General features: G+C 40.7%; 1 protein-coding gene across 7 annotated transcripts; it reads left to right on the top strand.

Moving 5' to 3' along the window:
* The first annotated feature begins 102,496 nt into the window (after positions 1-102,496).
* Positions 102,497-932,112, top strand: ARHGAP24 (Rho GTPase activating protein 24). 7 transcript variants are annotated; one of them, XM_063458762.1, is made up of 10 exons: positions 102,497-102,596; positions 479,638-479,837; positions 630,114-630,201; positions 858,828-858,950; positions 888,916-889,123; positions 914,531-914,663; positions 917,106-917,179; positions 919,846-919,967; positions 925,046-926,120; positions 930,504-932,112. In XM_063458762.1, the coding sequence occupies exons 1-10, from the start codon at positions 102,512-102,514 to the stop codon at positions 930,745-930,747; spliced, it is 2,352 nt and encodes a 783-aa protein (XP_063314832.1). In that variant the 5' UTR covers positions 102,497-102,511; the 3' UTR covers positions 930,748-932,112. The 7 variants fall into 7 exon arrangements, with proteins under 7 accessions (XP_063314832.1, XP_063314833.1, XP_063314831.1 ...); XM_063458763.1 differs by lacking the exon at positions 102,497-102,596 and adding an exon at positions 371,121-371,418; XM_063458761.1 differs by lacking the exon at positions 102,497-102,596 and adding an exon at positions 410,004-410,327.
* Positions 932,113-1,007,899: the final 75,787 nt, after the last annotated feature.

A 1,007,899-nucleotide genomic window follows, 5' to 3' on the forward strand; every position in this document is an offset into this window, starting at 1 on the left:
AGGCCTCTCCTTCCACTATTTACTTTGGGTGGAAGTCTCAGTTCTGTGTTGGGTTGTGACCAATTTCTGATCTAACTGACATGCAAGTGGGTTACAGGTACTTTTTGCCTAATTTCCCCACAACTCCCCCCCATAGGTTAATTATTACTGGCTTATTTAGGATCTTGTCGGCCACTATTATTAGACCTTTCTGGCTTATTTTGCCTCAGTCACAGTGGTCCCACGAGGCCAACACCCTTCCTCCACGCTTGAGGTATATTCGCCCCTCGGGCTAAATCATAGATAGCTGCCTCCCAGAGTTGCATAGAGAGGGCCTCCCATGTCACTCCCATTCTGTCTTATGCTTTAATTGTCACGAGAGGCCAACATTCCGCCACAACATTTCAGTGGGTAAAAAATTCCCTTGCATATAGTTAGAGCCTCTCAAGCCACTTGACATCTAGTAGAGCCTCACCTATCAATGTACCTAGTAAATTGCTTTGCCACTTGGCACTAGATAGCCAGCCAGTGATCCAAGTGGTTTGGTTACTGATTTATGTTTTGATATTTCTTTTAGTATGTCTCAGATACCTGAAGAAGTGGACAATTTATCTCTCCCTAGTATGGTCCATGTCACCTTCTCGGAAGGCCGACACCGGTAGCCCTACTTCTATCAGGTCATGGACCATTCCCCGGATCACAGCGGAACTTCAAAGACGCAGTATTCCTTTCCCTGCCACAGTCCGAAAAGCAGAACTATTTAAACTTATGCGGATAAGTAATGAAAACTCCGGGGCTGGAGAAGGGAGAAGTGGTCCCGATAATAATTCGGATCTTCACGCCATGATGGCCTTACTTGTGGCTTCTATGGGGACTTTGTAAATGGCTCCCCCTGCCACCCGTACTGCTATATAGTCTCCCATGAGATGTTCCTTTGCAACTAGGTGGTTCCCTTCCATCCGCTTCCATCCGCTTTCCTTCTATATGGACCACTTGTCGATGACCTTGGCGGTTGTCTGAGGCCGCTTGCACCGGGTTCACTTCGTGGAGGGCGCCTAGTGGTTCTTCCATCTGTGTGGGGGTGGAAGGCTGGGCAAATGCTCCTGTCTGATAGCAGTGTACTGCTGCTCTAGGGACAGGTGGTTGTCCTTGGTTGGGCCATGATGGGCGGGCCCTGTTTCGGGGACAATCTCTTTGTACATGTCCTAGTTGGTTGCAGGTATGGCATCGGAAATGTTCCCGGTTGTTGTATCTGGGAGGCTGCTGATGGTAGGCCCCTCCTGGCTGGGGAGGGTCGACCATGTTAGGTCTGTGGATGCTTGTCTGAGGCAATACTTTAGATGCTGGGTGCTGCTCCCGCCTGGTGTCCTGGTGCTCGTCAGCTAGTTTAGCGGCTTCTTGTAAGGTACAGGGTTTACGATCCCTTACCCAGTTCTGCAGTTCCCGGTAATAATCCCTTGTAGAACTGTTCCAATAGTAACAGTTGCATGATATCCTGCTGGGTGGTGGCTTGTGCTGCCTCAACCCACCCGGTGGCTGCTCGTTGTAGGCGATGTGTGAACTCAGCGTGTGAGTCCTTCTCCTGCTGAGTCCCTCAGGTGTAATGGCATATTGTGCTAGGAGGGCTTGTTTTACCTTCTGGTAGTCCCTGCTGTCCTCCTCAGATACGGCTCTGTACGCTTCTGCTGCGCGGCCTGATAGGTTACCAGCTAGCAGGGGTACTTGATCATGAGGGCTGATCACATGCAATTTGCATAACCTTTCAAAGTCCTGCAAATAGCCATCAATGTCGCCCTCTGTGTCCGTAAAGGCTTTAAAAGCTTGGTAGGGAATCTTTGCTTTCCCTGGCAGGATGTGAACAGGCGCTGTGGCCCCTTCCCCTGCTTGCTGGTTCATCTGCGACCTTCGAAGCATGATGTATTCCTGCACATCTGTATAAACCCTGTCAGCCATCTGGTCAGCTAGGGCTGGTGGAAATCAAGCCATCCTGCTCCTATATTCCTTAGCAAATTCTGTTTGCTCCTCCTCCCTTGGAGGTGCTGCAGCAGCTGCGGCTCTGTCTCCTTCCATGAGTTCTGCGATTAGAACAGCCTTTGCTTTGTTGCTTGCTATTCTCCCTCTCGCGTCTAATAATTCCTTTCATGTGTTCCGTTTCAAAAGGGTATAATCCGTTTCCATTCACCGGCCGTTTGTGTTTTTCTCTGTATTCCTTAATTCCGGTTTCATCCGAATGGTTTAACTCACGGATTGTTGTTTCTTCCTTTCAGTTCGTTTAAATTCCTGCCGAACGCTTCTTGCTGTGTAGTTAAGATCCCGTCGCTTGCCACCAATTGTAGCGGAGTAGAGGTATTATCCAAGGTATCTCTGCTGGTAGACAGGAAAGGCAATCCAAACGGGTACAAGACAGGTAGCGTAGTTACAATCCCTTCCCTCCAAGAACTAGACGACACATAGCTTGGAGGTCAACTGAGGTTTTAATTACACACTTCCAGTATTTATGGGATTTCCCATGCAAGGGGTTTCCCTACAGACAATTCAGGGGTTATACAATAGGGGACTACATGGGAAACTGAACAATCTGGATATTTCTCCCATAATACACTGCTGCACGAGAGGGGCTCTCCCACTAGAATATACAGTTAAGTGGATTATCCCCTCGTGCAGCAGAACCAATATTTCACATAAAAATACATAACTTGGATATTATTTGTCAGATTTAAACGAATGGACGTTCGGTAGATAGCTGGGGTCTGAGCGCACAGACCGCACAAAATACACATATTTTCTAAGTTCCCTTCAAACTACCGAATGACTCCATAGAAACACATTACCGAAGGACCGGGGCTCCCGAACGGCTTGGAAGTCCAGCGGTATTCGTGCCGCCGAGTAGCCGATTTTAGTTCCAGACGCTCGACGACCAAATACCGCTGGGCTAACAAAGGATCCAAGATGGCCGACCGCCGCGTGGTCGGTAGCCGAACGACGGCCACCCTGAATCCTCTTAATTTACCGATTGCAACAATGTTGCAATCCTTAATGAGAGCCACGCAACCTCCTGAGGGTGGTCTTCATTCGGCAGTTTATTCGTTTCACGAACAGAGATGGAATTCACTGTTCGTGGAACGATTACATGAATGCCGACGGGTTTTTATGCCGCCCGCATGCGAACGCCATAGACCTGTAACACATTTTACACATGCATACCCTTGGTTCTTAAAGTGGTACATACATATTAAAGAAAATACAGTTTTAAAGTGGCTGCTGCTGCCACATATAACATATTTATTTATTTACATTTTAGGATCCTGGGGGGCTGCCTGATTGCTCAGACAGTCCCCCTGCTGGCAGCTCCATAGACTTCTATTGCGGCCATGTGATCATGGTGATCACATGACCCTGCAGGGCCGGAGAGGACGGAGCTGCAGCAGGGAGACTCCTGGGATCTCGGGCAGTCCCCCTGGACCGGGATCGCTGGTCCAGGTGAGTACCCGGGTAATTTAAAACTGTCATTAACTGCCGTTTTTGTCGGGCGTACCCTGCACGTCTGAGGTCAGGAAGGGGTTAAAGTTCAATTTACAGAGCAGGAGATAAATACTTGTAAAGTAAGTTACATCTGATTGGAAGAGCATAGGGTAATAAAGTTAATAACAAATATGTATTAAAAAAAAACCTATATGGTCCCACTTACATGGTACGGAGCCAGTTAGAATAGCTGGCACAGACTTTAGAGGCTTTATGAATAGAAGGATGAGGTGGTTGATCCTTAGAGATCAATGAAGTGCAGTTCCCAGCTTTCCTTGGAGCAACTTTCCGCTTACAAACTCCAGAATACCAATTAGGTGTAAGGGTAACAATTTATTAAAGCACCATTAAAACATAAAATCTCATAAGTATAAAATCATATAGTCCACCTCACTTGACACGTTTCAGCAGATTAAGCCTGTCTCAAAAGTGTCGGTGTCCTTCTATGTCTTAGTATTCCGGCTTTCTAATGCAAAATTTGACGCCACTGTCTCCTTAAATCTGTTTCTCTTCTGGGTTTTACATCCGTATCGTCAGAGCGTTCGTGTGGGCGTTCCCGGAAATCTTTCTCTTCTGCATCCCTGACGTCAGTGACTGATTTTCAACATGCACACCCTCCGTACAAAGTCACTAGATGTCAGGACGCACCTCTTGTTGCATCTCAATGTGATTTGGTGGGCAGGAACAGGATTCCTAAAACCTCCCCCTATTCCTTACCCACTAGAGATCAAGTCCCTTCTTATTCTTATAGGGTATCAAACAGGCGTGTTAACGGAGTATATAATAAACCCACATTTTCTTATAGTTAAATGCAAAAAATAAGCCCATAGATACATATTTAAATATTCTGTAGGCAATACCTTCTGTATCATTATACATAAGAATTAATTTAAATGAATTAGAAAAATCAATGAATTCATCAATAAAAAGTTGGAAATAATCAAATCGCTATTTTATGTAATGAAAAAATGTTTTACATCTAAAATATATATAAATAGATAAATGTTAGTAGGTAAATACTACTAAGTAGGAGAACTTTCTACCACCACGAGAATCCCCTGGTGATTCATCTACTTTCCTTCAAACTATAAAGAACACCTATGCAACTGGTCTAGTTCCTGCTGTGCTCACTTCTGGAATTCTTCTGTTAAGTGAGGGTTAATCTCATATGACCAATCCATGTCATATTAAATGCAGAGTTGTGGCAACTGACATTTAATGTGAATAAGTGCAAAATAATGCATACTGTGTGTAAAAACCAAAGGACAGAGTATAGAATGTTTGATACAGTCTTAACCTCAACATCTGAGGAAATGGATTTAGGAGTAATTCTTTCAGATGGCTTAAAGATAGGCAGACAATTTAAAACAGCAACAGGAAATGCTAGCAGAATGTTTGGTTGTGTAGGGAGAGGTATTAGCAGTAGAAAGACGGAAGTTCTAATGCCATTGTACAGAACACTGGTGAGACCTCACTTGGAGCATTGTACGCAGTACTGGAGACCATATCTTCAGAAGAGTATTGATACTTTGGAAAGAGTTCAGAGAAGGGCTACTAAACTGGGAATCAACACAGTAAAGGAGGAAACTATACTTAAAAGAATAACTACCATCAAGAGGAAAAAGTCTTAAATTAGAGAGCAAAGGTTTAAAAATATCAGGAAGTATTACTTTACTGAGAGGGCAGTGGATGCATGGAATAGCCTTCCAGCTCAAGAGTCAGAGGTCAACACAGTGAGGGAGTTTAAGCATGCGTAGGATAGGCATGAGGCTATCCTAACTATAAGATAAGGCCAGTGACTAATGGAAGTATTTAGAAAATTGGGCAGACTAGATGGGCCGAATGGTTCTTATCTGCCGTCACATTCTATGTTTCTATCTTTCTATGTGCTATCAGTAGCGCCTGAAGTAGAATTCTTGCTTTTGGCTAGGGCTAGAACATTAGCACATTTTGATGACATCAGATGTCAATTTGTTTGTTAACAAGCTGGCAATGAAGTGTCTGAATTAAAAGGGAGTAGGTGTGCCCGATTTCTGGAACCATTGTTTTTCAGACAGGAGAAAGCTTTAAGGACAAATTAAAGATAAATTAAAATAAAATAATAGAAAGCTGAACCAATGTAGCAAGTTTAATGAATAATCACCAGTGGCTGAGGATTTGATATCACTAATTAAAATATTATGGTTAACAGTGCAAAAACTAGGAAAATAGTTATAGAATTGTCAGTCAATACAATATTTTTCCCTTAAAAAGTTTTTTCTTGATTTTCAAATTTCATTGTCATTGTGATTGACAGCAGACAATTACGAGTGACAATGAAATTTGAGTAGGTGACACAATTTCATAGCAATAAGATTAAATCTCTTCAACAATATTGACTTTCAGTAACTTGTTCAAAAGCAATAAAAAAATGAAACCACACACACACACACACATATATATATATATATATATATATATATATATATATATATACAAAATGTGCCAGCGCTCATGGGCTTTTCAAAATAAAACCAAACCTTCTAGTTCATTATACTTGCATTAATCAAGTACTTCAGTTCACATACTTTTAGGACAGTAGAACATACTTTTAGGACAGTAGAAACCGGAACAGTAAAAAATAAGACAAATTATAGAAAATAAAAGGACAATTAACTTACCCAACCCAATCATGTCATTTATTGCCAGCGTGTTGCCAGTGGGAGTGCGCATGCATATAATAAGCATGTCCCTTCCAGCGTGTTAGCGTTCCATGTAATCCAATCACCTAGGTAACTAGCTATGCTTCCTAGTCAAAGTGAGAAAAAAATGACTACCCATGTGAAACTATGTTGCTACGTACTCTAACACTGTAACCAGTATCCCATAAATAGCAATGTGCTTCAAAATTAAAGGGACACTATAGTCACCTGAACAACTTTAGCTTAATGAAGCAGTTTTGGTGTATAGAACGTGCCCCTGCAGCCTCACTGCTCAATCCTCTGCCATTTAGGAGTTAAATCCCTTTGTTTATGAACCCTAGTCACACCTCCCTGCATGTGACTTGCACAGCCTTCCATAAACACTTCCTGTAAAGAGAGCCCTATTTAGGCTTTCTTTATTGCAAGTTCTGTTTAATTAAGATTTTCTTATCCCCTGATATGTTAATAGCTTGCTAGACCCTGCAAGAGCCTCCTGTATGTGATTAAAGTTCAATTTAGAGATTGAGATACAATTATTTAAGGTAAATTACATCTGTTTGAAAGTGAAACCAGTTTTTATTTCATGCAGGCTCTGTCAATCATAGCCAGGGGAGGTGTGGCTAGGGCTGCATAAACAGAAACAAAGTGATTTAACTCCTAAATGACAGTGAATTGAGCAGTGAAATTGCAGGGGAATGATCTATACACTAAAACTGCTTTCTTTAGCTAAAGTAATTTAGGTGACTATAGTGTTCCTTTAATAGGAAAATCTGTGGATTGGTAAATGTTCAGTGCTTGGAGGTTTTATGTATTGCTACTAGAAGCATTCAAGGCCAACTATGTGCTTATATGTAGTGCCCTATTGGACTTAAAGTGCACAGTGCTAGATAGGTGGAATGTTCCATGTGAAAAATAAAATAAAAAAATACAATGTATAGAAAATTAAAGTGACAGAGTCTAGTATTAAATAATCCCGTGTGAGCCATGTTATTAATTTCACCATTAAATCTGTTAAGAAATAAACATATGCAAAATATATACATTAAAAAAATAAAAGTACATATAATTGAAAAATATGATGATCATATATCCATATTTATAAAAATGAAGTATACATAATTTTTTTGTCTAGGCCCTTAGTTTGTATTGTTTCCACTTCAGATATCAAGAATGTTTCTTTATTTCTCTATCAATCGACAAGGGCACATTATTTTATAAATAACTTGATCCATGTTGAATGTAATCTGATGCTTTATATAATATTTCCTTCCTGTGTGTGGATGACAGAAATTCTTTCCAGAGGTCATATGGCCACAGGAGACCCCCTGAGCAACTGAAGTGCTCACATTTTAAGGTCGTGTGAACTCCTGCATGTAACTGTGGACCTGATCCATCCAGACTAATAAGTCCTGCAAATTTGTATTCATCTTAAAACACATCAGTGGTAATTGTTGAAAAGTGTCAGATAATGTCAGTTTGAGCAAATTCTTCTTAAGTGAAGACCTCAGTTTATGGGTTGCAGAATTGAAAGTCATGAGGAGTCATATTCTTTGGTTTCTCTGCCTCTTGGATTGTATTTGGTAATTGCTTGCCCTATGTATAGTCTTTTGCAAATTGTAATTTTATTATATCCTCTTTGTAAACATTTTTTGTACATACGTTGCAGTTTCTCTTCCTTTTTGTTCCCATTTGAATTATTCCTAATTGCTTTAAGGATGTCAAATATCTATTTGAAAGTTGAGGATGTGGACTGGAATGATGTAAAATAGTATTCTGGTCTGTCGGCTTCATGTATAAGGTATATCCGAATGTGAGTCTTTGATACAAATTTCCAAGTCCAAATATAGATTTGTTTTTTGTTTTCATTTAAATTCACTGTTAGATTAACCAGGGTTGGTAATTTGTTGATGTAATTAACACAATATTGTGTTCTTTCTTACTCCCTCTCCATAAGATGAGGATGCCATCTATATACTTATAATACCCCGTAATATATTGATTACATTTCTACAGAATTATTTATTTTTTAGAACTGGAACATATATGTATTGGCGTACATGGGCACCATAACTGCTCCCATAAAAGTGTCTGTCTTCTGCATTTACCAGTTTTGTTCAAGCCTAAAGTAGTAGTAAAGTAGTAAGGGTCGGGGCCACCATCAGAGGGTGACAACAATGTGCAGCGGCAGAATTGTCGCCGGTGCAGCTGCACCGAGGCATGCATGCTGATAGGGCACACCGGGTGGCCCACGCATTAAGGGCCACCCTATGGACTTTATATCTTCAGGGGCCTGGTCAGCGCTGCGGTTGTGTAATAGCGCGACCGGGCCCCTTTAAAAAAATTGCAGCCGCAAGTACTGCTGGGAGGAAGTGACGGCTGGTGACGGCTGGTCACTTCCTCCCAGCTTATTCTGTGTGATAGGAGAGAGAGGCCGTGAGGACAGGAGAGCCAGCCGACTCCCATCAGCCCCAGCCACCCTCCTGCAATGAAAAGGTAAGAAAAATTAGCTATGTGTGTGTATGTCAGTATGTGCATGTATGTGTATGTATGTATGTATGTCAGTATGTATGTATGTCAGGATGTCAGTATGTATTTCTGTCAGTATATATGTCAATATGTATATATGTCAGTATGTATGTATGTCAGTATGTATGTAATTATGTCAGTATGTATGTATCTGTATGTATGTATATATCTGTATGTATGTGTATGTATGTATGTATGTGTATGTATGTGTATGTATTTCAGTATGTATGTGTTTGTATGTCAGTATGTATGTATGTATGTATTTGTGTGTGTGTGTATGTATGTCCTTATACGTGTGTGTGTCTGTATATATGTTAGTATGTGTCTGTGTGTATGTTTGTGTCATGGTGTGCATGTCTGTTTCAGTATGTGTTTCTTTTAGTATCCCTTGTAGTAAGGGCAATGGTTTGTGATTCTCTCTTGCCTTTCACTCCCTCCTCATGGGGGATAATTGTATAGATATTTTTTTTACATTTAGTGTTACAAGTGCGATACCTTCCGGTAGGATATGCAACAAAGTAACGTCATACCATAGCCCCGATAAGTTTGTTCGTGCTCCAATATCACAGTGGACAAGAAATAGTACTACTGAAGGTTGCCTCCTCCCCTTTACCTCAGCTACAGGGAGTAGACTACTAGAATTTGGCATTACCCACCTCGCTGTGGAACAACTTGAAACATCTACAAAATACTCACACATAGTCTAGACATCTTTTGATAATTTGAGATCCATGGAAGATGTATTTAACACAGAGGTTGAGTCTCTCTCTCTCTCTATATATATATATATTAGCTTTCACCAGGCCAGTTGTGAGAATGTTGCTGATTTGAAATCCATGTGCCAATTGTCTTGCTTTATAGTAATCTGACAGATACAATCTGTGCAGATTCAGATCCATTTTTTTCTTAAGTAATTAAAACAATTTTAAATATAGATCCCTTTTATGACAGGACGTGTGTGTCAACGTCATGGCGCAAATTATGTTACAGTAGTACGGATTTAATGGCCCCTCACGTTTTGGGGTAGGGATATAAGCCTAACAGCCACATTATAAATAGTTTGGTGAAGCTAGGTTCTATGCCCTTTTGTGGTTCCTTGTTGGTCCCAATAGCACATTTATATTTGTCTTTTCTGGTTTTTGACTTGACTATTACTGACTATTATACTTTCTGGTATATTTGACCTGGTCTTTGTCCCTCAAATTCCTGCTTTCTTGCTCCCTCATATCTGTATTGTCTTTTTTTTTTCTTCATTTTTTTGGACAATCTTATTTTTTTAGATTATGCAGTAGCACATGACAAGGTAGGCATTTCAAGTATAATGTCACAATATGATGCATTATGTACCGTAACTAACAGGATATTTTGTGTAGTCAGAGTTGCGATGTCTCACTGGTAACGTTTTAATGGGGCGAGTTAAAACATATTCGTGTTAGCTTCTCATATCAAGAAGATAGCAATACAAGAGGCAGTATGTAAATCGCAAGGCAATTCAATATGCTACATCTGGATTGTCTTTTGACTATTTTCTGTCTAGTTACATATAGCCCAGTAACTCTAAGGACCAATAATATGCTATATTGTACCATCTTTGGGTTTACATACTGTGTGTTTGGTTATACATTATTGTGACACTCTACTGGAGGCCTGAGATGTTGGTTATCCCTAGGATTGCACTCTTCTGGGCAGTGATCTCAGATGTTTCACCCAGAACCTGCTAAACCTACCTTTCCAACGTAAGTTTACAGCCCCAATTGCTCGTATCATAACTAGGACTGTCTAGCTCCCCTTTCAGTCCTTGGTATGTGTCCACCTTCTCATATTCCTTCTTCTTGATGTTATACTGACTGGTTATTGCAGCATCCACCACCACTGCCGTCTTCCATCAATTGTGTACTGCCGTGATGTCAGGTTGGTTGTTCCGTACTTGCTTGTCTGTCTGGATTTGGAAGTCACTCTTAGCCCTATCATTCTCCACTGCCCATTGTTGTATATCCCCTGCTTATCCATTGTACAGGACTGTGGTATATGTTGGTGCTTTTTAAATGTATAATTATTATCCTATGGATGTTATTTTTACTTCACATGAACACCAAAATCAAGCAACTTGCTAAATATTTTTGTGGCCAATTTTATAACATCTACTATATTGTCATATTATTGCTGATCACTATAACAATCTATGGTAATAATTTATTTTACCCCCATTTTTTCCTTCCTAATTTCTATGTCTTTCCTGGCTTTCTCTCGTTTATTTTTTTAGCACTTGAGGTCTCCATTTTTTACATATTTGAACGTTTCACTAAACATAAATTTCTTCTATGCTCAATCTTTCTTGACAGTGTACGTTTCACGTCCCAAGGTGTGCACCTTCAGGGCATCGCAAGTGATTAAGTATGAATATTACCACTATTTTACACATCATTACTTGGAAAATCAACTTTGAGCCAGCAGGAGTTTAAAGCAACTGCATAATGAATAGAAAACTAGGACAACTGATAACCAAAGGGACATTCAGCCAGAGCTTAAGTGTTCACTGCCGGGGGTAAATACCTGCTGAAATTAACGTAGCAATATTTACCAACCAATAAAAGTGACAAAGAAACAGAGAGAGACAGCTATTTCCAGAGTAACCCGAACAACAGGAAATTAAATATTGCTTCATTCTGTTTTCCTGAAAAATAGAACCAATACAAAGCTTGGGTCTCTAAATAAGGTGATTTAGAAACTAGATTAAAAAAAACCAAAAAAACTACTTAATCAAAGTAAAAAAAAAAGAAAAAGGTAATTGTGCTTGTTACAATTTTTTTTTCACAGTCTTTAATCTTGAAAAAACATGGTGTTATGAATTCATATTTCTTGCCATGCCTATTTTTCACAGACACTCATAAGACACTTTTATGAGTGGAACTTTATTTTTATGTATTATTTTTTGTGCCTATAGTTAATTAGTTATAACTTGGAGAAATACTAAGCTGGCTGGGTAGACGGTAGACTACACTGAACTGTGTAATTTTTAAAAAATGGCATATTACTGGTGAGAATCAACGATGGGATTCTCCTAATTTATTGGGAAAAAAATGTGGTACTGTGTATTCTCTCAAAACCATAAATTGAAGTGGGGAGTCTGAAAGTGGAAAATCTGAGAGTTTTATTCCCTAAACTGTGATTTGTCGAAAACGAAAGGATGCCTTCACATGTATTTCCCCAAATTACACTATTTTATATATCACAGTCCTTACAGATGATACACATTCCCAAAAAGGAATGTTTTTTATTTTATATTACCCACAGTGCATTGTTTTCCTCTTTAGTAAATTGCACACCCATTCCACTTTTCAAATCCTTTATAAAGCTGTGCTGGGCATAGAATTGAATTAGACCTCTAGTTTATGTAACCCTGACACAATGTTAGGGCTATTGTCTCTGAGGATGTTAAGTTGGATCTAACATCCTACATTTTCTACGATCAGGTTTAGCCAATTTCATGGCAGTAACACGTCTGTTTTAGATGCAAATATAAACTTGTCATAAACATAGGCTATTGGCCCAGCCGAGACAGTGGGGAGAGTGTGGACGTGAAAGGGTTAATGACACCAGATCCATGGTTACCTGTTGCTAATCCCAGCAACCACTAAATTACCCCTGCAATCCCTTATACACTAACACCCTAGTACACACTTTACTGCCACCACCAAGACTTTATATCCGGGTGTCTTCGGTTATCCCACACACAGTAGAATTATAGGATCACAACCTTACTTTACTGATCAGACATATATAATTAACCCTTTTGGTAACGTGTTTACCTGAGCTTTCCTCAGAAGAACAAAGACACAAGCTGATTACGTAAACATTTAATCTTACAAAAAGGATTCACAATGCTGAGTACAAAATACAGAAATAAATGATATACAGTAACACAGATAACAAATTGCAAAACAGTCCATAAAATAGGAGAAAACACAAGAAATCCTTACATATATTTACTCCTTATATATAATTCTTACACATATTTTATTTTATATATTGTTCCCATGTTTGGGGTATTTTATATTGATCATATTTGTATGCTTTCCCCCCTTTCCTTTTTCCTTGAGCTATTTTGATCATCTGCATGCTAGGATTATGCCTTGAACATTGTTGATAACCAATTCTAATGATAACAAGGAAAAACTGACTTGAAAAGAGATGGAACGCATTAATGTCGTAAGTGGAACGCACACGAACCCGGAAGTACCAGCGGTGGAACGCATAAACGCGTTGGTGATTGTAATAGCGTCAGAGCCGAAGTGACAGAGGAAACGGACTGACGTGTTTGGTTTATGGGCAAAGGGGGCGGGTTTCACGTACCCGTTTTCCGCGCCAAATTGCCTATTTAAATGTATACAGAGCTTGTATATGATATTGCACCTGAGGAAGACGTACTGTGACGTCGAAACGCGTTGTGCTCGTTGTTTGCATTACAGAATTTGGAATGTAAGGTTTTATATGTTTTTTAAATAAATGATACTCTTGTTATATTTCTAAATTGGTGTTTTGCCTGTCCTATTCCTCTCAAATTCTGAGGATCAAGCTCCAGCCTTGTGGACTTCAGTGGAAATTCCTCCCTAAGCGATTATACCTGAGCCAGTTTATCCATTAACAGGCTCCAACCCATGTGAGTGGGGCCATAAAGACTGCTATATTAGATCCACTTTCTATTGCAGTATTATGCTATGATTTCTTCTGTTTTTTTATGTATAGGATCTATTTTTATAGATACTCATTTTATTAAGGTATTTATCCTTATTCTATACATATATCTTAGGTGGATATACCACTAACATATATTTCTGTGTACCTATCACAAGCGCTGCACACTTTCCTGTATTGCTGTGTTATGTTAACTGTGGGACTTTGGTGATTAAATCCCACTAGTGTGTTTCAGCAGCTGTTTTCTAGCGCCACAAACTACACCTTCTGTTTGTTTTTTACAGTATAATAGTAGTCCATGAGTCCCAACTCAGTCCCTTAAAGGGCAATATCTCCCAGGGGCCATAGTCGCAGGGCAGGAGGCTAGCAACCAGGCTTCTCCAGTTCACAGTGGCAGGTTGGTTCCTCCACATTTCTCCCCTTTACCAACTAGACTAACACGGTATCTGACCTCCTGCCGGTCAGTGCCCTGGTTAGTCCAGCAACCCACCCACAAAGCACAAACAGCAGTACAGCCCACCCACAATAAAGAGTTACTACACCTGGGGTAGTGGGTAGCTTGTCCCTGTCCAGGAACTCCACCTCGGCTCTGGGGGTTACTGGCGCTCCGGATCAGTGGGTTGCTGAGTGGGCAGAGACCAGCGGTCTCTCGGCCCCGCTGCCAGCGCTACCATGGGAGTAGCCTGGTTGGAACCCAGTTGAGGAAATGTCATAGGCGGCTCCTCACTCTGGACCTGGTGTTGCTACTGGAGGGGAAGACAGGCTGTCTCCCCTTTGGATAAACAGCTGTGCTGCAGAGGGACAGGACCGACTGTCCCTACCCCCTGTGGTTTGGGCACAGAGACCACGGTCCCATCTGCACTGGTGTGGGGCTTATCATCTCCCCTTGGTGGGCTAGGCTGCCACTGGGAAGCAGGACCAACTGTCTGTACTCCTTGTAGCTTGGGCGCAGAGACCCTGGTTCCATCTGCGCCAGTGGAGAACTTAGTGTCTCCCCTTGGTGGGCTAAGCTGCCGCTGGGGAGAGGGGGTAACAAGCTCCTCTCCCTTACACAGTTTCAGCTGCTGGGGAGGGGAGACACTGCTCTCCACTCCCTGCATTTCACACTGCTGCTGGGGATCTGAGCCGACCGCCCAGCATCCCTGTAGCTCACCCTGCCGCTGGGGAGGGAGGACGCTGCTCTCCTCTCCCTGCTATGTACACTGCTGCTGGGGAGGGGATACGATGCTCTCCACTCCCTGCGCTTCACACTGCCGCTGGGGATCTGGGCCGACTGCCCAGCATCCCTGTAGGGCCGGTAGAGAGACCGCCGTCCCATCTCCACCTGCCATCTGTGGGTCTTCCCAGGACCAGTCTATGAGGTCCCTCATTTCTGGGGCTGGTTGGGGAGTAGATGGTACAGACCCCAGGTCCCCTGGTGACGGGCTTGGTGGTTGGGGAGGAAGGACGAAACTCAATGCTCCCAATGGTGTACAGTCCATAAGCCCCCTCAGGTTAGAATCAGGCAGGGTTACAGTATCAAATAGAAGGGTATAATCCTGTTTGAACTCCCCCTGCTCTGGTGGTACCTGCAGAGTATAAGATGACTTGCTGGAGCTGAACAGGTGCTGGTAATCCTGCTCCAGTTTCCATTCCTGGACAGCCATTTCAATCAGGTCTGGCCTTAGGTCTTCGGCCATAGGGAGATCCAGCACGGCCTCTCTGTCTTCAAATAGTTCCCAAAGCCGTGACTGCCGCACTCCCAAATTCCGGTTCTGCAAAGGTCCCCCATAATAAGCCAGGGCCATTATAATCCTTGCCCTCGGGTTTGTCAAATTTGGCCATTCCGGGAACCCGCTGAACCGCGTACCAACGTAATGCTTGGTACGCATCATCGAGACCCAGTTCCCTTCATCCCAGTGAATTAAGTTGCATCACCAATTCCTCCTGGGGCTGTTCTCTCAGCATAGGTATCCGTAGGTCCACTCTGGCTTGTAATCGCTGCTCCCTGCTGGGGAGACGCTCACCTCGCCAACGCTGGACACCCTCTAGGGTTTCTTAACACATCTCTTGTCGGGCGCCCTGTCTGCAGTCCAACCTGGTTGCCTCTGCTATTGGCTTGACCAGTGGGGCCAAGAAGTTCTGTAACCTCCAGTTAAATTCATTTTCTACCTCGCATGTTGTCCAGGGACTCGCTGGTTCTATGCCGCTCCATAATAATTCCTGTGTCTCCAGGGTGTTGTTCCTCTCACACCAGGACGCTATCCCACCGCTGCCACCAATGTAACGGATCGCCTGGCACCCTGACTGGGTACCTCTGTTAAAGGATGCTCCTAGCATTTCCTGAGGACTCCAAGCACTCTGGCAGACACCACAATCACCGAATCTGAGAAGCATATAAATCTTCTCAAACCTCTGAATGCTGTAGACAGTTGAATAGGAACCATATGAATAGGTTTGCACTACTAGCAGTCAAACTGAAACAGCATGCAATAAATCCTCCCCCAAGAATGAGACGACACTTCACTTTGAGGGTTAAAACAGGAACTCCCTGTACTGGCCCATACAGCCTCTTTTATTCCCAATCCCCAAACACATTACAGCCCACAGGGTTTTGCAGAACAACCAATAAACACATTACAACTCATACAATGCAAGTACAGCAGCCAATCAGACACAATGGGACAATAGAAACACACCCAGCATATTCCTCCCCTCTGCTTAGGAGATAATTGAGTCAATTACTGTATCTACTCAATTATCTCCAAGCTGAAAAGTTACACTTTTTATACATTTTAATAACTCCCTGATCTTACATCACATATGGATAAAACTTATATTTATGTGATCAGCATAACTTGGGGAGCAACATATGTAAAAATCACATGAATCCGTCCATGGGTTAAAAAGTTAGGTGAGGTCCCTTTATTATCCCTTGCCAGCATGGCTTTACCTGGTCTGGCAGTGTCCCTGGGACACCTCACCTTCCCAGGGATTCAAAGGGGAAGAAAAAGTGTCCAAAAAGTCTCCATGTGTCCGTACACTGTTTTTTAAAAGGGCCAGCACTGTACAATAAAGCCCAAAATGCAGTTCTTAAAGCACAGTATAATAGTAGTCCATGAGTCCCAACTCAGTCCCTTAAAGGGCGATATCTCCCAGGGGCCATAGTCGCAGGGCAGGAGGCTAGCAACCAGGCTTCTCCAGTTCACAGTGGCGAGGTTGGTTCCGCCACACACTGAAAGTAATTTATTGGTGTTTGTAGATTACACAAAACTAGGTGAGATAATACAGTGAACAGGATCCCTACGCAGGGATTCGGATGAACTGGGGAACTGGGCAGGCAAGAGGCCGAGCAACAATTCTTTTTTTTAGATCCTCAGAAAGTTCTTTGCCATGAGGTGCCATGTTGAACTTCCAGTGACCAGTATGAGAGAGAGTGAGAGCGATAACACCAGATTTAACACACCTGAGACCTTGTAACATTAACAAGTCACATGTCACAAGTCACATGTCACCGGGGAGGGAAAATGGCTAATTGGGACATTTCCACTTTGGTGTGTACTCACTTTTGTTGCCAACGGTTTAGACATTAATAGCTATAGTTCTTTTGAGGGGAGAGCAAATGCCTGTTATACAGGCTGTCCACTTACTACTTTACATTGTTGCAGAGTGAGGGGTATACTCACTTTTGTGAGATACTGTATATATATATATATATATATATATATATATACATACATATATATATATACATACATACATGTTGTATTGGTATTCAAAGAATAGAGTTGACAGCAGACAATTCCAGTGACAATGACTTTTGACTATGTAACACAACAATTCCATAGCAATAAGATTCAGTTATCTCTTAAACAATATTGACTGTGAGTAACTTGTTCAAAAGCGAGAAAAAAAAGCTTTAAAGAGTTTTCCCCTCTTTCTCATGTCCCCTTCTCCAACAAAATCACTTGTTTTAAGTTTTTAAATGTTAAAGGGACACTATAGTCATCAGAACAACTACAGCTTATTGAATTTGTTCTGGTGAGTAGAATCATTACCTTCAGGCTTTTTGCTGTAAACACTGTCTTTTCAGAGAAAAAGCAGTGTTTACATTACAGCCTAGTGATAACTTCACTGGCCACTCCTCAAATAGCTGTTAGAGATCCTTCCTGGGTAATGGCTGCCTAAAATGCATCCAAACATTCAGTTTCTCCTCCCTCTGCATGCAGACACTGAATGTTCCTCATAGAGATTCATTGATTCAATTCATCTCTATGATGAGATGCTGATTGGCCAGGGCTGTGTTTGAATCATGCTGGCTTTGCCCTTGATGTCTCAGCCAATCCTATGGGAAAGCACTGTGATTGGATCAGGCCACCACTTCTGATGATGTAAGCAGACTGCTTGTTTTTCTGAGTCGAACAGCATGCAGAGTTACAGATTCAGGCTTGAATACAGTAAGAATTTGCTATATTTATGGAGGCATGAGGGGCCCAGGGAGGCTTGATGGTGGTATTAACACTACAGGGTCAGGAATACATGTCTGTGTTCCTGACACTATAGTGATCCTTCAAACGCTGTCATATTTGTCAGTATTGCTTCAGACCTGAGTAAGAGAGTGAAACTCTCAAAAGCTTGAACAAGAGGGTGTACCTGACCTTTAGTTCTGTTCAATAACCAGCAAAAATCAAAATACAAAACAAATGGATCAACACTGCTTTGTACTTATACATTCTCTTTAATGTCTGCTTGCAGCAGCATTGACTCAGTAACACTCGAAAAGCCCATAAGAAAGGTACATTTATTTAAGAACTTGTATAGAAGGCACACTATAAGAAAGTGGTACATAGGGAGCCATTTTTGGTAGACCTAAAAAGGATATGCACCCCTGCCTCTCCTGTGTGTCTTGCCATAGTGTGATAAGAGGAGACCTGATTATGCACTCTAGACCAAGCAGGGCATACAATAGTAAGTTTTTTTTTAAATTCTTTTTATTTGCAATTTTTTCAAATTATACATATATAAAAACTTTATTACTGGATCGAAACGTTGCTGCTGTAAGTACAGATTAAAGGGAATTTATAAGTATTGAGTAGTGCTAGACCATTTGTGTTTTATCCATGGTGATGGCATTGAAGTCTGCTTGAGAGGCAACAGTGGGACTCTTTGTGGTCTTTCTAATTGGGTCATAAGATACACTGGGGAAATTAAAGGAACACTATAATCACCCAGACCACTTCAGCTCAATGAAGTGGTCTGGGTGCCAGGTCCCTCAGATTTTAACGCTTCACATATAAACATAGCAGTGTCAGAGAAACTGCTATGTTTACATAGCAGGATTAATCCAACCTCTAGTGGCTGTCTTCCTGACAGCTGCTAGAGGCGCTTCTGCGACATTGAATGCGAAATACGCATCCAACATGCAGAATGTCCATAGGAAAGCATTGAGAAATGCTTTCCTATGCACTGTTTGAATGCGCGCATGGCTCTTGCCGCGCATGCGCATTCCGCTCCACTCAGGAGCTGACGTCGGCGGGGGAGGAGAGGTCACCAGCGCCGAGGGAGCCCGGCGCTGGATTAAGGAAAGTGGCTGAAGGGGTTTTAACCCCTTCAGCCCAGCGAGAGAGGGACCCTGAGGGTGAGGGTCCCCCAAGGATGATATAGTGTCAGAAAACGAGATTGTTTTCCTGACACTATAGTGATCCTTTAAAATTACCATCTTTATTTCTATTATAATGTTTGGTTTTGCATGCTTCCATATGCATGAAAAATGTTTATGGATGAATATGTTAAGCAGAGGTAAGTGGGATAAAAAAAATGATTCTGGAGGTAAGTGTCATACCTCCTCTCGGCCCTCGCTTCACTGCTCCTCTTCCTTCAACCAACATTGCACTCTTCATACCTGTCCATCTTCATTCAGTGCTGAATGACACGTTTGTGAACTAGGGGGTGTGCACGCTGACGTTAAGAAACTATGATGTGGATAACTGGTTTTACCTTATTTTAAAGACACAATGCAGCCCAAAACGTTTGTGGGCTAAACACATTTATTATACCATTATTAATTATTCCAATTGTTACCCAACCAATCACTACTCTCTTGAGCCTATTTAGATTCTTCTCTGACATCAATTCCTTGCCCTGTTGGGGTTTTAGTAGCCCAAGAGTTAGTGGCATACGCATGACCCATGGGGCCCCGGTGCGAAAATTGATCTGTGCCCCCCCCCCCCCCCCCCGTGCTTACTCTGCGCGGGTCGGGCCGCAACACATTGCAGCGGGCACCGGGTTGCAGGGCTGCGACCCCTGCAACCACGGTATGTACGCCAGTGCATGCAGATGCACACACACTTAAAGGATCACTACAGGCACCCAGATCACATCAGCTCAATGAAGTGCTCTGGGTGTCAGGTCCCTCTAGTTTTAACCCTGCAGCTGAAAACATAGCAGTTTCAGAGAAACTGCTATGTATTACTGAGAGTTAATCCAGCCTCTTGTGGCTGTCTCACTGACAGCCGCTAGAGGCGCTTCCGCGATTCTAAGACACTGAACGGCCATAGGAAAGCATTAAGTAATGCTTTCCTATGGGCGGTTTGAATGCGTGCGCGGCTCTTACCACGCATGCGCATTCGGAGCTGAGAGGCGGAGGGATCCCCAGCGCCGGTAAGTGCTGAAGACACACACACACACAGACTCTCATGAACAGACGCATACACACTAGCTAACAGACACACACATTTACTGACAGAGACACACTCGGCGACAGACATACATACACACTCACTTACAAAACATACACTCTCACTGACAAACACACACTCACTAACAGACATCAAACATACTTACTAATACACACACACAAACACACTAAGTAACAGACACACAGTAACACACTCACTGACACTCACTAGCAGACACACACACTCTAACACTCACACTAACACACACACTCCAACACACACCAACACACACACCAACACACTCACACTAACACTCACACTAACACGAACACACACACTAACACTCACACACACACTAACACACTAACACTCACACTAACACACACACTCACACTAACACTAACACATGATTTAAAAAAAATAAATAAATTAATCCCCCCAGCCTCCTTACCTTTTGGAGTGCTGAGGGGATTCCCTGGGGTCCAGTGGTGCTGCTGGGCTCCTGGGCGGGCGGGCAGACAGGCTGGCTCTGCCCTGAGTGCTTCCTCTTCAGCTCCCACGCGCCGCATAGGGATGCCGGCGCCGGAAGATTACGTCAGTGCTCCCTCGCGTGCCAACAGGGCCAGGCCACAGTGGGTACATTCCGGGTCGCCTGGTATGTACGCCACTGCCAAGAGTGTGTTATAGTATTCAATGTGTATTTCTTACTTGGCTCTGTTATTCGACTATTGACTATCGCCCATCTCCAGTTATCCTTCTACTCTCAGGACTAGTCTATACTTATTACGATAAGACCAGTCACTCTAAGGTCCGGTAATACGTATTATATCTATTTTATTACTTGCCAGTAGTTTGCGTGTTACATAGTTACATAGTTACAAAGTTACATAGCTGAAAAGATACTTGCGTGCATCAAGTTCAGCCTTTTGTCACATATATTTTTGCTGTTGTGGTAGCACCTTCACAATAAGGAGCAGGCTCGTGGGCAGACAGCACTTACTGGCCATTGCGTGCATTCATAGGATTAGTAAAGCTAAATGCTTTAGCCAAAACATCAGTAAAACAATATATTCACTGTCCAGTGATGACGTTAACTTAAAAGCAGTGTTTAACATAGAAATAATGCTTTAGTATTCCTCCTGCTGACTTTCTCTTTTTGTGTTCCTGAAACTATAGCGTTCCTTTAATTATACTCCCACCAGCAGAAAAGGAGTTATATTTAGTGTCTCGGAATTGATGTATATAAAGAACGTCATCGAATTTCATATTCAGTCTCTTACGGGGTTATTCACTAAAGTCCAAATGCCCCATACCAAATGGGGCAACACCATCCGGGCTGTTCAGACTGCAAAATCCAGGCATTGTTGATGGATTTCATCCAGAATGGGTGTGAATTTAGTGGCGGCATTCTGTACAGCTGAAATCCGGACCAAATTCAGGACCATATGCACAATGTCTGGATTTTACAGTCCGTAAGGCCCTGTATTCAGATGAGTGGTTTTGACCCATTCGGTACAGGACCATTCAGACTTTATTGAATAACCATGTAAGTTGTCCTATGGTACCTGTACAAATGCATGTTCCATTAGTATTTTCCACAGCAGTACCGCATATGTAGTTATGGAGAGGTTAACTTATTTGCATGCTTTGCCATGTGTACCCAGGTGTTTAAAATAAAAAGGAATTTATTTTGAAAAAGAAATTACCAAAACAAAAAAACAAAACAAAAAAAAACAGTGGTTGTGCTAAAATCTTGAAAGTTTTAGTGCTCTATAATTTAGTTAGCTTTTGCTTTGTAAGCATAGCTTTTAGCTCTGGATCAGACTAGAGAAAAAGTCATTTTTAGTATACTTGACAATGTAAGTTAATCAAAACAGAGAACAGTTTCACTGATTGATTGGTAGTAAACCACTGCCATCTGCTGGTGGAAATTGAAATTTATAAATAAGAGCCATTTCATTTAAGGGTAAACAAAAGAATGATGATGTGTTAAACAATGAAAATCTTCCGTTATTGCTGAAGAAGACATACATAATAGTAAATGTTTTCTTCATCACCCTAGATGTATCAGCAGATATCCCAATAATCCTGAATTTAGTGGGACAGTCTCGAATTTAGGGTCCTGTCCTGCCATCCTGACTTTGTTCCCTGGTGTCCTGGTTTTGGATGGCATCTCAATGTGTCTTATGATGATGTGACTAGAGATGGTGCAAGGCTGGTGCCAGGATTTTGGGCTAAACAGGCGTGTCTCTTAACCCCCTTTTGCTCCTTTGTATCTCCCCTCTCTTTAGCATTGTCTCATGATATACAGTAGCACAGGCATAGGCAACCTCCGGCACTGCAGATGTTTTGGACTACACCTCCCATGATGCTTCGCCAACATTATGGGTGTAAGAGCATTATGGGGGATGTAGTCCACAACATCTGGAGTGCCGAAGGTTGCCTATCCCTGCAGTAGCGGATCATTTTTATCATCTACTCCGATTTGATGGGAAGCTACTTGCTGCTCATTCTCCACTCCCTTCAACCACAGCGAGCAGCTCCCTGTCAGCATAGGCAGAGGATAAAAAGATCCTCTTATAGGGTCCATGAGGTCACATCACACAGAGGGTCTTGTGGTGGGAGCTCTATGTAACCTCTCCCGACTGTCACTTGGACTTTGCTGGTTAGACAAGATGTGCTGCAGCTGGAGTCAGATATTTCTGCAGCTTCAGAGCAGCACATTAGAGTTGGGTGGACAAGCTGTATTTGTAGTTGAGGCACTGCATTGTTTGGTTGGACCTCCTAAAGGTCCGGAAAAGGTAGGGTAATACATCAACACAGGTATAGGCTTACTTTGGTAATCCTACGGTGCCCCCTAGCACAGACCCTCTGACATGAGAGGTCTAACAAAGTGGGCAAGTTAAATTTGTTCCCACCAGGTCACTATACAAGAGTTGTGGACCATTGTCTCACATTATTCTTCTGTGGATTAAGAGATGATTTAGGATGGCAATTGACACAAATGGAGTTGAAATTGTTTGATCCCAAACCTACCACATCAAGATGTGCTTATTAGGGGGAATCGTGAATGAACCACAACTGATCGATAAATGTAATATTAGCACTTATTTGCCCAAGGTAGCATGCATCAATATAATCTTTTGTTTTGTGATTCTACAGAACTACGTTCTGGGTAGGAGTAGTACTGGTCATAGTAGACATTTTAGTTGTTAGTAATCAAACATCCATAATTGTTGCCTGAAGATTGCAAGCGGAGGCTGAGCAGCAACTTCAGGGTCAATTCCCCTAAAACAAGTAAAGTTTAGTGGAGACCTACCAAACTCATCTAGGGCAGTGATGGCGAACCTTTTTGAGCCCGAGTGCCCAAACCGCAATACATGCCAACTTTTTTTTCCTTAAAGTGCCAACACGGCAATTAAACCTCAATACTGAGGTTTAAGTTTAGAAAAAACAACTCGTACTGTTGTCCGAACTAATTAACAACTTTTGTTTTAAAAGAACACAACAGCAGAGAGTTCAATAATACAAATTTTAAATAATGATATAAATAGATCAAATTAAGCTTATATTTATTAGTATCTCCAACAAATGCAATACATACACACAGAGACTGCTGAATACATACACACAGTCTGCTGAATATACACACACAAGACTGCTGAATACAGAGACTGCTGAATACACACACACACAGTCTGCTGAATACACATACAGACAGTCTGCTGAATACACATACAGACAGACTGCTGAGTACACACACACAGACTGCTGAGTACACACACACAGACTGCTGAGTACACACACACAGACTGCTGAATACATACACAGACTGCTGAATACATACACACAGTCCGCTGAATACACACACATACAGTCCGCTGAGTACACACACACAGACTGCTGAATACACACACACACACAGACTACTGAATACACACACACACACAGACTGCTGAATACACACACACACACAGACTGCTGAATACACACACACACACAGACTGCTGAATACACACACACACACACACACACACACACACAGACTGCTGAATACACACACACACACACACACACACACAGACTGCTGAATACACACACACACACAGAGACTGCTGAATACACACACACACACAGACTGCTGAATACACACACACAGACTGCTGAATACACACACACACACACACACAGAATGCTGAATACACACACACACACAGACTGCTGAATACACACACACACACACAGACTGCTGAATACACACAAACACTGCTGAATACACGCACACACACAGACTGCGGAATACACGCACACACACAGACTGCTGAATACACACACATACTGCATTGAGGGGTGTAGTTTAAGGGGCATTGAGGGGTGCTGTGTGTGTGCGCTGTGTGTGGGGTGCTGTGTGTGTCTGAGGGTTTCTGTGTGTGCTGTGTGTGTGTGTGAGGGGTGCTGTGTGTGTGTGTGTGTGTGTGTGAGGGGTGCTGTGTGTGTGTGTGTGTGAGGGGTGCTGTGAGGGGTGCTGTGTGTGTGTGTGAGGGGTGCTGTGTGTGTGTGTGTATGTATGAGGGGTGATGTGTGTGTGTGAGGGGTGTGTATGAGGGGTGGTGTGTGTGAGGGGTGGTGTGTGTGTGTGTGAGAGGGGTGGTGTGTGTGTGTGAGGGGTGCTGTGTGTATGAGTAGTGGTGTGTGTGTGTGAGAGGGGTGGTGTGTGTGTGTGTGTGTGTGTGTGTGAGTGAGACAGGGGTGCTGTGCTGTGTGGGGGGTATAGCTGCTGTGCAGGGGTAGGGGTGCTGTGCTGTGGGGAGTAGGGGTGCTGTGTGTGTTGTGGGGGTGCTATGTGCGGGGTAGGGCTGCTGTGTGTGGGGGGGTAGGGGTGCTGTGTATGGGAGGTAGGGGTGGGGAGCGATGCTGGGTGTAGGGGAGGGGAGGGAAGCTGTGTGTGGGGGAGGGGTGGGATGCTGGGTGTGGGGGAGGGGAGGGATGCTGGGGGATAGGGGTGCTGTGGAGGGGTGCTGTGTGGGGGGCAGGGGTGCTGTGTGGGGGGCAGGGGTGCTGTGTGGGGGGTTGGGTACTGTGTGGGGGGGAGGGGGGAGGGGTACTGTGTGTGTGGGGGGTAGGGGTACTTTGTGGGGTGGTAGGGGTGCTGTGTGGGGGTAGGGGTACTGTGTGGGGGGTAGGGGTACTGTGTGTGGTGTTGGGTAGGGGTACTGTATGGGGTGGTAGGGGTGCTGTATGGGGGGTAGGGGTGCTGTATGGGGGGTAGGGGTGCAGTGTGGGGGTAGGGGTACTGTGTGGGGGGTAGGGGTACTGTGTGGGGGGTAGGGGTACTGTGTGTGGGGTAGGGGTACTGTGTGTGTGTGGGGGGTAGGGGTACTCTGGGGGGGTAGGGGTGCTGTATGGGGGGTAGGGGTACTGTGTGTGAGGGGGTAGGGGTACTGTGTGTGTGGGGGGGTAGGGGTACTCTGTGGGGGGGTAGGGGTGCTGTATGGGGGGGTATTTAAGTAATAAAATAAAAAAAATAAAAAAGTATATTAAATTAGTCCCCCCCTTCCTCCTTCTTACCTCTAATAAAGGAATGGGGGGGGGGGACACAGCCATCCCTGGTGGTCCGGTGGTGGCAAGCAGTCTTCCGGGTCGGGAGGCAGGGAGAGGGATCTTTGCAGCAGCTCCCCTGTCCTCCCGCGCGATGCTGTGTGGAGCGTTGCCATGGTAACGCGTGGCAACGCTCCACACAGCTTGCTCGCGGGAGGACAGGGGAGCTGCTGCAAAGATCCCTCCCCTGCCTCCCTACCCGGAAGCAGAGTAGGCGCCTGCCGTTTCGGGCAGGCAGGCGCCTACTCTGCATTATTGGCGAACCTATGGCCGCGTGCCCACAGAAAGGGCCCGGCGTGCCACCTGTGGCACGCGTGCCATAGGTTCGCCATCACTGATCTAGGGTATGAGATTTAGAGGAAACCACAATCTGTGGATAAATGTAACACTCACACTTATTTTTTGAACATGACACACTTTATGAAATTCAATCTATTACTAGTCTGTGACTAACTTCTCCACAGAAGGATTTGAATCAATTGGGGGACTAGGCAGGCATGTGGCAGATGAGATTCAATAAAGATATATGTAAAATCGTGCAGTTGGAATAAGGAACCCACAAGCAACTTTTAAATTAAACGGGGTTGACATTAAATGAAAATAATTTGGGAAACCATTCTAGATAAACTAGTACTAGTATAACAGTATGCAACACTGGACTGCCATTACATACACTAGTAAGATGCATTAATGTATAAAAAGGGTTATTGATTCACCATATCAAAACGTAATTATTCCTCTTTATAAAAATAAAGTAAGACAGGTGGAATACAATAGCACTATACAAATATTTACAGGGTCAGCACAAACCAGTAGGTGCTAAACTGTTTGTTAGCAGGAATATACAACAGACAAGAGGTCACCCATTGAGACTGGAAGAAAGACGTTTTCACTTGTAGCAGAGGAAAGGGTTCTTTACAGTAAGAACAATAAAGCTGTAGAATTCGCTACCTAAAAAGGCTATCATCAAATTCTGTAGATAATTTAAAATAAGGCCTGGGTGTTATTTTGGAAAAACAGAATATTCAAGGTTATAATAAACATGTATATCGGATGTTGATCAGAGGAGGCATCTGATTGTCATTATGGAGTCAGAAAGGAAGTTTTTTCCCATAATTATCCATCACTTCAAAAAATTTATTTGGCCTTATTTTGGATCAACAGTATAAAAAGATGTGTTTTGGAGAACTTAAGCCTTTCTTGCAACCAAAATTACAATATAACAATGAATAGGTACCGGACGGTATGTATGTCCATACCTCTCCATCCATACTTGTTTATGAAGCGGGGAGGAGCGCTAAGAGGAGTCATATCCGCAGGCCTTGAGTCCTATTAAGCACTTCTAGCAGTCCAGTGGACAGGAGACGGTAGTCATAGGGCTGTAGTTCACTTGCTCTACACAAGCAAGTTTTTGTCATATAACACAGTAGGGCGCCGGCCCACTTGTAAGGTTACACACCTCCATGAGGGAATTCGATACTCCTCAGTACAGGTCACAAAATGTTGCTCTACTTACATGACACGTTCTGTACAACATATACCATGAGTAATATAGCTCGCTAGCCACCCACAGGAAACAAAATGTTTCCAGCCCATGTGGTATAGCCAAGCTGCACAATACCTCACTTGGGGACTTGTTTGTATGTAGTTTTCCCCTCCCCTGGTATTCCCTTGCTTCTTTCTCATTTACCTTGGAGCTTCACTGCCCACACCACCCCCCAGCCCCCACTCAAATCCCTCCCTACATTACATAGAGAGTTTGCAGCCGCAATGAAAATACTTGTATCACCGATATGGATAGTACGCAATACATTAGCAGTGAAACTGTAACATATTCATCCTCACCTTGCGGTTTTTGCGTTCAGCGGCCATGCGTCTGTGTACCTGACTCCTGCAGCATGTTGATGGATGCCGGCCACTGCGGATCCACACATAATTAAAGCCCCACGTTAAGGACGACGTCGGCATGCATGTGATGTCACGCGGGAGACGTTCTGGGGTTAAGGGCTAATTTCAGACAATCAAAATTGTAAAGGGCTTATTTAAACGCAATTTTACATTTCCTCATTGCCCTGTAGTGGGTTCCCTTAGTGGTTGTCCGAGAGTGTGTTCCTGAGCATTTATTTTTGGTTTTTGACTTTGGCTTCGTTTTGACTTCCCTATATTCTGGTATCCCTGACGTTTGGCTTTCCCTTATCGTTGTGTCCCACTCTGTGTCCCTGACCTTGGCAAGTATTTTGACTATTCTTTGGTAGGTTGAGTCCGGCCATTCTAAGGCCCAGTAAGATGTTACCTTATAGTCCTAGGAGTGATACAGTTCTACGTGCAGGATCAATTAGTAATCCTGACAGGAACTAGCTGTTCTATCCGACGCCAAACACAAATCTTATGACTGGAATCAGGGAGTGGAAATGCTTCTGTACAATTGGCAACAAGTAATGGGCCGCCTGACAACTTTAACACACACCCATGATGAAAATGTATTCACACAATGCTACAGGATCGAATACCCCTCTCAAGCTCAGAATACTGCTCGGGGATGCTAAATAAGCCCGGGCTGACATTCTGTGCATCCAGGAGACACACTTTGTCAACCTTTGACACCAAGGAATATCTACAATATCTTGCAACACATACATCAAAGGCTTGGTTGAGTGTCAATTCTCATCCACAAATCTCAATCATTTAAATTACTCAAACTACTTACAGACAGCCAAGGTAGATATGTCATAATAACGTGTAAAATTAACGACTCATTGTACACCATAGCAAACTTATACAGCCCTAATACAAACCAGAGGAAATTCCTCCATAAAGTCTTAATTAAATTGAGCCCCCTCCAAACTGAACAAATTATCATTTGTGGTGATCTCAATCACATTTTTCGATCATGAACTGGATACCTCAGCGACTCCTCAAACACTGAGATGGAAATTACTAAAAACTTAATGTATGTATTTGATCAAATTATTAGAAGAACTTAGCCTCTATAATGCATGGAGGACACTTCATCCGACTGAATGGGCTTACTCCCACTACTCCCAGGTACACAAAACTCAATTCAGAATTGACCACATACTAGTCTTTGCCCCAACCCTACACAAAACCTTAGAATGCTACACATTGTGTGGTGGGGCCACGTGCCCATACTCCTGACCATGACGAGGAATTCCTGACCAGAGGACGTGCTTCTTGGAAGCTTAATGAATCACTACTAGCTGATGATACATTCAAACAGAGGGTGGACATGGAATTGCAAAAATTACTCAATGAGTGGCACATGAGCAAAACTGCTTAACTCCTTAAGGACACATGACATGCGTGACATGTCATGATTCCCTTTTATTCCAGAAGTTTGGTCCTTAAGGGGTTAAGGGGTTAAATGCTGCAAAAACTCAAAACCCGAGAATATGCCCACAGCAATAAGGCAGGGAAACATTTGGCATCACGATTACGACAGCAACAAATGTCCTCGAAAATCCCTTACCTCTCGCGACAGGACGGTATGAAAAAATACAACTCACAACACATAACAGAGGAATTAGCTAAATACTATACTGAATTATATTATCATAAAAACGACGATAAAGTCCACCAACCCATGAATCCATTGCTGATGTCCCTCGGCAATGGGACAGGGTCCGCCCACGCTACTCCCTCGCCAACGCCAACCAACCTAATGTGCACGTGCGGGAATGGCCGTGAGCGCGCATTAGACCTCTCCATATGAAAGCATTATTTAATGCTTTCCTATGGGGATTCTGGCAACGCTGGAGGTCCTCATGCATAGCTCGAGGACGTGCAGCGTCGTTTAAAGAACACAGAAGTTCCTCTAGTGGCTGTGTGATAGAAAGCCACTAGAGGAGGACTTAACACTGCAAGGTAATTATTGCAGTTTACACCCTGTTCCAAATTATTATGCAAATTCTATTTAAGTGTCACAAAGATGGCATTGTGTCTCATGGCTCTTTTGATCACTGAAAACAATCTCGGACACCTGTTATAATTAGATTGCCAGGTGAGCCCAATTTAAGGAAAAACTACTAAAGGAGGGTGTTCCACATTATTAAGCAGAGCACCATTTTCATGCAATACGGGGAAGAAAAAAGATCTCTCTGCTGCCAAAAAGAGTGAAATAGTGCAATGACTTGGACAAGGTATGAAAACATTAGAAAACTTAAGCGAGATCATCGCACTATTAAGAGATTTCTGGCTGATTCAGAGCACAGATGGGTTCGTGTAGATAAAGGCACATTGAGAAAGATTTCTGCCAGATCCATGCATCGGATCAAGAGAGCAGCTGCTAACATACCATTACATAGCAGCAAACAGATATTTGAAGCTGCTGGTGCCACTGGAGAACCACAGACATCAAAGTGTAGAGTCATCCAGAGTCTTGGAACTGTGCATAAACCTTCTATTCAGCCACCACTAACCAATGCTCACAAACAGAAACGGCTGTATTGGGCAGAAAAATACATGAAGACTAATTTTCAAACAGTCCTGTTCACTGATAAGTGCCATGCAACCCTATAAGGTCCAGATGGATGGAGTAGTGAATGGTTGGTGGACGTCCACCCTGTTCCAACAAGGCTGCGATGTTAGCAAGGCGGTGGTGGAGTCATGTTTTGGTCCGGAATCATGGGAAGAGAGCTGGTCGGCCCCTTTAGGGTACCCTAAGGTGGTACAGAAGGAAGAAATATGCTTTCCGTAATAAAATCATCTTCATGCATGACAATGCACCATTAGTGATGTCCCGAACTGTTCGCTGGCGAATAGTTCCCGGCGAACATCGCTTGTTCGCGTTCGCCACGGATGGCGAACACATGCGCTGTTCGGTCCGCCCCCTATTCGTCATCATTGTGTAAACCCTGTTGACCCTGTACCTCACAGTCAGCAGACACATTCCAGCCAATCAGCAGCAGACCCTCCCACCTCCTGGACAGCATCCATTTTACATTCATTGTGAAGCTGCATTCTTAGTGAGAGTAGGGACAGTGTAGCTGCTGCTGATTTGATAGGGAAATTGATAGCTAGGCTAGTGTATTCAGTGTCCACTACAGTCCTGAAGGACTCACCTGATCTCTGCTGTAAGGACAGCACCCCAAAAAGCCCTTTTTAGGGCTAGAACATTCTGCTTAGAACAGTCTGCTTTTTTTTCTGTGTAATGTAATTGCAGTTGCCAGCCTGTGTGTCAGGCTCACAGCATATAATGTGCCCACTTGCCCAGTGCCACCACTCACTCACTGGTGTCACAATAGCTTGCATTTAAAAAAAAACAAAAAACTTTTTTGACTGTAATATAATAGCAGTCAGTTTCCTTCACGAGTGTGCGTTTCAGGGCCTGCCAGGGCACAGTGTCACACCAGTGCAACTCATATCTGGTGTAACAGTAGTGTACATTTTTTAAAAAAAATAAAATTTTGACTGTAATAGATTGAATAGCAGTTAGTTGTCTGCCAGCGTGTGTGTCAGGCTCACAGCGTATACTGTGCCCACTTGCCCAGTGCCACCACTCATATCTGGTGTCCCAATAGCTTGCATTTAAAAAAAAAAAAACTTTTTGGACTGTAATATAATAGCAGTCAGTTTCCTTCATGAGTGTGCGTTTCAGGGCCTGCCAGGGCACAGTGTCACACCAGTGCCACTCATATCTGTTGTCACAGTAGCTTGCACGCATAGTATGAAATAAAGAAAGAACATCGACCTAAGAGCCTTAGGTTTGACCCATAGGTCGGTGTTATAAAAAAAGCCCCAATAACTCTTCCCAATGGGGAATAACCCACAAATTAAATAATAGAAAAGTAGTGAAACATTATAGTTTCCACAATTGTAACATTCATAATAAAGTCAGTACATTATACACCAACAAGAACGCAATACTCTTTGGAAGGTAACATCCTCAAAATAGTATTAGACTAATATAGAGGAGGATTCGAACTGAGCATCCATGATGCCCTTGAGAATGTAGAAGACCGTAAGGGATTGCTTTCCTTGTTACTAAGGTAACATAACCATGACAGTCCCTCCTCCCCTTTCTCTCTCCACGCAGATCTCCTCTACGCAGGCGCCATCCTATTCAGTGGGAGGGCTACTAAGACTGACGGTTTCGTCACTTAGTGACGTATTCATACCACCCCCATTCCACTTGACGGATTCCCCACGTGGGCCCCACTCCACCTATTGATACGCCCTCCGGTCACATGGTCCGGAAAGGGCACCAATCAGGGTACTATGATAATTCCTGACCAATCAGCGGACAGGTAAAGTGACGTAGTGTATACACGTGGGCCACACACCTGACAACTATGATTGTTACAACGTATATAAAAAGGAACAAAGTTACACGGCAGTACATTCACTCCTGACGACGGTGTGTTAGCACGCCGAAACGCGCGTCGAGTTTTATTTTAATTATTATTTTCTTTTCAATTGCACATTTAGGTAGCACGTTATGGATTTGATTTAACTTAATTTAATTTGATTCTCTGCTACTTAGACAGGAAGGGAGCATGGTAATAGGTAGGCACTTGTGATAGTCACAGTGCCGAGGTACTCAGTTACAGGATCCTCTCTTAACGAGTGAACCCCTATGGGATTAGGCTTTGGAGGAAGGCTCTATACCCCTGACTTAGAGGGTTTTTGTCCCACTTCTCCCCTATTTACCCACTGGTCTCTCTACCTAGTTTAACTTCCTTACAGCTTTTGTATGTTATTTAAATTAAGCTTAATTTTTAGGCTTTAACATATTTTCCTGTTAAGGAATTATCAGGGTCTGTGTGTATCCAGCCACACTCACCCTTTCTACCTTGGTCTCCTCTTTCCTGTCTATTTTACGGTCTATATCATTAGGATTATTAAAGTTAGGGATTTCTGATTAACTCTTCCACTAGGGACCTATGGTTCCATACTTTTCTATTGCACGCATAGTACCACTAATCGAAAAAAAAATGACAGGCAGAGGCAGGCCACCCCGCAGGGGCCGTCGTGGTCGTGGTGCTGTGATTCCCTTTGGCCCTATAATAATGCCCAGTGTTCAGAGGCCACGTACCCTGAACTTGAAAAGTTCTGAGGACATAGTTGACTGGCTAACACAGGTCACCCAATCTTCTACAGCTTCCGCTCGGAACCTCGACGCACCATCCTCCTCCAGCTTAGCTTCGGGCACCTCTCAAGTTACTACTCGCCCGCCTGCCGCCACCACCAACACTAGCACCACAGCCGCTTCACTTGGTATGTCAGAGGAGTTATTTACACATCAGTTGGAAGAAATGAGTGATGCGCAACCATTATTGCCAGAGGATGTAGATAACAGGGATATAAGCGCTACGGAATCTGTTGGCGCTATATAAATGGCAATAATAAATAAATAAAAATGTCTCAGTCAGGCAGCATTACACACGTCCGGTGTGATGATGATGATGTTGTACCCACTGCTGCTTCCTTTGCTGAGTTGTCAGATACAAGTGAAGCGGTTGATGATGACGATGCGTCCGTGGATGTCACGTGGGTGCCCGCTAGAAGAGAAGAAGAACAGGGGGAAAGTTCAGATGGGGAGACAGAGAGGAGGAGGAGGAGAAGAGTTGGAAGCAGGGGGAGGTCGTCGCAAGGAGCTAGTGGCACAGTCAGACAGCATGCATCAGCACCCAGGGTCAGCCAGACAGCACGCCAATCAACACATGCTGTTGCCACCACCAGAATGCCGTCATTGCAGAGCTCAGCAGTGTGGCATTTTTTTGTGTGTCTGCCTCTGACAACAGCAATGCCATTTGCAACCTTGCCAAAAGAAACTGAGTCGTGGGAAGTCCAACACCCACCTAGGTACAACTGCTTTGCGAAGGCACATGATCGCACATCACAAATGCCTTTGGGATCAACACATGAGTACAAGCAGCACACAAACTCAAAGCCGCCATCCTCCTCCTGGTCCAGCATCTTCAGCCACGTTAACCACTGCTGTCCTCCTTGCAACCTCTCAACCATCCACCCCTCCGTCTCTCGCCTTGAGCAGTTCCTGCTCATCTGCCCACAGTCAGATGTCTGTCAAGGACATGTTTGAGCGTAAGAAGCCAATGTCACAAAGTCACCCCCCTTGCCCGGCGTCTGACAGCTGGCTTGACTGAACTCTTAGCCCGCCAGCTTTTACCATACAAGCTGGTGGAGTCTGAGGCGTTCAAAAAATTTGTAGCTATTGGGACACCGCAGTTGAAGCTACCCGGCTAAAATTTCTTTGCACAAAAGGCAATCCCCAACCTGTACTCGATTGTGCAAAAGGAAGTAATGGCATGTCTGGCACACAGTGTTGGGGCAAGGGTCCATCTGACCACTGATACCTGGTCTGCAAAGCATGGTCAGGGCAGGTATATCACCTACACTGCGCATTGGGTAAACCTGCTGATGGCTGCCAAGCATGGAATGCGTGGCTCTGCAGAGGAGTTGGTGACACTGCCACGACTTGCAGGCAGGCCTGCGAAGAGTGCTGGATCAGGCTGTAGATGAGCGTGAAGAGGAAGAGTTGTGGTCACCATCACCACCAGAAACAGCCTTATCAGCATCGCTTGCTGGACCTGCGGCAACGCTGGAAGAGGATTATGAGGAAGAGGAGGAATGTGGCTTTGAGGAGGAGGAGGAAGACCAACCACAACAGGCATCCCAGGGTGCTCGTTGTCACCTATCTGGTACCCGTAGTGTTGTACGTGGCTGGGGGGAAGAACATACCTTCAGAGGAACAAGACATGAGTAGCTCGGCATCCAACCTTGTGCAAATGGGATCTTTCATGCTGTCGTGCCTGTTGAGGGACCCTCGTATAAAAAGACTGAAGGAGAACGACCTGTACTGGGTGTCCACGCTACTAGACCCCCGCTATAAGCAGAAAGTGCCTGAAATGTTACCGAATTACGGCAAGTCAGAAAGGATGCAGCAGTTCCAAAATCAATTAAAATGTATGCTTTACACAGCGTATAAGGGTGATGTCACAGCACAGCGGGAATCTAACAGCAGAAGAGGTGAAAGTAATCCTCCTCCCACGACCACGCCGGCAAGGACAGGACGCTTTACAGACGTGTTGTTGATGGAGGACACGCAGAGCTTTTTAAGTCCTACGCATCGCCACAGCCCTTCGGGGTCCACCCTCAGAGAACGACTCGACCGACTCGCCTTAACTGCAGATATCGACACTCTGAGAAGCGATGAACCCCTTGACTACTGGGTGTGCAGGCTTGACCTGTGGCCTGAGCTATCCCAATTTGCGATTGAACTTCTGGCCTGCCCCGCTTCAAGTGTCCTGTCAGAAAGGACCTTCAGTGCAGCAGGAGGTATTGTCACTGAGAAGAGAAGTCGCCTAGGTCAAAAAAGTCTAGATTACCTCACCTTTATTAAGAGGAATGAGGGATGGATCCCGAAGGGACTGACAGTGGGCGATACATTCGACTAAAAAAAGGCCTGATGAGGATGATGTAACAGGGTGTCATGGCTGCCGGCCCGACGCGTGATATTTAAATCCCTAGCTCACCTCAGTACCTTGCCCTGTCGTGGTTTCCTGTTCCTGGTTTCCTGAGAGTGCTTTATCATTGTGAATCTGATTTCCTGTTATCCTGATCTTGGCTTTTCCCTGGTTATTCTGAATTCTGGTTTCCCTGATTTGGCTTGTGTAAACGGTATTGTGTATTTTCTGGCTTCCTTGACCTCGGCTTTCCCTTTGACCAATCTCTGTCTCTAGCGTATTAGTCCGGCCATTCTAAGGTCCGGTTTACGCTCTGTCCTTTTATTTTCCTTTTCTTGCCTATGTATATGTTTACATAGTTTCTGTGTGCTGGACCACACTAGTAGTCGTGGCATTGGGATTAAACTACTCCTATCTGGTGGCACATTAGATTGCACGCGCAGTGCCCCAAATTTGAAGTAGGAGGACCGACCAAGCATCTTTTTCCATCTCCCGGTTCCTAAAATCGATGCCTTATATACACGTCCCCTGATAGGGGATGTAACAGGGATTAAACTGATAGGAATAGTACTACTTAACACACCACTCCTATCTGGTGGCACATTAGATTGCACGCGCAGTGCCCCAAATTTGAAGTAGGAGGACCGACCAAGCATCTTTTTCCATCTCCTGCTTCCTAAAATCGATGCCTTATATACACGTCCCCTAATAGGGGACGTAACAGGGATTAAACTGATAGGAATAGTACTACTTAACACACCACTCCTATCTGGTGGCATATTAGATTGCATGCGCAGTGCCCCAAATTTGAAGTAGGAGGTCCGACCAAGCATCTTTTTCCATCTCCTGCTTCCTAAAATCGATGTCTTATATACACGTCCCCTTATAGGGGACGTAACAGGGATTAAACTGATAAGAATAGTACTACTTAACACACTACTCCTATCTGGTGGCACATTAGATTGCACGCGCAGTGCCCCAAATTTGAAGTAGGAGGACCGACCAAGCATCTTTTTCCATCTCCCGCTTCCTAAAATCGATGCCTTATATACACGTCCCCTGATAGGGGGCGTAACAGGGATTAAACTGATAAGAATAGTACTACTTAACACACTACTCCTATCTGGTGGCACATTAGATTGCACGCGCAGTGCCCCAAATTTCAAGTAGGAGGACAGACCAAGCATCTTTTTCCATCTCCCGCTTCCTGGGTGGAGGAAGAGAGACCTTCAATGACATCAGTGAGGACAAGGAACGGGACATGGCTAGCTTGGTATCCAACCTTGTGCAAATGGGGAGTTTGTGGTTGTGCAAATGGACTGTTTGCAGTTGTTTTCGGTGCGTTAAACGGGGAGTTTGGTCTGTCACTGTGAAGCGGGCATAACCCTTACACTACCTGATTGATACAGCATCATACCTGATGTTTTAAAGCACGTTATTCCAAACAATTTAGGAATGTTAGGTGATTTATGATAGAGAAATCCCAAAGGTCAGAGTTTCTGAAAGTGGACCAGAAGAGTCCCACTTACAAAACACGCTGCCAAAGGGGTGTGCCCATATACACAGGTATATAGTATGAATCCCTTGGTATATAAATTGTAAAAAAATAAATCTTTAATAGATGAACATATTAATACATATATAAAAAACTAAGTAACTACACCCTAAATAGAAACACAATAATAAGTAAAGAGAAAGAACCGTGAAGAAGAAAGTGCTTATTTACACTGGGTCTAAGTCTAGAATAAAGTCTAGCTAATGAGATGAAATCATCTTACTGATAGATGTCAAAAATAGGTAAATATCCAGCAAGGAAATTGTAGGATAAAGTTAGACTGGAGGACAGGGGTATCTGCATATATGATTGGCAGCTATTAGTATTGGAAGAATTGTCAAAAGTAAAAAAGGTAAACTTCCTATTTACTAAACCCGGATAGTATATATCCCCACTGATCTAAGTCACAAACACTATCCTGCATACTTGTAAAGTTATATAGGAGGGTAGGTATTCTCTATAATCTTGGTCAGAGCATAATCCTGTATGCTTGTATAATACAGGGTTCTGAAGTACTATAGCAAATGGCTAGAAAATTCCCCAATGTCTCAGTTTTCAAAAGCAGATTAGCTTAGCTGATTCAAAGGCAGATTAAAAGCCCATAGACTACCTAGTGTAAAGTACAAGGTATCATTCCCCTTGTGCACATTGATGTAAAGTATCCTCGAGTCTAATTGCCTGGGTCCTGATACAGTGTTGCCAGAGTGCTAAGAGAGATACACACAGCCGGTAGTTGCTACAGATGCCTGCATCTACAGAGTAGATCCGAGAAATCTCAAGAGAATCCTTGTCCTAAATACCCATCTCATAGAAATTAAATAGTAAACCTAGACTTGAAAACCCATAGTGATTAAAAAAGAACCCTACACCTAGCGTCCTACTCGACGCGCGTTTCGGCGCTATGTGGCGCCTTTATCAAGAGCGGTAAGATGCGCGAGAAACCGCCACGGTTTAAAAGGGTACAAGACCCGCCCCCTTTCGTGACGTGTAACCAATTGAGTAGCGCCGCGTCACGAGCCAATTGTGGGCAATTGTGTAGCGCCACGTCACGGGAGGGGGGGGGGAGGATGGAGAAGCCGAAAGTTACGTGATCGGGCTGAATTGCTAACGAGGGGAGACATATGTAAAATTATGAGTATAAAGAGAAAAACTCCCTGCGCTGCTTCCCAAACGTATATGGCTATTTAAACAGATAAATGTATCCCTGTGTTGAAAACGTAGTCAACAGAGTATTGCAGATTGTAAATGTATATAGAATCATTAGAATTTAGGAGATTACAATACAATGTTGCTACTAAGGGTGAAATAAAAATAAAAATATAAATTATATGTAGATATACCCATTAGGGTTAAAGTAGAATAAGACTTTACCAGGTGTTAACAAAGTAATATCAAAATCAGTTGGCCACATATATACACAAAACGTAAAAAGGAGGAGTATTTTGGTTTGTGATAATGTCTGTGTGTATACATATACATAACACTATGACCTATAGGAAGGGGGGAGAAAGAAAAGCCTTCATTGAGACCTTTTGGACTCAAGGTTTTAAGTTCATAAATCCAAAAGCATTCTCTTTGTCTAAGAAATTTATCATAGTCCCCTCGTCTGGGATTCCTTTTGACCAATTCCAGACCACAAAACCGTAACTCCTTGGGGTCGCTATTCTGGCATTCACGAAGGTGTCTTGATATTGGGTTTTCAGTCGCATATTTGCATGATCGGATATGTTCCTGTATCCGTTTCTTAAAGGGGTGAAACGTTTTGCCCACATATTTTTTATTACATTCACAGGTCAGTAAATATACAACCCCCGATGTGTTACAATTAAAAAAGGAGGTTACAGCAAAAACCTCCTTTTCTAAACTGTCCTTAACGGTTTTCAAATCTCTTTTAATAAACTTGCATGAGATACATCTCCCGCAACCGTAACACCCAACCAATGGGGTCTGAAGCCATGTTGTGGGGGGGTCCAGTCCTCAGATGGCTAGGAGCCAGAAGATCTCGTAGGTTTTTTCCTCTCCGAGCCGTGATGGAGACATTTGGGGCCAGTACTTCTTGAAGGTGTGGATCACCCGTTAGTAGCGGCCAAAAGCGTCTCAGGGAGCTTTTTATATTCTCCCAGCCTGCATCATAGGTGGCTATTAGACGTATGTTCCTCAAGTGATTTTTGGGTATCCCCGCTTATCAACATACTATGGTCAGAGTCGAGTGCTCTTTTGTAAGCCTGCTTAAGGCACCTGTTGGGGTACCCTTTGGCCTTGAATTGATTCTTAAGTTCCCTGGCCTTGATCTTAAATTCATCAATAGTACTGCAATTACGTTTAATTCTGAGGTATTGCCCTGTAGGGATACCTCGTTTAAGAGGTACAGGGTGAAAGCTGTCCCATCTCAGAAGACTATTAGTCGCTGATGGTTTACGATACAGAGTAGTATGTATTTTATTCTCAGCTGTAATAGAGATTGTTAGATCCAGGAAGTTGAGGCTTGAATCCCCAAATTCATTGGTGAATCTCAAATTCTCCTCATTAATGTTTAGAATTCGGACAAACTCATTGAAGTCCTCAAGACTACCCAATCAGACTATAAGGACGTCATCAATGTAACGCCGCCACAGATATATAAAGGGGAGGTATTGTGAGATCCTGTATATTGGGAAAGACTCTCCTCCCACCATCCTAGATGGAGATTAGCATACGATGCGGCACAAGCTGTCCCCATCGCTGTCCCCCTGATCTGGTGGTAGTATCTGTTTTTAAATGTAAAATAGTTGTGGGTAAGTATGTATTCGAGGAGTTCCAAACAGAAAGTAGTATGTGTCCTAGCAGAGTCCCTTCGTTGTTCCAAAAAATGGCGTATATGACTTATGCCATTTAAATGGGGAATTGTTACCCATACAGAACATGTGCAATATCCTCCCAATGCTTTCCTGTGGGAAAGCATTGGCTTAGCGGAGATCAAAAAGGTTGATGAACTCGGCAATGGAGGTGGGTCAAGCCACGGCAAAACCTGCACAGCGTGGGAAGAAAAGGGTGAGTAAAAACACCAATCGTGATCGCAGGTACAGACACACACTCGTTGACAGACATACACACACACTGACAGGGGCATACACACACACACACACTGACAGAGGCATAGGCACACACACTGACAGAGGCATAGGCACACACACACTGACAGGGGCATACACACACACACACTGACAGAGGCACACACACACACACACACTGACAGGGGCATACAGGGCGGCCGGCTGCAACGCTCACTCATCCGGCCGCCTCCATGAAGCCCAGGGCGGCCGTCCGTCCTGGGCTTCATGGAGGCAGCCGGCTACAACGCTCACTTAGTCGGCCGTCAACATGCTCCATTATTTGCCCAGCCAGGTGTTTGGATAAAAAGTTGACAAATCCCAGGCGCCAGGTCGCCATGGCGACAAATATTTTTTTGCCAGGGCGCCTGGGATTTGTCAACTTTTTATCCAAACACCTGGCTGGGCAAATTATTTGTCGAGCCCAGCTATAAAGTGTTTTGAAACTTACTGTGCCTAATAATTTGGAACAGTGCATTGTAAGTTTTTTATGTTTAAAAAAAATACTGTTATCATTAGGAGGTTTGTTCAATAAAATTAGCATTTTACTCTTAATAGTTGATAACATGAGAATTATGTTTACTGTTATTTACATCAATTATTTAGGTACAAATGCAGAAAGAAAAGTCCTGCACTCAACTCCCATCACCACTGGGCGGCTGCAATGACTACAGTACACATCAGCCCCAATACATAGTAAAAACCAAAGAAAAACATGTTACTTGCGCTCTCTCCTTTATCCCTATGTATTTTTAAAACAAATGGAGGTCTTTTAGTTACCTCCAATGGTCATGAGAGGTTGAGCCCACCTGCCACATCAAGGCAGACCCCCCTAGGTGGGTCCTAACTCTAACCATTCACCTTGCTTCCTTGAGCCTCTGGCAAAAATCTATAATGAGACAGAAAGGGGTATTTTTCATATACACCCCTATACATTATTAACCCGTAATAGGGAACACATGGGATGGGCGGCTGCATTGTAACAAGGCTGAGTAATATAAAAATTGGATACAAATGCAGAAAGAAAAGTTCTGCGCTCAACTCCCATCACTACTGGGCGGCTGCAATGACTACAGTACACATCAGCCCCAATACATAGTAAAAACCAAAGAAAAACATGTTACTTGCGCAAGTAACATCAATTATTTAGGTAAACTAGAAAAGCTACAATTTCTGGGGAAATTGTGTGAAGTGTTCTTGCCTCCACCAGTAGTCTACAACTGGAGTGGGCGCAGTAACTGTTATCATTTATATAGCACATTTAATTGCATCTTTGTTGCACAGTTACATTAAACCATACATTTATAAAAACTCTAGCAGGTGTACAAAAGGCTTTGTCTATGACATCACTTGCTGCTGCAGCCTTGCACAGGTCAGAGTATTTTGGCGGTTGCCATCTTCAAACGGTCGTATTTTAAAAACTATAAATCCTACAGTGAAGAGCTTTATATTGTGAGAATCACAAGACCCAGACCTACATTTTGATGCATAGTATGTCTCTGAGATATTAACAATGAAGGCACAGTCGCAGTTTAGAAATTGCCCTTCAAATGTGAGCTTTGCAGAGTGGAGTTTCAATGAATGTCAATGGAAGGCGTGAGTTGCAAACAAATGGTCATATTGTGAAAACTATCAGGACTATGGCTTAGCCGTGGACATTTCTAGTGGCAGCAGGGATAGCTGAACGTTTTGATATAAGATTTGTGTAGGTGGGCCTGAAAATGAGGGAGTGGTGGCAGTTTAGAAATCATGTCCTGATTTTTCAGCTTTTGACAGCTCCCACTCTAGCTTTGCCATTCATTCCTATGGGACAAATTTCGCCAGAAGAACGACGATATTCCGTGAACCATTCGGCGAAACGTTCCACAAAGTAATAGCAATCCGATCGGGAACAATCTGCACGTTTTGGTATATTTTTGTCTATGTAGTGTAAAAACTGTGGGAGGAGTTAGGGTGGCAAATTTGGCTATAATAAGAATAATAAGAATAACTAGAAAAGCTACAATTTCTGGGGAAATTGTGAAGTGTTCTTGCCTCCACCAGTAGTATACAACTGGAGTGGGCGGAGTAACTGTTATTATTTATTTATATAGCACGTTTAATTGCAACGTTGTTGCAGTTACATTAAAACATACAGTTATAAAAACATTAGCAGGTGCAAATGGCCCTGTCTATGACATCACTTGCTGCTGCAGCCTTGCACAGGTCAGAGTATTTTTGCGGTTGCCATCTTCAAACGGTCGTATTTTAAAAACTATAAATCCTACAGTGAAGAGCTTTATATTGTGAGAATCACAAGACCCAGACCTACATTTTGATGTATAGTATGTCTCTGAGATATTAACAAGGAAGGCACAGTCGCAGTTTAGAAATTGCCCTTCAAATGTGAGCTTTGCAGAGTGGCGTTTCAATGAATGTCAATGGACTGCGTGAGTTGCAAACAAATGGTCATATTGCGAAAACAATCAGGACTATGGCTTAGCCGTGGACATTTCTAGTGGCAGCAGGGATAGCTGAACGTTTTGATATAAGATTTGTGTAGGTGGGCCTGAAAATGAGGGAGTGGTGGCAGTTTAGAAATCATGTCCTGATTTTTCAGCTTTTGACAGCTCCCACTCTAGCTTTGCCATTCATTCCTATGGGACAAATTTCGCCAGAAGAACGACGATATTCCGTGAACCATTCGGCGAAACGTTCCACAAAGTAATAGCAATCCGATCGGGAACAATCTGCACGTTTTGGTATATTTTTGTCTATGTAGTGTAAAAACTGTGGGAGGAGTTAGGGTGGCAAATTTGGCTATAATAAGAATAATAAGAATAACTAGAAAAGCTACAATTTCTGGGGAAATTGTGAAGTGTTCTTGCCTCCACCAGTAGTATACAACTGGAGTGGGCGGAGTAACTGTTATTATTTATTTATATAGCACGTTTAATTGCAACGTTGTTGCAGTTACATTAAAACATACAGTTATAAAAACATTAGCAGGTGCAAATGGCCCTGTCTATGACATCACTTGCTGCTGCAGCCTTGCACAGGTCAGAGTATTTTTGCGGTTGCCATCTTCAAACGGTCGTATTTTAAAAACTATAAATCCTACAGTGAAGAGCTTTATATTGTGAGAATCACAAGACCCAGACCTACATTTTGATGTATAGTATGTCTCTGAGATATTAACAAGGAAGGCACAGTCGCAGTTTAGAAATTGCCCTTCAAATGTGAGCTTTGCAGAGTGGCGTTTCAATGAATGTCAATGGACTGCGTGAGTTGCAAACAAATGGTCATATTGCGAAAACAATCAGGACTATGGCTTAGCCGTGGACATTTTTAGTGGCAGCAGGGATAGCTGAACGTTTTGATATAAGATTTGTGTAGGTGGGCTTGAAAATGAGGGAGTAGTGGCAGTTTAGAAATCATGTCCTGATTTTTCAGCTTTTGCCAGCTCCCACTCTAGCTTTGCCATTCATTCCTATGGGACAAATTTCGCCACAAGAATGACGATATTCCGAGAACAATTCAGCGAAACGTTCCACAAAGTAATAGCAACGCGATCGGGAACAATCTGCACGTTTTGGTAAATTTTTGTCTATGTAGTGTAAAAACTGTGGGAGGAGTTAGGGTGGCAAATTTGGCTATAATAAGAATAATAATAATAACTAGAAAAGCTACAATTTCTGGGGAAATTGTGTGAAGTGTTCTTGCCTCCATCAGTAGTCTACAACTAGAGTGGGCGGAGTAACTGTTAGTATTTATTTATATAGCACATTTAATTGCAATGTTGTTGCCCAAAGTGCTTCACAGTTACATTAAAACATACAGTTATAAAAAATTAGCAGGTGTAAAAGGCTTTGTCTATGACATCACTTGCTGCTGCAGCCTTGCACAGGTCAGAGTATTTTGGCGGTTGCCATCTTCAAACAGTCGTATTTTAAAAACTATAAATCCTACAGTGAAGAGCTTTATATTGTGAGAATCACAAGACCCAGACCTACATTTTGATGTATAGTATGTCTCTGAGATATTAACAATGAAGGCACAGTCGCAGTTTAGAAATTGCCCTTCAAATGTGAGCTTTGCAGAGTGGAGTTTCAATGAATGTCAATGGAAGGCGTGAGTTGCAAACAAATGGTCATATTGTGAAAACTATCAGGACTGTGGCTTAGCCGTGGACATTTCTAGTGGCAGCAGGGATAGCTGAACGTTTTGATATAAGATTTGTGTAGGTGGGCCTGAAAATGAGGGAGTGGTGGCAGTTTAGAAATCATGTCCTGATTTTTCAGCTTTTGCCAGCTCCCACTCTAGCTTTGCCATTCATTCCTATGGGACAAATTTCGCCACAAGAACGACGATATTTCGAGAACCATTCGGTGAAACGTTCCACAAAGTAATAGCAATCCGATCGGGAACAATCTGCACGTTTTGGTATATTTTTGTCTATGTAGTGTAAAAACTGTGGGAGGAGTTAGGGTGGCAAATTTGGCTATAATAAGAATAATAATAAGAATAATAATAATATATATGTGAGATAACATTAAGTGGTCTTGCTATGCAAGAACACTTAATAATAATATATATGTGAGATAACATTAAGTGGTCTTGCTATGCAAGAACACTTAATAATAATAATATATATGTGAGATAACATTAAGTGGTCTTGCTATGCAAGAACACTTAATGAGAAAAATATCATTTGCATAATAATTTGGAACAGGGTGTATAAAAATTGCAATAATTACACTTGCATGGTTAAGGGTGGTGGGAGTTGGCACCCAGACCACTCCAATGGGTAGAAGTGGTCTGGGTGCCTGGAGTGTCCATTTAATGATTTTCTGGCCCAAATCCAACTCCCAGCCCTTTCCCAGGGCCAACAAAAGACACTGCAAGCACCCATCACTGTAGAGGAAATACATTCTACTATTGCTGCACTGCCGACCGGGAAATTGCTGGGACTGGATGGGCTCTCAAATCAGTATTCCAAGACCTATTCCAGAACATTAGGGCCCCACTTACAAAATGCCTTCCAGACGATGCTGCAAGCAGGAGCTGCACTGTCGGAAATGCCCAAAACCTGAGACCCATATCATTATTGAATACAGATATAAAAATTTTCACAAAACTTTTTTCCAACATATTAGCAGACATAATGCCGACCATTGTATACGACGACCAGGTGGGATTCGTTAGTGGTAGGCAGGGAGCGGATGGGACATGATGGATATGATGCATTGCCTGCGGGGAGTGGGAGACAGTGTGTTCCACTTCCAAAAGCAATTCATAGCGGCAGTGACAACACTCTATTACAATACCTTTGCCAAAGTTACTAACAGTGGATTTCTATCACAATCATTCACCATTTCTAATAGCTCACAACAGGCGTGTCCCCTTTAACCCCTATTGTACATAATGGCACTGGAGCCACTCATGACTCTAATCCGCAACCACTCACACATACATGGCATCCATGTACACCGATGTGAAAACAAACTAACACCTTTTGCCGATGACATCCTTCTCATACTGACTAATCCAAGGGAATCCTTACCAGCATTTGCGGCTACCCTAGAGGCCCACAGTAGATGTTCCTACTACAAATTGAATGTGGCTAAAACGTAAGCCATGGGCTTTAATCTTCCTAGTGCCTAAATATAACTTCCAATACGATTGGAGAACGGACCATCACACTTTCCTAGGGATAAAAATCACTTCCTCCATAGATAAATTATATAAGACGAACTACGTGAACCTGCAAAACCAGGTGAAAGCGCTTCTCCAGGGCTGGAATAAAAAGTACATATCTTGGTCGGGCCGAGTTGCCACGATAAACATGATAGGGGTCCCAAAATATCAGTACCTGTTTAGGACCCTCCCCATCCAGATACCAACATATTACTTCACGGAAAACCAATGAATACTTAACCACTTTTTCCACTTTATCTGGGCAGGCAAAAAAAAACAAGGGTCTCCACCACTATGATGTACAAACACCATACAGAGGATGGCATGAGCCTCCCCAATACATGCCCCTATTACCAGGCAGCCAACATCAACCCCATGATTGCTGCACAGACTCAGGATAAGCCCCACAGTAGGTGGAACGGGAGTTGGCAATGACCCAAGGGCACCATTTTGTTATTAATTATGTGGACCCCCACTCACATGAGACCTAGGAGTTTAAAGATGCTGCCAACCACTGCATTGACAAAGCACATATCGGAGTCTCACAGAGCCAGTTTATGTTTGACCAAGGCATATTCCCCAGCAATGACAATCACCACTTTATAATCGGTGATCCCCGATATTAATTTTTGACTTTCAGAATGGCACCACGTCAGGTACATTACACAACTGATTTCAGGGAGGCAAAATCAGCCCTTTACACAGCTACAAATGGATTATAACCTACCGAATATAGTTCGGTTTTCATACTTCCAATTGAGGGCATGGTTAATTAAACATTATATACATTATTATATACCAGCAAAGACACTTGTACATGAGCAACAACTGACTAACTTCGAGCGAATCCTAATAAAACAGTTGCTGGCACGGAAATCTATGCCCTTGCTACATGCAAGCCTGATCAGAAGCCAGAATATTAAACAATTACCGTTTATCCGAGCTTGGGAACGTGAGCTAAACCTCACACTACCTGAGACGGCTTTAAAAAAATAGTTCACTAATCAAAAAAAAACTAACCCTCTGCTCAACCCACATTGAGCTGTCTAAGAAACTACTATACAGATGGTACCTAGTGCCAAGTTACACCGCATGACCCCCAGTGTGCCTAACAAGTGCTGTAGGTGTCAAGAAGGAGAAGGAAATATGCTCCACATCTGGTGGGCTTGCCCGCTACTCTCAAAATACTGGCAAAATGTTGCACAACTCATACAATCCATGACAGGATTGACAATTCAGTATACCCCAGAACATGTCCTGCTACACAATTACCCCTCAGGGCTTGCGAAAGCTATGATTTATCTTACCTACCAAATTAACATAGCAGCGCTGATGCTCATCAGTAGGAAATGGAGGAGCACAGGTCGGGAGGCTCGACCGTACAAGAATGTATCCATCTATTGGACCTAAACAAAACCTCGGTATGTGCAGCAAGACTAGCAGCCAACCAAAAGAACACAATTTGGAGAATAGCCTGAATAGATGGGATGAGGTCACTAAGACCATGAACCCATAATCACCCACTCTCAGAAGCGTTGACAGCTGTGCTCATACCTGTAGATCACTGTACAAATTTCAGTTGGTAATTGAGTATCTATACCATCCTCAGGTCTACCTGGTGTGCACAATGAACAGTGAAACACTCAACAGCCTGGATGGGTACTATATCCTGATATCGGCCCAAGCCACAAAGCAAATAACTGCTTGCCAATTAGTGTACCACACATTCCAGTTGTACATGAATATGTATTTGAATTTGTAAACTTTTCAATTCCCCCTCCCACCGGTCCTCCTTCCGTTCTTTCCCCTCCCCTAATCAAAATGAAAATACTTACAGCAAGTTGTTGAAGTTCTCTCCTATATTGCAAGTTTGTAGAACATGAACACCGGATCAGTTTCGTTGTATTTGTACTAGAGGTCATTCCTTTGAACATCCGAATTGCTTTGATGTTCTGTTCTGCTATGTCTGTGAATCAAATTTTATAATAATAAAAAATAAAAAAAATAAAAAAGGAGCTAAGGGGAGTGGGGTAAAATGACAATGAAAAAAGTAGTTTCTTATAAAAGTACAATGAAGGCTCAGTTGTTTAGATGACATAGTTGCAGGAGAGAAGGTGGGTTAGTTAGTTCCTGCAGAGGGAAAGCTGATTAAACTAGAAAAGCTACAATTTCTGGGGAAATTGTGTGAAGTGTTCTTGCCTCCATCAGTAGTCTACAACTGGAGTGGGCGGAGTAACTGTTATGATTTATTTATATAGCACATTTAATTGCAATGTTGTTGCCCAAAGTGCTTCACAGTTACATTAAAACATACAGTTATAAAAAATTAGCAGGTGTAAAAGGCTTTGTCTATGACATCACTTGCTGCTGCAGCCTTGCACAGGTCAGAGTATTTTGGCGGTTGCCATCTTCAAACGGTCGTATTTTAAAAACTATAAATCCTACAGTGAAGAGCTTTATATTGTGAGAATCACAAGACCCAGACCTACATTTTGATGTATAGTATGTCTCTGAGATATTAACAAGGAAGGCACAGTCGCAGTTTAGAAATTGCCCTTCAAATGTGAGCTTTGCAGAGTGGCGTTTCAATGAATGTCAATAGACTGCGTGAGTTGCAAACAAATGGTCATATTGCGAAAACAATCAGGACTATGGCTTAGCCGTGGACATTTTTAGTGGCAGCAGGGATAGCTGAACGTTTTGATATAAGATTTGTGTAGGTGGGCTTGAAAATGAGGGAGTAGTGGCAGTTTAGAAATCATGTCCTGATTTTTCAGCTTTTGCCAGCTCCCACTCTAGCTTTGCCATTCATTCCTATGGGACAAATTTCGCCACAAGAATGACGATATTCCGAGAACCATTCAGCGAAACGTTCCACAAAGTAATAGCAACGGGATCGGGAACAATCTGCACGTTTTGGTATATTTTTGTCTATGTAGTTTAAAAACTGTGGGAGGAGTTAGGGTGGCAAATTTGGCTATAATAAGAATAATAATAACTAGAAAAGCTACAATTTCTGGGGAAATTGTGTGAAGTGTTCTTGCCTCCACCAGTAGTCTACAACTGGAGTGGGCGCAGTAACTGTTATCATTTATATAGCACATTTAATTGCATCTTTGTTGCACAGTTACATTAAACCATACATTTATAAAAACTCTAGCAGGTGTACAAAAGGCTTTGTCTATGACATCACTTGCTGCTGCAGCCTTGCACAGGTCAGAGTATTTTGGCGGTTGCCATCTTCAAACGGTCGTATTTTAAAAACTATAAATCCTACAGTGAAGAGCTTTATATTGTGAGAATCACAAGACCCAGACCTACATTTTGATGCATAGTATGTCTCTGAGATATTAACAATGAAGGCACAGTCGCAGTTTAGAAATTGCCCTTCAAATGTGAGCTTTGCAGAGTGGAGTTTCAATGAATGTCAATGGAAGGCGTGAGTTGCAAACAAATGGTCATATTGTGAAAACTATCAGGACTATGGCTTAGCCGTGGACATTTCTAGTGGCAGCAGGGATAGCTGAACGTTTTGATATAAGATTTGTGTAGGTGGGCCTGAAAATGAGGGAGTGGTGGCAGTTTAGAAATCATGTCCTGATTTTTCAGCTTTTGACAGCTCCCACTCTAGCTTTGCCATTCATTCCTATGGGACAAATTTCGCCAGAAGAACGACGATATTCCGTGAACCATTCGGCGAAACGTTCCACAAAGTAATAGCAATCCGATCGGGAACAATCTGCACGTTTTGGTATATTTTTGTCTATGTAGTGTAAAAACTGTGGGAGGAGTTAGGGTGGCAAATTTGGCTATAATAAGAATAATAAGAATAATAATAATAATATATATGTGAGATAACATTAAGTGGTCTTGCTATGCAAGAACACTTAATAATATATATGTGAGATAACATTAAGTGGTCTTGCTATGCAAGAACACTTAATAACTAGAAAAGCTACAATTTCTGGGGAAATTGTGAAGTGTTCTTGCCTCCACCAGTAGTCTACAACTGGAGTGGGCGGAGTAACTGTTATTATTTATTTATATAGCACATTTAATTGAAATGTTGTTGCCCAAAGTGCTTCACAGTTACATTAAAACATACAGTTATAAAAACAGTAGCAGGTGTAAAAGGCTTTGTCTATGACATCACTTGCTGCTGCAGCCTGGCACAGGTCAGAGTATTTTTGCGGTTGCCATCTTCAAACGGTCATATTTGTAAAACTATAAATCCTACAGCGAAGAGCTTTATATTGTGAGAATCACAAGACCCAGACCTACATTTTGATGTATAGTATGTCTCTGAGATATTAACAATGAAGGCACAGTCGCAGTTTAGAAATTGCCCTTCAAATGTGAGCTTTGCAGAGTGGAGTTTCAATGAATGTCAATGGAAGGCGTGAGTTCCAAACAAATGGTCATATTGTGAAAACTATCAGGACTATGGCTTAGCTATGGACATTTTTAGTGGCAGCAGGGATAGCTGAACGTTTTGATATAAGATTTGTGTAGGTGGGCCTGAAAATGAGGGAGTGGTGGCAGTTTAGAAATCATGTCCTGATTTTTCAGCTTTTGTCAGCTCCCACTCTAGCTTTGCCATTCATTCCTATGGGATAAATTTCGCCACAAGAACGACGATATTCCAAGAACCATTCGCCGAAACGTTCCACAAAGTAATAGCAATCCAATCGGGAACAATCTGCACGTTTTGGTATATTTTTGTCTATGTAGTGTAAAAACTGTGGGAGGAGTTAGGGTGGCAAATTTGGCTATAATAAGAATAAGAATAAGAACTAGAAAAGCTACAATTTCTGGGGAAATTGTGAAGTGTTCTTGCCTCCACCAGTAGTCTACAACTGGAGTGGGCGGAGTAACTGTTATTATTTATTTATATAGCACATTTAATTGCAACGTTGTTGCACAGTTACACTAGAAAAGCTACAATTTCTGGGGAAATTGTGAAGTGTTCTTGCCTCCACCAGTAGTCTACAACTGGAGTGGGCGGAGTAACTGTTATTATTTATTTATATAGCACATTTAATTGCAACGTTGTTGCACAGTTACATTAAAACATACAGTTATAAAAACATTAGCAGGTGCAAATGGCCCTGTCTATGACATCACTTGCTGCTGCAGACTTGCACAGGTCAGAGTATTTTTGTGGTTGCCATCTTCAAACGGTCGTATTTTAAAAACTATAAATCCTACAGTGAAGAGCTTTATATTGTGAGAATCACAAGACCCAGACCTACATTTTGATGTATAGTATGTCTCTGAGATATTAACAATGAAGGCACAGTCGCAGTTTAGAAATTGCCCTTCAAATGTGAGCTTTGCAGAGTGGCGTTTCAATGAATGTCAATGGACTGCGTGAGTTGCAAACAAATGGTCATATTGCGAAAACAATCAGGACTATGGCTTAGCCGTGGAAATTTTTAGTGGCAGCAGGGATTGCTGAACGTTTTGATATAAGATTTGTGTAGGTGGGCTTGAAAATGAGAGAGTAGTGGCAGTTTAGAAATCATGTCCTGATTTTTCAGCTTTTGCCAGCTCCCACTCTAGCTTTGCCATTCATTCCTATGGGACAAATTTCGCCACAAGAACGACGATATTCCGAGAACCATTCAGCGAAACGTTCCACAAAGTAATAGCAACGCGATCGGGAACAATCTGCACGTTTTGGTGAATTTTTGTCTATGTAGTGTAAAAACTGTGGGAGGAGTTAGGGTGGCAAATTTGGCTATAATAAGAATAATAATAACTAGAAAAGCTACAATTTCTGGGGAAATTGTGTGAAGTGTTCTTGCCTCCATCAGTAGTCTACAACTAGAGTGGGCGGAGTAACTGTTAGTATTTATTTATATAGCACATTTAATTGCAATGTTGTTGCCCAAAGTGCTTCACAGTTACATTAAAACATACAGTTATAAAAAATTAGCAGGTGTAAAACGCTTTGTCTATGACATCACTTGCTGCTGCAGCCTTGCACAGGTCAGAGTATTTTGGCGGTTGCCATCTTCAAACGGTCATATTTCTAAAACTATAAATCCTACAGTGAAGAGCTTTATATTATGAGAATCACAAGACCCAGACCTACATTTTGATGTATAGTATGTCTCTGAGATATTAACAATGAAGGCACAGTCGCAGTTTAGAAAATGCCCTTCAAATGTGAGCTTTGCAGAGTAGAGTTTCAATGAATGTCAATGGAAGGCGTGAGTTGCAAACAAATGGTCATATTGTGAAAACTATCAGGACTATGGCTTAGCCGTGGACATTTCTAGTGGCAGCAGGGATAGCTGAACGTTTTGATATAAGATGTGTGTAGGTGGGCCTGAAAATGAGGGAGTGGTGGCAGTTTAGAAATCATGTCCTGATTTTTCAGCTTTTGCCAGCTCCCACTCTAGCTTTGCCATTCATTCCTATGGGAAAAATTTTGCCACAAGAACGACGATATTCCGAGAACCATTCGGCGAAACGTTCCACAAAGTAATAGCAATCCGATCGGGAACAATCTGCACGTTTTGGTATATTTTTGTCTATGTAGTGTAAAAACTGTGGGAGGAGTTAGGGTGGCAAATTTGGCTATAATAAGAATAATAATATATATGTGAGATAACATTAAGTGGTCTTGCTATGCAAGAACACTTAATAATATATATGTGAGATAACATTAAGTGGTCTTGCTATGCAAGAACACTTAATAATATATATGTGAGATAACATTAAGTGGTCTTGCTTTGCAAGAACACTTTATAATAATAATATATATGTGAGATAACATTAAGTGGTCTTGCTATGCAAGAACACTTAATAATATGTTTCATCGAAGAAGTGATTTTTTTGTGATTTTTTAAAGGAATGGAGATTGAGTGAAAGTCCAATGGAGCAGGGAAGGGAGTTCCAAAGAAACGGTGCAAGCCTAGAGAAGTCTTGAATGGTGGAGTTAAAGACGCACTTATTAACAGAGGATTTATGCAGGTCTTCAGCAGAGAGTATGGACCTGAATGGGATATACTTGTGTATTAGTAAGGATAAGTAGATGGGGGAGAGATTTATAAGCAAGAACCAACATTTGAAATTTAGCACCTTTTCTCATGGAAAGCCTATGTAAAGACTGACATAGGGGGGAGGCATGGGAGGTGATTATAGACTGTAGCAGTGATTATAGGTTTTAGCAGTGCATGCAGGGAATGCGTAAAACCAATGAGATGCGGATTGTTCTAGTCAAGGCGGAAGCTGAACGCGGCATTTGGTGTTAGGTAAGAGTGGATGCAAGCTGTGTTTTTGACAGAGAGCAGCAACATGATTTTACTGGATTTGAGGGGTGAAAAGTTGTAATAGAGGGGAACGCCAAGGCAACAAGAATATAAGCTAGGTCTGATGGTAGGGCCAGTGACTTGGAATGATGAACACTTCACTGTTTTTTTTTTTTTCAATTCTTTATTTTTGCTGTGCATGGTTTAATATTCGTATAGCAGTAATGCCACAACAGCATTCAAAAACAAATTTAACAAGCACTTATTCATTAACTGCTGTACAGCATCAGAGAAAACGCACAATTTTTGGTTAATAATACAGGCAAATTACAAGCTGGGTAACTACGTCTGCCTTTGTGAATTAGTTATCGATTAGTGACAGTAGCTTAAGGTTGATTCTGTAAGAGTCATCGCTTTAGAGTCGTTGATATGGTTGTGCATGACTATATTGAAGCGAGGGACATACGTTTAGTTCAGTAACATCCTAACATGCGATAGGTAAGACATTAATTTACGTTAATATAGATTACACAGTGCAGACTAAAGAGTATGATATGCTATGGTTAACTTTACGCTTGGCATCAGCAAGAGAAATATGCCAGGTTGCAAGGGCGCAGAACAATGCTTTATAAGAAAGGAGATATATAAATTAGTGCTGCTTAGCAGATTGTTTGTCACTGCTGATTAGTAGAAGTACAGGATTGACTATAAAACATGAATAAAACAGTTTAACTCTTGTGCCGCTGGGTTGTGTGTAGCCTCGGTTAAGGACCCTGTTCAGAGACAGTTCACGGCTAGCATCCAGCTCCCCTAGGTGATCAGTCATCCGATTCCCTGGCTGGGGTTCCACCGTCCTTGCGTGCCATGTCCAGGATTTTCCCGCTTGGGTGAGAGTTGGTCGAACCGAAGGCAGCTCAGGTCCGTGAACAGTCTGCTGTGACCTGTGTTGAGGGCTGCTGTGTGCTGTGCTGTATTGTGCTTAATAGGGATTGCCTGGGCAGTCGACAGGGAGGTAGGTCGTGCACGCTGGCGGTTCTCATTTTGGGGCTTGGGAGCGCAGGTGATCTTGCCCAGCAACCCCGGCGCCGCTCTCTGTAGTGCCGGTCCTCTGCTTTGCTTCCCTCGGGGGGCCACGCCGGAGCCGCGAGGGGGTTTCACATCTAGGTGGCGCCGTGCTGCCGGGCGGATCCAGGCCGTCGCCTCTTTCAACGCCAGCCTGAAGGCCCGTCTCCGGGTGTGTAGCTGCTTCCAGAGGTTGGCACGAAGCCGGTCACAGAACTCCCAGATGAGCGCGGGAGGCTTGGTAAGTGTACTCTTTTTCTTGAGCTGAGTTAGGGTTGCCATCTTGGTTTTGAGCGTTGTTCGTGTCGCTTGATCAGGCTTTAATGCCAGGGCATTTATCTCCAGCTTGGACCGGGATGTCCCCCGCCGGTCCAGAGGGGGGGGAAGCAGGGCTGTGCTTTGTTCATGCTTAGAGGCACAGCCCGCGCCGGGGGATCGGCCGCCTCCCCCTGACCGCGGGCCCCGCTCTGGTTTAGGCCGCATGGTCGGCGTTAGACTTTCCGTAGCGCTTCGGCTCCAGGAAGGTATCGTTCTGTAGTTCTCGGTGTCGCGGGTCGGTTCCCGGCCACCTTGTGTCGCCAGCGTCGGCAATTCCGCCGTTTTTGTTGGGATTATGCCCGTTATGCCCGGAGCTTGCAGATTGTGCGGCCGGCCATCTTGGCTGTCAGGCCCCGCCCCCAACACTTCACTGTTTTAACCCCAATATTGTATCTCAATTGATGACAAGGTGTGAAAAGGTGTGCCTTATCTGGTGAGCATTGATTTGGTCAGCAACTGCCCACTCTCTCCTACATTGTTTCCCTCTGTATGTCTACATATGTTATCATCTGCTGGCAAAACCCTAGGGGGGATGTTGTACCACATGGGAAGACTGAGTTCTGGTTTTGGACTGTAAATGTGTAATAGCATTGGCAGAGGGGTAAAACAGATGCCTTAAAGGACCACTATAGGCACCCAGACCACTTCAGCTCAATGAAGTGGTCTGGGTGCCAGGTCCCTCTAGTTTTAACCCTGCAGCTGAAAACATAGAAGTTTCAGAGAAACTGCTATGTTTCACTGAGGGTTAATCCAGCCTCTAATGGCTGTCTCACTGACAGCCGCTAGAGTCACTTCTGCAATTCTCACTGTGAAGAAGACGCTGGACGTCCATAGGAAAGCATTGAGTAATGCTTTCATATGGTCTGTTTGAATGCGCGTGCGGCTCTTGCCGCGCATGTGCACTCGGCTGTGACGTCGGCAGGGGGTGGAGAGTTCCCCAGCACAGAGGGAGCCCGGCGCTATAGAAAGGTAAGTGGCTGAAGGGGTTTTAACCCCTTCAGCCCAGTGGATGGGGGCCCTGAGGGTGGGGGGACCTAATGACCCTATAGTGCCAGGAAATCGAGTTTATTTTCCTGGCACTATAGTGCTCCTGATTGTCAAACGTAGAAAAATTTGTCAAGATTGTCAAACGTAAGAAAAATACATCAAACAAAGTAGTAAAGATAAGATGAGCTTTCTGATTCTTGAAAATAAAGGTAAGTTTAAGGTGACAGAGTCACTTTAAATAATATTTAAACATATAGATATAGAATTTTAATTGATCCTCCTGTTTACCCTCTATTTAATATTGTTTCTCATGTGATCTGTGAACCAAATGGCGGGAAAATGCTCCAATCAGTGTACAATGATTGGCCCATATTCATGTCCTTTTGGTTTGTCCGATTCTTTACCCTATATTTTTGTTACTGATATTCTGCTGAACTAAGCGGACATATGGATCGAAATCTTACCATCCCAAAATTTTATTTAAGAAAAAATGGTTTGATCAAACCAAATTTTGTTGCTGTGCATAACTCTAGTGTGTGTGTGCTACCATTTGACTAGGGTGATTCTATTCCACACTGGAGGATGAGTTTCAGTTACAGCCTGGAAGTAGGAATGACATTGCATTGAGGTGAAACATGCAAGTTGGCCATCAACTGCCTACTCATTCTCAATTTTTTTCTGCTCTTTTCTTCTTTTTTACTTCCACACTGTTTCCCCACCTACCCCCCATCCGACTGTACCAGCAGTGTGGCAAAACCTGCTACCATCCACCTTTGCAGCTTGCAAATACTAGGCTAACACTGTTCCACACTGTTACATTGGCTTCCATTCAGGGCTGTATTTTGCGCGAGGCAAACAAGGCATTTGCCTAGGGCGACACTTTCAGGGGGCGGCAAAAAAACGCCGCCCTAAGTGCTTAGTCAAGTGCCTTGTTTGCCTCATGTCTTTGGGAGGCCAAGAGGTTGCCAGCCGGCCACCCTTGGATCCTCCCGAGGCATTTCGCTGACTCAAAGCTTAGAGGGGGGGGGGGGGGGCAAGGGAGCGCAATACTCTGAGCACTTCCTGCTCCCTCATGCTCCAGGAGCCGGAATATGACATCACTCCGGCCCTGGCGGTGCGGGAGGGAGCAGGAAGTGCTCAGCTCCCTTGAGAAAGATAGAGACACCGACCGATAGAAAGACCACCTGCACAGTCACCCACCCAGACACCTCCCCACCGGGAACATCTGCTGCTGGGACCAGGACCCCCTCCCTGCCCGCTCTTGCTAGTTCCGGGACCCCTCGAGCAGTCATGGGATGTACCCTGAGCGCGGAGGAGAGAGCTGCGCTGGAGAGAACCAAACAGACCTGCTACTGGGTGAGCTACCCCCATCTACTCCACTGTCCCCTAATCTGCCCAGCTACCCCCATCTACTCTCCTACTTCCTAATCTGCCCCAGCTACCCCCATCTACTCCACTGCCCCAAAATCTGCCCCAGCTACCCCCCCATCTACTTCACTGCCCCCTAATCTGCCCCAGCTACCCCATCTACTCTACTGCCCCATATGTGCCCCAGCTACCCCTATTTACTCTACTGCCCCATCTACCCCCATTTACTCTACTGCCCCCAAATCTGCCCCAGCTACCCCATCTACTCTACTGCCCCATATGTGCCCCAGCTACCCTATCTACTCCACTGCCCCAAAATCTGCCCCAGCTACCCCCCATCTACTCCACTGCCCCCTAATCTGCCCCAGCTACCCCATCTACTCTACTGCCCCATATGTGCCCCAGCTACCCCATCTACTCTACTGCCCCATCTACCCCCATTTACTCTACTGCCCCCAAATCTGCCCCAGCTACCCCATCTACTCTACTGCCCCATATGTGCCCCAGCTACCCCTATTTACTCTACTGCCCCCAAATCTGCCCCAGCTACCCCCATTTACTCTACTGCCCCCAAATCTGCCCCAGCTACCCCCCATCTACTCTACTGCCCCCAAATCTGCCCTAGCTACCCCCATCTACTCTACTGTCCCCAAATCTGCCCCAGCTACCTCCCATCTACTCTACTGCCCCATCTACCATTCTTCCCCCAAATCTGCACCTCTGCTTTACTGCCCTCCAACCTGCCCATATACCAAAATCTGCCCCACTGCACCCTATTCTGTTCATATACCCCATTCTTGCGGGATCTGCCCGCTGCAGCCGGGGTACATACTACCTTAATCTTTTTTTAATCAGGGACATTCATTTTCTCCTCCCCCCCACCTCCTCTCAACTGCCTTACTGGGGTTTTTGAATTATCCCAGGCATGCATCAACAGCACCCCTTATCTACCATACCAGGGTACAGTAATAATCTGCTCTTACAGATAGCTAATGACTACCCAGTACTGTCGGTGTGTTTGTGAGTGAATGTGTGTGTCTGTCAAATTAGTGAGTATGTTCGTGTCAGTGTGTGTATGTGTCTGTCATTGAAAGTGTGGGTTGTTTAACCCCTTAAGGACCAAACTTCTTGAATAAAAGGGAATCATGACATGTCACACATGTCATGTGTCCTTAAGGGGTTAAACAGTGTGCGTGCCAATGACTGTATGCGTGCGCCAATAACTATGTATCTGTCAGTGAGTGTACGTCAGTGCATGTGTCAATGAGGGCATGCGTCTGTCATTCAAAATAGTGGCCTTGACACGAAGTGGTGGGGCAAATTTAGATTAGGGGGTGCCTGAATTTAGTCGCACTTAGGGCAGCACAAATCCAAGATACACCACTGCTTCCATTACACAGGTGAGTAAGGGCATTTTTATGCAGGTGAAACAGATGAGTGTGTTGCCAATTACCCCACTCATCATTATTTTTATTTTTGTGAACGTGTCATGGCTAACTGACTGCAGCAGCAGGGAGTTCTCTCTTCCTGCCCGCTACTGCAGTTGGAATAACTTTGTTGAGCAGAGACGTTTACTGTCTCTACCCCTTTGGCATCTCAGATGCCATCGGGTATGGACTGCCTGCTCTGGATAGAAAATTATTGAGTCAACAATTTCCCATTCTCCGTCTGTTGCTTTAATATCTCCAGACTGGCTACAGTGGTGAAGTGGCAACACCTGCTACATTCTACCAGACATTGTACTGTTCATCATTGAGAATGGAGTACCAATTACTTTCTTAGAGCGTAGAATGGCATTGATAGGCACGTTGTTGCTAACTACAAAACAGACACCCTGCACATATCATACAGTCAATCACTCAAACATAGAGGAGATGAAAAACTGTGAGAAGCGCCTTGGAGGGGCCCTCAAATTTCAAGTGGCATGTAGTGGGAAAAGAGAGGAGAAATATATGGTGCAGTAAATTTCCAAATTAAAAACAGAAGGAAATACACTCACAGTGTAGGGAGCACCTGGGCAGTACAATCTCCGCCTATGGATACAAGAGCAAAAAATAGTGCAATATGGCAGGAAATAAAAAATGTATAAATAGTATAAAAATGCACACTCACATTTATTAGAGCCCTCTAATGGCTCCTTGCATGTGGCCTGGACTGGAATAATCACCACATACAAGGAGCCATTAGAAAGCTCTAATAAATGTAAGTGTGCATTTTTATACTATTTATTTATTTTCGGTTTCCTGACATATTGCACTATTTTTTGCTATTGTTTTTATGGTACACATGCATATCTGACTCGGTCGGACCAAGATTTCATCATTATATCCATAGGCGCAAGGAAGGATGTGGGGGGGGGGGGGGGGCCAGATAGTACCAGGAAAACAGCTTTGTATTCATAGCACTATAGTATCCCTTTAAGTAGCAACTCAATATTATTAGATGAAACTGTGGTAAAACGTGGGGTTGGTGAGGCAATTAAGAAAAAGTTATTAATTTAAAAAGGCTTGCCCTCCCAGAAAAGGAAAGAGGCAGCAAACACCACCGGCAAAGGTAGGTATTTGCTGTAAGAACTGTTTGGTAGGTAAAACATAGGTATACAATATGTAGGTACATAGGTAGGCACTACATAAAGCATTAACAAATAACCATGCATCAAATCAAATGTATTTGCAAGCAAGCAAAGCACGTGGTGCAACATGCACAAGGGGATTTAGTTACTAAAAACATATTGTGATGGTGTGGTCAGAGCATTTATTCAAGTTCAAAAAGCAAAATAATATTTTGCATTTTGGGCTTCAAATAAGACAAAAGCAATTCATGGTTTAGTGAATAAGCTGCCTTATGCATATTGTTTAAAATCTGATGAAGGGTCGTTCATAGAGGCGCAACACGTCCAGCTGTTTTTTTTGTTTTCTTTTTCCTTTTATGCTGCCCTCTTCCTTTTAACTTACGGTATTCCAGGAACGCAAACTTTTTTGCAATTTTGCTTGCACTTTTCTGATTGAATATCTGTAATTTATGCATATGGTCCTACACATCTTAATAAATTTAAAAAAAAATGTATGCAGTTTCCTCATGGCACTTTGGATATCACATAAGTATGGTGAAAACCTCTTACTTTATTGACTGATAAATGCATGTGTAATTGGATTATTTTAACGTCTTCTGTATTCTAAAAGTTATGACCTAGATTTCTTCTTGTCGTTCAGGGACAGAAGAAAATCAACAACAGCAACAGATTAGCAATTACAGGACCTTAAGTACAGTGCTCTGCCTCAGGCTCACACCAGTGAGATTTAGTGCGCAAATAAAAATACACTGTGAAATGTTCAAAATCAAACGTGTTTATTTACAGTCACTGTGTAGTGATGTAAAACAGAACAGAAAACTATTCACTATGATGTTAAAATATTATAATGTCAAAATAAATAAAAATAAAAAAATAAAAAAAAATTGGCTAACTGACTCTTCATAACCAGTAATCAAAATTAATATCAATTATCTCAGCTTCTGTAACTGTAACTTACCTGCATTTTGTAATATGATGCTTCCTTACTTCATAAATATTACAAATTTGTGTTAGTTCTAAAAATATGAAATTAAATACACAAATCCACACTGACATATTCAGCTCTGTGCCGGAACAGAGATCATTTATATTGACTCCCATTCAATCACTGTGATAACTTCTTCCCTTTTCTGTCACTGAACATATTAAGTGTAGAAATAGAATCTATTGGGACTATTCATTAAAGAGACACTAAAGGCACCCAGACCACTTCATCTCAATAAACTGGTCTTGGTGCAGTGCCCCTGGCATTTAGCCCTGCAATCTAAAACATTTCCGTTTAGTAGATATGGCTTCTTATGTTTACAGGGCTAAACACCCCTGTAGTGGCTGTATTCCTGACAGCCACAAGAGACACTAGTATACATTTAATTTAGGGTGCGAGTGACTAGTGAGGAGAACATTATAGCGTTAGAAATACATGTTTAAAAAAAAAAAAATATATATATATATATATATATATGTTTTTTTGTTGTGCAAAAGATTGACAGTCATGCTTGCTATGCCACAACAGCAGACATAAACATTTCAAGAGACAGGATATTATGGCATGTAATTGAACTGCACATTTTTTTTGAAAAGTTAAACAAGTTAAATCAAGATGTGTCAGTAAATGAGTATGCATAAGGGTTAAGGGAGACATGCGTTGTAGCCTGACACTGGGTAAGTAAACATAATAGGGTAACATGCTAATTTTTAATCTATTCAGTAGCTTAGTAGCCGCTGGGTACTGCCTTCGCTTAAGGGCACAGAGAAAGGACAGACTTACCTGAACTATGGTCTCATGAATAGCTGCACAGACTCATTTCAGCCTATGCCACAAAGAGGTCGCCTTAGACCGGCTCCCTTCCCTGTAAACTCAGTGTCCTCTTTCTCTCTTAGGCAGGTCGATATGCCAGGCTGGACTTCAGGCTTGCGGGTTACTGGGGAGAGACTGTGCCTCTGCTTTCTTTCCACCTGAGCTCCATTTCCCGACGCTTTCCCAGGGGTTCTCCGTCGCTGCTTGGTGGAGGCATAGGTCCGGGGTCACTCAGGATACTTGGGAGACTTCCAGGCGCTTGGGTGGCTGGGTTGCTGTCTCACCTCTTGGGCCCTCAACTCAGGGCATGGTTGATGTTCCAGCGGTTGTGTTGTGGGGGTGAGAGATCTGTTAGAGATGCGCCCCCATAACTCCTGGAAGAGTTGGTCAAATCGGCACTCGAAGCCTTCCCTCCATTTCAGGCTGCCAGCATCGTTCTGGGCCTATAGGATGCGCAGGTCGGCAGCCATTTTTGCCTCACCATGTGGTCTCCAGCCCATCAGAAGAGGTGGGATTCCCCAGCAGGGACCGGGGTTTCGGGGCACCAGGGCTGTTGCTAAGTGATGCGCACCCGGCGCCGGGAGATCATCCGCCTCCCCTGACCGCTAGGCTGTCACCCCCTCCAGGCCTCATGACCAGATGGCGCGATGGCACGGCCATGAAGCGTGTATCATGACTGCTGAAGTTGCCGGTCAATGTTGCTGTAGGTTGCTGCTCAGTCAAGGCTATTTGTAGCTTGTTAGAAGGCAAAAATTTTTTTTTTTTCAGTTCAATTGTGCAGGAGCCAAGATGAAACACGTCTGGCCATCTTGGCTGCCAGAAATACATGTTTATATTACTAACACTATTTGGTTCCTTTAAGCACTTCTACCCCATGGTAGAAGCGCTAACATCTGGGCAGAGAAAAACTGGCCTTTGCCCTCCCTGTTCCCTTTGTCCAGGGCCTGAATACCCGTAGGTTATCCCAGCAGCGGGGCTGGCCAGGGCCAGATTAACAGCCCAGTGAGCCTGGTGCTGACAATTATGATGGGCCGAATTACAGAATCTTATCGACCAAAAACACTAAAACACTCCCAAGTGTCATGGATCTGATGGAGATGGTGCTGGAGAGAAAGAAAACAGCAGCTATAAGAAAACACATACCCTATGCTAATCTCGCTCTAATTTACGTTTTCATCTTTCAAGTAAATCCATAACCCCTAACAGCAGTGTGCAGTCAAGCAGGAAGTCAATTGGCACGGTAAAAGGGTGTGCCACTGACACAAATCACGTAACCTGCCACAAGGGGCGAACATGCCCAAAAAGAGGACATGTCTGCCCAAAGAATTAGAATGCCAGCCTGGCATGAATGCGTGTCAGGCTGCCTGCCAATCATGCAGGTGGCCAACTAAGGGCATACTATGCAGACAGCACCCTGAGCTTGGCATAAATGCGTCTAATGATGCGCTCGCTCAACGCATTCTAAGGACTGTCCCCTAGCACTCGCTGGTCCACTTGTCTCCTTACCTTCTTACTAGCAGGTAGAAGCTCCTGGTATATAGTCTGGGACAGAGAAAAGTTGTATGTAGTGAGTGTAGAAGAAAGGGAACATGCCACAGTGTTAGAGAGACCAAAGTCAGCATTACCTTAAAGGATCACTATAGGGTCAGGAACACAAACATGAATTCCTGACCCTATAGTGTTAACACCACCATCTAGCCCCCCCATGGGCCACTCATGCCTCCATAAATATAGTAAAATCTTACTGTATTCAAGTCTGAAGCTGTAACTCTGCAAGCTGTTAGACTAAAAAAAAAAACAAGCACTTTGCTGACATCATTAGAAGTGGAAGCCTGATCCAATAACAGCGCTTCCCCATAGGATTGGCTGAGACTGACAAAGAGGCAGATCAGGGGCAGAGCCAGCATGATTAAAACACAGCCCTGGCCAATCAGCAGCTCCTCATAGAGATAAATTGAATCAATGAATCTCTATGAGGAAAGTTCAGTGTCTGCATGCAGAGGGAGGAGATACTGAATGTTTGGATGCATTTTAGGTAGCCATGACCCAGGAAGGATCTCTAACAGCCATCTACAGAGTGGCCAGTGAAGTTATCCCTATGCTGTAATGTAAACACTGCATTTTCTCTGAAAAGACAGTGTTTACAGAAAAAAGCCTGACGGTAATGATTCTACTCACCAGAACAAATTCAATAAGCTGTAGTTGTTCTGGTGACTATAGTGCCCCTTTAACTATATTCATTGTCAGCCAGTCCACACAAGTTTTGTTCCCATACATCCCTCTTAAGTTTCCATACTTAAGTAAGAGTATGTGAAAAGTAGTTAGGGTTGCCACCTTTCTTGGAAAAACATACCGGCCTTACTAATTTGCATAATTCAATATGTATGGGTGACATCACATGATGTAAATCACAAGGAGCGACATAAGAGAAAATGCTGTAAAATCAACAAAAAAACTACTTAGTTTAATTCTGCTGTATAGATGGATTCCTCCCAGTGCCCCCATGTCTTCCAGTGCCCTCATGACTCAGTGCCCCATGTGTCGATTACTCCAGGTCTCAGTGTTCCTATGTCTCCCAGTGTTCCCTAATGTCGTGTCCCCAGGTCTCCCAGCGACCCTATGTATCACAGTGACCCTATGTATCACAGTGTCCCTATTTATCACAGTGTCTCAATGCCCCATGTCTCCCAGTGTCCTCCAGTATTCCCATGTGTATATGTCCCCATGACGGGGAGACCTAGGGACACGGAGACACCAGTGACACTGGGAGACATGGGGACACTGGGAAAATAGGGGACACTTGAAGACATGGGGACACAGACACCAGGGACACAGACACTAGAGACACTGGCTGGGGGACATGGGGACATTGAGACATGGGGCACAGGGAGACATGGGGACACTGAGACACCAGGGCCACAGACACTAGGGACACGAGCTTGGAGACATGGGGACATTGAGACACTTGTGGCACTGGGAGACATGGAGGCACTAGGAGACATGGGGACAGTGAGACACTGGCAGACTCGGGGCACTGGGAGACTAGGGGGCACTGGCTGGGAGACATGTGGACACTGAGAGACATGGGGACACTGTGTCCCCATGTGTCTCTGTGTTCCCAAGTGTCTGTGTGATAATGTCTCCCATTGTCCCCTAGTGTCTCAGTGTCTCCATGTCTCCTTGCAGCCTTTCCCCCATCCCCCACTTCCCTGAGCTGTAGGCTGTCTCTGCAGGGTGGGAGTTGCTGTCTGGACGCTCTGTAGCTGCTCCCCTGCAGATCAGTGAGTAGAGATAGGCAGGGAGGGATATGCTGGAACTTCCTATCCCTGCCTCTCTCCACACACAGTGACCCCTACTGGCCAGTGCTGGTATTGCATAGTATTCTCTTGTTTATACTGAGAAAAATACCAGCATTTGTATTGCCAGTATCACTGCAATATCGGCACCGGCCAGGCAGCCTCAAATACTGACTGTGCCAATAAAATAAAAGCCAGGTGGAATCCCTAAGAGTAGTGTGTGGAAAAAAAAAAAAAAAAAAAATAGCTAGGCCTGGAGCTGCAGCTCCATCAGCCCCTATGTTAATCCGGCCCTGTTCAGTGCCTCTCTCCACAACACCACTACCCTCAGTGCCAGTCTCCATAACACCATTACACTCTGAAAGTGCAGAAAATGAATTATGTAGAGCAACAGACTGTGCAATATGCCTTTTATCCACAACTCTAAGTCTACCAGATCCTACAGTGATCCATCTGCCATTCCTAGTATGTCTCTGCGGCAGTGGCTTTGCAGCAGTTCCAGTCTGAGTTTGTTTACCAGATTATTTACAAATCTCAGACTTCAAAAATACAATCTCCTGCCGCAAGATAGAGTACTGTCTACAGATTAGACAAAAACAACCAAACCTCCAAAAAGTGGAACGTGAAACAAATGCATAGCAACTATTACACTGAACTAAGTCTGCCATTCCAATGAGGTGAATAATTTAAATCAAACGAATCTTAACTTTTTATTTATCCTCCTAAATACCTCCAGTTTCTCTCCAGAATATCTCCAACCACACACTTAGAAGCAACACTTTGATGAAGCAACCAAGCTATATTAGCCAAGCTAATGACAACAGCCCTTATATAACTCCAATCCCCTTTAAAAGAAAGAAAGTCTACAAGTTTTAGATATTATATTTGGTTGTGCAGAAGATATTGGACAGAGAAAATGGTAGGAGGCATTTGAAATCTTCTCAGTAAAAAATACAGAAATGGAAGAAATGGATGTGGACTTATGATAAGGACTACATGTTTTCTATTCCCAATCCTTATATATACTAGTTTTGTCTACCCTTTCCAGAAAGTTTGGTTATAAGAATTTTTGCTTTTTGAATTATTATGGGAAAATTGTTTAAATATTGTAAAGTAAAATACTGAAATATTCAGTGGGCAAAATACAAAGGCTGTTCTTAAAACAAGCAGCAGAAAACTGTTTGTCCTTGTTAAGGAATGTATTCATGTCCTTAACCATTTATATAGTATCTAAACAGATTCATGTTCTTAACCATTTATATTCTACCAAAATGGCAGGCCATAAATAAGACTGTTAATTTAATTTCACATTATTTCTAGGTGACCTTCTTTCCGGAGAAAATTCAAAGTGAACCTGTAATGAAAAAATTCACTAACCTAAAATTGCTTCCATATACATTGAATATACCATAGATCACAAAGATTTCTTCTGTTCCATTGCCACCATCCTACACTCCAACTCCACTCTGCCTGGACCCTTCTTTGATTTGCCCTGCTTGGGACACCTCCCCAAGCAGGACAAATCTCCTCAGTGACATTAACACGCTGGTTTCGTTCCCAGTGTGCCAGCGTCGGAATGGAGTGATGCCACAGCCCTAAGATTTTGTGCTCCTCTAAAAAAAAAAGAGGGGTTTGTCTGATAACATGTTCTTTAACCCCTTAAGGACCAAACTTCTGGAATAAAAGGGAATCATGACATGTCACACATGTCATGTGTCCTTAAGGGGTTAAAATATCATCCTCTCTTAAAATATCCCAATTGTTTTTATGATTTTTTTAATTTTAAAACTCTTATTATTAAAATCTAAAATGATGGGTGAGTTGTGTTTTTTTTCCTATTTGAGTTGTGATATCGCAGCAGTTGATTTCTGTCGAGTTGTTTCATTTACATAATCAGAGTATCAATGTCCTGTTAATTATAATTCCTTTCTTTAAATTCTTTAAGAATCCTCCCAATCGACCATAAAAAGATTGGCGTACTGGCTAACCTGGCTATCTGGTCTAACCCAAAATGGAAACGAAATCTTATTTTATACCCCAGATATATAGATGATTTGTTTTTTATTTGGGATGGCACACACAACGATCTTAATGAGATTTTATCTTTTTTATTTTTTTTTATTTTTTTTATTCTTTATTTTTGCATGTGCATATGAGTTACAGACAATCTTGCAGGGCCACAACAGCAACTGCAGGCGTATTCTTGGTATTACAATGAGTGGCATTCAGAAACAGCACATTTTTTTTATATAAAAGAGCAAGTTTTGTTACATTCTAGGCAGACGTATGACATTTCTAGGTACATCTAGATTTGGTACTCTAGGTAGTGGATTCTCAGTTAATTGTTATGCTAGGACAACAGTGTAGTTATCATATCATTAGGCTTTGGTATTCGTTATGGAACAATGTTAAAGTAGATTACTCAAACTGATTGAGGCTGTCGCTTTTACACATGTTATGCAGGTTAGTACACAGCATAGGCTATAGGGAATGCTCTGTGTTAACGTAAAATGACTGCTTTGTATGTTACATCTAATAGATTACCAGTAGCTTCTTACCCCACCAGCCCCCTTGCAAACAGGTTAGGAATCTAAGAGGGAAGCGGCAATGTCGGCATACACTCGTGTGAGTCCAGTTAAGATAGAGAGAAACCTTAGCGGTTGTGAGCGCCCAGTCCATAGTGTCCTGATCTCCCTATTGTCAGCCGATGCTTCTTAGGTAAGTGGAGGCCCCCTGTGCCGGTCTGTGCTGCCTTGACGTGGGTTACAGTCCCTTCAGATCGGCAGTGTGTGGCTTGGGTGTCTCAGCGTGGTTCGGCGTCCGCGTCGGGGAATGAGCTGCAGCTTTGAAGTCGGACTCTTCCGACCGTGTGTTGTCGGGCTGTAGCCGTAGAGGGTGCTTCCAGTGAGGCTCTCTTGTGAAGGTGCCCCCTCTTGCCTGTGCTGCCCGCAGGTTCATACTTTGCGTGGGAAACGGTATGGGCCGCTTCTGAGCCTCACTGCCGGTTTTGGCGCCAGCATCTGTGGTCTCCGCCATCTTGATTGCTGCGCCTTCGCGTTAGGCCCGGGCGGCCCTGTTGCTGCTCCCGGGATGGTTGGGGCATGCGGGGGTGGGGACCGGGATCACCCCCCCGGTCCATAGGGGGGGGGGACGGGGCCACAGCTCCACGGGTCTGGCTCCTGTCTGAGCACCGATGGGCAGGATAGCGGGGCAGCGGCCGTCTGCCCCACTCACCGCCGGAGTAGGCCTCGTTGGTGCCAGTGGGGATTCATCCTCCAGGGGACTGAAACCCGTCGGGCCAGCCTCACCCTGGTTCCGGTACTCTCCACCCGATGGGTTTCGCCGTTGGTTGTCAGCTTTTTCATGCAAAAATAAGTTGCTATCGTGGTTTTTCCTCCATTAGTTTCAGGAGCTGGTCTGACATGCGACCAGCTCGCTCGGCGTCCTGGCCCCCGATTTTATCTTTTTTTAATCGATTATAATAGGGGGTATTAAACTTAATACTGATATCAGCACCATCAGAGTTCAATTTTTAGATCTAGATATTTATATAGAAAACATTCGGTTACACATTAAAACCTTTTTTTTAAAACGTACACACTAATACCTTTATAGATTTTACCAACTGCCATCACCATGGCTAAAAAGAGTACCAAAAAGCCAAGGTAATAGTCTAAGACGCAATTGTACGGACAATAAGGTGTTCAAACAACAAGCATGTGACCTTAAAGAAAAACTTAAAGAAAGGAATTATAATGAACAGGACATTGATACTCTAATCATAGAAAACAAACAACTCAACAGAAACCAACTGCAGCAATATCACAACTTAAATAGGAAAAAAAAACACTATCTTAACCATCATTTTAGATTTTATTAATAAGAGTTTTAAAATCAAAGTAAAAACTAAAAACATTGGGATATTTTAAGAGAAGATGATATTTTAAAGAACATGTTATCAGACAAACCCCAAATTGTTTTTAGAGGAGCCCCAAATCTTAGAACGTGTCTTACTAAAAATTGCACTGAGAAAGCTAGCTCTAATAAATTCTCTTTTAGCCAAAAAAATAATAATTTTATACATGTAAAAGCTGCTTAGCATGTAGAAGCACTAATAACAAAAATGCTAAAACTTCTACTTTCAAATCCAAATATTCATTTCAGGAATTTGATATAAAACATTTTATCAGATGCCACTCAAAATGTTATATTTATTTATTAGAATGTCCTTGTAAATTACAATATGTAGGCATAACCACTAGATGCCTCAAAACTCTCATTGCTGAGTACTGCCAAAAGATTTTATCAACCCCTCTGTATAAAAACACTTTTGAATTCATAATAAAGACGCTAAATGCTTCAAATATTGCACTATAGAGAAAGACACCCTCCCCCCACCCCCGGCGAGGAAGAAGCCGCTCTAAATTATTTGTTAACAAAGAGATGAACTTGGAATACTTTGGCACCTCAGGGGTTAAATGTTGACTTTGACCTTTTTAATTTCCTACAAATCCTTTATAACCATATGCTCTTGTATCTTCATTGTTGATTTTATAATTTGTTTGTCTACTATGTTTTATTTATTATATCTATCATGTTTATTGTTTATATTTATATTCACGTTTATTTATGATATATTTATGTTTTGTATGGTTTTTATATATATGTTTCCTTATGATATGTTTTTATATGTACATGTTACATGTGCTTATTCTCGATTGGTCTTTTATTTACATACATATATTTATTTATTTTTCATATCATCCTTCCTACAAACCCCACAATTCCTTGTGTTAGCTATGGGAGGGCTTTTATACCCTCCTATTCAAGCTCAGTTTATATTCCCAGGGATGGTTAGGTTTATCTTAGCCACTCCCACTTTTACTGGTTTTCTTTACTGCAACCGCTCCCACATCTCTATGATGTCGCCGCCTGCGCAGATTACATGGTGGGGGCCTCAACGCCATATTGCCACACCTCTTTAGGTGTACTACTTGGCCGCAATTCTGGCTAAAATGCTTGTTTTGGGTGCGGAGTTGTTCCCCTGCATCGATCGCTATGTTTATGTCAGCGGTGGTGAAATTAATACTCTTATTTAACACTATGCAGCAGTCATCTTGATACCCCGTCTAAAGCGAACTACGCACATATTTTTTATACTATATTTCAATAAAATCACTTTATTTTACACAAATTTTTTAATAAAAAAAAAAGTAAAAAAATCAATTATTTTACACAAATTTTATGTTAATTAATTTTGGATCACATGACTGATGACATCATCTGACCGTTTTATTTAAATTTTTATGCTATTTAAACAGGATAGGTCCAGGACACTAACACTCTGAAAAAGCCTTATTTTGGGTGAAACGCGTTAGTGTTTTTATGTTGTATTTGGTTTTATTATTTGTTTTCTAATAAAAATTGTTATTTTATGGAATTTGGACTTTCCTAATTTTGCCTTCGAAGATTTTAAATTGGAGGATCTGCACAGTGAATTCCTTGGAGGGGATTATACCACCTACGCCTATTAGGATTGATCAATACCTGACATTGCTCTCCCTTTGTGAGTATACCGCTTTTTTATTATTTTTTTATTTATTTTAACACCACAGAGAGCACTATATTCTGTTTTTATTTGCTTTTTATATACCGATGATTTCTGACTGCTACATTGCAGTGCACTGAAAAAGGATACTTCTACAACTGATAAAGTCCCCTTTCAACACTAAGACCATAAACACATCCATAGACGAGGATTGTGCTGTCCAGGTGCATATATCTGGAGCCGAACACAGGTTCCAGAAAATTGTAAGTGCATTTTGTTTTATCTAACCCCATAAGTCAGTGTTTCCCAACCCAGTCCTCAAGGCACACCTACCAGTCCAGGATTTAAGGATTACCCAGTTTTGTCTTTTTTTTCTAAAAACACCTTAGACAAAACTGGGTAATCCTTAAATCCTGGACTGGTAGGTGTGCCTTGAGGACTGGGTTGGGAAACACTGCCATAAGTTACCTAAATACTACACTATATTCTGCTTTCTCCTCTTATTCCCTATATTGGTCCATTATCATCTGGATTTGAGGATATTATTGAAGGTGCTGCTTCTCTGCATTTCCTTTTTTTCTGGCCAAGATATTTGCCAGTGGAGTATTCCAAATTTTACAGCATTCCTCAGTTTATTGTATCAGATGGGGGTTTACACTTTTGGGGATTTTGGAGAGGATTTTGTGCTGAAATAGAAATCATATTATCCTTTTTGTTAGCCATTCACCCACAATCTAATAGAACTGCTGAGCATGCCAATCAATCTTTGGAACAATATTTGAACTTTTTTTAAAGGACAACTGGGCAGACGTGAGTTTGCTGGAAATAACTTGGATAATTAGGCTTTAGTTCACATCTGTAATTTCTTTGTAAATTATGGCTTTCATCCTGCAGTCCTTACTTTCTCCTTTGTTGCTAAAGGGATGCCAGGATTGGGCTTGCATTTGGCCTTATCGCAGAAGGTTTGGAGACAGGTTTATGTCATCCTGCGTAAAAATGCCATGCTTACTGTTATCCTTACCTTATCTCGTCCTGTCTCTTGCTTACTCTCTGTCTACTTGCAGACATTTCATCTATATGCCTAAGGCACTAGTCCGGCCACTTTAAGGACTGGTATGTGTTACTTTATTTTTTTTCCTTTAGGTTTGTGTGTTGGGGTATCTCCATTACTGAAAGTGACAGAGGAAGCTAAGTCTATATATATATATATATATATATATATATATAGTATAAGTCTATACTTAGGCTGGCAGGCTGGCGAAAATGGCGATCGATCTGGGGAAGGAAGACGCATGGAAAAGGGATGTGGATCAGAGTTTATGCAATTCTCCTGTGTTGCGTCACTAGTTCGCCTGCATTTAGTTAAAGTTTAGTGACAAACAGTAAAGCAAACACCGTTCCCTCAAACATTGGTGAAATGGTGTTCAAGAGTGGAGCGCTTAAGTCATACACTTACCCCTCGGGGTTAAGGAGGAGTATACAGCAGTGGAAAAATCCTAAAGGATATACAGAATACAAATATAGAGTAGCACTGTACAACAATGTACTTCATAAATATCTAATAAGGACGCACTCACATGATTCAGAGCCTATGGATGATCGGCTCTGATCTTGTATGCAGACGTGCACTTTAAGGTGACACACACCTATCTTGCGTAGATCTTAACCTCAGAAATGAAAAAAACGGAAAAAACAGGGAAGCAAAGCCGACCCTGGTGTAGAGACCTTCAATATATTCAATATATACCGTATAGTATAGATACAGGTAATTGCTCACCTTCTGATGAGCCTATAACTTGGCTCTCAGTGTATGCGCAGATATATCAATTCAGGGTGATATGTGCCCTTCTTGTTAGCAAAAAGCAGAGTTCCTCTAAACCAGCTTGACGTAATATTAAAACATTTATTCAGTAAAATATAAATACATACAAATGATGCTGGTATCGGGAAATCGACCAAAACGCGTTTCACTGATTCAGTTCAGCTTTATCAATTGGTAGTTTGTTCTCTGCTGTGTATAGTTTAAATAACTCCCACATTCACACTATTGGTAGGCCAGGCCGATAGTTTAGCCAATCACAAATTATTATTAACCCCCCTGTCAGGTGATGTCGACGGTGCGTAATCTGTCCCCCTTGTGATGACATCACACACCATACGCCGTGCGGATGACAACACATATGGGACGTTGGTCCTACGTTCTTCTGAATCCGGAACTGAACATTTTCGGCGATCGCAATCGCCGTCTCCTCATCAGCTGATCTTTAGTGCTGTAGCGGAAAGTCCGGTATCTTCTTGTGGGTGGTGGCCATCTTTGTTTCTGGCATAGTCCGTTTTCTCAATAATATAAATTTATGTGGAATAGCTCATGTGCAAGTATTAAATTGGAATAGGGATAAGGAATAAAATATAATATTAAAAAATTATAATAATGTTAATTCATTGTAAACAGTATAATAGTGTCTAAAATCTAATAACTAGTACCTATACAAACAATATATTAAATATGCGGATATGGTAGTATTGAAAGACGACCCCATGCTTAAATATATCTTAAAAATATAATATACCTACAAATAGAATATACTATATAAAGTATCTTGTAGTGGGGGTAATTATCTGTTATCCCACCTACTACTGGATGTAAACATATGTGTAGTATATGGACTATATACTACATCCATATATATCCATATACTACACATATGTTTACATCCAGTAGTAGGTGGGATAACAGATAATTACCCCCACTACAAGATACTTTATATAGTATATTCTATTTGTAGGTACGGTATATTATATTTTTAAGATATATTTAAGCATGGGTCGTCTTTCAATACTACCATATCCGCATATTTAATATATTGTTTGTATAGGTACTAGTTATTAGATTTTAGACACTATTATACTGTTTACAATGAATTAACATTATTATAATTATTTAATATAATTTTTTATTCCTTATCCCTATTCCAATTTAATACTTACACATGAGCTATTCCACATAAATTTATATTATTGAGAAAACGGACTATGCCAGAAACAAAGATGGCCACTACCCACAAGAAGATACCGGACTTTCCGCTACAGCACTAAAGATCAGCTGATGAGGAGACGGCGATTGCGATCGCCGAAAATTTTCAGTTCCGGATTCAGAAGAACGTAGGACCAACGTCCCATATGTGTTGTCATCCGCACGGCGTATGGTGTGTGATGTCATCACAAGGGGGACAGATTACGCACCGTCGACATCACCTGACAGGGGGGTTAATAATAATTTGTGATTGGCTAAACTATCGGCCTGGCCTACCAATAGTGTGAATGTGGGAGTTATTTAAACTATACACAGCAGAGAACAAACTACCAATTGATAAAGCTGAACTGAATCAGTGAAACGCGTTTTGGTCGATTTCCCGATACCAGCATCATTTGTATGTATTTATATTTTACTGAATAAATGTTTTAATTTTACGTCAAGCTGGTTTAGAGGAACTCTGCTTTTTGCTAACAAGAAGGGCACATATCACCCTGAATTGATATATCTGCGCATACACTGAGAGCCAAGTTATAGGCTCATCAGAAGGTGAGCAATTACCTGTATCTATACTATACGGTATATATTGAATATATTGAAGGTCTCTACACCAGGGTCGGCTTTGCTTCCCTGTTTTTTCCGTTTTTTTCATTTCTGAGGTTATGATCTACGCAAGATAGGTGTGTGTCACCTTAAAGTGCACGTCTGCATACAAGATCAGAGCCGATCATCCATAGGCTCTGAATCACGTGAGTGCGTCCTTATTAGATATTTATAAAGTACATTGTTGTACAGTGCTACTCTATATTTGTATTCTGTATATCCTTTAGGATTTTTCCACTGCTGTATACTCCTCCTTAACCCCGAGGGGTAAGTGTATGACTTAAGCGCTCCACTCTTGAACACCATTTCACCACTGTGTGAGGAAACGGTGTTTGCTTTACTGTTTGTCACTTTATATTAGGATGAAGGGATCCTATTTGGGTGGTAGCTGCTACTTCATTATAACTGTTTTTATGCTATACAATTGCCTACTTCACAGATATTCACATATTTTCTATTGTATAGTTAAAGTTTAGTGCATATCCAATAAGGGGTATTTACTACGTGTTTCTTGGACTTAACTGTATTGTGACATCATTTGTTGATCCTTTTTTGAAAAGAGGACATCACATAGAAGAAAAGTTTAGCAAGCTATAGGTGATTTTAAATTTGTGTTTTTGTGCTTTAGTCATTTCCAGAGGAGTGACAGTTCCACCTAATTTTCTTAAATGTTTTGTGCATCTTTTTTTTTTCATTTTCTTCACAAAAATATTAGTCATTTATTTAACAGAAGTAGAAGTGATTTGCAACGTGTCCTACATTTCTCTTACTAGCATAAAGTTGCAGTAGACAATCGGCAGCAGCACTCTTAATATATCAGAGTAGACTGGTTGAGTTTAGAGGTCTAACATTCTCTCCCTTCACCTCGACCTTTTGATTCTGATTAAGGAGTAATTACTTCCCTCAGGACCATTGAGGTGAATCTGTCCTACTTTCACAATCGTTTGGCATATTTGTGTGCCTGTACTGTGCTTTCCCCTGTGGTCACATGTGGGAGCTAATAATGGAGATTGCAGATCCAATGCCCTTAGCCTGTGACATTGCAACATTTCTAATAATGTTAGTTTGAGTTATCAGTATAATATTTGCTCTTAGATACCTGTTACTAGTGGAGGTGTTGTAGAATTATTAGGCCCCTTATAAAATATACCCTTACTGGGCCCCTTTAATACTATACTCTTATATTCATTTCTCAGGCCTCATAGTTTAAATCTTACAAGAATGCTTTGTTCATAGAAATAGCATGTCAGCAGGAAATGCTAGGATCCTGTTAAAAGTTAAACACTGTAGCAGATAGTCTTAATAGAATGTATAATTGCTAAAAGGGCCTTGAAGAATTAACCTTGAAAGACTAACGTGCCAGTTGCTCATTATGGACAGCTGCCAAAAGCCCCCTCCCATCGAGTGAGCTCCTCGTGTGGCAGCAAGATGGTGCTGAAACCTGGAGGAGACCGTCATGACGTCAGCTATGACATAAAGATGTAACACCCAACAGGGAGGGCATTTAATTAACCACTTTACACCTAAGCCAATTGACAATGTTTATTTGCTGATATCTTGATTTCTTTCAATGATGTAATTTTGCCTTTAAAAGGGTCTGCGTGCCCGCTTTTTAACAGATGCCATTAAATTTTCTGAAGTTCTTTCATTTAACCTGAACCTTGTGTGTCAGTGTGAATTTACTTCCGCGTATACGCAATTTAAACATCTCTAATTTGGTCAGGAACAGATAGTCATTCAAACTTATTGGTTTGCTTAAAAGATTCCCTTATCAGAGGCACATACTGATGATCCTTCCACTAGACCACCTTTGTTGATTTTCTCCTAGAAAGGCAGGCAACAGAGAGGAATCATGAAAATATTGTAAAAATTACTGACAAAAATAAAATGTTGTGAGAGAAAAAACAAAGTGAGAGAAATAGTGAGGGGTGGTCATACAGAACTGGAAGGCGGGAGAAGACAGCTGCATCAGACAATGCGCAAAATGGCTAGGAAAAGAGAAGGGAATTGTCTAAGATGAGGAAATGAATGCAGTCCAGGTGTTTAAAGATAGGCAAATATAGTGAGGGGAAGAGTTACAAAAGGGACAAGATGAGAGGAAGTGATGTCCATTTCGAGGTGACCCCAGCAAAGCATACATTTGAGGAGAGTGTCTGTGAGTAGTCTAAGCAGTAAATATTGACATTAGCATGTTAAAACTAGTGTAGGACCCACCTATATTGGGGTACTGTGATGAAGTGGTGGGCTTAACACGATATGGTCATATGGTGGAACTGAATTCCCATATCTGTTACATGATACAGAGAGTCAGGTCCTGTTGGCCGACTGAATATAGTTCAGGAAATATATATTTGCAGTGCAATATTTATCAATATAACTCACTGCAATCCAGAGAGACAAATTAAAGTCTAGGAAAAGCAGGGGAGCTGGGTAATTTGCGCTGACAGTATATTATATCTAGCAATGCATGTCCCCACCCCATTTCAAGGTTGGGCAGCTCTGTGTTGTGTTCTGAATGCTCTGTGTTCCGGAACATTCCTCACAAGCTGCCAAACAAGGTTGCTGTTCTGTGTGCAGAAGTAGACTAGGATTAAGCTCCCCCCTCTATGCATCACATAACCTGGCACACGCTCAGATAAGAAGTGTCCCAGCTGGCAATGACACTAATACAGCTTTGTTCAAGTCTTTAAACAATAACATTAATGAGTAGCTCTGTGGAAACAAGCACCGTGCAGTTATTTTAATTCACAGAACAAATAAAAATTCATTAACATCAGTCTAAATTTAGCGCACCTGCCTGCTTACCTGAGGTTCCTGGCTCACACATTCTGCTATTAAACACTGAGTCATTTTACATGGCAGGGTCCAAATGAATCCTTCACACAATTATCAACACCAAATAAGAAAGCAGTTAGTATACCCATTAATAACACTCCACAAGATTTATTGTTTGCATTCAGTTGACATTTTAAAACTTTTTCACTTTTACCCCTGCATACTTATTTGCAAAGCACTAGTAAGCGGATTAGAAACCAGTTTAGGCTATTTTGCCCAATTTTATTAAAATTAAATGTTTTTCTGTGTAAGACACAGTTGCACATGTAGTCATCTCACACACAGGAAAGAAAAATTGGCACATCTACAAGCTTAAAACAAAAAAATTGTCATTTAAATATTTTTGATTACATTTTATGACATAAATTGTATTTTGTGAAATGACATTTAAAAAAAAAAAAGTTCTGAAAGATGAAATATTATTGACCTTTTAAAATAGCAAAGAAGTTTTATACTTTATATTATGGTAGCGAGGCACAAGTAAGTTTTTAGCTGTATTACTCTATTCTACAAATCAAAGGAAGTATATCTCTAAGGTACATCACTATTTGTTTGTGCTTAGTGTTCAGAAAATAAACTGTAGGCTGTCAATTCTAAGACCCATCCAACTCATCAACATTTATAGATGCTGTAACTAGAAAATCAACTCTTGCATATATCTAATTCTAGATACGTTTTGCCAGTAAATTTATTTCATCTACACACAATCAAGTTTCCACGAGTCATCACTGATAGGGGTAGTCAGGCGGGGATTGTGAAGATCTGACAAAGAGTTGCAAAGAGTTGCAAATAATAGGCCAAAATAGCAAATAACAAACAAAAAACGTTACATTAGGAACTAAGGAAATGTTGTCTGTAACCATCATATACCCCGCTTTATTTCAGGTTTTGAGATTAAAAAACAGTATATCATTTTGTGATGTGTAAGTCCCAGGCCGGGGATGCGGCCTACTACCGCTGCGTGGCTTCCTAGTGCGGCTGCCGCGCGGCCTACACGTGGGTCTCCCTCCACACCATCCGCCCCGGCCGCCAGCGCTGGATTTCGAGCCAGGGGCGGTGGGCGGCGGATGCAGCTATCCGGGTGGTGGGAGGCCGCCCGGCAATGGTCCAGGTCCCCCCGTGGCCGGCGGGGAGGTAGGGCGGTATACGGGTGGTGGTACAGTGCCTCTGAATAGCCCGGCGCCCGCGGTGGCCAGTGTTGGTTCCGCCTCGGGCGATGCTTGTCTCGGACGTAGCCCGGGGTGCTGCTTACATGTGCTGGTCTGGCCCTCTGGGCTTGCACTTGAAGCAGGAGACTAAGGAGAAGATTTGGAAAGGGGAATTTGTAGAGATATTTTCTCTCCTACCGCTGGAGGAAGCTCCTCCCGTGGCGGACAAGGACAGTAAAGAGTCAGAAAAGGATAGGGAGAAGTACCGTTTTTGCAAAATTCCCAAGACCTTTGGGAACTGGATTCGGGCGTTCTCTATAGTGGCCAGCGTGGTGGGGGAGAAGTCTCCCCAGAAGTGTTCCGCACTGGTCTGTTATCAGGACACGATCTGGAACGCTTGTCGCACCTATGGGGGGCTGGGTTGGTGGAGGTACGACGAGCGTCCCTCGCTGTCGTGGAATCAGATGGATATCGGCCTCTGGCTTTCCATCATGACTCATCCAGCCCCTCAACAGGGTGCGTTTTTGGCCTTTCTTGTGGGGGGTTGGGGGGGGCACGTCCTCCTCCTCATCGGCCTCCAGTCAGAGGTCTGGCTGTTGGTGAAAATTTAACGACAGTCTCTGTAAGTGGGGGTCCTCATGCCGGTTTAAGCACGAGTGCTCCGGCTGCGGTGGGGCCCATCCTGCCTCCTGCTGTTTCAAGCGGGGCAAAACAGGGGAGAAAGGGGTTATGGGGGCTACGGGCGACGACGACGGTCCTCGTAAACGCGATGCGCCCGTGGCTCGACCTTTATAGGAATTGGACTGCGGCGCGATCCTGGTGGATGGGTTTGAACAGGGCTTTTGGATCCCTTTCTCTGAGCGCCCTCTGCTGCTCTCCGTACGGAACCTCAAGTCCGTGCGGGCATTTCCTCAGGTGGTACGGGAAAAATTGGATAAGTAGGTCTCCTTGTGTCGTATGGCCGGCCCATTCTCCACCCCACCGATGGCTAATTTACGGGTTTCTCCTTTGGGTGTGGTGCCTAAGAAGGATCCCGGGAAGTATCGTTTGATTCACCATTTGTCGTACCCTCGAGGGGGTTCGGTGAATGATGACATTTCCACTGAACTTTGCAGGGTTTCCTACGCATCCTTTGATGCGGCGTTTCGCATGGTGAGATCGGCGGGCCCGGGGGCGTTGCTGGCTAAAGCGGATGTGGAATCTGCCTTCCCGCTGCTCCCGGTGCATCCGGAGTGCCATCATCTTTTGGGGTGTGCCTTTGAGGGCCAGTTTTTTGTGGACATGTGCCTCCCATGCGTTGCTTGCTGTCCTGTTTTTATTTTGAGTGCTTTATCACTTTTCTGGAATGGGTGGTGCGGAGGGAAGCGGGGGTTGCTTCCCTCCTGCACTACCTAGATGATTTCCTGTGTGTAGGTCCGGCGGAGTCGCACGTCTGTGCCCTCCTGCTGCGGTTTCTCGGGGAGGTGTTTCAGCGCTTCCGGGTTCCGTTGGCTCATGAGAAGACAGTGGATTCGGTCACGTGCCTGAGCTTTCTGGGCATCGAAATTGATTTGATGGCAGGGGAATGTCGGCTGCCACAAGATAAGGTCTTGGACCTGCGCCTAGCGGTGTCCCGGGCCCTGGGGCGGCGTAAGATCCAGCTACGCTGCCTGCACTCTTTGCTGGGGAAGTTAAATTTTGCTTGTCGGATCTTGCCAATGGGGCATATCTTTAATAGGCGCTTGGCGGCGGCAACGTTGGGGATCGTTCACCCACGGCATTTTATCAGGCTTACCCGGCCCTTACGGGTTGACTTGGCCGTCTGGGATTCCTTTTTGGCCTCCTATAATGGCAGGTCGTACTGGCAGGCCCCGGAGGTCTCTAATGCGGACCTCCATTTGTTTACCGATGCGGCGGGTTCATCCGGCTTTGGGGCCATTCTGGGCGCTGACTCGTGGCCGGAGGCCTGGCATGTGGCGGGGCTCACTCAGAATTTGGCGTTTCTGGAGCTCTTCCCTATTTTGGTAGCTTTGGAGGTATGGGGTTCCCTGCTGGTAGATAGTCGGGTGGTATTCCATTGTGATAACTTGGGTGTAGTGCAGGCTATTAACCAGCTGTCTGCTCCTTACCCCCCCCCCCCATGGTTCGCTTGCTGCAGCGCCTAGTTCTGCGCTGTCTGGAGCTGAATGTGTATTGTAGGGCGGTGCACATCCAGGGTGTTCGTAATGTGATGGCCGATGCTCTCTGTCGTTCACAATGGGATGTGTTTCGGGCGGTGGCTCCACAGGTCGAACTGGAGGGTGTCCCGCATCCGACAGAGATGTGGTCCTTGGGTCTGACAGACTAATGGAGTTGGTCCGTGGGTCGGTCGCTGCGGCCACATGGGACCGCTATAATAAGGTTTGGAGGGAATGGGACGGGTGGGAGAGGTCCCGTGGGGGCTTCCGGGACTCGTCCACTCGCCTGCAGGGTTTGGTTCTTCTCATAAGGGACTGGAAGGCCACGGGATTGTCTCCCTCGGCCATTTTGGCGCGCTTGACGGGACTTCCTGTTTAAGTTGTGGGGTTGGGACGACGCTACCAAGGCATTCATTGTACGCCAGGCGCTGAAGGGTTTGAGGCAGGGGAGGGTGTCTACGCGAGAATCGAGGCGTCCTGTCTCGGGTACGCTCCTAACTACTTTGTGTGAGGCGTTGCACGGGGTTTGCCATTCGGATTTCGAGGTTCGGCTATTTCGTCTTGCCTTTTCCCTGGCATTCTTTGGTGCCATGAAGATTGGGGAGCTGGTGTGCCCCAGCCGGCAGCAGGTGGGCGGGATGCTATTTGGGGACGTTTCATGCACCACTGATCGGATCTCGTTCAGGATCCGCCGCTCTAAGACGGATGTCTTGGGGAGGGGTAAGTGGGTCCGGTTGGGGGCTGTGCCGGGTTCCGGCATTTGTCCTGTTTGGTCCTTTAGGGAATATTGTGCTGTGCGCCCTTCTCCTGCGCTGCCACTCCTGGTGCATGGGGATGGTAGTTTCCTTTCCCATTTCCAGTTTGTTAGAGTGTTTCGTTTGGGGCTAGAAGCCGCCTGATTGGATAGCAGGGAGTTCGGGGCCATTCCTTCCGTATTGGGGCGGCGACTGAGGCCTCTCAACTTGGCATGCCAGCGCAGGTGGTTCAGAGGATTGGTAGGTGGGACTCGAGGCGTTATGTTTCCTATGTTCGTCCGGCCGGTTTATTGACATGATTTCTTTCCACAGTTTCGGTTCCCGCCAGGATCTGGATCATCGGGCACTCTTATGTTTACTGGGCTGGGCAGCATGCGGCGGTTCGGCCTGGAGGCGAGAGGTTGGGTTTCACGCCTTCCGAAGCAGAAGTTCGATGGCTCGGTGCGAGGGGTATGAGGTAGTCCCGGCTTCTCCCCGAGTTGGTGCAGCTGTCCCATATCCTGGGGGCACCGAGTGTCCTGGTGATCCACCTGGGGGGGAATGATCTGGGTTCAGTGCCCATTTGGGATTTGATTTCGGCGGTGAGGCGGGACTTAGCCCGCATTTCGATTTTGTTCCCCAGCGTGCGCTTGGTCTGGTCTGAAGTCATTGCCTGCAACTATTGGCGTGGCGCCAGGAGTCAGAGTGCCATGGAGCGTTGCCGACGCAAGTTAAACAGGCGGGTTTCCCAGTTTGTTTTGGGGGTTCAGGGGATCCCGGTCCCCCATAGGGTTTTTGAGCGGGAGGAGGCTAATTTTTTTCAGGGGGATGGTGTACACCTAACGGAGGTCGGGCTCGACCTTTTTAATCTTGCCCTACAGGAGGTGGTGGAACAGGCCTTGGGTAGTTTTGGTGGGGTTCCCCGCTGATTTAGGGGTAAAGCAGCGAGTCTGGTGGCGGGGGTATGTCCTTGCCAATTAAGTTTGAGGGGTTATGATTAAGGATGGAGTAAGTTCATTATGTTTGCAGGTCTCAACCTCCCCTGCTTCAAAAGGTTTAACATTAGGTTGCCTGAGGTGTCGTGCCCATCGAGCGTGGATAAGGTCGGCTGATGGCGGGCATTGGAAGGATATGTTTTTATGACGAGGGGGGAGGTGAGAGGAAGTGGTGATTAGGAACCACTGTATGTTTATTGGCAAGGATGGTTGGGTCTCTGTATAACACTATGTGTTGAGTTATATATGTATATATGTTAATTTATGACTATTTCTAACAATTTGGTTACAGAAAAGAAGAGTTTAATATATAAAGTTATGGATGTGTTGTACAGTAATTTATTTATGTTATAATAAATGCTGTGGCCTGTTCATCCATACTAAGTTGTCTATCGTTATTGGAGGGTTGAATGGTGTTAGTTATGTTTATGTTGCATCGTAATTCCCCACTACGTGCATACAAGGCCCTGGGGAGATAGCGCAGCTAAGCGGACAAGGGCACATGTAGGCGTGTGGGGATAGATGCGTGGGAGTGTCTTTGGAAGTGTATGTATGTGTGTGGGTGGGGTTAGGGCTATGTGAGCTGGTAGGAGGGAGGTCTTACCTCAGTGCCACTTGGGATTCGGGCCAGCAAACAGCTTCCCGCCAGCCCACCCCCTGTAGTATTAGTTAGTCACAGCGAGCTGGGGGTATGTCCTTGCCAATTAAGTTTGAGTGGTTATGTTTAAGGATGGAGTAAGTTCATTATATTTGCAGGTCTCAACCTCCCCTGCTTTAAAAGGTTTAACATTAGGTTGCCTGAGGTGTCGTGCCCATCGAGCGTGGATAAGGTCGGCTGATGGTGGGCATTGGAAGGATATGTTTTTATGACAAGGGGGAAAGTGAGAGGAAGTGGTGATTAGGAACCACTGTATGTTTATTGGCAAGGACGATTGGGTCTCTGTATAACACTATGTGTTGAGGTATATATGTATATATGTTAATTTATGACTATTTATTTCTAACAATTTGGTTACAGAAAAGAAGAGTTTCAAAAAAAAAGTTATGGATGTGTTATACAGTAATTTATTTATGTTATAATAAATGCTGTGGTCTGTTCATCCATATTAAGTTGTCTGTCGTTATTGGGGGGTTGAATGGGGTTAGTTATGTTTATGTTGCATCGTAATTCCCCACTACGTACATACAAGACAGATCCCACCAATAAAGGCAGTCAAGAACCAAAATGCCAGCAAGTTCTCTCTGCATGAGAGATACAGCAACCTCAGGCGATCGTTTTGACCTTTTTTGGGCAATGTCAGCAAAGTGTAGCTGATACCCCTCCAGGCACAGTAACCACGGTTTCCCCGTCTGGAGCCCCACAGCAACTTTGCACAGCCATTGAAGAGGAGTGGACCTACATTCCACAGGCCACAATCAACAACCTGATCAACAAAGGAAATGTGTTGCACTGCGTGAGGCAAATGGTAGTCACACCAGGTACTGACTGACTGGTTTTCGGACGCCCCCCCGGACCCACCCAATACAGTAAAATTGCACATTTTAGAGTGGCCTTTTATTGTAGCCAGCCTAAGGCACACCTGTGCAATAATCATGCTGTCTAATCAGTATCTTGATATGCCACACCTCTGAGGTGGATGGATTATCTCGGCAAAGGAGAAGTGCTCACTAACACAGATTTAGACAGATTTGTGAATAATATTTGAGAGAAATAGGCCTTTTGTGTACATAGAAAAAGTCTTAGATCTTTGAGTTCTGCTCATGAAAAATGGGGGCAAAAACAAAAGTATTGCGTTTATAATTTTGTTCAGTGTAAAACACAAAACAAATTGAATTTACAATGCCAGAAACTGTATTGTTTGTTTCATGATTCAGAGATCTGTCTCTAACTCATAGCTCAAGTGAGAAGTGACCAACAGAGAAATATAAAGTAGGAACATTAAAAAAATAAATCTATATTTATATATTATAAATTTGTTTTAGTTTTTCAATCTGCTGAAAGTTGCTTGCTTTCTGGCTCCACATGCATGTGTCATACTTCTCTATCACATTCACTTCCCCTTCACTTCACAATTAAGCAAGGGGCTTACACAAAGTTTGACCAGTCCCAGACTACAGTGGACCGACTGCTTCCTTCGCTGAATAGGAAAAGGGTTTGTCTGTCATCAGAAATGTTTGGGGTACCCCACGTGCACCAAAAGAAATATGAGAACTCCTGAAAACTATCATGACAGGCCTAGTGCACATTAAAGGAACACCATAAGGTCAGGAACACAAATATGTGTTCCTGAGTTTGCTCTAAATACCTGAGTTTGCTCTGTGTTTTTGACCCTATAGTGTTAAAACACTATCTAACCCCCTGCCCCCTCCATAAATATAGTAAACTTTTACCTTTATTCCAGTCTGCTGGTCCCTGATCTGCCTCCTTGGCTGACATCATCAGAAGTAACGATCTCATCCAATGACATGGCTTTCCCATAGGAAAGCATTGGATTGGTTGAGATTGTCAATTCTGATGATCTCAGCCAAGGAGGCAGACCGAGGGTGGAGCCAAATGCCACCCTGGCCAATCAGATCTCATGATTGAATCAATGCATCTCTATGAGTAAAGTTCAGTGTCTCTGTGCCCCAGAAAGCACCTTTAGTAGCCTTCTGAGGAGTGGCCACTGAATATGTCACTAGGCTGTAATGTAAACACTGCATTGTCTCTGAAAAGACAGTGTTTACTGCAAAAAGTCTAAAGGGAATGATTATCTCACCAGAACAAATACAATAGGCTGTAGTTGTTCTGGTGACTATAGTGTCCCTTTAATTATGAATTGGGGTGGCACCTCTCAATATACGTATCGAATAGCAGTTGCTTTGTTCAACACTATGTTTTAATCCAGTCTCTCAAATTATTCCCCAGTACGTTAATAAGATATCTAATTCTGGAAAAATCTTTTACAGACAGTTTCTCTTTGGGAAGATAACTTTAACCAATCCATTTGCAAACCAAAGTGAAGTTTGTTTCTAAATAAAGTAAGGGTAGGGATCTATCTATTAGGATTTATCTATTGATGAAGGAGGATCTCTAAGACATTTTAATTTTGATCTTTTTTTCTTTTTTTTTTTATCTATACACGATGTTGCTGTTTTAAATAAATGTAACTTTTTCATTTTTAAAGAATGTGGTAGTGACGGGGTAAACATATTTTCTATATATGAATATATGTTTATATATATATATATATATATATACATACATACATATCTGTACATACACACACACACACACATCTTTGTTCATTTAGTCAAACTGACATTAGGGTAACGTGCTAGGGAATAGAGACAGTAGGAAATCCAATTAGAAATGCTTTAGACTTTTTTTTCAAGAGTGGGCCACTGTGGCTAATTCGCTTTTGTCAGTTCACATGTGGACAAAGGTTCTATTTAGCTTCTCAGCAGAGGCATGTACAGTGTGAATGTTAATGTACAAGCATCCACAGAGAGGTTGTGGAGAACCCTATAATAGAACTTGATTGGAGTACTGCTTCTGATACTAAAAGAAACATACAAATTCACCTCTCTTTGTAATTGCAGAGGTTTTTTTTTTCTTTTTAAAATGTGCTGATAAAATTAGAAATCGCCAGAAGACGTTGAAAATGAGTTACTATGTGACAGCTGTTCCTTGAGTCTGGAATACTTTTTAAACTATCATTATAGAAGGGGGATACTAAATAAATATTATATATATATATATATATATATATATATGTATATATATATATATATATATAATATATAATATCTTTGTGTGTGTATATATATATATATACAATGGAAAGGTCATTTTCACAATTTGTTTTAATAAATTAATTTACATTATTACATTATACTAAGGTGCACTTCAATTCCCCTAAAAAAATTGTAATGAATTCCAGAGAAACATAGGGTTTAATTACAATTACAATGCATAATATTTCCTGAATTGCATTTGATGATAAGAATTATGTTAAGACATATCTATATGCGATTATCTATCAGTTATGTATATTATATCACATATAGTGATGTCCCGAATGGTTCGCTGGTGAATAGTTCCTGGCGAACATAGCGTGTTTGCGTTTGCCACGGACGGCGAACATATTGGATGTTCGGTCCGCCCCCTATTAATTTACTAATACTAAGTAAAAATTACTTAGTATTAGTAAATTGTGCCCCTAATCGCAATACCGCGAGTAGGGGCATGTCTATGCCTGTGGCTGCTCACTGTTAAAAAAAAAAAAAAGGGGTGGGGGCCCTAAACATAACAATAAGGGCGAAACCTACTGTCCCCCCCGGCCCCCACCCCTGAGCGGTGGGTGGGGGCCCTAAAAATAACAATAAGGGGGGACCTATTGTCCCCCGGCCCCCACCCCTGAGCGGTGGGTGGGGGCCCTAAAAATAACAATAAGGGGGGACCTATTGTCCCCCTCGGCCCCCACCCCTGAGCGGTGGGTGGGGGCCCTAAAATTAACAATAAGGGGGGGACCTACTGTCCCCCCCCAGCCTCCACCCCTGAGCGGTGGGTGGGGGCCCTAAAAATAACAATAAGGGGGGGACCTACTGTCCTCCCCGGCCCCCACCCCTGAGCGGTGGGTGGGGGCCCTAAAAATAACAATAAGGGGGGGACCTATTGTCCCCCCCGGCCCCCACCCCTGAGCGGTGGGTGGGGGCTCTAAATACAAAGGGGGGGACCCTAGTCACCCCTCCACCCCAAAAAAATGTATCTCCCTACCTACCCCCCTCACCCTAAAATTAATGAGGGGGGACCTTTAACTAAAAACCCTGTAAAAAAAAATTAGATAAAAACAACTTACCATTCGATGTTTTCTTTCTTCTACAATCTTCTTTTTTCAGCCCCAAAAAAGGCCATATAAAAAACCATAAAAACCGACGCAATAAAAAAAAACAACAAAAAAAAAAAACGAGCGCACAAAAAAAAATCCATGTTCAGCCATGGAGGGCTCCGAGCAGACTGAGCTCTGCAGGGCGGGGGAAGGCTTATAAAGCCTTGCCATGACCTGCAATTAGGCTAAGAACAGTCTGATTGGCTGGTTTAAGCCAATCAGAGTGCTCTTTGTCATTTTACACAGCGTGGGAAAATTCCAAAGAACTTTCCCACGCTGTGTAAAATGACACAGAGCACTGTGATTGGATGGCTTGAAATCCATCCAATCACAGTGCTCTGTGTCATTTTACACAGCGTGGGAAAGTTCAATTTTCCCACGCTGTGTAAAATGACACAGAGCACTGTGATTGGATGGATTTCAAGCCAAGTTCTTTGGAATTTTCCCACGCTGTGTAAAATGACAAAGAGCACTCTGATTAGCTTAAACCAGCCAATCAGAGTGTTCTTAGCCTAATTGCAGGGTGTGGCAAGGCTTTATAAGCCTTCCCCCGCCCTGCAGAGCTCAGTCTGCGCGGAGCCCTCCATGGGTGAACATGGATTTTTTTTTTGTGCGCTCGTTTTTTTTTTTTTTTAATTGCGTCGGTTATTATGTATTTTATTTGCCCTTTTTGGGGCTGAAAAAACAAGATTGTAGAAGAAAGAAAACATCGAATGGTAAGTTGTTTTTATCTAATTTTTTTATTACAGGTTTTTAGTTAAAGGTCCCCCCCTCATTATTTTTAGGGTGAGGGGGGTAGGTAGGGAGATATTTTTTTGGGGGGGGGAGGGGTGACTAGGGTCCCCCCCTTTGTATTTAGGGCCCCCACCCACCGCTCAGGGATGGGGGCCGGGGGGGACAATAGGTCCCCCCCTTATTGTTATCTTTAGGGCCCCAACCCACCGCTCAGGTGTGGGGGCCGGGGGGGGAAATAGGTCCCCCCTTATTGTTATTTTTAGGGCCCCCACCCACCGCTCAGGGGTGGGGGCCGGGGGGACAATAGGTCCCCCCCTTATTGTTATTTTTAGGGCCCCTACCCACCGCTCAAGGGTGGGGGCCGGGGGGGACAATAGGTCCCCCTTATTGTTAATTTTAGGGCCCCCACTCACTGCTCAGGGGTGGGGGCCGGGGGGGGACAAAAGGTCCCCCTTATTGTTAATTTTAGGGCCCCCACCCACCGCTCAGGGGTGGGGGCCGGGGGGGACAATAGGTCTCCTCCTTATTGTTAATTTTAGGGCCCCCACCCACCGCTCAGGGGTGGGGTGAGGTGGGGACAATAGGTCTCCCCTTATTGTTAATTTTAGGGCCCCCACCCACCGCTCAGGGGTGGGGGCCAGGGGGGGGGGCAATAGGTCCCCCCTTATTGTTAATTTTAGGGCCCCCACCCACCACTCAGGGGTGGGGGCCGGGGGGGACAGTAGGTCCCCCCTTATTGTTATTTTTAGGGCCCCCACCCACCGCACAGGGGTGGGGGCCGGAGAGGGGGAGGACAGTAGGTCCCTCCCTCATTATCATTATGGCCCCCACCCGCCGCCCAGGGGTGGGGGCCAGAGAGGGGGAGGACAGTAGATCCCCCCCTCATTATCTTTTTTTTTTTTATATTATTTATTTTTGTTTCACAATGCTCATTTAACACATAGAAAATGCAAACTGAACATATGTAAAATGCAAACATATGTGGTATAAACATAGAAAATATCATGCATTGTAAAAAAAATTGTTTTGAAAAGGTAAGGTACAGACATAAAATAAACTCGAGTGGCCTCAGTGGCATCCCTGTTGTCAGCTGTCTAGTGGCGTTATGTGCGTGTGCCACTAAGAGGGCACACCCCAATGCTGTAGTTTCCTAGTGATGCATGTCGGGTCAGTTGTGGGGATGAGTGGGGGGGGATTGCAAAATTGAGCCCATTGCTCCTTTGTAGGCCTATTCTCCCAGGTTGGGCCCTACGTGTTCCGTATTTTTGTAGTGTCCGGTGAGGTAGGAAACGTGCCTAGTCGCAGCTTGGGAGTCGTGTGTATATTGCAAATGCTAGGGTGTAGGTTGGGTTCGTGTGTGGTGTGTCTTGCTTCCAGGTATGTCAGTAAATTGTGGTGGTGGGCAGTCATTCCCCAGGAGGGGGTAAATGGTGCATTGTTTTTCACCCTCAGGGTATGTCCTTCAAGGTGGTACGGCGGGCCCCTGCGCTTTCCGTGCATGTCTGGGTGCGAACTCTGGGACGTCGGCTGGATTCAATTGCGAGAGGCTCCGTCCTCCCTGGCGTGGCGGTGTCAGGATGCCCAGGGTGGTAAGTAGGGATTCGATCTCCTGGGCGCTGTGTACTCTGTGTGTGGTCCCACTGTGGGAGAAGATGACCGCTCTTGGGGTTCCCCACTTATATGGTATATTCTTATTTCTTAGGTGCTGTAGGCTCGGCTGCATCTCCTTTCTCCATGCAAGGGTGGTCCTGGTTAGATCCGGGAAAATGGACAGTGTCAATCCTTCAAAGATTAGAGGTGTTTTCCCCCGGAGCGCCGTAAGGGTCAGTGCCCTGTGTTGGAGCGATTGGAATCTAACTATAAGGTCCATGGATGCAGTATCAGGGGCTCTGGGAGGTTTTGGGAGCCGGAACATACCGTCAAGCTGTACGGCCTTCACTTGTTTGGGCAGCCGGATGGTATTTAAAAGGCGTCTGAGAAAATGTGGTGCCTCTACGGTCCCCACTGAGTCAGGGATGCCCCTGATCTTTAAGTTGTGTCCTCTGCGTCAGTCCTCCATGGCGTCCAGCCTATCCGTGGAGGCTTTTAGATTGTGCTGGAGGTCGGCAACTTGTTGTTCCACCGCTGTTAGCCTTGTATCTTGGGCACAGGTGATTTCTTCCAGCTTGGTGGCTTTAGTGCTTACCGCGTCTATGGCCGTTTTGTAGTGGGCCATGTCGGCCGCGATATGTTTCCTTAGCTCGCTCAGCATATGTTGGAGCAGGTCCGCCGTTACCGGTTCTCCCGGCTTCGAGGTGGCCTTGGCAGTCTACGGTGGTTTGTTAGCAGTGGCTCCTATGTCCAGGTCGGCATTAAAGTCATCCGAGGAGTAGGAGTATAGGTCGTCTGCCGACGCCATTTTGTCCCATGTGGCCTTGGCCGTGCCGCGGAACAGATCTGCGATATCTCGGCTCGTGGGGACTTTATCTGTCCTGTTTTTTTTGGTTTTTTTGCCCATGGTGTTTCAGTGTGCCACTGGTAAGAGGGTCGTTCAAATTTGGGAGTCTTCTCCACCTTTCAGAGTGCAAATTCTCTGGTTGAGACACAGAGCTCAGGATTATGCGACCGACCAGTTCCCTAGCTGGCTCCGCCCCCCGATGCCCCCCTCATTATCTTTATGGCCCCCACGCGAACCCAGGGGTGGGGGCCGGGGGGGGAAGGAGAGTAGGTCCCCCCCCCCTTCAACCACTATTGTGGTCAGAAAGAGTCCCTGTGGGTTTTAAAATTTGCCTGCCTATTGAAGGCTATGGCGGTTCGCCCGGTTCGCGAACATTTGCGGAAGTTCACGACCGACGTTCGCAAACCGAAAATGTTATGTTCGCGACATCACTAATCACATATATATTTATCTATATGAATAAGTAATGCCGCTGCAGAGTGACTGCTTAATTACCTGCCAGTTAGGTGCTAATGGGACACTATAGTCACCAGAACAACTATAGCAGAACCATTACACTATAGTCACCGGAACCACTAATGTAGTGGTTCTGGTGTCTATAGCATGTCCCTGCAGTGTAAGCACTGTAAGCACTGCATTTTCAAAGAAAAAGCAGTGTTTACATTGGTGCCTTGTAACACCTCTAGTGGCAGTTACTCAACTGGCATTCATTGTCTCTACGCACCCCTGAGCGGCGGATGGGGGCCATAAAAACAATGTGACCCCCAGGTGACTTGTGGTCCCCAAACCCCTAGTCACCTCTCCCCCCCCAATAAAAATTATCCCCCTACCTACCCCCTCACCCTAAAAATAATGAGGAGGGACCTTTAACTAGGTACCTGTAAAAAAAAAACTTACTATTCGATGTTCTTTCTTCTAAAATCTTCTTTTTTCAGCCCCAAAAATAGCCAAATAAAAAAACATAATAACCGATGCAATTATATATATATAAAAAAAAAAATCCTTCTTCACCCATGGAGGGCTCCGCGCAGACTGAGCTCTGCAGGGTGGGGGAAGGCTTATAAAGCCTTGCCCCGCCCTGCAATTAGGCTCAGAGCACTCTGATTGGTGGGTTTAAGACATCCAATCAGAGTGCTCTGACAGGTAAATGAAGAGACTGACAGGTAAGTCTCTACATTTACTTGACACAGCACTCTGATTGGTTGGTTTGAAACTCACCAATCAGAGTGCTCTGTGTCATTTTACACAGCGTGGGAAAGTTCTTTGGAATTTTCCCACGCTGTGTAATTCGACTCATAACTCTCTGATTGGTGGATCAAGTAACACAGCGTCAAATTACACAGCGTGGAAAAATTCCAAAGAACTTTCCCACGCTGTGTAAAATGACACAGAGCACTCTGATTGGTGGATTTCAAACCAACCAATCAGAGTGCTGTGACAGGTAAATGTAGAGACTTACCTGTCAGTCTCTTCATTTACCTGTCAGAGCAGTCTGATTGGATGGCTTAAACGCACCAATCAGAGTGATCTGAGCCTAATTGCAGGGCGGGGCAAGGCTTTATAAGTCTTCCCCCACCCTGCAGAGCTCAGTCTGCGCGGAGCCCTCCATGGGTGAAGAAGGATTATTATTTTTTTGTGCTCGTTTTTTATTTTATTTTTTAGGGTGAGGGGGGGTAGGTAGGGGGATGATTTTTATTGGGGGGGAGGGGTGACTAGGGGTTTGGGGACCTGGGGTTGGACGGACATTTTTTTAGGGCCCCCACCTGCCACTCAGGGGTGGGGGCCAGGGGGGGAGGACACTAGGTTCCCCCCCTTATTACAATTTAGGGCCCCCACCCGCTGCTCAGGGGTGAAGGCCAGGGGTGAGGGCCAGGGGGGAGAACATTAGGTTCCCCCCCCTTATTAGTATTTAGGGCGCCCACATTAGCGCCCACATTAGGGCGCTCAGGGGTGGGGGCCGGGGGGGCACTATTTTTTTCTTTTTTTAAACAGTTAGCAGTCGCATGCTGCTCACTGTTTACTAGACATGCCCCTACTCGCGGTATAGTGACTAGGGGCAAAATTTACTAATACTAAGTAATTTTTACTTAGTATTAGTAAATTTGGCTGAAAGACCAATTTAGGTCTTTCAGCCTTTTGGTAGATAACTCTCTAATACCGTGGGAATTAGAGAGTTATCTACCAAGCGGCTGCAAGAGAAGTCCTGAGGTACCGAAGTCCTGAAATTCCGAAGTTCCGAAATGCCGAAGTTTTGAAGTGCCGAAGTGCTGAAGTTGCCAAATTTCCGAAGTGCCGAAGTGCTGAAGTGCCGAATTTCTGAAGTTGCTGAATTTCCAAAGTGTCGAAGTGCCGAAGTTCCGAAGTGCTGAAGTGCCGAAGTTCCGAAGTTGCCGAAGTTCTGAAGTCTTGAAGTGCCGAATTGCCGAAGTCCCAAATTGCGAAAATACAGAATTTCGGAATGCCGAGCCGAACCGAAAATTTTCCCCATGCACATGCCTATTCTTTTCTTTCAGCGTAACCCGCCTGAAGTGGATTCCAGGTGTGGCATTCAAAAGAGCTCCTAATGCAAGTGAAACAGGCCACCCTAACGCTGAGAAAAAAATTAAATAAACACATTGGTGAGCGCTGCAACACAAAAAGATCTTGACATCTATGAAAAGCAACAGTGGATGATCTTTTCCATGGTAAAGAAAACCCCTTTCACAACATCCAGCCAAATGAATAAGGTAGGCATATCATTATCCAAGTCTACCATAAACAAAAGACTTCACAAGAGCAAATACAGAAAGTTCACCACAAGGACAGGTTCGACTTTACTAAAAAACATCTAAAAAAAAAAGCTAACCTAGTTCTGGAACAGCATTCTTTGGACAGATGAACCTAAGATCAACCGGTACCAGAATGATGGGGGAAAAAAAAGTATGGAGAAGGCTTGGAACAGCTTGTGATCTGAAGCATACCACATCATCTGTGAAACACGGTGGAGGCAGTGTGATGGCATGGGCATGCATGGCTTCCAATGGCACTGGGTCACTAGTGTTTAATTGATGATGTGACAGAAGACAGAAGCAGCTGGATAAATGCTGAAGTGTATAGGGATATATTGTCTGCTCAAATTCAGTGAAATTTGGAAAAGTTGATTGAATGGCTCTTCATTTTACAGATGGACAGATGACCAAACCATACTGTAAAAGCATCCCAGTAGAAACAGAATATACTGCAATGACCAAAGTCAATAACCTGATCTCAAACCAATCAAGCATGTCTGATTGGCTAACATGCAAATAGTGTTAACCACAACACATGGGAGGAGTTTCTCCCTTCCCTTGTGGTCTCTGAGCTCATCACTGTGTGCTGGGTCACATGACCGGGTCCGGCACACATATAAGGAGGCTGTTCTGGAGCGTACAGCATCAGAAACACTGCCAGTTCGGAGTGCGGCCGTAGGGACAGCCTCACGCCACAGACAGGGACTAGATGACGCCGCTCGAGGTGATGGGGTAAAAAAGGTCGCCGCAAGTGGCGTGGGGGCAGGGGACCTGACACCTCCTCCTTTGGCCTTACTCAATGGACCAACTCCCATACACACATAAATGACAATACCCGTGACACTGTGTTCTACAACCTTTGCTCTGTCTCTAATTTCTGAAACACACCTTTCCCTCTGTCTGACCACTGTGGCGAAACCGACCTCGCCACGTGTCCTTGGAGGGGGCTGATTGCCCGCCTCTTGCCTTTGGACTATGGACCAGACTTTATGGGAATGTGATACCTCAGATAGCCATACCATGGAGCCTATTCATATAATGAAAGACTATGGGAAAGACTTTAGCTCCATGGCAATTGTACTGTGTGAGTAGGATCTGCGCGCTATTCGGTAGTTTTGTGCGTGCAGATCCCAGCTATCTGGGGATAGGTGAAATGTCTGTGTGTTATGTGTAAATGTGACTTTATGTATTTTAAAGTGTTTTATGTCGTTTTGCAACCATGTGGTTAATGGAGTCTGCCTCTAGTCCTGGATAATTGGATTACTTCTCCAATTAACTCCAGGGCAGAAGGGAGGAAACCAGGGTGCATTGTGGGGATGTTTTTCTGCCAGCCAGAAAGGAACAAAAGATACTTTTAGTAACTTTTGAACCCCTGGTCGGATTCATGCCATTTTTTAATATGTTGTTCCCCTGAATGGATTGATTGTGGATATGTATTTTTATGTGAATGTGATGTATGGTTTTAAAGTTATGAAAGTTGTGTAAAAGTATATTTTACACTGTATGCATAATGGGATTATGTGTCACACTAAGGGGAGGGGATGTGTGGGAGGTAACATCTATGTCATTGGTTCTTTTATGCCTCCCCCTGGGTGTGGCCTGTATGTGTGAGTTGGAAATAAAAGCCAGGCTGGATGAGCCAGTCCAGAGTTCCTGTTTTACCCTCAAAGTGATGTGTCGTCTCATTATTGGGGGGAAGGATTTATTGCATGCTGTTCCAGTTGACTGCTAGGAGTACAAGCCTATTCGTATGGTTCCTATTCAATGGTCTACAGCATTCATATGCTTGGGAGAATTTAAAAGGTTTCTCGGATTCAGTGTTCGTGTGTCTCCAGTCGGGAGAATGGCGTTTGCAGTAGCTGCCTGTGCATCTGTAAAGGGGATTATCGCCTAAACTGGGTTTTATCCTCTTGTAAGTGAAACGGTCCGTTACAACCACTATCTTCTAACCTGCACTAGCTTATCTCTGGATATCAGAAACCTACGATCACTTGATCCACATTGCTTCTCTTCCTCTATCCAGTCTCCACTTTCTCTCTTCTCAACTCTTTTCTGTCCCTCTCAAGCTACCTCATACTATAATTGTCTTGTCTACTGCTCTATATATGGGAGCACCAAGCAAAGCTCATGCGAGGCGCCAGTCACACTTTCAATTAAGGCAAAGCAAGCTCACTCACTATCTCCAATGATGCTCCCTTGCTGCAGAAAGTCTTGCACCACACTTCCTGCAGTACAAATTCATGCTACGTTCCTATACCTCCACCCTTTCTCTTGCCAAGCAAGGGTATTTTACCTCAGTTATTTCCATGTACTCTTGTGATCCAAACTGACTCTTTCATACCTTTAACGCACTTCCTTGACCCACTGCAATCCCGCCATTAACTAACCTCACAGCTAGTGATTTTGCATGTCACTTTACTAAGAATATCAACCAAATTTGGAGTCTCCCCTCTTTTCTCCTCCCCTCCAATATTCCGCTTCCATTCTGTACCTTCCTCCATAGAAACATAGAAACATACAATGTGACAGCAGAACCATCTCGTCTGCCCAATTTTCTAAATACTTTCATTAGTCCCTGGCCTTATCTTATAGTTAGGATAGCCTTATGCCTATCCCACGCATGCTTATACTCCTTCACTGTGTTAACCTCTACCACTTCAGCTGGAAGGCTGTTCCATGCATCCACTACCCTCTCAGTAAAGCAATACTTCCTGATATTATTTTTAAACCTTTGCCCCTCTAATTTAAGACTACGTCCTCTTTTAACTCCTTTTCCCTGTTTCTGAGGTATAGGTCTCTAAACCTCTCCTATCATCCCGCCTCACCACATGCACTAAAGCACTTGTTCATGCATAATGAATCATGCCTCCAGGCTCATCTTCCTGACTAATCGCTACTCCCCCTGACTAATCGCTACTCCCTCACCCCTTTGTCAATCATTACATTGGCTTTCTGTACCCTTCAGGATCCAATTCAAATTGCTAACATTAACTTACACAGCCCTCACTAACTCCACTCATCACTACATTTCCTGTTTACTAGCAAATATACCCCTTTTCTTTCCCTTCCCTCTGCAAATGACCTACTTCTGATATTTGTTCCCACATTGCTGACACTCCCACCCAACCTTGGGTATCTACTCACATATTGTTGACGCAGTGTCTCCGAAAGATTTGTCATACTTATTTTGATCCTGTAGATTTGGTTGTCCCTCTACTCCAAAAAGGCCTCAATGGACCTCAATCCTATGGCCTATTTATGTCTTAATATATGTCCTCAACATATAATGTCATGTGGTGCCTAGCCCACTTGCAGTAGAATTGCCAACATTTCCTCCAAAACTATTTGAATAATTTTGAGACTGGAGAAGTCATTCTAAGTTGCATTTTCAGTTGAATTTTGGAAAACCACTTGAAGCATTTGTTGTGTTGAACTATAGAATAGTTCTTATTAAGGGCTTGGTGTCTGTTTGTTTGTTTTTGAATCACAGTTGCAAGAGAGGAAGCAAGGTGTAGTTTAATTGAGATGCTTCCTGAAGAACTAAGTTTTCATAGAGTTTTCAAGGGAGTTCCACAGGAATTGTGCAGCCCTTGAGAGGTCTTGGAGGTGAGCATTAGCGGTGGTAGTATGATCAGAGGATAGATAAAGGTCTTCGCCAGAGCCACATCAAGTATATAATATAATTATAATGTTATATAATTAAACTTCAAAAGCCCCCCCTTTCATTTGTTTAGTAGATATCCCCCTTATTTATTGTCCTTGTGCGGGATTTAACACATACACATGTATATACATATACACATAACCACAGATACAATTACACACACACACACACACACAAACACAGAACTGTACACACACAATCACAGACCTATACACTCACACAATAACAGACCAGACATACACATACACAGGCATACATACAATCACATACACAGGCATACACATAATCACAAACATACACAAACACAATGACAGACCCACACACGCACACATACAAACACAGACACCCCCACAATCACATAGTAAAAACAAAAGGGAATTGGGGGCCGACCCAGAAAGAACATGCATCTTGCAAGAATGTTTCTGCCATAGTGACCAAAATTGATACATAATCCAGATTAAGGAACAGTGCACTCGTAAAATACATTTTTAATTCCTATAAGGCTACTTAAAATCCCCTATCTCAGCAAACAAATATGGGGATTCAGTTCCACCATATGCCCATTGTAACGGATCACCTGGCACCCTACTGGGTGCTCCTAGCGCTTTCTGAGGGCTCCAAGCACTCCACCAGAGACTATAACAACCGCAGACCCCATGAACCACCGCAGCCTGGTTGGGGTCTCACCGTCTCCTACCCACCCTGGACCTATGACAAGGCTCCAGGTTCCAGTAGGTAAATCTCTCTTTCCCCAGAGAGTGAAGCAGGAACAAGCTCTTAAAAGAGCTAAGTGATTATCCAAGGGAGTATGAAGAGCATAGCAATCCCTTGTAGCTGTTTCCCCCAATAAGAGACAGGACTCTAAATTGAGGGTGAAGTAGAACTGGTTTAATGAGCACAAAGGCATTTCTTATATACAGTTTCACCCACAAAGTTACCACCCATGTGGACCTTGTGGAGCACAGGACACAAAGTCACAACAGCCAATAAACACAGTATTGTACAGTAAGACACTCCCAGCTAATGTACATAAACCCTCCCCTCTGCCTGTGATACAATTATCAAACACAATGGACTAACTCAATTACCACAAGCAGAAAAAAATCCAGTTTTACCCAGAAACAAGTCCAGAAACACCCCAAAAAACATATCCCCACAAATTATACATCACTGGATAGCCCTGATCTGGGTGAACACCATATCCAAAAATTACCTAGATCTGAGCAGGGGTACAAAAGTTTTATGGAAGTCACATTTGACCAACCGCAAGCATGGCTTTCATGCCCAAAACAGTTCCACAGATTAAGGCTGTGCGGCCGGTCTATCTTCTCCTCTCTCCTGGAGATAATTGGCTTAAGTGGCTGTGGTAACTTAATTATCTCCGGGTACAGGAAATATCTCTAAGTCCAAAAACTGTTACAAAAACCACATAAAATTACATAACTCATATAATACAATGTTTAACCTATATGTCCAACATATCCCCGGATAGCTTGGATCTAAGCGCTCAGTAGGTCCAATATTAAAAGTGCCCTATAGTACAAATAAGGGTGGGGTCAGAAAATAGCAAGGGCTGATGGGAGATTGAGGAAGGACAAAGCAGCCAGTTTAAACTGGTCTGGCAATGTCCCTGGTACAACGCCCTGCTGGAGAAAAAATAGGACAGGAAAAAGGGGGAGGGGAAGAGGCACATTTTCCCATGGATTTAAAGGGGCATAAACAGTGTATTAAAACCCCATAAGCCCAAATAGGGTTTTTAAACGGCAATACCCCCAGATGCCATAGTCACAGGGCAGGAGGCTGGCAAGCAGGCCCCTCCAAAAACTCATGGCAAACTCCCTAAAAAAGTTTGTCATAGCCATGTGGTGTCCCACACTAATTCCAACGTGGGAGACAAATCAAATAGTGCTAGTGCTAAACGAGCTAAAGTGTATTTCATTAATCTGTTTGTAAGATCAATATATATAATGCAAAATATATGTAATACATGAAATTAAATAAAACATTCTGTGTCAAAACTAAACATTTAAAGTGCAAATTATATCATCCTGGGAACCAAGGAAACAAATTGTCTTCCAATTTATTTATATTTTTGATGAAAAGCTTATCACATGACATATCACTGGAAAGCCCAGGATATCTTCCTTACAATACAGCAGGGATTGATAGTTCAGCAAAAGAATAAAAGGAGATGCATGTTAGCAAAATGTCCAGGACACAAGTTAATGGGCAGGGTCTCAGGAGGATATAGCTGCTCAATGAAAATTATATTTGAAGTGACATTACTATACAAAAACTCTTCAAATATACATTTGTGCTCAAAAGTTTGCATACCCTTGCAGAAATTGTGACATTTTGGCATTGATTTTGAAAAAAATGACTGATAATGCAAAAACATTTATTTTATTGAAGGATAGTGATCACATGAAGCCATTTATTATCACATAGTTTGGCTTCTTTTTAAATAATAATGATAAGAGAAATCACCCAAATGGCCCTGATTAAAAGTTTACATCCTTTGAATGTTTGGCCTTGTTACAGATACACAAGGTGTAAATAGCAATGAAAGGTTAATTCCCCACACCTGTGGCTTTTTAAATTGCACTCAGTGTCTGTGTATAAAGAGTCAATGAGTTTGTTAGTTGTCATGTGGATGCACTGAGCAGGCTAGATACTGAGCCATGGGGAGCAGAAAAGAACTGTCAAAAGACCTGTTTCATTCCCTTAGATTTTTCTCATTCGGTAGATAAAACTACCGGACACTGACCATCCCCTGGCTCATTCACTTCAAAGCAAACCGCAAATGAAGTGCTCTCTCTGTGTGGCCGCCATTCGTATAGCTGAACTCCACATGCAGGAGAAAATGGCGGCCATCTTGTTTGCACAAAAGGAGGCAGCGGGACATGGTCGTCGAGTGTCTGGAACTAAAATCGGACACTGGTCATCCCAAACGCCGGTCAACTTTGCGAACGCCTGCTTCCTTTCACAGACAAGCCAGGAAAGCACTATTCGCTGGGTTTGTTCCCACGAACTAGGGGAACAAATGCTACCTATGAGCCAGTGGAACCATTCGTGGATTTGTTCGGTTTTTTAGACTTTTCGAAATGGATCGACCGCACAGCCTAATTTCATGGAACTGTTTCTGGGCACCCATCTGGGTGATTTTTGAATGTGTTGGTCCCCCAGATCAGGGCTTTTGTGGGGTTTCCATGGAATTTGGGTTACTTTCTGGGTTTTGGGGAATGTGTGTTTTTTGTGTTTGGAGATATTTGAGTTTAGTATAGTGCTTGACTCAATTATCTCCCAAGTACAGGGGAAGGATTATATTAATGTATGTGGGAGTGTTCCGGGCCTGAGAGCCAATGTAACTGCAGAATGTATTTTCCTCTCAGGTCCAGTGGGAAATGCCCCTGGAATATGTCAACGTAAACCCTGTACATTTGTAACTGCATATAAACCGGGCAGTTAGACTAAATGAACCATTCCTCTTGTACTAGTTTAGGCTGATGTTTGGGCATCCGTCTGATTTGCTTGGGGAATATACTTCGATGCTGTACTTCGCCTGGAGAACGAATCAAAACCTGAACTGCGAGCGATAATCACTCAGCCTCTAGCAGTTCAGGAGGAAATAGACGAACGGGTGTCTGCAATACCAGCGTCCGTTACACACAGTGTTAAGAACTAAGGGTGTGCAGACTTTTGAACAGGGGTCATTTAATTTTTTTGAGCACAACTATATACACACACAATTTCAGACCTATACACAATCACATACATACACACACAATTTCAGACCTATACACAATCACATACATACACACACAATCACATACATACACATAATCACAGATATACCCACAGATATACACACAAAATCACTGACCCACCCACACATGCAATCACAGACCTAAACACACATACAATCACAGCCCTTTACTTACAATCACTTACATATACACATACATACACAAACACAATCACAAACCCACACACGTACACATATCTTCACTGGTACACTTATGATCAGAGACCTATACACGCAATCACAGACATACACACAATGACAGAAATATACACACACACACATAATCACAAACATACGCAAACACAATCCTACACCCACACACAATACAGACACACAATCACATACACATATAATTATTGGTATGCACTCACAAAAATCACATTCATACACACACATTTAGTACTTAAGAGGTCAACTATGCCTCCCTACCTTGCTCTGGGAGAGTTGGAGTGGATTCTCTGCTGTGATGGCATCACTGTACTCTTCTTGCACAGGTCCCTCATGTACCCAGTAGTCATGTCGATCTTGGGATAACATCATATCCCAGCCGCCGGCTCACTGCAGGTCTTGCAAGGGAGCTGTGCAGAAAGGCTCCATGCCTTCCTTGCCGACCGGCAGCCTGGACGGCAACTGGGCTGCATTGCAAGTGGTTCATGGCTGCATGCAGCTCGCTGCCCACGGATTGGACACACCTGATGTAAGCAAGAACCAGAATTTTAAAATGAGCTGTATAACCTATGGGGAGCCCGTGTAGGAACTGAGATGTGGGGGGAGACATGGGAGGTGCAGGCGTTACATTAAAGACTGTAACAGGGCATGTTGGGAATACGTAAGACTACTGAGAAGTGGATTGCAATAGTCAAGGTGAGAGAGGATTGTGGCATGGACCAACAGTTTGTTGTGTTCGGTGCTAAATAGGGGCAGATGCACGCTATTATTTTTAGATGGAAGCATCAGGATTTGGTATTTGACTGGACATAAGGGGTGAAGCAGAGGTTAAAGTCCAGGATAATACCTAGGCAGCAAGCCTGTGAGGTAGAGCTGATGGTAGTGCAGTTGACTTGGAGGGAGACAGATAGGAGCAGGAACACTTGAGAGAGGAAAGACAAGAAGTTCTGTTTTGGACAGGTTAAGTTTAAGGAAGTGATCAGCCATCCAGTTAGAAATAGCAGAATGTTAGTCAGACACGAGTCAAGAGGGGCGGCAAGAGATCAGGAGAGATAGATTTGCATGTCATCTGCATAGAAATTATATTTAAAGCCAAAGGAGCTGATGAATTTTCCAAGGAAGGCCGTGTAGATTGAGAACAGCAGGGCACCAACGGCAGTACCTTGGGGAACACTAAAAGAGAGAGCCTGCTGAGAAGGGGCACAGCCAGAACAACGAAAGAGTGCTTGAATTGGTAGGAGGAGCACCAGGAGAGAGCAGTATCTCATAGACTGAGATTATGGTGGATGAGATGAAGTTGTTGGTGATCAACAAGCCTCTTTAAATGAACGTTGCAAATTTAAGGCCCAATCCCCAAACCATCTCTGCAACAAGCCTCTTCAATTCTACTGGGCTCAATCAGGGAGGAGGGAGACATTCTTTCTTATCTTTTAAGCTATCACATTTCTCTAAGAATTGAGGTGAATTTATATGGGGAGGTCCAGGGGTAACTTTTGGTTAATAGGGATGCAGAAGCCTTTGTAATTTTAACTTTCACATAAGCGTCCATCTTTGTGCGGCAACAAGAGGCACAAGCTGTTGTTGCAGTTTTTAAAACTGATGGCTATCAATTACTTTGTATAACATACTAGAGCGATTTTTAGTGGTTATGGTGGATAGAATGTCCCAGTACAAATGTTTATTCATCCATGGGAAACTTTAGTGGGAAGTTTAGGTCTATTTTCTTTTGCTTCTTCAGAAAATCTTGTCCGTTTCTAAATAAAACCTAGTGTACCATAAGGCTATTTAAGTTTCATTGCACAGAATTGCTGTACAAAACACTCCATCTAGTTAGCATAGGCAGTCTGGCAGTACATTATTATGAATATATCATTATATTATATTTATTAAAGTCAATGAGGACATGAAATGTTAACCCAATGTATTCACAGTTCACTTGATTTGGTCCAAGTTTAAAGACCTATCTCAGCTGCAAAAAAAAAAAACCACAAAAACTTGACTAATACAATCTGTCTGTAATTACTTCTGAAGATAATGGGCGATATGTTCTAACATCTTTATTGTTTCTAAATCCACAAAACAAACCAATTTTATGCCTGGTATGTTAGCTCAGCAACATTATCTGCCAGCGTAAGACAGCAAATTGAAAACAAAAAGTAATAATGAACAAAAATGTTCCACAGGTGGACAATATTAGGCCAGTAGCCACATTGTTACATGCTATGCTGTTGAAGAAACACAAAGTAGTTGCAGACGTGCCAACAGAACAAAAGCAAAATTGTAATTGTGACTCCTATGTAGAAATGTTTTTCCAGTGCATTTGCTGATATTCCCATAGGATGCGAAGATGATAATAGACTTTGCTGATTGCTGTGCCTGTAACTTTTTATACAGGGATTTTGTCAAGAGCAAGCCGGCAGCTGTTGTGCAGTGTGCAGCTCTATGAAGTACTGTTCATATTAACTGCAAACGATAATGAGAATTAGAGCATTACAGGTTGCTTCCATTGTCTCTGTGGACATTATTGAGATGCAAATCCAAGAACAACAATGCTATTAACACAGTGCGACACAGTTAATGGTCAAGATTATGAATATTGTCTTGCCCAGGGGCAATTCAGTTCGTTTTCACATTTCACGCACTTATCCAGTGAAGTGCTTGAATAGGTTTTTTTCTTGTCTTACAGGCATACAGGGGGTTTCTGGTTGGTTGATTTTGAAATATCACGATACAGTACCTTCATCCAATCTGAGACAGAGGGGAAGAAAGCAGCAGGTTTGTTTCATTATAGAGAAGCAGTTAACAGACTGGGCTCTCTGAAGTGGGCTTTTTTTTGTCCCTGACTATTCACTAACAGCAACAGTTTCCAGGCATATTCTATTTTTTTTCCCACGATTTCTATTTCAACTTGTTTCTAGTAGATGTGAAAGATGTTGACTCTTCCGACTGCGTTGAGGGAAACTCTTCTTCCAGGGCTTGTGGCTACTGCATTCAGCCAAACACACACAGGAATTAGTGAGTACTCTAAATATCTAAATTCATTATTTCTTTCGAGAGAGAGCTATATGTGTACATTATATATACACATTTATATATTTACATTTATACAAACATACTATATATATATATATATATATATAAATATATATATATATAGTATGTTTGTATAAATGTAAATATATAAATGATTATATATATATTAGATTTATAGTTGTGTGTATATATATATAGTATGTTTGTATAAATGTAACTATATAAATTATTATATATATATATTAGATTTATATTTGTGTGTATATATATATATATAGTATGTTTGTATAAATGTAAATATATAAATGATTATATATATATTAGATTTATAGTTGTGTGTATATATATATAGTATGTTTGTATAAATGTAACTATATAAATTATTATATATATATATTAGATTTATATTTGTGTGTATATATATATATATATATATATAGTATGTTTGTATAAATGTAAATATATAAATTATTATATATATATATATATTAGATTTATATTTGTGTGTATATATATATATATATATATATATATATATATATATATAGTTAAACATGCATTCATAAATAATCCTGCTTAATATGTATACATATGCATATCTGCCTATCTTTAGAGTATAATTATATATAATTCTCTATCTGCATATATAAATCTGTGTAGAATATATCCACATTGCGTGTTTTAGTTCTTTAAAATGCTGTCATTCTTTTGTTAAAACTCAGAGCATTGTGTCTAATGATACCCTCCTAGTTGTTGTCGGACTGCAACTCCCAACAATCTCTGCAAGGGTATTGGTGACAGAGAATAGTAGATCTTGTAGTGCATCAACAGGTGTGGAAGGGGCTAGAGGTTTACACATCAGGTTACAGAGTTTTCATTTTTCATGTGAAAAGCGTATAGTATGTATGTACTCCAACATTCACTAGAGCAACCTGGATCACTGTGTATGCTTGCATGTGCACTGCATGTAGTGAAGTGGTTAATTGTCTATCATCCTCAGACCTCTGACAAGCAGTCACTTAGAGCAGTGAAGCACTGCTAAATGGTTCATTTTCATATCCAAACTGGTGTGCGTTTATAATGATCAAGTGTTTTTTTTAAATGTTGATTGGTTGATAATGTCCATAAATCTATTAAATCGGCTTGCTGTATAGTGCAAGAAAGCTGTTGTCATTATATTATGGTTAAGATCTGAATTCTTTGCAAGTGACTTAAGATAAATCTAATTTTCTAAGCTGCTTAAAACACTGTTTTTTCAAGTCATTACACACATGTACTGACATTATAGTTATTTGAACAAAAATGCTCATTTTAATGTTTTAAAATTTTAATTTGTGATTTGTCATGATTTCAATGGTTATCCAGATATAGATGTTGCCTACTTGTATTTTAGAAAGAAAAATGATGTTGTGTTGTTATGTTTCTGAGATATTAAAAGCAACAACTATAACCCACTTAAAACATACTAACGTGCATATATTGAAGTCTATGAACTACCGTAATTACCGGTACATACAAGTACACCATAGGATGTGATATTTGGTACTACTTCACAGATGTGTTTTAATGTAAACAGAGCCAAATCCATACCCTGTGCTTACCTCATTTTTTCTGGAATCAGATCCAGCAGGATGCATTTCCATGGTAACTGTTTAAAGAAGTTATGCAGAGTACGCTCTGCTCATCTGACATTAGAATAGATTGCAACTATGTCATTATTTCACAGTTATATATAATATAAAAACATCTTCAGAATGAGACACTTGTTGTCCACAGATATTGTATAATGTGCATTTAACGATGTTCATTTGAATTGCTTAGAACGTATGACCTCCAATAGGTAAAGAAAGCCAACAGGTCTTTAATCAGGCAGCGTTTTGTTTCTTTTTGAGTGCTCATTTAGGCTTACAATCAGAAACCATTATTTCATGGGTAGCCAGATTTTAAGGTAGCAAACATATGTAAATGTTAATAGAAATATTGTTTATTTCACTCATTTATGTGTTATTAATCTGACAAATATAGCGCATTCTCAAACTGAGATTAGACCTCTATACTTGAACTTTACCAACGCATTATAAGAAAATGACGTAACATTTTTGTTAGTTTTTTTCTTCCATGTTTTATTAGTTTTAAGACATATAAACAATATATCTAAAACTATTCCATTACACTATCAATGAATAGCATATTGGAAACACATAATGCAATATAAAAATGAACATCAAAAATACAATCAAAATCACAATGTAAGCAACAGGATGGGGGAAATAGCTTTTAATGGGTCCCTCTTGAGAGGCCACATACAACCATCAATAAATAAGTAGAACAATAATATGTGTAATATGGCTATGATAGAGAGATTGCAAAGTGAGTGGGTCTATGTAGCTCTCTAGCACATCACACAGAATCAGTAAAATCACTGTCCAATAGAAATGCATCCCACGTACCTCGTACCCCCTGTGCCTATTTGTCTGCATTTAGTTGGAAATATACCATGATTTTATAATGCCATTTTAAAGGAATTTGATGAATTCATTCTTGCTTAGTGGGAATTTCAGTTGATTTTGATAAACTGGCTATTAAGATGGGAAGTGCAAACAATATGTATTTTGCTAGTTTGAGAGATGTCTTAGTGAAGATTTGTGGTAGCATAAAATATTAAATATCTTCTGGGAGAGGCTCAAAGACAGTGCATAGTAAAGAGGACAGTAGGCATGCCACCGTAGTCCAACAAGGTTTTCTAGTCAGGCAAGTCCACCAAGTGTAGAACATTGTATAAGACAGTCCGGCCAGCACTAAATACCAGTAGCCAAATCCATTTTTCCATATAATGGATGAAGATTTTTTTTTTTAAGTTACCCAGTGCTTAAGTTCTGAAGAGCTGTCAAATGTGCCATTTAATCAACTGTATCTTAATTTATTTTTTTTACCTTATTTATTTTGTGCTGTACATTGCATAACACATACACACATACGGTAGTGTCAATATTTCAGAAGATGTTCATAATAAACATAAAGAAAATATCAAAATATACATGTCTGAGACATTGCACTTTTTGAAATAATAAACAGGACTTCACTAAGTTAGGTGCAGATGGCGGGTGAGTATACGTGAAGAAGCTGCGAGACAAGTGTTACATATTCATCTGCCCCTAAAAACAGATGATGTGGATCATACTAGCAGAGGAGACACAGGATATTTAAGTAGGATTATAGCATAGGTGCGAGTACAGGTACATGCTTAAACATTATAGGTATAGACAATGCATGAGGCGGGTTGACCGTATTGGGCAGTTCACCTAGTAGCTCAATCGACATGGAGACTAACGGCCAACAGTACAGTTAACGTAACAAAATAAATATGGGATGGGGGGAAGAAAAAAAGTCACCATTTATGGAGTGAAACAGGGTTGTGTTGCTCTATAATGTGGATGCGGTCTGGGGTGTCCTAGTGTAAGCACTATAGTGCGCGTTCAAAGTGAGAACCAAGAACTTCACATAGTATAACAAAAAAAGATAACTACAACTTAAAACCAATGGTGGTAATAGAATAAGATTATCATACATTGAGAACATTCAACTTAAAGTAAATGCTTAAGTTTTGAGTAAGCAAGTAACAGGTGAATATGAGGAATGTAGTATATCAGTCATCTCCAGCGGTTATTGCACTGGAACCCGAGAGTTTCCAGCTCGTGGGACAAAAGGGAAGAGCATGGGTAGTCCCGTTATAGTGTACCGCTAGAGAGCCCGCGGCCCCTCACCTGTAGGCCATGCCTGCGGTTCTCAGTTGATTGGTGATCTGACCAAAAGATTTCTGCCAAAGGAGAGTGGGTCTTGAAAGGTCTTGGAAGAAGAAGAGAGTTGAGTCCTCAAAAGTCAGAGGTGTTTTATGTTTCAGCGTTGTCATGATCTTATCTTCAAATGTCAAGCATTGAAGGTTGATGGCTCAGACCATGAAGATGGTGTTTTGGCCGGGCCGGCTACCAGTAAAATAATCAGAGGGCTTAGGAGATGGGTGTTGTGGTGTACAAGAACCAACTGAGGTCTCTGATACCCGCAGCTCCGCTGTAAAGGTAAAGCCTATGTAGCATGCCCCGCCAATGTCTCGGCCCTCTGTCGCTGCCCTCTGTAGGCTGATGCAGCTGTTATGGGGAGGGTAAAGGAGTCCCAGCTCTGACTGCAGAGGGTTCACCAGAGTTTGTTTTCAGGCCTAGCGTGTTTCCAGAGTGTGTTTCCAGGTAGCGTGGTATAGGTCCTGATCTTGTGCCTCAGTTTAGGCTGGGTTGGAGTGGGAAAAAAAGTAATCAATCCATGAAGGGCACCCAGTAGAGTCAGGGAAAAAATGCCACCCAAAGAATGGGCAAAAAAGTTCAGCAACAACTACTCTTTAACTTTCTCTCCTTCTGCTCTTTTCTCAATTTCCATTTCCCCTTTGTTCGTAGGGATGCACTTCCTGCAAGAGGAAATGGAGGACAAGTTGCACACATTAGAACATGGTTGCCCATGGAGTTTCCTATTTTTTGAATCTTTCACATTTTTAACATACCATAAGTTGAGACTTAGTCCAACATTCTCTGAATCAAACTGTCTCTCTTTCTCAATATTCTCTCACAACTCTACTAGCTTCTTATTTCTGAAGGTATATATATGTACATTCTTCATATATTCAAAAATTACTCACTAGATAGTATGATATTCATCATCAAATATTCATCTATGTTTGTCTAAAATGTTTACGTTTTTTCATTCTAACTGTTCCACTACTACTTTAAAAAAAAATCAATACTGCCCCACTTGTTGAATACTGCAAAGACCCTGACAAGCCTCAGAAGTAATGACCATATATAGAGATTGATACAACTCCAAAAGTAGCTTGTTGGGCAGTATGTAGCATTCAGGTGCTACATGAAGTAAATCAATTAATTAATGAAGGATGAAACACATACAGGGTTATTCTCTAAACTGAGAATTCAAAAGGAATTAAAATAATTTAAAGTGAATTTCAAAATTAAAGTCAAAATAGCTAAAATGATAACTTCCCTAAGTCAACTATGCTTCCATTTCGGCTACTTTGGCCTTTAATTTAAAATTAACTTTGAAGTTTCACTTCAGTAAATAACCCTTTAAGAAACTGTCTTGATCTTAATTCTTATCTGTGTGAAACTACAATAAAGTCGGTCCTTATAGGGATAGAGTCATTTACAAGTGGAGAAGTGCTGGAGTAACTACAACTTTCCATGGCCAGAATAATGGTTTATTCAGGTGGCAATTGGTTGCCAAATTAATAAACTTCGGGTATGCACCATATACACATTTTGGAATTGAAAACACAAAATTACATTACAGTGACAATCTGTATGTGTGTGGGAGCAAGGAATGAGAGTTCACTTTCATGTTTTCAATGTTTTGTTTATCTTTAGAAGTTCTGTAGTTTAATAAAGTAAACATCACCCACACTCAATATGGAAAAAAGAGCAATAACTTTCTTTTGAAGCCAGAGTGCCTATGTTGTTAAAAGCCTCTTAACCCCCAATGTATCACAAAGATGCACTGTTTAATGTCTTCTCGTAGCTTGATGCTTGCTCAAGTGAGAGCCACGTACCATGCACCCCTTTCGTGCCACGAATAGACTTTTTGGTAAGTGCCTAGTATATATCTCATATTTCTCTCAAGTAAATTGATAAATGCAATGCGGAGCAAATTACACTCTCTAACATTTATACAATTCTTTACAGTTCAGAAAAATGGTGGACTCTCATTAAATATGTAGTTAAAATGAATTTGTCTGGTATTACACACTTAGCAAATTATTTGATCAGATTTTCTTCTAGAACTGCTTTGTGTATTATTATCTTGTCGATAATGTACTTTCTGTTCAATTGTTTTCAAAAGATTTTGCTAACTTTATAGACCAGCCTAATTTACCTATATGACTCTTGTATTATTGTCCGTTTAAGATCGATGGATCTCATTTTCTGGTCTCATGATATTAGCAGCAACTTGTTGATATTGAAGTCAGATTATATCTCTCTGCTCTTGAATTGGAAAATGTTTAATTTTATCATGCACTGTTATAATATTACAGCATAAACCGATGTGTATATTTGCTGTAAACAAGGATGTCGGGTCCACAAATTATTCCTGGGTACCAAAAGCCGAAAGGTGGAACTGCATTCAATCCATAAATAAAGCTTGGGTGCAACCAAACTAGGGGCCAGCTCCAAGGCCCATGAAGTAGTTTGTAGTCACTGAAGAAAAAGGTTCAGGCACTGTAAGGCCTAGATCAGCATTTTATTGAATTACAGTGTCCAGCAGCAACATTTTGACACTGGGGACTTTTTCAGGATTAAAATCAAACAAACCAAAAAGACCCCAATATCCCCTAAATTGCACATTAACATAACACACGGTCTATCGAAGATTGGCTCAAATCTGCAGCATTTGTGTGACTTAAAGGTGGCACTCTCCCTCTTCTTGGTACTTGGATAAATATGCTCAAAAGAAGACAAAGAAATATACCAATGGTGTAGTATAAACCACAGGTGGTCACAAAAAGTAATTACATATTGCAAGACTCCTCTGATTTAGAATCTCTAAAACTAGCTCCAGGGTATAGCACAAGGTACCAAATATGGAATGGTACTCCCCCTTGAAGAAGGATTGGCCAGGCAACAGAGAGGGTATTGCTGGAAGATTGTATAGTGCAACTTACCATACCAGAAAATAAAATATACCTGAAACAAGCTAAAAACTAAGAAAAAGTAAAAACAAAAAAAGAAAAATTAAATTCTTGGTTGCTTCATCTAAGTGTTGCTTCTAAGTGCGTGTGGTTGGAGATATTCTGGAGAGTTTTACAGAAGCTTCAACTGTCTAAGATTTGTGCTAAGAGTTTTCTTTTTTACTGTTACAGGTAAGATTCATCTGTAGGAAAAGGTTACTGATTGCACAAGGTTTGATTTCCTGTTAGTAATTATAAGGCATTTGATTTGATTAGTTAGCTACTTGCTATTGATTGCTGTTTAAATTAGCTATTGTTTGCAAATAGGCAGAGGCCTACCCAGGTGTTAAACATTCCTAGTGGGAGGTGATTTTAGGAGTATATAAGGGTTGTTGTCATTAGCTTGGCTAATATAGTTTGGTTGCTTCATCTAAGTGTTGCTTCTAAGTGTGTGGTTGGAGATATTCTGGAAAGAAACTGGAGGTAATCTGAGGTATTCAGGAGGATAAATTAAAAGTTAAGATTTGTTTGATTTAAATTATTTGCCTTATTGGAATGGCAGACTTAGTTCAGTGTAATAGTTGCTATGCATTTGTTTCACGTTCCACTTTTTGGAGGTTTGGTTGTTGTCTAATCTGTAGACAGTTCTCTATCTTGCGGCAGGAGATTGTATTTTTGAAGTCTGAGATTTGTAAATTATTTGGTAAACAAACTCAGGCTGGAACTGCTACAAAGCCACTGCCGCAGAGACATACTAGGAATGGCAGATGGATTACTGTAGGATCTGGTAGACTTAGAGTTGTGGATAAAAGGCGTATTGCACAGTCTTTTGCTCTACATAATTCATTTTCTGCACTTTCAGAGTGTAATGGTGTTATGGAGACAGGCACTGAGGGTAGTGGTGTTGTGGAGAGAGGCACTGAGACTAGGGGTGTTGTGGAGAGAGGCTTAGAGACTATGGTGAGGCCCAATAGAAAGCAGTTGTTGTTGGGGGATTCCATCATAAGAGGTGTGGAGATGGACAATGGTGGCCTTGTGAGGTGTCTTCCCGGAGCTACTGCTCACAGAGACAGGAGACGTATCTGTAATATTGTTAAGCGAGCAAAGCAGGTAGGGGAATTGGATGTACTTGTCCATCTAGGGACAAATGACTTGGCTTGCAATGAGGTTTCAGAGGTTAAGGACATTTTTAGTGTTTTTGCCAATGATATACGGCAGGTTGCTTCCACACTGTCATTCTCTGAAGTTCTGCCTGTGCATAACACTCAGAACGACAGGCGGATGCGTATTAGGGACTTTAACTTGTGGCTTGGTGAATGGTGTCGGGAGCAAGGATTTGGCTTTATTTCTCATGGTAGCTCTGTTTGGAATGGAAATAAACTGTTCAAAAAAGATGGTTTGCATTTTTCTCAAAAGGGAACAAATTTTCTCAGTGAGCAGTTCAGAGGTTTTGCTAGGATATATTTAAACTAGGGGGGGGGGGCAAAAGGGTGATAAAACACCAGGAAAATGGGAGGTATTTTATTTTTGTTTGTTTTTATGTTTTTGTTTTACGAGTCAAGAGATCTGTCTAGTCACATGGGCTGTATCTCCTGTCCAATCAAGAAAAATATGATTAGTGGTCAGAGGGCCATCAGTCAAATCTGATGTTATTCACAGATTAAGTGATAACTGACAAATAGGGGGGAAATAGGAGGACAGGAAAAACAGTCCATACTTCTAAGCAGGATTTTTCCTTTGAATGCCACTACTGAGTGAGTAAGACCAGCAGTGATATCTTTTTTTCCTCTTGATGTGCCTGAGTGGGAGTGGGAGATTGCCTGGGTAATTCTAATATGAAACTAGGTTTAGCTTTCTGCTGTAACTACCTAGCTAGTGCCAGGGCTACTTGAAACAAGTTTGAGTGGGAAAAAAGAGGTTGACATGTTCTCATCGATCCTGGTGTGAGACTAAGTTACTGTAACGGATTACCAGGCACCCACTGACTGGGTACCTCCATTGATGGATGCTCCGAGTGCTTCCCGAGGACTCCAAGCACTCCGCCAGACACCATAACCACTGTAGACTCCCACGAACCACCGCAGCTTAGTTGGGGGCTCGCTGTCTTCCACCCACTCTGGACCCAAGACCAGGGTTTAGCTTCAAGTGGGTAGACATCTCTTAACTCCAGAGAGCAGGAACCAGGAACAAGAACAAGCTCTTACAAGAGCTTGCTCTGGGGAGTATTGTGATATAGCAATCCCCAGAGTGTAGGCAATTCTCCAATCCCCCAAACATGAGCCGAAACTTCATGAAGGTACAAGATGATCTGTTTTATCAGCACCAAAGGGCTTTCTTTTATGCAAGTTTTTACACACAGTTCCCACCCACATGGTCTTGTGGAACAGCCAATCAACAACGTACAATACAGTTAAACACTCCTATTCATTCAGGCAAAATCCTCCCCTCTGCCTGTGATTTAATTACTGAACACAATGGGCTAACGTAATTATCACAGGCAGGAAAATACACAGTTTTACACAATATTCATAACTTTGAAAGTATACATAACATTCACATAAATACTTACATATTCAGAATCAGCATACTCAAAATACAAACATATGTCAAAATCATACAAATTGACCCAGTGGTTCAAAAGATAAATGGACGTCCTATTTGACCGACTGCAAGCATGGCTTGGGTGTGGTAAGCCAATTATCTCCAGCATACAGAAAACATCTCTATTCACAACAACAGCAAAAATATCATACTGAACAGAACCCCCACATTCAACCTACCCCAGATAGCTTGGATCTGAGCGCCCAATATAGGTGAACAGTGCTCAGATCCCACGAACACAGTCCAATCGCCATGGGGTTAAAGTTTAGCATGGGCTGATGAGAAGTTGAGGAGGGACAAAGCAGCTAGTTTAATCTGGTCTGGCAGTGTCCCTGGGACAACACCCTGCTGGAGAACAATGGACAGGAAACGAGGGAGGGGGAGAGACACACCTTCCCATGGATTCAAAGGGCAGAAAAAGTGTCCCAAATAATGTTTGTAAAGGGCCATACAACCCAGGGCCATAGTCATGAGGCAGGAGGCTGGCAATCAGGCTCCTCCAACAGTCAGGAGGAAAAGGCAGTTTGGCACATAACAATCCAGTGACAAAAGGCAGTTTGTCACAGTTACTAATATACATTTGTAGAAAAAAAAATCCTCTTGTCTAGATAGTCCTGCATTGGCACTCACACAAACTGAGTGGTATAGATAACTTTTTTTCAATAATCCTAGTGTGACATTGTTGTTTACAGTTAGTGCAGAATGGCACTGCTATCCACTATCACTTAACACAACCTTGGAATCACCAATTCACACTTTGACAGTGTTTTTTCATTTGATTATGTGTCTGAAATAGGAAAAACACATTTTAAAATTTTCATTTTTTTTCTGTGTGTTCAGTGCAATGTGTGTCGTGTAAGTAAGAACACTGTGCAATGTTTCTTAAAATCAAACGCAATAACGTTACAACAGTAAGTCCACCAAGCACCAACCCATTTTGCAAATACTTATATTTGCTGAATATAATTCTATAGTCACCAGAACAATTACAGCTTAATCTTTGCATAGAGCCTGTCCCTGCAGGCTTTTTAACCCCTTAAGGAGGGAGCCAATTGTACAAGTTGTTATCAAAATGTAAACAAAACCTGAAATTTGCACAATATGTCTGTTCAACTGTAATTATCCTGTTTCATATTAAGTACACTGACACTTATTATATATCATTTTATTCAGGAAAAACAGGATTTTCATTTAACATCAAATATTTAGCTTTGCAACATAATTTAATATGAATAAAATATAAAAAAAAATGTGATAAATTAAAAAAGTACACATATTTGTATTCAGCGATGTCTCACGAGTAAAACAGAACCCCCCATGTACAGGTTTTATTGTGTTTTGGAAATATAGCCCATCACATTTTTCAGTTTATATACATTGAATTTTGCTAGACTAGTTATGTTGCATCTGAGACCGTGTGGTAGCCCAGGAATGAGAATTACCCCCATGATGGCATACCATTTGCAAAAGTAGACAACTCAAGGTATTACAAATGGGGCATGTACAGGCTTTTTTAGTAGCCACTTAGTCACAAACACTGGCCAAAGCCAACATTCATATTTGTTTGTGTGTGAAAAATGCAAAAACTAGTTTGAACGCTACATCTGGAGTGCCAATGGTAATCTCATTATTGGAAGTTTCTAATTGACTTGCAATATAATTTCCAGGTATCACAATACCAATATGTTTCCTGAAGATCATCTCATATGGATAATTATGAGTTGTAAATATGTGTTGCTATGTTTCTATTTCAGTCTTTGTTCCTACGCGTGTATAGGAGGAATGCAGCTAAAATTACAGCGATACATATTCAGTCTGAGGCATTGTCTCTGTTGTCTGACTACATCCTGAAAGCCCTAGAACAAATGATGGGTTTCCACATATTTTAATAACACACTTATATTCCTTAATCCCAGAAAGGAGATAGTCATATTGCATGCTAGGTGCACTAAGCGTTAATTCAAAAGAGATACATTTACAGTCTATGTAAATCATGTTGGTTCCCACTTGAATATTCTTGATTTTTTTTCTACCTCCATTTCTCCTCTATTAACACATATATGAAGCAGTTGATTGAAAGACACAATGCATCTCTTCCTCAAGATTTTCTTTAAAGGGAAACTCCAGTGCCAGAAAAACGATCCGTTTTTCTGGCACTGGAGGGCCCCTCTCCCTCCCACCCACCAATCCCCGGTTACTGAAGGGGTGAAAACCCCTTCAGTCACTTACCTGGGACAGCGGCGATGTCCCTCGCCGCTGTCTCCGCCTCCGCGACGCTCCTCCTAGTGATTACGTCGGCCGGTGGGCGAGACTAATCTCGCTCACCGGCCGAGGAGACCTAATGCGCATGCGCGGAAATGCCGCGCATGCGCATTACGTCTCCCCATAGGAAAGCATTGAAAAATAATTTCAATGCTTTCCTATGGGGAATAGAGCGACGCTGGAGGTCCTCACACAGCGTGAGGACGTCCAGCGACGCTCTAGCACAGGAAACCTGTGCTAGAAACAAGGAAGTGACCTCTAGTGGCTGTCTAATAGACAGCCACTAGAGGTGGAGTTAACCCTGCAATGTAAATATTGCAGTTTATGAAAAACTGCAATAATTACAGTTGCAGGGTTAAGGGTAGTGGGAGTTGGCACCCAGACCACTCCAATGAGCAGAAGTGGTCTGGGTGCCTGGAGTGTCCCTTTAAGATTGGTCTTTGAATAATCAGATGCTCTTCCTAGTTCTTTAAGAATTTTCATTTTTCATCTGCTCTATATAATGACTTTGACACTGTAATTCAGAAATTGAATACTATTGTGACGAATGTAAGTTGATAATCTTTGTAGTGTAATATTGCAAACTAGTATCAGGTCAGCTTCTACCAAAATTCATTGATTTAATTACACAAAATAAAGAACACACTACTTTGTTTCTTGTTTCATTTTATGTGTGATTTTTAAAACATTATACAGGGTGGGCCAAAATTCAGAGAAGGATTTGACAGGTAAATAACTTATTTGTTAGTAGTTCAATTTTTTTGTAGCATGTATATATTATAAATGAGTCTTGGGAGATTCAAGATTCATGGGTAATTTAACAAAGGAACAACAAATTAACCAGAGAAAATAATGAATGTATTCATCAACTCATCATGTCTGATGAAGCTCATTTTCTTTTAAATTGCTTTGTCAATAAGCAATACTGTAGTTTCTAGGGTACAGAAAATCCATAGAGAATTTATCAGCACCAGTTCCACCCCACCAAATGCATCGTCTAGCATAGTCTGCGGATCGTACTCCCATACAGTCCTCTTTTCTGTGTTTAGCTGCCCTCTCCAGGACTGTCAGTCTGCGGCAGTGTTGCTCCTGAGCTGCTGTCTCTTCTTGTGATTCAACCTTCAAGCTGAAAATGCAGAGAAATACCTCAGCACCATCAGCGGAGGTTAGAGTTAGTGATTCTTCACTGTTCGGGAAAACCAACAATTCTCTGAGTCCCCATCAGTTTTTAAAAGACTGGTCTCACAGCCTCTTATTGATTGGAGCCAGCCTTCTATTTTACGTGAAAATGGAGAATGGCAGATTACTGCACAGCATGATGGAATGTCCCTCAAACTTCACTGTACTCCATTCCCTACAGCAGTAGAGTATGGCCATTCTTGTCGTTATATCTATTCTGACAGCGATAATGTCTCTAGGTGTTACTGCTGGGGCTGTAGCCTACTTGCGCACATTAAACATCGATGTTATATATGGACGTCAGAACTCCCCTTGGTGCCCATAAAGGTGATGAGTTTCTGCAGAAATGGAAGCAGGTCTTCCCTGCCTACCTTTTCAGGTATTCTTCTTATGCGTATATTGCAGCGCCAGGTTTCTAATTAGACCATTGATTGTTTCAGCAGATGGACCTGGTTAATGATTCCCTCCAGCTGACTTTTGGTCTCTCTAAGTTGTTGGTCTCATGAGGCCTCCCTCCCCTCCACTGATTGTACCTTCTTGTGGAGATCACGTATCTCGGTCTGTGTTTTTAGGAGGCTCGCTTTCCAGATTTGCCAAACGTCAAGGAGCAGCCTTTGGAAGTCTTCCTTTTTTGGAGGGAGAGGCGTCATCATCTAATTCGGAGGAATGATACACTCCACATGGGCAGGAAGAAGTAGGAGACTCTTTGTCCTCATTAGAATTCTGATAGAGCCTAATATCGAGCAGTTTGGTCACTCCTGGACGTGGATGCCGATTCTGCTGGCGCCCTATAGTTTCAACTAGTCGGTGGCGTGAAAAAGTTGTCTCAAGACCAACTTTTTCAGTGCAATAGGGCTCTTATTTGCGAGGCCATATGGGAGCCTTACTAAGCCACGCGTCTGGTCAGTTTCTCAGTTGACCACACATCCATTTTTATGCTATTGATCCAAAAGAAGATAATGAAACAATTTAAAGTGAATTATACCACACACATTTGGTCACATCATCAATACTAGTAGACTTGTTCACGGCAGAAATATTTAGTTTGATCAAAGAATGTATGTCGGTGGCTTGAACCAAATGTCACCCATATAAACTAATAAGGAAAGCAATTCCGACAAAACATAAGGGTAAATTTTTTTTTAGATCTTATCTTTCTTTAGTAAAAGACCTTTAAAGACCGTGCAAGCTGTTTCCTCCAACATATGTATATATTTAAAAGTGTTTTTATATATATATATATATATATATATATTTGCCCATAATAGTACCAGCCCTCTGATTCTTAGAAAAATGTACCTTTTTTATTGTAGCATATATATAGTAAAGCAGTTAACGTTTTAGTCCTGGACAGGGAATGACAGGGAGTGCTGAAACTATTATGGACTACTATGTGAAGTGTTGCACCGGGCCCAACGCTGTATTTACCTGCATTTACGGTGAGGCTAACAAGGCCTTGGGTGGCATTTTCTAGGGGGCAGCAAAAAAAAAAGCCCTGGTAAATGCCTTTTTGTACTTGTTTTAAGGGGCCCAAGAGCTGGCTGACTGGCCACCTTTGGGTTTACCTGGCCAGTTCTGCCCAGCAAGGGAGAGCTAATGTGTGAGCTCTTCCTGCTCAGCTCCCTAGCGCGCCCTGCAGTAATTCCGGGAGCCGAAATATGACGTCACTCCGGCTCCCAGCATTGCTCTGCGGCGTGTGAGGGAGCAGAGCAAGAAGAGCTCAGCTCCCTCGCTGCCTGCTTTGCGTGCCCATCTTCCTGCACATCCGCCCACCCTCCTGCCTACCTGCCTGTCTTCCCAGCAGTCTCAATATCCCGGTCATCAGCCAGCCCAGCAGGCACACTGGACCATAGGTGAAATATCTACCCTGCTCTCCCAAAGGTAGGGAGGTTGGGTGGATATAAATTGAAATTTAAAAAAACAAACAATAATCTGTGAGTGTTGGGGGAGAGTATGTGTGTGCCTGTCAGTCATTCAATGTGTGTTTGTGTGTGGGTGTGGGTATTTGTGTGTGTCTGTCAGTGTGTATGTCTCTCAATGAGTGTGTGTGTGTATGTCTGCCAGTGTGTGTGTCTGTCAGTGAATGTGTGTATGTATAACTGTCAGTGTGTCTGTGAGTGAGTGTGTGTGTGTATGTCAGTAAATGTGTGTGTGTGTGTGTGTGTCTGTGTATAGATGTCAGTGTGTCTGTGAGTAAATGTGTGTGTGTCTGTCAGTGAATGTGTGTGTCTGTCAGTGTGTGTATGTGAGTGGGTGTGTGTCTGTCAGTGAATGTGGGTGTGTGTCTGGGAGTGTGGGTGTGAGTATGTCTGTCAATGTGTGTCTGTAAGTGAGCGTGTGTGTCAGCCAGTGAATGTGTGTATGTCTGTCAGTGTGTGTGTGAGTTAGTGTGTGTGTCTGTCAGTGAATGTGGGTGTGTGTGTGTGTGTGTGTGTCTGTGAGTGAGTCAGTGTGTCTGTGAGTGAGTAATTGTGTGTATCTATCAGATTGTATCAAATCAGTGAGCGTGTGTGTCTGTCAGTGAATATGTGTGTGTAAGTGATTGTGTGTGTCTGTCAGTGTGTGTCTGTGAGTGAGTGTATGTGGGTATATGTCAGTCAAAGTGTTTGTTGGTCTTTAACAGGAAGCGGTTTGGAATTGACAGGAAGGGGCACATTTAAATTAGGGGGAGCCTAAATTCCGTTATGCCTAGGGCAGCACAGATCCAAAATACACCACTGACCGGGCATATACTGCTACAGTAAAGTTGGTGTTAAAGACGGATATATTTGTGTTTGTATATAGATAGATAGTAGAAATGGCAGCACTCATGGTCTTCAATAAAATTCTTCTTTATGTGCAAGATTAAATCATGGGATCAGCGTTTCAGTCCTTGTATAGGACTTTCATCAGGAGCAATATAAAGCACCCGGCAAGTATATATAACAGTATAGCCTGTGTGCAAGTATTTTTCCTAGTATCTATATATATATCGCAAATCTTTATTTACTGATGGTAATTCCAGTTTAAATTTAGGTGACTGTATTCTGACCAAATTCCGACTGAATACAATAGCATTTTACCATTTAAATTGTGCTAATACTTGGTCAACATTCAGGATTTTTGAACCTTTGCTTTCCTTCGAGCATTTGGTCTCAAATTCTAAGCGTTCAATCCAGCTAATCCCTATTTTATTTCAATAAGTTTTACTTATTTATTATTTATTTAATTTGTGTTTACTTATGTATTTGCTTTAGTGGCTGTCCCCCAATCACCAATCATGGGTTTCTTCGGTTCCACAGTATCACAAAGAACCAAACCAGTTCACCAATTGTTTGGTTTGGTTGCTTCTTGATTTGGTACATAATAAGTCTACATAATAGTGTCCCAGCACTGTTCTACATACGCCTGGACTGTCTAGAGGAGAAGTTGATGTATTCAGATACATAACTGTTAGCATGACGTTCACAATATGTGGGGTACTAAACTAGATAGGTACAGGGACACTATAGCGTTAGGAATACTGATTTACATTCCTAATTCTATTGTGTTCATTAAACTAAATTGATTTTTAAAAATGTGTTATTAAACATATGGTATATTTTTTCAACAGACATCCACTTTAAAATAATTCATTTTCTAATTCAGTCAAATAAATGTCATACATAATGAAAATAAATGTATAACTTAGATGTTAAAAAAGGGAATGCATTAATAACATATAAACTTAGGATTCAATTGGAATTTGGTGTATACATTGCTGTTTAGGGATGCAAAAAAACAAAAAAAAACAATATACTATATTTATTCATTTATTGTTTACTATAATTTGCTATTGCAGACTGCAAAGAATTCCAGTAGTGTACTCTAAAGGGGTAGGTCAAAGGGGTGGGTCAATGTGTCAGACTGTTTTGTTCCTTTTTTTATATATATTTTTTAATTTTATTTTTTTAATTCTTTATTTTTGTTGTGCAGGTGCTTACAGAGCATAGTCATGCGCCACAACAGCGTACATTTACATCCGAACATAGATAGGTTAGACAGTGGCATGGAAAAATTTTTGTTTTAAAGACATAGTAGGCTAGGCAGATATGTCGAAACGCTAATAATCTATTAAGGAACGAGCAATCTTGCAGCGTCCTGTCTTCGTTGGTCCTCAGAATTGCACATAAGAAAGAAAACAGTGAAATTCATAACTGTATCAGGCTAAGCTATAAGTACTAAAACTAACATCTTCCGAATTAGGACCAATAAATCCCGGGAAGATAAAAAGTGATGACTCGTCGCTGATAAAGCCACTGGGCCCGGCACCCCTGCTAGATCACTGTACCACACTAGTTGCACATATAAAGCGGAAAGAGTAAAGAAAAACAAATTAAAACAAGATAATCTTTAAGCATTGGCATAGGCGATAGCCACTCTATACTTTGCAGAGAGATCTAGTATGTGATATCTGCTGATGACAGGTAGGTGGGACAAAAGGCCAGAGGCCAGAGTCAGCCAACTCCCTGAAGTGGCAGGGCTGATTTGCAACTAGGGTTTTTATCACAAAACTTAATATAAACCAGATGATAGACAGAGATAAACATTAAATGTGTCTAAACTAGGATTAGGCTCAGGCAATTAATCAGTGGTATCAGTGGCGTACACATGACCCATGGGGCCCCGGTGCGAAAATTGATCCGTGGGCCCCCCCCCCCCTCGCGCTTACTCTGCGCGGGCCGGGGCAGCAACACATGGCGGCGGGCACCTGATCGCAGGGGTTGCGACCGCGGTATGTACGCCACTGCATGCAGATGCACACTCTCTTAAAGGACCACTACAGACACCCAGATCACATCAGCTCAATGAAGTGGTCTGGGTGTCAAGTCCCTCTAGTTTTAACCCTGCAGCTGAAAGCATAGCAGTTTCAGAGAAACTGTTATGTTTCACTGAGGGTTAATCCAGCCTCTAGTGGCTGTCTCACTGACAGCCGCTAGAGGCGCTTCCGCCATTTTAAGACACTGAACGTCCATAGGAAAGCATTGAGTAATGCTTTCCTATGGGCGGTTTGAATGCGTGCGCGGCTCTTGCCGTGCATGCGCATTCGGAGCTGAGAGGCGGAGGGATCCCCAGCGCCATGGGAGTCCGGCACTGGAGAAAGGTAAGTGCTGAAGACACACACACACTCTCACGAACAAATGCATACACACTAGCTAACAGACACACACATTTACTGACAAAGACACACTCAGCGGCAGACATACATACACACTCACTTATAAAACATACACTCTCACTGACAAACACACACTCACTAACAGACATCAAACAGACTCACTAACACACACACAAACACACTCAGTAACAGACACACACAGTAACACACTCACTGACACTCACTAGCACACACTCTAACACAAACACTCACACTAACACACACACACACACTAACGCTCACACACACTAACACACACACACACACACTAACACTCACTCACACACACCCACTAACACTCACTCACACACACACTAACACACACACACACTAACACTCACACACACTAACACTAACACACACTCACACACTAACACTCACACCCTTACACTTACACTTACACATGTTTTTTTTTTTTATTTAATCCCCCCAGCCTCCTTACCTTTTGGAGTGCTGAGGGGATTCCCTGGGGTCCAGTGGTGCTGCTGGGCTCCTGGGGGGGGCGGTCACCCGGCAGGCTGGCTGGTCCTGCGGGCGTGCGAGGGAGCACTCTCCCCTGAGTGCTTCCTCTTCAGCTCCCTCGCGCGCCGCGTACTGATACCGGCGCCAGAAGATGACGTCATCTTCCGGCTCCGGTATCAGTGCGGTGCGCGAGGGAGCTGAAGAGGAAGCAGTCAGGGGAGAGTGCTCCCTCGTGCACCATCCGGCCGCGGGTGTAAGCAGGGCCAGCCTCGGGGGGCCCGGAGGTGGCCGGCTCCTGGGCCCCCCAGGAGAAGAGGCTGGCCCAGAGCGTACATACCGGGTCGCAGGGGCGGCCGGGCCCCCTGGTGGGCCGGGCCCGGTCGCAGCCGCGACCCCTGCGACCCTGGTATGTACGCCACTGAGTGGTATGGACATCAGTGCGCTATGTTTAACGTGGTAGTTTTGGGTATAGCTTCCTGGGTGAGGGGCCCCATACGGAATAATGCACTCAGTCAATTCCTCTTCGTGAGGCCGACTTCGTTCTTGAGCCAGGTGGTGCTGGTGGGAACTGCTTCCAGGTAGCCCAAAGAGTCTGCTTGCAGGATCTCAGTATGGGTGGCAGTGTGTGGATAAAAGCGTGCCCCAGAGCAGTCCCCTGTACCTTAAGGAGGTTGTAGCGAGGCAGGGAACGTCCCAGGCGCTTCATAGTGCTGTTCTTGGCTCGTGATGCAAGTCCCTTTTTCCCTGCACGCATGCCACTTCCAGCCCGGGTCGCCCCCGTAGCCGGTGCCCTGACTCCTTTGATCTTCTTTCTTGTGAAGCAATCGCATGTTCGTGGAGTCTTCTGGCGTCGACATGCTACTTGGACATGTGGCTGGCTGGCTGTGTGAGCGTAGCTCCACGTGGGCTCTCAGCCCAGGTGAGGAACTGTGAGCTGGAGCGGCTGCAGGAGTTGACCGTCGGTGGGATGGGAAGGCAGGTTTGAGTTGGTGCCCTGCTCGGGTGAGTGAGGGAGCTGGGCAGCTGTGCGGATGCTTGATGGGAGTAGGTGAGTGATGCTCGCTTTGTAGGTGTGGGTGGCCATGGTGAGGCAGGTTGATGTAGCTTACCCACCAGCTTCCTCCAGAATGCCTCAAAGTGGTTATCAATTCGTGCGAGGATATCTTGTGAGGTGTCGCTGGGGTTGTCGGCACATGTTGTGCCCGCCATCTTAGGAAGGTCTCCATTTGCTGTCATTGGCGGTATCCCCCTTCTCATCATGCCCGGGGTCGCCATCCTAGGGTGGACCGGGATCACCCCCGCTGGTCCAAGGGGGGGATAACAGGGCTTGCTTGTGCGGTAAGCAGCTTCAGGGTGCCTCCAGGACAGGGGAGCGGCCGCCTCCCCCGCCCTATGCATACCAGGCCGCAATGTCGGTCGTGATTTCATCTGGCCCCAATCGAGTTGCATAAGATCCCATCGTGTGCCCTCCAGTGTGGGTGGCAAGTGGGTGTCTGGAAATGCTGTGTGTGTCGCTTGAGTGAGCTGAGTTTTGCTTGTTTTGTCAAGATTTTGTGGGAGCTCGTGGAAAACACGACTCTCTGCCATGATGGTCAGGCCCCGCCCCCTGTTTTGTTCATTTTAGGATGTTGAGTGGGGATTTTTGGGTTAACTATTGGTCTACATTTCTTAAGAAATCAAAACACAAATTAGCTTGTGTAAAAATGTTGCTAGGATTATTACAATAATTGACAAGGCATAATGGCATTTTATAAGAACGTAGGGCAAAATAGATTACACTGATCATTTCGACTCCTTCTACATAACATTTTATCCCAAGACATATCAACAGACTGAAAAGCGGTTTTAAATCATAGAATGTATTTAATTATCACCTAAGGGCTGATAGAAATCCAAGGTCTATAATAATAAGACTTCCTATTGTACTATTTTCCTCTAAACGAACAATTTCAATAATTTCTGTAGCGTGTATTTTACATAACCATTATTGTTTATGAGATATTTTATTGTGTTCTACAGTAAAGTCATTAAAATATTGGTCAATGTTAAAAAAAAAAAAAGTTTCTTAAAACAACTTCAAACACACTCTGTAAAACATATAATCAGGTTCGTACTAAAAAACACAACAAGGATTCAGAGAGAGAAAAAAAAAAGCAAATTGGCATTGCAAATTTTCATCCTGTCCATGTTCTTTCTTTGAATAGAAGATTAATGGAACACTATATCTTTATTAATACATATATGTATACCTAATGCCATAGTGCTCTAGTCACTGTTTAAGTGATTGCCCCCACTTCAAGAGTTTTAACACATGTGCTTTTCTTCCTCATAGCACGAGTCTCCACCAGGAAGCAATATCTCTTTGGCTGAGATCATTGAGATAATGTATTGAGCCAATCCAATGTTTTCTTGTGCAGCAAATTCTGTGCTAATTAGTTGGTCTGTTTGGGACCATCTGATTGAAATAATGGAGTTAACTCCACTATGACAATCCAGTATGACAGCCCCATGGGCAGGTTACCCCTGCAAAGAAAACATTGTCTTTCCTGTAGAACAGCACTTGTTTCCACCTGCAAGGTTAAAATGGGGGGCACACGCACATTGCACCCATACCACTTCATTGCAACAAATTGGTCTGGGTGTCTTGTGGGGATATTTATGGGGTCGATAAATATTAAAATAATATTTTCATAAAAATTATCAAAAATTAATGTAATACTTTTTATTATATAAAAATGTTAAATTGAAAATTACCCACTGTTTAATTCTCTTAGATCCCAGAGAACGTTCATTATGAGGATTTTTATTCCACACAGTAAATCACAATTCTTAATGAAAATATAATTTATTGTGACAATAATAATAATAATAATAATAATAATAATAATAATAATAATAATAATATGCGTGACAATCAGTGAATATCTAGTATAACATAGGTATACAAAGTATGACAATGGTTTAAACACAATACAGCGGCTAAAAAGTAATCAACTGTCAAGACTTAGCAAGATTTATGAGAGGGTGCTGCACAAACACAGAGAGCAAAACTTCACAAGACACAGAATTCCACAGAACACACAGCACAGCAAGAAGGCATAAAAGCTTGGCTAACAGTAACCATTTCAAAGTTGGCTAGAATCCTCCTAGGGATATAATATCCTATTCTCATGCAATTTTCAATTAAAATAATGTTCATATCAGACGAATAATCATTCCTGGAACCATCCAATAAGAAAGATCTACCAGATTTTACACTAGCCGAATTTTAATTGTATTGGAGGTGTGCATGTAATAGAAAAGTGGTGTTGTTTAGAAAGTAATAGGTGTCCAGGAAATTGTTTCTTAAGTTGTTTCAAGAGAGTTTGAATGAGTTTGAAGAGAGTTTGAATGTCAGATTTGAGTGTCAGTCCCAGAGTGTCTCCTTAATGTGTGTCCTCAATCTGTCCTGGATCTCTGTCTTGAATGTCTGTCCTAAATCTCCTTTGTTCTTACTTTTTAAAAGGCCAAACTTTCTGCAAGTCATTAGTTGATTGGCCAGTAGGGAACTGTAGGTGTGTCCACCTTTATCTAGTATTATCTAGTTTTTGGTCAGTAGATGGCGCAATTACATCACCAAAATTTCTTGTCCTGGAAAGGGTTAACTCATTTTGATGATGATTCTTCCGTCATTTTGGCTTATCTATAATGACTGTATAACTCAAATTTGCTGTCAGATTAAAAGGATTTTCCTAGTCTTTGTGGAGGCGATTTCGACCGTAATTTAAAATTGACACCTCCTAACCTTAATTTCACCCTATTTCTTACAATGGGGTCTTGTAAGATTTAGAAAGTAAAATGAGTTACTACGTGTTGTCTATCACTGGTGTCTGGCCTTCTGTGAAGCTGTGAGACATTATTTTGCTATTCCATCAACATTTATTAAATAATATGATATTTCTTTGTGAATATTTATCCATGAATGGTCTATATTATTAACACAATACTGATTATATGTAATTAATATAATAGTAAAATAAGTGTATAGTGTATAGGGGTATATATAATAATTATGTATACATTTGTCCCTCTGGGTTGTATTCCATCCCCATCCTTGCTGTGAGACTTATTGCCTTGTTTACATAACGCATTCCTTAGCTCAGACTGAATGGCTGGAGTTACAGAAAGCAAGAAATGATGTGTCTTTCTTAGCCTGAAGATACCAAAATGGAGTCAGCTTTGTTTTAAGTGTGATTGGCCGTAGACACTTTTAATTTCTATTTTAGCACAAAATGTCTGCCGATATAAATATACTGACAGTCTATAGTTTTCCATTTAATCTTGATATTGTCTCTGGCTTAGAAAGCAGTATCTATAACTCTTCCAGAGATAACTTTTCTTTTTACTGGCCCTTTTGATCAGTTTACTGGTCCATATAGCTACATACCTCCTCAGTTGAGTTATTGGTCAAGATGAATGCCTAATTCTCCTTACTATAGCACTGGGCTTGTTTATAGTGTAGATATAAAAGAGTCCATAGCCAAGAAAAACCTGGTCAGATGTGTCTAGAAATCTAGTAATTGTATATCAACTAAACAACATCTCAATAAAGAAGAAAGGGGAAAAAATGGAATAGGTAGAGAAATGGGAGTAAAAAAAATAAATAAAAATGAGACAGCGCTAGGTAACTAAAAAGCAGCAACCTATTAAAAGGGGATCCCTCAAACCCTTTAGAGCTAGATAAGTAAAAAATAATAAAAAGGCTGCGCTTACGATAAAAGCAGACACAGTGTAAAGTCCAAAGGGAGGAAAAAGTCCAACTGGTGTGTCCTTACAGGAGGTCTTTGCTGGTGGTGTCCTCTACCAATGTAGTAGTTCCTCTCATATGAAAGACAAAAGGGAAGAGATGGACAACCAATAGTGTAGTTTGCACAATACTGATGTGGATAGAAATAATAATAATAGTTGAGAACTCACATTTACCAGAGCTACTGTCCTAGCTCTGGAATAAAGCGCATACAGCGGTATAATCCCCGCTTATGGGATTTAAATGGGTTCCTCTCTGTGTTCTTGGTGTCCAATTAAACCAAGAGCAGACCGACTGCTCTGTGTAGACAGCTTTGGTGGATTGATCCCCACCTAGGATTTCTTTAAAATGCAGGAAACTTCCAGGGTTTTTATCAAGGTGTAATAAAACCAATAAAGATTAAAAAGCCAGGGTAAAATAATTAAGTTTCTATAAAAAAGATATTTTGGCACAAACAAATGTCCAAAAAATACTTTAATATATTATAAAAACACAAATATAAATATCCATAACGCGTTTCGTCAGAGACTTTTTCAAATGGATTAACAGAAATTACCTGGCTAATAGATGTTATATAGGAGCATAACTGGTTTAAATTTGGCGCCAAAAATTGGTCTGACCAATCAGAAATAAGAACATATTAAAAAGCTTTAAAACGTGTGTTTAAAATAATCATATGTAGTTTATAATAGTATAACTTATTCCTGATATTTCTGAAGAAAAACGAGGGCAGGAAAGTATAGATTTAATCCTTTAAAGATAGTCATGTGACAAGGTACTTCCGCATTTTCGGAAGTTTTAGCCGCAATGTCTTATGGGAGTTGTAGTTAAATAAAAAAAAAAAATTTTTTTTTTTTTTTTTTTTTTTTTTTCCCCCAAAACGGAAGTTAAACCGAACTGACTCATGGGAAATGTAGTTATAATCCCAGAGTCAGTGAAAACTGGCCAATAATAATTGCTTAAGGGAGTTAAACACTGCAGTTAAAAACTGGATGAATGATAAGAGATATTAAAGGAAATAGGGACTAAAATAATTAATTGGATAAAAACAAATAGTTTTTAAAATAAGAGCAAGTTATTTTGCAGTAAAATGGAAGTTAGGAAACAGCTTAAAATTATAAGTCTATATGGAAAACATTAAGAACATATACATTTAAAGGTACAGGCATAGTTAAACATACAAAATCATAAAAAGTTGTGTAAATCAAAATCTGCATTAAGACCATGGGGTATAAGAGTCTGAAGATTATACACCCATTCCATCTCTGTTTTTCCAAGCAGCTTTTTTATATCACCTCCACGCCAGGAGGTGGAACATTTTTTTATACCAATGCATTTTAGTAGGCGTGGGTCTTTATTGTGCATAATGAAATGTTTGGATACTGTATGATTTAAGTATCCATTTTTTATATTCCTGCAATGTTCGCTCAGTCTTATCTTCAGGCACCTTGTGGTCATCCCCACATATTGGAGGCCACATGGGCACTCAAGCAGGTAAATCACATTTTTTGTGTTGCAGCAAATAAAATCATAAATACTATACACTTTTTTTGTCCGATTCGACATAAAATTTGTGACTTTGGATGGAATAAAATTATCTGTAGTTTTACACACAATGCATTGTTTACATTTATAGAAACCTTTCGTCTGGGGAAAAAAGGATAGATTTCTGGGAGGAGATTTTTTAGTAAAATTTGTAGTTAAAATAGATTTAAAATTAGGTGCTCCTCTGAAAACAATATTTGGATGATTGGGTATGATGGGATTAAGTATTTCATCGTGTTTCAGTATATGCCAGTGTTTTCTTATTATTTTTTTGACATCATTATTTTTGTTATTAAAATTAAAAATAATTGGGAGTGCTATTGGTTCGATATTTTCTTTATTTTTGTACGTCAGAAGTTCTTTTCGTTCTTTTTGTTTAACTGTATTAATTGTAGTATTTAGATCTGACTCTAAATATTTTTTTTCCATAAATTTACTTTTTAAAAAATCTGCTTGCTCATTAAAATCAGTGAGTTCAGAACAGTTTCTACGAAGGCGTAAAAACTGACTTTTAGGGGCACTCTCGAGAGTGCCCCTAAAAGTCAGTTTTTACGCCTTCGTAGAAACTGTTCTGAACTCACTGATTTTAATGAGCAAGCAGATTTTTTAAAAAGTAAATTTATGGAAAAAAAATATTTAGAGTCAGATCTAAATACTACAATTAATACAGTTAAACAAAAAGAACGAAAAGAACTTCTGACGTACAAAAATAAAGAAAATATCGAACCAATAGCACTCCCAATTATTTTTAATTTTAATAACAAAAATAATGATGTCAAAAAAATAATAAGAAAACACTGGCATATACTGAAACACGATGAAATACTTAATCCCATCATACCCAATCATCCAAATATTGTTTTCAGAGGAGCACCTAATTTTAAATCTATTTTAACTACAAATTTTACTAAAAAATCTCCTCCCAGAAATCTATCCTTTTTTCCCCAGACGAAAGGTTTCTATAAATGTAAACAATGCATTGTGTGTAAAACTACAGATAATTTTATTCCATCCAAAGTCACAAATTTTATGTCGAATCGGACAAAAAAAGTGTATAGTATTTATGATTTTATTTGCTGCAACACAAAAAATGTGATTTACCTGCTTGAGTGCCCATGTGGCCTCCAATATGTGGGGATGACCACAAGGTGCCTGAAGATAAGACTGAGCGAACATTGCAGGAATATAAAAAATGGATACTTAAATCATACAGTATCCAAACATTTCATTATGCACAATAAAGACCCACGCCTACTAAAATGCATTGGTATAAAAAAATGTTCCACCTCCTGGCGTGGAGGTGATATAAAAAAGCTGCTTGGAAAAACAGAGATGGAATGGGTGTATAATCTTCAGACTCTTATACCCCATGGTCTTAATGCAGATTTTGATTTACACAACTTTTTATGATTTTGTATGTTTAACTATGCCTGTACCTTTAAATGTATATGTTCTTAATGTTTTCCATATAGACTTATAATTTTAAGCTGTTTCCTAACTTCCATTTTACTGCAAAATAACTTGCTCTTATTTTAAAAACTATTTGTTTTTATCCAATTAATTATTTTAGTCCCTATTTCCTTTAATATCTCTTATCATTCATCCAGTTTTTAACTGCAGTGTTTAACTCCCTTAAGCAATTATTATTGGCCAGTTTTCACTGACTCTGGGATTATAACTACATTTCCCATGAGTCAGTTCGGTTTAACTTCCGTTTTGGGGGAAAAAAAAAAAAAAAAAAAAAAAAAAAAAAAAATTTTTTTTTTTTTATTTAACTACAACTCCCATAAGACATTGCGGCTAAAACTTCCGAAAATGCGGAAGTACCTTGTCACATGACTATCTTTAAAGGATTAAATCTATACTTTCCTGCCCTCGTTTTTCTTCAGAAATATCAGGAATAAGTTATACTATTATAAACTACATATGATTATTTTAAACACACGTTTTAAAGCTTTTTAATATGTTCTTATTTCTGATTGGTCAGACCAATTTTTGGCGCCAAATTTAAACCAGTTATGCTCCTATATAACATCTATTAGCCAGGTAATTTCTGTTAATCCATTTGAAAAAGTCTCTGACGAAACGCGTTATGGATATTTATATTTGTGTTTTTATAATATATTAAAGTATTTTTTGGACATTTGTTTGTGCCAAAATATCTTTTTTATAGAAACTTAATTATTTTACCCTGGCTTTTTAATCTTTATTGGTTTTATTACACCTTGATAAAAACCCTGGAAGTTTCCTGCATTTTAAAGAAATCCTAGGTGGGGATCAATCCACCAAAGCTGTCTACACAGAGCAGTCGGTCTGCTCTTGGTTTAATTGGACACCAAGAACACAGAGAGGAACCCATTTAAATCCCATAAGCGGGGATTATACCGCTGTATGCGCTTTATTCCAGAGCTAGGACAGTAGCTCTGGTAAATGTGAGTTCTCAACTATTATTATTATTTCTATCCACATCAGTATTGTGCAAACTACACTATTGGTTGTCCATCTCTTCCCTTTTGTCTTTCATATGAGAGGAACTACTACATTGGTAGAGGACACCACCAGCAAAGACCTCCTGTAAGGACACACCAGTTGGACTTTTTCCTCCCTTTGGACTTTACACTGTGTCTGCTTTTATCGTAAGCGCAGCCTTTTTATTATTTTTTACTTAGAGAAATGGGAGTAAATCAAGTGCAAGTTTACGGGATGTCCAATTGTTGGCTGCAAGGCTAAGAGATTGAGGGCAGAAGAGATCCAGTCAAGGTGCAGAAGGATTTGTCACACAGCAGACACAATTTATCCATACTTTTTGTTGGAATGTCACAAAGTTTGCATATGTCCAGTCAGATATGCATAAATGTACCAAGTGCCTCATTACACTTATTGTTTGCTTATTTAAGCTGTTTAAGAAAACCCTAGGATCTTTTCCTTTGTTTCATTCTCAATATTTTCCGTTCTTGGGATCTGTGCTTTAAATACATGTTTCTGTAATTTCTCGATATTCATATCCAATATAATTGATAACTCATTTTTTCTTAAATCCTTATTCGTTGTTTGGACATTTAATAACAATACTCATCCCTGAGAAACACCACCAATAAGTGATCTATATGAAGATAGATGATCAGCATTCACCAACACATTCTCGTTATACTAGTTCTGTAAATAAAATTCAAGGCTGGTGAGATAGCTCATCAGTAGAATCTGTTTAACCCTTTGGTCGCAGGTTCAAATCCTGGCAAGGTTGACTCAGCTCTTCATCCTTTCATGGTAGATACAATGAGTAACATTAAATTGAGTAATGGTAACAACCCCTGGATGTCGGGCTAAGGTTACATCCCCAGGACATACTTGAAAACCAGAGTAATCTGAATGTACCCAGGGCCGGACTAGGGAAAAAAATTCGTCCCGGGCATTTTTTATTCACAGCGGCCCACTGAAAGGGGGGCGGGGCCAGAGTTTTGTCATCCCCAATGACAAGCACGCCCCATCTCAAAGTGAGCATGTTGGTTCAATGCTCTTCCAGGGCATGAGAAAAGGGCCCTGTATTTGTTCTGCACAGCGCAAGCAAATTTAATAACATGCTTGCGTTGTGTTTGCTTGAAACTTGTCTCAGGGGTTTCCATAATTGGGATACTCACGGTATCCCATTTATGGAGACACTATGTGTTTGCTTAAATGGAATCTAGTGTGTGCATAGGGTATCCAGAGTGTGTATGTCAGAAATGTAGTGTGTGTGTAGGTGGTGCAGCGTCTGTGTGTAGGGGATCTAGTGTGTGTTAAGGGGTGCGTATAGGAGATCTAGTGAGTGTGTGTGAGTGGTGCAGCGTGTTTGGGGGCTGCTGGTTGTGTGAGGGGTGTAGTGTGCATTTGTGAGGAGTATAGTGTGTGTGGGAAGGTGCTGGGTGTGTGGGAGGGTGCAGTATGTGTGTGTGAGGGCGCTGTGTGTGTGGGCGCTGTGTGTGGGTGCTATGTGTTAGGGTGCTGTGCGAAGGTGATGTGTGTGTGTTAGGGTGCTGTGTGAGGGCTCTGTGTGTGTTAGGGTGCTGTGTGAGTGTTAGGGTGCTGTGTGAGCGTTAGGGTGCTGTGTGAGCGTTAGGGTGCTGTGTGAGTATGTTAGGGTGCTGTGTGAGTGTTAGAGTGCTGTGTGAGCTAGGGTGCTGTGTGAGCTAGAGTGCTGTGTGAGCGTTAGGGTGCTGTGTGAGTATGTTAGGGTGCTGTGTGAGTATGTTAGGGTGCTGTGTGAATATGGTAGGGTGCTGTGTGAGTATGTTAGGGTGCTGTGTGAGTATTTTAGGGTGCTGTGTGAGTGTTAGGGTGCTGTGTGAGTATGTTAGGGTGCTGGGTAAGTATGTTAGGGTGCTGTGTGAGTGTTAGGGTGCTGTGTGAGTATGTTAGGGTGCTGTGTGAGTGTTAGGGTGCTGTGTGAGTATGTAAGGGTGCTGGGTGAGTTTGTTAGGGTGCTGTGTGAGTGTTAGGGTGCTGGGTGAGTATGTCAGGGTGCTGGGTGAGTATGTTAGGGTGCTGGGTGAGTGTTAGGGTGCTGGGTGAGGGTGGTGTGTGTGTTTGCAAGGGTTGTGTATTGGGGAGGCAGGTAAATGCCAATATTTAGTTTTTTTTATTATTATAAAAATAAATAGATTATACCCCCCCCTTCCCTTCTTACCTGTAGCCTTGAAGGGGGGGGGGGGTGTGCTGACATCCATCCCTGGTGGTCTTCGTGGTAAGTGAACTCTAGCCTGTGGGGCTGGAGTTCACTCTCGCGAGACCCGGCCGGTTGCCATGGCAACGGCCCAGATCTTGCAAGAGAAACCCGGCGGAGCTGCAAGTTAGAGCTCCGCCGGGTCCTCTCTCCAGGCTTGCTATCTCCCTCCCGCCGGCAGCCGCATTTGACAGCATGTGGGCCGGTGAGGGAGATCTTTGATCTCCCCACCGGCCCTACATGCAACACAGCGGGGCCGGCGCTCGTATAGTGCCAGCCCTGCATAGACCGGCTGGATCTCCCCAGCCTCGGCCCGTGGCCATCGCGGCCCACTGGGCATTTGCCCGGTTTGCCCGATTGCCAGTCCGGGCCTGAATGTACCTTTCCTGGTTAAATACTTTGCTATTATTATTATCCAACCAATGTCACATGTAAACTCATTGCATGTTCTGATACAGCCCTGGCAGTTGGATATAATTGTTATTGTACAGTGAACTGCATATATTACCCAGTCACTCCTATAGGTGACTATGCACCCAATTTTATCATATTGCTAAGTGTATAGTTATATACAAACACATTGTATTTGCTTCTATGGCAATCCAAAATTAGCTCTAAACTTTGAAATTAGAAATGCTTAGCAAGCGAGCAATGTAATGCCACTGCAGGTCCTGTCTGCAATCTGATAGTTTTCTTACATTAACTTATTAGAGATTTTAAATATTGACTTTAATTAACTTTTTTCCCTGAGGATGTCCACTACTCATGTTCAAAAAACAAAAACAAAAAAAAACCCATAAAATACTAGAGAACTGTTTACTTTGGTTGTGAATAACCTATGTATGTAGTTATAAATGTTTTACTGTATTAAAAGAATAAAGGTACAATAAATACATTTGCTTGTAAAACATAAGAAGTCTACACACTTTATTTTTTTTAACAATTTTCTTCCACTTGCAAATCTACTGCTCCTGACTTGGAGATAAACAGAAAGCCATGAAGTTATGGTGGAAGGACAATAAGTGGTGTAAATGAGTGGGCACAGATCCACACCATTTTTGTATTTAAAGAAACCATTTTGAACAAGTGACCCATATCACGTTGCTCACCTAAGCATTTGAGCTTCTTAAAGGACCACTATTGGCATCCAGACCACTTCAGCTCAATGAAGTGGTCTGGATGTCAGGTCCCTCTAGTTTTAACCCTGCAGCTGAAAACATAGCAGTTTCAGAGAAACTGCTATGTTTCACTGAGGGTTAATCCAGCCTCTAGTGGCTGTCTCACTGACAGCCGCTAGAGGCGCTTCCGCGATTCTCACTGTGAAAATCACAGTGAGAAGAGGCTGGACGTCCATTGAGAAATGCTTTCATATGGGCTGTTTGAATGCGTGAGCGGCTCTTGCCAGGCATGCGCATTCGGACCTGACATCGGCAGGGGGAGGAGAGGTTACCAGCACAGAGGGAGCCCGGCGCTGGAGAAAGGTAAGTGGCTAAAGGGGTTTTAACCCTTAGTTTTAGGGGGTTTTAACCTTTAGCCCAGCAGGAGGGGGCCCTGAGGGTGGGGGACACCTAATCACCCTATAGTGCCAGGAAAACTAGTTTGTTTTCCTGGCACTATATTGCTCCTTTAAGTATGGAACAAGAAATGCGGAACTCAATTATATTGAATAAAATGACTTGACTCTAAAATCTCACGCCGGGTGGATATTATGTTCTCTATTAAACTATTAAAGAACGATCAGGTGCATGAACACATTAAGCCCTTTTAATCTTTCCTGTAACTTATTATTAGTGCAAAAACATAATATTAGAACTCTTTATAATATAGTGCTTTATTTATACAAATGTCAAGCCACTCAAGGATGAATCTTTAGTTACTGTAATATATATTTACTTAATTAAAAGGTTTGTTTGTTAATTATGATTATTATAGAATTTTCCTATGGTTTTCCATTACAACCCATGGTGCTAAATGTAACTATAGGGTTTTTAAGTCATTCAAACCACTGAGCCAAGAGTGTCCAAACCAGCTTTGTTAATTACTGGGGATTTTACTTTTTTTACACAGTGAAGGCTGCTCTAAACGCCGCAGGACGTAAATATACGCCCGACGTTTTTTTTTAACTTACCCGGTCGCCGGTGGTCCCACGCCGGCGATCGCGGTTGGGGGGACTCCCAGGGAGCCCCCCCGCGGCAGATCTTCCTCCTCCGGTCCCTCCCGGTCATGTGAGAGTGAGGTCCTTGCGAGGACCTCACAATCACATGGCCGGTATAGCTGGCTCAGGCATTGCCAGCAGCGGGACCAACTGTAATGACAGTTGGTCCCCCTGCTGGCTGAAAATCAAATTAAATAATGTTAAAAGTGTAAAAAATATATATATATATATATACTTAGATCATATATATATATTATATATATATATGATCTAAGTATATATATACACATATACACACATACACATACACCGTCTAGGTGTATTTTAATATTAATATATATATAATTATATATATATATTAATATCAAATTACACGTAGACTGATACTGATTAAATATATATATAATTATTGTTATATATATATTTATAAATAATATAAAAAATATGTAAATACGTAAAAAAATTAAATAAAAATTTTATTTATTTATTTCATATTAAATTATGTTTCATAGCTAAATATTTGATATTTATTTGATATTGATATTTAATGAAAGCCCTGTTTCCCCTGAATAAAATGATATATAATAAGGGGGGGTGCATTTAATATGAAAGAGGTGAATTACGGTTTGACAGACATATAGCGCAAATGCCAGGTTTTGTTTACAACTTGTACATTTGGCTGCGGTGTTAAGGGGTTAAAGACGGCCCTGAACACGCCTTGGGCTCTCATGACCCTGACGCGGTTTACTGGATGTCCTTCCTTGCACCACTTCTGGTAGGTGCTAACCACACTACATACCAGCAAACACCACAAACGACTTGACATTTTAGGAATGCTCTGACCCAGTCATCTATCCATTACTATTTACCATTACTCAGATCTTTTCTCTTGTCCGTTTTTCCTGCTTCCAACACATGACATTTAAGAACTAACTGTTCACTTGCTGCTTAACATATCCCACCCCTTGACAGGTGCCATTGTAACAATATAATCAATGTTATTCACTTCACATGTCAGTGGTTTTATTGATGTGTGGGATCTGTGTATTTCTACTATTGGTATGAGAGTGCGGTTCTAGGAAGAGGGTGTGTTTTTTTTAAGACTATACTATCCTACATTCTTTTTTATTCTTTTTCTTCAGATTGTTGAATGCACCCATCCTTTTTTTCAATAGTATTATGCTCTCCCAGTCCCGTGTGGTGTTCACCAAGGTTCCATTCTCGGCCCCCTACTATTTACATTATTTATAAATGAATTGCCTAATGTCTGCAAATCCGAGCTACCGCAGCATGAGGCTGTGCTCCAAGACCAGTTTACAGAGGTAGAAAAGTGGATTGCAAATAACAAACTCTTCCTAAACACTGACAAAACTGTCACAATGATCTTTGGAACTGTACCTATATTACACAAATTACACAATTCCCACCTATCCGTCAAAACTAATTCAAATAGCACATTGACCGCAGTCCACTCTTTCAAATACTTGGGTATGTTGTTAGACGCCAATCTATCTTTTGGCCTCCACAGAGAAAAACTTGCATCTACACTTTATCCAAAACTAGGTGCCCTGTACAGAAACAAATCCTACCTAAGCCCTACAGTAAAGGAAAAGATTGTACAGCAAATTCTCATGCCAATCATTGATTATGGGGATGTAGTATATGCACCTGCACCGCAATCCTGCATTAATAAACTCAATACATTGTATAACTCGTTCTGCCTATATTGTGCTACAATGTAATTACAGGACCCACCATTGTGACATGCTAAAATAACGAAACTGGCTGTCGCTGGAATCCAGCCGCACCCTTCATCTTTACAGCCTTGTGTTTAAAAACTTTTCTGGGAAGCTCCCACCCTACCTGAGCTTAATGTTCTCCTCTGCTGTTACCACCTTCTATAACCACCGATCCAGTACCAGCACTTTATTTAGTCTACCTCAATATGAAAAGAAAACAGCACAATCCTCCTTCTCCTACAGAGCGCCGCAATTGTGGAACGACCTCCCGCACACTTTAAAATCTTCCCCAAGCCTAAAGTCCTTTAAGAGATCCCTCTCTACATACCTTTAAAACAGAATGCACCTGTCATGGTTGATTCTATATTTCCTATCTGTTCTAAGTTAAATTTTGTATATATTGTGTATTAATATTGTTTTTGTATTTTATTGTACCCTAATGTGTCAATGCAATGTTTTGTGGACCCAGGACATACTTGAAAACGAGAGAAATCTCAATGTATCCATCCTGGTAAAATATTTTATAAATAAATAAATAAATAAATAAAGTTTTAAGGAATCAAATGAATTAATTGCATTTGGTGTATGTTCTTATCGCAACATTAATGTTTGGTACCATGCAAGTGCCAGCACTTATATTTTCTTATACTGAGTTAAAATGAAGCATATTTTTAGATGTTTTTTTCTAAATAGCTTTTCTTGACCGTTGGTCTGTTTACTAAACAACAACAGATGCGGCGAGTTAACAACAAAAAATATTTCACAATTTAAATTCCAGTTTACAAAATGCTTTCTTGAATCTCAGATTATTCATCTCACCTGACACAGAACCATATTTAATGCTCGGTATTACTAATGGATAATAATGAGTTAAACAAAGGCCTAATATAAAATAAGTCTTTCTTGTCAATAAAACAAACAAACAAAACAACAGCAGGAATCTTTAGCTATCATTAGATATCTGTACATATAAGGGTGAGTCCTTGCCACAAGTGATATTAACAAAAAAACGTGCATTTTCAGATCCCGTCCCATTAACTTTGCAGAGTGGTGCTCTTAAGCAGATACATTTTGAATGATTTGACTGATTTTTTCCCCTATTTTTCAACCTACAGTATGCAAATTGAAAACTTGAGCACACAATGTTCTGCAGTTTCTTGTTCAATAAAGCCGAGAAAATAAATTGGATGTTATAATGGATAGAGAAACCGACGCAGTATTTGTTCGCTTTCTAAAAAAAAATGTTTAACCATATTTCAGTATTTTCCATATTCTTGTGAATGGCATATTAATGATTATTTTGTTTCTAAACAGCAAAGCTGACCTCTGTGAAAACTAAAAATGTTGCATAAGAAAATGCTTGTATTTTGTGTGCCAGACTTGCTTTGGGGTTACACATGTGGCGCTTTTTCTTGGCCTTTGTCAAAATGTAACAGGGATTATTGCTGCCCTCTCTTCTTAGCACCCTGCTTTGGCAAAGAACAATGCTTATTGGTGAGGAAAAATAAAGCAGAAATAACATGTTGTGCATGAGCTAATACAAACACGCTGATTATTTTTGTTCCTTTTAATATAAAAAAAAATAAGTTTTAATAATAGGTATTGCATGCTTTAGTACATTTAGGGTATTTTAAAATAAAAAATAAAGATGATCACGTACATAATTTAGATGCACACATGTTGGCAAGATAGTTTGGTGGTTAATACCAGAGCTACATTATGTCATGGTTGTGAGTCAGAAAATGGATTCCTTTGAGTTGGGTGAATTCTAACATCCCTGCCCCCAACACTTACCTAAAATTTGGAAACAAAAGCACATCTTTTCTGATTAAATGCCTTGGGCTGTTTTAAGTGCTAGGTAACACAGTGTACTTCTCAGTCTGTTTACTTGTCACCAGAGTACATTGCCATCTTCCAACGCAAGCTAATATCAGCCTACTCTTCCAGGAATCTGGTGTCCTTAAAGTCCTCTTTATATTTGCCAAATACCACATCAATCCAAAATGCCCAGCATTGCTTTGTTATTTAAACACCTCAGTAATATGTACTGTATGCAGTTTAGATTTCCATGTTGTGTTCAATTACTTCAATAGACTGTGTGGGCTTTTTAAGGCCAACTGGCAGCTGCAAAACACATTTAATGACCATTTTCTATTTGCACGCCTCAACTGATGAATAAGGTTTAAACTGTTGCCACAGGTAGCTGATTGATTACAGACGTGGTCAATGGGGAGCGAGGGTAGGTGCACTATGGGTACCTCACATTGGAAACCATATATGCACAAGCAGCAGCCCCTCTAATAGAGAATACGCTGGGGATACAGCTATGTTTACAGCAGAAAGGGTTAATCCTAGATGGACCTGGCACCCAGACCACTTCATTAAGCTGAAGTGTAGCAAATAATGGTGTAGAATTAATGTCACCAAGAAAAGCGCTAAGTATGGTTGCACTCACAAGATAGTCAAAGACTGCAGGCATATAGGTCATTAAAGATGGAAAACTATAAAGATGTATACTGGACCTTAGAGTGGCCGGGCTAACGTCACACAAACAAAGAATGGTCAGGGATGAGCCGCGGTCGAGGGAAGGGGAAAACAGGTAAGCGGAAGTCAAGCCGAGTACAAGGATAGGAGAGAGAAGCAAGGTCAGGATACAAGCCAAGTCAATAACCGAAAAACCAATCACAAGAAACGCACTGAGGGAACAGACAAGCTGAAACCACGACAGGGCAATGACTCACTGTAAGTGAGTACATTTTATACCCTGCCTCTTTAATTGATGTCCACGCCCCCAAAACGTCCTGGTTTGACTTTTTCGGCGGGCCGTGATGTCATTGACGTCATGACGTCGGCAGAATTGCGTCGCGTCATAAAAGGGGGCGGGTCTATTGTGGCCGGCGTCTAAAGTGCCGAAATTGCTGGAGGAGAAGGAGGCCTGTGTGACAGGTACCATGACAGACATGACCTGTGCTTCATAAAACCGTGCTGATTTTTGCTGATAACCATGTTCTTCTCAAGGAATTTTTGAATATTATCCCTTAATAACCTTTCAAATATTTTCCCAGCCACAGAAGTTAAGCTCACAGGTCTATAATTTCCAGGCAAGGATTTTGAACCCTTTTTGAATATAGGAACCACATCTGCCTTCCTCCAATCCTCCGGAACACTTCCTGAAAGAAAAGAATCTTGAAAGATTAAAAACAGAGGTTCACTTATTTCTACACTTAGTTCCTTAAGTACTCATGGATGGATACCATCAGTCCCTGGAGCTTTGTTTATATTAACTTTCTTTAGTTTCTGCAGCACCTTGTCTTGAGTTAACCAATTACAATTATTCTGCAAGTTTTTAGTAGCAATTATTTGCACATTTATTGCCATGGGTTCTTCCTTAATATATACAGAGGAGAAATTGTTATTTAAAATTCCTGCCTTTTCCTGGTCTTCATTAACTAACACCCCCGTTTCAGTTTTTAGTGTACCTACACTTTCATTTTTTTTTTTTTTTTGAATTTATGTACTTAAAAAATGCTTTGGGGTTGGTTGGCTCTCTTTAGCTATCATTTTTTTCATGTTGAAGTTTAGAAAATCTAATTGCCTTTTAGCACGCATTATTTGCTTCCTTATATCTTTTATAAGATGCATCTGATTTGTCCGGACTTTTTTTGCGATGTTGTACATTTGCGACCAGGCATCTTTTTGACACTTTTGTGGTGTTTGTGTTTAGCTGTAATTTTCCGCTCTCTCATTTACTGTTCCCATACAAATTATATATTGTTTTTTTCAGGACAAAAGGGGCTTTCTTTACATACCCTTATTTATATAATCTCATGTAATTTAATTTTAAAAAAATGAAAAAATATGATGAAAAATTGAAAAAAATACACGTTTTTTGAATTTTATGTGAAAAATCTTTTACTCATCTACAAAAGCGAATGAAAAAAACTGCTAAATAGATTCAAAATGTTGTCCTGAGTTCAAAAATACCCAGTGTTTATATGCTTTTTGCTATTTTTTTTGCATGTTATAGGGCTATAAGTACAAGTAGGATATTGCGGTTTCAAAACATACATTTTTAAAATGTATCAATAGTGACATTGTAACACTATTATCTGTCATAAATTGCTAAATAACACCCCACATGTACATATTTTTTTAAAAGTAGACAACCCAGGGTATTCAATATGGGGTATGTCCAGACTTTTTTAGTAGCCACTTAGTCGCAAACACTGGCCAAAGTTAGCATTCATATTTGTTTGTGTGTGAAAAAAGTAAAAAACTAAATTGAACGCTAATTTTGGCCAGTGTTTGTGACTAAGTGGTTACTAAAAAAGACTGGACATACCCCATTTGCAATACCTTGGGTTGTCTTCTTTTGCAAATGGTATGCCATCATGGGGGTAATTCTCATTCCTGGGCTACCATACGCTCTCAAAGGCAACGTAACCAACCTGGCCATTTTCAATGTAAAAATATTTGACCCATATATTTGACCCTGTAACTTTCAAAAACGCTATAAAACCTGTACATGGGGGGTCCTGTTCTACTCAGGAGACTTTGCTGAACACAAATATTAGTGTTTAAAAACTGGAAAATGTATCACAACAATTATATCATCAGTAAAAGTGCTGTTTGTGTGTGAAAAATGCAAAAAAAGTAACTTTCACTGACAATATCATCGCTGTGATATGTTTTACTGTTTTGAATCACTAATATTTGTGTTCAGCGAAGTCTCCCGAGTAAAACAGTACCCCCCATGTACAGGTTTTAGAGTGTCGTAGAATGTTACAGGGTAAAATATATGATAGCAAATTAAATTCTCTGGACTTTCGGCCTGGGTTGGCAGGCAGGTCCCTTAAATTGCAATCAATAAAATAACTTAATTATGTAAAAATATTACATAAATACGCACGTAGAATTTAAATATATATGCATATTTATATATTTGAAGTCTACGTGTATATTTATATAATTATTTATGTAATTTTGTATATGGACATATGAATAGTTTGCATTCTTTTTATTTATTTATATATACATAGATATATATACAATTTCATTCTAAGTGTATTTTGATATAAATATATATATATATTAATATCAAAATACAGTTAGAATAAAATTTCGTATAGATATATAATTTTTTTTAATTTTATTATTATTTTTAATTTTTTAAAATTTAAATTATTTATTATTCGTATTTTATAATAATATATATATACACTATATATAGTTATTATATATATTATATATATACGTGTGTAAATTAATTATAAGTGTATTTTTATATTAATATATGTACATATTAATATAAAAATACACTTAGCATGACATTATATATATGATATATAGACATATATTATATAGGTATAATATATGTCTATATATCATATATAATAATATTTTTTTTTTTATTAACTATAACTTTAAATTTTTTTTTTATTTTACACTGATTTTACAGTTGCAGGGAGACTGCCTGTCAGCACAGACAGTCCCCCTGCAGGCAGAGACTAGGACACCTATTGTGACCATGTGGTCGCCCTGTTGGGCGATCACATGGCCACAGGGGTCCTAAACCGCCATGGGGAGACTGTCTGGGCTGCAGGCAGTCTCCCCACACCGGGAGCACCGCCGATCGCCGCCGGGGGAACGACGGCGATCGGGTAAGTACATTGGACGGTTAGGACGGTTCAGGACCGTCACCGGTCGGCAACGCAAAAATGCCGATGACGGTCCTGAACCGTCCTCCGTCCTTAAGGGGTTAAATGCCCTTTTCTTATTTTTAATCTCTTGTTTTACTTTTCTACTAAGCCACATTGGTTTTAATTTGTTTCTTTTATATTTATTTGGCAATGGTACATACTGAGAAATACTGAGAAATGTACCTTTCTAATATTTGTTGGAAGATGTTGGACATTTAACCTCAGTGTTCTTTTCACAAAAGAGTTTATGCCAGTCAATATATTGTAAAGCTGCCCTTAACTTATTGAAATTGGCCTTTTTAAAATTATATGTTTTAGTTTACCCCATGTGCTTTAGTTTTTTTGAGTTTATTTCAAAGGACACTATATTGTGATCACTATTTCCCAAGTGCTCACCTACTTGAATGTTGGTCAAAAGATCAACGTTGTTTGTTAAAACCAGGTCCAGACAAGCGACCATTCTAGTTGGTGCTTTTACAAGTTGTGACATGAAGGTGTCATTTAACAAGTTTAAAAACCTAATTCCCTTTGCTGAGCTACTAGTCCCTCTGTCCCAATTTATGTCTGGGTAATTAAAATCTCCAATAATTAAAGTGTTACCCAGATTTGCAGCTTTCTCAATTTGCTCAAACAGCTGTTGTTCCACTTTCAAAACAAATAAATAAATAAATAAAATATATGAATAAAAACAAATCCAATAAAAGTTCATGTACTGAAGGGGTATCTCATTCATTTAACCCTTTCCCACTGTGGTGAGCACTTGTGTTATTTACATATATATATAAATCTGAAGTGGTCTGGGTGCCTATAGTGGTCCTTTAACATAACTATCTAGCAGGAATACAGAAAGCCAATGGAAGAACAGAGAGACGTATTCTTATGTTGCTCATAACCAGCTGGTAACCAATTAAAAGAACACTTCTGGCACCATAACCACTACAGTGCACTCTAGTGGTTATGGTGCCAGAAGTGCCCTGGTGACCACTTTGTAGGTATTCAAAATATTTTAGAACAGTTTGACTTCTCACCTGGGGTCTGCTGGGTGCTACCATTAACTTTTCTGAGGTATTGATGGAGAGAAGCAGCACATCGTGGAACCGAGGAAATACGTCAAACCATTCTACTACTTACAATGGGGGGGGGGGGGAGTGGTGCCATATTTATTTTAATTGTGCAGGAAGGTACAACACTGTGTCACGACGCCACAACAGCGTACATTAGCATATGCATACAAGGTTAGGTAGTGGCATGAGATTCTTGCACTTTTTTAACATATGTATTTGAGCTTAGCGTTATGAGTAGGGCCAGGCAAATGCCCGGTGGGCCGCGATGGCCGTGGGGCCGAGGCCGGCAGGGGAGATCACAGGATCGATCTCCCCTGCCAGCCCCTGCAGGGCCAGCGCTACCCGAGCGCCGGCCCTGCTCTGTGCCTCCATGGGCTGGTGGGGAGATCAAAGATCTCCCTCACCGGCCCAGAGACACTGACAGGCGGCCGCCGGCAGGAGAGGGTGTGAGGGAGGGAGGCAGGCGAGAGGACCGACGGAGCTCTAGCCAGCAGCTCCGCCGGGTCATCTTGTGAGGTCTGAGCGTTGCCGCGGTAACCGCGGCAACGCTCAGATCTCGCGAGAGTGAACTATAGCCTTCAGGCTAAAGTTCACTCTCACCACTGGACCACCAGGGAAGGAAGCTGCACGGCACCCCCCAGCCCCAGGCAGAACGGATCCCCCTCTCCCCACAGGCAGAACAGCTCCCCCCCCTCCTTCCAGGCTAAAAGGTAAGAAGGGAGGAGGGGGGATATCATTTTTTTTTTTTTTTATTAATAAAAAATATATATTTAAATGTAAATGAAATATACATTCACACTCACACACACAGCACACAGACACACACAGCACCCTCAAACACACACAGCGCCCTCAGACACACACAGCACCCAGACACACACAGCACCCAGACACACACAGCACCCCCAGACACACACAGCACCCAGACACACTGCACCCAGACACACACAGCACCCAGACACACACAGCACCCTCAGACACACACAGCACCCCCAGACACACACACAGGACCCTCACACACACACACAGCACCCTCACACACACACAGCACCCCCAGACACACACAGCACCCTCAGACACACACAGCACCCTCAGACACACACAGCACCCTCAGACACACACAGCACCCAGACACACACAGCACCCAGACACACACAGCACCCCCAGACACACACAGCACCCAGACACACACAGCACCCAGACACACACAGCACCCAGACACACACAGCACCCTCAGACACACACAGCACCCTCACACACACACAGCACCCCCAGACACACACAGCACCCTCAGACACACACAGCACCCTCAGACACACACAGCACCCTCAGACACACACAGCACCCAAACACACACAGCACCCTCAGACACACACACAGCACCCTCAGACACACACAGCACTCAAACACACACACAGCACCCTCAGACACACACAGCACCCAGACACACACAGCACCCTCAGACACACACAGCACCCAGACACACACACAGCACCCCCAGACACACACAGCACCCTCACACACACACAGCACCCTCACACACACACAGCACCCCCAGACACACACAGCACCCCCAGACACACACAGCACCCAAACACACACAGCACCCTCAGACACACACAGCACCCTCAGACACACACAGCACCCTCAGACACACACATCACCCAGACACACACACAGCACCCAGACACACACACAGCACCCCCAGACACACACTACGTCACCTATACACACACACTTCAACCCATATGCACACACTCGCTACATCCCCTATAACACTATGCTCCCTATACACACACTCTCTACAGCCCCTAGCCACACATATTACAACACAAACACAAATGAAATTGACCTATTTACACAATACCACACCACACTCTACACGCACGCAATCCCACAAGCAGGCTCCATACACATGCACCATACACTTTCCTGGCCCTTTTGTCCTCTGGTATCCCACTTGTGGAGACACCAGAGACAATTTAAAAGCAAACTCAGCGCAAGCATGTTATTAAATTTGCTTGCGCTGCGCAGAACAAATTCAGGGCCTTTTTCTAATGCCAGAGCTCTTCAGCGGGGCTCTGCGCATTGAACTAACATGCTCACTTTGAGAGGGGCTGTGCTTGTCATTAGTGATGACAAAACACACCCTCTCTGGCCCCGCCCCCTTCTTATGGGGCCGCTCTGATTGAAAAATGCCCGGGCCTAATTTTTTTCCCAGTCCGGCCCTGAGTAGGGCTTTACATTGATAAGTACGTCTTTATATTACATGCTTGTATTACAGGATAACAACATTGTTCAAGATTATTTCGGTACAGGCTCTTATGTATAGCTACATGTGTGGCTCTTCTGTGGTGTGATCTGGGCTATAACACTATTATCTGAGTGGTTTGCTGGTTTGTAATAGATATGAGTATAGATGGCTGCTGTGTTCTAGTGGGAACCGTTTGAGTGGGCCTGTGTAGCATTGCCATTCAGATTATCTCCTGGGTTGCCCCCGCATAGTGTGGTGTGCCGTCCGCCTCAGATAGATAATTACAGCTATTCTTGGTTTTAACTTATTGTGGCGGTATAACATGCCCCAATGTCTAGTAATAAGACGCTAGTTGCCCTGGCTAAGTATATGCTACAGCACCAGAGTACCACATCATCAATGACATTTATAGTACAACAGATGGAATCATAACTTGGACGGTGAGTCTGAGGCTGTGGTCAGCTGGCCCCACTGGTCGGTGAGGTGGACTGTGCATACTAGATCCCAAGGGGGAACAAAAATTAAAAAAAAAAAAGTTTTATAACGTGGGCAATCAGCGCCTCCTTTAGTGGGTCTAATTCGAGTCAGAGCATTAAGGGTAGTCGACAGGTCCATTTCTTCTGGCGTCTGATCCGGGTCGGCAGGTAGGTAGTTTCAGCCAATGCCTCTGGTGGGCCACTGCATGCAGTTCTTTTCCAGGCCATAGTTGGGGTATACAAGATGAATGGGACCCCCTTGGGCTCCGTGTCTTGTCGACATTCTTCCCCTCCAAACCCGGCCCCCAGTCCATGCGGCATGAAGGTAGATTCTTGGTAGGTTCGGGGAGCTCCGTTTGGCACTGGAGCTTGGGCTATGTGCCTCCCGGCGGTGCTGTTTAAGTCTACTTTTGGAAGGGGGTTTCTGGGGGGGGGCTCCGTGAGCTGACTTACCCCCTGGAGCTGACCGCTCGGGTCGTGTTCTTTTGCGGTGCCTGGATGCGAAGCCGTTCTTCCTCTGTGGGATCGGCACGTGCCGCTGGTCTGCCGGGGGCGAGGGGTGGTGCGAGTTTGCTCTCCACTGCCTCACCTCGATCCTTCACCAGAATTCCTCTAATATCTTGTCTAGTTTCATGAGTGTCGATTCTGTCGAGCCTCGTAGTAAGGATAGAGGCCTGGCGTCCGCCATATTGGGTAGTTTGAGGTGGAGAGGTTCGAGTTGTAGCTTGCTCGTTTGCGGGACCACTGGTACCTCCATATGTGGAGTGATAAGGCCGGGATGACCCCCACCGGCAGGGGGGGAGCAGCTCTCTGAGCTGTGACTGCTTGTTCCTGCAGGGGATCGAGCAAGGAGAGCGGCCGCCTCTCTCACACTTTCACCCCCAGGTAGGCCGCAATAGTTTTGCGGGCTTACTTTGCTTGGTTTGCGTCCGTGGAGCTCTGGATTGAGGCACAGCGTTGTTGTAGGCTGTTTCCAGCTCTCAGATGTCGATTGTTTTGATTAAAGAGGTTGCTTTTGGGGCTATTTCTGAGATTCCCGGTCGGAGCTCACTCTGCTTGCGACCGTTCAGGTTGGCAGTCAGGCCCCGCCCCCCTTTTTTGTCCCTTTTTAAAGGAAAAAATGTAAAAGTTTAATATTTCCAAATCACTCTGTAACTGGAGCTCTACCATATCATTTCCAGCACAATTACCTGCAACTGTTTGACAAGTGACATTTTCTCCAGGGTTTTTACAACTAAAATATATTGCAGAGAAAAAGTGTATGATTTCTCTGTGAAAGCGCACGGCTCAGAACTTGCAGGTTATGAGTTAGACACATTGATGGTACACACAAACATTACAGGTGAATTCACTGTGGAAGTACATAAGCACATACTGTGGTGTTCCGAGCCCCGGTAACAAGGCTACATACCATTTGTCCAGATGCACCCAAACAATGTTTGGATTGGTTGGATCCTTCTGTGTGGTCATTGTGTGGTTGGTGTCTTCAGATATTAGAAATAAATTCCTCTACCTGACTCAATTTACAATTTTCCCAAGTGGTTAAATAAATCTTGATGAACTGGTTTGCCACTATGATGCTAGCAGTAACACATTTGGATGGTGTCTATGCAATGATAACATCCATTGACTGATGGACTAATTGTGCAAAAGAAAATACAACGATCAATGAAATCTAAATAGGACCTATTTTGATGCAAATACAGATTTTCAGGCTTTTACATATGCTCAGATTTCTTCTTTTAATTTCGTTCCCCAGAATGAATGTGACACCATTGGCACCATTTTGGTTTCCCCAAGAAGCCCAAGGAATTTTACTTCCTCTTCCTTTTCATAAAAAATGGATGGCATATTGGAAGAAATTTTTTTCCTTGATTCCCAGGAGGATATACTTGGTCCATTACAGAAACTGCTCCGATCATGTGTGTGATATGTACGCATGCTTTGCGCTGCCTCTGAGTGTGTTTGAATGCAATAACCGAATAAAACGCTGCTATTTCTAGCAGATGGTCTCTTAGAAATATCTAATAAGCAGAGCATAGCATTTGACTGCACCTGCACAGTAGCCTTCCATTGCTTTCTTTTTGGTATCAATGATCTTTGCCGTGAAGACATGACCAGCCGCAGGACCAGCACTTTGACATGGGAGAAAAGGTAAGTAAGCTACTTTTTCATGCACGTGGTGGTAAAGGGGGCATGAACTAAATAGCTTGGGGACACTATAGTGTTAGGAAAATACATTTGTATTCCTAACGCTATAGTATTTCTTTAAAATGAGGTATAAAATGTACATCTATATTTATCATACACTCCCTGTGGATATATAGCACACATGCATTCTTTTTCTTATTATGCTTAAGATATTTTTTTAAGTGCTATATTTTATATAGATGTAAATATAGTACAGAAAATATTTTCCTGAAAACTAATGCTACATTCATTAGGCCCCCATACATAGCTAATGAAAGAAAACAGCACGATCACTTTGTAGAAGACTAGGACTTTAATTCATTTCCATAGACTCTGCTTTATTTTTACCAAATCCCTGAATAAATCCACTCTCTTGAAAAACCTTCGATCAATCGAATCTATAAACTGTGTGTTCACTTTTAAAAGACAATAAAAAAAATATATCAAATAACATTTCTATTGGGTTTATTGGGTTCTATTCTAGAACACTTACTGGTTCATTCTCGTATTGCCATCATTTTCAATTGGAGTTACTCATATGCCAGAAACCGCTGTTCAGCTGAGGTTTATGAGATATGCAGTTCAGCACTTGACAGAAGTTCCGTTCATCACAAAGTGGGCATAGAATACCAGCTACAGATCATCTGCTTTCAGCATTCAGATCACTGATCTAGTCACTCTTTGGTGAATTGAGCAATTGGTAGCTACAGGTAGGGCATATACTTATAACAAAGTATTTCGTTAACTCACATTACCACAGGTAAGTGCAGAAATTAGGCAAAAAACTGCTAATTGGAAAAGTCCTCAGCTATAGTAACAGCTTGACTATATAAGTCTGCATTTTGCTTAGATTTTAAATTAGTCAATACAACGTTTATTATACAATTGATTAAGCTGTGGAAAAACAGTGACACGCATTTTGGGAGGCATTTTCTTTGGCTTACTACTCTTGCTTTATAATAAAGTTTAAATAGGGCCGTCTTTAACACGGGCAAATGGGATTGCTTCCCCGGGCCCAGTTACTACTGGGGGGCTTCAGAGCAGCTGCCCCTTGGGCCCCGCTACCTGCGATTAATTTGAACAGCCCCATGGATCTGGCAGTGCGGCTGCACTGGGCCGCACCGGCAGCACCCTAAGGAGACCCACCGGGTACATTGTTAATGAACAGAAACAAAAACCAAAGTGGCCTAACAGGTTTAAAGACAGTCACCAAAATTATCTTGTTTTCTACTAGTTTATTACAGTAAATTGAACTTAACACTATAGTGACCAGAACTAACTTGACACAATAGTCACCAGAACAACTACAGCTTAATGTAGTTGTTCTGGTGAGTACAATAGATCTCTTCAGGCATTTTCATGTAAACACTGCCTTTTCAGAGAAAATGCAGTGTTTACATTGCCCCTAGGGACACCTCCAAGTGACCACTCCTCAGATGGTCACTGGGGGGGCTTCCTGGCTTAGGGCTGCCCATGGGAAAGCATTGGATTGGGTCAAAATTGTCAATTCTGATTTTGTCACCAAGGGGGCGAAGCTAGCGCTGGCGGACCCGCGCGGTGCTGGAAATAAGGTGAGTTTTAATTTCTTTTAAGGAGGCTGAGGGGGGCAGGACACCTAAATGGCGGGTTTAGCACTATAGGGTCAGGAATACATGGTTGTGTTCCTGACCCTATAGAGATCCTTTAATGACATTTTTAAAAGTGATATATGTTGATTCTTTTAAAAAAGTTCACATTTTGATTTGATCAAAGAGCCATATTGGGCCTGACCAAATGCTGTCCAACCACAACATCAGCATTATATTGAACAAACACAGCTGAAGGCAAGTTCATCAAACTTGATTACTCAGGGCATGTATAGGGTCTAATGCTATCTAATATTATTTTGAGGTTGTGGATAGTGATGTCGCGAACATAAAATTTTCGGTTCGCGAACGGCGAACGCGAATTTCCGCAAATGTTCTCGAACCGGGCGAACCGCCATAGACTTCAATAGGCAGGCGAATTTTAAAACCCACAGGGACTCTTTCTGGCAACAATAGTGATGGAAAAGTTGATTCAAGGGGACTAACACCTGGACTGTGGCATGCCAGAGGGGGATCCATGGCAAAACTCCCATGGAAAATTACATAGTTGATGCATGTCCTCCTTCCCGGCCACCACCCCTGAGCGGTGCGTGGGGGCCCTAGATAAGAATGGTGGGGGGGACCTACCGTCCTCCCCCCCGGCCCCACCCCTGAGCGGTGGGTGGGGGCCCTAAAAAAACAATAAGGGGGGGAACCTACTGTCCCCCCCGGCCCCCACCCCTGAGCGGTGGGTGGGGGCCCTAAATAAAGATTGGGGGGGACCTACTGTCCTCCCCCCGGCCCCCACCCCTGAGCGGTGGGTGGGGGCCCTAGATAAGAATGGTGGGGGGACCTACCCTCCTCCCCCCCGGCCCCCACCCCTGAGCGGTGGGTGGGGGCCCTAAAAAAACAATAAGTGGGAGGACCTACTGTCCCCCCCTGGCCCCCACCCCTGAAGGGTGGGTGGGAGCCCTAAAAAAGCAATAAGAGGGGGGACCTACTGTTCTCTTCCCCTGGCCCCCACCCCTGAGCGGTGGGTGGGGGCCCTAAATAAAGAGAGGGGGGGACCTACTCTCCTCCCCCCAGCCCCCATCCCTGAGCAGTGGGACCTAGATAAGAATGGTGGGGGGGGGGGACCTACCGTCCTCCCCCCCAGCCCCCACCCCAGAGCGGTGGGTGGGGGCCCTAAAAAAACAATAAGGGGGGACCTACTGTCCGCCCTCCCTGGCCCCCACCCTTGAGCGGTGGGTGGGGGCCCTAAATAAAGAGAGGGGTGGACCTACTGTCCTCCCCCGGCCCCCACCCCTGAGCAGTGGGTGGGGGCCCTAGATAAGAATGGTGGGGGGGGACCTACCGTCCTCCCCCCCGGCCCCCACCCCTGAGCGGCGGGTGGGGGCCCTAAATGAAAATCCCCCCCCCAATCAAGGTGACTAGGGGTCTCAAGCCCCTAGTCACCCCCCCCCCCCACCCAAATCAAACTATCCCCTAACTACCCCCCTCACCCTAAAAATAGTGAGGGGGTAATAAAATAACTAACCTGTAAAAAAAAAATGAAACTTTCCATTTGACGTCTCCTTTTTCTAAAATCTTCATTTTCAGCCCCAAAAAAGGCCAAATAAAAAGCCATCATACCCGCCGAACTTAAAATAAAATAAAAAACCCGAGCGCAAAAAAGAACCTGCCGAAAAAGAAAAAACCAGAGGGCAAAAAAATAATCCATCTTCACCCATGGAGGGCTCCGCGCGGACTGAGCTACGCAGGGTGGGGGAAGGCTTATAAAACCTTCCCCCGCCCTGCAATTAGGCTAAGAACACTCTGATTGGTGGGTTTAAGCCAATCAGAGTGCTCTTTGTCATTTTACACAGCGTGGGAAAGTTCTTTGGAATTTTCCCACGCTGTGTAAAATGACACAGAGCACTGTGATTGGATGGCTTGAAAACCATCCAATCACGGTGCTCTGTGTCATTTTACACAGCGTGGGAAAGTTCTTTGGAATTTTCCCACGCTGTGTAAAATGACATAGAGCACTGTGATTAGATGGATTTCAAGCCATCCAATCACAGTGCTCTGTGTCATTTTACACAGCGTGGGAAAATTCCAAAGAACTTTCCCACACTGTGTAAAATGACACAGAGCACTGTGATTGGATGGTTTTCAAGATATCCAATCACAGTGTTCTGTGTCATTTTACACAGCTTGGGAAAATTCCAAAGAACTTTCCCACGCTGTGTAAAATGACAAAGAGCACTCTGATTGGCTTAAACCCACCAAACAGAGTGTTCTTAGCCTAATTGCAGGGCGGGGGAAGGCTTTATAAGCCTTCCCCTGCCCTGTGTAGCTCAGTCTGCGCGGAGCCCTCCATGGGTGAAGATGGATTATTTTTTTGCGCTCTGGTTTTTGATTTTATTTTAAGTTTGACGGGTATTATGGCTTTTTATTTGGCCTTTTTTGGGGCTGAAAAATGAAGATTTTAGAAAAAAGAAGACGTCAAATGGTAAGTTTAATTTTTTTTTACAGGTTAGTTATTTTATTCCCCCCTCACTATTTTTAGGGTGAGGGGGGTAGGTAGGGGATAGTTTGATTTGGGTGGGGGGGGGGGTTGACTAGGGGCTTGGGACCCCTAGTCACCTTGATTGGGGGGTTTCATTTAGGGCCCCCACCCACCGCTCAGGGGTGGGGGCCGGGGGGGACACGCTAGGTCCCCCCCACCATTCTTATCTAGGGCCCCCACCCACTGCTCAGGGGTAGGTCCCCCCCTATCTTTATTTAGGGACCCCACCCACCGCTCAGGAGTGGGGCCAGGGGGGGGGGACAGTAGGTCCCCCCCTTATTGTCTTTTTAGGGCCCCCACCCACCGCTCAGGGGTGGGTCCCGGGGGGAGGACGGTAGGTCCCCCCCACCATTCTTATCTAGGGCCCCCACCCACTGCTCCGAAAACTTATTAACTTTGATTGGGTGTGTATGGCCCTTTAAGAACCGTCTGGAGACATATTGGGACTTTGCTGAACAATACCCCTTTAAGACTATGTCCCCAGACCTGTAAAATAATTTGCCCCTGGCTCTCTCCCACTTGGTTCAGTAAATAGGGCTTACTGAACCAAGTATTACACAGGCGGACCACCCAGAAGTTAAAGTGTGCAGGCAATTTACCTCCCAGGCTGTGAGGTTACTGCAGGTTAATTGCACGTGGCGGCGGCCATCTTTGTTCAGTCGAATGCGGTCAGCGGTGTATGCTAAAGATTCTGTGGAACTGAAATCGGCTACACATTTTACCGAACACCGCTGACCCTTACCTTCTCCTACACTTCGTTTTTCAGCTCCAGAGACTCGAAATGGGACTTAGTCGTTTTTCCGCATGAAATTGACCGACCGCACAGCCCAAATCTATGGAACTGTTTTGGGCAGGAAATTGTGCTTGCGGTCGGTCATAAAGGGACCTCCAGCTTACTTTTGATCCACTGGAGGGATTTGGCTGATTTTTGAAAGTGTTTATGTTTGAAGTGTGCTGAGTTCAAATATGTAATTTTTTGGAGATTGAATGTATAGTTTTAAAGTTACAGTGTATGTGTGAAAACTGTATTTTTACTGTATGCTATAATTATGTTATATGTTTATCTGAGGGGAGGAGACGTGGGGGTGGTACCATGTATGTGATTGGTTAATTTCATCCTCCCCCTGGGAGTGTCCTGTATGTACCTTTTTGTAATAAAAAGCAGGCTGGGTGTCCCAGTCCTCAGTTCTTCTTGACCCTTCAAAACGTAGCCTTGTCTCGTTATTGGAGGGAATTGCTGTATCACACTGGGGATTGCTATGCTCTGCATATTCCCCTGAGCTTAATCACTTAGCTCTTTTAAGAGCTTGTTCCGGATACGCTCTCCTGGAGGAGAGGTCTTCCCCACATGGTCCTGGAGGACAGAAGCCGATCCAGGGTGGAAGGAAGACGGCGCGGCTCCAGTTAAGCTACGGCGGTTGTGGAGCCTGCGGTGGTTGTGGTGTCGTCTGCAGTGCTTGGAGTCCTCTGAGAGCGCTAGGAGCATCCATCAACGGAGGGTACTCGGTCGGAGTACACGGAGCTCCGTTACAGCGCTGAAGGCTGCTCCTTTTCCAGGTGGGGCCGGCGCGGGTTCGGGTGCCTCAGTGTCAGCCGGACAGAAGAGGGGATTTTGTTGGTTCTTCAATGAGGGCCAATGTAAATGGGGGGAGTCGTGTGGGTTTAAACACGAATGTTCTGGTTGCGGTGGAATCCATGGAGTCAACAGATGCTTTAAGAGAGGGAGGTTTTGTTATTCCGTTCAAGGAAAAAGTACCAGGGTGTTTGTATGAGAACCTTGAGTCGGTCAGGGAGCACCTGGGGATGGTTAGGGAAAAATTGGTTAAGGAGATTCAACTGGGTAGGAAGCTCGTGTCGTTTACATCCCTGCTGTTGGCTGACTTGTGGGTATCTCCTTTGGAGTGGTCCCCAAGAAAGAGGAGGGCAAGTTCCAGCTGATACATCATTTGTCATTTGAATGATGTTATTAATGCAGCCCTGTCTTCTGTGTCATATGCATCATTCGACCAAGCGGTCAAATTGGTTCGGAAGGCAGGGCACGGGGTGCTGATGGCGAAAGCGGATGTGGAGGAGGCATTCCGATTGGGGTGTTTTTTCAAGGGGCATTATTTTGTGGATTTATGCTTGCCAATGGGCTGCTCTATTTCTTGTACTTTGAGAAGCACCTTCTTGGAGTGGGTAGTGTGGGTGGAAACTAGTGGGGGTTCCATAGTGCATTACCTTGACGATTTTTTGTGCGTGGACCTGCTGGTTCTGACTGTTGCGGCCAGACGTTAAGGGTTTTACAGTGGGTGGCTCAATCGTTCGGGGTTCCTGTGGCAGAGGATAAGATGGTAGGCCCTACCAATTGCCTTAGTTTTCTGGGGCTGGAAATTTACTCTGTGAATGGGGAATGTAGGTTGCCCATGGACAAACTGACCACACTTCATTAGCTGGTGGGGGCCGTCAAGGGTGCGAGGAAGGTGACCTTGCAGGGATTGCAGTCCCTGCTGGCCAGCCTCAATTTTGCATGTAGGGTGATTCCCATGGGGAGGGTTTTTTGCCGGTTGTTAGTTCGGGCGACGAGAGGGGTGCGGTCCCCGACTCACTATGTAAGAGTGACTGGAGCTATGAAGGCGGATTTGGAAGTATGGTAACCTGTTCTTGCAGGATTTCAATAGCCGAGTCTTCTTTCGGGATCCGGCTGCGTCATTGGAGAACATTGAGTTGTTCACGGATGCATCTGGGAGTATTGGGTTAGGTGCTTATCTGGCTGGTCAATGGTGTGCGGAGCAGTGGCCCGAGGCGTGGAAGTTGACACCCTGATTATAAACTTGGCATTTCTCAGGGTTTTTCCATTGGTGGTGGTGGTGGATTTGTGGGGGGAGGCTCTCACGAATAAGAAAGTGGTCTTTTACTCTGATAACATGGCAGTGGTTCAGGCGGTTAATGGTTTGTTGGCATCCTCGATAACGGTGGTGCAGTTACTTCAGCGTTTGGCTCTATTGTGTATGTCTTTTAACATTGTTTTTAGGGCGTGGCATGTACCCGGGTTTCTGAACATGGTTGCTGATTCTTTGTCTTGTTCACAGTGGGAATGTTTTCGGGAGGTGGCTCCGGATGCGCAGGATGTGGGACAGGCTTGTCCGGAGGAGATGTGGCAGTTCGGGACATCATGCTTGGGAGATTCATAAGAAGTTCTCTGGTGCCGGGCACATGGGCTTTCTACGTGAAGGTTTGGAATGAGTAGGATGAGATAGTGGAGCAGGCAGGAATAGCACTGCGGGTTGACTGGATGCTTTGTGCATCTTATGTTGCTTGTTTGTGCGGCTAGCATCACTGCCAGTGATAGACCGGCATCTGTCGCCTTGGCATTTTTGTTTAAATTAAACGGTTGGGAGGATGTTACCAATAATTGTTTAGTTCGGCAGGCATTACGTGGTTTTCCTTTGCTGTTTACAGAAGTTGGTAGGGGTACTGCCGATGGTATGTTCATCTCCATATGAGGTGGTGGTATTTTCAGTGGCCTTTGTTTGGGCGTTTTTCGGGGCTTTCAGGATTGGGGAATTGGTGAGTGGTAATCAGTCGGGAATGAGCGGGATTCAGTGCGAGGATGTTGTAGTCGGGTTAGATAAGGTGAAGATCCAATTGGGTTGCTACAAGACGAATGTTTTTGGAAGGGGTTGTTCAGTTGTACTCTTTTCTTTGCCGAGGTTGGGGGTCTGCCCTTTTTGTTTGTGCGGCCAGCTTTCTGGGAATCTGCCCTGGGGTCACAGGTTGCTTTTTGGTTCATGCTGATGGTTCGGCGTTGTCTCGGTTCCAGTTTTTTTCGGGTTAGGTTTGGACCAGATGCACTCTTTCCAGATAGGGGCAGTGACGGAGGCAGCACGCCTTGGTCTGTGGGAGGAGCTGATTAAATGAATCAGGAGGTGGGACTCTATTTGGTTCTGTTCGTACCTGAGGCCGCACAGGCTGGTGTAACATGGGTTTGGTTGGGGATGGTTGGATGTTGTTTTTGCTGTGTCACTCTCTCGTTTTCTTTTTAGGTTGAGTTGCCTGGTTGGTGGGACATTTGTATGTATATTGGGTGCAGAAGAGGGCCGCAGTTCGGAGACAAGGAGTGCAGCTGGGCTTTCCTCTGGAGCTGGTGTCATTGGTGTGGTTTGGTTTTCAGGGATTTGGTTGGCAAAGCGTCAGTGGGGAGATTAAAATTATGTTGTTTTTTTATTAGAAGGGTTGGTGGTGTGGCGTTGCGGCATAGGGAACTGGAGGGTATGCTGCCCGGGTATTTTAGGAGAGATGGGTTCTGTAACAGAGCCTCCTGTACACCGGTTGAGTACCTCCACAGATGGATGCTCCTAGTGCTTACTGAGGGCTCCAAGCACTTCTCCAGACACCAGAAGCACTGCAGACCCCACGAACCGCCGCAGCTTGGTTGGGATCTCGCTGTCTCCTACCCACCCTGGACTACGACGAGGCTCCAGGTTCTAGTGGGTAAACCTCTCTTCCTTTAGAGAGTGTAGCAGGAACAGCTCTTACACGAGCTAGTGATTATCCAAGGGAGTATGATGATCATAGCATTGCCTTGTAGTGATATAGCAGTTTTCCCCAATAAGAGACAGAACTCAGTATTGAGGGTAAAGTAAGAACTGAAGTTTAATGGAGGCACACTGCCTTTTATGCAGGTTTCGCAACAAGGATGGCACCCAGGTGGACCTTGTTGGGCACAGGGACACAAAGGGAATAAACCAATGAAAACAGTAATTAACTGTATGACACTCCCATAACAAACATATAATCATTCCCCTCTTAATTATCCCCAGGCAGAAAATACACACATTTTTATAAAATCCAATAAGTACCCCAAAACACAACATAGCCCCACAAATCTTACATCCCTGATAGCCCTGATCTGGGTGACCAACACTTCCAAAAATCACCCAGATCAGATCAGGGGTTCAGAAATTCTATGGAAGTTATAGTTTTGCCCAGGCAAACACAGTATTTCATGCCCAAAACAGTTCCATAGAATCACAGCTAAGTGCCGCTGGATGACCAACCGGGAACTGCAAAGTTTTCATGCCTGGGCCTGGAGCTGCAGCTCCATCAGCCCCTATGTTAATCCGGCCCTGGTCTAAGCTAATGAATGATATGGGGTGTTAAGCAGGGAATGAGGTGTGGATCACATAATGCATTATCCACTGTCTGGTGTATCAAAATGTACAAAAGACTAAGGGTCCCAAACTTTCTGTGTAAGATGAGATGCTGTAGCGGTTTGGGGATTTTGGTAGGAGCCAGCAAGAACACTTAAGGATTGGAATATTTTTCAGAGCAAGTAAATTAATAGCTAGACCATTTGCTACAAACAAAAGTCTGATGACACGATTGGGAAAACATAGAAAGTTTTTATGGAACCGCAATCTACAACATAGTTTGCAGTCTTCTAATGATAAAACAAAACAAGAAAGGTTAGGGCTGGCTCAATATAGGGAGTAATATGGGAGCACCATCCCCAAAGTAGACTTACAGAGCACTATGCAAAAAAATAAAAAAAATCCACTAATATCTTTCTGCTTCCAGTACCTGTATAGGCCCAGGGTTAAGGTGTCACATCCGGGGATTCACAAGTAGTAGCACCTATGACTGAATTAGTGGGGGGATTAATAGTGCATCTGTTATAACCATGACCTAAAAGAACCTATGTAGTAGCAGACGGTAGCCAGATACTGTGTATCTACTGAAGCAAGCATAATTCTGTGCTATTAAGCTACAAAATGTTAAAAAAAAATGACTGTATGAATAGTGATACACTGAGTTCCACCTAGATGGAACCTGATACCTATAGAACCAATTATCAACCTCATGTAATATTAATTTGTAGAGGATGAGTATCCTTCCTAATCGAATAAACCACCTATTACTCCCTACCTATCCCCATCCTTTTCAGTACAATATGGACCTATAGGGAGAAACAGAGCTAAAAATCTTGTTTGCTCAACATGAGCATGGGATATTGCAACAAGCTAGGCACAAGATAGGAAGGCAGAATCATTATGTTGGGAATAGTGCGTTCCCAAAATGGTGGTGTAACGTGCTAAGCACTAATATTTGTAGTTCACTGGAGTTGAGCAGTAGCATAGTTGATTCCGCCTTCCTTTCTCTCCTCCCTATTACTTTCTATAGTTCCTTTTAGGAAAAAAGGTAAAAATAATAATATTCTACCATAAAGGTCATACAACCAGTGTAGAATGAATAAAGAAGAAACAAATATACCACTTTGGGTCCCCAAATAGGAACAATGATAGGGACTCAATTACTGCTTGTGTGTAAAAAGCAAATCAAAACAATCCCTTTGTGCTCATTCAAATATGCTAAAACATTGGCTAGGTGCATCACATTTAATACCAGGTAGGCACGTTCTCGAAATTACTTGACAGAAAATGCTGCAGGCATGAAAGAGCACATGATTTTGAAAAGCAATTGACATTTGAAAAATAGTGAGCATTCGGTCAGATAACTGACAGTCTGACCCAAGGTGCATAAAGATGGCTGTCAGAAAAGTGTAAAAAAGAGTATACATTAATTAAAAAGGAAAAAAAATAACAAGATGGTATTATACAAAGTTTATATCAAGATATTAACACATTTTGATGTCAGTGTTCCTTTGACCTAGAAGTATTTTTTACACAAATGGAGTGATAGCTCTGATATTATATACTCGGACTATTTAGGGGATTTTTCTATATTATATTACTTAGTGAACAGAAGTAACATCAATTTACTCATAGCAGCCTTGATTTCTAGGTTGTCTTTTCTTTTTGTATTCATTATTTTTATATCAGAAACTCTATTTTCTCTTTATACTGTTTGTGATTGCATGGTAACACAATACACTATAAATTATTGCATGATTTGAAATATTTATTGCTAATTATTATTACATTAAAATAGTAGATAACGTACAATGTTATGAATGATTTTATTAAACATTTTATATGTATTTTGGTCATCTTATGTACTGTGAAAACTCCCTCATCTTTGTATACATAATATAAAAGTGAGAATAATATATAACCTACTTATTTACTATCTCTTGAGTGGGCACACAAGTCTTTATTCATTAAGCACCAAATTGTAATGAATTAAAAACCACATTGCAAAATGTAGGTAAACTTTAATACATTTGGTAGGTCTTGGCCTCATTAATATGACGTTTTTATTTTTCTGCATGCCTTTATAGTTTTTAGTTTTTCCTTTAACAAAAAAAAAGTAAATATTGAGCACACTGCTTCACTTGAAGCCTTTTTTCACACCCCCTCACTTCAGAAAAAAGACTTCCTTATCAAATGTATGTACATACCTCAACCATTGACAGCAATGAATGATCTGAACTAGAAACAACCGGCATTAAAAGCAGAGGACACCCAGTGAGACGTATAATAAGGTTTAAACTCATTTAAACTCATTTAATGCTGTTGGGTAAGACTGTGTGCATATATTTGATAAGTAAGATTTTCTAAAATGAGGAACGAGTCTAAAGAGATATGCTTATGGTACAGGATTCTGCAAAACTTTTTTTTTCAAAATTGATAAATATTTGAGCATGCAGCAAATATACAGCATATTAATGAGCCATTCAAGTTGTATTGACCCTTTAATGTGTTATATTTATATTTTTTTTTTGTACAAAATCATTTATCAGGTTGTGAATTCTCAGAATTGTCCACTAAGTTTATAAAGTCCCCTTCATTTCTGTATAATACAGATCAAATTATCTACAGTTAAATATTTTTTTTTTTTTCTAGATAGGTTTCCTTCCTGATAAACATTCTTACATAAAAGTTAAATAGCTGACAGCACTACAGTTTGTTATATGACATTGTGGTTTAATGATGTTTTACCCATTAACGATGTTAAGGCTTGCTATGCAGTCCTACAAAAGGAGGGGTTTAACGCCATTAGGCTGGCATAGCAGTGCTAGGTTTCTGTTCAGCATTCTGAAATTCGGGACTTCTGCAATTCGGCACTTCGACACTTTGGAACTTCGGCACTTCGGAACTTCGGCACTTTGGCACTTCGAAACTTCTGCACTTCAGCACTTCGGAACTTCCACACTTCGGAACTTCAGAAACTTTGGCATTTCGGCACTTCTACACTTTGGAACTTCTCTTGCAGCCACTTGGTAGATAACTCCCTAATTCCCACGGTATTAGGGAGTTATCTACCAAAAAGGCTGAAAGACCTAAATTAGTCTTTCAGCTAAAATTGCTAATACTAAGTAAGGATTACTTAGTATTAGTAAATTATGCCCCATCTCACTATAACGCGAGTAGGGGCATGTCTATTAAAATAAAAAAGGTCCCCCCGCTTCTTTTAAACTAAAGGGGGGGCCTATTGCCCCCCCCAGCCCCCACCCCTGAGCGGCGGGTGGGGGCCCTAAAGTAAAATAATAGGGGGGGACCTATTGTCTTCCCCCCAGGCCTCCACCCCTGAGTGGTGGGTGGGGGCCCTAAATTAGAATAAGGGGGGAGACCTATTGCCCCCACCCAGCCCCCACCCCTGAGCGGCGGGTGGGGGCCCTAAAGTAAAATAATGGGGGGGACCTAATGTCCTCCCCCCTGGCCCCCACCCCTGAGCGGTGGGTTGGGGCCCTAAATACTAATTAGGGGGGACCTAATGTCCTACCCCCTGGCCCCCACCCCTGAGCAGTTGGTAGGGGCCCTAAATTAGAATGAGAGGGGGGACCTAATGTCCTCCCCGCTGGCCCCCACCCCTGAGTGGTGGGTGGGGGCCCTAAATTAGAATGAGAATTAGAATTATTCTGATTTAAGGCCCCAACCCGCCGCTCAGGGGTGGGGGCTGGGGGGAGGACAAAAGGTTCCCCCCATTATTTTCTTTTAGGGCCCCCACCCACCGCTCATGGGTGGGGGCCGGGGGGAGGACAATAGCCCCCCCCCTTATTTTACTTTAGGGCCCCCACCCGCCACTCAGGGGTGGGGGCCAGGGGAGAGGACATTAGGTCCCCACCTCTCATTCTAATTTAGGGCCCCTACCCATTGCTCAGGGGTGGGGGCCGGGGGGAGGCCATTAGGTTCCCCCCCTCATTCTAATTTAGGGCCTCCACCCACTGCCCAGGGGTGGGGGCCAGGGGGAGGACATTAGGTCCCCCCCTTATTCTGATTTAAGGCCCCAACCCGCCGCTCAGGGGTGGGGGCTGGGGGGGAGGACAAAAGGCCCCTATTATGCCCCTACTCGCTATACCACGAATAGGGAGATGTCTATGGCTGCTCACTGTAAAAAAAAAAACACGTCCCCCTCCCAAGCCCCCACCCATGCCGCACGAGTGGGGGCTTCTAACCTGAAGGGGGGAACTATTGCCCCCCCCGGCCCACGCCTGAACAGCGGGTGGGTGCCCTAAAGTAAAATAAGGGGGGGGACCTATTGTCCTCCCCCCGGCCCCCACCCATGAGCGGTGGGTGGGGGCCCTAAAAGAAAATAATGGGCCCCCACCCACCATTATTTTCTTTTAGGGCCCCCACCCACCGCTCATGGGTGGGGGCCGGGGGGAGGACAATAGGTCCCCCCCTTATTTTACTTTAGGGCACCCACCCGCTGTTCAGGCGTGGGCCGGGGGGGGCAATAGTTCCCCCCTTCAGGTTAGAAGGGGTGGGGGCTTGGGAGGGGGACGTGTTTTTTTTTTTTTACAGTGAGCAGCCATAGACATCTCCCTATTCGTGGTATAGCGAGTAGGGGCATAATTTACTAATACTAAGTAATCTTTACTTAGTATTAGTAAATTTGGCTGAAAGACCAATTCAGATCTTTCAGCCTTTTAGTAGATAGCTCCCTAATACCATGAGAATTAGGGAGTTATCTACTTATTCATTCCTGTCATTACACTTACATTTTATATGAATGTATGTTACTTGATTGTTGTAAGTGTTGCAAATGCTTACAGCTGAATCCTGGCTATGTTTGTATACTTTTTATTTAAACTTGTCTACAGTGTAACATTCTTCTTCCACTGGGTAAGTATATTAGTACTTAGGCAATACTGTGCTTTGGAACTTCGGCACTTCGACACTTCAGAACTTCGGCACTTCGACACTTCAGAACTTCGGCAACTTCGGAACTTCGGCACTTCAGCAATTCGGCTATTCGGACATTCGGAAGTACCCAAATGCCCGAATTGCCCGATATTCGTCAGAATTCATATTCGGACCGAAACGAATTGCACATGTCTACATAGCACTCCTTAATGATTGAGCCCTACTTCCAGGCCTTCCTTGCTGCATCCAATCTAGTGAACTGCCTGACAACCGAGACAGGTCTACTGCAATAAATTCCACCCATCACCATCATGAGAGTGCGATGACGCTATATATATTAATATCAAAATACAATTAGGAATAATTTAAATTAAATTTTATATATATATATTCATTCTATTTTTGCATTATCTCAAAGACAACAAAGGTCCAGTAAACCAATCTGGTAAATTTCAATGTGTAAAAACTGAAATGGGAATGCTCTTTATTCGACCCTTAAACTTACCAAAACACAATGAAACCTGTACATTGGCGGCATCATTGTACTCATGGGACATCACAGCATACAAATTAGTTTATTTTATTGCAGTAAAATATAACAGTATTATGACATTCACAGATAAAATGACTTGCAGAACATGGAAAATAACATTTCTTAATTTATCATTTTTTTAAAATGTTATTCATATTAAATTGTGTTCCATATATAAATATTTGATGTGAAATAAAAAAGCCCTATTTCCCCTGAATCAAATGACATGTACAATGTGTACCATTAATTTGAAAGAGGTAAATTCCTGTTGAACAGATATATAGTAAAATCCTAGATTTTGTTTTGGTTTTGATCAGAACTTGTACATCTCCGTCCTTAAGGGGTTAAGCTGCTTATTTCTTGTTTATCTCATGTCAGGGGTTCCAGCTTAACAGTCTCTCATTCCATTCAGTCTTCCAAAAATGTTCCAGTTATTAATCAGATGTGCCATCCAGATGTTAGTGCTGCTATAATAGCTGCACAGTTGCTGTGAGTGGTGGCTTGTGGAAAATGAACTCATGTGGGTACATGGCTGTTTTATACACATCTCAGCTTTTACTTCTGTTTCTGAGACTCAAAATGTGTATAACAGCTAAACATTTATGTACTGTTATATCACAGCACATTGGTTAAAATTACAGTACTTGGTTAAGTCAGACAGTGATAATTTAGAAGTGATTCAGTTCCATTCAGAGACTAATGGGACAAAGTGTTGATGCATGTCATCTTATGTAGATGTGTTGTTTTTTTGGAAATTTACTTTACCTGAAAGTCTGATGGCATTGACAAGGAGTAGGATGTACGTTTTTATTTTTTATTTTGAGTAATTCAACTGCAATGTGCACATAGGGTCCAAGTGTGGATTACCTTTTTGACTTAGGGAGACCCGAAATAAATCCTGTTTATGAAGTAATGCATTCACTTAGGGAGTCCCTGAACTAAAAGGTAATCCAGACGTGGACGCCAGGCTCACTGTACCTAGAGCTGCACCTCACTGATGAGGCCCAAAGAAGGCTGATTGTCTGGGGTAGCAGTATATCTCGTGCAGAGAGAACTTGCCAACATTTTGGATCTGATTTGCTCTTTTAGGTTGGTTCAGTTTGATATGGAAATGGCACAAGTCAGCAAAAATAATTTTGAGACCTGAGTGGGGAATAATTAAAGTTCAAGCAATTGAGGTTTCCATGAGCTTTTGCCCATTCTAAGAGTTGTTACATTTTTAGTTTTTAATGCATTGCACCAATGTAACCTTCACCTTCAGTCCTGCCGTGGTCTTGTTTTTTTTATGATATCATTACCAGCATATAAGCATCAGAATGGAGTGACACCTGTCACCCTGTTCCTCTATTCCTCTACCAACTGAGAGACAGTCAGTTAATCACAGCAATAAGAGTGCATGCATCAAAGCTGCTGTGAAAGAGAGCAGGTGAACTTCCTGTAGGAGGGTTCTCCTGCCCTCTCCTGTCACTCAATCCTCAAAATAGATAATGATGCTGACTCTAACCTGAGAATAGACAAGTGTGGCATCGGCCGTGCTCTAATAATAGTTTTATTTTTATTAAATCTATATATTTTCTAGAAATTCTGCTAGTGCAATGAATAAATATTTTTCTGAACTATCATTTAAACTTGAGAGGTACACTTAAAAATGATTTGGTTTGATTAAATATATCATGGGAAGCAACTAAAAAGGAGCAATTACACAGTCTAAGTTTACGTCTAGTAACTAGCTAAGCCAGTGGCGGATCTAGTGGGGGGCAACGGGGAAATAGCCCAGTGCACGCATCACACATACACACACACAGCCCCCTTCCACACACACAAACTGTACCCCTCCACACACGCACACTGCTCCCCTCACACACACTGTATCCCTCACACACTCTGCACCACTCACACACACACTGCGTCCCTCCATACACCCCACACACACATTGCACCTCTCACATACATACGCATTGCACCCCCACACACACACACCTCACTCCTCACACACACTGCACCCCTCACACAAACACACACTTATTTTGGGAGGGCACCACGGTAATTCTGACACAATTACTACTACATAGAGCTGTAGTGGTTATCGTGCCTGGATTGTTCCTTTATATAACATACCAGTGCCCCTCCCGAGATTAGGTTCTGGATCCGCCCCTTATCTGAGCACAGGACATCAGAGGACAGTGGAGACTTGTCTATAGCATCCATTGGGACAGTACCACACTATTTTTCTTAAAAAAAAATAAAAAAAATCTGCTAGCAGTGGTCCAGGTCCAGGTCCAGGTCCAGTAAAATATTCTCCTAAGAAGCTTAGCTTGAAAATTAAAGAAGTAAACGTGCACGTTAGAAAAAGTAAAAGTGATGTCTATACCCCTGTACAAATTAGGTTCTGCAGGTCTCCCCCCCCGCTTTTTTTTTTTTTTAATAAATATGATTTTATTTAACATAATCTCTTTTTGTTAAAACCAGGTAATGGGAGCCCATCCCAGGGATGATCACTAGGTAGGGGTTTGGAGGCAAACAAAATGGAGAACATTTTAGCAAGCATATTGATACTGGGAAGATTGTATGTCTTTGAAGTTGTTGAGAACCAGGTAAGAAAAATATGCATTTGAGACTTTGCCATACCTCCAGTGGTGTCGAGGCAGTGGTGTTTTCTAGGCTCTAAACAGGATTTGTTTCTAAACAGAGCAAGTTTGGAATAAAGTTTGGATGCTGGTTTTACAATATGTGCGCCAAGTAGGTAATCAGGATTTAGACACATGCCAAGATTTATATAGGAACTGACTAGAGCCAAATCACAGTTTGACTTTGTTATAAGGCTTAACTCTGAATTAAATAGTTCAAGAAATGTGACTTTGTTCCAAGCATCACTGAAAGCATGTTTTCAATGTTTAAAGGAATGCTAAAGTGTTATACTAACTATTTGGATTATTGGGCCTCTGTGTATATATTAAATGAAGGGATTTACTCACCTTGATTCCCCCGGAAAGCTGGTCTAGGAACACCCACTCCACCCCCGCTGACTGAGTTATTAAATTCTGATGATCTCAACCAATCCAATGCTTGCCTACAGGAAAGCATTGGAAGTCTAGTGTGCATGCACAGCAATCACTACACTGCGCCAATCAGAATCTCTTTATAGAGATACATGAGCGTTGGTCCTCCAATCATTACCACTAGAGGTGGCGCTAGGCAACAGTGTAAACACTGTCTTTTCTCAGCCTGCAGAGGTAGATATTTTTGTAATTCTTTATTTTTGATGTACTTTTGAAAGAATACAGGTATGCTCACAATGTCACAAAAACATTAGTAAGCCTTCAGTGTGAAACACGATAACAAGCATTGGTATGACATTTGCAGAAACAGCACATTTTCTTTGAGAGTGTAAAACACGCTAGGTTTAAGCTAGGCAGTCATGTCTAAGTTGGTATATATCAACATTATTGTCTAGAAGAACATAGCAGGACATTCGATTTAAACTTACAACAAGTACTGTTAGGAGTGCACATATGAGGTATGGGAGTCTACTAAATAGTAAGCTTGGGTGGCATGGCAGGCTAGGCATGCTAAGATTAATTTCGCCAAGGCTGACAGCGTAAGGTGTTAGGTTGTGTATGCTGTGCTAGCTGATAAACGCTGACATGCTATACAATGTTATGCTACCCCTGTGCAGGTCTAAGTTGCAGTGTCGAGTAATTAGACATTTACAATATACAATGGTGAGTGCTGTATATGTTACTGTGTGAATTTAGCTGAGAGCACAGATTTTCATTACCAAGACATGAAAGATGCCCATTGATATGCTGGGATGCCTGCTCTAACAACAACAAATTAATGTAATCAAGATAGTGACCAGTTCAGCTTAAGTGAAGAAACGAAAAAACACCACTGGAGTCTCGTTGGGAAAGCCAAGCTGCTGGAGACGGTATGTTGTCAGGCTTGCCGGATCCCCTGGATGTGTAATGGTCCTGCCACCGATCTGTGTGTAGTGTGAGCTGGATCTTGATGTGGGGGTGAGTCCTGTAGATGCCACTCTGCGCCGTCTGAGCGGACCGCTTGCACCCTCGGTTCCGGTACAGTTAATGGCTGGCAACGTGATTCCTGGCCCGTGTGTTCCATCCAGGAGTAGGGCTGCAGGTCAAGGAATGTCCTTTAGGCGCTCAATGCCCAGGAAGGCCGTTGTGGGTAACAGGCCCAGGCTCTGTGTACGTAGGCTAGGTAAGTTGAGATTACTCCGTCTGGTAGTGAAAGGGTTACACTGCAATAATCCAGGGATTCAAACTGTGATGGCTCTGTTTCTAATGCAGCCTGAGTGTGGTCACGCCTGATGTGGGCTCTGAGGCTTCCATGTTGGTGGCATAGCACATGGTCCCTGGTGCCAAGTGCTCCCCGCTGATGTGTGTAGCAGGGCCTCGGTTCCCTCCAGTGGCGATCGGGATAACCCCCCTGGCCCAAGGGGGGGGGGGCCTGCAAGGTGTATCACAGGGCTTTAGTGTGGCAGCCAGGATTGCGAGCGGGGCAGCGGCCGTCCGCCGCCCACTCCTGTCCCGAGTAGGCCGCAGTCTCCAAAGTTTTGTACCGGCGGGGCCCCAAAACTCCCGATCTCGGAGTCTACGGTGGCACCAACCTCCCCCTGCGCACATTAACAGGCTATTCCGTCTGATTTCGGGCAGTAAGTGTAGTATTTCTGCCATTTAGCTTGAATTCAGCAAGAGCCTTTGTGCCATGCGACCGGTCAGCATGGCGGTCAGGCTCCGCCCCCCCCCGAGAGAGATAGATATTTTGCCTCAGAACCACTACATCAACGCTGAACAATTTAGAAAAAAAATAATAGGTTGTGGGTGTTAAAAACTTGATATTTTTAATTTTGAAGCAATATTTTAAATTGGGGTTTGGTTTTTTTGCCCTGTTTTGCCATATTTTGAATCAAAGGCAGACACGCGTACAGGAGAAATGTTGAACTTGATGGTTCTGGGTCTTTTTTCTACCTAAGTGACCATGCTAGTTTGTAATATAGATATTGAACTCTACTATTAAAACCATTTTATTCGAACATACAAACTGTAGATGGGGACATCAGCATAATGATTTTGTTTTTCCAAGGATAGTGGTGTGCCTAGTTCTTCTTGTCTCTTCTTCATACTGAGAAAAGTGAAATATGATGTAATTAACAGAAATAAAACAAAATGAAACCCATATTTTAAGATATATTCTAAGCCTGTGCACAGTTCTAAGCAAGTAGAGATCTTTCCACACCGCCTCTAAAAGTTAGCTAATTAGACAGCTCCCCTTTTTAAAAATTATCTTTGATTTAGAACATTGGAAAAAAATAATAATAATTATCTGTTGTGATCCAGTCTTGACACTACATTAACCTACTGTACTTTGTAGAATTTAATTGCAGAAAATGATGTGTGGATTGGGTCTGAAGAAGGAGGGGGATTGTATGATAACTCCAGCTCTGCTTTGTTTCCATAGAGCACTTTCAAAATCTTCATTTTCTGCACAGCATTTCCTAATAAAGATGGCATTATGCTTGTTTTTCAGCTACTGGCCTTCAGTGATACATTGAATAGAAAATCAATCTATTAACCGCAACCATTATATAACATCATAGCTCATACCACATTTGAATGTTGTCTACTTTATATAACATATAATGCATTTAAAAGGGTTATAAAATAGCTGGCTTGAATATGTGTCATCAAATGACTCCCCTCTTCTTCACAATGCCCCCATGTAGCCGGTGTGATTTACAACAGAATAATTTCGGACAAAATACTCTTCAGAGTTTTGGATTGTTTTTCCGATTTATTTATTTATTTATCAAATATTTTACATTGAGATTTCTCTCGTTTTCAGGTATGTCCAGGGTCCACAAAACATTGCATTGTTACAAATGGATAAAATATTACTAAAAATACAAAATACAAACTATGTATATCCAGTATCTCACAAAAGTGAGTACACCCCTCACATTTTTGTAAATATTTAGTTATATCTTTTTATATGACAACACTGAAGAAATTATGCTCTGCTACAATGTAAAGTAGTAAGTGTACAGCCCGTATAACAGTGTAAATTTGCTGTCCCCTCAAAATAACTCAACACACAACCATTAATGTTTAAACTGTTGGCAACAAAAGTGAGTACACCCCTAAGTGGAAATGTCCAAATTGGGCCCAAAGTGTCAATATTTTGTGTGGCCACCATTATTTTCCAGCACTGCCTTAACCCTCACATATATAAATGTAACACATAACAGGTGATAAATATATTCAACTATGACAGGTGCATTCTGTGCTGAGGTATATTGCCATAGATATCTTAAAAGATTTTAGATTGAATGAAGATTTGACTGTGTCCCTGAGGTTATTCCATAATTGCGGTGCATGAATCCAAATATGACCATACTGTTATACGTAATAACCCTTTTCTCACTCCAATTTTGTTCACATCACTACCACCATACGCATACAACTCAAACTGGAAAACAAATTATCAAACATCATGGCCTGCTCTGTTGCTGTGACTTGTCTGCTGAGTGCTGGTGGAGAGTTATAAAAAATAGCCCTCCTACCCCCAAATCACAAAATTATGAAGTATCCCATTCACTATATGGCCAAACAAAAATTATGTCCAAATTCCTATTCCTTATGTAACTTGCCCTTGCAAATGATGTGGAGTCTAACCCTGGTCCTCCAGCTAATTCCACACTGTAATCTACACTAATAAACACAATCTACCGCAGCTTGAATTTGGCTATTTTATAGCTTATAGTATAGCAAGCAACTTGTCGGCTCAAACCAACTCTTTGTTAAGTTAAAGGAAAACTCTTCATTTTTTTTTTATCTCTATTGAAAATAAAAGCTTATATGTGATACTACTGGTCTGGCATATACGAAAAAAGTCTTTGCATTGCATTTCCTGTCTTACCTTTATTCCATTGGGTGGCGATCTTTCAGTCATCTTTGACGAGGTAACTTAGTAATCTAGGTTGAAACAAGACCCATGTCTCTCAATTTAGTTGTCCACATATCTTTTTCTGTGGTTCATCAAAAAGAATGCAAACACACAATTTTTGAAACCACAAACAATAAAAAAACTCCTTCTTGATTCCAATCTTGCAATCAAATATTTCCATGGATCAACATGTTGTTACCACCTATTATTGTACTAATATTTGGGTTTTCCAAAAAGAATTATCCAGAACTTAATTTAAAAAGTCTCTGCACATTATAATAATGTAAGCTCTTTAGGCAAATAACTTCATATGTTTATTGTTCTTTATTTCCTTTACTGTAAGCAATATAATACTGCATGGTCTTTGGTCTGAGCATTGGTCAGGTATAATAGAAGATTTTGTTTGAAAACAACTGGAGAGCTAGGTACCCACAATATGTTGATTTTTAAATAAAATGAGATCTAGGCAGTTTTGGATAACTGCCAGGAAAAAGCATGAAAGTTGAAGCTCGCTATAAAGAACAAGGGAAAGAGAGGAAAATATTTTGAAAGTTCTTTGGGATAGTATTACTTTAGGGTAGTGAACACGAGAAATAACATTTCTTAAGGAGTGTAAGAAATAAATACATTAACAGAATTTAAAGCAACATGCTAATACCAAGTCAACTGTATGAGTGAAAGTGTTTCGATTTATAAGCCTTTCATTTTTTATTGAAATAGAATTGATGTACTGCATCGCAGAGGTTGCTGAGCTCTTAGATTTAGAAGAAGCCTGAAGAAGACAGATGTTCTCCTTAAGCCGGCAACTCATGAAGATTACCATTACCCTGCATCACCAATGGAGAACCAGAGCTAAAGACAGTCCATCAGTTCAGCTACCTTGGGTGCATCATCTCAACTGACACCAAGATGGACAAAGAGAAATACAGCAGACTGTCAAAGTCAAACAGGGCATTCCGTAGACTGTATAAGAGAGTCTGGAACAACGAGCATCTGAAGAGAGGCACAAAGATCATTGTGTACAGGACTGTCATACTGACCACTCTCCTGTACAGCTCTGAGTCATAGGTTACCTATCGCTACCATCTGCTACTCCTGGAGCACTTTCAACAACTCCGTCTCCGCACAATCCTTAACAACCATTAGAATTATTTCATACAAACATTGAAGTTCTTGAACAGACAGAGACCACCAGTATCAAGGCTATACTTTGAAGTCACAGCTACAGTTGGCAGGACATGTCTCCAGGATGGAAGATCATCGCCAACCCAAAGTTGTGCTGTATGGTGAACTTGCCACTGGTCACTGTGACAGAGGAGCACCAAAGAAACTGTATATGAATATATAGTAGATATGACAAAAGATAGATAATATCCCTGCTATATGTTCACCTGTAAAGGTTCCGAGATAGTAGAGGCTAGTAGTAGAGGCTTGCAGGCCCCACAATCGACCATGAGGTGTGATCTTGCATGACTGGTGCTCAAACGGAAATCAAAGATGGCTCCCTGAACCCACAAATGGGAGAATGCAATCAGGCTCCAACAAAATGGCCTCCATGATGTGCCACTTTGGGGCAATCACACCAGAAGATCACAAACCTGAGCCCAGCAAAGGGAAACACACTGACCTAAGGGTAGTGCCTCTAGGGGTGCCAACCACAGAACTAAGAATCAGCAGAAGGGGAGCAGGAGAAGAGGAAAAACGTACACAGAAGCACAGATAAATGAAAAACACAGTAATAGATGAAAAAACAAAAACGAAAAGCAATAGTACAGACAGAAATCACCCAAAGCACAAAGGGGAAAATGCAAGGAGGGTCAAAGTGGTAAAACAGGCAAATATCTGCAGCCCATAAATACAGTACAAATGAGAAGTTAGACATGAATCGGGAGATCAACAGCAAAGAAAGTGGAAAATGTATTCATACTTACCGTAATTTTCTTTTCCTGGCTATTTTTCATGGCAGCATATACACATGGGTTAGCTCCTCCCCTACAGCCGATAGGACAGGAAAACCACCAAGGTTTTAAAAGGAGGATCCATCCCTAAGGTCCTCAGTCAGTTTACAAGCTCTACAGTACATAAATAGAGACATTAATGGGTGGGAAGTATATGCTGCCATGAAAAATAGCCAGGAAAAGAAAATTACGGTAAGTATGAATACATTTTCCACTTTCCTGGATAATCATGGCAGCATATACACATGGGGAATACCCAAGCTTACAAAGGGACAGACAGAATAGCCAATCAAATAATCAGAATAATTCAACATAGATAGAAGAATGAACTTGAGTACCAAAATGTGCATCATAGACTGTTTTAACGAACAGTATGAAATGCCAGACAAACGTGTCTAAAGAGGTTCAAATGCTAGCTTACAAAAAGTGTCAGCAGAAACCATTGCCATGGCAACCCAGTGCCCTGATACCCTCCAGCACAGGTAGAGAACGGGCGTGACGTCCAAATTGTGCCTCATTAATTGCTTCAATGTCCAATATGTAATGCAGGACAAACTAGTTCAAAGAGGCCCAAATGCCAACTTTACAAAGTTTCAGCAGAGACCATTGCCATGGAAGCCCACGAGATGCTGTAACAGTACTAGTGGAGAATGCCCCAAATCCTTTGGCACAGGTAGAGAATGGCATTGAAAGGCTCTCACTTTAGGCAGGATCTCTGGTGCTACATGCAAGACAACCATATCCTGTTGAAATTCAGTGAATGGGGGTACACAGGATCAAGCCTGGAGTTCACCCATTTTCCTTGCTGGGGTACTAGCCACCAGCACTTTCTGTGCTACCACCATGGAAGCACCTTCTAGAGGTTCGAATAATGGTTCAGTCAGGGCCCGTGAGACCAGTGGTATGTCACATATTGGCTTCACCACACTCAGCGAAGGCATGATTTCATTCAATGCCTATATGAAGCAAAGTGCAGCTAAGTGCACACATTCACCTTGCTGAGGTACCAGTCAACAGCAACAGCAACGTCTGGGCTAACATCATGGAAGCTGCTGCTAGAAGTTCAGTCAGAGTCTGTGAGACCAGTGGTATGTCACATATTGGTTTCAACAACCTCAGCGGAGGCTTGAGTTCAATTGTTGCTTACATGAAACAAAGCACCAGGGATATCAACGCTCAATCGGTACCCTTCAGTACAGGTAGAGAATGACAGATAAGCATTCACCATAGGCAGGATCTTCAGGTGCCAAATGCAAGACGACCATATCTGTTGAAAAGTAGTGAAAGGGGGTTCACAGGATCAAGCCTGGAGTTCACCCATTTTCCTTGCTGGGGTACCAGCCACCAGCACTTTCTGTGCTACCACTATGGAAGCTCCTTCTAGAGGTTCGAATAATGGTTCAGTCAGGGCCCGTGAGACCAGTGGTACGTCACATATTGGCTTCACCACACTCAGTGGAGGCATGATTTCAATCAATGCCTATATGAAGCAAAGTGCAGCTAAGTGCTCCTCTAGAGTGTTATAACACAGAACCTTTCAAGGCCTGAACGAGGAGTAATTCCAACAGACAAAAGCATGTCAAGCTTAGTAAAGCCTGTATAGGATTGTAAGAGGATCTCAATGACCGTCTCAGGGATGCCTATACTAATATGGACTCCCGCATCAACACCAGAACTTGAGGATCCTGGTGTGTCATGGGGCCTTGTAATAGGTCTGGACGTACAGGAATTTCCCTTGGAGGTTCCAGAATCATCTTATTCATCATAGGAATTAGAGTCGACACGGTCTTCCACTGTCACCTTTTGCATTGCCTTTTTAGGAAAGTTGAAAACAGGAAAATATGTACATCAGACTAAAATTCTAAATTTGAGTCAGTGTATCCTGAACCTGAGCATTCTGGTACTAGCATGTAAAAAATACTTCTGGACCTGGTAGGTCCAAGAAATGGCCATCAGATCTATGTAGGGTATCAGACAATCTGCGTCAACCCTGAGGATACGTCAGGACATGGTTGCCAATCCACCTTGTCCACAGTTATTCGGCTCCAGCAAACAGCCATTGTATTCAGAGCCACTGGTTGTTCTTCTGTGCCCTGATCATTATGGGCTGGAATTCCACCAATACGTATCTGTAAGACCCATCTTGGTAAATATAGGATACAGTTGCATTGATATTTGAGCAAATTTGGACCCACTCATTATTCAGCAAGCCTCTGAAGTGAAGAAGAACCTTGAAAATGACTCTTAGTTCCATACAAATGAATGGAAATATTGTGCAACATGGTCCAAACACTGTGCAACCAATCTTATAAAAACTAGAATTCGAGCTAATAATAGACCAATGAGGACCTTAGGGATGGAGCCTCCTTTTAAAACCTTGGTGGTTTTCCTGTCCTATCGGCTGTAGGGGAGGAGCTAACCCATGTGTATATGCTGCCATGATTAGCCAGGAAAGAGGAAGTCTGTGGGGAGGGCCTGTCTTATATAATATTCTGTTATGTTATTTTATTGCTTGGTTTATTGTTTGCTGCTATTGGTGATTGTCAGTAAAGAAAGTAAGAAAAATATGAAGCATCCTGTCTTGCTTTAAAATTGCCATAATCAAACAATCCAATGCTTCTCTGTGACAAGCTCAATAATCAATGCTTCAGTTCTAGTTATGATTATCTATTACCCATCATGGAACCAGGAAAATAATACTAAAAGCAAATTCCTTTGATGCATTCATTTTTTTATTACTTGTGTTTTATAAATTTTACATATAATTAAGAGTTACAGAAGCTGCCCACCAAACACAGACATACTTGCAAGTAGTCACTACCACTGTACTGACCTTAGCACACAATACATACAGTGGTTCAAGGGGCCAAGTCGGTATTATAAACTGTATGACTCCAACTAATGGGTTTATCCAACTCCAGCAGTGGAACTACTGCTAGTGCCAGGTCCTAGTGCTCCAAGGTCCACACACTAAGGGGGCCTTGTAAGATTGTAGAACTGGGAGGAAGTGAGAGCAGCTCATTTTTTCCACAGATAACAGATTGAGCCGTGCAGGAGGAAGGAGGAAAGTGCAGAGATGCATATTAACAATCCTATAAATATATAAATAGCCATTTCATGTGCAATATGTATGTTATAGGTATAATAATTTTGCAATTGAACCACTCACAATATATAGAGCCTGTTATTTGGCTCTAGACTGTGGAAGCTCAATATTTCATCCACTGCATCCTCGGGTAGCTGAAATCCTTTAGGATATTGAATAAACAGGATTTCTTACTTCACAGAAGATCCGGAGGCAAATGAAGATGGTAAAATGTAATATATTTTATTAGCCAAATGTTAAGCAAAAATAAAGCAAGTAAAAGCATAATAGTAAAATTAAAATAAGGTCCATATCAACCTGATCAATGGGTCTTCTTCAGCTTTAAATTATTCTGCATAGTACATCTATTTTTATATGGTCCCAATTGGCTGTGTCTTGGTGCCATCCGGGTCCTGCGTCACGTGTGGTGACATCTGACACATCACTTCAGTTATGGCACACTAGAGTGTAGGGAGAAAATGCATTCTGGATTACACATTGCTACCGGTGATGTCCAATATGTCACTTCCATTACAGCATATTCAGAGGAAGAGAGAAGTCCTATACTCCTCTTCAGTTATCATCCCTGGCATTACGACAGGGCCATGGACACTACAAACCCAGGACAGCAGATTTCTTCTTGCAAAGCACTGATGGAAGACAAGGATCACAGGCTAGACCAATCTGTGCAGTCACTGCAAACCATTTTTACCAGGATAGCTTGTCTCCAGCCCGAGACCACTGCTCATGTTTCCTCCCAATCTGTTCCTAGTGCTACCATGCACCTTAACTCACCTCCAAGTTACAATGGAGATGATAGAGTATGTAGAAGATTCCTTAATCAGGTAGGGGTACACTTGTTGCCACATACCTTTCCATCTGATTGTCACGTATTCATCTTCATATAAAAATGTGATTAATGACATTTACTGTTCTGGCAGGAAAAGTTGTGCCGAGCAACATTACTGTCCTGACAGGAAAAGTTGTGCCGAGCAGCAATCAAATCCACAGGAGTGTTTGTGCTGAGCAGCAATTATGCAAATGGAAACCTGGTAACTTCCTTTGGGGTCAAAGGCCGATTACAGCCTATCAGATCCAGAGGAGGGGTATTTAGGCCCAGTTCTCATCCTGCTCAGTGCCCTGTCGTGGTTTCCCTTGTGGTTGTCCGAGAGCGCGTTATTGATTCTGGTTATTCTGGTATTTTGACTTTGGCATTGTCTTTGACTTCCCTGTTTTCTGGCATCCCTGACCCCTAGATTTTCCTTATCGTTGTGTCTCTTTCTGTGTCCCTCGACCTCGGCTATTCCTGACTATTCTTTGGTACGTTAGTCCGGCCATTCTAAGGTCCGGTATACATTACCTACTAGTCCTCTGTGTTACACAATTCTACGTGCTGGATCATACTATAATCCTGACACTGATAGAGTTAACATTGGTTTTATCATGAACCTATTAGATGGTAAAGCTCTGGAAAAGATCAACCATTATATGGGAACATGATGAATTGCTTACATTTGATTATCCCAGCTTCATGGCTACTCTCAAACATATATTTAGTCCTCCTGGTAGAGGCAAGATTGCTGGTACAAAACCTATGCAGATAAAACAGGGATCCAGATCAGTTGCGGAGTATGCCACTGAATTTCATACTCTGGCTTCTAAAACCTTATGGAATAACAGCGCTCTGGTTTGTGCCCTTGAGGAGGGTCTTTTTCTAAAACACCACAGGATGAGGTAGCTGCTAAGGATGCTTCTGTGGGTTTAGAAGATATAATATCCTTTAGGTCAGACATCAACAAGAGACATATATGCTTCTAGGGAAAAGGGACATAAACCTATGATCAGATTGATATCTGGAACCCCACCACTAACCTTACCATCAGAATCCTCACTAGAACAATTCCTGAACCTATGTAGCTAGAGTTAACCAAGCTCACTGATACAGGGACGCTATTCAGAAGCAAGGAAGGACTCTGCATGTACTGTGGCAAGAAGGGCCACTTCAGAAACTCTTGTCCTACTAGTCTGGAAAACCTAATTCCATTTAGAGGTCCAGTCTTGGGTGTATGTGTTATGTCCCCTAAATTTCCTCATTCATGTATTTCTCTACCTATCACCGTAGAGTGGGGCTCTAATTCTTCCCCTTTTAGTGCATTAATCGATTCTTGAGCAGTAGATAATTTTAAAGACTTTATTTATGTACACATATTTCATTCTTATTCATCATATAGAGACACCAATGGTTGTTGAGGCCACAGATAGTAGACCTCTGCTCAATCCACAGATTACACATAAATCTCTTTATATCATTATGACAGTAGGTGGGTTGCACAAGGAAAAAAAAGTACTCTCCAAATACTCTCCTCTCCTTTATCTACTCTGTTTTGGGTTTCCATTGTTTGTAGCTACATAATCCCTCCATCGATTGTGTGACTGAGCAGATTACGGCTCGGAGTTCTAGTTGTCAGGATACCTGTTGGTTTAAGGTTAAACCCTTATTAAATCTGAACACTCCTACTGCTTCTATGCATTATATTGCTATTTCTTCTCAATACTGTGACCCAAAATAATATTTGCCAAGGTTGAGGTTGTCTTCCCATCACATAATGTATAATTGCACCATAAACCTGCTGCCTGGTACCTATGTCACCTAGAGGTAGGGTCTATCCTCTCTCTGTTAAAAATAATCTAGTTATGTAGGAGTATATACAGGGGGCACGGCTCAATAGCTTTATTAGGCATTCTTCTTCACCCGCTGGTGCAGATACACACACTGACAAACATGCAGATATACAGACACACACATATACACACACACAAATAAGCAGATACAGATACTAACAACATACGCACACTGATATACACACTGACACACAGATACACACATAGATACACAATCTAAAAAATACAGATACACAGATAAAAACACTGACACACATGCAGATACACAGATACACATACTGACAACATGTAGATAAACACCAACAAACATCGATACAAAAACTGACACACCAACAGATAAAAAAATGACACGTACAGATACACACACAGACACACATACACAGATACACAGTCATACACTGACACTCACACTGACAGACATACAGATACACAGACACAAACACTGACAGACATACAAATACACACACTGGTCAAAATGTCCACTTCTTAATCACCACCCCCTTTTCTACCTTTTGTAGGAGGGAGGCTTCACTGTGTGCTAAGGTGGTTGGAACGTAGGGGCTGGCTACTCCGGCCCGGCCCTCCTCCTTTCTACCTACTCCTCCTGTGTCTTGCGCGGCTTCTATCTCTTTAGGAGGAAGTGACAGGCTTCACTTCCTCCCACTGCTGCAAATAAGCAAGGGGCCCAGTTGCACTTGTAAAGGGTCACATAGCTAAACCAGGCACCTGCTGTCACATGCCCATCATGTGGCGCTAAGTACATGGGCATATTTCCTACCCTTTCCCTAGTTACCATCTCCTGCTGACCTGACTAAGGGAGTTAATCCAGTTCCATGTCATTCCTCAAGTTGTGTCTAAGTTCTGGAGAGGTTTTAGTGCTGAGATGGGGATCGCTTTGTCTTTTTTAGTCCGCCTGTCACCTACAAACCAATAGTGTTGCTGAACGTGCCAATCAGTCTTTGGAACAATATCTATGGAGCATTGTGTCAGATCTGCAGGACTACTGTGTGGATCTACTTCTCTGGGTTCCAGCTTCTGATGTCCATGCGCTGGTCCTGCTTCAAACATCCATGCCAGGCTTCCTTCATGTCCTGCTCCTGTCCACTCAGAAGACGGTCCTGCAGCAGTGAGTAATATCACAATCACCAGTCCCTCACGGCAACGTGCGATCACAGAAGTGATGTCTCCTCTGTGTTCTGATGCATACCCACTCATCCCTTTATGGTGTGTCATGATGACTGACATCATATATGACATGGAACCCTCCCATTGGTCTCCTTTTATAACATCAGTCTTTATGGCACTTTTTTATAATGTGTACACACTTGTGACATCACAAATTCCTGTCATCAATCACAACTCAGTACAGGGCATACATATACTTCCTGGTTGTCCTTGTTTCCTTGCCTTATCATGGTTTATGTTTACCTGAGAGTGCGTTATATATGACTTATTATTTCATTTTCTGACCTTGGCTATTCTGACCATTCTTCGTCTCTGTAATCCTGACCCTGACATATTTCTCATTTCTGTGTGCCTCTGTAATCCCTGACCTTGGCTTATTAACATTTATCCTATGCCTGCTTCCAGACTTTTTGACTATAATCTCTGTGCTAGGCCGGCCACTCTAAGGACTGATACGCATACCATCCTTGCATATACCTAAGTTTGTGTGTTAAGGCCAATCCTGACAGTGTGTCTGTGTCAGTGTTTATGTGTATCTTTATGTCAGTGTGTGTGTCAGCATGTGTGTCAGTGTTTGTGTGTGATTGGCAGTGTATGCATACAACTCTGCATTTAGATGCCAACACTACACGCAAACACACCCCTGCACTCAAATGCCACCACTACACCCTGCTCCAAATTATTATGCGAATTCTATTTAAGTGTCACAAAGATTAAATATTTTGTTTTTTAGTTTAACTCATGGATGGCATTGTGTCTCAGGGCTCTTTTGATCACTGAAAACAATCTCGGACACCTGTGATAATCAGATCGCCAGGTGAGCCCAATTTAAGGAAAAACTACTAAAGGAGAGTGTTCCACATTATTAAGCAGAGCACCATTTTCATGCAATATGGGGAAGAAAAAGGATCTCTCTGCTGCCAAAAAGAGTGAAATAGCTCAATGCCTTGGACGAGGTATGAAAAGAGATTTGTGGCTGATTCAGAGCACAGACGGAATCGTGCAGATAAAGGTACATTGAGAAAGATTTCTGCCATATCCATGCATCGGATCAAGAGAGCAGCTGCTAAAATACCATTACATAGCAGCAAACTGATATTTGAAGCTGCTGGTGCCTCTGGAGTCCCACGGACATCAAGGTGTAGAGTCCTCCAGAGTCTTGCAACTGTGCATAAACCTTCTATTCGGCCACCACTAACCAATGCTCACAAGCAGAAACAGCTGCGTTGGGAAGAAAAATACAAGAAGACTAATTTTCAAACAGTCCTGTTCACTGATGAGTGCCGTGATACCCTGGATGGTCCAGATGGATGGAGTAGTGGATGGTTGTTGGACGGCCACCCTGTTCCAACAAGGCTGCGACATCAGCAAGGCAGTGTTTTGGGCCGGAATCATGGGAAGAGAGCTGGTCGGCCCCTTTAGGGTACCCGAAAGGTGTAAAGATGATCTCTGCAAAGTATGTGGAGTTTCTGACTGACCACTTTCTTCCCTGGTACAGAAGGAAGAACTATGCTTTCCGTAATAAAATCATCTTCATGCATGACAATCCATTATCTCATGCTGCAAAGAATAGCTCCGCATCAATGGCTGCTATGGGGATAAAAGGAGAGAAAGTCATGGTGTGGCCTCCATCCTCCCCTGACCTCAATCCTATTGAGAACCTTTGGAGCATCCTCAAGCAAAAGATCCATGAGGGTGGGAGTCAGTTTACATCCAAACAGCAGCTCTGGGAGGCTATTCTGACATCTTGCAAACAAACTCAAGCAGAAACTGTCCAAAAACTCACAAGTTCAATGGATGCAAGACTTGTGAAGCTGCTATCAAATAAGGGGTCCTATGTTAAAATGTAACGTGACCTGTTAAAATGTTTAAAAAGTTAAAATGTTGTTATAAGTTTGATTGAAATAGCTTTTTATTTCAGTAAATATGCTGCAAACACAAACAAATGACAATTTTCAGTTCTTTACAACCTATAAAGTGTTTTGAAACTTACTGTGCGTAATAATTTGGAACAGTGCATTGTAAGTTTTTTTATGTTTAAAAAAAACAAAACACTGTTCTCATTAGGAGGTTTGTTCAATAACATTTGAATTGTACTCTTAATAGTTGATAACATGAGAATTATGCTGTTATACTGTTATTCACATCAATTATTTAGGTAAATGAGAAAAAATATAATTTGCATAATAATTTGGAACAGGGTGTACACACAAATTCACATCTGCATTCAAATGCCAACAAAGCACACATTCAAACACACACATATACAACCCACACATAAAACCCTACAAGAACGGGCATATGGTAGATACCTAGGTGACAATTCATTGTGGGAGTGGACAATCTACCTTATGACCACCCTTGTGCCAGAGAGGGCCCCCCAAAAATACTTGCACTAGGGCCCTCTCCACATTAGTTCCGCCACTGGGCAAATTGTAGATCCACAGCTGGCAAAGCATTGTAGGTGTTGTATGACAGATGGGAATTTACCTTTTAGGCACCCTTGCGATAGGGGATGCCCAAAATAATTCTTGCACCTCGGCCCTCTCTACCCTTGTTCCGCCACTGCCCAACACTTTATATACATTAATCAGCCACGACATTAACATCACTGACAAGAGAAGTGAATAACATTGATTATATTGTTACAATGTGGGTGCCTCCGCCAATCGATGCTTCCTAGCTGACGCTGAAGACCATAAGCACCACACCAGACACCGTAAGCACTGTAGCCCCTTAGCCGTCCCTTCCCACTCTGGACCAACCTCTTGGATCCAGCTCCCAGTGGGATGGCCTCTCCTCCAAGATAGTATAGCGGTGAAGCACTTATAAGAGCTAGTGGTTATAGCCTTTATAGCTGTTCCCTACAATCACGAGATGAGGCTGTGTGTTGAGCGTGAAGAGAACTGACTTTAATGGTGCCACACTTGGCCTTTTATGACAATCCAAATGTGAGGGGCACTCCCACATGGACCTTGTGGGGAACTATGGTACAAAGTCACAGACCAATAATAACAGTGTTACAATGCATGACACTCCCAGACATAGCATACAATCCCTCCACTCTGCCTGGGAGATAATTGAGTCAGATCCTGTATTAACTCAACTATCTCCAGGCCGAAAAAACACATATTTTTATAAAACCCCAAAAGTACCCCCAAAACACATAATATCCCCACAAATGTTACATCCCCTGATAGCCCTGATCTGCGTGACCAACATATCCAAAGATCACCCAAATTAGTTCAGGGGTTCAGGAATTCTATGGAAGTCTTTTGTTTGACCGACCACAGGTACTGCTTTAAAATAGTATTGACAAATATTGCTTGCTTATTCCCCAAAAAAACCATCAAAACAATTCCAGAGAATCAGGGCTTGCGGTTGGTTTAGTTCGGTAGTTTAAAAATGAACAAACTATCGAACAGAGTCAATAGTCTTACCCTGGAGCTTGTTCCCCTCATCCAGATGAATGATTTCAGTGCCCTTCTAAGTTGTATAGAACTGAACGCAGGCGATGATGGAAGTCCAGCGGTGTTCAGCAGTTTCTATGTCCGATTTTAGTTTCATGCCCAAACACCACTGCCTGCATTCATGCGAACAAGATGGCCGCCATCTTGTGGATGTTCATAGGAATTGCGGCCACCCAGGCGAACAAATAGAACACTGCGGTGAGAAACATTCCAAGTTGTTAATAGGTGTTAACAAGCTTCAGGGTGGTCTCTGGTTCGTGCGGTTGTTCGGGAGTCCGAAATGCCGCTTCAAACTGTTTTGGGAGTTTGAAGTGACGCTTCAAACCACTTCAAGAGTTTGAAGTGTAGCCATACAAGTCCAAAAGGCACAAACAGGGTCTTTAACCAAAGTGAATTACAGGGATCATAGTCACAGGGCAGGAGGCTGGCAAACAGGCTCCTCCAAAAGCCAGTGGCGACTCGGCGAGGTTACTTTCGCACACAGGGAATGAAGGCTAGACTTGTCTGATCACACAGAATAGCTGTAAAACGTAATGTTATATAGAAATACACTGTGCATCGCAGTTTGCTGTGTATGGGGCTGCTTGTGCAGTTATTCTATCTTTTCCATTTTTGTTTATTTGAACTTGAATATTTCCATATGGTAACATCTGCTATATTTCACACATCTATACTAAACACATTTACAGTAAATCAAGCAAGCGAGCAATATTTGCCAATACTATTTTAAAGCACACTGTAGCTGTTATGGTGCCAGGAGTACCCCCCTCCCCATGTAAATAGTCAAACCATTTGCTAACAATTTGACTTCTTACCGGGGCCCTTTAATTGCCAGTCTGTGCCTCAGTGCAGCAGCATTGAGAGCTGAAAGGTCCTGCTCCCGCCAAAGATCTAAGCCTGCAGTGCCAGTCTAGTTCAGTGCAGAAAGCTTCTACCTCTCCTGGAGAAGGTGACTGGCATCCAGCAGATCCCAGCATGCTGTAGTGGTTCTAGTCTTGGAGTGTTTCTTTAAGGTTTGACATAAAATCTGACATAATCTCAAACTCACAAAAATATGTTATTATTTTTCCAGTAAAGGTAGAATATTATTTTAATGAATTACTTTGTGTATACGTATACTTTGTTTTGAAAAAATATGAAAGAGCACTTTAATCTCTGAACAATTAAGTCAACACTAGACTTCTACTTCAGGATGTACTGCTGTCTGTTTACATCCTACACACAACTGTGGTTTTCATTGAAAGATTGAATTAAAAAAAGAGAGAAATATAAATCTAGTAACTAGAGGCTCATTCAGGTTTTTTTTTTTTACAAAACATACTTCAGTTGTGCTTTTCTTTCAAACCAATCGATTATAAAACATAGACATTCTTCATATTTATTCACTATGGAGCTAGCTTCATGGCCATTATAATGTTTAAAAGAACACTCCAAGCACCAAAACAACTGCAGTGCACTATAGTGGTTATGATGCCAGGAGTACACTGGCACCTTCCCATTGTAAGTTACTTGACTTCTTACCTGGGTTCTATTGAGCACTAATCCCCACCTCCACTACAGTCTTTGGACAGTTCCTGCTCAGGAGCTTCTGTTACCTCTCCTGAGCTAAGCCCTGCAGAGAGCCTAAGAAAATGATGCACAGAAATTCACCCTCCAAATGCATTGGAAGGCAACATCAGCACAAGCAATATGACCAGGGAGATTCACGAAAGTAGCCACATACATGCCAAAGATTACCATGCAACAATGCTTTAGTGTGGTGTTTGTGTGAAACTTGTTTTTATTGGACTCAAGAGCAATGAAGCATATTTTTGTATTAATAAATTAAATGTTCCTATCTAGAAGAATGATTAATATCTCTCAGTTTTATGTACAACAAAAGAGACAAAAAGGGCTGTTACAATGTGTCTTGTGAGTAAATTTGGCTGGGCCAAACCATTTTTCAGGAAACAGAAAACGTTTTTAGCCACCTGAATTTTGTTCTATGTCCGATGAAAATCTATACAAATATAGATTTTTCTTACTGCTGTTCCTCTTTTCCTTTTATAGCACACTTCTTACTTAATTTGTGAATAAAATCAACATTTACAAAACAACCACTAGCCATCAATAATTGTTTTTCTTCTATCAATCACTTTTTTTTTGGTGCAGAATTCAGAATCATGATCCTGAACCAAATATGTTCACTTCGACACTGTGCTATTTGGTTGGTCCATAATTCGGGGTACATTTTGGTTCGGAGTTCAGGAATTCAACCAATACCCTGATTGGTTGAGAACAAAAGAGAGCGAGGAACACTGCCTATAAAGTATATGTATATACAGAGAAATTAAATTAAAGTAAAAATAAAAAATATATTTATTTGTGAACAAGATACAAAGTGATTATTTCGTACATCCACTCCTAAACCGTCTGTATAGATACATACAGGGGCATACAGAGATGCTATGCAGAAATAAAAGGTTTAAAAGGAGAATCAACAGCACTTGAATCACAGCTATTCTCAGGTTAATCGTTGCAGTGTCTCCACTGTCACGATTGGTAGTACTTTTGGCAGTTCGTACAACTGCACAGGATACTGTCTATAACTGTGGTCAAAATGCAGGAGACAATGCTATCTGAGTAATGTCTCTACCGTTATGATTAGTAATATCTCGATGTGGTTTGTCAGGTTGCAAAAGATATTATCTATAACTGTAGTTAAGACAGGAGACAGGTGCTGTCTAAATGCTGTCTTAGAGTTATAGTAGGCTGCAAGCTATGGTAGTGGTATCTCCTATTTCTGAGATGATACCTACTCTGGGTGGTAAATTTATGAGTAACCCCAAAATCAATATGGAGAAAAGACAGATAGAAAGATATATATATCTCTGTGCCTTCAAGGGCACCTACCAGGTAGGAGAGCTAACTGCAGAAAATAGAAAGGTACAGGAGGAGAGAGGTATAAATTAATCACAGAATAGTCGGATAATAGATACTAACTGTGCCTTCAAGGGCACCTCCCTTAGAAACAACTCGCTAGCTTGCGTCTAAATAACTTAAATATAAACAAAATAAAGTCTTATCAGATGTACATTAAATAATGTTCATGCGCTAAACACGCAGAAAAAGTTATAACCACAATCCGTGTAGGTGGTTACAACCTTAGTATCCCTCCCGATTCACCCACAGCCTAAATGGTTATCGTTAGTAGTCAGAATATTCAAAGGTATTAACTGCTGGTGCAGAGAGTATAGTCTAAATGGATATATTCCTTTAGAACCCTCGCCTCCCCAGGGACTCAACGAGGAGTTCAACTATACACCCTTCATACATTAATCATATCTAGTTCCCATACTCAAAAACTTAAAAACTTTCTCTGTCATTATCACTGGTACTCTATGATCATAACCAATTATGTGTACACATCACAATTTTTAGTATATTATTAATTATCTTTAATGACCCTTTGAGTATCAATACTTCTTCTAATCACAAGACATTGCAGAAATCGCTAACACTAAAGAACGTCTACTGATGTATTCATATACATGTTCCCTACTGTACATATACCATAGATCCATCTATATGTTCATTATAAAATAGCACCTAACATGAGGAAATAGACCTCGTATTCTCTGCATGAGCTTTCAGTATCGATTATCATGCCAATAATAATATCCTTCCGACCTTTTGGAAAATAGGACAATTATTTGAATTGTCTTTGGCCTCGTATTTGTGGATATTCCGTGTTGAAACGATCTCCCAGTATATGTACATATGGATTTCAGACGATACACGAACTTGACGTATCACATATCTATATGGGATGCTATCCACCATTACATACAGATGGGATTTCTAGTTACGTATCGGTGCAACTGCTATATACATTGCAAACATCATAATTTGTAAATACTGTATATGATGAGGGTCTAAACCAAGCCCCCCACTTCTCACGCTGTATGATAACATGCACTTGACTCTACAGATGAATTACGACCATCTTACTAAGTAGATAAGTAAAAACTTACTGATCGGGCATTATTAGCTCTACGTATATGTAACTGTTTTTAGGCATGTCACTCACTTTGAACATACCACCTATTCTCCTACACTGTGTATCCATTCATTGGATACATGCTGGCATATTTGTTTCACTTTCTGTGAAATTTTGCAAACATAATATGAACGGAGGGAGATGGCCCCTCCGGACCACCGTCTTTCGTCAGAATCAACTGATGACGTCGACGTTCTTGTGATTTCAATCAAAGGTTTGGGCGCCCTATTTAATAGCCCATTGTGAAACGATCACGTTCCCCTTGAAAAGCCGCCTTACCGGCGAAACGCGCGTCGGGGTTTTTCTGTTCCCTCCTAATACTATACTCTCTGCACCAGCAGTTAATACCTTTGAATATTCTGACTACTAACGATAACCATATAGGCTGTGGGTGAATCGGGAGGGATACTAAGGTTGTAACCACCTACACGGATTGTGGTTATAACTTTTTCTGCGTGTTTAGCGCATGAACATTATTTAATGTACATCTGATAAGACTTTATTTTGTTTATATTTAAGTTATTTAGACGCAAGCTAGCGAGTTGTTTCTAAGGGAGGTGCCCTTGAAGGCACAGTTAGTATCTATTATCCGACTATTCTGTGATTAATTTATACCTCTCTCCTCCTGTACCTTTCTATTTTCTGCAGTTAGCTCTCCTACCTGGTAGGTGCCCTTGAAGGCACAGAGATATATATATCTTTCTATCTGTCTTTTCTCCATATTGATTTTGGGGTTACTCATAAATTTACCACCCAGAGTAGGTATCATCTCAGAAATAGGAGATACCACTACCATAGCTTGCAGCCTACTATAACTCTAAGACAGCATTTAGACAGCACCTGTCTCCTGTCTTAACTACAGTTATAGATAATATCTTTTGCAACCTGACAAACCACATCGAGATATTACTAATCATAACGGTAGAGAAATTACTCAGATAGCATTGTCTCCTGCATTTTGACCACAGTTAAAGACAGTATCCTGTGCAGTTGTACGAACTGCCAAAAGTACTACCAATCGTGACAGTGGAGACACTGCAACGATTAACCTGAGAATAGCTGTGATTCAAGTGCTGTTGATTCTCCTTTTAAACCTTTTATTTCTGCATAGCATCTCTGTATGCCCCTGTATGTATCTATACAGACGGTTTAGGAGTGGATGTACGAAATAATCACTTTGTATCTTGTTCACAAATAAATATATTTTTTATTTTTACTTTAATTTAATTTCTCTGTATATACATATACTTTATAGGCAGTGTTCCTCGCTCTCTTTTGTTCTCAACCAATCTCCACGTAGGGTTAACCCATTCACTGCCCAGATATCTTTACACTAGGCTTTCACTTTGCAATACCCTGATTGGCCCAAACTTGTCCAAATTGCAGTTGAGCTCGAAATTAATCTCCAAGTCTGATGCTCATGAATGTGGTAAGATATGTTTTTTGCGTGTTTATCCAGATACTTTCAATAATGATTCAATACTGTTAGAAAAAGGTTTCAAATGATTCTAGATACAATTCCATAGACTTTAATGGTGGCTTCAGACTTTTTTTGAAATATTTGAAAAGCGTATAAAACCGAGGTGTTTGTCAGAGAGAACGGTATTGTGGATTTTACACTTTTCATATTTCAATAAAAAAGACAAGGGGGTATTGCACTTCTCAAATTAATTGCACATTTTTATGTATAAAATGCAATAAAACATTTTGACCACTTTGTGGTCTTTGTCACGCTTTAAGTACTAAAAAAATAAAACCAAGCATCTGTTTTTGGATTAAATTAATTATTAATTTTGTTGAAGTGATGGTATGTGTGCACCATCCAGCTGAAATAGTTGCTTAGCAATTATGTTTTTGTTATTTATGCTAAAATCCATTTGTCATCCGTCACTATGAGTAATGCACTCAGAGACAAATATTTGTAACATTATTTACAAAAACTAGATAATTAAAGTATATATTTTTTAGAACAAAATTGATTTTATACTATGTATGTGTAGTTGCATTTTTTTTTGCAGAATATGTTTCACGGAATATGTTTGCAAAATGATTACAGACATATAAAACTTTAAAGGGACACTATAGTCACCAGAACAACCACAGCTTATAGTATTTGTTCCGATGAGTATAATCATTCCCTTCAGGCTTTTTGCAGTAAACACTGTTCAGAGAAAAGGCAGTGTTTACATTACAGCCTTGGGATACCTCCACTGGTCACTCCTCAGGTGGCTACTAGAGGTGCTTCCTGGGACAGTGCTGCGCAGTGTGCCGCATTGACATTCAGTCTCTCCTCCCTCTGCATGGAGACACTGAACTTTCCTCATAAATGCCAATTGGCCAGGACTGTGTTTGGCTTGTGCTGGCTCTGTCCCTGATCTGCGTGCTTTTCCTATGGGAAAGCATTGGCTCAGATCACGACTTCTGATGATGTCAGCCAAACAGGCAGATCAGTGGCAGAGCCAGCAGCAGCAGACTGGAATAAAAGTAAAATGTTTACTGTATTTTGCGTGCAGGGGGCTAGATGTTGTTTTAACATGAAATGGTCAGGAATACATGTTTGTGTTCCTGACCTTATAGTGTTCCTTTAATTAGCCAAGCTTTAGTGTATAGATCACACCCTTGTAGTCTCACTGCTCAATTATCTGCCATTTAGGAATTCAATTATTTTTGTTACTGTTTATGCAGCCCTAGCCACACTTACCATGGCAGTGACTGACACAGCCTGCATGAAAAAAAACTAACTGTGTAATAAAGGAAGTGTAAACATTAGATCTCTCTTTACAGGAAGTGTTTAAGAGAACTGTCCACGTTATATGCGGGGAGGTGTGACTAGGGCTGCATAAACAAAGTAATTTCACTCCTAAATGGCATAGAATTGAGCAGTGAAATTAAAGGGGCATGATCTATACACCAATACGGCTTCATTAAGCCAAAGTTGTTATGGTGAAAATAGTGTACATTTAAAAGAAATAACATTAAAAATAAATGCAAAGATAAAAGAAAAAAACAAGTCAAATTCTTCATGACTGTTATACAAAACCCCAATAGCAACCCGACCCCAATAATACTAAATACACCATAACTTATTTGGCAAAGGGCATAGGCTCATAGGCACAGCTTTATTGAACTTAACATTTTAAATTGCCAGCATGTAAATACCCTGCCAGCTGCTGTTCAGTAGGACAGCAGTCAGTACCCCCTGTCAATTGCCAAGAGCTCATGCCCCCTTACTCCTACGGGTCAGGCTTGGTGTGTACTTTTACTTGTGCTGGAAAGGCCCCTACCACAGCTGTGATGAAAACAAAAGAAAATACAAGCAGACAATCAACAAAACAAACAATAATAACTAAATAAGTGCGGGCAACATCAGCTAACCATTCTGCTGCCTGGATCATGAGTGAGTGCGCTGAATCTGATATGTTGTATGAATTGCCCCCTGCAGCACCCTTGTAATATATGCATGTTAAGGTAAGTGCAGCCCTTTTTGGTATATATATATACATATATTTATATATATACACACACACACTGATCAGCCACAACATTAAAACCACTGACAGGTAAAGTAAACAATATTGATTATATAGTTACAGTGGCACTTATCAAAGGGTGCGAACAGCCAGTTTGTTTGAAAGTCAGGATTAGGGAACATATTGGTAATATTAGAAGAAAAATACAGAACCACAATGTCTCTAAACACTTTATAGACTTTCATAATGGAGATGTGAAAAGTTTACAATTCTGTGCAATAGAAAAGGTGTCTACACATTGGAGAGGTGGTGATATTAATTTTAAGTTAAATAAAAAGGAAATGGAATGGATTTTTAATTTAGATACTATCACCCCTAGAGGATTAAATGTGGAGTTTGAAATCAATCAATTTATGTAAAAAAACAATGAGTAAAAGAGTTATTTTTTATTTCTGTTTATATTATTTTTATGATTTCTACAAACTCCATCCTTTTCCCTTAAAGGGACTCTCCAGGCAGCCCCTGTTTACTTACCTGGTTCCAGCTCCGGGAGCCTCGTGAAGCCGCGCCCCCTATTTCATCAAAATGCCGAAATAGGCGGGCGTGAGCATGGAGCAATCAGACGCTTCCATTTGGAAGCGTCATTGCTCCCTTGTCCGCATGTGCGGCCCTCTGAAGTCCTCAGCGCACTACCGCGCATGCGCGGTGTGACCGGCCACGGGCTGAGCTGACTGACAGCTCAGCTCGCGGTCTTTGCCCGCCCCCCTCCTCTGCTGACAGGCTGGAGAGAGAAGGCGCGCACACAGTGCCTTCTCTCTCCTGCACACGTCAGACGTATTTTCAAACGTCTGACGTGTACAGGGCCTTTTTAGGGCCTTGTATGATAGGAAGTCCCTCTGGTGGCCGTCTGAGTGACGGCCACTGGAGGTATTCCTATCAATCAATGTAAACACTGTATTTTCTCTGAAAATACAGTGTTTACATTAGATTGCCTGCAGGGAGCTATAGATCTCACCTGAACAAATACATTAAGCTGTAGTTGTTCAGGTGACTATAGTGTCCCTTTAATATATCCCCAGTATACTACATTTAAAATTTCCTCTTAATGTAACCTTTTACTTATAGATACTTTGGTAATTTTACATTTTTTTAAAAGAAATCTTTGTCCCCCCTTTTTGGGATTAAATGTATATAAAGAATCCTTTGCATTTCCTTTTTCGATATTGTATATCTTTATTAAATACTTTTTGTATATTGTCAGTTTGAGAAGATAGAATGCATCTGTATTATTCCCGTTTATATAATGAATATGCTATTCTTTATGAATAATTATTGACTCATGGTTCCATCCCCCTCCAACATCAAAGATGGACTCCACACTTCTAAGGACTTAAAATCGTCATCAGGTGATGACGTCAGACGCAACAGCATTCTGCCGAGCGTCAGAAGAGGAGAGACGAAATTGACGTCATATGACTCCGCGAACTCAGAAGTATAATTGAATATGCGCGGGAGAAAGGCAAAATCCGGATATAAAAGAGAGGACTGGAACTAAAATCACAGTTATGCACTTGAAAAAGATTATTCATTTATTTTAAACTACATTGTTTTATTTTGTGGTGACACCTCCTGCACTTTACTACCCAATAAATTGCTTTGCACTTACCACAAGTCTGGAAGTCAAAACCTTGAGGAGAAGCAGATTTCTGGAGCAGTATCCGGAGGTTTTATATATTGAAGAGCCCTGGAAGTCTGAGCCTGCTATTAATAGGCTCAACACCATGTGAGTTCAACCAGTTGACCCATTATATCTGTTTATTCTTAAACAAATTACACTATGATCTGTATTATATGTTTTATTGCAGATATCTAACTACCAAATTCACTGTTCAGGACTCTGCAGTGGTAGTATTTTATTGGTTTAACCCCTTAAGGACCAAACTTCTGGAATAAAAGGGAATCATGACATGTCATACATGTCATGTGTCCTTAAGGGGTTAAGTGTTAGCTCTCACCTATTCACTTCATTATTTTAGCCAGTTCCTGAATGTTGTTAGTTAGAAGCAGAAAAAATTGGCAAGGTAGGACAACTGATGAACTGGCATCAGGGTCATGGGCGCCGGAGTCTCACTGATGCATGTGGGTAGTAAAGGTTAGCCTGTCTCATCCAACACAGAAAAGGTACTGTAGCTCAAATTAATGAAAAACCTATTGCTAGCCATGAAAGAAAGGTATCAAAATATACAGGGTGTCACAGTTTGCTCAGGTGAAAGTGCCTTCTATTGGGACGTGAGAAAACCATGGAGCAATGGAAGAAGGTTGTCTTGTCTGATGAATCATGTTATCTTTTAGATCAGGTGGATGGCCAGATGTAGTTTACCTAGGAAAGAGATGGCAGCAGTATGCACTTTGGAAAGAAGGCAGGCAGTTTTATTCTCTGAGCAATACTCTGCTGGGAAATCTTGGGTTATGGCTTTTATGTGGATGTTGTTTTGACATGTACCACCTACCTAAAGATAGTTGCAGACAACATATACCCCTTCATGGCAGTGGTGTTCCTTGATGGCAGGGGCCTCTTTTAGCAGGATAATGCACCCTGCCACACTGCAAGCATTGAGCATTCAAGAATGGTTTGAGAAGCACGACAAAGAGTTAAAAGTGTTGCCTTGGCCTCCAAAATCCCAAGATCCGAATATGATTGAGCTGTGGGATGTGCTGGAACAACAAATTTGATCCATGAAGGCCCCACCTTGCCATGAAGGCCCCACCAACGTGCAGTATTTACTGCTGCTGTCTTGGTGCCAGATACCACAGGACACGTTCAGAAATATTGTGGAGTCCATGCCTCGATGCATCACAGCTGTTTTGGCAGCACAAAGGCAACCTACATGATATTAGGCAGGTGGTTTTATTGCTGTGGCTGATCAATGTATATATAGTCTTGGGTGCCATAACCCTGATACCAGTTCACTGGTTGTACTTCCTTGAACCACTTTGATAGGTACTAACCACTGCATACTGGGAACATCCCACAAGACATGTTGTTTTGGCGATGCTCTGGTCCAGTTATCAAGCCATCACTATTTGGCCTTTGTCAAAGTCACTCAGATATTTCCACTTGCTTATTTTTGCTGCCTAATATACCCTACCATGATAGTTGCCTTTGTAATGATATAAAAAATGTTTTTCACTTTACCTGTCAGTGAACATACTGCATACATACTGCATACAAACTTCCTGTATTTTCTGGTTGTATTCTAATAAAGAGACTGAAGAATAATTATATATGGTTATACTTATTATACCATTGAGATAAAACAACAAATCTAATCTAATGGTCACTTAAGATTTTTGCACTGTACTGTGTATATGTATATAGCCTTGGGTCCTGGCATTGATGGGGGGAGGGGGGAGCACACTAAGGAAACTGGCATTAGAGCAGCAGAGAGGGCAAATCCAGCTCTGGCAATAAACGTGTGTGTGTCATTGCCAGGTATATGTAAATATTGAAGCGGCAAATTTGTGACATAGTGATTTCAAACTTTTTTCAAACTTTGAATTTTGTTGCTCGGTCTTTGTTCCATTTTAGAGCAGCTTACTTGTTCAATCTCTGCCACAAAGTCCTACCATTTCTTAAAGAAGACACTTCAGGGAATCTCAAATGGTATATGGTCATCCTTATCTTGGGGCTGTTTTTTGGTACCAAGTGTAGTGGTAATAAACCTTTTTTTACTGCCTTTTTGTTGCATATTTTGTAAACCTTGTATGTGTTACAGTAGTATAACACTTAATATGTTGCTTAGCAATGTCTTCCGAGTCAGATATATCCCAGCGAATAACTTTGCCAGGGATATGTGTGTTGTGTGCAACATTGTAGTACATAGGCAGGCTACATTTAGGAAATCCAGTAATTAATGATGAATGATGAATCATGCTCACTCTGCATATTACTGGGCAGCATTTTCAGTCAGGAGCACAAACACGTGCAACAGACATACACCTACTACATACAGAGAAACAATAACCATAACATTCAGACACACTTTCCAAACACACTCATGCATGCAGATACACACCCAAATCAAATGTCGTCATGAATTTTCACGTTGTGACCCACCATAAACATGAAACCTTGCATTCACATACTGACATGCTTTATAAATACACCCTTGAATTGATTTGCATACACCATGCAAATACACCTCTGTGTCCACACACATGAAGCTACAAATACTCTATATTTCTACACATTTACTTTTTTTGCATTCACATACCTATGCATGCATTTACACATTATAGTGACACTCCTTAAAATACATATTGGCATTCATACTCACAAATACATCCCTGTGTTTACAGACACTACACACAATTGTACCCCAGCATTCCCAAAAAATACATACTAACAGCAACAATATTCATACTCAGTGGTGTATTTTGGATATGTGCTGCCCTAGGCAGGATGGTGCTCGGGCACCGATACCCCTCCCCCCATATTTACATTTTCCCCACCCCTTCCTGTCAAGGCCCCACTTTGACTGACAGGCATTTTCTTACTGATGCATTCACGGACATACACTCACTAAAAGATAGTAATTGGCACACTTACTGTTTAACCAACACACACTTTCACTGACAGACAGACAGACAGACAGACACACACTCACTGACAGACACACTCTCATATACACTGACAAACAATGACATACACACTCACTGATTTGACACACTCTAACAGACACACACTATTACTCAGACACACACTGATAGACTCACACTCACTGACATGCGCACATACTCACTGACAGACGCATACACTCATTGACAGACACACACCCTCATATACATTGACAAACAATGACATACACAAACACTCACTGATTTGACACATTCTGACAGACACACTATTACTCAGACACACACTGACAGACACACACACTGACAGACGCTCACACTAACTGACAGACTCACACACTCACTGATAGACACACACACATTCACTGACAGACACACAGTCACCGACAGATACTCACAGACACACACACACTCACTCACAGACACACACACACACACACACATTCACTCACAGACACAGACACACTCACACATTATTACTTTTTAAAAACATTACTTTAAATCCACCCAGCCTCCCTGGGAGAGCTGGAGTGGATTACTTACTTGCGGTCCAGTGGGGCTGTTGGGCAGGCAGGCAGCAGGTGGACAGGTAGAGTAGGTGACGATGTAGCTGTATTCTTCCTGCTCAGCTCCCTCACGCGCCGCTTAATGATGGCGGGAGCCGGAGTGACGTCATATTCCGGCTTCATTAAGCGGCGCGCGAGGGAGCTGAGCAGGAAAAGTTCAAGTGAGCATGCTCCCTCGCTGCCCGCCGCAATAGAAGCTGCCGACCACCTCGGGGGGGCTCAAAAGTGGTGGACCGGCCAGCTCTTGAGCCCCCCAGGACACGAGGCAAACAAGGCATCAGCCTGGGTATTTGGGGCATCTTTTTTTGCCGCTCCCTGCAATGTGCCACCCAAGGCAAATGCCTTATTTGCCTTGTGTAAGATATGTTGCTGCTCATACTACTGACAAGAACACTGCAGTGTCACACTGGTACTACATATAAATATATATTTTATACCACCACACTACAAGTAAATACATCCCTGTTTTTTTCATCCTGACACTGTACCCAAATACACTCCCTACACCCACAGGGTTATTTAAGGCCAAAGCAGCCAAGCTGGGAGTATAGATAACTTGGAGAAGATTTCCAGTTTGGTTATTTTGGTCTTAAAAATTGAATTCCCTTTGAGTTCCTGATGATTCTCACTTTATTAACTAATCCTGTTAGACATGCATTTGAAGCAATGCACAATTAGACACACATTCACAAACATGTAGTAAACACAAACACATTACTGCACACACTCTTGATCTCACTAGCATTACAGAGAAATGCATGTATAAATCATATTCACGGTGCATGACAGTTCCACTGTGCTATCACCGGCACTTCTCCATGACTCAGAGCACCTCCACCAGCTCTACGAGTCATTGATTAAGTGCTGAGACCAAAAGGGAAATCTTAAAGTGATCTGCAACCAATATTGCTGCAGACCACAATGTTAACCCATCGGACCACTAGCTAATGGCCTCCACAAGTCTGCTGGACAACCTGGAATAACACCCACTCCTGCTACAAGATAAGTCAAGTCAACTGCATATTAACATTTGACATTAGTAATTCGTTACTGTTTGGATTCTAATTAAAGCAACACTATAGGAACCAAAAAGCTTTAGCTTAAGGAAGCAGTTTGGTGTATAGAGCAGTCTCACTGCTCAAATTTCTTAAATCTAGGCGTTAAATCCCTTTTCCCTAGCCACACCTCCTTGCACATGACTTAAACATTCTTCCTAAACACTTCCTGTAAAGAGAGATCTTTCTTTAAACTTCCTTTATTGCACTGTCTTTTTAATTTAGAATTTTCTTGTTTCCTACTCTGTTAATAGCCTTCTAGATGCCACAAGAGCCTCTTGTGTGTGATTACAGTTCAATTTACAGAGCTGGAGATAAAAACTTCTAGAGTAAGTTAACATCTTAATTCAAAAGCAGCTGATAAGGCGAGTTAGTAAGTCACTATTAAATCCTTCATTTAGCTTTAATTTCTCTAGCAAAAATTTTAATACATGTACACAAAAGCATAAATTATAGAAACTGGGCATAACATTTTGTGCCATACATTTTAATTAAAAAAGTATGGTCAGTTTGCAATGAAATCTTTAAAAATGTAATTGAAATTATTTTTCAAAATAAATCTATACTCAACAAAGATTGTAACTTTTCATGGGGATGATTTAAATTCAGATCTAAAATCTATATTTTCTTTATACAGAAAAAAATGTGGCATTGTGAGAAGACATATTGTGTGTTCACCACTAGATAGCAGTCTTGTCATTTTCAAAGATTAGCTTAAAATAACTTTAATTCAACAATGAGGCTTGGTTGTCAGTTTATTATCATGTTTTAGAACTGACTTGATAAAGTTCATAAATAATCAACCGCTGAAACGATAATTTAAAGCATTAATATGTCAAAGCACAACATGACATTCACAATTCATGACATATTCTTTCCTTAAATAAATCTTTCTGTGGTTTTATTATTTCAGGTAAGTGTGTTTGTACAACAACAAGCTTGATTATCACTGTTACTCTTTCATTAGAACAGCCCATTCATGCAGTTCAAATGCATTAACCCAAATTCATGTCAAGCATTTTATGTGTTGCATTAATTTGGAAAGCGGTCTTGAATTTTTGCATAATGTATTGTATAATGTGTTTCTATGTTTCAGTAAAAATTAAAATATTCATCTTTATTGGACACATTTGTTAACAAAATTATCTGTATTAGGCCAAGTAATAACTTTAACTGTTTCTTAATCAAGTGTTGACACATAAAAGCCTATATCATAATCGTTTCAATGTTGACTTTTTAATACATTTTTGCGATTTTCTTAATTTTGTATTTTTGCCCCTGTAATAACTTTGAACACCTCCTATCTCATCATTGAATTAAAAATAGACAATCTAATAATTACTCTCAGATTTATACGAATAAGGAAGAATGTCTCTGTGTTGCCTCTGCTCCTAATTACATCTAGTTTAAGATGGTTTGACTTGCAACATCAAAGTTTTATAGAGAGTTTATCTAGTAGTACCTACATCGAAGTTTATCTGGTATAGCAAGTTCATCATTCTTAAATTTACTATTATACAGAAAGACTACTTCCATTATATACAAACAGCAACATGCAAAACTAGACATTCCCATTGCTGTCTCAACTACTTTCCATTCAACCACTGCTCATCGAACCACTGCTCATCGCTCACTCACGTAAGTCTGTCACATCTCTCATCATTCTTTGACTACATCTATTGCTCTCCCTTCCAGGTACAGAACTATTATTAGGGGATTTGGGAGTAGCGACTTTGTAAATCCTTTAATGTTACATGCAATAAAAAAAAAAAAAAACAGGAGAGCAGGGGAGATAAGAGTAATATAGTGTAGTATTTAACACAACCAAAAGTGAAGGAAAAAAAGAAATGCATTTACAGGAGATGGAGCTAAAGAGCTCCTCTGGATAGCGCCTGGGTGGCATGATGCCCACATGAAGATATTCTGGTGTGTCTCTTGATCTCAAAGTATGATCCAGGGATATGGAAGGGAACACGGAGATGGACAGTCTATATAGTGAAGTAATTTTAAGTGCTGTTAAACTAAGTAAAATAGTTCCCTCACATTTTTTGGAGACTTATATGTGGCTCCTTTGAACAGCATGGAGTTGTATAATCCCCACTCTGAGGATATGTGGTGTTGTGGTGTACTCTTCGTAGTATACATAGAAACAGAAAAAAAAACTGCAATATAGTACACACTATGTGTTATGATGAATACAATAGATGAAAATGCACTTACTACTTAAAGAGCAAAGTAAAGATTTGCTCATTGCATAAGGTTTCGGTGGTACACTCCCCACCTTAAAGAACAAATGATGCAATGATTGTTGGGGACAGTTCCCTGGTTGCCGCAAAAAGCAGGACATCAGAGAATTAAGGCGAGTCGGTGGGACAGGACCCGAAAATCGGACAGTCTCACCGAAATCAGGATGCTTGGGAGGCATGCAAATAGAATGGCACATATAGGATTAATATGTGCATAAGGCTGTAAATATCTATGGAATCCTGTGTAGTGGAGTTTGTGAAGCAGAATCCTCAGTTACAACTACATTGAAAGCCATTTGGTGGACCCCTTGGAGTCGCTACCAAAAATACTCTGGTGTTTGGCGGCCTTTGTGCATGTTTTGGCATTATTCTATTATTGAATTGTCCTGTATCCTCAAGTCTACTTTTATAAATGTGATTAATCTGTGCTGACAATTGTAATATGTTCATATTTTACATAATTTATTGTATCAGAGCAGAGATAGGATAACTCTCTAAGCAATTTCCTGCATATTGAATAATATATAATTACATGTATTAAACCTGTCAAGCTAGGGGTATGCCACTCACATTTCTTTGCAAAATGCTGGTTATTTCTCCTTTTAATTTTGACTGCTCTTTTAATATTTCATAGGAGTCCAATATATCAGGAGGTTGAGTTTCCAGAGAGATCTTAAAATGTCACCAGCTGTCACTGATCCAGTGTTCTTTTTGACCTCCGGTAAAAGAGAGCCAATAACAAGAAATGACATTGGGCTTCATGAGAAGTCTGGGTGCCGTTATTTTCACAGGCACTGGGCAAAAGCCAGGTCCTTGACTTTGCAACAGAGCAACAGTGATACTAAAGTGAATTTCAATGAATTCATCATAAGCGATGGCTTTGTAACCTTAACTTCATAAGTTGAGTACATGCAGTTCTTTCAAAAGAGACACGATTCACTTGACAAAGCTATGTCATGAGGAGCAGATCCTGAAGAGACTTTGCACTTGTTTCATGGGTCTTGACTCCTCGTCTCATTGATTAAAACATCTAATTGTACTAGAGGTTCATATCCGTCCAACAAAGCAGTGAGTGCTGGATCAATATGTTCAACAAAGGAAGCAGAAAGTATTTAGTTTAGATAGTTTTTTTCTCTACACTAAGGATTTAGATGAAGATAAAATCATGCTGAAGGTCATATTACAGAAATGCAGTAAACTCTGGAGGTTTCACTCAGATATTCTTTTACCAATATTAGGGAAATCACAGTTTTGACAAAAAGGAATTGGATACATTAATAATGTAGCAAAATCAGCTACCCAAAGGACTTCAAAAGCTTTTTTTTACTGAATAACCAATACACCCCCCCCCCCCACACACACACACACAAGCACATACACACACATTAGAGAAAATTTATTTATACTTACCGTAATTTTCTTTTCCTGGCTATTATTCATGGCAGCATTTAACATATGGGTTTAGCTCCTCCCTCTAACCCTCAGGACAGGAAACACAATCAATCAAACAATTAAGCCTACCTTCCCCTACTATATTAGGTACCCCAGTATCCTCCACACCTCAGTCCAGTAACAAGACAAATAAACCAAGAGAGGGCGGGAGACTAAATGCTGCCATGAATAATAGCCAGGAAAAGAAAATTACGGTAAGTATAAATAAATTTTCTCTATTCCTGGCTAATCATGGCAGCATTTAACATATGGGATTCCCAAAGCAATAACCACTCAGGGAGGGTAAGTCATGCTACAAAAATTGTTTAATATCCACTTAAGGCTTATAAGAGTTCAAGACCGAAAGGCCAAACTCTGAATCAGAATGAGAAGAGACATCCACTCTGTAGTGACGTACAAAGGTCCTCAAAGACGACCAATTGGCAGCTTTACAAATGCTCTCTGCAGAAACCCCTGACTCTGCAGCCCATGAAGTAGCAATGGACCTTGTGGAATGAGCTTTGATGTCCTTGGGAACCGGAACCTGTTTTGACCTGTAAGCTCTAGAAATAGCCTGAACGGTCCAGGAACGAAGGGTAGCGACAGAGGCTGCTTCACCTTTACGAGAACCCCAAGGAATCACAAACAATTGGGGAGACTTTCTCCAATTAGCTGAACGTCCAATATATGTGGAAAGACACCTCCTCAGGTCTAGTGTATGGCATCTTACTTCTTCAGGAGATGATGGATCCTGAAAATACCCCGGCAGGACAATCTCTTGATTCAGGTGGAAGGAAGTAACAACCTTAGGAAGGAACTCAGGTCTAGGGCGTAACACAACTCTATCATCGAAGAAGGTAGTGAACGGTTGCTCAGAAGACAGTGCTCTGATATCTGACATTCTCCTAGCAGATACCAAGGCCAGTAACAACAGGGTCTTTAGAGAAAGAACCTGCATAGGGACCTCATCGATAGGTTCGAAGGGATGTTCCGTCAAGGCCTGCAGAACCAGAGGCAGATTCCAAGGAGCCGAGAATCCCTTGATAGGAGGTCTAATCCTAATGACAGCTTTGAAGAAACGAATCACAATAGGATTTAATGCCCAACGAACACCAGAAAGAGCTGAAAGAGCCGAGCAGTGCACTTTAAGCGTGTTAAGTTGAAGGCCTCTCTCCAGGCCTGCTTGAAGGAAACCCAGAACCTGAGACACGGAAGGGGAACTTAAATCTTGAACCGTGGAATTACACCATCGTGCAAAGGCCTCCCATACCTTATGGTAAGTAGAAGAAGTAGAAGGATTCCTGGAACGTAACAGGGTTGAGATAACCTGGTCCGAAAGGCCATGTTCAACTAGAGACTTCCTCTCAATAGCCATGCATGGAGCCTGAATTTGTGAGGCTCCGGATGAAACACTGGACCCTGAATCAGCAGGTCTTCTGATATTGGAAGTTCCCAAGGCAGGTCCATCGATAGTCTCTGCAACAGGGGAAACCAAGGACGACGAGGCCAGAAGGGAAGAACAGCCATCACCTTGCAATGTTCTTTGGAGATCTTTCTCAGAACAGCGTGTATGAGCGGAATCGGAGGGAAGACATAAGCCAGATTGAACACCCAACTGATGGATAGAGCATCCTGAGCAACTGCCATTGGATGGTATCTCCTTGACACAAAGCATGGAACCTGCGCATTCCGATAGGTTGCCATGAGGTCTACTTGGGGAAGACCCCACTTCTGGACCAACTGGGCGAAGATCCTCTTGGAAAGTTGCCATTCTGAAGCTTCTATCAGGTGTCTGCTGAGGAAATCCGCTAATACATTCTCCTTCCCTGGAAGATAGGTGGCACACAGGCCTTCCACATGATTCTGAGCCCAGGTCATAATGGGAACGATCTCTCTCATCAGGGCTACACTCCTTGTTCCGCCTTGATGGTTTATGTAGGCAGCAGCTGCTTTGTTGTCCACTCTCAACTTGACCCAGCAATGCCTGATGACCTGTTGAAAATGAAGAAGAGCCAGGAAAGTAGCTCTTAGTTCTCTGATGTTGGAAGGCAAGCATTGAGTTTTCGGTGGCCATTTTTCTTGAAAAAATCGATTGCCTAAATGTGCCCCCCAACCTGTCAGACTGGCATCCGTCGTAATGACCACCCAGTCTATTTCTCGTAAGGGGAATCCTCGGGAGATATGTTCCCACGACATCCACCAAAGGAGCTTCTGTTTCAGAGCCGAAGGAATGTGAATCAGTGACTCCCAATCCCTCGAGCTGGTCCTGAAATTTTTCAGAAAAAATTGTTGAAGAGGGCGAAGGTTCCACTGCGCCCACCTGACAAGCTCTATCGTGGAGGAGAGAGTCCCCAGGAGCCTCATAAACTCTCTTGCCGAGGCCGAAGTCTTCAGTCTGAAGTCTCTTATCCGATCTTGAAGTACGATCTTTCTGTCGTGTGCGAGAGATACAATCGCCGTGTCTGTATTGAAATTCGCTCCCAGGAATATCAGTTCTCTTGAAGGATGCAAGTGACTCTTCTCGTAGTTGATGAGCCAACCGAAATGAGATAGAGTGTCGAGGACTAGTTGTCTGTGTTGAAATATTATTCCTAGGTCCGGGGCCACTACCAGGATGTCGTCCAGGTAGTGAAACACCGCTACACCTTCTTTTCTGAGCAAGGCAATGATGGTGACCAGAACCTTCGAGAAGGTCCTTGGGGCCGTGCTTATACCAAAAGGAAGGGCCTGAAATTGAAAGTGTTCTTTCCGGACACAAAACCTGAGAAACTTTTGATGGGCGATCGTGATAGGGACATGAAAATAGGCATCCCTGAGATCTACTGATATCATCCAATCTTGGTGATGAACAACAGGGATGATGGAGCGAATGGATTCCATGCGAAATCTTCTGACTCTGAGGTAAAGGTTGAGCTGGTGGAGGTCTAGAATAGGTCTCCATTTTCCTTCCGGTTTCTTGACCAAAAACAGGGGAGAATAATAACCCTGGAATCTTTCTCTTATGGGTACAGGTACGATGGCCTTTTCCATAAGAAGATTGTAGACATAGAGACTCAGAATCTCTCTTTTTTGGATGTTGGCAGGAAGCCTTGTGCGAACAAACCTTGGTGGAGGCGGATATTCTTCGAATTCCAGATGATAACCTCCGCTGATAATGGATCTGACCCAAGCATCTGGAATGATTTCCCAGGCCCTCTGAAAGAATGAAAGACGTGCTCCCACTCGAGGAACCTGGAGTAAGCCACCTTCAGAACTGCTTGTTGGGGCGAAAGGAAGAAGTCTGCGTCTTGCCCCTAGAGGATTTTACATTCTGGCCGCTCTTCCAATTGGAATGCCTAGAGAATTCTCTGCCTGGTCTGTAGGTCTTACTTTCTCTAAAGTAGCCTTGATCCCTAAAAGGTCTGCGGTCCAAATGAGGTCTCTTAGGACGTCTATCTTGAGGCAGCATGACCTGTTTAACCTCCGCTGCTTTCTTAATAGCTTCATCCAGCGGTTTCCCAAAAAGCACTTCTCCCATAAAGGGAAGTGAGCATAAATTATTCTTAGAGGAAAGGTCTGCCCCCCAGGACCTTAGCCAAAGCGCCCGTCTAGCGGTGACTGAATGGGCCATAACCTTCGAAAGAATTCTAATAAGGTCAGTGGAGGATTCCAAAAGCCAGTCACTGGCGAGTTTGATATCCCTTAAGGATTCTGCCATCTGACGTCTACTAACACCTTTATCGATGTCATCCTCCAAGTCAAGCAACCAGGAACGCATGGCTCTAGACAAAGCAGAGATGGATACGGCCGGGTGGCAACCTAAACCCGCTGTCATGAAGGCTTTAGATAAATCAGCATCTATCCTTTTATCCATGGGCTCCTTAAGGGAAGCATTGCTATCAATCGGAAGCGTAGATCTTTTAGCAACCTTAATGATAGGAGCATCCACTTTAGGGACCGTAGTCCACAATCTGGAATCCTCCTCTTTGATCGGGTATAACTTTGAAAGCCTTCCCTGACTAGTAATCCTTTTACTAGGAATTTGCCACTCGTTCCTCATCAGGTCTTTAATCGAGCTGTGAACTGGGAAGGAAGGTCTTTTCTTATGCAAATCTCCAAAATGTCTGTCAGAAGCCGAACATTCTTTGGCCTCTTCCGGCAAATCTAATGTACGTCTAACAGCCATAATCAAATGCTCCATAGCTTTGGAGTCCAAGGAGCAAGGTTGTTCCATATATTCCTCTTCGCTGGAAGAGATTGGCTCTAAATCCTGGTACGCTGAAGGTTGTCTGTATTCGTCTTCAGACTGATCTGAATCCATGCCGAAGGTCTCACCTCTTGATCTCTTATTCTTGTGAGATTCAGCAATTCCCTCTACCACTGCTTGCTTAATCCAATACGCAATATCCTTTGCTGAGGAGGTAGAGGCTTGCGGTGACTTCTGGCGATCAGATTCACCTGCGACCATGGCTAAGCATCTTCTGCAGAGCCTGCAGTTATCCATAGGCCTTGCTCCACATCCCGGGCAGGCTGCCGGTTTTTCCCTTCTCCTCGATGGGGATCTGGGACAGGACCGGTCACGAGGGCTGTAAGAAACAGAAGTCATAAGACTGTACCCTCTATGCACTCTTTTTGTAACGTGAAGAAAACATAAAAAACATTGCTCACCTATGACCTATAGCAGATCTCGTTGATTTTGCAGAAGGGGATGATGGATCCATACTGACTGTAGGGCTAAGAACATTAAAAAAAAGGTAATGTATTCCCAGCCCAATATTATGAAGATTTTAAAAGAAAAGTAATTCACTTACCTGCAGAGATTTGAGAACAGTCTACTAGAGCACTGTATCTGTAAAGGGAACTGAAAACGAGCGTTTTTAAGTCTGAAAACCGCCATTTCAAATTTCCCGCTCTGCACCTTTAAAGGATCGCACATGCGCACTTGGTCGCGAGATCGCGAAACCGCCATTTTGGACATGGGCAAATTTTTCTCTGAGTCTGGTCGGACGCATTGCGCATGCGCGAGCGTCTTACCGTTATGCTGATCGTCTGATCGAGGTCTGAAGCACACACAGGACGCCAGAGGATTCCCACAGCCTGTGGAACTAACCACCCAGGCTCCCAGGGGTTCCCAACTCCATGGAGATTGGGCTACATGTGCCTGGGCTTCCTGAGGAGGGAGGCTGACCTCCACAGGGACAAGACCATATCAAACATGGTCAGGTGAGCAAAAAAAAAAATATTTCAGATAAACTGAGAGAAAAAGAAAAAAAAAATATATATATAAACTGTCCTAGGGCTAGGAGGACAGGAAAAGACTGAGGTGTGGAGGATACTGGGGTACCTAATATAGTAGGGGAAGGTAGGCTTAATTGTTTGATTGATTGTGTTTCCTGTCCTGAGGGTTAGAGGGAGGAGCTAAACCCATATGTTAAATGCTGCCATGATTAGCCAGGAAATATATATACTTATATACATACCTAAATATATTTGGTTTGTGGTGCTCAACTCAATTTTGTCAACTAACAATTTTAGTCAGATTTTAGTCAACTAAAAGTTTTGAGATTTAGTCGACTAAAGAAAAATTCTAAAAAATTCAGATGCCTAAAATATGACTAAAACTAAAATGGCTTTTTAGTCAAATGACTATGACTAAAATTAATTCAAATTTGTCGCCAAAATCAACAATGGTTCCACCTGCTCATCCGCAAACACTAATTTTTTGCGGATGAGCCATGTTCTAAAAATGTCTGCCTCCATAGAGCAAGGGTAAATGAAGAGCTGCATGGAAATGTTAACTTATACACAAGCATCACAAAATAACGCACACGGAGGATATAATACATGAATGCTTTTATTTTAAATAATAATTACAAACACCCACAGTTTTCCTAGTGGAATAAGATAAGGCATACAAGAAGAACCGTCTTCTTCTTGATGTGTGTGTACATGTGAGTAAAAATAGAAAATGTAAAGTAAAGGGAATCAATAGGGCAAAATGCATTTTAACATTGCACATTTGCACAAACAAATTCGCAGACCCCTTCCTCACTTAGAACTATGAGGTGCCTTGCTTTTTAGCCTATGGGGATTACAATTGTGCCACTAACTGCAGAGTGCTCAAATATGAAATGGACAAATGCTATACAGGCAGCTTGGAATAAAGACTTCTGGTTGTCTTAGTGACAACACTGTAGGGATGTCTAATAGCTGCAGTGACACAGAGCTGAGTGTGTGTGCAGGGTACTTTCTGCCCAATACATTGTTGTCGTGGAAATATTATATTTGTATAGTATATGTTATAGTGCTTAGGGCTACTTGACAAATTAATCAAAGGATCTTCTTTAAGGACTGTTGACGTGTGACATGTCATGATTCCCTTTTACTCCAGAAGTTTGGTCCTTAAGGGGTTAAAAGAGAAAATAGCCATGATATGTCAGAGTCAAGATCTGTATGCAGGATAATGTCTCTTTTAAGTCAAATTTTTAAAGGGAACCATATTTTTATTTGTACAAAGTTAAGTCTCATAAATCCCCATGTTCTTATTGATTTAGCATCTTTTGTTGTTGTAAAGGTTGAAATAAAGATAAACCGTGTCAGGGCTTTTTTTATATCTTGATATGTGTTGTTTTTTTTTTTTTAACCTATCGGTAGATGAATGCTGCCTCATACAAAAGAAATAGAACAAATCTGCCATTTTATTTCTGACACATTAAATAAAACGGTATAGCTAATACTGTTTCTATAGCAACATTTCTGTCACTTTTCCAAGTCCTCCTTCTCATATGAGATCATTAACATGTTCCATCCAATCCGCTTACTTCTAAAACATGAAACAGCAGAACTCGATTGAGATTGTATTCACAGTAAAGGCTAATAACGGCATTCATTCAAAAGGCATCCTGGGAATTGCTTTAGGTTATATTAAAATAATTGATTCAATATTCAAAAGGATACTTTTATATTAAAATTGTTTATATTTTATATATATATATACATTATCATAAAGATATTTTAAATGTTATTTAAATGTTATTGCTAGTCACGTGATCCTTGACTCCATGTTACACTATCTCAGCTATAATTTTCTTTTGAAAATGTTACATTGGTAATAGTCAAATCTGGCAAAACTAAAAAGGGTTTTATGAAACTCGGTGTCTCGCTAATGAGTCTCTCTCTTAATCTGTCTAGATTAGATGATGTAATATTTGTCCAATCTGGCAGAGCAGAAAGAGTTAAATAAAGCAACCATACGAAAAAATCAGTATCTCATTATTTGGCCTTGGTATGGATGCTTAGCAAGTAAGTTGTCTATAACTCAGTATCTTGCTATTTAGCCCTGAGCGATGATATCATTAGACTGAATATTTATCAGGGGTTCCAGTGAAAATACATTGTCAATATCGTACTGCCCCCCAAGAAATACATTTTTATCTAGGTGCCACTTAATCCCCCCTTAGAATTACTTATGGGGTGACCATAACAGGGCTCAGGTTTTCACAATTCTCTTTGAATGTTCCCTTAATGTTTTGGCAGTATAGCATCATTCAACACTCCAGGTAATTTAGTACAAGAATTTTTTTTTTTTTTTAAATAACATTTTTTTTAAATGATATCATGCAAAAGCAAAAATTAAACAGATACAGAGAATACAACAGAGCCCTAACAATGGAGCAGAGAGTACTATAAATTATAATAAACAGGGAGATACACCGTAAATGTCCCGTGATATCCTGTGTACATCACATGACTGTGCAGAGCAACATAGGAATAAATTGTGTTTTATACATCCTCATACTTCTATAGTGTTCACAGGGATGATTAAAAAAGAAAGTGCAACCTTCTGAAAAGTGCCTCTTACACTTGCAAATGAGCTCAGTAACCGTGTTTTTTTCATTATGGAGTATGGACTGCAAGGCATTGGTTTCACTATATCATTCCCCAGAAGTAATATTCTGCAGTATTTTTCTATCATTAAATCTGGGACAGCATTTCTTCAGAATGCCGTGCTGTGAATGGAATTGTAATCAGGAAGCCAGTTGTTCCATAGATAGAACATGTTCTTTTGGACCACAGTGACGCATATACACAATCCAAAGAAAATGTTACATAAACTCCACAGTCTACATTTAGAAGATTGCCTGATCACTCAAAGATATAAGAATATTTTTCAAGAAAACTAGGTAAAGAATCATTTTTTTTCTACCCAACCACAAAACTAATACTGGGATTGAATTTAAATTTCAGTTAAGTAATTTGATGTTACATACTGCATAATTCTACAGTAAGCTTCAGTCCACTGTAACATTTATTATACTTTAAAGGGGCACTCTATGCACCATCACTACTACAGCTCAATGAAGTGGTTTTAGTGTGAAATGTATCTGTGTATTGTCACCCTGTTTTGTTTTTTTTGTAAAACCATTTCATTTTACAGTTTTACAAAAACCAAGCACTCGTAGTCCACCACCTCACAGTTAACCGAAGTTATGGATCCCAAAACAGCCAGAAAAATAATGATATGATGTTAAAAAGTAGTCAACGCAGCAGTGGTAGCTGGTGGTGAAATTTTAAGATGGTGGGGAGCCAGACTTCACACTCTCAATCCCTCTCTCTTGGAAAAAAAAAATAGTTTAAATGTATATATAAAAAATATTATGAAAAAGGGATCTTCACTAAACTGCAAGTGTTGGTTATTCTCCAAAGAATTGCAAAGTTTAGGGAAAAAATACCTAAACTCAAAACATAGCAGATGTTGAATAATAATTTAAATTCAGCTTTTTTGGTCTAAAATTTGTAAGGGGAGTACTGCAGTATATCATACCTCCCAAGTGTCCCTATTTACGAGGATCAGTCCCTATTTTGGGCCCAATTCCTCTCTCCGTCTTTTCTATGATCTCTGAGTGTATCTTTTCCAGACATCTGGGAGAACTCATTACACGGTATTTCTATCCTTTTTTATGAAAGTGTACTCACTGCAATTGGTTTTACACTGTCACATATAAGTGCGCTTTCCACCTTTTCTTTTTTTGTGTGTGTATTACTGTGGAAATAAGTGATTTTTTTCATGGTGGAATATAGCAGCACTGATTTACACGCGTATAGTGCCTTTTGACTGCACACCTGTTATTGTTATCATTTATGTCTGAGTATTAGTGATGTCCAAACGGTTCGCTGGCGAATAGTTCCTGGTGAACATAGTGTGTTCGCGTTCGCCACGGACAGCGAACATATGCGATGTTCGGTCCGCCCCCTATTTTTTTTTTTCATTTTACACAGCGTGGGAAAGTTCTTTGGAATTTTCCCACGCTGTGTAAAATGGCAAAGAGCACTGTGATTGGATGGATTTCAAGCCATCCAATCACAGTGCTCTGTGTCATTTTACACAGCGTGGGAAAGTTCTTTGGAATTTTCCCATGCTGTGTAAAATGACAAAGAGCACTCTGATTGGCTTAAACCAGCCAATCAGAGTGTTCTTAGCCTAATTGCAGGGCGTGGCAAGGCTTTATAAGCCTTCCCCCGCCCTGCAGAGCTCAGTCTGCGTGGAGCCCTCCATGGGTGAAGATGGATTTTTTTTTTTTTTTTAATTGCGTTGGTTATTATGGTTTTTTATTTGGCCTTTTTTGGGGCTGAAAAAATAAGATTTTAGAAGAAAGAAAACATTGAATGGTAAGTTTTTATCTAACTTTTTTTTACAGGTTTTTAGTTAAAGGTCCCCCCCACATTATTTTTAGGGTGAGGGGGGTAGGTAGGGGGGATAATTTTTTTGGGGGGGAGGGGGTGACTAGGGTCCCCCCATTTGTATTTAGGGCCCCCACCCACCGCTCAGGGGTGGGGGCCAGGGGGAGGACATTAGGCCACCCCCCTTCCCTTATTAGTATTTAGGGCCCCCACCCACTGCTCAGGGGTGGGGGCCGGGGGGGACAGTAGGTCCCCCCTTATTGTTATTTTTAGGGCCCCCACCAACCGCTCAGGGATGGGGGCCGGGGGTGGACAGTAGGTCCCCCCCTTATTGTTATTTTTAGGGCCCCCACCCACCGCTCAGGGGTGGGGGCTGGGGGGGACAATAGGTCCCCCCCTTATTGTTATTTTTAGGGCCCCCACCCACCGCTCAGGGGTGGGAGCCTGGGGGGACAGTAGGTCCCCCTTATTGTTTTTTTTAGGGCCCCCACCCGCCGCACAGGAGTGAGGGCCAGAGAGGGGGAGGACAGTAGGTCCCCCCCTCATTATCATTATGGCCCCCACTAGCCGCCCAGGGGTGGGGGCCGGAGAGGGGGAGGACAGTAGGTCCCCCCCTCATTATCTTTATGGCCCCCACCCGCCGCCCAGGGGTGGGGGCCGGGGGGGGAAGGAGAGTAGGTCCCCCCCCCCCCTTCAATCACTATTGTGGCCAGAAAGAGTCCCTGTGGGTTTTAAAATTCGCCTGCCTATTTAAGTTTATGGCGGTTCGCCCGGTTCGCCTGGTTCGCGAACATTTGCGGAAGTTCGCGTTCGCGGTTCGCAAACCAAAAAATTTTATGTTCGCGACATCACTACTGAGTATATAACAGAGCTCCACAGCAATAATACTCACACTAATATTTATTTAAACTACAATAAATGTGTTTAGAAATAAATGTCTGTGTAAATAAGATACATTGTTCTTATTCTAAATTAAATTTTAGTTGCAAACATTGTAATTAGTCACCTTAAATTTCTCAAACAACCTTGATTCTGGCTACGCCCTCACTCACACTCCTGAAAATGAAGAGTCACACTTTGACAGTATGAAATGTTGGGAGGTGTGGTATATGCATGTTAAATATTGTGAAGCACTTTTCATGTGCAGATGGTTAGTACATCTGCCCTATCTCACATATTTTACATCTTTCCTCAAAAACTCATCTGTTGTAAAATGCCCTCACACTGTTCTCTTTACATAATGCCTATAAACACATTTAAAATAAAACCAAATAATAAAACAGAAACAAATGAAAAATAAAACAATGTAAAACGCACAGTATATAATTTATATGTTAAGAGGACCACCTCCCATTTTTGGATTATGGCTATTTGGGCCACACAGGATTTCAGTTTATCTCTTGGGGCTCGAGTTTTACTCACTGGTGCTGGTAGATCAAACACAGCTTCTGTTCCTTCTCACAGTGCTGAGGAACTGCCCCTGTGCTGCCAGACAGACTCTGATAAATGGCAGTCATGACAACATACATTCTTAGTCTAGTACCCAGCAACAGCACAGTGCCAACCAGGATATGCAGTACACAACTACACACAGACTAAGCCCAACACTAGACCAGATTCCAAGCAATAAATAAAAAAAATTAAAACAAATATTGAATTAGTCCACCAGCCAGCAGGGCCATATCTTCATATGGCAGCATGTACTAAAAATGCAATTCATTCAAGACAGGAAGCACAGCAATAACAGACAGTCATATCAGACTACCAATGCTGTACTACCTAACACACATGACGGGGGACGGCCAGTCAGGGTCATACACCACTTCCTCTTCCTATCCTCGCTCAGCTACTAACCTGACAAATATTCTATTTATCTTACCTTGGGCAGCACCAAGATGGCTACTTCCAAGATGGCATCCTGCGTCTCTCTCCCATAGGAAGTGTAAACCAAAACCCTGGTTTTGAGCCTATGATGGCCCCCTGAATAGAAAAGCCAATATGATTCCTCCAGTCATTGGCAGTTGGCCTAGACACCCAAATGGCAACTCAATGGGAGCCCTTAAAATTCCTTCTTAAAAGATACTAGGCAGTCATAAATCAGAATTAAAGAGATGTATGCGTGGTGTATGTTAGCCTCATTTTTCAATGTACCCCCCTCCATTCCAGCTAAATAAACCTATAGTGTACTCTACTATTGCCGACCATTTTCCCATCAGGATGCTGCCGAAGTGTCCCTATGGATGAGCTGGGTAAATTTCTACTGCTACTGCAGTAAATAATATTCCAGTTTTTCAGGTTTAAGAAAAACATATCCTCTAAAATAAAGAATGTATAAGAAAGCAAAAGATCAATTTCAAGGCCTGCCACTATTCATAGCACATGGTAAATGTGACAAAACTACTAAATAATGGAAAAAACATCCAACCTATGAACATGGTAAATGTGACAAAACTACTAAATAATGGAAAAAACATCCAACCTATGAACTTCAACTAATGGGTGTAGGCCCTCAGTAACAACCTGTATAACTAGTACTAAAGTGACACGTTCAGTGCTGCAGTCACTACTAACTAGAGAGCATCAGAGTAACTTTCAAATTGAAAAATGCTTAAGTATGACTAGGAAGTATATTTTCCTGGCTAATCATGGCAGCATTTAACATATGGGTTTAGCTCCTCCCTCTAACCCTCAGGACAGGAAACACAATCAATCAAACAATTAAGCCTACCTTCCCCTACTATATTAGGTACCCCAGTATCCTCCACACCTCAGTTGTTACTTCCTTCCACCTGAATCAAGAGATTGTCCTGCCGGGGTATTTTCAGGATCCATCATCTCCTGAAGAAGTAAGATGCCATACACTAGACCTGAGGAGGTGTCTTTCCACATATATTGGACGTTCAGCTAATTGGAGAAAGTCTCCCCAATTGTTTGTGATTCCTTGGGGTTCTCGTAAAGGTGAAGCAGCCTCTGTCGCTACCCTTCGTTCCTGGACCGTTCAGGCTATTTCTAGAGCTTACAGGTCGAAACAGGTTCCGGTTCCCAAGGACATCAAAGCTCATTCCACAAGGTCCATTGCTACTTCATGGGCTGCAGAGTCAGGGGTTTCTGCAGAGAGCATTTGTAAAGCTGCCAATTGGTCGTCTTTGAAGACCTTTGTACGTCACTACAGAGTGGATGTCTCTTCTCATTCTGATTCAGAGTTTGGCCTTTCGGTCTTGAACTCTTATAAGCCTTAAGTGGATATTAAACAATTTTTGTAGCATGACTTACCCTCCCTGAGTGGTTATTGCTTTGGGAATCCCATATGTTAAATGCTGCCATGATTAGCCAGGAATAGAGAAAATGTATTTATACTTACCGTAATTTTCTTTTCCTGGCTATTATTCATGGCAGCATTTGGTCTCCCGCCCTCTCTTGGTTTATTTGTCTTGTTACTGGACTGAGGTGTGGAGGATACTGGGGTACCTAATATAGTAGGGGAAGGTAGGCTTAATTGTTTGATTGATTGTGTTTCCTGTCCTGAGGGTTAGAGGGAGGAGCTAAACCCATATGTTAAATGCTGCCATGAATAATAGCCAGGAAAAGAAAATTACGGTAAGTATAAATAAATTTTCTCTATTAAGGGCATCATTTGAATCTTTTACCTTCTCTGAGAGATCATTACTGGATGTTGGTAGAGAAGGGGCAGCCAAAAAGAATACCTCACTATGTGGGACCAATGTAAGCAAGTGGATAAGATTTATTTATACAAAAATGAAATAAAAAGGAAATTAGTGCATAAGTAGTTTGAAGGTCTGGGTTTTTAACTGGTTTTCGTAAGATTATGATGTATGCTTAATAAATGTTTTCCAAATGAGGTTACCAAAATATTGTTATATCATTTTTACAGATGGGGAAAGAGATTGGAAGCATATTATATTGAAAATAACTTTAAATTATATTTGTATTTATTGTTCTGCCAACCCTTTGGCTGACACAGTGTTAAGATCAAAACTACTATACACAACAGCATCCAGATGAACTAGTTCAGCATTTAACATGTTTGTTTATGTAGCTAAAAGGTCTATTTTCACTTTTTATATCTTTCATGCCAAGCCTCAAACAAACTCAAACAATATGTTAAAAGGAAATAAACCCCGTGAGATATATTTCTCAAAATACACAATGGAAACGTTTTATTACTTTTATAAATGGAAACTGTTCTTCAAAAACAAAGGTGGAAAGATGTGCCCTGGCTGGATATTGGCACCAGGAAATGTGTATCCTAAAATAAATGAGCATCTTTTGTAATGTTTGAATTCTAGTAAATTTTGCTTTAATCAAAATTTCATGCATAACAATATCCATGAATAAACACAGGGTAAATTAGTAAATCTAGTAAAATAAAGACAAGAAAGCAAGAAAAGATATAACAAGGGGAAATATTGTAATAAGCATGTATTTGTCCTCACATCCCATGCACTATCACCGATTCTTCAGTGCCAGTTATTGATAGCTCAATACAGTCTAAATGTTGTATTCTTATCTTGACATATATCGTTTAATGGCCTTTTCATAACGGGACAGTATAAACTTCTAAACTTAAAGAGAAACTGTTACTTTACTTCTCGATTTTAGCACAACTTAATACTTCATACAGGGCCGGCACAACCATTAGGCAAATCAGGCATTCGTCTAGGGCGCTGGCCTGCTGGGGGCGCCTACCGGGATATTTCCAAGTGCAGAGCCAATCCTCCAGGCGCCCGGAATGGGGACGCCGAGAGGAGCCCTGTCACAGGTGGCCCAGGACCATCTGGCCACCTCATAGCGCCCCCTAAGTTGTCCTTCAGTATGGCAGAGCAGGCACCTTGATGGAAGGTGCCTGCTCTGTCGATAAATACTGGTGACCGAAAGAGAGAGGGAAGGAGAAGGCAGACGGTGAGGGAGGCTCTTCTTGCAGCCTCCCACTTCTCCCTCGTACGCCCTCTGTGATACCGGGATATGACATCGTTGACATCGTTCTGGTCCCGGCATACTAAACAGTGGGCGGGAAGAATAAGGAGCTGCCCCACACTGGACCCCAATTAAAAAATACACAAATAAAATTGTGTGAGTATGCGTGTCGGTGAGTTTTTGACTGTCAGTGAGTGTGTGTGTGTCTGTCAGTGAGTGTCTGCTTGTGTGTGTTTGTGTCTGTCAGTGAGTGAGTGTATGTCTGTCAGTGAGTGTCTGTGTGTGTGTGTGTCAGTGAGTGAGTCTGTCAGTGAGTGTCTGCCTGTGTTTGTGTGTGTGTGTGTCTGTCAGTGAGTGTCTGCCTGTGTGCGTGTGTGTGTGTGTCAGTGAGTGGGTGTATGTCTGTCAGTGAGTGTCTGTTTGTGTGTGTGTGTGTGTGTCTGTCAGTGAGTGAGTGTGTGTCTGTCAGCAAGTGTCTGTGTGTGTGTGTCTGTGTGTGTGTGTCTATCAGTGAGTGAGTGTCTCTGTGTGTGTGTGTGTGTGTGTCTGTCAGTGAGTCTGTCAATAAGTGTCTTTGTGTGTGTGTCTGTCAGTCAGTTAGCGTATGTCTGTCAGTGAGTTTCTGTGTGTGTGTGTGTCAGTGAGTGAGTGTATGTATGTCAGTGAGTGAGTATATGTCTGACTGTCAGTGAGTGTGTGTCTGTCTGTCAGTGAGTGTGTGTGTGTCTGTGAGTGACATGAGGGGCGGCAAAATGGATCTTTGCCTAGGGCGGCAGAAATAGATACATATGCTGAAAAGAGGCATGCGTCTATCAAGTTCTGAATTTCTCACATCTGTTTTTTGTTGTTGATGCTGTTTTTGCTGTTGATCCAAAGGAAGCCAAAAAAAACCTTGTTTGAAGCACTTTCCAATTTTGCAACAAGCAAGGAGAAAATTCCTTCTTGACCCCATAATGGCAGTCAGATCTATCCTTGGATCAAAAAGGTAATAGTTAACTAAAAGTTATCTGCTGGTTGTGCTATTTTTTAAATCTCTACAAAGAGGCCCCTCTAGTCTTCCATTTTAGGTAATACCCCTATTTTTGATCCTACGTTATATTTTCTGTCCTCCTTTGATGTATCTTGCAAGCTTCACTCTTTGTTCTGTACAGCCCAATCCATTTGAGCCCCTTTCTTTAGCATGTTGTGTCTCTACTTTGAACAATACAAGTTGGCAATTATAATTATAATAATCATGTTTCCAAAATTGTCTATATTTCTTCTTATATTGTTATATTTTCTGTATCTGCCAAGCTTTATTTTTTTTTCTGTATAACCACTATGTATACAAGCATTGTTTAATCAGCTAACTAATCATACAAAATAAATACATATGTTGAAAAAAACTTCAGTGTTTACATTTCATAACAGACTCACTTGAACTCACATTTGGTTATTAATTCCCCTGTATCTCTGAATCTTGGACTTGTATCTCCTGATATCGCATTGTCAATATCCTGTGTATCCTCTGTAACTTCCCACATCCTCCCTATCCCACATCCTTTTTTGGGGTACCCCTAGCCACACAATGCTTGTGAATGACCCTTGGACTAGTGCTTTTACTGCCAGTTCTGCTGGGTCATTTTTCACGTTGCTGCCATCTTTGTGTCTGCAATTTGGAGCTTGCCAGATGTCTCTATCTCTGCCCTTTGTAGGACGTGCATGCCGGAACTTGTATTGGACTATGTTTACTGCTGGGATCCCCAAGAGTCAACACAAAGATAAAGTGACACAAAGTTTCAGGAAGTCACTTGATGCCGGAAGGATGTGGAGCTTGTCAACTTTTGTGAACCTACAAGCTCTACATAAGGAAAAGTATTTCTTTATGTATAATGTTTGAAATAATCATTATTTAAAAAAAAAACTACAAAACAAGCGAAGACATAACTAGGAATCAAAGTGCCCTGAGGCAAGGATCAGAGAAGGGTCTCCCTTACATACTCACTGATACACATGCACTGACATACACTCACTGACACAACACTCAGTCATTCGCACAAACTATGTTTAATCAACACTGACAGACACATGCTGTCACAAATACACATTCACTTACATACACTCACTGACTGATACACAGTCATTGGCAAGCACATTGTTTAGCCAACACACACTTTCACTGACAGACACACACATTCTCACTGCCAGACACTTCCTGACATACACTCATGGATACAGACACTCACTGACAGACTCAAACTATTAAAAAGAAGGAGGAATACTGCACTCTTATTGGGGACCAGGTGCTGCCAAACCTGGTGTTGGCTGCCCCCACTGCAAACGTTTGAATACGACTGTGGTCCAGGCACTGACATAAAATCCCTGATACACACTCGCGGATACAAATGCACTGACATACACACACTCACTGACACGCACATTGACAGACAGACACACACACTGATAGACAAACAATGATATACCCTCTCAGATACATATACACTTACATGCTCACACACGCTGAGAGACATACACTGACTTTCACAACACACTGAAAGACACACATTCTCACTGATTTGACATACACTGACAAACACATACTCACTTACAGACACACACTCTCACTGATTTGAAACACACTGACTGACACATACACTTACTGATTTGACACACATTGACAGACACACACTGACAAACAAACACACTCTCAATGATTTGACACCTACTGACAGACACATAAATTCACTGGCAGACACAAACTCACTGATACTGATAAACTTACACTTATATACATCCTTCAGACACACTGACAAATTAATTTTATTTATTGTTTTTTGTTTTTTTCTGAGGCCCATCCAGGTAGCGAACCTTTGGTAGAACTTGGATGAGATCTTCTCCATGGAGTCCATTGACTGCTTTAATCTTGATGATTCGCCTCACCCAGGGGTCAAGTCCTGGGGAAAAAAGTGTGGGAACTCCTCCCCCCCCCCAAAAAAAACCCCACTCGTATGCATATATAAACGCTTGCACACACATACACTCACAGACACACACATGCACTCAGACACTCACAGACGCACACACATACTCAGACACTCACACAGTGGTGTATTTTAATTTTGAGCTGCCCTAGGCATGACTATACCTGAGCACCCCTTAATCTAAATTTACCACCCCTTCCTGTCAAGGGTGCACCGCTTCCTGATTAAGAGCCCACCCCTTCCTCTTTAGACTCCACCTTTTCCTGCTCCTTTTAAAGAAATACTATGGTGCCAGGAAAACAAAGCTGTTTTCCTGGCACTATAATTCCCTATAGTGACCCCCTCCCTCATGTCCTCCCCTCCCCCACTCGACACTGATGGGGGTTAAAATCCTATGGGTATTTAGCAGATGCTGGATGTCCTCATGCACAGGGTGAGGACGTCCAGCATCAGTTAGGCGACTTTTGGTCACCTAACCACCCGGAAGTCCCTCTAGTGGCTGTCTGGTAGACAGCCACTAGAGGTGGAGTTACCTCTCAAGGTAATTATTGCAGTTTCTGAGAAACAGCAATAATTACACTTGCAGGTTTAAGGGGACTTGGACACTGCACCCAGACTACTTCAATGAGCTGAAGTTGTCTGGGTGCCTATAGTGTCCCTTTAAGCACACTCTCTGACAGACACCCACACTGGCAGATACACACTGACAGTAACACACACACTCAGTGACAAACACACAGACGTCACTGATTTGACACACACACATTCACTGACAAACACTCTTTCATTGACAGAGAGACACACACAAACACACTGACAGACACACACTAATAGTCACACACACACTAAATGACAAACAGACTCTCACTGATTTGACAGACACTTACAAACATACACTTACAGAAACACATACACACAAACATGCACTAACAGAAGCATATACACACACGCACGAGCATACACTAACAGAAGCACATACACTCATACGCACACACACACGTGCATACACTAACAGAAGCACATACACACAAACATACACATGCATACACTAACAGAAGCACATACACTTCTACACACACACACACACACACACTGACACAAACACACACATACACTAACAGACATAAACTAACAGACATACACATACATAGACTAACAGACCTACACACACATACATAGACTAACAGACATACACACATACATACACATACACTAACAGACATACACTAACAGACATACACATACATATACTAACAGACCTACACACAAATACATACATAGACTAACAGACATACACATACTAACAGACATACACACACATACATAGACTAACAGACACACACACACACATACATACACTAACAGACATACACACATACACTAACAGACATAAACATACATAGACAAACAGACATACACACACACACATACTAACAGACATACACACACATACATAGACTAAGAGACATACACATACATAGACTAACAGACATACACACACACACATACTAACAGACATACACACACATACATAGACTAACAGACATACACATACATAGACTAACAGACATACACACACATACTAACATACATACACACACATACATAGACTAACAGACATACACACATATACTAACAGACACACACACATACATACACTAACAAACATACACACATACACTAGCAGACATGAACACATACACTACAGACATACACATATACAAATTATTATTATTATTAAAATAAACATTGCCCACCCAGCCAGCCTCTCTACCTTTTATGAAAGCTGGCATGGATGGGTCCCTGGGGTCCAGTGGGGCTGCAGTGAGGCGGGCGGCTCTCTCTCCCTGTCACACGCGGCGAGGGAGCTGTGTCCTCTCTGCTCCCTCTCGCCGCGTGGGTTGTCTGCTAGTGACATCATATTCCGGCATATGACGTCATATTCCGGCTCCCTGCATCAGAAAACGGCACTCGGCGAGAGGGAGCAGAGAGGACACAGCTCCCTCGCCGCGTGTGACAGAGAGAGAGCCGCCCGCCATAGCAGAGGGAACACAGGGCATTTGGGGGCGGCATTTTTTGCCGCCCCCTGAGTGCCTGCAGGGGGAACGGCGTTCCTCCTGTGAAAAAAGTGCAGGAACGCCGTTCCCACGCGTTCCTGCAGGACTCGAGAGGTTCTCGTTTTATCTTTAACCTATGATCTTATTGTATTATTCTTAAACTATGATTCTTATGAACATTTATGATAGCCCTACATGTCACTCATCAATATCACGTTAATATGACTTTGACTATAAATTTAGGAAGAGAGGTTATATTTTAGAGAGGTAAGTAAGTCTCTGTTTTACCTTGTAGTTATCCATTCCTATTTGATAAGCCAGTCAGGCATCTATTCTTATAGAGATTAGCCAGTATGGCGACATACAAAACGGGGAAAGAGAGAAGAGAAGAGGAGAGAAAAGAAAAAAAGAAGAGTTTTATTCCCTTAAAATACCAAGATTTAAACCAGGAAAATATTTACAAGGACTTGTGCAGGTTTCATTTAACAGACCTAATGTAATGCGCAAAGAAAGAAACAGCGCTTGGCTTACTGATCATAAAAAAGCTCACAATAATAAGGTTAATAAAAAATTAACGCTCATTGATGACTTGTCCTCAGCAAAAGTAAAAATCTGCAGATCTCTTCTAGTCTACTAGGCAGCAGAAAACCTCTTTTCATCTCTTGAAATTTTAATAATGTTCTCACACCCTTGGACTCTCTGAAGCAAAATTAATCGCTCATGCCTGCCCCTATTTTTTTTAATTATGGTCTACAAATATTTAATGCTTTGCATTTAGATGAAGTAAATGAAGGAATCCTGCCTTCTGTAATGGTTTTCATTAAAGGTTTTATTAAAAAGCGAGCCCGTACCTTGCAGTCCTTCACTCATTACATTCGGTTGTCTGGATTCTAGAATCTGTTTCTATGGGAATACTTAACAATGTGAAAAGTATGGTCTGAATTTCTTTGAACATCTTTGGATTGCTACCAAAGGCTACAGGGATAAGAAAAATACTAAGGATGGCCAAATAATAACACCAATAACAAACAGAAGGTCTGAAAAAAAGTAACTATGTTTTTTGTTTTTGTCGGGGGATAGATACATATTTACTCGGGAGAAACCGTGCAACCACAGGTCAGAGCCTATGGAAATAATAACTACCAGAATACCAACCATGTCTAGTAACAGTTGCTTAGGAACCCAAACTGCATGCATTTGCTATTGCTGCACACACACCATGGCAGTAGGATGTCCAATTCTCCTTGCACAAAGTTACAAATAAAACTTATTGGTCATATGTGTGTTTCTTAAAGGATCACTACACCCCCATAATGCCTTTCAGGCTGCTGAAGTGCTTTATGGGTAAGAAGTATCCCATTAAAATCACAGTATTTTAAAAGTACTGATTTTTGTTAGAAAAAAAAGCACTTTTAGAAATAATTAAACACCCCCTGGCTTTTATTCGATCAGCCAGGGAGGCTTGCTTCCTACTGTCGGTAGCTCCACTGAGCTAAGAGAAGTGACAGGCATGTACCACTTGACCGTGCCTGCATTACCCTCAGCATACCTGATTGATAGACCTCAGATCAGAATGTTATGAGTGCGAGCATGCACGAGCTGATATGTGTGCATGAGCCGGCACACCAGCATGCACAATTGGAGATCTTTGAAGGCTTCTCAATGCAAAGCCTTTGACTTTTAGTCTCTTCAAATGAAAAGAAGGAGGGCTTGCAAAGGATGCATTTCATAAAAACTCCACCTTTTTCAAGCTTTTTTAAGATATACCCATCATGAAAACATTTATGAAAAATGAATACATTTATTCATTGGTGGTATATCTACTAAACAGTGAATCATTCTTTTATGGATAGGAGTGTTCCTTTAAACTTGTCATGAAAAATATGATTTTAATGCGGTCAAAACTTTTGACCTTAGTTAGTGAAGATAGGAAGGAAGGACATTTATAAAATAGAATAAATGAAAACAGCCAATTCACTTTATAATGGGGAAGTTAAAAAGAAATCTATTATTTTTTTTTCCAATACTGTAGTATACATGTGTATAGAAGTACATTTTTCAAAGTATTAGTCATAAACCAAAAAATTGTACTTACTAATAATATTGCATTACAATCAGTCAGTGCCAGATTTACCATGCAGTAACATGTCCTTAATAATCTATCATTGTTTAGAATTTCGGTAGGGACAAGTTCTATTTTGGAGCAAGTTATACAATAGAGTTCACTAGGCAGCTAAAGTTATGGTGAAATGAAAAGCAAAATTTGAAAGTCAAATTCAACTGTAGCTATGTTGGAAGATTCCTCCTTTTTGAAAAAAGTTTGCAATTCTGTTTTTCATTTCAATCCAATTTGGTGATTGGCGAATACATTTCAAAGCATCATTTAAGACTAGGACGGTTAAAGGACCACTCTAGGCACCCAGACCACTTCAGCTTAATGAAGTGGTCTGGGTGCCAGGACCAGCTAGGTTTAACCCTTTTTTATATAAACATAGCAGTTTCAGGGAAACTGCTATGTTCAGAGAAACTGTACCAAGTTTTATATATGTTACAAGATGGGGGAGAAGCAACAGGTGGTGGGGCAGCAGTAGAGGGGGGAGGTATTGAGTTGGGTCCTCCATTTATTTTGGTATATTCGTTTGTAACCCGCTTGTGTTAGTTGGGTTTAGTGGCTCTATGCTCGTCCCAAAGATCCCATGCCACCCTCCAAAATTTCTGTGGAGGTCTGCTCCTTCGTGGCATGGTTTTTATATTTTTTAGAGGAGTCCACAGTTTGAATGCAAGATGTAATTTGTGGGGTGTGAGCTGTCAGCCAAGTTTTACTAATAGTATTTCAGAGAAACTGCTATGTTTATATGAGGGTTAAGCCAGCCTCTAAATCCTCTAGTGGCTGTCTCACTGACAGCCGCTAGAGGCGCTTGCGTGATTCTCACTGTGAAAATCACAGTGAGAAGACGCCAGCGTCCATAGGAAAGCATTGTAAATGCTTCCCTATGCGACCGGCTGAATGCGCGCGCAGCTCTTGCCGCGCATGCGCATTCAGCCGAAAGGGAGGATCGGAGGCGGAGAGGAGGAGGAGAGCTCCCCGCCCGGCGCTGGAATAAAGGTAAGTTTTAACCATTTCCTCTCCCCAGAGCCGGGCGGGAGGGGGTCCCTGAGGGTGGGGGCACCCTCAGGGCACTATAGTGCCAGGAAAACAAGTATGTTTTCCTGGCACTATAGTGGTCCTTTAATGATGTGATGATTTATAATCAGCTTTACAAGTGCAGCTAATATTAAACTCAGTTTAGGTTGAGCAGAATGGATTCTTACTGGACAGAATATCCAGTCTGGCAGCTGTTAACCTTCCTCAGTTAAAATTGCAGATTTAAGGGTCGTGACCTAACTACATTTTAAGTGACAGTGACAATTAATTCCAGGAAATTATCCTGTGATTTTTTGTTTTAGGAACTCTGAGGCTACTATTTCCAGAGCATTTTACAGGTTGATTTGAATTTATTCACATTATAACATGAACTGAATTATTCAACTCTTGCCCAATAACCTACCATTTTATAATTACAATCTGATTAAGAAAAGCCTATGCCAAAATTAAATGCCCCGTATATATATTATCAGTCCTGATAACTCCAAATAAATAGAACATTCAATACTAGAAAAATATCATTAATTCTTGATGGTATGAAATATCATTGGTCTTGAAGAGTTTTTTTTGTTTTTTTTTGTCAGCTGCCAATTCAGTTGAGTTCGAGAGCATGCACTAAGTGCTTTGAGTACCTCTTGGGTAGAAACAATGAAGATACAGATATTGTTACTTTTCCAGAGATTATTGAAAGGCACAATATGTAACAGAACAGTAGATAGTGATTTTAAATGAAGTACTATAAGTCCATTGACATATGATCTTTTTTAACCTCAAACTCAAGTATAAAATGGAATCAAGATTTTTGTATTGTGTAGCATGGGGAACTGCATGTTTTAATATTGCAGATTTTTAGCAAAAAATTGCAATTCTAATATTTCACTGAAAAATCTTTTAGCAGTAACAGTGGCTAGCAAGACTTTCCTTTAAGATGCTTCCATTACCCACCGAAAAATAATGACTGTTTTGACATCAATATTGTGAAAGTATCTGTGGTCTTGGCATTGTTGTCTACTCGACTGCCACGATATTTGTCCCTTGTGGCGATGTGCAATTACAGAAATTATTTATCTTCTGTCTTCTGATGCACGCCCAATCATCCCCAGCATCCTGGTGCCTCATTATGTCATGAAACCCTTCCATTGCTCTCCTATTATAATGTCAGTCTATGTGGCTCTTTATGATTATGTATACACACTTGTGACATCAAGATGCTGTGTAACCAATCACAATACAGTATAGGGTATACATACTTTCTGGTTGTCCTTGTTTCATGTCTATATGGCTCTTTATGATTATGTATACACACTTGTGACATCATGGTCCTGTGTAACCAGTCATATTTCAGTATAGGGTATTCATACTTTCTGGTTGTCATTGTGGTTCTTGTTGCCTTAGAGTGCATTTACACAGTTTACTTGATTTCCTGTATTCTGATTGTTTGACCATTCTGGTTTTCTGTTATTGTGACCTTGGCCTGGCTATCAGTTCTGTGTATCTCTGTTACCATATACCTCGGTGTAACGGATCACCTGGCACCCCGACTGGGTACCTCGGTTAACGGATGCTCCTAGCTCTTACCAAGGACCAACAGCACTGCACCGAGCACTCCACTTGACACCATATGCACTGCAGACCCCACGAACCGCCGCAGCTTGGTTGGGGTCTCGTCCGTCTCCTACCCACCCTGGACCTCCGACAAGGCTCCAGGTTCCAGTGGGTGAACCTCTCTTTCCTCAGAGAGTGAAGCAGGAACAAGCTCTTAAAAGAGCTTAGTGATTATCCAAGGGAGTATGAAGAGCATAGCAATCCCTTGTAGCTGTTTCCCCCAATAAGAGACAGGACTCTAAATTGAGGGTGAAGTAGAACTGAAGGTTTAATGGAACAGCTGCTTCTTTTATACAGTATTTCTACTGGGGCAGCACAAAACCAGGATACACCACTGACCTATATACGATAATTCCGGACATTCTAAGGCCAGGTAATATGTTTTTCCTTAGTTTATTATTTTCTGTGTTTGACTTAAGTCTGCGTGTTGGGCCACTGTTCTGTCCTGACATGGGGTCTACATCTGAAAATACAAGTTTCAGATACAGACCATTTGTTATATTGTTCCCAAGAAGAATCAATAATGTTTTGAGCTGTAGACTATCTTATAAAACTCTTACCTATGATCCGCACAGAAAAATATGTTTTGTCAACTCTTTTTATTAAAGGGACACTATAGTCACCTGAACAACTTTAGCTTAATGAAGCCGTTTTGGTGTATAGAACATGCCCCTGCAGCCTCACTGCTCAATCCTCTGCCATTTAGGAGTTAAATCCTTTTGTTTATGAACCCTAGTCACGCCTCCCTGCATGTGACTTGCACAGCCTTCCATAAACACTTCCTGTAAAGAGAGCCCTATTTAGGCTTTCTTTATTGCAAGTTCTGTTTAATTAAGATTTTCTTATCCCCTGCTATGTTAATAGCTTGCTAGACCCTGCAAGAACCTCCTCTATGTGATTAAAGTTCAATTTAGAGATTGAGATACAATTATTTAAGGTAAATTACATTTTTTTTTTCATGCAGGCTCTGTCAATCATAGCCAGGGGAGGTGTGGCTAGGGCTGCATGAACAGAAGCAAAGTGATTTAACTCCTAAATGACAGTAAATTGAGCAGCGAAATTGCAGGGGAATGATCTATACACTAAAACTGCTTTATTTAGCTAAAGTAATTTAGGTGACTATACAGGGAGTGCAGAATTATTAGGCAAGTTGTATTTTTGAGGATTAATTTTATTATTGAACAACAACCATGTTCTCAATGAACCCAAAAAACTCATTAATATCAAAGCTGAATATTTTTGGAAGTAGTTTTTAGTTTGTTTTTAGTTATAGCTATTTTAGAGGGATATCTGTGTGTGCAGGTGACTATTACTGTGCATAATTATTAGGCAACTAAACAAAAAACTAATATATACCCATTTCAATTATTTATTTTTACCAGTGAAACCAATATAACATCTCAACATTCACAAATATACATTTCTGACATTCAAAAACATAACAAAAACAAATCAGTGACCAATATAGCCACCTTTCTTTGCAAGGACACTCAAAAGCCTGCCATCCATGGATTCTCTCAGTGTTTTGATCTGTTCACCATCAACATTGCGTGCAGCAGCAACCACAGCCTCCCAGGCACTGTTCAGAGAGGTGTACTGTTTTCCCTCCTTGTAAATCTCACATTTGATGATGGACCACAGGTTCTCAATGGGGTTCAGATCAGGTGAACAAGGAGGCCATGTCATTAGATTTTCTTCTTTTATACCCTTTCTTGCCAGCCACGCTGTGGAGTACTTGGACGCGTGTGATGGAGCATTGTCCTGCATGAAAATCATGTTTTTCTTGAAGGATGCAGACTTCTTCCTGTACCACTGCTTGAAGAAGGTGTCTTCCAGAAACTGGCAGTAGGACTGGGAGTTGAGCTTGACTCCATCCTCAACCCGAAAAGGCCCCACAAGCTCATCTTTGATGATACCAGCCCAAACCAGTCCTCCACCTCCACCTTGCTGGCGTCTGAGTCGGACTGGAGCTCTCTGCCCTTTACCAATCCAGCCACGGGCCCATCCATCTGGCCCATCAAGACTCACTCTCATTTCATCAGTCCATAAAACCTTAGAAAAATCAGTCTTGAGATATTTCTTGGCCCAGTCTTGACGTTTCAGCTTGTGTGTCTTGTTCAGTGGTGGTCGTCTTTCAGCCTTTCTTACCTTGGCCATGTCTCTGAGTATTGCACACCTTGTGCTTTTGGGCACTCCAGTGATGTTGCAGCTCTGAAATATGGCCAAACTGATGGCAAGTGGTATCTTGGCAGCTGCACGCTTGACTTTTCTCAGTTCATGGGCAGTTATTTTGCGCCTTGGTTTCTCCACACGCTTTTTGCGACCCTGTTGACTATTTTGAATGAAACGCTTGATTGTTCGATGATCACGCTTCAGAAGCTTTGCAATTTTAAGAGTGCTGCATCCCTCTGCAAGATATCTCACTATTTTTGACTTTTCTGAGCCTGTCAAGTCCTTCTTTTGACCCATTTTGCCAAAGGAAAGGAAGTTGCCTAATAATTATGCACACCTGATATAGGGTGTTGATGTCATTAGACCACACCCCTTCTCATTACAGAGATGCACATCACCTAATATGCTTAATTGGTAGTAGGCTTTCAAGCCTATACAGCTTGGAGTAAGACAACATGCATAAAGAGGATGATGTGGTCAAAATACTCATTTGCCTAATAATTCTGCACTCCCTGTAGTGTTCCTTTAATTACAAAATTACCCACGGCAATTATTAAAGCCAGTGGATAATTGCTTTCAGTAATGCAGGGGATATTTTATTGAGTTTAACAGATATACACATTTTTCATTGTCAACTATCAAACTATCTATTCCAATCATTTTTACGTGGAATGATTTAATTTGCATGTATTTTTTTTTCATTCTTCAAATATTTGACATGAACACCAGACTGAAAGTGTCTTACATTCTGTCAGACATAGCACATTGTGTTTAAATTCTAATACAATGATGTCCATTTAATTTGAAAATGCCAAAATAGAAAAAAAGCATGAGGACAGTTTGATTTCCCAGTAGTTTTGGGGTCCGTTTGTTCTGCATCCTTCACATTAAAATATTCCCACACCATCTGTCCCGCAAAAAGTTCAAAGACAGTATACAAGAGTTTTTCTTTCTCCAGAGTCGCTGGGCAGACAGTGCTGAGGAAACAGATGAGCGTAATATGAATTTGCCTGACAAAGATTTACTGTAAAATATAGCAAAATACGACAGGCTATTTAATGAACAAAAAATTGGGAGAACTGGAAAGGCAAAGTTAAAACTACAACTTTGTTGGAGAAGGTTTTTAGGCTTAAAGGATTACTTAACAAAAACTGTGGTTTTGTTTTTTTTCAATAACAGTTTTATTCAGCACATGATGCATAATGACAGTTTTTACAATGCAGAGATAAAAATTCCAAGCATTAAGTCAGATACAATTTCCTCAGGTGGGGACAGTCATACATTGTCCTGGGCTTTGGTAGTACAGGTTGATACTAACATAATGAGTAATTGAGCCCATAGCTGTCCATAGGCACATTGTGTGGCGTAGGCAAGCAATTCACATAGCATCCTGTACCAAGTTTTATATATGTTACAAGATGGGGGGAAGCAACAGGTGGTGGGCCAGCAGTAGAGGGGGGAGGTATTGAGTTGGGTCCTCCATTTATTTTGGTATATTCGTTTGTAACCCGCTTGTGTTAGTTGGGTTTAGTGGCTCTATGCTCATCCCAAAGATCCCATGCCACCCTCCAACATTTCTGTGGAGGTCTGCTCTTTCTGGGCATGGTTTTTATATTTTTTAGAGGAGTCCACAGTTTGAATGCAAGATGTAATTTGTGGGGTGTGAGCTGACAGCCAAGTTTTACTAATAGTATGTAGTGCTGCTATAAGTATGTGGTAAATCAGATATCGTTTCGACTTTGGTATGTTTAATGGTAGGAGTTGCAGTAAGTATAGTTCCGGGCTTAGGGTTGATGGCACTCTAAGGGTGTGTAAAATCAGTTCTGAAACCTGTTCCCAGAAAGGTGTGATCTTAGGGCGTGTCCACCAGATATGGTACACAGGGCCCTAAAACCAGTGTTTTAATAAAACAAAACACTGATTCTGGATGTAGTAACCCTTTCAGGTATGCTCCTGGCTCGCATGAAAGAAAAACAAAAACTATAAAACAAAAACTTACCTGTGATCCTGCTCTGTGTGCCAAGTTCTCCCTGCAGCCCAACCCTTGCCTGGTTAATTAAATGTTTCCTCAGTGGAGGAAGGATTTGGGCAGCACAGGGGGTTTTGGTGGCCTGTGACCAGCATGCTATGTGTCTCTGATGCTGTCAATCAGAGGTAGCTCTCTAATTAGATAAGTTAGGAGGCCATACAAGCAACAGGTCCAAGTGGCCACCAAAGGCCTCACACTCATTGGGGCCTCCTACCTCCCCAGATAGGCCTGTACTGGTCATTGGGCAAACTGAGCAACATGCCTGGTGGGCCGTAATGTCCACAGGAAAGATCAAAGGATCTTCCCAGCAAGCCCATGCAGGGCTGACACAAATTAAGCACTGAACAAGAGAGGGATCTATAACCAGTTCATTAGGACATCAAAATGATCCCTTACTAGCCAGTCAAGATATAGGGGCCCAGAGGGTTTGAACTCACATTCCCAATTAACAATATAGATCACACACCTATATACACACATAGATCAGAAATGTTGGTATTAACATAAATGAGTCCCAAGGCACCTTTTTATTATTATTATTATTATTAAAAACTCCAAGGAACCTGCAATCTGTTGGAGGCTGACAATTAACAGAACTGTGAATGTTTCACATCTCTGAGAGATAACTAGAACCTACTACACCTATTCCTGAAAGTCCTAAAGTAAAATCCTACAGCAAAGTAAAGTATTTTTAGTATATTAAAAGTTAACAGCGAAATTGAGGGGAAAATTGCTCATTTGGAGAAATTCTTTAACCAGCAGTTTGACTATGTTAGCAACCTTTTTTCCACTAAAGATTTATTTCACTAAAATGTAAAGTTTACTGTAGTAAATAACTGTGTCTCTGCATTTTTGGAAGAAGTTTGTAGAGAGACTGTGTGATTGATAACCAAAGGGCTGCAGAAATAAAGTGATTAGCTTCTAAATGGCAAGGATTTAAGCAGTGACACTACAAGGGTATGATCTATACACCAAAACTATTTCAATACACTAAGTTGAACTGCTTGGCATTAAAGGAACACTATAGGATCAGACACATGTATTCCTGATCCTATAGTGTTTTATCCACCATTTAGGTGGCTTGCCCCCCTTAGCGCCTTTAGAAGGTGTTAAAACTTACTGATTTCCAGCGCTGCATGGGACCGCTGGCACTGGCACCGCCGGAGCTGACAACGCCCCAAATCCACCTCCTTGTGGCATCATCAGAATTGCAGATTTTTAGCCAATCCAATGCTTTCCCATAAGGAAAGCATTACATTGGCTGAAATTGGCAAGGAGGCGTGATGGGGCGGGGCCAAACACTGTTTTTGCCAATCAGCACCTGCTTATAGAGCAACATTGAATCAATTCATCTATATAAGGAAAATTCAGCGTCTTCATGCAGAGCGTGTCAGCCTCTCTGTCATTATAAGGTGGAGCGTCTGTCTCCAAATCTCTCCTCTCTGTGCCTTAACATTTTAAAGGTACACATATTTATATCTCAGATGTTTATTTTAGGACCTCCCTTAACTTGGCAAAGATACAAGGCCATAACTAAAACGTAAGTGCAAACGTCATCGGAAATTCCCTAACTTAGGACAAGATGGCGTCTTAAAGTCTGAACATCTTATCTATTGTTTATACTAAAACGTAGGTGCACACGTCATGGGAAATTCCCAGATTTGGGAAATTTCCACTAACTTGGGACAAGATGGCTTCCTAAAGTCTGAACATCTTATTCACTAAATATGGGTAAGAGGTCATTTATTAAAGAAACATTGTATGAAAAAACAATATGTTCCATTCTAACACCTTCATCAGTTTGCAATATCTCTTATAGACAAAGTACACAGTTTAAGAAATACAATGTTTCATTTTAAAACTTGTAATATTTGCATTTGCCCGTAACACCCTTTCCATTAAACTGTGGGCATTGTAGCGCATTTCTTCTGTAAATTAGTAAACCAAAGTTCACCAACAGTCTTTTATGTGTTCTTTTATCTTTCAAATTTTTTATGCTAGGCATGACAAAACTGAGGCACCCCTCTCCGCCCCCCGCCCTGCCTTCCAAATACACATACACATTCACTGACAGACACATATACACTCAGTGTCAGACACACACATTCACTGACAGACACACATACACTAGCTAACAGACATACACACTCACTAACAGACATACACACTCACTAGCAGACACACATATTCACTAACAGACACACATACACTCTTACTAACAGACACACACAAACTAACAGACACACACATAGTAACACACTCCCTAACAGACACACTCACTAACAGATACACACACACTCACTAACAGACACACACTCGCTAACAGACACACACACTCACTAACGCCCGGAAAGTGCTGCCGCTGCCAGCCTGGGGACCCCTGAGGTAGCCAGCCGGCCAGCTCCTAGGCCCCCCAGGACAAGAGGCTGGCAAGGCATTTGCCAGGGCGATTGGGGTGGCTTTTTTCGCCTGTTTGCCTCGCGGTTAACACATCCCTGATGGTAAGACAACCTTAGTGTGATCTTTGTATGTAAAAGCTGGTTGGTTAAAAAATGAGCAAAGCTTTTGTCTGGGAAAGAATTAAAAAGAACATTAAGTTACAGAGTAAGATATTCTTGAATGGATTCTGATAGTAATTGTCATCTAAATTGTTGTAATTGTATTCGTAATTCAAAGTCTTTAAAGACCTGTAGAAGTTTACATTCCTTAGATACATTGCTGGAGGTTGTGTTTGTAGAATACCCGGGTTTTGGTTATAGAGTATAGGTGGGAGAGTCCAGCTATCTAAGTATTTGGCTAGAAGTGGTAGAAGATATTCTATCAGCATTATCTGTTATCACTGTGGTGATGGTGTTGGTATTTGTCTTTGCTTGTTTGTTTTTTTTTGTTTTTTTTTCCATGAAACATTTTTACACAGTTTATGATGTGTATAGATTGGATACTCTCCGATATTCTTTTATGGAATAAATTAATTGATAGGCTTTCCAAGACATTGTCTTAAGTGACATAGATCCCATTATAGTACATGTTATGTTGATACAGCAATTGGAGTGGTATCTAAAAAAACGCCTCTTTTTGCTGTATTGGAATCTTGGTAACATCTCTTCATCTCAATGATAGACATATAACAACATCAATTGTGTTGTGCTAAAAATGTTAACAGGTAAAATCTGTGGAAAAATCTTTCCTTTTTTGCACTTTGTATAATAATGATAGATGAAATAGTAACATAGTTAATCTTTCTAGTGTTTTGTTTAGAGATAAACACCCTTGTAGAGATAAACACCCTTGTATATGAGTTAGATATATAAGAATAATTTGAAGCACCAAAGTATTTACTGCCTTTGTTCACAATGGTATGTAAAATTACATTTTCTTTAGATGTTAAAAATACTATTTTTTATTCAAAATCTCTCAATCTATTTAGAATAGTTGATAATTGGAAACATGACATTATTCATTTTTCTTTGACCTGTTATTGAGAAGACAACTTATTCCCCAAGTTATAATTAGGAAATATCATAACTACAGTTATTAGTGGCTTAACATACCAGAAACACCCAAACATTGTCTTAAAAACATTTTTACCAAGATATGACAGCCATTGTGGAAAGTCACGTTCATGAGATTGGATGCTTAACCCCTTCAGGACGGAGTCAATAGTACACGTTCTGATCAAAACAAAACGTAAACAAAAACTGGAATTTGTGCTATATGTCTGTTCAACCGTAATACACCTCTATCATATTAAATGCACCCACACTTATTATATATCATTTTGTTCAGGAGAAACAGGGCTTTCATTTCATATAAAATATTTGTATATGAAAGAATTTATTATGAATAAAATAAAATAAAAACTGAGAAATTTTAATTTTTTTTTTTAAATTTGTAGTTCCGCCTCACATTTTAGCTGTGAATGTCATAATACTGTTAGGTTTTACTGCAACAAAATGCACATATTTGTAATCAGCTATGTCTCACGAGTACAACAGTACCCCCCATTAACAGGTTTTATGGTGTTTTGGAATGTTACAGGGTCAAATATAGAATGTTCCATTTTCAAATTGAAATTTGCCAGATTAGTAATGTTACCTTTGAGACGGTGTGGTAGCCCAGGAATGAGAATTACCCCCATAATGGCATACCATTTGAAATAGTAGACAACCCAAGGTATTGAACGTGGAGTATGTTTAGTCTTTTTTAGTAGCCACTTAGTCACAAACACTGGCCAAAGTTAGCGTTCATATTTGTTTTTGTGTGAAAAAAACAAAAAACTAATATTTGGCCAGTGTTTGTGTCTAAGTGGCTACTAAAAATGACTGGACATACCCCATTTGCAATACCTTGGGTTGTCTACTTTTGCAAATGGTATGCCATCATCGGGGTAATTCTTATTCCTGGGCTACCATACGGTCTCAAAGGCAACATAACTAATCTGGCAAATTTCAATGTCAAAAAAATGAAATGCAAGCCTTATATGTGACTCTCTAACTTTCCAAAACACCATAAAACCTGTACATGGAGGGTACTGTTATTCTCGGGAGATTTCACTAAACACAAATATTAGTGTTTTAAAACAGTAAAACATATTACAACAATAATATAGTCCATAAAAGTGCCGTTTGTTTGTAAAAAATGCAAAAAAACGTCACTTTTACTTAAAATATCATCGTTGTAATACAATTTACCAGTTTTAAACACTAATATTTGAGTTTAGCGAAGTCTCCCGAGTAAAACAGTACCCCCTATATACAGGTTTTATGGTGTCTTGGAGAGTTACAGGGTCAAATATAGTGCTTGCGAATTAAATTCTCTGCACTTTCTCCCTGTGTTGTCAGGCATGTCAATCAAATTTTAATTAATCAAATGACATAATTATGTTAAAAAATTACTTAAATATACATGTAGAATTTTAATATATATGCATTTATAGGTATATAAATTCTACGTGTATACTAATGTAATCTTTTATGTAATTATATGTATTTATCTATATATATATATTTGCGGTTATTTGTATTTTATATATAGATAGATATATATAGAATGTCATTCTAAGTGTATTCTGTTTCCAATATATATATATTAATAACAAAATACAGTTAGAATGAAATTACATATGAATATATAATTTATTTAAAATTTTGTTTCAATATTTTATTTATTTATTTAATTATTTTATTTATTTATTATTGTAATTATACGTATATATATATAATATATATATGTAGATCTATTATATATAATATATATACATATTATATATATGTAACATCATTCTAAGTGTATTTTAATACTAATATATATACTAATATTAATATTAAAATACATTACGTATGACGTTACATATATATAATATGTATATATATTATATATATAATATATATACATATTATATATATATAAAAATGCATTTAATTTATCTTATAATATGTTTAATATTTTTTTTTTACACTACCTACCAGCAGGGGGACTGTCTAATATTTTAGACAGTCCCCCTGCTGGCAGATCCATAGCCAGCTATAGGGGGCCATGTGATCGCTCTTTGAGAGCGATCACATGGCCCCCGGGGGCCTCATTTGCCGGAGGGGGGCTGCCTGGGCTCTCAGACAGCACCCCAGAAGAGGATCGCGGCGGAGGTGAGTACCTCCTAGCTCCTGGGGCTGCAAGCCGTTACGGCGTTCTATGCCGCCGCAACGGCTTTAAAGCCCTTTAAAGCCGCGACGGCATAGAACGCCGTAACGGCGTTAAGGGGTTAGCAATGTGAATCTTATTTGTTTAAGTATATTTTCCAGCAGCTGTTGGGTGGAGCTTAAGGTGATTTGATTTTTTTTTTTTTATTATTTCTTAAAAGTGAGTTAAGAAAGCACTCAGATACAATATTGAAGGTATTTATATTTTAACTCTACCTTTGTATAAGTGGTTTTAAAACATTTTTTAATAATAATAGATATCAGAATCTGTTGTAACTATAACTGGTTGAAGTGGGGCTATGTTACTATCAGAATAGGAATTATAATCATATGTATTGATTAAACAATCCATAGATAAGGCAGGATCATTATCACAAGGAATATGTACCTTTAATTATAACAAACCAAATACCATTTTCTTTGTATTTGAAAAACAGATAAATAAAATATGTGATTACATGTATTTTAATATACATACATATAGTGGTATGGATGTTGAATTTATATCTTTGACATCGTTTCACCTGTTTGCAATAGGTAATCTAAGTTATCAATTTCCAAATTGATCATGTACATCACCTGGAAGGGTAATCCATAATTCTCTTTTACCTTCCATTGACTGACCTTAGCTCTGGCAGACTGAACATGTTTTTTTTTTTTATTCTTTATTTTTGCTCGTGCATACAATTTCAGTGGATCCTGCATCGCCACAACAGCGAATGCAAGGGTTGCAGTACATTTAATGATACATGTTGAATAGCATTGAAAACTGTTAAAAATATTACTTTGCATCATTTGAGGGATTAGCACGGATTTTTATATTTAAGGTATTGTAGCTAGTTAAACATAACACAGCAATTGCGAGTAAACCAAGCAGCCATTTTATATAGGTGACATGAATAGGTTAAAATAATGTGGCTGAAAAACATAAACAGAGTAGGTATGGTTGGTAAATCAGAAAACATCAGCCATAAGGGTACATTAAGTAAGGCTTAGTTTGTGGTCTGCGTGGGATCATTGAAGTTAAAGGGCGTACGTTATGATGTGCCTCTTGATGTGTAGGACTAGCAGTAAGTGCAGGGCATATCTCACTGTATACATGGAGGTGCAATATGCTATGCTGGTGATTTAAGATGTCATGCTTGACGGAGTGCATGCCTTTAACACGTAAATGTACCGCTGGGCGCAGAAACAGGATGGTTGATGTAAGCAGTTTTGTTGAACTCCCTATTGACTAATGTCCAGTAACATAGCGACCACTGGTGCTGTCCATTATTTTAAATGAGGGAGTCTGAAATCTATGGGTGCAAGGGCTACAGGCTTTAACAAGTGAAATTTAAAACATTTCAACAATGACCGTCGGGGATCTGGACCTTGGGTTATGCAGCCAGGCAGCGGTGGGTAATGCAAGTCCCCGTGGCCGTCTGCTTGTGTCAGCCAATGCCCACCCTGGAGGCTTGAGATGGAGACTTGGTGTGGAGGTGTAGTTTCAGCGGTTTGCTGGAATGCTGAGGGGTAGTCAGTGGGTGTGCAGTGGCCGCTCTCGGTCCCCTGTAGCGGGTGTTTGGCCAGGTCGAGCATCCCCGGCTTTTTTCCCAGGTTGTGGCAACAAGGTGTCTGATTTCTTCCGGTGGAGGAAGCGGCGGGAAGCCCTCTGCCTGTGTCGCCGACTATGGTGTTTTGTGGTCTTTCGCCTGTAGGGGCCTTGCGCCGGAGCTGTGCCCCTGTTCTTTCTCTGTCCCTGTGGGTGTGCTCTCGTATTCACTGCCGCATGGGGAGTCTTCTCGCCTAGTAAAGACATCTCTAGCTCCTCTCCCTGATTTCTCTGAGCCTCCTGTGACGATTGGGCAGCTGATGGCGATAATCTGGTGTGGTCTTCAAGTTTAGCCCAGAAGCGCTAGAGGATTTCATCCAATGTCGCCATGTGGCGGAGAGGTAAGCTGGTCGGGTGTAGTTTGCTCCATAGAGCCAGTCCACGTGCGTTCGCCATCTTGCAGGGCTAGGTCTCAGTTCAGGGTTGCTACTGAGCTGACTTAGTGGGTCAGTGTCTGCAGCCCCAGCGGTGACCGGGATAACCCCCGCCGGTCTGAAGGGGGGGGGGGGAACGTGGCTCAAACCACTGTCTGGTCGCTAATAGGCAGGAGACCGGCCATGTCTCCCACCCCCGTTGTGGTAGCAGGCCGCAGTAAGCTTCGGGCCCCCAAAGAAGCTGAGCAGAGCTTGTCGGTGAGTCCAAGAGGATGTCACAGCTGGTCCCCTCGACCAAGGGTCAAATTCAGCCGTTCAAGGTGAGAATTTTGTGCTTCATCCGCTTTTATCACAGGATTATCAGAGGATCCCCCTCTTGGCGGTCAGGCCCCGCCCCCAGACTGAACATGTTTATCATTATAAATAAAGGTTTGTGATAAGTAAGTAAAGTTTTTGCCTGTCTTTCAGTTTAATTTTAACTGTTGAAGTACTTAATTTATATTAGTTAGATTAGATTAATTATACCACTCTGCAACTTAAATGAATATTGAGTAGTTTCTGATTTAATAAAAACATTTTACATTTTCTTCTAAAGTTTAAACATTATTCATTATTGCAGTTGTTATTGTAATCATACAATCTTTAACTATCATGATTCAATTAAATGAAGATACATTGTTAAAATCCGGCCACTGCTTGCAATCTACAAGTTAATGTCCAGTAAATATAAAGGAATCTGCATTGTCTAGCTATTTCCTTTTGCTGCAAGACACAGGCATTAATGTACATTCATCTGGATAATCAGCTGGTATGCTCTTATACTTATGTCTAACAGATATTGTTTGGAGGCCAGACCGCAGCTGCATATGGCATTTTAGCAATAATCTTCAATTGCGTTTCAGATATTCACAAAGTCTATCCACCTTCGTAATTAACACATTATGTGTGTGTGTTTTTTTTTATATACCATTAATTATAGTATCTGTATTATATTACACATTGTCACTGACACATTTCTGATACAGGGAAAAAAATGCATTATTGCTTTAGTAATTATAATTTTTCTGTCCATGCACCACATTCCTGGAAGTCCAGAATATAGCAAGAATCCTTTTCTATGGTTCTAGGGAGCCATTTAACGTTTGATTGGTATAGCTATTCCGAAAGAGCAAGGAGTGCATTGGTAGATCACATCTGCAATAAAACAATTACAGGTTCCTTGTTGTATCAATGTCTCTGTGTTTACAGGAGTTCCTTGCTTTGCAGGTATGTACATAATATGCAGAGTTTAAGAAAAGCGGCAAATTGTGTTTTAGTACAAGTACCCCATGATGCCAAGTTTCTGAAAGGTTTTGCTGACCTTTTATATTCCATTCTCTTGGCAGGGCTTCTGCTCTTAGTAGGCCGGTCTTGTTATCATTTATTAATTGCATCAAGGTTTCTTTCGTTAATTGATGTGTTTCTTCAGAATTCAAATTCACATGCCACCAAATGTCATTGTAAAGTTCATTATTACAGAATATGGTTCCAGTATGTTTTTCACTCTAAGCTCTACGTTCATTTTAAGCACAGGGCAATACATTCCAAGTTAGCCAATTTTAATATAGGCCAACACTTATGGGGCCTACAAGCTTGAGCCTTGGAATCAAGGTGCATTCCTTTACAGTCAATCAGGTATTCTCAGTACTATGTTCCATCTTGAGAAATAGCTGGGTGTGTTGACAGTTATCAGCCTTTATTTCTTTTTCCGGTCATCTTCTGTCTGGAAACATAATAGCAATGTCCAGAACTAGCATAGCACTTCTTTTCAGCATAAGAATGTTGATTGCAGTAGTCATTCAATGATAAACTATATGGCAAAGTCTTTTCTTGCATCACCTTCATAGGTGTCCCTGGTATATTTTTGTGATCTAGTGACCACTTTAACAGAGTAGCGTTGGTAGACACATTGCATTAAAGTGCCTGTTAATGACCAACTATATGAGGAGAGGGACCAAGCTTTGCTATAAGCATGTCCATACATTAATTACAATGCCAGGCTTTCAATTTGTTTCCACAAAGCAATATGCAGTTGTGGCTATAAACCCACAACGTATCGTAAGAAAAACAGTTTGAACACCAGACAGAGAATTGAGAGATCAGTGAACAGTGGACCAAGATAGATAAATGAATTTTTTTTACAAAAAAATATACTTTCTTTTAAATTACTTTATTCTCAATTTTTTTTACAAAAAAATATACTTTCTTTTAAATTACTTTATTCTCTGTATTAACTATGAAATATTAAAGTTAAAACAATAATATTTAAAAAGCCAACTTTTAGTGTGCATACGAATTACAAGGCCGTTCATAATGTGAGATAAAGAACAGCTTTGTAAAACTGAATAGTCTGTGAACACAGAATGACCTTGCACTGAAAATTCACTGGCAAAATTTATTTATTTTTTTAAATAAATTAGTTATTTAATTAAACATAGCTAGAACCTCTCTTAATGTCCCGATGACTTTGCAAGAAACATGTCATCCTTAAATACTGGTTAAGTCTATTAAACAGTGAAATAGCATTTTTACCCTGTATATTATTTTGTCACAGCTTTAATGTGTAGTATAACAAACTATTTTACCAGTGCTCTGCCAACTGTTCATTAAAAACCAGTGGTCTAGTGAGCTATAGAATATTTTTTTTTTTTATATATATATAAAAAAAAAAATTAATAGCTCTGACCTCAATCTGCAAAGCAATATTGTAATGGTGTCCATTGCAATGTGCTGTCTTTACGTGTTAGATAAGTAAAGTTCTGCTGCTCCCAAAAATTCTGAATATGTTCAAAGATTTCCTGGGCAATAATCAATGCAAAAGAAAACAACCTTTGCATTTATACTAAACCTGCCAGTTGTAAACGGATTCTGTACTTGTACTTAAAACTGTTTAACAAATCTGTTTATATTGGGGTTAAAAAGTAAAAAAAATAAAAAATATATATATATTTTTATTATAATTGTTTTTTTATTTCCCATTGATTAATTTTTAAAGATACCTGCATATTTATTTAAAAATCCTTTATATGTCTCTAAAGCATATATTATCTGTAAATTAAGATTATATACAAAAAAAATGCATTTTCTGGGTGTTCTCATTATTCCTTTGCAATCATATTTTGTTCTTTAAGCCTGGAATCAGAATCAGATTCCGTTTAGGATGAGCACCCCTCTCAGACCCCCAGTTTCAGAGACTTCTTTGGAGGTGACCACAGAAAAGTATAGATTCTATAAAATAGATTTGAGGGGGCTTTGGACAGTAATGTCACCTTAATTATACATTTCATATAGCAGATATGTGATATGCAATGTGATTTAATATATAAGAGCATTATCACTTTAATTGACACTGCATTTTCTTTTATGCATTATTCTTTATGCATTATTGTTTTTATTTTATTGACACCACATCTGGGGGCAAATGACTACCCATCACTCCTCCCAGCTATCAGCGAGAGCCCGCGCGGAAGGAAAGGGAGTCAGAGTGGGAACTCCCACTAGCCTGAGCTACCACTGGACCCCAGGGAAAGTCACCCTCCTGCACCTTAAAGGTAGGAAGCAGGAGTGTGACTTAAACATTTTGTATTGTGCGTTTTTGTTTGTATGTATGTGTGTATAGGTCTGTATGTATGTGTCTGTGTATGTGTGTGTCTGTATGTATGTGTGCCTGTCTGTCTGTATGTATGTGTGTGTCTGTCTGTATGGGTGTGTCTGTTTGTTTGTATATGTGTGTATGTATGTATGTATGTATGTATGTATGTGTGTCTGTATGTATGTGTCTGTGTGTGTGTCTGTCGGGGGGGCCCATGGATCAGTTTTGCACCGGGGCCCCATGGATTGTGGGTCAAGGTACAGTTTATCATGGTCTAAACGGGAATTACTTAATTGGTTAGTAGAAACAGCAAGACACCATGAAGAAAAATCTATGTGATTGTAGGTTGGCAGATTGCACACTATCTGAAAAAAAATGCACAATTCAGTTTATATACCAAACAATGACTTGTGGTCATTTGGAAAAATAAGATGCAATATTTAGGTTATATTGGAAAATCATTCTTAAACTCAATAAAACACTTGAGATATGAAACAGCTGGATGTCATCACATTTAAAATATTTTATGCATTCTTCAAAACTAAAATGTTCTTGCTTCTGTGTATTCTAAAATTTTGTTTTTGACAAGGTAATTTTTAAATCTTGAATCAAGATTTACTTCTTCAATAATGAACACTTGCATTGGAACATGTCTTGTCATGTTAATTAAAGGGTTACAACCAAAGGTTTAAAAAAAAAAAAAAAAGGTTTCGGTTAACATAAAATAAATAAATACACCCTGTTCCAAATTATTATGCAAATTCTATTTAGGTATCACAAAGATTAAATATTTTGTTTTTCAGTTTAACTCATGGATGGCATTGTGTTTTTAGGGCTCTTTTGATCACTGAAAACAATCTCGGACACCTGTGATAATTGCCAGGTGAGCTCAATTTAAGGAAAAACTACTAAAGGAGGGTGTGCCACATTATTAAGCAGATCACCATTTTCATGCAATAAGGGAAAGAAAAAGGATCTCTCTGCTGCCGAAAAGAGTGAAATAGTTCAATGCCTTTGACGAGGTATGAAAACATTAGATATTTCACAAAAACGTAAGTGTGATCATCGCACTATTAAGAGATTTGTGGCTGATTCAGAGCACAGATGGGTTTGTGCAGATAAAGGCACATTGAGGAAGATTTCTGCCAGATCCATGCATCGGATCAAGAGAGCAGCTGCTAAAATACCATTACATAGCAGCAAACAGATATTTGAAGCTGCTGGTGCCTCTGGAGTCCCACGGACATCAAGGTGTAGAGTCCTCCAGAGTCTTGCAACTTGGCATAAACCTTCTATTCGGCCACCACTAACCAATGCTCACAAGCAGAAATGGCTGCATTGGGCATAAAAATACATGAAAACTAATTTTTAAACAGTCCTGTTCACTAATGGGTGCCGTGCAACCCTGGATGGTCCAGATGGATGGAGTAGTGGATGGTTGGTGGACGGCCACCCTGTTCCAACAAGACTGCGACGTCAGCAAGGCGGTGGTGGAGTCATGTTTTGGGCAGGAATCATGGGAAGAGAGCTGGTCGGCCACTTTAGGGTCCCCGAAGGTGTAAAGATGACCTCTGCAAAGTAAGTGGAGTTTCTGACTGACCACTTTCTTCCCTGGTACAGAAGGAAGAACTATGCTTTCCGTAATAAAATCATCTTCATGCATGACAATGCACCATCGCATGCTGCAAAGAATACCTCCGCATCAATGGCTGCTATGGGATAAAAGGAGCGAAAGTCATGGTGTGGCCTCCATCCTCCCCTGACCTCAATCCTATTAAGAACCTTTGGTGCATCCTCAAGCAAAAGATCTATGAGGGTGGGAGGCGGTTTACATCCAAACAGCAGCTCTGGGAGGCTATTCTGACATCTTGCAAACAAATCCAAGCAGAAACTGTTCAAAAACTCACAAGTTCAATGGATGCAAGACTTGTGAAGCTGCTATCAAATAAGGGGTCCTATGTTAAAATGTAACATGAGCTGTTAAAATGTTTAAAAAGTTAAAATGTTGTTATAAGTTTGATTGAAATAGCTTTTGATTTCAGTAAATATGCTGCAAACAAAACAAATGACAATTTTCAGTTATTTACAACCTATAAACAGTGCATTGTAAGTTTTTTATGTTTAAAAATAAACTGTTATCATTAGGAGGTTTGTTCAATAAAATTTGAATTGTACTCTTAATAGTTGCTAACATGAGAATTATGCTGACTGTTATTTAGGTAAATGAGAAAAATATAATTTGCAAAATAATTTGGAACAGGGTGTAAAAGGCTAAAACGTACCTCAGTTCTTCATGAGCCTGATCTTCCTCCACTAAGGATGGACATACTAAGGCGTCAGGGAAGGGAGGACTGTGCCGCCATTATCTTTCTGGCACTAGCATGCTGTGGACACTAATTTTGCACATAATTAATATTAGCCAACCCGGAACTGTGTTACAGGCTGACTAATCTTGTCCCATTGACATGGCTGGCAGTAAAAGGGATAGTCTCCGTATGTGCAGCATTTTGTAGCACATAGAGACTCCAGGCTCCATGACCACTTCAAATCAATGAAGTGATCAAGGTGCTTGGAGTAACCCTTTAAAGTAAAGAATTCACTAAGAACTAAGGATCATTTTATGGCAAGACAGGAGGCTTGATATTTGCTTATCTTTCTTTACTGAAACTCCCCCAGCACAGAATATAAAACAGAGTATGTCTAGTCATCAGGCTCCTCCCAACTCCTCATTTTTTTGCTGCTTAGCCTCCCAGGTGAGTCTATTCTAATTATAGTCCTTGTTTAACATAACTAAACTGATTTTACTAGGAGTTTTACTTCATTATATTGTAGTATTGTGTTTTTCTTTGCTAGTTATGATTGTAGGCACGTTCTTATAGCATTTAAACAGCTTTATGGCACAGTTAATCCTCTGCTCTGCCCTCTACTTTGGTTTCTGACCCCATCAGAAACACCTTGACTACTGACCCTTCTTTCGGCCACTGGCAGCTCCATCACCATCACCGCCCTAAACTGCCCTAAACTGCCCTAAACCGCCGCGATCACTATTCCCGGCCCCTACCATCACCATAGCTCCATGTCCTGCCTCCCGCGGCCATCTCTCTCTAGGCATTTTCGCTGGCTTTTTCGCGCGCTTTTGCCCACTCCACTCCCGAACGTCTGGACGGTTAGGTGTCTCCAACGGCTCTCAAGCGCCTCTCTTGGCTATTCAGGTAAGTAATTGTACTTTACCTAATCCTAAAAGCACTTTGACTAACACTGTATAGTATTCAAAGCATTACAAATGGTTTTATTCTGTTTTATTACAGATTACACTTTAAACAAAAATCCTTGCATAAGAAGGTGACCCTCTCTATTCTAAACTTTGATATGCCTAATTACACAGGGTGACCCCCTCATTGTGTCCTGAGGGTTACCCAAGAACAAGGCCATTATTGCAGATGAGGCTTGGCAGGTATCACTTTGGTATCACTTTGGATGCACATATGGTGCGAGAATGGGCACAGAGGGCACTATGCCTACTACGCAACCCCAAAGTCGCCATATCAACTGAAAGACTGAAAGCCGTCCTATACAAAATTAATTCCAAGCTCGGTGAATTAGGCACTGAAGAACTTGGCCCTGAGGCACAAGGTATGCTATTTGGAGACAAATTTATTAAAGAACTGAGTAAACATGTCTCTGTGTTTATAACGCTTACTAAAGCGCAATCTTCTCTATGCAAGGTATTTAGGACCCAGTGGGAGAGCTAGCCACCACAGAGGCCAAGCGGCTGGCAGAGCTTCCTTCACGGACTACAGGCCTTGACCCTCGGATCACTGGAACTCGGGAAATACCTGTTTCCACCACAGACATTTCTTCCCCTCTCATGGATCTATTAGAGGACATGGATGTGCTTCCCTCCGCGGTCGAACTGCTAAAGGTAATGGACTTTCATTTTTCTCATTTACCTATTACAGGACGATTAATCCATTTTTCCTAACAGTGGTCTCGACTCAAAGGATCCGTGGATCCTTCAGACAGTGTCCGGTTTCCACCTGGAATTTACAGATGATCCAGTTCAAATTTTCTCACCTACTCCGCTCAGGATGTCACAATTAGACAACATGACCCTACAGGTCGAATTCAACTAACTAGTCACCAAAGGTGCTATCGAACGATCCCTCACCCCACAAGGTTTCGTGAGCAACATGTTTCTAGTCAAGAAAAAGTCAGGAGAATTCTGACCAGTCATCAATTTAAGAGACTTGAACAATTTCATCAATTACAGACATTTCAAGATGGAAGGCATCCATCTATTACAAGACCTTCTCTGCGAGGGAGATTGTTTCTCCTGTTTTGACCTCAAGGATGCATACCTCACAGTACCAGTAACACTGAAGCATCGCACCTTCCTTCAATTCAGGTGGTGTCTCTCATTTTGACCTCAAGGATGCATACCTCACGGTATCAGTAATACCGAAGCATCGCACCTTCCTTCAATTCAGTTGGCGTCAAGAACTGTGGCAGTTCACCTGTCTCCCCTTTGGACTATGTTCTGCACCTTGGTGCTTCACTAAACGAATGAAACCGGTGATGGCACTACTACGTTCACAAGGGATTCAATCCATCATATACCTGGACGATATCCTCCTTATGGCTCACGACAAAGAGACTCTATGTCTTCATACAAACATGACTTTGACTCTTCTCCAGAATCTGGGTTTCATAATCTCTTACTCCGTCTCAGTCAGTACAGTTTCTAGGATTTCAGATAGATTCCGTTCAGATTCCGTTCAGGCAGTTCTGCAACTCCCTGCTACAAAAATCAAAACCATCAAAAAGGAGATTGTTAGTCTCACCATGTCTCCACCTTCGGGATTTAGCTTGCATAATCGGATTACTCTCCGCTTCAATCCAAGCAATATTCCCATCCCCACTACATTATCGAGCAGTGCAACGTTTGAAGAAACGTTACTTACATCGCTCAACATCTTACAACCAACAGATATTTCTCACGGACTAAGTCCGACTGTAACTACTGGTGGGTTCAACATATGGAAGCCTGGAACAGAAGGGCTATCTTTGGTTTACAACCCGATTTCATTCTGGAATCGGATGCCAGCCTCCTCGGATGGGGTGCCACTTGCTCGGAACAGTCTGCCGGAGGCCTCTGGTCCCCATCCGAACAAGCACTACACATCAATTGCCTTGAACTAATTGCTAGTTCCTTTGCGATCCACAGCTTTGCCAAGAACGCCTACAATTGCTGCCTTATCTTTAAAATGGACAATGTGTCAGCAGTACAGTACATGAACTGCCTAGGTGGCTCCCGATCAAAGATGCTATTGGATCTGACAAAAGAACTGTACCAATTCTGCCTGGACAGGAACATCTCCCTTCATGCAGAATATCAACCAGGCTCAGACAACCTCGTCGCATATTGGTTTTCCCATCATTGGAGGGACTCCAGCGATTGGCAACTGGACCAACAAATATTTCACAGTCTCCAGTTCCTGAGAGGGCCATTCATGTTTGCGTCTCACCTGAACCGACAGACAGACACATTTTACAGCTGGCTTCCAGACCCATTTTCTCCATTACCAGACACACTAAAACCAATTCAATTTACAGTGAGCTATCCCTTATTTCCAGGATAAACCCACACTATGTGTAGCTCGTTGCGTCCGACATTACATCTTTTGCACTACTTCTCTTAGAACACAAACGGCCCCCTTACTGGTGTCTTATGTGCGTCCTCGCAAGCCAGTGTCATGTCCCACGATTGCGCGTTGGATCAAGTGGCTCCTGGTCCTTGACTCATCTTTTGGTGCTCATTCTGTTAGAGGCGCGGCCACCTCTTCTGCATTTACGACTGGGGGTTCTCTGGCATAAATTTTAGCCTCCGTGGATTGGTCCAGGGAATCTACCTTCCGTACCTTTTATTTTAGAAAGTCCCCTCATGTGTCTCTTTCCATGTTCTCCTTCGCTTTAAAACAGCAAATATGAGGCCTCCTGTCTTGCCATAAAATTCGGGATAATCCTAACCTTAGTGACCGAATAATCTAAATTTTATTAAAGACAGGAGGCGAATATTTTCCCACCCGTGGAATACTCTCCCCACTGTGCTAGGTAGGTATTTCGCAATACCTCAATACTTTGTTACCAATTCATTTTAGTAATCTTCTAGGGTTTTCTGTTAATATATTACAGAACGCATTTATAGTTGTACTCATCTTTAATTCATGGCCTTAAGATTTGTCAGAGTACTTGATACACACTGCTTTTGAATACATTGCCTTAATGTTCGTTAAGAGGTTCTGATTCTCTTACCCAAGAGACTGTACTTGTATGATTTCTCTCTCTTTTTCCTAGTGTGAAGACTAGTGTTGTCGCGAACCCGAAATTTTCGGTTCGCGAACGCGAACTTCCGCAAATGTTCGCGAACCGCGCGAACCGCCATTGACTTCAATGGGCAGGCGAATTTTAAAAACAACAGGGACTCTTTCTGGCCACAATAGTGATGGAAAAGTTGTTTCAAGGGGACTAACACCTGGACTGTGGCATGCCAGAGGGGGATCCATGGCAAAACTCCCATGGAAAATTGCACAGTTGATGCAGAGTCTGCTTTTAATCCATAAAGGGCAGAAATCACCTAACATTGACACCTGTCCTCAAAGCCCAGCCCTGATACACACTGACACAGAGCAGAATAGAGACTGTTCCCCCTACATAGGGTCACTTGGCAGATATGGATTGACACCTATCCTAATGATCCCTGATACACACTGACACAGAGCAGAATAGGGACTGTTCCCCCTACATAGGGTCACTTGGCAGATATGGATTGACACCTATCCTAATGATCCCTGATACACACTGACACAGAGCAGAATAGAGACTGTTCACCGTCCACAGAGACCATGATACACACTGACACAGAGCAGAATAGAGACTGTTCCCCCTGCATAGGGTCACTTGGCAGATATGGATTGACACCTATCCTAATGATCCCTGATGCACACTGACACAGAGCAGAATAGAGACTGTTCCCCCTACATAGGGTCACTTGGCAGATATGGATTGACACCTGTCCTCAAAACCCCTGATACACACTGACACAGAGCAGAATAGAGACTGTTCCCCCTACATAGGGTCACTTGGCAGATATGGATTGACACCTGTCCTCAAAACCCCTGATACACACTGACACAGAGCAGAATAGGGACTGTTCCCCCTACATAGGGTCACTTGGCAGATATGGATTGACACCTGTCCTCAAAACCCCTGATACACACTGACACAGAGCAGAATAGAGACTGTTCCCTGTCCACAGAGACCATGATACACACTGACACAGAGCAGAATAGAGACTGTTCACCGTCCACAGAGACCATGATACACACTGACACAGAGCAGAATAGAGACTGTTCCCCCTACATAGGGTCACTTGGCAGGTATGGATTGACACCTGTCCTCAAAGCCCCTGATACACACTGGGGGGAGCTACTGTCCTCCCCAACCCCTGCGCGGTGGGTGGGGGCCATAAATCACAATGGGGTGACCTACTGTCCTCCCCCCTCGGCCCCCACCCCTGCGCGGTGGGTGGGGGGCATAAATCACAATGGGGGGGCCTACTTTCCTCCCCCCCGGCCCCCATCCCTGCGCGGTGGGTGGGGGGCATAAATCACAATGGGACGGACCTACTGATAGGAGTGGAGTATTGTTCATATCAGTTTAATACCTTCCGCGTCTCCTATCAGTGGACGTGTAAATGGCAGAGATTTTTAATTGTTGAATCACCTCCCCTTTTTAGGCCAAGGTGGGAAGATGCTTAGACCACTGGTATATTGGTGCCATCTTGGAGGATTTTAATTTTTGGTTTGGTTTTTGAAGCCACAGTGCTGCACCAGTGGGCCTAAAAATTAGGCATGTACACATGCCTGAAAAATGTGGTATTGTTGCAGCCGCTGCTGTAGCAGCGGCCAGAAAAATTGATGTTTGTTTCACAGGCAGAAAGTGCCCTAAAACATGGCGGCTTGAACCCTAGTTGGTGGCGGATAAGTCACGCAAGTCAAACGTCATTCAGAGCTAAAATACAGCAGCGTGTGGACCATTTTTAGCCCAAGGCAGCTCATCTCATCAGGCCTTTTTTAAGCGAATGTATCGCCCAGTGTCAGTTCCTTCGGGATCCATCCCTCATTCATCTTAATAAAGGTGAGGTAATCTAGACTTTTTTTTTATCATTGACAATTTTTATTGAATTTTTGGGGTACAGAAGAGAAAGGGGGATATGGGGTGTTGGTTGACATTTTATAATTCACATACATCTCATCTAACAACCTTCACAAGGTAATTAAGTACAACATATTAACAGTCGGTTAGTGATTACAGTATGTGTATCCGCTTATGTGGGTTTCTCAAAGGCTTGAGGAGCCCTTGTTCGGCCTCATAAGGTGCACAGACGGTTGGACACTTTCTACATATAATGTTCGAGAATTTAATGTCTGGTGCATCACTAAGAAGAATTAACTGGGGGTAACTTGGGGTAGTTGGGGAAGCTTGAAAGAAGAGAGAGGGAAAGGGAAAGGGAGGGGTGGAGGAGTTAGGTCTCCCAGGTGGTTGGCTGCTGGTAATTCTTTTTCAGGAGTTTTAGTTCTTCTTATACATATGGTGCGAGTTTTGTCGCAACCAGTTTTAAGTCAAAGCTCACAATCGTTCAGATGGGTACATTAGTTTACAGGTTCATAATTGAAGGGGCACAGCTGTCGATCCGTAGTTTTTTACCACTGTCGCTCATTTGGGGGTGACTTTTATTGTCTATGTAATTGTGCCAGACTTCCCAGGCCTGTGACCAAGTTTGTTGTTTTGTGTTTTCTGAACAGCGTGTTGCGAGTTCGTAACGTTTGGTCATGTTTATTGTTTGGATACATTCAGATATTTGGGGTTGTGTGGTAGATTTCCAGTTTCTACTGATGACTGTTAGTGCAGCCAGAAGTATGTGATATATTAGGTATTTGTGCTTACGTAGGATACCCTTTGGAAAGAGCTGGAGGAGGTACAATTCAGGTGTGCGAGGTAGCAGTATTTTTGTGCTATCCTGAATAATGGTAGCTATATTGTCCCAGAATGTTGTTAGTGAAGGACATTTCCACCAAATGTGGAGCATTGTGCCTTTGTGTTGTTGACACCTCCAGCAGAGGTCTGAGGCTTGTGGGTATGATGATTTTAGGCGTGTAGGCACCAGATACCATGGGTATAGGAGTTTTCGGGATAGTTCCATATAGGATGTACATTTGGAGAGCGAGGGATGTGCTAGAAGGATCTCCTCCCATTGTTTCGCACTAAGGGTATATTCAAATTCCCTCTCCCATGCTGCGATAAATGAGAGTTTTGCGTGGTCTCTTGGGGGGTGCATTGTGTGATATAGTTCAGATATCAGTTTTTTGGGGGTTGAGAGACGTGAGCATATTTTCTCTACTATCGTCAGCTGTGGCCCCTGTACATTATCATTTATTGTCAAGACTTGTTTGTTGAGCCAGGATTGTAACTGCCTATAGGAGAAGGAAGCCATCCGTGGCAGCTTGTATGAGGATGATAGATCCTCGAAATGTCTAAGTGTGTTTCCTTGGAGCAACTGGTGTAGGTGTGTCACACCATGTCGGTGCCATAGGGCATAGTTGAAGTTTGATATCACATGGGGAAGTGCTTTTATGGGTGTGGCGGGCGATGTTTTATGTGACCAGCCCAGTTTGCGGCAGTATTTGTCCCATGTTGATAAGGTAAGGGCTGTGGTTGGGAGTAGTTTGGCCATGTCTGGTCTCTTGTGTCGGGGAAGCCATGCTAATATGTTGAGGGGTATGTTATCAGCAGATTGCGCCTCTAGGGTCATCCACTGGGTTGGTTGGTTCCGGTGGCAGGCTGCCAGTATGGGGCTTAGGATTGCCGCCTTGTAGTAACTTTCTAGGTTGGGTACTCCCATTCCCCCTTGTTTGCGTGGCATGTATAATGTGCTTTTCGCTACCCTTGCTCTCCGTTTGTTCCATATAAAGTTTAGGAGTAGTTGTTGTGCCTCTTGTAGAAATCTAGATGGTAGTTTTATGGGTAGTGTTCTAAATAGGTATTGCAATTTGGGTACTATTATCATTTTAATTGCAGCTATTTTCCCTGTCCAGGATATGAATTTGTTTTTCCAGCTTAGCAGCAAGTTTTTTATTTCAGTCAATTGTTTCTGGTAGTTTAATTTGTAGAGGGATGCTGGATTTGGGGTAATGTTAATTCCTAGGAACTTTAGGTGGTCGTTGCGCCAGTCGTATTTAAAGGATGTGCGCAGTCTCTCTAGATCTACTGCCGGTATGTTCATTCCCATCGCTTGTGTCTTATTCATATTGAGTTTATAGTAAGAGCATTTGCTATATTGGGTTAGTATACGGTGAAAGCTGGGTAGGGATATGTGTGGTTGCTCTAGCGTTAGAAGGATGTCGTCTGCGAAAAGCGTGAGTTTATGTTCCTTCCCTGGGCTAGTGATGCCGTGGATATTCGGGTCGTCTCTAATGAGTTGTGTAAGAGGTTCTAGTGAGAGTATGTAGAGGAGAGGCGACAATGGGCAGCCTTGTCGCGACCCGTTCGTGATATGGAATTGTTTTGAGCTAAAGCCTCCGTTTGTGACATTCGCCGTTGGCTTAGAGTACAAAGCTCCCACCAGTCTCAGGAAGGTTTCCGGAAAACCATATTTGAGCAAAACAGCTTGGAGGAAGGGCCAGTGCAACCTATCGAAGGCTTTCTCAGCGTCTAATGATAGCATAACACACTGGGCCCCCCCTCCACGTCTCCTTTGTAATAGGTCCAGTATTTTCCGGGTTCCGTCTGCTCCCTGTCTGCCGTTAACGAAACCTACTTGGTCGTCATGTATTAGGGTTGGGATGATGCCTGACAGTCTGTTTGAGAAGATCTTAGCCAATAATTTAATATCTGTATTGAGCAGGGAGATTGGCCTTAGGTTTTGACTTTTATTGGTGGGTTTGCCCGGTTTGGGTAGCGTAACCACATGTGCCATAAGCATGTCTTGGGGCATTTGGCCTGTCGTGATGATATTGTTGAAGGTTTTTTCTAGGTGTGGGGTTAGGACATTTGTCATCGTCTTGTAATAGGCATTTGTGAGACCGTCAGGTCCCGGTGACTTGCCCTGTGGGAGTGAGTGTATAGCTTTCTGTATTTCTTCTCGTGTGACTGGGTGTTGTATTATATGTATTTGTTGTTCCGACAGAGTTGGCAGTGAGGACAGTTGTAGGAAGTTCTGAATGTCCTGAGGTGTGGGTTGATGTAGACTAGGGTCTTCTTTGAGGTTGTATAGTGTGTGATAATAGTCTGCCATAGTATCATTGATTTCTTGTGGGTTGTGGATCTTAGATCCGTGGGGTGTGAGTAGAAATGGAATTTTGGCATTGGATTGTTTTTGGCGTAGCATGTTCGCTAGGTGTTTGCCTGCTTTATTTCCTTGCGAGTATGTGGTTTGTTTTAGTTTGTGCAGAATGTGCGCTGTTTTGGAGATTGCTATGTGATTGATGCTTGACGTGGTGGCTTGGATTAATTTTACGTGTTGTGGTGAGGGTGTTGCTATATTTGCCGCTGTGGTATCCCTCAGGGTTCGCAGCAGGTGTAAGTGTTCCTGTTGTGTTTTTTTATGTAGATAGGAGGCTCTACTGATAAAGAGCCCTCTGATGACTGCCTTGTGGGCTTGCCACACAGTGGTCGGTTGGACGTCTGGTGTGTCATTTATGTGGAAGTACGTTGATAATGCTTCTGTCATTGTATTGGAGAATGTTTTGTCCTTTAAAAGTGAGTCGTTTAGCCTCCACGGTGGCCGTCCTCTGTGTGGGTATTCCTCAGTCAATCTTAGTGTGATTGGGCCGTGGTCCGACCATGTTATATCTCTAATCTCACTATGTGCCATCTTGGGGATCAGTGTGCCTGAGATGAATATGAAGTCTATCCTTGAATATGATTTGTGTACTGCTGAATAGAAGGAGAACATTTTCTCGGAGGGGTGACATGTCCTCCATGAGTCATAAAGACCATAGTCCCCCAATAGTTTATTGATCGCTTTGCTTTGTGTTTTAAGTGCCTTAGATCGTGGCGTCGTGGGTAACAGCGTGGTGTCCATATGTGGGTCGAGGAGGTGGTTGAGATCCCCACACATTATAATTGGGGCATTTTGGTTAGGAGGAAGTGCGGAGAGCACCTTATGAATAAAATTTCGTTGGTGTACATTGGGGGCATAAAAGCTTGCTATAACGTATTGTAAATCATTTATGAGGCAGTGTATTATCACATATCTACCTTGTTTGTCCCTAATTACTTGTAATGTTTCAACAGTTAATGAGGAATGGAGGAGGATTGAGGCTCCTCTCGACTTGGAGGAATGGGTTGCATGGAATTGGTGAGGGTAGTTTCGTAGGTCGAAGTTAGGCACCCTTGAGGTGACAAAGTGGGTCTCCTGTAAGCATACGATGTCCGCTTTGATTGTTTTTGCCTCTTCCAGCATCATGCGTCTTTTGTGTGGGGTGTTTAGTCCCCTACAGTTGTGTGAGTATATGTTCATATAATGGGTGGATGATGGAAGGTGTTTGTTTGCATATCTGCATTACATACATGGTGATATTGAGTGAGCTGAGGTTGCTCAGTATACTCCTGCATAAGTATGTTGTTAAGCCTGGGAGCGGGGGATTCATACAGGGTAGAGGGGAGGGAGGGTAAAAACCAAAGTATATACAAATGGACCCGAACGTGGGTCATGGCTTTGTGGCTTTGTGCCACGGGGGAAGGACGCTTGATCGGCGTCTTTATTAGTGTGGCCGTTAGGCTCTTTTTTGTAAAATATGTTAATCTTGTCTCCACAGATTTATATTTCCGTAGTGGGTTTGTTTTACTCATGTTGCTTTTGCGCTGGTGGGTGGGTGGACTCAGGGGGAGTTTGGTTTTGCCTCATACAGGGTGTTTTGTGGGGCAATTCTCCATGTACCTTCCTTGTCTCCGTCATAAGACCCGCCATTAACCCAGTAAACTCTCTCTGCGCCATATTACTCTAGTGTATAGTTTGCGTAACATAGCTTTTAAGAACGTGTTGGTAATGGGAGGGCAGCCTGGCAGAGATATCTGATGCGTGCATATTGGTCACCTTTACAATATACATATACATATTACATTTTTTGTCATTGTGCATGCATTGAACAGATTTTCTATATGTACATCCCTTGTCTCTAGCCCCTCAGACTGCCCTCACGGATCGTTTTAAATAGTTACGTTACAATTACCAGTGAGGTGAACGAATCCCCCTAATTAGTCTGTTCTTGTTCTATCAGTATTGTGTGTTGTAAAAGTCCCCCCCTGTTACTCTGGGTCAGTCTGATTGTCGCTTATGAGGGCCCTCCGCCCACCCGCCCTGGGAAAGCATACATGTTGGAGCTTGGTTATGTAATAAGTAGTTTGCTTAATCAAAGCAATTTAACACATTTTAACTTAACTAGCACTTAATAAACACTTAATAAACAAACAAAACAGGATATAATGACATCTCACGTGTCCCTGGGTACGGCCTTAGCGGCCTAGTCCTCTGAGTAGTTCATGGCGATTTGGATCTTTCAGGGGTTTGACGCCATTCTGGTACTAGGCGTCCTGTTGGGCCCGCTGGAGTCGTTGAGGGGTTTGAAGGGAGCCCCCATTCTTTTAGCAGTCGGGTGCCTTCGTCTGGTGTGGTGATCGCTTTAAGTTCGCCATTCTTGGTAATTAGTAGTTTAGTAGGGTATCCCCAGCGGTACTTGATCCCTGCACGACGCAGCTCCTCAGTCACCGGGTGGAATTCTCTTCTGCGCCTGAGTGTTGCCGCCGATAAGTCCGCCAGGATCTTGACTTTTGTGTAGGTCGCAGGTGGTTCCGTGCGGTTTCTGCTGGCTCGCATCACTGCCTCTTTTATGTGGAAATAATGCGCCCTCATGAGAACATCTCGTGGGACGGAGTCAGGTAGGTTTCGTGGTTTGGGCACCCTATGAATCCTATCTAGTAGGAACATATCTGCGGGTATGTCCGGAGCGTATGCCTTTAGTAGGCCCTGTGCATAGGCTTGTAGATCAGTCGGCAGGACACTCTCTGGGATTCCTCTTAGTCTGAGGTTATTTCTCCTCGATCGGTCTTCAGCATCCGCCATGCGTGCTTCCATCGTTTCAATTTTTTGCTCCAGCCTTGTGACATGATCTGCCATATCATTGTGTGCTGTGGCGTATTCGCTCAGCTTAGTTTCCACATGCGCAGTTCTGTTGCCGACGGCGTGAACTTCCTTACGGAGTTGTCCTATGGAGGATTGCCAGGTTTGTATCAGCTTTTCGGCCATGGCTGCCATTGCCTCATCCAGGTATGCTTTGGTTATGTTATCCTGGGTCGTATGCGAGGGGCCCATGTTTGGAGCGCTTCCCGCCTGTTGTCCGTCGGCGCCATCTTGGATTGGGCCGCGGTCGACTCTGGGCTATGTGCGTTCTTGTTGGCGAAAAAATTCAATTTTTCAGCGTTCTTCTTTCCCTTTAGGCTCGCCATCCTGTGCTTTTTGCTAGTTTTCAGGTGTCTGGGAGACGATGTCATCGGATTTTAAGAGCCCGGGTGCCGGAGCAGTTTCCTATGCTGCCATGCTGCTCGGCGGTCGGCCACGCCCCCAATCTAGACTTTTTTGACCTAGGCGACTTCTCTTCTCAGTGACAATACCTCCTGCTGCACTAAAGGTCCTTTCTGACAGGACACTTGAAGCGGGGCAGGCCAGAAGTTCTATCGCAAATTGGGATAGCTCAGGCCACAGGTCAAGCCTGCACACCCAGTAGTCAAGGTGTTCATCACTCCTCAGAGTGTCGATATCTGCAGTTAAGGCGAGGTAGTCTGCTACCTGTCGGTCGAGTCGCTCTCTGAGGGTGGATCCCGAAGGGCTGTGGCGATGCATAGGACTTAAAAAGGTCCGCATGTCCTCCATCAACAACACGTCTTTAAAGCATCCTGTCCTTGCCGGCATGGTCGTGGGAGGAGGAGGAGGAGGATGACTTCCACCTCTCCCCCTGTTAGATTCCCGTTGTGCTGTGACATCACCCTTATACGCTGTGTAAAGCATACTTTTTAATTTATTTTGCAAATGCTGCATCCTTTCCGACTTGTTGTAATTGGGTAACATTTCCGCCACTTTCTGCTTATACCGGGGGTCTAGTAGCGTGGACACCCAGTACAGGTCATTCTCCTTCAGCCTTTTTATACGAGGGTCCCTCAACAGGCAGGACAGCATGAAAGACCCCATTTGCACAAGGTTGGATGCCGAGCTACTCATTTCCCGTTCCTCCTCCTCACTGATGTCATTGAAGGTATGTTCTTCCCCCCAGCCACGTACAACACCACGGGTACCAGATAGGTGACAACGAGCACCCTGGGATGCCTGTTGTGTTTGGTCTTGCTCCTCCTCTTCCTCCTCAAAGCTACAATCCTCCTCTGACTCCTCTTCCTCACAATCCTCTTCCAGCGTTGCCGCAGGTCCAGCAAGCGATGCTGATAAGGCTGTTTCTGGTGGTGATGGTGACCACAACTCTTCCTCTTCCTCTTCACGCTCATCTACAGCCTGATCCAGCACTCTTCGCAGGGCACGCTCCATGAAGAAAACAAATGGTATGATGTCGCTGATGGTGCCTTCGGTGCGACTGACTAGGTTTGTCACCTCCTCAAAAGGACGCATGAGCCTACAGGCATTGCGCATGAGCGTCCAGTAACGTGGCAAAAAAATTCCCAGCTCCCCAGAGGCTGTCCTAGCACCCCGGTCATACAAATATTCATTAACAGCTTTTTCTTGTTGGAGCAGGCGGTCGAACATTAGGAGTGTTGAATTCCAACGTGTAGGGCTGTCGCAAATCAAGCGCCTCACTAGCATGTTGTTTCGCCGCTGGATATCGGCAAAGTGAGCCATGGCCGTGTAGGAACGCCTGAAATGGCCACACACCTTCCTGGCCTGCTTCAGGACGTCCTGTAAGCCTGTGTACTTATGCACAAAGCGTTGTACGATCAGATTACACACATGTGCCATGCACGGCACATGTGTCAACTTGCCCAACTTCAATGCCGCTATCAAATTTTTTCCGTTGTCACACACCACTTTGCCGATATCCAGTTGCTGCGGAGTCAGCCACTTTTCCACCTGTGCGTTCAGGGCGGACAGGAGTGCTTGTCCGGTGTGACTCTCTGCTTTCAAGCAAGTCAAACCCAAGACGGCGTGACACTGCCGTATCCGGGATGTGGAATAGTACCTGGGGAGCTGGGGGGGTGCCGTTGATGTGGAGCAAGAAGCAGCGGCACAAGAGGACTCAGCCGAGGAGGTTATGGAAGAGGATGGAGTAGGAGGAGTAGAGGAGGTGGCAGCAGGACTGCCTGCAATTCGTGGCGGTGTCACCAACTCCTCTGCAATGCCACACATTCCTTGCTTGTCAGCCGTCAGCAGGTTTACCCAATGCGCAGTGTAGGTGATATACCTGCCCTGACCATGCTTTGCAGACCAGGTATCAGTGGTCAGATGGACCCTTGCCCCAACACTGTGTGCCAGACATGCCATTACTTCCTTTTGCACAATCGAGTACAAGTTGGGGATTGCCTTTTGTGAAAAGAAATTCCGGCCGGGTACCTTCCACTGCGGTGTCCCAATAGCTACAAATTTTTTGAACGCCTCAGACTCAACCAGATTGTATGGTAAAAGCTGGCGGGCTAATAGTTCGGACAAGCCAGCTGTCAGACGCTGGGCAAGGGGGTGACTTGGTGACATTGGCTTCTTAAGCTCAAACATGTCCTTGACAGACACATGACTGTGGGCAGATGAGCGGGAACTGCTCAAGGCGGGAGACGGAGTGGCGGATGGTTGAGAGGGGGCAAGAAGGACAGCAGTGGTTGACGTGGCTGAAGATGCTGGACCAGGAGGAGGATGGCGGCTTAGAGTAGGCGTGCTGCTTGTACTCATGTGTTGATCCCATAGGCGTTTGTGATGTGAGATCATGTGCCTACGCAAAGCAGTTGTACCTAGGTGGGTGTTGGACCTCCCACGACTCAGTTTCCTTTGGCACAGGTTGCAAATGGCAGACACACAAAAAAAATGCCACACTGCTGAGCTCTGCAATGACGGCATTCTGGTGGTGGACACAGCATGCGTTGATTGGCGTGCTGTCGGGCTGACCCCGGGTGCCGATGCATGCTGTCTGACTGTGCCACTAGCTCCTTGCGACGACCCCCCCCTGCTTCCAACTGGTCTCCTCCTCCTCCTCTCTGTCTCCCCATCTGAACTTTCGCCCTGTTCTTCTTCTCTTCTAGCGGGCACCCACGTGACATCCATGGACGCATCGTCATCATCAACCGCTTCGCTTGTATCTGACAACTCAGAAAAGGAAGCAGCAGCGGGTACAACATCATCATCATCATCACACCGTACCTCCATGTGTTTAATGCTGCCTGCCTGAGACATATCCCTGTTATCTACATCCTCTAGCAATAATGGTTGCGCATCACTCATTTCTTCAAACGGGTGTGTGAATAACTCCTCTGACATACCAAGTAAAGCGGCTGTGGTGCTAGTTTTGGTGGTGGCGGCAGGCGGGTGAGTGCTATCTTGAGAGGTGCCTGAAGCTAAGCTGGAGGAGGATGGTGCGTCAAGGTTCCGAGCGGAGGCTGTACAAGATTGGGTGTCCTGTGTTAGCCAGTCAACTAAGTCCTCAGAACTTTTCAAGTTCAGGGTACGTGGCTTCTGAAAACTGGGCATTATTCTAGGGCAAAAGGGAATCACAGCACCACGACCACGACGGCCCCTGCGGGGTGGCCTGCCTCTGCCTGTCATTTTTTTTGGGATTAGTGGTACTATGCGTGCAAGCTACTGTGAGACCAGATATGATTGGCAATGTGCACTGGAACAGTTCTGCAGAGCACACGCTGAAGGAAGGACTGACAGAGCCGCTTGAAGACAAGTAACTGCTATTCAATCTATAACACTGAAAAACAAATTTTGGTTTTAAAAGCACGCTATAGAGACACCAGATATGATTGGCAATGTGCACTGGAACAGTTCTGCAGAGCACACACTGTAGGCCTTAGACACCCGCTTGAAGACAAGTAACTGCTATTCTATCTATAACAGTGAAAAACAAATTTTGGTTTTAAAAGCACGCTATAGAGACACCAAATATGATTGGCAACTGTCAAAGCACGCTGGAACAGGTCTACAGAGCACACGCTGAAGTAGGCCTGACACCCAGACGCTTGCAGACAACTAACTGATCTTCTATTACAGTGAAAAAAAAATATTTATTTTAAATCTAAAGCTTAACCAATTGTTAAAACAGATATGAGTGGTGGCACTGGGCAAATAGGCACAGTATCCAATGTGAACCTCACACAGAAGCTGGCAGGCAGGCAACTGCTCTTCTATTACAGTGAAAAAAAAATATTTATTTTAAATGTAAAGCTTAACCTATTGTTAAAACAGATATGAGTGGTGGCACTGGGCAAATAGGCACAGTATCCAATGTGAACCTCACACAGAAGCTGGCAGGCAGGCAACTGCTCTTCTATTACAGTGAAAACAAAATATTTATTTTAAATGTAAAGCTTAACCTATTGTTAAAACAGATATGAGTGGTGGCACTGGGCAAATAGGCACAGTATCCAATGTGAACCTCACACAGAAGCTGGCAGGCAGGCAACTGCTCTTCTATTACAGTGGAAACAAAATTTTGGTTGTAAAAGCACGCTATAGAGACACAAGATATGAGTGGCAACTGTCAAAGCACGCTGGCACAGGTCTGCAGAGCACACGCTGAAGTAGGCCTGAAACACAGACGCTTGCAGACAACTAACTGCTCTTCTATTACAGTGAAAAAAAAATATTTATTTTAAATGTAAAGCTTAACCTATTGTTAAAACAGATATGAGTGGTGGCACTGGGCAAATAGGCACAGTATCCAATGTGAACCTCACACAGAAGCTGGCAGGCAGGCAACTGCTCTTCTATTACAGTGGAAACAAAATTTTGGTTGTAAAAGCACGCTATAGAGACACAAGATATGAGTGGCAACTGTCAAAGCACGCTGGCACAGGTCTGCAGAGCACACGCTGAAGTAGGCCTGAAACACAGACGCTTGCAGACAACTAACTGCTCTTCTATTACAGTGAAAAAAAAATATTTATTTTAAATGTAAAGCTTAACCTATTGTTAAAACAGATATGAGTGGTGGCACTGGGCAAATAGGCACAGTATCCAATGTGAACCTCACACAGAAGCTGGCAGGCAGGCAACGGCTCTTCTATTACAGTGGAAACAAAATTTTGGTTGTAAAAGCACGCTATAGAGACACAAGATATGAGTGGCAACTGTCAAAGCACGCTGGCACAGGTCTGCAGAGCACACGCTGAAGTAGGCCTGAAACACAGACGCTTGCAGACAACTAACTGCTCTCCTATTACAGTGAAAAAAAATTTTTTATTTTAAATGTAAAGCTTAACCTATTGTTAAAACAGATATGAGTGGTGGCACTGGGCAAATAGGCACAGTATCCAAAGTGAACCTCACACAGAAGCTGGCAGGCAGGCAACTGCTCTTCTATTACAGTGGAAACAAAATTTTGGTTGTAAAAGCACGCTATAGAGACACAAGATATGAGTGGCAACTGTCAAAGCACGCTGGCACAGGTCTGCAGAGCACACGCTGAAGTAGGCCTGAAACACAGACGCTTGCAGACAACTAACTGCTCTTCTATTACAGTGAAAAAATATATTTATTTTAAATGTAAAGCTTAACCTATTGTTAAAACAGATATGAGTGGTGGCACTGGGCAAATAGGCACAGTATCCAATGTGAACCTCACACAGAAGCTGGCAGGCAGGCAACTGCTCCTCTATTACAGTGAAAAAATAATATTTATTTTAAATGTAAAGCTTAACCTATTGTTAAAACAGATATGAGTGGTGGCACTGGGCAAATAGGCACAGTATCCAATGTGAACCTCACACAGAAGCTGGCAGGCAGGCAACTGCTCTTCTATTACAGTGGAAACAAAATTTTGGTTGTAAAAGCACGCTAAAGAGACACCAAATATGGTTGGCAACTGTCAAAGCACGCTGGCACAGGTCTGCAGAGCACACGCTGAAGTAGGCCTGAAACACAGACGCTTGCAGACAACTAACTGCTCTTCTATTACAGTGAAAAAAAAATATTTATTTTAAATGTAAAGCTTAACCTATTGTTAAAACAGATATGAGTGGTGGCACTGGGCAAATAGGCACAGTATCCAATGTGAACCTCACACAGAAGCTGGCAGGCAGGCAACTGCTCTTCTATTACAGTGAAAAAAAATATTTATTGTAAATGTAAAGCTTAACCTATTGTTAAAACAGATATGAGTGGTGGCCCTGGGCAAATAGGCACAGTATCCAATGTGAACCTCACACAGAAGCTGGCAGGCAGGCAACTGCTCTTCTATTACAGTGAAAAAAAATATTTATTTTAAATGTAAAGCTTAACCTATTGTTAAAACAGATATGAGTGGTGGCACTGGGCAAATAGGCACAGTATCCAATGTGAACCTCACACAGAAGCTGGCAGGCAGGCACCTGCAATTACATTACACAGGAAAAAAAAAAAAAAGCAGCCTGATGTTATAGCCCTAAAAAGGGCTTTTTGGGGTGCTGTCCTTACAGCAGAGATCAGATGAGTCCTTCAGGATTGTAGTGGACACTGAATACCCTAGCCTAGCTATCAATTTCCCTATCTAATCAGCAGCAGCTAAACTTTCCCTCCTCTCACTAAGCATGCATCTTCCGAATGAATCGAAAATGGATGCTGGGAGGGAGGTTGGAGGGTGTGGAAGGGAGGGAGTGCTGCTGATTGGCTGGAATGTGTCTGCTGACCGAGAGGCACAGGGTCAAAGTTTGCCCAATGATGACGAATAGGGGGCGGATCGAACTGCGCATGTGTCCGCCCGCCGCAGCGAACTCGAACACGCTAATTTCGCCGGGAACTGTTCGCCGGCGGACAGTTCGGTACATCACTAGTGAAGACTCTTTGTTACCTTCGCAAGGAATTATCTTCACTTATTAACACAGGTTTACATGGTTGACTCTCTGACTCTCGGCTACATCAAGAAAGAGGAGTTGGGATGAGCCTGATGACTAGACATACTCTGTTATACATTCTGATTGGTTAAACTTTTTACTTACTGTTAACTGTTTATTTGCTGCTGGGAGTTTCAGTAAAAAAAGATAAATATTCAACAAAAAGGCAAATATTCAACTCCTGTCTTTAATAAAATTTAGATTATTCGGTCACTAAGGTTAGAATCATCCCGCATTTTTATGAACACATCTAGCAACAGCTGGGTTACTGCAATATCTATATACATTGCTTAATGTTGAGTAACGAAGCAATATAGCCCTTCTTAACCCCATGTACACAGTATATAACTGCCCAAAATGTATGTACAGCATGAATACATAGATTTAAAAAAATATTCCAAGTATTCCTGAACAGCAATTTATTAATATGTTTTTATCACTCAATATTATTGCAAAGCATGAACAAGTACAAGAACATTGTGTACATTTACATAATTCACTTTTTAGGTATCATTGTAACTATCTATACACAAAGTTGCTGTTTTATTGTGTAATAGGTTATGCATCTATTTTTTTTTAACACAAAATTGGTTGTGATTGGGTTACTAACAGAAGCAATGAAAATCAAAGGAGTAAACAAAATAGACTATTTATGTTACCATTCTGCCTGATGTGCTGCCTCTCACCAAATATAGAAGATTACCCAGGACTAATTGCTATATGAAGCTATATTCAACTGGCAATATAATTGGCCATGGTTTGTGACAGCTACTCAGCAGTTTGATGTCAATAAGACGAGTAAAAATGATTATCTGTTTAGACAATTTTAGTATTATAGCATTGATCACATTAGATTGAAGGAAATTTGCCACTGGAAACCCATAATTATTAATCACTTAGTTTAAATTTAGATTGACAGTTTGTGTCTATAACAGGATTCAATTTATCAAGGCACTTAATTAACAAAGCATTTCGTTTTTATAGAATACATCTATCACTTGACCATTTTTCATTAAAAGTGTATCTAGTCTGAGATACTATATATGGACAAGAGCTAAAGGCAATAAACAGCCCATAATTGATTAGTATGTGAAATGATCACTAGTCCTGTATAATGTTATATTTTAGAACAAGGTATTGAAGAACAGATTGTATTACACCTATCTATAATAAGATGTTATGTGATGATGTTAGATAAGAAGAGACAACATATTTAATAAAAATAGAGCAATTCTAATTATTAAATTATTTTAAATAGTTATTATTGGCGTTGACCATCAAAATGAAGAAATCCATATTTATTTATTTTTCGCTTTAATTTTCCATTTCTTGTGTTTTTATATAGGTTAATAAACTGTTTCTAAAAATAATAGGAAAGCGATGAGGCATAACTTCAGCATGAACAGTGTGCAACCCTGGCAGGTGAAAGCAATTCTTTAATATTAAGCTGAATCAGTCACTTTTATGATACCATACATCTTTCCCAAAGTCATGTCCCCTATTACGTATTTAAAATAATCAGTTTTGGAACAAAGCAATACTTATTGAAAGATTAACCCCTTAAAGGAGAAAATGATATTGTTTGCTATGACAACATTTGTCTTCCTAAAGTCCTTCTGCCAGCACGCAACGTTGTGGTTATTTAGGCCTGGCAGATTTTTTGCAGCCCTGTTGTTAAATTAGTTGGTCATTCCATTTATTATTTTAAGATTGTTTTGATGCCATACTTTGTAATTGCTCAAAACCAGGCGTGACACAGAAACGTGCATAGCAGTAGTAATCTCTTCTCACCATAACCACTACATTGTGCGCAGATGCATAAATGCTAAGAATGTCCTTTTAATTCCGAAACCAGTTGCAGTTCTTGCTCAGGTTGTTACGCTACTGAGGTCAATAGTATAGTATTCTAAATAGGTGGGGTGTTTTCAATTCGATTTCTAGGAAATACGTATCTGAAAATAAGATAAATCTCCGCACAGGCTTTCTTGGAAAAAAAAAATATATTGCATTTTTTTTTTGGATAACATTTTTGTTTAATAACCTGACAATAATTCCTATTTAGATTGAATTGAAATGTCTAATGCAAATTCTTTTATGTTTAGCATGATTGACACGTACCATGGTTAATAGAAAGATTGCAATTAAATCAACCTGGAGTTTTAACACAAGATGTTTTTTTTTCATGCGTTCCTAGTGAGTGAATATCACATTTGATCTCCATCTGTAAACGGTATTTGTGTTGCAGCCAACGTGCAAAAAAGACAGATGGTTGTGTGTAATGTTTGCAAGCAAACTGCCACATTTCTGATAAACAAGGTTTTTAAAAGCAGTAAAATATGGAGTGAGTTGTTGGAAACATACGAAATATGGCTTTAAACCAGTCTCCAGGCTCACATTGTGGAGACAAAAAGATTGTCAAATTTGTGAACCCTTCAGAATTATCTGTGTTTTCACATTATTTGATTTTAATGCGATATGGTCTGATCCCGCTAGCAGAAAAAGAGAATCCATTTAAAGGGACAAATCATGTTGAAGCTGATTCCATTCTTACATTCTATATTGTATAGATTATGCATTAAAATAGCAATAGGAAAAAAAACACATTGAAAATATTTTTTTTTTAAAAGAGACTGAAACAGGGGCATTACTAGGTTCTGGAAATATATGGGGCTTGAGTTTAAATCAAAACTTTATGACCCCCACAATGACAGAGAGATGGGGCTGACACAGGCACGGACTGGCCATCGGGCAAACACCGGGCAAATGCCCGGTGGGCTGCATTTTCCATTTGCCGAGGCCCGCAGGGGAGATCACAGAATCTCCCCTGTCGGCCCATGCAGGGCCAGCACTGTCGGAGCGCCGGCCCCACTGATTTCCATGACGGGCCGGTGGGGAGATCAAAGATATCCCTCACCGGCCCACATACAGTGTGGTGCAGCCGACGGCAGGGGAGAGAGGGAGGGAGACAGGAGAGGAGCTCTATTTGCAGTTCCACCAGGTTCCTCTTGCGAGATCCAGAGTCATGGCAATGCTCCGGATCTCGAGAGTGAACTCTAGCCTCACAGGCTGGAGATCACTCACCACTAGCACCACCAGGGATGGCAGCACGGTCGTCCCTCACAGACTAAAGGTAAGAAGGGAGGGGGGATATAATCTGTTTTTTTTTTTATTAATATATATTGATAATAATCTGCCCCACCCCCTCTAACACACAAGCCCTCCAAACATATTCACACACCAGTACCCTCACTCATACACACACACACTGCACCCCTGGCACTCACAGCACCCTCACTCACACACACACACTGTACCCCTGGCACTCACAGCACCCTCACTCACACACACACACACTGCACCCCTGGCACTCACAGCACCCTCCCTCACACACACACACTGTACCCCTGGCACTCACAGCACCCTCACTCACTCACTCTCACACACACACACACACACACACTGTACCCCTGGCAGAATGTTTGTACTTGCATAATGCTAGCTTAGAGCTGCTGTTTGAGTTCATTACTTGAAATAGGGCTAGAGGACATTTGATTAGTAAGCTTTACCAATGCTCTGATTATATTTCCAACTTCACATAGACTTTAATGGAGTTGGAAATGTAATCAGAGCATTGGTAAAACTTACCAATCAAATGTAATTTATCTAGACCTTACTATTTTGCATATAAACGTTTTCTAGGACTATACTTTATTTGGATAATTGGTAAAAAAAAAAAGTTACATAGAACTGAATGAAGAATGTATAGTGATACTAAATTAATATCAACAATATATTATTCTTCAGTCCTATATAACAACAGATTTAACAGATTTTTATTTATATTGTTTTTTTAAAGTTATTTTCTGTCCAATTTTGTTGTGTTACTTTCAATAAAAGTGTGGTTATTTATATATTTAGCTTGTAGTTTTTCATACACTGCCTGGCCAAGAAAAAGGTGCCACCAAAAAAAAAGGTCACACACTCAATATTTTGTTGGACCGCCTTTAGCTTTGATTACGGCACACATTCACTGTGGCATTGTTTCGATAAGCTTCTGCAATGTCACAAGATTTATTTCCGCCCAGTGTTGCATTCATTTTTCACCAAGATCTTGTATTGATGATGGGAGAGTCGGACCACTGCGCAAAGCCTTCTCCAGCACATCCCAAGGATTCTCAATGGGGTTAAGGTCTGGACTCTGTGGTGGCCAATCTATGTGGGGAAATTATGTCTCATGGTCCCCGAACCACTCTTTCACAATTTGAGCCCAATGAATCCTGGCATTATCATCTTGGAATATGCTGTGCCATCAGGGAAGAAAAATCCATTGATGGAATAACCTGGTCATTCAGTATATTCAGGTAGTCAGCTGACTTCATTCTTTGGGCACATAATGTTGCTGAACCTAGACCTGACCAACTGCAGCAACCCCAGCACTGCCCCCACAGGCTTGTACAGTAGGCACTAGGCATGATAGGTGCATCATTCCACCTGCCTCTCTTCTTATCCTGATGCACCCACTCTGGAACTGGGAACATCTGGACTCATCAGAGCACATGCCCTTCTTCCATTGCTCCAGAGTCCAATCTTTATGCTCCCTAGCAAACTGAAGCCTTTTTTTTTTCAAATTAGCCTCACTGATTAATGATTTTCTTAAGGCTACACAGCGGTTCAGTCCCAATTCCTTGAGTTCCCTTCGCATTGTGTGTGTGGAAATGCTCTTAATTTCACTATTAAACATAAGTTCTCCTGTTGTTTTTCTATGATTTGATTTCACCAAACCTTTAAGTGATCGCTGATCAAGATCAATCAGGGTTTTTTTCCGACCACGATGGTTCCCCACTATCCTTCCAGTTTTTACCAATGTGTTGGACAGTTCTTAACCCAATTTTAGTAGATTCTGCAATCTCCTTAGATGTTTTCTCTGCTTGATGCATGCTAATGATTTGATCCTTCTCAAACAGACTAACATCTTTTCCACGACCACGGGATGTGTCTTTCGACATAGTTGTTTAAGAAATTAGAAGCTACTCATTGCATGAGTTGGGGTTAAATAACTTGTTGCCAGCTGAAAGAGAATCACCCATGCAGCAACTATCCAATAGGAGACTCTTAGCTATTTGCTTAGTTAAATCCAGGTGGCAACTTTTTTTTTGGCCAGGCAGTATATTAGATTCCTTAAATTCATTAAAAAGTGTAATATTAATAAAATGATAGAAAAAACTATTTAAAAATCATTGAGGGAAAAAAGTCATTTTCGGTTTTGGTTTTCGGCCAAGGGCATTCCTGAAATTTCGGTTTCGGCCCAGAATTTTCAGTTTGTTGCTTCCCTAGATCAAACATTAGCATTTTTGCTTTGATAGCCATGTGAAGAAAATAACAGAAATGTTTCTCCATAAGTGCTTAGGAAAGAGAAGAGATTATCTGGAGGGTATTCAGAGATATGGGAAACAGGAACTTAATAGATATTATAAAAGTAAAATTACATTTAATATTAATTTAAATACTAGTAGGTGTCAGAGAGCCATAACGATTAAGAAAAAAATAAAATAAAATATAAACAGTAATCTGATCATCTTAATGAAAATTATGCTTCCATAAAAATTTAATCTGCAAGCAATAAATTGCTATAATTTTACTTATTAGATTTCTAGAGAAATATACAGGTCTTTTCAATTTAACTACGTGATTTGCCTTGATAAAAGGAATCCACTGTGGATTCTTTAAATGTGTAAGAATGGTAACGCAACACTGTCCAATATTATAGTAGATAAATATGTTGTTATTAATACATTAAAGTAATTTTATTTGGATATTTGAGCAGTTCTATTTTATTTACGTACATACAATTAATGTGTTTTGAATTTAGTTAACATTTATTATAAATGTATATTGGGAATCAGCTAGAATCAAAGCAGCTCTTTCATCGTTTGGGGTCTTTGCATAATTTGGTAAATTTGCCATTGGGAGTGTTAAACTCTCATGCATGCGCGAGAGTACCAAACTGAGGTCTTTGAATGATCCTGCAAGAACTTCCATAGACAGAGCCTTTTTTTTCTACTCACTAGTGAGTGCTGGGGGCTTGACAAGGCTTGACAAACTGTGGCTCCACCTTTTGGTCAATATTGCCAAGAGAAGGAAAAATACTACGACCAAGTTGTCCGTACTCTGTAATAGTATATCTTTTAACTGGTTTGGAATTTCAGTGAAATTTTCTGTGAGATTTTATTTTTATGAAATACTCATTTTGGAGCGGGCTGAAAGTACGCCTTTACTGTACTCAGGATAAACTACTCTATGCATGTATTTAAACAATTTTGCATTTATATAGTAATGACAAAAATATTATGTGGGGAAAACCAGAAAACAAAATACATAAAACATTTACAAAAATAAAAGGTTCCACTAAAATAAAAAGTATTTAAGAAAAACAAACTGCCAAACATCCCCTCTAGAATATCGTTTGGCTCGAGAGATCTGTCTCTTTTATCCTCAGTGTTGCAAGCTGTGTGCCAATATTGACGAAAATATTAGAGTGCCAATTTTACTTTGTGACATTTATTACTTAATTAACTCTTGCTTATTTTAATGATGGTGTACACACTTCATAGTCTAATTGCCTCCTGGTTTCTTTTCACATTCTCCCTATTGTCAGTTTTTCCTGCATGCAATGAGGTGACTACTTTGACATATTTTGCTCAACCAAAGAGCTTTTTCAGATTGAGTCGTTATTAGTATTATCTTCTACTAAAAATATACATATATTGTTCATTATATTTGCTCAAACTAGAAACAATTAATTCATGTGATTGAATAAAATAACTACAATATATCACTATGTATATTACTGCCATCATATGGTTGGTTAGAAAAGCACTAACTAAAAGACTCTGGAAGGCCAACAGGGTTATTAACTAAAGTGAGAATTGTTGGGAATTCAGTGTGAATTCATTGTTAATTTCAAACTTAAGGTCAAAGTAGCTGGATTGGAAAAATCAGTCAACTATGCTTTCACTTTAGTTACTTTCTCATTAAAGGGACTTTATATTCATTAGAACCACTACAGTTTAAAGGATCACTAAAGGACACAAACATGTATTCCTGACCCTATACTGTTAAAACCACCATCTAGCCCCCTAGATCCCCCATGCCTCCATAAATATAGCAACATATTACTGTATTCAAGCCTGAAGCTGTAGCTCTGCATGCTGTTTGTCTCAGAAGTGGTAGCCTGATCCAATCACAGTGCTTCTCCATAGGGTTGGCTGAGACTGACAAGGAGGCAGATTAGGGGCAGAGCCAGCATAATTAAAATACAGCCCTGGCCAATCAGCATCTCCTCATAGAGATGAATGAAATCAATGAATCTCTATGAGGAAAGTTCAGTGTCTGCATGCAGAGGATAGTGAATGTTTGGATGCATTTTAGGCAGCCATGACCCAGGAAGGATCTCTAACAGCCATCTGAGGAGTGGCCATTGGAGTTATCACTAGGCTGGAATGTAAACACTGCATTTTCTCTGAAAAGACAGTGTTTACAGCAAAAAGCCTGAAGGTAATGATTCTACTCACCAGAACAAATTTAATAAGCTGTAGTTGTTCTGGTGACTCTAGTGTCCCTTTAATGTTGTGGCTGTGGGGCATATAGCTTGTACCTGCAGGCTAAGCAGTTTAAATGCTTATTTTCTGAGAAAAGGCAGTGTTTGCACTGCTGCCTAAGTCCAGCTCTAGTGGCTGCCATTCAGACTGCCACTAAAAGGAATTCCTGGGTTTGGTGGAGAAGCTGAATGCTCCCCAAAAAGATTCATTACATTACTTAGCCATGCAAGGGCACTAATCTCCAAATTTGTCAATACCTCGCCCACATTTCTAAAAAACTGACCCTGGCAATACCTATTATTGTCAAAGATACTTTAAATGACACCAAATGCAAAGGCAGTCTGGCTCGCTCTTGTGGGTGTATCTGGATGGTCATTATAAACAGTTTAAATACAGCCATAACAAATGAGGGTTTAATTACATCCATGCAAAGATGTTTTAGAAAGAGATTGATTTGGTAATAACGCTATATTTTATATTAAAACTCCTCAATTTGTTTTTGTTTTTAAAAGTACATACTAAAAAAATAATATATATAAAATGAAGCAGTTCTGTCCCTCGTGCTCATTACTGGATAGGTGTATGAATTTTAAGGTACCTATAGTTTGTTTTTTTGATATTTTTGGCAAAAACACAGCATACTTGAAGTTTATCAGCAATATATTGCTAATCTGGGAGGATGATGTTGAAGTCTTGAAGGTCATGGTACAGGACTTAAATGATCTTGACACTTCTATTACGTTCACGTAATATTACAATTACCAAATACCACATTCTCTTGGTTCCCATGGCGCAACTGGGCCTACAATTTGCAGAAAAGTAGTGATGGTCCAGGCACTCAAGTTAAATCTAGTGAGAATATTTATTGAAGCAGATGTAAACAACGTACCGGCTCGCAACAGGGGCTTTGTTAACCCCTTAAGGACACAGCTTCAGAAGCTTGTCTTTCACTTAATGACACAAGCATTTTTTGCATTTTTTGCTGTTTGTGTTCAACTGCAATTTGCATTTTACTAATTTATTGCACCGACGCATGTTATATACCGTTTTTTAAAGGACAGAAAGGGCTTTAATTTGATGTAACATATATTTACATAAATGCTTATTTATTATTAAAAAATACAGAAAAATGCAAAAAAAATGAAAAATCTTGATTTTTTTTACAGTTTTTGCAATAATAATGTGTGCACAATTAGTGCAGGTTAAGGAAAGTAATGAAAAATAAATTCATTTAGTTGTTCTGATTTACAGAATATATAATGTGTCTGGGATTTTAAGTTTTTTTTTGGTAGTTACAGGTCACAAAGCACAAGGAGTAAAATAAACTTTTAATGTGGAGCGATTTTAGAATTTGGTATGTTTGTCTTGTAAGCTTAATAGCCATAAAAGAAAACAAAATTGCCACACAAAAGTATATATTTATATAAAGTAGACACCACAGGCTATTTACCTAAGGTTGTTTTGACACTTTCTACGTAGCCATTTTACCGCCAACCTCTGCTAAATATTGGAGTAAAATTGTGTTTTTTGGGGGTTTTCGCACACAAACTTATAACAAAGAACTTCTTATGTGTATTTTGTAAAGTTGGTGTGTGCTATTCCTGTACAAAGTTTTATTATGTGTTCAGTTACTTCTGCTGAGTACAACGGTACCCCCATTGTATGTCTTTGGCATTATTTTGTGAAGCTACAGTGCCATATAGGAGACCTGTCCTTTTCAGTATTCACAGTAGAATTTTGAGAGACGGATTTAATGATCCTATGCTTCCATTTGGGGTATTATAACAGTTTGACTGTTCAAAAAAAAAACACAAAGGCCTACCATTTGTAAAAGTAGACACTCCAGGGTATCTCATAAGGTGCATATTGTGCCTTAACATGCCCCCATTTTTTTACCATTACATGCCAAAGTATGTGGTAAAAAATAATTTTGTGCATTTTTTACATACGGATTGCATTTTTGCTGGGCATTTTGTATATTTCATATGTGCCACTAAGTTCAAAACCTCCAAATTATGCTCAGCTAAGTCTTCTGAGTAAAAAGACATCCCCAATGAATGTCTTTGGCACTATTTTGTGAAGCTACAGTGCCATATTGAAGACCAAGCCATATCAGTTTTTACAGAACTTTGAATTTTGACGCTGGGCCTATGTGCAATTTCCAAGCATCTTCGCAGGTTTTAAATTCAAACTACCCCACAAAGGCCTACCATTTCTTAAAGTAGACACCCCAGGGTATTTCAAAAGGCATATTTTGAACCTTAGCGTGGGATAATTTTTCCGCTAGCTTGTACCAGGTGTAGTGGTAATAAGCGTTTTTTCTGCCTTTTTGACACACAAAGTGAGTTTGCACAGTATATTTTGCAAACCTTATGTGTACCACCACTCTATAATACTTTATATGTTGCTCAGCTATGTCGGCTGAGTACAAAAATACCCCCGTATGTACCTTTGCCAGGTATATGTGGACATCGGAGGGGCACATTTGGGACACAGCCATTCCATTTTTTTTTTAACTTTACATTTTTACGCTGTGCCCATGTCCCATTTTAGAGTATTTTACCAGGCTATATAATCCAAATACCCCATGAAGCCATACCATTTCTTAAAGAAGACATCCCAGGGTATTTCAAAAGGTATATTTTGAACCTTAGCATGGGATCATTTTTCCGCTAGCTTGTACCAGGTGTAGTGGTAATGGGCATTATTAAATGTATTTTTTTAACGTTTTAAAACTTCTTTTACTTTTTAAAACTATTTTTTAAACTTTTGTTTTGCTTATTAATTTTTTTAAAGTTTCCTAAACTTTCGTAAAACTTTTTTTTACAGATTTAACATTTTTCTAAGCTTTTTCTTTTACCGTTAACCCCTAACTAGCAGTAAGCAGCACCCCAGCTAGCAAAATATTTAATTATACAATATTTAAATTAGTTAATTAAATAAATGTAACGCCTGAGGGTTAAAAAATAAATAAAAGTTAATCGTCAGGGGTTAAAAAAAATTAGATCACAGTACAATACTGTGATCTGTATTTTGATCACTGTAGGCAGTGATAGACTGGCAGGGAAGGGGTTCATTTTTATTTGGACTGGGTAAAGGGTTTATTTTTTTTAATTTTTTTACTTAAACGTTATTAAAACTTTTTTTTTTACTTAATTTTTTAACTTTTTAAAGCTTATTTTAAAACTTTTTTTAACGTTAACCCCTAGTTAGCCTAACACTAAATCCCCCAATTCCCCACTAACTTCCACCCTCCCCAGCTAGCTAAATTTATAATTTTAAAATATTTAAATTAATTAATAAAATAAATTTAACCCCTGAGGGTTAAAAAAAAAAAAGAATTAACCCTCAGGGGTTAAAAAAAAAATCAGATCATATTAAAATGTAATCCCTGCCAATTGATCACTGTAGTCAGTGATCAATTGGCAGGGAAGGGGTTAATTTTTTATTAAAATGGGTAAAGGGGGGTGGGATTTTAATTTTCCTTTTTTTTTTACACCAGGGGGCAGGATCACTGAAGATCCGTCTCCCTGCACTTCACACTGAACCCGGAAGTGCAGGGAGGCGGAGGTGAGTATACAGAGCACATGTGCCCACTCTGACATGCTGTCAGAGCGGGCACATGTACTGGGGCAGCCCGATCCGGTGCTCCCGGTGTTCTATCAGATCTCTATACCTTGTCAGAATGCTATACCGGAATACAGAGGCAGACCGGAGCACCATTAACCCCGCGATCGCCGCGATTGCGGCGATCTGGGGTTAATTTTACCGCGTGACGGACGAGGTCCGTCACCCGTCGTTAAGGGTATTCCCTGGATGACGGACCTCGTCCGTCACCCGTCCTGAAGGGGTTAAGTTCACTCAATATTACAGTAAGATTATTAGTTTACTTTATTTATGTGTATTTAAGAACGCTGAACTGGTATATACATTGTTTTAGAGCACAACAGATCAAATGTGACCAGTTTTCACACCCACACACCCGACCTCTTAAAAATGCTAATTTAATATGTCATAATAACTCAATAGATTGCAAGCTCACGTGTGTCACGTCAGGGTTCTCTTCTCCATTTGTATCAGTGTGTCTTATTATTTATCACCCTGTCTGTATAATTAGCAATATTGTATGACTTGTTAAACAATCTGAATAAGAGTGCTGTATAAGATCTTTTAAATAAAAATAATAGATAAGGAACAACTCAAATCCTCGTAAATGCGTAAAATAATGGGATCAATGACAGCCTAATTCCTGCAGAGGAGCTGCAGAAGCACTCTATTATAACAAATTCGCTTCAGGCTTCTGTTAGACAGCACTTTATTATCTCCCACGTATAGGAGACCAATCACACCGGCCATGGGAGCAATGCTCCAGAAGCTTTTTATTTCTACTGAGGATTTCAGCACAGTACAGTACAGCATGTGCCATATCACACTTTGATTTACTAGCCCCTATACTCAGACGTTATTTTTATATTGTGGTTATATATATTATGCAAATATTAATATTTATAGAAGATTGAAAAGAATAAAATGAAATACATTCTGAATACCTCACAGTGCTATTCCTGCATGATCCAGTCTGACTTGTGCAGGCAATTCATGCGATCTTTGTACAAGTACTTGGACGCCAAAATGAGAAGAAATGTTTTTGCAAATGTTGTCAGATCATTGAGGGTGGAGACTAAGTCCTAAGTTTTTTTCCATGCCCCATTACCACTAAAATTCAGCAGTTATGCTGCTTGGAGTGTCCATTTAAAGCAACGATTGTGCTACTCATAAAAATAACACATATTGGGAAGTTAGCATTAAAGGAAAACTTTAAACACCATAAGCACAAAAGCCTACTGTAGTTGTTATGGTCCTAGGAATGACAACTTACCTTGGTCCTGTCGGGTAGCCATCAGCAGCAATCTGCTGCACGAGGCTCCTGAAAAGAGCTTGTATTAGCTCCACTGAGCTAAACCCTGCCATGTAGGGCCAGCCCATTGATTGAGCGTATAAGTCGAGCACTCTCGGCCAATGACCACAGCCCTGCATGGCCAGGCGTAACTCAGTGGCAAGAGACTCCGGCAGCAGGGGATGTAGAAGCAGGCGCTCAGTGGGAACCAGGTAAATTGTTAAACCACAGTTTGGCACTATCTGTAGTGGGTATGGTGTTTTGTATGTTCCTTTAAATCACTATATTATGAAGGAGAAAAACATAAACAGTGTGACTAACAAAATACCCATATACTGGAATAATGATAGAAACATTTAAATACATAAAGGGAATCAACACAGTAAAGGAGGAGACCATATTTAAAATATGAAAGCTACCACAACAAGAGGACATAGTCTTAAATTAGAGGGGCAAAGGTTTAAAAATAATATCAGGAAGTATTACTTTACTGAGGGGGTAGTGGATGCATGGAAAAGTCTCCCAGTTAAGTGGTAGAGGTTAACACAGTAAAGGAGTTTAAACATGCGTGGGATAGGCATAACGCTATCCTAGCTATGAGATAAGACCAGGGACTAATAAAAGTATTTAGAAAATTGGTCAGACTAGATGGGCCGAATGGTTCTTATATGCCGTCACAATCTATGTTTCTATGTTTCTATGAACCCTTTGTCAGTATAAAATCAATCGTATTTATCGGCGTATAACACGCACTTTTTTCCCCTGAAAATAGGGGGAAAATCGTGGGTGCGTGTTATACGCCGATATCCCATAATTACTTACCTGTCCTGAAGCGTGGGCCGGCTTCACAGCGCGCACCGCGGTACAGGAACTTTAATTTAAGGTTCCGGTTTCCGGCGGGACTGAAAGGAAGTGTGCACAATAGTGTGCACACTTCCTTTCAGTCCCGCCGGAAACCGGAACCTTAAATTAAAGTTCCTGTACCGCGGTGCGCGCTGTGAAGCCGGCCCACGCTTCAGGACAGGTAAGTAATTATGGGAGGGGAGGAAAGTACACTATGGGAGGGGAGGGGGGGGGAAAGTACACTATGGGAGGGGAGGGGGGGGGAAAGTACACTATGGGAGGGGAGGGGGGGGGAAAGTACACTATGGGAGGGGAGGGGGGGGGAAAGTACACTATGGGAGGGGAGGGGGGGGGAAAGTACACTATGGGAGGGGAGGGGGGGGAAAGTACACTATGGGAGGGGAGGGGGGGGAAAGTACACTATGGGAGGGGAGGGAGGGGGGGGAAATACTAGGGGAGGTGAGGGGGGGAAATACTATGGGAGGGGAGGGGGGAGAATACTATGGGAGGGGAGGGGAGGGGAGAATACTATGGGAGGGGGGAGAATACTATGGGAGGGGAGGGGGGGTAATACTATGGGAGGGGAGGGGGGGAGAATACTATGGGAGGGGAGGGGGGGAGAATACTATGGGAGGGGAGGGGGGGAGAATACTATGGGAGGGGAGGGGGGGAGAATACTATGGGAGGGGGAGGGGGGGAGAATACTATGGGAGGGGAGGGGGGAGAATACTATGGGAGGGGGGAGAATACTATGGGAGGGGGGAGAATACTATGGGAGGAGGGGGGGGAGAATACTATGGGAGGAGGGGGGAGAATACTATGGGAGGAGGGGGGAGAATACTATGGGAGGAGGGGGGGAGAATACTATGGGAGGAGGGGGGAATACTATGGGAGGAGGGGGGAATACTATGGGAGGAGGGGGGAATACTATGGGAGGAGGGGGGAATACTATGGGAGGGGGGGAGAATACTATGGAAAGGGGGGGACACACTATGGGATGAGGGGGGAATACTATGGGATGAGGGGGGAATACTATGGGATGAGGGGGGAATACTATGGGATGAGGGGGGGAATACTATGGCATGAGGGGGGAAATTTCCTGGAATTTCTTTCTAAAAATGAGGTGCGTGTTATACGCCTGTGCGTGTTATACGCCGATAAATACGGTACTTTTTTAATAAAGGATAAAATTACCTGTGAAATATACAAACAAATGACGTATTAGACGTATTAGAAATGCATAAAACAGTGTAGAATTAACTCTGAATGAAGACTGTTTTAATAGCCTCTATTAACAGAAATCTACTATCACATTTTTAGAACTAGTTATGAATATGTTTGTACATTACATATTTCCTAATGTCATTTTTAAAAAATGCTACAAAATACTATTAAAAAATAGCTTTTTAATTACTCATTTTAATGTATCCCATGATATACATGTACAAAACTAAATTTACTATTCAACGACCCAAAGCTTTAAAATGTCATCTGATCATAAAATAAAGCCTCGATATGGAAAAAATGGCAAATCATGCAGCAGAACTGTTGATGTTCATATATTTTTGAGTGAAAATCCTAGCACATTAAGTTACCCTAATGTCAGTCAGTTTGCCAGAAACTTGCGCTTATTTTGCATCATAAATGCTATTCAGCCAATGAGTCATTATTTCTCCTGCAAACAGTACTTGATTCTACTGCTGGAAAATAAGCCCTCCAAATAATGAACAGTATTTTAATGACTATACATTTTAGATTTTAAGAGCTTTTTTTTTTTTGCTTAATGCTCTTTTTTTTAATCCACAGAAAAATAGCTTAAATAGATTCGAATGAATGCTATTTATTAGTTTTTTAATATTATGAAGGACAGATAGTCGCATTACCACTTGTCTATACGCCTATAACATGATTTATCCGTAATTTTACATATTTGCAGTTTAGGATATATCCTGAATTTAAAGAGATATCCATTAAATAAATAGTTTGATTTAATTTGTGCATGATTTTGTTTGACTTCATTTCAACCATTTTTTAGTAAAATTAGAAATAAACATTTTTATCTATTGAAAGCTAAAAGCACTAATCTATGGCTGCTCGTTTTATGTGACATTCCCCCAAGATGCACTTCACACATCATAATGTGTACATCACAGTATATTAGGCTGGGCAATCTCTTCATATAGGAGTTCTAAGGGATGATGCTACATTGTTCTGTAGTAACAACATGGAACATGGCCATTTTGTTGGAGGTAAGATTTTTCTTAAATTATTGCAGTAGCAACACACACTGTGGTGCAATGTCCCTGTCTCCCTTAGTCATGCAATGTAAAACATTGCAGCTTTAGAGAAACTAATTACTAATAAATGCATTGCAAGACTAAGACTCCCTCTAGTGGCTGTCACTCAGTCACTACCGGCACTTCCTGCTTGCTAGACGACTTTTGGTTGCCTAACTGACTATGGACATCCTCATGATATCTATCGTCAATTAATTCCCCAGAGAAAAGCATTAAAGCAATAGTTTCCTAAGGGGAGAGCCTAATGCCCTCACCACACCATGCATGTGTAATAGTCGTCATCGTCCTCCCCCCCCGTGGGGTGACGTCGGAGGCAGCCGAATGCTGACCCAGGGCTGGAATCTGGTGAATATAGAAAGTTTTTGTTTTTTTTACTTTTTATTGGGGCACGAGTGAGGGGATGACCAGTGGCAGCTATAGTGTAAGGAATACAGATTTGTATTCCTTACACAATGGTATCCCTTTAACTTTACAGACTTCAGTCCGCTTCTAAACAATCTCTAAGACTAAAGATGTAACAACATACGTATCTGACTTCTTGGGTTATGTTAGAGCTTTCTGATAAGAAACCTCTGCTGACTTTAACTGGATTTTGTGTGATTGGCACATAGAGATTAACTACAAATCTAGTTGAAGATGGCTAGATCTATAACATGTTCTTGCATAGCATGCTTGAGCAGGTCACCTGCTGCTGAGTTTTACCAGTTTGTCTCTCTTGTGGTCCATGCAAGACTTCCATCCAGCCCTCTGAATACTTTCTGAGACACCTTTAATAAAATGAGAAATAAAAAAATAGAGGAAATCACTCACAACATATTTAATCTGTAGTTAGGTCTGGATAAGTATTCAGAATTTACATAATGCATTTACAACATTGTCAGTCAACACAGCTATTTCAGATGTACTTATTACTACAAATTAAAAAAAAAGCACATTCATTTTAAACACCAGTTGTTTTTATTATCCCATAATTTCAGTTTACAACTAAACTAAGATTACAAATGACTGATAATTGTTTTGCCCCAACTGATTATAACTGACAATTACTGATCACTACTAGTGTTTGATTGATTGATTGATTCCTCTCCAATTGACTTTCTTTTCAGACAGACAAACAGATAAACAGATAGATAGGCATAGATGGATAGATGGATAGATAGATAGATAGATAGATAGATAGATAGATAGATAGACAATTTTTGTTTTTATTTTTCCCCTATAATTTTAGTTTTCCCCAATACCTGAACACTCAATAAGGTGAAACCTCGCTACATCAGTGAGAAAATCAACTTTTTCACTTTGTATTTTTGTGACATTTTAGACAACAGACAAGTCCAATAGTTGTGTGCATAGCACTATAACTAGAACCAAACATTACAATAGGAAATATGACTATATTATTGCAATCTTTCTTAGCTTACAGAATACATGGAAGTGCTTTTGTCTACCGATTATCTATTCAAAACAGCATAGACTGTGTATTTGGCTCAGTTCGTAGAAGACCTTACATCAGAGACAGAGACTGACAGATGGTATGACTTGCAGAATGTAAAGCAATGTCATTCATGATTGGTCTATTTGTTTTAAGGTATTTGCATCTCCTGGGCTTGTGAAAACCATGCAGGATTGCTGCAAAGCTAAGATACGCAACTCAAGTGAGGGCTGCAGCAGATAGTCTGCTAGTTCATGCTATTATTTAGTAAATTATGAAAAGGAATGCTACTGAGAACTATATTACATAAACAATCTGGAGACCAGATGTTACAGATGTTGACATATTTTTTACATTTTGCTAGTATTTCTTCCAGTTATTTTCCAGTGTGGTAGCCAAAATGGAAATTGTGGTGGATTGTGTACTGACTAATTTATCTTTGTAAAACTTGGATTGAAGAGTAGGAAGACTTATTTACCAAACAGTAGGCTACGGTGAGTTAGCATTTCAGTTACCAAAGCAAAGACACAACAGCAACATTTTACTATTTCCAATTTGAAACCGTTAATGTATGTTGTTTTCTCACTGCAACTCACGTAAACTCTGTGTGAGTGAACCCCTATTTCTGGTTTATTGGGGACAAGTCGGTCTTTCAAGCAATGTGTATCATGAAATCTCTCTCCGCCGTTATCCTAAATAGACTACTATATCCCTGTCATTGAGTCTCTATCTGCTTTTACTGGGTATATGTTCAGCTGTCATAGGTCTATTAATAATAATAATAATAATAATAATAATGTCTTATTACCATCACAGTGTCCCCAATGATAGTTAGAAAATATGAGTTTCATCCAAATGTAGCATTGTTTTTCTTAATTCTGCCATTTGGTACAAAGTTATAGCTGGCATAATATTCAATTTTGGGTTAGAAGCTAGAATAACTTGATAAAAGGCACCTGTGGACTCAAACTGGGGGTCTATACATTTAGGTTATATACTCAACAACCACTAATGATCCTTCCTCAGCACGCAAGGTTTAGACTCAAACCAACTCATCAGATATGTTTTGTCACATTATGACTGACCTTCCACATTTCTTACTTTCACCACATATTATTATGCCCCCTTGATGCATGGTGGCCAGGTCAGTTAACCATCCTGTTTCTAATTTATTCTGTGAAAATATATATGTTAAAGCTTTGCCTGGAGTTGTGGGAGGGACTCAATTACCTTTTTAAAGGGACTCCTCACCTTCCCCTGCTTCCCCTGTACAGTCCTTGTCTAGCGATGTGCATGTGGCTACTTCCGGTCATATGCAAGTTGCCATTTGCAAACTTACCTTGTCTCCACATGGACTTGCTACTTGGGCTTGCTGACTCTCCTCTGGGCACGACCTCAATCTCTCCGTGAAGTTTGCTTCCTTCTTCATCTCACCAGAGACTGACCCGGAATCATACTCTGAACCGTAAGATACAGACCCAGAAGTCGCACCACGGTCGCAATCCCACGGCATCATCTCGGTTTGGATCTATTTTCTGTATTCAATCATTTGCATACTCTGTTTTGTATGTTAATTTGTTTATATCAATTCATTTGCAACTCATGAACCCTTCTCATTTTAGCCTTTCAGGGGTTCTCGGGACTTTTTGCTTATATGTTTTAAATGTACGGTTCGGCTCATTCGCACGAACGGCTTTCGCATGTTTTATCTGTATGATATGGTTCGGCAGAGCATTCATCTATTTTCCAATGAATGGTCCCCATTTAGTTAGGTACATCTGGGGAAGGCACGAACCCTCAATGGCCGGATAGAGCATTCGTGCAATACATTCAAACACTATTATAGCCAAGGCGGTGGTTCCCTTATTCTATACGAATTGTACACGAACACCATGCATTATGCTTATTAGCATAAATCTCAGACGGTGACCTCTAATGGTCATGAAACATATTACATTTCAAATTAGATGTGGCTTAACTTTGTTACTTAGAGACCCTGCGTATGTTACATCCTAATAATTCTTTTAATTTCTCTGTTAATTGATTCATTTGTTTCATTGTTCTTATCTACGTGATGTTATGTCTGTTATTTTCTATAGGTCTAGTTCACTAAAGGTCAAATATAAATACATTTTGACATTGGGTCCTTCCTACAACTTTTGTCAAACTTAGGTGGGTTATTTTTCATATTCAGTCAATTGTGTCAAGGCTCTCGCCCTATAAATACTCATCGTATATTTCACTGTATTATTAGATTCCTTATTCAGGACTGCTGCTTTTACTTGAATCTGTTTCTACATTCAAGGTAGGTCCTGGGTTATAGGCTATATTTGGCTCAAGGTTACTTACAGGTTACTGGGTGCTCAGCATTACAGGGCAGCATTTGCTTAACATATCCCTTGTACTACGCTAGTTAGGTAGGTCTGTTATAGATTATTTCAAATGGGTTCACAATCTGGCCCTTACGATTCCCACATATACAATACATCGACGTGTCTTTTTCATTATTAGGTTCTAGGTATCAACTGTTTACTGCACAACCTCCTACTTATTGTTAACCCTAACTGCACTACTTATCCTGTAGGTATACCATTATATCTATATTATTATTTTATGTCACATACCACATCTTCCTACAACTATCTGGTTACTCCTATAGATCTGATCAAATACACTTTCTTGAACCGCATTACTGACTTACTCATTCTCAGGTACATCAATTTCCATGTACTTATACGCTACCATACCTTCTTTCCCTAGTAAGGTTTATTACTGGCTGACAGGGCACTAGGAGTACAATAGTTAATAATTTCTCAAACCTCTATGCCTTAGCTTAGTGGTCCGACGAGGTCAACACCCATCCTCATACTCTGAGGTACTACGAACCATTGGCCCAACTCATAGTTGCATAGTTATTCACCTTGCATGGTGACAGAGAGTGCCACACCTGTCACTCCCATTCTATCTTTTGCTTTAAAAGTCACAGAGAGGACGACACCCCGCCACAACTTTCGGTGGCCACGAAATCCTCTCACACCAGTGCATAGATAGAACCTTTCAAGCCGCTTGGCATCTAGCAGGGCCTCACCTGTCACCAACCAAGTATAATTGTTTTGCCGCTTTGCATTAGCTAGTAAGCCTGTATGTTATAAGGGTATACACTAATTATTATTTTAGATTATTTAGCATGTCTCAACAAGAAGAAGGTGGCAAAGACCTGTCTCTGCCCAGCACTCTTGCTAGGTCTGGTACACCTTCACGCAGAGGGGACATGGCTAGTCCTACTTCTATTAGATCTTTGACTATCCCTCGTATCACAGCAGAACTTTTAAACGGAACATACTGTACCCAGCAACAGCTAAGAAAACTGAACTTTTCAAATTACTTCGTACCACCACTGATAACACTGATGCCGGAAAGGTCTGAGAGGATATACTATGTCAGATCTTCACTCCATGCTGGCATCGGTCATGGCCTCTATTGGCCAGATTAATGACAGATTGGAGAGACTAGAGTCTGGCAACCTGGCAGTGTCACCAGCCGGGTTTTCCACTACAATACAGTCAGGACCCCCTTCCGGCTCAATAGTGTAATTCATTGTCCATCTTGAATACAAGCCACGTTATAAACCTGGAATATGCTCTGTCTATCCTTATATGAGAGAAGAATTTGACCTATACATTTGACCTATACATGCGCAAGCAAATATTGTGGTCCAGCATCCTATGACTACCACCAATCCTTCTCTGCAAAGAGTCTGCGGCTCTCAATCAGTTTGGCGTTAAGACGGACTGGAGTCAACTAGACACAGAGCTTTTCTGCAGAGCTATTCTGCAGACACTTTGCGAGCCTGAGAACACCATGGGCAGTTTGTACATCCACTTCCCACACAACAAACCTTTGTCCCAACACAGCTAAGTTATCTCCTGACCTTGCTGTTCCCACCCCATAAACTAAAACAGACACTATTAAAGGTAAATTAGGACGCCCCATAGCCTTTCTGGGTAAATCACAAATTTGCAATAATTTTAAGGCAGGTACTTGCTAATTTAGCGCATGCAGGCTGTTGCATATTTGTTCTTATTGTTACAGAGCCCATACTAAGACTATGTGCCCCAATAAAATGTATCCTAAACCCTACTTAGCCTCTGTAAATGTGACTGCTTTATGGGCTATGTTGTCAAATCACCCTTCAAAACACCTGGTGGATTTCTTAGTTTCCGGTTTTCTGAAGGTTTTAAATGGTATCATATTTATGCCATCAGGTACCATAGAATGTAACAACCTACAATCAACCCTTTTTGAATCCAGAGGCGGTTAATACACATCTACAACTAGATATTATAGAAGGTTTTCTTTTAGTTCCTTTTCGATCCCCCCCTCTCACTTCATGGAGGACAAACCCTATTGGTATTATCAATACCCATTCAACAGAAATTCAGAGTTTTAAATTCTCTCATTCCATCGGATGAATTTTCCCTTTAATACACAACAATAGATGATGCCATGACAGCTATTCTCAAAGCAGTTGTAGGCGCATGGCTTCGTAAACAGTGGGCCACTTAGATTTGGTTCCAAAAGTAGCAAAATAAAATCTTTCATATATTTGCTGAGACATTATGCTGGTTACTCTTTAATATCAATAGATGTCCCTCAGAAATTCACTACCTGCACGATTTCCTTATAATCGAAGATAACACTTTCCCCCCCAAGTAGTCTTAAGGAAGCCATTAGCCTTTTTAACCTACAGGGAGCCCTGGTGTCATCTAAGAAATGAAAGGACCAGACACCATTATTAATTTCCAAGGTAACTCGATTCCATTGCCATGCAGTCCAGTCTACCCAGAAAGAAAATAGACCACATACTTTTAAGCATAGACCAATACCTTCACATAGGTTCCTGCGGTCATAAAAAACTACAATCTCTTTTAGGTTTACTAGATTTTGCTATGAGGATTATCCCTCAAAGCAAATCTTTTATATCTAGACTACTATGCTTCTTTCTCGATCTCCCTACTGATGACTGTTGAATCACTTTGGATGCCCAAGCTACAGCAGACCTGCTCATGTGGCAGAGCATTGAAGGGTTTCTATTACTTCGACTCTATTTGAAATATATCCAATAGTAGCGGCTGCTGTGGTTTTGGGTCATTTGTGGTCAGGCCGTTCAGTGCATTGTTTTCAGACAACCAAGCCACACGTCGCATTATCAATTAATAACATCATATTACCAACTCATTTGCTAAGATATCTTTGCTAGGGTTTGCTTCTTTTTGCCACCTCAAACTTAGACTATCACACAATACCATCAAGTTATATCTCACCGGTATACAGCATCACATGTTAAATCAATACCCCAATCATCCTAGTTTTATGTTATTATACTAAATTACAACAAAGAACTAAGGGGGGGGGGGGAGAGGCAGAGGGGGCGGTCCGCCCCGGGTACCACCAGGTAGGGGGGTGCCATGATCCTGGTCTGAGGGCTAAAGAAGGATATGTGAGCTGGGGTGCCGCACAGCTCACACGCAGAGACCAGCAATTACCAGGAACTGGCCGCACGGAAGGAAGAAGGGGGCGGACCTACGAACCTTTGGGTGTGGAGACAAATCGTCAAAACTAAATCCCTGCTCCTCCACCTAACAGGCTCCAGGGAAGTACTTCAGTGAATCCACTCCTCCAGCCCACAATGTCTGTAAGTAAGAGTGTGTGTGTGTGTGTGTGTGTATGTGTGTGTAACTGTCTGTCTGTAACTGTGTGTGTGTGTGTGTGTGTGTGTGTGACTGTCTGCCTGTAAATGTGTGTGTGTAACTGTCTGTCTTAAACTGTGTGTGTGTGTGTGTGTGTGTAACGGTCTGCCTGTAACTGTGTGTATGTGTGTTTGTAACTATCTTCCTGTAACTGTGTGTATGTGTGTGTGTGTGTTTAACTGTCAGCCTGTAACTCCTTGTGTGTGTGTGTGTAACTGTCTGCCTGTAACTGAGTGTATGTGTGTGTGACTGCATGCCTGTAACTGTGTGTATGTGTGTGTATAACTGTCTGCCTGTAACTGTGTGTATGTGTGTGTGTGACTGCCTGTGACTGTGTGTACTGACTGTAAATGTGTGTGACAGTCTGCCAGTGACTGTGTGATGCTGCCTGTAACTGTGTTTATGTGACTGTCTGTCTGTAATTGTGTGCATGTGACTGCCTGTGACTGTGTGATGCTGCCTGTAACTGTGTGTGTGTGACTATAACTATGTGTATGACTGTCTGCCTGTGACAGTGTGTGTGACTGTATATGTGAGTGTAGGTGACTGTGTGTTACTGCTTGTAACTGACTGTGTGTGTGTGTGTAACTCTCTACCTGTAACTGTGTGTATGACTGCCTGTGACTATATGTGTGACTGTCTGCATGGGACTGTGTGCGTGTGACTGTCTGCCTGTAACTGTGTGTGAGGGGGTGCAGGGATTGTGTAGAAGGGAGCAGGGGTTTTAAAAAGTTTACATATTTGTGCAATACATTTGAAAAAAAAAAGAAAACATTTAAAAAAATTAGTAGGTGTTTAAAAAAAAATGTTTTTGGAGGGGGTGCCAAACCCAAGACCCACCCCGGGTGCCACATGCTCTAGATATTAAATATTTTGCGTCTTTCTCTCCTATTTACAGGCCTACCCCATCGTCGGTTCCAGCACACCACAACCGTCTTTTTCCATTCTGTATTACAATATTCCTAATTTTCTCACTATCACTCTATATGGCCTTTGTGCCCCGAACACAAATATATATATATAAGCTATAATAGTCCCTTGTTTGCCGGGTGCTAAGCCAGGGTCTAGTTATCCAGAAATCCACAAAGGTGGCAGCACTCAAGGAGTTAAAAGTTCTATTCTTTATTTGTTCATGTTAAAAATCGACATTTCAGTCCTCTGTATGGGACTTTCTTCAGGATCAATACACTTATAGAATCAACAAAGAGATAGAAATAGGCAAATACATTAATAAAATTAGCTTACCCCCAGGTGAGGTGCATCTCAGATCGGCGTTCTAATGTGGCCAGTGCGCATGTGCAGTAAAACTCCGCCCCCACGTGCCATCGCGATGTGCCGTCATCGCGTTCGTTGCTATGGCGACGCTGCACACACGGCGTCACTATGAAGATAGAGTAACAATTACATTAGCTGTGTGTGCAGTGTGTATCTGCTCGTTCTGAGAATCAAACGAGTAATATAAAGTAAGGATGAAGTGCTTATTGAGTACACTGTGCTTAGTGATAGTCTAGATCATATATAGTAAATTACTTCGTGACCATGGTGTCAAGTTATTAACTATCGCTGGGTAAAAGCGACTAGTTAATTATTAAAAGGGACAATGTGCATATATATATATATATATATATATATATATATATATATATATAGTCAATACAATGTTAAACAAAGATCTGCACTCCAGTGAAACCATAAGACTTGCTTTCCTCACAGAAATCACAAATTTGCAGTGATGTTACTACCGCAAAGGATTCTGGGTGAGCATATGCAAATTAGTTCAACAAAGAATCACAAAATTGTGATTGAAAACCTCTTCCATCTGAAGTCTGTGGATAGTTAATACAATGTTAAACAAAGATCTGCACACCAGTCAAGCCATAAGACCTGCTTTTATATATATACACTCAGGTTTTATTCAAAACTATAATTTCACTGAATAAAAACTGAACATATTTTAAGAAAAGCTGCAGTAAGCTTTGTTTTTTCTGTAAGTCCTATGAGTGCAGTTCTCTGGAGAAATATGTCATAGAATTGCTGAACAGTGCAAAGTGCAACCGGCATTTAACTCTTTAAAGTTCTCGACTGTAAGAATTTGAAAACTGCATATATCTTACATATATTTATATATTTAATCTGTAGCTGAGCTGTTTGCCCACTCAGCTGTGTGTGCTGTGTGTCAGGGTTAAGCATTCACAATTTTTTTAATGCCAACATTTTACAGAATATTTGTACTTACTATCAACATATTTATTTTCTTATTATGATGAATGCTTTTATTCCGTCTTCAATCTCTATTTCTCTCCCTCATCTCTAGACATGTCATAATAATTGATTGGTTGTTAATTTATCACTGGCAAAGTATTGTGTTTATTTCTACAAACAAGTAGGAATTGTATTATGCACACATTCGTAACAAATATAATGTATAACATGAAAGAAAAAGTAATTTGACATTTTTAAGAAATTTATTGATGTGCATGCTGGCCGGCATTCTATTAAATGTTGTAATTTATCAGTCTCTTCTTTTATAAGTCTCTTGGGATATATGAGATGAAAAAGTTTTAACAGATAAGTTTAAAAGGCAATTTGATCAGACATGATTTCTTGAGCTCTCTGTGTGCCTCTCTTAATGTTAACCCTTATTGTCCCACGGAACCATTTGAAACACTAACGTGGCACTAGAATGACAAGAACACTCAGGGGAGGTATTATTCTTCCTTATTGCTGAGTTCCCATTATTGAGGCCCAATATAGCCTTATTCTGCTATAATGCTCAAGCCTTGATTTTACTTAATGGATGAGAGAATTGTGTTCACGTGCCCCTTACTTGCTAGAATGTTGGAGACACATGGCTGTGAGATGCACCTCATTCATGTTTAGAAAAAGATGTTTAAATCTCCTGGACCAGCCACCAAGTGTTAAACAGGTAATCTTTCCAGATATAACAGCATCAGACCTGAAAATTATTCTGCACAATTCTGACCATCAAGTAAGACTTGACATAGATCTCCACCTATTAAAATCCGATCCCAGGATTCAGATACTGAGGATATCTGGCATGAAGTGTGGTGTCCACCTAAATGTCCTGAGGATGAAAATACCATGCCTGAATACAATACAGAAAAACATCAGAATAATTCAGTTCAGCAACAAAATCCCAGTAGTGATCTTCACCCCTTGGTTGCTCCTCCATAGACCAGTTTTCCTCAAACATCTTCTTTATGACCATCTAGGCCAGGGGTTCTCAACCCACAACGACCCCCTACCAGTCCAGGGTTTAGGGATTACCTGGGTGTGTCTAAGGTGTTTAGAAAAAGAAAAACAAAACACCTTAGAGTCTAAGGTGTTTTTTTCCCCCTGTTTCTAAACACCTTAGACACACCCAGGTAATCCCCAAATCCTGGACTGGTAGGGGGTCCTGAGGACTGGGTTGAGAACCCCTGCCTTAGAGTGTAAGGTGTTTTTTTTTTATTTATTTTTTTCTAAACACCTAAGACACACCCAGGTAATCCCTAAATCCTGGACTGGTAGGGGGTCCACGAGGACCCCTGATCTAGGCAAAGGAGGTCACTCACTAGATGTTCATGTGAATCTTGGCCATGCTCTGGATCTTATAAATATTAACTATACAGATAAACTATTCTAAGTTTACTGTCATAGTAATTTTATTAATTTATTGATTGATTTCTGAAGAAAGAGTAGTGTTGTGATTACTGCACCTTTAAGAACAGTAATGTCTGTTTGACAGTTATTTACCATTTTGATTTGTTTCTGAGGAATCAACTAGTTAAGTGGATATGTGCTTGAAGCTAAATAAAAAGCTACCTGAAAACTATAGTCAATTGGGAACAGTTATTGAAACAAGGTAACCACGTTCAGAGTCTATTGGGGACAGTTACTAAACACTCAAAAAAACATAACAATTAAGTTTGTGTAGCCTGTTCTATTATTATTATTATTGCCATTTATATAGCGCCAACAGATTCCGTAGCGCTTGTATTGAAGACCAGGTCTGAGATGTTTCCTAATTCTTGAAACAGCATTCAGCAAGGCAAGGCTACTTGAATACACCAAGCTCTCGAAGACAGAACAAATTCTCTTCCCTATTACTTTGGGCTTAGACTATTGTTGACCGAACGGAGAAGAATACTTCAGTATGGCTAGATACAGGTACATTATCTCTCTTTATAGAAAATAAGCATTTTCCATAGTTAAAGAGACACTACAGTCACCAAAACAACTTTAGCTTAATAAAGCCGTTTTGGTGTATAGATCATGTCATTGCAGTCTCATCGCTCAATTCTCTGACATAGAAGAGTCAAATCCCTATGTGTATGCAGCCCTAGTAACACCTCCCTGCATGTGACTTGTGCATCCTTCCTAAACACGTCCTGTAAAGAGAGATCTAATGTTTACACTTCTTTTATTACAAATTCTGTTTAATTTAGAATGTCTTATCTCCTGCACTGTTAATAGCCTGCTAGACCTTGCAGGAGCCCTCTGTATGTGATTAAAGTTCAATTTACAGACCAGGAGATAAAAACTTTAGTTTGGATGTGATTGGAAATTAAACAATTTATGATTTTTTAATTCATTAATTTCATTAATGCTGCTTCATTAATTTAAAGTTGTTTTGGTGACTATAGTATCCCTTTAAAGATACAATCAAACGTTAACAGAATGAAACTTTTGCTTAGAAAAGCCCTTTGTATCACAAAAAGTGAACCTTATTAAACAAAATAGGCAAAACCAAACAAGTATTACTTTCATTCTTATTAAATAGTGGGAAACAAAGCTTGCTTACATGTTGAATGGCAAAAATGATTAAATAGGAGAAGATTTTAAAAAAAAAAATCAGTTTTCCAGGCACTATAGTGTCCTGAGGGTGCCCCTACCCTCAGGGTCCCACTCCCGTGGCGCTGAAGGGCGAGGAAGGGGTTAATCCCTTACCTTTTTTCCAGCGCTGGGGACTCTCCTTCCTCTTCTTCCGTCATCGGCTGAATGCGCATGCGCGGCAAGAGCCGCACACGCATTCAGCCAGTCTCATAGGAAAGCATTCTCAATGCTTTCCTATGGACACTGGCATCTTCTCACTGTGAAAATCACAGTGAAAAGCGCGGAAGCGCCTCTAGCGGCTGTCAATGAGACAGTCACTAGAGGCTGGATTAACCCATAGGTAAACATAGCAGTTTCTCTGAAACTGCTATGTTTACAGCAAAAAGGGTTAATCCTAGCTGGACCTGGCACCCTCATTAAGCTGAAGTGGTCTGGGTGCCTATAGTGGTCCTTTAATCATGTGCAGAAACCAGTGATTATAGCTCAGCCAGGTAGCATATGGTATTGATATAGCTTTCTCCCCCCTCCCCCATACATTAGCTGAGACTTAATCCTGGGAGAAGAACTGTTTTTAGTGTCACCAACATGGTTTTTATACATAGACTCCCAGCATGGGGTCTCTATTCAACAACAAAATCCCACCCTGATGCCTTTGTGTATGGGAGATAATTGTGTTCTCTCTCATTAAATGAATTATCCCCCAGGACACAGAGGTTACTATACACAATTTCCCCAGAAACACAGTAAAAACCAATAGAAAGTCCACATATTATATATCCTTGAATAGCTCTGATCCAAGTGTCCAAGTTGGCAAAATAGCACTAGGATAGAAACATAGATCTAGGTGCAATTGGTGAAGTAGGTGAATTGCTGTAAAGATTTTACCAGTTGCTAGCAATGTCCATGCCAAAAAGAGTTCCATAAAAACTTGGGCTTTGGCCAGTCAAATATCGGTAACTCCTGCTGACTAACAAGGGTGCGCTTCCCCTGGCTCTCATAAAATGATAGTTCCTCTTAATCTCTTATACCTGCCCTCCAAACAGTGCTCTACTGGCTTGTTGTGAAGTGGGTAAAAACAGAGGTACAAGTTGACCGGTTATTGGGACTAGTCCCAGCCGGGCTGGAGATCCATAAGATTGTAATTCCCATTAATGTCCTCGTGACTGCCTGAACTCTTTAGGTGGCCCTGGGGATAGGCGCTCTCGGTTGTTTGGTATGGAGGGGCAGGTGATGGGAGTTTGGGATAAGGTCTCTGGGAGGAAACATGGTGTTAGGCATGTGGTGAGCTACAGTGATTATGGCGAGGGGCGGGGCTGCTCCTGGTATGTACCCGAGTGACTGGATGTTCCGTCACAGGAGATAACAGAACTTGCTAATGTTTTATGTGTGACATTGACTTTCTCTATATTCTATCATTAAAAGTCCTCTATATTTGACTTTTTGCATATTTTAATATGTAAAGTGAGGAACGACATTCATTGCAGTATTTAACACGTACATACCTTTGTGCAAAACAACATCATTCCAGGGAATTCCATGTATAACATAACAAACTGCATCCTTTTCAAGATCCCGCTACCATTATAACTGAGTCTCTTTATGTTGGTACCTTATAATAGCACAGCATTCACACACTGTTTCTCTAAAGGCAGCTGCTAGAGGTAAAATGAATATTTGTTTTCTTTCTTGGCATTTTCTAACAAGTAATTCGATATCTAACACTGGCATTACATAAAAATACCATTGCAATGAGGATTTATTTTTTCATTTTGCAAATCCTTTCAGGGTAAGATGGATAATCCGTTGCATCTTACATATTATTAACAATCTCCACAAGATGAGTACATTAAATTCACCCCACTTATAACGCTTGTTCCCACTGCTAACATTGTATGATTCCAAACAAATTTTAATTAGATCTCCAACAAAACTGGGCACGGAAAATGATGCCTGTAATTATGAAGTGAGATTTGAAACTGAGCGGTTCACAGTTTGTAAAAACTATTGGCAGAAGTATTGCAAATCAACGACAATATAGAACAGGGGAGGTATTATTCTTCCTTATTGCTGAGTTCCCATTATTGAGGCCCAATATAGCCTTATTCTGCTATAATGCTCAAGCCTTGATTTTACTTAATGGATGAGAGAATTGTGTTCACGTGCCCCTTACTTGCTAGAATGTTGGAGACACATGGCTGTGAGATGCACCTCATTCATGTTTAGAAAAAGATGTTTAAATCTCCTGGACCAGCCACCAAGTGTTAAACAGGTAATCTTTCCAGATATAACAGCATCAGACCTGAAAATTATTCTGCACAATTCTGACCATCAAGTAAGACTTGACATAGATCTCCACCTATTAAAATCCGATCCCAGGATTCAGATACTGAGGATATCTGGCATGAAGTGTGGTGTCCACCTAAATGTCCTGAGGATGAAAATACCATGCCTGAATACAATACAGAAAAACATCAGAATAATTCAGTTCAGCAACAAAATCCCAGTAGTGATCTTCACCCCTTGGTTGCTCCTCCATAGACCAGTTTTCCTCAAACATCTTCTTTATGACCATCTAGGCCAGGGGTTCTCAACCCACAACGACCCCCTACCAGTCCAGGGTTTAGGGATTACCTGGGTGTGTCTAAGGTGTTTAGAAAAAGAAAAACAAAACACCTTAGAGTCTAAGGTGTTTTTTTCCCCCTGTTTCTAAACACCTTAGACACACCCAGGTAATCCCCAAATCCTGGACTGGTAGGGGGTCCTGAGGACTGGGTTGAGAACCCCTGCCTTAGAGTGTAAGGTGTTTTTTTTTTATTTATTTTTTTCTAAACACCTAAGACACACCCAGGTAATCCCTAAATCCTGGACTGGTAGGGGGTCCACGAGGATTTTACTCATTGCAAAAATACCATTGCAATGAGGATTTATTTTTTCATTTTGCAAATCCTTTCAGGGTAAGATGGATAATCCGTTGCATCTTACATATTATTAACAATCTCCACAAGATGAGTACATTAAATTCACCCCACTTATAACGCTTGTTCCCACTGCTAACATTGTATGATTCCAAACAAATTTTAATTAGATCTCCAACAAAACTGGGCACGGAAAATGATGCCTGTAATTATGAAGTGAGATTTGAAACTGAGCGGTTCACAGTTTGTAAAAACTATTGGCAGAAGTATTGCAAATCAACGACAATATAGAACAAAAAGCCAAACTACAAACAGTAGGTTTATTGTTGCACCCTTTTCTTAGTAGAGCAGATGCCAACCCATAATTTTTTTGTCCCGATATGCAAAGTCAGATCATAGGTTTCATGTTGCTAAAACCACCAGCTTGCCCTTTCCTCTATAAGACCAGAAATGAGAAGATTGGATTGGATTTATCTTGGAATTCAGTATACAAGGAGCTGATATTAAAATTGTTATGGATACTGAGTTATACATGATCTAAGTTTTAGAAGTCGAGATCACTATTCACATAATTGAGTCAATGTCAGGGTTGTTCAAGAAGGGCTTAGCAAAGTAAGAGATTTCTTTGCGTTCGGCACCATAACCCTATAGCTTTAGCCATGTTCCATCTTTTTACAAAGCAAATTCTTTATTATATGTACTGAGCTGCTGACTTGATTCTGCCCCGAAAGCCAATCACTTCCCTCTGTATAATACTTCAGTCATGTTAAGCAGAAAGGGCATGCGTAGTAGCCTCCCAATGCTTTCCTTTGATCTTAGCCATGGAGGTGGAGTCAACTGTGGCTAGACAGGCGTGGCAAGGGATAAACGGTAAGTAAACTCATTTTTTGAACTCCACAGAGCAGAGCCTGGAAACCTAAACAGCTAGTTTGAAAATAGTATTAGGCCTGGCACTATAGTGTTCCTTTAACTAGTTATTTCAAATAATGGTTTTATATATCTCTTATTCTGGTTAAATTTCTATATTTATGTCTTTATTGATGGCCAGCTCATTCAGTTGTCTATTGCTGTTGTTATTATGTGGCGTTTTTTTTTTGTTTGTTTTGTTTTTGTAATATTAAATACTAAATACTTCATATTTGAAAGAAATAATTTAGTAACACACTATTTATTGCTCTCCTTTATTCAACCATTCCAATTTTGTTCATACCGTCATGGGGAAAAAAGTACACCCTCTTGAATTCACACATGGCTTCTTCATTCTGGCTTTATTTTTAAATTTAAAAAATCATGACACTGTGTAATATGCCATGTTTTGTTGTTCCTCTGAGGTGATATTTACCTCATTTTAAGACCTGTTAAGGAACAGATGATTGCTATTACGTCCTCTAAAATCTTAGAATTCAGAGAAGGTGTACTTTCTTTTTCCTCTGACTTTATGAATAATTGGAAACTCCTAATCTCTATTCCAGATCGACCAAGGTAGGAAACCCCTTCCTAGTTGTAATGCTAAAACTTAACCTTTAATGGAAATATAATAAAACAATATAAACACAAATAATGAAAATAACGAAGAAAACAAAATTAAAGATAAAAATAAAAATGGAGTGGTTCCTAAATAACTGTGGTAATGGACAATAGAAATCATGGAAAAATCAACTGTCGTCCTTGAAAACCACCTATAGATAGAGAACTAAAGTCCAAACTGTTCCCAAATAAGGGGAGGTGTAGAGAGGTAAAGGGAGAAAGTCAGAGTTGTACTATGTTGGCCCTTTAAAACTCTTAAATGGAAGGGTTAGCAACTCTAGAAAAACTGTTGCATACTAGCTAACAAGTGGGTACTATAAAAAAGTAGCACTGTGAAATATACACTTGTAGCAAAACCCTAAATCCTTAATGGAAAGGTTGGCAACTCTAGAAAAACTGTTGCATACTAGCTAACAAGTGGGTACTATAAAGAAGTAGCACTGTAAAATATACACTTGTAGCAAAACCCTATATCCTATGGAGCTCCCATGCATTGTACATACAGGAGACCACCCACATAGAGCAGAGGAAGTGTGTCTAAACTCGGTAGACTAAATCGCCAGCTGAACCTCCAAACTTCCAGTTTGTACCTCTGACGAAGGCGCATTTTGAAGCGCTGAAACGCGCGTTAGGTAGCTAGTCAGGAGTGTTTTCCAGACTTTGAGTCTTTAGTCTAGCCAGACTGTTTGTTCTTTTATCGGAACACTTGAGGTTTACTAAGAGGGGTTCCAGGGGTTGAGAGTCTCTGTTGGCTAAACAGTTAGCCGAGTTTTAACTGGAAGTTTGGAGGTTCAGCTGGCGATTTAGTCTACCGAGTTTAGACACACTTCCTCTGCTCTATGTGGGTGGTCTCCTGTATGTACAATGCATGGGAGCTCCATAGGATATAGGGTTTTGCTACAAGTGTATATTTTACAGTGCTACTTCTTTATAGTACCCACTTGTTAGCTAGTATGTAAAAGTTTTTCTAGAGTTGCCAACCTTTCCATTAAGGATTTAGGGTTTTGCTACAAGTGTATATTTCACAGTGCTACTTTTTTATAGTACCCACTTGTTAGCTAGTATGCAACAGTTTTTATAGAGTTGCTAACCCTTCCATTTAAGAGTTTTAAAGGGCCAACATAGTACAACTCTGACTTTCTCCCTTTACCTCTCTACACCTCCCCTTATTTGGGAACAGTTTGGACTTTAGTTCTCTATCTATAGGTGGTTTTCAAGGACGACAGTTGATTTTTCTACGATTTCTATTGTCCATTACCACAGTTATTTAGGAACCACTCCATTTTTATTTTTATCTTTAATTTTGTTTTCTTCGTTATTTTCATTATTTGTGTTTATATTGTTTTATTATATTTCCATTAAAGGTTAAGTTTTAGCATTACAACTAGGAAGGGGTTTCCTACCTTGGTCGATCTGGAATAGAGATTAGGAGTTTCCTATCTCTCTCTAGATCTTCCTCCCTTGTTCTTTTCTCCTATAACGTATCTAAGGGTTACCCCCTTTCCCAGGTTTCCCCAGGCACACTCATAGGCTGGTTGCCCCAGGCAACTAGCTTTTGGTTCTCTCTTTTCGATCTTTATGAATAATTGATTTTTGTGATGGGCTAAAATGTGTTAATTTTTCGTAGAGTCTTATTGTCAACTTTTTTTGAAAGTTCCATTATAAATGTCTTCCATCACTGAGCTAATCCAGCATTTTATAACCATCATTTTAACATTGCTCACGTAGTGACATGAATTATAAGCTACCTATGAATGTTTCTTTAATGTTTGTTTTTTTATGAGTTCTTACCAGGTCAAGTACGCATAATGATGTTAAATAGCATTAAAAAGTATATTACCGGATCAATATGAGTTTTGTTTTTTGGGATGGAAACTGATTTTTTTTTTACCACAACTTAAATATTCTAATATAATCTCCACTAAATACATGAATTCCTACAATTTAACCGCATATCTATTATATAAATATATTTTATATGACCAACATATCACATAATTCATTAACAAATTATATCAGAGAAAATAGTTACTATTGTTAATAAAATAATGCATGTATCACCATATTGTTAATTATTATTTGTTAATTGGGCTGACAAGATAGGCCGAATGGTTCCTATCTGCGTCACATTTAAGGTTTCTGTTTATGTACTATATTATGTATTTAACATTTTCTTTTTTATTGTTTTGTTTCTTTCATTTATTTATATTTGTTATGTTTTGTTTACTATTTAAATCCAGTATCATTTAAGGCTTGTTATAATGCTTTTTGTAGTTTTCTGTGTCATGTTTATTTGATTTCCAGTTCACATTTCCTGTTTTAGTATTTTCGTTTATCTCTTAATATTATATTTTTTCTGGCATAATAAACTAATCGAACATCACTTATTTACACTAGACGGACAATCAAGATTCTACCGTGTCCTGTGTTGGTTGTTATGGCTTTCTTATGGCCAAACTATAGGTCTCACAGTCAGCAGCTGGTAAAGTCAACAATAGTGATGATGAAACATGTTTTTGTAAATGAATGGAAAGTTAAAGCAGTTGTTATGTTGGATGGAAGCAGGGCTGCCCTTGGTTAACCTTACTCGTACTCAGACTGAGTATCTATATTTGATTTTCTTTTCATGGACCAAGAAGAATGAAATAGGAAAGTGATATGGTAATTACAAAGCAACTATAGAAACACAATAAATATTTGATAATGTTTCCTTCTAGAGCCTAGATACTTAAACGAAATAACAAAACCGTCCACAGAATGAAAGGAAAGCAGAGCATTTATTTCTATAGGACATACATAATACCTTCTTTTAGCAATTCAATCAGTTAGCGGGTCAATGTTTGCTAGACTCACCGAACATTAAATTAATTTCTTTCCATGTGTAAAGAACAAATGACTTCATATCCCTTTTGTACGGTTTTACCCAACCCCCAAACGAGCTGACTATGTTTTCCATAAGACTGTGTCTACTCTTCTGAACCTAACATAAGGTTCTCAAACCCTCTATCTCCACTTAGCTATCATTAATAGATTGAAATTAAAATGTTCTTGCTCCTCTCTTCTTCCTAGCACAAACTTATATTTCAAAAAAGTTATCTATTTCCGTTATACCCATACACACATTTTTTTTTTCATAATTACATTACATTTTTATTTCGTAGATATAAGAAACTATTTTTATTGTAAACAAATCTTTACCGTTTATTTATTAGATAACTCATTAAGTATATGTAGTGAAAAAAACAAGATTCTATTTACTATAATTGTTTTCACATTAGCCTTTGCTGCTACATAAGCTATGTTTTCTTTATAAAAATGAGATAGAATGTGAAAGAGTCATGGAACATGAGGAAAAGGAATCAATAAAGAAGCAGACAAGAAAAGTGAACAAGCAGATAATATTAATATGTGTTCCATAGAAAAAATTTTATTATGAAGCTTTTATGGCAAGAGCATACTTGGTGCCGTAACCTGTGGACTTCTTACCTGGGGTCCACTGTGCTGCTCCCCACTTCCACTTTCAGTGCTAGAAACCCAGAAGTTCCTAAGCAACAACTTCCGTTAGCTTTCCATAAGCCCTGCAAAAGAACTAAGCCTCAAGGAACTTCTTGTTCTTTGGTGTTGGTTGTGGAAGCAGGGACCAGTGCCCCATTCAAAAAGGGCTTGGTTACTTACAACAGAAGGGTGGATGACTCCTGACACCATAACCGCTACTCTAAGCTGTAGTGGTTATGGTGCTTAGAGTGCTCCTTTAATGTTATAAGCTGTGACTTATTAGATTATGAGATACATTTCTAAAGAGCCACACGTAATGATGTAATCAAAGTAGTTTTTGGTTGACATGTTCTTCAACTGGAAAAAAACTATCATCCATTATTCACATATTCAAATAATCTTTTAGAACAGGGGTTCCTAACCCATGGTACGCGTACTCCCACTAGTACAATTCAGTTCCCAGGGGGTACGCAAAATAATTTTGGTAATGGTGGCCACACGGGTTGGGAACCAGCCATCGGACAAACCGGTCAAATGCCCACTGGGCCGCAATGGCGAGGCCATCAGGGAAGATCACAGGATCTCCCCTGCCAGTCCGTGCAGAGCCAGCGCTATCCGAGTGCCAGACCTGCTGTGTGCCTTCATGGACCGGTGGGTAGATCAAAGATCTCCCTTACCGACCCACAGGCACTGAAAGGCGGCATGCAGGGAGACAGGAAAGGGGCAGCCGAGAGGCGGAAGGTTCTTCCCTCAAGCTGGGCAAATCTGAGTTTTGCTGTGGGTTACCACGAGGATCTCGCAGGAGGATTGAACTCAAAGGAGCTGCAGGCAGGATAGAGCTGCTCACTTCCACCGGACCACCAGGGCAATGTGCCCTCTCCTTGAGGAAAAGGTAATAAGAGGGGGGAAGGGTCATACAGTTTATTTATGCTTTAAAAAAAATGTTAATAAAAAAACAAATTGATTAATTACTCCTAATCCCCCCCCCAAATATATAGGCCCACACAGTCACACACACACAATACCCATCACCCACATAGAGCACACCCTTCACAAACACACATAGTACCCCTCACACACAGAGCACCCCTCACATACATAGAGCACACCCCTCACAAACACACACAGTACCCCTCACAAACACAGCACCACACACACACAGAACACTCCTCACACACACAGAGAACCCCTCACACACACACACACAAACACAGCACCCCTTACGAACATAGCACCCTTCAAACACACACAGACACAGCACCCCTCACACAGAGAACCCCTCACCAAGAGCACACACACACACAGAGCACCCCTCACAAACACAGCACCCCCCCCCCACACACACACAGAGCACCCCTCACACACACACACAGCACCCCTCACACCAGGGCCGAACTGGGGATACGGAGCAGCCCAGGAAAAAAAGTCTATGCCAGCCGCATAAGTCATTGTGCTATGTAGTGTGTGTTTATTTTATATATATATATATATATATATATATATATATATATATATATATATATACATGGTACATTTCTTTTTCTAATTCAAAATCATAGTCCTTTCAGGGTAATTCAATTATACAGTAAAGCATACTCACATGCACACACAGACAATTTTACTGATGCACACAAATAGGCTCATTGACAGACAATCGCAATGACACACACAGACAAGGATACTTGTACACACACAAATTTAGTACAGACAAACTCTGATACACACACAAGCTTACTACAGACAAGCTCACTGTCACACACTCTCACTACAGAAAAGCCCATTGACACACACATGCTCCCTACAGAAGAGCTCACTGACACACAGATTCACTACAGACAAGCTTACTGCCACACACATGCTCACTACAGACAAGCTCTCTGACACACATATGGTCACTACATACACACACACACACACACACACACACACAGAAGCTCACTCACTCGCTAGCAGATGCACACACACACAAAGACATCCACACACACAGAGACAGAAATCCACACACACATACAGCCACGCACACACAGGCAGACATCCACACACACACACAGGCAGTCACACACACACACACACATGCAGTCAGTCACGCACTCACACAGACAGACAGGCACACACAGGCAGGCAGACAGTCCCACACACACACACACACACACACACACACAGGCAGACAGTCACACACACACACACACACACAGACAGACAGTCACACACTCACACACACACAGGCAGACAGCCACACACTCACACACACAGGCAGACAGTCACACACTCACAGGCAGACCGTCATACACACAGGCAGACAGTCTCACACACACACACACACACACACACACACACACACAGGTAGACAGTCACACACACACTCTCACACAAACACACAGGCAGACAGTCACACACATACACAGGCAGACAGTAACACACACACACAGGCAGACAGTCAGTCACACACACACACACAGACAGTCACACACATACACAGGCAGACAGTAACACACACACACACAGGCAGACAGTCACACATACACACACATGCAGACAGCCACACACTCACATACACAAGAAGACAGCCACACACTCACAGGCAGACAGTCAGTCAAACACACACACACACACACTGACCTGCTTCTTACCTCCACATCCCTTTGAGCTCCTGGAGAATGGTTGTTGGGGAAACAGGGACTCGTTCTTGCTTCCCATGCTGCAATATTTTATTAAATATTTTATTAATTTTTATTTTATTTTATTATAATACTGGCCGGTCATGTGCGAGCTGTGTCGGCTACCTGGAGACCCCTGCTCCCATGGGGCCGCTCGCACATGGCTGGCCGGGATTACAGGAGCCTGATTAGTGATGAATAGGGCTGTCAGCCCAGCCCCAGGTGCCGTGGCCCACCGTGAAAATTCCCGGTATCCCGGTGGGCCAGTCCAGCCCTGCCTCACACACACAAACACCCCCCAAAAACACAGCACACCTAACACACAAACACACAGCATCCCTAACACACAGACAACACCCCTAGCCAGCGGTCGGATGGGTGGTGGATAGCACACAGGGGCCCCTGGGTGCTGGGGCCGCCGGGTGTCGGTATATTTATTGGCCCGCTGAGCCACATCTGTGAGGGTCTTAGGCTGTCGGTCTCTCACTTATTCTCGTACTTCGTTAGGGAGTCCGTTATAAAAATGTTCCAGCATGAAGAGCTGGGTGATCTCCTCTGGGGACTTAGCCTGTTGGGAGTTGAGCCAGTTCTGGGTGGCCCTTGCGATGCGGCATACCCACTCCGCATGGGAGTCCTTCTCCCCTTTCCTGCTCTCCCTGAACTTTCGTCAGTATTGCTCGGGGGTGACAGCATACCTGGCCAGGAGGATCTGTTATATTAAGGGATAGTCCCTGATCTGGTCTTCCGCTGCTAACCAAATCGCGCCAATCAGCATTTAGGGGAGGAAGGAGTTTCACCGCCCAATCTGCAGAAAGGGCGCGAAACTTGGCTGCACCAATCAGCGCCCGGGGGTGAGATGGGTTTCAGAAGAAAGGGCGCAAAACCCCGTTTGAACGCGCTCCTTCTCTGATTGGTAGCCCAATCAATGGAAGCAGGGACCAGTGCCCAGGTAGCAAGTCAACCCATTCAAAAAGGGCTTGATTCCTTACAACAGGAGGGTGGATGACTCCTGACACCATAAGCGCTACTGTAAGCTGTAGTGGTTATGGTGCTTAGAGTGCTCCTTTGATGTTATAAGCTGTGACTTATTAGATTATGAGATACAATTCTAGAGCTACACGTAATGCTGTAATCAAAGTAGTTTTTGGTTGACATGTTCTTCAACTGGAAAATACCTATCATCCATTATTCACGTATTCAAATAATCTTTTAGCACAGGGGTTCCTAACCCATGGTACGTGTACCCCTATTAGTAAAATTCAGTTCTCCAGGGGGTACGTAAAATCATTTTGCTAATGGCGGCCACACTGGTTGGGAACCAGCCATCGGGCAAACCGGTCAAATGCCCGGTGGACCGCGATGGTGAGGCCTGTGGCGACCAATCCGCGCTTTACTCGTGCCGATCAACCAGGAGAATGGCGCAAACCCAGTTTGAATGGGCTGCTCCTTCTCCCATTGATCGGCCTGGACTTCCATGCGGCCAGTGGGAACCCTGCAGCCGTGAGACCGACTCACAGCCCCAGGGACTCCCTGCTGGCGCACGTCCTTCTCTCCAGTGGATATCCCCACCCAGGTATCCACCAGAGAGAACGCTCTCCTAGGCAGCCGCGAGCCTAGCTTCAGAGCTCCCAGGTAGGGGAAAGAGACAAGTGATTATAGCTCCATTGGGGAGTGGGTAGGATGATCCCTGACACCGGGATCGAAGACAGTTTACATAGGCCGGTTCGGGAAATGAATACTCCCCCTGGAGGGCGTTCAATGATACGAACCGGCGGCCACCCAGGGGAAGCATGCGCCACTTGTTCCCGTGAGGTCTGCGGTTTTCACACCTCCTTAGCGAGGTGTGAACGTTCTAAGTAAATGTTCTAAATGAAGTGCTGGGTGGTCAAAAGGTATTTTGCAGGGTTTACGGTCAAAATTTTTTTTACAGAAAGGGAAAGATTAAACAAGGGAAACACACATTCTAGGAGGGCACATCCACACATATAAAACAAGGCAATTCACAGTTAGGCAGCGGTCCCGCCACAAAGACATTATCCCAATGGTTAGGAATGGTGGAGGGAGCATTATGACTAGAGACTGCTTTGCTATTTTGGGGCTTGGACCACTTGCAGTAATCCAGATAATAGTTCATTCCCGAGTTTATCAAGATATTTTACAGGATAATTTTAGAGAGGCTGTGGCCAGCTAAAGCTCAGTAGAGGTTAGTTGATGCAATAGGACAATGACCCTAAACATAGAAGTAAATCCATTACAGAATGACTTTAAGAAAATAAAATCTGCCTTTCGGATCGGCCCAAACAGTGCCCAACTCATAGAGATGCTGTGGAATGACCTCAAGAGAGCTGTTCACACCAGACAACCTAGCGGCATTTCGTTGTCCTTATGTAGACTTAATTATCTCCATATACCTCAATATACAAGTCTGACATATTCATTCTAGAAATGTAGCTGTGGCTTAAAATGTGCAAGCAAGGTGCAATATATACAAATAGTTCTGTAGGAGCGCAACTTTCAACAAAGCAAAAGAACAGCACGTAAACGTGCAATATTTTTAAAACTATGCCATTCAACTGTCAATCCTTTTGAAGACTTTTTTTCCCAATTATAAGTGTGCTTTAGTCTGAATAACTTTGCTTGAAAATACATACCTTCACTTGTAGTGGCGAGAGTACAGGTGAAGAGCTCTGGTAGATAAAAGTGAAAATGAGAGGAGCTTTTTTACATATTAAATGTCGTTTAGAAATTTGTTGGTAGATCTACCTCCCAAATGTAACAAGTGTTTCTATGACTCAGTAATCAACGTGGGTATAATAATTGAAAGACTTAATTGCATTCATTATTTTTGGATTAGCTGATAAAGGATATCAGTAGCTGTTGAAGAAACTTTTATTGATTATTGTTTCTCAAACCATAACAAAGATAATCTTATAGTTTCATACACAGCAATTCTATATCTCTTCCATATTGCTCTAATAAAGAAATCACAGATCTAAAGAGTTCAGTTTTCACCTTAAGCAATAAATCTTCTAAAACTCTGAATCAGGAAATAAATTGAAGTTTAAAACCTCAAGGGTTGTGATTCAATTATGCTTGCTCTATTTTGTGTACTGTACTGGACCCATAAATCAATAAGTCCTGTAAAGCAATAAAGACAATACAGAGCACTATATTCCAAAGAGTTAATATACAATGTAATCAATGTTATGATCCATATATACTGTACATTTGTTTATATTTTTTTATGCTTTATATTTATTTTTTATTTTGTCATCATTTACAATACAATGATTGTTGTCATAGGTTATAGTGTCTGAGTATCTCCTTTGAGCAAGAATAGTGTAAGCCTTTTCTGCACTATAGTAGTGGGAAATGTTTTGTCAACGTCACAAAATCAGATAAAAGATTTGTATTCATTTATTTTTTACTTGTACCCACCACTAAATCCTATAATAGAAACCATGAATAACAAATTTCACTCAACAAAGTTAACTTGAAATCTCCACCTCCCAAAAAAAAAAAAACCTCAAAAAAAACAGGAAGGATAAATTTACGGAAATAAACAAATCAGAGTAGATACATCTGCAATTAGTACTGAAAAGGTAACAATCTAAATATGATATTGTTTTTCACTTAAATAGACAACTATTAAATGATAAAGAAAAGCACAAAACTGAGCAGCATCATTGCATGGATCAGGGATATTGGTTAAATTATACACAAAGTCCCGGTGTGCAACAGTAAATATAGCACACCCTAAAACACCTGTGTGGTATCCTCTTTAACCACACCAATAAATCAGAAACATAAAATACATACAATAGGTGGAGCGTATTGGTTCAGAGGGATGTGTAGGTCATGATTTGATGATATAGGGCAGTGATGGCGAACCTATGGCACGCGTGCCACAGGTGGCACGCCGGGCCCTTTCTGTGGGCACGCGGCCATAGGTTTGCCATCAATGCAGAGTAGGCACCTGCCTGCCCAAAACGGCAGGCGCCTACTCTGCTTCCATGTCGGGAGGCAGGGGGAGGGATCTGTGTTGCAGCTCCCCTGTCCTCCCGCGCGATGCTGTGTGGAGCATTGCCGCGTGTTACCATGGCAACGCTCAACACAGCATCGCGCGGGAGGACAGGGGAGCTGCTACACAGATCCCTCCCCCTGCCTCCCGACACGGAAGCACTGCTTGCCACCACCGGACCACCAGGGATGACTGTGTCCCCCACCTCTTTCATTAAAGGTAAGAAGAGGGGGGGGATACTTATTTACAATACTTGTTTTTATTTTCTATTAAAACACCTTTACCCCTACCCCACACAAAGTACCCCTACCCCCCCACAGCACCCCTACCCCCCACCCCCACACACAGCACCCCTACACAGCACCCCTACCACCCCACACAGCACCCCTGCCCCCCCACACAGCACCCCTGCCCCCCACACAGCACCCCTCCCCAGCACCCCTATCCCCAGCATCCCTCCCCTCCCCACACCCAGCATCCCACCCCTCCCCCATACCCAGCTTCCCTCCCCTCCCCTACACCCAGCATCGCTCCCCACCCCTACCTCCACACAAAGTACCCCTACCCCCCCACAGCACCTCTACCCCCACACACAGCTGCCCTATGCCCCCCACATAGCACCACCACAACACACACTGACCCCCTACTCCCCACAGCACAGCACCCCTACCCCCCACACACAGCACCCCAACCCCCCACAGCTTCCCTACCCCCCACACACAGTACCCCTACCCCCCACACAGCACCCCTAACCCCAAACACACTACCCCTAGCCCCCCACAGCACCCCGACCCCCCACACACAGCATCCCCAACCCCCCACAGCTTCCCTACCCCCACACACACAGTACCCCGACCCCCCACACACAGCACCCCTACCCCCCACAGCTTCCCTACCCCCCCACACACAGTACCCCTACCCCCCACAGCACCCCTACCCCCCACACAGCACCCCTACCCCCACACACAGCACCCCTACCCCCCCACAGCACCCCTACCCCAACACACAGTACCCCTATCCCCCCACAGCACCCCTAACCCCACACAGTACCCCTACCCCACAGCACCCCTACCCCCACACAGCGTCCCTACCCTCCCATAGCACCCCTGCCCCCCCACACAGCACCCCTGCCCCACCACACAGCACCCCTGCCCCCCACAAAGCACCCCTCCCCAGCACCCCTATCCCCAGCATCCCTCCCCTCACCCACACCCAGCAATCCACCCCTCCCCCACACCCAGCTTCCCTCCCCTCCCCTACACCCAGCATCGCTCCCCACCCCTACCTCCACACAAAGTACCCCTACCCCCCCACAGCACCTCTACCCCCCACACACAGCAGCCCTACGCCCCCACATAGCACCACCACAAAACACACAGCACCCCTACTCCCCACAGCACAGCACCCTTACCCCTGCCCAGCACCCCTACCCCCACCCAGCACCCCTACCCCCCACACAGCACAGCACCCCTGTCTCACACACACACACACACCACCCCTCACACACACACACCACCCCTCACACACACACCACCCCTCACACACACACCACCCCTCATACACACACACACACACCACCCCTCACACACACACACACACACACACCACCCCTCTCACACACACACACCACCCATCATACACACACACACCACCCCTCATACACACACAGCACCCCTCATACACACACACACACAGCACACCTCATACACACACAACACCCCTCATACACACACAGCCACAGCACCCCTCATACACACACACACACAGCACCCCTCACACACACACAGCACACACACACAGCAACCCTCAGACACACACACACACACACAGCAACCATCACACACACAGCAACCCTCAGACACACACAGCACCCCTCACACACAACACCCTACACACAAACACATACACTGCACCCCTCAATGCAGTATGTGTGTGTATTCAGCAGCCTGTGTGTATGTGTGTGTGTGTATTCATCAGTCTGTGTGTGTGTTTGTACTCAGCGGACTGTATGTGTGTGTGTACTCAGCGGACTGTATGTGTGTGTGTACTCAGCGGACTGTGTGTGTATGTATTCAGCAGTCTGTGTGTGTGTACTCAGCAGTCTGTGTGTGTGTACTCAGCAGTCTGTGTGTGTGTACTCAGCAGTCTGTGTGTGTGTACTCAGCAGTCTGTCTGTATGTGTATTCAGCAGACTGTGTGTGTTTGTGTGTTCAGCAAACTGTGTGTGCGTGTGTGTGTACTCCGCAGTCTGTGTGTGTGTACTCAGCAGTCTGTCTGTATGTGTATTCAGCAGACTGTGTGTGTGTGTGTATTCAGCAGTCTCTGTATTCAGCAGTCTTGTGTGTGTATATTCAGCAGACTGTGTGTATGTATTCAGCAGTCTCTGTGTGTATGTATTGCATTTGTTGGAGATACTAATAAATGTAAGCTTAATTTTATCTATTTATATCATTATTTAAAATTTGTATTATTGAACTCTCTGTTGTGTTCTTTTAAAACAAAAGTTGTTAATTAGTTCGGACAACAGTACGAGTTGTTTTTTCTAAACTTAAACCTCAGTATTGAGGTTTAATTGCCGTGTTGGCACTTTAAGGAAAAAAAAGTTGGCATGTATTGCGGTTTGGGCACTCGGGCTCAAAAAGGTTCGCCATCACTGATATAGGGGTACGTATAATTCGTAGCTGGAAAAAGTAGGTAGTGCAATATTGTTAGGTCTTAAACTTGTATGAAAGAAAACTCTAAAGTAATGTACTCACAAGGATAGAGCCAGTAACACTAAGCTTAATATGCAGACTTGTAGGAATATTAGTGGGGATCCCACTCGTTTCTCTGTCACTTTTCCTCCGGTTCACCATATAAATCCACCGGACATCAGATGTGGTTGAAGTTACACTTTATTTGTACATAAAACCAATGGAGATATAAAACAAAATAAAATAAATGTTCTTATAGTGCAAAACGCGTTTCACCTCTGCACCAAAAATTCTCAAAATCAGCTATTTTTTTCAAAAGCTCAGTTATTTTAGCTTACACATTGCACTTTCTTGTCAATGCTCCACACATCCAACAACAGAGAACCGTTTGTGTCATAGATTTTTAAGATGGAGTATTCCAAACATCACTACTAGATCAGGAACAGCTAACCTAGACCTAGCATTCAATGTACCAAAAATTAGTAGTGAGGGGTAAAGGTTGTAGTGGGCTAGAGAGGCATTATTGAGGAAGATGTGCCATAGTGGGGATTAGTGGTAGCAGTTAGGGGATGTAGTAGGGGCATAGGGGCTGTAATGAGGTATAGTGGCTGTGGTGAGGATAAGGGCAGAAGTGGGGGTTAAGGGCATTAGTAGGGGGTTAACGGCTGTATAGTGGGGGTAGGGGCAGTGGTGGGGTATATAGGCTGTAGTGAGGGATATGGGCTGTAGTTGTATATAAAGACAGTAGTGGGGGAGTTACAGGGCTGTAGTGGGGAGGTTATTTGATGTAGTAAGGTGATAGGGACTGTTGTGGAGGCATAGGGTCAGTAATAATGGATAGGTGCTGTAGTGGAGAGATAGGGTGTGTAGTGATTTGATATGGTCTGTAATAAGGAATATGGGCTGTAGTGGGGAGACTGTAGCGGAATGGATGCTCTAGCTACAATTTTATTCCCTTTTGTTCGGTTGTCCATACACTTCATTTACCGAACCAACTATGTGTGGATCCCCAGATTCCTTTTGCATTTTGGTCACCCTGTGCCCATTATTTGTGCCGGGTATGTTAAATGTATTGCTTGTATGTGCCTCTTCCCCTCCCCCTTTTTCCTGTCCCATTGTTTCCCCAGCAGGGCATTGTCCCAGAGACACTGCCAGACCAGTTTAAACTAGCTGCTCTGTCTCTCCTCAATCTCCCATCAGCCCTTGCTATTGTCTGACCCCACCCTTCCTTGTACTATAGTAATCTATGTACCCTATTGTGTGTTAATATATGTGTGCTATGTGTAGTAAAATCAGTTGACTCCCAGAACTGTGTGTCATCCAGTTACTGGGGGGATTGTGTCTTGGATATTAACCTGTTTCTTCCGCTACAAGGGGATTTAAGCGGAGATATTGATGGTATGTCTTGGAGCTCTGAAACAGAGACAGTGGCTGTAGTTGGGGGATAAGAGCTGTAGTGGAGAGATATGGGTTGTGATAAGTGTTAGGGCTTGTAGTGGGGAATTAGGTGTTGTAATGATGGATAAGATCAGTAGTGAGTGATAAGGGCTGTGTTGAGGTATAGTGGCTGTAATGAGGGATAGGGTAGTAGTGGGTGATAGGGTTGTAGTGGGGGTAAGGGGCAATTGTGGGTGGTTAGAGACCTTTGGAGCTGGGAGTTAGCAGTAGTCACAGGTTAGAGGTTGTAGCGGCAGGTTGCGATGTGTAGTGAGGGATTAGGGACAGTAGTGTGGGGTTAAAGGCTGAAGTGGGTGGTTTGGATCTACAGTAGGGTGTTTGAACCTGCAGTGGGGGGTTAGGATCTGTGGTGGGGAAGTACAGACCAAGTTCTCCCTCTTACCCCTCAGTATCAGGGATTGGTTGGAGACTGTGTCAATTGTTGGGGAAGATGGCTAGGCTTCTGGAGTAGACATTTTGATCTTCCTGCAAGCTTGTTCAAAAGTCAGCACTCCAGCTGCATTAGGGTGTGCCTAGGCACACCCGGCAGACCCTGTGTGCATGCCTTTTGTGTGGATATGGTGTGGATATGGTGGATATGGTATGTAACTGTGGGTGTAGCAAGCAATGTGCCTTTGTCAATGAACAGCTTAAGTTCCAATTTAATTAGTTTTGTCCTCTACATTGTGATATTCAATTACTTGAGGATGCTTAATTTGAAACACAAAAAATAGTTGTTTTGATTATTTCCATGCGCATGCTATGTTTATTAATTTACAATGACATGGCACTGATAATAGATACTGTCTCTATTATATTGCTTTCCCAGATCTTGTTTCTTGTTGCCTCTTTTTCATACATCCTTTTGGTTCCCCCTTTTTTCCAAAGTTGTTACCCCCTCTCTTATTTTCTCTTTCTCTCTTTTCCTCATCCCTTCCTCTACTCAATCATTCCGATCTCATTTATGCCTAGTCCCCTGCACACTAAACCTAAATATCACCCCTAATGAAATTTTTTAAAATGTTACCATTAATTCTAATTACTATCAGTAACCCTGAAGACTACATGTAACTTCTATCTCTAAATAGCATCATCATTAACCCTACTGGCCCTAACTCTAAATGCCACTCTTAACCATACATCCAATCCTTACCCCTAACCTTAAATGTTATTCCTAATGTCTGTCCCTCTTCCTTACCCTATATACCATAATTAAACCTTAGCTTAGATGTTACTTATAATGGAAGGGGAAAAACTTACTCCATGGCTTTCTGCTTTCTGGCTGGCAGGAGAGATCAAGAACCATACAAGACATACAAAACATACATTGGCTAACCCAAGACTCGGAGAACACCTCTTTAATTCAAGATTTATCCGTTTAAACTAGACTAGGTATAACCCTGCAAGTATCTGATACATGTATTTTCTTTACTGTTTTCACCAGCACAGAGCATAGTCCTGCTTTAACTAAGTTGCTTAAATTTACTTAGTATAGGCAATCTCCCAGACCCACGTCTGCCTGCCCCTACCAAGTCCACCATTGTTTTTGCCCCATTTTGTTTATTCACCTATCCACAGCAATAAGCATTCCCCACAAATACAGACATAGATACTCAAATCAGCTTGTTCAGTAATGTTCCTTGAACAACAGTAAATAGAGAGACAGAATTATTGTTGACAATGCAGTGGGCCAATTGGCTCCTTAAGAACAGATGTTACCGCCGGTTCCTCACTCAAATCACTCTAAGGATTGTAATTGATATTATAAGATCCATAGAATTTGTAATGGCTTTTCTAAGAAAAATTGTTTCTGCCTGTTCCTGATCTCTTTATGTTAGACCTACACTCTCTGTCAGGTGTATGTGCCAAAGATAAATGTTCTACACTAAGCACATAATTGATAATATGTATGGGGATGCATTCAGATGATCTTCTAATGCTCAAGTACTAAATAACAAAGGGTGTTTTTAACCCATTGTTGGAGCTACATTTCCCAGAAATCCAGCTGATCAATATCAAGTATTCTAACTATGATCAAATACAGTGTCATGGTAAGTGCTACTAACACAGGAACCTATTACAATAATGATGGCTTATGCCAGTCATGAAGGCTTTACCTTCTTATATAGTGCTTTAGAAATTACATGATTGCTTTTCCCAAAATTCTTTTAAATTAAACGTTACAAACCTTCCTTTTTGAAAAGAATTGTTTTCCTCATAACAAAATGCAATTTTCTCACATGTACACCATCCACTCTGAGCAATTTACAAAAATTCAACAAAATGATTTATTTAGTCTCCCAACCAAAATTAAATCCTTGACTTATTCACTGTAAATAGCGACACAACAGGCCTCCTTGATAATAAGCTTTGATAATCTTATTTGTCAATACTTTCTATGCACCCCATTACATCAGAATATAAAATTAAATATAACTCCTTTCTTAACCTTCCTCTGCAAATATGGCGAAAAATGGACCGTCACCTGGGCTGCTCTGACCTTCTAATCATCTATTGAGGCCGGGAGACTAGAACATCTTAACGTACAGTGTCTCCACTTAGTGCATATACTTATTGGGGACTCACAACAGAAGCACAAGTGTGGATACGCCTGCTAGCACTATTCCACAGTTTAGATATGTTGTTAAAGAAAACTATCCATAATTTGTTAATCCCCTAAAATATAACATTTATTTTAAATAAAATATAATAGATAAAAAATGGTGACACAGCAAACGTAATCCAGTTTCTCCCAGCATTACCCATGCCCTTCCTCCATGCCATTCATTCATCTATATCCACCTCCCTTAAGGCACAATTTCTTTTCCATCCACTGTTGCTGGCTTTCTTATGTTCAAGCAGTGAAAGCCTCCTACAGAATAGACACCCATACCCAGAAACAAAGTCACCCTATACCCAGTAGCAGATTCACCCCAAACCTAGTGTTACAGTCACCCCATATCAGTAGCAATTTGGGATGGAATATAGTTTGGCTAAGTATCCCTTATCTAGATTTTCTAAAATGTATTTGAAGATGCTTCTCAGATCCTGTCTGACAGTGATTATGTGTTTGGGTTCCTGGACTGGTTTTACACTTAGTGTCTGTAAAATCTTCCTATTTTCTTCTTGTCTTCTTCAGTTGGTTGATATATACGTCTTTTGTATATATAGTCTTGGGCCAAAGGCTTGCGACATTAATATACGCCTATATTAATGAAAAGTACTAATACGCAATCTGACTTGCGGTTTCTTACGGTTTATTCTTAGTTACTGATACATAATAAAACAACAAAGGATGTTACAGGATAATGGATGTTCAACAGCAGATGGTAATTGCTGGACTCCTAAAGGGAGAGTTACATCGTTGTATCAAGAAAGAGAGCCAAGAGACCTCGTGTCCCTTTGTTCAGTTAACTATATAGATGTGCCCATACTGAAGTCAGAGTGTAACTCTAGCCATATAAGGACAAGACCCCCAACTTACATTCCAGAGTTCTCAGACAAAGAAAGCCTTGTGACTTATACCATCTGTTACTTATGTCAATCCACACATCCATATATAATCAATAGAAACATAGAATATGCAATATTCTACAGTATCCCAGCGATCCAAGTTCTGTAAACCTGACAACACAATGAACTCTTTGCAATATGTAACGTCTAACGGTCACAGACATAAAACCTATAAGGCATTTGAGGTATGTCTTAAATGAGGCCAATATTATATTTATATTTGTGCATGTTTTAGGCACGCTAGTTGTGAACAATTTATCAAAAGAAAGTTATATCAGTCTTAAAAAAAAGAGAGAGATATCTATCTTTGTTTATAAACAAAGTGTGTACCACTCAGGCATCTTGAATTCCTGGGTTGAGGCTTTTTAAGGCATGAGGTTTTTCTATCCTTACTGGTTGTGTTTAAATATGTGAGATAGGCACTGTGAAGATGTTAACATATAAGCTGGTGAGATAGCTCAGTGGGCTAATGCATCATCTGTAGTGATGTAGTGATGCAAACTGCGAACGCGAATTTCCGCAAATGTTCGCGAACGGGCGAACCCGGCGAACCGCCAAAGACTTCAATAGGCTGGTGAATTTTAAAATCCACAGGGACTCTTTCTGGCCACAATAGTGATGGGAAAGTTGTTTCAAGGGGACTAACACCTGGACTGTGGCATGCCGGAGGGGGATCCATGGCAAAACTCCCATGGGAAATTACATAGTTGATGCAGAGTCTAGTTTTAATCCATAAAGGGCATAAATCACCTAACATTCCTAAATTGTTTGGAATAATGTGCTTTAAAACATCAGGTATGATGTTGTATCGATCAGGTAGTGTAAGGGTTACACCCGCTTCACAGTGACAGACCAAACTCCCCGTTTAACGCACCGCAAACAACCGCAAACAGTCCATTTGCACAACCGCAAACTCCCCATTTGCACAAGGTTGGATACCAAGCTAGCCATGTCCGTTCCTTGTCCTCACTGATGTCATTGAAGGTCTCTTCCTCCACCCAGCCACATACAACACCAAGGGTCCCAGAAAGGTGACAACAAGCCCCCTGTATTTTTGTTTTTTAAATGTACAATACTGTTACACCAGATATGAGTTGCACTGGTGTGACACTGGGCCCTGAAACGCACACGTGTGAAGGAAACTGACTGCTATTATATTACAGTCAAAAAAGTTGTTGTTTTTTTTTTAATGCAAGCTATTGTGACACCAGATATGGCACTGGGACCACCTTAAAATTATTGGATATCGCTAAAAATCATGATCACTAAATACTTTCTCTACAAACCTCTAAAACGAACCAAACTACTCATCCATCCGCTATACCACTTTATCCCACCTAGAACTAGTGCCCAGTTAAAATACTTGACTCTTACTTACCCACACTCAGTCATGCCACACACATTTCACCACTACTCTCACTGAATCCCTCTGACTACGGCTAAATTCAAATTCACCCCTTAGTGTTCTTCTCCCCGCCCCCTCTTTTCCCTGTCTCTTGGTGTTTCTCTCCCATTCCCTCCCTGTCCCTTGGTGCACCCCACACCCCTTTAGTGGTCACACTCCCCTTCCTGGTGTGCCTCCTACTTCTATTGTTGCATTGCCGAGCGGAGCAGATCCCCTAAAGGAGCTTCAGTTTTCTGTACCCGGCCAGACTGACAGGGAGTGCTCTCTCTGCGAGCACCTCCTGTCAGTCTGGTCAGGTACAGGAAACAGAAGCTCCTGTACCGCGCTCCGCTCCGCTACACTCTGTACACACTGACAATCACACACTCAATGACAAACACACAGACGTCACTGACAGACAAAGACTTATTGATCTGACACACACTCATTCATTGACACTGACAGACCCACACTGATTGACACTCATTGACAGACACACTGATAGTCACACACATACTCAATGACAAACATACTCTCACTGATTTGACACACACTCATCATACACTGACAGACACACTCATACACTCACATGCACACACACTCATACAATCACTCACAGACACACACAGACGCACTCACTCACACACACACACACACTCAGTCACTCACAGACAGACGCTGTCACTCACAGACACACGCTGTCACTCACAGACTGACGCGGTCACTCACAGACACACACGCTGTCACTTACAGACAGACACACACACAGGCGCATGCTGTCACTCACAGACACGCACGCTGTCACTCACAGACACACACGCTTTCACTCACAGACACACGCTGTCACTCACAGACACACGCTGTCACTCACAGACACACACTCTGTCACTCACAGACACACACACTGCCACTCACAGACAGACACACACAGGCACATGCTGTCACTCACAGACACACACGCTGTCACTCACAGACACACACACTGTCACTCACAGACACTCACACACAGACACAGGCTCCCTCGCCGCGCCTTATCACATCACAGCACTGCCGCGCCGGGACCCAGATGGTGGCCGGCAGGAGGGAGAGCTTCCCTCCTGCCGGCCACTGAAATATTGTGCCCCCAGAGCCCATGCGCCCTGGGTCCAACGATAAATGACTATGGGGGATAATTTATAATAAACACAGGTTACTGGCTATGGGGGGATAATGTATAATAAACACAGGTTACTGGCTATGGGAGGGATAATGTATAATAAACACAGGTTACTGGCTATGGGGGATAATGTATAATAAACACAGGTTACTGGCTATGGGGGGATAATTTATAATAAGCACAGGTTACTGGCTATGGGAGGATAATGTATAATAAACACAGGTTACTGGCTATGGGGGATAATGTATAATAAACACAGGTTACTGGCTATGGGAGGATAATGTATAATAAACACAGGTTACTGGCTATGGGAGGATAATGTATAATAAACACAGGTTACTGGCTATGGAGTATAATGTATAATAAACACAGGTTACTGGTTGTGGGGGGATAATGTATAATAAACACAGGTTACTGGCTATGGGGAGGATAATGTATAATAAACAGGTTACTGGCTATGGGGGGATAATGTATAATAAACACAGGTTACTGGCTATGGAGGGATAATGTATAATAAACACAGGTTACTGGCTATGGGAGAGATAATGTATAATAAACACATTTTACTGGCTATGGGGGATAATGTATAATAAACACAGGTTACTGGCTATGGAGGATAATGTATAATAAACACACAAAAAAAAATTAATGCAGCTTCAGAATTAATCTAAATTGTATTCTGTCTAGAAGGTGGGAGGGTCTGCTGCTGATTGGCTGGAATGTGTCTGCTGACTGTGAGGTACAAGGTCAAAGTTTACTCAATGATGACGAATAGGGGGCGGACCGAGCATCGCATATTTTCATCATCCGTGGCGAACGCGAACACACTATGTTCGCCAGGAACTATTCGCCAGCGAACCGTTCGGGACATCACTAATCATCTGTATTATTTGTTCAACTCTTGGGGGTCGCAGGCTCAAAACCAGGCAGTTGACTCAGCACCTCATCCTTCCAAGGTAGATAAAGTGAGTACTATTAAATTGGGCAATAGTAACAACCACTGGATGTTGGGCAAAAGTAACATCCCCAGGAAGTACTTGGAAACCAGAGCAATCTGAATGTACCTTTCATGCTTAAATACTTTGATATTATTATATAAGTTCTTAGCAAAAATAAAATAAATAATAGTAATAATAATTTCAGCTTTTATTCTCAATTTACAGATCTGCATCAGACATTATCCATATATTAAAAAATATTATACATTTCTATTGTAATGTGAATTCTTCCACTTTAGAGTATCTTGAATATTGCAATGTGTTCTCAGTGATTTTACATCATCTGCCTAGATTCCATAGATTCATTTGATAAAGCACTTATAGTCAGAAACATACCAAAAATTCTCATATATTTCATTTATATTATACATCCATGATCTCAATCACATATCAAATCTGAAAATGCAATGTTCTGACACATACCTTATTATGCAATTTTTTCCAGTATTTTTTACAGTATTTCTTGAATCTTCTTTCTTTTACTTCCAATATTAAAACGAGGCTGTATGTTATTCTTAATTCAGAATGTCTGTGTTTTTATTGTATTTAATATCCAGACCAGACTATTGTGGAATCAAGACCATAAGACTAAACTGTAAAACCAAGGAATAAAATAATAATGTGTGGGATAAAAAGCATAAAGCTTTTGCTACGCAACATCATTTTTTTCTAAATTATTTCTGCTTTTATTAGACAGCATCCTTAATAATTTCCAGAATACAGAACACGGAATGCAAAAGATACTAACATACTAATAAATGTTTGCATATCCTATAGGTCAATATAATGTTTCTTCGTCTGTCAAGTATTTTGGTTTACAATATATTTACAAGTTGTTGATTTTTTGCTTTTTCGTTATTGCAAACTTATATCAAACTCATGAACAATGTATGATGTAACTATCCATTATAAATGTATATAAAGATAGATACGGGCTGGTGTACCCTATGTTTGGGCTTGAAAATAGTTTGACTAAATATACCTCATACTCTTCATTTCTACCCTCCCTACAACTTTCAGGCCTGATTTCACAAACCCAGGCTCACAAGCAAAAACTTCAGACTATCCATTTTCTCTAAGCACTACCCATCCTTCCAGGTTCCTTCTACATTTCTAACATGTTCCTCCAGCTGCTTGAGATCTTACTTAATAACCACCTCATGCCATTTACATATTAACTGTAGCTGCAACTTTCCATTTATTTCCTCTGGCCATCACCTCCACATTTCTCTTGCTACCTCTTGCCTCAATCCCCAAATCCCCATTATAAAGTTTAGATTGTAAACTCGTGGAATATGTTGGTGTTTTATTAATGCCAGTAATACATTAATAAATACCTTGTGGTACCTAGATCTTTTCGGATAGAGGATGTTGAAAGTTATGTTTCTGTTAATATCTTTTTTAAGTTTTTATTTGGCAGACGCCTGGTACACAATTAAACTGATGTATTAGAAATACAATACAGTTCCATTATATACCCCTCACTCGAGGACAGTTAACATGGGAAAGAGCAGGAAGCTGCCCTGACTACTCTTTTCTCCCAAGTCTGTGATATGGGGAAAATATAGTTTCATATTGGGTGGCTTATCCGTGGGTATCTTGGTAAAAATCAGAGTTGATACATTATCATTCTACAGTCACTCCCGATGGGCTGTGAGAAAATACAGTTTAAAATAGGGGAACTGAGCTAATGGTTTCCCCAATGCCACTCATCACAGCCAGGAGGGAGAAGTTATAATAGGAGAAAGTGTATAGACACACTGTCCATTAGCTCTCTGTTCCCATTGCCTGTTTGTGATTAAAATGAGGGGACCTGCCCAAGGTTTCCCTCGTAGTACTTTCCTGATTGACAGAGGGTGAGGAGTTAAAATTTAAGTGTGCAGGTACCTCACCTAAAGAAATACACCTTATCTCGATCCTCTGGGCTGTGGAAAATGGACACAAAGTTAAAGAGTTACTCCAACTACCGTGACCACATCTACCTTTAGAAATGGTCATGGTAGAAGCAGTCTGTATTTAAGTAAACAGCACTTTGCACTCTGTCAACTTTGTCTAGTTGCACTCTGTCAACTTTGTCAACTGTCTAATGTCAATTTTGTGCAAAACTTATATCTGCCATCAGCAGACAAAGGAGGCTGGTGACAGATGTAATGAGCTTCTCTATTCCAGCGGCAAGTGAAAGCTGTGATCTTTCCTTCTTTTGTGAACTCCCTGCATTGATAATAATTGAATTTATTTTTTTATTTTTTTTTATAAAAAAAAATCCCCTCCCTCCATCTCCTGTTCACTCTCTCCTACCAGGATCCGAGTGTGTGCATTCACTCTGAGACAGTAGAACAGTCCAATTAAATGCTTCTTGATTTTTGATTGGACCACAAGGGGCAGCTGTGAAGTTGATAAGGGCATGGAAAACACAGCAGGGAGCATTGCCTGGTGCCATATTCCAAGTAAATGTATTCTTTATTGGCAGGATTATAATTGAGGGGGACTTGTGAATAATTCCCGGTAGGCATGTTCAAAAAGCTAGAGTAACTTTTTGAAAACAAGGAGGTAAAATATTTTTGGGTTTTAGTAAAATAGTCTGAACAATATTGAGCTATAAATAAGACAATATACATATAATATACATATTTAGAATGCACAACTATAAAAAAATTCTCTTTTCCTATTTAAAGCACAGTAAACAAATTCAAATCACATGAAAACATCATGAAAAGGAAGAAAAAACAATGTTGTACACAACCTAAAAAGTATTTAAAGTGGAACTGTAAATTCTGGAGAAGTGCCAATGCATTGTTCCCTCATCTCACCTAATACTATTAGAGCATTTACCGGTTTAAAAAAAGAAGAGGACGCAAGTAAAAAAACTCACATCTACTGCACTTTCTCTGAGTTACTTTACATCCCCCATAATGCTTTTCTGCATTAGTGGGGACATGTGTTACATGTTCAGCACTAGAGTTAGCTACCTTATATATCAAGCTGATTGGCTCTGGCACAGCATGTCAATTAGGATAAAGCAAACTAAAGATTAGCACAACCAATATCTAACGTTTAGTTAAGTCAGAAATAATCAGGGTTATTTACTAAAAATGCAAAGTGAATTCAAATTTAAGGTCTGATAAACTGAACTGAAAGCCTAACTGGCATCATTTTTCCAGTTTGGCTGTTTTAACCTTACATTTGAATACACTTTCAGTTCGTATTTTATTGAATAAAACTGTATATCATTTAATATCTTTAATCTGGAAATATAGAGCATGTATTTCATGACCTTATTCCAGCTGTCAAATCATTATTTTGTAAATATAATTTTTATTGTCTGTGCCAGGGAAAGAAAGGCATGAAACATATAGACTCGCAGGTCTACAATTTGTCAATAAAGCTTAAATAACAGTCGTAACGCGGGCACGCAGGCCCATCATCAAGTTGGACACGCAGGTCCCATGTTGCATCAATTATATGAACCTCATGCATGTGGGTTCCCTGGCCCTTCTTGCCATTGTGCACTCAGTGATCCCTTATTTCCTTGCTATTTGGTTAGTGGGGCCTCCCTCAACTGATCTGCCGGTCCATTAAGCAGGGTATGGTCTCATGGACCATCTATCTCTATGCTGCCTGGTTCCCTCCCCTCTATTGCCCCCCTTGTGTTAGAGGGGGTGTGATTACGTTATCTGTGTGTGCTGGAGAGGTGAATATGCTTCATCCGTTCTGTGTTTCTCTGATAGCCTGTCTGTTCAGGACCTCGGTTGCCGACTGTCTACGGTGTTGGAGTGGGCAGGTATCCCATTCTTTAAGGGGATGTGAGTGGAAGGATGTTTACTCTCCATGCCTGTTTGACTTTTGTGACACTTGTTCGGTGTCGCTTGCTGTAGTGATCAAGGGTGGGGGATTAGGTAAGTGCAGGGAGGGAGGAGGAAGGTCTGTCGTCCATCTATGTGGCAGTCCGGTCTGTGTCCCTTACTTTCGTTAGTTATGTATTAACGTCAAAAAGTCGGGTTTCATCATGGTCAATATCCAGTGTGTCCAGATGTCTAAGTATGTCTGGTGTTGCTTCTCATTCGCTAGCATGGTAAGCTCTTCTATCGCTCGCAGCTCTTCCATTTGGGTCGGTGTTCAAGGCTTCGGGTGGGGTGTACTGGTCGGAGCCTCGTGGGAGAAATAAAGCCTCCCGTTCACAGCATGGGGCTTGTTCTTACCTTCCCAGAGAGCGGCAGAAGGAGAGTCCTATTTAATTAGGTGTCCCCACGGGTCGTATCGTCTGCGTACGGGGAGCCCGCAGCCGTTGGGGTTTGGGGCCTGCGCCTTGTGGCCTAGGACCATCCGTGTAGAAGCGTAGCGGGTTCGGCCAGATGAGCTTCTCCGGCGACAGATGTAACTCCCGTTCGATCGTCTCCAAGTCTTCAGCTCCCGTGACCATGAAGGGACCTTTGGGTGTTGCTATTTGAAGGCCCGTGGGGAAGCACCAGCGGTACCTGATGTTGGCGATCTGCAGCTGTCTGGTGAGAGGCCTCAGGGCCCGCCAGTATGCCAGGGTGGCAGGGGACAGGTCCGGGTATAGCTGGATTTCGGAACCCTCCAGCAGTACCTTTTCGGTGCCACGTGCCTTGCGGAGGATCTCCTCCTTAAGCTGGAAATTCTCCATACAGCAGATGATATCTCTGGGAGGTCCCCCAGGGGGTCTCTGGGGTCGCAGGGCCCTGTGAGCTCTAACGAAGCCCATGTGTGTCTTTGGTGGTCTGGCCAAAAGCTTGTTGAACAGCTCCAGCAGTGTAGTCTGGACCGGGGTGTTCCTATCCAGCTCCTTAGGGATCCCCCTCACACGTATGTTCTGTCGCCTGCCCCTGTTGTTGAGGTCCTCGATATGCAGGGCCATTTGTCTCATCACTGTGGTGTGGTGATGCAGCGTGTCCGTGTTAGCAGACTGTGCCACTGCCATGTGGTCACAGTCCGCCTCGAGCTGTGCGACTCTCTGGTTGAGGCCTTGCAAGTCATCTCTCAGCGCATGTAATTCCGTCGTAATTGACGTGCGCAATTCAGCGTTGGCCGACCTGAGGTCTGCTTTCAATGGTTAATCCTTCAGCAGGGCAATAAGATCTGGTGCTGCGGTATCACTCGTGTCGTGTGCCACGTGTGTCAGTTTCCCTGTTGGGGATTGCGGGCATAAAATGCCCGACGCCGTGGAGTAGTTGGAGGCCTTATCCATATCCACCTGTGTGAGCAGGTAACGTTTCATATTTGGGGTCGGACCCCCCTTGGGGGCATCCCCTGGTCGTTGGGTATGTGAGGCTCGGTGAGTCTTCCCCATCACTGCGGTCAGAGTGCGGTTTGGAGGAGGTTACGGGCTGAGCCTGCGGAGAACTCGTGGATTAAGCTGCCATCTTCTCGGACCGCTAAGCCACGCCCCATCAAATCATTATTTGAAATCTTGGTCTGAATTAATGATGGCAATTGCTACCCGATTTAACTCCAATCAATCTCAGACATTTTTTTTTCACAACAGGATCGAATAGCCCTGTGTAAATAGAAATGTCATTAAGAGCACAATAGTATTCCACAGATATGTGGATTTATGCTGTACCGAAAGTGAAAGTTTTTAAGCTTTTACCTTGTAATTACCCATATTTCTCCTAGTTGCAGATAATTATTTGTATGCTTAGCCAATGTGACTTTAATTTAGTAAGGTCTTGCTAATGACCCGATGTCTGTATACAGTGTTGCTCAATAATGCAGTTACTCCTGTTTTGTTCTAATCTGTGAGAGTGGCATACCATTCATTCTAATGAGGATACATCCTTAAAATGTACATTGTGTTACACTTATAGATTTATTAGTTGAAAAGGAAAGTACCCCATTAGTTTGCTCTCATTAGTTTAACACATTGAATATTTTGCATTAAGCAGATTTATTAAGTAGATATTATTGAACTGCAAAAAGTAAAGAAAATAATGTTGACATTAATCTTAACTAGCAAACCATTAATGAGTTTCTACTTGTGCTGTAGAATCCAAGCTCTATACCAGGGGTAGGCAACCTTTTAGCAGCACTGTGCCGATATAGGATTGTGATGTCCCGTAGCGTGCCGATCCTATTTTTTTTTTAAATTGAGGTGTGTATGCTGCCATATTCTGCTTGTGTTATTTTTACTGTAATTGCTTTGTATCGTTGTATTTGTGCGTATATGAGCTATTATATTGTATATGTTCATTAGTAGTTTATGGTATCGTGTATGATACATATGAATGTGAGCTGTGTATGAAGGCTGCTTTTGGAATTGTGTGTGGATGGATATGTCACATTGTGTGTTTGGTAGTGTGTGGGGGCTGTTTGGGGTATTGCATGTGAGAAGCTGCATGCGGCGTTGTTTGCATGTATATGGATTGTTAGTGGTGTTGCGTTTGTGGGGATTGTGTGTATGTTTGTGTGTGGGCTGTTCGTATTATTTGTATGAGGGGAGGGTTATTCTGCATTTCTGTGTATATCTAGCAGTGTGTGTGGCTTCCCTAGGTTCCAGTGGGGACCAGGCCGGCCGGGTATAGCTCAAGTGTAGGAGCTGCAACAGCAGCTGCAGGCTGCTCTGCTACAGTGTGGATTCACATTCACAAGTGCTGGGAGGAAGTGATCTGAGATCACTTCCTCTACGTGCTGCAATGAATAAATTGAGTATTGTCCTTCACCACCTCTTCGTATTAGCAGATATCTGAAGTTTCACTGGGACTCCTGATAGGAAAGAACCTGTTTGGCTCTAGCAGCCTTGAGTGCCGCGCAAAGACACCTCGAGTGCCGTGCATGGCACTAGTGCCGTAGGTTGCCTACCCCTGCTCTATACTAACGATCATGTTTCATAATATTTAAGCAATTGCATGAAAAGGTTAATGATGCTTCAAGATAAATAAAGATAAGCCTTACCAGATAATGTGATTATATGGACAATAGATAAGACAATAAACATTTTGCAGTTAGAACCCAAAGAAAAAACAAATGTTTCAGCCCTAGTCTAAACCACAGGTTTACAACAAGTTCTCAAGTTGGGCATCAGCAAGAAAACAAGTTTATTTGAATTTCAAATTTAAAAAATACAGCAAGTAAAACATAGTAAGAAAAAGACACAAAAGCATATTGCGTGTAAGCCTTGCTAAAAATATAAGTATATCAGATAGTTCTTGGTTTTCTTACTCACAGAGCTATTGTCTGTGTAGATCGTGTGCAAATTGTGTTGTGTGTCTATGGACAGGAGGGTGAAGCAGTACCCCTGGCCATGGGGAGCAGACCAGGTTTGGGAGTGAAAGCAAATCACTAAATCATAAGTGTAACCTATAATTGCAACTCACAAGGTTTAAAGGGGCATCGCATGATTCAGTCAGGACAACTGGATGATATAAGAAAATCTATGCATTTGGAGAACGATTTTAGAATTAGTTGATATATTATTTTCTGAATTTGCAACCTTGCAGGAGATACCCTAGGCAGCAACACTGTGATAATAGATTGAATGCAGGAAAAATGACCTAAAAACCTGTGGGATTGTTGGTATTCTGAGACATTTAGAAAGGGCTATTCTTAACAGCAAAATGTCACTTTTATGAAACAAATTAATACTTAGGCCATGTCTGAGACATTAAGCAGTGATTCTGATAAGGGTTTCCTCAGTTGATGGCAGTGGCGTACCTACCGCGGTCGCAGGGTTTCTAGTTACGCCTCTGGTTGATGGTGGTCTGGGTTAGTCAGTACATGCAGAAGATGACTTCAATATAAGATGTTGAGCTGTAGAAGACTGGAAGATGGGTAAGTGATCATACGTGTTACATTCCTAAAAGAGCAGCACAAGTCAGGTTGGTCAACCCTGTAATCCTAACTCCAGGAACTTGACAAGAACTCATAGAATTATGTAAGGAGTTAGTGATCATCAGATGTATATACAAAAGACCATACAAAATCTATTCCACGAACTAAGGGAATATATTTATGTCATAAGATATATTATTAAATTGTTTATGTTTTCATATTCCTATATAATAAAAATGTATTTGTGCCGTATAAAGATACAACAAAATGTAGAAAATCGACACCTCTTTATCCTACAAGAAAACAGAGCATTTTAAAAGTTTTATTCAGTCGTGTAAATTCCAGAAAAGTGACAATTCCACTTTAAATGTAATGAGATTGATCACAGAGTCCGAGACTGTGCCTGACCGAACATATAAACTGCACTTTAAATAATATGATGACATTCTAGTTTCTGTATAGTTTCTGTGTTTTAAAGGTGGGTGGACTTTTTTCAAACAAGATTACTATGTAACTATGTATTGGTGACAATGACATTCATTGGTGTCTTTTGTAACTATATGGTAAAAGGTCTGCTTGATTTGGGAAATATGAATATGGTCACACTAGTGGAAAATCTGTCATATCTGGCATAAATGGGAATTATGTGTCTGGTGTTTTGAGCACGAATATCTTACAGTTTAACCGAATAACAGAAACTCCAACGGTGCTTAAGACGATGGGGTGATAATTGGGGAGAGACTTAGGTATCATCACAGAAGTCAGTTCAAAGGTTAACCAGAATTATATATTTCAATTTGGCTTAGAAGGTGTGGGACATCATATTGTTTAAATAAGTCGTGAGCCAGATACTATCAGAGAGAGGGATTTGGTCTTCAGTACTGGTAATTTCATGAGTGACTTATAGAGGACCAGATATTAGTAGAATCGGGGTACAATAGCCAGATTGTAATTGGTATTGCTATACGATCATAAAAAAATAATAATACATCCTTAATGAATAATGAAAAAGTAGAAAAAAGGGCACAGATGTTTGTTAATAATACATTGAAAGTATGCATTTATGTATGAAATCTCTCCTGTAAGTTGAAACGCTGCCCAATCCAACACATTATGGGTGGCAATGCAAAAGGTAATGGGGTTTTCTACTGCCCCTAACCCCATGTTTTTGGTTAATAGGGAGTCTGTGTTGTAATCCTGTTTAAGGTTTATTTAGCTTTTTAATGGAATTTCACCTAAAAATGCAGGCAATATACAGTGTTCTAATTACGGTGTAGTTGTTGAATTCCTAGCTGAATTCCATACTTTGAATAATTCCAACCAATTTTCTGCAGTGATTTAACAAATCCAGAATTGCCCCAGATTATATTTCACATTCAGAGATAATGTCTCATTCTGACCATTAATTTCTGCTACTGAAGATTAAAAAAGCAAATTCAGTCCAAATTCTCCACGTTTTGTCATAATAGGGCACAATTACCCTTAACCAACATTTTCATTAAATATTATCCAGGGTAAGTTTTATTTTCCAATTTAGTTAATAATGTCAAGAAAATATATATTATGTGAGCATCAGTTTAATGCTTTAAATCAGCAAGCTTTATTACCAGTTAATTACAGATGGGATGTGGCTCCCTTTTCAAGGTGACATTGGCACAGATGTTAAAAGGACATAATTAACATTTGGCCTGAGTTAAATGCTATGCCATTTTTATGAGGTTAATTAAGTTGAAGTAGTGAATATCTCACTCTTTGGCTTTAGGAAAATTTTATATTATTATATAGGACTAGCTCAACAAATATGATTGAATGACAGAATGTTCAGAGATATGTACTCGCCAGAATCATATCTTATAGTGAACCCTTTACCAGGTAGTTTTTAATTTTAAAAGTATTTATGGAAAAATGACCAATTTGTTAATCTGTTGTGTGTAAATTATACTAAAAACAAATTAGAAACTGATTTGTGTTAAGTAAAGCACGTTAACCCTTCACTAACTAAATTGAGAATAAACGTCTTTTTTTTTATTTTGCAACATAATGTTTAGTCCGTGAAACCTCACATTTCTCTGTCAGAAGCCACTGGTCATTAATATAATGCCTGCAAGCTTGCTGAAAATTCAATCTCACCCCCTGCTCTCAGACAGTAAAGGATATTTCAATGAGTCATATGACTCCTACTGTCATGAAGGGTAGAGAAGAGATATGACTCTACCATATCATTGTTAGCATTATAAAAACATTTCAGAGTTTGATAAGGATTGTTACAGCAGTACCTGTATTTTTGAAATATAGGATTTACCACTATTTACTGTATGTGGGCATTATGCTCAAATGAGGTCATGTTTTTATGTCATGTTGCCATTTCGAGCTGTATTGCCTTCAGGGTACTTACAAATACACATAAGGAAGTATTGACCATTTTTATTTATCTATTTTTTTCACGTTTACTGTATGTTAGAAAAATTGCCTTTTTGCTTTTATAGTAACATTCAGATCTTGTGTAAAATATTATACAAATAAATGTCACCGTATACCTGTCTAAAGTTTTTAATTTCCCAAATATTTTTTATAAAGTCTGAATGAATAAGTGAAAAATAAAAATGGTGTAAATTTTCTTAATATGCATGTCTATATTAGTCTGCAATGTAATACAAACACAAAGTTGCCTTGTTATGTTCTTACTTCTTCAGTGTAAGTTTATACCGATTTTTAGTTTAACTGGTTTTATCTAGTTTGCTATGACACCAATTAGTTACTGAATTGCCTCTAACCTAGCACAGTTGAAAGGATATTTGGACATTTCTGAATGCAGAATTCAGAAATCCGCCATATTTGTCCATTTTCAATTTTACTGTTTTTGATTTTGATACTAAATTAACATATATGAACTATATTTATAAATATACAAATAAATGTCTTTCCTTGTTGTGCTAGTGCACCTATTTTATCCTTTTTTTTAGTTTGAAAAGTATCATTGTAGGAGGCCTACAGAAAACATGAGAACAATTTTAACATCTATTAACAACGCATATTATAAAATTCTTTAGTGTTAAATTGGGAATGTGTCACAATGCTCTGCTGCATTTTAGATATGGGAATTGTAGCTTTAGATTGACTGTTTTCTGTGTCTGGACATCACCTCACTGCTAGCAGCCCATAATACTTCTGCACATAGATTTTTCTTTTTTAACAAGCTTCTGTCACAAATACCTGTATAAGCTGTGCGTACTGTGTATAATTAGACACGGGGATCATTATCCAGGCATACCTCTTTCCTATTAAGACCAAACCACTTACTATTGACAATTTAATACATTTTATTGCACAGCATACTGTACACAGAGATATTACCACACTCCGTTACTGATTATAGATCTGCTTCGGTTAGTTCACTGTTGTAAAAGAAAGATTCAGGACTATAAATTGGCCTACTCTAAGACCCAGTAAAAACAACGTAAAATAAACTGTTGTTTTTCACAAATGTATTATCTAAACTATGTTTGGAGACAAGCTGGTGCCACTCAATATTGACTTATTTCAGTGACAAATGTGAATTAATTAGCATCTTGAAGAAACACAACGTATTTAGCAGGTTACTAGAAAACAGTATCTAACAAACATTACCAGTAGTTGCCCACTTTCATATAAATTAAAATGAAGTGAAACAATGAAAGGTGTTGGAGTAAAATACAAATTCCAATTGAACATAGAATGTTTTGTTTATTATATTAAACACAATAAAATTCACCAACACAATTTATGTGTATCTTACAGTGCAACTGTGAGGCCTAGCTGCACTAACTAACATGCAACCTTTCATGTAAATTAGTAAATCTGCACATCATTAATTCACTCAAGAAAAGCTGGTTTCAAAGTCACATTTTGGTACTCACTTACATTGTCCAGCTGGTTTTAAGTCAGTGAGGGATTACAAAAAAAAGCTGACTTTCAATTTTACTTATTCATTAAAGGGTTACTTCAACCACCATGACCACTTCAGTGATTTGAAGTGGTCATGGTGGTAGGGGCCGGTATGTGCACTGTTTCTGGGAGCTAGTTGCACGTCAGCACAGGTGACATTGGAAAACCAGAACTCTCTTCCCGGCTGGAAATGTACATTCAGTGCATGAAAAATGTCTGTTGTCAGCATGCACTGAGGATGCTAACACAGACAGATGAGTAGACCGCTAAAATGAAAAATATTTCAAATAATAACTTACAAAATAAAATGCATGATATACAAGCATTTAAAGGAACACTCCAAACACCATAACTACTGCAGCACACTGGTTCCCCCCATTGCAAGAAGTCAAATTGTTTACTAAAGGTCTGACTTCTTACCTGAGAGCCGCTGGGTACCACTCCACATCTCCTCTCTGCTGGAAGCTTTCTTTATTGGACTATGCCTGTCGGTACAGGGCGTAGCTCATTGGCTGAGAGTGATCAGTGCAGGGCTTAGCTCAGGAGATTCTGTCTCTCCTCTGACAGAGAAGAGTTTTGCCTGGTGAACCCCAAGTAAGAAGTCAACTAGCTACTAAATGGTTTGACTACTTACACTAGAAGCACCAAAACAAGTACAGTGCACTGCAGTGGTAATGGTGCTTAAATTTTTTTTTCAAATGGAGCATATGGAAAAAAGTCTTCAAATGGTTCTTTTTATCATATGAATTGAACCATGTTATTATTTTTTTTAACAAGGAATTAACATATCTTTGTAGGATAACCTTTAATAATGAACTGCTTGAAAGAAAGTGTTCAGGTTTGAGTTACATGAATAGCTCCACGTGAGTTTCTTTCAGATTGTATTACAAAACCCTAATACTTTCTTAGAAAAAAATAGCTATCCTCATATGCTTTGCACTCTGCTGATTCACTGCATGACTACTTTTTCTACAATACTGCATCAGCAAAAATAAAAGGTTGTAAAATATAGGAAAATGTCAATTGATCCATAAGGGGACATAATAATTGCATACCAAAAAAACTTAAGTATAACTATACTTTTTGTACTCAGTGACATGTTAAATTAAATGGACTGTAAACCTTTGGCTAGGTTACAAACTGTATGGCATGGATAATAGGAAAACTAAATCTATTGCATACATTTTGTGCACTACATTTGCAAGAGATATTGTTATTTTAAGGTATGCACTTTCAATTACAGTTATATCTCACATGTTCCTGCAGCACTAAAAATATATTAATATTTTAGATAAATACTTGTAATTATTTATTTACAAGATGGGTTTTATGTGTAATTTAACTCTGTTAAAATCTGTAATGCTATATTTGCTGTGATAATTATTTAAAGGAACACTTTGTAGCGATGCCCTAGTCCTGCCCAGGACTTTCCTCCACTGGTGCACCAATAGAAGAAATCAGGCACAAGATACCTGCAAGTAAATAGCCCACCTTCTCCCCGGTAACTGGACGACACACACTGTTCTGGCAGTACAACTGACTTTATTCTGCCACACATGGCTTTTATGCACTGGACCCTAGCATAAGGTTTTCACATCAAGAACAGATTTTGTGTTTAAAAAATAATTGGGCTCAAATTAGGATAACTCAATTATCTCTCAAATACAGAAATTGCACACATATTTTAAAATACCCCCAAAATACAGGAAAAGAATACAGGAACACCACAAAACTCATATCCTCGAGAAGGGGCAGAGCCTGGCATCAGAGAGGAGCAGTCGCATGTAGCCTGAGCTCCCGAAACTTAAGCTGATTATTGGGGTAATAACCCCAGCTGACACACAAACATGCCCACTGCCAGGTGCCACTAGATCGGGAGACCTAGGTAGTAACATAAAAATTTATACCCGAACCTTCGCTCAGCCGGAGACTAGAAAGTAACAGCTGCGGTCTACTGGCATCGTAGTTAGGTAGAGGCGGCCGATCTCCTCGCTCATCCTTGGTTCAGGCTTGTTTCTTATGCATTCATTTGGTGCTCCAACATGCTGCCATGTCACACTACACTGTGAGGACCATCTAAGATGGTGTAGAATATCTTGTCTTTGAGGAGAACCCAAGTCCGTGGCCTAATGATGCAGGCCCTCACACAAGCCTGGGACTGGTGGAGAGTAGGCATGTGCATGGGGAAAATTTTTGGTTCGGTTCGGCATTCCGAAATTCGGGATTTTCGCTATTCGGGACTTCGGCAATTTGGCACTTTAGGATTTCGGAACTTCGGCAACTTCGGAACTTCGGCACTTCAGCACTTCGGAACTTTGGCACTTCGGCACTTCGACACTTCGGAAATATGGCAACTTCGGAACTTCGGCACTTCAGCACTTCGGAATTTCGGAACGTCGGCATTTCAGAATTTCGGGACTTCGGCACCTCGGGACTTCTCTTGCAGCCGCTTGGCAGATAACTCCCTAATTCCCACGGTATTAGGGAGTTATCTACCAAAAGGCTGAAAGACCTAAATTGGTCTTTCAGCCAAATTTACTAATACTAAGTAAAAATTACTTAGTATTAGTAAATTTTGCTCCTACTCGCTATACCGCTATACCGCGAGTAGGGACATGTCTAGCAGCCTGTGACTGCTCACTGTTTAAAAAAAAGAAAATAGCACCCCCCCGCCCCCACCCCAGAGCGGCGGGTGGGGGCCCTAACTTAAAATGATGGGGGGAACCTATTGTCCTCCTCCCTGGCCCCCACCCCTCAACGGCGGGTGGGGGCCCTAAATCAGAATAAGGGGGGGACCTAATGTCCTCCCCCTGGCCCCCACCCCTGAGCGGTGCGTGGGGGCCCTAAATTATAATAAGGGGGGACCTAATGTCCTCCCCCCTGGCCCACACCCCTGAGCGGTTGGTGGGGGCCCTACAGTAAAATAAGGGGGGGCCTAATGTCCTCCCCCCCTGGCCCCCACCCCTGAGCGGTGGGTGGGGGCCCTAAATACTAATAAGGGGGGGACCTAATGTCCTCCCCCCAGCCCCCACCCCTGAGTGGTGGGTGGGGGCCCTACAGTAGAATAAGGGGGGGACCTACGGTCCTCCCCCCTGGCCCCCACCTCTGAGCGGCGGGTGGGGGCCCTAAATTATAATAAGGGGGGGACCTAATGTCCTCCCCCCCTGGCCCCCACCCCTGAGCGGTGGGTGGGGGCCCTAAATACTAATAAGGGGGGGACCTAATGTCCTCCCCCCAGCCCCCACCCCTGAGTGGTGGGTGGGGGCCCTACAGTAAAATAAGGGGGGGACCTACGGTCCTCCCCCCTGGCCCCCACCTCTGAGCGGCGGGTGGGGGCCCTAAATTGTAATAAGGGGGGACCTAGTGTCCTCCCCCCTGGCCCCCACCCCTCAGCGGTGGGTGGGGGCCCTAAATACTAATAAGGGGTGGGGACCTAAGGTCCTCCCCCTGGCCCTAAAATAAATGTGCCCCCCCAGGTGACTAGGGGTCCCCAAACCCCTAGTCACCCCCTCCCCCCAATAAACATTATCCCCCTACCTACCCCCCTCACCTTAAAAACTAATAAAGGGGGCCTTTAACTAAGTACCTGTAAAAAAAAACAAAAAAAACTTACCAGTCGATGTTTTCTTTCTTCTAAAATCTTCTTTTTTCAGCCCCCAAAAAGGCCAAATAAAAAAACATAATAACCGACGCAATTATATTTTTACACAGTCATTTTACACAGCGTGGTAAAGTTCTTTGGAATTTTCCCACACTGTGTAATTTGACTCATACTTAATCCACCAATCAGAGAGTTATGAGTCAAATTACACAGCGTGGGAAAATTCCAAAGAACTTTCCCACGCTGTGTAAAATGACACAGAGCACTCTGATTGGTGGATTTGAAACCAACCAATCAGAGTGCTGTAACAGGTAAATGTAGAGACTTACCTGTCAGTCTCTTCATTTACCTGTCAGAACACTCTGATTGGATGGCTTAAACCCACTAATCAGAGTGCTCTGAGCCTAATTGCAGGGCGGGGCAAGGCTTTTTTAAGCCTTCCCCCGCCCTGCAGAGCTCAGTCTGCGCGGAGCCCTCGCCGGGTGAAGAAGGATTATTTTTTTTTGCACTCTTTTTGTTTTTTTGTTTTTTATAATTGCGTCGGTTATTATGGTTTTTTGTTTGGCCTTTTTGGGGGCTGAAAAAAGAAGATTTTAGAAGATAGAAAACATCGAATGGTAAGTTTTTTTGGTTTTTTTTACAGGTACTTAGTTAAAGGTCCCCCCCTCATTAGTTTTTAGGGTGAGGGGGGTAGGTAGGGGGATAATTTGCATTGGGGGGGAGGGGTGACTAGGGGTTTGGGGACCCCTAGTCACCTGGGGGGGGATTTTTTGTAGGGCCCCCACCCGCCGCTCAGGGTTGGGGGCCAGGGGGGAGGACCTTAGGTTCCCTCCCCTTATTAGTATTTAGGGCCCCCACCCGCCGCTGAGGGTGAGGGCCAGGGGGAGGACACTAGGTCCCCTCCCTCTTATTTCAATTTAGGGCCCCCACCCACCGCTCAGGGGTGGGGCCAGGGGGGAGGACATTAGGTCCCCCCTCTTATCAGTATTTAGGGCCCCCACTCGCCTCAGGGGTAGGGGCCGGGGGGAGGACCTTAGGTCCCCCCTTATTAGTATTTAGGGCCCCCACCCACCGCTCAGGGGTGGGGGCCAGGGGGGAGGACATTAGGTCCCCCCCTTATGTTACTGTAGGGCCCCCACCCACCGCTCAGGGGTGGGGGCCACGGGGGAGGACATTAGGTTCCCTTCCTTATGTTACTGTAGGGCCCCCACCCACCGCTCAGGGGTGGGGGCCAGGGGGGAGGACATTAGGTCCCCCCCAATTTGTATTTATGGCCCCCACCCACCGTTCAGGGGTGGGGGCCAGGGGGGAGGACATTAGGTCCCCCCTTATTATAATTTAGGGCCCCCACCCACCGCTCAGGGGTGGGGGCCAGGGGGGAGGACATTAGGTCCCCCCCCCTTATTCTGATTTAGGGCCCCCACCCACCGCTCAGGGGTGGGGGCCCGGGGGGAGGACAATAGGTCCCCCCCATTATTTTACATTAGGGCCCCCACCCACCGCTCAGGGGTGGGGGCTAGGGGCTCGGGAGGGGGGAACTTATTTTTTATTTATTTATTTACAGTGAGCAGCCACAGCCTGAACATTGTTTGTCTAGATGGTCGGAAAGTTGAACGGGCAGGGGTATGAACTCCATCCGGGTTTGCAGACTCACGTGCCAAAAAATAGGGCCTGTGTTCGGGAGACAAAATGGCCACCATGCACTGCATTTGGTTATACACCCAGGGAAAGCACTCAAGTTAATGCGTCAAGTCAGGAGAGGTCGGGGTTCGCTGAGGCATAAGAAGGGGGACCACACACCAGTCATTTGGGAGACGAACAAGGGGGTACGGACAACTGAACACAATATAATGGAGTAAGCTACACACTATAGGGTCAGGAACACAAGCATGTATTCCTGACCCTATAGTGTTAAAACCCCCATCTAGCCCCCCTGCCACTCCTTGCCTAGTTAAATATAGTAACATTTTACTTGTATTCAAGTCTGCAGCTGCTGCCTCTGCCCCTGATCTGCCTGCTTGGCTGACATCATCAGAAGTGATTCTCTGAGCCAATCACAATCCTATCCCATAGAATTGGCTGAGACAGTCAAGGAGGCAGATCGGGGCAAAGCCAGCACACATCAAACACAGCCCTGACCAATCAGCATCTTCTCATAGAGATGCATTTAATCAATGCACCTCTATCAAGGAAAGTTCAGTGTACCCATGCAGAGAGTGGAGACACTGAATGGCAGTACTACACAGTGTGCAGCACTGACCCAGGAAACACCTTTAGTAGCCATCGGAGGAGTGCCCAGTGGAGTTATCACTAGGGTGTAATGTAAACACTTAATTGTCTTTGAAATGACAGTGTTTACTGCAAAAAGCCTGAAGGGAATGATTCTACTCACAAATGCAATAAGCTGTAGCTGTTCTGGTGACTATACTGTCCCTTTAATCAATGCGGGGATCCCTGGAACTCTTATTAACCAGTGAGGTCAAACATTAGTCTTGGCTCAATATAAAACTTGACTTTCATCTTCTTGAGTGTATCACTAGCAAATGTATTAAATCATGTAAAAGAAAAAGCAAAAATGAAAAAAATTTATATGACATATTCATGTGTCAATAAGAATGGTGGAAAAAGAGAAAAATAGGCCTTGATCAGGGCTGGATTAGGTGTCCTTTGGGCCTGGTACTGACAATTACCATGGGCCTAATTACAGAATCTTATCGACAGAAAACACTAAAACAGTTATACCTCCCAATCATTATATGTCTGATGAAAGTGATGCTGGAGGGAAACTCACAGGTTGCCACTATAAGTACCCTTTGCTAATCTCTCGCTTTCAGCTTTCAAGCAAATCCATACCCCTAACAGCAGTGTACATTGAAGCAAGACGTTGGTGGACCACTGACGTGAATCACATAACTGGCACCGCACAAAGAGGCGGACATGCTCAAAAGGGTGGGTCTACCTGAAGAATTAGAAGGTCAGTCTGGCGTGAATGTATGATAGGCTGACCTGCCAATCACGCAGACACTGAGCTTGGCCCAAATATGTCAAATGATCTGAGCTTATTCTGAGCTTTCTGGGGACTGTTCCCTAGCTCCCTAGCTGTTCCCTAGAGTGATCCTTTCTCATTCCTAGCTGTCCACTCCTCTCCCCTTCCCTTCTTACTAGCAGGCAGAAGCTCCTGGCATATAGTTTGGGACAGAGAAAAAGTGTTGAAGAAAGGGGTCATGCCACAATGTCAGACCGAAGCCTTATTTTTTTCATTTTTTTTTTAAATTAATGGGTTAATTCCATGGGCATGGGCCTGGAGCTTCAGCTCCATCAGCCCCTATGTTAATCCTGTCCTGGCCATGCTGGATGTGTTTTCTCCCTAAAAGTGCTTTAAAAAAGAAATAAATGCCCCTTCAGCAAGTCCAATGAGTGTAATTAATAAACAAAGGTCGAACATTATATACTTCATGATTTTTTACATCTCATGCTCAGCAGAGTGTGAATTGAGTGTCCCTGTTTAGGAGGGACAGTCTATATTTTAGGAACAAACCCCTCTTAATCGTTTCTATCCTAATGTCCTTCTTTTGTAGGAGTTCAGTATTCTTGGTGTGCTATAATTTGTATCAGAGCTCCACAGCAATAATGCTTCCAATAATGTGTATTTAAAGGGTTACTCCATGCATCATGATCACTTCTGTCATTTGTAGTGTGGCCATGGTACCAGGAGTCTGTATTCTCAGTGTTTCACTATGATACACTGCACATAGAGAGTTCACCTCCAGTATCCATCATCCCCTTACAATTCTTCCTCTCCAGCTACGGGGAGATGATTGGGCTGTTGGTAAACTTGACCTGAGCACTGGAACACAAGTACTTTCATATATATATATATATATATATATATATATATCATTTTATTTTTTTTAATTTGGACAGCAAGGGTTGCTCTAATCTAACCAAAACCAAAAACCATGTTTTATGAAAACACAATTTGTTTGGTTGAAGTAACCCTTTTACACTACAATTAATGTGTTTAGAAAACCAGATGCATTGTTTCCCTTCTAAATTACATTTTAGTTGCATACATTGTTATTAGGAAGTCACCTAGTTTCCTAAATTAACCTATAGAAGTAGAGGCATTATAACTTAAAGTAAGTGTGAATGGTTGGTCTATTGTAGCCATTCATATGGTCCACAGGTTTCCCATTCACCATAGAATGAATAAGGCAATATATATGACTTGAGCAGCTAAAATACATTAAAGGACCACTATAGTGCCAGGAAAACAAACTTGAGAGTGCCCCCACCCTCAGGGTCCCACTCCCGCCGGGCTGAAGGGGGAGGAAGGGGGTTAAACACTCACCTTTCTCCAGTGCCGGGCTACCTCAGCACTGGGGACTCTCCTCCTCCTTCGGTCGTCATCGGCTGATTGCACATGCGAGGCAAGAGCTGTGCGCGCATTCAGCCAGTCCATAGGAAAGCATTCTCAATGCTTTCCTGTGGACACTGGCGTCTTCTCACTGTGAAAATCACAGTGAGAAGCGCGGAAGCGCCTCTAGCGGCTGTCAATGAGACAGCCACTAGAGGCTGGATTAACCCTAAAGTAAACATAGCAGTTTCTCCGAAACTGATATGTTTACAGGAATCAGGGTTAATTCTAGATGGACCTGGCACCCAGAACACTTCATTAAGCTGAAGTGGTCTGGGTGCCTATATTGGTCCTTTAAAGCTAAAATTCAAGAATATGTCTCTGAATGGGTATCTTTGGTGGTGGACCAATGTCAGGATTCCTATATTTTGATTTGAATTCTGAATTATGTGTTAGCAGATACAAATTAGCATATTTGAAGCTAATCACTTAATTTTTACTGTATATCGGACTGATGTTATGCTCTAAACAATATTATATTTTTGTATATAACCAAGATTGCTAAAAAAAAAAAAAATACAAAAAATGAGTGCAGTGAAAATATATTTTTTGGGGGACTTTATGCTTGATGGCATCAAACGTTTTTAGATGAATGGGGATCGATGAGAAAAACAGAAAAAAGCGAGTGTGGGATTCAAATATACCAAATAGCCATTTAAAAGCCATTCAATGTGAAATAACCACTATAATTTAGTGTACTGGATCACGTAGTGGGTTTGTTGCCAAATATCTATTGGCAGACTCACGCATCTTTTTGACAAACCATTTGGGAGTTATCTGGAAAAAAAAAAAAAAAAACTAGGATCTGTAGCTGCACGGATAATCCAGAATTTACACTAAAAATGTTGATAACATGTATTATCACTATCAGCACAGGGGTTAGCTAGCTCACTTCTCTTCAACTTGCCAAAGACACTCTATGACAAATGTTGGATTTGTCCTTAGTCCATAACCATTCCATACAGTTATCAATTTAGTTGATCTGCAATATACACACATGTTCTCATCTTGCCCCTTTCCAATTGGACGATATTGGCTTTAACCCTTAATCTACATACTGAATGACTTCGATATATCTCTTTCCTAATACTGTTTTCTTATATTCTTATTTCCATTCTTTCTGCTAAATTACCAAAAATTTAAAAGTGAAATGAGACTCTACCTTTTTGATCTTGGCAGTGGCAAACTAATACACACTAGACATATGTATTCATTACACTCTCCCTTAATCAAATCGATTCGTCCAGGTTTTACACTGATCAATCAGGTTAAAGAGAATAAAAGAGACTACATTGGACAAATTCATGTTTGTTTTCAAACTAATCATTTTGTTTAAGGTAGAGTGCAATTAATGCACAAGTCTATTTGACATTTAAGCCTCATTTTTCAATTTTCATTAAGAAGGATCCTAACTAGCAGAGTGTCTAAATGTAGAGGATACCAGCCCATAATGGAAAAAGTAATTAAAGGGACACTATAGTCACCAAAACAACTTTAGCTTAATGAAGCAGTTATAGTGTGTAAATCATGCCCCTGCAGTTTCTCTGCTCTATTCTCTGCCATTTAGGAATTAAATATTTGTTGTTTCTGCTTATGCAGTTCAAGCCACACCTCCCCTGACAGTGACTCATACAGCCTGCATGAAAAAAAATGGTTTACTTTCAATCAGATGTTAATTTATTTTAAATATTTTGATCCCCTGCTCTGTAAATTGAACTTTAATCACTCACAGGAGGCTCCTGCAGGGTTTAGCAAGCTATCAACAAAGCAGAACATAAATTCTAAATTAAGCAGAATTTTCAATAAAGGAAGTGTAAACATTAAATTACTCTTTACAGGAAGTGTTTAGGAAGGCTGCGTAAATCACATGCAAGGAGGTGGGATAATGGCTGTATAAACAAAGTGATTTAACTCGTAAATGGCAGAGAATTTAGCAGTGAGACTGCAAGGGCATGATCTATACATCAAAACTGCTTCATTAAGCTAAAGTTGTTTTGGTGATTATAGTGTCCCTTAAAGAAAGGGGCTCTGTACTGTGAATGGGGTGGTGTGAGTATGTTCCAGAGGAGGGCATACCTTGGTGGTACAGTGGGGGAAGTTTGTGGTCTGCACCTCTAAAGGGTACAGACTACTTGAAGAGCTCCCTTACAGCCCCAGCACTAAGTCAATGACCGCTCTCCATCAACAGTTACAGTAAAGGGCTGTGCAACGGTCTGGGCCCTAGACGGCCACCTATGCCGTCTTAGGGGTAATCTGCTTTGACTATGCATTCTATGTATTCTCTTGTATGCTGTGACTATGCATTCTATGTATTATTTCTATAGTATTAGTATGACATGTTATTGTGAGCGTAAGCAAGTAATAAAACATTATTTCCAATCCATTGAACTGCTAGAGAGTCAACGTGTGGAGAGGACTGTGGTGATCCAATTGAACTATGTGTGACAATAAAAGATAATGATTATATGGCTCTGTCCAAGAAATATTACAACTTTGAGAGATTTTCATGGCTGATTATTTATTAGTATCATCATTGTGTGCCTGAATCCTTACATATTAAGCTTTTGTTTCAGAATGTGTTTCCAAGACAGTGATTAATTTATGCTATTTGTTAGTTCTGTACATTATCAATTACAGTCAGTATTTCCTTTTGGAGAAAAAAAAAGACAAAAACAGGTTCTTTGTTAATAAGAATATTTTACTTATTAATCTACATTACTGTACCCAGTACTCTCTCCATAATGCTTTGATGCTTCCTCTATTATCATTCTGTTCATTAATATAGCTTAAACCATGCAAGCAAAACATCTCTCACTCCTCACACAATTATAATTAGGATAAATGCATTGTTTTTACTGAAACGTCAACACCAGTCATGTTCTGTTATCTTGATATCATGATATCATTTTAAAGAGAAATAGCATTATCTAAACCTGGTTATCGCTAAAACAAACAATTTGAATTGTGTTCTTCATTTAAAAAAAAAAAACATTTATTAATAAAATTTAGATGGTACTTTCCCCTGTGTGCACACCCTAATATAATGCATACACACATGAATGCAATTTCAAATAAGCCACAATTTTCTCATACTTTTCCTAAATTCCCCATCTACTGCAACACTGACTTATAATTCTAACATTAGCTTTTAGCTGTAAACTGTGTATTTCGCTCAGTGGATTAATAAATCTACATGTAATCAGGTTAGAGGCAGTGTATCTGTTAAATGTCTATTTATATTAGATTGGGTGACTGATAAAATATTCTCCTACTCAGCATTATAAACCTATGTTCTACACTAAAGTTGGAAATTCTACATTGGCTGCTGTCCTTTAGGCATGTATATATCTTAAATGGATGGTGTAATCCTGTCGGGTTGAATCTCCTCCGGTTTCAGAGAAATCTTATTTGACAGATAGTTGAATGAGAACCCTCTGGATAATTTCAGAAGACAACCGCACAACAGCATCAGAGAGATGTGAAACGTGGAGCCTGCTTAGGTCTTTTTTATGACTTAATAATTTTTGGTTCTTTTTCTAATTCCCTAACTGTCAACAAGCCCGCATTAAATATTTATTGACAAAAGGGCAATCCTTTAAGCCTTTTGAGCATTTTTATAAAAACCCGTAACGCCAGTTTCGTCTGTCTTACTTTTAAGATTTCATATTTCACTGCAAATTCAGGAGCTGTTACTAGTGCAGTAACAAAAGAATGTCGATAAATGATAGTTATGGTCTTTAAAAAGCGAACTAATTTCGGACACACTAGGCCATTTTTAATGTGTGGTTCTAAGTTCTCTTGTTATATTGTGGTTATAGTTTAACTTGGCATGGTTATTTATACAGTTATGTTTTAACAAGTTGTTGTTCCCCTCTGTGGGCTCGTTTCCACTCTTGTCAGTAAAATACAGATGATAAGCTTTGTAAATACTGTCAGTCAGTAAATGTTTACGGCTACAAAAACACATCAGGCTTCTATAAAGAACACTTGCGTTTAATGTTGCTACGCTACTCATGTCCACCTTCACTGATACTGATCATCACTCAGCCTTTACTGTTTAAGAAAATAATAGACACAGCAGTTCAGATAACAAATCACAATAACTCAAATTAATAATACGCCCTGTAATTTGTAACTATAGGATCTGGAGCCTAGGGCACAGAGGTCAGTACAAGTCTACAATAAGGCCCAGAGGTAGGAGGTTGGCCTCCGAGTTCCTCCACAAACCATACCGTCTCACTTTAGTTGGTCCAAAGTGATATGGGAAAGCAATTCCAGGTGCGCACATAGAATTATGGGGGAAGCCTAATTTACATATAAACATAATAAAAGACAAGTTCAGGAACAGATGCGTAAGCATTTCTAGACAATTTCTTTACATATGTATTTTGCCTCAGGCATAATAATATTGCTAATGTGTTGTAGAGAATATTTCATAGTTTTTTCCCTGCTGAATCTGTGTGTCAAACCAAGAAATGCAATGATAGCACTTTAATGACGTCCATAATGTTATAGAATCTTTATATTCCACCTGTTCCACATAGCAATGCTATTATATAATAAATAAATCCTTCCTAACTGAGACAGCTCTGGCAATGACATCCAGTATTCCCTTTTTTAATAAATTGAATACACATGTTTATTTTTTTTTTCTTCCAACTAAAATAGCTATTATATTGGAGATTAAGCAGGCTTTAAATCTCATTGACTAGAATGAGTTTTTCCTCAGAATTACTCAGGGATTACTGACATTTCTTCAAACTAAAGTCATAAAAAAATCAACATATAAATATATTAATTTGGCAATAGTATAAAAACAAAAAACATTTTAATGAGAATTATTATGAAGGGAATTAGGGATATGAACAACGCTTCAGTGAAACAAAGGGATTTGGCAGTTAAAGCTGAGCTGTCATAGGTGAGTTTCCAAAATCCAATAGCCTACTAAAAGTTAGCTACGGATTGTACAATTTATTTTTTCAATAATCCCAAAATGTTCTCAGTACCAGATCATACAATGTAAATTAATTTAACCCATATAATGCCATGCTCACAGTCGCATGAGGGGGTCATGTATGTGTACAGCATTTTGGAAAAGTTTTGGAAGCATTTTGGAAAAACACATGTTTTTACAGCATTCTAAGAAGATTACCATTACCAACAGGGTAATAAAGATGTCGACCCAATGATCCCTGTGCCTAGATGGGTATCAGCTACACCTCGCTAACGAGACCCACAGAATGCCTAAACGATCGTCTGGGATTGCTGTATCTCTCATGTAGGTTCTGGACTGCCCTTATGAGTGGAATCAGTCTGATATGAAAATGGTATAGATTCTCTCTGTAATGGCACAAGTGAGCAAAAAATATATTTTTGAGACCTTAGCAGGGTTAAAAAAAACAAAGGGTAAGCTACCAAGTTTCTCTAAGCTTTTATTTGAAGGGGGGTTCTTGCAGCACCATAACCTATGCATAGATGTGGTACTTGGAGTGTCTCTCTAAGGTAATTGTGTAGTCACCATCACTAGAGATAAAAGATGGACACTTTATGTAGGTCCCCATATTACTCTTTTGTTTGGTCACCATGTGCCCATTATAGCTGCAGGATGTGTATAATGTATTTGTTTGTATTTGTAATGTGGATATAGGCAATTACAGAATACAGATAAAGCTGTATTTGTTAGTTCATTTTGGAACTGTGTCCTGATTGATTTGTTGAGGGATCCCAGTAACAGAGTCTTTGTACCTGTTGACTGGCTGCTTGGTTCCTGTATCCCAGGTCAAGTAAAATAGCTAGGACTGAGAGCCACAAGTGCCTTTGTAAAGGTTGTAGCTTATCACAGTATGGTCAGATGTGTGGATATCGGTCTGGGAGAGGAGCTGAAGGTGAAAAGGGAGATGGGGGACAATACTTGCCTGGAAGGAGAGAGCTGCAACCTGGTTGAGAGGAAGAGCTCATGAGAGACCCCAGTCAAGATTCAGTGACTGGGGGTCCTGGATCCCTGAAAGTGGCTAGGAAGTGGACTGGGCGGAGGTATTCAGTTGGAGTACGGTAGCTCAAAAGTATGTTATTTGTGAGTGTTTAAAGCATTTTAGCTCTAGCTACCTCTACCTCTAGCTAATGACTTTGCAATGTACTTACCATTAGCTGTCAAGATTTCTAGAGCCATTCAAAAAAAACATCAAATAAACAAACTCCTAATGATTTTCCAACTCAGCTATTTTGGTCTAAAACTTTTAATAATGTGTAATGTATAAGGTTTGCTGAAGTTACTGTGGTAAACTAATGCCATCAAGCAAAGGGCTATAACAGGTTCTGAGCCTGTATTAGAACTTTCAATGTGGGAATTAGGGAGTTATATACTAAGCGGCTGCAAGAGAACATCTGATGTCCCAAAATTCCGATGTTCCAAAATTCCAAAGTGCCGAAGTCCCGAATTTCGGAATGCCGAACCGAACCAAATTTTTTCCACATGCACATCCCTAATAACCACTCATTCTTCTTTCAACCTATAATCCCGTTTGTAGGTTCTTCCTCCTAACCTATTATTTCACTTATAGGTTTTCCTCTTACCATTATACTTGCCTGTAATCCCGTTTATAGGTTCTGCTTTCTCTCTCTGTCTTTATTCTTCCTTTTCCCTCTTTATCCTGTTACTCTTATTGTTTCCTTGTCTAAACATGTCAAAGATTCAAATTAAAGAGCCTCAAGTCAACCCTCGCATAAGTCTCATCTCTGACCTGCTCAAAAACATGACAGGTGCCATCCACCTGCTCTACAGCTTCATCCTCAAATTTAAAATAAAGCAATAAAGGTACTTTTTAAAAAATGTAATTGCACAGTTCCAGCATATTTCTTTTTCTCCCTGCTTTTTCCACTGTTCATCCATTAAAAGTAAAAATGTACCCTTGTCCGTTCTGCAAAGTTTAAGAAAGAAACATGAAATTATTTTTTTCAGATTGTCAAAACAAGCAGAAGAGAGTAATTAACAGGACAGATATTTTCTAACACTTAACAAATACAATTTCTATGCAGTTGGCTAAGGAATGCAACTCCAATGAATTGGCACATATTACAAAGAGGCCGTTGTAAAATTCCAAAAATGTAACTGTCTCTGTTGTACTTGTACACTTGGAGCATGAATTTTGGATACATTAATTCTTACAGACAAAGGCCCTGTTTCTCTGGTTCACCCATTTGTGGTAATCCCAAGAGAAAATGATGCATGTTTAAACCGCACATAGTAGTCATGACGTGTGCAGCTTATTTTTTTTCCATTCCTTTTGGAAACAATAGTGCAATGTTAATATACAGCTAATACAAAAATATTATGAATGACCATTTGATTATACATTTAGTTTTTATTTTTATAGCATTTTGAGTATATATGTTTTGGACTATAATTTCTTATAAGATATTTTTTTATTTTGCTTTTTTTATGAGGATATGTGATTTGTGAGGAAACATCTGTGTCATTATGTGTTCACACCCCACCTTCTTTTTTGCTTTTGTTCATAAAACCAGGGCCGGACTGGGAACACGAAGCAGCCCTGGAAAAAAATCTATGGCAGCCCCATAAGTCATTGTGCTATGTAGTGTGTGTTATATAACACACACTACATAGCATATATATACACACACACACACATCTATATATACACACACCGGTATATGTATGTATGTATGTATGTATGTATGTATATATACATACATACATATTATTGGAAGATTTATTTTTCAATTCAAAAAATTAGTCCTTTTAGGGTAATTAAATTATACAGTGAAGCATACTCACATGCAGACACAGACAATCTCTGATGCACAAAAATGGGCTAATTGACAGACAATCTCAATGACACACACAGACAAGGTTTACTGGTACACACACAAATTTAGTACAGACAAACTCTGATACACACACAAGCTTAATATAGACAAGCTCACTGCACACACATGCTCACCACAGACAAGCTCACTAACACACACACGATCCCTACAGACAAGCTCACTGACACACATACAAGCTCACTCACTAACAGGCAGATAGCCATACACACACAGGCAGACAGTCATACATGCACACAGAGGCAGACAGTCATACATACACACAGAGGCAGACAGTCACACACACACACAGGCAGACAGTCATACATACACACATAGGCAGACAGTCACACACACACACACACATACACAAAGGCAGACAGTCATACACACACACAGAGGCAGACAGTCACACACACACACACAGGCAGACAGTCATACACACACACACAGAGGCAGACAGTCACACACACACACACACACAGGCAGACAGTCATACACACACAGAGGCAGACAGTCACAAACACACACACACAGGCAGACAGTCATACATACACACAGAGGCAGACAGTCACACACACACACACACACAGTGTCACACACACAGGCAGACAGTCATACATACACACAGAGGCAGACAGTCACACACACACACACAGACAGTGTCACACACACAGGCAGACAGTCATACATACACACAGAGGCAGACAGTCACACACACACACACAGACAGTGTCACACACACAGGCAGACAGACAGTCATACATACACACAGAGGCAGACAGTCACACACACACACACAGGCAGACAGTCATATATACACACAGAGGCAGACAGTCACACGCACACACACAAACACAGACAGTCATACATACACACAGAGGCAGACAGTGTCACACACACAGGCAGACAGACAGTCATACATACACACAGAGGCAGACAGTCACACACACACAGACAGTGTCACACACATAGGCAGACAGACAGTCATACATACACACAGAGGCAGACAGTCACACACACACACACACAAACACAGACAGTCATACATACACACAGAGGCAGACAGTCACACACACACACACACACACACAGGCAGTGTCACACACACAGGCAAACAGACAGTCATACATACACACAGAGGCAGACAGTCACACACACACAGACAGTGTCACACACACAGGAAGACAGACAGTCATACATACACACAGAGGCAGACAGTCACACACACACAGACAGTGTCACACACATAGGCAGACAGACAGTCATACATACAAACAAAGGCAGACAGTCACACACACACACAGACAGTGTCACACACAGAGGCAGACAGTCACACACACACACACACAGATAGTGTCACACACGCACAGGCAGTCACACACAGACACACTGACCTGTTCTTACCTTCACATCCCTTGGAGCTCCTGGAGGCTGGTTGTTGGGGAAGCAGGGACTCCTTCCTGCTTCCCATGCTGCATTAACCAGCGCCCCGGCCGCACAGTAAGCCCCGCCCCCGCTGCATGCTAGCTCCGCCCCGCCGCAATTTAAATTTTTTTTTTTTACTGATGCCGGCCGGCCATGTGTTTGGTGTGCCGGCCGCCTGGCTCCCCCTTCTCCCATGGGGCCCTGTGCGGCCGCAGAGCTCACACATAGCCGGCCGGGATCACAGGAGCCTGATCACTGAATGGGGCTGTCAGCCCAGCCCCAGGTGCAGCGGCCCACCGGGAAATTTCCCGGTATCCCGGTGGGCCAGTCCGGCCCTGCATAAAACTGTCAGATTTTATCAGTTTTCTTACAAAGTTTCTTTATCAATGTATGTGTTTATTGCTCCCTGAAGTGGATCACAGAGTTGCTTCGTTTTACCATGGCAAAGCTCTGATTCTTCACTGTCTGCACAAGGAGCACAGCACTCACCATGCAGGGTGTACATCAGTTTGGGCTATTACTGGTACACCATAGATCAACTTTATCCCCTTCCTCAAGGTATTTTTTTAATAAATTGTTTATGTTTTATTATCATGTCCCACAAACATTGCCCCTAATCCCATACTCTACAGTCCCTTTCCCCCCATTACATTATAGCTCCCCATGCCCCATCCCCTACACTTATACATTATAGGCCCTGCCCCCCACACTTTAGTCCCTATTTCATCTACACTGCTACCTATACCTCCCTACACCATAGCCCCACCTTCCCACACTATAGCCCCATCTCCCTCTATGCTACAGCCCCAAACCCAATTACACTTCAGCCTCTACCCTCTATTCTACAGCCACATCCTCACACACTAAAGTCTATCTTCCTCTACACTATAGCCTCTAACCTCTTTATACTACAGCCTGTCTTTGCACACTAAAGCCCCTATCCCCCTCTACACTACAGCCACTACCTTCTATGCAACAGCCCCCAAGCACTATATCTGACCATGCGAAAGTGCTTTAGTAGCATTCTGCAATAGTCAACCTTAGACCCCTTAAGTACTATGCGGCTATTTTTAAATTCTCTGCTAATCTGTACATCATGTTATGCATTCACTAAAACTATGCATGCTTTATATATGTTTTTCTTTATTCTGGTATAAGCATTAAGCTTTTATTGATGCGAAAAAAAATATTATATATATATATATATATATATATATATATATATATATATATATACAGCAAAATCCAAATAGGTTATGGTGGGGAACCTGAAGTCTGTGGGTAATTAATACAATGTTAAACAAAAATCTGCACAAAGTAAAGTAATGGTAAAATTAGCTTGCATTTAGATTGCTTGCAATGACTTTGGCTGCCCTGAGTGGGAAATTAGATTAAAAAAAAAAATGTAATGGGAAATTTTACCTGAGCAAAATAAACATATATATATATATAATTCATTAATACAATGTTAAACAAAAATCTGCACACCAGTCGAGCCATAAGACCTGCTTTTCCCACAGAAATCACAAAACTGGATTTCATCACTGCAGATTTGTGATTTCTATGGGAAAAGCAGGTCTTATGGCTCGACTGGTGTGCAGATTTTTGTTTAACATTGTATTAACTATATATATATATTTATTTTGCTCAGGTAAAATTTCCCATTACATTTTTTTTTTTTTTTTATCTAATTTCCCACTCAGGGCAGCCAAAGTCATTGCAAGCAATCTAAATGCAAGCTAATTTTACCATTACTTTACTTTGTGCTCACTAAACTATGTCCTAAATAAATCTTAGAAGTGAACTACTTTCAGTCATCTCAAATTAATCAAATGGTCTGCAAACTGTTACGGTTTAGCACATTTTAATTAATTTGGCCTGTAGCTGTACATACCTCATATACGTTGAAGGATATTCATGATGCAATTTTAAATTCCTCAACTAATGAGGATCGTGGATGAGACATCACTTGTACAGAACAAACAAAAAAAAAAGTTTTGCTCCTAAGCTGACATGAATCTCATTGCCTGTCTATGTGTTTTTTATCCTTATTATTTAAGAAATGTGCGTAATAATGTTGCATGGTATAGGTCTTAGTAAAGCAGTAGTAGTATTGGTAAATGGATGGTTAGTTATAAAGTGATCTAAATTAGTTCCTTTCAGGAATTGCACCATTGACTTGGAAAAAAAATCAGATCAGATATGGTACCCATTAAAAATATGGGAGCAGTGGTGTAACCAGTGTTATGGTCGTCCTGTATGGCCCTCCCAGCCCCATCCACCCGCTAATTGTAAGGTTAATGCAACACATGTAAAGACTGTAGTTTTTGTTGATAAAGCGCATTAAAGTTCATAAACCTCTTAGGAAGTTAAGAACATTCAAACTATAGATCCAAGTGCCTATCAGGAGTTTTCAGGTTTTAGTAAACTAACATTAAAATGCTTTTCAAAGCTTGTAAAAACAACTTAAAACAAACAAAAAACATATTGAATGTAAACTGCAACAGTGGGTCTTAGCTGCCATCTTCAGGCTCAGCTAAAGTAAATATTTTGTGGTTTACAGCAAGTATGTCAAATGTAACGTGCTTTTAAATGAGGAAGTAAACTTTCTGCAAATTAAGGATTTGATGCCCTTCAGCTCGGCTCCGAGCACTAACTACTTTTTAGGCACCAAAACCGTCTAAGTTACTCAATTGTGAGTGCAGAGCTTAACATGAGTACGTGACGTTTCATCAAACACAAACAACTAACGCGGAGTAATAGCAAGGAAATAGAGCAGTGATAGTTGTTCAACTTTGCCATTGCAAGCCGTGTCTGCGGCTAGGGCATTTTGCCGGCACTGCATGTCGCCCCTCCGCTCTCATGATTTGTGCGTCTGAGGCAGCCACACCATTGGTCCCCACTGGTAGATATGCTACTGTATGTGAATTTATATTTGTACAAAGGAGCTTTCATTTCAAAAGAGGAAATTATTATAAAGTAAGAACAATAAGGATGTAGAATTGTCTGCCTATAGAGACTGTTTAAATAGATCCAGTAGAAATCTTTAAAATAGCACTTTTTCTCTGGCCTCACTTTCTCCTTAACCCTCTCAGATCTCACTTTTCCTCTTCCTGCACCTCTCTCTAACTCTCTCCCCTCAAATTCAAGATACCAATTGCACATACTATAATGAAGATGCTAAGGCACATTCTCAAATGCAAATCTCGAAGGGCTGGGATAGCTGAAGTAGATGGCTCATATACTTATGGCTCACAGCACATAACGGCACTTACATGTTGAACCGCAACTGAGAGGGGTACTGTGACAAACGCTTCTTCCCATGAACGTTTGCCACGAACTCCTGGAGGAGTGTCAAAGCTGGCCTCCTTCTCGCCAACTATGGTCCAAGTCTCAGACACCGTTCAGGAGTTTCCCTGCCCACCCACCATTAGCAGCTTTCCCTGGATGCCCCTGGTTCGGCACTTTCCCTTCATTTGAATGGAACTGAATGCTAGCTCCCTGGTGGCCGTTCGCATGTAACCAAACCCACAAATGATCCTCAATGGTACTTAGCCATGGCCGCTATGGAACTAATTTCGGCATGAGGACTTCATGGGTCCCTGGTCACCTCAGCAGAACTTAGCCGCAAATGTTATGGAACAGTTTTCGGCATGAGGTGACTGTGCGGTTCCCGGACAACTTGGTCCAGGGTTTTGAACCACTTTTGAACACAACCTGCCAGGATAGCGCTTTTTGAAAGTAAGCTGCCTGAGACTAAGGGGAACAAATGCTACCTGAGAGCCAGGCATAGCACCCCGTATTTCGGACACAAGAGCTCCCAAAAGTTGACCATCAAAAGCACTAAACGCCCTGGAACAATTTTGGGCATAGGACCACATGTGCAGCCAGTCAGAACTTAACACGGTGGCGTTTTCCCTACACTGCATGGATCTGAGCGCTATTTGCACAACTTGGACACTCAGATGAGGGCTATTTGGGGAAATATAATATGTGGGGTTATTGTTGTTTTTTATGTTTTGGGGTACTTTTATATATTTATGTTGGGCTCTCTGTTAATGGGAGATAATTAACTTACCGGTCTTTAACTCAATTCCTGTCTTCATGGATCCAGCAGAGGAGAGTTCTGTTCAGAACTAGAGCGCTGCTACAGGTACCTCTGTGATCTGTCTGGTAATACCTATTCCAGAGCACAAGGCTCCATGTTCTTTAGACCGTGGTATCTCCTTGATCTAAAGGTTTGGTCTCTATCTTAATATTGTTTTGGGCAGATTGCCCATGCTCGCTGTAAGTAAAATATGCTGCTATATCACTTGTATTATGCTTCTGACACTGTAATTACATCTACAGCAAGTAATAAAGAATGTATTTATTGCAGCACTTGTCACTGTAAAGTGATTGCGTGGGAAGTAGAACTGTAAAATCTGGATTTGCATATTATCTAAGACTGCATGGAACCATAATATGCCTCAACCCAAAATTCAACATTGGGAGGTATGAACCTTGACAAAGGTCAATACATGATGACAAATACACACACAAAGCTAATGGGTCTCCCAGAAAAGTGGGATATCAGCCTTGGTGGGGTATACAAGGCAGAATGACAGTGAGCAGCAATGGAATATTGAAGCTCTCTGCCAATCAGCTCACTGCTGTGAGAGCACTTTGCATGCCATAAGCACATCTAATGTGATTTTTTTCCTGATATCCCCAGAAATTGGACACCAGGATCCAAGCCTGGAGAGACAGGGGAAATTCCCAAATTAAGACTGATCCACTGAATCAGGAGCTATGTAAAACTGTACGAATCTGTTTGTTTAATTTTCGTAATGGTAACACTTGCAGACTTATTCACTAAAGTGAGAGTTCCTATGGAATTGAAAGTGAATTTCAAATTATAGGTCAAAATAGCCAAACTGTAAAAATGATCTAAGTCAGCTATGCTTTCATCGCCGGTATTCTGGCCTTAAAATTGAAATTCACTTTGGAAAATAACCCTGGTAGTAATTTTTATCTTTTGTGTTCCACGTTCATAAACAACACATCAACAGCCGTTTCTTTGTCCTTGGTAACCTGTTTATTTGAGATTTTGGATTGGTTTGGATATATTTAATATAGCATCATGTGGCTTAGTTATCATTCACTTATCACTAAAAAAGTGGAAACTTTTACCACCAGGGGTCACCTGTGCAGCTAATAAAAGAAACTGCCTAACACGTAGATAAACAATTTTCCATGAATTTTATGGGTTTCCTTTTGCTATTTTTGCTACTGTGTGGCAAAATGCTTTTGTCCCAGAAGATAAACGGTCTGCAGCTGAAAGGAAGTACGACATTAGGGAAAAGATGAGCAGTCAGATCACTACAGTATTTGTGGGATGGGAAGTCATTCCAGGGCTCCTATAATAATAGTATTATTACATAAGAACCTTGAATATTTGCAGCCAATTAGGAAACACAATGTGTATGTGTCGTAGCCATGTAATACAATAAATCTAATTATTCTGGTCCCCAGGCACTATGTTACAGGAATATACATTTCAAGGAGCCAGCTGGGCTGCAGATTACATCTCTCACATTCTCATAATATCTCTCTCAGGATATAAAGCAAGTGATATTCCCCTAGCACTTTATAGAGGTATCATAATGGTTACACCTCTGGCCGTGCAAAGATTTGTGCGATCCAAGGGCCTCTGGTAATTCGTACATGAGGTTAAAGATTAAAAAATAATCCTTTGCTGTAAAGAATGTATTTTTGTCTTGTGGAACTTGAATACTCCATAGTCTGCTACTCATGTCAATGTATTATTTATTTACTTACGTAATTTAAAAATTTTTTTTTTTTTAAACCTCAGATCAAGATAAGCTGAACTGATACAATTCTCCAAGTCAGCTATACTTTAGGTTTGGCTACTCAGCCCTTAAATTTTAAATTCACTTTGAATTCTCACTATTACCCTGATCGGACCATTTTGTAAAGTCAACATGAGTATCTGTGATGTTTGTATCATAATGTTAATGTACATTTATTGGCATCACTGTGCACCTGCAATTGTATGGATGAATATTCTTCATATACATCTGCAGATTTCAGAGAATACTTGCCCAGGAAGATTAATTGAAAGAACTAAAACATTCAATTCCCAGTAGTTTTTTGATGTTGAAAACTGACAGTTTTAAGTCAAGAATCACCTGTACAGTATTTTTGATAATCTCTATAGATGTGGTTCATATTGAAATATCAAAGAAAAAGTTACATGCGCTCTCTCCTAAATCTCTATGTATATTTAAACAAATGGAGGTTATTTAGTTACTCCAGTGGCCATTGGAGGGAATGCCCGACCGGCCACGTCAAGTCAAAGCCCCTCAGGTGGGTCCTACACTGACCTTTCACCTTGCTTCCTTTAGCTTCTGGAAATGTTATCGCTCATGAGACAGAGAGGAGTATTTTTATATACTCCCCTATATACTTATTAACCCTTAATAGGGAACACTTGGGATGCAGGATGGCCTCTCAGGGGTGGACTGGGATTACCCCCACAGGTCCAAGAGGAGGGGGGGGGGGTAACGGGGCGCCTGCTTGGCGGTGAGAGGCACCAGGCCCTTCAGACTGGGAGACCGGCCATCTTTCCCACCCGGTATGCTCCTGGCCACATGGTCCAGATTGTGGAGCTCCCGTCGCATCACCTACTCCCGTATGGTACTGCAGCTGGGGCAAGATTCAGGTGAGTCGTCTGGGGTAGTTTAAAGCATGCTTGATTAGGCTAAGACTGCCATTATGGTCAGTCACGGATAGGAGCTTGAGTGAATAACGTCTCTCCACCATTGCACTCAGGCTCCACCCCCTCTCCTTTTTATTTTTAACTATTTTTTTGTGTAAATATTTTCTCTTTTTTTTTTCTTTTATGTATGCACTGGGACATTTTTCTTCATAATTAATGTTCCTTTAGTAAGTTCTGCCTTTGTCTGTTAAAGGATCACATTTGATGTTTTTAAATATGATTTGGTGATATAACTTAGTGGTTGCAGCTATTGATACTAGAGTTAAAGGAATACTATAGTGTTAGGAATACAAAAGTATATTCGCAACACTATAGAGTCCCTCTGCCCGAGTAACCCAAAAGCTTACGAAAGGTTATAATCCCCACTTCAATGATTATAAACACTGAGGTCCCTCGGTGTTGGATTACTCCCTGCATCATTCAATGTCAGTGCAGATCCTTATGTCCCTCTAGTGGCTCAACCCTTAGATGCAGACTTAAGCCTACAATGTAAACATCGCAGCCTCTCTGAAAACTACTGTTTTTTACATTGCATGTTAAAGGGACAGGGATACTGCATTTAGACCACTTCAAAGAGATGTAGTGTTATAGTAGACTATAGTGTCTTTTTACATGTGGATGGTGCTTAGAAGGCTATTGTATCATTAGTTTGGGTCTAGTGCAGACAAATGGGGATTTTTAACTTTTTAATTTTTCTTTTATCCCACCTGTACCATATTGATGGCACACTTGGATTAGTGGTGTTCGTGATAACATATATTACTCCAAAATCCCTATAGATCTCTTAATTACTTAAAGAGTTACAAGCATAATATTTTTTTTTTTAATAACACACTGTATTTGGCTGTAGTAAGCCTTACCGGCATGGATTTCCCCCCACCCCTGAGACAATATAAAAACACTGTAAGCAACTTGATCCAGCAATGAGGCTACCAGCGATAGTGCCAGGAATACAGCTTTGCATAGTATACCTTTAAACTACAATAAATGTGTTTAGTCTGTGGTCAAAGTATACTGTCTGTGGATACATTATTATAGATACTTAAATTGTTATTAGAAAGCAAGTAATGAAGTCATCTAAGATTTCCCAGATCAGCTCTCGGCATACCCCTTTTAAATGTTGGGAGGTATAATATAGCCAAGGGAAGTACCATGTAGAGAGGCGTCAGCGAGGAGGATTTCTTTGAGTTAAAGAAAATGTTGTACAGTGGGGATGATACCGGAGAAACTGACGGAAGCAAAGCACAGAGAGATGGACACAGGTTTCTTCAGGAAGGAAGAGATTCTTTATTGGATCACCGATCGGGACTCAGAGGGACTAGTGTCACCAAAATACAGCAAGTTCTGAGCCCCGGACAATAGTGCAGGCTCCTTATATAGGCACATAACTCCTCCCATATTAAGCTCCACCCGCACATTCTCTTAACCAATCAATACAAATAAGAATTAACTTCCTGCTTGACCGCATGGCCTGTCCAGCACAATGGAGGAGGGGAATACTATATCCTGTATTCTTGCACATGCTCCGTACACTACTGATCGTATCTTGCCTCGTGCAACCAACTGATCGATACGTCAGCATATGCACGTACACATGCCACGTGGTAATCTCGGCCTACTAAATTTATTTTTACCGAGATTCCACCACATTCCCCCCTTTGATGCCTCTTGATATTTCACAATTACTTGAGGCATCACTTAACCTTGGTTTGCATACACCGCAAGTTACCTTGAACTAGACCAGACTTATCCTATGATGTGAATCTTCAACACTCATCTTCCTACATTGGTTCTCCCTGATCTAGAGCCTTATATTTATAAATTGCCATTATCTGTGCAGCAGCCTTCCTCTCTGCTATATTTTCTATCAGGCTTTGCACAGACCTAACTACTAAGGGTATAAGACACGGCAGGAGTAGACACAACATTAAAATCAGTAGGACTCCACCTACCACTGCCTTAAGCCCTCCAAACCACTCATACCAGCTACCAAACCAACTACTTGGATTGTACCCTTTCCATACCTGAGTAGGCACATGCGCTAGTTTAACCATATGGCTAGTAAGCTCAGCTATTGCTTGCCCTTCGTCATCTATTTGAAGACAGCAATTGCTCAGGTTAAACTTCCCACATACACCTCCCTCTACTGCCAAAAGGTAATCCAAAGCTAATCTATTTTGGTAGACTGCTGTCCTCATCCTGGTATTGTGCTTCGCTAGAAGATTGAGCGCTTGTGATGTCTCGTTAGTGATGATCTCAACCACTGCCTGTAATCTTATAATACGGTTGAGCATATAAATAGGGGTTCTATAACCAAAGGTACCATCCTCTGCCCACGTGGCTGGCCCATAATAATCTATAATATGCTGGGGAGGCCATTCATTATCTTCCCAGGTGCCTATCTCTATGGGTCCCCTTTTCTTCCTATGATTCACATCATACACTTTAACACCTAAAGTCTCACCTGTTTCGATAGGTAACAAGAAGAAGGATGGTTTGAGCATACCCAACACACATGCCCCTTCCCAGTCCTGTGGCAACTCCGAATAGGCTTTCTTACCACAGATCCAGTACAAATTTGCTGGGGCTCTCCAGTTAGATGTGATGGATAAATCAAACCACACATCCTTTAAATTGGCGTATCTAGCAAACGGGTTAGATGGTTCTGAGACATTTGAAGCCGACCACCAAGTTGTATTCTTTGTATCATCATCATAAGCTTTTTGCCCTAGACAAGTTAATTCTCCTACAGAAGTATTATACATTATTCCTTTCCTTGCTATGCAAACATAACCTATGATGGAGGTCTTTAATCTCCACTCAGATTTACCTCTAACACTCATATGATAGTCGGCTTGTGTAGATATTAATTGGTCAACTGCCTCAGAACCGGACATTACCTCCTTTGCTTCCCAAGGCCATTGGTCTCCCATGTTAGTACCTCCACACACATAGCAGTTGGTAACATTAAGACTACCGGCAATACTTTCGGCTAAATCAATGAACAGGTTTTTAGCATTATGGGGGATCTTATTATCTATGCTCATCTCTTCATAAAAGGAATGATATACTTGATGAGTTTGGGAGGTTACCGTATCAGTCTCTATCCCTATAAACAATACTGTCCCAGGATCTAAACCCGTCCCATATATTTGAAACCCAAATAAATTACCATATTTATCTAAGAACTTGTCGGGGTTATTTCTAAGTATATGGATTGGATTGCATTCCATAGACTTACAATATGGACTGGTAGGCAACTTAGTCACAATCATGTCCTTGTCTGCTGTCTGTCCCCAAGTTGCCCACCCCACACAAGACCAATATGGGCAAAAGTTATAATCTCTATTTGGGCATCTAGGACTCACATATTTATTTTTACTACTGGGACAAATATATTTATCGTTAGACCCATACGTTCTCTCCCATCTAAGATCCCCACATACATTCCACGGCTTTCTACCACTTGATATCGCTTTACACGCATCAAATAGCAGAACACCTGAAGAATATACGGATTCTAATACCGTCTTATTAATTAGGGTCCCCTGAGGATCTCCATTCCTGAGAGTCAACCAAATTGTACGGGGTTGATACTCTGGACTGAAGCACTTAGGTTCTCCTACTCCTAAATGGCACACACTATATTCTATATTTAAGTATCTACATCTTGATACATCTCCTTTACACTCATATTGCGAATGCCAAATTAGGGTCTGGGAAATATGGTTACCTGTTCTTGTAGTCTTAATGCATACCTCACAGCTAGGAGTGTCGGTACCTCTACCTTCCTGAATATAAAAATACACATATAAAAACATTATTAAGAATACATCTTTCGTCGTCATCCTCAGTCTTCGTCCGTGCGAAGGCACCTCAGCTTCCAGGATGTAAGGGCTGCAGGGAATGGAGTTCTGCTCGTCTTCACAGGGGTCCCTTCAAGACTTTTCCTGACTTATACACTCGTTGGTGGGTGGACAGGCTTTATTATGGCCTTCTCACTCACTTACCAAATCTCTGAAACAATAAAATTTGTAATCCACAAGGTTCCTCGTCACTCCGACTGAGTCGTGCGTTTTAACCGGATCTTGCAGGGATTCTCTGGATCTGCTGTAGCTTGCCAAGAATCGACTGCTGCTGGTTTAACCCTGGAGTGATGTATCCACGGAGTCACTTCGGCTACTTTTATCTCTGTAGGGGTAGACAAAAGAACAACATAAGGACCTCTCCACTTGGGCCCTAACGGTACATTATTCCACTCTTTAATCCACACTTGGTCTCCTGGGTGGTAACTATGAACTGGGGGATAAATATTCACAGGTAATCTATCTTGTACCCATTTCTGTACCTCCTCCATAGTCTTACCCAACTCTACAACCTGCTGCCGGGTAATTCCTTCTCCCAACTGACTCAAATCCCCCCTTAAGTTACCAAGTACGGGAGGTGGTCGCCCATACATGATTTCAAAAGGAGAGAGGCCCATCCTTCTGGTAGGTGTACTGCGGATTCGCAATAGAGCTATGGGCAAGAGAACGTTCCACTTAAGTTGGGTTTCCTGACACATTTTAGCCAACTGATTCTTAATAGTTCTATTCATTCTCTCTACCTTACCAGAACTCTGGGGTCTATATGCCGTATGAAGCCTCCACTTTATACCAAGCATATGAGTCAGTTGTTGTAGGCACTGATGAACAAAAGCTGGACCATTGTCCGATCCTATAGAGCAGGGTAGTCCATATCGGGGTATTATTTCTCGTAGCAGGAATCTCACAACTTCTCCTGCTTTCTCTGTACGAGTAGGACATGCTTCTACCCAGCCTGAATAGGTACACACAACTACCAGCAGGTAGCGATGTCCACCCGATTTAGGCATCACTGTATAGTCAATTTGTAAATCGGACATGGGGAGTCCCCCCATAAACTGGACTCCTGGTGGCTTTACTGGTCCTTGTCTTGCATTATTTTTAGCACACGTTACACATCTTCGTACAATGGCCTGAGTCAAGTTGGACAATCTTGGTATGTAGAAATGTTTTCTGAGAGATTCTTCTGTACTATCTCTCCCAGAATGTGTCCCGTTGTGATAGTTCTGGACAATTTCTACCGCTAGTGATGCTGGAATGACTATTCTTCCATCTTCTAACTGATACCATTTGTTCTCCAAATACTTTCCAGGTTCAGTTTTTAACCACTCCTCTTCTTGAGCTGTATAAACTGGAGTCCATTGAGACAGTGGAGTTGGTATAAGAGCAGCTATATGCCCCACATACTCCTGTCTTCCCGATTCAGCGGCACGCTTAGCTGCACTATCTGCCATCCGATTTCCTTTGGTTACATCACCATCTCCTCTCAGATGCGCTCGACAATGAATAATACCGACTTCTTTCGGCTCCCACACTGCTTCCAATAGTTGTAGGATTTCAGCTGCGTACTTGATTTCTTTGCCTTCTGAATTCAATAGTCCTCTTTCTTTATACAAAGCTCCGTGGGCATGAGTGGATAAAAACGCATACTTGGAGTCCGTGTAGATATTCACTCTTAAACCTTCAGCCAATTGTAACGCTCGTGTCAGTGCTATCAATTCTGCCTTTTGTGCTGATGTTCCTTTTGCCAGTGGCCGAGCTTCTATCACCTTGTCTATCGTTGTTACTGCATATCCTGCATAGCGGATCCCTTCTTTCACATAACTACTGCCGTCGGTGTAATATTGAACATCGGGGTTCTGGATGGGAAAATCACGAAGATCTGGTCTACTTGAAAATACTTCATCCATCACTTCCAAACAATCATGTTGACTTTCAGTAGGTTGTGGCAAAAGGGTAGCTGGATTTAAGGTATTTACAGTCTCTAAATGCACTCTTGGGTTTTCACACAACATTGCTTGATACTTGGTCATACGGCTGTTACTAAACCAATGATTTCCTTTGTAATCCAACAACGTCTGTACTGCATGTGGGACTCGTACATAAAGTTCTTGACCCAGAGTGAGTTTATCGGCTTCAGCTACTAGCAGGGCGGCTGCAGCTACGGCTCTTAGACAAGGTGGAAGTCCGCTGGCCACTGCATCCAGTTGCTTAGACATGTAGGCAACAGGTCTTTGCCATGATCCCAAGTACTGTGTCAATACTCCCACAGCCATTCTTCTTTGCTCATGTACATACAGGTAGAATGGTCGTGTGTGATCAGGTAGACCTAATGCTGGGGCACTCATCAAAGCCTTCTTCACATCTTCAAATGCCGTTTGCTGTTCTTGAGTCCATAAGAAGGGGTCGTGCTCTGTACCTTTGATAGCTGCATACAGAGGTTTTGCCAGTATCGCGTAGCTGGGAATCCATATCCTACAGAAGCCTGCTGCCCCCAAGAATTCTCGCACTTGTCTTCTATTCTTGGGTACCGGTATTTGGCACACAGCTTCTTTTCTCTCTGGCCCCATAATTCTTTGACCTTCAGAGATATGGAATCCCAGATATTTGACAGTTGGCAAACACAACTGAGCCTTTTCTCTGGACACCTTGTATCCTGCCTTCCAGAGAATATGTAGTAGATTGTGCGTTGCTTGCTGACATATTTCCTTTGTAACTGCTGCTATCAACAAGTCATCTACATATTGTAACAATACACACTCTCCTGGGATAGACTTGAAATCCAGTAGATCTTGACTTAGAGCTGAACCAAATAGGGTAGGTGAATTTTTAAACCCTTGGGGCAGTCTTGTCCAGGTCATTTGGCGTTTTGAGCCCGTCACAGCGTTTTCCCATTGGAAAGCGAAGATACATTGGCTTTCTGCGGCAATTCGGAGGCAAAAGAAGGCATCTTTGAGATCTAAGACTGTAAAGTAAGTAGCCCCGCCCGGAATTAAAGCAAGCAGGTTATATGGATTGGGCACAACTGGATGTATACTAACAACCGCATCATTGACTGCTCTCAAGTCCTGCACAGGTCGATACTCATCTGTACCGGGCTTTTGAACAGGCAGCAATGGGGTGTTCCAGGGGGAAGTACAGAATTTTAGGATACCATACCGTATGAACTTATCCAGATAAGATTGGATGTTCTTCTTAGCCTTCTGCGGGATGTGATATTGTCTTAGGCTCACTGGATAAACCCCAAGTTTTAGTTCGATTTTAATAGGTGGAATATTGCGGGCCAGTCCTGGTGGGTTGTTCTCTGCCCAAACTCCTGGTATGTTGAATAAGGATTCATCACTCCTAGGGTTTTGGCTAGTCAACGCTGTATAAAGTCGCCACTCTTCTTCCTTTGGTACGGATAATGTCATAATACCTGAAGGTCCATTAAACTTTAAGGATGTTGTTCCATTTGGTAGGAACGTAATCTGCGCTTGTAATTTGGATAGCATATCACGTCCCAGCAATTGGACTGGACATTCAGGCATGTAAAGGAATTGTTGTTTTACTACGTGGCCTCCCAATGTACAGAGTCGACTTTTAAGAACCGGTTTTTCAGCACTTCTTCCAGTTGCTCCTATTACAGTAATAGTTCTTCCAGATGGAGGAGCAACTAGATTAGTCACCACCGAATGTTCAGCACCAGTGTCGATCATGAACGCACTCCTTTTTCCCCCTATTGATACATCGACCATAGGCTCCGCTCGACCAAGGGGGATGGAGCCCGGTCGGTATCAATAGTCCTCCATGACCGTGTCAGCCAATCCTACAAAGTCCCTACCTTCTCTATCGCGGGACCTTTGCGCTGCGGAATAGTACCTGTCTTCCCTAACACTTCCTCTGTTCCCATTACTCCCTCTATTACCATTGCTCCCTCCGGGGCCTCCTCTACCTCTCGCTCTGCCTCTAAAGTTTCCGTAACCTGCCCTGGGTTGGTCTCTCTCGTACTGCTCTCTTTGCGGACACTCGTTCCTCCAATGCCCTTCTTCCTTGCAATACGCGCACTGATTCCTACTCAAAGGCTCCCTATTCCATCTACTATCGCCTCTATCTGGGCCCCGTCTATCTACGCCTGCGATCGCTACCGCTAGCATATCTGCCTTTTTACGCATCTTGCGCTCTTCCTCTTTCTTACTTTCTGTTTCCCTGTTCATATATACTTTATTCGCTACCTCCATTAGTTGGGTGATAGACATACCTGCAAACCATTCTAACTTCTGTAGCTTGCGCTTTATATCTCCGTAAGCTTGGCTGACAAAGGCGGAGTTTACCATTCGGGAATTATCAGCGTCTTCCGGATTAAAGGGGGTATACAAGCGGTATGCCTCCAATAATCGGTCATAAAAGACACTGGGCGCTTCATCACTTTTCTGAATCACCTCAACTGTCTTCGACATATTAATAGCTTTCTTCCCTCCGGCTTTCATACCAGCAATTATAGCGTCTCTATAGGCTTTGAGTTGAACCATATCAGCGCCATTAACATTCCAATCGGGATCGGTGTTAGGGTAATGTGTTGCGGCCCATGCTGCCGGATTGGCTTGATTTAAAGCACGGGCTCTATCCTCTAGCGCTTTAATGGCCGCTTGGTTAATCCTTGTCCTTTCCTCATTATTAAACAATGTCATTAATAACTGCTGGCAATCAGCCCATGTTGGATTATGTGTCTGAACTATTGAGGTAAACAGATCGGTCATAGCTTGTGGTTTCTCAGTGTACGAGGAATTGTGGGTCTTCCAATTCAAGAGATCGGTAGTCGTGAACGGGACATATACGAAGACTGGGTCAGCATGTGCCATTTGACCTGCGGCATCGATATAGGCTGACCCAGGATTCAGACGAAAAGGCATCTGGTAATGTTTTAATTGTTGGGTACCGGTCAGTTGTCGGGTTAGTATGGGGCTACGTGAAGGGGCGTCAGTTAGAGGTTCCGGTCGGGGGGTAATAGGGCATAAGGATGTGGGAGCTTGATTTTGGGAAAAATTGGTGAATAAAATACTCAGAGCCGAGCTAGAAGAAGCTTGACCGGAAGTTTGAAGTGGCGCCAAATCAGGATATTCAGATCTAACGGGGGATGGTTCTGGTTCCGGAAGGGGAGGTTTAATACGAGGGGGGTGGATTCTGTACTGGAGGAGGAAGCGGAAGTGGATGGGGGCAATGAGGGGAGGGGTATAGAACTTCCTGCGCTTGCGTCACCTCTTCCTGTAGGGAAGTAAGGGGGTGGTAAGGGGATCTCGGACTCAGGGGGCGTGTCCAAAATGGGCCTAACCACAGTCCTAGTGGACAAACAAGTCCTGGCCACCATGAGGCGACATTGCTCCTCGTGGCATATCTGAATCCATTTTGACGAGTCGTTTACGGCCTGTCTCCAACAATCAATATAAGGAAACTGCCCGTAAAGTTCAGGCCTACCTGATACAGCCACGTGTACACGCTGTACCAGAGTTGGATCCAAACTGCCACGTGGCGGCCATGCCGCAACCAAAGTAGGCCACTCCCTAGTGCACAAAGTGACCAAACGTACAGGAGACATTTTAACCCCAAAATCACATGTTTTGAATCCCTTTTTAAAATTCTTTACCATACAACCTAAGGGATCCGGAATCGTTGACTCCGACGCGCCCATACTTATCAATGGAACGTCGTTGACAACGAATACTATGCACGCGTTCTATTCAACAGTCACACCCGTTTCCTCTGGCAACAGCACCACGTGGTACGGTTACCAAGTGAAGCGTACACAATAACACAATAAACACTCAGGGAATTCCCATGCACACACAGCTGTTACACCAGTCACTAAATAATCAATATTATGCCCTTTGGCGAAACTATACAGTCACCCACGCTATAATTCTCTATATATGAATTACCCGTCTATAACACACCCCAGTAACATCGTCTTTTACAAATAGCGGTTACAGTACAGTTAGCATAGGTCAAAGCACAATTTAAGGTCACAATACAATTATTAGTGGTTATGGTGTTAAACATGCATTAGATGACAATGATTAGTACTTATATACAGTGTCAGTAAATATACAGGGTTATGGTACCGTGCACTATAATACAGCAACACACTATTAACACTCTCGCTAGACGGCTGAGCTCGCGCTATCTAACAAGATATACACTTTACTAAACAATCTTTAACACATTTACAATCCCAACTAAACTATTGGCCAGTACCTTGAATGGACTACCTAAAACTATATACACCCGTTTTGGTTAGCCACACTGCCCAAGCACCACATATAGCGAACTAGAGGACCGAATTTACACAGACGCCTCTTAGTCTATTACTCTATCAAAAATCTAGTGGGTTCCAAATTTACACGCCTTCCCACTTAGCCAAGATAGGTTGAGAGCTAGCGAACCGAATTTACACAGGCGCCGCTTAGTCTCCCGGTCCCTCCGACCTAGCGAACGAAATATACACCCTAGAACGCTAGTCTAGACAAGACACCGGTGTCCGGCTAGGGCTATTTACACAGGACCCCGCCTGACTAACCAAATCAAACGGTCTTACTAAAGAGCGTTCGATTGAGCGGTGCGCCTTCGCTCCTTCCCTCCGACAGAGGGGGCAGATTCCATACACAGATTTAAACCCCCTTTGGGCCTACCGCACAATCGGTATACCCCTAGTGGGTCTGCCGTCTAAAACAGCAGTTGTCTTACCTCCTCGTTCCTGAACCTGAGTTCACACTCATCTACGGGGACACCCCAGCACTTCTTACGTAGAGGCCGATGATCTCCTGGACAACAGACCAGTGGCGCCGAGACGAAGGGAGGTCCACGCAGAAGTTCAGGGGTGCAGCCGTAGAGAACGTGTGCAAAGATAGACCGTCTCACGCCTCTGCCTCTCAGCTACCGTTGAACGATGAGCTTCCCGGCCAATGCACCAAATGATACCGGAGAAACTGACGGAAGCAAAGCACAGAGAGATGGACACAGGTTTCTTCAGGAAGGAAGAGATTCTTTATTGGATCACCGATCGGGACTCAGCGGGACTAGTGTCACCAAAATACAGCAAGTTCTGAGCCCCGGACAATAGTGCAGGCTCCTTATATAGGCACATAACTCCTCCCATATTAAAGGACCACTCTAGTGCCAGGAAAACATACTCGTTTTCCTGGCACAAGAGCTGCGCGCGCATTCAGCCGGTCACATAGGAAAGCATTCATAATGCTTTCCTATGGACGCTGGCGTGCTCTCACTGTGAAAATCACAGTGAGAAGCACGCAAGCGCCTCTAGCGGCTGTCAATGAGACAGCCACTAGAGGACATAGGGGGAAGGCTTAACCCATTCATAAACATAGCAGTTTCTCTGAAACTGCTATGTTTATGAAAAAATGGGTTAACCCTAGAAGGACCTGGCACCCAGACCACCTCATTAAACTGAAGTGGTCTGGGTGCCTAGAGTGGTCCTTTAAGCTCCACCCGCACATTCTCTTAACCAATCAATACAAATAAGAATTAACTTCCTGCTTGACCGCATGGCCTGTCCAGCACAATGGAGGAGGGGAATACTATATCCTGTATTCTTGCACATGCTCCGTACACTACTGATCGTATCTTGCCTCGTGCAACCAACTGATCGATACGTCAGCATATGCACGTACACATGCCACGTGGTAATCTCGGCCTACTAAATTTATTTTTACCGAGATTCCACCACAGGGACACATAGTCCGAGAACGTTAAATGCACTGGTGAGTGTGCCAGTATCTTACTGTGTCCCAGTATGGATGGAAGTAGCTCTGTGTGCCTTATGGCATTGTCATCATGACTTTTAAGTGAGTCTACATATTCAGATGATGTCACTAACTATTTGTGATGAACCCTATGACTGTTTGTGGGTCATTGTGTATCACTGAATTAATGTGAGTGGATGTGTGAGTTCCATATTGGCTCTTCTGTGTATAACACAGTGTAATGAATGACAATCAGCATTCACCATAAAACCTAGTGAAGGCTATGAACACGGGTCAAATGTTGCTAGACCTGCACTGCCTAGTACTGAAATGAGAGTGAACTGACATGGAATAATTTCTAGGGCTAATTTTTTTCTCTTTATTTTAGCCCTGACCACACCTGGGAACGTTAATAATCTGCTTGGCATTCCAGTTTATATAAGTCAGGATATGTTATTTAAGTTATTTAACTTACTGTTGGTATTTAGAAAGCTTGTTTAATATTCTCTGTGCTATTTATATTTTAAATGGGGGAAATAGAAGGTCATTCAACTTATTTCACAAAACACAAAGTACGTGATCACACAAACAAAAGTCACATTATATAAATAGTTAGCATCATATTCATGTTAACAAAATCTCAGGGAAGTTCTGAAAACATGTCTTTCACCATAAAATGTTACATTTACATCTCATGGCTAATGATAATTTTGAGCTCACTCTCTTTCTCCCTCATTAACCTTATTCCTTTCCTGCTGATCATAAGGCACTGCTGACAGTGGTGTCTCCAAAACCATTTACCAACCAATAGTAGGCAGCAATCAATAATTTTATTAATGACACGGAGGCTCCTATTATGCTTTCTCTTTCTTTTCCCTCAGCAGCAAAGAGAAAAATATATAAACTTGAATGTAATATGATGAATAAAAGGATCAAATATAACAAATCTTCCTAGAAACAGGGCAGCCAATCAGGATACATAAACAGTCTATAAAAGGTTTGAACTAGCAGTAAAATTCCTCTTTCTTTGCTGCTCCCTCAGACCAGCTAAGTATATTCCTTTTCCTTCATTGTTTTTTTCATTGGTAGCTGTGTGTGTGTGTGTGTGTGTGTGTGTGTATGTATGTATGTATGTATATGTATATATGTATATATATATATATATATGTGTGTGTGTGTGTGTGTATTTCACACTGCTGTGTGCTTGTTTGACCATTTTCTCCCTGCCTTAGCTGCGCACCTGGGAGCACAGGCTCGGGATTCCGGCATCTGCTGTATCTTTCCTCCCTCCCTTACTTCCTTCAACGGCCACGAGTACTGCAGCCACGATCATTCCCTTGCCAGCCCGACACAGTGGCGGTCCCTCTAACCTTTGGATTACCATTACCTTGTTTGGCCGCAAGCGATCTCTGCCGTGAAAAGGCAGATGATAATATATATTCTGTATTATATATTTAAGACTATGTCCTCTTGTTGTGGTAGTTTTTCTTCTTTTAAATATAGTCTCCCCCTTTACTGTGTTGATTCCCTTTATGTATTTAAATGTTTCTATCATATTCCCCCTATCTCATCTTTCCTCCAAGCTAACCTAAAGAATGCAGTTTATTGATAAGCCTCCCTACTACTCATGTGAGTGGGCACAATATTCGCTAACTTCCAATCTTCTGGGACTACTCCTGTTAACAGTGATTGGTTAAATAAATCTGTTAATGGTTTTGCTAGTACACAACTATGCTCTTTTAATAACTTTGGCTGTATTCCATCAGGTCCCATTGACTTATTTGTCTTTACTTTTGATTGTTGAAATAGAACCTCTTCCTCTGTAAACTCACATGTAACAAATGACGAATTTGTCCTTTTTCCTAACTGAGGCCCCTTTCCTTCATTTTCATCTGTAAATACTAAACAAAAATATTCATTGAGGCAGTCAGCTAGACCTTAGAATATGCATGCTCCTGGCACAAGAAGCTATTTTGGTTTTCCAGTTCACATCTAGAAGACTAAAGTCACCCATGATGATAACTTCCTCCTTCATTGTCATTTTAATGTGAGCAGGGCCGATCCTGGGGTCACTGATGCCTGGGTGCAAAAATGTTTGTGGTGCCTCCAGGTAGGCGTGGCTATATTGCAAACTCTTCCCCTTCACAAACATAATACATTTTGACCACACCTATCATATGCTTTCCTATGAAGACTACTCCAATTCTTTGGGACCCATAACTATACACGGTAGCATGTTCCCCACTTCCTACAATGTCAGCTTTGCCCCAAAAAACTCATCAGTGCCATCTCTGTCACTATATAGCTACCCAAAGCCAACTGTATCCTAAAATTGCTAATCAGCGCTATCTTTGTCTCAATATAACTAGTCTCAATATAACTAGTCTCAATATAACTAGTCAATATAACAGAATAGCAAGGGAGGCTGATTTGTGTGTGTCTAACAGTATGTATCTGTCAGTGAGTGTGTCTGTATGTGTCTGTCAGTGTGTGCGTGTGTGTGTGCCTGTCAGTACGTGTGTGTATCTGTCAGTGAGTGTGTGTCTGTCACAAATGTGGGGGGTGGGAGAGACACATGGAGGGGCTGGGGAGTGGGTTTGAAACATGGAGTGTTTGGGAGAGACACATGGACGGGTTGGGTGGGAGATATATATGAAGGGGCTGGGGGTGGGTAAGAAACATGGAGGGGTTGTGTGAGACAGATGGAGGGGTTGGGGTGTGGGAGAGATACTTATAGCGTTGGAGAGAAATACGGAGGGGCTCGGGGGTGGGAGAAACACATGGACTGGTTGGAGAGACACATGGAGGGGCTTGGGGCATACACATGGAGGGGCTGGGGCGTAGAATGAGACATGTGGAGGACTGGGGGGGATGACACATGGAGGGGCTCGCAGGGGGGTTGAGATGTGTGAAGGGGCGAGATGAGACACATGCAGTGGCTTAGGAGGAATGAGACACACGGGGGCCCTGGTGGTTACTAGTTACTCATTCAGACAAAATGCAGTGTTTATATTGTTGCCTAGTAACACCTCTAGTGGCCATCACTCAGACGGTCACTAGAGGTAATTCCTGGGGCAGTGCTACAAATGTGCAGCACCTACGTCCAGCCTCTCTAAACTCTGCATATAGCTGCTGAATGTTTCCCCTAGAGATGCATTGATTTAATGCATCTATAAGAGGAGATGCTGACTAGTGCCTGCGCAATAGCCTCCCAATGTTTAGCTATGGGAAAAAAGTTGAGTAAAATCACTTTTCCCATGCAATCAAAGGAGGGCTAGTCACCTAAACAGACACACACATACTGACAGACACCCTGACAGACACACACACTCAGAAATTATAATTTTCTTTATTATCTAAATTGAAATCCACACAGCCTTTGGGAGAGCTGGAGTAAATTGGGTTTTTCTGGTGTCCATTGGGGCTGCTGTCATGCTCCTGCTCTGCTCCCTGTCGTGCACTGTTTAGCATCCCAGGGCAAGAATTACGTCATATTCCATCTCCCGGCACCACTGCAGCGTGCGCGAGGGATCATAGCCAGAACATGACAGTGGCCTCCCTTGCCGTCTGGCTTCATTCCGCTGGCCGCCTCTGCTCTCCCTTGATGCTTGTACTGAAGAGGTGGATGAATCCCAGGAGCCAGGGATTTGTCGAGCCCTGCGTTAGAAGTTGAAGTAGGGTATAGGGGCAGCAATTGGGGGTTAGGGTCTACAGTAGGGTATAGGGGCAGCAACTTGAGGGATTAGGGCTAATGTAAGGTATAAGGGCAGCAATTGCGGGTAAGGGGCTATAGCAGGGTATGGGTGCAGCAATTGGGGGATTAGGGGCTGTAGTAGTATATATGGGCAGCAATCGGGGGCTTAGGGGCAGAAACTGGTTGGTTAGAGGCTGTAGTAGAGAGTAGGGGGCTGTAGTATGGATGGGTTAGGGGCTGTAGTTGTAGGTTTAGGGGCTGTAGTGGTAAGGGGCTGTAGTAGGGGAGTTAGGGGCTGTAGCAGTAAGGTTAGGGGCTGTAGTAGTAAGGGACTGTAGTAGTAAGATTAGGGGCTGTAGTAGTAAGGGGCTGTAATAGTGGGTTTAGGGGCTGTAGTAGGGGTAGTTTAGTGGCCTTAAGTAGTGGGTTTAGGGGCTGTATTGGTAAGGAGCTGTAGTAGGGGGTTAATGGGCTATATTAGGGCCAATTTCCCCCTACCTAAGGGTTACCTTTGGGGAAGGGATCCTGTTCCTTGGTGATCCCATGCGCCTTGTGAGCAAAGCAGAGCCTAATTCAGGGGACAGAGCCACTAGCAAGGCGTTGGAGCCATTCATAAGGGGCGGGGCCTGATACTGCAATTTGCCTGCAGCTACTAGGTGCTGTGCACCTCGTGCACCCGCCCAGGATAAGACCTGGGTGTGAGGGCATTCTGGGACATCACAGTAGTATTCCCTCTACTCCCTGATTCCCATTTCCTCCCCCATAAATATAAATCAGAAAGCAAGATCTACCTGAGGTGGAGCAAACCGTAATATGGCTGCTCCTTTTATGGTGTGGCATGTCTCAGGAGCTCTATTGGTGGTAAGTGCTGATGTCTGCTGCAGCTCCTACACATATAAGGACCTCTTCCTTGCCACAGCATTCAGAAGTTGATCGGTGGGAGGGAGGCCAGGCATGTGTGTGTGGGCTGTGGCACATTGAAATGAGACAGGCGCCATCTTAACTGAGGCCTGCGCACTAGTGGTTTTTTAACCTCAGCAGTGACATTCCGTGTATAAGATGACTCCCAATTTTAGACTAAAAAAATTTAGAAAAAAAACATTTTTTGTCTTGTACATGGCACTTTAGAGTTTAGAACACTTTAGTGTTATGACTGTGTTGGAATTTCACAGAAATTCAAGAGATATACAGAGACAAAGTAGGGACTACTTTGAGACTGTATTTCTAATCTACTTGACTTTCTTTGACACAGAGGAGGAGCTACAGAGTGATGGCTGCAATAAATTGACTGTGTCTATGGATGATTTCTTGCGGGTTCCTCCATAGACCTTAATGCTGTTCTATCACATATGCTCAAGAGTACAGAACTGACATCAGGGCCAAAGAGACTCCACCGGATAAAGGTTGCAGCGCCTGTGAGGAACAGGTTCAGTTAAGTAAACTCACCTTCAGAATAAAGTGCTTGTGCAATACAAAGCGCTAATGAAGTGATATAATAAAACAGTGTAAAAAAGCAGCTACAGCAAGTGTAAGTGTTGAAAGCCACTCTCGTGCACCCAGTGGAGTGCCAATTGGGGGTACACTTACCCCTATAATGGAAAGGGAAAATATTCACCAAAGGATTATACTAAGGAGAAATAAAATAAACATATAGTGTAATACACTCAAAACTGGAGCATGCATATTGCAAGTAATGCATGCACTCACATGGAACAAAACACCATAAAGATGGGCTCTGGTCACACCAGCTGCAGTATACCATGACCATACCAGGACCTCTTCTATCTTGGAAGTTGCCGAGCTCAGAAATTGAATAAAACAAGAAGAAGCACAGCTTCTAGTATAAAACCTTAATATAAACATAAATATATATATATGATAAACACACAAGAAGAGGCAACAGGGCTACACTAGTCAACACTGGTGCCTCCTAATCGGTTACAGAGGACCCTTGAGTTCCTCTGTAACCCAACCTAACCATCACCCAAAGTAAATTGAACAGAAACTACTAAATGGAGTCAGGATAACTCCTCACAAATATGTGGGGGGTCCCTCCTCCATAAACGAGAACCTCTAAACGAATGAAGTATTCATAAATATGGTATAAGCCTTAGGTATAGATGAACAATAAAGCCGAAATGGGAAGACTGCCCACTTAAAGTGTGCTACTCCCTGTAGATACGAATATCCATTTTGCTATCTATCCTAGCTGTCCATATAAGGGTTAATTTGAACCAAGAATAAATTTGACATTGTATCTCCACCAAAAAAAGTTCCTTTAAAAGTAAAAAATCGTATAAGTGGTATAAACCTTTATTAACAAGCTGGATAGTCACTTGTGTCTAGCGATTCTAACGTCTCAGCCCGTTTTGGCGGTACTGCCCCTAAATGCACCGTTTTTAGACAAGCCCCATTTTTTATTTTTTTCAATCATCCCCTCCTCTACTTTGTTTGGAACCGGGTACATCATGTCCACGCCATAGTGAACCCTTTGATTAATATGGTCTAATTAAGGGATGGACAAGAATACCTATACTTTGTAAACTGTGTATAAAGTCCACTTAGCAACAATTAGAGCAACTATGTATCCATTAGTGTGCAGTGGCTAACAGACTCAGGTTTACTGGACGTTAGGTATCAATTCAAACGTGATACAGTGTATATCACTGTTTATTGTTAATTTGTCTGTCTGACCATATTCGGTTTATTCCTTAGTTTTGGTTAAACTTTTTACAACCTCTATACACTACAGCACAGCCACTAATTATTTGTACCTTGATACTCTGGAGGTATCGATCTACTGAACTATTCAATTACTCAAATTTGAGAATACTTATAATAGCTATTAAAATCATCTTACTACTTGAAGTGGCCTTTGAGACTACTCTACCCAGCATTTTAAAGGTGTATTATCACTCTGTTTATTCACAATGTCACATTTGTTTGGGTTTTGGTTTTTCACATAGAACCTACTGTTCTAGTTAGGCTCTTTATATTTGAATATCCTAATATTCGGCTTTAATAAAGGTTTATACCACTTATACGAATTTTTACTTTTAAAGGTACTTCTTTTGGTGGAGTGGGAGTCCGCACACTGTAAGCTTAATTTGTTTAGAGGTTCTTGTTTATGGAGGAGGGACTCCCCACATGTTAAAGAGTCAGCTATACTAGGCTCACAGTGTAACAGCAAGTGTGGAAGAAAGAAGCAGGTAATGGGACTTCACAATAAGGTAACAAAATATATTTAAGTCAAAAGGATAAAAATAAAAGCAAGCCAAATACTAACAAAATTAAAAAAAATGTCCGCAGGGGGGTGCGGGCCCGACTGCCATGGTGGAGAGGTGTGTCTAGTATGAGCTCCTCTCCTTTATTGGCAATTCAAGTAGTTTTCAGATTCTTAAATCCTGACTTGAATCTCATACAGTGATTTACTTGTCTCTTAACCCAGCAGTGGGCTACTATAGAATACAAAGTCTCTACAGAAGCTTATTTGCAGCTTAATCTGGATCATGCAGCCTAGAGCACACGGGACGGGAGAGACAGCCGATCTCCCAGTTCAGAGTTGCCCTATTGCTCTGACTGCAGTGCAGGCTCCCCGTTACTCCCCCTCCCCCTTTGGACCAGCGGGTGTGATTCCGGTCCACCCTTGGGAGGCTATCTTTACCTACAGAAAGCAGGAGGAGAGACCATTGAAGCTTTGGGGACACCTAGTGACTCGTCAAGCATGGTGGACACCACACTGTACCCTGACATTGAGGAGGCTCAGCCGGATATCTTGGTGCGCCTGCACAGAGCCTTTGCTATCTTCTGAACTTGGCGAAAAGGAGGCATGAATCTGCCCAAAAGCAGTTGAATAACTACTCACCTCCTAAAACGATCCCAAACCAACAGACATCTGCAGCTCAAAGATGAAGGCCCCAAAATGGCAGCGAGGCGGGAAGCTCCTATCTCTCCCACTGGGACTCAGGGAGTGCAGAAATTGTGTCTGCTGAGGCCCATGGCTGGTGCACAAGTTGAGACTGAAAAGCGGCGGAAGACCCTGATCCTGTCCATTGCGAGGAACAACTTGTTCACACCTGGGCTTGGGGTCCCTGTGGTGTTCTATCCTGTCTTGGGACTGTACTTTGCCCGTGGTAGGCATAGGATGAGTCAGGCTCAAGGATTGGGTGTTGAAAAGCTTATGGCCGCTCACATTTTCCCTCTCCCAGAACCTGATAGGAAAATGCCATGCCTCATTGCCTCTCCTTATCGGTTAAAACCACACAATCTCCTGAGCCTTAGCATAGTAATCTTTATAAGCCCACCAACCTGGGGGCTTCCTATGGGATTTAACAATCTCAGTTGAGCATTGTGCTAACTATTAATTTATACCTATCTACCTTAATAAGTTTAATCTGTATTCAATGACATAACATTTTATTAAATTTGCCCTGTGTTCCTCTGCTTTATTTGTCTTAACAAAAATGTGCTGACATATGTATACATGTATTCTTACCTCATTGTACTCTATCTACTGTATACTGGCTTCTCTGTAATTATCCAGCACAACAAAAATAAAGAATAAAAAAAAAAAATTCCACAGGTCCTCCCAGTGTTCAAGATGCATTTTGCCTATAGCCTCAGCTTTTTCAATTGATGAGCTCCTTCCATCATATCCCTGTAAACATTGCAGTTCCTCTAGGACTACAACATTGCATCACTAGGTGCAAGAAGGACACTGACTCAGACCACTTCAATGAGCTGAAGAAGTGGTCTGGGTGCCTACAGTGTGCCTTTAAATTAAAAAGCTAATGCATTTTGGCTTGTCCCGTCTTTTAATTATGTAATCTCCACTCCATTTAGTATGAACTTTCTGAATACTTATACAATCAAGTTTATTGAGACCACTATTGTGTACATTTTTAAAGTGCAAAGAAGCACTGTTTCACAAAACCATTCTTCACATTTCTTATGTGTTCTTATATTCATACCTGAAGCACACTAGTGGTATGACCAACATAAGCAAGTCCACATGGACATGGCCTTAAATAGATTACCTTTTTCACTACGACAAGTAATAGTTCCTTTTATATAAAAGGTATCTTTTTTTATCTCGTTTTATAAAACTGTCAATTTTACTCACCTTTACCTGCCACTCCTGGCCACCTGGCCACCTGGCCACTAGTGGTGATATCACCAGGAGGGGACTTTGGCCACTTTAAGCAGTGTTTATAGCTATTAACATTTTCTGACACTGACTATATGATACTAAACTTGTATAAGATCTTCTACATCAATATAAACCTAAACTATCAATAACCAGCACACTCACCCCAATAGTGCAGTGCAAAATCAGGAGAATTGATTGAAAATGGTACCTACCCTTTTCACTATTTATACAGTAGATATAACAAGGATTCCTCACTTTCCTAAAATGCAAAACAAACTCAAACGCGTTGGGCTTGTCTATTGTTCAGTGATTTGTAATATTTTATTTATTTATTTTTATTGTTTATTATATTATGGTAATGTGTTCTTGTTTTAAATGCATGCCCCTTTTTCATATAATTATTCCGAAGAGAGAAGGATTACTGCTTTGCTTTTGCACTTTACTCTCTGGAATTTCTATTGTCCTGCATCTGCACTTTACTAACCAATAAATCATTTACAGTGTTGCACTATGGATGTCTATTGTTTTCCTTACATGTACCTTTAAGTATCCAGAAGATGTTTCACAACTGAGATTTAAAGGGGCACTATAGTGTTAGGAACACTATAATTTTAAAACCAACGTTTTACTCACATTTTTCCATGGGAAAGCATTGGATTGGCTGAAATCTTCTTTATATAAATATGTTTTCTTTTTTTTTTTTTTATCACTCTCCAAGGTGAAAGGCTAAAATATAGACAAACTGGACTAACATCTGAACATGATATTTTTGTTGGCTATTTTCACCTCCTAAATTTTTATATATGGCTCATTGTTTTGTGAATAAACGAATTAGACGTACTTGAATTTATGAATTTCTTTCTGAATAATCTAATGAATTAGTGCTAGGAGATTGCACAAGATGAAAATGAGTCTCAGGTCATTTAAAATTACAAATGACACATCGCTGTGATGTTATACTACTATAAGAAAATAGATAGAGTAATGCTGCTTTTTATTTTACACAATAAATAACATAATAAAATATCTTTAATTATAATATTGTGAAACTGAAGAAAAACATCTGTAAATGTGTGCCTTTAAGTGGAACCTCTGTGGTATATTTACCAAGGCTGTTTTTGCACATCATGACAGTTTCACTATTTTTACTTTTCAACCACAAAAAAAAAAAAGACTAAAAAAAGTGACAGCAATTTGATCTCATTCTATGATCAGATTCCCTTCACAATGTTGTAGTGAATCCCAGCATTATATTGTAATTGTGGAAGCTGCCAGTTGCTTGTGAAATTTGAAACCAATGGGCTGTCCTGCTTTCTTATCCCAGCCCTCCTGCACTGTACAGAGACACATTTACACAAAATCAGATTTTGCAACTTCAGGGGCAATCCTGTATCTTGTACAAGTAGATTGCTACTGATAGCACTGGGAGGTGTCTGTTTATACAAGCTACCTGCAGTCACACTGAGCTGCATTGGACTTTTCTGCTTTTCTCAAATACCAGAAGAGGAAGTTTTTTTTCCACATGGCTTACCGACTGTGTTTGCAGTAAATTGATGTTAATATCAGTTTCAATTCTATTGATTTCAACCTGTCTTGAGGATTTATATCTAACTGGTGGACAGTCACTTGGATTTATTGAATTGGACTATCATCAGTCTTGGGAGCTGGTCTGAATATTGGTAGAAAGGGTATGTATCCAAAGGATGTGTTCATTGAATGATTTAACATTTGGAAAGTGTTATATTTGACAATGACAGCTCAGAAGATTCTGCTAGCCCAGCAAGTCAGACAGCTGTCTTGTGGAATGCAGATTGCTGTCTGGGTGAGTGGGCTTTTTGTTCACTAAAAGGGCAACTTTAAAGGTCTGCCCTGATTGTATCTGTCAATACATACACATATTGCACAGAGCAAATTCTAAATCTAACCTCTTATTGATAAAATCTAAAATGCTCACGCGAACCCCAAAGGTACAATTTTTACTATAATTAACCAGCTCTTACATATGGCATAGGCTTTTGTGTTATGTTTTTTTATGTAAGGAATCATGCAAGGTCTGCAGCTGTTACTATATTATAAATTAATGTCTGCACCTCATTAAACTTTCAGTAAAAAAGAATGATTTAACAGTTTGGGTGACAGACTAAGTGAATGAATTTGTTCTGCTACAACACTCTGGCACTAAAAAGGGTTAAACGTCATTGCTTACAAAGATGACGTCAGAGTTATTTACTAAGAGATGTGTAAATTGTTTGAGGAGTTGGTTTATCTAACCTGGCGTTATCATGCCATTGTAAAGCTAAGTAAATTGCTGCAAGACAGTACAGAATGCACTTATTTTATATTTTATATTTGTTGAGATAATCCTGGATGCTTTTTAAACTGCATGTAATTCCAAAATATCATTAAAGGGAGACTCTAAGCACCATAGCCACTGGTTATAGTGCTAAAGTCCCTTTAAACTTGCATTTTAATTCCCTCACATTTTCTCCATTGAATTCTTAAGCTACACTGCCCTTCTATTCACTGACTTCACATAAGGATGTCTAGTTTCCCTATTCAGCCTCCCCAGTGGGGAGCATTGTCTTGAGAGGGTAGTCACACATCACAGTTCCTTGCCAGCATCAGAGTATCTATGGCCAGGCAGGGAAATCGTGTGGCTGGTATATATCTGCTCATAGGACTGCTCCTTAGTGAAGAGCATTAGCAGGCAGCGCATGTCTTTGTTCATACCTCCCAAGTGTCCCTATTTAGGATTGACAGTCGCCCTATTTTGGGCCCAAATCCCTCTTTTCTAGGAGTTCCATAGTGTTGGTGTGACTGAGTGTATAACAGAGCTCCACAGCAATAATTCTCACAGTAATGAGTCTTTAAACTACAGTAAATGTGTTTGGAAATCAGTCTGTAAATACGATACATTGTTCTTGTTCAAAATTATATTTTAGTTATATAAAATGTTATTAGTAGGTTTCCTAAAATTTCCCAGTACAGCCCTGCCCTTGGCCACACCTCCTCTTGCAACCCTAAAATGAAAGTGTCCCTCTTTGCACATTTGACATTTTGGGAGGTATGCTTTGTCGTACAAGTACTTGGAAAAAAATAATGGGGAAACTAGACTTTCCTGCATGATGTAATTTGGATCGTGGGTGGAGCTTGGGCAAGATTAAAAAAAAATAATAAGGCTGTGAGATAGAATACCTATGTAAGAATAACTATGCAAGAATAGTTTCCTCTAAAGCTGCAAACATATATTGTTCTTGAAAAGTTAATTTCATTGCTTGAGTGACAGGGGTGGACAATTGTCTGAGCATTGAAAGGTAGTGAATTAAAACCAATTTTGGAAATTCCTTTTTTTTGCCTTTGCTTTTGTGGCCTTACTATTGTAAGTTGTTTATTGACACAGTACAACTGACAGATCAATTAACCCCTTGGTTCTTGTCTTAATTACACACAATCAATTGTTTTTGGATAAAAAGAAAGGAGGTTTTACGCACACAATGGACGTATAGTGAATTCTGAAAGATAAACAACTTTCATAGGGCAATTTATAAAGTCCCAATAATAATAAAATAAAATAATAATAAAAAATTGTTGTTTTTTTATCTTTTATTGTGAATAAAGTATTTTACTTTCAACATATCCTGGTTCCTGACTATATCCAGACGAAATCCGATGGTGGGACCAATCTGCACAAGAGCACTTTACTGGAAAAACTTTATGTGTCTTCAAAGTAGAGAGCCGACGTATATGGCTCTCTAAAGTGTGAGTGCTTCATATTACTCTTTTTATTATTATTGGGACTTTGTATATTGCCCTATGAAAGTTGTTTATCTTTCAGAATTCACTATACGTCCATTGTGTGCGCAAAACCTCCTTTCTTTTTATCCAATTCTGTACATGTAAGTGTTTTTTGGTGACAAAAACACGGGTTGGTTTGTTTGACGCACTGGGATTTTATGTACATATTTGTATAGCGCCATTTCACCTATTTTATGTGTTTGTAATCAATTGTTTTTGCATTGGATGTTGTCACATGTTGGAGGGGCTAGTTTTAGAGGCAGTCATTACATTTAAAGGATTTCTCCAAGCACCATGACCACTTCAATATTTTGAAGAACACTCAGCTGATGCACTCAGCCAATGAGTGAACATATAGATCAGAACCCAGCTCCTGCACCTCTCCAAAAGCCAGATGTGGTTTAACTGGCATTAGAGAAGGTCAGAGGCAAACTAGTGGCATCCTAACCCCGACAATGAGCTGTAAAGGTTATGACACTTGGACTAACCTTTTAAAGACAAACCAAAAAAAAATCTAATTTTTCTTTGGAGTGATTTAAAAAGCACAAGTTAAATAAGGATTATACTGTTAAATGCAACGTTATAATACCAAAAAACAGGTTTTATGTTCTGTTACAATGATTTGACTGTTAAATTATTTATTATTAAGCTTTTGATATTGCAATGTAAATCGTACTTAAACTTCAATATACCTTTATAGTGAATCTGTCAATTTTGGCGGTATTTGCATATTTCGCAAAGATCCCCAAAGCAGACACATCTGATGTAGGTCCTCTTCAACTTCTGGCCCTTCAGTTGCCAGCAGCCATGTGTTGTACTCTGGTGCATGTCAAGAGTACAACACTGAGGTCTATGGATTCCCACAAGATAATTCAAAGACAAACCTGAATCCCACATCGAGTTTGTGACGGCTGATGTGATTGGACAACAGTTGAAGGCGTGCTCTGCCTTTTGTCAACTTTTGTCAACCTCAGGCTTTACCTTAAGACAAATTATTCTACTATGACTTAAGATATATTTGGATTGCATTGAAGTTGCAGTGAAAGTCCAACAAAGTCTTAATCGGTATTTCATAAAAAAAAAAAAATACATGTTTAGGAGATTCTGGAAAGTGACAGTGAATCTGCTTTAATTTAGAACATTGTATAATTTATGTTATCAATTAACTTAAACTCCTTTTAATCAGTGATAAAAAAGATAGTATACACACTAATCACAAATTATAAATCTGCTGAATTGAAAGGGTCCCAGGTGTACCTCACTAACAAAAAAGTGGAAACCACATCCAATCGGCATACAATATAAAAATACAACCTGGAGAATAAAAACCAGAGTTGAAGTATTCTATATGAGAATAGTATGATAAAAAATACAGATCATAGCGTAACACAATATAATAATAATAGTGAGAAATGTGGTGCTGGTAGCAAACTCACAAACAAAGGTAAAAATCAGGCCTCTCACCCCCCTGGGGTATATGTAGTAATGAGCTTGATAGTAGATTCAGGCAATATAAATGTCTTCAAAGGAATGGATAAAAGAGCCATACATGGTGAAGTATGTAGGAAAAATACAAATTATATTTATTAGATTGCACTTACAAACATAGAGATGTAACAGGCATATCTCCACTCCAAGTGGAACTGAATAGCAGCGTGGTGGGAACTGGTCAATTGGAGCACAATTCCAACTTAGGCAGCAGAGCAAAGAAAAGAAATATATAAAATATTAAAAATTTAATAAAACAATAACGAGTCCAATATCCTTTTAATCAGTGTTTGGACCAGCTGGATGGATTCCATTCCTCACTGTCACTGAATGTGTTAAACAGCAAGAAAGAGTTATGATGGTCCTGTCTGTATAACTATAACAAAGTCTTTTAAAACGAATCAATCATCATACAAATACTATGTATAAAGACAGGCCTGTCAGTTTATAATCTGGATTATGTGGGTTTCTCCTTGTATACACTACTCCTCGTTAGTGTATACGTTTTCGTGAATTTACGGTAAAGTATTTCCTGTTTTGCTTTTTGTTTACTTCTTGTTAAACTATTATGAAGCCAACATTGCTAAACTGTCTACTGTGTGTAGTTTTGCAGCAATTCTATGCTGAGAACGAAAGAGATTATGTTTCTGCTGTTCTTTTGAAAATGTTAGCCTGTAGGCTTTGTTATAATCATTGTGTGAGTATGCATCACGGGAGGAAAGAGATATTGTATATGTTTTATTAAAGCTGCTCTGATGTTTCCTTTAAGCATCAGCTGCTCTGTTGGGACATATCAAGTGACCGTGTATTCTCACTGCTGTGAATTTTGACCTCAGATACAATGCATGGCCAAAAGTACGTGTACATCCCTTTTAATGGTCAGATTTAGCAACCCCAGAAACGGCTGTCGCAGAGTGGTGTATACAATTAAGCACACAGCTATGCAATATCTATAGACATTCACTGGCAGTTCGATCTGGAGTAATGCTTTCTTTGGAGCCGTAGATCATGCGTCACCATTTAGCATTCCAACGAATCATTTTGCATTTGGCAAACATTAGTACAACACTACCTGCCTGACTGTAAAGTGCCAATGGAAACTAGTGGAGGAAGAATAATGGTGTGAAGCTACTGTATGTTTCATTGTTTGGGTTCTTCAGATTAACCTTGCATGTTGTCTGTTAGGCAACAAAGTTGTCTCACTTCCGCAGTGAGAGAGCTTAAATTCACTTCCATGTCAAACAAGTCTGTGACTGCTTGCAGTGGTCAGTGTCTGTCAGCGACACATTGAAGCAAAGATGCAATCTTCATTAAAGGGATACTGTAGGCACCCAGACCACTTCAGCTAATTGAATTGTTTACATTGCAGCTCTAAGTCTGCCCTCAGTGACTGTCTAGCCACTAGAGGGGTTTCTGAATTAAAATGGACCTTTAGTCCGATATCTGATGCTGGCCGTCCTCACGTTCTGCATGATGACATCCAGCATCAGATTTTTCCCCATAGGAAAGCATTGATTCAATGCTTTCCTATGGGGAGGTCTAATGGGTGCGCGGCATTTGCCACACATTTTATTAGCACCCCCTCGTCGCAGGCTGTCAGAGGGGAGGAGCGTCAGCTTAAACATTTGGTACTGATTGAAAAGCAAAGATAGAAAACATTAAAAGGTTAAATGTCTATTATACATACTAAAGCTACATAAAATCATTGACATCAAAATATATACATTGTGTCTTTACATTGACTTTAGGAACAGTACCGTGTCAGTCAGCCTCTTGTCTTTAATTGAAGATGGATGGGGTTGCTGGGGCAATGGGAGTTATGCAAACAATGCAGTTGGTTACCTGTGAATTGCTTTATCATCACACAGTGTATCCTGCTGAGTGACCTTAGAAAACTGTAAGAAATGCTGAAACTGTAACTATGCAATGCATCATATATATTCAGGTAGTCTTAATCAGTGTGTAACAAACCGATTTAGCGCTTTGATTTATTTATTTCACTCTGGCTGTAAATGTGCTATTCCAATCAGTCTTCAACTGAATTTTGCTATCTCAATCTGTCACGTGTGATGATCATAGTCTTTGGGGAACTAATCAGACTCTGCTGCAGAATTATTACTGGTACATTGCATATTTATCAACATATGCAGAAGAAGTCTAAAACAAAAAAGAGTATTTCACTAAATATATCTTGATGTATACATTTATTGACTATTATTCCAACTAGCACAATCATTGCTTCAAACGTTACAATTTTTGGACTACGGGTACACTTTAAATCGCCAGGACTCTATTTAAGTCCGTTTAAGGACATGAATCGGTGGTATGGCAAATATACGAAAAAATGATACCTTAAACATAGCTCTGGCTCATGAGACTAACATTCTAAAATTATCATTTGAAACCTTAAGCTTGTATGAGCTAGTGGCTGTAATTCTACCAATATACATTCTTAGTACAACTGTGGGTGTAACGTATTCAACATTTGTGTTTCTTTGCACAAGGATAGTATTACACTCCTACATGTCCGGGACAGAAGATTTCATGTTTAACACAGGAAAAGATTTTTACTCTAAAGGCAATTAAAGTACCATTAAAACTTGTTTTTGCTTTCTAGACAGTTGGGGAAAACTCTTAAGTTTCTTATCTGTGAGGCTGTCTTTGTCCAAACTAAATGTCACCAAAAAGGGCACTATTGCTCCTCACATTGTGCCAGTGATGGAGAACTGCTTTGTGTATGTGCTCCAGAACAAGGGACTGGCGGGCCCCAAACTATACTTGCAAACTAGAAGATCCAGGTGCTCAAACATTTATTTTTGTGCAGACTTTATTAGAAATTGCAGGTTAAAAAGTGACAATGTTTTGGCCAAGTAAGGCCTTTGACTTGACAAAGACCTTACTTGGCTTTAACATTGTCACGTCGTAACTTGAACATCATAATAAAGTCTGTCCAAACTTTAGACTTGCCAACTTTTGTCTGAAATGTAATTGCTCTTATGACGAAGATGGTGAGGTATAAATACTGTCTGGATTTTGGGGGCACATCATGATTAGTGGCAGGTCTGCTCACCCGCACCCTTCAGGTTTGCACAGAGTGCTTCTGAAATGCTCTGCTATGAGTAGAATGTAATGAATTCAACTTGGTGTATACGTCCAATACTGGGATGATAGAACTGGGACAGGGGTGGGTTGGTTAATAGGGGCATGACGCAGGTTGTGCTACAGCAATGCCTAAAGGAGGTGGAACAAAGGGCATGTCAGCTTGGTGTGAATACACATTAGATTCCCTGGCCAATTCAAGCTATAATGCCCAACGTACACATCAGCGCTGGAATCATGCAAGTAAAAAGGGTTTGCAACCCTTTCTCTGCTAGAGAGGAAAGCCGCAAGGGAGAGGGGAGACCAAAGGGCAATATAGTGTTAGGAATACAACTTGGTATTCCTTACACTATAGAATCCCTTAAATATGTCAAGGGGTGTGGCACTGTAAGCTGCAACATGAAAGAAAATCAAATAAACTGATTTATGACATCATTAGCATACTTGTTAAAAAAAACTAGGACTGCTGACAATGATGTCACACTCAGACATGTCATGCAAGCTTGCCCACAGTACAGAAGTTCGTCAATTTACGGTACTGTGCTAATCATGCTTTTTGAGGTAAACGTCTTTAATAAAACTAAACAAAAAGGTCTGCACACCGAATGGATCCCAAAATGCAGAACCACTTCATTAAAACCCAATCTTTTGCTGAGGCACAGCTTTAGAACAAACTGACAGGTTGGCTAAGAGATTTGGTCTCATGCGTTTTGTCTCATCAAAGCGACTTAATCATAGACCACTTGGGGATAGATTATATTATATGAGGGAAGATTATGTATTGTAATTGAGTAGCATTTTCCTTTAGAAGTTACTGAAATGATTGTTATTCCGTTATCCAAGTCAGGTTTATCTCCATTAATAGGATCTAGCCCTTTGGGGAACACTTCCTGCTCCACTCAGCTAACAAAGTAACATTACCTCAATGAAGGTGAAGACAGAGGACTCTGCGTGATGTGTGACCAGAGGTTTGGTTTTAAACTCTTAGAAAAGGGTTTGACTCTGTGAGTTAGGAGGGTGATTGGGGATATTAGCCCCATTGAGATGAAGTTGTTAAGGGGAACCTGAGTGGCTCTTTTTAATAATGAACTTTTTTTATTAATTATTGCCTCCTTCCAGTATCACTTTTTTGGTTTTATTTATTTAATTGACTTATTATTACACAATCCTCTTTTTTTTTTATTACTCATGATATTTTATAAATGTTTGCCGTTGCTTATTTCACTGCAGTTGTATTCAATTTTTTTTATTTTGTTTGGAGATTGTCTTGAGGACACAAAATAACGAATGAGTTTATATAAAGAGAATGTAGACCACGATTTAATAAGCTTTGCAAATGATTCAATACAGTTAGAAAAACTTTCCAAATGGTTTATCTACGGAAGTCTATGATAATTTTTGTAGATAAATTATTCGGAAGTTTTTCTAACAATATTGAATAATTTGTTCTTGGAGGCTACATAACATCTCGATCTTAAAAAGAAATTATTATCCAGGAATGTTATTGGTAAAATCCAGGTATGATATCATCCTAGTGTTTAGGTTAAACATAGTACAAATAAAATCACAGTATCATCGCTTAACAGATAATCCCTTGTATACCAAGTAAATGGACGTAGGTGTTCAGCCTCTAAGTCTGATTTTTTGAAATATATTCAATGTCCTAATGTAAAAGTCAGAGTAGGGGTTAAACCCAGAAGATATAAAATAAATAAGGATATTTCCACACTGAAGAGACAGTTCAAAGTGGTGCAGATCTTTCTTAGTGGTCATTCTTTCGTCTGGTGTGTAATTGTATCCAACCTTAAAAAAGGGATACTAACATAGTGTAAAAAAGTAACAATGTATTAAATACACTAAAAAATCCCCCCTACATAAAAACTATTACACGATGATATTGTGAACCTTATCTCTAAGTATCACGGAGAAAGCAGTAGTACAATACGGTGTACTCGCTGGTATGATGATTTTTGAGCTGCTCCACCGATGTATCTGTGCTGATCGGTCCTGTGCACTGGAACCAATCTGTATGCAGAGCTGTCAACTGTCAAGTACTGCCGTATTGGATTACTTCAGTTGAAAGTAGAAAGTAAACATCTACGCGTTTCGCCCATAGTAGCCGGGCTTTTTCAAGATGGACCCTTGAAAACATAGTATACCGATGACTTCATATAGGTCAAATCTATGACATATGTAGCAAGTTTAGTATTCTGCCTGTAATGGTGTTTATATGATTTTTGATAGACAATATTAATGTTGCAAGGAATTTGAATTTTATGGCAGGACAGGAGGCTTCATATTTGCTTTACTTTCTTTACTGTAACTCCCAGCAGCAAAGAAACAGTTAACCATAAGTAAAAAAAAATGTAACCAATCAGAGTGTATAATAGAGTATGTCCAGTCATCAGTCTCCTCCCAATTCCTCTTTCTTTGCTGCTTAGCCTCCCAGGTGAGTCTATTCCAATAACAGCTTGTAATCAATTTATAAATATATATATTAACATGGTGTAAATTTTACTTCTAAACTACCATTCACATACCTCTAATACTTAATAGTTACTTTATCCTTTATCTCAATAAATTGCAGGAGGTTTTTCCCTCCTTTAAGCCACAACTACTGTTTTGCCACTGTTTCTTTAAACTTAACGAATTTGTTTGCACCCATCTATACACAACGCTTACCAAAGCGCAATCCTCATTACGCAAGGTGTTTAGGAACCAGCGTTTTTCCGGGAGAGCCAGCCATTACAGAGGCCGGTCGGCTGGCAGAGCTGCCTTTACTGGCTACAGGCCTCGACCTTCAGAGCACTGGAATTCGGGCAATACCCGTTTCCACCACAAACACTTCTTCCCATCTCGTGGCTCTATTAGAGGACGTGGATCTGCTTCCCTCCGCGGTCACACTCCTACAGGAAATGGACTCTTATTTTTCTCATATACCTATAGCAGGCCGATTAATCCATTTTTCCCAACAGTGGTCTCGACTTACACAGGACCCATGGATCCTTCAGACCGTGTCTGGCTTCCACCTAGAATTTACAGTGAACCCAGTTCAAATGTCTTTACCTACTCCCCTCAGAATGTCTCGAATAGACGACATGTCCCTTCAGGTCGAACTCGATGACCTAGTCACCAAGGGTGCCATCTAGCAGTCCCTCAGCCCACGAGGTTTCGTGAGCAACATGTTCTTAGTCAAGAAAAAGTCGGGAGAGTTCCAACCAGTCATCAACCTAAGAGAACTGAACAGATTCATCAAATACAGACATTTCAAGATGGAAGGCATCCATCTACTACGAGACCTCCTCTGCAAGGGAGATCTATCCATCTATACACAAACGTTCAATCAGGATTAGTGGCAGAGCCGCGTCAGTAACCTGATCGCGGCTTCTGGCCGGCTGCCATCCACGGGCGGTATCACCGCCTGCCAGGGGCGTACCTAGAGCATTTGGCACCCGGGGCGGACCCTGAGTGTGGCCCCCCCCCCCCACCCCGATCACATAAATTTCATACACTCCCTACACATAAAAACCCTGCACACCCCCTTAATAAAAAACAAAAACGTGCACAACCCCTCTTAATAACAAAAAACCTGCACACACCCCTTATAAAAACCCTGCACAACCCCTTAACAAAAAACAAAAATCTGCAGTGCACATCCTCCCTTAATAAATAGAATACTGCAACCCCCTTAATCAAAAAACCCCTGCACCCCCATTATTTAAACCTCCCCCTTTAATTATTTAATCCACAGCCCCCTTTAATTAATCCTCACTCCCCCCCTTAATTAATACACCCCCCTTAATTAATACACCCCCATTAATTAATCCACACACCCCTTAATTAATACACCCCCCTCAATTAATCCACACACCCCTTAATTAATCCTCACTCCCCCTTAATTAATACACCCCCCTTAATTAATACACCCCCTTAATTAATACACCCCTTTAATTAATACTCACCCCCCTTAATTAATCCACACCCCCTTAATTAATACACCCCATTAATTAATCCTCACTCCCCCTTAATTAATACACCCCCCTTAATTAATCCACACCTCCCCTTAAATAATACACCCCCCTTAATTAATCCACACCCCCCTTAATAAATATACCCCCCTTAATTAATCCTCACTCCCCCCTTAATTAATACACCCCCTTAATTAATCCACACCCCCCTTAATCCACCCCCTTAATTAATCCTCACCCCCCCTTAATCCACCCCCTTAATTAATTCACCCCCCCCTTAATACAGCCCCCTTAATTAATCTACTCACATTTTGATGATGCCTTGACCGACTGGGTGCCTCACCGCCCGGATATTGGAACCTTCAGCTGGATATCCGTGAAGGCGGGCTGACGGCGCTGCGCACGACGTCATCACGGTGCGCGACGCCGCGGCCCGCAACACTCCTCCCCCTTCTCCTTCAAGTAAGTCCCGCCGGGCCGCAAAGGTGCTGCGGCTGTGCGCAGCCGCCGCAGCCGCCGCAGCGTAATGATGGGGGGTGACACATGACACTGGACGTCATGGCACCCCCCTAGTCAGTGGCACCCGGGGCGGGCCGCCCCCCCCTTAGTACGCCACTGCCGCCTGCATTACTGCGATCGTCTCCCCTTCCGTCACCATAGCGACGGGTCTGTACTCTCGCGGCCACTTCCTTTCCCCTGTATTTTTCCTGCGCTTCGTCGCCGCCATTCCTAACGTTTGTTGCAGCTCGGTGTTCTCCACGGCTCTCCAGCGCCTTCTACTGGTTATTCAGCTAAGTTACATTTAAAAAAAAAAAAAAGTAATAAATAAATCTAATTAACATCACTTTGCTGCTAGATTACTATTATTAAAGTATATTCCCTTTGTTTTGTTTTCAGATTGCCAATCTAAAACTTAAAATCCTTGCATAAGAGGGTGACCCCCTCTATACTGAATATATTGTCTCATTACAGAGGGTGACCCCCTCCATACTATATTTACCTGCCTCATCATAGAGGGTGACCCCCTCTAAAAGTATATATTGCCTCACTGTCTCCTGAGGGTGACCCCCTCATTACTCTTTTTACCGCATTTTATTTCTGGGTAACCCCACTTTCAATTGGTGACTGACACCACTCTTGATATAACGCTTTGCGTTACTTTGCCCTAAAAAGCCACCGCCTATTGAATTATTATAAAAATAAAAAATAATTCTATATTTTATATATTACTGTGGTGACCCCACTTTACCGCTATTATGTCAGATTTACCTGAACCAGCAGTCCCTGCGGAACTAAAAGCTTGGCTGTATAACGCCATTGCGGACTCCATTCCAAAAGCCTTAGCAGCTTTCCACGACCAATCAAAATCCACTTCCAGGGCTTCTATTGTACATCTGTCAGACTCGGAAGAGTCAAAAGGCTCAGACCACGAGAAAACCCCTCGCAAACGCCCCTGGAAGGGCGATAGTGCTACCGCCGGTAAAGGCAAGGCACCGGCTAAAACACCTAGATTATCCATCCCAGATACTCGGGATAATAATCCTGATTATAACCTGGACCCATTAGAGGGTTCTACCTCCAACCTGCAACTTCAAGTGGTTGGGTAGGGTATTCGGATGAGGATTTCCCCCCTCTGAATCTAATCCCATTTCTGAGGATATTTTACTGGATACCCTTGGCTGCCCCTTGTTCGACCCTAGGTACATTAAACACCCACGGTCGACAGAGTGGACCCCCCAGACCACATTGCTAAATTCTGCAGGATGTGGTTACGTAAGCCTTTGGAAAAGGAAGTGAGAGCTAAGTTAAGAGCAGAATGCCCACGACCTTTTATCCCAGACAAGGTAGCTGTTACCCCAGAATTTGATCCCTTGCTCCTCACCTTCCTAAACAAATCCGGAAAAGATCCCCGTAAGGGTTTGGAACAAGGCCTGAAGGCAACTCAAGATAAAATGATGGATATGGCGGGACCGCTTGTCCAAATATTCAGTATTGCGGATGAGGCTTTGGCGGGTGGCACTTTAGATGCGCACATGGTGCGTGAATGGGCACAAAGGGGATTATGCTTACTTGGCAATGCCAACGTAGCCATGTCAACCGAAAGGCGGAAAGCCGCCCTATACAAAATTGACTCAAAGCTCGCCGAACTAGGCACTAAAGAGCTTGGCCCTGAGGCACAAGGCATGCTTTTTGGAGACAAATTTATTAAGGAATCAAGCAAACACGTTGCTGTGTTTACAACGCTTACCAAAGCGCAATCCTCATTACGCAAGGTGTTTAGGAACCAGCGTTTTTCCGGGAGAGCCAGCCATTACAGAGGCCGGTCGGCTGGCAGAGCTGCCTTTACTGGCTACAGGCCTCAACCTTCAGAGCACTGGAATTCGGGCAATACCCGTTTCCACCACAAACACTTCTTCCCATCTCGTGGCTCTATTAGAGGACGTGGATCTGCTTCCCTCCGCAGTCACACTCCTACAGGAAATGGACTCTTATTTTTCTCATATACCTATAGCAGGCCGATTAATCCATTTTTCCCAACAGTGGTCTCGACTTACACAGGACCCATGGATCCTTCAGACCGTGTCTGGCTTCCACCTAGAATTTACAGAGAACCCAGTTCAAATGTTTTTACCTACTCCCCTCAGAATGTCTCGAATAGACGACATGTCCCTTCAGGTCGAACTCGATGACCTAGTCACCAAGGGTGCCATCTAGCAGTCCCTCAGCCCACGAGGTTTCGTGAGCAACATGTTCTTAGTCAAGAAAAAGTCGGGAGAGTTCCGACCAGTCATCAACCTAAGAGAACTGAACAGATTCATCAAATACAGACATTTCAAGATGGAAGGCACCCATCTACTACGAGACCTCCTCTGCAAGGGAGATTGGTTCTCCCGTTTCGACCTCAAAGATGCATACCTCACGGTACCAATCACGCCAGAACACTGCACCTTCCTCCAATTCCATTTGCGCAAAACACTTTGGCAGTTCACCTGTCTCCCCTTTGGACTGTGCTCCGCACCTTGGTGTTTCACCAAACTAATGAAACCGGTGATGGCACTACTCCGTTCACAAGGGATTCGGTCCATCATATACTTGGACGATATCCTCCTTATGGCTCAAGACGAGGAGACACTACGTCTCCATACAGATATGACTTCGGCTCTCCTCCAGAATTTGGGTTTTGTCATCAACCTTCAAAAATCATCTCTAACCCCATCCCAGACGGTACAGTTTCTGGGATTTCAGATAGATTTGATTCAGGCAGTCCTACAACTTCCTGCTACAAAAATGAAACCATAAAAAAAGGACATCCGGAGACTGCTGGCTTCACCATATCTCCGACTAAGGGATTTAGCCCGCACAATCGAACTACTCTCCGCCTCAATCCAGGCAATATTTCCAGCCCCACTACACTATCGGGCAATGCAACGTTTGAAAACACACTACTTGCAGCGTTCAACATCCTACTAACAACAGATTTTTCTCACAGACGAAGTCCAATTGGAACTCCACTGGTGGCTTCAACATATGGAGGATTTTTTGGCTTTCCTCAATGACAACACATGGGGAATTAGCCTTACCAGTATTTGGAGTGAGAAGGAAATATCCTTCCTAGACCTTACCATTTTTATGGAAGATGGCAAAATTAAAACAAAGAATTTCTTTAAGGCTGTAGATGCCAACAGCTTTATTGAAAGAGCAAGCTGTCACTTCTCTCCATGGCTAGAGAATGCCCCTAGAGGGCAATTTTTACGTATCAGACGGAACTGTACGGATTTGGAGAACTATAACAATCAGTCAATAAGAATTAAAGAGGACTTTTTAAAGAAAGGGTATGAGGACTTTAAACTAGAAGAAGCAAGAGTACAGGTTAAAGAGATAGAACGACACAATCTTTTAAAATATAAAGACCGTACACAACAGAATATGGAAGGAGTACCTTTTATTTGCAATTACAGTACCGATAATTTTAAAATTAGGAATATTGTGAAAAGATTCTGGCCTATCCTTCGTCAGGACCCAATGCTAGAGAAGATATTACCACCTCAACCCAAATTCATTCATAGAGGAGTAAAAAATTTTCGCAGTATCCTGACATCGAGCTTTATCAAGGAGAGAAAAAGGAAAGACACTTTTCTAGAACAAGAAAAAGGTTTTTTTGGTTGCGGCCAGTGTTTGGCATGCAGAAGAACTGGTAATAAAAAAAGAAAAATCACACAGTTTGAGAATAAAAAGAAATATGAGATCAGGGAAATAATCACATGCCACACTAACAATGTGATCTACGTTATGCAATGTCCTTGCGGTTTAAATTATGTGGGCAAAACCAGTCGACCACTCCACATTAGGATAGAGGAGCATAGCAGAAACATAATGAAGGGAGCAGAGAACCATAGTGTACCTCTCCACTATAAAATATATCACAATCAATCACCGTTAGGTAGCAACTTTTTAGGGTTAAGTAGAGTGGGAAAAGATTGGAGGGGGGGGGATTTTAATAAAAAACTCAGCAAGGAAGAGATGAAATGGATCTTCAAATTAAATACCCTCATCCCCTATGGCTTGAATTCAGAATTCGAAATTTGCCATTTTTTAGATTAATTAATTTTATATTGAGGATTCCTTTTTAAGAATGTAATTTTTATGAAATCATACTGTTTCTATTTTTAGTATAAGACACATTTTTTTATGTATTTATTTATTATTTATTTTCTAGAATTTGCACAGATAAAAGGGACATGTTAGAAATACATAAATATATGGAACATTGTCACGAAAATTCTGCCCCTTTTTTGGGTATACCTATGAATAAACACTTTAGAGAACTAATATAGAATTTTATTATACATTAGATTTTATATTGGATTCATATTATGGTTTTACAAATATCAGTGAACTTTATTTATATTCATCTTTAGGACAGAAACACTAGCATTAAGTGTTCCATTAAGATAAAGATCGTAATATTACAAAAGTATACAGTGAAAAAAATGTTTTTTCTATATGTATATATATTCTTCCGTTCCGTTTTCTAACTCTATGCATAATATTGTATACCCATAAGAACACTCGAGGAGAGAGATCGAGGTTCTCAGAATTTACAGGGTTAATAGTGAACAAAATAACTTTTCGCTTGAATGCCGACACATGCGGAAGTGAACGGCAATGAGAATGAGGCTTGAGACGCATACAGAGTCAGTCGGAGAGGCGGGAAGATGAGCGCGCCAGAAAACAGCTGAACGCCGAATTGAAAATTCAACACTAAGGTATAAGAGCAGGACTCGTGACAGTAGGAGGAATACTTGGAGAACTTTTGCACCTAGCTGAGGAAGCCGATATTGTTTTGGCGAAACACGTCCTGGGGATTGCAATATTATTATCACCTTTATGCCCAGTGTATTGTATACATAGTTATTATACTGTTTTTATAGTATATTGGTTCTTATATATTGTAATTGGCCATTACAATTTTAGATCTTAATACTTAATAAATATATTTTTTGAAGTCATTTGGGCTATTGGTTCCTGCTCTAAAGGAGTGTAGTCCTTAACTACACATCGTGCTGAAATTGAGCCTAATAGGTGGCTCCTTATTTGTGAGTATAACACCTATACTTCTTTTATATGGAATATTGGTAACAGACTATATTGTACTATATACTTTTTGCTTGAGCTCTAGCTACATCGTGAGAAAAGATTGAAGAAGGGGAAAGGTCGCCTTTACGGACCTGAAAGCGTGTACTCCTGAGCTTGGCCATAAGCTCAACAATATGTGAGTGGTTCTATACACAAATTTCACATTGATATACTGAATCACAGAGTTGCACTATGAAGATTTAATTTCTTTTTCAGAACACTTTATATAATATCATCCACCCTGTGACCAGTTGGGAAGTGAATACTCCTAAGAGTGTGGACTTATTTGATAATTGTATGTAGCGCTACACCTTTCTTTTTTGTATTTGTATTTTGTGTATGTGGGAAGATTACACTTGGTGGTACAGCTGCTATCTGATTATACTAAGGTTTTGTAAAAAGCGCCAGTATATTTATTTATCTATTCAACATATGGAAGCCTGGAACGGAAGGGCTATCTTCGGTCGACAACCCGATTTCATTCTGGAATCGGACGCAAGCCTCCTCGGATGGGGTGCCACCTGCTCGGAACGTTCTTCCGGAGGCCTCTGGTCCCCATCAGAACTGATTGCCTCGAACTGATTGCTGGTTCCTTCGCGATCCGCAGTTTTGCCAAAGACGCCTACAACTGCTGCCTTATCCTGAGAATGGACAATGTCTCAGCAGTACGATATGTGAACCGCCTAGGTGGCTCCCGATCAAAGATGCTATCAGATCTGACAAAGGAATTGTACCAATTTTGCCTAGACAGGAACATCTCCCTTCGTGCAGAATATCTCCCGGGCTCCGACAACCTCGTCGCAGATTGGTTCTCCCGCTACTGGAGGGATTCCAGCGACTGGCAGCTGGATCCACGCATTTTCCACCATCTACAGGTTCTGAGAGGGCCACTCAACCTGGACCTATTTTCATCTCGCCTGAACCGTCAGACGGATGCATTCTTCAGCTGGCTCCCAGACCCAGCGTACCTGGCAGTAGATGCCTTCCTCCAACCGTGGCCAACATCCGGAGCATATGCCTTCCCTCCATTCTCCATGATCCCACGCACGGTACAAATCCTCAGAACACAGGGTGTCATGATAACACTGGTAACCCCACTGTGGCGAACCCAACCATGGTTCCCCTATCTCCTGGAGATGTCAGTGGACTATCCCCTACTCCTACCCACCTCCTATGACCTCCTCAGGGACCCTTCAGGCAACTTCCATCCACTAGCACTACAAGGCCACCTCCGATTGGTGGCCTGGACCATTTCAGGGGATCCTGGGATGTCTCTGGCCTTTCGACTACTGCTTGAGGACTCTTGGGCCCCAGGAAAAAGACATTCTTATCTCTCAGCATGGCAACGTTGGAATAGCTGGTGTTTGGAGAGGGACATCGATCCCTTTTCAGCCTCTTTGATTAACATCATGAACTTTCTGGCATCACTCTTCGAGCAGGGTAAGTCTTATCGGTCAATCAATGTTTTCCGTTCTGCCATTTCGGCAGCTCATAGCCCTGTTGACAACTCCGCAGTTGGCAAACATCCCTCCATATGCAGACTCTTGCGGGGCATCCGCCTCGCGAGACCCCCGGCTCCCAAATATAATCAATTTTGGGATGTCGCTATTGTGCTATCCTTCTTAGAGACCTGGCCCTCTAATGAAGAGCTCACTCTCCGACAACTGTCAGCCCAACTGGCACTGCTGCTCTGTCTGGTATCTTTTAGAAGAGTTTCGGACATCGGAGCATTTGACGTCCATGCCGTTGATTTTACCCCTGAGGGAGTACACTTCTCCATTACCCGACACACCCAAACCAACTCATCTATGGTAAACTACCCTTACTTCCACAACAAACCCATGCTCTGCGTAGCTAGTTGCGTCCGACACTACATCCTTTGCACTAATGCCCTTAGAACGCAAGCAGGCCCCCTGCTGGTGTCATACGTCCGACCTCACAAACCAGTGTCATGCCCCACAATTGCCCGTTGGATCAAGTGGCTACTGGCCCTAGCAGGCATCGACCCATGTTTTGGTGCTCATTCAGTGAGAGGCACGTCTGCCTCTTCCGCATTTACGTCTGGGGGCTCCCTAGCGGAGATCCTCGCCTCCGCAGATTGGTCCAGAGAATCCACCTTCAGAACCTTTTATTTCAGACAATCTTCTCATGTATCTAATTCGATCTTATCATCGCTTTAAAACAGCAAATATGAAGCCTCCTGTCTTGCCATAAAATTTGGGATTATTCTAACCTTAGTGACCGAATAATCTAAATTTTATTAAAGACAGGAGGGGAATATTTTTCCGCCCGCTAGAATACGCACCCAACCCAACTAGGTTGGTATTCCGCAACACCTCTACTTACTAAACCATTTATTTTTCATAATCTAGTTTCAGGCTACTCTTTGCAACTGCATTTACAGATACTATCCACAATAACATAAGACTTGTCAAAATATTTGGTGTACACTTGGTTGAAAACATACCATTTTAAGTAATTAAGTGTTGTTTTCTCTTACCCAAGAAACCATACTTTCATGACCTCTCTCTCTCTTTTTTCCTAGTGTGAAAACCCTTCACTACCCTCACAAGGAATTACCTATGTTCTTCCCACATTGTTTACATGGTTGACTTCATTTTGAACTATTCATCGATTTACCGTTCCTGTTTACATGGTTGACTCTACGGCTGTCGGCTGCATCAAGAAAGAGGAGCGGGAGGAGACTGATGACTGGACATACTCTATTATACACTCTGATTGGTTAAATTTTTTACTTATGGTTAACTATTTCTTTGCTGCTGGGAGTTACAGTAAAGAAAGTAAAGCAAATATTCGCCTCCTGTCTTTAATAAAATTAAGATTATTCGGTCACTAAGGTTAGAATAATCCTGAATTATACTTTGAGGTTTGAGATTAGCTTCTGCATCTGTAATAAGTAGAACTGATATTGTAGATCATGTGTCCAGTTCAAGTCACTGATCTAGAACAAGACTTGATATTACGCACTTCTCCTTTACTTGCATTTTGGTTAAAAAAAACAAAAGCTAGATAGCAGCGTTAAGAGGAAGGAAGTTTATAAATAAGAAAATATGGTTTAAACCACATGCTTACTGTAGATGTGGCTAATGATTTACTGCACCTGTCCCATGGCTTCCACTTTATATTCACAGAGAACAATATTTTAGGTGAAAGGTAAAAGGAGTGCACATCTGAAAATAGAAAAAAAAAAAAACAAAGAAGAAATATATTCTATGCTCTAACAGATGAAATTTGAATAACTATTCAATAAATTTTAATTAATTCCTCGTGTGCTTTAGAATGTATATATACACACACAACCCACAACCTCACTCTCAGTGTTAGGTGTGGAACAAGCACTTATCTTATGATATAAAGTACATCTTTCCCCAGGTTATATCCCAGCATAGGTACCCTCACTAAATATCCACAATACAAAATATAAAGGGAATACATCTGTTGATGTATAAAAGAAATAGGTATATAGCGTAATACAGTTAAAACAAATAAGGACGTTACACAGCCAGAATTACGCTCACAGGATTGATGATTTTTAGTCGCCTCAAGGTACCTCCCCTTAGATGTCTGGGGGGGTTGATCCAAAGATCTGCTCCTGCTCCTTCTGGTGGATTCCACACTTAATATAATTTTCAGGACTTAAGGTAGGCATTAAAATGTTAATAAATAAAAAGTCAATAAATAAAAAAAACTTATATAAAATTACAAACAAACAGGTCCTACATGTTTCCTCCAAAAGAGGACTTCCTCAGGAACCGTAGAAAATAAAAATTATAATAAACAAATTAAAATACCGTTACCGGTAGTGACTAGAACAGGAAGAGGGGCCGAGGCAATGCGTTCATTTTTACAGTATGTAATCTCCCGATCCATAAGATCGGTTTGTCCGTCCACCGCTCCAAGTCAGGGTATTAAGCAGTGGTGGATAGTTTTACCTGTATAATTGTATTTGTGTATGTTAAATTTGGTGTGGATTAGTGCTGTGTCCGGGGCCGAGAGGTGAAACAGTAGCACCGTATATTTTGTCAAGTTTACTTTATATCCTGAGACTCTACTATACTGGTCTAGGAGCTCTGTCAAATGTGCCAGTGACTGCATTGGTTCTGTAAGGGTCAGGAGGACGCTGTCCGCATATGCAGAGACCTTGAACTGCTTGCCAGCCAGAGTAACCCCTTTTATGTATGGATTTCGCCTTATCGCGTGGAGCAGCGGCTCCAGTGAGAGTGCGAACAGGGTAGACAGCGGGCATCCCTGTCTTGTTCCATTGTGTAGGGGGAATGGGGATCGCCTAGCGCCCGTGATGATGGTCGGTGCTCGTAGGTTCGAGTATAGGGCTCGGATAGCTGTGGTGTACGTCTCCGGGAAGCCCAATTTTGTAAGTAGGCCAAACAAATATGGCCCCTCCCCCTGTATTGGCCAGTGTAGTGAGGGAGTCCTAGAACTGAGGGTCCAGGTTATTTGGTGCGTAAACGTTATATATATATGGAATTTGGTTGTAGTAATGTGCCCGTGACGCTTAAATATCTACGCATTGTGCATTGTTCTGGCCTCATAAGTCCTGGTATACATTCTGTCTACCAGTCTGATGGAGGCTGACCTGGGTAGATGGGTTTCTTTAAAAACATTTAATGAGGAGTAGTAGGACCAGCTTCTGCCTTATCCTTATTGCAATGGTGCCATACCATATGTGAACCATGCTGTGTATAGGTGATGAACAGGATTTTTTTAGTTGTTTTTTTGTTTACTTTACCCTGTAAAGTTTATTTTTTTTAAAACTGCTATGACAGAAATAGCACTTATACACAACTAACATGTCTTATTTTTATATAGTGCATTTATAGCACATATACATGATCAACGTTCCTTGATTCTCATCTAACAAGTAAACATAAAAAACATGTATTTTTTTGTGACTGGTCTTTAACATTGTATTCTTTGATATACGCTTTAGGGTTTAAATCTAATGTCATACAGTAAACATGTGTTTTTCCTATGGAATGTATATAGATGGACCTAACTCTGGCACCAGACAGGAATCTTGTGTTAAGTTTTGAGGGTACCGTAATCAGCAGCCGTTAAAGACTAGCAAGAGAGTTTGAACCCAGTCTTTAAGTGTCGGTTAGTGGCTCCTATATGTAATTAACAGGTAAACACAACAAACATTTCTGATATTGAACATATACACAATACACGCTTCTAGGATAGAACTCCTATAACTCTAAGCTACATTTATTATCTGCCAGTTTAAATGTAATGGAATTAGCTTTAAATAAATTGACGGAAGGCTGCAGGTTCCTAGCCTTTTTTTAAGCACAAAAGAACAAAAAAAACCCTGCATTGATCAGACACTGCAGGTGGGAAACTGTAATTTCCATCTTAATATACCAATACTCATGGTACATTTATTACTGAGTATCCACATCTGAGGTTATTTCCAGTGTTACCCTGCAGCTTTTTGATGTTCATTTTTTGTCCTATAACTGTTAATGATCTTGTTTGCTAGCTCTTTTTTGTGACATGAATACGAAGTAGGCAGAGAGGAGGACAGGCTGGACTGACTGGCATTTAATTTGCATATTGACATTCCTCAACCCACTTCAGCCTGATGAATGCTGGGTAAACTTTATTCTGCCTTGATATCTCCAAGTACTAAATTGTTGGGTAATGCTATCCATGATAGAAAGGTGTCAGAACACACAGTGCATCACAGTTTGCTGCGTATGGAGCAGCATAGCCACAAACTGGTCAGAGTGCCCATTATGACCTCTGTCCACTGCAGAAAGCGCTTTCAATAGGGACATGAGCAACAGAACTGCACCATGGAGCAAGAGTATAGAGATATTTCACATAATCATCAACAATAACAGGTGTTAGCATTAAATGAAAAGTCAGGAAATAATGCTCTTTTTCATTACAGCTTAGCAAGATAATTACCCCCAGAAGGTCCGATAGTAAGAAGAGTAAAAGAAATAACAGGCATGATCAGACTTCGGCAGCAATAGGAGAATATGCCCAGGGCCGGATTAACATAGGGGCTGATGGAGCTGCAGCTCCAGGCCCAGGCCCATGGAATAGGCCCATTTAAAAAAAAAAAAAAAAAAAAAAAATTACTTTTTTTTACTTTTTTTTTTTTCCACACACTACTCTAAGGTTTTCCACCTGACTGGTATTTTACCTGACTGCTATCCACAGCTGGTATTTGAGGCTGCCTGGCCAGTGCCAGTATTGCAGTAATACTGGCAATACAAATGCAGGTATTTTTCTCAGTATAAACGGAAATTACTCTGCAATACCAGCACCGGCCAGTAGGGGTCACTGTGTGTGGAGAGAGGCAGGGATAGGAAGTAACAGCATATCCCTCCCTGCCTCTCTCTACTCACTGATCCATGGGGGAGCAGCTACACAGCACAGAGAGTCCACACAACAGCTCTACAGCTCAGGTAAGTGAATGATGGGGGGAAAGGCAGCAGGGAGACATGGGGACACTTAGACACTAGGGGACAATGAGAATCTATAGGATACATGGGGACACAGACACTAGGGGACACAGACACTCAGGGACACATGGGGACACAGACACTAGGGGATACTGGGACACCTGGCAATACTGAGACACTTGGGGACACTGGAAAACAGGGGGGGACACTGAGACACTAGGGACACTGAGACACATGGGGACACTGAGACATAGGGACATTGGGAGACACTAGGGACACAGTGTCCCCTAGTCTCTCAGTGTCCCTAGTGTCTCAGTGTCCCCATGGCTCCCAGTTTCCCCATGTCTCCCTGTGTCCCCAAGTGTCTCAGTGCCCCATGTCTCCCAGTGTCCCCAAGTGTCTCAGTGTCCCCGGGTCTCTCAGTGACATGGGGACACAGTGAGACATGGGGACACTGGGAGAAATGGGAACACAGAGACACTGGGAGACTAGGGGACTAGGCAACATGGGGACACTGACACTGTGATACATAGGGACACTGAGAGACTGGGTGACTTGCGAGACAGGGAGACAGGGAGACCCCAGTGGGAGCAGTCCATCTATACAGCAGAATCAAACTGTGAGTAGTTTGTTGGTGAATTTACAGAATTTTCTCTTATGTCACTCCTTATGATTTACATCATGTGATGTCATGCATAACTAATTAATTATACAAATGTATAAGGCTGTTTTTTCCCCCCCAAGAAATATGGCATTCCTAACTACTCTTCACATACTCTTGCTTAAAGGAACACTATAGGGTCAGGAACACAATCATGTATTTCTAACCTTATTATGTTAAAACCACTATTTAGCCCCCATGGCCCTCTCTTGCCTCCCTAAATATAGTAAACTCTTACTTGTATTCAAGTCTGTAGCTGCCGACTCTGTCCCTATCTGCCTCTGAACTGACTCTGTCTGCGGATATCATCAGAAGTGGTGGTCTGAGTAAATTACAATGCTACCCCATAGGATTGGCTGAGACTGTCAACTAGGGAGATCAGGGGCAGAGCCAGCACAAGTCAAACATAGCCCTGGCCAATCAGCATCTCATCATGAAGATAAACTGATTCAATGCATCGCTATGAGGAAAGTTCTGCGTGCAGAGGGTGGAGACACTGAATGGCCGTGCTGCACACTAGGCAGTACTGCCCCAGGAGGCACCTCTAGCAGCCATCTAAGGAGTGGATATCAGAGTACAGTGTTTACTGCAAAAAACCTGGAGGGAATGATTCTATTTACCAGAACAAATACAATAAGCTGTAGTTGTTCTGGTGACTATAGTGTCCCTTTAAATTTGGAAGCTTAAGAGGGATGCATGGGAATAAAACCTGTGTGGACTGGCTGACAATAAAATTAGTTTAGATAATGCAGACTTTGGTCTCTCTAACACTGTGGCATGTCCCCTTTCTTCTACACTCACTACATACACATTTTTTATGTCCCAGACTATATACCAGGAACGTCTGCCTGCTAGTAAGATGATAAAGAGACAAGTGGACATGTGAGTGCTAGGGGACAGACCTTAGAAAGCATGGAGTAGGCACATAATTTGATGCATTTATGTCAAGTCTGCATAGTATGTCCTTAGTTGGATAGCCTGCATGATTGGCAGGCAGCCTGACATGCATTCATGCCAGGCTGGCCTTCCAATTCTTTGGACAAAAATGCCCCTTTTTGGGCTGGTTCACCCCCTTTTGGCAGGTCTGGTCGCGTGATTTGCGCCAGTGGCACACTCTTTTACCCTGCACATTGACTTCCTGCTTCACTGGACACTGCTGTTAGGGGATATGGATTTTCTTGAAAGATGAAAGCATAAATTAGAGAGAGATTAGCATAGAGTATGTGTTTTCGTATAGCTGCATCCTTTGAGTTTCCCTCCAACACCATCTCCATCAGATACATGATGCTTGGGAGGTATGGTTGTTTGTGTTTTTGGTCGATAAGATTCTGTAAATAGGCCCATCATAATTGTCAGCACCAGGCCCACTGGGCTCTTAATCTGGCCCTAAATATGCCCCCAAATTAGTTAAATAAACAAAGTTGCCCCACTACAACCATATTGAGATACCCAGTCACCCTATGCCTACAGTTGGCAGAGCACTATCCATTTCCTTGAAGGAGTGCTTCAGGCATTTAGTGCTAGATAAAAGTCAGTAGATCAAATATAGTTTAGGTACAGGGCTCTCTGCCGCTTCTAAAGCTTGTCACCATGCTTGGACTCGGCTTAGGACTTCAGCATATGTGCCACTATCAGTTTAGGTGAGCTCTGCTGCTTGTGCTGCTTGCATCGCTTGCACCTCCGCACCTCCCGTGTGGGTGGTCCTTTGGTTGCGATGGTGGAGAGGTATATGATAATTCTTCCTGTAAACAAAGTTATCTAAACTTGGGGAGGTGAGGTCATATTGACTATGGAAGAAAGTTCATTGACATGTGTCTTAACTGAATTCAGTAGATACCTATTTCAGAATGTTATCCAAAATGAAAAGTAAGTTAATGTGAATAAGATGTGTTGTCCATTTCGTCTCAGAAGACAATCGTAATGTTCAGGTGAAGTTATGCAAATAATAAAAATAACTAGATCATACAATGCAAATAAGGCAGAAAACAGGAATATAGTTTCTCTTTCCCACTAGAGAAGTGACAGTTCTGTTAAAATAATGTCGTGCATTTTTACTGTTGAATCTAAAGAATTTAACATTGATTTATTGCACACAGAGCAACTGTCCCAAAAATGGAAGCTTGAAAGTAAAGAGCATGACAGATTCTGATCAAAGGAATGGTTTGATATAAACGGATGCTCTTCCTGGCACTTGGAAACCAGCAGCTCATGTGGAATTAAGACTTTCGTATTATATGCGCAGATTTCGTCAAAACTTATTTTCAAGTTTTCTTTTGCTGTACAGAATGATACCAACACTAGGATGGCATCTGCATTGTGAGTAGTAACATTTGTTAGTATAAAATGTTTTTGTGATTAAAGATAGAGGGAATAATTAAATATTGGTGAATGGAAATGTTAGAATAGCACCTGGAGGACAAACAAAATTACGTCAGAATTTGCATCACGTTTTAGATAGAAATTGGTTGTAGTTTAACTGCTCTCTAACATACTTAATTGTAAAGTATGGATCTGGGTACCTAGAGTTACAGAGTGCTAGCAATTAGTAACAACATGGAGAAATGGACACCAAGTTGACATGGAGACTGTGTGGAAAGGGTTCTTAGGGTGTTTAGCCCATAGCCAGGGAAATTTGGCAGTGCTCAGCGTATGTGTAGCTCTCACTAAAAATCTAGTCAGCCTCATTAATCCCTGCCCTGAATGACCTGCATGCTTCCACCTACTGGGGGCAATTCCCTTGAGTGACCAGATTCAGGACACCAGAAAACAAACCCAGGATGGAAGAACGGAACCTTTAAACTGGAACTGCCTCATCAAATCTGAAACTTTTAAGAAACATGCTGCCTTGATATGCTGTCCTTTAAAGTGAGTTTAATTGCATGGACCTGCCCCTGAGCATTCCAAAGGCAAATTCTAGCAAGTTTATTATTGGTTACTAAAATAAGAATTGTTGAGATTGCAAAGTGGATTTGAAATTTTAGGCCAAATTAGCTGAATTGGAAAAATAGCTGACTAGGAAAAAATTTCCAGTTCGTGCATCTTGGCCTTGAGTTTGATGATATCATGATGATATATACTGTGTTTAACTTTAGTTTATCATGGCATCACCTGTAACATCCAGACTGACTTAATAGCATTTTTTTGTCTCACAGCAAATCATGCGCTAAGTGCAGGACCGGTCATATTCAGTCTGTCCGTCCATTGCAAGATATAAAAATAATCCATTCGGTGTTTTCAATTTTCAGTTCAATCGTCACTTCAGGTAATTATTAAAGGCAGTTTGGGGTCAAATTCCAAAGTAGTAAGAACTAGACTCAGAATCTGGACATTTGAAGACTGACATTTCTGCTTGCCTGCTTTTAGTAGATACAATTACAGAGAAATGTAGGTGGGTCAGGAGAGAGAAACGGATCACAATATTCTCAAATTCTCCAGTTTATGTGGATGACTGTTTTTGCTTTTTTGTGTTCTATTTTCTGGAATGCAATACTACCACATTTGACATTCTTGAAACAGCCACTGAGACTGTGTGAAAAATATAAAAATGATCACAAATGCTTTATGAAATACAGATCTAAGTTCTACAGCTGTTAGCCAGAGGCTTTGCTGAGGGCAACATAATGGCATTTCTTTAATGCATATTATGTGACTAGCAAAGACATACTCCTTTTGATCAGAATCTATTGTTAGATCAAAATCTGTGGTTTTATTGCTCATTCCACACATTGTTGCCCTGTCTGTTCTTCAAGATGCCAGGGGCATTTAATGCAACAAAATGGATGGAACTGTTGCAAAACAGACTCTAAAAGTTTTAGGAAGGTAATAAAGTCACGGAACACTCAAATTTAGAAATCTTAGAGGGACAAGTGTTTTTTCCAACAAATGTTATTATCAGTGTCATAAGATTTTAAGGACATATATCTATAGTCAGTTATGTCAGTTTCAAAACTATAACTTAGAAATCTGAATTTACGCGTTGAGAGAAAATTTGGTTCAGCTGAACCGTTTTTTCTAAAAATAGAAACATTTTCACGACTCCTGAATTTCAGTTGTATGTCGTTACAGTATTTCAGTACCAAAAAACCCAATTAGGAAACAAAATCAGATGAACCAAAGGGGCTCTAAAATGGACCTATCAGTGTACGATGAGATCAAGCCCGGACTGGCCATCTGGCACACCAGGCAAACGCGTTGGCCATGAGCCAAGGCCAGCAGGGGAGATCCTTTCATCTTCCCTGCCGGCCCATACAAAGTCAGCCTTGCTGTGGGCTTTCTCGGGCCGGTGGGGAGCTCTGGCCTGAAAGTGGGAGGGAGGAAGTACCTGGGAGGCTGTAAGTTCCTCCTGCGAGCATGCTGTTAACATGGCAAAGCTCCAATTCAGCACTGTGCTCGCGGGAGGACAAGAGAGTAAGCCTGCACTTGAAGGAGCTGCAGGCTAAAGAGCACGCGCCACCACTGGACCACCAAGGGTTGCAGTGTTATGTACCCTTTCTTCTCTGGCAAAAGGTAAGAAAAAGGGTGGGGGAGAGGTAAAGCTTTTTTTATATAAAAATAGTTTTAAAAATAAAATTCCTAGCATCTCACAAACAACATAGATCCTACGCCCCCTAGCACACAGACAGCCCCCATCACACACACACAGCACTCTTTCCTGGGCCTTTTGTCCTGTGGAGCCCCACATAAGGAGTCACATGAGACAAGTCACAAGCAAATGCAGCGGAAGCGTGTCAAAACGAGGAAAAAAACAAAGCCAAAGTCAAAACCAGAAAAACGATCAGGAACACACTCTCGGATAAGGGAAACCATGACAGGGCAATGAGCTAAGGAATAAGTGAGTTTAAATAACCCTCTTGCAGATCCGATTGGCTGTACCTAGCCCTTGACCGCAAAACGTGCGTGTGCGTCTTTTGCATGACGTCACCTGCACGTCTTCTTTACCGTGGACGTATGTAGGGCTATATAATTGCGTGGGTCCGCAGCTGCCGGTGTGCACCGACATGCCGCAAAAGCCAGGCATCAATACTAATAGTGCCGGCTTTGGAGGGGTACCTATGTTACTTTGCAACTGTAGTATTCAGAAACATCCCAGTCAAGTGCCATGTGAAAATAGAGATTTTAACTTTAAAGGACATCTGTCACCAGAATTTTTTTTTTTAATTAAAAGAATCCTTTCAGTATGTAATGAAATATGGCATTTTTAAAAACATGAAGTATATGTAAAAAATACCTGAAAATCTGGCCCCTACTTTCACAGAACACTTAATCCCCCTGCCGTATTCATACACCTTCGGTTGGACTGAGGTGGAATCTGAACATTAGGCTTCTGCTTCACTCCCTGCACAGAATGGTGAAGTCACCAGCTATCACCCTGTGCGGTCTACCTGGTCCAAATTCCGACCATATCAGCAATTCTTATATTTATTAAAGCCAAATGCAGTCAGAATTTGTTCGGTCCAAATGATTCTGTAACATTGGTTCGAATAAGGAAATCACTATTTCCCAAACTCATCCAAAACAATCTACAGCAACTTTGCAAGCTATTTGCAAGTGAATGATAATTTGAAGAATTATTTGCCTGATGGTAGTGCCAACACTCAGTGGGGTGAATAATAGCAAATGATAATTTGAAGAACTATTTTCCTGGTGGTAGTGCTTGCACCCAACGAGGCAAATAGTTAAAAACCCTCGGCAGAGCAAGGGTTAATTATGTGGTAGCTGGCCAGCGCATTTGTTATTTTAATTAGTGGTGCCCGAACTTATGGCTTTTTATTTGTCCATTTTGGGAGGGGAGAAGGGCTGACGAAAAGAAGAATTAGAAGAAAAAATACTTCTGCTGGTAAGTATATATTTTTCCACAGTTTTCAGTGTTTTTTTCCCCCTTCTCACTAATATTGGATTGAGGTAGGTAGGGAATTTATTTTAGAGGGTGCCTAGGGGATTGGGGACCCCTTGTCACAAGGGGGAATGGTGGGTACTTATTATTTGGGTGGTGGACAATGGCATGTCCCACCCACCCCCACCTGATATTTTTTATGAGGTCAATGATGTCGCCTTTGGTTGCTGGAGTGTCCAGATCTTCATTAGGAAGGTGGGCATAGAGTCCCTTTGTAGTGAGTATAGCCTCCGGTGTGTCCAGCTGATACTTCTCAGAGGAGGCAGAGGAGGGAGGATCCAGCTTTGCGGACACGTGAGGTTGAAGCCTACTTAGCAGTATTTTACTAATGCTGTGAGATCCTTCGCCAAGTAGGCTTTTAGGCATTTTGATTTTTCCCATGACTCCCGGGAGAAGAACGAGTGGCAGGAGTCAGGTTCTACACTTGTATTTTAAGGTTTGATTGCTGTGAGTAATATAGCTGCAGATCTTTATTATAGATTCAGACACACCAACAATATTGAACTCCTAAAAAAAGAGCGACATTAGGATAGAAAAGAAAGTGGGACTGTTCCTCTTAAATAGGGACATTTAAGACACAGGGCACCGCATTTCTATTTACCACTAGCAATTGGCAAATGTAACCCTGTCATTAGAAATGTAGCCCTTGTTTCTATGGTCTGGTTTGTAGTGGCAAGTAACGTTTAAGACATGGCTAGCAGCAGAGGACTTAAATTTTAAGTCAACTTTGGAAATATGCTGATGTAAAAAAGCTTGACAATTGTGAGTTCTATAAAATTTAACCCGCAGTGTTTCTTAAAATGAATATGGCTAAATACCATTGCTAAGCTGAACCTGGCCGACTGAATATGGCTACTGGGCCATGGATTGGACAGACTGGTCTAGATTATTCAGTATGACCAATTTGGGTGCCTCCGGTCACCTTTTTTAATTTAAAATGACACATGTATCCCTGACCAATATAAATGAGCCGGAACCTGAAATAAAAAGGTCAGTCGGTTGTCCTTGCAATCAGTCAGTCTGACTCTGCGAGTCTGAAAATACCTGCATGTTCTCTGGGCATATTGGATTCCTTTAATAGACCTCAAAGGCTGCCACTGGAAGGAGAGAGCTGGGAACTTTAAAAAGATGTTCATCGGTGGAATGACTTTTCACAGGCACTTCTTCTAAGTGAAATAGATTCTCATTTTGATGGACAGTTTGAGCCCTGGAGCAGGGCAAACAAAGTCGTAGAGAGCTGCGCTATTCATTGGCATTAAATCTTGTACTTTAAACACAGGCTGCTATATGTAGTGTCAGTATAAGGAAATTTGTAAAGTTGCTGCAGTTATTGCAGTGACAGTGGGGTCGATTCACTAAATGGTTAGTTGTGGCACGTTAATAATCGCCTTTCCAAAATGACCTATAAGATAAAATTTAATATAGGTAGCATTAAGGAAGGCCTAGTATAATTACCTTTTCCAATCAATCTATAAATGCATCCAGAAATATGTAGGACCATCAGTGAATTGCAGACTACTCGTATGATCACCCTAAGCTTTCAATCAGTTTTGGATTATTTTATCTTTTTGTTCAAAAACCCACCCAGGCAATAGAAGGTGAAGATTGATATCTGATCCTTAGTTCCTTCCTCCATGATTATGTTGGCTAGAGCAAAAAAAAAATACAAATAACATTTTTTTTGTTTTTTCTCGTGCACCTGTAATGCACTCCAGCCTTATTGGAGGTGAGTAGGGACACAAAGTTAGGGTCTTATGCAGCCTCCTTCTTAAAGAGACCTGGTTGCCTTGACATGTCCAGCACAAGTTAACAGCAAAGCTGTACAGCCTGACCAATACTGTCGGCGTGATGGAGGAGGTATGCCCTGCTTTGGGAAGTATCCCCATGCAGGGCAAATCAACAAAGACAAGAAGAGCACAGGTGGACAGAAGTGTAGCACCTACATCTTAATGAGATTGCAGCAAGCAAGTGGAGGGCCAGCTAAGGCATGACAGTTTCCCTTTAAGGGGTGGTATAAAGGGTATATTATACTTTATATTATACTTTGGCAGAAAGTTTATTGGGACTTCCTTACAGAAGGGTTGAGGAATTGACTGTAATTAGAGCTACATGTGTCGTTCTTTTTTTTTTTTTTCTAACAATTTTAAAGTGGTAAAAAAAAAAAATAAATAACAATTATTTTCTTAGTGCTATCAAGTGATTTAGATAGCTATTTTAGTAAATATTTTGTTTAGAGTGAGTGCATGCAGTGTGAAGTGTAAATCTGTGTGTAACTGGAGACAGTTATGTATTTCTTTGGTGAATTGGTGTTTGTGAATGCAGAAGTATTTTGTATGGAGTATCAATGTGTTTGTATGTTTATGTGTATACAGGAAAATATTTGTCTGATATGTCTCAGTCCGGGCCTGAATGTACAGTGTATTTGTGTTCAATACCTGTGTGTGTCTGAATTTAGGCTGTGTTTGTGCAGAGTGTCACTCAGGGGCGTATTTGCCGCGAGGCAAACAAGGCATTTGCCTTGGGCGGCATTTTCCGCCCCCAAACGCCCAGGGCAAATGCCTTGTTAGCCTTGCGGCTAACAGACATCCTGGGCTGGTGGCTGCTGGGCTGGTTGCTGGGCGGGCGGGCGGCTGGCGAGGGAGCACTTCCTCTGAGCTGTCTGCTCAGCTCCCTCGCGCGCCTCAGAGTGAGGCTGGGAGCCGGAATATGACGTCATATTCCGGCTCCGCCTCCCAGCCTCACTCTGCGGCGCGCGAGGGAGCTGAGCAGACAGCTCAGAGGAAGTGCTCCCTCGCCAGCCGCCCGCCCAGCAACCAGCCCAGCAGCCCGACCGGCAGCCCCACTAGACCCCAGGGAGAGGGAGAACCCCCCCAGCATTCCCAAAGGTAAGGAGGCTGGGGGGGGGGGTAAATTAAACAAAAAATGAGTTAATGTGAGTGAGTGTGTCTGTTAGTGTGTGTCTGTTAGTGAGTGTGTCTGTTAGTGTGTGTGTGTGTGTGTGTGTCTGTTAGTGTGTGTGAGTGTGTCTGACTGTGTGTGTCTGTTAGTGTGTGAGTGTGTCTGTTAGTGTGTGTGTGTGTGTCTGTTAGTGTGTGTGTGTGTGTCTGTTAGTGAGTGTGAGAGTGTGTCTGACTGTGTGTGTCTGTTAGTGTGTGTGAGTGTGTCTGTTAGTGTGTGTGTGAGTGTGTCTGTTAGTGTGTGTCTGTTAGTAAGTGTGAGTGTGTCTGTTTGTCTGTTAGAGTGTGTGTGTGTGAGAGTGTGTCTGTTAGAGTGTGTGTGTGTGTGTCTGACTGTGTGTGTCTGTTAGTGTGTGTATGTCAGTGTGTGTGAGTGTGTCTGTTAGTGAGTGTGTGAGTGTGTCTGTTAGCAGCTAACAGACACACTCACACACTCACTAACAGACACTCACACACACTGACATACACACACTAACAGACACACACACTAACAGACACACTCACTAACAGACACACTCACTAACAGACACACTCACACTCACTAACAGACACACTCACACACAGACACACTCATACACTCACACACACACACTGACAGATACGCATCCATTAGCTAACAGTTTGCTCGGGTTCACAGTGAGCTAAAGAAAGCATTTGGGAGGGAGATTGGTAGGGCTTGAAACAGGTAGAGAACCCGTGGTAAGAGGTTCATTTTGATGATCCCCACCCTCCCGAACCAGGAGATATGTGGCCATGACCAGTCCTCGAGGTCCTTGCAGGAGTGGATTTGTGTGGAGTGTCACAGTGTGTGTGAATATAACAGTGTATTTATTTTGAGAATAAAAATGTAGTGCTTATGAATGCAGGTATGCATTTGTTTTGGTATATGTGTGAGGTGTATTTGTGTGCCACTGAGTGTGAATGCAGAGTTGCATTTAATGTTTTAATTCGGAGGTACATTTGAGTGGGCTATCACTGTGGCATGCCTTTTCTAGGAATATTATTGTATGGCTCCTAAATGCAGTGGTTTATTTGTGTATGTTTTAACTGTGTGTGTCTGAATAAGGGATGCCATATCCACCATATTCATATATGTAATTTAGGTTTTGCAGTTAGTAAGTCAGGTGACCATCAAACAGGTAAAACATAAATCAGGAATTCTATAGCATATGCATTCTACATTCTGCATACTACAGGACTGCCTTTTCATGTGCTGCCAATCAGAATGATGCAATTGTATTTGTCCAGGAGAACATGGTTGAAATAGCAAATCAAATGTGTGTGTGTGTGTGTGTTTGTATGGGTGCATTCTATATTTCTATCATGAACTAATCTGTGACTATGATGGGAAAGTGTTGTTTGATACCATATTTTACACTAAACTAAGCATTATCACATATGTAAAAAACACTTTTGGTTTCAATAATGTGGTGCTCTACCCCTACTGAGATGTGGTTCTAGATACACCCTTAAGAACGGCCCACTTATGTTTTTTCCTGCCTTATAATAGTGATTTAAGCTTTTACCGTGACAAGAGCCATGTTACTCTTGTAGAAGAATGGAAATAATAAGTAGAGATTTATGGAAGATCCCATGAGATAGCTTGAAGAGACTGTCTTGTGCATGCGCATCTGGGAGATGCGAGTGATGCATCTGCATCAATTGCGCATTACTTGGAAAGAAGCCTTTGCAATCAGCTGTTGCTCTTGACAGTTGATGGAAAAAGTTAGAAAAACTCATTAATATTCTAGTTTTGACATTAGTTTGACATTTCCCAAAGCCTGTATGCTGTACCTTTTGATTGTGTTGGAATTTTTTTTATATCTTATTCATCATACAGGCGGTTTTTCAGATAGATTCAACCTGTGTGAAAAACTCAAGATCCACTTGAAATACTTTCTTTCTCTATATGCGTGTTTCCTGATTAATAGAGTAGAGTACTTTAGTAAAGTATATGGGGCACAGTGATATGAAGGAGTTCTATGTGATGGCACAAACTGACACACCTGGGTTTTCTTTGATCCACTAACACCTCGTGAAATCTGGGCACGGATCAGGTTAGACTTGAAGACCTGGGTGCCAATGACACTTTTTAGAGGAAACATCCCATGCCATCTGAATGAATGCAGTACCCTAGGGAAGGCATTGAGATTGCTTAATGTAGGTTTTTCAACCGTAGCTTCTTCTAGAACGATGTGGAAGAAGAATTACCCATTACTGCATGGACCTTGATGACAGTGGGCCCACTCTTGATCTAAACTGTGATTCACTATTGTCCACTCATAGTGCCCTAACCATAGCACGTCTAGTGATGCGCTCGAAATACAGTTTTTGGGGACAGTTCCCTGTTGTTCCCCAAAAGCGGGACACCAGGGAACTAACCCAGAGAAACAGCACAGGACCCTAACGATGAGATTTCCATTATTAAAAGTCCTAGAATCATCCATTAATCAGTTGTGAACTTGCCATCAAAATACTCATCTTAGCTATTTGGGCATCATATTTGTTCTCTGTTTAGTTAATAAGCTCTCAGCATCTGTTGGTGTTTATTCACCTTTAGAAATATATTTTGTGCAATAATGATGTGTGGTATAGTTGAGAGGTTTCATGCTGCTCTTAATATTGCTCCTCATATATACATGATGCAAATCTGCAGGAGAACAGAATGAAATAAAAATACTTTTAAAGAAGTCTCATTACTGAAATATAGAGCTCAAAAGACAGGGAACCTGGTGTGAAGTCAGTGTGCTAGCAAATAATTAAATAAGCAAAGGTTTTAAATGATGTCTTATATCATGGAAAATAGTAAAGTCTGCTTACAATAAAACTAACTTGAAATTATTTGAATAAGCTGAACCTAGAACAAATATCCTATATTAGGTAATAGGTACCATACTCTAGAGCAGTGATCTCAACCATAGGCTCCCAAGATATTGTATCCTATAACTCCCAGAATACTTTGCATGCAACAGATTGCCAAACAATCATTTGAGTTGTAGTTCAGAAACATCCAAGGGGTTGGTGTTTGAGATAAGTGCTCTAGTGCAAGTGATTGACAATGCATTCTTCAGATTCTTCAATTAGAAAATGCCTAATTCTGTGTGTTTTGAGGACCGAGTTAGGGACCAGATCTATAGAGATCAGTTCATTATTATTCTGTTAAAAAATCACTAACATACAAGACATCGTTAATATTTAGTAGAAAACAATGTAGTTATTCAGGAGTAAAAGGTGACAAACACCATGCGTACTTACACATTAAAGAATAGCTTAGAAGATACATTTGGTTGATTTATTTGATGCAATTCAATATTAGCTTTTTTTTTCTGAGTCCACTAATTGCCCTCGACCATCAGTATATATTTTTTTTAACTCACTACTAAATGCACCCATATTAGAGCAGTCGAATTACTTATTGATTTCAGCAGGGAAGTTAAATTTAGCATTGTAATTGGCGGTCAGGAGAGCAGCCAGTTCTAAAACGTGCAGAAACATTTCACAATACATTTTGACTTTGCACATTCAACTTATTTTTTAAGGAACATTTGTATGTATTTCTCTTTCTGGGTTAATATGTTATTCTTTTTATTCATCATGTTACAGAATCCATACACAGTCTAGAGCAGGGGTGCCCAAAAGGTAGATCCCATGATGCTTTGCATGCCTTCAAAATACCTTTAGAACGACAAAGCATCATGGAAGCTGTAGTTTTAAAACATCTGGGGATTTATTTATTTATTTATTAATTACTGGTATTTATAAAGCACCAACAGATTCCGCAGCGCTGTACAATTAGTGGAGAACGTACAATATACACAGACAAATTTCAAGAGGTAGAACGGGCCCTGCCCGTAAGCTGATATCTAGCCTTTGGAGCTCTTTTATACAAAGTGCTTAGCTAGATGGCCCGTGAGCTTACAATCTAAAGGATACAATGGGGATTTGAGACAAGAGGTAGCAGGGGAAGTTTGGAGGTGATAGCTGAAAGAGTTCTACCTTTCGCGTACCCCTGCTCTAGAGCAGTGGTCTCTAACCCACTCCTCATGTGCTACCAACAGTCCAGCATTTGTCAGTATCTCCATTGAAATAAAACAGGGAAATACATAACTCTTGTTGGTGGTAAAATGAGGACTGGGTTGCAGACCACTGGTCTAGCGCATACCTTCTTGTGTCACACTCGTATACATTCAGACATTCAGTTTGCACCAGCACATTATTATTAATGAAGTCAACATATCAACGGGATTGGTATTATAATTATATTTTATATATATCGACTGCATATTCCGTCTTGCTTTACAATTTTACAACAAGGGGAATATATATCAAGAAAGAAGAGACAAACTATTACAAATATTTATGCATACAAGATGTTAAAAAAAAAAATCTAGGTACCATAGCCAGTACAGCTTGCTGAAGTATTTATGGTGCTCGCACAGTGTGCCGCAAATCAAGAGTACCCAATGCTAACAATTTCTCTGAATTTCTATAGCATTATATATTTTGGGGTCTTACATAGTGGTGTGGCATGTTATGTAAAAATGCTTATTAAAGGAACACTCCAGGGACCATAACAACTTTATCTTAATTCAATTGTTATGGTGCCGAGAAGCCCCCAGGCACACTCTGACCTCAGGGAGTTAAATCATTCTCAAATGGTTTAACCCCAAAGTTGCCTCCAGTGCAAATCTTAGCTCCCTCCAGGCAGCATATGGCTTCTAAAATTTCAGTTTTAGGAAGCACGAAGTGCCACCAGCACTGGCACTACTGTATGGCTGAGACGGGTCAGCAGATGCTCTCATCTAGACACTACCTCCCCATTTACAAAACTGGCTTGGAAAGAAACATACCTTTTCTAAGCCTTCAAGGATGTTTCCCTGTCTTATAAGCATTTTCTACTCATTGAAAATATTTTTAATGCAATTCAATGGTGTTTTTGTTTTTGTGAAAGGAGTTGGCACCTTGGAATTCTATATCTTCTGGTGTCTAGGATGTAATTTCTGCATTGCTCATGCAAGTTCACCTAAACTGGACATACAGATAGTGAATCCACACTCACACATTAATTTGCTGTATCACACATCACATTTAATCTTGTTTGCCACATTTTAGAACATGAGGTATGAATTGATTTCTCCAGGTTGTATCACAATCACATATGCCATAATTCACTTCGTATGGCATAATTCACCACATTTTTTATATTCCATCCCATATGCTACATATGATTTGACATCTATAATAAATATGTCAACATATAATGACCAGAATATTCATGGTGTATATTGTATTGTTTCTTGTATTTTGCCATATTACCTATTTAATTATCATATTTAATCACACATATTTATTGTGATATTCTTTATATCAAATCAGTCGTAGTCGTACAGTATACTTTATATAGTAAAGAGGATATTTACTGTGCCTGTCAAATTAAATCAACAAGCCCAGTCTAGGGTTAAAACTTGGAAATATTTGTATTAATTGGAGCAGAGTATATTTCAAAAAGTTTCCGACTTGTCATTTATATTTTAGCATAAAACTAAAAATTTGATGACTTGTCATTTAGGAGCTCGGAGTGTTGTACATCATATTTACTGCCCATTTTTTGCCAGTCGAAGGGGCAATTAGCGTAACCAAATTTAAACGATCTCTGACAACATAGCATTTTACCCCATGCATCCAGACTTCATAATTGTATTCACATTCCCTGTTCAATGATAGCTTCTCATCGCTTTGATCATATGTATGAATTTGTTATATGATTCGTTATTAAGTTTAATTGCACCAACATTCTTCTTTTTTGGGTCTGCTGACATAGATTACTGACTTGGGACAACTACATCAAAAAAAGAGGTAGACATTTTTAAATTCTAGATTGTTTTGGGATTTCTTTTTTTTTTTGTAACTCAATTTTTGGCCATTGCATCTCGATTTTCACCACAATACACTGTTTAGTTAATATGGCCCATAATTTCTGTGTGAAACAGGTTGAGATTTTTTTTTAAAACCTTGTCATAGAGTTATTTTTGTAACCTATTTTTAATATTATTATAATTATAATATATTTTAATTTTTTTCACCAGTTTGAAAGTGTTCCATATACCCATTTGTGTTGCTGCATGTACGTTATCACAGACAGGCAGTCCTCACACTGGTGATAAATCTGTATAGATCTGTTAGAAGGAACTTGCATCCCCCTTTGTTTTCGCCTGGGTACCATTAATTTACATGCAATCCCGATTTCCAGACTGACGGGCGCTGTACATGTCCACTCTAAGACTAAGCTTCCTCCGATGCTGTGACTCATCTGACACTGTGAAGGACTGTAACAGCAAGTTGAGTGTGTGCACCACATGCTACATGTGATTGAAACAATTTGTCATGTAACGAGATTAAACCTCTGTGCCTCGACTCTGCCTAGCAGAAGCAATCTGCCCAGGATACGCAGCACCTTTTCGAGCAGTTAGGAAAGTGCAGGCAGCGTGCTATGCTGTGTGTGCGCAAGAGGATATAAAAGCAGAACAGAAAATTCTAAATGCTGAGGTTCCCTTCAGATATTTGCATGCTGTTTGACAGCGTGACTTCTGGGGCACTGCTTCTGATATCTCCATCATCGACTGAGAAGAGGAGAACGGCTAAGCGTAAGTTAAAGCCCTTGTCTTTTTTCCTTCTATTGTAGAACAAGAAAAATAAATCCAAGCCATTTAACCCTTAAAGGCACTTTAGGGATCAAGACATATGAAAGGGTGAAAGGCCATTCACTCACGTCTGATTACCATCTCAATCCTTCTAGGGTAAACGATAAGAACAAGTATTTGCTGAAAAGCCTTAAAATTATCAATCCTCCTGTTCAAACCATCTTTGGATTACTGGTTACAGACAGACTGATAAAGATTTTTTTTTCACTTGTCTGCTTTAAAGCCTTGTGTGATAGTAATTAGAATTCTTTGCTGAATCCTGAATGTCATTGAATACCTTAAAGTGGCAGAAATCATTTGTTCACAAAGCGTGGCAGGGGAATAGGTAATCATAGAAGGTATAAATGGTTTAGAGACGTGGCTGTATTAAGGTGTAAGTGATATCTCGGGTATTTGTAGATACTCTTACGGAGCTGAAGGAGTAGTGAAGTGAGTGACGGGTAATAGTATAATTATAGGGGATCATGTTACAGGAAAGCTTGTTTTGACGTGAGTGAGATTCAGTACTTAAAATATGATGTTTGTCATTTAAGGTTGTTGTAATACATGCAACAAAACACTTTTTTTTCCCCTATTGTTACATCTGATTCTTCAAGTTTGAACTTTTATTTAATCCTTTGCATCTTTACTTGACTTTCATGGATATCAATATTACATTGATGAAAAATCTCAGAAGTACATTGCTCTTTTTACAACTGTGCACTGTTTGTCTTTTTTGACTTATTTTAATGAATTTCTTGATTGCATTTCATGTGACCTTTAATTAGTTGCATGATTGAGATGCCACTTTAGATACCCCTCAGTATGTATTAATCCATGAAATATTGGCTGTGCAGTTAGGTTGTCTGTTCAGCTATCTTGCAGACATCTTTGGATATATTTTTGGAAGAGAATGCAATGTTGTCAGTGTTATTAAAGAAGTATAATAACACAGATTCATGTGGTATGGATTTAGGACTGGCTGTTGGTCTGGCCAGCTGAATTTGGGGCACCCCATGTTCGAAACACTGCTAAGGCATGATGGGCATGGATTTAATCTCATGACAGCACTATGCACAGTGTGAGCATGTCTTATTATTTGTGACATATTTCTGGTGTCCCCAGATGTAGGACCTTAAATTATTAACCCATGATGGCGCAACGGGAGCACGAACTTGGATCAGTCCTGCCTGTCCGCAGACAATTAGGATGCATGTAATAATTTCAAATTAATGTATCTATCTGAAAAACCTCAGAAGGTTTTTTTAAGAGAACAATTGTAAGAAATATATTCACTAACGTTCCCACTAAACCTTCGCCTATAACATTCCGTATTTGATTAGGAATGCAATAAAGATTTTATTTCTGGCACAGAACTTCTAGGAAGAAAAAAGAAAAGTCCCCAAACTGTGCAAGGCACCATTGAAAGACTCTTAACTGTGCAATAATACCATGGTAGCTTTTTTTATACTATGCAACAGTACGGCGCCCATTGGCAGACCTGCATGGAACGGCACACTTTCTTGGCTCCAAATGTCACCTGAGCTGGACATTGTTTTGCTAGCACCCCACCACCTCCCTCCATGCTAAATCTGTTACTCTCCTGGTTCTATACCATAATATGTTCAGAAACATGTACCCAAACTTACAATTAAATACCATGGTTCACAGACGGCTTTGCTCAGTAGTAGATTCAGTAGTGATGATCAGGGCTAAATTTACCATAAATTACGTAACATAGACACCATTTTTAAATACTTATATCTTCAATGAACATGCTCCTAGTTTAGAACTCGGAACTATATATTAAACCAGAGTTCTTGAATGAATATACAGAGCGTGCCTCTTGAAGTGATACGTTGTTTAGCAGTACCAAGAAGCTTCATTCATGAAAATATATAAATAAATATGAGTAATTATGTAAGCTAAATAGAAGCTTCAAACAACTACTTAAGCTGACGAGGTAGCTCAGTTGGTAAATTTTCTTACTACAAAGTCTGTTCAAATGTGCAAGATCACAGGTTCAAATCCTGGCAGGGTCAACTCAGACCTTCATCCTTCCGAGGTCAATAAAATGAGTACCATAAAATGGGTAATAAGAACATCTATTACTATTCGATTGCCGGTTTGGTTAATTCTGAGAGTGTGCACTAAAAAGCACCTTGAGTCCCACTAGAAGAAAGGTGATTTTATAAATACTAGTTATTATTATTACGCATTCAAGGTTTGGATTATAGGTGGAGTAGTGGTGTGGCCAGGTAGAAGCCACATCACTTAACCAATACCATTCTAAGTTCAATGTATGCCATGCACATAATGTGTTGAAAATGATCAGAATGTTGAGAATAACAGCAAACACATTTCTGATTTTTCTTTTTCTTCTTTACATACACAAATATTTCTTGTGTATAAACTTCTGCAAGCCATGCTTTTGAGGATAAGGACAAGGACACTATTAAAATGGAAACAGGACACGGTTAAGGTTACTGAAATCTCTGTAATGTTAGTGAATACTTTAGCAGAATATAATGCCGATATAAACATTGTAATAGTTATAAACAAAGTACTCATTTTGAATATTGCATTGTGTTTCGGTAGATAGTGATATGTTAATGTAATTACATACTAATAAGAATCCGCTAATGGATCGGAGTTCACTAAACGCTTTGAATTCAGCAGTAAATCAGCAAAAAATGAAAGGGATTCTGCAGTACAGCCACAGGAGGTATGGTAGTGTGAGCTCTCAGAGATGATGGTTGAGCAGATCTTATATGAAAAGAATATTCATTTTTTATGGTAGTTCCACAATGTTAAGAATATTTTTTTAACATTATTGTTTAAAAAAAGCAAAAATATATCATCTTCCCAGACAGTACGTTTGATGAAAACAGTTGCAATTATTTGATACTATAAGTTAACTAAATATGATCAAATAAGGTACAGGGTTTTTTTAAGCGTTAGGAAAATATATCTGTATTGATGTCCCTTGTCATGTCAGGCCTCCCGTGTGCAAAAATAAATAAATAAAATAATTAAATCGAATAACTCACCTTGTCTCCAGCGCTGAGTTTCCCTCAGCGCTGTCGCTACCACTTCCTCAGGTTGCGTCATCCTGAAGTCGTGCCTCCAGGATAATGGGCCAATCCAATCTTCTCATAGAGAAGCATCTGGAAATGTAGGCACATGTGCAGCTTAGTCGCATGTAGGCACATAACTTGTGAGGTCACGGTATGTCACGGTAGTAAGCTTACCGACTCTTATACTCAGAGGGCTTAGAGGAGGGGGATTAGAGCTGTAGCTTGAAGCTGCACTTCCAAGCCTTCTAATTCGTGTAACAAAGGTTTTGAGGGGTAGAATGGGGTGGAGGCAGGACTGCAGACACTTTAACAACTTCAATAAGATGAAGTTGATAAAGTGCCTACAGTGCCACTTTAATCTTACCAAAATAGTAACAATGTAATAGCATGAGGGGCTATTGGAAACTCTATGAATCAAGTTTTCTATTTAAAGGGATAGTCTTAACACCATAGCCACTAAATGCCTTTGCAAACAGTTTGATGAAAACTAGACAGAGGTCACAGCCTAATAGCACCACAACCACCATAAAAGCTTATAGTGTTTTTTTTTTCCTTGTCTGCCTCTTTAAAAATAACACTTAACGGTATAAACTACAAATATTGTGACTGGAGTGGAACTTTATGCAGTTAAAGTGCTCGATGTGCATCTCTGCTCCGGGAATGCAGCAGTTATCATTCTGGAAGCATGTGGATGGGAGTAACCCCCAGAGATGGCCATGAAGATAATTTAGTACAGAATGCCGTATATATTTTTGCTAGCAATTACTCTAGCGCAATGTATAGTTTAAATGTGATGGCTTATGCTTAGTGCAGGTATGATGGTACTAAAAATGACAATTATTCTATTTTACTTTACTAAATTATATTTCATCTATCTATGTATCCATCCGTCCGTCTGTCCATCCAGTATATAACAAAAAGTCTGTTTAGAAATAACTTAGCATTAAAGGGACACTATAGTCACCTGAACAACTTTGGCTTAATGAAGCAGTATTGGTGTATAGAACATGCCCCTGCAGCCTCACTGCTCAATCCTCTGCCATTTAGGAGTTAAATCCCTTTGTTTATGAACCATAGTCACACCTCCCTGCATGTGACTTGCACAGCCTTCCATAAACACTTCCTGTTTAATTAAGATTTTCTTATCCCCTGCTATGTTAATAGCTTGCTAGACCCTGCAAGAGCCTCCTGTATGTGATTAAAGTTCAATTTAGAGATTGAGATACAATTATTTAAGGTAAATTACATCTGTTTGAAAGTGAAACCAGGTTTTTTTTCATGCAGGCTCTGTCAATCATAGCCAAGGAAGGTGTGGCTAGGGCTGCATAAACAGAAACAAAGTGATTTAACTACTAAATGACAGTGAATTGAGCAGTGGAATTGCAGGGGAATGATCTATACACTAAAACTGCTTTATTTAGCTAAAGTAATTTAGGTGACTATAGTGTTCCTTTAAATAGAGAAAATCGATTTAGCATTTAACATTCTTCTCCCCTGGTGATCTATTAAACATTTAGCATTTACCGTATTTGTGATTGGTCCAAGTTTCGTCTGAAGCTCTATATAGACTAATCACAAACTATACAAAATGGACAATGGATGAAACTCTTTTGTTTGTTCTTGTGAGTTAGAGCTCCATCTGTGGCGCCAAAAAAAAAAAAAAGACATGATTGATGGTTAGGGGACAGCCACTAAATGTTGATTCTATTTAGGAGGAGCGGGAATGTATATAATATATATTTAATCATTGTGTAATATATGTAAATATATAAATATATACATATAGATTTGTTACTGCTCCTTCTTGTTTTCCCTATATTTCTCCTAGATTACTATTTTAAAGAAAATTGCAGTGGGATGGATACCAAAGTTTCGGTGGCTCCAAATTTCTGCCAAAATTCCTAGATTGGAGTGGGCTAATAGGGCAGCATGGGGTGCAGTGCAACCAGGCAACTCACCTATGAAGGATGATTTTCTCTGTCTGCAACTCCTGTGAATTCTCCTTATGATCACCCAGCAATATGTATTTTGCATGGGCACATTGTTCTAATCAATAAGGCATTCTAACTACCATCTGTTCAAAGTTGGATGGCTTTGTGTCAATAATGCAGAAACAAAACGTATTCATTATCTGAGTGGCTGCAGAAGGACCGGGCATTGGGTGCCAGGGGAGCCCAGGTTTCTGTCCAGATGTTCAAAAACAGTTTTTAAAAATAGAGAATAATACCATATGCATAATTTTATATTTATAAGATATGTGATATGAGGGCTTAATGAATCTAAATATGTATTGTCAAATTCAATTCAGTATTGCCATTTTGTGGCTCAACATTTGGACCTGGAAAAAATGCTCACTTTGCTGCTAGCCTTCATGTTTACCTACGATACATAGTGCATAGTAGACTAGACTTGTGCACAGTGGACATTTTTGGCTCATCTAAAAGAATTTGGATGAAAATACATTTTGCTTTCCACCTGCATTGCATATATCTCATATACCCTAAAATATTATTTTTGGGGGAACATTTTGGACAAATGGAGTGAAGAGCATTTATGAAATTGTCAAATTTTAAGAATAGTTGCGTATTTTTTTTTATGAATATGTACAAGTGGTACAGAGCATTGCTTTAGGAGTGAAAGGAGGAGGTGAATCAATAATTGTGGCTATATAAGCTATATCACCTTCCAATACAATGCTGTGCGTGGGCAAGTCCACCATAGGAGCCTTTGTGAGGCTGACATTGCTGGTAAATGCTGTTATTAGTGGGGTATATATTTTATAAAACAGAGGAGTTCTTATTTCTGGCAATCTTTATTCATTTGTAAAATTAGTTCTATACAAAAAGCTGTAGAAGAACAAGAAACTAAGTGTTGACAGTATCATATACGCGTCTACATATAAAGTCAGTAATGGTGAAGTAGATCCAAAAAGGTATAGCTGGCCAAATTGCAGGATGGTGTTTTATTGCACAATGACCCATGCAAGAATTGGTGAAGGACATAAGATAATTCAGAGAAAGGGGTAGACCCAGTACCTTCCTCAAGAGAGATGATCAATATATTTCTAAGTTATATAGTAAGCGCAGTGGAGAAGGAAGGGGTCTTATTGTGGTATTAGCAGTAAAGGAGTGCCAGCAGGTTAAATTAGGAGAAACAGATAGGTGTGGAGAACCACAAGGCCTGGAATGTACAAAAGAGCACCACAGCAGGTAGGCCATGGAACAGAGCAACCCAAGCTGCTCCTTGGCTAGGTATTGTTTGTGGGAATGAGCCTTGCTCTGCCCCATTCGTTGTTACAAACATCTTTAAATCATATCATATTATAATTATTAATTTGACCAGAGAGGAAAGTGTTTATTAAAAAATATTGTGTGATACACCATTTCATTTTTATATGGGGTGTATTATTATTAATAATAAATGCAACAATCCTCCAGTTTAACGGGGTTACCTTCTTTTGGTCACATCTGAATATCTCTGAAAAAAACAGAAAAAACAGCCTATGCAATTCTTAAAAACATGTGTACTTAAAATCAGGTTTCCCAGCCATGGATATTGGAAAGTTACAGAAACGTGTGAAATTAAAACAGAACAATGTTTCTGTGTCGCCTCCTCATTTGCATTGTGTGCTCTGCCTGTGCCTTCTCTGAACTTGATTGTGCACTACAGGAAGCAACACAACCTGCACTCAGGTACTGCTTAGCAGTCCGCCTATCGATGAAGGAGGTGCTCTGTATGAAGGCAGACACCACAATTTTGCATCGAAATCCAGGTAACGAGAAAATACCGGCAACACTCACAGGTCCTGATAATAAATTCACTGACCTCTGAGCATTATTATTATGATGTTATTATTTATATAGCGCCAACAAATTCTGCAGCGCTTTACAATGGGTGGACGAACAAACATGTAGTTGTAACCAGACAAGTTGGACACACAGGAACAGAGGGGTTGAGGGCCCTGCTCAATGAGCTCAATATTGCCTGTATTTTCTTATTACCTGAACTTGATTGTGGTCATTTGCCAAGTCTTTAATACACATTGAAAAGAAAACAGAGCATCACATGAAAAAAAGGTTAACATAACATGATTTTAAATGATTTATTCAACTGTGTAATTCCAGCGGTGGTTCTCTTTTTAAATGGCAATATTAAATGAAAACATTTGTTGATCCATTTACTCTTAGAGAATAGAGTCTTTAAAAAGTAGATCATGCAATAAAAGAACAGCTTGCTTCTTGCAATTTTGGCAATTTTGGTAGCTAGGAAAATTGATTACTGTTACTTATTGTAATAGATGGTGTTACTTGACACTGATAGTCAAACAGTCAATAATAACTGTTTGGATAATTATTTTACACAGCCCTTAGTGCTATTTATGTTCATAGGCTAGTGTTTAATGTTTGAGAGTGGCATTTTAATGGATTTATTATGGTCAGGTGTTTTCGCTGGCTCTAAACGCAGTGCCTTCTCAAATCGTTTGAAATCTATCTGGGGCTCACAAAAGCATCCTCCAATTATTTTGTAGCCACTCTTGGTAATACACATAAGGTCCTATAAATTCTCTGATCACTTAATCAACATCCCACGTCCACAGTAGGCAATTCATAATTTATGGAAATAAAAGTGGCTTCCAATAGCGTAGTATATCCTTGCTCAATATTGTTCTTCATCACCCCACAAGTTAGTGCAACGTTATAACTGTATTGCTTCTTTTTGATGTGCAATGCGCAAACAGAAGGAACTCCCATTGCACAATATTTACAAATTCAATGAAAATAAAAGTCTCCACCTCAGCTATGGTGAATATGCTTTCATATTTTAAGGAAACAAACCAGCTGTCCGATGGTAAGTTTAGATCTAGATTAATTGCACTCTCGTATATACTGGATAATGAATTATTGTTTCAGCACCACAATCATTTTATAGCAATGTCTTCACCCACCTTCCACATTCAGGTGCTGTCACGGATCTGATCAGTGCGGTCACACCGATACTATAGCCGCACTGAAGTCACTGGTCCGCGCGGCCACACATAAGCTGGACGGTCGCACCGACAGGGGAAAGAATCACTTACCTGGATCACGGCGGCTTGCTGCCCGATCCTCTCTGAAGACAGGTCTCGGCTGGTGCGGCATTCTAAAGGCCGCCGGCCGCTGCGGTCCTGTTCTTTATGAAAAGGGCACACTGCCCACATTAAAGGTGGCGCTGGTGTGCGTGTGACATCACAATGTCAACGCACAGGCATGTTTTGGGCTCAAAGGCCATGTACTGACCAATTACAGCACTGAGAGGCATATTTAAACCCTCTTATGCATTTTCTCAGTGCCCTGTTGTGGTTTCCACTTGTTGGTTATCTGAGAGTGCGTTCCTGTTCATTTGAATTTTCTGGTATCTGACTTTGGCTTGTATTCGACTTTCCCTACTTCTGGTATCAGGTCTTTTGGCTAGTTCTTCATTTATTGTGTATTTCTGTACCCTTGACTTCAGATTGTTTTTGACTATTCTGCTGCGTTAAGTCCGTCCATTCTAAAGCCGCTATACGTAATTTGTGTTTACATAGTTCTGCGTGTTGGGTCACTAGTAATCGCGACAGGTGGTCAATGACAAAGTTAACGTTTGATACAAAAATATAGAACCTTAACAGTAACCATTAGAAAACAGTAGGTGTTGAAATGTGCAATAAAAATACTTATTTAGTATAACACATTGCAAGTCATCCCGAATAATGCATGATTTAACATGTTAAGATGGAAGTAAAGCAAAATACTGATTATAGCAAAGATTGAAACAAATCAAAATTCTTAAATGGAATATTTGAAAAGTACTCAGTAGTTATAGTTATTGCTAATGAAAAAATATTGTTTCACACAAATGATAATATATTCTTAAACCGTATATTACACAATTGCTTATAGTTTCTGCTTTCTGCTTTTTCAACGCCATTAGAAGTCATAGAGTCAATATCTATTACTGATGACAGGTGACACTGCTGAACACAATTAAAAAAAATAATAATTGGGTTAAGCAAGCATTACAATTAATGTTCAAAACTATTGATTCAAATTAGGGATTAGGTTAAATTGGATTAGGATTAGTCTTGGATTAGGTATTGTTGATGGGGTTATTTACCTTACAACTCTAAGCTATGTAGAAAATACTACTCCAAAGCTCCATTGCTTTGTGAGAATTTATTTAAAGGGACACTATAGTCACCAGAACAACTACAGCTTATTGGATTTGTTCTGGTGAGTAGAATCATTACCTTCAGGCTTTTTTCAGAGAAAATTTCAGATGGCTGTTAGAGATCCTTCCTGTGTCATGGCTGCCTAAAATGCATCCAAACATTCAGTATCTCCTCCCTCTGCATGCAGACACTGAACTTTCCTCATAGAGATTCATTGATTCAATTTATCTCCATGAGGAGATGCTGATTGGCCAAGGCTGTGTTTGAATTGTACTGGCTCTGCCTCTGATCTGTCAGTCTCAGCCCTATGGGGAAGCACTGTGATTGGATCAGGCTACCACTTCTGATGATGCCAGCAGACTGCTTGTTTTTCTGAGGCAAACAGCATGCAGAGTTACAGCTTCAGGCTTGAATACAGTAAGATTTTGATATATTTATGGAGGCATGAGGGGCCCAGGGGGGCTAGATGGTGGTTTTAACCCTATAGGGTCAGGAATACATTTTTGTGTTCCTGACCCTATAGTGCTCCTTTAAAATGTTAAATGTTCATCCACCATTAAATTACTTTTCTTACACTAACCAGCTGTTCAGGGTGAGAGATCAAGCTTTTATAACCTGAAATCAATTAAACAGTTAGAGTGTTTGAGCCCCTAATTTTATTTAGACTTCTTCGGTGGAACATTTGGCTACAAGTCAAAACCTGATGAACAGCTGTCTTGCTATATTTATAATAGCAAGTCGGTTATTTTTCGAGCCCGACCAGACTTTCACCAGGATGAGCAGTGATTTTGTTACAAGATGTGATATAGAAACAGGCATGCCTTTAGTGTATAGCAGCCAAATGCAAGGCTCAAAATCTCTGCAATTCGACTTCTGCAAATACAATCTAACTTCCTCTGTACTGAGCTAATTCAAGAAGTGTCTAGCAACAAGTTATAATTGTATTTATTCCTTTTTATCCAGTGTATTTTTTTGCAATTTGTAATAGCGTGATATTCTATAAAAAGCTCATGAAACCCTTATAGTCTTAAAGGAAATGTCATGAAGAGCAGGTCACTTTATTTTCCTTGACGTGTCCTAATAATAGTATTAAATGTAATGGATGAGTTTTGAATCACAAGAATGAATTATACATTGAGTAAAAGGAAGGATGATTGCGTGTTCTCCATAAAAAGAGAATGTATTAAAGGTTAATTGAGGAATAAATAGAGAGTTTAACTCTGGTGCCTTCTCTGGTGTGAAACCTGGAAAGCATGAAAAAAGGAAAAGGTGATACATATGATCTGTCAAATGGACAGGGGAACTGTCTATGCGTTTACCCATGTAATTGCCATACACAACAATGGCTGGATCAAACATTACACACACCATGAAAAAATAAGGCATTATCAAGGCAACATCATTTCGAGGATTTTATCTAAGCTTGTTTCCAAGTTGGATTTTTTTTTTGTATTACTGCAATAACTGGTTGGTGAAAATGAAAAAAAAAAGTACATGGTGAGTGTTTTGTTATTTACATATATGCAGTAGGTGCCATACTAGTAGTGAGTAGCCATTAATGCGGAATCTGGGTGATGGGGCTATGCTGCATGTCTGCTTTACAGGATATGTGTACAACATTCCAGTGTCCATGTTGCATTATAATTCTGAATATTAATTACGGATTCATAGTTCTCACTCCATATAGTCAATATGTCCGACACCACCACCCAAACAAAGATTATTCTACGTCATCGAGTATATAAGAGTCCTTCTTTCCCCTTCTATGTATTGAAGCAAAGAAAGTAGACAGAGTAGCAAAGCAGAATGTTCTCCTGCCCACTGCTACTCTTCCTAGAGTCAATCCTTAACCAGCCCCAAATTACCATCAGCGTAAAATCTCCTTTACTGGCAGTGCGTGGTTATACATAATAAAAAGCTTTGGAATCTTTCATGTATTTATATGAATTAGAATTGTACTGAACATTTTATTCTTTACATTTTCATTCAGTAAAATACGATATGTGGTTTTATGAGACCAAACGAACTCTATAGTGTTAGGAAAACACAAAATGTGTAATCCTAATGCTAAAATGTCCAGTTAAATGTTTAGGTCCCTGCCACCCCATTCTAAGAAGGTAGAATACACGTAAACTTAATATATGTAATCCTGCCTCCTTCATAGGAAAGCATTGAGAGGCTAGTTCGCATACACAGCAAAACGCCACGCTGCAGACTACTTAATTGAGATGAATTGGTCTGGGTGCCTATTGTGTCCTTTTAAGTGGACAATGTATTGGACTATAGATTTTCACTTGTCAGCAACATAACCAGTAATCTCATAAAGTTAAAGGAACACTACGGGCACCATAACAACCTCCTTAGAATGAAGTTGTTATGGTGTCAGGAGGTTGCTGGCACTTTCTTAACCAAAGGGGTTAAACTGTTCTCAAACGGTACTACCCCCAGAGGTTGCTCTCCTGCGGCATTTGGTTTCTGCAATTCAGTTTCAGGAAGCACATAATTTTTGTAAAATTTTATTTTTTATCATATGTAGTTAATCAGGAAATGTTATATTCATAGGGTTTCCAGCAAACAAAATGCAGCTTGGACAGGATATGATAAAACACTCTGATTGTATATGCTATGTTAAATCTTGTTAAGCTAAATGCAGTTTTAAAAACGATGCTACTATATCTTTAAATATAGAAGCATACATTGAGACATTCACTGTATAATAGTATGCTAAGTAGGATTCTACAGAATAACCCCATAGTATTCCATCAATGACTATGCAAATGTCTGTATGCATGCCGGACTCTAAAATGCATTTAAAATAATGGAAATATTGTCTTTTGGGAGCTCCAATTTGAATTTCTGCCTCCAACTAATATCCTCCCTATGGATCATGTAGTATTTAGCTCAATATCCCAACGGTAAATACAAACTTCATCTGAATTAATATTGATATATGAATTCATTTCATATGGGTTTAGTTTGAATTCTTCTTTTTAACTCAATACATAACAGAGCAAACCCTCAATATAAACACGGTAACACGGGCTACTGTTAATTTTGAACATAAAACCATCAGACACAATTTTAGTATCGTTTTATTGTTTTCTGGTTATTTCTGGGGATTTGTTAGTGAACTGATCCAAGCCCTCAAAATGATAAAAGGAGTTCTATAGTGCAATGAATATAATGTTTTATTCCTTGCACTATAGTTTCCTTTACTCCCCACCCTCGCGATGCCCCTCCCCTGCGCCCCATCCTCATAAAGAGCTAAAAAATAAACTTTTAACACTTAACTGATTCCAGCGCCGATGTAGTTCAGTGATGGGTTGGTGCTCCGCAGACAGGGGAGGGCTAATGCTAATGTGCATATGCGATGAGTGCATTAGGCCCTCCCTTGTTGCAATGCTTTCCTATGGGGATTTTACTAACTGGATCCAGCATCAGTTAGATAGACAATCAAAAGTCTGGTAAGATCCCAGAAGTGCCTGTAGTGGCTGTCTGATTTACATCCACTAGAGGCAGTCTTAGTCCTGCAATGTAACCATTGAAGTTTCTCTAAAACTGCAATGTTTTACATTGCAGGACTAAGTGGGACTGTCACATTGCACCCAGACCACTTCAATGAGCTGAAGTGGTCTGGGGGCCTATAGTGTCCCTTTAAGCCTGTTATAGCCACATTTTACATGTCTTTAAAAAAAATATAGGAATTTAGAAGCTATAGCAATTATGAACCCTAATATACTTTTGAATCATTCCAAATTTCCATGTGATGGTTTCTAGCGAACATGACATTTCTTGTTTTAGCCTTTCTGTGATTATGATAGTGGTTCTCAATCCTGCCTTACAGACGTTCATGCTGTAGGCATAAGTTGGGGATATATTGGTTTCAGAGTTGAACTAAAGAATGTCTTGCATTGTGTTCCTACATATTATCATTGCATGTACATGCATCAGACTATGCACACTGTGTCAACTTTCACTGTCCCTGGGTTCAATCAAGGAACTCATGATGTCACAGCAGCATATAATAAGCCCAGTAGGCTGTGAATCTTTCGTTAAAAAGGGATTAGCCTTGACTGTCCCTTTAAAAATTGAGTATGAAGCGATCCATTACAGGCATACAATAACATTAAGTGTAACAGAAACAATCTCTAATAGCTGTCATATAGCATTGACTTAGTTCGTCCATCTTAAGACGCAATTATGTGGATGATTCACCATTAAATTAGCTACTCTAAAGCTTTGGGATAGATAGAATGTATGTGTAATTTTATTCAGGCACAACTATAATTTCAGCTGATTGGTTCTAGCTAATTCCCTCAAATAGTATCAATTTCCATTTTTATGGCTGTCATTCACATTGTTTACCTCTGGTGCATAAATACACTTCTCTTTTCACAGTCTTTTATCCCACTCAGCAGAACATGTTCTAAGCTTCTTGCCTTTAGCTGCTGCTTGTATACATCGGGGGTTAGTACGTGGAACAATTTGACATCACAATTTACTCATAGGAATAAATTAGGAAAATTTATATTTGCAAGGAAAAGAGCTGCGATACTTAACTAATTCTGGGAAACGATGAAGGATATAAGTGCACAGAGAATAGTGGTTTAGAATAGACTAGATGTTTTGTGTGTTTTTGCATTGCCTATGAATATTAAATATTTACATAACTTGACAGCCAGTAGAACACCTGAGACATATAAAGTGCGAGATTTAGAGGACACTCAGACAATATTAAAGCATATCAATTCTCAGGATAGAATTACTTAAAGGACCACTATAGGCACCCAGACCACTTCAGCTTAATGAAGTGGTCTGGGTGCCAGGTCCAGCTAGGATTAACCCTTTCTGCTGTAAACATAGCAGTTTCAGAGAAACTGCTATGTTTATAATAGGGTTAATCCAGCCTCTAGTGGCTGTCTCATTGACAGCCGCTAGAGGCACTTCCGCGCAACGCACTGTGATTTTCACAGTGAGAAGACGCCAGCGTCCACAGGAAAGCATTGAGAATGCTTTCCTATTGACTGGCTGAATGCATACCGTGCATGCGCATTCAGCCGATGACGGGGAAAGGAGGCGGAGAGTCCTCACCGCCGAGGGAGCCCGGCGGTGGAGAAAAGGTATGTGTTTTACCCCTTCCTCACCCTAGAGCCAGGCTGGAGGGGGGCCCTAAGGCAGGGGGTGGGGGGGACCTAGAGACCCTATAGTGCCAGGAAAACAAGTATGTTTTCCTGGCACTATAGTTGTTCTTTAACTGAAAAAATGCAAACATAAACCAACAAAGATTTATAGCTCTAACTTCTGGAATCTAGCATCCAAGAGGACCGCCACTAGCAATGAACTCATGTTACCACTAGATTTGTGAATTGTGATTTGTCTCGATTTTCAGCGATTGGTAGGTAACCCTGGAAAAATCATGAAACAAATTAAATAGGCAATGAATCAACAGTTTCATGGAGTTCCGTCTGTGAAGAATTAAAAAAGAGTTGATGGGGAAATTTTTTTTGATGGTTAAGGGGCTGCCACGAGATGTTAATTTTATTCATAGATCATCTGAGAACAAATAACCAATAAAGGAAAAAAGGAGAAGTTTTAAGAAAACTATATTCATATTTTTAATAAATATATATTAGTGTAGAGTTTTAACTGCTGCTCCATTATTCCCCTCTATTGGTGGCTTGTTCTCACTTGATCTGTGAACCAAATGGTAGGAAAATGCATATTACGTACATATTTCGACATACACTGATTAGCGCACTTACCATTTAGGTTCATCTGAATAGTTTTTTCGCGAAATAATGGCATAGGTGAAATTTGTCCGCACTGAAATGCCACATGCATAAGTCCTGAGTCCCGAATTAACCAAAACAAAAAAAAAATATTTTGCCCAATTAATTCAGCCGAACCAAATTAGTTTTTATTTATGTAGTTTATCATTTTTAAACAAAGAAAAGAAAGAAAAGAAAAATCCATGTCAGCGATAGACACCCCAGTTAAATATGCATAGTTTAAACACTGCAATGGCGTTTACACAAAATGGATGATAAATATGTAGATTTAAACATAAAATAAAAGAAAGAAGGGGATTGTAGAGGGAGAAAGGGTAGGTGGATATTTTATTTACATTTGCCTATTTGGGGTGGGGCATTTTTCCAGAGATTTTGTATGCAAACCCCCTAGCACTGTCACCACCTTATATTTCAGCCAGGAGCTCCAAGTCTCTATGAATTTGTCTGATCAATCTTTGAGGGCTGCTGTCTGTTTCTCCATTGCTCTAATCTCCTCAATTCTGTCTATCCACTGTCTACCCACTGTCAGGATGCCGACCAGGAGATAGTCAGGCATGTATTGCGAAGTAGCAAATCTGCCAAAGTAAATTCTATCCCTTGATCAATTGCCTTGGTCATGGCGGCATGTACCTACTTCCAAAAGGTCCGCAGTGCTGCATACTCCCATCACACATGTAGCATGGTGGTCCTTCCCTGCATCTCAATCAGAGCTCTGAGTGCTCCGGAAAGATTCTGTGTAGATGTGTTGGTGTTAGGTGCCATATCGTCAATACTTTGTGATTAGTTTCTCAATATATTTCATACAGAGGGAGCTTTGATGTATTAGTACCATGGTTTTTATCATTGGGGCTCCAGGAAGGTTTCCTCAGATTTTTGCTCGCATTGCGCAGTAAATGCCAGGGGTGGTGCCAAGGGGTCCACCAATAACTTTTGATAAAATACGGAAATGCCCTGTGTAGCAATTCTCTGCTCGCACAATATTCCACAAACTGAAGCACTCTGAACAAGTTTCTCTATAAGGGTGAATCTCTTATTGCCTATGAGTTCCTGCAGTGGTGCAGAGGTTTCCAGAGGCACTTCATCTCCAACTAGTATGGGGATTCTCTCCTGAAGAAATTTTAAGTTGTTGTGGTCTGTTCCCACTTGAAAAGCTGGATTGTTTGTGTTAGGGTACATTGGTCTTTTAAGGACGTGAGTGCCAATTTGAATTGGATGTTATACCATACTTGCAATGTTGGGCCTATTATGGGGTGCCTGTGGACTAACATTGGGGTCTCACTATATCTAACCGCACTGCCCTTGGCAAGGAAACCTCCGAATCCTCTATTTACACTTGGGTGCAGACTCTGCCACTGCACAATTTTAGAGAGGTGCACTGATTGGTAGTATTCCAAATACTGGGCAGCCCATACTCTCCCATCCTATAATGGATATATGAATAGCACTAGTCCACAACTCTCTTCCCTCTTTTGAAAAAAAACTCTGTTTTCCTTAGATTAGACTCAGTTCAAGACTTAGAGGTGGATTTTCTGTTTACATTTTTTTATGTGAGACTTTATATTATATCATTGCATCTTGTGCCTGTGATAAAAATTTGGAGAGAAAAAAAAATCTAACTTAAAAAAAATCTCTATATAGTATTTAGAGTCCTTTTATTGTCTAATATAAAATCATGTCCAGTTAATTAAAATATTTTTTCAGCTTTGTTATACTGACTTCACTGTATAACGCTATTATGAAACAATGTTATTCGTAACAAGATCTTAACATAAAATTATTACTGTCACTTTTCTTCTAATTGGATATAATTTACATAAAGGCCTGCCATGTATTTCTTTTACACTGTATGTTCCAAAATTCTATTATTTAGAAAAAACATTTTTAATGAAAAATAAACTGTGATTTTATATAAAATCAAGTTTAAAAAGTATAAAACTGCAAATGTTAAGTTTAGAATTACCATAACAGCCATGCAGTCCATAAAATGGCATCTGTGCTGTTACCTTTCTTTCTGTGACAATTGATCTCTTGCAAATGAGTATAATCTATGGAATGAATACCAGTCAATTCAAAGCAAACAAGATCTTTTGTATTCCGTGCCCAGCCTTCCTGCAGATTCTAACAGAGGAGATTTGAGAATTCAGAAAAATATGTTATCGGCTTCATATCTTGAGATAATAAGAATAAAAATGTATAAAAAATAACAAAAATATTCTCTCTTATGTGCACTTAACACAGCTCAGTTACTATCTCTATGCATGCCTATCTGTGTCTGTCTTTTGGTCTGTCTATTATCTATCCAACTATTGAAACATACACATTCTATAATATCCAAAAAAATTCAGTCTAGTGGTCACATTGAACATTTTAAGACTTCGCTTTTTATTTTTCAACATCGATAATTATGCAATAACAACACGTTTTCCCTGCTAAAATTACACCTTGAATTTGTCATGTGAGATTTTCTGTAGGACCATTTTTTCCATAGAAGATAGTGGCGAGAATGAGATTATTCTCCAAACTCTAACTTTTCAACTAACTAAAGCTCTGTCGATAAAATACTTTCAGGTCAATTCAAAATGTATTATTTAAACTGAGGGAAGAGCATGAGGTGACCAGGAAAGCAAAGGGTAGAGGAGGGAAGAACATGGAAGATGGTATGGAGGGAATGAGAAACTTGGAGGAAGATATGGGAAGTACGTGTAACAAAGGGAACAAAGAAGTAGATGATTTAAAAAAAAAAAAAAAAAAAAAACAAGGTTAAGTGAGTGTTGAAAAGAGTAAGAGACAAGATGGCAGAGGAGGGAGAGACCAGGGCATCATAGAGGCTGAGAAAGAGTACTAAAATCAGAGTGGAGAGAAGAGTCTATGAGACATGAAAAATTCATGTAGAAGGAAGGGAAGAGGGCTGTTGACAGAACTGAGGGAAACTGTTGACAGAACTGAGGGAAACAAATGAACCATGTTGTATAATAAGACAGAAAGCAGATGAAGGTTGGAGGAAAAAGAAAAACAATGAGGTAGGAGATAGAGACCATAAAACAGAAGGTGGAAGACCTGAATATAGGCACAAAAGGGAGCAAAGTTCAATATATAGTGATAGTAATAGCTGGCAGGTGTTACTAAAGGAATCCATAATTATGTCTTGAATTCACTTGAAATATGTGCTTTTATAAAATATGCCTGAGGAGGATGCAGTTAGTATCCAAAGTAATTGAGCAAGCTGACATGTCTTTCGACATTGGAGTGTCCTTTTTTATATATATTTTTGGCATTAGTAAGAGTAAAGCATGGCTGGAACTGGCTGTAATCGGTATATTGACGCAATAAAATAATATACATGGTTTGGTCTAATGGCATTATTAGAAATTGGTACACTATTCTGTTCAGTGAACTGCTTAGTACGTAGGGAATAAACTGGGGGGGAAACAAACAAACTATCAATGAAACCATTATGTACTTGTAATAAACTGTTAGCTCCTTACCAGTAATAAAACATAACAGTGAAAATACACAGATAATCTTGTTTTCGTTCCTTCATTTGGCTTTTTTCCCTCTAATGTCTAGATATCCGAGTTTTGAGCTATTAACCAGTATTCTGATGCTACTGCTCAGGGGTGGCGTTCAGTCAGCATTCTATTCCATAGTGACCCCAGTGTACAAAACGGCCCAGAAAGCTATGAATAGAATTATGACTAATATCTGTGGAATATGATCAATGAAAGAGACTCTGTGGGATTACAGCCATTAAGATATGGCTGTCTAGTGCATGTGAAGAGTGCTTTCCAATTAGTCTTTGTGACAAACTCAAAGGCCAGTTTGTCATACTGTGCCAGACTGAAAAAGCTGGATGAACTCATCTCTGACATTCCCTGTGCTTTGTGTGCACTTGAGAGATACAGTGGTTTATGAGAGCTAGTTCAGTTATCACTTTCAATATTTATGTAATGGATTGATGGTTAAGGTCCCTAAGGAAGATCAAGAAACTATTGTATAACATGGAACTAATAGAGGACTGAGGATGGTATAGATTGGTAATAGAAGTACAGGAATGTAAGCATGATTGTGTAGGAATGTAGGTGTCACAACTAGATGCTGTTATTGAGCCAGGACTATCATGTGTATGAACCCAAAAAAAAAAGGTTTATTAAACGCGTTTTTCATTCTGTCAATGACACATTTGCTTCCATAAAAAGTGGAAGGGTTTGATAGACAAATACCAATGATTTATACATAACCAAATCAGCCTATTATCTCTGTGTGTGAATATGTACATTGATCTGTCATCCTTGTCTCTGTATAAGCACATTAACACACACTAAATGGACAGCTCCGAAAGGATAATAGTGTTCGGTTATGCGGAAATTTCACATTTCTGTTGATTTTTCATCTATGGTAGAAATGTTATTTGGAATATATATTAATGTCTGTTTTTTCACTTCTAGTATTTTTTTTTTTTTTTTTTACTGTACTGTTGATAAATTGTTCTCAAACATCATTCAGACAGCAAAAAAAAAATATCTATTGTAGGCATTTATTCCCTAAACTGTTAGTTACAGGGAAACTCCTGACTCCTAAAGCACTTTAGCATTCTGACAATCTTTGTGTGAAGAGTATGTTATCTTCTTTGAATTTTACAACAAGTACACATTTCTACAGAAATTGGCATATTTATAAATTAGTCTTGTTACACCCCCTGGCTTTCAAGCAGGCAGTAGGTACAGTTACTTCCTGGTTTGGTGAGCTCAGAGGAGCTATATTCAAGAAGCAGCAATCTATGATTGGACAGGCATAGAAAGGCTGGGCTGTGTTAAAAAGGGATAGAGGGCTTGCAGAGGCAGCAGACCTGCATAATTGTAGCTTTTAGGTTTACCCCCAATTACAAAAACGCATACTAAAATGCATGCATGTTTTCATTTGGGGTATATCTATTAAACCAGGGGTGCCCAAAAGCTAGATCCCTAGATGTTGAAGAACTACAACTCCCATGATGCTTTGCATGCCTTTAGAATGATAACGCATCATGGAAGCTGTAGTTTTAAAACATATGGGGATCTACCTTTTTGGCACCCCTGTATAAAACTGTGATTTTTTTTTTTTCCTAAGGCAAATCTAGGACAAGAAAGCAATTTGGAAAAAACTTAGGAGGGAAATTTAATAGGTGTCATGTTTAGTGGATAAACAAAAATCACATACCTAAAACATCTTCTCTGTGTTGTAGTAGTTTATTCAGTTGTAAAGTGCTGAACAATTAATTAGTTTATTTACTTGTAGTCTATAGGGGTTATACATTATACATTTGCTGATCTATGCTTGTTTTTAGTTATATACAAAAACATAGTGTTATCCAGAGGCACATACAGCTGCAAGATAACATTCATAATTGTTATAGAAGAATCCACTGAAGGTTAAACAAGTCTAATCACCATAAGGATGAAACAAATTCGTTGAGCAATACTTATTGAAAGGTGATGGCCAAGCATTATCGGAGTTGAATGTTAACAAGTTTGCATTGATCCTAATGGGAACGAATGTCTCTTTTTGCAGATACAGCTTAATACTGATTGGCATTGTGAAGTCAATTGAAATTTAGCAGTAACACTGCAGTCCTTTATAAAGCAAAACATGTTAGGGAAGAATAAAATGCTTTCAGTGATGCAGATTAAAGGGAAGCGATATGCAACTTTTTAGCTAAAAAAAAAAAAAACACTTGACCACTTTATGCGGACACCTTGCCATCACACCTATAGGACCTTGTTGGACTTCCCATACCAAAACTAGGGATACTAATATTGAATTGCTGTCCCATTTTGCTGCTATAACAGCTTGTTTTGTCAAAGGTTATCCACAGGATTTTGATTTCTGTCTGTTTGTGCCCTTTCAGCCAAAAGAACATTTGAGAGGTCTTAGCACAGTTCTTATGTGATACTGTGTGCTGGTGGTGTTTAATGGGGATGGGTTAGGGCTCTGTGCAGTATGCTTAAATTCCTCCACACCAAACTCGTCAAACCATGTCTTTCTAAACCTTGCATTGTGCACATGTAGAGTCAGGCCACCATTTTCACTCCTACATCAAACTTTATAGTAGTCACTATACATTCCGATAGGTAGAGGTCTCCTGGTATCTGCCTCACCTAGCCTCTTCCATCGGACTGCCAGAAGGTGATGTATGTTTCAACACTCCATAGAAGACATTTCCCGTGCTTCAGAGTCTAGTGCTAGTCTGCGTTACATGTTTCAGTTCACTATTCTCCGAGTCTACCTTTTCATGTTTGTCATTACTCCTTCATATTTCTGAAAATCATCACTTACAGTTGACCAGGAAAAGGGGGCAATCCTATGACAGCAGCATGTTTAAAGCCACTGACTGTCAATGTCAAAGCAAACCCATGAGGATTTGTGGGTCAGTTACCATACTGTTTTAATTTATCCTACAAGCCAGATTATTAGCAGGGATGGCTATTAGCAGGGATGCATTTACATGTCAAACTCCTGTGGGCACAAAATGTTAGGGCACGCTCCCACTCCCATACCCCAAAAAATAATAAATGAATTTATTAACTGGACGTTGCATGTCTACAAACACCTAAAAAACATATTCATATTTGACAATGTCCATATTTCTAATTGTAATATATTGAGTTTGAATCTGTGAGTATAGAGAGTGTGTTCAGCTGTCTAAATGCGTGATAGGTTAACAATAATGTTAGAAGTGGTTAGGGTAAAGGGGTGGGTTAAGTTTAGAGACAAGTTAAAAGAGTTAGTGTTAAGAAAACTAACACTTCGAGAGGGATTGAAGTAGTGGCATAAGGGCTATTTAGGATTAGAGTTGGGGTAAATTTAGTATTTGGCTACAGGGGGTGTTTTAGGATTATTGAGTTTAGGACTTAAGTTGGATTCAATTTAGTATTGGGGTACATAAGCTGTTACATTTTTAAGAGGAGTTGAAAGGATTAAGGTTTTATTTCCAGGTTTAGGCTTTGAGTGTTACATAGTTACATAGTTACATAGTTAGATAGCTGAAAAGAGACTTGCGTCCATCAAGTTCAGCCTTCCTCACACCTGTTTTTTGCTGTTGATCCAAAAGGCAAAAAAAAAACAAAAAACAAAAAAAAAAACCAGTTTGAAGCACAATTTTGCAACAAGCTAGGACAAAAAATTCCTTCTTGACCCCAGAATGGCAGTCAGATTTATCCTTGAATCAAGCAGTTATTACCCTACATTGAAAGATTATATCCTTGAATATTCTGTCTTTGCAAGTATGCATCTAGTAGCTGTTTGAACATCTGTATGGACTCTGATAAAACCACTTCTTCAGGCAGAGAATTCCACATCCTGATTGTTCTTACAGTAAAAAAAACCTTTCCTTTGCCTTAGACGAAATCTTCTTTCTTCCAGTCTAAACGCATGGCCTCGTGTCCTATGTAAGTCCGGTTTGTGAATAGATTTCCACACAATGGTTTGTATTGGCCCCGAATATATTTGTATAATGTTATCATATCCCCTCTCAGGCGACGTTTTTCTAAACTAAATAGGTTTAAATTTATTAACCTTTCTTCATAGCTGATATGTTCCATTCCTTTTATTAATTTTGTAGCCCGCCTCTGCACTTTTTCTAGTGCCATGATGTCCTTCTTTAGAACAGGTGACCAAAATTGCACAGCATATTCAATATGTGGTCTTACCAGTGATTTATAGAGAGGCAAAATGATATTCTCGTCCCGAGAATGAATGCCCTTTTTCATGCACGACAATACCTTACTGGCCTTGGCCACTGCTGATTGACATTGCACATTGTTGCATAGTTTGTTGTCTATAACAATTCCCAAGTCCTTTTTGTGTGTTGTTATCCCTAATTCACTTCCATTAAGGGTATACGTTGCTTGTGTATTCTTTACGCCGAAGTGCATAACTTTGCATTTTTCAACATTAAATTTCATCTGCCATTTGAGTGCCCAGTCCCCCAGTCTATCTAAAGCCCTCTGCAGAGTGTTGCAGTTGGGAAGGTTATTTGCAAAGTACTCGTTCTCCCATTTCTTCTGTAGACTAGTCAGATTGATTGATGATATTAGTGCTGGTTATACACAGTTTGAATCAGATAAAGCATCCCCTGCTCCTCCTGCAATGCATTTCCTTTGTGAGAGGTTACTAGTGGGCAGATAGGAAGTGATCTCTTCCATTTCCTGTCCAGTCTTACACAGACACTGCAGTAGCTGGGACAGCACTGCTCAAAAAGGCACATTATTTAGTACTATAAACAGGCATCCCCTAGTGGACAGGCATCTGTAGGCAGGTGTCTATGGTACCCAATGGGAGATCAAACATTGCCCTTTAGTGTATTATTAGTTAGCTGTGCACTACTCAAAATCCCTTTGTCTGTTTCAATAGCGAATATTTTTGGTACTACTGCAATTTGCCATTAAAGTGAAGTTTAAACATACCTGCCAATGTAAAGGCAGATTTACTAACCTTTCACCTTGTTGCTTTGGGATAAAAGGCACAATTTCTAATGAGACAGATTTGGTGATTCTTATACATTCCTTCAAATTATGTAACCTTATGTTAGGCATCCATAAGGTTGGTTCAGTACTGTAGTATTACTGTATAATACAAAAGCAAATACAAAACACATAAATTAAACTTAGCACTAAAACTCTCAGTGCTCTTGACTGGGAAAATGACTTTTGTTTTCTTCGGCTCAAATGTATAGACAAAACCAAACTTACATACTATCTAAAACCCCTATGTCCATTTAAATCAGGCTTCCCCAAACTCCGGCCCTCCAGATGTTGCTGGAATACAACTCCCAGGATTCTATGAATGAAACAGATAGGCTGAGAATCATGGGAGTTGTAGTTCAGCAACATCTGGAGGGCCGGAGTTTGAGGAAGCCTGATTTAAAGGAACACCATAGACACCAAAACAACTTTAGTTTAATAAAACATTTTTTTGTTTATAGACCATGCCTCTGAAGTCTCACTGCTCAACTATTTGCCATTTAGGAGTTAAATCACTTTTGTTTCTGTTTATGCAGCCCTAGCCTCATCTCCATTGGCTGCAAAATTGTTTCAATTTCAATCAGATGTAACAAACTTTAAACGTTTTTATTTACTGCTTTGTAAATTGAACTTTAATTACATACAGGAGACTCCTGCAGGGTCTAGCAAGCTATTGGCAGAGCACGAGATAATACGTTCTAAATTAAACTGAATTTGCAATAAAGGAAGTGTAAACATTAGATGATTCTTTACAGGAAGTGTTTAGGAAAGCTGTGTAAGTCACATGCAGGGAGGTGTAACAAGGGATGTATGAACAAAGTGATTTAACTCATAAATAGCAAATAATTAAGCAGTGAGGCTGCAGGGGTATGAGCTATACACCAAAACTGCTTCATTAAGCTAAAGTTGTTTTGGTGACTATAGTGTCCCTTTAAATAACAGAGGTTTTTGCTACCACTGTTATGGTCATTAAAGTGTAAGCTTACCTACCAATGTCACGTAAACTTCTGTTGTTTAAGTTAACATAGGGATTTGGGAGTCTGTTACCTGCATATAAGCTACTTCTACTCAGACATAAATTAGGAAGGAGTAGCAGAATGAGTTCTGTTGATAGATTCCGTTTGAGTAATGTTTCATTTTTGTTTGCCATGCATTTCAATCACTTAGTAAGTAATTATAGTCTGATTACAGTTTAGCCTGATAAAAAGAAAATTACAGATAATGTATTCATGTAATTATTATTTAGGTGTGGAGTATGTCGTTTCAGGCAAAATAGTTAGCACTGTGTTGGCTGTACTTATAAATAGATACGTACATAAAGTTAAATGATGTGTTAATCGCTGCTGCTGCTCTTTTACAAAGTGGGGTTTATTCACTAAACACCGATTTTTTTTGATTTTTTTTTTAATGAACTAAAAAAACGAATTGCACAATTTAGGCTTAAATTATTAGTATTATGTTTACTTATGCCCAGTATTTAGCAAAGATGTATTTGTGAGGTGTTAAAAATATATAAAGTAGAAATTCCCATCTCTTTATTCCGTAGCATATGAGCTCTCTGTTAGTTATTGGTATAAGCTCTGTTTTTGCAGCTCTCAGGCAGCATAGAGAGTAGGAGAAACAGAAGCAATATTTTATTTCTCCACTTCTAATGCAATGTGCGCAGGGCCAGGTTAAGAGCCCAGTGGGCCTGGTGCTGATAATTATGATGGGCCTAATTACAAAATCTTATTGACCAAAAACACTAAAACAGTCCTACCTCGAGGTCTCAGGACCGCCATGCTGACGGCCCATCCTTACTAGTGCAGCACAGGCAACCCCAATATATCAGGGTGACAACTTCTCTATAACAATGTTATTAGCCCTAGCAAGCATGTTATTCTATGATCTAACTGCACTAGCCTGTTTGCATATCTAACATTATATATCTGCAATACTTGTGTAGACAATAGCCTAATTTCTGTAGCGATCAAGCCAGCTCACAGCATAAACCTATTCTTAAAGTTGATACTCTACTGTTACCACTACCTAAGCCTACCTATACTATAAAATTGTGCATGTTACTCGTATGTCCCTCATGTAAAGCGACAAAAATGTTTGAGGACTGCTTTTGGGGCACCTCAGGCCTGCCTGTACAACTTATATGCACTACAAAAATAAAGAATTAAAAAAAAAAAAAAAACAGTCCTACCTCCTAAGCGTCATGTATCTGATGGAGATGATGCTGTAGAGAAACTCATAGGATGCAACTATGAGAAAACACATACCCTTTGCTAATCTCATGCTTTCATCTTTCAAGTAAACCCATACCCCCTAACAGCAGTGTCCAGTAAAGCAGGTTTAATGCAAGTCTATGTATGCGGTAAAAGGGTGGGCTACTGACACAAATCACATAACCAGAATGGCCGAAAGGAGAACATACACTAAAAGGGGGAATGTCTGTGTCCCTATGTCTCCCAGTCCCTTAGTGTTTGTGTCCTCATGTCTCCCAGTGTCCCCATGTCCCTAGGGGACATTGAGAGACATTGACACACTGGGAGACATGGGGACACAGATGCTAGGGAACACTGGGAGACCTGGGAAATCTGAGACTCTTGGGGACACTGGGTGACAGACACGAGGGGACATGGGGAAACATGGGGCACTGAGACACTGTGATATATAGGGGACACTGGAGACTTGATAAAGACCTGGGTACAGGTCGAAACGTTGCGGTGTCCAATAAACCTGCCGTAATCTATCACAGTGAGTGCCTGAGATTTTTTCTTTTATACTAGGGGACACTGAGACACTAGGAGACATGGGGACACAGAGACATTGGGAGACTAGGGGACTTTGGGAGTCTAGGGAACACTGAGACACTAGGGACACTGGCACACTACAGACACTGAGAGACACCAGGGACACATGGGGATACTGAGATACTAGGGACACTAGCTGGGAGACATGGGGACACTGCCATGTCTCCTATGTCTCAAAGTCGCCCAGTGTCCCCATGTCTCCCTGTGTCTCCATGCCTTTCAGTGTCCCCATGTCGCCCAGTGCCCCCTAGTGTTTGTATCCCCATGTCTCCCAGTGTCTCTTAGAGTCTGTGTCCTCATGTCTCCCAGTGTCCTGATGTCACTAGGACACTAGGGGACACTAAGAGACATGGGGACACTGGGAGACATGGGGCCACTGAGACACTAGGGACAGTGGCTGGGAGACATGGGGACACAGACTAGGGGCCACTGGGAGACATTGGGCTACTGTGTCCCCAGTGTCTCAGGGTCATGGGCGTCCGAATGGGGGGGTAAAGGGGGGTACTTGGTCCCCCTCCCCCCCCGGATTTTTCAGCTTGTGCTGCTATTTTTCGTTTTAGTGTGAGAATACAGTGCAATACCAGTGCTGGCCAGTAGGTGACACTGTGAATGGAGAAAGGCAGGAAGCTACAGCTTATCCCTGCCTCTCTCTCATGACTGAAACCGCAGGGGAGCAGCACAGAGGCAGCCTACAGAGCAGGTAAGTGAGGGATTGGGGGTGGGGGAGACCGCATAGAGGAAGGTAAAGTAGAAGGAGCAGAAAGGTTCTGCAAGGGGAAGGAGGGGTCAGCAAGGAATAGAAAGGGGCAGCAAGAAGCAGGAAGGGGTCGAAAGGTTTTCAAGGAGCAGGAGGGTAAAGTAGAAGGAGCAGCAAGGAGCAGGAGGGGTCAGCAAGGAGCAGGAGGGGTCAGCAAGGAGTAGAAAGGGTCTGCAAGAGGCAGGAGGGGTCAGCAAGGAATAGGAAGGGGCAGCAGGAAGGAGTAGGGATGGTCTGCAAGGAGCAGGAGGGGTCACCAAGGAGTAGGAAGGGTCTGCAAGGAGCAAGAGGGGTCAGCAAGGAGTAGGAAGAGGCAGCAAGGAGTAGGAAGAGGCAGCAAGGAGCAGGAAGGGGCAGCAAGGAGTAGGAAGGGGCAGCAAGGAGTAGGAAGGGGCAGCAAGGAGTAGGAAGGGGCAGCAAGGAGTAGGAAGAGGCAGCAAGGAGTAGGAAGAGGGAGCAGGAAGGGTCTGCAAGGAGCAGGAAGGGACTGCAAGGAGCAGGAAGGGGCAGCATGGAGTAGGAAGGGGCAGCATGGAGTAGGAAGAGGCAGCAAGGAACAGGAGGGGTCAGCAAGGAGCAGGAAGGGTCAGCAAGGTGTAGAAAGGGTCTGCAAGGGGCAGGAGGGGTCATCAAGGAGTAGTAAGGATCTGCTAGGAGTAGGAAGGGGCAGCAAGGAGAAAGAAGGGGCAGAAAAGAGTAGGAAGGGTCTGCAAAAAGCAGGAAGGGTCTGCAAGGAGCAGGAAGGGGCAGCAAGGGGCAGGAAGAATCAGAAGGAACAGAAAGGACCAGCAAGGGGCTGCAAGAAGCTGGAAGGGGCAGAAAGAAGCAGGAAGAGCTATCAAGGAGCAGAAAGGGATCAGAAAGAGAAAGGAGCAGAAGGGCACAAAATAAGCAGAAAGTAGCAGAAAGGTAAAGGAGCAGAAGGAGCCTCAGAAGACAAAGAAGACTGTGTCAAATGAAGGAGAAGAAAATGAGATTGGAGCACTTCATTCTGGACACCACATCATAAGGCGTTGGTACCTGGGCCTGGCAGGGAAACTTTGGACCTTCTCATCTCCCCAGTTAAAAACAAACAATATCAGTGTTAATGTGTTCACTTTTATTTACTGAGTGTCAGGAAGCACAGAGGGCCGCTGGGTAGGGGTGCCGCTGATTGGCTAGATGGGTCAGCTAGCACTCTAAGCCAATCAGTAGCTCCCCATTCATAAAAACGTAAAACATTTTTATGAATTGGGAACTAGCGATTGGCTTAGAGTGTCAGCTGACCACTCTAGCCAATCAGCGGCACCCATGCGCAACGTCAATCTGCACTTCCTGACACTCTGTTTCAGAAGTCGAATACCACTGAGCGACCTGGAGATCTGGAGCTAAAGGAAGCGTTTGGGGTAAACCATTTGAGAGCGGTTTCACCCCTTCAAAGAAAGAGCACCCAGGGGCCTCCTTGCATCAAAGCATTTTCATTTAGATAAAGTTGTTATGGTGACCAGAATGTTCCTGTAATTTGATGAAAGGAACACTATAGTGTCAGGAATACAAACATATATTGTGAAAACGCTATTCATCCTTGCTTTATGTGAAAATGACTATGCTCCTTCCCTTTCATGACACTGTCAAAAAGGGGCCAAGCATGGATGTCATTACAATTATGCCCCCCCGGAAAAATTCCTGTGGATGTCCATTCTCAGGGTCCCCATGTTCCCCAGTGTCCCAATGTCTCAGCGTCCCCATGTCTCGGAGCTGCTGTCTGGACTCTCTGTGTAGAGCTGCTCCCCCTGCGGATCAGTGAGTAGAGAGAGGCAGGGAGGGAGATGCCGTAACTTCTTATCACTGCCTCTCTCCACACAAACAGCGACCCCTACTGGCCGGCGCTGGTATTGCAGAATAATCTATGTTTATACTGAGACAGACATTTGTATTGCCGGTATTACTGCAATACCGGCACCGGCTGGGCAGCTTCAAATACCTGAGAAATACTTCTGAGAAATACCTGGCAACCCTAAGAAATACATGAGAAATACCTGGCAACCCTAAGAGTAGTGTGTAAAAAAAAAAAAAAATGTAAAAAAAATTTTTTTTATTTTTTTTTTTTAAACCTATGGGCCTATTCCATGGGCCTGGGCCTGGAGCTGCAGCTCCATCAGCCCCTATGTTAATCCGGCCCTGAATGTGCGCCATGGCTGTGTTTGGACCAGGGCTGGATTTCCCATAAGGCCGCTGAGGCCATAGTCTATGGGCAACAGGCAGGAAAGAAGGGCGGTACTCTTTCGCCCAACACCTGCAGCAGCACGTATTCTCCTTCAGGAGAGCCAAATGAATTACAGGAAAATTTGCAGAGATGACGCCAGTGTCAAAACCCCATGTGACCTCTGTACTTTCAGCTGACTGCTGTTACTCCTGCGCAGGGCCGTCTTTAACATTGATTGGACCCTGGGCAACACATACACACACTCAGATACACACACTTTGATACATACACAGGTGCACACACACACAGATAAAAACACTGGCACATCCACACACAGAGAAACACACACATACTGACACAGATATGCACACACACTAAGATACACACAGAGGTACACGTGTAGGGGCGTATTTGTGTGCAGTGTTGGCACAGGAATGGTGGGATGTATGCATTGCCACACAGATGCACACTTACACAAACACTGAGGTACACATAGGAACACAGATATACATGCAGTGGTGTATTTGTGTGCAGTGATAGTGTTGGAATGCAGTGGTGTACTTGTGTGCAGTGTTAGTGTTGGAATGCAGTGGTGTACTTGTGTGCAGTGTTAGTGTTGGAATGCAGTGGTGTATTTGTATGCAGTGTTGGTACTGGAATGATGGGATGTATGCATTGCCATACGCATAAACACACCTTCACACACCAACACTCATATACACACATACAAACTGACACACAAGTACATAGACACAGGTATACATACACACAGATATACATACACACTTACACACAGGTACACATACACACTGACACAAAGGTACACCGCCAGATACACACACACACAGCCAGATATACACACTGAAACAAGCAAAGCGAGATACACACACTGACACTCACACAGGCAGATACACACACACACACACACTGACACAAACAGCCAGGTATACACACTGACACTCACAAAGCAAGATACACACACACAACCAGATGCACACACTGACACACGCACAGCCAGATACACACACACACAGCCAGATACACACATATAGTTAGATACACAGACTGACACACACAGCCAGATACACACACACAGCTGGATACACACTGACCCAAACATAGCCAGATACACACCGACACACACAGAGCCAGATACACACATATTAATATATATTTACATAGTTTACCCACCTTCCTGTCTCCTTACCCTTACAGAAGGGGGGCTGGATGGCCGAGATTGATGGGAATTTGAGAAACATGGCTACCTCAGTCCCTCTCCTCCTCCTCCATGTGTGCCTTCGTCTCCACAGCCAGATACTCTGCCCTCTCCTCCTCCATGTGTGCCTTCTCCTCCCCAGCGGCACTCTGTTACTTGGGAAGAAGTGGTCTCACCTCACTTAAAGTGCCAGAGGCCTTTGATTACTTCATCTGCCTCAGGCCAACAGGAAATTTCTCAGTATCTTGGTGGGCTGTCCGGTCCTGGTTGCGGGCTGGGGACCCACTGGGCAGCTGCACCATTTGCCCCTCGTTAAAGGTTGCCCTGCTCATGGGAACCTAATGCTGCTAGGCAGTGCATTAAAACCCTAGGTGTGCAGTTAAGGAGGCTATTAGCAGAGGGAAGGAGAAAAAAGAACAAGTGCTGGAAGAGAGGAGTGAAAATGGAAACCAGTGGTGTAAGGGGAAATGAGAAGAAGGGCACAATGTTGAAAGGGGGGGAAAGAAAAAGTGATGGAAAAATAAATAAATAGAGGGAATTAGAGAGAGAGATACAAGGGGTCTGATGAAGACTGGAGACATACATGCACACTAACCATTCACACAAATACACATCTGAATGCACACACTGGCATTCTGCAAAAATTACACACTCTGCACAAATACACCACTTAGAGATTATAAAATGTAAGGCCAAAATAGATAACTTAAAAAAACATAACAATATATATATTGTTTCCAGTGCAGTGATTCTGGTCTAAATGTGGTATTTATAGCTAATGTTAATAGTACGATTTCATATAACAATGCTATGTCTAATCCATACCTTTCCACAGTTTGGGAATATTTCCATAAATGTTGTGTGTCTGCATTTTAATTGAATGTATCTCTGCTTGCCTTCTCAGTTCTATGGCTCTGTGGCTTGCTGGAGATGCCAATCAGGGTGCCAGTCTAGTAATATGGTTTCCTTAGCAATGGGTATTTCATGGGATGCTTTGTAAGAGAAACTCATTAGTCTCACTGGAAATGAGATTATTTGCTTGTTAGTGACAACATTTAGCAGTACTCGCATAATTTGCAAAGAGCATTAAAAGTGTCAACAGACAATGATATTTAATACATTTTGTTCTCTGAACAGACATGTGTTTCTAGTGGAATAACATTGAAATTAGACCCATCATTACAGCACGTTTGCGTCCTTCGTAAAACCTGTTCCTATCCTCTGTTATCAGAGGATCCAGGTTGTCTAGTTTTGAGAGCAGATTTATCTGGACAGATTTATCTGATGGAAGACCGATGCCACCAAGAAGGGCAGATCACTCTGCTCTTCCAATAAATAAATTGCACACAAATAAGTTAATAAATGTTCAAGTTAAATAACGCTTATTTTCCTTATCTCTTTATAGTCCATACAAGTTCCATTTCATATTATGGTGATATACTTTAAACAGATAGAAGCAGCTATCCATCACACTAGCTGCAGAGGACTGAGGACTGTGATGGGAGTTACAGTGCACAGCTGCTTCGGTGCCCTAAATTGTCTATCAGTCAGGGCTAGACTGGGAAATATCAAACCTTTGAAACAGCACTCCTAAGATCATTTCCATTAACGTATACACATCTTGTATATGTGAGTGTCCAATGTGTACTGCATCTATATGTAAATATCTTTAATATGCAATGCATTATGGATACATGCTGCAAAGTAAGATGTTTAAATAATATATCATCTCATAAGATCCAGAGATCCAGAGGGGAAAAGTCTAGAGCAATTTTCAATAAAATCTTCAGTGTAGTGTGGAAGGGGGGGGGGGGGGGGAAGGGGGGGGGGGGGGTATAGCTGATATGCAATCAGCCATGGTCAGAGTTTGGCAACTTTAGCCTCAACTTTGCTATTTGGATTCAGTTTGTTACAATTCATATTTTAGTGAGTAACAGAAATTTTCTACATTTCCTCCTACCTCCCTTAATAATATATCCTCTCGGTAGGCCCACTATCCTGGTCACTTTTTTGTCTTCCTATACCCCCATAATCCACAAGCTCTTCCTCCGGTCTACTTATTTTTTAATGTTCTCCTTTGTTATGGTTCTATCCCCCACCCAATCTTTGCATTTGCTGTTATCTTCTCTTGAGGATTACACCTCCTTCTCATTACCCTTACACCGGATTGAGCATAAAGACAATACCTGTGGTCTAGCAGCCATACTCTGTTCTCTTCACTGATATCAGGGGAGCCACCAATTTGGGAAATAGAGAGAAGTCAATGCTTGCAGGAAGCACATACTGCTTTTGTCTCACATGGAATATCCTGGGCCTATCAAAATATCACTGTACCAGCCCATAGCTTTCCCCAACCGGCACGATGGGCCGGTGCTCCAATAATGGAACTGCCTTGCACAGCTTTTTCTCTCATTTAACAACATATCTTACTGACAAGGGGGAGGACCGTAAGCATCTGCCACACTAATAAAATGGGTGACAGAGTTACCATCGGCATTAGTCTTGTATGCCCCAAGGCCAGTCCAGTCTTGTAGATTGATGTGCTGGTAGTGGTAGGCTTGCACATAAATAGGCTGCTTCAGTCTCTAATTCGTCAGGAATGATTAATTGTCACACTACTAAGGTGTAATGCTGTATAAATTGATTTAAATTGTTAATATTTTTGTATTTTACTATTAAACCCAGTCATTGCATTCTGTTCTTTGTAAAATGGTGATCGGAGATAGAGCTGGGGGGCCTCTGCTGTGAAACAGAATCAGTGATGGTAGTTTAATAGACACGGATTTATATATTTTAGGATTGCAAAAATGTTTTTATGTAATATAGCAATTAGTATTACAGAAATTCCTATGTACACAAAAATGTTACATGTTAGGGTTTGTCTATATATTGCATTTATATGTTCCTTAACCCCTTAACCCCTTAAGGACACATGACATGTGTGACATGTCATGACACCCTTTTATTCCAGAAGTTTGGTCCTTAAGGGGTTAAGGACACGTGACATGTGTGACATGTCATGACACCCTTTTATTCCCGAAGTTTCTGCAACTCCATGTACCTGTAATATGTATTGTGTAAAGTACCCAAAGTCTTTTTTATATATATGCACACCCATGCGTTGAAATCTTCCCATGTGTTTTCAAACGGAGAGAACGAGTGTTCTCAGATGTTTCAGTCACTTCTGTGCCGCCATGTCTTAAATGGAAATATTTACAAAAAGCTGTAAAACTAACTAATAGTAACTTTTTTTCTGAATAGTCCTTGCCTATTTTCACCCGTCAAAAGAGACTAGAAATCGTTTCTTTAAAAAACATTTTCTGTCTCATTGTCATTTGCATTACCCCTTATGAGCTTTTTCTCTTCATATCGCTTATTGTATGCATGCCTTTTAGTATAATTGATGTGTTTGCTTTACCTTACACCCTGTTTCCTGTTTGTTTGTTTTTCCTTATAATTGAAAGGCATGGCAGGATTTCTTTGCATACTGGCTCACATAACAAAAAATGATTAATTTAATGCATTAAATCACAGTGGGTTTAATCTAGACCGGGGGACCCTTTAATAAAAGGATTTTTTTAGAGCTCTGTTAGCATAGATTTTGCCATTATTCAACCTCCTGATAATCATTACCTTCTCTATGTTCACACCATAATTCTTCTTGTGCTAGCAACTTTATTTCCCTTAACTTTATACTATGAACCCTCAAAGTAAAGTTAATTCACAATCATATCACCTCCTATTTCATTATCTTTCCCAGGCATATTATTATCCTTCACAATTCATCAATCCTACAATATAATCTTTCCTATATATTTCCTCCCATTTACCTTGCCCTTGTGTGCTGACGATTCCTTTTCATTAATAACCCCCATATTATACAGATATAATCATTATTTCCCACTCACTTAGTATCACAGGTGACGATTGTGCTTAGTTTCCCTTTCATGTCATGCAAGAAACATTGTTTCAATTTATTATTCATTTATCATTCACAGAAAAACATTCTGACTTCGAATCTCTGATTATTATTAATATTAATATTATCGCCATTTATATAGCGCCAACAGATTCCGTAGCGCTTTACAATATTATTAGAGGGGGGATTTAACTATAAATAGGACAATTACAAGAAAACTTACAGGAACGATAGGTTGAAGAGGGCCCTGCTCAAATAAGCTTACAGTCTATAGGAGGTAGGGTATAAAACACATTAGGACTTTTTCTATAGAAAGCGTAAAAAATATTAATTGTCAAAGTATTTAAATGGTGATATCTGACAATTCTGCTATCTCAGTCTATTTTTCTGTTTTTTCTTTTTGGGGTCATCAAAAATTATCTATAAAACAGCTCTGGTTTGCAGCCTGTCAAACTAAGCATCTGTGCAGATATAGCACATTGTTGAAAAGCACCAAGACAACGTTAGCTTAATAAAGTAGTTTTTAGTGTATAGATCATACTCCTGTAGTCTCACTGCTCAATCCTCTGCCATTTATGTAGTCCTAGCCACACCTCCCCTTGATGTGACTCACACAGACTGCATTATAAAAATGTTCCTTTTTCATTCAGATGTTAACTTGCTTTAGATGTTTTTTATCTCCTGCTCTGTAAATTGAACTTTAATCACACACTGGAAGCTCCTGTAAATTCTAGAAGGTTATTAACAGAGCAGAAGATAATAAATTCTAGATTAAACCGCCTGTGAAATAAAAGAACCTAGAATATCTAGGTTCTTTTTCAGGAAACTTCATTAAGTTAAAGTTTTTTTGGTGCATATAGTATCCCTTTAAAGAGCACTTTTACCATTGATGTGATTTGTTTGGCCCCATTCCAGTGCTACCCCTACCATCCCCACTTCCGAGGGTTTAAAAAAAAATAAGTTTGGAGCAAGCATACACGAAGGAAAAATATTTTTGCCTTAAAGTCCTATGTAAGTTATATAATAGGAAATGGATAGGTATAATAGTGTACTTAAAAAGCAACATTTTATTCTTAAACTACTAAGTAAAAAACTGTGTGACTGCTTAATAATCAGCCTCCATTCATGGATCCTGACTTTGGCTTCTTTGCAAGTTTAGATATGGTGGGCTCAGCTTGCCTTGATTGCAATAGCAGGTATTCTCTTAAATTGTTGCTGGATGAGAGTCAATGTAAATTGCACAGTCGGAAGCAAAGTTCATTGCTGACCCTCTTAGCTCCACATATACTAATGGATTGCCTGGATGCACATGCAGCTTTGAAAATTTTCCTTTATCAAGTGGTGAGAATTCTGCTGTTAGAAAATTATATTTAAATTCACGTGTTAGTCTTTTAAGACTTATCAAATTGTTTAAAAGAATCTTGAATTTATGGCACTTTGAGATAATTTTTTTAGCACTCAGAAAAAAAAAAGAACTGTGCTTTTATATAAAATTGCATACGCAAGCTCATTTTCTGTCCAGGCTGATATTGTTGTGTGATATGAGCTGTGCAATATACTCAGATATGTTAATTTGCCTGTATATGAGAATGTCTGTTTAATAGTAGGTTACATAAGTATCTTCAAAGAAGTGAGTTGAAAGTAGAAATTCACATGTTCTATTGTAGGTATATCTCGACAATCCCGTGTGTGCCCAACCTCCCTATCATTAGTTGTGTAGCCAAGAATGTCCTAGTTACCAATTACATTGTTAAATAGTTACATAGGCTGAAAAGAGATATACGCTCTTTCTCACATCTGTTTTTGCTGTAGATCCAAAAGAAGGCAAAAAAAAAACAATATAAAGCACTTTCCAAAATTGTGGACCTCTGAATGGCAGATCCTATGTTATTGCAAATTTTCATTCAGTTACTATTTAAACATCTCTACAGACTCTGAGAAAACCACCTTTCTTTTGCTTTAGACTAAATCTCCATTCTTCCAGTCTAAATGGGTGACCTTATGTCCTATGTATAGTCCTGTTTTTTTTTTATAAATTTCAAGACAATGGTTTGTATTGACACAGAATATATTTGTATAAAACTATCAAATGCTGTTTTTCTAAAATAAACAGATTTACATTTTTTTTAACATTCTTTATTTTTGAGTTTTGAAAGCATTACATGTATTCAGTATGAGCACTCCGATGGAGCGGTTTGTAACAGAAATAGAATTAAATAAAATAAACAAAGAAAGATTATAACAATGTTGTGGTATATAAAACAGCATGGTATGGTTGCGTGAGCTATTCCAAACAGATTTAAATTTGTTACCCTTTCTTCATAACTAAAATCCTCCATTCCTTTTGTAAATATTGTAGCCCGCCTCTGCACGTTTTCTAGGGCCATAATAATATCCTTTTCTAGAACAGATCCCGAAAATTCAACAGCATATGTAAGGTCTGGTCTTACCATTTATTTATGATGAAGCAAAATTATATTTTCCTCCAAATAATTAATGCCCCTTTTTTTGCATGACAATATCTTAGTGACCTTAGTGAGCTGCTCATTGCCATTGCCATTGTTGCCTGATTTGTTGTCTATAACAATTCCCAAATATTTCTCATGTGTTGTTGTCGCTAATTCACTACCATTTAGGGTGTAAGTTGTGCATTCTTTCCCCCGAATTCCTAGCCTAAAGCTGACACCACAATGTGGTTACAAATATTGAATTTGTTATTCTTAGGGAAGGGTCCAGAGTCACATGTGGGTATATTCCTTCTGGACCTGTTGAATAATGCCATTGAACTATTTTTAATTACTGTTACACTTTACCCTGTGTTGTGTCACCATGATTTATTTAAAAATATACCGTTGTCAGTTTCTTTCATGCCAAATACTAAAGAAAATAAAAAATATATCTCTCCTCTTCAAATCCTAAAAAAACAAAGTACCTGTCATTTTAAGCAGTTAGAAACATTGCCAATGTCAATTGGCAGAAATGTAACAATAAAATTGGGGCTCCAGTGTCAGACACCACTGCCCAAAGCATCCTTCCTCTCTGCCTCTGCAGTATCAGGAAGGCTTTTAACCGGGTGATAGTTCTTTTAAACAGTAGAGGAAGACCTAGTTTAAATGAAATAGTTTTATACAGTTTTATATAAAACTGAGGAACAGCACCAGGGGACTTGATGACATATAAATACTACAGCACGTCTTCAGCTTTGTTTTCTCCATCAGATCTGCACAACCGCACAAAAAAAAAAAAAAGAATTAAAAAAAAAAGTCAGTCTATTTTAGTATGTAATTTCTTCAAAAGTAGGACCTAGCCGTGTTTTCAGGTGAAAATAAATATATAGCAGTAAAATGGATAAATAAATAAATAAAATCAGTCTGTGAGATACACTGCACGCATGTGTACCTGAATATAGGGTAGTCCTATAGGTGCCATTAAACATCAAATTATCTGTGGATTCTGGGATGTCAGAGCTCACATAAGGAAGAAGACAAATGGCGTCCATTTTTTGCAGTTCATTCAGATCAAAATATTGTTTAAAATAAACGTGACATTTACAGTTTATTGTAGAAAAAACAAACCAAAAAAAATTATATGATGGCACCATAACCTAGTATAAAATACACATAAAAAAAAAAAAGAGGGGGGCGGGGCCGGACCGCCGAGCTGGATGGCTGCAAGCTAAAGCAGCTCCTGCAACTCACTAGAGAAAACTCTCTAAACCATGTTTTGCCACCCAAGACTGGACCGACAGCGAAGTAGCCTAGAGCTGAGGAACTACAGGACCCGGGGAGAGGCTGGCTCGTCGAGCTTCAGTCCCCTGGGGAAGAAATCTAAGTTGCCCCAACCGGGGCCTTCTCCGGTGGAGAGTGGGGTGGACGGCCGCTGCCCCACTATCCTGCACAACAGACCCCAGCCAGGGGTACAATCCGGTGCGGATCCGGCTCCGCCCCCCCCCCTATGGACCAGGGGGGGATCCTGGTCCTCACCCTGAGACCCAGACACCGCAAACGAGGCCAGAGAGCCCCGACCGCCACTTTCAAAATGGTTGGCGCCATGTGCGCAAATGGAAAGGAGAAGACCTGCTCCCTCCTCAAACTAGCAGCAACTAAGGCGGCTCTTACCTCCCGATCCTACCACTCAAAGAGGCGGCAAAAATCGTGCTTAATCTCACAGCCATTCAAGCCTGTGCTGAGCTACTCAGGTGACACGAGTAAGCAGAAAACAACGGCTGCATTGAGGAGACGGAATACCGAGAAGCGACCATTCCCGCCTGGGGCGATCACGCCAACCGCCATGCGGGACATCTCTACAAGGAGACGGCCCTGCACTCACATACCTCCCAGCCCCGCGGGAAACACCCGGCTCCAGACCATGGTGGACACCAGCCGGCGGAAGACCGCAAGCGGCTAGCTCAGCAAACAAAAACGGCAGCGGGGGAAATCCAGTGAAGACTGCAGAATACCTGCTCTGATGGACGATTGCCCCTTGCCACACAGACACGGCAGAGCAGGTATCGCATAAAGACGGGACACTCCCTATCAGAAAGGTTTCAGGTCCGCCAGGATGCCAACTCCCTCAAGCTGAGGCGGTTTGGGAAAATCTGATCAACCTGGGTGACAGCCTACTTAGTCTCTCTAATATCTATACTATGTCCTAACTAGACCCAGCTTAAAAGTTATACTCTTACTAGTCCTAATAGGCAACCACATGTTTGTAAACCATAAATAGCACCCAGTCAGCTGTTATGCCTGTTTCCTAGCTAATATGTCTAGCATGCAAAACACTAGTTAGTACTATCTCTAAAACTTTAACTCATGAGGTCAGCCAGTATAGCCTAGGTCTTATCATTTGCAGAGGTATAGCACCACTGACTATTACCTTGTTTTAAAAAGAGAAACACAACCTTATGCTGTTAGGACACTGCCCAATCTACCCAACCACGCTAAGCTAACTCGCGACTCAACTATCTCATGTTATGTATAAGCTTGATTCACGTTTTCCTAAATAACTTTAAAATGTATTCTTGATTACCCCAATGTACCAAGCGATCATATCCAGCGAGGGGAGTGCCATTGGGGTACCCCAAGCCTGTTGTAATTATTCTCTGCACAGCAAAAAAAAAAAAATATTAAAAAATAAATAAATAAATAAATAAAAATGTTTCTTTATCGATGATCATAATGCCTTGACTTGCGGCTGTCATCTCTAAAAGGTAATTTATTCACTATCCCTGTTGCTTTCATTGTTCGTTGTCTGCATCGCTAATTGCATTCAGTCAATACCTTCTTGGTAAAATGATGGCACTTTCATTTATTGTTTAAGTACTTTTTTCACAGGCTGATTTGGGATTACTTTATCAACAGCTAATGTCTCGTAGGCTTATCAAATGGCAAACCGATTGTCTTGAATCTTATGGGATCTTTACTTTCACAGATAAAGCAGTTATAAAATACCAAGTCATTTTAAAGGAAGTGGCTATTTCGGATGTTGCATATTGTAGAAAAAGAATATAAAGAAAAAAACATATGTTTTTGTATCTATTTTTTTTTTTTTTTTCAAACAGACTATATAACTGACATAATTTAGCTATTCCCTCTGGATTTCTCTTGTTTTCCAATATTTCCTCAATGCAATGTGACAAAAAAAAAGAAAGTATGCAGATCAATATAATGTTAATGCTTAGGTTTTTGTACAATGTCTACATTTAGTCAACAGATGTATAATCTCTAGGAAAACAGGAAAATAGCCAACATGCCTTTTTTTTGGTTAACGAGAATATGTCATCTGCACAGTGTGTTGAGAAGGTCACCTTTAGGTGGATTTGTGTCTGAATTCCATGTGGATTTGATGAATTCTGGGATATGTATTCATCATTAGGGGGTATGATATGGACAGAAAGACCATAGAAACATAGAATGTGACGGCAGATAAGAACCATTCGGCCCACTATTTTGGTTTATTAGTTATCCTATCAGTCCTAACGATTATCTATGAAATGTTATATATGTGTGTGTCTCTCATTTAGGCTCACTAATAACGTCCAGTTAGTACTATGCACTATTCTGAATGCAATCTCGAGACAGGATGCTTTATCTGCCTGGTTCCAATGCCATTTTCTCTCATCTTACATGAATTGAGGATTTATTAGTCTTTTCTGGTCCTGACCTGCCCTTCAACCTGACATTCAACTTATTTGTTCTTTTGGTGGCACAAATTCCGTCCAAATTGGCTCCCAAGGCAGATCTAAAACTGAAGCAGAAGTTCAATCCATCTGAACTCGAGGATTTGCTAGGTGGAGACAGATTGTTGACTTGTTCTTTCATTGCTGAAGGAAAGACTGATTTGAAATGTGATATTTTATATGTGTGCCTTTTTTAATATAAAATAAATAGATAAATAAATAAAAACAAAGTAATGGAGACATTGAAAGCTTTACCAGTTGAATTTGGGCACTGCTGAGAGTATTATGGCATTTTTTTTTTCATATACTTATTTTTTATTTTGCAGTGCAGGTGGTTACAAGCAAGTTTGTGGTACCACAACAGCATCAAAAGACAGAAATAGTCAGACATAGTGGCATGGGCATGGCAGGTAAATACTGTGCACAAATTAGCAAGGTTTGTAAGACAGTGTCAGAGGGTAGTTAGCTATATACCTGTTAATATGAAGTGCAGGAAACAGGATAAACTATAATAGAAAACAAATGAGCTGTGAAGCCAGTGGGAATTCACGTTAATATAAGTGTTGCATCACTTAACAGAGAATTCTGCACTATAAAGCAGGATGGTAGCTAGGGTTGTTATTTACGCCAGCATGGATTCATGCAATGCTACAAGTGGGCTTCAGGCAGACTGATTCTGAGCCTGTTCAAGGGGAGCATACAATAACTTAAGCCTTGGCACTAGATTGGCGGGCATTAATATATATTTACCACTTGGCAGCCTAAAAGAGGTAGACAATATTGCTTCCTACTGTAGTGAGCTTATACCAAAGTAAGATTACACATACTCGGTGGCGTACACCAGTGGTGTATTCTGGTTTTGTGCTGCCCGAGGCATGACAAAACTCAAGCACCCCCCTCCCCTTCTAAATTTAACTTCCTGTTAAAACCCAACACGCTCTTTGCCTAACAGACACACGCCTTCACTGATGCAAACACTGACATACACTCACTGACAGATACACAGTCATTGTCACACATACTGTTTACCACACACATTTTCACTGAAACATACACACTCACTCACATTCACCGACAGACACACTAACTGACACACGCATTGACTGACAGATACACATACACACTCACTGACAGATGCACACACTCTCAGTGACAGGCACACATGCACACACTGACAGACACATTTTGACAGACACACACACTCTCACCAACAGACACATACAAACAAACACACTCACCAACACACACACACACACACACACACACTTTTTGACAGACACAGACACTCTCACTAACAGACACAAACACTCTCGCTAACAGACATACACTCTCACTAACAGACATACTAACACACTCACCAACAGACACACAATAACACACTCACTAACAGACACACACACTCTCGCTAACAGACACACACTCTCATTAACAGATATACTAACACATTCACCAACAGACACATACACTAACACACTCCCTAACAGACACTGACACACTCACTAACAGACACAGACACTCTCCCTAACACTCTCAATATCAGACACACACACACACACACACTCTCTCATTATCAGACATACACTAACACTCTCACTAACATACACACTAATTAAAAACACACACACTAACGCACTCACAATTAGTTTTTTTCATTATTATTATTATTTGATTATGTCTTGAGGCAGTCCAGTGGGGCTGCCACTGTCTGGGCTGGCCGGCAAACGGGCAGGTGGTCGGATGGGCAGACATGCTCCTAGTGGAGGCGGCGAGGGAGCAGTGATCCTCCTGCTCAGCTCCCTCGCGCGCCTCTTAGTGATGCCGGAGTGACGCCCTCCGGCGTGAGGGAGCTGAGCAGGGAAGAGCTCAGAGTGCTTCCTCGCCGCCCACCTCCCACATCAGCCCATGAGCCCCCCAAGACAAGAGGCTGGCAAGGCATTTGCAAGGGTGTTTGGGGGGGGCGACTTTTTTTGTTGCCCCCTGAAAGTGCTGCCCAAGGCAAATGCCTTGTTAGCCTTGCAGTAAATATGCAGCTGGCATACACACAATCCATGGGGCCCCGGTGCAAAACTGATTCATGCCCACCCCCGACAGAAACAGACACATACATACAGACACACATACATACACACAGAGACATATATATATATATATATATATATATACACACAGACATATATATATATACACACACAGACACATACATACACACAGACACATACATACACACAGACACATGCATACAGACAGACACATGCATACAGACAGACACATACATACAGGCAGACACATACACACAGACACATATACATACAAAGACACATACATAGACAGACACACACATACATACAGACAGACAGGCACACACACATACATACAGACAGAGAGACAGGCAGGCACACATACATACAGACAGACACATACACACATACATACAGAGACAAACACACACACATATACAGACACACATACAGACAGACAGACACACACACACACACAGACAGACACACATACAGAGACACAGACACACATACATACACACACACACATACAGAAACACACAAACACATACATACACACATACAGAGACACACACACACATACAGACAGACACATTCACACACACACACAGACACACATACACACATACATACAGACAAAAACACACATATACAAAATGTTTAAGTCACCAGGAGGGTGACTTTCCCTGGGGTCCAGGGGTGGCTCAGGCTGGTGGGAGTCAGAGTTCCCACTCTGACTCCCTCTCCTTCCTCCCGTGCAGGCTCTCGCTGATAGCTGGGAGGAGTGATGGACAGTCACATCCTCCCAACTGTGATATCATCACAGGGGGCCCGGTTGTGCTGTTGAAGCGCCACAGCGCTGATCGGGGCCCCCTGGAAATTCATCTCCATCCGGTGGCCCTAACAGCATGGGCCACCCGATGGGCCCCTTGAACATGCGTCCCCAGCTGTTTGCTGTGCGGGCCAGGGCCGCAATATATGGCATCAGGTCGCTGGGGTCCGCAGGGCGGCCGGGCCCCCTGGAGTGACGGACCCGGTTGCAGCTGCAACCCCTGCGACCGTGGTATGTATGCCACTGCACATACTATCCAGCATTGTGCATAAAGATTAAATCTGGTAAGCACTAAGTGGGGCAGATGGTGTTCAAATAGCAGTGGTAGGGGGCGTGTCCGGCTGCCGACAAGTATGGCCGCGTGAGAGAGAAGCTCCTCGAGGCCCGAAGCAATACACGGCTACAATAGGCATACCCCGCACATTACATCCCGCGATGGGGCGCACAAAGAAGCCCACTGAACCCCAGGGTACCCCTAAACAATCGGGGTCCAGGACCGAGCAGACCATCCGGTCCTACCTCACCACCACTACCTCACCCCCAGCCGGAAATGGAGGCCCTAAGTGAGACGACGGGCTCCCCGCCCGAGACTCCCGCGGAATTCTCCCCGGCCCCATCGGCTTCACCTGCATCACTGGGGACGCTGGATGGGGATCTGCGCGCCCTACTGCCCAATCTACTCACCAAGGCAGACCTGGAGGCACTCTCCGACCGCCTCTGCAAAGCGATCCGTGAGGAGTTGACACAGGTGAAGGCAGATGTAGCTGGCATGGATGCACGCCTCACAGTGAATGAAGCTGACACCAGAGCAATAAGGTCAGACATAGCAACAACACGCAACACCATACAGGGCTGTGAAGCCAGCCTGGCCCATCTAACCACCTGGGTGGATGACCTAGATAACAGGGGGCGCAGGCTAAACCTCCGTGTGAGGGGAGTGAGAGAAGAGGGCCCAGGGGAGAATATACCTGAAATTCTGCGCACAATCTTCAGCAATACCCTGGGAGGCCAACAAATCAACAGATTAGGCCTGGTCAGAGCCCACCGTGCCCTGCGCGCGCCACCTGCTACTGGCGAACAGCCACGAGATATTGTTTGCTGTTTAGACAACTTCGCCTTCAAGGAAGATATACTGCGCAATGCGCGCCGCATGGGTACAATCCGCGTTGACAATCAGCAAATATCCATCTACCAAGACCTATCGCGTTACACCCTGCAAGCTAGGAAGGCTCTCAGACCGGTCACCGTGGCACTCCAAGCGGCGGGTATCCCATACAGATGGGGATACCCCTTCTCCTTATCCGCCCGCAGAGGCCCAAACATCCATGTCATCAGGGCCCCGGTGGACGTACCGGTGTTCCAGCGCTCCCTGGGGCTCCCACAGACCCAGGTACCGAACTGGCTGGACCCCCATTTTCTACAACAAGCGACAGGCCCGCCACCACCACCTATGGGCAGAGGCCAGGGCGGAGATAGGCCCCAACGCAACCGTCCGTGGCACCAAGATCCGACGAGATCAGAGGAATAGAGGATGCAACAGCGACACATGGACATGCTGGGAGGGGACGAACCGCTAACACATCTATCCAGCACACCCGTGAGTACTTTATTAAACACCAGGGGCCACTGACCACACGCACATAACAGGAGGGGTGTATCCTCCACTTGGGGAGGGGGTCGTATGGGAGACCGGGACATTGCTACACATGGGGTCCTGAGACCTGGGACATTCACACAGAGCAACTTGTGCTACCGCGAACAGGACGACTACAATTCAGACCAGCAGCGACCACCGTAGGGTGCTCTGATACCATTGAAGTCATTGGCGTAGTTGGCCGCCCAAATATGGCCTATCTGGATGGACAATGCAGGACAATGCAGGACAATGGGGGGAGGGAGGGTGTCACACAGTCGCATGGTCATTCTGGTTCCCCACCGCGAGGTAATAGGCCACATGGCCGTTTATCTGCACATCACTTTACGGACACTGGGACACACGGAGGGAGGGCAACAGGAAACGGGCAAGGATGTGACAAACATACGCCTGGGAGATTAGGGGGGGGGAGGAGGGAGGGGGGCAATGGCAGACGAGAAGGCGGATGAGACGGGCGGGGAGGGGGATAAGGAGCAAGACCCACAGAATGGAGGGTGGGGGGATGGAAGAGAGTAGGGGGGGGTGGGGGGAGGTAAGAAACAATGAAGGATACAAAGCGGAGGGGGGGGAGAAAGGACACCCGCTAGAGGAGGGAATTGCTGGAGGTGGGACATCACGGGCACCTGTATGCAGACATATCCATAAAGGCACCCAGGTCGGACATATAGGGGGGAAGTGGGGGGGGGGAAGTACTGCCCACAGGGCATGGGAACGACTGTAAGAGTTCAATACAGACACATCTGCTCAGGAGCAATCAGTGACGCCCAGGTCACACCCACATACTGCTACTGCATAACGCACACACCTGCACGAAAATAGGACCACCCAGGTCACAGACCCACCCATGCTTGGGAGGGCAACCTCGATACCCGCAAGACAACAAGCACCCTACCCCGACATACCTCGCAGACTACTCACACACGCACTGGCACCGCATGATACGCAGAACCCACAACCTGTGCTCAGATCAAGGGGCGACATGAAACACTAGGCTACCCACACACAGGCAAACCGAGACCTGCCCCACTACATGCACTCACAGGGGTAGCTTACCCAGATAGAAGTAGGGCCTACACGGGCCGCACTCTCACATTACCTGACAGACACCGATCCCTGTCATTGACGGCCGGACAGACGGCTACCCCCCGGCGCCACTGAGGCACGGCTTGGACAATGCCTGCCGTCAGCCGGTGGCAAACGGGGGATACCCGCATACCCCGAAGGGTTGGGACTAAAAGGTACCCTCAACTGAGTAGAGTACCCCCGTCCGGGAGTAGCCCCGGACACCAGACTTTCTGGGTCCACGGACCTTACCACCGGGACTTCAGTCCACCGACCCAACAATACCTAAGGTCCCTTGGAGACCACAACACAGACACACGCTCACACACACCTCATTCCGCCCCCCCCCTCCCCTTGGGTTGTGTTCTTCTCTATCTCTCTCTCTCCTCACCCTCTCTCTCTCTCTCTCCTCACCCTCTCTCTCCTCACCCCCCCTCTCTCTCTCTCCTCACCCCCCCTCTTTCCCTCTTACCCTCCCCCCCCGGTCTCCCCCCCATATACCGCCCGCCAAAGATGCCCCGGAGGGCCGCGCCGGCTATAGGTGACGCTCCCTACGTTGAGGAGGACCTGAACATCCTATCATACAATGTTCGGGGCCTCAATATTCGAGAGAAGCGATCACGACTCTTGCGGGACCTGAAAAGATACCGCGCATCGGTGGCCTTCTTACAAGAGACACACTTTCAAGAGAACCGAACACCATCCCTGCGAGACCATAACTACCCACTAGGATTCTTCAGCAACAATCCACAGCAACGAAGGGGACCATCCAGGATCAGGCATACACCTTCGCGACTCTATACGCGCCCAATACCAACCAATTCGGATTCCTCCGCTCGGCACTGAAGACCCTGATGGGATTCGCGGACGGCACCCTGATCATAGGAGGAGATCTTAATCTTCCGCTCCATCATCAGGACTCCACAGCAAACCCAGCACAGCGGACACCCAATAGACATTCACGGACGGTACAACTGCTGCACCATCACCAACTTACAGACTGCTGGAGAGCGCTGCACCCCACCGCGAGGGACTATATGTTCTACTCCACGACGCACGCCACCTACACCAGGCTCGATTACTTCCTCCTACAGTATCACAACCTGCCTCTTCTAGTGGAATCGGAAATCCTGCCCACGACGTGGTCGGACCATAACCCTATCCGCATACGAATCAAGTCACCCCTGTTCCGACCCCGTCAGGTGTCTTGGCGGCTCAATGAATCAATCCTCAAAGACCCTAACCTGATTACCGAGACTAAACAAACTATCCAAGACTACTTTCTTTTAAATGAAACAGAAGACGTGTCGCCCCTGCTATGCTGGGAGGCACATAAAGCGGTACTCCGGGGACACTTCATTGCGCGATGCTCGGAGATGAAAAAGGCATACAACCAGACGATAACAGACCTCAATAAGGACATTGCAGAACTGGAATGTCATCATAAGCGTACACTGAACCCATCGACCTATCGAGACCTCCTTCTCAAGCGCACCCACCTCACCGAACACTTGAACCGAACAATCCAACGCTCCTACCAACACTTCAAACACCGGGTATATGAACATGGAAACAGATGTGGGAGACTCCTGGCAACGCTACTAAAGAAACGCAGGAACCACCTGTATATACCCAAGATTCGGAATGCCACGGGACAGATATGCCACCTACCCAACCAGATCTCAGCAGCGTTCACCCAATACTACGAGGACCTCTATAATCTGAAACCAGACACACAGGCCAATGCGACGCCTCACAAGGGGGAGGCCATCCGCGCATACCTTGACACAGCAGGATTGAAACAAATAGCAGCCCCAGAACGGGACAAGCTGGAGGCCCCTATCACCGTGGAGGAGCTGACCTATGCACTCAGAAAGGCTAAGACGGGGAAGGCACCGGGGCCATACGGACTGCTCCGCTGTACTATAAAACATTCATGCCGGAGCTCCTACCAAAATTACACTCGGCTCTAAACTCGATCTTGGATGGGGCAACCCCCTCAACCCAATTCACGGCGGCGAACATCACCCTCCTCCCAAAAGAGGGTAAGGACCCGACATCATGTGCTAGCTACCGCCCGATCTCAGTCCTGGATGTGGACGTCAAGCTCCTGGCAAGCGTGCTGGCTGGCCGCCTGGCGCCTTTGCTTCCGGACCTGGTCCACCCAGATCAAACAGGGTTCATCCCAGGGAGAGAGGTTAGAGATAACACCATACGGGCACTGAACCTGATCTCCATAGCCACGCGATCCAAACAGCAGACCCTAATCCTCTCCACGGACGCCGAAAAGGCTTTCGATAGGGTCAACTGGGAATTCCTCTTCGAAACCCTACGCGGCCTAGGCATCGGCCCCAAATACATACAATGGGTTCAGACGCTATACAGTGACCCGACGGCGAGACTCCGCATCAATGGGGCCCTCACGGACCCATGCCGAATACGCAATGGAACACGTCAAGGCTGCCCCCTATCTCCCCTGCTCTTCGCGCTGACCCTGGAGCCATTCCTTAACAACATCAGAAGCAACGAGGAGATACGCGGACTCAGCATTGGTCGCTCACACCACAAAGTCCTGGCCTATGCGGACGACCTCCTCTTCATCGTACAACACCCGGCTACGACACTGCGAAAGATCATGACGGAATTCGAAACATACGGCAACGTCTCCAACCTACGTATCAATTATACCAAATCAGAAATGTTAAACCTCAACGTTGGACACACCCAAGCGCAGACTCTCAGGCGCCGCTTTCCCTTCCGCTGGTGCACCACCAAGATGCGATACCTAGGGGTGTGGCTCACGCAGAACCCGGCAGACCTGTACTCACACAATTTCCTGCCGCTCCTTCAGACTGCGCAGGCAGAATTACAGGCCTGGAACGCATACTACATATCCTGGACTGGCCGCATCAACGCGGTGAAGATGACTCTTCTCCCAAAATTCTTATTTGTTTTCCAAACCGTACCGGTCGCGGCACCAAACAGCTTCTTCACATCCATCCAAGCGGCAGTCAGGCACTTCATCTGGAAAGGCAAAACCCCCCGAATAGCCCACTCCCAATTGACTCTCCCGAAACTCAAAGGGGGCCTAGCCCTCCCTGATTTCAAGAAGTATTACATCGCAACCCACCTCACAAGGATCATTAACTGGTCAACCAAGCCGCGAGGAAAACCATGGATCCAACTGGAAGAGGACAGCACTAACTGCGACCTGCGAGCCCTACCCTGGCTCACTAAGGAAGCTAGCCGACACGTACAACACGTGAACCCGTTTGTGAAGACCACACTCAGGATCTGGCACCAGACAGGGCCCAAATTCTATCTTACGACGGACCCGAGTCCCCTACTTCCCCTCAGAGGTAACCCGGATTTCCCAGCAGGGGACATGGGCCCAACCCTGCAATCAGGGCTCAATAACGCGCTGCCTCGGATAGGAGATGTGCTAACATCCACGGGCGCAATACACCCAATAACCACCCTATTTCCGGACCAAAGACATACCCTATTGCACACTATGGCGCGTGAACAACTACGGCGCTACACACGCTCAATCCCCCAACAACCGAGCCTTATACGGGAATGTACGGAGTTCGAAACCCTATGCAGAACGGACACACCGCCCCCCAGGGCGATCTCTCAAATATACACCTCGCTGGCAACCGGACGGTACCTCCTGGCACCGCCATGCATTAGGAGATGGGAAGAGGACCTTGAGGAGCCACTCACAGACACAGACTGGGATAAAATAATTGCACTCATCCAGAAGACCCCCGGCTCAGCGAGGCTCCAGGAAACCTCATATAAAATATTCACGAGGTGGTACGTCACTCCAGCAGACATTCACACCAGAGACAGCTCAAAATCAGACACATGCTGGAGATGTGGAAGAGAGGCCGGGACGTTCTTACACCTCTGGTGGGACTGCACTCTCATTAGACCATTCTGGGAAACGGTGGGACGAGTGATCACCGAAACTACGGAGGAATGCCTCCCAATGACGCCGGCCCCCTTCTTGCTGCACCACACGACGCTGCCCATGCAGGTATATAAACGATCAGTGATACCCAGGCTCCTCAATGCAGCGAAAACAACAGTCCCTATCTTTTGGAAACAACCATGCACCCCCCCACTCCGACGATGGGTGGAAGAGGTGGAGGACACCCGGAAATATGAAGACTTGAAGGCAACCACAGCAGCGACAAAGGAAAGGTACACGAAGAGGTGGTTCTACTGGATGAAATATGTCACCTCAGACGACTTCGTAGCCCTTTTGACTACATCAGACTTTAGGGAGGAGCAGACAAGGAACCAAGGAGAGCCGGCCACCGGTGATGCGGACGGGGCGGGGCGGTCTGGGGCGGAGAATGGGGATACAGATAGGCGAGGCGGCAGGGATGCCCGCACGCCCTGATGCCACTATCTCTTCCAGCCCCCCCCCCCCCCCCCACATGCCTTGCCTCCCTACTTCACTATGTTTCTCGACCCATCCCCTTTCCCAAATCCCAGACCCTCACACCCACAAACACGACATAACTTGGACACACATAGCCACCCAGATACTGGAATCGGAACCGAACTCTACGACAACTATGCTACGTATGATTAAGGCACACACACAGACACACACAAGACAAACGTTTCTCATTTTGTTTATATAATGATCACCTATAAGGCTCTTATACAATGGCAAGTTTCAGAATACAAGTACCTGACTCTACCTGTGTTGCTCACTAGAGGGGGCTGAGAGAACACATGCTCTCGCGCAACCTATGCTCAAAGAGCTTTTACTACTAACTTCCACAGCATTGCCATCAGCCAACATATGATTGTTAACTGTACAGAGTTCACTTTGTTACCGCTTTGTTACTGTTATATTGTAACTGTTGATTAGACCTGTTGCACTGGACGGCTCACCGTCATACAACGCTTTTCCATCTGAGCTAAGCCTCTACGTAGGCATACACAGTCATAAATGTAAAGTACTTGACTATACGCACTGTTCACAAAAATAAAAACCATTTAAAACAAATAGCAGTGGTTGTTCGTGGGTAAGTCCCCTGGTGATTGTGCTGACCCAAGGAAGGGACAAAGCCTCAGCCTATTCCCAGTCTGAGAAAGTGCAGCTGATACGTGTAGAGGGTCTGCAGGACTGTAAGGGATGTGCCATGTCACCAAGTCAGGAGCCCCCTCCAGCCCCGGACTCATATGAGAGGAGGCATCTGTGGTCCATAGACTCTGAGACATTTCGGTGCCAAGTCTTTCCCCCTCCAGGGGCAGTCAGTAAGACCAGGTGGTGTCTTTTCGCTGTGTGCGGTTTGTCTGCGACCGCCTGGGTGATGTGGTGAGGCAATACCTCTTGGAGCCCTCTGCCCAGGTAGGTGTACAGCTGTGGAGTGAGACGCTTGTGGGTTCAAGTTTTCCAGGGGGGGGGTTCTCCTTTCCCTGGTTTTGGTGGCGGTGTTAGTGGTTGCGGTCTCTCCTTTGAATACCGCCCGGTCACCAAGCGGGGCGAAGCCCTAGGCAACCTCAGAGTAAATGTTCGCGATGACCCGCACTTGGATGAGGTGTGCAATCTGCCCCTTCCCCCAATTGCTGGGCACACTATGCGATCTGCCGCTTCCCCCAATTGCCGGGCACGCTAGGCCGCAGATCTCGACCCAGGTAAGTGCCTGTCAGACCATTACACTCCAGGCAGAGAATGGTACAGGGAGTTAGGGTGACAGTCTGCAGCGGTACCAGGATAATTTCGGCGTTGTTTTTAGGCAGTTTGGCCACAATTTCGGACTTGGATAACCGGAGATATTTGAAAATTCATATTTCTTTATTGAGATAAAAAGAGGATCCAATACAAAACATTTCAAACAATTTTGAGACATGACAAGGGTTAATCTTAAAGCTAAGCAACAGTCTAAATGCACAAACTAATGTAACACTTAGAAAAGAGTAGTTCCCTTTCCCTATTTAAAAATAAATTAATCTTTTATGTTAAAACCAGCAAAACTAGTCACACACCAAAACCGCAGTGTGGGTTCTATAAAAAGAAAAATATAATAGTCAAATGTGTAAAGAGCCCATAAAATAAAAAAGTTAAACAAGTAACAATGGGCTAAGACACAAGAGGACAGAGCGACTAGTGTTAAAACAAAGAAAAACATTAAACCAGAGACAAAACAACACAACTAGTGATGAAAAACATAAGAAACATTGAATCGGATACAGGACATTAGAACACACCTGGGGACTTGATAAGTAAGTGTATTTTATAAATGGAATAAAAATATGAATATATAAAAAAGGGAGATTTTTTTTTTCTCTAATAGCCTAGAAAAAAAATAGTTTTTTCTAACTAGTTTTTCTAGTAGTTAAGAACATGGAGAAAAAACCAAGAGATCTATTGAGCAGTTATAAAAGGTAATGATAGAGAACAACAGGAAAAGGTCAAAATTTTTAAAAAAATAAATAAAATAAAATCAAGATATATTTGAGTCTAAGATGGCACTTACATATTGTCCCAATGGATACCAGACTTCATTATGAGCAGACAGATTGACCAACAAATCAGCAGATATTTCCTCCATTTTATACATAAAATTAACTTTGCAAGTTATAGCAGAAAAATCAAGTACAGATTTCTTTCAGCTATGAGCAACACATAGTTGAGTAACTGTACAGATTTTGTTTGGCAGTTTCATCAGGTCTTGGCATTTGTGGAGTCAATGGCATATCACAGAACGCCTAACTTTATTTATTTATTTATTTATTTATTTTACGGTATTCAAGGGTATTTTAGACTTGGTTTGTTTTCTTAATTGATTATTTATTTTCTCCCAGAATTTCTGTATAATTACACAGCTCCACGAAATATGACCATTTGCACTAGGCATGCCGCACCTCCAGCATGATGATTCTTGTGTTGGGTACATTTTTGCTTGCTTACTTGGAGTTAAGTACCATCTGTTGATTACCTTGTAATGATTTTCTATGATGTAACAGTGTACAGAGGAAGTTTAGTTTTTAAGTGAATTTATTAGGTCAGATTCTGTAAGAGTAATATTTAGGTCTTTCTCCCATTTACCATGAAGGTTTCGATCTATGTTTTGATCTAAAGATCTTATAATAGTTTTGGCTTTTGGAACTGTCCCTTTATCTGTGTTCTGTGCCATGAGGTGAACTAGCAAATTTAATGGAATATTGTTACCTTGATAGAGCTTTTTGTCTAAAACGTGTTTTACTCTGGGGTATGTGAAGATGTCCTTGCTTCCAATGTTGTTCTCTGATTGTAGTCTAGGGAAAAATGTTATGTTGTTTTCTGTATATAAATCTTTTAATGTCTCTATTCCTCTATTCCTTTTAATTCCCATTGTCTTATATCTAAATCGTGTATTTTAGCCATCAGAGCCTGTATTGTGAAACAGTTAAGGACCTTATTTTGCATTCCCGTCTGGTGCTTTAAATTAAACCTAAATTGGGTAAATTGTTGGATTATCATGGAGTTCGCTTCCTGTTTTTCTCTCTTATTGTCTGGATAAATTGACCATAAATGAGCTTCACCTGCTTCACTTTTATGCCATGTTGCACTAAAGGGACACTGTAGGCCCCCAGACCACTTCTGGGTGCAATGTTCCTTAACCCTACTGTGGTAATTATTGCAGTTTCTGAGAAACTGCAATAATTACTTTGCAGGGTTAACTCCTCCTCTAATGGCTGTCAACCTTTTAATTACATCTACTTACTCAATTTAACCCCTGAGAGCTTGAGTACTTCTCAACAAGATTTCTTTGTAGACCTGTGGCTGTTTGTGGCTACCATAGAGGTAGATTGATTTAAATGTGTAGTGCTTCTCCCTTCTAATACTATATCCCGTTCACTTAAATGTGTTATTTTGTTTTTGATACATACCAATCTGGGATATAGCTTAAATTTAATTTTAGTTGCTCAAACTGTTTCCATTTGTTACTACAATTGACGCAGAGCTATGTAGGTTTCGCCTCCTTTTTAATTTTTTTGTGATTATCTCGTTTCACTTTTTGTTGCACCTATTTTGTATGTCAATTTATAATAAAGTTTATTACCTATAAGATGATCTTTTAATCTAGAGGTAATTCCAGTGGGGTACAGCACCTCCCTTTTTCTGGGGAGCCGTCTGACCTCACTAGTTGTATTGTTTGTCTAATATAAAGTAAAATATCAGTGTTAAAGGGACACTCTAAGCACCAAAACAACCTTAGCTTAACCCCTTAACGCCGTTACGGCGTTCTATGCCATCGCGGCTTTAAAGGGCTTTAAAGCCGTTGCGGCGGCATAGAACGCCGTAACGGCTTGCAGCCCCAGGAGCAGAGGTGTACTCACCTCCGCCGCGATCCTCTTCTGGGGGGCTGTCTGAGAGCCCAGGCAGCCCCCCTCCGGCAAATGAGGCCCCCGGGGGCCATGTGATCGCTCTCAAAGAGCGATCACATGGCCCCCTATAGCTGGCTATGGATCTGCCAGCAGGGGGACTGTCTAAAATATTAGACAGTCCCCCTGCTGGTAGGTAGTGTAAAAAAAAAAAATTAAAATGTTATAAAATAAATTAAATGCCTTTTTATATATATATAATATGTATATATATTATATATATAATATATATACATATTATATATATGTAACGTCATACGTAATGTATTTTAATATTAATATTAGTATATATATTAATATTAAAATACACTTAGAATGACGTTACATATATATAATATGTATATATATTATATATATAATAGATCTACATATATATATTATATATATATATACGCATAATTACAATAATAAATAAATAAAATAATTAAATAAATAAATAAAATATTGAAACAAAATATAAAATAAATTATATATTCATATGTAATTTCATTCTAACTGTATTTTGTTATTAATATATATATATTGGAAACAGAATACACTTAGAATGACATTCTATATATATCTATCTATATATAAAATACAAATAACCGCAAATATATATAGAGAGATAAATACATATAATTACATAAAAGATTACATTAGTATACACGTAGAATTTATATACCTATAAATGCATATATATTAAAATTCTACGTGTATATTTAAGTAATTTTTTAACATAATTATGTCATTTGATTAATTAAAATTTGATTGACATGCCTGACAACACAGGGAGAAAGTGCAGAGAATTTAATTCGCATGCACTATATTAGACCCTGTAACTCTCCAAGACACCATAAAACCTGTACATAGGGGGTACTGTTTTACTCGGGAGACTTCGCTGAACTCAAATATTAGTGTTTAAAACTGGTAAATTGTATTACAACGATGATATTTTAAGTAAAAGTGACGTTTTTTGCATTTTTTACAAACAAATGGCACTTTTATGGACTTTATTATGGTTGTAATATGTTTTACTGTTTTAAAACACTAATATTTGTGTTTAGTGAAATCTCCCGAGAATAACAGTACCCCACATGTACAGGTTTTATGGTGTTTTGGAAAGTTAGAGAGTCACATATAAGGCTTGCATTTCATTTTTTTGACATTGAAATTTGCCAGATTAGTTATGTTGCCTTTGAGACCGTATGGTAGCCCAGGAATAAGAATTACCCCCATGATGGCATACCATTTGCAAAAGTAGACAACCCAAGGTATTGCAAATGGGGTATGTCCAGTCATTTTTAGTAGCCACTTAGTCACAAACACTGGCCAAATATTCGTTTTTTGCTTTTTTCACACAAAAACAAATATGAACGCTAACTTTGGCCAGTGTTTGTGACTAAGTGGCTACTAAAAAAAACTAAACATACCCCACGTTCAATACCTTGGGTTGTCTACTTTTTCAAATGGTATGCCATTATGGGGGTAATTCTCATTCCTGGGCTACCACACCGTCTCAAAGGTAACATTACTAATCTGGCAAATTTCAATTTGAAAATGGAACGTTCTATATTTGACCCTGTAACTTTCCAAAACACCATAAAACCTGTTAATGGGGGGTACTGTTGTACTCGTGAGACATCGCTGATTACAAATATGTGCATTTTGTTGCCGTAAAACCTAACAGTATTATGACATTTACAGCTAAAATGTGAGGCGGAACTACAAATTTAAAAAAAAAAATTCAAATTTCTCACAGTTTTTTTTAATTTTATTCATAATAAATTGTTTCAAATACAAATATTTTATATGAAATGAAAGCCCTGTTTCTCCTGAACAAAATGATATATAATAAGTGTGGGTGCATTTAATATGAAAGAGGGGAACTACGGGTGAACAGACATATAGCGCAAATTCCAGTTTTTGTTTACGTTTTGTTTTGATCAGAACGTGTACTATTGACTCCGTCCTGAAGGGGTTAATGAAGCAATTTCATTGTATAGCTCATGTACCCACAGGCTAACTGCTCTATTCTCTATTTATGCAGCCTGCCACATCTACTCGCATGTGACTCACAACTTCCATAAAAAAAAAGGTTTTTACAGCACAATGTGTTTACTTTAGAATTTATTGTCTTGCTTTGTCAATTGAACTTTAATCACACACAGGAGGCTCTTGCAGGTTCTAGCAGGCAATTAATGGAGCAGGTGATGAATTAAACACAAGGTGCTATTATTCCTTTTTCAGGAAGTCTGTAGGGAGGTTGTGTGAGTCACAGCCAAGGGCAGTGTGTGCAAGGGCATGATCAATACGCCAAAACTGCTTCATTAAGCCAAAGTTGCTTTGGTGCTTAGAGTGTCCGTTTAAATAAATTAAATATATAAATATTCTTGTTTTGTTCAATCTAAATCTGGCAATAATCTATAAGAATAAAATCATAATTAAGTAATATTTTTTTTAGATTATTATTGTCAGATTTAGATTTAACAAAAAATTTTTTTTTTTTTTTTAACTTTACACCTTGGCAAATGCTAAAAATTTATATTAAGCTGCTGATCTTTATTTGTGCACTGTGTAGGCCATCTTTTCAAGATTCAAACCATGCTTTAATAGAAACTGCTTTAATATTTCAATTGGATTGTATTTAATCTAGAGTATCACAAAAACATAATCCTTTGTACAGTAAAAGCGTTACTAATTATATATAGTTTTATTTTGTTTTTCTTTAAATCAGTATTCCAAGCACCATAAACATTAAAGCCCTGCTGTAATTGTTATGGTGCCTCGAGTGTCGACGCACCATCCTAGTGTAAGCAGCCAAGTCTTGGCGCTGATTGTCTGTCCTCTGGAGCCTGAAACCTCCTTCCCCTAAACTAAGATTATCGTCTGACAGTGTCCTGTGAATGCTCAGTCAGTGAGTTAAAGGGTCACTCCAGACCCCTAAACATCCTTAGCTGACTAAAAAAACTTGTGTGAAGAGTGTATCCTCTTTTTTTCATTTTGCAAAAAGTGCAGATTTCAATAGAGATTCATACCTTTATAAATTAACATGGTTACAACCCCTTTGCCTTCAATCAGACAACAGGTAATGTTACTTTCTGGTTTTGTTAGCTCAATGCAGCTGACCTCAAGAGGCAGCAATTGCCCAGATCACCTGACTTACAAAGACTTCTCACTGAGCTGTATGGGGAAGTCTGTGATTCGACAGCCAGAGAAAGATTGGGCGGGGTTAGAAGGGAAGGGCTTGTATAGGCAGCAGATAAGAGATCTCAAGTTTTTGCAAGTTGTTTTTAGGTATATCCCCAATTAAAAATTACATAATTAAGTGAATGCCCATTTTTATTTGGGGTATATCTACTAAACAGTGATTTTTATTCATTGTGTATTTAGGCAGTGGAGTGTCCCTTCTAGGCTAGCTCAGTGCAGGAGCTTCTGGGCAGCAGAGGAGATGGTGACTGTGCCTGGTGAACCCCAGGTGAGTTGTAAAACCTTTGTTAAATGGTTTGACTACTTAAACTGTGTGGAGGGAGGGACATTAGGACACTTCTGGCACCATTATCACTACAGCAGAAATGTAGCTTTCTTTACATTTTATTTGCAGATGTATGAAGAAAGCATGGGACACGCTTTTCTGTTGGAGCTTTTAGTGCACAGGTGAACACGTTTTCATCTTTCTTTCCAACAGTAGTACAGTTGTTGTACAGTACAGTAGTCCAGGCAAGCACATTCTAGCTCAGTGTTCCAGCAATATACTTTAGCTCTGTGGAGCTAATGGAAGCAGAGAAAAACTCTGTCTGAGTGACAGGCGGGTAGGTGTTTCTGCTCCCAATTATAAAACTGCCAATTTCAATTAAGATTGGCACTTTTATAAACAGTTAAAAATGATAGACTCCAGACATATAAAGCACTTCATCACGTTCCTTTAAGGTAAGTTTCCCACTAAACTATTACTGTTACATTTAGGGAGTGCGTAAAATCAAGTTAATGAAACATTATATTCTATTTTCATGTTTAATTACTATGCTCAGTAAACAACTCCATATAGCTCCATTCAGTATAAACTTTTGATCAAATGCATTTTGTTTCCATCATTTTTCATTCCACAATTGAGAAATATCTAATGACCACCTTGGGGAATAGAGTACACACACATTAGCAAGTTTGATGTAGATAATGATTTATATCTTTACTTCTGCCTATAACTCAGAATATGTTCAAAACTGTACAGATGTTCTTTTTCACGTTTAGCCTGATTAATACCACAAAAATTACTTCGTTTTTCAGATAATTATGTACAAAATGCTGATGACTTGTAATTTGTTAAAAAAAAATACACTTGCTACTCTCAAGAATGTGTGGCACAGTTTAAATATTTTCTTTGTGAAAAGGAGAATCTAAATATTGTATAAATGATTACATTTAAAGTATTTAAAGGACAACTTCTATGCTGTCATTTAGAAGGTTATTACACCTGGTCAACATGGATTAGTGCTTTAAAGTGGTTATGGTGCTTGGATTCTTTATGCACAATTTGAATTTCAAACACTGTAAATACATTAGTTACTTAGAATGTTCTTTTCCAGATGAATGAGGATGCCTTAGACGGGAATGCTCAGTGAGGGAATCTGTTTACAATTTTTCTTTAACATTTTCAGGGCCAACAATTTCTTTAGAATCTAGAGATAACAAAAGATGTGCCAAACCAGTTATATGCCATTTGACATTGTTCTCCTGAAGAACTGAATCTGCTGATCAACATAGATACCTATGCTATCTTTACAAACCTCTGGAGTGGGATTTCATGCTTCTTAATATTTCTGAATTCTAGAAGGACAACTTTGTTTTTGGGGATGCAATGGGTTTTAGATTCAGGTGTGGTCATGGCGAAGGACTGTTTTAGAACATTTTTAGATGAGTTCATGACCTAATGAGAAGATGTGTTTCGAGCAAGTTTATTATATTGAATTTGTACCAACAAATTTCTAAACATAACAAATGTAATATAAAGACACAATACTGTGAGGTTTATTGCTGTGGAACTTTGTAATACAAACATAAAAATCGGAGAAGGGAAGAAAAGAAGAATACATTTAATCTTCACATCACTGAGAATGAGAAAGGTACTAGCATTCACATCCTATCCTATGTATCGTGGGAAACAGGGTATCTAGCCTACGGGTAACAGGTCACAGTCTGTGTGCAATGAGCTTGGAGAAGAGAGAGGTTACTATTATGTGCTGTGGACCTAGGCCTCATTTAAGAGATTGATCACTACTATGTGCCCTGAACCTAAGCCTCATTTAAGAGATTGGTCACTACTATATGCGATGGACCTAGGCCTCTTTTGGGCAACTCAAGCCATACCGTTTAGTATTTATGGTGTTAAAGTAACATTTGCCAATTAAGGTTTTACGTACAGTGATTCCCATAATACTCTTCCAGACCAAGACATTACTGTGCCTCCCTGGCCACATGCTATGAGTATTGAAACCAGCATTTAAGCTAGCAGGACACCACCAAAAAAGCAAAGACCCAATACGTCAGGCAGCTTAAACCTTTTGCAATACATTGACCTGACATTTCAGCTCTAGTAGCCCCTAATTCCATCTGGTGATAGTAATAGATATTTATCAAAGCACATACACTGTTTATTCAGGCAGTATTTGTGGCATTATATATATTCAAGCAAGCCTTAGGCAAATCAGCTTTGTATGTGAAAAGCATATTCTCTAATAACAGGAAACATCTGTCAAAGAATGTATCTGTAGATTTCCCCCACAAAAGGGCATTTCTCTAAGATTCTTTCACTTTTTGGGTAAATGTTATTTATTCTTAATTAAAGAAGATTCTGGTAATGGCACCCCTTCCTTTCTCTAAGTCTATCTATTCTCTAATGTTTACCTCTCTAACGCAAGATAAGATGGTATGAGGTGAAGGTTGTTATATGTATTATGTAAGTCTTTTTAAAGATATGCGACACAATTGATAAAAGATACATTCTGTCTTCAGTGTATGTTGAAATTGGGTTTTGTTCATTAACTGATTTAAATTATGTTATACAATGAAAACTAAAATAATAATAATAAAAAAAATAACAAAAACAAAAAAAACCTGCATAAGTCGCTGTTACAGAATTGAGTTACTATTAATTTTGAATAAAGAGTATTATTGCAACATCTAAAAAAAAAATGTAAAAAAATTGCTGTAGGGTAGAATAAGGAGGACTGTGATACAGATAGTTAAATAAGAGATAGTAAAAAAAAAAAAAAAAAAACAGAGCATAAGAGCTTAGAAGAAGGTAAGAACACATGAATTGTCAGAGGGATCAAGACTTTTGCTTAAGAAATAATATAATGGCTCGTTAATGCATGCAATTATATTCAGTAAAGCTCAATAAACTATATGTCAAACTGCACTGCCATAACACATGCTTCGGAATTATTATCACTTGCCGTACAATTCATGATGCAGGTTTAATGCACTTTTTAAAGGGGCAATGATGCTTCAACACTTTTTATTGCATACGAATAATTTTTTTTACAGACTGAAAAATACTTTCTTTCATTATTCCATTATTCTCTTTCTGTTTCATGGATCAAAACTCAGTTTCTGAGGTTTGAACTTAGTGTCGTTTTCTTTTTATCCCCATACTTAAAAATATAAAATAAAAGTAAGAAAGATTAGAAATTAATTCAGAAGGATATACGTAGGTGTATGGAGTATCCTGAAAGACCGCAGGATCATTCATAGATAACTTTTCTTCCCTACAGCATTTAATAGTGATGGTTGGAGTAAATGACACGTTTGACAAAAGGTAGCTCCACTTGTTTGTCAAGCAGAGAAAAAATACTAAGACAAAACAGTCCCTACTTTGTCTTAGTGTATCTTTTGTCTGGGTTGGAATTTCATTGAAATTCCAACACACCCAATCTGAGCATTTCATAAAGATTCTATTTTTTATAAAAAAAACGACTTGGATACAGCTCAATCTGGTACACTAAGGAAGAGGGGGTAACCCCTAGTGAAAATAGGTAAAAAATAAGCAAAGATAGTGTAAAGGGTACTGGGGATACCTGGGAAGGTATTGAGAATAGGCTGAGATATCAGTAAGAGGCTTAGAAAGATTGAAAACAAAAAAAAATATTATATATTGTTTGATATTAAAAATTGCAAAAAAATAGCAATCACCCGGAGTGTGAACACACAAACTAAATAAATAGTGGAAACCTAAGATGAAAATAAATAACAAACATAGTAAATTAAAAACATGGCTTGATAGCTTATAATAAAAAAATGCTAAGTTGCACTATATATATATATATATGTCTTATGTACTGGAGCACATGTCTGTGCTCACCAGGAGGCAATGTCTAGTACACATTATAGAAGGAAGGCTGAAATAGTATCAAAGAATGCCTAAAAAAAAAGATATTTTGTCATGCCTAGGAACAAAGAGCCTAACTAACAATGCAAAAGCATAGGCTCAGTAGTAGGTATAGCTGAAAGAATGTATCAGATCAACTGAGCTGTTAGGTAGCACTTTGTATCAAATTGGAGCTAACAGTAAAACTCGTACTAATGCTGACAATAGGCTTAATGAGAACAAGCACACTAGTATATTGTGCTCAAAGAGTAGGGCAGAGATATCTAATGATTGTGAGTGGTAGAAAAATATAGTTAGGAATGATAACTATGAATTCGCTATGTATAGATAGCCCGCCCATGCCTTCGAGGGCACCTACAACCCACCCGGTTAACCCAGTGCAAGGAAAGAAATTAAGTGCAAGCTTAAGTAATGATGGTCATATTGATAAGTCAAGATCAACTGAGCTGTTAGGTAGCACTTTGTATCAAATTGGAGCTAACAGTAAAACTCGTACTAATGCTGACAATAGGCTTAATGAGAACAAGCACACTAGTATATTGTGCTCAAAGAGTAGGGCAGAGATATCTAATGATTGTGAGTGGTAGAAAAATATAGTTAGGAATGATAACTATGAATTCGCTATGTATAGATAGCCCGCCCATGCCTTCGAGGGCACCTACAACCCACCCGGTTAACCCAGTGCAAGGAAAGAAATTAAGTGCAAGCTTAAGTAATGATGGTCATATTGATAAGTCAAGTGGCATGATAGATCCCTTGACGCGCGCGTTTCACCCGACCAGGCTCGTCAGAAGGGAACCGGTCGGTGTGAGATACTCTGTTTAAAAAAGGGGAGATCCAGCGTGATTGGTCAATTGACGAATGAATCTGATTTGTTAGTTTTGAAAAGCGTCATAGTGACAGTTCAGCCCGTAAAGTAACTTGGGGAATGGATGTTAACCCTTGGTATGCCAGAACAAAGCAATGATAGTAGTAAGAATAGTGGATACACTATATTTCAATTGTTACAAAATGATTGTTGCACAGAGGATTTGTGAATAACACTGCAAAAACAACTAGATGTTTGTTTGATCATAGATGAAAGAAATAAAACAGATGATTATTCCCTTATGTGGTAAAATAATTTATTTAGTTAAAAAATAAGAATATAGAGTGCTGAGAAGGTTATGATAACATAAAGAAGAGATGTTAACCCTTCATGTTCCAGAAGAGGATTAATATGTATAAAAAAGAAATGTTGGTGCCTAGTATTAAGTTGTTGGAAAGTGATACTTGCGCAAATAAATCGTCAAAAAATATATATATAATGAAATGGTGTGAATTACATATTTGTATAGTGGATGAGAAAGTAGAATTTCTCAGATACGGAACAGTGTCATTATTTAAAGACACAGATAAGATAGGTGATAATGATGCTGCCTGGTATAGAAATGAATGATGGGTGCAAACCATAATAAGAGACATAAGATGCAAAATGTACTCAATAGTTGAAAGCTAGGACTAGGTAAAAGTATTTAAACAGCGAAAAAATAATAATGATAAATGAAGAGTTAATATCATATTAAAGTGAGCCCTGGCTGAAAGGTAAATCTTTGTTAGTGGAGTAAACTGAGTATCTACTGATTAAGGTAGAATTAAGAAAGAGGGGGGGGGGTGGAGGGGTTTAATTTGGTAATATGGTACAGATCGTCAATTGAAAATACCCTACATCAGTTAGGATACAGCTTGATGTCAATTGTAAAAACCATATATTTTTTAGCGACAGGAAAAGGCAGTAATCTAAGCTGTGGCATTAAAGATAGGCTTATTTATGGATAAAGGGAGTAAAATTGAACTCCTCATTCAAGCCATTCGGAGTTAAGGTTTTGAAATAATAAATCCATCTGGATTCCTTCATTAGCAACATCTTATTATAGTTTCCTTTTCTGGAATTCATAGATAATCTTTCTATGGCTTGAAAAGTAAGATTAGTGGGGTCGCCACTATGGTGTAACCTTACATGATTACCGACTGGGGTAGAGACCTTGAGATTGGTAATGGAGCAGATGTGTTGGAGAATCCTTCTTTTAAATTGTTGGTATGTTTTACCAATGTATTGGATCTTGCAACTGCAGGTTATCAGATAAATGATTTTAGTGGAGCTACAGTTGATAAATTGCTTGGTATTCTTTAGATGTCATCGTACTCACAGCTGTTTTTGATGGTCGAATATATTTACAGGCCTTGCAGTGGCCACATTGATAAACCCCTGCTTACGGAGTTAACCATGTTGGATTGTGAATGTGAGGTTCAATGTGACTATGGACTAAATAGTCTCTAAGATTTCTTGCTCTTCGTGCAGTGATAGTCGGAAAGTTGCTGATGCCATCTTGAAGATCTTTGTCATACTTCAAAATAGGCCAGTTCCGTGACATGATTTCCATGACTGGTTCCCAATACTGGTCAAAAGTTCCAATAAAATGGATAAATTTGGGATCTGTTTTTGGTCTCTGGGTTCTCAAACTCTCGCTTCTATTGATTGCAGATGCCTGTTGGTACGGTCTTTTCAGAACTTTGTTTGGATACCCTTTCTGTTTAAACATGATCCGTAATTTATTGGCTTCTTGATGGAATGTCTCATCATTGGAGCAATTACGTCTTGCCCGTAGGTATTGACCATATGGAATACCTGAGTTAAGCTTGATGGGATGATGACTGCTCCAATTTAATAAACTGTTTGTTGCAGTGGTCTTGCGGTATAGTTCAGTTTCAATTGTTCCGTCCAATAGGATCTAAGATCTAAGGTCTAAGAAGACTAGTTGTTCGGCATCAATTACATAGGTCAATTTAAGGCCGATGGTGTTGTCATTAAGTAAATTGACCATTTCTTCGAATTGGGTATAAGATCCTAACCAAAAAAACAAGATATCATCAATATATCTGTGCCAATTATAGATACAGGACTGGTATTTGTCTTTGATAGTAAGTTCCAAGATCGTTTCCTCCCACCAACCCAGATATAAATTGGCATAACTAGGGGCCCAAGCTGTGCCCATAGCGGTGCCCCTGAGTTGGAGGTAATATGATCCATTGAACACAAAGAAATTGTGTGTTAGGACATACTCTAATAATATATTATATATATATTGGGGTGAATTTTCCAGATTTCTGCAGGAAGTATCTGGTAGCCAAGAGACCTTTATCGTGAGGAATATTATTGTAGAGTGCCACCACATCAAGGCTTCCTAGGAGACAATAGGGTGGTACTATAAGGTTTTCCAACAGAATAAGCGTTTGCTTAGTGTCTTGAAGGTATGATTTAAGGCTAATCACTAACGGGTGTAGTAATTTTTCAAGATATTGGCTACTTCTTTCCGTAATGGAGCCATTGCCGGACACTATTGGTCTCCCTGGTGGATTCTTGACATTTTTGTGTATCTTGGGAAGGCAGTATAGAGTAGCGATAGTTGGAGTAAGATGCGGTAGTATAAATTTATACTCCTCTTTTTTTATGATCTCATTCTCAAATGCCAAATCCAAGATATATTTTAATTCCTTAAGATAATGCGTAGTGGCACCAACATTTCTTTTTTATACATATTAATCCTCTTCTGGAACATGAAGGGTTAACATCTCTTCTTTATGTTATCATAACCTTCTCAGCACTCTATATTCTTATTTTTTCACTAAATAAATCATTTTACCATATAAGGGAACAATCATCTGTTTTATTTCTTTCATCTATGATCAAACAAACATCTAGTTGTTTTTGCAGTGTTATTCACAAATCCTCTGTGCAACAATCATTTTGTAACAATTGAAATATAGTGTATCCACTATTCTTACTACTATTATTGCTTTTTTCTGGCATACCCTTCCCCAAGTTACTATACGGGCTGAACTGTCACTATGACGTTTTTCAAAACGAACGAATCAGATTAATTCGTCAATTGACCAATCATGATGGATCTCCCCTTTTTTAAACAGAGTGTCTCACACCGACCGGTTCCCTTCTGACGAGCCTGGTCGGGTGAAACGCGCGCGTCAAGGGATCTATCATGCCGCTTGACTTATCAATATGACCATAATTACTTGCACTTTATTTCTTTCCTTGCACTGGGTTAACCGGGTGGGTTGTAGGTGCCCTCGAAGGCACGGGCGGGCTAGCACCCGTATGGCCAACTCGCGCTTGCAGGACTTCTCGCGGGCGGCTCCCTTCCTATGGAATAGTCTGCCTACCGCCATCAGACTCTCCCCTAGTCTTGCATCTTTTAAGAAGTGCCTTAAAACCCATCTCTTTAGGAAAGCGTATGGCCTCCAAGACTAACCCCTACCTCACATACCTGTCTCTTGCCCTCTCCTAAAGGGCAGCCCACCCTATTTGATTGCAAATTCCTGTCCTAATGTGTTTTACACCCCACCTCCTATAGAATGTAAGCTCGATTGAGCAGGGTCCTCTTCAACCTATTGTTCCTGTAAGTTTATTTGTAATTGTCCTATTTATAGTTAACTCCCCTCTCATAATATTGTAAAGCGCTACGGAATCTGTTGGCGCTATATAAATGGCAATAATAATAAATAATAATAATAGCGAATTCATAGTTATCATTCCTAACTATATTTTTCTACCACTCACAATCATTAGATATCTCTGCCCTACTCTTTGAGCACAATATACTAGTGTGCTTGTTCTCATTAAGCCTATTGTCAGCATTAGCTAAGAACCGCTCTGAGAACCGCTCTGAGTTTTACTGTTAGCTCCAATTTGATACAAAGTGCTACCTAACAGCTCAGTTGATCTGATACATTCTTTCAGCTATACCTACTACTGAGCCTATGCTTTTGCATTGTTAGTTAGGCTCTTTGTTCCTAGGCATGACAAAATATCTTTTTTTAGGCATTCTTTCTTAGCATTTTTTTTATTATAAGCTATCAAGCCATGTTTTTCATTTACTATGTTTGTTATTTATTTTCATCTTAGGTTTCCACTATTTATTTAGTTTGTGTGTTCACACTCCGGGTGATTGCTATTTTTTTTGCAATTTTTTAATATCAAACAATTTATAATAAATTATTTTTTGTTATCAATCTCTCTAATCCTCTAACTGATATCTCAGCCTATTCTCAATACCTTCTCAGGTATCCCCAGTACCCTTTACACTGGTACACTATCTTTACTTCTTTTTTCCCTATTTTTATAAAATACTCATTTTCAAAATGGTGACAGAGCCACTTTAATGAAATTTAAGGAAATGTTATGTGTTTTATATATTTTAATTAATATACTTTTTGGGGTGATTTGTATATGCTGCAGACGTATTAGATAGAAGTATATATGTTTCCAGGATACTTGGTACAACTGTTACAGCTTTTTCTAAATATGTCCTATAGAAGATCATTTGTTAAATTTTCAAGATATGTTTCAGGTAGCAAGAAGCAATGACAGAGGTGATTTTAGGGTAGATGAGAGGTCAATTGAATAGAAGTAAACCTGATTATTATGAGCATATGTCGTAGTGGAAATCAAAATATTTTTTAAGGTTGTCAGAAGAAGAGATGCATAAGAAGAACTGCACAGATTTAGGGATTGATTCCTTTTGGAAAAACCAAGGGGAGATGATGGCTTGCATGTGAAGGATATAGAGAAGGCAGAAGACTTGTTAGAACCGGTTTAGCACCCCCTTTAGTCTTCCCATATGGATGATGAATGGGGCCAAGTAAATTCATGTTTCCCAGGCACCTACTCCTTGGGCTGTAGGCAGCTTCCTAAATTCACTTCTATAGTTAATCCTAGTCTGCGTAGATTGTCCTACTTATGTGGGTACAGCGCTATATGGGTTTAACAGGTATATTGCTGGAATTACAAAGTGTGACATGAAATATCTTTGTAAACTACATCAGTTTGTCCTGCCCAAAGCATTCACAGACAGACCCAAAGCATCCACAGACAGGTCCAAAGCATTCACACACAGACCCAAATCATTCACAGACAGACCCAAAGCATTCACAGACAGTCCCAAAGCATTCACAGACAGACCAAAATCATTCACAGACAGATCCAAAGCATTCACAGACAGTCCCAAAGAATTCACACACAGACCCAAATAATTCACAGACAAACCCAAAGCATTCACAGACGGACCCGAAGCATTCACAGACAGGTCCAAAGCATTCACAGACAGACCCAAATCATTCACAGACAGACCCAAATCATTCACAGACAGTCCCAAAGCATTCACAGACAGTCCCAAAGCATTCATAGAGTAACCCAAAGCATTCACAGACAGACCCAAACCATTCACAGACAGGTCGAAAGCATTCACAAACAGACCCAAATCATTCACAGACAGACCCAAATCATTCACAGACAGTCCGAAAGCATTCACAGACAGTAACAAAGCAATCACAGAGACACCCAAAGCATTCACAGACAGACCCAAAGCATTCACATTCCTGAAATGCTTTAATTTGTCAGGCCATCAGTACAGCTCAAGCTCACAGTGTACCGAGTTAGTAAATTACCTGCTGCAAATCCTGCCTACTGCCTCACTTTTGCATTACTCTGCCAACAGACATCTTAAAGTGCCTGCTGCTGTTTACTCTGCAGAATAATGGTGTGAGACTTCAGCACCAGTGTGCTAATAATCTGGGGAGCATTTGCCATTTCCTTCCTCTTGCCAGCCCTCCCCTGCATAACTGTATTGAAAGTCAACAAAAAATAAACAGAGTCTTGAAAAACGCACCTTTAAAGATGAGTTAAATTGCAAGTTTGTGAGTGGTGGGGAGTATATTTGTGCATAATATACATAAATACATACATGCATGCGTAGTACTGAAAAAATATCATTTTTATCTTCAGTACTTAGGGACAAAACCAATAATGTAATTCCATTCATTTCCTTTTTTTTTGTACCATTCTTTTTATTACATGCATTTCTTTGCTTTGCAGAGTGGAGCTTTGGTGCTCCTCTTTAGATGTCTATTCACAATAAAATGGTTACTCTGACGATAAAGCACCGTACATGTCACTCTTTTTGTTCTCTATTGAAGAAAGAAAAAAGTGCTGCATTGAAAAATAGTGCGAATGCCTGTGTTGTGCATTACCTGAGATGGTCATGCTTTGCTCCTTTGTGTTGTTTGTCTTTACAGCTGAACTAGACTTTAAAAAGTAGGTTAGCTCCCTGCTGACTGCCACAGGCAGGGATATAAGTTTGAAGAATATAGCCGGAAATCTCACGGTGCACCTTTTGTAGCCAAGGACTTTTTATTTTCTTGTCGAGTCTCTGGTAATGATATGTTATTCTTCTTGATAACAAAGATGATTTCATATATTTTCTTTCTTTTCTCATATTTCTTAAACAGAAAAGTCTATCAGCCTGATAATGGACGATTATAACGTGTCTGCGGAGAGCCCTCAGACTGGCCAGGGCCGACAGAACGCAATTAAATGTGGATGGCTGAGGAAGCAAGGAGGCTTTGTCAAAACCTGGCACACACGTTGGTTTGTCCTCAAGGGAGATCAGCTCTATTATTTCAAAGATGAAGATGAAATCAAACCTTTGGTAAGTAAATGCAATATATAGTGCATCGGGTTAAACCAACATCAGAAGAGTAAGTCACATAAAAATAAAAAAATAAGGTTCCTATTCCCTGTGCCATGAATCACAGTAGAGAAATGTTTTTGTGCTATTAAAGTACACCTGCCACTTCTCCAAATGTTATATTTTACTTAACATACCCCCCCTTGTCATAATTTGTATGCTTATTCCTCTCCGTTAATTAATTTCATCACAATGACGGAAGTTTAAATATCCAGATAGCTTCAGGAGGAGGAGGAGCAGAATGAAGAAAAATGATCTAGTATTATCTGCAAAAGATGATATAAGACAGAGTTATACTGTGGTAAAGCAGGCCTAATATGTATTTTTAGATTTTTCTAAATTATGCCATGCTTTGAAAATGTATACACATATATGTAATAAATATGTATGTTAAGTGTGATTGGAATATGTCTTTTTATGTTTATATTTTCTTTAATGGCTCGCAGGTAATAGTCTTCTATATTCCCAAAAAATATTAAGATTCAATCTGACATCTTTATAAAAATATAGATGTATTCTACTCACAATGCTAACAGCAGTACAAAGGTAAAAACGTGACAGATAGTACAGCTTAGTGTTGTTACTGAGAGAGAGATCTTCGATGGAGAGCAAGCATTTTTGTCTAGAAAGTCAGGGAATATTTTGTGGTCCTTTGTCTACTGTTCTATTATAGTCATGACCATAATGACGTCAACATGTTTAGCTAAAATTCTGGCCGTATAACTGATACAGTGCAATGTAGTTGTTATGGTGGCATGAGTGTCCTGGTGCACCCTATTGAACGTGGTCAGACCATTTTAGACCTGTATGACTTTTTACCTGGGGTCTACATCCCGGTCCCCGGAGAGGCGGAAGCTCAGCTAAGGCTAATAATATAATAATGAAACCTGCACTGACTAACATGGAAATAAAAAAAGTATTAAAAATAGAAATAAGTTGACAGGTGACAAGGTCTGTGTAAAATGTGAGTGGCACCTCCTGGGGGAGTATTGCAATTACCTGGAACAGCACTGCCATTTACAATATCCATATATTTGTATATATTTTACTAATAGTTTTATATGAAGATTTTAAAACAAACTTCCTCAACATGCCCAAATATGTTTAGATTTTTATTGTATTTATCTAATGTTGACCAGAGAATTATATACATGTATATGTATTATGAAGTGGACTTAATTTCCCACTTTATGGTTTCGCTCTTTATAAACTTTTATGATTTAATATTATGAAAAAATATTTTAATTTTATAATATTAATAATCTTTGTATTTTTTCAAAATGTTTTTTTTTTTTTATAAATTATATACTTTTTATTAGTTTAATATATAGAAAAAAAGTTTGAAAAGTTTATCTAAAATTATTAAATAATTTGGAATGCTTATTCAAAAATATTAAATTGAGGCCGTAGTTAATGTTAATATCACAAGCTGCCCTTTTAATTTCTTGGTATATAATTCCAAATTGTACACTTATTATACTCGCTATACTTCTACTGTTAATTTCACGGTGTACCATCTGTAATTCCTAGCATTTATTTAACATGACTTTATTTGCTCTAAATGTTCATTTAATTAATATGTAACAACTTCAGAGTATCCAGAAAAAAAATCCCCAACATTTAGTCCTTAATATAGTCCTTTGCCTTCTGAACGCAAATGTTATTTTTTCAATATGCTGGGAGAAAAGAAATGAATATTATATTGTCTAAAACAAAAGAAGTATGCCTGGTGAGGTTATAAATGATCACCAAAGTATGTGCAATGTCTGCAGAATAAGCTAGCACATTTTATTCTTTTCTATATTTTGCAAAATGTATCAGAAGGGATGATTCAGTAAATCTTCCTGTTAGATAGTTATTATTAGAAATCTAGATCTGACCACGAACATCTCCTCTTTCACTGTCCTTGGTGCGTCTAGTCTTTGCCAATTATAAAGGTCATCTATATGTTCGGGTTGGATATCCTTTTACACAGACCAAGGCTGCGAGCTGAAAGGCATCTTTTGTGCAATTGCAGCTGAATTGTAGGAATTTGCATCACTTGTTTTGCTTTTTTCCAGGAAGCAATGTGACTTATTTTTGGCAATTTATAGACAACACTATAAGCTTAAGGCCATTTCCAGTTATGGAAAATACAAATTTAGACCACCCAGGTGCAGTATGTGAAATATATGTAAAGGAATAATTACTTCCCTTAGTTTGGTCAGGTATAACAAAAGGATTCCTCTTAAACCTCAGTATACACAGAAACAAAGCGAGATATACCTATACCAAAAAAATACAAAAGAAAATACGCTCATAGGGGATTAACGTTCATATAATGAAGTGCCCCTTGTTTATGTGTCACACTCACAAGATTATGGTTGTTTTCAAGCCCATCAAAATATGTAGATTCTCATGGATCTCCCGTTGTTGAAGTGATGGACATTACATGCAAAAAATGAAAGATAGCATAGTATAGCACTATTTGAAAAAGTATAAATTGCTTTAATGGTTGCACTTACAGCATAAAAGATGTAAAAAGGCCCATCAATACAAATCTGTCGTCCAGACAATGCAGAGTAACGAAGTCCTTATGGAAATCTCAGGCAAGATAACAAAAAAAATATATAAAATCAAGTAAAATCAAATAAAGTAAAAAGTCCAGCAAATAACTCTACGCGTTTCGTCTGTTTGAACAGACTTCCTCAGGAGTGATGAAATGCTTCAAACCTTCTGAGTGCTTTGTCCTCCATTTATAGGTCCTCCCGCCGTTTTTTTCAAGCCGATTTCCCCCCATCAGCTGTCTCTGATCTCCTTTTTTACAGTCCGTGATAGTTTTCCATATATGGAGTTCCGGAGCGTCTCTGTGGAACGCACGTGCGTTCCACCAACCCGGAAACATCCACATCCATTTCGGCTGTGCGGAAGTAATCGGCTTTGCCGGACGCAGTGCATCCCGCTGGAACGCACGTGCGTTCCATTTCGCCCCCACGAAGATTGAGCAGTCATCATAAAGTAAAAATAAATAAAAAATACATGGTATTAGTAATTCATAGCACTGTTATTATTAACCAAATCAAAGGGTATATATAACAACTAGGATCACACTCTGAAGTGTGTTCCAGAGAGATAAGATACTCATGGCTTTTCATGATCTTAAAGTGATATCTGCATGAAAACTTATCACATATAGTGATTCAATATTGGTTAGTCACATCCATTATTCACAATCTATTCATAGAAGACATCATCCATATATAGTTGGAAGATGTCCAAAGTTAAATAAGATACATAAGATGGAACATCATAACATCACAACAAGATTCAAGTGAGGTACAAAAGTAAAAATAAAAATAAACATAAACATAAAAGATAGAATATAACAACTGGAATGAGTGCATAGTGGAGAGAACAGAGAGAGGGATTCTGGAATGTCAAATAAGCCTAGTAAAAATAGATAAAAATGGTAATAATAATAATAAAAAATAAGAAATAAAAAGAATAAATATGGAAATAAAATTAAAAATAAAAATAAAAATAAAAGTAAAAATAAAATAAAATAAAAATAAAAATGAAATAAAAATAAAAATAAATAAAAATAAAAATAAAAATAAGAAATGAAAAATAAAATAAATAAAAGTGAAAAAATAAAAAAAATTAAGAAAAAATTAAGAAAAAATAAAAAAAAAGATGTTATAAAAAAATGTTATAAAAAACAAACTAAATCAAAATCCACATTCAGCCCTAAGGGCTGAAGTGTTTTCAGCTTATGGATCCAGAATCCCTCCCTCTGTCTGAGTTTGTTCATAATATCCCCTCCTCTTACATCCAGATTCACCCGTTCGATAACAACCCAAGATAGATTGTGGGTTTTAAACGCTGGGCATGTATTGCAATGTGTGGGGACTGAGTGGTTCCTAACCCCCCTTCTTAATGTTGTTTAGGTGTTCCAAAAAGCGTATTTTTGCTTTTCGTCCTGTTCTTCCCACGTATTGTGCCCCGCAGCCGCAACTAAGGAGGTATACTACATTAGTGGATATGCATGTGATATGTCCCTTGATTTTAAATTCCTCTCCCGTTGTTGTGCTTTTAAAGGTTGAGACGTGACATGGCATGGATCTACAAGCTTTGCATTTTCCACATGTGAAGAAACCTTTTCTACTACTCTTTTCCTCCTTGGTTTTGTTAGGCGGTTTAAATAGACTAGGTGTTAAATGAGTTGAAAAGTTTCTCCCTTTTCTATAGATGACTTTCGGGATGTCTGGTAGTTGGCGTCTCAAAAATTCGTCCTGTTGTAAAATGGACCAATGTTTTTTAATTATTTTATTAATGTGAAAAGCTTTTGAATTATACTGTGTATTAAATGAAAATTCAAAGGGATTCTTTTTGTTGGGTGATTTTTTATGTTTATCCACCAAGAGGTCTCCCCTGTGGATATTTCTAATCTTTTGTACTTCAGTTTGTAATTGGTCCTTCTTGTAACCCTTTTCTACAAATTTTCTAGTCAGGAAATCTGCCTGTTCTATATATAGACTCTCATCTGAACAGTTTCGTCTCAATCTGGTGTATTGGCTCTTTGGAACTCCTGCGAGCCATTTGGGATGGTGTCCACTATCCGATTGGATGAAACTGTTCATATCCGTAGGCTTGAAGTATGTTTTAGTTCTAATCTTTAGATCTTCAATAAAGATCGTCAAATCCAGAAAATCTATAGTTATGTGGTTGAAAATGGGTGTGAACACCAATGAAAATGTGTTATTATTTAAGTATGAGAAAAAGTTTTCCAATTGTTCATCAGATCCTTTCCAGATTACAAGGATGTCATCGATGTACCGACGCCAGAGCACCAGGTTTGCCCCAAACGGACTATCGGCCCAAATGAAGGCCCTCTCCCAATAGTCCATGAATATGTTGGCATAACTAGGGGCAAATAGACAAAAGTGGAAACCACCCAGAATACGTATAATAGATAGAATACAAAAGGACAACCTGATATAGGTCAAATTTCCTTGAATGGAATCTGTGTGAAAATTAAAAAAACTTTCATAGCGTAAAAAAGTAAATATAAGTGGTGTTTAAAGTGAGATTAGAAATGCACTCACAAACAAACGATTATTCAGGCCTTTCACCCTCTCAGGGGTAGTGTGATGAGCAAAGAAGTCCTCCGACACGATATATGTGGATGTAAAAAATGCAATATAGTGAAGTATGTTTAGAAATATATAAATTCACATTTATTCATTGCACTTACAAATTAGCAGCATAAAAAAGGCATCTCTCCATAAACATATGGAACTCCTGGTGGTGGTAGTCGAGTATCCACAATCCAGAGTCAGGGAGAAGATACAGCATTCAAATAAAAGTAAATAAAAACAAATATAAGTACATAAGAAGTACTATAATATCCAACGCGTTTCGTCCTATTGGATGTCGGACTTCTTCAGGGATAATTGTGGATCCACTTCTGAGGGTTTTTATACCATTCAACATCATCTTCTTGATCCGGTACACATGTAATCAAACATGCGTTTCACTGTGAGCCGCAGAAATCCAGCGCGGAATACAAGGAGCTTCTCAAACAGTTCCGGGTAATAGTGCGCATGCGCGTAATGAACGCGCATGCGTCAACTGAAAAGACCGTTGCCTGTAGGGGACAAAAGGCATAGAAAGGCGAAAAAACGCCTGAGAACAAAACCGAGCACATTTTGCTAGAAAATCTAATAAAGTGGCAAAATTGCCTATATTATTACAGTATACACTCTAGATATATCTCTGCATCTCAATATATATACACATTTTATTTGTATTACGAACATGAGCACAACATTAATATATTGCATAATATATAATATATATACACAACCATATGTAAATATAAGGTTATAAGGTTATAAATAGGGATGGATTTAAAATCCAACTAATATGGACCAAATTAAAGGATCATGTGGCTCCATAATAAGTTGTTTGTGTGCAGGATTAATGAATGTAAATTTAATTATAGGGTTCTTATATGTGAAACAGAGAGTTGAGCTCAATTAAAGGGCCATATTTAACCCATCATATGTTATTGGTGTGCAAGGAATTATGGATGTAGATTAAATTGATTATAGGGCTTCCTATAAGTGAATCGGAAAATTAAACTATAGTGAGTCTTAAACATAAAAAATAAACATAAAAAATATAAAAAATATAAAAAATATATATATTCCATATATTTACATATAGGTTAACATATACATATAAGCAAAGAAAAACCATGGCATCTTATTGAAGAGACCTCGACAACGAAGAGAACCCTTAAGGAAAAATGATTAGATGAGACCTTGTAAATCTATTTCTTGGTTAAGTCCCACATTTAAGGTTTTTAGATTGAAAATCCACCAAGCCTCCTTCCTAATTAACTCCTGTAGTTTGTCTCCACCTCTCCATCCTAGTTGAACTGAGTCTATTCCATAAACTTGCAGAGTGTTCCAAGAGAATGAGGGACAAGAATTACAGTGTCTTGGTACACTATGGTCAATTTTATTTTTGCGTATGTTGTTGTGGTGTTCCAATATTCTGATGTGTAACTTTCTGAATGTGCGTCCGACATATTGGGCACCACAGCCACATTGCAATAAATAGATTACAAAAGTAGAGGAACAATGAATATAGTTTTTTATTTTATATGTTTTTTTCTTGTATGTACCAGTGAAATCTTGGATTTTCCTTTTGAGGTGTGTACAAGTAGAACAGTGGCCACAGCTGTAAAACCCTTGTACTTGGGTCTTAAGAAAGTTGTTACAAGAAGGAGTGATAGGTAATAGACTGGGTGCCAATTTGTTCTTTAGATTGCTAGATTTTTTATAAATTACTGTAGGAAAATCTGGTAATACATCTTTTAAGATCTCATCTCTCTTTAAGATGTACCAATGCTTTTTAAGGATTTTTTCTACCTGTCTAGCTTGGGAATTATATTGTGTGACAAACGCAAATTCAAATTTGTTATTAGTATCTTTATTGTTGCTATTATTTTTTCCTCTATCTGTATTGTCACTTTTCTCCTTATTTTTATTTTTCCATCTGAATCTATTTTTTATTTTTTGCTCAGCTGTTAATAGTTCCAGACCCTCTTCATTCTTGTTAGTTAGCAATAATGATCTGTCAGAATTTAATATTTCAGATTTAGATGTCTCCATTTTTTGCACATTATACCCTTTGTCAGTATATCTTTGTTGTACAATCTTAGACTGTTCTAGGAACATGTGGTTGTCTGTACAGTTCCTTCTGAGCCGGGTAAATTGGCTCTTAGGAATGTTGGAGAGCCATGTAGGATAATGAGTACTGGAGTTCTCGATGGCTGTGTTGCAGTCTGTGGGCTTAAAATACGTCTTGGTTTTTAGTTGATTTTGTTCTACATATATAGTTAAATCCAAGAAATTTATAGTGGAATTACTGGATACCGAAGTGAATTTTAAATTATATTCATTGTCGTTAACTTGGCCCAAAAATAAATCAAGGTCTTCTGTAGAACCATCCCAGATGATCAGGACATCGTCGATGAAGCGCCGCCACAGGACCAAACCACCCCCATCATGGTCCGCCAACTTGATGTGCTGGCGTTCCCAATGGGACACATACAAGTTGGCAAAACTGGGGGCGAATTTTGTTCCCATGGCGACGCCGCACCGCTGAAGAAAAAACTGACCATTGAACCAGAAAAAGTTTCTGGCGAGTACGAATTGAATACAACTCACCAGAAACTCAATCTGGGCATCCTCTAAAACTTGTGGTGATCTAAGGGTATCTTGAATGCAAGCAATACCTTTCGCGTGGGGAATGTTAGAGTATAGGGCTGTAATGTCTGCTGTCGCTAGAATATAAGAGGATTTCCACTCTATAGATTGTAAATCTTGCAGAATATGCCTAGTGTCTTTGATAAAAGTATAGTGTAATGGGACATAAGGCTGTAAAAATAAATCCACATATTCTGATAATTTGCATGACAAGGAATTGATTCCGCTGATAATGGGACGTCCTGGGGGTTTGGGTCCAGGACGTCCCATTATCAGCGGAATCAATTCCTTGTCATGCAAATTATCAGAATATGTGGATTTATTTTTACAGCCTTATGTCCCATTACACTATACTTTTATCAAAGACACTAGGCATATTCTGGGGTTTGGGTCCAGGACGTCCCATTATCAGCGGAATCAATTCCTTGTCATGCAAATTATCAGAATATGTGGATTTATTTTTACAGCCTTATGTCCCATTACACTATACTTTTATCAAAGACACTAGGCATATTCTGCAAGATTTACAATCTATAGAGTGGAAATCCTCTTATATTCTAGCGACAGCAGACATTACAGCCCTATACTCTAACATTCCCCACGCGAAAGGTATTGCTTGCATTCAAGATACCCTTAGATCACCACAAGTTTTAGAGGATGCCCAGATTGAGTTTCTGGTGAGTTGTATTCAATTCGTACTCGCCAGAAACTTTTTCTGGTTCAATGGTCAGTTTTTTCTTCAGCGGTGCGGCGTCGCCATGGGAACAAAATTCGCCCCCAGTTTTGCCAACTTGTATGTGTCCCATTGGGAACGCCAGCACATCAAGTTGGCGGACCATGATGGGGGTGGTTTGGTCCTGTGGCGGCGCTTCATCGACGATGTCCTGATCATCTGGGATGGTTCTACAGAAGACCTTGATTTATTTTTGGGCCAAGTTAACGACAATGAATATAATTTAAAATTCACTTCGGTATCCAGTAATTCCACTATAAATTTCTTGGATTTAACTATATATGTAGAACAAAATCAACTAAAAACCAAGACGTATTTTAAGCCCACAGACTGCAACACAGCCATCGAGAACTCCAGTACTCATTATCCTCCATGGCTCTCCAACATTCCTAAGAGCCAATTTACCCGGCTCAGAAGGAACTGTACAGACAACCACATGTTCCTAGAACAGTCTAAGATTGTACAACAAAGATATACTGACAAAGGGTATAATGTGCAAAAAATGGAGACATCTAAATCTGAAATATTAAATTCTGACAGATCATTATTGCTAACTAACAAGAATGAAGAGGGTCTGGAACTATTAACAGCTGAGCAAAAAATAAAAAATAGATTCAGATGGAAAAATAAAAATAAGGAGAAAAGTGACAATACAGATAGAGGAAAAAATAATAGCAACAATAAAGATACTAATAACAAATTTGAATTTGCGTTTGTCACACAATATAATTCCCAAGCTAGACAGGTAGAAAAAATCCTTAAAAAGCATTGGTACATCTTAAAGAGAGATGAGATCTTAAAAGATGTATTACCAGATTTTCCTACAGTAATTTATAAAAAATCTAGCAATCTAAAGAACAAATTGGCACCCAGTCTATTACCTATCACTCCTTCTTGTAACAACTTTCTTAAGACCCAAGTACAAGGGTTTTACAGCTGTGGCCACTGTTCTACTTGTACACACCTCAAAAGGAAAATCCAAGATTTCACTGGTACATACACGAAAAAAACATATAAAATAAAAAACTATATTCATTGTTCCTCTACTTTTGTAATCTATTTATTGCAATGTGGCTGTGGTGCCCAATATGTCGGACGCACATTCAGAAAGTTACACATCAGAATATTGGAACACCACAACAACATACGCAAAAATAAAATTGACCATAGTGTACCAAGACACTGTAATTCTTGTCCCTCATTCTCTTGGAACACTCTGCAAGTTTATGGAATAGACTCAGTTCAACTAGGATGGAGAGGTGGAGACAAACTACAGGAGTTAATTAGGAAGGAGGCTTGGTGGATTTTCAATCTAAAAATCTTAAATGTGGGACTTAACCAAGAAATAGATTTACAAGGTCTCATCTAATCATTTTTCCTTAAGGGTTCTCTTCGTTGTCGAGGTCTCTTCAATAAGATGCCATGGTTTTTCTTTGCTTATATGTATATGTTAACCTATATGTAAATATATGGAATATATATATTTTTTATATTTTTTATATTTTTTATGTTTATTTTTTATGTTTAAGACTCACTATAGTTTAATTTTCCGATTCACTTATAGGAAGCCCTATAATCAATTTAATCTACATCCATAATTCCTTGCACACCAATAACATATGATGGGTTAAATATGGCCCTTTAATTGAGCTCAACTCTCTGTTTCACATATAAGAACCCTATAATTAAATTTACATTCATTAATCCTGCACACAAACAACTTATTATGGAGCCACATGATCCTTTAATTTGGTCCATATTAGTTGGATTTTAAATCCATACCTATTTATAACCTTATAACCTTATATTTACATATGGTTGTGTATATATATTATATATTATGCAATATATTAATTTTGTGCTCATGTTCGTAATACAAATAAAATGTGTATATATATTGAGATGCAGAGATATATCTAGAGTGTATACTGTAATAATATAGGCAATTTTGCCACTTTATTAGATTTTCTAGCAAAATGTGCTCGGTTTTGTTCTCAGGCGTTTTTTCGCCTTTCTATGCCTTTTGTCCCCTACAGGCAACGGTCTTTTCAGTTGACGCATGCGCGTTCATTACGCGCATGCGCACTATTACCCGGAACTGTTTGAGAAGCTCCTTGTATTCCGCGCTGGATTTCTGCGGCTCACAGTGAAACGCATGTTTGATTACATGTGTACCGGATCAAGAAGATGATGTTGAATGGTATAAAAACCCTCAGAAGTGGATCCACAATTATCCCTGAAGAAGTCCGACATCCAATAGGACGAAACGCGTTGGATATTATAGTACTTCTTATGTACTTATATTTGTTTTTATTTACTTTTATTTGAATGCTGTATCTTCTCCCTGACTCTGGATTGTGGATACTCGACTACCACCACCAGGAGTTCCATATGTTTATGGAGAGATGCCTTTTTTATGCTGCTAATTTGTAAGTGCAATGAATAAATGTGAATTTATATATTTCTAAACATACTTCACTATATTGCATTTTTTACATCCACATATATCGTGTCGGAGGACTTCTTTGCTCATCACACTACCCCTGAGAGGGTGAAAGGCCTGAATAATCGTTTGTTTGTGAGTGCATTTCTAATCTCACTTTAAACACCACTTATATTTACTTTTTTACGCTATGAAAGTTTTTTTAATTTTCACACAGATTCCATTCAAGGAAATTTGACCTATATCAGGTTGTCCTTTTGTATTCTATCTATTATACGTATTCTGGGTGGTTTCCACTTTTGTCTATTTGCTATACATTTCCACAGGTGGTTGTGAAGTTCACCTGGAGCTATCACAGTATACGTGTATTTTCTTAGTGTATATACTTTGTTTCTTTGTTTTAATAACTAGGGGCAAACCTGGTGCCCATAGCCGTACCCTTGATCTGTAGAAACAATTTGTCATTGAACATAAAGAAATTATGTGTCAGAATAAACTCAATGGCCTCAAGTAAAAACAACCTAAAGTCAGAATCCACAGTATCATCTCCCTCTAGATTCTTTTTCACTGCTTCTAGTCCTTGATTGTTGTCTATCACTGAATACAAAGAGCTCACATCCAGAGTAATCCAGATGTAATCTTTCTGCCATTCAATGGATTCTAGTTCTTGTAAAAGATGTTTAGTATCTTTTAGGTAAGATTTAGCAGTTTGGGCATATTTTTGTAACGAGTGATCCATGAATTGGGATAACTTAGATGTAAGAGAATCGATTCCACTGATTATAGGTCTTCCTGGTGGGTTTGTTTTTGACTTGTGTACTTTCGGAAGAAAGTAAAATGTGGGGATCCTTGGGTGTTCTTGAAAAAGGAACTTATATATGTTGGTATTAATTATATCTTTGGTCAAAGCCTTGTCCAAGCCTTGTTCCAGCGGGATGCACTGCGTCCGGCAGAGCCGATTACTTCCGCACAGCCGAAATGGATGTGGATGTTTCCGGGTTGGTGGAACGCACGTGCGTTCCACAGAGACGCTCCGGAACTCCATATATGGAAAACTATCACGGACTGTAAAAAAGGAGATCAGAGACAGCTGATGGGGGAAAATTGGCTTGAAAAAAACGGCGGGAGGACCTATAAATGGAGGACAAAGCACCCAGAAGGTTTGAAGCATTTCATCACTCCTGAGGAAGTCTGTTCAAACAGACGAAATGCGTAGAGTTACTTGCTGGACTTTTTACTTTATTTGATTTTACTTGATTTTATATATTTTTTTGTTATCTTGCCTGAGATTTCCATAAGGACTTCGTTACTCTGCATTGTCTGGACGACAGATTTGTATTGATGGGCCTTTTTACATCTTTTATGCTGTAAGTGCAACCATTAAAGCAATTTATACTTTTTCAAATAGTGCTATACTATGCTATCTTTCATTTTTTGCATGTAATGTCCATCACTTCAACAACGGGAGATCCATGAGAATCTACATATTTTGATGGGCTTGAAAACAACCATAATCTTGTGAGTGTGACACATAAACAAGGGGCACTTCATTATATGAACGTTAATCCCCTATGAGCGTATTTTCTTTTGTATTTTTTTGGTATAGGTATATCTCGCTTCATTTCCAGTTATGCCATGTGTCATAATTGAAGCGAGATTTATCCCATGAAACAGGTCCATAAGCATGATCAAACAATCGATAATATTTGGGGTTTCAAAGAATGATTTTTGAAACTATGTGACCCTAACATTTTATTGAACAACCCCCCCCCCCCCCCAACAACATTATTTTCTATTAAATACCATTAACTCCCAAGCTGTTTATGAAGGTGATTTTTCTCTAGTGTTGTTTTGAAGTCCCCAGAATCAAGACACCAGAGAAAAAATAAGTTTGACTATGGGACAGGCATGTTAAATCTGGAGAGCGCAGCCAGATTTCACAGTCAGGAGATTTGGAGACCTTTTTAGAAAGATCTCATTTTCATGGGGAGCCCTTATCAGAGGTTGACTACAGACCTTTAACATCAAGGACTGACTAAACTTGAAACCACACCAACCACATTGAGACAACAAAATGTGAATGTGATAGCAAACTTCAACTATATTATTTAATATTAATTTAATGTAAAGGGCGAGTAATAAATCACAAAGTATATTGACCTAGGAATGCAATCATGTTGTTATCATCAAGTTCCTGTATATACTAGCTGATGTCCATTCTTCAAGTATAATTACTTCCTCTTTGCTAAAAAGTTCTACTTTACATTGTTTGTCCATCATTAGTCAATGACAAACATATTCTCTCTATGTATAATGGGATCTATGCGCCATATACTGAATAGTGAATTGAAAAACAAGTTTTAAATTCAAGGCTAAAATAGTTTAATAATCTATTTCTGCCTAACTAACGTGGTAAGGTAGGAGTCCAAAATCCAGGCTGTCTACATTAGAGACAGTTGCGAGGTCCATAGAAGTGATATGCATGACATTCTTCTCTATGTAAGTTGGGCTACAGTTTGTTAATGTTTAAGATGCTAGTTATGGAAGTTAAGTAATGTTGTGGCCTCTGCTCTACTTATGTTGCTGATTTATGTTATTGGAGTGGCAGGAGACATGGGTGCATGTGGGATCAGCAATAAAAGTTGTTATTTAAAAGATTTTGTGTTCTCAGTGCGTACACTGTTTTGGTGATTATTTTTGGCTAAATGATGTCATGTCCTAAAGCTTGCAGGACCACAGCTATGACATGCAAACGTGGCAATGAAAGAATAGAGTGCAGGCAAAACGTAAAACATTGTTTGGTATGATTGCATGGAGCAGTATTTTTACAGTCATCAAAAAAAATAAAATGAAAAGGTATACTTACATTTGAATTGTTCTGTTCATCTGGTTTTCTCAGCAGGATACCACAATACTAAACACCTAAATGCTAGGCATGTAATGTTGTCTATCCAGTTATATTATAATGGCAATAATAAAATATATATTACCGTATATACTCGAGTATAAGCCGACCCGAATATAAGCCGAGGCCCCTAATTTTATCCCAAAAAACTGGGAAAACTTATTGACTCGAGTATAAGACTAGGGTGGGAAATGCAGCAGCTACTGGTAAATTTCTAAATAAAATTAGATCCTAAAAAAAATATATTAATTGAATATTTATTTACAGTGTGTGTATAATGAATGCAGTGTGTGCGTATGTGTGTGTGTATGAGTGCAGCGTGTGTGTATGAATGCAGTGTGTGCATGAATGCAGTGTGTGTGTGCATGAATGCAGTGTGTGAATGCAGTGTGTGCAGGGCCGGTGCAAGGATATTTGCCGCCGTAGGCAAAAAATTTTTTGCCGCCCCCTCCCCCCCCATATGTCCTGACTTCCCCTTCTCCTCCCTCAGTGGTCCTTACCTCCCCACCCCCGTGTTCCTTCACTCCCCCCCCCAGTGGTCCTGACTCACCCCTCCCCTAGTGGTCCTTACCCTCCCCTCCCCTAGTGGTCCTTACTTCCCCCTCCCCTCCCATAGTGGTCCTTATCCCACCCCCTCCCTCTCATAGTGGTCCTTATCCCCCTTCTCCCTCCCATAGTGTTCCTTATCCCCCCCATCCCTCCCATAGTGGTCCATATACCCCCCCCTCCCATAATGGTCCTTATACCCCCCCCCTCTCTCCCATAGTGGTCCTTATCCCACCCCCTCCCATAGTGGTCCTTATACCCCCCCTCCCTCCCATAGTGGTCCTTATACCCCCCTCCCTCCAATAGTGGTCCTTATCCCCCCCCTCCCTCCCATAGTGGTCCTTATCCCCCCTCCCTCCCATAGTGGTCCTTATAACCCCCTCCCTCCCATAGTGGTCCTTATCCCCCCCTCCCTCCCATAGTGGTCCCTATACCCCCCTCCCTCCCATAGTGGTCCTTATACCCCCCCTCCCTCCCATAGTGGTCCTTATCCCCCCCTCCCTCCCATAGTGGTCCTTACCCCCCCCTCCCTCCCATAGTGGTCCTTACCCCCCCCCTCCCTCCCATAGTGGTCCTTATACCCCCCTCCCTCCCATAGCGGTCCTTATACCCCCCTCCCTCCCATAGTGGTCCTTAACCCACCCCCTCCCTCCCATAGTTGTCCTTATACCCCCCCCCCCTCCCATAGTGGTCCTTATACCCCCTTTTTTTTTTTCTTTTTTTTTTAATTCTTTATTTTTTCGTGCCTTTATGCGTAACAGTTATGCGAGCGGTGCCCCAAAGGCATTCCATTCGCTAGGGTAGTTTACAATCATTACAATAGGGCATGGTAAGAACACGTGCACATTTTTGTTGTTATAAAGCGATCATAAGCAGCGTTAAGGCAATAGCGTGGTTAAACGTGTGAACATCCTATGTAGTAGGCTAGTCATTGCTGCGGTGCAAACTTGTCTGTAACCGTAACGTATGTGTCACCTAAATGTGCCAAGATGTGGCAAGATATTTTGTGTAATAGCTAGCGGGTGCAGCAAAAGAGAATATATGTGATTATGCGGTAGGGCAATATATGTCCTGAGCGTATAATTTGCAGAGCTTATCCTGGTGTATTTGGATGCGTAACCTACTGCAGTGGTAGGGTATGTTGTACCTGATCGCTGCTTCTTCGCTCACTCCCCCGCGGCTACCCAGGGCCGGGGTGGGGAGGGGGGGAAGGAGCCCTGCGGGGTTCAAGATGTATATGAGCATGTAGTAAGGCGTAAGAGGTGCCGGTATGTGCGCTCACATTATTGAGCTGTAGTGGTCGGACAATTAGAGAAAACAGTAAAAACGGCAATGAAATCAACAGTAAAACAATAATAAAGTCCTCTGTAAACCAATATTAAAGTCATCTGGGAGGCAGGAGTGACGTTTAGTACATCATGGTGCCACGCAGCCATAGCTGAGTGTCGTACTGTCCAGGTCGGTGTGGACCACGGTTGGAGGGTCACCCGAGCCTTCTCAAGTGCCTGTAACCTCAGCGAGGGCCTGTCTAGGTCGTCGTGGTACAAATGTCTTGGTGCGCTCTGGGTCCCATCTGTGTGGCTGGCTTGGGTTCTCCTGGGGTGCCGGTCCAGGCTTGGCCTCTTGGGGTATTCCCAGGACGTGGTGCAGGTCTCTTGCGTTTTGAAGCGAGTGGACCACAAATTTGTCTTCTCCCTTCAGGACTATAAGCGAGCGATCAAGGCGCCATCTGTATTTAATGTCCCTTTGCCTGAGAAGGGCAGTGAAGGGTTTCAGCGATCCCCGCCATGCTAGTGTGCCACCCGTTAAGTCGGCAAAGAAAGTTAAAGAGTGACCCTCGAAAGTGACCTGGGTTCTATTTTTAAGCGCTGCTTGGAGTATGGCCTTATCTTTGCGGTGGTGGAAGCGGACTATAAGGTCCCGGGTTGCGGTGGTCGGGGCTCTAGCCGGTTTCGGGACCCTGAATACAGATTCGATGGGGATAGCCTTGGATTGTTTCGGCGTGAGTATTTCTGTCAGGAGTCTGCGGGCAAAATGCGGCAGCTCCTCTGCCGGTATATCTTCCGGCAGCCCCCGTACCTTTATATTAGTGGCTCTGCGCTCCTCTTCGGCAGCGGCGAACCGTCGGTCATAGTCCTCATTTTTGCGCTGTAGGATGGTGATCTCCGCTTGCATTGCGGTGATGTGTGCATCTCGCGCCGCAGAGGCGTCCTCCAGGGTTCCCAGCCTTCCAGTTATGCCCTGTAGTTCAGCGCGTAGGGTAGCCATGTCCGCCTGTAGGGTGGTCTGGAGGCCTGCTAGCAGGGTTTTAAGCACTGAGGTAGTCACCGGAGCGTTGTCCGGGTCTGGAGGCTTTGTCCCCGGTTTAGGTAGGTGTGTAGTAGTCGGCATGTCTTCTTCCTGGTAGAAGTCGTCCGAGTAATCGGAGTATGTGTCCGCGTGGTCGGCCATTTTGGGCCTTGCTGCCTCACGAGCCTGTCTCCACAGGGCCCCAATGTCTTGGCTCTGTCTCGGCTGGTCGGGTTTTGCTTTTTTCGTTTTACGCCCCATATCAGTTTCGCCGTCTTTTTCTGCCACTTGTGGTATTTTGGGGATGAAATAGAGGGCTGTATTAGCTAAAGATTTGCTTTTTTCGCGGGAGCTTCAGCTTCAGGCGACTTCTCCGCTTCGTGGCTTGGCTCCGCCCCATATATACCCCTTTTTTTATTATTAATTTTTTTTTATTATTTTATTTCTTATTTTATTTATATATTTTTTTTTTCGTCCCCCCTCCCTGCTTGATATATGGCAGGGAGGGGGGCTCTCCTTTCCTGGTGGTCCAGTGGCAGTTCAGTGGGGGGAGAGGGGGGCTGGCAGAGCTGTACTTACCTTTCCTGCAGCTCCTGTCAGCTCTCTCCTCCTCTGCGCCGTCCGTTCTGCTCTTCTGTCAGCTCACAGTGTAAGTCTCGCGAGAGCCGCGGCTCTCGCGAGACTTACACTGGGAGCTGACCGAGGTGCTGAACGGACGGCGCGGAGGAGGAGAGAGCTGACAGGAGCTGCAGGAAAGGTAAGTACAGCTCTGCCAGCCCCCCTCTCCCCCCAGTCTGTATTATGGCAATGCAAATTGCCATAATACAGACTCTGACTCGAGTATAAGCCGAGTTGGGGTTTTTCAGCCCAAAAAATGGGCTGAAAAACTCGGCTTATACTCGAGTATATACGGTATATTTATGCAATTTAAATGAATAGTTTGGTATACCTCCCAATAATACCTGCCCACCATCAAGGACGGGGCTTGGCAGGTTTATCACCTATAACGTGAGTAGTGATGACTTGAGGATTAACTTTGTAAATTAATGACAGTAGGATGTAGTTGAGCTTGAAACCTGGTACTGAATTAGGGATTTCACCTAACTTGACTATTTTAGCCTACATTTTGCAAGTTTAGTAAATAGACTCCACAGGGGTTAGTACAATAATTGGTAAGACTAATTTTTGAGCAAAAAACACTCATTCATTCTTTTTTCCTTTTGTTCAAACTGTTATTTTTGATACAAGATGTAAATATAGTCTTACAGTACGGATAAACCGTAGCTGACTAGCATTAGCAAGAAGGGATGCAGGCCAAAGGTGCATGGGATACCCTAGGAGTTGGTCAAATTGTCTGAAAACAGTTTGTCTTAGAACTGGGGGTTGGTCTACACAGCCTGATAACATCATAGAAACTACAACGACATGTTACGTTACAGTGGATAGACTTCTCCTTTAAATATTGGGGGTTAACCCTGCTTTTTACTCTTTGTGTTACAATACCCCACTCCCTCTAGAATGTAAGCTCATTAAGCAGGGCCCTACACCTCTCTGTTCCTCTACGTCCAGTTGTCTGGTTACAATTACATGTCTGTTAGTCCACCCATTGTACAGCGCTTCGGAATCTGATGGCGCTAGAAAAATAATAAAATAATAATAATAATGTCAGAGAGCATATTTATCACCAGCAGAACAATCACCACTTCTTTATTAAGGAAGCCCACAATTAATGAGGGGTTCACGTTTTTTATTATTTTTGTTAAAAAAAAGTAATATTTTCAAGGGGTATTTAGGTATATTTTACTATAACTTGGTTAGATGAAAATAATGTTAACATTATAAAAACTATTGATTAAACAGCATCATCTGATCTTTCACTCCCAGAGGTGGTATCACAGCACATCAAGCACATCAGTGGATGAGACACAGACAGGAAAAAGGTAGAAATATAGCAGACGGAGGAGGATGGGCAGACATTGTTTGTTAGTCACCAAGGCTCACAAAATTGAGTTAGCCACTGGAAAATAAAGTGTTCAGTGAATTTTTTTTTAAAATGCATTAAAATAAAATGGATAGTCCTTTTTACTTCTGTACATTTTTTTTTTAATTTCTCTCTTGTCTTATTTTTAAATACAATAAGATATTATTTTTGCCTCCAGACCTGACACTCTCTAGGTGTAAATAGATCCAGTTAGTGAACAAAAGAAATGGAATTAAAGTATGGATCATGTTATATTCAGGAAATAAAACAAAATCAACTGTATCTCATGTGAACAGTACAATATATGATATATAAATACTCCGTTGAAATTACAAGAAAATGTGTCAGTACAATTTAGAAAGAAGAAATACTTTTTTTTTTGTTTAAAATTCACTTGATTTTAGAATGTTCTGCAATACATGACAAGAGGATATAGATTTAATCCATATTTAAAATGACCTGTGTCAGCTTTTAAAATGTGTGAGAAATGGATTTTCTGTTATCTCTTTGAGGTCTTGTGTTACCTTTCCGCTTCACTAAGATATTTGTCTTCCATAAAGTGTAACCCCTTATACAATTTAAAGATGTTTGATTTCCGGCAGCGTTCACCCAATCCAGAACCTACGGACCTAGGGTTTTACTGCTATAGACCCAGCTATTCAAATATGTACCATACACCACACACACCCCGGTCAGCAAACTTTGGAAGAATGGGGTTAGATCTCTCTTTTGGTGTCTGGTTGACTTTGCATCATGGGAAAAAACAAAGCATTGGAAGGAGAAAGCGGCAAATAGCGACTGTTCAGAGCAAATCAGTATGTTTAGGTGGTTTTTTTATCTTGATCCATAATTTAAGACATGCAGAAAAATGCTGAAACTATAAAACATTTGTTTGCACAACTGTTTATTTTGTTATATAAATTAAGAAAGTGTTAAACCTTTAGGGAGGTAATACCCTGATCTATTCTAGGCCATCCAATAGCCCTGATTATGGTCGGACAGTACCTATTTCAGCTCTCCTGATTTTCTGTTCCCAAAAAGCACAGCCTTAGTGCATCATGAGATACTTTCGCACTATACTAATGGCACTAAAACCATGCAGAAACCCTGCATTGTGTGTCTATAGTGGGATGAACTGAGTGATTGGCATTCATATCAGGCTGGCCTGTTTATCCTTTCGACGGATCTGCCTCATTTCTGCACCTTTCCGCCGCTTCACGTGGTGATAGAGACACAAATCGCATCACTGGCCTTCTTATCATTTTGCAGGGTATGATCTATACATTAAAACTACTTCCTTAATCTAAAGTTGTTTTGATGCTTAGAGTATCACTTTAAAGAGGAAATGTTATCTTATAGACTGAATGAAGAGCCAACTCTACTGTATTTATAGAGGAGGAGTACAGTGCTTCCTTTCTCTCCATATTTAAGAAAACAAATTAGGGCTCTGTTCAGGAATTTTTTTTCACAGCTAGACAGGATGTTCTTGCCAAGGGATGCTTAATCGGTTAGTTAGTTGTGGCTAAACACTTTTGTGTGTGTGCGTTCCTAACATGACCAGAGGTTTGATAAATTGAAGAAAAACACGTATTGCCCACTTCCTTGTACCCACGCTGCAGAAACGTAGTGTAAGATCCTAATCTCAGCAGAAGCGGTAAGGGATAAGTATAGGCAATGTATGCAAATGGTTCCAAATTACTCACAGACGCTTCAGTAGCTTTCAACACAAATATAATTTATAGTGTCTTGAATAGGAGCAATGTTCTTTCACTTTTACCTTACGGCAGAGGGTGCTTCTCACGTGACTGCACATCTAGGCTGCTTATTTAGGAAACCTTCTCCCAGGGGGTATTAAAAAAGATCTCTTGTGGTTCCACTTTGTACAATATCGTGTAAATAATGAAAGTCTGGTCATACGTTTCAATATTGTTTAATGTGTTGAGAGATCAAGGAACCGTCAATACCAGAGAGGTGTTAGTTCCACTTTAAGTTATAATAAATGGGTCAGATAGTACATAGTAAATAGAGGAGAAACAAAACAATGTTTCTGCTCTTCTCTTTTGATTTGTCTGCTCTAACTGTGCCTTGACTGAAATGTGATGTCAATAACTAGGATCCTGCTGGGTGCATTGAAAGAGTTCTGCATGGTCCACCCTTAGCAGTCCAGCCTGCTTGATTGGCAGGCAGCCTAGCATGAATTCACACTTGTTACACAATGTTACACTGTGTACCAGTTTAAATAAAAAGTATACAAACATAGCCAGGATTCTGCTGTAAGCATTTGCCACACTTACAACAATCAAGTAACATGCATTCATATAAAATATAAGTTACTTAGCCAGTCAATGGAATGACAGGAATGAATAAGTAGATAACTCCCTAATTCCCACAGTATTAGGGAGCTATCTACTAAAAGGTCTTTCAGACAAATTTACTAATACTAAGTAAAGATTATGTAGTAATATTTAATTATGCCCCTATTCGCCATACCACGTGTAGGGGCACGTCTAGTAAACAGTCACTGTAAAAAAACAAAAACAAAAATTACCTGTGTTCCCCCTCCCAAGCCCCCACCCATGCCGTGCGAGTGGGGGCTTCTAACCCGAAGGGGAGTGTTGGGAGGGGGGCAGGGAGAGAAGGGGCTACAGTGTGAGGGTTCAGGGAGAGAAGGGGTTACAGTGTGGGGGGGGGCAGGGAGAGAAGGGATTATAGTGTGGGGGGCAGTGTGGGGAGGGGAGCAAGGAGATGAGGGGTTACATTGTGGGTGGGCTGTGTCCTACCTTTATTAAATTCCCTGATGGTCCAGTGTCCTCCCAGGTGGTCCGGTGGGTTAACTCTCCGGTCTGCAGCTCTGCCGGGAGCTGCAGACCATGTAATAGAAGTCTTGCAAGCACCCAGGGTGATGCCATGGTAACACTCTGGGTGCTCGCGAGACTTCTATCACACGGTCTGCAGCTCTGCACCAGGCAGAGCTGCATACCGGAGGTACTGGGCAGACTGATTGGAGGGATTGCCCTGTATGCGGCCGTGCCCCCTCCTGGGAGCCCAATACACCGCAAACTGCACTGCACTGTGTGTTCTGACACCTTTCTATCATTGCCTGCATTACGTTTTTTAACAATTTGAGCAATTGCAGCTCATCTGCGTGATCTGATCAAACGAGCAAGCCTTCACTCCACCGTGCTTAAATGAGCCTTGGGCACCCATGACTTTACTGGCTGTCCTTCCCTGCACCACTTTTGGTAGCTGGTAGTCCCTGCATACTGGGAATACCCCACAATACTCGCCATTTTGTAGATGCGCTGACCCAGTCTACCCATCACTATTTGTTCTTTGTCAAAGTCACTCATATATGTGTTAAAAATGAAATTGCCCAAAACACTATTAAAAAGGAATTGTAGACTGCGCTAAGAATCAGGGGTAAGTGGGTCAATTACTATCTGGAATTCTAACTTTTCATGCATTTTATGCTATGCCTAGAAAGAGACTTATAGAGTTTACATTCTTGAAGTGTGTTATAGAGTTTCATAATTGCATAGCCACTGACAAACGAATGGTCACCTACAGAAGCAACTACTTTGTGAAGGAGGTCATTGGTGGGGGTGTGGTAATTTATATAGGGCTTTGTTATAGTATTATTTACATACCCCAACTGTCTTAATCAGACGGAAGAAGTTGCTGGCAGGACCCTCTGTACATTTTACTGATTTAATTTCTTTAATATAAGGTGTGGCGGATCACCAGTATATCGCCACCACGGACTCCCTTTCCCAGTGTGAAGTAGCTTTACCAAGTAGTGAAAGTGATTATAGCTGGAATAGCTTTCCCCCCATACATTAGTCGAGAATGAATGCTGGGAGTAGATCTGTTTATTTCAGGCAAGCACTCTCAATTTATACACAGAGGGGGTCTCCATACAGAAATATAGCAAGCTCCTCCCTGTGCCTGAGAGATAATTGAGTCAGGTAACTCTAACTCAATTATCTCTCAGTTACAAGGAAACATAACAAACATCATACAGCACCCCCAAAAGTACCCCTAAAATACATGGGAACCCCACAAGAGTCACATTCCTGATCTGAGCACTCAAGTTTGCCAAAAAGCACTCATATCTGTTCGGTGGTAGGGAATCGCCACCAGGTTAAAATTTTGACTGGCCGGCCACATGGTAGAAGTCCAAAATAGTTCCAGGGAAATGCTGGCAACGGCTGGTCTCTGTTCGGGGGTTCCTGTACAAAAAAACACGCAATATATCCGAACACAATATATCCAAATGCTTTCAAGTAGCGAATGCTCCCCGCAGTTGGTAGTTCCTATCTCCCGACCTTCGTTCATATAGCTTGTCGGGAACTGGGATGGGGAATGGTTCCATCTTCACCAGTGTTCACATGAGTGCCTAGCCGAAACGAGTTCCAGGCACTCGACGACTAGGTATCGCTGCCTGTGTTCTGGAGACAAAATAGCCGGCATACATTCTGTCGACCACGTGTGTTTGGTTACGCAAAATGGCGGTCACCCAGGGGAGCATTCATTAATTGTTTCCTTTGTGGTTTTGCACTTGATAACTGGTGTTCCACGTTCTAATGGGGTGCTGGGGTGGTTCTCGTTCGGTAGCCGAACTAAGTGAGTTTGAATGAAAATTTTAAAAGGGAATACTACCGAACCAAGTGATGAAGTATTCCTTCTCATAAGGCAAACGTGTTACTTTGTGGTCCTGTCAGTAGCCATTTTCTGCATTATGTTACTTGCTGGTTCGTTTCCACTGACGACCACTTCATTTGGTTAATGAATGCATTAGCCAGCATATGCTGCTCTCTCTGCCAGGGGGCAAAATTATCATTATAGCCCACCAAACTTAAAATGTGTTATTGGCAGTTTTAGTGGCACCCACTAGGCCTCCACTCCCAGTGGCGTTGCTAGGGGGGCCAGAGGGGCCATGCCCCCTCCCTACATCATACAGTGCCCCCCTTTGTGCCACCCAATTGAAATAGAAGTCGGGAGCACTGAATCTCCCTTCACAAGCTGAAGCAGCAGTGCTGTCAGTTCCCACACTTGCATGATGGGCCACCTGGACTGTCGGCAGTGAGTATGGAATCCTAGGTGGAAGTTTTCACCTGTTGCCAATGGGGGCATTGTGCTGGGAGGAACTTCCTGCTGTGTATTAGAGAGCAGCACAGGCGAGAGACAGGAAGAGGAAGCTCAGCTGCACAGAGTGTGGGGTTAAAAAGTGTGTCAGTGTGTCTAAATCAGTCTGTGTGTGTGGGGGGTCAGTCTGTGTGTGGGGGGGTCAGTCTGTTTGTGTGTATGGGTCAGTCTATGTGTGTGTGTGGGGGGGCAGTCTGTGTGGGGGGTGGGTCAATCTGTGTGTGTGGGGGGTCAGTCTGTGTGCGTGTGGGGGTGTCAGTCTGTGTGTGTGTATGGGTCAGTCTGTGTGTGGGGGTGTCAGTCTGTGTATGTGTATGGGTCAGTCTGTGTGTATGGGGGTCAGTCTGTGTGTGTATGGGTCAGTCTGTGTGTGTGGGGGCAGTCTGTGTGTGGGGGGGTCAGTCTATGTGGGGGCAGTATGTGCGTGTGTATGGGTCAGTCTGTGTGTGTGTATGGGTCAGTCTGTGTGTGGGGGGTCAGTCTGCGGGTTTATTTGGGTCAGTCTGTATATGTGCTTGAGCTTCAAGAGAGATACCTCTCATCTTGTGACCTCCCCTCTACCCGAGCTTGTCTGTAGTGAGCTTGTGTGTGTCAGTGAGCTTGTCTGTAGTGAGCATATGTGTGTCAGTGAGCTTGTCTGTAGTGAATTTGTGTGTATCAGTAGGCTTGTCTGTAGTGAGCTTGTGTGTATCCGTGAGCTTGTCTGTAGTTAATTTGTGTGTGTATCAGTAAGCTTGTCTGTAGTGAGCTTGTGTGTGTCAGTGAGCTTGTATGTAGTGAATTTGTGTCTGTATCAGTGAGCTAGTCTGTAGTGAGCGTGTGTGTGTCAGTGAGCTTGTATGTAGTGAATTTGTGTCTGTATCAGTGAGCTAGTCTGTAGTGAGCTTGTGTGTGTATCAGTGAGCTTGTCTGGTCATTGATAAACTCAGTCATGGGGACAGGAAACTGGCACGGCGTCGGAAAAAAGGTTTGTAAAAACACCTTTCTCATGCGATCAGAGGAGGTAGGTACCTAAACATACACTCACTGACAGGCACACAATCTCTGACAGAGGCACACACATTCTGACAGACATACACTGACTGGCACACACTCTCTGACTGAGACACACACACTCACAGACACACATTTTCTCACACACTCACAAATTGCTATTTTTATTTAAATCCACCCAGCCTCCCTACCTTTAGGAGAACTGAGTGGATCTTTCCCTGGTGTCCAGTGGGGCTCCTCTCTAATCTTCCTGTAGTTTCTCTCTGCTCTCCTGCGTGCTCTCTGTAGTGATGCCCAGGCCGGAGTGACGTCATGTCACTAAACAACCTGCGAGGGAGCAGAGTGGAACTGCAGGAAGGTTATTGCTCCCCGCCGCGGCCGCTTCAATATTTCCTGTGTGGCTTTGCAAAGGGCTGAAAAATCCCAGGCGCCAGGGAGAAATTTCTTGTCGCCATGGTGACCTGGTGCCTGGTAATTGTCAAGCCCTGTGTATGTATATGTGTGTACATACACACACTCATATATATATATATATATATATATATATATATATATATATATATATATATATATATACACTGAGAAAAATTATAAACTCAACACTTTTGTTCCCCCCCCATTTTTCATGAGCTGAACTCAAAGATCTAAGACTTTTTCTATGAAAGGCCTATTTCTCTCAAATATTGTTCACAAATCTGTCTAACTCTGTGTTAGTGAGCAATTCTCCTTTGCCGAGATAATCCATCCACTTCACAGGTGTGGCATATCAAGATGCTGATTAGACAGCATGATTATTGGTGTGCCTTAGACTGGCCACAATAAAAGGGCACTTTAAAATGTGCAGTTTTATCACACAGCACAATGCTACAGATGTTGCAAGTTTTGAGGGAGCTTGCAATTGGCATGCTGATTGCAGGAATGTCCACCAGAGCTGTTGACCGTGAATTGAATGTTCATTTCACTACCATAAGCCATCTTCAGGCATTTTGGTAGTACATCCAACCGGCCTCACAACCGCAGACCACATGTAACCACACCAGCCCAGGACCTCCACATCTAGCATCTTCATCTCCAAGATCGTCTTTGACCAGCCACCCTGTACAGCTGCTGCAGCAATCGGTTTGCATAACCAAAGAATTTCTGCACAAACTGTCAGAAACCGTCTCAGGGAAGCTCATCTGCATGCTTGTCGTCCTCATTGGGGTCTCAACCTGACTGCAGTTCGTTGTCGTGACCGACTTGAGTGGGTAAATGCTCACATTCTATGGCGTCTGGCACTTTGGAGAGACGTTCTTCATGGATGAATCCCGGTTTTCACTGTACAGGGCAGATGGCAGACTGCGTGTATGGCATCGTCTGGGTCAGCGCTTTGCTGAAGTCAACATTGTGGATCAAGTGGCCCATGGTGACAGTGGGGTTATGGTATGGGCAGGCGTATGTTATGGACAACGAACACAGGTGCATTTTATTGATGGCATTTTGAATGCACAAAGATACTGTGACGAGGTCCTTAGGCCCCTTGTTGTGCAATTCATCTACAACCATTACCTCATGTTGCAGCATGATAATGCACAGCCCCATGTTGCAAGGATCTGTACACAATTCCTGGAAGCCGAAAATATGCCAGTTCTTGCATGGCCAGCATACTCACTGGACACGTCACCCATTGAGCATGTTTGGGATGCTCTGGATCAGCATATATGACAGCGTGTTGCAGGTCCTGTCAATATCCAGCAACTTCGCACAGCCATTGAAGAGGAGTGGACCAATATTCCACAGGCCACTGTGATGGTACAATCCTTTACTCCGTCAAGCATTCCCTTCTTCCCATAAAATAATATCACCAAGTAATCCACACAGTAATAAATCGCTGGTAACGCCAAATAATCCACAAATGAGCCAAAGCTTAATGCTGGAACAAGACTGATTTACTGTTAGGCAACAGGCATTCAATTTAAACAGTAACAGACTCCTCCTCTGGGCCAGGCTAGATAATTGAGTTTCAGCAACATACCAAACTCAATTATCTGCTGGCCAGAAACATTACAATTTTCAAAATTTTAAGGAAAGGAACTTTCTATAACACATGCAATTATAACATTTACATCCCTGGGTAGCTGAGGATACGAAATTCCGTTCGGTAGTTTCCGTGTCGCATCGTGTGGAAGTTTGACTGGCTCACCATGTGGTGGTATCCCCCTTACAGTTCCATGAAATCAGTAGCAAGAGCCGGTCTCCATTCGCGTCTAATTACATGAAAACTACCATACGAACGTTGCAGTTGGTTATATAGAAATGCTCCCCTTGTTCGGTAGATTCCACCTCCTGAATGCCGGTTTTATTTGTGAAGTGGAAAGTAGTAAGCCGGGACTTCCATGATGACCGGGTGTTCGCAGAATTGCCATGCCAAAAACAGTTCCAGGCAATTCATGCGTAAGTCCCGCTGACCGCGTTCGTGAGTTTTAAGATGGCCGCCATCCTTTGTTCTCGCCACGTGTTCGTATGCTGAATGGCGGCCACCTAGGAGCAATTAAGTGCAGTTTCCTCAACGTTCTAAGTTCTGATTGCTACCCAGGGTGGTCTCTGTTCGGTAGACGAATACATTGCTCAACATACATAAAAGAAACAAACTTATTATACGAATTTAAACTGCAGGGAGAAGGCATAACCGAAGGCACACAGGTAAATACATACAAATCCTTCACAGCCACCTTCAACAACCTGATTAATTCTATGCAAAGGAGATGTGTTGCACTGCGTGAGGCAAATGGTGGTCACACCAGATACTGACTGGTTTTCGGACCCGCTGGAAACCCCCCAATACAGTGAAACTGCACATTTTAGAGTTGCCTTTTATTGTGGCCAGCCTAAGGCACACCTGTGCAATAATCATGCTGTCTAATCAGCATCTTGATATGCCACACCTGTGAGGTGGATGGATTATCTCGGCAAAGGAGAAGTGCTCACTAACACAGATTTAGACAGATTTGTGAACAATATTTGAGAGAAACAGGCCTTTTGTGAACATAGAAAAAGTCTTGGATTTTTGAGTTCAGCTCATGAAAAATGGGGGCAAAACAAAAGTGTTGCATTTATAATTTTGTTCAGTGTATATATATTTACACACACACGTTTTATAACTGCCTACCCTACTCTTGTCCTTGGCCCTCATGTGCCCCCCTACATATGATCCTGGAGACGCCACTCCTCACTCCCCCAGATCTTGTTCTGCCAAAGTATAATGCGTATAATGAGTTTCAATAGTAAGAAATATGTATATATTTAAACCCACGGTAATTTTTGACTGAACAATGAATAGGTCAAATAAGGGAGAACAAAACTGAATAGGCCAGAGTAATAGACGTTTCACTGTTATATGCAATAGAATTGAGATTAATAATATGTTAAAGTAATGCCCTGCTGTTTTAAAACACATATATAAATGTATTTGCAAGTGGGCTTGATTTAATTACATGTTAAGAACACACAAATGCCAATTTCTAGTTTTTATTTATTTAACGCCTGACATCTTTTTTGTTTTCACAAACAGTGTTGATGAAAATAAAAGGCAAAGGAGTTAGAATGACAGGAAAACAGACTGACTTTGAATAGTGTTTAATTTAATCTCATGTTTATGCTGGGCAACCATTTGTATAGTTGGTACACAAGATAACCTTGAGACTGATTCATATATGAATGAACCCATAAATATCACACCTTTCAAAATATTAAATGGACAGAGGGATTTAGAGATTAAAAAGGTATAGCTGGGAGGGATGAAATAGTGTTTTGTGAAGATTACCAATGTCTACAGGCACAGATTTCACATTGACATCAGCTCCACATTTTGCGACCTAACTATACATTTGCCACAACACACTGAGATAAAAAACTAAGACTCTGGGTCTGACCCTGGGAGTTTACAGTTATGAAAACAAGGATGAACAATCTTCTTTACCATCTATCTTAAATCTCTAGAGTTCAATACAAAACCATGTTATATTTTTATGGTTTACACCCTCCAACCATCAGTTTCCAAGGATGGATTGATAGTAGCCTGAGCCTCTGGATAAAATGGTTCTATGCTTGTCTTGTTTAACTCATCCTCTCCATAGTGGTCAACACAATTTATGTTACACTGTCCCATTGTTCGGCATACTTCCTAACTCTGGCAGTTATGGAAGTGGGATTGGAAGAGAGCAGGTGAATCACTGATCTCCCCACTGGTCTCTCCTGCCTGCAGCCCTAAGTCCATGCCCTTGTGGCAAATCCCGCCATATATGTGTTACCCTCCAAGCAATCTCAACAGAATGACAGACTAACAAGAGCAATCAACTAAGGGTCTAATTGCATAATGCAATGTTGACTAAATGGCCTGGAATCACCAGTGGCAAATGCATTTATTCACATTGTCACAATGAACTTTTCTTTGTTGTCCACAGAGATGGACACTGTGACTAAAACGTGGGTCAGCTGGAGTGATATACAAAGTCATAACTGTCACAGATTTGGAGTGGTTCCACTTTAAAACAGATCTGAACAATTATAGCTTGTTTTGCTTAAGGGGTTCTCCAAGTTTCTTAGCCACTGCAGCACGCTGTAGTTGTTATGATTCGAAGAGTACCCGGGCACCCTTTCCTGGTAAAGGTGAAAACCACTTTGCCATGGTTTGCTGTCCTACCTGGGTTCCGTGGGGCGTTAAGTCCCTTCTATTACAATGATGACTGCAGATGCCGGATGTCACCGAAAAAAAGAAAAACCTTTAACCTTGCAGATTACGTGGTCAACTCTGGGATGAAACAGATATAATAACTATCTGTCAGATAACTATCTGACATGTATCAGTGCATTGCCTAGAAAAAAATATGTCTCTGTTAAGGTCACAAAGGATCAACGACACATTTATAACTATCAGAAATAGTTTATTTGCTGTTTTGGAAAAAAACTATCTAACGTTCAAATGAATCATACACTTAATCTAAAAATGACAAGTTCCCATAATTATCCCGATTGCAGTCAATAGGAACTGTATTTTTTTTGTGCCCTTGTGTGGGATTTAGTCACCCTTTCCTCTTTATATCAAAAATATACTAAATGGATTACTTGAAAGGTTTGCCCTTCTTCTACAATATGTCTGTCAACACATGCCTGAATCGCTGTGGTACCTTACAGCTGTTATAGCTCCTATAGACGTAGGAAAAACAGAAATGCAGTACATCCCTACTGCTTCTTCATTTGTAGTAAACATATCTTATTGTTCATTAAATGTCACTCTCTTTATTTGTAGCTAATGTCTAACCTAAAGGAACTAAAGAATAACACTGTGTTTGAAAATTGATGATATAAACTGCTGGTATGGCTTAGTAAATATAATGTTGTACTATATTATTATACACTAGCTATATCAGCGGATATCATTACCCCCACACAGCAAATGTTAACTCATTAATGGAACAGTAGATGAAAACTAGCCTTTTCGAACAGTGATTAGCTGCCCAGTCCTCAACTCCAATAGTCTAGGTCAGGGATAGGCAACCTTTGGCACTCCAGATGTTGTGGACTACATCCCCCATAATGCTCTTACACCCATAATGCTGGCAAAGCTTCATGGGAGGTGTAGTCCAAAACATCTGGAGTGCCGAAGGTTGCCTATGCCTGGCTAGGTATTTGCAGTTAGTCCTCCCACACAATCATGTACCAAAACTAGTGATGCTCTGTCCATTTTATGGTCAATCTTTCTTTATTAAGAAGTTTTCAAGGGGTACAGAATAAAAAGGGGGGGGGAATACATGTAATTTCACGTTTTAAATTATGCAGTTTCAAATTCGACCATAGTGAACAAGTAATTATGCAATCTCAATATGCAACATGTCACACTGTATGCATCTATGTATAATAAAACTTTTGTACAGCAGTCGTACGTGACATTTTCTATTACCGCTCGACTTTGCTAACTGGAATTGGGACGTCCCAACCGGACAAGTCACACATCATTCCCCTAATTTTCCAGCTTGCCGGGCCCACTTCCCGTGCCTGATCTCTCTCTCTGGGATAGGGTGTACAGTCAGAGTATGTATCGTGATTCCCTGTCTCCGGTCAGCAGGCGTATCTACCGTTTGTAAGCATGTCCCTTTGTCATATATATGTGCTGGGATGAGCCCATTACCCCCCTAGTGATGTATGGAATCTGCAAACTTTGCTAAGATGTGGTGTTTGCGTGGGAAGTGAGCCCGTTATCGTGGTGTACTGGAACATAACATACATTCGGCAGACATCTCCAGTCCGTATTGGTGTTAATACCTTAACACATATATATATTGAAAAAGTGGTTCCATTACTCATGGGTTTGGAGAATACCTTTGCTACAAACGGTGAAGTTGTTCTGGGCAAGTCAGGTCCTGCTACCTCGCCTTCAGTCTCTGTCCTCTATCCACGGGGTGGGGGTTTTGTTCCCGGGGTATGGGAATCTATTTCAGTGCGTCACAAGGGGTCGTAATTGTCAGGTGTTTGTATCCGTGGGTGTAGTCCTGCTTCTGATGGGTCACTGTCTATGTCTCGGGCGTCTAGTGCCCTCGTGGTGCGGCACAAATATTGGTCTACGAAATATCTGCGGACCTAGGGGTCCAAGATCTCGACATGCCTCTCCGTTTCAGCCAGTGCGCCCTCGTCCAGCTGTGTGCGTTTACCTTGCGCCTGAGTTATCTGCACAGCCTTAGTCATATGCATTGTGGAACATGTTGTGTGTGGAACAAAGCTACGTGTATAATTGTTGGTTACTATAGTTCTGGTTAACCGTGGCATATGTAGGTTACTATGTACAAGAGTTAGGGTGGGAAAAGGGGGGTTGGGAAGGGGGGAGGGGTTCTCCACTCGAGGTGATGGCGGGCGGGGTCACATCCCCTATTCTCCCCGTCCAGCCAGCCGAGCGCACCCGGGGTTCCCAGTCCGTTCGGAGGAGCTTAATATCTCTTATTGTCGCTCGACCTATCTACACTGTATGCCGTAGGGTAACTTTTACCCCGGCTATCTTCCAGATATGTACATTAACCAGGGTGTCCAGGTTTGAAGATAGCGTTCTGTGGTTCCGTGCAGTGATGCTGTCAGCTGTTCCATCCCGCGGATCTCCTCCACTTTGGCCATCCATTCCTGTGCAGAAGGTACCGTCACTGTCCTCCATTTCATAGGGATGAGAGATTTAGCGGCGTTCAGCAGATGTTTAGTCAGCGATTTTTTGTACTTCGATATGGATACCGGCGTGTGGTGCAGGAGTATCGGTAGCGGTTGGAACGGTAGATCCGGGTCTATGATGTCCGTGATCCGCTGGTGAACCTGTTGCCAGTACGGGACTACGAGTCTGCAGGACCACCAGATGTGTAGGTCCGTGCCGTCTTCTCCACCGCAGTGCCAGCAGGTCGCAGGGACCGATGGTATCATCCTGTGGATCCTTGCAGGAGTCCTGTACCAGTTGGTCAGTAGTTTAAAATTGAGCTCCTGCTGTTTGGAGCAGAGGGAGCTCTGGTGCGTTAAGACGTGAATTTTAGTCCATTGGGGGTCCGACAACAGCACACCCGTGCTCTCCTCCCAGCGCGTCACATGATTGAGGCGCATCGGTTGTTGTGATGACAGAAGCATTGCATAGAGGTTCGAGATTCCTCTACAAAGATGTGCGCATTTCTTGCAGATTTGTTCAAATTCCGTGAGGGCTCTATGGAATAGTCGCCTCCCCTGTTGGGCTAGGTAGTATGTTTTGGTCTGGAAGTACCTGAACCTATCTAGTCCCGTAGGGGTACGTTCCGGCAACAGATCCTGGAGTTGTTTCAGCTCGTCCTCTCCACACCATTGTCGCATATACGTCCACTCCGAGAGGCCGAAGGTCGCGATGTCCTGTGGTGATAGACCGCCCGCTAGTTCCGGATTATGCGTTATCGGCGTTAGTGGGCCTGGGGTGGTGGTAAGCCTGAGGGTGATCCTGATGCGATACCAGGTTCGTAGGGTTGCCCCAACGAGCGGGTGACCACGTAGGTGTACGCTCGCTAGGGGGTCCCCAAGCCAAACCGCAGCCGGTAGCGTTCCAGCCATCTGAGCCTTCTCCATTTGTATCCATCTCTTATCGGATTTTGGTACGTGCCAATCCACTATGCGTTGGAGGTGGGTTGCCCTGTAGTAGTCTAAGAGTGAGGGGAGCCCCACTCCCCCTCGGGCCTTGGGCAGGCGCAGGTGTTGCTTTTTCAGTCTGGGGGTCTTAGATTGCCACACAAACTTGGTAATGGCTGTGTCCATTGATTTGAAGAAAGTCTGAGGTAAGCCTATGGGGATGGCCTGGAACAGGTACAGTAGTCGTGGCAGGAGGTTCATTTTTATTGCGTTCATCCGGCCAAACCAGGAGACACATAGACCCGACCAGTGCATCATGTCCGACCGTAGTCTGTGGATCATAGGTTCGAAGTTGTGGGCATACATCCGAGTCAGGTCGGAGGACAGCCAGATCCCCAGATACTTGATTTTAACGGGGCACCACTTGAATGCATATTGGGTCTTGAGATGAGTTGTCATTTCCTCTCCAGTTGTAATGGGTAGGGCCTCCGATTTATCAGTGTTCAGCTTCATATTGGAGACCTGCCCGTATTCATCAAAGGCCCTCAGGAGATTCGGTAGGGTGGCCAGGGGTTCGCTGACGAAGAATAACATATCATCCACATATGCGGCCACCTTATGTTCCTGGCCTCCCAGGGTAAACCCCCTGATACCCCCATCCCGTCTGACCGCCCCCAGGAACGGCTCCAGGGAGAGGGCAAACAGGAGGGGGGACAGTGGGCACCCCTGTCTCGTACCGTTGTGTATCCGCACTGGGTCCGACAGAGCTCCATTAACCCGGATCCTAGCGGAGGGAATCGTATATAGCGACGCTATCCACGTTATGAGGTGGGGTCCAAAACCCATCGCTCGGAGAGTTGCCAACATGAAACGCCAATCCACCCGGTCAAAGGCCTTCTCCGCGTCTGTGGAAAGGAGGAGGACCCTCAGCCTGGAGCGCCGTGCCGCATGGATGACATTTAGGGCCCGTGTGGTGTTGTCTCTCGCCTCCCGACCTGGAATGAACCCCACCTGGTCCGGGTGGACCAAAGCAGGCACCACTCCTTTCATTCGAGTCGCCAGGATTTTCGTGAATAGTTTTAAATCAGCATTCAGGAGCGAGATTGGCCGGTAACTTGCGCAATTAGTGGGGTCCTTACCCTCCTTATGGATTATCGCAATTGTTGCCGTAAGGGCATCTCTGGGTAGGGTTGCGCCGTCTAGTATGGAATTGAGGCCAATGAGAAGCTTGGGTAAGAGCACTTCTCCAAATTCTTTGAAGTAACGGAGCGGTAGACCGTCCGGCCCAGGAGCCTTATTCAATTTAGAGCCCTTCAATGCCGCCTGAAGTTCCTCGAGAGTGATCGGCGCTTCCAGACTGTCTGCCACCTCTTCGCTTAAGGTTTCCGTGACGTGGCGTTGCAGGTAGCTACTTATGCGTTCCTCCTGCCGATGGTGGTCTCTATCCCCGTCCTTAGGTGGTAAGTTATACAGGTCACTGTAGAAGCTATGGAATGCTTCTGTGATCCTATCAGGGAGCTGAGTTACCCCATGGGTTCTATGCTGTATTTTCGTAATTTGGCACTTACGACGTTGCTTTTGTAGCATCCGGGCCAGGAGTCGATCGCATTTATTCGAGTATTCATAAAAGAAGCGCTGCGATTTGCGTATCGTAAATTGGAGTTTCTGTTGTAGGATGTCCCTCAGTGCGCCTCTGGCGTCTAGTAGTGCCTTGTAGTTCTCCTCTGATTGGGTGTTCTTATGTGCAGTTTCCAGGGCCGCGATCCGTGATGTCAGGTCCTCGATTCGCAGTCGCTGTTGCTTCTGTCTATGTGTACATATTCTGATCAGCTCTCCTCGGATCACACATTTATGAGTTTCCCATATTGTCAATGCTGGGATTTCCGGGGTTTCATTCTCCTCGAAGAATCTTGTCAGTGTCGAACGGAGCTCGGCTGTAACCAGGTCATCAGTAAGGATGGACTCGTTCATCCGCCACTGTCGCTCCCTAGGTCGGAATAGGGGGGATTTGATTGTCGCCGTTATTGGGGAGTGGTCCGACCAACCCATGGGCCGGATCTCAGCCGTTAGCAGCAGAGGCAGTAGTTCTCTGGCAACGCAGATGTAGTCCAGTCTGCTATACGACTTATGGGCCGTCGAGTAGTAGGTGAAATCCTTCTCGTCCGGATGTAGGACCCTCCAGCTGTCCATGAGTCCCGAGTCCTGGAGCGCCTTACGGATCTCGTGGAGGTCCCGAGACGGGAGGGAACTCGTACCCTTTGAGGTATCTATTCTCGGTTCCAGGGTGGCATTCAAGTCGCCTGCTACAATAAGGAAACCTTCCCTGAACAGTTCAAGTTTGCGCAACGTTTTGCGGAGGAAACTAGATTGTCGGGCGTTTGGTGCATAGAGGCTAGCGAAGGTGTAGGTGTTGTCCGCAATCTTGCCCTTTATGAATAGATATCTCCCCATTTCGTCCGCTTTGGTCGCTGTGCATTCAAACGGAATCGTACTAGCAAACAGGATCGCAACCCCAGCCTTCTTGGCAGTGTGGTGATTAGCGAAGAATCCCACCGGGTATCTCGCGTCCTTCAAGCTTGGTCCATCTGGGCCTCGAAAGTGGGTCTCTTGGAGGAACGCCACAGACACCCGTTCTGTCCAAAGGGAGCGTAGGAGATGAGACCTCCTTTCCGGGATGTTTAAGCCCCGGGTATTGCTCGACCAGACACGGAGGGGAGCGGGAGCGAACCCCGTCCCCACCATTCTCGGGGTGAGAGGGGAGAAGGGAGGTCCGGGAGGGGGAGAGAGGGAAGGAATGTGATCTGCTCGATGCAGGCTCACAATGACTTGGCACCTGTGGTGGTGGTGTCGTGCGGGGTCTCTTTGTGGGTAGAGTCCTACTTGCACCCACCAGTGTTAGGGGGTGCCCGTCAGTGGGGTACGTAGCCCTTTAGGCTCTGGTACAGTGTTCAGTTTACGAGTATGGTATGTGTTTGCAGAGAACTCTTAGGTGTGATTATGATACCTGTCTACGGACTAAGAAATCCTACTACGAGGTATTAAGCCCTGTCTATCAGGGTGTAATTATCACTAATGTCGTGTCCCTAGGGGTAGTGATCAATGTCCCTCCCCCCTGGCCGAGGGAGCGTGAGTGACACGGGAGGCATGTGGTCCGTATAGGACGTTTTATAGTCGGATTTGTCGGATGATGATGGGCGACTAACAGTGTCCCAGGAGCCGGGTCCGCCCACCAGGTCGTCGTTTGGCTGGGGGGGGATTACCCTCTGTCCGGGGTTGGTGAGGGGGACGGTCAGTGTATCTATTACTTGCTTTAGCAAACCCTGTCAGCCTGCCCTCATAGTGTGGCCCGTCTCCCTTATCAGTATGTCCCCTCTCTGTCCATTTTATGGTGGTCCATCCCTTTGTATGTGAAAACACCCCTTCTGGTCTAGTCTTACCCATGAAGCTTGCTTTTTATTTTTTTTATTTTATTGAAATTGCCTCTTTATTGGGCTACAAGGATAAGACAATGTCTGAGCAAACATATTCTCACATACTTACATTACTTAAATGACAACTGTCACCTCAAAACTATTTTATTTAATATTCTAATCCTTTCACCAAGTTTTGAAAGGAAATAGATTTTATTTTTTTAAATGAAGTATATGTAAAAACTAGTAAAAACTAGAGAAACTCAACACTAACCTTTAATGTATGGCAGAATCCTTCAGCCATATACGGTACATGCACCTTGGGTCAGACAGTGTATTAAAACCAACAGTCTCTATGATCTTTCTTGATTCAGTCCACGTTGTCTTTGATGCGACTTACTCATATTCAGTTTGGTGACATCTCGGTTTACATTGCAATTTGTCACTGAATAGAATATATGAACCATAGAAGAAGACAACAAAACACTTTAGGTGGATGGACATTCTGTGTTGGTGATATTTCCATATGTGCATTCTTTTAATAAAAAAGTTCTGTGTAATAAATAGGGTAATATTTTTGAATGTTTGGCATTATGTGCTACATTGCAAAGCCATTCTTTGGAAGACACCAATCCTTAGTATAAAGGAGGATATTCGCTACATCCCATTCAGTTTTAGTTATTCACAAATTGCACTGATTTAATTCATGGTTCTTCTCCATCATTTATCACTTGTGCGTGCAATATATATCTCTATCGTTATCTATGTTTTGTGGTGTTGCTCTATTAAGTCTTTCTTTTTTAGGGGGCATTGGGGGGGGGGGGGTATGATTGGCTGTATCTCTTGTTTGTTTCTTGCATTTATATAAATCTGCAATAGACTAAACTTGAAAACACATTCTACAGACAGAAATTGGAGCCCATAGCTATTTCCATAGCTGTAAAGGTAATTTCTGTTCACCCTAACTTTAGGTGGCAGAACTGAATATAATCCATTTCGATGGATATTATAAAGCAATTAATAAAAAAAAATTTACTTGCTTGCTTCACTCTGCCAGTAACTTTCAGTTTAGTTTAGTTGCGACTATGACACGTTCGTGCTCTAAATCCCTGTTAAAAGATGATCAGCAGGGTACTGAATGTGGTTTTGCCTTAATGTGGAATTGCTCCTGTATGTTTACCCCTGGAGGGAGAATTCATTAAATCAAGTAACACGGTCAAATTTGAAAATGGTAATAGATTTTCAGTGTCGCACCACCGTTTATTCATAAGGTCTTTTCCCTCAGTGCACCCATTGTAATATCCTTTATTTAATTATGATATGCATAGTTATAAGGGAATCGCTTCTGTAATGTGTAGAGTACTTAAACAGCCTATCTCTATGAGGCACATGTACTGTACTACTTTTAAATAATTACTATGTATTATTCATGTCACTGTGCAATTTATGACCTCAATGCAGATTTCTTTACTGCATTCTGCTTGTTAAACTATAAATTTTGACTTACTGATATAAATGCTATTTTTCTCTTTAGTAAATCTAAAATTATTTTTGCAGGTTATTAAAAAATAAAAATGGCATTTTTAAAAATAATAAGTATGCAACAGCAGCTCGCATTTGTGCTTACCATATGAAAGCTGCGATCACCATTTAGGTAATAATTCAATAATGGCCTTAACGTGTGGGGTACTCGCAATCAGGTGTCTTGAAGGGATGGCCAATTCTCAATACAGCTTCGCACAAAATTTAGGAAAACCGGTATAAAATAAAATCCATAATTTATTTCACCTACTTAGGGCAGGTAAAAAAAAAATCAAAAATCAAATCAGAGCCACAAACATATAGTGCTTCAGGAGAATAGACCACACAGATAGCTCACAAGCGAAATGCATAGACTTGTTTGCTATATGTGTGGTTCACTCTCCTGAGGCACTATATGTTTGTGGCAATGATTTGTTTTGTTATATTTCTAATAGGCCTAAAGGGTAAATAAATTATGGATTTTTATTGTACAGGTGTTCTTAATTTTTGTGTGAAGCTGTTTGAAGTTTGTTTGCCAGATTTACACTAGAAGGAATTTGACAACAGATATGTATTGAGTGACTGATATAATCCTTGATTTTTGGTACATGGATTAAAATCTCTGATATTAGTTTTTCCTTGGTCAGTTTTAAAGTAGTTTCTCTTCAGTACAGAATATTTTTGTCCGATTTATTCTGATTTATTTCGTTACATTTTGCAGCAATAGCTGGATCTATGGTGCTCTATGCATATTCTGCCCTTTCAATCACCTATTGACTTACTGCCTTTTTGGTGTATCCATTGTCTTCTGAAAATGGCTCATATATAATGTCACCAACATACTATGTACGTCTCCGTCTCTTGAACTTGGTTTATCTATCCTTATAGAACCTCTAAATTCATCCAGATTACTTAATTCCAATGGTATTGTTTAGTTGCAGTAATCCTGTCATCTTAACCCTGCACTGTTAAAAATTAAAGTTAAATACACCATTACTAGCTGTCTGCCTCTATGAAAAGCATTGGATTGGACAATATCACCAGTGGCGTCAGCTTAGATGCTGGTATCAATGGAGGCGTTTCAGTGCTGTAATTGCTGTAATTTGCTTTTACTGAGCATAGGGAAGTGGACAGTGATCACATTGCTATTAGGGAACCTATACTCCCAAAATAAAAATGTTTCTTCTCAGGGCTATAGGTTCCCCTTAAATCCCATCCAACTCCTTTTTATCTTTATTGCTGACATTAAAAGAACACTCCATTGATTATTTTACTGCTTAGTAGATATACCCACAGATAAAACATGCATGTGTTATATTTATGCATGGTGTCTTTGGGGGTATAAGAAAAAAACAGCTTGCAAAAGCTGCAGATCTGCAGACTTTGCAAGCCCTCCCCTCTTTGTGCGCTCATACGATCGTGCCTTTCCATTGATTCTCAATGAACTGTAGTATAGTCTATTGAGAAGAGGTGAGGGCATGCACATTCTAGTGCAGCGTTCCTGCCCCTTTCATAAGATTTGTGTCTGAGTGACAACCAGGGAGACATTGCTACAGCCTGAAATTTAAATCAAATTCTTTGGAAATCGACACTCTTAGACTCCAAACACATAAAACACTTTAGCAAGCTGATGTGCTTTATGTGGCTGGTATTCCTTTAAGGTAATTTCCATAAATGATAATTAAAACAATACTCCCTATTAAAACCCCAACTATTGTGACTATATACTGTAAACATGGGAAATTGAACTTGTTGACATCAATTGTTACATATGGTGCACTTTTGCTGAATGTAATCCTAGCACAATGTATACCTTCATCTTAACTTTGCATTAGGTCTAAGACAGCAAGTCCACTCAGGTGGCTTAGAATTGGATAATGTATGGATAGATAAAGTCAGTTTAGGGATCTGCCTGAGTTTACAGGAAAACAAAGCAAATAATTGGTAGCAGACTAAAATTTGCTGTTGGTTCATTTAATTAAAGGATCACTATAGGGTCAGGAACACAAACATGTATTCCTGACCCTATAGTGTTAAAACCACCATCTAGTCCCCCTTGGCCCCTCATGCCTCCATAAATATAGTAAAATCTACTGTATTCAAGCCTGAAGTTGTAGATCTGCATGCTGTTCGACCCAGAAATAAACAAGCAGTCTGCTGACATCAGCAGAAGTGGTAGCCTGATCCAATCACAGTGCTTCCCCATAGGATTCGCTGAGACTGACAAAAGAGGCAGATCAGGGGCAGAGTGAGCATGCTTCAAACACAGCCCTGGCCAATCAGCATCTCCTTATAGAGATGAATTGAATCAACAAATCTCTATGAGGAAAGTTCAGTGTCTGCATGCAGAGGGAGGAGATACTGAATGTTTGGATTAATTTTAGGCAGCCATGACCCAGGAAGGATCTCTAACAGCTATCCGAGGAGTGGCCAGTGAAGTTATCACTAGGCTGTAATGTAAACACTGCATTTTCTCTGAAAAGACCGTGTTTAGAGCAAAAAGCCTGAAGGTATTCTACTCACCAGAACAAATTCAATAAGCTGTAGTTGTTCTGGTGACTATAGTGTCCCTTTAAATTGTGGCATCAAATGACCACTTTCTTAATGATCTAAACTTTTTCAAACTAGTAACACATACTGAAATGAATTTCCTAAATGGTGTAATTATATTTTGCTGCTTAAAAATTAGAACCGACATACAATCTAGACATGTGCAAAGTATTTCAATCCATTTTCTGGACGCTCTCTTGTTGATGCTTGCATTTAGAAAACAGAAAAGTTAACTGTCAAAGCAGAAAGATGAGACTAATCTGTAATCCAAAGAAAACACAACTTTATTAAACTATTCATGGCATGAAATGAACCTGCTAAACACACAAAATATGGTATTCATTCGGCATTTTCTGCTGTTCTTCAGGCTGCTATGATGTGTTGAATTTTTTACAGCATAACAGTACATGTCTGTTACCTTATATGATACCAATATCGGGTCAATCCTTACTTCATCCAAATCTGGACTTGACTTGGTGTATAACAGCCAACACTTCTGGCTAGTAGACACCACTGAATAGGTCAGCGGGACTCTTTATAGATTCATTCTGAAGTCAGGCATGAGACCCACAGTATATATTATTATCTGCACTATAGAGTCATGGGAAAAAGAAAGTACACCCTTTGAATTCTGTGGTTTTACATATCAGGACATAATAACAATCATCTGTTCCTTAGAAGGTCTAAAAGTTAGGTAAATGCAACCTCAGATGAACAATAACACATTACATATTACACCGTGCCATGATTTATTTAACAAAAATAAAGTCAAAGTGGAGAAGCCACGTGTGAAAAACTAAGTACGTACTTACTGCTTCCATAGTTCCTATCAAATCCACTAGGAAACATTATTTTTGATAACTATCGCTTGTAGAAATGATACATTCAGCACTTAATCACCTTGAAATCCATTATGTCTGCTGAGAATGATCATGTGTTTTTAATAGTTTCCATATCTTTTAAAAGCCTGAAACTCAGTACATCGGTTGAACTGGGTACAACACAGCAATCAATCTGTAGTGGAAATGTGTCTAATTTCCGGGCATCATACTTCCCCTTTAATGCCAGTCTATACATTATGTCACAGTAAAACAGGTGCATTTAGTTCTATGCCAAGTAGTTAAAATGCATTCCATGTTGTGCCAGCAGGTCGTTTATTGTCAATCTTCTACAAGCAAAAGGTGTTAGAAGAGATGTAATGATGCCATCCATGTAAACATGACTAACCACAGCTTAGAACAGGCGTCACATAGTGACTCAGGCAGCTCATATGAATAGAAAATATGTACCCAGTTGTTACTTCAGATTAAATACATAATAATGAGCTGATTATTCTGGCTTTACATAGCTCGCCCCAAGCCTGGCAATAGCAGTCTCAGTCTGGACAGGAGCTGGAAATAAATGAACATTTAACCCATTATAATATGCAGCTAAGTTCAGACATGTGTGATATCACTTACTCTACTCAATGTCAATACAAAAGAAATACATTCTGGAGGAAAAATAAATCTCATATTACTCAATGAAAAGTATCGCGTTCCGGCACACTAAACATTCTCTGCAGACAGTTCTATTACCATAGTATATGTAATCAAACACCATTTATGTCCATTTTACTGTAGGTCACTTAGCCGCTTACATTATCCTAATTTTATTGCAAACTCACAATAGTCTTTTCACTTATAATGCTACATAAATATGAATCTGTTGAAGGTTACGTTGAATTATATTTTTTTCTTGCAAAGCATTTGAGAAATGTCACGGGGAAAAAATATTTATCGCCTGGTATACTGGTATGTCCTTATTACGGCATTTTATTGCAGTTGCACATTAAGCAAATGACTGGAACGATTCACTGCATTTATTATACAGGGGCGTAATAAAATGGCCATAAAATGCGTCTTCCATGTAGTGGTGATTGGTCAAGCATAAGGTCCTTTAAAGTGTAACCGTATGCCTCTAAATTTACCTTAAATGAAGTGCAGTAGTTTTATGAATAGAGTAGTTCTTAATGGATGCAGTCAAGTTTTTTTTTTACATGTAAAACAGAATTTGGTAAATTCAGGGCACAATAGCTATATTGTTTTTGGGAAATTTTGCAAAGTTATATTTTGGACTGTGATTTGAAAGCCTGACTTTTATTTCACTATAATTCTATCCTAAAATAAATACCAAAATAGTCTTGCGGACTAAGCAGCTTCTAAGAGGCACCTTTCTAGCTAATGGATGGGTGAGAGATAGCACCGCAAGCATGGCCAACCAAGCCACCATCTCATAATGGCTTCATATTTCCTAGGGGCAGATGATATGGACATGAAATGTGGTGGGAACAACGGGTGCTATTGTGGGGAACAATCGCCAATAGAATATCTCTCAACATGGTTAACTTGCAACCAGAACAGCACATGTTTTGGCTTGACAAATCTCCCCTATTTTAAATCAATTAATCAGTTGTTATCATTACAGGTTGCCAATATATAGGTATATTGTTGCATCTCTGAGCAGATAGTATAACTGGGTAAGTAGAACTCCTCATTTATTTCTTTTCATTTAATCTGGAATTTAATGTTGCGATCTGTAACGCCTGCATCTTACTTCAACTTGTGTGAGAGGTTTCCATACATTTGACTCATCTTTATAGTGCTTTCTATTAGAAATCACTGCAGAGTAGTGTCTGACATAGGGACAGTTGACCAAGATATGGTCAGGGACTTACATTAGCTACTGTAATTCTCTTTCAGTGTCCCTTGTGTCACTTTGAGAAGTTAATGTTATATTTATTTTTAATATGTGCATAGCACAGAGGGACTACAGACAGGAACCTGATCCTTATTTATTGGCTGTGACCCAACCCCCAAAATGGTTGAAGATCACAGACCAGTACCTAGTCTAAACTCTGGCATACTGTGGAATTTTAGCCTACAGAATGTGCATCTAAGATATGATTTGAAAATCGTGCTTAACAGCTGAAGAAGCACAGCTAAGGAAGAATGTCTATGATGGTACACACCTGTTGGATGTGATTGAATAGTCTACACAGCTCTCCAGACAGCTCATACAAACTATATAAACTGTTAAAAGACGGACCTGTAACTTGTGTGTTTAATGGAATGAAAACACAATTAAAGAAAGTATATATATATATATATTTTTGTAGGGGCACTTATAGTGTATGAAGTACACAGACACAAGCTTAGTTACGTTTTAGTGCCTCTTTTTTTAAAATGTATTGGCATATTTTCATTGTGTCCTTAATGGTAATCAAAGCATGGAAGACCTATCAGGCTTTTAGGATCTGAACTTCCCTTTTACATGGGACCAGTCACAGTTAAGCAAAAATGTGCACTATATATATATATATATATATATATATATATAGAGAGAGAGAGAGAGAGAGAGAGAGAGAGAGTGTGTGTTAATATAGGTATATGGCTAAAAGTAAACATACTATTAAACTTCTTCAGAAATGAATTGTCCATTTTAAATGATGGCAAGTGCTAGTATATGTCTAGATGCAATCTCATTAAAATATTGATATTTCATAATAACGTCCATTGATTGGCATAGAGATGACACAATAAATATCTTTGAAATAGTAACAACCCCAATTTTCTGAGATCCGCAATTTCAGACCCTTATTCCACCATACTGAATTTCTCCTGTCTCTGGAGTAACAAAAGCACAAACGCAGTGTAGCATGATTGTATCATTATAGCAATTACACTTGTGGAAGACAATGTTAGCATTTTGCCAATGTGAGACACTGCCACTGTTTTTTTAAATGTAAACCCTGATGGGCTAGTTGACAGGATGGCCTGTCAACCAAGCATGCTCACTGTACTGACATTTTCCCATTTTCAGTGCTTCTACCTCTGTTAGTCACCAGTGACATGCTATCTACTAGTGGGATACACCAACTCTGCCAAGATTCCCTGTCCCAGATTCATTCCATCAAGTGATTTTTGTATGTGCATCAGGTGTTTGTTCTCATCCATTTAACGTTATATGCTCTATGGCCGTAGCTGACAACTTTAGGTCTTCTTGGGTCTTGGTTTGACCACGAAGTGAGCAAGTCAGCCTGTCATGCGTGCAGACCAGGATGAATGACAGACTCCATGTTTGGCCACACTGAGGGCATACTATGCATGCAGCTCTCCTGATGTGCTCCCTTCATGGCCTTAGTGCCCTGTTCTGTCTTCATACCAAGAACTATGTTCTGTGCTCTGAAATCTTACCAGGACCTCAGTTTAATAGTTGAACTGCTGAGTGGATTTCAAAATGTGCGACACGTCCGGCACTCTTGTTTTGTCAGGACAGGACCAGAACAGGTGTCGAAGCACAATTGGTGCAGTTGACAAGTATGTCTTAGGCTTCCATAACGGTTTGTTTACCTTGCACCTGTATATTAGGCATATTGCAATGTTGAACAACAACACTTGTGTTGGTGCCTTCAGACCTAGCACCGTCAACTGTAGTAGCCATACAAGGAAGAAGCAAGCAAGAATATCTTTAAAACTATACATTAACTGAGAAATCCTCTAGCACAATCTAGAGATTACATGCAAATATCTAATAGAAAGCTGAATTACATCAACCCTATTGTGATGGACAGGTCCACTTTAAGAAAGACAGCTGTATACCCATAGTGGCCACCAAACTTTATATCTTAATTATTTTAGGTTCTTTACTAGATATTCTTCAATTGACTTGAAAACAGTGTATATTTTAGTTTAGTAACATGGACCAATTAATTTATTTTTCAAAATCATCTTACAGTTTTTGTTTATTTAGTTATTTTGTATGTTTTTGCAGAATACTAATCCTTGTCTGCTGTGCCATAGCATGTGCTTGTCTACCCGTTTCCTTATTGTTTCTCTTATGTCTAAGACGCTTGGTTGCTTGTAATGGTAACTGCGTGACTGAGAGCTGAAATCAATGCATATTTCTTTCTGGGTGCTCTCTGAAATATGCCTATTTGGTTTCTGAAGAACGCAAAGAATTCAGTGGATTTATTAAGTATTCAATCGTTTTTCTGTTATCCCAGAGGGCATCTTTAGACTCATGCATTGTGTACCGTATCCAAGGACTCCTACATCATTTCTAAATACTGATCTGCACTTTTTAAAGTGAACTTGTCATTTACGCTGTTTAAAAAATCGTTAGACATGTTAGATGTCAGAACTCCAAAACTCCACAAAGATTATGCATTTTACTGTTCTATTAGCGCAGTTGTGGTACTGGTATTTACATTAAATTGTAATATTTATCTCAGGAGATTATTGGAATTCATTTAAAACTAAAAAACTACTTAACCTCCCCCCACCAAAAGCTTTAAAACCAATTGGTTCATTTCAAAATAAAGGGACAAGATAATGTGGAGCAAGAGAGAGGAACTTTAATCCCTTTTTTGACTGCAAGGCTTATTTTCTTTCCTCTGAATTAATTACAAAATCAGTATATATATATATATATACACACACATTATATAAAATACTTGGGGCTAAGCACTTGTAGTCTTCTGCTCTTTAATTGCCTTGGTGCAAATAATCTCCTGTAAAAAATATAAAAATACCCTTGAGTACGCTCTGTCAAGAAAAATATATTTTTATAGTATTACTGTAATAGTAACAATTTAATAAAATAATCAATGCAAAAAAATTTTTTCTGAGTTTTGGCTACACACAAATAGCTCATTTATGTATTCTGATTGTAGGATCATCTTATATCTCTAGTATTTTAATGGGGTTTTTTTTACATTAAAGGGCAGATATAACAAGGGATGAATTGCTTATTCTATTACCAAATGATTGCAAAAACTTGTATGCTCAGAATGTAAGTTTAATGTAAGGAATGTTACCATCATTTAATAAAAATTTGATGACTGTCTAATTCATACCTTTGTCATTTTAATCTGATAATACCACTATAATAAAATAAAATTCTAAAATGCAGGTTTTGGTAAATTAATTTACAGTTACTGATCAGATTATCCTTCCATACTGATGTACTTTGGTTAATTATTGTAAAGCGTACTTACTTATTCAGGGGTAGGCAACTTCCGGCATTCCAGATATTGTGAACTACATCTTGATCCATTGCCAGCATCATGGGAGATGTAGTCCACAACATCTGGAGTGCCGGAGGTTACCTACCCCGTAATAATTTACTGCCATAGAATGAACTGAGAAGTGACTGCTGAAAATTATATTTAAAAATGATATATATATATATATATATATATATATATATATATATTTAAAAAGCAGTTTCTGCTTTTGGAGACAAAATTAAACTAAGGAGGCCTTGCTGAGCACAGCTCCAATTAAGAATTCTTTACTGGGGCTTGATTCTCTGCCAGAGCAGGTTGCTATATCTGCAGGGCATAACACAATTAACTGTTATTTACAAGTCTATCATTGGGAATGTTGGCAGTGGAGCAGGTGGCCCCTGAGTTACCTTGCATTAGCCCACACTGTGAACATAAAAACACAATTAAAAGCAGATTACTTGAAATACCCATCTAACGGGAATTATTTCCTGTTTAAACTACATATTGTCTTATTTGTAATGTCATAATATAGCAATGTAGATAGCATGTAGACTTGCCTTCTCTATGAAAATAAATAAATAATAAATATCGCACAAGAAGAGAGAAGCTGGTGAGATAGACAAGTTGGTTAGAAGGGTGATGTCTAATTTTTAAGTCCCCAAATGATCATGCTCTGTCAGTGTATAGAAATATACTGCCATACAGTCAAGTTATCCTTGTGCAAACCTCAGGTTTGCTCGCTGATATCCTTTCATAATGTCTAGGTCAATCAAGACAGTACCATTGAGTTGGATAATAAGGACATGTATTTTCTTCTATTCACATCCTCAATTATATTACAATTATATTCTGTCTAAACGAACACTCCAAGCACAATAACCAAAACCATAGCACACTGACGCCTATCGGCTGGTTAGAGCAGCCAAAAGTGTCTGTGGGCAAGACACCTACCAATATATATCTGCCTACCTCAAAGCCTCATAGATTGCAAGCTCGTTTGAGCAGGGCCTTCAACTTTACCCTTTCTATCATTATAAAGCATTGCGAATATGTTTACTCTATTTAAATGTTAATAATAATACTGTTTAAGAACAGTTTAGTAACTTACCTGTGGTCAGTTGACGGATGGAGCTAATAGAGCTAACGGAAGCTTGAGCTTCTGAATCCAGCGGAGGCAGTGACGGCTGCCCAGCAGACCCCAAGGAAATGTTCTTTAATGGTTTCACTACTTACTATGGGAGAACCCCAGGGCATTCACAGCAGACTGTGTTGGTTATGGTGTCTAGACTGTCCATTTAAATCCTATATAATAAAGCAAATATACGATTATATGGGACATACTAAACAGGATATTAGGATGAGGAGATGATTGGCTGCTGAGCATTGCAGCCAAACATCCCATCATCCAAATATTCTGTTTAGTATGTCCCCGATGTTATAAGAATACTTTGAGCCCAGAGTCATTTTATCAGCATTTACACAACCACCCGCTACAGAAGGTACCTGCATGACCTGAACCATGGCTTGAGTTGTTTCTAATCATACAAGGCTGGTTTGTTATTGGTGCCCTTTGTAAAGCCTGCAGCAGTTTTGTTTTAGCATTTTACTTTTAAAATAATTCATATTCAATTTATAAAAGACCAATTTAATCTAGGACTTAACGCAAAAAACACAAGCTCTTAACAGGGGTAAATACACAATGTTTGAAGTGGCTGTTTGGGTCATTATCAAAGTAAATCCCTATGGAGCTTAATGGTTGAATTCATCCCATAATGGCAATTTAATTACCTTCTAGCCATTTGGGAGGTTAGAAATAGGTGGCTTTCCCCTGATCCTAGTACATTTTAAGGTTGCATGTGGAGAAAACAAGAATGTTTAGTACTATATAAACAGCATGAAATACACTTGCATTCCTGTAATAGGAATGTATGAACACAATTATAATATATATATATATATATATATATATATATATATATATATATATATATATATATATATATATATATATTATGTGTGTGTGTGTGTGTGTGTGTGTATAAAATATATAGTATATTATTTATTACAATCATCATTGTATAAACAGCTGGTAGTTGCTTTAAGTGTAAACTTATAAATATATACAGATTTCAAGACCCATTTCCCAGCAACATTCAATTTCATAACTTTCTATCAATGTATTATATTATGGTCAACCACTGATCATGCTACATATATCAAAGTTAGTTGAATTTCACTTGTAGGACTTCATAACCCAATAGAAAACAAAATAATCACAAATAAAAGTATATTATGCTCTAATTCAGGATTTAATCTTTACATTTATACGGGAAACTATAAGCAGCAAAACAACTTCAGCTTAATGAAGCAGTTCTGGTGTATACATCATGCCCCTGCAGTCTCAGTGCTCAATTATCTGCCATATAGGAGTTAAATCACTCTGTTTATGCAGCCCTAGTCACACCTCCTCTGAATGCGACCTACAGCAGGAGATGAAAACTTCTAAAGTAAACACATTGTGATGCTCTCACATCTGGTTGAAAATGAAACCATTATTTAATGCAGGCTGTGTGAGTCACAGGCAGGGAAGGTGTGGCTAAGGCTGCATAAACAGAAACAAAAGTGATCTAACTCCTAAATGGCAGAGAATTGAGCTGTGAGACTGCAGGAACATTATATATACACTGAAACTGCTCCATTAAGCTAAAGTTATGTTGGTGCTTAGATCATCCCTTTAGGTTTTGCTATTACATATTGTTCCAAATTCACCAGTCAAAATAATATAAGATTATGTGCTGTCATAGTGTATGATTTTTAGACTTTGTTTGATGGGTCAATGAAACTACTACAAAATGAATACATAGTATAAAAATGTGTATATATTTTGTATTAGACTGATATTTCTATATTGATTAAATGCATAATATATAAACATATTGTTTTACTGCTCCTACTTGTTTTCCCTTTGTTGATCACTTCTCACTTAATCTGTGAATCAAATTAACATTTAATGACTGTCCCCTAACCATCCATCGTCTTTTTTCACATTAATTATTTCTTTTTTTATGACCATGGTCGGAATCCTAATTCACAAATCAATTTGATCGTCTCAGAATTTATGAATTCTTATGATCACACGACTGGCCCACATTCGGACAAGTTGCAGTTTGTAAATGTTTTTTTACAAAGTACAATTGGCTGTACAACCCCTTCATATCAAAACTTTATATTTTCACAGATCTTGAAGGTCATCTGTCATAGAGAGACATTATGTGACCAAAATGGAATGCGTTTTGTGGTTACCAGAAGCAATTGATATATATATCCCCTGTACCTTCCTCCCCCCAAAAAAATAAAATAAAATAAAAAACACATACATTTAAATTCGAAAAGTAAGTGGATTGTGTTTTAGTGAGTATGAGTATAGTGAGTGTATGGAGCTTTGTAGATGCATAAAGGGTTCAAAATAATGTGAGAACTGGTTACGATAACTTGTTACAAAAAATGCATCTCTATGGGGAATGTTCAGCACCTCCATGCAGAGTGTGGAGACGCTGAATGTCAGTGCTGCATGTTGTACTGCACTGACCCAGGAAGCAGCTCTAGTGGCCATCTGAGTGACTGTCACAGGAGGTGTCCCTAGGCAGTTATGTAAACACTAACTTTTCTCTGAAAAGGCAGTGTTTACATCAAAATGTAGTTGTTCTGGTGACTGTAGTGTCCCTTTAATTAAGTTTAAAAGAAAGGTGATGTACTTAAATTCAAAGAATCATACATAATATAACACAGAATATAATTTTACTAATACATTTAGTCCTGATACCAATTTGTAAACATGTTACAATCAACTATTGGAAGACATAATATTGTCTGTAGAAATTAAAACCCTTTGGGCACTCTTTTGTACTGGTTTAGTTGCTATGAAGATATGGGTGCAGTGTCTCTATTTTGTTAAATCATTTTCTAACAGTTTTTCAGGAATCTTTAGCACTCAATACTCACCCCATTAACTTGTAATGTCATAATAAGGAAACCTATTTTTTTGTAACCTGTCCAAGTTCTTGTATGGCATGTACACTCACTGTTCGCTTCCTCCATGTAATGTGCAGTTCAGATCCAAATTTGCAAAATTCCATTGCATCCAAAGTTTCCTAACTCTATAATTACTGTAATATGCAATATATTGTTATGGAGCTTAAAATGTACATTTAATAGTAGGTTGTGTTTTTTAATATCACAAATAGAGGCAGATAACATAATACAGGCAAATAACATATTAAAATATTGAGTAGAAATAATCAATGCCTACACATATTTTCATAATGTGAGTAGGAATCGCAAAGCGAGGAGTCAGTGTCTGTTTTCAGTACATAACTCATTGACTGATTGTTTTTCTCCTAAAGCAACACTATCAATTACAGATGGTGCATAAAACAGAGATTTAATCAATTATAGCTCATGTTCCAAAGATACTACCTGTTTTGTAATAAAATACTATGACAATTAATACAGTGTGGGCGGTCAATACAGATTTCATAAAAATCGATGTCAAGAAAAGAAGGGATATTTTACAGAACATTATGACATTTATTTAAAAATAGCTGAGCTGGGAAAAATTGCCTTATTAATTTTTTTTTTCCAACTTGGGTATTTTAGATTAGATATTGGAATTATTTTTTTCAAATCAGCACATTTCACTGTGTAGTGAATAAACCTCAGATGTTTGCATAGACAGACAATAATCCAATGTCTACATCCACACAAGAAAAAGCTTAGACAATTTAAAAAAATAGCCCAAAAAGATATCCTGACGATAGTATACATTAAAACAAATATAATCCGGGGGGCGGAGCCTGACCACGAGCCGGAGCGGTCGCAACACAGCACGGCTCCCGACTGAAACCTGCAATAAAGCCTGACTAGAGGGGATTTACACCCCCAATAGACCCACTCCTGACCGGGGGCACCGTCTGTACTCACCCCTGCAACCTCCCATGCCGTTCGTTTACCCGGCACGGGTGAACCGCCGGAAGCACAGACCCGCGGCCTACAAGCCTGTAGCAGCCCACGACTGGTCGGCACTCCTGGACGAACTGGAACAGACTGCAGTGGACGACCCCCACACAGCACCCTTACCTCACCAGGCGGAGATGGGCCAACGATCCCAAAAACCTCCACCTGAGATGGCACCAGGGTCCAGGGACATAGGCACCATGCTGCAGCAACAACGCCCGCCAGCCAAAATGGCGGGAGCGGCGGATCATGACACCGTGCAGGTACCAAAGGGTCCCATTCCGCCTGCCCAACCTCCAGAACAGGCACAAACGCCCGGGGGAACCACAGATGGGTCTGCCCCAGTCACCCAATGGGACTTCCAGCATTTAATTGGGGAAATAAAAAACCTCCTGGCGACCAGCATAGCAGCTATTAAAACTGATGTGCAGGCAATTGAAGACAGGGTGCAGACCACGGAGGACGATGTCACTAGCATCAAACAGGGACTAACAACCCTGCAAGACACCGTAATGGCCCTCCAGACCCAACAACAAGCCCTCTCCCTCCATTATGTCGCCCTCGACGACAGAACAAGACGCAACCACATAAAAATAAGGGGAGTGCCAGACGCCGTCTCATCCGACGAACTACCCCACTATCTGAGGCGTCTAGTGGCGGCCATCCTGCCACCCACACAGGCCAAGAAATTTAACACAGACGGGATGTACCGTCTTCCGCCCTCAGGCAGAACAGCTCCAAACTTGGTCCGAGATGTGATAGTCCGCTGTGCTACCTCCCAAGACAAGAGAATCCTGATGACCGCTCTCCGGGGCAAAACGCCACTAACATTTGAAGGCGCACAGCTCACCATCTATCAAGACCTCACCAGATCAACGCTACAATGGCGTAGATCGCTGAAGCAAGTAACCAACACCCTCAGAGAAGCGGGAATAGAATACCACTGGAGGTCTCCCAGATTCTTGGTGGTCACACACCACGGAACTGTCCACAAACTCTCCACGCTTGCAGAGTTCCCGACATTCTGTCACGCACTGGGCATCCCCGCACCCACCCAGGACACCGTCCAGTGACCCACTCCTGAGGCCTGATCTCCCCAGGAACAACAGAGACTATACCTAACATGGACTATGTTACACAGTTACGGCCACGCACTACCAGTTGGTCCAGACCCACACCTAGCCCACCCATTCCCCCCATTGAAAAGAGGGAGCGACCGCTCCAAACCTACCTACCCCCCCCCCCCCCCCCAGGCCCTCCTGGGTACATATAGAAGAAGGCCATAACTCAAAAACCCGTTGGGGTTACCCTAAGATCATTATCGCCAATCATCCATTCTCCCGAAGCAGTCCACACACGCCTTATAACGTACCTCTGCAGGTCCACTCTCCCTAATACATGATTGTGCAGTAGCGCAAATGTTTATGTCATGATATGCTTCATAATGCTATGTGTATTATATGTTTCTTGTGTTTCATGACCCGCATGGGTATGATTAAAACAAAATTTCAATAAAAAGAGATTGACAAAAAAAAAAATATATATATAATCCCCCAAATCGAATGCTAAATTATGAAATTAATCTGGAAGGAAAAACTATACAAAAATAACATGCAAACATAAAATGGTTATTTACTAAAGTATGACTTTGGTGGGGGGGGGGGGGTTATTTTTAAGTTCATTTAAAGTGAATTCAATATATAGCAAACTAGGAGTATTTTTTTTTTAATTTCAGTTAATTTTGCCCTAAATTGGAAATTTACTTTGAATTCTTATTGGATCTTTAGCAATTCACAGTTTAGTGCATTATCCTGTTAGTCAATAACCGTATATGAAATTAAACCATTTACATGGAATTCTAGGATTGCCAAAAATAACACAAAAGTCACAAGCAGTCTTACTCACTACGGTTATGGATATGATGAATCAAGAACAGGGAGGGATAGGCAGCCTTCATCACTCCAGATGTTGTGGACCACATCTTCCATAATGCTCTTGCAGGTTATAATGCTGGCTAAGCATCAAGGGTGATGTGTTCCAAAACATCTGGAGTGGTGAGGATGCCTACTCCTGACCTAGAAGATAACAGAAGCAAGATATTAATGGAAAAGGTGATAATACATGTATACTTAGGCTCATAACAAGAATGCTTTTTACCAAAGTAATGACAAAAATAGAATATATATTTACACCTGCTCTGGGCAAACGTGTTAGATTTCTAAGACAGAAGAACTATAATAAAAAAAGCTATTGTAAATTCATCTCAACTAGTGTCTTCCGTAAGAGAGAAGGATACTTTTCTTTTGAATATTTCAATAATTGCCAAAAGGAAAATAGCTAAGAACAAATGAATATCTTTAAGAGGGCTTGTTTTCTCCTACGTTGAAAAAAGTTATTAGGCTGTCAAATACAGAAATATAAAATTACCTTATATTACAACAATTTTTTTTTTTTTTTAAACCTATGAATATAATGGTTTAATTGAGTGTTTTTCTAATGCCTCCGAAAAATTATATGAATCACAAACCTTAAAACCATCCTATTCAGTAGAAAGAAATACATGTTAGAAACAGTAAGAAAAATAAATAAATACAACTAAATGGAGAAAAAAATGAAGAGAAATATAAAAACTTCAATCACATGTACATCTACACTGGACCCATGTACATGTTATTAGACCTCATAACACTACATAAAATATAGCCTAACCCCAAGATCCAACGTTTGGAGAAGTAGCTAGCAAATAGGCACTTACCTGCAAATTGGTTTGCTGTTTATTACAAAGATCACTATAGAAAAGTAACGAATATTAAAAAATTACAAAGGCACCAGAATTTACTTTATATAGATCAAGATACAAAGAGGCAACAAAGATCAAGATACAAAAAAGCCAAACTTTGTTTGTGTGTGGTGTGCTTGCATTTGTGTGTGTGTGTGTGTGTGCACGCATTTGTGTGTGTGTATGAAGAGTCATAGAAAGAAACACAACTTTTTTTTTCTAATCATCGAGCATTGAAAGAAAACAAAGAAAAAAAAATATATATAACAAAACAAAATATATATATATATAGATGTATCAAATACTTACATTGCTTAGTAAGTATAGAAATGCTTAGTATGTCAAATACAGCTACATTTTAAATAACAAATTATTGCAAGCATAATTGCATATCTATCCTCTTCTTTTATTTATCTTCTTTTTATTAATTTATACAAATTGTGATTGGAAATTATAAGCTGTAAGAGCTGAGCCAAACCCCACACATCAGTTCAGCCTACCATTGCCATCCATATTTAAATTGCCATGTTCACAAATGCAGAGATGACATATATTATCTCTCCAGCAACAGATAGCTGGACGTTGACCGCCGGTATTGCAGAATTCTCATTTTTTTAAATCAATAGTTTGAAAACAGTTTAAAAAACAACAAAAAAACTACACAACAATAAGCTGTGATTTCTATGGTGGCTAGAGAGTCCTTTTAAGTATTCTCTGTCACACTATATATAACATCTAGTAGACCTTAACCACAAATTAGCAGTACTAAACTAAAATCTGAGATATATCTATTGATTTATAAACTATTTTACCAGGAAGGATAGATGTAAATTTAAATGTTTTACAATTTAAAATGTTTTCAATTAATTTAAAGAATAAGGTTTTTTTTTTTCTATAATTTCGTTCTCCATTTACTTGGGGATGTTGTACACATATGAAAATATGGTTCTTATATGTTCTTCCTAATTAAATGTGATCAATTTGCAGTAATAGAAATACATTTGTCACAGACATTGAATAAATAAAAAATAAAAAAACATTTGTTCTTTTTCATTAATAAAATGGTTTAATTACAAGTACCCATAAAATAACTTTTGGCAGGAACATAAGAAGATAGATATACCCCCTCTTTAAATGTAGTCATAGTCTTATTTCAAAAAATAAATAAAACTTGAGTTCTCAAGCCTTACAGACAAACTAAGATTTCAGGATAAATTATGTTAGAAAATATGTACAGGGTCATTTACGACCATAAGGGCTTTCATAATAAGTAGTGCTGTTAATAGACAAGTACTGATTCTAGTAAAATGTAATATGACTATAAAGAATAATCAAAACATGTTCAGTAGATGTCTTAATGCTGCAAATGATACCGGCATACAGAAATATGTTTTAAGCTTCACCTTTGAATGGAGAGCTAACCAAGTCACTTGGCAGACTTCATATTGTATTATCAAAGCTGAAATACTGAGCATTTAATTAGTGTAGGAGATGAAAGGAGCCTTTATTACTATTGAGAAGAAAGTAATGAGATTTAATGTGAAAAGACTCATATAACATCAAAAATAAATTAGGCAACAAAGATCAAGATACAAAAAAAGACAACGAGTGTGTGTGTTTAATAAAAATCTTTTTTTTTAAAGTGTGGTGTTTGGGGTGCAGTGTGTGTGTGAGAGCTGCAGGGTGTGTGTTTGAGATGTGCAGGGTATGTGTTTGAGGGGTGTTGTGTGTGTGTGTGTTTGTGTGAAGGGTTCACTGTGTGTGTGTGTGTGGGTGTGTGTGTGTGTGTGTGTGAGAGAGGGGTGCAGTGTGTGTGAGGGGTGCAGTGGGTGCGTGAAGGGTGCACTGTGTGTGAGGGTGCACTGTGTGTTCAGGGTGCTCTGTGGTGTTTGGGGGGCAGTGTGTGTGTGTGAGGGGTGCTGTGTTGTGTGTGTGCGTGCGAAAGGGGATGCTGTGTGGTGTTTGGGGTGTACTGTGTGAGGGGTGTAGTGTGATGTTAGTGTGTAGTGTGTGCATGTGAGGGGTGCAGTGGGGTGTTTGGGGTATAGTGTGATGTTTGGGGTGTAGTGTGTGCATGTGAGGGGTGCAGTGTGGTGTTTGGGGTGTAGTGTGTGCATGTGAGGGGTGCAGTGCCGTGTTTGGGGTGTAGTGTGATGTTTGGGGTTTTGTGTGTGTATGTGAGAAGTGCAGTGGGGTGTTTGGGGTGTAGTGTGTGCATGTGAGGGGTGCAGTGGGGTGTTTGGGGTGTAATGTGTGTTTGTGAGAGGTGCAGTGGGGTGTTTGAGGTGTAATGTGTGTATGTGAGGGGTGCAGTGGGGTGTTTGGGGTGTAATGTGTGTATGTGAGAGGTGCAGTGGGGTGTTTGGGGTGTAATGTGTGTATGTGAGAGGTTCAGTGGGGTGTTTGGGGGTATAGTGTGATGTGGGTTAAAACTAAAAAATATGTATGTGTGTTTTTTTTTATTTTTATTTTTTTATTAATATAATATGTATGTCCCCCCTCCCTTCTTACCTTTGTCTGGGAGGGGGAACCTTGTTGCCAGCCCTGGTGGTCCGGTGTGAAATCCCTGGTGGTCCAGTGTGGAGTGAACTCTACCCTGTAGTTCCTGGGGTAGATCTCACGAGATCGGAGCATTGCCATAGTAACCGCAGCAATGCTCTGACCTTGCAAGAGGAACCCGGCAGAGCTGCAGTATAGAGCTCCCCGGGTTCTCTCTCCCTGCCTCGCATCCTCCCTGCCCCGGCTGCATCTCAGTGCCTGTGGGCCAGTGGGTAGATAGTTTGTCTCTCCACCGGCCCATGAAGGCACACAGCAGGGCCGGCGCTCTGATAGCGCTGGCTCTACATGGGCCGGCAGGGAAATACACTAATCTCCCCTGTCGGTCTGGGTCCATGAGCATCACGGCCCTCTGGGCATTTGCCCGATATGCCCTATGGCCTGGTTACCCTCAGTCACCTGGTATGATGGAAATCAAGTCTTCCAGCCACCCAGGGACATGTTGGAGAGGAAGACTGGCACATCTAATATTGAGACATGCTGAGCACAGACTTCAAAGGCTCTGAATCCCCTTGACACCTACCATCTCTGCCTTATTATCAATGTCATTTCTTCTGTCCAGACTGGACAAAACTGAAAATTGTTACTGCTGCATTATCAATGTGAGTAAGCTGGAGGAGGTCATATGTTTTAGAAAAAAACAATGGACTAAATAAAACCATGTTAAAATAGTTTTCTATTATACTAAAGGATGGAACCATGAGACTCTAGGCTTCAACAAGCCTGAGTGGTGGTGTTGCTTAGAGTAACAGTTTAAGTTCTTTCACACTCAAACTATCACTATGTGGAAAAAAAGCATTTGGATAAAATTGACCCCTATTTTATGTAATGTCTGATAAACATAATTCCTTAAAGTTACTAAAGATGCACTCCTCTCGGACCAGCTAGAGGTTCCAGCGTCTTATTCTGATGCATGGAATCTGAGTGTATCCCATAAAACTCTATCCAACAGGGACTTATGGGATAAGTACATATCTGGCTGTTGGTGATTTTAGTTACGAGTGGTTTTGGCAGTGCAAAAAAATGATTTGTAGGGTGATCTCCATGTGTAGTGCCTCATTAACTCTAATCAGCCAAGTAAGAAAGAAATAATTGCCATGGAGACTTTAATCATGTGTTTAGGCGTAGATATTTTATTAATGCGCTTCATCATCTAAAAAAGATAGTTAATTGTTACTGACATGGAAGGCAAATTCTATTAATTTCATGTATTTAATCTTGGCTGTGATACCTTTATTAACATATTGTTAATATATTTCTAGATCGTAAGCTCATTTGCTAGGACCCTCGTTACCTACTGTTCTGTATGTGAAAAGTGTCTTGTTAGAACAAACTGTTTATCTTGATTTACCTATTGTACAGCGCTGCAAATATATTGTCACTATGTAAATAATTGTAATTGTAATATTGAGTTTATTCACTGTATAGGGAATTTTTGAGCATTCACAGAACAAGGGAAGTGCAAAATTCAGATCAAAATAGCCAAACTGGTAAAATAGCTAAACCAGGTTGTTTTGTTCTTTTATTTGCTGCAGTTTTTTACAGAATCGCAATTGCCTTTTTGAATCCACCACAATTCACTATTTGGTGAATAAATACCATGTATTTACACATACCTACAATGTACAGTGAAAGTGATGGTATCAGGAAATACTTTTTTTCCCCTTAAGTAAATCCATATACAAAATATATTATATTGTTTTTTGTTTCTTTAATTAGCTTTGAGAGACGTGTTATCTCTTTTGACTTTTTTTTTTTTTAAATGAACGTTTTAAAGTTTTCTAGACCCAGCTGAGAGATTGATCCATTAAGAGATTCCATAGGCACAGGTGAGCTATGCTCCAGTAAAACCAATCTATTCAGAGATTTCATAGACACTAGTGAATCTGGCAGTGGCTACTGTAAGAAGCATTTTTAATGTCAATAATTGAGATCGCTGTGACTTGTTCCCATTGATGTCATAGTCTCCTCTGTGAAAACACTGCCTGAAACATTGATATGCATGTATATATTGCTTTCAGTTGAATTTATTGCAGATTTAATTACCATAAAGTACAGTCACTTCACAGACATCACATCTTTGTGAAAGGCAAAATAAATGTAAAGTTTGAATTAATGGATTTGTTGCTTATTGTAAATTCCAAGCCTTTAGAATTATTCTGACAATAGCTAAGTCAAACTTGTATATACAAAAACATGAAAAGAATACCGTCAAGAGCTTCTGGAGAAATCATAATATAGCATAAGACAGTAAATGTCTACAGAACCCCAAGATTGTATTGTTTTCCAAAAATACACACTTCACTGTTGTTTCTTATTGCATGATGATGTTTTTAGTTATTAGTGTTATTGTTAGTTTAGGTGTTATTGTATTGTAGCAGTTAATGTTATGTGTTGGTGTAATGTTTAGTGATTGTGTAAGGGTAGTGTAGGGGTAATGTCTTAGTGACAGTGTAGAGTATGGTTGTTGTGTGTTAAGATAGTGACGGGTCGAAGGGTAGGTTTTACTGTAGGGTCACTGGGACATACATACGTGTGTGTGTGTGAATAAGGTTTAATATTGTCATTATAGACAGTATATGATAATACATAGCATATGTTTGCCAATGTACATACAATTTTTCTATTTGGGCAGGTCCTATCGTAGCAACCTAATGCATGCTCTACTCAACCTCATTGGGCTATTAAATATGGCCCTGCAATGAGGCACCTTGAGAAGGTTAAGCAGAACTCACAAATAAAGATATATATACCTAAAAATGCATACATTATAATATATTTAGCTGGAGTTTTCCAGAAAAGGAGTGTTGCATCGCAAATGTGATTGGGGTACATAAGCAATCCAGTGGTCAAAGGCAAATGTAAAATCCCTTCCACAGAAGATGTTTTTGATCCAAACGCCAGCTGTGAGATCCAACATGTTGTAAGTCAAAATTAGAGTATTAACACAAGTGTAGGCTTTATGATGGACTTTTTAGGAACAGATTGAGTAGTAAAATGTTGATAAGAGTTACATAATGTAAACATTTTAGCAAAGTACGACTTTATGATAACTTTTGTACGGGTCTATGTGGACATATTATATCTGGCGAGCTGGGTTATTTAGCCCTCAGGGTGGATAACAAGCTAAAAGACTATCACAACGTAATTAATGAATCTTCTTGTCTTTATCAATGTTCTGAAATAAATTATGCCATGAAACATTCAGTACCATTTTATCTTTGTGATTAATAATGCAAGCTATTGTGAATATAATATGCAGCGTTCAGTGTATTCTAATCCTTTGTAAACAGGAGATAATTGCAAAGTCTGCATAAAGAAGTAAAAAAATATTTTTCTCAGTTTCAGTATATTATATTTGTTTGTTTATTCAACTAACAAATGCAAATAAAGTCTTTTAGGGAAAAAAAGTATTTTTATTTAATTAAATTTTAATCAGTCAGATACTTTTCTTTCACCTTACAAATCAACCCTAAAAATCTTTGATAATGGTTATGAACTATTAGAAAGTATGTTTTGAGACAGAAATGTATGAAGTTAATTTGCCATTTTTGTTTTCAGCATAATAACATTATTTATCAATATATGTGCATATGCTTAGTAGTTTTCTACAATATGTATGTTTTAAAATAAAGTCCCCTAACGGCCTCTGAATGTTCACGCTGTATGCTAATTAGCTCTTGCGCCTTCATTTTACACAACTAATAAATTCTAACTTGACTGTTGGCATAGCTCACTATGACCTCAGCCATCAATCAAAGTTTTTGCTAAAAGTTTTGCAATAAATGAAGCAGTAAAGTTAGATTTTCTAAAATAATTTTATTGTTCTAGGAACAAAAATATCACAACATTCCCATTGTGGGTTTTATCCTATCAAAGGTGCTAAAATCTGCAAAACAAAATGTATTGCTCTGAGTATAAATAAGTATTACTATGTATAATATCTCAAGTTATTACATCCCATTTGAAACTGATTTTAAAATGTACAAAGTTGTCCTGGTTTGGTTTTGAAAAATCTGTGTAAAAATGTTTTACCGCTATGTGTCCAACAGAAAGTAAATTTAGCTGCCTTTCTGAACAGCTGGGCTGGTGATTTGATTTTGTCACATGAATGCTGCTGTGCACTTGAAATGATAGATTTGATAGCACCATCACCTGGACTCAGTGAAGTTCATAGAATGTTCTTGTCCAGATAGCCAGAAGTAAACACACAAGATGAACAGGCATCTATATGTAAAAGTGTTAAAATGTTTAAAAATTAAATGGAACTTTATCAGGTTTAGGATGGTGATATTTTCTGCATCCTATTGGATAATACTCCTATATTTTGCTGCTACAGCATTGTATCTGTGCTCTAGGATTTAAATGCCAGATTTGAGAAGATAGCAGAGTAGATAGTGGCAACCGCACTCATTCCCAGCGGCCACGGGTGCTCCGGATCAGGACCAGCAATCCCAGAATAATAGGCAAAGAAGAAAGAATCACAGGCACTCCGAATTCAAGCCGCAGGCAGTTTTATTGTAACAAAATGCAACGCAATTTTTCGACCTTAAAGGTCTTTTTCAAGCTGACACCACATGGTGAAAAATGTGCTTTTATAGCAAAAAGTGACAAACAGGAAATCAGTCCATAATTCAATTAGCTAATTAACAGGAGTTATTAATTGATACAACACAATTTAAAAAAAAACATATATCAAAAAAATAATGTTGCAAAACAAACAAGTATCAAATCTCATAATATATTCATTGTATCAAATTTAACAAACAGTAATACATCAATCACTAAATAAAAAAAACATAAATTACTATACAATTGTACAATTGCTAGGAATAGTCTGGAATGTGTATACATAAACATCCCATTGCAGCATACGAGATCATCATTTATAATCAAATTCTTAAATGAATAGCTTACCTATAAGCACCCAAATAGAGGAGAGAGAATAACAGGATGAATAAAATAGAACAAAAAATAAATACATAATAGATATCCCCAATGCCGTCCGAACGCGGCTCACTTCTTGGTGTGTGAACCGCACGTGACGTCACTGGAACGCAAACGAGGCAACCTCTCAAAGACAGATCGGCATAAGGACCAAATTAGCGTTGTTCTGTGCTCGATCGTATAGACAACACAGTGGAGCATGCGCAATGTGCCACAAGGCACAGAGCGAATAAGTACTACATAATGTATTTCCCCAGAGCGTCCGTGTGATCAAACACACGAGTCTACCGCAGGCCATAAATTAAGGTCAAAATCTATAATGCACAGTATGAACTAGGATCTAATGAATCAAAAATATAATGGTTAATCATGACAATATCTAATTAAGAGACAAATTAAGCATAACAGATTCAATATGAATACTAAATCACTCCAACCAAAAAAGAAAAAAAGAAGAAAAAAAGAAAAAAGAAGAAAAGAAGAAAATAAATAAATAAATAAATAATAATAATAATAAATAAATACAAAATAATAAAATAATAAAATAAAATAATGAAAAAAATAATAATAAAAAATTACAGAAAAATAAAAAAATGGAAAAAATATAAAGAAATAAATACAGAAAAATAAATACAAAAGAAATAAATGCAAAAAAATGTATACTCCTCCTCATAGGTACAAAAGGAGCCACTCAGGACTAAAAATATAGGTTTAACAATCTAACACTTATCCTAGCAAAAGACAAAGAAAGAGAAATAGAAGGAAAAAGATTTCCAACATGAAACACAAAATATATATAAAAAAAAGATAACCTGTACATGCATGAAGTATATATCAATACTAAATATGGAGAAGACAGGGACAGAGAAAGTATCAAATATACAAATATATAGCTCTCAAAGTGCTAAGTGCTAGAGTTTGATTAAGATCAATAGCATACTGTGTGTGTGCTTAAGTAAAGTGCAAGCAATATTAATAAAGTGCAAGTGCCACAAGTCATAAAGAAAATTATGTATTAAAACAAGGAAGGGACCAAATAGTCTAAATAATATAATATAGTGATCACAGTGTATAAAGATTTGAGAAGATAGGCATTATTTACATTTACTTAAAGAGACACCATAGACACCCAGACCACTTCAGCTCAATAAAGTGGTTTGGGTGCAGTGCCCCAGGTCCCTTAACCCTGCAGAGGTAATTATTGCAGTTTTTAAGAAACTGGAATAATATGCTGGTAGGGTTAACTCCACCAAGAAGGACTTCCGGGTTATTAGGCGACGCTATGCGTGGGGATGTCCAGCGTCACCCCAAATCCCATAGGAAAGCACTATACATACTTTCCTACGGTGAATCCCTAATGCCAGCGGCAATAACGCACATGCCGATTAGGTCTCTCCCGCTGGCTGAAGTCGGGGGTGTGGGCCACTTTCCATTTAAGTTTTAACATTATATACATCTCTCAGTTTGTGCTGCTTAGCCTGTGATGCTTCATATGATGTGTCTATATTTCTGTGCTGTGAGAATATAACGTTAGAATTTATACCTTATGCACGAACCGACATTCACTCCAACTATCACAAAGTAATAAATGACCTTTCTGTTGGCTGATTAAAAATAGACACTTTATAAATCTCAGAGAGCAAGCAGAACAATTTTCAGAGCTATTAGATCTCTTCAACGTGGTAGAGTAAAATGAATGGTATCCTGATCAATGAACAGATTCGATAGCAAGCCAAGGTTTGTTTAAATGGGAAATGGAACAGCATTTCATATATTAAACTGAAGGATGTCATATCCAGAGATCATTCTCTAACAACTGAAGAAAGTCTCTGTCAAGGACCCACCTTGTGATTTTATCTTTTGTTTCTGATAACTGAATGATACCTCACATTCAAAGAAAATACGGACGGACTATCAGCTGATTTTTTTTAACTAGAAAAGGGCAAAAGACAATAATCTAGGATTCCCGCTACCTGCTCTGCAAGAGTATGCAGTCTCAATATGCTACAGGTATGACAAATACACATTATTTTGTATTTTTCTAGCATTTGAATTTGCAATTTGTAAATTGACCAAAACCAAACTGGTGGCAGATGTAAAGATTAACCACAAATTTAACTGAATCCGAATGTTCTTTTTGTGGGATAATTGGAAATGGTTCCCATTTGGTTTGTTGCCTTCTTTTTGGATCGACAGCATACATTAATGGGTTTCAAGGTTGAACTTGATGGACTTTAGTCTTTGTTTACCCTCGACAACTATGTAACTGTGTAAGTAAAATGATTGTCAACTAGAAAACTAAGCTCTCACAATGTCTGAATTAAGTACAGGTATAAGAACTTGGACATTTATTAAACACTTAATAATCCCACATTGGCCATAACTTCTAAGGTACATTCTGTTACTTCATCTGATATTTGCAGGCAAAGAAGCAAGGATTCTACAGATCCTTTAATACGCAAGGGCACCAGGTAACTAAATCTGGAAGGCAGGACAGTTGGGAGCACTGCCTGAAAATAGTGAGATGGTATAACACCATGTAGTCCAATCCAAATGCTTTTTATTGGAAAATTTCACAGGCACAGAGCACATGTGCATGATCTGAGCTACCAAGGGAATAGAGAGAATGAGAAGGTGGACAGGAGAGAGAGGGTATAATTAAACAAAAAATAAAAACTCTCATTGGAGGGAGGGTTGGGTGGGGGATGAAGGGGTTTAATGAGAGCTGGATGGGGGGTGAGAGAGGAAGTGAGGGCTGGATGGGGGGTGAGAGAGGGAGTGAGGGCTGGATGGAGGGGTGAGAGAGGGAGTGAGGGCTGAATGTGGGGTAAGGGGCGTGAGAGGGTTTGACATGAGGTAGCCCGAAACTCTCATGTGTACCAGGGTGGCAACTAGCAGACATGCGGCACATACAGACTCCTGCCACCATGTCCACTTCTAAAAGCAGAAGTGGTCATGGTGGTTGAAATAACCCACTGTGAGTTTTTGGTAGGAGTGTCCTTTTAGGTTGTCAGGCCAGCTCTCTCAGACATGGACATTTTTCTTTTGCTTTCCGGGATGTCCTGAAAAGCTCATATAAAAGGGGGATTACGCTAAGGGGTGATTTATTTATTTTTGGTGAATACATGCAGTTAGGTTTTTATTAATGCTAGTATGTCTTTTAATGATTACTCCAACCCTTTTTCCCTTGGGAAAAAAAGATTTCTTATAGTGAGATATTTTAGTCTTGTTCAGAGAAGGGTTAGGAGTCAAGCCTGGAGATGCCCTCAGATGGTAGGTATGGAATGATAAGAACGGACAAAAATAGAGGTAGATAGTGTAGTATGTTATAGACACCAATATGTAGAAAAATAAATACTCTTACACGCTATAGAATCGTTGCTGAGCGGTACGATTCCCGCTTAAGGATGTGAGGTGGATGTCTTGGTCCAAATGCAGTGCTCCATAGGATATGAAATAGATCAGAACAGATCTATTGTTCTGATCCTATATAGTGTAGCATGTAGAGTGGATAATGTCTGGGTTAAGACGCAAATGGGAATGCACTCACATTTTAGGAGCCACCAAATCCCTCTTATTAGTCAGCATGAAGTGGTATAATACATAGTTACATAGTTACATAGCTGAAAAGAGACTTGCGTCCATGAAGTTCAGCCTTCCTCACGTATGTTTTTGCTGTTGATCCAAAAGAAGACAAAAAACCTAGTCTGAAGCGCTTCCAATTTTGCCACAAACTAGGAAATAAGTCCTTCTTGACCCCAAAATAGCAGTCAGATGTCTCCTTGGATCAAGCAACTATTACCCCACTAATGAGAAATTATATCCCTGTATGTTATGTTTTTGCAAGTATTTATTTAAACATCTGTAATGACTCTGACAAAACCACCTCTTCAGATTCCATATCCTTATTGATCTTACTGTAAAAAAAACCTTTTCTTTGCCTTAGATGAAATCTCCTTTCTTCCAGCCTAAATGTGTGACCTTGTGTCCTATGTATAGCCCTGTTTATGAATAGATTTCCAGATAAAGGTTTGTACTGGTCCAGAATATATTTGTATAATGTTATCATATCCTCTCTCAGGTGCCATTTTTCCAAACTAAACAGATTTAATTTCTTTAACCTTTCTTCATAACTAAAATGCTCCATTCCTTTTATCAATTGTGTAGCTCGTCTCTGGACTTTTTCTAGTGCCATGATATCTTTCTTTAGAACAGGCGCCCAAAATTGCACAGCATATTCAAGGTGTGGTCTTACCAGCGATTTATAAAGAGGCAAAATTATATTTTCATCCCGAGAATTTATGCCCCTATTTATACATGACAAAACCTTACTGGCCTTAGCAACTGCAGATTGACATTGCATATTGCTGCCTAATTTGTTGTCTATAACAATTCCCAAATCCTTCGTGTGTGCTTATCCCTAGTTCACTACCATTTAGGGTGTAAATTGCTTGTGCATTCTTAACCTCAAAGTGCATAACTTTGCATTTCTCTACGTTAAATACCCCTCTGTAGATATCTGGGTGACTGACTTGAGTCTTCTCCACAAAAAATATTTTTGCTCAATCCACTGGGCTTTGGTGGTATATTTCCAACCATGGCAATATTATCCAGAAGACAATAAGAAGCAAAAAGTTTTTTTTTCATATATTATAAGGGAGAGAACTCCCCCCCCCCCCCCCCCCCCCCGGAATGTATGGACAGAGCAAGTCACGTGACCTGAAATTTGCGTTAACATTAAATAGGACATGTTCTGAAAAGCATATACAAAAGGGGAATACTCTAAGGGGGGGTTTCCTTTGGTAAATATATATAGTGAAGGTTTGTATTAAAGGGACACTATAGTCACCTGAACAACTTTAGCTTAATGAAGCAGTTTTGGTGTATAGAACATGCCCCTGCAGCCTCACTGCTCAATCCTCTGCCATTTAGGAGTTAACTCCCTTTGTTTATGAACCTTAGTCACACCTCCCTGCATGTGACCTGCACAGCCTTCCATAAACACTTCCTGTAAAGAGAGCCCTATTTAGGCTTTCTTTATTGCAAGTTCTGTTTAATTAAGATTTTCTTATCCCCTGCTATGTTAATAGCTTGCTAGACCCTGCAAGAGCCTCCTGTATGTGATTAAAGTTCAATTTAGAGATTGAGATACAATTATTTAAGGTAAATTGCATCTGTTTGAAAGTGAAACCAGTTTTTTGTTTTTTTTCATGCAGGCTCTGTCAATCATAGCCAGGGGAGGTGTGGCTAGGGCTGCATAAACAGAAACAAAGTGATTTAACTCCTAAATGACAGTGAATTGAGCAGTGAAATTGCAGGGGAATGATCTAGACACTAAAACTGCTTTATTTAGCTAAAGTAATTAGGTGACTATAGTGTTCCTTTAATGATGGAAGGCACTTTAATGATTACTCCCTCCCTTTTCCCCTAGGAAAAAAATAATTATTTGTAAATTACATACAGTGAGTTTTTTTGCCTTGTCAGGCCTCTGTATATCTAAAACAAGCATCTGATTTATGCAAATGAGATAATGCACACACTTTCTTAGTTATTAGATTATATTTCTGTCTAGTAGCAATAAATATACACTTGCCTGTATTTTTCTAATTAAGAATGCTTGACATTTATTTTTAATAAAATAGACTGCAGATATCATCTCCCTGAAGCACTTCGCACAGCTTGAATCTAAATCAGTTACTTGACAAGCACATTTTATGATAAACATAAATTATATTGCTAAACAAGAGATGAGGGTTGTTTTACTTCAATTCATAGGGGCCAACATTGGTATAAAAATTCCCGAGACGCTTTGGAGAAGATTTATCAAATTGTCCCCAACACTTTTACATCATATTTTGGGAAAATATTTGGCGCAATTTTTAAAATAATTTTCATCTGTTGCTTCTTTTGCACCCTCTCCACCAGTTTATGAATATGCACAATTTTGTCCATTACACAACAGTATTATTATATGAAGTAGATGTATGAGAATGCAGGCACTTATTTATTATATATATAAACCTAAAACATGAAAAAAATATCAGATAAAATAGTCCACAATATAGTCCAAATAAATATAGCTATAAAATGCCAAAATGCCTTACAAGGAAACAGCGAGATTTCAAAAAGGGTATTCTTCTTATGGGAAATCAGAGGTAGTTTGAAATCCGTATGTACATATAAGAATGCAGAAAAAAATCCCAATGGTACAGTATATCTCACCGAGTTTAACTGAATAAAATATAAGAGTCATTCTACTCACATTTTCCAGAGCTATGACCAGTTCTATTGTGGATGGCATATTTAGGTAGACGTAGTTCTCAGGTGTAACTAGAAACCACAGGGCCCCAGGTGCAAAAATTGTCCGGGGGGCCCCCAAAATGTGTTTCATTCCCTCAGCCCAGCTCCTCCATGTATCTCATTCCTCCCATGTGTCTCATTTCCTTTCCCCTCCCTCCATGTGTCTCATTCCCCCCCCCAGCCTCTCCATGTGTCCCACAGCCCAAACCCCTGCATGTGTCTCCTTCCCTCCCTCAGCCCCTTCATGTGTCTCCATCCCTCCCCCAGCCCATCCACAAGTCCCATTCTCTCCCCCTCCACTCCTCCATGTGTCTTATCCCCCAGCCCCTCCATTTGTCTCATTCCCCTACTCCTCCATTTGCCTCATTCCCTCTCACCCCGACCCAACCTTTATTCCCTTTCTCACCCAACATCCAGCCCTTATTAACGCCCCTCACTCCCCATCCAGCACTCATTAACTCCTTTCACCTCCATCCAGCCCTCATTAACCCCCCGTCACCCCCACCCAGCCCTAATTAACCACCCTCACCCCTACCCACCCCTCACTCCCTCTCTCAACTCCCTCTCTCAACTCCCAGCCCTCACTCCATCTCTCACCACCCATCCAGCCCTCATTAACCTCCATTCACCCCATCCAGCCCTCATTAAACCCCCTCACCTCCATCCTGCCCTCATTTCCTCTCTCACCCCACATCAAGCCCTCATTAACCCGCCGTCACCCCCCATCCAGCCCTAATTAACCACCCTCACCCCTATCCACCCCTCACTCCCTCTCTCAACTCCCTCTCTCAACTCCCTCTCTCAACTCCCAGCCCTCACTCCATCTCTCACCACCCATCCAGCCCTCATTAAGCTCTATTCACCCCCATCCAGCCCTCATTAAATCCCCTCACCTCCATCCTGCCCTCATTCCCACTCTCACCCCTATCCAGCCCTTATTAACCCCCTTCACCCCCATCCAGCATTCATTCACCCTCTCACCCTTTTGACCCTTCACTCCCTCTCTCAACCCCCTTCCAGCCCTCACTCCCTCTCTTACCACCCATCCAGCCCTCATTAACCCCTTCCCCCATCCAGCCCTCATTAACCCCCTTTACCGCCAATCCAGCCCTCATTAACCCCCCTAACCTCCCATCCAGCCCTCACCCCTCTCTCACCCCCTATCCAGCCCTCACTCCCTCTGTCACCGCCCTGTCAGCCCTCATTAACCCTTCTCACTCCCATCCAGCCCTCATTACTAGCATGTAAGCTCATCGAGCAGGGCCCTAAATACCAATAGGGGGGGTACCTATTGTCCTCCCCCCGTCCCCCACCCCTGAGCGGCGGGTGGGGGCCCTAAAAATAACAATAAGGGGGGGACCTACTGTCCACGCCGGACCCACCCCTGAGCGGTGGGTGGGGGCCCTAAATACTAATAAGGGGGGACCTAATGTCCTCCCTCCTGGCCCCCACCCCTGAGCGGCGGGTGGGGGCCCTAAATACAAATGGGGGGGACCCTAGTCACCCCCTCCCCCCCAGAAAAATTATACCCCTGCCTACCCCCTCACCCTAAAAATAATAAGGGTTTTTTATTTGGCCTTTTTTGGGGCTGAAAAAAGAAGATTTTAGAAGAAAGAAAACATCGAATTGTAAGTTGTTTTTATCTAATTTTTTTTACAGGTTTTTAGTTAAAGGTCCCCCCCTCATTATTTTTAGGGTGAGGGGTGTAGGTAGGGGGATGATTTTTTTTTGTTAGGGGGGGAGGAGGTGACTAGAGTCCCCCCATTTGTATTTAGGGCCCCCACCCGCTGCTCAGGGGTGGGGGCCGGGGGGGACAGTAGGTCCCCCCCTTATTGTTATTTTTAGGGCCCCCACCCACCGCTCAGGGGTGGGGGCCGAGGGGGACAGTAGGTCCCCCCTTATTGTTTTTTTTAGGGCCCCCACCCGCCGCACAGGGGTGGGGGCCGGAGAGGGGGAGGACAGTAGATCCCCCCCTCATTATCTTTATGGCCCCCACCTGCCGCCCAGAGGTAGGGGCCGGAGAGGAAGGACATTAGGTCCCCCACTCATTATCTTTATGGCCCCCACCCGCCGCCCAGGGTTAGGGGCCGGGGGGGAGGACAGTAGGTCCCCCCCCATTATCATTATGGCCCCCATCCGCCGCCCAGGGGTGGGGGCCGGAGAGGGGGAGGACAGTAGGTCCCACCCTCATTATCTTTATGGCCCCCACCCGCCGCCCAGGGGTTGGGTCCGGGGGGGGGGAGGAGAGTAGGTCTCCCCCCCCCCCTTCAATCACTATTGTGGCCAGAAAGAGCCCCTGTGGGTTTTAAAATTCACCTGCCTATTGAAGTCTATGGCGGTACGCCCGGTTTGCGAACATTTGCGGAAGTTTGCGTTCGCGATTCGCGAACCGAAAATTTTATGTTCGCGACATCACTAGTTGGCTTTCCTATGATGAGAATGCAGTGCTGCGCTATACATTAATATTATGAACCAGAACTGAATTCTCTGAGGCCTGTCCAGGAAGCAGCACACAACTCTTAAGCACCTATCCATTGCATACAGACTGACTATAACATACACTGTGTATTTCTACAGACTGACTGTAATATACACTGTGTATGTGACTGACTATAATATACAATTGTTTAATGAAGAAAGTGTTTGACACCCATCACTGTCAGCGGAGCTAAGCTAATTAGTATTTACACTTCTGCTTGAAAAAACTATATAAGGTCCTTACAGGAGAAATTACACATCTGCAACAATAACAATGCAAAAGTTCCACTTTAAAATTCACAAACCTTATTATTTAGTGTGTGTACAGGGTATAGTCCAATACATTTCATCTACAGGGGCATTGCTAGGGTCAAAAACTATGTGAGGCTTGAGCCCAGATAAAATTGTGTGACCCCTTCCTAAGGCTACCCAAGACCCTTCCCAATTCTATTGCTTAGCACACCTCTCAGAAAACGCATCACTACTTACAAACACTCACAGATACACAAAGAGGTATGTAGACACAGACAGGCAGACACACAGACAGATACTGACACACACATACACATATAGGCAGAGAGAGGCATATTAATACACATGCAGACACAGACATAGACACATGTAGGTGCACACAGAAACAGACATAGGCACAGTAGGTGCACACAGAAACAGACAGGTATAGACATGCACACAGGAACATTCAGACACATGCATTCAGAGACAGACACAGACAAGTACATACAGGCACACACAGATCAGCACAAAATAGGTACACACATGCATAGACTGGCATAGACAGGCTCACACAGACAGGTATGTAAAGACATAGACAGGCCCACAAAGACACAGGCACGTGCAGGCACAAAAAAGCAAACACAGGCAAAGACATGTACACACAGACAGTAACACACAGACAAAGTCAGGAACACAGAGACACAGACAGGCACACATAGACAAGCACACACAGGGATACATATACACAATGAGAAAAGGTTGGCTCTGCATCTTGGTTGAGGCAAAGAAAGTCATCCAGTCACTGTTTTATTGGTCGCCCACTCTGCCCATTCTCCTCTGCTGCCATGCTGATCTGCTCTCTCTGCCCATGATGGTCTCCTCAGTGAGGCACAGCCAAGAGTGGAAGAAGCGCAGTGGCAGAGACGCACACAGGGAATATGACACACTGCCATAATCCCTGTGATCCTTACCACTGAGCTGCTTCCACGCCGCTGCTGACGCCTAGATTCACTGACTGGGAATGGGCAAGGAGAGGAGAGCAGGTGAAGGAGAAAATATTTGATGTATGTAGGGACTCACATTCAGGGATTGAGTGACATCATCCCCCTCCCTGTTCATGTGTATGAAAACATCAGTTATATAAATGTTTGCTGTATTTTCTTGATCATAGATTGATGTCACCAAGAGCTGCAACTGCTGGCATCGGAGCACAAGCTATAAATGTGTATGCCATCAGCGCTGAGTACAGCACATACTAGACTAGATCTTGTAGTACAGATGTGTGTATGATATCATTGATAGGTAATTGTTGACAGAAACATGGTCTCTAAAAGTAGAGTATAAATAAGTCTGAACATTAATTAAATGTGTCCAAAGTCATGCAGCTGATTTAGTTCTATATTACTGTATATGATACACATATACATACTTATTTATTTATACAATATTTTACCAGGATGGATACATTGAGATTTCTCTCGTTTTCAAGTATGTCCTGGGTCCACAAAACATTGTATTAATACAATAGGATACAATATTACAAAAATACAATATACAAACTATATATATATATAAATATACACACATATATAAATGTAATACATAACAGGTAATATAATATGTAAAATATATTCAACCATGACAGGTGCATTCTGTATTGAGGTGTGTTGCCATAGATCTCTTAAATTATTTTAGATTGAATGAAGATTTGACTGTGTCCCTGAGGGTTATTCCATAATTGCGGTGCTCTGTAGGAAAAGGAGGATCGAGCCACTTTATGTTTGTATTGCGGTAAGCTAAATATCATGCTAGTACTGAATCAGAGGTTATGGAAGGTCAGAACAGCCGGGGAGAGCATGCTACTCAGGTAGGGTGGGAGCTTCCCAGAAATGCTCTTATGCACAAGGCTGGAAAGATTTGCAGTCTACCAAAGTTTGGGTATGTATCCTGACACCAAGGATTCATTGATAAAGGTAGTGACAGGTTTAACAATTGCTGGTGCACTGAGCTTCAGCAACATTGCTAGGATTTGATCTTGTCAATACTGTTTTTTTATTTTTACATTTTTAAGATGTTTATTAACGACACTAACAGGCACAAGTCTAAAATTGAATTTCTCTATATGAGGATTTTAAAGATTTGGCAGGGCCCGATCTTTATTTGCGGTCTGAAAATGAGTGTCATTAGTTATCTTAGCAACCATGGTGGTAGCACATCTAACAAAATAATTATTAAAGGCACTTGCTACATCTAGAGGGTGTTGCAGTGTTTGGTTGTCTATTTTGACAGTGGAGGGTTGGGAGTGGATTGTGGGGGATTGTATGATATTTATGATTTTCCAGATGTTTCTTGGGTTGATAGGTTGTTCAAATTTTCACAGAAATATTGGGCCTTTGCCATTGTTGTTTGTTTTGTGCATGCATTTCGCCATTGTCTGTAATAATCTTTCATGGAGCCAGTACGCTTGAACTTTGACCACAGTGAATCTCTAAACTGGTTCATTTGAATGAGGTCATATGTAAACCAGGGCAAGTGTGTCCCTTTTAGTCGCACTTTACGCAGAGAGGCATGCAAATTCCAAACACGCAAGCGCTCGGACTGAAAAAATGCAATTGCAGAGTCGAGATCTGGTATTACACCTAATCTGTGCCATGGTATGTTCTTGAGATCACTTAAAAAGGATTTAAGATTAAATTTTAAATATATGAAGGTTTAGGCACAGTGAAGTGTATGGTAGTGGCACAATGAAGTTTTGCTTGACATTTATCTATTTTTAGTTTCAGTTGTTATATTAATAAAATCTGTCATTTTACCAATCATTTTGATTCTCAAAAATCAATATAGGTAGCAGATGGTTTGGGAAAATCTAGAATTGGGATCAGATGAATATGTACAGCGCTACGGAATTTGCTGACACTATATAAATAACAAAACAATAATAATAATAATAATCCCTTCAATAATGATGGTGCCGCTTTTAAAATTACATGTTTTAGTTTTTAAAATAGAAAAACAATACATTTTAAAGGAGATGGTTATCTTTTCTACATGGCTTTTAGAATTTCTGGTAAACACAATGTTAGAAACATTTATCTAGTAAATTTCTTTCTTGAATAAATTATGTTATCCCTCTAACCATGTTTTCTTTGGTTCCTATGTCAATGGTTCTAAGCCACTCATACTTATGCGAGTGAGTGCGGGATGCTCTCACTATACTACATCGTGAAATATTCAGAGCTGTTATAGTGCTTATAGGGGCTCTTTAACTGACCTTAAGTTATTCTTTAAAAATTGGGAAGTACTACTATACACCATGCATGATAGGATGTCCACCTTGTAGACTAAAGGGTTACTCCAAGCACCATGATTACTTAAGTGGTTTGAAGTGGTCATGGTGCCTGGAATAGGTATTTGCAACATTTCACAATGAGTTTAAGCCCTCTGCTTCTGGAGGTGTAAGTCCACCTCTCACAGCATCATTAGGGCATCATTAACAAGCCCAACATAAGAGTTCCAGGCTGGCTACTGTTAAATCTGAACATTTCTCTATGCACGCAGTTGAATTTATTGGCTGAGTGAGGTCAGCTCTCACTCTCAGCCTCCTCTCTATTAAAATGAATATTTTACCCAGTCTGTTAATTTTATTTCAAGCCCTATCCCTTTGGGTGAGTAAAGGAGATCTGGTTAGCATTCAGAAAGCCATCGATACATTTATTTGGCAGGATAAACGGCGAAGAGTCGCTAGAAATCTCCTGTATAGACCCAAAGATTAAGGGCATCTAGACCTCCCTAACCTACTTTTTTATAACTTCACTGCTCAACTGGCACAAATAGTCGGCTGTCACTCACCTCCCGGGAGCATCGCTGGGTAGATATGGAGACGGACTTGATGAATCCAGACTCACCTGCATTGCTTATGTGGCTAAACAAGGTTTCGAGGCTGGTCTTACAAACAACCTGTCCAGCAATTTTAAACTCTCTATATATTTGGTATAAACTTAAGCTGAAGCATGGCTTGACTAACCTCCACTCCCCTATGACACCAGTCTTTCGGAGCAGACAATTTGGCTTGGGAATGGGAGAGCATAATTTTAAAAACTTAAAATAGGGAGGAATTTATAGATATGATGATCTTTGGCAAGGGGGAGATGTAGTTCCTTTTGCTAACTTAAGTGCCAGACTTGATTTGTAGCCGGGAGACTTCTTTTGATACCTTCAGATTTGAGATTTTCCCTACTCTACTGAAGTCCAGACTGCTGTCCAGCTCCCTTATACTGCTTTAGAAAAAATATGCAAAATGGGAATTATAAAGAAAGGTCTTATTTCTGACTTATATACTTTTTAAAGGGAGGAACCTACAGTATGGGGTCCATTAAACTATATATCACATTGGGAAGCAGATTTGGGAGAGGCCCTGGAGCCTAAAGAGTGGATAGATATCTAGGAAACTGCATCACAAATATCTATATGTGTGCTCTCTCTAGAGCAAATGTTTAAAATCCTATTTAGATGGCGTGCCACCCCTGTCTTCTTGCATGGAATTGGTAAGAACATGACTGATCTGTGTTGACGGGGGTGTGGACAGAAAGGGACTTATCTCCATATGTGATGGGAGTGCCCCAAAATTGAAATTTTTTGGGATTGTCCCAAAATTGAGAAAGAAATAAAAAATCTGGTGTCAACTATATTACAGGAAAATATTGAGCTATCTCCTTGGATCTTTCTATTATGTAAATCTATAACAGGCTTGCCTATACGCTTGCAGAAATTAGTATACCTTATCACACTGGCAGCACGTAGATGCATTGCCGCCGGTTGGTTAAAAATAGATCTATGAGAGAGGTTCTTTTAAAAGTTGAAGAAATGTTATTATGGATGATTTAACATCAAGAGTTAGACACCCCTCTTTTAATTTCATCAAAGTCTGGGATCTGTGAAATCAATACACCATAATTAACTGTTGAGTGAATGCGTTCTAGAGGGGTTTATTTACCTGAACCAAATGCCAAATCATTTGTGGTTCATTCTTTTTATTTGGTAGGTTTTTACAATATAGTATTATTTTTTATCTTAAACTTGTGTTGGGTTATGATGGTTTTTTTTTCCTTTATGTAATTTTGTTTTTTTCAATTTATTTTTTATTTTTTATTTGCATTAACGTTTTTTAAACAAACATACAATTTGACAATTTTGCATTTAGTACCATTTAGATGCATACCAAGAATTTACAGCGTCAAATTGAATTACAAGTAAAATATGTTTACATGAACTTATATGTATAGGATGCTCTCATTCTTCTATTGAGGAACATAGGAGATATAACTTAATGCCATAATTGTATTTTGAGTGGTCACTGGCTGCTGTAATGAGAACATGATGGATTAGGCACTATCTGGCTCTATAGCTATTGGTACAAGAGTACTGGGCATCCCCTGGGCAAGTTGTTATGTTGTTGTGTTCCTCCTTAAAGCTACCTGTCAGTCAGGTAAGGGCTATTTACTGGATTCACACCTGGTACTGTATTACCCTCTACAGCACATGTGGAGGAGTAAGAGATAAAAGTCATTTAAATAGCCATCAGTAATACAATAGCATTTTCAAATGACATAACCGGTCTATTTGCATATACGTGTAATGCCTAAAATCCATCAAGATGGGTTGTTTAAATTGCGTATTTAGTCCCTGCAGATTGCTTGTTAAAATGTTGTCAGAGCTGGATATTGTGGATATGATAGAATAAGACACAGGGCAAAGCACAAACATTTACATTTCGATGGCTGTGTCTATTCCTCCATTGGGACATCATTTGTCAATGACAACAGTCTCCATAAACAGCAATGACAAACAAGGTCACTTTAGCATGAAAACCAGAGTAAAACCTTGGAAATAACTCATACATTGAAATTGGGAGCAGGAAGGCCCAAAATGCCAAAATTAGAAGACACATTCCCTATTTTAGCACAACATGACGTTCCCAACATAACAAGCTTTATATATTTTTAAAAAACAGCCAGTTCAAACCTTTGTCCATTACAATACAGGATAGTTGAGGATAAAAGCATTGGCATAGGCTTTGTAATGTTGGAGAACTCTGTAAATAAGTACTGAGGGAAACGAACATGCGGCTTAGCAGCTTAAAAGGTTACTGCAAGCACCATGATCACTTCAGACCACTGTAGTTTTTCTTTGAACTTTTATTGCACAGAATTGCATTTATTGGTTTACAGTGGTCAGCTGATGCTCTTGGCTAATGAATGTCAACAGCCACAACTTCCGGCTTCTGACGCTCTGCCGGGAAGCTTGTCACTGGACCACCAGGGAGCATCAGAGTCCAGTGGAGACCCAGGCAAAGGGAGTAAATAATTGTTAAATGGTTGGCCCCATTACAGGGGAATCGAGGCAGGGTTCTCTTGGCATCATAATCACTAAATCCGGCTATAATGCTTGAAGTAACCCACTGAATCATCTTCAGTGTCTCTTGGAGACACAGGGATATTGGAGAGGTACCCTAGATGGTAAGACTGAGGTTCTGAATGCTTACATCTCCTATTGTCACATTAAGGAGATACGCTTCAAAATAGATATTACTTTGGTAGGTAGCCTCCACAACATTCATATACTACACTGTATTATTAGACAAGATAACAAATACACCTTTTCCATGGATTGCAATTGGATCCTGTAGTAACTATCATGGGGAAGGTGTATTTTTTATCTGATCTAATAACCTCTGGCAATATATGTTAGAGGATCTCTGATTAAGAGCCATTGTCTGTCCTGTCATCCAAACCATCTAGTGTAAATGTTCAAACTGATTGCCCTGCAGTACATATTCATAACCTTCTTATTTCATCTCTGATCCGCCCGCCGTTATTTTAATCAGCACTGTGTCAAGTATAATAATTTGCCTCTCATGTTTTATGCATGTAAAATGCTACATAATACTTTCATGGCTACCAACGAAGAAAAGAAGAAAAAGGCAAAAACAGGTTTTGGACATTTTCATTTCAGTAAAGAATAAAAGAACAATCTGAAAGCCTGAAGCTTTAACATCATCAGGACCAATACATGGTCAGGACTGTCACAATAAGAATGAATTTGACGAACTGTGGTCTCGAAGGAATGTAACTATATCTTGACAGAATAGCAAAGACTGTGTTAATGTTACAGGTATGCAGCCAGCACTCTCTCTGCTTCATGGCTAATTAATAGAAGACTCACGTAGAGCTGCTGTTCCCCAACCACATGCGTCCACGTTGAAGCATCATTTAGCTGCTTCAATTACCCGCTGTACTTTTCTTTCTCAGTGGCAGTTTGATGTGATCAGAGTGACATTTTTTTTTACTTGTAGCAAAACACCCCTTACCCTCATTATATTACTCATTGTTAACTCCTTGACTACAAAGATGTGCTTACCACTATGGTACTCAAGAATCTGAAAGAGCATAATACATCCCTTAGCCCACATACCATGTACCCAAACTGTTGTACCAATGTGCCAAGACAGGATTTCAGAATAGTAGAGCTGTCAGTTGCTTGGTGACCCTGTATATAGATTTCAGTACTCATCCACTCTATGTATAATATGACTGTAACACTGGATCTTTACTGCTGGAAAAGTAAGATGCTACTGGTACAAAGAACAACAATCCTGACATTTTTGTAGAGTAGAATGGAATTCTGTAAAGATTTCCTTTCTCTGACCTGTATATATATTTGTCAGTGGTGCCTCTATATGAGGATTGAACCTTAACTCATCCTTGATCATACTGGTATAATGTATGATCCATACCTATGTTCTTGTACACATGAGAATATAGATGATTGTTAGACATGTGCAATTCGTTTCGTTCCGAATGTCAGTTCGGCTGAATTTCGGGCAATTCGGAATAGCTGAATTGCTGAATTTCCCAATTTCCGAAGTGCCAATGTTCCGAAGTTGCCGAAGTTCCAAGTGCCGAAGTTCCGAAGTGCAGACGTGCCGAAGTTCCGAAGTGCAGACGTGACGAAGTTCCGAAGTATCGAAATGCCGAAGTGGAAGAATGAAGAATGTTACACTGTATACCAGTTTAAATTAAAAAAAGTATACAAACACAGCCAGGATTCAGCTGTAAGCATTTGCAACACTTAAAACAATCAAGTAACACTTTGGAATTTTCCCACAATGTGTAATTTGACTTATAACTCTCAGATTGGTTACTTTCAATGAACTAATCAGAGTGTTGTTATGAGTCAAATTACACAGTGTGAGAAAATTCCAAAGAACTTTCCCACGCTGAGTAAAATGACACAGAGCACTCTGATTGGTTGGATTTCAAGCTAACCAATCAGAGTGCTGTGACAGGTAAATGTAGAGACTTACCTGTCAGTCTCTTAATTTACCTGCCAGAGCACTCTGATTGGATGGCTTAAACCAACCAAGCAGAGGGCTCTGAGCCTAATTGTAGGACGGGGCAAGGCCTTATGCGCAGTGCCCTCCATGGGTGAACATGGATTACTTTTTCAGCGTGTGGTTTTTTTATTTACTTCAGATTTTTGGGGCGTTCGGGTTATGCAACGGATATTATGGTTTTTTATTTGGCCTTTTCCGTGGATGAAAAAAGAAGATTTTACCCAGTTTGTTTGGCACAATACACAAGCTTGTCATACACTACTGCTGGCAAGTCCCCAGCCTATCTACCACGAGACACAATCTTGTAATGCACTAATGCAAACATATACTCAGCCTGTTTAACACAAGACACTAGCCTGTACTTCATCACGGTTTCTCCGTTAGACTAGAATACTTAATTGAACGCATGAGTTATATTAAGCTTGTTACAAAATAAAAAAGTGCAATTACTCATGCCACAGTCTAACCTGTCTACTTCTATGTACGTTGTTGTGGCGTTTGACTATGTTATGTACCCACCTGCACAATAAAAATAAAGAATTAATAAAAAAAAGAAGATTTTAGAAAAAAGAAGACATCAAATGGTTTCTTTCTTTTTTTTTTTTTTTACTGGTACTTAGTCATTGTTCCCCCCTCACTATTTTTAGGGTGAGGGGGGTAGGTAGGGATTTAAAAAATGTTTTGAGTGGGGGTGACTAGGGGATTGGGGACCCCTAGTCACCTGGGGAGGTAGCATTTTTATTTAGGGCCCCCACCCGCCGCTCAGGGGTGGGGGCCAGGGGGGAGGACAATAGGTCCGCCCCTTTAAAGTATTTTAGGACCCCCACCCACTGCTCAGGGGTGGTGAGGACAATAGGTCCCCCCCTTATTCTTCTTTAGGGCCCCTACCCGCCGCTCAGGGGTGGGGGCCAGGGGTAGGACAATAGGTCCCCCTCCACCTTGAAGTTATTTAGGGCCCCCACACCTAAGCGGTGGGTGTGGGGATGGGGGGGGAGGACAATAGGTCCTCCCTCCCCTTATCTTACTTTAGGGCCCCCACCTGCCACTCAGGGGTGGGGGCCGGGGGGAGGACAATAGGTCCCCCCCTTGAAGTAATGTAAGGCCGCCGCTCAGCGGTGGGGGCCAGAGGGGGCAATAGGTCCCCCCTTCAGTTTAAAAGCCCCCACTCGCGAGGCATAGGAGGGGGAGGGAAACCCTCCATAGTGCCCAAAAGGCATATTACACAATAATATATTAAAACTTTACCTCACGTTTCTACTTCTTACGTATGGTCTGCCTTACACCAGTTAATTCCTCCATGGATGGCTGCAAGCTCTTGCTATTAGCTTTATTTAGCTCTCTTGAGTGAAGCTCTATCAATCAGAGCTAACACATTGGCTGAGAGCAAATATTTTGAATATGTACTCTGGGATATGTCAAGGCACTCCTGACACCATAACCAACACAGCACGCTGTAGTGGTTATATTGCCAGCTAGATGGGCAGACTAAAGCCAACTGAGACATCTTAAATGTTTTAGTATATGCCATTAAACTATGTCAGAACAGAAAGGATTATACAGAAAGTGTACATTTTAGCCATGTCAATTTCATTATATAGTTGTGCATATAATTAAAAATGTCAACCAATGAAAAAGACAGTAATGATAGGGCTATTTTACAGTAACCAAGTTCAGTGATCCTAATTTAGGTCACATTTGTGAAGAGGAAGATCTTCCAAAGATTGTGTAAAAAAAAAAAAAAAAGAAAGAAAGAAGTGGCTGACACTGGTTTTTATCAGATGGGTTCTTGTTACAGTAGTAGGATACTAGTAATTATTTTTAACAGAACCATGAAGGGAACACGTGGCTACGAGGCTGGGGTTAGTGAAGTGTATTACTTTATAATTTCCAATACATATGAAGAACCCTAGATATCTATAAGAATGCAAAATGAAATATATCATGTCTGATTGAAATTAATATTTATTCTTCCGTTGGTGATATGTGAAGAATGTTATATATCCATATTAAATTAATGCATTATTATCCAGATATTGTCTACATGCATGCCCTATGACCTGAAAATCTTTCAGTTTGTTCAAAAAGAACAAGTGGAAGTAAGACCTCCGTTTATATGGCCAGTGTCAGTCCTATTATCCTCTCCACTGTATTTCCATTAATTTGATAATCACATCATATCTATAATGTTGACAGAATTTGTAGTAATAATGTATTACTATGCTGCATCATAGATCCAGAACATACAGAAGTCTGTGCGAATAATTCTGTGTGAATAATTTAGTGCCATTTCTAATTGTCAAGGACAGTACTTTGTTTGCATTTCATTTTGAAGTGCATTACTTGGTGAACCCAATTATCTTTTTTTTTTTTCTTATGATAGCTATTGTTCTTTTAACGGCTGTGTCAAGTCCTATTTTCTATATTTAAGTTTTTATTAGTTCAGAGCCATACAATAACACAGTAGGTTTAGCATGAGGGGTGAACAACATGTGTGTTTATAAATGGAATAAGTGTGTATGAATGTTTATGTATTTCTTTATAATGCTGATGTTTGAATGCTGGGATGAATATGTGTATAGTATTGGTATTTAAATGCATGGGTATGTGTGTAGTGTTGATGTTTAAATGCAGGGATGTTTTGTGTACTGTGTTGGCATTTGAATGTAGATGTGTACTTGTGTATAGTGTTGCTGTTTGAATTCAGAGGTGTTTTTGTATGTAATGTTTGAAATTGCATGCAGACATTTATACTCATAAATTGCCACACAGATGTATATGCATGCATTGCAACACACAGATGCACACATACTCATAAAGATACACTACAAAAATACACACAGAGACTGACACACATGCAGAGATACAATGACTCACACACACATATTCACAGATACATGCACACATAAATCCACAAATGACTGACACACGTGCATAGATATATATACTGACACACACACACAGAATCATACATAAATCAACACCCTCACCCTCTCTCCAACTAAAGCTCTCCCCCATTTGGTCCTGCAGTGTGTAGTTTAATTACTTCCCTCATGCCCCTGTGTTTCTGTATATCTGAGCCTCCTTGCAACCTGGCCTGACTCTTTTGCATGGCGGCACCTACCGATGAAGCCAGTAAGACCATATAGTGTGATGGGCAATGGGAGGCCCCCTATGCACACATAGTTGTTTAATTGAATTTATTACTATTAGTATTTGTTCATTCACGTCAGGTTCATGGTATCATGTTTGTTTGTTTTTTTTTATCTTTTTTTATTGTTTTTATAGTAGAATTGCATGCATATTGCGAGAAGCGAAAATCAATATAATGTTGCCTGCGCAGAGGCTGAGTGTTGTATAAAACCATAGTTGCATATGTGCCTGCGCAGAGGCTGATTAATGAGTGCAGTGCAGGGTAATAGCATGTGGTCACCTACGCAGAGGCTTATAAAACAGTGAGTGTCCAAGAATACAATATAATTATGCATATATTGTGCCGGATTATACCTCAATAGGTTAGTTTTAATAGCTAACGTGTAACCTATGCCTGCAGTGTACCATATAGAGCATTTACAGTTTTAGGCCAAGGTACACACATGTAAATATTTAACCTATAATGCCGCTATCAGGCGTGGACAGTTGCTAGATTAGTAATGAGTGTAAAGAATTACAGTAAAACATGAAAATACAACTATAAATGCTGTATAGAAGCTCAAACAGTTGTTTAAACGTTGGGTAGGGTTAATGTATTTAGCAGAAGTATTATATCAATCTGGTATCTTGAAGCAAAGATAAAACGTATCCATGAACGATATAGCTGCTTCTGGTTAATTACAGAATAGGCATGCCATGAAATCTTGAAAAAGTCCTCTAGCAAGGACGAAACGCGTAGACGTGCTGTCTGCTGCTTCACCACACCACCGATCTATTTGAATTTTCCAGCCGGTCCTTCCTTTACGATCCGACACTGATTTTCGGCGATTGACCTGGCGGGAACGGCAGTGTCTGCTCCTCTCACTGTTTGGAGTTGATGTGCTCCCAGTACCTCATCCGAAGGTCGGACGAACAGGGTAAGTTGCCTTGGTGAAATCCCCATAGTGTTCCATATCTGGTGGATGTGATTTCACATTTGGGGTTATCCTAATCGCAACCCCCTTAGTCTTGACCCGGGTGTTTGGTTGGTTCGCGAGCTCCCTCCCCGTGAGACGGTGCATTCATTTGGGTACTACCCATCTATCATATATATTTTTTACGGAATACACATGAACTTTGTCGTTTTGAATTCTTTTTTATTCTTTTATTTTTATTTTTTATGTGCACATCTCACATTTTTTACATCAGTCTTGTGTGGAAAACAACTATGAATAAGGGGCCCATATTATTCACTATACTAAGATCTGAGCTGGACATTTGAGGTGTTGTTCCATATTTTTATGTTTTGTTTTTTATACAATAAATGAAGTTTTGTATACACTTTATACATGTGTATAGTTCATTTGTTTAGATAGATTGACCCAGTGTATATGCCTATTTCTTCATCAGATTCAATATATTATATATATTTTATATATTATATATTATTGTTTATTTTGGTGGTCATTGTGGTGGTTCCAGCTATAGTGGTCATTACATCATTTCAATATTTTATTGTATTTTATTGCATGATTATTAGTTTATTTTTATTGGAGCGCTCACATACCAGATATATATCTTTATAGTTCTACCAGACAAGTCGCTCTCTTGTATGTGATGCAGCCCTGCTGTTATTGATCCTATCGGGTCTATTTGTTTTTTCCATTCTCACTGTCAGTTCCTATATATTTACATTTATGCCATGAAATTAATGTATAAACATAAAAAAAAAAAAAAAAAAGGGGTAAGAAGGTGTATCCTAATCTGGGTCTGTGAAACCATAATAGGGGAGTCTCTCCACTGGAGGTGGCGTTGTAGTGCCCAGTGGTTAATAATGTCCAGCGTGAGGTCAGTGGCCTCCTGTGAGGTATCTGTGCGGGCTTTCCTCCGCCGTGTCCTCTTGCAGGCTTATGCCTGGGGTGCATATGATTGCTAAGCTGGTCACTCATTGCAGGGTCCCCCAGCTCCCCTGGTGTGACTAATCCCCTCTGTTCCCCCCCGGGCCTGCTCCGGCCGGTCATTCGAGGGTTCCACAATGCTGTGGGCACTCAGGGACGTCAGCAGCCCGGCAGACTCCCCCCACCCACTGAAAAGTCCTCGGGCCCCTCATCCCCTGCACCTCCCCAACTGCAGTTCCCCGTTGGAGCTCCAGGCCCATTAGGCCTCACCCCTCTCCGGCCTCTTGCATGTCGCCGGCGCTTGTCTCCCTGGCCACCGGTCCGCCGGTGGTCCAGTCACCATAGGGCTCACAGAGTCGGGGCCGGGCCTCCCCAGATCACCACCAAATGCAGGGATTAGGGCCAGCTCTGCACTGACCATTCTGCCGCCCGGTGGGGTCCGTCTGTGGGATCCGCCATCCCCAGGGGTCCAGGCGTCCCCGCGTGGTTCCCAGTAGCGAGTGTGTTCCGCGGCCATCTTGACTCCACGTGGGAAAGGGCCCCGCCATTTGTCGGCTTTCTGCCTTCAGTCTCCGGAGAACTGACTCATGGACTGGGATCAACTCGCCGGCCTGAGGGGGGGGGGGGGGCCAGATCCGGTCCCCCCTCTCTCTCTCTCGTCTGGGCTCGCGGTTTCTGCGTGTAGGCCTCATGGGTTCATCGTGCTCCTGTAGGGCAGGCTGTTCGGTGTCGGTTTGGCAGGTTGTGCTCCTGTGCTTCTCCCTGCTTGGTGCTTACTTCTGCCCCGGCTTCAGGTGTGCTTTTAGTGCTGTATTTCAGTGTATTTGAGCGATTCGGAGCTGGAGCTGGCATGGATGGCTGCCGCTCAGCTCGGCGGCCCCGCCCCGCCCCATGGTATCATGTTTGCATCAATATTCATGGTCTCTGTGTACCTTCCTTTCTTTATTTCTCCTCATAAGTAAATACAAATATTGTTTATTGCATAGATACAACAGAGCAGTTCACTCAAATTTTAGATCAAAATAGATTTATGCATTTCTGTACGTAGCTGAGTAAGTAGAATTCGTCTTTCAGTCTATAAAATATTTATTTAACATATCACAATTCAGCCTTAAATAATACTAAGAACATGTGCTGTTTGAAACATAAACATGATTAAAGAATTAACATGGGTATTGGGGTCAGAAACATGGACAACAGGAAGTGTTCATATCTCTGGAGAAATCCAAAGAATGTTAATAGTAACCCTGAAAATATGACAAATAATTATTGCCTTATATTTATATTTTCAATGAAGAATATAAGTTTCAAGATGGAGCCAGGTGTACATGCTGTGAACTTTATAAAATTTCCAAGACCCCAGTGGTAGGCCATTTACAATTACTGTAACATACAATTAAAAAACAAGAAATACTATATTTTTAGTTCACCATATTCAGATACAGATGTCTTTATACAGACAAATTGAAAGGGGCACTTTAGTAGTACGGAGACAAGAGTCAATCTGCTGCCATCCCGTGGTAATGAGTGAAACAGTTTTCTGACAGTTTGACTATTACCTTTGTCCCTTAGACATCCAAGACCCGTTCAGTCTTCTGTGATATCACCAAAGCAGTAGTCCCCATTATGCTTTACCAATATCAGTTTTGCCCAACTTTGGACACCATGCACTGGCTGAGAAGTTCAGCTGATGCTCTCAGCCAATGATTAAGTAGTAATGTGTACAAATTTGATATTGCTAAAGTGAAATGGGAAATCCCGATTTAGTGAAGTTGAAGAAAACAGGACATTGTGGATGCAGGTATGTATCAAACTGGTCAAAACTGGGATGACTGGCACCCTAACCGTGTTATGGTGCGTAGTGTTCCCCTTCAAGTAATTTAATTGTGCAAAATATGGTTTTTTTCTTTACATTTCCATGATGCAAATAATTGAGCGTTGTCTTATGATTAAATTATGTCTTACACTGTGAATTGTTCAGTTCACCAACAATGTCTTTCAAGCATGCCTAATGCGTACAAACGTAGATAGGTATGTTCCCTGACACTCTGTTTCAAAAGCATTAATCAACTTCTCAATCCTGCCTCATGTGTTCATATTTATATATAAGGGTAATATTATTCCTTTTTTATAATTTTTATGTAAATGTTGCCTTTAAATTCACAATATGAGAACATAATCACACTTAGGGAAAATGGCAGCATAAAAGTCTCATAGACTGATTACATCAGTATATAAATATGTGCCAATAACAAACTTCTAGTGGCCGTCAGACTGATTCTCACTTAACAGCACGATCATGGGTTATGTTTCTCCTGGAGAAGCATGGAATTCAAAGGGGGGTAGAAAACTTTCCATACAAGGAGCACATAAATTAATGTTTAATGTCAGAATGCTCCTTTAATTCCTGTAGCAAGGTGTGAGATGTCCCTGCCAAAGTAGAAGGGAATCAGAAACCTAAGAATTTATTGACACATGATGAGAAAGACAATGTTCTTTATCTCTCTTATCTTTTCATAAATACTCTGATATGTAATAATAATGTTCTATTTTACTCTTACTCCTCTTCTATTATCGTTTCATTTTAGGTTTTTATAAAGGGTAAAAAAGCAATTTTCAGCATGGCTATCCTTTTTAGTATTGGAGGTGGATAATTCTAGATGATCCATTATCTGAGCTTCCTGTAATTATTCATTTTACCATAATTTTTACAAAATGCTCTTTGTAATATTTTGTCCCACGGTTATCCCTACACCACTTGGTTTCATCAATTCTACAGTATGCAAATGAATCTGAGTGCTAGGCAAAATATGCCATCAACCCCAGTCCGTCTGATTAAATGGCAGGTCAGCCTGGCGTGAATGCAGGTCAGCCAGGGGTGAATGCACGCTGACTGCCTATTATCTAAGGCCAGCCCACTGAGGGCAAATCCTTCTGGGAGCACCGTTTCAACCCTAGTGCCCTAAACATAGCTGGAGCACATTTAATGATGTTCTCACACTATGTTGGTTAGGAACAGCTTTTTGGTCGGGACAGTGGAACAGCACTAGAAAATCGGGACTGTTCTGCCAAAATTGGGACAGTTGGGAGGCCTCTCATATTGCTCTAGAGTGAAAACCTCTCCATGTGGAGGGAAGTAGCACTCACTCACACAGGCTCATATCCACAGGGGGTGCAGTGTGTGTAGTGTGTTTGTGTGTGTATGTGAGGTGGGTGTATATACTGGTTGGATATAGGTTTTAATTATTAATTTAATAATTAAACAAAACAAAGTAAAACCAAAAAAATCACATATATTCCACAGCAACTGTGTTAGCATTCTTCAGGATTGTCATGGTAGATCTACAGTATGTCCTCGGTGCTGACGTTTGACTTATTCCAGGATATATTGAGATGCAGAGTCAGGTACTCTATGTTCAGTGTCAATGGATATTCTACCTGTCATTATTAATCTCATTATTGCAATTACAGGAAACCTATAGCTTAGCTCCTCACATGGAAGAACATGTATTTAATGACCTAAAATAATGAGATCATTATCTAGGGAATCAATGTCTGCAGTGTCATCTAATCAAGAAAGACAACACAGTGATATAGTGTCTTTATTAACACTCACAAATACTTTTTGCAGACTTATTTTACATTTAGTGTCACTCTTGTAATTAAACATTCTTACTTTGTAGGCTTTAGAAGACTATTATACCCTCCCATGAAGATTTTAGAAGGTTTGTGGTCATACTGACAAGCATTAACATAATCATAATTCACATTATTTCAGTTAATGCACTCAATAATGTGATTGCATTACTATTTCCATTTTGTGTGCATTGGTAAAAAGCATTGTGCACTGGCCCTACTAATTACACATATAAATAAACAGCTAAAGACATGGTTCCTTTTTTATGTTCTCCAGCAGAAAGACAATTATCTTTTTAAATTAGCACTCCGACCTATGCTTGGAATTTTAAACACATGAAGAAAAAAACCTTGTTTGCAATGCCCATATATATTATTTGTCAAAGCATGACACTAGATTAACGTAACTGTATTGCAAACATTATGTTTCAAAGTACAGAGAATCCTTCTAAATCATTGGACATTGGGGCACCTGTTATCCAGTCATAACAGAAGACCTTGTGATTAAACGTGGTACCCACAACATTGTATAAAATCAAAAGGAACATTTCTAACTTCACATAATGCTAGCAATATTAAAAAAATATACATTTTATGAAAAATCTATAAAAAGGTCCCTCCTTTCAACTGTCCATCAGTTCTGGGCACAGAGGACTATGGCAGTGTTTTAGTTCTCTGTGCTGAAAGTACAGTTCTCCCACAGATGGTTCTCCTGCTCTCCACTGCCACTACAGTGGCCTGTAAGCTCTGTTATTATTCCCCTGTTGAGTTTGCCCCTCAAAGAGAAAGGCAGGAGGTGTTGCCAAAGCATTGGGAAAGAGATTTGGTGCACTCCACACTTAACTCTTACTTTGCCAGCTAAGTGTGTTTTGTTGTGTATGATTTGCCTGTTTTGTTTATTACTTTGTACTACTGTAATTATTATGTATTGGTACTGCAAACCATTTGCATTACTTTTTGGTGCACCTTTATATATGTAATACTCTGTTTCAGCAGCATGTGGAGAGTGCAGGTTTCAAAGAGCACCGGTACTTTTGCATTTAGTATGTATGCATCCTTAGCATATTTCTGTAAATAATGTGTGTGTCTCCAGAGTAGATATATATTTTTTTTAAATAATGTGAGGGTCTCCAGAGTAGATACAGTTCTACAGGTCAAGTGTCTAAAATATGTATCCAGTCAACTTTGAACTTCCCATTAAACGTTTTTTTGGTAATTTCAAGTTGTTGTGGAATCAACTTTGGAATTTTCTGAGAATCTTGGAGCTTTCTTTCAAATAGTTAATTTGTCCAGCATTCCTACTTGTACGCAAACTTAGTTGCTCCAAAATCATCCGATACCAGGCAATTAAAACTAATGGCATTTAAGCTGTTCTATCATATTTGCCAAAATAATGTAATACTTGCTAAACATTCAGTCAGTCTTTTGCAAGATCTTACTTGTCTGAAACCTTCCCTCCCCTCCCCCCCAAAAATAAAAATCCATGGCAACTAGATGTCTTATTGGCATAAAATAGCCCATAGGATCCAACATAACCGGAAATCATTATAATAACTAGGGTAGCTTTGCGAGTAGCTATATCTTCCTCTACCGTGTTCATAGAGAAAGAAAGTAATAGTAACTGAGTAGGGGTCCAGCAATTGTCCTTTCCTTCCAAAGTGGACCTACTTTGAAATTGCCTTTGTATTCCCAGATCCCTTTATAAGCTGTGACGTTCTGGACTAGAGAGAAAAAAATTCTAACCCCTCTACATGTGTAGCTGCTCTCCCTAAACCATCCCACTTGTATTCATCTATATCCTACATCTTACTATTCAATGAAACAGAAATTCTAGGACATAGAAATTAAGGGCTTTCCAGAATGTAGGATGATTTATAAGTTCCTGCATGTTCTGGGTGGCTTCCTCTGTAATGTAACAAGCAGCCTGTAACCCCATTCAATGACAATTTGTTGTGATTTATTGGCTTTAAATCTGCCTTTTTCAGTCCTACCTACAGAGTATATGAATGTAAAACCTCCCATAACTTAGGATCATTTACATACCTATTTTGTACCCAGGGATGATCTGAACACCAGTAGCAGATGGACAGCACTTCCGTGCAAGCAAGACCTACTTGGTGGCCTAGAAATGGGAACAGGTGCCTTTGAGATCTGTGATGGCATGGGGTTTTGCTGGAAAGCTGGGAGATGAGAAGGACAGAGAGGGAGGGACAAAATCAAAATTAGTTGGTTCTTGGTCAGGGTAGGAACTTGGGAAGCATAATCAGTAGAACACGGATGGAAAGCTAAGAACAATAGGGAGTGGACAGGAACAGAGGAGAGAATTTATAGGCGCAGCTAAATCGTGGAAAAAGCCCCATCCTCTGGATGGAGTGTCACCTGAGTCCATAAAGGACTCTGAGTGCACAGAACCATCTTAATGCACACTTGCAACACTTGTGCTGCCCAGTGCATTAATGCAGCAGCACTCCACATCATTGTGACCACTAATGGCAACGGAATGGACCTTTTCCAGTGAGAAAATACCTTTTCCAGTGAGATATCCACAAATATCTACTTTGACAGCCGCTGTTCAACATCCATTTTCTTGCAGTGGGTAAAGAGTCCAAAATTGCCCCACAATGCATACAATTCACACTTTTTTTTTTTTTTAAATCATGTGTAAATATCAACAAATATGTCTTATGATACAAAAAGAAAGAAAATAAAAAGTCATATCTTATATTTCATCAACCAACATCCCAATGTCCTTTGCTGTAAGCTTACTTCTAGAGTGTAGAATTTGGGAAGATGCTATCAACCACTTGAATTAACCTTTGCTATCTGGCAGTGCAGATCTTCCAGTTCAAAAACAAATAGAGGTTACCGTTATCTTTGAAGACTTCATTTTATCTTGAGGCGCATTTACCTTTCCTTCCCAATAGATTTATTTATTAGATAGACTTGTGCCTTTGGGTAAGAAAATTTGAACAAAAAGTGATAACCCAAAACGTCTGCCTATGAATAGTTAATCCGTATGGTACAGTCAGGCTTTCGATCATAATATTACTTTATCGCGTAAAAACAATTACAGTAATCCCCGTTTTAGCTTACATTGGGAAATAGGTTTAGTTAACTAAGAATGTAGCGACAGGTGCTCATTTTCTGCATCTGTGCCGAAGGTCTGTCGTTACAGTAATTTATTACTAAATGGAAGCTGAGGCATTGTTCTATAACAAAGCAAAGACAAAATAGAACTTTTACTTCATCAAAGAAAGAACTCTTAAGATACAGTTCTCTTTGGTAGAATTAATTTTAGCTCCTAAAAGAAACCCATTTAAACATTTTGTAAATCACAATGGAAGGCATAAAAGAAAAGACTGCAAAAACCCTTGATTCCGCTACACATAAACATTTCCAAGTTTACATTTAGTTTGCCAGACAATATATTTGTGGATATATAGCATGAAAATGTATGGTCTGATCATCTTTAGATCTATTTACACCTGAACTCTGATGACACTGCTGACTCCTCTCTACCTGACAGCAGTAACGACATATGTAGAACTCATTCACTCCACTTTTATGTGTTTTGCATATACTGAGAATGTGTTTCAAGGGTTCCCAAAACTGTGACTAAAATCATGAATTGAAGGAACACTATAAGGTCAGGAAAACAAACATGTATTCCTGACCCTATAGTTTTAGACTAACTAACTAATCCCCCATACCTCCCCTCCTTGCCATCTCTAAAGCTAGTAAAACTCATCTTATTTCCAGGGATGTGTGGGTCCACTGGCATTGGCTCTGCCCCCGATCTGCCTCCTTGGCTGAGATCATCAGAATTGATCATCTCAGCCAATCCCAATGCTTTCTTATAGGAAAGCATTGGATTGGCTGAGAGCATCAATTCTGATTATCTCAGCCAACAAAGAAGGTTGTGGGGCTGGGCCAAACGCTGCCCTGGCCAATCAGCATCTCCTCATAGAGATGCAGGGAAACATCTCTATGTGGAAATCTCATCATTTCCATGCAGAGAGTGGACACACTGAAGGTTAGTGCTGCACACTAACAGAAAGCACCTCCAGTGGCCATCTGAGGAGTGGCAACTGAAGGTGTCCTTAGGCTGTAATGTAAATACTGTCTTTTCTCTGAAAAGTCAGTGTTCACATGAAAAAGTCTGCAGGGACAGGCTATAGACACCAGGACAAATCATCACTCTGATGGGATGTGTTGGTTTTTTTTTTATGCATCTCATGTATCAGTCATTTATTTGTCTTTGGACAGTAAGTTTAAATAAAATCGTGCTTCTAGTTCCACTGCCATGGATGATATTTATTAATATAAAACCTCTGCCACAAAATATATTGGCACATATATAGAATTCTGGCTGATTGATAGCTCAGGGGGCTGCCTTATAGCTGCATTAATTTTTACAAGTGACTGCAGCTACAAGCTGCCGACAGAGCTGACAGTAATGCAAAGTTGTCAATCTTGGTGCTTAGACTGACTGTTTAAAGAACTGACACTTCCCAGAATTTTTTATATTTTCTTTTCTTTTCCCCTATGTTTAGATAATCTGTTTTTGTGAGTTCTACAAAATAAAATGAAGTACCGGTATATCTACCACGGAATGGTATGCCTCCCAATTAGCCTGTCACTCAGAATTATAAATGTTGCTCTTTTCTGTCATTGAGAATTGTCAGTGGAAGAGGAGAAACCGGAACACTGTTTCTGTTCTCCTCCATATTAACAATTTGTGCCTTGGCTGTGCCTGGTCTGAACTGGATTGCGATGCCACTTGCTAAATCTTTAAAGGAGGTTTTTATTTCACTGGAATTATCACCATTAAATAAAATGCTCAGGTTTCTTTTAATTGTATACAAGCCAAGGCAAGCAATGCAAATTAATGGAAAAATATAAACATTGGTTTGATTCTCCTCTTCTCTCTATGCTCACTGCCACGTGCAAAGTACAGATCTTATAGCAATGATTGATAGTTGACTATTATTTATTATTATTGCCATTTATATAGCGCCAACAGATTCCATAGCGCTTTACAATATTATAAGAGGGGAGTTTTATCTAAAAATGGGACAATGACAAGAAAACCTACAGGAACGATATGTTGAAGAGGACCCTGCTCAAATGAGCTTACAATCTATAGCAGGTGGGGACTAAGCTAGAGGCTCCCAGTTTCAGGATAAAGAGAAGAACATTTCTACATGTAATATTGTTTGTCAGGACTCATGATTACATAATAATTAAAAATGGGGCTAAATAAAAACATAGAAAAAACAAAGAACTGAACTGTCCAGTGACCTTAGATAGGATAAAATATAACTTTTAATAAATTCTCAATAAAATACACTTTAATGGATTAATTTTAATAAGAGCTACATAGATGTCAAGCTCTAGACGGACATAACATAAAAAGAAAAAAGAAAAAAAATGAGGAAAACGTTAAATAAACGTATATGTCCCTACTAGGATGATAGGTATCTCAAACTGCAAGTGCAGACTTTTATTGTGTGGTTACGTAAAGAGATACTAACTGGTCTATATGGTGGGGACAAAGAGAAAAATGTGGACAAGTAGTATGAGAGCATAGAAGTCCTTGAAATAAGACATACAAATAGGGAGAGCTGATTAGATCTAGAGAATCGTCATGTAATGCTATAGTACTGACTCCTGCTGTATAGCAGGTCTGCACTAAGTTAGGGTCTAGAGACTCACTAAAATAAGCTGCAAAAATCTTTTCACCCCTTGAAAAGCCGCTCACAGGCGAAACGCGCGTCGGGGCTTTTTGTACTGTCCTCGTGCAGTTGTTTTGGACAAGCAGACTATTATTATTTTATAGAGCTAGATATATTGAGCTGAACTGCAGTTAGTGTTTGATAACCTAGAGGCTACCTTTAGCAATCTTCGCTGTATACACTAGTGGGCACCAGTACTAGTGGGTACGAACAGTGGGGCTATACTCTAAACAAGTCATACCATAGAAATGTACTCTAGAAATCATTAGAAATCTTAAGTTACTCTTAGCTATCTTGGCAGTATATAACAGCGGGTCCTCGGACTTCGATCTATTTCAAGAGAGGTTATTTGGTCCGTGTAAGCAGTTTACTAACGGTCTCTCATAGACAGTCGTTGACAAGCTGTATACTCATATACTCACTGAACAAGATCAGTTTATTAAGAATCTAAGATATTTGCTAAGGTACGGACCAGACCAAGTTGCCATAAGTCTCAGCATCGGGTGCCGTTCACAAGATAGCAATAGAACCTAAAGTTAATTGCTGGGACACGGGTCAGACCAATTTGACTGAGGTTCCTAGCAACTGTTGCAATCTACTGATATTTCTAGTGTGTGTACTTGTGAGTCTGTAGACCCCTATTGATTGTGGAGTCTTGTTTCATGCAGTTGAATTAGACTAGCAGCACTATTTCGATTAAGTTATATTAATGGAGCTGATTTTTTGAAAGCCCAAGGAATTTCAAGCCATTGGCAGCCTCCTCTGCAGTATATACCGGAGGGTACCCCGACCCTGATTTATCGAAGTAACTTAACCCGTGCTAAACACCCCAACAGCGGTCTCTCTCAGCCAGATGCTGACCAGCTGTAAACTATGAACGAGCTTAAGTAGCTGGGAATAATCTCTGGGACCTGCCGGGGTGGAAGCCGGACTAATAGACTAATAGTCTTTCACTACAGTATATCTGTCGGAACCCCTAGTGATTTTTGCAGCTTATTTTAGTGAGTCTCTAGACCCTAACTTAGTGCAGACCTGCTATACAGCAGGAGTCAGTACTATAGCATTACATGACGATTCTCTAGATCTAATCAGCTCTCCCTATTTGTATGTCTTATTTCAAGGACTTCTATGCTCTCATACTACTTGTCCACATTTTTCTCTTTGTCCCCACCATATAGACCAGTTAGTATCTCTTTACGTAACCACACAATAAAAGTCTGCACTTGCAGTTTGAGATACCTATCATCCTAGTAGGGACATATACGTTTATTTAACGTTTTCCTCATTTTTTTTCTTTTTTCTTTTTATGTTATGTCCGTCTAGAGCTTGACATCTATGTAGCTCTTATTAAAATTAATCCATTAAAGTGTATTTTATTGAGAATTTATTAAAAGTTATATTTTATCCTATCTAAGGTCACTGGACAGTTCAGTTCTTTGTTTTTTCCATTTAGTTCTATGGGTTAACCCCTCCATTTACTGTCCAGCTATTCTATCTAGCAGCTTCATCCTATCTTCCACGCTTAAATAAAAACATAGTATCAAAAATCATAGAAGATGAGAGTTCCCCTGTAGTGGACATTTTAACAGAAAAGTTTAACATGAGTTATGGGGGATTTTCAATGATTTATTCAGTAGTGTAATAAGTGATAGTCCTTCTTTAATTAGCCTCACATTTTGTCAATAGGCTGACACAATCCTCAACAAGTAATGTTCTATTCCACATTTATTTGTATTTTGCTTGTCTCGCTTCTCTGTAAATTGTGATCCGGCAGACAGTGCTTTTACAATATGTCGCTTGCTTTGTCAGATTAGGAACACAATTTCCTTACAGAATATGTTAGTATTATGTAAAAAATAATGAGACGTAAAAACTTGCGATGGTTTCCCTAAAGACTATTTTATGAACTCTATGTCCAGAGTTTATTGTTGAAACAAACCAAGAAAAATAGAGAAAAACTGGGGAGGTCATGATTTAGTATTGAGTAATGGCTAGACCACAGGTAGGCAACCTTCGTCAATCCAGATGTTGTGGACTACATCTCCCCTGATGCTTTGCCAGTATTATGGCTGTAAAAGCATTATAGGAGATGTAGTCCACATCTGGAGTGCCAACGGTTGCCTATCCCTGGACAAGACTTTGTAATCCCAGACGTTGTGGCTGAAGGTTCAGATTGAACCCCAGAGGTAAGACTAAAATATTTATTATGGAACACTTGTAGACAGACAGAAAACAAATAGTTTTGTATTATTATTCTATTTAACTTGATTCCATCCAAATGTAGTCAGAAAGAAAACACAAGGAGAATGGAGAGATGATTCATCTTAGGTGTCACTAGCGTCACAAGTGTAAACACCGCAGGTCAACAGACTAGATTAAACCATAATCAACCACTAACTCCCTTTTAACACGTGTATCTGTTTAGATTGCTGGTTTTTACAGTTGAAATACAAATTACCATTCTCTGGCTCTCAGGGGAATAAAAAAAGATGAATATATGTATTTTACAAATGTGAATTCAGTTGAAATCTGTTTCCCCGACATGTTGCTAATAAGCAGCCAGACACAACAAAGCAGATACAGACCACCGTGCACTTCTAATATCCAGCTACAAAATAGACGAGATTTGTAAAGGCTTTGTGTGCGACTCCTGATTATAGCACATCAATGGGTCATTTTGCAAGCAGAGCTGAAATCCAGCTGTACGGTGACGGTGTTCCAAGAATTTAACTGGAAGGTTATACATTACGCTAAAATGTGTTCTGGAGAAATATGGCTACTTTGTGCTATCAAAACTAGGCAGTTATTATTTTTTTTTTTATATTCTCATTTACCAAGTCTTAGATGCAAAGCTGGCCACGCTCTATTTCCTAAGCTCATACATATACATTAAAGTAAATAGCGTAGGCAACTTTTTTAGCATAATCATATGCATGGGAAGAAAGGTAAGCATTTTATTTTACAGAATTATTTTTATTTATAGCACATTCTACCTCTTCTTAAATATACATGCAGACTCTGCATCTATGCAATACGTTTAACAGGGGTTTTACTGTCAGTACCTGACAATGGGATCCCAGTCATACAGGTTTGGATAAGATATCTATTGTGGTGGCATTCATCCTACAATGGAGTACTTGATAGTGGAATATATGGCTAGGCATGATATGTGTGAATCTAGACTGCTGTATGACCCTGGGGTGGATCTATTGCACGTGTACAAGAAAGCTCTATTGATTCTACAGGTACATTTATCAAGCATGTTTATATAGCCAAAGGATAAAAAAAGGGCATCATTGTGATAGATAGCCATAACGCCACGCTTACTATGATTGCAGAAGATAAATTGATGCGTGGGAGGGCTAGAGTCCACGAGGCCGGGGCAGTAAAGCACCGGGTCTTTTATAGACACAATATCACTATTAGCCCTGTATCTCCTCACTGTTCCTGGCATTGTTAAACAGCAGGCCCAACAGCATTGCAGCTCTAAGGGGCCTTTAACGAACTGTGAGGCTGCTGTCTGCATGGCAAAACTTTCCTATGGTCAAGCAACTAAAACCAGCAATCATAAGTCTGTGAATGCCCAATCACGTGAATACAGCATGCTTATGCACATGGTGATAATTAGCCTGCTATGGAGGAAGACCTTTGCTGGAGTGTGCAGGAGGATGGGAAGAGGAAGCATGTATATGGTATGCCTGTCATTTAGAAGAAAGATAAGTGATTTTGTCCCCCCCCCCCCCCCCCCACCTTATTCTGTAGTGTCTGTCTTTTAACTTCCCAAATCCTAACTACAGACATCTCCGGCACATCCTCTCCCACAGGGCACCATCGGAGTTAGAGACATTTAAGTGTGAAGGGGGCAGCCATAAGTAGCAGTGGATGAGAAATATGGAGAAGCATTGATGTTGATAAGCAGCACTGCCGTGGGGGTGGAAGATGGAGCAATGGGGGACTAAAGAAGTAAGTAGAGAGCAGTGGGGGATGAGAATAAGGACCAGTGGAGGGGAGACTAGGATAAGCAATGAGGGTAAGAAGTGGCAGTGAAGTTGGGAGTGAAGAAGGAGCATTAGAAAGGATGATAAGAAGGAACCCTGGGGGTGCGAAGGATCATTGGGGGGGCAAGGGAGTAAAAGAAGGGGGTGAAAAAAAGAAGCAGTGGATGGGAGACAATGAGATGCATTAAGGATGAGAATGAGCAATGGGGAAAATAAGAAGGAGGAGCATTAAGTGTGAGAAAAAAACGGTAGAAGGGGAGGAAGGTTTACTGGGGCATGGTGGAGTAAAAAGAAAGCTGTGGGGAGTAAGAAGCAGAAGCAGTAAGACGTAAGCAAGAGCAGTAGGGTAGATATCAAGAAGCAGTGGGAGAGATAATGAGCTTTAAAGGAGGAGCAGGGGAGGGAGAAGTAAGAATGAATTGTTTGTTGGTTAGAAGGGACAGTGGGGGAATAAGAAGGAAGCTGTGGGAGTTAATTATCAAGACAAATATTCCCCCCATGCTCTCTCACAAAGTCACTGTTAAACTGATAATCCAAAAATGGACTTGAATAAAATCACCATTTAGCTGAAAATACAAATGCACACTAAATGTGCATGTGCTGAATGCACAAATGAACAGGAACATCAGTAAGCTTAAAATCCACATTATTTATTTACGTTGTAAGGTTTTGTCTAAAACAGGTCTTAAAAAAGTTTTATGGAATGAAATGTTTATATTGTGGTTCCATGCTATCCGTGAAGTCTGCCCTGCTGTGACACCTAGTTTTGCTACGGAGGTTGCAGTGGCTGTGTGGATGTACCGCTGTTTTAAACAGAAACCTAAGGGGTAAATAAATATCATGGGTTTTAAGCCTTCTGATATTCCTGTTTTTTTAATTTTCCTATATCAGCTGTAGGATTGACAAGAACGACCAGTCGATGGGGAGAGAAGAAGAAGCAGTGGATGGGTGTGGAAGAACAGTGGGGAATAGGGTTGCTGTGGCATTAATTAGGAGTTGGGTTTGGATGTAACCAATAATGGGTCTCTAGTTCAGTTTTGAGCTTAAACCTAAAGTCATTTTTTTGATCTAGCAACGCCCCTGTATTACAGAACAGACACGAGGCACACGTTCCATAGCAATATATTGGGTATTACTTAGGATGTGACTAAAGATGCCTTCAGCCCCTCCAGATAATTCTGGATCTCAGAATGATTCCTCAAACAGGTCTAAGCTGTCACTGGACTGTACTCTTAGTAAAAGAATGGGACCATAACTAAGTTTTACTTTCTAAAATGTTTTACCAGAAATAATAGGAAGATGTTTGATTCTCCTCAACCCACATCCTTTATTTAATGAGAGCTATAAAATAAAGTGCTGGAAGTGGACCAGAGGTTATACAGAGTGGAGACATCTGGAGTATAAACACGGCTTGAATAGTGTTGGGAGGTTTCCATAGAAATGGCTATAAACCAGACAAGAAAGGTGAAGGAGCATCAAAATGTTAGCGTTATTTTTATAATAGTTATATCCAAACAAGTAATGCTGAAAGTGAAATAAGTAAAGTAGATTCTGAAAGTTCAATGGAAACAATCTGACTGATAAATAATAATATAAAAGTAATGGCTATAATTATTCTATTATTGCAACCCATCACAATGATGGATACTGTAGTTACACTGGAGAAAAAGAAAATCATAACAAATTTTATAGATTTATGAGATTACCGAGATGGATTTTTAATGAAGAAGTGTACACTCTTAAATTCATGAATATTTATTGTAAAAGTCATTCTCTTTTGGGAAGATGAAAGTAGGACTTGTTTCTGAACAGTGTTGGATAGATTTTGGAGGGTTGTATTTCAATAAATAAGCAAAACGAGACATTGGGTTATAATCACATACAATGATATTTATAGGCATTGACCATGGTAAATTACATATCAACTTTGTTTTAATGATTACTCATGAATTATTTATCTTAAGTCATTTGCTTTTTTTTTCTAAATAATATCGCTCCCAATTTGTCAGTTTTAAAGGGTTACTGCAAGCACCATAACCACTTCAGTGCTTTAAAGTAGTTATGGTAACTAAAGTTTGTAGAGGGAATTTAACCCATTTACTGCTGGAGATGTAAATCCACCTCTGGCTGTGTTCCAGGCTGGCTAATGTAAATTCTGTGCAATCTTTTATGCATGGTGTTGGTGTGCCATTCCTTGACTGAAAGTGGTCAGCTTTCAGTCTCAGGCCAATGAATGGCGACTGGACTGACAACTTCCAGCTTCTGCAGCTCTGCAACTAAACAGTTTGACCCATTGCCAAGGAACTGGGCCAAGGTACGCCTGGCATCATAACTACTACCCTGCTGCTGTAGTAGTTATGATGACTGGACTAACCCAGGCCCTTGAAATGTTTTAGTGTGTACCTGGCATGGTACACACATGATAATCTGGTTTTAAAGAGCATTAGCCTTCATCTATACATTGTGCTGGGAGAAATGCTATATGTATAGATTTTAAATTAAATCTCTTTCAAATGTTGGCTCTTCCCCACCTGTCAATCAGAACATCAGGATAGACCTGTGCTGGCAATGCATTAAGTCTAATCTCTCCCCCAGTTGGCTCTCTTGACTCGTGTCAAACTGTTACTCCCACAGCAGCAATTCTTCATGCTGGGGGAGCATGGGTACAGAAGTGCCGACATATAACACCCATTGACCTCTGAGAATGACAGAGCTGCAGCGAGGGGTCGCAGGTAGGTAAAGATTTGACAGCTGCCAAAGCACAATACTATATAATTTATCACTATCACAAATCATATACCTAGTGCTTCAGGAGCTGTTTATTGTTAAAGTTAACTTGTCATAACAGGTTCTCTTTAAAAGAGGGAAAAATATGTACCAGGAAATTGATCTAAGTGTAATGTGTGGCATTGAATTTATGAATTTTGATAACATTGCTCCTATCTATATCATAAACAGTTATGTGGAATTAACTTCTATCTTCTATGATATCTGGATGTTTAAAAGGTAACTCCACTGCAAAATGTATTTTTAATCACTATTTAGTAGATTTACCTCCCATGAATGCAGGCATTTACATATGCGTTTTTCATTGGGTTTTATCTAAAACAGCTTGCAAAAGCTGCAGATCTTTTTTTTTTTCCTGAAGCATTTGCTAACCCTCCCGTTTTAACCCCGCCCAGATTTTCTGTGGTTGTTCAATCACAGACTCCCCAATGCAGCTCAATGAGAAGTCTTTGCAAGGCAGATTCTTTGACCTCTTGAGTTTAACCAAACCAGGAAGTAACAGGATATGTTGTCTGCTTGACAGCTATGGGGGTGTAACCAGGTTAATTTAGAAATGTGCCAATTTCTATTGAAATCCTCACTTTTTGTAACATTAAAAGAGCTTAAATGAATTTCTTGATATTTATTTGGTGAATTAACTATGCAATTTATTGAGAAACCCACTTGAATATATGTGAAATTTCTACATGTCAATATATCTGTTTAAATTCAAATAAAAATGTAATATGAAAAAAAAAGAAGTGTGCCAATTTCTGTTGAAATCTGCACTTTTTGTAACACTAAAAGAGAGGACACACTCTTGACACATAAAGCTTTTCAGCAAGATAAAGTACTTTAGGGGTCTGGTGTGTTCCTTTAACAGGATGCTATGATCAACTGTATAAAGTGCTTTGGAAATAAACAAGGAATATAGCCTTGCTCAATGTTACTCTGTATAACATGTAGCATTGATTTCAATGAAGTTTAGATAGACCTGGAATCAGCAAGCTGCTAATACATAGTTACATAGTTACATAGTTAGATAGCTGAAAAGAGACTTGCGTCCATCAAGTTCAGCCTTCCTCACACCTGTTTTTTGCTGTTGATCCAAAAGAGAAAAAAAAAAAAAAAAAAACAGTTTGAAGCACAATTTTGCAACAAGCTAGGTCAAAGAATTCCTTCTTGACCCCAGAATGGCAGTCAGATTTATCCTTGAATCAAGCAGTTATTACCCTACATTGAAAGATTATATCCTTGAATATTCTGTCTTTGCAAGTATGCATCTAGTAGCTGTTTGAACATCTGTATGGACTCTGATAAAACCACTTCTTCAGGCAGAGAATTCCACATCCTGATTGTTCTTACAGTAAAAAACCCTTTCCTTTGCCTTAGACGAAATCTTCTTTCTTCCAGTCTAAACGCATGGCCTCGTGTCCTATGTAAAGTCCGGTTTGTGAATAGATTTCCACACAATGGTTTGTATTGGCCCCGAATATATTTGTATAATGTTATCATATCCCCTCTCAGGCGACGTTTTTCTAAACTAAATAGGTTTAAATTTGTTAACCTTTTGTTAATACTTGGACCATTGCAACATTTTCTGACAATACAATAAGTAAACATAAGGGTCTGTAGTCAGATGCTATATTGTTATAACCACCTTTCATGGAATGTTTTGAGTTTATCTGTATAACCACATAATATGAGTATATTAATGGGTTTTAGCTATACTTCACATAGTTGAGATGGCCTTCATGTTCTGCTTTCATTTATAAAATGAGATATTAAATTAGGTAATTAAGTTGCTGTACTCCATCTCCCATGATTATCTGGTCATCTAATGCACTCAAGGAGTTCTGGGAGTTGTAGGACATTAACATCTGGGGGGGGGGGGGGGCAGAGTTTGATATCCCTGGATTAGAGTCATCGTACTTACAGTAAAGGAGGAGACTGTATTTAAAAGAAGAAAAACTACCACAACAAGAGGACATAGTCCTTAATTAGAGGGGCAAAGGTTTAAAATAATATCAGGAAGTATTACTTTACTGAGAGGGTAGTTGATGCATGGAATAGCCTTCCAGCTGAAGTGGTAGTGGTTAACACAGTAAAGGAGTTTAAGCATGCGTGGGATAGGCATAAGGCTATCCTAACTATAAGATAAGGCCAGGGACTAATGAAAGTATTTAGAAAACTGGGCAGACAAGATGGGTCGAATGGTTCTTATCTGCCGTCACATTCTATGCTTCTATGTTTCTATGTTCAATTATATACTAAATTATAGAAAATGTTGTATTCTGTAGAAAAATTAATATATCACTTAAATATAACATGCAAGAGGCCTACATTCATACAATTCTTCTCTACTCATCAACTGTAATATAATTATACAATTGTAGAAAATGTCAAATTCTGTAGAAAAATGAATATATCACTTAAATAGAACATGCAAGAGGCTTAAATCCATACCATTTTAAAACAGCATGACTTGAATTTTATTGGATGTGTAAGTTTGAGGAGATTTTAAGCTGCACAATTGAATTACAGAGCTGCTTTAAACAGTACTGTGGGAGCTCTAAAATCGTCCCTCATTTCTATTGCACATTAATGTACTAGGAGTGATTAATGTGAAAATAAAATGAAAAGTGAGAGTCTCCACTAATCAGATATGAGTCGTAATATGATCATCATAAGAATAAAATAGTTCTAACAGCAAAAATGGTTCATATGGTTTCTCTGTATCACATATCCAAAATGTGGACAATCTTATTTTATTTCTTCCCAGTATAGTTTAAATGTATCAAATAGTGAAAATACACTCATAGGGACCCTAGAGTCACCAAAACAACAGCTTAAATAAGCAGTTTTGATGTATAAATTATGCATCTGAAGTTTCACTGCTCAATTCTCTGTCATTTAGGAGTTAAGCTTTATTAAGCTAAAGTTGTTTTGGTGACTAATAACTGGTTTCATAAAATAGCATGGGATTTGGAGAGATATACAATCTCTGTACTTAAAGGGACACTATAGTCGCCAGAACAACTACAGCTTAATGTAGTTATTCTTGTGAGTATAATCATTGCCTTTAAGCAATTTAATGCAAACACTGCCTTTTGAAAGAAAAGGAAGTGTTTACATTGCCCCCTAGGGACACCTCCAAGTGGCCACTCCTCAGATGGCCACTGGGGCCTGGGGCAGTGCTACATAGTAGGCAGTGTCCACGTTCTGCATGGGGACGCTGAATTTTCAGTGTCTCCACGTTCTGCATGGGGATGCTGAATTTTCCTCATAGAGATGCATTGATTCACATCCCTAGTGAGTGGCACCTGGGGTGGACCACCCCCGCCTCCCCCTTAGTATGCCACTGCACCAATGGACCTCGATAAGAACATGTACAGGTCAATCCATATAGAGTAGCTCATCATAGATCTGTTTTTTTTATTGGGTTGTTGTCATAACACTTTGGTTATTGATCCCCAACATAATGCCCTATGAACAGAATGTGATCATCAATGAATAGAAATAAACTGTTCCAAAAAGAATGCCATGGTCATTGAACCTTGTTGTGATGTGCTCCTCTTCTTTTCCTTTACTTATTTCCCAAATGTGGCTCTTGATGTAATTCTAAGTCATCTCAACAAGTAGACTATGAAACAAGCATTAATTAAATGCCCACGTAGAAATTCAAAAAGAGTGTCGCTGAATTGCACTCAAGATAAACTTTGTTTTAATTACCTGCACAATGATTTCATGATTTATTTCCAAACTGAAACTGAAATACATGCGGGAGTCACTTAGATATTGCCATATACCTTTTGAAAGCTCTAGTACTGATACTTGTTTCTGTGGGAAAAGAAGCTACCAGCTGTATTTAATAACAATGTTCCTGCTTTAATTTCATGCATGTATTATGTCAGCATGTGTTTTTTTTTTCTTTTTATATTTCTAATGATGTGCCACCACTCTTAAGAGAGACACCTGTTCAGCAAGTAGCAAGCCTTATCCATCCTCTGACATCGTCATTCCAAAGAGAATTATATGTTCTTGCTAACGAGTATGTTAGGCATGCTGTTTGTGCAGAGAGTGGGCTTCATGCGGACAAATGGTCTTTGGCAGTGGTTCAAAATGCCAATGTTTATCTGGCTTGCAGTTGAAGAAAAAAGGTGCAAAGCAAATGGAACAACTGAACAACATTCAATAAAAGTGAAAATAAATGTAAAAAATCAGAAACTTACAAATATGGCAATTACTCTATTTATACAGCTTACATAAAAAAAAGCAAAACAACAACAACAGAAAAACACTGTGTGAATTCAGAGAAAATATTTTATTTACTTTAATTATAAGTCATGTTTGCTGTCATTAAGTGCTTAATTGGGGACTTGTTGAGAAGCCAGGTGTCTGTGTATTCGGAGTCCCAGATAGTACAGAGAGTGATAATAAAATAGTGATTTCTATTATTTTAACCTATTATCTTTGATCATTGCACCTGTTTGCTAAGCCATTAAGTGCGTATCCGAAAGGCTCATCATTGATTGTTGATAGTGGGGACAAATTATATTTGAAAAAGGGAATCTGTTGGCAGCTTCTAATAGTTGTTTTTCAAATGCGCCACTTTAGACATGGGAACTTAATTTGCTGCTCAGCATCTTAATAACTATTTGTATTTGAAAATGTTCCAAACTGTCCTCAGAACAGCATACAAATTTTGATTTGAGGGATATGCTCTGAAGGATTTGATTGATACAGATAATGCATTCAAATACAAAATAAAAAAAATAAAAAATATTCAAATATGAAAAACATTCACTTTTGAAGTCAATGAATTGACTATTGAAAATGTCATGGAATGTAGGAACGGTTATGACTTGTACTTGCCTCTATGTACCTGACTTCATTATAAACAGCGTTGTGTGTTTGATAATAAGTGTAAGTATTGGCCTGTGATGCAATGCTATACATTACACATACACACACACACACACACACACGCATGCATGCATGTGCGTAACATTTTTAAAAAGTTTTTAAAAAACAAGTAAATAAAAAGTGGTAAACTCAAGCAATCCTCAAACTTGTTTTGGACTACTTCTGACACAATTCTTATTGACCATGCAACCAAATATTCATAGTCTTTACATCAGTCAACCAGTGCTTTATTATTCATAGTCTTTACATCAGTCAACCAGTGCTTTATTATATGTAATATAAGTAGTGTGCTAACTGTATCTTATGAGTTAACTAATCTCCTATAGTGTACATTGTTCACCGTTTACCTTTTCCTACATTATTGGCTGTAGAGGTTCCCTGGAAATTATAATTTCTCTAATTTTTCTATAATTTCACTGTAAAAAAATACTTGTATTTAAGAAGGCAGATGCAAAGAAAAGGTATGTGACATAGTATCTGGGCTTGCTTGTAAGTAAACTACAGCTGCAAATAATGTTTTCTGTGAAATTCTTCATTGGGAAAAATGCAGCATTTTACAACTACTGTGCAAGAAATGTTCCTATCTCAAGGATATTACTCAAAAACAAAAAAAAAAAAGGACAACTCTACTGGGAAAATGTTCCAAAATATTTGGAAACCATGCATGAATTAACAGAGGGGATTTGTCCTCAGGGAGGTGGGATTAGAGTGCTTGCCAATTTCTAGAAGGATATTCTGTGTTGTGTGGGAAAAGACAAGAGATCCTTAATTTCTCTTTCTCTGAAAAAATTCTCAGCCAAGGGTGGGAATTTTTACTCCCGGAATCTGTGTAATTTTGCTGAAATTGCTACTGATGGCATATCTTTATTAAGGTTTTTTGTTTACTAAACAGAGTAATAGGGTAGATTAGCTGGTTACTAATTATGACATTTTGTTGAATTTGTAATTTTTTCAACTTTGATATTTTCAGCTCTCTGTGCTTTACTACTTAAGCTGGAAATCGTGGAGAATTGACAAGAAAATTGTAAATGTGAGGTCTAAATAGCTGAGCTGGCAAAATAGTTAAAGGGGTACTATAGACATCAAAGCAACTTTAGTTCAATGAAGCAGTTTTTGAGTATAGATCATGTACTTGCAGTCTCACTGCTAAAGTCTCTACAATTTAGAAGTTAACTCACCTTTGTTTCAGTTTATCCGGACCTAACCACCTTTCTCTTGACTGTAACTCACACAGCCTGCATGAAATAAAAATGTTTTCATTGTCAATCAGATGTTAACTTGCTTTAGAAGTTTTTTAAAATCTAATTTTCTATAAATTGAACTCTAGAAGGCTATTAACAGCCCTTTAACCAACAGAAACGTACCACAAGGCTTCAAACCTAACTACTCTCTCATGCCCCACATTGGGTACTCCTACACAGTCTGCCTACTACCTAACTCATCGACTAAATGTTGCAAATGATCATATGCATACTTTTCATCAACATTGTTATTGCCCACCAATTTAAGACTCTTACTATCATGCTCGCTTGATAATTGTGCCAACTCTTGTGTCTTTATATAAAACTTAAATAAAAACTGTCAAAAAAGAAGGCTATTAACAGAGCAGGGGATAAGAAATTCTAGATTAAACAGACTGTGCAATAAAGGAATCTAGAATATATAGGTTAGTTTTCAGGAAGTATTGAGGAAGGCTGTACAAGTCACATGCAGGGAGGTGTGAATAGGGCTGTATAAACAAACAGATTTAACTCCTAAATGGCAGAATTGAGCAGTGAGACTGCAGGAGAATGATATATACACCAAAACTGTTTCATTAAGCAAAAGTTGGTTTGATGCCTTTGGAATCACCTTAAAAGAGATATTGTAGTCACCAGAACCACACAAGCTTACTGCAGTGGCATACAGCTCTTATAAACTCATATGGAAAAAAGGGGAGGGCTTGCAATGGGTACAGTTCAAGATATGCAGTTTTTGCAAGCTTTTTTTTTTTTTTTTTTTTTTATACTTCCAATGAATACATGCATGAAAAATGCATGCATGTATTCATTGGGGATATATATACTAAACAGTGATTTGTACTTTGTTGCCCATTTGGGCAGTGGTGTGTCCCTTTAATAGACAATATTGTATGTATACAGGGCTGCACATGCACTCACGAATGCCTCGCACTGGTCATTTAATATACTTTCACGGCACATTTTGGTAACATACTTCTATCAGAAGGACGCCTGAACCAAATTCGGACTCTCTCGGCCAGTCAGGAACTTTTAAAAAAATAATGCTTTTGCACATCAAGAGCATCTGTACATCAGAAATAAAATATAGAATTTTGCTGACTTCTATCATTTCTCTTCATATTTTTAACTCTGAGTGAATATATAGTATTCTACATCATCCTATCTTGCATTTTTATAAATACTACGTGTGTATTGTACAGCCAAGTAACTATACATTATATTGTAAAATGTTCTATGTCTATAATCTGTTGTCATGGTTTTATTTTTACCTGGATCTGTCTCGGTATCTTTAGAATCACAGCGGCCTTTTTGATCTTCACAAGAGGTAAAGATAGTGTCTATTACTGTATGATTGGATTCTGTTCAAGTGACACATGTCTCTCCATGCGACTGAACAAATGACTTGACTTAGAGAAGCTGCTCATTAGTGTTTGTCTGAATTGTGTTCTTTTAGCCTATTAGTGCTGAAATAGCTTCCCCTAAGTCCATTACATTGGAGATAAAAGTGGGATTTGCAGCTGAATGAGCAACTAGGAGTGAAATATTTTTTGTTGTTAGCGAAAGCATCATTATCTTTCTGCCAAGCCAATTGGATTAGTGACTAAAAACCGTGTTACCTTAGAATGAGGATTTAAAAAAAAAAAAGAAAAAAAAGCTTTATGTTCTCAGTTTGATTATATAAAAGGATGTTCTTTAGGCTTTTTAGGCCCTCAAGAGGATAGGCCTATATTTACACCAGTTTCTTAGTGTCAATGAAAGTAAGGCGCCATGATGCATTTGAACATTATTCTGCTGTAATTGAGTTACAGGATATAAAGGAGAATTCGGCTTTGGAATATACATGAAATATACACATACATGAAATCATTAAATACAGTAAATTGAAACAATATTTAGACCTCACACCAGAACAGAACACAGCTACATATTTCATCACAGCGGATGTTATTTCCTGAAGGGCTCATTACAAATGTACCTCAGGCTCAGAATGATAATTCCTGAGAACTATTTTGTCGGTATATCCACAGAAAGTTTATAAGCCAAGATGCAAAACTCTACCCAAAGGGTGTCCAAAAAGTAGATCCCCAGATATGGTATAACCTCCACTCCCATGCTGCTTTGCATGCCTTTAGGATGACAAAGCATCATGGAAGCTGTAATTTTAAAACATCTGTTTTTAAAACAATTTGTGCACCCCTGCTCTACCCCATTTTGTTAAATACACATACCTGCAAAATATTCAAAATGTGTAACCTTGATTAAGTGCAATAGTGCAGCCTAAAAGACAGAACCACCTCTTATAATTCCAAACCAACATGAAATATATCATAATGCTGTCTTTGCGCCAATATTTTGTTATAATTACTACAAACCTCCCCACATTTCAAATGGATAAAAAGAGACACTTTATTTTTGATGAGTGCATAGGGGTGTGCCCAGGGGCACAGCATAATAAGTGACTTACTAATAACACATTTATACCACTAAAATGTAATTTATAAGAAGATAATTCTCGATCCCCAATGTTATATTTTGATGAAGTGACTATTTATTAAAAGGCAGTGTGGTGGTGGTGGTGGGGGGGGGAAGGGGGTGGTGGGGTTCAACTGTGTGTGTTGCTGGGTGACTGTGTAGTTGCTGGAGGACTGTAAGTGTTCTTCATGGTTACTCTTCATTGGCTGGTGGAAGATGGGTGTGACTTGTCAGCAAGAGATGGGATTACTCCTTTTGTGTCAGCATTAGTGATGCATTAGGATAGCTCATTCATTACAAATCCTGCCAGATTATTGCCAGTAAAAATAAACACATACATTATTTATAAAGAATTAATACTGAAAATGATGCATCAGAATAATTTGCAGATGGAATAAAGCTTAAAAAGACAATGATACTTTTGCACAGATCAATGCAATGCATTACTAATAGCTCCCCAAACAGAACGTAGCCTACATTGTGTGGGATGAAAGGATTGTGATCTATAAAGCAGCTATTGCTTTGGGAAAAAAAAATATAGAAAGTACACACTTTCATTATTTCCTTTTTGTGTTTTTTGTTTTTTTTATCTCAGTGACTAATGGACATACGCGTAAACAATGCATTGTAACACAATTTCCATGTAAATGACATATTATAAAAGTTTGAAGAATTACAATTATTAAATAAAATGTACGTTACACGTCTTAATCAAAGCTTTATCCTTAGAATCCCCACAAATCTAGGTAAGCCGACTTTAACCTAAAACATCTATTCAGAGGCCTCAATAAAACCTCAAAAAAGTGTTTTAAAGTTTTCTAAATATTTAGCTCTTGTCCTCTAGGTTTGTACAATTACTTTTTTTAAACACACTCCTGCATTCACACACACAAATAAACCCTTGCAATATGATCTGTATATAAACACACTGACACATCATACAACACTTGCGCAGTCAAATGCCAACACTACACAGAAATGTATTTTTAAAAAGTAACAGTTCTTTTTAGTATCACTCCAATAGTCATTAAAGTGTAAGCTCACCTGCCACGTCAAGGCAAAACCTTTTATTAGGTCCTACACTAACAATTCACCTTGTTGATTTCAGCTAAAAGGCAAAAAAAGAGACAGAAAGGGGTATTTTTTATAAAGCCCTACACCCCTACACACTTAATGAACCTTAATAGGGTACACATAGGAAGGGGAAGCAGCATTATAACATGGCTTTATGATACAAAAATAAATACAAAGACAAAACAATTAAGCCCTAACCTCAAACTCCCACTACTCCCGGGCAGCAGCAATGACTATAGTACTCACCAGCTAGGGCTGATGAGTACTATAGTGATTACTGTCACACCTACTCCATATAACACATTCAAAAATCTGTTGTCACAGAAAAAAATTGTATATATTCAAAAATGATGATAAGGGTGTAAAACTGTCAGCGACACGTTGATAAATCTCCTATAAAGTGTCACTTTGCAACTTGACAACAACAAATTATAACCAGCAATCTCAAATTATGAATGAAATGTATATTGACCCCTGCAACACTTGGATATGCCCCAGTGACTTGAATCATTGGTCTTTGCTGACTAGAGTTATGTAAGAACTGGGCCAACTTATTCTAGCATCCGGTTTACAAACAAAATAATAGAACGTGGGAATAAACGAATAACATGGAGAAGGCAAGATGCAACTGTGCACCTGCGAGTCTCTGGTAACTTTGATGGTCTTTCATTTCTGTTCTATTAATAACAAAATAAAAACTCAAAATATATATTGAAAAAACAGATACAACTGTGCTGAACTGTGAACATGTAAAACGCATATAGAAAACATTGCATACAATATAAACATAGAAATAATCAACACATTTGCATACCTAACAAAATGGAAAAATTCTAATCTTATATACGAGTGTGTGACATGCAAAGGGGTATACGAACCTGGCTAGCCAATCAGCCAGGTGAATGCAAAGACCATCTTTAAAATGTTTGTTCTTATCATACTTAAGAACAATAAGGCGACCCTAGGTTGCCTTCTAGAGCCTAGGGGTTAGAAAAGGGCCCGGAAACATAATTTGCTTGTCCCTATTAACCATCTCTATGTGAAGAATGAATGGGGGGGGGGGGGGGGGGAGGGGGCAGGGAGAGACAATCTGATAACCTGGGATTTGAATCCTTATGTGGTTTTCTGTGATGTCACATAAACGAGAAATTCTGCAGAAATTAGTTGGGATGGCTGGACTCAACACAGTCTAGATCAAGTTTCACCAGATCTGGAACAAGTGAAGAGTTAAACTAAGGTAATACATATTACTTTTAAATCTGAAATCATTATTTCTAAATCGCCCCAGATTAATATACCAACATCCACTGTATTTTTATCTTTGCATTATTCCTATAAAAATTTTCACTTTTAAAAAATATAACACCAATTATTTAATTAATACAAATAAAAAACAAGAAATAATGAACAATGATTATTTCCCATGCTGGCCTTGTGTGGTCGCTAAGGTTCATAAAGCACCTTGGTTAAGAGTTACAGAAAAAATGAGATACATTTTAAATAAATGGTAATACTTTCATAATAATAACCTGTAATTAACATGATGAGATCACATTTTGTAACATTGTAATCCTTTAACAGTGTAGATCAGAGTCGCTGGGGCGAAGTCTACGGATTTTCAAGTGTGATCTTTGCTCAATTATTTCTGCATGAAAATTGACCTGAAGTATTGCCTTACCAGCATTGTTTGAAGATAAGACTTAAGATTCTTCAACTGTCAGCTCTTCTTTTTTGATCTCTTAATAAAGGTGATGAATCTGGGTCGCCTAATTAGTGTTAGAACTCTAACATGCAGATTGAAAACTTTATTTTATTTATTTATCTATTTATAAAATAGTTTACATTGAGATTTCTCTCGTTTTCAAGTATGTCCTGGGTCCACAAATCATTGCATTGTTACAGTTAGGGTTCAATAAAATACAAAAAACAATATCAATATTTTGTTAGGTTCGTGCAAATGTTTATCTTTCTGGTTCATTCTGCATCATCAGAGAAAGTTTTTTAGCATATTTTATTTATTTTCAGTTTCTCAGTCCACTGGATCACCCCACTGCCCAAAAGTTTTCTTGAAAACAACTAGGCATGTAAAAAAAAATAAAAAAAAATCGGACCGATTGGAAAACTTCCCGGTTTCAGCATGTTTTGCACATGCTTATTCTTCTTTAAAAATGAATTTCAGAGGACTCCCATTGAGTTGCCTTCCGGCAGATGAGCCAGCTGTCCGTGAGTTGAGGCATGCTATTGGCCTCTCTATTCAGGGCCCATCATTGGCTCATAGCACCAGGGGCTGGGGTTACAATGCCCACAGCAGAAAGAACCAAGAAGCCATCTTCAAAGTAGTAGAGAGAACAGAGCAGCAGAAGCTCCTGGTTTCTGCCAAATGTAAGTGTATAATATTATAATTTTCTCTCTCCCCCAATAGTCCCAGTGTTTGCCTCAGGACTGATGGAGCAAGGGAATTTATGAAATATATATAAAATTATTATTTTATATATATATATATACATATATATATATATAGTAAAAATAGAAATCCAGTGCACTCACGTATCAACTACTACTCAACAGCTACTTTGATGCTGACAGATTTGACTAGTTTTATTAAAAACGCCTAATCTAGGCAAAAAATAATGGGGGTTTAGTTACACTATATGATCATACATTGCATAAGCCTGCCACAAACGTCAATGTACCCCATCTTTGGCAGGTCCTACTCTCACTGCCAACTGTCTACTAAATGAGCTACTCACTTGGGGAAATCCTTCCATCTCGAGTTCTCTGCAGTACAAGGCTTAAATAGGGTCCTGAGATGAGACACCTGTGACAGGGGGCCGTGCATAACCAAGGAGCTGTCTAGACTCCCAAATATATATGGGAAAACAAGGGACTGGCTGCACTCACCTAAACATGCTTAAATGGGGTGCTGCTGGGGGCCAATAAGTACAGTAAAAATAGAAATCCAGCGCACTCACTTATCAACTAAACAGCTACTTTGATGCTGACAGATTTGACTAGTTTTATTAAAAACACCTAATCTAGGCAAAAAATAATGGGGGTTTAGTTACACTATATGATCATACATTGCATAAGCCTGCCACAAACGTCAATGTACCCCATCTTTGGCAGGTCCTACTCTCACTGCCAACTGTCTACTAAATGAGCTACTCTCGAGTTGGAAGGATTATATACACACACACAAAAAAAAGTTTAACTAAATGCCATAAAAGTTGTTAAAGTTTTAGTCTTTTTCGAGAACTGAAACATTGACAACCTTTATGGTATGTAATAAAACAATTTTTCATTTGAATACAAGTCCACTTAATGCGCTCCATCTGCTAATTTCTATACAGTATTGTAAACGGAGGTTTGGCACCTTCGGCACAAGAGTTGTGTGTGAATTGTTTGTGAGCACTGCACCTGATTTATATATATATATAAAACAAGTTTCTTTTTTTATTATGGTAACAGACCTCACTATTCCAGAACATCTCATTACTTATATTTTACCAGTTCTTCAATTCGCTCCTAATTTTAATCTACCCCTGATTTCCTGTTATTGGGAGCAGGATGTCTAGATTTGCTAAACTGGTATAAACTTTTTATATTTCCTCATTTCAGCTGGACTATACACATTATTCTTCCTGTAAAACAAACAAATTGTTTAATAATTTAGTGTGCTAAGAGTTATTGTAGCTAAACTGTTGCTTGAGCTAATAACGTCCTCCTGGACAATTACCTTTGTACAAAGTTTCTGGATGCCAAGTGCTTAAAAATAAGTCAAAAACTTAAACTTGTATTTTTTTCACAAATTTAAATCAGAACTATTTATTGAATTGGCGTTACCGGAACAAATCGGGAACAGATGCGTTTTCTACTGCCTATGGATCTGCAAAATGTTATTATGGAAGACATAAAAATCACAATGCAGATTTTCAAACTGCACTTCCCAAGAGAGCAGATCGTTATGTGAGTTACTTACAGTATAATCTGCATAACTGAAAAATCTATATATTACAGCGTTGTCATGGTATGAGGGGGTTATGACAAGCCAAATACTGAAGGTCAAGTTATATATCAAAGTCAATAACATCCACATAAGGAAGTTGTAAATCAGTGCAAGGGCATGCTAGCAGATGTCACTGTATTGAACAAATTGTCTTCCTAATGTAAAGGTCAGCCTTTATACATCAAAGAAAAAAGAGCTAAAAGAGATTTTGTAACTTTAGATGACATATATGGTAGCCGAGATCAGACATTGAATGGCGACAAGCATATAACTTCTTAAAAATGACTTTTATTATTATTAAATACATTTTATTATTATTATTATTATTATTATTTTGGATTTGTCAAAAAGAAATGAGTGCATAGTATAGCTTTTCTACAGAAATTGTTGGCTTTCTGTTGAAAAATATTATTTTAATAATGTTAAAAAACCATTAACTGGTTCGAATGTAAAGGGACACTACAGTGTCAGGAATACAAATGTGTATTCCTGACACTATGGTTCAAATAGTTTAGGTTTTTGTTATTCTATTATGTAGCTTTCATATCTATCTATCTATCTATCTATCTATCTATCTATCTATCTATCTATCTATCTATCTTGTCCATGGTTAAAAAGGTGATTTACTCACCTTTTCCAAATGCAGTGTGGGTCTTGTGGTTGACCACCACAAGACCACCCCTTGTGGTTGAGATCATCATACTTGGTGATCTCAGCCAATTGAATACATTCACAGCATTGGGTGACTATTGCACATGCATAGAAAACACAGTGCTGAGCCAATGCAGGGCATGGAGACTCTGATCGTCAGTGCTGCACAGTGTGCGACACTGACCCAGGAACACCACTAGTGGCCGTCTGACTGCCACTAGAGGTGTTCCTAGCTTGTAATGTAAACACTGCCTTTTCTCTGAAAATGCCTGCCGGGACTGACTATACTCACTAGAACAACAAAATTTAGTTATTCTTGTGACTATAGTGTCCCTTTAATTACAACAAAAGTAATTTTCCTGTAGATAAAACACATAATGTTTGAAAATTGTCATAAAACAAACTGAAGCCCTGACGTAGTAAGTCGGATTTGATAAGTTTCCATCTTAGACTAGTGGTTGTAGCTGAGTATAAATGTATCCTTGTTAGGTTTAAGTACCTTTTTTATTTTGGCACAATACAATGCTAAATGATTAGGGTGGATTCTCCGGCAGGACAATATCGTTATAGCTCTCGATAATTTGAGACAATTTATAATTGACGGACAAACAGAATAGCTGTGTTCAAATCAGAATGTAATTTTGGACATACAGTTGCAAGAAAAAGTATGTGAGCCCTTTGGAATGATATGGATTTCTGCATAAAATTGGTCATAAAATGTGATCTGATCATCATCTAAGTCACAACAATAGACAATCAAAGTCTGCTTAAACTAATAACACACAAAGAATGAAATGTCGCCATGTTTTTTTTTTAACACACCATGTAAACATTCACAGTGCAAGTGGAAAAAGTATGTGAACCATTGGATTTAATAACTGGTTGAACCTCCTTTGGCAGCAATAACTTCAACCAAACGTTTCCTGTAGTTGCAGATCAGACGTGCACAATGGTCAGGAGTAATTCTTGACCATTCCTCTTTACAGAACTGTTTCAGTTCAGTAATATTCTTGGCATGTCTGGTGTGAATCGCTTTCTTGAGGTCATGCCACAGCATCTCAATCGGGTTGAGGTCAGGACTCTGACTGGGCCACTTCAGAAGGCATATTTTCTTCTGTTTAAGCCATTCTGTTGTTGATTTACTTCTATGCTTTGGGTCATTGTCCTGTTGCAACACCCATCTTCTGTTGAGCTTCAGCTGGTAGACAGATGGCCTTAAGTTCTCCTGCAAAATGTCTTGATAAACTTGGGAATTCATTTTTCCTTCGATGATAGCAATCCGTCCAGGCCCTGACGCAGCAAAGCAGCCCCAAACCATGATGCCCCCACCACCATACTTCACAGTTGGGATGAGGTTTTGATGTTGGTGTGCTGTGCCTCTTTTTCGCCACACATAGTGTTGTTTGTTTCTTACAAACAACTCAACTTTGGTTTCATCTGTCCACAGAATATTTTGCCTGTACTGCTGTGGAACATCCAGGTGCTCTTGTGCAAACTGTAAATGTGCAGCAATGTTTTATTTGGACAGCAGTGGCTTCCTCTGTGGTATCCTCCCATGAAATCCATTCTTGTTTAGTGTTTTACGTATTGTAGATTTGTTAACAGGGATGTTAGCATTTGCCAGTGACTTTTGTAAGTCTTTAGCTGACACTCTAGGATTCTTCTTCACCTCATTGAGCAGTCTGCACTGTGCTCTGTGCAGTCATCTTTACAGGACGGCCACTCCTAGGGAGAGTAGCAGCAGTGCTGAACTTTCTCCATTGATAGACAATTTGTCTTACTGTGGACTGATGAACAGCAAGGCTTTTGGAGATACTTAATGCTTCTTGTGAAAAGCAAACCCAGAACTGGTGTGTGTTTTTTATAGGGCAGGGCAGCTGTAACCAACACCTCCAATCTCATCTCATTGACTGGACTCCAGTTGGCTGACATCTCACTCCAATTAGCTCTCGGAGATGTCATTAGTCTAGGGGTTCACATACTTTTTCCACCTGCACTGTGAATGTTTACATGGTGTGTTCAATAAAAACATGGCATCATTTCATTCTTTGTGTGTTATTTGTTTAAGCAGACTGTGATTGTCTATTGTTGTGACTTAGATGATGATCAGATCACATTTTATGACCAATTTGTGCAGAAGCCCATATCATTCCAAAGGGCTCACATACTTTTTCTTGCAACTGTATATACAAAAGGTAAAAGTGTACAAAGGTACAACAGTGTTCTTCTTAACTGCTCCTCCAGCATCAGGAGCAAAGGTGTCAGGGTTTCTGTGTTCCAAATCCTGTGCTAGCTATAGTGTAATATAGTAAGGCAATTGTCTAAGATCAGCGCTATCATTTCTTTGATTTGTCTTTCTACTTTGAGATGGGAGCTGCAGTGAACTTATTGAAAAACATGTATAAATTAGTCCTTTTATTGCAGATCGGCTTTCTTCGCAGATGAAATGCAAGACTGTGTTTTGCAATATTATCATAATTCACTGGAATGCTTAAAGGAAGAAATGTGTAATCCTAACACTATAGTTCCTGTTAGAAGTTTAGGTGACCTCCCTCCTCCCCCTGCCATTTATAGGAAATTAAGTAGTTTAACTCACCTTTTCTCCTTCACAATGGTCTTAAACTGATGATTCTAGCCAATGTAATTATTTTCCATGGTAAAACATTGGAAGGTTAATGAACATACATGGCAAAATTCCATACTGCACCAATACCAGATGGTTTATGGCAGGCTTCCCCAAACTCCGGCCCTCCAGATGTTGCTGAACTACAACTCCCATGATTCTCAGCCTATCTATTTCATTCATAGAATCATGGGAGTTGCAGTTCAGCAACTTCTGGAGGGCCAGAGTTTGTGGAAGCCTGGTCTATGGTCTTTGAGACCATTTCATAGAAATAGCAAGGTTTTACTCTGCTATTTCGACTGAAACGGCTCAGTGGATTTCAGATTGACAGCCACTAGAGGCATTTAAACCCTGCAATGTAAACATTGCTCTTCCTGCATTACATTGCATGGTTAAAACGAGAGGGGCATGGCACCCAGACCGCTTTATTGAGATAGGGTGCCTATGATGTCCCTTAAAGTATGCCTCGCTGCATTGAAAGGGAATTTTAGTAACATGTATGGCCTTTCTTGCAGCAGTTTTCACATCTATGGTGGTAGTCATTTAATCTAAACTCTTTTCATGGTCTTTCTAATATAGTCTCAGAGATGTAAAACTGTTCTTATAGCATTTCATAGAAACGCAGCATACTTCTGATAACCAGAAAGAAAAACATGGAACTAGATTATATTACTTTTTGTTCTGCAAACTTTTGCAAGAAAGGAGTGACGTTTTTGTTCACATCTCAGGAGAGCTGAGTCATTCCTAGGACATTGAAATATTTATAGTTTCACTTTGGGGACATGCCATATATTGAATTTATAATCTTGTATCAAGATCTGATAATGTCCAGTGTTTGCTGTGTTGCAAAAATAGTAGAAATGTAAAAAAAAAATAGTTGAATACTAGAAACTTAAATTTTCAACAATATAATAAACAAAGTAAACACGTATTAATAGTGCACGTATATTAGAATAAACTTCTGTACCTCTCCAATGTAGAAAAGCTGACATGACTCAGAACCATATAGAACCTGGCTCTGAGTTACAATTGCTCGGAGAAGAAAGATATTGTTCCAGTGAGCTATCACGACAATTAATTGTCAATCCAAATAGCCACACTATAGGAAGGAAAAGGGGAACACCATAGAGTCAAATTGTTATCATAAACAATTTATTAAAAAATAAAAAAGCCTGGGGGCGGAGCCTAGCTGCCAAACAGAGTGGACGTGCCAAAACCCAGCTCCTGCAATACTCGCCTGAATTTGGGGAATATACCCCCTAAACCTGGCACAAAACCACTCTAGAGGGGCATAGTTGAACTGGGGTTATCAGGGTGCAACTCTGGACACCCAAATCGACGACCTGACCAGCCGAGACCCCGAGCTGCAGCGACCGAGGCCTACAGGAGGGCTGGCAAAGGGGAGACGGCCGCTCCCCTTTCCATCTACCTGCTCCAAGACCACCTCGACCCTCAATCATCCTAACCCCCCACCCCCAGGGACCGGCAGGGGATATATCCCGGTCCTCTCCGCGAGCCTGGAACATGCCTATGCACAACGTTTGGGCACCAGGGCCGGCGACATGTGGCACACCGAAAATAGCGGCAGAGCACTCACAGCCACAGCGGACCCAGCCGGTAATACCTGAAGGGCGCTCCGACCACAGCACAGACATCATGCAGCGCATTATTCAATTAATTCTGGGAGAAGCTCAAGAAACGTGCACAGCGCGCCAAGACGAAGCAACGGGTCCCTATGGCACCAGGAGAGAGAAGCCACGGGTAGCCGGGTGAGAGGGAGACCCCCCCCCGGGCACAACACCGGATCAAGCGCTGATACTCACCCACCCTAGCCCACCCGGGCTGAAGGCCAAGAGGGTCTCGACCCGAAGGCGTCGGCCACATAGGCGGAAGCACAAGCAGCAAACAACCTACAGGCCTCCCACCACCCCCACGAGGGGGAGACACTCGAGCACCGTATGCCACCGAGTCTCAGGCCAGAAGAGGCAGGCCTACTTACCAGCCTGGGGCAGGAGGAGCACCCCCACCCCCGCCCGAGCGGCAACACCTCCCCGGGACCAGCCAGCGGGCCTCAGCCACATCCCCACAGCAGGAATAGGATGAATGGCGATTCGACACAGACTCCCCTATGACCCGCATACAATACCTCACGGGTCCATGGGCAAATGCCGCTGTCGGAGACTACCGCATACAAGTTTGATTTCATGTGCTAATGACTGCTTTTTACCGATCCTTTGAATAACCTTACTTATGCCTATCTGTGTTAGCCCTCTTACAGTTAAGCATAGAGCGATAGATGTTCAATCCTATGAATGTAGAACTACACAGTAAATGATAACACAGAAGCACACAAATGTTTTAAGGTTAATGATAGGATATTCATTACACTCATGGTATAACACATAAGATAAGATGTCTCTCAGAATTGCTGACTAGGCTGGCACAACTAGCTCCTGCCATGTGATGATACCTTTCATTCAACTTAATGTATATATTATGTGCATGACTTGTTAAACTAACAACTACTGCTAAATGGTTATATGTGTACTGCAGTGAATGCTCGAGCCCTAGCCTGTATGCCACGTAAATTTAAAGGGCACTGTTTTGTTTGTATAGCTACCGTTATATCCATGCATGCCACAGTCTAAAACTACCCCCTTACAATCGATTGTATAAGCTAACAATAATATAAAAATGTGCCTAGCAATCATTTGTCCCGCATGTTTAGCGACGGAAATGCCTGAGGACTGCTTTCGGGGCACCTCATGCCGCTTGTAACCCTTATACGCACTGCAAAAAAAAACCAATAAAAAAAAACATAAAAAAGCCTAACTAAGTAATATGTGCCAGATCAATTTGACTTGTACCATTTTTGTTATTTTTATTATGTAGCTTTCATATCTATCTATCTATCTATCTATCTATCCAGTTAGATAGATATATATAGATAGAGATAGACACACAGACAGACAGAAAGAAAGATAGATAGATAGATAGATAGATAGATATGATCAGATTTAGATTATATAGCTTTCTAATTTTATTGGTATATCTGGGTATTTAAAATATAAAGTGTAAAGATCAACCAAAATCTCAGTTACACGATGTTAATTTTTTTTTAAAACAAATGATGCCACCAAACTAAGAGCATCTCTTATAATTTACAAAACCATATATTTTACAAAATTAAATTAGTTGTGGGGTGCTGAAAGTACCTGTCTGCAACATATGCATTGAAAAACATCCAAATGTTATCAAGTAAAAAACACCTACCGTATTTATCGGCGTATAACACGCCCCGGCGTATAACACGCACCTTATTTTAAGAAGGAAATTTCCCCCCCTCCCATAGTATTCTCCCCCCTCCCATAGTGTTCCCCCACCCTCATCCCATAGTGTTCCCCCCCCTTTCCATAGTATTCTCCCCCATAGTATTTTCCACCCCTTCCCATAGTGTTCCCCCCCCTCATCCAATAGTGTTCTCCCCCCCTCCCATAGTGTCCCCCCCTCCCCTTGTCCCATAGTGCACTTTCCCTCCCCTTGTCCCATAATTACTTACCTGTCTTGAAGCGTGGGCCGGCTTCACAGCGCGCACCGCGGTACAGGAATTTAAATTTCAGGTTCTGGTTTCCGGCGGGACTGAAAGGAAGTATGCACACTGAGTGCGCACTTCCTTTCAGTCCCGCCGGAAACCGGAACCTGAAATTGAAGTTCCAGTACCGCGGTGCGCGCTTAACACCGGCCCACGCTTCAAGACAGGTAAGTAAACCTTCACACTCACTCCATAAGACGCACAGACATTTCCCCTCACTTTTGAGGGGAAAAAAAAGCGTCTTATGGAACGAAAAATATGTATATCGGCGTATAACACGCACACATCATTTGCCCCCTATTTTCAGGGAGAAAAAGTGCGTGTTATACACCAATAAATACGGTAATTAAAATGTGTATAGCTTTCAGCAAAAAAAAAAAAAAAACATTTTCAATTAAAAGGCTTGAGGGAAAAAAGAGATAATAGCAATAGTGTAAAACCTTAGAGTTATTACAGTAAAATAAAATGTAAAATGAAATTCACTCACAAGTACATTGGCGCAAATATGTATAAATACGTGCAAATATGCATATTAGTCAAAGCTCGGGTGACCTAGAACTCTGTCATGAAACTACCCCGATGTAGCTGCAGAAGGGTATCCCAAATAAAATCACACATGGCCTTACTTTAGTTGTGCTCACTTATTCTAATGAAAATACAGTATAGGAACTGCACATACTAAAGATAAATGGATGTCATTCTATGGTGCCTCCCCTATTAGGCAAAGTAGGCACTTAAGTACAGGCACATATCATGTAGGGAGCGCCTGTTTTCAGAACTTTTAAGGTGACTTTTTGAAGCTTCATTAGGTTGGTAAGGAGATATAAGTACCAGGATCCTCCACCCAGCTTCAGAGGCCCCTTTGGTGGTGACTACAGGTAAGTAGAAATGTGAGGTGGTTTTGTATAGCACTGTCACTTTAATAATATTTTTTATTTGATATAGAGCAAATATATATTATGCATTTTGATAATGCATTTGTTTTATTTGTGTATTTTATCACATTAATTTTTCATTTTATATATATATATATATATATATATATATATATATATATATATATAATATTCACAATGCTCTTAAAACAGATTAATTAAATATACTTTAGTTTAGAACTAGCACTATTTAATTAGTCTGCCACTTTGGTATTAGTGTAGGACCAATCGATATTGGGGTACTGTGGCACAGTGGTGGGCTTTACACAATATGACCATATGGTGGAACTGAATCCCTCTATTTGTTTGCTGCAATATGTGATTTTACGTAGCCTTGTGTAATTTAAAACTCTATTTGTGTGTTCCTTAATCTGCTATTGTGCATATTGTGATACGTCAACTGCACAATCTCATAGCTTTTTTATGATGCTAAATAAAATACATTTTGCTACCAATTCCCTTGTCACACCATTTGTAATTTAGTTGAGCAAGAAAGATAATACCATAGATTTAGAAAACTATTTTCAGGCCTTAACTCCAAGGGCAGGTATAGCTCCTATAAGTTATATTGCAGGCATAGGAAACCTTTGGCACTCCTGATGTTGTAAACTGCATCCCCCCTGATGTTTTGTCAGCATTATGACTGTAAGAGCGTTATGAGAGATGTAGCCCACATCTGGCGTGCCAAAGGTTACCTATCCCTGTTAACAGAGCCGATCTGGCAGGCTGTCTGAAACTTTGTAAAACATTTGCATATAGATCAGACGGTATTAAAGCAGATATTAACACCATTAAAGTGCTAACTATGGCAAGGTTTGCATTTGAAGTAAGTAAAAACACACTCTGTACCTTTGTCCAGTGCAAAGGTATTACCCCATGATGCTTGAGCGGCCATCTTGCTCCTGCCTCCTTTAAGTTATGCTGCTGCAGGGAGATGAAGATGAAAAACAGGCTGCGTGCATGCCATGCACATGAGGTTTTTGAACACCATACTTCTGCCAGTGACCCAATAAAATAGTTTTCACAATGAAAAGACAAAATAATTACATTTACAAATAAATTCTATGTATATTTTCCATTTATAATGTAATATATATAATGTATAATTCTCATTATAAAAAATACTTTGTAAATTTCAGCTTGATAACTGCCTTGTTACAGAAATCCAGCAAATCCCTCCTTAAACTGTGATAATAATTAAGCTATGATATTAGAATCCCAACCTGTACTGAAAGCAATAAAAATTGTAATTCTGTGTTGCTCAGAATGAAGTTTGAACATGATACCTGTCTGATATATTCTGCATAGCAAACTGCGACATGCAGGTGATGCACAACAGTAGTTGTTGAGTTTGCAATTTAAATATCTATAATCTATCTATCTATCTATCTAATATTTATGTATTTAAATTAACTAAGTGTTTAGTGGGTCAGTGTCTTCGGATTTGAGTTGGGGTTAATTTAGGGTGAAGGCAGATATAGAACATGAATCACTCATGAATAATAACTATACGGAAAGTAATGATGAGTAACATTCTGATACTCTATATTTAACCAGTAGATGGCACAATTTGTAATCCATAATGACCATTACAATAAAGTAAAATTTAAGAGAAAAGCGAAAATGGAAATCTCATTGTGAAAAATTACAATGTTTGGCATTTGATATTTGGACTTGTTGCTGTTAAAATACAGCTTAAATTATGCATTTTAAAATAATACAACGAGAACACAAAAAGCAAATAAACAATGGCTTTCCCTCTATATACTCAAATCCATTAAAATGAATAATGTGAAAAGCGTCTGTGAAATGTGTTAATGGGATTTTAGCCTTTAAAGGTAAAATGATCCTTCTAGTAACTATGAATTGTCATGAAACAGGCCAAGAGTGGCAGGTGATCAGCACAGCTCCCCAGACTTCAAAAGACTCTTTGAAAGGCACAGAGGGAGATCACAAAGGTCAGGGGGGAGAAAACAGCTTCTGAAAGTCGATAAACCCCATGTCCCTTTCACTCTGTCCATTAGTCACCTGTTCAGTTTAAAACTACCTCGGTGATTGCATTGAGGTGCTGCAATTCTGGAAAGCCAACTGTGTCAATCTGCTCAATTAATATTTTAATTTAGAGCAAGATTCACTCATTAGCCGTTAATTGCATGTGGGAATCAGCATTCGTGTAAAGCCTAAACAAAGATGCAGGTGTTCCGCCTACAGATCATTTTTATGCCTGTGATTATGTATGAGTGATTTAATTTATTCTGGCAAATTTATCCTGTAGTCTTAAGTGAAGCCTAAAAACAGCAACAAGCGCGTTGGCGCAATATGCAACCACGATTTACCTGTAAGCAAAAATAATCTGATGTTTTATTTGTCATTTTAAACAGCGTTTCATTTTAAATTATTGTTGAGTTAATGCAGGGACCATTTATGCGTTACTATTATGTAGGATATAGCAAATATAGAAAGTTCCAGGCACTCCAGAATTCAAGAAAAAAGTCAGTTTATTAAACCCACAGCCAAGTCACAACTTTTCGACCTATATGGTCTTTATCAAGCTTGATAAAGACCATATAGGTCGAAACATTGTGACTTGGCTGTGGGTTTAATAAATTGCCCTTTTCTTCTTGAATTCTGGAGTGCCTGGAACTTTCTATATTTGTTCTATCAAGCAATTGGTTTTCTGGTACTGGGACCGGTCTGGTTGCACCCAGATTCATATTACTGAGGGGATTAAGTGCAGTTTCACATCCCTATCTTTTACTATTATGTAGGGTCTGATCCTATCTGCAGAATGTGAACTGGCTACCATTGCTCTATAAATTGATTGGTAGCTAAGGTCAGCCAGGGATCAGTAAACCGTTAAATTACGTGTAGTATGTGATAAAAAAAAAAAGGAGGAAAGTGGAAACAGTGAAATATAATTAAAGGGACACTATAGTCACCAGAACAACTACAGCTTATTGAATTTGTTCTGGTGAGTACAATCATTACCTTCAGGCTTTTTGCAGTAAACACTGTCTTTTCAGAGAAAATGCAGTGTTTACATTGCAGCCTAGTGATAACTTCACTGGCCACTCCTCAGATAGCTGTTAGAGATCCTTCCTGGGTCATGGCTGCCTAAAATGCATCCAGACATTCAGTGTCTCCTCCCTCTGCATGCAGACATTGAACATTCCTCATAGAGATTCATTGATTCAATTCATCTCTAGGAGGAGATGATGATTGGCCAGGGCTGTGTTTGAATCATGCTGGCTCTGCCCCTGATCTCCCTCTTTGTCAGTCTCAGCCAATCCTATTGAGATGCATTGTGATTGGATCAAGCTACCACTTCTGATGATGTCAGCAGGCAGTGGGCAGGTCAAAAGGAAACAGGGACAAAGTAAGCAGATCCAGACTTGAATACAAGTAAGATTTTAATATATTTAGGGAGGCATGAGGGGACCAGGGTGGCTAGATGGTGGTTTTAACCCTATACGGTCAGGAATATATGTTTGTGTTCCTGACTCTATAGTGCTCCTCTAACATTTTGACTCCGTACTTAGTTCAGGGAGTTAAAGCACATGAAGAAGTTTTCAAAAAAGTCTGAAAAATCATTTGGCCAGATTTTGGTTGCAAATTGTATTATGAGAAGAACATAAAAAGTTCCTTTATTTTGTTGGAAATTATTTACCTGGATACATGTATTTTAGTTAATTAATGTCTCCATAATGCAGCTAACAGTTTCCTGATTGACAGCCAGGGGTTGTAATAAGGTATATTTTTAAAAGTGTTAATCTATTAAAGTATTAAATCAGTTAATCTATCTCTTAAATCTGCATCTTTTGTAAAATGTTACACTAAGAAATCACGCTATTCACACGCAAAGCAATATGAAGTGCTTTAGAGGTCTGGAGTATCAATGCAAGCATGTTTTCATTTGAGTATATCTAATCTCACAATCTACTAATTGAATTTTGGCAGAGGAGTGTCTGTCCCTTTAATTATACCCTCAAAACCACTTGCATAGGTTATGTTTCTTCTGAATCTCAGTAGTTTTATCTATTCTGGATAGCATTCTAAAATTGGAGGAACCACAGGAGCATTCTATTGGTTTGACGTTTAGAATGTTTCATTCACTAGAATGCTCTGTAGTCGGTGGCGGGGCCTGACCGCTGAGCCTGGAGGACGCAGAAAAGCACAGCTCCTGCTCCACCGGGCAATAATCGCACAAACCAGCTGCAAACAGCGCCCAAACGATCCAACAGGGTCACCTACCGTGAGGTGAACCCGCAGGGAACACAATGATACCAAGCATGCGACCACCCCTGCAAAAATTGCTGGCAAAGTTACTGCGGCCTATAAACCTGGACGGCACAGGGGAGACGGCCGCTCCCCGGCTGCACCCAAGAGAAAACCACTGGCGAAAGGGCCCTTGTTCCCCTCCCTTTGGACCGGCGGGGGTTATCCCAGTCCCAACTGGACCCCTGGAGGCCCGGGGGTACCAGCATCGACCGGGACCAATCATACCCAAGATGGCGGCCGAAGACGCAACACCACGAGACGCAGCACAGGGACTCGATGTCCTCACATGGCTGGATACCATATTCTAAGCCTTCTGGAGGAAGCTGGCGGAACGGCAAGCGGGAGCACACGCTCCGAGACAGCACCTACCGAGGGCACACTCCCGACCACGAGTTACACCTCACGGGGGGATGCGACCGAGAAGATTGCGTCGCCGACAGCGACCCTCACGACAAGCATACAACCCCGAGCGACTACGACCACGGAAGACCAAGCCACCAACATGTAAGCACACCTCCATACCGAGGTTCCAAACGAGAAACTTGGACTTGGCAATGAGAGACTCCCGGGACAATTATTTAAAGCAGCAAGCCCACACACAAGACAGGCGTCCCTCAGCCTACTACACTCCCACACAAGCCTGTACTCAAGCCTGTACTCTCCCACACACCACTGGCCCTTGGGGGCGACGGGCCCACAAACACGGAGGCATAAGCGGCCCAAGAGACTGCAGACTAACAGACCCTCCACCAGAAGGGCTGCACCCCACCGACTAGAGACACTCGCTCTCTTCCCTCCGTGCGACCTCGGACCCAGCTCCAGCAAGAATCCGCCAACAGCAACGACCCTCTATGCACCGCATGCAAGCTCCCATGACCTCGAGAGGTCGGGCATAGGATGAACTGCTACAGGGACTAACATTTGTAAGCTGCAGCTCAGAGATGCCACTCTTAATAAGCAGCATTTTCCCTTGTCCACTGCACCTACTTTAGCATGTATACCTATAGTACACCTAACCTACGCTGTAGCTTCTAGCAGATAAGCAAACCTAACACAGTGGTCGTGCAAAGCTAAAGCTTGTGCCATTCCCATATTTTTAATATTGGGGCAATGACGACTTAGGAATTCACCCTGCCTGCGCTAAAAATGTCGTTGAGCCTATTCATGCATCTTGCGCCTCTCGTTTTCTTTTATTTCTTAATTTTTAATCCATAAGATGTTATACTTTCAATTGTTGTCCTTAATGACCTACTGCTTAGCTTATTATGATCACGCAACACAAACAACGTATTTTGACATGCTTTACCCTGCTTGACTAAGTATTAGTATTTACCTTGGTTTGAAATGTTATGTTCTTGTGAATTAAGACAAGCCTACTTAGTTATTTTCATTTTTTCCAATTGACATACACTGCCTGAATAATCTAATATAGCCTGCACTGCAGATTGAGGCCAGCATGCTCTGCGACACCTAGATGTCCGTAATTATCATTTTTGCATTAAGCTTAAGCCTATGTTTTACGCGGATATCTCCCATTTCTACCCACAACCTACAGGGAAACCATTACTCACAACACATAGAGCCCGTACATCGCATAATACAACCTAAGACTCAGCCTGTAATAAGCGACCATCATCCATATATTTTACATTTTAAGCGGTGCTGACGCTGCCTCCCCACTGTTTCATATCGCTTTATAGCATAGCCAGCTGTTCTTAGTTTGACTAGTTTGACTAGCATGTTCACTATATATAAACTCGTGACTTCTATACATACCTACCTAGCATGCTCCAAACTTGATCCTCTTGTATTTAAAAATATAAAATTGTGCACTGTTCCTATATACCCCATTGTTACCTATGTTTTGAACTACGCAAGTGGAATGCCTTTGGGGTACCACATGCCTGTATGTTATCCTAATATGCACTGCAAAAAAAAAAAAAAAGAATGCTCTGTAGTCATAACCTCACTGCCACATTAGATGACTCTTTACAGGAAGTGTTTATAAAGGTTGTGTAAGTTACATGCAGGGAGGTGTCACTTGGGCTGTATAAAAAAAGTGATTAACCTCCTAAATGGCAGCTAATTGAGCAGTAAGACTGCAGGGGCATGTTCTATAAACCAAAACTGCTTCATTAAGCTAAAGTTGTTTTGGTGACTATAGTGTCACTTTAAGATAGATTCTGAAACATGCCTAAAAAAAAGTAAGAATCATGAATCTAAGTCATATGGAGAAGTCTACTGCAAGAGTTCAGAATCCCAGTGAACAATCTTATGCAAATGAACACCTTTATGAAATGGAACATTGCCCTTTATTACATAAGACTGTGCAAATGGAAATATGATTACATAAAGTGATGGTGACAGATCATATTTCTTATGTTGTCTGTGATTTCTGTAACCATGGAGACTCAAAATGAGGACAGAATACATTTGCAGGTGCTTTTAGTCTAGTACTGTATTGCTGCAACCATGATGTCTGCAACTGAAACCTGATAAAATATCAGGACTGTAAACATGTTCTGCCACAGGCATGCATTCAGTAACTCCTAATAACTATTTGTTTTCTATATACATTTTTGTCAGGATAAATCTATGTGTAGTACAAACCAAACAGTTGCTTTTTTCATCTTGCCTTTCCTTTCCTTTTACTAGCATCACTATTTTATACGCGCTTCAAAGAAATCAAACTTTCGTTATAGTATTTATTTAAAAATACACTATAGTCACTAAAACAACTTTAGCTTAATGAAGCAGTTTTGGTGTATAGATCATGTCCCTGCAGTCTCACTGCTCAACTCTCTACCATTTAGGAGTTAAATCACTTTGTTTATGAACCCTAGTCACACCTCCTTGCATGTGACTTACAAATCCTGCCTAAACACTTCCTGGAAAGAGAGATCTAATGTTTAAACTTTCTTTATTGGAAATTCTTTTTTTTTTTTTTTTTTAAATTCTTTATTTTTGTAGTGCTTTGCAGGTTACATAGAATATCATAGACATTGCAAGGTAACGAGAAAATATCAACCATTAAACAGCATCACATGTCTGATTCTCTGCACTTTTTGTATTTTTAATATCTAGATACATATTCATGCTTGTAAGATATAGAGTAGGGTGAACATTGGTTAGATGCTACATAGATTGAAATCATGCTGAAGGAGGTTAATTAATGGAACAGGTGCACAACCTGCGTTTAACCATAGACAACATCGCTCAGTTGCGGACATACGTAGGCAAGACCAGCATTACAAGATATAAGAGAGACCTTATTATCGCAGAGAGTGGCTGGACAGTAAGCCATATTAATGGTATAGGTTGCTCCAGGCTGAATGAAACAAGAGAAAAAAAAAAAATAAAAATAAAAATTAACCACTGGATATATAGACTATAATACAGCTGTCTTAACTATGAGGCAGAAAAATGAACAGGTAGCGTGACTTTAAAGCGAGTTACAGATGTGGCACAACATACAATCTGCCTAGTACATGCTAACAACAGGTCTAATCTCCAACATCACAGGTTAAGTATAACTTTAAGGCTCATCATAAGTGAGTGAAGGTTAGTTAACGATCGTTTTTAGGAGGCCATTAGTGCTATCAAATTTTAAGTGATTAAACAGAAAAAAACAGAAAATAACACTTGTTAAGTATGCTAAGGCCAGGCAATGAGCTACATGTATAACATCACCCAGGCTGCCCAAAAGTTCGTTGGTCTTCACACTTCAGTATCCGATGCTTCGTGGGTGCTAGTGGACACATGGTCGGCCAATGCATGCTCAAGCCTGTCGGCATGACCCGGTGTTAGAATCCTTTTAAGGTGAGGTTCTAGCGATGTCTCTCCAGGTGTATCTCCTGAACTTGCCGCACATGGTGTGATCAGTATGTTTAAGTTTGGCATGAGCCCTCCTGAGTGGGTGAAGAGGAATGGGAGATTATATGTAAAAGTCTCATGATGTAGGCAAGCGGTGCCTGATGTTATGCGGTCGGTAAGGGTCATCGGTGTCGCAGTGGTATCGGCTTAGGTAAGTGGTTTAGCAGGGGTACTGGTCATAAAGTGAGTGCAGCGTCCGTGGGTACCCCGTGCTGGCGCTACCCTCCAGCCCGCTCGCCATCTGAGCCCAGTCAGCCAATTCCCGCGTCTGGGAAACTGAAGCCCTGGGAATAAGGGTTCAGGAGGGCAGCGTTTGTCCCAATGCTGTGATATTTCCCCCTCCGGTCCCAGGCCGTATCGCTGGCATGCAATTGTTCGGCATGTCCGCTCTCTGGGGAGGTGTATGGATGATCTGTCTCTGGGTGCCGGTCGGTGGTTGTTGGGACCGCTGAGTGGTTGGCAGGTCGGGTCTTTTGCCGTGTCTTCGTCTCAGGTATGTCTTTATTTGGGGGGCCCGGCGCCCCCTCCTGCTTTTTCGACGTTCGGCTCCGTTCCAGTCTGGGGGCCGCTCTGAGGTTGCGAGGAGGGTACCTCTGTAGCTTGCGCCGGGTGGCCGGGCGGATCCAAGCCACCGCCTCTCTTATTGCCAGGCTGTACAACTGTTTCTGGGTTCGGAGCTTCGCCCACAAGTAAGTGCTTAGTCGGTCGACGAACTCTTGTGCATATCTGGGTGGCTTAGTGAGTGTACGTTTGGGCTGTGCCGCCATTTTGTTTAGGCCCCGTAGGTTTCACGTGAAGTTTAGTCTTCCCAGACCAGGAATTTGTTAGCTCGTTTCTCGCTTAAGTGTGCCGGGATATCCCACACCGGCGGGGGGGGGGGGTGATCAGGGCCTCGACGCCGCAGCGATTTCCGCAGGTTTGCCGGCGTGGAGGTCGGCCGCCGCTCACACGTCTGCGCCCGTTGGTAGGCCGCAACTCCGCGTTAACTGTAAAGTGCCTCTCGGAGGTCTGGTTAGGGACGTCCCGGAGTACTGCCGCTGCTCTGCTTGCCAGGTAAGTGAGCTCGGTGTGATTTCGGTGTATTTTGTCGATTTAGCTCCCCTATTTGCAAGTCTTTACTCGGAGCTCTAGTTTAGTGCGACCAGTCAGCTCGGCATCCAGGCCCCGCCCCGGAAATTCTTTTTAATCTTCCAATTAGGAAGATTCACAAAGCACAGGTGTGGCGAAACCGACCTCGCCACGTGTCCTTAGAGGGGGCTGCTTGCCCGCCTCTTGCCTTTGGACTATGGACCAGACTTTATGTGAATGTGTTAACCCAGAAAGCTATGCCATGGAGCCCATTTGTGTAGTTAAAGACTTCGGCTCCATGGCAAGTGAACTGTGTGAGTAGGATCTGCGCGCTATTCGGTAGTTTTGTGCGCTCAGATCCCAGCTATCTGGGGATAGGTGAAATGTCTGTGTGTTATGTGCAAAAGGTGAATTTATGTATTTTAAAGTGTTTTACTGTCTTTGTGTCCCCATGTGCTCAATGGAGTCTGTCTCTGTGCTGGGAGGTAATTGGATTACTTCTCCAGCACAGAGAAGGCTCTGTAAAACCGGTCTGAGCTGGAAAGCTAGGGGTTTTAAAAGATACTTTACTAACTTTTGAACCCCTGGTCTGATCCATGCCATTTTTTAATATGTTGTTCCCCTGAATGGATTGATTGTGGATATGTAATTTTATGTGAATGTGATGTATGGTTTTGAAGTTATAAATATTGTGTAAAAAGTATATTTTAAACTGTGTGAATAATGGGATTATGTGTCACACTAAGGGGAGGGGATGTGTGGGTTGCACCCGTGATACTATTGGTTATTTTATGCCTCCCCCTGGGTGTGGCCTGTATGTGTACTCTTGTAATAAAAGCCAGGCTGGATGTGCCAGTCCAGAGTTCCTGTTTTACCCTCAAAGTGAAGTGTCGTCTCATTATTGGGGGAGGATTTATTGCATGGTGTTCCAGTTTGACTGCTAGGAGTGCAAACCTATTCGTATGGATCCTATTCAACTGTCTACAGCATTCAGAGGCTTGAGAGGATTTATATGCTTCTCAGATTCAGTGATTGTGGTGTCTGCCAGAGTGCTTGGAGTCCTCAGGAAACGCTAGGAGCATCCTTTAACGGAGGTACCCAGTCGGGGTGCCAGGCGATCCGTTACATTGGTGGCAAGCGGTGGGATGGCGTCCTAGTGTGAGGTAAAGCAGCTCGGAGACACAGTTCATTTGGATTACAAAGTGAGGGCAACGCTAGTACCCGTACAGCGCCCCTATCCACAAAAGAAGCAACTTCAGCAGAGCAAGCATGGCGCCTGGCTACACTCAGGAGCGGTTGGACAGAGAGGTTGCCATGCGGCTGGCTTTCTTTGGACCCAACCCCTCTGAGAAAATTGTGCAGTTCATAAGGAAATCAACGACAGAGTTCCTGCAGCGCCTAGCAGATTTGGACAAAAAGGGAGCTGAAGGTGTCGTCCTTCCTCCCCAGCGGCAGTCTACGGTTCAGGGAGAGGAGCCTGTTATTCCCTCTCCCCAGCGGCAGCGCAGCTCACCAAGGGGAAATAGTAAGCCCCTCACCAGTGCAGATGGGACCGTGGTCTCTGCGGCCAAGTTACAGGGAGCTGAAGGGGCCGTCCTTGCTCCCCAGCGGCAGTCTACGGTTCAGGGAGAGGAGCCTGTTATCCCCTCTCCCCAGCGGCAGCCTAGCCCACCAAGGGGAGATGTTAAGCCCCACAACGGTGTAGATGGGACCGTAGTCTCTGCATCTGCACCATCGGGGATAGGGACAGTCTGTCCTGTGTCCCAACAGCAAGCCAAGGTATTGGAAGGGGAGGCAGTCGGTTTTCCCCTCCAGCAGAGAGAGCGTCAGGGAGAGGAGCCTGTTACCCCCTCCCCCCAGCCGCAGCTTACAGTGCAGAGAGAGGAACTTGTTGCACCCTCTCTCCAGCGGCAGCCTAACCCACCAAGGGGAGATGTTACACCCCCAAACGATGCAGATGGGACCGTAGTCTCTGCACTTGCAGCACAAGGGGTAAGGATGGTCGGTCCTGTCCCCCAGCCACAGAGTTGTGTACCCAGAGGGGAGACGGTCGCGGTACCCAGGTGGAGTAAACATTTATTGTGGGTGGGAGGTACTGCTGTTTGTGCTTCGTGGGTGGGTTGCTGGACTAACCAGGGCACTGACCAGCAGGAGGTCAGATACCCTGTTAGTCTGGGGGGTAAAGGGGAGAAGTGTGGTGAAACCGACTTCGCCACGTGTCCTTGGAGGGGGCTGCTTGCCCGCCTCTTGCCTTTGGACTATGGACCAGACTTTATGTGAATGTGTTACCCCAGAAAGCTATGCCATGGAGCCCATTTGTGTAGTTAAAGACTTCGGCTCCATGGCAAGTGAACTGTGTGAGTAGGATCTGCGCGCTATTCGGTAGTTTTGTGCGCTCAGATCCCAGCTATCTGGGGATAGGTGAAATGTCTGTGTGTTATGTGTAAAAGGTGAATTTATGTATTTTAAAGTGTTTTACTGTCTTTGTGTCCCCATGTGCTCAATGGAGTCTGTCTCTGTGCTGGGAGGTAATTGGATTACTTCTCCAGCACAGAGAAGGCTCTGTAAAACCGGTCTGAGCTGGAAAGCTAGGGGTTTTAAAATATACTTTACTAACTTTTGAACCCCTGGTCTGATCCATGCCATTTTTTAATATGTTGTTCCCCTGAATGGATTGATTGTGGATATGTAATTTTATGTGAATGTGATGTATGGTTTTGAAGTTATAAATATTGTGTAAAAAGTATATTTTAAACTGTATGAATAATGGGATTATGTGTCACACTAAGGGGAGGGGATGTGTGGGTTGCACCCGTGATACTATTGGTTATTTTATGCCTCCCCCTGGGTGTGGCCTGTATGTGTACTCTTGTAATAAAAGCCAGGCTGGATGTGCCAGTCCAGAGTTCCTGTTTTACCCTCAAAGTGAAGTGTCGTCTCATTATTGGGGGAGGATTTATTGCATGCTGTTCCAGTTTGACTGCTAGGAGTGCAAACCTATTCGTATGGTTCCTATTCAACTGTCTACAGCATTCAGAGGCTTGAGAGGATTTATATGCTTCTCAGATTCAGTGATTGTGGTGTCTGCCAGAGTGCTTGGAGTCCTCAGGAAACGCTAGGAGCATCCTTTAATGGAGGTACCCAGTCGGGGTGCCAGGCGATCCGTTACATACAGGTTTTAATAAAATTTGGGGCAAATGCATCCTGCTGAATGCACATTTGCAAATTGTTATTCTTGCTTTCATGCAAGTGAATGATAATTTTTAGTACAATTTGCCCATTCTCAGCAAAATGGTTAATCATTTGTTGGCTGACCAGCACATTAATAAAGTCAAAATAAATAAACAAAATGCATGTGGGGGTCAATAAAATCCCATATTACTATAATGGAGGTATTTCATATCCATATTCCCCAACCTGCTATGGGGGAGCATATCTGCTAAACATTTAAAACTAGCGTCTGGGCAGCCATTGTTGCCCAGTCACTAGAAAAAGCCCTGTGAAATAACGGGGCGGACTATGCTGACCTGGGCAGCTGTTTGCTATCAGGTGGAGAACTTTAAAAAAAAAAAGGAATTGACAGATTATTTTAAACTTCCCCATTCAATGACCTCAGGTGGGCATAGCCCCCTCTATTGTTTCTCGTGGCCTTTTCTAGTGATGCTAGTTTTAAACATTGTGTGGATTAGCCCCTGCATGCCAGACTGGAGCAAAGAAATGTGAAATACCTCCATTATAGTTATATGGGTGTTATGGGTGTCTTATTGAGGATTTTTACTTATTTTTACTTTTTTAATGTGTCAGCTACCGCATTCCCCCCGAAAATAAGCCATAGCTTATTTTCGGGGGATGCTTATAATATAAGCCCTACCCTAAAAATAAGCCCTAGTTGCTAGTCGCTAGTTCACTAATCTATATTTGGGGAAGTTTCCCTGAACATAGATTTGTGGGATTCCATGCGCTAGGGAATTTGTCTGTGGTCAGGGGAATTCCTCCGAACGTAGACCTGCTTTCTAGCACATGCTTGCTAGCGTTTTTCCCCAAAATAAGACAAAATTAATATAAGACCCGGTCTTATTTTCAGGGGAAAAACAGTAGTTAGCAAACTGCCACATAACCCTTGTGCCGTCAAAGTTTTTTTTTATTAACTATGTGCCCACTAGCTCTGCCCGGTCCAATAGTTCAGCTTAAAAAAAATGTAAATTAAATCTCGGCCCAGATTTGAAGCCTCAATTAAATATCGGCCCTGAATTTGAAGCATTCAGTCTGGATTTCAGCTATCCTGTAGCGTTCAGTTCAGCTGAAATACTTACAAAATTAAGGTCCGTTTTTTGGGGGTGAATGGACAATCGCATGTCCACCACCCTTCTAAATTTATTTTGAGACCCCACCAATGGACGGTGGCAGAGGGGAACACTAGATCCCACCATTTTACTAATATTAGAGCCCCCCTTCTTGCCCATTGACGGAAGCTGACAGTGAACACAAAGTCAATTTTCAATGTCAATTTTATAGCCCTTACCCACTGCCTACGTGTGGGTGCTGGTAGGGGACATTAGGTTCCCCCATGGTATATAAGTTAGATCCGCAGCCCCCTGAACTTAAATGGGGTTTGGGGGGGACCCACTGTTTAATATGTCCCCATATTATAATTTAATTAAAGCCTTCCTGCTTATTTTTTTAACTGATAGACCCAAAGTAGGGGCAATGGGTGTTTGACAATGATCTGTCTACCCCGTTCTTTAAACTGAAGCCCCCACCCAATGGCCATGAGTGTAGGCACTGGCAAGGCACATTCGCTAGTCTTTTATTATTGTTGTTTTTATTACTATTGTTTAACTTTCTGCTGAATCCGATTCTCCAAATCTACAAATTACTTACCTTGGAAAGTCTCCTTGGCACTCTTGGCACTATAACACTATAATGGACTGTAGTGGTTATGGTGCTTGGAACGTACCTTTTAAAAATATGTGTGTGCTGACTTAATAAAAATAATAATCTCCTAAATTTCTGTTAATGGCAATGATATGCCTTAGAAAATGTTCTTATATATAGTGAAAGACAAGAATTATATGATCATTGTTAACCGTAATTATGGAGCAAAGGGAGTTCTTTCTACTCAGAGCTAAAACTCTCCTAATTAATAGTTAATGGGAATTGATATTTTTGCGCAGTTGGTAGAATGTTTTGTCAATAATCAGTATGTTACTTTGGCAGCATAGAATGTTCTGTAAACCTGGGAGGACATTTGTTGATTTATTGGCTTTTTCTGATTCAGATGGCAACCTACTCATCAGTTAATTTGTAATTTGTGGACACGCACACTACAACCTTAATTTCTGTCGATCAGCATCATCATTTGAGAATCAACAAAACTTGTAACGGATATGTGAATTATGATTGTTTAGATGGATTTTTTGATCAAACTGAGTTATTCATATTCAGCAGCTGATGCCTTGTCCTGACTGAATGTCTAATGTCTTGTGCACATTTAAAAGAGTATTTCTGTAGAGCTCTGAAACACAGTTGGCATTTAATCACAAATAGGTCTTCTCCGGTTTCCGTGTCATTAATAAATGTTTCATGGCTTTAACATTTTAATCAATTGTTTTATAATGTTATTCAGATCAGGCTTCAAAATTTCAAGTCCACGCGACTAGAAAGGCCTAAAAGTTACTTGCCACTGCAAGGCTCATGGATTCATATTATACTCATCAGGGGAGAATCTCTACTCGCCGGGGCTGAATCTTCACGCACCAAATGCAATTGAGCGAGTGGATCTCTAATCTGGTATATATTTGCAGTTTTACATTCAAGGGGCACCACATAACAATCACCATAAGCATTATGGCTCATTGTAGTGGTTATGGTGAGTTACACGTCTGCATTAACAATACAGTGGAGTGACCAGGAAGCTGCACACCTGCCTTAATCATATAATATATGCTGGCTCTGTACCAATTGAGTTAAATGTGGAAACAGTAATATTTTTATTCGCTAGATTTGTGCATTGCGAGAAAGTTCTGCTCGGCCAAACCAATTTTTCCAGAAAAATGTAATTTTTTCGGGACATCTGAATTTCGGCTGGCTGAATGTCTTTTCAGCTTGACAGAATTTTGCAACCGAATCAGAAGTTCAAAAAAGTACAAATCGGTGAGATATAAAATATATACATAGTATTATGTATATATTTTGCAGTACGCTGATAGGAGTGAAAAAGGAGCAGGAAATAAAATCCATGTTTATATATTTATTAAATATATAATTTATTAATATAGATGTGTTTACTCCTTCTCCTATTCCCCCTCCCCCCCCCCCCCCCTAGTGCTCACTTCACACTTGATCTGTTATTAAAATCAACATTTAGTGACAGTTCCCTAGCCTTCAATCATCCTTTTTTTTACCATCAATCATCTCTTTTTTGGAGTCATTGGGTGGAATTCAGAAGCAGAACCATGTGTTCAGTATTGTGCTTTACAACTGGTCTGTGATTCATGTACATTTCGGCTCTAAATTCAGGAATTTGGCCAGTCACCTAATCAGCCAAATGTGGCCGAATTGCAGTTCAGTCAGAAACAAATTTTACACTTTTACATATTACACTAGGTGGCTTCTCTTTTATTGGATACAGCTATTTGGAGTTTATTCTTCAAAGGATGAATACCTAACTATAAGTGTAACTTCCTATATATTGAGTGTGCACAATTCATTGTTTGTTGTTTTTTTATTCTTTATTTTTTGTGTGCAAAAGTTACAGGCTAGTTTTGTTGCCACAACAGCATTATCAGTCAGCACATTTTTATATAGGTTGAGACAGTAATATGGCATTTGTAGACACTGCACATTTTTAAGATTATAACATGAGATAACTAACGATTAAACAGGTGATTGGTGAAACATTCAAAACATACAGCAGTTCCAGTATCCAAAGACAAGTGACCTGCACAAGATTTATATTAATGGCAAGCTCAGGCTGGGTAAGTGACCGGGTGCCAAGACCAAGTGTAGGCATTGCAGAAGATGTGGGCACACAATAATGCTGTGCAATTTGTGGAGGTTAATAGAACATGCTCTTATTGAGCGTGTCCATAAGTGAGTCGGTTGGTCCAGCGTCAATACTGGACTTGTAAGCCGACTTTTTGTGTTCAAGGCACCCCCTCAGGCTATGTGCATGGGTATTCAACAGATACTTAAGCTAGTCTGGGCTGAATCTGTGAGATTTAAGGATTTCGGCAGATTTTAGTCTGCCCTAAATCGCTGTGTATTAGCATGCTGGTGCTTTAGAGGTCTGATTAGTGCTAGATGGGTACACCAACAGAGCTGTACGCGTAGCTCGGAAAAGCTTGAAGCATGGGTAATATATCAGAATTTCTGTACTGTGATCGTGTTGGAAAGTTGGAAATATAAAGTACATTTTAGTTTTGCATTAGTGACAAGTAATGACAAGTAATCTGCAACATTTTTATATTCATGGCCTACCTAGATTGTGTTAGTGATAGGGTGCTAAGATCGCGTGTAGGTAAAACCCCCAGACATGGGCACAAAACAACACCGTACAAATTGTCAAGGTAACATGGAATGCCCACTCCAAGTGTGTCCATGAATGAGTAGGTAGGTCTAGCATTAAGATTGGACTTGTGAACTGGCAATTTCTTGGTAACTACTCGCTAAAATAGGCCCTCAGGCTGTGTGTCTGAGTACTCAATGAAACCTATCTAGGCTAGGTGTGTGGGGTTTGCAACCTTCTGCAGGTTTTAACCCGTGTTTGGCTGTGGCTTGGTACTAGTATTATGTTGCTTCTGTGATCTGGTTAGAACTATATTTGTTGCAAACACAGAACAAAACAAGTAGTTCAAACAAGCTTAAAAACATAGGTTGTGGAGCAGAGGTTCTACGTATTTGTCAATTTAACCATAATAACGTTTGCATTGTGGACGGTGTGAGAATAGCTACCAGCTTCAGCCATCCCATGCCGTTGTCAGGCCATAAAGGAAAAGTCCAGCGGCAAGGCAGGTATGTAGTCCCCTTCTGTGACTTGAGAACAGGACTTGTGTTCATGAGGTGACCTCTTTAAGACCCGTCCAGGGATCAAAATAACAAGGAGTGGGGAGTAAATCCTTGGTGGTGCAGCTTAGCTGTAGTCCTGCCTGAGGATATTTTTGTAGTTGGTGTTCAAGTGTCTGTCAGTTGTCGGTTTGCCCATTGTGCTTTGAAGGGAGTAGAGGTTGAGGCGCTGGGGCATGCTGACTGGAATTGTCTGACGTTCGCCACGTCCCAGGTGTGAGGGTTCTTCGGTCCTTGAGCTGGAGGGGCTTGTTCCTGTCGTGGTGGCAGGCCCAGCGCTGCTAGCACCGAATCTATTTCCGAAGGGCAGGTTACTCGGGTTGTTGATCCCTTGTGCGTGATGACTAAGCTTCTGGGGAATGCCCAGCGGTATGGGATTGAGCTTTGACGGAGTGTGGTGGTCAGGGGTCTGAGGAGGCCTCTCCATGTCAGCATGGGCCTGGACAGATCTTGGAAGATCTTTGAGACAGGGTAGCTGTCTCAAAGAGGTGAGTGGCCTTTCCTCTAACCGCAACCATGAGTGTCAATTGGGCTGACCTTGTCTGGAGTTGCAGGATGACGTCTCTCGGGGTGTTTGCTGGGGCTCTGGTGGCTCTCGGGACGCGGTAGGTTCCATCTGTTAATACTGCCTTCGTCTGCTGTGGTGTGAGTAAGGAGGCGAGGAGTCTACTGAGGTAGCTTGGTAAGTCTTCTTGAGACACGGTCTCAGGGACACCTCTTATCTTAATGTTCCTGCTCCTGTGCCGATCCTCCATTGCGTCAATACGGTTAGCGAGCAGGCGTAACAAAAAGAAGAACTCCACCTGTGTAGATGGGTCCTAAAGGATTAGGATCCGTACTACTGGTGGAGGTACACCTAGTTGGACACTCCAGAGGTGTCCTGGGGCTTAACCCCTGTTAGAGATAAAGTAAATGTACTCAGAAAGTTGGGAAATCCAAACTCGCTGAGTAGAAACTGGAATATAGGTCAAATTAATAATGTTAATAGATATATGTACACCAATAAACTGTATATAGATAGGGATTGACTAGGAATGTGGATAAATACACTATAGTGAAGTGCAATCCAGCCTTAAAGAAGTTCTAACTGTTTAGTGGAATAGCCAGTGCACCATCATTTAAAGGTGCACTACCCACTTTTCATGGATACCTTATCTACATTAATTTAGCAACTAAGCAGCCACTTGTTCCATGTTAGCCGGGGTTTGGGTATGGCTGACTATTGTGGTATATGATGTGCATCTATAGACGACAAGCTCTTATTACGCCATCATTATTCACACAGCACACCCCAATCAGGCGTTTTTGTAGTGACCAGTCCCCTAAGTGACCTATCTCACAAGCTCAGAGCGAACAGACTTGACCATATACAGTTTATTAAAGTCTCCAGTCGGTCGCCAATTAGGAGCATAGTGGGTTAGCACTCGTCACTGGGACACTTTGGAGGTAAGCCATTAAGGCTGGATTGCACTTCACTATAGTGTCTTTATCCACATTCCTAGCCAATCCCTATCTATATACAATTTATTGGTGTACATATATCTATTAACATTATTAATTTGACCTATATTCCGGTTAGCGAGCAGGGTCTGGTTGCGCTGCAGCTCTGCGTTTTGGGCCTCAAGTTGTATACAGCGTGCGGTGAGGCCTTGTGAGTCTGCCTCTGTTTTTTTTACGCGACCTTGCACTGTGTGGATTTCCTCCCGCAGTACTGCTATGTCTGCCGCGAACAGGGTGCGGATGTTGCACAGAAGGGCTTTGATGTTACCCTTTGTGGAGGGTAATTCGTTGTCCTCGTCTGAGGAGATGGTATGTAGTCCCCCTGTGCCGGGGGAAGTCATCTAGTTAATCCAGTACCTGTTCCCTTGAGGAGGCCGAGGTCGCGTTGCCATTGTAATTTTGTGCGGAAACTTCTGTGGCCTTTGCGGGGCGAAGGAGAAGGTCTCCAATATCGCGGACCCCCACCAGTTTTACGGCCCCCTGGTGCCTGGACTTCTTTCCCATCTCTTGGTAGTGTGTTGTGGGCTAAGATTATTGGATTTTGGGGTAGATAATTAGCGGTTTTCAAGCTTTTGGATACAGAGCTCTGTTGATGCACATCTGCTTCAGTTGGTTACTAGCTCCGCCCCCCATTGTTGGTTGGTTTTTAATTGTTTATTTAGGGTGTCAGTTTAAGATGTAGCAGCACCAAGTTTGCACCTCTCAGGTGTATGATTTTCTTCCACCTTTTGTGTTATTTGTCTGTCTAACAGAAACAGGATTTAGCCGTGGCATAAATCAGTGGGCTTAAATAAGTCAAAACAGGAAAGAAATGTCAGATGCGATTCTGAAAAAAATTGCTAAATAAGGAGCAATCATGAACCCACAGGAACATACTTTATCATTCAGCACTTTGCACCAAAATAGCATGTTTTCCTTGATAATCTACCACTAATTAAGGAGGATGTATAATACCTGAATAAGTGTAGGCAGTGCTAGACTTCACTTCCCTGCTTTCAATCGCTGGTCAGAATCACAAAATTAAGTTGTCAAATACAAATCCCATAAAATAAAACTGTAGAATACTTTTATACTCTTTTATACTACCTGTGGCCCCAGCATACAGATGTTAACCTACTCATCAGCTAATTTGTCATTTGTGGACACGCACACTTGAGGTTCCTTGGTACCAACAGGGTTCTAAGCCCTGCTGGTATATTACTGCATGACGGTCTATGCCGTTACATGGTCCTTAAGGGGTTACGTTTAATTATCCCATATGTTTACCATATTTTTCTGAAAAAAATGTAGATGCTTTGTCCTCCATCTTGACTCCTTGTCTTGCATTGTTAGAAGTTCCACCCTTTAACGCAAGTTATAGAGAATTTACAACAATTTATTTATTGATGTAATTTCCATAAACAAGTGATGGTTCATAAAAAAATGAATTGTAAAATATTATTTTATTTTCTTTCTTTCTTTCTTTTCTTTTGATATAAATGTATTATAAACGTCTTCGGATACAGACAGAACCACCTGCCAGTCTCCCGTCATTGCATCTGTTGTGAAGTTGGCAGCGTTGGTAAACTCGGAATCCAGACATCTGCTTAGACAGGAACAACTGGGTTATACCACATTGTTGAATGGAAATAATGATTTCTAAATATAGGGAGCCGAATATTTATTAGAGAGCTTGTGTTAGCTTGTTGTTATCTTTGGCATGCTTCATTACTTATTAGTGACCTCACATATTGCATTTCGTGATCATAAATTTCAAACGGCATTCAAAGCACATTAGATGCCAAATTTGCAGGTAATATAACTTATACTAACCAGCCACAACATCAAAAGCACATGCCTCGTGCTGCCAAACCAACTCTGAAACATAAAGGCATGGTCTTCACAAGACCTCTGAACAAGTCCTGTTGTATCTGGTACCAACACATTAGCAGCAGATCCTTTAAGTTCTGCAAATTGTGAGGTGGGTGTCCATGGATTGGATTTGGTTTTGCAGCACATACCACATATGCTCACTTGTATTGAGATCTAGGGATTTTGGAGGCCCTGACTCTTTGTCATGTTCATCAAACCTTTCCTGAGCAATTTTTGCAATGTGGCATGGTCCACTATCCTGCTGAAAAAATCCACTGCCATCAGTGTACACCATTGCCATGAAAGAGCGTACATGGTCTCCAACAATCTCTTGGTAGAGGTAACACCATGCCAGGACTCAAGTTTTCCCAGCAGAACATTGCCCAGAGCATAGCACTGCCTTGGCCGAGCTGCCTTTTCCCATAGTGCATCCTGCTGCTATCATTTCCCCAGATAAACAATGCACACACATGGCCATCTGATTTAAATAACATCTACTTCCATTGCTCCATGGTCCAGTTTTGATGCTTACTTCTCCATTGAAGGCCCTTTCAGTGGTTGACAGGGATCATCATAGGCACTCTGACCGGTCTGTTGCTACATAGCCCCATACACAGCAAACTGTGATGCATTTTGAGTTTTGTTACTTCTCTATCATGGGTAGCATTAAAGGACCACTCTAGGCACCCAGACCACTTCAGCTTAATGAGGTGGTCTGGGTGCCAGGTCCCTCTAGGATTATCCCTTTTTTTTTATAAACATAGCAGTTTCAGAGAAACTGCTATGTTTATACTGAGGGTTAATCCAGCCTCCAAAACCTCTAGTGGCTGTCTCATTGACAGCCGCTAGAGGCGCTTGCGTGCTTCTCACTGTGAAAATCACAGGGAGAGCACGCAAGCGTCCATAGGAAAGCATTGTAAATGCTTTCCTATGCGACCGGCTGAATGCGAGCGCATGCGCATTCAGCCGATGACGTCGCGAGGAAGAAGGAGAGGAGGAGGAAAGCTCCCCGCCCGGCGCTGGAGAAAGAGGTAAGTTTAACCCCTTCCTCCCCCCAGAGCCCGGCGGGAGTGGGTCCCTGAGGGTGGGGGCACCCTCAGGGCACTTTAGTGCCAGGAAAACGAGTATGTTTTCCTGGCACTAGAGTGGTCCTTTAATTTTCTCTGCAATTTGAACTACAGTAGCTTTTCTGTGTGATCTGACCAGATGGGCTAGCCTTCGCTACCCACGTGCATCAATGAGGCTTGGGCACCCAATACCCAGATGCTGGTTCACCAGTTGTCCTTCCTTGCACCATTTTTGGTAGGTACTAACTACTGCTTACTAGCAACACCAACAAGACTTTTTGGAGACGCTCTGACCCAATCATCTAGCCATTGTGTATTTGGCTATTGTGAAAGTCACTCAGATCTTTTCACTTGCCCAATTTTCCCGTTTCCAACACATGAAATTGTAATGATATAATCAATATTTTTTATATAGTTCTTTTTTTATTCATTATCAGCATACAAAATAGATAAATATTTATTACTCATCACCAATATATAATCAATGTTATTCACTGCACCTGTCAGTGGTTTTAATGTTGTGGCTGATCAGTGTAAATTAGCCAACTGATGGAAAGAAGTGAAAAAAATATGCATTTTCCATATTAGCAGCAGGACTTGCTGGTTATTACTCAGATGAAACAAAGCTGTCAAGTTTCCAACTTTACAGAGCAGTTATGTATACATTTAGGACAAAAAAAGACTGACCCAGTTTCTACCCATGCCAGGTGTATTTCAAGACCTGCTTTAAATGGGTCATAACTCTAAAGTAGGACATGTGTGTCCAAGCACTATTTTGTGAGAAAGGGTTCCCATAATTCATAAATATGTATGCATGACCCCCAAATGTCTTGATTTTGGGGCTGGTTCCACATTCCCTACTTTGTGTTTTCTTGTGTCTCGCAATAAGGGGCACAAGGGAACTGACCCCAGCCAGCACAGTGAGAACACATCTTAAGATGTACTTGCATTGTGCTGAGGGCATGAGGATCATGCCACTTTTGTGGGTGCTCCCCCTTTCCAGACAGGACCACCAATATTGGGCATTAAAGTAAGTCAGTAAGTGGTATCACAGGCACAATTCTTTACATCCACTACCTTCATCCTGATTTCATACCTCATCTTGGGAGGTATGTGTGCATATATATTTATGTTTAACAGTGACTTGCTAACTTTTTTTATACTAAACAAAAAGTCTACATTTTATCGTTTAAACAACAAATGTCACCTCAAAACGTTTTTTTTTTATATAATAATCCTTTCATCAAACTCTGAGAGAAAATAGATTGTTTTTTTTTACAATTTGATTTTTATTCATTTTTCCATTTAAAAAAGAAAAAAAAAATAGATTGTTTTAACATTAACCTCATTCCTACCTTTAGTATATGACAGGATCCTTCAGATTTATACGTGTGTCTATGTTTGCCTGTGTATGTGCATCTATGACTATATGCACGCATTTGTGAATTTGTGTGTGTGTGTGTTTATGTATGTATCTGTGAGTGCTTGAAAATGCCTATATTGCAGGTGTTAAGGGTGAAGTTTGAGAGAGACCAGGTGTGGGATTTTTTTGGAGGTGTCACAAAGTTTTAGGTTCACGTCCTGGGTCTATTTTGATGCTAGAAACTCCCCTGATATGGACAAAAAAGCCCTGAGTTCCTTTTGCATGAAACAAGTTTATTTAGTAATGTGCTCACACGTTTTGTGGATTTTTCTCTGGTGTCCTCATCTGACTATTGAGATAAACCCCTGATCGCAAAGGAGGGGTCCAAAATGGGGCCCAAAATGTGACTGTACCACTGAATTCAGGAGTGTTGGGGATAAGACAGGGTTTAAGTAATCTAACGACTGCTTAAAATGGTGAGTTTATAAGCACATAAACTTGCAAATCATTTGTCAAAGCACTACAACACTGCAACAAGTGTGCTATAAAAATAATATTACCACCGCAGAATCTTTAATACTACTGTTAGTACATTTAGAGCTAAGAGTTTATTTACAAAACGGTCAGCAGCTCTCTGTTGATTGCAGTGTATATGTTATCTCAGGAAACAAGCATTAAATGCAGATCCCTATTATACCGACCAGAGGTTTTGTACAGAGAAAATAACCCTCTGCTGCAAGGATATTTTATAGGCAACGTTTTCATATACATCAGAGTGTCTTAACAGTAACCGTATAGAATTTCTTGGCATTGTGACATGAGAGCGAGGTTAGATTAAGTAACAAAAACAAGAGGGAGGGAAGTTAAATAAGCACAGCCTGTCCGTACCAGTAGCAGTAAATGTTGGCATGAGTGTTGTAATGGCAGTCTGAATTTGTTTCCCTAAAGGAGTATTTTATGATCAACTAAAAGCTTCCGTGACAAAGTAGAGGGCCCTTTGTAAAAACTAAATGCACTGGATTCTTAGTTGTAGAATTAATTGTTCATTTCTAGGTATTTGTAGACATATAGGGTATATCAACCATAAAGTAAAGTGTGTTCAATTGACAAGGGAAATTAAAAAAAATGCATACAAAAAAAAGATGAATTGGACATGGTCTATATATCTTATTTACTCAAATCTAATGTTTCATTGAATCTAATGCACACCTTTATTTTTTAAACCTGGATGCTGAAAAATGTTTTTGCTGGCGAATGTAATGCGCATTTATACCACTATACAACATTGTGCTACAATGAAAATGTTTATAGCCATATACCATAACAACATTGATGGTATTTCAATTTTAGTGGTACATGTTAAGTCTTTCTTATACCTTCTTTCAGGAACAAAATTTGCCTGTGTGAATTCGCCGGAATGAAATTCGCATGTGTGAATTTACCTGTGCGAATTCACCATTACTGTGCTAACTCGTGATAACCTAACCTGTTATGTAGTATTACTCTTTCATAGCAACCTCCATGTCTACCCACCCTACTTTATCTGCAAGTTTAGCCTATGTTTCCAGTTTAGACATGGAAATTACATATATAGCTTTTATTCCTTCTATGATTTGTTTAAAAAAAAATGTTATTGTCACCCAGAAATGATTAAGCTACAAGTTGTATTTCACGTAAATAAGTCAAGCTATCAAATTATAATATTATCTTGAATAATGCCTGTTATACTCTTTCATCTCAATAAAAAATAGATTGACAAAAAAAAAAAGAAATTCACCTGAATGCAATTTGCTGGCACATTTCAAATTTTGCCCCGAATGTAATGCACCATCAAATCTAATGCGCATTCAAATTTTGGAAACTTTATTTTCCAAAAAAAGGTGTGCATTAGATTAGAGTAAATACGATATTAGTTATTGCATCGACTCAAATATTTTAACCTAAATTCTTGTTTCTGTTTACTACACAAAAGTGTTTAGCAAATAAAACTGAGACAGAAAGTGTGTCACTCTTTGTGTACCACACGAAATGCAATGGACTTTGCTGTCAAATAATCACTTTCAGGCATTTAGCACTAATAGCCATTTATAAATGTAATAGCAACTTGTTAGTGATTTGCATAGCAACACACACATATTAACAAATTTGAAGTATTTCAGTACATTGTCTGTTGTCATTTTAATATTACACAGTAATGTGTTCTGTTTGTGAAGTGATTTACAATGCATGTTTTTTCTCTATTTACCACAGCAGCACAATATTATTCATTATTAATTTTTGGCAGTGAAAGCGTAAGTTAGTTATGTTTATTTTTACAACAATATCTTCACACAACATTAATTTGTATGGCTTTTTTTTTTTTTGGACTGTTAAAATATATTCCCCATGATTTAATGGAATATATTGTAGTGGGGGGACAAAAACGCCAATTTGCCTAAAATACCAAGAATCCTTAAACCATTTGTCATAAGCCTACTGAATATTCAGTGTCAGCTGTGTAATAATGTGTTTTGTTATGCATACTTTCCAAGCTAATTAGAAATTTGCATAATTGGCAATGCCCATCCATCCCAATTCCATAATCCCCAATAATGGGAGGAATGTGTTCCTTTTATTTTGTCAAATATTAATTTCTGTTAGATTTTCTAATTTTGGGGGGCAGATACCTGTTACATAGCACAGTTTATATTCTGTCAATGCTATGTGTTACTATTTATGAAAAAAAATAAAAAAAATTTAAAAATTTAAAAACATCACAAAAATTGTATCTAGCATGGATATTAAAATCTGGCTATCCTAGATGTTGATGGCATTCAACTACCTTTAAGTCAAAACTTGAATTTACTACTGTGAGTTCTCCAGTGGGAGGGATATATTGGATCTTCATTAATACTATAAATATATATTTCTATGTTTATGTTTAGTTGTCCAAAAATGTTTATTTCAACACATATTTAAGTGAGTAGTGGTGAACTGACAACAGAAGCAGAACATTTAGACCAGAATAATATACCTGGATAATTTTATCAAATACATTTTTGATTACTTGGTTATTTTTTCACTGTTAGCATTTAGATCTGACGTATTTTATTTTTCACAGGTAAACAGAAATCATAAAACATTAATGAACGTTTTCTCTAATGTATATTAATATTAGTCACTGTTCTGTGTCAATAAATCAGCTACACAGTATTTTTCTCTTTCATCTACACATTTTTCAAAATAATCACTGGCAGTCAAGCAATAGATTCAAACCATGCTTGTATATGCCAGCTCATCTGCTGTGACAAATTAAAGCATTTCAATACTATAGGGCTGAACAGAAAGAAACACACAGACAACATAATATTTTTTTTAATGTTCTATTTACATAAGATTGAGCCAAATAATGAATACTATGGTTAAGGGAACAGCACCACCTCCACCAGATACATGTAGCTTGGGAGGTACGACTGTTTTAGTGTTTTCGGTCAATAAGATTCTATAATTAGGCCCATCATAATTGTCAGCCCCAGGCCCTATGGGCTCTCAATCTGGCCCTGTACACTCTTAATAACCTCCATATTGTATTAGTGATTTTGTTTCCAAAACACCCACATATCCAGCTATGTGCAATCACCTACAATTTCATATTCCAAACACAGCAAAAGCCTTAAAGGGACACTCCAGTGCCAAGAAAACAATCCGTTTTCCTGGCACTGCAGGTCCCCTCTCCCTCCCACCTCCCATCCCCTTCAGTCACTTACCTGAGACCCCTGCCGATGTCCCTCGGCGGTGGTTTCGGGTCGACACTACTCCTCCCCTTCTTTACGTCAGCCGGTGGGCGAGACTGATCCCGCCCGCCAGCCGGGGAGACCTAATGCGCATGTGCGGCAATGCCGCACACGCGCATTAGAGCTCTCCAGAGGAAAGCATTGAACATGCTTTTCAATGCTTTCCTATGGGGAATTGAGTGACGCTGGAGGTCCTCACACAGCGACATTATAGTGTTCCCTAAAGTATTTATCTGGTAACACTGCGGATTGATACATTACAAAGGCAACCCCAATTCCCACTATGGATATCCCCCCTTCATGTTTGTGTTTGTGATTCTGCTTATAGTGACTTGTACTAGATCAAATGAACAAAGCTACACATTTAGAGTGTGAAGGCACTAACATAGCAGCTCACAGAGAAATAAATAACTATTGTGCAAATCCAACTAGTCTTTATTTAAAATTCATAGAAAATACCAAAAATATAAAGTGAGAATTTGCAGCATTATGAGGAAGCACTTATAGCATGAACCGCATCAAGCGGTTATTCTCCAACTTTCCAATTTGCAATTGTCATTTATATGCACTTTAAATAAAGACAAGTTTGATTTGCACAATAGGTATTTTTATTCTGCTGTTTTATTGCCTTTACATTTTACATTTATCGTGGTGCTCATTTGTAAGTGGAGTGGACCTTCAGTGCAGAGTACCAGCAAATGGAGAGCACAATTAACTGAATGCATTTAACTGCTTAGTATAATAATTCATTGAGTACTCCTTGGTCAATAAGTTATTTAACAGTTCTAGATCATCGGAAACAATTAGAAGCCCTAAACAAGTTGTGTGCAGGATATGGACTTCAAGGTCCATTGATGATATCAGTCGTGATTCATGGGAAGAATGTCACTGTCTGTTATCCCCATACATCCAGCTTTATTAGTTTTGCCCACCTTTTTAATTAGGAATTATAAATGCAGCATATATAGAACTCAGTTGATCTTCTCGGCAACTGATCAATTCTTCTGCTGAGTCCAAAATGTACTGGTTGTATGCATCCAAAGTATAATCACGTGTTGGTATTGTTAGGAACAGGATGTATTGTGTGCTCCTATTCATCATTATGTACTGTACATGCTTATGCCAATAAAAATCAAAATAAACGAATGAAGAAATACAAAAGCTAATTAAATTAAGTCAATTCTAAAACCCTAAAATTAGCATTACAATAACTAGCCATTAATTGAAACCAGCAGGAACTCTTGCATCTTATTGAAATATTTGCATCTGTTGTCTGTATGTTATGATGACAATTACTGGTATATCTCAGGAATGAATACAGCACTTATCATTCCACCTAACTTGTCTGTTTGTCTCTGTTATATGCATTTTCTGATGTAACAAGAAAATAAGGCAATGCTACATACATATAGTTATAAAAGGGTAAAATTGTAAGTATTCACTGCTAGTGATTGGTGCAAAATGTTCAAACATTCGTCATTAAAGACCAGTTTTTAAAGAAGGTAATTAAACTGCGTACGCTCTATACCCCTCTGTATTTGTTTAATTCAAGTTAGAAGGTACACGTATAACCATTACATTATTACTGTTCTTTGCTCTCCAGGGTACCATTTTCTTGCCCGGAAACAGAGTTGTGGAGCATCCTTGCAATGAAGACAGCCCTGGGAAATTTCTGTTTGAAGTGGTTGCAGGTAGGATCTTTGATCTTTTGCTGGTTTGATGATTTGATTATTGAAGAGGATTTACCAATCTATTGTCTTTGAAATATGAGCTGGTAATGAGTAATAGTTTGAGAAGACACCTATCCTGTCACTGTGACACTGCTTAGTGCAAATCATTTTAGAGTGACAGAATCACCCACCATAATTTTTTAGTAGTAAACTTTATTTTCCGTGCTGTCAAAAATAAAAAATAAAAAATACTTAGTTCACTATTCTTAAGGTCTAGCTACCAATCAAGTTAGTCTATACTCTGCTATGACAACTCCACGGGTTCATTATTCTTTAAATTGCACTGGGAACTTTGTTGAGATGTCTCCCATCATTAATGTTAAGGTGTGAGAAAGCTAGCTGCCCCTGTCATAAAGGGGCAAACAACTGACTGGTTATTCCTGTACTGAATGTTCCAAACACAATTATTATTTTTTTCAAATCAGACCCTCCAGGGAAGATTTGGTAAGTTAAATTTTGCTAATGCCAGGTAAAATAATAAATGGCATGTGAAATTTTAAGAATTATTTTGACAACTGGAAACCTTATAAATAATGGAGATTAATCAGAAAGAAACTACCTAATTCATTTCTAGTCTACCTTCAGTGTTCTTCAATGAAAATTCCAAACATCAGGTGCTGGACGATTAGTGGTAACGGTGAATTCATACAATATTAGAACCCATTGAATATCTTAGTATAAACATACTTTATTTTTTGCAGAGATTATGTTGGTGAATCAATACTGAACTATCGGGGGATGGGTGAGAAATACTGGGTGATTGCCAAACTTGACACATCGCCCTGTGTCAAGGTTATTAATCACTAGTCTATAAAAAGTTGTTGCAGTATTGTTGGTTGGTGTATAAAGGCAGAGTGAGTTTATAATAGGATTGGTGTTGTATATATATTATTCTTGTTTTAGTTATCATTAATGTAGTTGTCCAGCAAACATTTCATAAGAAATCCATTAGAATTGCATTACAGGTATAAATGTGAAGTGCAAAAGTTGCTTCTTGTACTCATTTCATATATCTTTTTAGTAAAAGGAACACTTTAGGCACCATAACAACTTTATCTATGTTAAGTTGTTATGGTGCTAGGGGTCCCTGGCACGTGTTTAATAATAGGGATTGAAGAACGGTTTAACCCCAAAATTTGTGCTCTAGCACCAGATCGATCTGCCTCCCTGTCCTTTCACTTTCTTAGATTCTGTAGAACGGAAGGCTCAGGCAGAATCAGGCAAGGGTATCGGTGATTGGCTTAGAATCAGCTGAAGCGAGTCTAAACTAATCAGTAGCTCCCCATTTATGAAAAAATGCACGTACCTATTTTCATCAATTGGGGACAACTGAACCAGGAGAGGTGGAGACTTCAATGACTTGCACTCATTCAACATGTATACTATGTACAAATATTTTTATGTGCAGGGGGAAAAGTGTAGCTTCCTTGTTTTGAACGTAATCCTTGGAAAAAGGAAGCAGTCTTATAGCTACAGTAGCTTGTGAAGTAATTAGAACGATTTAGCATGCCATTAAAATAAATGGTACTTTTTTTCTTTTTTATTAAGTTGTTTGGTGTAAGTGATAAATATGAAGCTTATTTTTATACATTATTTATCACAGTAGCATAATTATATTCACTTTCTATTTTTGACAGTCAAAGCAAAATTAAGGAAAATTAGCTGGAATAATTAGTATTGCATTTTTTTTCAGCCATTTTTCATTTTTACGAGAATTTATTCTGGGATGCCTGACCATGAGCCTATGAAAGGGGAAAAAGGGGACAAAATCAAGAGTGTATCGCCAGAACAATTTGGGGCAAGGACCATAAATGTTGTTTTTCACTGTCAAATGTGATCATGGAGGCAATATATATGATTGTAAAACAGGACTGAAGATAAAACCTGGGGAAAAAAATGTTGAAATAATGTGTAAAGCAGATTTGTTTCTGTGTGAGGAACAGGCTGAGGCTGTTTGTGAATCTATTAAATGCCCCTTATCCTGCTTACTTAGCATTTCATATTAATTTGTCACTGCAAAGCATTCTGGGAATGGAATGTGTGACTTCACATTTAAATGTGTGATTTTCTCATGGTTTTGTTTGGGCGAAATATAAGGTTAGGTCATTTTATGTTCCAGGCCCAAGAACAACAGGAGATTTAACAGTCTGTTTTCTTGTTTAATAAATTGGTGGGCAGCTATAAACGATTTTTTTTCTTGTTTATAATGCATGCAAATAATTTGGGGAATGTAAGTGGGTGAGCATTGCTCTCTGTAAATCTGAAGACTTGAAATATGGATGAAATGTGTGATGAATTAAAATGAGCCTCTGAAACAAAACTTTAAAGATATTCTTACATGGAAAAGGATATGTGATACAGATAAGTACAACCTGTGATTTTCTCATAAAGAAATTCTGCATTAACCATTTGAGAGTCGTAGGAGTTTTCTCTTAATCCCTTTACATGTATGGGCAAGCATGACAGAGGCATGTCTTGCATGTCAAATATAAAATTTAACCCCTTAAGGACACATGACATGTGTAACATGTCATGATTCCCTTTTATTCCAGAAGTTTGGTCCTTAAGGGGTTAAGAAAGTGGAATAGTGGAGCTCAATAATGCAGCTAATGTGAAAAAAGGAACAAAATTAAATCTACCCTCAATAATCCAAAGATGTAAATGATAAAACAAATAGAAAGTAGTGTATTCTACTGTGGCCCTTGGAGATATAAAATGTTTTTTTATATATTTTTTTATTCCACCAGAATAAGTTTTCACCCGTTCTTTGGTTTCTGTTTAGAACTTCAAATTCTAAAATTTCTCTTGGCCCACAAGCAATTTTTTTTTTTATTTTTATTTATTATATTTTTCTTAGAGAGTTTTGTCATCATGAATAAACAAGATATGTAACAGTATTACATTTTGTATAAGGCTTTTAGGACGAAATAGTGTTTCCATTATGCTGACATATTAGGACACAAAATGTATTATACAGAAACATCACATGACAACACATAGTCAATCTATTTTGAAAGTAGCAAATACATTTTTTTTAACGTATTCATCTCTTTATTTGCTGAATTTCTGTTTGATGGCATTTTTGACTATATTAAAGACAAATATTTAAACTTTAAACACCTATGAAAAGTATATTGGAAATTGATGTACTGGAATAACAGTCACGTTGCGCAATGACTCCATTAATGGTTTGGTATATATTTTTATGTATTTTATGCAATTTTTTAAACAAAAAACTTAATTCAGCATGCTTTTTTTATTTAGCTGTTTTGTTTTTTTAATATTTATTTTAGTATTTGCATTATTGTATGGTATACAATGGCGGAACTACCGTGGTCGCAGGGGTTACAGCTGCGACCGGGCCTGTCACTCCAGTAGGCCCAGCTGCCCTGTGGGCCTCTGCGACTGCAGTGCCCACCGACTAAGTAACGCGGCCCTGGCCCGCGCAGTATAACTGCTGGGGCCACATTCAAGGGGCCCATCAGGTGGCCCATGCTGTTAGGGCCAACCAATGGTAATTAATTTTTCAGGGGTCCCGGGCAACACTGCAGTGCTTTAAAAGTGCGACCAGGCCCCCTGTGATGACATCAGAACTGGAAGGAAGTGACTGCCCCGGTCACTCTTCCCAGCAATCACCATGCGGGAGGAGGAAGGAGAGAAATGAGTCAGAGTGGGGAATCCCATCAGGCTGAGCCACTGGACCCCAGGGAAAGTCACCCTCCTGCACCTAAAAGGTAGGAAACAGGAGGGTGACTAAAGCATTTTGTATATGTGTCTGTAAATGTGCGTGTTTGTATGTACATGTGTGTGTGTTTGTGTATATGTCTGTATGAGTCTGTATGAATGTGTGTCTGTATGAATATTTCTCTGTAAGTGTGTTTGTGTGTGTGTGTATGTATGTGTGTGTGTGTATCTGTCTATGTGTGTGTGTATGTGTGTTTGTATGTATGTGTGTGTATGTGTGTCTGTCTTTGTGTGTGTGTGTATGTCTGTATGTGTGTCTGTAAGTATGTCCGTATGTCTGCGTGTGTGTCTGTCTGTATGTGTTTCTGTATATATGTGTACGTGTATGTATGTCTGTCTGTGTATGTGTTTTTGTATGTATGCGTGTGTGTGTATGTCTGTCTGTGTGCCTGTATAAGTGTGTATGTGTGTGTTTGTGTGTGTGTTTTTGTATGTATGTATGCATGTATGTATGTGTGTGTGTGTTTGTATGTATGTGCGTGTCTGTGTGTGTATGTGTGTGTCTGCATGTGTATCAATTTGTCTGCATGTGTGGGGGGGGGACGTATGGGAGGGGGAGGGTAGACGTATGGGGGGGCCTCAGGGTAATTTTCGCACCATAGTGATACCATCACTATACATCATTACAAACGGTTTCGAATTTGCACATGGCCCTGTGGATACGACACTTTCATTATGAGTACTTGTATTTGCTATATAAACTGTTATTCCATTTGTGCTACTTTGAAGAAGGCAATTACAGAGCTGAAACATTGTGTATCACTATCTAATAAATCTGCCTTAACTATCCTGTACCCAGTCCTAATTCTTTGCTGTGCATATTGAATGTAAGAGAATTAATTGAGCCAATTAATCCATCTTCATATATTATATAATGTGTAGATATTTACTATATCCTATATTACAGAAGATATTCATTCCATTCTATTACAATCGATGCATTTATAACAGGAAACTCTACCCTACTGAGAAAGAAACCAGAATTTTGTAGCCCCTTGTCAACATTGACATTTTTTAAAATTTATTTTCATAATTTGTTCATAGAAATTGTGTGCCCATCCTGTGTGGATGAACTTTAACTGACTGGATAAAATATTCCAACCTTTGACTCACACATTAGTACTCTGTGAAAACTCATGGGAAACTCGTGGGAAAATTACTGTTGATTTGTGAATTTAACAAACAATATATTTTCATTATTATGGCACATGCTTGAATTTCAGGGGTCAAATCGTTTTGGTTGGATCTCTAGTTTCACATTATAACCGCACAATTTTGGCCTTGTACTACGCATTAATAAAACAACACTACTTTATTGCTGGACCATTTTTTTTATTTTGAATTAGTTCTATGCATAGTTGGTGTCTGCTATCAGTAGCACAACATGCTGGTGACAGACAGACAATGCTAGCATGTTCTTTCACCCGTACCACCCAAGTCATCCCCTTAGCCCATCCTGCCTGACATCCTTCTCACTGAGCATGGGGGAGTGACATCACTGGAGGAGGATCAGGCTGCCGGCACAACTCGGCTTCTTTTTTTTTTCTATTTATTTATTTTTTGTGGGTGAGGTGGGGTGGAGTGGAGGGATACCAGTATTAAAACACTGTTTTTGGTTGGCAAAATTGAAGTAGAAATCTAGTTGGTATGCTATTTATGGTTAGAATAACCCTTTTGTTGGAGGGGAGAGTCCAGGCTGATATCTTTGTAAGAGGCCCCAAGGTTTCTGACGGCAGCCCAGCTCATGGGACTACTAGTCCTTGCCTGGATGACTAAATGGCCAGCAATCAATGGTTTGCTAGTGGCATAGTGTCAGGAAAGGAAGAGAGAAAGATCCATCAACTTTCATTTCCAACTCAAAGTCCCAGAAAGGTGCTTCTGGTCTTCAAGTACACTTTATTGCTGTGTGGTTCTTTCACGGTTCTCAATCCTTAGCAGAGCGCATGGATAAGGAATGATCTCTAAACATAGTCTGTATCCGTAATGATGCAAGTTCCTTCATTTCTTTATAACTTTCTAGTTGGTGTGTAATGCTCTTAAATTGCCTGGTGGGAGTATGCACACCATATATACAAATGTTCTGAGCATTGTCATATATTTGCTTGGTTTAAGTTTGGGTTTAGTCTAACCTTCATTGAAAATTAGGGAGACTAACTTGCTGTTACTCATATGTCTTTCCCCAACAGGTCTCAATCATTGGTCCAAGTACTGAAAAATGAACTTTTTGACAGTTTATTTATATATATATCCATGTATTTTTTTAAATGTATTTATTTATTTTACACATTATTTAGAGTTTTGGAAATGAGGCTTATCATGAGCTGCTCCATTGTTCCCTTAAATAGGGCTCAGTACTTTTTAGTTTAGTGGAATAAATAACAAAAACACTTTGTCATGAATAATTCATTCAGACCTGAAATCACGTTCCATCTCTTGGCTTACCTTTCTGCACGTGTATCCTATAAAAATGCAAAAGTGAATCAATTCCATCAACATCTGATGTTGTTTGTGTCTTCCAATTCAGACACACAGCTTATCGTCACCACTTTGAAATGTGTTTTTGTTCATTCAAGGTTGAATAATGAGAAAACAAATCAATTAAGCAAAGCACTTTCATGTAGAATGAGATCCGAACAGGTATTCAAATGACCAGATCTTAAATCTTGACCATCCTTTTATACATTATAGCTGGTTAATTCGTATTTGACATAAACATGTAACTGCATTTAAATGCAAATGTGTTTCTATTTGTACTTTTTATGTATAAACTGTAGATCCTTCTGTGTTATGCCTTCCAGGGCAGACATAAAAGCAAGATGAATCTCAATGAAATCTGCCTGGAAAACAAGTCTCGAAAAAAAATGTAATACAATTATTGCCAGCTTCACTAAAACAAAGAGGGCTACCTTATTAATCTTTGAACTGTTATATGTTGAAAACCTAAAAGCCAAGACTTGTCGTGGCATTAAAGTACACCTCCTGAGGCCTGCTGTGAGCCATGTGATTTCAAATCTCATACTGCGATATGGCTTGATAAGATCAGGGCTGAGCAATGAGTATTTATATAGTTGCAAAGTTACATAGTTACATAGCTGTACCGAGACATGTGTCCATCAAGTTTAGCCTTTCTCACATCTGTTTTGGCTGTTGATCCAAAAGAAGGCAAAGAAAAAAAAAACTGTTTGAAGCACTTCTAATTTTGCAATATACTAGGAAAAAATCCTTCTTTACCCCAGAATGGCACTTAGATCTCTCCCTAAATCTAGAAGCTGTTACCCCACATATTATCAATTATATTCAGTATTCAAGTATTCATCCAGTTTCTGTTTAAACATCTGTACAGACTCAGGCAGGGAATTCCATATCCCTATTGTTATTACTGTAAAAAACTCTTTCCTTTGCCTTAGACTAAATCTCCTTTCTTCCATTCTAAATGTGTGACCTCGCATCCTATGTATAGTCCTGTTTAAGAATAGATTTCCACACAATAGTTTGTATTGACCCTTAATATATTTGTATAATTCCATCATATCCCCTCTGTTTTTCTAAACTAAAGAGGTTCAAATGTGTAAACCTTTATTCATAACTAAAATGTTTCATTCCTTTTATTATTTTGTAACCCACCTGTGCACTTTTTCTATTGCCAAAATATCCTTCTTTAGAACAGGTGCCCAAAATTGCACAGCATATTCAACATATGGTCTTACCTAGAACCTCCATCAGGGTGTGACAGCCGTAATGGTTGTCACATCTGGCGGTCCTGGGGGGCCCAGCACGCGCGATTTTCAGCTTCTCTCCAACTCTCACCACCCAGGCCAACAGAACAGTGCTACAGGTTATCATGGCACCACTCTATGCATCACGCAGGCCAGGCTCAAGAGAGGGGAAGAGAGGAGCTGCCGGAAGCTGTAGATTGCTTGTGCTGTGCCCCCTCTTCACCACATATGCAGCATGCAGCCTGCACAATGCCACTGGACCACCAGGGAGTGTAATATACACCCTGCATGGCCATAAGTAATTATATTTTATTTTAAATTTTAAAAATGCTTTGTCAACAGAATACACCCCTAGTCTATCCTACCGCACCTTTTTTTTACACACACACTGAATCCACTACACAAACACTCACACTGAATCGAGTACATACACTGCATCGACTATACACACACACGCACTTCACTCACTTTATACACACACATGGCATCTACTACACAAACAAATACTTCATCCACTAGAAACACTGCATCCACTATACACACACGCAATGCATCCACTATGCGCACACTGCATTCACTACATCAAACACTCTGCATCCACTATACACACACTCTGCTTTAACTATATACACACTGTTTGGCTACTTTGTCGCTAAATTTGAAATTCACCTCGAAATCACAACAATTCTTACGTTAGTAAATAACCCAGTTATATTTCTAACTGTGTTAACCTTGCAGAGTATGCATTCATTATCTTATTTGCCAAGTGTCCTGATATTTCTAGAGCAGTCAAATTTGTTTGCCCCCTCCCCACGCAGTCGTATTTATCTTTTATCTTGGTTGTTGTCCTGAATTTACAATTTGGTAGCTATAAAAGTATAATCATTGGGGGGCGTGGCTAGCTGTCTTACCGAGCAGACGTGTGTATGAGGAGCTCTAGCTCCATGAGTGGATAAAATCCCTTTTTGACACAAATTTATCGGGAACCCAAGCGGCAAAAATATCCTGATACCCCCCACAGAGAGATTGGTTGAAAGCACAAGAAACTTACCCGTTCAGAGTGCACAAATCTCCACGACATCCAACGGTTCCTTGAGGAGCCTCCGGCTCGGACGCATCTCTTTTCACCAAGGAAGCTATAAAAAAAAAAAATCCTCCTGGAATTGACAGAGGTCTGGAAAGCTGAGGCAGTGGATTGGAAACATTGAGTCCAGAGAGGACAACAGGGAGCAGCGAGTAACAGAAACTCACTCCCAGGTGGCATCCCTCACCCAACAAGTGCAGGCTTGTCCCGTACAGTGGTTTCGCTAGAGGCGCGCACAGTCGGAAAAACATTAGGATACGTGGAGCACCAGAGTCTATTGGCCCAGAGGTCATGATGGACTATGTCCTCAAAGTCATTTAGATGATGGAGGTCAAGGGAAACAGTGAACTACCACCTATTGTGTCAGCCTTCCGGATCAGACAGGCACCAACCGCCCCTGCGGACGCACCCAGAGACATAATAGCAATTACCCGAGACGTCGCTGTCAAGGCATCCATAATGGCCCGTTCCAGGAAGATTCCCAGAGTAACAGTTGTTAACTACAGAATCTCAGTATACAATGACTTACCCTTCTCCATCCTCATGGACAGACGCAATTTTTTTTATTTTATTTTTTTATTCTTTATTTTTGCGTGCCAGGGTTAACATATAAGCATACATCGCCACAACAGCGGTGACATGCAGTATATTGACATGTGATACATCGTATTGATATGGCTAGCGAGGAACTTGCACATTTTTATAATTTGACATGGAAAACTAATAAAGGTTTAGCACCCATGTGCGTCACCCGGTTGGAACAGACATTTTAAAAGAAGCCGGAAGGGAGCTTCAAAATATCCACTACATCAAAAACCCGGCATTTCTCAGTGAATCGGGCGACACATGTTGGGTGTGCTTAAATAAAATATGGTCTGGTACACAGGGGTAGCTGAAAAGAGAGGAGCGTCGGGGAACAGACCATATAGTGTTATCCCCCATAGAGAGTTAGTGACACTAGAGGGTGTTTACGCGTTACTAAAACTTTCTGGGGGAGGTGGGGGGAGGGTAAGTAAAGTGCCCGTGGGGCATGTCTGGCGGCGACCAGGGCGCTAAGTGACCATCTGGGTAGGTTTTTAAGCGGAGTACCTGCCGTAGTCCGGCAAGGCAGGTGTCGCCGGTGGTGCGCGGTCATATTACTCAGCGGGGATTGGCTCTTATTAGCCTAGTCAAGGAATGAGCAGATAAATAAAATACCACAGTAACTGGAAAATAATAAAGCATGCCAGTAAGAGATGAACAATAGACAACAAACAACTATAAAAATAAAAATAAATAAAAAAATAAACAGTAAAAGGTAACAGCGGTGGTGATGTTGGGTATGTCCCGTGGTAGTGAGAGGCTGTCTCAGCTAGGTTGTCTCCCTGCCGGCAGTCTCAGTCTTGGAGTCAGGTTAAGTCTCTGGACGTCAATGGAGCTTGAGCCGTGCGGGGTGTGAATTCCGGGATTGTGGCTGGGTTTAGGTGTGCTAGTCCCGAACCATAGGTTGTGCTTGGGGTTAGAATTCCCAGCTTACCCAGTTGTTCTTCCAGCTCCTTCGAGGTGCCCGCACGGAATGTTTCTCCTTGTGCCTGGAATCGGACAGTTCTTGGGTGTCCCCACCGATAGGAGATGGCGTTTGCTCGCAGGAGCTGCAGATGTGGACGCAGGGAGCGGCGCCATGCCAGAGTGTTCCTGGTGAGGTCTGGAAATATTTGCAACGTTGCACCTTCAAACCCCAGTGAAGACTTCCCTCTCACCGCCGTGAGGAGTAGGGCCTTATCCTGCAGTGACTGGAACCGTACAATGAGGTCTGGCGTTGCGGTTCTCGGTGCGATCGCGGGCTTCTGCAAGCGAAACACGCCATCGAGTTTTATTGCCTTCGCCTGTTTGTGCGGGATGTGTGCTGCAAAGAATCGCCGTAGGAAATGTGGTAAGTCTGAAGTCTCCAGCATCTCTGGTACACCTCTAATCTTGAGGTTGTACCTTCGTCGCACATACTCCATAGCGTCAAGCCTGTTCATGGCGGCACAGTGCACCTGCTCCAGTTCTTCAATCTTCTTCTCAGCCCTGGTTAATCTTGAGTCGTGGGCACTGCGAGCCACCTCAAGTTGGGCAATCTTTGTTGTAGCACCCTCCATGTTTTTTTGGAAGTGGGCCATGTCTCCCGCTATGTTGGTGCGGAGCTCCGCAAGCATCGTTTTTAGCTGAGCGGCGGTGACTGGTTCCCTATTTTCCAGGTTGCTTGGTCTGGGACCCGTGCGAAGTCTGAGGGCAGCTCCCTCCTCCGGCTCGGCAAAGAAGTCGTCAGAGGAGTACGAGGAGCCTTCCTCGAGGGACGCCACCTTGTCCCATGCAGCCTTCTGTGTGTTGCGGAGCATCTCGACTATGTCTCGGCTCGGCGTGTCTTTGTCCGCTTTAGGTTTCTTATTTTTTCGACCCATAGTGGTGTGGGTGCTTAGGGCAGGGTGAATAGCCTGTTTGTTCGCCAGGTAGCCTTGTGAAAATAGCCTTTTAGGGCAACTTATTGCAGAGCTCGGAAAAGTGTGGCCGCTCTGGTTCGCTGCTAGGCTCCGCCGACAGACGCAATTTTATGCCAGTGACCAGGGTCCTGAAGGGAGCAAGGCATTAGATACCGATCGGGAATGTCGGGAACTCTGGTGGTACAATTTGGAGACGTGATCCATCTACTCTCTGCCTCAAAAGACGGCCTCAAAAGAGTTCCTGATGGGCCTCCAAATACCACATGTCCCTTCTCAAGCGCAGGGGGTGGAAGTGGCTCAGAAGACTACCGTCCCTAAAACAGAAAGAGAGCACAGTCACCAAATGGCAGAAGAAGCGCATTCACAGCGACTGCAGAGTCCCCCTTAGGACTTTCTAAATAAAATATCAGCCAGTCAGCAAGGCTAACTCCTAACCCTACATGCAATTCCTACAGGCCATTGCATACTAGGCAGATCAGACACCACAACCGTAGCTCTACTGTTGGTTTACCAAAACAAGAAAAAGAGTGCTTTTTGCTTTTGTTATTACTATATGCAAACTGTATTATTTCTTGTTTTACTTTATTTGATATAGGTATGATGTTGAGAAACACTGCAAAATTTTGTGTCTGTGTTCACAACTAAATAAAGAATTTTTTTTTAAGTATAATCATTGATAACAATATGTAAATTCTTGTATGTTCATTATATTTAATGGCTTTGTATATTTAGCAATATATTTATATATGTCTGCAATATTCAGGGGTATGTTAATGAAGAAATTATTGTATATATGCAGGATTATTTCATTTGCATATATGTATTGAGATGAGATGGCTTTATGACACCTGCAATGTCAACTGTATTAACTATTTATATGCTCATACTGGCAGAATTAATGTTTCACTATTACAGAATTCATGTAAGAACACTGGTGAACAGCAAATAAACAATTCTCATGTTGTTAAATCTACCAGTTGGTTCATACAAGGGAAAAAAACTCCTGCAGCCTTAGGGACACTACAGTCGCCGAAACAACTTTAGCTTAATGAAGCAGTTTTGGTATATAGAACATTCTTCTGCAGTCTCACTGTTCAATTCTCTGCAATATAGGAGTTAAATCACTTTTGTTTATCTTTATGCAGCCATAGCCACACCTCCCCTGTCTTGGACCCACACAGCCTGCATGAAAAAAATGGTTTCTCTTTCAATCAAATGTCCTGCTGCTCTGTAAATTGAACTTTAATCACACACAAGAGGCTCCTGTAGGATCTAGCAAGCTATTAATAGAGCAGGAGATAATAAATTATAAATTAAACAGAATTTGAAAAAAAGTGTATTTACAGTACGTGTTCAGGAAGGTTGTGCAAGTCACATGCAGGGAGGTGTGACTAAGGCTTGCTAAACAAAATGATTTAACTTCTAAAAGGCAGAAAAGTGAGCACTTCTCTACAATAAATGTATTTATGAGATTAGATTATTTGATAAATAATACTAAATAGACTCAACTGTCTGTTGTCAATAAAGATATATAGATGACATTGGCAGCTGTAGAACCTATTCATTAGTGATGTGTTTTATATATTAAACAATTCCAACGTCATGACACTCCATTTTATCATCATTTTAGTATTTACAAGTAGATGAAGTATTATGAAGTAAAAGCTTATCCAAAAATATTAAATCAAGGCCATATTCCTTTAAAGATAACTGTGGAACTTGAAGGGTCAGACATAGCAATTAGGCGACTTTCTCTTTTCATTTGTCTTCTACCTAACTGGCGTTAACCTGAAGCACTCAAGTAGGACTTAATTGCTATTGCTAAGATGACAAATGTCAGTTTTGTAATAATGGGCAGCTAACAGTGTATCATTATTTATCCTACAGAACACACTGCCTCAAGGTTATCTTGGGTACCACTAATCTGAATTAATTGCATTGTTGGTCAGATGTAATCGGTATAGCTCTCTACATGCATAATGTTATCTTTATAGCAGGTAACACAGGAACTGTAATATTGCACTGTCTATTCTCTGCTGAACAATTTCAACAAGGGTCAGAAAAACCAAGGCATCGATTTGTCATAAGTCACATAGGCGTTAAAAATCATGAGTAGCGGACATTACCAGTCTTTTTTTAAAATAAAATTTGAGTCTGAAAAATGTACTTTAACTTTCTTGTGTTTTATCTTTCTTACAGATTAAGATTCTTTACCCAATCCTAATTTTTCTTTTATATTTTAAAGGATCACTATAGGGCCAGGAACACAAACATGTATTCCTGACCCTATAGTGTAAAAACCACCATCTAGCCACCTCTGGGTCCCTCATGCCTCCATAAATATAGCAAAATCTTACTGTATTCAATCCTGAAGCTGTAACTCTGCATGCTGTTAGACTCAGAAAAACAGTCTGCTGACATAATCAGAAGTGGTAGCCTGATCCAATCACAATGCTTCCCATAGGATTGGCTGAGACTGACAAGGAGGCAGATCAGGGGCAGAGCCAGCACAATTCAAACACAACCCTGGCCAATCAGCATATCCTCATAGATATGAATTGAATCAATGAATCTCTATGAGAAAAGTTCAGTGTCTGCATGCAGAGGGAGGAGATACTGAATGTTTGGATGCATTTTAGGCAGCCATGACCCAGGAAGGATCTCTAACAGACATCTGAGGAGTGGCCAGTGAAGTTATCACTAGGCTGTAATGTAAACACTGCATTTTCTCTGAAAAAAATTGTTCTCTGAACAAATCCCATAAGATGTAGTTGTTCTGGTGACTATAGAGTCCCTTTAACACTCTAAGCACCATAACCACTACAGCACAATATTGTGGCTGTGGTGCCAGGAGTGTCCCAGTGCCCTCCCTGCCCCCATTGTAAGTAGCTGTGTGCCACTCCCCACCTTCACTGCTTCTGACAGAAAGCCAGAAATTCATACTTAGGATTAGCTGTCATCTCTCTAAGCCTTTTAGTCAACTTCAGAATCTCATTTTGGTGGGTTAGGACCAGTGCTAGCGGAACCCAGGTAGGAAGTTAAAGAATTCTAAAATGTTTTGACTATTTTTAATAAGGGCACCCCATCCACGATAGTGGATGGACAGTGGATGGACAGTGGCTATAGTGGTTATGGTGCTTGAAGTGGTCCTTTAAATACAACTTTATTGGACCTATTACTTTTTGAGGATAGGCCTAGAGCCTTAAGTGTGGATTTTCTGGATGGATTAGATGATTAATTTTGTGCAACTTTTGCCCTGTTAGATATTGGAATAAGTTAACCAGAATTCTAGTTCTATTAACCCTTTACTATCTACACTTTCCCCGTGTTGCAACTTGAGTATGCTGTATAAACAGACTTGTGAAACTTGCACCACAACATATTATTAAATCTCGTACAAAGCAAATTGGAAAATGTGCCTCTCAGATTATCATTAATACTTTCTTAATTAAAAGCAACTGTTTATTTTCCTAATGCAAGAGCTCAGTTCAAGAGCACTTCAAACGCTCTTAATGCATATTAAATGCTAACTTTAGAATATGCCTGTAGCAAGAAAAATACTGAAAGATACAACGGCAAAAAAGCAGCAATTGCTGTCAATTTAGAATTTTTATTATTAGTATAATTTACACAGTGACAACATATTCCACAGTGTATTACAATCAAAGAATAGGGATATTTAAGAGGTGACGAAGAAGAAAAAAAAAGCTTACACCATATGAGTATTTTGGGTAGGCGGTTATTTTATTTAAAAATACAGCACAAAAAAACAAAGCATATTGAAGTTGTTTTGGTGCTATGCGCAGTACCAATTATTCCAGATACAGGGACACTCAGTGGACTTACAAGTGCTTGTCCTCAGAAGTAGTGTCTGCAAGTTCCCCCATATCAGCAGTAACATTAACCCAACCCAATAAATTGGTATGCAAACAAGGAATTGTTATTTTCTGACTGACATCCCTTGTAGATGGAGCAACGAGCTTCAGTTTAAAACCCTGGTGTGAGAGAATTATAACAATGGGAGGTCTAAGACTGCAGGAACCTTATCATAACTCCATAACCTCTTCATCCATAACATCTGTCATCAAATTTTCATGTGAAAGTGCATTGTATTTTTTTATATTTATTGAAAATTAATAATATTTTTAAAGTGTGTATATATATATACATATATATATATATAAAGAGAAACAAATAATCCTGCACTTCATGAAATGTAAAATATACTTGCCCGGTGCTTGTCAGGCGAAAATACAAAGATAGATGATCAAGATAGCACTCCCAGGACTTAAATCAAAGTAAAACTTAACTTTTAATCTTCTTTACAAAAAAATCGACATTCCCGTCTGTTATACACAGACTTTCATCAGGACTGTCCAGCAGAATGCTGGCAAACTTTGCTTATGTCTGCCAGGCAATGGTATGATGCCCTTGAGCCCAGCCACTTGTTAAATGACTCCAAATCATAGAGAGATATTAAATAGTTACTGATTGCTTTGGCTGCATGACAGGTGGCATTAATTACTTACTATGAATGTGCCACCCTGTTCTGCTCTCAGGTGGAAGCATAATGCAGTTGTTTCTAAAACAGCATGACTCCACACGCTTCACTTGGCATACTCTCTATCATTTTATTCCTGGCAAAGGATATATTTCAGGTCCTTTTTCCATTTACAGGGAACCTGCTCCAAAAAAAAAATTGTTTTTATTCTGTATACGATCCTATGGATGTGGGTATGTAGTAACTCAGTATAATAATAAAAAATACATACATATATATATTTTTTTTCCTGCAGAGGGGGTAGCATTAAAATGTAGATAATCTATACAATAAACAATTTTTATATAACAGACGTGGTTCTATTCATTAAAGGACCACTCTAGGCACCCAGACCACTTCAGCTTAATGAAGTGGTCTGGGTGCCAGGTCCAGCTAGGGTTAACCCATTTTTTTTATAAACATAGCAGTTTCAGAGAAACTGCTATGTTTATTAATGGGTTAAGCCTTCCCCCAAATCCTCTAGTGGCTGTCTCATTGTGAAAATCACAGTGAGAGCACGCAAGCGTCCATAGGAAAGCATAGGCGTGCGCATTCAGCCGACGGGGCGGAACGGAGGAGGATCGGAGACAGATCTCCCCACCCAGCGCTGGAAAAAGGTAAGTTTTACCCCTTTTCCCCTTTCCAGAGCCGGGCGGGAGGGGGACCCTGAGGGTGAGGGCACCCTCAGGGCACTCTAGTGCCAGGAACACGAGTATGTTTTCCTGGCACTAGAGTGGTCCTTTATTCGGCAAATTAGGTGACTTGGGAATGTATTTATTTATTTGTGTGAGGGGCAAATAAGGCCGTAAAGGAAATAAAAAGGGGGGAGTAAGTCAGTTGTGGTGTGCCGGAACCGACGTCGTGGTAGGCCTGTAATACAAGAGGGCCCACCCATGAGGTGTAATGAAAAGTATAAATAATGGGAGTGGAGGGTGGGGACATGCAAATCGCCAAAAAACGAACGAGAGTGAGGAAGGTGAGGAGGGGGTATAAGTAGGTAACATGCCCCTACCACAACTGCAGGCCAAGCCTTCACATTTGCGTGAGGAGCAAATAAGGCCGTAAAGGAAATAAAAAAGGGGAGTAAGTCGGTTGTGGTGTGCCGGAACTGACGTTGTGGTAGGCCTGTAATAAAAGAGGGCAAAAAGGAAACCAGTTTAAAAGCAATCAACAACCTTAAATAGCCTAGCTGTATGGTAACAGCTGAGCGAGTAAATTAGGTGCCCGGCGCTTTCAACGGACGTCTAACTTGTGCATGAGAAAGTAAGGGATAAAACATGTTGGCCATCTAGCGTAGACTAAGGGTGGAGTAGAGAAGGTAATCAACAGACTGCATGAATAGGTGAGATTTACTGAGACAATGCTGCAAAGACGTTGTGACTGTGGGAAATATGTGTGTCCACGAGAAACTGTATAGCGGCTTGACAACTAGACTACCTAGTTACACAGCTGAAAAAGACTAGGATCCCCCAATTCCGGCCTACCTCACATCTGTGATTAAACGGTTGATCCAAAAGAAGGCGAAAAACCCAGTTTGATGCGCTTTCCAATTTGCAACAAACTAGGGGAAAAAATCCTTCTTGACCCCAGAATGGCAGTCGGATTTATCCTTGGATCAAGCAGATAGCGCCCTACATTGAAATACGTTGATGCCCAGTTTGTGATGACAAGCATAATTAGGTCTGATTGTGATCGAAATACTAGGATGTTGATGGGAAATCTGTAAATTGAAAAATTCCTGGAACCTGAAACGCCTTGAGTATGGTAAAATTCTGGTATGAGGGAATGAAACTGCGTGTGAATGAAACTTGAAACAACATGTGAAGTTGTAGACTGGATAAGTAGAGTGGATGCAAGTAAGAGGTGGCAAAATTAAGTGAAAATCAAACACAGACAACATAATCCACAGAGACAGTAACAGTATATGTGAGAAAGGAGCTGCAAGGGGAAGAACAGACCTAACACAAGCACCGTGAGTGCTAGACAAAAGAGAGCCAGACGTGAACGATGACGACCCTGAGCTCACGAGGCTAGCAGCCCGCGATCAGGCCCCGAAACGCCGGGAATGGTATCGGTTACAGGAGGAGCCACGTGGGAAAGAGTAGAAGAGGCACAGGACCGATCATACGAAAAAATTAAATAAAATAAAATATTGGTGCAGGAAGTCCGGTTTAGAACTAGCCGAAGCGGCGGTGCCAGTTGCCCTAAACTACCATCTGACACCGCCCCATAAACGACCGCAGCAAAGACAACCAGGGGGCGAACAACGGAGAACCAGTCAGTTACAGTAGTGGGCATCTCAGCCATTGTTCGCGGCCCCCTCCAGCAACAGCGTTACCCGTGGAGGCAGACAGACACTGAGAATACAGCTGACCGGAAGGCTGCCGGGGGGGGGTTAGTTGACTCGCGAGAACCGCAGCGAAGCGAGGAAGCGCCCAGGACCCGAAAAGAAGGTAGGAGTAGCCGAAACTCCATAGCGCAATTAGAACCAGACCTAGCCAAAGAGCCCGGGCGGAAAAATACCACGCCTACGCCTAGCAGCGGAGACCTGCTAGAAAAAGAGAGGAATAACAGCGCATAAGCGACCCAATGTGTGCATGAGTGTGAAAGTGTGTGAGTGTGCGTGCTGGCATACTAGCTAATGCCAAAAGGCGAAGCAATTAAAAACTAGGTTTGGTGACAGGTGAGGCCCTGCTAGTTGCCAAGCGACGAGAGAAGCTCTATCTATGAGTTGGCGCGAGGGGATAACGTGGCCACTGAACGTTGTGGTGGGGTGTTGGCCTCTCGGTGACAGTTAAAACATAAGATAGAATGGGAGTGACAGGTGAGGCCCTCCCTATGCCACAATGCGAGGCGACTAACTATGCTTTGGCCCGAGGGGCGTAGTACTTCCGAGTATGAGGATGGGTGTTGGCCTCGTGGGACCACTAACCTAAGGCAAAGAAGCCAGGGGGAATTATAACTAGTGGACACCTAGGACCCTGGTAGCCAGCAACAGCTAACTAAGAGGGGAGTGTAACGAGTGAGAGAGGGGGACGTACTGTGTGAGTGAAAAGAAAGAGGGGGGCGGGGTATGAGGAAGAATCGTGGGGACAACCGCAACTTGAGGGCACAGAGAGACCATCTTAGTCCAGGTGATCAGGCTGTATGGAGTACGCAAGTATGAAAAAGAATGCACAAACGCGTGTAGAACCCACGGGGTACCGACACTGCAGGAAAAGGAAACTAATGGGAGAAATTATCCCTCTAAGTTATATATGTAAAAATTGTCATACTCAAATTAGCTAATGTGACCTAACCTCCTCCCCACCAGCACTTTTTTTTTTTTTTTTTAAATCCCACTTGCAAAGTCTGGCGTGAGGGGGCACAGCCCTATTCTCTCCAAGCATGACAATGCCCTGCTGTGTTGTTAATCAGCCGAGTCAAAGCAATGCTCACATGTCAAAAGCTTGTGCACAGGGGTTAAAGAATAATAGAGGTACCAGACATGGTGTATAACAGCAAGTAAGGGGATTGTAATTCGCTTGGCAGCAGGAACCTGTTTTTTTTTTTTTTTTACTGAAAGCTGGACTTATGCCCCAGCTTTAAACAAGAAGTGGGGTCTAGGCCGGACATAAAATCAGGAAAGTTCATACATAATTTGATATGCTATCAAGGATATAACTGATGAGATAGCTGACTGGTATAGCAATCCAGTCACATGTGGTATAAATGCAGCATTAGAACACCTTTCCCTCCTGCTAAGGTCAATAAAATAAATGCTGTTAAGCTGGGTAATAGTAACATGGTGCTGGTATTCAAAATGAAAGAAGAACCATGGCTTGGGATTGCCTCTTAAGAAATGGAAGCCCTGGTGTCTCTGTATTATTCCTACTGTCAGTGTTCTCGCAGCCGAGGCTCTGTCTTATCATTGTAACACTATGCTGCTTCAATGGAAAATAGTGAGTTCCATTTTCCTGGTTCAAACAAACGTTTCCCCTTGGGGTTACTAACCACTTCCCTCTCAGCACCAGTGACCGCAAAGAGGGAAAGGAAAAATGGGACGTGCAGCAAGCTGAGGTGAGCAGCGTCGTAGCCGGGCTGACTCCACGAGATCCAGGGCTGAAAGGGGCGACGTGGAGGACGGGAGGCAGAATTCCAGAAAAAAAAAAAAGTACCCAAACCCTGCTCCGCAGACCGCAAGTACCTGATAGCAGCACACACCGAGACCATGCCCCTGCCTGACACGCAACCAAGCACAGCCAAAGACCCCTTCCACGGCCAGGTAAGCCAGACCCGCTGACGACACCCCTGAGAAAAGACTGCAGACGGGAAGAAACCGGCGATGGAGAACGGCAGGACAGGTAAAGAGAACCACGAGGGAGCAGACGGCGACCGGAAAACAGCTGACATGCGAATCACCAAAAAACGAACGAGAGTGAGGAAGGTGAGGAGGTGGTTTAAGTAGGTAACATGCCCCTCCCACAACTGCAGGCCAAGCCTTCACATTTATAAAATATTTTACCAGAAGGATACATTGAGATTTCTTTCGCTTTCAAGTATGTCCTGGGTCCACAAAACATTGCATTGATACAAAATAAACAGAATCAACTTGTTCACTATAGATCAAAGCAACTAATAAAAATACAACATGACTGAATTAATCCAAGTTTTAGTTGATGTATTTTAAAAATGCATTTGAGTTTGAGTTAAAACAATACATGCAAAAATAATACATTAAATTACAAACATGATCTACTGGCATTTACTGTAAATCATTAGGCTTTGCAGCATCTGCATTGAGGTCTGCCAAGACCTCGGGGGGCAAGAGTCATGTTGCTCCCTTAATTCTCTATGCTATTCACAAATGTGAACATTCACATATAGGTAGGTATGTATTAAATCTACACATTGTACAAGCACAATTGCCAAAAATGTTAAAGCTTAATAGATGTTGTGGCGAACGCCCCTCTGCCTGGACGTTCGCCACGGGCTCCTGGAAGAGTGTGGACGCTAGCCTACTGCCCACTGACTATGGGCCATATACACAGACCCTATTCAGGAGTTAAATCTCCCCAACCGCCATTAGTGGCTTGCCCTGGGTGTCCCTGGTTCAGCACTTTCCGGAGCTAAAAAATCCAAAACAACTTGACCAGACATCCCCAAGCCAACCTGTTGGGGTTCTAGGTGGGTATGTGACAAAACCCCTATTTTGCCTTCCCAGGAACCATTCTCTTCCTCAGTTTGGAAATCCATTTAAACTTCATTTTTATGTTACCAAGTTGACCGACCGCTAGCCCTGATTTCATGGAACTGTTTTGGGCGTAGGACCATGTATGCGGTCGGTCAAATAATTGACTTACATTTTTGGATATGTTGGTCACCAAGATCGGGGCTATCAGGGGATTTAACTTTTGTGGGGTTTTCATGTGTTTTGAAGGAACTTTTAGGGTGTTTATAAATTGAATATTTTTCTGTGCCTGAAGATAATTGAGTTTCAATTATCTCCCAGGCACAGGGGAGAGATTACCCTGTTTTGTGTGGGAGTGTCATGGACGTGTTTTCTGTGTCCTTGTACTGCATAAAAGCAGGCCATTGAGTCTGGATTAAACAGATCATCTTATTCCTTCATGAAGTCTAGGCTCATGTTTGGGAGATTGGGAGCTATATTCACACTTATTATCACTACGGCGCTTGGGAATTGGGAGATTCTTTACGGATGTACTCAGCTGGAGTACTGAGATCCGTTACAGATGCACTTTATACCTGCCGTTCCTCTTCCTCCAGACCCCACATGGACTCCTGACAGAGATGGAATTGCTGAATGTGCCACTTCCCCCCAAATGATATGATTAGAATCCCACAATTCCTGGGTGTAGGAGCAAGCTAGGATTTATGGGATGTCATAGCATTATTTGGTTGAACAGTCCCCCTCGATCCCTCTGCTATATTGATACCATGCTGACAGCATAGCAGTAAAACACATGAAAGGTCAACATATTAACATGATTTTTAGCTACAAATTTGCTAGCACTTTGGCTAGCGCAATGGACAGATATATTTCTTAGCCCATATATGTCTGCGTAGACCACAGAAGTTTGTGGGAGTTTGTATTTTATATGTCAACTACAGAACACATCTAATAGCTGTACTACAAACCCCAGTAAGATAACGTGACTAGCACGCAGTTCCTATATTTTAATCAAAACAGCAAACTGTTCCTAGAGGGGCAAATTAATAATAATTATTGTTAAAAAAAAAAAAAAACCTGACTCAAAAATTAACAAATAAAAGACTCAACAGAAGTTACTGCAGCTTATTGTAAATATTGCACAATACTAAATTGTAATGACTAAATCAGGAGAATTTTTGTTATGTGAATGTTGATTGTGGGAGATATACATATCATTGCGTAGACATTCCAATCTCTCACGATAAGAATACTTGATCTGGCCTTATCTATGTACCATAACACACTATGCCGTCACTGAAGCTTCTAATTAATGTACATTCCAGACATTTCCCTTCTGGTTATGGGTTTTCTTTTATGAATAATAATAACTATAAAAATGAAAGGTAGTCTTTACTCTCCAGGAGCATCTGCTGGATAAATATCTACAAGTAGGATACTTTCAGGGTTATTCACTAAAGTGAGAATTCAAAGTAAATTTAAAATTTAAGGCTAAAATAGCCAAACTAAAAAAGTTATCTAAGTCAACGGTGCTTCCATTTCAGCTACCTTGGCCTAACATTTTTAGTTCATTTTGAATTCTCACTTCAGTGAATAACCCCTTTGTAATTGTTGAATATGATGCATCTTGGGGTATGGTCTCCATCTTAATTAAAGGACCACTATAGTGCCAGGAAAACATACTCGTTTTCCTGGCACTATAGTGCCCTGAGAGTGCCCCCACCCTCAGAGTCCCACTCCCACCGGGCTGGATGGAGAGGAAGGGGGTTAAACACTTACCTTTCTTCAGCACCGGGCTCCCTCGGTGCTGGAGACTCTATATAATATGGATGTATTTGCCAGTCTGATTATATATTGCTCTGATGTATATGTGTGTTTGATGGGAAATGACTTCTTTCCTCTAACCATTTAAAACAGGCTTTCCCAAACTCTGGCCCTCCAGATGTTGCTGAACTACAACTCCCATGATTCTCAGCCTATTTCATTCATATAACAATGGGAGTTGTAGTTCAGCAACATCTGGAGGGCCGGAGTTTGGGGAAGCCTGATTTAAAAGATACCCTTGTTAAATTCTGTATGGGAGGAAGCTATTAGAAAGTTTTATGCATTGAACTTTAAAAAACTTGTAAATAAAAATCATATCTTATTGAAGTTATTATTGTGCCTTCAGTGCTAACCAACCTGTCCTGCCCCTCAAAACCTTATTTTAATGTAAATATAAGGCTTGGAAGCACGGATCTCTAACCATAACATCACGCACATATGCACAGTCGGCCATGGAGAATCATTGAATATAATAATTCTCTATGAAGGAATTGGATGTGCATTGCAGCAAACACTGCACATGGGCTTACTTTCCTAATGCTCCTCTGCAAGGAGTTTTCGATTGGCTCGTCATCCAAGAAGATGTAATCCAAGGAGGAGGTTGCAGCAGCGCCGAGAGACTTGGCGCTGCAGAAAAGATGAGTTATTCGATTTAATTCTTCTTTTTTTTTTTTACACATGGGAGGGCCTGACATGACAAGGTGTATCAGGACTGTAGAATTAGGAATACAGTTACGTAGATACACTGTAGTGGTTATTGTGCTAGCATGACCATGACTCCATCCCCTGGTTATGCATCAAACAAGTTTCAAAGAGTTTGACGCAAACCCAGCTTCCAATTGACACCCACAGCCCAGCCCCTCACTCAGCACAGTGCTATTGCGGAAGTTACAAATCTACATTAGCTATATACATTTTGTCCATAACTATATTGCATTCCAAATTTGGATACAATTTATATTTCTAATGCAAAAGTGTCATTTCGTATCAATATGCTGAATGACAGACTGCAATTTGGGTGCCTTATCAACCTTTGGTTTATGTAACACTGCACAAAAATGGTTTGACGCAGGATTTGGGGAAGCTCCAGGGGTATTCTGACACCATAATCACTACAGTGGAATTCTGGTGCATAAATTGCTCCATTAACCATTTGCTGAGGCCACCAAGCTATAGTTAACACTGGACACCAGTGTATGAATGAGCATTGTACAATATCCAGGGACAGATATGTTAATGATCTGTACTATCGCATACCATTGTGAACTAAACTCCTCAATGCCAAAGCAACTATTTAATGATTTGGATTAATTTATCAAGTGGCTGAATTCAAGGGCATCATACCATTGTCTGGCAGTCATATGCAAAGATCGCCAGCATTCTGTTGTCCTATTAATGAATATGAGAGAGTACGTGGCTCAAAGTTCAGACATAAGGTACTTTCATATGTAAGGTATGAGACCATGTACACATACATCTGTTTTCAATTCTATACAGGCGGATGTTTGTTTCTGCTAAATGAAGTACTTGAGTGAAGATCACTAATAACATTTATTTGTGGTTTGAGGATGTTGTCATAAGTAGAATAACCAATAAACAATGCGTTAGAATCATATATTTTACCTGACCACATAAAATAAACAAATGACTTGCACATATCATACAGACAGATATAACTGTACTTCCTCTGGCATTGTGTTTGTCAAAAACATTACCCACTGAGGGTGATCTTTATAGTTTGCCAAGTGTAGCACAATGAATGCAAGGCCTGTGGGGAGGACACCATCTGCTACCATTTGGCATGAGTGAGTCAGGAAAGCATAGAACACGTTATTGTCTTTGACATCAATGATCAACACTGGCTTTCTGCCCACAAAGTTCACTCTGTCTTGCAAAACCCAAGGTGGAAAGTTATATAGTATAAAGTACACATCAAAAAAGGGTTGAGATTTACCACGGCAAAGCTCTCTATTGGTTTCCATGATGAGTACTTCTTATTTCAAGTTTTGCCCCAGAACAGCATCTGTTTTTGACTTGTTTAATCTTCCCTGAAATGTATAAACCCATATATGAAAGGACTGTAAGGACAGATATTGATAATACATTTCTCCTCTTTCATCTATAATTTTCTTGCATCTGTCTTTCATCATTTCTAAAATTGTTCATCCCTTCTTGATGGTCTCCCAACCATTCCTTCAAGTAGAATGTTGGATATAAAGTACAAGTTATTTTGCTTCCTACCAGTGCTTGCACACATGCTGGATAGCCACCTTGTTTGTAGTTAACTGGCAAAGAGTTTCCTGTACATAGGTTGTCCTACTGGACCTAGCCATTGACCAAAAATGCAACAATATTTTGTCGTATTCTATCCCTCTGTTGGACAGTTTACTCATGTACTGAGAGCTACAGAAATATAGAGCTTACTTCCTGAGTGTCCCTATTTAGAAGGGAGAGTCCCTATTGTGGGCTAAAATACCTCTATCCCTATGGTCCTCTTATTTTAGGAGCTCCATATTGTTGTCTCTGAGTGTATAACAGAGCTCCACAACAATCATTCTCACATTAATGTGTTCCTAAACCACAATAAATGTGTTGAGAAATCTGATTGTGTGAATAAGATACTTTGTTTCTGTTCACAAAATGACACTTTAGTAGCATAATTTGTTATTATTAAGTCAACTAAAATTTCTCAGCACCACCCCTGGCTGCACCTCCCCCTACTAACACCCCTAGAACAAAAGTTTTCCTCTTAGTCCATTGGCTGTCTTAACAACATTATAGGCCATTGGACACAGCAGTGCAACTGAGCCCTTCCTACACAACCACTCACAGGAATAAAAATGTAAATTATTGATAAAATTAAGCTTATATTTATTGGTGCCTCCAAGAAGCAGGCCATTTTAACCATCATTGTACGGTACCACTAGTACCTGCTCTCAGGACTCTGGTCCTAATACCATGTTTTCTTCTGCTACTTGTTCTGGCACCAGGAAAGGGGCAGCCATGCGTGAATCCTGCACCCTTGCGGTGTCCTGGGTAGGCCTTGGAGGTAGGCCTTGGAGGTCCCCTCTTGAAGTGCGCCCCTAGTCCACAGCTTGATAGGCCGGACAGGAGCACCGGCTGCATATTGTGTCAGTACTATGCACAGCTGTAGAGTGCCTATCCTCGTGGGGTCCCCGTTCAACTGCCCAGCATGCCCATGCATTAAGACGGCTCTGATTGGGAGATAGGTATACAGTAAGTCACAATGCTTGTATCTCGCCTTTCTCAGTATTGGGGGTTTAACCCATCCATGACACACAGAAGACTTTATATGACTTGTATAATACAAGATTTTCCTAGATTCTTGCCATGAAAAGGTTATAAAATAAATGACTTTACATACACTAAATTCAGTATTTTAATACAGGACATTACGTGGCTCACAGCTGCTTAAAAAATATATTTTTCAGAATTGCTAAATATGTTAAGGGCAGTAAAGTTTGCTTCTCAGAAGGAAGTGAACTCAAGGGATGTTTAATCATATCCTTACGCACTATAAGCTATATTGAAAGCCATCTATTTCTTTCTGCTCTAATATTTAATATTTAGATTTATTCTCAAGCTGCTCAAACTGAGTGTGTTTTTATTGAGACATTTCTCGTCTGACCGTAAAAGTTGCCATAAAATATTATGTTATGCAACTATACTAACACGGATTGATCATTTAACAGATGTACTCAATCTTCCCGTCTAGTAGCAGGAGAACAAGCAGCAAATATACCGTAGAAAGAATGTTAGAACCAACAGCCTGACTTCCCATAACAGCCCTTCAGCTGTAAAAAGTGGTGAAAATTACAGCTGTGGACGTCAAGCAACATATGTTTGTCATAGCATGTCATGCCATGCTGACATCCAGTAAAAGAAATGGCTTTGTTTACTGATGGACAGTCTGGAATATTTTCTGCAAGTTGATCTGGGTAACATTACATACAATTGTAGGAATGGTCGAGTCATCTCCCCTCTAGTTTAGTGCTATGCTGCAAGGGTTTGGACTTATTCCTCTTATAATCAACTAGCAGGAAAGGTTCCGTGTACACAAAAGAAGCATATTTTTTCTTTTATCTGTATTTTTCCATCAAATTACTTTTTTTTCTTCTAACTAACTAGCCATCTCATTAAAGACGCAACAACGCTGCCCTCTACAGTATCTTCGTGTGTGGATTTTCCAAGCACAGCATCGGATTTTGGTTTATTAAGATTTATGATGCACATCTAAACCAAACAAAAGATTGAATTATAAGTGTACGAAAATATATTACAGAAGATTCATGTAAGTGATTTGTAATTTTTCTAAATGTTTAATAATCTTTATTTTGTCATTGTCAGATGCGTTCCCAAATTATTATCTTTTAATTATGAATTTTGGTTCAGGAAAATTGTTACAAATTATAAAAATAAAAACGTATGTTTTTACTGAAGAGAAGGTAAAGGAATACTTTTTTTAAAATGCCCTTTTCAGGGCTCTATGATCCCAATATAGACTGAACACATTATGCAGTCATTAGTATGGTGAGATTTCTTTACAAATAGTATTTTAGTGTACAAGTAATTTTTTTACATTACACAGATATTGTAATGAAAATAATGCAAACTTAAAACATTTTAAAAAGATATTTACCTTTATACTTGCACATTCACCAATTGATGAGGTTCTTTTTCTTCTAGTCTATGGCTTCTAATTTTATCTCATAAACCCCGTGTTCATCAGGAATATATGAATATGCAGTTTGTCCCCTGCTGCAGGTATGCTCATCAGATCTTAAGAGAAAAAAAAAACACTGAATAAAATAATTGCAGTTATTCTGTGGCTGCTGTCAATTATTGATCATTTTTTTAGCTTAGCAAAACATCATGGGACACGCTGCAATGCTTTAATAAATGCATACACTTGATCTTGTCATTACTATTGGTAATGAAGAACTGTTTTTAGTCATATGTTCGTAATTGATACTGTGACTTCAGCTTTAAGTTTTTAAAAGGTTCAGATAGTCTTAAAGGTTGATCTCCCCCCCCCCCCCCAAAGATATCTATCTATCTATCCATCTATCTATTGATCTATCGATCTTTTGATCAATCAATCGATCGGTATGTCTGTCTGTCCATTATACACTGATCAACCACAACATTAAAACCACTGACAGGTGAAGTGAATAATATTGATTATATCGATACAATGGCACCTGTCAAGGGGTGGGATATGTTAGCCAGCAAGTGACAGTTCTTGAATTTCATGTGTCGGAAAGAGAAAAAATTGGCAAGAAAAAAGATCTGAGTTACTTTGACAAGGCCAAATAGTGATGGCTAGACGACTGGATCTGAGCAACTCTAAAAATGGCAAGTCTTGTGGGGTGTTTCCGTATGAAGTGGTTAGTACCTACCAAAAGTGATACAAGGACAACTACTGAACCAGTGTCAGGGCCATGGGTGCCAAAGGCTCATTGATGCACATTGGGAGTCTGGTCCGATCACACAGAAGAGCTATTATAGCTCAAATCACTGAGAAAAGTAATGCTGGTCATAATAGAAAGGTATCAGAAAACACAATGCATCACAGTTTGCTATGTATGGGGGTACTTAGCCGCAGACCAGTCAGAGTGCCCATGATGACCCCTGTACATCACTGAAAGCGCTTTAAATGGAGATCAAGTGCATAATAATAATGCACCCAGCCACACTGCAAAAATTGTTCAGGAATGGTGTGAGGAACATGACAAAGAGTTGAAGATGGTGCCTTGGCTTCCAAATTCCCCAATTAAGCATCTGTGGGATGTTCTAGAACAACAAATCTGAATCCATGGAGGACCTACCTCGCAACTTGCAGGACTTAAAGGATATGCTGCTCAAGTCTTGGTGCCAGGTACTATAGGACACGTTTAGAGCTCTTGTGGACAGAGGTGTAATGAGAATCCACTGGCCCCCAGTGCGAAAATTGCCCTGGGGCCCCCCTCCCATGTGTCTCACCCGCCCCACCACCCTCGGTGTCTCATTCCCATGGCCAGTCCCCCCCATGTGCCTCATTCCCTCTGCCCCACCCTCCATGTGCCCCATTCCCTCTCCCCTCCCAGTGTCCTATACCCTCCCTCTCTACAGCCTCCCCTCCATGTGTCACGTTCTGCCCTCTCTCCCCCTCCCTTCCATTTATCCCATACCCTCTCTCCCTCCTCCCCCCCTTCCATGTGTCCCATACCCTCCCTCTCTCCCCCTCCATTCTATGCGTCCCATTGTTTCCTCTTTCCCCCCTCCAGTTGATCAATTTCTCCCTCTCCACCCTCCCCTCCCTGTGTCCCATACCCCCATCACTCCCCCCTCCCCTCCCTGTGTCCCATACCCTTCATCTCTCCCCCTCCCCTCCCTGTGTCCCATACCCTTCATCTCCCCCCTTCCCTCCCTGTGTCTCATTCTTACCTCCCCCCTCCCCTCCATGTGTCCCATTGTTCCCTCTCTCCTCCCTCCCCTCCCTGTGTCCCATTTCTCCTTCTCTCCCCTCTTACCTTCAGGTGTCCCATACCCTCCACCCCCCCCCATTTCCCATACCCTCCATCTCTCCCCCCTCCCCTACCTGTGTCCTATACCCTCCATTCCCCCCTCCTCTCCCTGTGTCCCATAACCTCCCTCGCTCCCCTCCATGTGTCCTATTTCTACCTCTCTCTCAACCCTCCCCTCCAGGTGTCCCATACCCTCCACCCCCCCCCCCTCCCCTCCAGGTGTCCCATACCCTCAATTTCTCTCTCCTACCCTGCAGGTGTCCCATACCCTCTGTCTCTCCCCCTCTCCTCCTATACCTTACTGGCCAATCTGACAGGAAGGGCTCTAACAGTGAGCATTTCCTGTCAGACCACTCGGCCACACTACACACAGGCAGGAGGGGCGCAGCACAGTGCAGCTCTCCCTTCCTGCCAGACCTCTGGGAACCGCGGACCCGGGCTGGTGCGGCTGTGCACCGGCCCATAAGGTATCCAGGCTGCCCACCATCGCAGGGGTTGCGGAGGTGGCCGGGTCCTCTGGAGTGAGGGGTCCAGTCACAGCTGCGACCCCTGTGGCCATGGTAGGTATGCCAGTGCTTGTGGAGTATCCATGCCTCAGGGCTGTTTTGGCAGCACCATGGGGTCCTACACGATATTAGGCACGTGGTTTTAGTTTTGTGGCTGATTATTGTGTATATATTTATATATATATATATATATATATATATATATATATATATATGTAGGCAGTGAGGAGAGCACTCCAGAGGACTTGTTGAGATCATTTATTCAGTGCAGAGGAAAAAATCGACGTTTCGACCCTCAGGTCTTTATCAAGATACTAAACAGTGTACATCAGTGACATTTTATACCCTAAGTAATTGAGGAGTAATCACTTACCCTGGAATAGCTGTGCATCCCCAAGCCATGTGTGAACGGTGTGATATGTGATTGCAGAAGATGCCGTACAGGTCCCGTAGGTGAGTGATGACGTCAAAAGATAGTGCGACCGGAAGAGGTCGTGAACATGCGTCTGGTAACCAAGGGAACTTGTTGTGAAAGGACTTACGTGATATATGTGGAATAACGTGTGTTAAAGGAATATGTATGTTAAGTGGAACTACCGATGGAACTGAATACTGATGTGGGCATGTACTGTTACATAGAGCGAAAATCCTCAGGTTAATAAACTATTCGAAGAATGCATAATGTATGAAAAAAACGGGTTGCTGGCCACAATGAGCCTGTATAAAGATAGTGGTGAACAGAGTGCGAAGTAGGTGTATCATAGTTGGAAGGTGACGAGAAAACATAGAAGAAGGGAAATGTATACTAGTGAACAGACATATGTAGAATAGCAAATAATGCTATACACACAAGTAAAGAGAAATAAAAGTGCGAACCTAATCACCGGGGGATGAAAAATGAAGCCGAAAAGTGATAATGGAGAAAACTGCAAATGAGCATGATAATACACTTAAAAAATATCATAAAAGTAGAGATGTGTGAAAGTAAAGAATAAAAAGGCATACGTGACTGAATGCATAGTGGATAGAAATGAAAAAAATGGGAATAAAATAAATGGAAATAAATATAAAAATAAAAATAAAAATAGAACTAAAAATAAAAATAAATATAAAAATAAAAATAAAATAAAATAAAAATGAAAATAAAAATAAATATAAAAGTAAAAATAAAAATAAAAATAAAAATAAATAAAAATAAATATAAAAATATATATATATTTTACATTTCCTTATGATCAATGTTAATTGTGCCCATCCTGGAGGGTAATGATTGTTGAGAATGCTGGGAGTAGACTACTCTGGCATGTAGTAGTTTTCACACATTTTTTTAAACATCTTAACTAGTTAAAGAATTGGGGGGTTTATTAACTACAGTGAACCGAAAAACTAAATTGCATAAGGTAGGTAGGGCAACACATATCTTTCTAATATCGCAGAATTTATTAAGTTCTTATTTTAGCCCACCACAATTCACAATTTAGGAAATAAACCCCAAGAGGAGTGTAAAGTCAATTGCTTTGTTTATCTGCAAATATTTAATAGCCCCAATTAGCTGTTTGTGTGCAATCAACAGCAAGGAAAGACTCCATGGTGGACAGGAAATACCAAGAGGTCCCCCCATTCAAGTACTGAGTGATTCCGAATGCAGGGCATACTCATAATTAATCAAACATATATTTGGATATTTGGACCGATATTGAACAAGTGAAAGTTACTCACTATGATGTCTACAGCTAAATGGGTGGGATTATGCTGCTGAGGAAACTGCTGTTTTCGGTGGGTTGGTTTTAATAAAACTTTTGCATTATCTGCCAATAATTTGCTGGGTTTGATACCATTATATTACTAGTCAGCTATTTGATTCATGTTCTAATTTTCCAAAAGCCTTTACTTGTTCCTTAGACCAGTTTTTCTCTGCTCCAGTACCGTGCCGTTTTACACTCTTTCTATATTTGTATTGAGCTAGTAACACTATACTCAGATAGTCTGTGTCAAAATTATTTTTAGAGCACTATGTTCTTGGGTTATTGCATCTACCATGGGATGACCGTTACCTGCCAGTTCACCCCTGTTCTTGTCTCGTTATGCTGTCCGAACATCTCTCCATGGTTTAAGATAGCATCCACAGAATTCCAGTTACCATTCTAATGTTAGAAAATAGTCTAGTACAAAGTTGCTATAAACAATTTGACAATTTATGAAGTGCTGAAAACAACAAAACATGTCTGTTGGATTAAATACAGTCCCACAAAAAAAAAAAACAACCTTCACATTTCTCTAATGTAATTTACCTCTTTTCACATTCTCTTTGTAAACATAATAGAAATTCATCCTTTTCATCCTAGTACAGACACAAAGGAAAAGCAATGGGTGAATTTAGGTAAACAACTGATACAGAATCCCAGACATTACAGCAATGATGACAACCCCAATATAACATACACTTCTTCTGAAGTAATACTCAAGCATAAACAACGTAAAGGGGAGTGATGCAGGGAAGCTATTAGATGTAGCTATGTGTTAGCTGCTGCTCTGGACCTTAAGTATCAAAGTATCAAGCTACCTAAGCCAACGGACAGTATTGTAAGATACTGATACATTGTTGTTCTCTTGTATGGTTATTGCTTTTTCTTCTTCTTTTGTGTATTTGATATCTTCCTGATACAATAAACATTTATTGAATATAGTGTGATACTCGAGATTGATGGCAACTCTGTTGACAAGTCGCTGACTAGATGTTGTGGACTTGAAATGTACCTGTCATGATACAAGTATATTTAATTTAAAGTTAAATTGACTTTAATGTATACATTGTGCAGGCAGAATTACTAACAAATGTATAGATTTGGAAAAATAAAACACTACCCTACATATTAATTAATTCTTTGACATAGAGTTGGCATAGACAGCTATGCTGAAGAATTGATTGACATGGAGAGAAGGAGAACCCTCCTACAGGTGGCTCTCCTGGTCTCTGACACAGCAACCACAATGCATGTACTGTGATAGCTGCTATTACTCCATGACCAGTAATCCTTCTGCTAGTGAGAGGTGTATAGGAACATAGTGACTGTTATCCCTATGTAGAGATGCTGACGTGATGACAATGAGCCCAGTGTGTCAGGGTCATGCATGATGATGGCTTTGCTTGGGGAAGTGTCACCAAGCATGGCCAATACTGTCAATACAAATGCTCATGTTCTTTGTCTAAGATAGCCTTAATGGTGTATGGCAGTCCTGCAGAAGTTGTAGCTACCTAGATGTTTTGGACTACAACACCCATGATTCTTCAAATAAAACATATAGTTAGTGAATCATGGGAGTTGTAGTTCAAAACCTCAGGTCATGCATGTGTTAGGGTATAGAGGTTAGCTATTTTACCTAATTTGACCAAGGACAACTTTGCTACTTATAGTATATGCTGGATGAAAGTAATCATCGCCACAGGGACATTGTCTGGTAGAAAGCACAGAGTGCTACTTGCAGGTTAAAACTGAAAGGTCAAATTTGTTGTCTAAGGGATAAAACAAAATATGTGGTTCCAAAACGTGATGACCCTAGAGTAGATCCACGTGGAGAGTAAAAGAGCGCCTTCCTTCCTGTCTGCATTACTTCCAACACAGTGTGGAATGAGGAGGGATTAGATGAGCTAAGAAGGTAGGGGCCAAATACCAACTCAGTAACACCTTCTGAAAGGTTGCATAATGGGCAGTATAATGTGTAGAAACCTTATGACCAGAAATTATGTTCCTACTTACTCCTCAATTTAATAGTGTTGGTTAAGCTTTTCAAATAATTTAATATTTTTGGCTAAACTTTTCAAATACTTTTTAAAAATAATGAAAAAAAAATCAAAACAAATCCACAGAGGACACAATGGGGGGCAAACATGGGAAAAAACAGCGAACAGAGGCGACTCACCTGCCTGATATCAGGCTCTCTTTTGAGAGACCGACGCAGCCAGTATCACCTAAGATAGCGCCTGAGCCTCGCTGCAGCCCGAAAACATCAGAAGACTCCGATGAAGAGAGGAAGTCCCATACCTCTCCAGACCCGGGCAGAGTATACGCGGCATCAGAGTCAGAGGAAGACTCTTCCTCTTCCACAAAGGATGATATTAAGAGACTGCTCAATGCCATGCGGAAGATATGGAAGGCAGATCTCCAGCAAACCCAGGTCGACGACAGTGTCCTCTGCAAGAAGGTACAGGCGGTAAAGGAAAGGGAGGTCTCATGGGACCAGCAACACAACCAGACTAAAAGTCAGCTGGAGGTCCAAAGGCTGCAGCGAACAGTGATTTCCCTGGAATCAAGGCACCCGCGCCGCAATGTCCGGATAAGAGGGATGCCAGAAGAAGTCAGAGAAGAAGCACTGCTCCCATTCGTGCAGGAAATCATAAGCACATTTCCTTAAAGACAACCCTGGGGGCCCTCACATAAAAACCACCTTCCAAGTACGGAAATCAGCGACAGCTCCAAAGTCAGCACATAGGGATATCATTGTGGTAACAAGGGACATAACCGTAAGAACTGCAATACTGAACCATTCCAGAGAGATTGGCACAGTGAATTTAAAGGGCACTCTATCTCACTTTACAACGACTTACTATTCCCCGTTCTTGCAGAAAAGAGGAGGCTTGCTCCAGTGGCAAGAATGCTGCGCGACCAGTCTATCAAATACCGCTGGGGACCGGGAGGCTCATTGGTAGTACCTTGCGGGAATGATTCCCTAACACCCTCATCAGGTGATGATTCTCAGTTATTTCTCCGAAACCTCGGGCTGACAGCTAATCATAAAAGAGATGCATAAGTTACAGAGCCGACGCCAATGGAGGCTGCTGGCCCGGGAGAGGGCAACTCTCAGTCATACCGGGGAATACAAGTGAGAAGGATCTGCAGGGTCTCCAGTAGGCAGTAAACACTTACGAGACTGTTACTCCCATTAGAGTCATACGCATAATACCATATCCGAGTGTTAATTTCATATACTAGTAGAAAATCCACAGAGTTCTAATTCCAAATCGCCGGATCCATACCACTGAGAATTGTGACACCAGCAACGCCTCATACTATGTTTACTCCAGTTTCATAGCGCACTAATTGTCATTCCTTGTTTGCGCCCGATTGTTAATCTAGTTTATATCAAACCCAGTTGAATGACGTATTGTATACCTTGTGTACAAAACCAATAAAATATTAATTTAAATTTTAAAAACTGTCAACAAGATCACTCTTTGTCCGATCACTCTGTCCTTACGCCGTACCAAGCCAATATGATCAATTTAAGCATTTTAAATTTTGTTGTGTTTTAATAACTTGACAACACATTTCTTTTCATATTAATGATATGTCCGATGTGATATAATCTGCTCCAGATATGTGTAAATAAAATTGAATAATTTGAATTTGATGTGTAATACAATTGATGACAAGTTGACTTTATCTAAAGTTAAATGACTCACAGTTGCTAAATACAAATCCTTTCAAGCAGATCTTAAACTCTAGACAAAATAAAAACCAAACACACTGCATGATATTTATTAGTTGATAAAATTACTCCAGGCAGAAAGATTTAGCCACCTTTCCTATACCTAGTTTGGTATTTACTGTGTGCATAGTTCAGTCATGTTGATATTTGCAGAGGATGTTCTAAGTGGGGAAGAAGATGACAAAGAGTGCCTGTTAATATGTGAAAGCGACTTGTTTTTGCCAGATATTTTTAAATCTATTATTAGCCACAAGTGATCAATGTTTGAAACGTTTCCGTAGTTTTGACAAGATACTACACTGAAGCAGTAAAAACTTTAAATTGCTAATAAAAAAAATAGCTTATCATAACACAATGCCATGGAGTGTTTTTATTAATCCCTTTCTACAACCCCTTGTATACACAACATAGATTTATTTTTTAACTGCAAAGCAATGCAAACCAAAATCTAGATTAAACCCTCTTCAATTCTTAAGAGAAGTAGCCTTCACCCAGCAGAGGAACACAAATGTCTGCTGTGGCTGCATTCAGGCTATCTACATTGTGTTGCTCTATAAATTCATGCCAGTTTCCCCTCTCTTACTGTATGGATATTCAAAAGACTCACAAGTTAAAGTATATATTCAATTCAAGGAAAGGGGAAAGATGGAAAGTGGGTGTATCTCACTCTAAGACTCTAGATCAGGGTTCTCCAAACTCTGGCCCTCAAGATGTTTCTAAACTACAACTCATATGATTCTTTGAATGAAACAGATATCCGGAGAATCATGGGTGTTGTAGTTCAGCAACATCTGGAGGGCCGGAGTTTGGAGAACCCTGCTCTAGATAAATCATACGTCTCTCCACTCTTTCATATGGAATGTGGATAGAGAAGGGAGCAATCTGCTTACTAGAGTCTCGGATATACTTTTACTTTCACAGCGAAATGCTGCACATAGAGACTTCAGGCACCATGACCACTTCAATTCACTGAAGTGGTGATGGTGGCTGGGGTAACCCTTCAATCATCACTTCTCCCTCTGTTGCTTAAAGCGTTACAATATATCACTCTTCTATTAAAATGAAAATAGGCTTTAAAATATTTCTTTCTATGTACCTAATTGAGTTGAAGACTCACATTATCCTGGAATGTAACTACAGGTGTGCATGAGCACCACTTGGCAGTAAGGGGACTTATTCACAATCACATCAATGTAGGTTAATATGATTCTATAAGCACCTGCAAAGTTCTGTGCTTCTAATTGAATCTAGAGTCGTCGTACAAACTAATACAAACTCTTTAAATCAGAGCATCAGTAAATGCTAGGCGCAGACACAAATCATTGCTGACAGTGTGCAGTTCATTTCGCGGACACAGTGTCTATACATATAATAGTGTTTCATAATATATTAATAACCGCAGAATATGATTTGATTATCTAGACTGCAATAGGTATACAAGCGTTACTGATAAAATAACACTAGCTTGTTAAACATGGAAATAAATTTATTTCCATAGGCAGATAAAAATAAATAAATGGATATTAAAACCCCAGGAGCAGGGAACACTAGCAATGAATTTTGTCATATTTTATTTCAATGGAGAGAACTTGTGATTTGTGCTAGACGCAAGGGGGAAATTAACATATTCCAAAGTTCTACAATATTGATTGCCTGACACTTTCTAATGATTCCTTTACATAAAAAGAAAACAGAAAGTAGCTATTTAGTTTATTGCCTAAAGAGCTCCGTCAGATGTGCTTGGGTGTAGATGCTTTATTCTCAAGCTTGTAAATGTACTAGAATAATGTAAATGCATCCCGCTTTAGACTTGCTGCTCAGGTAAATAAAGGACAACTATATATTATGGTTATTCTTTGTCAAACAGGTCCTAAACTAGCTTCAGAGGTTTTCTTTTCTTGGCTTCTACCAACTTAATTAAAGGGACATTGTAAGCACCAACACTACTAACATTTAATATAGTGGTTTTGGTGTATAGATGCAGCTCTAGAGGCTGTAAGACAGACCTCCCTAAGATCATCAATTTTTTTTTAAGGTTTTTATTTGTATAATGCCATCATGTTCCCTCTGAGGCACCATTTGCTAAACTAAATAGATTTAAATTTTTTAATCTTTCTTCGTAATTAAATGCTCCATACCTTTTATCAATTTTGTAGTTCATCTCTTTTTCTAGTGCCATAATATCCTTCTTCAGAACAGGTGCCCAAAATTGCACAGCATATTCAAGGTGTGGTCTTACCAGCGATATATAAAAAGTTAAAATTATATTCTCATCCCGAGAATTGATGCCCCTATTTCTATAACAATTCCCAAATCCTTCTTGTGTCTCGTTATCCCTAATTCACTACCATTTAAGGTGTAAGTTGCTTGTGCATTCTTAACCCCGAAGTGCATAACTTTGCAAGAGGCTGTGTGAGCTGTAGTTTTGGGTTAACCCCACCATTGAACCATATAATAAAGCTATGAACTAAAGTGAGTATTGTTGGGAATGCAAAGTGAATTCAAAATAAAGTTTTGATTAAAGACCATAATAGCTGAACTGTAAACATAGCTGACTTGGAGAATGTTTCCAGTTTGACTATTTTGGCCTTAAATTTAAAATTCACTTTGAATTCCCAACTCTCTATTTAGGGAATAACCCTGAGATTGTTTATAGTGCATGGGAAGCCCTTTTAACATGACCCATCAACATATTTGGTTTTAGATTTTGACTGGCTGCTTGATCTCAAACAAGACATCCAAGTCTGCTAAAATAAAGCGGAGCTATCGTTGTCTAAACCAGTTTCAGATAGCATCGAAGAAAATTGTTATTCTCCTATAAGTACTTCAGATATAAAAAGCTTTTCCATGTTGATCTTGTGTATCAGCTGAGCTGTGGGTTTTACAGCAATAAAACTATTGAAGAGAATGAAGCATTTCTGTCTTGGTGTTCCATGAAGTGTTGTAATACAGCTGACAGGTCCGCAATTTATTGCTTTGCAGTTCAACAGAAATCTAATAAAATACACTGGTGCCAGGGCTTCTGTTTTATTCTGTTTGACATTGCCAAATATTTCGTTATGGAACAATAAAATAAAAATGTTGCTACAAATGGTTCTGGGGCATAAAACCCGTAAAAGAATAAATATTTGCTTTTGTCTAACTTTTTATTTATTTATTATTTTTCCTTTTTCTTTTAACACTACACATTTCACCTAAATCCCTTGTCACTATTATACACTATGTGTGTGTATGCTGAGCAGATATATGTCTGTCTTTCTATCTACCTATTTATTAAGAGTTATGATGGACATCTATAATGGACATCTAAACCAAAAAAGATTGAATTATAAGTGTACGAAAATATATTACAGAAGAATTCATGGAAGTGATTTGTAATTTTCTAAATGTTTAATAATCTTTATTTTGTCATTGTCAGATGCGTTTCCAAATTATCATCTTTTAATTATGAATTTTGGTTCAGGAAAATTGTTACAAATTATAAAAAAGAAACCTTGTTTAGAGAGGGTATAGGAATACTTTTTTTTTTTTAAATACCTTTTTCATGAACACATTATGCAGTCATTAGTATGGTGATATTTTTTTACAAAGAGTATTTTAGTGTACAAGTAATTTCTTTACATTGCACAGATATTGTAATGAAAATAATGCAAACGTAAAAAATGTAAAACAGATATTTACCTTTAAACTTGCACATTCACCAATTGATGAGGTGCTTCTTATTCTAGTCTATGGCTCCTAATTTTGTCTCAAACCCTGTGTTCATCAGGAATATATGAATATGCAGTTTGTCCCTTGCTGCAGTTATGCTCATCAGATCTTAAGAGAAAAAAAACGGAATAAACTAATTGCAGTTATTCTGTGGCTGCTGTCAATTATTGATCTTTTTTTTTTAGATTGTTTTAGCTTAGCAAAACATCATGCGATACGCTGCAATGCTTTACTAAATCTACACTTGATCTTGTCATTACTATTGGTAATGAAGAACTGTTTTTAGTCATATGTTCGTAATTGATGCTGTGACTTCAACTTTATGTTTTTTAAAGGTTCAGATAGTCTTAAAGGTTGATCTCCCCCCCCCCCCAAATATATCCATCTATCTATCTATCTATCTATCCTCTATCTGTCTGTCTATCTACCTACTACCGAAAATGCCCAGCACTGTCATTATCTATCTGATAATTATGTGGAAAATAAATTAGTCCACACATAGTGATATGTGTATGATACCAAATTATGAATATAAAGAACTTAAACTAAATAGGGTGGATAAAGAATTGTCACATTGCGGAAGCAAATATTTTTACCTTGTGAAAATATGCTCAAAGTTAAAGGGATACTATAAGCATCAAAACAACTTTTGCTTAACGGACCACTCTAGTGCCAGGAAAGCATACTCGTTTTCCTGGCACTAGAGTGTCCTGAGGGTGCCCCCACCCTCAGGGACCCCCTCCCGCCCGGCTCTGGAAAGGGAAAAGGGGTTAAATCTTACCTTTTCCCAGCGCTGGGCGGAGAGCTCTCCTCCTGCTCTCCTCCGACGATCCGCCTCTTCTCCTCCCCGTCGGCTGAATGCGCACGCGCGGCAAGAGCTGCGCGCGCATTCAGCCGGTCACATAGGAAAGCATTCATAGTGCTTTCCTATGGACGCTTGCGTGCTCTCACTGTGATTTTCACAGTGAGAATCACGCAAGCGCCTCTAGCGGCTGTCAGTGAGACAGCCACTAGAGGAAATAGGGGAAGGCTTAACTAATTGATAAACATAGCAGTTTCTCTGAAACTGCTATGTTTATAAAACAATTAGTTAACCCTAGAAGGACCTGGCACTCAGACCACTTCATTAAGCTGAAGTGGTCTGGGTGCCTAGAGTGGTCCTTTAATGAAGCAGTTTTGTGTACAGACCATACCCCTGTAGTATCACTGTTCAATTCTCTGCCATTTAGGAATTAATTCACTTTTATTTTTTGTCCCTAGCCTAGTCACTCACACAGCCTCAGTGAATTTTTTTTTAATTTTCAATCATATCTTAACTTACTTTAGACATTTTTATCTCCTGCTCTGTAAATGAAACTGCTGCATGTTCTAGAAGGCTATAAATAGTTGGCAATATGACATGCTAAAATAAACAAAATGTGCAATAAACAAAGTTTAAACATTAGATCTCTCTTTACAGGAAATGTTTAGGGCGGCTGTGTAAGTCACATGCAGGGAGGTGTGATTCGGGAAGTGTAAACAAAGTAATTTACCTCCTAAATGGCAGAGAATTGAGCAGTGAGACTTCAGGGGCATGGTATATACACCAAAACTACATCAATAAGCTTAAGTTGTTTAGATGACTATAGTGTCCCTTTAAAACTGTTAATATGAACATGTGTGTGTAAAGTTTTCATTTCTAAACTTTTATTTTTTTTAAGTAGAGTTGGGAATGAACACCCCAAGCATCAAATACACTACAATGTGCTGTAGTGGTCATGGTGCCAAAGTGCACTGGCGCCCTGCAGTGTAAGTAGTCAAACCATTTTAGAGCTGTTTGACTTCTTATCTGGGGTCTGTCGGTTGCTGCTCCCTGCCTCCACTTCCTCGGCCAGAAGCAGTGCGGGACTAATCTCATTGGCTGACAACACTCAGTTTATATTTCCTTACAATGAGTTAGTCCTGCACTGGAGCAGGAGCTTACAGCCCTTTGGCTGAGGTAGTGCAGGTGGGGAGAGGCAGGTGGTAGAAGACATACTTAGACGGTTTGACTACTTAAACTTGGGGGAGCTAAGAACTCGTGGTTGTTTAGTATGATAGTAAGCATGTGAACAAGGTAAAAAGACAATATAGAAAAGGAATAAATGCTCAGTAAGACACAAAGTGTGAGCCATAATAAAAATGGTGAACATCATTCGTCAAAACTACAATTGTTGTTAGTCACAAAATAGGAAAGAGTAGGCATTGTTTTTCTTTTCCTCAAGGCCTTATTAGCTGTATTATTGAAAAGATTTTAGGGATTTGTAATACTAACTGCTCAGTAGGCTATATTTATTAATGATGATTAATGATGAATCGTACCAATTCACAGAATATTAATGACTGTAATAGACTAACTTAATAAATTAGCTATGTGCATTGAAATATTCTCTTGCCGCAGTCTGACAGTAGAATCATTCATTTGTGTTTCAAATATAATTTGTATTACAGTACAGTGTTAGCATACCATCCATATTTTCATTGTTATAACATTAAACAAGAAATAAAATAATATACAAAAAGATGAGAATAAAAAAAAAAAAATACAAGAGGTCTAATTGTAAAAAACAGATGGATCTCTTCGGTAGACTCATCAGTTGTGCTGTTCCCTTTTAAGGTTGTGCCGACAAGTCATAAGGCGTTTGTAAGACAGTAACAAGATAACATTTTGGTGAACAAAACAAGGGTAAAGCTAAAAAACAGAATATGAGTTGGCTTTCATTCATCAAACTGCCAGTGAAAGTAGATCACTTTATTCCTAACCATTGTATTAGAGCAGGGGTGCCCAAAAGGTCGATCCCAGATGTTAAAAAAAACTACAGCTTCCATGATGCTTTGTCAATCTAAAGGCATTCTAAAGGATTGTAAAGCATCATGGGAGGTGTAGTTCTACAACATCTGGGGATCTACACTTTGGCACCCCTGTATTAGTGTATAATATCCAAAATAGGCAACATTTTTATTCTTCTCTAAACAGGAATATCTTCCATAATTACCTTCCATAATTCACAGCTTTGTACAGACAATGTTAATATATTTTACAAAAAACTCTTTTTGGACTAACAGAATTTTGTAATGACAAGCATTCAGAAGATCCACCCTTTCTAAAGGCTAAAGCATTTCCGAGGAAGATGAGACATAGAATTCAAAATTGAGTTGTGATACAGGGTTTAAAGTGACATGAGTGCAGATATATTCATATGCATCTTTATGCATTGGCGATTGTCAATTGGTGTATGTCTAAATGGGTATATAGGTGTACATATACATATGAGTGTATTTATATGTATGCAGGAGAGTTCTTCTCTTGCAGAAAAAGCCAGCTGTCTTTTTAGACAAAAACATGGCCGATCCAGGTGCGCACTCACTGGCTGAGAATGCCTAGCCACTAAGCACAGTCCTGTATGACCGCGCTTAGCTCGGAAAAACAATCTGGAATCTTCTAATGTAGAAGACTCTAAGCAGGAGCTGTGTCTGTGGGTGCCTGGGGTTCCAGGTAGCTTGTCAAAAAGTAAAATCAGGTTTTAAGAGTTAGGGTGCTTTAAATCTTCCTTTAATGGATTCTACTGGCTGAAACACCATCAGACTCGTGTAATTGCCATTCATTATAAAAACTATTTATTTCTACATCTGTTGCATTGGCTATCACAGTATCATTGTCTGTCTCTTGTCTGAAACTCCCATCTGTCTGTACTGTGCTGTTGATGTTCCGAGAAACATTTTAACTGTATCTGAACGCTCTTTTCGTGAGTACATCATCAACATTCTATGTGCTTTGTTTATATCTTTCTTTTATTATGTTAGGGTTTTTTGGGATGGGGTGCAGGAACCGAGGCTAATTTTCTATTGATAGTGTGATTCATACTTACATCCTTCAGTCTGAATGCTCTCTTTCCAGTTACCAGTGTTGAAAAACTGCATATTTAAAGGGAAACCTTCCTTTCTTTTAACCCCTTAAGGACACATGACATGTGTGACATGTCATGATTCCCTTTTATTCCAGAAGTTTGGTCCTTAAGGGGTTAAAATGTCATCATGGCATAACACATTTAAAATGACCTACAGTTTATGTTAACCTTTTCATGTGATTCTCTTGAATTAATATTTATCTATCAATTGACAACAGAGCTATGTTTAGTCCTAACACAGTCAGGGCACCCAAGCATTGGAGTAGAAATTGAAACATTGTTTCTGTATCTCCTTCTGTGTCTATGCTCTCTGTGCTGACTGACAGGTTTAAATGGCAGTGGGTATAACTTTGATTGACAGGCAGCTAATATAAATGGTACTTAGCTCCAACAGTGTGAACGGATAAATGTAATTTTATTTTTCAGATTCATAGTTGTCAAATGTAGGACAGGGCTTGACAAATTTGTTTGGAATCTAGGAGCCAGCTAAAAAAGTTAGTTTTTTTTAAAGAGACACTATAGTCACCAGAACCACTACAGATTAATGTAGTTGTTCTGGTGCCTGTAGCCTGTTTCTGTAGCCTTTTCAATGTAAACACAGTGTTTACATTGCTGCCTACTAAGACCTCTAGTGACAGTCACTCAGATGGCCACTAGAGAGTCCTGCGTCAGTGCTCTGCATGGAGGCGCTAAATGTTACCTGTAGAGAACATGCATAATATCCTCCCAATGCTTTCCTATGGGAAAGGGAGCAGAGAGGAGCTGCAATAAGACTGCTCCCTCGCGCGCTGCCCGAGCCTGCCGCCTCTATGCTCTCCAGGGTGGTCGGCTACATGCTCCCTGAGCCGGCCTCCTCCATACCTCCCAGGGCGGTCGGCTACATGCTCCCTGAGCCAACCTCCTCCATACCTCCCAGGGCAGTCGGCTACATGCTCCCTGAGCCAGCCGCCTCCATACAGCCCAGGGCGGTCGGCTACATGCTCCCTGAGCTGGCCGCCTCCATACAGCCCAGGGTAGCCGGCTACAAAGCTCCCTGAGCTAGCCGCCTTCATGCTCCCGGCCACTTTAGGGAATAAGCTGACAAACCCCAGGCGCCAGGGCAAAATTTCTAGTCACCATGGCAACCTGGCTCATGAGATTTGTCGAGCCCTGATATAGGAGATAAGCAAACATCTCCTGTAAAGTAATTGTTCCCCTTTAACTATTACATTAATCTGTTTGCAAACACCTGATGAACGTGACTCAGATAGCTGAGGGACAGGAAAAATGTCCAGCACTTCTCAAAGGAAAAATCAGTGATGAGTAAAGCAGTCAGAAATCATGAGTGGAGTCAAGTGCTGATCAATATTTTATAGTAGATGTCATGCTCGCATTGCACCCTAAAGCTAGTGGATTTATGTGTCTACAGCCCATAAAAGTATTTTAACCCTAAACAACATTAGGACGTTCACTACCATACTAAAATAGTGATTTTTAACGTCATTAGGGCTGCATTACATGTCCTTGCATTTTGGTGTGAGCAGGGAAACGTTTCTGGCCACACTGGCGAGACCCAGTTACCAGTTCACCACTGCCATCTGGGTCCATATTTAGAGATCCCACACTGACATGATTTGTACGTAGCACTCAAAGTGAGCAATGCATATAGCTCTTTGAAACCATTTAAATGATTACGCACCATGAAACGTGCATGATCACATTCAGCAGTATTGATTCTCAGATTTCCCAAGATAGAAGGAGACCCCTAGGATCTGAAAATACCATGCTATAGTCTCCTCCTCCCTCCCCCCTCCCTGCCAACAGTGGGCTGTGCCAGTTGCCTATGTACTGAGTGAGCTAGGTAATGCCTCTGCTGATATCAGTACTGACATCAGCAAAGGGGATCCCTCTAAATTAGAATTAGTGTTAAGGTAGGATTGGGGTTGGGTTAGTGGTTAGTTGGTTAATGCTGGGTTAGGGATAGTGTAGAAAGGCTGTAGGTAAGGTTAGGGTAGATGTATGGTTAAAGCTAAAGTAAGCAGAAGTTTAGGGGCAGGGTTGGCATAAGATTAGCTAGATTTTAACTACCAAAAATGTATTTAGATCCTAGACATATGAGACATTTAACAATCTGGAGGGATCCATTTTTATTTTATTTTCAATTTGACAATTTTTATTTGTTATAAACTTAGGGTACAGAAAAGAAAAGGGGGAGAGGGAAGATGTAAAAGCATACTTTCCATGTTTATTCAATTGAGCATTATTTGTGATTCACATGTTTCAGCTTCCGGCGCCTGCTCGCCAGGGTATAGAATGAAGAAAACATTCAGTATTGCAAGTACTTTTGCCCTTCAACATAAGGGTTACAGATATCTCACATTGTCCACATTCCTTTGTTATTGCTTCCTGTGTGTCCCCTATTCCCTTGGTTGCCCAGGTGGTCCCACCCAGCCCGCTCCGCTAGTTTTCTGGCCCTTCCCTTTGTGTGCTTGTTCTGTGTGTGTTTTGTGTGCTTATCCTTCGACCCACCCTTGTGTTTCCCCTCTCCCTCTCATGTGGTTTGACCGCTGGAACTGTTCCTCCCCTCATTGTTTTATGGGTTACGTTCTCTCAGGTATGCCCTTCATCTCTCTACCACTTTACCTGCGTATTTCAGTGGTCTTATGAGTTTGTTAGCCATCAGCTCGTATTCTCGTATTCCCAATTTAGAGAGATTTGGTTCAGTAAGGCATCTTTTGTTGGTGCCTGTGATGACTTCCATGCTCTGGCTATGAGCGTCACAGCTGATATCAGCAGGTGGAATACCAGACTCTCCTCTGTTTTGTTTAGTGTGTGTGGTATCATAAATAAAATGCTTTGTTGTATAGTTAGTGGCCATGGTCTTCCCAGTAGGTCTGTTGCTATGTCCCCCACCTTTGTCCAGTATTTTTTAAGCTTTGTACAGGACCACCATACGTGTCCCATGGAACCCTCGGTGACCCTACATCTCCAGCATATATTGGGATAACCCGGGTATATCATGAATAGTTTCTCTGGTACCCTGTACCACCTGTATTGCAACTTTCTAATGGTCTCGAGGTGTGCGGTGCATAGTGCGTTGTCTTTGTGTATTGTAAATGCTCTTTGCCATTGGTCTGTCTCTAGGGCATACCCCAGTTATTTGTGCCAGGCTTTTTGAAATGCCATGTCCGTCTCTGTCTTGTCTTCTAGGAGTGTGTTGCATATTGTGGAGAGTGTTTTCTTGGGAGGTGTGCTTGTTAGGCAGAATTGTTCTATTGTGTGTTCGTGTGATGTCGCTTGGCTTTGTAACTTTACTCCTGTGAGCAATGATTTTAGTTGTAGGTACAAAAACAGTGCTCTGTTAGGGATGTCGTACCGTGTTTCAAGTTCTGGGAAAGGCATCAGCCTGTCTTCTTTGTAGAGGTGTTTAATTGTGGAGCACCCCGCTTCGTTCCACTTTTTAGTGTCAACGGTCGGGATTCCTACTGCTAGGCATGAGATTGGGGCGTCCCGTGGGATTACTCCTGTGTCCACTCTCTTTGCTCGAAGTTCGTCCCAGAGGTGGAGTGTCTGCTGTGTGGTCGTTAGGGGGTGTGTGTGCTGGGGGCGGAGGTGTCCCGGGATCCAAAAGAGATCCCTGAGGCTTTGTCTATCTATCCAGTGGGCTTCTATCTGGGTCCATTGTAGTGTCTCTCCCTCTGCCATATCCAGTTTGACTGCTATCAGTTGTGCCGCTCTGTAGTATACCTGGACTTTGGTAGTCCTAGTCCCCCCCTTCGGGATCCATTTTTTTTAAATCTATTTTTATTGAGTTATTTGTCTTTAGTTGCACTTGATGTGTAAAAATTATTATGAGCCATATTGTGAAATATCCCCCTCCCCAAATGCTGTGCTAGCTTAGTTAAAGAAAGCCAGTTTGGTCCTTAAAAAACCCCAAAACAAAGCAATATATAATGTGTGTGTGTGTGCATTTTAAGAGAAACTCTTAAATTATGGTGGAAAATCATAGGGCAGAAATTCTAGGTTTTGTTTTAGGTTCAGAAGGTGGAAAATTGCCACTGCCCATAAGGGGTTAAAACACATACCTGCACGAAATATTGTCGAGAGTAAGTAAATGAACTTATTTACATCACAGAAATTCAATAAAATAGATTAAAAGAAGGTTATTATCTAAAATGAGAATTGTTGGAAAATCGGGGGTGTATCTAAAAACAGCTTGCAAACCTGTAATTCTCCTGCAGTTTTTCAATCACAGACTTCCCAGTCCAGCTGAATTAAAAATCTTTGCAAGGCAGGTGTTCTGGACAATTGCTGCCTCTTGAGTTTAGCTCCACTGAACTAACCAAACCAGGAAGTAAAAGAACCGGTTGTCTGATTGACAGCCCAGGGGGTGTAACAAGCGTAATTTATACAAGTGCTAATCTCTATTAAAATCGGTACCTTTTTTTTTTATTTTATTTTTATTTTTTAAAGGACACATTCTTCACACATAAAGCACATCAGCAATCTAATGTACTTTAGGGGGTATTTAAATTTGAAATTTACTTTGAATTCACCTTGAATCATTAACAATTCTCATTTTAGTAAAATATCCTAATTGTCACAGTTTGGAGTTACTCTGGTTTAGTAGTTGTACTTATGCTTCTCTGTTTGGGGTCAAACCACAGCCAGTGGCCTCCTCAGAGACTAATCATATTATTCGTGAAATTGTGCTTCGTTTGACCTTTTCTCCTCCTCCATATTATTCAATCAACTTTCTAGATTATTTCAATTGAAATTTATTTTTGGATACTGTACCCAAGAGGTTTATTCACTAAACATCAAAATATAGTGTATTTTAAACAGAATTAGAACATTTAGGCTAAAGTAGCCAACGTGTGACTATAGCTCAGTTGGAGAACTTTTCCAGACCAATACTTTCTACCTACATTATGTAATGTGTTTTTCAATTGAGTGATTTGATTGAATAAACGCTATTGTGTTTGATTACATAGAGAGTATGGGCCAGCTTCAAATAGTCTTAAAGAGACCTAGGCAAAATTGTTTCACCCATCTATTATTTTAATGTTCTTTGAAAAGCGTATAGGTTTAGAAAAAATAAATTATCATTATATTACCATATATTATTAGTATTACATTTGCTCAAGCTGTTTGAAGTTTCAAATGTAATGTTTTATACATTATTTCATTAGGTTTAATCATATGTGTTAGACAACACTTTACCATTGCAAATGAGCATAAAAGGAGACATAATGTATTAAAATACTGTAATTGTAGGCTTGGCATTTGCAAAAATGTGCCTTCATACTGTGGAATAGTTTTAAGGTTATTTTCATGCCTATAAATGTTATTCTAATAGTATTTTAACAGTACATAGTCTCGGGAATAGAATTAGGGAGGTGCAATAGTACTTTAGTTCAGGTATTATAGATAAATAACAGCGAAGTGAGTCTCAGGTATCTAAATTCCTTATATCCCATAAATTGCTATACTCTTCGTTTGGCAAGCGTCTCTACTAGAAGACACTGCTAAATGCTGACATGTATGTACATACTGTAAAAAACGAAAGCAATTGCAACATAAGTTTCTACTCTTTCTTAAATTTCGTTTTTTCTTTTAACAATAAAAGCAAGTAATCTATTATAGAAAGAGCAATGTGATACATATAAATGACCAATGATTGAGACATGTTTTCCACATGTAAATGACTTTAAAACTGCATATGTAACATGATTGAAAAAGGTATTCGAATATAGTTTACAAAGTGAGCACTAGGGGGCAGCAGCATCCTCCCTCCCCTATTGCTACGACACATTACCCTTAACCCACAGATTTTAGGGGTTTATTTACTTGTGAAAATTCAAGGTGATTTTAAATTAAAGGCCACAGTAGCTGAAATGAATGCATAGCTGACAAGATTATTTTTCTAGTGCAGCTGTTATAACCTTTTAAAATTAACTGTGAATTCAATTTTAATTCTCACTCTAGTCAATTCCCCTTGTCTTTTATGCAGTTGCAGCAAGACTCTCTTTAAGACCTATTGCTGCTTACATGTAAGTAGGTTTGTTGTGCTATGGCTGTAGAATGAAGACTAGAATGAATGGTTCTTGAAAAATAGACAGTGGTCAAATTTCTTCAGTATTAAATACTCATTATTGAGATGAGTTAACTCATTCACAAGTAATATGAATACTTTTTGCAGTTTTTAACCTAAACTATCACTACTGAGATTATGGCTCTGCTTATATTTTTTCTAATTATCAGTAGTTTTCAGATTTTTATTTTTTTGTTAAAAGGTATGTTTTCTAAATTGCTTTAACATCCACGGTTCTCTACACACAGTCCTACAGGTGATACTCGAAAAATTAGAATATTGTGCAAAAGTTCATTTATTTCAGTAATGCAACGTAAAAGGGGAAAACTAATATATGAGATAGTCGCATTACATGCAAAGCAAGATAGTTCAAGCCGTGATTTGTCATAAGTGCGATGATTATGGCTTACAGCTCATGAAAACCCCAAATCCACAATTTCAGTAAATTAGAATATAGTGAAAAGGTGCAATATTCTAGGCTCATAGTGTCCCACTCTAATCAGCTAAGTAAGCTACAGCACCTGCAAAGGGTTTCTGAGCCTTTAAATGGTCTCTCGGTCTCGTTCAGTAGTAATCACAATCATGGGGAAGACTGCTGACCTGACAGTTGTGCAAAAAAAACATCATTGACACCCTCCATAAGGAGGGAAAGCCTCAAAAGGTAATTGTGAAGGAAGTTGGATGTTCCCAAGGTGCTGTATCAAAGCACATTAATAGAAAGTTATGTGGAAGGGAAAAGTGTGGAAGAAAAAGGTGCACAAGCAGCAGGGATGACCGCAGCCTGGAGAGGATTGTCAGGAAAAGGCCATTCAAAAGTGTTGGGGACTTTCACAAGGAGTGGACTGAGGCTGGAGTCAGTGCATCAAGAGCCACCACACACAGACGGATCCTGGACATGGGCTTCAGATGTCGTATTCCTCTTGTCAAGCCTCTCCTGAACAACAAACAACGTCAGAAGCATCTTACCTGGGCTAAGGAAAAACAGACCTGGTCTGTTGCTCAGTGGTCCAAAGTCCTCTTTTCTGATAAGAGCAACTTTTGCATCTCATTAGGAAACCAAGGACCCAGAGTCTGGATGAAGAATGGAGAGGCACACACTGCAAGATGCTTGAAGTCCAGTGTGAAGTTTCCACAGTCTGTGTTGATTTGGGGAGCCATGTCATCTGCTGGTGTTGGTCCACTGTGCTTCATTAAGTCCAGGGTCAATGCAGCCAGCTACCAGGAGATTTTGGAGCACTTCATGCTTCCTTCCGCAGACGAGCTTTATGGGGATGCTGACTTCATTTTCCAGCCAAAAGCACCAAAGCCTGGTTCAATGACCGTGGGATTACTGTGCTTGATTGGCCAGCAAACTCTCCTGACTTGAACCCCATAGAGAATCTATGGGGGCATTGCCAAGAGAAAGATGAGAGACATGAGACCGAACAATGCAGAAGAGCTGAAGGCCCCTATTGAAGCATCCTGGTCTTCCATAACACCTCAGCAGTGCCACAGGCTGATAGCTGCCATGCCGCATTGAGGCAGTAATTGCTGCAAAAGGGGCCCAAATCAAGTACTGAGTCCATATGCATGCTTATACTTTTCAGAGGTCCGATATTGTTCTATGTACACTCCTTGTTTTATTGATTGCATGTATTATTCTAATTTACTGAGATTGTGGATTTGGGGTTTTCATGAGCTGTAAGACATAATCATAGCACTTATGACAAATCACGGCTTGAACTATCTTGCTTTGCATGTAATGCGTCTATCTCATATATTAGTTACCCCTTTTACGTCGCATTACTGAAATAAATTAACTTTTGCACAATATTCTAATTTTTCGAGTATCACCTGTAAGTGTGACCAAATGACCAAGTGTGCAAACTTACAGAAGCAACGTGATGCCAATGTGACAACGTATAATTGTACAAGACATATATCTTTATTTACAACACTGTTTCCCTGCCTGTTCATTATTCATTGTAAATTATTTTTTGAAAGTGTTTTTATTTTTTTATTTAAAGGACCACTATAGTGTCAGGAAAACAAAATATTCCTTAAGTCCCCTCGCCCCCATCTTTAGGGCCCCCCCCCCCCCCCTCCCGCTGGGCTGAAGGGGCTAAAACCCCTTCAGCCACTTACCTTTATCCAGCGACGGGCTTCCTTTGGCACTGGTGATCTCTCCTCCCCCTCCGATGTCAGCTCCCGAGTGGAGCCGAATGCGCATGCATGGCCAGAGCCGCGCGCACATTAAAAATGCCCATAGGCAGTGGCGTACACACAACCATGGGGCCCCGGTGCGAAAACTGATCCGTGGGCCCCCCCCTGCGCGCTTACTCTGCGCGGGCTGGGGCCGCAACACATGGCGGCGGGCACCTGGTCGCAGGGCTGCGACCCGTGCGACTGCGGTATGTACGCCAGTGCATGCATAAACACATACACTTAAAGGACCACTACAGACACCCAGATCAAATCAGCTCAATGAAGTGGTCTGGGTGCCAGGTCTCTCTAGTTTTAACCCTGCAGCTGAAAACATAGCATTTCACTGAGGGTTAATCCAGCCTCTAGTGGCTGTCTCTGACAGCCGCTAGAGGATTTTCTGCGATTCTCACTGTGAAAATCACAGTGAGAAGACGCTGAACGTCCATAGGAAAGCATTGAGTAATGCTTTCCTATTGGCGGTTTGAATGCGCGCGTGGCTCTTGCCACGCATGTGCATTCGGAGCTGAGAGGCGGATCGGGACGGAGAGATCCCCAGCGCCAAGGGAGTCCGGCGCTGGAGAAAGGTAAGTGCTTTAGACACACACACACACTCTCATGACCAGATGCACACATTTACTGACAGACACACACTCAGTGACAGACGCACACAAACATACTCAGTAACAGACACACACACTAACACACACACTCTAACACACACACTCTAACACTAACACACACTCACTAACACACACAAACACTAACACTAACTCACACACTAACTCACACGCTAACACACACACTAACACACACACTAACTCACACACTAACACACACACTAACACACACTAACACACTAACACACTCACGAACACACTCACTAACACACTCACTAACACACTCACACTAACACACTCACTCACACTAACACACACACTAACACACACACTAGCACTAACACACTCACTAACACTAACACACTCACTAACACTAACACACTCACTAACACACACACTCACACTAACACACTCACACTAACACACTCACACTAACACACTCACTAACACACTCACTAACACTTACACACTCACTAACACACACACACTAACACTCACACACTCACACTAACACACTCACTAACACACACTCACTAACACACTCACTAACACACTCACTAACACTTACGCACTCACTAACACACACACTAACACTCACACACTCACACTAACACTAACACACTCACTAACACACTCACACTAACACACACACACTAACACACTCACTAACACTAACACACTCACTAACACTCACTAACACACTCACTAACACTAACACACTAACTAACACTCACTAACACACACACACACTAACACTCACTAACACACTCACTAACACTCTCACACTAACACTCTCACACTAACACACTCACACTAACACACTCACACTAACACACTCACTAACACACTCACACGTTTTTTTTGTTTTTTTTTATTTAATCCCCCCCGGCCTCCTTACCTGTGGGAGAGCTGGGGGGATTCCCTGGGGTCCAGTGGTGTTGCTGGCCCTGCTGTCACCCGGCTGGCGGGCGCGGAGGGAGCACTGTCCCCTGAGTGCTCCCTCTTCAGCTCCCTCGCGCGCCGCGTACTGATGCCGGAGCCGGAAGATGACGTCATCTTCCGGCTCCGGTTTCAGTGCGGTGCGCGAGGGAGCTGAAGAGGGAGCACTCAGGGGACAGTGCTCCCTCGCGCGCCCGCCAGCCGGGTGACAGCAGGGCCAGCCTCGGGGGGCCCTGAGGTGGCCAGCTCCTGGGCCCCCCAGCAGAAGAGGCTGGCCCTGTGGGTGCATACCTGGGTCGCAGGGCGGCCGGGCCCTCTGGTGGGCCGGGCCCGGTCGCAGCCGCGACCCCTGCGACCCCAGTATGTACGCCACTGCCCATAGGGAAGCATTTCTCAATGCTTTTCTATGGAAGTTCTTCATGCTCAATACGATTTTCGCATTGAGCGTCGGGGAAGCGCCACTAGAGGCTGGATTAACCCTGCAATGTAAACATAGCAGTTTCTTAAAACCTGGGGGACCTGGCACCCATACCTCTTCATTGAGCTGAAGTGGTCTGGGGGACTACAGTGGTCCTTTAATAATGTACTTGTTGTGCATACTGAAACAAATAAATACATTTAAATGTATACTTCCCTGGACACCCAAATTACTTTTATTTGCAAACCACTTGGTTGTGAAGGGGTTAAGGGCACTAACCTACTAAGCACTTGAGTCCTCACTTCCTTAAATACTCTTGACTGTATGCACTGTGCACTACATGCTTGCCAAAGTGGAAAATAACTGAAGACAGAGAAATTACTTATATAGTACAATATGACTTATGCATAAAAGCAAAGAGCACCCAATTACAATAACTTCAGGTATATTTCTTTGGACTTTAAAAGGTTGCCTGGCAATTTTACTATTATTTTGGGTATCTGGGCTAGAAGTATGTGTTACAGATCTTTTTGTCTTTACTATTCATATCAATGCATTATGTATAAACTTTTCGAATAAAAAATGCCAAAAAAACTCTCAATTTAATACTATCCTTGGGAAAATCAGCCTTGCCGTTTTAAAATATTTAGCCTGCCTGCTGCATCCACTCCTGTAAATGATGCATCAGACAAAATGTGTTCTTTTCTTATTTGGCTAAACAAGACTTCCACGGATGTTACAAATCCCCATATATAAGAATATCTCCATTACCCATGGGAGCCACCTTCCATTCTTTTTCCTGTTTTTCAGCTACTTATCCTGTCTTCGAGGCACTGATTCCATCAGTTTGCTATGATTAAGGAGATTTTTTCTATGACTCACAAGAGCACCAATAAATTAATCTGTACATAACAAGTGCATTGGACATACGCGTCATATGAATAACTTCTGGGCTGCCAGTAAGCAGGGAACTCATGTTGTCTTAATAAAAATTGTAATGACCAATATGGAATGGCAGAGTGACATTGATTCCAATAGAATCCATTCTGCATTTCAATGACAATTATAATGAATCTCCATTGCTTTGTTTAGGAGAACATTTTAGCAACATGTCTCACAAAGACATTTTTTAAAGTGATTTATAGAAAATCGTTGACATGTATCGCCATATTGCCAGTGGTGTATGCTGGTTTTGTGCTGCCCTAGGCAGGACAAAACTCAGGCGCCCCCCTCACTCTGTGGCGCTAGAGGGAGCTGAGCAGACAGCTCAGGGGAAGTGCTCCCTCGCCAGCCGCCCGCCAGCACCACCCGCCCAGCAGCCCGTTTGGCTTGTCAGTTAGCCGCAAGGCTAACAAGACATTTGCCCTGGGCATTTGGGGGTGGCTTTTTTGCCGCCCCCTGGAAAATGCCGCCCAAGGCAAATGCCTTGTTTGCCTCGCGGCTAAAACGTCCCTGCATATTGGATTCCTGTAATGGAAATGCCATACTTCGTGATTCATTTCCATAGAATTAACCCCTTCAGGACCGCTGACGGTTCAGGACCGTCAGCGGTAAAACGTGCGTTTGGACCGCTGACGGTCCTGAACCGTCATAACGGTTTTGGGCTACTTACCTGATCGCCGTCGGTCCCACGGCGGCGATCAGCTCTCCTCCCGGTCCAGGGGGACTGCCTGTCTGCCCGGGCAGTCCCCCCTCGGCAGATCAGGACCCCACGGCCATGTGATCACTCGATCACATGACCGCAATAGGGGTCTTTGTATCTGCCTGCAGGGGGACTGTCTGTGCTGACAGGCAGTCTCCCTGCAAGTGAAAAATCAGAAATAAAGTTAAAAAAAAAAACAATCAGTGTAAAAAAAATTATAATATGTGTATATATATATATGATATATATATACATGTATTATATCTATATATATAATATATGTATATGTATCATATATATAATGTCACACTAAGTGTATTTTTATATTTATATATACGTATATTAATATAAAAATACACTTATATTTAAATTACACACGAATATATACAATATATATAATAACTATATATATGGTATATATATATTATTATAAAATACAAATAATATGTTAATAAAAATAAATAACAAAAAATAAAAATAATTTTTAATAATTAAAAAAAAATTATATATATATATTCAATTTTATTCTAACAGTATTTTGATATTGATATATATATATTTATATCAAAATACACTTAGAATGTAATGATATATATATCTATGTATAAATAAATAAATAAAAATAATACGAAATATACATATGTCCACATACAAAATTACATTAATAATTTCATAAATATACACGTAGACGTCAAATATATAAATATGTATATATATTAAAATTCTACGTGCATATTTATGTAATATTTTTAACTAATTAAGTAATTTTAATGATTGCAATTTGAGGGACCTGCCTGCCAACCCAGGCCAAAAGTCCAGATAATTTAATTTGCTAGCACTGTGCTTAACCCTGTAACTTTCTATGACACCCTAAATCCTGTACATGGGGGTACTGTTTTACTCGGGAGACTTCGCTGAACACAAATATTAGTGTTTCAAAACAGTAAAACATATCACAGCGATGATATTGTCAGTGAAAGTGAAGTTTTTTGCATTTTTCACACAAAAACAGCTCTTTCACTGAGGATATTATTGCTGTGATATATTTTACTGTTCTGATACACTAATATTTGTGTTCAGCGAAGTCTCCTGAGTATAACAGTACCCCACATGTAGAGGTTTTATAGTGTTTGTGAAAGTTACAGGGTCAAATATAAGGCTTGATTTTTTTTATTGAAATTTGTCAGATTGGTTAGGTTGCCTTTGACAGCGTATGGTAGCCAAGGAATGAGAATTAGCCCCATGATGGCATACCATTTACAAAAGAAGACAACCCAAGGTATTGCAAATGGGGTATGTTCAGCCTTTTTTAGTAGCCACTTAGTCACAAACACCGGCCAAAGTTAGCGTTTTTTGCATTTTTAACACACAAACAAATATAAATGCTAACTTTGGCCAGTGTTTGTGACTAGGTGGCTACTAAAAAAGACTGGACATACCCCATTTTAAATACCCTGGGTTGTCTACTTTAAAAAATATGTACATGTTAGGTGTGTTTCGGGGATTTATGACAGATAACGGTGTAACAATGTCACTATTGATACATTTAAAATATATATATATTGAAACAGCAATTTCCTACTTGTATTTATAGGCCTATAACTTGCAAAAAAAGCAATAAAGCATGTAAACACTGGGTGTTTTTAAACTCGGGACAAAATTTTGAATCTATTTAGCAGTTTTTTTCATTAGCTTTTGTAGATAAGTAAAAGATTTTTCAAGTAAAAGTCCAAAAACATGTTTTTTTTTTTATTTTTCACCATATTTCATTATTTTTTTTAAATACAATATATGACATAATATAAATACTGGTATGTAAAGAAAGCCCTTCTTGTCTTGAAAAAAACAATATATAACTTGTATGGGAACCGTAAATGAGAGAGCGGAAAATTACAGCTAAACACAAACACCACAAAAGTGTTAAAACTGCTCTGGTCCTTAACGTACAAACATCGCAAAAACAGGCCGGTCCTGAAGGGGTTAAACTTGTTTTAATTCAATCAAACTCATTCTTTTAGAATCTTATATAAACAAATCCAAAAAAGGTGGCATGCCAAAATGTGTAACCAGGTTAAATAATTAGAGAATTCTTACAATTTGCAATTTTTACAAAAATTTATTATTTTGTGACAAATTCCTAACAATTTCCTGTTTAGTAAATACATTTGTATGAGTTATTGCAACACTTAAGCCATTCTTATGGAATCTAAAAGAAACTCTGAGATCTCTATTAGAAACATGCACATACTGCAATATGTATTTTGTTTCAAATGAATGAATAAAATAAAACGTGTGAATATGTCTCTATAAACAAAAGTAAAGATCTCTATCAGGCAAAAGCAAAACAAAACTATTGATTTCTCCAAAGAAACTATGGCTTATTACTTGGGTTAAAAATGCAAAGCATGCAAAAGGTGCACTTAATAAAATGGATTAACAGTAGGTAATTGGTACCAATAAACAAATAAGTAAATACATGTTATATAAAAAAAAGAGTGCCAATATTACATTTATTTACAAAGCTGGTGAATCCACCCCCCTCCAAAAAAATTAAATAAAATAAAAAATTTAAAAATGTAGAATTATATCGACTTCCTCCTCAATTTATCTAGATATGGCTGTGACAGAGAAATAACTACAGTACATTGCAGTACTGGCATGTAAAAAAACAACTCCTGCAGTGTAATAATATCTGTTCCCAGTTACAAATTTGTAATAAAGTAACAGAGGAGGTGATAAAAATGCACTCCGATAATACCAAAGTTGGAACTCAGGAATGAATGAATTTACTGAGTATACAAGCAGCAGGTAGAATTTTTTTTCGTCAGTTCTCATTTACAACCACTCTCGATTTGTGTAACGTGCCAGAATGGAGTGCCTGTCTGACGCTATCTATCATCTATCTGTCTGTCTGTCTGTCTATTGATCTATCGATCTGTCTGCCTGTCCCTTTGTTGTTGGTTGATCAAATTTAACTCGTAGGGCAATGTCCCAGTCTTGGAAATATCAATCTAAATCAGTCCAGCTGTTAAGGACTACATCTCACAGCAGCCAAGTAAATGGCAAAGCATCATGGGACCTTTGTTTCACAGTATATATGAAGACAGAGATTGCCTGTCCCTTGGGTCATATGGAATTTATTACAGGGCAGCAGTTCAGATGGTCTGAATTTCATTGAGGTTATAGTCGGTCCTGGGAGTTAGCACAATAATCCTAGCTGTGTTTAATACTATGTAAATTCCATGAATTCAGAGTGTTCTCCCGGCTGCTCACACTGTGGGAAAACACATTGACTAAACAAATGGGTTGCTCCATATTCCCCTTGCAGGGTTAGTTCCAGTTTAGTTTAGATTGAATTAATGTATTTGTGTGGATACTGCTGAGAGGACATTTATAAATAGTAACACACGCAGACACTGAACATATGGGCAGAGCCTTAATTTTCAGCATACAATAGATAAACGCAATGGCATTTTGTGTATTCAGCGATTCTGATCTCTTTCCTGGGAAATAATTCTAATAATATGGGTGCTTACTAATTATCCACAGTAACAACACACCTCTGTACATCCTCAACAGACTCTCCAGGCATCTAAGGTGCAAAAATGGAACCAATCATTCTCTATTATTTTGTCTTATTCCAGATATATGGTTGTTGCATACTCTTCCAATAAACATGTACGCATTAGCATCTCATCTTGTTTCCTATGAGCTATAGCAAGAAAAACTAGCTTGGAAATGTACAAATACTGGCATGTACAGACAAAACCGTCCTATGCTGGGATCTCAGTGAAGCAAGCGGGGCTCTCAACACCCTCTGTTACTGTGTGCCCAGCTAGTCTTGTTGCCAAAACATGCCTGTTAATCCACCTATTGTACAGCGCTACAGAACTTGTTGGTGCTTTATAAATAATAATAATGAGCAGAGATTGAATAAGAGGCAATCTTGTGAGTGAATAGAATCCCTAACCACTTTCTCACTCATCACCTTTGTGTGTGCTTAAATCATAGAAATGTGTTTCTGCATGATTTCTGTGGCGTTAAGGAACATTTAAATGTATTTGATGAAATGGCCCAGTACAGCTCCTAGATACATGTCCAAGCCCAAGCAGAAATGGTGCTGCTCAATGTTTAACATTCTTACGTTAGAAAATTGAAACACTGGGAGTGAATGAATGCTGTTGAATAATTCTTTGTAGGCCTTCTGAATATTGTGTCTTATTTTGCAGGAATATCCAAGCGTAAAAGACACCTCATTCTCCTTGAGTAGTTCACTCTGATTTGGGTTTTTCCTGCGTGATAGAATAAAACATATGCTTGCATTTTTTATGGATGGCTTCATGACTTTGATTCCCTAAACCCAGCTGTACAAACTGGTTAATGCACTAGACTGAACACCAAGGGATTTATTTGAAGGGGTTTAGCGGTCAAACGTTGGACAAGTCGCTGAGCATCTATGATAGATCATACAGAGATCAGATTACTATGTAATAGCACAGACACCTGCCAGACTTATTATAATAGAAATAAATACCATCACTGAAGTTCATTCTTTCATTGTCAGCAGGGCCGGATTAAGTGACTATCGGGCCTGGGGCTGACCATTATAATTGGCCCTAATTACAGAATCTTATAGACAGAAAACACTGAAACAACCATCCCTCCCAAGTGTCCTGTAGGGAAACTCAATGGATGCATTTAAAATAATTCACACGGGGGGCGGAGCTTACCAGCCGAGCGAGCCAGACGTGCATGGCGAGAGCTCCCGCATCCGACGTCCTGATTCTGGGCATAACGCCCGACCACCGGCTCGTGCCGACCGCGGACAAATCTCTACTTATCCAGGAGGGGATGCTGCATCGGGGGATACCTGATATGAGGCTCCCCGTCGCTGTACCTTCCGCATCGCGGCCTGCGGCCTGCACTGGTGGGAGCCGCGGAGAGACGGCCGCTCTCCTGGTTCTCAGGCGGAGGAGGGGGCACTCACACATCGCCTCCCCCCCCCCGGACCGGTGGGGGATATCCCGGTCCCCGCCAGAAGGGGAAGCCACAACCTTACCCATATCGGCAGCAGCCGATGAAATCACAAGCGGAGCTGAAGCGGCGATTCCCAAGATGGCGGACATGCCTGAATCCACTACACGTGGCATGGAAACTTGGCAACCCAGGGTGGATGGCCTTACAAGTGAAGCTACTGACACACTCGAAGCAATCTTCGACAGATTCTGGGCTCAGCTAGCAGACAGAGCATGGTACACAGGTATGGCACAAGAACCACCTGTAAGCGACAGCAAACACTGCAAGACGAAGGGTGGGGATAAGCCTATAAGGGGACAGATAGCCCAAGCTCACAAATTCAGGCGGAGGGCCCTGACCCACAAGTTCAAGCCAAACGCCCAGAGGGCTATGAACCGCAAGAGACAGCCCAAAAGCCAGTTACGCAAACCCCGGAGCAAGAGGGGAGCCTTATCACCACCTCACCCTAAAGATCCCACCCTTATGGTCAAGCGGAGGAGTCCAGCGCACCAGCAAAAGAATTGGCCAGGGGTGGCCACCCGCAAGCTCCCAGACGACCACTCCAGGGCCACAGTGAGTCCACAAGAACGTGGTAAAATGAGGCAAGCCCCAGCACAGTCCGCAGGCAAGAGGAGCCTCACAACGCCACATTGCAGACGGACCCTCCCACGTTATACCTGCTTCCTTGTGGCACACCTCACCGACGTTAAACCGCTCCCGAGCGAGGGGGTGGGTTGATACGAGACTTTCCTCCTGAGGCATGCAGCGGACTTTGGGTGAGAACCCTTCCCACACCTGCCTACACGTATCTAGGCCTCCGAGCCACGTCTTGCCCTCCCACTTGAAAAACAAGACATCCCCACTCTTGTTTGACTACAGTTGTACTTTCCATAATTGTTTATTGTTTTGTTTACCTGCTAGCAACCAGAGTAATTGTGCTTCTTAAGATGCCGACCTGTAACAGAGATGTTTTGTTTTTTGTTCTTTTTGAGCTCCACAGCGATCTGCAGTATGTTTATAACAGGTCTCTGTGTAGTCCAGCCAACCACAAAAGCGAAGATAGTGGAGGTTTAAATGTGGTCCATAACGATTATCTATGTGATGCCACTACTACTGAAAGCATGTTTCATTATTGATAATGTTGGTTAGAAACGCGTGTCTGGGACCGAGCTTTATATAACCGAGGCCGACTTTCAAAAATGCCACCAGACATGCTAGACGTACCTTACACTGTTTATTACTGTACCACATGTATGCTCCTATCTACATAAGACGCGGCGGTACACGCAGCATGACACTTTAAGCTTGAACCGTCCCTGGAACAAGCATTGCATAGTCCTGTAACTCAAGCCGTGGGTGTCTGCCCGCTTAAATTTAATAGCCTTGTATGAGACGGATCATAGCTTGTTACCGTGCATAAAACCGTTGTCTTCTGCTATAACCCCTGATATGACCTCACACTATCATTACATAATGCGTGCCAAGCTACGGCATAGTGTAACGTTGCTCTTTTGTATACCTAAGATAGATATCGCTACAAGAATAGTCTGTTAATTACATATAAAAATGTGCTGATATTCACATGCCATGAATGTACACCAACTGTGTTTAAGTATTTTGAATATGCTGCTGTGGCATTGACGAACGTCTTGTTATTCCTCGCACAAAGAAAAATAAAGAATTAAATTATAAACATACTCCTCTTCATAAAATTTCATAATTCCTCTAAAAAAAAAAAAAAAAAAAAAAAAAAAAATTCACACACCCTATGCTACTCTCTCACTTACATCTCTCAACCAAGTCTATCTGTCCATCTTACAAGCCCCGCAGTTCAAAACTCAATTCTCTCACTGATCACAAACTCTGAGTCCTGTCTCCTCTCCTCTCCTTACTAGCAGGCAGAAGCTCCACGTATGCAGCCTGGGATAGAGAAAGATGTGGATGTAGTGAGTGTAGCAGAAAGGAGACATGCCACACTGTAGAGAGACGAGCTGCAAGAGCATTTGTACAGTGTGCAAACATCAGCTTTGCATAAAATATTTTATGGTTAAGCCATTCCCACAAGGTTTCTTCTCCTGCAGTCGTATACTTAATTCCCTGTGCACCACGTTATAGGATAAGAGCATGTGAAGAGTAGTAAGAAAATAGGAGTAGTGATGTCCCGAAAGGTTCGCTGGCGAATAGTTCCGTTCGCGTTTGCCACAGATGGCGAACATATGCGATGTTTGGTCCGCCCCCTATTCGTCATCATTGAGTAAACTTTTACCCTGTACCTCACAGTCAGCAGACACATTCCAGCCAATCAGCAGCAGACCCTCCCTCCCACACGTGTGCGTTTCAGGGCCTCCTGGACAGCATCCATTTTAGATTCATTCTGAAGCTGCATTCTTAGTGAGAGGAGGGACAGTGTGCTGATTTAATAGGGAAATTGATAGCTAGGCTAGCGTATTCAGTGTCCACTACAGTCCTGAAGGACTCATCTGATCTCTGCTGTAAGGACAGCACCCCAAAAAGCCCTTTTTAGGGCTAGAACATCAGTCTGCTTTTTTTTTTTAAATCTAATTGCAGTTGCCTGCCTGCCAGCGTGTGTGTCAGGCTCACAGCGTATACTGTGCCCACTTGCCCAGTGCCACCACTTACATCTGGTGTCACAATAGCTTGCATTTAAAAAAAAAAAAAAAAAACTTTTTTGACTGTGAAATAATAGCAGTTAGTTTCCTTCACACGTGTGCGTTTCAGGGCCTACCAGGGCACAGTGTCACACCAGTGCAACTCATATCTGGTGTAACAGTAGTGTACATTTAAAACAGAAAATATAAATTTGACTGTGAAATAATAGCAGTCAGTTTCCTTCACACATGTGCGTTTCAGGGCCTGCCAGGGCACAGTGTCACACCAGTGCAACTCATATCTGGTGTAACAGTAGTGTACATTTAAAAAAAAAACTAGAATTTTGACTGTGAAATAATAGCAGTCAGTTTCCTTCACGCGTGTGCGTTTCAGGGCCTGCCAGGGCACAGTGTCACACCAGTGCAACTCATATCTGGTGTAACAGTAGTGTACATTTAAAAAAAACAACACTTCGACCCCGGGACCGCAATCGGCTTACATCAGCTACAACAAACCGCAATCTCGCCCCTCAAACCACAACACAGCGGTACCTCTCACCCCCCCCCCCCCTACCCACCAGCCGCATGGGAGGCAATAAAAAAAGACGAGACACGACCCCATCGGTGTCCACGATGTTCTGCAGTCGGGAAGACGGGCGGCCATCTTTGTCTCAAAATCCCGCCGACTCCGGATCTGACTCGGAGGGACACGAGCCAGCAGAAAGCTGGACGACCCCACTCACCAAGGAGGACCTGAGAAGAATGCTCCGGGAAACGTCCGACGACATCAAAGCTTACACAACAGCTGCACTAGAGAAACAAATCGCGGGCCTAAGGGAAGACATGGAGGCCCTGGCCTCACGCACCAGCCACACAGAACAAGCGATATCGGAGGTGCGGGCAACGGCCAGCAATCAAGCTAAAGACATAACAATACTTCAAGACAGGGTGGGAGATCACGGAGACAGAACATTCGCATCAGGGGCCTACCAGAGTCGGTCCCACCGGAGGCGATCCTCCCCACCATAAAGGCCGTCCTCCATGCCCTCATCCCGGACATTCCCGAGCAGGAGCTCTATATAGAAAGAGCGCACAGGGCCCTGCAGCCCCCAGCCTTCAACACCAACGCACCAAGGGACATTATCACCAAGCTCCTACATTTTACAGTTAAGGAGCGGATTATGCGGGCAGCAAGGGATGACCCCCCAAGTACCAGGGGCAAACACTACAATTCTACCAGGACTTGGCACCGACCACGCTGAAGAAACGCTGGGACCTTAAACCTCTCACAACTGCCCTGATGGATAAAGGATGGCATTATATGTGGGGGCACCCGTTCAAACTCCATGTCAAAAAAGGAGATCAAACATACACCTTGCACCAAGTCTCCGACATGCAGGACTTTGCCACACATCTCGGCCTCACACTGCGACACCACTCAGCAGAGAACAGAGACACAGCAACGCAAAGCAAGGGCCAGCAGCGGGAACCGAGACTTCGTCCCGCCAGACAACAGGCCAATCCGAGACCCCCCATCACACCCAGGGGCCCCTCAGGTGGACATGTGAACCAAACCTCAGGGCGCCCAGGAGACTAACCAGATACCCTTCCAGAGATGCCTATACCAGGCCCCCGATCACACGTAATGTATACGACCAGTCGAAGCACCTGACTATTCCGAAACGGCTCACATATAGACTCTTCATGATTCATTGAGTTCAGTATGGTAGACAGCCCCACCGACACACGACAGCATCTCTCAGCCAAGCTGTCCATATAGCCCCTAGGACATCACAACTGCGAACACCGGTTTCCTGCCGGGCCGTCATTGGCATGGGACACGAAGAGAGACAGCCTGTGCCAGAAATGGCCCAGGCCTATTCCCCCCCCAAGGCGGTAACTAAATGGGAAGGGAACGTGCCCACGGCTACCAGGACGGCATGGTTAATCAATGCTTGAATGCACTGTTTGCATATTTTTTGATTTATATATTATTAAGTGTATCTTGCTAATACTGACTCATACGATAGCAGCGCCCTCGACTTTAGACCCCCGACAATGGACTCACCCATTAAGGCCCACGGACTGATATGCCCAGGTCACCCACCAACTAATACCTAACTCAGGCCACAGAAGGGGTACAGCCCAGACCGTAGAGGCCGACCGAACCTGGCCTCAAATATAGGCAAACATTACTTCACCACAACCGCGAGGTCGGGAGGGGGGCCCTGAGACACCACCAACGGCTCAAATATGGGCTTTTATAATCTATCGACTCAAGTATGGTCAACGACCCCATAGACATACGACGGCCTCCATCCACCTCGCCACCAATGCAATTCCCGGGTCTCTAATACAGCATTCCCAATTTTCCCGCCAAACCACCATCAGCTTGGGACACGACGGGTGACAGCCTTAGCGAGCACGGACGGTCCAGACCTAGACCCCCTCGAGACAGAAACCATAAAGTGACTGTAAATGGTAAGGGAAAGAGCCCCAAACCACAGTCCAGGTGTTAGTCCCCTTGAAAAAACTTTTCCATCACTATTGTGGCCAGAAAGAGTCCCTGTGGGTTTTAAAATTCGCCTGCCTATTGAAGTCTATGCCGGTTCGCCCGTTCACGAACATTTGCGGAAGTTCGCGTTTGCCATTCGCGAACGGAAAATGTTATGTTCGCGACATCACTAAATAGGAGTCTAGCTGTCACAGTTATTTTTGTGATGTGTGTCTTTGTGATTTTAATAAAGTCAATTTAAAGTGAATTTCAAATTTACGGTCAAAATGGCAGAACCAGCTACTCTGGCCTTAAATTTGAAATTCACTTTGAATTCTCCCTTTACCGAATAGCCCTGCAGGTGTATGTATTGGCGCACAGACCGATTGCTTTATCCGTGTATTTTGGGCTGTTAGAGAAATCCATTCCTAGATGTAAATAACAGTAAATTCATATTGACTTGATTGATATAAACCAGTTTATTTTCTAGCAGAGTTCCTTATATTAGTACGCCATAATTTATTCTTCGGGAGACAGTGTTCATTATAGCTGATAATATTATTTCCCCAGAGCACCCACAATGTTATTTCTCAATAACTCTTACATACTTTCTATGGTAGTCAAAGGAAATATCCCTGGATGGGATTTATGTTCTTCTTAAATAAAAATAAATAATTTAAATCAAAGAACAGAAATACATGTTCATTCACATCAATCATTATTTCAGCATTAAGCATAAATCTTTGGGATTTCAATGTTATGTCTAATTTGCTGAACACAAAAAAAAACACCACCTGCTAATGGAGTTTCTTACCAGGATGGTTTTAGGCTACTTGTTCATTTACTGGATCTTTATAAGTCATATGTGGGATCATTACATCTTGGGCGATGTATCGGTTTGTCAGTCTGCTTGTCCTGTGTATCTGTTTATTCCGTCCTTCAGTCTGTCCATGCATCTATTCATTCATCTGGTTTTCTATCTTCCTATCCATCCAACCATCTATCCATATTTGTGTGATATTCAAATGTAAAAAGTTTATTTTTTTTTTTATCCATAATTAGATTGAAGTACTACAAGTGTAAGACAGTCTTGGGACACTATCCATTTTAGGGTTTTATAGTCCTAAACTAAACCTCATGGTTACTCCCCTTTGACCTTGATGGGTTTTTTCTATTGCAAATTTAGCTGGACTGCTCACACCAGCTAGTGTCAGTAGGAATATTTTATAATGTAATTGGGGACGTACGGCAGCAGGATTCACTCTCTTCTAGATGGTGGGCAAACTTAAATCTCCGGTTACTGCACAAGTTTGATTTCTTCACAAGTTTGATTCACTTACTTTGTCAGTACCAACAACAAGGGTGGTTTTAGTATGACTGGGATAAATGTCTAAATGGTTCTTAACATGAGGGTACCCTACTTATTAACTAGGTTTACCAATCAAACCCACTTTTGCCTATAGATGGCAGCGCTGAGTTCAATTTCTGCTTCCTTTAGGATCTGGACCAACTGGTTCTTTGAATCCCAGTGGCTTATTAATATACTACTATATATTAGTATAATAACACTATGTTCTGTATTTCATGAGTATCGGTGACCAGACCTGCTTGTGTACTAGTGGTCAGCTCTATTTGAATCTGCTACCCAATCATGGCGACCCTTCTGGTTTAATTCTAGTTTTCATCTACTGACTGGGGGGACTCATTTTTAGTGAGATAATGAAAGGCATTTTTTTTTTTATTCACTTCTGAATTGCTCTCATTTACAGAAACCATGAAGCACCTATTAGTTAGCCTTCCTCTATTGCTCTTAATGAGTACACTAAGCAAATCCCATGACCACCAAAAGTCTGTAGGATATGTAATTCAGTGCTACAGAGTAGTTCAACTCACGTGAAAACCCTCTACACAAGTCTAGGTTTCTACTTCTCCTTAAAGGGCACTACAACTAATAAGATGGCTGACATATTAGCAGCCTTTCATAATTGTACCAATAGCATTAGGTATATACTGAAACCTAGGAAAAAATAAAATGTATTTTAGGTATTTTCTAGTAATTTGACTTGTACAGTGTGTCATTTTGCTTATAGCCCCACCATGATATTCTTACATGAAAAGCACAGTACATCCGTATAAGTTTAGCGTCTGTGAGCATATAAATATTATGAATTTTTAGCTAACCTGAAAGCATGGATTCCATAGGAATGCCCCATTACATCTTAATATTGCATTGCTCAGTCCTCTTAGGATCAATGTGCTTCCTTATATTCACTGAGCCTGAAAATTGATGTAACCAGTTCCTCCTTTTTGCAGAAATTGCAAATTACAGTATATTGTGCACATAGATTTTCTTTAGTCCACTGGGGTTTTACGATTACATCTCCCATAGAGGTGTATGACAGGTATGCATTTTACATGTCATATCATTGGCAGTTCCTGTATTTTATTAACTCACTAAACATTAATCTTAATTAATCTAAACATTAAGTAAAGGTAGAAAAGAGTGATAACTCTGTTGTTGGAGATAATAGTAGTGTCACTGTACACAGCAAAATAATAACGTTTCCTTCCGGACAAGGGTAGCGTACACATAGCTCATCAGCTACTCTAGGACCACAACTCCCATGATGCATCAGCTGGAGGGCTGCCTTGTGGCTACTCCCAATTCAGAACCTGTTTAATATATATGTTATGATGAATGGCATTGGGGAATATGGACCCTTTTTAGGTAGGATGTGAAATCTGGCTTTGATTATTTTGTAAATGGATTTCATTTGACAGCACTGTTGTCATAAGGTATTTTGTACCTTGTATTTACCTTTAGATAGCGTTGGCAGCTGCCTGCAGTCTATATTTCTTTCCTTTTTTTTTTATTATTCTTTATTTTTTCAGTGCATAAGAGTGGTACATGTAGTACTGAGGTGCCCCGAAAGCCATCCTCATGCAATTCCTCGCTTAACATGCGGGGCATAGAAGTAACAGGCACAGTTTTATATTTTAGACAAGCTTGGTTAAGTAGATTTACACCGATTATATTAGTAAAGGTAACATGCTAGTAATATGTGGATCGCATAAAGAAAATATGTACACATAGTTATGCAGATGAGTAATAACATCGGTAGGGAGACATATTTGTGTTTGAAAAAACAGAGTAACATGCTAGGCTATCGTTGATATTTCAGCAGGGCAGAGTATGCTAGACTAATCAAAACAGAGTCTTGTAAGTAAATGTAAGTGATTGATTGTAGTTGCGTGCACCGGTAGGTAGTAACTATCCTCTGGTACAAAGAAAATATTCTATGGGGACGTAAGGAGAGAAAGGGGACAGTAAGACAGAAGACAATTGAACCTCTAATGTATAATCAGGGACAGTAGGCATAACATCAGTATGCCAGCTTGTTGCAAGTGTCCCGATTCACCCTATACCAGAGGTCGGCAGGCTTTCGGCATAGGTCTGGGAGCATTCAGAGGCATTCCGTGTAATAGCCGTCTCCTGTGTTGCGGCTGTACATTCCCAGCTGCGAGCAGCCCCTTGAGCTGGCCTCCCGGCTTGTCTGCATGCATGTCCCTGGTCTTGTTGAGCAGGCTGCGGTATGTAGTCTCTTGGGTGTGCTTGGTATTGCGAGCCGCGTAGACCCATCCACCTTCGAGTGCCAATACGCTGGGCTTGTTGGGGTCTGCCCTCCCGCTTTTCCACCTCGCGGGGGTGTTGCCGAGACCTCTATGCTTGCCGGAGCTCCGATGGGCAGTAGTGGGTGCATGCCCCTCGGGTGCGATGGCTTGTTGCTGTTTTGTAGCCTGTATACTTGTCACGGTCGTGGGCTGCTTAGGGTGTATGGCCCTGGCTGGTTGTCGTGTCGTGGGTGATCTGGGTTTCTTCCCAAGAGTTAGTGGCTGAGGCAGCCGGTGCTTATGTGCTAGCTTAGCCCAGAACTGCTCCCACATGGCTTCAAACCTTGCATTAGAGGCTGCCTCCCAGTCGCTGGGGGTCTGTTGCGGTGTTTGAGTGATGATGCCGTCTGTCATTTTGATTGGGCCTCGTGGCTCTCTCTTGTCCGCCGCGCACCCAAGTGCAGCGCTTGGTTGACTGTTCTCCGCTCTGGTGTGTGGACCGGGATGACCCCCACCGGTCCTGGGGGGGTAGGCGGGAGACTTTTCACTGGGATTTTGTTCCCTGCTCTCGTGCCCGTGGAGCGGCCGTCTCCTCGTGGCTTGGTCGCGAGTAGGCCGCAGGCCTCGATCTGTTCGGTCTGCTGCGCCGGTGCTTGGGAGAGGTACCGTTCTATGCAGCAGCCCCTCCTGGTTGTGGATCTCTTGGTCTGCGGCTTGTGGGTAAGAATTTGTGGGTTTAATTCCCGGTATTCTGTCCCCAGACATGGAAGCTCTCTCCAAACACGTCTGGGCAGCTTGGCTGCTTGGCTCCGCCCCCTTTTTTTCCCTTTTTGAGATGTATTTTAACATATGCTATAACAGAAGAATATTAGGTTTACATCCTACTCTTAGTCAGCCACCAGTGATCGCCAATATTTATGCCTTATCGCTGCAATGTACTTATCTGCAGGGCAATTATCCAACCATTTGGTCGCCATGCACGTGTGTTCAATGGATAGAGAGGCAGTGTTTTAAAAGTATCTCAGACAGTACACCTTTACTGCAAAGGAAAACAACACGGCAGTTAGCAAATGGTAATAGGACAATGACCACCAGGGACATCAAAGGAACTTCACAGTAGGGCCATATGGGGCTGATGCTCAGTGAGCACTGAACCTAAGAAGGAATTTAGTCCCTTTGTGGGCCAGTGGGGATATGAAAGATCACCCACACTGGCCAGTACATACGGCAAATAATAATAGCCCTTACAAGCCACCAATGAGTGGGGGCGGTAAGGCCAATAAGCGAAGGCTATGTGGGGGGCGCGGTGGGTCGATGCATTAGGGAGAAATTAAATCTCCCTATACTGATATGGGATCATACTGACCATATAGACTTCTCTCCTGAACTAAATGCGTAGAAATAATTTAACACGACACCAACTGTATTTTTGGTGGGGGGGGGGGGGAGGTTAGGAAGCTGCTGGCATTTTCTTTTTTTTTTTTTTTTAAATAAGCAATTACTTCTTCATCTAATTGAGCAATGCCTAGTAGGGCATGATCTTTACACCAACAGCACTTTATTAAGCTAATGTTGTTTTGGTGCTTAGAGTGTCCTTCTACAAGATTTAAGGCTAATAGTAGTCGGGTTGATAAAAAGTATATATACATAAGTAGATTGTGTTATCATGGTAATGAGAGAACAGTAAACAAGTACTGCTTTTTTAATCAAAAATCTCAGTGTGTAGAGGTTTCTGTAAATTCCATTAAAATGATCAGTGATACAGCATGTTCTAATATATGTCAGTTAATGAGCCAAATATTGTGGGCAGATTGCGGTAATGAAAATGTAAATATGTTTTGACTTAATAACTGCTGTAATTTCCTTTGTTTACCGGGCATTACAAATACAAATTTTTTTTAAATATTTAAAAATATAATTAAACAATAATTTTCTCATGTTCAACATTACTTGCCATAAATAATACAAATACATATTTTATGCCTGAACAAAAAAAACATTGTGAAATAATTACATTAAATTTATTCTCGTCCTAAAAAAAAAAAAAAGGAAAAAAAGGAAAAAGAATAAAAAAACAAGTCTATTAACCATTCTTTTTATTACACCAAAGCATCAGAGTCTTACAACAAAATTATTACATTCCCTATATTGCACCTATGGTCGTTCTGATCTAGATATCAGCTTCTGAAATTGTCCAGTGCTCCATTTCCTCCTTTAGTGGAGAATGCTGGCTAATGCTCCTGTGGTCAGAGATATAATGCCAGATTATATATTTTGCAGAGCTGCATGCTCAGCTGAAATTTGGAGAACACTTTTGGTACGATGATCAGCACCTGTAGACTAAATTTGAACATAATGATTATACAATGTTACGAAGCAGGGATGTTTAAATCCAGCTAATCCATTGAGCATATGGCAGAGAGGATGCATTTATCAAGATCACTGATAGAACCAATATGTTGTATCCAATTGTAAAACGATAAATCCACCACCGTGAACCTCTGCTTTCTTCCAACTTTTACAGCATATCTCAGGAGATATCTAAATTCTTATAATGTCTTGAAGTTGAGGATTTTGTTAACGAGGAACTGTCATTTTTCTGGTGTTTTATATATTATCGTTTTAGGAAACAGTATACGAATGTTTGGGTTAGTGAAATACAATGCAAAACTGCTTCTAAAATGAACCAAGAAACTGTTATTTATTTAGTTGTTAAAGTAAATTTAATTTTAACAATTTCCTAGTGTCTCTTCAAATTATGGTAGTGCTTTTGCATATGTGGGTGTGAAACTGTAGAGAGTAGCAGTGAGCACATGCTTGTTACCACTATGATCATGCTGAGAAGACACCAATGATCTAGTAAAGAAACCGTTAAGGCACGTGTCATCAGGCGCACAGGTAGGTATGTCAGTGAAAGATCCCCTGGCGTCAATCCCCATAGTAATACTCAGGACATTTTGATACCTTCAGTTATTTGTTTACTGGTGGAAATCAGAAAATTTAGAATGTAAATTCCATTTGTGTTGAGCACCTCGTCCAGCCTATCCGCTTCAGATGCCTCTCTGGAAGTGACCACAGAAAAGTATAAATTTGAGTAGGTTTTGGATAGCAATGTCACTTCAATTATAATTTTCATTTGTTATAGAACAGGTATGATATGCATTGTACGGATATACTTTAATGCATTATCACTTTAATTGTTTAGTTCTGACACGGCATTTTTTTTTTATTCTCTATTTTTGCTTGAGAAACAGCATAACACAGTGGTGCAAAATGCAGAATTCCAAGAAATGTTGACAATAATAATAATAATAATAATAATAATAATAATAATAATAATAGTAATAATGTGTTATTACATAATACCAATTACATCGTCTAGTGCAAGAATCATAGTATTTTTATCCAGGTATGCCCCTATGTGAGCCGTCTTATCCACTTTCTTAAATATGTGCATAACAAAAAAACTATTTTTTATTTTTATTTTTGAAAATAGGAAAGGATAGAGATTTAGAGATTCCCTTGACTTTTGCCATAGATATTATAGAATTCTGTGAAGAAATCCCCTTAATGCAACAAACTCCAAATGGTGGATATCTTCTTCATCCCTGGTTATCCATGTGCACTGCACACGTACCCTGCGTAGCTATATCAAGGGACAGTCAGAACCAGAGTAGGGTATGAGAAAGTCAGAAAAGACTGAAAAAGTCGCCATAGTTAAGTAATTAGTTGGTCGCTGCTGGAGTGGCCCACACCCGGCCAAAAATATCACCGGGATGTGTCGGCCCCAATTAGGAGCAGATGGGGATGGGTGGGGCCAGATAGAATGAGGCCTCCGCCACCTATCTCTACGCAACATCATGACTGTTGCTCTGGGTCAGTCACTAAGGTTGCTTGTAGTCCAGGGTTTGGTCCAAAGGGTTTTCATCTGGGGGCACGCCCCCTCCAGCACAAGTCGGTCGAGGTCCGTTTCATACGATATAGTTTCACTGGGGTACAATACCAGCAAAACATAGTATTAAAGCTTTGTTCTTGTAGTGTGACACATATGGAGTAAGAAGCAGCCATTTCCCATATGTCCTGCCAGTCTACACCTTCGAACTCCTCCCCCAAGTCCATCTCCCACTGTGAAATGTAATTCATCTGTCACCATTCTGTCACTGCATTTTTTTCTCAATTGTGTTTTTCATCACATTATTATATATATTCACAATACTCTTACAACAGACTTATATAGTTAATTTAGTACTATTTAATTTGTCTCCCAATATTATTGTAGAACACACCGATATTGGGGTACTGTGAAGTAGTGGTGGGCTTAACACAATATGGCCAAATGGTGGAACTGAATCCCCATATTTGTTTGCTAAGACAGGTGATTTTAAGTAGCCTTACAAAATTTTAAACTGTGTTTGTGTTTGTGCGCTGTTTCTTAATCTGTATTTTCTATAAAATGATATACTAGACTTACCATTAGCATTAGTGCTGTAAGTTATACAATTGCAGGCCCACTGCTATCGTAAAATGAAGATTGTAGAATACACTTACTTAGCCTGCAATTGAATAACTTACATCATTAATACCTAGCATGTTAAGTCTAGTATATCATTAGGGCAGTCTTAAAGGTTAAAACATTTTTTTTTTTTTTTTTTTAAATAGTGTACTTTTTTTCAGTTGGTAAATATTTTTTGCAACTATCAGTGAGTGCATATTCTACCTGTTTTGGTAAATTTTAGATTTTTGTGGAGCCAAACCTGCCGGAATCCTGCACCAACTTGTAGAAAAAAAAATAATTCTGTTTGGTTGTGCAACCTTGTATATTATTATAGCCTTTAATGTTCATCAGGCCCTGCACAAAATCTGATTGTGGCCTTCACTCGTCTCACAAGATGATAAATATCTATTTTCTAATACAGTAAAATTCATAGACTTTAACGTTCTATTGGCTTATCAATGCCGTTGGTCTGCAAAACCTTTCGATGAAAGTATTTGATTACCGTAGTTAATATGCCAGCAAATACAAGACAGTCTGTGCCTGATAAAAAGGAAAGGGCGTGCATACGTTGCAGATACTAGATCATTTTCAAAAATATGCAAAACAAATTGCAGGCATGTCTTCTTTGGGGGTATATAAACTAAATGTATAAATATAACCTTTTTTTGTTTGTTTGTTTTCTTCAAAGTCTGCTCCTTTAACAGCAGAACTGGAAACAGCTTTTTTTTGTTACATTTATTTTACTTTTAATATCAAGATCAATATAAAGCATATATGTGGACAGATACATGGATCTATATTTTCTGAGCATCACTCTAATGCTGCTGATTTATGAGCTCTGCTCATCTCCATTCTGAGAATGTTAGATTTAGCCAAATAAAAAAATCATGAATGTGTTTTATTAAAAATGGCTGTATAAAAGGCTGTGGCAGCAGCCTAGGGCCCAGGTATTTTTCATAGGCCCACAGCAGCTGTCCTTTGTGCCCTTTACAGTCACCATCCGCTGAAAAAAAAATGTCTGGCTTACGGCCAGCTTCCCCTTTGCCCATTGCAGCTGGGACAGCTATGAACATTAATCCTTCCTCTCCTCTCAAGTGTAAGAATGCTGTAGCAAAAAATGTGAGCCTCAGAGCTGTGGATCTACAGGGACTAGCAGGTATACACAGCTTTCCAACACTAATGAAATAGCACCCTACTACTCCCAGCTCAGAACCCTGTTTATAATGTTTAGATAAATGTTAAAATTCTATTAACATATCTGTATACAGTGCAATATGTATGATATGACATAGATTGTATGTGTGTGCCAAGCAGACACTGTTTTAAATATAGGTAAAGTGTGTATTGCAAGTGACATAATACCAACGAGTAAACATGATGAAGGTGACTGATGGCTGCTCTGTGTGCCATACCAACAAGTAAACATAAAGGTTTGTTATTGGGTGTCTGATGGATGCTGCGGGTGTTGTGTATGTAATGGGTACTAATATGCTAAATATTGGATATTGTATGTGATGTAGGTGCACATAGAGTGGATTGTGTTTGATGTGTCCAGGGGAGGGTTGACAATCTTTGGCTTAGGAGGCAAGTGCAAACAAATGGGCTTTTGCTTCATTGCCCATGAAACGGGCAAATCTCTCTGTGGCTGGGGTATGCATACTTACCGTGCAAACAATATATAAGATAGACAGATGAAGATGCTCTATACAAAAGGCCAACATTATAGATATATATATTTTCTCATTCCTTATTTCAGGTTTCTATTTCACCATCCGGACTTTGTTTCCTGTTGTCCTGCTTTTTTGCTTTGCTCCGGGTACTGGGACCCAGCAGAGATCACTGAAATAGTGCGCCCTGCAGGGGGCTGGCCTGCTTGAGCGCCAGGCAATATGGAATGCTTTCACGCCAGGCTGACCTGCTAATTCTCCAGACAGATCACCCACTTTTTAGGCAGGTGCGCTTACTTCTGGGCAGTGCTAGTGACGTGATTTTCATCACTGGCCGGCTCTCTTTTACACACACTGTTGTCCTGCTTCATGGTAAGCCAATGTTGCGGGTTATGTATTCATGCAAACTCCATCAATATGTACAGCATGAGGGCAAATGATCAGCTCTGTTTCCTGTGACTCCATTTCAACCAGTTTCACCAATCTCAACCATCAGAGATTTGCAAACACCTCATCATAAATACTCAATATAGTCTGGCAACCTGGTCATCCCCAAATGCTGCATTGTTTTAGAAATTCTCCAGTGCACCATTCCAAGAGAGTCTTATGGGACACTGACAATTTCGTGTCAGACCACAAACCCAAAACGTCCTCGGCTAGCAAAGGGCTAGCACAAGTCCCGATTGCAGCCACACACCTGCAGTACTGTGCCAGCACACTTCCAGATGCTTTTTAGGTGGTGCTGTCAGGCTGCAACCCACCAAATATGAAGGCCTAAAGGGCAATTGCCCCATTATCAACCCTCCTATAGCTGCATCTGTATTTAATGTGGTTGCCAACTAAATGGCTGATGAATGTTGCTTATTATGTGGAGGTAATTAGTGTGTAAACCAGGCTGTTGGTTAGTTGCAGTATGTACGAGGAAAGGTTTGGATTAGGTTTGGGCATGACTGGGTTAAATGCATAATCCAATTATATACATTGATGGCATGCCAGCAACATTTGATTTGACATCTGGAACAGCTGATATAGGAGAGGTATGAGTCTGAAGAAAAAAAAGAGAGTATGGAATAATCCTCCAAAGCCAAAACAGGATGTGCAGCATGACTTTAGATAATAATTGCTAAGTAGTTCGAATGTTCAAAAAAGAATGCTTTCATTTATAATGAGTCTTAGACAAAGAGTTGCATCATATGCACAGAATGCTAAACTGAAGATTACTTGATATATCCTTGGATAAGAAATGCTAAGACTGAGTTTCTTCTGGGGAAAAAATCTGACTTTTATAAATGTAGTCATTTATTAAACCAGCGACAGAATCTGGATCCCGCAGAGTTTAATGATTAGCTGGCTTTGTGACCTTGCATTTAAAATGGGATTTGTAACTTATCAATATTATTCCTACCAATATCGGCATGTATGAATGTGGTGCCGAGTTTGGTGGGCCAAAAAGGGTCAACAGTCACATTGGAAGGACCCACTCAGGGTTCTGATGTACTAATAGTGATGCTCTCACACTGCACTTTTTGGGGCCATTTCTCTGGACAGGAACCCAAATTTAAAATTGTCACACCTGTACCAATGGTGTGACGTATACTTTCTTTGATTAGCTAAACTATAAGCAATAACTGTTTGACCAATACTACACTCTAATTGCACCTAATCTTATTATTGAGTTAGGGGCAGTTAAAGTCAAAAGAAAACATTATATTAACAAGGGTTTATGCTTGTATGGTGATTATGGTACCATTAGGCTGTGAGTGCTGCCCCTGGTTCTTGGTCACACCATTTTTGAGAGGTTTGACCAAGACTTTCTTTGGGGTCACCAGGGCATGAGTGGACCAGTATCTGCTCATCTACAGCTAATGTGGAAGTTCCTCTTCAAGCAGTTTTTTTTTAAATCTGTATAGAATCTGAAAAAACATATTGTTCTTTTTTTATTGTTCTTACTTTAAAGAACCCTTTCCTTTGCCTTAGACTAAATCTCCTTTCTTCCAGTCTTAGTGGGTGACCTTGTGTTATATGTATTGTGCTGTTTATGAATAGATTTCCAGACAATGGTTTGTATTGGCCCCCGATATATATTTGTATAATGTTATTATATCCCCTCTGATAAAGCATTTTTTAAACTTAACAGATTTAAATTTGTTAGCCTTTCTTCATAATTAAAATTTTCCATTCATTTTCTTCATTTTGTGCCCCCATCTGAACTTTTAATAGTGCCATAATATCTTTCTTTAGAATAGATGCCAACTGATTTTATAAAGCGGCAAAATTATATTTTTGCCTGGGAATTAAAGTCCCTTTTATGCATGACAATATCTTAATGGCCTTATCCACCGTTAGTGACATTGTGTATTGTTGCTTAGTGTTGCTTTCCCAAACACACTACCATTTAGGGTCTAAATTGCTGGTGCATTCTTCACCCTGAGGTGCATAACTTTTATTTACATTAAATTACATCTTCCATTTCAGTGCCCAGTACCCAGGGCCGGATTAAGAGCCTAGTGGGCCTGGTGCTGATAATTATGATGGGCCTAATTACAAAATATTATTGACCAAAAACACTAAAAAAGTCCTACCTCCTAAGCGTCATGTATCTGATGGAGATGATGCTGTAGGGAAACTCATAGGATGCAACTATGAGAAAACACATACCCTTTGCTAATCTCATGCTTTCATCTTTCAAGTAAACCCATACCCCCTAACAGCAGTGTCCAGTAAAGCAGGAAGTCTATGGATGCGGTAAAAAGGTGGGCTACTGACACAAATCACATACCCAGAACGGCCGAAAGGGCGAACATACACAAAAAGGGGGAATGTCTGTGTCCCTATGTCTCCCAGTCCCTTAGTGTTTGTGTCCTCATGTCTCCCAGTGTCCCCATGTCACAATGTTGCGGTGTCCAATAAACCTGCTTAAAGCTATCACAGTGAGTGCCTGAGATTTTTTTATTTTATACTACGGGCACAGAGACACTATGGGCACTGAGAGACATGGGGCACTGAGACACTGATACATAGGGGACACTGATACATAGGGGACATTGGAGACTTGATAAAGACCTGGGTACAGGTCTAAACGTTGCGGTGTCCAATAAACCTGCCTTAATCTATCACAGTGAGTGCCTGAGATTTTTTTCTTGTGTCCCTAGTGTCTCAGAGTCATGGGCGTCCGAGACACTGTGTCCCTAGTCTCTCAGAGTCATGGGCGTCCGATTGGGGGGGGGGGGAGGGGTAAAGGGGGATACTTGGCCCCCCTGGATTTTTCAGCTTGTGCTGCTATTTTTCGTTTTAGTGTGAGAAAACAGTGCAATACCAGCGCTGGCCAGTAGGTGGCGCTGTGAATGGAGAAAGGCAGGAAACTACAGCTTATCCCTGCCTCTCTCTCATGACTGAAACCGCAGGGGAGCAGCACAGAGGTAGCCTACAGAGCAGGTAAGTGAGGCATGGGGGGTGGGGGAGACCGCATAGAGGAAGGTAAAGTAGAAGGAGCAGAAAGGTTCTGCAAGGGGCAGGAGGGGTCAGCAAGGAATAGAAAGGGGCAGCAAGAAGCAGGAAGGGGTCGAAAGGTTTTCAAGGAGCAGGAGGGTAAAGTAGAAGGAGCAGCAAGGAGCAGGAGGGGTCAGCAAGGAGTAGAAAGGGTCTGCAAGAGGCAGGAGGGGTCAGCAAGGAATAGGAAGGGGCAGCAGGAAGGGGTAGGGACGGTCTGCAAGGAGTAGGAAGGGTCTGCAAGGAGCAAGAGGGGTCATCAAGGAGTAGGAAGATGCAGCAAGGAGTAGGAAGAGGCAGCAAGGAGCAGGAAGAGGCAGCAAGGAGCAGGAAGAGGCAGCAAGGAGCAGGAAGGGGCAGCAAGGAGCAGGAAGGGGCAGCAAGGAGTAGGAAGGGGCAGCAAGGAGTAGGAAGGGGCAGCAAGGAGTAGGAAGGGGCAGCAAGGAGTAGGAAGGGGCAGCAAGGAGTAGGAAGAGGGAGCAGGAAGGGTCTGCAAGGAGCAGGAAGGGTCTGCAAGGAGCAGGAAGGGTCTGCAAGGAGCAGGAAGGGTCTGCAAGGAGCAGGAGGGGTCTGCAAGGAGCAGGAGGGGTCTGCAAGGAGCAGGAGGGGTCTGCAAGGAGCAGGAGGGGTCTGCAAGGAGCAGGAGGGGTCAGCAAGGAGCAGGAGGGGTCAGCAAGGAGCAGGAGGGGTCAGCAAGGAGCAGGAGGGGTCAGCAAGGAGCAGGAGGGGTCAGCAAGGAGCAGGAGGGGTCAGCAAGGGGCAGGAGGGGTCTGCTAGGAGTAGGAAAGGGCAGAAATGAGTAGGAAGGGTCTGCAAAAAGCAGGAAGGGTCTGCAAGGAGCAGGAAGGGTCTGCAAGGAGCAGGAAGGGTCTGCAAGGAGCAGGAAGGGGCAGGAAGAATCAGGAAGGGCCATCAAGGAGCAGGAAGAGCCATCAAGGAGCAGAAAGGGATCAGAAAGAGAAAGGAGCAGAAGGGCGCAAAATAAGCAGAAAGTAGCAGAAAGGTAAAGGAGCCTCAGAAGACAATGAAGACTGTGTCAAATGAAGGAGAAGAAAATTAGATTGTAGCACTTCATTCTGGACACCACATCATAAGGCGTTGGTACCTGGGCCTGGCAGGGAAACGTTGGACCTTCTCATCTCCCCAAGTAAAAACAAACAATATCAGTGTTAATGTGTTCACTTTTATTTACTGAGTGTCAGGAAACACAGAGGGCCGCTGGGTAGGGGTACCGCTGATTGGCTAGATGGGTCAGCTAGCACTCTAAGCCAATCAGTAGCTCCCCATTCATAAAAACGTAAAACATTTTTATGAATCGGGAACTAGCGATTGGCTTAGAGCTTCAGCTGACCACTCTAGCCAATCCGCGGCACCCATGCCCAACGTCAATCTGCACTTCCTGACACTCTGTTTCAGAAGTCGAATATCACTGAGCGACCTGGAGATCTGGAGCTGAAGGAAGCTGAAGGAAGCCTTTTGGGGGTAAACGGTTTCCCCTTCCCCTTCAAAGAAAGAGCACCCAGGGGCCTCCTTGCATCACAGCATTTTCATTTAGATAAAGTTGTTATGGTGACCAGAATGTTCCTGTAATTTGCTTAAAGGAACACTATAGTGTCAGGAATACAAACATATATTCCTGACACCATAGTTGTGAAAACGCTATTCATCCTTGCTTTATGTGAAAATGACTATGCTCCTCCCCTTCATGACACTGTCAAAAAGGGGCCAAGCATCGATGTCATTACAATTATACACCCCTTCCCCCCCGGAAAAATTCCTCCGGACGTCCATGCTCTGGGTCCCCATGTTCCCCAGTGTCCCAATGTCTCAGCGTCCCCATGTCTCGGAGCTGCTGTCTGGACTCTCTGTGCAGAGCTGCTCCCCGCGGATCAGTGAGTAGAGAGAAGCAGGGAGAGAGATGCCGTAACTTCTTATCACTGCCTCTCTCCACACAAACAGCGACCCCTACTGGTCGGCGCTGGTATTGCAGAATAATCTATGTTTATACTGAGACAGACATTTGTATTGCCGGTATTACTGCAATACCGGCACCGGCTAGGCAGCCTCAAATACCTGAGAAATACTTCTGAGAAATACCTGCCAACCCTAAGAAATACATGAGAAATACCTGGCAACCCTAAGAATAGTGTGTGTAAAAAAAAAAAAAAAAAATTTAAAAATTTTTTTTTTTTTTTTTTTTTAAACCAATGGGCCTATTCCATGGGCCTGGGCCTGGAGCTGCAGCTCCATCAGCCCCTATGTTAATCCGGCCCTGCCAGTACCCTAATCTATCTAAATCCCTCTGCAGCGAAGTAATATATATTACCTTACTTAATTTTGAGTCATCTGCAAACACTGACACATGACTTTCAATGACTATTTCAAGATCATTTATAAATAGGTTGAATAGAAGTGGCCCCAGAACAAACCCCAGAGTGACACCATTTACTACTTTTTTCAAACTGGAAATTTACCGTTAATGATAACTCTCTGTACATTCAATGTTCAATTCAAGTACTAGAATTTTCATCTAAACCAATTTTAATTAAAAAATTAACCTGTTGTGTGGAACCGTATTGGACACCTTGGCTAAATCCAAGTAGATCACATCCACTGCAACACCCCCAATCTATGTGTCTCCTTACTTCTGAAATCCTAGTTAGTTTAACATGATCTATATGCTGGTGCCAAATAAGGCAATATCTCATAACATTATTATGGGATATTGCATATATTGTTGTTTATGCTTAATTTGACTTTATAATTAAGAAATGAACCAGCAAATATGTATAAAGAGTTTGTTTTGGTTATAGTGAAGGTACATTCTGCTGTAATTTCAAAGTCCTGCCTTTGCACCAGGGAGTGTTTATGACTGGACTGCTTGGTGAGAATTTTACGATTGTAACTGTAGGAACTATTGAAAGGTTTGTTATATCTATTTCAGCATCTCATTTGGAAAACTCCCAGGTTAATGAGCAGAAACAATTGCTGGAGGCATCATGCCCATTACCCAGACACGGCTGCTGTAAAATGCATTTATCTCACTCTAATTTGCTACCCTGTCAAATCCCATTTTCTTGAACTGCTGGGGAGCATCACTAAACTAACATGGTTAGTTACTAAAGTGGGAATTCAAAGTGAATTTCAAATTTAAGGCCAGAGTAACATAACTAAAAGCATAGTTGATATGAACAATGTTTCCTGTTCCACTATTCTCACATTGACATATACATACATACATACTTACACCGAGATACAAACACATTAACACACATATAAACACACACTGACATATATATACACTCTTGCAGAGAGATACGCACACTGACACAGGAAATGACCCTGACACACAAATACACACACTGGCACATACATACAAACAAACTGAGATACACACACTGACACACACACACACCTTGACACACAGATACATTAACTGACAGATACACACAAATTGACACACAGATACACTCATTGACACATACACACACCACGACACACAGATACACTCATTGACACATACACACACCATGGCACACAGATACACTCACTGACACATACACACACCATGACACACAGATACACTCACTGACACATACACACATCTTGGCTCACAGATACACATACACACACTCTGACACACATATACACACACTGACACATACATGCACACACTCACTCAGATACACACACTGACACATACACACACCCTGAAACAGATATGTACACTGACACATACACACACAAATACAAACTGACACATACACACATCTTGACACACAAACACACTGATGCACACATACTTACACATACACACACTGACACACAGATACACACACACACTGACACATGCATAGATAGATACACACATATACATCATACTTTTTTTTTTTGTAGCTACCCTTCTGGTAATATACCTTTTGTGCGCAGGAGGGTGGCCTCAATGGGGTCCTGGCTGGAACTGATTGGCTTATGGGGCTGGAGTTGGCTCTCCTCGTATTCCTCCCCACACATGTGCTGCCTCCTCAGCCTCCCGCGTGGCTTCTCTGAATGTGGGAGTAAGTGACCAGCTTTCACTTCCTCCCGGCATTGTTGATACTACTGGGTCCTAGTCGCTCTGTTAAAGAGCCCCTGCACCCTAACAGCGCTCCTGTAATATCACTTGTCTTCACTGTAGGGGAAGGGATGTCAGGGGGACATAACTGAGGGTTAGCAGAGTAAGGAGAACTGTGCTGCCATTAAAGGACCACTCTAGGCACCCAGACCACTTCAGCTTAATGAAGTGGTCTGGGTGCCAGGTCCAGCTAGGGTTAACCCATTTTTTTTATAAACATAGCAGTTTCAGAGAAACTGCTATGTTTATAAATGGGTTAATCCAGCCCTCAAATCCTCTAGTGGCTGTCTCACTGACAGCCGCTAGAGGCGCTTGCGTGATTCTCACTGTGAAAATCACAGTGAGAGCACGCAAGCGTCCATAGGAAAGCATTGATAATGCTTTCCTATGAGACCGGCTGAATGCGCGCGCAGCTCTTGCCGCGCGTGCGCATTCAGCCGAATGGGAGGAGAGGAGGAGGAGAGCTCCCTGCCCGACGCTGGAGAAAGGTAAGTTTTAACCCCTTTCCTCTCCCCAGAGCCGGGCGGGAGGGGGACCCTGAGGGTGGGGGCACCCTCAGGGCACTATAGTGCCAGGAAAACGAGTATGTTTTCCTGGCACTATAGTGGTCCTTTAACCCCTTAAGGACCAAACTTCTGGAATAAAAGGGAATCATGACATGTCACACATGTCATGTGTCCTTAAGGGGTTAAACATCTTTCGCCAGCATGCTAATGGAAGACAATTTATACACAGTTTTAACAATGATGCTGTGTTGGGTACACTTACACTTCCAGCAACAAAACTAAATATATTTGTATGCACAGTGATTCTTACAATTGATTGCTATTTTCTGCTCATTGCAGGCTCTTTTCACACATGTTTATTTTAAATGCAATCTCTACTTTCTGTTTATCTAAATCAATTATCTTGAATCTCCCTCTTGTAAAATTATTTTAAAAACAAATGAATAATAAAGTAGATATTCACAATAATGTGTATTTATTTAAAATAGTCACATGTCAAAGTAAATGTATTGATATATTGTACTGTGAAGTGTAAAATCTGTGTTAAAATTTACACTTTTTTGTGTTTGATATTCACCATTCATTTGTTTTAATAAACAACAGTAATGTGAGACATCTATGTTAATATTACAACATTCAATCCAAGGGGTGGTATATTCCACTGCTAGGAATATTGGGCGACAGAGAACTTTATGCAGTAGTCCTATTATTTTTGTTGTAAACTTGTTTTTTATTGAGAAATGGGTTGTCATGGAAAGCAAGGTAAACCAGACCATAACATCAGTAATACAACATTCAAAGGCATATGTAAACAGTGTATGGAGAACAAGATTGACTGTCGTGACAAAGTAACAGAGTACTGGGAAGTAGCATTAACACAAATCAACTATAATGTCCATCTTCCTGGAGTGTAGGATATATCTTAGAAGACAACACAGTTTATGAGTTTCGTATGGTTATATAACTGGCCTTGAGTTGTATTTGGAAAGGGTGGGGAAAACAAATGGTAAGAGAAAGGGGGAGAGGGCCTCGTGAGTTGTTGCAAAGCATAGGGCCGCAAGGAACTAATTTCTTCAGTAGCCCTGGAAAGGTTTGTTGTGAAGTACGGATAATTGCTGAGTAAAGAAAGAAGCCAAATAGTAATTTTTTAGATTTTAAAGTTCAATTCTGCCTAATTGAAGTGAATGCCAAAAGATCTTTCCTGAAATTTGAGTGGCGTTTGCACCAAATATAAGAAAATACACTCCTCTGAAAAATACTTTATGAAGGTGGATGGTATAGTACCTGGCAGAATGCAAAACAAGTACAAATATGTGGGTTTTATTGACATTTTTATTGTATTTTTTGTTCCATCCAGGACAGCTCATGTGTGTTCCAAGAGTCCAAATTGGCTTTGGTCTTGTCCTAGAGTTGGGTATGGTTAAACTTAAGTAAAGCATGTCTGGTATTGGTAGTTTAACCCCAAGGTATGTCAAAGAGTTGCTCCTTTGATGGAAGTTAGAATTGGATTGAAGTTGTTGTATTTGAATCGCGGAAATATGAAGAGACAGTGTCTGAGTTTTCCCCATGCTGTTTCTATAAAAACAGGAGAGACGATAAATATATAATTTTTTGTTTTCTGAGGCACATGCGTTCATCATCCATAAACAGGGCCATTTTATGCTCAGTTTTATTAATTTGGACACCAGATATGTCGAGATTCACTTAAGTTTATGGATTGGTTGTTATAGGCCTAAAATAAAATTAGCAGTGGTAATGGGCAACGTTGTCTTGTACCATTGAAGATACTAAAAGAGTTTTACTGAAATCAAGTTTATATGATTCTGGCAGAGGGTCAGGCATACAGTGCTGAAATGACAGTAAGAAAATAAATGGGAAAGCTGAATTTGCGTAATAAAGCTTCCATACATTGCCAATCTAAGCGATCAAATGCATTTTCTTTATCTGAAACCCGTAAGAGGCAGTCAGTATGGCATGATTGGGCTACTTCAGTAATATTCAATATTTGTCTCGCATTCTTTCAGGCTTGTCTAGATGGAACAAAGCCAGCTTCATCTAGTGAGATTAGCTCTGGCAATATTTTGTTGTCTAGTAGGCAATAATTTGGCGTACAATTTAGTGTCTGAATTTAGAATATTGCGATATAGGTCTCACTTTAACACACTTGGTAGAGGTTTACATGCCTAGTGAACCACCCTGTCCTCTATTATTTAATGGTTAGTGATTATAATAGTGTTAAGAGTTTTACAATCTTATAGCTGAAACAAATCTTACAGAAAGTATACCCCACGTACAGCACAGTGTCTATGAGCAAATAAAAACTGCTTTAAAGATTAAGCAAGCCCAACTGACCTACACATAGTGTTTATTGAAGGTCTGGATGTGCACTGGATTTGCAAATTTCCATAAAAATTACTGATTGACAACCTGTCATAATACTTACGAATCACTCCTATACGCAGGTTGCGCTGGCCAAATTTACCATTTAGCCGTGCAGCCTGTTTTCCCATTGAAATAATGTCAAGATACTTACCCTTTCAATGTTGGATCGTTCCTCTTTGCAAGTCATGGAGGCCAAATTCATTGTTTGGCCACATTGTCTGCTTTCCCATAGAAATTCGGACGTTGCCCATCCGAATGAGACGTCCACATATGAAGAGCGTTTGCGAAACGTCACATCTGACTTGGAAAGCGTCGGCATCATCTAGGTGACCTTGTTCTCGTATTTTTGTCACAGGGTTGAGGTGGACCAATAAGAATTTAAGTAAAAGTATATATGACTTGTTTAGGCCCTTATTAATTGCTCTATCTTGGTTTCTATTTTGGTGTCATCTCATTCCAATTCATTCTCCAGTCACTCTACTAAAGAGAATTTCAGGATTCAAGAGGGGGTCACCTGTTCTTCCTCACATGTTGTGTATCTAATCACATGTGGATCTGGTGCACAGTATGTGGGAAGGACAGGGAGGAAAGCAAAAGCCTGCTTCATGGAACACATGAAAAATATCAGAAAAAAGATAACATCACACTCCATCCCTGTACATTGTAACTCATACCCTTCTTTCAAACTGGAAAATCTTGCTTGGACCATTATAGAGCAAGTCATCCTAGATGAGAGAGGGGCTTACATTATTAAGACAGAGGGAGGGCTTCTGGATACACAGATTAAAAACACTACAGCCATTAGGGCTGAATGTGGATTTTGATTTAATTAGTTTTCTATAATGTTTTTTCAAATAAGGTTTTTTTCGAATATTTTCTCTTTTTTTATTTTTTAATTATTCATTTTTATTACTTTTCCCCTTCCCGACAGTTTATTCTTCTATACTGTAAATGCATTTTTATATAACATTTTTTATACATTTGTTCTATTCTATTTTTCTTATTTCTCTTTTATATTACATTTTATTTTGGTTTTATTAACTTAATCTGTGTTTCCAAGCCCCTCCCAAATAGATAACCATAAGTGGTGTTTTGTGCACTCTTTATTTCTTATATGCGAGCACTATGTTGTTTGTGACAATAGGTTTACACCTGTTTGGTAATATTGTATCCGAATGAAGTTCAATGAGTGGGACTATATGTTTATACCTGTGTATGACATTGTATTTTAATGAAGTTGAATACGTGGGACTTTGGATGTTTTATATACATTTTTATTTTTATTTTTTTATTCTTTATTTTTTTGTGCATCAACTCAGTAACATGCGCACTTGCAATGCCAAGACAGCACGGGCAAGTTAATTTTTTACATACATAGTAGAATAAAGCATGGCTTGTATAAACATTGCACATTTTTAAATAGTAATTAGGCGTAATAGAGGAGTCAGGAGTATCTAACCGTTGGACTAACAGTCAAATTGTTAACCGAAATTAAAGTCTAGCGTGAAGGGCTCCCGTGGTTGTATGGCGTTTAGGTGTAGTGCCCTCGAGGGGGTGTTATAGGCGGTTGTTGGGAGCTAGACCGATCTGTTTAGGGCCAGTGTGTCCCCTATGGTCTACTTCTCCTGCTGTGGGGTATGTATGTATTTAGAGAGACATAGTGAATGCGTGGGAACCCAAAACCTATATCCACTGGCAGTATGCAAGGGTTGCTGTCAGAGTGTAAGGGCAATAGAGTGTGTTCCAGTGTGCCCAACCATAGGGGATGTCTGGGAGGGAGGAAAGTGTTGTGAGGTCATTCAGCGGTGAACACCGTGAGTTTGGACTATCTTTAGGGTTTGGACTATCTTTAGCACAGGTTATTCTGGAGCTCCAGTCAGGTCAAAACGGGGTGGCGAGTGTAAAACAAAAGGAACAGAAATCTGAACTTAGCAACTTGTAACAAAGTGTAGAGTAGAGTAAGGTGTCACATTATGTCACTGCTCCCTGTCCATTCTGCGGAGTAAAAGGGGTTATATTGTCCACGTCCCAAGTCCCAGAAGTGTTTCGGGTCCTCCGCTCCTGCGGGACATCGCTTATACCGACCGCTGCCAGAAAGGTGGCCGCCTCTGCCATGTCTGTAGCCTTGAGTTGTCCTCTTTCTGTGAGTGCTGTAAGGGTTCTGGGCGTAGTCCAGTGTTATTGTATGCCAGCCTCTTGCAGCCGTTGGGTCATGGGTTTCATAGAATTTCTCCATAGTAGGGTGGAGCGATGGAGATCCTGAAACAGTGAGATCTTGTGGTTCTCAAAGTCCAGAGGTGACTGCTTATGCATAGCTCTTAGTAAAGGTTGTTTGTCTTGTCTCGTGCCACAGCGCAATATTATGTCTCTTGGAGCTGTGGGTGGTGCTCTAGGGGACTTGGCGATGCGGTATGCCCCATCTTGTGTGAATTGCTTGGCTAGTTTCGCTGGGAGTAACTTAGACACCATTCTCCTGATGAGGTGTGGTAGTTCCTCGTTTGACACTGTTTCTGCTACTCCCCTGATCTTTATATTTTTCTGGCTGCTACTCCCCTGATCTTTATATTTTTCTGGCGTGTCCTTTCGTCAAGTGCATCTATTCTGTGGGAGGTGTCAGAGTGTTGTGTCTGCAGCCGAGCGACAGAGTCTCCTACTGCCGCAATTTGGCGTTGTAAGTCGGCTATAGTAGTGTCTGTTGCCTGGACCCGGGCGGTTACTGCCTGTACTTCAGTCCGCACCGCGGCTATGTCGGCAGCAAAGAGCTTTTGGATGCGGTCAAACAGGTTGTCTATGTCCTGCCTGGTCACAGGTTCTGAGGTAGTCGGGGTATGCGTGGTTTGGGTCTCCGCTAGAGGTGGCTTTTGTGCAGTGTCACTCTCCCCTTCCTGCCCCTGGTGGGCACAGGCCTCTGTCTCGGTCTGATCCTGCTCTCTGTGTGGCCGTGGACGTTGGAGCAGCATGCCTCTGTCCTGTGTATCTTGGGGGGCATGTGCCTGTGATTTATGTGATTTTCTGGCCATCTCCCCTGTCCCTTGTACCTCTGTTTGTTGGAGGTCGGGTGTGAACGACGGGTCCCACCAGGCTGCGGAAGTGTGCGGCGTGGTTCTCAGGCCGACTGTGTGAAAGGCCTTGGGAGGCCGTCGTTTTGGTTTTGTGACCGTTGGTTGAAAAAAAGGCATCGGAGCGTGCCTCTCGGGTTCCTGCAGCTGATGGAGGTGTGTCCGTCGGTGTTTACCCGGTGGGTTAGTGGGTAAGTCCCGTTTTTCGGTGTGCGGCTCGTGGAGCTCCAGAAATGGCGCCTGTGCTCACATTTTTATTTATTATCATTCAAACCGTCATTACATAATCAGTCCTGCTAACTCTCCACATCACTATTTTCTTTGTATGATATTTACAACCACATTGAGGACTTTATATAAAGTGGACATTATCATTGTGAAAAGATTTATGGACTCTTTGGAACGCATCTGCGTTTCAGACACACAACCTATACGTCATCCTCAACTGCGGATCAGCAACATCCACTTCCGGGTAGGTGGAACGCATATGGGACGACGACCGGAACTCCTTATAAGGAAAAGGCCATTAGACAGATCGTGAACAGATGAAGGCAAGAAGACGAATTGGCAGAGAGGGATCAGTCAATAACTATTATTATTATATTTGAATAATATTGAGGTATTGGCAAATACATATATTTTAGTTATTAGGTAATATTGGACCTTGCTACAGAGTTAACCCTTTTCCCCCTGGTAGTTATTTCTGAAAGACTCATTTTGCAATATATTAGTTTAATAAAATTGGCAGATGTCTGTAGGCTAATGCAGTTCAACTGAATTATATAAATTCATTGAGAACATTAAGAACAGTGTTTGAATGTTAGTGAGTAAACCCCACAATGTGCACTTTGGATGTTAGTCCATCTGTGATCATGGTTTACAGGCATTCCATTAAACAAAGTAGTCATCCATTTCCTCCTATTTAACAGGAAACCACATTGAGTAAAAGAAGCCAGTATCTGGTACTCCTTAAATCCAGCTTCTCTAATACTATATAAGGAAACGAAAGAATAGAGGTTGCATCCTGGTTGGAAAAATAGCTTTAGTGTTTTTAGTAGGGATGTTTTGATGTGTATACGGTAGCTGTGTGTGTCAGTGTGTGTCAGTTAGTCAGTGCATTTCTCAAAAAAAAAAAAAAAAGAAAAGAAAATCACAGCAGTCACCATTTCATAGTGTTGACATAAAAGTGATTCTGCATCAATAGACTGACACACACTGACAGCCTGGGACCAAGCAAAACTGAACACAGTCAACTATTTAATTAATGAAACGGGAACTATTTGCTGGTGAAATCTCCTAGATATGTTTCTATATTCTCCTGCTAAATAGTATCACAGATATTTAAAGGAATACTATGGTCACCCAGACCACTTCAGCTCAATCAGGTTTTACCCAGCAGGTGTAAACTTAGTCGTTTCAGAGAAACTGCTATGTTTACATTGCATGGTTAATCCAACCTCTAGTGGCTGTCTTCCTGATAGCAGCTAGAGGTGCTTCCCAGAAGCTCAATGCGAAAATCGCATTGAGCACGCAGAACATCCATAGGAAAGCATTGAGAAATTTTTTTTGTTTGTTTTTTGTTTTTCAATCTTTCTTTTATTGAGGCGTAAAGTTGCAAGGGTACAGAATAAAGAAGGGTAGACGATAAAGTTACATACAGGATGGGGAGAAAACAGTACAATATATATAATCTCTGAGAATAGTCAGCCTCTTTTCATATTTAGTAGGTTAATGGCATGCCCATAACTATAATGTAAAATTATTAAAACATTACTGAGGCAACGCTTGTAACAGTACGATTAAAGAAGAAACAAACAATATGCTGATTGTTAGAACAAGAGAGTGCAGTTTGTTTATTTAATTGCGGAGTATGTAGTAACATGCTAAGCTTCTGCGCCTTAACTGTATGTGTACATAGAGAGAGTTAAGCATGCTGGTGAAGCCTAGTGTAGACATTGTCTTGTAGTCTACCGGATAGTTAACGGTTATGCAGCAAGCATATCCTATCTTTCTAGAAGGTCTAGGCTTCTGTTACCAGACGCAAAACGGAAACTTTAAAACAGTTGAATGGCACGTCTAGGCAAAGTAACTATTCCCTCTCTGACTAATGTGCTAGTCTGAGTAAATATTTCTGGCAAACTGACAACAGGATTAAGCAATACGGTACAGGTGTGCATGTGTAAGTATGTGTTCCATGTTTGATCTACGTACGTAACGACTTTAAACAGCTGTTGAGGTAAAAGTTAAATCCAAGTCGAGTTGTATAGCCAATACAGTTAAAGACATGATATATATGAGTATGGTAAATGTACACATGGCATAGACAGTAACGAATAGTCACAGTTCCACTGCATTAGTTTAAGTGAACAGACTTATTACCACCTTAGAACCCATGTGCTGCGCTTTGTGTGGGGTATTAATGAGACCTTTTTACGCAGGATTAAGTTTCATGCTTGTTTTACGTTGGAAACGGTATGCAAAAAGTAAACAGGGGGAGCGTATCCGCTAGGCGGGAGTCCACCAGAGAGCGTCCATTTGAACAGTTCAGAGTGGGACCCTCAAGGCTCACAGCTGGGGGCTTTTTCTAGTGGGACTGCGAAGCAGAGAATGTGGTAGGTCACGTTAGGAGACATTAAGCTTGTGGTTAGTCTTGTATACTTATGAGTAGACATTCAAACATGTATGAGTGCGCTCTGCTTAGGGGATCAGGTCGCTTAGTTGGACAGGGTCAGCTGTGAAATCTTATGTAACAGGAGCGTAGTGTGGGTACGCAATCTAGTTATAGTATTCGTTATACGCAAGGTGAGAAATGTTTTTTTTTAATGCGCGTGCGGCTCTGGCCGCGCATCCGGCTCCAGTCTGGAGCTGACGTCGGAGGGGGCAGAGAGGTCACCAGCGCCGAGGGAGCCCGGCGCTGGATAAAGGTAAGTGGCTGAAGGGGTTTTAACCCCTTCAACCCAGCTGGAGGGGTCCCTGAGGGGTCCTAAGGATTTTATAGTGTCGGAAAAACAAGTTTGTTTTCCTGACACTATAGTGATCCTTAAAACATATTAAAATATACTAAACAACCTCTATGTATTTCTCTCTTCCCGTAAAATGAATTATGTGTACACGACTAGTCCGGTGCACGCGTAATAACAGAGTGTGTTCTCATACGGCTGATTTGATCTTATTTTTATTTAGAATCGCTGTAATTAACTTTGTGCGAGAATTTTGTCAAGGGGCCAGCTCTGTTGTTTAGTGATTTTCACTTACCTAATCAGGCATGTGTGCATTTACTAAGAGAGGTTGCTCTAAGTTTTAATACAACTTCAAAGCATGAGTGAACAATGAATATTTAACATAAAAAGATGATTCTTTTTTTTTTTTTTTGTACCGCAATCTTATGTTTTCACTTACTATCACATCAAATTATTAAAATGCAATGGTCACATGTATTATAAGTACTGATATAAAAATTATATTATTTAGTTGGTGTCACAAGCATTGTTCATGCACGCAGTATGTTTGCAATCAGCCCAGGACAAATAATGATTTAGAAACAGTGCGTTATCAGCATGTCTATACCCTAAATCAAATTGATTATATATTTATATAAGCTGCAAGTCTGAAAGCTCATTAATCATCAACTCATTTATCATGTTCACTCTTTATTTAGCAGAATCTGTCTTCACTGAATCAAAGTGAAAGATCAAAAAAACAGAACATTTATTAAAGTGACACTGTCACTTTTGAATCTTAATCAAATGTTTATATTGCCTGTGTTGGAATCAAAGTAGGTTGATAAAAACTGACAAATGCTGTAGGTCAGGGCTATCCAACCTGCGGCCCCCCAGATGTTGCTAAACTACAACTCCCATGATTCCCTGGCTATCTGTTTCATTGAAAGAATCATGGGAGTTGTAGTTCAGCAACATCTGGGGGGCCGCAGGTTGGACAGGCCTGCTGTAGGTTGATAAAAACGGACAAATGCCGATCTTTAACAGAGTATCCACTGTCAACAATTTTCCAAGCATCCATCACTAGCAACAGAAAAGGACATGTTCTCATGCATTGTGCAGTGTTCATATATCGCAGTTTTGTACAGTTGTGCATGTGCGATAGTATACCTGCTGGCTAAGACCTTGGTAAGAAGATAACAGCACCTAGAAGAGGGAGCTTTTTCTAAATATATCTGCCTCTAGATTCTCAAATGTGTCCTGAGGAAAGTTCACTGTAGTGAACTGAAACGTTGGCTATGGATTAAAAACTATTATTATTTTTATACAAGTCCTGAAGTGCTGGCTCTTCTTGGAACACATCTATCTAAATATAGTCATGCATTCTTCTTTTTTTCATATTGTAAGTCAGTGCAAGTTCTGTCTTCAAACCTAAGAAATTTTCCTTTCCCTTATATAATACTCATTATCTAACAAATGTTCTCTGTTTTTCAAAGCCCACCAATTAGAAGTATAACACACAGTTCACAGCTCACACAAAGGTACTTTTTTGAAATTATCACCACTGCACAAAAAATTAACTGTGGGGCTTATGCATAAAGGAGAAGTGTGAGGCAAAATTCTAATAGTAGGACAAATATTATGAACATTGTATTGGTTTCCATGGTAATTGCCACTCTTATAGAACACTCTTTTAAAGGGACCCTCCAGGCAAGAGGTTCCTGGTGCTGATTTACCTTACGGGGTTAAATCTCCACTCCAGCACCGTTCTTAAAATCTTTAAAATGGAAGCCTTGGACTGCTGTGGTCTGAGGCAGTGCTGATTGGCTTAGAGGTGTCAGTTGACACTTTAAGACAATTAGTTGCTTCTGATTCATTAGAAACAGCTTGAGCAGTATGCATTTTTAACAGCATTCTTTAAATAACCTTTATCATATGCTCTTCAAAAGTGATCTACATCCTGACCCCCACTAGAGTTATAGGAGAATTATGCTTTATACAGTGCCTGTCTAATATTGATACTTGCATTTTTATGAAACCAGTTGACATTTGAAATCGTACAAAATCCCAAGCTAATAAAGTAGTTTTAACTGCTACAACAGTTCCAATTACAGTTATGGTTGGCATAGTATGTTGTTTCTAAATTTGAGCACCCTTCTTACTGCCAAAGTGATTATGTTTGCTAATTAGATTTAGGTCTGGACTTGTCCTAGGAGGAGCCGGTTGACTGGTATATCCAGAATGTCTTTTTAATGAGAGTTGTGATTTGGTCTCTGTAAGGGTATATGTATTAGTGTCCCTCTTGTTCTGCAGTTTAGTGTTACAGACAAATTTATAGAAGTAGTTCTGAGTTTCAGATGAATAAGCAAAACTCTAAATGTAGCCAAATATGCAATATACCAAATTAACCTGAATTATGAATAAACTGGGTCCAAATAGCTCATGCATTATTAATTGAGCAATCCCTGAATTAAATAGATAAATATAGACCTAATGTAAGGGGACACTGTATTAGAAGATAATGGAAAAATAACTCACACAGGAGGTACCCCACAAGTCCCTAATAACTAGGATTTGTTTTACAAAAATAAAACAAAAAAAAAATGAGGGTTCCTGGGATTCACTAGTGGAGTGGTTGGAGGGACGTACAAATGCATCCCAGGCCCCATCAGGGAGACCTGGCAAGCAAGTTGAGTTCTGCAATCTCAAACTATTATTTTGAAAATGACCTGTAGGTGTGTTAGGGTGTCTGTATGCACAGTTCTGCAGGAATGAGATAGCAGGCAGGAGTTATGAAAGGCTTTTGGCACTGTGTGGGTTTGTGTGTGGCTGGCAGTCTCTGTATAATGTTATACAAGTGTAGACTGACACACTTAGATTTTTAATGGTTAACTTTGCTGTCTCAGGCTGCAGGGCAGTCTTAACAGCTTTATAGGCCCCCGGGAAAAGCAGTACACTGGGGCCCTGCCAGGGCCGGACTGGGGATACAAAGCAGCCCTGGGAAAAAAAATCTATGCCAGCCCCATAAGTCATTGCGCCATATATTGTCACATGTAATATGTAAGGCTATGTCTTGCCACCCCAGATGATTGAGTAATTATGTATATATATATATATATATATATATATATATATATATATATATCTTTTTCTAATATAATATATTGGTCCTTTCAGAGTAAAACATTTAATTATACAGTAAGCAGACTCACATGCAGACACAGACAATCTCACTGAAACACACAAGCTCATTGATACACAGCCTCATAGACAAACAATTTCACTAATATACATAAGCTCACTGACATAAAAATACAAGCTCACTCACTAGCAGACACACACACACATGCAAGCAAGCAAACTCACTAGCAGGCGCACACACACACACAGCTTAATGTAGTGGTTCTGGTGTCTATAGCCTGTCCCTGCAGGCTTTTGAATGTAAACACTGACTTTTCAGAGAAAAGGCAGTGTTTACATTGCTTCCTAGTGACACCTCTAGTGACAGACACTCAGACGGTCACTAGAGGCGCTTCCTGTGTCAGTGCGGATTGGCTGAGATCATCAAGCTTGATGATCTCAGTCATAGAGGCAGAGACCAGCATGACGTTGGAAAAAAAAAGTGAGTAAAACACAATTTTTACAAACACACACAGACACTACGACTGACACACACACACCATGACAGACATACACACACCATGACACAGACAGACACACACACACACCATGATACAGACACACAGTGACACAGAGACACACACACACAGCATGACACACACAGCATGACACAGACACACACACAGCATGACACACACACACACAGCATGACACAGAAACACACACAGCGTGACACAGACAGACACACACACAGCATGACACAGACAGACACACTCCCACTGACATACATACTTGTTGCTACCTGTGTGGGTGAGTGGGCAGACTGATAGGTGCCCCTCCCCTTCTGTGCCCTCTTTTGCCCCCTGTGTGCTTTTTAGCCCCTTCCCCTCCTGTGCCCTTATGTAGCACCCTCCCTTCCTGTGTCCTCTTTAGCCCCCTCCCGTGCCCTCTTTAGCCACCTTCCTTCCTGTGCCCTCTTTAGCCCCCCTTCTGACTTGTACCCTCTTCAGCCCCTTTTGTGCTCATCTTTTGGCCCCTCTCCCCTTCCTGTGACCTCTTAGCCCCCTCCCCTCCTGTGCCCTTTGTTACCCCCCCTCCCCTCCTGTGCCCTTTGTTACCCCCCCTCCCCTTCCTGTGACCTCTTAGCCCCCTCCCCTCCTGTGCCATTTGTTACCCCCCTCCCCTTCCTGTGACCTCTTAGCCCCCTCCCCTCCTGTGCCCTTTGTTACCCCCCACCCTCCCCTTCCTGTGACCTCTTAGCTCCCTCCCCTCCTGTGCCCTTTGTTACCCCCCACCCTCCCCTTCCTGTGACCTCTTAGCTCCCTCCCCTCCTGTGCCCTTTGTTACCCCCCCTCCCCTCCTGTGCCCTTTGTTACCCCCACCCTCCCCTTCCTGTGACCTCTTAGCCCCCTCCCCTCCTGTGCCATTTGTTACCCCCCCTCACCTCCTGTGCCATTTGTTACCCCCCCTCCCCTCCTGTGCCATTTGTTACCCCCCCACCCTCCCCTTCCTGTGACCTCTTAGCCCCCTCCCCTCCTGTGCCATTTGTTACCCCCCCTCCCCTCCTGTGCCCTTTGTTACCCCCTCCCCTCCTGTGCCCTTTGTTACCCCCCCTCCCCTCCTGTGCCCTTTGTTACCCCCCCTCCCCTCCTGTGCCCTTTGTTACCCCCCCTCCCCTCCTGTGCTCTTTGTTACCCCCCCTCCTCTCCTGTGCTCTTTGTTACCCCCCCTCCTGTGCTCTTTGTTACCCCCCACCCTCCCCTTCCTGTGCCCTTTGTTACCCCCCCTCCCCTCCTGTGCTCTTTGTTACCCCCCACCCTCCCCTTCCTGTGCCCTTTGTTACCCCCCCTCCCCTCCTGTGCTCTTTGTTACCCCCATCCCCTTCCTGTGCCCTTTGTTACCCCCCCCTCCCCTCCTGTGCTCTTTGTTACCCCCCACCCTCCCCTTCCTGTGCCCTTTGTTACCCCCCCTCCCCTCCTGTGCTCTTTGTTACCCCCCACCCTCCCCTTCCTGTGACCTTTGTTACTTCCCCCCCCCCCTCCCCTCCTGTGCTCACCTTCCAGCCCAGCCAGCCTTCCTGAAGCTCTTCTTGCGGCCGCAGGGGAAGCTCTTCTTGCGGCCGCAGGGGAAGCTCTTCTGGCGGCCGCTGGGGGAGCAGGCTGTTCTGTCTCTGCTCCCCCTCCCTCGCGCGCAGCTTAATGAGACCGGGGCCGGAATATGACGTCATATTCCGGCGCCGGTCTCTTTCTAGCGCGCGAGGGAGGGGGAGCAGAGACAGAACAGCCTGCTCCCCCAGCGGCCGCCAGAAGAGCTTCCCCTGCGGCCGCCAGAAGAGCTTCCCCTGCGGCCGCAAGGAGAGCTTCCCCTGCGGCCGCCATCCAAGCTCTCCATGCGGCCGCAGGACATCCACATGTCTCCCCGGCCCCAGGTGCCGACGGCCCACCGGGAAATTTCCCGGTATCCCGGTGGGCCAGTCCGGCCCTGGGCCCTGCGTACATAACCACTCACAGGAATACAAATCAATTATCGATAAAATTAAGCTTATTTTTATCGGTACCACCAACAAAATCAGTGTTTAAACATGAAAAAAACCTGCTGTACAGTAGAGATTAATGCACACAAACATTTGGACAATATAACATGAGCCTTGAAGTTGAAAAACAAGAAATTCTAAATAAAAATTGTAGTCAGTTGGTAAATCATACATACAAAGATGGCAAAGTGTGAAATTACTATGACCTATTTATTACTAATCAAGTGTTCAACACAAACGTTGGTGACATTTTTATTTGCAGAGAATTGCTTTATAATTGACTTGAAGTCAATGGTCTTCAGGATGTCATTTTCCATACACGAGTAAAAGCTAGTTCAAATGCTGCTGCCCCATCGTGCTGCAAAGTTGATTATTTTAGTAGTTTCAGTCTTGAAAATGAATATTCTCCCGCACATTTGGTCACCATCATGCACATGGACACACTGAGAGCAATTCTCAAAATTGGGAAACAGATTTTAAATTGTCAGTAATTATTTTCGAATACAATAAAGGGAGAGTCTAATAATTTTGATAAAGAACTATGTGGTGCTTGAGATGCTCTCATTCACTTAAAGGTCCCCTTAAATCTTTTTTAAAAAGGAGGTTTGAAGGTTCTGAATAAATCATCTGGAATAATATACTGAAGTTGGCAAGCCTATTGGCTCCTATGCAAGTGGGTCCATGGGCAACTGCCCAGTATGCCCATTCATTAGCCATCTTAATGAATGGGCAACTGCCCAGTATTCCCATTCATTAAGATGGCTCTGCCAGGCCACCACACTATAATAAAAGCGTATGGTTGAAACAGCTATCATGACATTCTAAACATGGCGGTTCTCATTGGTAGCAGTAGAGTCAGTGGGAAAGAGAGATGTGTCTCTTAGCTTTGGACAGATCTCTTTGAATGCTCCTTCATAATGAGGAGTCGTACTAATGGAGGTTACAGGTGGATATATGATGGGACATCTTGCAATTACAGCAGCCTTCATCTGTTGAATCAAAAGATAAAAGGTACAAATATAGAAAAAGGCTGTATTAGATATCTTAATTGCCAATGCCTCCTTAGTTATACAGTTTTGTTTAAACTAAACGAATAACGCCGCTGTGATTTTTTTATGTACTGATCAAGTCACTTGAGTACTGCACTATTGCCGAAAGCAACGTAATGTCATTAACTTGCTCTGATTTGCAGGATTTCCAAAACAAATCGAAAATGTAATACAATAGGGATCTGAATCGATAACACAAGATTTTACAGGCAACTAGCTTATTTTTGCTGTGTTACTTTAGCTATTGCTCAATTTGGAATGGTTTTAAGCTCAGTTTCAAAACAGACCTCATGTTTGTTCTATTAAATAGAACAAAATTGATAGGATAATTATCACAGTATGTAGGCTGAAATTGACTATGCATGAGATATACATCAAAGCATGTGGTTCACCTATTTCATATCAGCCTTAATTACTACACATTTCAGGAAATGAATATATTACATTTATTTTTTTCTGTATTTCAGGTGTTTCTACCATTACTTTATAATTGATCACATGTGCATCGTTTTTCATGCTAGAATGCATTTTTCTGGAAGAGTAGAGAAGTTGAAATGAAATTAGGCTATACTGGGAGATAGCCTTAACCTTAATGTGCAGTAATCAGAATTTCAGATACAGACAGATGCTACAGATGGTATGCCTGCATAGAGAGAGAGGCCCCAACTGGTCATTAGGTAAACCAGGCAAATGCCCAGTAGACTGTAAATAAATTAAATTACTACCTGTCTGTGTTCTCCTATCTTAAACCTTAAAGATAATTCTCCTATCCCTAATTTTTGTAACCCTTAAATTTCCATGCTTGGACTGTCTATTAGGTAAGAATGATGATCACTAGCCAAAAGCTATATACTTGCATACTTGCGTACAAAGCATACTTGGCCATAAGTTGTAATTATTTACTCTATCCTAGTCTATTTTGCATTGCCCCTAATTGTAATTGACGTCTTAAAATCCTCTACACTAGTTCTCCTGAATTTTTTCTCATAACTCTAGCTGGGTTATTTACTAAAATGATAATTCAAGGTGAATTCAAAGTGAATTTCAAATGTAAGGCCATATTAGCCGAATTGGAAAGGGAAGGGAAACTCCAGTGCCAGAAAAACGATCCGTTTTTCTGGCACTGGAGGGTCCCTCTCCCTCCCACCCACCAATCCCCAGTTACTGAAGGGGTGAAAACCCCTTCAGTGACTTACCTGAGGCAGCGGCGATGTCCCTCGCCGCTGTCTCCTCCTCCGCGATGCTCCTCCTTGTGATTGCGTCGGCCGGTGGGCGAGACTGATCTCGCCCACCGGCCGAGGAGACCTAATGCGCATGCGCATTACGTCTCCCCATAGGAAAGCATTGAAAAATAATTTCAATGCTTTCCTATGGGGTTTTGAGCGACGCTGGAGGTCCTCACACAGCGTGAGGACGTCCAGCGACGCTCTAGCACAGGTTTCCTGTGCTAGGAACCAGTAAGTGACCTCTAGTGACCACTAGAGGTGGAGTTAACCCTGCAATGTAATTATTGCATTTTATGAAAAACTGCAATAATTACACTTGCAGGGTTAAGGGTAGTGGGAGTTGGCACCCAGACCACTCCAATGAGCAGAAGTGATCTGGGTGCCTGGAGTGTCCCTTTAAACAATGTTAAAATAAAGAAATAAAGAAATAATAATATCAGGAAATATTTCTTTACTGAAAGGGTAGTGGATGCATGGAATAGCCTTCCAGCTGAAGTGGTAGAGGTTAACACAGTAAAGGAGTTTAAGCATGCGTGGAATAGGCATAAGGCTATCCTGACTATAAGATATGGCCAGGGACTAATGAAAGTATTTAGAAAATTGGGCAAACTAGATGGGCCGAATCTGGGTTCTTATCTGCCGTCACATTTTATGTTTCTCTGTTTCCAGTTAAGCTACTTTGAACTTGAATTTGAACTTCACTGTGAATTCTCACTTTACTGAATAACTCTATTAATCTCATAATCCTTGCCAACAAGCCCTGACTCTCTTAACACTATTTGTCCTAATTATGTCAAATATCTGATTCTCAACTGAAGTTTGAAAGTGGCTGTAGTATTTTGAATTCTCTCAGTTAGTCTGGGTTGACAAAAAGTAATTATGGTCAAAATAAGTGTTACAGGTTCTAAAAGTAGAAGTATCTACACAAATATTCTATTGTTTTTTGTTGTTTGATTATTCCAGAACATTTCAACCATTCCATGCCGATAAATGAATGCATTAAAAAAATATTTAGAAAACAGCTGCTGAGTTTAAGACCAAGCAACTGTAGGACCCTGTGGCAAATCAGGGCACCGGGCAGCTGCCATATTTGAGCTATTCCAAAGATGACTATGTACTTATGACATTATTAGCTCTGTTGGATAATGGGTTATACAGTGAACTGCTGTGTACACATTTGTTAACATATTTAAACCCTAGAGGGCAAATGACGGTGTATGCTATTAAAATAATCTACTCTTTAAAACTTGTATTATTACGTGAATTCACAATCTAAACAAAAAGTAATGTAATATAAGGAGTACTATCCACCATATTAGTTTTGTTTTCCGGCACTCCAAATGGAGAAGGAGTCCAGACACCATTGTAACAGAAACGTCTCAAATATGAACATTATTGAAAGAAAACAGTTTAGGTTATGGTTACAAATGATCTTAGATCATCATACTATGTTTCTCATAGCTCCATTATTATGATCTCCTTATCAGTGTCTTGCTAGGTTCATCTATCATTTAATATGGTTGACCATCTTATGTTCAATTTGTCTTTTTTTGTGATGTCTAAGGAAGTATTCCAGTTTTACTTAGGGGATGTCACATTCAAGAGTTTTTAGAGATATATGACTGTAACCCAAAGGAATGAAAAATGACATTTTATTTGATACACAGGTATGTATGTCTATGTGGGTCAGTTGTTAGCGTGAAAGAAAGAAATCCTCTATTAGAGGAGACCTAGATGTGTCAGCGGAGTATATGCTTTAACAAATACCTCTCCACAATATCTCCACTAATTAAGAAAATGTGCACTTTATTAAGGTATACGTATCCTATATTGTAGGATATGCATTTTATTTTATTACAACAACAATTCGGACTTCCTGGGTAAGGGCCAAGAGAAGCATAAAGAACTCCACATTTAGGTTGCAAATCTTGGTAAACTTTTAAAAGGTCTCAAAAATAACTCACTCGCTGCTACAGTTGCAGATTGGTTATATAATGTGTCAAATGTCATCTCATCCTAGTTAGGGCATTCGGTTCAGATGCTTATCATGTCTCAACCTAAATAGTAGGCTTCTTAGAGAAAAAAAAAATGAAAGGAAATAAATGAAAGGAAACAAAAGTAAAGTAAGTACAATGTTCTAATAATTGGGGTGGAGGGAGTCAAGGGACGTAGCTTCAAACATCAGTTAAAGAAGGTTTTGTGGTGGTGATAGCTGTTATCATAAGTGGTTGCAGTCATTTTTAACCGCACTGAGTTCACTTTTAAAACAGCTGGTTTACCCATACCTTTGGGTTATGGTCTTGTGATGTTCCCATCAGTACCTTCTCAAAGATCATGGGCAAGAGCTCTTCTGATCTATCTGATACCTGTAATAAGCCATGGAGGCCACAACAATCCACGCTTGGAATCAGAACCCACATTATTCCAGATAATGTTCAAATGTTATCAGTTTTATTTCTGCCATGAATATTAAAGTATCAATGGACATTTAAAAAAAAAAAAAATATGAAAGTATGCATGGGGAATTTACTAGACTTTTTGCAGAAGTAAATTAAAGCAAGTCCAATACCAATTTCACAAAATCCATATGTGACCGGACTGAAATTGTTTGCAGTTCCTAAAGCCAAACCAGGTTTATTAGGATTACTTGAATTTCTATGTATTATGGATGTATTATGGATGCCTTTAGGCAACAACAGATGAAAGGATTTTCAAACACCTAGAATGAAATCAAGAATAACGTTAAATCAAATAATTGATCCGTTCTCCACCGCAATATAGAGATGTGAACTACAAAGGAATTTCTATACACTTGGTGTCTGTACATAGTTTTTTTTTCACTCTTGAATTGAAGAAAACTCACATTACAAGGTTTTTATGCATATCCAAGATGTGTGCTGATAAATCTTTTGTTTATCAGTTACCGAGTGAAAAGGACTGAACTTTAAAAGGGACTTTTGTTTGTTTTGCTAAAGTAGGTCATACCTCCCAACCTGTCTCTTTTAGGAGGGACAGCCCATAATATAGACCCATAATTATGCATACTATCAGAGGAAATATTGTACAATTAAAATGCAATAATTTAACATTATATATAATAAAAGCATTCTAAATATCTTTATTGCAACATCTATTTTGATGGTACTTGCATCTTATGTCCCTGGTGACGACAGCCATCCAAAATAGGTGGACTATCCAAAAAGACTTACTGACGGTCTCTCGGCCAGCTCTACAAAGTGCAGTCCAGGGAGATGGTACTGCTAATCAAGTTTCTGCATCGTCTTAGTGCCCTCCTCGCACTTCGAGTGCATCTAATTATGTGTTCACGCTGTGTTGGCTGGGGACAGATCCTTAGTGTGCGTGGGTGTTTACTGGAACCACTATTACTATGTTGGGATGTAGAAAAAAATAAAAGTAGTGTTTGAAAAAAAGCATACAAAGAGGTTTATTCTCTTAACAGCAAATGGTGTTGAATTGAAAATCCCATTGCTAGCTGATATTGAGAGAGTTTCAAACTCAGTTATAGTCACAGATGGGCTATTCTAGCCTACATTTTGCCATTCGGTTCACTATTCGGTGTTTAGTGAATAAATCCCAAGTGTTCTTGTCTTCTGCTACTGAACACTTAACAGACTTGTCTAACTCTAGCTGGACACTTCAGACTCAAGTAGATGGGAAGTCATTCTCCTGGATCGGAAAGGAAAATTCCTGTCATTATTATTGTGCAGTGTGAGCTTTTGACATTTTTTTCCAAGCCCTACTTTTATACAGTACAATAAATATAATGCTAACATAAGAGTTTATGATTTGTTTATGGAATTAGTTTTATTTATATTAAGGTATGTTTTTGGAAAACAGAAAAAAATAAAGTAAGATATCACAAACTCTAATTACATTGAAAATGTAATTAAAAACTAGAGTGACCTCTGTTTCAAAGAGGCAGTCTGAGCACCATAACCACTGCAGCCTGTTATAGTGGAAACAGTGTATGTTGGCTTTGGGCACCATCTGTTGGTCCGATGTCAAAGTATTTTTTAACAATTTGACTGTGGGTCCTTCCAGGCACCTGTACACTCCTGACTTGCTTGGCATATTGCATTTATATACATTTATATTACTTTGCAATGTAGCTAGCTCCAAAAAGCAAATGTATATTTACTAGAGCAAAATAACATCTCTGTGATATATAGCATCCAAATGGCTTTGACTTTAGTTAATTAAGCATCTTCAATGAAAAATACATTTACGAATGTCATACAGTTTGCACAGAGATAACCTCTGAAACATCTCATTAATAAGCAGTGTAATAGCAGTCACAGAGCACTACTGAAGAACACTACAGATGTTCATTGCTTTACTGGACTTCAATGTGGCTAATTAGCTGTTATCTTATTAATCCTTCTTAAAGGGACACTACACTGCCCCCCCCCCCAACCCTCCAACCCCAAAATACATTAAAAAAATGTTTAGTAAATGTACCCCTCAGAAAACATACATGGATTTAATAAAAGTAAAATGGAAAAGAATTAAAGTTAAAAAGGTTTAAAAAAACGGTGCTACAATCACCAAATGTGAGTCACTTATTCACATCTAAAATAATGCAATAAAAACAACAAAAGTGATAGGTGAGAGCACTCTACTACTTTACCCTTTTAGTATATATAAGAGCAATGTAATTCGTTTTTATTTGTGCTTTTACATATGTTTTTCGTATGTATAATTTTGTACATTACGAAATTAAATGTAATATGCAGCTAAATCCTTTAAAATGAAAGGTATTACATTATTAATGAAGAAAATGTTCATAAGTGTTAAGGGTTAAATGTTTTGTTTTGCCCTTCCTAAACCTCTAAAAAGTCCATCTTTGACTTGGGCAATGCCCGGACGGCAAACGGTCCCACCCCCGATATACACGTCATGACGCTATTGCGGAGAGGATGTCATGACGTCATATCTAATGGGCATTACATCAGTAAATGCGACCGGAGACCGGAACAAGGAAGTGGGACGGACCGGAGAAAAAAACGCGCCAAAGGACAGCATTTAAAAGGGACTAGAAAGAGGAGAAATGATGAACTCTTGAAAAAGGCTATTCTGCCGAAACGCGTCGAGTTACCTCACTTATGTAAAGTGGAATTTTCAGATAACAGTATTTATTTTTATTTTATTTTATTTGTATTCTTGCACCCATAGTGTGTTCAATAAAGTATCCTGTTTTTTAATACTATTTGCATCCTGAGTATTGGAAAAGACCTAAGGACCACAGAGGGGAGCTAATCTGGAGTACCAAATTCAGCTATTGATGTTACAAAGCTGCTAGTTTGAGCCAGCTTAAGAAGTGGCTCATGACCATGTGAGTTTGACCAGTTACAGACCTCATATTCGCTTATTGGCTACCCTATGTATGCTTTATTCTTGATTTCAGATTTTTCAAGATTGTTTGGCTCTTATATATACTAAAAGGGTAAAGTAGTAGAGTGCTCTCACCTATCACTTTTGTTATTTTTAATGGATTTAATAATGCATTATTCATTGGTGTATATCTGAAAACAGCTTGCATAAGCAGAGCTATTGTCTGCAGCCTTTGCAAGCCCTTCCCTTCTAACCCAGCCCAAACTTTCTGTGGCTGTCCAATCACAGACTTCCCAATGCAGTTCAATGAGAACTGTTTGCAAGGCAGGTGCTATAGGCAATTGCTGCCTCGTGAATTGAGCTTTCGCTGAGCCTAACAACAAGGAAGTAACAGAACCAAACAAACGCTTATACAGAGTATAAGAAAAAGCAAGCTCCTCAATATATGACTAAACCAAAATAGATACCACCTGGTTATATATATGCCAGAATCTAGAAAAACAAAAGCTGTGTATAGTGTAATATAGTAACAAAAAGGGGGGTGGAGGAATGGGGAAGTGATAGCACTCACAAGACGCAGGAAATTTTATTTGTGTCTCCCCAGGAAGGGGCAAGTGTCCGTCTGGCTGTGCTTCAATGGCAGCTGTAGGTCATGAAGAGAAGAAAAGCCAATAGCGTAATATAGTAAAAACAATGCTTTTAATGGTTAAAATGCACTTGCAAGAAGGCAGTATGTTCAAACATATCTAAAAATCAGCAAGCTGGAATAAGCTGGAGTGAGTAGGAGTGAGCAGGAACAAAAGACAATAATACAAATAATTTAAAAGAAAAGTCCAAAATTAGCATTCAACGTGTTTCGTCCAATCAGTGGACTTCCTCAGGGATCTTGGACAATGCGGCGACTTCTTCGTTTATATATGGCTCCTGATTTCAGACCTCTGATCAGCTGGCAACCAAATGCTTTCCACCATGGAACACGCTATTCACTTCCTTTAGGCTTACGTCACTTCCAGCATTTGGCTCTGTCTATCTGACGAACAGATCAGAACATGCGCATGCGCAGGTGCGAATCCAGTCACACATGCGTACCACTTTCTTTCAAATGGGAACAAGCAGTCTGAGTTCTTTTAAAAAAGCTCACACGAAAATGTGACCCATGCTAAACCGCAAGCACAAATACTCCAATGTTCTGTACATTGACAGAAATTGACCAATGGACAGATTGGCAACTGTCATTTAAAATCCATGCAAAAAAAAAAAACATGGATAATCAAAACAATATAAAATGAAAAAAATGATATATATAAACAAATATGAAAAAAATCATGAATGTAATAAAAATAAATAAAAAATATACGAAAAAAGAGGGAAGGGAGGAAAAATATATGTACAAATATAAAAATAGATATATGTATGTGGGAGGAAAGACAGCATATCCCCAAACATGCCGGGTGGCAATCCATCCATATACAATAATATATGAAAAACCATTAGCAGAAACCAAACAAGAGAGAAAAAAATTATATTAAATTAAACCGGCCAAATCTATATCTATATTGAGACCTAACTTAAAGGGACTCTCCAGTGCCACTCATTCCAGCTTATTCCAGCTTGCTGATTTTAAGGCCCACCTCGGGTGGAGATATGCTTACTGCCTTCTTGTAAGTGCATTTTTAACCATTAAAAGCGTTGTTTTTACTGTATTACGCTATTGGCTTTTCTTCTCTTCATGACCTACAGCTGCCATTGAAGCACATCCAGACGGACACTTGCCCCTTGCTGGGGAGACACAAATACATTTCTCTGCATCTTGTGAGTGCTCTGACTCCCCCCTCCCCCACCTTTTTGGTACTATATTACACTATATATGGCTTTTGTTTTTCTAAATTCTGGCATATATATAACCAGGTGGCATCTGTTTTTGTTTATTCATATATTGGGGAGCGTTTGTTTGTCTCAGATCAGTGTTGTTTGTGAGGTTCACCATTCAAGCTCCTGTTTTACCTTTACCCCTCTGACAGTAACTGATTTTCTGTTTTGCACCAAGTAACAGAACCAGGTGACTGATTGACAGCCAAGGGGGGTGTAACAAGGTCAATATACGAAAGTGGCCATTTCTATTGAAATCTGTATTTTTTGTAAAATGAAAAAAGAGGCCACACTCTTCACACATAAAGCACTTTATAGGTCTGGAGTGTTCCTTTAAACTATATAGTATATAGTAGTATATATGTACAGTTTTTTTTGTGGAAAAAAAATGTAGAGAAATAGCAGCAATCTTCTATTTTCCAGCTCATCCATAATATTATATTTTACCTTAACATTAATTTTTCCTTTGTCAGTACTCCCCAGTTTCCAGATTAATGATTAAACCCTTGGGTAATTGTTTTGTCACTAATTAGCCAATGTGGAATATACATTTCTAAAACAGCCTGCTGACAAAAAAAAAAAACAACTACTAAAATCGAATAGATACCAAGATCAGCACTTGATATAGAGCCAGAATATTACACTTATAGAAATTCATACTAATAAATAATAAATATATATAAAAAAAAAGAAAAGAAATTCATAGGTTCCAGATCAATAAAACATTGTTTAAAATAAAGTGCCCAGTTATATTTGTTAGAACAAATTGCAGGATGCTGCAATACACAGAAACACACCATCGCATATTCCCCATGAGAGTCTGATTTACATATCATCACTGAACCTTTTACTATTGGGGATAGTATATTACAATTGTTGTCCTTTCTTGGATTCAGTTCTACCCAATGTGTCATTTAATACATCTGAGAGCAGTGGGTAACTTATAGCATTGATTTGTTCAGTCTGCTATGCATTTGCTGTAGCACTTTTTCCTATACAATTCCAGTAAAGATCACGACTTCCAATGCAATGTCATATACTGCAGGGCTCAGAGCTGCATAATTCATACACTGCCATAAAGCAGCCCAGATCTGCTGAGCCTGCATAATGCCAATACAGAGGTTAGAGATATAATCAGTGTAGATGCAAAAGTCTTTGATTTTCTGTGATACAAAACATACACCCCATCGCTGCCACTATTATCTTCAGCATCTGGACGAGTATATATTAATTGCATATTGCCCACCCCTTACGAAAACCATGATTCTCACTCCGCTTCATAAGTATATGCAATAATTCAAATCTCACCAATGCTGGTAGTATTTTATTGTTAATTATATTTTAAATAAATCATATGTTTTCTCGTCATATCCTTTTATTGGAAATCATACCTATATTGGGCTGTTTAATTTTTCTGTTTTTGTTGCAATGACTTACTTAGGCTCTCCCTAAGTTTGAAGGGTAATTCAGAAGTGGAGCCCGTGTTGACTGTTCCTGTAAGGGTATCAACTACACCTTGCTGAAGAGGTCCAAAGGAGGCTGAAATGTACATGGGGGAAATGTCCAGTGATGAGGGAGCTTGCCAGAATTTCAAATTAGGATTGTCCGTACGGGCAGGATCAGTCTGGTATGCAAATAGTATAGGCTCTTTAATAGCACAGGTGAGCAAAAACATTTTAGAGACCTGAGCGGGAACATGAGGTTTCTTATCTTCTTACGCATTCTTTTGAGTTCTCATATTCTCTGTTTTGTTGCAATGCTTTACTTTAAAGTGATATTACATGCAATAAACATCTTTAGCTTAATGAAGCAGTTTTAGTGTATAGATACTGTCCTTGCAGTCTTACCGTTCAATTTTCGGCCATTTAGAAGTTAAATCACTTTTGTTTCTGTTTATGCAGCTCTAGCCACACCTCCACTGACTGCGAATTACACAGCCTCCATGAAAAATGGTTTCATTTTCAACCAGATGTTAACATGTCTGTATTCTCAGTATTACATACAGCCGCAGATCGAATGACTGGGCTCTGTACACCCAGAGAACAATGTATACCAATCATAAGATGAAAGATGTGTGAGGTTGGGAAAAAACATACGTCTATTCTCTGTTCAGTAAAATCTGCATGCTGATTAAGATAAGAAACTGTAAATGTAATGGGTGAAACAGCCTTGTTAAAATAGTTTGCACCCTGGTTAGAGTAGAGATTTGCCCATGGCTTTAGTATTATCATTGAGCGAAGACCAACGTTGGGTCTGTCGCCATTAGTGTTGGTTCCTTCCATACTGTGTTTCAAATTCCAAAATTTTGATTAGTTTGAGAAGGGAAATGGAAACATTATTCAACGCAATATTTATTCAATGTGCGCTGTAATGGGGAGAATGTTTATCAAGGTAAAATGAACTGTCATTTAAATCCATTACAAAGTGGTCGAAGTAGAGCAATCACCAATGAAACCATTCATGGACTGTTCATGCTAACTGGTATACTTGTAGGACATTGTCACAGAATTACTCCAGATTAACTTGCTGTGTGCTGAATGCTGTTTTTTTTTTACTTCTAGAAATGACTTGTAGTACAGTGGAGAAACAGGATTTAGAAGTAGAAATTGACAGTGTGATTTATTTTTCTTCTTCTGGGTGTTAGGGTATGATTTGCTTTTGCCAGAAGACAATATTTTATTTTTTATTTACTTGACAGGATGCTAAGAAAAAATAGCTCAGCCCTTGATTAAACCATTTCATTTAGTAGTGAAAGAATTTTGAAATCCTGGTTTCCTCTTAGCATTATTGGTTTTATGTTTTTTATTATCTGTTCCTATCCGTTGATGTTGTTTGTGAAATATCTAGCTTGCTCTAAGGAAAATTACTCTCAATGATAATACTAAAGCCATGGGCAAATCTCTACCCTTTCTGGGCCTGGAGTTCCAGCCCTGGCTGTCAGGTGACACACATTGAGCTGGCAGGGAGATACAAATATATTCCTGCTTGGCCCTGTGGCCCCTCACTTCTTTGATGTAACGTTGTGGTTTGCCTCTCTATTGAGTTCAGATCACAATAAGAGCTCATTTGCAGTCCCCTGTGCTTCTCAATAGCTCTGAGTTACTGAAAGACTGCTAGACCAGGAGGGAGCTCCTAAAGCTTTTGGTGCAAGCCACCACGTTTGCCTTGAGGACCTTCAGTGATCCAGCTCTTCAGACAGCCTCCACTGGACCACCAGGGATAGTACTTAAAGGGAATCATGAGGGGTAAATTAAAAACCCACACAGACATTAAACACACAACATTTACCCACAAGCAGACACCCAGAGACACACACACAATTCAGCCACCACACACAACACTCAACCACAAACAGGCACATTCAGCCTCTCCCTAAAGGTCTCAGCCTCCTCCACACACACAACACTCAGGGACAATACACACTCTTACATACTCAGTCTCTCCCACAAACATAAACAACACTAACAAAAACAGTGCTCTAAGAGGATGACCCAGGCAGTCCTAAACCTAGCTCTGATCCAGTTGGTTAACATCTCTCCTTATATAGACCTCTAGACTGTAAATTCATTTGAACAGGGTCTTCATTAACCTATTGTTCCTGTAAAATGTTGTAATTGTCTAATTTATTGTTACATTTCCTGCTTTATAATATTGTAAAGCACTGCACTATAAGTTTGCGCTATATAAATACAAATAATAATAATTATAAAAATAGACTAATGTGCAGTGGAAGCTGGTCCATAGGAGCAGGTGGAAAAGCAAACCCCAGTTTTTGTTACAATAAAAGCAAAGATTAAAAATATATTTTGGAGTTGTAAAGACTAATAATAAGTGTGTGTTGTGCAAAAAAACATGTTATGTCTGTTGTGATTAGTTTTGCAGTGTATTCCTCCCTCTTTTATTGATAACTGGAGATGCTGCAGAGAGGCTTAGCAGTTCAGCATGTGAAGATTTGCAGCCTATTGGAAAATTGCCTCATTTTCACACACCCCTCAGACGTACATAGTCAGCCCTAGCAGGAATTCTGACATCACCCATTAGCTTTGTATTGGTCCATGTGAATGTGTACGTCCTAAAATATATCCCTTTGCCTGGCTTTTGTAGAGTTGTCATTGGGTCACAGCACCAGGAGGTGGAGTTAGACTTCTTTAAAGCCATAGATTTATCAGCAAACACACAGTGCACTTTTGCTTTTACCATTGCCATATGATATTCAAATGCCCCTTTCACCGGGTGGCGCTCAAGGTGACAGCAAGAGCTGGCATCATGATGTAGCTAACACAGAGTTTTATTGTTTGTGTCTCAGGGGAGCAAACCTAAAGAACTATCTACTATAAGCAAAATATCAAAATCAGTACCACAATGGCCAAGATTAATCATCGGCAAGTTATTATTCTTGACCCACGCTTCATATTGATGCTGTCGTTTTTCTAGTCTTTTTAATCATGTAGAATTATATAGTCACCGTTTGCTGTCATGCACCTTTATTCACATGTTATTGCTAATTGTAGTTGCCTTGTAGTTGTATTGACTCACATTCTGCTTAGACATATGTAGCTGCATATCTAAATGAAAAACCAAAAACAATAAGCTAAACAAAAAAAATATACCAAACTAAACAATCGAGCAGAAATATATTTTCTCCCTTTGCTATATGCGGATTATTTTCTCTTGAGAGAAATTGGGTACAACAGATCTAATTACTGGAAATGTAGTTTTAATTCAACATGCAATTTGGAAATGTTTGGTTTATTTTGAAACTACTAAAAAATAATTACAAGAAACATCTGCTGAACTCTGCCTTTGATTAACTAGAATATAAAGTTCACATTCTTAGTTGTTATTTTTGCAATGCAATGGTAGTTGATGGTATAGAAGAGAACATGTGCTCTTCTAATCATTCAGGATAAACAAACAGAAACTCAATGTTGAGTTTCAGTCTTTGGGTGGGTACAGCACAAAATCATTTAATACTGGAGAAATACCAAATTACAAAGGTAGAGATAACTTCAGGAGGTCTTTGTTGATGCCTCCAATGTGCAAATAGAAGAAATCCATATACTACCAGGGAATACGATGTCTAAAGCCACACTCAGAAACCAAAACAAGATCAAAGGTACATAATGATGGTTAACTGACTAAACAAGGACCAGAGCAGCTATATCTGTTGTGCTCAGTGTTTGTTTGCAGCTACGATTAGAATATGTAAGAATATGTCAACATGCTGCAGATACAAATAAGCAGTCTGCAGCATTGGGGGCAGATGGAAAACATAATGTCACATTATGGATAAACAGTAATGTGATACTTTATAAAGGGAAATGTTTACTGGTGAGATTTTTGCACAGTTTCATCCAAAAAAGTTAGCTATTGGTTGCGTTATTATTTCTTAAAGATTTTGATTTAATTTTTTTTTACTTTACGTGCTATGGACACAGCATGTACACTTCTTTAACCCAAGCGGTGCCATACACGCAGAATATAATGCCTTACAGCACTAGTGAAGGAACGCCTAAGTGCACATGAGTGGGTCTGAAACATCATGTTTTTTTTTACTTACCTGTGTGAGGGTACAACATGGACAAATACAGAGTTATGGTGAACAGCGCAATAAGACAAATCAGACATAAAATCTCATTGGGTAATACAGCTAGTAAAATCAGTAAATGTATATAAAACACTATAGATATCATACTCGCATTTTCCAGAGCCTGTCTATGTTACTGGCTCAGGTAAGTACGCTTTGAGGGTGATGTATAGGGATACTTCCCACGGTCTTGCAGGATCTTTGTTGATTTGAGCTTCCACCCTCAGAATAAAATATCAGAGAGAGGCACCAAGGGTAAAAAGTAAAAGATAAAAAGTTAAGTTGTATTACATAATATTAAAATCTTACATTTGATGTGGTGCCATAGAAAGTCCACAGGTTAAGCACATCACGTTTAGACACTAACTGCGTCTTCCTCAGATGCTGGATATTTGGTACTATGGCTGTTCACTTTTAAAATTCCAAAATTAGTGCTAAAATACCCATCAATCAAAGTAACTTCCGGTTTCGTCGTCCGGATCTCGCAGCCATCTTGGTGCACCCTAGGGTGTATCTCTGCGTTTTCGGTTTCGGTTCTATGATGTCACTCTCCCCATATAGCATAGCAGCTATATTGTAAAACTTTATGGGTGTACCACGTAATTTCCAGGTTCCGCCGGAACTGCACTATCCGCCATACCTAGGCTGTTGGGCATTCTCATCCTAGCCTTTATCGGCATCTGTAATTTCCGCCGGAAATGACGCGGTGGCCATCTCGGTTCACCTCCCGTTTTTTTTATATTGCTGATTACACATAACATCCACCATATTGGGACTCCATTTATAAATTTTCGGAGATATAGTCCACACATAATAATAACGTTTTTGCTACTGAGGGTACAACATGGCATATATAGGATCCTTCCTTCAAAATCATAGAATTTTCTATAGACTAACTCCCACAATGCATGAGAAAATGACTGTGGGAATTGACAAAACTCACAAGTTACAACTGTTTGTCAACTAAGACTTTGACCATAAGACACAAGCAGTCCCATCTTTGTCTTGTGATACCTGTCGATCTCGGCGGAATTTCAATGAAATTCCAATACAGTGAATACTAGTATTTCAAGATTTTATGTTGCTGAAATACTCAAAAGTTACAGAGTGGTGATAGAGCCGCTTTAACTCTGTTTAACCTACTGTGAATACAAAATGCATGCGATTATTCATTTAACATTGATTTGGACCGAGTGGGCACAAGATGTAATTAACATTGTAGAACCTAACTCGCTTTGAAAATGGTATGAAAACCTTCAGTTTTACCCACAGTATATCACTGCTCACATGAAACAATATAAAGTCTTAAAATAGAAAGTGAACCAACAGACGATAATACGATCATTATCTGAGTTAATTGATTTGTACAATAATTTCTCATAAATGTCATTTAAATGTACTAACAATGCCTTGAACTACTCAAATTTATACTCACACACAATTACTTTACCTTCAAGAACAAATATTACCACCAAATTAGGGGGATTGCGATGGGGACAGCTTGTGCCCCATCGTATGCTAACCTCCATTTAGGGTGGTGGGAGGAGTGTCTATCCCAACATACAGGGATTTCACAATATCTCCCCTTTATTTATCTTTGGCGTCGCTGCATTGACGACGTCCTTATTGTGTGGCTGGGCAACCTCAAGGACTTCAATGAGTTTGTCCGGATTCTCAATATTAATGATGAAAATTTAAGATTTACGAATGAATTTGGGGGCTCAAGTCTAAACTTTTTGGATTTAACGATCTCCATTACAACTGAAAACAAAATACACACTACTCTTTACCGGAAGCCATCTGCATCTAATAATCTCCTGAGATTGGACAGCTTCCATCCGACACCTCTTAAACAAGGCATTCCAACTGGCCAATATCTCAGGATTAGACGTAATTGCAGTACAATCGCCGAATTTAAGATTAAGGCCAGATAATTAAGGGAACACTTCAAGGCTAAAGGGTATCCTAATAGATGCCTAAAACGGGCATACAAGAGAGCCCTTGACTCAGATCTCAATAACCTGATTAGTGTGAATACTCATAAACCATCAGAAGATCCTAAGGGGACCATACGTTTAATTGCCACCTATGACGCAGGCTGGGAGAACGTAAAAAGCTCCCTCAGACATTTTTGGCCATTACTAACGAGCGATTTACATCTACAAGAAGTACTAGCTCCAAATGTTACTATCACGGCCCGTAGAGGCAAGAATTTACGAGACCTGTTAGCCCCCAGTCATTTGAAAACTGGACTCCCCACAACATGGCTCCAGACCCCTTTAGTCGGAACCTATGGGTGTGGGAGATGCATTTCCTATAAATTCATTAAAAGGGACTCCAAAAAGTTGAAAGACAGTTTAGAGAAGGAGGAATTTGATCTAACCTCCTTCTTTAACTGTAATACGGCAGGTATTGTTTATCTATTGACCTGTGAATGTAACAAGAAATACGTGGGCAAGACATTCCGCCCCTTTAAGAAACGGATACAGGAGCATATCAGATCATGTAAGAACTTGACAGATAGCCCTATTTCAAGACACCTTCGTGAATACCATGACAGCAACCCTAAAGGGTTACGCTTTTGCGGTTTGGACTTAGTCAAGAAGAATCCTAGACTAGGAGATTACGATAAATTCCTTATGCAAAGGGAATGCTTTTGGATTTACCAACTTAAAACCTTGAGCCCACAAGGTCTCAATGAAGGATTCTCGTTCTCCCCCTTCCTTGAAAAAATATAAACAGATCTTGTTTCTTAGACACTTCTGACTAAATGTACATATATTCTTAATGTAATGTTTCATCTTTACATACTTTATTTGGTAATTTTTAACCTCTTCAAACTTCTCATGGTTCTAAGTACCTACTATTTTGAAAATTCTAAAAATGTATTAACAGCCCATATTTATGGTGCTGACAAACTTTATTGTTACTTCATTGTACTTTTCAGCTCTAGGATACAATATTATTTTTTATAATTTAAACCTTTAAGTAATTATAACCTGTCAAAGCATAACAGTGATACATTTGTTTGTTTTTACTAAGGAACTACTCTGATAGGTATATATTGTTTTCTTTGTTTCCAATATTGTGACTGAGGGACTACATGTGTAATTTTGATGTAGCGATCTACTTCAATAAGTTATGGATTTACACATGTTTCTCCTATTATCCTATCTGATTGAGCCGGTTAGGCCCCTCCCCCTCTCGCTACATGGCGGTTCAGGATTGGCCGCATGACGTGTACTGATGGGCGGGCCCTCACCCTTTAAAAAGTCTCGGCGGGCTTTGGGTAATCTTACCGCTCTTGACAAAGGCGCCACATAGCGCCAAAACGCGCGTCGAGTAAGACGCCAGACTTAGGCTTTTAGTTTTAATTTCACTATGGGTTTCACTATGGGCTTTTTTTCGTAGGCAGTCTCGTTATACATCTCGTGGGATGAATACTATTTAACTAGGGAATATTGATAGCCGTGCCTGGATAGTGTACTTTGATAATGAGACAGGAGATTTAGTTTTCTTTAGACAGCATATTCGTTCTATATCTATCCCATAAGACTACTTGAATAAGCTCTCTTTCGCTGTAACTATGTATCCTTGTCTGTATAATCCATTATTTGGATACTGACTAGCTATTGCTTATAAGGGGGATGATATATATGTTGCAGATACATTTGTTGCAGGTGGAAATACCTGGCATTTTAGATTGAGAGTGAGACGATCTATTAATATAGACATTCATTCATGATTGCTTCTACTACTAGTAGCATCTGACTTTTCATTATAGAACAAAGGTTAATAGGAAGACAGTTTATACCATTTTACTGTCTTTCTTTATATTTATTTAGTCTGGGACTGATTTTAGACGTAGATGAGTGTTTATCTCCCCCACAATTTAGGTACCGATAATATATGCAGGTCCTTTGCAACTAACACTCTCTGTCTCCTTTAGGCTACTGATTCCCAGGCAAATACAAGGTCTAATCGCCCTAAGTACCCTTTACACTCGTATTGTAATAGACAGACTTCACTTAAGATTCAGACCCAGTATGTTTAGCACTTTTTTTTCACTTCTTTCACTATTTTTAGGTTGTAACATTGACTTTTTAAGATTTCTCTATTAAAGATGTATTATTTTATTGATACCCTATATACCATGGGACTTGAGCTATTTACCCTTATGTATGGGCACACCCTCTGTTAGCGTTTGTTGGAAGCTGGACTCTTGCTCTCCCTTCCAGCAACTCTGACGTTTTGGGAATTTCTTTCTACTTTTTATTGCTCTGGGTTATGCCCAAATGTGTTGCCCATCTAGTCCTTTTTTTGACTCCAGGGTCAGTTTCATCTCACTCTGTAGTCATTGTTTATTTGAAATTCAGTCATACATGTAAAAGAATCAGAAAGAAAATATGAATATAAGTCCATTAACTTTGTGTCCCAACAATGTCTATAAATTGTGAAACCCACTTTTGTGAAACACACAAACAGTAACACGAGTGAGGGACACACTATAATAATTATTGTTACACTATTTTGTATATATATTTGTTTGTAGATATTGGTGTGTATTGTATAATGTCTATAAATTGGCTGACATACATTTTGCATTGTACATCAATCCAAAATTAAATTTTGCCCATAGTTTACCTCCCCCCTTTCTTCCAGATATTTGGTATAAATGCACAAACTGACATTTTTTTTTTAATGTTCTGCTGGCACGTATAACTCTGCATACACAGAAATACCACTAAAATCTTTACAAAGGCCCATAAAGAGAGTCATGTTTTTATGTTTGCTACACCTGCTTGTGTTTATTGTTACAAAATAAAAATATTTCCGCTTTTCTATGACGATTTCAGACCCTGTCTGTGATACCGTGTAATCTCTAGAACATTCTAGCCTCCTCATATATGTCTCAAAAGGATCATTAAATAAATTAAATCAGGAATGAACATATTAACATAATGTGATTTTGTTAGGAATCCCTTATGCTCAGAATTAAAATGTTATCATGTGTTTATATCCAAGATTTGCACCCCGTGTTTCAAAACAAAATGACTATTGAAGGGATTTAAATGTTTACTTCATATAAAATAATAATGTATAAAATTAAAGGGACCCTCCATACACTATATGGAAAAAAATATTGGGACACACCTCTTAATTTCTGAATAAAGCTGTTTCAATCAGACCCATTGCCACAGGTGTATAATCTAAAGCACCTAGCCATGCAGTCTGCATTTACAAACAATTTGGAGAGCCCAGTGAATTCCAATAAGTCAGTTGTGAAATTTCATCCCTGCTAGATATTTCATGGTCAACTGTAAGTGGTATTACTGGACAGTGGAATCATTTAGAAACAGCAGAAACTCAGCAACAAAGAAACAGACCACATAAAGTCACAGAACGCAGTCACCGAATGCTGAGGAGCACGGTGCATAAAAGTCGCCAACGCTCTTCTGATTCCACAGCTGAGGAGTTCCAAATCTCCACTGGCATTAAGATCAGCACAAAAACTGTGCAAGAGGAGTTTCATGGAATGGGTTTCCATGGCTGAGTATCGACACGCAGGCCTCACATCACCAAGGCCAATGCTCTCAGCCAATAAGCTAAACTCTGCCGGACTCAATGAATTGAGCCTTAGCCACCCACTGACAGTAAAGGAGACGGGAAGCTGTGTCCGGCAGAGTCCCAGGTTAAAAGTCAAATCACTCTACAGTTGTTTGACACCTTACAATGGAGGGTCCCAAGGCACATCTGGCACCATAACCACTACAGGGTGCTGTAGTGGTCATTGTGCTCGGAGTGTTCCTTTAACTGCATGACAGCACAGCTGCACTTGCCAAATAGTTGCATATGTGTAGATTTGTAGATATAAAATGTTTCCAGAACGAATGCTCAATTAGTCCAGTTCATCCCTAAAGCACAAGCATATATGCAGGGTTCCTCAGGCCCAGGAAGCAGCAGTGGTATAAATATGTCCCTGACAGCATCTGTTTAACCCCTTAAGGACACATGATATGTGTGACATGTCATGATTCCCTTTTATTCCAGAAGTTTGGTCCTTAAGGGGTTAAACATAGAATGATAAAACATATGAATTATGCAAACAAATATCCTTAGAAATAACATAAACTTGTATGCTTAAAGAAAAAATGTATTAAAAAGTGATTGTTACGGTTACCCCCAGGCTAGCTGAAGGCTGGACCGCTTGGATGTCCTGGTTCCCGAGTGAGGAGAGAGAGAAGCGCTGTTCCGGTCGGCAGACCACCAGAGTCCTGTGAATACAAAGCAATCCCACTAGCTCTAGTATAGCTAGGATACCCTGGTTCCCACAAAACGAGTTGAGGCTGCGATTTGAAGGTCAAACACGAACTGGCTTTAATGGCACAGGGTTAGCGGTATTTATGCAAAATCCCAGGTCCAGGGACAGCCCCCTCTGGACCTGATGGGATACAGGGACAATGCATACAGTTGACCAATGACAATACACTGCATCGTTTGAAATAGTCCCCGCCCAACTTGGAGATAATGATTCCAACGGTTATTGCAATGCAATTATCTCCAAGTGCACAGAATCCCACGTGCATTTCCAACATGTAAAAACAGAATAAAATATATATTTATAACAATTTGCACAATATCCCTGATATTCCACCATTCGTTAGATAGCTCGGGTCTGAGCACATCAGAAAGACGGATAGTGCTCAGACCTCATGAACGGTATGGCTAGTCTCTGAGATATAAGTCTTTTCGTGTCTCATTGTCCCGAACACGAGATGGCGGCCATCTTTTCCGCTTGTGAATAGGCGAGCGGGTATCGGTCCCAAAACTCCTGGAACTAAACACGGATGGCCAGCGTCACGAATACCGCTCTCTGGCTGGTTGTCCCAACCCTTCGGGAACCGAACGTCGACCGTCCTGAAGGGACCAATTAGTCTGTGGTTAACCGCAGCCACGGCGTTCTAATTACGGACACACGCCGTGGTGTAGGTGGTCCTCATTCGGGAGTTTGGATACGGTGAAAATAGTCGACGAACGAGGCCACCCTGAAGTAGACAATTAAGGTTGTGGTTAACCGCAAACCGCAACCTCCCGGTGGTCCCCTGTTCGGTTGTTTCCGAGGTCAACAGGGTTAAGTGGCGGCACACGCCATGGGCCGGGTGGTCCGAGTTCGTATGCACAAATTTATAATCCAAGGGGTTCGTGTGAAATGGGTAAAAGCAATAGTAATACCGAAGGAACCGTCTTCAGTACTTTAACATAGGGTTTTCCAATATGAGTCTGTGGAGTGTCCGTAACAGTGATTTATACTGGTAAAGCAAAAATGAAGTACAAAAGCTTTTCTCTGTACAGAAATACACATGTATAAGAAATCCATGCTCACCCAATCCTTAAATCCGCAACTTAATTAATAGTGTGTTTTGAGCTTCTGAAAATTACAGCTTACCAGCTGTCACTACACAATACATCACTATACAATATAAGCGAGAACGCTGCTTTTATACATACTTCTTAAGTGCTTCATAATGTTTCTACAGTCAGTTCAACCACGGCTGTGATTCCTGTGTGAAATGCAACAATAGTGATGTATTTTTCTAATTTACGTTTTTTTTATATATTTCTCATATGGCACACTAATGACAAATTGGGACAAATAGAATATGGAAAGTTAAGGTTTAGAATGAGCAAAACAGTGAAGCAAATATAGTTCATGTGATGGCTTTGGGACGTGACTGGCATGGTCTTGTCTTATCCTCAATTATTTTAATTAGTTCAATATGAGCACACAGAAGAATACGATGATCCTAAAAATAATAGATTCACAGTTTAAGACCATATTTGGTAGTAAAGTTAAAAGAGAGTAATTACAGCCATACTGTCTATCGTTTTACTGAATTCACGATACACAAATGCCAAGGTTATTTACTAAACTGAGAGTTGCGAAGAACTGACATTAAAAAAATAGGGTAAAATGAGAAACAAATCTCCATCACAGCTATTCTTACAACTTTGTTAATTTAGGTTAAAATAAGAATATTGCCTTTTATCAGATATTAGATTGCCATCACAGATATTACGGGTAGTCTGCCACCTTTTCGGCCTCAGGGTGTCCTCTTTCACTGCACCCTTCAGCCTCTCGCAGTTTACAAAAATCCCATCCTTTGATTTTTGTTAAATACTGCTAAATTACGTAAACCCCAATTTTGGAAGTTTTCTGATGTTCCATCCTTCCAGGTTAGACAGAGTGGAAGAAATTAAGGGCTTTGATTGGTAATCAGATGGAGAAACACATGAGACTGTTGTATCCTTGGCTGGAGTATCTGTCCAGAACCCAGTGTTTTAATTATGTGAGTAGAATTCTTTCATAAGGCCAACTTCCTATAGACTACAGTTTGAACCCATACTGGTGGGATGGGAATGGATAGTGAGCGCCCTCTCTGCTCTTGTACAGGTTATGGTGTCTCACTCATGACAGGGACTGTCTACTAGGGGCCATGGCTTTCTCTTTACCCCAGCAATCCTCACCTAATCCCATTTCCCCTTCTTCTCCAGTCTGCTATTGTTTTATTGGGTTGACTTTGTGTTTGCAACCTTTACCTTTCCGGTGCAAGGCGAATACCGGAAATTTCCCCCTTTCCCTAAACCTTAAATCTTGCCAGTACCATATGGTTACACACATATAATTGTGACAGGTATCTGCTGTTGGAGTTCTTTCACCTGCTTCTAACTTACTGTCTAATTGTGCATATCCACTGATGTGTAAAAACTATTTTATGGCAGTAAATGATTTCTCAATAGTATACTCTTTGCCAACAAATTGTTAGTTATTGTAACTGCAGCGTTACGCCTGGTAAATATAGCTAATGATTTTTGTTGAATCAACGGGACGTCATTAGTTTTGGGACACGGTCTCCTTTTCTCTGGTACCAGCTCTTGTAATGTTATTTATGAGTTTTTTGTCCTTACCGTGACTTTGTAAATATCCAGCACCTTGGACAGTAAAACAGTTCAGGGCAGAGAACAAGACATAGTGTATTTGTCAGCAAACAATGATCAGCGTAAGCGTTTGAATAACATTTGTAGCCCCCTTACAACCAAGCACTTTTTATTCTAAAAATATTAATGTAATTTTTTTTATGAAACAAGATTGATGTTTAGTGAACTTTACAAATTAAAACAAAAATGGTGTAATTTTGATGTTTACCACACACAAAATTACTATTATTCGGATATTTACCAACTCTTTTGACAAATGTTGTTTTTTTTTATTTTTTTTGTATTTATCTTTCTTACAATGTTACATGTACCTTAAAAGCTTTTCTGGGTGGATTTGTTCTTTTTTGTCCTCGCCGCCATCTACAGTATAGTCAGAAAGTATTCAGACCCCTTGATTTTATTCACATGTTTCAATACATTTTTTCACATCAATCTACACTCAATACACCATAATGACAAAGGAAGAAAAAAAACCCACAAAAAAACAGACTGTTTTCTATATTTATTCAATATACACATTAGTGTTAAAATCTGGTTTATGCGGGGGGCGGGGCCGGACCACCATGCTGTCCGGTCGCATGCAGAAGAGACTCCAGAGAAATATGGCCTCTTGGGCTAAAATTTGCTGCTCTGGTACTCGAGATGAGCCCACAAGACACATGGCGTTGGAGGGGGTAGCAGACCCCGAGATCAGGAGTTTCGGGTCCCCTGAGGGAAGCACGAGGCTTTGGAGGCTGCGGCCTACTCGGGAGGGGGGTGGGGTGGATGGCCGCCACCCTGCCTCCTGTTCCGGCTACCACACGCCGGCTTATTGACAGGCTTGTCGATCCAGTTTCCCCCCCCTCTGGTCCAGGGGGGGTCATCCCAGTCCCCACTGCAGAGAGCTTGGGCTGTGGGGAGACTGAACACCCATCTGGGAGCTGTGAGACCAGGCCACAATACAGCTCTGCCAAACAGACTTGGCAAACTCGTGACTAGCCTGCCAAGAAGTGAAATCAAGCCTGTAATGGGGAGCTCAACTGCCACCCAGATGAGTAACTGAGATGCCTGCGGGCTCCCAATAATTTTGCGCTCTGCCAAGCTATTGTGCCACTTTATCACAGACTGTGAACTTTGGGCGACGCAGCTTACAGGTTAACAAGGCCCACTTAAGACCTAATGTCCTCGGACTCGCACTGCAGTCATTCTGCCTACCCTAACTATCTCTCTCTGCTCGGTCTTTCACAGATATATGATATATTAAGAGGTCTGCTCAGCTCCAGTGGTCTTAAATTTAACTCAGCCTAACCATACTAGCATGTTATATTTTAATGTTGTCTAATAAGCTTAGAAGGCCTAGCATTTTCTCTGCACTCAAATGCATGTGTCCAGTTCTTACACATGTTATAATTATTAGAAAATAGTTCTCACGTGCTATCTGCATGTTTTACTTAAATCAAGTCGCTATTGTACCGTACGCATGTCTCCCTAATCTTGATAACCAAGCTACTCACATTTGAGACATGTCAGACTAGTTAAATCTGTTCCTATAAAACAAAAATGTGCACATGTTTCATGCCACTGTTTAGCCTATATATTTACGTTTCTGTATAAGTGTACGCTGTTGTGGCTTTGACTTTGCCTTGTACTTACGGTACTTGCACAACAAATATAATAAAAAAAAAAAAAAAACATAAAAAAAAAAAACAACTGGTTTATGCTTTGTCATTAGGGTGTTGAGTGTAGATTGATGTAATAAAAAAATAATGTAATCAATTGTAGCCTAAGGCTGCAACAATTATTATTATTTTTTTTTTTTAAATGAAGTGCTCCGAATACTTTCTGAATGTATTGCATGTGCTATTGTGCATTCCCTTGCTTCAAATAAATGTTCTACTAGTGTTGTTTTTTTTCCATCGGTGTTCAGAAGTGAAGGGGTTAAAATGACCCCTTAAAGTAACACTTCAATGCAGTGATTCTTTTCTTTTTCGTAACTGAAGCTTTGACTAGACTTTTGGAGTAAGTTGATGTTTCATATGTTCCTAAGGTCACTGTAGCAATGTCTGCGTGTCTAATCCGTAACACTTTTGTTACTGGTGAAACTTTAGAGTACCAAGGAGATTATTCTTAAGTTCTTTAATTAATTAAAATGGTTTTACTGGCAGTACCGGCAGTGAGATAGCTCAGTGGTTAGTACTCCAACTCCAGTATCTAATATCTGTTCAAATCACGTCTTATTCGTTGTCAAACAAACTCAGCCTATCGTCCTTGTGTTGATAACACGATTGACAGTGAGTTAGGTAATAAAATCTATACCTTCATACACACTTGAAAACTAGGAATGCCCATATGGCGGAGCTAAATCCCCAAACACATTTAATATTTTTAAATCTATTTTAAAGAGTTTTAAAAATGTAAATGAAAATATGAATTATAGATTCTATATCATTTTATATCTCAGCTACATCTCAGCTGCTTCAAGGTTAATGCTACATATATATTAAATAATAGGCTCCATACAAATAATAAATATGCAATAATTGTTTGCTTGGATCTGTACAATCTGCTGCCACCGGTGTGTGCAGAAGAATTAATTTCACAATCAAACAGATGGTTAGATATTCATCTTTATTACATGGGTAAGCCCTGAAAGTATTTGAGAAGGAAATATATTGGAAATGTTACTGTGCTTACATGTTGACTCATTGAGTAAATATGCTCATGTTCGATAGAATTAGAAGAAAAACATAGCAAATTATTTTCCAGATAGTCAAAGATAAAACTTTTGGTGTTAAAGGGAGAATCATTCTGCGGCAATTGGATTTCTATAATCTAACTTTTAGAATTCTCTGAGGTTGACAGAGCATTATGGACAATGTAGTCCACAAAAGCAGTAATTCATATTCCTCAGAATCATTTCTTAAATGGTTACTCCAAGTGCCATGACCACTTCAGTGCTTTAAGTTTTACCGAGTTAAACAGACAGAGTTAAAGGACGCAATAGGCACAAGAACAACTAAAATTATAGACTGATCATTTCTTTGTCAGTGGGCAAACGTTCAAAATCAGCAGGGGATCATATACTTTTTTCCCTCACTGTATCTTTCAACAAAAGAGCAAGATAGCAGAGTATACTATAGATGTAGTTACTAGTTTGAGTTGTAGCCCTCAATTATGCAATAATAAAGGTTTGTAAACAATTCCTTATTTTCCCCTTCTGTTTATATATCTCCATAACAACGGCTCCTGCAAAGATGTAAGCAGAAGTGATGAGAAGCTATTTGCTGATGCGTCACTTCCGGTTTTAAAAAAAATGAACTGACTCAGAACTATGAAGCTTGCCAGGACTTTGCCCATAACGCTGGCAATTGGATTATGAAAATAGTATGTAACTGCTTCAGAGCGGGATTTAAAAGAATGGACAAGCATCACATGATATACATCCCATTAAAAAGCTATTTTATCGTCAAAATGCAACTTGGAATGGATTGCTTTAAGACTTTCTAATCAATCTGAATTGTATTTGCTTTTAATTTGATTTTATTGTGCCTATAGTGTCCCTTTAATTAATAATATGAAAGGGATACTCCCGTACCCTAAAGCACTTAGGCCAGTGGTGTATTTTGGATTTTTGCTGCCCTAGGCATGACTAATTTCGGGCACCCCCCAAATCTAAATTTTCCCCCCCAATTCGTGTGTGTAGGCCACTTTTTTGACTGACATACACAGACCCTCATTGATACATGCACTAACATACACTCACTGACAGATACACAGTCATTGGCACACACACTGTTTAACCAACACACACTTTCACTGACAGACACACCTACTCACTGACATACACTCACTCTAAGATACACATAAAATAACAGACACACACTCACAGACATACCCATCCTCACTGATTTGACACACACTAACAGACACACACACTTTCACTCACTCACAGACACACACTGACAGCTACACACACACACTAACAGCTACACAAATTCACTCACAGACATACACACACACACACTTACTGACAGACACACACACTCACAATGACAGACGCACACTCACTGACAGACACAAACACACACTCACTGACAGACACACACACACACACACACTGACAGACACACACACATACACATACACACACACATTTTCTCATACACTCACCAATTATTAATATTTTTTAAAATTTAAATCCACCCAGCCTCTCTACCTTTGGAGTGGTCCCTGACAGCTGCTGGGCTGGCTGGGCTGGCCGGGCGGGCTCCTTGCTGGGTCTGCTGGCTCTTGCTGGCTGGGCTAGCTCTGCTGGGGCTGCTGGCTGGGCTGGCTGTCTCTGCTGGTGCTGCTGGCGCTTAATGAAGGCAGCGAGGGAACCAAACTCTTCTTGCTCAGCAACCTCGCGCACTGCTTAGTGATGCCGGGGCGACATCATATTCCAGCTACCAGCATCCTAGAAGGGTGCTTGAGAGAGCAAGAAGAGCAGAGGACATCGCCTCCATGCCACCCGGCTAGAATATTAGTAGTTTAAAACCACGGGGGGGCCCCAAGGTTGACAACCCCAGGAAACGAGGCAAACAAGGCATTTGCCTGGGACCTTGGGTTGGCATTATTTGGCGCCCCTCTGAAAGTATCGCTCTAGGCAAATGCCTTGTTTGCCTTGAGGTAGATACAGCCCTGACTTCAGCTTGCTAAAAAGCTTTTTGTGTGAAGAGTATGTCCTCTTTTTTTTTATTTTGCAAAAAGTGCAGATTTCAATAGAAATTGACACTTTTATGAATTTAACTGGTTACACCCCTCTGGCTTTCAAGCAGGCAACTGGTCATGTTATTGCCTGGTTTAATTTGCTCAGTGGAGCTAAACTCAAGAGGCAGCAATTGCCCAGAGCCCCTGCCTTGCAAAGACTTCTCATTGAGCTGCTTTGAGAATTCTGTGATTAGACAGCTGGGGAAGTCTGTGCGGGATAAGAAGGGTAGCAGACAAGAGAACTGGATGTTTTACAAGCTGTTTTCAGATATAAACCCTTGTGAAAAAAACACATTTCATAAATGCATGTATGTTTTCATTGGGGATATATCTACTAAACAGTGACACAATAAATATACAGGTTTAAGAAAAAAAATCTGATCCTTATTAAACAATATTTTGTGACAGGTCCTCTTTAAGTAATGATATTCCTTTTTTTCAGATCTGGAGTTTAATAAAGCACAAGACATTCACTATCCTTAGTTCAGGGACTTTTCATCACATTTTATTTGACACATTTTGATGCTGGTTGAAACACAAGATTCTGTTCACTGTCATTTTGTGCCATGGATACATACAAGGGTACTCTTTAATTATATTAATTAATTTGACACTATTCTTCATATGTACTCCCTCTGTCACAATAAATGATTAGGATAGAGAGACTATCTATGTATATATAATGAATCTTCCGTATTATCAAATATACCGTATATACTCGGGTATAAGCCGACCTGAATATAAGCAGAGGCCCCTAATTTTACCCCAAAGAACTGGGAAAACTTATTGACTCGAGTATAAGACTAGGGTGGGAAATGCAGCAGCTACTGGTAAATTTCTAAATAAAATTAGATCCCCCCAAAATTATATTAATTGAATATTTATTTACAGTGTGTGTATATAATGAATGCAGTGTGTGTATGTATGAATTCAGTGTGTGTATGTATGAGTGCAGTGTGTGTGTGTATGAGTGCAGTGTGTGTGTGTGTGTGTATGAATGCAGTGTGTATATGAGTGCAGTGTGTGTGTGAGTGCAGTGTGTGTGTATGAATGCAGTGTGTGTGTATGAATGCAGTGTGTGTATGAGTGCAGTGTGTGTATGAATGCAGTGTGTGTGTATGAGTGCAGTGTGTTTATATGAGTGCAGTGTGTGTATATGAGTGCAGTGTGTATATGAGTGCAGTGTGTGTATAAGTGCAGTTTGTGTATATGAGTGCAGTGTGTGTATGAGTGCAGTGTGTGTATATGAGTGCAGTGTGTGTATATGAGTGCAGTGGGTGTATATGAGTGCAGTGTGTATATGAGTGCAGTGTGTATATGAGTGCAGTGTGTGTGTATATGAGTGCAGTGTGTGTGTATATGAGTGCAGTGTGTGTATGAGTGCAGTGTATGTGTATGAATGCAGTGTGTGTGTGTGTGTGTATGAGTGCAGTGTGTGTGTATGAGTGCAGTGTGTGTATGAATGCATTGTGTGTGTATGAGTGCAGTGTGTGTGTATGAATGCAGTGTGTGTGTGTATGAATGCAGTGTGTGTGTATGAATGCAGTGTGTGTGTATGAGTGCATTGTGTGTATGAGTGCAGTCTGTATGAATGCAGTGTGTATGTATATAATGCAGTGTGTGTGTATGAATGCAGTGTGAGTGTGTGTGAATGCAGTGTGTGTTTGTGTATGTGTTGCAGAGCCTTAGTGGGGGGTGGGCATTTTTATAATTATTTTTTTAATTATTATTTTAATAATTTTTTTTGTTATATTATTTTTTATTTTATTATTTTTTATTTTGTTATTATTTTATTTTATTATTATTTATATATTTTTTTTTTTCGTCCTCTCCCCCCCTCCCTGCTTGATATATGGCAGGGAGGGGGGCTCTCACTCCGTGGTGGTCCAGTGGCATTGGCAGTTCAGTGGAGGGGGCTGGCAGAGAGCGTTGACTTACCTCTCCTGCTGCTCCTGTCAGCTCCCTTCTCCTCCGCGCCGGTCCGGTCAGCTCCCTCTGCAAGTCCCAGTGTAAGTCTCGCGGCCGCGCTCTGACCCCGCAGCTCTCGCGAGACTTACACTGGGAGCTGACCGGCGCGGAGGAGGAGGGAGCTGACAGGAGCTGCAGGAGAGGTAAGTAAGAGCTTCCTGCCAGACCCCCTCCTACACAGCCCCCTGTCTGTATTATGGCAATGTATATTGCCATAATACAGACATTGACTCGAGTATAAGTTGAGTTGGGGTTTTTCAGCAGAAAAAATGTGCTGAAAAACTCGACTTATACTCGAGTATATACGGTAATACTTTTTTTAAGTGTATTTTGCTAAATCCTCAGTGGTTTGAAAAATACCTTATCACAATGACAAATTTTAGTCGTGTTAACTCAAAGTCACACGATGCAACTGTTTTAACAAATTTCACCTGGAGATCACTGATCCATGTAATAAAATAGAATTATTAGGACTTAAAATACATTTCTGATTTGGAAATGTAATTTGTAGCACCAGATCTTACCGCTGGTGTGGTTTTTCTTTTTCCTCGATGCCCATTTTTGTCCCTCTGCACTTTAGCTCTCTCTTTTTACTGAATCCTCAGGCAGTGTGTTGAATATTTATATCCCATTTTATTACTTTTGAAGGCAGAGCAAAAAGAAATTGAGAAGCTTGATTTGAGGAGAAGTTCAATTTCCCTCAGCTTCATTTCCTCTTGGGCTATATGGAAACGGGACCAAAGGTTTAAGAATTATTTTAAGTCATTGGATGCATGGAAAGAATAATGCGCTGGACGAAATGGTATCACATTCTATATAAATCAGTGGGATTTCAGCTACCTCTCAAGTCACATGAAACAAATGTGCAGAATACTACCTTATATTTCTGCTGTGTATTAAAGAAATGTGTATAGTATCAGTCAGATGGGAGGCCTATGACACTGTGACTGAATTATTTTATTAATATAATCTGTGTTGACAGATAGACAGATGGATGGATCGATAGATAGATGGATGGATGCAGGCCTGGACTGGCTATCAGGCAAACCAGGCAAATGGATGCATCCCCTGTACCCCCCACCCAGCACTCCTCTCCCCCTCTCATACACTGCATCCCCTGTCCCTCCACCCAGCAACCCTGTCTTCACCTCTCAGCTTGCAGCCCCATGTCCCCTCTCATACCCAGCATCCCCTATCGCCCCCTATTATACCCTGCATCCCCTGACTCCCCCTCTCATACCCTGTATACCAGCGGCGTACATACCGCGGTCGCAGGGGTCGCAGGGGTCGCAGCTGCGACCGGGCCCGTCACTCCAGGGGGCCCGACCGCCCCCGTGGCCGGGTACCAGCTGCCACATTTTAACCCCCTCTCACCCAGCAGCCCCTGCCCCTTCTCACACAGCAGCCCTATGTCCCCTCTCACACCCTGCAGCCCCTTTCTCCCTCACCCAGAAGCCCCATGTCCCCTTCCCACACCCTGCAGCCCCATGTCCCCTTCCCACACCCTGGAGCCCCATGTCCCTTCTCAATACGCTACAGCCCCATGTCCACTCTCACACCATGCAGTCCCATGCCCCTTCTCACACCCTGTAGCCCTTTGTCCCCTTTCACACCATGCAGCCCCATGTCCATTCTCACACTCTGCAGCCCCATTTCCCCCTTCAACACTCTAGATCTCCTATTCCGCCCTCACACAACATCCCCTGAATTTTTGTCCCATGGGTCCTTATACTATAAATAATAACCATTCAAAGAAATAGAGCTCCAGCACTCGGGGGTCAACTATCTCAAATGACAGGCAATGTTTCAACATGATGTGAGTCTTTATTTTTACGTGTGTCGAAACGTTGCCTGTCGTTTGGGATGGCTGAAGAAAACACACATTGTGTGTCTGTGATGTGTGTCTTTATCTATATGTGTGTGGCTTAATAAAGACACACATCTGGTCAAAACGCTGCCTGTCATTTGGGATGGCTCAAGAAAACACACATTGTGTGTCTGTGATGTGTGTCTTTATCTATATGTGTGTGGCTTAATAAAGACACACATCTGGTCAAAACGCTGCCTGTCATTTGGGATGGCTGAAGAAAACACACATTGTGTGTCTGTGATGTGTGTCTTTATCTATATGTGTGTGGCTTAATAAAGACACACATCTGGTCAAAACGCTGCCTGTCATTTGGGATGGCTCAAGAAAACACACATTGCACCTAGAGCTCTATTTCTTTGAATTACTTTTGGATCCTTAGAGCAGGCACCTTTACTCACGGCACAGGTACCAAAATGTGTTTAGCTTGAATAGTGCCTCTCCTACATACTCAGTTTTTGTAAACAATAGCCATCGCAATGCTGCGTTCATTTTATTTGAGACAGGTTTTAATTCATAAATGGATCTGCACGTATCGGACAATAGCAGATGTACTGTATATTCTCCAATTGTTGCATCTTAAAACCATTTCTGTGAATAACCCCAGGATTCATTTGGTACTTATTTTTGCTAACTGCCACTTAATCAAACACACACACACATACTAAATATGCAATATATGACATTTATATATAAAAGTATGTTGCGTGGTGCTGTTGACTCTGAATGACACACCATAAAAGCACTCTTTGGTTAAAAGCTGGTGGTATAAATCTGATACTCGGGGCAGTGACAGATGGACTATGCCTAGCAACATGACAGCTTCCAAACTATGGTGAAAATAGTTGAAAGCACTCGACGTATTGATGCTGTTTTCAAACAACTGCAGTAAAGCAAATAAATGCCAGTTAAAAGAAACATGTTTAGAATAATGATTACCTTTGGTGCTGCCACTCTCACTTGCATCATTTCATTTTCCATATCAACAAATCTGCCCACAATGTTCCCATTACTTTCTATGATAAATATACATAGGTTTGTCAAATGCTGCTTATTATGCTTCGTTGAAAGATGCACTGAAATTTATTCCGGTGGATTTTATTTCTAAACATATAAATTACTTTCCAAGTCAAGAAAACTAAATAAATCTATTTGAGATAATTGTATTTAGCTGTTATAGATCTGTACAAATTACTACAACCAAAATTGTGAATTTTTCTTTTTCTTTTTTTTTTTTTATCTTATTCATACTCATATTGATATCTAATTTAAAACAAAAAAATTGATGTTTGTTTGCTTAAAGGGAAAATGATAAACTACAGTGAAAATGACTTGTGAAAAATAGAATTAAAATTGAGGCTACCTTTAAAACACAGAAAACTGAAAGAAAAAAGTATTGAAGGGGTTAATCGTGTAGACGTATTTACTAAGCAGAAATTCTGATTCTTGGTGACTGCAATGAATATGTTAATACAGAGGTGTGGTTACTTAGGCAATGAAAAGAACTTTTACAGACCTGTGATGATGTCATTTAAATAGTTAGGTGTGGAAATAGTGCATGGGCTTTGTTGCTTAGCACTAATTAAAAACATACTCAGGGATTTCTACAATAAACAGCGACTTGGTAAATCAAGAACCGACTTGCAAAATTTAAGCCAAAATAGATAAATTGTGTAATGTTACCCGTTTTGGCCTAAATTTTAGACTCCTCTCCCAACTCTTGAAATAAATGTCAAAAACAATATTAAAGTAACACTATAGGGTCAGGAACACAACATTGTATTCCTGATCCGATAGTGCTAAACACACCATTAAGGTGGCTTGCCCACCCCCCCCCCCCCTCAACCCACTTAAAAGCATGTAAAACTCACCTTATTTCCAGCGCTGCGCAGGTCCACTGGCGCTAGCTTCGCCACCTTGGTGACATAATCAGAAGTGGGAAAAGCATTGGATTGGCTGAAATTGGCAAGGGGGCGAGGCCATACGCCATTTCTGCCAGTCAGCACCTCCTTATGAATCAACGCATCTCTCTCTATGAGGAAAATGCAGAGCGTGGGGACGCTGAACGGCAGAGCCGCCTACTGTGCAGCACTGAGCCAGGAAGCATCTTTAGTAGCCATCTGAGCAGTGGCCACTTGGAGGTGTCCCTAGGGGCAATGTAAACACTGCATTTTCTCTGAAAAGGCAGTGTTTGCATGAAAATGCCTGAAGGCAATGATTATACTCACCAGAACAACTACAGCTTAATAGTGTCCCTTTAAGATTGAAAAAGATTGCATTTGCAAAAAAAAGTGCAAAGTGATATACTTTGTGATACTGCAGTTGCTTATGCTTGTTCCCCGATCAACAAATGTCATTTGCAGAACAAAATCAGATGTAAAGGGCAAAATGCGAAAGAAAAAAAAACATTAATAGTGTAATCCGTCTTAAAATGTGAAGTCCTATGCTACTATACAGAAATTAAACAAGATTCAGCACTGCTGAAGGGTGAATTTCTGCTCACAAGGTTTCGAGTGGAAATTTTGAGTTCTGGTGTAATCCAATTTAGGCAAATTACTATATACTATATGTCAATTAAAGTATAACATTGATAGTTGTTAGTTTTAATCCAAGGTACGTATATCTTAAAGCGTTTGATTGAGTTGATATTTTCAGAGTAGTTCCCACATACAGATAAAGGGAGCACATACAGTAATAATGGGTTTAACATTTATTCCTAGGCCACAAACTACGTTTCCAAAGAACATGCACCACCATGCCATATGTTTCTTCTGTGCGGGGAGTTAAACTTTCTAACCTGGCTAAAAATGCACTTTTCTATTCCAAATTGTATAATTTTAAAAGACAAACCCATGACTTACCAGCCTGCCCAGGGTGAAATTTGTGCATTTCCAGAACAGTACAATTACCCAAAATTCTGAATTTGCTCATAGATGATTTATCATTTACCCCATGTCCACACAAGAGATAACAAAATAAATCAAAACAACAGAACCCCGAAAAAGCCTCGGTCCTGATGGTCTTTCAGGCCTCTATTATAAATCCTTCTCTTCCATACCCATTGAACGAGTATACTCTATGTACAATTCTTTTATCATTGACAAGTCTGTTTCTAAAGAATTATTACACACCTACGTTATTACACGTCCCAAACTGGGCAAACCCCCGGTAATCTGCCCAAACATTTGCTGGACAAAACTTAATGATGGCCATGATAGAAAGGTGTCAGAACACACAGTTTGCTGTGTATGGGGCTGCGTAGTCACAGACCGGTCAGAGTGCCCATGATGACCCCTCTCCATCACCAAAAGCATCTTCAATGGGAACGTGAGTGTCAGAACTGGACCATGAACCAATGGAAGAAGGTTGCCTGGGCTGATGAATCACATTACTTTTAGACCACTGTACATCGTTTACCTGGGGAAGAGATGACCGTAAGATGCACTATGCGAAGAAGGTAGGAGATTGTTGCAGACCAAATAGACCCCTTCATGCAATGGTGTTCCCTTTTGGCAGTGGCAACTTTCAACAGGATAATGCACCCTTCCACACCGCAAATTGTTCAGGAATGGTTTGAGGAACACGATAATGATTTCAAGCTATTGCCTTGGCCTCCAAATATCCCAGATCTCAATCCAACTGAGCATCTGGGGGATGTGCTGGAATAACATATGCGATCCGTGGAGACCCCACCTCGCAAATTGCAGGATTTAAAGGATCTGCTGCTAATGTCTTGGTGCCAGATACCATAGGACACATTTAAAGGTCTTGTGGAGTCTATGCCTCGAATGCACCAGAGCTGTTGTGGCAGTGCGAGGGGACCCTTCATGATATTAGAAAAATTGTTTTAATGTTGTGGCTGATTAGTGCATGTTCTCTCTAACCCCAATCTAAGATATAGATTGCATTTTGATGCATAAACCTGAGAAATGCTTATTTGTTGCTATATGCTCAATGAATAATTCTTAAATTAATTAATGATTTTCCTGTGTAGACAAAAATGTTAATGTTATGTTTTTCTTTAACTTCATAGAGCAAGGAATAAAATACAACATATTTCCTGCTATTGAACATAGTGGGAAACATCCGGCCTCTTAAATGTATTAACCTATTCTTATAGCATTTGGCTAACGACATCTTTCACCTGCATTCAATGCTAAAAAAACACTTCCCTTTTTACACTATAGTTTGCTTTGTTGTTGTTTTTTCTAAATGCTTTTTAATTTTTTAGCTCAGGGATGGAACAAAGGTAAGAAAAACACAAATAAGGAATATGTGGCTAAAAACATTTTGTAAATTTATGTTTTTAGAATTATAAATATTTATTATTCTAAATGTACCTTACCATATTTGCAGTATTGTTTTCCTGTACTCTGGAAGAAATTGTTAGTCCTTGAATTATAATTTAACAGTAGTTAACACTTTTATTAAGTATTCTTTTTAGCTATTAACTTACAGCATGTGCTGCATGTTGCATCTATAAATTGTATTATTATTAATTAAATTTCACATACAAAGACACAGCCATAACCATACAGACATAGCATTGTAGACAGTCATACAAACAGCCAAACAGACTGAGCCATACAAACATAGTCATACAAACACAGCCATACAGCCACATACAGACAGTCATAAAGACACACATACAGTCATATAGACACATACACACAGCCATGCAGACAGCCATACAGAAAGCTACACACACTAATACTGGCAGCCATGCAAACACACATACAGCCATACTTAAAGACAGCCATACACATTCATATAGACACACACACACTCAAGGCCCTTGTGATGCAATGGAGCAGCTTGCTATGTTCTACACACAGCTCCCCGTGGCCCGCTCTGCAGTGACGTCATGAATTACTACATTGTGAGCCGCCTGAAGCTGTGTGTAGAACTCAACTCGAATCTGTGGTGTGGTGGGGGCAGACAGTGGGCCAGATGTCTTGTATTTCAAAGCATAAGGTGATGGGCCATAGGTGGCTGGCCAGGTCTGGTGCAGCAACGTGGGTCATACAGGGAGTGCAGAATTATTAGGCAAATGAGTATTTTGACCACATCATCCTCTTTATGCATGTTGTCTTACTCCAAGCTGTATAGGCTCGAAAGCCTACTACCAATTAAGCATATTAGGTGATGTGCATCTCTGTAATGAGAAGGGGTGTGGTCTAATGACATCAACACCCTATATCAGGTGTGCATAATTATTAGGCAACTTCCTTTCTTTTGGCAAAATGGGTCAAAAGAAGGACTTGGCAGGCTCAGAAAAGTCAAAAATAGTGAGATATCTTGCAGAGGGATGCAGCAATCTTAAAATTGCAAAGCTTCTGAAGCGTGATCATCGAACAATTCAAAATAGTCAACAGGGTCGCAAGAAGCGTGTGGAAAAACCAAGGCGCAAAATAACTGCCCATGAACTGAGAAAAGTCAAGCATGCAGCTGCCAAGATGCCACTTGCCACCAGTTTGGCCATATTTCAGAGCTGCAACATCACTGGAGTGCCCAAAAGCACAAGGTGTGCAATACTCAGAGACATGGCCAAGGTAAGAAAGGCTGAAAGACGACCACCACTGAACAAGACACACAAGCTGAAACGTCAAGACTGGGCCAAGAAATATCTCAAGACTGATTTTTCTAAGGTTTTATGGACTGATGAAATGAGAGTGAGTCTTGATGGGCCAGATGGATGGGCCCGTGGCTGGATTGGTAAAGGGCAGAGAGCTCCAGTCCGACTCAGACGCCAGCAAGGTGGAGGTGGAGTACTGGTTTGGGCTGGTATCATCAAAGATGAGCTTGTGGGGCCTTTTCGGGTTGAGGATGGAGTCAAGCTCAACTCCCAGTCCTACTGCCAGTTTCTGGAAGACACCTTCTTCAAGCAGTGGTACAGGAAGAAGTATGCATCCTTCAAGAAAAACATGATTTTCATGCAGGACAATGCTCCATCACACGCGTCCAAGTACTCCACAGCGTGGCTGGCAAGAAAGGGTATAAAAGAAGAAAATCTAATGACATGGCCTCCTTGTTCACCTGATCTGAACCCCATTGAGAACCTGTGGTCCATCATCAAATGTGAGATTTACAAGGAGGGAAAACAGTACACCTCTCTGAACAGTGTCTGGGAGGCTGTGGTTGCTGCTGCACGCAATGTTTATGGTGAACAGATCAAAACACTGACAGAATCCATGGATGGCAGGCTTTTGAGTGTCCTTGCAAAGAAAGGTGGCTATATTGGTCACTGATTTGTTTTTGTTTTGTTTTTGAATGTCAGAAATGTATATTTGTGAATGTTGAGATGTTATATTGGTTTCACTGGTAAAAATAAATAATTGAAATGAGTATATATTTGTTTTTTGTTAAGTTGCCTAATAATTATGCACACACAGATATCCCCCTAAAATAGCTAAAACTAAAAACAAACTAAAAACTACTTCCAAAAATATTCAGCTTTGATATTAATGAGTTTTTTGGGTTCATTGAGAACATGGTTGTTGTTCAATAATAAAATTAATCCTCAAAAATACAACTTGCCTAATAATTCTGCACTCCCTGTAGGTTGCTGACCCTTAATATAGACCAACACTGAAATCAACTGTCTATGTTAAAGTGTCATTATATTATATTTAACCCCTTAAGGACCAAACTTCTGGAATAAAAGGGAATCATGACATGTCAGGCACGTCATGTGTCCTTAAGGGGTTAAAGGGATACTTTAAGCACCAAAACAACTTTAGCTTAAAGCCCGCTGTAGTGGTAATGTTGTAACCTGACCCAGTTCCCTGGTAGCAGGATATTACCGTTTAGCAATGGTGTGCTATTTCACCTGAGTAACAGCCATGTTCCAATGCTCTTTGGTGATCCACAACGAGATTACAGCTTCTGCAGAGCTGCAGAAGTCAGAAGCCACTGCGGTCAACATTCAGCTGACCTATCTCAGTCAATGAATGACATTCTGTGCAGCATGAGTGGCACATAATTTATATTTGCCAGCCCTGAACTCTAGTGCCTTACACAGCCTGCATGAAAAAACAATGTTTCAATCAGATCTTCAAAGATTAAAGTTATCTCCTGCTCTGTAAACTGAACTTTAATCACACAATATGTGCCTGCAGGATCTAGCAGGTTACTAAAAGAACAGAATTAAATTAAACACACTTATACGCAATAAAAGAAGTTTAAACATTAGATCTCTCTTTGCAGGAAGTGTTTAGGAAGGCTGTGTAAATCACATGCAGGGAGTAGTGACTAGGGCTGCATAAACAGAGTGTTTTAACTCCTAAATGGCAGAGAATTTAGCAGCTACACTGCAATGGCATGCTCTATACAACAAAAAACAATTTATTTGGCTAAAGTTTTTTTTTTTTACAGGGGGGAGGGTGACTAGAGTGCCATTTATAAACCACAGATACACTCTGTTATTCTGTACAGTAAGTAAATGACACATACCAGTACAATGTTTTATTTTTTAGTACTCTAGCCATGGGATCAAGTCTCATTAAAATGTACGTAGCCATTACCGTTACCTATGTCATGATTGTCGTAAATACTAGATTGTCCTTGCAGGTGAGACCCATGACATTCTCACAGATCTTTTCATCAACAGCTTGGACTGATTACGACACTATGATGATTTTATTATTGACTCAAATCCAGTGTGCAAATAACTGTGGAAAGATAAGTAGTCATATAGAAACACACTTCATAATATATTCCCTTGGTACTACGGTATGGAACTATTTGAGAATTGTTTCCCTTTTCAGACTGTGTGTGTTATATCGGGGAACTAACTAGAAGAAATTGAAATTAGCCACTTTTCATTTGTTAGTGGTGATTTCACCTCTTGTCTTTGTTTGTCCATACGACGCCGTAGGTGTGCAAGTTAGAAACTAGGTACATACAGGAGTCTTAATGTACCAAGCCGTCTCCCATTCTAGAACATGTTATGTTCATGATGGCAGCTATACCAAACACATTCTTTCAATGTGAAAAGACTACTCTATGCCCCATAACCGCTACCGTGTGATCTAGTGGTTATAGTGCCACCACTGTCCTGACAGCCCCATTTTAAATAGTCAAACCATTTTAGAACAGTTTGCCTGCATAGAGTCCCAGGCACCACTCCCGCTTCGACTACAAGGCAGTTAGGAGGAAGCTGAGGAACTGCACCTGGAAAACGCCAGATAAGAAGTCAAACAGTTCTAAAACTAACAATGGGGACCAGTGCCTGGGCACACTTGGCAACATACAATGCTGTAGTGGTTATGGAACTTAGAGTGTTCTTTTAAAATAGGAAACATGAGTACTGCTGTTATTTTTTACAGTTAATGATCAAATTGTTAAAAACATATGGTACTCAAATGGTTTTGACATAATACAGCTCTTACACATGTACAAGTAAAAGAGCCAAGAGGCACTTAGTAGGTAGAATCCTGCCCCAGACAGTGTGGACCACAGATAATGGATAAAAAGGAATGAGGGATGCTGCAAATGATTCAATGTCTGTGATTTAAAGCATGTAATGTGCATCTATCACACATTATGTTGCTCTACATCTATTTAACCCCTTAAGGACCAAACTTCTGGAATAAAAGGGAATCATGACATGTCACACATGTCATGTGTCCTTAAGGGGTTAAGGAAAGTGGCTATAACAGTTTTTGCTACCAGTAGTTAATGTTACAGCAAACTGTTACGTATTGCACAATCTGTGTGACTGTTCTTTATTTAGTGCCTTCAAGCACAGTATTTAGACAGCTAATGTCAGACATCGGCTGACAATTACATGCAGCACAATAAAGTCTTAAATTAACTCCAAACAATTGCAATGGGCTGATAAATAAGAGATGTTCAGTGGGATGCTGAAAATAATGTGTATATATGTTAAGAGATCTGCTTTCTTGAGTATTCACCAACAAATAGCTATAACGTAGTAGGTAGGTAGAGATGGGTGGGTGGATGGACAGAATTCAGAACTCATGTATGACATAGGTGTGCATTTTAGTGACCTCATTAAAGAAAGAGAACTTGTCATGAAAGGAGTAACCATCAAGATGCGACTTTGCTAGAAAATATATTGTCATTTATAGAAATGGGGTAAAACCCAAAAATGAAAGCGTTTTGAGAAACAGTTTTAAATCAATTAAGGGACTGGAAAAGAAGAAAATATAGATGTGACGGACCACGTCAGTCAATGCTTCCTAGTACATGTGAGCACCATAAGCACTGCACTGGAACACCATAACCCCCGTAAACCCCACGAACCGCCACAGCTTGGTTGAGGTCTTGCTGTCCTCCACCCACCCAAGACCAAGATCCAGCTTCCAGTGGGTAGACCTCTCCTAGTCCAGAGAGCGAAGCAAGGTGCTCTTATAAGAGCAAGTGTTGTGATCCAAGGGAGTATAATGATTATAGCAATCCCCAGAGAGTGAATATAGCTCTCCAATCCCCCAAACATGAGCCTAGACTTCATGAAGGGTAAAACAAATCTCAGTTTAATGGTAGCCACAACTGGCCTTTTATGACAGTCCCCATGCAAGGGGCACTCCCCCCCCCTGGACATGAGAGTAAACCACAGTAGAAATAAATACACAATCACATTGGCTCTCAGATCCAGGACACTCCCATACAAAATCAGATAATCACTCCCCTGTGCCTGGGAGATAATTGGATCAGGAACTATACTAATCTAATTTAATTATCTCCAAGCACAGAAAAAAACACACTTTTTCCCAAACACCCCAAAAGTACTCTAAAAATACATAAAACCCCCACAAATCGCCCTGATCTGTGTGACCAACATATCCAAAAATCACTCAGATCAGTTCATGGGTTCAGGAATTTCCTGGAAGTCTTAACTTTGACCGACCGCCCGCATGGTCCCATACCCAAAACAGTTCCAGAGAAGCAGGGCTTGCGGTTGGTACCGAACAAACTACCAAACATAGTCAATAGTCTTACCCTGGAGCTTGATCCCCTTGTTTGTGGGAACGTTTCCACCGAACAGCGCTTTTCTAAGTGTTGGGGGACCGAACGCAGGCGATGCTGGAAGTCCAGCGGTGTTCGTGAGTTTCTGTGTCCATTTTCAGTTCCATGAGATTCATGCCCAAACACCGCTGCCTGTGGAATCCATAGGAATTGCGGCCACCCAGACGAACACTTAGAACACTGCGGTGGAAATTGCTACAAAGTAGCAATTAAGCTTAACAAGCTCCAGGGTGGTCTCCGGTTTGTGCGGCTGTTTGGTTCCCGAACCAAATATAAAATCCCACAAACCAAGTCTGTTCACATAGTGTTTTAAAGGACCCATAGTCTTTTGGTAAGAGGCTGGCCAGGAGGCCCCTTCAAGAACATGTGATGAGGCTCAGTTCGTCAAAATAGATTACAAAATTAATTGGGAAAAGAATTAGATAAACTGTGTCTTAGGGTATAATAATATACAAGTATATGCAAGGGCATTACCTGTTCATTCATTAAGATTTGAAAAAGGAGATTTCAAATAAAGCAGCAGAAGGGGTATTTGCATTAAAAACAGGCATTGAATGGTCTACCTACAGTGGTTACTTTGATCAAATTTAATAAAGACACATGTAAAAAAACAAAGCAGGATATCCTTGCAAAGCCTATTAATAGGCTATACTGGTTAGTATGGGCATTATTGCTGATATATGGTTGATTAAAGATAATACTGTCTTCTAATTTGGAGTCAAATAGAAATTATGTGAGATGTGAAATTATGTAACTGTCAGGTGACTGTATGCATAATATTTTAAGGCACCCCCTGCTTCCCAAATAAGGCAAATACAATAAGTATAATTAATGTATTAACAGGACATTGCAAGCTTGAAAACATCTATAAAAAAGATTGATATTTGACAACTGCATATGTATAAATGTATGCATGTTCATATTTCTGCTCTGTTTGTTATGTATTGTGTTTGAATCTCTGTGTATTGTGAGATAGTGCAGCTGTGTAAATGCACAAAGGGTTAAAAATAATGTTAGAAATGGTTGGGGCAAATGGGATTTAAGGTTAGAGAGGGGTTACTGTCAGAGTTAGATTACTTACGGTGTTTAGTGGTAAGAAGATTAACAGTTTAACATTGGTTAAAGTTGTAGTATAAGGGCTGTTTAAAGATTATTTCATTTAGTGTTGGAGATGGGTTACAATTAATATTGGGGTGCAAGGGGTGTTTAATTTTCTTAGAGGGTAACCAGAGGATTAGGTTACATAGTTACATAGCTGAAAAGAGACTTGCGTCCATCAAGTTCAGCCTTCCTCACCTATGTTTTTGCTGTTGATCCAATAGAAGGCAAAAAACCCAGTCTAAAGCGCTTCCAATTTTGCAACAAACTTGGAAAAAATTCCTTCTTGACCCCAAAATAGCAGTCAGATGTCTCATTGGATCAAGCAGCTGTTACCCCACTAATTAGAAACTATATTCCTATATGTTATGTTTTTGCAATTATTCATCCAATTGCAGTTTAAACATCTGTATGGACTCTGATAAAATCACCCCTTCAGACAGAGAATTCCATATCCTTATTGCTCTTACTGTAAAAAAAAAAAAAAACATTTTCTTTGGCTTAGATGAAATTTCCTTTCTTCAAGCCTAAATGTGTGACCTTGTGTCCTATGTATAGCCCTGTTTATGAATAGATTTCCAGATAATGGTTTGTACTGGCCCGAATATATTTATATAATGTTATCATATACCCTCTCAGGCGCCGTTTTTCAAAACTAAGGAGATTTTAAATTTTTTAACCTTTCTTCATAACTAAAATGCTCCATTCTTTTTATCAATTTTTTTAGCTTGTCTCTGCACTTTCTCTAGTTCCATGATATCCTTCTTTAGAACAAGTGCCCAAAATTGCACAGCATATTCAAGGTGTGGTCTTACCAGCGATTTATAAAGAGGCAAACTTATATTTTCATCCCGAGAATTTATGCCCCTATTTATAGATGACAAAACCTTGCTGGCCTTAGCAACTGCAGATTGGCATTGCATATTGCTGCCTAATCTGTTGTCTATAACAATTCCCAAATCCTTCTTGTGTGTGGTTATCCCTAATTCACTACGATTTAGGGTGTAAGTTGCTTGTGTATTCTTGACCCCAAAGTGCATAACTTTGCATTTCTCTACGTTAAATTTCACCTGCCATTTTAGTGCCCAGTCACCCAATCTATCCAAATCCCTCTGCAGCAAAGCAATATCCTGCTCACATATTATTACTTTCCAAAGGTAAATGGTTTAACCCCTTAAGGACCAAACTTCTGGAATAAAAGGGAATCATGACATGTCACACATGTCATGTGTCCTTAAGGGGTTAAGGCTTTGAGTGCTGGAGTTTGAAGGGTTATTTACAAAGTACAGTACTTATATATTCTGTAGACCAGTCACAGTAATGATGTTAGAGCTGCAGGAGCTGTTGTACAATGTGTATCATTCAGAGCTTCCTCCACTCCTCCTATAAGGCATTTCCTGTGTGCGAGGCTGTCAGTGGGCAGATGGGAAGTGATTCCTTCCTCTTCCTGTTCAGTCTCACCAACAGACCCTGGAGGAGCTGGGGCAGTACTGAGTTTTTCACCCTATTTTACTGTTCCTGCTGCTCCGCTATTAAAGCTGACTGTAATACAGAGGACACTGGCCAAGGTTTCTAGTACTTATATCTCCCCACCTGCCTATTTAACCTGAAATGGCCACATTATAAGTGCTGAAAAAATACGCCCCCTAGTGGTCAGGCACCTGTAGACAGGTGGCACTGCTGGTTTATATAGGGATGGTAGACAGCCACTAAAGACAGTCTTAACACTGCAATGTAAACATTGTAGTTTTTCAAAAACTGCAATGTTTTACATTGCAGGGTTAAGGGAACAGGGAGTGTTTGATTGTATTATTCCATTATTTAGTTCTAGATTTGAGCTGATTTGTTGCTTCCAGAGAGGCTAAAATCTAGACTATAATTTCCTTAATTCAGGCTGTAATGCTAAATATAGACAGTGATAAATCTTGAGAACAATGTCCTGGTTTGCAATCCAAGTGCCCTCCAGGTGGTTCCAGGTTATTCTTTATAGTCCTTTCTGGAAACGGTGACTGTGAATAACTGCATACTAAAGTAAGAAAAAGGTAGTAGATATCTTGAAATGCTTTCAGGTGAAAGAGGTAAAGACAAACACAGTACAGACATTTGAAATTTATTGGGATATGTATAAGGAATATCCTGAAGAACAACTACTGTATATACTCGAGTATAAGACGAGTTTTTCAGCACATATTTTTTTCCGTCCCCCCTCCCTGCTTGATACATGGCAGGGAGGGGGGCTCTCACTCCCTGGTGGTCCAGTGGCATTGGCAGTTCAGTGGAGGGGGGCTGGCAGAGAGTGTTTACTTACCTCTTCTGCAGCTCCTGTCAGCTCCCTCCTCCTCCGCGCCGGTCCAGTCAGCTCCCTCTGCAAGTCCCAGTGTAAGTCTCGCGAGAGCCGCGGGGTCTGCACTCATACACACACACACTGCACTCATACACTCACACTGCATTCATACACACACACTGCACTCATACACACACTGCACTCATACACACACACACACTGCATTCATTATATACACACACTGTAAATAAATATTCAAGTAATATAATTTTATTGGGATCTAATTGTATTTAGAAATTTACCAGTAGCTGCTGCATTTCCCACCCTAGTCTTATACTCGAGTCAATAAGTTTTCCCAGTTTTTTTGGGTAAAATTAGGGGCCTCGGCTTATATTCGGGGGGGGGGGGGGGGCAGCCTGCATGGGCTGAATTGCTATTATCTGCGGTCACAATTGGAGGTCTTTTCTCTAAATTAGATCCCCAGATGTTGTAGAACTACAACTCTCATGCCTTTAGAGTGCTTTTAAATGACAAAGTATCATGAAAGTTGTAGTTTTAAAATATCCGGGGTTCTTTCAGCATATAAAACTCCGCTTCAGCTCACTTTATTTACCATCAACCAAATTGAATCTCTATTAAAGGACCACTATAGTGCCAGGAAAACAAACTTGTTTTCCTGGCACTATAGTGCCCTGAAGGTGCCCCCATCCCGCCGGGCTGAAGTTGGAGGAAGGGGGTTAAACACTCACCTTTCTCGAACGCCTGCAATGCTTTCAGTTCGGCTATTTGTTGTTAAATTTGAAATTCACATCGCATTCTCACTTTACTGAATAACCGTGCTACTTTCAGATTCCGCTGGCTCTAACAGCAAGTAACAGTAAGTAAAATGTGTCTTTTGTGAATAGCTAAAATGATTTTGCACATTGAAAACACCATGTGGCTGCTAGCATATCAGCAACAAAGCTAATAGATCTTTTTGCTTATATTATAATTAATATTGGTTTGATTCGTGTTTCAAAAACCAAATCTACTTTTCCTGTGTTTTTAACTGATGCACTCGCACAGACATTCTCCATCTTACAATATAGGGGTTTATTCACTAAACAATGAATTGTAGTAAATTAAAAACCAGATTGCAATCTAGGCTAAAATAGCCTTTAGTTCACATTTTTTTGCCAATGTGACTATTTCAAAATTAAAATTTTCTAGTTTTATTTCAACAATGAACGGTTAATCATTTTGCCCAAAAATCTATAACTTTCCAGGCAAAAAAGCCTTTGGAGAAAACGTGAAAGAGAATTAATTCTTGCTTTTTTTGCCGACAATCACTCAGGACTCCCAAGAGACAGGGGGAGCTAATCAAGCCTGCACATTTAATCAAAATTATGCAGCCATAATTAAACTTCCAGATTTGCATGATAAATGCTTTGCTTGCAGTTAGTTGTTTCTAACTTTACACAAAGGGTTTATTCCGCGGCAGAGTATACACTAGGTATTGTTAAACTCGATTCAGGAAATTCCTGTCCAGGTCATAAACTACTTGGCTCTTTTCGTCCCTAGTGTCTACATAGCAAAAAAAAATAAAAATCTGAGAATTCTCTAAGCCACTTCCTCTTGCAGTTAATCTTATTCCTTTTTAAGATGCAAAAAGAATAGAACAAGATTCTTCATTAATAGCATTTCTTCAAAGTGACTGAGAATTCTGGAGATGCTTCCACTGAACCCAGCTCACTGATCCTTGCTACCGATGAACATGACTCTGTGTTGATGATCAAATCCAAGAATGTTCAACCTTCTCCTTTTTTGAAGCTTAACATTACACATGGCACCGAGTAGTGTTTAGAACGAGGCAGTTACTAATTCAGGGATTCCCTCCCCTCCCTCCCAGCACTACCTCCTTTCCCTTTCAATTTGCTTTCCTATTGTGTTTCTTTAGCCGTAACCTTGCTATTCAACAGCATCTGATACCTGGCTTTAAATTAATAATAACAAAAAGGTGAAAAGAAACTGTTTCCTCCGGTCCTTCAAAGAGGCGGTGGTTGACATGCAATTCCTTGGTGATGGAGTCATGGGAGAAACTGCAGTAAGCAAACACAGGGAACAGATGCAGAGATCGGAAGTAACAACAGCTAACTCATCACAGAAGCAGCAACAGAGGCTGTACAGTTAGAGTCCCGGAACGATCGACTGGACTGTAAGAATTAGCAGTGGTGAGCATGTTAATAGTCGTTTTTGTCTGTAGTGCTTGTGTGTCTTATCGTCTGTCTTCTCAGTGAGCGCAGTTTAGACGTTATACAGTGTTTTATACTTCAAGAAGGAACTGATATGTGGCTAACAGGTTTCATTAAGCACAAGGATAGTCAAAAGGCTGACCAACTTAGAACTACAACTCCTATGATTAACTGACAGTCATGAGGCTGGCAAAGTATTATGGTTGTCGAGTTTACTATGGGAATCTGCATTTTTGCCCCCTCTATTAGTAGGTCCATTTTAAAAAAAAAATAAAAAAAAATTGAGGCTTTTCACAAAATACTATGCAATTTTCTAAAATATATATATTTTAATATGTTTACTTTTTTTCCACTGGAGACAAAATTTTTTTTTTTTTTTTTTACTGTTTTTCAACTGTTGCATTTTTTTTATAGAATATATTCCCCATAAAAGAATTTACATTTCTCATTTATTTATAGTATTAGGATCTTGGCATGTTTGCCAGGAAGTGTTTAGCTAAATGTAGCGCCAGTTATGGGGGTGAAGCAGTGTGGTTAAGAACACTGGGTGGCACGTGGGTGTAAGGCTATAATAAAGACCATTGCATAATCTCAATGGTATTTAGTATACGGTGTAATTTAGAGATCACTGTGCATTTACAGGTGTCATTTAACGCTGCAGGTGACAAATTTATAAAGTACATTTTTTATGTGTACTTGCAACTGTAACGATGCAGAGTTATTTGACATTTTTGATACTTGCCAGTCTTCCTTGAGGCTGTCCAATACATTAGTGCCCTCTGTAGTGCCCTCTGTATACTGCCAAAAGTACATTTACAAGTACAAGTAGGTGGTTAAACATTTCATTGCATGCTGCCATGGGTTGGCAAAATATCATAACCTATATCTCTTCCGGCTATAGATTTCTATATCTATAGATGTTCTATAGATTTCAAGTCACATTTTTAAAGGTTTTTAGAATCTATGTTGTGGTTATTTTTTCTAGTTTCATGAGAGTAAATGAAGGAATGTTCGTATGTCTGTATTTACAGAGTTAATGCTCCGGATATACATTTCAGATTCCTTTCTCAGTAGACATTAGCTGCAAGTGATGTTTAGACGGCGATGTCTATATACTTTGCTTACATTAAGCCATTCTGTGCTGTCATCTGTTATGTTCGGAGAGTTCTTGATGAACTGGCAATGCAACTCTCGTGATTATAAAGGAATTATAATATAAACAAGAATGTTATATACACAAAAGACTCTACAACGTTGTTTCTCGATGTGTGGTTCCTATAGTGCATGTTGTACATTTAAAGTGGCCAAGAGATTGCTTTAATTTAATGTAATATTAGCTATTTTTAATGAGTGCTATTTGGTAGAACATGTTGCTATTAGGGAACTACTATGGCAGGTACTTAGGTAGAAAGAATCTATTAAAAACACTCAGTTTGAAAAGGTCTAGAACGTCTGCTGTGCCTGTTCTTCATCAGACATGTGTTACCCATGTTACATTCCGTGGTCACTTAATGTGACATATGGCATAATTAAATATGGTTGGTGATTTTTTTTTCAAGTTGTCAATTAAATTTGCCAATTGTTAGACAAGCACCAACAAGCACTCGTGATAAAAATGCTAACTATTATAGTAAATAATAATGTGGTTGTTATTGTTAATATTGTGTTTGTATTCTTCAATTTCAACTTCAGTCCCATTGTATCCTACTGTGCCACAGGACCTGCCTTGCCTAATGACTGCAGTGCAGATTCCACATGACAAAGACAAACTATCATGCTTTTAGCACGTACAAGATCAGCACGCTGGAAGCACAGTACAGTGTGCACGCTTGTTATTACAGTCGTAATCTGTAATGCTATATTAGCATAGTAAAGACGCGTGTCTATATATATATATATATATATACAGATCACAGCATCATCTACAATAGGTTTTTACATCCTATAGAAATCCATTAGATATGGATGTCAACTCCCATTAAGCTCACCCAACGCATTCTAGACCTTTCCATACTACTTTTAAATGCTTATCTTTAAATAATTCTGTATTTGATATATTATGAAACTAGAGCAGTGATGATTTAACTCATAGTTTCCATCTCTAGTTCTCAATAGTTAGGGGCAGGAGAGCAAGTCCTGTTTCACCGTTCAGTCATATGGCAGTCTTTGTATATCCCTCAGTAATTCTAGAAACAGCATCACAGTTTGAAAATAGAAATTATTTTAACTAGTACCATTTAAGATCTAATCGGTATATTGCTTTGATATGAGGGATGGTGTAAAATAGTTTTTCATTGTAGCGTTCACAGGCAGATTGGAAGCCCTGATACAGAGCCTTGTGCATTACCTTCATTTGCAATTCTATTCATGTACTGGGAGAGTTAACCCACAAACTGTGCGGTCTGTAGTGTTTCATCTAACACCTCATTCCTGAAATATCTCAGATCTTCTTAATCTGTGCTATAGATAGCTACGGAAATGCGTGAACTAACACAACTGTCCTCAGAGCGCTAGACAAACCCAGTGTGCCCTGACCACACTGAAATCGCTGCTATGCTATACATACATACTGTATATATGGCATATCCATTCATAAAAGAATGCAGAGTTTTCACAGTGCAGTGAACCCGTTATCATATGTGAATTCATTAAATGCCCAGCTGTTGTACACATACGTGAATCACCAGATGACAGAAGCGCTTTTGCACATGCAAGAACTGTTAGGTGACAGCCAATTGCAAAAGGGATCTTACTTAAGGCATGTATGGAATTCAGCCAATGTCTGGTTACATTATTTAAACAGCACAGGACCGTATATTTATATTGTATATATTTTTATTTTAAAATACACAAATAGTGTAACCTCATAGTATTTGAACAAAAGTCTACTTTTTTGACTTCGTAAGCCAACACAATAGAGTTGCAAACTGTCAGCTTTAATATGAGCAGTGCTACCTAAATATATTCTGGATTTATAAGCTGTACCTGAGGATGTATTATTATGTGTTTCTAAATAGGTCTCCACTGCTTCCTCTTAGATTTTAGTCACATGTGTAGTCTAAAAGGACACAGAGATACAAAAGAAAACAGCACTTTTATGAATGGGTTTAGGGATGCCCCTTAGCCGTCAAGCTAACCATAAAGATGGATTCATGATTCACTCCAACAAATAATAGTTTAAGAGAAGGGTGAGCATTAGTCTAATACTCCCCTACGAGTCACACTTGCTCCATTTTTGAAGAGGAAGGGAGGCAGTTGTCACTGGTATTTTCCTATAAGCAGAACAGAGAAGCGGCAATAGATGACTTTAAGCTGGACGAAAAGGTAAGTCATCTTTTTTTTTTCTTTCTTCATTTATGGGAGGGAAACTAGCATGTCAAGGGGTTAAGGGACGCCTCTTTCTTTATAGCCTTGATGACTACTTGAGGTCTGATGACCACTCATCTCTACACATATAGATATGCATACACAGATAGACAGAATGTTGCAGGGTCTGTATAAATATTTCCTTAAAAAGGCTATGACCAACATTCCACAAGGTGTGGAACATCTGGGACCAGTGGCAGAAATAGGGGAAGGAAAGGCAGGACCTTACTCTTGTGGCTGGCCTAAACACTTTTCTCTACTATCTCTCTTTTTTCCTCTACTTACTCTCTTTATCTCCTTCTTTGATGTTTCTTACGTTCTACAACATTTCTTCAAAAACACAGTCTCTCGTGATGCCTTATTAGAAAGGATGTATCTATCCGAATATATAACTAAGTGACGAACAGAATGTTCTGATGGATGTACATATTTTTCGTTGTTGTATGTAAGCATTTCTCTGGTGACCCAAATTAACATATTTTTGTTGTTATGTTTACAATATCTGTGCATCACTGGGTGACTGCCCAAAATAAAATAAAAAAGAAGAAAGCTATTACCATCAACATCAATGTGAATTGAAATGCTGGATGAATACCTTATGGTTTGTAAAACCTTTATCTTCCACAAATATCCTATTCCAGATGAATATACAGCTAAAAGGGACTCCTCCAATGTGCCTGATCATGCCAGTAGAAGGCCATCATTTTATGGTGTCATGAGTAAGTGCATGGGACCAGAATTACAGAAGACTGAAGTCACCTTAAAACAGCAACTCCACTTTATTTTTTTTAATTTTTTTTTTACCAATAACAGATTGTAAGTGACACTATAGGCACCCAGACCACTTCAGCTCATTGAAATAGTCTGGGTGCAGTGTTGTTGTCCCACTTAGAATTGCAATGTAAAACATTGCAGTTTTAACCAGCCAGTAGAGGCACTTCTGGAATTTTACCGGACTTCAAGTCTCTTAACTGACACAGGACGTCCTCACGCATTGCAGGAGAACATCCAGCGTCAGTAAAGTCCCCAGAGGGCACTAAGGGCACTATAGTGTTAGGAATACAAGTTTGTACTCCTAACACTAAAGTATCCCTTTAACTTTAGTTTTATATCTCACATATAATAAGCAATTACATTATCTGAAATGAAAGAATATATGATGCAGGCCAGATAACGTCACATCATAGCTGGTGTAGTATATTAAATAATTTATAAATGATGGCACTAGAAAAATGTATTAAAGGCAAAAACAATATTATTTTAATGCTGATACCAAACATAAAGCATTTCTATAGTTGAAACCCTTGTAATGGAGATGGAAAAAATTTACAAATGCTGTTGTGTTCTCTCTAAGTTATCGATTGAAAGATGTTTGGCAGTTACCTGGCTTATTCTATTACAGTAATTGACCGGCACCAATAGAAATGTCAATACAATTCTTCAGCAATTTATATTCTACAAAATGTTAGTGGGAGCAAAACTATACAATTATCATTTTTATACTTCTTTCTATTTCTCGGCTGTGTTAACACTGGTAATGTCTTCAAACACATTCCTTTGCAATTTTAAAGCAATGCTTTATACTGATACACTGTGAATGTTAAAGGATATATAATCAATATTTATTTCACTGATGGCCCTAAGAGTATATGTGTCCCAGGGCTCCATATACAATTTCATCAGAAAGTGTTATTACTCATTGTGAAGCTATGGATTCCTCCAATAATCTAATGTGGATTTTAGTTCATCTCCATAGAGAATATTGTGAATCTGCCTTTGATTTATATGTGCACTGTTTCACTTACTCTATAAAGTATTCTACTTGTAGCTCGATAATATCTGGGAACCTTGTAACTCTCCAGGCTTAGACAGTTCCTTCATTCTACACAAGTTGTGGGAAAAAATTGAGTTTTCCCTGCAAAAGAGTTGTCCAGAACTGCAACAAGGAAAATTTGCATTAAAAGACCATTTTAACATTTAGTAGGTATATTTCCAAAGTATTTTATAGGTGGTATGAAAAAGCGTATAGTATTCTAGTTTCTGCAGCGTTCCCGTTTTTGTCCAGCGCAGAATTTATCATGTGAGCTGAAAATTGTCCAATCAAAAGCGTCTTGCATCTTGCAGATAAAGCATGCATGTGCTTAACTGGCAAATCATACAATTCTACATGAGATCAGCACAGAACATCACTTCCACTTAACCCCTTAAGGACACATGACATGTGTGACATGTCATGATCCTATTTTATTCCAGAAGTTTGGTCCTTAAGGGGTTAATCTGAAGTTCAAAATGTGTCGGTAGGGAAACTTCAAGGGAGTCTTATAAAAGTGTACATTTCTCTTCCAATCAACACTTTTGTAACATAAGCCTGTAAGGACAGAAAGGCCTTGTCGTGCCTGGACTGTAACTTTAAATGCCATTGGCTCTGACTATATCCTTGCAAGGCACAGGCCTGGTTTCTGGCAAACTAAAATTCTCTATTGTAATGCCATTAAGTTCCCAGCTATGACCATTGACCCACTACTTCAGGTATTAGATGAAGCCAGTGGTCACCTATGGGTTTGTAATACTGTGTGTAGAATTAAAGTGCACCTGTCATGGCAAACTAAACTTGCTGTCACTGCATTATTTGTATATTATACTTTATTATATTAATATGTTTATGTTATATTTTTATATGTGATAAGTGTTTTCATTTTCAAAGCACAACACTCATTTGCCTTTAAAACTAAGCCTAATGTAATCATTTAAATTCAGAGTGTTATTTTCATTTTGCTTCAGGGGGTCTGGAGTACTTTCATAAATATCATTTTTTTCACTTTGCTGTATCTATTAAATAACACAGTCCTGAATTTCAAAGCAGTGTCTTATATCAGAATCTGGAGGAGGAATTGCAGTTCTTGTTGTAACATGATTAAGTGGGCAGTTTGATGTCTCTTTGGGCGGAATGCAAAGCAATTTAATCCAGCAAAATGTCTTCCACTTATTTCTTTATAAACTTTACGAGGAAACGGTATACTCACAATACAGATCAATCACTTGACAGTGAAGTCTTTAGGAGGGAGACATTTATTAGAATGTCAGGAGACTTATGGCAAGATTCATTAGCTTGCAGAAACGTCACCAAAGACCTATAATGGAATCATTCTCCGAACAGAGAATAAGCGAGTATTTTTCCTCATATGTCCCTTCACTCCAAATTTATCATATCCATTTCGGTTGTTGTAAATTATCCTTTTAGCATGTTTTATTCATAACCTGGAAATTTCATTTCAAAGCTCTTCATTATTTATAAACAAAAAAAAGTGTACCTCCGTGTTTAATAGGGTTGGTCACATTCTTTGATTCTTTTTACAGATGACAAAGCTTCCAAGGCTAATATTTGTTTGCCACCCTTGAAAAGTTTTGGGTTTTGGTTTGATTTTATGACACAATTAAGGATAAACTAATTATTAGTGGCATGACTTCTATCCTTAACATTAATCTATAAGGATGGCCTAAATCAGGATAGCTAAATATTGCTCTACCTTCTATTTAAATGTGTCATTTAGTAAAATGTTTTGCAAAGTTTATTAACCAAGCTGTAAATTGCAAGGAGCTGACAAACATCATTCAAATTTGGGTTATCATTATGAGGACTTAGAGTTGGGGGATGGATTAGGTATTGAGTGGCGGGTTGTTGACTGAAGAGCTCTCTGTTAATCATTCTTCCAGCTGATGAACTACACAAGAAGATTGTCTAGATCACTTTAACTTTTTTCCATCTCACAAAAAGTGGAGGAAAAGGTGGGGGCCATTTACTAAGCTCTTACCTGGTATAGTTTTCTCAGAGTCAGACTATTCACCAAGCTACCCCTATCTAAACTTAAAGGGACATTATAGTTTCCGGAATACAAACATGTATTGATGACACTATAGTGCCTGTGTGGCTTGTTAGGCCCCAGCCCCCCTTACATAATCTATGAAAAGGTGGTTCTACCCATGCTGCACCAGTCTTACCATGGCGCTGGTCCCGCTTCCATGGCTGAGATCATCAAAATTTATGATTATTATTAATAATATTTATAAAGCGCCAACAAAATCCGCAGTGCTGTACAATGGTGATCCAATGCTTTCCCTTGGGAAACCATTGTGAAGCTATTGCGCATGCATGGCAAAATGCATGCTGTGCCAATTAGCACCTCCTCATAGAGATGTATTGAATCTACACATCTCTATGGGGAGCTTTCAGCGTCTCGATGCAGGGCTTTGAGACACTGAATGCCAGTGCTGCTCACGGTGCAGCATTGACACAGGGAGCGCCTCTAGTGGCCAGCTGAGTGACTGCCATTGGAGGTGTTATTAGGCAATAATGTAAAAACACTCTCTTTTCTCTGAAAAGGCAAATTTTATATTGAATAGCAGGGACAGGAAATATAAACCAGAACAACTACATGAGCTGTATTGTGGCGAAACCGACCTCACCACGTGTCCTTGGAGGGGGTTGCTTGCCCGCCTCTTGCCTTCTGACTATGGCCCGGGAAGATGTGGCCCTTTAATTACAAGTTTTGGGCATAATGGATTTTTGGTGTGCTGCTGCTGGCCCTTTAACTCCCAGAGAAAGGGTTTGTACTTTTAAATTGGCACTTCGAATGCTGTCGAAGTGCCGAAGTAGTCGAAGTGGCCGCCATTCAAAAAACGAACACGTGGCGGCGGCCATCTTGGTTCCTTCCATGCGGTCAGCGGTATGTGTAGCCAAATTCATGGAACTGAAATCGGCTACACAGTTCTGCGAACACCGCTAAGCCTTACCTTCTCCTACGGTGATTTTGCAGCCGCAGAGACTAAGTCCCGTTCGAAGATTCGAACGCTCGTTCGAATGGGACTTAGTCATTTTTTCAGCCTGAAATAGACCGACCGCACAGCCCAAATCTATGGAACTATGGAACTGTTTTGCCCTGATTTTTGAGTATGTGTTTAATTCTCGCATGCTGATTATGAAAATGCATGTTTTATGTTTGTGACATGTATATTTTAGAAGTTATAAATATTGTGTAAAAACTGTATTCCTCTGCCTGTGATAATGAGATTACCCATTGTGTTCAGTAATCATATCACAGGCAGAGGGGAGGATTTTGTGTGGGAGTGTCTGTGTGTATTGTAAGGATTGATTGGTTGTTCTGTAATACCATGTGGGCTGTACTGTGGTTGTGGATTGGGAATAAAAGAGACTGTATGTGCCAGGACAGTCAGATTCTGCTTAACCCTGAAAACGAAGTGTCGTCTCGTTATTGGGGGAATTGGATTGTATGCTGACTGCCAGGAGTGTAACCCTTTCGTATGGTTTTCCTGTTCAGATATTTCCAGGGTTCATGTGTTTTCAGGTCGGGAGATTGGTGCTTATAGTAGCTGCTTGTCTATCTGGAAGGGGATTATCGCCTAAACGGTTTTTAACCTCTGGTGAGCAAAACGGTCCGTTACATGTATTATTTCTGGTGATTGTAGCATCCCTTTAAAATACATGGGCTGCTTTATTTTCTTTTTTCAAAGTATATTTAGGATTTAGTATGTGACCGCATACTTTAGGTCAGTCCTGGCACAGGCAAGCACACATTGCATTGAAGGAGGAGAATAAATACATTAAAGAGCCAAACCTCTCCCCACAAAAAATTACCCGTTTTGTTTATGATGCTATTGTTAGTTATACATTTTTATATCTAAGATTTTTGAATAATATGTGACCTAAAATGTCTTTGTTGACACATTGGTATATTGACAGATGCTAATGAACAACAAGAAGAAAACCAAAAACAATTAGACTAATTGAGTTGAAGAGACACTCTTTGCTCTACAGCTTGTTCTCATCATAGTGTAGTAAATCCGGAATTAGAAAATGGAAAGGAAAATCCCTGCAACTCTCTGCAACTTTCAGAACAAGTTGAAACTCTATTCAATCCTTAAGCCTCCCAATACACTATTAGAACATATGGCATTAGAAGTAATTTAGCAGTGTCTAATCATAGTAAATGCGTGCCAGCTGGGACGTGAGCTAGAAGCATTTCAATCCTAGCACAGCAGCTGTACTCATATTGATTGGGTTCTATTTGCCAGAGAATTAATTACAGCTGCACCTCTCCCATCTTGCCATTAGAGGGCGCCCGTTTTACAATGCGATGTCGTACCTGACTCGACTTGAAATTATGAACATTTTGATGTTAAACAATGTGAATTGGACATATGCAACATACGTAAAGTAGGAAACAAGACGTTTCACCAATATGAAATCTCAATGCCCAGCTTAATAGACACATTGCAATGTAGGTGAGAATAAGTAATTAGAGCTCGTTTGAGCAGGACCTTCTTCATATTTGTTGTCAAATATCCACATTCTATAACTGTAAAGTGCTGAGAACAAATTGGCTCTATATAAATGCTAATAATAAATACAAGAATACATTTTTATGTCCTTGTGTTTCGGAATGGCATTTAACCATTATAGTAAAATGAACAGAGAATATGAGAACTCTGAAAATGGGTAAACGCTTAGAAAAACCTCAATAGCTTGACCTTCAGTAAATCCCTGCTCAGGTCTCAAAATTTTTTTTTCTCACTTGTGTCATCATAGAGTGAACCTATTCCATTGCATGTCAGCCTGATCCCTCCCGTAAGGGCAGTCTAGAACTGAAATGCAGGCAAGTCAACTCTGCTCGAGAGATACAGCAACCTTGGACAATCGTTTCGGCTTTCGTTAGGCCTCGTCTATGAGTTGTAGCTGATATGTCTCTAGGCACAGTGAGCACTGGGTCCTTGCTGGATTACCCTTTAACTTGGGGAGAGTCAAGTTAATGCATTGCAACAAACTCAATAGCTTGACCACTATTTCCGCCTTAGAGATCTCAACTTGTACACCAATTGACATTGACTGCTGGCGAAAACGTAAAACAAAATCTGATAAAATTGATGATCTCAGCCATGGAGGCAGAATTAGGCAGGGAGAGCCGCGGCAAGACTGGCGTGGCATGGGATAAAAGATAATGAAAATCACCTTTTTAATATGATCTAAAGGAAGTTGGGGACCTAAATAGTTAGCTTTATGCAAGATAAAATCATTATTCAACATGTTTATTTTAATGTAAAAGTGTTATTAAATAGATTGCTACCACACCCATTTTTTTCATTAAAGGACCACTCTAGTGCCAGGAAAGCATACTCGTTTTCCTGGCACTAGAGTGCCCTGAGGGTGCCCCCACCCTCAGGGACCCACTCCCGCCCCGCTCTGGAAAGGGGAAAGGGGTAAAAACGTACCTTTTTCCAGCGCTGGGCGGGGAGCTCTCCTCCTCCTCTCCGCCTCCGTTCCTCCCCGTCGGCTGAATGCGCACGCGCGGCAAGAGCTGCGCGCGCATTCAGCCGGTCACATAGGAAAGCATTCATAATGCTTTCCTATGGACGCTTGCGTGCTCTCACTGTGATTTTCACAGTGAGAATCACGCAAGCGCCTCTAGCGGCTGTCAGTGAGACAGCCACTAGAGGAAATAGCGGAAGGCTTAACTAAATGATAAACATAGCAGTTTCTCTGAAACTGCTATGTTTATAAAACAATTAGTTAACCCTAGAAGGACCTGGCACCCAGACCACTTCATTAAGCTGAAGTGGTCTGGGTGCCTAGAGTGGTCCTTTAAAGCTTAAAACGCCATTATCCACAAAGCAGTTGCTCTGCCTCCAGTGAAGTCATCAGTAATTACCATAGTCCAATCTAATCCTTCTCCAAGAGAAACATTTGTGACAGTGGGTGCATGCGTGGCAGTTGCCATTCTCTGCCAAAGGCATGCTTCTTTATTATACATATATCTTGCACTGAATTCAGAGATTTTCTGTGAGAAGCGGTAGATGGGTTCTGTGTCATTATGCTGTGTGTGCTAATGTCAAACACAAAGACCTTCTATTTTCAAAACTTTTCATGAGTAAAGTCATTCTGTTAGCCACTTGACGTGCAGTATTGGACATATGTAAACATTCTCATTTCTCTGAAACAGCAGAAAAAAGGAACAGCATGCATATACCAAAAGCACTTCAAGGTAACCTAAAAAGATTCAGGCTACACAGTGTAAGAAATGCAAAGGGCAAAGATTCATTGTCAAATGAGACATACAATAAACATTTTATTTATTTTTCATTGAATAATAAAGATTTGGATTTTGAATTGCTATCAATGTGTAGAATGCACCTTTTTTATCTACAATATAAGGGGAGCACGGGTCCCCCCTGCAGAGCACCAGCGGCAATTCCTTCATATTTCAACTATGCTCTCTATGTGCGGCAACTGCTCCTGTTTTGTTTAAAATGAGCCTGTTATATGGTGGCTTTGTTTTCTTTCTTTTATAACATTTTGTGAATAATTAGGTAAAACTCCAATGCTGGATATGACTCTTTTCCATGCAGTTTCTGGTTGCTGAGAGCTTCATTCATGTTTTTTTGCATGATAGGAAACTTTCACGGATGGATGATAGCGTATTTGGATTCTGCGTATTTGCCGTTTTCACGTGACGTTATCTGGCTAATGTGCAATTAATATTATCCCCTTAAGGACACATGACGACAATATTCCTTTATGATTCCCTTTTATTCCAGAGGTTGTGTCCTTAAGGGGTTAAACACTAAAAAAGACATAAAAACGAAAAATAAACAAACAGCTATATAGTTGCACACCACTGAATGTTCCTTGGTTGCTGCATATTCCAGCTTTACCAGGGAGCAGGAAGTAGTTATAGTAGATATTTTTTTGTAATTGTTCATAGTGAGAACACGTGACATATTCCAATAACCCCTAGCAGGAGTTTATGGCATATGAAGGTCAATCTGCTGTGGTTAATAAATGTATTTATTTTTAAATATTTATGTTTAAATATATATATATCAAACTTAATTGTGTATTTTATTATGTAACACAAGAGCTCTAACATGTTTTATCTTTATTTTAGATACCTTCAGTGGCAAATGTGCAAAATAACAGCACATGCTGTTTAATAGACTATAAATCTACGTGAAACCCTTAAAAAGATAGTAGGAGCTTGTTTGGACTGGGGAAAGCATAGATTCTAAGTTTGAAATGGTTTGGTGGACCTAATGTTCCAAGATTTGTATGAAAATTACTGTATCTTTAAGATCCAATAGACCATGAGTCAGGGACAGGAGAGGGTTTACTATAACATCATTACCTGTATAAGTGAAAAGGTGGTTTAACTATTCATTTAATCTATGCCCACTATGAACTTCAGATAACCACTCAAAAATACCAGGAGGTATGTCTAGCTACCAATCAAAGTGGTTTAAAAATGATAGGGAGGGACAGTTCCAGATTAAAATAATTCATAAATTAAGAATTAAATTGTTCAGATTCTATACGATAGTTCTGAATTAAAATAAAAGAAAAAATGTACAAATGTACAAAAACCACGCAGCTTAAAGTTTGTTTTTGCAATGTTAAAAACCAGTCTTTGTACAAGCATTGTATTTTATTCCCCCACATGTTATTTTTAGTTAATAAACAATCTGGAATTATAATCCAACAGCTATCATACATTTTCAGAATGAAATGAAACACAACAGAGTTTTATGGATGGCTTTCAGGATTAAATATGAATATGTTTTCCAGAAGTGGTTCAATCAACAGGCACTATAAGCAGATGTCTAATGCTACTTCATTAGAAGGGGTTCTGGACAGATTGGGTAAATTCATGCTGAGACTGCGTTTTGCCAAATCTCTGTGACCTCTGCAAGCTTTCAAGCTGCAGTTTAAAATCCTGATGTGTAGAGAGAATTGGAAAAGCTTCAGGTTCCAACAAAACGAATTAGTAAAACATATTTTATATAAGATACCAATTATCCAACTGTAGACCAGGAGAAATAGCTGCACAATAACCTAACACACGCAGAGGCAATAGGTATTAAGAAATGTTTCAGCTAACAGCAGTGTAGAACATTGCATATTCTATTCACATTATTTACTGATGTCTGCAGCAACTTTTGCAATTGACTTGCACCATAATACGTAAAATATTTATCATAGGGTTTTCTTCATAGTAAGTACCTATTTGCATTTTCTCATATTATCTGGCTGGGTACCAGTCAGCTTGTACTTAAAAAATTTAATTTTCTGATACAGGTATGATAATGATTAGATGGTTATTCTCTGGTCATTACCTCCTGGACGATTTCCTTTACTGAGTCAGCGGGCCTGTTGAGGTCACTTGGTGGTATCTACTCATCACCCATAAATAGAACAAGGTAAATGTTATTGAGGGATCCTGAAGATTGGTTTAAGGGCTTTGCCTTATTGGTAATGGTATGGTGGACCCTTGTTTATCTTTTGACACGCCCAACTATGCAGGATGGGAAGGTAGAAGTAATAACAATTAATCTCAGGTTCCCAGAAATCTTTACTGGATATTTCTACTCAATTATTTACATTTTATATTTTAAATGTTTGTCTTTTGATAATACATTGCCATCAGTGAACCTTTTGTATTCTGTTATCATCACTTTACATGCTGATTGACAGCTCCTTTGGCGGCTATTTTGACAAGATGGCTATTAAGATTAAGATTAAGCAATACTTAACGACCAGCCAGCATCAATGGTTCGCTCAAGGTCAATCAGTTCAACACAGCTCATTTAAGCTTTTTTTAAAAGTGAGCTTATATAAATGCATTTTCTGTATACTTCAATATTCACGGATAGAGCATGATTCGGCCATTTTAAAGCAATGGCTGGACTCAACCTGAATATTTCTTCAAAAGATGGTTGAAAGCTGCATTTTTATCTATTGCTTTCTTGACATAACTCTTTCATTCTCTTCGGTACCAGCCTATTAGTAGTAAATAGAGAGTAGACGTTCTCTCCAACCCTAGGTTATAATAAAACATTTATTGAGGGTCATATCCTGTACTTGTTTTGAAAACAATGCTAAATATATTGAACAAACACAAAATGGATGCCAAAGGTTATTCTGAATGAAGCAATTTAAAAAATGTAACACTTTCTTTTTTTGTATTTGGTGCCACTTAAAATCCTTTGCTTACCTGTCTGTATTTTTCTACTGAAACAGAATATCTCTCAATCAAAATCATAAAATGTAATGTAGATTTTAATTGTATTCACTTTAATCTCTCTGAGAATCATCCAGACATTTACAAGTGAATATTAAGAGTGAATTTGTCATAAGCTATCACGTTCTACAGATCTGTATCTTTAAGTACAAGCCATTCATCTAATAGCATGGACTGCAAGATAATTTGTACTTTTACCCACTGTTGAAGAGACTTGGTAAGAATGCCCTCAGGTAATTTCGGATTCTTAAAGTAAAATGAGAAAGATCACTCTTTTTAATGTTGAGCTAATGAGCTTTTTCTAAATTACACCTGTCTTAAGTGAAGGAAAATAAATTGAATTAAATTAAAAGTGTATATACAGTGTAAAAAGTGTATATACAGTTAGCAGAATAGGGATCCTCTATCGAGAGGTGACCTCACAGCAGACCTTGTTATCAAGAAATAAATGTATAGATTGCAACACTGTTTCAGACGCTATAAGTAGCTATTAATCTGTATCTAGGGAAAGACAGTGGTGTCACCCTAATGAAGATTGCAAAATAGCAGAGTCGCTAGAGAGGAATGACAACACAAACCCCTCTTACAAGGTGTGCAAAGCAATAGGGTGTAGTACTTAGAGAGATTGTATGATTTAGACCAGTGTCCTAAAAACTGGCCCCAAATAATAGAGCTGATTAACATGCGTCCCTCCTTAGTAGAAAAACGGACCGTGGACCCCTAATATGGATAGCCCACTAGCTGTAAATAGAGGGTAGAGCTTAGCATCCCATGCAGTAATGCTGTAGTGACGAGAGCCTGTAAAGAAAAATCGTTTGCTCCTAGTATCCCTTCCCCAGAGGTACGTTGCTCAGAACGCACAGAACAAAGACAAAAATCCAGAGTCTAAGTCTAAAGGACAGAATGGTGGATTAAACAGCCCAACAGGGAACCAAGCAAAACCTTAAGAGGACTGGTCTATTAACCAGTAAAGCTGTAGAGGAGCTCCCTGCTCCCTGTCCTGAGATCACAGTTCAAGGAAAAAGGCTACCCCAATCGGTGTTTAAAGAGAGCCTATAGACGAGCTTTGGAGTCTGAGAGAGAGACTCTCTTGAGCGCTAGCCAACCTACACCACCCACTATCTCCAGCCCTCGCTTGATTGCAACCTACGATGCTGGTTGGGACAAAGTGAAATCCGGAATACAAAAATTCTGGCCACTTCTAACTGGGGATGTGCATCTTAAAAAGATTTTGGGTCCAAAAGTAGACATTACGGCACGTAGGGGCAAAAATTTAAGAGATCTCCTGGTCCCCAGCCACTTTCAACCAGTACGCTCGGGGATCAAAACATGGCTCCATAGACCCATCACTGGCACTTTCCAATGCGGGCGATGTGTCGCCTGCAAATATATTAAACGTGATTCTAAGAAAGTGACTGACAGTGACAATAAACAGACCTTTAACGTTGCATCTTTTTTTAATTGCAACACTTCAGGCCTAGTTTACCTACTCACTTGCGAATGCAATTGTAAATATGTAGGTAAAACTTTTCGCCCATTCAAAGAAAGGATAAAGGAACACGTTAGATCACCCAAATTAACTATTGAAACGCCAATTGCTTGCACCTAAGGGAACAACATTCAGGCAAATCACATGGTCTGCGTTTCTGTGGCCTTGAATTGGTGAAACGAGATAAGAGGAAGGGTGACTACGATAGATTCCTTAGACAGCGTGAAAGCTTCTGGATATACAGGCTCAAGACTTTACAACCTAGGGGTCTAAATGAAGGTTTCTCTTTCGCACCATTTATATAAATATATCACGATAGCGTACGAGGGTCCCTCACAATAGAGTGGCTAAAAATATTAAAATAAAGGGGGAATAAAGAGGGAGATCAGAATAATATTAAGTCACTCCTCCGTATGACTAATACTGGTAAATCCATAATATGCCCTGTACCTATGATGGGGTGGTGCATTACACCCTCTATTACCCCCTGTCGCAATATCTTCCATTTATCCAGACAATCCAGTAATTTCTTCTCTGCTTGCATGTACATATGTACATATATATATATATATTTTTTATATATTTATGTCTTTCTTGTACTTTATTTATTATTATCTTTTTCAAATACATTTCATTTTTATTTATTTTCTGTTCAATTGTTTATTCTATTTAACATTAAGAGACTCTGCATCTCAAACTCTCAACAACGCTTATTTATATGTTTGCCTGCAGTAATAGGCTCTAACTTTCTTCTGCAAAATGAAAATTTTCACTATAGCCCCTACTGGGACTTCCTCTGGCATTTATTCAGCACTCTGGCAAACACAGGGTTAACCTTCTTGGTACCCCCCTGCCGGACGGCTGCACATGCCACTCAAACATTTCACTCCCCGCCCACCGACCAATGCCGCTCGAATGCGATGATGACGTCGGCAGTCTGATGGGCGGGCTCATGCCCTTTAAAAATACGGCGGGCTTACTCATACCGGTAAGCTCTTGACAAAGGCGCAAGATTAAGCGCCGAAACGCGCGTTGAGCGAATACCGGGACCACTTGGTCCGAGATTCTATTAGGGATTTATCTATTTAATACTAAGTACTTGGAAACTTTTTACCTCTAAAATAATGATAGGAATCGTTGTTTAGCTAGCATTAGTTAGTCCGGGGACCTTTGGGGTCCGAGCTTTGTTTAAACAACGTGTGTAGTAGCTATAAGGGAATGTATGCCTCTTAAATATAGACTTTAGGGCTCAGCCAGTATTTGCTATCATAGCACATAGACGACCTACTGTAGCCCTTATCATATTTATTGTAGGCAGGGAGCTCCTCTATAGCTTTACTGGTTAATAGACCAGTCCTCTTAAGGTTTTGCTTGGTTCCCTGTTGGGCTGTTTAATCCACCATTCTGTCCTTTAGACTTAGACTCTGGATTTTTGTCTTTGTTCTGTGCGTTCTGAGCAACGTACCTCTGGGGAAGGGATACTAGGAGCAAACGATTTTTCTTTACAGGCTCTCGTCACTACAGCATTACTGCATGGGATGCTAAGCTCTACCCTCTATTTACAGCTAGTGGGCTATCCATATTAGGGGTCCACGGTCCGTTTTTCTACTAAGGAGGGACGCATGTTAATCAGCTCTATTATTTGGGGCCAGTTTTTAGGACACTGGTCTAAATCATACAATCTCTCTAAGTACTACACCCTATTGCTTTGCACACCTTGTAAGAGGGGTTTGTGTTGTCATTCCTCTCTAGCGACTCTGCTATTTTGCAATCTTCATTAGGGTGACACCACTGTCTTTCCCTAGATACAGATTAATAGCTACTTATAGCGTCTGAAACAGTGTTGCAATCTATACATTTATTTCTTGATAACAAGGTCTGCTGTGAGGTCACCTCTCGATAGAGGATCCCTATTCTGCTAACTGTATATACACTTTTTACACTGTATATACACTTTTAATTTAATTCAATTTATTTTCCTTCACTTTATACTTTATTGTGTTTTTTTCCCTACAAGGGACTAATAAAAATTTATTATTTTTCATATTTTGCATGTATGTCCCATACTGGCAACTCCTAGCCAATACTATGGACTATTCTATTCAGGGGTATTGAGACTGACGACTGGGAGGACCTGTTTTGTAATCCCTCTCTGTCAGCCTTTCTCTTTTCCATATTCAAATCCCATGGGTTATGCCCTTATACCCTGCAACCCCTACCAACCCCAATGTAGGATTGTATCTATTTATTTATTTATTCTCTTCCATTGGTGGCTGTGTCTTTTCTCTACACCTGTCTTGTCGCTAGAATTTCTTTGAAGATTTATTTTCCCTTTAGAAAGTACAAGTGTTACTTTATATAACTCACTGTAAAGTACACCGTATATGTATTTATTTATAAAATATTTTACCAAGATGGATACATTGATATTTCTCTTGTTTTCAAGTGTATGATGGGTCCACAAAAAATTGCATTGATACAATAGGATACAATATTACAAAAATACAATATACAAACTACACACACACACACACATATATATATATATATACATATATATATATATATATATATATATATATATATATATATATACATACACACATAAATTTAATACATAACTGGTAATATATATATACAACCATGACAGGTGCATTCTGTGTTGAGGTATTTTGCAATAGATCTCTTAAAAGATTTTAGATTGAATGAAGATTTGACTGTGTCCCTGAGGTTATTCCATAATTGCGGTGCTCTGAAGGAAAAGGAGGATCGAGCCACTTTATTTTTGTATTGCGGTATGCTAAATATCGTGATGGTACTGGATTGGAGGTTACAGGAGGTCGGAACAGTTGGGGAGAGCATTCTACTCAGGTAGGGTGGGAGCTTCCCAGAAATGCTCTTATGCACAAGGCTGGAAAGATAAAGAGTGCGTCAGGATTCCAGCGACAGCCAGTTTAGCTCTTTTAACATGTCACAGTGGTGGGTAAAGTAATTACATTCTAGTACAAAGCGGCAGAACAAATTATATAACGTATTAAGGTGGGTTTACGGTGCAGTTGCATACACTATATCCCCATAATCTATGACCGGCATCAGCATTTGTTGCAGTATCTGTTTCCTAACTGTAGGGCTTAGGCAGGATTTGTTTCTGTACAGGGCACCTAGTTTTGGGTAAAGTTTTGAAGATATTTTTTCAGTGTGAAGGCCAAAGGATAGATTGGGGTCTAGCAACATACCTAGATATTTAAAAGAGCAGACTGCTGACAGTGTGCTATTTGAATTTGTTCTGATACACAGTTGTTGATTTTGTAGTTTACGTAATTCAGGTACAGTTCCAAAGATTATTGTAATGGTTTTGTCAGTGTTTAGGAAGAGTTTGTTATCCGCTATCCACTTTTCTACCTCTGTGAATTGGTTTTGGAGCACAGCCTCAAGCTGCGGTAGATTGGGTTTACTAGCGTAGATTACAGTGTCGTCTGCATACGTGTGTACAGTTGAGGATTTGCAGACATTAGGCAGATCATTTATAAATAATATTATATTTCATTAACCCTTTCCATAAAGTGCAGTAAATTGCAAAGGCACTCGAGCTTTTCAAACCGTGTTTACATTACAATATAATATTTGAGTTTTAATTACAAAATATATTTTTTATAATGTTAAAGGAACACTATAGTCACCTAAATTACTTTAGCTAAATGAAGCAGTTTTAGTGTATAGATCATTCCCCTGCAATTTCACTGCTCAATTCACTGTCATTTAGGAGTTAAATCACTTTGTTTCTGTTTATGCAGCCCTAGACACACCTCCCCTGGCTATGATTGACAGAGCCTGCATGAAAAAAAAACTGGTTTTACTTTCAAACAGATGTAATTTACCTTAAATAATTGTATCTCAATCTCTAAATTGAACTTTAATCACATACAGGAGGCTCTTGCAGGGTCTAGCAAGCTATTAACATAGCAGGGGATAAGAAAATCTTAATTAAACAGAACTTGCTATAAAGAAAGCCTAAATAGGGCTCTCTTTACAGGAAGTGTTTATGGAAGGCTGTGCAAGTCACTTGCAGGGAGGTGTGACTAGGGTTCATAAACAAAGGGATGTAACTCCTAAATGGCAGAGGATTGAGCAGTGAGGTTGCAGGGGCATGTTCTATACACCAAAACGGCTTCATTAAGCTAAAGTTGTTCAGGTGACTATAGTGTCCCTTTAAATTAGCAAGTGGAATCTCAAAAATGCAGTTCTAGGTAGAATAACTAGACATTTGCTACGGTGTCATGGTCAATTAGTTATTTTAATGGTTTTCTGTGAAAAAGAAAGATACAGTCATAAAAATCTGAAATGGACTGTGCAACATCTGCATATCTCAAGCGAACCTTTGAAACAAAATCCGGGTCTGAAACAGCAGCTTTGAAAGACCAGGGGGAGATTTATCAAAATGTTCTGTTTCAAAAGTGATCTAAAGAACTAGAAGAGGGGCAGTCACAGTGGAAACCAGAGGGACATTCCATTGGTGACTTCACCCTTTTTACGTTTATACACCAGTTTTTGGAACAGAATACCTGGATAAATCTTTCACACAAAAAAAACGTGTGCTAAATGGCGTTGTTATAAAACTTGATGTGTTAAACACAAAGTGACATTATAACACCCGTTTGTAAAACCCTCAAATACACACAATATTATCCACATGTAACATAAAATCAAAATAAGGTGGAGCACACAAAAATGCAAATATGTCTGTACTATAACATAAGCAATATCGTCCTGGCCTCTCTAGTAGCATAGTATATAGTCACATAGTATAGCCTGTATACGTTATAATAACTGATAACTGTATACGTATTCATTGGTAGCTGGTGAAGTCTTCCCCAGAATTTTACTCCTCCCTATACAGTACAGACATACTCATACAAAATACATACACGAGATACAAGATATATGAAGAGCTGATCATAATACAGAGATGCTCATACAATAAAACAAGATGGGCACAACATAAAGATAGAGATAGACTCCAACCATGTCAGCTACTTCTGACTCACTATTAGCTCTTGGCCCACAGTGTACACAGGGTTAAAGCAGCAGGATGTTGATAGACTCCTTATACCTTTGCATCTGACAATATAATTAATCTGCAGAGGTAATATGTAGCCAAGAAGTAGCTGACATGGTTAACAGAATCAGATCAGTCCTCGGAGTCACAGCCCTAGTCCTGCAGTTTGAAGCTTTACAACTTTTCAACTAGCCACAGCACGAGTGTCTCAGGTCTCAGCTGTAGATTGACTGAGCACTTTAAAAATGGTGGGTATGTACAGTAGGAGTTATTAAAACTATTAGAGACAGGCAGTACAGTTATCTGTGTCAGAAATATCCCCATCCTCTTGTCCTCTCTAGGCTTCCCTGGTGTAATATATATTCATTATATATTTAAGTAAATTCCTTTGCTTAATAAGCTTTCAGGTAGTCACTGTGGCTAGTGAGGGAGAAATAAAGATATTATACACTTTCATTTGACAGGGGCCAAGATCTGCTGCTGCTCTGATCTATGTGTTACTTCTAAGATTACTTTTTGCTCCTCTCTCCTGTGGGAACTGTAACCACACCCCCTAGTAATATGAGCCAATGATGGCCTCCGGAATAGGGAGGCCAATATTATGGCTCCCCGCATGGGAAGCTGACTCTGCTGCCCAAATGGCAACTAAATAAAAATAATTTTTTACTACTTACAATGGAAGGCACCAGGGCACATTTGGCATAGTAACCAATAGTAACTTATCTGTTAGTCCGCCCATTGTACAGCAATGAGGAATTTATTGGCACTTTATAAATATTAATAATACTAATAATGCTTAGAGTGTTTCTTTAAAAAATCATAAGAAAATTATAAACCAGAAGTGGAGGCTGGAGACCACTTCCATTCCCCTATAATTGTTCTTGTATGAAGTGGTTTTGTTAAACCTGTCTACCATTTCTCATTTGTATGTATTGGAAAAATGTTGAACGTATTTTAAAAAGTTATTCAGGGATATAATGTCCTGCCCGTGTTAATATGCTTCAGGGGGAAAGTGAGAGACCAGAAGGTGGAGCTATGGTGCAACAGCTTCTTATGGTTCTATCCAAAAACTTGTCTGGCATTAAGTTGAGTAGCTCAGTCAGATAAATGAATACATTATTTGTGCCTAGGGTGACCTGTATAGTTTCTGTAGTAAATTTGCCATTATAATCAAATTGTCATAATATGGAGCAGTTTTAATTCACTTGCTGGCTTTATTGTACGTGAGTTACTGGTATGCATAATACTTTTCAGACATATAGGAATCAGCAACGCTTGCACATTATTTTTTCTCTAGAAGCCTGTGACCTCAAGCTTACAATGGAGTTATTCATCTTATTATTTATCTAAAGAAGGAACAATGGGTTAGTGGGTTTATAAATACTGTATAAAACACACAAGTGTTTGAAATACAGTCCTGGTGATGTCAGGCCCACACTTGGCTTTTTTCCTACTGAGATGTTTCAAGAAACTCTGTAACATTTGAAAGTATAACTAGCACTACAAAATGTAGCCTGCTTTTAAACAAAAAACAGCATGTTTCGATTGTTTTGTATTATAGAAAAAGATTTTTAGTACTTTTTGAAAGTTCCTTTTTGGATACACATAGGGTGTTCTTGATGGATGCAGTCCATTGGGGTGACATTCGGGTTGTGCGGTGTCAGGGGCACCAGTGATTGTTAGTTGTTGGTGCATTGTCTAAATTGTATACATGCATCCTCCCCCCCCCCCTACTGGTCACTTGGAGTTCCAAGTGTGGCAGCAAAGGTGGAGGAGAGAGGGGGCAGAGGAACATATAGGGAGCGATGGAAGTTAAAGGGACAAGTGGGGAGAGATTGGGAGAGAGACACACATGGCGGAGAGAAACAGAAGAGTGGAAATTGGGGAGGGATATGTATATAGGAAGAGATGGGGAGAGAGAGACATACGTGAAATAGATGGAAGAGAATTGGGGGAGATAAAGGTGGAGGGAGACACTAGTAGAGTAAATGGAGGAGAGCGACAACAGCGAAAGAAATGAGTAAAGAAACACAAATCGGATTAAGAGAACCATGAGTGAAATGTAATATAGAATGACACAGTGTGTTATCATGGGGCGGCTTATGGAAAGACGTAGGATGTGGGATCTCAGAGCTGAATGTGTCAGTTATAAAGCATACATGGGATCATGGAATGTAGTTTGGAATGATGTGACATGTCATGTCATGGGATGGAATAATGCATAGGAGATCATCATCAAATTACCGTCCTATTGTGTTTTACACCCCACCTCCTATAGACTGTAAGCTTGTTTGAGCAGGGTCATCTCCAACCTATCGTTTTTGTAATTGTCCTATTTATAGTTAAATCCCCCCTCTTATAATGTTGTAAAGTGCTACAAAATCTGTTGGTGCTAAATAAATGGCAATAATAATATTAATAATAATGGGATGAAATAGGAACATAGAATTAACTGTGGGATCACGTGATGAATTCTATATTATAAAACGGATTGGGAGAGGAAAAATGTGAGAACATTTTAGAGACCTAGGAAAAGATTGGATAAAGTATGATCAAGATCTTTGTAATGTATTTCTGTCTGTAATATATAGGCATTTGGAGAAAGATATAAACACATATATTTACTGAATTTTATTTATCCAGATTTTTTCTTATTTGCAATTTGATCTCAGCAGTACTACTTTGCTTGCAAACACACTTTTTCTGTGTTTTAAAAAAGCTTATGTCAAAATAATAAGCTGAATTAGGTACCAAATAATTCCCCACATATGTATACAAAGTAGGGTTGTCACCTTTCCAATTACCGTCCATTCCAATTTGCATAATTAATTATATACGTGTGACATCATATGATGTGACATCACTTGGCTTGGATTTAGCCATTTGTTTTTGAAGTTGCTTTGTGTCAATGCATTTGTGCATTTAAGCATGTAGGGGTGAATTGAATAAGGCGTATTATAGGCCCACTCCAGACACATAAAGCAATTTGGCTTGCAGAAGTGCTTAACCCCTTAAGGACCAAACTTCTGGAATAAAACGGAATGTGTCCTTAAGGGGTTAATGTGCCTGGAGTTCGTCATTTTTAACCCGTTAAGGACACATGACATGTGTGACATGTCATGATTCCCTTTTATTCCAGAAGTTTGGTCCTTAAGGGGTTAAAAAAGTTTTTAATAAAAATGCGGATTTCACTAGAAGTGGAAGCCAAAAAGTTGTCTTCTGCTTCCAACAGAGCACGCCTGCCTTCCGCCCTTCTCAGTGAGCAGTACTACAGCTATTAACCCCCACTTACCTGATCTTCATGCTACCTGCAGGCAGGGAGCTGCTGGCTTAACTCTTTGCAGTTTGTGCAGCTCCCCTGCGGATCCAGTCAGTAGAGAGTGGCTGGGAGATGATGTAACTTCCTATCCCTGCCTCTTTCCACAGAGATCCGTACAGGCTCTCTCCACAGAGATCCCTGTACTAAAATACCGTCCAGGTGGCATCTCTACTACAAAGTGACAGTGGCAAGGACGTTCTATTTACAATGTAATCTGCTCAGCCTTTGTCTATTGTATAGAGCTCTCTGGGTGTGACTTTCCCCAGCAAAATGTGTCTGTCAGGCTCAGTCATGTAAACACCAGATCTAGAGGGATTTTAGGCTTATTGTCTACAGTCTGTGGTCTCTCATCCTACTCGGAACGCTGTGTTAAAATCTATTCCATGCCACATTCTTATCTGTGAATAAAAGCTGTCTGATAGCTTTGCACAGGGGAAACTTTTCATTTCAAACTGCCTGCCTGAGGACTGATTAACATCCTAGTACGGAGTACAGAACATGGAACTAGGTAAATTGGAGTCGGCTATTGCTCTCTGAAGCCTTAATATTGAGACCAAGAGTGCATGAACTAAACTGAACACCGAATTAGTGGCTGATGCAGATCGCAATGTCCTATTAACTTATGTATTGTTGCAATTCAAGAGGTACGTTTTTAAAAGGCAAACCATGATGTATTCACATTTCTCTCAATTTTTACTTTTTCTTTTTAATTTTTTGTTTTTGGACAGTCATATGCTATTGCATACATTATAATGATACTTGTAACACTTGCACAGTGCTTGCAAAAAGATTGAAGGAATCAATAGGGTGGGCAGGAGGAGGGATGTCAATTCTTACTTTAATCGTAATCTTAAATGGGTGTGGAGCTTTTCCAATTCATATTAAAGCTAGCATGTTTGCAGATGTTTTAATTTAGGAGTAGCTCCTGCTCTTTGCTATTGTAATCTTTCAATTTTCTTCATATTATAATTTTTTTAAGGACTTGTATTCTTAAAATGTGATACACAATTTATATAATATATAAACACTGCATTAAAAAATAGTGTCAAAATGATGAAGTAAAAAAAAAAAAGATAAACGTTACATGACTTTTCCAGTTTCCCTCTGAGCACTGTTTATTGGTTCTGACTGCAGCTCTACTTAGATCCCTCCCACACCAATATGAGACACTCCAATTAGGTGCTTTTCATTCTGGCTCAATGCAGTGCAAAAGCCAAGTCACAGTACATGCATCAGGTTTGTCATACAGAAAGCAATGCCATTGTGTTAAGGCATGCACTACAGCAGTCAGTTGTGACTGGCTTGGTCTTAATCTGTCAGAGTTCTACGTTTTATAAGTAGTATAAAGTCAATAAAATCAATAAAGTAACAGGTAAACTTGGAGATTAACATGAGTAACACAGGATAGTACAGTTGTGCTGTTGACACTTCTCCGGTCGGTGCCACCGGTCCTGCAAGATTTTGGTAGTTTAATTCAGTCTGCTCTGTAAAATGATAGCAACCGTACAGTGACTTCTATCCATTTATCCACAGGCTGTTCACTGCTTAACTGTTCATTTTATAGCTGCTTTGTTATTGCTTTGAGATCAGCAACAGTATAAACTTTATTTTGTCAGTGTGCGCGTGTGTATGTGCTAACATAATACCGTATGTATTCTCAATGGCAGGATTCTGTCCACAATTTTTCCAGTTCTTAACAGATTATCCCCTTAACTCTTCAGGGTAATACTATACTAGACTTGGGCATTCAGTTTCAAACGAACTGGAATACCACCATTCCGAGTTCTTCTGTAGATCTATTTATTTAGCACAAAGGTTCCCAGTAATGATGTCCCGAAGTGTTCGCTGGGAACCGTTCGCCGGCGAACATAGATTGTTCGTGGCGAATGCGCCGGGCGAACAAATGCGATGGTCAGTCCGCCCCCTATTCGTCATCATTGAGTAAACTTTGACCCTGTACCTCACAGTCAGCAGACACATTCCAGCCAATCAGCAGCAGACCCTCCCTCCCAGACCCTCCCACCTCCATGACGAATAGGGGGCAGACCGACCATCGCATATGTTCGCCCGCTGCGTTCGCCACGAACCAGCTATGTTCGCCAGCGAACGGTTCCTGGCGAACAGTTCGGGACATCACTAGTTCCCAGTCATCTATAATTTATAACGGCACTAAGTACACTGCCATATAACTTTTGCATCATTATATCCTTTATGGCCTGCTCCCCATATACTATACATCATCAATGTTCTAAACTCATTATTATTATTTTTATTTTATTATTTATATAGCGCCATCACATTCCGTAGAGCTCCTATTATTCTCTTACTCCATCTACACTAGTATCTCTTCTATACACTTCACAACAACTTTGCACCAAGAAAAAAAATGTTCTATTCATCTTTTAATTAAAGGGGAACTGTCACTTGACAGAATTTTTATTATTATATTTACTTATATTATATACTTATAAAAATAAAATTAAATGTAGACATTCACATCTCTTTAGCCTACAAATGGGCGCCTACATCTTAGCTCCCTGACAGTCATTGTTGTAAACTCTGTGCTTTGCATTTGGCAGTCTGTATTGAGAAATGAAACTATGTCTATGTTTCTATTTCTCCTCCTCATTTGCAATGTTGGTCCTACCCTGCCTTGGCCAAACCGTATTGTGGTATTATTTGCTAAATCTTTATTATAAATTTAAAAGAAGAAAAAGCATTACGTGAAAAAATGTTGATCCAAATAATTGGTGATTTTCAGTTTTTATACTCAGTTATACATTTTAGGGAAATGCAAGTTCCCTGTTAATGTATATAAGCAGATTATGTTTATATCTTGTGTAATCATCAAAATCGCTTTTTCCTTGTGAACCAAACAATGGTTCTCCTATTGCTGGGATGTGACTCCGTGATTACTGTTCAGTAGTGATGTCCCGAACAGTTCGCTGGCGAATATAGCGTGTTCGCAGTCGCGAACACGCGCGATGTTCGGTCCGCCCCTATTCATCATGGAGGTGGGAGGGTCTGGGAGGGTGGGTCTGCTGCTGATTGTCTGGAATGTGTCTGCTGACTGTGAGGTACAGGGTCAAAGTTTACTCAATGATGACGAATAGGGGGCGGACCGAAGATCGCGCGCGAACACGCTATGTTCGCCGGCGAACTGTTCGGGACATCACTACTGTTCAGTGATTACTATAGAGATTGTGTCTACCATGTGTTTTACTAACTTCCCATTTTAATGGTGAAATATCCTGCTCTTCTTATCAGAATACTGTCATCAATCGAAGCTGCTTTGTGTCTGTGAAGGGTTGTAGAAGGAACCCTTATTTTTCTAACCATAGTCATGACATTGGCTTTCTTTATCTGACTATACAAAACACCTACAAAACCCTACAAAACAACTACCTGTATAGTGATTGTAAAAAATCCCATTTACTTTATTTGAATATATTCTAAGTGTAAGTTTATTTCTTCTTCCTTTCGAATTGAGGGATATTTATGAAGGTGGTAAAAATCTCCCAAAAGAGCAACCAATTTTGTTTAGTTTGTGTTATTATGTGTTGTCGTTCTCTAACACTGAGCCATTGTATCTGAAATATAACCACCATAATTATTAAAGAGACAAAATTACGGCTTTGGTAAACTGGAAGTCAGAATATTAAAGCCACACTACAGGTACAGGCTAAGCAATATCAGTGAGACCATGTCTTTAACCCCTTAAGGACACATGACATGTGTGACATGTCATGATTCCCTTTTATTCCAGAAATTTGGTCCTTAAGGGGTTAAATTCACCCAGTGATTTTTTATGATTTTAAGTTCTTGACAAAATTAATTAATTTCCTCAAATGTACTCCCCTGTTGTCATGCAATCCATTAAACTGACTCTTTAAATGGAGTCCTGCAGATTTTTGTGTCCGTGGCAGACACTGTGTTCACCGCACAATAAAAATAACACTTGACAGCTCACTGAGGTACAGGCCATTAGCAAACTTTGATAGATAGAGCGATGCTTTAAATTAGCTTGACATTTACTTAGATGTCTCTAGACATAAGGTTGTGGGACAAGCCCTTTATAAGGTTTGTGCTACTGAATGCTCTTTGCATTGATCCACTTTTTTGTTCTCAAAAGCTGAACTTTTCAGCACTAAAGATTGACTCGTGCTGCTTGGGGTTTGGGATGAAACAGAACTACAAATAGGTTATATTTCAGAATAGATGTTTGTACCTCGTTACATAAGGAAAATATATTTTTTTAAAAAGGTATAAATGTATATATTCTGGAGAAGATTGCAGAAAATTATTTCCATGTTCAAACCAAAATTCCCTTAAAAAAACTTAATTTTAGGGCCTCACCAAACATGGTCCAGTCTATCCAAGATTCATGGGTATTACACTCCCAAACAACAGGTACCAGGTACCGCAAATAATTAAGTACCTTACTTGATAATGAAATGCTGGCAAAGGACCTGGGGAGACAGAGTGTTTTTTCTTCTACAATATATTAATTGGGAGAGGGCACAAATAATTGGCTTCTGCTTACCTGATAGGGATATACATATTTATACTTAGCATGCTAGTATGCCAGGTAACTTAAAGGAACGTTATCATGCTACAGTGACCTGCTCAATCTTTAAAGTATCACTTCTCCCCCTTTCCCCATGTGAAGTGAAAAGCTCTTTTACTTACCATTTCTCCCTTGCTTTGGTGATCTACCCTTGACAGGACCACCTCATTAGCTGAGATCATCAGTCTTGATGATATCAGCCAATCCAATGCTTTTCCTTCTGGGAGGCTGGTGCATATGTGTGGCAAATTGCCAGGCTGCGCCAATCAAACAGTTGCTATGAGACCATGATGTTATTGAATAGTTGTGCTTACTTCGGCTATTGGGACAGAGGCACTTCTACTGGCTGTCAAAAAGACAGCCACTAGAGTCAAGTCAACCCTGTAATGTAAACATTGCCGTTCTTGCAATGCAGCAATTATTTCAGCTGCAGGATTAAGACGACAGGGAAATAGCACCCAGAACACTTCATTGAGACCTGTAGTGTCCCTTTAAATATATCACTGATATGAGTAACACTAAGTAGCACTAAACGTATTATTGTACAATTTCCTGTGCCCACGTGATACATTTGGCAGCTGTCGCATTTACTTTATATGGCAATCAGGGAAAAATCAAGTTATTTTTTTTATTATTTAAATGTCTCATGATGACAAAAAGTGAAGAAAAAATATTTTGGGCAAAGCAATAAATGAGTATAGTTTTATTTTTGGCATTGAAGATGTGCTGCAAGAATTGGAAGAAGGCCATGAGCACACATAAGTAACAGTCATTCAGATAAATCAAACCTCCATTCACAATGTTCTGATTTATAGATGATATCTTTTTGGCTTTGGTTCTCGGTGCATAATACCCAATGACCTAACAGCAGTGATTCACTGTATGTCCCATTCTGTAAAAGATGACTGCAAGTTGTTTGTGAGATTTTTCTCAGGAGATTGCAGTATTGAATAAAGCATTGACAATCAACTGCAACTTGTGTTAACCTTCCATTCGTGTGACACTCTGTTTCTTTTAAATGTATATTAAAGATTCAGCAATTGACATCACAATGCAGATATTGGTAGCAGAGCCAGGGCAAGTGCTGTGTTGGAGGACAAGAAAAATAAAACCCCTAAGGGTCATGTATAAAGAGTAATAAGTATGGAGTGTAAATTGCTTTAATGGTGATCGTCACTCCATTTAAGGACCCAGATTTACTTTTTATTCATAATCCCATTCTTTCTGTATCTCCTCTTCTAACACATAGTTACATAGTTACATAGTTACATAGCTGGAAAGAGACTTGCGTCCATCAAGTTCAGCCTTCTTCACATATGCTTTTGCTGTCGATCCAAAAGAAGGCAAAAAACCCAGTCTGAAGCGCTTCCAATTTTGCAACAAACTAGGAAAAAATTCCTTCTTGACCCCAAAATAGCAGTCAGATGTCTCCTTGGATCAAGCAGCTATTACCCCACTAATTAGAAATTATATCCCTGTATGTTATGTTTTTGTAAGTATTTATCCAATTGCTGTTTAAACATCTGTATAGACTCTGACAAAACCACCTCTTCAGGTAGAGAATTCCATATCCTTATTGCTCTTACTGTAAAAAAAAACCTTTTGTTTGCTTTAGATGAAATCTCATTTCTTCAAGCCTAAATGTGTGACCTCGTGTCCTATGTATAGCCCTGTTTATGAATAGATTTTCAGATAATGGTTTGTACTGGCCCCGAATATATTTGTATAATGTTATCATATCCCCTCTCAGGCGCCATTTTTCCAAACTAAAGAGATTTAAATTTTTTAACCTTTCTTCATAATTAAAATGCTCCATTCCTTTTATCAATTTTGTAGCTCGTCTCTGCACTTTTTCTAGTGCCATGATATCTTTCTTTAGAACAGGTGCCCAAAATTGCACAGCATATTCAAGGTGTGGTCTTACCAGCGATTTAAAAAAGAGGCAAAATTATATTTTCATCTCGAGAATTTATGCCCCTATTTATACATGACAAAACCTTATTGGCCTTAGCAACGGCAGATTGACATTGCATATTGCTACCTAATTTATTGTCTATAACAATTCCCAAATCCCTCTCGTGTGTGGTTATCCCTAGTTCACTACCATTTAGGGTGTAAATTGCTTGTGCATTCTTAACCCCGAATTGCATAACTTTGCATTTTTCTACGTTAAATTTCATCTGCCATTTTAGTGCCCAGTCCCCCAATCTATCCAAATCGCTCTGCAGCAAGGCAATATCCTGCTCACATTGTATTACTTTACAAAGTTTTGTGTCATCTGCAAACACTGATACATGGCTTTCAATGCCCATTTCAAGATCATTTATAAATATGTTAAATAGAAGCGGTCCCAAAACAGAACCCTGAGGGACACCACTTACCACTTTTGTCCAGCTTGAAAATTTGCCATTTATGACAACTCGTTGTACTCTATCCTTAAGCCAATGTTCTACCCAAGAACACGAATATTCATCTAGACCAATTTCTTTTAGTTTGAAGACTAACCTATTGTGAGGAACCGTATCAAATGCCTTGGCAAAATCCAAGTAGATCACATCCACTGCAACACCCTGATCTATATTTCTACTTACTTCTTCGTAGAATGCAATTAGGTTAGTTTGACATGACCTATGTTTCATAAAACCATGCTGATTATTGCTAATAACACAGTTCTTCCCAATGAATTCCTGAATATTATCCCTTAATAGCCGTTCAAATAATTTCCCAGTCACAGAAGTTAAGCTCACAGGTCTATAATTTCCAGGCAAGGATTTTGAACCCTTTTTAAATATAGGAACAACATCTGCCTTCCTCCAATCCTCCGGTACAATACCTGAAACAAAAGAATCTTGAAAAATTAAATACAGAGGTTCACTTATTTCCCCACTTCTCCTTAACCCCTTAAGGACCAAACTTCTGGAATAAAAGGGAATCATGACATGTCACACATGTCATGTGTCCTTAAGGGGTTAAGTACTCGTGGCTGGATACAGTCAGGCCCCGGAGCTTTATTTACATTAATTTTCTTTAATAGCTGTAGCACCTTGTCTCGAGTTATCCAATCACAAGTTATCTGCAAGTTTGTTGCAGCAATCATTTGCATATCTCTTGCCATAGGATCCTCATTAATAAATACTGAAGAAAAAAAGTTATTTAAAATGTCTGCCTTTTCCTGGTCTTCATTGACTAACAGACCCATCTCTGTTTTCAGTGTACCTACACTTTAATCTTTTGTTTTTTTAGAATTAATGTACTTGAAAAAATGTTTGGGGTTGCTTTTGCATTCTTTGGCTATCAATTTCTCATTTTCTAGTTTAGCCACTTTAATTGCCTTTTTTGCAAGTATTATTGGCTTCCTTATATCTTATATAGGATGCCTCTGATTTGTCCGATTTAAATGCTTTAAAAGCCCTTTTCTTATTTTTATCTCTTGTTTTACCTCTCTACTAAGCCACATGGGTTTTAATTTGTTTCTTTTATATTTATTACCCAATGGTACATACTGTGAAATGCACCTTTCTAATATTTGTTTGAATAGTTTCCATTTATCCTCAGTGTTTGTATCACTAAGGAGTTTATGCCAGTCGATGTGTTGTAGAGCTGCCCTAATCTTTTTAAAATTGGCTTTTTTAAAATTATACGTTTTAATATACCCCACGTGCTTTTGCTTTTTTGAGTTTATTTCAAAAGTGACCATATTGTGATCACTATTTCCCAAATGCTCCCCTACTTGAATGTTGGTTAAAAGATTAACATTGTTTGTTATAACGAGATCCAGACAAGCATCCTTTCTAGTTGGTGCTTGTACCAGTTGTGACATAAAGGTGTCATTTAACACATTCAAAAAACGGATTCCCTTTGCTGAAGTACTAGTCCCTCTATCCCAATTTATGTCTGGGTAATTAAAATCTCCAATAATTAACCTGTTACCCCGATTTGCAGCTTTACCAATTTGCTTTAACAGCAGTTCTTCCTCATTAATATTTACATTTGGTGGTTTATAATAAATCCCAACCAATAACGTATTTCCCTTTGTTTGCCCCAAGCAGATATCTACCCATAAAGCTTCCACATTTTCCTCGTCACACTCCACATGCCTAAGATTTGACTTTAACTCATGGTTGAAATACAAACATACCCCACCACCCTTCTTGTTTTTCCTATCCCTCCTAAATAATGTGTACCCATTTAAGTTAACTGCCCAGTCATGTGTCTCATCCCACCATGTTTCTGTTATGCCTATTATATCATATTGTTTAGTGTATGCTAATGCCTCTAGTTCCCCCATTTTGTTATATAGGCTCCTTGCATTAGTAAGCATACATTTAATATTACCATGAGTCATTTGTACTTTTTGTGAATTATCAATATTACCTACCTCCTCTGTTCTGAGCTCCTCCCCCCATCTCCACCCCCTTTGTTCTGAGCTAAAGCCCATCTCATTTCTATCCTATCTCCATTTTCTAGATTGCTTTGACCCTCCCCCCCCCCTACTACTAGTTAAAAATCTCCTCCAACCTTCTAGCCATCCTATCCCCCAACATATTTGTTTAATATTTTTTTAAGTAAAGATACAGGGTTATTCACTAATGTGAGAATTCTAATTGAATTTCAAATGTAAGTTCAAAATAGCTGAACTGGAAAAATACTCTAAGTCAGCTATGCTTTCAGTGATTCCCTCCCAACAACTGCCAGTCACTTCCTCAGTGCAGGAAGCATCCAGGCTGCGGAGGAGAGGTGCCCAACGGACCCCAGCTCAATTATTATGCTATTCTTAAATAATGTATTACCATACCTTCCAACATTTGTATGCGGTGAAAAAGGATGGGGTGGGCAGGGTCAATGAGGGGGCATCACCTGCGACACGACCCGCATCACTAACCAAACCAGAGAGAGCCACCAGCCATCAGGATCATACCATAATGAAGCACTCGTTGCATAGTCCTAGTGCCCACTGCACAGGGTGAACACATCTAATGATATGCCAACACTGTGCTGCCCAGGGGACAGTTCGCTGGTGTCTCCAGATGCAGGACACCAAGGAACTAAAGCAAGGACCCCAAAGCAGGACTGGCCCGCCAAAAGTGGAGTCCTGGTTTAACTAGTTCCAGTGGGAGGACACTAGCAGCCTGTTGTGGTGATGGGGAGTGCTCCTTTAATTAATGATATTATTAAACTTAATTTGACTTATAGAAACAATTTATACAGCTGACTTAAGTTCCTGGTTACAAGTAGTGTTATTATTGGTTCTTATAGTCTTGTTGGTAACCGGCAGCCTAATCATCTTTACATGCTGTGGAATTTCTTGTTTTCTATACCGTTTGAATGATAATCCCTCCTCTCTGAGTACAATGTTTTAGTTTTGGAAAATCTCTCCTCAACTCATGTCTCATCCAATTAAATTGTCTTCAAATAGTCTTGTAATTTTCCCCACCACGCAAATGATCTAAAGGAAAAGATGACTACACTGTTGCGTAATTCTGTCTGTTAGTGAACAAAAATAGATACTTTCCAAGAAAATATCTGTGGGTGGATTGGCGCTATTAATACTGGTATAAAGGTGAAAACACAGCAACTACCCCCAAGTGCCTAGAAATCACCCAAAGGCACTATACAAATGGATACAAAAAACAAAACATAGAAAGGGGGGTGCTATACATACATAAAATACTTCAAATACTTATGTCTGTACAAGGAAGGTCTTACTGCTGATAGTCAAATCAAATCAATCTAGAAAAACAAAAACAGATTGCACATAGCATAATACTGTATGAGGAAAAATAAAATTAATAATGGTGGTTTGGGTCACTCACGATAAGCAGAGCCTATTGTAGCAGGCTCTGACTGTATGGGCTCATCAAAATCTCTGTATGCTGTATGTTCCAACAGGATCAGCTCCAGGATCAGCTCCCTCCTCCTCTTAGTACTCTTCCAATCACACCAAAGAAACCAAATGGTAAGGTGTAAAAAGGATTTATTCAGAATACTATTAAACAAAATAAAATGACAAAGCACTACGCGTTTCGACTGTTCAGTCTTCTTCAAAGGTGCATAACATACAAGTCCCTCTGATTTCTTTAAATACATCCGGAGTTGTTGATTTTCGCGGGTAAAAGTTCGTGTTACTTCCGGGTTGTGATGTCACTTCCGGGTCCGCCGGCTCAATTTGCGTCATATGACGTCATCACGCTTCCGCCCGTCTGGCATCCTTCAACCTGGATGTTTATGCTTACGGACGCCATTTTTGTACCTGGCATTGTACTAGCGAACTATACTTAGATGAGGGAGAATAGATCAGGCAAAACTATAACATACATATTGTAGAAATCCGCTTACAAAGCTGGTAACATATATATTATACTCTACAATATTAGGAGAAAATACTAGAAAAAGGAAAATAAGAAACCATTAAAATATCCTTATTGGAACCGAAAAGATTAAGCTTATCGGTAATAAGAAAGGGAGGGGGTTAAACCAATATAACCCTTTCTCGAAAAAAGCAAAAATATACTATTTTAAAAGAAGGAAATCCTTCCATATAACAAAAAAAATGGATATGAGAAATATATAAAAAATATAAAATATATATAAAAAATATATATAACCCCTATAATCTGGGCTGAACTTATTAGATAAGGGCTGCCATCTCAAAGTCCACATTGAGCCCGCCCGGGGTCAGTGTTCCTAGATCAAAGATCCACCTCATCTCACAGCGGCTCAATGCGGACTCGAGATGACCTCCCCTCCAATGGGGTTTAATGGCTTGGATCCCAAAAAAACTGAGCCCCGCAGGGTTTCCACCATGTACATTTAAAAAATGTGTAGAAACACTATGTTTTAAAAAGCCTCTCCTTATATTGTAGATGTGCTCACGTATCCTTGTCTTTAAATTTCTTGAAGTTTTCCCCACATATTGGAGTCCACAAGGACACGTGAGCAAGTACACCACATTCTTAGTGTGACAGGTCATAAATGAATTAATTTTAAAATTAACAGAGCCAATCTTAGAGTGAAAAGCCTCTACTTTTTTTGGTTTACTCTGGTGGTTCCTACAACCCATACACTCCCCACAATAGTGAAAACCTTTCTGTAGGGATTTATTGATGGTTAGAAAATTTTCTTTCAATTTAGGAGCTTCTAAATAACTCGAGGTTAATTTCTGTCTTAGATTTTGCGCCCCTCTAAAAATCAATTTGGGTTTATCATAAAGGTATGGTAGGATTTCTTCATCCTGTTGGAGGATATACCAATGTTTATTAAAGATTTTTTTAAACTCTCTGTGATCTTGACTATAATTGCAGATGATAGGTATTTTATCTTGTTTTTCCTCTGATATGGTTTTTGATTTATATTCTAGTAGAGTGTTCCTTTCCATATTTCTAACCAATTCTATCTCCTGATCTAAAAGTTCGTTACAATATCCTTTCATTAGAAATTGTTCTTTTAGAATTCGGGATTGGAGATCAAAGGTTTCTATTTTTGTACAGTTCCGTCTCATGCGTAAGAATTGACCCTTCGGTATGCTCTCTAACCATGGACGGAAATGACAACTTTTTTTGTGGATATATCCGTTCACATCAACCGGCTTAAAGAAAGTGCATGTGTCAATACTATTCCCTGTAGCTGAGATCTCTAAATCCAAAAAATGGATTTTCTGCTGGCTATATTCCTGAGTGAGCTTAACATTCCACTCATTAGAATTCAAGAAGTCGAAATATTCCAAAAAGGTGGAATAATCCCCCCTCCAAATAATGAAAATGTCGTCTATATACCTCCTATAGAGGACCAGATTCGCACTCCAGTCGTGCTCGGAATAAACAAAAGAATTTTCCCAAAAAGCCATAAATAAATTAGCATAACTGGGTGCGAATCTGGTCCCCATAGCGCTCCCCCGACGTTGCAGATAGTACTCCCCCTCGAACCAAAAGAAATTGTTCCGAAGGATTAACGAAATTCCTTCCATCACAAAGTCTATTTGTTCCTTGGGGTACAACCCGGATGTTTCCAGAAAGGAGTAATTGGCTCGACATCCAATGTCGTGATCTATACAGGTATATAGGCTAGTGACGTCGCACGTAATGAATGCGAAGTCACTTTCCCACCTAAAGTTCTTAAGTATTTGTAATAGGCTCATAGAGTCTTTCAGGTATGAGGGGTTTTCCTTCACTAAGGGTTGGAGAATGTTGGGTAGTTGCTGTGTTTTCACCTTTATACCAGTATTAATAGCGCCAATCCACCCACAGATATTTTCTTGGAAAGTATCTATTTTTGTTCACTAACAGTTCAATCACCAGGGTGTGGGCAGCTTAAGTCACAATGGCCATTTTTGAGAAAAGAACTAAGTTGCAGAAATGGTCAGAAGAGATTTTCCAGGAAACAGAAATTGAGACCCCGGAAAAATATAAAATTACTGACAATTTAAAAGATATGGGTTTACTGCTAGAAAAACTGTTAACCAAGGAGTTAAAAATCAAATGGGAGGTTTTCACCATGGAAAAATATTTAAGTGATCAAATAACCCCTAGGGGACTCCGATTTACAAAATACCCCACATTTGATCAGGATGACAAAAGGTTCATGGATATATGGGAAAGGGCCTTAGAGTCTTTCTCAATAACCATGATGCAAATCATAATAGATCAAAGAAAAATAAATTTAGAGGTCCTGGATAAAATTATTAAAGAAATCAAAGTCAAATTAGAACCCTATATTGGAAAAAGGGACTTTGAATTAATTTCTGATCCTATTATTGAGAAATTGGATAAATTAGAGACTATTATTATCACCAATAAAAAGAAAAAATACCAACGAGACATTAATGATTATGCCACCAACAATGTTAGGAAAAAACCAAAAAATTATCCTAACCAAAGAGAGTCCAGATCAGGAGAAAGAAGTAGACAAAAGGAGAGGGAACCTTTTTCCAACAACTATGTTCCCAAACGAACAAGAACTAAATCCCCAATAAGACAAAACTCTAGGTCAGAATGGAGGGAGGTAAAAAGAACGAGACGTAGCGAAAGAACAAATCATTATGACTACCCTTTAAAATCTGATACTCGTGTGATCCCCCAGGAGTATGATTACAAAAGAAGGAACCAATACAAACATAATTCTGATCAAGGTTATCGTTTTTCTAGTAGAGAAAGTAGGAGAATCCCAACATCTAACCGATTTGAACCCCTGAATCAAATAGAAAAACAAAGAAATGCTCCTTTTTTAGAGGAGCGTTGGGACGAACCCCTAGACAAAACCCCACTCCCTACAAAAAGGAGATATCGAGAAGTAGAAGAAGGGGAAATAGAGGAGGAAAAAGACTGGAGAGACCCAAGAGGAAAAATGATGAGGAGGTAAAAATCTTCAATCTTTCCGAAAAAGTTTTAAATTGTGACCAAATAAAAATCCTAGGAAAAGGTTTTAAGTTCGTTCCTAGCTGTAATATTGACCAATTCGAAGCTTACACAGACATAAATCGCTTTATGCGAAAATTGTGTATAAAAAAATTCTTTGATAGAAAACCACAGGTGGAAAATGTGACCAGTGGAGTAACAGGAAACATTGTACATACCGAATTAAAAGCCCCTTCCACCTTTTACCCCATCCATCTAAAATCTAATGCCATGAGGGTCTTTGAAAAAGCATGCACCAAAGACATTAGAAAGATAAAAATAAACAAAAGGAATAATCTCACGAAATCAGAAGTAGTGGCACTACAAGATTTAAGAAAAGATTCAGAGATTGTAATCAAGCCAGCGGATAAGGGGGGGGGGGTGGTAGTTATGGACAGGGCCAAATACATTACGGAAATTAATCGGCAGTTGGAAGATAAAGATACTTATGTCAAATTAAATAAAAATCCCCAACAAGATATCCAAAAGATTTTTTTGGAATATCTAGATAAAGGCTTTCTAAAAGAAATTTTAACTAAGAAAGAGTATGACTATTTAAACATAAAATCTCCAAAAATCCCTGTAATTTACATATTACCAAAACTCCATAAAGATGTGAATAACCCCCCAGGGAGACCCATTGTCTCTGGAGTGGGTTCACTTCTTTCGAATCTGTCTAAATATATAGATACGATTCTCCAACCCTTAGTGAAGGAAAACCCCTCATACCTGAAAGACTCTATGAGCCTATTACAAATACTTAAGAACTTTAGGTGGGAAAGTGACTTCGCATTCATTACGTGCGACGTCACTAGCCTATATACCTGTATAGATCACGACATTGGATGTCGAGCCAATTACTCCTTTCTGGAAACATCCGGGTTGTACCCCAAGGAACAAATAGACTTTGTGATGGAAGGAATTTCGTTAATCCTTCGGAACAATTTCTTTTGGTTCGAGGGGGAGTACTATCTGCAACGTCGGGGGACCGCTATGGGGACCAGATTCGCACCCAGTTATGCTAATTTATTTATGGCTTTTTGGGAAAATTCTTTTGTTTATTCCGAGCACGACTGGAGTGCGAATCTGGTCCTCTATAGGAGGTATATAGACGACATTTTCATTATTTGGAGGGGGGATTATTCCACCTTTTTGGAATATTTCGACTTCTTGAATTCTAATGAGTGGAATGTTAAGCTCACTCAGGAATATAGCCAGCAGAAAATCCATTTTTTGGATTTAGAGATCTCAGCTACAGGGAATAGTATTGACACATGCACTTTCTTTAAGCCGGTTGATGTGAACGGATATATCCACAAAAAAAGTTGTCATTTCCGTCCATGGTTAGAGAGCATACCGAAGGGTCAATTCTTACGCATGAGACGGAACTGTACAAAAATAGAAACCTTTGATCTCCAATCCCGAATTCTAAAAGAACAATTTCTAATGAAAGGATATTGTAACGAACTTTTAGATCAGGAGATAGAATTGGTTAGAAATATGGAAAGGAACACTCTACTAGAATATAAATCAAAAACCATATCAGAGGAAAAACAAGATAAAATACCTATCATCTGCAATTATAGTCAAGATCACAGAGAGTTTAAAAAAATCTTTAATAAACATTGGTATATCCTCCAACAGGATGAAGAAATCCTACCATACCTTTATGATAAACCCAAATTGATTTTTAGAGGGGCGCAAAATCTAAGACAGAAATTAACCTCGAGTTATTTAGAAGCTCCTAAATTGAAAGAAAATTTTCTAACCATCAATAAATCCCTACAGAAAGGTTTTCACTATTGTGGGGAGTGTATGGGTTGTAGGAACCACCAGAGTAAACCAAAAAAAGTAGAGGCTTTTCACTCTAAGATTGGCTCTGTTAATTTTAAAATTAATTCATTTATGACCTGTCACACTAAGAATGTGGTGTACTTGCTCACGTGTCCTTGTGGACTCCAATATGTGGGGAAAACTTCAAGAAATTTAAAGACAAGGATACGTGAGCACATCTACAATATAAGGAGAGGCTTTTTAAAACATAGTGTTTCTACACATTTTTTAAATGTACATGGTGGAAACCCTGCGGGGCTCAGTTTTTTTGGGATCCAAGCCATTAAACCCCATTGGAGGGGAGGTCATCTCGAGTCCGCATTGAGCCGCTGTGAGATGAGGTGGATCTTTGATCTAGGAACACTGACCCCGGGCGGGCTCAATGTGGACTTTGAGATGGCAGCCCTTATCTAATAAGTTCAGCCCAGATTATAGGGGTTATATATATTTTTTATATATATTTTATATTTTTTATATATTTCTCATATCCATTTTTTTTGTTATATGGAAGGATTTCCTTCTTTTAAAATAGTATATTTTTGCTTTTTTCGAGAAAGGGTTATATTGGTTTAACCCCCTCCCTTTCTTATTACCGATAAGCTTAATCTTTTCGGTTCCAATAAGGATATTTTAATGGTTTCTTATTTTCCTTTTTCTAGTATTTTCTCCTAATATTGTAGAGTATAATATATATGTTACCAGCTTTGTAAGCGGATTTCTACAATATGTATGTTATAGTTTTGCCTGATCTATTCTCCCTCATCTAAGTATAGTTCGCTAGTACAATGCCAGGTACAAAAATGGCGTCCGTAAGCATAAACATCCAGGTTGAAGGATGCCAGACGGGCGGAAGCGTGATGACGTCATATGACGCAAATTGAGCCGGCGGACCCGGAAGTGACATCACAACCCGGAAGTAACACGAACTTTTACCCGCGAAAATCAACAACTCCGGATGTATTTAAAGAAATCAGAGGGACTTGTATGTTATGCACCTTTGAAGAAGACTGAACAGTCGAAACGCGTAGTGCTTTGTCATTTTATTTTGTTTAATAGTATTCTGAATAAATCCTTTTTACACCTTACCATTTGGTTTCTTTGGTGTGATTGGAAGAGTACTAAGAGGAGGAGGGAGCTGATCCTGGAGCTGATCCTGTTGGAACATACAGCATACAGAGATTTTGATGAGCCCATACAGTCAGAGCCTGCTACAATAGGCTCTGCTTATCGTGAGTGACCCAAACCACCATTATTAATTTTATTTTTCCTCATACAGTATTATGCTATGTGCAATCTGTTTTTGTTTTTCTAGATTGATTTGATTTGACTATCAGCAGTAAGACCTTCCTTGTACAGACATAAGTATTTGAAGTATTTTATGTATGTATAGCACCCCCCTTTCTATGTTTTGTTTTTTGTAATTCTGTCTGTGTTAAATGGTAAATGTAGACTGATCCTATTGTGAATGATCTGACATAGGTAAATTGATGCTCTGTGTGTTCTTTAGGCATCACACAAACAAACCCCACGAACAAACACACTCAGCCAACCCCACACACAATTGCAATCTGCCAACCTGAAACACAATCATGTTCAGGCAGCTCCACTCTCAGTTGCACTCATCCAAACCTGACACACAATCACACTTAGACACCGCCACACATAATCACACTAAACCACACACAATCACACTCACCCAAGCAGCATATACACACTTAGCACCACACAGACCTTACTCAGGTCTTTTGTTTACTTTTGCACCAAAGATCCTTGATTCCTAGTTACACCCATGGTTACAGAAGTCTGTAACTTTTTGGCACAAACCTGGAGATGCATTGTGTAAGTTGTAGGTCTAAAATACCTGGGGGCCTGCTTTTTTGGTGCCCCCTGTTTTATAGTCGGCCTGAATACTGACACTGACACAAACACTAACTAATGTAATTGCTATAAACAATATAATATTTAAAGGATCACTACAGGGTCAGGAACAAAAACATGTATTCCTGTCCCTATAGTGTTAAAACCACCATCTAATTGGGCAGATGGGCCGAATGGTTCTTATCTGCCGTCACATTCTATGCTTCTATGTTTCTATCTTGCCCCCCTGGGCCCCTCATGCCTCCATAAATATAGCAAAACTGTATTCAAGCCTGAAGCTGTAGGTCTGCATGCTGTTTGCCTCAGAAAAATCAAGCAGTCTGCTGACATCATCAGAAGTGGTAGCCTGATCCAATAACAGTGATTCCCCATAGGATTAGCTGAGACTGACAAGGAGGCAGATCAGGGGCAGAGCCAGCTTGATTCAAGCACAGCCGATCAGCATCTCCTCATAAAGATGAATTGAAACAATGAATCTCTATGAGGAAAGTTCAGTGTCTGCATGCAGAGGGAGGAGGCACTAAATGTTTGGATGCATTTTAGGCAGCCATGACCCAGGAAGAATATCTAGCAGCCATCTGAGGAGTGGACAGTGAAGTTATCACTAGGCTGTAATGTAAACACTGCATTTTCTCTTGTCCCCTAAAGGCAAAGGCTATAAAAAGTGGGCACCTAACATAGAGAGGTCCCTAATCCAAAAATCCTATTACAAGGGTGGCCAACAGGTAGATATTCATCTGTCGTACAACTCCCACATTGCTTTGATAGCTGGAGCTGTACCACTTTCCATGTTTGCAGGGTTGTATTTAGCAGTGTTTGTGTGTTGCAAAGTAAGCATGTTTATGTATGGTGTATGCTTGTGTAAATGTAGAGGTGTGTTTGTATGCAGTATTGGCATTTGAATGCAAGCATGCATTTATGTGTAGTGATGTTTTTTTAGTGCAGGGATGTGATAATATATATATATATATATATATATATATATATATATATATATATATATAGTTTTGGTGTTTTAATACAGAGGTATGTTTGTATGTAGTATTGAGTTTTGAATGCAGGAATGTATTTGTGTGCAGTGTTGGCACTTGAATGCTGCGATAAATTCATATATACACATACACTACAAAATACACTGTGATACACATACACACATACACTGACACACATGCAGATATAAAGACACTGATATACATGCAGATATAAAGACAAACATATACATGCAGATATAAAGACACACATATACACACACATACAGATGGATACACACAGATACACACAGTGACACACATGCAGATACACACAGGCAAACACAGATACATGGATACACAAACAGATACCCAATGACAAACACACAGATACACAGACACACATATAGATACACAATGACACGCACACTGATACACATACAGACACACACTGACACACATAAAGGTACACATACAGGGGGAAACCACTTTCTCTTGACAGGAATCCAAGCACATGGCAAACAGTATCCCACTACCTCTCTACACTACAGTCTTGTCAGCAATGTTCTCCACCCAGGATGCAGCTCGGCACACTACATTAGGGGTCTCGGTGTGTGTATCTGTGAGTCTCGGTCAGTATGTATATGTGTGTAAACACTGAGTAGTAGAAATCCCCTGCTGTGGAGAGAATAAGTGCTCATTCCACTATGTATGATCGCTAGAGGCTGGTTACCCCATTCCACTATGTATGAGAAAGAACATAATGGTATTCCAACCAGTTTTACATCTGCAACAATGGTTCTCTACACCAACTGTGTTTTTTGTGTTGTTTGTGTTATTTTTTATCTGTCTTTTCTATTACTGTAAGCATAAATCATTTAAAAAACTTCTGATTCATAAACTAGAAACCTAATTTTCTATTACAAATATTACACATTAATAGCGATAAATCACGATCAAGGTCAGACTATGAAGACGCAAAGTTGTTTCATTTTATTTTTCCTTTTCGCTTTGAATAAACTAGAAGAACACTTATAATGTGGAAAATGAATCGCCCTTAAGGGCAGTCACCTTTCATTTTCACCTTGGCATGTTTTTAATTCCCTGCTAAATGCTTTAGTACTTTCTCTGAGGGCACCTTTATATTGTTCTCCAGACATGACTAAGCATTTTAGATCCATCTGACATTTAACCCACTCACACACACTCCATGAACTACTGTATGTGAAAAGACACACAATTCACATTGTCCTTCCTGCATTGTTTGACGTGTAAAGTGACTGTGATATAAATTCACCATTTAGTGTTATAAGGAAAAGCAAACAGTAATGCTAGCGTGATGTGATGTTCTTTCATTGAGAGCACTTTTTAGTTCTACAAACACCAGAATAAGAATATAAGACAAGTAGAAAGAAAATAAATCAAAATATGAAGCCCTCTGCCAAAATCTTGAAAGGTCATATTACTGTGAGGCAGACATAGAGAAGTTACCAAACATTGTGCCCTTAGTGTGTCTGTGGACATACACTGGATACAACTCTGAAAATATCTAAGTGACTGCATCGGTCACTGTTTAGAGGTTTGTGATCACTGTTGTTCCATCATGTTAAGAAACTATTGTTTTTGTACTTCCGGGCATAATAGACTTTCTAGACAACTTTTGGACATTTTGGACAACTGCACATTATAGTTTAGATTCTGTTTTGTTAATGTATTATTGAGGCCAACGTTAATGAGTTTGAAACATTCTCTCTTGATGATGAACCCTCCCCATGTTGAGTGTGAATGTATGTGTTTAGGGTGAAGGTGTCAATTTACGTAACATGTGGACTACTTGTCAAATATCCCCATTTTATATCATTCCCGTTTTATATGCTGGCTCTATATAAATGCTAATAATAATAATACTATAAATGTAGGGTATATATGTATGGTGTGTCTGTGTGTATATGTAGGTGTGTGTGTTGTGCAAGAAGGTGTGTGATGTGTGTGATATTTGGGTAGATACAGAGTGTTTTACTGTGGAGTGACTTTTTCTGTTATAAGTCTGTATATTTATAAGTCCTGCTGATCTTGACCTGCTTTGTCTCCTTACTAAGTATCAGTAGGCAGCAGAACGCTTAAAGGAGATAGAAATGTGGCATACCTCCCTATTTAGGGCCCAAAAGCTGCCCCTCTTTTTTATCCTAATCTCCCTCTTTTCTAGAAGCTCCATATTGTTGGTGTGTTTGAGTGTATAACAGAACTGCACAGTAATAATACTCACAGTAATTAGTATTACTTATAGTGCTCACAGTCTTTAAACTACATTAACCGTGTTTAGAATTCAATCTGTGTAAATAAGATACATTGTTCTTGTTCTAAATTACATTTTATTGGTTTAAATTGTTATTAGTAAGTCACGTACAATGTCTCAAAACAGCAACTGGCCAAACTCCCATTCACACCCCTAAAATTAAAGTGTCCCTGTTTCTCCATTTGCAAGACTGGGAGGTATGGCGTGGGAACATGGCAGAGCATTGTATTCCCATATTTCTATCTACACTGTACTGCGTCCCCTGACATTTTGTGAAAAGACTGGGCAAGCGAGCTCGATATGCACCCTCCAGAAGCTCTCTAGAAATAAAGAGCCTTGCAGTCAGGGCTCTAGCACCCCCAGATCCTCTCTAGCGACAAACTTGGCACTATCTATCCTTAAAGAACTGAGAGGAAGAGCTATCTAGCACAAAACACCCAAAGCATCTATATTGTCTTGCCCCTGATTGACCATGTCGTTTGCCATTTGAAGACAAGAATACGTGTATTGGTTGAAATTCACTTTTCTCTGTTTTGCAGTCAAAATATAAACCTAAACTAAATTCCTATTACATTGGTATTATTGCTAATTGTTAGTTGGTTGATATATATAATATTAGACATTGGTCCACTCACCTAATGCTTACAATAAAGATTCCCCAGAGTATGTCACAATGGAACGGTTCACGTAAACTTATATACATTGCTATGTCCCCGTCCTCCCCCCCCCCCTCTCCTCCCCTCCCACACACACATACGCAGATGAAAACTGTGTTTTTTTACTGGAAGTTCAGCTCTAGTCAGTCTCCATCAGTCAGCCACTGATCCTCTTCTGAGATAATCTCAACAAATATTCTCTGGTCCAACTCTGTCTATTGGGTTTGCATAGAAATAATTGCTCTCCACCAGTTGGAGGCTTCTGTTAAAGAAGCATTGAATCCAAGAAGCATTTCCAGCATTTGGCGTAGCCAAACACAAGAGTTTTCACAACTCTCTGACTGACATATGTTTGTGAGAAATGGTTATTGGCACAGGGTCTTTGCACCAAAATGACGACTCATCAAGATTCAGTGGTTTTGATGCTTCCAGTGTCCCTTAAACAAAATAGCAAAATTTGCTGAAATGTGTTTAAATTTGCATAATGTGAAGGCAATATTTTGGATGTATAGCAAAAAAAATTATAGAACTATATCAAACTGGTGCATGTTACCAATGAAGCAGTAACGAGAAGTAAAAATATATTTTGGCTTAGTATGGGTGATGTGAGCTGCAGGTATCAACTTGTTCTTCCGGTTTTAATATCTTCAGTCAGAAGGGCCACACATTTACATTTAAATTTGAATGAACCATCTGTTCATTCCAATTTGCCACATAATTCTAAATCAGTCCATTGATCTCACTCAAGTATCACTCAAGCCTATTGTCTTACAGTGTCCTCAAGAAGCAGGACTTTGGATGGGCATTTGGGACTTCTGGAAAGTGTTTTGAGTTTTGTTAAGTAGTTGGTAAATCCAATCAATCATTCAAATATATGTGTCAGACTCTAATCCTCCCTGTTAATCTAAACTGAATCTAAGTTCAGTACTGGGCCAAATAAAAACATAATGGTAAATTGTAATCCATTGTAAAAGCTGATGTAACAAAAATGCAAGAAAGAAATGGCTATTTGAAAAGTCTGGTTTAATGTCTTCCCTATCTCAAATCTCTAAATCAATCATTCTACTTTCAGCAAAACCTCATTATACATCAGTGGATGTGGTTGACTTAATTTCAAAGCAAACCAAAAAATAGCTTTCACTACTGCCACTGCGAACTATAAACACTGCAAATAACTTACTAATATCTGCTCTGCCAGCATCAATGACCTATGAGCATAGCTTGACTCTATTAGAGCATTAGCCAGCGAGAGCATAAAATGTAAAAGATTTTATACACGTAAATCTCCAAGAAAATCAATAAAAGTTGTCATATGTGAAATTAACCAATATATCCAAAGGCCCTTAGTGTGCAAAGAACTGGCTTGGTGGTCGCTTCAAGTCATTTTGCAGCCTTAACTATATGCCTGCAGTGCACGTATCTTTAACCATCTGTAACCGGCTCAGTAAGCATCACATGCTTATAAAGGTGCAGCAGGGCAATTAAACAAAGAAAGCTGTCTTTAAATTATGATTGAACTAGGTGTTGCTGTGTCTAGGTGTCTAAATGTACAATACTATGCGGTTTAATGAGAAAATGATGAGTTGGGATAAATCAATGACTGTAGGCAAATTAGGGATTCTGGAAAAAAGTCGTCAAAAATAAACGTTTGCCAGTTCTGCTATTTTGGGTAATCTGTTAACGCTTTGCAAATCACTGCTGTGAATACATTTCTAAATATACTAAATAGTAGCACAATTACTATGTACAGAAGTTGTTTTTGCTTTAACAAAAAAAAATTTATATTGTTTGATCCGTTCTTTGTTGGGCTATGTTATTAAAGAATCTAAAACAAAAAAAGATGTTCTTTTGCTTTGAGGTGAAGAATTAAATGAACACTTCAAAGACCATATCCACTACAGCCCGCTGTAATATTTATAGTGTTAGGAGTGCCGTGGCACTGTCCCGTGTAAGAGATCAAATAGTTTTTTTTTCAGTATGGTTTGACAACCTGAATCCTGGGGGGGGGGGGAGGGGAGGGGGGGAATCCTTCTTCACGCCATAATGGCAGATAATCCATAATCAGATTTCCCTATTGGATCAACAACCTTTTGACATATTAATTATATCTTTGAATATTCTGTTTAAAAAAAGTGTTTAAACATATCTAAATAATCTGATAAGACATGACATGCGCACAGTCGTTATTCGGCTTGTGGCATTTTCTTCCCCATAACCCACCAATAAACACAGACACCAATTTTCTGTTGGAAAATAAAAGTCCACAGCTTTATTTAAATTTTTCCATAAACAATATAACAAATTGGGGTCATTGCCAAATAAATTAATTTACCCCCACCCCCATCCGTACAGCATTAACCCAGACAATGACCCCATACCATAAACAATATATAACAATATAAATAACACATAAATATAACACACGGCCTACCAAAGAGGCCCCATAATTGTAACTTTATTAACTGTAGGGGTGTACCGAGACACCCCTACACCACCAGGTTCGGAGCCACCGATGAGCTCGAACCAACAGACCACTTCCAACTCTGGCCTAATTCAACTTAAGCTTAGCCTAGCCACTTGCTAATCCACTTCCATCCCAATTCCCCTAGCCCTATCCCGCCGCTGTGACAAAACGGGACCTACTAAAAAATAACCTACCAACATTTGATATGGACAAAAAGGGACATTTTAATTTTAGGGGTGTAAGTAGGTGTGGCCATAGTTAGGGTCGAACTGAGAAATTGTAGGTGACTTACTAATAACAATTTATGCAACTAAAATGTAATTTAGTGCAAGAGCAATATGTCCTATCTACACAAAATTATTTATTGTCGTTTAAAGGGATTCTATTGTGTAAGGAAGTATTCTTTAAACAATACTTCCCTCTGGCCTGTCCCCCGGCACTGTTGGGTTGGTGCTCCATCTCCTCCTACGTCACCTGACGGAGTGGGGATTAATGTGCATGCGCATCGAACACTGTGAGCGCATTAGGCCCTTCCCATAGGAAAGCTTTGCTGCAATGCTTTCCTATGGGGGTTTTACTGTTGCTGGATGTTCTCATGCAGAGCGTGAGGACGTCCAGTGTCAGTTAGGTGACTAAATGTCACATAGCAAGCAGGAAGTCCCCGTATTGGCTGTCTGATTGACAGCCACTAGAGGCAGTTTTAGTCCTGCACTGTAATTTTTTTTCTAAAAATTTAATGATTTACATTGCAGGACTAATGGGGCCACAAACACTGTACCCAGACAACCTTAATGGTCTGGTTGCCTATAGCATCACTTTAATTACACGTTACTGTGAATATTATTGTTGTGGAGCTCTGTTATACACGCAGACACACCAACAATATGGAGCGCCTGAAAAAGAGGGACAGAGAGACCACCCTTCCTCCGAAACAGGGGCAGTTGTGACATATACATTACTGATTGGTAGATCCAGAGATCTAACCATTATATGAAATGAGACAGCATCAAGTACCAACATTACCCTGGTGTCTAATGTGAAAGTAGAAGTTAGCTATGCTCCTTTCCGACACTCTCTGGAGTTTATTCATTCAACAGTGAATTATAGTGAAATAAAAAACAAATTGTAAAATTTAAGCCAAATAGTTTTTTAGCTAATTTGGCCTATATTTCACAATTTCAACATTTTCAGCTCATTACAATTCACTCTTTAGTGAATCTACCCATCTATGCTAAAGCCATGGAACTAATATATTTTTTTGCTCAGGATTAGTCATGACCTAGTTATGGCCGTGGCAACAGCTGTAGGTTATATGAAATCTACAATATTAAAAACGATGTATTAATACATTTAGTTGAGGTGTGGCCTGCACAATGTAGAAATTTAACACATTTCCCTACAAAATACCATTATGATGGGTGTCGTTCTCTTAAATTTTTCAGGAACATTTCAATTCATACAAATGTATTTTCACAACTTTCCAAACAGTGTGAGCGGGGTAATCCATAAAAGGAATTCTATCCAGATCTTAGATTTAGTTCTACACAGACTGAAAACTACTTTAACTAAGAATTCTCTCTCTCCCTTTGTTTATATGACTTGAATCATTTATTTTTTTTCGTTCTCAGCAGGAATCTAGTTGTTTTTCATTTCAATTACCTCTAGTTAATTATGACTTAGAGGCAGGTCAATGCATTATATAGAATGTTTAATGCAACCATTCACAATGAAACCTAAAGGTCAAATTATATGTGAAACTAAAGTGCTGTGTTGCATTCCCCTTCCACCTCCCCCTCTAAAAAAGACACAGAAAACAGAAGAGGGGCTGGTAGATAAAGGTTCCTTTTTTTTATTCAGCAGTACAGGATTTGTGAAGCCATTTGTAACAGCTTACTTTATTGCATCATAAGTGACAACAGTCCCGAATTTGCTGGGACAGTCCCACATGTTGACCAGGGTCATTGGGTTTACAGTTATGGTTCCAAGTTCCTTTTCTAAAGACTATGCAAACCTTTGTGACACAACCATCTCCTCTTGATTTTGCAGAGATTGGGCATGAGTTCCATGCATCCGACACTAGAGGTCTTTCTGACCTCCCAAGATCCGAAGCGGGTGGGCTTATGGGGGCAAGACAGTGATGTAAATCCCCAAACGGCAGGTGCCACCTAGAAAGGAGGTTGTTAATAAAAGGGGCATTTCTACGTATATATAAATGTGAAGAATGCTATTAAAGTGCTCTGGAAATGGGCTTTATGCCCTGGCTGTAGTTTGCATAGAATGTATTTTACGCTGTTCGCACAATGCTTATTGAGGACAATTCCTTGGCGTTAACTGCGATAATGGTAAAATGCCTGGAGTTCCCTGGTGCTGTCCCCACAGTAAGATGTCAAACCACTTTAGTATGGTGTGGCAACTTAACTGGGTCCCGCCTTGCCCGCCTTGCACCCACAGCCGCATCAACTGCATCTGGTTTTCTCCAGCAGGCAAAGCAAGGACTGTGAGACTAGTAGTACCTTTAAGAGAAAAGGGTTTTTTGAATCTGTAAAATTACACCTTTATTTCTAATTTAGTAGAAGCACCAACTAGAATAGTTTCTTGTCTTGATCTTGATTTTAATAGGATAATTGTATTTTTAAAAAGAAAGCTCATAGTCAAAGAGAGGAAGATCAACCCCAAAAGGTTTTTTAAGTATATCTATGCCAAAAAGGTAATTTTTAGTATACAAGCAAATAAGAATCTATGGCTGCAGATTTGCATATTCCTGTTATAAAAGCCATATATCAAACAGGTGATTAGATAACACATGATAAAGTAAAGCAATTAAAAAGAAGTTAAAGTGCACAAAGCCCCATGGCCAGATGGTATTCACCTACGAGTACTTAAGGAGCTTAGTGTAGAAAAAGCCATACCACTGTTTTTAATCTTTCAGGATTGTTTTCTTTAAAGAATCATTCCAGAGGATGTGGTATGCATTTAAAAAAAGGTTCAAAAGCTCAAAATGGAAACTACAGAGCTGAAAGCTTAACATCTGGTAATATAATATTCAGAAATGTATTTTGAACAACAATATCTTGGAAAGCAACATTATTTTATGAAAGGCAGATTATGCCAAATTAACTTGGGCTTTGATTTAATACGTTTTCTAAATTATTTAATACTATTAGAAAAACTATTAAATAATGTATCTACAATTTTTTTAGTTTTTAGTTTTTCTAACAGTATTGAATCATTACACTACAAGCTTACATTGAGGTCTTAAATAGTTGGACAGATAAGGCTTTAAAAATGCTGCATTTGTTTTCTTTAGAAAAAAAGATGCAGAGAGGGGATATGATATACAAATATATACAGGATCATCTCATTGAATTGGTTACAGTGCTTGGACTCCAGTGGAGCAGTTTAACAGTGAATGAGGTTTTCTGCTAACCACAGCCCAGCCCTCTAATGCAGGTATGCCTAAGGCAGGGATTGCCATGTTCCATACCCATACCAATAATTCTAACAATGGGCAACTGTGATAGGCTGAAACGTTCAGCTGAAACTCTCAGCCAATCCCAGCTGGCAATTGCTGCTCAGGCTAATTCTTCCTCATTAGTCCAAGTAGGACAGGACAGATGAGCTGTTGGGGGCTCTCGTTTAGCATTAAATCATTCACAACTGTTTGACAGTAAATGGAAACATAGCACCAGGAGACTACGGAAACTATAACCACTTTAATAAAACGAAGCAGTCGCAGTGCATATAAAATGAAGCAGTTACAGTTACATTTAAACAAACTATGCTTGATGAATAAAGGATACTCTGCCCTAGCATCAAAACTGTAGTGTTCAGAGTCTACTACATTAAACCTCAATCTTTTCAAGAGACAGTTAGCAAAAAATTTGAAAAAAAAATTAAGATTATTTTCCACCCATTTAACAAAGCTTTTCAGCAGTTCTAAAAGCTATGTATTCATGGTAAAAGTGGTCTTTCTTTTTAAATTACACAACAATAAACATAAAGAGTGTGCATTTTCCACGTACCAGATAGCTGACATCGCTGACTGTGTCTGACAGCTTAGTCAGTACCACGTTAGGTTATTGGCACTTGAAGAGATGTAAGTACAGATCATCCCCTTTATTCCCAGTGGAACTATGCTTCCAGATTGTCTAAATGCATATGAAGACTCTTTTTTGAAATGCTGTGTTCATCTCTGACAGCTAAGATGGAAAGCAGGGCATCTCCTGGCCTACATTTGATATATTCAAAGCCTATGTATATGTATTATATTGATTGCTTTGCAGCTGACATTTGGTCGGTCATTGTTTTGCGATCGTTTCTGCCTTCTGATTAAAGGAACATAAAGAATTCCCTATTGATGTCACCATTCTGTTGATCTTTTTCGTATTGGCAAAGAACAACTAAAGATTGCATGTAGGAAGTAGTATGATTGATTTTCAAAGGCAGTCTTTGCAACCTATTTCATCTGCTGGCTTCAATCATCTAGTAGAAGATTGGAGAGTATATTTTGAATTACAATGAAATGTCATATTGAGTCCACTGAGGGCTCCCTTAATCCACAAGATTAAAATGGGCATCTCATGTGTTTAAAAATGTGTAGGACTACGGAGAATCTGTTAGCAATCAAAAATAGGTTGTAATCATAAGTAGGAATAAATGCGTTTCCAGCCAAGAGGTCTTGGTTTGATTCCTAACTTGAACAAGTAGGGTCTTATAGAACCCTTTAAATTCTCAGAGAGAAGGCTTGTTTCAGTTAGCAGTGAGATGTGTCAATTTGACTTGAAAAAATCTTTACGTTGGTTGAGTAAGAGATTTTTTTCCAATTTGGCCTTTGTTTTTTCAAATCAACTGTGAACTCGCTGCAGTTCATTGCTACTAAACATATCCCTTGAATTTCCAAATTGTGCAAGAATTTTAAAATAATAGTTATGTTCCAATCAGTAAGATGCTAGAACTAGAAGATAATTTCCAAGCTGTGTATGTGTAATAGGAAAAAGTTAGAAGAGAAAAAATGAGTTAAAATTGTGTAATAAGTCCTTTAAGGGACACTGTAGGCACCCAGACCACTTCATCTCATCTAAGTGACCTGGGTGCAGTGTCCCTGGCCCCCTTAACCATGCAATGTAAACATTTCAGCTTCAGAGAAACTGCAATGTTTACATTGCAGAGTAAGACCACCGCTAGTACCCGTCTGACACAAGAGGTACTTTCTGCAGTTACACAGACCTCAACTCTGTGAAATGACGCTGGATGTCTGCACACAAGCTGTTCCTCTTGGCTGTGTCCATTTCCACCCAATGAATCTTCTTCAGTTCTCGGCCCTTCATCTGCCTGGAGCCCACATCAGTGCTGTACTCTCACGCACGAGTCCAAAACTGATATGTATGGAAAATCTTGCAAGATCATGGGAGCCTCCATAGACATTTTTTTTTCTTCACAGCTGTTAGTGTAGGCAGAGAAATTGACAAAACTTGCTGGTGGTAGCTCTGCCTTTTGTCAAGTTTTGTCAAGCGTCGTAAAAATAGAAAAATCAGTCCCTACTTTGTCTCATGATATCTTTGGACTGTGTTGGAATCTCAGTGAAAGATTTTATATTTATGAAATACTCCATTTTTGGGATGGACTTGAGGTAACTGATACGTTGAGATATATTTCTGTTTTATTTGCTGCCTGCTACATGTGTAGGCTTTTAGGCTGATTTCTGTTCTTGTACAGGATATCTTCTCTACGCTCACTGAATGTCTCACAGATTTATAGTGTGTTCGTCAAGAAAACTATTTGTAGTGAATTTCAGGCCATAAAAGGTAGCTAGGTCATGTTAGTACAACTGAACTCCTGGCAAGTAATTAATGACATAGTGGCAGCAGTCAAAGCTTTTTTTTTTTTTTTTTAATGGCAAAATGATGTAATGGTGAGATAAACTTGTTAGTGTTCTAAGGAAGAGCTGTAGAAACAGGAAACAGTATATTCATAGTGCAACAGGCTTGTAAAATGAGGCTCTTACTTTAAGTGTAAAAATGGACTATCACAAAAAGGCTAGTTTTATAGTACTTTATTAAAACTAAAAAGAAAAAAAACGTTCTATCCTCAATCCCCCGAAGCCTAAATGTCTAATCAGGTGGAAAAATCATTCCAGAGAAGTTTAATTTCAAGTTTTGCAATCAGTCTGCTATTGTGTAGTACTTATTATTTCTAGTACTGTGCTGTGTATGTACACTGATAAGGAAGTTTATTTTTTCTGGAATGGGGGCATGGCTAAGGAGGCAGGCTGATGGTGCAGTATTCTGCAGAACGTATAGCATATTAACAAGGCCTAAACATATCAAATGCATTCAAGTTGTGTTGGTGCGCCGAGTGTCCCTTTTAAAAACATCTAACAGTGTTGTTTGTTTGTCTTTATTTTGTTAAACCAAGATGGCAATGATGCTCTACGGATGATTAGTTAAAATGCCTTTAAAATTTTACTATTTTAAGTTAAATATCTTGATCGTACCTCTACAGTTTTGATACTTTCATTGAATAACTTCTTTGTGCCTTCCATACAAAATAAAATACTACTTAGGCTATGACCAATGTCACATTTATATTCCGCACGTCATCCAGAAGCTATACACCATGAAAAGCTTCATTACAGAAGAGTCAGAGAGGCCGCAGATGAATGGGATTTATCTTACAGCATCATTCCTTGTTTACAATTGAAAGCTGTTGTTGCACAAAATTGTGGGCCTTGTTCAAACATTAACTTGAGACTTTACACTGATTGTTTGTGTGGACTTCAATAGATGCCTTTTCATGGCTTCTGAATAAACCATCCCTTGTTCTTTTCTTTTTAACTTTTGTTATTGCTGTTTGTGAATGTTACATGGAAATTTTGATTGGACAATTATTCTGCTGTGTCTCTTAATGAATTGCAATCAATGTAGCAGAAGACTACCTGTTAAAAGCTAAAGATTGTGCAATGTACTGTTTGTGAATTTGATACATCTATTACAAATATATTGAACCCTAATTGAATTTAGGAACCATATCTGCCTTCCTCTACTCCTCTGGTACAATTGTTGAAAAAAAAAAACGATCCTGAAATATTAAAAACGCTTATTTCCATACTTAGCTCTATGAAGCTTTTTTGGTGTATGGATCATAATCCTGCAGTCTCACTGCTCAGTTCTCTGCTATTTATCACACCTCCTTGCATGTGACACAGCTTTCCTAACTACTTCCTGTAAAGAGTCACCTAATGTTTACACTTCCTTTATTGCAAACTAAATTGATTCAGATTTCCTTCCTCTGGTAATAGCTTGCTGGCCCTTGAAGGAGCCTCCTGTAGCTGAAAAAAGTTCAATTTAGAGAACAGGTGATTAACACTTTTAAAGTAAGTTACATCTGATTGAAAATGAAACCACTTTTTTTCATGCAGTGTCAGTCACAGCCAGGGGAGGCGTGGCTAGGGCTGCATAAACAAAAACAAAAGTGATATAACGCCTAAATGGCAGATAATTGAACAGTGGAACTTCAGAGGCATGAATTATAGACAAAAACTTCTTCATTAAGCTTAAGTTGTTTTGGTGACTATAGTGTCCCTTTAAGTAATCAGGAGTGAATGCCGTCAGTCCCTACGGCTTTGTTTACATTAAAGGACCACTCTAGTGCCAGGAAAACATGCTCGTTTTCCTGGCACTAGAGTACCCTGAGGGTGCCCCCACCCTCAGGGACCCCCTCCCGCCGGGCTCTGGAGAGAGGAAGGGGTTAAACTTACCTCTTTTTCCAGCGCCGGGCGGGGAGCTTTCCTCCTCCTCTCCATCTTGATCGCGACGTCATCGGCTGAATGCGCATGCGCGGCAGGAGCCGCGCTCGCATTCAGCCGGTCGCATAGGAAAGCATTTACAATGCTTTCCTATGGACGCTTGCGTGCTCTCACTGTGATTTTCACAGTGAGAATCACGCAAGCGCCTCTAGCGGCTGTCAGTGAGACAGCCACTAGAGGATTTGGAGGCTGGATTAACCCTCATTATAAACATAGCAGTTTCTCTGAAACTGCTATGTTTATAAAAAAAAGGGTTAATCCTAGAGGTACCTGGCACCCAGACCACTTCATTAAGCTGAAGTCGTCTGGGTGCCTAGAGTGGTCCTTTAACTTTCTTCATCCAATCACAATTTTTCAGCAATGTAAGCAGCAATCATTTGCATTTATCTTGCCATAGGTTCCTCTTCAATATTTACTAAGGAAAAGTTGTTCTTTTAAATTATATATATATATACATATATATATATATATATATATATATATATATATATATATATATATATATATATAATATAGCCATATTTGAAGTGTTTGAATATATCTCCAAACATTTCAAATAAAAAAGAGGGACACTTAACTTTTAGGGGTGTGAGTGGGAGTATGGCCAGAGGCAGGGCTGTTCTGAGAAATTTTACGCGACTTACTGATAAGAATTTGTGCAACTAAAAATGTAATTTACAGACTGATTTTTAAACATATTTTATGTAGCTTAACCCCTTAAGGACACATGACGTGTGTGACACGTCATGATTCCATTTTATTCCAGAAGTTTGGTCCTTAAGGGGTTAAAGACACATTACTGTAAGATTTATTGCTGAGGAGCTCTGTTATACACTCAAACACACAAACAAACAAAGAAAAGAGGAATATTAGGATAGATAAGAGGGACGGAATCATTTGGGCTCAAAATAGGGACACGAGGTATAGTTTGAATAAGCAATGAGGTGTGCTCTGTTACCTGTTGTATGTTTGGGAATGGCGAATAGTACCTAGGGAAAACTCTCACCACGACCATTACAACAGATTGAAGAGTTTATCTTTTTAGAGCACCCCTTTTAACCAAAAATCTATTCAAATTCTGGTCTTCTGGTCTGTTTATTTTTTATTTTTTTAATTGTCTGTTTTATTGAGGTAAAGATTTCAACATAGAGGTAAAGGAAAGAAGAAAATTGGAAATGGGTGACCGCCAGAGGCGTAACTAGTAACTACAGGCCCCAGTCCGAATATTGCCCTGGGCCCCTCCCCCCATACATCTACCACCCGCCATCCCCCATACATCTATCCTCCCCCTCCCATACGTTCCCCCCACACATGCAGACAAACAGATACACATGCAGACACGCACATAGACACACACACATATACAGACACAAACAAATATACAGAGACACACACATACAAACACACATACATACATACATACACACACACACACAGAGACACACATATACAGACACATAAATAGACATACACACATACAGACACACACACACACACAAACAGACACACAAACACATATGCAAAATGTTTAAGTCACCCTCCTGTTTCCTACCTTTTAGATGCAAGAGGGTGACTTACCTGGGGTCCAGTGGCGGCTCAGGCTGTTCCCACTCTGACTCCCTCCTCTCCTTCCTCCTGCGCGGCTCCTGGTGTAAGCTGGGAGGAGTGACCAGGGCAGTCACTTCCTCCCAGCTGTGATGTCATCAAAGAAGGCCCTGTCTCACTGTTAAAATGGGCCCCTTCAATGCGGCTGGCTGGGGCCGCGTTACTTAGCCGGTGGGCACCGTGATCGCAGGGGTCCGCATGGTGGCTGGGCTCCTGGAGTGATGGGCCTGGTCGCTGCTGCGACCCCTGCAACTGCAGTAGTTGCACTTATCTTAGCAATACGAATTTGGTGTAAACTACCTGAAATCAGTTTAATACCGAAACGGTGAACGGAGCTAGGAGCCCACTAGCACCATAAACTCTACAAATGCATGCAGGGTTTGCTGAGTGTTGAGTGTTGGGGATTTGTTTACACTGGACAATCTGTGCAGTGAATTTTCATGGAGTTTTGGTATAGCGTTTTCTAAACACTGTACTTAGTGTCTTTTTATGCCTATTTTATCTGGTAGCATATGTGCACTGCTTTTATACATATTTTAGTCCAGCAGTCCCTTATTTTATATGGAATGAATTTTGTTTAATACAATTATCATTTTACACTTCTCACAGTGGCGTACATAGCAGGGTCGCAGGGGTCGCGGCTGCGACCGGGCCCGGCCCACCAGGGGGCCCGGCCGCCCCTGCGACCCGGTATGTAGCCACTTGGCCAGCCTCTTCTCCTGGGGGGTCCTAGAGCCGGCCACCTCCGGGCCCCCCGAGGCTGGCCCTGCTGTCACCCCACGGCCGGTCCTGCAGGCGCGCGAGGGAGCATTCTCCCCTAAGTGCTTCCTTTTCAGCTCCCTCGTGCAACGCACTGATACCGGAGCCGGAAGATGACGTCATCTTCCGGCGCCGGTATCAGTACGCGGCGCGCGAGGGAGCTGAAGAGGAAGCACTCAGGGGAGAGTGCTCCCTCGCGCGCCCGCCAGCCTAACTGCCCGCCGGGTGACCGGCCCCCCCAGGAGCCCAGCAGCACCACTGGACCCCAGGGAACCCCTCAGCACTCCAAAAGGTAAGGAGGCTGGGGGGATTAAATAAAAAAAAAAAATGTGTGTGTGTTAGTGTGAGTGTGAGTGTGTGTGTAAGTGTTAGTGTGAGTGTGTGTGTAAGTGTTAGTGTGAGTGTGTGTGTGAGTGTGTGTTAGAGTGTTTGTGACTGCTAGTGAGTGTCAGTGAGTGTGTTACTGTGTGTGTCTGTTACTGAGTGTGCTTGTGTGTGTGTGTTAGTGTGAGTGCTAGTGTGAGTGTGTGTGTGTCTGCTAGTGTCAGTGAGTGAGTGTGTCTGTTGAGTGTGTGACTGCTAGTGAGTGTGTTACTGTGTGTGTCTGTTACTGAGTGTGTTTGTGTGTGTTAGTGTGAGTGCTAGTGTGAGTGTGTGTGTGTGTCTGCTAGTGTCAGTGAGTGAGTGTGTCTGTTGAGTGTGTGACTGCTAGTGAGTGTCAGTGAGTGTGTTACTGTGTGTATGTTACTGAGTGTGTTTGTGTGTGTTAGTGAGTCTGTTTGATGTCTGTTAGTGAGTGTGTGTTTGTCAGTGAGAGTGTATGTTTTGTAAGTGAGTGTGTATGTATGTCTGTCGCTGAGTGTGTCACTGTCAGTAAATGTGTGTGTCTGTTAGCTAGTGTGTATGCGTCTGTTCGTGAGTGTGTGTGTGTCTTCAGCACTTACCTTTCTCCAGCGCCGGACTCCCTTGGTGCAGGGGATCCCTCCGCCTCTCAGCTCCGAATGCGCATGCGCGTCAAGAGCCGCGCACGCATTCAAACCGCCCATAGGAAAGCATTACTCAATGCTTTTCTATGGACGTTCAGTGTCTTAGAATCGCGGAAGCGCCTCTAGCGGCTGTCAGTGAGACAGCCAATAGAGGCTGGATTAACCCTCAGTGAAACATAGCAGTTTCTCTGAAACTGCTATGTTTTCAACTGCAGGGTTAAAACTAGAGGGACCTGACACCCAGACCACTTCATTGAGTTGATGTGATCTGGGTGTCTGTAGTGGTCCTTTAAGTGTGTGTGCATCTGCATGCACTGGCGTACATACCGCGGTCGCAGGATTCGCAGCCCTGCAACCCCTGCGACCAGGTGCCCGCCGCAATGTGTTGCGGCCCCGGCCCGCCAGAGTAAGCGCGGGGGGTTGGGGGGGGCCCACGGATCAATTTTCGCACCGGGGCCCCATGGGTCATGTGTACGCCACTGACTTCTCATCTGGTGTTCCTGCCGTGGATTGTACTCGTTAGCCTGTATAGGCACCCTGAGGCTATTTCTACGGAGCCTGATATGGCTCCCTCCTTGTGAGTTTAATCCCTCTCACCTGGCTTATATTCGTACTTTTTTTTTATACAGAAAGCACTATGTGTTTTTGTTTTATCTTACAAAAAAACTGAACCTCTGCTATACCTTTGTACTAAGTATGCCTTGTGTGTTCAATGTAGGTATATGACTTTGTTTATTTTTATACATGTGTTGTGGAGGTGATAGGGGAGTGCACCTTTATTATACCGTTAGACTTTCACCCAGTCTCCATTCCTTGAAAAAATCATTGTATACTCACTTATTCAGGAAAGCGTTGAAACTGTTAACAGCTTACTTCCCCGCACCCTTATTCTTCTCCTGCATCTGTCAATTAAAAAAAAAAAAAAACCCACTAAACCTCCAGTGAATACTTTTTTAGCAACCTAGTTTTCTACCCTTCCCTTACCTCCTGTGTCCCTATACTCCAATGCCTCTATTATGTAATCTCAGTGAACAGGACCCCCAATCCCTCTGTTCCTGTGCGTCCAACTCGTCTGGTTATAAATATAGGTCTATTAGTCCTCCTATTCGCTGCGTAATTTGTTGGCACTTTATAAATAAATAATAATAATAGTGCTTAGAGTTCTTCTTTACATATAGATATATTTTCACGCTGCTACTTATTTCTGGTTATTCATCATTTTTTACAGATTTACTTTTTTATCAGAATTTCCTATGTTTATTTTTAAAAGCGCCTCTTTAATTAATTTCTCATTTCTGGCGATTACATTCTATGACAAAATTCTAAGCTAACGAACTGTAATTTTACTTCTACGCAGTCTGAGCAGTTTTGCATACTCTGTGATAAAAATATGGTTTTGAGTTAGCCTAGCATTAAAAGGAAATCAAATTTGTCTGCATGTTATTAAATTGTATGCATTAACTAGATGACCCAGGACAATTAGTAACTAAGTAGACATTCACTTAGGAGTTTGATATAATAACGCAGATTTCTATCCAGTGGCGATGAAACCTCGCCTGGAAATGAGGCTGAAATGCCAATGCTGCATAATGATTTTTTAAATCTCTCGTTTTATGTAAAACTTAATGTAGCATGCTGTACAAATGTAACTATATCTCTATGGTTAATTCCGGAGTATTTAATCCAAATATATGAGTCATACAAAATCAAAAAGAATCCTGCAACAGAATAGGTCTTTCAAAATCTTTTTTTAGCCACCCGCTGTTACATATTTTGTATTGAAGGAGAATACTAAGTGCTGCCATGAATTGCACCATACACCCTTGGTTTACAGAGTTTCTGGAGCAGTGCCTGGTTCTCTGAATATATCTACTCCACATCTATCTAAAGCCCTATTTCTCTAAAGGGACACTATAGTCACCTGAACAACTACAGCTTAATGTAGTTGTTCTGATGAGTATAATCATTCCCAGCAGGCATTTTCATGTAAACAATGCTTTTTACATTGCCCCCTAAGAACACTTCTAGTGGCCAATCCTCAGATGGCTACTAGATGTGCTTGTGTCTCCACACTCTGCATAAATACGCTGAACTTTCCTCATAGAGATGAGATGCGTCCTTGTCGATTTTCAACCGATTCAATGCTTTTCTTTTGGCAGGCCCACACGGTGCTGGAAATAAAATATGTTTTATTACCTTTTAAGGGGGGGGCAAGCCACCTAAATGGTGGTTTTAACACTATAGGGTCAGGAATACAAGTTTGTGTCTCTGATCCTATAGTGTTCCTTTAAGTAGTCAGCAGTACGGGAAGATATTAAGATGCCTCCGAACCACTAAACCAACAAAATACCATATTAGATACACATAGAATTGTAAATAACTGAATTGGTTAACTAAAGTTTCTTCTTCAGACATGAAGAAGGGGTCATCTTAACTGGGCCAAAAAGGGAGTTGCTTTTTTGTGATCTTGAAGAAAACGTTCCTCCATAATTTACTCATTTGGACCTACTCTATCTTCATACCATTCTCTTTAAAAAGGACACACAACTGCCAAAATACAAAATTAAGAAATATATAATTATTTAGTAGATATACCCAGAGTGAAAATTGACATGCCTTCAAATATGCATTTATTCATTAGAGGGTATATTAAGATTTCTTCTGAAGCTTTCGCAAGCCCACTCTTCCTGTGACTGTCCAATCACAGACATCCCAAAACAGCTCAATGATAAGTCTTTGCAAGGCAGGTACTCTTGGCAACGGCTGCCTCTTGAGTTTAGCTCCACTGAGCTACACAACCATGAAGTAACAGGGCCAGCTGTCTGTAACAGGTTACGTTCCAATATCTATTGAAATGTGCCTTTTTTGTAAAATAGAAATAGAGGACACACTCTTCACACATAATGCATGGCCGTTCTTTAGGGATTTGGAGTGTCCCTTTATATGTTTTAAGTAACACTTTTTTGTGATGTTTGCTATTTGAGGTCTCAAGATACCCTTTGTCCCAGAACCTGGCCATTAAATGAGAAGTCAGTTTTTAGAATACAATTTTCTGTATTTAAATGTGCACATATACTTCAATATTCTAATAGTAGCTTTGGTTCCATATTCAGGTAATGTTTCCAATGTTGTTTTCGTTCCATACAAAGTTTCTTGCATCACACCCTTGTTTCTCACACGTGACAACTCTTATTCACTAAACAGCATATTATAGTAAATTGAACTGGGAAATGTAGTTTAAAATAGTCAGCTTGTAATTACATCGGACGTGGAGAATTTTTCCATATCATCTACATTTTGTAGTTGGGTTTTCCGTTTTGGTTATATATAAATTGTTTTATACCTGTCCAATCACTGGGAAGATTTGTTGCAATCACAAACAAAATGTCAATGACTGATATTTAAAATGCATTTCGCTACATGCACTATTTAAGGTGTATTTTTTTTAGAAATGTATGTGCCATTTACTTATATTTGTGCTAATTCAAATCTGGGATTTCTGTGTTGTTTTTTGACCGACTTAACTTGTTTTTTTTTCCCCTTTTGCCATTGAATTCCCCACAACTTAACATTACAAAATAATGTCTACACACATAGAATAATGTGACTCTTGTCAAAATAACAAGGGAGTGATTGATGTCCTCATTGGAAAAATCTATTGCATTATTATATAATGTTATTTCATGTGAAGGCTGTTCTAGAAATTAGGTAAAGTTTAATTCTCTGTTGCTGGACAGCAATTTGTTTATACTGTAATGGACTCTAAGCAACACAGCCTCTACCTAGAAACGTTGCTGGGGAGGGGCTGATCTGTGCTGAATCCCCAAGTGGGGTCATGAAAAGTCCTAAGGGTTAACTCCCCTACCATCTCAGCCTCTTCGGCAACCATCTATAAAACCATTTTACCGTTCCCTTAAATCAGTCAGACAGACACAAGGTTTGGAATGATAAATTATATTCCCCTACTTGTTGACTTCCCAGGAGGGGGGATTTTTTTACTTTATTTAGAATATTAAACGACAACAGCAACTATTATGGTCGGCAAGAATACCGACTTCAAAACCCCAGAAATAGGGGGAATGGGAAATGGCCTTGCAGCTTACCCGTTTTCCTTCAAGGTCCCCCGCCATGCCTTTCCAGCGAGCCCATTCAGCCAGGAGTTCCTCCAGCGCCCCAGCATCAACACTGACCCACCGTGGCCGGCGGCTCACTGTCCCGCTGTCTGTCCTCTCCTTTGTCCGCTCGCGGCTACATCGGCTGCCAGGCCAAACCCCCCTTTTTTCCCACTCTATATTTCTTTGGAATCTTTGCAGCTGTTACAGCCTCCATCCCCCTCAGCTGATAGACTGCTGGGCATAGAACGAAAAGCTTCCATTGTAACTTATCCTTACGAACGTGAGGGCCGACTGAATAATCAACCCTCTTCCTGTGTTTAACTATTCCTTTTTTGTATCATTTGTTCGTTTCTGTTCCTTTTACTTTGTTCTGTATTTTCGCAACCTGCTTCAGCAGGGCTGGGAGGGCAAAAAATACAAGTTTAATAATACAAAAGCATCCTACACGTTTCCTTTTCTTACCTTTGCTCCTCCTACTTGCTTTCTGCCTTTAACCCATCCTGTCTTTGCATCCAGCACAGCAGGAGGACAAACTACTCCAATCTGGCTGTGCCAAAGGAGGGGAGTTAACCCTTAATGTGTTCCATCCTAATTGGTCCTACACTTTTCCTAAGCCTCATTTTGGTAGTGAGAGAATACTGAGAGAAATACCACCTCCAGTTCCATAATTTGTGACTGTGTCACTTTAATTTGCTATATTTTGAGTAAATTATACAGAATAGAGTGGGAGTATTGCTGTGAGTGCTCGGGTTTTATGAAGCAGATGTAGATTTAAGTTTGGGGTTAATACTACATGGTGTGGGTTAATTCAACAGGTTTGAAGTTTATAAACATAATAAAATGTACCCTTGGGTCTTGCTCACTTGGCCAAATAGTAATCTACCTCTTCCCTGAATGCAGGTTAGTGTATTGGTTATGGTCAAAAGCTCCATCAGGGGTGTACTGGACATACACCTGTAAGTGGCCCGGTGGGCCCATGCCCTATATTGCTTAGGTAGATAGATAGATCAATACAGCGAGTATTGCTATATATATCGCAGTGGGTCCCAGGGCCATTGCTGGTTTATATATGGAGGTGGCTAATTACAGCTTCCACCTCTCTTGTGTGCCCCAGCCTATCAGAACATTGTCACTGGATACCATGGCAATGCTTCAATACTACACACCGCACCCAGCAGAGGCTAAAGCAGGAGTCTCCCAGTACCACCAGGAAAAGCAGTGTCCCCCTCCCTGACCAGAGGTAAGACGTAGGTAGGGGGGATAATCTTAAATAAACTAAATATGTAAAATAATAAAATGAAATAAAACTGCTCCTCATCAGCCACCCTTCAAACATAGCCCCTACCCTACCACAAATGCACACACACACGCTGCATCCATTATACAAACACTCTTTCCTATACACACACATTTCCTTACACACACACTTTGTCCACTATACACACACACTCAATATATTATACACACACACACACTTCCTTCCTTACACACACATTGTATCCACTATACACAAACTACATAAATTATACACACAAGCTTACACACTGCCTCTTCTACACACACACAGCATACTTTACACCCATACATACACTCCCTCCTCTATAGACATACCACATCCACTACACAACAGTCCCTAAACACACATTACATCCTCTACAACCACACTTTGCATCCCATACCAAAGCTCTACAAGATGGTGGTTGAAAGGGAGCAGGCCCAGGCATTGAGCTGTGTAAAAATGTCTCCAACAATTTTGATGGCAACCCTTGTTATGGTTAACATCAAAGATAGGTCGCACTGAAGGTTGGAGGGGTTGCAGGGTGGTACTGGGGATGAGCTAACCCAGAATACACTCTGCTTTGCTTGATTCTAAGCACTATCCAATCAATATTAAACAACATATCTCCTAATTTGATCTGATAGTCAGGATGTCTTAATACGTTTGAGATCTTTTTTTGAGATGTTTAAGGATTTGAGTATATTATTTATATAATTTGAATTTCTCATACTCCTGGCTAGGCTCTAAACCAACGCTAAGACATTTTGTGATAAATAAATAAAGTGTGCTTATAGAGAATTGAATTGTGCTTCCTCTTTGTGCTACCTAGTTTTCTAACTTTCCCAGCGATACGGTGTTCCACTCGATTTTTATTGTTCCCCTATTTATTTATAAATCAGTATGTTACATAATACTGCATTATGGCATGTATGCTTCCAAAAAGTTCATATTTATATACCACAGATGGCAATCATAACAGAAAAGCCTAGAGAAAAGTTGAATTTCTTTCAAATATTCTGTTCCCAATAACAATGAAGATAAGATGCAAAACCAGATCTAAGCTTTTCGACACAATGGAAAACAGACTGCAAAAAGTTATATAATGTTCTTACAGTATTTAGGAAGCTAGCACAGCTGTCCTCGAAAGGTAACGAATGCCATTGAGACTGGCTTTCAGTAAGCTGTACCTGGGGGAATTTACATGCAGATATAACCCAAATGACTGCTACAAGGGAAATTGGTGTTTTATTGCACCATGTGCAAATACCAAAGGATGTATTTATTTCCTTTCTGAAATTTGGAAGGCTTTCATTTGGTCAAACTAGTCATAATCAAGCAGGAAAGGAATAATCACATTGCTGCGTTCTGAAGGAAATACCAGTGATGACAAGAATGTTAGACATCAGTCCTGATACATATAAATCAGACAGTACTTGCAGTAAGTTAAGCATTGAATGTCCTTCCTGTATCAGTAATCTAGAACCAAAAGTGGATTTATTATAGCAAACGTATCCATTACAGATGTTGAGCCAAAATAATATGATGTCTTTCCCGATTCTTAATGCACAAGCTATTTATTCATAGATTGCTTCATTCCACATGTTTCTTCAGCGCATCTATTGTCTTGTCAGCTCTCCACAATTCCCACTTTATAAAATAAACATTTTTAGATTTGTCAGTCTTTGCTTTGTGCAGGATTGATAAGGTGATTTCAAATAGTATTCCAAAAATAGATTATTTTTTTTCCTCCAAATTAAATTACTTTGTTGGAAGATTTGCTATTTTGTGGTGGCTTTCTCACAGTTCATGGTTTTGTGAAGAGGTTAGGTGTTATTCACTAAATGGTGAGTTCTATGGAATTGAGAACCAACAATGCAAGATTCATTCCCAAAATACACAATACACAGAATTTTACAATTTGGTTTGACTAAACTCAGTGGCCACTGGCCCACAGAATAACCTGAATTATTTGTGACATGTGTTCAACAACGCTTTAACAGCAGCTGGAACCACTGACACAAAGCAGTATGGATCCATAGATTTATGCTGCAATCACAGAAGAAATCAAGATTTGTCAGATCCGATGACATTTTTCCAATTTTCCATTGTCTAGTTTTGGTGAACCTGTGTCAATGGTAGCCTTAGTTTCCTGTTTTTGTGGAATGTCATATGGTCATCAGTTGCTGCAGCCCATTCAAAGTTCGATATGTTGTGTGTTCCCAGGTACTGTTCTCTGCGATTGTTACTCCTGGTTATGTCAGTAATTGACACTTTCCTGTGAACTTGAATCAGTCTGGTCATTCTCTTCTGATTTCTCTTATTAACAAGTCATTTTCACCCAGAGAACTGCTGCTCATTGGAGCTTTTATGTTGTTTTGCGCGACATTCCCCATAAACTTTATAGCTTGTTGTGAGTAAAAATCCTAAGAGATCAGCAGTTTTAAAATACTCATTCCACTACGTCTGGCCCCAGTAATCATTCTATGTTTAAAGTCACTTGGATCAAATTTTTTCTACATTTTGTTGTTTGGATGGAACAATAAACCCTCTGACCACATCTCTGTGCTTTTATGCATTATGTTACTGCTACTAAATATTTGCATTAAAGGGACCCTCCAGACCCCTAAAGCACTTTATCTTGCTGAAAAGCTTTATGTGTTAAGAGTGTGTCCTCTTTTTTTTCATTTTGTATATAGCGTAGATTTCAATAGAAATTCACACGTTTATAAATTAACTTGGTTACACCCCCTGGCTTTTCAGGTAGACAACAGGTCCTGTTACTTCCTGGTTTGCACTGAATTCAAGAGGCAGCAATTGCCCAGATCACCTGCCTTGCAAAGACTTCTCATTGAGCTGTATACAGACAAGAGATCTGCAGTTTTTGCATGAAGATTTTTGATATAACGCCAATGAAAGAATTAAATTCATGCAAGTTTTCACTTGGGGTATGAGGTCTACTAAACAGTATTTTTTATTATTTTGTATTTGGGCAGTGGAGTGTCCCTTTAACAAACAGGTGCACAAGTATACCCACTAAAATGGGTGAGGTTTTTTTTTTTTTTTTTCATATTATCATCGACTAAAGCTAGAAATTATTTAAAATACAATTATTGTATAATTTGAAGCTTATTTTATGTGTGTTATGCAACTTGAAAGTTGTTTAATAGGTTGCTACCTCATGCATTACATTGAGGCACTTTCAGTGACAATTACAGTGATAGGAAGTGATAGTAACTTGATAAATGTCTTTGCTAGTAAGACGTTTTTAAAGCCTATTAACTACATCTAAGCTGATTGGCCAACTGAACAGAAACTACGCTCACTGAATAAACATTTAATGTACATTTCACTGGAAGAATAACTGTAACAGTATATGTTTCAGACTATGCCAACTGTAAATTCCAAACTTCATGTTTAACATGTTTAAGAAGTAAGTAGAAGTATAGATTAGGGTGTTGCAGTGGATGTGATCTACTTGGATTTTGCCAAGGCATTTGATACGGTTCCTCACAATAGGTTAGTCTTCAAACTAAAATAAATTGGTCTAGATGAATATTCTTGTTGTTGGGTAGAACATTGGCTTAAAGGACCACTCTAGGCACCCAGACCACTTCAGCTTAATGAAGTGGTCTGGGTGCCAGGTCCTTCTGGGGTTAACCCATTTTTTCATAAACATAGCAGTTTCAGAGAAACTGCTATGTTTGTGAATGGGTTAAGCCTTCCCCTATTTCCTCTAGTGGCTGTCTCATTGACAGCCGCTAGAGGCGCTTGCGTGATTCTCACTGTGAAAATCACAGTGAGAGCACGCAAGCGTCCATAGGAAAGCATTATGAATGCTTTCCTATGTGACCGGCTGAATGCGCGCGCAGCTCTTGCCGCGCGTGCGCATTCAGCCGACGGGGAGGAGAAGAGGAGGATCGGAGGAGGAGAGCTCTCCGCCCACCGCTGGAAAAAGGTAAGTTTTAAACACTTTCCCCTTTCCAGAGCCCGGCGAGAGGGGGTCCCTGAGGGTGGGGGCACCCTCGGGGCACTCTAGTGCCAGGAAAACAAGTATGTTTTCCTGGCACTAGAGTGGTCCTTTAAGGATAGAGTACAACGAGTTGTCATTAATGGTAAATTTTCAGGCTGGACAAAAGTGGTAAGTGGTGTCCCTCAGGGTTCTGTTTTGGGACCACTTTTATTTAACATATTTATAAATGATCTTTAAATAGGCATTGAAAGCCATGTATCAGTATTTGCAGATGACACAAAACTTTGTAAAGTAATAAAATGTGAGCAGGATATTGCTTTGCTGCAGAGGGATTTGGATAGATTGGGGGACTGGGCACTAAAATGGCAGTTGAAATTTAACATAGAGAAATGCAAAGTTATGCACTTCAGGGTTAAGAATGCACAAGCAATTTACACCCTAAATGGTAGTGAATTAGGGATAACCACACACGAGAAGGAATTATTATGGACAACAAATTAAACAGCAATATGCAATGTCAATCTGCAGTTGCTAAGGCCAGTAAGGTTTTGTCATGTATAAATAGGGGCATAAATTCTCAGAATGAAAATATAATTTTGCCTCTTTATAAATCGCTGATAAGGCCACACCTTGAATATGCTGTGCAATTTTGGGCACCTGTTCTAAAGAAAGATATCATGGCATTAGAAAAAGTGCAGAGACGAGCTACAAAATTGATAAAAAAGGAATGGTTACGAAGAAAGGTTAAAAAAAAAAAAATCTGTTTTAGTTTGGAAAAACGGCACCTGAGAGGGGATATGATAACATTATATAAATATATTCGGGGCCAATACAAACCTTTATCTGGAAATCTATTCATAAACAGGGTTATACATAGGACACGAGGTCACACATTTAGGCTGGAAGAAAGGAGATTTCATCTAAGGCAAAGAAAAGTTTTTTTTACAGTAAGAGCAATAAGGATATGGAATTCTCTGCCTGAAGAGGTGGTTTAGTCAGAGTCTATACAGATGTTTAAACAGCAATTGGATAAATACTTACAAAAACATAACATACAGGGATATCATTTCTAATTAGTGGGGTAATAGCTGCTTGATCCAAGGAGACATCTGACTGCTATTTTGGGGTCAAGAAGGAATTTTTTCCTAGTTTGTTGCAAAATTGGAAGTGTTTCAGACTGGGTTTTTTGCCTTCTTTTGGATCAACAGCAAAAACATATGTGAGGAAGGCTGAACTTGATGGACGCAAGTCTCTTTTCAGCTATGTAACTATGTAACATTTGCTGTTAACATTTCCATATATATGTAATCGTATATTATATACGATGCTATACTTGTGTCATTTAAAAACACTTAAAGAAACACTAAAGTCACCTAGGATATTTTATCTGAATGAAGTGGTCTGGATTAAGTGGTCCTATTAATTTAACCCTTCAAGGTAAAACATGTATGTTTTGTAGAATGTAAATATCTATTTTCTATTTTTTTAATGGGACACACTGGGTTTGGGAGACCTATATAATTAGGGACAGGGACACTAAAGCGTTATGAAGGTTTGTATTTCTAAGGCATTAGTGTTTCTTCAAGTACAACTATACCATACCCGACCCCAACATTAGCGTCTCGTAAATCGAGAAAACGCACAGTCTACTAGGCCCATATTTTAATCAATGATGTATTTTCCTTTTAGCCCGGTACATCTAAATGAGATTACTATAATGATAGTTATTGTAATTAGCACATATTTAAACTTTACAGTAATCATACCACCATGGAAATGTTCACTAAATATTGAATTATTTTATGTTTGTGCATTTGCATGATTGTTTTTATTCAAAAGAAAAACTGTGCGTACAAGGTTTCACCTTTGAGAGAATACTGAATGGAGGATATGCTTAGGAAGATTAAAAAGAGATAATAAAAGTGGATGTCATCTACAAAGGAATTAGGGTTGACTATACAAGAGCATGAATTAGGTAATTCCTTTGATTTTGAATTTACCTCCTAAAAAATGAAACCCGAGCACTACTTATTTAACAAATGTTACTTACCTGTTGTAGCTCTTCTTTAATTTTTGCAGTTACCCATAGTGCCACACAAGCTGTCTGAGCTAAAGCTAAAGTTACACAGACCACTTGACCTCATTGAAGTGATTTAGGTGCAGTGGCCCTGTTGATTAACCCTGCAATGTAAAACAATCCAATTTTGGAGTAGCTGCAAAGTTTAAAACATAGATAAAACATTGAGAAGCATTTGGATGCATGTGCAACACTCTCCGTGCATGTGCATCAGTTTCCAATGCTTCTCGGCATTGGCCATCTGCTGCAGAGGTGGATATAGCATTGGTGGCAGCAGGCGGGAATCTCGGGTGGTTGCTACAGTGTCCAGTATATTCCTGTTGGAATAAGACATGCAAAAGGAGATAGTCACTTATAAGTAATCAGAGAAAACAATTTGAATATAAGTTGAAAACATACATGTACCTAAATGTGTCGACTAAAGTAGTTAAATCAGGGACCATTTGCATATCTCCCATATTGGAGCTAGCCTCATATACCTAATACTCGAATAGCTGGTGTCTGCCTGAGAACATTATATTATATAGTACATCATACTCTCCTGCAGTTTAATTTGTGATTATGATAACTCTAAAGAGTTATGCTTTGATCAATAATGAATTTTGAAATATAAACTGTCTCAGCTTTCACATTAACCACATTTGTTTTTGATTATAGCTTTTATAAGGTTACCGTTAATTATTTCAAATGTTGGAGCGTAAAGCAAATTATGTTTATTACATCTCTAAATCTAGAGAAAACATAATTATATTGTCATGAGGTCAACATACAATGCGTCAAAGGATATTTAGAAGTTTGAAAGTGAGATAATTGTGATAAATCACCAATTCCGAGAATGCTTAGTTTAGATTTATTTTTTATTTTTTTTTAGAATATGTGGGGAAACTGTCTATGACATTGTTTCCTTATTTGTAACTTTATTATTTGGTAAATTATTTTATAAAGCTTTTTTGCTCAACCAGAATTTTCATTTTTGTTTCCAATAACCCCCATCACAATAGCGCTTATGTATACATAAACCACAATTGTATAACAAGACATGGAGGCTAATATTTTCTGTTTCTATTGCATATCCCTTTCTTTACTGTCCACCAATGGCAGCAAAGAATACGAAAACAGTAAGAAAAATATGGTATACATAATGATATAAGCCACTCCCATACCAAGTCCTAGAATAATAATCAGCACCTCCCTTAACTCTTCCTCTTTCTTTGCTGCTCCACAGTCAGTTAAGTACCATATTTTTGTCTCTTGAGATTTAAGTTGTACTGATTATGTTAGATTTCTATTTTTATGTCTCTCTGGACTTTAGTTTAACTTATAGAACTGGATTTTTATACCTATTTATTGTATACTTGCTTGTTCTGTGCTCGGGGTCCCAGACCAGCTGAGGGATTTTTCCTTTCCCTTTACTTGGGGTTGTTTCTCCTCTGCTGATTTATTCTCTTCTCTTTTTTATGGTTTTTCCCTTCAGGTGTGCTTGTAATTTTCCCGTTCTCTGTCTCTCTCTGTTTTCTGTCCCGGGTCTGTTTTGACGCCCTTTTAGGGGTTTTCGCACATATGTTCAGCCCTTTTCGTGCCGTTTTCAGGTGCTCACATGCGAACGCCTGTTTGGCTTTTTTGCGTTTTTTCTTACTCGACTGTTCGTTTTTTTTTTCAATTCTTTATTTTTATTTTGGTTGTGCATAAAATAACATTGAGCCTGTGCAGCCACAACAGCTGTCACAATCAAAACTTTGGCAGGTATTATAAGCACAGCATAGAGAGTAACGTTTCCAGTTTTAGTCTATGGTAGCAGGAGGGAGCACACGGTGTCAAGACAAGTTGATCATGGGGACCCTACTATAGTGGCCGTCTAGGTGGGTTAGGTATGTTACTGCTTTGTTGGTAGGTGATGTCATGATGTCCTACTATTAGTGGACGTATCGGTGGGTGTGTGGACTGTCGTTATGGTGCAGCATGGTCTAGGCTCCGAGGTGGCTAGTGGAAGGACTCACCCCAGTGACGAGGAAGAAGATGTGTCAGAGTGGCTCAATGGTAATGTAAAAAATTCTGTTCCTGTTAACCCGCATGTAGCGCGTTTGTTTAGATGTGTGGGTATCTATGTCGCTAATATGCCTGTTCATGGCCTGTCAGTTCGTCAGTCAGAGGAGATGGCCCATATCCCGGTTTTATGAGTGAGTGATTGTCGATGTGTCCAGCTAGGCTCTGGGGGGCTCCTGTCAGATTGTGGGCCTCAAGTGCTAGAGCAATTGTATTGTGTGAGCTAGGGTTGTGTATTTTCTCCGGTCGTCAGTCTAACCTAGGTCGGTGGCAGGAGGGAGGTGTCATGGAGTGCGACTTCGGGAGCGGAGGTAGATGCAATTTGCTCGGGCTGGTTCCATGGGCTGTTGAGGGGTTGTGGTCTCACTGGGCAATGCTGGTGTGACTGTTGTTATGTGTGAGATGGTGCTTCACTTCTATAGGCAGACTAACACTTCACTCCCTGCGGGGTCCGTCCGCCCCTTCTTATGTTACACTATATAATCCCAGGCAAAAACCGTAGAACCTAAAACACAGTGCTACCACTCCCCCACCCTCCCAGGCCAGTGTGATGGGAAACAGTGGGTGTCACCTGGTGGAAATCCTGGAGGGTTAAGGGTAAGTCCACGGTATAATAGAATTAAGTCCAGGAGTTTAAAGTTTTCGTTGAAGGTGTACCGCATTAAGTGCTTGGGCTTTCTTCATCTTCATCGGGAAAGAGTGTGTTACAGTTCTTGGCAAGTCCCGGGGGTGTTGATGTCAGATACCCTCCGTCACTCAAGCCGGTCTATGGTGGGTTCAGCTTTCTTGGCTCTCTATGCTTAGTTCCCGCCTCTGTATTCCATCTCCGTGCCGGTCTCTTCAGTTGCCAGTGTTGTTTCTGCATTTGCCGCAGGATTTGCCTTCCGCGGCAAGTTAAGTGCTGTCAGGAAACTGGTTGGGTCTTCTTGCGTAGATAGGGTCAGGATCATGTCTCCCTGCTGTACTACGAGGGTGCCCAGTGCTCCCCATCTGTATCGGATCCCGTTGTCTCTGAGTTCCCTCGTCACAGGCATAAACCTCCGCCTCTCCAGTAGGACGTTGAAGGGTAAGTCATCGTACACCCGTATTGAGCAGCCGTCTACCCTGATGTCGGGGTGTTCCTCGATCGGGCCAGGATTGCAGCCTTAATTGAAATGTCCCGGGTGACAGCTATGACGTTCCTGGGGGCATCCGCAGGGGCCGTCGGGGCCTTCCTTATTCAGAACGCGGTCATGAGGGGCACGTCACCTGCTGTGGTTTGTACTCCCAGCGCCTTTGCTACTTCATTGGCGAAGTCCAAGATAGTCTCCGTGATCACTCTTTCGGGTATCCCGTGGAGCCGTACGTTTTTCTTGCGGTGTCGGGATTCTAGCGAGGTGACCGTGCGGGTGAGCCCCTGAATTTACTGGGACATGGTTTCTATTTGGGCCCGGGTCTCCTTGAGCTCCTGCTCCCTGCGTGATTCCCTAGTTTCCACTGCAGCAACCCATGTGGAGAGGCCGTCAACCTCACGTCGATCTATCAGTAGTTTTTTTATATCCCCTTTGGTAGAGGGTGAGGTGTCGGAGTCAGACTCCCATATACTTTGCTCAGGGTCTTTGCTGGCGTAAAGCTGTCTTCCTCCAGGGACTCGTCTGAGTAGCTAGAGTCTCGAGGCCTTGTGGGCGCCATCTTGGATTGTGAGGGCTGCTGCGGCCTTTCAAAGGACGCTCGGATGTCTGGCTGTTTAGCGCTCCCCGAGTGAGTCAATCTGCGTTTTTTTCGCCCCATTTCTTCCTGGAGAGGTTCTGCAAGAACTGGTGTGTCTCTGTGGCGATTTATTCTATTTAGCCGTGTGGCTTGCAGGAGCTACACAGCAGCACATCTTGTTCTTTGCCCGGCTAGCCACGCCACCTAGGTTAGATTTTTAATTGCCATCTAACAGTGTGTATCTCACACAGTTTACAATACTCAAATAATCGTATTAGATATATTGCTTAACTCTGTAAATGCCTCTGCACACAGTGGCCACTTGAGCCAAATATTTACCAGATGTGCACACAGCTGTAACTACGAAAATAAATTAACCTCTTCACTACCAAATTCTTTTGTTTTCAAACAATTGTACAGATATGAATGGTTTTTTATGCTTCCACCTTTAAACAAATACTTTTGGGGTTCTAATAAGAAAAGAAATATAGCAGAAATGCTAAAAGAAGAAACAACATTTTTTGTCACATACAGTACTGTAATTGTGACAAAAACATAGATATATTTGACTTTGGGGTAATATTAATGAACTTAATGGCCTTTCTGGAAATTAGATTCCCTAAAATAATGCCTTCAAAATATAAAAATAATGCCAGTCTAAAGGTGTACTTTTTTGTAAGTACAGTTACACAAAATATATGTACTATGCGGAGAATTGCAAGCTGCTATTGCAGCAATAAAGCCATCTAGTACAGATATTTTGTGCATTCACTGTGTTCATATCCCTCACCCATCCTCCCCTGTCCTTGATTGTGTACTCTAAAGTCTGACCTTCACAAATTGCTGTACAGTGTATGAAGACAGAGGAGAGGCACCATTTAGACTTCATCTGCAAAGATGCAGATGGCCAAAACTGAAGTCTTGGCAGAGAAAGTCATTCTTTCAAAAGGTCAACACTGCATCTAAACTATCGAAGTCTGATGTGCTCACTTTTGTATTTATTTTCAAAGCAAAGCATTAATGTACACAGGTTGTATGTCAACACACATTGTTGGACGTAAATGGGTTAAAATTGACTATATTGGATCTTCCCATTTTACCAGTGTTGACGTTTTGTTCTGTTGGTTTTTCTTTGTATTCTGTACACTCTACAGTCACGTTACACTCTTGCAAAACACCAGTGTGGTATTTAAAATGTTAAACACTGGCTTCACAGATTATAGGCTACAATGCACAATCGAGAGTCACTACTTTAATTATAAGTTTAGTTCATTTACTTACATGAGTACCTTACTCTTTTCATTTTGTCTGATCTTCAGACTCTAGAAACTAAGGATTCTAAATGTGCGCCCAATTATAGAAACTCTAGCTTTGTTATAAAACATCAAAAGGGAAGGTAGTGACAGGGATTATTTATAGTTTTGACAGACTGTTCTGTGTTCAGCAGTAAGTGTCAGCCAGATCGCTGTGTAACACACTGACTCTACAAAGCCCGTAATATTCCACACAAAATAATGATGTTTATCCACTTCAGTAGTTAGTTCAGTGAAGGCATTGTTATATAGCCAGCGACTTCAAGTTTGGAGCAGACCTGTATGCTTCTTGTTACCTTTGGAAAATAAATACTATTATTATAGTTTGATGCCGCAGAAATCTAGAGAGTACAGTGGGACCTCGGTTTACGAATTTAATTTGTTCTCCGGGACGTTTCTTATTGCGAAATATTTGTAAACCGAAACGTAGAAATGCATTGAAAACCAATTAATCCATTCTGGAGGTCAGAAAAAAGTCAAAATGAGCTGGCATGGAAACCAACCCACAATGCAGAACACACAATAAAAGGCATGCAAATGATGAAGCTCAGCTCCCTACCATCCACAGCTTGAGAAATGCACCAAAAAGTCCCAAAACAACGGCAAGCAATTTCCAGAATGGTTTCAGAACACGATGCAAAAGCCGCTCCAACACCTCCACACTCACTGCCACGTGCTACCCACAGGCTCCAGCATGCAGGGGGCGGTGCTACAAACCTTCTAGGTGCAATGCATCCTGGGGAAACTTGCTTTGTATTGCAAAACATTTTTGTAAACCGAGGCATTGTTTTCAATGGATTTTCATTTGTAAATTGAAAATGATGTTAACCGAGGCGTTTGTAAACTGAGGTCCCACTGTATATTCAATTCTAAAGTTTTAAGGTTTAGAATATGCCTCGAAGAGAATCGTTTAGCTACCTCACACTCACAATCCAGCTGTTTTTACTCCAGGCCTCAGAATAACATTTACCCTACATGCCCTAACTCCCATAATCTACTTTCAACAGACAAGACTTCTCTCTTTGTAGTGATTTGATTTTGCTGATCTTTATGGTCTTCCAGGTATTTACGTAAAAGTCTGAATTGTCAGAAATAATTGAAAATAAATTCAAGAAGAATTACAAATTTGAGGCTCAAATAGCTGAAATGAAAATATATCCGATCATTTTTCCAACAGGGCTATTTAAAACTAAAATTTGAAATTCACTTTGACTTCCCAAGAATTCACATTTTAGTCAGTAGCAGTATGGATTCGTTATAATAAACTGTCAATAAAAATAGGAATATTTATTTTAGTTTGCACAAAATAGTTAATACACTGGGATACGTGATATCTATTGTTCTCGTTATGCTGATTTAAATAAACATGTTATAAAAAATGTAAATGATCAATATCTGTTTAATAGAGTTTTTATTATTTATTGTGACCTAACCCTGTGCTTCTGTAATAGGATAGCTTTATTCCTATTTAAGCAAGCTTGGGGTAGGCATAAGGCTATCTACGACTTAAGATAAGGCCAGGGACTAATGTATTTTCTAAGTATTTAGAAAATTGGGCCAAACGGTTCTTATCTGCCGTTACATTATGTTTCTATGTAAAATGATCAATATATGTGTAACAGAGTTTTTATTATTTATTGTTACCTAGCCATGTGGTCCTGTAATATATACAGTTTGGAGATGCTGGAATAGGTTGTGGGTACACGTAATGCAAAATATAGACTCTTGCCTTATTGCTTTGTATTTTGTCTCGGGAGGATATCAGACAACAGTTGGTGCTTGTGTAGGTGTTTATAGGAACACTCTAAGTACCACAACCACTACAGATCATTGTAGTGGGTATGGTGCTAGCAATGCCCTGACACACCTATTGTAAGTAGTCAGACTGTTTTAGAACTGCTTAGGAACTTCCTGCTCTCCAGCAATAGTAGTGGAGGCGGGGTGCAGCATGTGGCGGATCCTAAATAAAAAGTCAAACTATTCTAAAATGGTTTGACTATTCACAGAGAGGTGACGCTAGATCACTTCTGGCACTACAGCCACCATCTCTAGTAAGAATGATAACTCATACATGGCTTATGTTCATATTTGGGCTCCTGAGATCATGGATGGTCTCTAATGGAGGTGAGTGGCTTCTTAAACAGTTTAGTGGTCTTAGGGTCACTCCTCCGTTACTATGGAAAATCCATTTCTATATATATCTGGGACTGGTTTAATCCTCAACTTAATTAGCGGAGAATTGAATTGCTTGAATAAAACACTGGTTTCGGTTAAAGCACCCCCCAAGTTTAAAAAAATAAATTAAAAAATGCTACAATTCACCTTTGTTCCATCGCAGAGTCTCTCTGCTGTTCTCTGTCCCTAGCAGGAGGGGAGCTGTGCATCCTGGCATCAGATGCCAGTTTTGCACAGAATTTACACTAGACAGCCTAGAACTTGGTTCTTAGCTGCATAATGACACTCCAGCAGCTAAGAGGTTAATCTTCATTTGTGCCGTGTTTCAAAGCAAAATGATACACAATCAGTCTCCAGGCAGCATGACTACTTGAAATCAATGATGTGGTCATGGTACTTGGAGTAACCCTTTATTCCCTTAAGGACACATGACATGTGTGACATGTCATGATTCCCTTTTATTCCAGAAATTTGGTCCTTAAGGGGTTAAAGACAACTGATCCAAGAAGGTTGACGGTGATACATATGTATTTTCATAAATAAAAAAAACTATATTTTAGGTGTAGAATCAATTAATGTAAATAAGTCAACACAAATGCATATGTTCACCATTAGGTGGCAGTGTATCTGCCCAAAATAGCCTTTTAGAATATTACAATGAAGTTCAAATAGTGAACATTATTGTAACAATGATAAAGTAACACTTTTGTTACAGCAAAATTAGCCACAGCACATTTTATAATGCCACACTTAAAGGAACACTAAACTGCCAGGAATAGAAACTTGCATTCCTGACACTATAGTGCCTGGGGGGCTGTTTAGGTTTATTGGAAAGCATTGGGAGGCTATTGCGGATGCATTGCAAAACATTGTGCTGTGCTAATCAACATCTCCAGGGGAGCGTTAACAGTTAGAATAATCAATATTAAAATGAATGGATAGTTACTTGCAAAACCTTTTGCAAACTTCTTTCACAATAAATTCTGCTTGTCTTTTAAGTTGTCCATCAGCATTCTTCCTTGGCCTTTTTGCAAATCCTGCAGTATTTTACCTTGATATTTCCTTATCGCGTCTAATTTCCTCTCAACCTTTCTTGTGAAGCTGCCAGGACACATCAGTTTACATCAAACAAATAGAATAAGTTAAACTGCAGCTGTCACACAAATAAAACATGTTATGTTCCTAGTTCCTAGTGCAGAGCTACAGATTACCCTTAGGACAGAATTTGCCTAATGGGTGGGCTGGAAACATTTTGTTAACTCACACAACATTATCCATGGTTAGTGGACTTGGGGATTTATTTATATATGCACTTCTCCCTGATCCCCTCTAGGTACATTTTAAAAACTTGACTTACAGACAAGTATTTGCAAAAAAAACCAAACTGGATGCAGAGGAACAGACCGGAAATGACCGTACATTCTAGAGGGAATGGGGGGGGAAAGGTAATATATAACCATTGGATGTTTAGAAAAGTGCAGTAGGGTACCCAGTAGCGCCTTACTTGGAGGATGGCTTGCCCCAGGTGACAGGAGGCAGGTGGTGCACAGAGTCACCTGCCCACTGATGCATTGCAGGAGGGTGTGCCACACGTCAGTGCCTTTTCTATAGCGGTTTGAAAAGTCTCAGAACCAGCCTGTGTCTCACAGTACTGATTTCCTAGATCCCTTGCGCACCCAGTTCTGATTCTGGGAGCCGGGATGTGACATCACGCCAGCCCTGGTATTAGTACTGAGCTGTTGCATAGTTACAGAGGCTGAAAAGAAACATGCATCTATCAATTTCAGCCTTTCTCACATCTGTTTTTTTGCTGTTGATCTCAAAGAAGGTAAAAGAGCTCAGTTTGGAGCGCTTTCAATTTTTGCAACAAAACTAGGTAAAAATCCTTCTTGACCCCAGAATGTCAGTCAGGTCTTTCCTTGGATCAAGAAGCTGTGAGTAGCTTGGAAATCAATGCAGAAACTGATCCTAGCAGCTCTCCACTGATACTAAGGAATAAAGTTCCACTTTAGCTCACTCTTTAAACGTAAGAAAAGGGAAGCTGGGGTGACCTCACTGTGTGTATAAATATATGTGTGTGTGTGTGTGTGTGTGTGTATGAAAGGTCTATATACGAATGTGTGTGCATAAGTCTGTCTATGTACATGAATGTGTGTGCATATGAATGAGTCTATGTGTATATGTGTCTTTGTATTTTGTTTATGATAATTTGTATATTTATGTTCATGTGAGAGTGTCTGTGTATATGTGTCCATATGTGTATATGAATGTGAAGGGGGGTTGCCAAAATATATTTCTGCTACCCGGTGCCATGTACCCTAGGTATGCCTCTGGAAAGGTGTTTACCAAACCTCCACTATATATTTTGCTAACCCCCCTTCACATTCATATACACATATGGACACATATACACAGACACTCTCACATGAACATAAATATACAAATTCTCATAAACAAAATACAAAGACACAGATACACATAGACTCATTCATATGAGTCCTGTCGGGGCTTAATCAAACTCAGTGGCCTACTCCACTACAACCATTTGACATATCATAAAAGTAGACTAACCCGAGAGCCATTACCAATACCTGATAAAGGGTTGTTTTGCCGCATACATCATGTCTGCTCTGAGTAAAGCTTACACTTACTAAATTCCAAGAGTAGTAGTGATATTAGGAATTTCACAAACACACTTATATCATACCTTTCCCAGCACAATGTGGAATAGTGACAAGTGACAGGGATTCAGAGATATCTCCCATGATTCTCCCCTACATGGTCCCTCAAGTACATGTATTGTGTGATGTGTGATTGTGAAGTAAAATGTCACTGTCTAGGTCTCTTTTAGCCAGGAAGAGAAGGGTCGTTTTATCAATTCTAAGGTTGCAAAGGGAGAGATCTTAAGAGTTTTCTCTCTGAGACTAAAGCCAAGTAAAATCCCAGTTGTGAAGATGATTAGGTTGGTATTCAGCAAAGCTAGTAATTCTGGCCTTGTTCCATTTTTTCCCTGGAGCTATCTCGAAGTTTTGCAGTCTCTGGCACTTTTTCTACACACACACACATTTATTTATTGAATTATTTTGTTCCAGGTTATGGTCCGGATGCCAGTGTAAGAGTCTGTTAGGAGAAATAATTCTGGTATTGCATTCTTTTGTAACCTTTTTGCCTGTACCCTGTAGGCCTATGTAATATATGGACTATGAACCTTAAAATGCCACAAACTAATGCATGAGACCATTTTGTTTAAAGTTTCTTTTTCTCTATTATCAACTTTATCTTCCTCAAAATGTATTTTTAAAAAATGGGCTTATGCCTAATCTTGTCAGTAAATTGGTGTCGCTATGAACTATATCCAGTAGTTAGCAGCAGCCAGTAACTACTGATTGGTTTCCAATCTTGTTACTATTTTTTGGAGGCCAAACATGTATGCTTTTAAAGATACCGACCACTTGCTGTTAAAGCACTGAAACATGTGCTGTGTACGTTGTCAGCATTGCAACCACACCGTAAAGGGACACTAGAGGCATCTCATTCAAGTGGTCTGGGTGCAGTGCCCGTGTCCCTTTAACCCTGCTATTGTAATTATTGCAGTTATTGAGAAACTGCAATAATTAGCTTGCAAGGTTAACTCCACCTCTAATGGCTGCCTACCAGACGTCCACTAGAGGTCCTTCTGGATCATTAGGCGACTTTTGATGCTAGACGTCATCACGCTTTGCACGAGGACATCCAGTGTCAGCTAATACTCAATAGGGAAGCATTGATTCAGTGCTTTCTTATGGAGAAGTCCTAATGAGATCATGGCACTCGACGAGCATGTGCATTAGGTCCCTCTGCCGGCTGACGCTGGCAGAGGAAGAACAGAGGAGATGCCGTACAAAGAACCGAAGAACATTAGTGCTGGAATCAGGTAAATGACAAAAGGGTTTTTGTCAGCACTGGGGGGCTCACCCTGAACAGGTGTAACATCAGCCTCTAATTGTCTTTAGCAAGATATGCTTTTGTGTCTGAAATGTATTAAACAGTGATTAAAATGTATTAAACGGTGTATCCCAGATACATATATATGTAACTTTTAAGGTTAACGTCTGTTCTTGGACTATATCATTTAAATTACACATGCACTTTACCTATAGCTTGGATACTTTTATGTTTTATATGATGTGTCTGACCCTTTCTTTAATTTTATTGCGGTTTGAAATGGTGTAATATGCTTTCATATGTGCTTTACTGTTTCAATGTAATGTCATATAGCTAACCAGTCGCAATCAGACACTAAGTAGCAGCTGGTAACAATTAGATTTTAAAAACCGTGGAAATGAGCTTTATATATTTATAAATGAGTGTATCAATCCTACTGAACATGAACCATTACTGAATAAAGTAAAATGTATCTCTTTCTCTCTAAACAAAATTGTGTTTTAATATCAAGAGGATTCTTAGTATTTTCACAATAATGAACTGCCAATATATAAATCTGCTTCAGTGCACTTCAACAATATTCTGCAATTATTTCAAAATCAAATAAAGAATGATTTTTTTTCCTTATTATTTGTTTGTAAACCCCAAAGTAGACATGATATACTATACGTGGTATATAAAATAAATTATACAATTATTATTATCATTGGCATTTATATAGCGCCAACAGATTCCATAGCGATTATACTTATATTCATACACATATATATATATATAAACATTCATATACACACAGACTCATTCATATACATACACACGCAATGATGAAATGATCTTGGAACTATCATTAAGCTACAGTTGTTTTGGTTGCTTATAGTGTCCCTTTACATTTTAAATCCACTTTCCGCTTTCCCAGTTTGCTTGATGCTAGTATTGACATTAAAGTCTCATACACAAGTAGCACTATATCTACACATTTAAAAAAATCTAGTCCAACTATATTAGGTTAAAATCTAGTTAACTAAATCAATAAAAAACTGATTCAGACAGCTTAATATATCTGAGACAATATTTAACCAGGTAAACACATCAAATCCTGTACATTAAAGACTATATAAGCTTGTTTGAGCAGGGTCCTCCTCAACCTATTGTTCCTGTAAGTTTTCTTGTAATTGTCCTATTCATAGTTAAATTCCCCCTCTCATAATATTGTAACGCGCTATGGAATCTGTTGGCGCTATATAAATGGCAATAATAATAATCATAATAAATCATTTCACGTACAAAATTATATCTATTCCAACCCAAGTAACATTGACACCAATCATTTTGGCAGTCCATTTGGCTGTTTATTAAGAAGAATACATCCGTGATTAATATTAAATCTGTGAATAATACACAATAATTTTTGTGTAAAATGTGTGTATAATTTTTAAGGGTAATTTACCTTTAATTCTTTATTTGTTATCAGGTTAAAATAAATGGGCATTTTCCAAACAGAGCAAGAGGAAATAATGTTTCTCTCACCATAACAACCTTGACACACATAGATAACTAAGTCAGTGAGAATGACTGCTGCCTCATTGTTCCACAGATAAATGTTTTTGACTGATATTCTTTCCTTGTTCACAGGGGGAGACCGTGAACGGATGACTGCAAATCATGAAACATATCTTCTCATGGCCAGCACACAGAACGACATGGAAGACTGGGTGAAGTCCATCCGCAGGGTTATATGGGCACCATTTGGTGGAGGTGAGTTCTAAGTGCAACACTAAGCAATGTATGACCCATTACAACAGGGGTCCTCAAACTCAGGCCCCCCAGATGTTGCTGAACTACAACTCCCATGATTCTCTGACTATCTATGTAATTCAAAGAATCATGGGAGTTGTAGTTCAGCAACATCTGGGGGGCCGGAGTTTGAGGACCCCTGCATTAGAACATAGTCAATGTAACACAATAATAATTATTATCATTATTACTATCATCTTGATGTATATGATGCCGACATATTTCATAGTGACATACAGTTTAATGGTGGGGGTATATAGCAAGAAGTAAACAATAAAGCTTCTAGGAGGAAGTGGGGTAGAAAAAGGGGAGGTCCACAATCTCCCTACATGCAATGTAACAGAAAATGAGGAAGCTGGAATCCAGGTGTATTATGTGATATGTCTTTGTGGATAATGAACTTATAAAAAGTGGTCTGAAAAAACGGGGCAATCACTGTGGAAACCAATGGTACCGTGAGGTACATTCTATTTGTGACTCCTCCTGGTATACATTTTTTTATGCAACAATTTTTAGAACAGAATAAATCTATCCATATATTCCTTGAATGTTGAACTGGTTTTACAGCGTGAAAGTGGCCATTTGGACTATAAAGCCTTACGCAATTTTGCAGGGCTATACACCTAAGTGAGAATGTAAGGTAAATTCAAAGTGAATTTCGAATTGAATGTAAAAATAGCCACATTGGAAATCTTATCCTAGTCAGCTATGATTAATTGTACATTTTACATTTACTTTGAATTCACTTTGAATTCTCACTTTGGTAAATAACCCTATTAGTGATACTAAAAAGGCTAAAGAGAATATGTTATGGCATATGTTAAACAACATAAATAAATATCATCATATCAACCACCACCACAAAAATAAATAAATCCAGGTATAGTTGAGTTGTGCTTTGTTTTACTAAAAAAACACTTTTTTAAAGTAACTGCAACAGACCACCTTTAATAAAACATTTCTCTTTTTGCTGTGATAATATTCAAATGTCTATATTGTTTTATAATTTTGTTTTCATATGCAAAGAACATCTCTGATTGTTTTAAAATAGAAACTGTTATTTCAAAAGATTTTATACAATGTGTTTGGTGATCCTGTAAAATAAAAATAAGTGGGTTTTGCTGGATCTATATCCAATGTAACCTATTTAATGTCAGAAGGATAAGCAAACTTTTTTTGTAAAACATTAAAGGGACACTATAGTCACCAGAACAAATGTAAAGGCTTGGCCTGCAGTTGTGGGAGGGGCATGGTACCTATTTAAACCCCCCTACTCACCTTCCTCCGTCCCGTACGTTTTTTCTTAGCGACTCGCATGTCGCTGTTTCCGGCTGTCCTTACTTCCCCCTTACCTGGTCCTTGTGGCTCCATCGCCTGGCCTGCGGTTTCCCGGCTGCTCATTTTGTCCGCAGTCCTCCTGAGGCTCTGCTCCCTCTCTTGCCGTCCGGTGCAGTTGTAATGGCCTCCGCGGGCATCCTGCTTGCTGTGGTCTTGTGGGCAGGTAGAGATGTCTTGCAGGTATGCCTCGGCCGTGACTGTGGGGGGAGGGGTTGGCTCTGCTGCGGCGCTGCTCGCCTCCGCGGTTGGCTCGGCTTGCTGCGCGTTTCTCTTTCCGGCGGGCGGATCAATGTTTCTGTCCAAGAGAAGATCCATATGCAGGTTTGTGTCACAGGGGGAGAGGGAGATAACAGAGGTGCAGCCTTTCCTGAATTCGGGTGTTAGGTTATCCAAGTCCAGCAGAACAGGTCTGTCTCCAGTACAGCCATTCATGAAGAAAAAAAAAAAGGTGTAAACCAAGTACAGCTAGGGGAGGAATATAGGGGTATGTTACTATACCAGTGAAGGAGGGGATGCTTGCACGACTGTCTCTTGCTCCCAGTACTGCAGTTCTTTCTAATTCACCGGCTAAGAGCACCCAGCAGGTGAGTTCAGAGACTGTCTGCAGGAGTCACTCAGGGAGCAGCCAGTGCAAAGTAGTCCATTTTCCAAGTCTTGGTTCTACAAGGTCAGGGGAGCTTAGATGTCCCGAGGACTGATGATGAGAAGCCAGTGTTTATCTGCCAGGACTAGTGGAAAACGCGGGGTGTCTGCCCTGTCAGTGAAGGATGAGAGTCAATTCATCTATGACAGAAAATAGGATGACATTCAGAGTAACAGTCTGAGCAGTATACTTACCACTCTATGGAACGCACAGTCAGACTCTAACCAAATCTAATACTTGCTCTTCAAACTCGCTGGCGGTCGTGCATCCATGTGGCCACAATTTGTGTTTGGGTGCGGTTTTGGGAGGAAGGTAGGGACCATTATAATAGGTCATAACTGCTCAGGTACTGAATACATAAATGTTTTTTTTCTTCTACTTAAATTTATTTTACGAAGGAGAACTCAGCAGACCCATTGCCTACTTGTACATGGTTCCTGGGTTACACCTTTCCCTAGAACACCTCCCAGAAACATTTAGCTGGATATTCGTTACATGTTTTTCTTTTATGTGCTATTATGTAGTGGGAGCTACGTGGTTGCTGCTAACGAGCATTTTTGGTCTCCTCACGAGGTCTGTCCTGCGTTTAACTTCAGGCTTTCATTTCTTTGCTTGGCGTGGCCACGTCTGCCCGCCATAACCGTGCTGGGTTATTTTCCAGAAGGAGCGTTATGTTTTGTTACCGGGAACATGTCCTGGCCCTTACGAGACCTGTGGGCTATACACGCGCATGCACTTTCTTTTCCTATTTTCCTTGTGTACTCCTACGGCCTGACCACCTGGTCTCCGACGGGCTCACTCTGCCCTCCAGTTACGGTCAGCCCTACGATTCTCCCTCGTACCCCGCCCCCCTTCTTTTTTTTCATTTCACACAAATATCCCCTCTCACTCATTACCCTCCCCTCTTAGTTAGCTGTTGCTGGCTGTCAGGGCCCTAGGTGTCCAATAGTGGTAATTCCCCCCTGGCTTCTTCGCCTTAGGTTAGTGGTCCCGCGAGGCCAACACCCATCCTCATACTCGGAGGTACTACGCCCCTCGGGCCAAATCATAGTTAGTCGCCTTGCATTGTGGCATAGGGAGGGCCTCACCTGTCACTCCCATTCTATCTTATGTTTAACTGTCACTGAGAGGCAGACACCCCGTCACAACGTTTCTGTGGCCACGATATCCCCTCGCGCCAAGGCATAGATAGAGCCTCTCACGCCGCTTGGCATCTAGCATGGCCTCACCTGTCAGCAAACCTAGTTTTTTATTAATTGTTTCGCCTTTTGCCTTTAGCTAGTATGCCAGCACACATACACATTCCCCCCCCCCCACACACACACACATTGGGTCGCTTATGTGCTGCCTTTTCATCTCTTTTTCTAGCAGGTCTCTGCTGATAGGTGTTGGCGTGTTATTGTCCGCCCGGGCTCTCTGGCTTGGTCTGGTACCCATCACGCTGTGGTGCTGCGGCTACTCCTACCTTTTTTCGGGTCCTGGGCCCTTCCTTGCTTCGCTGCGGTTCTCGCGAGTTCCCCCCCTTTTTTTTTCTCCCTCCCGGCAGCCTTTCAGACAGCTGAACTCTCAGTCCGCACTCCACGGGTAACACTGTTGCTGGGTGGGCCCCTGAGTTCGCTCTTGTCCGTTTCGGGTAACTGGCGTCTGCCACTTTGGCTGGTTCCGATCCGGACTTCCTGCACCTTTCGGGGGCCCGACTACGGGCAGCCAGTCTGGTTAGCTCGTGGTCGTCATCTTTCACGTCTGGCTCTTCTTCCAATGCTCGTGGTTCGTGTGTTCGGGCCTTCTTCCCCTTTGAGGCTCCTTCTTCGCGCATACCGATACTGTTTCTGTAGCTATGTTGTCTGCATTTTGGTTTTTGCTTCTTTTGCCACCTCTAACTTGCATCAACGCTTCCTATCCGGTTCACAACTCCACATGTTGTACAGGTTTACCATTCATACGCAGTTTCATGTCCTCATACCAGACTATTAGCATAATCGAGGCATTTCAGGTTCCTGGAAATTTCAAATTTACAGATTTCACATCTACATCTAAGTATCTCATTCACTATCAGTCTTATTAAATGCCTGTCACTACGAACCGGGCATCAACCTTCAATGTAGGGCAATAACTGCTTGATCCAAGGAATATCTGACTGCCTTTATGGGGTCAATAAGGAATTTTTTCCCAGCTTGTTGCAAATTGGCAGCACTTCAAACTGGGTTTTTCGCCTTCTTTTGGATCAACCGTTTTAAACACAAATGTGAGGAAGGCTGTACTTGATGAGCTCTAGTCACTTTAACTTTGTAATCTAGTTGTTGAGCCGCTATCCCTGTTTCCACAGTTTCTTGGGTCTCACATACTTTCCCACAGCCACCACGTCCTCCTTGCAGCATTATTTTAGGAAGTCTCACCTATTCATGCAGTCTAGGGGGCCAACACTTTAATATACCTTACTTCCCCTGGCACAATTAAGAGTGCCGGTTAAAGTGCTGGGCAACTATTTCTTCGCTTGGCATTTACCATACAGCTTGGCTTTTAGGTTTTGTTGATTGTTTTTCGTTTCTGACAGGTACACAATTTTTGCCCTCTTTTATTACAGGCCTCCCACGACATCGGTTCCGGCACACCTCAACCGACTTATTCCCCTTTTACTTCCTATACGGCCTCTTTTGCCCCTCACACAAATGTAAAGGCTTGGCCTGCAGTTGTGGGAGGGGCATGGTACCTATTTAAACCCCCCTACTCACCTTCCTCCGTCCCGTAAGTTTTTTCTTAGTGACTCGCATGTCCCCACCCTCCACTCCCTCTATCTATACTTTCATTACACCTCATGGGTGGGCCCTCTTTTATTACAGGCCTCCCACGACGTCGGTTCCGGCACACCTCAACCGACTTATTCCCCTTTTACTTCCTATACGGCCTCTTTTGCCCCTCACACAACTACAGCTTGTTGTGTTTGTTCTGGTGAGTAGAATCATTCCCTTCAGGATTTTTGCTGTAAACACTATATTTTCAGAGAGAATGTTTACATCAGTGTTTACATTACAGCCACTACATCACTGGCCACTCCTCAGATAGCTGCTAAAGGTGGTCCCTGGGGCAGTGCTGCACAGTGAGCAGCACGGACATTCCGTGTGTCCACCATCTGCGTGCAGACACTGAACTTTCCTCATAGAGATGCATTGATTCAATGCATCTCTATGAGGAGGCACTGATTGGCTAGCACTGTGTTTGACTTGTGTTGGCTCTGCCCCTGTTCTGCCTCCTTGACAGTCTCACCCAATCCTATGGGGATGCATTGTGACCCCCACTTCTGATTATGTCAGCAGACAGCAGGCAGAGCCAGCAGCTACAGACTTGAATACAAGTTAGATTTTACTATATTTTGGGAGGCAAGAGAGAGAAAGGGGTCTAGATGGTGGTTTTAACACTATAGGGTCAGGAATACATGTTTGTGTTCCCAACCATGTAATGTTCCTTTAAGACGTGTATTTTTTGGTCACAATTATTATTATAAAGTCCTGGAATACAAACATGTATACATATAACACCTGTATAATATTAACTATGGACTTTATGGATGCTGTCACATACAGGTTATTAGTCAGTGAACTATTTATTGTTATATACAAAGATTATTAATGTATTGCAATTTAGATAGTGCCCCAAGGTGTATGCAGCTAAGTATATTTGCGTTAGAATCTAATGATGCAGAATAGTCATGCATTCATGAGAAAGAATGCAAAGGTACTTTGAGCTTGCTGTGTGTTCCAATGTAATGCTTACAAAGGGTCGTGGTTGCTAGGTAACATTAGCTGCAGGTGTTGTGTTACTAGAGTTTATTATAATTCAGTTTTCTGATGAAAATCAGAATACAAGGACAAACCAATGAAACCCTATTGAATATTTGTCTTGTGCGTCAGATTCTGAGAGTGATGGGATGTAGTAATGCTTTGTTATTTTGATAAAAAGATGTTCTATAATAACCTGTCATTGAACAAAAGCTAAGGTGCATTAACAATGTATTTACTATATGTTTTGTTCACAGTCACCAGCTTAGTTAGGTGCTTTTTATTTTGTAAATTACCTTTTATTGAGCAATAGAAACAGTAAACATGTCAAAAATAAATATTTGGAGTAAATGTATTTATATAAATAAAATAGGACAAAAGGTGAACTGCATAAAACCATTTTTCCCATTGCATTAAAGGGAAACTCCAGTGCCAGGAAAACAATCCAGGTTCCCTCTCCCTCCCACCCCCGCATCCCCGGTTACTGAAGGGGTGAAAACCTCTTCAGTCACTTACCTGAGGCAGCGACGATGTCCCACGTCGCTGCTTCTCCCTCCGCGCCACTCCTCCTTCTGACTGCGTCGGCCGGTGGGCGAGACTGATCTCGCCCACCGGCCGGGGAGACCTAATGCGCATGCGCGCTCCCCATAGGAAAGCATTGAAAATGCATTTTAATGCTTTCCTATGGGAAAATGAGCGACGCTGGAGGTCCTCACACAGCGTGAGGACGTCCAGCGACGCTCTAGCACAGGTTTCCTGTGCTAGGAACCAGTAAGTGCCCGCCAATAGAGGTGGAGTTAACCCTGCAGAGTAATTATTGCAGTTTATAAAAAAGGGTTAAGAGTAGTGGGAGTTGGCACCCAGACCACCCCAATGGGCAGATGTGGTCTGGGTGCCTGGAGTGCCCCTTTAATCCCAAATAAGTATACTTGGTGTAGATATTAAAGGGTTACTCCAAGTACAATGACCACTTCAGTGATTTAAAGTGGTCATGGTGCCTGCAGTCTATTTCTATTTGCAGCTTTTCACTTTGAAACACTGCATATACTATTAACCCCTTAGCTACCTGAGATGTAACTCCACCTCCAGCAGCATCGTTAGTTAGCCCAGAACAAAGTTCCGGGGTGGCTAATGTCAGCTATGGGCAAAATTAACGTCTGACATATGGTTCCCTCTGTGCCACCCCGGTTTTCCCCTCAGTCCATCCTCCCTGAGATAAAAAGAGAGTGTGGTAATTGGAGAAATATCAACAGAAAACTTTCAATGCAAGTTAAATACAGAAGAGAAGAGTAGTCAATAAACCCACAGGTATCATTCCCTCCCTAAAAAGCCATAAATGGAAAATCAAGATCTGGAAACACACTATGATGGAGCATTTCAGCAGACAGGTTGTACGTTATGTAGGAAACGTTAGAGAAACTCTAACAAGGCAACTGGTTCCATCATTTTCAGAAAATCCCCCGGGTACACAGATGTAAGAAGTTTGCTGACAGTGTATTAAGTATCAGCCAGAAATAAATGGCAAAACTTGGAAAGATAAAGGTGGTCATAAATTTGCGTCTTGTCTGTACATTAGTTAACCATGCACCCCTCCCCTATCAATTTTAATTCCCCTTACAGAGATGCATTCTCAACTATATGAAATACAATTCAGCTGCTATAAAGTAAATTAGGTTTTATGGGTTAAATTCGGTTTTGCTTTGGTTTGTAAAAAAATAAATAAATGTAAAAGCAAGCAATTTTGGTATAGAAGGAGTTAAAGTGCAAGAATGCTATAAGAATGCATCGACATGTACAATCAAAGGGGACAATACTCAATGACATATTAAGATCTAGTGTCAAAATACGAAGTTCCCAGGGATGAGAAAATGTATGTGCTAATATATTCTTGGAACCAATGCTGCCAGCTACTAAATTTGAAATGCTTTTATTGTTTGGCATGAAATAGGTACAGGAGTGTTACTATAGTTTATCCTCACTTTCAGAGTATTCACTAAACTGTGAATTTAAAGTGAACTGATAGTGGATTTTAAATAAACACTATAGGGTCAGGAATACAAATGTGTATTCCTGACCCTATAATATTAAAAACACATGTTAGGTGGCCGGGCCCCCTTAAGTCCCACTCCACCTCCATGGCTGAGATGATCACAATTGAAAATCTCATCCAATCCAATGCTTTCCCATAGGAAAAGCATTAGGAGGCTAATGTGCATGTGCGGAAAAACGCCATGCTGTGCCAATCAGAATCTCCTCTTAGAGAAGCATTGAATCAGTGCATCTATGGGGAACATGCAGAACGTGGAGGCGCTGAATGTCAATGTTGCACTGTGTGCAGGACTGACCCAGGAAGCACCTCTAGTGACCATCTGAGTGATGGACACTGGAGGTGTCCTTCTTCTCTGAAAAGGCAATTTTTACATGAAAATGCCTGCAGGGACTGACTATACATACAAGAACAACTACATTAAGCTGTAGTTGTTCTGGTGTCTATAGTGTCCCTTTCAATTTAAGGCCAGAGTAGCTGACGTGAAAGTATAACTGGCATAAATAATGTTTCCAGTTTGGCTATTTTGACCTTACATTTGAAAGTCACTCAGTAGTCTCACTTGAGTGACTAACCCTGTATATATTGTTTTAATAATACAGTAAGAATATTGTGCTTTTTCCACTTTAGTGACGTTTTCCTTACAATTTAAATTCACTCTGAATTCCCAAAAATCCTCACTCATAGGAGTGAATTTTGAATGTGGGAGCAAGAATAGCAATAAGGACAACCAGCAAAGATTTACATTTAAGGCGGTCAAACGGAACTATTATGGTCTGGCATTGTCTACAACATAAGGAAAAAGTATTGTATTGATGTTTTATTTTAATACTCCATTGAGGATATGTACAGATGATAAGTCAAGATTTCATTTTCATTCATTCTTTTGATTTTTATATATTTATTTTATATTATTGCAAGAACTTCTTGGCAAAATGGTGTTGCTATATGACCATAGTAATTTCCAGAACAGTTGATGAATATTAAAATGTCAAAAAGAACAAGATTCACACTAAATCAGCATAAGTGTTTCTAGCAAGTGTCAGTGGTGCAGTCATAACAACAGAAACGAATGGAGGATAAACAATACTATAATGTAATTACACAAGCAGGTGCAAACCTCATTAGGCACTCCCTTAAATGCCCTAAATAACGCTATTTATACAAATAAATCAGAATGTGCACTCCAACAACTACAAAGTATATTATACTTATAAATCCTTTATTCAAACAAATTCCAATAACAAAATCAATAAGTGATGTAGTCATAACATGTAACAGGTACCAAATTTGGATTACTGAGAAGTGGCCAGAGAAATACTAATTATAGACAAAAACAAATATAAAATAAATTTTCTAACAACTATTTATTCTGTCCACTGTGCTGGTCAGTATCACACCCCCAACCAAACCATTCTTGAGGCCGGTTTCCTCCCATCTACCTAATAATTCTTCATGTTTTTTTGTTTTTTTAAATCTTTCTAATTCACCTCTAACTAGGGCTTAATTAATGTGTTTCTTTCACACACAAAAAAAAAACAACCTATAGGTTAGATCAGGGGTCCTCAAACTCCAGCCCCCCAGATGTTGCTGAACTACAATTCCCATGATTCTTTGAATTACATAGATAGCCAGAGAATCATGGGAGTTGTAGTTCAGCAACATCTGGGGGGCCGGAGTTTGAGGACCCCCTGGGTTACATTCTCTTATCAGAGTGAGTGATGTTTACTCTGCATATTGAATAGCAGCAGTTCTATGTTAAAATTGCTGTTGAGTAAGCAGAGTAAACTCTTTCTCTCCTAAGAGAATCCAGCCGTATGTATAGCAAAGTAATATATATATATATATATATATATATATATATATATATATATATATCCTTCTTTAGTATTTTTTACTGAATGATTGCAGTTATCTGTGCTGGATCTGTAGATGGGCCAGGTTCATGAGGTTGGCATGTGAGCTGGCTGTTCTATTAATCATTAACCACGTGATTAAATTAATGTTTGTTCACTGCTGCAGGGGGTGGATTTAAGTATATGGAACATGATCTTTTATGAACAAGAGAATAGTATTGCTTCAATAAAGCGTCCAGCCAAAGTCATTTAGGGCATAGTGGGGTGTTTGTATGCATAATACCTGCATAGAATTCATGAATTAAAGATAATTCTATGTCAGGTGGAAATTATTGAAATAAGTTCACTTACGACCAGCCACACAAACTTGGTAAATGTACTTTCCATGTTAGTGTAAATGTGTACTTTTTGGGATTAGTTGTCACAGCAGATAAAAAAAAAAGAAGTTTATATAACTGACAACCTTTTACTTATCTTACAGTATTAAGCCTGCCTTGGCAAATGACTTGCCAGTGATTTATTATGATATGCATACCTCCCAAGTGTCCCTATTTAGTAGTGACAGTCCCTATTTTGGGCCCAAATCCCTCTGTCCCTCTTTTCTATCCTGTTGTCCCTCTTTTGTAGAAGCTCCATATTGTTGGCATGTCAAGGTGTATCGCGGAGCTCCACAGCACTAACACACACAGTAATGTGTCTTTAAAGTACAATAAATGTGTTTAGAATTCGGTCTGTGTAAATAAGACACCTTGTTCTTGTTCTAAATTAAATTTAGTTGCATAAATTGTTATTAGTAAATCACGTAAAATTTCTCACAACAGCCCTGCCCCTGACCACACCACCAACCTCACTCCTAAAATTAAAGTGTCTCTCTTTGTTCATTTGAAATGTTGGCTGGCATGGATATGTAATGGGTTATCTAACTCTAATTCCCTGTAATGAAAGTGGTTAAATACTACCTTTGTTTGGAAGGTAACAGTACCATACACCCCTCCATTCAAACATTGACACCTAACACAAACATTCATCAGCAGAGGGCTGGCTACAACAGACAGGTAGCCCAACTTTAGGCCAAACCAGTATAATCTTTCATCACACTGCTCTCCCTTTCTTAATTTTGTATTAAATGTTTTATATTAACACTGCAATAAATGGACCACAATAATAATAACAATAATATAATAACATAATATATTTAGTACCTAGGTGACTAGGTGCCAAAAACATTGTTGGAAGACCAAACACAATAAAACTCCCACTGTTCAAATAGTAATTTTTCCATCATTAGACGCCTACAAACCTCTCCATAATAGTGGCCTATGGGGCTAATGCTCCCTGCATTACTTGCCCATCCTCCTCTGCCTGCCATTGTATGCTGGGGGACATGTCACCAATAAGAAAGAAGTATACAGGGTGTGCAGGGTAGGGAGATGGGATGTGGCAAGGGGAGGGATGGGGGTGTGTGCATAGAGGGGAGATGGGAGCTGTGCAGGGAGGGGGGCTATCAGGGAGGCAGGGGAGATGGGAGCTGTGCAGGGAGGGGGCTGTCAGGGAGGCAGGGGGAGAAGGGAGCTGTGCAGGGAGGGGGGCTATCAGGGAGGCAGGGGGAGAAGGGAGCTGTGCAGGGAGGGGGGCTAATCCAGGGAGGCAGGGGGAGATGGGAGCTGTGCAGGGAGGGGGCTGTCAGGGAGGCAGGGGGAGAAGGGAGCTGTGCAGGGAGGGGGGCTATCAGGGAGGCAGGGGGAGATGGGAGCTGTGCAGGGAGGGGGGCTATCAAGGGAACTGTGCAGGGAGGGGGCTATCAGGGAGGCAGGGGGAGATGGGAGCTGTGCAGGTAGGGGGCTGTCACGGAGGCAGGGGGGAAGGGAGCTGTGCAGGGAGGGGGGCTATCAGGGTGGCAGGGGGAAATGGGAGCTGTGCAGGGAGGGGCTGTCAGGGAGGCAGGGGGAGAGGGGAGCTGTGCAGGGAGGGGCTGCTAGGGAGGCAGGGGTAGAGGGGAGCTGTGCAGGGAGGGGGGTTATCAGGGAGGCAGGGGGAGATGGGAGCTGTGCAGGGAGGGGGCTGTCAGGGAGGCAGGGGGAGAGGGGAGCTGTGCAGGGAGGCTGGGGGAGATGGGAGCTGTACAAGGAAGGGGCTATCAGGGAGGCAGGGGGAGAGGGGAGCTGTGCAGGGAAGGGGGCTATCAGGAAGGCAGGGGGAGAGGGGAGCTGTGCAGGGAGGGGGGCTATCAGGGAGGCAGGGGGAGATGGGAGCTGTGCAGGGAGGTGGCTGGCAGGGAGGCAGGGGGAGAGGGGAGCTGTGCAGGGAGGGGGGCTATCAGGGAGGCAGGGGGAAAGTGGAGCTGTGCAGGGAAGAACCTGATATCTCTTCCAGGCTGCTCTTCATCGTTACTCCGCAGGACAGGAGAGCACAGGAAGTTACCTCACTTCCCACCCCCCTCCCGCGCCTCTCCCTCTCTCTCTCTCTCTGCACCGCACGGAGGAGATCTGGCAAGCGGAACTGGATCGCTGCCAGGTCTCACTCAGAAGGTTGGAGGAGGGTCACTGCTGCCCCCTTTGCTACACCACTGGGCCTATCGGCATAGAACCTGCAACTGTGAGCCATGTGTTTTGTGTTACAAATGTATAAATGAGAGCCGTGCTCTTCTCTCTCAATTTGGAATACTTTAATTAAAAAGTCATATGTTCCAGTCCCAATAACAATATAGTATATTTCCTTAGGTGTGAAAAGTAGGGTATAGCACTGCACTATAGGTTGAGGAATAGGCAAGGGTTTGCTAGGAGGCAGGTTACCCAACTCTAGTGCCAAATGTAAGGCCTGTTTATAGTGACTATTAATACATTTAGTATACTCAAGTATACTTCTGTTTATTGTATCACTTAACTTTCATCCTTTAATAACTTAATTCCCCTTTATATAGGTAATTCTCCTGGAAGTTGACCAGGAATAGAACACTGGTGTCCTATTCCTGCAATCCTCTGGTGGTTCTTTATTGCTCCAGCACATTACTGTCACAGACACAATACTATACAATCTCCACTGCTGAATATACACATTCTTTATGATGGCGATGCTGTACAGAAAAAAATATATACAAATCATTCAAATGATTTGAGGTGGGAGGGCTATTTTGCAGCAGTGGGTGGACCTGTTTTGCCCATTTGGCAGAAACTCTTGCCCTGGTGGTCGGATCCACTACTAGTTCTTTTTGGGTAAGCTACAGAGTACCATTTGTCCGTGTGCTGGTAAAATCACTAGCAAATATTCACATTGAAAGCTGTTACCTGGTTACCATACTAGACATTGGAAACTGTGAAGTAGCGATCGGAAAAATAATTGCAAAAATGCAGACTAAAATAGTCAAAATGTGGCTATAGCTGAATTGGAGAAATTGTTTTCCAAAAAAAGCTACTAATGCCTAAATGTTGTAATATGGTTTAAAGATCATTGCAATTCAAAGTGAATTTCATATTTTAGTACAAAACAGTCAAACTCCAAATATATCTGACTTGGAGAACTTTGACAGTTAAGCTATTTTAAAGGGAAATTATAGGCACCACAGCCACTTCAGCTCATTGACGTGGTCTGGGTGCCATGCCCCTGTTCCCTTAACCCTCCAATGTTAATTTTTGCCGTTTCTAAGAAACTGCAATAATTACATTGCAGAGTTAAGACTGCCTCTAGTAGCCACTAGAGTAACTTCCTGCTTGCTCTGCACTTTTGGTCGCCTAACTCGGGTGTGAGGGGGGCAGATGGACATGATAGCATACACTTCAGTATTCCTAACGTTATAGTTTTCCTATAATTTGAAATTCACTTGAAATCTCCAAACATTCACGCTTTGCTGAATGACTCTGCCAGTGAAGCCATGATGATGAGCTAGAACTCCAATTTTACAGATTGAAGGATGGATGTCACTGACCTCTTAATTAGTCGAGGAATCTAATAGCCAACGGATAAGAGTGTGCATTAAGTGCTGCAATATCCTTCAGAAAAAGTCACAATATGTGCGGAGGACCAGGTTAAAAAAAAATCAGCAATGGAAGTCATTTCACTTTTCAAAATAGCTCTATAACAGACCTGTATAAATTCTATTCTTTGAAATATAGACCTGTACTCAAACACAGCACAACTATGAACAAAGCTGCATTTAATGCTTTTTCGAAAACGTAAATCAAATAATAACTTGCAATAAAAAAGCTACTGCAGAAAAAAAGTAAAACATAAAACCGAGAATATATAGAGGTAAAAAAAAAATGGAAAAGGAGATGTAAAGGTTAATTGAAGCAGGAATGAACTCGGAGGACTGCACCTTTAATAATCACTAAGCTCTCACACGTGATGATTGCTTGAATTCAACTCAAAGTCAAAGCAACTGAATTCATTTCTACTGCTGCTCGTGACACACGTATTTACTCTTCTTGAAAACTGCTACCGCACCTGCTGCATGCAAAATGCCTGGGGCAGGAGAGCCTGAGCATTAATGCTGCTAAGGAACAGGCTGGGAACCGAATTCCACCCTGGAGACAAGGAGGGCTGAGAAATATTTCCAAGCATTTTTCCTCTCAGCTTCACTGTGCCTTGTGTCTTACTGTCCAGCTCCTTCTGAGTGTAAGGATCACAAAATACACTTAAAACATATAAGAAATGGGCTTTATAGTCAAGTAGGATGTTCGGCGGAACTTGTGAATTTACCTTGGAATATTCAATATATTTTGTTGGAAACTTAAAACCCGGACACGTGTTGGCATAGCTTTCCGGAAATTCCTGCTTTATTGTTTTCTTCCCATATTCTTTAATTTGCTGACTTTTGCCAGAAGAATTTACTGCTGCGAGAAAGAGTACTTGATAGTTCAGATTTTTCCTATGACAATCGACCATGTGACTGCCTTATTGTTTATAATTGTTTTTGAGTGTCCTATAAAAATAAAAAAGAAATAAAGATTGGAAATGGATACTTTGTAATCTTGAAGATGGCAAGGCTCGTGACCAATGGAAACAGAACATTTTCCGATTCCACGGAATTCGCATCCTAATGCGAACTTTAACGGATATCATTAAGGAATCGCCAGCACCTATATAATGCTTGAAGACCGAAATGCTGTTGTTTGGTCCACAGGTTCATTGCCTTCTACATCCAGCCTTATTCCTAAAGCAACCTACAGGAAAATTAAACGGTGCTTTAGTTTCCGGAGAGGTATGTATGTGTTTGTTGTCGTGTGTTTAGTGTATGAAAAGGAATAATGAGATTCAGAATACAAATCATGCAGTTAAATAGTTATTTCTTTTTTTACATGCGGAATACAAATCATACATTTAGTTAATTATTACTTTTTACATCCAGTGTTATTAACTAAAGTGAAAATTCATATATAGGCCAGACTAACCAAAATGAATGTATAACTGACTTGGAGAATTCCTCCAGTTTAGCCATATAGTGAATAACCCTGATTGTATACAAGTACTATGTAAATGGATAGACAGACAGACAGACAGACAGACAGACAGACAGGCAGATAGATAGATAGAATCACTGTCAATCACCTCCTCATTCCCTTCACATGTTATAAGTTACTGCAAGTACACTATTCATTCTCTCTGCCATCACCTCCAAATTCTTCTTGTCTCATCTCCCCATTTTAACCTTTAGATTGTAAGCTCATGGGCAGGGCCCTGTACCTTTGGGCTGTTTATATTATATTGTCTTTTTCCCAGTTGTACAGCACTGCAGAATATGTTGGTGCTTATAAAAGATAGATAGATAGACAGATAATTTTTTGGGGGAAAATTACAACTCAGCTATAGCCATGTATATCCCTTTGTATAAGGATTATTTTAAAATATATGACTTCCAGTAGTAAGTGTAGTAATAAAAAGTAAAAATAAAAGCCCAGGTATTGCTGGATGAATTCCAGCAGGTCATAAATGACAATACCTTTCCGGATGTAGGCAGGGAACCATTTTGTTTACACTTACTTCACAAAACCTGTCCTTAAATAGCCTATTTCCCTCCCCTCGAATGCTGGAAAATAGCATCTGAAATGTCACATATTTTGCACTAATAATAATGAATCTTTTCCTAAGGCAGGAACCTGCACTCAGTGCACTGTGGTCATGTTTATCAACAGACTACAAAAACAAGCAATGCTTTTAGTGGGAGGAAAATGTGCAGTTCTAGTGCTAGGAGACTTATTCTTAACACAGCACATATTGTAGTGCTGACCTCTTTTCAGTGGAACAGTTGAATAGATTGCTTTCCTATGGCAGGAGTGCGTGTTTTAGACCATGTCACATGACTCTCCCTGTTTCCTTGTTTGGTTGCTGCACACGTTAACTAAGTATTACAACTTTCTTTACTTGCAGTGTTACTGAACTCACTTTCTGCTACTATTTTAACAATACTACAATGATTACAATTTTATGCAATTAATACTTTTGCATTATTAATTGACTGAGAGCGCCGTAATAGTTCTAGCATGCCCTTATATCTTGTCCCACATTCATATTTCCTTTAGGGTTATTCACTAAATTGAGAATTAGAAGTGAATTCAACGTGAATTATAAATTTAAGTTCAAAGTAGCCGAATTGGAAAATTCTCTAAGTCAGCCTTGCTTTCCATTTGGCTACTCTGGCCTTAAATTTGAAATTCACTTTGAATTCTAACTTTAGTAAATAACTCTGTTAGTGTTGCTAGGAATACGTTCATCACTTATACGTCACATATACCAGAGACGGAGGAGGAAGGAGGGTCTGACATAAATCAGTACAAACAGATTATTTGCATTGTGTTTAACATGTTCAAAAGCCTCATATAGTAAAGTATAACTAGGCATTAGGCTCATGTACAGTTATTAGTGGTACATTCTCTTGGTATTTTTATGAAGCTGAGCTACAGGTGATATTACGTTCCTTACATATAACACAAGCAGGACATTTGTCCATTATTCGTTTTTTTTACTAGACATGATAAAATGGCATCTATTCTGTTATTGTAATATTTAAAATTCTGTGTACCGTAAATTACTGCAAAAAAAAAAGGTACCATATAATATGCGAAAAAAAGCTAAACCCCCTTTATTTCTAAAAAGGATAAATATATATGTTTATAAAAAAAATATATAATATTGTTAATTTACAGCTTTTTTTTTCTTTTGCATCTCTGAAAAGCAGACTGTTCACATTATTGCTGTTTTATTCTGTATTTATATACACACTGTGCATCTCATGATTCAATTAAAGAATACACTAATTGTATTATTGTTATTAGTATTTATATAGTGCCAACATATTCTGCAGTGCTGTACAATTGTAGAAAGTGGATATTTGACAATAAGTAATTGAAATATAAAATGTAACAGAGCCAATTGGTGAAGGCCCTGCTCAAAACAGCTTCCGATTTATATTTTGTAAACCAAAAACCAAAAGTGCTTGGCAGGGAACAAGTTAAACCTTTAGTGACCTTTTCAACTATGATTATTTGATTTTGTTCTGACAAACAGGTTTGCAGGTTTGAGATATAGAAGGATTAAGTGTTTGATAGGAGTACTACAGTTGGGTTGAGTAATAGTTATATCTGTAGATCAGCTGTTAATTATTTAACATGTAAGCCTAAACTCAGTCTTGAGTATGTCAAAGAGAGCACAACTATTCTTTAACACTATCATCACTCCATAGCATATATATAGTCCAGAATTTAAATTGGCACTCCACTTTATTTTGTGTATTTTTTTGTATTTATTTTTTTAAATTAAAGGAACACTTTAGTGTTAACAATACACACATTTATTCCTAATACTATAGTGCTGGAGCACCTGTTTATGTCTCCTGCCCACAATTAAAATGTTTTTAACTTTTTCTCGATCATCATGCTGTGTTGCCATGGCTGGTCCTGCCTCCATTACTGAAATGATCAGTATTGATTAACTCAGCCAATCCAGTGTTTCCCCACAGGAACAAAACACTGTGTTGTGCCATTCAGCATTATAAGTTACAGTTGTATCTCTATGTACAGCGATCAGCGTCTCCATGCAGAGCGTGGATATGCTGAACGTAGGTAAAGCACACAGTGCAACACTGAAATAGGAAGCATCTCTAGTGGCCATCTGAGTGACTGCCACTAGAGGTGTTACTATGTAGCAATGTAAACACTGCCTTTTCTCTGACATGCTGTAGACAACAGAACCACTACATTAAAAGACACTATAGGCACCCAAACCACTTCAGCTCATTGAAGTGGTCTGGGTGCAATGTCCCTTTCCTACCTAGTCCTGCAGTGGAAATCATGGCAGTTTTAGAGAAACAAAAATAATTACATTGCAGGACTAAGACTGCCCTTAATGGCTGTCACTCAGACAGCCACTAGATGCACTTCCTGCTTGCTAGGCGACTTTAGGTCGCCTAACAGACGCTGGACGTTCTCATGCTCTGCATCCAGCGTTAGTTAAATGCCCCTAGGAAGGTATTAAACAAATGATTCCCTATGGGGAGGGCATAATGTGCTTAAAGTGCTCACTTCGCACTGGCCCCACTATCTGATGACTTTGGAAGAGCCGGCACACCAACCAAGTGCTGGAATCGGGTGAGTACAGTCAGGGATTTTAATGCACAGCCAATCTATGCCAACCCCTTAAGTCATTGCGCCATATATTGTCGCATGTAATATGTAAGGCTATGTCTTGCCACCCTAGATGATTGATTTTATATATATATATATATATATATAATATTGCTTTTTCCAATATAAAATATTGGTCCTTTCAGAGTAAAATTTTTAATTATACAGTAAGCATACTCACATGCAGACACAGACAATCTCACTGACACAAGCTGATTGATACACAGCCTCATAGACAAACAAACAATCTCACTGATATACATAAGGTAATTGACATAAAAACACAAGCTCACTCAGTAGCAGGCACACACACACACACAAGCAAGCCCACTCACTAGCAGGCGCGCACACACACACACAGCTTAATGTACACGTTATGGTGTCTATAGCCTGTCCCTGCAGGCTTTTCAATGTAAACACTGACTTTTTAGAGAAAAGGAGTGTTTACATTGCTTCCTAGTGACAGACACTCAGACGGTCACTAGATGTGCTTCCTGTGTCAGTGCGGATTGGCTGAGATCATCAAGCTTGATGATCTCAGCCATAGAGGCAGGGCCAGTCGAGGGGAGACCAGCATGACGTGGGAAAAAAAAAGGTGAGTAAAAACACACATACACACACATACCATGACAGACACACACCATGACACAGACAGACCGTGACACAGACACACACATCGTGACACAGACAGAAACGCAGACACACCATGACACAGACAGACACACACACATACCATGACAGACACACACACATATCATGACAGACACACACACATACCATGACAGATACACACCTTAAAAAAGACACCCACACACCATAACACAGACAGACCGTGACACAAACACACACACTGTGACACAGACACACATTACATGACACATGCAGACACACACACCATGACACACCCACACCACGACACAGAGACCGTGACACAGACAGACACACATTACATGACACAGACAGACACACACACATACCATGACAAACACACACACCATGACACAGACCGTGACACAGACACACATTACATGACAGACACACACACAATGACACAGAAACACATTACATGACACAGACAGACACACACACCATGACAGACAGACACACACACCATGAAACAGACACACACACACACCATGACAGACACACCATGACAGACAGACACACACACACATACAGACACACACACACACAATGACACAGACAGACACACACCGTGACAGACAGACACACACACACAATGACACATACAGACACACACGATACAGACAGAGACACACACACACGATACAGACAGAGACACACACCATGACACAGACAGACACACACACTATGACACAGACAGACACACTATGACACAGACAGACACACACCATGACACAGACAGACACACACCATGACACAGACACACACACACCATGACACAGACACACACATACACTCATAATTTCTACCTTTGTGCTAGCGGCCGCATGGGGAGGCAGTGAGCTTAGTTTGATGGTGGCCGCCTGGGGGAGCTGGCTCTTTGGCGGCCGCAGGGGAAGCTGTTTTGGCGGCCGCTGGGGGAGCTGGCTGTTCTGTCTCTGCTCCCCCCTCCCAGCGCGCAGCTTAATGAGACCGGGGCTGGAATATGACGTCATATTCCGGCCCCGGTCTCTTTCTAGCGCGCGGGAAGGGGGAGCAGAGACAGAACAGCCAGCTCCCCCAGCGGCCGCCAAAAGAGCTTCCCCTGCGGCCGCCAGAAGAGCCAGCTGCCTACCCGGCCCCAGGTGCCGACGGCCCACCGGGAAATATCCCGGTGGGCCAGTCCGGCCCTGAATACAGATTTGAATTCCTATTTTATATTCGCTCCTTAGTTTTCATTTATATACATGAGAGAAAGATTAAATTTGGTTTTATTACCCATATCAAGATTTTTTTCTGCCAATAAACAATTGCTAATTTCCTGCAATGTAATGAATTAAAAGATGGTTTAACCCAAAGGGTTCCAGAGAGATGTACAGCATAGCTCACCTTTCCAGTAATAAAATTCTTTATTTGTCCTGCTGACAGCTGGTTACTGTACTTTTCCCAGGAACATGAACATACTTCATGTTCCATCATGCTCTGCAATTCTTGATGGAATTTAAGGTTACCTTAGGCTCTGATGAAAGATGATGTATGAGAGAGGTTAGTTGGGAGGCAAGAAAGATAAAGTAGTATTATTCCTTAGCTGCCACTTTAATATTTAAAGGGACACTATAGGCATCCAGTCTACTTCATCTCATTGATATGGTCTGAGTGCAGTGTCCCTGTTCCGTTAGCCTTGCAATGTAAAATATTAGAGTTTTAGAGAAACAGCATTGTTTGCATTGCAGTATTAAGACTGCCTCTAGTAGCTGTCTATCAACCTGTGGGGAGATAAATACAGCTTTGTGGTAAATGAAGTAAGGGAGCAGAGAGCCATGCAGAGAGATCTTTTGATCTTTCTGACAGCTAAAGGAGGGCCTACACAGAGCCAGACAGAGGCCCACCAGGCCCTGGGTGGCCGCTTTGGTAGTCTAGCTCCTTTGCTGCCAGAGGTGCATCTTCACCTCCAGCAGTGTCATCGAAACTTTCTGTGCATATCGGACATCAGTCATCAGCACACAAGGCATGCTGGCAACAGGCATCCAATGGCGGCACAGACACTCCTCCATTTTGCTCAGCTTCCCCTACATCCCTCCACTGACAGCTATGATGTCCGCAAAGGAAAACAGGGCTGAGCGGAGAATTTGGCATCAGCCCTATATTGCAGTTAAGTTTTAGGTATTTTTTTGTTTGTTTATTAAACTTTGACCTGACAGCATAGGAAGGGTTACAATACCCAAAACCCCCAGTGTTTTCTTAAAACACTGTATTTTTGTTGTTGTTGGAGTAATCCTTTGAAGTTAGCTTCACGATCAGTAATATAAAAAAAGAAGACTAAGGCTTTATTTTTAAAAATAGTTTTGCAGGCCTGAATCCGTGTACTTTACCAAATTTCTATTCTGTATTAAATAGTTACCTAAACTTTTATAAAATAAATATATATTTGCACAAACATTGAGAAAGGTCCCTTATTGTTTGGTGAGGGCTTTCACTTTAATAATATATTGCTTTGTAAGAGATGTTTTCTTTGTATGGCTTATCTCCATTCCGAGTAAGTGAACTGATTAGCTGGAACACTGAAAAGTCATTATCAAAGCAAAATGGGGTTGCCCAGCTATGACCTTCTTAAACAGGTGAAAAGAAAACATCAAGCAATTATACAGAGTAAATATAATACGGTCTGAGGAGAGGAGCCAGATTTCAGAATTAGTGTAAGTACATCTTCTCACGCACAAAGCATTGTGTGTATCAATAGGATCGCCAAGTCTTAAAGGGCAACTAGCATTTGTTTATTTTGGTTTTCGTATGTTTATAGATTGTAATAGCAATCTGCAGCATTAAACCAACACTATAGTTTCAGGAATACAAACGTATTCCTGACACTATAGTGCTGGATTGCAGTGTTAGGTCTCCGGACCCCTTGCATCGCTTTGAAAAGGTACTTTTACTCAACTTTTCAACCACTCTGCACAGGTCTGACACTGGCTGACTCTGCCTCCATGGCTGAGATCATCAATCTTAATGATCTCATCCAATACAATGTTTTTTCCATAGGTAAGCATTAGCAGGCTATTGCGCATACGCGGCAAAATGCTACGCTGCGCCAATCAGATTCTCCTCATAAAGATGCATTGAGTCAATGCATCTCTATGGGGAACATTCAACACCTTCATGCAGAGCGTTGGAAACGTTGAAGGCATCCAATGGCGGCACGGACAGAGGAAGCACCTCTAGTGGCTGTCTGAGTGACTGCCACTAGAGGTGTTCCTAGGCTGCAATGTTAGTACTGCCTTTTCTCTATACATTGCTGATAATACAGGGACATGCTATAAACACCATGACCACTACATTAAGCTTTAGTGGTTCTGGTGACTTTATAAACCCTTTAGTGTATAAACATGTTTAGAGTTGTTGTTGTCATTTTAGATAAGACGTACGTACCTGCGGCTCTGTTTATGCTTCTATCTGATAATGTTCATTGAAGGAACTTGACACGCTCACTTATCTCCTGTTACATCTGTTGGCCAAAAAACTAGAAGAGGTGCTTGTATTCTTCACATGTCTTTTGAAATTAAAAATAAATTTCATGGGGGGCGGAGCCTAGCTTCCAGGCTGAGCAGACGTGCAGGACCCAAGCTCCTGACCAAAACTGCTGTTTTTGGCGGAAAAACCCCAGAAATCCGGCACGTTCACTTTCTGGAGGAGAATAAGCGAGGAGGGGATACCCGGGGGAACCCTTTGACACCCGAAGCATGCCTGACACTAGCCGGGAACCCTAAAAACCTGCTGAGGCCTACCAGGGATTGAAGCGTGGAGAGGCGGCCGCTCTCCTCGCTAGAGAACAGGCTCACAGACACCTCAAACCTCCTACCCCCCCCCCCCCCCCCTTTGGACCGGTGGGGGATATCCCGGTCCCTACTGGGGTAGCAGGCAGAAGAATCTTGAAAGCCACGCGGCTCATCCAAGATGGCCGCCGCAATGACATCTCAGCACAACCAAACGAGCCTATCAGACCAGAATTGGAGAGAAAGCTTCGATGCCAGATTTGAGGCAATATGCCAGGCCTTCTGGGATCGTCTCGCCAAGCGGCAACTCACACTATCCCCTCAAGTGCTGCAGACAGCCTGTGAAGCAGAATCGGATACCTGTGCCTCTTCTGGGCTGGGGACCCAATTGGAGTTCCCTCCACTCCGCAGTCCAAATGCCCATGGAGAAGACCGCAATCCAGGAGACCCGCGGGCCCACAACCCTCCCGTTCGGAACGGGCGGGTCGAGGGACTAAAGGCACTGGCTCCTCCTAAGGTCCGGAGCCGAAACCGCAGGGATCCGCTGCATTACGGGCTACCGACAACCCGCCTGACACACGCACAGCATCATCCGACAGGACCTATGCAGGGGAGAGGAAACAACATACCCAACATGGAGATGGACTCTCTGTCACAGCCTGCACAAGGGGAATTCGGGAAACCCCTGACGGGCATCGGCTGAATAGGACACTAAAGACTGAGCAACCCCTTCTGCTAGGGACACTTTGCAGGGGCCCATAGCATGGGGTGAAGACTTCAGGAAGAAGTTTCATCAAACCTACCACAGATCTGTACTTATGTTCCATTTATGTTCTTATATACTGGGGTATGACTGTTACTTGCATTTTGTGTCCCCTACCCTACAGTTAAGAATGGCATGCTACCGCTCGTGGGCATAATTCCCTCAATCTTCTTGTTAAGTTTTCTCCCCTTGTTACTCATGTTAAGGAGCTTAATAAACTCCATTGGGGCCCACTATTCTCCTTCTTCATCCTCTACAGCTTCAGGATAGCGGGTTAGTAATAACATGAATAGAGTAGAGTGCACAATGCCAATTAACTTACAAATATAACCGCAGTAGGTCCCATATCCAGTAGTCACTAAGAAAGTGATTTATTTAAAAAAAAAATACAGCATTCTTCCCTAAATAAAAAAATATAAAATATTGTTACTCCCTCACATTAGATATGGGTGTCTAAATCGAGCAAAAGTAAGAGATGGCATCAATAACTCACATGGCTTTCTTTGTCTAAAAATTCTGGAACGTGGTTACATAAAAAGAGGCTCTTCATACGTGTCCTGATATGGCCAGAGTTTTTGCTAAAAGGGCTAATGTCCTTATGGTCATAGCTATATAAAATAGTGGACAAAGGACCATAAGGTGTGTTGAATATCCACCATCCTGTAACATACTTTGTTGTTTTATTATATATTCATAATTTGAAGAAGAATCAACCTAAATAAAATGTAAGTCTGATGCGTATTGATGTTTCTAACTGACACCGAAGAATGATAATAAATATGTATCAAACAGAGTGAACTGAGTGGCTTGGATCCACTACAAGTAAACCCATTGGAAATGGAAAAGTGCTCTGTGCAATAAAAGGCGCTTATACAATGACAAATCACCAATAAAATATATCGCCGCTACTACACAAGTGCAAGTCCACTTAAAGAGTGTGTCCTCTTTTTTTTTATTTTACAAAATGTGCAGATTTCAATAGAAATTGACACTTTTACAAATGACCCTAGTTACACCCCCCTTGAATTTCAAGCAGACTGTAGGTGCTGTTACTTCCTGGTTTGGTTATCTCAGTGGAGCTAAATTCAAGAGCTAGACAATTGCCCAGAACACCTGCCTTGCCAAGACCTCTCATTGAGCTGCATTAGGAAGCCTGTGATTGGACAGCCACAGAAAGTGAGGTTAGAAGGGAAGGGCTTGAAAAGGTTGAACACTATAGATCTGCAGTTTTGGCAAGCTGCTTTTAGATATACCCCAATGAAAAGATGTATAATTGGCTTATGTATTTTACCATCACGTCGAGCCACCCAATAATAATAATAAGATGATAAATATATATTATAAGAAGGATTTTTTTTCTACATCATACATCTTATTCCCTTTGAACGCGTGAAAGGTTTACTCAATATGTTTCTCTGTAGTTTTGAAGTATGGGAATAATGCATTGAAGCCTATGGCAGTACTCATTTCAGCTGATACCTAAGAAGAGAAATGCTTAGTATGAAATTAGAATTGGATAGCAGTGTCACTATATAGGGGAAGGCCAGCTGACATCATAGCTGCCATATGTCCAGAAAGGCTTTATTTTACATAATTTGTATAGCTATTTTTATCTTATCTTTCTCTATTTATTGGCAGACTTGCATATGGTGGAGGCAGACTTTTTTTGATTTGGACAAAAATAATTTTAGTTTTGTCCAAAAATAATTTCTTATATTGGGAGATTTGTTTTAACTGAAAGTTATCCAATATTTTAGTTTTGTTAATTCTGTTCGGACTAATAGAATGCCGCAATCAACGGCAAGTCTTTCAGTAGTAGATAAATTCCCAATTTGGTAATTATGTGTGTTTGCCATATTTAAGGAGACTGGAGAGTGCCATATTTAAGGGTTCCAAATTATGGACAAATATACGAATTAGACGACTATCATCTTTCGAAGTCTGTTTATTAACAGACATAAGAAATTGTAAGGTTTGTTTTATAATGATTTTTTTCAGCAAATTATACTGGTTTACTCTGTTCAAAGAAGTGTGGAGGTACTTCCCAATAATAATGATTCAGACTGGAAGAAAGGCATTTTCGCTTACAGCAGAGGAAAAGGTTCTTTACAGTAAGAACAATAAAGATGTAGAATTCTCTGCCCAAAAAGGTCACCGTAGCAGCTTCGGGCAGCTTCGAGCTGTTGGGTTTGTTGCCTTCTTTTAGATCAACAACATAAAAAGATGTGTTTTAAAGGGCTGTACTCGATGGACCTGGGTCTTTTTTCAACCTACCTTGATTACTTAATAACTTAATTACTTAATAACTATGTAGGAAGAGACCAGTAAGATGGGAGTTAGGGAGTTTCCAATTTTTATATTTTACAAGCATCCCAGATTATGGAGGAGATGCGTGTTTGTATTAAATCGTCATTCAGTATGGCATACAAGTCAGGCACTGCATTGATACAATGGTAGGAGGCACACAGGACATTTGGACAGTGGAGTTTCTCTTTAACCATGGCTTTGTAAGAAGCTGTGTTTGATCGTTTGATCTTAGCTATCCATGTTGCCAAATGAAGCACTTTATTAATTACAAAAAGTAACAATTATTTGGCCCATGAAGCCAGTGTTCTATCTTCGACACCATGGTCAACCTTTCTTTCCAAATTTTTAGCAGCTAGTGCCTCCCTCGGGACACTGTAGCATACAGGCACAGTGATTAAATTAATGGGCATTTTTAGATATGTCAGTTGCTGCTATGTACGTGCAACCCATTAGGTTTTAGTATATTCTTTGGCATGTGTCCACCTTAATATAGCTGTCATAAACAATGTGTAAAAAAAGCACAGATGCTGCAGTTTTCAAGTTAGTTGAAAGTTTGCAAGTCAGCAATAGGTTAGTGTGCCCCATCCCCCAGCTACTGATGGAATGTGCAGAATTTGGAGAGCGAGATTAGCAGATTAATTTTCAGATGACTAAAGTGATTTCAGGACATTGTCTCAATAGAAAGTGAATGAGCCCTTCTTGGGTGCAGAAGTTGTTGACGATTCTTGTAAAATATTGATTTCAGATACAGAAATTACAAAATCCACAATTCCCCACATTTTTCCTATTAAAATAGCCTTCTATTGAAAAGAACAAAAAAAATAAAAAATAGCCTTCTATCCAGTCAGTAGGAGTGTTGACAGGTTTTTAACTAATTACTTCCAGGTTTCAGAACAGATGGGGGAGTAGATATTGTGGGTTTATTCAGAAGATACAAATTACATGTCCAGTGGCCAATGACACATAGATGTCTATTCAGTAAGCCAACACCAAAACATGAAAATCTCAAATTATTCCAATTTATTAATTCTAATTTTTATGTTTTTACACGCAATGAGTGCACATTTTACTTTCTATTGAAACAGTGTCACAAATTCCTGAAAATGTTGTAGTTCAAAAACATGTGCAGTGCATCACTATGGTCTAGTACATTATTTTTTTGAAATGTTCAATGAAAATGATTCCGCAAAAAATAAATACATTATAATTTGAGTGCCCAGCCACACAGTTCCACTTGTCTTGAAGATACTAAACTGTAGTCTAGACCAGGGGTAGGCAACCTCTAGCACACCAGATGTTGTGGACTACATCTACCGTAATGCTCTTACAATCATAACAGTGTCATGAATTCCTGAAAATTGTGTCGTTCAAAAACATTTGCAGTGCAGCGCATTTTTGAAAATTATACTGCAATATATATATATATATTAAATTAATTTGTGGTGCCCAGCCACACACTTCCACTGGTCTTGAAGATACTAAGCTATAGTCTCGAGCAGGTGTATTCACAACATCTGCAGTACCAAAGGTTGCCTACCCTGGTCTAGAGTACATATTATGTGACTGCATGCAAGTATACTGCCATGTCTTAAATGTTGTGTTTTACAGGAGAGATTTATCAAGCCAAAAACAAGCACTATTTTGGGGTAAAGAGATAAATAAGGGACTATCACTGTGGAAACCAGTGGCATATTTCTCAACATTTAGCATCCAAAATAGCACCTGTTTTGCCTTGATAGATCTCCCCCTACATCTTTATTAATCAGTAGTAATACAACGTTCTGAATATGCTGAGCAATTCTGGGATCTAAAATCACATACCATGGATTTACCTTCATTTCACACGCTTCTTATTTTGTGTAGAAGATTTTGTTCACAAGGTATACCTGACTAGGAACACATCAAATGGAATAGCAGTGGGAAACAGGGGATGGAAATGATTATGTGTAAACACATTATAGGGGGTACACAGGTTTTTGGATCATATTTCTCCAAGTACAAATAACTAATTAAATATATTGTTCAGATTTCCAAAAGCAATGTGATGTTATTAAACTTCTAGATATAATCTTAAATATAGTAAGCGATTGTGTTTGTGAAGGTTGAACAAGAAAATATGAGTAATACTGAAGTACTGGCTTATATAATTACATTTATGGCTGTTGAGATTAGATTAGCACGCAAATCAAGAGTCACAATGTATATTTATAAGCAAGGTCGGGGGCGAGGGATATTGAGTTTTTTTTCCAACTGTTAGGCAAAAGGGATCTCAGGGCTTAATAAAAAAAAAAGAAATAAAATGGCAAAAAATATTAATTTACTTTAGACTCTGTATTTTTATCACAGTGTATGAGGGGGTACAATGTTTTTATTTAAACTGAGATTTTGGTGGTTTCATATACGTCCTGAACAACATGTGCAGTTAAACACAGATAACGTAGGACAAAAACAATTTATTAACAGTATGCAATACTGTATTCAACAATTGGTGGTTTTCTCATGAATTATACAACATTCTATCTTTTATGTGATAATTATGGCATGAAAGGCATATTCAGGTTTAGATATCCCAATATCAGGGGCACTGTAACCATGGCACAAATGTATAATTAATGTATGAGAAGCTTAGCTCATAATAATTATTTAAAAAGCCATAACTCCCTTCTTCCACGACAGTCAGGTGGTATTTTATTAATATGGTGGAGTTTATTTTTTCCCTAATGTTGTGTGCGTGATCCTGGGGTCAGAGAATACAGAATGTGCAATAATTGTACTAAGCTTTATGTTCCGGTAATAAAATTTATCAGATCTCTTTATATGGCAGCTTCACATTCAAGAACAAAACCGTGATGTGTTCTTGGTAAAAGTTCACAATATTACCAATACCTATAAATCATTACCCTTCATCAGTGATACAAAACAAAGGAGTTAGTTTGAGAGCTCTTTTGAATCACCTTTTTCAGTGTAGTGTACTGGAATCACAGAAAGCTAGACAGGTTATCTAGGAGGCTATGACCATGCCAGCTCCATATGTCTGCAAGATTCCACTGAATACTGTAGATTCTTGCAGGTAAAGTATTTAAAGACTTTGCTGACATAAAAAAACCTGCTGAGTACCTTAGAGTAGTGGAGGCGGGTAGCAGTGTCCGGGCCCCAGCTACAAAGTCAAACCATTCAAAAAACATTTGTCTCCTTACAAATGAGGTCATTATGGCACTCCTGGAACAATAATCATGACAGCGAGCTATAGTGGTTATGGTGCATGGAGTGTTCCTTTAAAATAAAATAAAAAATGTGATACTGTAAGGAAATTGTCTGAAATGATGTTCAGTGCCAGAGTGATGTCATAATTTCTAAATTAGGAATTGTTTAACTAATTGTGTATTTAACATGTGTCTTAAAATGTTATAATTCTTTGGCCAGTGTAATAAATATATGACCATAACCATTTTCTTTTACGCTGACCCCTCTCATACATAATAGCGCTCTGTTAACTTTTGTTGTTGTTGTTAAAAGCTAAGCAAGCTATAACCATTAATTCTCGTCATCAATATTAAGCACTCACTTTTCATTGTATAACAGAACACATAATTTATTGACAAATCTCTAGAAGTCCTCGCTGAAAGTCATTTGTCAGCATATCACAGACTTGAAACTGTGTCCCGGAAGAAAGCAATCATTTTATTCCAAACATGATCAATGGACACTATTTCATAACTCTCCTAGACATTAGACTGGCATCATCAGATTTCAGATAACCTTCTGGTCGTATATATAATACATGCAATAAAGCCTGTCGCAACTTTGAGCGGGGCATAAATCATCCACGACTTGTCATGGAGAACTGCCATGTATAACAACTTCAATCCGCCATGTACACAGAACATCTTTTTACCTATTTTACACAGCAGTACTGAAGGAAGAAACAGTTTCAAGAGGAGAAAATGATGTGTACAAATATACCTAGGTATATAATTGCTTTAGGTACATTATACTAGCATTTCAGATTCATGAGTAATACCGTTGTTTGCTATCAGATCTCATTTTGCTGATAGTACTTTGCACATCACATTGAATTTAACAGTTATACATTAGGGATCCAAGCCTGCAATCTGTTTGTGTCATTGGTTGTTTCTGCAATTTATGTATCAATTTAGCCTCATCTAGATATTTTGTCATTTTAACAGGCATCTTTGGTCAAAAGTTGGAGGAAACCGTGCGCTATGAGAAGAGATATGGGACGCGCCTTGCCCCCATGCTGGTGGAACAGTGCGTGGATTTTATCAGGCAGAGAGGGCTGACAGAAGAAGGATTGTTTCGACTTCCAGGCCAAGCTAACCTAGTCAAAGAATTACAAGATGCCTTTGACTGTGGCGAGAAACCATCATTCGATAGGTAAGACTAAACGCCAATGAGCAAACATACAATGCAAATAAATACATGCTAGTCACAATCTATAGACTATTTTATAATCCTAGAGACACCAACTGCACAATTTATCACCAGTTTGGACACCATAATAACTTAATAAAAATTTAGATTTGGCGCAGACTTTGGGGTTACATTGACAGGCACACTTACTGACAGACACACTCACTGATTGACACACACTGACACACATATTTGCATACAGAGGACACTGACACACAGAGGAAACTAACACACATATTTGCACACAAGATACTGACACACATTTACACACAGAGGGCACTGACACACACACTCACTTTGGCACATACTGACAGACACACTTACTGATACACACACATTTGCTGATAGACACACTCAATGACAGCCACTCTCACTGAGTGGATACACACTGACAAGCACACTTACTGACAGACACTCTCACAGATTTGACACACACTGACAGACATACTCACAGGCCCACACTCTCACTGATTTGACACACACTGAAAGACTCACACACACATTTATTGACAGACACAAACCTCACTGACAGACACATACATACGTTCTCTAACACACACTCACAAATATTTTTTTACATTATTTTTATTTAAAGGGACACTATTGTCACCAGAACAACTACAGCTTAATGTATTTGTTCTGGTGAGTAGAATCATTACCTTCAGGCTTTTTGCTGTAAACACTGTCTTTTCAGAGAAAATGCAGTGTTTACATTACAGCCTAGTGATTACTTCACTGGTCACTCCTCAGATAGCTGGTAGAGATCCTTCCTGTGTCATGGCTGCCTAAAATGCATCCAAACATTCAGTGTCTCCTCCCTCTGCATGCAGACACTGAACTTTCCTCATAGAGATTCATTGATTCAATTCATCTCTATGAGGAGATGCTGATTGGCCAGGGCTGTGTTTGAATCATGCTGGCTCTGCCCCTGGTCTGCCTCCTTGTCAGTCTCCGCCAATCCTATGGGGAAGCATTGTGATTGGATCAGGCCACCACTTCTGATGATGTCAGAAGTCAGAGGAAGATTTTACTATTTTTTTAGGGAGGCCAAGGGGGCTAGATAGTGGTTTTACCACTATAGGGTCAGGACTACATGTTTGTGTTCCTGTCCCTATAGTGCTCCTTTAAGTCCACACAGCCTCCCTAACTTTGAGAGAGCTGGAGTTGATCATTTCAATTGGGTCTAGTGTGGATACTGTCATTTTCATAGTTTACTTGCTCTGCTCCCTTGCTCACTGTTTAGCGATGCCTTGGCTGGAGGGATGTCAAAACCCGTCTTCCAGCATAACCGCAGGACGGTAGAGGGAGCAGAGCAGGAAGAGCACAGACATCAGCACTCCCTCACTGCCCGACTAGGGCCTCCTCTTTGGACACAGCATATTCAGGGAGACTAGGCACCTGCTGTCTGCGTAAGCAGGTGTCTACTCTGTCTTACCATACCCCTTCTGGTGGGGCCCCAAGGTGTGCAGCTGGCAAGCTCCTGCTTGTGGTGCACGTACCACAGGATGGGAACATGAGATATAGAGTACTCTTTTGTGCTATGCACAAGAAAAGATCTTTTGAAGTTAAAGCTATATTAAGCAAAAGTGATACCCCTGAAACATTTTACAAAGGCAGCTAACCTTAGAGTATAAAGCATAGAGACCAAAGTCCCCCTTTATGCACACTAAATTTCATCGTGAGTGGATTAAGCCTGGATCCACAAACCTTGATGGCCCACATCCTCACCATACCGAAAAAAAGGCAAGGTCCCACCCTATGCTCAAGTTACAGACTGATCTCCTTTTTGAATGTTAACCTTAAACTCTTGGCCATACACCTCAAATTGCAATACCTTACTTGGTCCACTCAGCTCAGGTGTGCCTTATTGAGGGTAGAGAAGCAAAAACAATACTACTACTAACGTTTGGAATCTTCTACATAAGGCCAAGGGATGGCTTCCAGTTTGATCTTTTTGTCCACAGATGTGGAAAAGGCTGGAGTAGCCTTTTTTTTATTTTCACTCGGCCCTCATATGCAAGTTTGGATTCCGCTCTTTACTCATGCCTTTCAGGCTTGGATAATAACTTTGTTTCTTCTCTGCGAGATTCAAAATCAGTAATTGCACCAAGCAAAGCTGCTTCCATCCACTTTACTTGTAATCTTGAATTGGGACTTTTGGGACTTTTTTCCATGAGATGAGAGAAAACCCTATTAATTGGGTACCTGGCGATAGCTGCATATGGAGATGCCCTCCTGCTCATAATTTACCATAGGTCATCTTCTATTTCTGGACAAATTTTGGAATTTGAACACTTTTGCAAACTCTTTAACCTTAAAATGATACCTTATATACCTAGGCCCTTAATATTCTCCAATGGGCAGTTATGGTGCTTGGATTGTTCCTTTAACTCACAAATCTTCACGTAATTCCTAAGAGTTGGACATCACATTGGTTAAACTGATCTAATTTCGGATTTTGCAGATGGAATTCTGCTAGTTAATGTATTAAATTTAATTAGTAGTCCTTGTAAAACTGAGCAAGTGTTCATTGCTAATGTGGGTCACGATTCAGATTCTCTCACCAGAAGTACCGTATATACTCGAGTATAAGCCGACCCGAATATAAGCCGAGGCCCCTAATTTTTCCCCCAAAAACTGGGAAAACTTATTGACTCGAGTATAAGACTAGGGTGGGAAATGCAGCAGCTACTGGTAAATTTCTAAATAAAATTAGATCCTAAAAAAAATATATTAATTGAATATTTATTTACAGTGTGTGTATAATGAATGCAGTGTGTGCGTACGAGTGCAGCGTGTGTGTATGAGTGCAGTGTGTGTATGAGTGCAGCGTGTGTGTGTATGAGTGCAGCGTGTGTATGAGTGCAGCGTGTGTATGAGTGCAGTGTGTGTGTGTATGAATGCAGTGTGTGTGTGTATGAATGCAGTGTGTGTGAGTGCAGTGTGTGTGTATGAGTGCAGTGTGTGTATGAATGCAGTGTGTGTATGAATGCAGTGTATGAATGCAGTGTGTGCAGGGCCGGTGCAAGGATATTTGCCCCCCCCCCCCATATGTCCTGACCTCCCCTCCTCCTCCCTCAGTGGTCCTTACCTCCGCACCCCCGTGTTCCTTCACCCCCCTCCCCCAGTGGTCCTGACTCACCCCTCCCCTAGTGGTCCTTACTTCCCCCTCCCCTCCCCTAGTGGTCCTTACCCTCCCCTCCCCTAGTGGTCCTTACTTCCCCCTCCCCTCCCCTAGTGGTCCTTATCCCCCCCTCCCTCCCATAGTGGTCCTTATCCCCCCCTCCCTCCCATAGTGGTCCTTATCCCCCTCCCTCCCATAGTGGTCCTTATCCCCCCCCTCCCTCCCTCCCATAGTGGTCCTTATCCCCCCCTTCCCTCCCATAGCGGTCCTTATACCCCCCCCTCCCTCCCATAGTGGTCCTTATCCCCCCCCCTCCCTCCCATAGTGGTCCTTATACCCCCCCTCCCACAGTGGTCCTTATACCCCCTTTTTTTATTATTATTTTTTTATATTATTATTATTATTATTTTATTTATATTTTTATTTATTTTTCGTCCCCCCTCCCTGCTTGATACATGGCAGGGAGGGGGGCTCTCCTTCCCTGGTGGTCCAGTGGCAGTTCAGTGGGGGGGAGAGGGGGGCTGGCAGAGCTGTAACTTACCTGTTCTGCAGCTCCTGTCAGCTCTCTCCTCCTCTGCGCCGTCCGTGCAGCTCCTTCTATCAGCTCACACTGTAAGTCTCGCGAGAGCCGCGGCTCTCGCGAGATTTACACTGGGAGCTGACCGAGGTGCTGACCGGACGGCGCAGAGGAGGAGAGAGCTGACAGGAGCTGCAGAACAGGTAAGTTACAGCTCTGCCAGCCCCCCTCTCCCCCCAGTCTGTATTATGGCAATGTAAATTGCCATAATACAGACCTTGACTCGAGTATAAGCCGAGTTGGGGTTTTTCAGCCCAAAAAATGGGCTGAAAAACTCGGCTTATACTCGAGTATATACGGTAGTTAAAAAGATTAAAATATATGACAATATGTTGCACTGTGACTGTGCAGACTTGTAGCCTACTTGAAATAACATTAATGTGACAGTCAGGTTGACAACAAATGGAAGATAATTAAATTGTTCCCGTACCATACTTTTAATTAAACGCTAACTTTAAATGTTAACAGTGACAGATGGAACTCTTTCTCATTATGTGGAATCTTCTAGAGTCAGGACTTGACGTTAGCTGTTGCCATAGCACTGGGCCGATACAAAATAACAAGAAGACACATCTTGGACTTTTTTTTACAACCAATGGTTTTATGTAAACAAATATTTTGTTTTGACATAAACACAAAAAACACTTAGATTGCCAGATATACTGGACATGTTATAGGCAGCAATAAATGCATACGTTTATTCAGTTTAAATAAATGAACTTTTTTTTTTTTTTACCTTTAGGCGATTCCCAGGATTTTTAATATTATGTTACTTATATATTTAATAATTAAGTATTTGTGATGGCTTGAAAAATACAATTAAATGTAGAAATCCGCACCTCAATATCCTGCAACTGGGTGCCTCCATCTTAGCTCCATGTTAGTCGTTTTTTGCTCTGTCCTTTGCAGTCAGCATAGGGATAACATATAGAGAATAATGTTTTTATGTCAGCTTCTCGTTTTGGAATGTTTGCTCTGTCTGCACTGACCTGGATTGCAATGTCTTTTGTTAAATCTGTAATATACATTTAACAGAAAATGGAGCACATGAAAAAAATATAGGTGGTTTACAATGTGTTATTCAGTAGTGTAATTTCTAGATACTTGACGGTTTTTCCTTTAAAGGGACGCACTAAAGCAGAATGCAACAGTCATTGTTTTAATACATTATAGATCATATATTGAAAATAAAAAATAAAAAAGGCATCTCTTACGGGGCAAATTATCAAGGCAATCAGGTGCTATTGAGTGTAAAATGTTGAGATGCATGCTATTGGGTTTTTTACAGGGACTGTGCCTTTTTTTGCACTTGCCACAGAATAGAACCTGCTTTTGCCTTCATAAACCTCCCTCCACTTAAGGGGCCACTATATCCATGTAACAACGAAATCTCAATAAAGTCATAAAGGGGGTTGAAGTCCATATGCAACTCCCTAAACTAAGGATTAAACCATTTTTGAATGATTCACCCCCTTAGTTGTGTCTCCGGGCTCCCAACCGCACTGTCTCCTCTGTCCTCCTTGCTGCTGCGCTGATGCAGAAGGTTTGACTTGGGTACCGGTGATAGGCTGAGAGCATCAGCCCATAAATGACTGTCCACTGCGAGTCACATTAATACATTAACACACTTGCTTGTTTACTTTGGCCTCAAATTCTAGTTGAGTTCTCCACAGTTTAGTGGTGAAATGACTACGTTTGTGACACAATCTTTTACCTTCAGATGTACTATATGTTTATGCCCCTAGAGAAACATGCAGGACAAGACAGATTTACTGGTGAAGGCAGTAGACACACGTGCCATTGATGGTACACAGCTCACCAGAATCTTTGTGTGGCACACTTATCAATGAACTGGAATTGGTACAGACAGACTTGTATTGATATAGTGGGTGAGTGTGCCCATTCATTAATTCTAAAGAATAACACACTCATTAAGTATTTTTTACTTGAATGGACACAATACAGCCGCAGTGTATGATAACATAGAACATCCATCCAAAGGTATTTATTTTAGGCTGTTGGCCTGCAGCCTAATCTCATTTTACTGTATATTGAGTTATCTTTATACCTTTTTTTGTTATGATATAGCCATAGAGTGTAAAAATATTATGTCTCTAGACAGGAGTATGTGTGAATCTTGAATCAATCATAAACTAACATTTCTGTTCTTACTCATAACCGCCATGTTGTTCTAGGCTTTTGTAAATATTTGGAGGTTATAAAGTGCACACTCATGCTAAATTAACATTCCATGCATGTGTTAATGCTTGCAGTGGGGGTAATGTGCCTTTGGCCATGTTAAGCATTAAAAATGTCAAGAATGCTTTGCCAGCTCTTGTGACTAAGTCCATTTTTAATGTCCAAATAAATGCCGATGTTTATATTTTAAACATTTAGCATATTGCCATAGGATTACTCCAGTTTGCTATTTAATAAATACCTAACAGGTTAGTTTTCTAGATGCTGGAAAAACAGGAACACAATATCTCATGAAAATGAGTTCAGCTCAGAAATCATAATACCGGTAATTATAGTGTGTGAGGTATGGTACAATACTGTACCATACCTCCCAACTCCAGCGTCCACAGAATCAGGACTCTGTTGGGAGAAGATTTTTGAGCAGAGCCTTAATTGCCCCAAAAGAGGCAGATCCCACTGAGGGCAGAGCCTGTTTCAGGATTCACTGCAGGATAACAATGCCCTGAATGTAGTGTGAGCGCAGTTTCTGATGAACTTGTGCTATGCTTCTCTGGGACAGTTCCCTGGTGTAGCCAAACACATGGCAGCAATGGTGAGAAAGGACACAAAAATGGGTCCGTCCTGCCAGAATCGGAACGTGTGGGAGGCATGCTGTAGTGCTTGAAGTGTATTTTAAATATGGCATGTTCTTCTTAGACTCTTATTTGCTTTTACTGTTGTGAATATTAAATATCTGTACCAGTCACCATTTCGGTTATTTTAAAATAGTTCTAACTGTATAATTCTATTTTTATTTGTTGTTTCTTTATGGGTTTTTCTTTTCCTTTCTGTATTGAAATAATTATTTAAGAGAGATTTAAAAAAAAAAAAATGCCATTCAAATGAGAAAGCTTACAGTATTTTATATAATGTCAAACAGCATCAATTCAAAAGTATTGAATGGGATTATTTTTGTCCTTTTTAACATGAATTTAAAGATCCATTTAAATTAATTTTGAATTAATTCTGCATTCAAATATTTTTTGTAAGAGAGGTTAAAATAAAACTGCCATTACAAAGGACAATGCTTACTTTATCATCATACATAATGCAAAAAATTATTAATTCAAAGTATATGTTTTGGTGACATTAAAGATACGCTATAGGATCAGGAATAAAAATGTCCTCCTCTTAAAAAGCCGCAAAACTTTATTCCAGCATTGTACAGGTCTTCCGGGTCTGGCCCTGCCTCCGATCCACCTCATTGGCTGACATCATCAGAATTGATGACCTTAGCCAATCCAATGCTTTCCTAGGGTCAATTCTGATTATCTCAGCCAAGGAGGCAGGGGGTGGAGCAAAACTTTGTGGGTTCTCGGTCACCTCAGCAGGTCTAAGCCGCAAATGTTTTTGAACTGTTTTCGGCATGAGGTGACTGTGCGGCTCCCGGACAACTTGGTCCAGGATTTTGGACGACTTTGCAACCCGCCAGGAGAGCACTTTTTGGGGGAAGGTGTCTGAGACAGGGGCACAAAGGCTCCCTAAGAGTCAGTCGGAGCACCCTATATTTCGGACTCAGGAGCTTTAACATGGTGGCGCTCATGTCAGGGCTATTTAAAGATGTATTATTCGTGGGGTTATGATATATTTTTATGATGTTTTGGGGTATTTTTATGTTTTATATTTCTATTTTTCTAATTTCTAGGATATAATTAGCTTCCCGGTCTTTAACGCAGTTATCTCACCGGCACAGAGATTTATGGGAGGGGCTTTTAAAGAGAGGAGTTGCATTACAAAATGTATATTTATAAATTATATATTCATTAAATATATAAATACAGATTTTGTTTTACTGTTTTCCTCTTTTTCCATTTAATTACTGGTTACTTTTCACTTGATCTGCAAATAAAATGAACAATTAGTGGTTGTCCCCCAGCCGTCAATAATTTTTTCCCCATCAATCGACATTTCTTAGTTTGGAGCCACGGACGGAATTCCAAAATCGAAGGAATGTGCTCATCCGTTGCGTCGTTTGCATCAAATCTTTTGGTTGGTTATACCTCTATATAGTACTTCAGAGTTATGGACTTCAGATGACCCACCGAAAACAAACATGCAAGTCTAGTGGACATGTCTAACTCCTCCTCCATTCCCAGTACAATATATCCAATGCATTTGGGAGGGATGAGAGAGATATCAGTGGCATCAATCAATGTAAACAATGGAATGTTGGTGATATTAGATAGATATCGCGAAACAGTTACAGCGAATTAACCAAAAAAAGTACAATTTATGTTATAATGTTTTGATTTATGTATATAATGGGGCTACAAGCTGCAGTCACTCATATTCACTCAAAGTTTTAAAATTAATGTTGCACTATATATGTACATCATTGGCAAGTATGTTCTTGTAATGATATTGATGTTACAAAGTGTTGGAGTCCAGTAGCCAGATCAGCAATGTTTTCTGCCAGAGGTAGCCACTCGTTACCCAGGTGGTTGAGCCCCTGAGCCTTGAGTGGCCTTCTGGTCTTAAGCAGAGATGGGAGACTGGAACAGAGAGATGATAATCGTAGTGAGGCAAGCCGAGGTCAGTGGGAAGGAGAAGCAGCAAAGTCAAAACGGTCCAAAATCAGCAACAGGTAGGAGAAACAGGAACAAGCTTGATTAGAGAGTACAGGAACCACAATAATCTGGCAAAGGTACAGAGACAGGAAGTGGCTTTTATAGGCCAAGAACCAGACACATGACCAGACACAGCTGAAGAGACTTGTCACTGATACCAATGCTTATGGTGTAGTGGTAAGGAAGAGGTTTAGCAACATGTAAACCAGGGTTCGAAACCCAGCAGAGTCAGTTCCTCACAGTTCTATCAATGAGTTCTACGTAGTAATTTGTTATAACAATTAAGGTAGAATATAGTACACAGCATTGTATGTTGAATATTGTGTTTCAGTAACTAGGAAACAAACCATTTCAATGCAAAGCAATCTGACATTGTAAAGAAATTAGTGATTTATCACTAAGAGGAATGTTACAAAGTACAGCAGCTATATAGCTTAACAATGCTTGTTTATCAGTACTTTCTCTATACGTTCAGTGCTCTACTATCCCTCCTTTATTTCATACATAAACAGAATTAACAAAATATACCTAAATAATATTAACTGATCAACAGAATAAAAAATAAAAAAACTTGTATGTGTGAACATAAACAAAAATAACAAAATAAATCAAATACAAATACAACCCTCTCCCCCCACAGAAATACAACCCCCCCCCCCTCAAAAAACACACCTAGAAATTCCCTTTAAATGTTTACTTTAGTAAATAGCACTGTTAGTGTTGGCAACAGTCATACAGAATAATGAGGAAAATTAACTAAAGTTTGAATTATAGGGAATTTATCATGACAAAATAGCCAAAATGAAAACATGAATTATTCCATTTTCAAATATTTGGACTTTGATACCCATGTACACCAAACAAAGTTTAATTCCAAGTAACGTGACTGGCATTTGTTTTTGTGAATATTCACGATATGTTTACTAATTTCTTTTTAATTCTTTATTTTTTCTGTGCAAGAGATTTACAAGCATGTGTAAAGTGCCCCAACAGCATGCAAAGGTTTATCAACAAAGATATTGACATAGCTTGTAGAAACTGCACATTTTAGAGTTTAATTATTTAAACAAGCTAGGCTGGCATGTCTACAATAACGACAGTAGTGTGGAAATAATTAGTCAAAAGTAGATAGACATGTGCACAGGATTCTGTGACAGATTGAGTAGAGTAAAATATAGTGAACTAAAAGCATGACATTAATTGATTTCAGGTAAAAGGATGATTACTAAGATTACCATGACATGCTGTAGAATTGGACCAAGATTTAAGCCCCTGGGGTTAAGCTTAGCATTACAATACCACACCGTAAAAATAAAAATGAAAGAGTGAAAAGGCCACAATGTGTTGCGATCACGTAGGCAAGCCCCACTGCTCCCCAAGCCAGGACTCTTGCAGTGGCCAAGCTCTTACTCCAATGGGTGCAGCCAGAGGATATGGTCATAGGCTGTTGCTTTCAGTAGGTCGCTGCTGCAGGTTACGGCGCCTACTGCTGCATAGTCCAGGCCGTCGAATAGGTAGTGTGTGGCTTCAATGGCTAGCTGCCCAGAGGTGGTCTTTCCTCACTTTTTTTTCTTGCCTCTCTAAACTCCCTCCGGGGGTGCGAGCAGTGTGGGATCTACATGCTGTTGGAGTCTCGTCCAGAACTGCCGTAATATTTCCTCCATACACACCAAGCAGAGATCTATAATGCTCTGGTGTGCTCCCCGGTTTGTATCCAGCGCGATCAGGGTTGGAATCTGTCATCTTGGGTCGTCTCTCCCAAGCTCTGGTTCCAGTAGGCCTCAATGAGGCTTTTGGGTTCTTGGAGGCTAAAAGTTTTGAGTAAGGTCTCAATCAGGTCCCCAATGTGGGTAGTGTACTTTGGTAGGTATTGTAGCTCAGTAGTGGGGATAATTTCCCCAAGATTAGCTGAATAGTCGGGAGCTTGTGTTGCATGCATCTAGACAGCTCCATAGTCAGGCTTCGCCTCCCTCGCCTTACCAGGAAAGGTTAAAGGATCTTAACATGTATAGCTTGGAGGAAAGACGAGACAGGGGGGATATGATAGAAACATTTAAATACATAAAGGGAATCAACACAGTAAAGGAGGAGACTATATTTAAAAGAAGAAAAACTACCACAACCAGAGGACATAGTCTTAAATTAGAGGGACAAAGGTTTAAAAATAATATCAGGAAGTATTACTTTACTGAGAGGGTAGTGGATGCATGGAATAGCCTTCCAGCTGAAGTGATAGAGGTTAACACAGTAAAGGAGTTTAAGCATGCGTGGGATAGGCATAAGGCTATCCTAACTATAAGATAATGCCAGGGACTAATGAAAGTATTTAGAAAACTGGGCAGACTAGATGGGCCGAATGGTTCTTATCTGCCGTCACATTCTATGTTTCTATGTTTCTATGTTTACTAATCTTCACTACCAAGAATGTGGAAACCGATTGTCTATATGTTTTATAATTGTAGTTTTACTGTTGGACCCTTGGAGTGGACTTTTATTGTGGCCAGAAGTATAAAAACAAAGTGGTAAACCGCGCCAAAAAAGTGTAAAAGATAAATCAGAAATGGTTATAATATATACATACATACAGAAAATCCTGTGGTATGGGGATGTAAATAACCCTCAAAATAAAAAAATACAAAACAATAATAGTGCAATACTTCAGTAGTATAAGTACATAAATAAACTGTTAAAAGACTAACTCACACTTTACAGAGCTACTAAGAGCTCTGCCGTACAGAGTAGCTCTGCAAAGTGTGAGTTAGTCTTTTAACAGTTTATTTATGTACTTATACCATTAGCAGGTATTGGGAATTCCTGCTGGTTTACTGCTGCCCTATATATAGTTATCTTAGTGAGCGCCTAATTCTTTCCATTTCTTTTATTGTGACCAGCCTAAGGCACGATTGTGCAATAATCATGCTGTCTAATCAGCATCTTGATATGTCACACCTGTGAGGTGGATGGATTACCTCTGCAAAGGAGAAGTGCTCACTGACACAAATTTAGCCAGGCTTGCAAACAATATTTAAATGAGAAATAGGCCTTTTGTGTATATAGAAAGTCTTAGATCTTTGAGTTCAGCTCATGAAAAATGGGGGCAAAAACAAAAGTGTTGCATTTATTATTTTGTTCAGTGTATATTAATTTTAGCATCCCTCCTAAGTGTCCCTATGTATGACGGAGGGTCCCTATTTTGGGTGCAAATTATTTTATCCCCCTTTTCTAACATAATGTCCCTCTATTCTAGGAGCCCCATATTGTTGGTGTATCTGAGTGTATAACAGAGCTCCACAACAATAATACTCCCAGCTATTTGTCCTCATACAACAATAAATGTGTTTAGAAATTCGTCTCTGGAAATAAGATACAAAATACGATACAAGTTCTCAGTACCACCTAGCCACTGCCACTCTCACACACACCTATAATTGAAGTGACTCTCATTTGGGTAGTGTGTTTTAGCTATAGCAAAAAATAAATAAAAAATGCTAATTTCTTGAAAATACTTTACAAACATATTGTAGACGGGGAAAAGGGTTTGAGGAGATTAAATGGACACTGTAGGCACCCACACCATGTCATCTCATTGAAACAGTCTGGGTGCGCGGTCCCTGTCCCCTTAACACTGCAGTGTTTACACTGCAGGGTTAAGACTGTCTCTTCCATAGAGCCACTAGAGGCCCTTCCTCGATTCGAGTTTAGCTTTGCATGAGGATGTCCGGCTGTTTAAAAAGTTCCATAGGAAAACATTGATTTAATGCTTTCCTATGGGGTAGGTCTAATGTGCATTCGGCGTAGGCATTAGGTTCTGCCATTTAAGTGATGTCATGGGAGGAGGAGATGGAGCCAGCACCAAGGGACCTCACTGTTGAAATCGGGTAAGTGAAAGAAAAGAGTTTTTAATCCTTGCATGACGTGCGGATGGCTGGCACCGACACAGAGGGACAATATAGTGTTAGGAATACAGTTTCCCTGTAATATCACTAGAGATTTTGCAATATCCCCAGTGTAGGCTGGGTAATATGAGTGTTGAATGTTAAACAAAATCAATACTGAATATATAATGTCAAAGATGCTGGTGTTTTTTTTTGTTTTTTTTTAATTGAATTGAAAACTAATTTGAAACGCATATTAGCCAGTAGCCATTACTGTCTGCTCCGGATTATAAAGTTGGCATTGTGTCAGAGAACCAGGATTGTAGCTGTACTCTTAACACAATGCATAGATATAGGCATTTACAAAGCCTTAGCTGTTTTTATTTTATTTTGTTCTGCTTTTTACTCAGGGTTTAGCAATTGCCTTTAGCTCTGCAGACTAGGAAACCATTTCCTAGCTCAGCGTAATCGCGTCTGTAAATCAGGCTAATTGGTGTCTTACTAAGGGATTTCATTAATTAATTGTGGGAGTGTAGAAGTATTCTGCAGGCTGTTTTATTTCCCTCCTACAGCATTAAAAATCTTTTTTTTTTCAAATGTTCTCTTTAAACATCTGTTAGAAGTATCCATCTGCTAATGCATCAATTGTATGCCACACGAAAAATGCTCTTAACCACATCCTCCATCTGAGAAAAGTCCATACAGGATGTATCTTTAACCCCTTAAGGACCAAACTTCTGGAATAAAAGGGAATCATGACGTTTCACACACGTCATGTGTCCTTAAGGGGTTAAACCCTGCCTTGCCACCAAAGATCAATAGCAAGTCATGTAATTATCACAAACTAGGAAATGATCTCGGTTTCCAACTGTCCTGTTTTTGGTGGGACAGTCCCTAAGTCTCTGATGTCCTGGACCTGGAGAGTTCAAGTACCTGTCCCCTGGACAGCACAGCGCGAGCGTATCATTAGACGCACTCGAGCAGTGCGTCGGGCACCAGGACCATGCAGAGGGCGCTACAGCAGCATTTTCTGCATTGTCCTGTATGTTGGGGGCTGGATGCCAGGCTGACATGCCCTTTCAGTAGGCAGGCACACCCACTTCCTTGGCAAACCTGCTTATTCAGGGCATACCCAATGATGCAAGTTACATCACTGGCAACGCCCCCCATTCCGATTACATACCTTATAATGTTCATAGTTATGGATTATTTACTAAAGAAGGAATTTGTTTCAGCAATTATGCCTTAAGTGTTACCATTTAAAGATTTATCCACTCAATACTGAATTGTAGGTAAACATATTAAAAGTCGATTGTGAGGTCACCACAATTTACATTTTAGTAAATGGTAAATACTGTAAAAGATCCTTAAGTTTAAAGTTTTCCCTTTGCAAGCAATCTCCCATAACTGTGCTCACATTAGCAGTAACACGGATGTGCTTGAACAAGTTTAGACAATTAGTGCTCTCTCATACAAATGCATGGAACAGTGCAAACATGGATGCATATTGAAATTATGTTTGTTAGTCTTATTAATCGTGCTAGTTCAAGAAAACTCAACACTCCACACTGAATCAGCTGGACAGCACTGACAAAGACCAACGTTGGTCAAAGAACGTTGATGAAAGAATTGGATTCTGTTCTGCAGTGTGTATAGTTACGTAGACTGAAAAGAGACATGCGTCCATCAAGTTCAGCCTCTATAATGTCTGTTTTTGCTGTTGATCAAACGGTGTATGACATATGGCTGATGTAGACAACACTAAGAGCCCACTTCTAAGCTTTCAATGACAATCATCTATTTCAGTAGCCAGTAAGGCTTACAATGCAAGTATGTTCACAATTTGCAGTAAATAGTGTGAGAAAACTTGTAAACCTGGGTTAAAATTGCAGAATCTGAAAAAAATCTCAAATCTGTTGTTTGGAGATGTTGGCTATATTTTCTAACAGTGTTATCCATTAAACTGTGAATTTTAGCAAATTAAATCCTAATGACAACATTTTGGCTAAAATTGCTTTGGAAAAATTCTACTATTTTGGGTTAATTTGCTAAAACCAAAACACACATAAATAGTGATTACCCCCAAAATCTGCTAAAATTCTGAGTTTTAGAGAATACACAAGTTTGTTCTCAAATTACCACAATCATTATTGTCTTAAGGCAGCACTGTCACCACCCCCCAACCTCCAAATGATTATTTCTTAAAGATGTGTCTGAACAAGTTTAGACAATCAGTGCTCTCTCATACAAATGCATGGAACAGTGCTAAATGTGGACGCATATGAAATTACGTTTGTTAGTCTTATTGATCGTGCTATTTGAACATAATTCAGCACTCCGCACTGAATCAACTGGACAGCACTGATAAAGACCATAGTTGGTGTATGAACACCATATTTTACTTCCACCTGACAAAGCTTGACACTGGGTGGAGCTACCAACGTCTAGCTTGTCACTTCCCCCAGCCATTACCAGTGACCGCTGCAGAGACATTAGTTCTTTCTATGTACATTAGTTCTTTCTATGTATACTTTTATACTTTTATATGTATACTTTTGTGCATGTGTGAGAGTTCTGCAGTGACATTGGCACCGGCAGCTTAAGCGCCAAGAGCAAACGTAAAACGACTTCCGCAAGAGCCTGGTTCAGTCAAGTAAAGCTCACCTTTAGCTTCCTCATAGCAACTGGACCCCCAACAGTGATGTCACCATCAGGGGTCTTTGCAAATTAGACAATGTTCCCAGTTGGTGACAGATCCGCTTTAAAGGGACACTCCAGACCCCTAAAACACTTTAGCTTGCTGACATGCTTCATGTGTGAAGAGTGTGTCCTATTTTTTTTCATTTTACAAAAATGCTAGCTTCTAAAGAAATTGCCACATTTATAAATTAACCTGGTTGCACAACCCTGGCTTTGAATCAGGCAACCGGTCCTGTTGCTTCCGGGTTGTTTAGCTCAGTGGAACTAAACTCTGGCAATTACTCAGAGCACTTGCCTTGAAAAGACCTCTAATTGAGCTGCATTGGGAAGTCTGGGATTGGACAGCCTCACAAAGTCTGGGCGGCGTTAGAAGGGAAGGGATTGCGAGGCAGCAGACAAGAGATCTGCAGCCTTTGCAAGCTATTGTTAGATATAACTACAATGAAAAAAATGCATAATTAAATGCATACCAGTTTTGATTTCGGGTATATCTACTAAACAGTTATTTTTACTATTATTATGTTTTATTTAATTTTTTATTTGTGGAGTGGAGTATCCCTTTAAAGGGACACTGCAGACTATTTCTAACTCATTATTTAAAGCATTATGGAGACAATGCATAAAAAGAAGCCTGGCTGTCGATTAAGCGGGACCGATGCTGCAGGGGCTCCTCAACGAAATTCACCAAAAATACTGTAAACCTACTCATATAGTCTTACATCAAGACCCCTATATCAAGATATTAAAAAAATTGTGTTACACGCCAAGTGTACCTTATCCCATATCAGTCCACTTTGACTTTGTCTCATGATTATGTGTTCAAATCTATGTCAATGCACTACAAAAAAATAAAAGAAAAGGTTGCTAAAGATTTGTGTTTTTTTTTTTAATTAATGAGATCTATTATGCACTCTAATCATGTCTTTTCATTGAATTAGTTGTAGTTCCTAGAGTCCCCTTGAGCTTCTCCTCCATCCAGTATTAAAATATTGTCAAGCAATTTAACACTAAAAAGGTTTCCTGACCAACAACATGGCCCCTACTGGAGGTATGCCTAAGGTGGAGATTACATACTTCCTTCTAACCATACCAATTCATACCAGCAATGGGTGTTGTGATAGGATGCAAATGGTAAGTTGACAATCTCATAAAATCACAGTTCATAGAAACATAGAAACATAGAATGTGACGGCAGATAAGAACCATTCGGCCCATCTAGTTTGCCCAATATTTTTCAAATACTTTCATTAGTCCCTGGCCTTATCTTATAACTAGGATAGCCTTATGCCTATCCCACGCATGCTTAAACTCCTTTACTGTGTTAACCTCTTCACTTCAGCCCAAGCAGCACAGAGGGGATGGGCTATTTGGGACTCTCATTTACCATTTAAACATTAAAAAAACGAAGAAACTATAACCACTTAAATTAGACTAATTACAGTGCCAACAGTGTCTCTTTAATAAAAAAAAAAACATACTGTCATTTGTTGCAAATGTGCAAGTTCTGCAGGATACCTAGTCCTCCTGTTGTTCATATTGTACTAGAAAAAAGAACTAATAGAAATGGCAACAAGATTTCAGTTATCCCGCCAACAACTTTATTGATTTTATTTCACAAATACAGCTATTTTCAGGCACATTTGCACACATAGACAGCTGAGAGATCCAGAGCACTGTGAATAGGACATTTACAGTGTATGCCTGACATGTATGCACACAAATTACAAGAAATCGAGCAGCCACAAGAAAAATTATTCTCTTGTGATATTAGATTAAAGGCGACCTTAAAGCCGCAGCAATTATGCACATCTTTGCAGGTATAGTAAACAGAATGATAGGAGAATGGAAGCTAACAGGAGCAATGCTTACAGAAAAACAGGCAGCACTTTAAATTGTGATTCACAGGAGAAAATTTGTATTCAGAAAACGAAACAGAGCATTTGTAATGTAAAATGTAATGTAAAACATACACTATGCCAATACACTTTTTAATGCTTATATGTGCCAGATCATATGAACACATCTGAGTTACAATGTCCCTTTGACTTTGACCACAAACTGTTTCTGTTGATTCATCTTTCCCCCGAATGCTGACTTACGAGCTAAATAAGGGCATTAGTCAGTTTTTGAGTGCTTGTGTGTGAACCGAGAGTGTATTAGTTGCGACCTGCTGCGCTTCAGTAATTGCTGTTTATAGAGATGGGTTAAGGGCAGGGGTTGAATTCTGAAGCTTTATAATTGGTTGTGACATGCATCTCCACAATATCTTCATATCACCGTGCATACTTCTGTCGTAACAGCACCACCCTGAGGGACACAGCCCGAAGACTGTAGGAAAGCCAAGAACTAAGTGAACGCAATTACTGATTTCTAGGCCAGGATCCTGTATCACTAAGGAAAAAAGATCAATATATGTGCTATTACTTCACTGCTTTTACAATTCTCCTCAGGAACCCTTTCCTGGACTGGAGAGCTGAAGCTTTGTGAAACACCAGCCAACAGATACCCATAGTATAAATAACTACATTATCCTCCATTACTGCAAATTTTTACTACTGATTTGCCCTCTTAATATTTTTCCTCATCTGGCCCTACTGCACATCTTTTTCACTTCCTACATTTATTCATCATTTTATTCTGCTCCCTAGCTGACAATTCCTCTTTCTATGTAAGAACTGTTATGTCCACTTCCTCTACCTCCTTGACTGATGATCACTTCATTTGTATCAACCATGTACCCTACCCATACATTTAAAAAAACAGACACGTCACACACCTCAATTTATGTGGGTAGGGCCAAGGCCACAGCTTTATTTAAAATGTCAAGCCAGCATTAACCAGACATATTGCCAGCTGCTGGCTTGCTAACCAGCAGGCAGAAATCATTGTTGTTGGCAAGGATCATTGAAGCTGTGACAAAAGAAAAACAAACACAAACAGCACAAAATACAAACAGAGTTGGCAGGTGGAATGTCTACCAGACTCCCTTAGTAGCGTTAATCAGCCATCTGCCCTTGGCCTGATAGTCTTCCTTACAATGTATCCCTTGGTTGTCATAGTTACCACATATTGCAGAAGTCAACCTTCTCTGTGCTCTCTGCATGATCCCAGTGCCCTGAATGTTGCACATGGGCTTATAACGCAGCCCTCACGTTTTGGTTTTTAGGGACAGTTCCCTGGTGTCCCCAAAAGTGGGGACAGACACTGGAGGGAGGGAAGGGACTTTAAAATTGGAACTGTCATGCCAAAATTGTGATGATCGGGAGGCCTGCAATGATGCTCTGACAATTTAATTAAATGCCTCCTTTTTCTTGTAGATGTGACAGGTTAAACACATGTTAGCAACTTGGATGCAGGAATTTGGGGACAGAGTTGGGGTGACTACTCAGTTAGCCTTTGTTGCTAGCCAAACATACGTTGCCCTGGCTTCTCGGATGCACATGTGGTTTTCACTGACGCTGAATGTACTCATTCAGAACGTGAGGACGTCCAGCGTAATTTAATAGAGCCAAACTCCATCAGAATCTCAGAAGCGCCTCTTGTGGCGGTCTGACAGACAGTCACTAAATGCAGTCTTAGTCCCTCAAAGTAATCATTGCAGTTTCTCAAAAGCTGTTTGTTTTACATTGCAGGACTAAGGAGGACAGGGACACTGCATTCAAACAACTTCAGTGTGATAAAGTGGTCTGATTGCCTATATTGCCTCTTTAACCCCTTAAGGACACATGACGTGTGTGACACGTCATGATTCCATTTTATTCCAGAAGTTTGGTCCTTAAGGGGTTAAGGGAAGAAATACTTCATTGTAGAACATGAGTCAAGCCAGGTGGTTATAAAATAGCAAACTTATGTCTATTATGACAGGCTGACTTTATTAATATCCCAGATTCCTAATTTTTCCAATATATAGAAGACTATAAATGTTAAAATATATTTGTTGATCCATATGTACATTTGATCGTTATTTTGGAATCATGAAGAAAATGTTACTCTTATTAAAGTAAAAATCAAAATTGATTTAGTGTTTTTTGCTAATCATTGAGATCGATCAGTATGGATAACCAGTAGGTTGAACTTACTGACATTCTCTCTTTTCAACATAAATTCCTGTTACTACGTTTATATATTTTATTTCCCCTGACAGATTTATTTCTCATCCAATTACAAAGTTCCCTATCACCTTTTTTTTTTCTAGCCTTAGTGATTTCTTCACAGAGCAGTGGATAGTATTGAGCTTGTGTTCACGTCAACGAAGATAAAGAAATTTCCAGTTTATTTTTGGCATCAGCTTTTTGCAACTTTTGAAAACATCTTGATCAAAATAAATATTGCTATACAGTATGCTGTTTTATGTACATAGTTACATAGTTACATGGCTGAAAAGAGACTTGCGTTCATCAAGTTCAGCCTTCCTCACATATGTTTTTGCTGTTGATCCAAAAGAAGGCAAAAAACCCAGTCTGAAGCGCTTCCAATTTTGCAACAAGCTAGGAAAAAATTCCTTATTGACCCCAAAATAGCAATCAGATGTCTCCTTGGATCAAGCAGCTATTACCCCACTAATTAGAAATTATATCCCTGTATGTTATGTTTTTGGAAGTATTTATCCAATTGCTGTTTAAACATCTGTATAGACTCTGATAAAGCCACCTCTTCAAGCAGAGTATTCCAAATCCGTATTGCTCTTACTGTAAAAAAAAAACACCTTTTCTTTGCCTTAGATGAAATCTCCTTTCTTCCAGCCTAAATGCATGACCTTGTGTCCTATGTATAACCCTGTTTATGAATAGATGTCCAGATAATGGTTTGTACTGGCCCAGAATATTTTTGTATAATGTTATCATATCCCCTCTGAGGCACAGTTTTTCCAAACTAAAGAGATTTAAATTCTTTAACCTTTCTTCGTAACTAAAATGCTCCATGCCTTTTATCAATTTTGTAGCTCGTCTCTGCACTTTTTCTAGTGCCATGATATCCTTCTATAGAACAGGTGCCCAAAATTACACAGCAAATTCAAGGTGTGGTCTTACCAGTGATTTATAAAGAGGCAAAATTATATTTTCATCCCGAGAATTTATGCCCCTATTTATACATGACAAAACATTACTGGCCTTAATAACTGCAGATTGACATTGCATATTGCTGCCTAATTGGTTGTCTATAACAATTCTGAAATCCTTCTCATGTGTAGTTATCCACAATTCACTACCATTTAGGTTGTAAGTTGCTTTGCATTCTTGACCCCAAAGTACATAACTTTGCATTTCTCTTAATTTTATTCTATCTGCCATTTTAGTGCCCAGTCCGCCAATCTATCTAAATCCCTCTGCAGCAAAGCAATATCCTGCTCACATTTTATTACTTTACAAAGTTTTGTGTCATCTGCAAACACTGATACATGGCTTTCAATGCCTATTTCAAGATCATTTATAAATATGTTAAATAGAAGCGGTCCCAAAATAGAACCCTAAGGGAAACCACTTATAACTTTTGTCCAGTCTGAAAATTTACCATTAATGACAACTCGTTGTACTCTATCCTTAAGCCAATGTTTTACCCAAGAACAAGAATATTCATCTAGACCAATCTTTTAGTTTGAAGACTAACCTATTGTGAGGAACCGTATTAAATGCCTTGGCAAAATCCAAGTAGATCACATCCACTGCAACACCCTGAACTATACTTCTACTTACTTCTTCGTAGAATGCAATTAGGTTAGTTTGACATGACCTATGTTTTGCTAATAACAAAGTTCTTCCTAATGAATTCCTGAATATTATCCCTTAATAGCCCTCCAAATATTTTCCCAATCACAGAAGTTAAGCTCACAGATCTATAATTTCGAGGCAAAGATTGTGAACCCTTTTTAAATATAGGAACGACATCTGCTTTCCTCCAATCCTCCAGTACAATACCTGAAACAAAAGAATCTTGGAAGATTAAATACAGAGGTTCCCTTATTTCCCCACTTAGCTCCTTAAGTACTTGTGGGTGAATACTGTTAGGCCCCAGAGCTTTATTTACATTAATTTTCTTTAACTGCTGTAGCACCTTGTCTCAAGTCATCCAATCACAAGCTATCTGCAAGTTTTTTGCAGCAATCATTTTCATATCTCTTACATGATCATATATATTTTGTCCTGGCTCTATTATATTTTGTGGACAGCAGAATGGGTTTCATATCGCAAACTTTAGGTTGAAATTGCTTATTTTTGCCAATAATAAATTTCATTGTGATGTCTAGGATTGGACAGGCACAGTAAATCTTTACAGAGGAAGGAGGGTAGGGCTGTCAGGATTACAAGTTGATCCAGCACACAGAACTGTGTCACACCTAGGACTAAGGATAACATATAACAGGACCTTAGAATGGCTTAGAACGTATCCAAGAATAGTTAAAATACTTGCCTAGGTCAGAAACACAGAATCAGACACAGCGATGAGGGAAAGCCAAAAGTCAAGGATACCAGAATTCGGGGAAGTCAAAACTAAGCCAAAGTCAAATACCAGAAAATCAAGATCAGGAATGCACTCTCGGATTACCATCAGGATGAAACCACGACAGGGCAATGAGCAAAAGGAGAATTGGCTTTAAATACCTGTCCTGTGTATCCGATTGGCCGTAACCGGCCTTTGACCCCAAAAGTAATTACCAGGTTTCCATTTGCATGATGGCTGATCAGCACAAACCCTCCTGTGGATCTGATTGGCCGTAACAAGCCTTTGACCCCAAGAGCAATTACCAGGTTTCCATGTGCATGATTGCTGCTTGGCACAACTTTTCCTGTCAGGATGGTAAATGCCATTAACCAAATTTTTATGTGCGGATGAATACGTGACAAGGACTTGCAGTAGCTGCAGATACCAGGTCTGCAGCTATTGTAAGAAAACATGTAAAACAAATTACATACATATTTTCTTTTAGGGTATATCTACTAAATTGTTTTTATTTATTTTTCTGGAGAATCACTTCAAAATGAGACTCTCTTTCCATAAATCAGAATACTTGCCAATTATGCCTGCCTGCCGTCTATAACAGAGATGGTCAGGCAGGCAAGACAGCAGGCTGCCTGTGAAAGTGGTGACAGACCCTGTGAAAGGCTATATTTGATATATGTGGGCCGGGGTTCCAAAGTAATGGTCTTCCTTGGTAAATCAAGACTGTTGGCACATATTAATCAGTTTAAAACCAAAGTGCAAATAGATGGAAAACAAGGCTGCAGAGAAAATGTGATAACAGCAGCCAGTCCAATTCTGTGATTTGGACTGGAGGACAAACAAGAGGAAATAGATAAGGATGGGAGAGAGAAATGGAGGAACTGTTTGTAGGCACTCTAAATGTCAAGTATCCTACGTACAACTCTGGCCCGCAATAATGCTAACTAGTTGATAGATTAAAATATGATACAGATTTAATGAAAAAATATATTAATGAAGCATCTACACAGACAAGAATTAAGACAATGCAATGTAATGTGAAACATATTTCCTCTAGCATACAGCATACATTTTGCAAATGTGTATTATATATTTTTATATATTCTATTATAGTTTTTAAAGGTACTCCATAAGTATTATACAATATAATTGTACCAAACTGTAAATTCAGGTCTAAAACTGCACTATTTGGGCTATATTTTGTAATTGGTATATTGAATAGCACAATTTACTGTTTAGAGACACACAACTCAGACCTCAACCTCATATCTCTTTTAATGTCGTATATTTAGTGGGTTAAATAACTTATATGATTTATAATGAAAATAATGTAATTTTTTTTAAATACTATTTCTCTTCAGCACCATTAATATATATGAAATAGTATTAACACTATTACCGACTAACTCAATTAAAAATATGAATGTATCAGATAAGATTTAAGCAGAAACAACAATGAAGTAAGTTGAGATTATTATCTCTATATTATGCTATTTACTTAATAAATGGTAGATTGGAGTGAAATGTAGATCCAACTGTCTAAGCTGGAAAACAAATAAAATAGAGAATATAATATTATTAGTAATATAATAGTTACTTAAACCTAACATTTGTAATTTCATTGACAATTCATCACGGTTTAGTGGATAATCCCCCCCATAGGATGCATCTTCCTTTAAAAGCCTAAAAAACATAATCCCTGGGAAACTGCACCATCTAGTGGTTGTTAACAAGAAATACCATGGACTGTAAGTATGACGTAAATTATAGCTGATCTATAGATACATTTATAGAGCATTCGTGAATTTTACTGTGCAATAACCACAAAATGAAATAATGACACAGTAAATTATAGTTGCACTGCTATTAAACCTCAGTAATGGTTATTGTCTAAAGCAGGGCTTCCAGCTGTTAACAAATTACAGCTTCCGCAAACCTTTGACAGCTGAAGACATAGCACCTGGCTTGTAAAATTTCCTGGGAGGTCTCATCGTCTAACAGCTGGACATTCAATATTTGAATTTTTGTTAGGACATGATGATAATGTGCTTTTTTCAACATAGAACCAGATAAAGTTCTGCCATATGCCACATTCATAGCTTGGACAGAATTGGAATTAACAACCTGGAGGATAGAATTGGTTGATTGGCATCTGTTTTGGGCTGTCTTTTAGCTACAGAGATTTTTACAATTCACAGCAGGTATATGCCATAATTGACACTTGTAGTGGATGCAGGGTACTTTATACAACATAACCTGAAAAGTTGTTATGGTGCGTAGAGTGACTGTTTAAACAAGAATGCGTCAATTCCTTAAAGGACCACTTCAGCTCAATTAGGTGGTCTGGGTAGCAGGTCCCTCTAGTTTAAACCCTGCATCTGAAAACATAGCAGTTTCAGAGAAACTGCTATCTTTATACTGCAGGGTTAATCCAGCCTCTAGTGGCTGTCTCCCTGACAGCCGCTAGAGGCCGCTTCCGCGATTTACACTGAGTAAATCGCACTTATTTGACGCTGGACTTCCTCACGGAGTCCAGTGTCAAAAAAGATCCCCATATAAACCATTCGGCTCCACTCGGAAGCTGACGTCAACGGAGGAGGAGAGGTCACCAGTGCTGAGGGAGCCTGGCACTGGATTAAGGTTTGCCAATAAATGGTTAATTAACCATTTATTCGTCGCTGAATGGGGCCCTAGTTATCTAAACAGTGACTAGGGCTCTATAGCGTTAGGAATATATATTTGTATTCCTAACTCTATAGAAAAAAAAAAGTTACCTTACCTGCTCTTTCCACATCCCTATGTATTTTTAAACAAATGGAGGATTTTACTTACCTCCAATGGCCATGAGAGGGTATGCCCACCTGCCATTCGCCTTGCTTCCTTGAGCTTCTGGCAAAAATATCTCCAATGAGACAGAAAGGGGTATTTTTTATATACACCCTTTTCTGTCTCGTTAGAGATATTTTTGCCAGAAGCTCAAGGAAGCAAGGCGGATCGTTAGCGTTAGGACCCACCTAAGAGGTCTGCCTTGACGTGGCAGATGGGCATACCCTCTCATGGCCATTGGAGGTAACTAAAAATCTTCATATGTTTAAAAATACATAGGGATGTGGAAAGAGCGCAGGTAACCTTTTTTTTTTTTTTTCTTTGGTTTTTACTATATGTATTTTGGCTGATGTGTACTATGGTTACAGCTGCCGCCCAGGAGTAATGGGAATTTGAGCGCAGGACCAGTTTCTTTGTAGTTGTATTCCTAACTCTATAGTGTTCCTTTAAGGAGTGTCCAACAAAAAGTACATTTTTACCTCTGCATATATCCTTTGCCAGCATTGCATTTTATTTTTTTTTTTAAAGATTTTTCCACAATTTACAAGATTCTCTGTTTATATACCATTTTCCACAAAATTTACTTTTTAAACATGTTAGAAAGGGTTCTATAATAGCAGAATTTTATAAAAGAGAAATCTTATACATTTGCATTCCAGATAACACAAGGCATCAATATATATTTTAATGTACTGTCCACCTACACACAACCTCTGTGTTTTTTACCTTCATCACTGGAAAAATAAAATTAAAATTAAAACTACAGACTGATTTTAAGTGGCCCATTCCAAAATAGTAGATTTATTCCTTTTGACAAGAACACAGGATGAAGATTATTTATCTGAGACTCCTTCCAGTGTTTGTACAGCTTTTGATGACATGTTTGGACACATAACAAAGTGTTTTATTGTACTAGCACAATTGGATAAGCTGCAGTATTGTTAAACATTATTCTGTTGATTGACACATGAAAGCCTAGCCATTGAGTTCATTCATTAATACTTTTTTCTTTTTTGTGCCCAACAGTAACACAGATGTCCATACAGTAGCATCACTTCTGAAACTTTACCTAAGAGAACTGCCAGAACCAGTTATCCCATATTCAAAGTATGAAGATTTTATCTCCTGTGCAAAGCAGCTCAGTAAAGAAGAGGAATCAGTAAGTGAATTATTCCAGTAATCTGTGTTATGATATTTTTAGTGTTTGATAGATGTTTAATAAGTATGTAGGTTATATTTACATTTACTTATATATATATATATATATAGCTTTGTTAGCCAAACTGCCGTGATGCCTTAATAAATTACTGAAAGGTCCTCAGCTTGGTAAAAGTCAGCAAGCTAACCAAAGGCACATAGGTGTATTATCAGACCTTAGACTGTCTGGATTTATCGCTAGATAAAAATAGGGAGGTTAATTGCTAATGTCAACAAATAACGGGCCACAGTTAGACTAAACAAAGTTCAAGGCGAGCTGGGTCTGGTACTGAATACTGGAACTCAGGCATAGTGGGCAAGGCAAACTCAGGGACAGGGACAAGACAGGTCTGGTACACAGCAACACTGGAATAACAATCAAGATCAAGGGCAAGCCAAATCTAAAACAAAATAGAGAAGGAACTGAATAACGTGCTTAATGGCCTAGAAACTATGAAAGGGTAGTTGATTAATTCATTGATCTCGAAGTAAGAGAAAATGGGACTGGGTCACTTGTGTCATAATTGCTTCAGTTCTGCGCATGCAAGATGTCACTAACTAAGATAAAAGGCACAAAGATGGTGGTTTGTGTCACTTCAGAATGGATGATGGCCAGAATCCTGTATGTAATCTAGTGACAATGGAGCTCTGCTCGAAATTAAACAGTTTTGCTTGGTTTTGACGTGGATATACGTCCATCTGAGGAAAGCGGTTTCTGATTTTGCCACAAGGGCCTATTCTGCTGAGAGCTAAATGTCCCTGGTGCTTCATTGTTGCTAAGTTTTATTTTATTTGATGCATATTAGTCTGGGACCTTACATCACATGCAGATGCATCAGTATTCGATGTGGACCTCACAATCACCAAACCCTGAATCTTTTCATCTGCTTTCTGCTTTATTATGCTCTAACAGGCACTCCTCAGTCAACAAACTATATCTATGTCTCACTGTTAAGCTGTTTGTTGTTGTGTTTTTTTACAGCACATGAGATTTCATATCTTGTAAGAAAATACCGTCCTTATCTGTTATTTATTTGTTATCGACGCAGGTTATTTGGGGAATATAAGATAACTCATTGTTTGAAAAATCACCCCAATAAAATAACTGCATGATAAAGCACAGACACAACTGAGATGATATCTATTTCATAAATAAACCCATTGCTAATCCAATCGTCACGATATTGCATTGTGTCCTTCTGAAATATAACTGGTTCTTATACTATTGATATTCCGTTCAGTTCGTTATTTATGTCTTGCATTTCCTTTTCTAAATAGACCTCTTCTATTATAAAGATAAACAGCCACCATATATTTACCAGATAACATTTTTTTTTTTACAAGCAACAGTATATATGTACTGGGAGAGTTTTCTAAAGAGTCTGCTGATGCATTATAGGTACACTACAGACACAAGAACAACTTAATCAGTTTGAATATATAGAGCATGCCCTTCAGTTTCACTGGCAAATTATCTGCCATTTAGGCATTAAATCAATTTGTTTATGCCCTAGTCGCACTTCCATGCATGTCACTTATACTTCCTGTAAATAAAGATCTAATGTTTAAACTCCCTTTAATCTGTTATCCTTTGAACCAGGGGTTCCAACCCCAGTCCTCAAGTACCCCCTAACAGTCCAGGATTTATGGATTAACCTGTTGTGTCTAAAGTTTTTTTTTTCTTTCTTTCTAAAAACACCGTAGACACAACTGGGTAATTCCTAAATCCTGGACTGTTAGGGGGTACTTGAGGACTGGGTTGGGAACCACTGCTTTAAATAATCTGTTTAATTTAGAACTGCTTATTTCCTGCTCTGTTAGTAGCCTTCTAGACAGTGCAGGAGTCTCCTGTGTGTGATTAAAGTTCAATTCCCAAAGCAGAAGATAAAGCCCTCTAAACTAAGTTAACATCAGATTGAAAATAAAAAATATTTTGTTCATTCACACCGTGTGAGGTGTGGCTAGGGCTGCGTGGACAGAAACAAAAGTTAATTAACTCCTAAATGGGAGAGAATTGAGCAGTGAGACTGCATGGACATGATCTATACACCAAAACTGCTTTGTTAAGCTAAAGTTGTTTTGGTGCCTATATCATCAATTTAATTATACAACATATGTGTGCTATTTATGGTAATGCTAGTGATGACATATGGATTGGGATTCTTCATTAATAATTGAGCAAGATTTTCATAAACTATCATTAGGAATATTTCAAAAGGGTATATATATATATATATTTTTTTTTATTTCAAAAATGTAAAAAAGGCTGGATTTTTCCTTTGTGCTACATTGTACAAAACGTGATTTTTTTTGTTCAAGTCTATCAATTTCCAGTTTAGCAAACAACCTCTTGGGATTTTACCTCTTGGGATTTTTTATAATTAAGCCTATATATTTTTTACAGGGTGTTGCAGAACTAGTGAAACAAGTGAAAGCTCTTCCAACTGTTAATTTCAATCTGCTAAAATACATTTGCAGGTAAGAAGCTGAATGTTTATCATCACAGTTTGATAAATATGTAAAATGATGCACACATAACATAATCGTTGATATTATTTAAAACTCCGATCCAATTCATGTAGGTCTTATTAAATCCATTATTCTTACTTTAGATTGTAGTATTGAGGATTTGGGGAACATGTATAAAAAAAAGTCAATTTCAGCAGCCAATAAAGCATTATAAATAAATTACATTGGAGGATCCAGAGCCCAAACTCGGCCGGGGGCTTTTCTATTATACATATACATTAGCTATAGCTTAGATTTTTATTAACCGTGAGATAACACTTAATACCCTAAAGATGTTTCCTGTCGAGATTTGTTTTCCATTAATGTATACAGCACAGTACTGTGCACTTACTGGGGAGCTCTGTGACATAATAATAAATAGCGCTAATTACTAACTGGATTATTTATTGAACGTTAAAGGACCACTATAGTGCCAGGAAAACATACTGTTTTCCTGGCACTATAGGGTCTCTAGGTCCCCCCCACCCCCTCTCCCGCCGGGCTCTAGGGGTGGAAGGGGTTAAATTTACCTCTTTTTCCAGCGCCAGGCGGGGGACTCTCCTCCTCCTCTCCTCCTCCTTCTCGTTGTCATCGGCTGAATGCGCATGCGCTGCACGAGCCGCGCGCGCATTCAGCCAGTCCATAGGAAAGCATTTCTCAATGCTTTCCTATGGACGCTGGCATCTTCTGTCTGTGAAAACCACAGTGAGAAGCGCAGAAGCGCCTCTAGCGGCTGTCAATGAGAGGCTGGATTACCCCATAGGTAAACATAGCAGTTTCTCTGAAACTGCTATGTTTATAGAAGAAAGGGTTAATCCTAGCTGGACCTGGCACCCAGACCACTTAATTGAGCTGAAGTGATCTGGGTGCCTATAGTGGTCCTTTAAGGACAACATAGCCAAAGTGAAAGCTGGCTTAGAGAATTTTTCCATTTGAGAAATTTTGACCTTATTTTGATATCCACCTTGAATTCCCACTTTAGTAAATAACCCTGTAAATATGTTGATATCTCCTGTCCCCATATCTGCCATTTCCTTCACATAGTGCATATCAAATACCTAAATACCTACCTTTGGCACATATTCTGTGGTGTGTGAATGTGTATATCTGTATGTGCAGTGTGATGGGTGTGCATGTTGTGAGACTATGTTTGTATTTCTGTGTCTGATGTATAAATGTATATGTAGTTGGTGCTTGCACATGTAGCTGCATAAACATAGCACGTGTTTACAGATGTGTGTGGGTATATCTGTCAATGTGTTACTGCGTGTTTGGTAATGCCTGACCATCAATCTGTTTGGAAAGATTAGAAAAATTTATATTCTAGCATTGCCTATTTAGAAGATGCTGCAAGATGTTCAAGACAACTGCTGTTGGTGACTTTCACCTTCACATTGTCCTCTGAGATTCCAGCAATTAAAAAGTGTTGTGGTTCTAAAATTAAATACATTTACTCTATTGTAACATATCAAAAAATATATAGCCATGTGACCACAATCAGTGTGACATACAGTAGATTCCACCACTTAAAGTAAACAATAAAGTTAAAGTGACAGCTTTCAAATAGCCCACTAGGATTAATAACTTTGCAATCAGGTCTTTACAAAGCTGCATTGGGACCTTAGGGCCCAAAGCTCCACCCCTACAAACACCTCTACCATAGCATATTCATATTTACAGGTAGGGTCATTTGTATTATAAGCTGACTTCATTCGACAATGTTTAACACAGCAAATATAATTTTCTGTGGCCATGTTATTAAAGGAACACTATATGATCAGGAACACAAACATGTATTCCTGATCCTATAGTGTTAAAACCACCATCTAGCCCCCATGGCCTTCACTTGCCCCTCTAAATATAGTAAAAATCATACTTTTATTCCAGACTGCTGCTGCTGGCTCTGCCTGCTTGGCTGATAAAATCAGAAGTGATTGTCTCAGCCAATCACAATGCTTTCCCTTAGGAAATCATTGGATTGGCTCAGATTGTCAAGGGGGCAGATGAGGGACAGAGCCACCACAAGCCAAACACACCCTGACCAATCAGCATCTCTTCATAGAGATGCATTGAATCAATTAATCTCTATGAGGAAATTTCAGTGTCTGCACGCAAAGGGTGGAGACACTGGGTGTCTGTCATCCTGTGCAGCACTGCCCCAAGAAGCACCTCTAGCAGCCATCTGGGGGGTGGCCAGTGAAGGTGTCCCTAGGCTGTAATGTAAACACTGCCTTTTCTCTGAAAATACAGTGTTTACTGCAAAAAGCCTAAAGGGGATAATTAAACTCACCAGAACAAATACAATAAGCTGTAGTTGTTCCGGTAACTATAGTGTCCCTTTAATGCAACGTTGTTGTTTTTTCTCAAGGTATCCTCAGTAACAAATCACACTTACTCATGCATTTGTTTGATTAATGGTACTGTTCATTTCGGACTACTATGCCATGGCTGATTAGTTCACCACACAAACTTCTTTCTTCACTTGCCAAGCAGTCAAAAAGCTCTTTCTTGACAAATTGTTCTGTTTGTTATAAAAAGCCAAATGCAGTTTGAGATTAACAACGTATTGTCTGTGTACATTTCGCCCTCTGCAAGCAGCATATGAAAATGTTCTGTTTTTGTTCCACGTATCACAGGTTTCTGGATGAGGTTCAGTCTTATGCTGGAGTCAATAAAATGAGCGTTCAGAACCTGGCTACAGTGTTTGGTCCAAATATTCTACGCCCAAAGGTTGAAGATCCCATGACTATAATGGAAGGTAAGACCATTGCTCCTTACATATCTAATATGCATGTTTACATTGCCATTAACCAGCATATATATACTAAAACATGCCTTAATTAGAATAAGATTTTACTTTGTGGGCTGTACATTTTCTGTTTTTAAGGTGGCTGAATACATCTCATATTTGTTATTTAAATGTCAAACCACAGTGTATCACAACATAACATTCCTTGCACCATCGGACATATGTACGGGGCCGCTATCAGAAATTTTCGGGCCCCTAACACAGCTCAAGATCTGGGCCCCCGGGGGCCCGCCTCCAAACCCACCCTCAAGCCCCGCCCACTGGACCCGCCTCCAAATCTGCTCACAAGCAAACCGTGTTTGTAGAGTGAATACATGGTGTGTGTTTTGTGGGTGCAGTGTGTGTTTGTGTATTGGCTGCAGTGTGTGTTAGTGCATCTGTAGTGGATGAAATGTGTGTGTAGTGGGTGCACTGTGTGTATATTGTGTGTGTGTGTGTATATATATATACATAATCGTTGATATTATATATATACACACACACAATTTGAATGTAGGTATGTTTTTGTATGGAGTATGTGTGTGAATGTTGGTGTTTGAATGCTCACTGATACTGATACTCAGACACATAACTGACACACATGCAAATACACAGACACACAGATACCCACACTGACACACAAATAAACACACATATATACCCACACAGACACAAACATACACAGATAATCAAACATTGACACAGAATAGATACACAGACACAAGCACTGATACAAATACATACTGATACATACTGACACACACATACTGAAACAGACATACACACATATACAGACACACAGACATACATAGTGTCACATAGATACATACTAACATACATACAGACACACACACATACATACCGACCTGCATATATATACATACATACAGACACATACATACATACATGCCGGCATACATACACACACATACATACTGGCATACATACGGACATATATACATACATACTGACATACATGCAGACATACTGACACTATCATACATACATACATACATACATACTGACATACCGACACATACATACTGACATAAATATTGACATACAGACACACACACATACATATACGTACATACATACATAAGATGTATGTATACATAAGAAGATATAGGGCCCATCGGGTGGCCCTAAGTGCATGGGCCACCCGATGGACCACATTAGCGTACAGACCCCGGTGCAGCTGCACAAGCGGCAGCTCCGCAACTACACAGGGGTCCCGGGTGGCCAGGCCCCCTAGGGCCACCGGGCCTGTGACAACCGTCATGGCTGTCACCCCTTGATGGCGGTCCTGCATATATATATATCTCAAACTATATTATTAAAATAAATGTAATATAATTATAATAAATGAAAACTTTACATAATTGAATCTGCTTCTTAAAATCACACAAAAAATTTACACATTGGCTCCTTGCTCTATTTATCAACAGATGTAATCGCCACATTTCCTGGCAGGGTGATGAAGGCCTCAATTTATTATGTTTAAATAAGCTTTGCAGATGATTTAATATATTTTGAAAAATGTTTAAAATGTTTCTTCAAAAAATTAAGCTAAAAATATAATTATATCAAAAAATATCAAAATAAATTAAAATTGTATCCAAAAATATTAAATCATTCGAAAAGCGTATCCAATAATATGAATTTTGACACCAAAGTGGGGTAAGCCTCTATTTTAATTTTCAAATAGTGCAAGAAAATGTCCATCTGAGTGTGCACCTCTACCTTACTAGACTTGGTAACCTCATAAAAGGACTTATGTTTTGTCATGAAGCCTGGAACAATAATAATAACATTTTACTTATGAGGACTTCTCCACCATTGGGTGAAGAAGTCCTCATATAAATAATAATATGTATACACATATTTATGACAATATGGGAAACCACCACACTTTCATATAATGATATGATAATGATTTGAGGCAAATAATTATATATAGTAGAAAATGATGGATAAAAAGACACATAAAGTTATTCCAATTAATTTTCATTTTAAATTGCTACAGATTTTTTATTTAAGGGGAAATATATCATGGGTTAACAGGGCTATGTAAAACGTTTCCATTTAAGTAAAATTCATTGTTTTCATAAACCTTACTCTTACAGTTCTCTGTTAAAGGATTAATAAATGGTTGCAGTGGGGAAAGAAGGGTTGTGTACCTCTAAATTCTCTGTTTCCCTGCATTTATTTGACCAAAACATTTATCAGCATGGATCTGCCAACATGAATATGTACAAAATATACTTTTTGGACATTTCCTTTTCTTTAACATTTCTGTCTACACCAGTGGTAGTCAACCTTTTTCTACCTACCGCCCACTAATGCATCTTTCTTGATGGAAAAATTTCCTTACCGCCCACCAGTTTTCGCGCAAGTGCGGAATATTTTTTAGAAAGGAGGGTGTTTTTAAAAATAAAATAAATGTACGTACATTTATCTTTTTATTTCTACTTTATCCATGTTTATAATGTTTTTTTAACTTTATAAAGTTTAATGAGAAAACAATAAAGTAAATTGAAATTACCTTTACTAGTGATTAATGAGGTCCTTGAGGTTGATGCTGCGAGACTAAATATTATCTGGTTCGATTTTCGTAAGGTGGATGGGGGGGGCTGTAAGGTGGGTAGGTGTTCTGTAAGCTGGGTAGTGGTTCTGTATGGTGGGTAGGGGGACTGTGAGTTGGTATGGGGGCTGTGAGGTGGGTAGGGGGGCCATATAGTGGGTAGAGGGGCTGTAAGGTGGGTAGAGGGGCTGTAAGGTGGGTAGAGGGGCTGTAAGGTGGGTAGAGGGGCTGTAAGGTGGGTAGAGGGGCTGTAAGGTAGGTAGGGGGACTGTGAGGTGGGTAGGGGGACTGTGAGGTGGGTAGGGGGACTGCAAGGTGGGTAAGGGGACTGTGAGGTGGGTAGGGGGCTGCATAGTAGGTAGGGGGACTATGAGGTGGATGGGGGACTGTGGGGTGAATAGGGGGGCAGTATAGTGGGTAGGAGAGCTGTGAGGTGGGTAGGGGGGCTCTATAGTGGGTAGGGGGTTGTATAGTGGGTAGGGGGGCTGTGAGGTGGGTAGGAGGGCAGTATAGTGGTTAGGGGAGCTGTGAGGTGGGTAGGGGGGCTCTATAGTGGGTAGGGGGGTTGTATAGTGGGTAGGGGGGCTGTGAGGTGGGTAGGAGGGCAGTATAGTGGGTAGGGGAGCTGTGAGGTGGGTAGGGGGGCTCTATAGTGGGTAGGGGGGCTCTATAGTGGGTAGGGGGGCTCTATAGTGGGTAGGGGGGCTCTATAGTGGGTAGGGGGGTTGTATAGTGGGTAGGGGGGCTGTGAGGTGGGTAGGAGGGCGGTATAGTGGTTAGGGGAGCTGTGAGGTGGGTAGGGGGGCTCTATAGTGGGTAGGGGGGCTCTATAGTGGGTAGGGGGGCTGTGAGGTGGGTAGGAGAGCTGTGAGGTGGGTAGGGGGGCTCTATAGTGGGTAGGGGGGCAGTATAGTGGGTAGGGGAGCTGTGAGGTGGGTAGGGGGCAGTATAGTGGGTAGGGGAGCTGTGATGTGGGTAGGGGGGCAGTATAGTGGGTAGGGGAGCTGTGAGGTGGGTAGGGGGGCTCTATAGTGGGTAGGGGGCTGTGAGGTGGGTAGGAGGGCGGTATAGTGGGTAGGGGGGCTGTGAGGTGGGTAGGAGAGCTGTGAGGTGGGTAGGGGGGCTCTATAGTGGGTAGGGGGGCAGTATAGTGGGTAGGGGAGCTGTGAGGTGGGTAGGGGGCAGTATAGTGGGTAGGGGAGCTGTGATGTGAGTAGGGGGGCAGTATAGTGGGTAGGGGAGCTGTGAGGTGGGTAGGGGGGCTCTATAGTGGGTAGGGGGCTGTAAGGGGGGGTAGGGAGGCTCTATAGTGGGTAGGGGGCTGTGAGGTGGGTAGGGGGGCTGTGAGGTGGGTAGGGGGCAGTATAGTGGGTAGGGGGCTGTGAGGTGGGTAGGGGGACATTATAGTGGGTAGGGGGCATTATAGTGAGTAGGGGGTCAGTTTAGTGGGTAGGGGCAGTGAGATGGGTAGGGGGGCTGTGAGGTGGGTAGGGGGGCAGTATAGTGGGTAGGGGGCTGTGCGGTGGGTAGGGGGCATTATAGTGGGTAGGGGCATTATAGTGAGTAGGGGGTCAGTATAGTGTGTAGGGGGCTGTGAGGTGGGTAGGGGGGCATTATAGTGGGTAGGGGGCATTATAGTGGGTGGGGGGCATTATAGTGAGTAGGGGGTCAGTATAGTGGGTAGGGGGGCAGTGAGGTGGGTAGGGGGGCTGTGAGGTGGGTAGGGGGGCAGTATAGTGGGTAGGGGGCTGTGAGGTGGGTAGAGGGACTGTCTGTGAGGTGGGGGCATTTGAATGGTGGGTAGGGGGCTGAAAAAGGTAAATACCTTTCAGTGTCCTCTTGGTACGGTGGGCAGCTTCCCAGTAACATGTGTGGGGGTGGAGCTTGTGGGCAGGAGGCAGAGCTTCTGTTTGGGGGCGGGGCATGCGACCGGAATGATTTTAGAGTGTGCAGGGAGACTGAGAGGTCTCCCTGCAGCTGCTGGCAGCCACACCAGCCCCCAGCTCCTCCCTCCTTCCTCCTTCCTCCCCTCGGACTGACAGGCTGGCACAGTCTGAGGGGAGGATTAATCAGAATGATTAGGTCTGTCAGCCCCAGCCACACCAGCCCAGCCACCCACTCTCTTAAACAGAGGATTTAGCCGCCGAAATCCCTACCGCCCACCTGGAATCCTGAAACGCCCACTAGTGGGCGGTAGGGACCAGGTTGACGACCCATGGTCTACACTGTCTTTTTAGAAAAAACCTTTAGTCAATGTGGATACCTGTTTTGAGAGAAATTACTTCAAACAGCTGTAGTAGAATTACATTTCTTAATTTTATTTTTCTTAATTTTTCATGTCTACAAGCTCTTTTTTGTTTGGACTCCAGTCATACATGAGAACTGTACATATAAGAGCCTAAAGTCACATTGTTAGAAACTCATACGATGACAGTGATTTGAACATATTTATCTTATCTTACAGGTACTGTAGTTGTGCAACAGTTAATGGCCATGATGATCAGTGAACATGAAATCCTCTTTCCTAAAGACACAGACATTCAGGTTCAAATTGGACAAGAACTAAGCAACAACAATAATGACATACAGAAGAAAATGATACTCGGCCAGATACAGAACAAAGAAAATAATAACACAAAGGATGTAGCAGTTAGAAGGTGCTCTTGGGAAAAGACTGAATCCCCACAGAGGTCAAGTACTGACACTGGCTCCCCTAATACGCTGTCTGGAAGTAAGTCCAACAGTCCTAGGAATAGCATTCATAAGCTAGACATTACTCGAAGTCCACCACTGATGGTCAAGAAAAATCCAGCGTTTAACAAAGGTAGTGGCATTGTTACCAATGGTTCTTTCAGCAGTTCTGTTGAAGTCCATGACAAGCATCACTCATTGCCTAATGGTACGTTACAGGCCAGGAGAGCTTCCTCTCTGAAGGGTTCAGGAACCAAAATGGGCACTCACAGTGTTCAAAATGGTGCAGTGAAAATGGGATTGTCTGGAACAGAAACCCTGAGCAATGCATTGAACAATCGGACCCAAAGTTGGTTGCCCAATGGGTACGTCACATTGAGAGACAACAAACAAAAGGACTCTGCCAACGACTCAGTACAACAGCATAGATTATCTACGTATGATAATGTTCACCAGCAGTTCACCATGATGAATTCCGAGGATAAGCAAAGCATAGACAGCGCAACCTGGTCTACTTCATCCTGTGAAATATCTCTCCCTGAAAATTCCAATTCTTGCCGCTCATCTACCACAACCTGTCCAGAGCAGGACTTTTACGGGGGTAATTTTGAGGACCCTGTTTTAGATGGGCCTCCCACTGAGGACACAACCAACACAACAGACTTTGAAAGCAAATTTGACAGAAGAAGTGCAGGGGGTCGCAGCAGTAGGGCTACCAGCAGCAGTGATAACAGTGAAACCTTTGTAGTGAGCAACACAAGCAATCACAGTGCTCTTCACAGCCTTGTATCCAGTTTAAAGCAAGAGATGTCAAAGCAGAAAATGGAGTACGAAACAAGAATAAAAGGGTAATTTCAATAATTGGTCATCTATTTTAGTGAGCACCGAGAAAGCAAGCTTGCCTTGATAATGCTGATAATTGTAATTATCATCATTTTCCGATAGTGGGTTGAAGTTCTGCATTACCCTTTAGATATGTTGCCTGATTCAAATTGTAATTGCTGATAGCTACAACAAGCTCGATGTAAAACAGTAAGATCTATTCACTAAACTCCAAATTGTCTTAAATGGAGCTGAAAAGACCGAGTTAACAGCTTATTCGAAAATATCCTCCAACTCACCTATAGTTCCATTTTGGCCAATTTACGTTAAAAGTTTTCATTTGGTTTTCAATTCACATTGCAGTTTGAAGTACCTGCCTTTTAGTGCATCATTGATGTATTACAAATAAATTATTAAAATAGGTGTTTAAAAAATAAATGTGAATACCCCTCATTTATTACAAAGCCCAATTATCTGAAGCATCTGCAGAGACTATTCAGCCAATCCTGGTGCTTCTATTGATTACAGTTGGGAATTTCTCAAACACCAATTTTTATTATATTTACTGCAGCTATTGCGATGACAAATTATGGAATAGATATCTGCACAGAGTATGTGTTTATAAACCAACCTGCTCACTATTTCTCATGAAAAAATATAAATGAGGAGCACTAGTTAGTGGAAGATGACAGGTGCTATCATTTAAGATGAAACACAATGTTTTTAACAAATAGAGTGTTTCCTTAACCATGTAAATGCCAGACAACACCCCAAAAAATAAATATTATTTACCTTTTTCTACAGGGGTTGTTCCTCCAGGGCTCATAATTCCCATTTCAATAGAAGAAACCCACAGCACAACATTTCATGCAAAATTATTTATTCTATTAGATACAATATATCATGTCATACGTATACAATCAAAAGTGCAATAAAGATAAAGTGCAAAGTATCTACACCTTAATCCACATTAGTAAAGTGCAACAAGGTTACCTTCAGAAACTGTATACTGACCTAGGGCTGGAGACAAAAATACCCCAACGTTTCGGCCACCCCCTTGATCACAGGAGTCTCCTGTGTCTGAGTCCATAACAGAGATACACAGCAATAATATTCACAGTAATGTGTCTTTAAACTACAATAAATATGTTGGTATTGTATTGTCATAAAATGTTATTACTAAGTCTCCTGAAATTTCACAGAAATGTAAAAATTAAAGTGCCTCCCCTCACATCTGTAAAATGAAAGAAAATACAGATTAAGGAACAGTGCACACAATTTCATAAGGCTACTTAAATTCATCCATCTTAGCAAACAAATATGGGGATTCAGTTATACGTTATGGCCATATTGTGCTAAGCCCCACCACTACGTCACAGTACCCCAATATAGGTGGGTCCTACACTCACTTTAACATGGGAGATAAACTGCAACACTACTTATTGCTTAAACTGCTTCCTGAAATACTCTTCGATTTTGCTTTCCTTTGGCCTCCTATAGTGGAGGGGCAGGGTGCTGGACCCAAAAGAAATCTGGTCTGGCTTCCAAATATACACAGAAACACGGGGATTGGAGACACACACAGAATATGCATTTCTCAGCCGTGGCGCTGCTGTATACTTGGAATCCACCGCTAACATTCCAATAAACACCCCCTAAAAGGTCTTCATCTTTGTCCATGAAATGTTTGACAGTTTAGAGAGATTTAGCACCTCCATTAAAGAAACACTGAAGCATCATATATACATACATTTATTTATAATGTTGGTGTACACTATTGTTCATTGTAGATTTCTTAGATCCCATTCATGTACAAAAAAACTGTTACTTCAGCAGACAGCCAGGTGAGTCAAGCAGGTATGTGCACCTTAGGAACTTTATAAGTGTTCCTTTAACCCCTTAAGGACACATGACATGTGTGACTTGTCATGATTCCCTTTTATTCCAGAAGTTTGGTCCTTAAGGGGTTGAAGTGAGCTAGGAAATTACCCTGGGTATTAAACATATGCGTGTGTGCCTTTTTGTATATCCACATCCTTTGAATATCCTGGAGCTCTGTTAGTGTGCTGCATGCTGCACGTATGTAGATCAGACTGAGCAGATCAGGGACCAGCAGGCCTTTCACAGAATTATTTATGCTATGCGGCAGAACATAATACACAGCATCACTCATTGATGGCCACTACTATCTGTGCTACGACTACTATTGTAAGATGGACTACAATGAGAGAAACGGATAGTCAAAAACAAACCTGGGACTTGGGAGCACTGTGGCTTTCATGGTGTTTCATGATGCTCATCAAAAAGATAAAAGGTCCAATAAAATAAATGTAGATCTGATTTGAGTCTTTTTACATGAATTCATAATTAAAATGTTCAAACATTTAAATGGGGAGGAGGGCACTAGTGATACTTTCAAGAACCATAAGATTTTTAATTTTATTTTTGAAATTCTTACTGATTATACCCCATATTTTAATGTCTGGGCGATAATATCTTGTTTGTTTTTAACGGTACATTTAGGTGAATTGAAAACATAGTTTACAAAATTAAAGCCCAAATAGCTGAACTAAACATTTACCTATTTATTAAATATTATTAATATTATTAAATATTGCCAACTTGTCTATTTTGTCCTGAATTTATCCAATTTTGCATTCCGCTAATGACAGTTCACTAAGTAAATCTACCAGCGATGTTATAGAGTTACTGAAACATGTTTGCTCCATACAATGCGGCAGAATGTTTTTGGCATCTCTGGTTTCATTCGAATCTCAGACAGTGTCGCTTAGAATATGTATACAGTCTGGTTTTATTATCAGAATCATGAAAAGAATTATATAAATAATAACTTTCACTCTCTTTAAAAATGTTCAATTGTAAACTTTAATTGAAAAGAAAATTGCCTAGTACTATAACCAAGCATTTCAGCTATTAGTCTAAACATATAGACAGGGATATCCAACTACATAGAAGTGTTAATAAAAATTATAGTGATCTGTGTTATACTTCCTATTGCTGTCTAAGAAATTATTGCAGTTTGATGGATATTTGTCGAAAAAGAGTTTAAATTTGAACATACACAAAATGGCAAACTTGTGTTAGAATTACTTGTTGTATGTAATACTACTGCTATGGACACTGTTACATTTAGTATAAAAAAAAAAACACATTAGTCTTGATTGTTAAAATGTCATTAATTGAATAATAATACTAATAGACTCCTTATTGGATTTCAGTGGTATTCACTGATACAATAGTCATTCCAGAGCTACTTTAAACAAAGCAACTATAGAATTAATCCATGGATGGATGGGTAAATGGATAGATGGGATGGGTAAATGGATAGATGGATGGCTATGTGTGTGGAGAAAGGGTGGGAGGGATAGAGAGATGGTAGGAGATTGTTTTTGTTTGTAAATATATTTTTATTAAGAATATTTTCAGTTTTTTTCCACTCAGAAGAGGCAAAGGCAGTATGGGCAGGTTCCCTAACATTCTGAGAGCACGATATGTAACAGCTGAGATACGCTGATCGCTATAGAAGAAATAGCCTCAGGAAACACGCAGCTCTCGATAATGAATGAAGCAGAACATACACATCTAATGGAGAGACTGTATAATGTTATAGTACGCTTGTCCCATATGGATAGTTTCAGCACAGGGCCCCAAGGGCGTACCCCTATGTAAAGATGACACAGTAAGGCTGTGGCATGGGCAAGACAAGGCATCATGACCCAGGTTAGGTGCCAGTGTACCTCGTCTTATCTCAGTAATCCCTGCAGAGAGAAGAGGGCAAGATGGCAGGATTATTTGGTGATAATTATTTGGCAAATGTTAAGCACATGTATATATTTGTGTATTTGAACATTCCAGCAGCATTTTCATTTCAAATTTTTTTATTGAGTAGGAAACACAGTCATATCTGGGACTGTTAATGAATAAGTGATTTATTGTTAGAAACATACAGACAAGTAAACCACCCCACAAATCACACACCCTTCACAACGTTTTTTTGCAGTATTTCACCCCAAAACACCCTCCGATAGCACCAGTTGATTAGTTGAAAAGGTACCCTACGCCCTATGTTTTTAAAATGTTAAAATAAAAAAAGCTTGCCGGCCCTGAAAGTATATTTTTGATTCTCCAAACTTGTGGTATAGGAGTTCCACCCAGTCCACCCTGAAAGTTTAGAACAGTTTAGATCAGAGCAAGGACAAGGTCGAGAAGCCTAATGATCAAACCATTTTGTATGTCATATTACTGTATTTGAAATATGATATATGTCTTTAACTCTCTGACTAACAACATTCAGGACAGTTATAGAGAAAGTAAAACCCATCAACTTATTATTTTGTAAATTGTGTGCTAAAGATTTTAAATAACCCTTTGTTAACGTGTTTCTCCAGTCTAGAACAGAGGAATCTCACGCTGGAGACGGAAGTTGTATCCTTACATGAAGAACTAGAGCAAGAGAAAAAGAAATTCACAATGGTAGAAATAAAAATGAGGAATGCCGAACGTGCCAAGGAAGATGCAGAGAAGAGGAATGACATGTTGCAGAAGGAGATGGAACAGTTTTTTTCGACCTTCGGGGACCTAACAGTGGAACCCCGTAGGCCAGAGAGAGGGAACACAATTTGGATTCAGTAAAGTTGCCTATACCTGCAGGACTTGAAATAAAAGCTGTTGATTTTTTTTAGAGGAGGATATTCAGGTGGCTGGTCACCTGGCTAAGGCTAGAATCTGTATTATTGCTAACCATTCACGGGTCGGGGTAAAACAAAGCAAGATTAAACACCATCATCAGTAGTATTCACCAAAAGCTATTATCACATGCTCCATAATGCTACTGTCAAGTGTTACAACTGGATTTGTGTACATAGAGTATAAAAAGTGTTATGTTATATTAAAACAGAATTGTATTCCAAGAATTATTGCGATGCAAGTCTTGTATTTAAACTGGCAGATTGATATGTTTTGTCGCCGTCTAGCTTTATATGAAGTCAATATATCCTTGCACTTAACATAAGAAGATATTTTTGCGCATTGTGCTGCCATTAGCTTATTTTGTATATTAACTGTGATTGTTCCCATATCGATAGGGGAATGAACAAAAATTATAAAAAAAAAAAAGTATAGGATAATACTTTGTGGCTTTGATGTTTGTGCCAACAAACGTGCTATGACCAAAAGGAAGTGTACACCATTTTATAAAGGATTTCAGTAAGACTGGTCATGTCTGTCTGTCTGTCTCTCTCTCTCTCTTTTTTTTTAAAATTATTAAATGACAAATAATTGACACTGTTCAGAAAAATATTAAATGTTTTGGTAAATTCCACTTAACAAATGGTAATATTTAATATTAAATAGTTACTTTTTATTAACAAAAAAAATGCCTTTTCCATTTTGAGGAGCAGCAAAGTCTACATGGTACAACGCTGTCTCCATTTTGTATCCCGACAGGGATGCTAATTTAAGATTGGTCCTTTTTAGTTCGATCTGCTTAACCCATAGTTAACGGCAGTTTGTTTGAAACAGAAAACACCATAAAATATTTCTTTTTTTTTTTTCATATATTATTTTACATTTAACAGAACTAGTCATCAACAATCCAGAGTATGGTCTTTATTTAACAGTTCTCTATATTGTATGTAAATGTCTGTACATAGTTTAAATTATTATCACTAAAATGGATTTTACTGTACAGATAGACTGTAATCCCTGTTTTAATTATCATGCACATAGCTAGTACAATGTATTATGTTATCACTTGGAGATCTTATTCAGATCATTGTCAGAGCAATATGTACATTATGAAATCTATTTTGGTCAAAATAAAGTATTCCTCTATATTGAAGGAAATATCCCTTTAATTTACTATTTGCACTGGTATATACTGATATAACCAATTATTTTATCTGAATAAATATGACAAATAGTTGCTGGGCCCAAAGCACGAAAAAATGCTATGACCATATCAACTTAATTGCAATAGGGGGAAGGAGAATTCTCTATGTAGGCAAATTATATATATATATATATATATATATATATATATATTTATATATATATATATATATATATATATATATATATTACAGCTGCGGTTTGATTTTTATCTCAAAGAAACTGAATGAATTTCTTTTCAAAACTCCATATAGTGAACCTATGAAAGGCAATACTTTGTTGTGAATAGGTAGGTCAAATAGAGCAACTTACAAGAAAAAATACACCCAAAACTATTAATGGTAAACTGACTTCCAAACTACCAGTGTATATATTGAGCTTGGACTGTGCATATGTATAAGAAAAACTACACTTTTTGTTGACTATATTATATAGACTATATTCCAATTCATTATCAACAATTCCCTCAAAACCAATGGTTTTCAAGAGGTTGACTCCATGCCTATCGACTCCATGCTAACACTCTATTTACAGTATTATAATAATGAATTCAATCACAGATATCCCAAAAGAAACTCCATTTGGTCAGAATGTTGGGTGTCTCCAGTGTGTGTGTGTTCCTTTTTCACATAGCTATTCTACATGTTATATGTTATAAAACATGTTATGGTAATGGTGTGTTACTTACTTTTATTTGTGCATATAATCATGGAACCGCACCTCAGAAATGTATACAGTTATAGGCCTAACTGGTAGAATATGAGCGTAAGTTGGTTAGATGATGGGCAAAAAGTGTTTTAGGGGGCAAGGCTAACTCCAGTCAAAACCACTTGCCCATACAGTACTTTTTAAAAGAGAATGATGTAGGCCAGTGGTAGGCAACCCTCGGCACTCCAGATGTTGCGTACTAGATGTCCCATAGTGTAATTCACAACATCTGGAGTGCCTAAGCTTGCCTACACCTGCTGCAGGCAAATCCCAAGGTATGATGATGCTTGTCAAATCAATCCTCAAAGTCCAGAAATGGTCCATTATTTAGAAGCAGGGTGCATTCTAAAGTTTGGAAAAGCATTATGGGAGATCTTATTTTAAAACTTCCGTGGATCTACCCTTTTGGGCACCACTAATTTAGAAAGTTAGCATTTTTGGTGGTGACACAGATAATATTCAGAGACCGAGAGTTGGTTTACATCAATGTCTGCTTTGAGAAGCACTTCCTTATGGAAAATCTGCTTTTACGATCCAGTCACTCTGAGACCATCTCCAGGTTCCTGTAAAAGGTACTTTAAAGAGTAGAAAATAAGCTTCAAATATTTACGTACAAAAATGTGCCCCATGCCAATTTTAATAAATTCACAGGTCAGTACAATTTTTAATATTTAAAAATGTATTATATAATGTAATGAATATATATTCTGCTAACTATTCATAGTACATTCTGACATTTCACGGTATTTTAATGTGTTTAAAAAGAAACTACAACACAGATATTTTCAGTATGACATTAAATCAATGACATGTATATTACATAATACAATAAAATATATTGTTTGTTTTTAACAGTGCATTATTATCATTTAAGTAGAACTATTCATTTTTTTATTTGTTATCTTTTAATATTATTTTTTTGTTAAAAAAATAAAATAAAATTCATACCTAATTATGAAGAAAAAATTTACATTTTCCAGTCATTCGATACATTACTTGGATGTGTTAAGATAAAAATGTAAAAACCATAAAATGTCAAGCAAATCAATAACACACCTGAGGCCAGTTAAATTAATTGTATGTTTTAAACAAATGTTTATTGAAGACTTTTTATATAATTACAAAAATAACGTGAGAGTATAGCTAGAAACTTATTATCATAGTTTAAAATATTTTTTACAGGGTTACACGTCGCATAATGATTATTGTGTATTCAATAGTAATGGGGCTCATGGGGAGGAGGGATTATAGAACTATAAGGAACATGTTAGTATGATTTGGGCTAGGTCTCATTTGTGAGATTCAGATTAATTTTTTTTACCTGGCAGGGAATCCAGATTTTGGTAAATGTAGATGTAATTTGGCTGTGCTCCAAACAGTCCCAGCTTAATTAAATTATTGCTCGGTTAAGCCGTTTGTTTAATTCATTTTACATGATGTATTTATTACAGGCACACTAACGTACGCACAAACACATGTGCATGCACATGCACACGCATTTATAGAGAACATATTTTTCATTAATAGAAAAAAAATATTTTATGGTGTCCTAGAGAACTGATTTTTTTTGTTTTGTGTTACAAACTTATCCATATTTCTTGCCAACAGCTAATGTTTTATCCCATAAGCAGATATCATTTAAGTTACAAAGTATTCTTCTAAATTGTATTTTTAATATGGAGCTACGATTTTTCTCATTGCACTAAATATAAACACCTTTTGCGCATTGAATTTGTATGATTAAATCTAGAAGAGACCGACAGAGACATTCAATGTATGGAGATTGTCATACCAATGAAAAAACACGTACGAAATACGTGTACAACTGACATTGTTCTTAAAAATAAATAAATGATTTATTTATACCTATAAAAAGTTTTTCATATTTACTTGTGAACAGTATATTTTTAAAATCATGTTGTGTTGTGTTCATGAGTTGTTTTTCAACAGGTTAATTTACTTACTCATATGATTGAATCGTTATGGTTAATTATTGTGACGGAGCTCCCTTTACCCCGGCTGGGTACCTCCACCAAAGGGACTGCTGATTGTGGTCTGTCACAGTTATTCCCAAACAATTTTGAGCAGGATTAAAAATGAACTTTAATGAGTATTAAACTTGACTAATCGTCAGATCAGGTTTAAAGAGCTTAAAAAGTTTTAAAAAGTTTATCATAGAGACATTCAATGGAGAGACATAAACTGTTCTTCTTTCCACAACTATGAGCATCTTCTATAGCTACTCCTACTGCTTAGAATGGAAAACACTCTTGCTATATATGATGAATAATGTTGCAACTCAAAAAATAAATGGTCCATCTCCATATATAACTAGATTTGAAAAACTACCAATGATTCCCAAAGGGAGAAAAATCCAGCTGCTCGAAACCAAATGGTCTATATTATGAGGTTGATCCACAAGGCGAGTTTGGATTTTTCTCTCCAAAATTGCTGCAGGAATGACATCAATATGTTATCCCCAACATATTATATATGCAAGCATGCTTACACAATTAAAGGGGCATTCTAACTGCTGTAGGGCATGTAGTGGTTATGTGTCAGGAGTTTTTCTTTGACTCAGCCCTCACTTTTAATGCTGTATGCAATAACTTAAAATATTGCTTGTACTTGCCTCTTTCTAACGCAATATATAGCTAAAAAAACTTGCTCATGCTCTTATAATGACCCGTCTCAGTTAGTAGAACTTATTTCTACTGTCAAATACTGCATTGCTAAACTATGGTTTATAACACAAGCTGCTGTTGGTCTAACCTTATTTAATCAAAACTTCACACACACTTCACACGCACTACCAATCCTTAAACTGGCATGCTGTCTAGATTGAACTGATAATACTAACTCGCATATACTATTGTGGGGATATTTATGGGATAATAATAGTAAACAGTTGAGAATTGCCCACTATTTAAATTCTCAGATCCCAAAGATCGTTATCGTGTAAGTGAAATGTATTCCATATAAATAAAATCACAATTTGTTATAAAAATAGATACAATTTATTGTGACAAATTAAATAATAATAATATGTAACATGCGTGATAATAACCAATGAATATTCAGTATAACATGGTATGCAATACAATGGCAATACATTTCACTGGCTAACACAGCCAATTGTCAAGAAGATTTATGACGGTAGTTCACAGAAAGAAAGTGAAAGTTTCACACAGAGAAAGCTTCCAGCGAATAGCCATAAAAACTTTAGCTGACAGTTAGAATAACCCTTTCAATGCTGGCTAGACCTCCTAGGTAATTAAGACCTATTCTCATGTGATTTTAAATAAAATAACATTTAAACCAGCTCATTAGTCATTCCCTGGAACCATCCAATAAGAGTAATCTACCATGTTCTATAAGCAGAATTTGAACTTGCCTAAACAGATATTTTATCTTATTTTAGAGCAAATCAATACACCTGGATAAATATCACGATATGCTAACATGTGATATGTCACATTAAATACATAATTAATCTTTTCTATCTGCAGAATAGAATGTTTAATCATATACTTCTTAGTTAACTAAGATTTCTAAATATCGAAATCTGATCGTGATTTATCCAGTCATATATCATGCTATTAGAAAATTTTAATTAATTTAGATCAATTAAATGAAGCCAGTAAAATTACCAGTTGAGTAGATATTTTCATCAGATTAGAAGGTATTCTCAGGAATTTGAATGCCATGGGTCTCTTTCTCTGTCTCCTGACTTAGCCTGCTTCCAACTCTTTGCCCCCGACTGCTCACCCTCTTGCTTCCTTGCTTTGCTTTTTAAAGGAAAAATGTCTCTGTTCGTCACTAGGTGATAGACCAATAGAAAACTGGGGGTGTGGTTACCTTCCAGATAGCAATTTAAGTATTTGGTCAATAGAGGGCAGTCTCGTCCCACTAAACATACCTATCCAGGAAAGAGTTAACTTTTCCTGGTGGCTATTTTGACGTCATTTACCTTATCTTTATAGTTGTCTATAACTCAAGTTTTCTGTCAGTTCAAGAGTTTCTTCGAATTTTCTTCAGACTGTGTGTCTGGCAAATTCGGCTATAATTTCTTATATGACAGTTATAATACTAAATATGTCCCTTAAATTACAATGGGACTCTTATACATTATCGAAAGTAAAATTAAATTATTTAATCTTCTCTGTCACAAATGTCTGGGTTTTAGAATTAATTATATTCCATTAGCATTTAGCTAACAGTCTGTCCATCCCCCGTTCTCATTTCTTATCACTCGATTTGTATATACTAAGCATTCCTTTAGCTCTGGCAAAGTGGTTCGTTTTACAGAAGGGATAGAAATCTTGTGTCTTTTGTTAACTTGAAAATAACAAAATGGTGTCTGCTCTGTTTCAGAGTGACTCTGACAATATACATTTTAATTTTTATCATAGCACAAAATGTCTGCAGATATAAATACCCTGACATAACCCCCCTTTAGTGCATTTCATAGCAAAATTAATTTAGCTTATGAATAAGCACTACAGAAGTTACCAGACATATTGTGCAATCACATCATTTCTAACGTAGGCCCGTGCGTGGAATGAACATGTTTGTATATTTTTGTACCTGTAAGAGTTTTGAACTTTACACTTAGTACAATCAACCATAATATCATTATTATCATAGCACCCAATAACAATCTTAACATGGATGAACCAGTCAACACGAGCAATAAGGTCAGTATCTAGCTCAGAGTACTTAAATGTGTCCACAGAAATGTTATCTTTCCTGATTGACATTTGGATAGTGTGGTTGGGCTTATGGTCCAGCAAGAACTTTAGATTAGGATCTAGTGGGATATCTAGAATCTGGAAGGGATCCACCATCTCGATAGCACTTTCGATGATGTCAGTGTACACTGGGTATAGCGTAACATCACCGATGGTGATACGAGAGTCGTGGGGTACCTTAATCAGTGAGACAGGTGCTGGTAAGGTAATTACTTTATTAGTCACCTGGTCCCTGCGAAAAACACTCATGTTTTTAAGACACGTGCTTACCAACCATTTATCTTTTACTAAGATAGCATGTACTAACGCATTACTGTCGGTTTTTGACATAGTTACTTGACATATTTCAGAGCCCTGTTTAAGGTACTCGATCCCACACAAAGCATTGGTAGAATCGTACACAAAAGGTTTTCCATCACAGTGGAAATTATTGTCTTTGAATTTTTCACAGTCATTCAAAATGGGTATTGAATACCAATCTGGTACCCACGGTTGAAAAGCCAAAACATCTGGGGTTTGGACTTTTACATGGATATTTTCCTTCTATGTACCGACGTTGTAAATTGTTTTCATTGAATATTTTTTGGGGGAGTTACATATGGTATGGCCAATAAAAAGCAAATCTCCATACGTTCCGGGTCAAATAAGAGAGGTATAGCGCTCCCCATCTCAAAGGCCAGATTTAATTGCATAAGCTCAATTGTTTCTCCATCCACATTGGCAAGCATCGCATGAACAATATCCTTGGATACAAAATACAGAGGTATGCGTCCCCCTGCCAATTCGATCATTCCAGTTTGCACTTCGTCAAGAAAAGCAAGTGTGTGGAACATTATTGGGTCATGCAGAAATAGAAGTTCACGCTTAAATAAGTCATGACTTTGGTGCAACTCAGTGGATTTGGCAATTAACTCCGAATGCAAATTTGTTGTAACAACTGTGTCTTGCACAATAGTTAACACGTCTTGGAGAAGTGTTCTTTGCTGTTTTATCACCTGATGAATATCGTTAATGTGTTGCTTTAGCGCATAGATTTCCATATCCAGCTTTTGGACAGTAATAGAGTTGGCTGCAGACATTCCAGTTGCGACAACTGCAGCGACAGTGGCACAAACTAATGCAACAATTATAGTGGTGAGGAACCTTTTGGGTCGGTTGCTCATCGAAATAGAACTGGATACAAATGGTTTCCGGGCTTGCTCCAAGATGTTTCGCACACGGTCCTGTGCTCTTTGGAGGTGCATCTGGTACCAAGTCTGTAACTCAGGAAGCTGCATCGATGAAATGTTGTACGCTTTCTCGATGGAAATCTTGGGGTCCAAGCTGACGAACACACGTCGGGTCAGGATCCTCTTCTCTGTCAAGATTAACCCTGGTGTCTCTTGAATCAGGATGACGGAGGATGGTCCCATCTCTGCGATCGGGTCGGTCTGTAGCTCTTGGCACGGGAGCAGTACGATCCAGAAATACGCCACATCCTTCTTGGACATCTTTCGACAGTCACGGATCAGGAACTAGTTTCAGACTTATCTACTAATGATTCAAGGTTTGTTAAGCATATAAACTTATAACAGTGTGACATCACTTGGCCTAGGACAACACAATATTACAATTCATCAATATATGTATTCTCTCTAATTCTATTTTTATAACTTCATCCCTCACTACATTTATTACTGACTCCTCAGCATATGCCTATAGCAGTTAAACAAGCTAGTAACCTGCTTAGAAAATGTAGTTATTGGATGGCAAGGAAATGGTTAATGACATGAACTTACATGAGATCATGGCACATCATAACATTTCATATCATACGATACCACGTGAATCAAGCATTCATCCAGGTTAGTCGTTCACCCTTCTGCATCCGCATCCACACCTATAATCCTTAATTGAGATTTAGGATGACAAGCACGCAACTGGTTAATGTGAACCCACTTTTCAATAAAATCACCATCCTTAGGAATTTTTATCTTGTACGCTACTGGGGAAATTTTGTCAATGATGACATATGGCCCTTTCCAAGAAGGTAAAAATGTATTTTCCTTGACTTGATTTCGCGCAAAGTTATACAGATAGACTTGATCTGTTATCGCATATTCCTTTTTCATGGTTTTTAAATCGTAATAGGTCTTAACCCCTGTCGCTGCTTTTTCTAGATTCTTTTGGGCAAAAGCAAACGCATGCTGTAAATGCTTGCGCAAATCTTCTAAATACTGATGCGTAGGGGCAGCATTGATCAAGTTATGATCCGAAATACGATATAGTAAATGCTGTGGTAAAACCATCTTTCTTCCTGTCATCAATTCAAAAGGTGACAATTTGGTAGCAATGTAGCTCTAATCGCCATTAAAACTAGGGGCAATTTAATGTCCCAATCTTTACCAGACTCATTAACATACTTCAGAATATTAACGATAGACTGGTTATATCGCTCTATCCTCCCCCCGCTAGACGCAGCGCTGTATGCAATATGTAGCTTTCGTTTAACACCTAGAATTTTCCACATCTTAGCCATTACTTCGCTGGTAAAATGACTACCTCTGTCTGACTCAATTCTTTGAGGCAGACCGAACCTGGAAAAGATATGGTTAATCAACAAAGTGGCGCACACGGTACTCGTGTTCTCTTTACAAGGCAAACACTCTATCCACTTTGTGTACATACATGTAACGGTTAGCATGTATTTGTTACCTCTTGAAGATCTTGTAACAGGACCTATAAAGTCAATTTGGATATCAGACCAGGGTAATGACACCCCCCTCTTCTGAAGTAGTGCACGATGGGTTGGACCATGGGGTTGATATTGCGGACAAGTCAAGCATCCCTGACAGTATGTCTTAACATCTCTTAACATGTGTGGCCAATATGCATAATCACGCAATATCTCATATGTGATCTTTTTCACCACGATGCCCAGATGTAGGTGCATCATGTGCGTGTTGGAGCATTAACCCTCGGTATACAGTTGGGACTACCCATTGATGAATACCATGTTTAGAAGTTCTGACCAGCAACCCATCCATGATACTAAATTGGACTTTATATCTCATCAAGATTCGTAAATCTTCATTATCTTTACAATCCTCAGCTGTGATGGGATTGACAGTAGGATTTTCTATATATTTATAGAATATACCTATGACGGGATCATTCTTCTGACTGGTAATCAGGTCCTCACTAGGAGTTTCTTATTTTTTTTTTTTCATTCTTTATTTTTGTAGTGCGTATATTAGTCACAGGCATACATATGGTACCCCAACGGCATTCCATATGCAGGTTTCAAGACATTAGTTACAGTAGGGGGGTCAATAGACAATGCACTTTTTTTTGTTATTAAATATGCATGAAAAACAGGCGTATAAAACAGGCTTAGAAGACAGGCATATAAATCAGGCTTAGAAAAACAGGCTTTTAAATCAGGCTTGTAAATCAGGCTTGTAAATCAGGCTTGTAAGTCAGGCTTGTAAGTCAGGCTTGTAAGTCAGGCTTTTAAATCAGGCCTATAGGACAGGGAGTGTGTCCAGGGCCGTGAAAGGCAGCAAGGCCATGCATGTCGCGTATTAACAAGTGACTGGTCCCAGAGGGGCAGCAGGAACCTTCAGGTAGTTGCTTAAAAGTGGTTTGTTAGAGGTATTGGGCATGCAAACTTACAGCGTGCAGTAACAGTGGGTTAAAGTAGAATGAGTGAGAGACTAATAGAGTGTGTCTGATGTGCGAGGTGTGTGGGTAAGACAAGAGTGGAGTATCAGACAGCGTTGGAGTGTGGACAGTGTGATGTTAGAGACTTAAAACAGAAGGCATATAACATAAAATAAAGTTCAAGTGTCAGCATGTGGTTGCAGAGTAACCTCGGGCAGTCTCTGATATGCATTCAACCCACTCCCGACTTCAGGATTCGCCGCGGCACAGCCAGCTGAGCCTCCATATCCCAGCGATTCCATCCGGCACTGATGAGGCAGGATGACTGCAGAGATGTGAGGCTGTGAGATATGGGCATTTTGCTCGGGAGGTGATTACGCTGGGTGCCCTGCCGAGGTGTAAATTGGTGCGTCGGGCCCCTGGTCCGGCATATGGGCACAGGCGTCGGCCTCGTGGGTTTCAAGCTTGTCCCCTGGCTCCTTGTGGGCAGATGTGGTCTCGACTGTGCTCGTTGTGGGGCAGAGTATGGAGGAGGGTGCCCGTGCAGGAGCCTGGGAGGAGTAGTGTGTTGGGCTGCGGGGTTGCATGCGGTCATCCGTTTCACCCGCTGCTTGCATTTTATCCGCCTCCCCTACGCTCCGGAGGCCCGTAAGGGTCGCTTCTGTTGCCGTCTTTCGGTCATTTGGGCGGCCCCGGTTTGGAGTAGCTTGGTCGGCTGACCCGTGAGTGCTGGGGGTATCAAGCACGGTTAGCCTGGCCCAGAAGGCGTCGAACAGGCGGTCTAGCCGCTCCGCCAGAGGGGGCAGAGGTGCAGGGTCCCATGCTTCATCCGCCATGTTGGGTTTTCCTCGTTTTTCGCGGCAGGTAGGCCTCTGTTGGGGCTTCCCTCCTGTGTCACACTCTATGCCGGGATATCCCTCACCGGCAGGGGGGGAGGATAGAGTGTACTGGGGAGACCTCCGGTCCTTGGTGCTGCAATCGGCAGAGGGAGCGGCCGTCTCCCCCATGTCGTTCAGATAGGCCTCGTGCAGGCCGCAGATCTATCCCCAGGTCGTGGCGGTCAGTACAGGCTTAGAGCTTGCTGGCGTTTTGCTGTGTTTGTGGTCCCCCCGTTGCCAGGGTCAGTGCACTAGCTTTTGGGGCCACTTGCTATGGGTCTTGGCAGGCTTCAGGCTTATTACAGGATTTTTGGCCCGGAGCTCGTCCGCCATGCGACCGCTCAGCTCGGCTGTTGGCTCCGCCCCCCTCACTAGGAGTTTCTTGACTCCATTGCACGACATTTAAGTCGGCATTATCTCTAGCCTGTCGTCTAGTTATGGCTTCAACATGAATTGAACCCATAAGATCATCAATGTTTAGGGTTTCACCATTGATGGCTGCTTGTTTTGCCAGCGAATCGGCTAAGTCATTACCATCCTTGTCAATACCTTCTATCTTACAATGGCCTTTGGTTTTCTTCCAATATATGGTTAAACCATGTTCCTTAACCAACTCGTCGATTTTACAAAACAATTTCCCATGTTTAACAGGTTTGTTATTGCTTTTCAGCATTTGGTTACGTTTCCGGCTAGGCAGATATTCGACGAAACTGTTGCGAACATAGTTGGAATCAGTTATGATAACAAATTCTGTGATACCATATTATATTGCCATTTGGATGGTCTTATATACTGCATAGAGTTCGGCTATCTGACTGCTTTTGGGATCAATATTGTATCCTATAGATACATTGGCATAATCACCTATCCAGGCGATTCCGATACCTGCAACGAACTTCCGTTCAGCACCAGTGACTTGGTGATATGAACAACCATCAATGTATACCCACGGTAGTGGTCGACAGTATTCCTCGTCATAAACTTTATAAGGGGATAGCAATTGCTCTTCTAGGAAGTCATCTCCGGTGTAAGTAAAACTTACGGGAGTAATTAATCATACCAAGTAACGATCTTAATTCCCTGATGTTTGAAGGTGTTTTAGCCTTTAGTACGCCTTCAACCTTCTTCCTCTGGGGATTTAATCCTTCAGAGGTTACCTCATGTCATTGACATGGGTGCGACACCATTGCGCCTTTTGTAAAGACAGTTTAATCCCTGCCTCTCTTAACTGAGTGAGAACATGTCTAATCTCTATGATAGGCTTATCAAAGGAGGTGCTTTTCAGCAAGACATCGTCGACATATGATAACGTTCCTCTCTCGGGTGCGTCAGGCATAGCTTTATGCATGAACACAGCGAATTCATGACCAGAGTTTATGTAACCGAAGGGCATACGGGTCCAGGTATACTGCTGCTTTCCAAATGTGAAGGCCAATTTGTATTGGTCTTCATCATGGTCTGGTACTGTCCAATATCCCTGCGCACAGTCAATGGCAGTGAATATTTTGGATCCCTGCATTTGTACCAAACATTGGTCTATGTATGGCACTGGCCAACCAGACATATAGACGCGTTTATTTAGCTGTCGTAAGTCAGCGCATAAACGCCATTGTCCATTAGGTTTCAGAATCCCCAAGATCGGATTATTAGACAAACTGTGCACTGGACGTATAATGCCCCTTTCCTTTAAATTCTGAATGATGTCTTGTAGACCACCATATGACGCTAATGGGAGTCTATATTGTTTGATAAATACAGGTGGTAAATTTGGATCAGTTTGCATTCTGGCTACGTGGAGGTTAGTTAACCCACAGTCGTAGGAATCTTTGGCAAAAATATCTTGGAATTCCATTAGGATTTCCTATAGCTGTTGCCACTCAGCATCGTTGGAGCAACCGTCAGCTAAAGATATTTGCTCTTCTAGCCTTTCCTGAAATCCTGGAAAGATTTCAGGCTGGCCTATCTCATAAGCTTCTTCAAGCCTAGAAGTTAGGTCAGTTCGGTGTTGACTTACCTTTTCTCTTTGGTCGTAATACTCTTGTGATTACTGCTCATTGAGCGGATGATCAAAGGTGATTGATGCTTCTTCGATTTTACACGAGCCTTCTTCGACGTTGAAAGGATATACAGATAGGATAGTGAATAATCCTTCTGGGGAGGAATGGAATATTTGATCGACAATTTCGTCCTCAGTTAAGTATTCTTCAGGGATGAGGCCTATAATTTGGTTTTGGAAACCAAATGTATAGTACTCAGCATCCAACGCTAGACCTAATAATGTTCCTTTTGGTAAAGTAACACTATTGGGTGTAACATTGTTGACCATTATATAGGTGGGATTCTTACCAATACTTACCATTGGTGTATGCGTTACCACCATCCCTAATTGTTGTATCCTGTTGGATAAACAGATTAGGGCATCAGAGTTTTCTAATCTCTGACCCTCCTTGACCTGTAGGGGTAAAAGAAAGTTACTTGTCCCTTGTGGAATGGTTATGTCATCAGGTACTTGGATACTTACCGCAAATGGTAGTATTTGTCCTGATTTCAGGGCGGTTTCCTCGTGTAGGTATCCACAAGGATTACCTTTTAACCTTGTCCACAAGTTGGAATTAATCAGGTCAAGGTGTATGGCAAAGCGATGTATGACATCATTGCCAACGTAAACCTGATAGCGAGGTTCGTCTATCACTAGGAATAAATGTTTAACTGTCTTATTTCCAATGGAAATAGATAGTAAACATTTTGCTATCACATTGTGACTCTCTGATTCGCCATCCAGGTTCTGGATCCACCTGTCATGTGGGGAAGCGTACCTGATCATTTTAGGATGAGCGATCTGCTTTAACAGACTTCTGCTAATATAGCTGTTCTCACTCTTTAAGTCCAGCTTTGCATTCCTATTTCTTCCTAAGTCATTTATCTGAATAGGAAAGAATAAGTTGTTATTAACCCTGTTAAGGCCTGCAGGGGTGATGGTGCTGCGGTCTCTTGTTTCCTTTCCAGCTGCTGAGTACAAGTGATTATAGCTCCAGCAGGGGGTAGAGGTGAATACAGCTTCCCAGACAATCCTTCCCAGTAGATAGAATATTCCTTCCCCAAACATGAGCCAAGACTTCATGAAGGGTGTAACTGAACTAAAGCTTTATTGAAACAGGCTGGCTTTTATGGGGGATCCTCATGCAAGAGGACCTCCCAAAACAAACAAACATATTACCAATCACTGTACAGTATTTTCTTAATACACGCCCTCCCTCTGCCTGGGAGATATTGAGATAAGTTAAGGAGTAAATCAATTATCTCCAGGCAAAGGGCACACATTTTCCCCAAAAGTTGGAACACCCCTTTCCCCACAAGGTATCCCCACAAAATACATATCTCCTGATAGCCCCGATCTGGATGGTAAAAATATCCAAATTTTACCCAGATCGGTTCAGGGGTTCTCAAAAAGTGTGGAAGTTCTGTTTTACCGACCACACACGAGGCTCCTGCCCAAAACAGTTCCACGAATTCAGCGTGTGCAGTCGGTCAATTGGGAAAAAGATGAAAAACGGTCAAAATACCGAATATACCCTCCTGGCTCATAGTAGCGATTGTTCCCCTGGTCTGTACGAACATAACTAACGAATACCACTCTTCTGGCTGTTCGGTAAGTGGGAGAAGCGGGCGTTCGGTAGTTCTCAGCGGTACTTCGTGCGGTCGAGTGTCCGATTTTAGTTCCAGACACTCAACGACCAAGTCCCGCTGACTCGCCTCGTGCGAACAAGATGGCCGCCGTTTTCTTTTCCACGTGGCGTTCGGCTATACGAACAGCAGCCACCCAGGGAATATTAGATTGACGGTGCTTTTGATCATAACAAGCCAGAAGAGGGAGGTCTGGGTTCGGTAGTTGCAAACTGCCGAACTAATAATCCATTGTAGGTAGGAAAAATGAAACAAAATACAAGAAACCAGAAGAAAAGGTCGGATAAAGTCCCTTTTTCTTCACAAACCCTTTCAATTCTGGCAAGGAATTGAGCATGACCTGCCAGATCTACTGATTCAACATAGTCCCTGTGGAGAGAAATGGTTAAAACATCACCTTCCAGAGAGACATTCTGGATCCTCTCTGGAGCAATTCTTATGGAATGCTCATCTACAGGTGCGATTGCGTCATTCACCTGCAGGATAGTCACGTCAGGTGACTGACTATTCCTAAAATGTACCTCAATCGAGTCAGGTCTTTCTTCTATCACATGGCAGTTACGTTCAGATTGTACATGTGATTTCTCATAGGTTATAGGAACCTTAGCTTGTGACCATACAATTCCATTTACACAGTCAATAATTGTGTTTAGTCTTCTGAGTACGTCTATACCCAGAATCAGTCGGTTATAGGTGAGATCTACCACTATCACCGGGTGTCTAAAGGTTTTGTTACCTATTTTAAACTTTAACCAGGTATTGCCAAAACACGAATGGCATTTCCTTCTACACTCAACAGAGCATTGGGGAAATCTCTTAGCTTTGGCTTATCCGTTGCTAAGACCATTACCTGCTGGAAGTAGGTATTGGATAAGATAGTAGCTTGTGAACCAGTATCTATTAACCCTTTGAAAGGCTGGGGTAGCGAACCCTGAATTTCTACAGACATGTAGTACCTTCCTTCATGTTCTTCTAATTCACATAAGAATTTATAATGTGTCAACATAGTACTCGTTTTCCATACATTACCGGTCACTGCAGTAGTTTCTACCTGTACTGAGGAATGCTCAGTCTTACGCACAGGCCCATCCTTTTTAGGAATATCTTGAACTGTCAAGCGGGAACTAGTGGTCGGCATCTCATCAGTTAACCCTTTCAGTGCTGGATTCTGGAAACTAGTGGCTGCTGGGGCTATTTTAGCCTTTGGCTGAAATGAAAAAGCAGAGGAACACGTTGCGCCTCCTTCACCCAGAAGTGAAGTGACGGCATAGGCAATAGGTTTCCTAACACAACTATTGTTTATTTGATTGTTAGTACCTGGAAAGGTAACAGGGTTAGGCATTACATCTACTCATAACCTAGCCTGTTTAGTTACAGTAGCTATATTTGCTGCGTCACTTGTTGCTGCTGCAGTTGCACAGGTAGCTCTGCAATTGGAGCTGTCCCTAAAAAAGCATTATTTGCAAAGACTTGGTTAATCTTTGTTATTTCCTCAATTAATTCGCCCATCTGGTCTGTCAATTGACCAACCTGACGACACAAATTATTTCCCCCATTGCCGTTTTGTCTTTGCCCATTAGAATTTGGCTGGGATGGCAGAGACTGTTGGGAGTTATTGGAAGCAGATTGGTTGTTTCTGTTTCCATATCTCCTATTCCCCTGAGGATTCCTTCTCCATTGGGAATTGCCTTGGTTCTTATTAACCCAGGGGCGTTTATTCCCATTGGCATTGGATTTTTCAGAGTTATCAGAGGAATTTGCAGAATTGCTTCTGGCGTTTTCCTGTTTCTGAGGTTTTGGTGTTTTCAAAACCTCAGAATAGGTCCTCTTTTTCTGTTGGGTTTCTAAACCTAACTGAATTTTAGTCTCTGACACCATTTTATCACCAGGTTTCTTAACCTTTGGTTGTGTATAGTATGTGCCATGTGCATGGTGTATAGTATACAATTTCATGCACTGACCGACTAGCCATTCTAATGGTAACTTACAATCGTAATCTCTTGCGAGATTCATTTGTATGTTTACCGGCATGGCATGAAAATACAGATCTTTGAAGTCTGTACTTTCATACCTGGGCTTTCTTTGGGCCACGGAGTATGCATTTTTAAGAATTATTAAAAATTCTCTGGGGCTTTGATCTGGACGGCACTTTAAGTTATAAAGCGCCTTCTTTGCAGAAGCAATGGTTTTATACTTACCATATTCCATGATTATTTCATATTTCATCTTGGACCAGGAGATTAACTGTATAGCTTGAAGACTTTCTAGATAAACACGGCACATTGAATCAAAGGTCCATGTAATGAACCATTTTTATGAATGTCATCATAAATGCCCAATGAATTCATTGCTCTATCATAATTTTCCAGATGTTCAGATATGTTTCCTGAACCTCTAGAAAATTGTGGGACAGTCTCTCTAAGGAATTTAATAACCTTTGGCGTTTCATAAACAGGCATTGTTAATTTACGATCTCTGTTTCTTTCCCTGTGTAAACGTCTATGCGATCTGGCTGCTGGAGAGGAATTAGGTCCGTACAACAGTGCAGATGGCATATCAGTCACATGGCCTTCAGAGTGGACAGTGCAATCGCTTTCACTCCCATCACTCAGAGCTTCTCATTCACTGTCACAATTCTGATCAGCATCAGAATCCTGCCAGTGTACAGAACCATGTCTGTTTTCATTCCTATCACCTTGAATCTGATTCCCTCTGTCAAGTTTGGCCAGGACAGTCTTTTCAAACTGTTCTGCCCAAGATTGCCAAGAATCTACAGGTGTTTTCTCAGAATTACTCACATCTTTTCTTTGAGACTGTTTTATGAAAACCTGGTTTGGTGTGGGAAAATCATAACAAGGATGGGATTTACAGATAATCTTTTCTTGCCTTTTTGTGCAACTTTTTGGCACAGAATGATGGCTGCTAACTTCACTGTCTGATTTCTGACTCTCCTTTTCATACTCATCCAATTGCATTTTAAGCTGGTTTATTTCCTGTGCATATTTATCCGTCAAAGCTTTCATTTCTTTTTCATGATCAGCCTGACGAGTTTTATGCTCAGCAAGTAAATCTTGGTATTTCCCATCTTGAATGCCCAATTGTTCACTGTACGTGTCCAATTTGGTATTCAATACCTTGTTTTCAAATAACGCCTTAAGAAGTGTTGTCATATAGAAAGGCCAAGAGTGTATTATGAACGCCATTTTCCTTTCTATGTTCTTTTGTCCAGCAATTTCTTTAAGATACGTTATTATGTGTTCATCACTTAGAATGGTGTGGTTAGCTTCCCATTCTATGCTTTTCAACCAAACCTCATAGTTTGAATCATTTTTCATATGTTTATGAATATGGACTAGAGCATTTTTTCTTAGGTCTTCAATTATTTCAGTATTATCTGTTACAGATGTATCACTGCCACTGGCCATATTTTTATACAGTGATTTAATCTCAATACAAAACTCTTTTCTATATCAAGATTAAATTGCATGAATTACACCAATATTATTGTATATGGAATATAATTTCAACTTAAACGATCTCACCGTGCCTCCAATTTGTGGGGATATTTATGGGATAATAATAGTAAACAGTTGAGAATTGCCCACTATTTCAATTCTCAGAGGCGCAAGAGGCGCGCCTCTAAGTGATGCCAGGGCCGGGGTGACATCATATTCCTGCCTACAATCTGAGCAGCTGAGGTGGCCAGATGGCCAGCTCTTGGGCCCCTCAGGACAAGAGACTGACAAGGTATTTGCCAGGGCGTCTGGGGGCAGCGTTTTTTGCCACCCCTTGAAAGTGCCACCCAAGGCAAATGCCTTGTCAGCCTCGTGCTAAATACAGCGCTGTGTGTATTACTTTGAATGTAAATACAACTCAGCATTCATGTGCCAAAACTACACACAAATACATCCCTGCAAACACAGACGCATATTCCACGTAAAAATCTGCCTAAATTCAAACACACAGACACCACACACAAATACACCTCTGCATTCAAACACCAACACTACACTCAAATACAGTCAAACACACATGAATACACCCCTGCATTGTGGGGATGTTTATGGGATAATAATAGTAAACAGTTGAGAATTGCCCACTATTTCAATTCTCAGATCCCAAAGATCGTTATCGTGTAAGTGAAATGTATTCCATATAAATAAAATCACAATTTGTTATAAGAATAGATACAATTTATTGTGACAAAATAAATAATAATAATATGTAACATGCATGATAATAATCAATAAATATTCAGTATAACATGGTATGCAATACAATGGCAATACATTTCACTGGCTAACACAGCCAATTGTCAAGAAGATTTATGACGGTAGTTCACAGAAAGAAAGTGAAAGTTTCACACAAAGAAAGCTTCCAGCGAATAGCCATAAAAACTTTAGCTGACAGTTAGAATAACCCTTTCAATGCTGGCTAGACCTCCTAGGTAATTAAGACCCCTTCTCATGTGATTTTAAATAAAATAACATTTAAACCAGCTCATTAGTCATTTCCTGGAACCATCCAATAAGAGTAATCTACCATGTTCTATAAGCAGAATTTGAACTTGCCTAAACAGATATTTTTTCCTATTTTAGAGCAAATCAATACACCTGGATAAATATCACGATATGCTAACATGTGATATGTCACATTAAATACATAATTAATCTTTTCTATCTGCAGAATAGAATGTTTAATCACATACTTCTTAGTTAACTAAGATTTCTAAATATCGAAATCTGATCGTGATTTATCCAGTCATATATCATGCTATTAGAAAATTTTAATTAATTAAGATAATTAAATGAAGCCAGTATAATTACCAGTTGAGTAGATATTTTCATCAGATTAGTAGGTATTCTCAGGAATTTGAATGTCATGGGTCTCTTTCTCTGTCTCCAGACTTAGCCTGCTTCCAACTCTTTGCCCCCGACTGCCCACCCTCTTGCTTCCTTGCTTTGCTTTTTAAAGGAAAAATTTCTCTGTTCATCACTAGGTGATAGACCAATAGAAAACTGGGGGGGTGGTTACCTTCCAGATAGCAATTTAAGTATTTGGTCGATAGAGGGCAGTCTCGTCCCACTAAACATACCTATCCAGGAAAGAGTTAACTTTTCCTGGTGGCTATTTTGACGTCATTTACCTTATCTTTATAGTTGTCTATAACTCAAGTTTTCTGTCAGTTCAAGAGTTTCTTCGAATTTTCTTCAGACTATGTGTCTGGCAAATTCGGCTATAATTTCTTATATGACAGTTATAATACTAAATATGACCCTTAAATTACAATGGGACTCTTATACATTATCGAAAGTAAAATTTTATTATTTAATCTTCTCTGTCTGGGTTTTAGAATTAATTATATTCCATTAGCATTTAGCTAACAGTCTGTCCATCCCCCGTTCTCATTTCTTATCACTCGATTTGTATATACTAAGCATTCCTTTAGCTCTGGCAAAGTGGTTCGTTTTACAGAAGGGATAGAAATCTTGTGTCTTTTGTTAACTTGAAAATAACAAAAGGGAGTCTGCTCAGTTTCAGAGTGACTCTGACAATATACATTTTAATTTCTATCACAGCACAAAATGTCTGCCGATATAAATACCCTGACACTATCCCCTCATTAATTTCCCTCAATCTCTCCTCTATGCAAGTAACATTCCCTTGTCTAATTCATTTTCATAGTTGCCAACATTTGAAAACAATTTCCTGGGGCACTTTGGAGAAGATTTATCAGTATCTCTGACATTTTTACATCTAAATTTGTTCAATCTGTTTTTTTTTCTTTTGCATCCTGATTTATCAATATATTTTAGAAAAATGTTCTCTTGCACTTCTTTTTCCGCCACACTTAAATTGGTGGTCCTCTGAAATGGACATTTCTATGAAAACTGGTAGAATTTACTATGAAGAAATGTGTCACTTTTTAGAACATTTTAATAAATATAAGCGAAGTAATGAAATAATTTAGCCACCACTTTGTGACAAGTATGCAAGCTATGGGTATATAAGCCACACTAACAATGCTCTCCAAAGATTCACACATTTTGCTCCGCTACATCATTTCAAAATATAGTTTACATTCCAACACATCCAGCCACATCTTTCAGTACATCCCACCACAGTCACATCCCTCCACCAGTGTCAGGGGTCCGCGGGCGGCTAGTAGGGGAGGCTGCTCGCAGCTCGCAGCACTCACCCTCAGTCCATCGCGGTCTCCCCTCCTCCTACCTGTCGGCGAGCGGCGTCTCCTCTACTAGCCGCCCGCCGCTCGCATCCGTCACACCTCCCAGCGGCAGCATGTATAACGCTGCACGCTGGAAGGTCGTTGATTTATGCAAACGCCGGGGTCACGTGAGTGACCCGGCGTTAAAGCAACAGTACCACAATCACAGTGGGAGGCTTAGATATCTCCCACGTGTGATTTTTAATACTGATTGGAAGTTATCCAATCAGAATTTAACCTAGGGTATTTATACTCACCTTTCCTGTTCCTCCCTGCCCTGTTGTGGTCTTTGCTGTATAGTATTGATTCTGAACTTGTGATTTCTGGTTACGTACTCTCTGGCTTGTTAATCTGACTTTGTGACTTTCTCCTACCCTTTGACCTCGGCTTGTTTATCGTTATCCTGTTTTCTGGTTCCCCTGACTCGGCTTGTCTCCTGACTATTCTGTGTGTGCTTAGCCCGGCCACTCTAAGGTCCGGTACGGCACCTTTTCTGTGTGTGTGTGTCTGTTAGCGTGTTGGGTTCCCGGAATCGTGACAACCAGTGCATGTCCTTTTAGCACAGCCACATTTTTGCCCCCTGTACATTCCTCCTCATAGTTACATTCTTCTGACTGTGTAGTTTGCATTTTTTTTGTATGGAGTCGCTTTATGTGAATGCTGTCAGGATATTTATATCGGCAGACATTTTGTGCTATGATAGAAATTAAAAGTGTATATTGCCTGAGTCACTCAGAACAGAACAGACTCCATTTTGGATTCCAAGCTAACAAAGAGACACAAAATGTCTATCCTTTCTGTAACTAAACACTAGCTGGGAGCTTAGGAATGTTTGTATATACAAACCAAGTGATAAGAAATGAGAACGGGGGATGGATTCTCTGTCTAGATGCTAATGGAATAGAAATAATTCTAAACCCAGACATTTGTGACAGAGAAGATTAAATAATTTAATTTTACTTTCGATATTTTACAATTCCCATTGTAAGTGAAAAGGTGAGACTGAGTTTATAACTGTCATTTTAGAAATTACAGCAGGAATTGGAGACATACTGTCTTGCGAAAACCCAAAGAAATGCTTTGAACTGACAGAAAACTTAAGTTATAGGTAACCATAAAGATAAGCTAAATAATGTCAAAATCGTCACCAGGAAAAGTTAGTGGGACGAGACTGCCCTCTATAGACCAAATACTTAAATTGCTATCTGGAAGGTAACCACACCTCCATTTTTCTATTGGTCTATCACCTAGTGACGAACAGAGAATTTTTCCCTTTAAAAAGTTAAGACAAAGGGGAGAAGAAAGACAAGAAGTAAGAAGCAAGTGAGTCAGAGCGAGAAAGAGACCCATGACAAACATTCCTTGACACTTAGCTACCTGAGAACATCTGATGAGAACATCTCTTTAACTGGTAAATATGTTGGTTCCATTTAATTAATCTTAATTAATTAATATTTTTCTAATAGCATGATATATGACTGGATAAATCACGGTCAGATTTCAATATTTAGAAATCTTAGTTACTAAAGAATATATAGTTATAGCATCCCATTCTGCAGGTGGGAAAATAATAATTATATATTAATGTGGTTACAATCACATGTTAGCATACCGTTGTTTTTATCCAGGTGTATGCATTTGCTCTAAAATAAGATAAAATATCTGTTTAGGCAAGTTAAAATTCTGCTTATAGAACATGGTAGATAACTCTTATTGGATGGTTCCAGGAAATGACTAATGAGCTGGTTTAGATGTTGTGTTAAATAAAATTACATGAAATAGGATAATATATGCCTAGAAGGACCTAACCAGCATTGAAAGGGTTATTCTAACTGTTAGCTAAAGTTTTATGGCCTTACGCTGCAAGCTATGTGAAAGAAAGATTTTCTGTGTGTGTAAGTTTCACTTTCGTTCTCTGTGAAGCCCATCATAAATCTTGTCTGGAAATTGAAGTTGTTAACCATTGGACCATTGGTTGTTAACCATTGCATACTCATGTTATACTGAATATTTATTGATCATTGTCACGCATGTTACTTATTATTATTATTTAAATTGTCACAATAAATTGTATCTATTTTTATAACAAATTGTGATTTTATTTATATGGAATACATTTCACTTACACGATAACAATCTTTGGGATCTGAGAATTGAAATAGTGGGCAATTCTCAACTGTTTACTATTATTATCCCATAAACATCCCCACAATGCAGGGGTGTATTCATGTGTGACTGTATTTGAGTGTAGTGTCAGTGTTTGAATGCAGAGGTGTATTTGTGTGTGGTGTCTGTGTGTTTGAATTTAGGCAGATTTTTATGTGGAATATGCGTCTGTGTTTGCAGGCATGTATTTGTGTGTAGTTTTGGCACATGAATGCTGAGTTGTATTTACATTCAAAGTAATACACACAGCGCTGTATTTAGCACGAGGCTGACAAGGCATTTGCCTTGGGTGGCACTTTCAAGGGGTGGCAAAAAACGCTGCCCCCAGACGCCCTGGCAAATACCTTGTCAGTCTCTTGTCCTGAGGGGCCCAAGAGCTGGCCATCTGGCCACCTCAGCTGCTCAGGTTGTAGGCAGGAATATGATGTCACTCCGGCCCTGGCATCACTCAGAGGCATTGACCGGCCACCCTAAACCAGAGCACAACAGAAGCCAGCACAGCAGAGTAAAGAGACTCCATGCCAGCACTCCATAATGTAGGGAGGCTGGGTGGAGGGAAATTTGAAAAAAAATTGTGTGTGTGTCACTATCAGTGTGTATGTGTCTATCAGTGAGTGTGTATGTACATGTGTCAGTGAGATTGTGTGTTTGTCAGTGTGTGTGTCTGTCAGTGAGTGTATGTGTGTGCCTGTCACTTAGTGTGTGTGTTTGTCAGTGAGAGTGTGTGTCACTGAATGTGTGTGTTTGTCAGTGAGAGTGTGTTTAAGTGGATGTTGTGTATATCTGTGTGTGTGTGCCACTCTGTGAATGTGTATGCGTGTGTCTGTCAGTTAGTGTTTGTCTGTCAGCAACTGTGTATCTGTATCTGTCAGTGAGTGTGCTTGTGTGTCTGTCAGTGACTGTGCGCGTGTGTCTGTCTGTCAATGTGTGTATGTGTGTCTCTCGGTGTGTGTATGCCTGACACTGAGTGAGTGTCTTTGTGTCTGACACTGAGTGTGTATGCCTTTCTGTCTATAAATATGTATGTGTGTCTGTAAGTATGTGTGTGTCTGGGGTGCCCGACTTTTATCTTGCCTAGGGCAGCACAAAACTCAAATACGCCACTGGATATACACTCCAAGAAATATCCACATAATGACACACGCAGAGACAGAGAAAAAAAAATAAAATAAAAACAACAGATTTTTTTTTAGCCATTCTCACACCTTCAGGAGGTTCAGGAGGGTAGCTTCTCAGAGGAGATTATATTTTCTCATAAAATTGTACCTATATTCTTCATTTATTTTTTCATTCATGAAAGTCATACAAAAATATTGCAGACATTGATGCCTACATTCACAAAGGGATGCAATTTTACATATACAGACATGCAGACACACAACCATACAGATACATTTTAACAGGCACAATCAGACATACACAGTTGTACCGACACACACATAAGTGAAGGGAAAAGGAGTAGAACGCATTTCCCTCTATGGTTTAATATCTCCTAGATACCAATGAAGTAGGAATATACCATCTTGCTCCTTTATATAAATGTCTGCATTTATCTCGCTGTGTACCAGCAAAAGCTGAAACATAATGGAACAAGCTGCCAGTGGCAGATAGCGTAATAAAGTCAGAAGCTGACATGAATGGGGAAGATAGCAGATTGAAGTGCTATGAGCCTATATGCAGTCTGGTCCCCTTCTTGACACCTTGTGTTTACTCCTGCTTGCTAATTGACCTGCATCAGATGTGCTGGCCGGGTCCTGGGGGTCCACTGCTCCACTCTCACATGCAGAGTCCCATAATACTGCTTGGGCAGTCCAGCACATCAAGGACCCTGTGTAATAAACCAGTCCCTTCCTAAGTAAAATAATACCTCCACCACCAAGATTGGGGCTATGCCCCCAAAATGTCTATTGTGGTATAGTGTTTCAAATTCCCCCCTTCCCCTGGTTCCTGGAGGCTCAGGTTGGTAAACTGAGGAGGCTACAGAGAGGACCACAAGGAGCATTTCCAAAGCAAAATGGGTTTAGAAAGCTGGGAGGGCACCCATATATAATTTTCACAAGGACCATGAAAAGAATAATGGAGGCCTTCCCTCTTAGCCCACTTTGCTCATGAAATGCTCCATACCATCCTGTCTAAAGCCTCCTCTGTTGAATTTAGGATTGGATGACAGTCCGAGCCTCTGGTAGCCAAGGAACGGAGGGGATCTAAAGAACTATATTACAAAGTGCTTCATTACCTAGCAAGAGGAAGAAAGAGCACTGCAAGAGCACCTTCTCACTTCTTGAACTACTATCTGCAGCAAAAACACTTGTATACAATATTTAATAACATGAATTTACAGTGCAGCCTCCTGAGCAGTCAGGCCTTGGCTTATGTTAGAGGAGTGATGACTGCAGCAGGTGGCAGACTAAAAACTAGGCATGTGCATGCGGAAAATTTTAGGTTCGGCATTCCGAAATTCGGGATTTTCGCTATTCGGGACTTCGGCAATTCGGCACTTCAAGACTTCGGAACTTCGGCAACTTCGGAACTTTGGCATTTCAGCACTTCGGAACTTTGGCACTTCGGCACTTCCACACTTCGGAAATTCGGCAACTTCGGCACTTCGGAATTTCGGGACTTCGGCACTTCGACACTTCGGAATTTCGGGACTTCGGCACCTCGGGACTTCTCTTGCAGCCGCTTGGTAGATAACTCCCTAATTCCCACAGTATTAGGGAGTTATCTACCAAAAGGCTGAAAGACCTAAATTGGTCTTTCAGCCAAATTTACTAATACTAAGTAAAAATTACTTGGTATTAGTAAATTTTGGCGCTACTCGCTATACCGCGAGTAGGGGCATGTCTAGTAAACAGAGTTATGAGTCAAATTACACAGCGTGGGAAAATTCCAAAGAACTTTCCCACGCTGTGTAAAATGACACAGAGCACTCTGATTGGTGGATTTCAAACCAACCAATCAGAGTACTGTGACAGGTAAATGTAGAGACTTACCTGTCAGTCTCTTCATTTACCTGTCAGAGCACTCTGATTGGATGGCTTAAACCCACCAATCAGAGTGCTCTGAGCCTAATTGCAGGGCGGGGCAAGGCTTTATAAGCCTTCCCCCGCCCTGCAGAGCTCAGTCTGCGCGGAGCCCTCCATGGGTGAAGATGGATTTTTTTTTGGCGCTCGTTTTTTTTTTTTTTCTATAATTGCGTTGGTTATTATGGTTTTTTATTTGCCCTTTTTGGGGGCTGAAAAAAGAAGATTTTAGAAGAAAGAAAACATCGAATGGTAAGTTTTTCCTTTTTTTTTACTGGTACTTAGTTAAAGGCCCCCCCTCATTAGTTTTTAAGGTGAGGGGGGTAGGTAGGGGGATCATTTTTATTGTGGGGGGAGGGGGTGACTAGGGGTTTGGGGACCCCTAGTCACCTGGGGGGATTTGTTTTAGGACCCCACCTGCCACTCAGGGGTGGGGGCCAGGGGGGAGGACCTTAGGTCCCCCCCTTATTAGTATTTAGGGCCCCCACCCCCAGGCGACACTAGGACTCCCCCTCTTATTTCAATTTAGGGCTCCCACCCCCCGCTCAGGGGTGGGGGCCAGGGGGAGGACACTAGGTCCCCCCTCTTATTTCAATTTAGGGCCCCCACCCGCTGCACAGGGGTGGGGGCCAAGGGGGAGGACCTTAGGTCCCCCCTTATTTTACTGTAGGGCCCCCACCCACCGCTCAGGGGTGGGGGGGAGGACATTAGGTCCCCCCCTTATTAGTATTTAGGGCCCCCACCCACCGCTCAGGGTTGGGGGCCAGGGGTGAGGACATTAGGTCCCCCCTTTATTCTGATTTAGGGCCCCCACCCACCGCTCAGGGGTGGGGGCCCAGGGGGAGGACAATAGGTCCCCCCCCATTATTTTACATTAGGGCCCCCACCCACCGCTCAGGGGTGGGGGCCAGGGGCTCTGGAGGGGGGAACGTATTATTTATTTATTTTTTACAGTGAGCAGCCAGAGGCTGCTAATTTACTAATACTAAGTAATCTCTATTGACTTCAATAGGCAGGCGAATTTTAAAACCCACAGGGACTCTTTCTGGCCACAAAAGTGATGGAAAAGTTGTTTCAAGGGGACTAACACCTGGACTGTGGCATGCCGGAGGGGGATCCATGGCAAAACTCCAATGGAAAATTACACAGTTGATGCAGAGTCTGGTTTTAATCCATAAAGGGCATAAATCACCTAACATTCCTAAATCACAATGGATATGGATTGACACCTGACATATGACATATTGACACCTTGACATATGGATTGACACCTGTCCTCAGAGACCCTGATACACACTGACACAGAGCAGAATAGGGACTGTTCCCCCTACATAGGGTCACTTGGCAAATATGGATTGACACCTATCCTAAGGATCCCTGATACACACTGACACAGAGCAGAATAGGGACTGTTCCCCCTACATAGTGTCACTTGGCAGATATGGATTGACACCTGTCCTCAGAGACCATGATACACACTGACACTGAGCAGAAAAGAGACTGTTCCCCCTACATAGGGTTACTTTGCAGATATGGATTGACACCTGTCCTCAGAGACCATGATACACACTGACACAGAGAAGAATAGAGACTGTTCCCCCTACATAGGGTCACTTGGCAGATATGGATTGACACCTGTCCTCAGAGATCATGATACACACTGACACAGAGCAGAATAGAGACTGTTCCCCCTACATAGGGTCACTTGGTAGATATGGATTGACACCTGTCCTCAGAGACCATGATACACACTGACACAGATCAGAATAGAGACTGTTCCCCCTACATAGGGTCACTTGGCAGATATGGATTTACACCTGTCCTCAGAGCCCCTGATACACACTGACACAGAGCAGAATAGGGACTGTTCCCCCTACACAGGGTCACTTGGCAGATATGGATTGACACCTGTCCTCAGAGACCATGATACACACTGACACAGAGCAGAATAGAGACTGTTCCCCCTACATAGGGTCACTTGGCAGATATGGATTTACACCTGTCCTCAGAGCCCCTGATACACACTGACACAGAGCAGAATAGGGACTGTTCCCCCTACACAGGGTCACTTGGCAGATATGGATTGACACCTGCCCTCAGAGCCCCTGATACACACTGAAACAGAGCAGAGTAGGGACTGTTCCCCCTACATAGGGTCACTTGGCAGGTATGGATTGACACCTATCCTAAGGATCCCTGATACACACTGACACAGAGCAGAATAGAGACTGTTCCCCCTACATAGGGTCACTTGGCAGATATGGATTGACACCTGTCCTCAGAGACCTAATTGTGTAATAATGGTAATACTATTACCTATTATATAATATTGGCAGGGGCAAGAAAATTCCCTCTAAATAGATGGGTATAGGCAGAGAGTATGGAGACCGGAGTGATAAAGTGTCAATAAGGTGATATAAAGTTAAATATATCACAGACACACAGCCACCCTTTCTCTTAGCTAGTTTCCAGAAATGCTGGATAGGTAGAAGGGCTATAAAGACTCAGAGAGGTCTAAGAAGAATCCTCTAAACTAGCCCTAATCTCCTTAAACACCTTCAAGGGTGTTCTAAGCTAAAGCCCAATCTAAACGTTTAGATGACTGCCTGATTTCCCATCACAGATGCTGGCTAGGAATAACAGTGTGCAAGACAAACAGTGAGTCTAAGTGCCCATAGTGCAGTAAAGTGTCCCTAGTAAAGTGAAAAAGAGAATAATGAGCTGGCGCCCAAGAGAATAACGAGCTGGCGCCCTATCAGGGGACGTGTATATGGCATCGATTTTAGGAACCGGGAGATGGAAAAAGATGCTTGGTCGGTCCTCCTACTTCAAATTTGGAGCACTGCGCGTGCAATCTAATGTGCCACCAGATAGGAGTGGTGTGTTAAGTAGTACGATTCCTATCAGTTTAATCCCTGTCATTTGCCTTTTTTTTGGTTTGGTTTTTGAAGCACATTGCAGCACCAGAGGGCCGAAAAATTAGGCATGTACACATGCCTGAAAAATTAGGTATTGTTGCAGCCGCTGCTGTAGCAGCGGCCATAAAAATTTATGTTTGTTTCCCAGGCAGAAAGTGCCCTAAAACATTGCGGCTTGAACCCTAGTTGGTGGCGGCTAAGTCACGCAAGTCAACCGGCATTCAGAGCTAAAATACAGCAGCGTGTGGACCATTTTTAGCCCAAGGCAGCTCATCTCATCAGGCCTTTTCTCAGTGACAATATCTCCAGCTGCACTGAAGGTCCTTTCTGACAGGACACTTGAAGCGGGGCAGGCCAGAAGTTCTATCGCAAATTGGGATAGCTCAGGCCACAGGTCAAGCCTGCACACCCAGTAGTCAAGGGGTCCATCGCTCCTCAGAGTGTCGATATCTGCAGTTAAGGCGAGGTAGTCTGCTACCTGTCGGTCGAGTCGTTCTCTGAGGGTGGATCCCAAAGGGCTGTGGCGATGCGTAGGACTTAAAAAGCTCTGCATGTCCTCCATCAACAACACGTCTTTAAAGCGTCCTGTCCTTGCCGGCGTGGTCGTGGGAGGAGGAGGATGACTTTCACCTCTTCCCCTGTTAGATTCCCGTTGTGCTGTGACATCACCCTTATACGCTGTGTAAAGCATACTTTTTAATTTTTTTTTGCAAATGCTGCATCCGACTTGTTGTAATTTGGTAACATTTCTGCCACTTTCTGCTTATACCGGGGGTCTAGTAGCGTGGACACCCAGTACAGGTCGTTCTCCTTCAGCCTTTTTATACGAGGGTCCCTCAACAGGCACGACAGCATGAAAGACCCCATTTGCACAAGGTTGGATGCCGAGCTACTCATTTCCCTTTCCTCCTCCTCAGTGATCTCAATGAAGGTATGTTCTTACCCCCAGCCACGTACAACACCACGGGTACCAGATAGGTGACAACAAGCACCCTGGGATGTCTGTTGTGGTTGGTCTTCCTCCTCCTCCTCAAAGCCACATTCCTCCTCTGACTCCTCTTCCTCACAATCCTCTTCCAGCGTTGCCACAGGTCCAGCAAGCGATGCTGATAAGGCTGTTTCTGGTGGTGATGGTGACCACAACTCTTCCTCTTCCTCTTCACGCTGATCTACGGCCTGATCCAGCACTCTTCGCATGGCACGCTCCAGGAAGAAAACAAATGGTATGATGTCGCTGATGGTGCCTTCGGTTCGACTGACTAGGTTTGTCACCTCCTCAAAAGGACACATGAGCCTACAGGCATTGCGCATGAGCGTCCAGTAACGTGGCAAAAAAATTCCCAGCTCCCCAGAGGCTGTCCTAGCACCCCGGTCATACAAATATTAATTAACGGCTTTTTCTTGTTGGAGCAGGCGGTCGAACATTAGGAGTGTTGAATTCCAACGTGTCGGGCTGTCGCAAATCAAGCGCCTCACTGGCATGTTGTTTCGCCGCTGGATATCTGCAAAGTGCGCCATGGCCGTGTAGGAACGCCTGAAATGGCCACACACCTTCCTGGCCTGCTTCAGGACGTCCTGTAAGCCTGTGTACTTATGCACAAATCGTTGTACGATCAGATTACACACATGTGCCATGCACGGCACATGTGTCAACTTGCCCAACTTCAATGCCGCCAACAAATTTGTTCCGTTGTCACAAACCACTTTGCCGATATCCAGTTGCTGCGGAGTCAGTCACTTTTCCACCTGTGCGTTTAGGGCGGACAGGAGTGCTTGTCCGGTGTGACTCTCTGCTTTCAAGCAAGTCAAACCCAAGACAACGTGACACTGCCGTATCCGGGATGTGGAATAGTACCTGGGGAGCTGGGGGTGTGCTGTTGATGTGAAGCAAGACGCAGCAGCAGAAGAGGACTCAGCCGAGGAGGTTATGGAAGAGGATGGAGTAGGAGGAGTAGAGGAGGTGGCAGAAGGCCTGCCTGCAAGTCGTGGCGGTGTCACCAACTCCTCTGCAGAGCCACGCATTCCATTCTTGGCAGCCGTCAGCAGGTTTACCCAACGCGCAGTGTAGGTGATATACCTGCCCTGACCATGCTTTACATACTAGGTATCAGTGGTCAGATGGACCCTTGCCCAGGGGCGTATTAGCCGCGAGGCAAACAAGGCATTTGCCTTGGGCGGCATTTTCCAGGGGGCGGCAAAAAACGCCGCCCCCAAATGCCCAGGGCAAGTGCCTTGTTAGCCTTGCGGCTAACTGGGCTGCTGGGCGGGCGGGCGGCTGGCGAGGGAGCTCTTCCTCTGAGCTGTCTGCTCAGCTCCCTCGCGCGCCGCAGAGTGAGGCTGGGAGCCGGAATATGACGTCATCTTCCGGCTCCCAGCCTCACTCTGCGGCGCGCGAGGGAGCTGAGCAAACAGCTCAGAGGAAGAGCTCCCTCGCCGGCCGCCCACCAATACCCCCCGCCCGCCCGCCCGCCCAGCAACCAGCCCAGCAGCCCGACCGGCAGCCCCACTAGACCCCAGGGAGGTAAAGAAACCCCCCCCAGCATTCCCAAAGGTAATGAGGCTGGGGGGTTAGGTTAAATTAATTATATATATAATATATTATATATATTATATTATATAATATTATATTATATTTATTATATTATATTATATATATATATTATATATATTATATATATATTACATTATATATTACATTATATATTACATTATATATATTATATTATATATATATATATATATATATAATATATATATATATATTATATATATATTATATATATATATTATAATATATATATTATAATATATATATTATAATATATATATATATTATAATATATAATAATATATATTATATTATATATTATATATATAATATATTATATTATGTGTCTGACAGAGAGTGTGTGTGTCTGACAGTGAGTGTGTGTGTCTGACTGTGTGTGTGTGTGTCTGTTAGCTAGTGTATGCGTATCTGTCAGTGAATTTGTGTGTGTGTGTGTGTATTTAGAAGGCGGGACGGGACGGGGGGGGTAGGGCGCCTGAGTTTTGTCCTGCCTAGGGCAGCACAAAACCAGGATACACCACTGCCCTTGCCCCAACACTGTGTGCCAGACATGCCATTACTTCCTTTTGCACAATCGAGTACAGGTTGGGGATTGCCTTTTGTGAAAAGAAATTTCGTCCGGGTACCTTCCACTGCGGTGTCCCAATAGCTACAAATTTTTTGAACGCCTCAGACTCCACCAGCTTGTATGGTAAAAGCTGGCGGGCTAATAGTTCAGACAAGCCAGCTGTCAGACGCTGGGCAAGGGGGTGACTTTCTGACATTGGCTTCTCACGCTCAAACATGTCCTTGACAGGCACCTGACTGTGGGCAGATGAGCGGGAACTGCTCATGGCGAGAGACGGAGTGGTGGATGGTTGAGAGGGGGCAAGGAGGACAGCAGTGGTTGACGTGGCCTGACACCCGCTTTAAGGACACTGACTGCTATTAGCTTACAGTGAAATTTTTTTCTTTTTAAAGGCACGCTATAGTGACACCAGATATTGTAACCGCTGGCGGTTCCCTTATTTACCTCTATAATGTCTTAAAGCATAGAACTTAGCAGGGCTACCCATACAGATATCTTAGCCATAATGTTATATAGTTAGTAAGAGATCCTCTATTTAACATATGTAAATAATTGAGAATACAATATAAAATAAGGATTGTCTTGGAAGCAATAGTTTTGTCTTTTAGATATTTATTATATAAAAATATAAATATAGACATATAAAATCCATTATAGCAGAGTTTATAAGATGAAATTAAATGCTTGCAAATATAATTAGTAGGTTAACATACCCTTCTGAACATGTCATCATGTCAGCCTCTCAGTCATTTTAAGATGGAGCAGCGTCTGTCTCCAAGTCTCTCCTCTGTTTCTTAACATTTTAAAAGTACACCTATTTATACCTTAAGTGTCGTAATTTTAGAGTCACCATAGTTCATATATGAAAAAGTAACTTGTCTACTTTAAATCAATTTAGGACCTCCCTTAATCTGGCAAAGATACAAGGCCATAACTAAAGGGTGTATACGTCATGGAAATTTTCCTGACTTAGTTCAAGATGGCATCTTAAAGTCTGAATAGCTTATCTGTTGTTTATACTAAGACGTAAGTGCACAGTCGTGGGAGATTCCCGGATTTGGGGAAGTTCCATTAACTTGGGGTTACCACAGTATATTGTGTACTGAAAGAGTCGTAGTATGGCCTTGAAGCTTGTTTATGCATTATTGTTATTGTAATTCGTCTGGGACAAAATGGCGCAAACATAATATGCACTGAGGTTATTGCTTAAAGAAACAGTTATGAAAAACAATATGTTCCATTTCTAACACCTTGTCAGTTTTCAATATCTCTTAAAGACAAAGTACACAGTTTAAGAAATACAACATTTCATTCTAAAACTTGTAATATTTGCATTTGCCCATAACACCCTCTCCATTAAACTGTGGGCATTGTAGACCATTTCTTCCTTAAATTAGTGAACCAAAGTTCTCCAACAGTCTTTAGGTTTTTGTGCTCCCAGCATCTTTGATCATTGTTGTAACAGTAAAACATCCGTAGTGTGATCTTTGCCTGTAAAGGTGGTTGATTAAAATGAGCAAAGCTTTTGTCTAGGAAAGAATTGAAAAGAACACCAAGTTCCAGAGTAAGATATTCTCGGATGGATCCTGATACAAATTTTAATCCAAAGTTAAAAGTAGTAATTGTATTTGTAATCCAAAGTCTGTAAAGGCCTGTAGAATTTTACATTCCTTAGATACATTGCTGGAGGTTGTGTTTGTAGAATACCCGGGTATTTGTTGTAGAGTATAGGTTGTAGAGTCCAGCTTTCCAAATATTTGGCTAGAATTGGTTGCAGATATTGAATCGGCATCATCTGTTATCACCGTGGTGATGGTGTTGGTATTTGTCTTTGTCTTTGCTTTTTTTGTTTTGTTTTTTCATGAAATATCTTTACACCGATTATGATGTGTATAGATTGGATACTCTCCGATATTCTTTTACGGAATAAATTAATTGACAGCATTTCCAAGACATTGTCTTAAGTGACATGGATCCCATTATAGTAAATGTTATGTTGATACAGCAATCGAAGTGGATTCTCAAGAACGCCTCTTTTTGCTGTATTGGAATCTTTGTTACATCTTAGTGATTGACACCTCAATGACATCAGGTGCTGTTGTGCTAAAAATGTTAACAGGTAAAAGCTGTGGAAAAATCTTTACATTTGTTATACTTTGTATAATAATGATAGATGAAATAGTAACATAGTTAATCTTTCTAGTGTTTTGTTTTAAAGATAAACACCCTTGTATATGATTTAGAGATATAAGGATAATTCGAAGCAGCAACGTATTTACCGCCTTTGTTCACAATGGTATGTAAAATTACAATCTCTTTAAATGTTAAAAATACTCTTTTATTCAAAATCTCTCTATATATTTGGAATAGTTGCTAATTGGAAATATGACGTTAATTATCTTTCTTGGTCCTGATAGGTAGAAGACAACCTATTCCCTAAGTTACAATTAGTAAATATAATAACTATAGTTATTAGTGGCTTAAAATACCAGAAACACCCAAATATTGAATTTTATTTTTATTTTTTTTACCAAGATCTGACAGCCATTGTGGAAAGTCACGTTCGTAAGATTGGATGCTTAACAATGAGAATCTTAATTTTTTAAATATATTTACCAGCGGCTGTTGGGTGTAACTTAAGATGATTTGGATTTTTTATTATTTCTAAAAGTGAGTTAAGAAAGCACTTAGATGCAATATTGAAGGTATTTATATTTTAACTCTACCTTTGTATAGGTGGCTTTATGTACCTTTAACCATCACAAACCAAATAACAATTCCTTGGTATTTGAAAAAACGATAAAATATTTGATTACGTGTATTTTAATATATATACATAGAGTGGTATGGATGTTGAATTTATATTTTTGACATCTTTTCACCATTTTGCAATAGGTGACCTAAATGATCAATTTCCAAAATCATCATGTATCTCACCTGGACGGGTTAATCCATAATACTCTTTGATTTCCATTGGCTGGCCTTGGATCTGGCAGAATGAATATTTTTATCATTATAAATAAACTTTATGATAGTTGAAGTAAAGTTTCTGCCTGTCTTTCAGTTAAGTTTTAACTGTTGAAGTACTTCACTTATATTTATTATACCACTCTGCAAACTTATACGGATAACGAGTAGTTTCTGATTTAATAAGAACAGTTCACATTTTCTTATAAAGTTTAAACGTTATTGCAGTTGTTATTGTAATTATATGATCTTTAACTATCATGATTCAATTATTTATCTGGGTAATTAGCTGTTATGCTCTTATACTTTATCTAATATATTTGTTTGTAGGCCATACTGCAGCTGCATTTGGCATTTTAGCAATAATTTTCAATTGCGTTTCAGATATTCACAAAGTCTATCCACCTTTGTAATTAACACATTATGTGTTTATTTTATACCATTAATTATAGTATCTGTATTATATTACACATTGTCACTGACACATTTCTGATACAGGGAAACAAATAGCATGATTGCTTTAGTAATTATAATTTTTCTGTCCATGCACCACATTCCTGGAAGTCCAGAATATAGCAAAAATCCTTTGTCGTTTGATTCTATGGAGCCATTTAACGTTTTGATTGGTATAGTTATACCAAAAGAGCAAGGAGTACATCGGTAGATCACATCTGCAACAGAACCATGACAGATTCCTTGTTGTATCAATGTCTCTGTGTTTATGTTTACAGGAGTTCTTTGCTTTGCAAGTATGTAAATAATATGTAGAGTTTAAGAAAAGCTGCAAATCGTGCTTTAGTACAAGTGTCCCATGATGTCAGGTTTCTGAAAGATTTTGCTGGCCTTTTATATTCCATTCTGTTGGCAAGGCATCTGCTCTTAGTAGGCCTGTGTTGTTATTATTTATTAATTGCATCAAGGTTTCTTTCGTTAATTGATATGTTTCTTCCGAATTCAAATTCATATGCCACCAAATGTCATTGTAAAGTTCATTGTTGCCGAATATTGTTCCAGCATGGTTTTCACTCCAGTAGGAAATCTATATTCCTCTTCTTCTGCTCCTTCCTATTAACCACGTTTTCTGAGTTGTAGGCAACAATCTGTGTCTTGTACTGTGAGGCGCTTTGATAGTCAATCAGGTTTTCTCAGTACCATGTTCCATCTTGAGAAACAGCTGGGTGTTGACAATTTTCAGCCTTTATTTCTTTTTCCGGTCATCTTCTGTCTGGATAATAGCAATGTCCAGAATTAGCATAGCACTTCTTTTCAGCATAAGAAGGCTGTTTGCGGTAGTCATTCAATGATAAACTATATTGCATAGTCTTTTCTTACATCACCTTCATAGGTGCATCCAAAGTCTTTCACAAGCATCTGTCCCATCTTTTTCTGATTTCAGCATGCTTTGCCATCATCGTTGAGTCCATTATTAGGAGTTGTAATAGTCCAATCACATCTTTCTCATGTATAATCGTTTTTTGGAATGATCTCAATAGGTTCCTTGTGAAATACCAGTGTAGGTCACATTAGCAATCATTGCACTGTGAGCGGTGTCTCTCCTTTTGAGATGGTTCTTGGAGGCAGTCCTCACGATCAAAGAACTTGTATAATGTGCAGTCCAAGTCAGTTCAGGTGCTTCCTGCTTGTTAACATAATCCCAATGCAGTTTTAAAACGACAGCTAGGGTTGATGTTATGATAATGCTGCAGATTGTAAGAAGGAGACACCATAACCAATTTTCTAGCATCCTTTTGCTTATATCTTTGCATTACTTTCTTACTGTATAAGATAATTCAGGTTCAGTCTGTTTTCTCCAGTCTTTCTTATAATGATGTTGATGATTCATTTTTCATACATTCCATGTTCACTGGAATCTGTCTGTTCAGCCTTCTCCTTCACATTTGCAGGTTCAGATGTCAGATCACGATTCAGTCTGTTACGTGGCTATGATTCTGGTGACTTTTCTGTCGTCCTCTATTTGTTTTATCTTGTCATCTTTAACAGCATTCACTGTGTCAGTCAGTGGTTCTCTGAACATCTTGGAAGTATTTAGCAGGTTGTAAAATATAAAAACTCACTGTTCTCTGTTGGCTCTGATTGTTCTCTGTAGTAAAAGTTCTCGCAGTCACCCTCTCCAGGACAAGCTGGCCAACAGTAGGAAATAGGTGGTGGTGCATGGTGAGGTGGGCTGGAAAAAGAAATTCCCTAAATTTCTCTTATAGAACCAATGGTTCTAAGCTCTCCCTGGTGCAGAAATATGTTTGTCAGTGAAAAACATGTAACATTTCATATGGTGTCTCACCATTTGTATCATCAGGTATGTTGTGAACGCTCATACGTACCATAGGAATAAATAGATACCACTGTGTGGGGCAAGCAACTGGTAACTTGGTTAATAATCATTTAACCTCAGCATTTTCCCAGACCACAACCCCACTACTTTGGGGGTGGTTGGGGCACTGAAATCCCAAAGTAACCCAAATGTGGTTGCCCAGTTTTAGGTTTCCTTTGCAGTAACTGCAGGACCACCATCCAAATGGATGGTCCTGGGATTATCAAATGCATACTAAGGAAGTGAGACTAGAAAACGTGGCATCAGAGGTTGCACTTCGCACAGGATATATCCAAGTAAACCTGGTACATGCATCAACACATACAAAAACATAATTATAACCATGAGATGTTGGCAAACTTCCAATGTATAGTAATTCAAAAAGTACGTTAGATATTAATATTTCAATAAACAGTACATCAGTAATGTGGCAATAAGCAAATGCTTATGATTACTAAACACATGAATTACAGTATATCCCATATTGGACCATCAATATTCCTTTTCAGGAGTTAGTAGTAGATTACCTCTCTCTATAAGAGCTTGTCCTAGCCATGAAAAAGCTTTTGGGCAAGTCTATCTTTCCTCTATAGGAAGAACAACCAACATATTACCTTCAATGGTTATTATGTAATTAACCCCTCTAAACGATAGGAGTATTTACGTGCAGGGCCGGCGCGTCCATAAGGCGGCACAGGCGGCCGCCTTAGGGCGCACCGGCTCCGGGGGCGCAAGATTTCAGTGACCGGCAGGAGGGAAGCTCTCCCTCCTGCCGGCCACCATCTCCGCCCCCAGTGCGGCTGTGCTGCGATCAGGCGCTGCGAGGGAGCTCTAACATCTCTGCTCTGCTCCCTCGCGCGCTGTCTAGTGATGCTGCGGGAGCCGGAATATGACGTCATATTCCGGCTCCCGCGGCATCAGCAGACAGCCCGCGAGGGAGCAGAGCAGAGAGGTTAGAGCTCCCTCGCAGCGCCTGATCGCAGCCCTGCCGCACGCCGCCCAGCAGCCCCACTGGACCCCAGGGAATGATCCACACCAGCTCTCCAGGTAGGGAGGCTGGGTGGATATTATTTATTTATTAAAATAATTTGTGAATGTATATGATGTGTCTGTGTGTGTGAGTGTCTGTGTTGGTGTGTGTGTGTGTGTGTGTCTGTGTGAGTGTCTGTGTGAGTGTCTGTGTGAGTGTGTGTGTGAGTGAGTGTCTGTGAGTGAGTATGTGTCTCTGTGTGAGTGTCTGTGAGTGTGTGTGTGTGAGTGAGTGAGTGTCTGTGTGTCTGTGAGTGTGTATGTGTCTCTGAGTGTGTGAGTGAGTGTCTGTGTGTCTGAGTGTGTATGTGTCTCTGTGTGAGTGAATGTTTGTGAGTGTGTGTCTGTGAGTGTGTGTCTGTGAGTGTGTGTGTCAGTGTGTGTGAGTGAGTGTCTGTGAGTATGTGTCACTGTGTGCGTGCGTGAGTGAGTGTATGTGTTACTGTGAGTGAGTGTGTGAGTGAGTGTATGTGTGTCTGTGAGTGTGTGCGTGAGTGAGTGTATGTGTGTCTGTGAGTGACTGAGTGTGTGCGTGAGTGAGTGTATGTGTGTCTGTGAGTGTGTGCGTGAGTGAGTGTATGTGTGTCTGTGAGTGACTGTGAGTGTGTGCGTGAGTGTATGTGTGTCTGTGAGTGACTGAGTGTGTGCGTGAGTGAGTGTATGTGTGTCTGTGAGTGTGTGCGTGAGTGAGTGTATGTGTGTCTGTGAGTGATTGTATGAGTGTTGCATGTGAGTGTGTCAGTGTATGTGTGTGTCTGTCAGTGTGTGTTTGTGAGTGTCTGTCAAATCAGTGAGAGTATCTTTGTCATTGAGTCTGTGTGTGACTATCAGTGTGTCTGTCAATGAGTGTCAATCAGTGTGTGTGTGTCAGATCAGTGAGTCTCTGTGTTTGTCATTGAGTGTGTGTGACTGTCAGAAGACCACTAAGGGACAGGGAAGGGAGGGGACCAATAATGGACGGGGAGAGGGGCTGGTTAAGAGGCACATAGGTGAAGATGTTATTTTTGAATGGGGGGGGGGGGCGGAAAAATACATCTTCGCCTATGTACCCAAAAATCCTTGCACCGGCCCTGTTTACGTGGATACCAGGTGGATAAGGTCTGGATATCCTTGCAAGCATAAACTCTGCATCATGACTGAGAGATAGGGTATGCGATGTGATCCAGTGACCACAGAAAAGTGTTGGTAGACACATTGCATCAAAGTGCCTGGTAATGACCAACTATATGAGGAGAGGGCCCATGCTTTGTTATAAGCATGTCCATACACGTATTACAATGCCAGGCTTTCAATTTGTTTCCACAAAGCAACATGCAGTTGTGGATATAAACACACGACGTAGCGTAAGAAAAACTATTTGAACACCAGACTGAGACTCGAGATCAGTGGACCAAAATAGATAAATTAAATCCTATCAATTAATATACTTTCAATATACTTTCTCTAAATTACTTTATCCTCTGTATTAACTATGAAATATTAAAGTTAAAACAATAACATTTAAAAGCCAACTTTAAGTGTGGATAGGAATTACAAGGCCGTTCGTAGTGTGAGATAAAGAACAGCTTTTTTAAAATCCGAATAGTCTGTGAACACAAAATGACCTTGCGCTGAATATTCACTTGCAGGGGAAAAAAACAAAACCTTTTTTCTTTTCTTTAGTAAATTAATTATTTAATTAAACATAGTTAGAAATTCCCTCAAAGTCCAGATGACTTTGCAAGAAACATGTCGTCTTTAAATACTGGGTAAGTCTATTAAACAGTGAAATAGTATTTTTACCCTGTATATTATGTCACAGCTATAATGTGCAGTATTACAAACTATGTTATAAGTGTTGTGCAAACTGTTCATTAAAAGCCAGTGGTCTAGCGAGCCATAGAATATTTATTTATTTATTCTTTAAAGCTCTGACCTCAATCGGTAAAGCAATATTGTAATGGTGTCCATTGCAATCTGCTGTCTTACTTGCTGCTGTCAAAAATTCTGAATATGTTCAGAGATTTCTTGGGCAATAATAAATCCCCAAAAAACAACAACTTTGCATTTATGCTAAACTTGCCTGTTGTAAATGTATTCTGTATATTTCTTGACATAAGTACTTGTACTTAAATCTGTTTAACAAAACTGTTTATATTGTGGTAAAAATATATATATTTATTATTATTTATTTATTTTTAACATTGCTTAATTTTTAAAGATACCTGCATATTTAATTAAATATCCTTTATATGTCTTTAAGGCATAAATATCTGCAAATTAAGTTTATATACAAAATGCATGTTCTGGATGTTCACACAATACCTCTTCTATTATTATATTTTTTATTTTATTTTATTTTATTTTAAGTGTGAAATCTGATTCCTCTTAGGATGAGCACCCCTCCTCAGCCCCCCAGTTTCAGAGGCCCCTTTGGAGGTGACCACAGAAAAGTATAGATTCTATAAAATAGATGTGAGGGGGCTTTGGACAGTAAAGTCACTTTAATTATACTTGGGATTTACTATATCAGAGCATTATCACTTTAATTGACACTGCATTATTCTTTATGCATTATGATTTTTCTTTTTTTCTTAATGTTTAATGTCTGTTTAGAATATTGCTGGCTTTGCAATATCACATTAATTTTGCAGTATATATATTCACAATGCTCTTACAACATATTATTAAAATTAGCCTCCTTCAGTATTAGCACTATCTACCACTGGAATTAGTGTAAGATACACCAATATGTGGTGGAACTGAATCCCCATATATGAGATTTGAAACTGTATTTTTATTTCTACGCTGTGCCCTAATCTGTATTTATATACATAATTGTGGCAGCATATAGCTTTTAAAGAAGCAATTATTTCCCCCATCATGTGTGGTTGACTGTGGACTTTTTAAAACCTACTTTTTATTTTTATTTTTTTTTAAATCTGTTTCTGGCTCTGAGGGAGCAGGCTGCTGAATGCATGTAAATGCTCTTATTACCTAGTCTATATACATTTATTTATAAACAACATTGGTGTATTTATTTTATTTTATGTGTTATAAAAACCTAGTTTATAAAATTCACGGAGATTACATGTGTCTGATCTGTTTAGAGTCAGTAGTACAATATCATTGTTCTAATTTCCTTACTGCTAGCAATACAGGTACAGTGGGATAGTACTACTTATTTAAGTAAGCTTTCCCTTTTAAAATTGGTGGATTTTAATCCTGCCATTGCAATAGACTAAAGACTGTACCTGAGTAAGCAAAGTCATTATGTGCAGGAATTGTGCACTTTAAATAGTAGAATACTTATGCTATTCTAGTGAATTGGGCTGGCTGCTTAACACATCATTTAGTATCTTTTGGTCACATTTAAAGCTGTAAATGTATTTAACATTTTATTTAAATAAGCCTTTAATAAGTTCAGTTTAAAAGTTATCAGAGATCCGGTATAGTTACAATTTTATTTTGCCCTGATTTATCTTACATATATATTATTTTTAATCATTTTATAAATATTTATTTTTGCAGAGCATTTAGGGAAGCAAATGATGTATAACCACCGGTTGCATTTTTTCTAGGAGGGTAGTATAATTTCAACTCTGTTTAGGAACAAATATGAGCTAGTTAGCATATATTATATAAAATATATGCTGCAGTGTACTGCATTGTACTGCACTGAATGTATTAAAAGCCATGTCTTTCTCTTTATGGCTGTATGTAATAATGTTGTTCATAATTTGGAATATAAACCAACGACTTCTCAATTCCTTGGAATGTTTACATGTCTCTATCTCTGCAACCTTGGCTGGAAACTCCAGACTCCAAAAATAGTTATGCTGTTATAATTCCTGATTTTCAATCAACAGCTAGCGTAACTGACAATATTGAAATTATCACTGTTTTATGAAACTTTTCATATATAGTGGACATTAGAATCCAGAACGCAGTAATTCAATAATTAAAAGTCCTGTCTGTCTGTTGCATGAATATTTTCATTAAGCCATAATGCAATTTTCTTTGCATTCTTGGAATTAGACTTCAAATTTCATCGCTCTCTGTCTTATCACTTTTCTTTTGACAACATTTTGCATTAATCTTTTTCCTGCGCATGCATACTACGCAGCTACAAAGAGAACATACCCCTCTGCCTGCAATCCACTGTCCTGGAACTAATGGGCAATGCTGTGCTGGTGTATTAGGCATATCAGGGAGTTTACCAAATATGTATATTTGCTCTCTTATGATATTAAGATCCACAATTTCAGCATTGTATGCTAATTACAATGTACCTGTCACCAGAACTTAAAGCACATTGTACAAGTTCACATTAAAATCATCTCTAATGATGAAGATCTCTCTCTGAGTCTGGGCTGCAAATAGCTCAATAGATTCTTGATATTTCAAGACTTGTGCCATGACAAAGTATTGTGTCTTCTCTTACGTATAAGAGGTTACCTAGGTATTTATTATTTTTTATTTAACGCTTCCAAGTACAAGTCCCTTCGTGGTCGCCAATTGTAACCGCTGGCGGTTCCCTTATTCACCTCTATAATGTCTTAAAGCATAGAACTTAGCAGGGCTAACCATACAGATATCTTAGCCATAATGTTATATAGTTAGTAAGAGATCCTCTATTTAACATATGTAAATAATTGAGAATACAATATAAAATAAGGATTGTCTTGGAAGCAATAGTTTTGTCTTTTAGATATTTATTATATAAAAATATAAATATAGACATATAAAATCCATTATAGCAGAGTTTATAAGATGAAATTAAATGCTTGCAAATATCATTAGTAGGTTAACATACCCTTCTGAACATGTCATCATGTCAGCCTCTCAGTCATTTTAAGATGGAGCAGCGTCTGTCTCCAAGTCTCTCCTCTGTTTCTTAACATTTTAAAAGTACACCTATTTATACCTTAAGTGTCGTAATTTTAGAGTCACCATAGTTCATATATGAAAAAGTAACTTGTCTACTTTAAATCAATTTAGGACCTCCCTTAATCTGGCAAAGATACAAGGCCATAACTAAAGGGTGTATACGTCATGGAAATTTTCCTGACTTAGTTCAAGATGGCATCTTAAAGTCTGAATAGCTTATCTGTTGTTTATACTAAGACGTAAGTGCACAGTCGTGGGAGATTCCCGGATTTGGGGAAGTTCCATTAACTTGGGGTTACCACAGTATATTGTGTACTGAAAGAGTCGTAGTATGGCCTTGAAGCTTGTTTATGCATTATTGTTATTGTAATTCGTCTGGGACAAAATGGCGCAAACATAATATGCACTGAGGTTATTGCTTAAAGAAACAGTTATGAAAAACAATATGTTCCATTTCTAACACCTTGTCAGTTTTCAATATCTCTTAAAGACAAAGTACACAGTTTAAGAAATACAACATTTCATTCTAAAACTTGTAATATTTGCATTTGCCCATAACAATATGAGTGGCAAAGTGCACTTGCAGAGGTTGGCAGAGTACACGCTGAAGGCCTGACACCCAGACGCTTGCAGACAACTAACTGCTATTAGCTTACAGTGATTTTTTTTTTCTTTTTAAAGGCACGCTATAGAGACACCAGATATGAGTGGCAAAGTACACTGGCAGAGGTTGGCAGAGTACACGCTGAAGGCCTGACACCCACTTTAAGGACACTGACTGCTATTAACTTACAGTGAAAAACTTTTTTCTTTTTAAAGGCACGCTATAGAGACACCAGATATGAGTGGCAAAGTACACTGGCAGAGGTTGGCAGAGTACACGCTGAAGGCCTGACACCCAGACGCTTGCAGACAACTAACTGCTATTAGCTTACAGTGAAAAACTTTTTTTCTTTTTAAAGGCACTCTATTGTGACACCAGATATGAGTGGCAAAGTACACTGCCAGAGGTTGGCAGAGTACACGCTGAAGGCCTGACACCCAGACGCTTGCAGACAACTAACTGCTATTAGCTTACAGTGAAAAACTTTTTTTCTTTTTAAAGGCATGCTATTGTGACACCAGATATGAGTGGCAAAGTACACTGGCAGAGGTTGGCAGAGTACACGCTGAAGGCCTGACACCCACTTTAAGGACACTGACTGCTATTAGCTTACAGTGAAAAACTTTTTTTCTTTTTAAAGGCATGCTATAGTGACACCAGATATGAGTGGCAAAGTGCACTTGCAGAGGTTGGCAGAGTACGCGCTGCAGGCCTGACACCCGCTTTAAGGACACTGACTGCTATTAGCTTACAGTGAAAAACTTTTTTTTTAAAGGCACGCTATAGAGACACCAGATATGAGTGGCAAAGTACACTGGCAGAGGATGGCAGAGTACACGCTGAAGGCCTGACACCCAGACGCTTGCAGACAACTAACTGCTATTAGCTTACAGTGAAAAACTTTTTTCTTTTTAAAGGCACGCTATAGAGACACCAGATATGAGTGGCAAAGTACACTGGCAGAGGTTGGCAGAGTACACGCTGAAGGCCTGAAACCCAGACGCTTGCAGACAACTAACTGCTATTCAATCTATTACAGTGAAAAAATTGTTTTTGTTTTTAAATGCAAGCTTAAGCTATTGTGACACCAAATATGAGTGGTGGCACTGGGCAAGTGGGCACAGGATCCACTGTGAGCCTGACAGAAGCTGGCAGGCAGGCAACTGCAATTATATTACACAGAAAAAAAAAGCAGACTGATGTTCTAGCCCTAAAAAGGGCTTTTTGGGGGTGCTGTCCTTACAGCAGAGATCAGATGAGTCCTTCAGGACTGTAGTGGACATTGAATACCCTAGCCTAGCTATCAATTTCCCTATCAAATGAGCAGCAGCTACACTTTCCCTCCTCTATCTAAGAATGCAGCTTCAGAATTAATCTAAAATGGATGCTGTACAGCAGGTGGGAGGGTCTGGAAGGGAGGGTCTGCTGATAATTTGCTGGAATGTGTCTGCTGACCGTGAGGCACAGTGTCAAAGCTTACTCAATGATGACGAATAGCGGGCAGAGCGAACCGCGCATGTGTTCGCCCGCCGTGGCGAACGCGAACACGCTATGTTCGCCGGGAACTATTCACCAGCGAACAGTTCGGTACATCACTTCTTGATTGTTGTAAGTGTTGCAAATGCTTACAGCTGAATCCTTTTTATTTACAATTATTTACAATGTAACATTCTTCTTCTTTCACTGGGTAAGTTTATTAGTACTTAAAAAATACTGTGCTTCGGAACTTCAGCACTTCGGAACTTCGCCACTTCAGAACTTTGACACTTCGGAACTTCGGAAGTACCGGAATGTCCGAATTGTCCGAAATTCGTCCGAATACATATTCGGACCGAAACGAATTGCACATGTCTACTAAAAACACCACCTGCTAAATAAATTCCGAGGGAACACATTTTTCCAGCATGTCTATTTATATTCGTACAGTTGCAAGAAAAAGTATGTGAACCCTTTGAAATGATATGGATTTCTGCACAAATTGGTCATGAAATGTGATCTGATCATCATCTAAGTCACAACAATAGACAATCACAGTCTGCTTAAACTAATAACACACAAAGAATGAAATGTTGCCATGTTTTTATTGAACATACCATGTAAACATCCACAGTGCAGGTGGAAAAACTATGTGAACCCCTAGACTAATGACATCTCCAAGAGCTAATTGGAGTGAGATGTCAGCCAACTGGAGTCCAGTCAATGAGATGAGATTGGAGGTGTTGGTTACAGCTGCCCTGCCCTATAAAATACACACACCAGTTCTGGGTTTGCTTTTCACAAGAAGCATTGCCTGATGTGAATGATGCCTCGCACAAAAGAGCTCTCAGAAGACCTACGATTAAGAATTGTTGACTTGCATAAAGTTGGAAAGGGTTATAAAAGTATTTCCAAAAGCCTTGCTGTTCATCAGTCCATGGTAAGACAAATTGTCTATAAATGGAGAAAGTTCAGCACTGCTGCTACTCTCCCTAGGAGTGGCCGTCCTGTAAAGATGACTGCAAGAGCACAGCGTAGACTGCTCAATGAGGTGAAGAAGAATCCTAGAGTGTCAGCTAAAGACTTACAAAAGTCACTGGCAAATGCTAACATCCCTGTTAGCGAATCTACAATACGTAAAACACTAAACAAGAATGGATTTCATGGGAGGATACCACAAAGGAAGCCACTGCTGTCCAAACAAAACATTGCTGCACATTTAAAGTTTGCACAAGAGCACCTGGATGTTCCACAGCATTATAAGCAAAATATTCTGTGGACAGATGAAACCAAGGTTGATTTGTTTGGAAGAAACACACAACACTATGTGTGGCGAAAAAGAGGCACAGCACACCAACATCAAAACCTCATCCCAACTGTGAAGTATGGTGGTTGGGGCATCATGGTTTGGGGCTGCTTTGCTGTGTCAGGGCCTGGACGGATTGCTATCATCGAAGGAAAAATTAATTCCCAAGTTTATCAAGACATTTTGCAGGAGAACTTAAGGCCATCTGTCTACCAGCTGAAGCTCAACAGAAGATGGGTGTTGCAACAGGACAATGACCCAAAGCATAGAAGTAAATCAACAACAGAATGGCTTAAACAGAAGAAAATATGCCTTCTGAAGTGGCCCAGTCAGAGTCCTGACCTCAACCCGATTGAGATGCTGTGGCATGACCTCAAGAAAGCGATTCACACCAGACATCCCAAGAATATTGCTGAACTGAAACAGTTCTGTAAAGAGGAATGGTCAAGAATTACTCCTGACCGTTGTGCATGTCTGATCTGCAACTACAGGAAACGTTTGGTTGAAGTTATTGCCGCCAGAGGAGGTTCAACCAGTTATTAAATCCAAGGGTTCACATACTTTTTCCACCTGCACTGTGAATGTTTACATGGTGTGTTTAATAAAAACATGGCAACATTTCATTCTTTGTGTGTTTTTAGTTTAAGCAGACTGTGATTGTCTATTGTTGTGACTTAGATGATGATCAGATCACATTTTATGACCAATTTGTGCAGAAATCCATATGATTCCAAAGGGTTCACATACTTTTTCTTGCAACTGTATATATGGGACAGGGGGCCAAAAACCTGGACTGTCCAGTGAAAATCGGGACAGTTTGCAAGTATGATTATTGCTAATTCTCAGCTGCAGAATATGCCCAGGGCTTCACCATTCCAGTAGAATGTCCTACCTCATCTCATCAGACTTTCTCCAAGTGTCCAGTCTATTAAGAAGTCCCATAAAATCTTATTTAACTGCGTTATTTCTACCATTATACCTGCTTGCTACTGTCTCCTCACATAACTTGTACATTCCCAGTCTATTTCACTCTCTCACTCTTTCACACTGCATCTTCCCCACACACTTTTCATTAATTCATAAGTTTTAATTAGATACAAGAGTCATATCTAGCTATCTTCTCTCCCCCTGACATGTTTCTCTCAGATTTCCTAACTTATTTCAGTAGGTCCACTTTCACATTTTTTTTGTGATCATATTAATTTGCTTTCCATTTTTTGTGATATTTTTGTATCCCTGCTGTAAAGTGCTGTAGAATATCGGAACTATATAAATAAAATAATTATTATTAATATTAATAATGAAGTATTTAAAATTGACACATTTCCTTCATTTGAGGCTGTGCTCTAAAACCAATTCACAGAGGTAGAAAAGTGGATAGCGGATAACAAACTCTTCCTAAACACTGACAAAACTGTTACAATTATATTTGGAACTGTACCTGAATTACGTAAACTACAAAATCAACAACTGTGTATCAGAACAAATTCAAATAACACACTGACAGCAGTCTGCTCTTTTAAATATCTAGGTATGTTGATAGACCCCAATCTATCCTTTGGCCTTCACATTGAAAAAATATCTTCAAAACTTTACCCAAAACTAGGTGCCCTGTACAGAAACAAATCCTGCCTAAGCCCTACAGTTAGGAAACAGATAGTGCAACAAATGCTAATGCTGGTCATTGATTTAAGAAACAAATAGTCCAACCACAGTATATGTTGATTAGAAAGACCAACCATATAGAATAGTATTCTGTTGGTGTGTGTCACTCATAGATGGTGGCAGTTTGGTGTGTTTGCGTAAAAAAAAAAAAAAAAATCTAAGGCGATTTACTGTTATACAATCGCGAAGGCAGACTCATACCCTCACCACTTTGTCAGGTCATTCTGAGCCCAGCTTACTAACATTCTATGAATTTCTCACTGTGCTCCTGTCAAGGCTTCTCTAAAATTTGAAAACAAAATATCCCCATATACCCGGTATTTTAAAAATGGAAAATTAAGAAAATGCGTAGAATTTACTGTCTCACAGCAATGATATGTGATACATCAACACATGACATAAAATGTGGGATCTGTTGTTGCCTGACTCTTATCTAAGTTGGCAATATATTATTGTGAGATACTGGTGAAATGTTTAGTTAGATTTTTTCCCCTCTGCATCCCAACATACTACTAACTTTGTTTTCATTGAAATGTTTTCTGTTATACTCAGATGCAATACGTGAATGAATACTAATACTTGTGTCGGTGTTTGCACACATATAGAACTATGTGTGTCTCACTATTATTTTATATGTACCCTTAAAGAGCTGTATATACTTCTCATTTTTCATAGTCTCGTGGACACACTTAGTCGTATTTATCACATGTTACACAAATGTAATGCAACTTAAAGTATTTAATTAAGAAATTATTAAAAGGAAATAAAAGAACAGTTCAAATATTTGGCCAATACGCACCCAAAATAAAACCAATGAGTTTATATATTAGTTACAAATATCTGAATATTACACAGCACATAAATGACAATCTCTGCAAAGAGCAGTAAAACATTGTATATATATATATTAAGTCATACGAATGTATATGTAATTATGCACACTTACATACATAAGCAATGCAACCTGACTATTTTAAAAAAGAGTGGATACAATGAAATGTTTAAATAAAAGGTTATCTTTAAATTCATAGTTATAACCACTAGGGGTCTCAGTCACAAAAGGAATGCCTTTTGACCATTGCCTAAATGAAGTTTGGAAATAGAACTACAAATGCAGATTTCTGGGCTTTGTTTATAAAGCAATGCTAACAATATAGACAAGCCTATTGTAAAAATAAACTTTGCCAAATGGATTATTATTTATGTTGCTGTTGTGCTAATTTAGACAAATTAAGAGCTACTCTAAGGACAAAAACAACTGAAGTTCAATGTATACTGTGGGTTAGCCTCTGTGTCCCTGGTAAATAAGAGGTATTTTACTTCTTCCTGTGATGTCCACAATCCATCCAACTTGTACAAGTACATATGGAGGTGCACACCAAGTATTTCACTCCTTCCTTTTCTGACTAAGAGATTGCTGCACACAAACCAGGTCATAAAACTGTGAACCAGGCTGTGAATAAACTGTGGTCTCATTACAATCAGATTTTTAGCCGTGACTGGGAACTAAAATTCCAAATTCCATTAACTATAATTCCTAACAGTCCTGGATCCAATAGGACCGTTCCAATTTTGAGGTCCTCTCCTTCCACTCTGGGTTAGTTCTCTGGTGTCCGGTGTCCAGGGACAACAAGGAATTGACCCCAGCAAGCACAGCACAACAGCATCATCAGATGATCTGACGCTGTGCTGAGTACCCTCAGAGCTCTTGGACCATGCGGTGAGTGCTTCAGCAGTGTTCTGTGTACGGTCTGTCTGGAGTGGGGCCGGTCAAGAAAGCTGTCAGTCAGCCTGGCATGCATCACCCAAGGCTGACTGTCCTCTTTACAGATGAGCCCTTTCTCAGGTTGGGTTGCCTGGTGTTGCAGACTCCTTCCTGGCCCACCCATCCCAGTACCACATCCTACTATGGAAAAGTTGGGAGGCCTGTGCTGAGCAGGGATTTATAGGACAAGAAAAAATAGTTGGCGTGGGCCTCTACCACACCAAGATTATTATAGGATAAGATTAACCATGTTTGGTTAATATTGGTGTGGTGGAGGTCTCCTTACTGCAGGGCAAGTGACACCATTTCAGCATCTTTAGATAATTATTTTTTATTAGTTTACAGAAATGTTTTCATTCTTGAATGCATGATCAAAAAATGTGCAAAGAAATTGTGTTGCTTCCACCATATTATATTAATTTGGAAACAGAGGTATGGTTACTTCAGTACCAAAAAGAAACATTTGAAATAAAACAAACTCACTCTGTGTTGTACCACACCTCCCACTGTTACTCAATAGGGAAATACAAACCAAAAAACAAAATGAGGGCAGTTCTGTCAGATGCAGGGTTCACAAATAGTCCTTACAGCATTTATTTAAATGACAGGATACAAGTACAATGTTTCGTGCTGCCATTTTATCAATGAATACTGTCCTTGCACATAAAAGTGCGCTCAGCCATATTATACTGAATACGCAATAAGATGAGAAGAAAAGGTATCACCCCCAGGAAAAGAAGCAATGTAAGCAAGTATTTAACATTTGGTCACCATGTTCCCAGCGCTCCCGGCTTCTGGTGTGTTCAAGTTGTCCATTGTGGTAGGGTGCCATTGCTAAGAAACGATAAACAAAGGTCCGATATCGCTCCGAAAAGTCCTGAGAAAATCGATCACCATAAAAAAAGAAAGCCATACAGGAGATGCATAAAGATAAAGAGACAAATTTAGTAATCCTATTAGATAGTCCTATAAACAGTCTTGCATTTGTAAGAATTAAAAAAAAGGCATATACATGCAGAGTAAATACAGTTAAATGTAGCACCAAACTAAATATATGTGAAACAGCAGTAAATAGTGTGGAAACAAGCCCCAGTGCATATGTGAAAAAAATATATATAAATACATATGTACATGTGCACATCAACCCTAAATTCAGAAATTACTACACAGGGGTTGCAGCAAGTGCCAATATAATGGAGGCAAAAATAGGGAATATCAAAAGATTCCCCAGACAGTGGGACCTGGTGGATGTACCTACAGTGCCACTCAAGCTTCTCATTGAGACTTTGCGTCAGGGCCGCCTTAAGGGGGTGACAACCATGATGGTTGTCATGGCCCGGCGGTCCTGGGGGGCCCGGACTGCTCTGGCAGTCCCGGGCCCCACATTCCCTCTCTGCACACATAGATAGCAAATATCGCTATCTATATGTGCAGCTGCCGGCCCCCTGTTCCCTGTTACTGCAGAGGGGGCCCAGCACACTGCATCTACTCTTCTCTTCTAATAACTCTCGCGAGACCCGCGGCCTTCTGGGCATTACCATGGGTTACAATGGCAATGCTCTGTGTGGCACGTAGGCCGCGGGTCTCGCGAGAGTTATTAGAAGAGAGGAGAAGAGAAGAGTAGACGCAGTATGCTGGGCCCCCTCTGCAGTAATAGGGAGCGGGGCCCCCCATGCCACCGGACATGGAATCTCCCCCCTCCCTGGACACAGGTAACAAGCAGGGAGGGGGTTATAACATTTAATTACATTTAATGTACAATTACATTTAATTGCAGGCCCTAGTCTGCACATTTACACACACACTGCATACACTAATACAACACACACTGCATACACTAATACAACACATACACTACCCTGACACACACACTGCATACACTACACTGACACACACTCTGCATACACTAATACAACACACACACTGCATACACTAATACAACACATACACGGCATACACTACCCTGACACACACACTGCATACACTACACTGACACACACTCTGCATACACTAATACAACACACACTGCATACACTAATACAACACACACTGCATACACTAATACAACACACACACGGCATACAATACCCTGAGGCACACTTTGCATACACTAGTACAACACATTCTGCATTCACTACACATTAACACACTCTCTGCATTCACTACACATTAACACGCACTCTGCATTCACTACACTAACACACTTCATCCACTACACTGACACACTGCATCCACTACACTGACCCACACTCTGCATTCTTTACACCTATACACACTCTGCATCCACTACACACTTACACACTATCTGCATTCACTACACTAACACACACTCTGAATTCACTACACACTAACACACTCTCTGCATTCACTACACACTAACACACACTCTGCATTCACTACACTAACACACACTCTGCATCCACTACACACTAACACACACTCTGCATTCACTGCACTATGCACACACTCTGCATTTACTATACTGACATATACTCTGCATTCACTACACTGACACACACTCTGCATTCACTACACTAACACACACCCTGCATTAACTACACTAACACACTCTGCATTCACTACACTAACATACACTCTGTATTAACTATACACACAGCATCCACTACACAAACATCCTGTATTCACAGTGGACAAACTACATCCACCACACATTGAAACACTCTGCATTCACTATACAGAGACACTGCGTCCAATACACACACTGCATCCACTACAGACACTGCATCCGCTAAACACATTGCATCTAGTACACACAAACATTACATTCACTACACAAACACACACTACATCACTGTACACACACTACATCCACTACTCAAACACACTCTGCGTTCACTATACACACTGCATCCGCTACACAAACACACACTCTGCATTCACTGCACAAACAGTATCTAATACACACAAACACTACATCCTTTACACACATTCTAATTCACTTCCACTATACACACCACATTCAGTCCTGCATCATTGTTAGCGGACTAGGTAGGGCGTGGGGGGCTCAGACCTTGTGCTTTGTCAGGGGCCCCAAAATTTCTGATGGCAGCCCTGCCATGAGGCAACATTGTGTCTAACAAGTACACCCACTTAACCTCCTTTTGTAGAAGCAACTACTCCATTTTACTGCCTCTAGTAAGGGGAGGGACTCTCTGTAAAATTGTATACCTTTGCTGAGAGACATTATGGCGCATCTACTTGAAGAAGCTTGATTTCGGTTTTCTCAGGACTTGTCTGATCTTCGCAACAACGCCCGATGATGACGGTTGTCGTGCAAATTGTGTATGACATCATGATGGATGGATCACGTGACCACGTCAGAAACCGAGAGCCCCAGGAAGATGGAGGCCGAACGCTAGGTACTTACTCACATTGCTTCGCTTTCTGGGAGTGGTATCTTTTCTTCTGATTTCACTGGGTAGCCTGTATATATATGGTTGAGTGCACTTTTATGTGCAAGGACATTAAGGGCCAACCAAAAAATGGGTACTCTTATTCTGTCCTTCAAATAAATAGTGTTAGCAATATATGTGCACATTGCATCTGAAGCTGCCCTCAGTTTTGCTTTTGGCTATGTCCCTTTAAGATACAGCTTTCTTTTTTTTTTATTCTTTTTTTTTTTTGTCATGAAAAACAATATAAACAGTTGTCAGATACAATGATTAACCCCTTAAGGACTGAGCCAAATGTACACGTTGTGAACAAAACCTGGCATTTGCGCTACATGTCTGTCCAACCGTAATTCACCTCTTTCATATTAAATGCACCCACCCTTATTATATATCATTTTATTCAGGGGAAACGGGGCTTTCATTTAATATCAAATATTTAGCTATGAAACATAATTTAATATGAAATAATGGGAGAAAATAAGAAATTATTTTATTTTTTTAGTTCTTCATGACATTTTAACTGTCAATGTCATAATACTGTTTGCTTTTACTGCAATAAAATACACATATTTGTATTCGGCAAAGTCTCACATGTAAAACAGTACCCCCTATGTACAGGTTTTATAGTGTTTTGGGAATATAGCGTGTTACATTTGAAATTGAAATTCGCCAGATTGGTTACGTTGCCTTTGAGACTGTATGGTAGCCCAGGAATGAAATTTACACCCATAATGGCATACCATTTGCAATAGTAGACAACCCAAGGTATTGCAAATGGGGTATGTCCAGTCATTTTTAGTAGCCATTTGGTTACAAACACTGGCCAAAGTTAGCGTTAATATTTGTTTGTGTGTGAAAAATGCAAAAAATGCAAATATTGGCCAGTGTTTGTGACTAAGTGGCCATGGGCGTCCGCAGGGGGGGGCAAGGGGGGCACTTGCCCCCCCCCCCCCCCCCCTGGATTTTCAAGCCTGTTCTGCTATTTTTGGTGTAATTTAAAATGAACTGCAATACCGGCGCCGGCCAGTAGGTGGAGAGCTGTGTATGGAGAGAGACAGGGACAGGAAGCTGCATCTATCCCTGCTTCTCTCTGACTGACTGAATGAAACCGCAGGGGAGCAACACATGCAGCCAGAGACAGCCTACAGATCAGGTAAGTGAGGGGTGGGGGTTAAAATAGCCTATAGATTAGGGGAGTAAGGCATGGGGGGGCAGCCTATATATTAGGGGAGTATGGCATGGGGGGGCAGCAGCCTATATATTAGGAGAGTATGGAATGGGGGGGGCAGCAGCCTATATATTAGGGGAGTAAGGCATGGGGGGGCAGCAGCCTATATATTAGGGGAGTAAGGCATGGGGGGGCAGCAGCCTATATATTAGGGGAGTAAGGCATGGGGGGGCAGCAGCCTATATATTAGGGGAGTATGGCATGGGGGGGCAGCAGCCTATATATTAGGGGAGTATGGCATGGGGGGGCAGCAGCCTATATATTAGGAGAGTATGGCATGGGGGGGGGGTAGCAGCCTATATATTAGGGGAGTATGGCATGGGGGGGTGGGGAGGGGGGGCAGCAGCCTATATAATAGGGGAATATGGCATGGGGGGGGCAGCAGCTTATATATTAGGAGAGTATGGCATGGGGGGCAGCAGCCTATATATTAGGGGAGTAAGGCATGGGGGGCAGCAGCCTATATATTAGGAGAGTATGGCATGTGGGGGGCAGCAGCCTATATATTAGGGGAGTATGGCATGGGGGGGGCAGAAGCCTATATATTAGGGGAGTATGGCATGGGGGGGCAGACGCCTATATATTAGGGGAGTATGGCATGGGGGGCAGCAGCCTATATAATAGGGGACTATGGCATGGGGGGGCAGCAGCCTATATAATAGGGTAATATGGCATGGGGGGGGCAGCAGCATATATATTAGGGGAGTATGGCATGGGGGGGCAGCAGCCTATATATTAGGGGAGTATGGCATGGGGGGGCAGCAGCCTATATATTAGGGGAGTATGGCATGGGGGGGCAGCAGCCTATATATTAGGAGAGTATGGCATGGGGGGGGGGTAGCAGCCTATATATTAGGGGAGTATGGCATGGGGGGGTGGGGAGGGGGGGCAGCAGCCTATATAATAGGGGAATATGGCATGGGGGGGGCAGCAGCTTATATATTAGGAGAGTATGGCATGGGGGGCAGCAGCCTATATATTAGGGGAGTAAGGCATGGGGGGCAGCAGCCTATATATTAGGAGAGTATGGCATGTGGGGGGCAGCAGCCTATATATTAGGGGAGTATGGCATGGGGGGGGCAGAAGCCTATATATTAGGGGAGTATGGCATGGGGGGGGCAGACGCCTATATATTAGGGGAGTATGGCATGGGGGGCAGCAGCCTATATAATAGGGGAATATGGCATGGGGGGGCAGCAGCCTATATAATAGGGTAATATGGCATGGGGGGGGCAGCAGCATATATATTAGGGGAGTATGGCATGGGGGGGCAGCAGTCTATATATTAGGGGAGTATGGCATGGGGGGGCAGCAGTCTATATATTAGGGGAGTATGGCATGGGGGGGCAGCAGCCTATATATTAGGGGAGTAAGGCATGGGGGGGCAGCAGCCTATATATTAGGGGAGTATGGCATGGGGGGGCAGCAGCCTATATATTAGGAGAGTATGGCATGGGGGGGGGCAGCAGCCTATATATTAGGGGAGTATGGCATGGGGGGGCAGCAGCCTATATAATAGGGGAATATGGCATGGGGGGCAGCAGCTTATATATTAGGAGAGTATGGCATGGGGGGCAGCAGCCTATATATTAGGGGAGTAAGGCATGGGGGGCAGCAGCCTATATATTAGGGGAGTATGGCATGGGGGGGCAGCAGCCTATATATTAGGAGAGTATGGCATGTGGGGGGCAGCAGCCTATATATTAGGGGAGTATGGCATGGGGGGGGCAGAAGCCTATATATTAGGGGAGTATATATATATTAATAGTAAAATACACCTAGACAGTGTATGTGTGTGTATGTATAGGTGTATGTATAGGTGTAGACAGTGTATGTGTGTGTATGCAAGGCCCTCATTCTCACATGGCCGGGGGGGGGGGGGGGCGGAAGAGGCAGGATCCGCCACGGGGGACTCCCTGGGATCCCAGGTGAGTCTCCCCAACCGCGATCGCCGGCGACCGGGTAAGTAAGAAAAAACGGAGGGCGTACTATTTCGCCCTGCGGCGTTTAGAGACGCTTAGAATAGGGTGTAATAGTACGCCCTCCGGTTTTAAGGGGTTAAGTACTATGCTCAAACATGACATACTTCTACCATATGTAATCATTTAATGAATGTCTCTCCGTCCAGTTGTGCACAGGTATGCGTTATTCAATACATCTTTCCATATGTCAAGGGTAACCCTTTTTTTATCCGACTCTATGTTTGCTTAATGGTTATCAACATCAACAAAATATTTTTAATATTAAAAGAATAGATAGAACTTCAAGGCATGTATGGGTCCAGCACGGCTGCTGCTCCGCTACCCACATGCCCTCGTCTGGGTTCCTACGTTCCTATTCAACTTTGCCTCATATTGGATGCTATGTATGGACTCTGTGTCTGCTTGTTTCTACCTGTCCATTTGGTCTGTATTCTATCGTTAAGCCCAGTGTATCAGGTGGCAGGTTCACAAGTTTACTCAGATTCCCCCTAGTGGGTCCTAGGGATAGGTTGAATAGGTCTATCGGATCTCGGCTCACCCGCTATTCCGTGCCAGATCTATCCTCCAAGAATAGAGAAAGAAATAAGTGTAGATAGAAGCGATAAGACAGAACTGAGAAGAAGACAGGATGGGGGGGGGGGGCAGGTGCATAATGCATATATGTTGCCTGCTGTGTCGATGTCTATTGTCCCAGAGTGCAGTTTTCCAATGGTTCCCAGATCTTCTGAAAGTTTTTTGAGGTGCCTCTGATTCTAGCGGTTAGGTCATCCATTAAGTGTACCCCACTATGGAGGGCATGCCTTCCTTGAGCCAGTCTGATGCCACGGCTCTTCTAGCTGCTAGGGTAATTCTATGGATAAGTTTTTGTTCACACCTAGTCCAGCCATCTATGGGCCTGCTTAATAAGTATAGCCACGGATCTAAGTCCGGGGCTCTTGTGAAGACCTGTGTCAGGAGGGCTTTTATGTGGTTCCAAAAGGTAACTATCTGTGGGCATTCCCACGTCATGTGGATATATGTGTCTTTTTAACCAACAGCCCCTCCAACACACATCTGTTGGGGACTTTTTCATGTGGTAGAGTTTGACAGGTGTAGTATACCATCTGATCTTGTTTTAACTGATTGCTCCCGTAGGGCGACACATCTCTATTATATTTTTCAAGGGTTGCTATTTCCCACTTATTTTTAATCTCTTTCCCTAATGTTTTCTCTAACATAAATCTACAATCTTGTAGTTGTATTTTATGTGATTGGTTAATACTCATGGTATCTAGTTCTTCATCGTTGAACAAAGCATCAATATTTTTACTACATCTGTTTCTATTTTCAAATAACGACATTATATAAATGGCAGCCTGCACAGGTACAGAGGTAAATATACAACAGAAAAGTGATAACAAATAAACCGTGCTTTTATAGGCGCTCAGATTTGTAATGTAGTAAAGAGCCTGGTTCCAATAAGCAGCTCAACACACGTGAAGGTACCTCCAACCTTGACACAGTAACATGCAGAATAGTGGGGTAATGAAAGTAGGAAGGTCACAACAAACAAGACCCAGTGGAGCGCTAGTAAATTAAATAAAATAAACTCACCCTTTTACAAAGGGATATAAAGTACGTGGGAATCTAGAGAAAAAATATAATCGAGACAATGGTGTAGTATGTATGAACTTATTATTCATAGAGAGAAGGTTATGTTATGACACACTCACATGGTACAGAGCCTGAAAGAGATAGGCTCAAATCATAAGCGCAGGGGTGTTATAAAGCAAACACCAAGCTTCTTCAATGGCTTAATAGCAGTCCTCAAAGAAAGGGAGAAAAAAGGAGACAATGGACCAGAGTCCTGGTGTATTATCCTCAACCCAGAATGGTAACAAAATCGATACAAATGCTTGCTCACCTTTAAGAGAGCCAATCCAGACTGGGCTCTCAGTGTAATAAGTAGTGTGCCTTTAAGAGGGCACCGCTCTTCTTTATAGCAGGAAAGTAGATGCAGGTAGTAGGCTCAAATGTAAAAAAAACTTGTTTATTATAAACACTTACATAAAATATAAGTAAAAGAATTCCCATAAAACTTATGGTATAAAATTGAGTCCTCTTCCGAGACGCGTTTCACCTTATACAAAAGGCTTTTTCAATCGGTATCCTGCTCGTGTCTTCCTGCTGTTTAAATACCCAGAGAGTCCTTTCTATTGGTTCCTACTGCCTTCCGGATGTCCAAATATGGAATGGGGTATTCCGATCAGCTGGTGTGAGTTCTCGTGATTCCGGAAGTGACGTATCGCCCTTACCACAACGTCACTTCCGTTTCGATCGTGGCCGCCATTTAGGTTAATGGCAAGCTCCAAGTCCATACATATAACGTTGTATATGGATTGCAATATATCAAACATATAAAAAAGAAGGGAAAAAGGGGAGATCAATTCTGCAGTTTAGTTGTATAAGTATATTAGTAAGACAATAAGCCCAATAGAGATTTGTTCGAAACGGGATAAATTTTAAGTCTTTTTGTATTGAGCAACAGCCTCTATTCGGCTGTGTAAATGAATAGTCATTATAAACTTGTATGTAAGATGTTAAATATATAAGTCAATTTCCAGTGCCTTTACTATCCTAAAAGAATACAGCCACTTATATTAAGCTATGTAAATAAATTGTCTTATCGATCTTTTATATAGGATGTTAAATATATGAATAAATTTTCAATATTAATATTGTCTTAAAGGGATATACAGCCAATTAAATATTGGTGAAAATATAGATGTCAGCATGTCTCAACCATATGGAATAGCCTGTTCTATTTATTATATACATACATTAGTCAGATATATATTAAATCCTAAGTGGTATTATTGTCTTAAAGGGATACAATATCAATTTGATTATCAGAAGGATGTGCTCAACATTCAAAAAGAGCTGTATATTTCATCATAGTGAGAATCATATACAGGCTGAGATGAAGAGGAAAAGGGGAAATACTTAAAAGAAAAAACTTTATAAAAAATGACAAAGTTCGAAATCATGGTTAAGACCTCTAGGGTGCAGAGTGTCCAATTTGAATATCCACTTCATCTCAGCCTTACCCATCTTCCTCACCAGATCATCACCTCTCCAATCTGTGACTACCTTTTGAATGCCCTTAAATTGTAACCCTTTTGGATCACTATTGTGTATATTTTTAAAATGAAGTGATACATTATGTTTAACAAATCCATTTTTCACATTCCTAACGTGCTCCTGTATTCTCACCTGCAGAGGGCGTGTTGTCCGCCCAATGTATAGGAGGCCACAGGGGCACGTTAGCATGTAAATTACTTTTTTGGTATGGCAGGTGATAATATCTTTTATTTTATAGTTCTTATTAGGTTCATTTGGATTTGCAAATTCCTTAATTGTTCTTTTAGGGTTATTAGTATGTCTGCAGGCCCCACAAATACCACAGCCATAAAACCCTTTAGATTAATTGAAGGGGTTTAGAACTTCTTTAACTCTGGTCGAATTGTTATTGGAAAGGCTATTTCTTAAATTCGATACTCCCCTATAGATAATTTTGGGTTTCTCCGGTAGGAGAGTATTTAGTATTTCGTCATTTTTAAGGATAGACCAATGTTTATGGATTACTTTTCTAACTTGTTTGCTCTGTATGTTAAAATCGCAAATAAAGGCCAGTTCACTGTCCGCAGAGGTGGTAGGTTTCACTTTATATTTTAAAAGGGGTTCTCTTTCTCTAAGACTTATCTCCTCATAAGCGCTATCAAGTAGCTGTCTTTCGTAGCCCTTATCTGAGAAGTCTGTCATGATTTTTTGTGCTTGTTTATGAAACGTAGCAATATCGGTGCAGTTACGTCTTACTCTAAGAAGTTGTGCCTTAGGAGCGTTAAGGAGCCAAGGTGAGTAATGGCAATTATTGCCCTCGATGTAACTATTTACGTCGACCTTTTTAAAAAAGGTACTGGTCTTAATGGTGTTACTTTCAATAAAAATGTTGAGATCGAGGAATTCAACAGAATTCTTACTGCTGTTTCGGGTAAGTTTGATGCCCCAATCATTGTTCTCAACACTCGAAAAAAAGAGGTCAAGAGACTCACTGCTGCCCTTCCAAACAAAAAAGATATCATCTATATAACGATGATAGGACACCAGGTTTGCATCCCACCTACGGTCACCAAAAACAAACAAGTGTTCCCAGTATGACATGAACAAATTGGCGTAGCTGGGTGCAAACCTGGTGCCCATCGCCGTTCCGCAGATTTGCAGGTAAAATGTTTCACTAAACCAAAAATAGTTGTTGTGGAGTATCCAGTTGATTCCCTCCAAAATGAAATCAATCTGAGTTTGTGGGAAAAGTTCAGATTTTTCGAGAAAAAACTTTGTCGCTTCACATCCTCTACTATGTTGTATGATGGTATACAAGGAGTGAACGTCGGCTGTGACTAGCCAGCATTCATCATCCCATACAACATCTTTAAGGACCTGCAGGACATTAATGGTATCTTTCAGATGGCCTTTGCAGTTCTTCACTATGGGCTGTAGGCATTGGTCGATGTATTGAGAAAGCCTGCTCGATATAGATCCTATTCCTGAGATGATAGGACGCCCAGGGGGTTTAGTGATGTGCTTGTGGATCTTTGGCAGGTAATAGAAAACAGGAATCCTGGGATGGTGGATATTTAGAAATTCTGATTCTTTCTTATTCAGGATACCTTCTAACTTGCCTTTATCTAGCAGTTTAGTGTAGCTGACCTTGATATCGCTAGTGGGGTCTTTATTTAGAACAATGTATGTTGTAGTGTCACCAAGTAACCTATTGGATTCTGCAATATAATCCTCTTTCTCGATAAGGACAATCCCCCCCCCTTATCGGCCGGTTTAATGACCAATGTGTTATCATTTTTAAACTTCTTTAGGCTTTCTCTCTCTTGAAAAGTAAGATTATATTCATTCTTACCAATAGGTTTGATACGTTTGATATCTCTCATGACCATTTTTTCAAATGTTGACATCTCGTCTGAGATGCAAAACTTGGGAAAAAAACTAGATTTCTCTTTGAGTTCCGTATGCACAAATTCATCATTTGTTTCAATCGGCATAGGTCTTATTGATGGTTTTTTATGAAAAAATTTTTTTAGACACATTTTTCTTTTAAACCTGTTAAGGTCCAAATAGGTGCTAAATTTATCCAGTGTCCTAGTCGGGGCAAATTTAAGGCCCTTTTCAAGTAATGATTGTTGTGATTTGGAAAGCACTCTATTTGTGAGGTTGAAGATACCATTCTTGATTATTTTTTGTCTTTTTTTCCTCTTTTGTAGAGATATTCCTCCTCTAATTCCCCTTCCTCTATGGATCTCCGCCTCTTTCCTAATGGGGAGCATTTGTATCTCTCCCTCTCCTGAAGTTCCCAAAAATCCTCTTGTCTTGGTGAATGGTCTAGGTGTGCAAATCTATTGTATAGAGGGACATTACCCTCCTCTTTTCTCTCTGATCTATTCACATATGGTTGGCGTTTATCAAAATATATAGCTCTGTATCCCGAGATTATCCCGTAATCCTGCAGTATCTCCTGTAGAGCTCCCATTGAATTCACCGGGTCAGTGAGCGTCAAGAGCACATCATCCGCATATGCCGACACAAAAAATTCCTTGCCCCCAACCGCAACTCCCCGTATGCCCTGATGGCGCCTCAGGGCTTGGAATAATGGTTCTAGCGAGAGAACAAATAAGAGTGGAAGATACAACTTTCTAACTAAAGATTTGCTATAAACATTATAGATGCTCTATCAACAAACAAAATAGTTATTTAGTTAATTATGTAAGTCATAACCTGTATTGCAAATCAAACCTCCAATATGAGTCAATGCACTATTTGTTCTATATTTTATTGGGCCATGTTAAAGCCAACTCATATAATCTGCCTTGCAGTGCAGGAACATTTTGTCGTCCCCCCCACCCTGTTTATAAAATACCAGGATGTTGACTATTCTGATAAATGTGTGTCATGTTAAGAAGGACAATCCAAAGGGTAATCAACCCCATGTGACACATTGGATGAAAGTCCTGCAAAAACGTACTGCTTCCTAAGAGTAATGACTTTTCTGCCATTGTTTTTGCTGGAGTCCAGATAGAAGTACTGTGTGAGTGGAGGGAGGTATATCATACCCTGACCCTCAATTTTCTTACCTGACAGCTGAGACTACATTGAAAAGTTTGGGCAGAAGGGAATGCATCCCTCTACCATGGTTAGCAGTCTAGGTTTTAGAATGAGAAGGCACAAGGGATCAAGGGAGGATACAAATGAGGGTCAGTTGTGGATAGGGAACAGGAGAGACAGGAGGACAAAGGGGGATCCGTAAGGACAAGAGTGTGGAAATTGGAAGAGATGCACAACTGTAGGAAAGAGGCACATGTGTGTAGGAATTAGAGTACCGGGGCAAAAATACAAATGAAGATTGGGAAATAAACAAACATGGTGAAAAATGAGGGCTATAGTTGGGATAGGGATAAGGGAGGGACTCAAGTGGGAAAATTGAAGGAAGAGAGAGAGACAAAGTTTGGGGGTATAAATGGGGGAATAATGCCGGATGCAATATTGGGGTGTTATATTTACTCAAATTCAATGTGCTATATGTCTGACAATTCTGCACAACATCATGGCTTATATGTATAATCCACATCTCTTAAAATAAACAAATGTTTTCTCAGTTGGCATATTGAGATCTCCCACTCGTCCTCATACAAGCTTGAATGAGCTGAGAGTGTTCTCAAGACTATACAAGACATATCTCCCTTGAAATCCATTGCTTCTCACTCTAACCATCTACTTGTACAATTAAATCACTTATTAGCTTAAAAAAAAAATCAAAGTTTGTAAATTCCCAAAAAGGATGAAGCCAGTTAATCGTCTGAATATGGTCAAGACGGGACAGATAAACCCTTGGTTCAATATAGAAATACGTAAGAGGAGGTCTGTCCCTAGATAGTGATTAAAAAATCAAATCTTTCTTCTTCATATATTAAAAACAACCACTCAAATCTCTAGACTCCCAGCAAAGATCCTTCTTGTATCTGGTTTGTGTAACTCATGAAAAGTCTCCAGATATCTCTGTATTAGAGTTGTTTGCGGCACACCATAGCATCTAAGTCAAATATTACCTGTGGATCCCTGGACATGACTTTGTAATTTGTGTAGTGACTGACGCCGACCTCTCATGCCCCCGATGATTAATAGCTTCCTTCTATGGCTTCAGCAGCAGATTACCAATACAGTGGCTTGTTAAATAGCGTGTTGTTTCTCATACCTGCTTATGACTGCCTGCAAGCCTGCTCTGGTTGGGGTAAACTACTGTTGATATCTGACTTTTTTGTGACTCAAGACAGTCTTATTGCTGCTCCACATATCAGTTTAAATGCAATCTCCGAATTTGTGTGAAATTAACTCCTAAATCACAGATTAACCATATGTGCTATATCGTGCATTACTCCTTTATCTTATTCTATTTGAAAGATACCTCCGAGAGTTTTTAAATTGTTTGTACTATTACCTGTGACTTGATATATAAACCTTCAAAAATGTAAGTTCAAAATTCAAGAATAGAAGGAGTTCAAGCATGGGAGTCTGCAGGGGGGGGGGGGGGGGGGAAGGGCTTGTTCTGCTATTTTTTATGTGAGATTGAAAATACAGTGCAATACTGGCGCCAGCCAGTTGGTGGCGCTGTGTGTGGAGAGAAGTTGGGATAGGAAGATACATCTTATCCCTGCTTCTCTCTCCTGACTGAATCCACAGGGGAGCAGCACAGAGTGCAGCCAGCAACTCCTAGACTGCAGGACAGCTTACAGATCAAGTAAGTGAGGGATGGGGGTCAGCCTACAGATCAGGTAAGTGAGGGAGGGGGGCAGCCTATAGATCAGGGAAGTGAGGCATGGGGGGCAGCCTATAGATCAGGGAAGTGAGGCATGGGGGGCAGCCTATAGATCAGTGTAGTGAGACATGGGGGCAGCCTAAATATCAGGGAAGTGAGGAGGGGGAGGGGAGAGACAGCCTATAGATCAGGGAAGTGAGTGAGGGAGGAGGGGAGAGACAGCCTATAGATCAGGTAAGTGAGGGATGGGGGGAGACAGCCTATAGATCAGGTAAGTGAGAGATGGGGGAGGGGTGCAGTGTGCAGCATACAGATCAAGTGAAAGATGGGGGGATCCACCTATAGATCAGGTAAGTGAGGGATGGGGGGACAGCCTATAGATCAGGTAAGTGAGGGATGGGGGGAGGCAGCCTATAGATTAGGTAAGTGAGGGATGGGGGAGAGGCAGCCTATAATTCAGGTAAGTGAGGGATGGGGGAGACAGCCTACAGGAAGGGTCAGCAAGGAGCAGGAAGGTAATGTAAGAGAAGGAGCAGAAAGGAGAAGGAACAGAAATGAGCAGGAAGGAACATCCAGGAGCAGAAAGGGGCAGCAAGGAGCAGGAAGGGTCAGGAAGGAGAAGAAAGGGGCAGCAAGAAGCTGGAAGGTAAAGCAGCACAAAGGTACAGTAGAAGGAGCAGAAAGGGTCAGCAAGGAGCTGGAAAGGGCAGTAAGGAGCAGGAAGGGACATAATGAGCAGGAATGGTCTGCAAGGGTCTGCAAAGAGCAGAAAGGGACAGAAGGAGCACAAAGCTAAAGGATCAGAAAGAATCAGAAGGAGCACAAAGGTAAAGTAGGAGAAGGAGCAGAAAATGGTAGCACGGAGCAGAAAGGGACAGCAAGGGTAACAAAGGTAAAGTAGGAGAAGGAGCAGAAAGGGCCTGCAAGGAGCAGAAAGGGATCAGAAAGAGAAAGGAGCAGAAGGGCGCAAAATAAGCAGAAAGTAGCAGAAAGGTAAAGGAGCAGAAGGAGCCAAGGAGGAGAGAAGACAGTGTCAAAAGAAAAAGAAGACTGTGTCAAATGAAAGAGAAAAAAAGGAGATTGGAGCAGGAAGGACAAGTGAAGTGAACCCACCACGTTATTCTGGACACCACATCATAAGGCTTTGGTACCTGGGCCTGGCAGGGAAACTTTAGACCTTCTCATCTCCCCAGGTAAAAAAAAAAAGTATCAGTGTTAATGTGTTGACTTTTATTTACTGAGTATCAGGAAGCACAGAGTGCCTCTGGGTAGGGGTGTCGCTGTTTGGCTAGAGAGGTCAGCGGGCACAGGGCCGGACTGGGAACAGAAAGCAGCCCTGGAAAAAAAATATTTCAGCCCTCTAATTCATTGTGTCATATAGTATGCTTGTATTGTTTATATGTATGCACTTTGAAGAAGACTTTTGTCTTACCTGCAGCCCATCGCTCTAGATGATCCATGGGTGTTACAGTGCTATAACCACCACCCTCCAGGATGCTCCCTGTCCGTTGTGACTGCCTCTGCTTGGGGACAATTCTTTAAGCAGGGAAACACTCCATGCCAATATCAGCATATCGGCATCAGTGTGTCAATTGTGTAATTTCAGAAAATATATATATTAAAAGAATGTCCCACATTAATAAATCACACTAGTTCAATGGCGCACACACACACACTGACTACAGAAAAGCTCACTGACACAAAAGAGCTCACTACAGACAAGCTCACCGATAAACACAAAAGCTCTCTGACACATGCACAAGCTCACTACAGACAAGCTTACTGCCGTACACAAATTCACTGACATTCACTCAAGCACACTAGAGACAAACTCAATGACAAACACAACCTAACTACAGACAAGCTCACCACACACACAACCTCTCTGACCAACACAAGCTTGATAATGACAAACACAGAAGTGCTCTGACCCACACAAGCTTACTGACACACAGAAGCTCTCTGATACACACACAAGCACACTACAAGCTCACTGATACACAAGCACACTACAAGCTCACTGACAAACACACAAGCACACCACAAGCTCACTGATGCACACTACAAGCTCACTGATATACACAAGCACACTACAAGCTCACTGATACACACATGCACACCACAAGCTCACTGATGCACACTACAAGCTCACTGATACACACACAAGCACACTACAAGCTCACAGATATACACACAAGCTCACTGACAAACACACAAGCTCACTGATACACACACAAGCACACTACAAGCTCACTGATACACAAGCACACTACAAGCACACCACAAGCTCACTGATGCACACTACAAGCTCACTGATATACACAAGCACACTACAAGCTCACTGATACACACAAGCACACCACAAGCTCACGTATATACACACAAGCACACCACAAGCTCACTGACAAACACACAAGCTCACTGATACACACACAAGCACACTACAAGCTCACTGATACACAAGCACACTACAAGCTCACTGACAAACACACAAGCACACCACAAGCTCACTGATGCACACTAGAAGCTCACTGATATACACAAGCACACTACAAGCTCACTGATACACACCACAAGCTCACTGATATACACATGCACACCAGAAGCTCACTGAAGCACACTCCAAGCTCACTGATACACACCACAAGCTCACCACAAGCTCACTGATATACACAAGCTCACTGATACACACACAAGCACACCACAAGCTCACTGATGCACACTACAAGCTCACTGATTTACACAAGCACACCACAAGCTCACTAATATACACAAGCACACTACAAGCTCACTGATACACACCACAAGCTCACTGACATACACAAGCACACCACAAGCTCACTGATACACACACAAGCACACCACAAGCTCACTGATGCACACTAGAAGCTCATTGATATACACAAGCACACTACAAGCTCACTGATGCACACTGCAAGCTCACTGGTACACACACAAGCACACCACAAGCTCACTGATGCACACTACAAGCTCACTGATACACACACAAGCACACCACAAGCTCACTGATGCACACTACAAGCTCACTGATACACACACAAGCACACTACAAGCTCACTGATACACACCACAAGCTCACTGATATACACAAGCTCACTGATACACACACAAGCACACCACAAGCTCACTGATGCACACTACAAGCTCGCCACAAGCTCACTGATGCACACACACTCTCTCTCTCACACTCTCTCTCTCACACACCCTCTCTCTCTCACACACCCTCTCTCACTCTCTCTCTCACACACCCTCTCTCACTCTCTCTCTCCCTCTCTCTCTCTCCCTCTCTCTCTCACACTCTCTCACACACTCTCTCTCTCACCCTCACTCTCTCTCACACTCTCACTCTCTCTCACACACTCTCTCTCACTCTCTCTCTCTCTCACACTCTCACTCTCCCTCACTCTCTCTCACCCTCACTCTCTCTCTCACTCTCACTCTCTCTCACACTCTCTTCCACTCTCTCTCTCACTCTCTCACACTCTCTCTCCCTCTCTCTCACACTCTCTCACACACACTCTCATACACACTCTCTCTCACCCTCACTCTCTCCCTCTCTCTCTCTCACCCTCTCTCTCTCTCTCAGTATCAATCATACATTTACCTGTCCCTGGCAGTGTGGATTCTAAGTTCTCCCTCTCTCTCTCTCACCCTCTCTCCCTCACCCTCTCTCCCTCACCCTCTCTCCCTCACCCTCTCTCCCTCACCCTCTCTCACTCACTCTCTCACCCTCTCTCTCTCTCAGTATCAATCATACATTTACCTGTCAATGACAGTGTGGATTCTAAGTTCTCCCTCTCTCTCTCTCTCTCTCCCCCTCTCCCTCTCACACTCTCTCACACGCTCTCTCTCTCACCCTCACCCTCTCTCTCTCTCTCTCTCACCCTCACCCTCTCTCTCTCACCCTCTCTCTCTCACTCTCTCTCTCACACTCTCTCTCACACACTCTCTCACTCTCTCTCTCTCAACCTCACTCTCTCCCTCTCTCACACTCTCTCTTTCTCACCCTCTCTCTCTCTCTCTCTCTCTCAGTATCAATCATACATTTACCTGTCCCTGGCAGTGTGGATTCTAAGTTCAGTGTGAGGTTCCTTCGTGAGGTGTTTCCTCTTCCTGTACTTCCTTTTCCTGTGTGGAAGTTCACCAGGCTGAGGCTGGTGGGCGGAGCTCCAGTGCGGGGGCTGGATCCTTACCAGACTGGCCGTGCAGAAGAGCTGGCAATGTGGGAGAGACTCTCTCTCCTCCCTGCTGCAGCTGGCTGCCACCTCTGTATGTGTTGCAGCCACCTCGGTAATTGTCTGCCCCAGGCCCCCAGCCTCCAAACAAAACCTCACAGGAGGGGAAAATGTGTCAGATGCTGCACTGCCGGCCCCAAGTCCACCGGCCCACCGGGAAATTCCCCGGTATCCCGGTGGGCCAGTCCGGCCCTGAGCGGGCACTCCAAGCCACTCAGTAGCTCCCTATTCATAAAAAAGTAAAACATTTTTATGAACCGGGAACTAGCGATTGGCTTAGAGCGTCAACTGACTACTCTAGCCAATCTGCAGCATCCATGCCTGACGTCAATCTGCCCTTCCTGACACTCCGTTTCAGAAGCCGAATACCACTGAGCGACCTGGAGATCTGGAGCTGGAGAAAGGCTTTGGGGTTAAACCATTTGAGAGCGGTTTAACTCCTTAAAGGAAATAGAGCTCCCAAGGGCTTCCTGGGATCATTGCATTTTCATTTAGATGAAGTTGTTATGGTGACCAGAATGTTCCTTTAAAAGGAACACTATAGTGTCAGGAATACAAACATGTTGTGAAAACGCTATTCAACCTGGCTTTATGTGATAATGACTATGCCCCTTCCCTTTCATGACACTGTCAAAAAACATAGATGTCATTACAATTATGCTCCCTCTCTCCCCTTCCCCTTCCCCTTTTTGTGGTTTTGGTTCCTCGGTATCTTCTTTGGCAATGAGCTGATATTGAAGCTTAATGGTCTCTTGGGTGGCACTGGAGAATACAGGTTAATCCAGTATGAGTGCTAGTATGGCCTGAATAATGACTTATAGACGGCCCTTCTTCTTTGAAGAACATGGAACTAGGGTGTTGCACCTTGGATTTCAGAGACAAATAAAGCCCAATATACCCCTGTAGATGGATGGAGATAGAATTGTGATCTGAGAGGACCAACTGTAGATTTTGCGTATATTGGCTTGATCCAAACCAGATGTAAGTCTAAACTAGATTAAAACTGAACTGGAAAAGTTAGCTAGGAACTTCAACAAAAGCTCATCTAGACAATAAAATAAGAGCATGCCATGTAGAAAAAAAGAACCCAGACATTTAATCACTGCAGAGAGCCACTTATCTGTAGCATTTACTTAGATCCAAAGATGTTGTAGAACTGCAACTTCCATGATGCTTTGAATGCCTTTGTAAAATCTGGGGATCCACCTTTTGGGCACCACTGATGTAGAATCATAGGATGAAGCTAAGAGTGTGGTCAGTATATTACAAATAAATATATCTTAATGACTATATATAAGGAAAAAAATCTATATACCAGACATATATACAGAGATAGATAGATAGATAGATAGAATATAGATAAGACAGGCAGACATACAGACAGATAGATAGATAGATAGTGTAATGCTGTACAAACACTTACAAATGCATATTCAATTATTCAGGTTTGAAACATAAAACACACAGATACGTATTTCTCAGTTCAAAGTTTTTTGTTTCTTTTAATTTCAATCACATACATATAGTTTTATTCATACAGAGTAATTTTAAAATATTGCGTGCCTTTTTGATTTGTGTTTACTTTTTTATTACAAAAAAAATAGGATGAGTGTTTAGTGTACTGTAACTTGATGTCTGAAATGAATATATTTCTTTATTTTTTTATTCTGTAAAAAGTTAGTTTTGGGCAACTTAAAAAAGGAAATGGAACAAATGTTCTTGTTACAAAGCACAGCTGGAGAGGAACTGGCACAAGTCTCATTCTCACACCAGAACAAAATGATACACAAACAGTACAAAATAAAGACCATTTGCTATTTTCACATATATTATTACATCTAATCTTAGCAGTCGATATCTGCAACCTTCCGGTTCCTCCTCCAGATGTCACTTCAGAAGACTAGCTTGGTAAAGGGATGTGGTGGAAGGGTTTGGAGACTACAGGCACTGGTTACACTCTACACCAGTTTCAGGACTTTCTGTAGAGAATATTAATACCCACATTCTAAGCTCATTATGAGCACACAAAAGTGCATTCGGATTAACTGCTGCTGGTCTACATGTTTAATAATTAAAGTGTTATATACAGCGATCCATGGTTATCAGATAAAATGACGACCAGCTCTGGTTGAAATTCACCACTTACTGAAATTAAGTCTCATAACCTAAACTGACACAATAGTACATAAAGCCCAACAGTGACACACACCGAGTTAGTCATTAAAGTGTGAATTGTTGTGAATTCAGAGCGAACTAAAACTGAATTTTACATTTTAGACAGGAACAACAAAATGCTGACTTTTTTAGAATTGGCCTAAATTTGAGATTCACTTTTATTTGACTTCGAATTTCACACAATCCTTTAATGAGCAATCCTGTTAATCGACTATTGTGTTGTCTGGGCCCTAATATTGAAAGATAAATTTATGCAATCTAAGACAGTAGATTCTATTTCCCGAATGTCTAATCCAATATTGGCCTCCATTTAAATTGTTTGGGCCAGCAGCAGAAATCATTCAACACTTTCCAAATTATTTATCGATGTGAGTCACAATTAAAGTCTTTTTTTATAGATAAATCATTTGAAACTTTTTTCCAACAGATTTTGATCATTTCTAATGCTGATCGAAAATAATTAAAGGACCACTATAGGCACCCAAGCCACTTCAGCTCAACAAAGTGGTCTGGGTGCCAGGACCATCTAGGGTTAACCCTGCCTGCTGTAAACATAGCAGGGAGCCCGGCACTGGAGAAAGGTAAGCCTTTAACCCCTTCCTCCCCCTAGAGCCCGGCGGGAGGGGGACCTATTAACACTATAGTGCCAGGAAAATGAGTTTGTTTTCCTGGCACTATAGTGGTCCTTTAAATGGAGGCCAGATTATGATAATTTCTTATACTGATCCAAACAAATTATATCAATGCCATAGTTGGCATGGACATCAATTAAATATCTCCTAATAAAACAAGCCTACAGCAAACATATTTAAAACAAATCATTTTCAATCAGATTTGGCAGAAAAAACAGTATGCATACGAAATAATATATAAAAAATAAAAAAACAAAGTAAAGTACATATGTATACTATTTGTTAAAATTCTATTATTTAAACAGAATTATTATTAACAATTTTTACATGTTACTGATTGATGTTTCAACTTAATTGTATTGAAAATATCATTAGTTTACAACTCATGATATTTTCATAAATAAAAGTGTATGCATTAAACAAATATGTACCAATATTATTTGCATCAAAACAGCAAAATAAATGACTTAAAGCAGAAACATCCACATGGATCTTGTACATAATTAATTGTCAGATAGGTCAGCAAAGAAATAGATTTTTAAACCTCTCAAACCAGCAAACTGTGATAGTTAGTATATCCGATGGAGAGTGAACATGACATATTGTTTCTGTACAGTAAAAGCCAAATTGTACAGGCTTTTAGTTAGAAGAAAACTAAATTAAAATGCTGCCTCGCTAACAACTAAAGATCACGTTATAAAATCTGTAGATCACGAAAGAGAACAAAACATTATAATCCGTCATAGATAGATGATGTTTTGCATGGTTTGATTGTATTTGTCCTATAATTGTATTTACAGATCATTTTAGGTCACGGTTGTTAATGTCGTCTTTGACCTGAGAATGGTTTGTCCCAAAATAAAGAAAGCAGTGATGCCAGAGAGACAAACAGATTTGTACATAAGTCAGATTTACCCCGTTTGGGGTCACATGTTGCATTATGCTCTGAAATTGTCACCCAGCACCAGAGAGAGGCAAAATGCATACTGTAACGATTCTGTAGATGTAGTTCTGTCTGTTTATTGAGTAAACATAATTGCACACAAATATCTCAAAAACCCATGTTTTAAATTACTTTCTTTCATACCATAGGACTAAACAAAATGTATATCCGATAGAAGCAGCAGCTATAAGTGATAATATCATACAACTAGTATACAGGTTAACCATCTCTGATATTATTGAGGTTGCCAACGTGTCCTCAAATCCTTAAATTACTTAATAAAATTAACATAATTGTGATCTAAATTATTTACAATGCATATTAAAACAAAGAAACACGTTCAAATAAAACAAGCAGAACATACACATTCTCACTCAATTTGGCCATCATGCCAGCTATGCCCCCTAGTGGTAGTTAAGTATATTATGTGTTTGTTCATTCTTAATATCTCCATTTGTAACCAGTTAGCCATAATATAAACTCTTAGATGATTGGGTAGCTTAAATGGCATTGTTTTACAATAAAAAAAAATGAAACTAAGGAAAGACAAAATGTTGCACTACAGAGTTATTTACTAAAATGAGAATTGGATTTCACATTTAAGACCAACATAGCTGACGTGAAAAAATATTTAAACTAGCTATGCTTCCAGTTCATCTGGATTGCCCCTAAATTTGAGGTTCACTTTGAATTTGCTTTCAGTTTCCTCTTTAGTAATTAAAATAACCACCATGTGCCAAAAAAAGTTACATTTGTTAAATGTGTTGTCCATTTGTTGCACCAGAAACAGCAAAGGGAAATTATGCTCTGCAAACTTTTGCTTTAAAATACAATACTTGGGTTTGGACTCAGAGTCTCAGAGTGGCTAATCACATGAAATGATTATATGATATTGCCAATTGTTATATTATATCGCCAATTGTCCAATGCATATAGCACTCGATGGCTGGCACCTGCACTGCCCCGAGTGATGGACAAAGGTATAGAAAAGGCACCAGGCAGATTACGTTATGCTGGTACCCAGTGTCCTTGATGCTGCAGCAGGCTTATTATTTAGTCAACCTCTTCCCCCTGTGCTGCTGCATTCACACTACTAAAGGCCCCCCATCTCCCCCTTACTGCCCCTCTAGTTAACCAGGATGGAGGGTATTGCTCTCTACCTCCTTCCTCATAGCTGACACATATGAGCTGGGGAGGAAAAGACAGTGTGAATGAATGTGTTTGTGTGTGTCTAGATATCTGCCTGTGCTTGGCTAGTTGTATATGCATGCATGTATTTTTCTATTTGTACATGACTGTATGTGTTCTTGCCTATTTGTGTGTATGTATGTACACGTGTGTTTGGCTATTTCTATGTATGTGAGTGTGTGTGTTTGGCTGATTTCATGTATGTAAATAATTGTGTGAAAATGATATATAGGAGTGAATGTTAGGTATGTATATATATACCGATCTTGTATGTGCAAGCCTAGTAGAGAAAGAATGTGTTTGTTTTTTTGTGTGTGTGTGTGTGTGTATGTGCAAGCCTAATAGAGAGAGAATTTGTGTGTATGTGCAAGCCTAATAGAGAGAGAATGTGTGTGTATGTGCAAGCCTAATACAGAGAGAATGTGTGTGTGTCTATGTTCAAGCCTAATAGAGAGAGAATGTGTGTGTGTGTGTGTTGGGGGGTATACAGTAACATGGCTGGGGCGAAGGCAGCCAAAAACATAAATACATCACTGGAGCTACTAATGTAAAATTATCGAAAACTGTGAAATTTAATGCTACCCATAGTAATATTGCTAGTCTTAAAATAAAAATAATAAAAAAAATCCACTTATGGAAACCTATGGCCTACCACAAACAAAGAGTGACTGAATGTGCTGTGATGAGTATATCTCGCAAAATATACATCACAACTGCCACTAAAAGCTTGCCAAAGGTCAGAGCATGATAGCATCCCAGCAAAAAGTGTTGTCTAAGCCTTAATTCAATCACTAGCTGTGAAAAACCTGCTTCTTAAGTATCACTAAATTCATCCTTTCAGTGCCGTGCAGTAAAGCCGACTTGAAAAAAACTTTCAGAAAATCCAAAGTATGTATTCCCTAAACACCGAGCTGCGGTTGTTGAGAAATACCAAATCAATAAACAACAATCAGATTTAGCAGAACTGTGGATTTTGCTTTACTTCCTGATATGATACTGATATCAGATAGGATAAAATATAGACAACACATTTCATTTTTTTAATTCATGGAGACCTCCAGGTAAAACTATATGATCAAATCAATTTTGTAAAACAATATAGTATTTTGAAGTTTTGATTTTTTTTTCAGGAAGAGAGAATTCATTTATTTATTTTACTACTTCATAAATATAAGCCAATAAGTTATTGTTTTATAGGCAGTCCCATTTAGTATTATCACAACAATACGAATATCTGTCAGAGCCTTCTGGAGAGGCATATTTGTAAGTAAATATGTAAAGGGATTAATCATTCCGAAACAATGCACCGTGTTCACTCATTGTGGTAGAATACATTTATATTCCTCCAAATGTGTGTTTGGTCCCCTATACTAATGAAAAATCTCTGAAATGCTATTCATCAGCAAAAAAATAAATGCACGAAGGAAGACGTTCGGCTAACATTTACATAACAGCAATGAAAGGATGTTGAATTATAAATATTGTTTTTTCAATTCTTATACGAATAACTGCAAGGTGCGCCCCACTGTATAATTTGCCGTCAATAATATAAATTCTTGCCACATCTGCTACAATGCCTTTAACCTTCCATTATCAAGCTATTATGCAGTATACAATGCCTATTTTTTTGATTGACATGACATATAAAAAAAAAATTATGCTATACACATGTACTGGTCATAAGTCCTGTGTGCTATTCTATTATTCCAGGCAAGGCTTCCTTGTTAACAAATGAATTAACCCATTAAGGATCAATGATGATCTCTGCACTCTGAACAATATTTTTTTCATGAATCCTAATCCAAAATGGAATGACCCACCGAATAAATGATTACAGAGTCAAAAATGCCAAATAACAAGGAAATTCCATGTTGGCAAAAGATTTTACAAGACCAGATTGAGATGATGGAAAACTAACATTTGTTCCCTAAGAGGTTAATAGCATAATTAGCCCTTCTTTACTACCGGGACAATTAATAATAGAGAGAGGAAATCACTAGCAAACTACCATGAGTTATGTCTATAGTATAAATATACATGTCTATATGCAACAATGACATAATGATTTATAGAACACTTGTTACTTGTTCAATCTTCAATAAAATGAAAAACTATGTTTTATTATCCAACTTGAATGGCAGTGAGAGACTGGTGGGTGCTGGGCTAACATCTTCCCGGTCTTCCCAGCCAATCATCGTCATCCAGGTTGGACAAAATTGTAAATTCTGTTTTATCAATGTGACTGGAGAGGGGGAGGCTATAGATGCTGGGGAGAGCTCTGGATTTAGTATAACTGCTCCCAAACGGTTTGATAGTTTGCCATTGTTGGAGAACACACCTTCTCCCCTTATGCCATGGACTTTAGATTCTCGCCAGTCGAAGCTCTCCACACAAGTCATTGGGGTACTCAATGAAACAGACACTAACATACGAGATAAAGATTGAAGGGTTAAAAATCCTTCTTGCTACTTGTGTCGTTGAAGAACCCTTGCTGTACTGAGTTTGAGTCCATTTGACCAGATTCTTTCAGTTAAAAAATAATCAGTTCTGAACACTTCCGCAAGATGCTTGTGCTCAAACATACAACATGAAGCTAGCACAAGGTATCTCACACTTCCGTTGTACTTTATGTCTTTGTTTTCTATTGCCAATTATGGCTTACACCCAGGAATGCCCCTAGTGTATATAAATGTTTTTTCTAAACTAAGGTATGCTTTTGAAACTTCATCTCGTATGTTAGTGTCTGTTTCATTGGGTTCCCCAAGGCCTTGTACGGAGAGCTTCAGCTGGCAAAATCTAAAGTCCATGGCACAAGGGGAGAAGGTATAATCACAGAGAAAATGTTCCAACAAACTTGGGGGCTCGTTCGGGATGGTTAACCTTGATCAATGAGAACTTTCTACTCTTCAGACATAAAACTAAGGAATGGCTCTAAGACTCTTTGCAACAAAATCAATACATTGAGCTGTTGTGTTTATGGTGCAAAGACTTCCCGAATAACAATGTTATTAACTGTTCTTTGACAATAGAAATATTAAGAATGTATGGACTAAAACAGGAGGTTAGTATAGCTGGAA

This window comes from Pelobates fuscus, chromosome 6 (assembly GCF_036172605.1).
Source record: "Pelobates fuscus isolate aPelFus1 chromosome 6, aPelFus1.pri, whole genome shotgun sequence".
Taxonomy (NCBI): Eukaryota; Metazoa; Chordata; class Amphibia; order Anura; family Pelobatidae; genus Pelobates; species Pelobates fuscus.

What these genes read in the sequence shown, in the direction of transcription:
- ARHGAP24 (XM_063458761.1), top strand. Translation starts at nt 410,222, where the DNA reads ATGCTGAGGTTCCCTTCAGATATTTGCATGCTGTTTGACAGCGTGACT. An exon ending in AAGATGAAATCAAACCTTTG is followed by an intron (nt 479,838 to 630,113) that starts GTAAGTAAATGC and finishes TTTGCTCTCCAG; the next exon opens with GGTACCATTTTCTTGCCCGG. An exon ending in ATGGGCACCATTTGGTGGAG is followed by an intron (nt 858,951 to 888,915) that starts GTGAGTTCTAAG and finishes TCATTTTAACAG; the next exon opens with GCATCTTTGGTCAAAAGTTG.